A 1,153,433-nucleotide genomic window follows, 5' to 3' on the forward strand; every position below is an offset into this window, starting at 1 on the left:
GGGGGGTAGTTGTGAATTTCCTGCATTGAGCAGGGGGTTGGACTAGATGACCCTAGTGATCCCTTCCAACCCTATGATTCTAAGTTCAAATCTCTGGAGAACTCAGAGACTGCTCCACAGATGTTTCTAATCAGCTCTGCAACCACGTATCACATGACAAAACGTACAGTTCTGAACTTAAGTTCAGCCATCCCCCCCCCCAAAGATTTACAGTGCAATCCTGAGTGGGAAGCAGGAAAGCGCTTAGTCTGTTAAGGGGTACGCCACCATAACTCGGACTTACGCAGGTGTAACCCCGTCTGCTGATGGCCGGGCAAAGCGCACCCCTCACTGTGGCCCAGTGCTGAAGGAGGCAAACCAGGGGCGGTCCAGGAGGTAGTCGGCTCCCTAAGCCATTTTGGGCCTGGGCATGCCCCCTGCAGCAGCAGAAAGTTACACCATGAAAAAAAGCGGCGTAGCCCATAGGCGCCCATTGAATGGGAAAACCTGGCTCCCCCACCCCATGCCCAGCCATGCCCATGAGGCCTGGTAGAGCATAGGATGGTGACTACCACAGGGACCAATCCATGTGCACCCACATGGCGGCTGAGCCCCCCTCCACACATCCAATCAGCTCACTGGGCACCCTATATAACTTCCGGACGAGGTGCCCATAAACCCAGGTAAGTTGGCAGGCGGCCAGAGGCTCTGCTTGGCTGCCCCCTGCCATGGGCACTTAGAGCTCCGGGGACTTGCGAGGTGGGAGTACTCATAGTGGTGGGGCACGAGTGCACCTGGGAGACTTTGAGGAATCAGGGAGTACTTTCACTCACTCAAGAGAAGAAGCACTTCGTCTGGAATGTCACACTAACAAATTCCACCCAAGTTTCCTTGCAGGTTATCTGACACCTGAGTCCCAGCTCATGAAGGGGTGAGGGTGCTTTGACAGGTAAGGAGGAGCTGGGATGGTGGTGCCCTGGCTCGCTTGTTAGCACCAGCGCCCCCCCTCCCCTCACCCGCACCTTCCTGAACACCAGCCCCAGCCGGTCACGAATGCAGTTGCCTAGGGAACCACCTTCAACACAGCCATTTGGGAGGGGGGGGGGGCTCCAGTTCCTATTGGGGGCTGTTTAGACCCCATCAGCTGGGCGGCTCCCCTGGTAGAAGAGGAAATGCAGCCACAGGTCGGGGTGACTGGTTTTTTGTAACTCCCTGTTGGTGGTGGGTGCTTAGCTCCTTGACTATCTCCTTCACAAGATTAGACCATCCTGAGGCAGATGAGGAGTGATTTCTCGCTGGAGGGGCATGCATCATCTGCCTGCAGGCGGCACCTGTGCCAGTGGAGCTGCTGTCACCGCTCCCACCCATGGACACCCTCCCAGAATGTGGCAGACTGGCTGTGGCTTGTACAGGGCCGGGTCCCTTACCACACGTGTATGTTTCCCTTTCAGGCAGGTATTGGCCTGTCAGGGAGGCCAAGGAGCATGGCTGCTCTAGCCCACCCCCTGTGATCCTCTTCGACTGCCATTCAAGTCCAGCCCATGGAGTGGTTTTCCAGGCAGCCTGCATCTCAACCTCAATCCTCTGAGGGAAGAATGAGGAATGGATCCCTCGGCTCTGACAGTTGTGCAGGCTGGCTTCGCTCCTGGCCTGACTGGTCGACATTGGGAAAATGAGTGTCCAGACACCCTCTTTCCTTTTCACAGTTCAATAAAATTTGTTTTGAACACCAACTACCCTCTGGTCTGTTTGCTTGCCTTTGGAGGACAGTAGGCCCTCTCCACTTCTCTGAAGGGCTGCCATTCCACACTTTGAAGAGAATGGTCTCTGACTCTGAGCTGGGACAGGTGGGGTTGCTCCTACCTGTCCTAGCCCAGAGTGTCAGTTGTTGTGCCACTGGCAACAGCTCACCTCTACATAGCTGCCTCTCCTGGACTGTGGGGGCATTGATCCTGGGTGCTGGGTCCCTCTTCATTTTTGCAGTCTTTCTGGTTCCACTTTTCAGGGAGGAGGAACCTGTTTCTCATGGTGGTGGGGTTCGGATTTGCAGGCATGCGGAGCTGCAGCCACCAGCCTGGACCTCATTGGAAATGGGGGTTGGACAGGAATGAGGGAGGGTGCCCTGTCTGCACCTTCAGTGTTACACCTGCCCCCCGCCCTGGGAGTGGTGCAGCCTCTGGATGGGGTTGTCAGGGGAATGGCGGGCGGGTGCTCTTGGTGGCAGCCTCGCCTTGCCAAGCTCAGGTGCCAGTGTGGCTCTCCCACAAAAGTCCATAGGGAGTGGCGGAGCAGCACTGCTTTTGTGTTGACACGCAGGTGCAGGCCTTAAGATTAAGGCCAGGCCTTAAGATTGAGCTGTTAGTCTCAGGTTAGCAATTTCCTTACAACCATCACCTTCCAAAGTCCTAACAAACCCCTGAATTTTAAATTTTAAAAAATCCACTCCCAGTCCCTCACTCTACTAATAAAGATAAGCAAGGAGGGGAAGGGGGAAGAGCTAAAACGAAGTCTACATAGATACATAGCTACTTTGAAATGATAATTACAAAATAAAGATAAGAAAACTAAGCCATAAATAAGGAGAGAAAAGCCCCCCGATGTTTAAAAGCCTCTAGAAAACAGGGTTAACATACCTGTAACTTATGTTCATCGAGTTCTTCTGTGCTGACACACATGGGGACTGCGCAGGCGCAGGCCAGCCGCCGGAGAATTTTCTAGAGCTTCCATGGCTCCGAAGGGGCCGTTTGTCGCGCGCCTCAGCGACCGTCTTCCCGCCCAAACGGTCACGTGATCCTCCAGCGACCAACGGCCCCTTCCCTCAGTTCTCCCTTGCCGCCGCTTGACCAACACACCTCAGCCATAACACCTTAAAAACACCAATTTCCGTTACAGCCATCACATTATCGTGCATTGGAGTTCACAGCGGGGTAGGAGGGAGGGTTGTGTGTCAGCACAGAAGAACTCGATGAACATAAGTTACAGGTATGTTAACCCTGTTTTCATCTTCGTTCTTCTGTGCCTCCACACATGGGAGTGTACCAAGCTTCACACAATAAGGAAGGCGGGGGTGAAGTCCAACACAATTTTATTGAACAACAAGAACAACAACAATAGATATGCATATATACATCTATGTAAAAAACTGTGTAAGGACACATAAATACTCAAAATTTACATATATACACACCCCCAGGTACATATATACACACTTTCACTCAAGGGTACCCAGCAGGTACGCCAAGAAAGTCATTCCAAAAACTCCCTCAGGAAAAAAGGGAGTGTAAGACAGCCTTGGCCACAGATACATCCTGCTCCGCATTGACATCAACGGCGTAATGCCTGACAAAGGTGTCTGCAGAGGACCATGTGGCTGCTTTACAAATGTTAACCAGGGGCACCCCCCTGAGGAGCGCCGAAGAGGATGCTTGGGACCGCGTGGAGTGGGCTCTGACATGGAGCGGGCAAGCCACCCCTGCCAGGGAATAGGCCTTGCTAATGGCCGCCACAATCCACCTAGACAGGGTCTGTGAGGAAGCCCTGCTACCTTTGTCCTTGGCCCCAAAACATACAAACAGGTGAGGACAGGAGCGGAATCCCTTCGTCCTATCCAGGTAATAGGCTAGGGCCCTCTTCAAGTCTAGGGAATGGAGGGCCTTTTCCCCCTTAGAGGAAGGTTGAGGAAAGAATGCAGGCAGTGAGATATCCTGCGAGAGGTGGAAGGCGGACACCACCTTGGGCAGGAACCCGAGGCAGGGACGCAGGACCACCTTGTTGGGATGAAACACAAGAAAGGGAGGGTCAGACCGCAGTGCAGACAGCTCACTGACCCTTCTGGCCGATGTGACGGCCACCAAGAATGCTACCTTGTAGGATAGCATATCCAAGGGGCATGTAGCCATAGGTTCAAATGGAGGCAACATGAGACGCGAGAGCACCAAGGACAGCGACCACTGAGGTACTGGCGCCGACACAGGTGGGTAAAGATTGTACATGCCCTTAAGGAACTGGCGGGATTGTGGGTGAGAAAACACCGTAGCACCCTCAACTCGGGCGTGAGCAGCTGATATCGCTGCCAAGTGTACCTTGAGGGAGGACACCTTCAAGCCCAGGCCACGCAAGTGGCACAAATACTCGAACACAACCCCCAAGGGACTGCTGTTAGGCACCACTCCTCTGGCAAGTGCCCAGAGCTCAAACCTGCGCCACTTGGCCGCATAAGCGCGCCTAGTGGATGGCCGACGAGCATTCAGGAGGACCCTCTGTACCTCGTCAGTAAAGCCTACAGGGGAGGAACGATCCGCCAAGCCGTTAGGTGCAGCTTCCTGGGATCGTGGTGGACTAGGCTCCCGTTTAGGAGAAGGTCTTGCCGAGGGGGCAGACTCACATATGTCCGTTGGGACATCCGCAGGAGCTTCGGGAACCAAACCTGCCGTGGCCAGAAGGGGGCCACTAGGATGCAGTCCGTCCCGTCCTCCTCTATCTTGCACAGGACCCTGGGAATCAAGGGGAACGGAGGAAACATGTAGTGCAAGCCCTGCGTCCACGTAAACTGGAAGGCATCCCCAATAGAGAGGGGGTCGCTCCCTGCCCTGGAACAGAACGTGTGGGCCTTGGTGGTCGCCGCAGTGGCGAACACGTCTATCACTGGATGACCCCACATCTGGAAGATCGGCCCAACGCACTCTACGTTCAGTTCCCACTCGTGGTCCAGCAAAGGGACCCTGCTGAGGGCATCTGCCCGGGCATTGTCTGACCCAGCCACGTGTATAGCACGGAGCGACACGCCGTTCTTGATAGCCCACTGCCAAGTGAGTGTGGCTTCCCGGCACAGGGCCATGGACACTGTGCCCCCCTGCTGATTCACGTAGTACATGGCAGTCGTGTTGTCCGTCTGCACCAAGACCTGACGATTTCTCAGCAGTGCTGTAAGAGACACAAGTGCGAAACGAATGGCCCTTAGTTCAAGCACATTGATATGGAGGGTCCTTTCCCTGTCAGACCAGACATCTTGCACAGACACATCACCACAGTAAGCCCCCCATCCCAATAGAGAGGCATCAGTGGTAACCGTGATGTCATGGTGTTGATACCCAAAAGGGGTCCCTCTAAACAAGTTGTCATCAGACAGCCACCAGTCCAAGGAGGAGAGGATGACCCTCGGGATAGAGAATTTGAGGGACGGAGGGTGCAGCAGAGCATCGTACCTCCGCACAAACCAGTTCTGGAGAGGGCGCATACGCAGCCTAGCGAAAGGCACCACAGAGGTGGCCGCTGCCATATGCCCTAGTAAGCACTGGATAGTGCGCACAGACTGGAATCGGTTCCTTTTAAACATGGACACTAGACCCCTTAGGGACCGAGCCCTCTCCAAGGGGAGCAGAGCCTTACCCTCCACAGAGTCTAACAGTGCACCAATGTAGGACACCTTGCAGGTGGGCACCAACTTGGATTTCTCCAAGTTCACCAGGAGCCCCAGGCGTTGGCAAGTGCTAAGTACCAAGCCAATGTCCTGCACCAGCCTAGACTCCGATTCAGCCACGATGAGCCAGTAATCGAGGTACGGAAAGATGGTACAGCCTTCTTCCCGTAGGAAGGAAACCACAGGGGCCACACATTTAGTGAACACTCGTGGGGCAGTGGACAGGCCAAAGGGGAGCACCTTATACCGGAAAACCCTTTGCCGGTAAACAAAGCTCAGGTATTTCCTGTGCTCCTTCCGTATGCCCACGTGAAAGTATGCGTCTTTTAAGTCAAGAACCGCAAACCAATCTCCCTGTTTTAGCAAGGCGATCACAGCCGCCAACGTAACCATTTTGAATTTGGTCACCTTGAGGAAGGCATTAAGGCCCCTCAGATCTAAAATGGGACGTAAGCCCCCATCCTTCTTAGGGACCAGGAAGAACCTAGAGAAGAAACCCTTTACAGAGTCCTCATAGGGCAATTCTTCCACAGCACCCTTGGCCATGAGCGACACGATCTCCGCATCCAGCTCGGCCATAGTGTTATTAACAGCTGTCAGGGGTGAACTGCATCTAGGCAGCTCAACGAATTCCAGCCCGTATCCCAGTTCAACAATAGTTAAGACCCATGAGTCAGATGTTATTGACTCCCACTCAGAGAGGAGTGGACTCAGTCTGTCCGAAAAGTCCGGGGATACGGCTGGCGTGACCCGTCAGTACTGCCTCCCGGCGCCCTGCTGATCTTTCTGCTGGGCCGGTAGCTGCGCCGGACGAGGCTTGAAGGGCCGACGCCTCCTCTGCTGTTGTGCGGGAGGGTAAGGCCGCTGCTGGTAGGCAGGATACTGTTGGTAGCCCGGCCGCTGATGTTGGTATCTGCCCTGGTAGTGGTAAGGGCCGGACCGGGGAGCGTACCGTGGCCTGGAGGAGGGCTTGTCCGCTGGAGCCAGACCCAAGGACCGCGCCGTCTGCCTGTCCTCTTTTTTCTTTTTCAGGGTCTCGTCGGTCGATTTGGAGAACAGCGAGTCCCCTTCAAAGGGCATGCTCTCCACCCTGGAACGCACCTCCTGGGACAGGGCCGTAGACCGCAACCAGGAGTGGCGCCTGAGGACCACCGCCGAAGCCATTCCCCGAGCAGCAGTGTCGGCAGCGTGGCTCCCGGCATTCATTTGCTGTTTAGACAGCCGGACAGCCTCTGTCTGCAACAGGGAGACGACAGCCTTCTGCTCAGGTGGAAGGTCTCGAGTGTAGGATGCCAACTTCTCCCAGAGGTACAATTGGTACCCTGCCATGATGGTCTGGTAGTTGGCGATCCTCAGACCCAGCGAAGCGACGATGTACTGGCGCCTGCCCATGGCATCCAGCTTCTTGCCCTCTTTATCGGCAGGCACCGAGGAGTGACCCGACCGTCGGGGGTTGAATTCCTCCGTGACCAAGGAGGAAGGTGGAGGGTGTTTCACCAGTGCCGGCCAGGTACCCTGCTTGATCTTGTAGAGCTGCTCAATCCTCTTGGATGTTGGAGGCTGATCACAGGGCACCTGCCATACCTTCTCCACGATTTCCTCAATACCCTCGAGCATTGGAAACCCAACGTACGCCGGATTATCCCCGTAAATACGTTTGAGGAGCTTGTCCTTGGTCTTCGGGGCTGCTGAAGAGATGTCCATCTCGAGAGCCTTGGCCATCCTTGCCATCTGGTCGGCGTAGATGCGGAGGTCCTCGAATGGGGAGTCCGCAGATGGCACTAGCTCCTCAGCTGGCGATGGTTCGGACCAGGACTCCGACTGGTAGCCGCCAAAGCTCTCCACATCCTCCTCATCGGAACCGAGCTGGGATTCCGGAACCTGGAGCGGAGGGGGAGCCCACGCCGACCTCGATGTCGAAGGCCTCGGTTCCAACACGGAGAAGCCCGCAGGTGCCCCCTCCCATTGGCAACGGTATGGCGAGGGGAGGTAGGAAGCCTGTCGATGCCGGGACGCAGTGGACCGGACTGATCGGACACTGTCCCCGGAACCATGCCGCTCACGACCGACCGGAGGTGGAGACGGACGGACAGGCGACGGACGGCTCCGACGAGGAGACGGGCTCGGTTCCAGCCTCGGCGACCGAAGGGGAAGCGATGGTCGGCTCCGACGGCGCGGGCTCGGCTCCGGCCCCGACGAGAATTCCGCGGGCACCGTCTCGAAGGCCATCGGATCCGGCACTGGCACGGAGATGTCTTCTGGCTCCGGGGAGCCCAGATGAGGGGAAGGCGTGTGAGGAAGCACGATGACCTCCTCCTGAGGAGCGGGACGCGGCGACCGGTGATGCTTGGTCTTCTTCTTCTTCTTCGCTGGTTCCGAAGAAGACCTCGGAACCGACGCGCTCCTCGCCTTCGAAGGGGACCTCGGCTTCGACCTCTTAGGCTTCATCGGAACCGATCCGGACGTCGGTTCCGACCGGGGACTCGGTACCAGGATCCTCGGTTCCGACGTAGGTCTCGGATCCGACCTGGTAGAAGACGCGCTACGGGGTGGCCGCACCGGTCCCTGCGCTGGAGAGGCCGCTCTCGACGCTGAGGTACTCGGGGGACGCGGTTTCGACCCCGACCTCGCGGAGGCCACTGAGCCAGCTCTGGAATGCCGTTCGGCAGAGGGGCTAGGGCCGGCCTTGGACGGACGTAACGGGGTTCCCTCCGACATGACCTTCTGCCACAGCGAGGAATTAAGCCGGGCCTTGCGATCCTGCCGGGCCTTGCTGGTGAAACCCTGGCAGATCCTACAGGCCGAGACATTGTGGGTCTCCCCCAAGCAAAAAAGGCACAAATCATGGCCATCGGATTTGGCCATTTTAGTGTGGCATTTTAGGCAATGCTTGAAGAGAGCCGTAGAGGCCATCTTCAGGGGCACGCGAAAGAAGGGTCAAAAACAGTCCGAGTCAAATTACCGAGTCCACGTCAAAGTCCAAAGCGAGATCCAAAGAATAGTCGAGGTCACGAAGTCCGAAGTCAAAAGCCAAGCAATCAGTTAGAGTAAAGTACGAAGCACAAAAGCACAGAGCAACGAAGCTCACGTTCTCTCCAAGCGGCGGCAAGAAGAGAACTGAGGGAAGGGGCCGTTGGTCGCTGGAGGATCACGTGACCGTTTGGGCGGGAAGACGGTCGCTGAGGCGCGCGACAAACGGCCCCTTCGGAGCCATGGAAGCTCTAGAAAATTCTCCGGCGGCTGGCCTGCGCCGTCCCCATGTGTGGAGGCACAGAAGAACGAAGATGAACTTAAAATTAGCAGCCTCTAAGCAGAGCACAGAGTGTCCTATGCTATCCAAATCTTCTACATTGGCTACTATTTATTGAACAGGCACCATTATTCTCAAAAGGATCTACTGTTAAGCCTATGCTGTAACTCATCATACACGTTTCTAGTGGTTTATGCGGCCATTTGTCAGCCTAGAGGCTTTGGGCTTCTACAGTTCCTGGTTAGAACTGTTAGTAGACACTAACATGAGATTTACTATGCAATGGCTCTAATTTTAGAACTTGTGTACAAATTGTATATGCATTTCACTCACAGCGTAAAAAAAAATCTAACAGTGCAATCCTAAATAAACTTATGTCCTTCTAAGTTGATTTACTTCAATAAACTACAAAGAGTATGTTTCTGTTTGGGACTGCACTGTAGCAGAAAAAGGGAGAAAGTGGCCTTTGTAGTCAGACTACATCACTTTGTAGTCAGAACACGTTAAATAGAATGGTTAGAAATAAAAATTTCAGTTGGGAAGCATTATAGTATACCTATTAACACAACCGTAATCTGAAATCTAGCATTGTGAGTCACAGGAGAGGAAGCATTAGTCACCAAATCACTGCTCCCACATGCCAGCCAAGTTGTGCACAAACATTATAGAGGGTGAAAATAAGAAATTAGCATTGTCTGTATTATGATGGAACACTGAACCGATATGAAAAGTCATCCCAGTAATGTGTTACTTCACAAAATGATGAGAGTCCTCATATACAAGGGTGTGTGTGGTATAGTATACTTCAGACCAGAGGGCTGAAACTATCCAACCCTTTTGTGGATAGTCAGACTGTATACTGTGGTGTCTCCTTCACAAATGAAGAGTAAGTGCTTGGACAATGGAACAGGGGCTAAGGTCTGAGTGTGCTTCTAGAAAGAGGCAGATCAGCAGCAATCTCTTGTTTTCCTAGAACACACAGAGTACAGCTAATATGAAATAAAGTACAGAAACTATTGCTTCAGTATAAGAAGAAACAGAAACAAAACCATTTACTGCAACTGCTGAAATGCTATAAAGAGCCAAGTCAAAGGACATCAAAATCATACAGAAGTTCCCTCCCAGTTGTACAGTTAACTATTTCAGATCTTTATCTGGAAGTGTCTTCCATAAATCATAATTACTATTTACCAAAAACATGCCAACATAATACAGATAGGCTTGTAATTAAGCACTTGCCTGGATGCCCATGGTGAGTCAAAATTTCTCTAGACAATTAGGGCAACATTAAGAAAGACAGCAGAGACCCAGCAGCCACAACACTATGCTGGTTTTCACCAGGAGAAAAGCGTGCTCCCCACTCTGTCTTGTGGCATGCCCAGACAATGAACTGTTGGCTGTTTTCTGTATGACTGCTGCTAGGGCGTCTTCCTTCAGAGAAAGAAAGAAAAAGAATCCAGTGTATTCCAGCTCAATCTCTGTCTTCTGAGGGCCCTTTTATATGTTACAACAGATGTGGAAGCTGCTGTTTTATGGCTTCATCCAACATTTGAAGTCCCAGTTGCACTGTAACATGGCTACAATATATGCAATATTGGACAAGACCAGAAGACAGGAAGAACACCAAAGCATGAGGTGGGGAACCTGGCACAGGGAATAAGTAATAGATTACCTCCATATGAATTACACATTTGATTATAACCATTAACACCAGTCATTCTAATATCTAAATTGCACCTAATTTGAACAACCAGCCTAGGAGGATAGAGTCAAAATCTCCACCCCTTCTCCAGGCAGGCAACTATTAGTATTATTTTCCCTTATGTACTCTGAAAGAAAACTATTATGACTGTCTCAAGGTAACATCAGAGGGAAATGATTTGAAGGACTTGAAGAATTCAACTTTCGTAGTGTTGAATATTCCCTTCTTGCTAAGTATAATCATGTAAACATGCTTAAATCCAGAATATTTTTAGGCACAAGCACCCTGAGTTGTCACATAACCTACAAAATATAAAAACGTGAGTGGCCTTTTACACTTTTGAGGGGTTACCTCAGACCAAAACCAGATTTTAGCTGGTAACTTCAGGAGCATGCCACACACAAACACAAAAGGATGTTTGTATGTATTGCTGAAATTTGTGCATGCATGTATAATATGCTGTCACATCACTTCCAACTTATGGCAACCCTATGACTTCCAAAAATTTACTGGAATGTAAAATATGTGGATAATTTACCCTGTAAATAAATGGGTCCATGGAAACATGTAAACATAAACATGCTACAAGACTTCATTTTGTTTGGTCTTTTGATGGGGTTCTGAATTTGGTTGGCTTTTTACCACAAGCAACTCTCATTAGGCAGGTAAAGATATCCACACGCCACAACACACATGTAGAAGCTTGCACGGATGCAAGACTTAACTCAGACAATGATGTTAGGCTTGTGGGGAAAACCAGACATTGTTGTGCATCTATTCACAGCCAGTTGAAAACAGCTTTTGTCCTACAGACCACCTATATTGCCGGAGAAGGAGCTAACAGTCACCTTCCTGTCTGAGACTTCTGTCAGAAAGTCTGCAATCGTGTAAAGTTTTGTAATTAATGGGTGTTTATAAAGCTCTCCCTTGGAGCCAAAAGACTGGCTGCAAACTGTCTTGTGTTTTTCAATCCTCGCAGCAGGCTCCCATGGTTAACAGCAGAGGCATAAATAAAATAATTATTTTAATTTTCTATCATATGATCAATACAGGGTATTTTCCCATCAGTATTTCATCTTGATGGTACAAAAGGAAGGCACGTAACTGCATGTGGAGAATTTGTTGGTCACACCAGAGGCTGTTGTGAAATACGCAAATGTAACCTTTGTAGATTGTCTGCGTATCACAGCCCACCCCCCACCTGCCTGCTTCTCTGTCCCAAGGAAGACAAAATAAATTAACCTTATACCATAGCTTAAGAGCCAGATGCTTGGTTAACTTGGTGTGGACAGGATATTTGAGAGGAGACAGCCCTGCTGCTGCACCTTTATAATTCTAGGGACTAAGCATATTTAGTGAATTGCGCCTTTCTGCAGTAACTCTCTGAAAAACACCCCCTGCTCTTTTGCTATAAACATTACTTATACATTCTACAGTATTATCTGCCAGCTGCCACCTTTTTTAACATGCATGCTTGCAAATTCCCATCTACTCCTGTATACTTTTCATATTGCCTGCATAGCCTCTACTCTAGGCAATCACATCACCAAAGAAACACAGGACAAGCCAGATTGAAGACATCACTGGTTACCTCTGACATAGAAGTTGTGTAGGAAGAGTTCAGGTTGAAAGATACATAACTTAACCTATACATACATAACTCACCATGAAGATTTAAACTTGTAAGTACAACACCCCCCTAGAATTGCTCAGAGCACCTGACACGTTTACCAGACAGGACTAAACCAGTTGTAGAATTGTTTCAAAGGCATTCAGTCCATTTTGTCTCAAAAATGTTCTCTTCAAAACCAGAGTAGGAAAGACTAATAATGAAAAGGCCCAATTTCTAGATTTCCATTTATGTCTCAGTTTGTCATGCAGCGAACATTGGAGACCATTATCACTTCAGTTCAAGCTGCTTTCACTACTGTGAACACTGCACCAGTCCTTGCAGGTGTCATTGTAAATGTTGCAAGCCAGATGTGAGCCGCAATGGATTAGGTCAAAAGCACATCGAGTTCTCTTCAACAGAATCTGCTCATGCAACCTTAGCACCTGTAGGTGTAATTTCAACTTCCTTGTATAGCAATTTTTAAAACTGCTTGCTAATTTTAAATATACTATCATGCAGCTAATTAACAAAGATGGACTCTAGCTTTGTGTCCACTTGATTAAGGTTGGCAGACATTCTATGGATTACATTTTAAGTGTCCCCAAGACACTAAATATTGGTGACAGTAATTTTAGCACAGTAGATGCAAGAAAGGACTCAAGAAACATGATATTTTTAAAAGAAATGCCTAGAATATAACTCATCCAGGGCTTTTTTTCAGCAGTAATGCAGTGGAGCAGAGTTCTGGAACGTCTTGAAAATGGTCACATGGCTGGTGGCCCCACCCCGATCTCCAGAGGGGAGTTGAGATTGCCCTCCACGCCGTGCGGTGCGGAGGGCAATCTCAACTCCCCCCTGTCTGGAGATCAGGGGGCGGGGCCACCAGCCATGTGACCATTTTCTCCAAGGGCAACCCACTGAGTTCCACCACCTCTTTTCCCAGAAAAAAAGCCCTGAACTCATCAATAATATTTTGCAACTATCTTCTAGCACTGAATGGGGTATTGTATGGGTGTATTTTTAATTTTAAAGCTTCATGATGAGTTATGTATGTATGAGTTAAGCTTAATTCACATCTAGATTACTGTGCCATCTACAAAGAACATTTTTCTTCTTAATGTATTTGCTGCCTTTGAAATACAGGAATGTTTTCTTCCCATTCAGGCTTCTGTTAACTATCCATCTATCCACAAGCTTATTATTTGGTTATCTGAACAAATGTGCAACAACTTGCTTCCTATGAGTTTTAAAAGCAAACATCTAATAGTCAAAACCCATCAAGTCTAATATTCCATTGCTACTGACCTCTTCAGCCTTGGAAGTGCCTTCTGTCATGTAATCCAACTCTTTTTAGAACATGACAGCTAATCGCAAAGATTGACACAGGTCAGTATTTTTATCTGAAATTACTCAGTAGGCTTATTATGATGAGCCTAAACCTGAAGTGGTAGAAATAAGAGCTTATACTGTTAAGCACAACTTCCAGCTAATATCAGCTATAAGCTGTTTGTGCATGTACAGAAAGCTAGTTTTAGTTTAAATGAGATTTTAAAACTACTATCTATTGATTTGCTTGTTTCAACAGTTCGTGACCCCTATATTAGATGATATGCAAGAAACACTAGGTAAACAGAAGAGACAAGAGCAAACTAATACTGTTTTTATGTGTGTACAGCAGCTTTAGCAGTTTCAGGTAGGCAGCTGTGTTGGTCTGCAATAAAACAGCAGGAACTGAGTCCAGTGGCACCTTAGAGACCATACCCTGAAAATCTTGTTGGTCTCTTAAGGTGCCACTGGACTCAAACTTGCTGTTTAGCACAGCAGTTGCTCAAGGCCTTGTGGAGCAGAGGGTTTTGAACGTCTACAGGACAGTAACAGATAAGCTGTTTTTACAGCAGGCAGGCACTGATGCATCATGCTCCCTATGACTTATTCAGGAAATTCCCACTGCAAATAGTTTGTCTGCCATAGATTAGCATCAAAATTCCAGTTTCATCCATGGACTCTGCTATATTCCTAATTAAAATACAGTTTTAAAACATCATCATTATCCTGGCATTTGAATCAAGAGGTAAAAGTGCAATTTTACTCTGAGCCCTTTGAAATCTTAATCAGCAGTATTTGAAGAATCTCTACAGTTGCCTCCACTAATAAATTGTAAGAACATAACTCAGATATATCAGGATTCATCAATTTTCCATCTTCAAAATCTTCTTCCCTTTTTTCTTATCTTACTTTTGGGCTCCACAACTTTTGCAAGAACAATGATAATAAGAAAAGCAGCAAACAGTTAAGTATCCATTGAATTTATTGAATATTTACTTCAGTACAGTCTGTGTAGGAATACTGGGATAATTCCCAGAAATCTCAACGACAGACTTTTAAAAGAATTGCCAATCAAGAGTTGTTAGATATGAAAATATTAAGCAAGACCTTTAGCCAATACTTCATCTTGAGGTGGGTGTTAAGTCTTCAGAGAGAGGCACCTTCCCTTGAAGGAAGTCAGCTAAAGTTGCAGCATTTAATTACATATTTCTTCAAAATTTGGTCTCAGTATGACTTGAAACTATTTTCAAGTCTACTCTTGTGGAGTTTTCCATACCAGCTGTCTTGCCAATTCAGGTGCCTTCACTGGTGTGGTTGTATCTGTAACTTTCCACCCTATACTCATCCCAAGCCAGTTAGTCTTCAGTTTTTGCCTCCATCTCCTCAGCATCATCATCTCCATCCACTTCAGCATTTTCACGCTCCAACCTTTCCAGCTGTCTTGCAAGTTCAGTCTCATCAGTATCAGTAACTACTTTGGGCTGGAAAGTTACACAGATATGAACAATATTTAGCATTCAGTGTTACGAACAAGCTAGTCAGCCAGACGCATCTAAAATAAAACTGGACAATGTCATTTGCTTTTCCAAATTTTAACAATAGGATGTAACAGCCTAGTAGGCTGCCAACCAGTGGACAGTAGCAGTCAGTGACACAGTACCAGAAAAGAGTCTGAGCCAGATTATAAAACTGATCTCTTGCCATATTGACTTAATTTTTAGACAGTGACTGCAGGCAGTTATGTTGGGTTAAAGCAAAAATCGTAACACAAAACAAAGCTAATTATTTTATTAAAACCATGTAAAATGATAAAAAACACTGTGCAACCTTTCAGATTCTCCAGAATTTTTCATCTGGTAGAAATTTTAAAAGGTGGATGGGGAAATAGGGGGGAAAGGACCATAGCTTGAATTTTTCCCCTCCTCCCTCTTCCCTTTTAACATTAAGACTGATGAAGACTTCAAGGTAACTCAAAAACATGCACAATTTCTCTATTTGGAAAGGTCAGTTCTAATAAAGGGAAGATTTAACAGCATACTTGTTCCTTCCACAACAAGCCAGAATATTTCATTAACTTTCCCAGTTAGACTGTAATTATGAACGTGTGAGACTCCACAGGAGTATCGATCATCATTGTTTAGGAAAACAAAGTTCTTACTTCCATCTGGACATTGAACACTCCTCTTTTCTCTTCAATCTTCTCTTTGATGACAGCCATGGCTTGGCTGAGGACAGAAAGACCTTCAGTCCTCTCCAGAGTTGTAGTAGTCATCACATATCGTGGAGGAGCTATCAAATTTATCTATAAGAGGGGTGAGATGATAATGGCAAATTTAAATGTCTCAAAGGAAAACAAACTATTGTTGACATGTTTGCTTAAATCTTGAACTACCAGAGAATGACCACACACTTAGTATTAAAATATGAGAATTTAAAGTTGCAAGTAAAAGGTCTCATAGCTCCATTTCATTATCCATGTTAGGGAAATAACTTTTGAGTAGCAGTTTTCAAGTTTACAGCTAAACAGAAGGCAGCCCAAAAGCCACAAAGATTCAATTCCAACTTACGATGGAAGTGAAACTGAAAACAGATGGGATGTGTTTTCTAGTACACAGAAGCGCCACCTGCTGTAAAATAGCTGTAGGTTATTTTGGCTTGGAAAACAGGTTATCCAAAATAGATCCTAATCTGGGGTGGTGGGGGGGACGGGGACGGGACAGAATACTGGATGCATCTGTGGGAGTGTAGCTGTCACTTGGATTAGAGGACAGAATCAAATTATCTGAGGTGAAATGCAGCCAAGCAGATTAAATGGTTTCTACTATGATTGATTGATTGATTACATTTATATCCCGCCCTCCCCACAAGCAGGCTCAGGGCGGGTTACAGCAATAGGTAAATTATAACAGATAAAACAGTAGAACAATAAAATCACATCTCAACATAGCAGTATACATTTCATTATCCCAGATGGGGCACCATTCCCCTTTCCCTGCACACCATACACACAAGGAAAGAGGGCGGAGGTACAGGTTGGTAAACTCTAACTCCCCAGCACATGGGGGGGGGGGGGAAGATGGACCATATAGCCCCCCCCCACACACACACACTAGTAGGAGACCGGCAGGGAGGCTACCTAGAATGGATCCAAGAGCTGGCCTCAACCATATGCCTGGCGGAACATCTCTGTTTTACAGGCCTGCCGAAAAGATATAAGGTCTTGGCGGGCCCAAGTGTCTTCCGACAGAGTTCCACCAGGTCAGGGCCAGGACAGAAAACACCCTGGCCCTGGTCGAGGACAGACAAGCCTCCCTGGGGCCAGGAACCACCAGTAGGTGTTTACCTGCAGATCCAGGGAACATGCGGGGAGAGGCGGTCCCTCAGGTATGCTGGTCCCAGTCTGTTTAGAGCTTTATAGGTCAAGACCCAAACCTTGAACCTGATCTGGAACTCCACAGGGAGCCAATGTAGCTGCTGCAGAGTGGGTGGGTGGGTGGGGGGTCACATGTGCCCTGAATGAAATTCCTGTCAGGTCACAAGCAGCAGCATTTTGGACCCACTGCAATTTCTGGGTCAAACTCAAGGGAAGCCCTGTGTAGAGAGAGTTACAGTAATCTAATTTGGCGGTGACTGCTGCATGGATCACTGTCGTTAGGTCATGAGTTGAGATAGGAGGCAAGCTGCCAGGACTGTCGGAGGTGGAAAAAGGCAGTACGGGCAACTTCTGTGACCTGGGCCTCCATACACAAGTAGGAATCCAGCGTCATGCCAAGACTCCTGACCAATGAGATGGGCACAAGTGGTGCCCTGTCAAAGGCCGGGAGCTGGATCCCCACATGGGATCCCCCCATGGTCCAAGTACAGGACCTCTGTCTTCATGGGGGTTCAACTTCAGTCTACTCTGCTTCACCCATCCAGACACGGCCCCCAATACTCTAATCAGGGCATCAAGAGAAGAGACAGGCTGGCCGTCCATCAACAGATATAACTGGGAGTCCTCCGGATACTGATGGTAACCCAGACCGAAACTCCATGCCAGCTGGGCGAGAGGGCACATATAAAGATTGAACAACAAAGGGGACAGTAACACTCCCTGCAGCATGCCGCACACCAATGGTTGGTGTGCTGATAACCTTTCCGCCAGCACCACTCTCTGTCACTGACCATGGAGAAAAGAGAAGCTACTGCAAGGCAGTCCCTTGAATGCCCACATTGGCGAGGAAGTGGGTCAAGAGATCATGGTCAACTGTGTCGAATGCTGCTGAGAGATCTAGCAATATGAGCAGCGTCGATCCACCCTGGTCCAGATGCCTATGGAGATGGTCTGTGAGGGTGACCAACACTGTCTCAGTCCTGTGGCCTGGGCGAAAACAGACTGGAATGGGTCCAGGACTGATACATCTTCCAGGAAACCCTGTAGCTACTCCACCACCACTCGTTCAGTCACCTTACCCAGAAACAGGAGGTTCAAGACTGGGCGGTAATTGGACGGATTGGTGGGGTCCAAAGTTGGTTTTTTCAGAAGAGGCCTCACCACGGCTTCCTTGAACGCCCTGGGGAAAACCCCAGAGCTCAACAATAGATTGATAATAGCCTCCAACGGGGCCCTCAGCTCATCGACACTGGCCTTAACCAGCCATGAGGGGGAGGGGTCCAAGGGGCACATGGTGGGCCTCACCAGCTGCAGGATCCTGTCAACATCTTTCTGGGACTGAAGTGATCCAAAATTGGGCCAGAAGACAGCCAACCGTCTTCTGGCCCGTCTTCTGGTATCAACCGTGGCTGGCAGGTTGCTGTGGAGAGAAAAGACTTTATCCGAAAATAATTCCCCAAAGCCTCACAGCTAATGGCTGAATTCCTAATTTGGCAGTCTCCATGAGAGGGAGACCAAGGACTGAACTACCTGAAATAATTTCACCGGGCATGAGCTTGCAGACACTATGGAGCAGACGCATAATAATCCTTCTTTGTCGCCTTCACAGCCACATCATAGGCCTTCATAAATACTCAATAAGATGATTTTGCCTCTTCACTCTGATTCCACCGCCACACTCGCTCCAGCTGTCCCAGTTCTTGTTTTAGCTGTTGTGGCTCCTCTGTGTAATTATATTGTAGAAATTCAGAGATAATACGTAGCATACATGGGAAACCGTTTACAGCGATAAATTACAATTTGGTCAATTTCCCACTTAGGCAACCATTCACAAATTATAAAGGCAATGGAAGCACAACAATGTAAAAGTCTATGTACAAGGAGAGATATAATGTCCCATAATATATTAGTGTGTTGTTCCTAGCTGCTGGTAAGTCAGCTAGGTGGTCGTCACTTCTTGACCACGAAGCCGTGCAGTCGCGATGCCAAGAAGGAAGGGCGAAGCCGATTGTGAAATTGACACAGAGCGATGGATAGGCGTGTCAATTTCACAATCGGCTTCGCCCTTCCTTCTTGGCATTGCGACTGCACGGCTTCGTGGTCAAGAAGTGACGACCACCTAGCTGACTTACCAGCAGCTTGGAACAACACACTAATATATTATGGGACATTATATCTCTCCTTGTACATAGACCTTTACATTGCTGTGCTTCCATTGCCTTTATAATTTGTGAATGGTTGCCTAAGTGGGAAATTGACCAAATTGTAATTTATCGCTGTAAACGGTTTCCCATGTATGCTACGTACTATCTCTGAATTTCTACTACATAATTGCATATTGTTCTTGGTTGTGGCACACTTTCTTTTCTTTTGTTTAGTGGTAAATCTTGAGGAAGCATCCCCCCCCCCCTTTTCTATGTAGCTCCTCTGTGTACCAGGGGGCTAGTCTGGCATGGGTACAGAGAGGGCGATGGGGACCGATTTCATCAATGGCTTCAGAGAGATGGCCATGCCAGTCCTCTACCAGCTCATCTAATGAACCGCCAGGGGGCATCGGATCCCACAAAGCATTCTGGAAACCAATCGGATCCTTTAATCTCTGTGGGTGAGCATAAATTGGCTGGCTGCCTAGCAGGAAGGGGCTGGCACACCCAGATGGGCCTTCAGGACATAGTGGTCCGACCATGGTACTACCTCAATGGCATCAAGGTCCACCTGAATCCCCATCCCAAAGATCAAATCTAGCACGTGGCCCGCTTGATGCTACAGACACTAGGAGTGACATGTGATCTAAACAGGATTTCTATGTAAATATTTATTATTTTGGCCGTAGTCATATGATAATGTGGAATTACTAAGAGGTCACAGAAACAGGTTTGCAAGTAATATTGAGAATGCAGTTCCTCACTCCTGCCCTGGTTGCACATATACACAGGGCTCATTTTGAGGGGGAATGCGCAGGAACGCCGTTCCGCTAGTTCTCTAAAGAGGTCACATGTCAGGTGGCCCCACTCACCTGATTTTTGGCCATTTGGGTCCCATTTTGGCCTGGATCGGGCCCCAAATGACCAGGATCGGGCCTAAAACAGCCAGGATTGGTCCCAAAACAGCCAGGATCAGGCCTCTGACGGGCACTGGATCACTCTCCCACTCAGCAGCGGCCCAATTCTGACCATTTTAGGCTCCTTTTCAGCTATTTTCAGCCCCTTTTTGCCATTTTGGGCCCAATTTCAGCCCTGAATGGCCAGGATTGGGTCCAAAACAGCCAGGATAGGTGAGGTCAGGGGGTGTGGCATATGCAAATCAGTTATGCAAATGACACACTTCCAGTGATGGCAAGGGGCATGGCATATGCTAATGAGTTATGCTAACGAGTTCCTGCAGCTTTTTCTACGAAATGACCCCTGAATACATATATAAATCACCTACTGTGAATCCATGAGCAACTGCTTTCTGTGCAGACTAGACCTAGAGGCAAAGGGGGCATGCAAGGGGAGAGAGAAAAGCATGCAACTTAGTGTTGTGCAATGATTCCAAATTATGCCTCTTCCAATTACCAGGAAGCAGCTACTTGCCACTTACAACCAGACATAGACAACTGTACAACCAAATAAAACATACTCCCAGTATCATAGTAGGATCCATATCAATGATTCCACTTACTTTGATGGGCATGCTCTCTGTAGAACAGCTCAGACCAGCTCTCAGAGCTTCTTTCACTGCATCAATACCCTCATAACCATAACATGCAACTTCAATATCTAAAGGAACCACAATTACAGACTGCATTAAAACCTATACACATACAATGCTAAAACTTATATACGTACAAAGATTTAGAAATTGCATCCCCATCACCACTCATCTATACACTCAGTAACACTGGCTGAAATCCTAAGAACACTTACCTGGGAGTAAGCTCTACTAAATAAAATGGGAATGCAGGGAACCCGCAACCTCACCTCCCAGTTCTGAGCACTGACCCCCAACCACTCCAGCAACCAGGCTGGAAGGACACGTTTCACTTATTTGTGAGACTGAAAGCTCTCCCTTTCCCAAAGGCCAGGCTTTCCAATCTCAGGTTTGTTTCTGGGGTGTACCTATGCACAAAACATGAATCCCAGATTCAGATTAGTAAAAGATAATTTTATTCATTAAGGAGGGTCTCCAAAAGCATGATGGTATCTTACTCAGGCAACAAGCATTAAAACAAAAAATCCTTACTGTTGCTACATATTAAAAATGCCTAAAACTTAAGGTTAGTTATCTAAGCATCTCTAAGAGGCTTCAACTGTTGCATATCTCACCCTTCCATCAGAAAGCAAGCCTCCTCTCACACTTGGTTGATCTGACATAAGGAGCAGAATAAAACTAAGTAAGATTCATGGCAATTTTTTTTTGCCTTGGGCTTAAACTCCAAGAAAGAGTGCAATTGTTTTCTAGAAGTATTTTTAATCTCATAAAACACCATTTCAAGTTACTGGTTCCGCATTTAAACAAGCCAAAAACCTCTAATTTAGCTAATGTATCAATAATACTGCATAGCAAACTGTAGAACTCAAATTTGCTACAGTAAAAAGCAAGTCAGCAATTCTGTTTGTCAGCAGAATGTTGGTCCATAAAAGAGTAATAATGAACTTGTTCTAAATGAAATAGTCTAGTTTAACTGATTGAGACTTACCAGCTCGAATTTTAACTGCTTGTGGTGTCAAACGCCGGTTAATATTGTCAATTAGCACACGCTTCTCATCTTCTGTCAGATCTAGCCCATCAAGGATGGCAGGATCCCTAGGTTAAGCAAGTCATAAATGTAAATGTAAGCAAGTCAATCTACTATTATTCCTTAAATATATATTTAAGGGGAGAGAAGAGAATAACAGTAACATCTTATAGTTTTCCAGAAACTACAAAAATCATGTACTGTGCAATTACAAAAAGTTGTTAGTTCATGCTTTTACATGCAACAAAACTATGCTGTGAGAAAGAGAAGTATAGCTTTAACTACAACACTTTGGGCTGAATAACGAGTTTCCTCCATGGCACTCCTACCGGAGTCTTGGAAAGTATCAGGTTACAACTTGATCAGCACAAGTTGTAATGACAGGTCTTAACCTCATTACTGCAAATTGTTATTAACTAGACTCAGCTGAGAAAAAAGACTGCTTTTTCACTACCTAGCTCAGCCCAGGATTGTCAGAGCTTGAAAGCTAAGCAGGGTTTGGCCACAGTCAGTACTTGGATGGGAGACCATCTCGGAAGGCTGGGGAGGAAGGCAAGGCAAACCACCTGTGCTCCTCTCTTACCTGGAATGCCCTGTGGATGGGGTCACCATGAGTCAGATTAAAACTTGACAGCACATTCTTATGCACATTTTTAGTGAAAAAATGTATTTAGGCATATAAATAAAATGTATCCTAGCTGACTGAGAAGAGAATACAATAGAATACAAGCTGGGAAAATCATATATACTTACGAAACTGCATGCTTGAAGGCATCATAGGCACCATATCCAGGCCTCTTATATTTGTCATCAAACACCCAAGCAGTTCTCTGGAACAGGCTCTCCAGCTGCTCATCCTTTGTGTATTCCAAAACTTCAGCAACATGGCGAAGGATGCTATAAACCTATAGCATAAACATCAACAATAAAGGCACAAGTAGGCAGAGAAAAAGGTAATGTAAGAATGCAACATGGGTTGTAATTTCCATAGCAAGGGCATTATATCAAGTACAATGCAATCGGTTCCAATGATGGGGAGAGGCACTGGAATTAAAAGCTGAAGGCACAAACTTACATAAAGAATATACAATACTAACAGCACCTTGAGTTACTGAAGTTTTCCTACACCTTAATAGTCAAAGAGCACCTTCAATATTTCTTCTGTGGCAAACACAGCACAAGAATCTGTGCCAATATATTGTCGAAGGCTTTCACGGCCAGAGAATGATGGTTGTTGCGGATTTTCCGGGCTGTATAGCCGTGGTCTTGGCATTGTAGTTCCTGATGTTTCGCCAGCAGCTGTGGCTGGCATCTTCAGAGGTGTAGCACCAAAAGACAGAGATCTCTCAGTGTCACAGTGTGGAAAAGATGTTGGCAGGTCATTTGTATCTACTCAGGAGGGGTGGGGTTGAGCTGAGTCATCCTGTAAGAGTTTCCCAGGGTGTGGAATGCTAATGGAGGGAGGCTTCACTGTATCCTGAGGAGGTTCTTTTGCATATGGATTGGTGCTTGATGTGCTAATCTTCTCTGCAGGGCTATTGTTGGGTATAGAGTGTTTTGTTAGCTTGGTGTTTTTCAGGACTGGAAACCATGCTCTATTCATTCTTAAAGTCTCTTCTTTCTTGTTGAAATTGTGCTTATGCTTATGAATTTCAATGGCTTCCCTGTGCAGTCTGACAAAGTAGTTGGAAGTGTTGTCAAGTATTTTAGCGTCCTGGAATAGGATACTGTGTCCTGTTTGAGTTAGGCTATGTTCAGCCACTGCTGATTTTTCAGGATGGCCAAGTCTGCAGTGTCTTTCATGTTCTTTTATTCTTGTCTGGATGCTACGCTTTGTGGTTCCGATGTACACTTGTCCACAGCTGCAGGGTATACGGTATACTCCTGTAGAGGTGAGGGGGTCTCTACTGTCTTTTGCTGAACGTAGCATCTGTTGTATTTTTCTGGTGAGTCTGAATACTGTTTGTAAGCCGTGCTTTTTCATAAGCTTTCCCATCTGATCAGTGATTCCTTCGATATATGGCAAAAACACTTTTCCTGTGGGAGACTGTTTTTCCTTAGTTGTTTGATTTATCCTTGGTTTACTCGCTCTTCTGTACTGAACAGAGCATGGTTTCCAGTCCTGAAAAACACCAGGCTAACAAAACACTCTATACCCGACAACAGCCCTGCAGAGAAGATTAGCACATCAAGCACCAATCCATATGCAAAAGAACCTCCTCAGGAAACAGTGAAGCCTCCCTCCATTAGCATTCCACACCCTGGGAAACTCTTACAGGATGACTCAGCCCAACCCCACCCCTCCTGAGTAGATATAAATGACCTGCCAACATCTTTTCCACACTGTGACACTGAGAGATCTCTGTCTTTTGGTGCTACACCTCTGAAGATGCCAGCCACAGCTGCTGGCGAAACATCAGGAACTACAATGCCAAGACCATGGCTATACAGCCCGGAAAATCCGCAACAACAATCTGTGCCAACATTTATTCAATTATTTCTGTAAATAATCTTCTAGATATTAGAGTAGATTTCATTACTAACATTACAGTGAGGTTTTGTCCAGATGAAGCTGTCCATGGGTTTGCACTCTTCCATAGACACCTCCCTGCCACTGTGCCCCTTTCTTGGGGTATTGAGTGAACATATGGAGCTCACAAGTGAATTCACTTTTGCACAAGTGGATCCCTCATGCCTGGTGTGATGCCTTAAAAGGCTCTGCTGTGAGGACCAACTGTGCACTGCCCTAACTATAGAATCTGTACTGTGCTGGGAGGAGGGAGTTTTGATTCCATGAGGAGAAAAAAAGTTCCTGTTGGCCCCTGCTCCCATGGCTGTGACATCTGTACATTAATTTGATTGCATGAGAACTGCTCACAGATGAGAACTACTGCATGGCCTAGACAGATGAAAGTCTTTCCCACTTTTGGTTAGGAAAATGTATTTATACATGTAAAGATCAGGCGAATACACCATGAACAATACCAACCAAAAACAATATAAAATATGACTGGGAAATCTTCCAGTGTATTGATTTATACTCTGCTTTTCTCCCTAACAGAGATCCAAAAATAGCTCACAGTTTCTCCTCTCCTCCATCTGACGTTGTGAGTTAGGTTAGGCTGAGAGCACATGTCTGGCCCAAGGCCACCCACCTAGCTTTCCTAGTAAAAGCATGGATTTGGACTTGGGTCTCCCAAATCCTAGTCTGACACCCTAACAACATCACTATATTGATGTAGTTGCATAAACAGGCCCTCTGCTATAACTCTTAAGAAACATTTCCCCCAAAATAACTCCATTACTCACAATTTCATTATTCTGGAAAGCATTATGGAAATATCTAATGATGTGATAACTTACAGTTTTTGATTTGGTGAATTTGTCTTCACATTTAATTGCCTCCTCTGGGGAAACTCTTCTTTTTGACAAATCAATATAGCCTAATACAAAAAAATATTTTAAAATGTAAGATTCAAATGAATACCTGATTTTTTTCCCCAAGAACGCCAGTTCCATCCATTGAATGGTGTTAGAAATTTTCACTATTCTAATAAGAAAGTTTTAAGTTTCACATCACATGTGGAATATACTTCTTTTAAATTACTCCAATTCCTAGACAAAACACCTAGGTCATGACAGAAGATGTCAGGATGAAAACAAAATGGGCACTTAGGATTTAAAATAGCACTACAATGTTCTTCTACTCACCTTTCTCTTTATCAACTCTTATGACGACAACACATTCATTTCTGCCTATTCGGATGAGTTTGTTTATAGAACGGATACGTCTCCTGGACAACTCACTGAGCAGAATCATGCCTTCGATATTGTTGTATTCCAGGAGGCTAACATAGGCTCCCATTTCTGCAATGGACCGAACATTGACCATGACAACATCTTCAACTTCTGGAAATTTATGCTGGTAAAATCTACAGCTTAGTCCAGGCATCCTGCAATATTGGGGTGGAAAAAGAGAGCCATTTAATTTAGTCATAGCTGCAAAACTAGAGTGCACTTGTGAAAAATAACACTGAGTTGACTAGAGAGCACTATATCTAATAGAATAACATTTACACTTAATCAAAACATACCAGCAGAAGGCATTTGTGGATCATTCCCAAAGTTCTCCTTCCTTCAACAGTTCCCCAAGAGCCCAGTAAAGGTGGGCTGGGTTATCAGAGAGCACTGCTGGCTGATGAGGATTTCCCCCCCAATTCTTCCTCCACACTGCAGCTGCCCTTGCTATGCAGCATTTTAACCATGTAGGTCCCCCCAGTCTCCAGAATCACCTTCCAGATGTCACTGATACAGAGAATCAAACTCAAGATGTTTAGGGCTAGGCAATTAAAAATATTGGCTGTGTTTGCACATGCAGTTCTGCAAAAATATTTAAATAAAACACCACAGCTGCATTTTATGTGTGTGTGGTTTTAACGGGAGAGGAAAGCAAATCTAAATCTAGACACACACACCAAAATGCTACCAGCTTCTGCTGGCAAAATCTGCATAGTGTCACGGCTAAAAGGAAGAAGGAACAGCAATGGTCCAGGAAAATAATTTTTAATATTGAGCCACCCTACGCATTTTGCCTCAGGTATGTCAGGGGAATCCACCAGTAAAACAATATATGAGAAGCAATTAAGGTAACAAACCAAAAATGATAAAACACATTAAAAACATGTTTTAAAAAAGACCAATATACAGAGCATGAGCAAAGTACAATATATTTTGGTATCTAGAAACCTACACCAATATAGGCCTACATATATTAACAAATATTCCATAAATTACATTGAGAAAAGATGTTTTTAAAAAGCTCTTTAAAAGTTAACATAGTGAAAACTTCTTGACATCCAGAACTCTTACCGTTATCTATTTTTTTTGTGTACTGGTTGCAAAGTGGGAGTACAGACTAGCCTCAGTTCTTATCTAGATTAGCACCTGCCAAGAGATGGTGTCATTTAACCCATCAGAGTGCTGAGTTTGGAGTTTAAGAATCCCTTTTGCCTCCCTTTTTTAGCAAACCCCTCTCCTCCTGTTTGTTATAGCTAGTGATGACTCAAAATAAAAATAGATCCAGAGGAGTTAGCCGTGTTAGTCTGTAGTAGCAAAATCAAAAAGAGTCCAGTAGCACCTTTAAGACTAACCAATTTTATTTTATTGTAGCATAAGCTTTCGAGGATCAGGCATCTGATGAAGAGAACTTGATTCTCGAAAGCTTATGCTACAATAAAATAAAATTGGTTAGTCTTAAAGGTGCTACTGGACTCTTTTTGATTTCAAAATAAAAAAAATCTGTTGGCTTATGGTTAAGTTCCAGAAAATGCTGTACCCAGTCCACCTATGGGCCATTTCCCATGCGGACATTGTGAATTTTGTAAGAATATCAAGCCGATGAAATATTTCATCAATCTTATTGATAATAAGAAGTATTATCTTAAAGAATTAACTACTTGCAACAGTGATCATGCGGTGTATACAATACTGTGGTAAAATCTATGTGGGGAAGACAAACAGATCCCTCAAAATTCATCTCTCTGAGCATAAAAGTAACATTTTACATTACAGGGTTGGTGCCCCTTTGGTACAAACTTTACTATACAAACCACCACCAAAGCAATAAGGATGGCAACTATTATTGCACATCACTGCTGATGTTCTAAGTAGTAGTAGTAATTAGTATTTGTGTGATGTTCAAAGCTCACCACATACATTTATATATTCTCACTGAAACATTTTTGTAAAAAAAAACCCTCTATTGCAACTGAGGGCCTGGGGCTGAGAGTGACTTGTTTAAGGCCACCTCAAGAACTAACAACAGAGACAACATTCAAACTAGAGACTTCCCCAATTTAAAAGTGCAATCCTATCCAGTCCGAGACTGCTAATACACCACATCAATATATGGACATGAACACTCCTCAAATACACATCAAATAGCAACAACTAACAACTGAGGGGAAAGCTACCCAAGGGGAAAAAACATTTGTGTCTCATCTGTACCACCAATGTGAGTGTGATAACTGGGTCCTGCTCAACACATCTCATCTGGACAGTCTTTCACCACTCTAATGCTGGCATTATTTATTATTATAGTTATATTCTGCAGCTAAAATGTTTGTATCAAGGCATTATTTCACTAGTGTATTTTTAATGGTTCAAAATCACATCAGCTCCCATTCTGCAAAAAACAAACTACGTCCGTGTAATTTACTAATGGGACACCTTTCTCCATCCATTCTTTCTGTAAGGTGCTTTATATGTCTGTCCCCCAAACCAAACTAGGTCTTGAGGAAAATACAGCTTTACAGAAAATCAGGTGGCAGTCAACCAGTTTTTGTCAGTATGAGGAATACTCACAGACCCAGTCACAAAGACTAATTTTTCTCACAGGTCTTCATTCACAGAATAATTCTCTTCTCTCACACACACAGATTCTCAGGCTTCCACACAGTTTGCCTCAGCTAGACAGACTGAACACTTTCCTCAGCACTCAGACCAAAACTGCAGTTTGCTCCACCACATAGGGTACAGCTACCATCCAATCACAGCATGCTTCACTCCCCATCCAGCCTCCTTTCTTTCCTCAGAGACCTGCATTTAAAACTATAGTAACAAGTATTAGAAACCCTTATATTAAGCAGCAGAAACAAAACACAGACTATTTATACAGCAAAACATCACAACAATCCACTGCAGATAGGTTGGCCTAACTAAACAGGCTTCCTATCCCCCACAAGAAATGACTTGCAGGGGGATGGATGGCACAAGGTCACTTTCAAACTCTTATCTTTCAGCCTTCTGCCATTATCCAGCTTAAAGACTACAGACATCATAAAATCAAAATCCTTTCCCCAGGATTCTGCAATCTATCTCAAAGAATTTACTCAGCATCGAATAAAATATGGGCAGAGTTTATTACAATGACTGGCTGAGTTCAAACCCTTTTTTAGCTTTTAAAAATTAATTTAAGTCAGCAAAGGGAAAAATATTCTTTGGGTAGGCAAAATCCAAAACAAATATGAAAATAAGAGCACAAAGCTAGAAAACATAATTTATAAATGGCCCCAAACGGTCCTTCAATAACTCCTACTCCTTGTAGAATTTTTTTTTTTTGCGGGGCAGCCTACTCAGTGAAGACAAGTTACCCACCAAAGGCTTTCCACATGGAGTTGCCTGATCCGGTAATTTGGCTAGCCGATTATAGAACCAGGAAAGGCCCTTTGAGGCGACACTCAGCACTCCCAGGGAGGCCTGGCAGACTCCACACCGGAAGCTGCTTCCAGGAGAGAGTCTTGCCGAGGAAAGGCCTCACGGCTTCCACATTAGGAAACCCATGGGGCCAAGTGGAAGGGCGGCAGCTCCGGGAGCGCGAGGTGTGCCAGGCGAAAAGGCGCCCCCTCTCGCACCGCCTCAGGCCGGCCTCCCCGCCCCCATTCCCTCCGAGTCCCCAGAGAGGAGGCTGCCGACGCCCAGGCCAACCCCTGCCGCTCGGTTACCTGTCACGCCGCAGGCCCCGCGCTCCGGAGCTCTTCCCTGGGTTCCGGGCCAACGACTCGCATCCGGTTAGGCAGCGGCGTGGGGCTCATCGCCTCAAACTGCGCAGTCGCTATCCCGCCCCTTCCTGTTGGCTAAGACCGGAAGGGAATCACGCAGCTTCCTGAAGGAGAGCAAAAGACCTCAGGAAGAGGCGGGCGGCGGCCTTACTCTCTGATTTGTTTTGGCTCTCGGTGTGTACTGGGCAGCATGATAGTCGCACGGCACTGTCTGCATCAATAGTCACACATTTTATATGGGAATCATCATTGCATGGGCTTATATTTGCATCACTGTATTTTTAATTCTTAGAAAGCCATAAAATTTTCACAACCTCACTTGCACACACAAATATATTAATATGAAAGAACACAGACTCTGGTATGTGCAGGTTCTTTACTTGAGTAATAGTGTGGTGTGGTGTCTACGAACATCTCACTTTCACTTATGGAGGAAAGGTGTCAACAGTAACCATCAAACCAGTAACCCTGAAAATCTTGATCTCTAAGGTGCCACTGGACTCAAACCTTGCTCTTCAGCAATAACCATCCGCTCCCGTCTTACAGCAAAAGGATTTGCTAACCTAGTTAAAATTTCCAGCGCTCAGATCTCGCAAGCTAAGCAGAACAGTCTTCGTTAGTAATTGAATGGGAGACGGAGACCTCCAAAGAAGAGCAGAATTGCTATGTAGAGGCAGGCAATGGCAAACTCCAGCAGGAGATGCTGTAAGTCTTGACAGCACTTCCCAACACCACCATCCCTGAGGGTTAAAGTGCGGAGTTTATGATAGAATAAGGAGAAAGCACAAGACTCCTGCTTGTTTTTACTACAACTGGCAAACATGGCTACCCTCTGGAGAAACAATCACAAACAGCCGAATCAAGTTCTTGACCAAGATAAATTTCAGAGAGGTTGTCGCGTTAGTCGGGCGGCCACAATGACAGTGAGTCTCGCAGCAGCTCAAAGACCAACGGATTTATTACGGCAGAAGATATTGCAGAAGCGACCTCCCCTCGCTGCCATTTCAGCCAAGCGTTCTATTCATTGACAGCCGCTTCCCCCGGAAAGAGCGTGACCATAGCGACAGGGAAGTGCGAGGACGGGCCCGCAGGCTTAACATCCGGTGGAGGCCCCGCCTTCTCGCTGTAGGGGTGGTGGCCTTGGGGAGCCAGTGTCAGGCACGTGACCGAGCCAGCTCTTCTGCCGTAGGAAGGAAACCAGCGGCGGCGTTCCTTAGCCGAAGTCGTCGCCGCCGTCAGCAGGATGTCGGGCAAGGACAGGATTGAGATCTTCCCTTCGCGGATGTGAGCGGCCCTTTTCTTTTCGCGCGGTCCTCAGCGGCTCCCTACCTTGAGTGGTGGGGCAGCCCTTGGGGCGTTGAGGGCACTCAGCGAAGTTTCACTTAGGGGCGCCTCGATGTCTCTTCACCGCCAGGTCTCATTCATAGGGGCGGCTCTCTTTGTGAGCCCAGGGTGATGAGCACTGTAAAGTGACCGTAACGGACCAGTGAATGGTAGTTATTCTGAATTATTCGCCCGAGGTTAGCGCTTGAGTGTGCAGTTTCAGGCGGGTAGCCATGCTGGTCTGCAGTAGAACAGCAGGATTCTAGTCCAGTGGAACCTTGGAGACCAACAAGATTTTCAAGGTTAAAAGCTTTTGTGAGTCAGAGCTCCCTTCTTCAGATATCGCATAGGTGTGTGGTGTGTGTGAGCGAATCTTACGACTTTCTAAACATTTTGAAATATTGCGTAGTAAATGCAAAATAAAGTTCAGGGGTATTTATCACCATCACGAGGCAGGTTGTAGAATGGGGTATAGGATTTGTTGCTCTATAGATTCAAATCATAGCTCAGTCAAGGTCTAGCTTTGGGCGGATTGCTTTGCCTCATTTTTCCAGACCATCTGGTAAATTGAGGTAATAGTAACTATTGGGTGAGTGGATAAGATACGAGGCTTATTGTGAACTTCAGTTATAGCATGAATTATAAAGGAAAAGGGGGGTGTTAATGAAGCAAAGTTATTGAAATCGCAATAGTGGGTATAGCCAATTTATTACAGAACAAGAAGATTGATTTATAGTTTGTGAGAGGTTGAATAAACTGATAATAAAATTCCTTTTTGTTATCAGGGAGATAGGTTCATGTAGCCACCTGTATAGGTTACTCTGGTCTTGTTGTGTTAAATGAAACCTATGACTCCTGTATTGAATTGAGAAAAGGCCTCCATGAGTGTGTTGCTGGGTAGGCAGCTTGCTGCTTTGTTGTTGATCTTTTGATTGAGCTCAGAACTGCACATGTATCTGTTACTGTTAGAAGAGAGCACCCCCTCACACACACACTGACTCCTGTACCAACATACAGGTCAAGCAAATACATTTGGGCAGGAGGAACCTTTAGCGTTAAGAAAATGAGGAACTGTAAAACAGCAAATGCTTTGTCATGTAGTCAGATGTCTTTGACAGTTATGGAACAGGGTTGTCATCCTCTCAGAACATGAAGTACTTAGAAAGGGTCTTAGCCATGGTGCTAAAGCTATCACATACAAAGCTCTTCTATCTGCTGCTTTAAGTAAGATCCTACTGGGTAGTTCTAGGTTGTTTAATGTCAGTCTTAGATTTGTATGTGCTCTATTTCAGCATTTTTCAGCTCTGTATTGGATTTTTGCTGATGTTACGTCTTTGTAAATTTGTATTTATTTACCCTATGGCATTGCTTATTGAAATGTCCTTGCTATTGACTGTACTAATCTCACACTATGTAATCCACCTTGAGCCTCAGTGAGAAAAGCAGACTATAAATGAAATAAATTAATTCATTTGCATTGAAGGTGAGGAGTGCCCTCAAGTCATAGCTGACTTATGGTTGACCCCAGGCAGAAGCTAAGCAGGTCAACCCTGTTTAGCTTCTGAGATCCAGTGAGATCAGGCTCACCTGGACTATCCAGGTCAGGGTGCTTTTGCATTAGAGAGAAATAAGTTCACTGAAACTTTTCTCACAGTGAGAAAACTTGGGATTTCTAAAATAAAACTGAAAATAAACAGTAAGCAATTGTGTTCAGCTTTCAAACAGAATTCCAAGTTGAAGGCAATAGCAAGGAGTAGTATAATTTTAAAAAAAGAAAAATTGAGATGTGCCATAGCCCATTGGTTTTGGAGGGCATGCCTAGATGTACAGGACTGATCTGTTAACAACCATGCCAAATCTTTCTATGGACCAAATGCTATTCCCTAGTTCTGTAGAAGATCGTGCTTGAGAATGGTGAATACAGGCAGCAGGATGCTTGCTTATTTTGATTAGTCAGGTTGTTGTTAAGTGGAATGATTTTGCAAACACGAAGTCAGTCTTCTTGAATGACACCCCATCCATCGATAAGATGGTCTACATAAGTTTGAGATCTTGGTGCTGGAGATGTTGAACCAGAAGGTGACCTTCTAATGTTTCTAAATGAGCCTGGTTTTACTGATTAATGTGGCAGTATCATCATTGTTTCATGACTGAGACTTTGACCTTCAAGTGATTTTGTATACACTATTTAGCCAGTAAACTGTAAGAGCAGACAAGGGTGTTTCATCATGACTAGGGAGTGACAGAGCGTCCTTAGAGTGATTTCTCTCTTTCTCCTCTCTCCTGCCCTTCCTCCCTCCCCATGTAATTTCACATAAGGAATTTAATATTTTAAAAATAATTGCAGTGAAAATTGGTGGTTTCCACATAAAACTTAATAAGTGAATGGAAATTAATGGAAATATTAATAAGTTCTGTGTGCTTCATTCCCTGTCTTGATCTCAAGTGGAGTGAGAGAGGATGCCTGGAGTCTGTGCTTGCTGAATCTGGCCTGACATTCTTGATAGTAAACAGAACCATGTTTATTGCATGCACACAGTTTTGCAGAATCTTGTTCCAGCTAGTAAATGAATTAGATTCAGATAAGCAAACAGTAGTACAAGCCAGTTGGAACAGGAAAGGAAAAGCTGTCTATATTTTTTAAAAAGTTGGAGTTGTGTTTCTTAAGGTGCTGTGTGGTAACTCTTTGAGAAGTTGTCATGACATTTCTTGCCCAGCATATCTAAATGGTGCCTTAAGTTAATAATGGAGGTTCAGTGCAGGTTTTCCTTGGAGGGTCAGGGCTGTCACCAGGATTCATAGGTAAACATAACAAATGCCAAATTGTCAAAAGTTGCCTGAGGGAGCAATCCTAAGCAAGTCTATTAACAAGTAAGACTCATATTGGGTTTACTTCCAAGATAGTGTTCTTAGGATTTCAGTCTAAGTCAAATGTACATAGTGTATAGAAACATTCATTAACCACTTGGCAGCTGTTTATAATCTTAGAATGAGGTGACTGCACTTATTTGAGGAACTGCTTGTCTGTAGAGTCTGAACATATGGTAAGGCAACTGTTGTGACATCCCTGCAATGATTGGAAGATAGAAGGAGCAGGGGCATAGAATTTGCTTTATTGTGTAACCATATGCATGCAGTCACCTTATAGTAAACACTTAACCTTTAGACCCATCATAAATCTTTGCTTGTCATGTGTGTTAAGTATATACTCAGGTTCTTTGATCCAAGGAAAATTGTTGAATTCCTCTTGCTTTCGTGTATATGCTTATGATGTCCCCCCCTCCCTTTCTGATTTAAACAACTTAAATGGCATTAGAGGTGTTTTAAAATTCCTGCTACCCAATAAGATTCTTTGGAGTAGCCTGTCACTCAAGGCTGTGTGTTTCTGTGAAGAATTAACCCTTCACAGTCCTTCAGCTGTTTGTACAGCACTTCAAAGCTTTTAAAAAGTGCAGCCCGTCACAACGCCTTTTCCCCGTTTCAGAAACATTCTGGTCTCTTTTTGTATCAAATGATAGGATCAATTTTCTCTTTTTGAATCTGGCAGGGCTCAGACCATCATGAAGGCCCGTTTGAAAGGAGCCCAGACAGGCCGAAACCTCTTGAAGAAAAAGTCTGATGCTCTGACTTTGCGATTCCGGCAGATTCTAAAGAAAATTATTGAGGTAAGTGAATTTGTGTTTCCGTTAATAGGAAATTTTTTGTTTCATTAAATAAGACAATTGGTGATTAGTGTCACAGTGAGTGTTGCTCTACTTTTCTCCATTATGGGTTGTAGCCTCCATGTTGGTATCTTATTGCAATTGCAGACAAAGATGTTGATGGGTGAGGTCATGAGAGAAGCTGCTTTCTCACTGGCTGAGGCAAAGTTCACGGCTGGAGATTTCAGGTAAGGTTTATAAACGTTGTTTGGGGGGCTTTTGTATGGAGGGGAAAATTAGTGAACTTGTGAACTATATCAATATTAGAAGACATATTAGAAGACATCAGATCTACATGGTTTAAGTATGTCTACCGCTTAGATGAAAGCACATGTGCAAAGTACCCCCTTTTCAGGAAGAATAACCCCCAACAACAATTTAGTAGACCTTAAAACCATACGTGTCTGTCCTTCTTGTTTGACTGTGTTACAGCTTGCAGTAAGCTTTAGTGCTGATATCAAAAGTGCTTGAGGTGTTAGCTCAGTTGCATGCCTAAAAAAACAGTTCTTCCATTTGTTATATTTTGTAGTATACTGAGAAATACTGGGCTAATGGAAGGCAATAACTTAGTTGGTTTATGGTAATTAACCTCTACAGCTCTCATCTTTTAGTATTGGAAGTTCCCATGCATCTGAGGATTATATATATAAGTTTCTTGAAGTAATCACTTTTTTTTTGCTTTAGTTATCTGTAAGGTACTACTTGTTCTTTTCAGGGTTAGTTTTGACATGTTATACCTTTATTTTATATTTATTTTATTTTTGTTATTTGTAGCCTGCCTTTCTCACTGAGACTCAAGTTGGTTTACACAGTACACATCAATATGATCAATGGTTGGGATAGTCAGTGAACAGTGAAATAGGTTATGGGTTGCAGAAATTTGAAAAAAAGCATAAGTCTGGATACAGAGAAACATTGCTGAAACAAAGCATAAGTAATTAAGCATGACATTTTTAACAACATGGAAGCTAAAGAGTAGGAGCATATCTGCATCAACAGTAGTCTATTACCCAGTAATACATCTATAGATAGGGGTCCATGTCCAGAGTAGTCCGATTTGGGGGAAGGCCTTTTTTGGCAGCTGCATTTCCTTCTCTAGTGGCAGTGCTGGATCCAATATAACCCCTAATCAGCTAGGAACATTTGAAAAACATCATAGCCTTTCCCCCAGGCAAATGTTGGTTGCATCTCTAAATTTACAGTTAATATCAGAGCTTGATTTTCTTTAAAATTGTGTTTGCTGATCTGTAAGCACTAAATATGATGGTTAAGCAAATTGGTTGGCCATTGTTCCTACTCATTCTTTTAAAAGTTTAACTGCTACTTGATCATCGCAAAATGAACATTCTTTTGTTCCTGCAGTACTACAGTGATTCAGAATGTGAACAAAGCTCAAGTCAAGATCCGAGCCAAGAAAGACAATGTAGCAGGTAACTAAATTATAGGCTTATTTATCCATTGGGACAACCAGTGTGGTTTTAAAATAGGAGAGCATATCTTCTCCTGAAAATTACTCAGGAATATTTCCCTATAGAACTACTTTTTGAATACAGTGAAGAACTGGCTTTTGTCTAATATACTCACGAGACTTACGGTGCCATCCTAAGCATAGTTGAAATCATTGGGCTTAGAAAGTTCTAACTCTACTTAAGATGGCAGTATAAGTACTGTTTTTCTCCTAATCCGTGGCCGTGTTGTTTCTGCAATGTGGTAGAACTCTCACTTCTTATGAGTGGGACAGACTAGAGTGACTTCCAGACAGAGCAGATGGGAAACAACTGGACATGGATTAGTACCATGGGGTCTCCTTATGCAACTAATACTCCCAAAATTGTACTATTTACAAACCATATGTGGAACAAATTGTTGCACTTATGTCCATATAGCTGCAGATTTTCAAGAAGGCCCCAACTAACAGTGATCATGGTGGTCTGAACTGCACCTTTGCTGTGGAGTTCCTCTATTTAGTTGTGTGAGCAATTCTTTACAGTTTTCTGGCTTCAGATAGGTTTTGCCCTGGCCCAAAAGAAGAGCTGTTTAAACTCCCAAATGATCCAATTTCAAGAGTCATGAGAAAGAATTGAGTTGAGGCTTTGGAAGAGTTTTCTGTAAAGCATTTTCTGGCCTTTACAGGTGTGACCCTTCCAGTTTTCGAGCATTACCAAGAAGGAGGAGACAGTAAGTAAGAAGTGATTCCAGAACTCTGTTGTGTTGTTTTTATTAACCGATATTGAATCAAGAGTCTTGGAAGCCACATTTTTTCCATTGTAGCTCCATGAAAGGACAGTAAACTGTTGTTTGGACTTTTTATAGCTATGCTGTAAATATTCATCAGTTCTGATGGGTTGATTTTGGAAGATGGAGGAAAGCATAACATATGAAAACGGGCAGGAAAAGATATTTGAGATTTGACTGCCAGCCTTGAGCACCTGATGCTTTTAAATGCAATACAGAGTTTTTGAAAGCAGTAAAAAATTTTACTGGTTACTTCAGTGGGTTGTATTCTTTGTCTCTACTTGTGTTCTCCATATTAGAAAAGAAAACTGAAATGAGTGGCTTGACATCTCTCTTGTGCTTAGAACCACTCTCCTCTCTGTAATGTCTTCTGGGGATCTTAGTTCTGTGGTGTTTTTTTACAAGGCCGCTATTTTTACTTGATCAATTGTTTCAGGTTATGAGCTGACTGGTTTAGCCAGAGGTGGGGAACAGCTGGCAAAACTGAAAAGAAACTATGCTAAAGCCGTAGAACTCCTTGTAGAACTGGCCTCACTGCAGGTAGGTGGCAACACAAGACCATCAGAAGGATTTCTGGCATTGCTGCATTGTGGGGCATCAACACAGGAACCAAGGAACTGTGCCACAGTGTAATTTTCAAATATTTAATAGTTCTTAATTACCTCTTCTGTCTGTTCCATTTTGTGCCCCATTCACTTGCAGTTAGTCCTACAGTCTAATTAGTAGGCGCATGATGCAAAAACTTTGCTGAAGAGGTGCAGTTCTGGGTCTGGTGGTGCCTGGATGGAAGATGTCCTCGGGAATCTCATGTATCCCTCCTTGACTTACATGGTGGAAGGAAGAATATACACATAGTAGTAAAAGTAGCTAAAAGGCACTGCAAGCACCCACAACCTCACCTCCCAGGTCCGAGCGCTGACCATAGCCACTCCATCAACCAGGCAGGCAGGATGCGGTTCCAGTTATTTATGAGCTCTCCCTTTCCCAAAGGCCAGGCTTTCCAATCTCGGGTTCGTTTCTAGGGTGTGCCCATGCACATAACATGAATTCCAGACTCAGCTTAGTAAAAGATAAGTTGATTAATTAAGGAGTGTCTCTAAAAGCATGAAGCACTCTTACACAGGCAACAGGCATTAAAACAAGAAATCCTTACTGTTGTTAAATATTAAAAACTGCCTATCTAAAACTTAAGAGCTAGCTACATAAGTATCTCTAAGTGGTTTCCATTGTACCTTATCTCATCCATCGATCACTTTCTTGTACTTGGTCGATTCAGCATAAGAACATGGTAAAAATGACCAAAAAATGCAGGTTTTAGCTTCTTTCTTGCACATTTGCATCATCATGAACAACTGACTGACCTGAGTGAGATGAGGCTATCTTTTCAGGCATCAGTGAATCACCCACCCCCAAAAAAGAGTCACTCGGGGGTAACCACTAAACCAAACACAACCACCCTGACTAACAATAAGTCACACAAATTCCTGTAATAAATACTGCAAATAAAGTACTTAACACTATTCACATATAGCAAATGCAATAACTTAGTCTAATCAATCCTCTACAAGGTATGCGGCACATCCACCCACAACCCCAATGTTAATCACAGTGTAGGAGGTCCAGTACAGTTAAAGTGCTACAGTCATAAACATTCAGAACAGTGCAAAATAGCTGGCACACCGAAAATGTACAGTCCAGAGGCAAGCAAATTCTCTTCTAAGAGACCAGTTCAAAGTGCTCACATGCAGAAGTTCTCCAGGGCCGTTTCCAGACGGCTTACCTGCCTCCGGAACGTCGCGCCATGTTGCGGGGAAAACGCAAAATATTGCGTTTTCTCACGGGAGTTTTGCGCGATGTTGTGCAAAACTCGCGCGAGAAAACGCGATATTTCGTGTTTTCCCCGCAACATAGCACAACGTTCCGGAGGCAGGTAAGCCGTCTGGAAACTGCCGAGGTAAAGTTATCCACTATAAATTATACTGATATTGATACTTTTCAGATTCCTCAAGTCTAAAGAGATGAGATGGAAGTCTCCAAAGCCAGTCCTCTGGTCCCCAAGGGGGAAAGGATATTTCCAGGTGCCAGTAGTCCCTGACAGGATGCTAGCTTAAATTATTCCTGTTTCGGCTTTCCTTTCTCAAGGAGATTGCACATATTTCATGATTCCTTTGCCTATGTTGCACAAGCACAATAATAAGTACACACACAATATATTATACAAAAGTCCAGATTTCCTATGCTTTATCTTTCTGTACAGTATATCATATAGTTATCCAATAGAGAGTGTCCCATCCTACTTACCAGTGTGTACTCATTCAGTGTCATGCAGGGAGTTCCATCTGTTTTCTTCTCTGAATGGGAAGCACTCAATACCGCAAAGCTGGTTAATTAATACAGGGGATGTCCTAGCAAGGCATCAGAATGTAGTGCCTCCATCACCCTGTTTCTGATACGTGAGATATCTTAATTAACCGACGTGTGCTACCTATATAGGGCAGGAGCACTCAATAATGTACACCACATTAGTAGTACTACAGGTTGAGAACTGTCTCAGTTGCATCTCCCTACCTATACTGGTTATTCTAAACACCTTCCCATCAGTTGACAACTCACATACATTGCACCTCCCACATTTGTGATGTCCTGATATCTCCATCATGCCCTGTCTGGTTGTTTTAAACTCTACATGTATCAACATGCCCCTAAATTGTGATATTAAACACCAAGGATTACGAACAGGAAGTAAAACAGCAGTTGAATGATCACTGCAGTTACGCCCCCACACCATGAGATCCCACCAGACACATTATGAACATTATTAAAGTTGCATTGAATGAGGTTCTGATGGGAGGAGAGATCACAACGGCTTTGCACCGATCTCTCCTGAATCAGTATCCCTGAATACCCAGGTTCTACATGTTACCCAAAGTGTATAAACATGGTTTCCCCACTCCAGAGAGACCTGTAGTACCGGGCTCCAATTCAGTATTGAATTCATGTGGAGTTTAAAACAACCAGATAGGGCATGATGGAGATAAATAAGGAACTGTATTCTGATGCCTTGCTAGGACGTCCCCTGTATTAATTAACCAGCTTTGAGGTATTGAGTGCTTCCCATTCAGAGAAGAAAGAACAGAGGGAACTCCCTGAATGACATTGAATGAGTACACACTGGTAAGTAGGATGGGACACTCTCTATGGGATAACTATATGATATGCTGTACAGAAAGATAAAGCATAGGAAATCTGGACTTTTTGCATATTGTATTCTGTGTGTATTTATTGTTACGCTTGTGCAACATAGGCAAAGGAATAATGAAATACGTGCAATCTCCTTGAGAAAGGAAAGCCGAAACAGGAATAATTTAAGCTAGCATCCTGTCGGGGACTACTAGCACCTGGAAATATCCTTTCCCCCTTGGGGACCAGAGGACTGGCATTGTACAAGTATTTGTTTTACTACGTTCCTGCATTAACCTAATGTCATTAATCCATAAGGTCTGCTAGTGCAACACTCTGCTCATTTCTGTGTTCGCAGGAACATACATGTTGCAGAGTAATCTTCCTGCCTACTCCCAGGCCATTGTTTCTGCCTAGGCTATAGGATTCTTTGACCTATGCAAGTGTTTAAAAAAGCTTCCAGTATTCCATCCCAGCTATAGCTTAATTGTGCTAGGCAGCACTGGAAATGGATAGTGGGAATGTGGTGAGACCATTTTGATCCTGATCCAGTGCCACCCAGTGCAAGTCTAGTATTGATATGGATATGCCAGTATGCTTGAAGACTGGGCTTCTAGTAAATACTCTCTTTAGAGAAGCTTGCCTGTGAAATACTGAGTGACCAGACTCCCATCATGCCAGTTTGACTTTATCTTTTGGGTAATAAAAGCCCCCAATTATTTATAGCAACATGCTTTAGTCTGGATTGAGATCCTGAGACCTAATGTGTCATGCTTATTTGTCATTTTGTACTGCAGACTTCGTTTGTTACTTTGGATGAAGCCATCAAGATAACAAATAGGCGTGTGAATGCTATTGAACATGGTAAGTGAACACTGCTGTTGCTTTAAATGCTCTTTTGCCTGAGTTGGCGATATTAGGTAGGCTCAGGAAATATGGACAGCTACAGGGTCACTATAGAAACAGCATCCACTTACCTTAGTTCAGGGAGTGATTGTGGTCTCCAATGGGGTCCCAGATGACAGCAAGATCTTGGGAAAGGTTAGAAATCCCGAAAAGGAGCTCACGTTAGGAATGAGTGACCCTTTCCCATCCATTTTAGGATATGCTACAGTCCAATTTTCAAATTTTTTGCTGTACCCATGAGTGGGAAACCTACTCTTTGAGCAGGGAATCAGAGATTTGAAAGTAGGACAACTGTAGCTTATGGATTTTGTTATGACTATTCAAGTTCAGTGCTCTCTCCATAGATGTTATACTAAATTAAAGACTTCCAGTCCCAAGTACCATTCAGTGGGACTTTGAACCTGTTTCCATGATCAAAATATGATTTACAATTCACTCACCTTGGGGGAGGTAAAAGCATGTAGCAGCTGATTGCTTGGATGCAGCTCTGTTGTCCTCACATTTTGCCACGGCAAGGTGAGGAAAATTTTCAGCTTGCCTTGTCACATGGTGGCCAGTGATGTGGTCATATAGTGTAAATATCAATTGTCACAGGGCTAACTACAGTATGCAATCACAGGCAGCCCTATTCTAAGACCCTTATGCTGGTGGAATGCTAGTACCACTAGCTGGCATCCCTTGGCTGTTTTTTTTAGCTACCCCAGAATTTTTCAGTGGTGTGGTTTTTTGCTGGTGTTGGGGGCATGTTTGGGGCTGGAAGGGTTTAAGATGCTGATTTGAGTCTTGTTGCATCCATGGTGTGCCCCTGTTACTACACAGTTCTGTGCCAGCTTAGTAGCTACACTGGTGAGTGCCAGTGCAATGCTGCCAGGGCTCACTGCTGGTGGTACTCTCAGGATATGCTGGTGTAGAGTTTAGTTGCTATCCTAAACTTGGCTTAGGAAGGGGTTCTTAGACTACTAACAGCAAAAAGTTTTATTTTAGTGAGATAAACCATCATATCTGTGTTAAATCTGTTTTAAGTCAGAGTGCAGAGAGCATAGGAATTTAACAAAAAATTTGTTCTTTCAGCAATGTTACATGGTTGTGTCTGTCACTCTGCAAAACAACATTTTGCATGGCTGTACTCCTTATATTATAAATAATGTTTGCTAGCAATTTCTTTTCCATAGTGATTATTCCCAGGATTGAACGTACACTTTCTTATATAATCACCGAGTTGGATGAGAGAGAGCGGGAAGAGTTCTACAGGTGAGAGACTTGGCAATCTTTTCATTCAAAAAGATTGAGGCTGTCTAGAGTCTTAAATTTTTTACTATAGGTAATTCTAATAGTCTAGCTTGTTTGTTAACAATTGCATTTCCTTCATAAACAAGTGAAATTTGTTACAGTAGCAGAGTTGCTGGATTCTAGGTTGTGTTGCTGAACTGGTTGGCTGCTTTTTTCTCTTTCAAGTGATCCCTCATGGCCATCCCCAGTACAGGGTCATGTGGCAAAATATTAGAGTGGACACTCAGCAGTAGCCAATACCATTTTTATGGTTTGGGGAATTATTAAACATAGCTGGCTGCATCAGCGTGCTGCTTCTGTACATGATCCTATATCAGTGAAAATGTCAGGAGGATTCTGTGGAGAAGTAGCAGGCTTGTACCTGTGAGCCACTGCAAAGCTAAGTGGTATGTTTGGTGTATGTAAATGATTCCTGTTACATTTTTGGTATAATAGCTCTTCTACAGTGGAAGTCACTACTGCTTTTAGCAAGACATTATCTGATTTTTGACTGGTTGTTGGCAAGTTCTGGCATGTCTCATGCAGGGAGTAGTTCCTTTCTACCTGTTCTACTGAAAGACAAATGCTGAGCAAGAGCTCTGGTTTGTCAAGGCTATTAAAATAACATTGGTTTGAAACTTTATTGATCTTGTAAATCTTTGTGAGGAGACAACAGCTCAGAGGAGAACATGCAGAATCCTCTAGAACTGTTGCAGCCGTAAGTAGCGGTAGGAAGGAATAATGTGGAGGATTGCTTGGTAAATATGCTAGAGCTGCTTGATTCTAGTATGGTCTGAAGTCTGAAACTGGTTCTAATGCAAAAGTGAAAGTTGGCATTCACACAGCACAGGATAGTGCATACAGCTGGGCTGTTGCCAGTCTGATACAGGCAAAAATGTGCATCCTTGTAGCCCTGGAGGCTCTGATGCCTGAAAATTCCTCCCTTCATGACAAGAGAGTGTATCTCTGCAAATGCCTGCTTGTGCATCACCATGTACATAGGGCTTAAGAGTTCTATAGTTCTATACTGGAGAAAAGGACCAAAAAGTTACTGCCATTGGAAGTGTCCTTGCCTTTCAGCCCAGCATGACTGGAATCATAATGTACCAAATTGTCTGTGATTTACCTGGCAGCTGGCCACCCTGTCCTGTAAGATTTTGATGTTGAGGAATCTGTGGAATATGAATGTTGCTGTTTTATTGAATCTAATGTTGTAGGTTTTAATTGTTATGCTACCTGTTTTTCTCTTTTATATTGTGTTTATTGATGTGAACTGCTCTGAGCCTGATTGCAGGGAGAGCAGACTATAATAAATAAATGTTTGAATTTACTGTAGAGAGTTTTGTGTGTTGGTTCATTGACTCCAATCACCTGTTTCTTCAGTACCATTTTTAAATAATCACTAGTCTTACCAGAAACAGTGAGGTCATCAGTTAGTCAATTAGATTTGGCTAGGTGATGGCATTACTGAAGCCATACTTAGTTGTGGGCAATATTCGTACTCTGATTTGCTCTCAGTAAAGTACTCACTCAGCTTAATCTGATAAAGTGAGGATTTCACTGATTCTTGGAAGGTGACAGATGTTTTTTAAAAATAGCAACTGATGTAGAAAACATACAAAAAGAACATTTGGAGGGGGTCAGTTGCTGCAGTGAGGGTACATTTGAAAAGTCAATTAAATGGCGGGGAGGGGGGACCTTTTGCAAGGGGAAGAAATGTTCATCCACTCTCCTGTTTTGTCTCAGCACTTGGTTCCTACAGTTTTGGTCCATTATTAACAACGTTTAAGTAGAAACAGGAAAGACAGTCATGGGCTTTCAGAAATTATAGCTTCACTACTCATGATTGCTTATGGGGTATAGGAAACCTGTGTGCCTTTCCTGCCGATGAGAAGTACATACACATTTCCCATTCCCGTAATGCCCCATGCAATACCTGTATGTGCGCACATGCTGTCTGAGAATGGGGGGAGAAAATGAAGTTCTCATGCCCTCTTCAGATTCTTCCATATGTAGTTGCTGCATCGCAGATAAAATGGATTGAGACTTAGTTTAAGAATGTTTTAAGTTTTGTATGCTATCATTTACACTCATAGCTTTCCCAAGAACTTGGTGATGGTTGGAAGCCAGTAGTGAATTATGCTTATGTACCAGAACAATCAATATTTTTAATTTACTCTTTAAGATTAAAGAAGATCCAGGAGAAGAAGAAAATAATAAAAGAGAGGAATGAAAAAGAACAAGCGTTACGGAGGGCTGCTGGGGAGCAAGAACCTGCCAATTTGCTAGCTGAAGACAAAGATGAGGATCTTCTCTTTGAATAGTGGTGTTCATCTGTGATGATTCAGGAGAAGACAGAGCAATGATTCATTGGGACACAGTTCTGGACCTGCTGTGCTGCTTATTTATGATGTGGCTTGTCATTTGGTGTACTAGTCTGTGATCTAGACTCATTCTGGATTTAATCCAAGAGATATGTTACGGAAAACAGCTAATGTTTGATCATTGAATACATGCATGAAGCAGAATCATTTCCAGTTCAGTTTATCCGTCTCCATTTCATTTCTTCAGCCACAAAAGAATTGGAACCTTCTCTTCTGCTGTGCTTTTGGCTATTTTTAGACTCCCCTCACTCCTTTTTACAATTGTTGTGGGCAGAAGTGCTTGTCCACTTGCTTTGTGTTCACAGTTGAAAAGTTGCAACCTTGCAGCCTTACTAAGTGACATAAGTTGTAGTTGCATCTTTTTGTTACAGATTCCCTTGTAAGATGGCTCTACTTCTGTTTAATGTATCTGCCAGCCTATTTGCATCTTCTGAAGATCAGTAAATTGTCTAAACAAAGGTTGTCTTTCATTTATGTCAAAAATAGTTATCATGGTCTTCAAAGTAGGTGCATCAATGTCCAGATACTCTTGTTTTGCATCTGAGCGAGCAGTAACTTAAAATTATGAAATAACTGGAAAATCCTGGTGTCAAGTTCTTTGTCATAATGTGCTGCGAGTTTCCCTATGCCTTATCATTAGCTGTCATGGGGCTGGGAATCCTACATACTGATACCATGCCCAAAGGTAAATCCTACACAATAGTGGATAAGCACCTTCCAGTTTTGGTCTTGTGCCTCTGTTGCATGTATCATGGCTGTGTTTTTAGACCATGGCAAAAGAAAAGCATTGAAGATGTTACAGCAATAAGGCCCTGTTTGAGAAAAGAACAGAGTTGTGCTCTGTTCCCTTTTCCGATGGACCCCCAGCTCCTTTTGGGAGGAAGGATTGCACAGGGTTATTATGGGGAAGGGGAAAATCTGCTGCTGCTTTGTAGTTGGAAACAAAGTAGTGACTGACAAAATATTGAACTAGTTAATGAACAGTGTAGAAATTGCAGAGTAAACTAAACAACTGGAGCAGTCGACATTAACCCACTCAACTGAACAAGACTAAATTCTAATGTTCAAAAAAATGGGAAATATTTTTTAACAGTCAGCCCCTAGACATAAAGCAGTATGATCACTCCAGTAGGTAAGAGATTCCATGTTGCAGAAAAATCAAATTAGACGTTCATTATGAATGGTTTTTTTCACTCTTGGCAAATGAAGGAACTTGGAATTCAGCAAGTAGTTTATTATCATTATTCTTACACTTCTTACAGTCCTAGATTGAGTGAATGCAAAAGCAACATGAGTCTGTTCTTCTATTGTCATCTGTGGGCTTTCCAGTTCCCTCTATTAAAATGACTTTTTGATACTTAGATAAGCATACTGGTACAAGTACTTTTATGAGCTAGCTAAGAGATGGTGAGAAAATGCTTCGTAAGTACAACATGCTCTGTGCAGTCTGGTATTTTCATTGTTTTGAGAGCAATGAGCTACAACAGTATTTGTTAACAGTTTACTTCAGAACATCAGGCCCATGGTATAACACTGGTGCAGCTGAATGGTAGGAGTTTTTGAGGCTAAAGTTGGCTTCTATCTGTGTGTTTTGGCAGTCTATCACCAGTTGCTGCGACAGCTACAACACAGATGACATGCACCAGGATTACATGGAGTAATCCTGGTGCAACTCTTAACTTCGTACCAACACTACAGTGTCCCTGCTGCAGCCATCTTTTGATGGCTTGATGGCCTGCATGCTGGGTTGCTGGTACGAGGGAAAGACATAAGCTAAGAGATAAATTTATAGTGGTTTATTTGAAGCTGAGAAGTATTTTACATTTTTACATTAGTGTGCAGTTAACATCTCAAAATAGAGTATATGGTATCTAACAAGCTACAACCCAGGGCTACCCACAGGTCAAGGCATAAAACCCTTCTGTTAACTCTTCATATTTAAACACAATTACATTCATGGTTTGCTAACAGGGACCCATGAGTAAAGGAATTATTTTTTCTAACTCTTTTCCTCCCTCTTTATAATATAAAATAGAATACTATAGTCTTCGGAACAAATTTTTCATTTTCTTCCCTTATCCAAACACAAAAGAACATTTTCTTTCTGTGACAAGGTAAGAAAACATCCTTCTCCATAATACGCTTCAGCAGAAGAATGGATTGATTTCAATTCAGTTGTATTCTCTCAAGAATTCAAAAGGTTATAATTAAACAAAAAGGGGTTTATTGCTTAACATACTGATGGTATGGTATACCAATTGCAGCATTTCATCATAAATTACAATCGAGTTAAATGACAATGGTCACATCTAATTTACAATACAGTAAGTTTTCAGAATTTTTTCTCATGGCTACCAAAGTAATTATAAATTTAAGTCTCATAAATCAGAATCATCCTCTTAGAGAGGATGAGCAATACCTACACCAGCAACTCCAAGAACAGGAGTAGAAATACAGCATTTTTTCCACCCTATCGGTTAAGTATTGGGGAAAGGTTGCAGCCTTGCATACTCTCTCCCTTAACCTCCTGTGCACAAATTATACTGCCCTTAAACATAATTCTTCATATCTGCACTAACATTAACTTTAAAATCATGATTAATCTTTCACCAGAGTATGTTTGTAATCAATTTCAAATGCCAAGTTTTAAACTTGCCCTGATTTGCACTAACCATGGATAACAACTGGTGTAGAAAGGTTGAACCACTATCATTAAGGGTGTGTGCGCACACATGTGTGCCAGTGGAGTTTGTGTGAGATGTGGAAGGGAAAGGCATGTGTAAGCCTCAGGTCATTTCTGATTTTAAAGCATGTTAAGGAGTGGGAACTACTAGATCTGCACTGGCCCACAATGTCTTAATGCCGGTGCCTAAAATCATATTAAAAAAAACCCTTGTCACCTGGCACTCTAGGCAAATTATTACTCACTGGCTTTTCAGTGACACATAGCCTATTCTCTGTCATTTCTATTTCTAACCCAAAGGCTGTATTGGATGCAGGCACATTTGAATGATTTCACAATCGCTTTATAAACTTCTTGTATTGTAAGACCATTTGTGTACATAGCAGCAAAGCCTCTGTGTGCTTCTAAATTTCTCTTCTCTCTTCCCCCACGGTGGATACATAGATTCTTAACATTTGTGAATTTTTTTCCAGTCAATTAAAAGTCAGAACTAAATTTTTTACACACTTCTTATACCAATGAATAATATGTTCAGCTGTGAACACTGAAAAGGGTATCAATCTTTAGATTTGTCCCATTGAATCTTTCACAGAAAAAAGAAAAATGAAACCTAGAAAGACAACTATTAGTTATATTCATATATGTCGAAGTAACCTCCAGTGTATGACTGCATATAAAAATAAGCTATGACTGAAAACAAACTATCAATATTCACATTCAAGGATGCCAGCAGAAAAGAAGCCACAAAACTAATTAATTTCAAGAAGCAGCTATGCTTGCAGATGCTTCATAAACGTAACAGACATAATATTGGAACTTTTAAAGGTATTTTCAATTGCACATAGATGCTGGTTCTATAAAAAGACAAGACACCAAGTTTCTAATTTAGGAGTTTTCACATTCTCTCACCATCTTTTTTTGTTTTACAGTATCAAGGGTAATAACCTGATTTAATTAACTCCAATTAGCTACCTACATGACAAACAGCCATGAGACATTTGTACCTGGGTAAAAAAATACAAGAAAATATTCTAATGTTCTTCAATCCAAAGTCTATTTTCTTGGTTATAAAAGACATTTTACATTATAAGGAAGCAAATCCTTTTTTAAAAAATCCATATAAGAATTTTTTTCATAAAAATATAACCTTTCCCTTCTAAATTTTTCTACAGTGCCGTAGGATAACAGTGGCGGCCAACCGATAAGTTTAAAAATATCACATCTAAAATATCAACTTATATATAATTCATGTCCTGTAGGATTTAGGGTTATTTAATAAGCTGTCAAATCTGATTTACAAAATAACTAAAGACAAAAGGTTAAAATATTTACATTGTACATATTTTCTGTTCAAAACTGCAGTGCTATTAGACAATGGAATGTTTTATCTAACAAATTCAAGCTTAACAGGGCAACTCCAGATCAAAGTTTCCCCTTTGACAATTGAGAGAGAATTCAGATTAATTCTTCTATCGAATATTCTGTAAAGCTATATTTGCAAACTACAGTCATGTCTGCAAGATCATTAAGTTAAGTATTAAATAATAACCAATATTTATAACAATCAGGGATTGTACACATACAACTTGCTATAACTGCCAAGTTCTATGCAAAAATTCTAAACAGAAAATGTAATTTAAAGCAGCTGCTTGAAAGGCTAACTCAAATGATTTTTAAAAAGGTAGTGGCTTGTCCAGACCATCTATGTCTGGTCAAAAGGTGGTGAAAGCTCCTATATCCTAATCACACCAGAACGGTTCTGTTTGCATATTTTTTTGCACTGATTATCATGTACCCAGAGGGCTAGAGCTTAACCTATTATCTAACATCACAGATGAGTCAGTCTTCTATTGGCCAAGTCCTCCTTTGCCTTGCAACTGTTCTTTTACCGTAGCCAGGAGGATGGGACCCACTGAGGTTCTGTATCAAGTTTGTTAATTAAACGAAGTAGTTCTTGATATGCTTTATCAATATCAGAGTTAACAATTGCAGTATCAAAGTAATGGCCATTATTTTGTTCCATCTCTCTTGTTTTCTCTATGATTTCTCGTAGTTCTTCAGGCTGAAATTGAAACAGAAGTAAATGTGCTATCTTTCAGTAATAATGTAAGGATCACACATCATACATATAAACACTATTGCACATTATGCAAAACAGTAATGAGTTCTGGAGAAATCAAGGTATGGTAACGGTAAGCCAGGAGGTCAAACTATCTATGGTAGACTATTTTTGTACTTGAGAGGTTTTGTTGTGGTTCCTGCCTAATCAACTACAAGAAACTGCACCCTATACTGAAAGTTTACATAGGGGGAGGGGGGCACCTTTTATCATCAAAATCATCTTCTCCAGATTGCTTTTTGTCTCAAGCTGTATAAACACCTGCTGGTTTTTCCTCATGGGATGAAAAGAGACTCAGAGGACACAATTTTGATAAGAAAAATGATGTCCAAGAGTGCAAAGCACCCTTCTCTTGTCAATGTGAATTTGCAATCTAGATTGCAGGTTTCCAAAACTGATGGTTGTTGTGGATTTTCCAGGCTGTATCGCCGTGGTCTTGGCATTGTAGTTCCTGACGTTTCGCCAGCAGCTGTGACTGGCATCTTCAGAGGTGTAGCACTGAAAGACAGAGATCTCTCAATGTCAAACTCAGTGTTTGACACTGAGAGATCTCTGTCTTTCAGTGCTACACCTCTGAAGATGCCAGTCAAAGATGCCTGGCAAAACGTCAGGAACTACAATGCCAAGACCACGGCGATACAGCCTGGAAAACCCACAACAACCATTGTTCTCTGGCCGTGAAAGCCTTCGACAATATTTCCACAACTGCTTTGAGCTAAGAGCAAATATTAATATAACTGACTGTGTTTGACCATCACATACACTATACTATCTTCATTCTAGATAAAAAATGCATCCCAGAGAAGAGGGTAACTAATTTTAAGTAATGGAACATAAATATCTAAGCCACTGGTACCTGCGTTGTGGTTCATGGACAGCCACATTTATTTCCATCTCTGGCATAAGGCCTGTAGCTTACACATTCCTCCAGCAGAAGCTGTTCCATTGGAAACTACCTGCCAACCAGAAGCTACATTGGGTGGGGACCTTGCCTACTTTTGTGAAACACGGAGCAGGTGCCATATTGAGGATCTGTGCTCAGAGAGTCATAAAGAGCATTTCAAAGAGCTACATACAGTTTCCAAGCTGAGTATCCCTGATCTAAACACACAACCAGCAACAACAGGCTAGTGCCACCCACAGACATAGGTCGTTTTCACAAGTCTCAGCATAGCACTAAACTCACAGAATGAGGGTGTCTTCACGGCTCGATTTCTGACATCATCATGCCACGAAAACAGAATTGTGACATGATGATGTCACATACTGCTCCATGAAGATGCCCTCATTCCGTGAATGTAGTGCTATACCGAGATGTGTGAAAACGGCCAGAGACTGGGAAGAAATTGTTCCAAACACAAAAGCTGTATAATACATTGCAAATATTTGCATGAATTTACAAGAGTCTGCAGATTTCTCAAGAGTTCAATCAGGCTAGCTATTCAGTGCAATAAAAAGGGGAGAGAAAATTGTTTCAAGGGGAAGGGCTGTGGCAAAGTGGTAGAGCATCTGCTTGGCATACAGAAGGTCCCAGGTTCAATCCCTGGTATCTCCAATTAAAATGATCAGGCTACAGGTGATGTGAAAGACTTCTCTCTACCTGAGACCATGGAGTGCTCTTGCCAGCCTGAGTAGATAATATTGACCTTGATGGACCAATGGTCTGATTCAGTATAAGGCCGCTTCATGTGTGATATGGTGGTAAAATCTGAAATTTGCAGCTGTAACTTTAACTCTGAATAGATAATGTTTATTTGTGCTCCAATCCAGTAAACTGGTGTAGTGGTGGTGAGCCAGTTTGGTGTAGTGGTTAAGAGTCCAGGACTCAAATCTGGAGAACTGGGTATGATTCCCCACTCCTCCGCTTGAAGCCAGCTGGGTGATCTTGGGTCAGTCACAGCTTCTATGAGCTCTCTCAGCCCCACCCACCTCACAGGGTATTTGTTGTTGTGGGGATAATAACAACATACTTTGTAAACAACTCTGAGTGGGCATTAAGTTATCCTGAAGGGCGGTATATAAATCGAATGTTATTATTATTAAATATCCTTTTGGGCATGAAGCTAATGCAAATGTAGATGCAAATTTTCTATGCATCGCAATGCCTACCTGAGTCCTACTGAACTTGTCTGAGGAGTCATCACAAGAATGGGGTTGTGCATGTGCCTCCAGGGCCACCAGATGTTATGCTAAAATAACTTCCTGTGACTATACTAAAATTTATAAAAGTGTGGGACATTACACAGCACACAGAACTACATTGACAAAGATTAATTTATTTTGAGCAGCTTTAAACAAATTGTTCAAGGATGGTGGAAATTTTTTAACCAAACAGGAACAAATAGTAAAAAGCATGGCCAACGTGCCGCATGTGTTCTAAAAGAGGCACAGGCAGCCATTTACAGCACCCCTGGATCAGAGCAGGAATGCCCATACATACGGTTAAAGTACAGAGTCAGGCATGAAATCCTGCCTGCCTCTCTTACATTAGCTGCTATGTGTTCCAGCTTAGTGCAGGAGAAGAAAATGCTCCTCCTCATGCTGGGGGATGAGAACGGATTGCAGTGAGCTTTAGAGAGAAATTCTCTCATACTTTGACTTTTGGAACGCTTACCAAAAAGGCTGACCACCAGCATTGTAAATGCTACACAACATGAATATTACCTTTGGATTTTTGCCCTCTTTGGCTAGTAACGCACGAAGCCGCTCTTGAGAAGGTGGTGCAATGAAGATAATATATGGCTTCAAGTCTGAATTACGTAAGCTCTTCAATGACTGTTGGGAAATATGATTTGTGTTAGTTAAAATTATTCATATTCATACAGCACAAAGCAATTCCATTATTCTTATCAATTATCCACTGCTAATATAATTTTAGCATTGCAACATTAAATAGTGAATTTCTTGGGTAACTGCAGTGCAAGATGTCTTAGAAAAACTTGCATTTGGAAAAAAAAAAGCTTTCCAGTTTTGGATAGCATGACTGACTGTCAAAATGATCTCAACTTAAACAGCATGAAGTAGTATACAAATATTCTATATATGCAAACCTCTGAATATGAGTTCTAGGAGGCAGCATCAGAGGGAGGCCTTGGCTTCTATGCCCTGCCTGTTAGTCCTCCAGAGTAACCAGTTGGCTGCTGCGTGAAACAGGATGCAGGACTAGATCAATCATGGGTCTGATCCAACAGGGCTATTCTTCCTGAACTAATAGAAAGGTTCCAATTTCTAATGCAATTTTTAAGTAACTGGACACCCAAGTCCAAGACCAGCCTTCTTAATACTGGACTACCTGACCAAATGCCATAATAACAGACACTGGTGGGATAGAGAGAACCACACCTGAGAAACCAAAGCTATGTAAGAGAAAATTTTCATTATGCATTTTTAATATATTTCTGTGAATAGGAACTATGAGAATTAACTATTTAAAAATATTCCCAAAACTGTAAATCTGGAAATGCCACATCCATACTATGACATTCTTCTTTTGAAAAAAAGAATGTAGTGTAGCACACCATTACAGGGCGTTCTTGTAGTAATTTTCTATTTCTCACACAATGGCACAATTCAGTGGTTATCAACATGTGGCTCATGGACACTCTTAATGATTGCTGAAAAGTTAAAATTCTAAGTTTCTAACACAACTGTGGAAAGGTCTGGAGCCATTTTGCGCTGTACATTGCAGAAGGATTAACACTGGTGGTGATTGCTGAGCAAATACCCAAAGTGTGAAAGGGAGATAAATACCTGAAGTACTCAGGAATATGCCGGAAAACTGTACCCAGCCACTGCTTCCTGACACATGTCTAGTATAAGTTTAGGGAAGCATGTCTTTCATTCATGCTTTATATATCTGCTATAGCCAACATTGGTGTAAATCAGCTGCTTCATTAAATTGAAAGCAGCCCTAGAAACCAAATGGTAAGTCAATTCTTTGTGACTTTCCTGGATCAAAGATGAGGCTGGTGTGAAGATTTGCATTTTCAGTAGGCTATGAAGTTTCCCTATCAAAATGCCACATGAACCAGATTTTCAAATACATGGACCCTGCTGAGAAAAAGGCTTTTACAGAGTCAGTAAGTAATTTTTCAGAATTATACTTTTTTAGAGATGGTAAGATTTATCAGCCTGATGCAGATCAACTTAATAAATAAATTAATTCATGGGAGCGGATGTTGCAGTGGAAGTGCCTCTGCTTTGAAAGTCATAGAATCATAGAGTTGGAAGGGGCCATACAGACCATCTAGTCCAATCCCCTGCCCAGTGCAGGATCAGCCTAAAGCATCTCTGACAAGTATTCATCCAGTCTCTTCTTGAAAACTGCCAGTGAGGGGGAGCTCACCACCTCCCTAGGCAGCTGATTCCACCTTTGAACTACTCTGACCGTGAAAAAGTTTTTCCTAATATCCAGCCGGTACCTTTGTGCATGTAATTTAAGCCCATTGTTTCGGGTCCTACCCTCTGCTGCCAACTGGAACAGCTCCTTGCTCTTCTCCAAATGACAGCCTTTCAAATATTTAAAGAGAGCAATCATGTCCCCCCTCAACCTCCTCTTCTTCAAACTAAACATTCCCAAGGCCCTCAGCCTTTCCTCGTAGTGGAAGGTTCCAGATTCAATCTCTGGCATCTCCAGTTAAAAAGGACCAGATAGTAGGTGATGCAAAAGACCTCTGCCTGAGACCCTGGAGAGCAACTGCCACTTTGAGTAGACAACACGGACCAATGGTCTGAATCAGTATAAGGCAGCTTCATGTGTGCTCAGCTTTCCTTTGGCAAGGCATAAAGAAATGAACAGCCATTTTCAATGCTGTATCAAAAAGATCAGGGCTAACTGAATACCTCTGTAATATCCTATCCTGCCATTTTGACTATCACTAAATTACACAGATGACATTGGTAACACATGGCAGCATACTGCTGCCCTATGTCTACTCCTTGGCTTCCATCTGGCCTTACACAAATTCTATTCTGCATTAAAATGTTACATTTAACTATGTAACTATGTTCTAATTAATTACTCCAGGCTGCATATTATCCCACAATAATTTACAATCAGGCTGTAGCCTCTGAAGGTTTTTTAGTGCTCAATCCTTGTTTTTTTCCTCTTTTTTTGAGGTAACATAAAATCTGTTAGGGTTGGCATTGGTAACCAGACAGTTGCTTCACTTAACCCTCATTATCCGTTGTAGCTTTGGGGTGTGGGAAGCAGTTCACTTGATTCGCAAAACAGCTTGCTGTTTTACAAAGGTAACTGCAGCAGCTGAAGATGGATTGGGGCAGGATAGCAGCAGGAGTAGCTCTGCTGGAGAATACAGAATGAACCAGTGTTAATTTAATCCTGCTTCCACAACCTCTCCGGCCAGTACTGACTATTCTGAACAATGATGGTAAGAGAATTCATAGCAGCCAGCAGCCGCACCTCTACACAGCCTTTCAGCTTGTTATCCAGGCTCAAATCCAGTGATGAGATGAATGAAATCCGGCCCTCAAGTCAGAGTTGACTTACGGCAACCCCTGGTGGGGTTTTCATGGCAAGAAACTAACAGAGGTGGTTTGCCATTGCCTGTCTCTGCAACCGTGGTCTTAGTTGGAGGTCTCCCATCCAATTACTACCCAAGGCCGACCCTGCTTAGCTTCTGAGATCTGACGAGATCAGGCTCTCCTGGCCTATCCAGATCAGGGCTATGTCCAGTGATGGGCAGGAAAAGTTACGAACAGTCTCCCATCAGAAAAGAGTATCTTCAAAATGTGTTTCAAAATGAGGTAGTAGTAGCATTTATGTTCTGATAACTGATGCTCTATACAGCCACAGTACACGTGCAGAGCAGAAGTGCGCAATATATGCACAAGTTTTTATGACTGTTTAGAAGAAATTATAAGGGTTTGGATTACAATGGTTGTATACATTTAATCCAGAAAGAAAAACAATCAGCGTGTGCCTGCACAGGCCAACCAGTGGGTGGAAACTAGTACTATAAAGCAGATCCTTAACCAACATGTTCATTCTGAACTACTGCAATGCAATAATTACAACTTTGTCAATACCTGTGTATGAAGATTTAAGAGACATATCTTTCCAGAATTGATCACTTGCCGGACAGAGTCTATGCTAGTGCCATACAGATTCTTCTCAAATTCACCATGCTCAATAAACTTCCCAGCTGCTATGTCAGCCTCAAATACTTGTCGTGACACAAAATGGTAATCTCGGCCAGCTACTTCAGTGTCTCTCCTATTCCGTGTTGTATCTAAACGCCCCCCCCCAACAAAAAAACAAATTAAGATTATTAATTTTTAGAGACGAGAACAATGCAGAAAACATTTTTATGTTAGTTTGCAAGTCTTTATAAGGAAAAGGAACAGCTACTTGAAAATAAATCTCAGCAGAATATTTTGTGTTAAATCAACAATGCCAATCTTTAGAGCTGTTTATCCAGAAATGCTTGCGAGCCCTAAACCTACTGGGCTCAGAAATACTTATAGCTTTCTCTTTAGTGTGCATAACATATGTCCAGTCATGCAAAGGCAAGCAGCACAAAAATGTATCACATGAAGGAAGGAATGTTATATGCAGCTGAAACTCCTGATGCATATGAATGATGACAACTGCATCTGTGGAACTGAAAATTTAATCAAGTAGCTGTTAGTAATTTACATTCTTGTGGATTTTACTTTAAAGTAGCCTAATATTTCCAAAATACAATAGTTTCAGCAGCACACACACACTTGTTTAATGAAGAATTTACTAAAACAGCTTCTATCCATACTAAATTATAACATGTTCTTGATTTCAAGTGACAGGGTCAGGCTGTAGAGCAACATCATTGCACAACGTAGCGGTTAAAGTACTGGATTAGGATCTAGGAGACCCAGGTCTAACTGACTGCCCCAACGCTGTAGAGTCCCTGTGCAGATGTTGGTGTGCCAGCAAACAAAAGAGAGCGGGGGAGGAGAGTGGGGGGAGAAACTTAGCCAGACATGGTGGGAGGACCTGAGCCCTAGCAGCGGAGAACTGCCCTGGCATGCTGAGCAAAATAGTCTGAGATGCTGCTGCTAAACAAGTGTGCTGGGGGTTGCCTATCTCTGCTGTAGGTTTGACTTCAGAACACAGGACCAATGGTAATGTGACCAAACCGTCAAACTTACGAGGAACTGCAGAAGCAAACCGATCAACTTCATTATTCATTAGCCTCTGCCGCAGTTCATTCTGGCCGCAGTTCTGTGGTCCGATCAAGACGATCGGTCGTTTCCTATTTGCTGGTTGGTGATAAAGTGACATTTCCTCGTAAGTCAAAATCTCCTCATTGTCATAATCTTTAGAAAGGAAGACCAACATAAAATGTGAATATTTTTCCAAAATAAGCATTAATTAACATGATATCCAGTAGGAAGGGACTGTGACTTAGACCCAGGGCACAAGCTTTTCATGCACAAGGTCTCAGGTTCAATCACTAATACCTTCAGTTGAGACGATTCTCATGTCTGGATTACACAACAGTCTGAGGCACATTCATATGAGCTTGATGTTAAATCTCTGAGAACATCAGACTATATTTTCAGGCCATAAGCGCTATCTAGATGGTGGTTCTAATTTAAGCAATAACTATTTTCTTCCTTTTCTTTTGAATTTATATGGCATTTTATACACCCATGGGTTTGGATTCTGACTAGATTTCTGTGGGTACAAGGGGAGGGGATGATCTCTCCTGATTCCTCTTTCTTGTGGCTACTTAGAACATACCCCCAAAATATTGCTTCTAAGGGCAGGAGATACTGGGAAGAGCTTCAGCGAGAATCAGAGGTTCTCCATGGGGGAAAGCAGTGAAAACCACCACCCCCTCCTTGCACCTATGGAAATCTAGATGGGATCCAAGCCACAGTCATCACATCTTATGGCAATGATTTTTGTAAGTTAATATACAGTTCTATTAAAAAATTCTAAAGCACCATACAACTTGTCATCTCAGAAAGTGTTTTAGCTACTATTTTCCAATACTGAGTGAACATAGATTCAGAGGAGTTAGCCATGTTAGTCTGTAGTTGCAAAATAGTAAAGAGTCCGGTAGCACCTTTAAGACTAGCCAACTTTATTGTAGAATAAGCTTTTGAGAACCACAGCTTTTTTCGTCAGATGCATGGAGGGTATGAAGAAACTGACCAGAGACATATAGGTGGCGAGGGGAGGGCAGAGAGGGTGCAGGGAGTGAGGGCCATGTAAATGTAAATCAGTTGCAAAAGTCATGAAAGAGGCACCTGACAAAAAGAGCTGTGGTTCTCGAAAGCTTATACTATAATAAACTTAGTCTTAAAGGTGCTACTGGACTCTTTACTTAGTGAACATAGTTACTTTTACCAAATATGGCGTATCATTCCTTCTGCATCAGTACATTCCTAAAATTCCTTTTGTGTGTTTTATGTATTTTACAGTTTTCAGGGCATTCGATTTGTATCCAACAGCCTCTCAGCAGTTCACAAATAAAGGAAGATTCACAACAACAAACATCTTCAAATAAACACAGCCTCAATTTTAAAAAATTAATAAAAACAACAGGAAATATAAATACAAAAGAAACCATCTCAAAAATTAAAAATCAAATCAGTGGGAACACACAAATCAAATCAACAAAATATCTCAAAAGAAAATTTTCTGCCACTGAATCTTAATTTTAACATGTCTCTTAAATTGATAAATAATCAGTATAATACAGATCCATCCAGTTATTTCTATATTGTTTGGAAAATATGCCTTCCAATGTCTTTTACCCATTCGAATGTAATTATTTTTTTTATGGTGGTTTTTGATAGTCATTTTTTTTAATCTATTATCATTGATAATCTTGGTACACTGGCTCTATTGACACTAATCCCTTCTCACCACTCTAATTAGTGGGTAACAGCTGTTCACTGCATCATCCAAAGTACTGAGCATTTCACACATGCATAGGAGCTTTTCATCAACCTCTTTCCAATGGCAAACCCCCAAGCCAAAGGTTGGGAGGATCCTAGGACAGCACCCAATAAGGCTGCCATTAGAAGGAAAAAAAGCATTTTGCACGTCTTTCTGGATCCCAGTAAAAAATAGATAGGTTGCATACCTTGAAGAAGATATAGGTACAGTTTCTCAAGTGCTTTGAGAGCATGAATTCAAGGATATGGCTTTTGAGGCTTATATACAGATATATATATATACATGCACACACAATTGTATGTAACAATCTGAACAAAGGGAGGAAGGGGAAGAAAAAAAGGAAGTGAAGGAAAGAGAGAGAGGGAAGCAATAGCATATTTTATATTTGAGTAACAGTGCAATTCTCAACAGTTACACCCTTCTGAGTCCATTGAAGAAAATTCAGTTGGTTGTAAGTGAAGTTTCTTAATTGCTTGTTTGTAAAACCAGGGGGTGGGGGTGGGGGTGGGGTAGGAAAGCTATAGGGAAAAAGTGACTACATTTCTAAATACTTTGAGTTGGATCCTACCAATCCATCCCACTGCCAGGAACTTTTTTCTTCTGCTGGAGGAGGCGCTTTCTATCCACCAACAGAATGTCCTGGTACCAGAAGAACACAGCTGTAGCAGCCAATCCTTTAACTAGAAAAAAATCTTGAAATGCATTCTGAAATATCTTACCATCATTTTTATTGGCATTATACAAAACTTTTTTCCGTTTCTTTTTGTTTTTCTTTGCACACCAAAGTTTCCCTAGAAATTTAAGAATATATATATGAGATTCAAAGTTGTCCAAATATAATTGTCAATCAATCAATACTTTATTGCTTCAGCACAGCTATAGCAAATAAAAGTACAATATTATTAATACAAATTACTACATCATAAAATTTAAACCGAAATGGACAAAACTCCATCAAGATCTTTAAATCCATAAAATCCATAACAGCATGTAGTATAGTATAATACTACTAAAGGGAACTTATTAATATCTTCAAGTAAATTAAAACTTACTTCCATAGTCTTAACTGTATTTTGTTTACCGATGTTACAAACTTTGCCACTTGCACTGTAATCCATTTATATAATTGTGAAGTTTTTCTTAGGTGAAAATCAGAACATAACACTCATATTACCTCCAAATATCACATAATTGATATACTAAATGTCAGCCAACAACATGAAGGTCTATAAATATTTGTACTTTTTATTTGCCCTTCATATCAATGTCGGCCTCTCACCTTTCGGGTGGGGCGTTCTCCCCACCATTGCACCTTAATGTATTTGGTTAATTTATTTTATCATTGTTTATTGTATGTTGATTTCAGAATTATTGTTTTCTTGTTTTTATTGATTTTAACTGTTGTTCACCGCCCAGAGCCCCTGAGGATGGGCGGTTTATAAATCGAATAATAAATAAATACTGTGGTTCTCTTACCAGCAGCCCATTGTTAATAACCTCACTTTACAAAAATTAATTATTCACTCTCTTGATCATTCTTTATAAAGGCTGAATTTCTTGATCACACCATCATGACAAGGAAAAAAACTGAAAGGCACCATGCTAAATACAATTCAAAGGCTATTTGGTCCTGTTGAAGACCAGAAGTTGAACTATCCTGTACAGGAATTATCTGGCTCTTTCTGGGAACAGAACAGCCCTTTATGGCACAGTATTTATTTATTTGCTTTATTTACAGGCTGCCTTTCTTGTTGAAACCCAAGGAGGATTACAAAATCAGAAAACAACATAATAAAATAGCATGTAAGACATGACAAGAAATGCAAAAATTGGATTACCAGACTTAGAAAACAAGGCAGTAAAACCAAGAAATGCATATAATAAACAATGCCCTAAGCTACACTCTTGTCCCTTTGTAAAAGTATCCTCCTGAACAATTCCACTTTATCGCAGCATTATTCCTTTTATTAGAATTGACCTCCTGAACAGTTCCATTTTACACATTCTTGAGAATGATAGAAAGATTGGACCTCGTCAAGTAAGCCATAAAGTGGAAGCCACAACACAGAATGATCAGGTACAGGCATTTGCAGGGTGGCACCTCTAGCAGACTTTGCTCAGCTGTTGCAGTGGGGCATACTGGCAGAAGTGGTCCTTTAGGTACGTGGACCCCAGGGCATGACGGGCTTTTGTAAGTAATACTCAATATTTTAAACTGAACCTCGGAACTGGTAACCAATGGAACAACTGCAGAACAGGTCTAATATGCATAAGTTGTTTAGTTCCCAATAATAATCAAACACTGACAATCTGTACCAGCGGGAACTTCTTGGTTGTATCTGAGGGCAGGCCCATGTAAAGTGCATTACAGTAGTGCAGCTTTGAGGTTACTGTGGCAGGGATCCACATGACCAGATCAACCTGGTCAAGGAAAGGAGCTATCTTCCAAGCTAAATGAAGATGGTAGAAAGCATTTTTGTCTCTAATTAACTTGCTTCTTTAGCAATAATACTGGGTCCAGTAAGACCCCATGACTCTTAACTGCATCAGCAAAGGTCAGCTGAACTCCACCAAATGTGGGAAGCAGAATGTCCTCCAAGATCTTACTCTTCCAAACCAGCATCACCTCTATCTGGTTAGGACTTAGTTTCAATTTGTTCATCCATAACTATTTAACCACAGCCACAAGGCACTGGCTCAGGACCTTTACAGCTTTGCTAGGCAATTTGGACAAAGAAATATAGAGTTGGGTGTTGTCACCATGCTACTTCTAGATCCCTACATAACCAAAGGGCTGGGATATATTGCCAAGACTTCAGCAACAGATGCTTAGTCAGTTCAGCCCCTCCTTTAAGCACGGGGAGGTAGTTGTGGGTATGTAGTATTTTGGCCTGCCCTCAGAAACCTGGGCTGGAGCTCAAGAAGTAAACTGATATATTTTTCTGTTTAAACAATGACCAGCTGTTGCAGACATTTCATCAAATGCTTCACCTACCTGATTTTTCTGGTTCTTTATCTTCCTCTATAGTTTGTTTCATGGCTTCCCTCTGCTGCTGAAAGCTTTTTCCTTAATTAAAAATACACATACAAAGATAATTATAAATAATGGGAAACAATTCTAATTTTCTGTTCATGTGGTGCCATGACAATCTTGTCACTTAAAAAAGGAAGGGTCTGGTTATATACGTGGGTGCAACTATCAAATGAAGTAGCTAACAATGAAGTTAGTTCTTGGCTAGAACCTGGCTAGCTCAATAGAGCTTGAGAATTTTATTATTATTGTTGTTGTTTATTTATAGTCTGCCTTTCTCACTGAGATCCAAGGCTGATTACAATACTGCAAGGGAATACAATATAATCAATAGCTAGGACATTCACAGAGCAAAATACAACATAATCAAGTTAGGACATACAATGGAAACAGATACAATAGGGCATGGGAGCCGCAAATATGAAAAACTATTAACAAAGCCTGTGGTAGGAAAAATACAATGGGATCTAGAAAGGGGAGGGTGGGCAGGCAGGCACTGTCTTCTCCTCCATGACTCATCTCGGCCAGGTGAAGGGAGCGGGCATTGCCACCTGCTCAGTACCTGATCCCAGGTGGGTGAAGGCGGGGGCAGGCATTGCCACCTGCTCTGCTCCTGATCCCAGCTGGTGAAGGTGAGTGGTGGGCATTGCCACCTGCTCCACTCCTGATCCCAGCTAGGTGAAAGGGGGCGGGCATTGCCACCTGCTTCGCTCCTGATCTCAGCTGGGTGATAGCAGGAGGTGGGCATTGCCACCTGCTCCCCTCCTGATCCTGGCTTGGGCTTTCCACCACCATGCACTCTCTGGAGGGTAGGCTGCCTCGCCTGGGCTTTTCTCCATGGCAGTGCCCCCTGGGGGTGCACCAGGGTAGGAAGTGAGCTGTCTGGAACACGCTTACTCTTTTATGTAGTAGGACTTGCAGAAAGCCAAACACACAGATGAAACCTTTTCTGAATATAGGAGTAAGTAATTAATATGACATATTTAGCAACACTGAACTCCCCAGTAGGAAAATGTCTACCTCAGCAGATAGCATCCAATAGCCTAGTCTATAGTCCCTTTCCTTTATCTATCTCTCTGAGCTACTACTTATGACATAGCCCTATAACCTGAGTAGACAGCCCTCCTGAATGCTTCAGTTTTGCATCATTTGTGGAAAATCAGGAGAGTGGGAGCTTTCCTGACCTCCTCTGGCTGGCCATTCCACAAGGTGGGGGCTACTGCAGAGAAAATGCTTATACGGGCAGTTGTTGATTTAGCGTAACTGCAGGGTAGTATCTGCAGAAGACCAGACAAGCTCCAGCTTCTCAGGCTGGACATAAAAAAATTGTTGGTATGTATACAATTTTATTTTGTAAAAATGGCTTACTTTTCAACATTTTTTTTTCATCCTAAGAAAATATATGCCAGAAGAAATCTAAAAATATGCCAGTCCAAGGTAGTGACCCACAAGACCTTTCCAAAATCTACTGACTCGGCCAAGAGCCAACTTGGTGTAGTGGTTAAAGTGTTGGTCTAGAATCTGGGAGACCCTGGTTCCCACTATGCTATGAAGCTTGCTGCGTGTCCTTGGGCCAGTTACTCTCTCAGCTTAACACATCTTGCAGAGTTGTTGTAAAAGTACATAGATGCCTACTGTCCTGAACTCCTTGGAGGAGAGACGGAATAAAAATGTACTAAACAAACAAGAAACCAATTAATTTAGCTCTAGCTCTTCACAGTAAACGAAATCTAACAGCAGATATTATCAACACGTTATCACTGATGGACACCATTACTGTTCACTAGCATGTTAAATTTCTTTGGAAGTAGAAGGATTTGCCCTGGACAAACCAACGATCAGCCACTTCCTCTCTTTTCTTTATCGCACTATTGGTCAGTCCTTCCCCTTTACTTACCAGGTAGACATTTGGGTAGCACTGCAACCTTCCAGCCACTTCAAACTATGGGATGGTGCAGCAATTGCATAAATGATTTTACTAGTATTAAGCAAAAACGAAACATTGTAAAGACCTTACCTGAAGGTTTCTTCTCTTCAGCAGGGCGAAGGCAGCAAAACTTGTTAGGTCACGCCTCCTCTTACTCCAGGCAGGGCTATGCAAATTTTTGTGTATGCCTTCTGAGATTGTGTGCATGCTTCCAAATAGCATCATAGATATAACCTTACTAAAACATAATATAACTGCAACAACAGCAACACTAAAAATTGGGTGAGAGAATTGGATGCCTTCACCCCACTGAAGAGAAGAAACCTTCAGGTAAGGTCTTTACAATGTTTCGTTCTCCCTTCTCCCAAATGCAGCCTCTACAGAATTCTGCTGATCAATTCTATAGTGCCTTACGAAAGTGTTAAAGGATGACCAGGTCGCTGCTCTACATATCTCCTCTACAGGAGCCCTGGTAGAAAAGGCAGCAGACACAGCTGCTGCCCTGGTAGAATGAGCTGTCACACTCATGGGTGCCCTGAGGCCTTGGACCCATGTGCCTTGTGAATGCACATTCTTATCCAGTAGGCTATGGTTGACTTAGAAACTTTTTTGCCTAAATTTTGTGTTCCGTGGAAGTCAAAAAGAGAATCAGATTGTCTGATAGTGGCTGTTCTTTTGACATAAATATGAAATTCCCTCCTGACATCTAATATATGCCATAGCACCTCCTTAGGATGCTTGGGCTTAGGGCACAATGAAGGTAATGTTAATTGCTGATTTATGTGATATGGGGAGAGTACCTTAGGATCAAAAGAAGGATCAGTTCTAAGTAGCACTGAATCCTTATGAAAGGTACAAGGCTCCTTCCATACAGAAAGGGCCCCTAGCTCCGAGACCCTCCTTGCTGAGGTAATGGCAACTAGGAAGGCAACTTTCCATGATAGAATGTTAAGTTCTGCAGAAAGCAAGGGTTCGAAAGGTGCCTTTGTGAGGACCTGCAACACCTTGGACAGACTCCATGCTGGAAATCTGTGTTGCACAGGGGGTGCTAGTTGCATTGTCCCCTTTATGTAAAGTCTGATTTGTTTATCAGAAAAACAGGGTTTCTCACCTGTAACTGTTGATCGTCGAGTCTCTTCTGTGCAGACACACATTGGGACTGCGCAGGCGCAGGCCAGCCGCGGAAAAGATTTTTCTAGCTCTAAGAGATGTGAGGGGGACGTTCGGATCCACCGCGCATGCGCGCCGGTGTTCCCGCCAATTTTGAATGCATATATATCCGAACGTCCCCGGCATTCCCTCAGTTCACCTGAGCCGCCGGAGAAACAATGGAAGAAACCAAGCACTCACAGCGGGGCAGGCGGGAGGGAATGTGTGTCTGCACAGAAGAGACTCGACGATCAACAGTTACAGGTGAGAAACCCTGTTTATCGTCTTCGTCCTTCTGTGCAGCCCCACATTGGGAGAGTAACTAGCATCTCACCAATGGGGGCGGGTGTGAGTGTCTACTTGAACAAGGACTGCAGGACAGCTGTGCCCACAGCCGAGTCACGTCGTGCATGCACATCCACAGAATAGTGCTTGATGAAAGTGTCTGCAGTGGACCATGTCGCAGCTTGGCAGACGTCCCGGAGCGGCACTCCTCGTAGGAAGGCAGCAGAAGCAGCTTGCGCTCGAGTGGAATGAGCGGTAACCAACAAGGGACACTGGACTCCAGCATGCTGATAGCAAAGTTTAATCGTAGACACAATCCAGCGAGAGATGGACTGGGCAGAAGCAGGTGAGCCCTTGCGAGGGCCAGAGTAACACACAAACAGGGCAGGAGACTTCCTGAAACATTTGGTGCGGTGTAAATAAAACAATAAAGCACGCTTTACATCCAATGTGTGTAGTGCTCGTTCCCCTGGGGATGAAGGTGTTGGAAAAAAGGAAGGGAGGAACACCTTTTGCTGTAGGTGAAACCTTGAGACTACCTTGGGCAGAAACTCCATGCTAGTGTGGAGCATGACAGTACCAGGGAAAAACTGCAGGAAGGGAGGGTCACACCGCAGGGCAGACAGCTCCCCAACACGCCTAGAGGACGTGATTGCCACCAGGAAAGCCACCTTCTGAGTGAGCAAAGGCAGGGGACAAGAAGATAGAGGCTCAAAGGGCTGGAGCATCAGCTGGGAGAGAACCAGGGAGAGACTCCATTGTGGAATGGGATGGGCCCTAGGAGGGAAGGTCTTGAACAGGCCCTTCAGGAACTGCTTGGAAAGCCAGTGAGTAAAAACTGTCTTCCCATCAATCTGCTCATGGAAGGCAGAGATTGCAGCCATGTGGACCTTAATACTGGAAAACGCAAGGCCCTGGGAGCAGAGATCCAGGAGGTAGTCCAGGATGACAGGGAGCGGGCAACTAAAGGGAGAAACCCCCTTTGGGGCCAACCACCGGGAAAAACGTGACCACTTCCTCTGGTAGGACAACCTGGTGGACGGTTTCCGGGCATTCAAGATCACCCCAAGCACCCCAGAAGAGAGGTTCATTCCCGGTTGCCCAGAAGCCAGGCAGCCAGATTCAGTACAGCCACATCGTGATGCCACACCCCGTCCCTGGTTAAGAGGTCCGGGGCGTGAGGCAGGGGGAGGCATCGCCCCTGGGACAGGGAGAGCAAAAGGGGGAACCAATCCTGGCGAGGCCACCGAGGGGCAACGAGGATACAGCGGGTTCGGTAGGCCCTGACCCTGGAAAGAACCTTGTACAGGAGCGGAAAGGGCGGGAAGGCATAAAAGAGCCCTGGGGACCAAGGTATTTGGAAGGCATCCCCTAGGGAGTGGCGGCCAATGCCGGCCCGGGAGCAGAACAGCGGGGCCTGTTTGTTGCGGGCAGTGGCGAAGAGGTCGACCAACGGCGTGCCCCATGTGCGGAAAACCTGGTCGAGGTAAACCCTGTTTAGGGACCACTCGTGCTGAGGCAGAAACACCCTGCTCAGCGCATCCGCCGAGGTGTTGAGATCCCCGGCAATGTGAGGTAGTAGCAGGCCGTGGTATTGTCCGACAGGACCTGAACCCTCCTGTTCCGAATGGCATCTGCAAAAGAAGCGAGGGAGTAACGGATCGCCCTAAGCTCAAGAAGGTTGATATGCATGGATGCCTCAGATGGGGACCAGATGCCCTGAGCCGAAAGCTGTCCACAGCGCCCCCCCCATCCCAAGTTGGAGGCATCGGTATAAACCGTGACCTCGGCTAGGAAGGGGCCGAAAGGACAACCTTCAGACAGGTTCCCAGGGACAGTCCACCAGGCCAGAGAGCGCAGCACCACCCTGGGGATGGAAAACCTCTGGTGCTGACCCATGGTGAGGGGGTTGTACCTCCGGACAAACCAGTTTTGCAGAGGCCTCATACGCAGGCGCGCAAAGAAAACCACCCCTGTGGTGGAGGCCATAAGGCCCAACAGTGTCTGAATCAAAAGGGCCGTCTGATACCGGCAATGCATAAAATGCCGGGCCAAAGCGGAAAGCCTGGCCAACCGGTCAGGGGGCAGGTAGGCTCTACCCAGCAGGGAATTGAAATGGACCCCAATAAACCTAATGGCCATGCCTGGGGTCAGGATAGACTTATCCCCATTAACCACCAAGCCCAGCCTAGCCAGCACGGACAAAGTGAGGGCAATATGGGCATGGAGAGAGTCAGGCGAGGGTCCCACCAGGAGCCAGTCATCCAAGTACGGGTAGATAAAGCAACCCTGGGACCGCAGGTATGCCACTACGGTGGCCATGCACTTTGTGAACACTCTGGGTGCAGAGGCTAGCCCGAAGGGCAACACTGTATATTCATACACAGAATTCCCATACACAAACCGCAGGTATTTCCTGTGGCCCTCAAATATAGAAATGTGGAAGTAGGCATCCTTCAGGTCTAGAATGGCCAGCCAGACGCCCACTTCTAGGAGTTCCATGACTCGCGCCAGGGTCAGCATGCGAAACTTCTCAGCCTTCAAATAACCATTGAGGCCTCGAAGGTCTAAGATGGGCCGGGAACCTCCACCCTTTTTATCCACAAGGAAGTATCTGGAGTAAAATCCCCATGGGGAAGTAGAGACATTGACCACCCGGACAGCACCTTTGGTAACCAACTCCATAACATTATTGTGTAACACAACATCACAACATGGAGAACAACGGGGAGGGAGAGAGAGAGGGGGTGCATCCGTAAACATTAACTTGTAACCATGGGCCACAATGGACAGGACCCAAGCGTCAGAAGTAACACGTTGCCAACAGGGCAAAAAAGGTCGAAGCCTGTCCAGAAACTGGGCAGCAGAGGAAGCACCCTCGGAGGCCAACGGGGGAGCGTTCAGGCGCAGTCAGAAGACCGAGGGCTTCTGCGCCGAGGTCGAAGGATTGGGCGAAGAGGGCTGTTGCCTGCCCTTGGACCGGCCGGAGCGCCTGGAAGGGTGACGCTGCTGGGCAGAGTAGGATCGGTGACCGTAGGACTGGCCCGAGAAGAAGCGCCCTTGACGCTGCTGGTAAGGCTGGTAAGGGGTCTGGTAGGATCGGAACCGACCATAGCGATACCTCGGACCCGACGACTGGGCAGAGGGGGCGACCCCGAGGGACTTGGCCGTCTGCTGATTCTTCTTCATCAGGGAGAGGGACTCATCCGTCTTCTCCGAGAAGAGCTGGGGCCCCTCGAACGGGAAGTCCTCCACCTTCGCCTTCTTCTCCGGAGGCAGGGCCGTGGACCGGAGCCAGGCGTGCCGACGCAGGACCACCGAAGTTGCCATCGCTCGCGCTGCAGAGTCGGCGGCGTCCTTGCCAGCTGTCATTTGCTGTTTTGACAGCTTCACGGCCTCGGCTTGGAGGGCCTTAACCAGGTGGCGGCGATCCTCCGGGAGGTCGGAGAGGTAAGAAGACAGCCTCTTCCACAGGAATAGATTATAGGATCCCATTATGGCCTGGAAGTTGGCAATACGGAATCCCAGAGACGCGGATGAGTAGAGTTTCCTGCCCACGCCATCCAGCTTCCTGCCTTCCCGGTCCGCCGGGGCCGACGAGGAACCGGAACGGAACCGAGCCTGACCCTCCTCAGCCACGATCGACGAGGGTTTCGGGTGATTGAAGAGGTACGGGCAATCATCTTGCTTTAAACGGTAGTACCGTTCCACCTTCTTTGCCGTCGCGGACAGGGACGCCGGCGTCTGCCAGAGCGCGAGAGCGTTATCAACAAAATCCTCCACAGGGGGAAACGCCACCGACGCGGGGGACCCGGAATACAGCGCCTCCAGCAGCTTACTCTTGGGCTTGGAGGTCGTGGAGGAGACGTCTATCTCCAGCGCGGCGGCCATCCGCACCATTTGTTCGGAGAATAGCCTGTAATCGTCATTCGGGGACGATGAGCGGGGCCCACCCACGGTGTCATCCGGGGAAGGATCCGAGGCCGCGTCTGAAGAGCACTCCGACGGTGACGCCAGACCTTCATCATCCTCGGAATCCGAAAACTCCGGCGAGGTTTGCGTCGGAACCGAAGACCGGTGAGCGGTCGGGGCCGACGGATAAGTTGCAGGAACCGGCGGTCGCAGAGGCAAGCCCGGAGGTGGAGGAGCGGGTGCTGGGAGCCCGACTGGCTGAGCCGGAACGGAGACCATCGGAACCGACGGATGTTGCAGGAAGGGCAGCGACTGCTGGAACCACGCCACAAAATCCTGCCAGGAGGTCATGTTCCCAACCCCCGCGACCGGTTGGCAAGGGGGCAGAGGAGCAGGCACCGGGGCAGGCCAGCGAAGAGGCATCGGAACCGACGAGGTAGACGGCAGTGGAACGGAGGCCTCTGAAGGCGCCGGGGCGGACGGCAGGGAGCGCTCAAAAGATTGGAACGGATCCGGGAAAGGCGGAAACGGCACAAATTCCTCGGGAACCGACGGAGGAGGCGTGCAAGGAGGCGACGGGGTGTGGAGACTCACCACATCGTCGGGTATCAGGACTGGTTCGGCCGGAGAACCAGGCAGCACAGTCGGAGCTGGGGACAACGCACGGTCCTTGGCCCTCGACTTCGCCTTGGCCTTCTTGGACGGGGGTTCCGAAACAGCCTCCCGAACCGAAGGCTTGGAGGAGGACTTCGGCTTGGGCGCGGAACGCTTCTTGGCCTTCCGGCTCGAAGGACGATCCCCGGAACCGGAATCAGGTCGGGCCTCCGGAACGGGTTGCCCCGTCGGTTCCGAGGGGAGCGGCTCTGGCGACTTACGAGACGGCGCCGGTGACGGAGCGGCGGAGCGCGGCCTATCTCCCGAAGAGCCTGACGGCTTGGGGGGGAGAAGGTTGGCATCCCACAAGAAGGCACGGAGCCTGGCCTTCCGATCACTCCTTGCCTTCGGAGTGAAGGACATACAAATGGAGCAGCGCTCGACAACATGCCCCTCGCCCAGGCAGATGAGGCAGAGCTCATGGCCGTCCGAATGGGTCATCTTAGTGCCGCATTTATGACACTTTTTAAACAAAGATGTCTGCGACATAATGAACGGTATCTCCCGACAGATGACAAGGGGAAAATACCGACCAGCAGAAGAAAGGATCCAAAACTCCGAAGAGACGCTTGAAACGAACGCTAGACAATAGAACCTTTTCGACGGCGGCGAAAAAGGAACTGAGGGAATGCCGGGGACGTTCGGATATATATGCATTCAAAATTGGCGGGAACACCGGCGCGCATGCGCGGTGGATCCGAACGTCCCCCTCACATCTCTTAGAGCTAGAAAAATCTTTTCCGCGGCTGGCCTGCGCCTGCGCAGTCCCAATGTGGGGCTGCACAGAAGGACGAAGACGATGCTAAGTTACCTAATCCTCTTTTGTTAAGCAAAGCAGCAATGGCTGCTACTTGTTGTTTCAATGTATTGGGCCTTAGACCTTTTTTCCAACTCATATGTGGAAAGAAGATAACCTCCTGTCTAGATGGGTTCCATGGGTCCTTATTTTGGCTAACAGATCAGCAATAGAAGGTTGCTCATGTATAGTTTTATATTTTCCTGGTGGCCAGTTGTCTGGCCTGGAACATAATGTCTGTGATTTCTCTAGGTAGTTCTAGTTCGAGGTCATTCCACTCTGTCTCCATGCCGTCAATTTTATCCAGGATGGATCCGGATGATAGATTGGTCCCTGGGACAGCAGATCCTGCCTGACTGGAAGTCTCCGAGGTTTCCTGATGGACATCTGAATCAGATCAGAAAACCACATTCTCCTCAGCCAATATGGGGCCAGTAGAATGATGTCTGTGTTTTCTTGCCTTATCTTTGCTAGTACTGTGGTGATGATCGGCAGTGGTGGAACGGCATAAAGTAGGCCTTTTGGCCATGTCCAATACAGGGCATCTATCCCTTCGGCCTCTCTCTCATCAGACCTGGACAGGAAACTTAGCACTTCCCTGTTCTTGGTAGTCACAAACAGGTCCATCACTGGTGTTTCGTAATGTTAGGTGATTTCCTGAAACACTTGGTCGTTCAGAGACCACTCTGCCTAGTCCATGTCTTGCCGACTCAACCAGTCAGCCTGTGTGTTTAATGTTCCCTGGATACGCTGAGCCAGAAGACCTTTTAGGTGTTTTTTCTTCCCACTGGAAGATCTGTACGGCTTCCCGGTGCAGAGGAAGGGCTCTTGTTCCTCCTTGATGGTTTGTGTGTGCTTTGGCAGTTATATTGTCTGTTCTAACCAGCACAGATTTCCCTCTGATCTGCTTCCGGAAGGCTAGCAATGCCAGTGTTATTGCTCTGAGCTCCAGCCAATTGATGCTGTTCCTTCTTTGTTTGGGACCATTTCCCTTGAACTATCTTGTCCAGGCAGTGGGCTCCCCAGCCTCTCAGGCTGGCATCCATTGTGACTATGATCTGACTGTTCGAGCAAAGGGGAACTCCTGGAGACAGATATGACAGAGATGCCCACCATATTAGAGAGCTCTTTAATGCCGTAGTCAGCATGATGCTTTTGTTTCTCTTCTCCCTTATATCCCTTTGGTAAGGAATCAGAGTCCACTGCAGTGTTCTCGTGAGGAACTTGGCCCATGCCACTAAGTGTATTGTAGATATCAGAAGTCCCAGAAGCTGTGCTAGCATCATTAAATCTGCTTTCTTTTGACGTAGTAAGGTTGAAAATAGTTTTTTTTAATTTTTAATTGTCTTTCCAGTGGCAAGTAGACCCTAGATACTAGAGTGTCTATCTCTATTGCTCTCAGATGTATCAAACTTTGTGATGGAATTATCTGACTCTTTTGCTTGTTTATCAGAAACCCATGGCCTTGGAAAAGCTGCACTACTGTTTGTGTGTGTGAGCTGCACTTCTCTTTGTTTGGTGCCCTTAAAAGGATATCATCCAAATAGGGATAGATATGTATTCCCTGCTGCCTTAGGGCTGCCACTAAGGTAATCAGTACCTTCGTATAAACACCCTTGGAGATGATGACAGTCTGAAAGGGAAAGCCTTGTATGGACAGTGCTGTTCCCTGAAGGCAAAAAGAAATTACTTTCTGGAACGTGGGTGCATGGGAATGTGTAGGTAGGCTTCCTTGCGGTCCAGGGATGTTAAGAAGTCTTCCTGTTGTATTAACTGCAAAACTGACTGCAGGGATTCTATTCTAAATTTCTGCTGTGACACACAGAGATTGATATCCTTTAAATTCAAAATAGCTCTCCATTCCCCCTATTTCTTGGGGACTAACAAGAGGATAGAATATGCCCCTTGGAAGCGTTGTTGAAAGGGGACAGGCTCTATCGCTCCAATTTCCAGCAGGTGCTGTATTGCCTCCTGCATCAGGTTTGCTTTGGCTGTATAGGATTCGGTTTCGCTTTCTCAGCCATGCCGGACGCTCCTCTCGGCTGGTCCAGGAGGAAACGACCGGGCACCCTGACCGGGCGGCTGATCCGTAAGGATTAGCCCCCAGGACTCCCAGGGAGGGAGCCAGGGTCCGGGACGCGGCGGGAAGAACTCCCCGAAATCAATGCGGGGGGGCAATTGCCCGTTTGTCCCTATGGAGGCCGGCAGATGTGCGCGGCGCCTCGAGTGCCGCCGGGCAACGAGAAACGGCAAGTAAAAGAAACAGGCGGAAGCCTGTAAACAAGCGAATCCCTTCTGTTCTACAAGCGTTTGTGAAGGAGAGGTTGATCTGAAGAAGACTCGCTCTTCCCCTTCGTGGAGTTCCAGAATTTTGTTGGCGCCCCCCCCCAAAATGGCAGCAAAGAAGCAAAGTCCCGCTCTCGGTAAGTCAATCTCGGCTACCTTGCAGAAGGGGGAGTCGCTCGAAGAGTTGGTGCGCAGGGCGGTGGTGGAAGCCATAAAACCCTTTGTTGACAAGCTGAACGAAACTGATCAAAGGGTGGGCTTAATTGAAAGCGAGGTGAAAACCATTAAGGCAGCAGCGGGGGGGGCAGAAAAGTCTGCTCTGGAAAGTGCGTCACTTGTGAAGGCTACAAAAAAGGAGCTGAAGTTGGTGGAGAACCAGCTGATCGGGCTACAGGTGGAACGAACGCAGACAATTTTGCGTCTCCAAAACGTGAAAGAGGAGGAAAATGAGGATCTGTGGGATTTGGTCTCGGAACTACTGGCGACACCCGCGAGGACGACTAAAGAAGAGGTTAAAAGCACCATTTTGGAGGTCCGTCGGGCTTCTTCAAAATATGCAACAAAGCGACAGTTGCCTCGTGAGATCATTATTGACTTTTCATCTAAAAAGATTCGGGACACCATCCTATATAACTCATACAATGCGGATTTGGACTTTATGGGTTTGAAAGTCAAGATTTTGAAGGACGTTCCATTTCTAGTCCGGAAACGGCGTTTTAAATATAAAAAGTTTGCAGCTCTTCTGAGGGACCATGGAATAAAGTACAAATGGTTATTCCCGGAAGGAATATGGTTCAGATATAAAGATCAGGCCTATAAGATATTATCAGAAGATCAACTAAAGGATTTTGAGAATAAAAACCCAGAACTCTGCTGCACCAAGAACGAAGAAAAGGAGGAGCCGGAGGGGGGGGGGGAGGAGGAGGAGAGCATCGCAACAGCAGTTGCACAGAGAGAATTGCGTCCGGGACCTAGAAGGGGGAGGAAAGTTTAATCAGAATTTGAAATGTTTATTTTCTGTATGATTAACCACTCCATCATTATTCTATGGAGCTATTTTTGTATTATGACAGTATGAAGGGAAACATTGAAGTGTAGTGTTTAGTGTTTGTAGTTCATTCCCCCCCTTTTCTTTTTCCACCCCCCTTTGCCCCTTCCCTCTCCCCTTTCCTTGTGATAGTCTGGTGTAGTGTTTTGTAGTTATGAAAAATAAAAAAATTTATAAAAAAAAAAAAAAAAGGTTTGCTTTGGCTGTATCCAAGGGTATTGGTGACTGTATGAAGTGATGTGTGGGAAGTGACACAAACTGGATCTTGTAACCGACCATTACCATGGATGACCCATTGATCTGTGGTGGTCTTTTCCCAATTGTTGGTGAAAAGTGAAAGTCGTCCCCTAATCCTGGAGTCATGCTGAAGGTTTTTTGTTTGGAGTACTTGAGTCCTGGTGTTTTGTGTTCGGGAAGTGGCTCCCTTGGAATCTGGACCGGTAAGTAATAATGACATTAATAAAATTCGATTTATATGCTGCCCTTCAGGACAACTTAAGATCCACTCAAAGAGGTTCACAAAGTGCGTCATTATTATCCCCACAACAGCAAACACCCTGTGAGGTGGGTGGGGTTGAGAGAGCTCCAGAGAGCTGTGACCAGCCCAAGGTCACCCAGCTGGCTTCAAGGGGAGGAGTGGGGAATCAAACCCAGTTCTCCAGATTAGAGTCCCGCACTCTTAACCACTACACCAAACTGGCTCTCGTAAATTGCCTTCCAGGTCTTGATTCCCTGTTGTCTCTGGGTCTGATTGGTGTCCTGTAGGAATGAAAGGACTGAAAAGATTTTGATTTGTAGTCCTTCCCTTTATTAGAGAAAGCAGATGGCATAGCCTTCTTTTTTTCTCTGGTTTCAACCAGAACTTTGTTAAGTGCACTTTCTCCAAAGAGCAGACAACCAGAATATTTTTCAGTGGATAGGTTAGACTTAGATAGAGTGTCTACCTTCCAGTGTTTCAGCTAGAGGTTCTTTCTTACAACAATGTTTTCTGCTTGGGCTCCGGCACAAAATTGGATGCTGTCCTGTGAAGTAAACTGGGCAGCTCTTTATTTTTAGCAGAGACCTTTTTAGAGCCAGTAGATCTGGTTCAGGCTGTTGTAGTAAGTCATCCGTCCATATTACAATTGCATGGGTGAAATTGGACAGGACTGCTGAAGCTCTTATTGCTAACGAAGCCACCTCACATGATTTTTTGAGGACATGATTTTTTGAGGACATATTCATTCTTTTTGTCCACTAGGTCCTTCAATACATTATCCCCATCTTTTGACAGAACGGTGCTCGAGTGCAGTGCAACCACAGGAGCATCCACTAGATTCTCCATGGCCTCATCGGGTAAAGAATAAAACCTCTTTGCAAATGAATGCAGAGTAGACCCATAGCCAGAAACAGACCATTCCAAACATATGATTTCATCAAAGTTCTCAGGAAAAGGACAGCTGGACATCTTTTTTGGTGTTTTTTAAAAGCCTCTAGTGTCCAAGCTGGTTTCTGAAGAGTTTTCTCGGCTGGGAAAATTTAAAGTGGTAACCACCTTTTAAAGCAGCCTCTGAAAGTGCTCTGGCTGGAAGAACCTGGCTGAATTGTCCTTCATATCTGACTCCTCCCCTGAGCACTCTCCCTCCTCTCTGTCTGATGTCATGGTAGCTGAAGGGATAACTGACAGAGAATCCTCTGAACCAGAGTCCTGTCTTGGGGAGAGAGAGCTCCCTGTCTGAAGGCATCTGCGATGCTTTGCAGACTGAGGAGGGGACAGGGATCTGGCTCTGTCTGACCTGCCCCTCTTAGCACTTTTATTGACTCTTTAAACAGTTTATGTCTGGGCTGTACTCTCTCTGGAGTTGATAAGACAGAAGAGTCTGAGGACTCCAGGACTATGGAGAGAGCAGGGCTGCAAGCTCGAAGACTTTCCCTAGACTCAGTGCATTTGTCCACTGATGATCTGTCGACTCCTGCTCCCTCTTTCCCTCCTATTTCAGAGGAAAGGGGGTTACTGTTGGGGCCTGCAACTTGTGGGGGATTCATCCAGGCTTACTTCCAAGCCTGCATCCTTCACTCCATGGGCTGGTCCAAAGAGAGCGTGAAAAAATGGCACGCTCACCATATTCATAGCTCCTGATGCAGCCAGTGTCCCTGGAATGGCTGTCTGAGCTTGCCAGAAGGGGAGGTAACTTGCTGCGGAAGTCCCAATTCTGGGGTCTTGGCCCACCAGGAGGGAGCCAAGGGGGGCTTGAGCCATAATCTGAGGCACTGACTCACCCCCCATGGGGCTGTTAACCATCAGTGTGAAGGAATTACGGCTCAGCCCGGTGACATCTGTGTCACAGAGAAGCTGACCCTCCTTGCCTTTTCCATGCTGTTGTGCTGCCAGCGAGAGTAAGGTAGATTTGATCAAGGAGAGATCAGAGGCCTCTGAAACTCCTGATCAGTCAGCTTGTATGGCTGTGGAGCCAGTGTCCCTCATTTGCCCACCCCCTTTGCTCGAGGCCTCGGACAAAGAGGGTTTTTCCTTCACACGATCTCTCTTCCCCATATACCCAGGGCCCTGGAAGTTATTTTCCATCGTTGTCCCTATGTATAATCCGCTTTTTCCATGTTTTATCACAAGATAGTTAGAGCTAAGCTCTGGCGTCCTCCTGGAGCAGCAGGGCTATTCAACCTGGAGGGAAGCACGTGCACAATCCCAGAAGGCATACACAAAAATTTGCACAGCCATGCCTGGAACAAGAGGAGGCGTGACCTAACTAGTTTAGATGCCTTCCCCCACTGAAGGAGAAAGGGAAGGGAGAATCACATATTTGCTTTCTGAGCAGCTATTCAAGTATCTCTAATTTCTTTCTGTTAACCTTGAAACAACAGGAGATATCTGCATGATGGCTCAGCAATCATAGAGACAACTCTCCCTGTTTGCTCATACTTTAATACTTATTTGTCCATTCAGTGTCATTGTGACTGGGAAGTTATGCAATGGCTGCCGCACCTTAATTTAAAGCACCAGGGACTTTAACATCCAAGGGCAAGCCGAGACCTTCCTGCAGGTTTCATTCTACCCATGGGTAACCACAGGGGCGGCACAAGGGTTTTTGGCACTTGTGGCCAGCCGGCGTGTGAGGGATAGGTGGCTGCAGCTCTGTGGTGCGTGCTCCTGCCCCCCGCGCCTCCTCTGGCGCTCCCTCCGGCACCCCACGCCTGAGGCCACCACCTACCTGGCCTCAAGGGTGCACCGGCCCTGGGTAACCAGTTGCTTGTCCCTGTCATAGGTCTTCTTCATTAGCCACAAGAAGGCAGTACAAAGTTCTGTTTACTAAGTCTTATATAGAGGGCAGAGTCTTCATGATGGGCATCTTCATTATGCACAGGGGCCAACAGTCTTGCAGTAGCCTCTCTCAGAATGCAGAATTGATATACAGCAAGGCAATAACAAATCTGCTATGTATACACAGTGCACTTCTGCAATTCTGGCTGTAGCTTGCCCAATACCCCAACATGATAGTGTTGACAGCTTGACAACAACCTATCCAAATAACTCTGGAAAATATTTAAATTCTGACCTATAACTTGGGAATAATCATCAGCAAGCTGATGCTATTATACTGGTAACTAGTCAGAAGAATGCCTATAATGTTAGTGTCTCTCACAAAATGGATATGCTGAAATTCCTTATCACTTGGATGTCCTTGCATTGGCAGTAAATATATTTATGCACAGTTCTATGCATAATTGCAAGCAACATAGCAACCTGAAGATAGAAACTTCTCATTAGACGAGGTGCTTAGAGCGGTTGAGATGGAGTTAATTTGCGTAAGACAGATTTCTAAAAACATTATCTGGAATTGAACTGTATTCTTTCCGATTAATTTAAGTTAAAGACAGGCAAGTCTTACATCTTGAATTTTTCCCATCATAGATACCCATGTGGCCTATTGATCTCAAATGATTACATTAATAGATCAAAGATCCTCTAGAAATGAACTTAGCAGTATTGTTTCTGACAAAACAATACATTTAAACTTGCATTGTTTAGATTACAACAGATATTCCTTAGGGAACAGTTCTTTTTGTTTATTGGGTCTAGCCGAGAAAACAGAGAAAGCTGTGCTGCAAAAAGTAAAAAATGTGCCAGGCAGAAACATTTTTTCTGTTTGCAGGAGTAGTTTCAAGGTGGTATTTTAAACAAATAAATGAGGACCACAATGAATAAGAAATACAAGGTTGGACATATAGACAATTATTTCTAAATTTAAGTGTCTTAACAAGGAAAACAGGTTACTCAAAACTGACAAGCAGATTAATGTCTAGGCAAATGAGACTAAAATATATCTCAATTTTGAAGAGATTACATGTAACATATGTCATTTTTACTGAGTTTATGGTTGTTCATAAACATTTATAGAAAAGTCATCTTATATTTCAAGCACTTGAATCAAATTATATGAGTTTGATCTATTTTATTTTCCTTCCCACCCCCCAATGCAGGAATAACAAACTAAATAGCCTGAATGGCCACATACCACTCTTTATTGAAACCAATGATGTGGGTTTTCTGCAAAAAATACTACTGAATCATTTTTGATGCCCTAAATAGAGCATGATTTGATTTAGCATGTTTAATTTTTAAAATAACAAATAGAAACCAAAATAAGGAGTAACCCATGTCCCATGCTTGAACAGAAATATTTGGTTAAAAATAATTAACAGTGGTAATTATTACATTCAAATGAATCCCAATCTTCACATATCAATTATTTGTACTGGAATTACACTTGAAACAATATAAAGAAACTACTATGTACTTACCCTTACATTGTTAAATTTAAGGAGAAAACCCAAAGACATTGAAAACTTTTGAGAGACTAATTTTAGCACACCCAAATAATGATAAGCTGTGGACATGGGGGCCTACTTATCTATTTCAACAGAATTTAGCTTTCTCCCATGGTGGTCACTGGTGCATCCTAGTTTCACTGAGTGGATGGTTGATGAGAATGTTGACTCAGTGTGTGGCAGTGGTGAAAAATCAGGAAAAGGACTGGAAAAGCTGAAAGTGTTGAAGAAAGCAAACATTGGGGAAAGCAAACATTGGGGTTGTACACTTTTCCTATGAGCTAAAGAATCTGGGACTACTCAGTTTAGGGAAAAAACAACTAAGGTTTAAAAAATCATGGAAGGGGTGGAGAAAGCAGATGAGCTCCCCCCTCCAATAATGCGAGAACTTCAGGATGTCTAATGTAGTCGATGGGCAACAGGTTCAGTACAGCCAAAAAGAAATACTACTTTAATCAACTGTCACAAGCATAGCTTTGACAGAAAATTAGATTTATGAAGAATATGTGTATCAATGGCTACTAGTCATGGCTACTAAATTGAACTTCCTTATACAGAATACCAGTGCCAGGAAATAACATCAGAGGAAGGCCTTGGCTTTTATGACCTGTTTGTTGGCCCTAAAATGCCAAAACAGTCCTAGAAAGGACTCTGCCCCCTTACCCTCACTGAGAGAAACCAAGGCTTAAAGGCTGTTGTGGTTGCCCAGCAGTGGCCAATTAGGGCATTCATTTCTCAAAGCTATAGGTGCTGCTGCTATAATTTTGATGTGTTTAACACCCACCCCCCACTCATGTTTCTTTTAGATTTCAGATTATCCTACAAGCATGGGGCTTTTTTCAGGTTCACAGAAAAATCCATCTTGTCTGTTAGTAGTTCCAGTCTCTGGATTAAGTATCCACAGATTTGGCCATGTTGAGAATTAGATATATTGATTCCTGTTTATATTGTAGACATACAATATATTTTCAAGCACGTATTTACTGTTTAAATGTGACTAATTTTGTCTATAGTTAATATGCTATAATGTGTATGATATTGTTTAAACATTTATTGAATTTAAGAATTTAGTGTTTTCAAAGTTATAAGTGTAACTGAATATTCAAATATGTGGTTACTCTATGATGACCATATGAAACTGATTCTGTACAGAGGAGTTAATGCCCTTTTTTCTACAAATTTTATGTTTCTATTTTCAACTTTATTTTTGCCATCTGCAAGGTAGGAAAAACTTGAAGATATGTGTAAGACAGCACAGACTGCAGTAGTTTACAGTTCAGTGTTGGATATACTCAGGGCTTTTTTTTCTGGGAAAAGAGGTGGTGGAACAGTGGTGGAACTCAGGACTGCAAAATGACGTCACTTTGGGTCAGCTGGAACAAGGGAGTTTTTTTAAGTTTAAATCGCCCTCAGCGAAAATGGTCACATGGCTGGTGGCCCCTCCCCCTGATCTCCAGACAGAGGGGAGTTTAGATTGCCCTCCGCACTGCTCGGCGGCGTAGAGGGCAATCTAAACTCCCCTCTGTCTGGCGATCAGGGGGCGGGGCCACCAGCCATGTGACCATTTTCAAGAGGTGTTGGAACTCCATTCCACCGCGTTCCTGCTGAAAAAAGGCCCTGGGTATAATAACTTCTTTTTGGGGGGGGGGGGGGTAGCAGCACCATCATAAGCAAAATTATACCTTTCTATGGCCACTGACTTTGATGGACTTAGAAGAGTGTAACTTTACTTAGGATTGCACAGTCAAACACTTATATTTTTAATTTTCATTAATATACTAATGGCGACCAGTACAATTTTATACACTGTTATAAACAATGGATTTTATGCCATTAATGTAGGAAAATAAACATAAGATTGATTTAAAAAGTGTTTCATATATTTAAATTTCCCCCACATTTCTATTTTTCTGGAAAATAATTTTTTTCCATTGCTTCAATATTCCAGAAATATTTACCTCTACTAGCATCACTTGTTAGTTCCATATTATTTTAGTGATTACAATCTCCATTCTGATAAATGAGGATTTTATTTTTGGTTTTAATTTAGGTTGCACAGCCAATCAAGTGAATTCATAATTTGGTTTTTAAAAATTTGGATTACTATTTGTATTTCTGGTTTTATTTTGCTCCTCTCAGTTTACAAACCAATTAAACATTCGTGTATTCTCCCACACAATTCCTAAGGATAATCTGAAAAACTTTAATGACGACTTTGAAACTGTCTTCTTTGCCTAAAATTGTATTAGCAATGGCATTTACACATAGTTGTTAATTTTATGAAAAAACATATTTAACAATAGGATAGCTTCTGCAAAAAAATACATCTTAAAAAAGTCCCACCTCACCTCTCTGATTAAAACTGTAAATTACACTCCTGCATTTGAAAATATGAGATATTTTTACTACAGTTCTAGGAAGATAAATACTGTTAGACATTTATAGGATGAATATGATAACCAAAATGTGTAAGTATATACACATATACCTTTTTGTGGCTTAGAGAGCTCAGGATGCTTATCTGCTAAAAGCGAGCTATCAAAAAAGAACACACTAGTGGCAAGAAGTAGCAGCTTCTATACATCAGAATGTTTGCCGTAAAAATGGAGCATTTGTGGCACCTGAAACTAGGGATGCCAGATCCCCACCGGGGCAGGGAATCCCCTGCTCCCACCCTCCACCCCCACTTACCTGGCCAGCAGGAGACGTCCCTCCTGGAGCACGCCCCCAGGTGGTGCGGCACACTCCTGTGCACCACAGTGGCCGGATTTGGGTTGCTGTGGGGCGCAGGAGCACTCCTGCGCTCTGCAGCGGCTGGATTCGGGATGATTCGGCCTATATTCAGCCTGAATTGGGCCGAATCAGGCTGCTGCATAGCGTGGGAGCGGTGCTGTGCTCTGCAGCACCTGGATCTGGGCCAATTCGGCTCCCTGTGGAGCGTGGGAGGACTCCCAGGGCAGCCCATGGCCCACACAATGACATCACTTCCTGGAAGTGATGTTATTGCACAAGCTGGGAGCACGTGCACACTGCACGCACAAACAGAAAAAAACCCAGGTTGGAGCTGGGCCTCAGATCTCCTGCCAGGGAGGGGGTGGTATTAGCTGGACCTGGCAACCCTATCTGAAACATACTTGGATTTTGAGTTATTTAAGGAAAAGGAGAGAGATTAATTGAAATTCTTATCCTGAAGAGGACATTAGAAATCAGTGTTTTCTTGTATGTAATAGCAAACTGACTGGACAGAGAAATAAGGCAAGGGTAATTCCTAGCAGTACAAGTTATAAAAGCACTATGTTTGACAATTCAGCTATCACAGCAGTAAGCTCTCGCAAAGTTATCCATTTTAAGAAAAGGAGGAAATATGGTTTACAGGATTGCCAAGTCAAAACATCAGAAATGAAATGTTCTATTTTCTAGGGCCAGTAGTGAATGGTTCATAACCCAACCCACAGCAATAGCCCACAGATTCACAAAGTGCTTTAAACAGTAGTACCAGAAATTTTTGTAAATACATATGCATTCTTTGATAAAATACCTGGAATGAGGCCTGCCAAAGGCTGATTTTCCTCATCTCCATCTCGATAAGCCTGCCACCAGTTTGGATCTTCCTGGCTAATTACATGGAGTATATCTCCCTTTTGAAAGGATAGGCCTAATTCTCTGCAAGGGACATAGGGGTCATCAGATGGATCATAGTCAAAATGAGCTTTCACGTGGATCTAGGAAACAAAGAGGTATAAACATAAAAATAGATGAATGGATCCAAGGATATTTTCCCTGGTACATGTTCCCTTTTGTGTACAGAAGATAAAATTTGATTTCTAATACAGAACAAAGCGTTCACATGAAGATAAGAACCAGATGCCAATATAAAAAGCAATTAAACATCAGAAGCATTCAAACCCTTTCTCATATAATCAGGATAAGATCTAGTTTTAAACACATGAACAAAAAAGGTCTAATTTTAGGATTTCCAATGTGAAATATCTTCTTTGCTAGAAAGCAGAAAAGCACATCCCCCCCACCCAAATCAGTTGAGGTACTAAGTCTATATCATGGGAGCAATCCCCAAATTAGTAGAATCCAAGCTTGAGCTGAAGAGCCTGACAGCAAAAACTTGCCATCTATTTAAAGAGCTGACCCTTATGACCCTCAACAACTTGGTGCCCAAAGTACTTGAAGGACTGCTGCTCCTGTACAGTCCAGCCTGCCAGCTAAGATCCTCCTCACAAGCCCTGTTCTCTGCATGCCAACTTGCAGAGGTGAGGCAGTGGTGAACTGCAACATGGCTTTTTCAACAGTTGTGCCTCATCTGTGGAATGCCCTTCCTCTCTTGAGGCTCACTCAGCACCTACCCTCCTCGTCTCTTCTAGGTGCCAAGCCAAAATATTTCTTTTAACCCAGTCTTTTACCTAACCATTTGATATTTTTAAATTTGTTTTTACTATCTGAGTCTAGCCTGAGGACTCATGACAATCATTTTCGGATCCTGAAATTTTAAGCTGTTTTTATGATCTGGCTGGGTTTTTTAATGGTTTGGTATATTTTAAAGACGTTATCATATTTGTATCATGTTTTACTTTGTGAACTTCCTCAAACAGGTCTTTGGAGAGGTGGTTTACAAATTTTCTAAATTAATAAATATTCATTGATCATGTAATATGGAAAATGATCCAAAATATATGATATGAAGAGCTTAAGATGAGATACATGAAAATAGATAGAAATAATGTATGAACTGATCACCATGAAAATAATAGAACATTAGGTCCATTGATGCAATTTTTGGCAGCCAGATCATACCCTGAAAGAGCTATTGAAGAATCAATACTTGGCTGGGGAAGGGGGTGGGTGGCAAGTCCTTCCACTTCAGCACTCGAGGACATCTAGGAGGGATCCCTGCATCTTCCACACACCGCAAACCTTAGATTGCCACCAAGTTTCAAATACTTCTGTTCACATTATTTGTAAGGTGCCTTTTCAATAAAATCACCTTGTTAACAACTTAAAGGCAGACAGCTTATAAATCTTACTATTTCACCAGATTTGTTTATTATGCAGAGTACCAATTTAAAAACAAAGCTTCTTTTCTTAAATTCATTCCCCCTTTGCCCCTCCTTTTTTCAAACATGCATTTCTCAAGGAGAAGTCATTCTGTTTAGAAAGGGGTGGGGCAACAAGTCCTGCACTGAGCTCAGTGGAAGGGCATTTTGAAGAGTGACTGTACAAGGAATTTCCTGGTGGCACAGAAGAAAACTGGGGAGGGACAGGAAAACAAATATCGAAACTGGCAACCTGTTCTAGGCCGTGGCAATATCTATTAGTTAGCATGCACATCTGATTGCAGAAACAGAAAGTCTGCACTGAACAGCTTCAGGTTAGTACAAGGATGTCAAAGTGAGCAATTCCTGAGCAAACTATCAAGAATTATAGTCTTATTTCTGTACTGTGACAAAACATAGTAAAACTGATCAAGACTTTTACTAAACTGAGATTACACTCATCTAAAATCTATGAATTTAGCATTCTGTGGAGGAAAAGAGGCACTGCATGCATCATTTAATGTACTAACCTGCCTAAAATGGGATGCCCAGGAAATTTATTTGGCTATCAACAAAAACTTCTGTTCTATTTACTGGCATTTTTCTCTACCAGCCCTTCCTAACTACTTTATTCCCTGCTTCTTACAAATCATTCCTTTACTATTTCCCAACAATAGTACTGCTATAATGAGGAATGAATAGCACTTGAGAAGTCAAAGTATGTGGTTAGGAATGGATTCCTGCCACCACCACCCTTCAGATAATGAAAGGACTGACACGTTCTAAATGGAGTCCAAAAGATACTATTGGGGGGAAACTCCCTTTGAATGCTTAAACAAGTTTTCAGAAGCTAGTTTGAAAACATATAACACAGATTCGGTTTCGTTTTCTCAGCCATGCCGGACGCTCCTCTCGGCTGGTCCGGGAGGAAACGACCGGGCACCCTGACCGGGCGGCTGATCCGTAAGGATTAGCCCCCAGGACTCCCAGGGAGGGTCCGGGACGCGGCGGGAAGAACTCCCCGAAATCAATGCGGGGGGGGGAATTGCCCGTTTGTCCCTATGGAGGCCGGCAGATGTGCGCGGCGCCTCGAGTGCCGCCGGGCAACGAGAAACGGCAAGTAAAAGAAACAGGCGGAAGCCTGTAAACAAGCGAATCCCTTCTGTTCTACAAGCGTTTGTGAAGGAGAGGTTGATCTGAAGAAGACTCGCTCTTCCCCTTCGTGGAGTTCCAGAATTTTGTTGGCGCCCCCCCCCCCAAAAATGGCAGCAAAGAAGCAAAGTCCCGCTCTCGGTAAGTCAATCTCGGCCACCTTGCAGAAAGGAGAGTCGCTCGAAGAGTTGGTGCGCAGGGCGGTGGTGGAAGCCATAAAACCCTTTGTTGACAAGCTGAACGAAACTGATCAAAGGGTGGGCTTAATTGAAAGCGAGGTGAAAACCATTAAGGCAGCAGCGGGGGGGGGGGCAGAAAAGTCTGCTCTGGAAAGTGCGTCACTTGTGAAGGCTACAAAAAAGGAGCTGAAGTTGGTGGAGAACCAACTGATCGGGCTACAGGTGGAACGAACGCAGACAATTTTGCGTCTCCAAAACGTGAAAGAGGAGGAAAATGAGGATCTGTGGGATTTGGTCTCGGAACTACTGGCGACACCCGCGAGGACGACTAAAGAAGAGGTTAAAAGCGCCATTTTGGAGGTCCGTCGGGCTTCTTCAAAATATGCAACAAAGCGACAGTTGCCTCGTGAGATCATTATTGACTTTTCAACTAAAAAGATTCGGGACACCATCCTATATAACTCATACAATGCGGATTTGGACTTTATGGGTTTGAAAGTCAAGATTTTGAAGGACGTTCCATTTCTAGTCCGGAAACGGCGTTTTAAATATAAAAAGTTTGCAGCTCTTCTGAGGGACCATGGAATAAAGTACAAATGGTTATTCCCGGAAGGAATATGGTTCAGATATAAAGATCAGGCCTATAAGATATTATCAGAAGATCAACTAAAGGATTTTGAGAATAAAAACCCAGAACTCTGCTGCACCAAGAACGAAGAAAAGGAGGAGCCGGAGGGGGGGGGGGAGGAGGAGAGCATCGCAACAGCAGTTGCACAGAGAGAATTGCGTCCGGGACCTAGAAGGGGGAGGAAAGTTTAATCAGAATTTGAAATGTTTATTTTCTGTATGATTAACCACTCCATCATTATTCTATGGAGCTATTTTTGTATTATGACAGTATGAAGGGAAACATTGAAGTGTAGTGTTTAGTGTTTGTAGTTCATTCCCCCCCCCTTTTTCTTTTTCCACCCCCCTTTGTCCTTTCCCTTTCCTTGTGATAGTCTGGTGTAGTGTTTTGTAGTTATGAAAAATAAAAAAATTTATAAAAAAAAAAGAAAACATATAACACAAAGTACAGTGAGTGTCTTAAACAGCATCAAAAGAAGATAAAATCCATTTGCAATTCAGTACGTTACATATTGTAAATGTGTTAAAATCACATACCACAGTCTCCTTAGTAGGTGGTGGTTTGCTCTGCTGACTGGGAATCAGCACAAAGGTCAGAGTGCCATGCATGTCTGCCTATGATAAAAAATAAACACTTCAGTGGTAGCTTGCAATGATTAATGTTAGATATTTGCTCATAGTGAGCAATGACCATTGGTAGTGGGGGGGGGAGGGGAAGTAGTTGCTGTTCTTGTAAAACTCTCATTTAATAAAAGCATGCTTTATTTTTTTTTCCAGTCCTGTTTATGGAGATACTACAGCAACATGGCAACTGACATCACCATCAGAATCTGCTATGTGTGAGAAATAGCGTTTTCCTCTACTCAGACTCTAGTCTGGTTCACCAGACAAGGCAGAAAGTGATGGACGGCAAAAAGGAACAGCAGCACATGCTTTAGGTCACTGCTGAGGGGGACAGAATGCTTGAACTGACAGACCTTTGGTTGGAGTCAGGGACATAATTCTTGAGCTCATATTGTGGAAAAGTAAGCACCTCTTTGGAATTAACCAACAAGTTTCTTGTATTTCTTGCAAAACGCAGAAGTGGAAACTTCATGGTATGTTTTGGGGCATGCGGAAAAACTAGAGGACACAGGTGCATCATCTGAGACAAAATTCAAGTAAAGTGAAAAAAGCTACACACACATAAAATATTCAAATAATTTAACCCTAGATATTTATATTCAAGGCCTCTAGAGTTCTGCTTAAATAAAATGATGCCTCACTCCCATGATATGAAGTTGGTGGACTTTCATGGAAGAACAATTTCAGACCTGAACAGTTAGTTAACTATTCAGACCTATTCAGATGTCAGGAAGTGGCTGATTGCTAGACGTGCAGGTGCCCAACTTTTTTGCAACAACTGCTGTATAGCAAAACAAATGTATCAGTGACTGCATTACAATGTCTCAGATTTAAATTCACAACTGGCAGGGTGATAACAAGTGGCAACTTCAACAGGCACGACAACGAGGACCAAAACGTATGAAACACTTGGAGAACTGTGACTGCATCTTCCCAGTGTTTTTAAAAGCCTAATAGCTGCTGTGCAGGGTCCTGATTTGTAGTGAATTCATGTGCTGGGGGCGGGGGGGGGGAGGAGTTTAATCCTTCTACCTGCACATAGTTTTACTCATTGAAATCACATCCACCCCCAGGCTGTAAGTCATGGAAAGGACAACCCCCCTCCCTTTTAAAATCAATTTTCTTCCTCTCAGAATCACTGGGTGAAAGTCTGTTTCAGTTAGTTTCAGTTCAGTTCAGTTAGTTTCAATTAGCAAACTGTAGGAATGAAAGGGTTAAATGCCCCCTCACTATGCCATGGTCTCCATCTGAAAGAGGTAGCTATTACCTTTTAAAAATGCTTAGATCTGATCTCAGATCTCCCAACATCATGTCTGTTTAGGCCCTAAGTTTTTCTACAATAGATTTCACATACCAGCAAGTCAAAAACTTCATTGACATCTTTTCCACGAATTTCAATTCCATTAATTTCCAGAACTTCATCGCCTTCATGCAACAGTCCACTCTTTTCTGCAGCACCTCCCTTCACTATTCGACTGATGATGACCGAATCCATTTCATTGCGTACCGTAGCACCCTTCATAATTAAAAGAGTAGCCATTTTAATATATCAGAAATATCCTGTAAGTACAACCTAATTAACCTGTTTTGGAAACTACACAGGCCTGTGGACTTAAGGGCACTTACGAGGAAATGACCATTTCTGTTGACTCCCCCTTCTCACTACAGACCCTCAGTTTCCCTCTTATGCTGAACTTGAGGGCTCACTTATCTTAGGGTTCACTTACTCTCAGGAACAAAACTGGAATTTTTCCTTCCTGTTTCCACAGGTGGGGGGGGGGTCACCCAACTCCCCAGTCTGGATATTTCCCCAAGTAATGAAAAAAGTTTTAATTTCCTAACTGTACAGAAAATAGCTATGTGAACATGCCAGGGCCAGATTGAGGGGGGGGCGGGGGGGGGTAGTCTGCCCCCGGTGCCACCAGGGAGGGGGCGCTGGGAGCAGCTGCCAGCTGCCAGAGGGCGCAGGCAGCAGCGTGGGCAGCCTCGCAGCCTGGGCAGCCTCGCAGCCCCCCGCGCTGCCTTTTGCCTGCCCCGCAGGACAGGGGGTAGACGGCTTGCCGCACACCCCCTGTCCTGCAAGGCAGGCAAAAGGCAGCACGGGGGGCTGTGGGGCCACCCGCGCCATTCGCCTGCCCTGCAGGACAGGGGGCAACCAGCCGCCCCCTGTCCTGCGGGGCAGGCGAATGGTGCGGGTGGCCGCGCTGCCTTTTGCCTGCCCTGCAGGGCAGGGGGTGTGCGGCAAGCCAGCCGCCCCCTGTCCTGTGGTGCAGGCAAAAGCAGCGCGTGGGGCTGCGAGCCCATCCACGCCATTCGCCTGTGGGGAGGCGAATGGCGCGGGCAGCTTCCCAGCCCCGAATGCTGCCTCCGCTGTTCCACCCTGCGTGATGATGTCAACAAAGTGACGTCATCACGCAGTGCGGGGAGCACGCACGTGCGCAGCGCACGCACGAAGTGGTCGGCCTAGGGTTACCCCGGGCGCCGGCAACCCTAGATCCGGCGCTGGAACATGCAACAGTGAAAGCAGCTGCAAGTAACAACATACAGGAAAAGGCATTGCACAAATAAAAATTTAAGGATTCTCCGTCCTCTCCCTCCCTCACCCAGGGTATGGTAAGATGACCTCCTTTCCTTGGAGTGCAAAGAAGTGTTGCAGTAAGTATCCAACATTCCTTTCTCACTCTGAGGTGGGGGGACATTTTAGTATGGGATGTCCAAAGCAGTATCTCCATATCACATGGGAAGGATAACATCTATTCTGATTGCAGTGACTGCTATAATACCTCTGACCAAAGGCTGCATTGGCCAAGATAACAGAATTTATTTGTAATGTGTAGTCTGAACTGAAGTCCATGTGGCTGCTCTACAATATTCCTCTGCTGAGGCATTTATGTTAGACACAAGTGAAGTTAACAGGATGGGATAGTAATTGGCATGCCACAATGCTACCTGAGTCACTTGTTCAGTGTGCGTGGCACCTTCTTCCCTCCTGCAGGGGGAAGAAACAGGTCAAAGGACAATCTAGTTTTCTTCCTGCTCAGGTATGTTCTCAGGGCTATTCTAAAGAGTTGGCCTTAGGATTAAATGTGGATCAGTTCTGGGTATGACAAATCCTTAATAAAGACACAGAGTTCTTTCCAGGTGGACAAGGCCCTCTGTTCTAACACCCTGCAGGCCAAGGGCTCGATCTTTAGGAAAAGGACTTGAAGATTATACAATTGGCTTTATGAATGTTTATATGTTTTATTGAATTGTTCATTTTTAATATACTTTTTAAAAATGCAGTTTTAAACATTTTAATGTTTGCTACCTTGGAGATTCTATTTCGGTGGAAAGGCAGCATAGAAATATTTTAAATAAATAATATACCTTTCAAGAATCCCTTTCTAATTGACTGAAATGAGATTCCAAAGAACTTACAGTATGACCTGTAGGGCTAAGCTTGAGCAAAAACCTCTGGACTACTCAGTGGATATCTAGAAACAGGTAACACCCTCTGTATATGGGAGTATGACATATAAGGCTGTTGCTTGCTTGCTAAAGAGTTAGCCTTCACCTCCTGGTCAAGGCCTGCCTGAAAGAAACACTGTACACAGTACATAACCATGCCATGTGTAGGTCACAGCTCTTCCTGCTAAACCAGTAGATGGGACCTTTCCAAATAACAATATCAATTCTAGATATGGAGCACAGCCTGAAGAAGCCATTGGGTGATTCCCCACTAGTGTTTTTCTGCGGTTCAGCTTCCAAATAACCTCAATTTTTTTTTGCGTTTCCACGTGGGAAGGCGATCCTAGTAGCAGCTTTGAAGTCACTGCAGGTTTTGTCCGTTTTTTTTCCTTCTTGCTTTTCCCCAACTTATTTGTCCATTTGCTGCAGATGAGGGATTTTAATCGTGCAAAATTCTTTATCCGATGTTTTCCCCACCATTGTCCTTTTCTCCCGCCCTTCAAATCAACTATATTTGATTGGTTGATCACATTTTCCAAGTCACACCCACTACCCTTTCCCTTCCCCTCTTGTTTCTCTCTTTAAAAAAAATTTATAAAAAACGTTGCAACGTTTCTACATGTCTATGCAGAAACATATCCTGTGTCACGTGACGACAGCTGCCCAATAACGGGTCCATTTTTCAATGCGCCAAATTTGTTACTTGTTGCTCGCTGACAGCTGACAGCTTCTGAGGCAGAGGGAAAGCGGGGTCATTTTCCCTCCAAATGTCAATAACCAATATTCATTCCACGATATTGGCAGGAAATGCTCTGACCTATCAGATGTGTTTGTTTGATGCAACATTTATACGTAGCAACGTGTGTTTTGAGAAAAATGTTGATGTGTTTGTTTGATGCAACGTTTATATGTAGCAACATTTTAAAAAAAATTTTAAGAAGATGTACGTCTGTTGACACTTCCCCCCGGAAAAAGCAATGAGGAATCGATTTTTATACAGGCAAATTCCACATGATGGACTTTGAGCATGATGGAATGAAATGTCAATGCGAAACAAAAGCCTTAATGTGGAATCGGGGAGCGGTGGATTCATATGACTCCACTGCAGCACAACTGCTCAGAAAGTCCGATCAAAGTCGATCATGCGGAATCCCCCATTGTCTCACTTAGCTGAGCAGCCTAGTTTGAGGAGGCACTGGCACTCAGTATCTCACTGATAAAGTACAGCCAGGCTCGGTGCAGAGGCCAGACTGGACCCTACTAGAGTGTGTAGGACCACCAAAATCCTCCATGGTTTCCAAACTAACCTATCTGCTGATCTAAAAAAAGCATCACTAGTGGAGGCAATGAGATACCAAGCAGCTCAGAGTGGCCTCCTTTTATGTTAGTTTCCTCATGAGCTTTGCAATGAGAGGGACTGAAGGAAAGGCATAAAGAAAATTAAATGACAAAGAAAAAGCACGCGAGGGAGGCCTACCTTAAAAAGCTCTCTTAGGCAGGAAATGAACTGAGTAAGTGACCCCCATTTGTACAAACAGGAAATTGATAATTAAGTACTCCCTCCTTGACTAAATGGTAGGAACAGCCCTCACTAAGATGACCTCCCCCTCACAGTGAGAACAGGCAGAAATAATATCTCTTAGTTTTTTGGAAATATGTACATGGATACAGGTCACTGTTTTCTACAGTCACTAAATAATAGTGCTTAATATGAAGGGGGGACTAACAGAGACATTCCTAATTCAAGTATGAATATAAAGCTTGCCAATACATAAAAGATTTTCAAATTAAATTTTCACAAAGTACATTTTCTAAGATATGGATTGAGCAAATACGTACAATACAATGATCACTTAAACAGTACTAAAAGCCCTCAGTAAGCAACATGAGTAAAACAGAAAGGGTCAAAAGCTCTGTCCCATCAAATGACTGAAACTGTCAACAAAAATGACAGAAATGGTATCTGTAAGAGATTCTAGTCCGTAAGAACCAGTCTACACTAATCATCAAGGGACTCCAAAGTTCCTTACAAAACTGCAAAAGAGAGAAAGTCTTCCTAATTTCCTCTAGAAGACTGTTCTACAGGGCTGGGGCAGCTACAGAGAAATTCCATCAGTGGGAAGCAAGGGAATGCAACTTTATAAGGTTTGGGATAACCAGCAGGTGTTTCTGTGCTGAGTTAAACTGCTACATGAGTTCATATTGGAGGACCCTGTAGGATCTGATTAGTTCCCAGACTAGAATGATAACATTTGTTAAACACCTAGGATCTAGTACAAGATAACAATCCTGTATGGTACAACCACAGCGCTGCTGGCTATTAGACTGAACTACAAATCACTACTCTGAAAGTGGGAAAAAATTACTGATCTTTATATGAAACATGTAAAACCTACATCCCAGTTTGATTTTTCAATAGAATGCATCTTCAGTCACTCATTAGATTTAATTGAGCATTATGGAATACACAGATATGGCAGTAAGAGCTTTATTTCACATACAATGGGAAAAGTTAATGCCCAGGTCTTCTTAAATAGACCAGAACCAAATTTTCAGCATAGCTTGGGAACATGAGCCCAAATTAATTGGAAATTAATTCAGTTTCCAACGCTATCCCACAGAATCAGTGGTACCATAAGAAATGGTATTTATACTGTTCCCATTCCCTATTACCTTGTGAGAATGTCAATATTCTAACTGATACTTTGAGGAGTATCTATTACCATCATCAGATCAAGCACTACAAAAAACATCTGAAAGCTATTTGTTTCTTTATATATTAAAATACTTTTAAGACCACACTTCCATCAAATGTGGACTCAAGGGGATTTATAATACCAACTGTAAAAACAGAGCACATTAGCTATATATCAATAAAAACTTGACACTTCAAATAAATCCCTTATAATGACAGTTTAAAACAAGCTGCACAAAACTTAACAGAACTTTGACAGAAAAAAACCCCCTCCTTCCCGGGGCCTTGAACAGAACCATTTTCAAAACTCTTTAGAAGACACACACGGATAAGATGCTTTTCACTTCCACCTGAAGCCCCCTTTGGTATATTGGAATAAGCATCAATAAAGTTCAGGAAGGGCCTCACAAACCTCCCTATGGGAGAGGATCAAAGGGGAAAAACTGGCCCAATCCACATTTTCTTCCATGTCTTGTATTATTATACTCACCAATGGAATATCTCTTGCCTTCTCAATGCGAACTATTTTAACTGTCTCTCCTCCATAGAGACCAACATTCTCATAAACCTTTTCATCTGTTACTGGCTCAGGTTGCATTTCCTGCTCAGCAACTTTATCATGAGCCAACAGCAGTGCCTGACATAAAATAAACAACACCATTTATAGAAAATTATAATACTATGCCAAGCTTAATTTGTACTAAATTGAACCTATGTAAATTTGAGTTTAAAAATTCCACCAAACATAAATCTATTTTACAGGTTTGGAGATTTAGGAAAGCTACCTTCATGTGAAATGGCGCTATAAGTCAGAATCATGTCTGTGATTTTAGCAATGTGGACTATTAATGCAATAGAAAATGCTGCCATTTTCACTTTTAATTGTAGCTGCTCTATCAAGTTCAAGCACACAGAATATTATCGGTGAAGCTATGGAGGATTAGAATGTGATGGCTTCTATAGCTCAGCCACATGAGTCAGGATTCAAAGTAGAAAAATTTACATACAGTATATATTTTAGAATTTTAATGTTTACAGTGTAGCAGTTTCAGTGCCAGAAATGGTTTTTCTTACATAGTTCAAATTCAAAATGTGATTTATCTCCATGCCAGAGGGAACTGCTGCTCCAATCAAGCAAAACTTCAACTACAGCTACAATTCAGCCTAGTATGCATTTATTATTTCTCTGGGCCATGGTAGTTTACCATATGAGCCAGGAACAAATATGTAAATGTCTGAAATACACACATATATTAATACTACTACGGGAAATATTTTACTGTACAAATAAGCAGTTGTTCCTACCTGAATATGAGGTGCATTCAATAAAGAATTAAGTTCTAGCCCATCTTTCTGATGGCTTGGTTTCAACACAGACTGTACCTGTAAGACAGGGGAAAAGCAAAAAGTTGATAACCGTGGTCCTCTCCATACATGCTGCCCTTTTTATATCAACAAGCACAGACTCCCAATCTCATGTTTTAACAATTATGTGAAAGGGGGGGGGGAGTTCAGGGGAGAAACGGCAGGCTGAGGCTGCCTAACAATCCTCCAATCGTTACTTCTCCCCTGTACCTTCCCCTACTCCATCAGTTTTGCCAAGTTTTTTTGACAACCAAACTAAAAAAAATAAGCTGGCTGTGGGGAAACCTGGCATTGGGTAGGATTTGCAGGGTAAAATGACAAGCAGGAAATGGTTAGCACCTCCTTCTGCTACCTTTTCCTCAAAAATCCCTCCTACCACTGCACTCACCAATGCACACCAGGAATTCCCAATTCTGTTTGCTGGCATAACGCAGTTCTTCCCCAAACAAGCTGAAGATATAACAGTAAAAATAAGAATGGTGTAGAATTATACTCCTTAAAAACAATGACTCCTACTTTAACAGATTATTGTATTAAGGGCTGATTTCTCTAAACTGCAATTTGACCTAGCTCATTCAAAATATAAATGTAAAATAATGTAGGAATGACCATGCAAAGTTTATATTTTGGCAGCGTCTACTGAAGAGTCACTCACAAAATTTACTGAAGTAATTGAAAAAGATATTCTCACAGAATCATAGAATTGGAAGGGGACTTATAGACCATCTAGTCTAACCCTCTTCTCAACGTAGGAATGGCCTAAAGCATCCCCAACAAACATTTGTCCAGCCACTCCTTGAAAACTGCCAATGAGGGGAAACCCACCACATCCCCAAGCAGCCAATTCCACAGTTGAATTATTCTTAATGTGAAGTGTTTTCTTAATGTTGCATTGGTACCTTCCCTCCTCTGTTGCCAACAGGAACAGCTCCCTTCCCTCCCCTAACTGACTGCCTTTTAAATACTTAAAGAGAGTAATTATATCTCCCCTCAATGACCTCATTCTCCAAACTAACATTCCCAAGTCTCTCAGTCTTTCCTCATAGAGCTTGGTCTCCAGACCTATGATCATCTTGGTTGCTCTCCTCTGTACCCGTTTCATTTTGTCTACATCCTTTTTGAAATGAGGCTGCCAGAACTGCACACAATACTCCAGGTGGTGTTTGACCAATGTGATATATAGTGAGACAATGATATCCTGTGATTTGGATGTTATGCTTTTGTTGGTAACACCTCAAGATTGCATTTGACTTTTGTTGCTGCCGCATCACACTGACTGCTCATATTTAGCTTCCCATCCACCCATACTGCAAGATCTTGTTCACACACACTGATACCCTGAAGTGTATCACCCATCCAGTATGTATACTTGGCATTTCTGTTACCCAACTGCAGAACCCAGCACTTATCTTTGTTAAATCACAGCTTATTCAAATCTGCCCACTTTTTAAGTGTGTTCAGATCTCATTGAATTCTCTATCTTCAAGGGTGTTTGCTGCTACGCCTAGTTTGGTGTCATCTGCAAATTTAGTAAGTAATCCCTTTGCACCCTTGTCCAGATCATTTATAAAAATATTGAAAAGCACTCTGCTGGAACTGAGTCCTGTGGCACTCCACTGGAAACTTTCCTCCAATCAGACATGATGCCACTGACAACTACTCTCCGGGTGCAGTTACCCAACTAGTTCCCTATCCATCTAACCATCCTAGAGTCCTGTTGACAGCCCTCCAATTTACCCATCGGACCATCATAAGGAACCTTGTCAAAAGCTTTACTGAAATCCAGATAAACTACATTGACAGCATTCTCACAATCCAGTAAGCCTGTCACTCAGTCACAGAAGGAGATGAGGTTGGTCTGGCAGGACCTGTTGGGGACAAATCCATGCTGACTTCCCTGTATCGCCATGTTGTTAGATACTTCCAGACTGATGCCTTTAATAGCTGTTCCAGTATCTTCCCTGGGACAGCTATCAAGTTGACTAGCCTGTAGTTCTCAGGGTTGACTTTTTCCTTTTCTTGAAGATTGGGATGACATTTGCCCTCTTCCAGCACATAACCTATCCTCCAAGTGGCCTGGAGGATAATCGACAAAGGGTCTGCAAGCTCTTTCGAAAGTTCTTTAAGTGCTCTCGGGTGCACCCCATCTAGCCCAGGAATTTGTACACATCCAGTGCAGCAAGATGCTTCTCCAAAACTTCTCTGCCCATGTCAACCAGGAGCCCTGAAGCCAAGCTTTGCCTACTACCATCTCCAGGTGGGCCTGTTCTCTTCTTCAGGGAGAAAACTGAGGCAAAATAAGCCTTCTCTCTGTCAAGAGTTTCTCCACGTTTACCCAGCAATGGGGGTATTGCCCCCTTTACCTTCTATTTGCTCCTTATGTACTCAAAGAACATCTTTTTGTTGTGCTGACGTCCCCCACCCCCGGCCAGTCTCAGCTCATTCTGAGCTTTGACCTCTCTAACAGCTGCCCTACAGTGCCTAGCTACCCTAAGATACTCTTCTTTAGATGTATTTCCTTCCCTTGAACATCTCCTTAGCTCATCACAGAGTTCTCTGATCATTCACACTGGCTTCTTGGATCCTTTACTGTGTTTCCATCTTACTGGAATGGTGATGGCTTGAGCCTGCACAAGTTCTTATTTAGGAGAGCCCATCCTTGATTCATTCTTTTCCCTTCCAGCATTCCTGTCCATGGAATAACTCTCATCATATCTCTTAAGTTTATTAAAGTTTGCCCTACTAACATTTAACATGCACTTTTGGCTACAAACTCCCACAGCAAAAGGAATTCTAGGAGGCCATGATCAATTCTCCCTGAGGATTCCCACCACCTTTACCCCATCAATCAACTCTTTCTTGTTGGTTAATATCAAGTCAAGTATGGCTGAGCCCCTCATCACTTCCTCCACCATTTGAGAAAGAAAGTGGTTGGCCAGGCAGGTCAGGAAGTTGCATCACTCTGGGCATGTAGCAGTTGGTCTCCCAGCACACATCAGGGAAGCTGAAGTTCACTGTAACCAGGAGTGTGTGATTCAGGTTTCAGATTCGGGTAAAGTACCTGAATTAGACCCTATTCACAATGATTTGGAAACCCTGAATCAAAGCTGCCTGAAGTGATTCGTATCGCTTCAGGAAGCTTTGGGTCAAGGGGTTTAAATGCTCTTTTAAGTGCCGCTGCGAAGCAACACGGAAAGAGGCATTTAAACCTGTGGATCAGCTGTTTGGCGGAGGAGATCCCCGCCAAGCAGCTGATTTGGGCCTTCCCTGCTGCCCAGCTGACTGCGGCAGTGGCGGAGAAGGTGGCAGGGCCCCTGCAGGAGCCGACTTCACACTTCCCCGCTGCCTAGCTGGCTGTAGCAGCAGCACAGGCCCCGCAGGAGTTGACTCCGACCTTTCCCACTGCCCAGCTGGCCGCTGCGGCAGAGGTGGCGGGAGCCCTGCAGGAGCCGGCTCTGCACTTCCCTGCCACCCAGCTGGCTGCTGCGGCAGTGGAGGAGGCAGCACGGGCTCCGCAGGAGCCGGCTCCAGCCTTCCCCACTGCCCAGCTGGCCGCTAAGGTGTTGGAGAAGGTGGCACGGGCTCCACAGGAGCCGGTTCTGCACTTCCCTGCAACCCAGCTGATTGGCCTCCCCTCTCCCTGCTGGCCAGGTAAGTGGGGGTGAGTGGGTGGGGGTGAGTGGGTTTGCCCCAGGGGGATGGGAGGTGGTGGTGGGGGTTGCTCCTTCTCACTTAAGCATACTCCGAATCTTTACGTAGCATACCGAAGCAAGCTAAATACCAGAATCCCGAAGCTGCTTGCTGCTTTGGGATTCTGGTAATTCCGGATTTTTCCCTGCTTCAGGTAAACCCGAAGTGAGAAACCTGGATTTTTGGGGGGTGCACACGCCTACCCGTAACTACAAGGTCTTGTTTCCTGGATACCCTATTAAGCTGCACACGAAGGGCATAATCCACTTATCTCCTTGGTCAGGTGGTTTGTAGCAGACCTCAGTCACAATACTGCTTGTCTTTCCCTCCCCTATCATCACCCAGATGCTTTCCACTGAGCTGTCACTCACCTCTTCCAGGATTTCCTGATAATCAAACTCTTTCTCATGCAGATGTGATCAGACATATAAAATCATTCCAGGAAAACTGAACTGTGAACAGATTATCATTTTTCATTTCAAAGGGAGAGAGATGCCCCCCTTTGAACTACTGTGGTACATGCTCTGAGTCAGCATCAGTGACTTTTAACTATACAGAAGTGATGAAGGAAGGAAGCTACTCACTCTGCTTTCATGATTTTAAACTGCAACCAGTGAATGGAATGGTAAAATTGATCAGACTGGATTACAATTATGTCCTGCCCTAGTTTGTTTATTTAGAAAATTTACGTGCCACCTTTCCAGAGACCTGCTTGTGGCAGATCACAGAGTAAAAATACAATAAAATAGTTAAAAACAACAAAAGAATGATCAATGCACTAGAAAGGAACAGCATACAACATCCAGCATCCTTAAATGATACAGTATTCAAAAAGCAGTCCTAAAGAGAGCCAATTTGGTATAGTGGTTAAGAGCAGCAGGACTCTAATCTAGAGAACCGGGTTTGATTCCCCACTCCTCCGCTTGAAGCCAGCTGAGTGACCTTGGGTCAGTCACGGCTTCTTGGAGCTTTCTCAGCCCACCCCCCGTCACAGGGTGATTGTTGTGGGGATAATAATAACATACTTTGTAAACCGCTCTGAATGGGTGTTAAGTTGTTCTGAAGGGCAGTATATATATCGAATGTTATTATTAATACTACGAAGTAAGCAGCAGAAGATCTAACAGGTTAAAAAGTTGAAACTCCTCAGTTCAAACTCAGAGTAAAAATAAATCTTCTGGACTAGTGCCTAATAGCCAAATAGGTATGTGCCAGGCAAGCCTCAAGGGATAAGGGCATTCCGGTGAGATGCCACCACTGAAAAAGACCCATTCCCATTTGCCACTTGTCTCACTTCTGTAGGTGTAGGCACAAATGGCAAGAGTTGGAAAGAGGATCTCAACTGGCAAGCTGGAGAGTTTGGCAGGAGGGAGTCCTTCAAGTACTCTGGCTCAAGATGTTTAGGGCCAGAAAAACAAGAACCAGCATTTTGAATTGAGCCTGAAAAATACATTAACAGTTTGGATCCAAAATAAGTTATGGGTCTGGCGGGTGGGAGAGATTTGGCTGATTCTTCCCTCACACCTGTTCCTGGGGGCAAGATTCTGGGAGAATGACAGGTTGCAGTTAGATTACGGAGATGAGAAATTTCCCTTCCACAAGTGCTGCTGCACCTGATAATACAGAACCCAACCCAATTTCATTCCTAAGGAAAATTTTAAAAACATATATATATATTCCTGAATATGGGGGAATGGAGTCTATGTTGTTCAACAGAAACATTCTATCTTGTTAGTATTCAGGTTTCTTTTTTTCTGAAGAAGTAATGCTCCCACTGAAGCCCAACAACCCACATAAAACTGGAAGGCATGAAAACAAGTCAGGATGACAAAGGACAGCAACAGCAGGAGAGAGAAGAGGGAATGAAAGTTGATGACAATTTTCATCCATGTTAGCAACATATGAAATTCAAACATTGTCTTCAGAAATAATTTTGACCAGACATACAAGTGGCTTCTGAATCTCCCCAAAACCTTCCTTTTATTAAGGCAGGGGAGAACTTTCCAAAATGTGCAAGAAAACATTCTTAAAATAGTAGGCACAGTTAGAGTCCCGCAACTGAAAAACAAAAAGATAATAATATTTGATTTATATACTGCTCTTCAAGACAACTTAATGCCCACTCAGAGTGGTTTACAAAGTATGCTATTATTATCCCCACAACAAACACCCTGTGAGGTGGATGGGGCTGAGAGAGCTCCAGAGAGCTGTGACTAGAGGTGGGCACGAACAGGAAAAAACCCGAACATGATGTTCGTTGTTATCCACGAACAGGGAATCACGAACAACCATGAACATGACCCTGTTCACAAACATGTTCGTGGTTGGCTGTTCGTGGGAGGGAGTGGGGAGACTTGGAAGGGAAGAAAATTCCCTGCACCGTTTGCAAACGGTGTGGGGGACCTCCTTACTTTCAAAGTCTCCCTCCTTCCAGCTGGCTGGAGGGAGGGGGGGGAGACTCTGAAGGGAAGAAAGTTCCCTGCACCCCTCCTTCCAGCTGGCTAGAGGGAGGGGGGAGACTTTGTCAGGAAACCCCTGACAAGTGGCTGAGTGGGGGATTTAAATGTCCCTCTTCCTGCGCTGCGCAGCAGCAGGGAGAGGGAAATTTAAACCCCAGCAGGCTGCAATCAGCCCTTGTCAGGGTTTTCCCTGACAAGAGGCTGAGTCGGGGGTGAAGTGCCCCTGGGCTTAGATTGGGGTTTCCAGGGCAACAGAAAGTCCGTGTCTACTGTTGCCAAGGGAATTGATTGAAAGGCGCCAGACTGTCTGGCTTGATGAACGGCCGATGAACACCACAATCAGGGCTTGGAACGAACAGGAATGGGGCCTCACGAACAGCTTGCTCATGAACAGCTGATCGGGATGTTCGTGGCTTGTTCATATTGCTGTTCATGCACACCTCTAGCTGTGACTAGCCCAAGGTCCCCCAGTAGGCTTCAAGGGGAGGAGTAAGGAATCAAACCCGGCTCTCCAGATTAGAGTCCCGCGCGCTTAACCACTACACTAAACTGGCTCAAACTGACACAAATGTTTCTATGAATTAGTGTATATGTACACATTCTTCATCATACTAGAGTAAAAGGAGTAAAAGGAGTAAAAAAGTGCTTTGGGTATTGAAGAAAAGCAGTATGTTGTTCCCTGTGAAAGGCTACAGGTAATAAAAAATGCACTGACTACAAATCAGTGTTTCCAGAAGCTAGTTTCAACTTTTCCAGGCCCTGTTTCAAGAATGACAAAAAAATGCTAAATCAGTTTGATTGGAGACGATGACAGAATAGATACAAGTCAAATATATGTACTGGGGAAATATGTTTCCTCAATACTGCTTCCTAGTCCCTAAAAAGTTATTGCCTGTAAACAGTCTGACATTCAAAGAGGGGTAGCCCAATTATTCTGTTGATGAAAGCTCCTATTGAGATAAATGTTGTTAGTCTTTAAGGTGCCACTGGATTTTTGTCGTATTCATATGCATTCTGTTCTAGGTATGCTGGTTAGAAGTGTGTAATCCAAGTCCGGGAACCAAGTTAAAAAGCCGGATTTTTGCCAATCTGGCCAAAACTGGCTTTCCAGAATCAAATCAGAGAATCCGAGCTCTGATCCGGGCCCCTGATCAAGATCCCTAGATAAATCCAGATTAATTTGGAAAACAAGCTTTAGCGTCTTGGCTGGCTGTTTTCTTATCTTCTCCCACATTTTTTCCAAGAGGGGAGGGGAGAGTGAGTAGCCAGTCTGTGCAGGAGTTCTCCTTGTCTGGCTAGCTTCTGGGAGTGATACTGGTTCAGTCGGGCTATGTTGCAACAGTGTCCCTTGCTTCAGTTTGGTATGAGTGGATTCTTCCTTTCAACATAGTTCTGTGGCTTGAAGTTGGCTTTGCTTCACTTTGGTTCTGGAAGGATTTCATTCCCTTGCTTCAGTTTGGCTTCGGTGAATTCTGTTTTGACATGATACTCTGGTTCACAGTAGGCATCTTTTCTTTGCTTTGGTTTTGGGGGGGATTCCATTTCCTTGCTTCTGTTTGTTTCTGTTGGGCTTTCTCTGGGTTAAGCTTGCATTTAGGAGTGTGCCTCTAGCCAGTAGCTGTCTTGTTTTTGCCTGAAAGCCTCCTTGGAATGTTTCCCCCACAGGAAACAATGGAGAGTGGCTAGGGGCACCTTCATAGAATTGGACCCCAAGGTCCAATCTTCCTGAAACTTGGGGGACCTTTAGTAGATACTCACGAATAGGTTCCCTGCAAATCTGGTGAAGTTTGTTTGAAAAATGCCCCCTCCCCTTGGATAGTTTCTCCACAGGGAATAATGGCCAGATAAATCTGGGATTTTCTAATCCTGCCAAACCTGATCAGAGAATCTTTCCTGGATTTCAGGGATTCTTTTTGTGGGATATCTGAAACTTGGATTTGAAGTTTTGATCCACATTTCTAATTCTGGTTCACACTGCCCTTAACTTTCCTCAGCAAAAATTACTTAAAGCCTTCATAATGTCAAGAAATTTGTACAGATCCATACATGTTAAGCTGAGACCTTGGTGCAGAGAAGTCCGTGCTTTTGATTAAACATTGTAATGGAGACATGGCAAACTGCTGAGTAGATATGAGAGTGCTTAGAAAGTAGTTCAATTAAAACAAACAGGATTTAACTTGCAGGTGCATTTATACAAGATCAAAGTACAAGGTGAATTGTTTTTAAAAAGCAAAGGGATCAGTTATAGTTTAAGTGTTAAAAAAGGTGGAAATATGTACCAAGCCAAATTATTCAACCTTTCAAATTATACATTTTGGAAGACATGAGTTTTAATGAAGCTTTGTTTTAACCTTTTCAGAAACAGAAATATATAAATGTGTGTATTTTTTTATTTAAAAATTATTATGCCCTGAGAAACGCTAAACCCATCACCTCAGCACACAATGAAAAGAATTTGTTCACTACATGAAAGACATCTCACTAACATACTACAGTATCTTCCATGTCAAGCAACCATGTTGATTGCTGCATCAAATTATCTTTGAGGGTCACTCAGACCATGTTTCTGTAATCCTGGCTCCATTTTTGTCAAGTTTAACTGGCTTAAAAATCAATTTAATTAAATTTGATGTTGAACAGCTATTTTTATACCAGACACAGAGTGCATCATATTATTTTAGGGAGTTAATCTCCACACAAATTCCTTAAGCCTGCATGCTTTACTCGGCCTTCTAATTAAATTGAAGTTTCAGAAAAATAGTTCAATCATATTTTCTTTGTGTTATTAAAATTACTTATTTGCCCCCAACAACAACTGTGGAAGTATTTAGACTTACCAAGCCAAAATATTATTCAAAACTTAAACTATAAAGCTAACAACACATTTTCTTTTGAATTTTTAACCTCTGATCAATTAATCAGTAAGGTCACATTCCAGAGGGGTGTGTGTGTGCTGCATCCATGCATTCACCCAATCTATTCTATTAACAGTTTCCTTCACAGGAATTCCAAACTTCTTCCTCCCAGTCTGAGTTAAAAAGCAATTTCAGGATTCATAAGAAAAATATTGGCTATGCGCTAGTGGGCAGTTTCCTTTAAAGATGTTCTCACAACTGTTTCCCAATTCTCTTTAATTCTGTATCATCACATTACATCATATGTGAAAATTATTGGAAGAAAATGCAGACTAATCTTTCAGATATTTTATCTAAACTTAATAGATTTTAAGGAACACAGAGGATGCTATGCTACAAAAAGGTAAAACCGTACCTTGTGTAGGTTGAAGTTGTAATCTACCCACAAAGTATATCAGCTCAAATACCTGAAACGTTTTGGCTGGGACCAGCAAATTCCCAGGTAACTGCTAAGTATTTCAAAATCCTGAAGGGGTGCCCAATTTGAAATGCATTTCCATCCCCGAGTTAACCTAAATCAGGTGTCCCCAATCTTTCTGAACCAGTGCGCACCTTTGGAATTCTGATACAGGGTGGTGGGCGCAACCACAAATACCTGTCAGATGAGTGAGAGCCAACAACATACCCAAAGAAAGTCTAAGTGCCGGGAAAAAGAAGGGATAATTTTAAAAATATTCTGGGAAAGGAGGGAGAATGAATAAAACCATCATTTGGCAGTAGCTTCCTCTGAAGCATCATTATTTTAATCTGCACAGCCAACCAGATCTCCAATAGCCAATCTGAATAGCCAACAGCCAATCTGCTGGACAAGAGCCCCATATGGCCTCATCCACTTTCAGAAAACCCTTGGCAGATGCCAGGTACGGTGTCAGTGGGTACCATGGCACCCATAGGCACAATGTTGGGCATCCCTGGCCGAAATGATTAGTTATGCATTACTAAATAATTAAAACATATGGGTGATGAAACTTGACACAAAATCATTCCCCACTGCCATTCTTTAGTTAACTCATTCAAATTATATATTTTTTCTCAACCTGGAGGCCTGATTGACAGCAAAAGAAGGGGTAAGAGTAACAATATTCACCAAAAGTACACAACTGACGATGGGAGAAAAGAAACAAGCTCTAGTTCTCTAAGAGATCACAGCTGTTTTCAGAAACTATAAATTATCTTCTGATCCAAGGAAGAGACCTACAGCTAAGTATGAATTGGTTCCATTTCTATGACCTCTTTCATATCCACACTACAACAGACCAAGGTTTCCATGATAAACAGCGACCTTTCAGAGAAGCTATTGAAGATGGTTTGAGCTTGCTATTAAAAATAAAATGAACTGCAGCCATCATTCACTGGACAGGTTTTATGTTTATTTGTGCTCTTTCATTTTTATAAAATTTTTATAAAGTTACCTAACCATCCTGTAGCAATCATTCAAGCCTCATTAGGCTAGGAGTTTTGCTGCAGTAGTTTTGGGACTTTAAAAGTAAGGCATGACATGAAATTAAAGCACAATATTCCATCTGAGAGAAAATGCATACTAGCGGCCTGTTAAAATATATCATCCAATGAATCTTAAAAATACTTTTTATTATACTGTAATTCCAACTGCTTTGAACTCTTAAAAATGCTGTATAGTTACTAATTAACATGGTTATCCAGTTGAACTAGTTAAGGAAAAATAAATGATCACCATTCAGATAATATTAACAGGAAAGGTAAAAGCTTGCTTCTTTATCAGCCACATTTGGATGGCAAGAAAACAAAGAAAAAAGTTAAACCAGTATTTGTTATCACACTGGTGAAACTTATTTTTGATATAGTTCCTTTTTAAGATGTCAGTACAAAGCACAGTTTTATTCTGAACAGAATACCATGCTTAGATGTTTGGCAGTATCTGGCAGGAGCTACTTTAGATTTGCCCAAGGTTTTTGATTTTTTTACTGTTGTTTCTTTGAACCTCCAAACTACACATCACTATCTGCTTTAGGAAATCCCCTCTAGTTGGTTTGACATGTGGTATATTGGGCAGCTATTTGACTAAAATGAGCCAAACCCTCCTCAGGCATGTAGAATTAGTCATGCTATCCTTTGGATCCTGGCTATTGAAGGAGGAAATGTTTCAATATTTCACATTAATGTAATTTGCTATTTATATTTCACTCTCTGTCTATGTATAAAAAGCTGGCATCCCAAAATTTAAAGTTCTTCTCTTTCAAGAGAAAAAAATGATATAGTCTCTGTATATGTTTGTTACTTCTTACCTTTATATTTTAATGATTTGCCTAAGTTTGGATGTTTTGAAAAAGTTTACCATTTAGTAGTACTAGAAAAAAGGTACAAAATACATACCTCTTGTGCAAGCTCTTGTGCATTGGAGATTACAGGGTATGGAGGACTGGCTTTGTTCATATGAACTGTAACGGCATTGTGTATCTTAAACGCATTTTGAAAATCAGTGTTTTGGACTAGCTGCAATATTAGAGCAATTTCCTCTTGGCTTTGGGGATCTACCAGAGTGTGCTGGACATGTTTAAGAGAAGACAGCAGCTCATCAACTTCTGAAAAGGAAACCAATACACATTAGTTAGCTTGGATATTCTAAATATGGAAGACAAAAAAACAGTAAAAGGCAGGGGACTAACTATGATATGTGCTATAGCCTTTCTTCTGTCAGAAGAGCACTTCTGCATACAGAGGGAGATAGTCTTTTTTTCTTTTTTTACCAATTTCCCTCTCCCATTGCAGACCTCCAGCACTGGAGTTCCCAGTGAGAAATCCAATTGCAGTTCATTGGATGCAGCCCTTTGACTGCAGCAGCAATCATTAATACAGAATTGTTTACTATTTCTGCATTGATGAAAGCCTCTCTCTTCAAAGCAATGACACCATAAAAAGATTTTAAAAGAGGAGAAATAGGAGAGTATTTGTAGAAAAGACTTAAAGCTGAAATTCTTGCTCAATTTGCGCTCTATTTAACAACTGTTCAGTATATAAAACATTTTTTTCTACACATTTTTTGGTATATTATTTCAAGACAAATATGTAATTCCCTAGTAAATTCCAAAATACAGACTGGAAAATAAAAGGCGCTATTCTATGCAAACCTGCTCTTTCTAAATTGCATTCTCACTTTTTACTGACACTAATTATTCTGAAGATAAAAGTTATCAACACTGCTCTATGATATTCAGAAAAGCGCACATAAGAAGAAAATTATGCACAGGTGTCAACAGTATTGAAGTATAGTCACATCTATCATTTATAGCTAAAAGCCAAATAGTTTAATTAGGGAAGGTGAAGGGGAAAAGACGAAGCAGAGAATGCTTTATCATTCTACAACACATCATAATTACTGCAATATGAGAAAAAGCGATAATAAAATAATTATAGATAGGCACCAGAACACAAATGATCTTTATTTCACTTTATACTTTCAAAAAAAGTCCAGAGTTGACTTATCTTTCAGAATTTTTAAAGATGAATATATACAGTTACGTGGTATGTAATTAATTAATTTAATACATTTCTTAAAAATCAACAGCAAAAATGGTTTGGGTCAAAAGACTGGACATATTCTGTAAGTGAAAATTCTTTAAAATTTAATACTATTGATATACAAAGCAAAATGTGGACAGGAATTGTCATTCTAACATTAGTTTCTTTTGCATCCATTGCAGCACCTCTTAACATATTTTAAAAATTCTGAATATACATGAAAAGACTAAACTGTAACATACTTAGCAATTTGCCTCTTTTGTGCAATCTTCTCGTACCATCAAAGTTCCTGTATCACAGACCTTTTGCCCTTTCGCCCTTTCATACCCTGATGGTAAGAACTGGGGCACACTTCAGAGCACTACCCCACAAAACTCAAAGAGCTATAAAAAGTAGCCAAAAAATCCAGGCTAAGTTTTTGACCGTGCCCTACTTCTCAGGATCCCACTTTAGGCACAGCAAGGCAAGCCATAGCCTATACCACAACAGCTTAAGGTGTTCCATTAGGCTGCAAGAAACTGAATGTGCATCTTTCTCCTCCCATAATACCCAGATAGCAGAGGTTTGGGAGACTGCAAGAAAAGTAAAAAAGATCTATTATCTCAGGCTAGATATTATAAAGATGACTCTAGTCTTCACAAATAATTAGACATCAAAGTCAATTTACACAGAAAGTCATCACACATGTTTAATTCCAGATCTGCTACTTAAAAATATATGGATACACTAACTCCCATTACTTCTTTACTAAAGTGCTTCATCATGTATTAATATTTAACACTCCCTTACAAACAAACAATTCTTCTCAATTCAATGAAACAGTAGTCAGAATCCAAAGTGCTTTCCAGTTCTCTCTTTTTAGCAGCCATCTCCAAACACTGGAAGTACTTCACAGCAGTATCCCACAAAGCTCAAGGAGCTATAAAACCTTAGCCACCCTCTCCCCCATGTCCATGCAGAAGTACTTTGCACATATATGACCAACACTATTTTTAATAAGACAGTCTATTCACAATAAAGCAAGATTTCTTCCCAACACTGCAATTTGCTAAACGGCAAAGTGTATTTCTCTACCTCTTATTTTCTTTTACGAGTTAAACTGCACCTTTTTCTGGCCTCAGCAGCAGACAGGGAAGATATCCAATGTCTTTGTCACTCCCAAAAAGAGTAGAGAAGGAAAAGATATGTAACTTTAAGGGAGGATTATTTTTCAAGATAGGGAGGATAGGGAATACCAGCCAGTCTGCCAACTGAAACATTCTTTATTTTGTGACAATGCAATTAATTAGCAGATAGAAGACTTTGTTTTCAATTTTCAGCATCAAATATAATACATAAGATGAGTTGAATAAGCCTGAACATAAATACAGCTACATCTTCTGCATTTCATGACCACACAGAACTTATACTAAACCCCTACATGTATTCTGAGGAGAAATCACCAAGACTGTGTGATATTTGAAACAATGGGGTCAAAAGGATTTATTTAGAGCGTTGATTCAATTTTAACTTATTCATGAACATACGGAACACTGAATTCACTTAGAATTTTTAAGGGAAAGTTTGTCCTCGTATGACTGAAATTAGTGAATGAAGTCACAGTGAAGTACCCAACCACTGCAGTCATCTTCAGAGGCCTTGCTCCAGATGCTCCACCTGAGATTAGACGGGTAGCAACCCAGAAAAGGTCCTTCTCAGTTATGGCACCAAAATTCTAGAACTCTCTTCACAGGAAGAATCATCTGTCAGCTTCTATTGCCATCTTTCACCAGTGGTTGAAGACTTTTTAAATGCTGTTGGGCGTTCCCTCAGTGATCCCTCCTTCCTGTCCAATGTTTTGTTTTAAATGTTTTAATTGTTGTTTTTATGTCTTGTATGTTTTTGCTCTGTTTTTAATTATTTTAATGATATGTAGCTGTTGTTGTTTTGGTTGGCTTCAGTTGTTTTAAAATGTGGCTATATTATGTATGTTTTAATTCGTTAGCTGGATATAAATCTTCTTCCTTATTGGAAAGCCCTATTGCATTGTTTATTGGATATCTTTTGTATTTTGTAATCAGCCTTGAGTCACAGAAAGAAAGTAGGTCCATAAATGAAGCAAATAAAAAAAAAATCCAGAGGTACACAGCAATCATACATAGCCCCTTTCTAAATAAGCAAGCAGAGAATGTTGTAGGCAAATCAATTTATAAAAATGTATCATTTGGCTTGTTTTTCCATACATAACCTTGCTAGCTTTCAGAAGAATCTAGAACTCTGTTTTGAAGTTCAATGAATGTGTCAAATTCTGGACTGATGGATCCAGAAAAGCAGAGAAATAAGATATGCACATGGAACAACAGAAATTTTAAGAAAGGATTGTTGCTACTCTTTTTTATAATGTGAAGATTCTGAATATTCTCAGATCAAATTAGGGCAACTCTTCATGATCCTTCAGGTTCAAAATTTATTTAAAATCTATTTTTTATTTATCTTGCGAGATTAGTCACAATGAAATATGGATATATTCCTCATGAACTGGTTCCTCAAACGTGGATCACCATAAACCATTATTGTTCATTTATCCTTGGTTTGTTTTATGCAACTCTGTCACTAATGCAGAAATCATTCAGCAATAGAGGTGTGCGATCCAGCTTTCTGATTTAGCTGAATAGCCAGATATATGCTGATCCAGCAAAATCCAGCTATGCCAAATCAAATTAAAGGATCCTGGATCAGATCTAGGAAGCTGGAACAAGATGGGCCAGATTAACCTGGTTAATTTGTTTAAATCTCGCAGATGTTGGCTGCTTCTTCAGCCTATTTTTTCTTCTTTTCCAGGCTTTTCCCAGTAGAGGAGCGGGGAGGGAAGGGGGAGGGAGGGGGGAGGGAGGGCAGGTAGGAGGAGTGAGTGACCAATAGTGAGAGAGAGCTTGTTGTCAGGCGAATTAAGGTTCTGATGGGAGAGCGCCTTTTTTAAATTCTGCAAAGGAGATTATTTTATTTTATTTATTTAATTAATTTATGTCATGTATAGTCCACCCTTCTCACTGAGACTCAAGGCAGTTTACATAGTGTGATTCTGATTCAATCAGAATCAAGGACATTTCTATACAGTATCAAAGCAACTGAGGCCCAGAGAAGACTTCATTTTGAGTTGGAGACAGGACAGACTGAAATGGTGTTTTTTCTCTTGCCACTGGAACAGGAATATTCAGAGAGAGATGTTAGGAAAAGTAGAGTTTGACATACCATGTAAGTGCCACAAACAAGCAGAGGCAAACCTGCAGAAATACCCAAAATGAAGCTCGAGAATGCTGTTGTGTTTTATGTGTGCGTAACGTTAACTTTTTTCATTGTAGGGGTGGGAGGGAACAGGATGTCCATTGATGAAGGGCTGCTGCAGCCTGCAACTCTGTCTCGAGACTCCTCTGAGCCAGTTAGTGTGACAGTGTAGGCTGCAGAGCAGAGGGCAGAGACCAGAGAGAGGACGACTTGGGTTTCCCCAAATTACCCCCCCCTCACTTTCTGAGGCCTTCCTTGGGAGAGGGATCCATTATACTAAAGCACAACAACTGTTTGCTTGCCATTGCTTTGTACTTGGTGGTTCTGCTGCTGTAGGGCCAACGATGTGGGTGCTTGGTTCTGTTCTGTGCTGTTCCCCCACTGGCCCCAGGTTTTGCCTGGCCTCTGGTTCTGTCGAGCATGCAACAGTAACACTGGTTCTGTTGGGCATTCAACAGTGTCCTTTGATTCAGTTTGGTTTTGGTGGAATCTGCTGGTTTGACAAGATTCTCTGGTTTGATGTTGTTCCCTTTACTTCAGTTTGGTTCTGGGGGGTTCCATTCCGTTGCTTCAGTTTGGTTCTGTTGGACTGGGTTCAGTTTACATTTGGGACTGACTAGTGGCTGCCTTGCCCCTGTGTGGTTTTGCCCAAGAGTCGGCTTGGAAATTTCCCATCATAGGAAACTACGGAAAGTAGCTGGGTTCAAGGGGCACTTGGGTTCTGGGGGGTGGTTCCCTTGCTTCAGTTTGGTTCTTTTGGGCTTTGTCTTGCATTTGGGATTGTGCCTTTGGCTACTGTTGCCTTACCCCTGTACACTTTTGTCTGAGAGCCAGTTTGGAAATTTTCCCACCATAGAAAACAATGGGGAGTGGCGGAGGGCATTTTGTCCAGGGGCCCACAGAATTGGTCCTGGGGTCCAATATTCCTGAAACATGGGGGAGGGGCTTATTAGACAGTCAGGAGTAGGTTCCCTGCAAATTTGGTGGTTTTCTTGAAAAATGCGCCCCCCCCAACACCCAGATAATTTTCCCCATAGTGAATAATGGCAGTACAAATTTGGGAATCTCTAGTCTTGTGGACCTGGATTAAAGAATCTCATCTGGATTTCAGGCATACCATTTTTTTTTAATTTCACTGAAACCTGGATCTGGATCCACTAAATTTTTTTTGGTGTACACTCCTATTTAACAATGCACGAAAATTTAGATTTTTAAAATTTTACTTTAAATGTTTCAAAACAGGAGACTGAAAAACAGCCAAAAGGAATAAAAAAATTAAAATAATTTTTATGATTGGAATTTCAAACTATGTTACTCATCTTATCTCTAGCTCAGTCTGATAAAGATATGGAAGAAACATCTTATGAGAAGTACAGATTTTGAAGTTATATATCATCTGACTTTCTCTTGCCCTTAAATTCAGATCCCCTCCATCAGTCCTTGATCTGCATCAGCCAAACTGATTGAGTGCGACAACTTCTTAGCAACTGCATCACAATAGCTTGGCTCATAACTACACTTTTGGGGCTAGTGATATCCCAAGTATTTACTCTTGTTCATTAACATAAAGATTGTTAGAAAACAACTGACAATGACCACATGCATTTACAAATACACAGCTGGAGAAGACCAGGAATTCCATACAATGTCAGCAAAAGACAAGGGCGTATGTGTTGGGCTGGGGGCGGGGAGAGAGTCATACTAAACTTTTGATATGGAAGCATGTGTTCTTGTGTTGAAGGCCCAAGAAGCATTGTGGATGCCAGTGGGGTATTAGCCAAATTGTTTCACAGACTTTCTAGTGGAACTATAATCAGAAATAGTGTTGAAATCATTCTAATCTGTTGTTCAAGCTTGCTAAGGCTTGCCTTTTAGGGACCGCCCAAAACATTCTTGCTTCCACATCAGCCCAAGGAGGCATCTATAAAATAAGAGTACCTGTTGAAGGATGCAAGCCTGGAAATGGGCTGTATTGGTAAGAGGGAACAGAACAATATTTTGTCAATTGGACCACTTTCTGCTGAATCAGATATTACCTACCCCCTTACAATCTGTTAAAGAATGAAAACGATATGAGATACCTTCAAAGTAGTTTGCCACCCTATAGCTGCCACAAACTGTACTACATGTGAAACTAAATTAGATGCTAACCAGTGCCAATACTGTCTGGAAATCTGTTGAGGCTGTATTTTTATTTAACATAATTTATCCACTATCTTTCATCCCAGTGGGGACCCAAAGCAGCGTACATTATTCTCCTTTCCTGCATTTTATCCTCATAACAACTCTGCAATGTAGAGTAGGCTGAGTACGTGTGCCTGCCCCAAAATCACCCATTGAGCTTCCATAGCAGAGTAGGGATTTGAACCTGAGTCTTCCAGGTCCTAATCAGACACTCCACTACACTATTTGCAGAATCTCTCTTGCCAATGACATGATTCACATGCAACACCAAACCATGTCTTGAAAACTCTAAAGGACAGCCATGTTGGCTATAGTGTGCAGATTTTTAAAAATCAGCATGAGGTTCAGCTCTTACATTTTAAATATAAGGATCCTGCCTTTCCAAAGAGCCAATGATTCTTTCCCTCTCCATGTTTTACTCTCATCACAACCCTGAGAGCTACGATGAAATATAATGACTAGTCTAACATTACCCAGTAAGCTTTATACTAGTATGAAAATGTGAACCTCTGTCTCCCTGGACAGAATCCCTGAAGAACGTATCCGTTCTTTCGCAAAATCCTGCACTGTAATTTAGTTGTGAGCCCAGTCAGTACAATTGCACACCTCTGGACACATGACCACTGGGACCCATCTCTTTGAAAATTTTGTAATCTGGTCTAGGAGTATATCATCCAAGTCTTCCGCTTGGCTTGATGGTCTCTATAGTAGAACTAGAATCAATGGAATGTGCAATCTGTTTGTTCATTTGTGCTAGAGTAGAGCTTATGAGAAGGCTCAGAAAAATGGAAAAATTAGGAAAACATTCCCTAAGGAAATGTTAAAAACCCATTATGAAACATTTTCTCTTTTCAAATGAGTGAAATGCTTTTTAAGACAAGGTTTTTACTCAGTGTGTAGCATGAACTTTTTAAAGTAAGATAATCTACAGCATTAGGCAATGATAATGCCTATGTATACTGTAGAAACATACAGCATGTTTTCAAGGATATGTTTATTGTTTAAATATGAATAATTCTGGCAACAAATAAAATGCTATAATGTGTTTGATTATAATATGTTTCTTAAGAGTTCAGTGTTTATAATGTTTTTGCCTTTAACTAGCTATTCAAACATACTGGTAGTCTTATTGTGACTCTATAGGACTATTTACTAAAGTTCTGAGTATCTTTGCAATTTTGCTTACAAAAAACTTAAGCACTTATACTTCTAAATTATATAAATGCACCAAATAGTACAATTTTATATGTCAAGTTATAAATGAAGCATATTACTTCTAAGTTACAAATGAAGCATATATATTTTAATAATGTAAGTACATGTTTGATAGAAAAGTACTCATATATTTCAAATTTCTAAACATCTGCGTTTTTTCCTGGAAAAAAAAAGTGACACCCCCCTCCCCGCCGCCTCAATCTCCATCTCTATTTTACCCTCCTTTCCTTGTAGTTCAAAGCTCTATGATGGAGGTTTGTTATTATACAAAGGGGTGTGAGGACAAGGATTTGATCTGCATGATAATGTAAAAAGCACAGGAGTATCTGAAGCAACCATGCTATGATTGTTCCTATGAGAAAGAGGCATTTAGGGAAATTTCTCAGAAGTAAAAAAAAAAAGAGAGATATCTAATGAAAACTTTTATTTTTGTCTGTCAGCTTCCTGATAACAACACTGTAATACAAAAGCTGACAAAGTGTTTCACAAGGAGGCAGAAAGACAGGTAAATGTACAAAAATAGACCATTATGTGAGAAAGTTTTTACTGTGAGAGATGAGGTATAATTCTAAGTGAGTTCACAACTAAGCAAGGACTGAAGTTTAGATCATACATTTATCCTGTGATATTTTAAAGTCAAACTGGACTAAGAGGCTCTACCAATATATAGACATGAAACAAAGCATCTGTTTAGTACATTTTAGAATGTAAGTGTATTTACTCATGCCAATATGTAAAGTGTATTTGCTCATGCCAATATGTAAAGTGTATTTACTCATGCCAATATTTAAAGCTGTCCACCTGGAAAACAGAGCATCAGTATGAAAATTATGAGTCCACCTCTGCTTGTACTGAAGAACATGTAAACAATATTGCTATAACCTACAATTTAGGATGAACTTCCAGTCACTAAGTGGTAAACTAACAGAGCTGCACTCTACTATTCAGTACAGAACTGGTTTTCCCCATTCCTCCCTCATCATTGGCCTACCACTTCTTCAATTACCAGTCTCCTTGATCCTTCTCGTTAGTCTTCACAAGTTCTTTTTTCCTTACAAGCCACTGGTCTCTCTTCAGCCAACCCGCCTTTAGATTTCATATACATTAAACTTTTTTACTTCTGGGGCTCTCTTCTGATTCAGCTAGCCACTCCAAGCTTTCATATCAAGTCAGCATGCATCATTTCACTACCAACATTCTGCATACAGCCATGGTGGTGGCTAGAAATCTACACTAACAGACTAAGACACATCCAGAGTAGCCATAATGAACACTGCTGCCAATGCTAAACAAGTATCATGTTCTGAAAACTCTTAATGGGATAAACATAATGGGTATAATCACAACAATTATAATGCAATTCCAAACAGAGTTACTCCAGTCTAAGCCCATTGGTTTCAATGGGCTTAGACTGGCATAATTCTGTTTAGGATTGCACTGTTAGTAGGTAGACTTGCTCCAAGATATAACTACAGTTTAACAAGCCTAGCAAAGCAAATCTTGTTTTAGGAGGCCTAAAGTATATGAAAGTTTTACATACCTAAGACTTTCACAGCACAGTGTGGGCTCTCCAGAATAACTCCTTCTCCTGTGTCAAACATAGGGTTGTCTATTCCAGTTTTGGGAGGAATCTGAGCTAGTTTCTTTAGCCGTATAGAAGAATTTAGGTCCAGTTCCTGTTTCTTTCCTTCTTCTTCCCGCCTTCGCCTCAGGTCCTCCTGCTGTTGTCGAATTCGCTCAAGCTGAGCACTTCGCCGTAGCGGCATCATCCTGGTGCCCAGATCACCAGGGCAATCAACAGCCATTTCTCTATGCTTCTGAGGCTCTTCAAAAGGTGCAAGATCCACATTTTTTGTTTCACTGTCTGAATCTTCTGTTACGTGTCCATTCATATGAGTGGTGGTCATTGTTTTATGTAAAAAGTTGTACAACTTGTCAGACATAAAATTTATTATAAGGCCTATTTTCTTGATGGTACCACTCAAAATCCATTATAATTTCAAGCAATTCTTCTTATGCATTTACCAAACCAAGATGAAAATAAATATCCAGTGAGATAATCTACGAAAAACATAAAACACAGGAAACAGGGTTAACAAGGAAAAGACAATTCTTATATTCAATATTTCCTGTATATTTCATTTGTTTTAGTGAATTTAGTGGAAATATTCAAGCACAGTATCACACTTGGATTCACTGGTGCCTCAGGGGGCAGGGATACCCATCACACAGAGCCCCTCACCTTTGCCCACCCTCATCATCAGCTGCTGTTAAGTCCTTTATTTACTCCCTTCCACATACAACTAAAGATTGCTATTCCTTTAATTTGAATCTGCAGTCCCTTCCCTAGGTTTGGAACCTGCTTGTTGGCCCCACCTCACATATGGTGCAGCTCTGCCTGGTGTTGCTCTCTGCTGCCTATCCCTGCTGTCTTCAGTCCTGGAGCCTTGCCCTTCCTTGAAGGCTATCTCTGCTCTTCCTGTGAGCAAGCTGCCTGCAAGAAAGCCTTCGCTTGCCCTGCCCTTGACAGTTTTCTTTCCCTGCAGTCTGGCCTCCTCCCTTCCAGCTAGGACTGCCTTTTTATCAAGATCCAGGCTAGGAAGCTACCTGCCCACTGCAGCCCTGCCCTACCCTGGTTGCTTTTCAACTCCACTGGGCCAGCAGCAGCACAGGGCCTATGTGTAGCTCTCATGGCCCTCATCCATCACACACAGATATCCATGCACCAACACATTTATGTAGGCACAAGAAGAAGGGGATCCTCAGAGTGAACTGGCGTTCAACTGCAAAATCCATGTACAAATGCTGCAAAAGACCAAGGCTACATCACTGGAAGAAGGAAAAAGATGGTGCATGTGCATTCTCTCTTTCACACGAAGCATAGGCACATAGTAAGGCTTAAAGAAGATACAGTACTTTACTTTAATAACCAGCAATTAATGCATAATACAGTTAATTGCAATAGATTTTTTCTGAGCAAATGCCTTTGTTTTAAGAACTATTGGTAAAAACCTTCAAGACTCATAACATTTCCTAAACTAGTTTCAGCTTGCTGGTGCTATGTCTTCAGCACACGAACCCCTGGGACATCCACAATATGAATTCAGAAACTCTCAAAATCACATTTTCCAATCTGTCTGGTGACAGCAACACTGCCCTTACAGTACTCTAGGTTGTGAGGAAAGGCGGTAGAAAGAGATGTCACACAAGGGCTCCCCCCTCCTCCTGAGACCTTTCCATCATTGTATTCACCAAAGAGAAAGGGGTGGTGGAGGGGTGGTGGTGCTGGCAAACATTTTTAAAAGTGCTCCCAAACTTCATTTATGCTTTGGCCCACTTGTTAAAAGCTGTTGGGGTGTGTGTAAGTTTCCCACTTCATGTATCTCTTTTTCTGAATTTCTTTTAAATCAGTAACAACATACTCCATATTATGCTGCAGGAAGCAATTTTTTTTTGCTTACAACTGCAGAGTGAGCTGGTTTAATCATTTCTGCAATACAGGTCAGACTGACCATGATGGCTACTGCAAGATCAAGCTTAATAAATAAAAAACAAATTTCTATTTACATTGATCAACTCCCTTTACTTCCATCTACTTAAAATTTGGTAATGGAATTGAAAGGAGTGCTTTGTTTATAAAACATTGTTTATGGCTTTAGTGTGTTCTCTTTATTGCTGATTATTGAGAATAACCTCTGGAAGGCAAGAAACTTTGCCAGAACACACCAATCATCTGGTATCTGAAGAATTGAGCTGTGACTCATGAAAGCTCATACCCTACCACAAATTTTATTAGTCTTATAGGTGCTACTGGACTCTTGGCTCTTTTCTACTGCTACAGCCAGACTAACACAGCTACCCATCTTGATCTAACACCAATCATCTGTTCCACCATTCCATTTCCAGTACTGGCTAGCAAGATACCTCTGGGAGCTCACAAGCAGCATGTAAGGTCAAGGCTATTTCCTGAATTACTTCCCAAAGACGTGTCATTCAGATATATAAAGGGGCTAAACACTGACACGCCATTATAGTATCATGACTAATCATCTTTAAAAGATTTACCATTAATTTGCCTATAAATTTTTAAAAGTTAGAGGTCACAAGTAGAAAAGATTTGGCTTCTTGCAGTATGAACTAAAATTATGAGGCTTCAACTACAATCCGTGGAAACCAATGGTGACAGCAGCAGGCAGCTATACAATCTTCCACAGTCCTACATGTGCAGAATTTTGGCTGCAAGTATCACTTTTATTAGCAACCATCCTTACACTATATGCCTGAATTGTGCTCCATAGCACTATGAGTAGTGTTTGCAGTGGCAATCAAGCAGACTTACATCAACAGGTGCATATCAGCAGGTGTTGCCTTGCCCATTTTTGGAAACACATCTATTCATACTGTGTTATTTATATTTATAACTACGTTTGTATTATAACTCTTACCTACAATTTCACATGCACACACAAAATGTGGCTACAACAGTTCCTAATTTAGCAGTTTAATGTAGGACTGTGCATGGGTTTCCCGCTTCGGGTTTCCGTGAAACGGGAAAACACTCTGGAATGACCCGAATCCCAAAGCGGCAAGCCACTTCAGGATTCAGGTATTTAAAACGCTTTGGTATGCTCCATAAAGATTTGGAGGACACTGAAGGGAAAAAGCCGAGGAGGCTTTGTCTCGGCCCAGCCCCCCACCCCTCCTTGCTCCAGCTGACTGGTGACTCACTCACAAGTGGCGCGGAGGGCGCTTTAAGTCTGCCTATTGCTCCAGCTGACTGGTGGGCCCGAGTGGCATGGAGGGAACTTTAACGTTTAATCCTCCCTTGCTCCAGCTGACTGGCAGAGTCCACCAGTCAGCTGGAGCAAGGGTGCAGGGTTTAAATGTGCCCAAAGCTTTCCGAAGGGACCCGAATCACTTTGGAAAGCTTTGATTTGGGATTCCCAAATCGGGTCCGCTATGCTGGGTCTGATTCGGAAATCCTGAATCTTTACAAATAGGGTCCGATTCGGGTCTTTATCCCGAATTGGAAACCCGAATAGCACACCCCTAGTTTAATGTCTTGTTGAAAGTGATATAGAAGTTTACAATTCTCTATAGAGTAATGGAAAGGTCTGCTTCTAGTCATATCAATGGGATATTCTCAAGATTTAACTGTAAACTTCATGACATGCCTGACAGAGATAACATGCTATAAACTGCAAACTTAACTGTGAGGGAGGCATGCAATATGTGGGGAAAAGGATTTAATATTACTTCCAAAAAGCATTTTAGATGATTCTATGTATTATACAGGCAAGACTAAAGTTTGCTTATACTAATTAAAGCTGCCTTTGCTTATACTAATTAAAGCTACAATCCATATTTAATCAAAGAGGTAAATAACATCCCAGATCAAAATAAAGCATCTTTTAAGTGCATAGAACACATTGAAGTGTCAATTTTACAAATAAAAAAACCCTACTTGAAAACCTTAAACAAAACACTAACAACATCACAAAAGCAGCTAATGTCAAATGGCTAATTTCAGTGAGCCTCTGAAAATCCCTCACCTTCATGATAATGTTATTAAAAGGCCCGGCATACTTCCAAAAAAACCTGAACATTGTTCAAAGTCCTTAGAATTAAAATCCTAAATTTTCCACGGACCACCTAACTCACCATGCTGCCACATCTTCAAGAGATGGGGGCCCAAATGCCAGAGATTCTGCTGTACGTAGTTTCCTTCGGGACACTTTTCCTATATTAAATTCACTCTTCTTATACAATGTACACACACAGCCTTCTCCTTTCTTTTTGTTCCTTAAACACTCCTTTTGAAATAAGGCAGCAGAGAAATACAATTACAAGTTTCAAGATGCTATAGCAAGACTGAGGTTGATGTGAATTCTAAGAAATATCTTTTGCCAGTTCTGGATATAATACACTGGCTGCTAATTTGTTTCTGGATATAATTCAAAGTGCTGGTTCTTGCCTCCAAAGGTTCATCTGCTCCCATATAAGCTTGCCTCTCTGATCATACCTTCTACAGAGGTCCAGCTTTGTGTGCCTCCATTAACCCCAATCTGTTAAGGGCTCTGTATTCAATCATCACAATGAACTGAATAATTGAAAACTGAAGATTTCTGCCTTCAGCCTTGGTATACTGTGTAAATGTAGGAGAGAGAAGAGAAAGTAAGTTGACTGTTTAGCAGGTTTGGGTTCATCACATGCTCAGTCTCCATAGCTGTTTACCTAGCCCCAAGTTTCTTGAGCTTTGGATGCCAAATAAGTAAAAACATTCTTATCTTCACAGCAGTGTTGTTGCTTTTGTTTGATTCTACATTTGGCTGATGATGCAGTTAATATTGTTAATCCCCCCTTATTCCTCTGGCATAATACTCTCTCTCTCCTGATCTGTTTCAGTCTACACTGTAGAAATGCAGAATATATCTCAAAAGATAATTTATTATTTAATTGTAATGGATTTTGTCTACAGCCAGCTTGCTTTACCACAGTGGTAAAGTTTCTCAATACTCAAATAAGCTGCTAGTCTCATGTCACTATATGAGACCATTTGTCCAAATACAATTTTTGTTCACTACAGAATCTATTCTTCCTACCTCTCAGATAGCAAAAAACTATGCAATGCATGCAAAGATAGTCTAGAGTGCAGCTTTTTGCAGTTCTCGTTCTAACAGTGGGCCTTTCACAATTTTACCTCTAGAAAACTAAGGCATTCTAGTATAAACATATCAAATGTTATAATTTTATATGTTATTTATGTTTGATTTAAAGGTATTGTATATATCACCCCCCCTAAATTTCTAGGGGGAAAAAACCCTCCACAAATTATGCAACACTAGTTTTCACAGCTAATGGGCATTTCTGAACAAAATCTCCTTCATGTTATAGTTCGTGCTGGATGCTACTATGTGTTACTTATTTTGGTTTTGATACATAATTACTCTGAATGGAAACCATCTCAGGAACACATGAACTGAGAATCCAGAATATACACCTTTTAAAGGCCTAAAAATGTCTCACAGAGCACCACTGCACACACTATTCCCAAGGATCCTCTTAGAAGCAGCAAGAAGCAGGGATGTGGCAAAGATCTCTCCTGATCATCAAGTTTCTATCCCTTTAACATCTCCTTTTCCAACTAGATCGGACATTAGCAATGAGCATAGAAGGCTCTCGGATATCAGCATCACCATTCTCTCTCTCTTTAGCCTTAACTATTCAGCATCTGCTGCTGAGTAATGGAGATAACATTTCCACAAAGTTTCACTTGCAATCAGGTAAGACTCAAGCAACCACAGCTGATTTGCAAACAGACATTACTATGGCCAAAAAGAGACTGACTCATAAAAGCAACTAAAGAAAGAACAAAATAGTTCGTTAATACAGCTGTCCAGCTCTGCTGCCTTTAGCTACAGGATCTAAACAAAAAGAAAAGACAGAAGTGTCAAATTACAGATCCCGATATTCACATTTGAACTTATTAGTAACATTTGGTACTGAAAGTTGAAGATACCACATGAACACCATAGTATTGTTTTCCTTGGCCAATTTGTAGAAAGTATATATAAGCTAGGCTTTCAAGTTTTGTCAGTAAGAATTAGAAATCTTGTATATTCTTTTACAAACAGATATTGTGCTAATGAAAAAAAATTCTTATTCTGGGTGCCCTAAATAAATCTTGGTAACATTCAGGTTTAAGAAAATAAATGCAAGGAAGAAAAGGGGTGTGTGGGGAAAGGTCCCCACAAACTCAACCCAAACAAACAAGGTACAAGATATTGTATTTTATATTATTCTATTAATTGAAATACGCCCTGAGCCTGCTGGTGCAAGGAGGGTGGAATACAAATCCAATAAAATAAACAAACGAACAGAGGGGTCAAGTTACAACCTAAAATAAAATATATTTAGAAGGTATTTATTATAAATGTGCACATACATGGATTAAAAACAGGTCCTGGTGTTTGATGAATTTTTAAAAGTTTTTTTAGGCACAGAGCCACCACATCCAGCACAATGTCGACGAGGAAAGAAACCTTTTGTTGCTATTCTCCCACTTCTACCGCTGCTGTCCTTAACCTCCGGTAGTTTACTCTTGACTAGTAAGTCCCAGGATGTTTGTAATTAATTCTTTTAGCAACTGCAATTCTAAGGAAGTTATCTATGTGACTCAGTGTCCCTGTAACTTAATGTATGTAGGTATGACTACTAGACCTGTTAAAGTTCGAATATGTGAGCATAAGAGCTGTATTAAAGAAACAGAATGCCCCCCTTGTTAACCACTATCTCACTGCTGGCCACACAGAGAAGCAGCTGCAATTCTGGGTTGTGCAATGTATACAGAACACATCTTCAAGCTCTTACAAACTCGTGCAGAAAAGAGAAGTATTTTGGATTCACCACCTCCAGACATTGATGCCTTGGGGACTTAATGAAGAAGTGGACTGGACTTGCCGTGTCTGAAAGTGAGTTAATATGGACAATGGCCCTAATTGTTAGTGCTGTGTCTCTGCCATGTCAATATTCTCTTCCTTCTTCTCCCCCTCTCTATCTCCCTTGAGAGCATCTCCCTTGACCCCTCTATTTTGTTCCCTTAAGACAATAAATGATAGTGCTATCAACTAGCTACAGATGTTTATATCAGATATGATTTACAAATTGGAAACCTTCAATGGAGGTGTGTTTTAAGGATCCCTGTGCAGTTCTCTCTCTCCCTCTGTTATGTGCCAACTCAAGACACTTCCAATTTATGGCAATCCTATGAATAAAAGACCTCTAGAACGTCCTGTTTTTAACAGCCTTGCTCAGATCTTTGAAACTGGAGGCCGTGGATTCCTTTATTGAATCAAGCCATCTCATTTTGGGTCTCTCTCTTTTCTTGATGCTATTGTCTTTTCCTGCGAGTCTTGTCTTCTCATGATGTGACTAAAGTACGATAGCCTCAGTTTTGTCATTTTAGCTTCAAGAGAGAATTCAGGCTTGATTTAACCTAGAACCCACTTATTTGTCTTTTTGGCTGTTAATGGTATCCATAAAACCAGCACCACCTTTCAAATGAATCAATTTTCTTCCTGTCAGCTTTCTTCACTATCCAACTTCTACATCCATACACTATAATGAGGAATACCATAGTGTGGATTATCTTAATCTTGGTCCCCAGAGACTCATCCTTATCCTTAAGGATCTCTTCTAGTTCTTCATGGCTGCCCTTACAAGTCTCAGTCTCCTTCTGATTTCTTCATTGTCATTTGGAATTGCAGTTCTCTATGCCACTCAAAAGAAGAAACTGGGATCCTAGGATGTAGGGTGCAGAAGGGGGGGGGCTGCAGTGTGGAAGAAAAGCTGAAATCACCCCTTCTACTCTTGTGCAAATGGAGCAAACACTGACACAGAAGTGTGGGGGGATGATTTTTGCCAATTCCTGCTTCTTGCCCCCTACCCCCAATCTCATTTCTGAAAAGCTCCTAGTCTACAGAAACAGCTTTTCAGGGGGCACAGGAAGAAGAATCCGTTTCGATGACTCCTTACTTTCTTAATTTATACCATGCTTTTCTCCTCAGTGGGGACCCAAAACAGCTCATATTGTTCTGCTTTCCCCCATTTTATCCTGACAACAACCCTGTGAAGTAGGTTACCAGCTGAGAGAGGGCATCCAGTGAGCTTCCACAGCGGAGTGGGGATTTGACTCTGGGCCTCCAGTTCCTAGTCCAACACTATAACCACTATGCCACACTTGCTCTCCTTCCATTTGTTTTATTTTTGTTATATTTATTTTATTAAAACATATGTACCTCTTTCTCCATTGTTTAATTATGGTCAAAATATCCACTTAAATATATCCATATACAATAAAACTCCAATTAACCCCTGCACTAATGAAATGCCTGCCACTTACACTCCATTAAAAGCTCTAGGGAAAAACATTACAATGCATCCTGAAAGCCCCCAAAGATAGCACTCCCTTCACCTCTCTGGGGAGCCCATTCCATAAAGTGGAAGCAACCACAGAGAAAATATGGGCCCTCATCAATGACAGCCTTAGTGAGGGACACCCAGGAAGTGGCAAGCTGAAAATGGTAGCTGGCAAACAGGGACATACAATCCATAGAGGACATATACCCCTATGGGGGTGGTGAAATGCTTTAAAGGTTGTAACTAGTACCCTGACTTCAACTTGGAAATAAACAGGCAGCCAATGTGAGCAGTTTTAAAATAAACATGTATTTCCAACTCCTAGTCCCTAAGAACAATCGGGCTGCCACCTTCTGTACCAGCTGAAATTTCCAGGTTGTCTTCAAGGGGCACCCAACATATAAAGCATGTTACAGTGAGATTACAAAAAAATGGATTAGCATGGCCAGGTTGACGAAGTCTAAGAAAAGAGAGAGTTGATGAACCAGATGCTGCTGGTATGGCACCACAATCTACTTATCAAGTAGTAAGGCTGGGTCCATGAGTATCCCAAGCTCTTAACCTGCTCTGGTTCATAGGATCCAGCCCATTAACTTTAAAGTCAAAGTCAATGTAACATTTCTAATTAAACAATTAAAACATTTAGATGACAAGAAACTATTATACTAACAGAAAACTTCTAGCTACTCTAACAAATCTATTATGCAAGTATTTTATAGTTACTGCACTATTTGCCAGCCATATGGAATTATGGTGCCAGCCTAGACTACCTCATGAAAGAATGGAATTTGCTTTCATTCCATCAACTTCCTCTTCTACGCCTCCCCACCTTTGGACAGCAGCTGGAACTTCTCATTTATACCAGATTAGCATTCCACTGGCACTCTCTGGAGCTGACGGTTTGTTTCCATAGCAACAGCTTTGCCAGCTAGCATGCAACTCACGCAAAAAGAAAGAATTTACATCATGCAATCACAACAGATTTCGCCTCTGTTTTTCCAGATTCTTTCCCTCTGGTTTTAAGGTAACAGTGACTAGCCTTCTAAGCCTATTAAACAGAAAATTAGATGATTACTTATACGCAGAGCAGAAGAACATCTTTCTACTAGCTGTATCAAATTCAGTCAGCAGATGGCTAAAGCTTCCTAGTAAGCAGTAGTAATGATGCCAAAACCTTTAAAGAACAACACGTAAAATACCTGCTCTATTTATGTCAATCATTTGAGACCACTTACATTTAATGACTCAGGTGAAAAAATCACCTTAAGCAACAAGCATAGAAAACAGATTCCATTTAACAATACAAGTTATCACTTTCAATTATAATGATACAGGATACACATTAGTGAAGCTTGAATAACTGATCTGCTTAAGGTTAGATGATTCACAAAGCCACTTCTTCTCCCATCACCAACTGAACTCTAGATCTATTTCCTATATAGCCTATGCAAACACAAGAGGTTAAATAATTCTACGCAGCCATGAAATACTCTCCACCACCCAACAAATTGTGTTAATGATATGCAACCTAAAGGCAAACCATTCCAGTGCCACTTTATGAAATAAACGAATCATGGGTTTCACAAATATGGCCAACCCATTTTATTTGGATCCAAACTTATAGCGTTTCATGTGAAAAATGAGGCTTTCTCCTCTACCTGTCATCTGTATCCCCTTGTACCCTTCCCAAAAGGGAACCTCTGGAACACTGCAACATAAAGGACTGGGAGGTAGGCTGCATCCCATGTCGGAAATCTGCAGCCTCCCTGTGTGCAAGCAAAAGGGACTTTCACTCATGCAAGAAGCATTTTGGATACTAGGCACACCACTAAGACTAACCAATTTTATTATAGCATAAGCTTTCGAGAATCAAGTTCTCTTCGTCAGATGCCTGATCAGGCATCTGACGAAGAGAACTTGATTCTCGAAAGCTTATGCTATAATAAAATTGGTTAGTCTTAAAGGTGCTACTGGACTCTTTTTGATTTTGCCACTACAGACTAACACGGCTAACTCCTCTGGATCTAGGCACACCACTGTTTGCAAAATCAGTGTAACTGCTTACAGAAATCCTCGTCACATGTTAATTACTGAATCGAATCCTGACCAGTATTACAAATAAATAAATAAATAAAATCCCAAACCAACTTCATACATCAATTTGGACACAGTTTTACAATACTGCCATCCATGTTCCATCACTTCTATTTTCAAATAATTTTTTCATTATTTCATTTTTTCATTTCATTTTGATTTTCTCTAGAATCAAAATATGCATTGATAAGGTAATCACATTAGACATGTACATAAAAAGCATATATAAAACTGTGTATGAAGCCATAGGCTTGAAGTGCATCCTAACTATGTTTTCTGCTGGCAGAAGGCACTTCCACCAGAGGAAGTATTTTTTATCAACTTTCCCCTCCCTCAAGCTGTTCTTGGGGGTCCACTGAGATCATGATTTCAGAGGCACAGAAGGCTGTTACAGTGGGAAGGGAGAGGTCAGAGCATTCCCTTCTGCGAGCTTCTTTCTGCTCACACAGGATCAAAACTATAGCATCATAAGCTGATGTCTGCATTAAAAATGTATATACAACACAAGTTCATGAATTACAAATCTGTAATTTATTGACACAACTTCTCCAAGGGAGTATTTATAGCTCAGGTTTTCCAGAATGAAAAGGAAGCTGCAGTATCATTGTGCACTTGTTCTTGCTGTTTGATTTATGCCGTCAAGCAGAACAGCAATGTATTAATATGGACTACCAGAAGGATTCTCCCAGGCCTAACGAGAATATCTGGAAGCTGTGCTAAACTATTAGCGATTTCTTTTTTTCTTTTTTTTTTTTAATAACAAAACTTTATTGAGTGCATACACAATACAAATAAAAAATAAGCGTATTGCAATTTAAAAAATCCAGAGACAGGAATCATAGCTAAATGTGAATGAGCTTGAAATAACAATTAGCAAGTTACAAGAAATAAACATATAAATAACAAAACAGAAGCTAAACTTGTGCAATAACTCATAGTTATTAGAGATTGAAAGAGCTTTGAATTAGGTTGGAGATTATACTTATCTATATAGTCGAAAAAAGGGAACTATTTCTCTAAGAAGTTTGTTTCGTTTGGGAAATGTTCCGATTGGTATATTTTATCATGTATTTTCTCTAAGATAAAATGTTCCCAGATTTTGGTAAACCAGATTTCTGAGGATGGGATTTTTTTTAATTTCCAAAATAAAACAATGAAGCTTTTAGCAGCGGTGAGTAAACTTATTATTAGGTCTCTTCTAATTTTAGGGATATTGAAATTTCCCCACAAATCCAAAAAAATTAATTCTGGAGAAAGGGGAATTACATAACCTGTTAACAGTTTAATTATGGCTAAGATATCCTTCCAAAATTTGTCAAGTAAAGTGGCATTTCCACCAACAGTGGGCAAAGGAGCCCACCTCTCCTTACTTTCTTAATTTATACCATGCTTTTCTCCTCAGTGGGGACCCAAAACAGCTCATATTGTTCTGCTTTCCCCCATTTTATCCTGACAACAACCCTGTGAAGTAGGTTACCAGCTGAGAGAGGGCATCCAGTGAGCTTCCACAGCGGAGTGGGGATTTGACTCTGGGCCTCCAGTTTCTAGTCCAACACTATAACCACTATGCCACACTTGCTCTCCTTCCATTTGTTTTATTTTTGTTATATTTATTTTATTAAAACATATGTACCCCTTTCTTCATTGTTTAATTATGGTCAAAATATCCACTTAAATATATCCATATACAATAAAACTCCAATTAACCCCTGCACTAATGAAATGCCTGCCACTTACACTCCATTAAAAGCTCTAGGGAAAAACATTACAATGCATCCTGAAAGCCCCCAAAGATAGCACTCCCTTCACCTCTCTGGGGAGCCCATTCCATAAAGTGGAAGCAACCACAGAGAAAATATGGGTCCTCATCAATGACAGCCTTAGTGAGGGACACCCAGGAAGTGGCAAGCTGAAAATGGTAGCTGGCTTCAAAGCATGACAGTCAATATAAATCTAAAGAGAATAATAAACTCCCCGAAATCTGACTTTGAACAGCTCTTAGATACCTCAACCTTTAAACGTAAAGGATTAATCTCTGCAATTTACAGTATCATAATACCCTTATCCAAAAAGAAAACTCCAAACTATCAAAACAAATGGTCACAAGACTGTAACAAGGACCTCTCTGAAGAATATTGGGAAAAGATCTGGACATCTAGCGCTCTCAACTCAAACATAATAGTCACCAAATTACAAACTTTTAAATTAGTAAATAGGTGGTATATGACTTCTCTAAAGTTATCACATATCTCATCGAACAGCCGCCAGAACGAACATGTTCGGTGTTCATGTTTGTGGCCCTTTAAACATCACTTTAAACTATCAGCTGGATTCCCCGTTGCCGCATGCCAGCTGATAGTTTAAAGGGCCCTTTCCTGCCACCTGCAAGGGTGCGGGAGGGACGGAGAGAATCTCTCTGACAGCAGGCAGAGCCGGGGCCACGGGGCTGCTTCTGCCTGCTGTCAGAGGGACGAGGAGAGACACCCGTGGTCCCTCGGACAGCAGGCAGAGCCGGTGCCACGGGGCTCCTTCTGCCCACTGCCAGAAAGACGAGTAGAATCTCCTCATTCCTCTGACAGTGGGCAGAGCCGCCACGGGGCTGCTTCTGCCTACTATCAGAGAGATGAGGAGAGATTCCCCTCGTCTCTCTGGCAGTGGGCAGGAGCCCCTGGCGGGGCTGGGGGGGTCCTGTCTTCCACCACTATATCTTTTTTCATTTCGGACTGTTTCATCATAGGGTTTTCAAGGTAAGAGATTAGCAGAAGTGGTTTACCATTGCCTTCTTCTCCTTTGCAGTACTAACCAGGGTTAGTTGAAGTGACACTGCTGTTGTCTGTAAAAGATCCTCCGCCAGTGTCACCTTCCGCTACTGCTGCTGCCCAGTACCTAATCTTCAAGAATTCTTCTGCTCCCATCACCACTGGAACATTCAATTCTCTTCTGCTGATATGACTGTTGATTCCTGAAGGGGGTGGATGCATCTTAGTCTGGTGTCTCAGCTTTGACCATTCTGCCTTGAGTGATTCTCCCAGGAGTTTAGACTCTTGACCAAGGCTGTGCTCCTGACAGTGCTCAGCTTCACTAACTATCCAGGGATAGGGGTCCAACGGGCTACCTCCCGCCTGCCGTTTCAAGTGCTGCTTACAGCCACTCAAACCCCTAGCAGGCCTCCTGGAAGAATAGCCCTTACCCCTCCTGTTGAGACTCACCGGTCTCTGGGTTCTTTTCCAACCTGGGGGACTCTGCACACACTTGGTCAGACACTCACAGACACAAGGCTTACATAAAAGGTGTTTATTACTTCAGAAGAATGTATGCAAGTAGCACGAACCACTCTACTAAGGCACAAGCAAAGGGCATTTTAAACAATAAAAGCTTGTCTATTGTAACTATAGCTGACTATCTAAAACATAAAGCTGGCTAACTTAGCATTTCTCTGAGGAAAACTTGAGGCTTATACTCACTAACATACTCCTAACATACTTGAGGCTTATACTCACTAACATACTATACCAGGCAGGTCTGGTCGTCAGGCCTGGCATAGAGCAAAAATCTCCCTCATGCTGATGGAAAAGTAGCCTGGAGCAATCTGAGGGCTGAGAGGAGCCAACATCCCCCTCTCAGATTCCTAGCCAATCAGAGGTGCGTGCAATCCGCGTTGCTAGGCGGGAACTGGGATAAGACTCCCTTGTTTCTCAAGGCCCCCCCTCTCGGCAACAGCTTGCAGGTGCAGTTAATTAGCTGAGCCAGACATTCTGCTCCCAGGATGTTAAGCTAGAACTGGACCTGTGGAAACTTAAAAGCCTGAACCAATACAGGCAATGGACTTAAAGGGGTTCTGCTAGACACTAACACACTCAAACCCCCTCACTGCATTAAGGAGTGTATCCAAGAGGGGACGTGTCATTAGCCATCCATTTATTTTCATTCTCTGTGTTTTATACTTACTAGAATGTTAATGCACACCAATTACATCAGTTTATTGTACAAGCCTCAGGCAACAATTTCTTTCATGGCAACCATCACATTCTTCAGTAAATTAGAATGGCATAGATGTATTTATGAAGCAGAACTACAACACCAAATATGGTAGCAGCGCGCGCGCACACACGTGTAAAATTCTGCTTCACATGGACAGCCACATCTATCTTCTTAGAAGTGGGATAGGTATCATGAGAAAAAATGTCTCTAAAGCTTGCAACAATTAGGGGGAAATTGGTATTTTAAATATTCTCACTGTAAGCCTTTTTCACAACTGCATATGGAATGCTAGTTTTGACTTATGGAGGAGGAGTATGGGATTTATGAGTATGTTTACTGTTTAACTGGAATTCAGATAAGAGACGTCCCACAACAAGTTTATAGGAATACTGTCAGGAGAAAAGCTAACACAGCTTCTGAAAAAATAGTCCACATCCCCTTTTCTTCCTACTTATTAAAAATTATTTTGCTTACTCAGTGGGAGCTTAGAGCTCAGACAAGCACATATCAGATATAAAATACAATTATGGACTATTTATGAAGCACTGGATGTAGGAAAGACTGATTTCAGAAGACAAATAAGAATGTCCATGACAGCTATCTATCCAACTTTCACAATATACAACAGAATGGTCAAAGCACTTAAAGACAGAAGTTATCTTTCTGGAGGTCTGAAGTACCTTGGATGCATGAGAAAGGTAAACAAGTAGACAGCAAGGTACAGCAGGACTTGTAGTTTTCTGCAATTGTTGTCAACAGTGGCAGATAGTATACTTCTTGCCTCCTAAGGCTTTGGATAAGAACATAAAAAGGGCCCTGATGGATCAGATCAGTGCTCCATCCAGCCCAGCATCCTACTTTATGCAGCAGATAACCAGTTCCCCTGAAGGGCCGACGGACAAAGGCATAGGAGGACAAAACCTTTCTGCAATAGTCTCCTAGTCACTAGTATTCACAGATTTATTTCCTCTGAACATGGAGGTTCTCTTCAGTCACCACAGATGGACTTATCCCTACATGAATCTCTCTCATCCCCTTTGAACAGCATCTATGCTCATAGTTATCACTACATCCCCTTGCAGTTAATTTAATAATTGAATTACTCATTAAATAAAGAATTTATTATTTCCTTTTGTCCATCATGACTCTATTGCCCATCAACTTAATCAGAAATCCCCTCAGTTCTAATATTAAGGGAGAGTATTTTATTGTAGAATCTACTTTACTTACTACTCCAGGTCCTGCTTTTGTCAGAAGACAGATGACTTTACAAAACTTTTTAAAAGACTATGTTAAATAACTCAATTCATACAAAGACAAGTAGCAAGGATAGTACCTTCTTGTCTTGTTTCTTTTTCATCATGAATTTCTCTACTAAAATGAACACTAAGGGACTCCTTTGGGAAGAAAGGCAAGCAGCATGCATGACTGAAGAGCATCTCTTAAATAACAGTTGAAAATAACTGCAATGCTTCACTGTGTGCAGTCGCACATATGGAAAATTAGTAAACTGTTTTACTTTCAAGAACTATATATGAATACATTATCTGAATATGAATGCCACAAGTTTTTGGCTGGTCTTAATAGCTATTTTTGCCCTGACCTGGACAGCCCTGGTGAGCCTGATCTTGTAAGATCTCAGAAGCTAAGCAGGGTTGGCTTGGGTTAGTAATTGGATGGGAGACCTCCAACGAAGGTCAGGGTTTCAGAGGCAGCCAATGGCAGACCACCTCTGTTAGTCTCTGGCCATGAAAACCCCACCAGGGGTCACCATAAGTCAGCTATGACTTGAGAGCACTCTCCACTCCAATAGCTATTTATTACATTTATGTTTAATGCTTTGATGTTTAATGCTGTCTTTACATTATTGCCACCAATGTTTTTAATTGTTTTTATGTATTTATGCTGTTAATCTACTCTGAGCCCATTTGTGAGGAGAGCAGACTATAAATGAAATAAAATAAATACATTTGTATCTGCCCTTCTTCTAAGGAGCTCAAGACAACATATACTAGTCCCTCCTCCTCCTCCATTTTACCTTCATAAGTTTTGAGGCTAATAAAGAGTGACTGCACTGACTCAAGGTCACCCAGAGAGCTGCATGGCAAAATGGGGATCTGAACCTTTTGGCAAAGTGGGGATTTGAACCTGAGTCTCCTGGATCCTAGTCCAACACTTTAGCCTCCAAACTTGCCAAAGACACTTCCCCCTCCTCTAAGGAGGGGCTAAAGTCTTGTCTCCAGTTTCATGCTCTGCTTTGTAGGCAGTGGAAGGATCTTCCCAGCAAGATTTAGTTACAAAACTTCACAACTGAGGTTAGGAGCAGTTCCATACTGTCTGCATAATAACAGGTTTTGGAAGTGCTCTCCACTAGGAGTTGCTTCTAAAAGCCCCCTCCACAGATGGGGAGCAAGGTGGACATTAACTTGTCCAGGTGATGAGACTTCAGTAAGAGTCCCACAAAACAGTGACTTTGGAGAAACTCAAAAGCAGTGAAACATTTGGACTCCTGGACGTCAGACTGGCTATACCCACAACCCTCCTCAAAATAATCTGAGTAATGAAAGAACTCTCCAAAACTGGAGAATTCCAGAGCCAGTGGTGTGTGGTGGTTTGAGTATAGGCCCAAGCCTAGGATACCCAAACTCAAAATCTCTACATGCCACACAACTCACTGAAAGACTGAAGGCATTTCTCAGCTCTGTCTATTTCACAGGGTTTTGTTAAAATAAGATGGAGGAGGTGAGAATTATATGCCAGACCTCAACAAGTTTTTTTGGGGGGGGGGGCGTCTACAAGCCACCCTCAAAATTTAGAAGCCAGGCTAATGTTTTAACTTTCATGGCTTCATGTTTTAACAAACATATTTTCTAATTTGCTACCATAAAACCAAATCCTAACCCCTTCACAGTTTCTCGTAGTTTTATTAAAGCTATGAAGAGTGTTGTAATATATTAACAAATACGGGGTAAACATGATTATCATCTCAACAAAAAGCTAACATCTAACCATAGTCTAATTTCTCCCCAATTTCTCACAATTCCATTACCGCTTGTTAAAAACTCCACTTAATTTAATATTGCATCCTGGTTAAGAAATGGATTTACCAACCATTACGGAATGGTGCAGTTAAGCTTACATATAAAAAAGCAATGACTAGAATTTCATGCACATTTATTTTTATGTCATACAATAAAACATTATAATTTGAAATTACAAATAAATTTTGTGTTGCCCTGAGCTCCCTGGAGAAAGAGCAGAATAAAAATGTACTTAATACAATTTTCAATGTAGTATCCAAAATGAATTTTCTAGAAGTCTTAGTTTTCTGTCTAGCTAGAAGGACATAAGATGAAGTTATGGCTGATCCATGACCAACCCATGGTTGCTGACGAACACTGGAAAGTAAGTAATATTATTATAATGTTACAATGACAGTTGGATCAGATTTCACAGAAGAACCTAGAAACAGGTCTGTATTGCCGAATAGTTGTTTTGTAAACCTGTTGATTTCTGCATTGTAAGATCTTTCCTTGTTAAAGTCTCATATCCCGTTGTCCTATTACTGACTTCCTTCATTCCATAGTACGGATGCAACTAAAGGACTTATAAACAAATGCCCAGTTATAAAACATTTCCTTCTACAATGTTGGTTTAAGGGAAAAATATAAAAACAAAGTCTAGACTTCCAACTATCCTGGTATTCTCCAGGATACTCTTATATAAATAAAACCCAGAGTTTTTCTGCATTTACTACATATGTATATTACCATTTAATATTAATTTTCATAGCAGTGTATAATTGAAAAACAAGTTATGTTCATTTGAAACAAAATAATTGAAACAAAAATCAGAAGTTATCTTTCGGCTAAGATCTAAAAATAATAGTCAATAAACTTCTCCCTCTCAAAACCCTGGTAAAATTGGAGTGTTTTTGTCAATCTCCAAAAAATTGCAAGCAGTGGGACCCAATGCACTTCCTAAGATCAAGTACCTCACAACACCAGAACAGCTGTATGTAAGGCCTGGGGGAAAATATTGGAAGTGTGTTTTTCTTTTTCAGTAGAGGACTTCCACCCAACTTTTTCCAGAAGAAAAAAAATGGAAACTCTGGAAAGCACAAAAATTCTTTTGAAATGGTGAAATCTTTTTAAGACACAACTTTACTTACTCAATGGATGCTGTGCCACTTGAAACGTAGCTTGTGTTTGAGATCAAAACGCTGTGCCTATTACTGATCAGGAAAAAACGCTGCCACACGCGTGATCACTCCCCTTCTTCCCTAGATACATATGTCCACAAATAAGGTATTATTAATATAATGACTACATTTTCCTTTATTCTTGATCTTTTGTTCTGTTCAAGATCGAGGAGGTATTTGATCAACTGTTTTTTATATTTCTAATTGAAGGCCGCCATTGGCTTTTCTTCTTCCCAGTAGGCTGAAGGTGCAACCTGATACTAGTTCCATCTAACTTCATTTTATTTACATCTGCCTGGCATGCTACACAAGAGAAGATGCAAACAAGAGGCCTAAAGATTGGGCCTCCAACATCCCCCTCTCCTTTAGCATTTAGCTCTGTGAAGTAGCCTGGAGAACTTGAACATTTGTACTCTTTTGTGTTGTTATTGTTAGTTCTAATAAGAGGTATTACATAACTTTTATTTCAGCAAATAGGAAATCACAGAAATGAGAATGAAAAGGTAAGTGGTGTTGCAGGATGGCAAATTCCATAACAGCTATTGAATATTTTTTAGATCCCAGGAAATGTCTTCCTATTTGCATTCTCTCTTACACAGCACAGTAAGAAAAAGGTTGACTGTTCTTAATGCCTCTCTCAATATGTTTTGCAACATTAGCATATCAACCATGCCTGATCCTATTAACATCTAAAAGACTGCATCCAAAGGGCAAATATCTGTCATATTTCAAGTTCAAAGTCCTTACCATTCTGATCCTTATATAATCTTCCTATATTTATGACTTAATTTATATATTCACACATTCAAAGACACTCACTCATAAATTGCTTCTTGCTGAGATGGCGGGAAGGCAGAGGTGGATTCATAATCTGTTTCACATTGATCCACAAACTGGAAAGGCAATTCCTTTCTAACTGTGTTTGCTTCCTGAAAAGCCCTTACCTCATTTCCAGTTTGTCAAAAGTTGTTCGTTAAGACTGTCCTTTCTGCCTCCTGCTGAGTCTTGGTAGGTTTCCTTACACAAGATGGCAGCAACAGGTGGTGAAGCAACAAAGTTTGCATTTTCTGCAGGTGCTCAGTCTGCTGAGGAACTTCACAAGGTAAACTTTAACAAGTCAATATACCAGAGTCCAGTGAACTGAAGCAGCCACATACATTAACAGGCAATTACACTGATAAGTAAGCACTAATGCGGGCTTGAAAATAATGTGCAAATAAGTACCAAACTGACTGTCCAGCTCATATGTATGCATATGTCATCAAGTAGCCTGAGCATAGAATCTTGCTTGCAAGTATCATTTTTAAAAAAAATATATACTGCTTTATTTATTTAATTATTAAATATACTACCTTTTCAAGCTGAAACCATAATTGCAGATAATGAACAAATTCAATAGCCAGCTATTTATTTCATCAGTGTTCAAAAGCAACTTGAAATAAATAAGCCTTACAGCTTTATCAAAAGACCAGAAAGGTAGTTTTGATCTCTACTGGGGGCTTACATTTGAGTAAGTGCAGGAAAGGCTCTGTTCCTGGAGCTGATAAAAGGCACTCTCAGCCACTGCAGTTACTTCTTTTTCCAGGAGCAATGCAGAGTTCAGGTTTAACCCCCAGGTTCTACATCTGTATTAATGGAATGATAACTACATACAAAGCTTCCCCAAGAGCACTGAAATTACCCAACAGCATCCCACCAGGTAGACTCAATCCTATCTTTATGATCACATTATAAAGTAATTACACTTTTTAACTAAAGAATCTTGAGAGAAAAAATTTAATTGTGTGCATGGCTAGGATAAGAAAATACCCACAGAGTCACTTACAAATCAAGGCTCAGCATTTAAGAATCCAAAATACATGTTCTCTATTCAAGATTCAGTCTTTAGAGATTGCATTTAATTTTCAGACTGGAAGACAAGTCAGCTTGACTTGTAATTTGCTGTACATAGGCACAAGAGCTTCTCTCAATAACTACCCATTTATTTCTGTTCAGTTTTAGTACCATTGTTACCCCTCAACCTTCAAAATCACATCCTTTCCCAAGTTTCTATTGAGCTCCTGTGAGGTCACAGAACATTCATAAATATTCTAACTATAAAGTTAGGCTGCTGAACAGAGTAGGAAGTGTAATGAAAAGAAGAGGTCTAAGGAAAAGAAGGAGCTGATGATAAGCCAATAAGGCCAAGGAGAAAGAAAATCTAAGACATGCACTAACAGTGAGAACAGGGATAATACAGCAGGTAACAGTGAAATCCTTCCCTCAAGTTACTTCAACTGGATGAGGACAGAAATGCAGCCAAGTCTCCACTACTGGCATAAATTGAAGTTATCCCAGCACAGGGAAATTACAATAGTAACATCATTACAGACTTAAATCAGAATAAAATCAGAGCCAGGAGGTACCTTAAATATTTACAAAGTTTATTCCAACATGAACTTGTGAGAGTCTGACACTCAGAAGTTTATGATGCAATAAATTCTGTTAGTCTTTAAAGCATCGCTGGATTCTTGATTTATTCAGCTGCTACAGATTAACACAGCCACTTATCCAGCCCTGTGGCACAGAGCGGCAAGCAGCAGTACTGCAGCCCAAGCTCTGCTCACGAGCTGAGTTTGATCCTGGTGGAAGCTGGGTTCAGGTAGCTGGCTCAAGGCTGATTCAGCCTTCCATCCTTCTCAGGTTGGTAAATGAGTACCCAGTTTCCTGGGAGTAAAGTGTAGATGACTGTGGAAGGCGATGGCAAACCACCCCGTAAAAAGTCTGCCAAGAAAATGTTGTGATGCGACATCTTCCGATGGGTCAGTAATGACTTGGTGCTTGCACAGAGGACTGCCTTTACCTTACCTAATAGTATGACCATGCTGATGTAAGGGGGAAGAAATGGGTAGATTTGTGAGTGTGGCAGGAAGAGGACTGATGGAACACCAAGATTAATATCCCATCTGATGGCAAAGCACCATCTTCCTCAAGGTGCATAAAATTAAAATAGCAAAATAGTCAAACTGTTCATCACACACTGAAGTCAATCAACAGTTGTCTCCTCACCATACACTGCTAGTGGATAAGATACCAATTAACTTTGCAGTTCCTCACAGCAAAGCAAAGCCGGTATAAAAGGGCTAGCAAGGGAACTCAGGTATCATATATCAAGTTGTGCCACATGAAGCGTTATCAGTCTGTCCCCAGGTGAAGAGACTAGAAATACACTAGTGAATAGTCTGGGGATGGGGAGCTCTGGTAAAATAAAATCTGAGCAAACAACATCCAGCTTCATACAACTAATATAGAAAGTAAAGAAGACCATCATTTCTCAATCCCTTTCAGATACACAGAGCATAGCCTGCTTTGCTGGTGAACATCATGCACTTTACTCTAGCTATTGGTCATGCTGGCTGTGCAACCACCTCCAACATATACTTTTTTGCTAAATAAGAACCACAAGCTATGGAACATAAGAAGGAACGGCATCATCTTGCTTTGATTACATTGTCTTGTACCTTTGTTATCCATTATTTGCATTGTTTATGGAATGTGATGTCATAGACTGTCTTTTGTTTGCACTTTTTCTAATGTTATAATCGTAGTTCTAATACCCTGTTTACAGCATGTGTAATGCTGTCTGACTGCATTTTAAAATTATTGTGCAATCCACCTTGAGTCTCAGCGAGGAAGGCAGTCTATACATAAAATAACAAACCTAAGTTGTCCTGTGAGGCAAGAGATATAGGTTTTACTTCTCCTGCCTCCCTTCTATGTCATCTAAAACTATGGCTGTTAGCCATATAACCTCGAGGCTTTGTCTCATAAGGCAGGTAAGACACTGAAATAGTGATCACTGTAAAATGCCTCCAATCTTGAAATTAAAGCTTAATTACAAATATATTATATCCAGCTATATTACAGAACATTAGCGGTGGCTAATAAAATTCTTCAGTTGATACTTTCTACGTATTTTATACCTACTGATATTGTTAACTAAGTACATTACAATAGCATATATCTACTTCTGACCCTGGTCATCATGAGTATCAAAAACCGCAGAAAATGGGACCAGGTACAGCCAGGGAATCTTTTTTTTACAGACCCTGGGGATTATCCAGGTTTCCTGAAAAATTTAGAAAAAAATTAAAATTAGGAAACTGATTTTGTGGCACTGTCATGCTTCCTTTAAGCCATTCTTTAGTACCAACTTATGAAGTAAACAAATGATATAATATCACTCCTTAGTTATTACTTGCTACCTCTAGCTTAAGCAGTCATATAATAAATCTCAAATTAGCATAAAGTTCTCAGATTCTGACAGACAGCCAACTAGATTACATCAGATGCTTGTGTCTTGTCTTGTAGCAGTTGGCTGTGGAGATGATGACCCTAATCTTGCTTCTGGGTGGTACTCCTGGTGGGTGATGTAAGTGTTATTGTACAGAATTCGAACAGTAATCACAATTTAGAATTTATGTGTATGGAAAATTACCAAAAATCCAGCATGATCACATATGATTTTAGAAGTATGTACTCAAAACATGAAGAGATTAGACCAAGGGAAGCTTAAAAGGACAGTGAATGGAATCAAAAACCCCTTAGGATTCTTGGAAACTTATTTAATCCACAATAAGGGGAGCCCAGATAGAATATATAATGTAGATTAGGAAAGGTACCACCAATTCTAAAAGATTGCCAGGGTGTTGATCAGCAAAGTCAAGGAAACCATAAAGACAAAAAAGCATCCTTGAAAAGGAAAGTCTTTGCTGAAACAAGGTGAACAAGATCTGGCAAAACAAATCTATTTTGATGTTAAGGATGACAAAAAGAGAATATGAAGAGCATGTTGCTGAAATACTTATTGTTAATGCTTTTATTTAAATGCATCAGAAACAGGAAATAGACCTGGAGGAGATGGGACTCTTAGATGAAACAGGGTAAGAATTACTAAAGAAATCTAGGGAGTGTTGAGAAACTGAATGATTATTTGTTCTGCAAATAATGTGGGACGGTTACGTACTCCAGAGCTACTGTTTTCTGGAAACCTATCAGAAAAATTGAGTCAAACAGAGGTGAAGAAAGATATACATTATAGAATGAATAGACAAATTAAAAAGCTAACAAGTCAACTGGGTCTGGATATCATATATCCGAGAGTTCTTAAGGAATAGATAATGTGACCTTATTTATTTCCTAACAAAATATGTAACTAATTGCTAAATCAGTTTGCCTAGTAGCAAATTCAGTACCAATTTTCAAAATGGGATCCCGAGGAGCTCCAGGAAATCACAGATCAGTTGGCTTAATGTCTGTTCCCAGTAAATTGAGGGAAACTTCCCCTAGTGAGGAAGAATAAGTATGACTTTTATCCTGTCTGATCAACTTTTTGGAGTTCTTTGAGAGTCAACACATACATAGAAAAGAATGACCTGGTAGACATCATTAAATATGTGGACAAATTTTTTTTACAAAGCTGCTTACCAAAGACCTCCAAATAAATTTAGCAATCATGGTTTAGAGATTGATTAAATATCAAGAACCACAGATAACCCAATGGAGATGAGCAATTTAATCTTTTCATAAATGATCTAGATCCATAGACAGTAGCTAAGTTTGCATGTTACACTAAATTATTTAGAGTGGGTGATCACCAGAGCAGAATCTGAGGAGTTTTAAAAAAGATCACTCCAAACTAGGTGAGTGGGTAACAATGCAGAAAATGAGGTTCAGTGTCATTGTAAAATGATGCACACTGGAGCAAAACATCGTGCCTTTCAAAATATGCAGATGTGGTCTGAGCTGGCTATGACTGACCAGGAAAAGTCACACTGACCAGGAAAAGTCATGGTGGATAACTTGATGAAAATGTCAATGTGTGGCAGTGGTGAAAAAAATTGTATCTATGGCAGGAATTATTAGGAACAGCACTGAAAATGAAATGGCCAACTCTGAAATAACCTAGGTGCATTACATTTGGAATGACAGACTGGATCCAAGGTCATTTTGTGTGGAATGGAAGGTGATTTTCACTGATTGCTCCTCTTATTGCAGATTCCCCAATTCACCCCTTATTTTGTATCTAAGGGTCACTTGTCCCCCTAGAGCAGCATTTCAGCTTCAGTGGACTACATCTGCAGGGGAGATGGCAGTAACGTTCATTTGTAGAAACCCATCTATATATCCAACCTACTGTGTACAGTTCTGAAACACCTTCTGTAGGAGGAACTGTCCAGGAGTTTGGGGCTTTTAAGCTTAGAGAAACAACAACTAAAGGAAGACAGGGTAGTAGTATATATGGTTGTACATAATAAGGAAAAACAGACTGGAAGAACTTTTCCTTCTCCTATAATTGCAAGCACCCAATTAAGTTGATGGGCAATATATTCAGAACAGACAAAAAGGAAGTACTTCTTAATTCAAAAAGCAATTAACTTGAGAAATCCACTGCCACAAGAGGAAGAACATGCTGTTGAGTCGCAACCAACTCATGGAGACCGCAGCCATGAAGTGTGATAACTGCTAGTGTAGTTAGCTTTAAAAGGGGATTGGACAACTTGCCTGAAGATTGTTCCATCAATGACTTTTAGTCAGAACAGCTAAGTGGAACCTTCATGGTCAGTAACCAGTGTTGGGAAAGTAACAACAGAAGGAGGGTTTGGATCCATGCCCTGTTTGTAGGCATTCTGGGGCACATGGCTGGTCACTGTGTGAAATAGGATGCTGGACCACTAATGTGATCCAGCACGGCTATTCTTATGATGTAGACATGATTTGAGGCATGTAATCAGACTACACTTACATCCATAAAAGATACACTTTAGTCAACCTATTGCCATTAAGGTGGATTAACACAATGAAATGGCTTGAAGAAAGATGGCTATGGAAAGATAACTGAAAATAAAAACAGACACAACATTTGCAAACGTCCTTTCCTTGTAGATCTGTTAAAATTCAAATATCTCTATGAAGGAAATCACTCTTCCATTTGAACTCACTATTGATGGCTAGGGCTAATTCAAACATCTAAAGTTAAACCTAAGCTACAAATTGACTTGTTGCTAGATGATGCCCTTCTAAGCTTTAAATGACTGGACAGAATAGGTTGCTTGAATGGTCAAAGAAGATCCTTAATACTACTAGCTCAAGATCGACTTATCGACCACCCAGCAGGAGAAAAAAGCCTAGCTGATCAGCTCTTAGCTCATTATCTCTAAAAGTCTCCCTTAATTCTACTGTTGCTAACCAAGAGACCAAATTTAGAATTCCTCTCCTTGCCTGAAGATGAAAGAAGTTTTTCTATAACAGTGAAAAAAAAACAAGACAAATTTAGTACTTCCCTTCAGAATCAAAATTTCTTCCAATGTTGAAAGGACATAAAAACAACATTAAAAAAATAAAATGGTTGCACAGTTTAAAAATGCAGCCAGATCTACCAAAACTACTTATCTTCCATTTGCCTTCACACCTTCCCAAATGCAGTGAGCGAAAGTGCTCTCTGCATTGGCACCAGTAAGCCGTTCAAGAGGACTAAATCTGCCACAGAGAACTGGCCCTACCACTTTAAAGTTGCACTGATTTCAACAGGAGAACTTTAAGCATGTCCCTCCTCTATCAGAACTGAGGATTCAAAATTGTTTAGCTAGACTGGCCATACTCCATTTTTACAGTCGTGTCTTTATTGTTGTTCTGTAACCAGTTCTTACATATGTTGTTCTGTAACCAGTTCTTACATATGGTGTGCAAATAACAAGGGATGTAAAATAGTTTAAACAATTAAATTGCTAGAATTAGTCTACTTATTTGTAAAATATTATAAACATTTAAACACTGGCCAAATCACAGCCAGACATCACTTCTGTTTTGTGCACACCATCTTTCTGGCTCTGGAATGGTAGTCAGCAAGAATTGTGATAACCTATGTCACCTGTATGGAGCTTGCATCACATGGCATTCCCATTTGCTGGCACTGAGGCAGCAGTTTTAATCGGGTATTGCAATTGTGTAGGACTCCGCAGTGATGTCCAACCCATATACAGGGTGGATTGCATGGATCCCAATCCACACACCCACTACACAAATAACCTGCAAGACATGGACCAGGATTTGTACACTACCAACAACAACAACATATATACCATATAAATCTAAAAAAACCCATAACCCCTCCCCTCAAAATAACAGAAGCGCCTGCAGCTTTAAAAAACAACTGTCCTCTGCAGTGGCCATTGTGCGAAGTTCTAGGCAACCTCAACAGTATTGCTAGCCTTCAAGCCTTGGTTTCTGTCAGTAAAAGGCGTGCTGAGGGGGCAAGGCTCTTTCCTGGGCTGTCTTGGCCTTTGAGGAAGGACTCATTGGGTCCAGGCCCATCAGCAATCATCAGACAACATTCTACCACACAACTTGCATGACTCATGTAGCACTGGCTGCTTGCTACTGTTCAACAGCAGCCCCCCTGTTAGAATAGAGTTTCAATGTAGTAGTTTCAGGGTAGGAGGCAGAAGTCCCAGGTTCAAATCACCACTCTTTGGTTGAAACTTGCTAGGTAACCTTGGGCCAGTTACACATTCTCAGCCTAACCCATATCACAGGGTTGTTCTGAGGATAAAACAGAGGAGAAGAGAATGATGTAAGCTGCTTTGGGCCCCCATTATGGCGAAAGATAAGGTATAAATGAAATAAATAAATAGCTGAAGATGGAGGGGCAGATAAAAGATATGTTGATTGGTGGGTGGAAAGGAGCGAAGAAAGCAGGGAAAGATTACCAGGAAGAGGGAAAGAGGAAACACTGTAGAGATGGACGAACAAGACAAGATGCCTCTTGCTAGTCCTGGCAGGTTCCCTAGTATCACAAAACTGATCACATACCTGTGCCCAGCTGCAGGCACCACACCACTGGGCCAAATTTTCAGACAGAGGTTGCCAGAGGGAGGTAAGAAGGAAAAGCTGAAGACAGGGGGGAATATAAAGGTAGGATAGCTGGGAAGGAGAGAAAGAAGCAGGAAAAGGGGAGATATGGGGATTTTCAGGGAAGGGAAAGTGAAAATAGTTGAGGAGAGGAAAATGAGATGCCCCCCTGCAAGTCCTTGTGCATTCATTCCCTCCTTGCAATTTCTTAAAAGCCATTGGGTATATTTCTTTCAAAATGGCACCAAGATGTACTTTGTGCTGAGAGGCTGCATCAGCACCATTATTTGGATGAGGGTGACTGCTAGACACACAGCACTAAACTACATAATATGCTTTTTAATGATTTGGGTCTGGATTTGACACTTTCCCTACAGCCACATAGCTGCTTTCAAAAGTGTGTGGGGGCCCAATTTTGCCAGAAACCACAGTATGGGGGGAGGGAAGACTCCTGCCTTTTCCACTGTTCCTTTTCCTGAGCTGAAATTACTCTGGGGAACTTATTTGCCCCATTCTGGAACTGCACATGTACAGAATACTGCACGTGCAGCTCCAAGTTGTCGCAACTTCCCATGGAGTTGCTACAACTAAAGAATTGACACGCAGAGAAAGGCAGGAGCCCTTTCGTCCCCCTCCAGTCCTGATCCTAACCTCCCCCATGACTTTTAAATGCATGTTCCCCACAGTTACCGTCTGGCTGCAGTGAAAGCAAGTTGGGCCTGGACTCCTTAAAAATATTGTGTCATTTGGCCCACAGTGTCTGCTGCTCCTTCCCTATAACTCACTTGTTCAATAGTTTGTACACTTTGCCCCTAGAAGTCAAAAAGCTAAGCCTTACTGACTCCTAGAAAAAATGGCCATCAAGCCTTTACAAAAAAATTTGGACTCCTGTAAGTGTTCATTTTATTTATTTTAAATAATCATAAACCACACTCTCAATCTATATTCTGAAGGCAAGCTGGTGCAGCATGAAATATAACAATAAATTCATAACATAACAAATATTAACAAGGCACCACTACTTGTGGTGCAGAGTTTGTTAGAAGAGATGATAAAAAGTGAAATATTTTGTATGTTCAACTTTTCCCTTCTCTAGTATATTGCAAAACATGAGGGTTTTTCTAAAAAATTGTTCAGCAAAAATAAAATATTAACATCGAACAGTTTCCTTTTTGAAAAACTAAAAAAAGTACTCATTTTCTGCTCTTGTCCCACAATGCCAATGTATACCATATCGGGTATACAAAAGAGTATTCCAGAATTCACCAACGTTTGTCCTAACCAAATAAACCTAAAAGTGAGTGCCTTGATGTTTTAAAACATTAAAAAATTTAAAATCAAAATTTTATACACTCAGAGGGGCATAGCAATTTCTTGAGGATTATCTACAAAATAATATGTAAGAGTCACGTTCTTTATCACAGTTCCTAAATGATACAATAGCTCTACCCACCCTCAAATAGTTTCAGGAGATAATAAATGATTTGCTATACGCACAGCATGCACTGGTTCACCAACTTAATCCTTCCAGCAGGAGTCCTGTGTGCCAGTAGAGACTAATGGCTTTACAAGGCCAGTTCCCCAAACATGAGACTTCCAGCAGGTTACGAAGTGGGGGCAGGATTAACCGCAGCGCACACTGAAATAGACAGGATAAGCCAACAATGGAAATAGCTGTATCTACGGAACCTAAGAGATAACAATGGCAAAAGGGCCTCCACTAACCAACCTTCGTGCCAGACGGAAGCAAGCTGCCCGGAAACAAAGGTTACAGATGAACTATAGGAACGGCAGGATGGGAACCGTGAACCCAAGGCCCTTCTCCACACAAACCCAAAGAAGCGCCACTAAAGAAGACAGCCACTTCATTTCCCAGCCAGGCACACACAGAGTCGCTCTCCCTCCTAAAAGCAGGCAGGAAGGGAAAGCGCAGGGCAAGGGGCGGGTTGGGAGGAGAGGACTTGGAGGCGACCCGCCAGACACAAAGTTCACACGCACGGGGGCGAGGGGGGGGGGTCAGCAGAGGAACGGAGCCGCCTCTTCCCACAAGATGCGCACACATCCCTGGCCAGGCACCCCGAGAAAGAAGTCTCCATGACTACCGCGGCCAGCAGATCTGAGGCGACAACCACAAAAGCACTTTTCGAAGAGTAAGCCCCACTGAATAGAATGGGGCTTACTTCTAAGTGGACCTAAAGTTGGAACAGGAAGGCACCTCCCCGCTCCACGCCAGCCTCTCTCTCGGGGAACTTGTTGCACGCCTTCAGGACTAGGAAGGGGAGAAAGATAAGAGGGCTTCTTCTCACCTTCACGCTCCCGTCGCCCGCCACACCGGACGGGGCTCAGCCTAAACCGTGAGAGGGCGCGCCCGACACCGCTTGCCTTCAGGCCCCTCAAAATAACAGACACGGGCCCGAGACGAGCAGCGAGACAGCCTCTTCCCGATTCACCTCGCGCGAAACCGGAGGGGGGTGGGTGGGAAGAAAAGCACCACAACTCCAGCCGTCGCCCCGCCTCCCGTGCCAGATCCCAGCAACAACAGCACCGCCTCTTCCTTGACGTGCACGCGCCTGTCCCCCGCCCTGCAATCGGCTCTCGACCACCTCCCCTAGCGCGGAGGAGACGGGATCAGAAAGCAACGCGGGCCTTGGGCTGCCGAGCGCTCCGCGGCTATCACGGCGTACGGGCACGCGCTCCTTAGGCCCGTTTCCACCCTCAGCCCGTGTGCGCGAGCGACCTGCCTCCTCCTTTCCGTGACAAATCGGGTAAAAATGCTAGTGGCGCAATGAGGGGGTGCGGTGGAGAAGGGTGGTATGGAAAGAGCGCGCGGAAGAGGTGCTATGTTGCCTTGCGTCTCTCCAGGAGGGTTCTTAGGAGACAGGCAGAAATTTTGTAAATACATGATTATTAATGGGAAAGATCATTGCGCTGCCTTTTCGACTGATTACATTAAATTTGATCAAATACGAAAACCTAGATATTAGTATTTTATCGTGGTCTATGTGATATTGCAGGTAAGATAATTTTCAGTTTAATAAATAAAGGGCAGAACATTTGTGATAACTGTAGCAGTAGAAAAGAACAAGAGTCCAGTAGCATTTATAAGACTAGCAACATTTGTGATAGGGTATGAGTTTTCGTGAGCCACAGCTGTGTTAAAGCAACAACAAAGTTTTGTAAACTTTAAAGACTGGCAGGCAGGCAATGCCATCCTAAATAGAGTTACACCATTCTATGTTCATTAAAGTCAATGGGCTTAGAAAAGTTGTAACATTTTATTGTGGCGTGTTAAATCTAGCCGACACACATTATGTCACAATAACTATTGGGCTTTAAGGTAGCACACAAGAATCCTTTTTGTTTAAACCCATTGTTATAAGGACAGGCCATTTTTAACATTTTCTTTTAAGTATTGTATTACAGTAATATACTAGATCCAAAATAGCTTGGGAAACAAAAAAAACCAATCAAGTTCCTCAACTCTCATTCTGAAATGTTAAAGTATGCCCACCCACTTATTACATGCTTGAACACCCAAACTCCTGCCCTAATTATGGAAATCCAAATGAACTTTAAATTGTGTAACTCAAGACATAAAAGGGGAGGGAGAATACTACCCCATTGCAAACCATTAATAGTGAAGATGACAATATGTTCAGACCATTCAATTCAGTTAGGATTTAATTCACTGAAACAATTCTCTGCAGATGTTTTTGTAATTACTTTTTTAGGTAATTTTTTTTTTAAGTGGTCCATCATCCTATCTCACACAGTGGCCAACCAATTGCTTTGGAGGGACAACAACAGGGCACAAAGACCAAGGTCTTCTCCTGAAGTTGCCTCCTGGCTCTAGTATTTAGAGGCTCGCTACCTCTGAATATGGAGGTTCCGTTTAGTCACCATGGCTAGTAGCCTTGCAGGCCCCACAAGCCAATTGCCAAGGGGCTGAACAGCAGTCCCCCAGCACCACCAGAATGCTCGCGGCCAAACACCATGCATTCTCACGGATGCATGCGGCTGACATTTTGCGATGTGCCAACACTAACACCGAAGAGAATCCTGGTGTTTGTGTAGACCAGGTGGATGCAATATAAGACCCCTGATGAAGTTTTTAATGAAACAAGTTGTAAATTAGTGGGCCCCTTCTCGGGCCATAGGGTCCTTTGCTCCCCCTGTCTTACCTCCACCTGTAAAAGAGAAGAAAAAACATTATCTGCTTGTGAATACTTACCTGATACTACTGACATCTTCTATCTTCATGTTGATGTTCTACGTGCACCTGCAAAAAGGGAAGTGGATTACCTTATGCTTTATATTGAGTGAATGAACGACAGTGGATTTTTGCGGCCGGAACTAGAGACTATTAATTGAAATTAATACTTGAACAGTATTCCTATATAATTTTGATACTATATTTATTATACATGAATATATTCATTGAATATTTATTAGTAGTACTTGCACCTTTGCACTTTTGATATAAAATATAAAAATATATTTTTATAGGAATTACATTATTGCACTTTACCCCTCGTTTGGTCATTATCTCTTTTGTACCAGGGCTATGAAGGCTGTTTCAGTCCTATAACCAGGCCCAAAACCAGACTGGGAAGGATCCAAGCAATCCAGTTCATCTAGGAAAGCTTGAAGTTGTCCAGTCACCCCCGTTCAATCATCTTGGTCAAGAATGGAACAATTGAGCCTGGTTGATATTTACTGAGATCTCCTGGGTCCAGGGTAGGCTTTTTTAGAATTGGATGCACCACAGCCTGTTTCATGGCTCGTGTAACTACTTCCTCTCTCAAGGAGGGATTAACTACCTCTCAGACCCAGTAAGCTAGCCCTCCTGACAGATTTAAGTTGCCAAGGGAGATTGTTAATTAACCCTTTGCTCAGAGTTGTAGATTCTTTAGATTAAGTCTGAACTATATGTTGCGTGCTCCAAGTTGAATTGCCTGAAACTGAGTCATGTTCCTAATACTGAAGCTAATACTTTCTACAAGTAGAATGCACAACTGTGAAGCAAGTAAAACCAATCCTGAAGTGAACTGAAGATTTGTTTGATGTTGACACTGCCAGAGAGACAAGCTGCTGCTGTTCAGTTTAAAAATAGCTTGTCTTTTCAGTAACAGGAACAAACAAAAGTCCAGTTGCATATAGCCTCTCTGGATCATATTATTTGGGCAGCTCTCTTTACTGTTATGTTTTTATTGGAGTAAATCTCAACAGATTTTATTTTATCACTAAGCATTTACAAGACAACATCCTTCATTTTGGCAGGAGACAGGTGCCTGCAAAGAATTTAAATTGTTATAGTACAGGTCAAAATATTTGATACTGTTGCCCTCTAGAGGAAGAATGGAAAACCACAGGAAGAAAAGTGGAGAAAGTACAATTTCTATGCACTTCCGAAACAAACAATGCAGCTAGTCCTTCCCCTCTGTGGATCTGCTCAGTTCAATTAATGATGATTGATTTAGCTCCTTTTCAGCCTGATCAGTGAGAGGGTGTGTTTTGCCAAGTAGATTTGGCTCTTAGGACTGCTGCCATAATATATAAAGTGCTTTGCTATCTTTGATGTGGCTGAAATGCACTGGGAGCCATTGACTGCTAAGTCTAGCTATCTACTGTAATACACAGCTTTAACTAATTCTGTAATTAATGAATAACAGGACTACTGGAACCATGTCTTCAAACTAATCTCTGTTATGATGATCCTTCATTGAATAAATGTCAGATTCAATATGAGGCAGGAACTGTTGCTGTTAATAGTAACATAGAAAGAAAATCTGGTTGGATGTAGCATCTCCTGTCATTGTGCTGCAGAGGAGAGCTTGCTTTTGAAAATCTACTACATTATTAGAGAAAGTCATATTTCATCATTATAGCACTACATCTGGAGATTGCATTCTCCAGTTACATAGGGACTATTTTGAATCAGACCTTTTCATTATTTATTCTGTTTATTCATTCAGTTTTGATCTTGCTGATAAACCTAGAGATCCCCTACGCAGCTTGTATATATGATACAATAAAATTAAAATTCAGAATTAAAATATAAAACCATCTGCTATGCCTGAAAACTGTCTATTGCTACCAGAACATATATTCTCACACATTGTAGTTATTTTAATCGGATTTTTATTTGTTCTGGTAAAAAGCATGCTGATGTTGAACAGCAAATCTCAGAATTCAACCAATAACTGAAAATGAAAGTAAAATATAGAACTCTAGAATGTTGCATCCCATAATTTCCAAGCTAAAAATTTTTCAATTTCCTTTCCTAATACTTAACTATGCAATCATATCAAACAACTTAAAACCAAGCTACATCATTAGCTCTTATTCCAGCAAAACCATGTCCTCAAAGTAATTCAAATCAGACATTTGATCAAGCAAAAGAGGCCAACCATCCTCAAAATGCTTTGTTTTCATTTCTACAAGGATGAAATTCTACCAGAATCCAACTTTCATTGGTAGATCATTAGAAGGAATCTTTTTGGGACTTAGTTATAACAGCAATCCAAAAAATAACAAGTTATACAATCCCTAAGCACCCAGAAGTGATCCTCCTATGCCTCTGGGAGGATCCCTCGATCCCGGTCATCAGGAAAAATCTGGTTTTACTATGATTTCCGCTGCAAAAATGCTGTTAGCATCTTGGAAACAAGAGAAGTTTCCATCCGTACTAACTTGGAATAAGAAATTATGGGACATCTTCATCGTGGATAAAATTTCTGATTGTCTCCACTCAATTGAAAATCAACAGTATCAATCAACTTTTTTTGAGCAATGGCTGCCATTCATAAACTATATGTGTAGTACAAAACAACCACAAAATCCTGACCCTTTTGTTTACAGTTTTGTTGGCCTAACGAAAATTCACACTATGTATAATGATGCTAATGTTATCTTTCAGGCATTGTAATAAGCTACTTCTTTCATGAGAAGTTTATCTCCTTTTGTATTGTAAATACTTTAAAGTTTGTTATACTGTAATATTTGAAAAACAAAAATTAAAAATTAAAACATTAGAGGGAAAGAAGGAAGCAGCCAGACACCTCTACATTGTGTCTAAATCTAGTTCAGCAGAGAATTCTCTTCTGGAATAATTGTTTGTATTAACTAGTTGTCTTTTGCCCATGACTGCTCTGGAAGCTTTTTTGTGTGTGTGCTGAAAACAGGATAAAAATTAAAGCTATGTAAAATCTAGAAGCATTAGCAAGAGCATTGTCAAAATCTGTCACTGCAGTTGGTTATTTATTTGTTGAGATACCAGTCTCTGATTGTGTTCTGTTTTCCCCTTTCTCTCCATTTCCAGTTCCTTGCCATCAAGTAGATCCTATTCTGGCAAATCTGCTTTGAGCCTCCATGAATGGTAGGAAATGCAGGATACATTGGAATAAATAAATATCCAGCACACATCCTCATGACTGCAGCATATAAGCCCAGTACAGATGACCGCATCACATGTTCATTGAATGTTTAGGGAGGGAGAGCAGGTGCCTCGATGCGATTGCTTGGTTGTCTCCTGAGCCTGTTTAATGAAGTTTCCCCTGCCGTTCTTAAGATAGAAGAATAATTGGGTACTATTACGATGACCCCTCACACACCTTTCACACATGCTGCCATCCACCCCAAATTTCCCCTCACAGGTTTGGGGCCTCCCAAGCAGGTAAAGGCTGGGTCACCACATGGTATTTGTCTAGCCTTCACTACAGCAGGCAGAAAGTTCTGACCCAAATACTCACAGGGTCCCTTCTCTCCTCTTCCAGAGCTCCACTAGACAGGCAGCCAGTTCCCTGTGTGCACCTCCCCTCAACCAGCTGCAGCCCAGAGCTATTGGGGAAAAGGAAACTTAGAGATTATTTTCCCTATATATATGCTGCCGCCATTTAAACCCAGCCCATTTAACATGACCAGAGTATTTGAGGCCTGTGAGAGAAGTATTTTCCCTCAGCCAACGATTTCAAACCACCCAGAAATAAACAAAATGAAAATAAACTTTATTTACAAGATGGAACATAGGAGTGAATGGATTTTAAACTAATAAACAAATTGGAGTTAAACAGAGAATTTTTCAAAGTAACCGAACAGACAGCAATCTTTCTGCTGCCTCCTTTAGCAGCTCCCCAAAGCCTTCTTTCCCTCCAATGGACACTAACAGTGAAGTCCTACGGAGAGTCACTCCAGTCTAAGCCCATTGAAATCAATAGGCTTAGACTGGAGTAACTCTGTTTAGGATTTCACAGCAACTCTCATTGGACTAGCATTCCACCAGCTCCCATTAGCTGTCTTGTCAAGTTTGGATGAGGATATTGCAAACTATTCACATTTTCTTGCATAATTTGATTTTATATAATTAAAATGGTTATGCAAGTTTAGAAAGACTAAATTCCCATATATGAACAGGTCACTTCATAAGCAAAAAGAAGCATAAATTGTAATATTTTCTCATCCTTTCTATATTCCATAGATTCCAAGGACATATACACTCAAGAATCCCTTGACTCTAGTGTGACAGTTGGCCCAGAATAAGTCATAGTAGAGCTAAAAAATATAGTGCTAGTAAGGGGTCGGGGGGAGGAGTACACCCCAGACAAGTAGGTCATTCCCAATCACCTCCTCCAATTGCTGGACTCACTTCTACCTGTCAGTGACATAAGAACTGGAGTGAGGAAGATAACGGATCTTGAAGGCAGCAGATAAATTCCCTTCTAAGCTGCTTACATTCAGCTCTCCATATAATCTCATCCCTTCTCTTTGTGGGAAGGATCTATAGCACTCCTCCCTACCATTTGTCTTTGGCTCACAGGGCCCAATTGTTGAAGCAGCTAGAATGTGGTAGGGTGAGAATGAAAGATTAACATCTGGGATATCCCTCCCGTCATCTCTGCCAACTGACAGTCCCAACTTCTTTCTGTTTCACCAGGCTCCAACAGATGATGCAAGAATCCTGCCTATTTCTATTATCAAGTTTCAAGTGAGGTCTCATCTTTGTTGCAATATGATCATATTGCATCCAGCCCAAAAGACAGAACTATGGCAAACTGAAGTAAATTTGCTAATGTGTGAGTTCTGCTGGTTTCGAATCTGTTTTGTACCTATGGAAGAAGAACAAATTGTGGGAGAAAGTTTATGGTTGTAGCAATAGACTTGAGGTTTTTGTTTGGGAGACATCATCATAGTGGAAAATTGGCAGTAATAAAGTTGAGGAACACAAAGAGACAAAAACAAAAACATACCTAAGCCCCTGTTTTTAAAAATTGAAGTAACATTTGTATTTCATTAAATCTCATAGGTTGCTCTTTTAGAAAGTAAAAACAAACAAATACAAGACATTTCAAATAGGCTATGAAAATAAAAATAAGTAAAATATTGATAATTCTGTGTAAGGATATAATAAAACAAATCATATAACCACATCTCTCCAAAGATATCTGTTATGTACTAAAGGGGATGAAGAGTTACTGGGCTACAGATTTGAAAGGGCTACAGATTTGAAAAAGGATTCTGCATCCATTTGACATCTTTGTGTAACCCAGCAGAACTCTGGCTACATAGATTCCTCTCCTAAATGATCTTTTCTTATTGAGGAGGGGGGGATTCAAGTCAATAAATGAAAGCACCCCTGTGGCTTGGCAAGTAGTCATGAAATTGCTTCACAAAGGACGTGCTCAAAATATGATCGTGTTCAAAGTGAAACAGGGTTGCACTTCCCTGTAACTGATCATCGAGTGGTCTCCTGTGCAGGCACACATTAGGACTGCACATGCACAGGCCAGCCACGGAGAAGATTTCAAGAGCTTTCTAAAAGAGTAGGAGCACTCCTCCACCCATTTTGGTACTTTCCCATCAAAACCATCTCATGACCGGGAAGAGGGATGCTGTTCCCTGAGTTCTCTCCATGCAGCTGCTAGAGATCCCCCAGAAACTAAGGTTCCAGAGAGTTCACTGTGGGGCAGGAGGGAGGGATGTGTTCCTGCACAGAAGTCCACGCAATGAACAACAGTTACAGGTAAATGCAACCCTGTTTTCATCTTCATGGTTTCTGTGCAGTTCTACATTGGGAGAGTAGCAAGCTCACTTACTGAAGGAAGTGGATGTGAAACTCTCAAAGTAAGAGACTTCCCAACAGATGCTTAGCATCTCATTGATCTAGAGGTGCTTCTAGAGAAGCAGGGAGCTCTCTAAAAGTGTCCCTGCCAAAGTACAAGCAGGAATGCAGAAAGGGAAAAAAAAAACAGCACTCTGGTAGGGAGAGCCATGCTAGGTAAAAAATACTGAACAGCCATGAACTCAAGAGAGAGCGCAATAGCCTCTACCAACCCACAAAGGAAGGATTGTGTGAGAATACTGCTAGTTGTCTCTTGGAGCCTGAATGACTAATACAACCAATAGTGTTGTGAGACATGAGGGCTGAAAGCCAGCCCCTGGTAGGGAATCCTGGCATTGTACACATTAAGATTGTGGGAAACGCTATGAATACGAGGACATAGGTTAGAAATCACAATGTTCTCATTCTATAAGTGGAAGTGCTGTACACTAAAAATGAAGCACCAGGGAGGTGCAAAAAGTTAACCTGAGGTTACACCTCTATTTTGAATGTCTTTGGAGATCCAATAAGGAAGAGAAAAGTTTAGAGTATTTGGTTCCCAAACATAATTAGTAGCATAAGAAGCAGGGTCCAAGTCCTGCTACAGCCGAAGTAGAGACTCTTACCCACTTAGAGGTGCAAGATATGGTAGTCAAGAAGCAGCAGTTGCAACTCAGTTGCAACTAAGACTACTGCTATAGTGCAGGAAAAGGAGTGGACCAAAACTGCAAAGTTGTCAACGGGAGTGAAAGCACAGCCGCTCCACACCAGAAAAATGAAAATAGTGAAGCAGATGTAATGTGACCAAAGAAAGGATGGACTAAAGGCACCATCAATGAACCTTGTGCTGCTAGCAGAACAATCTGCACAGCAAAAACAACCAGGGGATAAAACAAATCCAGATTACCTTGCCAGTGGATTAACAAGGGCATTCCCCAATTACAGGGATCTCTGGAAGCAAAGGAGCAAAGAAAAGGGCAGGCCCTGGAGCATTACAGTATGTTGCAAGGTCAAATAGCCCATGCCTCCAATTAGAGTATCTAGAAGTTGGCACCAGTTAGTTGAAGAAAACTTAATTATAATGCATTGCAATGACATGGAGCATTTTCAGTAAAACAAAAGACAAAGACAAGGTATGTCTAGTACTCTAGGTGAAAGTAGTACTAATATGACAAAGTCATTTTGCAGAAGACTAGGAGATACCTGAAGATACACCCTCGTAGCTGAAGATACACTGCAGGGGCAGCACCTGAGACAGCACTAACTGTCGGAGTCACAGCATCACACTATGCCCCGGGAAGAACAGAGCACTAAAAGCATGAGAAAGGTGCATATATGCTCTCTCAAGAAAAAAGAAAACAATTTTTGGTATCCAAAAGGTGTGAAACTTAAACTGAAGACCAAATTCTGCCAAGGTGACACAGGTATATAAAACTCAAAAGTGCAATTGTGAAATTGAAAACACTAAACAATCTTGATAAAATGTGAATTGACTAAGACTGATAAGGCAAAGGAAACTCTCCTTCAACTTATAGGACAAAAAAGGGTCAGTAACCATCTATCAATGGAGAAGAGAAAAAAACTGTATTGCAGCCTCAAGAGGGATACCCTAGTTGTTATGCATTTTATAATCATCCAACGTGTTGGAATTCTGCTACTAGCAATCTGCACGCTCAACAGCAGAGGGACTCTGCAGGAAAGGTAAAGAGATGTATGAATAAGACAGCCAAGCACAATGGTGAAGACTACCATACATAAAATTAAGATTACCTAGACCTAAAATAGGCTTTTCCATCTGTCCTTCTTAACAAGTAAAAAGCCTTTAAAAAACCACCCTTTTTCTGTCTGGGGGAATACTGACCAGAATAGTTTAATTAATGGAAGGGCAGGCAACCTCCCCTGAGAGGAGAGGTGGGGAAGACCTTGCATCTTTTGAGCTCATAAAGCAACACAGATGTGAAAAAGAATTGTTAGAGACCTGTGAGTGGTGAATAAGGCAGCGGACCACTGAATTTTTACTTTCTCTTGTAGAGTAAATCACCAATGAGGAGAGACAACATGCCTGTTCTTCCCCACAGAGTGTTGTCTATCTGGACTGAAGAATTCATAGTCTCTGTGTGAAGTCACAGTAACAGCTACTACTTTTTAAAAAAAAATACTAAGTCTCAGCATGGACTAGGGCAATCTAAAACACTGGTCTACGTTAAAGGAATAGACTCGTCACATACACTACAGTTATAGGCTACACAGAGATATCTGAAGAAGTAATCTGAACTCACAAAAACTCATATCAAATAAATGTTAGTCTTTTGGCAGCCACTGGGCTTTTATCTTACTATACAAAGAGGTAATCTACTATTGGAGATGTTCAGTAGCCTCAATTTATAACACTTTATACCCCAGGATGGGATGAAAACGTGTCTTACTCCTATTCCAAGGGGATAGTAAAAGACTCATAATGACCAGTTGATTAGCATCTTAAAGAAAAAATAGCAGGAGGGGAATTTTGCTTGCTCCATAGGTTAACAGATTACAGCATTCACCATCTACAGCGACTGAATTAAGAGATGAAATGCTATTTAATCTGCAGGCCATCAACGACAATAACGATGACCACTGGAATGAAGTATAAATTTGCTAAAGGATTGCAGTAGGGGCCCCAAAAGCTGCCAGTTTAATGGAAGTGTGTATGCCAAGGACTGCTTGCCCTGGGGCACCCTTTCTGAGTAGAAAGATAAGATATTCTTTAAAAAGATGGGTGTGGAGTTTATGGGGACTCAAAAGAGGCTATAACATTTTAAACATTTCCAATCCATCTACACAACAACCCTGCAAAGGAGGTTCGGTTGAGGGAATGCGATGGGCTCAAGGTCACAGGCAAGGCTTTCAGGCAGAATGGCATTTGAATCTGGATTTCCCAGATTCTAGCCCAGTGCTCTAACCATTATACCAAACTGGCTCTTGTTAGAAATGGTGTCATACAGGAATGACCCCAGAGACAGGATGAACACAATTGCAATAAGAACTCCCTCCTAGCAGTGGTAGTTGTAATGCTGTGGAGCCTCTTTCATATTTTATGTTAGTCCAAAGATACTAGAATCTGGAGCAGCTCTAGTCCAGGTTTTACTCATGTCTGTGTAAACTGGCTAAAGGACTGCTAGGCAAGGCCTGTACTAGGCCTTGTGTTCTTTTCTTTGTTTCTGTTGAATGAAGTCACTCTGTGTCGACTAAAAGAGACCCTCTGCACGTTCCTAAATGACTGCTGAATCTTACAGCAATGAGACTCAGAACCCTGAGGAGAGCCAGCACCATTCTCTGGTAGGAAAGAGGGAGTGTAGGCATGCATGGAACCGACCAGGGGAAAAAACTGTCTTCAAAAAGCATTGGGCTTACAGGTGCAGGGTTATCATTTCTGTTAAAACAGGAGCAGATTAGGAGCCCCAGTCATTACATTGATGGTTTCAGGCTGCTATGTCAGTGTTAGCTGTAGTAACTGCTGACTCCCAGAACTGAGCTCAGCCTGGGAGGAGGAAGGTTTCCTTGATGCAGGCAGGCACATTTCCAAAAGCCTTGGGGGAAAGTCTCTTAGCTTCAGATTTCAGGTCTCCCTTAAGTTACAACTCCAGGTATCTCTGACGGAATAACCGTCTGTAATTAGTGCTGCCAAGTGACCCGCTTTGCCCAACAACAAAAACACTGGAGCCAGGATGTTGTGATGAAGTGCAGATGGTGTATTTTACAAGTCCATATATTTACAGGTGCAAAAAGGTGCTCAGCATACATACATACAGAGAGAGCAAAAACCAGAGTCCAGTCCTTATGTCAGTATCCAGAGTTATCAGAGTTTGTAGAGAGCGACAAAGGTTTGCACCAGGCACCAAGCTGAGCAGATCAGCACAGCACAAACCTTTGGCTGGACCTTTAAGTGTCCACTAGCCTATAGGGTGAAGTGGAGTCAGCCAACCAGCACAAGGCTGATGCAACCTTGCTGCAACACCAGCTTAAATGATCAGGTGTGAGCCTGTCAAAAAACTGCTGACTCACCCTATGTTAAAGGGGACAACAGCCTTTACACATGTGCAAGTGAGTTTATATTCTGACACTCCTGCTAAACTCCTTGTCACATGTCCCATATCATTGATACAATACACAGTTCATGCTGACCTTACACATTTACATCATTAAACAACTGTTCAGTGAATATGTTAAATTTTACCACATCCAATCCTTTGGTAAATATGTCAGCTATATTTTGTTCAGTGTTGCTGTATTGCAGGTCCACCAACCCTTTATCAACAGCTGCTTTTACGTTTTGGTACCTGATCCCTATGTGCTTGGAGCGATTTTTGAAGTTCTGCTCCTTAGCTAACTGAATAGCAGCCGTGTTGTCACAGTGTACAATTACCTTGTTTTGGGCTATACCAAAATCATGGCATAGCGAGGTAAACCACTCCAATTCTGTGACACAGGAACTTAAAGCACCAAATTCTGCTTCTGCAGAACTTAGGGATACAAACGTTTGTTTTACTGCTTTCCACTGAACCAGGGCACCACCCAAATAAATAGCTATACCGGTGGTGGATTTTCTTTGTTCCCTGTCTCCCCAACTGGAGTCTGAAAAAGCAAACAGGTTTGTATGGCTGGCTGCCAGAGTTAGTTTCCTGTTGCTTGTGCCCTTGAGAAACCTCAAGACTCGCTTGGCTGCCACCCAGTCAGATTGCCTGGGACTGGCATTCCTCTGGCAAAGACGGTGTACAGCATAAGCGATGTCAGGCCGAACCCAGGAGAACAGATATAGGAGAGATCCCACCAATGATTGATATAGCGTTTTCTGAGGAAAAAGCTCACCTTCTTCATCACTGTTATTTATGATTATGGGAGTGTTTACTGGCTTGGCTTCTGCCATGCCGAATTTGTCCAGGAGCTGCAGGATTTTTCCTTCTTGGGACAAAACATAGGTTCCGTTTGAGTGCCTGGTCACTTCCACCCCTAGGTAGTGTCTTAAGGGGCCCAGGTATTTTAGTTGGAACCTTTCTTGCAGCTTACCCTGGAACCAAGTTAGGTGCTGCTCATGCTCTGTTATGAGATACAGGTCATCTACATAAACCAGTAAATGCACCCATTTACCTGCCCTTTGTAAGGTATACAGACATGAGTCAGCGTTGCTCTGCTTGAAACCCAGAGCTTTTAGTGCCTGATCCAGGCATTGGTTCCATTGCCGGGCACTCTGTTTCAGCCCATACAAAGCCTTGTGCAGTTTTAAATGCATACCTTTTTCTCCCATGGGGAAACCTGGAATTTGATCCAGGTATAGACTTTCTTCAAGATCTGCATTGAGGTAGGCAGTTTTTACATCAAAGTGGAAAGCTTTCCACCCTTTGAAACCTGCTACAGCCAATGCAGTTAAGAACATAAGAACATAAGCAAAGCCATGTTGGATCAGGCCAGTGGCCCATCCAGTCCAACATTCTGTCACACACAGTGGCTAGAAATCCAGTGCCATCTAAAGGACTGTCAGTGAGGCCAGGACACCAGAAGCCCTCCCACTGCCTTCCTTCCAACACCAAGACAACAGAGCACCACCTCCCCACAAAGAGAATACCATCTCTCTCCTGTGGCTAATAGCCACTGATGGACCTCTGCTCCATATATTTGTCCAGTCCCCTCTTGAAGCTGGCAATGCTTGTAGCTGCCACCACCTCCTGTGGCAACGAATTCCATGTGTTTATCACCCTTTGTGTAAAGTAGTATTTTCTTCTATCTGTTCTAACCCGACTGCTCAATAATTTCATAGAGTGCCCACGAGTTCTTGTATTGTGAGAAAGGGAGAAAAACACATCTTTCTCTACCTTCTCTAACCCGTGCATTATCTTGTAAACCTCTATCATGTCTCCCCTCAGTCGTCTTTTCTCCAGGCTAAAGAGCCCCAAGCGCCTCAATCTTTCCTCATAGGGAAAGTGTTCCAACCCTTTAATCATTTTAGTTGCCCTTCTCTGTACTTTTTCCAGTGCTATGATATCTTTTTTAAGGTGTGGCGACCAGAACTGTACACAGTACTCCAAATGAGGTCTCACCATCGATTTATACAGAGGCATTATGATACCGGCTGATTTGTTTTCAATCCCTTTCCTAATAACCCCTAGCATAGCATTAGCTTTTTTTATGGCAGTCGCACACTGTGCTGACGTTTTTAGTGAGTTATCTATCATGACTCCAAGATCTCTCTCTTGGTCAGTCTCCGCCAGTTCAGACCCCATCAACTTGTATTTATATTTTGGATTTTTGGTTCCAATGTGCATTACTTTGCACTTGGCTACATTGAACCTCATTTGCCACATGGATGCCCACTCTTCTAGCCTCGACAGATCCCTTTGGAGTGCCTCGCAATCCTCTCTGGCTTTCACCACCCTGAACAATTTCGTGTCATCTGCAAATTTAGCCACTTCACTGCTTAATCCCAATTCCAAATCATTAATAAACAAGTTAAAAAGCATTGGACCCAATACCGACCCCTGTGGCACCCCACTGCTCACCACCCTCCACTGTGAGAAGTGCCCGTTTATACTCACTCTCTGTTTCCTATTAATTAGCCAGTTTTCGATCCACAAGAGGACTTGGCCCTTTATCCCATAGCTACTGAGCTTACTTAGGAGCCTTTGATGAGGAACTTTGTCAAAAGCTTTCTGGAAGTCAAGATAAACAATATCTATCGGGTCTCCCTTGTCCACTTGTTTGTTCACTCCCTCAAAGAACTCTAACAGATTGGTGAGACAAGATCTTCCCTTACAGAACCCATGCTGAGTTTTCCTCATCAGCTTTTGGTCATCAATGTGCCCACTAATTTTATTTTTGATAATAGTTTCCACCAACTTACCCGGTATTGACGTCAGGCTGACTGGCCTGTAATTTCCCGGATCTCCCCTGGAACCTTTTTAAAGATGGGGACAACATTAGCTACCTTCCAGTCCTCAGGAACAGATGCAGAGTTTAATGACAGATTACATATTTTTGTGAGGAGATCTACAAGTTCACACTTGAGTTCTTTCAGAACTCTTGGATGTATGCCATCTGGGCCCGGTGATTTATCAGTTTTTAAATTATCTAGCAGTCGCATAACCTCCTCTCTCGTCACCTCAATGTGACTCAGGTCTTTCAAAACCCCTCCCAAAGTCAGTGCTTCCGGAGTGGGCATGCACTTCTTATCTTCCACAGTGAAGACAGAAGCAAAGAACGCATTCAGCTTCTCGGCCATTTCCCTATCACCCTTTAGTAATCCTTTTACGCCTTGGTCATCCAAGGGCCCCACTGCCTCCCTAGCTGGTTTCCTACTTCTAATATATTTAAAGAATTGTTTATTGTTTTTCTTTATGTTCTTTGCAATATGCTCCTCATATTCCCTTTTTGCCTGTCTGATCACAGACTTGCACTTTTTTTGCTACAGCTTATGCTCCTTTTTATCAACCTCACTCCGACTAGTTTTCCACTGCCTAAAAGAATCCTTTTTACCTTTTACAGCTTCTATTACATTGCTTGTTAACCATGCTGGCCTTTTCCTAAACCTATTTGTGCCTTTCCTAACCAGCGGTATATATTTAATTTGAGCTTCCAGGATTGTAGTTTTAAATAGTCTCCAAGATTCCCCAAGTGTTTTGACATTTTTTACTTTCCCTTTCAGTTTCTTCTTCACGTACCCCCTCATCTCAGAAAAGTTACCCCTTTTGAAGTTAAACATGGCTGTGTTGGTCTTATTTGGCAATTTCCTATTTATACATATGTTGTACTCAATAACATTATGGTCACTGTTCCCAAGTGGTGCAATCACATTTACATCTCTCACCAGGTCTTCAGCATTACTGAGGACCAAATCCAGGATCACCTCTCCCCTAGTAGGTTCTGTAACCATCTGTTCCATAGCACAGTCATTAAGACAGTCTAGAAACTCACTTTCTCTCCCCCGATTCGAACACCCATTGGCCCAGTCAATGTGTGGGTAGTTCTGAAAGTCTCGGTTTTACTGTTCTGAAAGTCTCGGTTTTTACTGTTGGGGAAAAGACTTGGTCATAGTGTATCTGATTTACTTGTGAGAATCCCCTAGCGACCAGTCTTGCTTTGTATTTGACAGAACCATCCTCCAGTGGTTTCTTTTTGAAAATCCACCGGCACCCAATTACCTTTTCACCCTTGGGTAGCCACATTGGTGACACAACCTTATGGGTAATGAGGGACTGGTATTCTTCTTGCATAGCAGCCTTCCAGCCCTCTTGCTCTTTTTGTGGCAGTTGTTGAACCTGCCAAAAATCCTCTGGCTCAGAGGTGTAAACATAATTTATGGCCTGTGAATAGCCCAGCCGGTCTGGCGGCACACCTTTGTTTTCCCTCTGTGACCTCCTCGGCACAGCCTGCATTTGAGCAGGGCTGGAGGAGGGAGAGGAACTGTTTGTTTCTGCAGGAGGGGGAGATCGGCTGACAGCCGACTCACCCTCCTCTTGCTTCACAGCATGCCGTTTCTTCGGGCTGGGAGTTTTTGGAGTGATGACGTTCTCCTCCTGCTGTGGAGGGGCCAGAGGCAATAGCAATTGTGAGTGGTTGCTATCACCTAGCCTCTCCCAGCGAGAATTTTCCTTAAACCCCGCGGACCGGCTGAAGATCACCTCATTTCTATCACCCAGGAACCTGTAGGCTTTTGAACCTGACTGATAGCCAAGAAAAACCAGCTCCCTGGCTTTCTTGGACAGGGTCCGTCTCTTACCCAAAGGGACGTTTACAAAGGCTTTGCTCCCAAAGACCCTGAGGTGATTTATGTTAGGGTACTTCTTATACAGGGCATGATATGGAATGTCCTGTATTGAAGAAGTCCAAGTCCTGTTGGCCAAATAGCAGGCAACCTTCATAGCTTCAGCCCAGAAGTGTTTCTTCAGACCACTATCAGCCAAAAGGGCTTGCATTTTAGTTTTGAGAGTCTGTATCCACCTCTCAGCCACACCATTCTCCTGAGGAGACATAGTGTTGGCAAGCCTCTGTTCAACCCCTTGCTTTTGCAACCATGCCTTTAATCGGTTTGAACAGAACTCGCCCCCCCTATCTGACTGGATAGATACCACAGCAGTGTCCAGCTGTCTCTGAACTCTGCTCATCCAGTACTTAAGTGTACTAAAAACCTCTGATTTATGTTTCATGGGATACACCCAACAAAACCTTGTACAGTCATCCACTATTACAAGCACATATTGGTTCTTAGACACACTTTGAGGAAAGGGGCCAGCCACATCCATATGAACCAGCTGAAGAGGCTTGGCTGACTGCCTCTGGCTGTGTTTGGCTACTGGGGCTGCCTTGCTTTTTACTTCCTTGCAGATATTGCAGTCTAGGAAAGCATTGCAAGGCTTCACCTTTACCCCTAGCAGTCCCAAAGTTTTCTCCAAAGCCCCAAAAGAAGCATGCCCAAACCTGCGATGGAGAAAGTGTATACACCCATCGTGGTAAGGGCGGTTACTCACATGGCTAATGGTAGGAGAGTTCTTAACCATGTAAACATTGTTAGTTCGTGGTCCAGACAGCAGCTCCACTCCGTCCCTGGAAATTGTACACTCTCCGTTAGCAAAGCAAACAGCAAAGCCTGCTTTGTCAAGGTCAGCTACAGAGAGTAAGTTATTTTGCAGGGATGGGACACAAAGCACCCCCTCCAGGGAGTGCTTCAATGCAGGAAAACAAATCTCCCCTTGACAGACCGTTGAAGCAGCTTTGCCGTCTGCAAGGGAGACATGGCTGAGCCTGGGCTCTGTTTCAGTGACCAACAAGTCACGCTCACAACAAAAAGATTGTGTAGCGCCCGAATCGACTAGCCAGATACTCCCACCAGACACAGAGGGTCCAGCAGACACCAGTGCTGTTTGAGTACGCTGGGTCACACCACTGCTTGCGACTCCTGCTGACTTCTGCTGCTTTTTCTTCCTCCGGCTGGATGGGCAGGCATTCTTTAGATGCTGTGTAGAACCGCAGGCAAAGCAATGACGGACACGCAGTGCAGTTTCCTTGCTGGAAGCTTTCTCCGGCAGGTGCTGGGACACTCCTCCGCATTGTTTGTTGATTGCAGAGCTCTTGAAGGTCGTAGCAGTTTTCGCTTCTTGCTGCCTTGATTCCTCCTCAAGCAGCAACCCAGAGACGAGGCCCATCGTTAAACTGTCCACGTCTCTTGCCTCCAAGGCTGTAATGAGGCTATCAAACCTGGCATCCAGAGAGCTGAGCAGGGCGAAGACTTTGTCCTGTTCAGGCAGGATTTTTCCTCTCTGAGCCAGCTGTTGGAAAAAGCCCTCCATCCGAGTCAAGTGAAAAGACATCGACTCCCCCGGCTGTAGATAGCACCGGTAAAGCCTTCTTGTCAGAGTAATGAGTGAGCCCGCTCCTTGCCTCACATGTAGCCTTCTCAAAGCGTCCCATGCAGCTTTGGCAGAAGCAGCACCCATCACATGGACAAGCTGAGTCTTATCCACACTCAAAACGATGGTGGCCAGGGCTTTTTCAATGTTAGTCTGATCTGCAGGTGTGGGAGCAGCGGGAGGGTTGCTTACAGCAGTCCACAGCCCTTCCCTTTTTAGATAATGTTCCATCCATACTGCCCACGTAAAATAGTTATCGGCTCCCAGCCTTTCAGCCGGCATGAGAGCCATTTGTGCCATGGTTGTTATCTTGCACTCTGCAGGACTCCCACGCACTCACCGCACTCACAGCTGCCTTAACGGGTCCAGGCACCGGCTTGTAACCAGTCAGCGTCTGTTCCAACCCTTGAGCTGCCACACAACGATCCAGACGACGCTCCAGCAAACCAACAGGTTCAGTTGCAGGCGGCAGGTACACTGGCGCAGCGGAAGCGTGCTGGGCCCATAACCCTGACGGAATAACCGTCTGTAATTAGTGCTGCCAAGTGACCCGCTTTGCCCAACAACAAAAACACTGGAGCCAGGATGTTGTGATGAAGTGCAGATGGTGTATTTTACAAGTCCATATATTTACAGGTGCAAAAAGGTGCTCAGCATACATACATACAGAGAGAGCAAAAACCAGAGTCCAGTCCTTAGGTCAGTATCCAGAGTTATCAGAGTTTGTAGAGAGCGACAAAGGTTTGCACCAGGCACCAGGCACCAAGCTGAGCAGATCAGCACAGCACAAACCTTTGGCTGGACCTTTAAGTGTCCACTAGCCTATAGGGTGAAGTGGAGTCAGCCAACCAGCACAAGGCTGATGCAACCTTGCTGCAACACCAGCTTAAATGATCAGGTGTGAGCCTGTCAAAAAACTGCTGACTCACCCTATGTTAAAGGGGACAACAGCCTTTACACATGTGCAAGTGAGTTTATATTCTGACAATCTCTGCTCAGAGCAGACACAGCTAAGGGAGTGGAGGGGCCACCATTCAGGCTAGCAGGCAGGCAGCCAAAGCCTTTAGGGGAAAAAATCCTCTCAATGTCCGATCCCAGAGCTCTGTTAAGCTATACCTCCAGGTATAGCCTCCCCTCAGAGCTGATACTGCCAAGGAGGGAAGGGGCCTTTATTCAGTCAGGCATGCAGGCAAAGCCTCTGGGAAAGAGCCTTGGAACTGAGGGCTCTGTTAGGCCATATTTCCAGGCTTTTCCACTCAGAAATGAGGGCGCAGGTGCCTTTAATCGGCTGGCATTTTCTAGTATCCTGAAGAAGCCTCTCTTGAGCCATAACGATGAAGAGAAAGACAGAAACTTTTCTTCTTTAAATGTAGTTTTATTCTTCACTAGAATGACTACTGATGGTTAAAAACTTTTAAAAGAAATAATTCTCTTTAGTCTCAAGGATGAGTTGAGGTGGAAACAGAGAAAAGCAGTGGAAATCCTCTCTGTGGCGCCAAAAAGAGAACTGAGGGAATAGTGCCCCTCCTCCTGACCATGTGATGTTTTTGGCAGGAAAGCACCAAAGGGAGGAACAGTGATCCTAGTCTTCTAGAACAGTGTTTTTCAACCTTTTTTGTGCAAAGGCACACTTTTTTCATGTAAAAAATCACGAGGCACACCACCATTAGAAAATGTTAAAAAAATTTAACTCTGTGCCTATATTGACTATATATAAAGTAATTCTCTTGAATAGGAATCAAATAAACACAAAGAAATTATTTTATAATTACTTTATTATGAAATAATAATACTTTATTTTATAATTGTTCATATTTCTGTTTACTTATTATCAAAATGAACACAAAAGAAATCAAATAAACACAAAGAAATTTTCTGATTACTTATTCAGTGCGAAACCTGGGCCTGTTTGGCTGAACACAAAGATGATATTCTGGCAGGAATCGAAGAAAGGCACACACGTAGCTCTTCGTCAACAGCTCTCAGTCTCTCTCTGTCTTTAGTTTTCATAGCAATCAGGCTTGAAAAGCTCATCTCACACAGATATGTAGTGGAAAATGGGAGCAATGTCAAAATAGCTTTGTTTGCCAGAACGGGGAACTCCTTGGCAGTATCCAACCAAAAACTGTCGAAAGGTAGATCAGCAAATCTTAGCTTGAAACCACGATTTTGTCTCAGTTCAGTTAGTTCCTCCTGCTCCTGTAAAGTCATGTCCTTTCCACCAACTGATGCTGAGCTATAGGGGTCCCTAACCCAGTCAAGGCATTCAGTGGAGACTGAAGAGAAATAAAATGACAACTTCTCCTCGAGAGTTTTTAAATGTTTAACTATTATCTCACACAGTGCAGCAGTGTGAACACCTTGCCATTGCTTGGTGAGTGTGAGCATTTCAAGATTGCCACTTTCCACGTGTTGATGCCAGAGTTGCACCTTTGAACGGAATCCATTTATTTTATCTGTACTTGTAAGCAGGTTTTCATTTCGGCCTTGCATTCGTGTGTTCAGTTCATTCAGATGATGAAAAATATCTGCCAGGTATGCCAGCCTTGCACACCACTCATCACTTGCAAGCAGCTTTGCGTAATCTGACCTCTCATTTGTCAGAAACACTTTAACTTCCTCCCGCAGCTCATACACACGAACCAAGACCTTGCCACGCGACAACCACTGGACCTCCGTATGAAACAGCAAGGTTTTATGCTTCGCTCCCATCTCCTCACACAAAGCTGCAAACATGCGACTTTTCACGGGTTGTGACTTTACAAAGTTTACCATGCGCACAACATCATCCAACACAGGAACTAGGTCTGCTGGTAAAGTCTTGGCTACGAGGGCCTCACGGTGTAAAAAACAATGCGTAACAATCACATCTGGATTTCTTTCCTTCACTCTGCTCACAAAGCCTTTGGTGCGCCCGACCATGGCTGCAGCTCCATCGGTGCAGACACTTGTGCAGTTTTCCCACTTAAGTCCTCCTTGTTCAAGGTATTCTGATGTGACCCGAAAAATTTCTTCTCCTGTTGTTTTTTCTGGCAATGCCTTGCAAAAAAAGAAGTTTTCTCTAATTGCATCACCATCCACAAAACGCACATTGGCCAAGAGTTGAGCATGTCCACTGATATCAGTAGACTCGTCAAGTTGCAATGCAAATTTCTCACTGATACGGATCTTTTCCAAAACCACACTTTCGATGTCTGCAGACATGTCATTAATACGTCTGGAAATTGTGTTGTCTGAGAGAGGGACTTTGGCTATTTCCTTAGCTGCTTCAGGTCCGAGCATCTCCTCTACAATAGCTTTGCAGGCAGGAAGTATTAATTTCTCTGCCACAGTGTGCGACTTTTTTGACTTGGCTATAAGTTCAGCAACTTGATAGCTAGCTTTAAGAGCTCTTTCATTTACCTTTGTGGTTTTTCTCATGAAAGTTGCCTGTTTCTCCGTGTTTTCACGCAGGCGAACAAAAAAGTCCGCATTCTTGTTTTGAAGCGAAGGGTGTTTCGTTTGGAGATGGCGTTTAAGTTTACTTGGGACCATAGCACTGTTAGATAGCTTTTCACCACACACCACGCACCGTGGAGTTGGTTTCTTTGCATCTCCGGTGAAAGTAAATCCAAATGAAATATAGCTTTCGCTATATTGCCTTGTGCCAGAGAATTTGCTTGAGCTAACCATCTTTGCTTTCTTTTGATCCCCACTCATACTTGGGCTCTCATCTTGCTCCGAATTTTGTTCAGAGTTCAGTTCTTTCCTTTTCAAAAACTTGTCCATCACTGCAGTATCTGCTCCTGTCTCACTGTCACTCAGTACTTACTGCGCTTGTCTCCTCCAGATAGCCGCTGTCCGTCACACTCAGCGCTCTTCTGCTCATGTCTCCTCCAGATCCATCAGTCAGCGCTCTTCTGCTCATGTCTCCTCCAGATCCATCACTCAGCACTCTTCTGTGCTGCGTCCGCGATAATCCTCCAGAGTCCAGATCCATCGGCGCTCTTCTGCGCATCGGCGATCTACTGCGATGTCTCCTCCTGTCTATTTGAATCTAATGATTGGTCTATTTGTGAGCCGAAGCCGCATGTTACGGATGAAATTGGAATTTTTCCCACGGCACACCAGACAATGTCTCATGGCACACTAGTGTGCCGCGGCACAGTGGTTGAAAAACGCTGTTCTAGAAAACTGGATGTATTCTCCATGGCTGGCATTAGGGTTGCCATTCCCCTGGTGGGAACAACAACCACAGGCACCTCCCATATACAAGTAGCAACAAACAGAGAATCCTCACGGGAGGGAAAGAACCAATAAGTACAATTGAATCACACTAAATGCGCATTGCTGTACCTCATTTCAATGTAATTTCGAAACACAGGGTATAACCAAGAAATATCAAAGTCTTTTTATGCTGACACTCATGCAATATAAAGGTTCTATCATGTTCTGACTATGTTTCTTGTATGTGCAAACCAAAGAGACTCCATTTTAATTCTGTCAGTGCTTCTTTTGCAGGTGGTAAGCAGTTCTGTAGAAGATATCTTAGAGAAGAGGAATGTTATGACTACAACCCTTCCAGCCTTGGGAAACTTTCACTTTCTCAGCTCCGAGCCGCTTGTTTTGAGAACTATGGGGGGAGGATGGGGCCTGCAGGGGTTTGCTATTCTGTACCTTAGCCTTTGCCTGTCATTCGTAACAATACTAGAGTATCAGCCAAGATCCTAGTATCTTGGATAGTGGACTATAATGGTTGCTTATATTCAGTAAATCTTTTGAAATCAATGGATTCTTGTCTCATTGCAAGAGGTAGTCTGGATTGCAACTTTTAGCAAGCCACTGTCTGACAGGTTCTGATGTACAGAGCAATGTAAATAAAGTCTGGAAAAATCCAAACGTAAAAGTCTCATGTGTCGTCTTTCACACGTTTAAAAAGAGAAAAAACCTTTTATGTTGTACGTATGTGCTTCTTCCTTGAGATTTTATGTATATCATACATGGATGAAAGCATCCAGCAGCTACACGCGCAATCTGTGACCGGCTGATGGCTCAGATTTCGTAATAATCTTCATCAGGAGCGTGGCTTGTTCATAACTGGAATAAAAATCCATTCTCCAGTAAATTCAATATATAACCAAGAACACTCATTACAAAACAAAAATTAAGCACAAATGCACTTACCCATGTAGTATACAGAAATACTTATAAACAGAAACGTTGGCAACAGAACCCAGACTGCAGCGGCCGTATCTTCTCTGATTCCCCTGGTGGGGGCAGGGGATCCTTGGCTCCCACCCTCCGCCACCCATCACCAGTCCCCTGGTCGGCAGGGGAGAAAGGTGAGGGAACAGGTCTCCAAGATGCAGTCCCTGGGTGGCGTGATCAGGGTTGCCGGGTCACCCTACCCTCTGGGCAGGAGGCAGGAGACCTGGCACTCACCTTTTTCAAAGCAAGTGGGTGCTTCTGGGCTGCGCAATGACACCACTTCCAGGAAGTAATGTCATCGCGCAGGCCACGTACCACCCCTGGGTGCACTCCCATGCTCCACAGCAGGCCAATTTTGGCTCGTTTAGGGCTGAAATTGGCTTGCTGCAGAGTGGGAGCGCTCCCAGGGGTGGTATGATGGGCCCTGAAGTGCTTCTGCATTCCGCAGTGGGCCAATTTCAGCCTGTTTGGGGCCCAATTGGGCCCGTTTGGGGCCAAAGGAGCACTGCTGGGAGGGCCCTGGTGACCTGTGCTCCACAGCAGGCCAATTTAGGCCCCAAGGGCCCAATTTGGCCTGTTTGGGGCCCAAATTGGTCCACTGCACTACCCAGGAATGTGCCCCAGGAGGCACGTTCCCCTGCCTTTCCCTCCTCCAGCCAGATAAGCATGGGGGTGGAAGGTGGGAGCAGGGAATCTCCCGCCCTCAACAGTGGGCAACCCTAGGCATTATGATGTCCCTTTTATGAGAACATTAGGGGTGGGTGAGGCATTTCCTGCTTTAGTGGCAGTAGTGTAGCTGGTCTAGTCCTTCAAATTGTATTTAGTTTCAGTATTTAAGAAATATATGGGGAATATATATTGCAAATATTTTTACTCAGTCTTACCCTGTTCCCAGCCACTTACATGGTTCCCTCATGGCTTGTGTCCATGCAGGTCCCAGAATCCCCAGGATAGACTTTTTGATGATCAAAGAAGATCACATCCTCCATTTTTTTTACCAGTGGAAGAGCTAACCCAATGGGTGGAAATGGGGAGCTGATGGTAGGAAACAGCTGCAGACAGCACGTTCAGAATACTTTAAGTAGTTATAGTGGAAGAAACAATATACATATATAAGTGCAGTGAAAGTGATGATAGTGACTTGAAACATCTGGATGGTCAAAGCTATAGAGTTGTTGGGGACCATCAATAGTAAGATACACTGAAGGTGAAAGCTTAGAGGCTGCAATATATGTCCAAATTATCAACATTATTTCTGTCATAGCTATCGCTTCTGTTCCATCTCCAAATAATACTATTTTGGTACCTTAAGTATTCATTTCTCAGTGTACAATTTCCTGAATGATCTTAACAAATGTCTACAATGTGCAATACAGCTCTATTATCTTGTAGAGGAAGAGACTGAAATGTCACACAAAACCCATTTCTCAGGCAAAGGTTTCTAAGCATAATAAACTAACATTGATTTTTGTGCAGTTACTAGATGCAGAGGAGTTAGCCGTGTTAGTCTGTGGTAGCAAAATCAAAAAGAGTCCATTAGCACCTTTAAGACTAACCAATTTTATTGTAGCATAAGCTTTCGAGAATCAAGTTCTCTTCGTCAGATGCCTGATACAGATACAGTATCAGGCATCTGACGAAGAGAACTTGATTCTCGAAAGCTTATGCTACAATAAAATTGGTTAGTCTTAAAGGTGCTAATGGACTCTTTTTGATTGTGCAGTTACTGTGACTGAATTAGAATGTTATTATGAATCTCCTAGGTAACAACAGCAGTCTCTGAGCAAGATGAAATTACTTAAGTTATTCAGGTCTAATACAGTTCAGTTAGACTGACCCAGCTAAAAGATTACTCCATTTTCAGAGCTCTGTGTATAATCTTCCATGATTTTATTGCTCAGAAAATGTAATAATTGTTAGGCATCTCTCTTTCTCAAGTTCCATCCCAAAACTGTTGGAAGAATTGCTCCCTGATCCACTGAGGTATCTAAAAATGTATTAAGCAGTGAATTGTTTTATTTACAAAAGCAGAGAAAATCCTGTGTAAACTTACTAATAAGAATTAATATATCAATCATGGTACAAATATAAGATATTTAATCGTAATCCACAACAACTTAGGTCCACAGTGGAGCTTCTTTTTTAATAAATTTTTATTTTTTTAATTACGCTACAAAAAGGGGGGGAAAGGAACGGGGAGAGGGAAGAAACAACATATAACAACACACACACTACATCTACAAGTATTGCATTCCCTTCATACTACAATTATTTAAAGTTAAAACTTTACAAACTGCTATTAGATTGGTAGATCTTATAAAATACAAGCTACAGTCAGGATCAGGTCTTCTTCCCCCCCCCCCCCCGGGTCTCGGATACAGTTCTCTCTGAACAGCTACAGTAACTGTGCTCGTTCCCTCCTCCCCCCCTTCAGATTTTGAATCCTCTTCTTGCTGAAACTCTTGATGTTTACACACAAAGTCCCTTAGCTGTACTTCCAATATTATCTTATAGGCTTGGTCTTTATAGCTGAACCAGATGCCTTCCGGGAATAACCATTTGTATTTTATTTCACGTTTCCTCAGAAGAGCTGCAAACCTTTTATATTTAAATCTTCTTTTCTGAGCCAAAAATGGAACATCCTTCAGTATCTTAACCTTGTTACCCAGAAAGTCCAAGTCCACATTGTACGAATTATATAGGATGGTGTCCCGAGTCTTCTTAGATGAAAAGTCGACAATAATCTTGCGAGGCAGCTGACGCTTCGTTGCATGCCCGACGAACTTCCAAAATGGCGCTTTTTAATTCTTCTTTAGTTGCCTTTGCGGGTATCGCCAAAAGTTCCGACACCATGTCCTTTAAATTTTCATTTTCCTCCTCCTTCACATTCTGGAGACGCAATATTGTCTGAGCACGATCCACTTGTAACCCTATCAGTTGATTCTCCAAAAGCTTTACTTCTCTGTTTGTTGCCCTCATGAGTGCTGCGTTTTCTCGAGCAGACTGCTCCGCCCCCGCCGCTGCTTCCTTAATGGTTTTCACTTCACTCTCAATTAAGCCAACCCTTTGATCTGTTTCATTTAGCTTGTCAACAAAGGGCTTTATAGCTTCGACGACCGACCGCTTAATCAGCTCTTCAAGAGACTCTCCCTTCCCCTGCAAAGCAGCTGAAATAGATTTGCCCATAGCAGGGCTCTGCTTTTCGTCGCCATCTTAGGGGGGGGGGAATCCGCCAACTAAGTACCGGAGCTCAGTGAGGGGGAAGGTATCCGAACCTTCTTAGCTTCAAATCCCACCAATCCTTCGCATACGCTTGTAATAACAGAAGGGATTCGCTACTTACAGGTTTTCACCTTAAATCTGCTTTTTGCCGTTCTCCATGGCCCGGCAGCACGCGATGTGCTGCGCAAGTCTGCTGGCCTCCATAGGAGCAAACGGGCAATTTACCCCCTGCATCAACTTCAGGGGGCTCTTCCCGTCGCACTCCGGACCCTGACCCCCTCACTGGGAGTCCTGGGGGTAACCCTCGCAGGTCAACCATCCGGTCAGGCTGCTCGGGCGCTTCCTCCCGGACCTGCGGAGAGGAGCGTCCGACATGGCCGAGAAAACGAAAATGAATCGTCCACAGTGGAGCTTCTTAATACACAACAACAACCTTATAAGATCTCAGACCCACAGTTGGAGCAATAATTCATACACGTGCTACTATATTACAGACCTTAAAATGTAAATATAAAGTGCTAGTGCTAAAGTGCTACTAATTATATTATTGCACAACCCTTATAAAGTGCAAATACAAACTTAGCACAACACAATTACACAATATATAGGTCATAAGCACTATGTATCCAAAAGGGGAAGAGTCCAGGAAATATTTACTTCAGCGGAGACCACTCCAGGTGGCTGTGACAGGTTCCAGAAACGTTGATATCTGTCCTCTAACAGGTTGTCTAGATCATATTTGGTCCCGTTTCAAATTCCATTCTTTATCAAAGAGTATACAGTCATAATTTCCATTCAGAACATCAGTAAACAAAGACCAATTGGCATCTTCAGTAACAATATCCACTGTTACTGGACTCTACCCCTTTTGGATACATAGTGCTTATGACCTATATATTGCGTAATTGTGTTGTGCTAAGTTTGTATTTGCACTTTATGATCATGCAATAATATAATTAGTAGGCACTTTAGCACTAGCTAGCACTTTATATTTATATTTTAAGGTCTGTAATATTGTAGCACTTGTATGAATTATTGCTCCAACTGTGGGTCTGAGTTCTTATAAGGTTGTTGTTGTGTATTAAGAAGCTCCACTGTGGACCTAAGTTGTGGATTACGATTAAATATCTTATATTTGTACCTTGATTGATATATTAATTCTTATTAGTAAGTTTACATGGGATTTTCTCTGCTCTTGTAAGTTTCTTACCGTGTTACTCTCTGTATTGTGAATTGTGCTATGGCAGTTAAAGTGTGAATTTGAAATGGGGCATCAGAAAACTCCCACCCCTTATTTCTTTCCATGATGGCTGATGCAGGTTTACATTGCATTAATAAGCTTTTTTGGTCCATTTGTTACTGCATAATATTGCATGAGAAGACCGCTTCCTATTCTTGCTAGAATAATGTGGCCCTTTTACTAAAGGCACCTGCCTTAGTGTTATTCTACTGATAACATGGTGGCAAGCTAAGTTTGTTACAGAGTTCTCTCAACCATGAGCCATAGCCAGTCCTGGCCCTTTGATGTATATCTGTGTAATACACATTTTTCAGTGTACACAGTCTCAAGTGTGATGTCTCCAGCATGTTTACTTTCCCCCATAGAACTCAGTAGAGGCTATTGAGAGTCAAGCCAGCTGCTATTTTTGTAGCCTTATCTCATCATGCACATATGTCATCATCCACATATGTCATTTTTATTTCTGGACAGGATAGGGCAGGGATCCAGACTGAAACATCTCTAAAGTTACCTGAAAGGGCCTTGATGTAGAGGACATAGGGACTACACAGCCAGAATTCTGAGTGGAGTGGGTTGTAAGGACCATATCACTCCAGTCTTGTTCCAGCTACACTAGCTCCCAGTTTGCTTCCAGGCCCAATTCAACGTGCTGGAATTTACCTTTAAAACCCTGTTTGGCTTAGGTCTAGCATATCTTAAGAACTACCTACTCCCATATGGATCTACCTGACCACTATGGTCATCTTTGAAGGCTCAGCTCTAGGTGCCCGCACCATTTGAGACTAGACAGGTGGCAACCCAAGAAAAAGCCTTCTCGATTGTGGCACCAAAATAATGGAATTTCCTCCCCAGGGAGATTCATCTCTCCCTTTTTATCACTGTCTTCTACCAGCAGATGAAGACTTTTCTGTTTTGTTTGACATTCCCCTGCTGATCCTCCTTCCTGTTTATATATTTTATGTGTTTGGTTGCTATTAATATAATTTATTTATAGTTCATTTCTCTCACTGAGATCCAAGGAGGATTACACAGTTCAAGTTAGTATGAATGACAGCTAGGACGTTCAATGAACAAATGCAACAGGCCATGGGCTGCAAAATTTGAAAACAAACATAAATCCGAATACAGAGATGAAACATTGCTGAAACAGCATAACTAAGTAAACATGATGTCTTAAATGACTCAGAAACTAGTCTACAGTCCCTGACTCTTTAACAAAGTAAGGTTGCAAGTCCCCCACTAGGGGTGGGAGATCCCCCGCTCCCACCCTCCACCCCCCTGCCCCCTAGGGTTGCTAGGCTCCAGGTAGTGGCTGGAGATCTCCCAGAATTACAACTGGTCTCCAGGCCACAGAGATCAGTTCTCCTGGAGAAAATGGCTAATTTTGGGGTGAACTCTATGGAATTATGCCATGTCAAGGTCCCTTTCCCTCCCCAAACCCCACTTTCTCCAGGTTTCTCGAGGTTTCACCCCCCAGATCTCCAGGAATTTCCCAATTTGGACCTGGAGACCCTACTGCCCCTGCTTACCTGACTGGCAGGAGAAAAGGCAGAGGAACGCTCCTCCCTGGGGCACACTCCCAGGCAGCGTAGCATGCACCTGCATGCCACAGTGGGCTGATTTCAGCCTGTTTGGGGCTGAATTGGTCCACTGTGAAGCATAGCACTCCAGAGCCCTCCCGGCATTGCTCCTTTGTTCTGCAGTGGGCCGAATTAGGCCTCGTTTGGGGCTGAAATTGGCCCACTGCGAAGTGTGAGAGCACTCCAGGACTTGTCATGCCGCCTCGGCAGCACTCTCGTGCTCTGCAGCAGGCCAATTTTGGCCCCAAATGGACCTGATTCAGTCTGATGCAGAGACAAGAGCACTGCCAGAAAGGCTCTAGAGTGCTCCTGTGCTTCGTAGTGGGCCAATTTAGGCCCCAAATGGGCTCAATTTGGCCCCAAATTGGCTGAAATCAGCCCACTGCGGAGTGCAGAAGCACTCCCAGGGTGATATGAGACCCTGTGCAATGACATTAGTTCCCGGAAATGACGTTATTGTATAGCCCGGGAGTGCACGCAAAGACTACTACAAAACGTGAGTGCCAGGCCTCCCACCACCTGCCCGGAGGATGAGGGGACCTGGCAACCCTATAATAAAGGCATGTCTTTGAGCCATTTCTTACAGCAAAGCCCTATTACCTTTTTAAAGCCCTGAATAATTCAGTTTTGCATAGTTTGTGGAAAATCAAGAAAGTGGGAGCTTTCCTGACATCCTCAGGCAGACCATTCTGTAAGGCAGGAGCTACCACAGAGAAAGCACATATACAGGCAGCTGTTAATTTTGTCCAGCTTCAGGGTGGTATCTGCAGAAGGCCCTGTTCAGATGAATGCAACTGTTATAGCAGAACATAGGGGGAGAAGCAGTCCTGCAAAAATGAGGGGCCAAAGCCATGCAGGGCTTTTTATATATATGTGTGTACGTGCGTGCGTGCGTGCGTGCATGCGTGCATGTGCGTGCGTGAATGTTTAAAGCAGGAGTTTGTTTGTTTGTTTGTTTGTTTATTGGTTTTTTATCCTGCCTTTCTGCCCCAATAGAGCCACTAAGGTGGCTGACAAATTAAAGAATACAGATTAAAAATTCATTTTAAAACCCGTTAAAACCAGCACACAAATATATAATTTAAAAAATCTAAAAACAGAGCTTCAAATAAATACAAAACATAAAATGAACAGTTAAAACCCTGGGAAAGGAGGAGAGATCACTGAGGGAATGCAAAGCAAAACCCCTGTTTTTATTGTTCGTCACCTTGTGGAACTTGTAGAGAGTAAAGGTGGCTTTAAAATGTTTTAAATAAATAAAGGAATAAAATAATGAAGAATGCTATGCTGTCCATTTTAAATATTTATTTATATTTATATCCAAATTATTTATTAAGACTTTTTCATAGATCAGCTTTCAACAATAAATGTCACCTGTAAATTCCTTGAAATTCTGAATTTTTTTTTGTTCATGTTTCAGTTAAAGTTTCTCCTTTTTTGATTCTACTGAGAACTTCATTTGTTTTAGTTAGGTGCCTCAAGAGACTGAGAATCCAGTCTTGCCAGTTTTATCTGAAAGCTATGTGGTTTGTCAGGAATAAAAAAGATAATCATTTATTATTAATGTTTTAAAAGAACACACAAAACCTATAATTCTCAGCTTAGAAGGTTCCTTGAATGACCTACTCTTAAGAAAAAATAAAAATCAGATAAAAATATCAAATACAGTGGGGTTTTCCAATCAGGGTTTTCCCGTTGGTTCTGGTTTATTCCCTAATTTCCACATGTGTTTTTGTGTCTTGGGTTTTTGCTTTGGTTCCCTGCCCCCTGGGCTTTCCCTGATTCTTTTGAGAGCACTTTTAAACTGATCTTTTTCTGGAAGCCAATTTTGAGTTGACTTTTTCTTGTTCATGCTGTTTCTTTTGGTTTTCTTTGTCCCACCCATCCCCACTCACCTCCAGCCCACTTTGTGAAGATTGTCTTAATTGTCAAACCACTCCGTCTCCTTCATCTTTCCTCTCCCTAAAGACAAATGGTTTTGGTTTTGATCCTTTTTCTTGAAATTCAACCCTTAAATCAATATAAAGAGGCACAAAAAATAAAAAAAAACCTTCCAACAACTCAACAAAGCATGGTGGGGGTGGTCCTCACCACATTCTGAAGAGCTGCCCCAGGAACTACCCCTGTACACTTTGTTAAATTAGGATGTCTTGAGTGAGGACTTGGAGCTTCAGCTTTCTCCTTCTGACAGGTAATATAGGCAAAGATAGAATTGGCTTCCTTTTCTTTTCTTAACAGTGGCCAAAAGGGAGAAAGATGAAGCTCCAAGTCCTCACCCAAGACCTCCTGGTGTTCCTGCTGTTCAGCTTCTCCCTCTCCTCTTTTGATGGTGGTAAAGGTGAAGCAATGGAGGACAGGAATAACGTGATCTTGGCCTGATGTTCTTGATAATATTTTTAGATGTTTGGAGATTATACAAGAAGCTGAAGTTGCAGTACACTCAGTGCATCTCCTGAAGTAGAGAGGAGGTGACATGGACTGACAGGTCTGTCCAAGGGGAAAGTATCTAACAATTTAGTATTAGATTCGGATAAATCAATAAATAGATTGTTTTTTATCCATTTGCAGGGTGGCACCTTGAAAAAGGCTTTGCTCAGATGAATGAAGCTGTCACAGCAGAGTATAGAAAGAGAGACAGGCCTGCAAATATATGGGTCCAAAGCCATGAATGGCTTTGCAGGTGACAACTGGTATCTTGAACTTAACCCAGTAACTGTTGGATAACCAGTTGCAGAATAGATGTAATGTGCATACTCTGTTTAGCTCTAGATAGTAACTCGGCTGTGGAGCTTTATACCAACTGGAGGAGTATCCATGTGGAGTACAGGAGTTATCCAGGAAGACCTGGAGCTGTTTGACAACTGCTGGACCAGAAAGGGCAGATTAAAGACCGGATGATAATTGGCCAAATCATTCTTCTCTAGTGATAGAGAAGATGTATCCATACTAATGTATGGATAACTTCCTCTTTGAGTAACCAAGTCAATGATTGATTTAGGATGGATACCAGAGACTCATTAATATGATCCTAACATGATTTCAGTAACCTAGATGGACAGTGATCCAGAGTCAACATCCATCACGGCAGCTGAATTGAAATCCATCAAAACATCAGACAATGCATTAGGTGATTCTTCTGTCTGAACTATATATTGTAATGTATGAAACAGAAATTTACTTAGAATCATAGAATCCATGTTTATTGTTTATAGTTTGTTATTGTTTATAGTTTAAATAAAGTAAATTCTACTATATAAAAAAAAGAATCATGGAGCTGGGAGGGACCACAAGGATCATCTAGTTAAATCCTTTGCACAATGCAGAAAATTCATAGCTATGCCCCCCCCCCACTTCCCCAGGGACCCCTACTCAATGCCCAGAGGAAGGCAAAAAAAACCTTTCCAGAATCCCTGGTCAGTTTGACCCAGAGGAAAATTTCTTCCGGAACCCAAATAGGTGATCAGCATTATATAGCACATAAGAAAGGGCCACAAAAGCTGAGCACTAGCTCATACTTTCCTGCCCTACCTCTCACAATATGCTTAAGTTCATATTTAGAATCAGCCAGTTTGGTGTGGTAGTTAAGAGCAGTGGAACTCTAATCTAGAGAACTGGGTTTGATTCCCCACTCCTCCACTTGAAGCCAGCTGGGTGACCTTGGACCAGTCACAGCTCTCTGGAGCTCTCTCAGTCCCACCCACCTCACAGGGTGATTGTTGTGGGGATAATAATAACATACTTTGTAAACCGCTCTGAGTGGGCGTTAAGTTGTCCTGAAGAGTGGTATATAAATTGCATGTTATTATTATTTGCTGATTGATGGCGATCCAGCTTCTGCTCAAAAATCTCCAAAAGAGAGCCCCCACCTCCCAAGGAAGCCTGTTCCACTTAGGAATTGCTCTAACCATCTGGAAGTTCTTCCTAATGTTTAGCTGAAAACCCTTATAGTTTAATTTTAACCCATTCGTTCTGGTTAGAACCTCTGGGGCAACAGAAAACAACTCCACTCCGTCCTCTAAAAGTTAGCCCTTCAAATATCTGAAGACGGCTATCATATCTCCTCTCAGTTGTCTCCTTTCCAGGATAAATATACCCAGTTCCTTCAACCTTTCCTCATAGGACTCGGTCTCTAGGCACAAGTTTTTAAAGAAAGTCAGATTTGAGCCTTCTGTTGGGACAAATTATTTCTTATACACTTGAAAATAATGGGCATCACTAGAAAAATATACTCAGATGTTCCCTTCCATGTGCACAACAAGAAATACGTATAATGGTTTCAATAATGTTTAATTGGAACTGAACAGCTCTTCAGGTTCTCGATTTCTACCCATTTCCCTCATCTGTAAATCGATTTTCTTCTTTCAATTGAGATCTTCGGTTTAGTTTCTTTACATTCCGTTTCTCTGAGAATCCATTTTCAAAGTTACTTGTAATAAACTACTTCAGGCTTACTGACATTCTTGAGAATGCCTGTAAAGAAACAGGAGGAAAATGAGGAAAATGTAGTTGAGGAAAGCAGAACATAAAGAAAGATAGTGAGCCAGTAAACACAGAGAGAATCTGAGGGATCAGGTTGGGACATGGATTTATACAAAATGTCTTTTTCTTGACCCATTCAGCCATGGATTTTATTAAATCATGGCACTATTTTGTCCATCAGTAGGTAACCTGTGCAATTCTCAGATGCCCTCTTCAAAGAAGGTGACATCAAATCTAATTTCTACTAAACTTAGGGGCTCATATCTGGTATCAGCTTTGTTTTGTCAGTTTTGGAGTGCTGTCATGTCTCTCAGTTATTTAAAAAATCACCATTGAACAACAGATATTTCTTCAGGGAATCACAGATGGCTTATGGGAAGGAGAACATCATTTGCAGGAAACGGTTGGGAAGATTACTTGGCGATTGGAGAGGAATGCAGAGAACAAAACAGAATGAAAGGAAACCATGAAGGAAGGGAAGGGAATGATGATCTAAGATAAGAAAGAAAGGCGAGTAATACAAAAAAGATGAGAGAATTTAGAGTAGAATGGGGAAAGAAAGGTTAATCAGAGGGAAGACTGTTGCGCTAGAAATAGCTAAAGAATACGAAGAGTCCAGCATAGCAGGAAAAAGTAATGGTATAAAGCAGAGAACAAGAAAATAATGAGGGGAGAGAGTCAGTTTCTGATTGTTTAAAGAATCTTCCCACAGAAACTCTTGAAACACACATCAATATTTTATTGCTTTATTTCTCAATTCTAGAAAGCATAACTGTAGACATTTGCTGAAGTAGTGAGTAGTATATATCCGAGTATATAAGGTAATGACAAGAATGATTGTGCAGTTTTCTGCATATATTGCTAACAATATTTGGTTAATTTATTTGGCTGTTGATTCAAAGAGTAAATCTTAAAAGGCAGTTTTGGTTCTAATGATTTTGGTAGGTATTTGTAAGGTGCAGTATTTCTTGCATTACATTTTACTACTTAATATTGCTTGTATTCCACAAACGCAGCAAGCTGTAACTCACAACAGCTCTTATTGAAATAAACGCTGTTACTCTTTAGGGTACCACTGGACTTTTGTTTTATTTTGTTGTAAACTTATAACACATTTCTGGCTGCTATTATAAATCCTACTTCTCCCAATCTCAGATCAGTTGAAATATGTGAATATTTAATTCCCTTGATTTCCCTGCATGTGTGGCTCTCTGCACGAGTACTGCCTATTGGACTACATATTATCAATTTTGTGAGAGATAAAAAAGTCACATTTTAACTTAAGTTGTAGAAATGCCTGAAAAGCTTGTTACATCATCAATAAAATATCGTTGCATTATCTAGAATTTAACTTCCATATGATTTAATTTTAACTGTATAATTTCTTAGTAGTTACGACTGCCCCTTGCAGGAGTTGCCATAAGTCGATTATGACTTGAGGGCATATATACATACACACATGCTTACAATATAACTTTTTAAAAATCTTATGAAATGAGCAGACCTAATATTAAATCATTTCCTAAGAGAAACCACTGCTGTTGTTTAATTCAACAATAGTGAAAGAAAGTGACACGCATATGAAAATTCATGCTTCCATCAGCTTCTTGTCCAACTGAGTCCTCTTACTTTTGTCCCATTGGCATTAGAGTGTTCCTCTAACATTTTCCTGCCTCCCCCAAACCAGAACTAAACCAGATTAAATATGAATTTTGGTAAGGAAGAATATGAGATCTTGTGACATGAGATCTGTGACATGAGAATCAAATTTCTGTTTTTTTAAACTTCTAATTTCATGTAAAAGCAGCCATGCTATTTCTCTGTTACAAATCATCTAGCCGGCTGACATTAGTCCTGGTAGGAAAAATGATAGGTAATTTTATGTCCATCTGTATAGAAATAGCATGTGTATTTATTTGGAAACAGAACTGGAGTATGTGCACGAGTGGAATTTGACCCTGTCCCTCCCATCCCTTAGTCTGGTGTTCGAAGCATTTGGCTCCCAGTCTGATTCCAATATGGGGCCAGCTGGGTGTAAGGAGGTGAAGGGAAACTGTTTAGCTTCAGGTGCCGAAATGCTCCATTTTTGTTTATTTTTTTAAAAAACAAAAATCTCCAGCTCCCCACTTGAGGATCTGGGAAAGGAGGAAAAGCGTACTCACGTGCCAGTATTGTCATGTACATGCTCTGCAACTGAGAATTTTAATTGTTTGTATAATAGGGACCTTTTCTACAATCTGTTCAATATTTGGCAGGGGAAATACGTTGGCTGAGTGGTACACAGGGCAAGCCTAAGAAAAGTTACACCAATTTAAGCCCATTGAGTTCAAGGATTGATTGATTTAATTGGGCTTAGACTGGTATAACTCCTTTTAGGATTGCACTGACATTCTGCAAGTTTTATCCCATTTGGTTGGGGAAATAACGCAGAAATATTTTTTCCATTTAAAGTAAAGGAATTTAAAATATAATTAGGACGTATGGGCATGAGAATAATAAATAAATGATAACATGGTAATAAATAACCTAAAATAATTTTAAAAATTAAAACTAAATTAATCAAATAATTTGGGTGTCAGCTTGTTGAAAAATATGGCTATGGTTCCTGTTTTCTTAATTCTCTCAGATAACTTTTGCTTTGGTATAATTGAGGCTGGTAGGTAGCTGGCCCTGAATATGGCTTTGGAAAATGGATTTTTAGAACCCTGTAGCTGTACAAATATGTTCCTTGTGTTTTTATAAAATAAAGTTTGCTTTTAGCCAGCTTTTTAAAATGATTTTCTTTGATGTTTGAATGCCTAGTGATTCTGAGATGCTAAACCTCAGAATCTATTGCATTATATGCCTGTGGATTTAAATTCTCTAAAGCATTAACTACATTTTTTAGCATTTCCTATTGTTTTTGAATTTTAAGTGAAAGTCATCTAAGAGGGCAATATATGGGAGGTTGGTATAAACTCCTGTTTGACCACTGAGTCTCCCACAGATCTCCAAACAAGTGATAAATTCTGTCATATCCTTGTCTTTGGGAGAAGAACCACATGCAAAAACTTGTTCGGTACCTTATACATAAGAGTTACTGTAAAAAGCTGAATGATAATAGACCACAGCACAGGACTGACAGACATGGATAGAATTTGTCAGGCAAATAGACATTGATGTAAATGAAGTGAGGAAAAGGAGTAATGTGTACAAATATTAAATGTAACTAAAAACAATCAGCTGTTTCATACAAAATGTGATTCACATAGAAAGATATACTTCACAAGCTAATTAAATATCATATATATGTATTTGAAAGTGTATATAACTTACTTGTGCGGGGAGCAGGAAGATTTTTATTTCATTCTCTGGGCATACTTGTCCAAACCACAGACCTGTCTCATGCCCACACATTGAATGTAACATATAAAGGCTATGAAGGCTGAGTCTAATGCATTAGCCAGAGAGTCATACAATCTTTACCTGCCACTCCTGTGTTGAATTGCTGTTATGCAAAATGAATGTATGCACATGTAAATGTTATATACATTTAAACATTACTGAAATGTCATATGCAGCAAACCTATAGATGGGTACAACTTCTCTCCCCCATTATAAGTAAATCCTATACACTTCCTGGAATATGTGCATAGGAACAGCAGGAAACTAGACTTCTGGCACATCTAGACTTCTGGCACAAGGTCAGCCAGCTTTGAAATAATCTTTCAGAGTACTTATTATAATTATGGAGAGACAAATGAGGCAACAACATTGTAAAAAAAACAGACAGATTTGTAATCAAATAATTTTGTCACAAGTAAAGGAAAACAAAAGAAAAAAATGCAGTTGTTTGGAACCTCTACAGATATTGGCTTGAAGGCTCTGGCTTCAATTGATTGAGTTGACTCAGTTGCTGAGATGCTATACAAAGTTTATAAACTTTTTATTGGTGAGAAGTTCATTAAACTGTCACCAAGACCTAGGAACTGCTGTGCACGAATGTAGTATAGTGTTGAGTATTGCAAGCAAGATACGACACCACAACTTTCTAAGAAAAATACAGTCTATTGACAATCTTCCAGATAACACTATTTTGTTCACCATGAATGTTGAATCTATATGTTACCCTAATAGAGGTCACCTTGTGAGTTGGGGGATTTAAAAGAGATGTAGCAAGTGGAGATAACTGTTTTGCCTTATAACTGGGCTTCCCCAGCCATGTGCTGTGTGTGTGTGTGTTCTGGATCCATACACCTATCCTCCAGCTCGCTTGAAACTCTTCTTCTGGTTGTGAAACACTGTTTTCGCTGCTGCCTCCATGGCCCCCTCCTGTGTTCGAGATTGGTAATTATCACCCTCCCTAACTGCTTTTTCCCCACTTTCCTCTGTGATTTTCCTAGTTAGTCTTGTATGTGTGCTGTGTGTGATTTCCTGTATTTATTTAATTACATTTTTTTAGACCGCCCTCCCTTAATTAAAAAAAACCTTTCCTTTTGAACATCTGCCTGATTCATTTGAGAGTTCTTTAAGGGAATAATTCCCATAGACATAGGTGGAGAATCCTAGTTACCCCCTCTTGCTGCCTCCTTAATGCTAATTCCCCCAACTAATTAAGGACACCTCCTATTTGGGTAACAAAAGGTAGGAGTCCTTATAATCTAGGCAGAAAGTGGGAAGGCAATTACAAATTAGAGTGTCAGGAAACTAGCTATAATACATGTTGTAATTAGCTGGGGGGAATCAAAACATTGGATTTTTCTCACACTTTGGTGGTGGAGATTGCTGTCAAGTTATAGCTTCCTTATGGTAACCTGTAGTGGAGTTTTCAAGGCAAGAGAGGTGGTCTGCCATGGCCTGCCTCTGCAACCCTGGTCTTTGTTGAAGGTCTCTATCCCTCTATCCAATTACTAACCAAGGTCAACTTTGCTTAGTTTCTGAGACATGATGAGATCATGCTTGATTGAGTACAGATGCTAATTTTCTGCACTTTGCACCCATGCTTTATCAAACTAATTACAACATGCATTATAGCTATTTTCATGACACTCTTAATTTGCAGTGCCTCTACCTCTGCCTTTATTATAAAAACTCCTTCCTTTCTCCACTCCTCATATCTGATGAAGAGAGCTTTGACTCTTGAAAGCTCGTACTTTGGAAATCTAGTTGATTTTCTAGGTGATATTAGACCCAGATCTTGCTCTTTGATTGCAAACCAACAGGGCCACCCACCTGAAACTATGCAAGTACTATGAATGTGTACACACACAGAGAGATGCACACAGACACACCCCAACTAATTTGCAAGTTTATATGCGTCTCAACTTATTGTATAAAAGCTGCCTTGAGACACAAAGGGAAGGCAGGATTTAAATATTTTAATAAATACATTTTATTAACATAAGCAATAGCATAGACATGTTTGGCTTGGTTGTATTTCAAGGTGCAGTGACTCTAAGTAACACAGAGGCAGCACAGATTTTAAATCAAAACTGAATATCTCCATAGTGACAAGGTCAACTCCAGTATTTTGTCATGCTTGTCAAGTGGGTACAACAGCCAAATAAATTCATTGATATTTTTTTTAAAAACACCTTTAACTGTGCACACAATATGCTATTAGACTGTTATTGGGCAGGCATTCATGCATCACAATGAATCGTGCTGAAATGTAGACCTGAAGGGTGGGTCATAGGAACTAGCACTCCTAATAACAAAAGCCACTGTGAACATTCTAGGAAGAACACAGGATATAGGATAAATAATCTACTATGTTTTAAATCATATTTGCCAGTGGTATATGTACATTTATGAGCTAGAGAGAAAAGCCAGATATTTCAGTTACATGAACTCACATTTGTTATAGAGAAACATGAACAAAAATAAGTTGGGGGGGGCAGAATGGGAAAATACATAACAATGCAAATAGCAATTCATTCATACCTGAAGTTTGTAATCTTCTTTCTGAATGAGAAAAGGGCTCCTGTTCCCTGAAACCAAAAAAAGACAATCACAGTTTTTAAGCTGCAAGAGCAAACACATCATAAAGGGTTACAAATTATACTGTAGTTTCAGAGCAATACTACATAACATGTCAGCAAACATGGATTCCTAATCAATTAAATTAGAGGCATTTTCTGGGACATTGTTTTGCATGTACTTAACCTTTGCACTTCCCAGTGTTCCACTCCCTTGCCCCCATTTTTACACCATTCAACCTCACAACTGGAAGTAAGCTGATTTTGAGGAGAAATAGCCTGGAGGAAGGCTTGGTTTGGTAAACCGTAGTAAAGAGGGAAAGTTCCATACGACCTTGGCCACCATTTCTTCCCTGAAAAGGTCCTCCATCTCTACTGTCCTATTACTCACAAGAGGAGCATGGAGGCCTCTCTTTCTAATACGATATTTAGTTCTGCCTTCAGAATTTGGAAATTGACAAATCATTCCTTGCCAGCTTCATACAGCTGGCTGTTCTTCTCTTGTTAGATATATGCAAGCATGCTAACATAAAAAGAAATATAAAGCACAGACCTAAAATTCTCCATCTTTAAAGGTTCATGACAAATTTGGAATCACTGATAAATCCAAGCAGGCATTTTGCAATCCAATAAATAGCTTCAAGTGCTCAACCATCTAATACAAGACACCAATAACAGACTTTCTATTGTACAGAGGGAAATGAGGCTTTTTAATTGAAGGAAGGAGTCACATTGACCAGAAAGTACATTCAATTTAGAAATGTCTCTTTTCCATTTACTACATCACATTAGCTACATATGGAAATGGTGCATTAGACACTAAAAGGTGTTTTTAACATCACTTATAAAAATCAGTATTGAATCTGTGAAAACACTGGGAACTTCCAGGGCTTTTTTTGAGCTGGAACGCCCCAGAACGGCATTCCAACAGCTCTTTAAAATACCCATGTGACTGGTGTCACATGGGTATTTTTAAAATGGCCTATTTTGGCCATTTTGGGCCAAAACGGCACCAAAATGTCCTTGATCGGGGCTGAAAGGGCCAGGATCGGGCCGGTGCTCAGTGGGGGAGGGATCTCCTGCCCGGCAGCGACCCAATTCAGGCCATTTTGGCCCTTACCTGGGCCATTTCAGCCATTTGGGGCCCATTTAGCATCCAAAACAGCTCAGATTGGGGCTGAAACTGCCTACCTGCAGAGACCCAATCCTGGCCATTTCATGTCTAATCCTGACCATTTGGGGCCCAAAATGGCCAAAAAGGGCCCAAAATGACCAGATTGGTCTCCTGCTGGGTGGAGGAGTGTTCCCACAACCGGCAGGGGCCCTATGTTAGCCATTTTGGGCCTGATCATGGCCTTTTGGGGCCTGAATTTGGACCCAAAATGGCTAAAGAGGCCCAAAATGGCCAGGATTGGGCTGCTGCTGAGTGGAGGAGTGTTCCCCCACCTGGCAGAGACCCGATGCAGGATGTTTTGAGCCCGATCCTGGTTTGGGGCCCCTTTTGTCCATTTTGGACCCAATTCAGGCCTCAAATGGCCAGGTTCAGGCCCGAAACAGCCAGGATCGGGCCACTGCTGGGTAGAGGAGGGTTCCTCCACCTGGAGGCAGCCCATTCCAGGCTGGTTTAGCCCTGATCTGGGCCATTTCGGGGCCATTCTGGCTATTTTGGGCCGATTTAGGGCACAAAACAGCCAGGATCAGGGCGGTGCCAGGCAGGGGAACACTCCCCCACCTGGCAGTGGCCCAATCTTGGCCATTTTGAACCCCTTTTGGCCATTTTAGGCCCAACTTGGGCTCAAAATGGCCTGGTGCAGGCTGATCCGGGCTATTTTGGGTCCATTTTGGCCCAATTTGGGCCTGAAATTGTCCACATCCAGCCACTGACAGGTGGGGGAGTGCTCCCCCGCAGTGGAGCAGCCCGTTCTGGGCTGAATCAACCCCCCCCCCAGAGCACAGGAGCACTCCCAGGGCAGCCATGCTTGCATGATGACATCACTTCCTGGAAGTGACATCATCATGCAGTCTCAGGAGCATGCGCACACTGTGTGCGCGCACATGTATTAAAAGGTGCACCACCTCCTCCTGGGATTCCCCCAGGTGAGAGTTCACATACCTCTTTCCTCAGAAAAAATGCCCTGGGACTTTCAATCAGGTCTTGCAACCACAAGCCCTACAAGCTCTTGGATTGCATCTGTTCTCAGCACAGGCATGAAAATTATCTTCTGTTAAATGCCTTAAGTTTAGTATTTCCCCCCATTCAGAAAGCTGCTGTTGAAGAATCTTGAAGAACATGAAGAAAATTAAATCTGTACTATATAGTAAATCTTTAGATTCTGCATTATAGAACTCAAGTATACTTGCAGTCTGCAAGAAAATTATCTACAATCTTGATAATGTTTTAATGGAAGCCATCTTAATATGAAACTTGTTTGGTACATGCACATTTAGGTATCTTATGCTTTACAAGGCTCTGTTCACCCTAGGACCAATACCAAGATTTTAAATTCTGAAAAAAGAGTAGAGGTTCATAGCTCTCTTTATGTGCTTAATGCATGGACTAGCCACCAAAGGAATAAAGAAAGACTTTTAAGTTTTAAAGGCTGTGTTACTAAGCAGATGAGTCTAATGCAAAATAGGAAATATTGAAAGAGAAGCTCAAGAATAAACATTTGTATTAATAATATACCTACGTAGCCTACATACCTAGATTTTGACTTGGCACTCTTCTTTCTTAATTCTTGTTGTTGATTATTTTGTTTCTCTGATCCCATAGAGATTTCTCTGATGAAGCCGCAGGAAGAAACTGCCCCTTGGCTTCTGCTCTTTCCAACATGTTCAGTAGAACCCACAATTTCAGAAATGGTGACTCGCTTGGAAGATATTTGTCTAAGGATTTGTGCTTTCTCTGGCTCATGTCTCTTTTCTTGGTTCCTAACAGGCTGTTCTTGCTTGTTTCTCTTTGGAGAGGGAAAGGAGCAAACAACATAGAGGAAAAAATTGGGCACAGGATTAGAGTTGACAGCAATGTTGGGAGTTTGTAAATTTACAACAGTGAAGTTTTCAAAGCGATTGCTGCAATGAGTGCACATTCTCTGAACAGTTAGAAGGTCTAAACAAAGTAAAAGGAGAGAAAGGACCATCATATAATCCCAAAACAACACCTTTACAGTACTGGGGTGTATGAAAAGCCGGAGTCATCACATCATCAACAGTTTTCTTTGAACCTCTTTGAAAGACTGAGGAACTACAATGGATATCACATTAATAATTGCAACAATAATTTGTTACAATCACAAATATGCCATTGTAATATTACCTTAATGCAGTCTCATTAAACCCCACTGTGCAGATCAATCCTGTACATGTTTCCTTGGAACTAAATCCTACTAAATATTAGGAGAAACTTCCTAACGGTAAGAAAAGATAGACAATAGAACCAGTTACCCGATGTGTGTATGCTTTATTTTGGATTTCTTGAATTAAGCAGGTAGTTGGACTAACTGGCCTATAATTCTGAATTCAATGGAACTTACTTCCAAGTAAGCATGCATAGGATTGCAGTCTAAATTGAGTTATTTTAGCTTAAAAAGAGTGTAAGGACAAACTATACACATTCCTTTGAACGAAATCAGTGAGTTCACATAGAAGTAACACAGGCACTTGTTAACATGAAGCATATGGGAATGAATTCTCAGCACGTAGGAATTCTGTTTACATGGCCTTTCTTATTCAGACTGAAACACCAATGGGACCCAAAACAATGACCGATGTATTCAAAGCAGCATTAGAAAGTCTTTGCAATGTGGACAGTATCTCACCAGTCAAAAGCCTCAGTACACAATTACTACTATACATTTCCTGCTCTTCCCTGGTTGCTACCACGTGGGGGTTTTACTCCAGTGTGGTATCCAAACTACAGAAGGTTTTTTTTGGGGGGGGGGAGCATACACACAACATGATCCCCTAATTGTCTACTTCCCAGGGTTTCCCCTTTGGATCCAATCTTTCTGAAACTTGGGTACATATGATCTTTTGGAAGGATTGCAAAGTGTGTTTGCACATACTTGGACAGGAAGGTGAACATTTTTGAGTTTCCCACCCATACTGGTGCCATTTTCCTTGTCTCAGTTCTTTAAAGCCACCGTTCTCTTCTCTCTCAAGTCACTAGAAGAGGTTTTGGACTTAACCCCCTCCCCTCATGATTGCTACACTGTTATAACATTGTAACTATAATTGCTTCAATCTACAAATTCCTCGGAATTCCCATCTTTCATTTTTTTAAAAAATCTAGCCTTTTTGTTGCAGGGATAACCTTTCCTCTTATATCTTCACAAAGAAAAAGGGCTATAGACTTAGGCTGTTTCCAAAAAGAGCTGGGAAAAGATGCCCCTGCTGCAGGAGCAGTTGCAAGTGGTAAGGGAAATGAGTGGGAAAAGAAGAATCTGTCTACATAGGGAAAAACCCTTGTATTATGGGAAATGCAGGGGGAATGGTGAATTTTGAAGAAAACTATATGTAAAACTTGTATGAATGCTGCACTGGTATTTGCAGCAGCAATAACAAGGAAATAGAGAAGCCTCATTGTGTGGATGCCGTCCATATGGCCCTAATATTAGTGAGAACATACAAGAGAAAACATTGATACATATTTCCCTTCAAGACACCTTTTCACAAATACTGAGGCATCTATTCTATGGATAAACTATAGAATAACAGTGCACAAGCTGCTTTTGTTAGCATTAGTCATTTCCATGGTGGCTTGTTATTGCCAGCCTTGTTGCGTTTAGGTTTTTAAATGGCCCTTAAAAATTGGTGAGTTTATCACCTTCAATACATTTATACATTTATCCCCAAGGTGTTGTTTCCTCCAATAATCCTGGTCTATGAGGAGGTATCTGACTGATACTTACTTTCCATGGTATGTCGCTGATAGTTCTTTGTTCCTCCTGCACATCAAAATTTTTAAATAGAATACTGGAGTCAGATCTCTTAGATTTCAGTTGATTGATAAGTCCCATCCATTGACGGAAAAGAAATGTCTGTTTCTGTGATGGACCAGAGAGCTCTAAATAGTAGGCACGGCCACTTATGAGTTTTAATTTGATGCGTTTCCTCTTAAAGGAGTGAACAGAAATTTTCACATATTTCAAGGGTAAGAACCTGTAAGAAAATTATCATGTGAATACTTGAAAGGCATGGAAATATTGGAAGCAATCTGAAAGGGGGACTCATTTTTAAAGAACACAGTTTTGTGTTTTCAAACCAGGCTTGTGTGTATACAGCAGACAATACATGCATACAGTGTGCACCCCACAGACAGGAGCTGCTCTGCCATTTGTGGAAGAAAAGATCATTCTGTGTATAATGTTTTGCCATATAAATAGCTTGCATTTTGTTTCTGCTGATTAACGTGCAGGTTTTAAATATTTATTTCTGTGGATTAAAAAGCAAGAAGGAAGGGGGCTGGATGGGTGACAGCAGCATGATGTGATTAGATAGTAGCTTTACCCTAGGGCAGGGGTGGCCAAACTGTGGCTCGGGAGCCACATGCGGCTCTTCTAGACTTATTGTGTGGATCCCGGAGATATCTGAGTATTGCCGTGGCCGTACAGCTTATTTTAGTTTAGTTTATTTCCTTCCCTACTTTCCATTCTTTCCCTCTTTCTTTCCATGTCTTTCCCTCCCTCCCTTTCCTTTTTTCCCTTCTTTCTTTCCATGTCTTTCATATTTTCAATAAAAATGTTGGTGTTGCCAGGTCCGACTCAGAAAATACCTGGGGACACCCCTTTGAGGGTGAAGCCTTTCAAAGATTTGATATCACTTTTGTCAAAGGTCAGGTGATGGCTCTTACCAAGCTTCACCCCTTCCGATTATGTCACTTTCAGCATACTGCACCAAAACCCCACCCCTTCCTGTGATGCCACTTTCAAGACACTTCCCCAACCTCGCCTCTTCTTCTGACGTCACTTCAACGCATCATGTCTTGTGGCTCTCAAACATCTGATGTTTATTCTATGTGGCACTTACATTAAGCAAGTTTGGTCACCCCTGCCCTAGGGGATACAGTGAAGTGCAGTTTTGAGTCAAAGTATTCAGATTGTATTTAGTTCACTGAATCTGTGTGAAAGTTCGGGTGGTAAGAGGAGAGGGTAGTTCTGTTATTCTGTGAGAAGAACTGAGGGAAATTAGTTTTTGTGACTGAGTCTGTGAATAAACATTTAAGGATACAAAACTATTTTGAAACCACCAAGCGTATGAACCTATTCTGAAACGAATACACTAAAAATATTCTGCAACCATTATGCATATGTACTTACAAATAATCTCTATTTCTGGTTAAGCAAAACGGCCGTTGTATCTAGCATAAAGGCTGTGAGGTTTCTCACCTCACAGCCACCCCCACATGCTGATCATTCTGTCATTACCATCCAGAACTAAGCCTTCCTATATTACAAGTCCAACTGAATGAGAACGAAGGTGAAAGCCTTTGGTGGCAGTGCAAACCATTTTGAGACACTAAGAAAAACATAGAGGCAACATAATTTGGGCCATTTCAGAGCCTTATTTCAAGGTGCCATTATAGGAGTTACAATATACAGGCAGGGCTTTTTTTCAGGGGGAACGCGGGGGAACGGAGTTCTGGAACCTCTTGAAAATGGTCACATGGCTGGTGGCCCCGCCCCCTGATCTCCAGACAGAGGGGAGTTTAGATTGCTCTCAACTCCCCTCTGTCTGGAAATCAGGGGGCGGGGCCACCAGCCATGTGACCATTTTCTTTGAGGGCAACCCACTGAGTTCCACCACCTCTTTCCCCCCCCAAAAAATCCCTGTATACAGGTCACATAAAGATGGCAAAACACCACACAATGGTATTGGAAATCCATTTTATTCTTATTTTTACTCTTTTGTTTAAAAACTAATTTGTATTGTTTCATATTGATCAGAGAGTTATGGTGACATTTATGTATTTAACTGAAGAGAAGCAGTATAAAAACTGAATAAATAAATAAATAAATAAATATAGCCCGCCTTTCTCACGAGATGCCTTGGCACGTGTTCATCAAGTGTAGGGAGACACAGGGCCAAACTACAAGTGACAAATGACACAGGTTAGACACTTGTCAGCTTCCCTCAAGTTTTGATGAGAAATGTAGGCAGCTTGGCGGAATGTTGGACAAGTGACAGTTGAAAAGTCCATTGAACAGCAGTTGTAGAGCCACGCTGCAAGACCAGGACACCTACATTTCCCATCAAAACTTGAGGGAAGCTGACAAGTGTCCAACCTGTGTCATTCGTCACTTGTAGCTTGGCCCACAATGTTAGCTGGGAAATGTAGTTTAAAAAGACAGAGGCCGTTACCACACACTGTTAAAGAGACGGCCCACTCACTGAACTGTAGTGTTTTTTCCCACTCATTCCATACGTCTCCGATTTCAAAGTAGAAGCAGGCAGTTTGGCTTTCGTTTTTTCAGCCGGCACAGGAAAGTGTGGGAGATTCCATTCTCAGAAAAGACGCCGAAGAAATGGAAGCCAAACTTCCTGCTTCTGCTTTGAAATCAGAGATGTATGGAGTGAGTGGGAAAAACCCCACCAGAGTTCAGTGAGTGGGCTGTCTCTTTAACAGCATGTGGAAAGGACCAGAGTCAGTGGAGATTACTCCTCAAAGGGTTTGTTAATTTCATCTTCGCCTCCCCAAAGGCTCTGTCAATTTCACCTCTCTGGTCTAAAACTGTGTGGGATCACAACCAGAGGGCAGTGAGGAATAAAAATGGGCTGGAGCTGCCTTTCAGAGCTGGGCTTGGACCTGGAGAGGTTATAATGGGCTGAAGTTTCCCTTCTGGCATTTCACAGCCCCTTCACACAGCTCCGGTGTATGGCAAAGCCTTTGCCCTGCTGCTGGTTCTGTCTTTTAAAACTATCCTTCCCAGCTAACATTACATCTCCTGATATGTGTTCTTCATTTGTCAGATGTCTTGTGTAGAGACACTCTGAGAGCAGAACCACAAGTGACAAAAGGCACAGATTGGACACTTGTCTGCTTCCCTCAAGTTTTGATGGGAAATGTAGGCAGCTTGGTGGAATGTTGGACAAGTGACAGTTGAAAAGTCCATTGGACAGCAGTCGGAGAGCCAAGCTGCGAGACCAGGATGCCTACATTTCCCATCAAAACTTGAGGGAAGCTGACAAGTGTCCAATCTGTGCCTTTTGTCACTTGTGGTTCTGCTCTGAGACTCAAGGCAGATTGCACAGGAATTCCACTGAAAATATGTTTATTATTCATTGAAACTTGGACAATGTGCTGATTAGTTAACAAATGCTTTTGGTTGGCTCTTTTCCTGTATCTACTTGCCATTTGAGCTTCAAACAAAGGATGGAAGAATTGGCAATGGTCCCCCTGCTGATCCTTTGCACAGGCTCAAAGAATCGGGAATATTTTCAACAAGACTATTGCTGGAGGTGGGATGAAAGTGTCATTATAGTTTTATCCCCTTGGTAAACATGCCCTGCCAAGTGAAAAAATTATTGTACACTGATCATTCCTGGTGCAATGTAGAAATTCTTTGATGAAAAACGTTGATGGAGGGAAAGTAACCAATTTTCTGTATATGTCTTATAATTTCAATAGGAGAACCTGTGACTATTGGAGAGATAAGGCCACTGTTTCCTACTCCCTGCCACTGGTATGATATGACAGAGGACCTGGAACTCATGCTCTGTGTATCAATCTTTCACTTCTTCTCAGTACTAACATACCTGGTGAGTACTAACTCATCCTCTGAACATGATGACTGCGATAATGATGAGCACGTTGAAATGCTTTCCTGGGAGGATACAGGGACTGTATGTGCGAGCAGCATCACATTTGGCAATGATAGATTTGGGCTGGAAGCACAGATACCCACTGTCACATAGTTTGGCCGATTATGAAGGTAAATCGATTCACCTCTTCTATTGACCTTGTAAAGCATTTTAAAGCATATTAAAGAAATGACATTATTTCAAGAGCAGCTGAAACTCTTCTTTACTACTATTATGATTCAGAAGATAGCAAAAGAAGAGAAGTTAAAAAAGAATCTCTTAGTTTATTTGTATGGATAGTAAAACCAGTTTGGGGGGAGGGGGGCTTTATTCTAGTTACATGCAGTTCCAAGCAGTTCTGTTACTATTGACAGCTATAATAATATTTATATTGTGGTCTTCTAACTATAATAATATTCCTGTTGTGGTCCTCTAATTAAAGGCCATTTGCTGGTTACACAACAAACAATGGAAGTCATTTGCACTGCTTCAATTGGGCGTGGGCCTGACAATTCTTCACTAGAGGATAAGGACACTATAATGGTAGATAATACCATGGGAGGACAAAACCATGACAGACCCTGAAGTGCCTGGGCCCTCAGACCATCAGGAGCTGTCAGGAAATGTGTGACCAGCTGTGGCTACTGGACCAGAAGCCTAAGAGGCTCAGGAACAGGAGCCTCCACCAGAACCTGAGACTGAGGGACCCCTGAAGGAAACTGGCAATTTCCAAGGACCCCATGGTCATTCTCAGGACCCTGAGAGCAGAGAAGATAGAAAATCTGAGTATAAGCACAGCTTAAACAGTAGAGTGCATTATTAGCTGCCCAAGGCCTCTTTGCTGACCATGAGACATCTGGAGACCTAGAGCCAAGTTACCAGTGATGCCTTACACAGGTTGGACACTTGTCAGCTTCCCTCAAGTTTTGATGGGAAATGTAGGCATCCTGGTTTTACAGCTTGGCTCTCCATTACAGCTGCAAGACCACGATGCCTACATTTTCCATCAAAACTTGAGGGAAGCTGACAAGTGTCCAACGTGTGTCAGGCATCACTTGTAGCTTGGTTCCTAGATCCACCATAAGGCTTTGCAAGATGCTGCACAAGCCCAGCTGTGAGTATCTTCAGACTCCAATCTGCTGCTATAGTTGCAGGCACTCACTCCTATAAACAACCTCAGTTTAGGTCTGGCTGTTGTGGGTTCAACAGTTTTGATAGTGCTTATAATCCTTGCCTTCAGCCTGCCTTGGGCCCCTGGTTGTAAACAGGACAGCTTCCCTTAGAGATGCAAATAGAGTTAAAAAAATCAGGATACAGCAGGAATACAGTCATTTTGCTGCTGCTTTTTATGGGAAGGTAGTATTTTCCTTTTCAGTTGTAGATCTAGGCTCCTTTTCAGATTAAGATAAAATTCTTTTCGAGCAGCTGCAGGAGATTGGTTGACCAAAGATTAGAACAATTAGGTTTTACCTTGGCCTTTCTGTTATCTATGGAAAATGATAAAGTAGCACTGGCCTGGGTTAAGAAGCAGTTGCTAGAACGGGATTTCAGAAGTACAAATTTGTGAGCTAGAAGGTGTGCTGTCTCTCCTATTATGGATGAGAAACTTCAGCAACTCTCCCATTATATTTTACAGTCTTTGACTAGATACTGCAATATCTTTTTGGCTGACAGATTAAATGCTGTTCTCTCTGCGGAATTAAAAGGCTGATTTACCAGAGTTCCTTTTTTCAAAATGCTGTTACTTTTGTAATACAAGGAAGTCCTTCTAAACCCTTTATTTAAGACAGAGAGATGGATAACTCTGCTCCTAGAGAAGGTTGAAATTATGAGTAACAATCATAGGTTTTCCTTTCTTCTATATGATAATATTACTAAGATTGTGTCTTTTTATCCCCTAGTAATTCAGCACAACATAAAAACTAGAAGGCTTTATAATTAGGGTGGATTTATAAGGAGATGATTTTTTTTTTAAATCACTGTGGTTAGATTAAGTTTATGGCCAATAAAGCTGTACCATTTAAGGAACTGAAAGGTATTTATATATACAACAGTGGATGTGAGCTTTTATTCATGAAGGAAAATGGAAATTAGAAGCTTAAAAATTAGAGTAAACTTTTAGTACAATATGGAGGAACTCATCCTCTGCTAAATTGCTAGTCTAATCACTTTGCTCTAAAAAAGCTGGTTACCTGAATAAAGTTGCTCTCAAATACGTGAACTGATTGCAAAGGAACATACTCTCCTCTATCAAGAATTTTTTGAAGATCTCCCATTATAAGTAGCTAGCCTGCAGATCCTGTATGTTTGATGATATTCTTAAAAATTGGTCACTTCTTATTATCCCTAAACATAAAACAAGAACAAATTGACATGGGAAATTGTTACACCAGAAGAATTTGCTGACATGAAGAAGTGTTATAATAGGCTATCTCAGAGTACTATAGAGAACTAAAGAAAAAAAAACATTTCTAATTCTTTGTCAAGTTGGTAACTAACACAGAGTAGCCAGACTATTGTAGATTATGTTCTAAGGGGCCTCTCCTAGGGATCCCATCCCCCTGGTAGGGGTAGGGGATCCCCTGCTTTCGTCCTCTGTTCTACCCCACTTACCTGGCCGGGTAGAGGGTAAAGTGCAGAAACAGGCCTTATCCTGTCACCCCAAGAGCATTCCCACACTTTGCAATGGGCCAATTTGGGCCCCAAATGGGCCAAATTGAGCTTGTTTGGGGTCCAAATCAGCCCGCTGCAAAGCATGTACACTCCAGTGCCTGTGTGTGATGACGTCACTTCCTGCAACATCATAGTGTAGGCACAAGGAGCATGATGAGATGGTTGTGAAGGTTAATGCCGGGTCCCCCTTCATACCAGGAGGGTAAGGGGATCTAGCCAGCTTTTCCAATCCATTTTACCCAATTCTTCTCTCCATAACAGCCCTTGTCCCACATGGCTTTTGTCCATTCAGGTGCCATAATCCCCAGCATAGTGATTTTGGTGGTAAATGGGGAGCCCATCATCCCTTTTTCACCAGCAGAAAAATGGGTTGGATCCAACCTATTATATTGTTTTTACTGCAATGTACTTTAACGTTGCTGTTCAGTTTTGATGCAGTTTATTGCTCGTATTATATTATTTATTATTAACTTTATTTATAGTTTGTCTTTCTCACTGAGACTCAAGGCAGATTATACACTGTAAGACAAATATGATCATTGGCTGGGATATCCAACGAATAATGCAATAGGGTTTGGATATAAGAAAGCTTAAAATGTGCAGAAATCTGTAAAGATCGCTAAAAACCAAGCATAAACATATTACACATGACACATTAAATGATGCAGGAGTTACATTGTAGAAGCATCCTTACAGTTTTATAGTCTACAATCCCCATCCCTTTACCTGTTCTACACTGGTTTTAGTGCTGTGCTCTCTAATTTTTGTAATTCAGTTTTATTCTGCTGCTGATTAGATGTATTGTACTGTTTATTACATTGTTTTTAGTTGTACAATCTCCCTTGAGTCTCAATAAGAAAGACGGACTATAAGTAAAGTAAGTAAATAAATGTGTTTGATTGTGTTTGTATCTTGGTTTTGAATTCTTGTGTGGTTGAAAATATAGGATTGAGAATGTCCCCAAATCTCTTAACAAATCGCTGATTTTAAAAATCTTTTAGAATCTTTTCACTAAGCAACAGTACATGTTATATTAATGATTACATGTGTGTGTGTGTGTGTATTATGTGCTGTCAAGTTGCCTATGACCCTATGAATGAAAGACCTCCAAAACTTCCTATCATTAACAGATTTGCTCAAATCTTGCAAACTGGAGGATGTGGCTTCTTTTATTGAGTGAAGCCATCTTGTTTTGAGTCTTCCTCTTTTCCTGCTGCCTTCCACTTTTCCTAACATTCTTGACTTTTCCAGAGTCTTGTCTTCTCATGAAGTGACTGAAGTACGATAGCCTCATGTAGCAGGGATAGGTGGGTAAAAGTGTATATAGACCCCACCTCACAGACACACAAGCCTTTCACCCTCCTTACCACCCAGGCAAGTAAAGGCTGGGAGCCCACTGCCTTATGTCACCTGTCTAGCCTCCACTACAGCAGGTAAAGAGCCCTGACTCAAATCCTGACAGGGTTTCTTCTCTCCTTTTCCAGAGGCTCCACCAGACAGGTAGTGAGTTACCTGTTTGTATCTCTTGCACTGCCCCCTTCAACCACCAAACGCCTGGCAGAACACCTCTGTCTTACAGGCCCGGCGGAACAATAATATGTCCCGCTGGGCCCGGGTCTCCATTGACAGAGCGTTCCACCAGGCTGGGGCCAGGACTGAAAAGGCCCTGGCCCTGGTTGAAGCGAGGCGGGCTTCCTTAGGGCTGGGGACCACCAGTAAACATTTATCCGCTGATCGAAGCGGTCTCCGTGGAACATACAGGGAGAGGCGGTCCTGAAGATATGCCGGTCCCAACCCGCCCAGGGCTTTAAAGGTAAGAACCAATACCTTGAACCTGATTCGGAATTCAACCGGAAGCCAGTGCAGCTGGCGCAGGACAGGTGTGATATGTGACTGGTAGGATATACCAGTCAGGACCTGTGCCGCCGCATTTTGGACCAGTTGTAGTTTCCGGATCAGGCTCAGGGGTAGCCCAGCGTAGAGTGAGTTACAGTCATCTAGCCTGGAGGTGACCATTGCATGGGTCACTGTAGCCAGGTCCTGGGGCGTCAAGTAGGGGGCAAGTTGCCTGATCTGATGAAAATGGAAAAATGCAGACTTGGCAACCGCCATGACCTGGGTCTCCATCGATAGGGAGGCATCCAGGAGAACGCCCAGACTCTTCACCACCAGCAAAGTTGCCAGTGGTGTCCCATCCTGGGCAGGGAGCTGGATCCCAACATCTGGCAGCCCCCGTCCCAGCTGCAGGACCTCCGTCTTCACCGGGTTCAGTTTCAGCCTGTTCTGTTTCAACCATGCCGTAACAGCCTCCAGAGCTCCAGCCAGATTGTCTGGGGCCGTGTCTGGCCAGCTGTCCATCAACAGAAAAAGCTGGGTGTCATCCACGTATTGATGACAGCCCAGCCCAAACCTCCGCACCAACTGGGTGAGGGGGCGCATGTAGATGTTAAATAACATCGGGGAGAGTATCGCCCCTTGCGGAACACCGCACACCAAAGGGTGACAGGGCGATAGATTTCCCCCGAATGCCACCCTCTGTCCCCGACCCTGGAGAAAGGAGACCAGCCACTGTAAGGCTGTCCCCCTAATCCTCACATCGGCAAGGCGGCTGGCCAACAAATCATAGTCAACCGTGTCAAACGCTGCTGTGAAATCAAGTAACACAAGCAGTGCCGACCCGCCTTTCCAGATGCCTGCGAAGGTCATCTGTGAGGGCAACCAAGGCCATCTCCGTCCCTTGGCCAGGACAGAAGCCAGATTGAAATGGGTCCAGGACTACAGCATCATTCAGGAATTCCTGCAGTTGTACTGCCACTGCCCGCTCAATCACCTTGCCCAGGAATGGGAGGTTCAATACTGGGTGGTAACTGGACGGGTTGGTGGGGTCCAAAGATGGTTTTTTCAGGAGGGGCCGCACCACCGCCTCCTTTAACGCTCCTGGAAAAAAACCAGAGCTCAGGGAGATGTTAACAATGGCCTCCAAATGGTCCTGTAGCCTCTCCGAGCTGGCCTTCACCAGCCAGGATGGGCTGGGGTCCAGATAACAGGTGGTTGGCCTCATCCCCTGCAGGATCCTGTCAACATCATCCCGGGAGAGCAGCCTGAAATGATCTAACACGGACCCAGAAGATTGCCAAGGGGTCTCCAGTTTCCTTACTGTATCAACAGTGGGCGGCAGGGCACGGCAAAGGGACAAGATTTTGCCCGCAAAAGCCTCACAGCCAATAGTTGAATTAAGAATTTGGTGGTCTCCCTGAGAGAGGGAGACCAAGGACCGAACTGTTTGAAATAATTGAGCCTGGCATGAGCTAGCGGACACAACGAAAGCAGCAAAGAAATCCCTCTTTGCTGCTTTCACTGCCACCTCATAGGCTTTCATAAACGTCCTATAAGATGTTCTTGCCTCTTCATCGCGCCCCCACCTCCACACTCACTCTAGTCATCTCAGAGACCGCTTCATCTGGTGAAGCTCCTCGGTGAACCAAGGAGCCACCCATTTGTGGGCTCGGAGAGGACAGCAGGGGGCAATAACGTTGATGGCTTCGGAAAGTCGGCCATGCCAATCATCCACCAGCTCATCTAACGTATTGCCAGGGGGCATCGGATCCTGCAAAGCCTCCTGGAAACCAATTGGATCCATAAGTCTCCACGGGCGAGCGTAAATCCGCTCACCGCCTACCCAGGAAAGGAGTGGCATGCTCAGACGAGCCTTCAGAACAAAGTGATCCGACCATGGCACTGCATCATAGGTATCCAGGACCACCATCATCCCTGCCCCCAAAATCAAATCCAGCATGTGACCTGCTTGATGCGTGGGGGCCGAAACAAACTGGGAGAGTCCTAGGGCCACCATGGAGGACACCAGGTCAATGGCCTGCGTGGAGGCATCGTGATCAGCATGGACGTTAAAATCCCCGAGAACCAAAAGTTTTGGGAATTCCAAGGCCCAGCCGGCCACTGCCTCCAACAGACCAGACAGGGAAGATGCAGTTGCAGTAGGCGATCAGTACACCACACACATTGCCAACCTCTCCTCAGCGTCCAACGCTAGGCCCACACAATCAATGCCAGTAATTTTTGGGGCGGGGAGTGGTCTAAAGGAGAAAGACTCCCAAATGAGCAAAGCCACGCCTTCCCACCCCGACCACTTGTCCAGGACTGGTGGAGGACCATATAACCTGTGGGGGGGGGGGAGCTAGTTCTTTCAAAGCAACCATCTCACCCTCCCTCACCCAGGTCTTGGTCATGCAAGCCAGGTCCACATTAAATGCTGCAAGATAATCTTGCAGCATTTTGGTCTTATTATTTATGGACCTGGCATTGCACAGCGCCAGTGTCGGAGAGTGGTTTAATATCCTAGCCCCACAACAAGTATATCTTGGGATGGGACACAGATTGGAAGGGCACCGAGCCCTACCATGTCTCAATGCCCTTCCCTTCCATAATCTGCTCCCACCACCATACCTCCTGCGTCCCCGGATCACTGGGATCCCCGACCCCAAGCCGGCCTCCTCACCAATGAACATAGTGCTAACCCACCACCCTCACAAAATCAACAGCCCACCAACTATCACAGACTAAGCTATCAAACATGCATAAAACCCCAATACCCTACCAAATTAACAACATAAACAATACATATAAACTACAATAACTAACACACATGGTATAAAAACAATGAACAGTAACAAGGCAAGCAGTCCCCTAGCAGCAGCCTTGTAGGCTGGAGCAGCAAGGGGCGGGGCAGGGCAGAATGAAAAGCCCAGCCCATGATGGAAGAAGCTGCCTTGGCAGCAGCAACAGCAGCAGTGCAGGCAGACCTCTGGCAACAACAGCCTTTGTAGGCTGGAGCAGCAAGGGGCGGGGCAGGGCAGATGGAAAGCCCAGCCCTTGATGGAAGAAGCTCCCTTGGCAGCAGCAACAGCAGCAGTGCAGGCAGACCTCTGGCAGCAACAGCCTTTGGAGGCTGGAGCAGCAAGGGGCGGGGCAGGGCAGATGGAAAGCCCAGCCCTTGATGGAAGAAGCTCCCCTGGCAGCAGCAACAGCAGCAGTGCAGGCAGACCTCTGGCAACAACAGCCTTTGTAGGCTGGAGCAGCAAGGGGCGGGGCAGGGCAGATGGAAAGCCCAGCCCTTGATGGAAGAAGCTCCCCTGGCAGCAGCAACAGCAGCAGTGCAGGCAGACCTCTGGCAACAACAGCCTTTGTAGGCTGGAGCAGCAAGGGGCGGGGCAGGACAGATGGAAAGCCCAGCCCTTGATGGAAGAAGCTCCCTTGGCAGCAGCAACAGCAGCAGTGCAGGCAGACCTCTGGCAACAACAGCCTTTGTAGGCTGGAGCAGCAAGGGGCAGGGCCGGGCAGATGAAAAGCCCAGCCCTTGATGGAAGAAGCTGCCTTGGCAGCAGCAACAGCAGCAGTGCAGGCAGACCTCTGGCAGCAACAGCCTTTGTAGGCTGGAGCAGCAAGGGGCGGGGTCGGGCAGATGGAAAGCCCAGCCCTTGATGGAAGAAGCTCCCCTGGCAGCAGCAACAGCAGCAGTGCAGGCAGACCTCTGGCAACAACAGCCTTTGTAGGCTGGAGCAGCAAGGGGCGGGGCAGGACAGATGGAAAGCCCAGCCCTTGATGGAAGAAGCTCCCTTGGCAGCAGCAACAGCAGCAGTGCAGGCAGACCTCTGGCAACAACAGCCTTTGTAGGCGCGAGCAGCAAGGGGCGGGGCAGGGCAGATGGAAAGCCCAGCCCTTGATGGAAGAAGCTCCCCTGGCAGCAGCAACAGCAGCAGTGCAGGCAGACCTCTGGCAACAACAGCCTTTGTAGGCTGGAGCAGCAAGGGGCGGGGCAGGACAGATGGAAAGCCCAGCCCTTGATGGAAGAAGCTCCCCTGGCAGCAGCAACAGCAGCAGTGCAGGCAGACCTCTGGCAACAACAGCCTTTGTAGGCTGGAGCAGCAAGGGGCGGGGTCGGGCAGATGGAAAGCCCAGCCCTTAATGGAAGAAGCTCCCTTGGCAGCAGCAACAGCAGCAGTGCAGGCAGACCTCTGGCAACAACAGCCTTTGTAGGCTGGAGCAGCAAGGGGCAGGGCCGGGCAGATGAAAAGCCCAGCCCTTGATGGAAGAAGCTGCCTTGGCAGCAGCAACAGCAGCAGTGCAGGCAGATCTCTGGCAGCAACAGCCTTTGTAGGCTGGAGCAGCAAGGGGCGGGGCAGGGCAGATGGAAAGCCCAGCCCTTGATGGAAGAAGCTCCCTTGGCAGCAGCAACAGCAGCAGTGCAGGCAGACCTCTGGCAACAACAGCCTTTGTAGGCTGGAGCAGCAAGGGGCGGGGCAGGGCAGATGGAAAGCCCAGCCCTTGATGGAAGAAGCTCCCCTGGCAGCAGCAACAGCAGCAGTGCAGGCAGACCTCTGGCAACAACAGCCTTTGTAGGCTGGAGCAGCAAGGGGCGGGGCAGGACAGATGGAAAGCCCAGCCCTTGATGGAAGAAGCTCCCTTGGCAGCAGCAACAGCAGCAGTGCAGGCAGACCTCTGGCAGCAACAGCCTTTGGAGGCTGGAGCAGCAAGGGGCGGGGCAGGGCAGATGGAAAGCCCAGCCCTTGATGGAAGAAGCTCCCCTGGCAGCAGCAACAGCAGCAGTGCAGGCAGACCTCTGGCAACAACAGCCTTTGTAGGCTGGAGCAGCAAGGGGCGGGGTCGGGCAGATGGAAAGCCCAGCCCTTGATGGAAGAAGCTCCCTTGGCAGCAGCAACAGCAGCAGTGCAGGCAGACCTCTGGCAGCAACAGCCTTTGGAGGCTGGAGCAGCAAGGGGTGGGGCCAGGCAGAATGGAACGCCCAGCCCTTGATGGAAGAAGCTCCCTTGGCAGCAGCAACAGCAGCAGTGCAGGCAGACCTCTGGCAGCAACAGCCTTTGTAGGCTGGAGCAGCAAGGGGCGGGGCAGGGCAGATGGAAAGCCCAGCCCTTGATGGAAGCCCTTGTTTATGCAGTAGAGCAGTAGAGGGCCTTCTTCACTATGTTCAGACTTGTCCTTTGTATACGGAACCCAGAAAGAAATTCCTGACCAAGACCCTAAACAACATACACTCCTTCTCTGACCCCCATAAATTAGTCTACGTTATCTGATGTAGATGCCTCTGTATCCTACAAAGTGGCACTTTTTGCCTTGGCAACTAGAAAATTAAGAGCAAGTGCAGTTTCTAAGAATGCATCTCATCAGTCTGAGCAGTAAATCCGGGTCTTGCTTGTGTTTTGAATAATTTTAGTGTTGTCTGATATTTTAGAATTCTTTTTAAATTTCATGGTTGTAATTTGTATATAGGTTTTGTTTTGTAAAGGCCAATGGCCATATACAATAAATTTACCTACCTAGTTCCCTCACAGCTGCTCTTCCAAGTCTCAATCTTCTTCTGATTTCTTGGTTGCAGTCTCTCTTTTGGTTGATGCCTGAGCCAAGGAATAGAAAGTCTTGAACCATTTCAATTTCCTCATTGTTAGCTTTAAAATTGTGTAATTCCTCAGTAGTCATTACTTTAGTCTTGAGGTTCAGATGTAATCCTGCTTTGCCGTTTTCTCCTTTAACCTTCATCAGTAGTCATTTCCAGTCTTCACTATTTTCTGCCAGTAACGTGGTGTCATCTACATATCTCATATTGTTAATGTTCCTTTCACCAATTTTCACTCCACTTTCTTCTAAATCCCGCTTTCCTTAGGATATGCTCTGCATAGAGGTTGAACAGATAGATAATATGCATCCTTGTCTGACACCTTTGCCAACTGAAAACCATTCTGTTTCCCCATATTCTGTCCTAACAACCTGTACTCTTGTCCAGAGTACAGGTTGCACATCAAAACAATCAGATATCGTGACATCCCCATTTCTTTTAACACCATCTATAGCTTTTCATGATCCACACAGTTAAAAGCTTGGCTTTAATTTGTAAAACATAGGCTGATGTTGTTCTGAAATTCCCTGGTATGTTCGATTAGCAATTGAGAATTTGCAGTGTGGTATCTTCATTTTCTGAATCCAGCTGGAACATCTGGCATTTTTTGTTCCATATATGGAAAGAATCTTTGTTGTAGAATTTTGAGCATCACTTTGCTTGCATGGGAAATTAATGCAATAGTCTGATAGTTGCTGCACTCTTTGGCATCTCCCTTTTTTGGAATTGGAATGTAGACTGACCATTTCCTGTATGTGGGCTATTGTTTTCTTTTCCATATTTGTTGACAGATTCTTGTTAAGGTTTTTGATGGACTCAGTTTTTGAAGCTTGAAATAGCTCTGTTGGTAGCCCATCTACTCCAGGTACTTTATTTCTCCCAATTGCTTTGAGTTCAGCTTTCACTTCACTTTCTAAAATTTCTAGCTCTTTGTCAAAAGATTCTTCTTCAAAGGAATCTGTCATCCTTCCATCTCTTCTATATAGTTCTTCAGTGTATTGTTAACATCTTTCCTTTATTTTGTCCTGATCAGATACTGATTTCCAGGTTCATCTTCAACATCCTGAGCCGTTGTCTGAATTTACCTTGATTTCCTGGATGTTGTGGAACAGAACTTGTGTTTTTCCTTTTCTGTTGTTCTCTTCTATTTCTAAGCACTGGTTATTATAATAGATTTCTTTATCTCTGTATGCAAGTCACTGAAAAGCTGCATTTACAATGCTGGCACCTTTTGATTTTGCTTCTTGCTTGTTCAGCAATTTTGTTTCTTCACTCATCTATTTAGGCGTCTCCTATCTTTTGGCTACAAGAATAGTCTTTGCACATTCTTCCTTGATAGTATCTCTGGTTTCAGTCCATAGTTCTTCTGTTTCATGATCAATTAAACTTAGTATTTCAAATCTGTTCTTTACATGGTCCTTAAATTCTTCAGGAATATTATTTAGATTATATTTCTGCCCTGTTTTAGTGTTTCTCTTCATCTTTATTCTAATTTCTGATATTAGCAACTCATATCACAATCAGCTCCTGGTCTTCTTTTAGCAGAAAGAATAGAGCTTCTCCATCTTCTCTTTCCAAGTATGTAATCTATTTGGTTCCTGTATTGGCCATCTGGTGATTTTCACATATACAATCATCTTTTTGGTGGCCTGAAGCGTGAGTTAGCAATGAACAGGTTGTTGGCTTCACAAAATTCTATGAGTCGCTCTCTTGCTTCATTTTATAATCCTAGTCCAAATTTTCTAAAAATGTTTCATTCTGCTTTGTCTCCTACTTTTGCATTCCAGTCATCAATGATTATCAGTATATCGTGTTTAGGTATATGATCAACTTCTTGGACACTTGCATTAAAGTTTGCAATTTCTTCCTCCTCAGCATCTGTAATTGGGGGCATAAACCTGAATGATGCTTATGTTAATGGGCCTTCCATGAAGTCTGATTGATATTAAGCTGTTAGACGTAGCGTTGTAGCTGTTGTCTGCTTGTGCTATTTCTCACCTCACTATTAGAGCAACACTGTTTCTTTTGAATTTGTCATTTATGCAGTAAAACATTTATTTTTCTGACTGAAAATGTCCTGATTCAGTCCACAGTAGTTCACTCACACCTAGGATTGCAATGTTTAAATGTTCTATTTCTTGTTTTACAATTTCTAGCTTACCTGGCTTCATACTTCTCATGTTCCATGTTCCTATTACGTGTGTTGCACAGCTTAAGATGTTCCTTTTGCATCTATTCACATCAGCAACTGAATGTCCTTTTGGTTTTAATCTAGTCCCATAATTAAAAACAGCCCTATTTGTACTTGTCCTCTGCTCTTTCCCACTAGCTAACTGCCTGCCATCTGACCTGAGGGTCTTGTCTTCCAGCATTATATCTTCTCTCATTTTGGATTGTCTCATCATAGGTGTATGGATCAGAGGCCATCATCCCCAGCTGCAGGCTCTGAAAAAAGCCACTCTAGCAAGCAGAGAGGAGCAGGGCTTGACCCAGTAAAACTTTTTTTGGCCGAGAGCTTTTCTTTTAATAAAGCCCTGGCTCTCCAGCCTCCTTGGGCTCATCTTTTGGGGAGTACATACACTCAGATAGTATAGCCAGACTCAGCTTGACTTAAAAATTATTTTATTTACTTCTAAAGAATGTCAACAAAGACTTAGAACACTCAACGAAGAAGTCAGGCAACAGACAATAAAATAAACAACCTAGCTGTTGCTATTTTAAAACTATAACAAACTAAAACTTAGCAGGCAGATTAACTAGCTTCACTGGCTGACCTCCAAAGAATCTTTATCTCATCGAGCTGGCAATGTGGTTGTCTTCCTCAAGCCAAAGTGGTTCAGCGCAGCGATGTGCCAAGGTAAATAAAGAAGAAGAAGGTTCCCAATATACTGAAAAGCCAGCTTTTCTTGCCCTCAACTAACCACCAGCCAAGGCAGGAGCCAATCAGAATTCTAACAGCTAATTGGAATTACATGAAGAAACACAGGGGAAATGAAAGGGGAAAAAACCCAAGGCCAATCACTTAAAAGTGTTTGCCAGTGTTATCAACTAGCAAAGACTAAATGCCTCAGCTAGCCTTGAACCTGCTAGCACTTAGCAAACTAAGCACACTGAACTTGGCCAGTTCAGTTGGTGCCCCAGGCCTCAGGCTGACCTCCCATACAATAGGGTTTTCAAGGTAAGAGATTATCGGAAGTGGTTTATCATTGCCTTCTTCTGAGCGGTACTAACCAGGCTTAGCTGAAGTGACACTGCCATTGTCTGTGAAAGATCCTCCCCAAGTGTCCTCTTCCACTACTGCTGCTGCCCAGTAGCTAGCCTTCAAGAATTCCTTCGCTTCCATCACCACTGGAATAGTCAGTTCTCTTCTGCTGATGTGACCGTTGATTCCTGAAGGGAGTGGATGCTTCTTAGTCTGGTTTCTTAGCTCTGACCATTCCGCCTTGAGTGATTCTTCCAGGTATTTAAACTCTTGACCATGCCTGCAGTCCTGACGGAATTGCTCTCACCTTCCCTGACACACTCAAACCCTCTCACCAGGTTAAGGTGTGTATCCATGAGAGGGAATGATTATGTATTATATCTAAATTGTATATTCCTGATATTTAATAGTACTCTCCTGATAGAGGCCTTCCTGAGTGTCCCATTGCCCAACAAAGCTTGTCAGGTAGGTACACAAGAGAGGGCCTTTTAGGTAGCAGCCCCATGATTATTGTACAAGCACTCTAGGGAAGTGTGCCTAGCCTCCTCACTTTTGATTTGTAGGAGACAGCTGAAAACAGTTTTATATAGAACTACAATCTATTAGTTTGCTACTTATTGATACTTCTAATCTGTGATTTTAAACTTAGTGAGGACTAGGGTGGATGGAAAATTCCTGGAGATTTTAGAGGTGAAGCCTGGTGAGGGCAAGATTTGAGGAGGAGAGGAACCTCCGTGGGGTATGATGTCATAGATTCAACCCTCCAAAACAGCCATTTTCTCCAGGGGAACTGAGGTCTGTGGCCTGGAGATCAGTTGCAATTCCGGGAGATCTCCAGCCACCACCTGGAGCTTGGTAACCCTAGTGAGGACTTTTAATGTATTTCTATGTCTACTGTAAGCTGCCTTGAGTACCATAAGGTAGAAAGGCAGCTAATAAATGTTTTAAACAAACAAACAAACAGTACCTCTCTTTTGTACAGTGTCTCCCTAAAAGAGTTCTTGTTTCTCATTCTCTTACACTCTTATAAAGTGTAGGTGAGTAAATTCTGGAAGAAGGGACAAAAGAAAGCAGGAGACAATAACATTTTGTCTAAGCCAAACAGTGAATGGTTCCTCTTTAAGGTTCTCTAACCAATGGAAATATCTAGAGGTGACATATAATTGTGTCATAATAGGGGCACACTGTCGTGCTGCAGTAGCATCATAATGCTCTGGCCTGGCAAGTCATCAACATGTATGAGATGTAGGGAAACAACATGTCAGGAAGAAGACGCATATGTTAGTTTTCTGTGTGTAGGAAGCTTTCCCTTTAAGCAGGAGCATTCAGATAGGCTACCACCAATATGTAGTCTGAAGCAGAACATTTTAGAGAAAGTTTACCACTTGATTCTGCTGATTACGTGAAACTTGTCCTGACATAGCTTTTAGAAAGCTAAATATATATTGCAGTTGGGAATTTCATCAGTTTGTATAAACTACCAGCAATAGCAGAAATGCAAAATGTTTAAAAGTAGGAAAATCTAAAATATCGTTCCAATAATTATGTATTTATTTAGAAAATGCTAAAAATTATGAAAAAACAGGCTTTATTGCAGCAAATATTAGGTCAAGATGAGTAATAACAAGCAATGTGCCAGTGTTAACATCATAGCATGAGACATCGGGACACTGTGGCTCATTGCTGGGCAAAATTAGTCACCATTATCAGAGACAGTGCAGGGATTTGACAATCACTTAATTTCTTCTGACTTTTGTCCCCATCCTCATTTTTGTTTTGTTTTTTAAAATTTTGAGTATTTTAACTCTTACCTATTCTATGTATGGTTATCAGTGACATTTTGTGGACTATGTTCTTGTTGTTAATTTAAAACATAAATCATTGAATACTAGTTAAAATTGACCTAAACAATTAATATTTAAACTTAATATTAAAAGCATTTTGTGCTAAGTAAAAGAATATATTTTTTCTAATAAATAAAACAACTGATTGGATATGTGTGTCTAGAGAATAAATAGAGAACAGCAAATGTATAATGTATAATGACATTATTGCTCATACTGATTTAGGTTTCCTGTACAGAATTTAAGGAACTTACCTTGTCTTTTAAAAAAATGTCTTGATATAGGAGATGGCAGCTGAAAGTACATCGGCTTATAAACTTATATCTGTAAAACTGCCCAGTGGAGCTGCCATCCTATGGCTTACTCCAATGAGAGCCAAATGCCTTTTAATCTTTCATGACTTCATCTGGCAGATAACTTCTGTTTCTGGAAGGTGGTCATGGGTTTAGTCAGGAGAAGGTAGTTGTCGTTTGAAAAATAAACGGACTTCCTCTTTCTCAAGTGTGTTCTGAGGTAATAATACCTCATTATCATAGTTGAGTCCTACAAAGGAGTCAATCAAAATAAGCCTCCTCAGGTGGTAGACAATGGCCTATGAAATAAAGAATTTAAAAAAGTGAGCAGGACATTTCAAGGGAGAAAAATGAAGAGACTTACTGAAAATAGAAAAGGCATTTTTAAAAAACAGTTTGAGCACAGAGTCCTCCAAAATATAATGCTTAAAAACAGCTCAGATTCAAAATGCAGGCTTGAAAAGAGTCAGCACTACTGTGATAGCTAAGGATCCCAGGTGCTTGCCCGCCAGTCGCTGGTGACCAGAAGGATGTTTTGGGCTGCTCAGAGATCATCCACCACTGGCATGCACTCAGGGACCATGTGCAGTGTTGTGCCGAGCAGTGTGACAATGCCACTTCCGGAAGTGATGTCGTCACATTGGTGTCAGGAGTGTGTGCGCATTTTTAGCGCTCACAAAGAACACATTCTGGTAAGTACAAGATCCCCTGTCCCGCCAGGAGGGCATAGGGACCTGGGAATCCTAGGGATAGCAGCTTGTCTTCATATTGATCTTCCAGTGGAAACACTTGTGGAACAGACTTCAGGGGAAAGGTAGCCAAATTCTTTTCTTGTAGATTTCTGACCAGGTTCTGACTACTGTTCATAGGGAGGATTCTCCCATGTTTCCTTGCTGAACTCAGGATACTGCAGCCATCTGAGTTCACTTGTTAGTTATTGAATCAGCCAAGTGTTCAGAGATGCCAAGCCTCCTACCTGCACTCTCATAAATTAATAGAATCTATAGAGAGGCAAGGTATGGTTTCTTCTTTTGTGAATTTTGCTTGATTCAACTGGTTAGTTTAAGGTAAAGAGTAATAATTGTTCAAATTTTTCTTTCCCCACAGCCTCTGTTCCCATCTTCAATAGACAAACATTGACTGTTCTGTACATATTTATTGCCTTTATCATCTCCATCTCTTCCTGGGAAACAATATGTAACAAATGGGAAAGAAAGAAGGAAGATAACAATTGAACTAGGTTAAAGTAAAAATAGAAGAGAAAGAGAGGGGAGGGTTTGGATGGGAAGGTAGAATAGTCAGTTATTGGATAGTTATAGAGCTGATTATCACATTTCTTATCAGAAGCATCTAGATATGTTGGCTGGATTTGTTCATATTTGTCATGGTTCTCCTTCTACAAAATATTATACGTGCCTTCCTTGTGACTGTCAGCACTATTGTGCCAAACATTGCAGGCAGAGGTGGGGCTTTGCAGGCTCTCAGGATTATTAGACAAGAGTGCTCTATGAGGCTGCCTTGCATGTAACTGACTAGGTTGCAATAGCAGAAGGTGTGGAAATGTCTTCTGGTTCTTGATAATTTTATTCTCCCCACTTCTTGCAAGAATGACGCTGACATCAGACACTGCCAAAACACATGCTGTGAACATGCACCCGGAACTTCATATCTTCTACACATGAATATGCACTCTTAATTTTGCCAACCATTTACCTATCCTGTAAATTCTTGAGATCAGTATTGATAACTGAGACATAGCTGCAAGTTAAATGATGCCATATTGGACTGAAGGACATTTCCATTGTTAGGCTGAAGTGGCCTCCAATGCTTTGTTCCATCTTAGTCTTATTAATTCAAACTCTAGTTTAAACTGTGCTTAAAATTGTTTGTACTGGAAAGTTTTTATTGGGTAGGTTAAAAAGAGTATTACATATAAATGCAACTTTCATTTTGTTCTCTAAGTATCAATTACCTTACAATTATCAAATAAAATATACATTTCCCACCCTCCCTCCCTTTCCCTCCCTAGACCCCCAACAGCACTGAAACCCTTTTAATTCTTAAAGTATTTCTTCTATTCTATTACTTCTCCATTCTCAAAGGTAAAGTTCTTACATAAATCTTAACCCCATTATCGTACACACATCAAAAATTATCCATAGACCACAGTTGGCCTTTTACATCCCACTTATTTTTTAAACATTCTTTAAGTTTTTCCCAGTCTTTTAGAAATTCATTTGAGCTTTGTTCCTTCAATTTTCTGGTCAATTTATCCATTTCCACCATGTGTAGCAGTTTTTGTATCCATTCTTCAACTTCTGGTATCTCCTCTTGCTTCCAATATTGCACGTACAGTAATCTTGCTGCCACAATCATATACCATAATAGTGTTCTATCCGTTACATTAACATTTTCCATATTAAGTCTTAACAAAAACATTTCAGAATTTTTCGGCAACTTACCCTTCATAATTTTCAACATTTCTGCGTACATCTTGGACCAGAATTGTTTTGCCTTATCACAAGTCCACCACATATGGTAAAAAGAGCCTTCATGTTGTTTACATTTCCAACATTTGTTTGACATAGCATTACTCATATTTGCTAATTTTTTCGGTGTTAAATACCATCTATACATCATCTTATATGCATTTTCTTTTAAGTTAACACATGTAGATATTTTCATAGCATTTTTCCACAAGTATTCCCATGCATCCATTGTAATCTCTTTGTTAAAATTTAATGCCCATTTCACCATTTGAATCTTAACCACTTCGTCTTCTGTATACCATTTCAGTAACAATTTATAAAATTTAGAGATTATCTTTGTTCCCTCTCCTAACAGAAGTTCTTCTAGTTCTAAATTTCTGGTTCTAAAACCAACTTTCCTTTTATCCGATTCAAATAGGTCTTTAATTTGTCGATATTGTAACCATCCATATTTAAAAGGTAGCTCTTCTTCTTTCTTCATTTTAACTGTATCTCCTTCTATCAACAATAAATCCTTATATGTTATCCAGTCTTCCCCTTGATGTTCTGTATGTGGTTTTATCACTTCTGCCGGAATAATCCATAAAGGTCTTTTCTCCTCTACATATTTTTTATATTTTTGCCAGACCGAAAAGATATTTTTCCTTACATAATGATGCTAAAACATACCATCCATTTTATATTTGTCATACCATAAATATTCATGCCAACCAAAAAGATTATTATGGCCCTCCAAAGTTAACAACTTCTGGTTAGATAAATTTACCCAGTCTCTTAGCCATGTCAAACATATCGCTTCATGATATAGTCTCAAATTTAGTAATTGTAAGCCACCTCTTCCTTTTGCATCACACAACACTTTCATCTTAACTCTTGGTTTTTTCCCGGCCCATACAAAGTTTAATAATTTCCTTTGCCATTTATCAAATTGCTTTTTCTCTTTTACAATTGGGATTGTTTGTAATAGAAACATCACTCTTTGTAATACATTCATTTTCACCACTGATATACGACCCAACAATGACTGATTCAATTTGTTCCATTTTATCAAATCTTTTTCCAACTGTATCCACAGTTTTTCATAATTGTTCTTAAATAAATCTATATTTTTCATTGTTAATTCTACTCCCAGTTATTTCGTTTTTTGGACCACTTCACATTCTGTGAGATTCATTAGTTCAACCTGTTTCGCTTTCATCATATTTTTACAGAGCAATTTAAATTTTAATTTGTTAATGTGAAAACCTGCCAAATCTCCAAATTCCTTGATCCTGTTTAACAGTAGCAGTAATGTCTGAACCGGGTCTTCAGTAATAAACATCACATCGTCTGCAAATGCTCTGAATTTATAAGAGAAGCTTTTGAGTCTTATACCTTTGATACTTTGATCTTCTCTTATCTGTCTTAATTGTATTTCCAAAACCATAACAAACAACAAAGGTGAGAGTGGACATCCTTGGCGTGTACCTTTTCTTACCTCAAATTTTTCTGTCAAATCGTTGTTTATACACAATGTCGCTCGTTGGTCTTGGTAAATTGCCTTTATAGCTTCTATAAATTCTTGCCCCAAACATCTTCTCCATTATTGAAAACATAAAGTCCCAGTTTAAGTTGTCAAAGGCCTTCTCTGCATCTGCAAACAAAAAGCCTACCTCTTTTTCAGGATGCTTATCATAATATTCTATGGCATCAATAACCACTCTTAGATTATCCCTTATTTGTCTATTAGGTAAAAACCCGGCTTGTTCTTCTCTGATAAAATCCATTAGAAATATCTTCAATCTTTCTGCTAAAACTCTTGCAAAAATCTTATAGTCATTGTTTAACAAAGATATAGGCCTATAATTTTTAACATCTGTTAAAGCCTGCACCTCCTTTGGAATCAATGAAATATTAGCTTCATTCCATGTATTTGGTCAGATATATAGGTGGAGAGGGGAGGGTGGAGTAGATGCAAACAGTAGCTTCTGATATGGAGATCAGTTTGCTTCTGTTAAGGAAGTCAGTTACTTCTGATAATGAGATAACCATTCATAGTCTCTATTCAATCCCAGTTTGACTGAGTCAAATTTACATATGAATTCCAATGCAGCAGCTTCCCACTGGATTTTGTTTTTGAAAGGTTTCTGTTGAACTACAGTGACCTTTAAGTCCTTGATGGAATGTTCTGGTAGATTGAAATGTTCTCCCACTGGTTTCTGGATGTTGCCATTTTTAATGTCAGATTTGTGTCCATTTATTCTTTTGTGCAGAGGTTGGCTGGTTTGTCCAATGTACAGAGCAGATGGACATTGTTGGCACATGAGGGCATATATCACATTGGAGGATGAGCAGTTGTAAGAACCAGAGACAGTGTAGTTGACGCCATTGGGTCCTGTAGTTGTATTTCCTGGGTAGATATAAGGGCAGAGCTGGCATCTGGGTCTGTTGCAGGGCCTGGTACCTGTGCTGGTGACTCTGCTAGCCGGTTCATGATTGCAAGTGAGAAGTCATTTCAGGTTGGGGGGCTGTCTGTAGGCAAGGAGAGGTCTTCCACCCAGGGCTTCTGAGAGAGAGGCATCATTTTCCAGGATGGGTTGTAGATCACTGATGATACGTTGGATGGGATTGAGCTGGGATTTTGAGCTCAATGCTTAACTCTTAGTAGTGGGGTAAATAAGTTCCTTTTTGTATCTGCCCAAGGTGATGTTCACGATAAAGAAGAACAAAGGGGCCAGCCCCGGTTACAACAAGCAAAACAAAAGAGGAACCTTCCACCAGAGGCTAATTAGTCACGAATGTGGCATATACAAGCTTATAATAATTCTCAAAGAATATAACAAGGCAGGTACACCAATGGTATGTCTAACAAACCATGAGCTTTATCTCTTAATTACAAAGTTCAGTCTTTTGCAACGTAAACTTAATCTCTTTATACAACAATGTTGTCTCATGCGTAAATTGCAAAATCAAAAGGAGAGTTCCCCCGAGGGAGGGGGGACCGGGAGGGTTGAAGCAAACCGAGAATGTCCATTAATAAATACTTATAAGGGCGCACAGTCCCAATTCTTATGGACCATCCCTCGTGTGTGCAGACGTGTAGTTTCAGGTTAGCCCGAAGAGACGTTGTTGGCCAGATGATGCAGTCAACTTTTCGTTCAAAACTTCCTCAGGGGCAACCGTCTGGACTACTGTACAAGATAAATCATATGCACCTAACAATCATTCCCTCATTTATCACACAACAGATTTTCCAAAAGCACTTCTCACATAACTGGAACAGCAACAAACTCTTACCCATACGTGCAAGCTTTAGGCTTCTCAACCTGCTCCCAATTCCGACGCCGATGCTATCTGACGCACTCCAAGAGGGGCTGATCTACCTAAATGTGAATCTCATCTAACAAAACTGTAACAGCTGTGTCCAAGCCACCCCTGTAAGGTTAATCCAGAAAACACTTAAGAGCAATCTCGTTGTTAAGACTCTTAGGAGCCAAGGTGTCAAGGGTGTGGATCCAAAAGGCTTCCTTACATAACAGTTCCTTTTGCGAGCCCTCACCTTTACTGGCCTGGAACAGCCTGGTGACTCTGATTGATTCGTTTTTGCAGCCAGAGGTGTTTAAGATTCCTTCTTATATTAGGGATACGGGTATGTTTATAAAAACAATTGAGGGAATGGCAATAGAAGATAGCCACGTCCTTATTACCATGGAGACAGTGCCAATAGCTTTTGTGGATGGCTTAACACCCGTGATCCCAATATTAAATTCACGTGGAGGGTGGCATCCACCAGTATAGATTACTTAGATGTCACGGTGTATAAAAATAGTGAGAACAGCTTGAGTGTTAGACCGTTTCATAAAGTCACTGATCATAATTCATATCTGGCATATCAGTCTTTCCATCCACCACAATTAAAGCAAAATATCCCATATGGTCAATTATTGCGGTTGAGGAGGAACTCTTCAAGTTACAATGACTATAGACGAGAGAGCCTTTCCATGCTGGCTGCCTTTCGCAGCAGAGGCTACCCCCCGAATATTATTTATAGGGCAGAATCCAGGGCATTATTAAGATCAAGGGAGGAACTGTTACTCAGGATGGAGCGAGGACAGAGGGAAGCTGTCAGATGGGCCATTGACTACACTCCATTTTCTAAACAGATCAGCAGGATTGTCCGGAAACATTGGTCATTAATTAATGACATTCCGGGTTGTGAGAACAGCCCACTGATAGGATTTAGGAAAACAGCTAGTATCAAGGATTTGGTAGTACATTCGGCTTTAAAAACCCATATAGCTCCCGCCAGCGGTCATCAAGTCCCTGTAGGAGCTTATAGCTGCGGTCATTGTGCAGCATGTAAATACATCATGAAAGGGGATTTGGTTCAAGTACCTGGAATGAAGAGACCTATCAGGCTACAATTTTTCATTACATGCCAGACAGCTGGAATTGTATATTTGATTTTATGCCCTTGTAATAAGGTTTACATAGGCAGCACGATTAGACCACTTAGAGTTTGTATTTTAGACCATGTATCTAGGACTCGCAATAAGGTGCTGGAGGCTCCCCTCACTCTTCATTTTTTGGAACACAATCATGATGCAGAGGCCATCAGAGTCACTGGGCTGTTCCAGGCCAGTAAAGGTGAGGGCTCGCAAAAGGAACTGTTACGTAAGGAAGCCTTTTGGATCCACACCCTTGACACCTTGGCTCCTAAGGGCACGTCTGCACACACGTCTGCACACACGAGGGATGGTCCATAAGAATTGGGACTGTGCGCCCTTATAAGTATTTATTAATGGACATTCTCGGTTTGCTTCAACCCTCCCGGTCCCCCCTCCCTCGAGGGAACTCTCCTTTTGATTTTGCAATTTACGCATGAGACAACATTGTTGTATAAAGAGATTAAGTTTACGTTGCAAAAGACTGAACTTTGTAATTAAGAGATAAAGCTCATGGTTTGTTAGACATACCATTGGTGTACCTGCCTTGTTATATTCTTTGAGAATTATTATAAGCTTGTATATGCCACATTTGTGACTAATTAGCCTCTGGTGGAAGGTTCCTCTTTTGTTTTGCAAGGTGATGTTCATGGCTCTGGGTCTTTGTGCATATGTTGAGAGTACCTGTAGGGGTCCAAGCCCCCCAGCCTCCTACTTCAGGTTCTGAAAGTAGACAGTCAGGCAGGAGAGAAGCATGACCCTTTCTATTAATTTGGGCTGAGAGCTCTGCTTTCACTGAGGCCTTGGCTCTCTAATCCCTGGTTTTGTCTTTGGGGTGTACTCACATCTTATTAAATCCAGACATTGCTTGAATAAAATATATTTTATTAGCTTTTAAAGAGTGTTTGCAAAAAAGAAAAACAGACAACAGGTACAAAAATCAGATAATCTAGCTGTTGCTAAACTAAAATTCTGTCTCTCTAAAACTTAAAGAGCTGACTTACTTAAGTTTCACTGATCAACATCCAGAAGCTGTTCATCTTACCCATCTATTAGCATGTAGGCCCTCTCCATGCTGAGTTAGAGCAGCATGAAGGCTTGCCAAGGTGAAGAAGAAGAAAGGTTCAAAGTGTCCGGGGTCTGAGGCGCAGCCCCCAGACTTGCCTGGAGGAAGAGATGGGAGACAGCTGCCCAGATGCCCCAGCAGGCTTCAAGGGCCAGAACCTACCTACACAGGAAGGCAAAAGGGGTGTGGCCTGGCAGGTGGAGCCTGAGATAAGGGGTAGGATATAAGGAAAGTCCACCCACAGGGCGTGGTGGGTTGAGTAGGAGTGATGGAGTGGAGTTGGAGCAGAGCATGAGAGGAAGCGAGGAGGAAAGTGATGGAGGAAATGAAGAAGATCAAGGGGGAGGACTGGAGCAGGTTGAGCAGGCCAGCGAGTGAACTGAGAGGGAGTCTGGGTGAGGTATACCACCCCTCCTTCCACAGAACAGGGTTCTGCAGTATCCCTGACATCCCCTTGACGTCAGGGCCAGGCATGCCAGTGCCCCGCCCAGTGGCGGCCACAGCAAGCCCTGACAAGTTGGTGGGCCATACGGGGAATTTCGTTCCACCGCTGTGGCCCCAAGCCACAATCCCGCCCGCTGCAGGGGACCTCGTCCGGCTGGGCCAGTGGATGGAAGCGCGCAAGAAGACACCGTAGCAGAAGCTGGCGGCTTCACACGGAGAGGCACAGGCAGAGATGGCCTGAGAAGTGAAACAGCTGAGGAAGCTGCTGGGAGAGGTGAACAGCCCGCCAAGGGAGTGTGCGGTAGCCTGGGAAGTTCCTCCGCCCACTGGCCCGCCTTGTGAAGGAATGCCCGGCCTGTTTGCCCCCGTGGTGTTGAACCAACGTAAGCTGGTAGCTTTCCCTGACTCAGGGAGCTCCATTTCGGTGGTCCAGGCACACCTCCTCCCCACCAAGCTGCCGGTGCACCGATGGGCCGCAGTCACGTGCGTGTCGGGCCGTGCCCAGAACTGACTGCTGGTATGGGTGATGCTGGAGTACCTGAGAGCCTCCTTCTGGGCGGAGGTTGCCAAGGTACTGGACCTGCCATACCCCATGCTGCTGGGATGGGACTCCCTGGCATTCACGCACCTCCTCTGGGAGGCATTGGACAAGGTGGCGCGGCTGCAAATGGTGGCTGCCCTGCAGGAGGAGGCAGAGAATGACCTGGACGAGGGGCCCAGCTGCGGGCCGGAGGAGGAAGTCCAGTCGAATGAGCCAGCGCTAGTGTCCTCAGACCCCACCTTTTGCACTGCCCAGGAGGCCGACGACTCCTTGCAACATCTGCGGGAGTCAGTGGCTGTGGAAGAGGGGCAGGTGCATGCAGAGCAGTGAGCGGGGCGTGTGCCATGGATTGAGAGGCAAGGAGGGGTCTGGGTGTGCATTGCCTGAGCCCCCAACGGCCAAGGCGAGATTCGCCAGCTGCTGGTGCTGGCCTCCTACCACCCTGAGGTGCTCCGACTCGCCCACAAGCATGCCTGGGTGGGCCACCTAGGGCATCATAAGAAGTTAAGCAAGGTCCTGGAGTGATTCTTTTGGTCCTCCGTCACTGTAGATGTGAAGGCCTACTGCTGCTTATGCCCCCCGTGCCAATGAATGGGCGCCCGGCGGCCTATCAAGGCCCCGCTAACGCCGCTGCCACTGATTGAGACCCCCTTTCAGCGCATTGCTATGGATTTTGTCGAGCCCCTACCTCGAACACTGTCGGTATGCCCTGGTGATAGCGGACTATGCCATCTGTTTCCCGGAGGTCATTCCCCTAAGAACAATGCAGATGCCCAGGATGTTGCGTGCCCTATCAAAGCTATTCATGATGGTGGGGTTGCCTAAGGAAATCGTGACAGACTGAGGCAGTCCTTTTCGCTCATCCACGATGTGCCAACTCTGCCAGAACTTAGGGATCCGGCAGGTGTTCACCTCGGCATATCACCCCCAGACAGATGGGTTGGTCGAGCGTCTCAACCAGACAGTGAAAGAAGCCTTTAAAAAGTTGGCATATGACAAGCCACATCAGTGGGACCTGTATATTGATCCGCTGATGTTTACATTAAGAGAGACCCCTCAGGCATCCACAGGGTTCAGCCTATTTGAGTTGCTATACGGGCGCAAACCCCGGGGGCTGCTCTCTCTACTGGAGGAATGCTGGGGGCCCCAAGCTGCCCCCCAGCCCCATCCTCCAGTGAACATGTTCAGTGGATGCAGGAGCGGATGGGGCGGATCTGAGCAGAGGTGGCCCGAAGTCTTACCCAAGCGCAGAAGCAACAGAAGGCCACCTATGACCTCGGCACCCGGATGAGGACCTTCCAGGTGGGAGGGAAGGTCCTCATGCACCGGATGGCATTCCCAGAAGAGGATGGGGACCCGTGAGTTGGATAATGGACTGAATAATGAAATTGACTTCTTATTTTGATGTTGAAATTGTGATACACATTTGGACAATGTCTCTTTAAGCCATCTCTGAATGCTTTAATGGGGAATGGTGTATATAACGTGTCGACCTCTAATTACTGTATGACCATAGGAAGATACTCACCAATGCTTGTTAGGATTTTGTTAAAAAGGAACGTGTAAGTAATTTCTGTACTTTTAACTTTTATATTATATTTATTAACTTTGTATGGGGGTCTATTGCTTGAAAATATGTATAAATGTAAATTTATGCCTCCAGGCAGTAAATAATTCGGCTTGAAAAAGCAATGCGAAACAGGATATAACCAAGGCTGGTACACCTGTTGCCAACTGCCCAAGAGATTTTGCTCCTCTGCTTTCCTCCTGGAATGTTCTGCCTTTAAAGGAGAAGAAAAAACAAGCTTCTGCCTGTAAAGGAGAAGAAAAAACAAGCTGCTATCATTCTGAATTTTGGACATGGATACTTACCTTGTGTTAGGATTCAAATAGATTTCTTGAATGTATAGATGGATTGTGATTTTCTATCACTGTATTTATAGCATTGGTATATATAGGAGAATTTGTAATATTTGAAATGGTAGTAATATAATGTTATAAGTTCTTGCACTTATAGCACTTGCACTTTGTTAAAAACAAAAAAGTATATTTATTTGGGTCTCTTAGAACTAGTTGGGTTCTTCTGGTTGTTTTCCTCTGGGAAAGGGTGCCAGGAGTCTTCTCCCATTCACCAGGCAGTACAAACCTGATTCAGCATGCAATCCCTACCAAACCAGGACAAACCACCTGAGCCACCTCATGGCAGGGGAAGCCTGCTTAAGTACCCCAAAACGTACCCTGAGGCGGGTGCCGTCCATATGGTTCTCAAAAGGGGAACAAAGGCTTAATGGGTCTACAACTATCCCTAATGGGCCACTTTAGTGTCTAATTGTGTGAGAGTGACACCTCGGGAAGAGGGGACAAAGGAGGGGAGGGGAGTGCTGGGCAGGTTGTTTGGATCTGCCAGGAAGCTGGGGTTGTCTTGATGGCATCAGCTCTGGAATGCGGTGGTTGTATTGAGATGCGTCCATTAGGTATTCTGGACATCTGGCACGTAGCTTCCATTCCAGGGCGGCTTCCAAGATATGCATAGCAGGGCGAGGCTGGCCACTGCGGACGTGACAGGCACACATTAACGAAATGGCAACCTTAGAGTAAACTGTCCGAGCTGGTTTTTTGCTGCCTGGGAACATGGTTTCTGCCTTGGCACGACTTGGGCTTGCTAGCAGGCTTCCCAGTGGTGAGGGCAGACCCAGTGACTGTTCTGCAAGGGGTTCTCCATGGGAACTGACCAGGGGGTGCCTGGCCAGGCTCGTGGAGATTCCCTCTAGCTGGCACTGTGCTGCTAGTGGCATGGCTCTGGGCCCAGGTGAGGTAGGTGCCCAAGGAGGCAGGAAACAGGCATAGGTGGCACAGTCCATTACAGCAGAGAGAACAGGAAACAGGCATGGGCAATGCTGCCCTTAAACAGAGTCTTTGATGGATCTTTAAAACAGCAACACAGGAAACTGACACAGTTCATGGCAGGCCCCATAACAGGAGGAGGGGGTCCCTGGCAACATGGCGCCCTATTCCCCGGAAGCAGTGGAAGGCAGTAAATGCAGAGACTGAAGAGATGCTCAAACTGGGGGTGATTGAAGCTTCCCGGAGCATGTGGTGGAGCCCCATCATCTTAGTGCCAAAGCTGGATGGGTCCACGTGCTTCTGGATCAATTACAGGGAGCTGAACAAGGTGGCCATATTTGATGCCTACCCCATGCCCTGGGCTGACCTCCTGGTGGACCACCTAGGGGCTGCCCAGTACCTGTCTGCCTTAGACCTTACCAAGGGGTACTGGCAAGTGCCTGTGCAGCTGGAGGACCGGGAAAAGACCACCTTTGTGACTCCCAGGGGCCTTTTCCAGTTCCGCTGCATGCCCTTTGGCCTCCATGGGGTGGCTGCCACCTTTCAGTGCCTGGTGGACCAAGTCCTAGGAGACTGCAGGGAGTTCACAAAGGCCTACATAGATGACATCATCACCTTTAGCCCAGACTGGGAAACCCACTTGCAGCACTTGGAGGTGGTCCTATCAGCTCTCCAACAGGTGGGCCTCAGGGCCAACCCAAAAAAGAGTCACTTTGGTTTCCGGGAGCTACCTAGGCTTCGTGGTAGGACGTGGGCATGTCAAGCCACCCCCAGACAAGGTGGCCTCAATCGTGGATGTTCCCCAACCCCTCCAAGAAGGAAGTGCGGCGGTTCTTGGGCCTTCTGGGGTACTATGGGTGATTCATCCAGCAGTTTGCCACCCAAGGAGCCCCCTTAACAGCCTAAAAAAGGGAGTCCCTAAGAGAGTGTGTTGGACCCCGGAGCAAGAGGTGGTATTTGATTACTTGTGCACCGCCCTTGCTAACACCACAGCCCTGAGGAACCCTGATTTCGACCGTCCCTTTACTTTGGCCACAGATGCATCGCAGACAGGGCTCGGAGCTGTCCTGACTCAAGAGCACAGAGGAGTGGAAGTCCTGGTACTCTTCCTAAGTCGCAAGTTACAGCCGGTTGAACAGCGGTACACAACAGTCGAGAGGGAAGCCCTGGCCATCAAATGGGCCATGGGAGCACTCCAATATTGCCTGGCTAACAATCCTTTTGTGCTGGTAACCAACCACGCGCCCCTCCAGTGGATGCACCGCATGAAAGAACATAACCCAAGGATCCTCCGCTGGTACCTGTCCCTCCTCCCATACCAGTTCTCAATCAAGTACCAGGCACAATTACATAAAGCCGCAGTTGTAAAACACGCTGGACCCAATCACATCGTCAAGGAGCACCCAGACAGTTGGGAATGCTCCCGACGGGAGAATGGCAACAGGTTTGCCAGGCTAGGTTGATACCCCGTTTCGCTGTGATAACGCTTCCTCAAGCCTACACAAATTGGCCTGAAAACATATATACATACAATAAGTTGAACAATTCCTTTACACCATTTTAAATGAATTGAAAACAATTGGAAATTAACACCATTGGCTACTGTCGTCATTTCAATATTTACCGTTAAGTAGAAATATCCAACCGCTGAACAGGAACAAATTAAGTCACTTCTTACATTCAAAAAAATACACTTCAATACTATACAGCAATTCCTCCTGTTTGCAGTTTCTACGTATGGGCGTCATTTAAATATAAAGCCAATCGCCAAGTGCGAGTGTGCTTAAAGTGACATGTGCATAATCAGGAAACATACAAATGCAATTCATATTGGAAAATGGAAACCACTCATGGACCTCTCCTTTGCAATTAAATAATTCATTTTTGAAATTGAATCACGGAACAATCTGGACATACTCAGTAACTGATAGCTAGAGAATACATAAATCATCCCAAAAACGGTGTAAAATCTACCTCCTGATTAAGCCCACCTGGAGTCAAAGTTTTAAGCTTGAATATCCACTCCATTTCTAATCATAATAAGGCTCTTTGAGTGTTCAATCCTCCCCTATTACTCAACACCTTGAGAACTGTAAACTGTAATTCACGTTCATTTCTATGATGGGAAATGAAATGGCAAGTTAGAGGTGCTTCTAGGGCTTTGTTTCTAATTTTGGACATGTGTTCCTGAATACGGAGCTTCACTGGTCAACTGTGCTCCCTATGTATAGTAAACCACATGTGCATCTGATGACATAAATCACACCTGGTGTGTTACACGTAGAAAAATCCTTGGTGTACAAAGTTTTCTTAGTTACTGGATTCACAATAACATCTGTGTTAACTGATAGGGAACAAACACTACAGTGGCCACATGGAAAATGGCCAACTGGTGTAGTTCTAACTGCTTGTTCCCTTCCAAAATTGGAATGCACCACCATATCTTTGATGTTCTTAGATCTCCTAAAGCCCACTAAAGGAGGGTTGGCACACCCGGTGATGCTATTCACCACGTGCCTCACAGAGTAGTGGAGAAGGCTAAGATACGAGCCAATGCAGTACCCAGGAGCTCCCTATTACTTCCATCTGCAAGAGAAATGCAGGATAGGATTGTATGGTCCATTGATTTTTCCCCCTTAGCTATGCCAATTGCAAATATCAAATGAAATTGGGGGCGTGGCTTTGCAGAAAAAGCAAATGGCCGCCTAAAGCGCTAAGGCTTGCCTGGAGAAGGAGATGGGAGATAGCCAGGAGACAGCCGCCCAGTTGCCCCAGCAGGCTCCCAGGGCCAGAACCTACCTACGCAGGAGGGAGGGAAAGAAGCACCCAAGCCTCAGAGGGTTAGAAGGGGCAGGTGGAGGCCAGCTAGTCCCACCCTCCAGTGGGAGTCTAGGAGGCCAGGCAGGGAGAGTGGGGTCAACCCAGCGGGGACTAGAGCAGAGGGAGAGGGAAAAAGCAGTGGGGACAGACAGCTAGCAGCTATCCAAACAGGAATCTTACCAGTTAGGGAGGAGAAGCAGCCACAGCAGCTCAGAGCCACGCCCCAGACTGCAGCCCAGCTAGAAGGCAATAACCTGGCCCAGGGGATGCCAGGAACAAAGCATCTCCAGGTGGAGCTGCCTGAGGCACTCTGTTGGAGAAGCTGGGCAGCCAGCCATGGAGACACAGCTGGGCCTGCCTTCAGCAATCAGCTTAGCCAGAGATGCTTGACAGCCAGCCAATGAGACACAGCTGTAGCTGGCCAATGCAGCCAAAATAGCTACCCCAGCTGCAACTGCTTGAGGCAGCCCAGGACAATGCTGGAAGGCAAAAGAGGGGTGTGGCCTGGCAGGTGGAGCCTGCGATGAAGGGTAGGATATAAGGAAAGTCCACCCACAGGGCATGGTGGGTTGTGTATGAGTGATGGAGTGGAGCGAGCGAGCGAGCGAGCGAGCGAGCGAGCGAGGGGGGGAGGCGAGGAGGAAAGTGGATGAAGGAGGAAATGAAGAAGATCAAGGGGGAGGACTGGAGCAGGTTGAGCAGGCCAGCGAGTGGACTGAGAGGGAGTCTGGGTGAGGTATACTGCCCCTCCTTCCACAGAGCAGGGTCCTCCAATATCCCTGACACCCCCTTGACATCAGGGCCAGGCATGCCAGTGCCCCGCCCAGTGGCAGCCACAGCAAGCCCTGACACAAAGCATACTGAAAGGCCATCTTTTCTAGCCCTCAGTGTGTCACCAAGCAACTTAGGAGCCAATCAAGGTTTGGCAACTAATTGGCATTATTGCTATGAGAACATACAGGGAGGATAAAATAAAGAACTTCTCTGAGACTGGTCTTCAAGGCTGCTCACTTGGGACTCTGAGACTACTTGCAGGTGTTGTTAATAAACAGAGCCTGGGTGTTCCATCCAGGCCTGGGCCTGCCAGCACTTAGTACACTGAACCAAACTGAACCAATGTTCAGCCATTCTAGCTAGAATCCAATTTCCAGACAGTACACCAGAAGATGTGTTGTAATATAGATGGAAGTTCATTATGTGGACTTCAACTTATATGTGTATCTTGTGTCTAGTGTCAGAGATGATGTTGATTTTACCTTACATCATAGGAGTTATCAGGATTTATTTTTATTTGGTTATTTAGGATGCTTATATGGTGCCTTTCCACCCATATATGTCTCAAGATGTCTAACCAATCTAATTCAGTACACCTAACAAATGAAAATTAGAAATAAAATAGACAAAACCAAATATCAGGAAACCACTATAAAACTATTAAATCAATCCATAAAGAACCTCAGGGATTGTAAAACTAAGGAAGCATCCAATTCACTTAAAGCCTTCTGGAATTTATTTTATTATATATTTATTAACAAAATTTTTACCCCATCGTTCTGCCTTAATAGGGCTACTAAGGAAGCTAACAAATTTAAAACATACAAATTAAAACATCATCTTAAAAGCTATTAAAACCAAAACATAAACACGTCATTAAAACAATTTAAAAGCAGAATTTTAAATAAACATAAAAGATAGAAACAACACTTATAGCATGGGGCAAGAGGAGGGATCACTGAACGAATGCCATGTTTAAAAAAAGTCTTTACCTGCTGTCAGAAGACAGCAACAGAGGGGGACATGCAAATCTCCCTGGAGAGGGAGTTCCGGAGTTTTGCTGCCACTACTGAGGAGGCTCTCTCCAGGATTGGCATCTGCTTAATTTTAGAAGACAGGGACACCCAAAGAAGGGCATCTGAAAATGACTGCAGTGATTGGGTTGGTTCATAAGGGAGTAGGTGGTCCTTCAAGTATGTTGGTCCCCAATCATATAGAGCTCTAAAGGTCAGCATCAGCACCTTGAATTGTTCTTGGAAACCGAATGGAAGCCCATGTAGATTAGCCAAGACTAGAGCGATACGCTCCCTGGATTCCACTGCTGTCAACATCCTAGCTGCAGCATTCGGCAACAATGGAATTTCCCCAAAAATTTTAAGGGCAGCCCCACATACAGTGCATTGCAGTATAGATGAGATTAGATGTAAATATATTAGATGTAACAGGGGCACGTACTACAGTGGCCAAATAGTTCCTGCCCAGGAAAGGCTGAAGCTGGCTAACCAGTTGAAGCTGGTAAGAAGTACTGTGGCCACAGCTGCCACCTGTTTATCTAGCAGTAGGCCTGGGTCCAAGAGCACCCTGAAACTATGGATCTCTTCCTTCAAGGGGAGTGCATAATACCTTAGATCATGAATTAGACCTCACCAGCACTTCTATCTTGTTTGGATTAAGCTTCAGTTCTTTAGCCCAAATCTACTCCAAAACTGCCTCCAGGCACTACTTCAGGATTTCTATAGCCTCTCTGGGATCAGCTGGAAGCATGAGATATTGTTGAATGTCATCTGCATATTGATACTAACTCAGCCCAAACCTCCAGATGACTGCCCCCAAAGGTTTCATATAGATGTTAAAAAGCTTTGGGGATAGGATGGAAACTATCCATCCATGAGGGACATGACAGGCCAAGGAGCTGAGCAGCAGTCCCCCAGCACCACCTTCTGAAACCTGTCCTTTAAGTAGGATTGGAACCACCGCAGAATGGTGCTTCCCAATCCAAGCCTGGAAAGGCAGTCCAGAATGATACCATGATCGATGGTAAAAAAACTGCTGAGAAGTCCAGGAGACTCAATCGAGTTATACTCCCTTTGTTCATCTACCAGCATAAATCATCTACCAGCAGCTACAAAGGGTCATTCCCATATAAGATACTACTCCAGAGGGCCTTTAAAGATAGTGTTAATCTCACCTCCTGTGAGAGTGAATTCCACAATTTGTAGGCTGCTGATGAAAAAGTCCTCCTAAGGATCCTAGCCAGTCTAACTCCAAGTAAGGTCAGTTTACATAGGTGTGTACTGTCTATTGACCACCACTCTCCAGGCACTGATTTAGAAACTACTACCTCTCTCAAACTGAACAGGAAAAGTAAAGTAAAGTGCTTCCAATCCCCAGATGATCTATCCAAGCAGCTTCATGTAGGTGTTAAAAAGTGTGGGGGACAACATGGAGCCATGTAGTACCACATGAGCCAAATGTCAAGAGTCTAAACTGATGTTTCCCAGCAATACTTTCCGGAAACAGGACCAAAACAATGCAGAATTGTGTCCTCCCAGGCCCATATTGGCTGAGCAGTCCACAAAGATACCAGGGTAGATACTATCCAAGGCAACAGAGACATGTCCATGAGAATCAGAAGGGGCAAACTGCCCATTGGTTGACCAGCATGGACTGTCTATCAAGGCAAGCAAAGCAGTTTCTGTTCCATGACCAGGGCTGAATCCATCATTGAAAAGGGCTACCTAATCAGTTTAATCAAGGAATATTTGGAATTGTTTAGCCATTTGTGGCTGTTTCCGCACAACCCGTTGTTCTCGCCTTTCTCCCACTTTAAGTCTGTGTTTGCTGAGTTGCTCTGAAAACTAATCCTTCACACGCAGTCCCCACAGGTGCTTACCTATTGGTGTGAGGTTGCAGTACAGCCTGCAAACAGTCCAAAGCAAAAGTGGTTTTGGAGGGGAAGTTGGGCATTTTTGTCATCATACCCTAAAAGTGCCCACCCCCCTTTTATTTTTTATTTTGCACATGTGTGATTGCTTGCAGCTCCTGTTATAAGCAGGCTTCCATGGCTGAAGAGAAATATGAAGGAAGAAGAACTGGGCGAAGATTGAGAGGAGTAAGAGGTTTTTTCAGAAGTGCTTTAACCGTTCATATGCCAGAAAATGCAAAAAACTTGCACAGAAAACACCAGAGCAAGTGAGGTTCCAGTAAAGATGCAGAAAATGTAACAAAACAATATACATATGTTTGGCAAACAATAACATGTGGATGATTGGGGAAAAGTTGCACAGCCTGTGTCTCCAACATAAATGGAAAGCTGGATACAGATATGGTGTGTCTAAAGATGGTGTCTTGAAGCTGAGATCCATGGTGAGAGTGGTTTCTGTCAGGACGTGGAGGATCATGGATGGAAGTTGAGAGCGTGATTAATTCATGATTCTGTGGCGAGGAAGAGCCAACATTTGGGAAGAATAAAAGTGGCAATCTTCAAGGGAACAGAGAGTTGGGCTCAGCCCAGTTCAGCTGGGCTTATACCCTTCATATGCAATCTACATTAGATGTATCAGTTTTAGCTCTGAAGTCAGTAGGATTTTGATGTGGGGACTGGAACTTCAGATTAGATTGGGAAGGATATTCTTTGTATGTAAGGTGAGGCTTGGGAACATTTATGAATAAGCAATAGAATTGGTGGAATGCAATCTGTAATGAAGGGAAACAAGTGAAACTGTCAGTCTTATAAAGAGAAAAATATAATTATCTCAAGACACAATTTGTCCAGGGTAATAAGGCTATTACTGTTCTGGAGAAAGATATGGAAATCCTTAAGAACAAATGTTTTAAGGACCATGCTTTGAACCATCAATCACCACCTTCTGTTTTCACAGCTTTTTCCGACAGCCAAGCTGACAAGTTCATTACATTAGCGATTTTCACAAGAAGCACTGAACAGCTTTCAGATGATAACTTTTGGTCCCAGCCATTTTTGGTGAGGATTGAACTGGTGACAAATGAAAGACTCAATACCTATTAGCAAAAGCCTTAGTCATCTAGTTCTCTAAAGACGATGCATTATCTCTTTTATGTGACATGAAGGCTGACAGAATTTAATATCCTTCTACAAGAGAGAATGAAAAAAATGTAATTGTTGTAATAAGAGACCTAAGAAATCCATGCTGGAAAGAAGATACTAGGTCAGCTCATCATTCTGCTCACCCAGAAAATAGTGTAATAAATTTTCTGTATGCAAGTGCTGTGCTCACAGATTCAGTAAGGATTTGGGTACCAGCTGAAACATACCACAGAGAAGTAACAAATGGAGCTGGATGGACTGAATTTGGAATGAACGAAAAAGATTTTGATATGGACTATTCTCATGATATAGCTCAAAGATCATCTTCAGAGTACAAGAGACTAAAGCTATGTGAAAAAAATTATAGGGATTACAGAAATTACAGGAATAAAATATTACTTCATCCATTCAATATATTATTTTTAATTAGTCTAGGATTCACACCAGATTGAACTCTGGTTACTCTACAGGGTTTGAAAGGGGTAACATTAAAGCTCAAGTTCTGAAATAAACTTTGGAACTAAAGTTTAAAACCTCAGAGTAGATTAGATCTCTGCTTCCTGAGGTGCCCAGGTGACCATTAATTCCTATTTTTAATCCCACTTATTGTACAATCACCACTGTCACACACTCTACTGTGATAGCTAGAACTTATTCCTCTAATGGGCTACAGTAGAAAACTGGAGACATGAAATTGGACCCTCATCCAGAATACGAACTCTGATTTGATTTTGGAAAACTGGATTTAATAGGATTGGCAAAAATCTCGCTTTGGGGGGGAATCCTGGATTAGGATTGCACACTCCTACCATGGCATACTTTTTCACTGTTTACAGGAAGTTTAAGAGACTTAAATCCTGCTGTTCAGGAAGTTTTAAAATAACTTCACAGCTTTTAAACTTTGCTTTTAAACGAAAAAGCTTTAAAGAGAAATATATTAATGAAGGTAGAAAGCCAGCAGAGTGTTAGGGGAAATCCAATATAGTTGGCCAATGTCACATGTGCCACAAGATTGGAGAAGAGCGAATGTTATCCCAATCTTTAAGAAAGGGAGGAAGGATGACCCGGGAAACTACAGGCTGGTCAGTCTGACTTCTGTTGCTGGGAAGATATTAGAACAGATTTTAAAGGGATCAATCTGTAAGCATCTGAAGGACCGCTCAGTGATCCGGGGAAGTCAGCGTGGTTTTGTTCCTAACAGATCCTGCCAGACCAACCTGGTTTCCTTCTTTGATCGAGTGACCAGCTTACTGGATCGGGGGAACTCTGTTGACGTGATTTATCTGGATTTCAGTAAAGCTTTTGATAAGGTCCCCCATGACATTCTGATGGGCAAACTGGAAGACTGTGGAGTAGACTATAGGACAGTTCGGTGGATAGGGAACTGGTTGGAGGACCGCACTCAAAGAGTGGTGGTCAACGGCGTTTCATCAGATTGGAGGGAGGTGTCCAGTGGGGTGCCGCAGGGCTCGGTTTTGGGCCCGGTACTTTTCAATATTTTTATCAATGATCTGGATGAAGGAGTGGAAGGGCTGCTCATTAAATTTGCTGATGATACCAAATTGGGAGGGGTAGCAAACACCCAAGAAGATAGAATTAAAATTCAACAAGACCTGAATACTCTGGAGAAGTGGGCAGCTGTGAATAGGATGCAATTCAACAAAGACAAGTGCACAGTATTACATCTGGGCCACAAAAATGAGAAGCACAAATACTGGATGGGGGATACACTTCTGGGCAGTAGTATATGTGAAAGGGATCTTGGGGTAAGAGTGGACTGTAAACTGAATATGAGCAGTCAGTGTGATGCAGTGGCAAAAAAGGCTAATTCAATCCTGGGTTGTATCAAAGGGGCCATAGCATCGAAATCACAGGAGGTCATAGCCCCTCTCTATACTGCCTTGGTCAGGCCACACCTGGAGTATTGTGTGCAGTTCTGGAGGCCTCACTTCAAAAAGGATGTGGACAAAATCGAGAGGGTGCAGAGGAGAGCGACGAGGATGATCAGGGGTCTGGAGACTGAGCCCTACGAGGAAAGGCTGAGGGCCTTGGGAATGTTTAGTTTGGAGAAGAGGAGGTTGAGGGGGGACATGATTGCTCTCTTTAAATATTTGAAAGGCTGTCATTTGGAGGAGGGCAGGGAGCTGTTCCAGTTGGCAGCAGAGGGTAGGACGCGAAGCAATGGGCTAAAACTACATGCACAAAGGTACCGACTGGATATTAGGAAAAACTTTTTCACCGTCAGAGTAGTTCAAAAGTGGAATCGGCTGCCTGGGGAGGTGGTGGGCTCCCCCTCACTGGCGGTTTTCAAGAAGAGGCTGGATGAATACTTGTCAGAGATGCTTTAGGCTGATCCTGCACTGGGCAGGGGGTTGGACTAGATGGTCTGTATGGCCCCTTCCAATTCTATGATTCTATGTATGATTTTCTGACAGCTGGGCAGATATGTGACTATACTAGCTGTAATGAGGTCTTGACTCTTGACTAGAGAAGGTAGTACGTATCTAAAGCGGCCTCCATGGGTAAACAGATACAAGGAAATAAGAACCCCTTGTGGAAAACAATAATTCACATCTGCTCAGTATAAATACAATAAATAATTTATAAAGTGCAAAAGTGCTCAATTGTAAAATCTAATAAATACCCATTCAAAAATAACAATAAATACTATACATCACTACATCACATAAACATCTCTCGGCACACAATAGTCAATAAATACATCCAATGACACTGTTATGGAACTACAAGTCCTTCAGACCATCCAGAGGGACGAAAAGAGTGCTGTTAAGTGCTTTATCTAATCCAGCCACCTGCTTGGCATATGTCCTGGAAAAGGCAGCGTTGTGTACCACTGTTGTAAACGATTGTTAGATGTAAACTTAGTCTCCTCATAGCTGTGTTCCTTCTTCTTATGCAGGTACATCCAACCATGGAAGCCACACAAGATCTCACAGGTGCATCCTTCTGGTAAGTATTATGTTAAGCAATGCCTCTGTGTTGGTCTTTTTGTTTTTCTTTCCACAGATACACACAGTAACACGGAAGCCTCAAGGAAACAGCAGAAGATATCCCAAACCTCTACATCCTGCTAGCTACATTCTTGTTTCACTCTTTTTCTCAAGGACATGATCGGATATAGCAAACCTAATCCAGCTCTGTGATCCAACAATGTGCCCAGAGGTATTACATGTGGTGTTACCTGTATACCTGTGTACATCTTAGATCTGTATATATCTTAAGACTCATCATTTCTCCCAATTCCTGAACAATTCTTGAACTATTCTAAACCTCTCTCACTGTTATATGACCCCACCAGTCCTCTCTGTTCCACTCTAACTAACTTGACTGCTTCCTTGGACTGGCTTCCTTGGACTGCTTCCTTGGACTGGCTTTCTGAAAAGAGATCTGCCTCATCTCTTAATTAGATATTTTCACCTGCTTCCCATATTTTGAGAATATCCATCCAGGAAGCACTCTAATTTCCAGCAGAGGCCCTAATTTAGTGAGTAAACACTGGGTCCCTCCAAGGCATGACAACTTCATTCTCCTCCAAAAGAAAAAATTCAGGGTTTATCCTTGTTTTTCCTAGTATGAATTTGAGATGATATAGGAGAGAATGGGGCTGTTGTTGGGCTTGCAGGCAGGCAGCTACACAGGGAGCTGCTACACATGTGGCCACCACAATTTCTATGATGGTGGCAGCTTGAAGGTCAATGCTAACATGACACTTGAAGTTGACTTAACCAGCAGTTGATGTCCATCATGTACATTAAAAATTCCTGAGAATAAGTGAAACATGTCATTGGATGCAGAGATGTAGGGGCAAACATGGGAAAGAAAGCCCCAGAGTTCACTTGATGATCATGCTTGCAATGTACTGGTCAAATACAAAGGCAGCACACCCTGTGAAGAAATAACATGCACATTTGAACTACTAGAAACGGAAACAGAACCCAGCCTTCAGTATACTACTGGGAGGCTTTCAGCAAGTCTATCAGAAAGCATTTTTGTCATGAATTTTCTCTGCATTTAACAAAGTATCATGTATTTCATATACGTAACAAATATTATTAATATAAAGAACAGCAGGGAGGTAAATAATAATCAGTGAAAAGACCACAAAAGAAGTTCCTCTGTACTAGACTAACACATAAAGCACTGTTGTAAACAACAATATGTATGCTATTGTTGAAGGCTTTCACGGCCGGAGAACGATGGTTGTTGTGGGTTTTCCGGGCTGTACTGCCGTGGTCTTGGCATTGTAGTTCCTGACGTTTCGCCAGCAGCTGTGGCTGGCATCTTCAGAGGTGTAGCACCTTTGGTGAGGAATTAGTGAGGAATTAGAACCTTCTATTCTTCCTCCAGCATAGATGTAGGAATTGTGCCTGACTGGTTCCTTTCCTCAGTGCAGTTATTATTATTATCATTATTATTTATTACATTTCTAACCTGCCCTTATACAATACAAATATTACATTTCTAACCCGCCCTTATACAATACAAATATTAAACAACAGTTCATAAAAACAAGAGTTCATATCATAAAATCCACAGATAATAAGTGTCCCACGACAGGGTCAATTCCAGGTTTCTGCCCATCAACATACAGGGGGAGGGAAGTGGACAGATAGCATACTGCAACCCATATGTAGTTCAGCTAACGAAGGGCACTACATGACCCCATGCTGTACTCATAAGTTGGGCAGCGGGCCAGTGGACACTGTATAACCCCACACTTGGTGGGAGACCGGTGGGAGGCTCAGTAAGGATCTCATGTTGGCCTCAACCATATGCCTGGCGGAATATCTCCGTCTTACAGGCCCGCCGAAATGATACAAGATCCTGATGGACCCGGGTGTCCTCAGGCAGAGAGTTCCACCAAGTTGGGGACAGGACTGAAAAGGCTCTGGCCATGGTTGAGGCCAACCGAGCCTCCCTGGGGCCAGGGACCACCAGCAGATGTTTTCCAGCTGATCAGAGTGTTCTCTGGGGTACATACAGGGAGAGGCAGTCCCTCAGGTATGCTGGTCCCAGTCTGTCTAGGGCTTTATAGGTCAAAACCAGCACCTTGAACTGAATCCGAAATTCCACAGGGAGCCAGTGGAGCTGCTGCAGAATTGGTGTAATATGTATCCTGTAAGGAACACCCATCAAAACACGTGCAGCAGCATTCTGGACCCACTGTAGTCTCTGGATCAAGGGCAGCCCTGTGTAGAGCGAGTTACAGTAACCCAACCTGGAGGTGACTGTATTGTCGAAGGCTTTCACGGCCGGAGAACGATGGTTGTTGTGGGTTTTCCGGGCTGTATTGCCGTGGTCTTGGCATTGTAGTTCCTGATGTTTCGCCAGCAGCTGTGGCTGGCATCTTCAGAGGTGTAGCACCAAAAGACAGAGATCTGTCTTTTGGTGCTACACCTCTGAAGATGCCAGCCACAGCTGCTGGCGAAACATCAGGAACTACAATGCCAAGACCACGGCAATACAGCCCGGAAAACCCACAACAACCATCACTGGAGGTGACTGTTGCATAGATCACTGTCGTTAGGTCCTGGGCTGATAGGGGGCTAGCTGCCTAGCCTGCCGAAGATGGGAAAAAGCAGCCCGGGCCTCCATAGATAAGGAGGAGTCCAAGATCATACCCAAACTCCTGACTGATGGTACGGGCACAAGTGGTACCCTCCAAAGGCCGGGAGATGGATCCCAGCCTCCAACAGCCCACGGCCCAAGTACAGGACCTCCATCTTTGCGGGATTCAACTACAGCCTGCTCTGTGCCACCCATCCAGACACGGCCTCCAAAGCTCTCAACAGAGCATCAGGGACAGAGTCAGGTCGATCATCCGTCAGCAGAAACAACTGGGTGTCATCTGCATATTGATGACAACCCAGTCCTAACTCTGTGTTCCGTGAACCTTGCCCGTGCCTGCTTTTGGATCTGACACTATCAGTGACTGACCTTGGACTGTGCCTGACCTCGCTCTTGGACTCTGGACTCACTCCTGGCTTTATCTTGTGCTCTGACCACCGGTTGACTTGGCTTTTGCTCTTGGAACTCCCCTTTGACTTTGGCCTTAAGGTTTGGACTTGAACCACCCTGCTTGGGCTGGCCCAGCCCGTGACAGATTGCTTCCACCAAAACTCCCTGGCATGGACATGGCAACACCCACCCCAGGGAGCCTGGCAATGCTGCAGGACCAGGTACTGCAATTAACCCAAGCACTGGTGACTTTGCAGCAGCAGATTGCTACTCTCCTTGCTGCCCCTGCTGCACCTCTGCCTGCAAAATGCCCAGTGAAGCCTCCTGACAGTTTTGAGGGCAATGTGGAGGAATTCTCAGCGTTTCTCATCCAGTGCCAGCTATATATTGAACTCCAGGCTAGAGACTTCCCCACAGATAAAGTCAAAGTTGGCTTCATCCTCAGCCTGTTAAAGGGGCAGGCAGCAAGATGGGCCACACCCTTGTTACTGGCCAAATCCCCTTTGCTGGGGGATTTTCCAAGCTTTGTGGCTCACATTACCGCCGCCTTTGCAAACCCACTGAAAGCTGTCAAGGCAAACCAGAGAATACATGCCCTCACCCAGGGAGACGGGACTGTGGCCCAATATACCACTGAATTCCAGCTACTGGCTCAGGACTTGGACTGGAACGAAGCAGCCTTAGTTGACCAGTACCTGGAAGGACTGTCTGACGCAGTATTGGATGAAGTGGCCCGATTTGAACGACCAGGAAGGCTGCAAGCGCTCATTCTCCTATGCCTCCGTATTGATGGACAACTGGAGAGCCAGCGGCAAGCACGTGCGCTACGCCAGCCACCCCCGCCCCAGACCTCACCTGAGAGGACAGCTGAACCCACACTGTTGAACACGCCTTCTACCTGCCTGACTCCAAAGGAAAAGGTGAGGTGTCATGCCCACAACCTCTGCTGGTACTGTGGTGGGTTGGGCCATTTTGCCGATGGTTGCCCTGCCAAAAGAAGGACCCGAGCTATAGTCCAGGAGCAGACTCCCACTAACCAACTTGTGGGAACGGCCAATGCCTCCAGTGTTCCTCCTGAACCCTTCCTGGTGCCAGTAAAGCTGTGCCTGCCTGATGGTCGATGGCTATTTGTGTACGCCATGATAGACTCAGGGGCATCCCGCTGCTTCATGGATGCCAAGTTTGCCGCACAGCACCGAATTCCCTTGCGGGCAAAGAAGATCCCCACCGTAGTTGAGGCCATTGATGGGCGGCTGCTACGTTCTGGGCCCGTGGTCGAGGAGACCCAGGACCTCCTCTTGCAGGTCCAGCATCACCGTGAGCGGCTCTGCTTTGACGTGGTAGGCATCCCTCAATTCCCGCTAGTCTTGGGACTTTCCTGGCTTTGCCGCCATGACCCGGTTATCCGGTGGGGCCAGTTGGACCTCTGCTTCTGGGACCTGTGCCCACACGAAAATCAATGCCCAGGTCCCATTGCAGCCGATGTACAGGAGGCCTCTGTGATGCCAGAGGAATACGCAGAGTTTGAAGATGTGTTTGAGGAAAAGGGAGCAGACCAACTTCCCCCTCATCGGCCATATGATTGTGCCATAGACTTGATTCCTGGAGTCCCTTTGCCAGTGGGACGCCTGTACTCGTTATCAGAGCCTGAGTTGGCTGCACTCCAGGACTTTCTCACCACCAATCTGTGGCGAGGGTTCATCCGGCCCTCTACCTCGCCCACCTCTGCCCCAGTCCTCTTCGTCAAAAAGAAAAGTGGAGAACTCCGGCTGTGCAATGATTACCGGGCCCTGAACAAGATCACCGTTCGCGACCGGTACCCACTGCCTCTGATCTCCGACCTCTTGGAGCAAGTCAAGGGAGCCCAGATCTACACCAAGCTGGATCTTTGGGGAGCCTACAACCTGGTGCGTATCCGAGAAGGCGATGAATGGAAGACCGCCTTCAGTACCAGATATGGACGAGTACCTGGTAATGCCCTTTGGCCTGACTAACGTGCCAACTGTGTTCCAGAGACTGAACAACATCTTTCGAGATATCCTGGATCAGTTTGTCATCGTTTACCTGGATGACATATTAATTTATTCACGTGACACGTCGCAACATACTCGGCACGTGCGCACGGTGCTGCAAAGACTCCAGCAGCATGGTCTATTCGCCAAACTGGAAAAGTGTGCGTTCCACTGGCCTACCATGGAATTCCTTGGCCATGTGCTATCACCCCACGGAATCCAAATGGACCCAGCTAAAGTCGAGGCTGTACAGACTTGGCAAGCCCCCCGTTCTCGGAAGGATGTGCAGCGATTTCTGGGGTTTGCCAATTACTTCCGGCAATTCATCCCCCAGTTTGCATCCATAGCCGTCCCTCTCACTCGACTTCTCTGGCCTCGAGAACCTTTCCATTGGACACCGGAAGCCAGCGAGGCATTCCTGACCCTGAAGACACGCTTCAATAAGAGATCTGGAAACTCCAGTCATTTTTGAACAAATGGATGGCACCAATATGAATCCAGTCACTACTGAAACGGTACCTGTCATCACAGGAATGGGACAACATTGGGAGACGAGATCGTTCGTAATTAGCACTACCGCCAAATACCCGTTAATTTTGGGAAGCAGATGGTTGTGGGATCACAACCCAGATATAGACTGGACAGTCGGAAGCATTACCTTTAAACATGATAAATGTAAAAATCATTGTTGGGACCAGAATTGGGGTAACAACCCTACCCTCATTGAGCAAGCCCTGTTAACTCAGGAGGAACTTAACCAAATACCTAAACAGTACAGAGCCTATGTCCAAGCCTTCACCGAAGAAGAAGCCAACTCCTTACCTCCCCACCAGAGGATGGACTGTGACTTGGAAATTTTACCGGGTTCATCTTTACCCAAGGGCAGACTGTATCCCATGAGCCCAAACGAGTGGGAGGAGCTCCGCAAGTTCATTGACACTAATCTACAAAGAGGGTTCATCTGACCCGCAAATAGCCCACATGCTGCTCCAGTGCTATTTGTGAAAAAAAAGGATGGGGGATTAAGACTGTGCACGGACTTTAGAGGACTTAATGCAGTCTCCTCCAGCAACGCCTATCCCATACCACTCATCAGAGATCTACTCAACGTCGTGGCACAAGGTAAGATCTTTACAAAATTGGATTTAAAAGATGCTTACTTCCACGTTCGTATAAGGGAAGGCGATGAATGGAAAACCACGTTCAATACGCCCCTCGGCCAGTACGAATACTTAGTTATGCCTTTTGGCCTGGCCGGGGCACCTTCAGTTTTCATGTCCATGATCAATGAAGTATTGCATGAATTTTTATATAAGGGAGTAGTTGTATATCTGGATGATGTCCTAATTTACTCAGAATCTGAAGAGGAGCGTATAGATCTTGTGAAAAAAGTCTTAACTACTCTGATGTGTAACAAACTGCCTATTAAACTGTCCAAATGTGAATTTCATAAGACAGAACTCACTTATTTGGGATATTTCATCTCCAAAGATGGCTTGAAAATGGACCCGAGCAAAGTGCAGGCTGTCCATGAATGGCAAACGCCCAGTACTCGTAAAGAACTACAATCTTTCCTAGGGTTTGCCAACTTTTATAGAGAATTTATAGCTAACTTTGCTCAAATAGCTCTTCCCCTTACTGAACTGCTAAAAACCAAAGACAAAGGGGAGCAAGCTAAAAAACCAAATGCTAAATTAACTTGGACACCGCAGTGCCAATCAGCGTTTGATCAACTCAAAAAGCAATTTATTTCTGAACCAGTGCTGCAACACCCGGACGAAAATCGCCCATTTATCGTACAGGTGGATGCCAGCGATACTGCGATAGGGGGCGTCCTCTTGCAGCGTGGGGAGGATGGTGTGCTTAAACCCTGCGCCTTCCTGTCCTGAAAATTTTCTGAACCTGAAAGAAATTGGAACGTTTGGGAGAAGGAGGCTTTTGCTGTAAAAGCAGCACTCTCCACCTGGAGACATTGGTTAGAGGGAGCCCGTCATCCGTTTGAAGTCTGGACGGATCACAAAAATTTAGAAGCCTTACGCAGCCCTAGAAGGTTAAATGCCAAGCAGCTTAGATGGGCGGAATACTTTTCTAAATTCAATTTCACTTTGAACTTCTTGCCCGGCAAAACTAACTTTCTTGCCGATGCCCTATCGCGCATGCCTCAGCATAAAAGCAAAAGGGAGGAGACAATAGACACTGTCTTTTCGCCTACGCAATTGGGAGGAGTGGTCACAACGCGCAGCCGCGCAGCCCAGCCTCCTCAACCAGAACAAGGGTGGAGACTTAAGCTGAAATCTGAAGTGGAAAAGGAGGGGGAGAAAATACCCAGGGAAAAATTGCAACAATCCGAGCAAGGAGAGTGGCTATGGGGGGATCGATTCTATGTACCCAACAGCTTAAGAAAAGAAGTGTTACAACGTTGTCACGACGCCCCCACGGCTGGCCACTACGGGTACTTAAAAACACTCCATCTAGTGCAACGGCAATTTTGGTGGCCAGGCATGCGCAAGGACATTTCACAATATATAGTGTCATGTCCCATTTGTCTCAGTGCCAAGTCACGCAAAGGCAAGCCACCCGGACTTTTGCAACCTTTAGAAACGCCAAGCAGGCCATGGGAAATCATATCCATGGATTTTATCACAGACCTTCCCCCCTCCAAGGGCCACACTTGCATTTTGGTCGTAGTTGATTTGTTCTCCAAACAAGCTCATTTCATACCCTGCACCACTATACCTTCGGCCCAAAAACTAGCAGATATCTTCTTAAAACACATTGTTAAACTGCATTCTTTTCCGTCAAAGGTGATTTCGGACCGCGGCGGGCAATTCGTTGCCAACTTCTGGCGGGAGCTTCTACAGCTTATAGGAATTGAGCAAGGTTTAAGTTCCATCCATCATCCTCAAACTGACGGACAATCCGAAAAAACTAATCAAATATTAGAACAATTCCTCCGCTGTTATATCAACTTTCAACAAGACAACTGGATTGATTTACTACCCCTAGCAGAATTCTCGTACAATAACAGCATGCATGCCTCCACAGGAGAAACCCCCTTCAAAGTGGTATATGGCTTCCACTTTAAGCCCTTCCCGTTTGAAGCGCTTCCCCCTCCTACTTCAGCCTCCAGAGATGTTTCGGAATGGTAGGGGGAAGCAGCTCAGCAATGGACTATAATTAAAAAACATCTCGACAAAGCCAAACAGGATTACAAAAAGTACGCTGATCGCCATCGTGGGGCCGAATGTGACTTACAACCTGGAGACTTAGTTTATCTGTCTACAAAGAATTTAAAAGTTACTCAAACCAGCCGGAAATTAGCATTGAAATTTCTAGGACCTTTTCCTGTTCGTAAAGTAATCAATAAAGTGACTGTAGCCCTGGATTTACCAAAAAATCTGTGCCATGTACATGATACGTTCCATGTCAGCCTTTTGAAAAAAGTTCCCCCAGCAAATCAATGGCACACCCGTGCCCCTCCTATCCCAACATTGATTGATGATCAGACCCATTATGAAGTACAGCAAATTTTGGACTCTAAATTTAAAAGAAACCAGTTATTTTATCTTATCAGGTGGAAGGACTTTGACTCTGGGTTTGATGAATGGGTGCACTCTATACATGTTCATGCTCCTAGATTAGTTAAGGCGTTCCATACCCGTTATCCGCATAAACTGGGGGGAGGAGCATTTTAAAGGGGGCAGAAATGTCAGGTTCAGAATGCTTTCTTCTATGTTATAACCAAAGAGACTCCATTTTAATTCTTTTAGTATTCTGAGTGCTTCTTTTACAGGTGCCAAGACGTTCCCTAGCAGCTATCTCACAGAAGAGGAATGTTTTGACTACAGCTTTCCCAGCCTTGGGAAACTTTCACTTTCTCAGCCTCAAGCGGCTTGTTTTGAGAACTATGGGGGGAGGTTGGGGCCTGCTGGGGTTTGATACTCTGTACCTTGTTCTTTGCCTATCATTCGTAACAATATACGTGTACCAGCCAGGATATTGAATCTTGGCCAGTGGACTATAATGGTTGCCTTTTTCAGTAAATCTTTTGGAAACAACGGACTCTTGTCTGATTGCAGAAGGTAGTCTGGATTACAACTATTATTTAGCCACAGGTCTGACACTAATGGCGTATACCCTGCAGGAGTATACCGTATACCCTGCAGCTGTGGACAAGTTTACATCGAGACCACAAAGCGTAGCATCCAGACAAGAATAAAAGAACATGAAAGACACTGCAGACTTGGACAACCTGAAAAATCAGCAGTGGCTGAACATAGCCTAACTCAAACAGGGCACAGTATCTTATTCCAGGACACCAAAATACTGGACAACACTTCCAACTACTTTGTCAGACTGCACAGGGAAGCCATTGAAATTCACAAGCATAAGCAAAACTTCAACAGGAAAGAAGAAACCTTAAGAATGAACAGAGCATGGTTTCCAGTTCTGAAAAACACCAGGCTAACAAAACACTCTACACCCGACAATAGCCCTGCAAAGAAGATTAGCACATCAAGCACCAATCCATATGCAAAAGAACCTCCTCAGGATACAGTGAAGCCTCCCTCCATTAGCATTCCACACCCTGGGAAACTCTTACAGGATGACTCAGCTCAACCCCACCCCTCCTGAGTAGATAGAAATGACCTGCCAACATCTTTTCCACACTGTGACACTGAGAGATCTCTGTCTTTTGGTGCTACACCTCTGAAGATGCCAGCCACAGCTGCTGGCGAAACGTCAGGAACTACAATGCCAAGACCACGGAAATACAGCCCGGAAAACCACAACAACAATCGTTCTCCGGCCGTGAAAGCCTTCGACAATACATCATGCATGAGCTGTTGCGGTAACAACTCCAGCTTGCCAAGGAAAGCTACAAGGAGGCTGCGGATCAGAAACGGCAACCTGGTGTTTCCCTGTCCGTGGGTGATCGGGTCTGGTTATCCACCCGCCATATCCGCAGCCAACGGCCCTCCAAAAAGTTAGATGCCCGGTTCCTTGGACCCTTCGTGATCACAGACCAGGTGAACCCCGTGGCCTACTGCCTGCAACTACCACCAACCCTCCCGATCCATCCTGTGTTTCACCAGTCCCTTCTAGTCCCGGCTTCACCCCCGGACCTGCACCATCCCGGGCCACTGCCCCCTCCGCCTCCGATTACCATCGAGGGGCAAGAGGAATATGAGGTTGCCCAGATCCTAGACTCGCGTCGCCAGCGGGGGCAAATACAGTACTTGGTGGACTGGAAGGGGTACGGGCCGGAAGACCGCTCGTGGGAGCCTGCCGTGAACATCCATGCCCCCTGCCTAGTCCGACAATTCCATCGGGCCTATCCTCAGAAAACGTTGCTGCCTGATCCACAGAGGAGGGGGGGCCTTGGGAGGGGGGATGTTGTCATGGCCCAGTCTGAGAGTGAGGTCTCCTCTGGAGGAGAGGAGCCTCGTGTAGCCAGCCAGGACTCCTCAGGAGAAGAGGAGCCCTGTGTAGCCAGCCCTAGCCCTGATTCAGCAGAAGCCAGCAATCAGGAGCAACAGCTGCTGGCTGATCAGAGCTTACAGCCAGCAGCTGAGGCACCAGCACCCTCTAGCTCCAATACCACAGAGAAAGCTCAGCCAGGGACTTCTACAGGTGCAGCGCAGCCAAGAGCCTCCACCCCCCCCAGGTTCACCCACGCCCAAGGAACGCCGCAGGCAGCGCCAGAGACTGGAACTGCAGGAGAGACGGCGCAGTGCTCGCCTCTTGAGCCAACGCCAGCTGCTGGAGAGTGACGATGAGTAGTGTCAGAATAGAGCCCCAGCAGCTGGCTGAAAACCACGCCTGGCTATAAGAGCCAGTCTGGAGGAACTGCAGGGCGTGGAAGCAACGTGTCTACTGCCTGCAAACACTCCGTGTTCCGTGAACCTTGCCCGTGCCTGCTTTTGGATCTGACACTATCGGTGACTGACCTTGGACTGTGCCTGACCTCACTCTTGGACTCTGGACTCACTCCTGGCTTTATCTCGTGCTCTGACCACCGGTTGACTTGGCTTTTGCTCTTGGAACTCCCCTTTGACTTTGGCGTTAAGGTTTGGACTTGAACCACCCTGCTTGGGCTGGCCCAGCCCATGACAGAGCCAGTCTGACATGGGGATGGAGAGGGTGACGGGGAGTGATTTCGTCGATAGCTTTCGAGAGACGGTCATGCCAATCACCCACCAGCTCATCTAATGAACCGTCAGGGGGCATCGGCTCCTGCAGAGCATTCTGGAAACCAATTGGATCCATAAGTCTCCACGGGCAAGCATAAATTAGCTCGCTGCCTATGCAGGAAGGGGCTGGCATACCCAAATGAGCCCTCAGGAAATGGTGGTCCGACCATGGCACTGCTTTAATAGTGTCCAGGTCCACCTGAATCCCTGCCCCGAAGATCAGATCCAGTGTGTGGCCCACTTGATGCGTAGGAGCTGAAACAAATTGGGAGATTCCCAGTGCTGCCATCAAAGACCCCAGGTCCACAGCCTGAGAAGAGGCGGCTTCATTGACATAGACATTGAAATCACCCAAGACCAACAGCTTAGGGTGCTCCAACGCCCACCCCAATACCACCTCTAACAAGCTCAACAGGGTAGCTACTGGTGCACTAGGCGGTCGGTACACCAAGTAGATAGCCAAACTCTCCTCAGCATCCCACGCCAGACCAACACAATCAATGCCAGTGATCTTAGGAGTGGGGAGTTTCCTGAAAGAGAAAGACTCTCGAATAAGTATTGCCACTCCACCCCCCCAGCCATCCGTCCGGGACTGATGAAGGACCGAGAAACATAGGGGGGCCTGTTTTTCAAGGCGACTGTTTCGCTTTCCCTCACCCAGGTGTCGGTCACACATGCCAGGTCCACTCCCTTCGCTGCAATAAAATCCTGCAACATTTTGGTCTTATTGTTGATGGACCTGGCATTGCACAACACCAGTGCCGGAGGGAGGCTATATATTCTAGCCCCACTACCAGCATGCCTTGGGATGGGATGCAGGTTGGAAGGACACCGAGCCCTATCACATCTCCGTGGCCTTCCCTTCCAGGCCCACATCCCACTGACATACCTCCCTCGACCCCAGAGTACTGGGATCCCCAGCCCCACCCCAGTCTCCTCCCTCATATGCACCACCCTTCGCAATCCCCACCCCACAAATTAATATACAACAATAACATCAGATCAGAGTAGCTACCCACAATTCAACCATCGTTGCCCCCCACCCCCAATTACAGATAAAATAATTACAAATACAATCAGGTGGAATAAATGCCAAGTATGTGTGGCTTTTTGTCCACAAGTCCTACAAGTTCCAGTGTCAGTGTTTTGGAGATCTCAATGGGCTGCTGAGAGAAAGGGTTAGATGGAAAGAATTGCATCAACGTATATTCTTACACAAATGCTTCATAGCAGGGGTCACCAACCTTGTTGAACCCAAGGGCACTTCAGGAATTTTGAGAACAGGTAATGGGCCTCATAACTATCAGAAGGTAGAGGAACAACTATAAGGTGGGAAGTCTCCACAAATTATTAGAATGTTCCAAGCTAAGTATCTTGCTGAGATGGAGGCAGCTGTTTTCAGATGGGTGTTCTCTCCAGACACAAGGTGATACTTCCTTGGCTTTTCTGAACCACCTCCTACTTCAAGGAAGTGCTGGAAGGCCAGGACTGGCTGTTTGCCTCGGTGAGGAGATGCTTTGGAGAAGAAGCAATTGGATGTCAGGGAACATGTCCATCATTTTGGGCATCTTCTCTCCATAGAATCCGCCACTGTTAAGAAGGCATAATAGCAACAAAAACTTGAGCCCAAAATCTTTCTTTGCACTGTAACTTAAATGCTACTCCATCTCCTACAGTTATATGTCTGAACCTAGGCTGATGTTTTGATATTTTGAACAGTTATTTAGCAGCCAAGAATTACCCAGTGATTACTGGTATAAAAATATGTATATCAGATACAGCAGAATGTTACCAGAACAAATCATTTTTAAAAGAAAATAAAGAGGACTTTATAATGGGCAGTATTATCATTTCTCAACTTGTTCATCAGCCAGTTCATGGATGATTTAAATGCTATACTATTATATAATATTTTACTAATATTACTTTTAAAGATAACAGCATTTTAAACTTAGGACCAAAGTTTAACTGAAGCTAAAACTCAATTGACATTTAGAAATAATCTTTATAGGTGAAACTAAATATAGGCGACTTGGACATTATGGCTGGGCTCCAAAAAATCTTGGTGCATGAGCAGAAAGTACCTCTGCCTAAACAAAAGGGTTGTAGACTTTTCCCTATAGATGCATCACTTGTGCCATGTCAAATCTTGCTCCAAAGGGTACTACACGCCCCCCCAGCAATGATTTTTCTGGGTGGTGCCAAAGTCTACAGTAAAAAGGGAGTGGAAGAAAAGCACTGGTGTAATGTGTCCAATGTTCATGCCCACCTCTTGAATCTTGGCCTACTAATTTTGTCAGGTCTACTTATTGACTGGAATCTTATCCAGGAACTCCAGTCTAAAATCACAGAGAAGGGCCCCCACTATTTTTTGTTCAGAACACAACGTAAAATCTCTCCATTAGTGCTCTTTTTACTCAAGTGTAATTCTGCTTATTTAATTTTTGAGCCAATAAATTCCCCCCAATAGAAAGCAACATTATTTCACCTTATCAAATAATAAGGCTAATCACTCATCTTTTAAATAATGATCGAGAATTTTTTTTATTCATTTAAGTTTCAGTATCATTACAGAAAATGTTATGGTACAGAGTTGTTTAACATTAGTTTTATTTCTTTGCTCATTTATTTTCCACACGAATGCTGGTAACACTAATATCTGTACAAGATCAGTCTTTGATTTTTTTAGATTTTAATTCTGTACATTTTTAAATGTATTGGTTAAAAAGGCTGTCAGCACTTAAGGAAGCAATTTTTGTTGTTTGTTTAAACAAAAGGTATCCAGTTACTGCCCAAGAGTACTGAGCTGGGTGGCTGCTGGGATGACAGATATCCCTGAACACTCAGCAAGGGGGAAAAACCTCGGGCCTTGATCGGGTTCCCATTGCAGCCACTCTGCTTTTGGCACTGTGCACATCAACACGAGATACAAGATAAAGAACAAGCAGAAGCTCTCTGTGAAGCAGTTATGAAGCATACTAATAAGGGAAATCCAAGTGTTGTCTACGCTAGTATAAATAAGCAGACAGCCTTGTTTTAAGAGCATAAGTAGTTGTATCTTAAAGATGAGAAAAAACACAAGTTCTGCAGGCACCTACCGCTGTCTACTAAAAGCTACCGCTATCAGAACTAGCATTGAACACACAAAGCAATTGCAAGAAAGGAAAAAGTTGCTTTGATATAATCAGAATAGATTTCTTTAAGATTTGTTTTTAAAGTTTTTTTTAAAAGGTATTTATTTAAATCCATTTGAAATATAGTTCAAGGTGTTGACTATACTGATCAACTTTTATCCAAATCAGAAAAACTAGCTGTGCCGTTGCATATTACAGGATACAGTCAATGATATGTGGACATGCATCAAAACTTCTCTTGCTGATGACATCATAGCCTTCCAATGACCATGACATCAACCACCTCGCCCTTATGAAGTTCCACATACTGCTCTGTCTTTGGAGGTAGCATCAACAGTCCATTGGCACTGCGCATACTCATCAGACGACTGCTCATCTGATTCCCTACAGGGAGAACAAAACATTCTAGTTAGCAGGGTAAATGCCACTAATGGTTACAGTGTACAAAGCAATCTCCAAAGATAAATCCTAGATTTAGAATAGTAGGGACGAATTGTTTGAAAATAAAACATGGCATATGTCAGGAAATAATGTATGTCAGGAAATAATGTAACACAGACAATTTCTGTATACTGAGTTTCAGTTTGAGTTAGGGCACATTAAAAAACCCATCTACATTTATTTTACATGTGTGTAACCTTAGTAATTAATCCATAGCATGCACATGGCTGTCTCAGAAGGTGAAAAAAAATGTGGTCTAAGGTACAATTTTTTTTTAAAATTTTAATTTTAATTTTATTAATAGAAATAAAAGCCCATAGAAAGGGCAGAAAACAAGAATAAGGAAAAAGTAGTTACAGAACATGGAACTTAGAAAGGAAAAAGAATAATAATACATATTTCATTTCCATTCTTCTCTACAACACTTACTTTCCCCTATTTTTTTAGCAAAATTAGTCTCTCCAAAATTTTCTTTTCCACTACTGCCTTCCTGCTACTTATTTTATACTCCCCTATTATCTTCTTAATGATCAAAACCACAAATCATCAAGTCACTATTCCTCATTTTGTGCAGAAAGTCAATAAAGGGTTTCCAGTTAGCCAAAAAGATAGACAATGTTTTGTCTCTGATCAAAGCTGTACCTTTCACCATCTCCACTAACTGTCATTTTCATAGTCCAGTGCTCTATTAAAGGTAATTCCATATTTTTCCATTTCTGTGCATACAACAGCCTAGCTTCAGTAATCATATATAGAAATAAAATCCCATGCTGATTTTCCACCTGTGTCCATTAATCCCAACAAATAGGCTTCTAGTTTAAACTTACGATAGTCTTTAGTATTTTTTTTATGACTATATGAATCTGGGTCCCAATTTTTTTAGCTTTACGACAAGTCCACCAGAGATGATAAAATGTTCCTTCTTGTTTCTCACAGGGGTCATTTCGTAGAAAAAGAGCTGCAGGAACTCATTAGCATAACTCATTAGCATAACCCATTGGCATATGCCATGCCCCTTGCCATCACCGGAAGTGTGTCATTAGCATAATTGATTTGATCGGGCCCGAAATAGCCAGGATTCGGCGGCTGGCAGATGGGATAGTGTTCTCCCACCTGGCAGTGGCCCTATCAGGGCTGTTTTGGCCCCAATCCAGGCTGAAAAGGGCCCAAAATGGCTCAAAATTGCCATTTTGGGCACATTTTGGCCTGGATCAGGCCCAAAATGGCACAGATTGGGTTGGAGCCAGGCAGGGGAGGGATCACCCGCCAGGCACTGACCCAATCCTGGCAAATGGGACCCAAATGGCCAAAAATTGACATTTGGGGCCTGTTTGGGCCCGGACCAGGGCCGAAATGGCTGGGACCGGGTTGGTGCTGGGCAGGGGAACCCTCCCCTGCCTGGCCCTAACCTGATCCCAGCTGTTTCAGCCCCCATCCCAGTGGAAATGGGCCAAAAATGGCCAAAAACGGCCATTTTGGGGCACGTTTGGGCCCAGATTGGGGCCAAAATGGCTGGGACCAGGTCGGTGCTGGGCGGGGGAACCCTCCTCTGCCTGGCACTGACCCGATCCTGGCTGTTTCAGCCCCAATCCTGGCAGAAATGGGCCTAAAATGAGCCAAAGTGGCCATTTTGGGCCACTCCCCTGCCCGGCACTGACCCGATCCCGGCAATGTTGGCCCCGATACAGGTTGTTTCAGCCCCAATCCAGGCCGAAATGGGCCCAAAATGGCTTCCCTCGCCCGGCATCAATCCGATCTCGGCCATTTCGGCCCCGATCCTGGCGGAAATGGGCCAAAAGTGACCATTTTGGGCCCTTTAAGGCCTGGATCAGGGACAAAATGGCTGGGATCGGGTCAGTGCCTGGCAGGGGAGGGTTCCTCTGCCAGGCACCGACCCAATCTCAACCGTTTTGGCCCCGATCCGGGCCGTTTCGGCCCCAATCGAGGCCAAAACGGCCCAAAATGGTCGAAAGTCAGGTGGGAGGGGACACCTGACACGTGACCTGTTGGGGGAACTGCCTGAATGGCATTCTGCTACCTTCCCCCTCAAAATAAGCCCAGGTTTCTCACATTTCCAACACTTATTTGACACACCTTGTATGCCATTAAAAGTATTTGAATTGAATTGAAATTGAATTGACACACCTTTGCTCATTTTGGCTAATCTCTCAGGAGACATACCACCAATATATCATTTTATAAAAAAATTCTTTAAGTCGAACACTCAACATAAATTTAAGCTCCTTTATCCACATATTTTCCATTGGTCCATCATCATATTATACCCAATTTTTTTTGCCCATTTTACCATATAGTCTTTTACAGATTCTTATTCCATTTCAAATTTCAGTAACAACTTATACATTTTGGAAATAACATGTTCATCATTTGAACAAAGCTCTTTTTCAAACTCTTTTTCCTGCTTAAAGCCCCATAGTTTTTTATCTAATTTAAATCTTTCTAAAAGCTGAGCATATGCAAACCATTTATAACCCTTAGCTACTAACTGCTCCCTTGCCTTCAATTTGCAATCTTCTTGTGAAAATTCTATTAAATCTCCATAAGTCAACAAGTCTTTGTACAACGTTTTAATAAAATCCTCTGGATACTTTTATTAAACAAGCCTCCTAAGATAACTTAGGATAAGCCTCCAAAAATCTGGATAGTCTTCTGGTTCATTTCTAGAATAAATTTGATATGTTGTTTTATTTGTAAACCTTGAGTTCAATATATTGTCTATGCTGTTTTCCCCGTGTTAGTTGTTAAAGCTTGTAGGCTTTCCCCATTTTGTGCAATGCAGATGTGTTGTGCTATATAGTAGAGGTTCTGTTTTCAAATAGGGGTATTACGTTTTATAGGTAAGAAAGGGAACCAGGGCCTTTGTAATGCTACCCACCTGCTTGTTTCAATCGTGCATCAGTAGCATGGCAATTCTTTAGGTGTTCAAATGAGCCTCCTATGAAGGGGTTAGGGTTTTTTGTACTTCAGTCTTTCGTTTCCTAAAGGAAATGTATACTCAAGCAATGGATGGGGACAGTGAAGTTAGTTCAATGAAGACTCTTAAACAAGATGGGGGTGACTTGTAGTATTTGCGATGAATTTTTTGTTTTCCTTTTAAAAAGACTTCTTGTGTTGGTGGAAGAGAAAGGAAACATCCTTTAGAGAATAAAGCATACTGTCATGTATGCCTACCTGCAGTACATGCCATGTGTATGTTATATGTAACCTATTGGTCCTCTGACACTATGCAGAGTTCTGAGTACTATTCCATGCCTGTTATTTGGAAGTTCAGTGTGTTATCTCTGCTTTGAAGTTGAACACTTTCACTTATGCCGTCAACGGGCTTGAGACCAGATGCAGCCAGATTGAAATGTATCTTCCCTGAGAACACAAATGATTTCATTCCCCATTTGCTATTTTTGCTTATTGTAGTCTAAACTCTGATACTTTTTGTCTCTGGCATTCGCACCAGAATTCCAAAGGGCTACTAAGCTGGGGGTGGGACATTAACCTATAACTAACCATGCTTTCCCTCAATACGTCACTTCTGCTAATTTCACTGTCTGAGCACCTTGAACCTGATAGATCTCTAATAAAAGTTACTTCAACCAATTCACCTGTGTGATTGCTGTGGAGAACTTGGGGACTTACTTGCCAAGGACTGACATTTTGGCAGAAGTCCCTAGAAATATCTCTGGAGCCAGCACCCCAAACGAGGTCATCGCTGCCGTGGCGGGAAGACACTGCATTTCAGGGATTTACAAACTACAAGACCCCACAATCCTGCATGGGTTCGGTGAGGCTGCACAGATGAGAGAGAGGGTGGACCTCTGGTGGGACACCAGGTATGAACCAGGACCCAGCCTGGTTGACAGGCGAGATATCTACAGACCTGGGGGAACTGAACCCTCTACTGAGCGATGGAGACCAATGGAGTAACTGCGCTTGGATTGGGATTCTCTGGACCATCAAGCCAGAGTGAGAATCATGACCCGGCTAGATACCCTTTTCAGGGAGAAGGAGGCAAGAGTTTCAGAGAGAAGGAGGAGGAGGGCACTGACCCCACTCCACCAGCCTGGGCGATTTGGGAATGGAGGACTATTATAAGGCTATGGGGGTGAACTAATGAGAGAGCTCTGCCACCCCTCAAGGAATTTCAGATTCTGAGGAAGAGAATTCAAAAACAGTGCAAGACGAGATAGATGAACTGAAAAGGGGAATGACCCAGGTGGTATGGGGACTGCAGGAACTGATGAGGCGCTTGCCAGGAGAGGATGCCCGGCAGCGATGGAAACTTGCAGGGAATGGGGGCCCACCACTCCAACCAACACCCCCGCACCCTCTATGCCCCCCCGGAGGCACCAGGATTTGCAAACAGGCAACCCGTGAGGGCTGGATAGGCCAGCTGTCCCACCCCGGAGGGATCCAATGGGACCATAGGCAACAGCATTTCCCCGAGGACCTCCACTCCACCCATTGCTGTCACCATTGGTGCTGCTCACAGGGAGACCAGTCGCCCCTCCTGTGCAGCCACAGGGGTGGCAGAGTTAGAAATGCGGTTTGATGGGGACCCTGAGGAGTTGGGGTTCTTCATTGTGCAAGCCATGGAATCTTTCAAAGAGTGGGGCCACACCTTCCCAAATGAACATAGTCGGGTAATCCATCTGGGGTCCTGGCTGGGAGGTGCCACAGCCAAATGTTACATTACCTTATATGAGGCCCAAGCCACAAAACTAATGGACCTCACTGCATTCATGAGAGCCTTGACAGCCCAGTTTGAAGACCCTCTAGAAGAGGAGCGGGCTACGACGAAGTTAAAGAGGATGCGGCAAGGCCACCAACCCATGTGTGAGTACACCGCCGAATTCAGACAGTATGCAGCGAAGGTGCATGACTGGACCGAGGGGATCAAGATGGGAGTTTTTCCAGGCAGGGCTGAACCCCGATTTAGTAGCGAAGGCCAAGAGGATCCTAGAACCCTGCTAGGGTGGATTCAACTCGCATGCGAAGTGGAGAATCGAGTCCCAAGTAGTGAAGTTGCTGAGGATGCAGCACCAGTTGGGAGCCACGAAACCTCACCCCAATACGAGGGGTTAAGAGAAAAGGCTCACCCGAACCAGTCCCCAGGAGACCAAGATGGCAAGTCGCTGGAGGAGAGGGCAATGTCTATGATGTGGAGGCATGGGCCATTTTGCCTCTTGAGTGCCCCGGGAACAAGGAAAGAGCAGCAGAAAGGAGCTACGCTGTGAGACCTCCCCCACCAGCTTCCAAAACACCAAAGAAACCCGCCAAGAAAAGAAGCTGGCAACCGGCCTCAACGCCAAGGGAGGCTCAGAGGGATCAAGTGAAGACCCATCGGAAAAGGAGGAGCGCCCTATCCAGTTGGCAGGAAACGCCACCAACCTGCCGTAAAGAGGTCCTGGCGGCAGGTCCAGGAGGGACTAACACCTGATGAGGTGAGACCTAAAGGGACCCTACTTTACATACCAGTGATTTTAGTAAATCCCAAAAGGGTGTCTCATATAAGAGTGCAGGCGTTGCTAGACTCAGGATGCACTCGGAATTTAATTACCCCCATATTAGTCATGGGGCTGGGGTTGGAAGTGTGCAAATTGGACCGTATTTGAGCAGATGGATGCATCCTGGATGAAAGGCCCCCCCCCGCTACTTATGCAATGGAATCGGTCCCCCTGGAGATGGGTTACCATTGGAAAACCAGAACTTTTGTGGTTAGCATAGCCACTAAATTCCCTTTAGTGTTGGGATCACGATGGCTCTGGGACCATGGGTGTATGTAAAGTGGAAGACGGGCATACTATAGTTTAACACAGAAAATTGCCCTGACCATGTGTGGAGAGCGGAGTGGGGCAAGAAGGCACCCCCCCCTCTTAGAGGCGGTTCTACTTACGAAAGAGGAATTAGAGTAGATCCCCCCGAATATCAGGACTTAAGTCAGGTGTTTGATGGAAAGGAAGCGGATGAGCCCCCCCCCCCCCACAGGCCTATGGACTGTGCCATCAAATTGATCCCCGGGCAAAAGGTGCTGGAAGGGAAATTATATTCCATGAACCAGGGGGAGAGGAAGGAACTCAGACAGTTCATGACAAAAACCTGGCGTGAGGATTCATCAGACCTGCCAGCTCCCCCCATGCTACACCAGTGTTGTTTCGCAAAAAGATAGATAGGGGTTTAAGACTGTGTGCCGACTATTGAGGCATTAACATGGTGTCAATGTCAAACACCTACCCCCTCCCTCTCATCAGAGATTTATTGAGCGTGGTGGCTCAGGGGAAGATCTTCTCAAAATTAGACTTGAAAGATGCTTACTTCATGGTACGAATACGGGAGGGGGATGAATGGAAGACAGCATTTAACACCCCTTTGGGACAATTTGAGTACACTGTGATGCCATTTGGATTACAAGGGGCCGTGGGGTGTTTATGAATTTAATCAACGAAACCTTACATGAGTACCTATACAAAGATGTGGTCACTTATTTGGATGATGTTTTAATTTATTCAAAAGATTATGAGTCACATGTTCAGTTGGTCTGGCAGGTACTGAAAGCCCTGCATGATAACCACCTACCCGTAAAACTGTCCAAACATGAATTCCACAAGGAGGAGCTGGATTTTCTGGGCTATAGAGTGGCGGGGCAGGGATTAAAAATGGACCTTGAAAAAAATACAAGAAGTAGTGGTGTGGGAACCCTCCACAACTCGGAGGCAGTTACAATCGTTCCTGGGCTTCACCAATTTTTACAGACTTTTCATAAAAAACTTTGCCCCGATATTGTTGCTCCTCACTGACCTGCCAAAAACGAAAGGAAAGGGGGCACAAGGAACTAAACCAAGTGCAAAACTGGCCTGGTCTCGAGAATGCCAAGAGGCATTTGAGCAATTAAAAAAACTTTTCACCTCAGAGCCAGTGCTACCGCACCCAGATGAAAATCGTAAGTTTATTGTACAGGTGGATGTGAGTGACGTTGCAATAGGAGGGGTCCTGTTGCAAGCCGATGATGAGGGGAAACTGTACCCTTGTGCATATGTGTCCAAAAAATTCTGAGACTGAACGCCACTGGGCGATCTGGGACAAAGAAGCCAGTGCGGTGAAATTGGTGCTATCTACCTGGAGACATTGGCTAGAGGGTGCCAAAGTACCTTTTGAAGTGCGGACGGATCATAAAAACCTAGAAGCGTTAAAAATGCCACGCAAGCTTGACGCCAAACATCTAAGGTGGGCGGAGTTCTTCTCCAAATTCAATTTCACACTGAAGCACCTCCCTGGCAAATCTAACTTTCTGGCAGATGCTTTATCATGTATGCCCAAAGGGAAGAAGTAATAAACACTATGTTTTCAACAACCCAGTTGGGAGGGGCTGTAATCACCTGAAGCCAATCACAGCAAATGAAACCAGATACCATTCCCACAGGCTGGGAGGAGAAAATCTCCAAGGAGACTGAAAGGGAGGGGGATGCTCTGCCCAAGGATGTACTGCAAAGAGGTGAATTGGGAGGCTGGTACAAACAGGGAAAACTGTATATTCCAGCCAATTTAAGGGGGGAAGTGTTAAAGCAATGTCATGACTCCAAATTAGCGAGGCATTTTGATATTTGAAAACACTGCACCTAGTACAGAGACAATTTTGGTGCACTTATTAGATAGGACCTATACTCCAGGAGAGGACCATAATTTAAAAGTTGCTGAGTTTCCCACTCTACACGGTCATTCCAGAATATTCTAGGAAGTAAATCAGTCTTAGAAAATTCTAAAACAGGATTACCGAAAGAATTTGTAAAAGAGCTGACCTGAAGAGTCAAAATAAGAGGAAAATGATCACTAATAATAAAATCACCCAGGGTGAAGTCTTTAACATATTCTATCAAGAGCAAATATGTGTTGCTGATCCATCTGAGTCTTCTTTATTTGATTTACCTGACTTGCCACCTGTGGCACCAGAGGAAATCAAAGAATTAATCCTGCAACTGAAATCAGGAAAGGCACCTGGCCCTGACGCCATCCCCTCTGAAATTTTAAAATTAGACCCAGATTGGTGGGCTGCCCCCCTTGCATCTCTTTTTACAATAGTAGATCGAACATGCATAATCCCTATGGCGTGGCTGAACACAATAGTGGTTCCATTATATAAAAAGGGCGACCATACTAACCCTGCCAATTATAGGCCAATTAGCCTATTCTCCATAATGGGTAAACTATACACTAAGCACTTATTGGCTAAGCTTAACTTTTGGATGACACAGAAGCATATTTTAGGCCCCGAACAGCTGGGCTTTTGTAAAGGGAAGACCATGTTTGACCAGTGTATCACTCTATCTCATTTAATTAATAAATACGCTGTGAGAACTAATCTGAAGTTATTTGTGGCCTTCCTGGACTTAAAGGGAATGTTTGACTCAGTCAACAGGGAACTTCTTTGGACTAAATTAGATCAGTTAAATATGGACAAAAGACTGCTTATGCTTATTAAGAAATTATATACTTCTAACACCTGCCAGATTAAGTGTTCATTAGCAGGCAAACTGACTCAAAAGATTCCCATTGACAAGAGCGTAAAACAGGGTTGTATCTTAGCTCCCTTTCTATTTAATCTTTTTCTCAGTGACCTTGCTGATCACCTATCTGGTGCTGACTGTCATAGCCCAAAGCTTGGTGTGATTCATGTGCCTCTTGCTTTTATACGCTGATGACACAGTTTTGCTGTCTTGCTCTAGAATTGGCCTAAGACACTTGCTGACTCACTGTATCGATTTTTTTTGCTAAAAACAAGCTTCAGCTGAACTATGACAAGTCAAAAATTATAGTTTTTTCTCAAACTTGGAGACTATACAAATGGGCCACAGACGGAAAGGAGATAGAACAAGTTAAATATTATAAATACCTAGGTATTTATTTTCAATATAATGCAACTTGGTCCACCCATCGCAAGTATGCAGCGAAGACAGCTGACATTAGTGCATCAGCTATAGCACTTTTTTTTTACTCCAGAGGTAATCAATTTGTACCAGCTGCTTCCAAAATTTTTAAGTCCAAAGTGATTTCACAACTATTGTACGGTATTCCGATCCGGATTAAGGCCTTTGACTGGGTCACTGAACGTGTCCAATCTAAATTTCCGTGAAAACTCTTGGGCCTACCGACGTGTGTTCCATATGCAGTTATTTGCTTAGAAACTGGTTTAATTTTAGTGGAAACAAGGGCCTGGCTTATGACATTTAAATACTGGCTACGGTTACATTATAATTCTGACCCTGGGAGCTTTATATATCAAATGCTTTCAGAGTCCAATGTGTCAAATTAGTCAGCGTATATTGTGGAAAAAATGAAAGGCATGGGTATATCTGTGGACTCACTGTCTATGTTAACATTAAATGCCGCATTTTATCAAATTAAGAGTAGGTTGTTAGATACTGAGCACCAGAAGTTATATAAGCCTGGCTACTAAAACCTGCTCTCCCCTGAGCTTTGAAATTCCTCTCATTGTAGGGAGGATGGCTCCATATTTATCTTCCCTGCAGGTGCCACAACTTCATAGAGCATTTTCTTTGGCTAGGTGCAATGATATGCCTTCGGCCATTCTATATGGCAGATTTAACAGGATAGCATATTCAGCTAGATGCTGTTTATGTGAACAAAAATGTATTGAGTCAATTATACATGTTCTTTTGCATTGTCATTTGTATACTGGTATACGTCAAACATAAAATCTGTTTTAGCTAGTATGATGGATTGCTCTGACTCACTCAAAGTCTATAGACTGTTGAACGATTCCTTTCCTGACGTCACCGAGAAGATGGCCAAGTTTCTCCATTCTGCTTTGAAGTTGCGTCAAAGGATATCATGGAAATAAGCTATAAATGTATTTATGTATTTGTAATGTAGTATCCTTTTAACCTTGTTTTTCTTTTTGTAAGTGGATAACTTGAATTGTTGCTATATGCCAATAAAGGCTAACTTGACTTGAGAATTTTGGTGGCCCGGCATGAGAAAAGATATTTCCCAATACGTTTCTGCATGCCAAGTATGCATAATGGGGAAAACTAGAGGGGGCAAGCTGCCTGGACTACTATGGCCCTTAGAAACCCCCTCTCAACCATGGGCAGTGGTCTCCATGGATTTTATCATGGACCTCCCCCCCTCAAAGGGAAAAACAGTAATTTTGGTGGTAGTGGATTTATTTTCTAAACAAGCTAATTTCATCCCTTGTTCTAAAATCCCCACCGCAAAGAGACTGGCCAATCTATTCATGCAGCACATAGTAAGGCTGCACTCATTTCCTGATAAGGTAATTTCAGATCGCAGAGTACAATTTGTTGTCAACTTCTGGTGGGAGCTACTGAAAGTAGCAGGGATTGAACAGGGGCTCAGCTCCGTCCGTCATCCTGAGACAGATGGTCAAACCGAAAGGGTTAATCAAGTACTGGAACAGTTCTTAAGATATATTGTCAAAGGCTTTCACGGCCGGAGAATGTTAGCTGTTGTAGATTTTGCGGGCTGTATGGCCGTGGTCTTGTCATTGTAGTTCCTGACGTTTCGCCAGCAGCTGTGACTGGCATCTTCAGAGGTGTAGCACCGTAAGACAGAATTCTCTCAGTGTCAATGTGTGGAGAAAATGTTAGCAGGTAATTTATATCTACTCAGGAAGGTGGGTTTGGGCTGAGTCATCCTGTAAGAGCTTCCCAGGGTGTGGAATGCTAATGGGGGGAACCTTCACTGTATCCTGAGGAGGTTCTTTTGCATATGGATTGGTGGTTGATATGCTAATCTTATCTGTAGGACTATTATAAGATGTCAGGTATTTTGTTAGTCTGATGTTTTTCAGGACTGGAAACCATGCCCTATTCATTCTTAAACTCTCTTCTTTCCTGTTGAAATTGTGCTTATGCTTATGAATTTCAATGGCTTCCCTGTGCAATCTGACAAAGTAGTTGGATGTATTGTCCAGTATTTTAGTATCTTATTCCAGGACACTAGCCACACAGCCTAGAAAATCAACAACAACTAAAGTTCTTAAGATGTTATATCAATTACCAACAGGATAATTGGTCCGAATTTTTAGTTTTCGCCAAATATTGTTATAACAACACAGTCCATGCATCCACCAGTGCCTCCCCATTCATGGTGGCTCAAGGATATGAAGGCACAGTGATGCCCTTCACCCAGACCCCAGTAACTAAACAACCAGGTGATTTGGGGGTGTGGTGGTCTAAACTGACAAAACAATGGGACATGATTAAAAAGACTCTTGAAAAAGCCAAAGAGGATTACAAAAAATATGCTGATAAAAAGAGATCAACCCCTTGGGAATTACAAATAGGAGACTACGTATACATCTCTGCTAAGCATTTAAAGGGGAGAACAGCGAAGCAAGAAGCTAGGCTGGAAATTCTTGGGCCCCTTTACGGTAGTAAGGATTATAAATGAAGTAACAGTGGAGGTAAAACTACCCAAGAACTTAAAGAATATCCATCCGGTTTTCTATTTCAGCATCCTGAAGAAAGCTCCCCCTCCTGACAAATGGCATCCAGACCACGGGATTCCGCCCCCCCCCCATCTTTTTGTGGATGGACAGCAGCACTATGAAGTCAAAGAAATCCTAGACTCAAAGCTAAAATGAGGAGTATTGTTTTACCTAATACGCTGGATGGATTTTGATGAGGGGGAGAGGGAGTGGGTGAAAGCCTCTAATATAAACACCCCAAAACTGATTTGCAAATTCCATAAAGCTTACCCTCATAAACTGGGACCCATGTAAGGGGGGGAGTTTATTTTGGAGGGGGCAGAATGTCATGTATGCCTGCCTGCAGTACATGCCTGTTATTTGGAAGTTCAGTGCGTTATCTCTGCTTTGAAGTTGAACACTTTCACTTATGCCGTCAACGGGCTTGAGACCAGATGCAGCCAGATTGAAATGTATCTTCCCTGAAAATACAAATGATTTCATTCCCCATTTGCTATTTTTGCTTATCATAGTCTAAACTCTGATACTTTTTGTCTCTGGCATTCGCACCAGAATTCCAATGGGCTACTAACCTGGGGGTGGGACATTAACCTATAACTAACCATGCTTTCCCTCAATACATCACTTCTGCCAATTCCACTGTCTGAGCACCTTGAACCTGATAAATCTCCAATAAAAGTTACTTCAACCAATTCACCTGTGTGATTGCTGTGGAGAACTTGGGGATTTACTTGCCAAGGACTGACGCTGATGAAAAATAAAACTCTTTATATCCAGGCACTCTTTATATCCAGGCACGGTGGGGTGGTAGAAGAGGGATTCTAGCAGACCATAGTATGCTACTGAAAATGGACATAGCAACTGTCAGATCTATGGCCCATTGTAGTAAGGACTGGTGGTAATATGACCCAATAAGCTAAAGAGTGTGGTCCCAGCCTAATGGATATGGGATTTGTTCTTATTAACTGATAATAATTGTATTCCAGACTCTGATTCCCCCTAGAATATAATACACATGCTGGTCATATATATTTGAAGAACAGAAAAAGGTAGACAGTATTTATGGACTTCCTTGGACTTTGTCTTTGTTGTTGTCCCCCATAATAAAATACTGTATGCTATTAATGTTAAGTAAGTTCTCAACATGGTACCCAGTTTCAATCATCTATTTTCAAGAAGAACAAGTTCAAATGGGAATATGAGCATTGAAGGCAATGAAAATTAAATGGACTTCCTGTCTAGCAAAAGGAAGCTGAAAGATCTGAGCCTGATTACTCTTAAAAATACATGGAAAGGGGGAAAACATGTTAATTAAGTGTAAGAGAAGGAGATGTCTATTTGAGTTTTAGAGTACCAGGGCCATAGACTGCTCCTTAGTAAATGTATGGTGGAGATTTGAAAGTTATTTCCCGCATAGTAAAAATACTCCAAATAGTAATCAATTTAAATTTCTACAAAAACATTCCAAAAGCTAATCCGCAAATGCAAATGTTACACTGGTATTCAGATTTGTAAGAAGGCATACTCCTTTGACAATTGAAAAGTTAAAGGGCTGTAAAATATTGAAATAGCCATTACTCATAAATAATAGGAGCAAATACCCTCCCTGATTTCTAAACAGTATTAGTTAAATATATGAAGGATGGTTTATGATTTGTTCTGTTCTTTGGTTGGGGTTGTCTCACCTACTGCAAAGCTCTTTGCGAACCTCATCCCATTCCGTTAGGTAGAGATTGGCTTTTATACTACTAGGAATATTTCACAGGGATATAATGGACTTGTACTACTATTTCAGCAATCATTTACAGAAGTGCCCCTCTCAAATTTAATAGTGTGATATAGTTATCATAAATAATATATGAATACCTTTATGTGTTACTAAATGATGATGATAATTATATACAACTAGTAACAAAGCCCATTGTGGGGAAAAATACAACGGGCTGTAGAGAGGGGAGGGGGGTATTGTCTCCTCCTCCGTGACTGATCCTGGCCGGGTGAAGGTGGGAGGCAGACATTGGAACCTGTCCTAAGATCCTGGGTCCTTATCTCCCCCCCCCCCAGACCATCTCAAAAGCATATAACAGGAAGTTATAGACATCAACCATCGTGACAAGGAAGTGTTCTTTTGGAACATTCATTGGACAGGTCTTGCTTTGTACTCAATTTGTTTACGTGTTCTTCTTTGTAAGTAATACTTGTCACCAAGTAGTCTCAGATTGAATCAATCTCATACAAAACGTGTCATACAAAACCATACTTACTTGAAGCATGAGGATTGTGAAGTTAATTGAATGCCCACTGACAACTTACTTCCACCTGATTCCCACTAAACAGCAGTTGCAAAAAGAATTTTGAACTGCGAAAAACAGCACAACTTAGGTTGTGATATGAAAATATAACAGGAAAAACCCCAGTCTAATTAAATGAACATTTTTTCTATATATTGTCGAAGGCTTTCACGGCCGGAGAACGATGGTTGTTGTGGGTTTTCCGGGCTGTATTGCCGTGGTCTTGGCATTGTAGTTCCTGACGTTTCGCCAGCAGCTGTGGCTGGCATCTTCAGAGGTGTAGCACCAAAAAGCTTTTTGGTGCTACACCTCTGAAGATGCCAGCCACAGCTGCTGGCAAAACATCAGGAACTACAATGCCAAGACCACGGCAATACAGCCCGGAAAACCCACAACAACCATTTTTTCTATAGTCCAAAATAAGTATGGTTTCTAATGTTTTTAAATGAGAAAGGAGAGGGAGAGGAAGCACATTTTGCTTTTTGTGTAGTATCCAAAGATATTGAAATGCATGAGCTATATAATAGGTAGGAGGTAAGTGCAGGAAGCTTATGCATATCTCATGTTTGACTTTCTGTTTCAAAACTTTCACACTAATTATGATGAAGGAAGTGAAAGGCATGTGTATTACCTCTTTCTTCCCATGTTTCACATTGAGAGAGAGAGAGAGAGAGAGAGAGAATACGCTTTTTTAGCTAACCTGTACTTTGTGCCCAAGGCAGTGGTTCTTGGTGATGCCAAGTCAGTATGCACCGATGGTATTCTGGACGAGGGTCCAATTTCACATCACATGATAACTGAAGAAAAACATGTACAGGAAGAAACTATAATGTAATTTCATTCATAATATTTATTTTTTTACATTATTTATAGTTCATCTTTCTCACTGAGGCTCAAGGTGGATTACACAATGTAAATCAATGCAATCATGGGATGAGACATCTAATAAGCAATGTAATAGGACTAAGATTACAGAAATCTGAAACAAAGAACAGAATAGATCCAGAGGAGTTAGCCGTGTTAGCCTGTAGTATAGACTATTAGAATATTAGCACAGAATATTAGACATGATACATTAAACAATGCCAAAAATGTTATTACATAACTATAAAAATACAGTGAGAGCAATGTAATACATACAGCAGAGATAATATGTTTGCTGTATATATTTCAAGATAACCCTTCAGTTTTGGGAATAGAAGACATTTTTCATCTTCATCCACCAGGCCATGTAGAAGATCCACATTCCCATTCTCTTTGTTGAAAGACCATTCTGAACCATTCCATCATAATATAACCATATTTCCATATAAAATTCCATCATAATATAACCATATTTCCTTATAAAATGAATAATCCTGTTTTACATAGTTTGTGGAATGACAGAAGTATGGAAGCCTTGACCTCTTCAGGTAGGCCATCCCACAAGATGGGGGCCACAACAAAGACTAAAAAGACTTCAGACTGTAACAACCTTAAAGATCCACAAACACATCACAAAACCTAGCCCACAACTAAAAATGGTATACGGGAATTGGCTCAGATTTGCAGGGAAGGCATACTGCAAATGCTACAGAAGTAAACATGATCATTCCTAACTAAAATGTGTACTCTTTTCACAGAATATCCACAGTCTACCACTTATCTATTCCACTTGTAGGGCTTTACTAAATAAGACATTGGGAGATCTGGAACAAGACCTCTCCAGCATTTTAAAAAGCCCATAGAAGCTGCACTGGTCTCTGATATAGATCGGGAACAGAAAAAAATGGGAAGGGGTTCAACCCTTCCAATCACAAGTAATTTTACAAAACAACCTCCCGCCATACTAGGGCTGAACAGGGGGGTGGGGGGAGGGGCTAGGCAATATAACCCTTGCCCAATTGCTGCTCGTTCTATGGATGATCAGGGGGAAAATGGAAATTTAGGCTTATAGGTATTTCTGTGACTTACACTACAATCCTAAGAAGAGTTACTCAAGTCTAAGCTCATTGAAATCAATGGGCTTTTAGTGGAGTTACTCTTCTTAGGATTGTGCTGCCATAGGAAGTTCCTCTAATACTGCAACACCCATGATTCCTATGTTTACAAACTCTTACCCTGGCTTTTATAATAGTGGGCCGAGGGTCCAGGATCCCCTGCATTTTCCTTAGTGCTGGGACAACAAAGAGATTGCAGGTAACAACAGCTGACACGGGATTCCCTGGAAATCAAGAAAGAATAGCAGTGTACAGATGAGCCATTCTGAATTATTTATAAAATGATAAAAGAAAACTGCTACGGTGATAGAGCAGCTTTCAAGATTATCCCTCTGTGTTAGGAATAGAAGACATTTTTATTTTCATCCACCAAGCCATATGGAATCCAACAGTACACAGCACACAGTGCCTTAAGTTAAATTACCAAGGAACTTTACATTTGCATACTTAAATTTTGTGGGATATCCATATTGTTTTTCACTTTTTTTAACATCTGCCAGGAATAATTATATTTATCATTTTAACAAAACATACCTGGGAGTGCAAAGATTATTTTTCTTACTCCATCAGTATCCAAAGTTGCAAAGGTTGTTGGCAAGCTAGGAAGAAAAAAAGGGTTAAACCTATTAAACAATCTTTAATTTAGTTTTGGAGTACTATAGAAATATATATTTACATTTATTTTTTAATTTTTGCCATTTCTGCATAGTTAGCATCCCTGTTAAGTCTAACATCATCAGCACATCCTGAGGGGGTGGGGAAGAAAGGGCTCCGGGAGCTGACCAGTTACGCTGGCAGATCCTGGACTTGCGCTGGTATAACACACACACCCCACACGCTGGCACAGCGGCCTGGTGCCACTCTACCTGGGACCTCCACTGGTATCTGGCCATGGCGGCCAAGTGTGAGCATAACTAATCTCTGGGCTGGTATGGATGGGATGGCCCCAAAGAGACTCCAGGTGCTTCTGTGCCTTTGTGCAGCTCTTCTGCCAAAAGGAGCAGTTGTCCAGTGGCACCTTGGAGGCTCCAGCCCCACCCAGCTTCCCTCCCTCCTTCTTCCCTTTGAATTTACCGCAGGCAGTGAAGTGGGACACGAAGTGTTGTCTGTGTGTGTCTGGTGGGGGGCTCCAGGGAGGACTCTCATTCTCCAACAGTGCTGCTGGTGTCTGATAAGCCAAGCAGGTGACTGCTGCATGTGGGGGGTGAAGTTGATGCTGGGATGAGTGTGTGTGTGTGTGAAACAACATCCTGGGATCTTGGGGGCTCCTCCCCTGCAGGCCAGACCATTCTCCCTTTCGCTGTTTGTGGAGGCAGGGATAGACTTCAGTAATCTTGTGCTGGGGATGGAACGATGGTTCCACTCTGGGGGCCATCATCCCAGCATCAGAGCATAACTCTTGAGTTCCATCCAGCAGTCTCCTCACATCTTTTCTATGCAGAGATATATTTCAATGGAGTTGCTGCAAGTCAATGGGCATTCATATCTCCCATCATATTCAATGGGCCTTTGAGCACCTCCCATTGTTTCCAATGGGCATTCTTGCCATTCATTTCAGAACCTGCCCCTGCTTGCCTTTGAGAAGCTGCCTCTCTGAGATTTGGTGGGCTGATCTTGAGTGCTGGGGGCTGTAGGTGCGACCCTCACCAGGTCTTGCTGCCTTTCTGGTCTTACTTTTCAAGGAGGGGGTGCATGTTTCTCAGAGCGGCAGCAGTGGTGGCGGGATGTGTGTTTGCAAGTGAGCAGCTTGGCCCTTGTCAGAAATGGGGGTTAACGAGTGGATGGGTGGGCATTCTGTCTGCACCTTCAGTGAACTCCCCCCCCCCTTAGGGCAGGGCTCCTCTCAAGACAGGCACCTCTGTTGGGGTGCGGCAAGCCCAATCATGGGGTCTTTTTACCCCGTACACCAGCTCTGCAGGGTGGGGGAATACCACTGGCAGCTGGCAACGGCAAACATGGTCCAGCCTGCAGACTGGCTATGCCTTTCCCTGCCTCTCACAGTCCTGTCAACAGCAGCCACCCTGCAATTGGTGGATTCTGCCGGTGTTGTCAGGACAACTAGGAAGCATTATCTCCTGGTTGCGCCTTGCAGGGCTTAGCTGCCAGGGTGGCTCTCCTGCAAAAGTCCTTAGGGAATGGACGAGCTGTGCCATAGGTACGCAGGCGCTGGTGGCCTGGTGGGTCTCAGGATTGCACTGCATATTACTATATGTTTGCAGCCTGACTGTAATAGTCCTCAAAGGCACCCATTTGCCAAATAATCCAAAACATTTGGTTTTCAGCATATGATTCCAAGAAAATCTACTCAGAAGTACATCCCATTGAGACTTACTCCCTAGGATTTCTGTTCAAACATGAGCCATTTAGAAACTGTAATATTTTAGTGGTTAAGTACCTTTTCAATAATTTAACCTATTTGAAACATTTACACTTTTTAATTAGGGATGAACACATTTCCTGAGTTCTGAGGTTCTATTTTGATTTGAGTTATTGGTCTGGCTGCCTGAGTGATGCAAACAAAGGAGAATTTTGAAAAGTAATCACATTATTATGCTTTTGTAACACAAAGTACTAATGTTAACAGGGTTTCTAACTTTTTAAAGTCTTGTACTAGGAATGCACATGTGATCTTCTCAAATCTAAAAACAAGCATACTTCCTAAACAAATTTGTTTTTAGTGAAAAACTTATAAAACATTTTTCTTTCAAAAGGTTATTTATGAAGGAGTTGATAATATTTTTCTTCTTTTTATGCATGCATTCTGAGAGTAGGGCCGTTTCCAGACGGCTTACCTGCCTCCGGAACGTTGCACCATCTTGCGGGGAAAACGCGAAATATCGCGTTTTCTCGTGCGAGTTTTGTGCGACATCGTGAGACGTCGTGCAAAACTCACGCGAGAAAATGCGATATTTCGCGTTTTCCCTGCAAGATGGCGCAACGTTCCGGAGGCAGGTAAGCCATCTGGAAACGGCCTTGTACTGTGGAAAAGCCCTAGATTCTGACATCATGAGTTCTTGTCCTGGAATATTAATTTCTGATAATACAGAATCCCAAAATGACAGTAGTGGATTTTGTAAGCATCTCTGTTTTTAATGTTCATAGGGGCATTTGCCAAAAATGGGGCCCTTTCAGATACTCAAGAATTGTCAGGAACTTAAATTAACTGGTAGACAATTTTAATTTGATATCAGAAATATCAAAGAAATAGCCTAGCAGATTTTCACTATGGCATCCACTTTACTCTGTATTTAGAAATATGCAGTTGTAGGGAACCATGTTAAATATCAATGTCAAACCTTCCTATACTGTTTTGTACTATATCTAAGACCAACATTAACTATGAAAATATTTCTTACCCTGGTTTCATGAAAACCCTGCCAAAGTGAATCTGAGCATGAAGATCAATGTCCAGCACCTGTTTAAGATAGTCCTGTTTTTTTTAAAAAAGAAAGAGAGCTTTAAAAGGGGTTCAACTTCTCCCAAGTATTTTAAGATATTAATTAAGACATGGGCAGGCTGGTCCTGTCCAATCCTAGAAGTATTACATACAATATCTGATGCAAGGCAGCTTCTACTGGAACTGATATAGCATAGTGGGTAAGAGAATGAACTGCGTTCCAAGTTTCATATCTGGCATGAACTCATTGAGCAGACTTAAGCAAATCATATTCTCAATTCCTTGTGCCATAGCAGGTTAATAACACAGGTCTATCTTATAAGTAGGGTTGTTGACCTTGGGTGTAGAAATTTCTGGAGATTTGGGGGTGCGGAGCCTGGGGAAGGCTGGATTTGGGAATTGGAGGGACCTCAGTAAAGTATTATGGCATACCCCCAAAGCAGCCATTTTCTCCAAGGGAACTTAGCAATGCCCACCCTCCCTTCACTCTGCTGGAATCAGAGTGAAGGGAGGGTCTTCAGTCCTTTAAAGTTTACCATCTCCTTGTTTCATTTGGAAAGAGAAAGCAACATGCAAGAGGCTGTTTAAATGTTTACAACAGGAACAGTGTTGTTCTGTGCTCTTCTAGGCACTGACTTTGTCATCTCCGTTTGAGCTTCCACCTTGTTGAAAGAAGCAAATTTACTACAGTTGGCCGGATATTGTGTAATATTGTATATGAGAATTGGATATATATAGCCTGGAAGTGTTTAGAATTAGATAAGTCATGCACTGTGCCACTTTATATTACCAATAATCACCTAATATACTTTTGCAATTTTTCATTGGCTATTGTCTTGTCCCTTAGTTGTGGTTTTCCACTTTGGTTGTTGCGGAATCAGGCATGGAGAAGGTTGCAATGTTCACCCCCCTTCACCCGTCCGGAATCAGGCACAAAGCAGTAGGCAATGCCCGCCCCTCTTCACCTGGCTGGGATCAGGAGTGGAACAGGTGGCAATGTCTGCCTCCCACCTTCACCCGGCCAGGATCAGTCACGGAGGAGGAGGCAATACCCCCCTCCCCTTTCTACAGCCCGTTGTATTTTTCCCCACAATGGGCTTTGTTACTAGTTGTATATAATTATCATCATCATTTAGTAACACATAAAGGTATTCATATATTATTTATGATAACTATATCACACTATTAAATTTGAGAGGGGCACTTCTGTAAATGATTGCTGAAATAGTAGTACAAGTCCATTATATCCCTGTGAAATATTCCTAGTAGTATAAAAGCCAATCTCTACCTAATGGAATGGGATGAGGTTCGCAAAGAGCTTTGCAGTAGGTGAGACAACCCCATATGGAAAAACAAAACATCTTAGCTTCTGGCACAGTATATCCAGGAACCTGGTAACACCATCTCAGTGCTTAGACTTGTGTTTGATGAAGTGGACTCTTATTCATGAAAGCTTATGCTTTCAAAACAGAACTAAAAAAACACAATGTATTGATAAACCAATTCTGACCTGATCCCAATCCTCCCTCACTAGAATCTACCATTCCTTAATTTCATTCCCATTGCCTTATCTCAAGCATGTCCTTGCTGCACTCCTCCCTGCTTCAACCCAACACCGTTCTGTGAATATACCTTTTCCCCCATGGATACACCCCCAGATGTGATGATAACATCAGCACGGCTGATTCCCTCGTTCAAGGCATTAAGTAAATCATCTGGGCTGCAAAAAATTAAAACAAATATTGTCAGTCATTAATTGGTAGATTTTATATGCTTTGTAAGAAAAAATACGTATCTGCTAAAAAGCAGGATTTGAGTCCAGTGGAAGCTTAGAGATGAATATGATTTTCAGGGTGTAAGCTTTCAAGAGTCAGAGTTCCTTTCTTCACTGGTGTCTTTAAAAGGGAGCTCTGACTCATGAAAGCTTACACCATGAAACTCTTGTTCACCTCTAAGGTTCCACTGGACTCAAATTCTGCTGTTTTACTACAGACCAACATGGCTACACACCTAAAACTATCTGCTAAAAAACTCCAATGTAACTATTACTTTTGTTAAAAAGCTATAAGTAGACAAAACATACTGTTCTTGAATATGACTAACAAGAAATTATTGTAGCAAGGCTCTTTTTTTTATAAACAGGAAGCATTAAGTTAGTGTATTGGGGGCTATTGGATAAAATTATTCTCAACCATTCACTCTAAACAATAAAAGATAAACAAATTCCTTGAGCATTCGGGATTGTATCAAATCTCCCTATTCTACTAGGGATGGCATAGGCCATTCATGCAAGGCATGAACCACAGATGGAAGAGCCTCCTCCATCAGTAGGACACATCTTGTGCCAACAGAACATGGCATCCTTAGCTGAGTGGAATGGTTGGATACAGACCAGTGCCTGCTTTTGGAAATATAATGAATAAGCCAGAAAAGACAAATTAAATTTGCATTTTTCCTAATCAAGTGCATACCAGTGGGCTTTTATTTGTATTCTAATGGGACTCCATGGACTGTTGCCAACTCTGGGATGGGAAATTCTTGGAGATTTGGGGGTGAAGCCTGGGGAGGGCGGGGTTTGGGGAGCGAAGGGACTTCAGTAGTGTATAATGCTATAGAGGCCATTCACCAAAGCAACCATTTTCTCCAGGGGAACTGATCTCTGTAGTCTGGAGATAAATTGTAATTCTGGGAGATCTCTGGGCCCTATCAGGAGACTGACAACTCTAACTCCAGTCTACAAAGGGCAGGTGTGGCTGTTCAGGAGATCTTTGGCTTACAAAAATTGTCTTTGTTAGCTAATACATTATTAATTTTAAATACACACACCACTCCAGCTAATAGCAACATCGATGGTCAGGGGCTCCTAGTAAAGCATCACAATGGAAATACCCATAGATAAAAACAGGATTTATCCATACTTAGGGGGCTCCAGATGTATGCATAAAAATATTTAAAGGACCTCTCACAAACCAGTCTGACAAGCACTGAGGAGCCACTATTGATGGTAGTGGTGCATATCTTGGGGGGGGAAGCAGAGGGGGATGAGGAGAGGTAATAACTTCGTAGAGCCTTTATGAATGTTTTTTTTTAATTTTTATTGGAATTAGAAATATTTTGTCATTTATAACAATCAAATTACTTTAATATTCCAGTTCTAACCCCCTCCCTTCCCCCCCCCGTTTATTGACTTCCAACAGTTTTCCAACCCTTTGTCTATTCTTCCCCTACTCATTTCAACTTATTTTGTCAATTAAACATATACTTTCACGCTCTTCTAAGCTAGTCTATTATAACACAGTGCTAAGTCAATTTCCCTTCACTTATCAACTAACTAATACATTCCTGGCATGTTATTCAATAGTAATAATACTGGTAATATTCTCAATATCCTGTACTCTAACTTATTCATTCTAATGTCATCAATATGGGACAAACAATTTATCCCTCCCTATATATAACTTGAGTACTCGTAAGTGATGAATACATTTATAAGTCAACCAATTTAACTTATACTCTATATGTTACTCTTTACTTCCTCTTATATCTCTTATCTTTATAACACAAAGTCAATCAATTTGACCCATATTCTGCACATTTCTAAATCGCTATAACCAAAAATACCTTCAGCATAAGTCAATTAATTTAACCTATATTCTATATGCTACTTCTCATTCCCCCCCTTCTTGTATTCATAAATTTTAATTCTGTTAATTCTCAATTACACCCCTATCTGCCAGCAACATAATTAATTAATTAATTTCTATTCTTATATATCACATAATAACTATTACTTAATACTGTATAGAATAATCAAATAGAATAATTGCTTAGTAATTCTTCTTTAACTCTCCTCCCCCCGGTATAGTCACTTCTCTCTTCTTTTGTTTTTCTTCAATAATTTTCAAACTGCCACAGTTCTCCTCCCACCTCCCATTTTTTCACCAAATATTGTTTCAGCTTCTCCCAATCTGTGTTAAATTGTCCTGGATCAAGGTCTCTTAGTTTTCTTGTCAGTTTATCCATCTCCGCCATGTACAGCAATTTGTGAATCCAGTCCTCGATAGTTGGCACTTCTTGTACTTTCCACTTTTGCGCGTACAAAAGTCTAGCCGCTGCTGTCATGTAAAAAAGCAATGTCCTATGTTGTGCTGGAATATCTTCCATTCCCAAGTTCAGTAGCAGGAGTTCTGGGTTCTTATTAACTTGAAACTGTAAAATCTCACTTATTACTCTTATTATTTCCCCCCAGTACTGCCTGACTACCTCACAAGTCCACCACATATGGTACAAAGATCCTTCATGCTTTTTACATTTCCAGCATTTATTAGACATGTTCACATTCCCTAGCGCAATTTTCTTTGGTGTCAGGTACCAACGATAGATCATTTTATAGACATTCTCTTTAATGTTAGTGCATGTCGTAATTTTCAAAGTATTTTTCCACAAGTATTCCCACGCCTCCATTGTTATTTCTTTATTAAAATTTATAGCCCACTTCACCATTTGCACCTTAACTACCTCTTCTTCAGTATACCGTTTTAACAACACTTTATAGACCTTTGAAATTTCCTTTTTGTCTTCTTGTAAAATTACTTCCTCCAAGTCCGAATTCTCCATTCTTACTCCTCCCTTGGCACAATCCGATTTATAAAGGTCTCTAAGCTGTCTATATTGAAACCAGTCATAGTTTGGAGACAACTCTTCTTGCGTCTTTATTCTTAATTTAGAAAATTCTATTTGTGTTATCTCCTTATACGTTAGACACTGTTGTTCATTATCAACAGTTCTCGGATCTATCACTTCATAAGGAACCACCCAGGAGGGAATTCCTTCTTGTAGGTAATCTCTGTACTTTTTCCATATTGTGAAGAGGCTTCTCCGAATGTAATGGTGTACAAACATAGAGTCCGCTTTTACTTTATCATACCATAAGTATGCATGCCATCCAAATATTTTTTTGTATCCCTCTAAGGCCAGCAATTTGCGATTTTTAAGCATCATCCAGTCCTTCAGCCAAACCAAGCAGATTGCCTCATAGTAAAGTCTTAGGTTGGGCAGTTGCATTCCGCCTCTCTCTTTCGCGTCCTGTAACACTTTCATTTTCACTCGAGGCTTTTTGCCTGCCCAAACAAAGTCCGATATCTTTCTCTGCCATTTCTCAAACTGCTTGGAATCCCGAATAACTGGTATTGTCCGTAACAAAAACATCACTCTTGGCAGCACATTCATCTTGACTGCTGCAATTCTTCCCAACCATGACAAATTCAATCTATTCCATTTAATCAAGTCTCGCTCTATTTGAGTCCACAATTTCTCATAATTGTTCTTGAATAGATCTATATTCTTTGCAGCCAGCTCAATTCCCAAATATTTCACCTTATTTGTTACTTCACAGTCTGTTATTTCCATAAGTTGCTGTTGTTTTTGTTTAGTCATATTTTTACACAGTATCTTTGACTTCTTTTTGTTTACAAAAAAACCTGCCAAATCTCCAAATTCTGTGATTTTTTCTATTACCCTTGGCATGTTTTCAATTGGATCTTCCACAATTAACATTATATCGTCTGCAAATGCTCTAACCTTATAGGAAAAGTCTTTTATCTTTATTCCACGGATTGCATTATCTTCTCGGATCTGTATCATCAAAATTTCCAAAACCATTATAAACAACAGTGGAGACAACGGGCAATCTTGTCTTGTACCTTTGCCTATAGTCCATTTCTTAGTCACCTCGTCATTCACCACAATTGCTGCACTCTGGTCTCTGTAGATTTCTTTTACTGCTCTGATAAATCTTTCTCCCAACTGTAGCTGTTCCATAGTGGCGAACATAAAATCCCAGTTCAAATTGTCAAATGCTTTTTCAGCGTCCACAAAGAAGAACCCAACCTCCTTATCACAACGCCTATCATAATATTCAATAGCATTTATTCCTTAAATTGTCTCTGATTTGTCTATTCGGTAAAAAACCAGCTTGTTCTTCCCCAATAACTTCGGATAGCCATCCCTTTACTCTTTCCGCTAAGATCTTCGCAAAGATCTTATAGTCATTGTTAAGTAAGGAAATAGGTCTGTAATTTTTGACGTTAGTCAAGTCCTGTCCTTCTTTAGGGATCAATGATATATTAGCTTCACTCCAAGTATCTGGAATTCTTTGGTCTCTCATAACACCATTGATCACTTCTTTTAGGAATGACACCAGTTCATTGACCATTACCTTATAAAATTTAGCTGTGAGTCCATCAGGCCCTGGCGCCTTACCCAGATTTGTTGACTGTATTGCCTTCCTTATCTCTTCCTCTGTCACTTCACTATTCAATTTATTTCTCCAATCTTCCGAGATCACTGGGAGCCTCATTTTCCCCAGATATGTCTCTATTGAATCTTTATTCACCTCTTTTTTATTATACAATTTAGCGTAAAATTTGTAGAAGGCTCTACTAATAGCAGTCTGTTCCAGATATACTTTATTATCCTCACATATTTTATTTATTGTCTTCTCCTTTCTCTTCTTCAATTGCCATGCCAAATATTTCCCAGGTTTATTTGCTCCTTCAAACGACTTTTGATTCATTCTCTTCAGATTCCATTCCAGTTCTTTATTATTCATTGCTGTCAACTGTTCTTGTAAAATTTTAATGTCTTGGTAAACTTTCTTCTTCCCTGGTCTTTTCTTTAGTAGTATTTCTTTAGCTTTTATTTTCTCTGTAATCTCCTGTCTCTTCTCCTCTTGTTTTTTCCTGGCTCTTCCGTTTAAGTCCATTAGTATGCCTCTAATTACTGCCTTATAGGTATCCCATACCTTGTTGGTTGGTACTTCTCGATTCATGTTGTATTGTATGAAGAACTTAGTTTCCCTTCTCAACATCTCCAAGTTTTCTCCCTCTTGCAACAAGTCCTCATTTATTCTCCATCCTTTCCTCTTAGTTCTTTTCCCAAACTTCCACATAATTGGATTGTGATCTGAGCCTACCATAGGCATTATTTCCACCTCTTTAGTCCATAACACTAAGTCCTTTGAGGCCCAGATCATGTCGATTCGTGATAAAGTAGAGTGTCTTGCGGAGAAAAATGTGAATTGTCTGCCCTTGGGATTCTGTATTCTCCATACATCTTCCAAAGTTTCCTGCTGCATTAATGCAAAAAAAGTTTTTGGTAGTAGTCCTCTTTTCTTTTGTGCAGTTGCTGATTTCTTGTCCTGCTCCAAATTTGTAACTCCATTGAAGTCTCCTGCAAGAATTATCTGGTCGTGAGAAAGTTCATCTAATTGCTTCCTCAAATCCTCAAAGAAGCTTTCTTTTGCTCCATTAGGTGCATAGATTCCAATCACCAGCACTTTCTTTAAATTCCATGTACATTCCACCGCTAAAAATCTGGCTTCTGGGTCCTTAAACACTAACTTTGGCTGCAGCTCCTCTCTAATATACAAGACCACTCCCCTTTTTTTCTTTTTTGTGGCCGCTGCAAAATGAGTGCCCAATTTGCTCAGTTTTAGATATTTTACATCCTGTTTTCTAATATGAGTCTCTTGTAAACAAACAATATCACATTTCTGTTTTAATAGCCAGTGAAAAGTACTTTTTCTCTTATTGGGTGAATTAAGTCCATTTACATTCCAAGATATAACCTTACATTCCATATTCATAGCCTTGTTGCTGGTAAGTCCTTTTCATTGTCCCTCATAAACTTTTCCATTTCAAATTCAGATCTGATGCGCTTTTTCACTCCTCCAAACTCAAATGCCAGCCCTTCCGGTAATTCCCACCTGTACCTTATTTTCATGTCCTTCAAAATTTGGACTAAGGCTTTATATTTGAGCCTTTATGAATGTTAATATCCTAGAGGGAGAGATCTGGGCTTGAGGATATTAAGAAAGGAAGTGCATAACAAGCTGCAATTTCCGCCCTCCAACTAGGGTTGGCAGGTGGGGACTTACTGGGGCTTGTGTTCATCATCCTTGCGTGATGATGTCACTTCTGGTCGATCTAAAAGTGACAATGTCGTGGTGGGGCCAATTATTTAACAATCAGCAAAAACCCAGCATTTTTGGGTCATGCTGGAAGTGATGTAATTGCATGGGGATGATGGGTCCACTCCCACATTTCCCTGGTAGCCTCCTCCTGCTGATCAGCCTCCTGCTGATCACCATGCAAAGGCAGCAGCTGCTGGGAGATTGTCATAAGCAGGCTCCTGGCAAGGCTTCCTCCACCCAGTCCAGGGTATTATACACTAAAAGAACCATGATCACTTTTTAAAACTAAAAACATTCAGGGACCAGTATTTTAAGAATACAAATTAATAGATTATGACAAATTGGAGGTTTACAGTGCAGAAAGTGCAGGTATTATGATATAAGAAATCCTGAACTACCACATAGTTAATTTTATTGAATTTACTTGAGTTAACAGCATGGTAAAGTGGTTAGAGTTGCAGACTAGGATCCAAGTTCAAATCCCACTTAGCCAAGAAGGTTGCTGGGTGCTTCTGGGCCACCCCCTCACTGTCAACCTAGCCCACCTCACAGGATTATTGTGAGATAAAATGCAGAAGGGGAAGAATGATGCTGCCCTGAGCTCCTTGGAGGAGGAGTGGGACAAAAATATAATTGAGAAAGAATGGATAAAAATGGTCTGATATAGGTAAAGTATGAACACTATTTAAAATGCATATGGACATGAAATAGAATAAGATTGTAAAGTCTGATTAGGCTTTAAAATCAGCTCCAACATATTAAATCCTGTCCAGTTTGGCCCTTAGCAGGGTTTCAAAATGGCTTCACCAACACTGGCATGTTTCAGGATTCTCCTAATGTCAAAGAGGAAAAAAAACAGATGTGTGTAAATAACCGGGGAGGGAGGGAGTGTTTTGCACAGACATTTGAGAAACGAAGCAGTAGAGAAGCACTCTTCTCTGACTTTAAAAAAAATGAGGAAGTGTGTTTATAGCTGAGAGGAAGGAAGCCAAGCAGCCTTTTAAACCTTTTATGGTTTTTAAAACCAGGAGGGAGGAAGCTAACGGAGCATCAGCCTTTTAACCCTTTCCTGGTTTTTAAAGCCAGGAGGGAGGAAGTGAATGAAGCAGCAACATTACAACTCTTTCCTGGCTTAAAAAATAAATAAATGAGAGTGGAAAAAGCACAAAAAGTACATGTTTTCTCCCAGAACTCAGCCACCAATTGCCTCTCTAGTGGATATGGGACAGTCCAATCAGCAAATACAGGGACAGGGAGAGGGAGTGAGGAACGGGCTCCAATATTTTAAATCTGTTTTTAAAGTTGACTATTAATTTATTGTGTTTTAATTATGATGTGAGTCGCCCTGAGCCCATTAATGGGAAGGGCAGGATATAAGTCAAATAAAATATATAAATAATAAATAAATATTGCAACATTACGATGCATGCGCAAAAATTAAAAAGTGACGTCTCTCCAACCCCCACAAACAGCGGTTTCAAACAGACACATCTCCACTCATCAGCAGCATCAAATTGCCTTGAGGTTGTGCAGTGCAGAATGCTGGGAGCCCAAGCTGATTCAGCACTGATTGGCGTGAATATACAGAGGCACCAACGTAAAGTGTGCTGTGTGGAAAGGGCCACTGATTCAGACATCATGGGCCGTTTCCACATGGGCTGAAATCACGCAAGTTTGGTGAAACAAATTGCTTAACGGCTACCCGCTCAATTGCGCCTTGTCCCGCATCGTACCATATCGTCCCGCTCCCCGAAGTTCACACGGCCACCAGAAATAAGGGGGCAGGTGGTGGTGTCTCCCCCATCACAGTCGATGTCGGGGGCCTCACTGCCCCGTCTCTGTCTTTTTTTTTGGTTCGGAAACCGATTTTTGCATAATCACACAATTTCAATGGGTGGATGTGATGCTCCTCCGACAAGGTGGCTTGTGATAGGTCTGTTAATTTGCCCATGAATTTCTCTTGAGGGCTATTGGTTGCACTTGTTGGTGGGTGAAAGAGTTCCCTGAGTGACTGTACCTTCCAAAGTGCTTAGTCCGAGAAATTAACTCGAGCCACCATGGCACCCGAGAGAGAACTTTTCCTCATGATGGCACAATTGGTGGGTTTTCTGCTGCAAAGCTCAATGGCGCTGTGCCAGGCACACCTTTGGCACATCATGAGGAGGAGAAGGGCTGCCTCACTAATGTTCCACTCTACCCATCTGACAACCACCCCCTCATGGTTGACGGGGCACCTCATGAAGAAATTGGCTTAGGCAGCGGTGGCATGCCCTTGCGGGAATGGGAGAACAGAGGGACTGCTGGGTCTATCCACGCAGTTGGGAGAGGATTGTGCTGCGTATTTGGGATGACCATCACTGGATCCAGTGCTTCAGAATAAGCTGGGGGACCTTCATGGAGCTGGTCGGTGTGCTTTGCCTGACCTTGGAGCAGCAGACAACTAACATGAGGGAGCCCATCGCTGTGGAGAAGAGAGTGGCCGTGGCAGTGTGGTGTCTAGCCACTGGCACTTGTACCGCATAGCAGCAGACAACTTCAGCCTGGGACTCTCCACCGTTTCCGAGATTGTGCTGGAGGTTTGCTTTGCCATTGAGCGAGAACTGCTTTCCAAGATGGTCTGCCTCGGATTGGAGGTCAGAAAGGTGAGCGTGGGCTTTAAGCATCCCTTGCTTCCTGCGCAATTATCATTGGAAATAATTATTTTTTTGAAATATTTTTAATGAGAATTGCGCAGCAACGAAAGGTTGCACTTTCAAGTGGCACCTCACCTGCTTAAATATTGCTGTCCAGAGAATCCTTTTCGGGCACTTTGAAGTTGCTGTTTGCCAATGCCACGTCTGTCCTGGGCGAGGTGATAACCCATTTTTTCTCCTCTTCCTTTCAGATCATGGATGGATTTGCTGCTTTTGGGTTCCCTCATTGTGTCGGGGCAATCGATGGGACTCACATTCCCATCAGTGCACCGAGTGGGAAACCGTATCAATATGGCAATCATAAGTACTTCTCCATCTTGCTACAGGGGACAGTCGACCACACCGGTTGTTTTGTGGACACGGAGGTGGGCTGGAGCAGCAAGAACCATGTTGCTTTCGTGTTCCAGAACTCTGCCATCTGTGCAGTGATGGATACTGGATCATTTGTGCCAGGGAATCCCACCCTGAATCTGAATGGCATTTCTGTGCCACCACTGATCATCTTGAATGGGGCTTATCCGATGAGGTGGTAGCTCATGAAGCCCTATGGGAAGTTTGCTGTGACACCATGACAAAAGCACTTTGACCGCTGCTTTGCTCAGGCGAGAAATAAAGTTGAATGTAGTTTCGGTCGTCTGAAGGGACGCTGGCAATGTCTCCTGCATCGCCTCAAGGCCAGAGAGGAGAATGTGGTAACCACTGTGACTGCTTGTGTGATTCTCCACAACTTGTGTGAGGCCAAGGGGCACAGGGTGCTGGGTTCACTGCGCGATCCTACGCCTTTGACCATGCCTGGGGATGGGCTACCGTACCAGGAAAATGACTGTGGAATGCTGGAGGAGGGGAAGGAGGTTTGCGATGCACTGGCAGCATTCATCGATACACGCGACAGGCAGTGAAACTCTCATGGCATGCATGGTTGTTTTTGCGGTTGTCTGAAAATGCGTGTTAACTGTGTTTGTTTTCAGAAGAATGGTTGTGTGTTTTGTATGCTGTGTGCTGCATCTTATGCTGTTTGCGCAGTTTGCCGGTTATGGATCTTGAGTTCTCAGTAAATCTTTAATGTGCAATGAGCATGGTTGTCTGCATCTTGTTCCTCTGCCCCCACTTCCGTGTGAAGTTGAGGATTGGGAGGGGGGGAGGTTAGAGGAAAGGCGTGGGACTTGGCTCGGTGGCGGTGGGGCTCAAAGACAAGTGACAGGGGACCCCTGCTGGGTTGATATGCAAGGGTCACCCCCAATGTGCAAGGGGGGGTGCAGGGGCCACTGCCAAGGGCAAGGGGGGGTGGAAACCCCTGCTTGCAGGGGATGCCCATTTGGCGGTGGGGGCGGTGAACCACTCCTGCTTGGTGGGAGACCATCAGGCAAATGTCCAGGGCACATGACCATTGGTGAGTCACATGACAAGACGTATGTCCTAGTTACAGAAGCATTTTCACACCTCAACATGCTAGAAGTGTTCTCTCATTTTTGCATAATTACAATAAACGAGCAGCCGCTGATAGTATCCAGAGAAAACCGCTCTTGGGAAGTGCACCTTCCTACACAAACCATAAAGGCACTGTCTATTGCGGTCAAAAGGGTCGAGGAGGGTCAGCAAATGCTGGCAGCTGCCTGTGTGTGACTACTGTGAGCATCAGGCAGTGTCCCTCTGGCTTAAGTGCCCAGCTGTCTTCCTCTCTCATCCCTTGCCACCAGTGCTGTTTTTCCCTGAAAACATTGTGTTCCCACCCTGCACCCCCCGCCACTTCTCTGCTGATGGTGGGGCAAGGAGGGTGGACAGACCTGGAAGGCTCAAGGGGGCCCCCCTGCTCAAATCACTTTAGAGTGGCCGTCACTGGTGGGGCTGAAAACTCCTGCTTGCAGGGGATGTCCATTTGGCGTTGGGGGTGGTGAAACACTCCCACTTGGGGGGAGACTGTCATGGAAATGGCCAGGGCATATGACTGGTGGTGATTCGTGTAACAAGAATTATGCCCTAGTTACAGAGGCGTTTGCACACCTCATGTTTCAGAAGCTTTCTCTCATATTTGCGTAATTACAATAATCAACAAGCGGCTGCAGAAAGTATCCAGAGAAAACCGCTCGTGGGAAGGAGCAGCACAGTGTTGCCTGCCTGACAGGAGGTCCCGTGAACCAATCCCAATCACTGAAATGTTTTAAAAGTGAGCGCCGAAAACCGTTTGTACTTTGGGCATGCTCAGTTGCCTTCCCTCGCTTTTTCGATGTATTGCAATTGCAGAAAAAAATGGCAGCACGAAAAGGGAGGTTTTGGAAGGACAGGGAGGTCGAGATCCTCCTCGACCTCCTTCTGCAGAGTGGGAAGGCTGTGCGCATCATGTGCAGCAGCCACCTACCCACCCGATCTCTCTTTGTGCAGACTGCACAACTGTTGGGTGAGAGGGGTTACCCTCGATTCGCTGACCAGTGCAGGTCCAAATTCAAGCAGATCAAAGGGGACTTTTTCAATGCCCTGGAGTTATGGCAGGGGATCCCATGCCTGAGTGCCAGGCCTCCCTATTTTCAAAAAATGCTGCGCCTGTGGGAGCAGGCAGGGAGGCCAAGTTGGGAGGACAGGAGACACACTTGTAAGTGTTGATCCCCATGAATTGCTCATTCCACATGACCACCTCTGCAAGCCCCTGCGGAACACGCCTAGGGCCATGCACCCTCCCTGGTTCGTGGAATGCCTGGTTTAAGTGAATGCAGTTCACAGGGTAGTGCATCCACTAAGCAGTGCAACAGCATAGGTATGTGGATGGTGAAACCAAGTGAAAAATCTGGCACAAAGCTGAACAAAGCATAAGTGTAAACATGATGTTTTACCTGAGGCAGAAACCATATAATGGGCTCACACACATAGCAACAGATAGTGGTTATTTGCTGATCTAACCCATCTGCAGATGGCATCTGCAGAAGCCCCCACTCAGATGAAGCAGTTTTGGCAGAGCATAAGTGGAGAGGTAGCCCCACAAGAGTGAGGGGCCAAGGCTATGAATAAAGTCAGGTTGACAAGGTGCTGTAGCCAACTGCTCTGGATCCTGTACAGTGAAAATCTTTCCAGTGCTCGCCTGAAGAGGTTCATATCCCTGTGTGCTGCCCTCAAGAGCAATGAGTGACCCTTTTGTTAAGCGGGAATCCCAGGGATGTGCAAAACAAAGGAGGAGCAATCTCTGCCCCTTTCTAAGGACAGAAGTCATGGTGGGGAGGGGGAGAAGCCGTGTGTCCGCACCACACAATGCTGCTGTGCTGGGGAGATGATTCCTTGGGGACAGATTGACACGAGCACATTGATGCAGCTCTGCCAACATTGATTGCAGCTGTCCTGAGGGGGAGAGAGCAGAGTCAGCTGGAGGGAGCAGTGGAGGGTGCGGCCATGCCAGGGACATCCGAGAGCCAGCCCGAGCGGGCAGGGGAGGAGGAACACCTCGAGGAAGCAGAGGAGGGTACCCAAGGTGAGAGCAGATTGAGCATCTGCGATGCCCATTGCTGCAATCTCTATGCACTGATGTGAGTGCCGGAGTGTTGGTTCTGGAACTGACAGGTTAGGGACAGTACATCACCTCTGTTTTGTGGAGGAAGGGATCTTTGCGACTGTCCCTTTCCCTGCCTCCTACACTGAACTTGCATCCCATGAATAAACCATAGCCTCCATTTCAAAAAGCTTTGGGGGGGGGGGAACAAGCAAGCACCAATGATGCTCATGGTTATCCTGGATTTGGAGGTGCCTCTTTCGAAATGGGTTTGCAATGGTGCCTTCTCACTATAGGCCTTTGAGTGGAACTTCCCTGTCTAGTCCCAGGTTGCTGAGTTGTGGTTTCGCACACTCCCTGGTAGAGAATCTGGCTCCGGTTGGCCATTTGTCAATTTGGGGAGCAGCCTTTGTCTGTGACCATTCCTGACTGGGCAGCAGTTCCTCCTCGTTCGAGACCTGCAAATGACCCTATGTGCAGGAAAACCCCAAAGGCTGGGCCAAGGAAAGGAGGGTACAACTCTGCCCCTTTCTGAGCACAGAAGTCATTGTGGGAAGGGGGAGAAGCCGTGTGTCTGCTCCACATGATGCTGCTGTGCTGGGGGATGATTCTTTGGGGACATATTGACACGAGCACATCACTGCAGCTCTGCCAACATTGATTGCAGCTTTCCTGAGGGGGGGAGAGCAGAGTCAGCAGGAGGGAGCAGTGGAGGGTGTGGCCATGCCAGGGACACCCGAGAGTCAGCCCGAGCGGCTGGGGGAGGAAGAACAGCTCGAGGAAGCAGAGGAATGCCACCAAGGTGAGAGCTGATTGAGCACCTGTGATGCCCATTGCTGCAATCACTATGCACTGTGGGGAATCCCGGGCTGTTGGTTCAGGGGGCAACTGAGCCTGACAAACCACCAAAACACCTGCCCCTCCCCACGAAACCCAGACCTTGCCCATGATCCAGTTGTGATCCCAAGAATTCTCAACACTGAGTTTTGAGCGGTGCAGGCCAAGCCATGAGCCCTTTTCACATGATCCCTTAAACTGTCAAGTACATTGCCTGCTTTCACTGCTCAAGTCACATTCTGCTGCAAAAACAAGCTTTAATCTGTGAACAGCAAACATAACAGAGATTCAACATATGTACAGTGAACATTCACGGTTAGCTCCAAACATAACACTCGTCAAGGACTAATGGGAACAAAACCATAATTTAACTCTTCCACCGGCGGGCTATGCAGCAATGGCATACTTTGACTGTCAATGCACACTTATTTGGAATCCCTCTTTCCCCGCAGCTTCCTGCAGTGGCGAGGGTCCGGCCGCTACCCAGCCCAGGCCAACCCCTTCCACCAGCGGCATGCAAGGCCCTCCCACCGTCCAAACATCGGGCCTCCAAAGCATCACAACCTCCATCGAGTTGCTGGAGGGCCGAATGATGAACACCTGTGAGTTAGTCTTATTTATTGTCTTGGTGTGAGTGAGGTGATGCTGGGTTTTTTTTTTGGAATTAACAGTGAACAGTGTCCAGACCCACCTGAGCACCATGGAAAGGATACTGCTGTATCAGGGCAGACGGCTTCGGGCAGTGGAGAGGAGAGCGCGTGGCTTGGAACAGCAAGAGGCAGCCACACACTCAAGTGGGCAGGACCCATGAGTGGGCATATGAACATTTGTACATAGTTGTTTGTTGTGTTGTTATTGTGATCACCCACCAATGTGTGCATAGTTGTTTATTTTTAAAAGTTAACAGTTTCACAACTCCCCTGGTGTGTCTTCATTTTGCTGGTGTATTGTGAGAGGAGTCTATACAGGTCTGCTGTTAGGATCAGAAGTGAAATCTCAGTGCAAGGCAGGGGGGGACGCAGGGGGTGATGGTTTGCTCTCTGGCCTACAGGGTCAGGCGCTCCCTTGCCCTGCCCATGCAGGAGCATTTAGGCAATTTGTTTCTGGCCTGTGGAAAATTGCTACCTGACCCCAAGGTGGCAATCAGCATTATCCTGGGCATGTCAGAAGGACCAAGCACTGATGTAACCCATTCTGCCCTCCCCCTCATGATTTGCCCAGGTTCACAGAATCAGCATTGCTGTCAGATGGCCATCTAGTCTCTGCTTAAAAACCTCCAAAGGAGTCGAGCCCATCACCTCCTGAGGAAGCCTGTTCCACTGAGGGAGTGCTCTAACTGTCAGGAAGTTCTTCTTAATGTTTAGCTGAATACTCTTTTGATTCCTCCTCCTCCTCCTCGTTTTATTACAGTACCAAAACCAATATACAAAAAATATGTTACCAAACCACTTATCAATAAAAAGAAAAACCATCAGTTTTTAAAAAACTTTTAAAATACATTTCACGCTGTTTAAAAATTAATGTACAGAATCTGGCTACTTGCCATGTGATCATGCGGTTTTTATCGGCTAAGAGCCAGCAGAGCTTTGTTTTATTTGTAGTTATATGACTGGGAATCCTATCTAATAGTGGGGTAATAATTTTTAAACGAACCTCTCCATAAAATGGGCAACTGAAGAACATGTGCTCTGCGGACTCTACCTCTCCCAAAGGGCATAGACATAGCCTTTCTGCATAGGGGATTTTGTTGTACCTACCCTCAACAACCGCTGATGGAAAAGCAGAACACCTGGCCAAAGAAAATGCCCTTCTGAAATTATTTACTTCCACAGAGGCCAGATACTTGGCTGGCTCAAGAGTACCGTTATCATTTATCAACACCCCCATTTTAGATGCGCTAAAGATGTCAGATTGGCGTTCTATGTCTTCTATTCTTTGTTTAATTAACCCTTTGGCTTGTTCAGCCCCCTTAGTTACGAGCACTTGGGGAGAGAAACCTATTTTTGCAATATACCTATAAACTGCTTTAAGCCAGCTGGATTTAAATTTGTCATGGAGAATCAAGGGGAGCAAATCTTGAAAAAAGCTTTCAGCCACATATGAATGGATTGGATACCCACACTAGCTTCAAACCTCAGGTTTCCAGACTCCAGCCGAATCCAGGCGTTAGATACACCCTTGGGAACTTGTAGCACAGCTCTCAAAAATTTGGACTGTGCTTTTTAAATTGTGGTGCCCAAACACACTGAACCCATTAGCTGACATGATTAATCTTTCGTTGAGTTCTGGTATTTTCCCTGACTTGTTGAAGGAGGCAGTGGTGCAGCCCTTATTAAAGAAACCATCACTGAATCCTGTTGGTCTGTGCAATTACCACCCAGTTTCGAATCTTCCATTCCTAGGTAAGGTAATTGGGCGGTAGTGGAACGCTCTGCAGAGGGCGGTAGTGGAACAGCTGCAGGTATACCTGGATGACGCCTCTATCCTGGTCCCATTCCAGTCTGGCTTCAGGTCCGGCCATGGTACGGAGATGGCCCTGGTCACTCTCACAGATGATCTGCAGCAACACCTGGATCGGGGTGGGTTGGCACTGCTTATACTTTTATATCTTACAGCGGCATTCAACAAGGTCAATTATGATCTCCTGACCCACCGTCTCGCCGACATGGGGATTCGTTGGACAGTCCTGCAATGGTTGAGCTCCTTTCTCCATGGTCGGGGACAGAGGGTGACACTCTGGGAACAGATGTCCACTTGCCATCCTTTCGTATGCAGCATCCCTCAGGGGGTGATTCTTTCCCTGATGCTGTTCAACATCTATATGCACCTCCTCGCCCAGGCAGCCCACAGTTTTGGGCTCGGTTGTCACCAGCATGTGGATGACTCCCAGCTCTATCTGTTGATGGACGGCCAGTCTGATCTTGCTCTGGATTCCTTGGCCAGGGGTCTTGAGGCTATGATGGCATAGTTACGCTAAAGTTACCTGAAATTGAATCCCCTGAAGATGGAGATTCTATGTCTGGGTCGTGGAGCGATAAGAGTTGGGACTCCGGCTCCTAGCCCTCGACGAGGTACAAATGAAAGGTGAGGAACCTGGCTATGATTCTGGATGTCACACTTTCAATAGAGGCCCAGATCATGACCGTTGCCAGCTTGGCCTTTTTTCATCTTTGTCAGGCCAGGCAACTGGCACTCTATCTCTCACCCTGAGACCTAGGTAATCCATGTAATGGTCACCTTCAGGTTGGACTACTGCAACTCACTTTACACTAGGCTGCCCTTGGGCCTGACCTGGAAGCTAGAACTGGTCCAGAATGCAGTGGCATGTGTTTTCACTGGAATGCCAATCTGAGCACATATTCATCCTGTGCTGTGCCAGCGGCACTGGCTCCCAGTGGAGTTCCGGATCTGGTTCAAGGTAAGCCCTTCATGGACTGGGGCCAGCATACCTGTGGGACTGCCTCTCCCATTATGTCCCCCTGCAGGGTGTTGCGCTCTGCAGACAAGCAGCTCCCTGGCTCAAAGGACATCTGTCTGGTCTCAACCAGAGCCAAGGCCTTTTCTGCCCTGGTCCTGGCCTGGTGAAACGCTCTCCCGCTGGAGACTTGGGCCCTGCGGGACCTCTTACAGTTCCACTGGGCCTGTAAAATGGAGATGTTCTGCCGGGCCTTTGGCTGAGGACCAGCGGGTATCCTTTTACCCTTCCACCTAAGACCACCACCTTTTCCATGACTGCCGTTGGCGATGTGTATGCCCATGTTATGGTTCATATGTGGCTGCTGATTGTCTATTTAAGTGGCCTATACATAGAAGGCGCCTGAACTATTTTAATGATTGTTTCCTTTTCCTTTCCTTTTCCTGGTACAGCTCTTTTGGCCATAGCCTTAAGCCTGATCCCGCATTAACAAAGAAAGACCAAAATACTAAAACTATTGCCAATAATAGTGAAAAATAATCTCACTCCAAAATTTCCTAATTTTAGGCTGGATTACTAAATGGTAGGATGCCAATGACCTGGTAATGTATGGGCCCTTATCTTGTGAAAGAAAAGAAATGCTCTGATTAATATTTGTGAGCTCATCCTTCTCAATAATGAATCCATCTTTGTCTCTCCTCACTGAAATTTGGGCATTCAATTACTAGATGAGTCAAGGTACCTATTTTCCCTGTATTACAGAAACACGTTCTGAAAAGGGAATTTTAAAAAAGTGACCTTTCATTTCTAGAGCATTCAATGTAGCAGCCAAGAATATATCTCGGTATCGAGGCATTGTCATGGACTTTAAATATGCTGGCAAAGTATCTGGAGGTTCGAGTCCATTGTAGGCAAGGGAACAGACCTTTCTTGCTTGCTGATTTGTGCATCTGAAATCTAGCAGCAATAACTGCTTTTTGACCCTTTAGAATGCGGTTTTCTCACTTCCTTCAGAAAGCAGTAAAATTGGAGTAAAGCAAGTTCCAGTCCCTGGTCAACCAGCCTCTTCCATTTACTCTGGAAGGGATCTTCTCTTAATCTAAAAAAAAGAGTTTAGATCTGTAGTTAAAGAGGATCTTGATTTGAAGTCTAAATGCATCCAGCCAAACTAGTGATTCTAATGAAGTGATTGCAAATTCTTGGCGGATAGCTGTACTGGATACGCACTTTGGTAACCTGGTTATTTTTCTCAGAAATGTTAATAAAAAGGAATCAATAGTCTCAGATATGCCTTCAACCCACACTCCAGCACCATAAAGTATCATTTGATTTATTTTACCCCCAAAGGTCTTTATGGCTGCTGAGTAATATTTCCCTCCTTCTGTGTGAAATAAATGTGTCAAGGCATTTAAATATGGTGTTATCTTGTAGGAGATAGATTGGAAAGGATTTTTCCAAGATAGGTTTTGGGAGAATGTAATGCCTAAATATCTAAATGTTGTTATTTGTTCCATGTTGGTATCTGCCATCCTCCAGTCCTTTTTCTTCAGGCAGCATCCTCTTACAAAGACAACTACTTTGGATTTCTCAGCATTTATAGTTAAGCCTTCATCAGTAAGAGCCCTGTGGTGCAGAGTGGTAAGCTGCAGTACTGCATCCCAAGCTCTGCTCATGATCTGAGTTCAATCCTGGCAGAAGCTGGGTTCAGGTAGCCGGCTCAAGGTTGACTCAGCCTTCCGAGGTTGGTAAAATGAGTACCCAGTTTCCTGGGTGTAAAGTGTAGATAACTGGGAAAGGCAATGGCAAATCACCCTGTAAAAAGTCAAGAAAACGTCGTGATGTGACATCCCCCATGGGTCAGTAATGACTTGGAGCTTGCACAGGGGACTACCTTTACTTTTATTAGCACAGTAGGGGTTAAAGCTAGCCAGCATGCATTTCAATCCTATCGATGTGTGAGATGATAGAGCAGAGTCATCAGCATAAATTAAGATTGAGAGATCTTGATTGTTGAGGGTGGGTGCATGGTGGGTAGGTCTTGAAACTGCTTTAATGATATCATTGATGAAAAGATTGAATAAATAGGGGGATAAAAGAGAACCTTGTTGGACACCTTTAGAGGTTGGATCTGTAGTCTGGCCTTCAGGGCTACATCTGATTTTCACTTCTGTGTCACGATACAATCTAGTCAATAGCCATAGCAAGCACCTGCTGACTGTAGTTGCCTTTAGCTTCTGCCATAGTCTAGTTCTAGATATGCTATCAAATACAGAGCGTAAGTCCATGAAGCCTACATATAATGATTATTTGATTATTTTTTAATCAAATGAGACAAGCCCAGGCAGTGATCGACTGTAGAACATCCTTGGCGGAACCCACCTTGTTCTTCACTCAAAATTTCTGACTTCTCCATCCATTCTTTCAATCTTATGCTTAAATAAGCTTCACATAGTTTCCCAATTACTGAGAGGAGGGTAATTGGGCAATAATTCTGTGAGTCCTGCCTTTCCTTTTATTCTTGAAGATTGGTACCACCAGAGCTTTCTTCCAGATGGGTGGAATACATCTCAAATAATTTATCATAGAAAAGAGGGAGGGTCACAACTTCTGTCCACCACTTCGGGTTTGATTGTAATAGATCTATTGGTACTCCATCCATTCCTGGTGCTTTTCCCGATTTCCTGTTCTTTATTAGGTGTTCAATGGTCTCAACTGATACTGGTGGCCAGGATTCCAGTTCCCCGATCTTAACCAAATTTTCCTCTTCTCTATTACTGGTTCTATCTCCTTCATACAGACAACTAAAGAAACTAATCCATACATCCGAGGAGATGCAAAAGGGGATAAATGAAACATTTTTAGCACTATTGTTTACAGTACACCAAAACTGCCTGTTGTTTCCATCATGAGTAGTAGATATCAAAGCTCTCAATTTTTCCATAAAAGTTACCTGATTGTTTTAAATTATCTCTGATTTTATAGTTTTTTTATGATTGTGATATTGTATGCATGCTGTGAGCTGCCCTGAGCCCATTTGTAGAGAGGGTGGGGCATAAAACAAACAAACAAACAAACAAACAAACAAACAAACAAACAAACAAACAAAACAAACAAACAAACAATACTCTAAGTGAGGTCTAAACAGAGCAGAACACAGCGATACCATCACTTCTCGTGATCTGGACTCTATGCTTCTGTTGATACAGCTCAAAACCGCATTTGCCTTTTTAGCTACCATATCACACTGCTGACTCATGTTCAGTGTTCAGTGATTCATGTTCAGTCTACTAAGACTCCTAGATTCTTTTTGCACATACTACTGCCAAGACAAGTCTCCCCCATCCTATAATTATGCATTTGATTTTTCCTTCCTAAATGCAGAACTTTGCATTTATCTCTGTTGAAATTCATTTTATTTGTTTTAGCCCAGTTTTCCAGCCTGTCAAGATCATCCTGTATCTTTACTCTGTCTTTGTTCGTATTTGCTACCCCTCCCAATTTAGCATCATCTGCAAATTTAATAAGTGTTCCCTCTATTCCTTCATCTAAATCATTTATAAAAATGTTGAACAGAACAGGTTCCAGGACTGATCCCTGAGGAACTCCACTTGTCACTCTTCTTCAAGAGGATGAGGAACCATTAACTAGCACTTTTTGGGTGCAATCTGTCAACCAGTTACAGATCCACCTAATAGTAATAGTAATCCTTGTCGACAAGGATATTAAGTGGAACCTTATCAAAAGCCCTACTGAAATCGAGATAAACTATGTCTACAGCATTCCTCTGATCCAGCAAGGTCGTATCTTTCTCAAAAAAAGAGATAAGGTTAGTTTGACATGACTTGTTCTTGAGAAACCCATGCTGGCTCTTAGTAATCACAGCCATCCTTTCTAAATGCTCAAGGACTGACTGTTCGATTATTTGTTCCAAGACTTTTCCAATAAGAAGATTTATGGACTAAAGATATTAAATTTACAGATTGCCAGTTGTTAAGAGAAAACTGGTATAAAATGTTTTTTAGATGGTATACTACCCCGAGATTGCAAGAATTAGTAAGGACTATAGTGAATAGTGTTGGAAATGTCAGTGCACAGATGCAACATTTTATCACATGTGGTAGACATGTAAGAAAGCACGAAGATATTGGATAAAGATACGTGAAAAGATGCAGAAGATTCTCATGCTCAGGTTTGAGCTAAAACCAAAAAATATGCTACTGAACAATTTTACCAAATAATGTTACAAAAGAACAGGGAGATCTTTTCCGGTACATGGTGACAGTTTCAAGAGTACTATATACAGCGAAATGGAAAACAGATTCATGCCCTGACATGCCAGTGTGGATAGACAAGATGTACAAATATGCATCAATGACTAAATTAACTTTGTATGTGCACAATAGACCTATAATGGAATTCTGGAAAAATTTGAAAGATTTCTTTGATTACTTAGGTTAAAACTAAGATAAATTAAGGTAATTATGTTGCAAAGATAAACCATAGGAGAAATTACTGATTAAAATTATTAAAAATTATTAATATTAATGTTTGGGTATAAGCAACTAAGGACAGCGGATGAGAGCTATTACACAATTTAGTTGTGCTGCTATATATTTTGAATATAGCTTTCTATTGGCTTAAATTAAATTCAAATGTAGTGCTTAAGTTTCTATGCACTTTCTATTGTTATCTCTTTTCTTTTAAAAATAAAATCTTTAGTTTTAAAAAAATTCTGCTGTTCTACAGCAGATTAGAGATGGGCACAAACTGGGAAAATGGTGGTTCACGGTGGTTTGTGAAGAGCGATGAACCACCATGAATTTGCCCGGTTTGTGAACTGGTTCATTCAATTCGTGGTTTGTTACTTTGGGGCAGCTGCAGCACTTTTCTAGCTGTTTGCATGCAGCAAGAAAAGTGTTGCCTTCAAATGCCGGCTGCTTTTCAGCTGATGGGAGGGGGATCCTCCATCAGCTGAAAAAAACTACCTGCATTTGAAAGCTGCTCCCATCAGCTGAAAAAAGCTGCTTTCAAATGCCGGCCACTTTTTTTCAACTGACGGGAGGGGGCAGGAGGGGGTTCCTCCTCCCCCTCCTCTCCATTGAAAAAAGCAGCTGGTGTTTGAAAGGAGCAACACTTTTTTTGCTGTGCAAGAAAAGTGTTGCTGCTTTCAAACATTAGCGGTTCTTTTCAGTTGATGGGGGAACCCCCTCCCATTAACTGAAAAGTGGCAGGCATTTGAACGCAACAATTTTCTTGCCATTTGCAAATGGCAACAATCGTCCTGATATACTAGTTTTCTATCCGCATAGAAATATTTAAAAGAGTATTCAAACATGTTAACTCTGACCTGCATTCTTAAGTGATACAGGCCATAGGTTTACCATCTCAGTAAAAACTAGGAGAATAACAACAAAGTTAAAATGAAACTCTTCGAAAGTCTTTGTTCAATAAGAAAGTGAGTATCTAAGGGAACTACTTTAATGGTAGAGTTTTATTTGACCTTAATTTTAATGCCTCTCTCTGCTAGACAAGTCATTTTTGCTGACGCACATTCTTGATACCTTATGAAAAATTTTCTGCACCTTGTTCATTAAAAACATTAACCATCTCTGATGCCCTATAATATTTTCACACTAAAATATACAGTTAATATGATGTGAAAATTAAATATGGCATGACATGCTTGAACATTTGAGACTGAATTATCACAGCAATGCTCCAGCTCTGTTCTCTAGAGATTATGACAGACTCTCCTGGATTACTGTTGGAGTGTCCTCTTCTCTGCTAATCTTTTTACTCAGTTGAATCTCTCAATTACAAATACTATTGTATTTGTAAGAAGTATTTGAAAACTGCAACTACTTTTAGTACATAACATAGCAGCCTTTCTAAACTAAGGTCTCAGCTATCAAATGAGAGCCTTAACATTTTAAAGCCCAAATTCCCACAATTACACCATATCATTGGGTATTCTAAAGAGGACAGTGTGGATGTTTACAATCTTTCAAAATAAGACATCCTGTGAGGTATAAACTTAAGAAGCTGTTTACATTGGAATGACGGAGTTTAATTAACAGGGGTCATTTCGAAGAAAAAGAACTTCAGGAACTCATTAGCATAACACTTTAACATATGCCACACCCCTTGATTGGGCCAAACAGGCCAGGATTTGGCTGCTGCCAGACAAAGGAGTGTTCCCCCACCTGGCAGTGGCCTGATCAGGGCTATTTTGCACCCAATCCAGGCCGAAAGGCCCAAAATGGGTCAAAATGGCAATTTTGGGCACGTTTTGGCCTGGATCAGGCCCAAAATGGCCCAGATTGGGTTGGTGCTGGGCAGGGCAGGGGTCCCCCACCAGGCACCAACCCAATTCTGATAGTTTTGGTTCTGATCCCATCCAAAAAGGGCCCAAAATGGCCACTTGTGCCCCGTTTGGGCCCAGAACATGGCCGAAACAGCCTGGACCAGATCAGTGCTGGCAGGGGAGGGTTCCCCCACCTGACACTGATCAGATCCCAGAAGTTCTGGCCCCGATCCAGGCAGAAAATGGTCCAAATGTCCAAAAGTGGCCATTTTGGGGCTTTTGGGCAAGGATCAGGGTCATAAAGGACCGAATCTGGTCAGAGCCCAGCAGGGGACCACTCCCCTGCCCAGGACTGACCTGGTGAAGGCTGTTTTGGCCCAGATCCGAGCCCCAAAGGGTCCCAAAGTGCCAAAATGGCATTTTGGGCACATTTAAGCCCGAAACGGGACCTAAAAGGCCAGGACTGGGACGGCGCTGGGCAGGGGACGCTTCCCCTTCCCAGCACCAACCCTATCCAGACTCCTTTGGCCCCAATCCGGGCCAAAACAGGCCCAAAATGGACAAAAATTGCCATTTTGGGGCCCATTTTGGCCACGATTGGGACTGAAATGGCTGGGACTGGGTCAGTGCCGGGTGGGGGGAGTCTCGCCTTGCCAGGCACTGACCTGATCTCAGCCATTTCAGTCCCAATCCGGGCCATTTTGGCCCCCAAACGAGGACAAAATGGCCATTTTTTACTCATTTCGGCCAGAATTGGGGCCGAAACGGCCAGGACTGGGTCGGTGCCAGGCAAGGGGAGGCTCCCCCTGCCCGGCACTGATCAGATCCTGGCCGTTTTGGCCCTGATCCGGTCCATTTCGGCTACAAAATGGGCTGAATAGGGCCTGAAATAGCCAGAAACGGCCTTTTTTGACCCGTTTTGGCCAGGATTGGGTCCAAAACGGCCAGGACTGGTTCAGTGCCAGGCGAGGGAGGCTCCCCCTGCCTGATACCAACTTGATCCTGGCCATTTTGGCCCTGATCCGGGCCGTTTCGGCCCTGATTCTGGCCAAAATGTGTCAAAAATGGCCAAAAATGGCCATTTTGACCCGTTTTGTCCAGGATCAGGGCCAAAACGGCTGTGACCGGGTCAGTGCCAGGTGGAGGAGGCTCCCCCTGCCTTGCACTTACTCAATCTGGGCCATTTTGGCCCCGATCCGGGCCGTTTCGGCCCTGATCCTGGCCGATATGGGTAAAAAATGGCCAAAAATTGCCATTTTGGATCCATTTCGGCCAGGATTGGGGCTGAAATGGCTGTAAGTCGGTCGATTCCAGGCGGGGGAGGCTCCCTCTGCCCGACACCGACACGTTCCTGGCCATTTTGACCCGGATCCGGGCTGTTTCGGCCCCATTTTTGACCCGTTTCAGCCAGGATCAGGGCTGAAATGGCTGTGACTGGGTCGGTGCCGGGCGGAGGCTTCCCCCACCCTGCACCATCCTAATCTGGGCTGTTTTGGCCCCAATTGTGGCCTTTTTGGCCCCAATCGAGGCCTAAATGTCCCAAAATGTTTTCAAGTCAGGTGGACGTGGCCACCTGGCTTGTGAGACCTAACGGAACAGTGTTATGGTGCGTTCCCCCTCAAAATGAGCCCTGCTAATTAATATTGCTGGGGGCTTATAATTTTAAACCCGGGAAGGACACCTGTACCATTTACTCCAGATACTTTATGGGTAGGACAGTACTGGTTCAAGATTCAAGATTCAAATAATTTTTTTTCAGGTTCCAGAACTTTGGGACAATTCTTTTCTTTTTTCAAATTTCTTTTCTTTATTTAAACTATAAACTATATAGCATTACATAATAAACAATAAACATAGAGAATAAGAAAAAACACACAATTCTAAACATGACACACTAACAATATATAAAAGGAAAAGGGAAAACAACCCCCCTCCCCCAAAAAACCTAGATTACACTACTGGTTGAGTTCCAATTTTCTCTGCAACAAGTATGTATCATTTCTAGAGTCACACTTATTCTAGGTTAGTCACAAACCCCCTCTTTTTTCTATGGTTCATGTTTCTTCATCCATAAATGCAGATGTAATCAAATCCTTGTTATCCATTTCATGCAAAAAGTCTATTAACGGTTTCCATTCTGTCAAGAAGTTAACTAATGTCCTTTCTCTAATCAATACCATAAGTGTTGCCATTGACACAAACGCCAAAACTTTTGTCAACCATTCCTCCACTGTAGGCAATGTTGTAGTTTTCCACTTTTGTGCATAAAGTACTCTTGCTGCTGTAATAAAGTATAAAAACAGTGTTCTAAAGCTTTTTTTCCAACTGGCTGTTATTCCCAACAGAAAAGTCTCTGGTTTCAGCTGAAGTTTAATCTTCAAAATCTTCTGAATCAATGATTGTATCTGCAACCAAAAACTCTTTGCTTTCTTACATGTCCACCACATATGAAAAAAATGTCCCTTCTGTTTGGCACATTTCCAACATACATTTGACACCCCCTTATACATTCTAGCCAATTTTTCAGGAGTCATATACCAACGATACATCATTTTGTAAAATTTTTTTAATACTGGACCTTAATGTAAATTTCAGCCCTCTTGTCTACATATTTTCCCATTGCTCCATTAATATATCATGTCCACAATTTTTTGCCCATTTAATCATACATTCTTTTACTTGCTCTTCTTCTGTCTCAAACCTCAACAAAAGTTTATACATTTTAGAAATAATATGTTCATCATTTGTACAAAGGGCTATTTCAAATTCAGTTTTAGATTTCTCAAAGTCATAATGACTCTTGTCTAATTTTAATCTTTCCAGAATTTGCATATATGGAAACCACTGACAGGCATGCCCTTCTACTGCTAAATCCTCTCTTGATTTAATTTTAACTTGGTCCTGAGAGAATTACAATAAATCCTGATAAGTTAACCATTTAGGTGAACAATTTCCCTTCTAAAATAAGCTTCTTGTGATGACAGCCAGAGAGGTATTTTCGAACAAAACCTAAGTTTATATTTATTCCATACTCTCAGGATTGCACGCTTTACATAATGATTATTAAACTCTGTGTTGGCTTTAACTTTGTCATACCATAGATACTCATGCCACCCAAATTTTAGATTATGCCCTTCCAGGTCCAGTAATCGTCTATTTTTAACAGTACCCATTCCATTATCCGAACCAGTTAGCTGCAAAATATAATCTCAAATCTGGGAGGCCCAAACCTCCTCTTTCTTTTGCATCCTGTAGAACCTTAAATTTAACCCTTGGCTTTTTGCCTTGCCATATAAATCTCGATATATCCTTCTGCCACTGCTTAAATGGTGCCTCTGTTGTCAATACAGGAATTGTCTGAAATAGGAATAACATTCCAGGTAAGACATTCATTTTAATTGTAGCTATTCTTCCCAACAGTGATAATTGAATTTTATCCCATCTTAGCATATCCCTTTTAATTCCTTTCCAAGTCTTAATGTAATTATTTTGGAATAACATACAGTTCATATTTGACAAAGTAATACCCAAGTATTTTACATTTTTCTCAACTTTAAACCTTGTTTTGCTCAAGTTTCATTTGATCTTGTATTTTCATATTTTTAGTTAAGACTTTGGTTTTCTGCTTATTAACCTTAAAACCAGCCACTACACCAAATTCTTTCAACTTTGTCATTACAGTTTCAATTCTGTTCAAAGAGTCCTCCAAAATCAACACCAAGTTGACTTCCGGTTTGGGATCCATGAAGGTCTAATGCAGCTCTAAGAGCTGAGCTGTCCGGGCTGCTGTTTTGGAGGCTAGAGGGGCGAGGATTTGCCCGTAGCCAACTGTTCTCAGGCGGAGAACAGGCGTAGAACGCTCAAGAACCTGAGGGCGCGTTGATCTCGGGCGAGGGGGGGTCCTGCGCAACGGACTCTCTCCTGTCCCTTGAGGTCCCACCCGAAGAAAGGTTTTGCCAAGATCTCTACAGCAGTTTTGGAGCCAATTTGGTTGGCATAAGACCTGCATGCCCAAGCTTCATACAGGGACAAGGGGACTTGAGGTGAATTGAATACAAAAACAGTGATTACAACCCGCGAAAACGACTAAGAAGGTAAAGATTACTATCTCTTGAAACGGGACAGATTGCTTTAAGAAATAAAGTACTAAAGGAAATTTAAAAACTGCCACAGATTGATTATAACGAGGGGAAGTTCCGGCAAGAATTTTTTTAAAAAAAGGACTATGTATAACGGAGTTAGTAGAGAAAGCTGATTATTGTTTACATACCTGCGGAGAGTAAGAGATAGTGGACTGTGGGAAAGTCTCAACATCGCGAGAACTGTTGTGTGTGGCAGAGGAACAGGAAATACGTCAGAACGATAGAGAAGCTGGAGAGAAGCGGCCTTTTCTATGTGACAGGAAGTAGAAGATCGCCATTTTGAAGAAGGGAAAGGTCGTGGCTTCAGCGGAAGAGGAAGTAGGCAATCTTGGATTAGAAATATAGTTGAAATAACCATAGAGAAAAGACGCCCGACATTTTGGACTGTGTAAATGTGTTTTTTTTTCTTAAAGGAATAGATCAAATTTGGGACTTTTAAAAGTAAAAGTATATAAAGTTAAACGCCACGGAGTTAAGAAAAAGAGCGGACTCATGGGAGCGAGGCAAAGCTAGCCCCACGATGTCGAAAAAGGAGTGGCAAGCAGCAATTGAAACTTTGGATAAAAAAGTTTCAGAAGGAAACAAAGAAGTTAAAGATATGATACAAGAGATGGCAAAAGAGTTTAAAGAGACACTTAAGAAGGAATTGGCGGAACTGACGAAAGGTATGGAAAAAATACAAAACAACTTGCAAGCCACACAGCAAAGAGTTAATGTAGTAGAAAATGCAATGGACACTTTAGCAGACATGCAACGAACTGAGATGAGGGCGATGAGAGGCAGAATGGCTGTAGCAGAAAGTAAACATATGGAGAAACAACTGAGATTTCGTGGTTTGCCGGAAAGTGAAGGAAAATCTGCCCAAGAACAGATTACAGAAGTCTTGGTTGGATACCTGGGGAAAGAGGAAGAAGAAATTGCGGCTTTCCTAGATGTGGTATACAGAATAAATTCAAGATTCGCGACCCAGAGGAAATTACCAAGAGACATGATTGTGCAATTCACGACTAGAAACACCAGAGAAATGATTGTGAGTAAACAATTCCAGGACCCATTGGAGGGCGACGGCAAGGTGGTGATTATTATGAAGGAATTGCCCAGATCGGTGCTGTTAGATCACAAAAAATATAAAGATTTAGTCCAGATTTTGAAGGACATGAAGATAAGATATAGATGGGAAATACCAGAAGGACTGTCCTTCGAATTTGGAGGAGTTAAAAAGCGCATCAGATCTGAATTGGAGATGGAAAGGTTCATTAGGGACAATGTAAAGGACTTACCAACAACAAGATTATGATTATGGAGTGCAAAATAATATCTTGGAATGTAAATGGACTTAACTCGCCTAATAAGAGGAAAAATATCTTCCACTGGCTATTAAAACAAAAATGTGACATTGTATGTTTGCAAGAAACCCATATTAAAAAGCAAGATATAAAGTGATGGTTGTTGTGGGTTTTCCGGGCTGTATTGCCGTGGTCTTGGCATTGTAGTTCCTGACGTTTCGCCAGCAGCTATGGCTGGCATCTTCAGAGGTGTAGCACCAAAAGACAGAGATCTCTCAGTGTCACAGTGTGGAAAAGATGTAGGTCATTTGTATCTACTCAGGAGGGGTGGGGCTGAGCTGAGTCGTCCTGTAAGAGTTTCCCAGGGTGTGGAATGCTAATGGCGGGAGGCTTCACTGTATCCTGAGGAGGTTCTTTTGCATATGGATTGGTACTTGATGTGCTAATCTTCTCTGCAGGGCTATTGTCGGGGATAGAATGTTTTGTTAGCCTGGTGTTTTTCAGAACTGGAAACCATGCTCTGTTCATTCTTAAGGTTTCTTCTTTCCTGTTAAAGTTTTGCTTATGCTTGTGAATTTCAATGGCTTCCCTGTGCAGTCTGACAAAGTAGTTGGAAGTGTTGTCCAGTATTTTGGTGTCTTGGAATAAGATACTGTGCCCTGTTTGCGTTAGGCTATGTTCAGCCACTGCTGATTTTTCAGGTTGTCCAAGTCTGCAGTGTCTTTCATGTTCTTTTATTCTTGTCTGGATGCTACGCTTTGTGGTCCCGATGTAAACTTGTCCACAGCTGCAGGGTATACGGTATACTCCTGCAGAGGTGAGGGGGGTCTCTACTGTCTTTTGCTGATCGTAGCATCTGTTGTATTTTTCAGGTGGGTCTGAATACTGCTTGAAGGTTATGCTTTTTCATAAGCTTTCCCATCTGATCAGTAATTCCTTTGATATATGGCAAAAACACTTTTCCTGTAGGAGACTGTTTTTCCTTGGTTGTTTGATTCATCCTGGGTTTGGTTGCTCTTTGGATTTCATTTCTGGAGTAGCCATTTGCCTGAAGTGCATGGTTTAGATGATTAATTTCCTCATTGAGAAAGTGCGGCTCACATATCCGTCTTGCACGATCCACTAATGTTTTCATTATGCCTCTTTTCTGTTGGGGGTGGTGATTGGAGTTTTTGTGTAAGTACCGATCAGTGTCAGTTGGTTTCCTGTAGACCTTGTGACCTAACTGAAAGTTTGCTTTGCGGATGACCAAGGTATCCAGGAATGGGAGTTTTCCCTCCATTTCTTTCTCCATTGTGAATTGTATGTTCAGGTGGATGTTGTTGAGATGATTCAAAAACCCCATCAATTCTTCCTCCCCATGGCTCCAAATGATAAATGTATCATCCACAAACCGGAACCATACACTAGGTTTGTGGGGTGCTGATTCTAGAGCTGTTTTTTCAAAATGTTCCATGTAGAAGTTTGCTATAACTGGGCTGAGTGGGCTCCCCATGGCCACCCCATCCATCTTTTCTTAGAATTCGTTGTCCCATTGGAAGTAACTGGTTGTCAGACAATGGTGGAAGCCATTGAAATTCACAAGCATAAGCAAAACTTCAACAGGAAAGAAGAAACCTTAAGAATGAACATTGGTACTTGATTAGCACATCAAGTACCAATCCATATGCAAAAGAACCTCCTCAGGATACAGTGAAGCCTCCCGCCATTAGCATTCCAAACCCTGGGAAACTCTTACAGGATGACTCAGCCCAGCCCCACCCCTCCTGAGTAGATACAAATGACCTACATCTTTTCCACACTGTGACACTGAGAGATCTCTGTCTTTTGGTGCTACACCTCTGAAGATGCCAGCCACAGCTGCTGGTGAAACGTCAGGAACTACAATGCCAAGACCATGGCAATACAGCCCGGAAAACCCACAACAACCATCGTTCTCCGGCCGTGAAAGCCTTCGACAATACAAGATATAAAGTATTTAAAGTTTGCAAAATTGGGAAGTGAATTTGTGGCTGCTTCAAAAAAAAAGAAAAAAGGTGTGGTGTTGTATATAAAAGAAGAATTACAGCCAAAATTAGTAGTGAGCGATGTGGAAGCCAGATATTTAGCAGTGGAAATTATGTGGAATTTAAAAAAGGTGTTGGTGATTGGAATATATGCACCTAATGGAGCAAAAGAAAATTTTTTTGAGGACTTGGGAAAACAACTGGATGAACTATTTTATGATCAGATAATTTTAGCTGGAGACTTCAATGGAGTTACCAACTTGGATGAAAATAAGAAATCAGGAACTGCACAAAAGAAAAGAGGATTACTACCAAAGTCTTTTTTTGCAATAAAGGAACAAGAGACTTTAGAAGACGTGTGGAGGAGACAGAACCCCAAAACTAGACAATATACATTTTATTCTGCAAGACATTTTACTTTATCACGAATTGACATGATCTGGGCCTCCAAAGACTTAGCGTTATGGACTAAAGATGTGGAAATAATGCCTATGGTAGGCTCAGATCACAACCCAATTATGTGGAGATTTGGGAAAAGAAATAATAGAAAAGGATGGAAAATAAATGAAGATCTTTTGCATGAAGAAGAAAACATTGAGTTGTTACGAAGAGAGACCAGATTCTTTATACAACATAATATGAATAAGGAAGTTTCGACTAATAAGGTATGGGACACTTATAAAGCAGTGACCAGAGGCATACTAATGGATTTAAATGCAAGAGCTAGAAGGAAAAAAGAGGAGAAGAGGTTAGAGATTATGGAGAAAATAAAAGCCAAAGAGATTCAACTTAAGAAGAGACCTGGAAAAAAGAAGATATACCAGGATATTAAAATCCTACAAGAACAATTGACGGCAATGAGTAACAAGGAATTGGAATGGAATCTTAAGAGAATGAACCAGAAGTCGTTTGAGGGTGCAAACAAGCCTGGGAAATATTTGGCGTGGCAACTGAAGAAAAGAAAAGAGAATCATAAATGAAATTTGTGAGGAGAATAAGACATATTTGGAGCAGGCAGCCATTAGTAGAGCTTTTTTAAATTTTATGCAAAGCTGTACCAAAAAAAGGAAGTGAATAAAGACTCTATAACGAGGTATTTGGAAAAGATGAAGCTCCCTGCAATTTCTGAAAGCTGGAGAGAAAAATTGAATAGGGAAGTGACGGAGGAGGAAATAAAAGAGCCAATTCAGTCAACAAAATTAGGAAAGGCACCAGGTCCGGATGGACTAACAGCTAAATTCTATAAAGTAATGGCTAATGAACTGGCGCCTTTCCTGAAAGAAGTGATTAATGGAGTCATGAGAGATCAGAGGATCCCCGATACTTGGGGAGAAGCTAATATATCATTGATTCCTAAGGAGGGACAGGATTTGACCAATGTTAAAAATTATAGACCAATTTCGTTGCTGAACAATGATTACAAAATCTTTGCGAAGATTTTGGCTGAGAGAATAAAAGGATGGATGTCTGAATTTATTGCAGAGGAGCAAGCTGGATTTTTGCCAAATAGACAAATCAAAGACAACTTAAGGACAGTTATAAATGCTATTGAATACTATGACAAGCGTTGTGATAGAGAAGTTGGTTTCTTCTTCGCGGACGCTGAAAAAGCATTTGACAACTTGAACTGGGACTTTATGTTTGCCACTATGGAGAAGCTGCAAATGGGAGAAAAGTTCATACGAGCAGTGAAAGAAATTTATAGGGACCAGAGTGCAGCAATTGTGGTGAATGATGATGTGACTAAAAAAATTAACAATAGGCAAAGGTACAAGACAAGGTTGCCCGTTGTCTCCACTGTTGTTTATAATGGTTTTGGAAATATTGATGATTCAGATACGGGAAGATGATGCAATCCAAGGAATAAAAATAAAAGAGTTTTCCTACAAGGTCAGAGCATTTGCGGATGATATAATGTTAATTGTGGACGACCCAATTGAGAACATGCCAAAGGTAATGGAGAAAATAAAGGAATTTGGAGATTTGGCAGGATTTTATGTAAATAAAAGGAAGTCAAAGATACTATGTAAGAATATGACTAAACAGAAACAACAAGAACTAATGGAAATAACGGACTGTGAAGTAACAAATAAGGTGAAATATCTTGGTATTGAACTAACTGCGAAAAACATAGACTTATTTAAGAATAACTATGAGAAATTGTGGATACAAATAGAGCGAGACTTGATAAAATAGAATAAGTTGAATTTGTCATGGTTGGGAAGAATTGCAGCAGTAAAGATGAATGTATTGCCAAGAGTGATGTTCTTGTTACAAACAATTCCAATTATCCGAGACTCCAAACAATTTGAAAAATGGCAAAGGAAAATATCGGACTTTGTGTGGGCAGGCAAGAAACCTCGTGTGAAAATGAAAGTATTGCAGGACGCTAAAGAGAGAGGTGGAATGCAGCTGCCCAATCTAAGACTATATCACGAAGCAATATGTTTGGCATGGATAAAAGAATGGATGACGTTGAAAAACCGCAAGTTATTGGCTTTGGAGGGATACAAAAAAACATTTGGATGGCATGCATATTTGTGGTACGATAAAGTAAAAGCAGACTCTATGTTTATACACCACTATATCCGGAGAAGCCTCTTCACAATTTGGAAGAAATATAAAAATTACCTACAAGATGGAATTCCTTCTTGGGTGGTTCCGTATGAAGTAATAGATCCGAGAGCTGTTGATAATGAGCAGCAATGTTTAACCTACAAGGAGATAACTTGAGTAGAATTTTCAAAATTGAGAATAAAAACAGAAGAAGAGCTGTCTCCATGTTATGGATGGTTTCAATATAGACAGATCAGAGATCTTTACAATTCGGACTGTTTGAAAGGAGGAATAAGAATGGAGAATTCAGAATTAGAAGATGTAATTTTTCAAGAAGGTAAAAAGGAAATTTCAAGGATTTATAAAGTACTTTTAAAATGGTTTACAGAGGATGAGACAGTAAAAGTCCAGATGGTGAAGTGGGCTATAAATTTTCACAAAGAAATAACAATGGAGGCGTGGGAATACCTGTGGAAAACGACTTTGAAGATTACAACATGTACAAGTATTAAAGAGAATGTCTACAAAATGATTTATCGTTGGTACTGGACACCAAAGAAAATTGCGCTTGGAAATATTAATATGTCGAATAAATGCTGGAAATGTAAAAAACATGAAGGATCATTATACCACATGTGGTGGACTTGTGAGGTAGCGAAGCAATACTGGGGAGATATAATTGAAGTAATTAATGAGGTTTTGCAAACCCAAATAAATAAGAACCCAGAATTGCTGCTACTGAACTTGGGAATGGAAGATGTTCCAATGCAGTATAGAACATTGTTATTTTACATGATTACAGCAGCAAGACTTTTATATGCGCAGAAATGGAAAGTACAAGTAATACCAACTACAGAAGATTGGATCTATAAATTGCTGTACATGGCTGAGATGGACAAAATGACAAGAAAACTTAAAGATCTTGATCCAGGACAATTTAATGCAGATTGGGAGAAATTGAAACAATATCTAGAAAAAAAATGGGACGTGAAAGGGGAACTGTGGCAGTTCGAGAATTATTGAAATGTAATAGAAGAAGAAGAGAGAAGTGACTTTACCGGGAAAGGGGGAATATAATTATAGAAATCTAAGCTACCATTGGGGTTATGATAAAAGTAAAAATTACAGAGTATTAAATAATAGATGTTTTACTATGGATATATAAGATATATAAGATTAAGCTAGCTAGATATTATGTACAATATATAGTTAAAGTAGAGAGTATATAATAGATATTTGAGTATAACAGTTACCTTATAGACTTAAAATAAGCTCAGAACAAGAAAAAGTAAAAGATGGGTGTGTCTTATCTGCCTCTTATATTTTCAATATCATTCTCTTTTCTCTCTCCTTTCTCAATTTATAAGCCAACCATTTTCCAGGCTTATTTGCATATTCAAATGTTCTTTGTTTAGCATAATTCAATTTAATTTCCATTTCTCTTGTCATTAACATTGATAGTTGTTGTTGTAAGATCTTGATATGTTGCAATATATTAGTATTTCCAGGAGCTCTCTTGAGTTCTTCCTCTTTGCTCTTTATCTCCTCCAAAATATGTTGCTTTTTCTCTTGGTTCTTTGTTCTCAATTGAGGATTATATTGAATTAGGTAACCTCTAATATATGCTTTACTTGCATTGCAGACCATTCTCATATCTGTACCTTTGTTTAAGTTTAATTCAAAATATTCTTTTGGTTTATTTTTAAAGTCTTTGATAGTCCCTTCATTTTGTAACAGAGCTTCATTTAATCTCCACCTAAAGGTACCCCTTTCCCCCCTATAAGTCATGGATACTGGATTATGATCTGAAAATGTCTTGAGTAGGACCTCTATTTTAACCACCTTGGTGGCAATGTCCCTTGATGTAAAAATCGTATCGATTCTTGAGAAAGATCTATGTCTTTCTGAAAAAAAAGTATACTCTCTTGTTTCCATTTTTCTGTCTCCAAAAATCAATCAGACCTAAATTGTCCATTAGATCAAAAAAAGCTTTAGGTAGTTTACCCTGGTTCATCTTAATATGAACAATTATTTGCAATGGGGACAATTATTTTCAATGGGGGAACCAATTTGAGGTTCTAGTGCAGCTGTTTAAAAGATAATGGCACTAAATTTGCACAGAACATAGTCTTCCTACTAAAGATCCCATACATTTCAAACGGAATGAACAAAGGTGTTTGATTTTACAGACCTCCAGAAGCAGGTGCCTCTCAGTGCACTTCTATCCACTATTTCTTATGGAGGGGAAATGGTAGCAGCCTAGTAGGAGAGCATCTAAAAATTCCTGGCTGTATCCAATTTCTTTATATACTGTTACAATGATTGACTTTTTAAAATCTTTCCACAGAAAACAGTGCATTTGTCGCACTGTAGCAAGTTATGCACAACCCTAATTCTCCTTCAAAAGTCTTATTCTGAGGGATTCAGTTTCGTTTTCCCGGCCATGTCGGACGCTCCTCTCCGCAGGTCCTGGAGGAAGCGGCCGAGCAGCCTGACTGGGTGTTTGACCTGCGAGGGTTAACCCCCAGGACTCCCAGGTAGGGGTCAGGGTCCGGAGCACTGCGGGAAGAGCCCCCTGAAGTTGATCCAGGGGGTAAATAGCCCATCTGCTCCCATGGAGGCCAGCAGACTTGCGCAGCACATCGCGTGCTGCCGGGCCATGGAGAACGGCAACAAGCAGATTTAAGGTGAAAGCCTGTAAGTAAGCGGATCCCTTCTGTTACTTTAAGCGTATGCGAAGGATTGGTGAGAGTTGAAGCTTAAGAAGGTTCGGATATCTTCCCCTTCATTGAGTTTTGGAACTTAGTTGGCGGACTCCCCCCCCAAGATGGCGACGAAAAAGCAGAGCCCTGCTGTGGGCAAATCGGTTTCAGCTGTGTTGCAGGGGAAGGGAGAGACTCTTGAAGAGGTGGTTAAACGGTCGGTCGTTGAAGCTATGAAGCCCTTTGTTGATAGGCTAAATGAAATCGGACAAAGGGTTGGTTCAGTTGAAAACGAAGTGAAAACCACTAAAGATGTAGCGCTCGAGGCAGAGAAATCTGCTCGTGAAAATGCAACACTCATGAGAGCTACAAACAAAGAAGTAAAGCTTTTGGAGAATCAATTGATAGGACTACAAGTGGATCGTGCTCAGACGGTATTGCGTTTACAGAATGTGAAGGAGGAGGAAAGTGAAAATTTAAAGGATCTGGTGTCGGAACTTTTGGCGGCATTCGCAAAGGCAACTAAAGAAGAGTTAAAAAGCGATATTCTGGAAGTCCGTCGGACATCTTCAAAATATGCAACGAAGTGTCAGCTGCCTCGCGAGATTATTATTGACTTTTCATCTAAGAAGACTCAGGACACCATTTTATATAATTCGACTAACGTGGACTTGGACTTTCTTGGCAACAAGGTTAAGATATTGAAGGACGTTCCATTTCTAGCTCGGAAAAGAAGATTCAAATACAAAAGGTTTGCAGCTCTTCTGAGAAAGCGTGATATAAAATACAAATGGTTATTTCCGGAAGGCATCTGGTTTAGATATAAAGACCAAACCTACAAGATAATATCGGAAGTACAGCTGAGGGATTTTGTGCTTAATCATCAAGAGTTCGAGCAAGAAGAAGATCCAGAATCTGAAGGGGGGAGTGGGGAGGAGGGAGTGAGCGCAGCTATTGTAGCTGTTCAAAGAGAACTGAGACTGAGACGCGGGGGGGGGGGGGAAGACCTGATCCTGACTGTAGTTCGTATCTTATAAGATCTACCAATCTAATAGCATATTAGAAAGTTTAACTTTAAATAACTGTATTTTGAAGGGAATTCAATACTTGTAGTTGTAGTCTGTGTTCTTATGTTGTTTTTTCCCTTCCCCCTTGTTTCCTTTTTCCTTTTTTTGTTTGTAGTTTTGATGTTAGTAATTTAAAAAAAAGTCTTATTCTGAGAAAGAACTACTCAGTGGATGCTACAATGTTGAGTTTGGTTGTCCGAAATCAAGTTCCTACAAAGTTCACCTGGTGACTTTGAATAACTCACTAGTACTCATCCTACTCAAAAAGCACAACAGACATTCAAAGAGAGAGAGAGAGCTGCTATATCTTGTTACCTGATATAACTTTTCTAATGTCTAAATAAACACATTGTGTGATGTAATATCATTGCTCTCTGTTACTCAGCCCCCAGTTCACAATGGCTCTTAGTAATGGGGAAAGGGCAATACACAGCATGATACTATAATTCTACATGGTATGTTTTCCTAGATGCTAATGATGAAGAAAGGTTGCAATGCACATGGCTGCAATTACAACCTTACTGAATACCCAAGCTGTGTTAGACCATTTCTGCACATCCTTATACGGCCAACCCATTCACAGAACGCTGGCGGCTTTTCCCCAGGATTCCAGATGTCTCCACAAAACAGTTGTCAGCTTCTTGGTTTCTGTTTTTTTGATGCCTTTTTTGGGACTGTACTTTCCCATGATTCCAGAAAAGGTGCTGAAAAAACAGAAACCAAACAGCCAGCAACCATTTTGCAAACAGAGACGTTAGTATTCCATGAGTGGGCTGTCCCAATAAGGATGTGTGGAAACAGCCTTAGTTTATGCATACACTAGTGGCCAAAATTGTGGAAACCTTTTGGGAAAAGTGCATTTTTGAGCTTTGATGGCTCATAACGCCACTTTTTTTTGGAGTAATACCATAAAATTATATATCATGGATGAATACTTGTCAGAGATGCTTTAGGCTGCTCCTGCACTGGGCAGGGGGTTGGACTAGATGGTCTGTATGGCCCCTTCCAACTCTATGATTCTATGATCAATGGAAAGATAATTTAATCAAGAAGGTAATGCAAGAAAGTTTGTTCAATTATCTGTATTCTATCAAATGTTATAGCTAAATAACCAGGAAAAGGAAGCACCACTTGCTTAGGTTGATATGAAGTAGCTTTCCTTCATTTGAATGTAGCCATTCAACATAATACAATTAAAGAAATGGCACAAAGAGTTGACTGGTCACACAGAAAGCGATGTAAAATAGTACTATTAAGTGAACAAGGCTACAGTTATGAAGAAATTAGAAGAAAAATTGGTAGAAACTTAACCAAAGGTCAAAGATCCAGAGGAGTTAGCCATGTTAGTCTGTAGTAGCAAAATCAAAAAGAGTCCAGTAGCACCTTTAAGACTAACCAATTTTATTGTAGCATAAGCTTTCGAGAATCAAGTTCTCTTCGTCAGATGCATGATACAAACTGGTCAAATACAGGAGTTTGACCAGTTTGTATCATGCATCTGACGAAGAGAACTTGATTCTCGAAAGCTTATGCTACAATAAAATTGGTTAGTCTTAAAGGTGCTACTGGACTCTTTTTGATTTAACCAAAGGTGGCATTTCTAATTTTTTGAAGAGGTATAAGGCAACTCAGTCACTACAAAACCAGACTGGTAAAGGCAGGAAAAGGTGCACACAAGCAAGGGATGATAGAAGAATCGAGAGACTGAGCCTAGGTGACAGAAGAAAATCTTTGGGGTGTATACAGAACGAAATGGCGCAATTCAATGTGAAGTTCAGTGCAAGGGCTGTTCGGCGCAGACTGGAGGAATTTGGTGTTAATGCTAGAATTCCACGAAAAAAAACATTGTTATCTCTTAAACAAAGGTTGAAAAGATTAAACTGGGCTAAAACCCATGTTAACTGGACAGCGAAGGAATGGGACAGTGTTATTTGGAGTGATGAGACCAAAATCTCCGTTTGGTAGTGATGGCATAAAATACGTGAAAAGAAGAATCAGAGAAGATTTGCATCCTGCAATTTCAAGTTTTTTATTGGATGAGGTAATATAATATTTTGTTTAGTACATACATCTTATCCAAATCATATCCTTCTAAATATAGAACCCCCTCCCCTCCCCCTTTTCTCTGTTGACTTCCAACAACACTACAACACCCCGTTGATTTATATACGTTACTATTTGCTATACTTGTTATTACTTTAACCATGGTAAAAATCTTAATGTCTTTTCCCTTCATTATATTCTTATAATTTAATTTACAATCCTTCCAGAGACCACAATTGTCCTTTAACATCCCACTTTTTCCCCAAATATTCCTTGAACTTTTTCCAATCTTCCAAAAAATGTTCTGGATCTTGCTCTTTAAAATTTCTAGTCAGTTTGTCCATTTCGGCCATGTACAACAGCTTCCTTGTCCATTCTTCAATTTCCGGTATTTCTTCTTTTTTCCAATATTGAGCATATAAAATTCTTGCTGCTGCTAACATATAGTATAACAATATTTTTTCACTTCTACTAGCTTTTTCTAAATGTAAAGATAATAACAGCATTTCTGGATTTTTAGCAACATTATATTGTAATATCAAAGACATTTCAGTACATATTTTAGACCAAAAGTCTCTAGCCTTTTGACAAGTCCACCACATGTTAAATAGAGAACCTTCATGCTCCTTACATTTCCAACATTTATTCGATAACTGTTTGTTAGCTATGGCTAATTTTTTAGGTGTTAAGTACCATCTATGTAACATTTTATAACCGTTCTCTCTAATGCTGGTACAAGTTGATATTTTTAGGGTATTCCTCCATAATTGCTCCCATGCTTCCATAGATATATCATTATTACAGTTTATAGCCCACTTTACCATTTGCACCTTAACTGTTTCATCTTCTTTGAACCATTTCAATAACAATTTATACATTTTAGAGATCACTTTGCTCTTATCTCCCAACAATAGTTCTTCAAGCTCTGAATTCTTAATTCTAAAACCTGTCTTTCTCTGGTCTGAATCAAATAAGTCTTTGATTTGTCTATATTGTAACCAACCTTATTTGAATGACAACTCCTCATTTAATTTAAGTTTCAATTCATTATTTTCTATTACCGTTAACTCTTTCAGGGTAAGCCATTCCTTTCCCTGATGTTCCATATTTGGGTTGATTACTTCAGCTGGTATAATCCAAAGTGGTTTCTTCTGTTCTAAAAATTTCTTATACTTAAGCCAGGTCAACAGTAGATTTCTTCTAAGATAGTGGTGCTGAAACATTGCATCCATTTTATACTTTTCATACCACATGTATGCATGCCATCCAAATATTTTGTTATATCCTTCCAACTTTAATAACTTATGTTTGGTCAAAGACACCCATTCTTTTAACCAGACCAAATTTATTGCTTCATGATACAGTCTTAAATCCGGTAGTTGCATTCCTCCTCTTTCCTTAGCATCACAAAGGACTTTCATCTTTACTCTTGGTTTCTTTCCTGCCCAGACAAACTCAGATATTTTCCTCTGCCATTTTTCAAACTGTTTCTTATCTTTCACGATTGGTATTGATTGCATTAAAAACATCATTCTGGGCAGCACATTCATTTTGATTGTGGCTATCCGACCTAACCACGACAAGTTTAATTTGTTCCATTTTATCATATCTCTTTCAATTTGAGTCCAGAGCTTTTCATAATTATTCTTAAACAAATCTATATTCTTGGCTATTAGCTCTATCCCCAAATATTTGGTCTTGTGTACCACTTCACAATTTGTTAATTCACTTAATTCCTGTTGTTTCTTCTTGGCCATATTCTTGGTTATTATTTTGGACTTCTTTTTGTTTATATAAAAACCCGCCAAGTCTCCAAACTCCTTTATTTTGTCCAACAATCTTGGCAACGTTTGTAAAGGGTCTTCCACTATCACATCATCTGCAAAAGCTCTTAACTTGTATGAAGATCCTTTTATTTTTATTCCTTTTATACTATCATCTTCTCTAATCCGCCTCAGTAATACTTCTAAGACCTTCACAAATAAAAGCGGTGATAATAGGCCAACTTCTTTATCAGGTCGCTTGTCATAATACTCTATAGCATTTAAGACCACTCTTAGGTTGTCTTTTAACTGTCTGTTTGGTAAAAATCCAGTCTGGTCTTCTTCTATAAAGTCCATTAACCATATTTTAAGTCTATCTGCCAATATTCTTGCCATTATTTTGTAATCATTATTTATAAGCGATATAGGCCTATAATTTTTTACATCTGTCAAATCTTGACTCTCTTTTGGGATCAGAGCAATACCTGCTTCATTCCACGTATCTGGGAGGCCTTTTCCTTGGAACATATCTTTCATTGTATTTTTTAAAATCGGTACTAGGTCCTCCTTCATTAGTTTGTAAAATTTAGCTGTCATCCCATCAGGTCCGGGTGCCTTCCCAATCTTAACCGCATCAATTGCTTGCCTAACTTCTTCTTCTGTTATTGGAGCATTTAGTCTCTGTTTCATCCTTTCCGGTATTATTGGTAGATGGGTATTTTTTAAGTACCCATCTATCTCCTGCAAATTCACAGGTTTCTTTTGAAATAATTTGGCATAATATTTAAGGAACGCTCTCTTAATTGATTGATGGTCTTTCAATTCTTTACCTTCCTCCATTAATTTATTAATAATTTTCTTTTCCTTCCTTTTTTTCAGCTGCCAGGCTAGGTACTTCCCTGGTTTGTTTGCTCCTTCAAATGACTTCTGCTTTAATGTCTTTAATTTCCATTCTAGCTCTTTATTACTAATGGCACTTATTTGATCTTGCAGTATTTTAATCTCCTGTCTAATTAACTTTTTCCCTGGTCTTTTCTTTAATTGTTGTTCTTTTTTGTATATTTTTTCTTGTATTTCTTGCAATTTCTCCTGTTTTTTTTCTTGTCCTTATTGTTAAGTGAAATTAAGTTTCCTCTTATTACTGCCTTATAGGTACCCCATACCGTCTGTATTGAAACTTCATTATTAATATTTGTTAAAAAAATTGCTTAGTTTCTTCTTTCAAATATTTCAAATTTTCTTGATTTTGTAGTAAATCTTCATTTATTCTCCATCTAAATTTCCTTCGACCCCCCCGACATTTTCCATAACATTGGATTATGGTCTGCACTCACCCTTGGTAAAATTTCCACTTTTTAGTCAATAAAATCCTTTGTCGCCCAAATCATATCGATATGTGAAAATGATAAATGCCTTGCGGAGTAGTATGTAAAATCACTGCTTTTCGGGTTTTCTTTTCTCCAAACATCTTCCAGCTGTTCTTGCTGAACAAGTTCAAAAAAAGATTTTGGTAACTTCCCTGTTTTTTTGATAGTTCCTTTTGTCTTCTTATCTAAATGCAAGTCCACCACACCATTAAAATCTCCAGCCAATATCATTTGATCATATACCTCCTGGTCTAATTTATTAAGCAATTCTTTAAAAAAATGATCTTTTGCTTCATTTGGTGCATAAAGACCTATTACCAGTGTTTTCCTTGCATTTACATTTATTTCCACAGCCACATATCTTCCATCTTGATCTTGAAAGATTAATCTAGATTCTATAACCTCATTTACATAAATCACTACTTTCTTTTTTTGCTTGGACGATGTAACATATTCTTTTCCCAATTGTTTATTCTTTAGATATTTTATGTCTTTATCTTTAATATGAGTCTCTTGTAGGCATACTATATTACAATTTTTTTCTTTAACCAATGAAAAATTGTTTTTCTCTTTTGGGGTGAGTTTAGGCCATTCACATTCCACGATAGTAATTTATACTCCATATTGTTACATTCTTAATGGTCCAGGAAAATCCTCTGCATTTTCCTGTAAAAACTTTTCCATCTGTTCCTTCGTTTTAATAATCATTCTCAACGATTTGTAATAAAAACTTAATCCTTCTGGGATTTCCCATCTGTACCTGATGTCTTTATCTCTTAGTTTCTGGGTCAGATCCCTGTATTTTTTCCTTTCTTGGAGAATCTGCTTTGGAACTTCTTTCATAATCTTGATTCTACTCCCCTCTTTTATTAGGGGTTTTTCAAAATGTCTTTTAAGAATTTCTTCCTTCATTCTCTTTGTCACTAGTTGCACAATTATATCTCTTGGTAGCTTTTTCTGTTGTGCATATGCCGAATTGATTTTGTACGCCAAATCCATATTAGCTGTTATTTCTTCCTTTTCTTTCCTTAGAAATTCTGCCAGTATCTCTGTCATCTGTTCTTGTGTAGATTGAGTCTCAGACTCCTGGATGCCACGAAATCTTAACTGCCTTTCCATTGCCTTACATTCTATCATTGCCACTCTTGTCTGAATCACTTGATTTTCATATTTCTTTTCTGTTTTTATATCGTTTGTCTTCTGTTCTACCTGTTCCACTTTTTTGGTTGTTGCTTGCAAATCCTCTTTTACTCCCTCTATATTCTTTGCCAGTGCTGCTACATCAGCTTGGATAGCATCTCTCATCTCTTTAAAATCTTTTGCAAGCATCTCTTGCATTTTCTGCAACAGTTCTTTATGATTCTCCACCACTTTTTTCTCCAATCCTTCAATTGCAGCATCCACCGAGTTTTGCCACTCCTTGTCTATTCCCCTTTTTCCTGCCATCGTGGGACTCTGTTTCCAGCCTCCCCATGTATCTGCCCTTCTTCTCAAATCCGTCTTGAATTGTTTAAGCCTTCTTTTTTCTTGATGTTCCTAAAGTCTTTTTTATTCAAATCTACTTCTTTATTGCAAAAAACCTTTTTTTTTAAAGTCCAAAATGTCAGGCGTTTTTTCTTTATGGTATCTTGCAAATTCTCTATAGTTTCTGGCTTCGCTTTGTACCTTAGTCAAAATGGCGCACTTCCTCTTCCTGTTACCTTCATAGCCACTCCAGTAGTGTACTTGTTTTGCTTCCAAGTGTTACTTTTCTCGCTGATCCACTCTTCCCCTTCACTTTGCTATCCTTGCTAGGAATTCAGTTGTCTGCTCTGCTGTTCACTTCCCTTCACGCGATGTTTCCTCCAGTCCCCACCTGCTTTCTCATGCTGGTTATCTCTATTCTAACTGCAGTAAGTGTAAACAATATTTCTTTTCTATATTTTAGTCCTTATTTGCTTCCCCAGCATCTCCGATTTAATTCTGTTTCTATTACTTAACGTTCGCTCTTAAATTCTGTCTGTTAAATTATTTTCTCTTGGTCCTTTTACTGCGGCTCTATCTTAGAAAATCCGATAACAATCTTTACCTTTTGGCGCTGCTGCGGGTTGTCTGTGTTGTTTCCTTTGTTTATTCTTTAGTAAAAGTTGTTGCTGAAGCTTGGTCCTGTCGATCTTATGCCAATTTAATGACTCCTGAGGCACTGCAGAGATGGTAGCTCACCCTTCTCTGAAGGGACCTCAAGATGGTGGTGGGAATCCTTAATTCAAAACTCCTCCCCTCACTGAGATCACACGCTCTCGGGGGTGCGTAGCATTCAAGTCCCACTTCTCCCTGAAGTTGGGGTGGAAACGGGTGTTCAGGCTTTCCAGAAAAACAGTGACTCGGACAGCCCAGAACTTAGGCTGCATCAGATCTCCATGAAGCCAAACCTGAAGTCCCAGAGAAGATTTGCATCCTGATTGCATTACACCTACCATGAAACACCCAGTTAGTGTTATGATATGGGGTTGTCTGATATCAAAAGGCGTGGGCAGAATTTGCGTGATAAATGGCAATATAAATGCCCCAAAATACATAAATGAAATACTTGAGCCCAAACTGAAGCCTTCCACACGTGATCTTTTCCAAGATAATGAAGCATTTATATTTCAACAAGATTCAGCTCCATGTCATGTTGCTGCTGTGTGCAAAAAGTGGTTTCAAGATAATCATATTCCACTGTTGGAATGGCCTGGGAATAGCCCAGACCTTAACCCCATTGAAAATCTATGGAGCCGACTAAAACTGGTTAGTGAGAAGCAACCCATCAATAAAATGCAATTAATAGAAGCAATAACTCAATCATGGTTTCACATCGTAACAGCTATAAAACTAAAAAACTTGGTTCATTCCATGGGAAGGCGTTGTAAGGCCGTAATTAAAGCAAAAGGCTACCCAACTAAGTATTAACTGACAAGGTGAGAATTGTTGTATAACTCATTTTTTCTGTGTGTTTCAATTTTCTTCTTTATAACTACTGTTCTAAAAAAATTCCCTTCATAAAAGTTATTGCATTACATTCTTGAGCTTTTTTGGAGGTTCTAGCAGGGGAGCGCAGCTATCGTATACCCTTGACCGAAGAATGGTACACTCTTATCTGGGATGGTCGTCCTCTTCCACCAAGTGTGCAGCTTCGGGAGGGACGCACATGGAGTGGTGAGGGAGGAAGGGGACACCCGCCTAGCCAGCCAGATCAGCCGAATCAACCCTGGCGATCAATGGGGTGACAGATGTCGCAGCCAGATCACCCCTTTCCATTGATATATAATTTTATGGTATTACTCCAAAAAAAAGTGGTGTTATGAGCCATCAAACCTCAAAAATACACTTTTCCCAAAAGGTTTCCACAATTTTGGCCACTAGTGTATATACAACATATTGAATCAGGACCACAAATTAAAAGTACTGTAATTGAGTTTTAATTTAGAAGACTTGCAGATATCCTTTTAATGCTATATAAGAAGAAGGGGTAGAACTAGGGATGTGTGCTTTGGGATTCCGAATTAGGAAGATTAGGTATTCCTGAATTGGGGCCAGTATGCTGGTCCTGATTCAGAAATAGCAAAGCGGAGCAACCCTAAGCGATTAGAGTTGCTTCGGGTTTACTGGGAGCACTTACCTAGCCTGTTTGCATTTGCAAACAGCCAGCAAAGTTCTGCAAAATGCAAGCTTCCCACTCTGTCTTGGCAGAGGGGAGGGGGAGAAGGAGTGACTCACTACAACCTCCTCCTTCCCCCTCCCATCTGGTGAAAAAAGGCAGGAAGCTTGAAAGCAGCACTTTCCTAGCTGTTTGCAAAGTTGCTTGCAAAGCAAGAAAAGTGCTGCTGTCAGAGATTCCCGCCTTATTTTCTGAATGGCAGGGTAGTTAACGAGGGATAGTAGTACAAGGGGGAGGAGGGAGGGAAATCAGAGAAGGGAAGGGGGAGTTAGGAGTGTCCAATCTTACTGTTGCATCCTCCTTCCAGCCAATGGATTCTCTGGAAGGAGATGCTGCAGGGGATATAAATTGGAGGCTTGCTTTTCAGCCAGCCTCCATTTTCCTTAGCCTACAAAGAGACATTGAGAGACTTCCCCTGCTGGATAGACTCTCTGTCTCTATGCTGTACGTAAAAATTTCCCCGGGTTCCCCTAGAGTGTCTCACTGTTTCAGCCTGAAGCTAGCGTTGGGGTGTGTGTAGTCCCTCTTTTAATAATTTAATATTGATCTAATAAATGTTAATGTAACATAAATGGCTGCTGTTACCATAAATCTAATAAATTAAATTTATTTAAATTGAATTTTTGTTGGTGTGATTCTCTGATGTGAAGGTTGGTCCTCATAGGGAACAATGGAAAGTGGCACTGGCTAGCTAGCCTGCTCTGGGGTTTTCTGGAGCATTTTGTTCTGTGTGGCTATCCCAGGGATGTGTGCATAAGTGCCCCTGAGAAAATATTTTTTAAAAGTCCCCATTATAGGTAATAATGGGGACTGGCTGGCCAGCCAGTTCTGAGGGTGCTGGACTTTTGGGTGGCTTTGGTTTGATTCTGTTGGGCTGCCTGAGCTGTGGATGTAAGTGGAAGTGCATTGCTTCCATAATCCATGTGTTTACTGTGTGGGAATCTGGATTTCCCCCACAATAGAAACAGACAAGTGGGGTGGCTGGGATGGTCAGCCTTCTTTGGGGGACCATTACATGACCCCTTGAAGTCCAATTTCCCTGATGACAGGGTGATCTTCAGAGGGCAGGTAGGAGTAGATCCCCTGCAAATTTGGTGCATTTTGTTTGCAAAATGCCACCCTCACAGGTTCCTTGAACAGCCCACTAGTTTTTGCCACATGGTTTGGGTTGAATTCGATGGATGATTCTTTGGAGTGAAGTTCCCCTTTCATCAGTTTGGAGTGAAGTTCCCCTTTCATCAGTTTGGAGTGAAGTTCCCCTTTCATCAGTTTGACTGTATTGAGGGGGGTTGTCCAGTAGTTTTCTTACAGTTGCACGCTCATTTGCTTCACATGGTTTGGGGTATTTTTACTCAAATTTTTCTTATTGAGATTCTCCTGTGTGAAGTTAGTCCTCATAGGGAATAATGCAGCTGAGGGAGGCCACAACATGACCCCCCGAAGTCCAATCTCCCTGAAACTTGGGGTGCCATGATAGGAGGGTTGGGAGAGGGTTCCCTGCAGCCTCCTGGGAACCTTCTTCCCCCCATTTTACCCATAGGGAACAATGGAGATTGGTGGTGGCTGGGGGGACCTTTTTTGGGGGGGGGAGTTGTAACATGGCCCCCTGAAGTCCAATCTCCCTGAAACTTGGGTGGTTGTGAGAGGAGGGTTGTGAGAGGATCTCCTGCAAATTTGGTATTATTAGGGAAGAAAATCCCCCCCAAGCCCCCGGATAGCCAGGATCCGTGTTTCCCATTGGAAACAATGGCCGAATCTTCTGTAATAATCCCTAAACGGCTTAAATACCCAAAGCAAGCTGCTTCGGGTTTCAGGTTTACCCTATTTTTTTTCTTGCTCTGAGTAAACCAGAATCAGGAAACCTGAATCTTTTGAGAGTGCACACCCCTAGGTAGAACCATTTGTGTTTGGGCAACAGTAGTCGTTCAGCCAAAGGGGGGAGGGGGAATACAAACTGAACTAAGGAATTCTATATGGAGGGAGGAGGGAATTTGAAAGCAAATGAGATAAATATTCAGGCCTCCCCTCTTCTAGACACTTTTGTCTTCTTCATCCTATTTGGAGATGTGGTATTAAAGGTTTACAGTTTGGTGTAGTGGTTAAGAGCGCGGGACTCTAATCTGGAGAGCTGGGTTTGATTCCCCACTCCTCCACTTGAAACCAGCTGGGTGACCTTGGGCTAGTCACAATTCTCTGGAGCTCTCTCAGCCCCACCCACCTCACAGGGTGATTGTTTTGGGGATAATAATAACATACTTTGTAAACTGCTCTGAGTGGGCATTAAGTTATCCTGAAGGGTAGTATATAAATCGAATGTTGTTGTTGTTGTTGTTATTATTTCAGGTCCCATTATCCCCAACTGTCATCCCTTTATTCTTCCCTCAAGAGATAATAATTACTCCACTTGAGCCATTATTCACTTAACCGTGCCATCAAATGGTTATAGGAGACAAAGAAGTGAAGCTTAAAGACTACTGTGAGATATAATCTACTGTGAAAGGATTAGTGTAAGATAAAATCAGAATTCTAAACTCAGAATATATGTGTTTAACAAAGTAGACGTGTGTGTGTCTTTCCTAGGGCCAACTCCCAACATTTTTAATGATTCAAAGCTAAGGTATCCTGGAAAAATGAGAATGTAATAGAATATATGAAATGAAGAAGTCAGAGCCATGTTTTGCTGGGCTCTGGATGACAGCCAAGTCCCTAGAGAAAAGAATTAATTTAGTCCTTGAAGATGTTCTTTACTTTCACTGGCATTGATTATTAATAAAAAATGTTGCCTACAACTTCCTTTTTTTTTGCAGTTTTATAAATAACAATGGACATATTTAGAATGATAATCCTGAAAATTTCATTGGATCCTGTGGATCGGTTCCATTAGTGGAGGTACTTTCTTAAGGATGTGATGCAAGAGACTCATTCTTCTGTCATCTCTTGCATCAGAGGATGGCTCTATCCACTGAGCGAAAGCATATCCACAGGTAGAAAAGATCTGTGGGATCCAACCCATTTTCAATGATATTTAGTATGATGAGAGCATAGCCTCCCAGGTTCACATTTTTAGCTAATAATTTTAAAGGAAGAAAATCTTAAGATTCCAGCTTCCTGTGTTTATAGATCATTGTTTTCATGAGTGCTTACTGCCAGAATTACTCAATATACATTGCTGTTGGCCATTACTATCTAGTTTGTATCAACAGACTAATGATAAATCTGATATATTACTTAAACTGTGTAAGTATCCTTAACAAATGGTTCAAAAGGAATAATAAAAGAGATTCTTTGCTTTTTTCACTTTCTAACTATTGTTCATTCAACTACTGTTGTTTTTCAATTTTAAGTATAGCTAACAAATTAAAGTGTTTCATGTTGACCAACCTCCAACATAATTTAATGCATTAAATGTAATTACTTTGCATTATTTAAAGAGGTCAAGTTTAGCTACAAGACAACATTAGTGCCTTATCTACATGAATCTTATATTCAGAAACCATTAAAGACCATGAAGGATACGTGGCTCGCATTTGATGCAGACAGTATGCTAGCTCATTGTCTTCAAAATGCTAAATGTTCAGGGACTGACATACCCATTAACAGTTCAACATATACATTAATAGTTCAGAAACAAGGGACAAAAGGAGAATGTTTACATTTTCTGTTCCTAGACCTATCCTGTCATGATTTATGAGCTGCATCTTACAGATAGGCTTAACGCAATAGCCAATTCTCATGGCAGCACTGGAAGGGGAAAAAGGAATTCTACAGCAGAACTAGGAATTATGCTTTACACAGGTCTGCCACAAAAGATCTGATGTCCTGACTAGGGGTGTGTATTTAAGGAATTATTGTTTTAATTGCATAGGGGGAAGTCAAGAAGATGTGACTGTGACACTGAGAGATCTCTGTCTTTTGGTGCTACACCTTTGAAGATGCCAGCCACAGCTGCTGGCGAAACGTCAGGAACTACAATGCCAAGACCACGGCAATACAGCCCGGAAAACCCACAACAACCATCAATACTCATGATATTAAAAAAAAAATCATGCCTTCCCTGTCCCTATCTGGAATTAAAAGGGGAGGGAGAGACAGAAAGGAAGGCCCCTCTACCTATCAGTTCCTGGTTCCTTTAAATTTTAAAGGGCTATTGTTTTCTATGGGAAGACCTGGCCTTCAGAAGCAGGAGGCCAAGTTTTCCACCATAGAAAATAGTGATCCTTCAAAATGTAAAGGGACTCAGGCACCAACAAACAGCTGATGGCCAACAGAGACGGCCTGTGAGGGCCAGAACTACAGTCCATAACAAAAGGCTCCTCTGAATTGGCCTTGGGACTAACTTCGCTGGCTCTGCTGATTCCAGACCTCTTTGAGCCTTTAAGGTACTGTCACCAGCACTTGCAATAGCAGAACGTGTCTTGGCCCCAACATTGGTAGAATGATGGGCAGTCTGCTGGGCCAGCTCCTCTTGACTCTCACGAGTCCTAGATGCCAAATTTAATTATTTTCTATGGAGGTAGACCTGGCCATCTCATGCCAGAAACCAGGTCTTCTCACGGAAAATAATGCCCTTTAAAATATAAGGGACCCAGGTGCTGATAAAGAGTTGTAAGGCGATCTCTACCTGCAGCTGTTCCTGCCCTCCCAACAAGTTTCTTGAATTTGATGTTACTGAGAATGATGTCATATTAAGGAGTCATCTCAGAAAGACAACAGCTGTATCAGATTCTGCTGATCTGACCCAATACCCCCAATTACTGGGTATGTTATTGGGTTGGCAATATCTGATTGCACATCTCTAGTCCGACTCCTGACATGGGTGAGTTTACCTAATAGGAGAGATTTCAACATGGCGCTGCTATTTTTGGCAGCACTCATATTGGGAATAACACGAACATAACATTTTTGTTATAACACATACAATAAAATAATAATGCTATGGTGAAGCATAAAGAAATGTATTGGCTATTACATACAAAGCCCTTCACGGCACTGGTAATTCATATCTATGGGACTAACTCCCTATGCTTCACCATAGCAGCTTCGCTCTTCTGAACAGGGTCTTCTGTAGGTATCATCCTGCAAATGGGTAAAATCAACAACTACCCATACTTGTACATTCTCTGTTGTGGCCTCCACCTTGTGGAATGGCCTGCCTGATGAGCTTAGGAAGGCTCCCATTCTCCTGGCTTTTCACAAACTGTGCAAAACTGAATTATTCAGGAGGGCTTTTTTATTCAGATAGGAGGACTGTGCTGTAAATGGGTCAGAGAGATAGAGACTGTATACTATACCACTGTGTTGTTGTAAGTATGCTCCTACTAGGTTACATCTGCAATGTGCCGTGCTTAATTGTTCATGCTTTATTTCAGCACTATTTTAATGCTGTATCAGATTTTTGCTTGTTTTCAAATTATGCTCCCCTATTCCCCATTCAGGATCTGCTTTCTCCACTGTTGCTTTTCTCTAATCCCCATTATTTCCTTTGAGTTTCCCATTGCACAAATATGTGTGAGCCCTGAGAGTATTTATATTTATTGTGAACATTTTAAAACCTGAGCCAAGGCTTTTTGAGAGAGAGCTGTTATTTGTAAGACTACACTACCGAAGGAACCTTGTGGGATGTGACACGTGAACATTTTAGTGATTGGTGCTATATGTGTGCCTGTTACTATTCTGATCACATAAGTATATATTGTATAAATATATATTGATATGCCATTCAATAAGCTATCTCTGTTTTTCTATTAAACCAAAATCTCAGTTTTGTGCTAAAACTGTCAATTCCCCCATCAATTTGTCACAGATCCCTAAAACAGCCCTAAGTCCAGAGTCAGATATGTTTCTCTAGCCTGGTGTTAAAACTTAAGTCAGCAGTTCCTGATAAAACAGGAGTGAGGGATGGTGGATGAGAGGTTCCTTTCTTACCCTTGGTTATTTCTGTGAAAAGTCTGGGAACAGCCGCATGATGCAATTCTCCACTGGAGAAAGAATGATGAGAGGGATTCTGTCTCTCTCTCTCTCTTGCAAAAAGCTTTGGCCTGGGTTTTCCTCCAGGACCTCGAAGGCGAGGACATGTAACAGGAGCCAGCAAATCCAAGGTAGATTTTTGCAAAGAGAGAGAGAATCCATGATGTAATACTCTGCCTCGAGAAGAGCGGTGGGGAGGATTCTCTCTCTCTTGCAAGAAGTCACCCTGTATTTCCTGCCTCCTGTCCTGATACATTCTCCTCCCACCCTGCCCCTGAGAAAACCTGAGCCAAGGCTTTTTGAGAGAGAGAGCTGTTATTTGTAAGACTACACTACCGAAGGAACGTGGGACGTGACACGTGAAGAACATGTGTCTGATGTCTCTTGTAGTTTAGCTTTCATTGAAATCTATATGATAAGTTATGCTGGAATGTCCTTTACAAAAACAGAAGCACATCTGAAATTTGTGGAACACAATAGTAATAATAAATAGCAACAACAACAAAAAAGGAAGTGGTCTTATAACTGCAGTGGTTTTTCAAAAGATTTTCCTATTGAAAACATTATGTTTTTGTGTGTCAGAATGAACAGATATATAATCAGTGTGGAGATAATAATTTCTATCATGGAAAAAAAATTTGGTGAGTCACCACCTACCAAAAAAGCAGAACAAGTTTTCTTTGAATTTGACTATTCAAACAAAATATGCTGCACTTCAGAATGTCCTATTTTATACAGAGGAATGTCTACAAAGATTCTCCTTCCATTATAAACTTACATAACTTCAGAATAAGAGCAGACTTAAATAATGAAGAAAAAACGCAGACATGCAAAACTATTTCCCCAACAGCTGGATTATATAAGGAGAAATATTTAACATATAAATAAAAAGCAAACAATTGTGTTAATAGAACAAAGACCAATGACATTTAGCAGACACTGGATTCAGAAACTTGGTCCCCTCCCTGCCTTCAGGCAAGTCTAGAGGTGGGGTGCCTGGTCCCAGATAATACAAACTGAATACAAGGAAGTCTGTAAGCTAATATGCAAAAAAAAATAGATGAAAAATAATCTGGTAGTAATTTGGTGAAAACTGACTATAATAAATAAAAGACATCAATACATCTGTTTGCTAAATTTTTAAAAGCACATTTCATTTAATATACTTATACCCTGATTTTCAGTAATTATGCTCCTGAAGAAACTATTTAAAACAATAAAAATAATTAAACAACAGAAACCAAAGATGAGCCCCACAATAAACCATCCAACAGAAAGAAAATTATCGATAAATAAACCGCATAACATCAAATCATTTAAAGTTAATCAAGAAAAAACAGCAAAGGGAAAGTTTAAAGTGCCAGACCAAGAGCAAGGGAACACCCTCCATATTTGTGCAAACCACCACAACCAAACTCCAAATCAGTAAGAAATCTGAGATACTCCCCTCTCCAAGGTTGCCACTAAAATTTTATTTTTCATTTCCCTGACTTTCCCTGACCAACATTTGTCAATTTCCCTGACCACCATTCAAATATAACCACAAGTTAAAAAATGAATAGGTCATGTTGCATTAATGCAAGGCTTAATGAAATGTTCCACTCTACAACTACACAAGTCTCAACTGCAAAAATATTTGTCAAAGTAAGAGATTTAATATGGAGACTTCTGGATGGGGGTAATGGCGAGACCGTCGTGATCCGGAGCTCCGGACCATCCGAAGTGCTGTTTTTGGCTGGTGGGGTGCACCGATCGCCCACAGCCCCCTGATTTCAGTCAGAAATCAGGCTGGAACGCTTGAAGCCCCGAGAGTGAAGGGTCTCGGCGGGTGGGAGGCTCTGAATTAAGGGCTTTCTCCCAAGCCTTGAGATCCTCCTCGGAGAAGGGCAGCTAAAATCTCTGCAGCAGCTTCTGGAGTCATTAAATTGGCATAAACTCATCATACCCCAAGCCTCAGGAACAGGATTTGACAGAATTGGACGTTTGAAGCAGTGAGTACAACCCAAGAAGTTTGTGTTAAGTAAAGATTACTATCTCCCCCAATGAAAGACCGATTTTATAAAAAAATGAAGAACTGAGATACTAAGTGGAAAAAGCATACTAAAGAACTGAGTTGTTTAATTTGAAGTTTGAGAGCGAGAAAGAGCTAAAAAGAGCAAAGAAAGAATATTGTTTTGCATACTTGCGGTTGGGGAGATAGTGACGTGGAGGGAGGATCGTGGGAATTGGAAGAAGCGACGCGAGGCAGGAAGTGGTTACAGCAGAGTATAATAGACGGAGAGGAGACAGAGCGGCGAGGGAGAGGTCAGGAAGAGCCAGAAGGAAAGCAATGTTGGTAGAGGGAGTGACGCACCCACCATTGAAAGTAAGGGAAGAGGAAGAGGAAGTAAAGTGCCCACCATTGAAAGTAAGGGAAGATCATTGTGTTGACATCATTACCATAGAGAAAGATTGCCCGACATTTTATACCATAGAAAAACATCGCCCGACATCTTAAGGGTAAGGGAAGCCTTAACCGCCATTTTAACTGAGGGCAGACCGCTGGAATTTTGACATAAAAGAATTGAGACTTGAATTAAAAGGAAGATGGAGTTAAGAAAGAGAGCAGATTTGTGGGGGCCCAAAGCAAGCCCGATGGCTTCAAAAAAAGAAAAGGGCTGGCAAGCTGCTATGTAGAATTTGGACAAAAAAATAATGGAGGGATATAAAGAGATTCAGGAGATGGTACAGCAACTGCAGCAAAATTTAATGATGGAAATTAAAGAAGTGATTAAGACAGAAATAACGGAGGTTAAAAAAGAGATGGAGGCAATAAAAACAAATTTACAGAATACCCAACAAATAGTGCAAGAAACACAACAGATGGTGCAGGATGGGGAAAAAAAACAGAGGCTATAAAGACAGAGACTATGGGCATGGGTGAAAGAATTGTGATGATGGAATGTAAAGCAATGGATAGGCAAATTCGTATGAGGGGTGTGCCGGAGAAAATGGGCCGATCTGCTCTGAAACAAGTAGCTGAAATATTGGCAAAATTTTTAGAACAAACAGAGGAGGAAATGATGAAACACTTGGATATCGTGTACAGAGTCAACTCAAAGTATGCAGAACAAAAGAATTTACCAGGAGATATTATTGTCCAATTGACCACGAGGAGAATGAAGGAGGAAATTATTAGAAGGCATTTTGAGACTCCACTGGAAATAGCTGGGACAAGGGTTCGAATTATGAAATAAGTACCAAGAAAAGTGCTCCAAGATCGGAAAAAATATAGAGATTTGACACAAAAGCTGAAGGCAGCTGAAATTAGATATAGATTGGAGTTGCCGGAAGGAGTGACTTTTGAATTCCAATCAGGGAGACAAGTGATTAAGTCAAAATATGCAATGGACATCTTTCTGATGGAGAATGGAAAAGACTTTCCTAGCTCAAGTAGATTATAATTATGGAGTACAAATTAATTTCATGGAATGTTAATGGACTCAATTCACCCTCTAAACGAAAAGCTGTGTTACATTGGCTATCTAAACAAAGAAGTAATATGATTTGCTTACAAGAGACTCATATTAGAGATCAAGATGTTAAATATCTATTTAATAAGAAGTTAGGAAAACAATTTGTTTTGGCAACAAAACAAAAGAACAGGGGAATTGTTATATATATTAAGGAAGAATTGCAGCCCAAATTAATAGTTTCTGATAAAAATGGAAGATACCTGGCTGTGGAATTTTTATGTAATGCCAAAAAAACGTTGATACTTGGAGTATATGCACCGAATGGTTCTAAGGATTTATTTTTTATAGACTTAAGAGAGCAAATGGAACAATGGACTTATGATCATATAATTGTAGCGGGAGATATGAATGGAGTTGTGGATTTACAGTTGGATAAAAGCTCATCATCAAGTAAAGTAAGGGCAGGGAAATTACGAAAGTCATTTTTTGAAATTCAGGAACAAGAAAATTTAGAGGATATTTGGAGAAAATACAACCCTAAATCAAAGCAATATACTTTCTTCTCAACTAGTCATCAATCCTTTTCTAGAATAGATATGATCTGGGCGTCTAAAGAACTGGTACTATTTACTAAAGAGATTGATATTTTACCGAAAATTAGCTCAGATCATAATCCTGTGATGTGGAGATTTGGAATGAGAAATAAGAAACGGAGATGGAGAATTAATGAGGATCTTTTGGGAGACCCAGAATGTGTGGAGGTGCTTAAAAAAGAAACAAAGTTTTTTATTCAATGTAATGTTGATAAAGGAGTGTCAACACATAAGGTCTGGGATACATATAAAGTGGTAATTAGAGGTGTGTTGATGGATTTAAATGGTAGAGACAAAAAGAAAAAAGAAATGAAGTTAAAAGAGATTCGGGAAAAAATTATTCAAGTAGAACAGCAATTAAAAAAGAGGCCAGGTAAAAAGAAATTGTTGTATGAAATAAAGTTATTGCAAGAACAAATTAGGGTTATGGAAAATAAGGAAGTGGAGTGGGAATTGAAGAAAATGAAGCAAAAATAATTTGAAGGAGCTAATAAACCAGGGAGATATTTGGCGTGGCAACTGAAGAAAAAGAGAGAAAAAAGAACAATAAGTAAAATTATGGAAGAGGGGAAGGAATTATATGATCAAGGACTGATTGAGAGAGCATTCTATAAATATTATGCATGACTATATCAGAAAAAAATAGTGGACTATGAAAAGATAAGAGACTATTTTGACATGATTGATTTACCTAAGGTGCCGGAGAAGCTGAAAGGGAAGCTTGGTGCTGAAATAACAACAATGGAAGTGGTGCAAGCAATACAAGCTACTACAGTTGGTAAAGCTCCGGGACCGGATGGAATTACAGCAAAATTTTATAAAGTGATGGTAGAGGATTTAAAACAATTGATGCAAAAAGTGATGAATGAGATATTGGAGGGGGCAGAGATGCCAGATACATGGAATGAGGCTAATATTACATTGATACCGAAGGAGACATTAGATTTAAGTAATGTTAAGAATTATAGACCAATATCTCTAACTAATAATGACTACAAAATATTTGCTAAGATATTAGCGGAAAGACTTAAGGTGTGGTTAGTGGAATTTATAGAAGAAGATCAAGCTGGTTTCTTACTGGAAAGACAAATAAAAAATAACCTACGAGTATTGCTGAATGCCATTGAGTACTATGATAAAAACCCAGGGAAGCAGGTTGGGGGGTTTTTTTGTGGATGCGGAGAAAGCTTTTGACAATTTGAACTGGGAGTTTATGTTTGCAACAATGGAGAAGATGCAGTTGGGAGAGAAATTTATACAAGCAATAAAAGCAATATATAAAAATTAATCTGCAAACATAATTGTTAATTCGGATGTAACAAAAAAGTTGGAAATAAGAAAAGGAACAAGACAAGGGTGTCCACTTTCCCCACTTCTGTTTGTAATGGTATTGGAGATTTTACTTAGGCAAATAAGAGAAGACAATTCAATAAGAGGACTGAGGATTTGCATATAAAGTCAGAGCTTTTGCTGATGATATAATGGTGATAGTGGAGGATCCAGTAGAGTGCATGCCAAAATTGATGAAGAAAATGAAAGACTTTGGAGATTTAGCTGGATTTGTTATAAATAAGGTGAAGTCCAAAATATTGTGTAAAAATATGACTAAACAACAGCAAAAGGAGTTGATGGACAAGGTAGAATGTGAAGTAGTGAACAAAGTTAAATATCTAGGAGTGGAAGTGACAGCGAAAAATATTGATCTATATAAGAATAATTATGACAAGCTATGGCAACAAATAGATCAAGATATGATTAAATGGAACAAAATGAATTTGTCATGGTTAGGTCGTATTGCAGTAATTAAGATGAATGTTCTTCCAAGAATGATGTTTCTACTACAGACAATACCTATTGTTAAAGATAGTAAACAATTTGAAAAGTGGCAGAGAACGATATTAAACTCTGTTTGGGCTGGAAAGAAACCCAGAGTTAAAATGAAGGTACTGTATGATGCAAAAGAAAGAGGACGTTTACAATTACCAAACTTTAAATTATATCATGAAGCGGTATGTTTGGACTGGATAAAGGAATGGTTGACATTGAAGCATTTGAAGCTGTTAGCATTGGAAGGATATAATAAACTATTTGGATGGCATGCATATCTATGGTATGACAAAGTAAAAGCAGACTCTATGTTTTTACATCATTATGTAAGAAGAAGCTTGTTTGCTGTATGGACCAAATACAAGAAATATATGGAAGAGACTATACCAATGTGGATTATTCCTGCTGAAGTAGTAAATCCAAGAACAGAATATGCAGGGGAAGAGTGGTTGACATATAAAGAAATTCTTGAGATAAAACAGAACAATTATTTGCTTAAAGACAATGACGAATTGCCATTCCAATATGGATGGTTTCAATATATGCAGATAAAAGATTTGTATGAGAAGGACAAAAGGAAAAATGGTTTTAGGCTACAAAATTCTGAGATTGAGAACTGCTTGCTTCAGGGGGGGGGGGAAGAAAATGATTTCTAAAATATACAAGATATTATTGAAATGGTTCACAGAGGAGGAGGTTGTTAAAGTTCAGATGGTTAAATGGGCAATAAACTGTAATAGGGAAATTTCAATGGAAGCTTGGGAAAAGGTATGGAAAAATACAGTTAACATTTCAGCATGTACCACGGTGCGAGAAAATGTTTATAAAATGATGTATAGACGGTATTTAACACCGAAGAAGTTGGCCAATGGTAATAGTCAGATGTCTGATAAATGTTGGAAATGTAAACAACATGAAGGTTCATTTTATCATATGTGGTGGTCTTGTGATAAGGCAAAACAGTTCTGGGGGGATATAGTAAAGGTTATGTTGGATATTTTACAAAGGAATATAATTAAAACCCCGGAATTGTTGTTATTATGTATGAACCTAGAAGACTTTGATAAAATGGACAGAGTTATGGTATTTTATATGATTACAGCGGCCAGAATGTGTTATGCACAGTTGTGGAAGACTCAGGAGATACCATCTATGGAAGACTGGATCTTGAAAGTTCTGAACATGGCAGAAATGGACAAACTAACGAGGAAATTGAAAGAACAAGAAGTATTGGAATATACATTAAGTTGGGAAAAATTCAAGAAATATGTGGAGAAAAAGTGGGACATGAAGGGGAAATTGTGGTCTTTGGATAGTTGGTAATTACTTAAGGTTAAAAGGGGGTATATTTTATTATATTTTATTGGATTAGTATAGAGTTATAGTATTATAAAGTTAAGAGTAAGACAACGTATTCATATGGGAAGTAATAAGGTTGAACAATAAGGTTGTGTAGGTAATAGGGGGTATATACAATATTTTAGTGATGTAATAGAAGCAATAGATTTATAATATAGATAATAGGTATTTAAGGATTAGTATATTATATGTACATATTTTTTTTAGTTAGTACATGTACCTATTATATACTTATATATTTTTATACTCTTAATTTAGATAAGTATTATATTAAGATAGTTCATACAACTAAATAGACTAGATTAGTATGTATTATATAGACATATATTATATATATTATTATAGATTTTAAGAATTTATAGTATATATTCTTTAGGTTAAGTTGGGTATAGAAAACTGTTGGGAGTCATTAGATGAGGGAGGGGGGAAAGGATGGGGAAAATGCAATGGGGTGGAAAATGATAATGATTATTATGTTTATGTTTGTAAACCCATCCAATAAAAATTCTTTTTTTTAAAAAAAGTAAGAGATTTAATATCAGCTTCTTTCAACATTAACTGCAGCAACATCTGTTTTGCAATTGCACCAAAAATTACACCAAGATACAAACTTCAATTCAAGTAAACTCTGAATGCTAACAAATGACATAACATTTTTGTTATTGTTTTAAAGGTACACTAAAAATTATATAAACGTTCTATCTGAAGCCACATTACGAAACTTACAGTTTTGAAATTGCAGTAATAATCAAGTTAGAAATTAGAGTACAAGTAATCTGTTTTTAAAGAATGAAGATTTAAGATATAAAACTATCACTTCTACAGTTTTCTCTTTTTATTTTGCAACTCTTTTAAGTTTCTCATCAATTGTTTCCTCTCCCATCTTGGCTTCTTCTCTGTCTTTTTTTAGCATTTTCAAGACGTTTAATTTGTCCCTCAAGTTTCTTCTTTTCTTCTTTCTTCTGAATTTCTTCTTGTTGCTTATGGTGTTTAGCCTCCAAGTGCTCTGTGTAGCGTGCATGAGCATGCCTGACTGACTGCAACAGATTCCTATCAATGTATTGTCGAAGGCTTTCACGGCCGGAGATCAGTAATTCCCATCTGATCAGTAATTCCTTTGATATATGGCAAAAACAGTTTTCCTGTAGGAGACTGTTTTTCCTTGGTTGTTTGATTCATCCTGGGTTTGATTGCTCTTCGGATTTCATTTCTGGAGTAGCCATTTGCCTGAAGTGCATGGTTTAGAGATGATTAATTTCCTCATTGAGAAAGTGTGGCTCACATATCCGTCTTGCACGATCCACTAATGTTTTCATTATGCCTCTTTTCTGTCGGGGGTGGTGATTGGAGTTTTTGTGTAAGTACCGATCAGTGTGAGTTGGTTTCCTGTAGACCTTGTGACCTAACTGAAAGTTTGCTTTGCGGATCACCAAGATATCCAGGAATGGGAGTTTTCCCTCGATTTCTTTCTCCATTGTGAATTGTATGTTCAGGTGGATGTTGTTGAGATGATTCAAAAACCCCATCAATTCTTCCTCCCCATGGCTCCAAATGATAAATGTATCATCTACAAACCAGAACCATACACTAGGTTTGTGGGGTGCTGATTCTAGAGCTGTTTTTTCAAAATGTTCCATGTAGAAGTTTGCTATAACTGGGCTGAGAGGGCTCCCCATGGCCACCCCATCCATCTGTTCATAGAATTCGTTGTCCCATTGGAAGTAACTGGTTGTCAGACAATGATGGAATAAGGCTGTTACATCCTCTGGGAAAATCTGATTAATAAGTGCAATAGTGTCTTTTACTTGAACCTTGGTAAACAGCTTGGTAAACGGTGTTTTTGCCATATATCAAAGGAATTACTGATCAGATGGGAAAGCTTATGAAAAAGCATAACCTTCAAGCAGTATTCAGACCCACCCGAAAAATACAACAGATGCTATGATCAGCAAAAGACAGTAGAGACCCCCTCACCTCTGCAGGAGTATACCGTATACTCTGCAGCTGTGGACAAGTTTACATTGGGACCACAAAGCGTAGCATCCAGACAAGAATAAAAGAACATGAAAGACACTGCAGACTTGGACAACCTGAAAAATCAGCAGTGGCTGAACATAGCCTAACGCAAACAGGGCACAGTATCCTATTCCAGGACACCAAAATACTGGACAACACTTCCAACTACTTTGTCAGACTGCACAGGGAAGCCATTGAAATTCACAAGCATAAGCAAAACTTCAACAGGAAAGAAGAAACCTTAAGAATGAACAGAGCATGGTTTCCAGTTCTGAAAAACACCAGGCTAACAAAACATTCTATCCCCGACAATAGACCTTCAGAGAAGATTAGCACATCAAGTACCAATCCATATGCAAAGGAACCTCCTCAGGATACAGTGAAGCCTCCCGCCATTAGCATTCCACACCCTGGGAAACTCTTACAGGATGACTCAGCTCAACCCCACCCCTCCTGAGTAGATAGAAATGACCTACATCTTTTCCACACTGTGACACTGAGAGATCTCTGTCTTTTGGTGCTACACCTCTGAAGATGCCAGCCACAGCTGCTGGCGAAACGTCAGGAACTACAATGCCAAGACCACGGCAATACAGCCCGGAAAACCCACAACAACCATAGATTCCTATCAATTTCAACAGATTCAAGTCCTCCACAGTTCAAGACAGCATCGTAAACCTGACATTGACAGACAACAGTTTCTTCATGCAAGTTCTCAATTAACATTGACTTATTAACTGAAAATCCACTTTCAACAGAAGCATTACCATGAGACAGGATAAGGCACAACAGTCCACAAGTCTGAGAAACTTTTGTTGGACATCAAAATACCACTGTAAAACGTATCCAGTCCAACTTCATTTTGTTTTGCAACATATGCTTGAAATTGAGCCTTGAACTTATTGTGGGCAGCTGTGGTTAAAGTAGTGTATTGTTGCTTTGATTTTTCTGCTACTGCGTCATTGATCTGATTTGCTGCATGTAGAGCTTCAAGAACAGCCCCTATTCTGGTGATTCCAAGATTTGGCTTGTATAAAATGATAGTAGGATCTAATGCTGATAGGCCACACAACATCTTGAACTTCAAAGGACTTCTCTCAATCAACTTTTCAACAACAGCTACTACCATGTTTCGACGCCCTAGGCAAAACTCAGCCACTTGATGTTCACTCAGTTTAGTTTCTTTCAACAGCTTCTTTGCTGCAAAGCCAATGTCAACCTTGCTTCTGTCAAGCAAGTTCTCAGACAATTTCATGTCAATTGTTAACAACTGGGAAAACAGAGTTGCGCTTACCGTAACTACTGTTCATTGACGTCTTCTGTGCAGACACACATGGGACTGCGCCTGCGCAGGCCTGCCGACCGGATTTTTCTTTTCTAGCAAACGTCCACTAGGGGGCGCACGTCCAACCCAATGCGCATGCGCGGCCGTTTCCCGCCCGAGCGACATTGGGCGACGTCGCCCCCTTTCCCCTCAGTTTCTCCTTTGCCGCTGAATGCCTTCACATTATCTGGAAGAACACAGCGGGGTAGGAGGGAGGGTTGTGTGTCTGCACAGAAGACGTCAATGAACAGTAGTTACGGTAAGCGCAACTCTGTTTTCACTGTCCATCTTCTGTGCAGCCCCACATGGGAGACTCACAAGCCACTTACCCAGGAGGCGGGCATGTGTTCTCACCGAAAAAGAGACTGAAGCACAGCATTACCAACAGCAGCCTCTTTCCTTTCCCACACATCTAGTGCGTAATGTTTAGCGAACGTGTCAGAAGACGACCACGTTGCAGCCCTGCAGATGTCATGCAAGGGCACGCCCCTAAGGAAGGCCGCAGAGGCAGCTTGTGCTCTGGTGGAATGAGCTTTTACTTCCAAAGGGCAAGGTAACTTAGCATGCGAGTAGCAGGCTCTAACCGTTTGAGTGACCCAACGGGAAATTGACTGGGCTGTAGCAGCCTTTCCCTTCCTGGGCCCATAATAGCACACAAACAGTTGTTTGGCACTCCTAAACTGTGATGTACGTTGGAGGTAAAATAAAATAGCCCTTCTCACATCCAAGGAATGTAAAGCCCTTTCAGAGTTATCAGAAGGGTCAGGAAAAAAGATAGGTAGGACAATGTCCTGTGAGGTGTGAAATCGAGTGGACACTTTGGGTCTAAAACGAAGGTCAGGTCTCAGCACCACCTTATTTTGATGGACCTTCAAAAAGGGAGCATCCCACCTCAGGGCAGCAAGCTCGCTAACTCTGCGAGCAGATGTAATGGCAACCAGGAAGGCCACTTTACAGGATAACCATTTTAAATCACAGGTAGCCAGTGGTTCGAAGGGTGATTTCATAAGTCCCGTCAGCACTACCTGCAGTGACCATTGGGGAACAATTTCCTTGACTTGTGGAAACATATTATACAACCCCTTCAAAAAAGACTTCGACAAACTGTGGGAGAACACCGTCTTCCCATCTATTTTAGGGTGGAAGGCTGAAATGGCAGCCAAATAAACTTTAATAGAGGAATTAGAGAGTCCCCCATCCTTTAGGGACAGGAGGAACTCAAAAATAAAAGACAACTGGCAATCCCAAACATTAACCGCGGTGTCAGCAGCCCAGGCCTCAAAACGCTTCCATTTAGCTGCGTATGACCTGCGAGTGGTGTCCCTACGGGCATTCAGCAAAATTTCAGCTACCCTGTCAGCCATCCCCTCCGTGCCCGAATGTGCCAAGCAGTAAGGTTGAGTTTGGGTAGGTCGTGATACCAAACCCCTTTGTCGGAAAGAAGGTCCGGGTTCAGTGCGAACCGATAATATGACGCCTGCGAAAGCTGCATGACATGTTGAAACCATGCTTGTCTGGGCCAGAAGGGGGCCACCAGAATTAAGTGCGGCCCATCCCTCTGGATTTTGCTGACGACCCGAGACAGCAGTGGGAACGGAGGGAAGGCATAAAACAGGTGCCCTGTCCAGCGTATCTGGAACGCGTCCCCCAGGGAGCGGTGACCTAGCCCTCCCCTGGAGCAGAATTGCGGGGCCTTTTTGTTGGTCTCCGTCGCAAAAAGGTCTACGTCTGGGAACCCCCAGTCCGAAAAGATGGAGCTCAGGTAATTGTCTGCTACGGTCCATTCGTAGCTGTCGAATCGCATCCGACTCAGTTTGTCTGCGATGACATTGGTGGTGCCGGGAATATGGACCGCCTGAAGGAACACGCCTCTGTCCACGGCCCAGTTCCAGATCCGAACGGCCTCGTCGCAGAGGGCCTTGGATGTAGTGCCCCCCTGCTTGTTCAGGTAGAACATCGTGGTGCAATTGTCTGTGAGCACCTGAACTGCCTTCTGCTGCAGCGTGTCTGCGAAAGCGATAAGGGCATAACGGACCGCTCTCAATTCTAGCAGGTTAATATGGTCTTTCCTTTCCTGCTCTGACCAAACCCCATGTGCCCTCAGGGCACCACACTGGGCTCCCCATCCTACCGTGGAGGCATCAGTCGAGATCGTGATCTCGGTTTGGATGGACCCAAAAGCAACACCCCCAAGGAGGTTAGCCTCATCAAGCCACCATCGTAAGGCCCGGATAATCCCTCTGGGGATGGAATATCGTTTACTCTGGGACTCGTGTTCAAAATCATGAACCGACAGGAACCACAGCTGGAGAGGTCGCATGTGCAACCGGGCCATAGGGGTGACAGCTGTAGAGGAGGCCATGAGGCCCAGGAGCCTCTGGATCGCAGTCACGGATTGGAACCTGCACTTAGAAAAAAGGTTCACCATCCTGCTAATCTTCAAAGCACGCTCTCTGGGCAGAAAACCTCTGTTCACGCCACCGTCCAGTTCCATACCGATAAACAGTATCCGTCTGGACGGGGTAAGGTTAGACTTTTGTAAGTTAACCAAAAGTCCTAACCTGGAGCAGGTGAGCATAACCGTATGGATCTGGGCCAGGAGTGCATTAGCAGAGGGTGCTGCTAGGAGCCAATCGTCAAGGTAGGGATAGATGGTACAACCCCGTTCCCTCAAATAAGCCACTACCACAGCCATACACTTAGAAAAAACTCGTGGGGCTGTTGAGAGACCAAAGGGAAGCACTTGGTAATGGTAGGCCTTATTGTTACAAAGAAACCTAAGGTACTTCCAATGATCAGGACGGATGGCAATATGAAAGTATGCATCCTTGAGGTCCAGGACAGCGAACCACATGTCCTCGGGCATTAACTGGAGGACTGTGTTCAGGGTAAGCATTCTGAACCGCTTGAGGAGAACGAATTTATTCAGTTCCCGAAGGTCTAAAACGGGTCTCACTCCTCCATCCTTTTTGTCCACCAGGAACATCCTGGAGTAAAAACCTAAGAGGGGGTCCTGAGGGAGCACCTCCCGCACAGCCCCCTTCTCTAGTAGTGCCACAACCTCAGCCTGTAAGTTATCAGAAGAGGATTGCACTGAGAGGTCAGGAAGAGACAACACTGGGTAAACATCAAACTGAATTTTATAGCCAACTTTAACGATATTAAGAACCCAACTATCAGATGTAATTTCTGCCCATGCAGAGGCAAACTGAACCAATCTGTTTCCAAACACAACAGACTGTTCGAATTCTAGTCAGAACTGCTTTGGCTGAGTTGCTGACTCTTTGGCATCGTGGGCTTGTTGACTGCGACGAGGGCGGTAGCTAGGCCTCCGGCGCTGAAAGGAACTTGCAGGCTGCTGGAATTGCCTGTAGGACCCATAACGGGGATACGGCTGGTATCACTGTTGCCGACCACGATAGCCCTGTGAAGGGCGATACTGGAACCGATTTTCGGTAGATGGTCTGGCTGGGAGGATGCCGTAGGAACGGGCTGTCAGCCGATCTTTGCATTTTTGGGAGAGGTAGTCATCCGTCTTGGATGAGAACAGGGATGGACCCTCAAAGGGCAGATTCTCCACCTTATTCCGCGTCTCGATGGGTAGAGCAGTCGTCCGGAGCCACGAATGCCTGCGGAGGACGATGGAAGAGGCCAATGTTCTGGCAGACGTGTCAACGGTGTCACGGCCAGCATTTATCTGTTGACGAGAAAGGCGCAAGGCTTCATCAAGAACCACCTTTGCCAACACCCTCTGGTCTGCAGGGAGCTTTTCCATAAAGGCCGCCATGCGGTTCCAAAGGAAAATTTGATATGCTCCCATGATGGCTGAATAGTTGGAGATCTTCAGCGTCAAGGCAGCAGAGGAGTACAATTTCTTGCCCAACGAATCGAGCTTCCTGCTTTCCTTGTCAATGGGCACCACATAAGACCCCTGGCGTTGACGGGTCTGCATTTCCTCCGTAATGAGGGAAGAAGGAGGTGGGTGTGCAAAGAGGTATGCGCAACCGTCATCCCGTGTCTTGTACAGGGCCTCCAGTTTGCGGGATGTTGGATACACAGAGGCCGGCTTCTCGCAGATGTCGTGAACGATCTCCACCAGGCCCTCGGTGAATGGGAAAGCAATAGTCGGAGGATTCCCGGACTGGACATATTGTAAAATCTTGTCCTTTGGCTTAGGATCCACAGCAGATATCTCGATGTCGAGAGAACGGGCCATTCTGACCATCTGCTCAGAATAGAGCCTGTAGTCCTCCGAGGGTGACACACGACCAGTCCCAATGATGATGTCATCTGGCGACGGGTCAGATGGTGGGCTGGGACTCGGGCCCTGAGAAGGTTCCACACGGTGATAAGGCGAGACATGCCTGGGGGAATCACAGTGGGAGAACTCACTGCGAGCGTCACCCCAATACTCCCTGCCAAACGAAGGAGAACTGGCATACAGGGAGCCCTCTCTATCATAGCCACTCCGAGGAAGGCAATAAGGCCGGTCCTCCCTTCCCATATAGTCATCGGCATGCCACGTCTCGGCAGCCCCAGGTGGAGCGTCGGGCAGACCACCATCGTCATCAGTGGAGTGGTGCAGCGGAGAGGACTGGTGCGGCGACGGGGTCAAGGGCTTCTCCCAGAGGACCTCATCCGTCTGGACCGACGTCGACTGTTGGTGTTTAGATTTCTTTTTCGACTTCTTTTCGCCCTTGGAGGCTGAAGTCGGATCGGAGCTTCGGTTCCGGTCAACCGGGGTTGGTGACTTGGGTAACGGATCCGAAGCCTTCGGTTCCGATCGAGAGCTCGTCCTCGAACCAAGACCAGCGTGAGCCGATTCAGTGGGCTTCGGAGTCGACGCCGTCGGAGTCGGAGTCGGATCCGACGGTTTGGGAACCGACCCAGCCGGGATGTTCGGATCCGATGAAGTCCTCGGCACCTTCGGAGCCGATGTGGCGGTCGGTTCCGACCTCGACGGGGACCTAGAACGGTGCCGCTTCCGAGTCGGATCCGACTGCGGAGTGGAGCGCTTGCGACCCAACGCGGAACTCGCAGCCTCCTTCGGATCCGGGGTCATGGAATGCTTGCGACCCGACGCGGAACTCGCAGCCTCCTTCGGATCCGGGGTCGGGTGTTGGGCTTGGCGGCGATCCGGCGAGCGGGAACGCGAAGTGGAAGTGGCCCTTCGGACAGATTCCGTCTCAGGGGGGGTGTCAACCGTCCCACGAGCCGGTGGAGGTCCCCCCGGGGTACCCGGAGCCCCCGACGCCCGCATCGCCCTTCTCCACAACAGGGCGTTCAGCCTATTCGCCCTCTCAGCCCTCGCCTTCGGGGTGAACCGTTGGCAGTGCTCACATTTACCGACGATGTGCCCTTCTCCCAGGCACTCGAGGCACACGGAGTGACCGTCCGTCCTCGTCATCTTCGTGGCACAGGTGGAACAACGCTTAAAAAGCGACTTCTCAGACATCTTCACTAGAAAAAGTTTCCTCAGAAAAAAGTTTCCTCAGAAAAGCGGACAGCTAGGTCTTTACCGGTCGGCGGCAAAGAAGAAACTGAGGGGAAAGGGGGCGACGTCGCCCAATGTCGCTCGGGCGGGAAACGGCTGCGCATGCGCATTGGGTCGGACGTGCGCCCCCTAGTGGACGTTTGCTAGAAAAGAAAAATCCGGTCGGCAGGCCTGCGCAGGCGCAGTCCCATGTGGGGCTGCACAGAAGACGGACAGTGAACCAGAAGACACGTTTTGCAGTATTTCCGATTTTATGCAACAACTCAGTAGCTTCTTGGTTAGCTTACAACGTTCGTCATACAAAAAAGGTGACAATGGTTTTTGGTTTTGAAACCTTTGTAGAAATGGCTCACAATCTCCAGCGATCGTTTTCATGAAAGCCATTTTGCACTTCATGAGTGGATCTTGCATTGCAGCTTTTATACAAATTGCAGGTTTACTGTGGGGGTGTTTTGCTTCTTCCACATACTTCTTGATGTTGTCAAAAACAGTCATAGCTCTATCAAGGCACTTAACATTCTTCAACCACCTAGTGGAGCAAAACTTCAGGGGAAATAGTGTTCTTCCAGTCATAGCAGTGTATGATGACCTCCTAGCTGGGGAATCTTTGAACAGATAATACATATTGCACAAGACTGAATTCAGGTTCCATTTCACAGCTTGCAATCCTGTTTTAAAAGACCCATGTACAACATGATGGCTACAGGTTCCAAAGTCAATCAATTTTCCTTCTTCTTTACAGTCAAGGTTGGTTTTAATTTCTTCTTTTAGTTTTCTCAGAAAAAGGTGATTTACATTTGGCCCATCCATAGATACTTGTAATAATTTTGCAACTGATAAAGAAGACATGCCTTCTTGAAACTTCTGAAGAAGGTCTTCAGCAGTAGCAGTTTGAAGAAAAACACTGGTTAGATACCGTGTGGAAACTTTATGACAGTAATCATCCCAAAAACGAATCACTAAATCCATCTGTCCCTTTTGAACCACCTTACTCAAAGCAGATAACAAATGTTTGGCATTGTTTCAGCTGTTTCAGTAAAAAATCTGAGAAATATGGCGCCAAGCCAAAAGCAACAACACACATTGCTTTTGTTTTTCCAAGATGAAACTGTTGAGCTATCTGGCTATCTGAGAACATTTGCTTGAATAACTCACTGATGTTGTTACAAGAGTTAAATGACATCTTCATCACCAGTTGCAAAGCCCACAGGCACTCTGCTGTCCTCCTGACACAGTCTTTGATTACATAGGCAGCCATAGTTTGTGTGGTGGGTAATTCTTTGCCATTTTCATCACTCTGATCATGTTTTCCAGTTTTCGCAGGGGCTGTCTCTTCACCCTCTCTGGTTTTACTATCTGAACTTGTACTTGGCTTTGAACTTAAACATATTGCAATGGACTGTTGACTTGATTTAATTTTCAGGTTCTTCTGATATAATGGTCCTTGTGCATGAGACTCGACAGCTCTAATTCCCATATTACTTAGTTCAAAGGTGAACTTTACAATAACCTTTGCATTTGTCTCCAGCAACTGGTGATAGCCATGGAATGAAGTCAGGATGAAGTTTGAAATCCAGCCACTGCATATTAAAAACTGTTCTCTTAGAAGCCATCTTCAAAATGTGGTTTCAGATACAGCCATACACAGAACCACCTGCCTGACACCAAGACGTTAGCAGATTTGTTTCTGGCAAGTAGGAACTTTCCAAAGCTGGGAAAGTTTCACTTTCACTTTCTGGTTCCAGAAAGTGTAATGAGCATATCAGCAGCAAGAAAGGAGGTGGACTTTCTGCAATCTGGAGAAGCAGACTACCCTCATTTGTAACCTTTATGCATAGAAGAAGTCAGGAAAGAGGGTGAGAGAGCTGGTACTCTGTAAACTCCAGCAGGAACTAATAATCACATTTGCAAAATTTACTTTGCATGGTGCAGAGTAGAAAGTGCTAGTTGTCTGTGAAATCCAACAGTGGCAAAACTCATTTGCAACTCTGTGCTGGGTTTAGCAGGAGACAAAACATCCATTCCATACACAAGCATGGCCCAAAAACATGCTTATCTTTATATGTAAGTTAAATGGAGTACTAGCAGGCAGGGATGAAAACAGATGTTTAAAGTTTGTATATTGCTAAACGTTTAAATTAGCCTTGCTTTGCAAATGCTACAGGCAGACCTTGGAAATCATGCAGGGGCAGAGCTCAACAAACACATTAGGCTGGTCCCTGCTGCGGGTGGAGCTGAGAAAAAGGTGGAGCTGGGAAAGGACATCATTAAGTTTTACTTGTATTCTGCTACTTCTCTATTCCAGTTGCCACAAGAACCTGCAGCAGCAGGTCAAAAATCCACTGCTTGAATATATTTTAATCACATTTTCCTTGACTTTCCCTGACTTCAGACCAATTTCCCTGACTTTCCCTGACCAATTTCCATTTCCCAGACTTTCCAGAATGTGGCAACCTGCTCTCCCAGCACCCTAAAGCTCAACAAGCTAGGTACCAGATAAATTCCTGTGAAGAGATGGTTCCATAGTTGAACCATCATGACACTGTGTATCTCTGCTTCTTGTCCTATGGATTATCTGCTGTTCAGATGCTAGACTCCTACCTCAATGTTTGGATTCCTGTTCAAACTTCCTTCAAGGGATAGGTAGCTATAAGCTTTCTCTCCAACTCTACCCTCTTTTGCCTCTTGTTCTTTAAATTGATTGTAGAACTTAAGCCAGAAACTCCTTTAGTTCAAGTGTGAGGTAGTGGAAGGAAGGTAGCATCCTAATGCTCAGGCTACATTAGTGTGGATAGAACTCTGATTGGAAAGTGAGTCACAGTCAAATGGACACATGTCTAGGATACCTTTGACTATGCATGTAACAAGACTTCCATGGCCAGCACAGTGAATTGTGCATGCAGGCTCAACAGTATCCAGCTTAGCGATATTAAAATTGCAATTTGCAACTGGAGCTTCTGAATATTCTTCAGAGGCAGCCCTTGAAAAGTACACTGCAGTAATCTAACAAATAAATCTGGACTTTTGATGGTATACAAACATATGCATTTTTTAGCAGTGAGATCTATCATATCTCAGTATTACTGGATATCCTCACCAAAAATTACAATTAATATGCTGTATGAGTGTTTGTGGAATATAGCTTTCCTATATTCCACAATTAACTCACCAAATTAGATGAGCAAAAAATCCAATGTTTTTAAATTTATTTATTTTATTTAACTTCATTTATACCCTGCCTTTCTCCCAATAGGGACCTAAAGCAGCTTAGAGTGTTCTACTTCCCTCCGTTTTATCATCACTACAACCCTGTGAGATGGGTTAGGCTGAAAGTGTGAGACTAGCCCAAACTGTCCCAGTAAGCTTCCAAGGTAGAATGGGGATTCAAAACTGGATCTCCCAGATCCCAGACCAACATTCTAACCGCCACACCACACTGGCTCTCTGGATGCACTGTATTCTGTATGGAATCAATTTCTTTTGCCAGTTTACCCTGAACAACTTTTCATCCTCCATCTAGTATTAGGCTCTTATGGAAAGATGTAGTTTAATAAGTAATGTTGCATTTGCAGTTGATAAACAAGCAAAAAGTTTAAATGACAACCCACTGGTTCCTGTACCATTGCCAAAAAATTTACCCTGACTGAAGACCTCCTGAACTGAATAATCTAGTGGCAGCATAACAGCAATTTCACTTGTATGTATTTATTCCACTCAAAAGACAGCCTCTCCCTGAAGTTTTTAGTACAAAAACATTCAAGCATCCTAAGATGACATTGTGGAATTCAAAAAAGCTTTGCCAGTGTCTGGCTATGGCTGTAGATTGGTACAGGATAGCTGACAACTGAACCCAGGAAAGATTGAAGTAATAATGATAAGCAAACCTGTGGTTAGGGATGAAAAAATAGAGATTCCAAATCCACTGATGTTTAGCCTATTGATTCATTCACACTTGCAGCCTTATAGATTCACTGTTTTACCTGGATACCAAAGATAGCAACGGTAGATCGAAATATTTCCTGTGACCTCCATCTGATTAGATGGCAACGGACTTTCTTCCACATATTCACATATAATGGGTTTGATTTAGTAGAGGGTGGAAAGGTGGATTTTTGCCAATTCCCCCTCTCTCATGACATAATGTGGGGGGGGGTCCCCATGTACTTCAGAAGCAGCAGTTTGAGGGGCATTTTGTGCTGCAGTGGGAGCGGGTAGGCAGAAAAGTTGCACTCTGTGGGCAGAAATCCGTTCTGGTATATCCAAACCAGTGACTGTAAAATCTAGATGAGAAAATGTATAATAAGAGCTTCTGTCTATAAAAGATTGAAACTGTTGGATGGTGAACTGACTGGGCAAACGGAACATAAATTGCTACTAACATTCTTTTATGCCTTCGAAAAAAGGAAGTCATCTTTTCACAAAGGTGAAAAAACTATAAGATAAATACAAATGATAACCTTCTGAGAGGCATATCAAAAAGTTGTGAAGATGTAGTACATACTTATCTCCCACAATTCCCAGGTTGATCGTTGGGTACCCATGTTCTTGGATTGTTGCTAGAAGGGTTGAACGATTACTGTCTCTAATCTTTCCTGGTAACAAGTCATCCTCAGGATTTAGTAGCTATACATACAACCATAAAATAAAATACTTGAATATTCAACCACAGCTAATGAAACATAAAAGAATCTATTTTGCACATGCTTAAATTTCAGCTGATTTCAGGAAACAAAATGATAGTTGTTTTAATTTTCAAAGGTCATTTAACCAGGAAGCAAGTTTCATGTATTTATTATAAGGATTTTTTTGCTAGACTAGCTACACTAGAAAGTAGCTTCTGTCAAACAATGTAACGATTTAGAAATATATGATATTAATAGTGCAATCAACTACACAGTTACCCTAGTCTAAAGCCACAGAAATAAATGAACTTAGACTAGAATAACTCTGTCTAGGATTGTTCATGAATATTATTTCTATATACTGTCGAAGGCTTTCATGGTCAGAGAACGTTAGTTGTTGCAGATTTTCCGGGCTGTATGGCCGTGGTCTTGGCATTGTAGTTCTTGACGTTTCGCCAGCAGCTGTGACTGGCATCTTCAGAGGTGTAGCACCGAAAGACAGAGATCTCTCTGTGTCAATGTGTGGAGAAAATGTTAGCAGGTAATTTATATCTACTCAGGAAAGTGGGTTTGGGCTGAGTCGTCCTTTAAGAGCTTCCCAGGGTATGGATGTGTTGTCCAGTATTTTAGTGTCCTGGAATAAGATACTAAAATACTGGACAACACATCCAACTACTTTGTCAGATTGGACAAGGAAGCCATTGAAATACATAAGCATAAGCACAATTTCAACAGGAAAAAAGAGTTTAAGAATGAATAGGGCATGGTTTCCAGTCCTGAAAACCAGACTAACAAAATACCCAACATCTTACAATAGCCCTGCAGATAAGATTAGCATATCAACCACCAATCCATATGCAAAAGAACCTCCTCAGGATACAGTGAAGCTTCCCCTCATTAGCATTCCACACCCTGGGAAGCTCTTACAGGATGACTCAGCCCAAACCCACCTTCCTGAGTAGATATGGTATGATCTGTATGCAGCATGGAAAATCTACAACAACTAATATTATTTCTGCTGCTTCATAGTGATCATTCAGACCCTTTAAGATCATATTCTTGACACACATCTATATGTGACTGTCATCCATATGAAAAGGCTTTATTGGCAGCTGTCCATAATTTCTTTCGTTTGGAGATTTACAAAAACCCAGCCTTCAGTATTTTTCAGACATTAAAATAAGGCAGTATGGTTTGGGCTAGTTTTCAATGAATTGAAAAAATAATGAGTTGGTATTTTCTTAAAACCAACAGCCTGCAGCTGGGTGGAATATAGAGGGAATCAAAAGCAAGGGGGAATATAGAGGGAAAGAGGAAGCCTAAACGTTGCTTGATGACCATTTTTATTCACATATGCAAAAACTGTACTGTTATGTAACACTTTCTTGTCACCCCACATGTTCTTTTTCACAATTCAAGCAACCTCCAATCATTATTTTTTGTACATTTTCTCCTTTGAACCTATATACATAGCAAATGAAGTATGTTTCTATTTAAAAGCATCCCAAAGCTCTGCATGTGGAATGTTAGCTCATCCTAGTCAACATTAGCTCCTCAGGCACTGATCCATATGTTACAACATTAACAACAAAAACAAAACAATAAAGGCACCTTCAAAATTAGCTCTTTGCTGAAGAATTAAAAATGTAAGCATTTCAGCATCCAGCAAGAAAATTTTGAACAGAATTTTATTATATCTTGTTTCTGAGGTACAGCAGAAGACAACTGAGGATTTATGCTGTACAAAAACAAAGGCCCCTTCAAAACTAGCCTTTGTATGTTGAAATTTTTTGAAAGGTTGCTTTCAACATATAAGAATACTTTTGAAGAGATTTCATTCTTTCTTTTTGTTCTGTTTTGCAACACACAGGTGTGCTTTTCCTAGAACCCCAGAATCTCGAGATCACAAAAGTGTGCTCCTATGGAACTTTAGAGAAAAAGGCCCTAGTGTTTGTGGTCTATGTGAACACAAGAAAAAAATCAAGAACCAAAACCGTGAACCCCTCTGGACTGCTCTCTGGTTCTCCCATATGGTTTCAACTGGAAGAGCAATCCAGCAGAAGAGAACCAAAATTTGGTCACAAAGTCTGCTCTGATAGAATTTCATGATCATCCCCATTAAAAATAGCTCTGATTTCAACAAAAAAGGGTCAACAACGTTGGAAACAGTCCATTGAAAAGTGGTGACAAGCATAGTCAAACTCTAACTAGTTCCAGAACATTGTGCATCATCCCTGCTATAATTGAGACAGTGCCTAGACACTGCCTGGATGGAAGACTGCCTGAATATCCTATGCATGCTGCCTTTAGTTCCTCAGAAAATAGGATGGATATAAATGTAATAAATAAATAAGTACTGCCACGTTTGTAGAAGATTGTTTGGTTAGTGATATTTTGTTACCTCATTCCCCGTGGACATGACTGCAACCACTGGAAACTTATTAACTTCAACTTCTGTTACCCCAACAGTTGCTAGAAGACCTATTTCTGATGGACCCATGTGTGTTCCCTTGGCCAACACACATTCACCTCTTTTAATGTCATGTCCTATAGGTCTGAAAATGCACACAAAATAGAATACAATTGAAATGTATTTAAATTAATAGGCTAATCTCCAAGTAACAAGATTTTAAAACTTATTCATTTTAAATCACATTAAATTGACTATTTTTTAATTTTCAAAACCAATATGCAAGTGTGAAAACAAACAATTGACTAACCTGATATCTTGACCTGGTCGAGCCTGCACCAGAATACGCACCTCAAGTTCTTCAGTGCCCTGTATTTAAAGAAACAACACACATAACTTATCTATTTACATATATTAAAAAACTACTGCATTGTGCAATGAATGAATTTCAAATTTGGTTATGGTATGATCTGTATACAGCATATTTTTAGATCAAAATATAAAACTGACTCCCAAAAAATTGTTGAAGTGAGTGGCCCTGAGTCTACTATGCCAGAGAAAGTTGATTCATTCTCCGTTATGGTGGTGCATCTTCTGTATTTGCTTTAAAAAAAAATGGAGCAGGGGGTTGTAGGAAAGAGATTCAGACAACTGCTTGTGACCCAGCTCTGTAATCATAAAAAGTAATGAAGAAGAATGCATGTATGTAGGCCTCCTTCCACAAATGGTTTAATATACTGGCATAACTTTAAGTCAATTTTAAATTGATGTATTAATCAATTGCATTTCAACACATTTTCACATTGTAAAGTCTTAACAAAGGTGTTTTTAGAGAAAGAGATAGTTCCTTCTTGAAAGACAGTTTCTCTTAAGTGTGGTATTTAGCTAAATCATCATTTAGCACTCTGTTGGGCTGGACTCCTCCGGGGTCAGGTAATCATTTGGCTAGCTGGCTGCAGAGGTGCAGAACAGTAGGGGCCTGGGGATGGACGCTGTAGGCTGGTGCTTTGAGCTGGAACACCGGACTTGCACCTAGTGAATCAGTTGTTTCAGCTAATGCAGATTATCAAACCTCAGTTTAAATAGATTGAGAGCTTATTCAGCTCAGCTGCATCTGCTGGAGCTCAGGAGGTTGTGCTGAGTTAAATCCAAGGAGGGGAGGATCTAACATGGCGTCTAAATAGGAGTCTCTGGATAGAGCTCTTCAGTCAACTTCGCCTCTGGGCTTGTTGTCAATGGCCTCAAGACTGCAAAATAACAGCCTTTACCTGTCTCTGATATGAGGTACTTATGCAGGTGGTGCGGTTTAATCCTGGGGCCATTATTTCGTCATTCTAATGAATGGCCGGGTTTCGTCTCCAGAACTCTGAATGCACAGTGCAATCTCTGTGGAGGGAAGTTGTGCTGCTTTGTAAAGCATCAAGGCTGCCAGATCACTAAGATATTTTTCTTCTATGCTTTCACTGCAAGTGCAAGATACTTTCTTTTCATTTTCTTTTCGTCTTATACAACAGATTTATATTAATGGAATAGATATAACTTTTAGCTACAGCAGACTCCTAATATGTTTTTTTCCTGGATGGGACTGTTTATCTATACAGCTTTGAGTATTTGCTTCTGTGACTAAGTTTTATCAGCAAATAAGTTATAATTGGATGATTATTGACTCTTAAAAGTAAATAACTTCGTGAGCAATCTAAAGAAGGTCTGGGACTACAGCCAATAGCTAATTTCTGACAGATTATTATTTAACTCAAGAAGAAAAGTTTTTCTTCTCCCCCTACCCCACTTTCTCCATCTGCTCTGACTCTTTTTTTTTGCTCCAGATGGTCAAAGACATCTCCCCTTTTTTCCCTCCTCTTGACTTGTGCTGAGATTCTACTTTTTGGGACAATCATAGCCCTGTGGACTAAAATGGATTACTCCTCCTGGGTTCTGTGTCATGACTTCCAGTGGATTTTACAGTGCATCACTCATCAACAAAAATGGACTCAAGGTAATTTAGAAAGAAAACTTCTATTTTATTTACTTTTTGGAATTGGGATTATACTTTTTGGAATAATAAAAACTGCGTAATTAAAATGGCTGAAAAGAGTTTGTATGCAGACTCTAAGAAATTTTGATCAAGTGCTGCCATCTGCTGGACAGTTGAAGATTTTTTTTGATTTTTTTAAAAAACTGATTCAAGAACCTTTTTCCTCCTAGAGAGGATTTGCATTGTTACTATATACTCTCTTTGTGTCAATATATTATTTAATTATATAATCTGAACTGTTATATATGTTTTTTCACATGTTAGACCAGCTTGTAAAAATTAAGCATGGAAGGACTGAATAGCCAGTTTGGTGTAGTGGTTAAGAGCATGGGACTCTAATCTGGAGAGCCGGGTTTGATTCCCCACTCCTCCACGAAGCCAGCTGGGTGACCTTGGGCGAGTCACAGTTCTCTGGAGCTCTCTCAGCCCCACCCACCTCACAGGGTGATTGTTGTGGGGTAATAATAACACTTTGTAAACCGCTCTGAGTGGGCATTAAGTTGTCGTGAAGGGTGGTATATAAATCAAATATTATTATTATAATATCTTATCATTTAATACAGGGATTGAGTTCAGGGGGGATTGTGGATTGTATACTGTTATTGCTGTATAGAAAGGTTGTTGGCAGCTGTCAGGAAATGAAGGAGACTAGCTAAAATCAAGACAATGGCTAAAGGCACCCGAAAAGGCAAACTTGAACTCTGCTCTGAAGATGAAATTGATTCAATAGCAGAACAGGGTTTGTCCTCTATTTCACAGCAATTTCAAGCTCTAACATCGAAGTTGGTCCAAAATACCAAAGACATAGTAGGAGAGATCCAGAAAGAGGTCCAAGATCTGTCAACTCAATTTCAAAAAACAGATGAATCATTTTCTGGAATCAGAAAGGATATAAAAAAAATAAAGACTGAGGTTTCAACTGAATTGCAAGAAATAAAAAAATTGAAGAAAATAAACAAAGCATTCAAGAGATAAAAGAATAACACAAAGAGCTGAAGAAATCAGAAGACCACACCAAAGCTCTGCAAACACAACCGGCAGTGTCCATGAAATATGAAAAGTTAATTCAAAATTATGTAAAAGTCCAAGGAGACTTTCCAGAAACTGAACAAATCTTCAGGATCAACTCAAAACACGTGACTTGATATAAGCTTCCAAGAGATATATTAGTTACTTTTTCACACAAGAAAACAAAAGATACTATTCTTCAGCAGCACAGGAAAGAACCATTGGAAGTAGAAGGGAAAGAGATACAGATATTTCAAGATTTACCGTCAATAACAATTTAAAAACGTAAAGAATCTGGGAACCTGATGAAATTTTTGCAGCAGAAAGAGATAAGATACTGTTGGAAAATTCCTAGTGGACTGGAAATATTCTTGAGCCAAACCAAAAAACCCCAGTAATATCAGTTATGGAAGTGGAAGATTTATTACAAGATTTGCAATTGGAAATACAGATCATTCATTGGACTTGGATGATACGAACTCTCCAGATAGAGAGAAAGAAGGAGTAATAAGTAAATGGAAGCAGAAGAAGAAAGAAGAAAAATGAATGGTATAAAGATAATTTCAGTTAATGTGAATGGATTAAACTCTCCCGCTAAAAGATCAAGAACATTTAATCAATTGAAGAAATTAAGGGCAGATATTATATACATCCAAGAAACTCACACCAAAAAAGACAAAGAACATTTACTAAATTGTAGAAAACAAGGCAAAGTTTACACATCTTCATTGCAATTGAAGAAAAATGGTGTGGCTATATATTTCAATAATCAAGCCATTGAAATCCTTCAAGAATTAAAAGATGAGGACAGGAGATATGTGGCCTTAAAAATAAGACTTCCTCATGGACAAATATAGACTTTGGTCTCATTATATGCACCAAATGATGGCCGGAAGAAATTCTATGAGAGATTCTTCCAGAAATTTTTAGGCTTTCAAGGAGGAGCGATTTTAATTTTTGGAGACACGAATGTTGTCTTGAACTGTAAAACTGATAGATCAACAAGGGTGGGACAAAACCTTCCTACGTGTGTATATGTCAACTCTGGAAGTAGAGAATGCCTGGAGATCGCTACATAAAAAGGATAGAGATTATACATTCTTTTCAGATAGACATCAAACACACTACAAAAAAGATATGTGTTGGATATCTAGGAGCCTTCTGACATAAGTAGACAAAGCAGAAATTCACCCAAGGATCATAGCAGATCATAATCTGATATAGTATGTCAAAGGCAATAAGAGAGAAAGAAAATGGAGATTGGATGATACTTTACTTTAAAATGAGGATGTACTGCAAAAATGCAGGGAAGAATTAACTATTTTAGAATAAATACGACAAATGATGCCAACCCTACAACAATTTGGGAAGCAAGTAAAGCCTATCTAAGAGAAATATTGATGGCAATAGCATCCAAAAAGAAGAAAAGTAAGTTTGAAGCAAAAGACAATTTAACCCAAAAATTGAAAAAATTGGAACAAGACCATAAAAGAACAAGGGATAGAAAAAAATGGGAAGAAATTAAGCAGCTAAAGAACAAATTGGACTTACTGGAAACAGAAGAAATTCAGAAAAAACTAAAGTATTTAAAGCATACATATTTTGAAGCTGCAAATAAGCCTGGAAGATATTTGGCGTATTGTCTGAGGAAAGAGTCAGAGAGAGAAAATAGCCATTCAGGTCAGGATGGATTTATGGCTGCTTATTACAAATCTGTTGTGGATATATTGGCCATACCTCTGCAAAAAGTGATGAATGAGACACAAAGTAAGATTTTACCACCGTGGCAAGAAGCAAATATAACTTAAAGAGGGGATACATAAAGAGGGGAATGATCCATTAATACTGCAATCATATAAGCCTATTTCTTTATTGGAATGTGGACTATAAGATATTTACAATATTAACGGCTCAACGACTGAGAAGATGCATTTCAGAAGTAATACATGAAGACCAAACAGACTTTGTCCTGAAGAGGTATATGAAAGATAGTATTAGATACCTTCTCAGTGCAACTGAACATTCAAGATGAAAAGGTGAAAAAACTGCATTTATGTTTGTTGATGCTGGAAAAGCATTTGACGTTTCTTGGAAGTTTCTTATGAAAGCATAGCAAATAATGAATTGTGAAAGGGTTTCTGAATTGGATTCAAAGTATTTATACCAAACAGAAAGTTGCAATTTTAGTGAATGGTTCACTTATGAAGAAGATTGAAAGAACAAAAGGAACACATCAAGGATGTCCAATCTCACCACTACTGGTTGTTGGGGGTTTTCCGGGCTGTATTGCCGTGGTCTTGGCATTGTAGTTCCTGACGTTTCGCCAGCAGCTGTGGCTGGCATCTTCAGAGGTGTAGCACCAAAAGACAGAGATCTCTCAGTGTCACAGTGTGGAAAAGATGTAGGTCATTTGTATCTACTCAGGAGGGGTGGGGTTGAGCTGAGTCATTCTGTAAGAGTTTCCCAGGGTGTGGAATGCTAATGGCGGGAGGCTTCACTGAGTCATTCTGTAAGAGTTTCCCAGGGTGTGGAATGCTAATGGCGGGAGGCTTCACTGTATCCTGAGGAGGTTCTTTTGCATATGGATTGGTGCTTGATGTGCTAATCTTCTCTGCAGGGCTATTGTCGGGTGTGGAGTGTTTTGTTGGCCTGGTGTTTTTCAGAACTGGAGCCCATGCTCTGTTCATTCTTAAGGTTTCTTCTTTCCTGTTGAAGTTTTGCTTATGCTTGTGAATTTCAATGGCTTCCCTGTGCAGTCTGACAAAGTAGTTGGAAGTGTTGTCCAGTATTTTGGTGTCCTGGAATAAGATACTGTGCCCTGTTTGAGTTAGGCTATGTTCAGCCACTGCTGATTTTTCAGGCTGTCCAAGTCTGCAGTGTCTTTCATGTTCTTTTATTCTTGTCTGGATGCTACGCTTTGTGGTCCCGATGTAAACTTGTCCACAGCTGCAGGGTATACGGTATACTCCTGCAGAGGTGAGGGGGTCTCTGCTGTCTTTTGCTGATCGTAGCATCTGTTGTATTTTTCGGGTGGGTCTGAATACTGCTTGAAGGTTATGCTTTTTCATAAGCTTTCCCATCTGATCAGTAATTCCTTTGATATATGGCAAAAACACTTTTCCTGTAGGTGACTGTTTTTCCTTGGTTGTTTGATTCATCCTGGGTTTGATTGCTCTTCGGATTTCATTTCTGGAGTAGCCATTTGCCTGAAGTGCGTGGTTTAGATGATTAATTTCCTCATTGAGAAAGCGCGGCTCACATATCCGTCTTGCACGATCCACTAATGTTTTCATTATGCCTCTTTTCTGTCGGGGGTGGTGATTGGAGTTTTTGTGTAAGTACCGATCAGTGTGAGTTGGTTTCCTGTAGACCTTGTGACCTAACTGAGAGTTTGCTTTGCGGATGACCAAGGTATCCAGGAATGAGAGTTTTCCCTCACTTTCTTTCTCCATTGTGAATTGTATGTTCAGGTGGATGTTGTTGAGATGATTCAAAAACTCCATCAATTCTTCCTCCCCATGGCTCCAAATGATGAATGTATCATCCACAAACCGGAACCATACACTGGGTTTGTGGGGTGCTGATTCTAGAGCTGTTTTTTCAAAATGTTCCATGTAGAAGTTTGCTATAACTGGGCTGAGTGGGCTCCCCATGGCCACCCCATCCATCTGTTCATAGAATTCGTTGTCCCATTGGAAGTAACTGGTTGTCAGACAATGATGGAATAAGGCTGTTACATCCTCTGGGAAAATCTGATTAATCAGTGCAATAGTGTCTTTTACTGGAACCTTGGTAAACAGGGATACAACATCAAAACTGACAAGTATGTCTTGTGGATTGAGTTTCAGAGAACTGATTTTGTTGATGAAATCTGCTGAATCTTTGATGTAAGACGAGGTTTTCCCGATGTGGTCCTGCAGGAGATCTGCCAGATGTCTAGCTAATTCATATGTCGGTGAACCAATGGCACTCACAATGGGTCGGAGTGGGACTGAATCTTTATGTATTTTGGGGAGTCCATATAGTCTAGGTGGCTGTGCTTCAGTCTTGCATAGTTTGCTGTGCGTGTCGGGATGTAGTGAGGAATTCTTGATCAGCGCATTTGTTAGCCTGGTGATTTTGCAAGTGGGATCTCGTTTTAGTTTTTTGTAGGTGGAGACTGAAGACCGGTTTGTGGATGATACATTCATCATTTGGAGCCATGGGGAGGAAGAATTGATGGAGTTTTTGAATCATCTCAACAACATCCACCTGAACATACAATTCACAATGGAGAAAGAAAGTGAGGGAAAACTCTCATTCCTGGATACCTTGGTCATCCGCAAAGCAAACTCTCAGTTAGGTCACAAGGTCTACAGGAAACCAACTCACACTGATCGGTACTTACACAAAAACTCCAATCACCACCCCCGACAGAAAAGAGGCATAATGAAAACATTAGTGGATCGTGCAAGACGGATATGTGAGCCGCGCTTTCTCAATGAGGAAATTAATCATCTAAACCACGCACTTCAGGCAAATGGCTACTCCAGAAATGAAATCCGAAGAGCAATCAAACCCAGGATGAATCAAACAACCAAGGAAAAACAGTCACCTACAGGAAAAGTGTTTTTGCCATATATCAAAGGAATTACTGATCAGATGGGAAAGCTTATGAAAAAGCATAACCTTCAAGCAGTATTCAGACCCACCCGAAAAATACAACAGATGCTACGATCAGCAAAAGACAGCAGAGACCCCCTCACCTCTGCAGGAGTATACCGTATACCCTGCAGCTGTGGACAAGTTTACATCGGGACCACAAAGCGTAGCATCCAGACAAGAATAAAAGAACATGAAAGACACTGCAGACTTGGACAGCCTGAAAAATCAGCAGTGGCTGAACATAGCCTAACTCAAACAGGGCACAGTATCTTATTCCAGGACACCAAAATACTGGACAACACTTCCAACTACTTTGTCAGACTGCACAGGGAAGCCATTGAAATTCACAAGCATAAGCAAAACTTCAACAGGAAAGAAGAAACCTTAAGAATGAACAGAGCATGGGCTCCAGTTCTGAAAAACACCAGGCCAACAAAACACTCCACACCCGACAATAGCCCTGCAGAGAAGATTAGCACATCAAGCACCAATCCATATGCAAAAGAACCTCCTCAGGATACAGTGAAGCCTCCCGCCATTAGCATTCCACACCCTGGGAAACTCTTACAGAATGACTCAGTGAAGCCTCCCGCCATTAGCATTCCACACCCTGGGAAACTCTTACAGAATGACTCAGCTCAACCCCACCCCTCCTGAGTAGATACAAATGACCTACATCTTTTCCACACTGTGACACTGAGAGATCTCTGTCTTTTGGTGCTACACCTCTGAAGATGCCAGCCACAGCTGCTGGCGAAACGTCAGGAACTACAATGCCAAGACCACGGCAATACAGCCCGGAAAACCCCCAACAACCATCGTTCTCCAGCCGTGAAAGCCTTCGACAATACATCACCACTACTGTTTATCATTGCGCTGAAAATTTTGGCAGTGAGAATCAGACAAGATAGCAGAATTGCTGGAATAAAGGAGAGGAAAGAGATGTATAAAAATGAAAAGCTACGCAGATGATGTGGTTATATCAGTGAAAAATCCACATACTTCCCTGATTTATGTAATGGAACAAATATTAAGATTTGGGCAGCATTCTGGATAAAAACTGAATAAGAAGAAAACAAAGATAATGTTACTCTCAACAATGAAAAAAGAATGTGAAAGGACACTTAACTGACTGTACCATTATTCCCCAGTCATCTACACTTTACCCCCAGGAAACTGGGTACTAATTTTACCAACCTCGGAAGGATGGAAGGCTGAGTCAACCTTCAGCCGGCTACCTGAAACCAGCTTCTGCCAGGATAGAACTCAGCTTGTGAGTAGACATGGGCATGAACGGGGAAAAACTCGAATATGCTGTTTGTTGTTCACTGCCATTGACGAACACGAACAGATGAACAGTAATGGAAATGTCCCATTAATGAACATGTTCGTCATTCGTGGGGCCAGAACGGCCCCTGTTGGACTTAGAGAGCCCATATTCACAGGGAGTGATCTGCAGGCTCTCCTCCAGCCATCACCCAAGCTTGGTCAAGACTGCAATACGGATCTTGGACTTATACATTCCCAAATCCAATGCCCCCAGGAAACTCCCATTCGATATAATTGGAGCCACCAGTTGACTTTGGCTCTGCGTACAAGTGGTGGACTTGAAGGCGGGCTGCCTCCCCTCTAAGGGGCAGGTGGTGTTGCCACGCGTCAGCAGCACCCCCCATGTGCCCGCCCGCCAGGCCTCAGAGAATTTGATATTTCTGGCGTAGGCTGGAAGGAGGGTGATGTTTGCGGCTGGTGGGCTCAGGGAGGCGGTGGTGTGCCACCTCCACTCTAGGGGGCGGGGTGTGTGGCCGCTCGCTGGCGGCACCATCCATGTTCCCACCTACCAGGCCTCCCAGAGACTACTTTCCGCCTAGGTATAAAGGTATGGTATAGACAGGTTTCTCAATAGGCAGGTGCATAGCTGTATGGGATATATGTATAGGATAGAGGGATGGGTGGATACACTGAATACCAGTATTGGATTGACAGGAGAAACAGATACTGTGTACAGAGATATCGGGGAGACAGGTGGATTGCATAAACATCTGTGTTATTCCGTCATTAGAAAGTTGGAAGGAAAGAACCAAGGGTGGGAGGTGTGGCCTGCCCCTAACATGTAGAAGCAGAGGCTCACATGCCGGCCATCGAGGCGGTGGAGGATGCCTTCCCCAACATCGTGGCGGAGGCAGTTCCCCTAGGAAAGGGGATTGTGGGCAGACAGGTAGCTGCCCTCATGGGGAGCTATGGGCTGCCCCCTGCATCACTCACTGACCTGCCTTCACAGACACGGCAGTCTATTCAGCATCAGCACTCAATGGAAGACGGTGGCTCCACAGAATCCACACCACTCAGAGACACCTCATCTATGCAGGCAGTAAGTAGTGTAGGCTGCCACCAGCATTACCCTCCTTCCTGCCTTCACAGAAAGGATGGGATGGACAGGACAGGACAGGTCGCAGGGCAGGATTGGGGCGGTTCCAGAGAGGGAGAGGTCGAAAGAGAGACCGGGTACTTGTATGGGAGAGGAGGACAGAGGCTTCCTGGCCGCATTGCGCAGCAGGACCGAGAGGACCCCAACATCCACCATATTGGATTGTGCAGACTGCTCCGGCAGACGCCTGTCCGCCTCTCCTGTGTCGAATTGGAGGCTGTTGCCAGCATCACTCACCTTCCTGCCATCACGGAAAGGACGGGATGGACAGGACAGGAGAGGTCATTGGGAGGGATTGGAGTGTTCCAGAGAGGGAGAAGTCAAAAGAGTGACCGGGTACTTGTCTGGGAGAGGAGGACAGAGACTTTCTGGCTGCACTGAGCAGCAGGACCAGGATGGAGGACCCCAACATCTACCTTGAAGGAGTGCATCACTGCTGCTGGAGAGGCTTCTTCGCTCCTCCTGTTCGAACTGGAGGCTACTTCCAACATCACTCGCCTTCCTGCCTTCACGGAAAGGAAGTGAGTCGTGGGACCATTTACCCCCATGCACAGGGAGAACAGTAGGTGCCCATGGATATGGATGCACCGGGCAGCACAATCGTATTAGCAAAAGCTTTCGAGGTGCCCCTCGTGCCCAAAAGTGGTGGTAGATGATAGTACCCACCTTCTGCCTTCACGGAAAGGATGGGATGGGCAGAACAGGAGAGGTCATTGGAAAGGGTCGTACTGGTTCCATCAAGAGGGGATGAGGTTCAAAGAGGGACCGGGAACTTGTCTGGGAGACGATGTGATGGGCAGGACAAGTTGTGGGGAAGGGTCATATTGGCGCCATCCAGAGAAGGAGAGGTTGAAAGAGGGAAGAGGAACTTGTCTGGGAGAGGAGGGCAAAGGGTTCCCCAACCAAGGACAGCAGTGCCACAGAATCTACTCCAATCAGAGACAGCTTACCTGTCAAGGCAGTTCAGGCAGGCTGCCGCCAGCATCGCCCACCTTCCTGCCTTCGCAAAAATGATGGGTGTTGTGGCCGGGACCCATTCCCTCCTGCTCAGAGAGGACAGCAGGTGCCCATGGATAGGGGGCCCTGTGCTGTGCAACCATATGCGCAACAGCTTTTGAGCTGCCCCAAGTGCCCAAAAGCAGCAGCAGCAGACAGCATGCACCTTCCTGCCTTCACGGAAAGGGTGGGAGGGACCCATTCCCCCCACTCAGAGGGGACAGCAGGGGCTATGGAAAGGGTGGCACCATGCGGTACAACTGTATCAGCAACAGCAGCAGAGCTGTCCCTCATGGTCAAAAGCGGTGGCAGCTGACATCACCCACCTTCCTGCCTTCTTGGAAAGGATGGGATGAGCAGGACAGGAGAGGTCGTTGAGAGGAGTCATACTGCTTCCATCCAGAGGGGGAAAGGTTGAAAGAGGGAATGTCCAGGACCTTGTTGGGGAGAGGAGGACAAAGAGATGTTTGTCACAGCTGCATTGCGGAGCTGGACCAGGAAGGCCCAAAGGCAGCAGCAGTGCTACGGTAGTCCCCATGCCCAAAGGTGGCAGCAGCTGTCATGACCCACCTTCCTGCCTTCATGGAAAGGATGGGAAGGACAGGACAAGAGAGGTCATTGGGAGGGGTCTGAGAAGTTCCAGAGAGGGAGAGATTGAAAGAGGGACTGTTAGGGAACATGTCAGGGAGATGAGGACAAAGGTTTTCTGTCCGCATTGCGCTGCAGGACCGGGAAGCCCCCAACAATTGCGACACATGAGCTGAGAAACCCACTGATTTTGTCAGCGGCAGCAGCGAACATCACCCACCTTCCTGCCTTCACGGAAAGGACGTGACTGGTCATGGTGGGACCCATTCCCCCCTGCCCAGAGGGGACAGCTGGTGCCATTCACAGGGGCCACAGCACCACACAATTGCATGTGCAACAGCAGCTGAGCTGTATTGTCGAAGGCTTTCACGGCCGGAGAACGATGGTTGTTGTGGGTTTTCCGGGCTGTATTGCTGTGGTCTTGGCATTGTAGTTCCTGACGTTTCGCCAGCAGCTGTGGCTGGCATCTTCAGAGGTGTAGCACCAAAAGACAGAGATCTCTCAGTGTCACAGTGTGGAAAAGATGTAGGTCATTTGTATCTACTCAGGAGGGGTGGGGTTGAGCTGAGTCATCCTGTAAGAGTTTCCCAGGGTGTGGAATGCTAATGGCGGGAGGCTTCACTGTATCCTGAGGAGGTTCTTTTGCATATGGATTGGTACTTGATGTGCTAATCTTCTCTGCAGGGCTATTGTCAAGGATAGAATGTTTTGTTAGCCTGGTGTTTTTCAGAACTGGCAACCATGCTCGGTTCATTCTTAAGGTTTCTTCTTTCCTGTTGAAGTTTTGCTTATGCTTGTGAATTTCAATGGCTTCCCTGTGCAGTCTGACAAAGTAGTTGGAAGTGTTGTCCAGTATTTTGGTGTCCTGGAATAAGATACTGTGCCCTGTTTGAGTTAGGCTATGTTCAGCCACTGCTGATTTTTCAGGTTGTCCAAGTCTGCAGTGTCTTTCATGTTCTTTTATTCTTGTCTGGATGCTACGCTTTGTGGTCCCGATGTAAACTTGTCCACAGCTGCAGGGTATACGGTATACTCCTGCAGAGGTTAGGGGGTCTCTACTGTCTTTTGCTGATCGTAGCATCTGTTGTATTTTTCGGGTGGGTCTGAATACTGCTTGAAGGTTATGCTTTTTCATAAGCTTTCCCATCTGATCAGTAATTCCTTTGATATATGGCAAAAACACTTTTCCTGTGGGAGACTGTTTTTCTTTGGTTGTTTACTTCATCCTGGGTTTGATTGCTCTTCGGATTTCATTTCTGGAGTAGCCATTTGCCTGAAGTGCGTGGTTTAGATGATTAATTTCCTCATTTAGCAAGTGCGGCTCACATATCCGTCTTGCACGATCCACTAATGTTTTCATTATGCCTCTTTTCTGTCGGGGATGGTGATTGGAGTTTTTGTGTAGGTACCGATCAGTGTGAGTTGGTTTCCTGTAGACCTTGTGACCTAACTGAAAGTTTGCTTTGCGGATGACCCAGGTATCCAGGAATGGGAGTTTTCCCTTGATTTCTTTCTCCATGGTGAATTGTATGTTCAGGTGGATGTTGTTGAGATGATTCAAAAACCCCATCAATTCTTCCTCCCCATGGCTCCAAATGATAAATGTATCATCCACAAACCGGAACCATACACTAGGTTTGTGGGGTGCTGATTCTAGAGCTGTTTTTTCAAAATGTTCCATGTAGAAGTTTGCTATAACTGGGCTGAGTGGGCTCCCCATGGCCACCCCATCCATCTGTTCATAGAATTCGTTGTCCCATTGGAAGTAACTGGTTGTCAGGCAATGGTGGAATAAGGCTGTTACATCCTCTGGGAAAATCTGATTAATAAGTGCAATAGTGTCTTTTACTGGAACCTTGGTAAACAGGGATACAACATCAAAACTGACAAGTATGTCTTGTGGATTGAGTTTCAGAGAACTGATTTTGTTGATGAAATCTGCTGAATCTTTGATGTAAGACGAGGTTTTCCCGATGTGGTCCTGCAGGAGATCTGCCAGATGTCTAGCTAATTCATATGTCGGTGAACCAATGGCACTCACAATGGGTCGGAGTGGGACTGAATCCTTATGTATTTTGGGGAGTCCATATAGTCTAGGTGGCTGTGCTTCAGTCTTGCATAGTTTTCTGTGCGTGTCGGGATGAAACGTCAGGAACTACAATGCCAAGACCACGGCAATACAGCCCGGAAAACCCACAACAACCAGCAGCTGAGCTGTTTCTCGCACCTGGAAACCACCACAGCTGACATCACCCACCTTCCTGCCTTCGCAGAAAGGAGGGGATGGATAGGAGAGGTCGTTGGGACGGGTCTGAGCGGTTCCAGAGAGGGAGAGGCAGAAAGTGGGACTGGATACTTGTACAAGAGAGGAGGACAGAGGCTTCCTGGCCATGCTGCGCAGCAGGACTGGAAGGACCCCAACATGAACCATGTTGGATTGCGCAAACTGCTCCGGGAGAGGCTTGTCCGCCCCTCCTGTGTCGAAGTGGAGGCTGTCGCCAGCATCACTTCCTGCCTTCGTGGAAAGGACGAGATGGGCAGGACAGGAGAGGTTATTGGGAAGGGTCGTATTGGTTCCATCCAGAGGGGGAATGGTTGAAAGAGGGAAAGTCCAGGACCTTGTCAGGGATTGGAGGACAAGGGGTCGTTACAGCTGCATTCCGGAGTGGGACCGGGAAGCCCCAAAGGTGGAGGCAGTGCTGTGGTAGTCCCTCATGTCCAAAGGTGGCGGCAGCTGACATGACCCACCTTCCTGCCTTTGTGGACAAGATAGGATGGGCAGGACAGGAGAGGTCATTGGGAAGGGTTTTATTGCTTCCATCCACAGAGGGTGAGGATGAAAGAGGGACCATCCGGGAATTTGTCAGGGAGAGAACGCGATGGGCAGGACAATCATGGGGAAGGGTCGTATTGGTGCCATCCAGAGGGAGAGTGGTTCAAAGAGGGAAAGTCCAGGACCTTGTCAGGGATTGGAGGACAAGGGGTTGTTACAGCTGCATTCCAGAGCGGGACCGGGAAGGCACAAAGGCGGCGGCAGTGCCATGGTAGTCCTCGTGTTCAAAGGTGGCGGCAGCTGACATGACCCACCTTCCTGCCTTTGCGGACAGGATGGGATGGGCAGGACAGGAGAGGTCATTGGGAAGGGTTTTATTGATTCCATCCACAGAGGGTGAGGATGAAAGATGGACCATCCGGGAATTTGTCAGGGAGAGGACGCGATGGGCAGGACAAGTTGTGGGGAAGAATTGTATTGGTGCCATTCAGAAAGGGAGAGGTTGAAAGAAGAGAACAGGAACTTGTCTGGGAGAGGAGGACAAAGGGTTACCAGCCGTGGAAGAAGCCCCGAGAACTGAGGGGGGCTAGAGTACGCTGCAGAGGAGCTTGGCCTAGAACCACAGTAGACTTGGGGTGGCTCAGAGCTTGGGTAAGTCAAGGTCCATGGAGGGATACCCAAGGAGGTTGAGGTTGACCTTGATGAAGGTCAACATGTCTACCAGGTCCGGGTGCAGACGTGCGCAGTGGGGACGAAGGAGGTCTCCCAGGTGGGAGAACACCCGCTCGCTCTGCACGCTGGTGGGAGGGCAGGACAGGATGTTGGTTGCCACAATGGACAGGTCCAGCCATACGACAGATTTACTCGCTCAATACTCCAAGTGGTTGGAGTGGGGGGGGGGCTCGGAGTGCACTGCAAGGTACTCTCGCACCATAGCCCCCACCGAGTCCTCCACTGCGAAAGACGCACCCATTGTGCTGCAGCCAACCACACAGCCCACCAACGAGGCCCAGAGATCAAGTGGGGCCGTTTGGGTGGTTCTCTCCTGGTGTGGCTCTCTTCCTGCCTCCTCCCTCCCCCTCCTCCTCCGCCGCCTGCCCCTTGTTCCTGCCTGGTTCCTCCGTCCTGCCTTCTCTTTCTGGAAATGGAGCACTGCTCTCTGGACCTCCTTTTTCCAGCGCTACATCTGACCCGCCTGCATGGCGATGCTGCCCTTGATCCGGGGGCACAGAGGGAGGCCATTTGGTATGGCATCTCATGGCGCACAAGATGCAAGCGCTCGGCCACGCATGCCTGGATCCTCCTCACAAAGTCCTGGACCCTGGGGAGCAGCTCTTTCTCGTGCTCGAGATCCTTGGCCAGGAATTGGTCAAGCCCGTGGATCAGGGGGATGACCTGACCCAGGCTGGCCTTGTATGAGCACAAGAGCTTGGTGGCCTCTTTAAAGGGTTTCAGCATCCGGGACACCTGGGCAAGGACTCTCCATTCCATGGAGCTGAGACTCAGCTCCTCTCCCCTCCTCAGAATGTCCGTGGATAACAAGATGTCCTGCAACGGGCCCCTCTGCTCCACCAGGTGACATATCATATTGTAGGAGGAGTTCCAGTAGGTGGGCAGGTCCTGAGAGGGTTGGTGCTTGGGTCCCCCCTCCCCCTGCCTCTGGAACAGCTCATGGGAAGAGTTGATGCTGCGGGGTAAGTGGGAAGTGATGCATCGGCAGCTGTCCAGCAGATTGCATGTCCCTAATCCCAGCTGTCCCTTGGCGTGTTCCCCAGCCTGAGCACGTCCCTCATCACGAGGTGCAGCTTGTGTGCCATGCACACCAGGCCCGGGAGGGATGCCTCTTTCAGGGCTGCCAACATGTTGCTTCCCACGTCCGTCACCATGAAGCCATGGACAAACCCTTCCCCCCCCCGGCCGTCCACTCCCTCAGTGCTGCCTTTACAGTGTTGGCAATGTTCTTCCCAGTATGGACCTTGTCCATCCCCCTGGCCTGGAGAAGAACTACCCTGTAGCCCAGTGTCAAGAACGGCACCTTTTTCTGGGTGCTAGTTCTTGATCTGGGGCGGTGGAGGTCCTCTGGTTGCCACCAGTGAGCAGTGATGGCAAGGTAGTCGTGATGGCAGCTGCTCCAGAGGTCGGCCGTGAAGTGTTCTGGGCCTTTGGCGGCCAACAGCTCCCTAAGCACCATGTCTCACACAGACCGGTAGAGGGCAGGCAGGTCTCGATGCCCAACGATGCGTCGTGACAGCATGGAGAACCATGGGGCAAAGTGCTGAAGCAGCCTTTGGAAGCCAACACCCTCCACGATGGATAGAGGGAATCCTTGCAGGGCAATCGTCTCTGCCATGATATGAATGCCTGCCTCCTGAGCCCTTGACCTCACCCTTTTCAATGGCACTATCCCTGACCCCGATGGAACAACCTTCTTAAGGGCAGCCTGCCTGACCATTCCGCTCCCACCAGCAGCACCCTCGGGGCAAGGCTTCTTGCTTGGGGTGGATTCTGGTGACCCTCCCACTGATCCCGGCTCAGAGGAGCTGGTAGTCCTCTGTCTCCCCCCGCTGGATGTTTTGGTGGCCGAGGACGGAGACCACAGGCTTGGGTGGCGGGTCTTCAGGTGCTTAGTCAGGACCATCGATGACAGGTACTTTGGGTCATTGCCCCTGTGCACCAGGCCATCACAGACACGGCACTGCACCACACGGGGGTCATTTGGAAGGGCCCGAAAGTGCCTCCATAAAGAGAGTTTGAACCGTGGCTCACTAATTGTTCCAGGGGAGGTAGGATGAAGGGTTACTGGCTGTGCCACAGAGCTGGCAATGAGTGTTGAGGGGTGGAGTGCAGGCTGGAGTGAGGAGTGGACTGCAGGCAGGGACAGCACCAGGAGCTTGGGATGGGGATGGGATGGATGTTTCATCGAACCCCAACCATTCCTACATGAATCCCTCACCCTCCTCCAACAGTTTAAAGAGTTCCTCTTCCACCTGCGGCAAGAGCTCTTTGGCCTCCTTCACAGGTGATTTTTGGGGAGCAGGAGTCTCTGCTGCCCCAGAGTCCTGCCCAGTACTGCTTCCTGTGGGGCAATCGGGACAATCTTTGCACTTCCCCCCAGGACAACTCTTGGCCTCTGCCTGAAGCCTCATTGTGCCAGGAAACAAGAATTAAGGAGGAAAGAAAAGGAGAGCCCTCAGCCGAGGTGCCCACTGAGCTTGGCCCCAGGGTCCGGAAGCAGCCCTGGAACCAGAGAGAGGGGATAGAGCCCTAGCCCAGCACTCCCAGATACCTGATCAGATCAGGCACTAATAATAATGTGAGCCCTCAGCCGGGGTGCCCACTGAGCTTGGCTGTAGGGCCTGGCAGCAGCCCTGGAACCAGGGAGGGGCTAGAGCCCTAGCCCAGCACTCCCAGAAACCTGACCGGATCAGGCACTAATAATGTGAGCCCTCAGCGGAGGTGCCCACTGAGCTTGGCCCCAGGGCCTGGCAGCAGCCCTGGAACCAGAGGGGATAGATCCCTATCCCACCCACCCCACTCACAAAAAATCCCAGCTCCAATGCACTCTCCCTGTCTCTCTCCCAAAAGGCTAGCAGCAGCTCTGTCCCACTCCACTGCCTGCTGAAACTGAAAGCCTGGACTACAGTGCCCTTTTATAACCAGAGGTCTCATAGAGAAAAGCAGGAGGTCTGTGGTTGGCTGTCAGAACTGCTTAACAGGGATTGCAGGGATGAGACTGGAGTGCCCATGGCTACAGAACACCACCCCTCCCCCTCCCTCCCCCCTGGTCTCTGGTCCCATGTAACCAATTGTAACCAATTTGGAGCTCCACACTTGGAAGTAAGACCTGCCCATCAAGCTAAGTTGGGCTTAGATTGGGGTTTCCAGGGCGACAGAAGGAGTGCAGACAGAGTTCAGGCAGTCCCTGCCTCCGTTACCAAGGGAACTGATTGAAGGTGCCTGACTGTCTGGCTTCACGAACAGCGGACGAAAGCAATGAACCAGGCTTGCAATGACCACTTGTTCGTTTACAATGGTGCCTCATGAATGGCTTGTTTGTGAACAGACAAACAGGGTCCTGTTCGTATTGCTGTTTGTGCCCATGTCTATTTGTGAGCAGAGCTTGGGCTGCAGTAGTGCAGCTTACCGCTCTGCGACACGGGGCTCTTTTGATTATGCACTTACTTTCTTTTCTTTTCTTTAAATAAAATTTTTTTTTTTTAAAAAGGACGTTGTGCTGAGTTCTGACTAGGATCCTGCGAGGAAGCATCACACTCAGTGCTTTCTTCTGAGGTTGTAGGGTACTGCTAGCCTTGCACTTCGCCTCCTTTGGGCCTTTTGTCACCACTGTTCCTATCTTGAGGGGCTATGGGCCTGGGTGCGTGTCCTGCCAAAAGGAGGCCTACTGGTGACAGATGTCCAGGTGTCCCTTGGAGTCTCTGGCAGGGTGGTCTCTGGTGATACTGGGGCACGGTCAGCCGGTGCCTCAGCATACCAGACTCTCTCTGGTTCTGCTGTTCTTCCTGGTTCCCTGGCCCTGGTTCTCAGGTTCTCTGAGTCCTCCAGGTCAGAGTCACTGGGCTCATCAGAGGGATCATGACAGGAAGGAGGCTTGTGTAGTTCACGATGAGAAAGTTGCTGTATTTACGGTTATACCACTCCAGTTCTCTCCTACATGCCCTGAATCTCTTTCCCAATTTTCTCTCCTGCTGCTTATACTAACCCATTCCTTATCATTCCCTTCCTCAGCCCAATGGAAAAAAACAAACAAAAGAAATTATACAATTCATTTTAGGCGACAGAAACTGTAACAAGTTCTGTGTTCTGTGTTTCAAATACATATTTCTTGAATATATATAGCCACATGGCTGGGACTGAAGAATGACCCCTTACAACAATACTATTGCCCATTATTTTTATTATTACTTACATCATCTGATTCCCTGATGAGTTCTGTGTCTTCCACTTGTACCACAGCGTCAGCACCACAGGGTATTGGAGCACCAGTTGTAACTCGCATTACTTGACCAGGCATCACAGTCTGAGTCGGCTGAAAAATATCATGCAACTGATTTTTGTTTTAAATGGAAACCTGAAAGCCTCAAGACACTGCAGTAATAATTAGAAATGTTACAAATATCCTTTGAAACATATATAGTTTAGCATCACACAAAGCCATTTAATTAAACCAGCTATGGTTAGTATGATTGTCCAAACCAAGACCACTCTACTAACTCTAGACTAGTATGTGAACCCATGCTTTCAAAATGGTTTATTAATAACAGAGTCTTGGTTTTGCATCCTGACTTGGTATGCGATTCTGTCTGCTACAGTGCAGGCCAGGCAGGATACTCAGCTGAGTGTTTGCAGATGAGGAGGCAAAGGATTTAATGAAAGCAATGGAACCAGCATTTTTTAAGGAAGGATTTGAATGATCATCTATGAGCTGAATTCTCATTTTGTATATGAAGCACAGTTAAAATAAACAATGGTTTTGCATTATGTCTGAAATGAGCCAATGTATACATACAGAATCCAATATATTCAGTCCAATAAAATACTTCCTTATCTAGCAACATTGGAAAGGGGAGATTTTACATTATCAGGTACAACATCATTAGACTCTCCTTAAGACTCTTCAACAGATAAATGCTATGTCCACCTTAGTGAGTCTCCTACCATCATGTCTTCCCCAAAGTATGAATAGGAATTATTGGCGATCACACACGGCAATTGCCTATATAATAAAAGTAACTTAAAGTAAAAGTAACTTAGAGGTTGTAAAAGACCTGCCTGAGTTTGGCAGATCCTTGCCAGCAGGGGGCACTGTGAACCATCCCACAGTCTCAGACTGAGAGGGAAGGGGTTGACACCTGACACCTGTCTCTCTTTCTGGGTCCCCTGTAGAGGTTACAATTTAATCTAGGGAATTAATGAATGAATATAATACTTCTGGTATTGAGCACATTTCAATACAGATTATGTTATTTTCATAAAAAGCACTTCCGTTCCCTTCTCTCTTCAATCAAAATTAATCAGCCACTGAGGTCTCTAAGCAAGACATTAATTTCTTCTTATACTTTGTATTTGTAGATTCAATTGCTTAAATTAGTTCATATATAAAACTTTGCCTCCATGGACAGCTTTTGCATCTGATGAATACTCATTGAACTATTTATAAAAGCAAGTTCTAAGAAGAAAATAATAACACTAGTTTCCTGCATAAGAATCTTATGAATACTTAAAAACAACAAATGGATAATGGGAAGGTTCAAAATCTCTGAAATGCATTTAACCAGAGGTATATCAGTCCCTATCACCATGTTATGGTACCTGATCAAGTTTACAATTTAAATCTCTGCAATTTATGGAATTCTGCATAAGGAACTGATATAGCTTCTCTTTCTTTAGCAGTGAACTAACTGTATCCATTTTTTCATATATATGATATAACTGGGTTGGAACTAAGCATTTCCTTCTGTTAAGTGAAGAATCATCCTTCACCAAAGGCAGTTCCCCCAGTTAGCAGAAGGGAATCTGTAGATCCAACCCAGTTTTCATGAAGAAAAACTCCAGATAAAAAAAAGAAAAATACATTGCACTCACTTGCTCACCAGCTTGGGATTCCCCAATGATGAAACGATCCCCAGGACCATCAGCAGCTGTGACATAATATGGCAGCAAAATAATTATAGTTGTAGACAACTCAGAATAGGATTATTGCTATTATTATAGATATTTCACTATATGACTTTATATTTTATGTCTATATATTATATGTGTTTATATTGTGTTATATTTTAAAAACATTTTCTACATATTTGTATTTAAAATGCTTTTTAATGTCTCAAATGTTTTAATGTTTTGTTTTAATAATAATCACCTTGGGAAACCTGAACTGGGTGGAAAGGCAGCATAGAAATGTTTTACATAACTCAACTCAGTTCAACTTAACACATTTTTTGCACCCCAATTTGAGCATATCTGTAAAGTGCAACATATAGTAACCATAATATTACTGAGATAAACATCTGGATTTATGTAACAGGGTGCAAGGGCCCCAAGACTCCTTGTATGCAAATGAATGAATGTTAGATATGCCATCAAGTGTCAGCAATGCCCTTCAACTCTCTATATTGGACAACATATCAGTCCCCTTGCGAAAGAACAAATGGACATAAATCTGATATCAAAAATCACAAAATTCAAAAACCAGTGAGAGAATATTTTAATCATTCCAGGATATTCCATTGCTGACCTAAGAGTAGTAGTACTCAGGCAGAGAAACTTCAAAGGAAATTTATTTGCAAATTCGGAACAGTGGACCCCCCCCCCCCCGCTCCCCGGGACATTAAATTTTTTTTACACTACAGATGCTAATTTTCTACACTTTGCAAATTTGATGTATCAAGCTAATTTCAACATGTATTATAGCTAGTTTCATGACACTCTAATTTGCAATGCCCTCCCACCTCTGCCTGGGTTATAAAGGCTCCTGCCTTTTTCCATTCCCTGTACCTGACGAAGGGAGCTCTGACTCTCAAAAGCTCATATCCTGGAAATATCTTTAAGGTGCTACTGGACCTGAATCTTGGCCTTCTACTGCAGACCAAGATGGCTAATCATCTGAAAATAACTCATATGCCCTAAAACATTATTAAATAGTAGTCAACAAAATAAACATGTGGAATGAAACACTGGATTGCCATGAAGTTTTCTTGTCATCAATGGATTGGAAGGTATCTTTGGTAGCCTCCTCCATGGTCCATGGGCAGGGCACATGCAAATTTTTTGCAAAGGCTTCACTATTCTAAGGAGGCACTCATCCCCCAATTCATGTCTCGTCAAACTTCTGAGAAAAACCAGATCCACCTCTAGTGCAGCAAACATAGATGAAGACTGACTTCTCCCTGGACATCTGTAATTGGAGGTACTGTAAGGCTGAAGAACAGGAGATATAAACCCCAAACAGTTGCCCTGTCCAGCTAGGGAGCTCCTCAGCAATTACTTCTCCGTCAGCTAGGGTTGGAAAGGATACCTTCCAATCCACTGATGAAAAGGAAGCCTCGTGGTAAGTGTAATGTTTTGTCCCCCATCAGTGGAGGAAGGTATCCTCATATGGGATATTAAAAATTCTATTATCCTGGAAGTGAAAAACAGAGGAGAATAATGATCAAGGAACTACTTTTTGGAGGACTCTTCTGACAAATACAGACTCAGCTGAGGCAGACATGTCTATTCTCTAGTGCTTCATAAAAGTAGAGGCCAAACCCCAAGTAGTTCCTCTGAAGATTTCTGTGAGGGATGCATTGGTGGAGAGGGCTACAGAAGTAGCACCCGCTCTGGTAGAATGGGCAGTGACCTTTGAGGCAGCAGAAGATTCTGAATGCTGTAAGCCAGGGAAATGCATGTTTCAATCCACCTGGTTATAGTTAACATTCGTTCTTGTGGTATTGGGTAAGAAGTGGTATGCATTCGTTCTTGTGGTATTGGGTAAGAAGGAGACAAATGAGGCATCTGAAGATCTGAAAGCTGTTGAGGGCCTTCCAGACAGCTAACTTATGCCACTCTCTTCTTTAGGGTGGCTGGGATGAAGACAGAATGAAGACAGATCTCCTGATCCTTGTGGAACAAAAAGTTAACCTTTGGTATAAAGGAGGAGTCAGTGCAGAGGGACACCAAATCCTCCTGAAAAAAACAAACAAACCTACAGCTCATCTCTGATTGAGAGGGTAACGAGTTCTGAAATCCCTCTGGTCAATGAGAAAGGTTACCTTGAAAGAATTCTCAGTGGAATTGAACTTCAAGAGTTCAAATGGAGGTGTAGAACTCTTTACAGTTTGTGGAGATCTCACAAAGAGAAACAATGCTGGATGGGAGAACTGGGTATAGCTATTCTCCATAGAATATGAGTCTGGAAAGAGGTTATCCTGAGATGGGATGGAGAACTGATGAGAGAGATGACATCTAGTGACAAAGAGTTTTTGGTTTGGGACCCTGATCCAAATTCTCCTGGAAAAAATAAAGAAAGGGCCTTTGGTATACCTGCTGCAGGTGCACTCACTTTCTTTTTGTGGCACCACCTATGGAAAGCTTTCCAAGTGGCTTCATAGATCTTGTGGTAAGAGGACCTCCTAGAAGTCAAGATCACCACAATGACTTTTTCTGGATAACCATGTTGCTCTAGTACTCTCCTTTCAATTTCCATGAAGACAGGCTGAGCCAACCAAGATTGGTTTGGAAAAGAGGACCCTGCAGGATAATGTTGTGGGCTGCAGGAATAGTCCATGGTGGTTGTTGCACCATGGCCACTATGTTGGAAACCTAAAGTCTCCTTGGCCAGTGGGGTTTGATGAAGTTGACCTCTGCCACTTCATTTCATATTTTGTTGAGTGCTCTGGCTAAGAGTGATGTTGGGAAAAAAGGAGTTCCTCTGGACTCCTCCAACCAGTGGATGATGTACGTCTTCTTTATGTTGCTCCACTTCCCTTGGGTGACTTAGTGATGGCAGTGTGCTCCTCTTTGGTGATTTCCACTCTGAATCTGTAGCGGGAATATGGATTAGATCACAATATAATCTAGTTTTACATCTGTATTCTAGTGAACTGTGTATGAACTTTAATGTAGTTTGTTAGCAGGTTGTATAATAACATAGATGTTCCTTTTATCTTTTGACAACCAATTAAAAGTAGTTGGATGAAGGTAGATTAATAGAATGGACTGATCATAACCTGCTCACTTTTTGTCAACTTTTAAGGATTTATGAAACTTACCGTACACCTGTCACATGATTGAAAATCTGAACAATCAGCTAAATCTAAGACCAATCATATTTTTGTACTATTGTCACATGTGAAAGATCTTATAGAGAGCACATATCAATTAGTATGAAAGATACCATCCAGATAAGAGATTAGGGTTTTGATGAAGGAAATTTCACAAAGAAGATTTAGGTGAGAAATATATGTGCCTATATGTCTATTGAAAATTCAATGCTTTTCATAGTAGGCTTGAGTATGATCTGAATTTAAATCTTTACTAGCTTAAATCATTACTAGCTTAAATTGAGAGATGTTAAGAGATTACATTTTTATTGTATGCATTTAATCAATTATAGGTTTCGTTTTAGTATCTTGCTTAATAAAAAGATTAGAATGTTTTTCAATAAAAAATAAAGATTAAATTCTGAAAGAAGACTCTGACTGCCTTGATGGAAAGGATTAAAACAAGAAGAATGCATTAAAATTATTTGAACTAAATAACCAGTTCTTTAAAGAAAGATCTCTTTAGGCCTCGTTATCTACAGTTCTCTGAGCTGTTCAGAATTTGGAATATAAATCTCAGAACTGGATGGTTTGGAAGTTTTAATGAGGTACAGATAAAACATTCTATTACAGGTGGTTCTGGAAAGGGGTTGCTTCTCCTCAGGTGGGAGTCCTGACCCCAGCCCTGGAAGACGCAACATATGCTGGGAGTGACAGCTACACCCCTGTGACAATGCTGAAGGATGTCCTTTTGATAGGGCAGCAGGAACCACTGAAGGGGATGAGAGTGGAATTGGGGCCATGGCATAATTTCTAGACAGGAGATCATGAGATCAAGCACATATGCCAGGGTCATTAAATCTACAGATGTCATATGTAGGAGGCCAGCAATTACTGCCCTGAGGTTGAAGTGATGTTCTTCTGGGAAGGATGAAGTGAACTGAGCAGCATTAGTGGATGTCTCTAGATCGATAATGGTTTTTAGAGGTGTAAGAGTGCTTTTCTGGTGGTTCACCAAGAACTCATTAGAGTGAAGTGCTTATAGAGTTGCTTGGATGCCCTGGAGGCCATGTGATCTGGATGGTGACCTGATTAGAAGGTTGTCCAGGAAGGGGTTGACATGTATACCCTGTATCCTAAGACATGCCCCTACTGCAACCATCAGCCTGATGAAGATAAGGGGGAGGGGAAGAATAGTCTGAATGGAAAGAATCTGTATTGACAGTTTTGATGACAGCTACTTTCTGGAGCTTGGATATATGGGAATGTGTAAGTAAGCCTCCTGGAAGTCTATAGAGGCTAAGAAGTCCCCCAACTAGAGAGCCTCCACTATGAATCAGAAGATCTTCATATGAAATCTCCTCCTCATGAGTCTGTTGAGGTGTTTTTTAGGTGCAGAATTATCCTCCAATTACGGTTTTTCTTGTGCACAACAGAGTAGGTCCTGGGAATTTTTTTCCTTCTCGGCAGGAGAGGTCTATGATGTACTCTTGACTGACTATCTGGAACAATTACTTGTCCTAGGTGGAACAAAACCAAGTGGGGAGAGAAGGCTTTGATTTGGTAATCTACTATGATGTCAGGAACTGAAGGGCTCCATTTTGGTCTTGTTGGTCAAGGAGCCCTGAGATGTGGAGGTGGTCTTAGAGATGAAATAGAATTTGTTCCAGCCCAGTTTGCGGAATCTGGAATCTCTGGAGTCCTTATGCTGGAAAGATCCTCTGGGGCATGAAAGGAAATTTGGCCTAACTTGTTGGATCTGTCATAATCTTTTTTGGAAGAAGTTGGCATTACTTTCTTCTTTTGCTTGGTCTCCTCCAGGACATCATCCGGTGCTGTGTTCCCAAATAGTTTATCTCCCTGCTAGGGACAACAGTTGTTCTTGGAAAGGTGATCCACTTTCCAGTGTTTCAGCAAATAATGATGTTGCAGGCCAAGAAGCAAGCAGAGAAATGCATGGCATCCAGACTGGGTGTCTGCAGAGAATTCAGAGGATCTCTTTATTTTAAGGTTTTGTTTGAGCCTGGTTGAGTCAGGGACTGGATAATGCAAGAGTTCCTCGGCCCTGAGAATAGGCTCTAGAGAAGATAGAGGAGGCTGCATTTGCTCTGATGCCAAGGGCAGAGGCCTTGTGGGCTTTCTTGAGGGAGAAATCATTTTTTCGGTTACCTTGTTCTCTTAGGCCGCTGTCCCTGTCTTTGGGAAGAGTTGCATTTGGAACAAGATTGGCAATGAGGGCATTCACTGGAAGTACCTTCAGGACTTTCACAGTGGAAGGAGTAAGGGTGTACATTCTTTTTGCAAACAAGGTTAAGCCTCTCCCTCCACCCAGGGAGGCCCACTTGCTTCTAATGGCCTTGTCACAGGAATATGGGAAAGGAATAATGGTAGGAATCAGGACCAGTTGGTGACAAAACTCTGCATGTCCTGTTTGAGGCTTAAGAAGCCTCATGGGTGGATTGTTCCACGAATATTAGTCTGATTGTGATGTCCTCTAGAAACATAGAAAATTCTACCATTAGAACAGGCTAGTAGAGGATGGGCCAGAAGAGGTTGTGTTTTTCCCTGACCCCCCCTTCTTTATCTGAAGCCATGAAGTTTGAAGCAGAGTTGGAGTGTAGTGACTTCGAATGACCAGATTGGGCAGAGTCTCTAGCCCTAGAAACCAAAGACGGGGGTTGAATGCTGACCTCCAGGTCTGCTGGGCCTAGAAGAAGAGCTATGATAGTCCTGGAATCTGAGAAGTAAGAGCCTCAGAGGAATGGCACTGACACCTGTCTCTTTTTCTGGGAGGGAGGGGAAAAAAGAAGAGCTGGAAGAGACGGAGAGAGAATCTTAGTTCCTCTGTCTATGGCATTTTCTTTTTTCTTACCTTTTTTTCTTAAGATGTTGTTTAACACCCTTCAACACTTTCTGAGTATTGCAGGCACAGAGGTCTGGGTAGAGTGAAGCCCCTGGAGCTGAGCCACCATTACAACACAGTGTGGCTGCTTCACTCTCTAAGGCCCCAGGACAAGCCTCCACAACAGCAGCCAGTGCCTCTCCTTCAGCTGCCACTCTTCTCTCACTTGCCAAAGCAGTTGCAGGGACAGGGAGCGGACAGCAAGCCCTCTCCCATTCTGAAACACTGATGGCAGACAGGGCCCATCAACAGAGCCATTTGCAGCTCATCCAAGCTAGCACCTTTCACTCCATCAACTATGCAAGTCCAAGAGGTTCTCGCAAGTACTAGCACCGTAAGGGAACTGCCCCACTACCACCACTGGCCTTAGTGATGAGAAAGGATCCCTAAGGCAGCAGAGGGAACAATGAGGGGGGCTCATTTGTCTTCAGAGGTTGGCTTTCCCGTTGCAAAACTGGGCAAGTATTTAGCACATCCCTGGGGAACAGCAAAGAAAATAATGTTTGGCTAACTGCTTTCACTGCAGACCCCTAACAGGTCCCCCATTTCCAGAGGCTGGGCTCAAAGGGATGAGGATGCACTGACTAGTAAGAAGGAGCTGGGGAGCCAGTTGCCCTGGGTCACTCATCCATATCTGCCTCCCTTGTTACCCTTGCACAAAGCCAAGTGCCTCCTCCACAATGGTGGACTCCACAACTGAGGCCAGAGGCGCGCGCGCGTGTATGTGTGTGTGTGGGGAGAACAGCCTGAGCCTGGCCCTCTAGGCACCATGGCCTGTGTCTAACAATGGGGTAGGCTCACAGGGGAGTATACTCAACAGAGCCTCCTCAGATGGGGGCGGGTGGAGCAGGTGATGCTTGCAGCCCATAACAGGGCTGTTTTCAGACTCCCCTGACTGGACTCCCCCACCTCCTTCTGGGCAGAGGACAGGGAAAAACTGTGGGTTGGGGTGGCTGGGAGCTGCCTCTCTTTGCCCCCTTGATAAGGTGGTCAAGCAACTCTAGGACTCATTCCTATGCAGGATCCAAGCCCAGTGCTGCAGCAGCATAGCAGCAGTAGCAGAAGCAAACTCATCTTTGACACCCGCAGAGCATTCCCATGCTGGATGAGTGACTGACTCTTGCCCTCCCCCTCATGGGGCTATGGTTCTTCTCAGGGTGCTGCAGAGTTGGCTGTGGCTGATGCCGAAGCTGTGCCCTTTGTCAATGCAGCACGTTTCTTTGTTCCTTCATGTAGGTGGCAAGTCAACTGGCAGACCTGAGTGCATGGTCATTGCAACTGTCACTCTGCTCAGACTGTGAGTGATTCCACACACATTGGATAATGCACTTCCAAACCTCTTTATAGATCATTTGGAACGGATTTTTTCGTGCGCGGAACAAAAAATCCACTTCAAACGATTGATAAAGTGCATTGAAAGTGCATTATCCAATGTGTGCGGAATCACTCTGTGTTTTCAGCCTGGCTCCTGGAGCATCCTTCCTCAGGCAGCAGTTCGACCTTGGAGTCTGCCTCACTCATGAGCACACAGCACTAGAGATGGCTCAGCCTGCCACCCCAAGTTGGCAACCTGGTTCTGTCTGGATTTTTCCATACCTTTCTCTCTGTTTGCTTATGTGCAGATGACACTAGCTCCATGCTCCTCTTCCCCCCCACCTGTCACTTCCTCATAGGGCTGCCTCTTCACACATCCCAGAGGGTGGGTTTTGGCTCAGGGGTGGTAATGTTGGAGTGGCTCCACTAGATTTTCCAGGTGTCATTGGATCTCTCTTTGTTCTTCTGCACAACAAAGCGGTGGTCCATTGGCACCCTGGAGGATGAACCCACACTTAGATCTGCATCTCCCCTTGCACATACTGCAGGGTGCTGGGTGCAACTTGGAGTGTTGTCCTAGACACTGTGTGGCTGTTCTGGAGAGCGGAGTGTCTCTGAATAGGTCCCAAACTATCCCACAGCACAGCTGGAGTTTGATAAACCAAACAGATAGTTAGCACATGGGTAAGACCCAAAGTAGATGCTAGGGTACTGCAGAAGTGCAGGGGCACAGCAGAGGGGGAATTGAGGAACCACTTCCTGGCCAAAATGATGGATCTCTGGAGTGCCTCATCAGCTGGTCATCTTGCTCCCCTTTTTGCTGTTTGTGGGTGGGGGGATTCAGATCCAGGGCTTTTGTCTGCCTGTCCCTTTTGAGGATAATAGAGTCCCCTCTACAAAATTAACCAGTCAACTACAAGTTATTCAAATATAAGGTGCATGAAATGCATAAATCACATCTAGTTTATATAATTCATAAACATACGATTCATAAATAAGTTTGCAATATTCATACAGCCTCTGACAGATACAGTAACCGACCACTCTTGTCTGAAAATATATACAGTCAAAATGTATTCTTAGTAGATCTTCTGCCAGCACCATTTATTAGAATTTAAAGCCTTTAGGCAATGGCTAGTTCCTATTGGCATGTTTTGTGGGAACCTCCTCTCCTGGTTTTGGGATTAGGGGTCTAGTCTTGAGTGTTGTGGGCTGTGAGTTCAAGCCTAGTCTGGGTTTTACTTTTTCAGGAGAAGGAGCAGTGTGGATTTGCAGAGGTATTTGCAAGTGGGTAACACTTTTGCTACCAGTCTTGCCCTCATCAGCAATGGGGTGGGTGCCCTGTCTGCCACCGGAGTGTATTTCACTTCCAGGCTGGGAAGGGAGCCTCTTAATCCAAGTGCCTCTGTTGGGGATCCACAGTCATGGAGCCTTTCCACCATGTCTGTTGGCTCCCAGGGAGGTGTGTGGCATTGAGAATGATCAGGTTCACTGCCAGAGACTGGCTCCACCTGCAGCTGCCACTCACAGAGCTGTCAATAGCAGCTGCTGTGTGATTGGAGGATGCTGCTGCTGGTGCTTCTATGGAGACTGGAGAGCTTGCCTTACTGCCTGTGCCTAACTGGTTTGTATGTTGGTGTTATTTCCCTGTTGAAAGTCCTTAGGGAGCAGACTAATACCGCAGAAGTTACATGGTACCCCTTAGGACTTTGTTGTTAAGAACAGCAGCCAATATAACAGAAGAGTAGCTTGTTACGGCCTCAGAACTCAAAACCAATGGACTCATACAATCTCCTGGGGTCAAACTACAGTGTTATGTTTTTTGATATATTGTATCTTGGCTCCCTGACATGACTTTGAATTGGTCAGACACACGTCCCTCCATCAGACATGGTCCTAATCCAAATCAGGATCCTGCATGCTTGGGAAATTAGTTCTCATCAAGGAGGTTGCCACTGACATGTGATTGGGGAACCCAGAGTCATCATAACATATCATTGGCCCTAGAGAAGGGCTAGTAATTTTCCATCTGGTAGGACAGGACAGATCTGATAGTGCTTAAAGGGAACATTATTTCAGAAAACCCATCACCAATGGAACATTCAATTCTCTTCTGCTGATGTGACTGTTGATTTCTGAAGGGGTCTGGTGTCTCTACCTTGAGTGACTATCTGGAACAGTTTAGACTCTTGACCAAGCCTGTGCTCCTGACAGTGTTGCTCTCAGCTTCACTGACACACTCAAACCTCCTCACCACCAGGAGGGGGGGGGGGAAGCATTGCTAACACATGCTTCAGGCAACTGAAAAGACAATTGTAAACATGGAAATCACTGCGTAACCAATACAGGAACCAAATAGATTACATAATTGGAAGCAGAAGATGGAGAAGTTCTATTCTGTCTGCTAAAACAAGACCAGGAGCTGAGTGTGGTATAGGTAATGAGTTGCTAATATCAAAAATTAGAATAAAGCTGAAGAGAAACACTCATTGTGCAAAAGTGCAATTTAAAGGATATTCCTGAAGAATTCAAAGTCCAGGTAAGGAATAGGTTTGTAATACTGAGTTTAATTGATCGTGAACCAGAAGAACTATGGGCTGAAACCAGAGATATTATCAAGGAAGAATGTGCAAAGACTATTCCTGTAGCCAAAAGAAAGAAGCCTAAATGGATGACTGAGGAAACTCTTGAAATTGCTAAAGACGGGAAGCAAAAGCAAAAGTTGACAGAAATAGAGTCAGAATTCTAAATGCAGCTTTTCAGCAATCTACACACAGAGACAAAGAAATGTATTATAATAATCAGTACAAAGAAATAGAAGAGAACAACAAAAAAAGGAAGAACAAGAGATCTGGTCCACAAGATCCGGGAAATCAAAGGGAAATTCAAACCATGGCTTGGGATGCTGAAAGATCAACATGGAAATATAGTATCTGATCAGGACAAAATAAAGGAAAGATGAAAACAATACACTGAAGAACTATACATAAGAGATGGAAGAATGACAGATATTTTTTGAAGAAGATTACTTTGTTGAAGAACCAGAAATCTTAGAAAGTGAAGTAAAAACTGCACTCAAAGCAATTGGGAGAAACAAAGCACCTGGAGTAGACAGAATACCAATAGAGCTATTTTAAGCTACAGACAATCAATATCTTAACAAGAATCTGTCAACAAATATGGAAAACAAAACAATGGCCTGCAGACTGGAAACGCCAGTCTACATTCCAATTCCAAAAAAAGGAGATGCCAAAGAGTGCAGCAACTATCGGACTATTGCGTCAATTTCCCATGCAAGCAAAGTGATGCTCAAGATTCTACAGCATAAACTCTTACCATTTATGGAACAAGAAATGTCAATGTTCAAGCTGGATTCAGGAAAGGAAGACACACTAGAGATCACATTGCAAACTTACAATGGCTAATGGAACACACCAGGGAATTTCAGAAGAAAATAAACATGTGTTTTATAGATTATAGCAAAGCTTTTGATTGTGTGGATCATGAAAAGCTATGGATACTGTTAAAAGGGGTGTGGCGTCGGTCTCAGAGTAGATGGACGCGTGTTGAAGGAGCTCTGACTCCCCCCAGCCTGGAACCATGCAAAATAAAGCTGCTACTGCAAAAAAAAGAAAGGAATGAGGAAGCAAGGGTCAGGGAAGAAAAAATCTCCAACCAGGTCGTACCAAAGCCAGCAAACACTTTTACCAGAAGCGGTTTCCGTCGCACAGCAAAGCCGCGGTCACGAAGCAGACAAAATTGCCAACGGAACTTTGGAAGCTGGTGCAGCGGTAAATACTTTCTCTGCACCCCTTGATAAACAATTGGCACAATTGCAGCAAGCTCTTGTAAGGCAAATGTCTGAACTAATACAGCCTTTATCAAACCAGCCGGCTGATATAAAGCTAGAACTACTCAAAACAAATGCAAAAGTCGATAATGTATTAGATATGGCTTTAATGTCCCAGTGTGATATTCGCGATTTGCAGAATAATCAATCTAGAAGTGGCTGTAAAGAGGAAAAAATTAAAGCTACGCGGAATAGAAGAATCCCAACTTAACAACGATGATTTAATTTCAACTCTAACTTGCTGGTTAAGAAAGCAACTAAACCTGCAAGAAACTGGGAAGCCACTGAACAACAACTGATTGTAAATGCTTTCCGTATCGGCTCTGAAAAGGTGGCTAAGGCAAAGAATTCATCAAGAGACATTCTTATAGAACTAGAGGACCTAAATATTAAAAAGCAACTTATGAAACGAGCCAGGACACAAGGTCCTCTGCTCTTCAGTGATAAGACTATAAACATCTTTTCTGACTTGCCAATGAAGTGCTATCCAAGAGAAAGGAGCTGAGATCTGCAACTTTGGTGTTAAGAGCTAATGTACACTATAAATGGGTGAATTTCACCAATCTTTCCGTCATTGATAATGGAAAGCAGATTGTAGCCTCAGATCCAGAGGAAGCAGAACATCTCCTGCAAAGCCTAAACCTGGAATCTCCAATGGAGGTCAGCAAACCAAGCTTCAAAAGAAAACTCCTGATGTCACCTTCTCAGCAAAAAGGGAGTAAAATCCCAGTTAAAAACATTTAATTTAGGCTATAGCCACTGTGGAAATGCACTGCCAGAATTTTGCTAAAAAATAATAATAATGATAATAGTAACATAATTATCATATCCAGGAGGAGGGGAGTAGGTTTGGTTCCTTTGATACTGCTCCCACATTTTGATAGGAGTAGGAAATTACCTTATGCTAGAGTATATTATACACTAGCCCAAGAGAACACTATTTGATCAGTTTTGTTGAAAATTAATTTTAATTTACTGTTAGTATATTAATCACTAAGTAATATTTTATTACAATACAATTTCATAAATATGTACAGTGTTATTTTGAGGGGGGGGTGTTATAATTATAGATAGAATAGTTAAAGGAAGAAAGTTAGGTAAATAGTTTTTGTTTGTTGGTTCATTTTTTAAGATAAATAAATAAATAAATAAATAAATAAATACACAAATATATCTATACATAGAGTACATTTGAAAGTTGATTTTGTAGTTCATAAGGTGTTGAAATTTATAGGTAGGAAAGTTAGAGATATTAAAATAGTGTCATTTTGTTTTATCTTTGTTTATTTATTTATTTATTGAGGTTCAATATATCTTGGTTAAACATTTTGCAATTTTAGGGTTACTAATTAAGTGTACATAAATAAAAAAGAAAAAGGGGGAAAATAAAAAAGGGGGGAAGGGGGAGGAGGAAGGGGAAAGAGTAAAGCGGGGGGATGTGATAGGAAATTAATTAGTAATATATATATATACATATATTTATATAAAGAAAAAAAGAAAAAAGTAAAAAAATAATAATACAAATAAAAATAATAAAAAATATAAAAATAAAAATAATAAATAAAGAAAAAAGAAAAAAGAAAGAGGGGGGGGGGGAAAGAGTTGAACTTATAAAGCTGTTTCATTGTTGAGTATATATTGACTGAAATTTTTGATTCTAAGGATTTAGAATTTGCAAATATCGTGATTATTAATATTGTGATAGCAGATATATTAGTGCATATTACCTTTTTGTTAGGTTTGTAACAACTCTATAATACGACTATCGATAACAAACTAGTTAAAAAATTTATCTTAGGGTTAAGCCTCTATTATCTAGACATTGTTCTACTGTAAGATGTCATCGAGCATCAAAGTTATTTCCTACAATGTACACGGTCTGGGAAATCCAATTAAAAGGAAAGAATTGTTAATGCCTTGACTAAGACAGGCTCAGATATCATACTTCTGCAAGAAACTCATTTTCAACCAACTCATTCACAAAATCTAACTACTAAACTCTATCAGCAGCAATTCCATGCTTTTGGCACTTCAAAAGCGAGAGGGGTATCAACCTTAATATCAAACAAGGTACCTTTCCAGCTAAAAGACATTATCAAAGACTCAAGGAAGATTTATTTTTGTAAAAGGATCAATTGAGAAACAAACATTTACTTTTGGTTCGCTTTATGCACCAAATCAAACCCAACTTTCTTTTATAGAGAACGCTTTGGATAAATTTGCTCAATTTCAAGAAGGCATCCAAATACTAGGTGGGGACCTAAATTATATTACTGACCATAAATTAGACAGAACCAAAACCAAAAAAGAGAAACCGAAAAGCAGAAAATCGATTTTGAAATTAGCGCAGATACTTGAAAACAATAACTTCATAGACATATGGAGATACCAACACAACACAGAAAAGAACTTTACTTATTTTTCCCCTAAGCATAATATCTATTGTAGAATAGATTACCTTTTCACATCAAAATCTCTTTCTAATAATTTAATCGAATCTGAGATAGGCAGTATTAGTTTATCTGATCATGCTTGGGTCCAATGTGAACTATTAATAGATCTCAACCTCTCCAAACCTAAAAACTGGTTGTTAAATAAATCTTTACTTTCAAATCCAACAGCAATCAAGGAAATAACTAAGTATATAGAAGAAGGCCTACTGGATAATGACACAGAAGATGTTACACCAAGTATCCTATGGGATACGATAAAAACTGTAATCAGAGGTCGCATAATCTCACTCTCGGCTCATATAAATAAACAAAGAAATGCAATGAAACAGGACCTACAAGACAATATTAAGCTTTTGGAAGAAGCCCATAAAAAAACTTGCAGTAAAAAAATCTACAAGAAACTTGTCTCAACGTAAATTATTAGAAACACTGGAAATAAATAAAATTCAAAGAAACCTCCAATTTGTTAAGCAAAATTACTGGTATAATTCGCCCAAATCTTTACGTCTTTTATCATATAAGATAAAGGGGAAAAAATCATTGAATCATATCACAAAAGTAACAGATACTGATGATATAAAACATTTTACAACACAGGGAATCCTAAAAACCTTTGAAAAATATTACACACAACTTTAGTCTTCCAAATACCCGAACCAAAAATATATTCAAAAATTTCTAGAATCATGCAAAAATTTTAAAAAATTAAATAATGATAATAAAAATCTACTAGTCAACCCAATTACCCAACAGGAAGTATTAGAAACAATTAAATAGTTACAGAATAACAAAACACCAGGCCCTGATGGATATCCTGCTGAGTACTATAAAACATTTGCAACACAATTAAGCAAACCCCTGGCTGATGCATGCAACACAATTTTAGATCAGGGAATAATGCCACCATCTTGGTCAAACACAAATATAACAGTAATTTTGTAACAGAATAAGGACAGTACTAAACCAAACTCATATAGACCCATATCTCTTTTGAACCAGGATTATAAGATCTTTGCTATGATTATTTCCAAAAGAATCAACTCCTTTATAGCGCAATACATCCATCCAGACCAGTCAGGTTTTATTCCAAACAGAGACCTGATGAATAATATATACAAAACCCTAAACCTGATTTCATACTGCCAAGTGAACAATTTGGAATCTGGCCTTCTGTCCCTTGACATAGAAAAGGACTCTGACTCAATTGAAATTCAATACCTCAAATTAACGTTGAAACACATGAATTTTGGCCCCAAGTTCTTAAGATTAATAGATGCCATATATTCTCATCCATCAGCTCAAATAAAAATCAATGGTAATGTTTCTAAAAAGATCTCTAGTCAAAGAGGCACAAGGCAAGGGTGCCCACTTTCCCCAATTTTATTTGCCATTTCTATTGAGCCCCTAGCAGAAAAAATTAGAGACACAAATGAAATCCGAGGTATATTAACAACTTTAAACAATTTCAAATTAAGTCTGTTCGCAGATGACTTACTTATTTACTTAGTAGACCCGATACAATCATTCAAACCCCTTCAAAAAATATTAGAAGAATTTAGCCAGATCTCAGGTCTGACGGTTAATTATACCAAATCTCAGCTTCTCCCAGTTTTTATGCATCCTAACACATCTAATTGGATTAAAAAGAACTGCAATTATCAATGGTCTCCTGACCAGATAACCTATTTGGGCATCAACATTCCTACTGATCTGAAAAATTTGTTGAAATTCAATCACAACATTGCTCTTGATAAAATCAAAATTCCCGTCCCGTAAAACACTCAGATGGAGGATTCAACTATCTAGATTTAAATATGTATCAAATTGCGATTAGATTATTAAACATCACACAAATTTAAAAATCTACAAGCATTTCAGATTGGACTAAAACTATACACCCAAATAAAGAAATATCAATAATTCAAAGCTTAATTTGGAATGGTAAAAAAACCCAATTGACAGGAAAGATTAATAACCCTTTTTTTAAGGATATGCTGAAAAATTGGAACCAACATAGGAAAAAGATCTTACCTACCATATCAAGATATTCATCTTTTCTGGGCCAAAACTGGTTTCTCCCTGGTCACACTATAGGCTTTGCAAAAACTTGGCAACAAAACGGCTTAACCCGGCTAATCGATATCTCCTCATCCAAAGGCATATTAGACAAGTTAGAAATAGTCTAACCCTAACCCGCTGGGCCTGGCGGAGAGGAGGGCCAAGCCCAAGGCTTCTTGGCTACATTGTGCAGCAGGACTGGGATGGAGGGATCCCACATCCACCCTGAAGGAGTGCGCAGACTGTTGTGGCAGAGGCTTGTCCGCTCCCCCTGTGTCACAGTGGACGCTGTCGCCAGCATCACTCACCTTCCTGCCTTCGCGGAAAGGCCATGACTGGTCATGGCGGCATTACCCATTCACCCCTGCCCAGAGAAGACTGCCGCTGCTGTTGGCAGGGGCCACCGTGACGTGCAATTTTATGCGCAACAGCAGTTGATCTGTCCCTCGTGGCCCAAAGCCAAAGCATCATACAACACCAACCGTCCGGCCTTCATGGAAAGGGTGTGAGGGTGAGGGATCCATTCCCCCCTGCTCAGAGGGGGCAGCAGGTGCCCATGGAAAGGGGGGGGTACTGTGCAGTGCCATGCTAACACCACCAACAGCAGCAGAGCTGCTCCTCGTAGCAGAAAGCAGCATCAGCTCGCAGCACCACACTTTCCTGTCTTCGTGGAAAGGACGACTGGTCGTAGCGGCATTACCCATTCAACCCTGCCCAGAGGGGACAGCCGCTGCTGTTGGCAGGGGCCACCGTGACGTACAATCTTATGTGCAACAGTAGTTGATCTGTCCCTCGTGGCCCAAAGCCGAAGCATCATACAGCACCCACCGTCCGGCCTTCATGGAAAGGGTGTGAGGGCAAGGGACCCATTCCCCCCTGCTCAGAGGGAGCAGCAGGTGACCACGGAACAGGGGGGGGGGTACCGTGCGGTGCCACACTAACACCAGTAACAGCTCCTGAGCTGCTCCTCAAGCCCAAAAGCAGCAAGCGGCAGACCTCAACCACCTTCCTGCCTTCACGGAAAGGACATGTGACTGGTCGTAGGTCCCATTCCCCCATGCACAGAGAGGACAGCAAGAACACATGGATAGGGGTGCACCGTGCAGCTCAAACCTGTCAAATTCAGCAGAAGCTTCTGAGCTGCCCCTCGGGGTCCAAAGTGGCGGCAGCAGACAGCAACCAACTTCTTGCATTCATGGAAAGGGTGGGAGGGACCCATTCCCCCCTGCTCAGTGGGGACACCAGGTGCTATGGAAGGGGGGGTACCGTACGGTGCCACTCTCACATCAACAACAGCAGCAGAGCTGTTCCTCGTGACCAAAAGTGGCATCAGCTGGCAGCACCACGCCTTCCTGCCTTTGCGGAAATGACGGGATGGGAAAGATAGGAGAGGTTGGGAGGCATCTGAGCAGATCCAGAGAGGGAGAGGTGTGAAGAGGGAACGGGAACTTGTCTGGGAGAGGAGGGCAAAGGGTCACCAGCCATGGAAGCAGCCCCAAGAACTGAGGGAGGCTTGAGCCCGCTGTGGACGAGCTAGGCCGGCTACAACGCCAGGGTGGCTCAGAGCCCGGGTAGGTCCAGGTCCACGGGAGGGTGCCCCAGTAGGTTGAGGTTCACCTTGATGAACGTCAACATGTCCACCAGGTCCGGGTGCAGACGTGCACGGCAGGGATGGAGGAGGTCTCCCAGGTGGGAGAACACCCGCTTGCTCTGCACGCTGGTGGGAGAGCAGGACAGGATGTTTGTTGCCACGATGGACAGGTCTGGCCATCCATCAGATTTCCTCGCCCAATACTGCAATGGGTTGGCCTGGGGGGGCTTGGCGGGCTCAGAAAGGTACTCGCACACCATGGCCCCTGCCGAGTCCTCCACTGAGAGGGATGTGCCCACCGTGCAGCGGCCAACCACGCAGCCCACCAACAAGGCCCAGAAATAGAATGTGTCCGTTGGGATCTCTTCCCTGGGGTGGCTATCTTCCCACCTTCTCCCCCTCCCCCTGCCTCTCGCCGCTGCCCGGTTCCTTCTCTCTTGGCCTCTGTCTCTGGAAACAGAGCACCACTCTGCAGAGCTATTTTTTCCAGTGCTGCATCTGACCCGCCTGCGTGGCGATGCTGCCCTTGATGCGGGGGTCACAGAGGGAGGCCAGTTGGTACGGTGCCTCGCAGCGTAGAGGACGCAGGCATTCAACGATGCAGGCCTGGATCCTCCTGACAAAGTCCCGGACCCTGGGGAGCAGCTCTCGACCTTGCTGGAGCTCCTGCGCCAGAAACTGGTCGAGGCCGTGGATCAGAGGGAGGACCTGACCCAGGCTGGCCTGGTAGGAGCACAAGAGCTCAGTGGCATCCTTGAAGGATTTCAGGATCCAGGACATCTGGGCAAGGACTCTCCATGGAGCTGAGGCTCAACTCCTCTCCCCTCCTCAGAAGATCCGAAGAGGACAGGATGTCTTCCAACGCACCCTTCTGCTCCACCAGAGTTCCAGTGGGTGGGCAGGTCCTGGAAGAGTTGGTGCTCGGGGTCCCCTGCCTCCCCTTGCCTCTGGAACTGATTGCGTGAAGAGTTTATGCTGCGGGAGAAGTGGGAAGCGATGTGACGGCAGCTGTCCAGCAGATTGCACGTCCGCAAGGTTCCCTTGTCCCAGCTATCCCTCGGCTTGCTCCCCAGCCCGAGCACGTCCCGCATCACAAGGTGCAGCTTGTGCGCCATGCACACCAGGCCCAGGAGGGATGCCTCTTTCAGGGCTGTAAACATGTTGGCTCCCACGTCCGTCACCATGAAGCCATGGACAAACCCTTCCACCTTGGACGTCCACTCTCTCAGAGCTGCCTTGATGGTGGCAGCGATGTTCTTCCCAGGGTGGACCTCATCCATCCCCTGGGCCTGAAGAAGAACCACCCTATAGCCCGGTGAACCACATGAATGCCTGCCTCCTGAGCCCTTGACCTCACCCTTTTCAGTGGAGCCACCCCCGACCCTGATGGATCAACTTCCCCCAGGGAGGCCTGCCTGACCCTTCTGCTTCCACCAGCCGCATCCTTGAGGCAAGGCTTCTTGCTCGGGGTGCATTCCGGAGATCCTCCCATCGATCCCGGATCAGAAGAACTGGTGGCCCTCGGTCTCCCCCCGACGGATGTTATGCTGGCCAAGGATGGAGACCACAGGTTCGGTTGGTGCCTCTTCAGGTGCCGAGTCAGGGCCATCGATGACAGGTGCTTCGGGTCATTGCCCCTGCGTACCAGGCCCTCACACACACAGCACCGCACCACAAGGGGTTCAGTAGGAAGGGACCGAAAGTACCTCCAAACATTGAGGTTGAACCATGGCCCACTAACGGTTCCAGGGGAGGGAGGATGAAGGGTTGCTGCTGGATGTGCCATGGAGCTGGCAATGAAAGACGGAGTGATGGGTGGACTGCAGGCAGGGACAGCAGCACCGGTAGTTTGGGATGGACGGTAGTTTGGGATGGGGACGGGCTGGATGTTTCCTCAAACCCCAACCTTTCCTCCAAGGATCCCTCGGCCTCCTCCTCCTCCCCAAAAATTTTCAGGAGTTCCTCTTCCGCTGCCAGCAAGACCTCTTCAGCCCCCTCCACAGCCACAACTGGTGATTTTGTGGAGCGGGAGTCTCTGCTGCTCCAGAGTCCTGCAGAGCACTGTTTCCCGTGCTGCAACCAGGACAATCTCTGCACTCCCCGCCACGACCACTCTTGTCCCCCACCTGAAGCCTCATCGTGCCAGGAAACAACAATTGAGAAGAAGAATGGAGATGACACTGTGAACCCTCAGCCGAGGTGCCCACCGAGCTTGGCCCCAGGGCCTGGCAGCAGCCCTGGCACCAGAGGGGAGGAGGGACTAGAACCCTAGCCCACCACTCCCACAGACCTGAACAGATCAGTCACTAATGTGAGCCCTCAGCCAAGGTGCCTACCGAGCTTGGCCCCAGGACCTCGCAGCAGCCCTGGAACCAGAGGGAGGGAGGGACTAGAGCCCTAGCCCACCACTCCCACAGACCTGAACAGATCAGGCACTAATGTGAGCCCTCAGCTGAGGTACCCACCGAGCTTGGCCCCAGGGCCTGGAAGCAGCCCTGGCACCAGAGGGAAAGAGGGACTAGAGCCCTAGCCCACCACTCCCACAGACCTGAACAGATCAGGCACTAATGTGAGCCCTCAGCCGAGGTGTCATGGCCCAGCCTGGGCTCAGTGAGAGCGAGGACTCCTCCTCAGGAGGAGAGGGGCTTCGTGTAGCCAGCCAGGACTCCTCAGGAGAAGAGGAGCTCCATGCAGCCAGCCCTGACTCAGCAGAGGCTGGTAATCAGGAGCCACAGCTGTTGGCTAATCGGAGCCTACAGCCAGCAGCTGAAGCAGAGCCATCAGTACTCTCCAGCCCCAGCACCACAGGGGAAGTGCAGCCAGGGACTTCCACAGGGGAAGCTCAGTCAGGGACTGCCAGCACCACAAGGGAAGCCCAGCCAGAGGCTTCCACCCCCCCAGGTTCACCCACACCCAGAGAACGCCGCAAACAGCGCCAGAGACTGGAGCTGCAGGAGAGATGGCGCAGTGCTCGTCTCCTGAGCCGACGCCTGCTGCTGGAGAGTGATGATGAGTAGCTTCAGGATGGAGCCCCAGCAGCTGGCTGAAAACCATGCCTGGCTATAAAAGCCAGTCAGGAGCAACAGCCAGGCGTGGAAGCAACGTCTCTACTGCCTGCAACCACTCCGTGCTCCGTGAACCTTGCTCGTGCCTACTGTTGGACCTGACACTACCGGTAACTGACCTTGGACTGTGCCTGACCTTGCTCTTGGACTCTGGACTCAACTCTGGCATTAGCTTGTGCTCTGACCACTGCTTTGACTTGGCTTTTGGCTCCTGAAACTCCCTCTGGACTTGGTATCAAGGTTTGGACCTGCACCACCCTGCTTGGGCTGGCCCAGCCCATGACACGAGGTACCCACCGAGCTTGGCCCCGGGGCCTGGCAGCAGCCCTGGCACCAGAGGGAGGGAGGGACTAGAGCCCTAGCCCACCACTCCCACAGAACTGACCCGATCAGGCACTGATCAATAATCAATGTGAGCCCTCAGCCAAGGTGCCCACTGAACTTGGCCCCAGAGCCAGGCAGCAGCCCTGGAACCAGAGGAGATAGATCCCTATCCCCCAAATCCAAACTGAATTAGTCTCTCTCCCCAAAGGCTAGCAAGTGGCAAGCAAGAGCTCTGTCCCACTCCACTGCTCGCTGAAAGTGAAACCCAGCCTGGGAGACCATGGTTATTTATAAGCACAGGTCCCACTGAGCAACGCAGGAGGTCTGTGTTTGGCCATCAGAGCTGCCTATCAGGGTTTGCAGGGATGAGATTGGAGTGTTCGTGGCTACAGGACACCCCCTTCCCCCTCCCTCCCCTGGGTGTCTTCTCCCAACTTGTAACTGCTTTGCAGCTCCGTGCTTGGAAGGAAGACCTGCCGATCAAGGTAAGCTGAGCTTCCATTCGGGTTTCCAGGGCGACAGAAGGAGCGCAGACAGAGTTCAGGCATTCCCCCAGCTCCGTTGCTAGGGGAATTGATTGCTTGGGTCTGAGTGTCTGGCTTCCCGAACCGCGGCCGAATGCACCGAACTAGGCTTTTACCGACCACTGGTTCGTTGGCTGTGGCCGATAACGAACCACCGGATCGCGATCGCCATTTTCGTGGGTTTTTGAAGTTCGTAATGCGGTTCATGCCCATCTCTAGTAATCACTACTGAGAAGTTACACAATTTTAAAATTGACAATGAGGAAATTGAAATTGTCCAAGATTTTCTATTCCTTATCTCAATCAACAACCAACAGGGAAATTTCAATGAGGAAATCAGAAGGAGACTGAGACTTGGAAGAGCAGCTGTGAGGGAGCTAGATAAGATCCTTAAAGATGTCTCTCTGGAACCAAGATCAAGATAATTCAAACAATGTTATTCCCCATTACAATATATGGATGTGAAAGTTGGACAGTGAAGAAAATTGATAGGGAGAAAATTGATTCATTTGAAATGTAGTGGTGGAGGAGAGTTCTGTGGATACCATGGACAGCCAAGAAAACAAATAAGTGGGTATTAGAAGCTTCTCCCTAGAAGCTAAAATGACAAAACTGAGGCTATCGTACTTTGGTCACATTATGAGAAGACAAGAATCTCTGGAAATGTCAATAATGCTATTAGGAAAAGTAGAAGGCAGTAGGAAAAGAAGAAGACCTAAAACAAGATGGCTTGATTCAATAAAAGAGGCAACATCCTCCAGTTTGCAAGATCTGAGCAAGTCCGTTAATGATAGAACATTTTGAAGGTCTTTCTTTCATAGGGTCACCATAGGTTGGAGGTGACTTGACAGCACATAACACACACACTATAGTTGAATGACATGTGGGGAGCCAGTTTTGTCAAATAGTCAATAATGGAAACTTTCAGGAGCCCTTTATTTCACCTCATGCCTCAAATAAAAACATGTATTTGCTGCACTAATCTGTACGAGATGCTGACATTCAGTGGATGCAATGCAATTTTTCTAAAACTAGCTATCCCCTAGAATTGGTTACTGCCAGCAAGAATTGTCTGGCCAATTTGTTCTTTCCCCCTATACATGGTTTTAGACTAGCTCTAAAGCAGTCTTTTCTGAGATGCTTGGTTGCTAGATACAAGATTCACCCTCAGTTTACAACACCAGAATGTGCCTTACTGTGTACAGGATGTTCAAGAGGCAACTTTTTCAATAAAGCGGGTGCCAATCACTTCTGTCCTATTGTTTTCTCCCTGCAGCTGAAAGTTGAGTCTCCTGAAGTATTCTGGCAGGATCATATCAGCATGTCAAAGAGAACCACTCTCTAGTGGGCCTTGCCAAACATGTCTGAAAAATTTCTAAGAGGCAAGGAATACATCTGGATGTTTTTTTAATACCAACATTCCTCACAAAGTTGGACTACAAGCCATTAGGAACATCATTGCTGACAACACCACAGCAGACCTTGCTACCAAGCTCTGCCAGTTTGCCTTCACCCACAACTACTTCAGATTCTATGAAGATGTATTCCTTCAAATCAATAGGACAGCCATGGGCACTCACATAACACCACAATACACCAACGTTTTAATGTCTGACTTGGAAATGCACTTTCTCAGCTCCTACCTGCTAACACTTCTCCAATACTTAAAATTTATTGACAACATTTTCCTCAGCTGAACACATGGGAAAGAAGCACAGGAGGAATTCCATCAGGCCTTCAACAACTTCCACCCCACCATTAACCTGACCATGAAGCAATCCATACAGGAAGTACATTTCTAGAAACTACTGTACAAATACATTACGAATCCTGAAGAACGACCTTATACTGGAAACCCACTGATCGGAAAACATATCTACATGTCTCCCGTCACCATCCCAAACACAAGTCATCATCTACCGTCAAGTTCTATGTTACAACAGCATCTGTTCCAGTCCCTCTGTCAGAGATTCTCACCTGCAGGATCTACAACAGAAATTTTTGGAACTACAGTACCCACTTGATGTAGTAAGGAAACAGATTGACATCTAGAATGATACCAAGGGATAACCTGCGACAAGACAAGCCTAAACAAAATGATAATAGAGCACCACATAGAGCTCTCATCTCAAACCAGTTCAACACATCATCAATGACTTGCAACCGATGAGTGATTCTGCACACGTTGGATAATGCACTTCCAATCCTCTTTATAGATCATTTGGAATGGATTTTTTTTGTGTGTGGAACAAAAAATCCACCTCAAACAATTGATAAAGTGCATTGAAAGTGCATTATCCAACATGTGCGGAATCAGCCTATGCTGGACAATGATACTCTTCTCTCATAAGCATTGGAAGGCAAATCTTTTCTTGCTCACAGACAGCCTCCTAACCTTAAACAACTTCTCAGTCATAATAATGTACTTCGCAGCACTGAGATTGACTCTGGGACCACAGCCTGCAATAAAACCATGATGTCAACTCTGTCCCTATATTTACTCCAACAGCACAGTCACTGGACCTAACAACACCAGTTATACCATCTCAAGATCATTCACTTGTACATCTACTAATGTTATGCTATCAAGTGTGAGCAATGCTCTTCATTTCTTTACATTGGACAAACAGATCAGCCCCTATGCAAAAGAATAAATGGACATAAATTTAACATTAGAAATCACACTCTAAAGCCAGTGGGAAAACATTTTAATCATCCAGGACATTCCATTGCTGACCTAAATTTATAAAAATTAACTTTATGGGCAGAATCATAAGCATTTACCTCTCACGGCATAACCATCTTTTACTGAAGCTGGAAAGGGCGGTAGGTTGTCTTTTGCATAAACATCTTGGGCAAGAACTCTGCCCATCCCATCTAACAGTGGAGAGAAACAGACAGAAAGAAGAAACAGATCCTTGTTAGAAAATCCAGTGTAAAAAGAATAAAACTTACTGCGGAATATTTCCACTAATTTAAGTTCACCTGTAAATAACACTTCTCCATAAGCCTTTGATTTTTGTCAGTATCATAATAAGTAAGGAAGTTATTTGAAAAAATCAGCCTCAGATAAAGAGGTAAACACATGCAGTTTATTCAGTATCCATTTTGCACCAGAATTAACAGGGTAGCATTTTACTGAAAGTTCAGTATCTAGACTATGTACAGACAACTGAGAAACAAATCCATTTTCCTATTACCTGAAAAGCCATAAAAAGAAAAACTTTTAAGAAACACTTAGAAAAGATAATACTGTGTACTAGATGTTATTGCTGGACTGTGGAGCAGAACAGCTATATAGGTGAGTTTCACAGTGCTGGAGTTACTGTTGAGAAAACCCTGTTACATACTATCAACAATCTTACAGAGGCATTTCAGAGATCCTTTTATGCAGGGCTCATTTTGAGGGGGAACGCACAGGAATGCAGTTCTGATAGTTCCCCATAGAGGTCACATGTCAGGTGGCCCTGCCCACCTGACTCTCGACCATTTTGGACCCGTTTCGGCCTGAATTGGGGCCAAAATGGCCCAGATCGAGCCTCTGATGGGTGGTGGATCACTCTCTCACTCAGCAGCAGCCCAATCCTGACCATTTTGGGCCCCTTTTGGGCCATTTTCATCCCCTTTTTGCCATTTTGGGCCCAATTTCGGCCCTGAATGGCCAGGATTGGGTCCAAAACAGCTAGGATAGGTGATATCAGGGGGCTGTGGTATATGCAAATCAGTTATGCTAATGACACACATCCAGTGATGTCAAGGGGCATGGCATATGCTAATGAGTTATGCTAATTAGTTATGCTAATGAGTTCCTCCAGCTCTTTTTCTATGAAACGATCCCTGCTTTTATATGCTTCCCTTTTTCATTTCCTATATTCAGGAGGGCTTTCTTACACAGGTAATATGGCTGTGCTGTAAAGAAATGGTTCAAAGAGATATTTTGATAAAGGGATAGGATCTATAGACTATACTACAGTGCACTATTCTTTTATTGTACTCCTGTAAAATTCCTTGTTTTGTTTCAGCATTGTATCAGTTTTTTACTATTTGCAAAATTCTGCAATCTATAACCGATTGTATTGTTTATTTAATGCCCCAGCTGTTGATCGTATTAAATTACACTGTGTAATTTGCCTCGAGTCTCAATGAGAAAGGTAGGTCTCAGTGAGAAAGACAGATTATATGTAAATAATAAACAAACAAAATAATCTTGGCAGAAAGCTCTACGTGGTCCTGCTGTTGGAAAGCCTTTTCTCCCTCTTCACACCAATAGTGAACAAAATACTAAAGAAAGATGGCACATTATATACTTTAGTGAATGATCTAGCGCTTCTAGATAAAATAAGATAAATCAAATGGGAAATCCAAGTTACGTTCTTCCCAGAATTTTGCTTCCAGATGCTCTCATTTACTTGTCACAGACATTACTGAAAGTGGGTAGTGGAGCCTGAAATCATCAGTGCCAAATCCTTTCTAAACCCATTCTCTTTCTATAATTTCTTCTACCAAGGGTGATTTCAGGGGAGCAACTTCATACTTTGTGTACATTGGAATTTCTTTAGTAAATTTTATTTTGAAATAATACATATATAATAGAAAAATGTAAGAAATTGAAGGTTTGTTTTCACTTACCATGAAGCTTCCTCCTCAGTGGTCTGGGAGTGGGGCAATGTAATGATTTCAAGTAAATGTGTGCATGTGTCTTTAAATGCTTGGTTTGAGCTAGGTGAAGAGTGGGGGTGAGGGAGGGATGAGTGAGTGATATGATTGGTTGATGACTGAGAGTGTGGGTGGAGTGAATGGAGTTTAGACTGACAGTGCAGGGAGAAAGGTTTCAGTCAGAAGAAAGCAGGCTAGCTGTGTGCTGCCTGAGTATATTGAAATATTTATGAGAGAAATATAACCTGTGTGGAACCTGAACTGAGCATGTTTGTGAAAGGACACTCAGGGAAAGAGAGGCCAGCTGTGTGCTGCCTGAGCAGGTTTAATATTTCTGTGAATGAGAGTCAGAGAAAGAGAGGCTGGCTGTGTGCTGCCTGAAGAGTTTAAGCATTTCTATGAGAGAAATATTGAGTTAGAGAAAGAGGCTGAGTGCGAAGCCTTATAGGAGATCTGTGTGAATGAGTTTATAGGAAGTAACTTTAAGAACTGAGAACAACGTTTATGAAACCGATACGCTTCTTGACTAAATAAAAGTTTATTTTGTTTTGTTATATCCCAGAGTGGCTGTCATTGCTATATCCCATTCCTATCCTCAGGGCCACATAGAACCATGAAGGAGCCTGACGCTTAGGAATGTTACCAAAGGGAAAACTTAAATAAAATATATTGGAATATAATATTCCTGGTGGCAGCAAACTACCCAGAGGGTGTTAAGGGAAAGATTAAAATAAATATCTACTCAAAGAAAGTAAAGGTCATAACAGGCAGTCTGTACTTTTGGGAACGTAGCTCCTCCTCTCTGAAGCAGGGTCAGCTGACTCTTTTGATCCCGAAAGGGAGGGGCTCGTTCCTGGGATCTCCAGTTTTTAAGCCACGAGTCTTCAAATAACTGTATTAATTCTTAACATCATAGCCTCCTCACCTTTCTTTCCATTTACTCATTTTATATTCTAATGTTAACTTCCTTAACACTATTTTAAACTAACTATGTACGCCCCTCTGATTTTCAACATAAGCAAGGGCCACTTGCATATCTTGGATTTTTAATAAAGTTATTACTTGCAGCTTAGTACAGTACAATAAAACCCTCCAATCTCTGGAGCCACCCTTCCTCCTTGGGTGGGTAGGACTGCCCCACTACTGGACCACCAAGAAGGAAGCTTCACAGTAAGTGAAAACAAATTTTCCAGTCTCCAGTGGTCCAGGGAATGGGGCAGTCTGTACTTTTGGGACACAACAAAGCAGTGTGCCCCATGGAGGGTTGGATGGACTCTGTGATTAGAGCTTGTGTTGCAACACTCTTCTTCTGAAGGCTGCCTCAGCTGAGACTATCCTGTATATTCTATAAACATATTCTATATGTTTGGTGAATGAATGCATCAACCTCCATGTTGCAGCTTTATATATCATTTCTAGTGGGAAGATCTATAAGCTGCTGAGGTTGCCACTCCCCTCAGTGTAATAACCTGTAATACCCTGGGGTGGTTCTAGGTTCCTGGCTCTGTATGCAAAGACTATACACCTCCTAATCCACCTGCTCAACCTAGAAGTAGATACGCTGTTACCCAGCGATGACTTCTTGAATGACACAAACAATGCCTCTGACTTCTTCAACTGTTCTGTCCTATCTATAGGACAAAACAGTTAGTGCCCTGTGAACACTGAGGCAATGCCATTCCCTTTCCTTATCATGTGTGGGATTTGGACAGAATGATGGAAGAACTATTTCCTCACTCCTATGAAACATTAAATGTACTTTTGGAATGAAGGCTGGGTCCGATCTTAAGACAACTTTATCTTTGTGGAATATACACAATTCCCTGTCCACTGATAGGGCCCTAAGTTTGGAAACCCGTCTTCCTGAGGTAATGCCTATTAGAAAGATAGTTTTGAATGTCAGCTCATTTATGGGGCATGAGCTATGGGCTCAAAACCTACCTTGGTTAGTGCTTTCAGAACTCTATTGAGATTCCAGGTGGCAAATCTATGTACCCTTGGGGGATTGATCAGTGTGGTACCCTGTAGAAATCTCTTAACTGTGTTTGGGTATTGGGATAGAAGTCTACCCCTCTTGGAACCCCTAATCACTGCAATAGCTGACATCTGTCTTTTAAGGATGCTGGTACTAAGGTCCTACCTTCTTGTAGAAACATGAGAATCTCCCTAACGGAGACTTTTAGAGGGTCCTTTCCCCTATCTGTGCACCAGACTTGAAAAATCTTGCCAAGTGCTATTGTAGCTCCTGTTTGTGGAGCTCTTTCTAGACGTTAGCATTGTATGGATCACTGTCTCTATATACCTCAACTCTTTCAACTGCCCGCGTTCAACTTCCAGGCTGTGAGATTTAATAGTGCTGGTTGAGTGTAGAATTGTCCCTTGAATCAGCAGGTCCTCTTGTAGAGAAAGATGCCATGGGTCCGTGACTAAGAGTCTCACCAAATCCTGGAACTAAGCTCTCCTCGGCCAATAAGGTGCGATCAGTATAATTTCCGCCCCCTGTTTGATGATTTTCTGCACCACTCTTTGCATTAACTGTATCGGTGGGAAGGCATACAGAAGCAATCAAAACCAATTGCCGCTCAGGGCATCTGCTTCCCAAGCCTGAGGGTCTCTTTTCCTTGAAACGTATTTCTGAATTTGGTGGTTTTGATTGCTTGCAAACAGGTCTATTTTTGCCTTTCCGAATCTCTGGCAGATTTGCTGGAATACTTTCTTGCACAACATCCACTCTGATTGATCTACCTTGTTCCTGCTTAGCCAATCGGCTGCTGAGTTGTCTTGTCCGGGTACATGAATCGTCTTTATTGATCTGATCTCCGCCCACTTCATGATAACAGTGGCTTCTCTGGGAGTGATTTGTATCTGGCTCCTCTCTGCCTGTTGACATAAGCCTTGGCAGTCATGTTGTCTGTTTTCACTAATACATGGCATCCTGATAGTAGATCCTGGAATTCCATCAGTCCTCTCCTGATGACCTTGAGTTCCAACAGATTTATGCTCTTGGCTCTCTCCTCTTCCTTCCAGGTGCCCTGGGACATCCTTCCCGGGTATGTGCTCCCCAGCCCCACAGGCTGGCATCTGTAGTCATGATGACCCACTTCACGGAGTATTTGTTGTGGGGATAATAATAACATACTTCGTAAACCGCTCCGAGTGAGTGTTAAGTTGCCCTGAAGGCTAGCATCATATGGCAGGACACCATTGTGTCTATAACCACTCCCAGATGAGTGATTTTCGGAGTGAGGAGTAGTGTGTTCTTTTCTTCGTTTATCACAAACTCAGGGTCCCTTAGGCAATATATTGGGGATTTCATTGCTTCCAGTCCTGTCTCTAGTGACTAGGCTTTGATGAAGTTGTTGTCCAGGTATGGGAACAACGATACACCCTGAAGTCTCAGCTGTGCCAATAGGGCTACCAATACCTTTGTGAATACCCTGGGCAATAATTTTAGGCCGAAGGGTAACTTGTGATACTGGTAGTTATTTTCATCATACACGAATCATAGAAATTTGTGGTGAGACTCCCTTATCAGGACATGCACGTAGGCCTCTGATAGATCGATGGAAGCCAAGAAGTCCTTTTCCTGAATGATTGTCACAATTGATTTGAGGGTTTCCATTTTGAATGTGCATGTCTTGATGAATTTAGCCATTTTAGACCCAAGATGGCCCTCACGTCCCTGTTCTTCTTTGGGACTATGAAGAACACCAAATACACTCCCTGAGCTATGTATTCTTCTGGGACTGATTCTATGGCTCCTATCTCTATCAGGTGCCTGATGGCCTTTTTTAATGAGTAGGTGTTTCATGCTCGACTGGTCTTTTGGAATCTGTATGAAGTGGTTAGAGGGCATTGATTCTAATTCCAGACAGTTGCCATTGGTTATTATGCCCAGGACCCATCTGTCTGTTACAGTTGTTTTCCATACTTCTGAAATTCTTTGCAAGTGCCCCTCCCCCAATCCCCTGTGCTGTTGGAATCTTCAGATAGTCACGTTGATTGGCCCTTTTTTGGTCCTTTAGCATACTGACTGGACTTGGTGAATGTGTAAGATTTGTTCTCACCTCGGGACTTGGATTGCCAACAACCCTCGAATGATCTTGAATTGCCGGTGCTCAAGGATTGCTTGGAGTCCCAAAGGACTGGAATCTTTTTCTTGGTTTCTCTTCCTTATTATTTTTTTTAAATTAAGAATTTTATTAAAACAAAGAAATTAAAGTAAGTGCATAATAAAGAGTTATACAGATTCTAAATTAGACAGTAAATTGAATGTTATACAATCTTATACAACCAATAAACATATAAACAATCCAGGTATAATAGCTTTGGAAGTAAAACAAGCAATGCATTCAAATTTCCTTAAACCTAACTACATAACATTTCTCCTTCTCTCTCCCTCCCTCCCTGTCTCTGAGCTTCTGTGTCAATTAGTTTAGCCTAAGTAATCAAAAAAATCCTTCCATTTTTTCTGGAACTCAGTTATCGGTCTATTTTGGTAAGTAGGTAGTTAGTTTGGCCATTGAAGCATATTCATAAATCTTATCTCTCCACTCTGAGAGACCAGGGCAGGCATCATTTTTCTATCTACCTGCAAATGATACCCTCACTGCCGTCACCATATAACAGAAGAGGTCTCCTTGTTATTTTCTCACATTAATTGGTAAAATATTTAAAAGCATACTTTTTGGATTTAAATCTGAGTTTGATGATCTTTTGCATCTCTTCATTCATTTTTATCCAATATTTTCGTGATTTCTTACAAGTCTACCACATATGGTAAAATGTTGCATCCATGTTCTGACATTTCCAACAATGTTCACTGTAACCCTTACTAATACTTGCAATATCTTTGGGAGTAATGTACCACCTAAAGAACATTTTATACTAATTTTCTCTCAATAACTGGAAACCTGTAAATGTTATGTCCTTAATCCATAAACTTTCCCATATGTCCAACGGAATAGTTTCCTCAAAATTTTGCATCCATTTTATCATACAAGTTCCTTCTTTTTTGATGGAAGAAACTTTTTCTTCTCTCTGCCTTCCACTAGGTACCTATCCAGGGCTTCTCCAAATAGGTTTACACCCTTAAATGGGATTCCTGCCACCTTGGCCCGGGCCAAGGGATCGACATTCCAGATCCTGAGCCACGAGTTCTGCCTGGCTGTCACATTGAAGACCATTGCTCTGGAAGATAGCTGCATGGCACCCAGGGAGGCATCCACTGCAAATGTCGTTGCCAGGGCAATCTTCTTGACCTCATCCTTCACCTCTTTAGCCACACTGCTATCTGCTGTGGCTAAATCTGAAGCCCAAGTGAATGCTTCCCTCATGAAGAGTGAGCTTGCCACTGATGCTCTAAGAGAGTTGGCAGATGCTTCAAAACCCCAGCACAAAGTTTGCTCTATCCTTCTGTCGCAGGGGCAGCCCTTGAGCAGCCCTTCAGCGTCCATTGGTAGTACCAAATTGGATGCAAGGCTGGTCACCAGGTCATCCACTAGAGGGAGTTTGATTTTTCTAGCAGCCCCCAGAATTAATGAATAGAACTTATTAAAGATTGCATGGGTGGCTTTAGGTTTGGCTGGAGCCTCCCATTCTGCCTTTATTAGATTGTAAAATGCTGCCTGAAGGGGAGTCCCACCCCTGCCTTGGGAAGAACCCTCTCTGATCCCTCTGGGAAATCTGGATCTGGGTCCTGCTTTGGCAGACATGTCTGCTGGAGGGGATTCTTCCCACCAAGTTTAGAATTGAATGCAAAAGCGATGGAATTCTCCTTTTAGGCCCTCCTCTCCCGCTCTGAACAGGGTAGTCTTACCAGATCCAGACGGCCAATGTGGTCCTGACTTGCAGCCTTTTCTGGCAGATTTCAAGAGAGGGGATGTGATCTTTTCGCCTCTTCCCTACTCCCTGCTGAGCTGCTGTGGACTCAACTTCATGTCCCCATTAGTCCGATGGTGGTGGAGAGGAATCTAGCCTGCTGGCTAGGGTCCTCATCAGGAGTCCACGCTGCACTGAGAGTCTAGTGAATACTAGCACCATCAGCATCTCTGCTCTCCGGTAATTCATTGGGGGGGGACAGTCTGAAGTCCATGGGTCTAGGCAGCACCTACGACCGTTGGCTCAGATGCTCCACACCGCTTGCTCAGCAACTCGGGAAGAGGGAGGGGCCTTGCATTACTCTTCCCTAGAGCCAGTTGTTAATCCTTTTCCCCCAGTTCGTTGATGTCGTTCTTTGCTGGGATTGCTGCTCTTTTGAGAGTGTAGTCAGAGTCGTCCTGCTTGACGCAGCAGGGCCAGAAAAACTGGAGATTTCCAATGAGAAATGTGATTCGGGGGGGGGGGGGTAATGGGGATGAAACCCGTGCCAGTTTGAGTATGTAATCGATGTAGTTTGACCGTAGTGTGTGAGTGAACAGGAAAGCAATGGCGAAACACGTGTAAGTGTATTCATGTGCTGAACACATGTAATTCATCTCATGGAGTTTGGCTCTCAGTCTCTCTCAAAGTATTTTTGCAAGTGTGCAACCCTGGCAGGGCAACGCCAGCTAGGAGAGAACACTCTGTAGTTGCCGTGGCAATGCCAACAGAATCCATCAATTACAGGGTGGCTGCAGTCAACAGTGCTGTGAATGAGGAAGAAGTGTAGCGTTGGCAGCTGGCAACCGGCCACGTTTCCTGTCTCCAGCTGTCAATGCTTACTCCCCCATCCTGTAGAGAGCAGGTGCACAGAGCAGAAAGACCCCAGTGATCAGGCTTGCAGCACTCCAACAAAGGTGCCTGCCCTGAGGGTAGCTCTTCCTTGGAGGGGGGGGGGGACATAAACTGAAGTTGCAGACAGGGTGTCCAACCACCCGCTTGCCCAACCCTCATTTCTGACAAGGGCCATGCTGGCTGCTGAAGCACCACTTGCTTTAAAACTCTTCCCACCCTCTGCTGCTGCCCCGAGAAACATGACTTCCTCCTTGAAAAGTAAGACCAGAAAGGCCACAGGACCCAACAAGGGTTGCACCCGCAGCTGCTGGCACTCAAGATCAGCCTGCCAAGTCTCAGACAGGCAGCTCCTTAGAGGCAAGCGGGGGCAGATTCTGAAACAAATGATGAGAATGCCTACTGGAAACAAAAAGAGAAGCTGGAAGGCCCATTGGATATGATGGGAATTGTGAATGCCCATCAACTTTCAGTGGCCCCACTGAAATATATTACTGCATTGGAAACATGCAAGGAAAATGCAAAGGTGGACACCGTGAGTCATGCTCCAGCGCTGGGATGACATCCCCCCCCCCCAGAGTGGGATGATGGCCCCTAGGACTAGAGAAACTGCTCTGGGGGCTGTCATCTCATCCCCAGAGCAAGACTCCAGAAGTCCACCCATGCCTCCACAAACAGCAAAAGAGAGAGTGGTCCGGCCCTGTGGGGGAAGAGCTTCAGAGATCCTGGGACTTTGCTCCAACGCTCCCCACCCCACAACTCAGCATCAACCTCACCATCAGCATGCAGCAGTCTTCTGCCAGGCTTATCAGATGCCAGCAGCGCTGTGGGAGAGTGAGAGCTCTCCTTGGTGCTCTCTCCTGCCAGACACACACACACAAGATTCCAAGTCCCACCCTGCTGCCTGCAGTGAATTCAAGGGGGAGAAGGGGGACAGGTACACTAAGTGGGGCTGGAGCCTACAAGGTGCCACTGGACCTCTGCTCTTTTTGGAAGCAGAGCTCCACAAAGGAGCAGAGACACTGGGAGCCTCTTCGGGGCCACACCATCCTTACCAGCCCAGAGCCAGTGACCGCTCTCTGGGATATGTGAAAGGGCAGCCCTATTAGGGAAGTGAGGGGAGAGGGCTACTGTCATCCACAGGTCTCTCCAGTGATATATAGTAAAAGAAACATGATGTGATGTCATAGCAATCTCTATTTTAGTTGATTGCCTGTTACTTGCATGGGATAACGTAACACTGCGTAAAGAGTACATAAGCATGGTTAATAACTTCCTATTTGGTTTTGCTATTCAGGTGTAGCCAGGGTGAAGAAACTTTATCAGATGGTTACTAAGTAATATGCATGCCTTTCCTCTCCTGTTAAAAAGCACTTCCTGGTAGGGATGGAAATTACAAAGAGCCTGCTAGCTCACTGGGAGCAATTGAGTAATATCTGAACTGACCTTGTCTTCTCCTCTGCTTCCAGGTACTTAAGCTTAGGTATGGCCCATGGCTCACAAGTTGGTCCTGTGTTATCAAGCCCAGTGGATGCAGACCTGTCCAGAATGTAGTTTTTGTCTTGTTTATTTAAATTATATGTGACAGTGTTGAAAATTTCTGTAAGCCCGAATTCCATCTCCCAAAGTCCCACCTCTCCTCCAGGGCTGTGAACCAATCCTTCTGATTTTGGCCTTTGCAAATCCAGCTGATTGTCAGCCAATCAGAGCTCATGGAGCTCCCCTGGATGGGAGGGAGATTAGCTAACCTCATTTAAGAAGGAGGAAGAGAAAATTTGTTTTCCTTGGGCAGAGAATTTGCAGCTGTAAGCATGCCAGAAGGATCAACAGAGTCATAGAATTATTTTCTAGTATATCTACATCAAGAACTTGTATAATATTTGTTTCCATGCAACTGAAGGACCAATTACATGGGAGATACAGTATGTATACTTGCCATGAAATATTAACACTTGATATTTCAAAAGAGGGCAACTTGGTAATGTGGGAACACTGAATAATTCAGCTGATTTCCATGAATCAAATATTTGGGCCTTGGCAACAATTCAAACTGTAATCTGCCACATTAGTCACCATTTTTCTTCTCTGAATGTGATGGGTTACTTGGTAGTATTATATGTATGTAAGGCAAGATCTACTTTTTAGTAGCGAGGATCTGCAATGTCTTTATGGAATAACCTAGCTGAAAACTTAGAAGTTCATGTGCGAAGCATAGTGGCTCTAAGCTGTGAACTGGGAAATCCCTGAATCGAAATTAAATCTCTGTCAAAAGCTGACTAGCTGACCTTAGGCAAGCCTCTCTCCCTCAGCAGCATGATTCTATGCAAGAGTAGTATTATTGATTCACTGTATATAGTGCTTGTAATGTTTACTATAGATTGTTTTGAATACTATGTATTATGAAAAGTAATCAAAAGTAACTGACAAAGTAACCAAACAAAACTTTCCTTCCTTTCCAGAAGTTGAAGGTTATATGATATACCTCGATAATTGATTATTTCTGTCCCAAGCACTGGGGTCATTTCCAGTACTGTGATGAAGGCTTTGTCCATAGATGTTAATGGAAAGGGAGACATACGATGTCTTCTTGCCACCTTTGTAATGTCTACAGCACTATGACCTGCAGAGGATAAATATGAAAGTAAGAAAATATTCCTTGGTAGTTTTTTATAATAATACTGTGATATATACAGGTTCCTCCTTCCTCTGATAGAACAATCATATGCTGAGAGTATAGCACGTACAACAGAACCAGAGGCAGCTCCTTAGACACAATAAACGACAAACCAACAATAAGGAGCCACAATGAAATATATAACAAAGTACAAATCAATTTAGTCGTGTATACTATGTACAATAATAAAGTATGTTCATACAAAAATGACAGTATAATCAAACATTCTTAACCATGTGACTAATTGCTTCACAATAGACCATAAACCCTCAATGAGTTCCACCACTGAACAACACTTGTAAATGATTTTTCATGCAGTACATTCCATGCAGTAAATGTGAAGTACCCTATGGGGACGGCCCTCCCTTTCCAGTGCGCTGAATCTATGCATTAAAGAGTGGTTCTCCGTTGACAGTTGGGACTACACACCAGGGTCATTTTCACACCGTCCCTGAGGAAGCGGTCATCTTGAAACAAGCTGTTTAATCTGGACACTTGTAGGGCGGTGCAGCCATCAACCCGGTGTGACTGGATTCCCCATAGGGTACTTCACATCCACAGTGCGGCCCACCCCAACTCGGAGTTTTTCTTAGGGACCCTCAATGCTTTGCCATCTGTGGCTAGATACTCCAGTGAACTAGGGGAATGCACCTGGAATGTACTGCATGAAAAATCATTTTACAAGTGTTGTTCACTGGTGGAACTCATTGAGGGTTTATGGTCTATTGTGAAGCAATTAGTCACATTGTTAAGAATGTTTGATTATACTGTCATTTTTGTATGAACATACTTTATTATTGTACATAGTATACACGACTAAACTGATTTGTACTTTGTTATATATTTCATTGTGGCTCCTTATTGAGAGTATAGCACAAGCACTCCCTCATACAGCCTGTTACGGAATGCAAACATTGTTTAAAAATCAGTTGGACTAGTGATTAAATACATATATCAATCAAGAAAACACAAAGGAAAAACTGGAACATAGCATATAATCAGCAGAACTGGAAATGGTTGTTGTGGGTTTTCCGGGCTGTATTGCCGTGGTCTTGGCATTGTCAGGAACTACAATTGTCAGGAACTACAATGCCAAGACCACGGCAATACAGCCCGGAAAACCCACAACAACCATCGTTCTCCGGCCGTGAAAGCCTTCGACAATACATAGAACTGGAAATGTTAATTCATTAAGTTACTGTTCTCCTGAAAATGACTGCCACAATGTATTTGTTGATCTATAAAGCAAATGAGACAGAACATCTATATTATATACCTCCTAAAAAGTTTTATCCTTATACAGAACTGAGACAGTTATGGCAAAGAGCCCAGAATAGTTTAATTGCACCTAAGCAACTAGCCTTTATGTCTGAAGTTTCTCAAAACTCTCCCACTGCACAAATACAACAGGAGATCCTGAAATGCCTAAGCCTGAAAAGCACTTCCCCCCCAAAGACAGCAAATGACAGCCAGCAGTTTTATTATCTTTACAAGCACAAAACTAAACAAGTGTGTTGGCTGAAGTACAAATTGTAGCTAGGAAAAATTCAGTGTGCGCCAAGGTTGTTAATTTGAGATTGTCATTTTGAATCAACACCATCTCATCTATGTAGAAGGAATAAATGCTGTCTTTGTCATAATTACATATTACTGACAAGATCTAATATGAATTGCTTTACTCATCCTTAATTCTGATATCATTATTTATGTGGTCGGTCATGGCTAGAGGTGGGCATGAACAGCAATATGAACAAAAAAACCCCATGAACATCCCAGCTGTTTGTGAGCAAGCTATTTGTGAGGTCCCGTTCCTGACGAACATGTGTTCGTTCCAAGCCCTGTTCGTGGTGTTCATCAGCCGTTCGTCAAGCCAGACAGTCTGGTGCCTTTCAATTCAATCAATTCCCTTTGCAACAATAGGCACGGACTTTCTGAACTCTGTCTGAACTTCTGTTGCCCTGGAAACCCCAATCTAAGCCCAGGGGCACTTCACCCCTGACTCAGCCGCTTGTCAGGGAAAACCCTGACAAGGGCTGATTTCAGCCTGCTGGGGTTTAAATTTCCATCTCCCTGCTGCTACACAGTGCAGGAAGAGGGACATTTAAATCCCTCACTCAGCTGCTTGTCAGGGAAGGGACTTTGAAGGGCTTCCCTTCCAAGTCTCCCCCCTCCCTCCCATGAACAGACAACCATGAAGATGTTCGTGAACAGGGTCATGTTTGTGGTTGTTTGTGATTCCCTGTTCGTGGATGGCAACAAACAACGAACATCGGTTCATTTTTTTTCCTGTTCGTGCCCACCTCTAGTCATGGCCCCTATTATAATCTCAATTATGACTCAACGAAAGGAACCTATGCTTTTGACTTGTTTCTATATCAGCTTTACTTCTTGATTATGTGAATGAATTTGATATTCAAGTGAGTTAAATGGTTCCTAAATTTAATATTTTCAATAAACATGTGATATGTTTAACACACTTAGGATCACTAGTTTACACATTATCATTTTTAACATTTGTTTTCATTAGCATATAATACGTTAGGTGAAGACGTTCAGAGACACTTAATTCTAACAACAACAACAACAACAACAACAACAACAACAACAACAACAGTGTGCTTATATATCGCCCTTCTAGACAGATTAGTGTCACTCTCAGAGTGGGGAACAAAGTCAGTGTGATTATGATCCCCACAACACATCTGAGGAGCTGGGGCTGAGTGGGATAGCTTACCCAAGGCTATGTGCAGAATTAATGGCAGTAGTGGGAGTTGACCTAGCAGAGTGCTGATTCGCAGCCCAGCCACCTAACCACTATACTACAGCAGCTCTCTAAGTATTAGTAATTCTAGGCATTAGAATAGTACAAATAACCATATTAAAATTATTTTTCTTTTTAGATTAATTCATACTACCATTATGGCTCATTCAAGAATAACTCAGTAAACAAAATCCCTACAAATGGATAAAAGAAACGCCTATATGGACACCTCCATTGCAATAAAATAAGGATTTTCTCAGCATGATAGAGAGATCAAACTATGCTAAACTGACTATATATATTCTCCTCCTCCTCTTCCTCCTCCAGGTTCTGCAGATATCAACAACTCCTTTTTCAACCATACAAGGCAAGAGAAAGAAAATGAGGTATTCCCAGAGCATTAACTTGGTAGAAATAGTCTACTGACTGTTGGTAGAAATAGTCTACTTAAGACTATTGGTAGAAATAGTCTACTTAAGAATATATATATTCTGTCTGAAATTCTCAGGGCAGATTAAAATACAAATGTTAACAATACATCATATCATCAAACACTATAAAATCATAAAATGTATCAAAACAACTAGAATAAAACAAAAATTTTCTGAATAGCCAGCGGACAGTCCTCCTCACAATCAGTAGAATAAAGAGAATGCCTTCCAATACTTTTAATGATTAAAGAAAAAAGCTTGCCCATTAAATTTCCATAATAACTCATGTTACATAGTAACTAATTATGAAATTGGGTCCCATGGCTGATGATGTTTTTCTAAGAAGCATAACAATCATGTTTTAAAACAAGGCCAAAACGTATGGTTCCTGTCTTTGTATGTATGGGAATCAAGATTCCCCAAATAATCTATGGGAACTAAAATGCTGAACTTTTTGTCTTTTCGAAGATACATTCATTATTAACCAACCTCAAGAGATTGAAAATTCTGAAAGGAAAACTCAAGATCAATGGGAAAGGACAGCTACAGATTAAAACAAACCCCTCTATCATGTGTAATTGCCATCAAGGGAAACACTGGTTACAAGGACAACAGCTTTGTGGAACTCTATGCTGTATGTGGCCACAAGTTAAAGTCAGCTGCACAAAGTAATTTATTCTGTTTTTTGAAGGAATGAATATGTTGGATAGGAAATGTCACAGTCAAGGGAAAGGGTCATAATTTTTTTCCTATACTATTCCTACTATGCTAAACTCTAAAACTTCCAGCAACAAACCTGTGGTAGCAGCAATATACAGACTAGTATTTTAATGTTGCAAGTCATTGAAATGGGAGAAGAATATTTGCTGTGATATATTGTAGAGGTCAAGGAATAAGAAATGAATCTTAAAGATCTCTGCAGATCTGTATTTCCAGATACTCAAAAAGATGTGAATCTGCTCCAGAAGCTCATCATTCCAGTTTAAGGACTTCCTACATATCTAGTTTTGAAATCTCCTGCTGCACGGCACAGAGAACAGGAATAGGACTTCTTTCCTCCGCCATCTTTATTTCTGAAACCACTTCCCTCTTTCTGCTAGTTTAAAACTCTCTGGAGAGCCAAAACCAGAAGTCAAGGCCTTCCCCTGATGTTGCTTCCTAGTACTGGTATTCAGAGGTTTATTGCCTCTAAATATGGAGGTTCCCTTTAGTCACCATGGTTAGTAGTCACTGACAGAACTATTCTCCATGAATCTGACTAATCCCCTTTTTAAAAGCTGTATATGCCCGTGGCCATCACTACTGACATTTTTTATCACTTGTTTTGTAAAGAAATAGTTCCTTTATCCCTCCTGAATCTACTGCCCATCAACTTCACTGGATGGCCTTGAATTCTAGTATTTTGGGAGAGGGAGAAAAAGTTCTGTCTTCTCTCTCTACCTTGTGCATTATTTTATATACCTCTGTCATATTCCCTTTTAGTCATCTCTTTGTCAAAACAGAAAAGTTTTGATTTCTTCAGTCTTTCTCCATAGGAAAGGTTCTCCAACTCCTTAAGCATCTTGGTTGTTCTCTTCTGTACTTTTTCCAGGTCGGGAATGTCCTTTTTGAGATATGGTGACAAGAACTGCACACAAGATTGCAAATGAAGCTGCATCCTAGATCTATGCAGGGGCATTATAATATTGGTTGTTTTATTTTTAACCCTTTCCCTAATAATCCACAGCCCAGAGTTTGCCTTTTTCACTGTTGTGGAACACTGGGCTGACATTTTCACTGAGATATTCAGTATGACCCAAGGTCTCTTTCCCTTTCAATCTCAGCAACTTCAGACCCTATTAAAATATATTTGAAGCAAGGATGTTTTGTTCCAATAGGCATCGCCTTACACTTCACCCGCCACATTGTTGCCCAGTTACCAATTTGTGGAGATCCTGTTAGAGCTCTTCATGGTCAGCTACGGTTTTCACCATCCTGAATAATTTGGAGTTGTCTACAAACTTGGCCTCTACACAGTTCACCCCACACTTCCCACAGTGAACACAGATACAAATAATTCATTTAGTTTCTCTGCCATCTCCCTATCTTCTTTTAGCAATCCTTTTATTCCTTGGTCATCCAAGGACCCAACTGCTTCTCTGGTGGTTTCCTGCCTGGATACATTTGTTCATTTTGCTGATTTTAACAATCCGCTCCTCAAATTCTCTTTTTGCATGCCTAATTATTAATTTCTATTTCTTTTGCCAGACCCTGTTCGGTCTATTCAATTCACTGGAGCAGACCTTCCACTTTTTAAAAGAAGCCTTTTTGTATTTTATGGCTTCCTTGACTTGGCTCATTAATCATGCAGTTAATATCTTAGACTTGGCAGCACTGTTCCTAACCTGGGAAATGCATTCTATCTGGGCTTCAACTGGTATGGCTTTAAATAGGAATTGAATTCTTTGTGTTTCACTTTCAGCTTCCTTTTAACTATTCCCCTCATTTTTGTAAAGTTCATGTTTTACATTAACTTATTATAACTCATTTGCACTCTTAGATCTCTTCATCACAAAATACCTTACTAAAGATCTGTTTTCTATCCCCACGTGCTCAGCCAACAAAGTGATGTTCTGAGCCCATCAAGGTATGGGATGGAAGAATAGTGCTGCCATACGCCATATTCCTGCCATATGTGGCTTTGCCTCACATTCTTAAAAATAGTTTCTGGATTGGAGAACAAAAAAAATGTATCTAATAACAAAGTGGCTCCAACACATATGGGTCCTTAAATCTCAAACGTTAAAAAGAACTAGCCAGGTCCAGACTGGCAACCCAGTCTGGACCTGGCTAGGGAGACCCAGGCTGGGCCTACCTTTTGGTGATCCAGCCAGGCCTGATGTGGTGACCCTAAGGTGTGCCAACCCAGGCTGGCTCTGTGAAATAGTTAAGGAACATGGGGAGGAGGCTCTTTGTGAAAGCAGAGGATGGGTGTTTGGGAGTGAGGAGGGAGAAGAGCACAAGGTGTTTGAGAGGGAGGGAGGACAGGCAAAGGGGAAAGGTGTTTGGTAGGGAGGGGACCTTGGGGAAGTCTGTTTGGGTGTGAAGGAGGGACAGAGGGAGGCATCCCTCTGCAATTTCTGCAGCCCCCCTGCTTCTTTGCCTACATTCTGCTTAATTTATTTTGCTTTTCCTAGTGTAGGGGAGGGGCTGGAAATATGCAGGGCACTGAAGCCATGTCCTTGAACACTGATAATATTTAGCAACACCTGAGATTTGAGATTTCATCAGCTGTTTCATATAGGTTTTCAAGTATATCTTCCAGTCAAATAAGAGCAGAAATAAATAAATAAATGGAAAATTAATACTGTTTCTGGAACCACATCCTGGGTTTTTTTTGTGTGCTTGCATGTTCTCTCAGAAGATACAGCTTGTGTTACAATTAAAGTGGAAATTATAGTCCACTAATAGCCAAGAATGCAGTACTTACTGGCTCTGAGGATGTTCTCCTTACTGCTGCACCTGGATTGGACCTGTAGAGAGAAGTATAGAACTGTTGAGTCAGAACAAACAGTAACATGAGTTACTATGGAAATTTAATGGGCAAGCTTCTGGGACTTGGAGACAGAGGGTCTGTACACTTTACTGGATATACACGACATACAAGTGGTTATTGGATGACAGCCTGAATCAAATGTAAATATTAAAACATAAACCAGACCTGCAGGACAATTTTGGTAAAATTTTACTAATTTAAATATGCATTTTGAACATCAACAACAAATGCTAACTTTATTGTTCTATAATGGAGAGAGAAAAGAACCTAGTTCTATTTTACTCCCACCCCAGAATAGTACATTTAATCTTGAAGATAACCACTTGAAGATATTTAAAGAAATGCTTTTTCTTTAAAGATATTTTCTTCAAAGACATTTAAAGAAATGCTTTTGCTCATTTTGATGCCTGGCATGTCAAAAATCAACATACGCTATTGGTTCTGTATCCCTTTTATTTTACCATTTTATCAACTACTTTTCCTTAGAGATAATAGAATTAAATATGTTCAGATGTTGAAGATTACTTCGAAGAAACAGTATGCTTAATATGCCGATAGCGTTATTTCACTTCAAGATGACTGCATAACAGTGACACCTACTTCATCTATAATATGATTTGCAAAGCCAATCATATTATAGAGCCAGTTTGGTGTACTGGTTAAGAGCACAGGACTCTAATCTGGAGAACCAGGTTTGATTCCCCACTCCTCCACTTGAAGCCAGCTGGGTGACCTTGGGTCAGTAACAGCTTCTAGGAACTCTCTCAGTCCTACCCACCTTACAGGGTGTTTGTTGTGGGGCTAATAATAGTATACTTTGTAAACCACTCTGAGTGGGTGTTAAGTTGTCCTGAAGGGCAGTATATAAATCGAATGTTGTTGTTATTATTATTATTAAATATCCTAAGCAACCCCAAACTGCATGAGTTTGTATGGAATCTATATAAAACAATGAGTTTGTTTTAGTCATCCAGACAGCCTATTTAAAAAAGGTGCTGTAGCAAAATGTGTAGTTGATGCCCTGAAGACAATGCTTTGATAAGGAGAAGATAATGTCTGGATGTATATTGTATGTATGTATGTATATATTATGGCAGCGTTTGTTTTCCTGTTTGAAAGCATTCTTTTTTCTATGGTTGTCTGTTTATAGTGAACTTACTTACAGTAGTGAAATTACTTACACCAGTAAACTTGATTACTTTAGATCTATGCAATTACTTTAGATCTAAGGTTATCTTTGTTTCATATGGCTAATAGGATGAGTTTTCTTTTGATTGTTGCTAACAATCAAATACAGAATACAGAATAAATGGAATTACTGTGTTAGGTTTTGGCCCTATATGTAGCGTATAAACAAAATTGTTGACTACATTTCCATCCCAGAAACATTCAGTAAAAATGTGCAAATATAAGACATTCATTCCACCCTTAACCACACTAAAATGGAGAGACAATTTCTCAGCATTCACTAATAGGGCTTTGAATTCATGGCGACTCTACACATTTTAAGAGCTCCGTATATGCATTTGAGTATGTATGAATAGCTGAATCAGATGTAACAATTTTCATATGACACACTAAGGACATAATTTGCATTTCAAAATCTGTTACTTCTGAATAGAAAGGAAGGAAGGAAAGAAAAAGTATTCTACAGATACAGATGCCCTATTGCATCTGAAGGTTTACCCATTAAAAAAGCTATTTTCTATGGGGAAAGAGGAAACCCATAACACTGTTCTTACAGTTACTCTCAGGAACACAGACATTGTTTGCATATGCCCAAATAATAATTAGTTGTTTTAAAACCTCTTTCTTCTGTTCCACAGTAGCTTGCCCCAAACACGTATTGACAGAATTGAAGACTACAGAATTAACAATCTTATTGTAATGGAGTAATTTATGACAATAATGTTGCAACTTAGAGTGGCTTATGGTTGTCCTTCCCTGGAAAAAAACCTGCTATGTTTAAAAAACAACAACCCTCACCATTACTATACATTTATATGTTAAATAAAACATTAATGAGGCTATATTTTGTCCCAGAATAGTTTTTTTCCAGATTAATGAATTAAAGTAATATAAATTCTAATGGAAAAGGAAATTCTTTGCTTGTGACTACTGTAAAACAATTCTGGAACAAAAAGATAAAATGATACATGTGCACACAATATGTGTATGAGAGAGAGAGAGAGAGAGAGAGACTTGGGCTGGAGTAACTTCAAAGAGGTGATATGCAAAAGACATAGACATCTTAGGTAAACAGGATATTGTTTAGAAATGGTGCTATTTCTTACAGGTAGAAAAAATGGGCAATTTGCAAAAAAAAAAAGGGGGGGAACTAAATCACAAAGACCTAAAGAAAAAAATGTACAGTAACAAAACACAAACACATAGGTGTATGAGGTAATAATCAATCAATAGGGCACAGATAAGAGGAGAAAGATGTTAACAATGACAATACTAAAAAAGCAACATGGAAGTCAAGAGAATCTGCAACAAAGTGTAGAAACAGAAGGAGCCCAAAACCATCGCGCAAAGCAATGTTTGCGAATGGAAAACATCTCCTTTGAGCAGTAATAGTTACTCTTAAGTTGTAGCATTTATTCCTCCTGAGTTCATCTTTAAGCCCTTCCATTTTATAGTGGAGCTAGCACGTGGACAAAAACAAGAAATTTATAATGAACAAAGTGGCTGAGGCTCATAGGATGACTCCTGTAACATCAGAAAAGGCCATTACAGAGCAATATTCTTGCTGTTTTGAAAAGGAGGGGGAAATGAAATCATTCTCAGTCTAGATCTGAGCAATCATCATCTCCAACTGCACTTCCTGGATATAAACCCTGAAACCAGTAAGGAAATTATACCTACTTAGTGCATCTATTTCCTGTATAATATATATTCTATGTTTAACTTAATTTCAAATAGACTTATTCAAAGTTATTTTAAATGTCAAAAGAATCCAAGTTTTTGTAATATGGATAGCTCTTTATTAATAACAGGAAGCACAAGTACCTTGCATGCCCCTCCAATGTATCTCATATCATATAATACAAAACTTAAAAAAACCCTTTTACCTCCATATTCCTGTTCTTACTTTACAGGCTCTATTTAGGTGATACAGAGAAGTAAAAGAAACAAAAAAACAAGAACTACCTGCACTTCTGACATTCTTTAATTTTTCAAACATCTGAAGCCACTTTTGAACGTAACTCATATGTTACCAGAATATCATGTGAGCTCCTGTGCCTTGCTGTTTCCCACACAATTTTGGTCATAATTAAAGAGAAGTAGTTATGTTGACAATCTAACGGATGAGGCTACTTTCCAGGCCAATGTCTACATGAGCGTGCAGACATACAGCAGCAACAGATTTTGTTCGTCATTTGAATCCCTTTTGATTGGGGGCAATGCTCTGTTATTTTTAATTTTGTGATGTTATGGAATGTATATTTTGTAGCAATTCCGGTTCACTCACAAGTTGCTCGAGAGAAAGTAACGTGTATATATTCTGTACCATAATTCCAGACAATGTTGTTTTGCGTTTACCTTCTTTTAGTTAGAGCTCAGCTAGGCAGAAGATATTTGAACAACAGGAATTGCATCCATATTACTCTGCTGTTGCCCAAAAGAAAGAAGTATTTTTATTGTTTGGGAAGTTGTTTGTAGGTTCTTGCACATTTGTATTGTAAATGGTAACTTTTCTTCCCACAAAAATGAGCATTAAGCCGTAAGTGAAATAGAACATTTAAATTAAATCAGACAGAACAATGAAAACATAACCAACTGCACCAAACTTAACATCACAGTTTAAGAAAAAGCAGAGAGGAACCATGAACACATGACTATAATCTTAAGAAAAGATTCAAGAAATTACTTACCTTCTATAGATCATAACAAGTTTAGCACAGAGTATAAAGTCAGCTCTTCATAATGGGAAGTACAATTAAAAGCGAAAAATCAAGGTAAAATGAATTGCTACACAAAGATGAAGAGTATCCAACCCAACATGAAAAGCTAACTCTTATGAAGAACATTTCAACTCACATTTAATACAGTACATACAACACTGACATCAAAACACAATTTTGCCACTGAGAAAAGTGATTTTTTTCAAAAGTAGAAAGCTAACCCATAATATACATAATTTATGGGAAAGCTTATTAATTATCATCACAGAGGCATGCAGTATGTGGAACCACCAGCAGAAACCAAATTAGTAGAAATACACACACACACACACACGCACACATAAAAGTGTGGATTAAGATACAGGAAAGGGTAATGGATTCGTTTAGCTCGTAAACTATAATGAAGGAAGCAAGATAAGCAAGCACAGCAGCAACTATGAAGTGAGAGCTATTTTATTCTAATTGTCTTATAAATGCCATATTTATTTAAAGCTGTAAGCAGGATATTCTTCAATATTGCATATACCTCAGGTTGTGGCTTTGCATTAATTTAGAGCTTTTATTTACCACAATCTTAAGAACTATAACAAGATGTTTTAGACTTGCACAATGTTCATTGGCTTATTCAACAAATATTGAACTAAACAGGAAGAACAGATCCTAATATTTTTTCCTGAAATGCGGTATCTTCATCATTCATATCTGGTCTCATTTAAAATGCTCTTCTTACTTACAGATGGTATCTAGCCTCTACTCACTCTTTAGTACATACTGATTCTCATGATCACTTCTCTGAAGAATAACATCTACAACTGGCCTTGAGGGTTGCCAATGCAGTGCTGCCAAATGAATATGCAGCAACTTTTTCACCGACTTTTTCAGTCAGCTGGCAATGCTTCTTGTAACACTTGAAGAGGTACTCACACTGACTGCACACATATTTGAGTTCGATGAAAAGCACTGTCAGGGGAATGAAAAAGTGACACACCTTCAGTTTGTGGCACTGCTTTGGTAATGTCTGAGCCACTTTCAAGCTGAAGACATTAAAAACAAAACAAGAAGCCCCTAATAACTATACTTAATTTGTAGAGAAGATTCAAACACTTTTTTTATTGGAAGATTTCTGTCATGTATAATATATTGCAATATATAACATTCTGGCATATTTTCAGAAATGGATGCTACTTGACAGAGTATTAATTAAAAATTAAAAGTTGTGCCATCAGAAATTCCAAAAGTGATTTCCCATAGAAATCCTTAGTCTCTGAAATGAGTATCTGCTTCATTTCAGTCCCTTATGTTTCAGAAATGTGTGCTTTTGTTTACTGTTGTCAGGAACTTTTAAACAATGTCCTGTTACCTGCAAAAACATTATAAATGCTGTAACTATTAGAATGTTATAAGGTTTCCCCCCTTTCTTACCCTTTATATTTGTTATATCTGATGAACACTTATGAAACAAAAAAAAGATTGATACTGATGACATGCCAATAGGCTTATATTGATTTAGGGTTTTAAATTATATTTTGCAAGCTCACTGAAGAGATTACTTATTCTAGCTATTTTGCCTAGTGAAAATTAGAGATGGGCAAGAACAGGAAAAAAACCCGAACATGATGTTCGTTGTTTGTTGCCATCCATGAACAGGGATTCACGAACATCAACAGACATGACATGTTCACGAACATGTTCATAGTTGGAGGTTCGTGGGAGCCAGAATGCCCCCCTTGGGACTTAGCTGAACTTGAGCCAGGGAAAGGAGAGTCCATGGGTCTCCCCCTTTCAGGTCATTTTCTCTTCACTGTGGAAAAAACTGGACTGTCTGCTGGAAGCGAATTGAGGAGTTACAAACTGACCTTCCCAATGTCCAATACCCACCAAATTTGCAGGGGAAATAGTCCTCACTGTCCTCTGAAGACCCCCCATGTTTCAGAGAGATTGCACCCCGGGAAAGGCATGATCCATGGGTCTCCCCCTTTCATGTCATTTTCTCTTCACAGTGGCAAAAACTGGACTGTCTGCTGGAAGCTACTTTGAGGGTTACAAACTGATCATCTCAATGTCCAATACTCACCAAATTTGCAGGGGACATTGTCCTCACTGTCCTCTGAAGACCCCCTCAAGTTTCAGAGAGATTGCACCCCGGGAAAGGCATGATCCATGGGTCCCTCCCTTTCCTGTCATTTTCTTTTCACAGTGGCAAAAACTGGGCTGTCTGCTGGAAGCTACTTTGAGGGGTTACAAGCCAGAAGGAGTTCAGACAGTCCATGCCTATGTTGCCAGGGGAATTGATTGAAAGGCGCCAGACTGTCTGGCTTTATGAATGGCTGATGAATACCACGAAAAGGGCTTGGAATGAACACTTGTTCACCGGAAAATGGGGCCTCATGAACAGCTTGCTCGCGAACAGCGGATTGGGCTGTTTGTGGCTTTTTTTTGTTCGTACTGCTGTTCGTGCCCATTTCTAGTGAAAATTTCCTTGAGAAGATCCATCTCAGAACATCACAAACTGGATGCAGAACGTTTTCTACTTTCTTTCTTAATATGTTTCATTGAGGTACATGATAGACATGGTAGGAATCATAGATAATGGTATCAGCTCCGCAACAAGTTAAAATGCAACTTTGAAATAATTTGTACTTTACAAAAATTACTGATACATCTCCCAATTGTTTAAGAAAAATAAAATGGTCCATTTATTCCACAGAGATCTTATTTCATAGAACCAATCCTGCTTCTTTCCTTTACTATTTTTTTTACATATTGTGACAAAATAAAAAATGGACCTAATTCCACTTAATGCTAAATCACATTGCTCCATAAGCAGTTATTTACACACAGTAGTCCTGCTTGTAAACAGGCATCAAGAACAAACCTTTTCCCCCCCTTTACTAAAGTGATTCCAAGAAAGAAAATGGCATGTAAAAATGTTTCTAAAAGTGAAAAAAGCCATGCAACTTATTAAGGGGTGTGCAATTTGGTATTCCTGAATAGAAAATATATGACATTAACACCTTACTTGTGTTATTTGGGTTTATTTGGCATACATGGATATATCCAGATACATTCAGGTATACCAAATGCTGGATTCCTGAATATATCTGAATTATTTGGCTATATTTGGGAATCACTGTGTCAGCCATTTTAAAGCTTGCTGGATTCTCCCTAGTATTCTTTACTGGTTTTTTTTCTCCAGGCAGCAGGGGGAAGGGAGTGACCAATGAGTAGAAGAGCTCTACTTGTGTGGACAATCACAGGGATTCTTTGATGGGAGAACCTTGTTCAAATTCTTGCAAGAAAATAAACGCAGGCCTAGCTCAGAGCAGACTCCATTCTAAGAGCTGAACTACATGAGACGAATTACATGTGTAGAGCACAATATTGCACTTACACACATTTCTCCCATTACTTTCCTGTTCACTCACACACTTCAGCCACATGGCAGTCAATCCTGTGTATGGACTGGCTTGGGTTTCCTTCTTGTTCCTCCAAGATGAGGGATGGTATTCCATGATGCACCTACTCTTTGCACATGCTCAAATTTTCCTCGACAATACAGAGCAAATTCGGTAAAATTTGGCCATTGTTTCCAATGGGAAATGCAACTTGGGGGTTTTGGGGAGCCTTTTTTGGACCGAATTTTATAAAATTGTCTGGGGACCTACTTCTAACTGTCCTCTAATGACCCCTCAAGTTTCATGAAGATTGGACTTTGGGGTGCATTTTACTGTCCCCCCCAAAGAAGGTGCCCCAGCTACCTCCAATCTTCATTATTCCCTATGGGGAAAACTATGGGGACTATCCAGGGGGATGGGGGTGGCATTTTGCAAAAAAAATCTACAAAATTTACAGGGGACATACTCGTAACTGTCCTATAAATCCCCCCAAGTTCCATGAAGATTGGACCCTGGGGGGACATTATATGGCCCCCAAATAAGGTGCCCCAGCCACCTCCAATCTTTATTATTCCCTATGGGAAAACTAGGGGAGCTATTTACGGGAGCTATCTAAGGGCTAGGGTGGCATTTTGCAAGAAAAATCCACCGAATTTGCAGAGGATCTATCCCAAAGTTTCAGCAAGATTGGACCCTAGGGAGCCATTTTATGGCACTGCAAATAAGGTGGCCCCAGCCACCCCATTGGCTTCCATTGTGGGGGGAAAATGACTCCCACTGCAGAAACACATGGATCATGGCTGCCACAGCCAAAGACACCCTCCCAATTACAATCTGCACACCAGACAGCCCAACAGAACCAAACTGAAGCCCCCCCAAACCCCCAAGCACCCTGAGCAGGCTGACCAGCTACTCTCCATTGGTTTCTATTGGGGGGGGGAATGACTCCCACTAGAAACACACAGATCATGGCTGCCATGCATCATGGTTGTACTGTTTCACATGGTTTTTTTGCTTTTTGGTGTGGTTTAATATTTAAAGAGTGTTGTTAATTGTTATATATCAAGACTTGCTGTTGTGTGTGTGTGTGGGGGGGTAGATTGCTTTTTGCTTGTTGGTTGTTGGGGTGGTTTGATATTTAAAGAGTTTCTGTTATTTGTTATATTATTAAGAGTTGCTGTTGTTGTGGGAAACAGACTGCTTTTTTACCTGTATTAAGGAGTTAAGAGTTGTTCTATTGTCTCTGTCTCTAGTGGATTTTTGGGGTGCTCTTGTAGGGTTGTTATGGATTGTTGTTGCTGCTTGGTTTTAATAGGGGTTTAATATAAGTGAGGTGGAGGCCTTGTTAAAAACACACAAATTAATTTTCAGGTTATGGACCAACAGAGTTTTTCCCTAAAGAGGCTTGTGTAGGCATTAAGAAGGGTTCAGGTGTTGTTGTCAAATAGATAAATAGGCTCAAAGTGAACAGTTCACTAGGCTGCTCACATTGCTCTTGGTCTCTTCACTTCAGTGACGCTAGGCCAAGTGGTAGGCCATAGCTGACCTATACTAATCGCCGGTTTTCAAGAGAGTTGCTTGATTCTCAAAGAGGAATTAAACTCCTTGTTAGCATAGTTATAATAATAACATAACCTAAATAAGGTTTTTAAATAAGATAGCATATTTCCATTTCCAGGTTAGACCAACAAAAATTAGCCAGCTTTTAGAGTAGATAGTCGGAGTTGTTTTTCTAAAACACTTCTGATATTTGGCTAGGTATTGAAAACCAAAGAGAGGGTGGGGTTGAAAAAATTTCGTGGGTTAATGCTGCGTGAGTATAGTGCAGTTCAGCTAGGCCTACTCTGAAAGTATCAGTAGTACTAGTGGGGACAGAATGAATAATAAGAGTGCAGTGGGGCAGTCGTGGAAATGCAAAACAGAAGAGTAGCAGGGTAGATGGAAAGGCTGCAGCTTTCCCTCTACCAGTGTGGGGCCTGCCCTGCAGCTGCCTTCTACCAGCCTGGCCTCTGACTTGGCTGGTGGCAGCAAGAAGCTTCACAAGGTTCTCTTTGCTGAGGCTGCTTCAGGAGCACTGTTTCCACACCTGCACGAGGCAGGAGCTGCTGAGGCTCCCCCTACTCCAGCTGTTGTGACTCAGCAGTGTGAGTCTACTGGTCCTCAAGCTCACCTCAAGGTCTCAAGAGGATGCTGGAGGAACTGGAGGAGAGGATCACCAGTAAGTCTTCTCTGGTTTTCTCTGAGCCCAGCAGAAGGCCTTTTGGGGAGAGGCAGGAGGAGAGCATGGAGCTGGCAAAAAAGGAAGAGATGGAGGTGCCCCCTCCAGGGTGCTGCCATCTTACCTCAGCAAAATCTTAAATATAGGTAGAAAATTGGCAGGACACTTTATCTAGTTGGCACACTGTATATTTCCAACTTGGAATCTCCCCTCACTCCCCTCAAAACCCCTAGTCAGAACATTCATTGGATCCTGGCACAATTCTGTGCACCAAATTGAGAAAAATGGCACCAAAATGTTGTTTACTTGCTACTTGAACAGGAAGATTCATAGAGATGTTAGGGAACGCAGAGACCACACTGCTAATGCTTTAAAACATCAAATACAAAAAGCGTTGCTCTGGGAAAAAGGAAGAACAACCTTCGTCCATTCACTTCTTCATAGGCATTTATATAGCAATTGTTACACAGTCAGTCATGTACCACCATGTTGGTTAACTCCAGACGGTCACCCGTCTGGAGTTAACCAACATGGTGGTGTATGACTGACTGTAGCAACTGCTATATAAATGCCTATGAAGAAGTGAATGGACGAAACGGCATTGGACAACATATGCCGACAAAACCCGTAGGTGTGGCTTTTTGGAGTGTAGTAGATGTGCAAGACTTCTGCAGGCAACTGATTTACAACTGAGATTCATTAATGGACTTGGTTTGAATGCCTGTGTGCATTTCAAATATAGTATGTTTTGTATTGATTCAGGATTGAATTTTTGTATAGAAATTGTATTGAATGCAGCATATGTATTTTTGTAGTGAATCTTTATTGAATAATTCTGTATAGGAATTGATCTTAGATACTATTTGCTCCACCAGTTGGATATTGTTAGTTAAACTGACTATATATTCTGGATAAATCTGCATATTCTCTAAGCACTTTTGCACTTTATACATACAATATTTATTAACCTATTGCGATTGTGTACTTTGGAAAGGCTGTTGTTGTTGGTTCAATGTTTTAAAACAAGCAAAAGCCAGACCCACAGAGACACCCAAAAGGAATGCTGTTATGTTGTTCTTGTGTTAACTTCCTGGAGAGCCAGTGATGAAAGGTAGCTGCTGCAACTCTGTCTTGAGACTCCTCTGGGTCAGTGAATGATAGTGTAGGCTGTATTGTGGACTGCAGAGACAGGAGAACTTTGGTCATGCAAATTACTCCCCCTTTTCGCTTTCTGAGGACACTTGTACCAACTTACTGTGTCTGTGTATGTTCCTGCTTGCCATTGACAGGTGACTGGCTGCTGTTGTGCCAGGTTGATGGTTCTGCTGCTGTGTGGTTGATGTGTTAGTACTTGGTTCTGTTCCTTGGTGTTCTCATATTGGCACAGGGTTCTGCCTGGCTTCTGGGAGTGATACTGGTTCTGTTGGGCTTGCAATAATGTCCCTTGTTTCCCTTTGGTTCAGCTGAGATTCTCAGGTTTTATACTGGATTTTGTTGGTTCAGCTTGCATCAGGACTGGCTTTTGACCAGAGGTTGCCCCTGTGTGTTTGGTGAAGGTTTCTTTGCCCTGGAAAGCCTTGGAATTTCAACCTCATCCATAGGAAATGAGTGGCTGGGGGCACCGTGTTTAGGGGCCCATAGAATTGGATCAATTGGTCCTATCTTCTTGAAACTTGGGGTCTGTAGTGGACAGGAAGGAGTAGGGTCCCTACAATTTTGGTGGAGCTTCTACAAAAACACCCCCAGCTCTCTAGATAAGTTCCCCCACAGGGAATAATGGAGCTGAATATACATGGATTCTGAAATAAAACCTGGATCTGAATACTATATTTGTATTTTTGGATCTAAGTATCAGCAATACCAAATATATATGATATTCTCAATACCCAGATTCAAATAATATCAAGTTTTTGTGCACACCCCTACAACTTAATCAAGTCACTAATGCAACAAGTAATAAAAACTGGTAAAAGAGTAACTGTTGGATAGTCTATAAAATCAGGTATCTAATTCTGAAGTGGTCCTGATGCATGTGGATGCTTATATCTGATGATTAGGACTACTTCAAAGCACACCAGATGCTTCTGCAATCCTGGGGAAATACCCAGGGTTGCAGAAAAATCTAAAACCAGAAAAAATGGAGTTTGGGGGAAGGATTAAATCCCCCCCAAAACACTTACTTGACTTGCATATGCACACTACTCCAACAGTCCATCAGACGGGCCCTGCACAAACTGTACAGCTACCGGACACTCCAAATGACCCAGCTACAATAAAACACAGCTGGGTCACAAGTAGAGATGGGCACGAATAGCGATATGAACTAAAAAAAGCCACGAAGAGCCCAATCAGCTGTTCGTGAGGTCCCACTCTAAATGAACAGGTGGTCGTTGCAAGCCTCGTTTGTTGCTGTTTGTCAAGCCAGACAATCTGGCACCTGCAATCAATTTCCTTGGCAACCGGAGGCAGGGACTGCCTGAACTGTCTGGACTCCTGCTGTTGCCCTGGAAACCCCAATCTAAGCCCAATTTAGCTTGATAGGCAGGTCTTCCTTTCAAGTGTGGAGCTCCAAATTTGTTACAAGGAAGCAAAGAGCAGGAAGGAGGGGGGCTCCCAGCTCTGGTTTTGCAGACAGTGAGGGAGAGACAGTTGCTGTTGGCATTTTGAGAGAGGGAGAGTGCATCGGAGCTTGAATTTTCTTTGTGTGTGGTGGGATAGGGATCTACCTCTTCAAGTTCCAGGGCTGCTGCCAGGCTCTGGGGCCAAGCTATTATTTATTATTGGTACATTTCCTACTGCCTGCTCAGGTAAGGTTTCTGGGAGTGGTGTGGTAGGGAACTTGATGGCTGGAAGAGGGCCTGCTGGCTCCCACGAACAATGAACAACAAACATGTTTGTGAACAGGTCATGTTCGTCAATGTTAATTGTTCGTGGATGGCAACGAACAACGAACACCATGTTCAGGTTTTTTTCTGTTCGTGCCCGTGTCTAGTCGCAAGTGGTGTGTCGTCACTGGAGGAGCAGGACCTGTCCAAGTTGCCAGCCTTCACCTTTCTCTGGCCTGAGCACTGCATTGGCAAACCATCCCAGGCCCAGCAGTGAGCAGTTGTAGGCCACGGCACCACAGCTGTGAGCTGTCCCAGGCCCCCCAAGAAGCCACAAGGAACAAGTGGGTGAAAGAACTTGAGAAAGGTCTTTGGAAGTACGTAAAACCAGGAAGGGCCCTGGGGGGGACTGGGAAGGGGTTTTGGAAGGGGGGAGATATCTGGGACTGTGAAAGGGGTGGGAAAACTGGGAAGAGTTTTTGGAAGGGGGTAGAAATCTGGAAGGGGCTGTGAAAGGGGTGGAAAAACTGGGAAGGTTCTTTGGAAGAGGGGAGAGAAATCAGGATGGGTCTTTGGAAGGGCAGAGAAATTGAAAAGAGTCTTTAGAATGGGGAAGAAGAAACCAGGAAGGGTGTCTGGAAAGGAGATGAAAACAGGCAAATGTCTTTCGGAAGGGGGAAGAGAAAGGAACAGGGAAGGAGGGCAAAGATGAACAGGCAGGAATCTTTGGGAAGGGAGGTCAAGACAAACAGGGAAGGGAATGTTTGGGAATGGGGGGAAGCAAAGACAAGGGAAAAGTGACTACTTCCCTGTCCCTCCCACAACCCCTGCCCATAGTAACTGGCACTGCTCTCATCTTGCCAGAACCAGCTCAGCTCTGTACTCCCCACAATGTCACTACAACACAATTCACAACATTTTGTTGTGGGCCCATGATTGTAAAATAAATTCATGGAACTTATATTATCATCTTTACAACCAATGGCCTCTTTCCCCTAAGAGAGAAAATATATCATTGTGGTCTATAGCATTGTGTAACTATTCTATTGTCCTGAAAAGTATACTTATTTTTCTTGTATGACACAATAGTAGAAGACTAGCGAGACACAACTCCTAGTTTTTCCTGGGTATTAGTCATGCCCTTTAGTCTCTCAACACAGCTTACATGGGGACACTTAAGTGAAAGGTTCTCCCATTGTGGATACACATGCGCTGCTAGGGAGACAGCGTACACTTGAATATAATACCACACAGAAAATAAGTCACTTGAGTGTTCGCATGTAAGATATCTTGTGTAAAGAGACTCCTTGTTACCCTGAGGTCCCTGGGGGAGACCATTCACACATGCACCTCCAACACTGGGCCTCTTGGAACTTGAACATTTATATACACAGATTGTAGACTGCTGCAGTGTTTTCACAAAACTCTTCCCAGTTTTCCCATCCCTTTCACAGTCCCAGATATCTCCCCCCTTCCAAAACCCCTTCCCAGTACCCCAAGTAGAGATGTAGAATGTACATCAGAGGAGAGAGACATTTGCTAGCCTTTACACTGGTAAGTATGCACGCACATTCTGTGTGTGTGTGTGTGTGTGTGTGTGTGTGAGAGAGAGAGAGAGAGAGTGTTTGTGCTGCTTCTACAGTAATGAAACAGTATGGAAACAATACAACATGATACAGCTGATGTTAATGGTTCCCTCCCAGCCTTGTTTATAGATTACAGTGAACACATACACAATCCAAGTACAATGTACTTTGATTTTTGCTTTATACATGTGTGGAGTAATTCTCAAGTTCCATTCAATACACATACAGATGAATTATGAGTAGAGATGGGCACGAACTGCATTACGAACTTCAAAAACACACGAAATTGGCGATCGCGCAATCACGATCCGGCAGTTCGTGATTGTCCACCGCAAATGAACCAGCGTTTGGGAGAGGCCTGGTTAGGCGCATTCGGCCTCGGTTTGGGAAGGCCGACATTCAGTTGCCAGCAATCAATTCCCCTGGCAACGGAGCTGGGGGAATGCCTGAACTCTGTCTGCGCTCCTTCTGTCGCCCTGGAAACCCGAATGGAAGCCCAGCTTACCTTGATCGGCAGGTCTTCCTTCCAACCACGGAGCTGTAAAGCGGTTAGAAGTTGGGAGAAGACACCCAGGGGAAGGAGGGGGGAGGGGGTGTTCTGTAGCCATGGGCACTCCAATCTCATCCCTGCAAAGCCTGATAGGCAGCTCTGACGGCCAAACACAGACCTCCTGCATTGCTCAATGGGACCTGTGCTTATAAATAGCTGTGGGCTCCCAGGCTGGGTTTCACTTTCAGCGAGCAGTGGAGTGGGACAAAGCTCTTTGTTTTATTGACAACAGCCTGGGGGCTCCGCACAGCCAACAAGAGGAAAGTCAAGGAGGAGGGGAAAGAGCCGATCTCCCTTCTGAGCCTCCTCTCAGATCTACAGTACAAACCTGAAGGCGTCAACGAAGAAGATGCTCTGGTCCACTTGAGCTCAAGAATCACTTTGAAGTGCTAGGGATGGTGACAGAGGTGACAGTGGAAGGAGAACCGCAAAGATCTGGAAGAGGGAGTGCAGAAGACATGGGGCCTCATGGAAGTGGAAAAAAATGGAAGGTGGTAGTCGTTGGGGACTCCTTGCTCAGGGGTATGGAACGCCATGTCTCTGGACCAGATCCCCTATTCCGAGAGATGTGTTGCTTGCCGGGGGCCAGAATTCAGGATATTACCGACCGGCTGCCAAAACTCATCAAGCCTGCTGATAAGTACCCGTTTGTGCTGATTCATGTGGGAACGAACGACACGGCTTCGAATACTGTTGTAAGAATTAAAGAGGATTACGAAGCCCTTGGAAGGCAGTTGAAGACATTGGGGGCTCAGGTGGTATTCTCTTCTATCCTTCCAGTCACAGGAAGAGGAGCATGCCAGGAGTGGACCATACTTGAGGTGAATCGCTGGCTGAGATGGTGGTGCTGGCAGGAGCGCTTTGGGTTCTGGGACCATGGGATAGGTTTTCTTAGAGAAGGCCTTCTAGCACATGATGGGCTTCACCTCTCAAGGCCAGGGAAGAAAACGTTTGGAACGAACCTGGAGAACTTCATCAGGAGAGCTTTAAACTGATGCCGCAAGGGGCAGGGGACGATCGACATGGTGACTTCAATGATGAAGTGAACACAGTGGGGACCCACCTGGGTAGGAAAGGTCAAACAAAGGTACAAGGCTACAAGTGTTTATATACCAATGCCCAAAGTATGGGCAATAAGAAAGAAGAGCTTGAGCTTCTATTGCAAACAGAGGGCTATGATATAGTAGGAATTACTGAGACTTGGTGGGATGATTCCCATGACTGGAATGTGCTAGTGGATGGGTATGAGTTGTTCAAGAAAAACCGGAAGAGTAGAAGAGGAGGTGGAGTGGCGTTGTATGTGAGGAGAGGGCTTGATTGTCAAGAAGTTATGGAGAATGGGGCGGACAGCCCGGTGGAAAGTATATGGGTAGAAATAAGGGGAGGAAGGACAAAGGGTATTGTTGTTGGAGTCTGCTACAGACCACCCGACCAGCGAGAAGAAATGGATGCTGCCCTCTTTGAACAAATTGGCAGAGTATCCAGACATCAGAACCTTGTAATTACGGGTGACTTCAACTTCCTCGATGTGTGCTGGGAGACAGGCTCAGCAAAGCGTCATGAATCATGCAATTTCCTGACCTGCCTGGCTGATAACTTCCTTTTTCAAAAGGTGGAGGAAGCTACAAGGGGTTCGGCCATACTAGACTTGATATTAACCAACAGGGAAGAATTAGTAGATGAGATGAAGGTGGTGGGGACCTTAGGGGGAAGTGACCATGTCCTTCTTGAATTCCAGTTGCTGTGGGGAGCCAAGGAAGTTTGTAGCCAGACTCGTAGGTTAGATTTTCGTAGGGCCAACTTCGATGAACTCAGAGGCTTGATGAGAGTTATTCCGTGGGGGAGTGTGCTGGAAGGAAAAGGAGCGAGTGAAGGGTGGGCCATTCTCAAACACAAGCTTTTGCAAGCTCAAGCCTTCACTATCCCAGCAAGACGGAAACATGGTAAGGGCTCCAAGAAACCGATGTGGATGAACAGAGAGCTCCAGAATAAGCTAAGGGAGAAAAAGGAAATGTTCAGGAAATGGAGAGAAGGACAGACCTCTAAAGAGGAGTATATGAGGGTTACTAGGTACTGCAGATCAGCCATCAAAGAGGCCAAAGCTCAGTACGAGCCAGGAGGGCTCGCTACAACAAGAAAAACTTCTACAGATATGTGAGAAGCAAACGCAAGGTAAAGGAGGCAATTGGACCACTGTTGGGAGTAGATGGAGAAACTCTGATGCAGGACAGAGACAAAGCAGACAGGCTTAATGACTTTTTTGCCTCTGTTTTCTCCCTGAAGAACTCAGGCACATCTAGAGATAGTAGAAAATGTGGCAGGACACCTGAGTGGCTAATTGACATTGACAGAGAGGTAGTGGAGAGGCATCTGGCTGCACTGGATGAATACAAATCCCCTGGGCCGGATGGGGTGCACCTAAGAGTGCTGAAAGAACTTTCCAGAGAACTTGCAGAACCCCTGTCCATCATCTTCAAGGCCTCCTGGAGGACTGGGGACGTGCCACAAGATTGGAGAAGAGCGAATGTTATCCCAATCTTTAAGAAAGGGAAGAAGGATGACCCGGGAAACTACAGGCTGGTCAGTCTGACTTCTGTTGCTGGGAAGATATTAGAACAGATTTCAAAGGGATCAATCTGTAAGCATCTGAAGGACCGCTCAGTGATCCAGGGAAGTCAGCATGGTTTTGTTCCTAAACAGATCCTGCCAGACCAACCTGGTTTCCTTCTTTGATCGAGTGACCAGCTTACTGGATCGGGGGAACTCTGTTGATGTGATTTATCTGGATTTCAGTAAAGCTTTTGATAAGGTCCCCCATGACATTCTGATGGGCAAACTGGAAGACTGTGGAGTAGACTATAGGACAGTTCGGTGGATAGGGAACTGGTTGGAGGACCGCACTCAAAGAGTGGTGGTCAATGGCGTTTCATCAGATTGGAGGGAGGTGTCCAGTGGGGTGCCGCAGGGCTCGGTTTTGGGCCCGGTACTTTTCAATATTTTTATCAATGATCTGGATGAAGGAGTGGAAGGGCTGCTCATTAAATTTGCTGATGATACCAAATTGGGAGGGGTAGCAAACACCCAAGAAGATAGAATTAAAATTCAACAAGACCTGAATACTCTGGAGAAGTGGGCAGCTGTGAATAGGATGCAATTCAACAAAGACAAGTGCACAGTATTACATCTGGGCCACAAAAATGAGAAGCACAAATACTGGATGGGGGATACACTTCTGGGCAGTAGTATATGTGAAAGGGATCTTGGGGTAAGAGTGGACTGTAAACTGAATATGAGCAGTCAGTGTGATGCGGTGGCAAAAAAGGCTAATTCAATCCTGGGTTGTATCAAAGGGGCCATAGCATCGAAATCGCAGGAGGTCATAGCCCCTCTCTATACTGCCTTGGTCAGGCTGCACCTGGAGTATTGTGTGCAGTTCTGGAGGTCTCACTTCAAAAAGGATGTGGACAAAATCGAGAGGGTGCAGAGGACAGCGACGAGGATGATCAGGGGTCTGGAGACTGAGCCCTACGAGGAAAGGCTGAGGGACTTGGGAATGTTTAGTTTGTAGAAGAGGAGGTTGAGGGGGGACATGATTGCTCTCCTTAAATATTTGAAAGGCTGTCATTTGGAGGAGGGCAGGGAGCTGTTCCAGTTGGCAGCAGAGGGTAGGACGCGAAGCAATGGGCTAAAACTACATGCACAAAGGTACCGACTGGATATTAGGAAAAACTTTTTCACTGTCAGAGTAGTTCAAAAGTGGAATCAGCTGCCTGGGGAGGTGGTGAGCTCCCCCTCACTGGCAGTTTTCAAGATGAGACTGGATGAATACTTGTCAGAGATGCTTTAGGCTGATCCTGCACTGGGCAGGGGGTTGGACTAGATGGTCTGTATGCCCCCTTCCAACTCTATGATTCTATGATTCTTGCTTGCCACTTGCTAGCCTAGAGAGAGAGTATAATTGAGCTTGGATTTTTGTGGGAGTTTCCTGGGGGCCTTGGATTGGAGAGGGTATAAATGCAAGATCCCTTTTGCAATCTTGTCCAAACTTGGGTGATGGCTGTAGGAGAGCCTGCAAAACACTCCCTGGGAATATGGGCTCTCTAAGTGCCACGGGGGCCGTTTCGTGCCCCATGAACTGCAAACAGCGAACCAGTTTGGCAATGGAAAATGTTTGTTGCGGTTCGCGACTTCGGGATCGTCGTTGGCACCGAACCGTGAACCGCAGGTTCATTAAACTTTATGGTTCATGCCCATGTCTAATTATGAGAATTAAACCCAGTTTTTATTGAGGTGTTGGGGTCCCCGGTTTCATTTGTAAAGTGAACATGCGTTGGCTTTCTTTTTCTTGTCTCTTTCTTACAAAATAGTATACATACATACATGCAGGTTGTCTGTGCATTTACTGTAACATGTAAACACGGCTCCCATAATAGCATTACCAGAGTGGATACAGGGACAGAGTTGGCGTCTTGTTTTGTTACAGGGTCTGGTCCCTGGGCAGTGTTACTGGTAAGAAGCTGTTATAGATTGAGGGGCTCAAGTAATGAAAGATCTATTACCAAGGACTGTGTTAGCAAAATATTATTATCAAGGCTGGGCTATTGCTCACTGATCATGCATTTTACTGGTTTGAGCTTGGCAGTCAACATTAGTAGCATTCTGTTATCTCTTTTTGTCTTGTAATAGGCTATTTGGGGGTGTCAGCCTGGACTTGTCAATCTGTTTTACTTCATTGGGTGCATAAGAAAACCTAACTTAAATCTTTTGACTGAGAGTCCCGACCTAAGGAATTGGAGCAAATGCAGCTGTAACTTATTGTTCAGGTATAGACAACTGATCATGTGATGTGATGAAAGAATGTAGCTATGTGCAGTAGTCAGTGGGTTTCTGGCATAAGGTGTTGCTTATGTGTCCATCATACAGTTGTACAGTGATCAAGAAGTTTAAAGCTGTTTCGAAGGGCTTAAGGAGCTTGGGTTCTTCAATGTTTATATGAGTTAATCAGCTTAGGGTCATTACATTATCACCAGTTACTTCTATTAGTACTTAAAACTCTCTGCTTCCTGCAGTTCATGGCACCTTGACTTCGTTGTTTATGCTTTTCTTAAAAATTCCATTCAAACACATCTACCAAGTAAGGACTCTACTCTACCTCATGCATTTCACAAAGATGACTCTAGTCAATGAAAGTATATGATAGAATAAAAAAATGTTAATGATTAAGGTGCCACAGAACCCTGTTTGTTTTTTCTCCAACAGATTAACACAGCGGCCCTTTTAGAACTGAACTATGCATCAGCTTGTCAAGTCATGTTGAAATAACTATTGTTTGTGCACCCCATTTTGAGATCAAATAATAAGACCTTTGCAGTTTGTTATTCTATTCAGAAATCAAGGGTCAAATTTATTCTCAGTCTTGCTCATGCCTTTACTCCACTTTGGTGTAGTGGTTAAGAGCATGAGACTCTAATCTGGAGAACCAGGTTTGATTCCTCATGCCTCCACTTGAAGCCAGGTGGGTGATCTTGGGTGAGTCACAGCTTCTAGGAGTTCTCTCAGCCCCATCTGTTTCACAGGGTGCTTGTTGTGGGGATAATAACAACATACTTTGTAAACCGCTCTGAGTGGGCATTAAATTGTCCTGAAGGGTGGTATATATCGAATATTATTAATGTTATTATTATGACATGCAGAGCCATCCTCAAAGACTTTTGGTTTAGAATCCCAGTTACTGGGAAAGAAACAAACCCCCTATATTAAGGAGTTTGCATTCAAATGTCACTACAAACTGGATTTAGACTGAAGACTTTGTAAACCAGAAGTTTTCTATCATAGTATCACGTACAAGTGAAAGTGGAGGAACCACCTAAGTTTGAAAATAAAACAGGTTTGTGCTCATCAAACAAACAATTGCTATTGTGGTGTCTGAATGCTACTAAATTTACCTACCCCAATGGGTTTATATTCCTTTAGGCAAGTTAATCATTCTAAAAAAACTGCATAATATAAAGGAGATAATAAAATTATACTTTTTCTGAATGTATTCCATGGCACACCCAACTTTGCATTTTTTCTACAATGTCATGGTTAAACGTTGGGTTTTTTTGTTTTTAAACTGAGAGATGGTTACTGGAATTATGGTTGTGGGTAAAATTTAAATGATTTATGAAGTCAGAAATTCTTTTAAAAACTATAAACGTAAATTTTAATTTTTAAAATGTGTCAGTTTTATTCATCATATTATTTAAATATAATGTTATCCCTTGTTTCTTTCAGGGTATGACCAACCACTTTTAAAGTAGTAGCACCTATCACAGAAGACATTTTGAAGTTAATTATTAGCATTTTTTATTCCTTGCATTTTGTGATATATACTAAAGGTTGAATATCGGAAGACTCTCAACGATCCCTACCAAGATGTCAGTTGTTCAGGGTCCCCAACATGGTGCCTGTGGGCATGGTATGGTACCTGCTGACACTTTTCCTTGCACCTTCAAACAATGTCCAATAGACTAGAGAAATATTTTGCTCTCCTTTCCTTGAACCTGCCAAGTGTTTTTAGAAAGCAGATATGTCCAGGTGAGGCTTTTGCCCAGTAGGGCTTCTGATTGGCCACTGGGGATCTGATTGGTGCTAGAAATTAAAAGATAACTTGAAATGCTGAAGTGTTACTACTGAGTTACGCATAACCTTGCTCCCTGATGTTTTGTGGTTGGATCCACTGACTGTGGCAGCCATTTTGTTGTTGTACCCACCATCCTGTGTCAGAATTTGAAAGGTGCCCACAGACTCAAAACAGTTGGGGACCCAAGCTTCTTCTTTAACCAGCTAAGTCATGCCTCCACAACAAGCAGAACCATAATGTCAAGCAACTGGGAGGCTACCATACAGCACAGGCAGACTGTATTTTGCTTGGGTGATAAATTCTGAAGGCTTCAATTAAACATTACTTTATCTGGCAAGAATTAAAGTTAACTATCGATATTGTTATTTATACTTACACTATTTTGTGGGCAGGTACAAATAAACTGATACCTTTGATATGCATTTTTTAAAAAAAACTTCTGATATCACTGACTTGGATCCAGACCTGTCCTTCCACTTGGCAACAAGAAGATTTCAGCCCTGAAAACATATTTAGAAAAGAAGTGGGACGTGAAAGGGGAACTATGGCAATTCGAAAATTATTAGAATGGGTTGGTTTTTTTTATTGGAAGAGATGGAATCTTTACCATATGGAGCGAAGTATTAGCTAATTGTTAGCTTAAATTTAAGTGGATTTGGAGTTAATAGATATTGGTAAAATTAATAAAGTAGATATTTTATTTAATTGTTAGCTTAAATTTAAATATATCTGAAGTTAACAGATAGTAATAGATAACAGATTTTAAGTTAATAATAATAGATCTGAAACTAACAGATAGAGCTTAGCTTACTGCACTGCCTTCCTTCTTAGTAAGATTACAGGTCTCTTAAAAAATACTTCCATGCTTTGTGCTAGAAGTAAAGAGGAACTACAACTGCCAAAAGAGCATCTTATACACAGTTAATTTATTATCTAATCTTAAATAGATGAAATTATTGTAATGGATAAATATTTAATTGCTGCCATACCTTCTCCAAGTACACTGAAAAGCTTCCTTCATTATTGTCTTTCAGCATTCTGTCAGACATATCACATGCAGAAGCTAGAGACAAATGAGCAGGGATACAGAAAGAAGGCTGAAGGCAAAGAATTAAAAATAATAATGTGCCACTGAAAAAACATCTACAGGGAATTTTATTTAAAAAGCACACTTTGGGCCACCTAGTCATATACCAATTATAGGGTGTGTGTGTATAAAATGCAAAAGTGAAGGCTAAGTAAATTTATACAAGTACAGCCAAAGCTCTCTACCTTTTAAGAATGAAAGTTATATTAATGAAATATCTATTTTTTAAAAAAATTAATGTTTTATAGTCTAGAGCCAGTATTAGTGTGGTTTTGTGTATTTTGTATATTTTGTTGGATTTTAAAAAATATTTTGTAGATTGTAACTGATGTAAATTGATTATTGATGTGAACTGCTTCAAGCTCTTAACCAAGAGCTCTTAACCAAAGAAAAGTGGTATTAAAATAAAATAAATAAATAATAAATAAGCCCTTCATTGCCTTCATTCATTGGATCTGAATATCTGGAGGACCACCTGTCCTTCTATGCCTGGCCATGACAACTTCACTCAGCTGAACAGGGCCATCTACAGGTGCCATCCTTCAATGGGCAAGATCAAAAACTGCCCATACACATGCATTCGCTGTTGTGTGACCCACCTTAAAGAACGGCCTGCTTGAGGAGGTCAGAAAGGCTCCTGTATTTTGAGCTTTTTGTTAACGAAGGAATTTTTATAAAGTACCAGGGCTGCATTATAACAGAATGATTCAGGAAGATGTTTCAGTAGAAGGAACAGGACTATAGACTATACTGCTGCTATGCACTACCTGTTGCTGTATGTTTTTATCTTGTTCTCATTGCATTGTATTTTTACTTATGTAATGCCATTTCTTGCACTGTTATTATGTCATATTTAATACCTATGCCTTATTTCAGTTTCTGATTCCTATTATATTATTAGATCTCATCTTACTGATTGTACTGCTGTCATGCAATCCACCTTGAGTCTCAAGGAAAAAGTTGGACTATAAATAAAAGAAAATAAACAAATTGCCGCCTAGTGCTGAGGGTAGGGAGGAGAGGAGGTGCAGCGACAAATTCAGACCACACATTGGCCACAACTTTATTTACAACATCAAAGAAGGAGTATTGGCGCCGCATGTGGATCAGATCCCAGAAAAACATTGGCTGACCTGCCTGACAGCTGATGAACCTCACTCCCCCCTAGACCCCAGCTGGGAGGGGGAAACCAAGGAGTGACATTAAGGGGGAGATCACCTGGGTGTACACCCCTTGGTAATTCCCCTGCCACCTGGGAGTGAGTATGCCCTGGTAGCCCCTGAGCTGGGCATGCACACTCCCAAGATTCCTTATGGGAATCTCCTTATTAGGGAGCCTGGGTGCAAGGCCCTGACTCCCCCCAAAAGGGATCTGATCCAATGACAGCCACCAGAAGAGCCACGAGTGGCTCCCCCCAATACTTCTACTGCTGTAACCACCCCAAAAGGCCGTCCCAGAGATGCTGGAGCCAAATGTCCTGCCCCCAGCTGGAAAGGTAAACCCCATCAGGGCAGAAAAGGGGGTCCAAGCGATATGAAATGTCACAATGGGTGATAAAGAGGCCCCGAGTCTCATAGATGTACTGTCCCATGGTGCGAGCCAACCTTTGCCTGATTCCATCGACTTTCGACAGAGCCGAAATGAAGGGCAGAGGGGCTGGCAGCTGAATAAGTACTCAGCTGCTGGACCTGAGTGGAGACTCCAGCCCTGTGGTCCACAGCCAAACCCCGCCCCAACTGAGCTATTCCAGGCCGTCCATGATTGGTTGGCCCTGGGATTTGAATTCGATTTGCTGAGGGCCCGCCCGGGGAATGCCGGGTGAGCCCTCAACATGGCGGACGCAATGCCTCATTCCTCTCTGCCCTACCAGCGGCAACCAGGCCCCCGGTAAGTCTGGCGGCCTTCACTTCTCAACTGGGTATGTTCATACTGGATCTTTCTGTATACCTTTGCTAATGTAGGTGGCAGTCTTCAGAGGCACTGCATAAAAAATTCCTCCATTATAACACCAGACCTTTTTGTCTGACAATATATCACAAGAACTGTCTTTGAAGAAAATGTTATAAATATAAACTTGGCAGAGTTCTTAACTTCTAAGAATATAATGAACTGAAATTATGGAAATGTTCATACATATGTGTGGAAAATACCCTACTAAATAAAATAAATGCCTCCTATCTTCCTAACAACTCCAAGTTTTTGTTATAGCTGTGGTTTTCTACAGTTTAAACTCTAGTGTTTTTTAGAAATATTCAAAGCAGCATCAATAGCATGGAAAGTCTATGATCCATTTGGATTACAGAACAATTTCAATAATCTGAAAGTCTATCTATAAGGATTAAATATAAATAACGTAAAAGTGATTTTCTAAAATGTAGGAAGACAGAGAAAAAGAACAACATAGCTAGTTTCCCAAGAAATAGTATCCAGCAAAATAAGCCAAAGAAGAAATATCAGATATCTGGAGAGAACACATTAAAATCGGAACAATTACATGAGCTCTGCAGAATGAATCTGCATAAGACTCAACAAAAACTGAGATCTTTATTACAGTTTGAAGAATACATAAAACTGTTTGGTTAGTTCTTTAGAAATATGCCTCTTACATTGCCTCAAGCAATTTGATTTTTTTTCTCAAAGTGTCAGTTCTCTTTTAAAACACAGAACCAATGGATTAGAGATTTGAAACGGTAAAAGGTGAATCTGAGTCTTTTAGTTATTATTAATATATCTCCAGAAAGTATTTCATGCCTGATGCATACACGTGTTTTTGGGTCTTAAAACATTATGTTTAACCATGGTTTAAATTTTAACTGAACAACTATATAAACTGTTCTGCCATTTAGTTTAGTATTTGGTTTCCAGCAGTATGCCTCTAGGTGCTCTGAAGCACCCAAGATTTATTTTTATATACATATTTATGTATATACAAATAATTGTCTGTCTGTGTCTGTGTGAAGGTTATAGCCTTCTCCAGTTGTTTGTTCCCTGGCAGTGTTCAGGACAGGAGTGTTCTACACCTTATATCAGCTAAAGGAATAATTATCAGGCTGTCAAAGCATTCCTATATAAATCAAGAATAAACCTGCTTAAAGTCCTCATTTATAAACATAACAAAAATGATGGTTTCACTAGTGCATTTTACATTTGGCACTAGCTAAAGGCAGAAACACCAAATGAAAAATAACTAATCAGAGCTGTAAAGGGCTCAGGAATGCTTTAAGGATCTTAAAGAGAGAAACATAAGGCACTCAAAATGTACTGGATGGTCCCATTAATCCTCATCACTGTCAAGTTTGTATAGCTTCTCATTCTGAACTGGCTGAAGGACAATAAACCTTTGGCCTAATCAGTGAACAAAGCAAAATATGCCCAGTCCGGTATCAGGTAAAAAGTTCAAAACTTCTCTTAGTGAGGCTTCACATCTCCTTATGTTGGACTATACTGCACTTTGGAAATAATGACACCAATGACTCAGGTGTTTAATTTGGGGAGAAAACATATATCCTTTGGGAAACAAAACCTAGAGGTGAATATTGTTGCTTACTGAAAGTTCAAGAAAGCAGTGATAAAATGTCTTCTATCTTACGTGAACTTCATATTAGAACAATATAGTTTAGAACAAATATTTAGTAGTTAGGAATATTAATAAATAGCCTTATGAGCTCCAGTGTCTCAGTGACTCTTATGCCTATGCTCAGTTCTGCCCCAAATCCCAGTAGGAAAACGTGGCAGATATGCTGACACTTCCTTGACACACAGCACAGCTGCAGCTTGTTATGTGAGATACAAAGAATTCCAAAGTTGTACTTGTACTGAGCTGAAGTTACCTCGCATCTCTGTCTTAATGAATTAATCAACTTTACCAGTAGGGGCAAAAACTCTTTGGTCCTTAAGGTGCTACTGGGCCCAGGGCTTGCACTATTTGTATCTTATCTCTTTCCCTAGACACAGGAATCAACAATCGGCCAGGCTACAAGTGACGCCTAACACAGGTTGGACACTTGTCAGCTTCCCTCAAGTTTTGATGGGAAATGTAGGCAGCTTGGTGGAATGTTGGACAAGTAACAGTTGAAAAGTCCATCAGACAGCAGTCAGAGAGCCAAGCTGTAAAAACAGGACACCTACATTTCCCATCAAAACTTGAGGGAAGCTGACAAGTGTCCAACCTGTGTCATTTGTCACTTGTAGCCTGGCCCAATGTCTGAGGTGAAGAGACCATCTAATTGGTATCCCAACTTGGAGTTCTTTATTTGCTTCCAGTGACCTTCAGGGGGAAAAGCAAATCAAGCCAGTCACAACGGTGGGTACTAAACTTGTATTTGTAATACTGATGGTTATGAACCACGTCCTCCTCCCACATACATAAAAGAAATGCCCACTAGTATTCTATCTAACCTTCTAATCCTTCACAAAATGCCACAGCTTGATTATTATCAGGAGCTAGCAGGACATGCGTATTAATCCCAGTATGCAATCACTCCACTGGCTACTCATCAGTTACCAAGCTCAGTTCAAGGTATGTGCTAACAAAGGCCTTCATGGCCTTGGTCCATCATATCTGCAGTACCATCCCTCTTCCCCTATGCTCTACTATAGCATTGCTAATCTGAGCAGAGCCTTCTACAGGTGCCACCGTGCAAACTGGCAAAATCCAAAACTTCCCGTATATGTATTCTCTCCGTTGTGGCCCCCATATTATGGAACGGCCTCCCTGTTGACGTCAGGAAGCCTCCCACTCTCCTGGCTTTCCACAACTATGAAAAACTAAATTATTCAGAAGGGCTCTTTGACCCAGGTAATAGGGTTGTGCTGTAAAAAAAAATATTTATTTATTTATTTGATTTGATTTATACCCCGCCCTCCCCACAAATGGGCTCAGGGCGGCTAACAACATTAAAAAATACATTAAAATCACAAAAACATAAAATCAACAATAATTTTTAAAAAATCATTAAAATAGTCCAGGAGCAGGCTATTTAGACAAATATTGTTAGACAAATATTAGACAAATGAGTTAGAAAGATGCTTTGATAAAGGGCTAGAGACTGTATACTACTGCATTCTTTCTATTTCTGTAAGTATGCTCCTACTATGTAATTTCTGCATCCTTTAATGTGTCATGTTTAGATGTGTATGCTGTTTCATGTTTGTTTCAGGTTTTTTTCAGATTTCTTCTTGTTTTCAGACTTCTGCAGTCTCTGAACCCTATTGCAGTTTATTATAAGTTGCATCTTATTGGTTGTTGCACTTGATTTACACTATGTAATTTACCTTGAGTCTCAGTAAGGAAAGTAGATTAGAAATAACATTCAACCTCAACTGGGCTACTTGTCCTGCAACACATTTGGACATTCCTGGTCTCATTAAACTGTCCTGCATCTCATATAGTTATTGGGTAGTCTGATGCTCTCAGATGTCTGGTGCGCAGGTTACTTTCACAAAAAGCATGAATATGTAAATCATGAGCACAGTGTGCATGGGATGTCATATGCACTGTAGTGCACTGCACAGCAGGACACTTGGCTGAGAATGGGAAAGGAACAAAATCTCTACATGTATGCAGAAAGATTCTGTATGCGCAGGAAGAGGCAGAATATAGCGATTGTGTTCTGATGATGATGTACAACAAAGGATGCATGGCAAATCTACACAGGGTATATTTGACATCTAATGCATCTTTAGACCCTTTTGGTAACTATGTCTTCAAATCTGTTCCATGGTGGTTACCAGGAGAATCTGACCTACGATCTTGAGTTCCTGAAGATTTCCAGTATTCCATTAGAAAAAATAAGTTTAAAGGAAACCCATTATGTTGAATGAAAAAGTTATTCTGCCACCATTCCTGAAATCTCTGGGTACACTGTAGTGATTCTAGTATTTAATGGTTAAATGTGAAAGTGCATATATACCCAAATTAATTCATAGATTTAAAAGGTAGTAACCTGGACACATTGTCAATTTTTTAAAAAATGGCCAACCTATCACCAAAGTTCACTAATGACATTCTGGGTAAAGCTAGCAGTTATTTAAACCATGCTGCATTTTGAATTTGTTTGCATTATTTAGTCAGCTTCATAATAAATAGATTGTTTAAAATCTATGGCGTTAAGGAATAATTGCTTGGGTGGTCCTGGGGAGCTATGTGCTGTCAAACCATTAGACCATGCTGGACATGGTTGCAAGGTAAGCATGCAGAATCAATCCAACAAACTGATTTTTCCTCACTTGTGCAAGGTGCAAGACCAAATAAAATAAAATAAAAAGTTTAAATAAAAGAGTGATGACCAAAAGTATTGACAGTGACAGAATACGTGCAAAATATACCTCAGAAACACTATAGGTGGATGAACACGAAGGGAGCCGAGCCTGGTTGTGCAGTGGGGAAAAGAAAACATTGTTAAAAAGGAAATGGTGGCACAGTAAGGGCCTTAGAAGGTTTTCTGTTTAGGTGGTTCCAGCACTGAAATATGAGCAGGGGTTTCATTTAGTTCCTAAGAACACATTATTTCAGATACAATTATTATATAAGGCCATTTAAGGTGGAAGCTTTATGCAAGTATTTTTAGGCTACAGTTACATCAATAAATTTAAATGATCACTGAGTTTTAAGTCTTCTAGAGAAGTAAGGTTTTAATGAATATGAGCCAATTTAAAATGCAGAATATGGGTTTTCAAACACAGTACTGAATTTTCTAAGAATAGGTTTGAAAATTATTTTGAGCTTCTTTCCAAATAAAAAGCATTCTCTTGGGTGGCTGATTGTTCTGATGTTTTCAGATAATGGTAAAAGTGAGAAGCTGGAGAAGATTAACAAGTTAAAAGTGAAAATAATTTCACCACTACTTCAAATTCTATACCATGACCATAAATTTGTTTACATAAGTCTCCCTGCATTCAGTGGAATGTATTTCCTAAGTTAGGACTATGGCCCTGATTGTTTTTCATAAATCATCTAATGTGTTTACAAACTGTATTGCTCTATTCACATAAGACCCAAACAGTGTAGAGCCTAAACATGGCAGTGAAAGCACACAGTGGACATAGCTGTCCTACCTCCAGAACTATATGATATCTATGGCTGACTTGAGTCCTCCTTTGTATATGAATCCTCATGTTCCATCAATATATTTCAAAGTTATATTGCAAGAATGAATATTCATGATTTATTATTATTTGAGGAACAACTTATTTGTGTTCAGTGACTGTAACAGAAGGTGAGCCCGCTGCAGCGGACCAAGGCTGATCTAGTTCAGAGAAGATGGAGCCAATTAGGGTTGCAGATTGGAAGAACTGGGAGCAGAAGGGCAGAGTTAGGGGAGGGAGCTCAGCAGGGATGAGATGCAATACAGTTCACCCCCTGAAGGTGCCATTGTCTCCAAGAGAACTGAACTCCTTAGTCAAGAGATCAGTTGTAATTACAGGAGATTTCCAGGCTCCACCAGGAGGTTGGTATCCCCTAGAGGCCGGCAATCCACATAGAATTCTTTTGTTAGGTTCCTTTAGTAATGAATTGGCAAAGTATCGAGGATTTTCAACCATTTCTGGCAAGGAAATATTATTTTGGCTCATTTATTTGTACATATATTTGAGAAAATGTTACATTCAAATATATTTTATATATCTTCTCACTACATAGCTTCTAATGAAAGAGCTATTTTTGTTTGTCTAATCAAATTATCCCCCGGTATCATCATATTTACCTAATCTTTATGTGAGAAAACTATTCCTGCTGACATTCACCACCAAAAACATATATACAAAAACTAAACCGGAGCAAGTTTATGTAGATGAAAGGGAGAGGCTATGCAAACAGAAGCTGCCTCAGTTCTTAATCACTTATATTGAATTGGATGGGGCAAATTAAATCCAGGGCACAGCTGAGTGGGACAAAACTTGATGCCTTTTACAGACAGTAGGATCACCTGGGGCAAGTTAAGCTCCCACCCCATTCTCCAGTTTGCCGCCCCTAATTTCCTTCCATTAAGTGTAAGGAAGAATGTATTACTGCAGAAGAAAGCAAAACATTGTAAAATCTGCCCACCTTCCCTGACACAGAGCTGAGGTTCTTGCAGTGTAACTCTTCCCTCCTCCACAATACAAGTAGCATCTAGAAACATGGCAGGGATTTCACTAGTTTCTTATTATTTGTTGTGGGCTATATCAGCTTTTAGGTTACCATTTGGCAATACATAGCTTCCATTAAAGCTTCAAAAAGTAATCCCTGATATGAACTCAGTATTATCTATCAAGAACTGTACTAAGTGGTCAATAAAATATGTTGACCATGAACTACGAACAAGCCTATTGTGCAAATATCTGACATCTGAGAGACAGTTCGGTGTAGTGGTTGTGGCAGGACTCTAATCTGGAGAACTGGGTTTAATTCCCCGAATCCCCACTCCTCCACTTGAAGCCAGCTGGCTGACCTTGGGTCAGTAACAGCTTTTTGGAGTTCTCTCAGCCCCACTCACCTCACAGGGTGACTGTCGTGAGGATAATAACAACACACTTTGTAAACTGTTCTGAGTGGATATTAAATTGTCCTGAAGGATGGTATATAAATCTATTATTATTATTATTACGGAATGTTAAAAAGTAAAGTTCAGCTTGATTTTCAGTGCCTTTGCAACTAAGTATACAGTTTCTCAACACAACCTTAAGCAATGAGCATGCTTTCCCAAATAATTTAAAATTTCTACAACATTTTCCAGACAGTAACAAATACTATGCTGCCAATATAAGCCAGTGGACTAAAATAGTCTGTGTGAAATATTTAAATTTGCTCTGAGAAAGTAGGCGATTTTAAAATTTAATAGATGAACTTTTCAATGTCAACATTAAGAGCTACTTCATCAGAGATATTAGACTTTAAATGCTCTCTAGTCTTTCACATTAATATGCAAAAACAAGTATTGTACTTTATTTATCAAATGATTTTAATGTATACAATGCTGGGAGTATAAGTATTATGAGTGATAAAAGAAAAATCCCATTCCAGAAGAATGCCTTTTAATGCAATATACATATACTAACCCAAATCAGATGTATTTGTTAGCCCTTTTATTTATTTCCTATAGTTGGTAGATGTTTTAAATGTTAACAGATTTTTGATAACCTATCATTTACTCTTGAGTTCCAGTGAGCCCAATGATTAATGTTACAGGTACGGTTTCTGAAATAATGCAAAGGTTCCACCTTAAACAGACACAGAATTGTGCAATTGGGTTTAGTTTTCCGTTCGGATGGGGAGGTACTAGCCAGAAACTAATATTACACTCTTAAAATTCAACTTGATTGTTGCACTGTAGTAAATTGGGTACCCAAGTTAAATCCTTTTCCAAAATCAGCCTGGAAAACATGAAACTTAACTTAAAATGATAACAACTAGCTATTCCTTTATTGTTTATATGCATTGCAGATTATTTTGTGGTCTCTGTAGATGCTAGGTGCCTCCTTGTTTTATACAATAGCTGTCTTCAGAAACACTAAGTATTGTGGTGTTGTTGAATACAATTTTAAATGTTTCAATATCCGTCTCATTAAAATCAGTAATTTATGGTTAATATACTTATAACATTTTTGTATTATTATGACTTCTAAGAAATATTTGTTGAAAAATCTGGGATCAGAACAAGATGACTATGAGCTCTAAACCAGCAGACACATGATCTGGGAAAATTAATTTGGGAGTATGGAAGTAAAAAAAATACACCTCCCATTTTCTTCTGAGAAGAAATGTATTCAAAATGGGAGAAAAACCATACATACATTCTAGTCATATTGTGCAAAACAACACAGAATACTTAGGAAGAAATTATGCCAAAGAATCCTTGTTAATTAGATAAAAATGATAGATGGTGCCAGCTGGGCTAATTGTGTTTTCTCTTTGATTCACTGTCCCTGTGAAAGAAATATGACTTCAGTTTTGCGAAGAATATGGTCACCAATTGTTGGGTGTACACAAAAAATACCAAATCAGATTTAATATTTAACCTAAGTGAGTGGGTTCAGGGGATTCAACCAAGTTTCTTAGTATGGCTACAGACAGCCATTTACGCCATGGTTGCTTACTACAGCGCACACGTAACCACACACATTCTACACAATCCAACCATATGACAAGGATAATTTTACATATCCTCACTGCCTAACATTTGTGCCCTAAAGCAAGACAATCGTAAGATGCTCCTTACTGAGTGGCTACAGGACATGGTTTAAGTGGTCCTCTGTAGCCTCCTCTAGACTTGATATTTCACATACTCTGTTACTTTGAAGAACAATGGGGCAGCACAATTTGTTGATATGTCACCCTGGGTAGGACTTCTATATTCACAACATACCAGTTCAATGCTCAAATCACTAACAGGCTTGATTCAAATCTTAATTTTGTGCAGTTTTCCAAGGTCTGAATAATCTGTAGGCTTTTTTTGTAAGTATGTTTTCTAACTCAAGTTACAATATCAAATTTAAGAATTTATTAATTCTATTTGATTCTCTCTGATTCAAAGCCACATGGTTAATAAGCAGCAAAAATGGTTACAGCTAAGATTTAGGGGTTGGCTTAGAGCATCTATGAGGGTTTTTGAAAGCAGCAACATGTATTGACATTTCCTTTGTGACATTTTCTCTGAACTAAATGGGATAGTAGAAGATCCATGAATGCATCTGCAGAGCATGTTTTGTTGCTAAACGGAAACAACAGGATCCCCTATTTGGACTTGAAGCTGTAGAACTGGGTGAAGAGAGTTCACCTCTTCCTATCTACACTATTTTCCTCAAATATTCCCAGATCTTCTACTTGTTGTTGGGGAAATCATACAGGTTGCCACAACAGGACTAGTAGCAGTTCTGGAAGACTATTTCAAATTGGGAAAATGACAAAAAAGGAGATATTAACCCCTTCCCCTTTAGCTCCAATCAGAATTGGGGCCCCCAGAGGCTGCAATTTCACAATAAATGATGTGCTAGAGATCCATTCATAGATCTTCCAGCATCTCATCTATTTAATTCTAAGATTTATTGCCACAATACATATTACATTACAGGTTTACATATTGTTTTCCCCAACAGTTATTTTAAAATTATTACTGCTAAATAACAACTTGGAGGCTGCCTTTGAGAGTAGAAAACCAACAGAGAGGAGAAGCTGCTTAAGTCTCTGTTTCTGTCATTGTCGTTTTAAAATCTCATGCCCCAAGGACCTTTCTCATAAACAGAGAAAATGATAGAGGGAGACTGCTTTTCAGTAAAAAGAAAAAAAAGAGGAAAAGTATATAACAGCATGTAACATGTAGCTTGGCCATCAGGAGTGGCTTATAGGTAAAAGTAAATATGAACCAAGTCTAATCAGGGATACTTAATATGATGCATAGTTTCCCCTTAAAACAAATCCTCTAGGCATTAGTTTAGCATGCAGGAAGTAGGAAATGGCTTCTACTATAATACAGATTTTGGAAAAGATTTTTTTTTTTGGTCAAGTGATAACCTACAAACCAGCCAAAATTTGATCTACATTAACACAGGATAATATTTTAAATTAAACCCTGTGAAATTCTGATATTTTTTTTATGGATATTAGAATGAAACCCCAGCTGGAAAACAAAACAGAAGAAGGGAAAAGAGAGAAAGGAAAAAGCATGGGGAATGAGAGGACAAACCAATCAGATTTGGTGTTACCAGCCAGCAGAAGTTTAAAAAAAAAATAAATCACCGAGTGAAATCGTACATTTACTCGGAGAGAGCATCCCTTGACATTTCCTTCTAGGTGATCTCTGAGCTCCTCCAGCTTTCGATGGAGCTACATGTAAACATCAGAAAATGAATTGAAAAAGCAACCTGTTCTCTTTCATGTTTTGTTTCCTTAAAAAAAAGAAGCTCAAAATGAAACACATTTCTCACTGTTTTTCCTGCACATGCAACATTTTTTACAACATATATCTGCTACATATACTCTGACAAGGAAAACCACCTATTTGATTAAATCAACAATTATTTTTAACAAGTAAATACATTGTAATGATATTTGCTTCCTAATTTTCAACTATTATTTGTAGGAAGCAGAGTGCTGAATATATTCTAGATAGTTTCTGTGGGTAAATGATTAAACATGGAAAAATATAGTTTTCATGGACTTTTTGAAAGCTCATATTTCATTCTGATGCCTAAACAGATACTAATAACAAAACATTCTAATGTTTAGTAGACAGAAGTAAGAGTTCTGACCAAAGTATCAATATTTTTGGTAAATTGTTATTTTAAATGACAAAGAAATTTAAGACATACTTTATTACATTGGGTAAATTGAGTTATAGTTAAAAAGGCTAAATTTATTAAAAATACAATACACATTTAAATGGTGGAAGATACATTTTGAAGTAATAATTATATGTACAGATTAGACATGGGCACGGAACAGGAAAAAAGAATCACGTGGTTTGTGGTTTGTTCATTTTCATGGAACACGAACCACGAATTAGCCAAACTTGAGCCAGTTCCGAACCAGTTTGAGGTTTGAGGGAGCCCAGAACGGGCACCTTCACACTCAAAGCCAAACTAAACAAGACTTTCCTAATGTCCAATACCCACCTAATTTGCAGGTGACCTGGTGCTCACTGTCCTCTAAAGACTCCCCAAGTTTCAGAGAGAATGAACCCCTGGAAAGGCATGATCCATGGGTCCCTCCCTTTCCTGTCATTTTCTCTTCACAGTGGCAAAAACTGGAGTGTCTACTGGAAGCTACTTTGAGGGGCTGGCCCTTTTCCTGGCTGGATGGGCCAGAGTGGGAGCTGTCTAGTTTGCAGGGACAGCTGCCAGTCAAGCGCGGAGGCCTCAGATTGGGGGCAACCAAAAGACTGCCACCATTGCCTGAGCAATGGGTTGAATGGCACAAAGTGTCTGGCTTCCCAAACCAGCAACAGAACAGTATGGAACAGTAGGGAAAGTAGTTTGTTCCATAAAAAATGTGGACCCATGGTACGCATTTCTTTTAAAACAAACCAGCCGTTTTGTTCGGAATTTTGTTCCGTGGTTCGTTTCGTGCCCATCTCTAGTACAGATATATTGAACAGCTGGGGCTAAATTTTCTTGAAAGTGTGGTTAAATGGTTATAAGGTATACCAAAACAACTGTGCCCATGAATGCACACAGTAGTTCCCTTAGCTATATGACAACTATAACCTCTTTTAACAAAGTAAAAGAAAAACATAAGCCTCACAAAAAGACAGTGAAGAATATTGTAGATGTTTTTACATATCATTGGCTTAAATACTGGTGCAATTTTTCTTCCTTTTCTATTATGAAATCAGTTGTATGGGTCTGAATATAAGAAATACGTGCATGATCAACTTTTCCCTTCCCCCTGTTTATGCTCAGTGTAACAACATTTCCACACGGAGAAGCTTATAGAGCAATAATATTGAGAGTAAAGAGTATGACTTATCCTATAATAAAGGTGAAACGCACGCACACATACAAAAACAAAATAAATTATTTTTAAAAAATTGAGAAAGCAGGATTGGCAAGGAGATTACAAAAGAAGAAAAGAAATTAAAATTAGTGTCTCATGTGGTGCATAAAAGAACTGATGTGAAATAGTGCAAAGATTAAAAGGCCACTATTGCTGCTTAATATTAACTGGGTAGCTATACTATGTGCGTTCATCATTTTAACAAATTTAGTTTTTTCAGATATGCCTAGCAAATATTTAGCATCTGACAATAGGCTGTTGGAACAGTGATAGATTAAAGTCTCTTCATGGTATGATATACTATAGAAGATAGGCATTAGTTTAGAAAGCTGTCTGATTCCGTTAAGATAAAAGACATATGAGGAGTTCTTTAAATTAATAATGAGGAAATGACGTAATATTTAATATGAATGGTATCTCTCACAAGGATCTTTACCATTTCCCATTTCCTACCTATTTTCCAAGTGTATATGTACTAAATAAACATAGTTAATTCATTTATATACTATTTTTGAAGAATGAACTGTGAAAACTAACAAAAACTAATAATTTAATTATCCTTGAAATAAGGAAGTGGCACGTTTGAATGTTATGCCATTCACAAACCACTTAAACCAGAGTATTTGCCTTTAAGCAAATTAAGCAATTTAAATAAATGAAACAAAGACATGTTTAGTGCAACTAAGTTGGTTTAATCATCCCCTAGACATCTCCTATGTAGCAGGGGCTTAATACACAGTCACTGCTGTCTATCAGAGAAGTGTTTAGTACTCCCAAATTATAGGCACATTAATAAAGCTGCAGCTATTTTAAAAAATATATGGTAACATTCAGAGCTAGTTTCTTGGCAACTTGCCTTCAGCTAGTTGCTTTATGGTGGCTCTTGTGTAGCACAGAAACAAACAAAATGTGATCCAACAGTGATAAAAACACTGAAATAAAAACAATGAAATGGTGAGAAATGTAAAAGCCCCGCCTTTTGCCTTCCTCCCCACTCCCTCCAAACAAAAAGTGTAGGCTATAGAAGAAAACTTGCAAAATAAAAGTTAGAAACATATTTACTTTGAGGGATCCAACTCTACTAGCAACTCCTTTGCTTTCATCCGGGCGTCTAATTTGCTACAATGGGGGAAGATGGGTAAAAAAGACAGAAGAATAAAGAAAAAAAGTGAACTTAAAAAAATTTCCACACAATCAGTTAGCAGTGCATGCAAGACATCAATTTGACTTTCTGACACACTTCTAGGGAACAAGGACACAGACTCTTGTTTCTGGATCACATTATGACTCTTTCACTGAATATTCCTTTAATTATACTATAGATTTGACACTGAAAGTGTGCATGCTATATCCATTAATCATACTTTTAACATTACATATGATATAATATTTTCTGACAGTCTGGATTAGTTCATGAAGAATGAAGTATTGACGAAAAGATAGGAAAAATGTCTGTCTTTTAGCCTGGGAAGTAACATAAATCTGTGCTATGTGCTACTGTTAAAGGGTCAATCGCACAAGTAGAGACATGGGTACTGCAAATGGAACTCGGATCTGTCAAATGTAACTCAAGATAACTAGCAGAATTACACACAACTACCAACTACCTGTTAACAAAAATCAGGATATTAGCCGCTGTTTTTATTTCCCAATTAAATAACTTTGCTGCCCAACCAGAAAATTTTAATGCCATACCAATAATAAATTAATAGACAAAACATATCTTAGCTCTGTGTTCAATACTAGCTGCATTGTTCTTTTAATTATATTTTGCACAGAATTGAAGAAACTGTTCTATAATTACTGCTTTCATGTTGCTAGAAAAAAGTTTAAAAGTAGTTGGAGAAAATTTATATAATACTGTCCAAGTGCTCTATTTTTATAACTAGTTTTGATGAAAAATATAAAAAATCTGAAATTATCATGGTCAAATATTTGCATGTATCTGATGTTCTGTGAGGCCAGGTCAAACTTTCTAGACCTATGCAAGGAACAGCAAAGGTTCCCACTAAAATGGGTGGGATCACAAATGGAAATACCAGTAGGACATAACAATTGATCATTCTATATAAATTAAGGTCTATATTATTAACAGAAGACTCAACTGATCAATGATATAGTCAGACCAGTAGCTGTTTTGTTTTCTGACAGTAATAGTTGACTGTGAAGTGAGATGCTGAAGTTTTATTTGTTTTAAGTATCAAGTAATTAAATGCTGTGTGTCATAGATTTCTTCAATAATATTAAGCAAGCTCAATTATTCCGTGCCTTAATTCCTCATTTATAATATAGGAATGCTACACAAATGGTGATTGAAAATTAGTGGAACGTGGAAAGTGTAAATATAAAAGGTAGAAGAGAAAATAAGAAATTCAGAAGTAAAAAAAAATCAACAGGAATCAATGGTACCAAAAAGACTAACAAGTTTTTATTCAGACAGTATGCTTGTAAAGTACCCTAGACAGGAAAATTAAATAGGCAAAACCATACAAGAGAGGCAACATTAGTAAGTAATATAATACAGAAGATATCACAATGCAGAGGACTGCATAATAAATAATAAGGGATAAAAAGAAATGTAAAAAGCAAAAAGAACCATGAGAAAAAAGAGCATGAATGAAAGTTTAAACAGCTAGAAATATACTTCCTCACCCCAGGCTAGAAATTTTATTTAAGTCTTAATATTAATTGTTCCAACTTACAAAGATAAAAACATACAATTGCACCATAACCATTTCATTAGAAAACACAAGCAGGGGTATTTCATTGTCTTCTCCCCCATTATTTCCTTTCCCTTCCGTGAAAGCTCCCATATCCTCTCCCCCTTTTCCTGCTTCCTTTTCTTTCCCACACACCAGCCAACCTACCTGCTTCCTGTCTTCAGCTTCCCCTCTTCCCTTCCCTCTCACAGACTGTCCCCAAGAAAATTGTGGCCCAGCTGTGAGCAGCCCAGCTGCTAGGCTAGGGCCAGTGGGGAACCTGCAAGGACTTACAGGGAGCATTTTACTTTGCCCTATACCTCCTCCCTATGCTATTTCCCATCTCCTGGCAACCCTAATCTTCTCTGCTTTTCCTGTTTCCTTCTATCCTTCCTATTTACCAACCAACTTATAATTTATATGCCTCCTGTCACATTTTAAAACTTCATTTATACCCCACGTTTCTCCCCAATAGGGATCCAAAGCAGCTTACATCATTCTCCTCTCCTCCATTTTATCCTCACAGTAACCCTGTGAAGTAGGTTAGGACAAAAGTGTGTAATCAGTCCAAGGTCACATGACCATCTGGCAGAGTGAAAATTCAAACCTGGGTCTCCCAGACTGTTGTCTACAACTCTAACCACTATGAGGTGGCTGCTGTTAAATAGTAGCAAGCAGCCAGGTTTGGGTGAGTTATGCAAGTAATGTGGTAGCATGTTGCCTTGGGATGCTGCCAGGGTTGGTCCTGATAAACCTTCCCTCAAAGGCCAAAACAGCCTTGGAAAGAGCCCTCCCCCCTCTCACTATTACCAGAAATCAAGGCTTGAAGGTTGACAATATTGTTGTGGTTGCCTAGCAACAACCACTGAAGACATGCTTTCATAAAGATATAAGTGGTACTTCTATTATTTTGGAATTTTTAACACCTCAATGTATTTCTTTTAAAGATATCAGACATTTCTGTAAACTGGGGGCATTTTTTAGGTTTGTAGAAAGCTAGGTCTTGTCTGTTCATTGTTCCAGTCTCTAGATTTACTCAAAAGGAAGATGATGGTTTTTACTGGTCTGGCTTCCTAAAAGGGGAACGGGGGCATCCACTACTCGGGAATACAGATTTGCTGGGTATGAGAGGTGATTCGCTGCACACACAGGGAGATCCAAATCATTCATTCATCAGCAGAGAGGAATAGTAGTGAAAATGATGCTAAGTCTGAAAAAACTACCTTTCAAGTTGCTTTGAATTTCAAAGGGAGAGAGAAAGAGTTGGGCAGACTTGCTGGTTAGCTTCAGAAACTGCAGCTCCTTGTCTGGCAAATGGTAAGAAGCAGTAGGAACAGCAGGGGTGTATTTGTTCCTCCTACTATGTGCAGAACGCAAGCACAATTTCACTGCCCTTGGTGCATACTTGTAGCAAGGGTTCCTCCATGCACACAATCCCTTCTTATATATAAAATTTCATGGGACAAAAGCAAAAATTACTTTATTTCTGAAATGACAAAAATAGGTCACATTATAGTAACAGGGTTATAAACAGGGCTGTATCCCCAGAACAACATACCTATTATCCTCCCCCTGTCCATATGGAAGCATATGATTGCTGACTAGATAACAGGAACAGACATTGCCTAGATGCAGATGTAAGAAAAGACACAGGAGAGTTGCTTACCTGGAATGCAGAATCCTTCCATATTGGCCCTGATTGATGTGTGTGCAGCTTGCATTAAGAAGCTGATACCTGGCAGTGCTCATGAAAGCAAAAAGCCCCTGACAGGATACTGCTGGAATATGCTTTCATTTTTTCCTTTAAATGCTCTACTAGAAACTCTGATCCAGTGGAAAGAAAAGGAAACAGGGGTACTCTGAAAGAACTACACTAACTAGTATATGATCAGAACTTGTTCCATTAGCAGTGCTGACCAATTACTATACTAACAGGTGAATGAGCAGCAGAATTTCACCTTTAGAGGTCAGTAGAGAAGTCCCCTACTAGAACAGAAATAATGGTTTTTCCATGCTCTTCTGGTTTTGACAGCAAGCAGGTCGTGAAGGTGTGTACTGAAGACTGTGTCTTTGTTGTATGAAAGAATCGTTTTTATGAAGGCTAGCAAGTCTATAGTAATTTAATGCTACAGAATGTGATGGAGATTTGATTGGTGGGGTCTACAATACAATACCTATCACATGATGGCTTTGCTAGAACCATCAGGTGCATGTAATAACAAATGATTCAAAGTCTATTCTTTGCATATCTAGGAAAGGGAAGAAAGTCTTTTGTGGCTAAAGGTGTATTTTGTCTTTATAGATGAAAGTGTAAGGCATCATTGACATTATCTCATTAACCTGGCCTTGTTGGAGAAAAGCAAAAGAAGCCAATTGATGGTGACTGCATCGTGTAGCTGAGTATCCTTTGAGGAAATACCAAGTGTCAAATTGCTTGCTGGAGGTTGACAGAGATCAGTTGCATTCTCATGACTGTGGCTACAGCCTATTAGCACTTGAAGTACAATTTTAGGGCTGTATAAAATGTAAACGGAAGTGCCTGGCATTCACAGTGGTAGTTGAGACTACTAATTTTGTTACAAGTGGTTAGATGGGTATTTGGAAATACACTCTAATGTTGCTGAGAAATTTGAATCAGTTATCACTTGTTATCTCTGGAAAGGCAGGCATCTATAACTCTGTGAATACGTATTCATCATATTTTTGTCAAAAGCATTACAAACATGCTATGGCACCAGAGGTTTAATATGGATCAGATAGTTTCAGAGGGGTAACTGTGTTACTCTGTGGCAGCAAAATAAACAGGAAAGCTTATGGCACCTTAAAGACTAAGAACATTTTATTCCAGCATAAGTTTTTGTGGGGTTACTCTTCCTGATAAATTTGTTGTTCACTCACCTCTCCCATGCAATTTTATGAGAATTTTTATTATTCCTTTTTTCAACATCCATTTTTTCTTTCATCACATGAAGCCCAAAGCAAGTAACGAGCATTCAGAGGAAGGCAGCATCATTAATAACATCTTGAATGATGAACATGTTGATAGCCCCAGGAATCAGTTGCCAGGTTTTGTGCCTATGATACTGTAACTGCTCATGGCAGATAATGTGCATGGTGATGAAATTCAAAAACGGGGTTGGATTTTTATTCACTGCCACCCAATGGCAGATGAAGTGTAAACTGGAAAAGCTATGGACTTACTGAGGTGACAAGAAGCAAAGCATAATACTGAGCATGTAGACTGGGAAGGAGTAGATCAAGGTATGGGTGGACAACAAGCCAATGTCCAAGAATCTGGGAGACAGCAGCAGCAGGTTCTTCAATGTTGAAGCTGAAACAGCCAGCTGAGCAAATGTTCCATAGCATTCATTTCTTTAAAATCATAGAATCATAGAGTTGGAACGGGCCTTACAGATCACCTAGTCCAACCCTCTGCCCAATATAAGGAACAGCCTAAAGCATCCCCAACAAGTACTCATACAGCTACTCCTTGAAGACTGCCAATGAGGCAGAACCCACCACATCCCTAGGCAACCGATTCCGTTGCTGAATTACTCTTTAACATGAAGATTTTCCTAATGTCCAGCCAGTACCTTCTCTCCTGTAATTTTGACTCCTTTTTTTCCTGTTGCCAACAGGAACAGCTCCCTTCCATCCTCCCTTCCAGCCTTTTAAATACTTAAGGAGAACAATCTTGTCTCCCCTAAACCTCCTCTTCTCCAAACTGAGCATTCCCAAGTAACTCAGTCCTTCCTTATAAAGCTTGGTCTCCAGGCACCTGATCATCCTGGTTGCTCTCCTCTGCATTCATTCCAGTTTGTCTACACCCTTTTTGAAATGCGGCCTCCAGAACTGTACACAGTACTCCAGGTGAGGCCTGACCAATATGGTATACAGTGGGACAATGACATCCTGTGATTTGGATGTGTGTGCCTTTGCTGACACACCCCAATATTGCATTCACCTTTTTGCTGCTGCCTGTCACTGATTACTCATATTTTGCTTCCCATTCACCATATCCCAAGATCTCGTCCACACACACTGCTACCCAGAAGTCCAGACGGTAATTAAGTGAAAGAGTTATCTAGCCTACATCACTGCTAGGAAAAAAACCCTGAAGTAACATGTGGCATAAACTACTAGGATGAACGAACAAAACCCTATATTTTAGAGGAAAAAAGGCTAATATCCTATTTTTCAGCTGCGCCATTTATTTTGAGAACCTTGTTGCTAAACAATGATTTCTCTATCCTCTGTATACATGTATACATATTGTTACCAGGGAAAAGGACAGGCTTCAAATTGTAATAAAACTGATAAAATCTGAGGGCTAGCAATAGATCTGAAAACTTTAGATCTATGACCAGACTTTAAAAACCAGCAAGAATTATAATTGGACAGATGAATGTTAACACATTCAACTTGGAGGACTACTTGTCTGAGGATAGCAACTAATATTAACATTTAATAACATGTTCTTTAAGTATAATATTGAAGTTTGCTCTTAAAATACGTTTATGTTGGTCATTAAAAACATATTCCAATAACACTGAAATAGCATGAAGTGGAAAAATGATTCAGTGGCAGGGAACTATGTAGGATAATTTAAATACATCCTGGTATAATTGTGCCATGTGTTGAGTTTATGCTATATATATTTTAAGTAATCATCAGAAGTGCACTGGCTTTATCAATGGAGCTTAGTTGTAGAAGAATAGGATGTAGCTGATTTCAATAAAACCTAAGTGGAACTAAGCCTAGATAGAGGGTATTACATGTGTAAACATTTTTCTACACAAGTAAGTATAAGCACAAGTAAAGCTTTGAGTAGAAAAATACATATAGATGATCAAGGAGAGGAAAAAATTAAAAAATTAGGAATCTGTTGTCTAATCCCCCAAATGAAAATGATTTGTAACTGGGATGGGGGGTTGCAATCTGTATTCCAAGTGCTACTGGAAATCAATTGAACCTATTGTCACACATAATGGTCTCAGGATTGCAGTTTTATGTCGGAGTTTGTGAATAATATGAATGAAAGAGGCTTTCATATCAAGTGCCATGTGAAGGGCAGAGTTTCACAGTAGTTACAGTAATCTAGAGAGAGACAGGCACAAATCTCACCTCTGCCACAAAGCAAACTGGATATAAGGTTACATGTCTGAACACAGAATCCTGGGTACCATCACCTTGCCATGAATAAGCTAATCCATCAAGCATGAAGCAAAGCACAGTGTAATCCTACAAGAGGCTATTTGAAGAACTGCAGCCTGGGCAGTTCTTCAAATAGGTGACCCTTGATAGTCTTTGGCCAGGCATTCTCTCTTAGCCTAGCCTACGTTACAGGGTTATTGTGAGGATAAACACAGCCTTGAATTTAGAGAAAGAGTAGGATTAAAAATTGTTAATGAACTAGCGATTCTTTGACTTTTATTTGTAATACTTTATTTACTTGATCAGGCTAGCCTGATCTTCTCAGATCTTTGAAGTAGGGTTGCCATCCCCCTGCCCGGGGTGGGGGATCCCCCGATTCCACCCCCCGTGCCCACTTACCTGGTCGGTGGGGGGGGCGTGCTTCCTGGGGCGCCACCTCCCCACGTGGTGTGGCATGCCCCCCGGTGCGAGCTCGCTCCCCGCACCACGAGAGCAGGCGGCGGCGGCAGCGGCAGAGAGAGAGCAGGCGGCGGTGGCAAGAGCAGGCTGCTCTCACCGCCGCTGCTGTGGCTGCCGTGGCCCGCTCTCTCACCGCCGCCGCCGCCGCCCCTGTGTAGCCTGCGCTGGCTGGGACAAGGGGGGTGGTGGCGGCGGTAAGAGAACAAGCTGTGGTGGCCACGGCCCACTCTCTCTAATCCTCCCCAGTGTGTGATGTCGTCACACAGGGCGCACTTTGACCCTGCATGATGACATCACTCCTGGAAGTAACGTCATCACGCACGCCAGGAGCATGCGCACAAAAAGCGCATGTGCGGTAGGGAGATCCAGAGCAAAGACAGGGTAAGAGCTAGTGTCCCAGTCTCCCGCTGGGAGACTTGAAGGACCTGGCAACCCTACTCTGAAGCTAAGCAGCATCAGCCCTAGTTATTACTTGGATGTCAGATCAGAAGGAAATCCAGGGGCGCTACATGGAAGCAGGCAATGGCAAATCACCTCTGTTTATTTCTTGCTTTGAGTTAACTGTGACCTGATGGAATTTTATACATTTACTCAAAAGAAGGACTTTTTAAACCTTTTTTGGTTATCTAAAAATGGGGGAGTGCTGTCTTCCACTTGGGTATTCAGATCCAGTCCAAGTGTGAGAGGTGATTCAATGCACATGCTGGGAGAACAGGAGAGATTTGGAGAAAGCACACCAAATCATTCACCTGCTACTGTGTCTGGCAAATTCTGTTTCATGGAGAGAGAGGAGAAATCCAGTCAACTTGCTGGCTAGCTTTAGAAACTGCAACTCCTTGCTTGGCAAATGGTAAGAAGTAGTAGGAATAGCGGGGGTGGAATTGCTCCCACTGACCCATGTTTCTCACTCAGAATAGTACTCCACATTAGCTTTTGCTTCTTCCCCTGTGCTTCAGGCCATTGTTGTCAAGTTGATCCACTCCCTCCCCCTGCCCCAGAAACTCAAAAAGCCAGTGGGTTCTAAAGTAATTTAGTACCTTAGTTATAGATGTTTTGAGTCTGTGAACATTTTAGATAGGGAAGGATAAAGCAAGCAGTTAATTTTAAAGGCACTGCTGGATTGGAGATGCAACACCTGTTGGAAATATGTGACTTCCTAATCTACAGAAAGTATTGTGAATGGGGCGAGATTAACAGTGCATTCTAAGGAGAGTTATACCCTTCTATTACAATACAATACAAAAACTTTCTAAGCCCAATGGGTTCAGAAGGGTGTAATTCAGTTTATCCTGGGTTAAATGAAACTGACTTGGTATTTTGGGGCTGAGTTTGAGGTCAGGTCTCAAGACCACCTTCCCTTGGTTAATCTTTAAAAAGGGAGGGTTGGAATGTAGCGTTGCTAGTTCACTCATTTGTCTGCTTGAAGTAATGGCCACTAAGAATGCAACTTTCAGCAACAAGAACCTAAGATCACAGCTAGCCAAAGGTATGAAAGGGGGTAGCATCAACTCTGCTAATATCAACTGAAGTGACCATTGAGGAACTATTTCCTTAACAGGTAGGAACATATTCTGAAGTCATTTAAGAAATGATTTAGAAATCCTATGGGGAAAAAACTGTCTTTCCATTGATTCTAGGGTGAAACGCTGAAATGACAGCGAGGTTTACCTTAACGGATGAATTAGAAAGCCCATCATTAGAGGTGGGCACGGTCTGCATAACGGACCTAATTTCGTCACGAACTTACCCAGTTCATCCTTCGCGAACACGCGGGCCGTGGGCTTGTGTTTTTCTCGCAAAAGCGCCAAACATTGGGGCTTTCTGTCCGTGTGTCCGTTCGCCAATCATGCCAGGATCCCCGCTCAAACAATTTCCTAGGCAACGGTGTGGAGCCACCTTCCCCGTTTGGAACACACCAATCTTAGCCCAGGAAACCTTGATTGGCAGCTCTGTCAGCCAAACAGAGATCACCAGCCTTTCTGCATAAAAGACAAAGTGCGTGAAGCCCCGCTCCATTTTGCTGGCGCGGGGACACGAGTTAGCTTCTAAGCTTAGCAACTGCTTGCTGTGGGGAAGGTTTTTTTTTTTTTTTTTTGAGAGCGCGGCTTGTGCCTTGGGGCTTTGGGGCATCAGGTGTAAGGGAGCTTTCTCTTTTCTCCATTCCTGTTTAATTTTTTTCTCCTTTCAATTCTAGTTTTCTTGAGAGCACTTTTAAAAAAATCCTTCTTCTCGGGCTTAATCCTCCCCTCCCCCCCCCCAAATCTCTTCCTTTTTTCTGAGTTGCCGGTGGGTTCTATTGTGCTCTGACCCCACCCACTCACAGACCCACAGTGGGTGCAAGGCAGCTTTGGGCGTTGTCTGCTTGAGTTCTTGCCTTCTTTCCCCCATGTTGTTTCTTGGCTGCTGATGAGATGCAAGGGGAGGGAGACTGCTATTAGGCTCTGTGAAACACCCACTCTTTGACGACCAGCAGCACGCTTTGGGGGGCTCTCTGCTTCACTTCTTCCTAAGCCCTTCACTCCCTAAATAGTGGGTGACTTGGGGGACATTTCCTGCCTGGCTTTTGAGGTGCAAGGGGGAGACTGCTACTGGCCTCTGTGAAACACCTACTCTCTGGCGACTGGCAGCTTGCTTTGGGGTCTCTCTCTCCTTTCAAAGCCCTTCACTCCCTAAATAGTGGGTGACTTGGGGGGACATTTCCTGCCTGTCTTTTGAGGTGCAAGGGGGAGACTGCTACTGGCCTCTGTGAAACACCCACTCTTTGATGAGTGGCAGCACGTTTTGGGGCTCTCTCTGCTTGATATCTTTCTAAGCCTTTCACTCCCTAAATAGTGGGTGACTTGGGGGGACATTTCCTGCTTGGCTTTTGAGGTGCAAGGGGGAGACTGCTACTGGCCTCTGTGAAACACCCACTCTTTGATGACTGGCAGCACATTTTGGGGCTCTCTCTGCTTCACTTCTTTCAAAGCCATTCACTCCCTAAATAGTGGGTGACTTGGGGGGACATTTCCTGCCTGGCTTTTGAGGTGCAAGGGGGAGACTGCTACTGGCCTCTGTGAAACACCCACTCTTTGACGACTGGCAGCACGTTTTTGGGCACTCTCTGCTTCACTTCTTTCAAAGCCCTTCACTCCCTAAATAGTGGGTGACTTGGGGGGACATTTCCTGCCTGTCTTTTGAGGTGCAAGGGGGAGACTGCTACTGGCCTCTGTGAAACTCTCTGGCGACTAGCAGCTTGCTTTGGGGGCTCTCTCTGCTTGATATCTTTCTAAGCCTTTCACTCCCTAAATAGTGGGTGACTTGGGGGGGACATTTCCTGCCTGGCTTTTGAGGTGCAAGGGGGAAACTGCTACTGGCCTCTGTGAAACACCCACTCTTTGATGACTGGCAGCATGTTTTGGGGCTCTCTCTGCTTGATATCTTTCTAAGCCTTTCACTCCCTAAATAGTGGGTGACTTGGGGGGACATTTCCTGCTTGGCTTTTGAGGTGCAAGGGGGAGACTGCTACTGGCCTCTGTGAAACACCCACTCTTTGATGACTGGCAGCACATTTTGGGGCTCTCTCTGCTTCACTTCTTTCAAAGCCATTCACTCCCTAAATAGTGGGTGACTTGGGGGGACATTTCCTGCCTGGCTTTTGAGGTGCAAGGGGGAGACTGCTACTGGCCTCTGTGAAACACCCACTCTTTGACGACTGGCAGCACGTTTTTGGGCACTCTCTGCTTCACTTCTTTCAAAGCCCTTCACTCCCTAAATAGTGGGTGACTTGGGGGACATTTCCTGCCTGTCTTTTGAGGTGCAAGGGGGAGACTGCTACTGGCCTCTGTGAAACTCTCTGGCGACTGGCAGCTTGCTTTGGGGGCTCTCTCTGCTTGATATCTTTCTAAGCCTTTCACTCCCTAAATAGTGGGTGACTTGGGGGGGACATTTCCTGCCTGGCTTTTGAGGTGCAAGGGGGAAACTGCTACTGGCCTCTGTGAAACACCCACTCTTTGATGACTGGCAGCACGTTTTGGGGCTCTCGCTGCTTGATATCTTTCTAAGCCTTTCACTCCCTAAATAGTGGGTGACTTGGGGGGACATTTCCTGCCTGGCTTTTGAGGTGCAAGGGGGAGACTGCTACTGGCCTCTGTGAAACACCCACTCTTTGATGACTGGCAGCACGTTTTGGGGCTCTCTCTGCTTCACTTCTTTCAAAGCCATTCACTCCCTAAATAGTGGGTGACTTGGGGGGACATTTCCTGCCTGGCTTTTGAGGTGCAAGGGGGAGACTGCTACTGGCCTCTGTGAAACACCCACTCTTTGATGACTGGCAGCACGTTTTGGGGCTCTCTCTGCTTGATATCTTTCTAAGCCTTTCACTCCCTAAATAGTGGGTGACTTGAGGGGACATTTCCTGCCTGGCTTTTGAGGTGCAAGAGGGAGACTGCTACTGGCCTCTGTGAAACACCCACTCTATGACCACTGGCAGCACGTTTTGGGGCTCTCTCTGCTTCACTTCTTTCAAAGCCATTCACTCCCTAAATAGTGGGTGACTTGGGGGGACATTTCCTGCCTGGCTTTTGAGGTGCAAGGGGGAGACTGCAACTGGCCTCTGTGAAACACCCACTCTGACGACTGGCAGCATGTTTTGGGGTGCTCTCTGCTTCACTTCTTTCAAAGGCTTTCACTCCCTAAATAGTGGGTGACTTGGGGGGACATTTCCAGCCTGGCTTTTGAAGTGCAAGGGGAAGACTGCTACTGGCCTCTGTGAAACACCCACTCTATGACCACTGGCAGCATGTTTTGGGGGGCTCTCTCTGCTTCACTTCTTTCGAAGCCTTTCACTCCCTAAATAGTGGGTGACTTGGGGGGACATTTCCAGCCATGTTCTGTCCCTGTTATCCTCCTCCTGATGACACGTCCTGTCCTTGGTATCCTCCTACTGACGACAAGCCCTGTTCCTGTTATCCTCCTCCTGACGACACGTCCTGTCCCTGGTATCCTCCTCCTGACGACAAGCCCTGTCCCTGGTATCCTCTTCCTGATGACAAGCCCTGTCCCTGGCACCTTCTAAGTACCTCCTATTCTTTATAAACTCAACTACTTCCATACAGTCTAAGGCATGACTGTTGTCCCTCCCATCCTTTCTGGCGACGCAGGAAGGTGGGTGAGGTCGGCTGCTGCCAAGTTTACACTAAGACTGCGCTTCAGGTGCGGTCACCTGGTAGTTGTGGGATCAGGCTTCCCCCGGGTGAATGTGGCCTCCTTTCCCCCCCCCTCGGTGAGAATACCAGCGCACTCTATTTTGTCCCATCGGGAATGTAGGGAACCTCCTCCTCCTCCTGATGACAGGTCTTGTCCCTGGTATCCTCCTCGTGACGACAAGTCCCGTCCCTGGTGTCCTCCTCCTGATGACACATCCTGCCCCTGGTATCCTCCTCCTGTTGACAAGCCCTGTCCCTGGTATCCTCCTCGTGACAAGCCCTGTCCCTCGTTTCCTCCTCCTGACGACAAGCCCTGTCCCTGGTATCCTCCTCGTGATGACAAGCCCTGTCCCTGGTATCCTCCTCCTGACGATACATCCTGTCCCTGGTATCCTCCTTATGACAACAAGTTCTATCCCTGGTGTCCTCCTCGTGACGACAAGCCCTGTCCCTGGTGTCCTCCTCGTGACGACAAGCCCTGTCCCTGGTGTCCTCCTCGTGACGACAAGCCCTGTCCCTGGTGTCCTCCCCGTGATGACAAGCCCTGTCCCTGGTATCCTCCTCCTGATGACAAGCCCTATCCCTCGTATCTTCCTTGTGACGACAAGCCCTGTCCCTGGTATCCTTTCCTGACGACAAGCCCTGTCCCTGGCACCTTCTAAGTACCTCCTCTTATTCTTTATAAACTCTACTACTTCCATTATGGTTTGTATATTAACAAAACAGTCTAAGGCACATGATGAGCTTCCTTGATTGACTGCATCACATTCGGTGAAGTGGGTTTCGTCGGTGACCGACCGTCCTGCTCCTGCGAGCGCAAGGGCCCCTCTGAGGGTCAATCCCCAAAGTCCAGTGACAAGGAGGACAGTGGCCCAGGTCAGCTTGCTTGCTATCAGTGACACACCACATCACTGAGGTGGGACTTGTTGTCCACTGCCCAAAGAGGCTCCCTCTGAACAGGGTAGCATAAGTTTCCTTCCCTCAAGGTGTGGAAGACATCCTTTCCATCCCTCCCGTGCCTTCCATTCCAGCAAGGGGCCTTTGAATTGTTACATGATCTCCTGTTGCGGAGTTGGCTTTCACTCAAGTACATCCATTCATTTCCCATCATGGAGAGTTGGTCTCCCCGCCCCCGGGGAGGGCATCTATTGTTGATGCAGCCCCATGTAGGTGGGTTTTGTGGGCAGCCACCTCTCCTGGACAGGAGCACAAGTCTCTCTCCTTCCCCCAAGGGTGGGTAAGGGTCAGTCAGAATAGGGGATGGGAAGTTGTTGTTTGTCTCTTTGGAAAAGTGATAATCGAGGAGCGTTACATGATAACCTTTGGTGGGGAAAGTCAACTCAAGTGAAAATCTGTGGGAAAAACAAGGCCTTCCTGAATCGAACCGGGCTGGTCCATTTAAAAGTTCGTGGTCCGTGGAAGCCCACGAACCCCGAACCAGCGGTCCATAGGCAACTGCCGGTCCGTGCCCATCTCTACCCATCATCCTTGAGTGATGGCAAAAATTCTAAAATCTCTGATGTTTGGCAATTAAGGGGGTTCCTAACCCCTTCTGATTAGTCCAATGATGCACTTTGTAAAAACCCTCGGAGCCATAGAGAGGCTGAAGGGTAATACCTGATACTGGAAGATGTTGTTATTGCAAATAAAATGTAAAAACTCTCTGTAGGATGGATTTATAGCGATGTGGAAATACGCATCCTTCAAATCCAATACCGTGAACCATATATTGTGTGGTAGTAACTGTAAGACCATATTAAGAGTCACCATCTTAAACTTCTTAGTGTGGATGAACTTGTTTAGTCCCCTAAGGTCTAAGATAGGTCTAACACCCCCATCTTTCTTATTGACCAAAAACATTTTGAAGTAAAAGCTCCATTGTGACTCACCATTGGGAACTCGTTCCACAGCCTCTTTCTTAACTAGTTCCCCTATTTCTGCTAATAATTTGTCAGAAGAGGAATGTGTAGAAAAATCAGGGAGAGTCTGAGGTGGGCAACAGGCAAACTCAACTTTATAACCAAGTTTAACAATCTGTAAAACCCATTTATCTGAAATAATCTCCTCCCAAGCCAACGAGAAAGCAGCCAGTCTACTCCCAAAGGTGACTGGCTGATCCAGGTCTAGTCAGTATTGTTCCTGCCCATGCACCTCCTTACTGGAGGTCAACTGTTGGCCCTGTTGGGTGCGGTTGTTAGACTGCTTTCTCTGATATTGTCCCTGCTGAGACTGAGGCTGTCTGTATACATATTGCGGATACTGCTATTGCTAGTATTGGTACTGTTGATTTGGTAGCTGCTTAGATGGAAGCATGCCGTAGGAACGGGCTGTCTGGCGATCCTTTCTCTTTTGAGAGAGGAAATCATCAGTTTTGGTGGAAAATAAAGTTGACCCCTCGAACAGATCCTCAATCTTATTTCTTGTCTCCAAGGGTACAGCCATGGTATGTAACCAGGCATACCTTCACAACACCACCAAGGATGCCAGTGCCCTGGAAGAAATGTCGGCTGAGCTACGCCCTGTATGAATCTGTTGTTTGGAGAGTTTCAGGGCCTCCTCCTGGATGATATTGGCTAATATTTTCTAATCCTCAGGCAATTTTTCAATGAAGGATGTCAACCAGTTCCAAAGAAAGATTTGGTAGGCTCCCATAATAGCCATGTACTTTGCTATTTTCATGATGAGAGCCTCAGAAGAGTACAATTTCCTACCTAATGAGTCAAGCTTCCTGCTATCTTTGTCATCTGGGGTGGTATGGGAGCCCTGTCTCTGATGCGCCTGCATCTCCTCCATCACCAGTGATGATGGGGTGGGGGGTGATTGAACAAAAAGCTGCAAATATCCTCCCTGGTCTTATACAGACCTTTGGATTTCCTGGAGGTAGGGTGAGCTGAAGCCAGTTTTTCATATATTGTGTAAACTCCATCCGGCCCTCGATGATAGGAAACACCACATTAGAAGGGTTCTCTGAGTAGAGGTGTTGAAGTATCTTGTCCTTTGGTTTGTGGTCTATGGAAGATACTTTTATCTCTAGTGAATAAGCCATCTGCAACATTTGTTCTGTATATAAGCAGTAGTCCTCATTGGGAGACACCTGGCCAGTTCCCATAACTGCTTCATCGGGGGAAGGGTCTGATGCTGGGCTGGGACTCTGTTCCTGACCTCTTTGAAAACTGGTAGGACATCGTGGATTCAGGGATCTCATATGGTGACCTGGATCCTCTGGGCTCATCAAACGCATCAAATCCTGATGCTATAGAATGTGTGTGGTAGGGTTCTCCAAAATCCAGACCATATTGGATGGAACCTACCGAGACCACTCTCGCCTGGACTGGGGATAATAAGGTTGCCTGTCCTCCGGATCTGACTGCCAAGGAAGGTCAGGCACAAATCCCTCCCATAACTCACCCTCCTCAGCCGAGGAGTGATACTATGGGGACCTCAAATGGAAGGACAGTGTCTGAGGTCTGTCCTCCGGAACAGTCTCTGCTGATTCAACATAGGTTTGCAGGTGCTTAATTTTGTTTGGCCTTTTTGCAGGGAGGCTGAACAAATTCAGAGATCATCTCAGGTCGATCCGCACTCTTCGGATCCGTGCTCTTCATATCCATGCCCTTCAGATCTGTGCTCCTCAGATTTACGCTCTTCAGATCCATGTTCCTCACATACATGCTCTTTGAATCCGAAACCGTCAACTTTGAGTCCTTTGGGGCTGATCTCTTTGGTTCTCATCCTTTCAACTCCAGGCAATTCGGATTCAACCATTTCTTCTTTGACTTCACCACCACAGTAGGCACTGGTTCAAATCTTGCTGGTGATTTCAAAGGTGGTTTGTGGACTCAAGGAGCTTCAGTGAGACTCTGAGTTTCAAATGGCTGGATCCGGGGTTGATTCTGAGACAGATCCGATGATGACAGTCCCGATGCCATTGAGTGGACAGATGGGCGATGGATCCATGTTGACTCCATGTCCGAGGTCGGACAATCTCCGCTTCCCAGTGGAGGCAAGGAAGAGATCTTTGGGACATCCAACACTTTCATTGCCCTCTCCCACAATAGAGCCTTGAGCCTCATGGTCCTTTCTGCTCTGGCCTTGGGGGGTAAATTTACGGCAGTGCTCACACACCCTGCATGTTATGCCCTTCCCCAGGCACTTGACAGACAGAATGACCATCTGTTCTGTTCATCTTGGTGACACAAGTCATGCACCTCTTTAAAAGAGCTTTATCAGCCATAACAGCAAAGTCTCTCACATCTCCTTCTCCTTTCTTTTCTTCTTCTAGCATGAGTGGAATGAACAAGACCTTCCTGGTTGGTGACGAAGAAGGAACTGGAGGGTGGAGGGCACTGCCTCCCAGTGTCATTTCAGTGGGAAAAGCTGCGTATGCGCACTGGGGAGGCAAGCACCCCCTAGTGATCTTTTAGCTTAAAACCTACCAATCAGCAGGCCTGCATGCGTGCACAGTCCCATGTGATACTGCACAGAAGATGGACAATGAACGTACCAGTTCATGAACCAGGGCAAGTTTGTGAAAGTTTGAGGTTCATGAAACGCAACAAATCATGAACTGCACGGTTCGGAATTTTCCCGGTTTGTGCCCCTCTCTAATATACACCTTTTGAATTATTTACATAAAAATACCAAAGCAGTTCAAAAAAATTAGACATACAAACAGCACAAGAAAAAAGATCTCAAAGCACCAATCATATCAGCTACTCATTGCCTTAGCTGTTAATACACTTATTTCCAAATAAACAGGCTGTATAACCCCTCTGAAAGCTTATAACAGAAGGGTCATTTCTCAGCTCACAAATGAGGTAGTTGCATGTCGGCGCAATTGTAATAATGACTTGCCCCTTTACAGTGGATGTTTTTACTAGTCTTATTTATCTAACCATTTTTATCAACCTCAAAGAGGTTTTATCACAAAATAATCTCCAAATCCTGTCCATATATTTATTTCATCTTTTATTCATGGCTATGTATAGCTATTTGATCTTGGTCACTTTTGCATAAGTTTCTTCTCCTTAGTTTGTGATTCCAATCGATCAGGGATCATTGAAGAGAGCAAAGCAACCTCACATCAGATATAAACAACTTAAACTCATCATTAAGTGCAAATAATGCAGCATTTTACGTGCAGTCCCAGAGACTTTGAAAATACAAAGTCTCTGTACCTCTTTTAGAAGATTGCTTCTCATTACCCTCTCCAGTTTTGTGTAGAGGCCATATTGCTTAAATTAAGATGACATGGTGACAAGACAAAGAATTTACTTTGTCTGAAAAGGTCTGAAATCTTTTGACTTAGTAATTATCATTCTCCTATTTAGCTTCGCATTTTATACCAAGTGTCAGGATAGCAACAGAATGGGAAATTTAATCTTCTGTAAAGTAAATTCCCCATCATGCTCTCTGTAATGAGAATTGGACATAACCCATAGTTAGACAAATAAGCCATAGTTGCATATATTTAGTAGTAAAGAAAGAGATATAATCATAACAACTACCTTTTACATTTTCCTTCATCATTGAAGTATAATTTAAAGCTGGTGTAACAGAATGGATAATCAGAGATTTCTTAATCCTGTAGGACATTTATTAAAAGGACTTCCCAGAAAACCTTCCTTGTCTCTGACGAATGTTGCTAATTTAGATTTCATGTTATTACATTTATCAGTAAATTCATTTTAAGGCGGCCTCGGAATGTAATTTCAACCAGTTCAACCTGGTCCAGACAAAGTTATCTCAGAGCCTGCTTACAGATACAAACCAGTTACTTTTCTTTTCTATACAAAATTCTTCTCAATCAGTAATTTCTCAGATTATGGCAATTGGAAAAAGCGGCTGCCCATCAGTAGCTTTCTCCACAGCATTGTTCATTCTATATTTCTCTCTGTTTGTTTTCTTATTTAAAAGATTTGTAACTTGGTTTTCTCCCAAAGGGAAACAAAGTGCCTCAAACAAAAACTAAAAACAAATACAAAACAAACACTAAACCCAGCAATGACTATAGACAATAAACACTGAGACCTAAAATAAGAGAGACTTCACCATTACTACAAACCACTCATGGTTAATTTATTCCTACCTAGCAAAAGTCTGTAAAGACTGCACATATTTTCTCTGAATTACATCATAGTACAATAATCTTGAAACTTATATTAGCACAACAATATATTTGGTGGTATTCAAATAGTTACCATAGAATACTTTAGCCCAGTTATTATAGAAACAGGCAGGCTATTTGAAGTTTAACAGTAATAACTCTAAACCTCTAAAGCTTTGGAATGGATTAAAAACTCATTCCATGCTTGCTAGAAGTACTCAGCTTTCAGCAATGAAAAGATGAGTAAAGCATTTTAAAAATCTAGGTCTAAATGTTGCTGAGATTTCTGAAGGTGATTCACTGAAACACCTTTTATTAGCTTTTAGTGAAAGCACACATACAGATATATTCACCTAGAAAGTATTTGTTACTCTGTCAGAAATTTACAAACAGCATTACAGGTATGTTTGAGTTCAACTGGTTATTCAACCACTTTCCAAAAGGAACAGAGGAAGACTGTTATGTTAAACTTTATCTGAACTTTAACTAGTTTTCCCATTAGAAGCTATGATTCATGAATCTTCTTGCATCAAAAGTGGCCTGCATGCCTCTTCTCAGTCACAACAGGAAACAAATCACCACAGTTCATTTGATACCCATTCATTGATTCTCCCACCTGTTCAAGTCAGAACTTGCCTTTAAAACCTTGGTTTGTGGATGTACATGTGGCAAGTGATTTAGGGCTGGCTCTGTGACCAGATCACTACAGATAGATGCATTTGTGTATATTAGTTTAGGTGCTAAGAGCAAATACATTTTGGAACAGAAGGGGAATTAGAGGGACAGGAAGACTGGAAATGTGGTAAGATTGTGAACACAATTGCTTGAATTCTAAGCAGCGTGAGCAGAGTCACATTTGAAAAAGGCATCTTCTCCCCCTCTCTCCTCCCACTGCAACATTCTGTGCCCACCAACTTGTGTTCCTGCATCAGACTCCCAAGAACAATGTGGGGGGCAAAATGTGGAGCTGCAACAGGAAGAGGAAATCAGCCAAAATTTGCCTCCCTTCCTCCACAAACAAAAACATTGTTCTGTCCAAGAAGCTGCTGTTGCAATGATGATATGATTCCTTAGAAGTCAAGTCATGGGTCTAGAACATCTAAGATTCAATCCTGGCATCTCCAGTTAGAATGATCTCAAATAACAGGGGTGGAAAAGACCTCACTTGAGTGCCTAACAACACATTACCAAGTTGTCCTTGTCCACTTCACTCCTGTTGACCAGGGTCGTTTCCACACGGCTCCCCGCTGCTTGTAAGAACCCAGAATATCGCGAAAAAAACGCATAAGATCGCGTTTTCTCACACGAGATTTGCGGGACGTCACGTGACATGCAAATCTCGCGCGAGAAAACACGATCTTCCGCATTTTTTCCGCGATATTCCTTGTTGTTATGAGCAGCAGGGAGCCGTGTGGAAACGGCCCAGATGTGTTCTACGAGTTCAATGCTTGGGGGCTTTAGTCTCCCCCCACAAACAGCACCATCTTCCTGACTTGAAACAGCTCCACAAAGCAGCTATTTGCCCTGTTAGTGAAAGTTACTTGTTGCCCATCACTACATGTACATTTCCTTAAGGGAGGCATTTTAGGTCACAAAAAACAGGCAGAGGTTGTCTCCTCTCCCCATGCTCCATGGATCCAACTTGTATGGCCCTGGAGATTAAGTTCTAAGCACTGAATTTCCAGAGGATATTTTGTTGCAAACATGATTTGTGTGTGTGCACAAGGACTTCGTAATGTATAGTTAGATCCTGAGACCTTGAAGAGCTATTCCAAATAGAGTAGATGATACTAGATTAGATGGAACAATGGCCTTACTCAGTAGATGGAAGCCTTATTTATTTATAAGCAGGGTAGTAAGTGTACGCTTGTTGTGAAGATGGGTGAAGCATTTACCAGGATTAAAATGGATGACAGCAACTGGTTAAACCTATACTGAAATACATCTGGCCATATAATGAAAAATGAAAACCATATAAAGAAATGATGGTTCTTGATTGCAAGAAATTAATACTTACTACTCATAATATTTTAATTTATCTTAGTATCCTTTTGATCCTCTGAAAACAATATCTTAACACATTTTCTATTTTATTTTAGGACATGTACACTAGCCTACAAAGCTACTTTTTACATCTTCCTATGCAAGTAACTATTTGACAGTGCAATATTTTAATCTTCATCTTTGTTAACTGCTACCACTAAGATGAAACAAACCAAACATTATCTTTCTACTTAAATTCAGCATCAAAAATTTGTACATTTCCTTCTAAGGTGCCTCTACACAGAGAAATTAAGGCACAGACTAAGAAATGAGTCTATAATCTTTAATGTAACTTGTTCACCCTTAACTTTAATAATTTTCCAGGCTTTCATTCAATAATAATATCCTGTACTATGCCTCAATTTATTTGGGGAAAATAAACAAAGGAAAGAAAAAATTCAAATACAATTAAATGATTCAAGGAGCTTCCTTATAAAATTCATTTTATGCTGCTCAGTTAACACCTGTGGTCTGCTATAGTCATGTCATGCAGTTCATAATAAATGCTAAAAACTTCAATAATTTAAGCAGAGTGCAGATTAATATGAGAAAATAAATGAAGTAAGCAGAAAATTAATCATTGCATATGTGTAATAATAAAGAACTGGAATTAGATGAGAGGAAACAATGTTGTTGGGCATTTGCTCTGCTAAACATGGCAACAATAATTATGCCAGGAAGAAAACTTTACAATATGAAAACACTAACTTAACCCAAATAAAGAATTCACTTGAGTAAAGGAATATTTTACAGGCCTTGCTACTTGTACAACTTTGCTACAAATATACCATATATTTTCTTCTGTACCAAACATATTGGATCACCTGCATAAGCAAAGTCAGCGAAAGAGAATATCTGTGATACTGGCTAGTAGTCTCAAAGGTTGGCATTAAAACTTTCTTTCTATATAATTTAGAGTTTCCAAATAAGAGGCAGCAAGTATCCAAGTTAGAGAAAAATTGTTTGGCTTGAAAGTATTTAAAATATAGTAATACCATACTGAGACAGGAAAGTGCCACAACCCAGAGAGTTGCATACACTTGTGGAAAGCATACTATTAGTCTAACTGTATTATTCTGGAGCAGAGTTACCTGCATTTCTCTGGGTAAATAAAGCACTGCTGGGGGTCTGCATTCTCATACACAATTGGTATAGCAATAGAGAACAAGCGAGCACCTTCAGGCATAAGAAGTTTTAATGTAGATAGGTAGGATTTACAGCAGTTGTTCTATAGAATTTAATATAAGAACTTTTCTTTAGTGTTCCTTGTATCACACTATTTCTTAAGTAGCAACAAGTGGGCAAGTAAAGTATGCTATCTTTTACACATTTATCAAGCTTAAACTATAATCTTACATGCAATCTAAACTTTAGCAGCAGAAAGAATTTAGCAGTCAGATAGATTACTCATCACCCCTTCCTTGGCTGAGTGTTGACAGAGCTGTTTACTTACTTTTGGTGTTGGGCAGGAAGCAGTGGAGAGGCGAGAGGTGGCTTGGGCACGAGGAGATTCTGAAGGAGTAGTGCTGAGTGATGCTGTGTCTCGTGGAAGCACTTGAACACCACGAGATATGATGGAATCTGGAATCTAAATATGAAAATAGATTGAATAAATTTGTCTAAAATAATGCTGAATAATAAAATCTTTCAATATACAGATATCTATATAACACGCCCTCCCCCCGGAATATTGGTTTTCCTCACCCCTTTCTTACACTTCATCTGGCAATACTACCAACCTACCATAATGTACATCACAAGCCACTCCCAATTCATCCAATAAGATTTTAATTATAAATCCATCTGAGATTTACTATAGAAAATATGCCTTTGGTTGGCTATATGAGAATTTAATGTAGGTGAAAAATCAATTAGGGAAGCACAAAATACGATTTATTTATTTATTTATTTTTATTTATTTATTATCAGATTTATAGTCCACTCTCCCTGCTACTGGGCTCAGAGCAGACATTTAAAAGTTACAATAAAAGATAAAACAAAAAGAATATAAGATATAAAATCATAAACATTTCAATTTCAGTAAAAACAGGCTCTTGATGCAGCGCTCACATTGCACAACCCAACCAGAATCCATGGGATGGTGGAGTGGCAAGCTGGTAAGTGGAACACAATCAAAGGAGGGGGAAACACAGACCCCCTCCTCAACAGGAGGCCAGCAGGGTTTTTCATCTGCCTCAACCACCATAGGCCTGGCAGAACATCTCTGTTTTGCAGGCCTGGTGGAAAGATAACAAATCCTGCTGGCCCCTGGTCTCCACAGATAGAGAGTTCCAGGATGGTGCCAGGGCTGAAAAAGTTCTGGCTCTGGTTGAGGCAAGGAGAACAACCCTAGGGCCAGGGATCACCAGTAGATGTTTATCTGCCAAATGGAACATGCTTCGGGGAATATATGGTGAGTGGCAGTCCCGCAGATATGTTGGTCCCAGTCCACTTAAGGGATTGGGAAAAGTTAAAAGGAAAACCTTGAAATTGATCCAGAACTCCACTGGGAGCCAGTGCAGCTAGCACAACACAGTTGTTATGTGTGTCTGAAACGGGGTGCCTGTAAGGACATGCACCGCTGCATTCTGGACCAGTTGCAACCTCCTGATCAGAGCCAAGGGTAGCCCAACATAGTGAGTTACAGTAATCCAATCTGGAGGTGACTATTGCCTGGATCATTGTAGCTAGGTCACGGGTTGAGAGGTAGGAGACAAGTTGCCTGGCCTGACGGAGATAGAAAAACACAGACCTGGCAACCACCATAATTGGGGCCTCCATTGATAAGGAGGCATTCAGGACCATGCCCAGACTCCTCCTCATTGTTAAGTATGAAAGTGGTGCCCCATCGAGGGCCAGGAGGCAAATTCACAAACCCAACCACCTATGAGCCAGGTGCAGGACCTCCATCTTCATAAGATTCAGTTTCAGTTAACTGTCTTTAACCAGTCACAGCTTCTAAAGCATTGACCAGATTTTCTGGGGTGGAATCTGGCTGGCTGTCCATACATCAACAGATATAACTGGGTTGAAACTTTGCAAAATCTGCACAAGGGAATGCATGTAGATGTTAAGATCACTTAAGACCACTCCTAAGATCACTGGCATTGATTGTGTTGGTCTGGCGTGGGATGCTAGGAGAGTTTGGCTATCTACTTGGTGTACCAACCACCTAGCGCACCAGTAGCTACCCTGTCGAGCTTGTTAGAGGTGGTATCGGGGTGGGCGTTGGAGCACCCTAGGCTGTTGGTCTTGGGTGATTTCAATGTCCATGTCAATGATGCCACCTCCTCCCAGGCTGCGGACCTGGAGTCTTCCATGGCAGCACTGGGACTATCCCAATTTGTTTCAGCTCCTACGCATCAAGTAGGGCACACGTTGAATCTGATCTTTGGGGCAGGGATTCAGGTGGATCTGGATGCTATTAAAGTGGTGCCGTGGTTGGACCACCATGTCCTGATCATCATCTGGGTATGCCACTCCCTTCCTGCATAGGCGGTGAGCTAATTTATGCTCGCCCGCAGAGACTTATAGAGCCAATTAGTTTCCAGAATGCTCTGCAGAAACCGATGCCCCCTGGTGGTTTTTTAGATGAGCTGGTGGGGGACTGGCATAGCCGTCTCTCAGAAGCCATCAACGAAATCACTACCTGTCACCCTCTCCGTCCCTGTATCAGACTGGCTCCCTGGTACACAGAGGAGTTACATCACATGAAGCGGGAACTGAGACGGCTAGAGCGAGTGTGGCGGCGGAATCGGGGCGAAGAGGCGAGAAAATCTTATAGAGCGTTTATGAAGGCCTATGAGGTGGCTGTGAAGGCGATGAAGAAGGAGTACTTTGCCGCCTCCATGGCATCTGCAAGCTCACGCCCGGCAAAATTGTTTCATGTAGTTCGCTCCTTGGTCTCCCTTTCACAGGGGGACTGCCAAATTAGAAATTTGGTCATCAGCTGTGAGGCTTTTGGGAGCTTTTTTGCAGACAAAATCTTGTCTCTCCACTGCGACCTGCCTACCACAATTGATACAGTAAGGGAACTGGAGACCCCTTGGCCATCTTCTGGTCCAACTTTGGATCACTTCAGCCTGGTCACCCAGGAGGAAGTGGACAGGATCCTGCAGCTGGTCAGGCTCACTACATGCTCCCTAGACCCCTGCCCATTGCGGCTGGTGAAAGCCAGTGGCAATGCGTTGGGGGCCCAATTGGAGGATATTATGAATTCATCATTGAGCTCTGGGGTTTTTCGCAGTGCGTTGAAGTAAGCCGCAGTGAGGCCTCTTCTGAAAAAACCATCCTTGGATCCCACTGACCCGTCCAGTTACCGCCCAGTATCGAACCTCCTGTTTCTGGGAAAGGTGATTGAGCAGGAAGTGGTGGAACAGCTGCAGGTTTTCCTGGAAGAGACCTCTGTCCTGGACCCATACCAGTCCGGTTTCCATCCAGGCCATGGGACGGAGACAGTGTTGATTGCCCTCATGGACGACCTCCATAGGCACCTGGATCGTGGTGGGTCAGCACTGCTGATTTTGTTAGACCTTTCAGCGGCATTTGACACAATCGACCATGAGTTGTTGGCCCACCGCCTCGCCGATGTGGGGATTCGAGGGACGGCCTTGCAGTGGCTTGTTTCTTTTCTCCATGGTCGGGGACAGAGGGTGGCGCTAGGGGAGAAATTGTCCACATGCCAGCCTTTGGTGTGTGATGTCCCTCAGGGGGCGATACTCTCTCCCCTGTTGTTCAATCTTTATATGCGCCCCCTCGCCCAGCTGGTGCGGAGGTTTGGACTGAGTTGTCATCAATATGCGGATGACACCCAATTGAATCTGCTGATGGATGATTAACCTGACTCTGCCCCTGATGCTCTGTTGAGAGCTTTGGAGGCCGTGTCTGGATGGGTGGCACAGAGCAGGCTGAAGTTGAATTCTGCAAAGACGGAGGTCCTGTACTTGGGCCGTGGGTTGTCAGAGAAGGGGATCCATCTCCCAGCCTTTGGGGGGGTACCACTTGTGCCTGTACCATCACTCAGGAGTTTGGGTGTGATCCTGGATTCCTCCTTATCTATGGAGGCCCAGATTGCGATGGTTGCCCGGGCTGCTTTTTTCCATCTTTGGCAGGACAGGAGGCTAGCCCCCTCTCTCTCAGCCCAGGACCTAATGACAGTGATCCATGCAACGGTCACCTCCAGGTTGGATTACTGTAACTCGTTCTATGCAGGGCTGCCCTTGGGTTTGATCCAGAGACTACAGCTGGTCCAGAATGCTGCTGCACATGTTTTGACGGGTGTTCCTTATAGGACACATATTACACCAATTATGCAGCAGCTCCACAGGCTCCCCGTGAAATTCTGGATTCGGTTCAAGGTGCTGGTTGTGACCTATAAAGCCCTAAATGGACTGGGACCAGCATACCTAAGGGGCTGCGTCTCCCTGTATGTGCCCTGGAGAACGCTCCGATCAGCTGGAAAACATCTGCTGGTGGTTCCTGGCCCCAGGGAGGCTCGGTTGGCCTCAACCAGGGCCAGGCCCTTTTGGGTTCTGGCCCCAACCTGGTGGAACTCTCTGTCTGAGGACATCCGGGCCCATCAGGATCTTCTATCATTTCAGTGGGCCTGTAAGATGGAGATATTCCACAAGATGTTCCGCATATGGTTGAGGCCAGCATGAGATCCTCACTGAGCCTCCCACCAGACTCCCCACTAAGTGTGGGATTATACAGTGTCCACTGGCCGGCTGCCCAACATATGTAGTACGGGGTATGTAGTGCCCATTCGTTTGCTGACCCACGTATGGGTTGCAGTACATTATCTGTCCCCTTCCCTCCCCCTGTATGTTGATGGGCAGGAATCTGGAATTGACCCCATCTTGGGACAGTTATTATCTGTTGTTGATTTTATGATGAACTCTTGTTTTATGAATTGTTTTAATATTTGTGTTATATTTTTATAACTGCTGTACCTCGCCCTGAGCCTGCTTGTGGGAAGGGTGAGTTAGAAATGTAAACAACAACAACAACAACAACAACAATAACAACATCAGGGAGAATATCGCCCTCTGGGGGATGCCGCACACCAATGGGTGATGTGGTGACAACAGCTTACTGAGCACCACCCTCTGTCCCCAACCATGGAGAAAAGAGACTAGCCACTGTAAGGCAATCCCATGTATCCCCACATCAGCAAGGCAGTGGACCAACAGATCATAGTCAACCATGTTGAATGCTGCCATAAGATCCAGTAACATGAGCAGAGCTGACCCCCCTTGATCCAGGTGTCTGTAAAGATCATCTGTGAGGATGACCAATGCCATCTCCGTCTCATGGCCAGAGTAGAAGCTGGACTGGAATGGACCCAGGACAGAGGAATCCTTCAGGAATACCTGCTGCTGTTACGCTACCACCCGCTCAATCACTTTACCTGAAAATGGGAAGTTTGAGACCAGGCGGCAACTGGCCGGGTCAGTGGGTCCAAAGATAGTTTCTTTTGGAGAGGTTGCACCACTGTTTCCTTCAACACTCCAGGAAAAACTCCAGAGCTAAGGTAAAGGTTAACAACGGTCTCCAAGGAAGCCTGCAGCCCGTCATGGCTAGCCTTCACCAGGCATGATGGGCAAGGTTCCAGAGGCAGGTGGTAGGCCTCACTCCCTGCCAGTTCCTGTCAACCTTGTCCCAGGAGAGTAGACTGAAATGATCTAACATAGGTCCAGAAGATGGCCAAGAGGCCTCCAGTTCCTTCACTGAATCAACTGTGGCCTGCAGGTTATGGTGGAGAGAGAAGATTTTACGCGCAAAATAGCTCCCAAAAGCCTCACAGCTAATTCTTGAATTTGCAATTTGGCGATCTCCCTGCGATAGGGAGACAAAGGACCTTTTGCCAGGTGTGAGCTTGTGGATGCAATGGAAGCAGTGTAGAATTCCTTCTTCATTGCTTTCACTGCCACCTCATAGGCTTTCATAAGCATCCTATAAGTTTTTCTTCCCTTTTCTTCCTGCCCCTGCCTCCACACTCACTCAAGCTGTCTCTGTTTCTGCTTCACCTGTTGTAGCTCCACAGTATACCAAAGGGCCACTCTGGCATGGGAGCAGAGAGGGCAATGGGGAGCAATTTCATTGATGGCTTTGGAGAGACGGGCATGCCAATCCTCTACCAGCTCATCCAACAAATCACCAGGGGGCATTGGACCTTGCAGAGCATTCTGGAAACCAACTGGATCAATCAGTCTCCTCGGGTGAGTATAAATCACCTTGCTTTCTATGTAGGAGGCAGGTGTTGGTACACCCAGATGAGCCTTCAGGACAAAGTGGTCCGACCATGGCACCACTTCAATTATGTCTAGGCCCACATAAATCCCCATCCCAAAGATCAAATCCAGTGTGTGGCCCGCTTGAAGTGTGGGAGTCGATACAAATTGAGGGAGTGAAGGTCCACAGCCTGTGAGAAGGTGTCATCATGGACACAGAAGTTCCCCAAAACTAAAAGTTTGGGGTATTCCAAGACCCAGCTGGCTACCACCTCCAACAGACTAGAAAAAACTGACTAGATAATTGAGTCTTCTGAAAATAAAGGTGCTTATAGGGTATGAACCTTCCTTTACTTGTGGAAAATAAGTACTTAACTACAATAAATTCCACAGTGTGCATTACAGTGACCTGAATTAACACAATAATGCTTGATTACTCGATATAAAAAAAGACCTAAATGTTGACCTGCAGTTTAAAGAGGGTAGTTACTGTTTCCTTTATGTAGATGTAAGCACTTGGTAAATATTATTATTATTGAATGCCTTATGCGGATTAAATTTTAGATACTGAAATACTAATGATAATTTATATTTTCAGCAAATTACACAACTTTTTGAATAATTATCCCACAATATATTTTATAAAGACGAGTTTCCCCAGACTATTAATATGTATCATTAGTGACAATCAAGTTCATTTTTTCTTTAAGCTGTATTTCTATTTTTAATCAGAATTAAATGCATCATGTAGCAACAGCCTTTAGATTACATTGAATCTGAACCTGTGACTGTTAGGGAATGTTTAGGCCTCATTTCATAAAATCTTATTCTGAGCATACATTGAAGCTACCAGCACACATAAATCTGTAAACAACTAATAAAGCCTTGCTCTAAGTGTCACATTCCTTCTTCTGAGATATCCTGCTTGTTACATATGTCTCCTATGGTGGAGCAGGTCACTAAGCAACGTGTTAACATTTTGTTGTTTTAGGTTATTCTAATTAGACAAATAAGATTTAACTTTGATTGCATTCCTTTCCCAAGAAAGTCAGACTTATAGCTCCAGCTTCTCAAATGTTAGTATACATCATTTGACACATAAACTTATCACATGTCATCTTCTCTTGGAACATGCCTCATTTTAACAGGGTTTCATCCTAACCTCTGATCTTTTATTCTGTAAACAAATAGCAATTATTTTGTAAATAATCGGTACTGAAGGATATATAAGGCCCTCCAGTGCTACTGGTCTTTACACGTTTCCCCCAATGGAGAATGCATCTGGGGTTATTCCATGTAAGAAATAAACCCATTTTTCTTCTGTAATCACTGAGTTTGGCGTCTTGAAATATATATATGGGTTAGTGGTAGTAGGGGACTTGTAAACTGAAAGCAGAGTATTATTAAAAAAAAACCCTCCTCCCCTAACACTTTCTCCTTCCGGAAACTCCCCACCCCAAAGATCGCTGGTATTGATTGCGTAGACCTGATGTAGGATGCTGAAGAGAGTTTGGCTATCTGTCTGGTGTACTGACCACCTAGTGCACCTTCCCTGCAGTTTGATAGAGTTTGGTAGAGAGTAACTTTGGTAGTTACTCCCGTAACTACCCTGTCATAGTGGCCATGCAACTCCTTAACTGTTCCCTTCACAGGACTGGAGCTGCAAGCAGCCACAGCAGCAACAGAGCATCTAGATGCAGTTGAGGAGTTGTTCATCACATGCCTGCCAGCAGCACCTCCAACAGCATTGCCCCTGCCGCCTCCCCCCTGGGCCATGGGCACTCCCCTGTTAGTGCACCAGGCCTGGCTTTGGCTTAAGTGAGGCCAAGGCCATTGACCTCCCTGCACATGTCTCTTTTTCCCCTTAAGGCAGGTCACAGTCAATCTGGGATGCTCAGGAACATGGCTGTCTCATCCCACAGCGACCCTTCATGACTGGCTATTCTGCCTGGCCTCTTGGATGGTTCCCCAGTCAGCCTGCAACTCAACAGGCCTCCTGGGACAACCATATGAGGGCTGGCTCTCCTGGCTTTAACTGATGTGTGCACAAGCATAATCACCATCTCAGGCAAGTTGTCCAAACATCCTGTTCTCTTTTGGTAGTTCAATAAGTCTGTTGACCAACAACTCTCTGTTTGTTTGCTTGTCTGCGGTTGCATGAGCCCCCTCCTTCCACTTCCCCATAGGCTGTCCTTTGCACAACCTGGAGGATGGTCTCTGGTTCCAGACTGGAATGGATGGGGTTACACTGCGGATGCTCCCAGTGCCTCTGCTTCTTCATGGGGCTCTGCTACCCAAAAGAGCAGGGGCTCAGAGGCACCCTGGAGGCTGTGTGCCCCTGTAGCCTGTCCCCTAACTGTCTCCTCTCTAACTTGCATCCAAGAGCAGGGTGGACCCCAAAGTGTGGCCTGTGTGTTGGGGGGTGGTGGCTAGGGCCCTCTGTTCTGTGCCATGCTGCTGGAGTCTGAGAAGCCAGATAGATGCCCAGAGAGTGTAGGGAGTGAGAATGATGCCCGGGATGCCAGCCAGTCCCTGTGCTGATCACACATGCAGACAGAGGAGGGTCGGATCCCCGTTCTGACAGGACGCAGTGTGGGAATTGCCCCCATTGGATCCTTCTCTTCACCAGTGAAAGTTGAGGGCTAGACAGGTGGCTGGCTGGCAGTCCCCCATTCTGATTGAGACTGTTAACTCAGGGGGTACTGAAGAAAAAGAAAAGGTGGAGGGAGAGTGGCTCCCGGATCAGTCCTTCCACATGGAATACTGATCCGGGAAGACTGGAGCATGTATGTGTGGGTGTGCAAGCACATGTTTGCTCTCCATCAATACTTGCTGGATTAACAGTCACAATCAGACTGGCCCAGATGCTCGAGGGCTACCTGGGCTGGATGAGCCTCCCACTCCCACCCTCCACCATCTCAAGAGGGTCTTTTCAGTATCAGTGAGCAACCCTTGTGCCCCAGTGTGGAGAAACTGCCCAGTAGCAGTGGGAGGTCCCAGAATGGCCATGGCATCTGCCAGTCTTAGATACCTGAGCCCATGCCCTTGGCAGCGACCCTCTGATGGAAGTTTTTCGCTGGAGGTCCTTATCTCCATAGAGATCCTTTGCAAAATCTTGGAGGTCAGGATTGGGGCAGGGGGATCTTCCCAGTGAGTGGTGCATTGGCTTCTGGCCTGACCCTTTCCAAACGCTGGGGGTGGGCGTGTGCTTTATCTGCCGCTTGGCTGAGCAACTCTTCCCCGCCTGTGCATTGGGGCCCCTCTAGAGCCAGGTGCCTCTGTGGAGGTGTGGTGAGCATCAGGGGTGGCATCTGTGGGGGGAGGGGCTCGACAGCTCACCTGGCCCCAGCAGGGAATGAGGGGTCCACCCTGCCAGCACCTGGGCTCCCCCCAGAAGGCTTACCCTGAACCAGGTGCCTTGGTACAGGTGCTCTGATTGTGGTGACCTCTGGTCCCCAACTGCCTGCTCTCAAGGGGGGGGGTGTTGGCAGACAGCAGAGACTGCAGCTCGCACATTGGTTGCGCCTTTGCTTGCAACTTGTAGGCCTGTTAAGAGGGGCAGTGTGGCAATTGGGGGATACTGGCAAGGTTGTCAGGGAGACAGGGGGCATGCACTCCCTGCTGCGGCCTCATCATGCTTTGCCAGGCTCAGCTGCCTGTGTAGCTCTCCTGTGAAAGTCCTTAGGGAGAGGATGAGTGGTGCCGCAGATCTGTGGGAACGTAGGCACTGGCTGGGAGGTGAGCCTTAGGATTGCACTGTAATCCCTATTTCTGGGATACTTGATGGTTTTGTCCTCTTGGTTCTCAGGGTAACCATTTTAATTACCATGAAATTCCGGGCTAAATTTTGTCTAGGCTCTTTATAGAATGGGGTTTTAAAAAAAAATTATACAGGCTAACCTAGTGCAGCTCTGAAAAGTTATGTCCATTGTACTCATTTTCTTAATTATCTTTAAGAATATCAAAAATCGCTTTAGCTTTTTTCATCTTTTTATCCTTCCTTGTTTGTCACTGATATTTTATTGAAATTATTTCACTTTCAATTAAAACAGACATATGAACATTGCAATAACCAACCTTTTCTTAAAACTTCAGATTTACCATCAATTTATGACACTACTTTTAATTAATGAAACATCAGACATAAAACTCAAAAAGTGAGCAATCAACCTCAGCACCATATGTGCCAATAACAGAGGAAGAAATGGGTATCATGAAATTAATAAGGAAGCAGACTGAAAGAAAAATACTTGAGCCTCAAGGGCATGAAAATAATTTAATACAAATGAAGGAAAAGGAAGACATACTAAAACATTTGCTAAATAGAATCAAATTACATCCTTCAGTATAAAAGCCTTCAAAAACAGTTGGTTAGAGCATGAAAACAACTGACATCTTAACAATTGTCTATTTCTCTTGATATTTCTATTTTATTTTAGGTGTTCATTATGTAGAGTGACTCTGTCTAGCGTACCGAAAATGTTATTCAATTCCATTTCCTCTTTCCTCTTCTTCCTTCTGCCTCTAATGTCTATATTCTAGGAGCACTAAATTTACAGGTCATAATGCATAGCAAATAGAAAGGAAATGCCAATAACAAATGGAGGGAAAGCTTGAGGAATGCAAATTGTGAAAGATCTGATTATAGATTATTGTTGTTGTTGTTGTTGTTATTAAATGAGATCACACAGAAGATTATGGGGGACTGGCACAGCCCAGTTGTGTGGGTTCACAGAGCCTTTGGGCAGACTAATGCTATCACATGAAAACTTGACAATTGAGAAAGCATGGCCACTTCTATTGTATTTACATTTTTAGCGTTGCCTTTTCCTTTCCTTCTACTCCTATTGACAAAAATGTCAATAAGTATTGCCTTACTGAAGCAGACTTACTGAAGCAGTCCATTTACATTGCTTTCTAGGGGCAAAATATATGTTATGGTGTCCACAGGTCTGACATATGGATGCTGATGCAAAGACAGAGCAGTGGGACTGGGTGATCTTGTCTCTCCCTTGCCTTTTCAAGTGCCAAAACCAGGACTGGGCTCTTGCGGCATTTTAAAATGGTCAAATACAGCTTTAATGATAATAATAACAACATTCGATTTATATACCGCCCTTCAGGACAACTTAATGGCCATTCAGAGCAGTTTACAAAGTATGTTATTATTATCCCCACAACAATCATTTTGTGAGGTGGGTGAGACTGAGAGGGCTCAGAGAGTGCTGTGACTGACCCAAGGTCACCCAGCTGGCTTCAAGTGGAGGAGTGGGGAATCAAACCCAGTTCTCCAGATCAGAGTCCTGCACTCTTAACCTCTGCACCAAACTGGCTCTTTCAAATGGTGTTGTCTACTGAGCCTTTGTTTACATAAACTACTACTGAGAAAATACCTTGCAGCAATTTATCCCCTGGTGTCCTATCCACATCCTCAAACTCATATCCACTGTTACATTGGTATGGGTTGTACTATTAGAGTCAACACAATCTGGGTTGGACACCTCTCCATTGAGTGAGAAGGACATTTTTGCATGAACAAGAAGAGTCATTTCAACCAATTTCATCTGTCTTCCCATAAAAGCTCTCCCCCTCAACCCTGAGGATGTAGGAGCTGCAGCAAGAAGGAAGCAGCAACAAAGTTTTATTGTGTTGGTTGAGGTATATGTATCTCTGAGGTTGACTGAGGCATGTGGATTTCCTTATTTTTGTGACCTAAAAAAGGGGCAGTTGTCTGAGAACATTTTATGTTATTAAATCATCTAACTACTTGATACTTGAAGAGTAGTCTAAGATTAAATTAACCCACCAAAAAAATCTACAAAAGACTCGCCTTTATGAAGACAGGGGAAAAAGGATTATGTTGTTACTTTAGCCTGGAAGTTCCCAGACCAGGAAGGCTAGCAACAGTGGTGAAAACTTTTCATGTATCTGCTTCTTCCAAGCAGTGATCAAATACAGAAACTGAGGACCCACCTATTCAGTTGGTTAGCATTGTCAAGAAACTCACATTGTTTTTTGTTTCAATCCATCATTTTTAACAACAACACCAACACCAACAACAACATTTGATTTATATACTGCCCTTCAGGACAACTTAACACCCACTTAGATCGCTTTACAAAGTATGTTGTTGTTATATTATTGAAGGCTTTCATGGCCGGAGAATGATGGTTGTTGTGGATTTTCCGGGCTGTATAGCCGAGGTCTTGGCATTGTAGTTCCTGACGTTTCACCAGCAGTTGTGACTGGCATCTTCAGAGGTGTAGCACCAAAAGACAGAGATCTTTCAGTGTCACAGTGTGGAGAAGATGTTGGCAGGTAATTTATATCTACCCAGGAGGGTGGGTTTGTGCTGAGTCATCCTGTAAGAGTTTCCCAGGGTGTGGAATGCTAATGGAGGGAGGCTTCACTGTATCTTGAGGAGGTTCTTTTGCATATGGATTGGTGCTTGATATGCTAATCTTCTCTGCAGGGCTATTGTAGGATGTAGAGTGTTTTGTTAGCCTGGTGTTTTTCAGGACTGGAAACCATGCTCTATTCATTCTTAAAGTCTCTTCTTTCCTGTTGAAATTGTGCTTATGCTTATGAATTTCAATGGCTTCCCTGTGCAATCTGACAAGTTGCAAGTGTTGTCCAGTATTTTAGTGTCCTGGAATAGGATACTGTGTCCTGTTTGGGTTAGGCTATGTTCAGCCACTGCTGATTTTTCAGGATGGCCAAGTCTGCAGTGTCTTTCATGTTCTTTTATTCTTGTCTGGATGCTATGCTGTGTGGTCCCGATGTAAACTTGTCCACAGCTGCAGGGTATGCAGTGTACTCCTGCAGAGGTGAGAGGGTCTCTACTGTCTTTTGCTCATCGTAGCATCTGTTGTATTTTTCTGGTGGGTCTGAATACTGTTTGTAGGTTGTGTTTTTTCATAAGCTTTCCCATCTGATTAGTGATTCCTTTGATATATGGCAAAAACACTTTTCCTGTGGGAGACTGTTTTTCCTTAGTTGTTTGATTTATCCTTGGTTTAATCGCTCTTCTGATTTCATTTCTGGAGTAGCCATTTGCTTGAAGTGCGTGGTTTAGATGATTAGTTTCCTCGTTGAGAAAGTGTGGTTCACATATCCGTCTTGCACGGTCTACTAATGTTTTTTATTATGCCTCTTTTCTGTCGAGGGTGGTGACTGGAGTTTTTGTGTAAGTACCAATCCGTGTGAGTGGGTTTCCTGTAGACCTTGTGACCTAACTGAAAGTTAGATTGTTGTTGTTGTTATCCCCACAACAATCACCCTGAGTGGAGGGTGGGGCTGAGAGAGCTCCGGAGAGCTGTGACTGACCCAAGGTCACCCTCTTGACTCTTTTTCTTTGGTTACGCTCTTGTTTGAAGAAGCAACCCATTTTTTTGAAGACCACACTATAGGTGAGGGCCTATAGCTGGCATCTTGTTTTATCTCTTAGATCCTGAATTGGTTATCTTGACGCTTTGCTGAATTTTGCTATCTGCCTGAAGGTAACATCTGGAACAAATTTAGGAGTTTCTATGAATGCTAGCCTAGTTATCTAGCCTTTGTCATATCACTTCTCCTGGTGCACTCTTTTAAACACTTTGATAATTAGCTTTTTGCACTTCTTTAATAAATTCTATTACCGATATCTTGTGTGGAGTCATTTGTGTTATTGCTACAATCTGAATCCAGTAGCATGGCCATTATTTGCTCTATGCTACCCAGTTAACTTGTTTCTGGACTCAGCCTACCAGATGCCTACTTTACAAGGTTGACTTCTGTTTGCTTACTCTCCAGAGGGTTTTAGACACTCCTCAGTCTCAAGCTGAGGGCTAATATGGTGGTGCATGTCCTCATGGGAACCCCGTTTAGGACGCATACTCGACCTGTACTGCGCCAGCTTCACTGGCTCCTGGTGAGTTCCAGATCAAGTTCAAGGTTTTGGTGTTAACCTTTAAGGCCCTTAATGGACTAGAACTGCATATCTTTGGGTCTGTCTCTCCCTGTATGTTCCCTGGAGGGCATTTTGCTCTGTAGACCACCATCTGCTGGTGGTCCCTGTCCCAAAGGATGTTCGCCTGACCTCAACCATGGCCAGAGCCTTTTCAGCTCTGGCTCCGGCCTGGTGGAATGCTCTCTCAGTTGAGATCTGGACACTGTGGAACTTGTTACAGTTCTGCCGGGCCTATAAAATGGAGATGTTCTGCCAGGCCTATGAGAATGGTTGAGAGTGGTTGAGGAGCTGGCAAACTATCCTGCTGGTCCCTTGTCTGTTTTGTTCTGTTCCAGTGTCTAATGAGATGTTATGCCTACCCAGAATATGTATTGATATTTTATTGTTTTATGAGATTTTAAACTGTAATTTACTGTACTTATTGTAAAGACATACTCTTGAAATTGAGGTTTTATGATGTGACCCACCCTGAGCCCACTTGCAGCAAGGGTGGGATATAAATCCAACACACAAACAAATAAATAATTAGGGGGGCTGGTGGTGGCTGCTACCCGGGAAAGTGATGACTCAATTTCAGAGAATTGGGGTAGTCCTCCTGGGGGACTCTGGATAAGGCAGCCCTCCTTCTCCTAAAAGGATAAAGTGTACTGAGGGAGTGTAGAAGAATATACTAGCTCCCTCTTTCTCAGTTCTCTTGTTCCCTCTTTCACAGTGGCTTTCTAGTCTAATCTGTTCTGTTTCTAGCATGTATGCATTGGCAATCAGAGAGTCACACAGTTTGTTAGCTGATGTAGCTTTATCGGGTTTGAGGCCTTTGTGGTGGATTTCTATTTTACTGCAAAACATAGATAACCTCTGTGATATCCCAAACAGTATTACTGGCTATCTGCATGGATGGTCACATTTGCTGATTGGACAAAGTTAGGAGGCAAGGCCAGTATGATGTTTAAATTCAATTATTGATCTTCCACCAATGCTTAGAACCTCAGCTTTTTAACAGATACTGATTTTCAGAGAGGGGGGGAGACACACTCTGTAGAACAGGAGAGCTATTATTTAGTATAACAAGGAAATCTGATTCATGACCTAAATGGCAATATCCGTATTTTCTTTAAAACATACAGCACTGCAGATTTAAGAAGGGGCACCAAGACAAAAATGGCATTGAGGTTTTCATTCTGCAAGTGAGTGAAACAAAATCAAAGGAAGGGAACTGAATATGATCAGAAAATGAAAAACACAAGAAAAATGACAGCAGTGGATAATTAATAACAGCATCTGCCTGTAATTCAAGTTCAAGCAATTTGCAGTCCAGATGCAGCCACCTTGATTTGTAACAGGAAGAATATATTTCAATATGTAATTTTAAACATTTCTAAGAGAGTTTTCAGCACTGAACAAATTGCCCAGTCTTCTTCTAAAACAAATTAAAAAGTTTCAACCCAAGAGTAATAGAGATTTTAAAATCAATTTTTCACAGCTAAACTAAATAATATTAAAACACCACATATTTTTTGTTAGATGATAACTGAATTTGGTACTACATTGGCTGTAGCAAAATTTTTGACTGCAGTAGATGGTGAGGTGGAAACAGAGGGTGATATTAGAGAGATTTGTGTTGTCTAAGACAGTTAGGTTGTCAGATTGTAAAATAAACTGTGCCACATCACACATCTGACAAAGTGCATGGAATAGTAATTCAAGACTTCTTCGCTTAGAAACCAATATACAATGGGAATAAAATGAACAACTCTTCCTTGCACACAGAGAGGAGGCAGGCAAAATATCTAAAATATCAGTAATTTAAAACCCTCTGATCGGTGTGTCTTACCGGATCTCCTGCACTGCCTGCTGCGTGATGGGAATAACAGATGAGACCAGGGATGGGATGTTCACCTTTTGCCATGAGAGCAGCAGAACTGGTGTAGGATGGATGCTTCTAATGTACAATACATAACAACTATGAATACAGTGACAGGAAAACATGAAACTAAACAAGCAAAATGAACAGAAGGAACACAGGTGAAAACAAGTGAAATACACAAATGCAAGATGCATAGGACTTTAAATGAGCACAATCAGTTAAGATCTCAGGTATTTCCTGCTTTTAATACTTACTGCTTTCATCTTGTACCTTTCCAGCAGAGCATATAGTTAATATAGAACTTTATGAATTACTATTAAAAAATTCAACTTTCCATTGGTAATAAATGACTAACTGCATTATGCTTGCAAACATCTGATAATGCTTTTAAAGAGGAATGCTGTATAGAGATGATTTGGAGATTATAATATTTCATTTACAAGAATGTTTTCTTTGCTCATTCCATAAAACAGTGTGAGGGGTATGGGCTACTGAGAAATTATATCCCATGGCTCACACCCTTTGACCCCTTAACCCTAGAAGTGGTCCAGGGTTCAACTGTGGTTTGACAGGACTCAGTTATTTCCAAAGCTTGGCTCAAACTATGCACTGTTGGTATTACCATTGCATCCAAGGGTGTACAATTTGGAAGAACTTCATTCTTTATATGAAACTAATCTACTAATAATTTTTTATGCAGTGTGGACTGCAGGTTGAAGGTTTGTCTGAATGCAGAGCTCTTCCAGCTGCATACATACTTCAATTTCTCAACTTTCTCACCAAATCAGTTTTCAGCATGGGAGGAACAAGTGCCCTGAGAAGGTGTCTATGAAAGTAGTATCAGAAAATATATTATTTTTAGAATTATTACTAAATAGGATGGTTATGTAGGATTAATTCCAACTGTGGTTAAAATGCTGTAAACAAAAATGATAGGGAAATTGGTGTGTGTGTGTTGAAGTTATTTGATTAAACTTTAAGCTAGGTTTTCCTTATTGCCACAGAACTATAAATTGAAAAAAATTAAATGTATAGCTGAAAGGTTCAGGGAAGATACTTGAGATAGAAACCAATGTGCCTCTTTTTATATGACCTCTACTCACCTTAGCTGCAATGGCTGCAGCAGTTATATGTGAGGAGGAACTATCTTCTGTTGAAGCAACTCCACTATCTTTTTTCTCTTCCTCCTCTTCCTCACACTGAACGCCTTTGTCTTCTGTTTGCTTGTGTGGGCTGATGGTTGGAGGAGGAGAAAGAGGTGGTGGTGGTGAAGGTAGATCTTCAAGTTCATCATGCACCTCTTTTACTTTTACAATGGCATCTCGCAAAAGATCAATGGCATGAGGTAGGGCTGGCAGTATAAACTGAAAGCATTCCTGTGCACAATGAAAAAAAATGACAATGAAGACTTACCTACAGGTGACAGTAGCTATTGAACAGCTACTGAATAGTTAAGTATATTCAAGTTGTCTAGAGATCTCAATTAGCATGGTGCTCTTATGTATGTTATAGATGTTTTGCACATACTAATATTGTTGTCACCTTAACTTTTCTTTTTAACTTTACCATATAGACACCACAGTTCTGTTCTAGAGCTTTTCCTTTACATAGTTTTATCCTAATAGACAAAACCATATGCTGAGGTTTGAAAACAATATTTTAAGACAAAGCTACTGTTGCAAAAAGTGTTTTATACATACTAGTTATGTATTACCTATTGCAAGGCTCTCCAACTTTTTTAAGCCTGTGAACACTTTTGGAATTCTGACACAGGGTGGTGGGCACAACTACAAATTTGCTGCTGCAGGAGGTGGAGCCAACCACAGAGTGTCAGGGAGTGACGTTATGCATAACTCTAATAGTAACTTCCAGCATTTCAGGCAGAAGTTCTGTTTAACAGGATGCCTTTTAAAGTGAACACACAGAGTAATACTGTGAGGATTTTTGTGCGGTGGTGGCGGCTGTTATGTAAGTTACTTCTTAAAAATCTGTATAGCCAAACAGATTTGCAGTGTCCAATCAGAAGTCCTGTTGAGTAAAAGCCCCACCTGGCCCTGCCCAGTTTCTAAAAACTAAGATTATGACCATAACTATTAAATAAAATTCACCTTTTTAGGTTACCCCTACTGAAGAATCTTTGGCTTCCAAAATGTTTGTTCCATCCAACACCAGCGCTCTATTTGCTCTAGTCTATTATGTCTCACAGACATGAGTTCTGGAACAAGTATATTGTAAATTGTCCTGCTTTCTCCCTCTTTGGACACTAGAATACTGGTGGGCTTTCTTTCTTTCTTTCTTTCTTTGCATATAAGCTTAAGTACATCTGAGAGTATTCAAGCAGAGACATTCAAAGACAGAGCTGTCCACTGAAGTATCACTTAATGCCTGCTGACTGCTAGGATTGCTGCAAAGAAACTAGAGTAGGTGGGGTCCTAGCCTGATCTAGCAAGACTTGCTTCATTTTCTTACATTCCTAAACAAGAGTGAAAGCTCAATACTATTTGACATAATGTCTTAATAGATGAAAAATCCTGATTATATAGTTATTGAAAACCTGCCTATTTAACTGCTTTGGCAGTATAGTCTTTCAAGTGGTCTACTATTAGATTTTTAAAATGTAATGCAACAATAAATCATATACATATATGAAGCAAAAGATAAAGCAGCAACAGAATTCAGCAATAGGTGACAATGGCAAGAAAAATAATTTCAAACCCCCTCCCAACGAAAGCCTGGAACAGGACTGATGAAGACAACGTTAGAAAACAGGCAGGTAGATTTATATAAGCAAAAACTGTTCTTCAAATATTCTGGTCCTACACTGCTTGTGTATTCTTGCTTTATAGGTTTAACACAAATTGGTGAACTGCAGGGATTCTAGTTTAAAAAGTAAAGCAGACCACACAAGACTCAACTCACTCTTTTCCTTCGATGTGATAAAGTCAAGGTAAATACTAAAAAAAACCCTTCATATAAATTAAACATAGTGTAACTTATTTACACTATTTAGCTCCATAGTTCCATATGTACTTCCTTATCTCCTATTTAAACTATTTTCTTTTGGAGACTATATTTGCCAACTGAGTTCAGCTCCAATTTCCCATTTCACTCTTTGCTCTTACCCCAGGAAATGTTTGGTTTCAAAATATGAGTCAAATCTTTTTTAATGTAACTGTGACAATGTCAGGAAATTGGCTTATTGTTTCTGTCCCTTGTCACTGCTCTCATTTCAGAGTCAGTAAATTATAAGACAGGGGAAAAAAAGAAAAAAAGAAAATTCTGTTCTTCAAATCTGAAATATGTCTCCCAATAACTAGGGAATTGTATTTACATTAGATTTTGTGGCAAAGAGATCAGCCTCAGTGTTTCCATTACTGGAATATTGGAGCAGGATAAGTTTTCTTTTATAGTCCACTTCTTGTTTACTGAATCTGTCCAGCTGAGAGTATTCAGCACAAACTGGTACCATGTGAAAGGAACTGGAAAAGTCTGGTTTCAAAATTTGTTTAGACTTTATGAAAAAGATGACAGAAATAGGTTCACCTTGTTTATCTAGTATCATCATCATACTGTCTGTACCACCTTCCCCCCCTTCAGGACAAGAGCCATAGAAACAAGGATTTTTGATTGTTCAATGAGTTGATGTTCAATCCTTCCTCCCATTTCCACACAGTATATGTGTACCAACATCATAGAGCTGCATCTGAGGTTACCCAGAACATATCCTATTGCTATCATTCACTACAAAGTTTGACTAATAGGGGTCTCTTTCTCCACCCTCTGTCATAAAATATCTTTACTAGAAACCTGTTCTGTTTGCATGTGGAGGCATCAATTCTTCCTGCAAAAACACTTTCTCTTCTGGATGTAAAGGGATGAGAACCTCCCTGATCTCCTGAATTTGTAGGGGGAATTCTCTTAATGTGCACTGCATAGCCTGTGTGTATGTGTAAAATGCCATCAAGTCACAACTGACCTATGGAGACCCCAGCAAGGGTCTTTCAAGGCAATTAAGAAGCAGAGTTGGTTTGCCAGTGCCTTCCTCTGCAGAAGTAGAAAAGAACAAGAGTTCAGTAGCTCCTATAAGGCTAACAAAATTTGTGGTAGGGTATGAGCTGTGAGTGGTCAGCCTGGCCTCCGTCATTTTAATAGCTGCTTATAATGTAAAAAACATAAGCCATTGAATCTGATGCATCTTAATTTGCATTAGCAAAACAGCCAGCTGACCAAAGCATTGCTGGATCCCGCCGGGGAGAACGAGATATGAATGGAATGTGAGTAAAAGCTGAGAAACTGAGTGTGATTGGCTCCTGCCTCCCCATGCTGCGGAAGTGCTATCTTTGACTCATGAGTCACCGCCCGGAACATTCCAAACTCCCCTCTTTCCATTGATTAATTCCTTTCCTGCAATTGAGGACCATCAATCAGCTTTGATAAGTTTAAAACTCTTCCAGGGAACATACTAAAAATAACCAGATTAAAATAAACCAAAAATCTTTTTCTTTCCCTGAATTTTTGAGCTGCTGTCTCTGTGTACCAGGAAAAGGGAGGAAGGGTTCCCTACCTACAATGTTACAATATCAGAAAGCAAAAACTCAATATAAGTAAACAATAGTCAACAAATCAACATAGGCAAATAATAATAAATGGTAAAATGAAAAACATGTTACGTGGTAAAACAATTAATGTAAGGCAAATAGGAAAAATGCAAAATACAGATATTACTAAAGCAATAAATAAAGGAAGCAAATGTACTCAAGCAATGAAGCAAAATAATAAACAAAAGGCAAGCGAAATCAATTCCAAAGGTATTAATGAAAATAAGTATGTACATAAAAGGATTGGGAGGAGGGTTTAGCAATCACCCTTCCCCCATATCTAAAGACAAATGGCAACACAAGCAATTAGGGCAGGACTCTTGAAGTTCTCCCCCCTTCCCCAGTGTCCAGAATAAACAGCGGTGCACAAGATCTTGAGGTCACCTCTTCAAGTCTGGAGAGCCAAGGAGAGGCACTGACTGTCAGCCGTGGACAAGTGGGCCCTGGCAGGTGGCATTGTTTGAAGGTGAGAATAATGAATTTAAGCAGGGAACGAGTGGAACCTGATGAAAAAATTGATAAAAAGGTGCTTCACAGCCAGAGGCTGTGAGGCTAGGCAAAGAGAGTCTTTAGAAAAATGTCAGAGATAACCGAACTGCTCATTCTCCTAGGTTAAAAGGGCAGCACAGCGAAGCACAGTGGAAAAAGCTGAAGTGGAGGAGGTGCTGCTGAGTCTGGGGAATTTCAGGATTGTGTTGTTGCATGGCAAACTGGAAGACTGTGGAGTAGACTATAGGACAGTTTGGTGGATAGGGAACTGGTTGGAGGACCGCACTCAAAGAGTGGTGGTCAACGGCGTTTCATCAGATTGGAGGGAGGTGTCCAGTGGGGTGCCGCAGGGCTCGGTTTTGGGCCCGGTTTTGGGGGGTGGGGGCACTCTGTCCCTCCAAAAAAAGATAAAGAATAGGAAAGAGGAAGTAAAAAGGGACTAGAGCTGGGAAGCAGCCGAGGCAGGCAGGCTAGGTTGACTCAAGCTTGTTGTACCATGCCAGATCACTCAGAGTTTCCAATCTCAGAGTTTCCAATCTGGCAATCTGGAAAAACCAAACCTAGAAAAGAAAAAGCAAACCTAAAAAAGAAAATCCTGAAAACCAATACTAGTTAAGACACACACTGTTGCCAGGGACCCCCCTCCTCCTGTTATGGGGCCTGCCATGGACTATGTCAGTTTCCTGCATTGTTGTTTTAAGATCTGCCAAGGACTCTGTTTAAGGGCAGCATTGCCCATGCCGGTATCCTGTTCTCTCTGCTGCAATGGACTGTGACATATATGTCTGTTTCCTGCCTCCTTGGGCACCTATCTCACCTGGGACCAGAGCCATTCTGCCAGCAGCACAGTGCCAGCCGGAAGGAGTCTCCACGAGCCTGGCCAGGCACCCCCTGGTCAGTTCCCATGGAGAGGTCCTTGCAGGACGGTCACTGAGTCTGCCCTCACCACTGGGAAGCCTGCTAGCAAGCCCAAACCGTGCCAAGGAAGAAGCCATGTTCCTAGCAGTAAAGAGCCAGCCCGGACAGTTCACTTCAAAGCTGCCATTTTGTGGAAGCGAACCGGTCATGTCCGCAGCGGCCAGCCTCACCCTGCTATGCATATCCTGGAAGCTGCCCCAGAAAGGAAGCTACGTGCCGGTTGTCCAGAACATCTAATGGATGCATCTCAATGCAACCACCGCATTCCAGAGCTGATGCCATCAAGACAACTCCAGCTTCCTGGCAGATTGAATCATCCCGCCTGGTACTCCCCTCCCCTCTTTTGTCCCCACTTCCCGAGGTGTCACTATCATACAATCAGATACTAAAGTGGCCCATTAAGGATAGTTGTAGAGCTATCAAGCCTTTGTTCCCCTTTTGAGAACCACAGGGAAAAGCACCAGCCCCAGGGTACGTTTTGGGGTATTTAAGCAGGCTTCCCCTGCCATGAAGTGCACGTGCCATTCCTCTCCAGACCCTCATCCATCGCCCTGCGCGTGCCATCCCTATCCTGAACCTCTGCCGTCTCTCTGCATGTCTAGTGCAGGGATTAGATACCACCAATCTACCAGGACATTCCATCAAGGACTTAAAGGTCACTGTAGTTCAACAGAAACCTTTCAAAAACAAAATCCAACGGGAAGCTGCTGAATTGGAATTCATATGTAAATTTGACTCAGTCAAGCTGGGATTGAATAGAGACTATGAATGGTTATCTCATTATCAGAAGTAACTGACTTCCTTAACAGAAGCAAACTGATCTCCATATCAGAAGCTACTGTTTGCATCTACTCCTCCCTCCCCTCTCCACCTATATATCTGACCAGTTTCTTCTTGCCCTCCATGCATCTGACGAAGAGAACTGTGAGTCTCGAAAACTTATGCTACAATAAAGTTGGTTAGTCTTAAAGGTGCTACTGGATTCTTTTTGATTTCACCATGCTTCGCTGCTACATCTTTCTTCCACGCTGTGACCAGGTGAATATACCCAGTTCCGTCAATCTCAAGTGGTTCGTCCTGCTAATGCAAACGGCTCTATTTTTCCTACTCTTTATTTCCTAGCTTCTTGTATGTACCTTGATTGTGTGTGTGTTATTATAGGCATACGCAACACTATTAGTAAAGACACGTTTTATCTTTATTAGTCTCGCCTCTTTATTGTACGAGTGATCTGGAAGAGGGACTCTGGTATAGCTGGCCAAGATCTGTAATAATTAAAACCCAGACTGGATGCTAATTTCCCCATAAAGAGCAGTTCTGGTAACAACACACATGCACAAAAAAACCCAACAAATGACTCCTGATCTTCTGAAACAACTGAAAACAGAGCATGCCATTTCCTTCTTCCCCTCCCCGTTTCAGAAGTCATGAAGGAGTTTAAATGGAGGAGGCAGCACTGGTACGGCTCAATGTGCCATAAACAGGTCTGCCAGATTTACTGGTGGTGGGGCAGATAAGTGACCTGCTGAACTGTAATGGAGGACACTTGGAGTAGCGGACCCAGTGTAACCTGGGCAGAAGGAGTGGGAAGAGTGGGAAGTATATGGTTTGGAGGCCTCCCTTTCTATTCTTTGAGTTGAGAGCAGTGAAAATACTTGAGCCCAACCCCTCCCTTTTTGAGGAGTTCAACTTGATAAACTGCAGGACTGATTTTCCTACTGATGCAGACAGAACTGAGCCATTTGGCAGTAAGAGGTTCCTGACCCATTCTAGCCTTTTATCAATGGATTGTTGAGCTGCACCTAGCTGGAGGGTGACTCTTTTGTGGACGGAGGAGACCTTGGTGATGAAAGAGTGGACCTACTCATTATTAACAACAATGGATCCAAGGTCTGAGGGTAGGCTTGTGTTGAGCCAGAAAGCTTCAGGCAGGAGTATTTTGTTTCCTGTCGTAACTAAATAAGGGGGAAAGCCATGAACAGCTTTGGAGCCACAGAGGGCCATGAGGATAATGGGCAGTTTGTTGTCCAAGTTCTTCCTGGAGGAACGGACCATTTTGCGCACAGCCTCGTTGAGGGTGTGGTTTGTGCACTCAACGTGGCCAGAGGACTGAGGGTGTCTGGCAATGTGGAAGCGTTATTGAACTCCAAGGGCTTTACAGAGTTCCTGAGTGACTTGACCAACAAAATAGGGGCCCATATCTGAATCTGAATCTAAGTAGAATGTGATGCCCGACTTACTCCAAACGTTAATAAAGAGAAGATGGGCACCTGTGGCGGCCGTGTTGCTGCTTCAACCCAAGGGATCAATTACAGTGAGACAGTATTTATTGCCACAGGCAGTGGGTGAAAAGGGACTGATGAAATCTATTTGAATACAGGACCACGGACCCTCGATCCTTGGATGCTGGAGGGGCCCTCTAGTGCTGGTTATTCGGTGTTGACCATGGCACAGTTGTTTACCCACTGTTCCACATTCTGGCAAATGCCTGGCCACCAACCCTCGTACTCTATTTAAATGGGTAGCCATGTTAGTCTGTCTGTAGCAGTAAAAAGAGCAAGAGTCCAGTAGCACCTATAAGACTAACAAATTTTGTGGTAGGATATGTGCTTTTGTGAGCCACAGCTCACTTCTTTAGATAGTAGGAAATAATGGAGTTGTCTAAAATCTACAGTCATTCTCTTTTTTTAAAATTTTTTTTATTGGATTAGAAATCACTATAATATCCATTACAATCAATTTCCTTTAAATATTCCAGTTCTAACCCCTCCCTTCCCCCCCTTTTGTTGACTTCCAACAGTTTTCCAACCCCTTATCCATTTTTCCCCCTACTCATTTCAAACTTATTTTATTCGATTAAACATATACTTTCATTCTCTTCTAAGCTTCTCTGTTATAACACAGTGCTATCTCTATTCCCTTTCCCACTTATCAACTAAGTATTACATTCCTGGCATATATTCTTTAATAATAAAAATCATTTGTCTAATTTTTGTACTCTATATTCTATCTTATTCATTCTTGTCTCGTCAATATGGGACAAACAATTTGTCCCTTATTCTACATAACTTTAAGTACTTCTATAAACATTGTATACATTCAATATAAGTCAATCAATTTAACGTGTACTCTATATGTTACTCTTTACTTCCTTCTATCTTATCTTCATTCTATTTTGATTATATAATTTCTCCATTATACAGTTGTCTGTCGGAAATAATCTATCAGTTTGACCCATACTCTACATATTTCTAAGTACTTCTGTAAACCCCATATGCATTCGGCATAAGTCGATCAATTTAACTTATATTCTGTATGCTACTGTATGTTTCTTTCCGCCTTTCTTATGTTCATTCTGTTTTAGTTATATAATTTCTCCATTATACAATTATCTGCCAGAAATGAAATTAGTTAGTTTCTATCCTTATAATTCTTATAATAACACCTCTATTACTTAATACTATATATAGTAGTCAAATAAAATAGTTGCTTAGAATTTCTCATTTAACTTTCCACCCCCCGGTAAAGTCACTTCCCTCTTCTTTTGTTGTATTTCAGTAATTTTCAAACTGCCACAGTTCTCCTCCCACCTCCCATTTTTTCACCAAATATTGCTTCAATTTTTCCCAATCCATGTTGAACTGTCCTGGATCAAGGTCTCTCAGTTTCCTTGTCATTTTGTCCATTTCCGCCATGTACAGTAATTTGTGAATCCAGTCCTCGATAGTTGGCACTTCTTGTACTTTCCACTTTTGCGCATACAAAAGTCTAGCCGCTGCTGTCATGTAAAATAGCAATGTCCTGTATTGTGCTGGAATATCCTCCATTCCCAAGTTCAGTAGCAGGAGTTCTGGGTTCTTATTAACTTGAAATTGTAAAATCTCACTTATCACTCTTATTATTTCCCCCCAGTACTGCCTAGCTACCTCACAAGTCCACCACATGTGGTACAAAGATCCTTCATGCTTTTTACATTTCCAGCATTTATTAGACATGTTCAAATTCCCTAACGCAATTTTCTTTGGTGTCAAATACCAACGATAAATCATTTTGTAGACGTTCTCTTTAATATTAGAGCATGTCGTGATCTTCAACATATTTTTCCACAAGTATTCCCACGCCTCCATTGTTATTTCTTTATTAAAGTTTATAGCCCACTTCACCATTTGCACTTTAACTGTCTCGTCTTCTGTGTACCATTTTAACAACACTTTATAAGTCTTAGAGATTTCCTTTTTATCTTCTTGTAGAATTACCTCCTCTAATTCCGAATTCTCCATTCTTACCCCTCCTTTCGCACAGTCTGAGTTATAAAGATCTCTAATCTGTCTATATTGAAACCAATCGTAACTTGGAGACAACTCATCTTGCGTCTTTATTCTTAGTTTAGAAAATTCAATTCGTGTTATCTCCTTGTACGTTAAGCACTGTTGTTCATTATCGACAGTTCTCGGATCTATTACTTCGTAAGGAACCACCCAGGAGGGAATTCCTTCCTGTAGGTAATCTCTATACTTCTTCCAAATTGTGAAGAGGCTTCTCCGAATGTAATGGTGTAAAAACATAGAATCTGCTTTTACTTTGTCATACCACAAATATGCATGCCATCCAAATATTTTTTTATATCCCTCTAAGGCCAGTAATTTGCGGTTTTTCAGCGTCATCCAGTCTTTCAACCACGCCAAACAAATTGCATCGTAGTAAAGTCTTAGATTGGGCAGTTGCATTCCACCTCTCTCTTTTGCATCCTGTAATACTTTCATTTTCACTCGAGGCTTCTTGCCTGCCCAAACAAAGTCCGATATTTTCCTCTGCCATTTTTCAAACTGCTTAGAGTCCCGAATAATTGGTATTGTTTGTAACAAAAACATCACTCTTGGCAGCACATTCATCTTAACTACTGCAATTCTTCCCAACCATGACAAATTCAATCTATTCCATTTAATCAAATCTTGCTCTATCTGAGTCCACAGTTTCTCATAATTATTCTTGAATAGATCTATATTCTTTGCAGTCAGTTCAATTCCCAAATATTTCACCTTACTTGTTACTTCACAGTCTGTTATTTCCGTTAGTAACTGTTGTTTTTGTTTGGTCATATTTTTACATAATATCTTTGACTTCTTTTTGTTTACATAGAATCCTGCCAGATCTCCAAATTCCTTAATTTTCTCTATTACCTTTGGCATGTTCTCAATTGGATCTTCCACAATTAGCATTATGTCATCCGCAAATGCTCTGACCTTGTAGGAAAAGTCTTTTATTTTTATTCCACGGATTGCATTATCTTCTCGAATCTGTATCATCAATATTTCCAAGACCAAAATAAACAACAGTGGAGACAACGGGCAACCTTGTCTTGTACCTTTACCTATAGTCAGTTTCTTAGTCACCTCGTCATTCACCACAATTGCTGCACTCTGGTCTCTGTAGATTTCTTTCACTGCTCTTATGAATCTTTCCCCCATTTGTAGCTGTTCCATAGTGGCAAACATAAAATCCCAGTTCAAATTATCAAATGCTTCTTCAGCGTCCACAAAGAAGAAACCAACCTCCTTATCGCAATGCTTATCATAGTATTCAATAGCATTTATAACTGTCCTTAAATTGTCTTTGATTTGTCTGTTTGGTAAAAAACCAGCTTGTTCCTCCTCAATAACTTCGGATAGCCATCCCTTTACTCTTTCCGCCAGTATCTTCGCAAAAATTTTATAGTCATTATTAAGTAACGAAATAGGTCTATAATTTTTAACGTTAGTCAAATCTTGTCCTTCTTTGGGGATCAATGATATGTTAGCTTCAGTCCAAGTATCTGGAATCCTTTGATCCCTCAAAACACCATTGATCACTTCTTTTAGGAATGGTACCAGTTCATTGACCATTACCATGTAAAATTTGGCTGTAAGTCCATCAGGTCCTGGCGCCTTTCCCAGATTTGTTGACTGTATTGCCTTCCTTATCTCTTCCTCCGTTACTTCACTATTCAGTTTATCTCTCCATTCTTCCAAAATTACTGGGAGCTTCATTCTCCCCAAATATGTCGCTATTGAGTCTTTGTTCACTTCTTTTTTATTGTACAGTTTAGCATAAAATTTGTAAAAGGCTCTACTAATAGCCGTCTGTTCCAGATATACTTTATTATCCTCACATATTTTATTTATTGTCTTCTTCTCCTTTCTCTTCTTCAATTGCCACGCCAAATATTTCCCAGGTTTATTTGCACCTTCAAACGACTTCTGGTTCATTCTCTTAAGATTCCATTCCAGTTCTTTATTATTCATTGCCGTCAACTGCTCTTGAAGGATTTTAATATCCTGATATATTTTCTTTTTCCCTGGTCTTTTCTTTAATTGTATTTCTTTGGCTTTTATTTTCTCCATAATCTCCTGTCTCTTCTCCTCTCTTTTTTTCCTGGCTCTTCCATTTAAGTCCATTAGTATGCCTCTAATTACTGCTTTATAGGTATCCCATACCTTATTGGTTGGTACTTCTCTATTCATGTTGTATTGTATGAAGAACTTAGTTTCCCTTCTCAACTTCTCCATATTTTCTCCCTCTTGTAACAGGTCCTCATTTATTCTCCATCCTTTCCTTTTAGTTCTTTTCCCAAACTTCCACATAATTGGATTATGATCTGAGCCTACCATGGGCATTATTTCCACATCCTTAGTCCAAAGCGCTAAGTCTTTTGAGGCCCAGATCATATCAATTCGTGATAACGTAGAGTGTCTCGCAGAGAAAAACGTATATTGTCTACCTTTGGGATTCTGTCTTCTCCATACATCTTCCAAAGTTTCCTGTTGCATTAATGCAAAAAAAGTCTTTGGTAGTAATCCTCTTTTCTTTTGTACAGTTGTTGATTTTTTATCCTGTTCCAAATTTGTAACTCCATTGAAGTCTCCTGCAAGAATTATCTGGTCATAAGAAAGTTCGTCTAATTGCTTCCTCAAATCCTCAAAGAAGCTTTCTTTTGCTCCGTTAGGTGCATAAATTCCAATCACCAACACTCTCTTTAAATTCCATGTACATTCCACTGCTAAAAATCTGGCTTCCACATCTCTCATCACTAGTTTTGGCTGTAGCTCCTCATTTATATACAATGCCACTCCCCTTTTTTTCTTTTTTGAGGCCGCTACAAAATCATTGCCCAATTTGTTCAATTTAAGATATTTTACATCCTGCTTTCTAATATGAGTCTCTTGCAAACACACAATATCACATTTTTGTTTTAATAGCCAGTGGAAAATACTTTTTCTCTTATTCGGTGAATTGAGTCCATTTACATTCCAAGATAAAACTTTACACTCCATATTCATAACCTTGTTGTTGGTAAGTCCTTTTCATTGTCCCTCAAAAACTTTTCCATTTCTAGTTCAGATCTAATGCGCTTTTTGACTCCTCCAAATTCAAAGGACATTCCTTCCGGTAATTCCCATCTATACCTTATTTTCATGTCCTTCAGAATCTGGACTAAAGCTTTGTATTTTTTCCGATCTAGCAACACCGATCTGGGTAACTCCTTCATAATAATAACCGTCTTGCCATCAACCTCCAATGGTTCTTGAAATTGTTTACTCACAATCATTTCTCTTATATTTCTAGTCGTAAATTGCACAATCACGTCTCTTGGTAATTTCCTCTGGGTCGCAAATCTTGAATTTATTCGATACACCACATCTAGGATAGCCACAGTTTCCTCCTCCTCCTTTCCCAGGTATTCAGCTAACACCTCGGTAATCTGTTCTTGGGCTGTCTTTCCTTCTACCTCCGGCAAGCCGCGAAACCTCAGCTGCTTCTCCATATGCTTGCTCTCCACAACTGCCATTCTTCCCCTCATCACCCTCATCTCTGTTCGTTGCGTGTCTGCAAGGTTCTCCACCGCATTTTCCACTACATTGACTCTTTGCTGTGTCGCCTGCAGGTCATTTTGTATGGTTTCCATTCCCTTCTTCACTTCTGCCAGTTCATTCTTTACTGTCTCTTTAACCTCTTTCACCAGCTCAGGTTTCATATCCTTGAGTTCTTTAATTGCTTCTGAAAGTTTTTTATCCAAGTTCTCTATAGCCGTTTGCCACTCTTTTTTCGACATCGTGGGGCTTGCTTTACCTCGCTCCCATGAGTCCGCTCGCTTCCTTAACTCCGTGGCGCTTGGCTTAGTGTCCTTTTATTTTAAATGTCCCGGTCTTTTTGCAAAAAAGTCATTTAAAGAGTCCAAAATGTCAGGCATCTTTTCTCTATGGTTCCTCTATGATTTTTGTAATCCAATATGGCTTACTTCCTCTTCCGCTGAAGCCGCAGCTCTTCCCCTTTCAAAGATGGCGGTTCCCTTCTTCCTGTCATCCGGCAAGGGCCGCTTCTCTCCAGCAACTCTATCACTGTTACGTACTTCCTGTTTCCTGACTTCCCACAGCAGTTCTCGCGATGGTAAAACTTTCTCACAGCCTGATATCTCCTTGTGACCACAGGTATGTAAAACAATAGTCCAATTTCTTTAATAACTCCGTTTAACTTAGTCCTTTTTCTAATATAGTTCTTGCCGGATCCTCCCCTCCTTATAATCAATCTGTTGCAGTTTAAAAGTCTACTTTAATGCTTCATTGCTTTAAGTAATCTGTCCCGTTTCAAGAGATAGTGATCTTTACCTTCTCAAGCACTTTTCGCGGGTTGTAATCGCTGTTTCAATCTCAAATTCCCATCAGCTCTTCTTACCCCTGTTGAAGCTTGGGCATGTAGGTCTTATGCCAACCGCATTGGCTCCAGGACTGCCGCAGAGATTTTAGCCGACCTGTCTTCGGGTGGGACCTCAAGGGACGGGAGAGAGTCCATTGCGCAGGACACCCCCTCGCCCGAGATCGACGCGCCCTGAGGTTCTTAAGCGTTCTATGCCTGTTCTCTGCCTGAGAACAGTTGGCCGCGAGCTTATTTTGCCCCGCCGGCCGTTAAAACAGCAGCCAGGTCAGCTCAGCACTTACAGCTGCGTTAGACCTCCATGGATCCCAAACCGGAAGTCTAAAATCTACAGTCATTCTCAAAGTGACTCCATCTGCTTTGAGGACTGGCCATAAGGGCACACTGCATCCCACTTCAAAAGTCCTTCAATGCCTATTTCTGCCTCTGCTGGGTATTTGTATTGTTTGGGGGGAGGGGATCTTTTCCCTCAACAAGGATGCAGGAGTCCATCACTATGCCACATTCTGACCTGTCTTGAACACAGAACTTGAGAAATTCCTCAGCCCATGGGTCACTAGCAAGGGGGGAAGACTAAGGCCATAGAGGCTTTAAGGGCTGCACATGGGTGAATGGCAGATACCACTGCAGGGCCACCATCGATATTCCAGAGTTTTAAAGGTAAATGGTGAACCATTGCTCATGGAAGAAGTGGTGATGGGGGTAGTGAGGATTCCTGCTGAAAGGGGGATGTGTTCCCAGACTCTAGTACGGTGAGTCCCACCTCCAAACCTGGCAAGGGCCATACTTTTTGTGGTTGGGCTCCCACGTACAGCTAAACTTGGGTGCAGAAGCTCCCTTATCAATGAGAAGGGTGGCAGGAGATTTTCTCCTGGAAGTCCCAATGCCTGCCTGCACTTTTGGCCTCCCCCACTTGTCAGGTACTAGCTTGGCCACAACTCCTGGAGGAAAGGGCATGGACCTCGGCTCCCCTAGTGCAAATCTCCTACATCAGGGAGCTGACTAGAAAGTGTGAATGTTTCTGTCAGGGCAAATACGGGCTGGAGAGTCCTATTCAGGTGGTCAGATGGTCCTTCATGGACTGAGGAGGGCTGTAATAAGTATGACCGTGAGCTGCTTATCAAACTGGTTTATGTCAGACCCAGTGTCTCTAAGCTGGGTCCAAATCATGGTGCAGTACTTGTCCCAAGTTGATGGTTGGGTTGAGGGAGGACAGGGTGCTCTGGGGTGCTTGGCATCTCCCAGGGAGCTGGGGGTCAGTACTGGCTGGGAATCCTGGGGTTGTATTTTAGGGAATGGGCATGTAGGGCCAGAACTGTGACCATTGCATAGGTCTTTCCAATTTCAGCTCCCTCCACTATCATCAGTTGGTTGGTTCTAAGGGCCCTAACTTTATATTAGTTTGGGAATTGAGGCTGGCATAAAGCAACCACTTGAAGTTGTCCTCATCGTAATCAAGGTTCCCAGTTGGTAGGTAACTTTCTCAGCAATTATGGTGATCAGCTTTTTATGAGCCACATATGCATCTGGGTTTTCAGCTGGAGCTTGGCTTACAGCATGTCTGCAGTTTGGCTGGGGCAAATGAGCTGCACAATTTCTTTCATCCTCGGGGTCAGGTGAAGGGCAGTGAGATCCCTTGTGGATATGCCTGACTTAATGATGGGGGTGTCTGTTCTGGATGTGCAAAGCCTGGCTAGCTGGGTTAAATCAGCTCCATTTGTGGTGGGGTTCAAATGGGAGACTGCTGTGAGTCATGCAATTCCAGTGTCTCTGTTAATGGGACTGAGTTGGCAAGCTATGGCTTTTGCCTCAGTGGCAGTGCAAGGGATTTTCTCCTGCATCTCTTGGTGTTCTACATGGTCATTAGGGCATGATTCTCTACTGTTTTAGTTTTTATGGGGTGAAGGGGAGCAGGATTTTCCTGGTTGGGATTGTAAGGGAATGTAGGAACCACATCCTCCAGCATGTGCTCACAGGGAGCTGAGCTGGAGAGGTCTGGAAGTGTCTTGGGATGGATGGAAGCTATTAAGGCTCTCTGTATACCTAACTGCTGCTTTAGGGACTTTTATCTCCTTGTGGCATGCCTCATGGCCAACTGAAGTTCGCTGAGTTTTAGCTTAGGCAGTGAGATACTGGTTTTTATGTTGCGCCTGGGTGAGTTGCTGCTCTAACACTGTAATTCTTTGCTCAGAAACCTGAGCGCAGGCTAAAGCGTCCTCTAATTTTTGCTTGGCATCCTGGGTGGTGGACACAAAGGCACCTTTATCTATGAGCAGATCAATTTTTTTGACTCATAGCTTTTCTAACTCCTGATCTTTTAATTAAAGTTTTGCTTGGACTTTCCTGACAAAGCTTATACAGTCGTTCAAAGCTACCCCAACGCCCCAGGCTGCACATGCCTCTTCTTTGGAACCTCTCAACTTTTCCCTTGTACACTGCACCTGGAAGGCACCTTGGGAACTTACGGCTGTGGAATGGGGTCCCTCCCACTACTGAGTGTGAAAAGGCAGCCCATGGCCAATTCTGAGGGGCAGGGGGAAGCTTATCATAAATTTCAACCAACCCTGAACAACTCAAGATGGGAAAAAGTTTGTAGGGAAGAACTGCATCACCCACTTGCGTTTTACAGAACCTCGCGGCCGTGTACACAGACGCGTGGGCTGATAGATGTGACTGGATGGCAAGAGCCTAAGAGGTAAAAAGGAAAAAAGCTTCCCACTCCAGTAATCATTCTTATAGTGACACACAGGTTTATATGAACATACTCAAACATGCTCCTGTGAGAGTTTCTTTGGGGAAGACTCCCTACGACTGCACTCTAAGGCTTGTGCATTGACTCACGATACTCAGGGTGATGCCTGCTGATCTACCGTTAAACTGCTACCCAAGTAAGAGGTCTCCTTAATTAGTTGGGGGAATTAGCATTAAGGAGGCAAGCGAGAGGGGGTAACTAGGAATCTCCACCAATGTTTACAGGGATTATTCCCTAATAAAACTCTCAAATCAACAGGAAGGGTTTTTTTAAATTAAACAGAGAAATAAAAGGCAAGCATATAGAAAACCACACAGCATATACACAAGGCTAACTAAGAAAACATTGAAGAAATGGGAAAGTAGTTTCAGGGAAGGGAAATAATTACCATTGTTGAAGAGGAGGGAGGTCTGCAGAGGAGCAGTAAAATGATCAGTGCTTCATGGAGAGAAGAAGCCCAAATGGACTGGGTGTGTGTGGATGCGTACCAAGGCTCACACACACTGAGCACATGGCTGGAAAGCCCAATTATAGGGCAAAATGTTTCCTGGGGTGATGTTGATGCCTTGCTCCCCAAAACACTGACTTATTGGTTTGTTCAGAGGTAGAGCAATAAATTGGGAGAAGTCTGATACGGTTATCTAGGATGGTCTGTAGGTGAAAATATTGCTTGGTGACCTGGCAGGTACTGGATGGGAAGACTATCAGGTGTGCTGAATACCTTTGATTAGGTAGGTGGGTGAGGGGAAGTGAAGGAATCTCACTGACGAGATTAGGCAGGGAGTTTTCTCAGGAAGACTCATCTCTGCTTTTCTCTGGGGCATGGGGGCTGTCAGTCAGTCATCCCTCCTTTAACTCATGTCTTGGTAACTTTCCAGGCTCCAGGCCACCTGGCATCCACTTTGCCACTTGGCTTATGGCAAGCAGTTTATGATATTCCATATCCATAAACTGCCTTTACACTGTAGGGGGGGGGGTCTGACTGCTAACAATATTTACGTATGCTTCAGTTTTCATTTGATATGCCAATGGCTAACAACTCTATGATCACGTGACAGCAGACGATACTATTTGTTTTTATAATTAACAACAAAATTAAACATTGTGGCCATGTTAACTATAACATAAAGTAGAATCACTTTCATGCAAAGGAAGTCTTCTTCCAAATGTGTATGAAATTAAGCACTGTGTTTTATATTCTTTAGGCACGTGCAGTTTTGTGATTAGATTTTTTTATTTGTATTAATATATATGTACCAAGGGACAAGCATCTGCAACAGTTCATGACTGATGGGGAGAGGAACTAGAGTACCCATGCATAAGCCAGACCCAAGAGAAAGAAACTAAAAAGGTTGTTACATATCCCCCCCTCCCTGGTCACAATGTAGGAGCACACCATTTGGTATATTTGGTCTGAAAATATACCTCAAAATACCTTATTAATATTTTCCAGGTATATTTGAGAAACCAACTCAAATCTGGAATTACTGGAAAGACCTGGGGAAAAGGAGGGAGGGATGAGACTCTCACAGGTGAATGGCATGTTAGGGGGAGCTCAACTATCTATTCAATCATGACAATTCTCTCATGATCTGTGGGAGAATCATTCATCACTATTGGACAGACAGTTGAGCTCTCCCTAACAAGCAATGCCATTTACCTGTAAGTCCCGTTCTTCCTTTTGCCTGGGAACCTTCCAAAAGCAAGGGGGGGAAACGCTGCTGCAGCTTTTGCAGCTTCAGGGAGAGATTTTTTCGGAGTGTGTGCCTTCTGCTGCCATGTTTTGTTGGGCTTTGTTAGTTCTTTTTGGGAGGCTTTGAGTCAGTGTTTGCTCTTGTGTGTTTGGCTAAGGATTTTTTTACCCTGGAGAACACATTGGATTTCCCCCCCACAGGAAACAATGGAGACTAGCTGAGGACAACTTGTTCAGGGGCCTGCAGACTGGACCCATTGCCCCAATCTACTTGAAATTTTCGGGGTCTTTAGCTGACAGGCAGCCCTCACTGTGTTGCAATTTTGGTAACAACTGTTCCAAAAACTCCCTCTCCACCTCCAGGAAAGATTTCCCTATAGGGAATAATGGACCTAGTTAATTTCAGAATCCTGAAAAAAAATGAAATCTGAATACCAAACTGGTGTTTAAGAGCCTGAAAATCAGGAATGCCAAAATTACGGAATTCCTGCCTCCCAAATCTGGAAAAAAACCCACCCCTGGGTTTTATAGTGTGCAAACCTATCACAATGCTTTCATTATTTACTATATGATACAGACTATGTACATTTGATAACGTAACGTCAGATATGTACCATAACCCAATAGTCTGTTCCATGCACAGAAATTTTGATGGTGAAGTCCCTTATTAAAAAGTCTTCTCATTCATTTCAGTGGAGGATTGGGTTGAATTATTATTATCTCATTTTTATATACAAAAGACAAGAACAAACTGCAAGCAGATACTAAGCCTTCATTTAGAAAGTAGAAATATGGGTTGAGTATCTGAAGGACTGTCTTTTCCCATATGTTCTTGTGTAGAAATTAAAGTCACAGGGAGAGGCTCTCCTGACTGTCCCATTAACTAAAGAAGCTCACCTGGTGTGTACACAAGAGAGGACCTTTTCACTGGCAGTCCCATGATTATGGAACAGTGTCCCCAGAAAGGTGAGCATATCCCCCTAACTGCTGATCTTCAGGAGGGAGCTGAAGATGAAGACTGCTTTTAATTAACTTTGTTTCTATGTTTATTGGCAGTTCTGAACTGTGTTTTTAAACTTGGTTTTTATTCATTTTATTACTATTATTTTGTTTATATTGTAAGCTACCTTGAGTTCCTGCAAGGTAGAAAAATGGCAAATAAATGTTTTAAATAAATAATAAATAAATAAAACAGGATATTGAGGATTTCCCAGGATGTTTCCATGAATGTTTGTTAAAATAATCAACCTTCATCTTGCAATTTCACTGACAGCTGCACAGTTTTATATATTATGGAAAGATGAAAGACAAAACTAATGGAGCAGATCAGATCCAGCCACTCAGCTCAGCAAAGTCTGAGTCTTCCTCCAGCCCAAGGACACTTTCTCCAACTTAAGTGATTTTTCCCTTGGAGGAATGCTTCAAATTTTGCTGAGTAGAGTGGTTGGATCCACTTTAGTCACTCAAGTTACAGTGTATATATATATATTCCAGAACGTTGCTTACCTGTGACCCTTTCTTGCTGCCTGGAAGGTTTATTATGAGAGTTTTCCCTCTGATTCCACATACAGGCCTGAAAAGAAAGAAACACTGCTGAAAACCAGTGCATGGGAAATATTATCAGAGATTGTTAATCAGATAATTTTTTTATTAAGAGCTAGAACAATATAAGTCTTAGAATGTGTTCAACACAAATGTGTAAATTATCTTTATTTACAAGAAGTATTTATGTGACTGTGAAAGTCTTCCAAGTTTGAGGACAAAACTAGAGCCCCTGGTTGTTAATGGAACAATAATGCAAAAAATTAAATGATTTAAAGTAGTCTGATTTTGAAACAAGAATAATAAAATACTTAAATTAGAAAGGAAATTACATCAGGATTAGGGAGAAGAAATACCTACAAAGATATGGTAAGGGACATTGCACACTACTCTTCAAGTGAAATTCTGCCATACCTCTTCTTGATTAGTTAGGTATATTCAAACCTTGCCAAAGACTGCAAATTCTTCTGCCTACTCAAGAAGAGGAACAACAATACATTATTTAAAATAATGTGTTGCTGTGTCTGCTACTGAGAAAACTTTCTTGAGGGGATCAACAGCATTACTCAGTTGAATGGTAAGTGAACATCCAATTCCTCTCTCTCACAGGAGGGTGGAATTATTTTGAAATTATTTGGAAATTTGCAACTGCATTTAAAAAAGCAAGTTCTGAAACCAGGATTTGTTGAGGCAAGCTATCATCTCTGCACTAAATCCTGGCTTTACAAAGAAATCGTATTTAAAACAAAGCATAAATTTGCATTATGTCTGAACCAAGCCATAATGTTTCAAATGCTGCTCTTTGTGCATAAGCAATAAACACACTCAGAGCACAATGATATACAAAACAAGTTACAGACCAAAACAACAACAAAAGCAACAATAAAATACTTGAAAAATGAGACGACAAATGCCAATTAATTATTTACTTCAAGGTTCCTGAATGTGTCAGGGCTTCTTTGGATATTACTCTCAACTTAAAAGTGAAAATGAGTAGAAAAAGAAAACCAGATATAACATTTGAATGGCCACAAAGGAATCTAACATCGCAAATTTTATTAGTCACATTCATATTTGTTCACTGTTTCCCCCTGTGATATACGCTTAAGGTCTAGTTTACATGTAACGAATGAAGCAGGGTTTATGGGTCTGCAGCACATCTCTTGCACCCATGTAATCCCAACATGAATTAGTAATATGACAGCAAAACAAAGAAAATTATTTTAGTAAAGTGTAAAAGCATTCTTCAACGTGTTAATACAGATCCTTGATTAATTCAGACTCATATGGAAACTTTGCTGAAGGAGAAATGACAGCTTTAAATAGCTCTGAAAATGGAAGAAATTCATTACTTTACTGCTAGTTTATGCAAATACTGATATTTATTGGAGTTGGGCAGAGAGGTTGTGAAGTAGTTTAATATCCTAATCAGATTGAATGGGCCAGGGTTTTTTTTCTGACAGTACTCATTGGTACTTAGTACTGGCACCTTTTTCAGGTGCTCTCCCAAGTCCTGATGGTAGAATTGGTAGAAAGTGGCACAACTCTATATGAATATTGGTGACAGACAGACAGACAGACAGACAGACAGACAGACAGACAGACAGATAGAAAAGGCACTGGAATGGCCTTTCCGTTTTCAAAGGCTGAGATTCAAAGCCTGAAATGAATGGATCTCCTGAAAATGTCAATCACAAAGTAAGTGTAGACTTTCCACAGTATTACTAATCTTCTTAACTCTCCCAAGCAAATGGAGGTTATTTTGATCCTAGAAGTCATTGAAAAAAATTAGTTTACCCATTTAAAACTTTCTACAGACACCAATCTCTTGTTATGCTTTCTCCTCAACAAACTCCAGTGCCCGGAAGTCCCTCTTTTCCCTCCACACTTCCTTTTTTTTAAAGTTTGAGGTTCATCAAAAGTGTAAAGGGGGTCATTCTGGCCCCCAACAGACTTGGCTTGAAAGTGAAAATACTTAGTATAATTGTAAATGGGAGTTCTAGTGACCCCAACAAATACCTAAAAATGATTATAGCACTTTTTCTATATATAAATAGACCAACACCTATTATCTCCATTTTATAGAAAGGTGGAGCAGATAGGGAAAACTAAAATTTCATAATTTATATCCATAGATATTTGTTGTGCAAAAATATCATACTTTTGGCTTTGGGGTTTTACACTACTTTTGGAATTGGGAGTAGCAACAACCACTGTTCCCACTAACGTGTGCTCATGTGCAATCATGCACAAATTTTCACAACTCAGCGCACAGCTGAGAAGCCCAGCACACGGAAGGCCGACCCGGAGGACCTGGTGGGCTCTGGCATTGGTATGGAGGAATTTCCTCTCTGCCGCGCTTGCCAAGTGGCCTCTCAGTCCCGGTACCAGGAGCTGGAGGAGATAGTGGCAAGCAGGCGCCTGCTCGGCCCAGCGCTGGGTGCTGGAGGAGGAGGTGATGGTAGCGGCAGCAGCAGCAGCAGCGGCAGGCGCCCATGCAGCCTCTCGCTGTCCTGCTGAGCAGCATCTCTGGCCTGGTGCTGGAGGAGGAGGTGGCGGGCACCCATGTGGCCTCTTGCCGGCCCGCTGAGCAGCCTCTCCAGCCTGGTGCCGGGTGCTTGAGGAGGAGCCATGGCAGGTGCCCGAGTGGCCTCTCGCTGGCCCGCTGAGCAGCCTCTCTGTCCTGGTACCGGGTGCTTAAGGAGGAGCCACGGTGGGTGCCCACACAGCCTCTCGCTGGCCCACTGAGCAGCCTCTCCGGCCCATTGCTAGAGGAGAAGGCAGCAGTGGCAGGCACCCATGTGACCTCTCACCAGCCCACGCCTCTCTGGCTTGATGCTAGGCACTGGAGGAGGAAGAGATGGTGGCGGCCAAGCATCCTCTTTGAAGCCCTATGGAGCCAGAGGTGGCAGCAGCAGTGTTTCACACTCCTAGGGTTGCCAGCTCTAGGTACGGAAATTCCTTTTTTTTTTTTTTTGTAAATTCATAACTAAGGAAATCTATTTACATGCACACAAAAAATTGACTCCCTAGTCACAAAGATTTGCACGGCAGGAAAAGTTCATGACAGAGCTAGGGTCTGAATCTGGGAATTTTACATGGCCCGGTACGACAGCCTGTCCTCTAGTTAATTACTCCATGGGGAATGGGGTGCTGAAGCCTCAGTTTTACCAGTATTTGTGTACATCAATGGTATTCTGCTTATATCTGCAGGGGAGAATAGATCATTGCAGTACAATGTAATAAAACAGAACGGCAAGCAATGGGAAGGCAGGACTTTAATACTGACTTAATGCTTTATGGCTTGATTTCATTTCAAAGATTCCATGATCATAACTCACAAAGAGAAAAAGAAAGAGTTTTAAAGCCACGAAGCTTCTACAGTGACTAAAGGCCAGTTCTAGGTGATTCCAATAAACAGCTCTCAGCTGGAAGCTAAATAGGTGCTCCCCTTGCAATCTCAGCCAGCTTTCTTCTTCTTTCTGCAGACCTGGCCACAGAAGAGACAGGAAATGCCAATAGACAGAGCAGAGGTAGAGGGAGGGATGGCTGCACATCACATTCGGTTTAGAATTTGCTTGAGGGCAAAGAGGAATCCTTACTGAAGCTCATCTGCCTGATGTTGCCCCATATGCAAAGAAAACTCTAAAATACACTGATGCATGTAGAAAGAAATGGTGTCTGAGTCATTCACAGGCATGCTTCATAACACCTTTTTATATAAAACATAGAAGGGAATACCCAGAGAATGAGTGCACTGTGGGGCTGGATGATGCACAATTCTTCTTCTCCATAGATCCAGAGTAGTTCGGCGTGTTAGTCTGTAGTTGCAAAATAGTAAAGAGTCCAGTAGTACCTTTAAGACTAACCAACTGTATTGATGCATAAGCTTTTGAGAACCACATGCCTAAGTGGGTATCATCAACATATTGATGGCACCCAATACCAATGCTTCAGACAACCTAAATCAAAAGTCTTTTAATCAAATGGATTCTGGTTTTGGAAAAGGCGTGCTCAAAACTTGCAAGTTGCTGCTCACAAAGTAGATTTCTAGCTCGACCCCCAAGGAAACCGCTGTTTGCAACCTGAATTGTGTATATAACAGGAGCAGGTAACAGCCCTGTGTTTCAAGCTCTCTCAAAGCTTCCCTTATGTTCATAGCCATGTGGAGAAGCTCAAATTGAAATGTATCAGTTTTGAAAAATGGGGTCATTCTAGCCCCCTGCAAGCTAAGCCTGGGTATGTCTGTAGGCATCCTCTGAACCTCTTCACATTTTCCAGACTTGAAGGAGCCATTCAGCCTGGAACTTTAGATGACCCCTAGCCATTTGTCCACTGAGCTGATTGTTTCCCTTTGTTGTGCTCTGCCAAAGCTTCCCTTCTGCCCCATAGCTACTTTGAAAAGCTCAAATTGAACTGTATTGCAATTTTGAAAAATGGGGTCATTCTATCCCCCTGCAAGACAAGCCTGGGAATATTTGCAGGCATCATATGAATCACATTTTCCAGACTTGAAGGAGCCATTCAGTCTGGAACTTTAGATAACCCATAGCCATCTGTCCACTGAACTGATTGTCTCCCTTTGTTATTCAGGAAGAGATCTTAATTAGGGCAGGTTACAAGAAGGCTAGCAGAAAGAATGCAGATTTTTCTTTTTGTTAACCCTTCAACTAGAAGGAATGGAATGTCCCTTTCCATTGCAAGGGACTGTTATGTACTTGTCTATTTTCCTATTTTCCTCAAGAATAACTTTCTTCAGTAATGCAGGACAAAGAAGAGTAAAATTTGGAATTGGGGTCAAAAAATTTTAAATTTTAAAAAGCCTCTGGTGCCACAACTAGTTTGTCCCACCGCAAATACAAACTGAAATAAGAAATTACTTTATTACATACAGGAAACATAAAAAATCAGGCTTTTCTATCAAAATGGAAACAAGACTGGGAACTTAAAATACCATCAGAACAATGGACAAGGATTTGGACATCGAAATTCTTCAACTCACAAGTAATTAGTACCAGACTACAAACCTTTAAAATTATAACTCATTGGCACTACACCCCAAAAAGACTAGCTGTAATAATATCTAAACATTCTCCACTGAGCTGGAGAGGATGCGGGGAAATTGCCACATATGCCCACTGCTCGTGGAAGAGCAGCAAGACTATTGGAAGGAAGTGTAGATCTACATATCCCTAATAACTAATTATATAGTTCTTCCATACACACAATTAGTTTTTTTGGACTTATGGCAACCGCCCCCTGCCCCCCGATTAAAGCAAGAACATATTTTGAGTAAAGTGGAACAGAAAAACAACCCCAACAAAAGACCAATGGTTTGCTAAAATCTGGGACCATTTTATAATAGAAAAAATTACAGATGGTCTCCAATATTTAATTGGCAACAATAAAACAACAAATTTTTATAAAAAGTGGATGCCGTTTATTGACTTTATAACTAAAAATAATATACAGTCATCCAACACATTATACCAAACTATATTAGAAACATAAGGAGAGGGGAGGAAGATCTAGTTATCTTATAATTTAATGTCAAATCTCATACTTAATAAAAAAAACAAATTGGTAAAAAATTTAATCTGTATTAAGCATTGTAATGTGTATGGTTATGTTTATATATTGACATAATCCTAATAACAACATGTATAGCATTTAAGAGAACTAGTTAATGTTAATGTATGTTTTGGAAGAAATTTAATTAATGTTTTAAAAAAAGAAATACCACCAGCAGTGGACACCTGGGAACCTTTTCCAAAGTTGGACAAAGAAAAACAGCAAACTTCAATCAAGATTGTCAAACTAATTAGAAAGACAGAAGCAGTCACAGAACTAGGGTTGCCAGCCTCCAGGTGGTGGCTGGAGACATCCTGGAATTACAACTGATCTCCAGGTACAGATAAATTCCCCTGGAGAAAATGGAAGCTTCAGACGGTGAACTGTATGGCGTTACACACTGTGGAGGTCACTCCCCTCCCCAAGTAAGTTGAATGAATGAACAAATGAATGAACAAACTCTGTTTAGGAATATGCCAAAAATTTGACCCAAGTCAGTTCAAACCTGAAGCGTTTCTTTATCTATGCATGCAGTGAATTTTTTTGGAAACTTCAGTAACTGCCTTTACAAGAAGTTGGGTTCAGTTAGAGCAACTGGTAAGAGAAAAACTCTCAAAAAAAGTTCCAAAGGAACATAATTGGGACATCTGAAAAATATTTTGGGGACATCTGAAAGAATTCTACAAACAACAAAGTAACAGACTGTCAGGACAAACCAAGTAACACTTACAAACTAATCAGATGGTGTTAAGCATTAATGTAGATTAATTTCATGCTCTTAACTATTTCAAAAGTTAATTACTAAGCAATAATACAGTGATATTTTTAATGGTGGCCATGTTACAGAAAAAAAACCTGCTGTTATGATATGATGGAGGGTGGAGGTAGTGATGAACTGTGAGCTTAGAAGTTTCTGGTTTAAATCTCCCCATAGCCATGAACTCACTAGGTAGCACTAAATAAGCCAATGTCAACATCTGAGTGGTAAGAATTCTTAATTTCTCTGTCACTGCTCCATAAATGCAAAGAGCCATTCACACTGGCAACAGGGAATCTTCATGGAAGTTTTGTGTGCATTTTCCTCCATTAGCCATATTATTTATTTACAAAATTTATTCCTTGCTTTGCTGCCGTCATCGGGATCACTCTTCATTTCCCTTCCACTGGAATGCTAGAGGGTTTTTCCAGGGCATAAAAAACCCCACCAGTAACTGTTACTGTGCAATACTGCAGTAACATCATCATCTATTGTAATGATCTAATACGTCCTCTGAATTTCCAGCTTTCTATTTTTTCAAAAAGTAAGTATCTAGCCCTTTTAATGGCAAAGATATAGGGGGAAATATCCCCATGTAAGGCTGATGGAAGTAAAATGGTTCCAGTGTAGGCAAGACCTTCAAAAATGCGCACCTTTCCATCCAGATTCATTGCTATCACACTTGGAATGCATTCTTTCTTTAAAGATTGTACCAAACCGGATTTCAGAAAGAACATACTGGGAAAGCTTAGAAAGTGGATAATTAGAGGATGACATTGTGCCTTCCCCATCTCAGGAAAAAAATAAAATAAAGCTGCTGTAGTTTCGAAGCAGTGGCAGAAAGAATAGTGCAATGTGAATGTAGCGTTTATTGCCCAGCCTCAGAATTATCTGGAAATTGCAACACAAGTTTATAAATAGTTACCTAGTATGTTGAAAGGATTACAGACAATGTATGAACACTAACAATATATATGTACAGTATTATATGTAGACAAAACAAAGCACTTCTGCAGGAACAAAAGCCCTGTTTAACAGCACATGCCAGAACTACTTAAAAATAATTCAAGAGGCATGAGAGTAATGAACTTGCAAGTAAGAAAGGGGCCAAGATCCAGTGTATCACTCAATGCAGCCATTCTACCGCCTTAAATACTTGTGGAGAAAGATTTCAATTTTGTTATTCTTTGTTATCATTCTTACCTAGAAAGCATGCCCAGAGGTGTAACATTAAGTGATCCCATCAGCATTGCCATGGCCATCCCTGGGGCTTCCCGTTCTATTACTTCTTTAGTGGCCTGTAATCAAAGATTAAACAGCAGACTGAGTAAAAACAACAAAAAAAGAAAAGTAAAAGAAATATAAACTAACTAAAATTTATGAAAGAACCTCCATCATTTCTCTCAAAATTACTGAGCAGGATTTTCAGCAGTGAGTTACTAACTCAGAGCGCAGAGCCACTTTACACTCATACCACTAAAATTAGCTTCTGTGGGAGTCTCAATTCACCAGGATTTCCATAATTTGCTGCCAAATGTATTTTGTAGCTCTCTTACATTTATGCTACACGAGGCGCAGTAACTTAAAAAATGCTCAAATGATTTAAATGGTATTGGTCAATGATTAGTAACCACAAGCCACAAAACACTTCAACCATGCAAATGGTTGAGGCCAGGTTGGTGAAGTGGTTAAGAGAGGTAGGACTCTAATCTAGAAAACCAGGTTTGATCCCCCATTCCTCTGCTTGAAGCTAGATGGGAGACTTTGGATCAGTCACAGCTCTCTCAGCCCCACCCACCGCAAAGGGTGATTGTTGTGAGGATAATAACAACATACTCTGTAAACCTATCTGAGTGTGGCGTTAAGTTGTCCTGAAGGGCAGCATATAAATCAAATATTATTATTATGTTAAGCGTTGAGAGAAGCACTGCCTGGCACAGTAGATTTCGCAAGGAAATGCAAAGTTCTTAGACATTACCCATGGTCAAAAAGATCAAAGAGCTCTTCAAAATGAAGAATGCAGACAGTGCATGTTTCCCACCAATTTGGGGTAATGAATGGCTTTGTAAACACGCACTATCCCAAAAATCCACAGCCTGCTGTGATGAAATTTACCATCCTAGACATAACCTTGTCTTACTTATTTGGACCACTTTCAACCAGGGCTGCAAGCTTTAACTTTTCAGTTACAGTGTTGATTGAACTAAAGTTTTTGTTGATTAACCATTAAATGTAATTTTAATTGAGGATACATTTTTAAGCCTATTTGGGTTCTGGTAACAGAATAAAAAACAAAATACTAGGAACAGCCTTCAAAATTGAAGGTTTTAAACTTATCAAAAATAGTAAATGTCATCTTTAAGATAATTTTATTATAATTGATCCAGGAACAAGTGTCCTCTGACATTTTAAAATATTTGATGTACTTGTTTTGTTTGTTGACAATCTGTATATACATCCCCTTAAAAATTCAGGAACCCATGGAGTGACTTCCACTTCGTCTGGAAGTCATGCTCATAACCTCTCACATGGAAACCATCCTCCTTGTTTATGGTTGTACTGATGGGGGACCACAGCAGTTGTTCAAAGGCATTTATTTCTAAGCACTGTGCAAGTCATGGTGAGGGAGAACTTTACAAATGTAGCTCCATCAACTTCAAAAGTCATCAGCTGCTGATGATCCAAAACACAAGCTGCCTTCAGACATAATGACAATGACCTTTTGAAGTTCTGAGGCTCACAAGGTCTCTTCCCCTTTCCCTCATCCACTTGAATATAACTCTGACTTTGAAATTCTTTGCTCACAAGAAACTGAAACTACAAACTAGGATTCGTTTCTTGTCTACCAAGCAAAATTCCAAATCATGGTTTGGATTCCCACTTTACAGGCAAGAAACAAACAATAGTTTGTGATTTGGAGGTAACAAGCAGTAGTGGTCTATTATGAACCAGAAAGTCTTCAATATTCAAGCCACATGCAAGGGAGGGGAAAAAAGAGCCCAAACTTGAGGATTCTGATGATTCATTACGACAATGGTTTGCCATTGCTTATGAGTGCCACTATTGCATTAAGGGGTATTTTTCAATGGGTTCAACAATGCACCTCCAACAGAACTTGTTGGTCTTTCCTGTCCCTTCTCCCAGATGATAAAGGTGATGTTGAATGTTCCATGTCCCACAAATAACATGGCCTAGGGGCTCTGCTTAGGAGAGGGAGCTGGCAAAAACATCTCACCTTACTCTTGCACCAATAATTGAAGAAGATGATGGTGGGATGCGATTTTACCTAGTTTCTCCTCCTTAATGAAGTCCCCCAGGCAATACTTTATGTCCATACAGTTCCTATAACTACTAGCATCACCTTTTCAGAGGTCTCAATGATATATTTTTCCTGTTTTTTGTATTCAGTATGTAGGTTTTAGGTTGAAGAGAGAGCCTGACATAGTAGACTAGCAGCACAATTCTAAGAAGAGTTACACCCTTCTAAGCCCATCTGCTTAGAGTTGCATTGTTATGTTATGAGTGAAAATTCCATATTTAGTGATGTTTGGTTGTGACTATGGTACATATATCAGATAATATTTACTGCAGATCTCAGTCATGCAAGACTAGCAGTAATGATAAGAAAAACGTTAAAAAATATTGTACATCATTGGATCAACTTTTGTGGGTACACACTATGCACACTTTTGAGCTATCCAGAATTCTTCATGACATAATGCAGACTGTGATTAACAGTTCTGTATAACTGAAGAATATATATTACTGCACTAGGGTTGCCAGCCTCCAGGTAGTGGCTGGAGATCTGGAATTACAACCGGTCTCCAGGTCACAGAGATGAGTTCACCTGGAGAAAATGGCTACTTTTGGGGGTGGGCTCTATGGAATTATGCCATGTCAAGGTCCTTTCCCTCCCCAAACCCCACTTTCTCCAGGTTTCACTCCCCAGATCTCCAGGAATTTCCCAACTTGGAGCTGGCAACCCTATACTGCACCAATAAATCCACTTAAAGGTGCTACATTTGTTAATGTTTGCAACTATATGAGAAAAAAATCTGTTTTACAAATGATAATAATTCAAAGCTATACTCAGTAGGGAAATTACTTTGCTATATACAAACATTTATTTTGCAAAATGCTGAAAAAGTAATGGTTTCACAGGCCAGAAAGGTTAGCATTACAGATAGTCAGAAAACATGCATTTTCACATACATATTTCTACCAGCTAGCTAAGGAAGATGTAGAATGATGGAAATACAATTATAGATTCATCCTTTTACCTCCTTTAATCTCCCTACATATTGGCACAGAGTAGTGAACACAGAGTATGACAAATCCAAAATATTGTTTGCATTCTCCTGCCTCACAGCATAATGTACATAATGTTACAGACACATATTATTTAACACAAAATAGCTACCATTCCCTGCAACCTACTCTGAAATCACTACTACGGCTTAGAAATTAATTACCCTTGAATTATTCTACTGGACTCATCATCAGTGTAGTTATAAAAAAGGAAAGGGGGCCATCAGTTGGTTTTACTGAATATAAAAGGGGGAGAACTTCACATTCATTGAGTACAAAGGCACCACAACATGCAGCTCTGCAGAGTTAACTTATTTCTTTATACTACATATTCTCCCTTGAAACCATCACTTTACTGACTTCTACATACCATAATATGTACATGTGTAAATATGTGTACATGTGTAAATATGAAAAAACTGAATTTAATAACACTGTTACTCAACATCAACATTAAACAATTCCTTCCTACCCTAACAGGTCTTCACACACACACACACAAAAAGTTTTCTTTTTACATTTAAAAGGGCTGGGAACGCAAAAACAGCAAGCGTATATGGTGAAATAAAAGTAGAATATTTATAATGCAGTTCCCTACAAAAATGATCTTCCTGTTTGAACCCCAGCTTTTATCTTATTTTATTACTTAAATAAGTTTTAGCTTCTTTGTGATCACTGCATAGAAAGAGAGGCTTTGCAAGCAAAGAACTTTCATAGCAAAATCCTAAGGCCAGCGCCCGTGTGCCCATGTATCCATGGTGCCGCTTGTCTACTCCATAAAGACCTTCGCAGGAGAACTCCGCCGGTGGCCGAGTCCGGCAAGGAGCAATAAGCAGGAGGCACATGCCCCACCACTCCTCTGACAACCCTACCAACATCCCCCAATGGCCATGCTGCCCAGATGCATGAGTGGCAAGCAAAGGTGCAGCCAATGCGCAGGCCATAATCCCCACTGCCTGTCAACACTTCCATCCCCCCCACCAGAGAGCAGGCAACCAGGGACCACATGCTCCTATGGTAAGGGTCCCCACACTAGGGTTGCCAGGCCCCCTCGATCTCCCAGCGGGAGACTGGGGCCTGGCTCTTACATTGTAGGTGCTCATGTGCATGAAGCGTGACGACATCACTTCTGGGAGTGACGTCATCACGTAGCCCCCGTTTGGGCGCTGATCGGGTCCGTTTTGACGCGGATTGGGCCCATTTTGGACCCCTGTGGAGCATGGGAGTGTTCCTGCACTCTGCAGGGGCCCACAACGGGCCCAATCTGTGCCAAAACGGACCCAATCCGTGCCAAAATGGGCGCGGATTCAGCCTGTTTTGGCAGGAATTGGGCCCGTTGTGGGCCCCTGCGGAGCGCAGGAACGCTCCTGAACTCCACAGGGGCCCCGATCCAGGCCAAAACAGGCCTGATCCTGAGGCTGCTGTGTGTGGGGGAGCGCAGCACTGCAGGGGGGCACGCATGGAAGATGCGCCCCTCTGCTGGCCAGGTAAGTGGGGGCGGGGGTGGGAGGGTGGGGGCAGGGAATCCCCTCCCCCACCGGGGGTCTGGAAGCCCTACCCCACACTGAGGTGCCTGGCTGAGAGGGAAGCCATTAGGGAGAGCCCTGGTGTTGTGGGGGTGGGCCTTGTGCTCCCTGATGGGGCCAGCTGGGCCATCAGTCCCCTATCGCTCATGGGTGGCCCCCTCAGCACCACCCACCAATGCCACCCTCCCCACGGAGTGCAGGCACTTGGAGAGGAAAGACCTCACCATGAGCACGTATGCCATGGCCCAAGGAGGCACCCATTCCAGGAGGTGCCCTGTGCATGGGTTGGGGGAACTGCCTGGATGAACAGCAGGCAGGGCAACGCCTCCCCTTGGAGGTGCAGCCCATTGTAAGGGGGGCATGAGGTATCTGCCCCTATGCAGGAAAGGGACTTGTCAGGGGGATCCAGCAGGGAGGGATCCAGGGCATGCCGCAGGAGCAGCTGATGGGTGCAACATACACTCAAGACACCCCAGCACACAACCTCCCCAGCCGCTCCCTCTCAATTTACCCACATGATAGAGAGGGCAGGGGGGATGTGCCTGGCACGGGCTCCACAGAGCCTGCAGCAGCTACTTCCTGGTCTGCCCTTGGATGACGTAGAGTCTGCCTGCAGCACAGGATCCCCTGTGGTTGCCAGCTCTGGGGACTCACTGATGCTGAGAATCTGGAGGGCCACTGTTCCTGCTGCTGCAGCCCATCAAAAAGGGATCATGGCTCTGAGATGCACCACCACTTCAGCAGAGACCACCAGCATGCAGGCCCTTGTGGGAAAGAAATTGTGTGCTCTGGTTGGGCATCCATGCCCTGGGCATGTTGTGCCAAGCTTGTCTGCCACATTGGTCAGCTCCATCTCATCCTGGCTCTCCTTCTCTGTCCAAGGAGGCTAAGCACAGAGTCCGCAGCAGGGTGCCCCCTCTTCCATTGCCTCCCCACCTGTGGCACCTGATGGCTCTAGAGTAGCATCCATAACAAGTGATTCACCTGCATGAGAGAAGCGAGGGTGCTAGTGACCTTCAAGGGGGGGCAAGGCCCACCTCTAAGCCCCCAGCCTGCCCTCAATGCCAAGGCCACTCACCATGAAAGGTGAACTCACTGTGTGCATGACAACCTCTGACCTGGGGAAACCTTCCTGCAATGCCCACTTGTACAAGGCATCTCTGGCCATGAGGGTGCACACATGCTTCTTAGCTGGCCCGAAGCAGCTATTCCAACACTTCATAGTGGACAGCTTCATCTGTGAATCGTGCCCCAGAGCGGACACCCACTCCACTACCATGCGCCATGCACCGCTGACCATAGCGAGGGTAACACCGGTGTTGCTCACCTCCAGGAAGTACAGGAGTGCCTGCTCGGCTTCATTCCAGTTTGGCTGCAGCTGGACACTTGCCCCTCTGGAGTGTAAAGAAGTGTTCCTTTTGTCCTTCCTGTAGCTATTGTCTATCAACTTCATGGATGTCCCTGAATTCTAGTTTATGATAGAGGGAGAAAAAGCTCTTTCTATCTATTTTTTCCATCCCTATCTATTTTTTCCTTTACATGCATAATTTATAAATGTCTACCATGTCTTCCTCCTTAACCTTTTTTTTAAACCGAAAATGTTCTATACTCTTCAATCCTCCCTATAGGAAAGGTGCTCCGACCACCTTGATCATCTCTGTTGTCCTCTTCTGTACTTTTTCCAGCTTCCAGCTTCTGGAAAGATAGAATTCTGTCTTTCGGTGCTACACTTCTGAAGATGCCAGTCACAGCTGCTGGCGAAACGTCAGGAACTACAATGCCAAGACCACAGCCATACAGCCCGGAAAATCTACAACAACTAACATATGAGAACTGTTTAAAGAACTATGTTTATATCCTGTTTTTCTTCTTGATTGGGGACCCAAAGTGGCTTTTCACATAATTCCCCTCTCCTCCACATAATCCCCACAACACACAATTTTGTGGGGAGAGGTTAAACTGAGAGATTGTGATGGGCCCAAGGTCACCTGATGAACTTCCACAGTTGAGGGAGGGATTCAAACCTGGCCATCCCAGGTCCCAATCTGAAGTTCTAACACTATGCCACACCAGCCCTCTACCCCCATAGTCTGAGTAGAAGGGCCTATAATAAGACCTAGACCTTAGTGGAGATTGTACAGAGAGAATTATGCCCAAGGTCTTTGCTGTAAGTTTGTCCTTTCTCATTTTATTCAGGACTTCATCAGTGGTACTATATAGATCTGATCCCTTGAATGGGAGATTTTTTATCCTTGCATAGGTTTCATTTGGTAAAGCTGTAGAGTGTAGTCAGGAGTGTTGGCAAATGGAGATTGCTGTGGTAAGAATGCAGGTGTGCAGTCAGCTTCATGTTTTCTGAGATTTGGTGTCTAAAAGTTTGGATGCTTCTAGCACCAGGAGCTTTGCATTCATACTCAGGTAACAGCCTTAGGTAGCAAGCCATGCCATTCCACAAGAAAAGTTGGCAGCAGGCCATTATACATTGATATTTGGCTATCTTAAAGCCCAGGGTTGAAAAGGTGTAAATTTTTCTGCTTATGCCATTTAGTTTGCACCCCTCTCTGTCTACTGGATTCAAATGCTACATGTGGTTGTTCTTCCCTTGAATGGAGTTCACTACCAAGGAATTAACCTATTGTCACCTCCAGAAGAGCAGCCATTAGATTCTGGATGCATGACCTTGAAGACCACATCCATCGTCCTGGGAGGAGTGCAAGAGATATGAGTCTCCAGAGACAACACCATTCATATAAGCTGTTTGTTGTAAATGTGCAAATCCTTAATCAGAGAATATATAGCCAGTTCCAACAAAGCATCATCTGGTGACAGCTCTGAAGCATAGGCAGACTCTGACTCAGTATAGCAAAGCTGATCATAGTCATAAGCTGGATCTAAATAAAGTGGAGCCTCAAAATGCTGTTCCAGAGGGAGATCAGGATCTCTTCTCAGTGCAATGGAAGGACAGTGGGTGGATTGGATCCAAGTGGATTATAAAAGACAGGCAGACCAAAAAAGATGGGACCCATGAGAATTACAAGTGGGAGACTATGTGTATATATCCACCAACAACCCTCGTGGGAAGCAACCAAGTAAAAAACTTGGGCGGAAATTCCTAGGACCTTTCCCAGTGCTGAGGGTGATCAATGATGTAACGGTGAAGGTGAAACTACCAAAATTTTTGAAAAATGTCCACCCTGTATTTCATTTCAGCCTTTTGAAGAAAGTGCCCCTCCTGGATAAACGGCACCCAGAATGAGGAGTCCCCCCCCCCCGATTGTGAATGGATAACCACACTATGAAGTTGAAGACATTTTGGACTCTAAATTGAAAAGGGGTGAACTATTTTACCTGATTCAGTGGGTACATTTTGATAAAAGTAATGTGGAATGGGTAAAAGCTACCGATGTTAATGCTTCCAAATTGGTATGCAGATTTCACAAAGCTTACCTGGAGAAACTGGGTCCACTGTGAGGGGAAGGGCATCTTAGGAGGGGCAGTATGTCAGATGCGTCCTGCTTATCTGCCATGTATGCCTATTATACTCTGTATTGTATTCTGGGCCTCTGAGAATGTGTAAAGAAATATCTGTCTAGCTGTTTAACTGTTTAGCTATGAATCCCTTATCTTGCAGGTGGTTACTTTCACTTTCTCGACTGACATGGGAAAATGTCCTTGAAGTGCTGGTCGGAGCCGTATCTCCCTGAGACATGAAATGAGCTCATCCTTGTCTTCCCCTCCCTTACCCCCTCCAACCTTCTAGGCCCTTCGTGCCTAAATTCTAAAAGTCTTTATCCCAGGACAGGAACCTGGACCTATAACTAACATTGTTTTCTCCCTTTACGTCACTTCTGCCAATGCTGTAGTCTGAGTGCACTGATACTGATGGATCTCTAATATAGAAACTTAAACTGGACTCTTGGAGTGTTTACAGTGAAGTAACTGGGGATCTAACTGGCAGGCCCTATTGGGGGGGGGGAAGTTTTCAAGCAAACTCCACCTAATTTGCAGGAAACTTACACATGACTGTCCTCTAAAGACCACTCACATTTCAAGAAGATTGGACCCCAGGATCCAATTCTATGGGCTCCTGGAGAAGGTGTCCCCAGCCACTCTTCATTATTTCCTAAAGGGGAAACATTTCCAAGTGACCAAAGGCACACTCCCAAATGCAAGAGGAAGCCCAACAAACCAACCTGAAGCAAAAGAATGGATGGAATCCCTCCAGACCAAAAGTGAATCAAGGGGACCAACATCAAGTCAGAGAATCATGTCAAAACAGAGAATTCTGTTTGAGCCCAATTCATCAGATGCATGACAAAATACATGAAAAGCCATGCCCCAATAAACCTGTTAGCCCTTTAGTTGCCACAAGGGTCTTTAAATTTTAAACATTTTCTGTGTAACACAGGCCGTCGTCACACAGGCATCTGTTCCGTTAAATTTACAGCATATAGCGTCAACGCTGATATCGGCACAGTAACGTTTCTTTGGGTCACCTTGCGTTTCTTTGCACTCCCAGCTGTCCACACCTAAGCGCTCTGTTCCGTTCTCTCTAATGGGCGCAGAAGCAGCTCCTCCCCCTTTAAAAAAAATTTTTTTGGCGTTTAATTCCGCTATAACGGAATAACATTAGATAAACATGCCGGTAGCCCAACCGTAATGTTTAAAAAACCCGAAAAATGACTGAACACGGCCATTTTTAGCGAGGTGTGGTTTTGGGTTAAAATAAAAATTTCTCTAACGGCAATTCAGTCATTTTTACTTGTTTTCTTCAGCAGAAAATTTTCATTGTGTGATGTCGTTATAGCGATATAAGGACATTATTACAAAAAAAGGGGAGTCGTGGGAGAAATGGATTCTGGGATTGAGGAGAGAAAAAAAAGGGTGGGCCTATGGCATGGCGAGGCGAAAAACATCGATGTGAGGCATTCACACTGAGGCGCAAAATATCACGACTATCAAGCACAAAGCAGAAGAGAGAAAATCGCATCAGTGTTGGAATAAGGTGGGTGTTTGCCGGGAAATTGCCCCATTTTCGCGCTAAATAGAAGCCCGTGTGACGACGGCCACAGACAGAATAACAATAGCAACAATTCCAGACTGGAAGCAGTTTAACTTGGCTACAGTCCTGGGCTCCTTAGAGGAAGGGCAGGATTAAAATGTGATAGGTAGATTGACAAATGTATTCCATATATGAACTTATTATGTACACCATTTACTAGCTTTTCTGCTTACAAAGTAGCAGCACAAACTGCTTGCCCCTAAACTGTAATATAGTTTTTCTTCTATGCCAAAACATTAATCATAGCTTAAACTGTGGGATGTTATCCATATATTTAGTTCATGTTTGATATACACATAATAACTAAAACTTGAGTTTTTTATTAGGTAAAGTGTTTTAGGCTGCAGCCCTCTTTCTTTTCTGTGTATGATGATTCAGAGACTTACTACAAACAGCTCAACTGTTCCTCAGGTGTCCTTCCCTGCTCTATTTTAGCATCATAACAATCCTGTGAGACAGATCATTAGGCTGAGCACGCTTATAATCATGGTGAGGTTCATTAGTAACTCAGGATCTAAACCTTAGTTTTTCTCAGTCCTCATCTGACACTCTTAAACACAAACTCAAACTTGCTTTCTCTTTATATATACCCTGTTATATCAATTGACACTTGAAGTGGTTTATAATTCAATATATTTTAGATAAATATGCAAACATGTAGCAACTAAATGTACGTTAGTTATATAAATACATGATACATACATAACAGTATGTATCCCCTCTCCCCTCTTCAGCTACTTGAATGATCTCAGCTTTTTAAAAAAAATTATGTACTGAGATCACTTTATATTGCCCTTGAGTGCAGTGATACTTAGAAGATTCTAGTTCTAAAAAGGCTTTAAAGATAGTGCAAGATGCACTATGATCATCAGGCCCAGGGAGGCATTCTACAGAATTCAGGCCCATTTTTTAACTTCACAAGAAAAATGACCTTGACAAGTAGATTTAGCTAGAAGGCAATGTGATTATTAAATATGGATAAACTATGCAACAATAAAAATGGAAAGGGCAGAAAGCCCAGCTAAGCAGTTCTATGCCCTGCATTTGACATTTACTATAGTGACTTTTCAGAATATGTATCTATTTGATTCAGTTTTAGAGCATTAGAATTATGTCTAAGCTGATCCCAGAAGTAAAAAGCCTATGGTGCAAGTTAGATGGTGGGTTTTACTGCATCCGCTGGAGGAAACAGAAACACAGGCTTTCATCCTCAAAAACTGTTGGCCTATTTAACAAACAGAGGATGCTTCAATAAAACATATTACAAAACCTATTATTTATCTTTTAACCCTGGTAGTTATAATAAGCAGCTCCATAAGCATGTAAGAATTGGAGCACCTTGATGCCATGTGATTAGACAAGCAGTTGATGTTGAACTGTCTTGGCTTTTCCCACAAAATGTACGGAGAGAGCTGTATTCCAGGAACATTTGGTTTCAGGTCTAACACATTACCTTTTATGTTATTTATATCCTGCTTTACCATCAATAGTGCCATATAATCTAAAAACACAACATGGTGGTATCAACCATTAAATCAGTAATTGCAAGTTTGCAACCTCTAACAACTAATCTAAAATACTTACCCAGGTTGAAAAGATTTACTAAAACTTTCCTTAAATCAGTCTAGTATACCAGCAGTGCAACCCTGTGTTGAATTACTCCAGTCTAAGCTTACTGATTTCAATGGGCTCATACTGGAGTAACTCTGCATAGGATTGCACTGCAGTACTCTTAGGACAATAAAGGCCATTAAGTACTACCCATTCCAATGCTATGCCCATTGTCAGCCATTTCACAGACAAGATGCAAATGAAGTAGTCAGGCCACTCAAAAACAAACATATGGAAGAGGACAGGCTTGATAAGTGAAAAAGTCTTTAAATTGGCTAACCCTCACCAAAGTTTTAGGCGATGACCTGGATTGACAGAGAGTGTTTTTCTGGATCAAATGAGTGCGCCTACAAGGGCTATCCATTCTAATTGACAAAATAACACTGTACCCCAGTGAATGCAGATAAGTAAGGAAGATAAGTAAGTTTGCGCAGATAAGTAAGTTTGCGCATGCAAACTTACACTGGGTTTTCTGGCTTTGGCCCTGGAGAGAAATCAAAGCAGTATGGGGCCCAAACTGACAAAAAGTCTAGTGCAGAAAAGACCAAAATGAGTATGCTGCAGAGGAGAATCCAAACTGTGCTTTTATAAATTATTGCAAACAATTCATTTAATATCTTTCTAATGATCACATTAACAATGACAAATCACACTAAAACTCTATTAACTAATCACATGTTAGCTGGGTTTCTCAAACACTGAGGGGCTGAATCCACATTACCTCCGTGCGTCCCGGTGTTGCACTAAATGTTCACTAAACACCCGGAAGTATAGCGTCTTTCAAGCGCGATTTCTGAACCTCGCTAGAAAGACGCTATACTTCCGGGTGTTTAGTGAATATTTAGTGCAACACCGGGACGCGCGGAGGTAATGTGGATTCAGCCAGGGTGTTCTTAGGTTCTTTTGTTTCTCTCTGCTCCACCTGCAATTTTCTTCTATAGCAGTTTGCAGGTGTGCAGTTTGTATCTGCAAAGGATAGCAGAAGAATATTTATGAATTCGTATGTTGGTAGGAAGGGTTCCATCCTGCCACTTGAAATATAGTATTGCTCATCCAGTTGATTTGTACCTGACAAAGGGCTGCTGTATATCTGCTTGCAAGGAAAGGCCCTGTTTCAATGGCAGGATGGACCTCCCATGCTGCCAAATCTACCCATAAGTAAGCACCTAGAAATAAGATGTGGGGAAAGGGTTGTCTTGCTAACACTTCCTAGTTAGCAGCTCTATTCCTGATTTCTTTATGAGTGGACAACGAACTGGATCCCAAGGTCCCATTACATTAACGGAGAAATCTTCCACTGATGTATCCAGTCACCACAGTAAGTAGGATCTTCTTATGAGCTGGGACTAACTTGTTGGTTTGGAGCCTAGGGACAAGAACTAGAGCTTGAGCACAAGAGCTGGAGGCTTGAGAACTGGTTGTCCAGCAAGAGCCTCTTCTCAGCTCAGAGCTTAAACAGGTGAGAGGGAAACAGCTTCAAGTGCTCTCAGGATGGCTTCTAGATTCATCAGATGAGGGCTTAACTAGGCAAGAATCCTGCTAAAGATTAAATGCACTCAAGTTTCAATGGCAGGATGGACCTCCCATGCTGCCAAATCTACCCATAAGTAAGCACCTAGAAATAAGATGTGGGGAAAGGGTTGTCTTGCTAACACTTCCTAGTTAGCAGCTCTATTCCTGATTTCTTTATGAGTGGACAACGAACTGGATCCCAAGGTCCCATTACATTAACGGAGAAATCTTCCACTGATGTATCCAGTCACCACAGTAAGTAGGATCTTCTTATGAGCTGGGACTAACTTGTTGGTTTGGAGCCTAGGGACAAGAACTAGAGCTTGAGCACAAGAGCTGGAGGCTTGAGAACTGGTTGTCCAGCAAGAGCCTCTTCTCAGCTCAGAGCTTAAACAGGTGAGAGGGAAACAGCTTCAAGTGCTCTCAGGATGGCTTCTAGATTCATCAGATGAGGGCTTAACTAGGCAAGAATCCTGCTAAAGATTAAATGCACTCAAGTGAGGGTCTGGCTCATCAGCTGGGTCACAGCCTAGCTGCAAGCCTGACAATATTGTCTCAGCTGGGCTGGTTCTATGCAGATCCCTCGTCTCTGCCACTTATGCTGGGTAGGGGCAGAGCCTGGAGAGCTGTTGGCCCTGCCTGAGGGCTAGTTGTTACCAGATCTATAGCATCTACTAAAGGCCCTAGTGGTGAACTTCCAACTATGGGCTCTTTGATTGTGGTCTCAGAAGCCAAGGTTTTTGGATCTGCGGGGAATTGGTGCTTGAGTCTGCCCCAAGCCCATTGACTCTTCCCAGACAGTGTTCCTGTCTCTTCCTCCAGCTCATCTGGTTCCTCCTCACAAGACTCTGACTATGGGACTACGGCTGGTTCAGCAGGGATCATGACAAAGGAAGTGTTCAGAGAAAATGTCTTCTCTAATGGAAAGTCTCTTTCCATTAACAGAGGATATTTTCCTTGAACAGAAGATTCTGCAATCAGTGGAACAGTATCCAATGTTTTTCAGATGTCAATCACAACACAATGGGTAACTGAGTTAGTCTTTGATGATGTAATTTGTAGTACCATAGGACTGCAAGAATTCAAACACACTATCCCAAGAACTTACTAGATACAAAGCCTTAGGAACAAAATAAGCTAATTAGTGCAAAAGCAGCTAGAGGCAAGTTGTTTAAACAAAAAGAGAGGTTAGAGGCAACACATGAAAGCTGGAACTTAAGGAAAATTGGCAAGAGGAAGTGGAAAGGAGTTCCCTCACAGGCTGAGAAACCACTGAGAAAATAGGACCTTAACACAAGTATTTGACTTGCACATATAGTCAGGGAGCAGATGTCTGTCCACTCAGTTTGTGTACAAAGGAATTAAAGATTGGTAGGACAGAAAAAAAGCAAAATTTTTTGGGAGAACTGAATTTAAAAACCACCTGAAATATTTATTTGAGTGAATTCAGTGTTTGATATCCAAATATGCTGGTAGTTCTTTTGACTGCAACTATTTCTGTCCGAATAATATACTTCTGTTACTTTACTACAAAATTTGTTTTCTGATTTCATTTTTTATTTTATCCTACCACTCAAATGGGAAAATTAAGATAGCATAGTGCCAAGGAAGCACAGGATGCAGCAATTCCATATATATTCCAATTACTACTTCTTTACATGCCAACTAAATGATTATGTAAAGTAGTAAAATAATTTAGGCTGTATAGGAAAGTAAATTCTGCAAAAATGTCAATTTCCCCAAAAATGTCAATATACTCAATTCCCATCCACCCCCCACCCCCATTTCAAAATTTCTGGAAATTTTTTACTTCTCTAAAAGGAACTAATTCCTGTAACTCCAAGGGAAAAGCTTATCTACTCCATATGAGCGGTGTCATGGCCCAGTCTGAGAGTGAGGTCTCCTCTGGAGGAGAGGAGCCTCGTGTAGCCAGCCAGGACTCCTCAGGAGAAGAGGAGCCCTGTGTAGCCAGCCCTAGCCCTGATTCAGCAGAAGCCAGCAATCAGGAGCAACAGCTGCTGGCTGATCAGAGCTTGCAGCCAGCAGCTGAGACACTAGCTCTAGCTCTAGCTCCTACACCACAGGGGAAGCTCAGCCAGGGACTTCTACAGGTGCAGCGCAGCCAAGAGCCTCCACCCCCCCCCCAGGTTCACCCACACCCAAGGAACACCGCAGGCAGCGCCAGAGACTGGAACTGCAGGAGAGACGGCGCAGTGCTCGCCTCTTGAGCCAACGCCAGCTGCTGGAGAGTGCCGATGAGTAGTGTCAGGATGGAGCCCCAGCAGCTGGCTGAAAACCATGCCTGGCTATAAGAGCCAGTCTGGAGGAACTGCCGGGCGTGGAAGCAACGTGTCTATTGCCTGCAACCACTCCATGTTCTGTGAACCTTGCCCGTACCTGTGCCTGTGCCTGCGCCTGCTTTTGGACCTGACACTACTAGTAAATGACCTTGGATTGTACCTGACCTTGCTCTTGGACTCTGGACTCACTCCTGGCGTTCTTGTGCTCTGACCACCGGTTTGACCTGGCTTTTGCTCTTGGAACTCCCCTCAGACTCTGGCATTAAGGTTTGGACTTGAACCACCCTGCTTGGGCTGGCCCAGCCCGTGACAAGCTGGGTAGTTGTCAGATAACATGTTTAAAATAATTTAACCCTCTCCCCATCTTCCAAATATGTGAACACACGATATAGATTAGTGACACATTGGAATTCCAGTCACTATCCAATGTCTCGAATACCGTTTTCATTCTTTCCTGTTCTACTATTTAGTATTCTACTTATGCAATGCTCTTAGCCAGTTCTCTTCCACTGTGGAACACTGAGAAATATACAGAGGAGCACAAATGTCAATAAAAGATTTGCATCAGTTTCTAGTTCCAGTGTTAAGAAGCCAGTTTGTATATTATCAGCATATAAATTAGCAGGGACAAATGAGAGTCAATATCTTGATACTATGTCAGTACATAAGGACCTGAAATATGTTGGCTATTTGATTGACTACTTTAAATAATTTCTTCTGTGTTTCCTTCACAGGCTTAACTAAATGCTGGGACTTCTACTGCTTATTATATGACAACTACCAAATAAATGGGAAAGTTTGAGATCAGAAGATTACTGATTCAATACTGAAGAATTCAGATTGTATAGTTTATTTGTGTCCAGGCTGAAACACAGAAAAGGACTGAGAGTCAACAGTAATGAACATGGAGAGAGAAAAATGTGAAATGGCAACTACTCTCCATGGTTAAGAAGCGGTACCAGCAGAGCCTAGTACTGCTAAGATTTAGGCTTAAGATATTTTCTATTACATTTGTGATATAAATAGAACAGAAGCCTTTCTGCCCAACTTGGGATCTCATTTTATTTGGCTGACAACATAATGACCTCATTCAAATGGGTATATTTTAGGCATTTCTGATATAGCTGGCATTGTTTATAGAATGGCTAATTGCCAAAAAGCTGTATAAACCTCTACATTTGCTGTCTGTCAACTGTTGAGGTAATTTCTGTGGTAACTCTCTACTATAAGTTGATTAAATCACAATCGTTTCACATTTATACATTTCTAAAACATACTGGTCACAATCCAGACCATCGTAGGATGAGCACAGAGCATATGGGCAGAGGATTCCCTCAGGCTTAACAGAGTCCCTGAATATCTACATACACAGCTGCCTATGCAGGTGGCATAACAAGTTATTAAGAAGAATGAATTTGTGTGCACCTTCCAGGAGGTATGAGTTTGTATGCACCTCCCAAATCCATTTCTATAACTCCTCTCAATCATACGCCCATGTGTTCAGACCTCCCATTTTCCCTCAGTGGCTTACAGTACTTCTTGTAAATGTATTCTTGTAGAAAAAGGATGTGTGCTAAGCATATGGGAAACCTCCACATGGGCATTGCATTTGTGGTGAATTATTAGGGAATGGCGAATTACACATACCTTAATCAGTGCACAAATGGAAACATTATTGTGGAAATGAGGTCACTATGTTTCTCTTTGTGCAAGAAACAAATTATGTGTATGTGTTATCTTCTAATTCAGGGGTGGGCAATTGTTTTGGCTCAGGGGCCACTTTGTGGGAGCGGAGGTTAGCGGAGGGCTGCACCTTTTAAAATGATTGCATTCATTAGTTAACTTTGATTTCAGAAAAGGTATAAATTGTATCATAAAAATCAATAAATATAAATTAAATAAAATAGTGGTAGTTTTATTCAATTTATTTATTGTCCTAATTTCATATCGCGCACGGGAAGGAAATCTCGGTTCAAGGCGGATTTTTCTGACTGTCTTGGCGGGCCACAAAAAACTCTGTAATGGGCCGCATGTGGCCCGCGGGCTGCAATTTGCCCACCCCTGTTCTAACTGAATAGGATGCCTCTCCTTGTCTAAACTGAGAGCTTCAGTCTGACTCCTCCTTTTCTTACTGTATCTTTTCTGTTCTCTCTCTTTCCTCATAGTCTTGCAGCAGGCAAGATGCTTCAGTGGTTCTCGCCAGTGAGGTCATGCTAGGGACATGCATAGGAATGCCTAAATCTACACACATTCAGCTGCATTAGCTAGATGGTTGAAGTTGGTTCCCAGTTCCTTATTTGCAGTTCCTAGTTCCTTATTCACAAATCCAAACACAAATATTGGAGAAAATTGACAAACTCTGTACCCCTAAATAAAGTTTTGGGGGGTATATACGCTTCCATGTTCAGGGGACTCTGCACTCCAAGTGGACCTATGCTGGGTTCTTCCCCCAAAGCCCAGCTCCTGAGTTAATTGCTTCAAAGTAGGGTGCCCCAGGACAAATGAATAAGCACGAAGGGGGGTAGCTGTACCCCCCCAAATCCCACACCCTTTCACTTCAGAGACTATCCCATACAAGAAGAAATGAGCTGCTGCCAATTCAAACACCGATTCTGGAGCTAAGAGCTCCTATTTGGGCTGTCTCCCAGAAGCTTGTATAGAAAAAAGAAGTGAATAAGTAACTGGAACACCTACATGCCCTCTGCACCCCAAAACAATCTTTAGATTACCCCAAATCACACAGCTCTGCATTCCAGAGACTGTCACCTGCAAGAAGACATGGCCTGGACCTAATTCAAACTGTGGTTCCAGCGCAAAGAGGTTCTATTTGGGCTGCCTCCCAGAAGCTTGCATTGGGAGGAGATGTGAATAAGGAACTGGAACAGCTCCATGCCCTCTGTACCCCAAAACAATATTTGGATTACCTCAAATCACACAGCCCTACATTCCAGTGACTGTCCCCTACAACATGACATGCGCTGGTACCAATACAAACACTGGTTCTGGAACTAAGAGTTCCTGTATGGGCTGCTTGTATTAGTAAGAGATGTGAGTAAGTAACTGGAAGAGCTACATGCCCTTTGTGCCTCAAAATCAGGCTTACTCCTCCACATATAATACACCTCCACAGTCGGGGGATCTGTCCACTAAGTGGACTCATGATGCCTCTGGTACCAAAGCCTAGTTCCTGTGCTTGCTGCTTCAAATTCAGCTTGCCTGAGAAGAAATGCACAGACAGGAATGGGGGGAAGCTGAACCCCAAAACAATCTCTGGATCACCCAAAATCACCAAATTCTGCATTCCAGAGACTGTCCTCTACAAGAAGACACGGCTGGGACACAATTCAAACTGTGGTTCCGCTGCAAAGAGATTGTATTTGGGCTGCCTCCTAGAAGCTTGTAAAGAGAAGAGATGTGAATAAGGAACTGGAACAGATACATGCCCTCTGTGCCCTACCAAAGCCCAGTTCCTGTGCTAGCTGCTCCAAAGTGGGCTGCCCCCAGGGAAGATGTATAGGCAGGAAGTGGGGGAAGCTGCACCCCCAAACAGTCTTTGAATTACTCCAAATATATGTGAATAAGGAATTGGAACATCTACATGTCTTTTGCACATTAGAGTAAGGCTTACTCCTCCACATATCATATAACTGAAGCTTGTATGAATGAGGTTTTGTGTTCATTTTTAATACGAGTGTTATACACATTTTGATACCTCTTTTAATGCCTAATTTTCAATGCACATTTTATACCAGACAGCCATGGTGAAATGGTTGAAAAACAACAAATCGAAATTGAACCCAGACAAGACTGAAGTGATGCTTGTTGAGAAAGCAGAGATCTTGAAGGACATTGTACTCCCCACTTTCGATGGAGTTTGTCTGACCCTTGCAGACTCAGTTAAAAGCCTAGGGGTTATACTGGATACAGCGTTACTGCTAGAAAAACAAGTTAAGGAAGTGGCAAAAAATGCTTTCTACAACCTCATTCTAGCCTGAAAGATGGCTTCTTATCTTGACATGGCTGACCTGGCCTCTTGGATCCATGCTATGGTAACATCAAGGCTTGACTATTATAATGCTCTATACACTGGCCTCCCATCTAAGTTAACTAGGAGGCTCCAATTAGTGCAAAATGCTGCAGCTCGACGGTTATCAGGAGTGAGCAGGAGCATGAACATCACTCCCAACCTACAGTCGCTCCATTGGCTACCCATCGTTTACTGTGCTCAGTTCAAGGTATTAGTTATTACATACAAAGTTCTTCACGGCTTTGGTCCAGCACAGCTACAGGACCGCCTCCCTCCCTATGTTCCTCCATGGCAGCTTCACTCATCTAAACAGGGTCTCCTGCTGGTACCAGGCTGCACACAGGTGAAGTCAGCAGCAGCCCGTGCATGGGCTTTCTCTGTAGTGGCCCCTATCCGGTGGAATGACCTGCCTGAGGAAGTAAGAAGAGCCCCCACTCTCCTGACTTTCCCTAAACAATGCAAAACCGAACTATTTAAAAAGGCTTTTTACTCAAATGGGAGGGCTGTATTGTAGGGATGGGGTCTCAGATGCTTCACTACCGAGTTGGGGATCAAAGACTTCATCACCATTTTTACCTTATATATTATCTGCTGCTTTAAATATGTACTCCTATGTACAACTAGCGCTCCATGTTGTCTAATGTTAGTCCTAGAATTGATTATGTTTTGTTTCAGTACTTTCTACTATCTCTTGGATCCTTGTTAATGCTATGTCTTTAAACTTGTATGTGTTTACCTTATGGTATTGTATTGAAATGTATTTAGTTGATACTGATTGTATTAACCTCATACTGTGTAATCCGCTTTGAGTCTCAGTGAGAAAGTCGGACTATAAATGACGTAAATAAAAATAAACAAATAAATTTACCAATTTTTTGTACATGTTTAAGTTACAGTTACTATACTGGTGTGTGGTGTGTCATCTGTGGGTGCCTCCTGCAGTAAAACCATGGTACTCTTATTTTTTAATTTCACCAACTATGTCAAAGCCAGCTTGGGTTAGCATGTTTTTTTTTAATATTTATTTATTGACTGCTTCTGTCCCATTAAGATTTCCAAGCAGTATTTTTGTCCTGCACACCTGGGAAGTGGAAGGACTTTTATTTGGAGTGAGTCTTGAAAGCTCCAAGGAAGAGTGGGCTAGAGAGGAGAATGTGGAGAAGGAAGGTCCAGAATCTTGTGTTTAAGGCTCAGGATAATATTTTTACAAGTACCCTGGTGACTATTGGACCTAATTCCCTGGAAGATCACAGTACAGTCAATTGCGAGTCTAGGTGACTAGAAGTGTGAAAAAATAAAATCGTAGAAGAATGCTATCAAATAGTTTATTCTTAAACTTCATATGAATTCTCCTTGGTATTTTGAGTCTCCAGTGCTGGGGGTGGGGAATCACTTTAAGGTTCATGATTGATGCACAGCAACAATGTGGTTGGGAAAAGGATGTCTCATACTTGGGAAATTTAGTTGGTCTTTGTGCTATTGGATCTGGATCTTGCTCTTTGACAGCAGACCAACACTGCTACCCACCTGAAACAGTCAAGCTTAACAGTGATTGATAAACCAGCTTCATATCTTGGTTGGATATACTTGAGCTAACTATAGTGTGGTGGTGTAGATTTGCGTGACTAACTAACAATAGTTAACAGCTGAACCAAGCTACAGTGTGCAAATTCTTTAGCTCCCCAGAACTTCTCATCAGGCTGGATATTAAAAAACAAAAACAAAACATTTTGCAGGCCATGAACTTAAGGAGCCTAAGCAGAGTTTCTGTGCCATATAGCACAAATTATTATCAAAAGGCAGGCCCATAATGCAGCAGGACAAAGTGGTGCGGGGCAGGGTGAGGTAGAATTATCTTCCATTTGCAGTTTTTAAAAACTGTAGAAAAAGAAAACAGAAGCCAGATTTAAGACCGGGGTGGGGGGATATATTTCACAGATTCAATATGAGAAAAATTACTCCAAATGTATATTTGATTTATACAAGCATCTACTAACCTACAGTTCTGAAAGAAAAAAGTCAGACATTCCAGAAAACAAAAACTGGTAATGGAATGATGAATAATGGATTTGCCTGCAAAATATTAAGGTTATTCTTAGAGCAGCTATAGACATTAAAATAACTGCTTGAAAATAAAATATGACTGAGTCTTTTCTTCCATTTTGACTTCTCCTGCAATATTTGATAAGGGAACCCATGCATCTCTCTTACACAGAGAGAGCTATGTATGCTGTCTCCATACTGGGTTGACTGGTATCTCCACACAGGGGAGATGTGGAAGCTCCCACGAGATGCACAAAAACAGGAAATGCAAATTACTTGTTTTCTTTTTCAGTGCTTGTGAGAATATTCACAGTTGCTTTTCAAAACACTAATTTTGGAAAATGTTGGTATGATTGTTCAAAATAATTATACAAGACAAATGGATTGCATGGAATGATACAAATGAAATTAATAGAGAAAGCCCAAGACTTTCAATTTCTGTTTTATAGAAGATGAAAGTCAGGAAAATGGTAACTACACATTAAAGGATAAATGTATCCCACTTGCCAGTAATAGTACTTGTTCTAACTTCTTATTTACTGCATGTAAGAATATTTAAAGGACTAAACTCTAGTCTTGACAGAGCCCCAGTAATATCAACTAATGAAGAACATTCTACAAGACTTAATTCAAAATTTTACTAAATAAATCAGGTTTTAAATCAGGTTTCAACTAAAGATAATAAAAGTAACAGGGAAAAACATTCTCTACACAAGTGCATTTAAATATAACTCTCAAATTATATTTTGAATTACACAATTAGTATGGCTAATGTTTCAAAAAGCAAATGTCTCATCAAGTACATTACACCTTTTAAAGAAATACTTCCTTCTCTGCTTCTGCCCCATATAATGACCCAAACATTTTATTTGGTGCCATGTTTAAATGGGCAATCCTGCAACAAAGACGGCTGCAACAATATTATCAGAGGGAATTTAAGCAACAAATTCAACTGAAATTAAAATTACTCTCTAATAATGTGACTAACTCATAATCAATTTCAATAAAAACACCTAGGAAAATTAGCTTTTTAAAATCAATCATAAGAAGAGAAAGAAAAGCATACATACAGACACTTTAACTGCATGTAGTACATATTAAGCTAGCCAATTTTTTGCCTTCTATATTTAGCTTCTTTATAAATAGAGGACTGCAGAAAAAAGATGTCAGACTATAATTCTGTATAGAGAGTATATACAAATATTGATGGATAAATACACACAAGATTAGAAAAATTTACAAACCAGATTGATACAGATGATGCAATTTTTACTGAAGTATTGTGAGCAGTATTTATATTGCAATTTTCAATGTTTTAAATAAAATAACTAAAGGCTAAATAATACTCCAGAAACATCAGAAGTGGTTGATTGAAAGACAGAATGCTCTCTCTCTCTCTCTCTCTCTCTCTCTCTCACACACACACACACACACACACACACACACACACAGAGAGAGAGAGAGCTTCTGGATACAAGCAGTCTGTTCATTTTAAAGTGTATATATTCCAAGGTACATTTAAGGAGATGAGGTCCAGCACTGATACTATTACTGACCATGTCATCTCTGTATTCCAGAGATCAATACATTTCAACAGAACCACCTGCCATATCATCCAGAAACAACACTAGTGTTCTAACAAAACTGTTCAAGTACATCACTCTCAGAGCTAATAGTAGTCCAACCTTTATAAAATAGTGATATACTGTAACCACCTCTCCTACTCCCAGTTCATTATTCACTTGTTTGTGCGTCCAGTTGTCCACATGCCATCAAGTCATTTCCAACTTATGGCAACCCTATGAATTAAAGACCTCCAAAATGTCCTATCATTAACAGCCTTGCTCAGATCTTGCAACCTGAAGGCTGTGATTTCCTTTACTGAGTCAATCCACCTCATTTTGGGTTTTCCTCTTTTCCTAGTGCCTTCATACTTTCCTAGCATTATTGTCTTTTCCAGTAAGTCTTGCTTTCTCATGATGTGAACAAAGTATGATAGTCTTGTCAGGGCTTGCAGCAGCTACTGCTGGGCAGGGCGCCAGTCTGACCGGTGCTGACATCAAAGGGGTGCCAGGGATGCTGCAGGACCCTGCTCTGTGGAAGGAGGGACAGTATACCTCACCCAGACTCCCTCTCAGTCCACTCGCTGGCCTGCTCAACCTGTGCCACTCACCCCCTTTGATCTCTGCCATCTCCTCCTTCATCAACTCTCCTCCTTGCCTCAACTCCACTCCATTGCTTCTACTCAACCCACCTCACCCTGTGGGTGTGCTTCCCTTTTATCCCTTCAGCCTAGCCATGCTCCATCTGCCAACCACGCCCTCCTGCTGCCTTCCACCCATGGCCCTAGCTGGCCTAGGCAGCTGCACCTGTGCTTGTTTGGCTGGAAGCACTGGGCCAGTCCACCTGTGCCTCGTTGGCTGGCTGTCCAGCCTCCCTGGCTGAGCTGATGGCTGAAGGCAGGCACAACTGAGCCTCCCTAGCTGGCTGTCCATCTCCTCCCACAGAATGCATCAGGCAGTTCCACCTGGAGCTGCTTAGCTCCTAGCATCCCCTGGGTTAGGTTACTGCTTTCCAGCTGGGCTGCAGGCTGGGGCGTGGTTCTGAGCTGCTGAGGCTGCTTCTCCTCCCTCCCTGGCTGGTAAGGCTTCAGCTTGGCCCGCTGCTGGCTGCCTGTCCCCACTGTCTTGGCCCTCTCTGTCCGTTCTATCCCCCTCTGGGTTGCCCCCAGTCTCCTTACCTGGTCCCCTGGACTCCCACTGGAGGGTGGGACTGGCTGGCCTCCACCTGCACCTTCTAACCCTCTGAGGCTTGGGGGGGGGGTCTCTTCCCTTCCCCCTGTGGCTGGCTGGGGCTTGGGTGTCTCTTCCCTTCCCCCTGTGGCTGGCTGGGGCTTGGGTGTCTCTTCCCTTCCCCCTGTGGCTGGCTGGGGCTTGGGTGTCCCTTCCCTTCTCCCTGTGGCCGGCTGGATTTGGTCTGGCTGTCTGCTGGGTTGCTGCCTCCTGGGGGGGTCTCCTGTCCTCTTCTCCAGGTAAGTCCGGGGGCTGGCCTGTAGACCCCGGACAAGTCTCAGTTTAGTCATTTTAGCTTGTCCACTGGTCTAGCTCTGATGATATCCAGAATGTGACAGTGTGCACGGAGACCATGATTTTTTGGGACAGTCACATAGTAACTATGAAGTCCTGAGCTACCAAGTCAACCTCAGCATGGATATTAAAATCCTCAAGGGATAAAAGCTTGGAACCTTCAATGTCAAATCTGAGACCAAATTTATGAGCTCAGGAAGGAAGTCATAATCTATCCAAGTCATCCATCACCAGATACAAAGACTCAAAACTTGGGCTCTGCCAGATGAGGCAGATGAAGAGAGATATTCCAAAAGACAATGGTTTCAGCTACTGAATGCTGCACTAAGAACCTGGCTGGACATAGGTTAATCTCACCTATCTCTTCCAGCCAGGTCTCAGTCATGCAAGCCAGACCGTCCACCTCATCCATCTAGGATCAAAACCTGAATGGCACCTCTTTTTGCACGGACAACCTGATATTCAGCAATAGCTGTGATATGCATGCTGTTCAGCAATAGCTGTGAATATGCATGAACTAATCCTTAGGAGGAATATGTTCGTGGAGCATTTTTTAAGAAGTACTTCCACAATATGGCAAAACTGAAAACATCTAATTGGAATGTTAACTATTGTACAGACTTGATTTTTATATATATAAAGATTGTGACTGGAGATCTTAGAGGTGTAAATACTGTGGACCACAGTATTTTGCTGCATCATTTAAAACATCAAGTTGGTGTAGAAGGCTATATCTTGGAATGGTACTCTTTAAATGGTCACAAATAGTGGGCTGTGAGTAAATATTCAGTCCCACAGAAACACAAGCTTCAGTACTGTCACTAAATTTTATATGAAGCCACTGGATGAGATAGTCTGGAATTTTGGAAATGTAATGTCATCCGTTTGTATTTTTTGGAAATAGGGAACCTGAAGATGCTGCCTAAGAATAGTCGCAACTAATAGCAATGTGATTCAAGACAACCCTTATCGGGAAGAGACTTTTAATGAAGAATTTCAGTTTCTCTCTGCATAGTGCAATGTTAATACATAACTATCTGGCCCTCTCGGTCGGTGGCGACAGCCACTTTGGGTGGGGGCCATAGTTTGCTTCCCAGGAGAAGGAAGACAGATGGTGCATCCCTGGGCATCTGGGTATGCGCCGAGGGTGGAGCCAGAGGCCTTATAAGGCCGCTCTATCCCTGCAGCATCTTAGTTGTGCCTTGTGCTTGGAGAGGGTAAAGACGCATTTGCTCTTACCTCTCACCAGCCCGAGGACGTTGGCACCCGGCCTGAGAAGCAGCTGCAGCGGCATGGGAAGGCAGCGGCAGCATCCAAGGGCTGAGCGGCTTGGAAGGAGCGTCTGGAGCAGCAGGTGCTCGGATTCCAGCAGCTCCTGTTGTATCGCTGTGGCGCAGCTCAGGGGGCAGAGCAGCTTGCAAAGGAATACCACAGCAGTGTAATAAAATGGCCCTTTAGTTCCCAACTCTTGTGTTTGCCTCTTCATTCCTACTGAGGGGGCAATCCGGCCCTCCTGGCTGGTGGCAACAGCTGCTTCGTCCAAGGGCCATAGTTTGCCTCCCCAGAAGAAAGCAGATGGCGCGTCCCCAGGCATCTGGGTATGTGCCAGGGCAGAGCCAGAGGCCTTATAAGGCTGCTCTGCCCTTGTGGCATCTTAGTCGCGCCTCATGCTTGGCCCACACATCTCACTCTATTTCAGTGCAGACTTAGCTGGTTGCTGTTAGTGGGACCAGGTAGGAATTTTTTTCTTCTCTCCCATAATTGGCACTTGAGGGGAGTTTTTTCATCTACCTTGCATTGTCAGGAGTGGGAGGTAATTGGCTTGGTGGGTCAACTTCACCCCTGGGGCAGGTCACAAGTTAGGGGGAAACCCTTGGCATCTCCCCATTGATGGGGAGTTGGGATCTGTCAGGAGCGGTTGGCTGCTTCATAGCCCAGTTGCGAGGACAGACGCCCTGGTGGGGAACCCCTGGACAAGCCAGTCCACCCCCCAACAGCTTTACAGCTGGGTGAGGTAGCTTTAAAGGGGTGAACCCCTTCGTCTGGCCAGGCCGGGTCCCAGCCATATGATGGATAGCTCACAACCAGGGCAGCAGGTGTTTTGCCCAGACAGGTCAGGGCGGAGGTCCAGGAGTGACCCCAAGGCCTGACCTGTACCGCCAGTTAGGCCCTTGCCATGGTTATTGTTTGTTGTGGTAATTTTAATAAGGCAGTCCTTTAGTTCCCAACTTTTGTGTCTGCCTTTTTGTTCTGACTTCGGGGGAGGGGAAACGGCTAACTAAACTCATCCTCTAAATTTAGAACAATGCCGTTTGACCTTTCATACCTAAAATAATGACTGGAATGGCTAAATGCACTTCTCTAATTAAGGGTTAAGTATTAGTGCTAATAAATATCGGAGGATAGGAATGTGAAACTGTTTTCTTTGAGACAAATGAGACTTGACAAAGCATGTTATTTTTTAAGACAACTGGGTGGCACTATATTTAATTAGACATCCTTTGAGACAGTATTAGGCAGTGACAGTATTAGTCTTTACGTGAATATTAATAAAAATCTTTATGGACTTTCAAGGATCTTCTCAAGTGGAACACAATGACCCTTTAATATCAAGTCATGAAAAATCCTTCCAGGGATGCTTTGATTAGTGTTATGTTAAAATACAAAAGTCTCAATCACAACAGATAAATGAAGCACAAGAAGTCAGCTACTGGCTCTTGCTTATCCTTTCTGTCAAAATGGATCATCTTGGATTTGGTAGGCTTTTAGTCCAGCCACATCAAGGTTTAAGACTAGTTAGGACTTAACAGAGAACTTAAAATAAATTTAACACACTAAACTCAAATGGTCAACATAACTGTTTAATGCGTTATTCATTACTATTATCCCATTTCTAGTCAAAACATAGCTTTGTGACTGGGTATGTAAAAGCAAAGAGGAGGATGGACAAGCCTCTCAACGCAGATTTCCAAAGCATAGTATTACTAGCGAAAAGGTCTATCTTGTTTGCCCATCAGCCATATATCACAGAACTAGGCCTTAACCCAAGATCTAAGCATAGGGTTATGCTTATATGGGAGGAAGGAACCCTTTAGTTATTCTGACTCTAAACAGAATCACAGAGTTGGAAGAGGCCATACAGACCTCCTGCCCAATGCAGGATGAGCCTAAAGCATCCCTGACAAATATTCATCCAGCCTCTTCTTGAAAACTGCCAGTGAAGGGGAGCTCATGTCACCACCTCACTGGGCAGCTGATTCTACCTTTAACTACTCTGCCGTGAAAAAGTTTTTCCTAATATCCAGCCGGTACCTTTCTACATGTTATTTAAGCTCGTTGCTTCAAGTTCTATCCTCTGCTGCCAAGTGGAACAGCTCCTTGCCTCCTCCAAATGACAGCCTTTCAAACATTTAAAGAGAGCAATCATGTCCCCCCTCAATCTCCTCTTCTCCAAACTAAACATTCCTAAGACGCTCAGCCTTTCCTCGTAGGGCTCAGTCTCCGGACCCCTGATCATTCTCGTCGCTCTCGTTTGCACCCTCTCAATTTTGTCCACATCCGTTTTGAAGTGAGGCCTCCAGAACTGCACACAGTACTCCAGGTGCAGCCTGAGCAGGGCAGTATAGAGAGGGACTATAACTTCCTGCGATTTCGATGAAATGAAACTTTTGATATAAGGAGAGACCAAAAGCAGTTCAAACTGATGGCATCTAAATAAATATTTTTCATTAAAAGCCTTACTATATTTTACTAATTTAGAGAACTTGAAGAGCACCCCTCTACCATTTTAGAAAAAATAAAGGCAAATTCTTTATGTGATGATGATTTCTGATGTGTCTGCATTGATCAAAACACAATGGTTGCCCAAGCATATCTACTTCTTCCATCCAAAAACCCAAAACCATCCTATTCTGGGCTCTTTATCTCAAAAGAATCATCATGAAATCTGCACACATATTGGAATAGCAATTAGCACATTAAGGCTTTTTGCTCTGAGTATGCAGAGTACACTGCCTGCATATGTAATATGAAAGCTTTTCTAGATGAAGAATGTTTATCTGCTGTACGTCCTTCCTGAGCATTTTACTACCTCTACAGCTAGATTATATTTTCTAGCTGCATATTTGTGTCATGTTTTAAGGGGCAAGGTCCATGCTGCAAATCAAGTATTACTTCTGCATTGGATTGCTTTAATAACCAATAGGAATACATTAGGCATTCCTTGGTTTCCCAAAAAGGCTGTATCTATTCTACAACTGTTCCATAAACCTTTTCACAATATTGTCTCATGTGACATGTGAATTAAGAGTAATTTGTGGATAGTTAAATGTTTGTAGATATTTGTCTTTTCCGGAGAAACTTTGGTCCAACTATTTTTGTATAATTTGGTGGCTCCTGGATAATTGCAATATCTGGTTCTTTCATGTCTCAGCTGATGATCCTTATTATCCTCATGTGAAATCTACTTTAGTAACTAATACCTGAAGTACAACAATTTTAGCCTAACTCATTTTTTCATTAAAGCTTATTGTACTGGGCAGCTGCTTCAAAGAAATATACGGACTGGACATGCCATCACTGGGAGGATTTTTGTGGTATGGAATGAGTGATCTGTATGTGCTGATGTAGTTAGTCATCACTGATAAAATCAGTTCCTAATATGATTGCTTACACTCATATTTCAAACTCAACTTTGAAATGTATTCCTTTCCTACTAGCTTTTGTACTTCATCATTGGAAAGGAAGCTGCAATGATAAGGCAAAGGCTTAAACATAAAACCTTTGCATAAGTGAAAACTGGAAGCAAAGGTATGCTGGTGCCACAGCTATCACGAAACATGGTTGATGGGAGGGTTGGGGGGTGGGATACACAAAAGTGAGTGAAGAACTTCAGTTTCAAGTATGCTTTGCTTGAAATTTTGGATGCATCATAGGTTGATTTTAAAAAATTACTGTACAAGTAATTCAGTGTTTTCAAAGTAAATTCCAAAGGAATTAACATGCTATTGATACCATGAAAATTGCAGGCAGCAGATTGCAAGGGAGACCGGAAGTCATGGCTTGGCAAAAATAGATGTACCTGGCTAGAAAGGAAAGAAAAACCTTTATGAAGTTAATAACTTTAATTTTGATGGTGTGTTCAGTCCTGACTGCATTTGATATTCAATCTTTTATCTGATTTACAAAAACTACTACACACCTTTTTGGGTACTATACTAAAACAGATTAATTCTCAATCAAGATTTAAAGAATGATTATCATTGCACCAAGTGACAATCTTGTTTGAGAAATACATATGTGAAAAAATAATCACAGAAGGCTGCTCATGAGCATTGTTACATTTATAATGCTCATTACATGTTGGCAGGAGAGTGCAGTTTTTCTGTGAATTAAGTCACTGGATATGCCAGAAAGAATATATGAATATTTTCATATAAAAAACAAGTTTCCAGTGGTTAAGAGGCAAAGAGGGGGAGGTTTAAGAAGGTTTAAGAGGGGAATAAATGTGATGCATGGCTCTAAAGACAGTAAAATATTCAGTGATTACACTACAAAACGAAGAGAGCTTCTGAATTATTAAGAGACCAAGAACTAAGAAATTCTATTAGAGAACTTTTGTGTCAATGTTTCATGGATATATTTTTAGAAGCGTGATCTAAAATAGTGTAAGACTGTATAATAAATCAAATTACTGGATACACACATTGGGTGCTTTAAAAGAGAAGAAAGAAATGAATGCATACAGGAAATCAGGAATTGAAATTCTACGTTAACTATAACAGACTAAAAGAACACAACACATGAAACTCATCCAAAAGCTATCTGTTCAAAAAATGTTAAACTTCGGGTCTATATGAAAAGAAACTTCCCAGAAAGAGATGCTGAAATAGAAAAAAAATTACTTTGAATGAAGAGTGGCAATTCAGGTTCAGAAAAAAGTTAGATGTGATACCACAGATAAGCAGATAAGACAAACTAGCCTTGAAATAGGACAGAACCTGAGAACAGAATATGGTTATGAGCTGAATATTGGGAATGCCAGACAGGCTGTTTTTAAGGTGGAAAAGAAATTATAAATAAAAATACATGTACTTTAATCACAATTTTTTTTACAACTTCCACTAGAATTAATACACAGTGGTGTTGTGTTTAAAATAAACCCTAGAATTTGTGGGAAACTTACTATCGTGTTGGAAAGTCCACTATACAAATTGGGCTAAGATTTGAGACTGGATTTTAGGGATGATCTGGAATCCCTTACTATTTAAGTAGTTGTACAATATTCCCAGATAATCTTTACTAAATTGTAAGACAGATCCAATGTTGCACACAACACAGATTCTAGCAACATTCAAATATCTGATCTTCAGCATGAAGCCATCAATGCAAACTTCAGCAGGCATAATATACTGCCACCCAGGTAGCAAAGTCAGAGGATGTTTGTAAAGTTAGTTTTTATGTCATGTGCACACAGTGAGGAAGAAAGAGAAGATATCAAGAACAAGAAGCAGGCTGCATTATTGTGTGAAACACAGAATTGGTATTTAGGTTTTGTAGTCTATATTCTAAGTACTCTCAGCATTATAAGGGTACATCTGAAACTGAACTACTTTTGTGGAAGGTCCCTTTTCCGCTGGGAGTGCTGCAGTGAGAAAAAAACAATATTAAAAGTAAAATTATTTTTTTAAAAATATTTTTTAAAAGTTGATATCCTTTTGCTACACTTCTAAGAACTAACTCATTTAGATGTAATGTAAAGCTCAACAATGTTCTCACCAACCCCATCTCTCTCCCCAGACTGCCAAAAGGTCAGGCATTAAATGGAATTATGTACCCTGCTTTTTCCTTTGGAACAGGCTAAGTATGCTTTAATTATACTAACAACATCAACAGCGAGATTTCACAAGCTTCACACCATAACATACTCTGGAGTGACATTTATTTTAATGTTTCTGCTTGTACTGCAGATAATTTCCTTTTCTGTGATCAGTAAAAGAGCCAGGATTCATTACATATTATTCCCTCTCAGTCTTAAAGACCAACACTGCTATTACTTGCCATACTCTCTGGACCGGAAGACAAAATATCCAAACTTAGGTGCAAATAGTCACCTTTTGCAATTCCTTTCCTCATTTGTTTCCACCAAAATATAATCTTAGTTTATTATAATACCAATAAAATGGGCATGAAATTAACTACGCCATGCAGCCTAATTGAATGATTCCAATAGGTACAATCTGAACCACTTTATAAAAAGCAAGTATGCTTGTTACTAAATCTTTATGAGATAAACAATTGAAGAAAAGGCTATAAATGAGATCCAGACCCTCTCAATCTTTCTGGGGTTTAGATCGAGTATTCTGGTGAAAGAAGAAAGGGAAGAGAGATAAATTTTTTAAAATGTGGGCTTGTGAGCTTGAACAAGGGCATGTTGGTGCTACATCTGAGCATTTTTCACTTCCTCACATTTTTATTTGCATGTTTGGAAGAGTAAGCAGTAAAGAAGCAAAAGAGGAATGACAAACAATCAGCAGATGGACAGGACTGCATAAAACAGCAATGCTAGTGAGAAATCAGATTCCAAGGGCAGTACAGGGTCAATGTAAGCTAGTAGTCAAGGAAACATGGCAGGAGAGAAAAGACATACACACAACCAGTTGATAGAGCAGTATCAATCAGTCAGCAGGTGCACAAAGCATCAGGGAAGCAATTCCATGAAGTCAGCAGATGCACACAGCAGCAGGGGAGCAATGCTAGCCAGTCAAAGGAAGGGAGAAGTTTAGCAGGAAACTGCCCATTCACAGTCATATACAAATGGCAGCAAGTGGTCATGGGCAGTACCTTGGGTAGTCCTATGCCGGGCAATCAATGGTGAAGAGGATCATTCCAGGCAATCAATCAGAAAAACTTGGGTTGCAATGCCACAAAGCCAGCAAATAGACAAAGCAGAAAGAAAACAATGAATGCCATATACTTTTTACAATGCAGAGTACCAAGAGGGCAGTGCCCATGAATAATCAAGTAAAGCTTCTGGCAAGGGACAAAGAGAAGCTCTTGAACAGATTTCCAGGCAGCAGGATGACATTAATTTTTAAGTAACTAAGGATAATCCTAAGTGAAAGAACCCCAGAATCTGGATGCTCATCTTCCAATAACAGCATTAGATCAACAAAGTATATAATGAAAATCCACAAGAGTACAGCACACAAATGGAAATGAAGCTGAGCCCTAGTGCCTAGGGAGGTCTGGGGACTCTTCTATAAACAAAATTTTTAAAATGAGAATCCACAAGGAAATTAAATATATGGGAACGCATCTAAAACTGTTTCTAATTAATGATTTCAAAATAAAACAAACCGAAATACTAGCAAAGAACTAGATTAGAAATGATTGGCTGGGATTGAAGATGTTGCTTACCCCTCTCTGGAGCCCACAAAATGGGAATGTTGGGAATTTCTGCAGCAGAAAAACAGAAGAGAAAAAGGGATTTCTGACTCCCAGGTTCAAGGAAAATCAGGTCAATTTAGGGATGGTGACGTGCTTAGCGCAAAACAAGAACTGGACGGAACCTTTGCCCATTCCCAGATGCAAACATTTTCTGAGATTTGAGAAAGGTCGGAAAACCACACAGCATTTTAATATCACAGTCTCCCACCTCTATTTATAAAACAAGACTATCACTTACCTGTAATTAATTTTCCTTGAGGAGATTGTCCACATAGAGACTACATACTAGGTGATGGCAGCTTTCATGAAAATATGCTTAGACACAAAAAAACCCTTGAAAAATGAAATGTGTGCCCGTTCACACACATTCATACACGTAAAGCTGTATGTAGACAATGCCAAGCAGTGGAAAGATTTTATATCATAAGATATCATATATCCCACTATCCTCTAAATTCAAAACAATCTTTCATGCCTTGCAGAATTTTTCATATATTTTGCACTAAAGAGTTGAAGCGAGACTTTATGTGGACAATACTTTCCAAAGAAAATTGGTTACAGGAAACTTTTTTTCCTTCCTCAAGTGGTTGCCCACACAGAGCCACACATAACAGATGAATGACGTCATGTTTCAACAACATTAGAAACGGGCTCAAGCTTCTTTAAATCTTGTGTGTGTGTGTGTGCATATAAAAAATTATTCATGAATATATTTCCATTATACAATCCAAGAAATAGTTTCACTTGTACTTCATTGCGTAAAAGCTTGAAGGGTAAATACCATTCTGCATTCTATAGACTAACTCATTACCTAAAAATAAAACCCATTTAATACCTTTTATTAAGACCAACCAAAATAACAACTCAGTATGAAAACAGGATGATCCAAAAGATTGTACATTAAACTGTTTCATTTTGGTTGGTCATAATAAAGATATTACTAATACCTACATGTGACCCTACTTCCTAAACATTGTGCTAGGTGTCATCATTAAACATGGGCATGAACAGCATTATAAACAGAAAAACCCACGAACAGCCCAATCTGCCGTTCGCGAGCAAGCTGTTTGTGAGCCCCCATCCTAAACAAACAGGTGGTCATTAAAAGCCTTGTTCGTTGCCTTCGGCAGCCATTCAGCAAGCCAGACAGTCTGGCGCCTGCAGCAATCAATCCCCTTGGCAACCAGAGGGAGAGACTGAACTCTGTCTGAACTCCTCCTGGCTTTCCTTCTGGCTTTAACCCTTCAAAGTACTTCCAGCAGAGAGTCCTGTTTTTGCCACTGTGAAGAGAAAATGACAACAAAGGGGGAGACCCATGCATCATGCCTTTCCCAGGGTGCAATCTCTCTGAAACTTGGGGAGTCTTTGGAGGACAATGAGGACTATATCCCCTGCAAATTTGATGGGTATTAGACATTGGGAAGGGCAGTTTGTAACCCCTCAAAGTAGCTGCCTTCCAACAGGCAGTTCCGTTTTTGCCGCTGTGAACAGAAAATAAAAGCAAAGGGGGGGGCACATGGATTTTGCCTTTTCTGGGGTGCAATCTCTCTGAAACTTGGGGGGGGGGTCTTCAGAGGACAGTGAGGACTATGTCCCCTGCAAATTTCGTGGGTATTGGACATTGGGAAGGTCAATTTGTAACCCCTCAAAGTAGCTTCCACCAGAGAGTCCTGTTTTTGCCACTGTGAACAGAAAATGAAAACAAAGGGAAGGACCCATAGATCATGACTTTCCTGGGGAGCAATCTCTCTGAAACTTGGGGGGGGGGTCTTTGGAGGACAGTGAGGACTAAAGGGGGAGAGCCATGGATCATGCCTTTCCCGGGGTGCAATCTCTCTGAAACTGGGGGGTCTTCAGTGGACAGTGAGTACTAAAGGAGCAAAGCCATGGATCATGCCTTTCCCGGGCTGCAATATCTTTGAAACTGGGGGAGTCTGCAGAGGAAAGTGAGGACTAAAGGGGGAGAGCCATGGATCATGCCTTTCCTGGGGTGCAATCTCTCTGAAACTGGGGAGGGGGTGTCTTCAAAGGACTACAGGGGGAGAAGCAGAGTGCCTTTTCCAGAGTAATATCTCTCTGAAATGGGGGGGGGGGTCTTCAAAGGACAGTGACGACTATATCCCCTGCAAATTTGGTGGGTATTGGACATTGGGAAGATTCTCCCAGGTGCGAGAGGAACGGGGAGAATCTCCCCACCTCTCTCACACTGGGCAGGCAGCCTAGCTGTGTGACTGCTCTCCCAGCCCTTTAAACTATCAGCTGGCAGTCGGCAGGGGGTATTCCCCGCTGCCGCCTGCCAGCTGATAGTTTAAAGGGATCTTTAAAGGGCCAGGTAAGTGGATTTGAGGGAAGTGGGGGCTAAGAGGGGGTGGTTGGGGTGGGGGTTCTTCTGGCCCCAACGAACAATGAACTACGAACATGTCCAGGAACAATTCATGTCCGTCCATGTTTGTTGTTCGTGGATGGCACCGAAAGTCGAACAGGGTGTTCATGTCCCGCCCCCCCATTTGTGCCCATGTCTAGTCATCATTAGTTATGCCTTGTTTCATATAGCTTACATCTCAGTGCTGGGCTTCATGTTTGTTTAAAATTTTTCTGCTACTATTCCCTATTGTATCTGTTTCACTGAATGTCCTGCTGTTCATTATTGTACTTTGCTCAGTGAATGTCCTAGCTGTCTATTATATTTCATTTTCACTCATACTGTGTAATCCACCTTATATCTCAGTGAGAGAGGCATGCTGATGATGATAATGATAAAAATATGGTTAATTCTGAATCATTGAGACCGTATCAGCTATCTTGTCAGACATGATCATTTTAGTTGGTATATCTGCTAAGAAAGCACAAAGGAAAAAAGAAGCAAAGCAGTATGATGTTTATTCCAAGTTCCATATGTAAGGATAGTATCTGACAACCAAATATTATATAACATAACTGATTCACCAAGAGAAATGACAATGAGGTATAGTTTTGCAATGCAACATAGTTGTATAAAGTATGTTATCATGCTAAACAAACATGACTGGTTTAAAGAAACTACATGACACAGGTGAGATGCTTGAACAATAAGCTCATTATGAATAATTTTGAGTGATTCCTTAGTTTCTTGCATACACATTTGAATGGGTGACCTTGATTTTTAATATTTTGAGAGATAACTGTTTTTGCCATGGCTCAGTGGTAGCATCAGTTTTGCTTGTAGAAGGCGCCCACATTCAATATTTGGCATTTCCAGTTTGAATTATTAGGTTGTAAGTTATAGGAAGGAGCTCTACCTGAGAATCTGGAAAACAGCTGCAAGTAAGAGTAGACAGTACTGACCTTGATAGTAGACAGTACTGACCGATGGTCTGATTCTGTATAAGGCACCTTCATATCTGTGTGTAAATTATCATTACAAGAGTATGCTCTAAATCTTCCATGGATTTCAAGACAAGTAAATTATTCCTGTTCTACATAAACAAGGTTTTGATCTACTGTGCCAAAACCAGTTTTTCAGTGTTTAAGATGTGATTAAGACTAAAATACTATTAACTCTAATGATTTCTATGTCAGGCTATAAGAGAATATACATGTCCAGCCATATTTTTTCCACTATTGGTTTAGTGTTTTGTCCACCAAATTTTATCAAAATCAGTTAAAAAAACTTTTCTAAATAGTTCATTTCTTGTTGTCTGTCTGCGTTACGGTACAAAAATGACAAATTACTGAAAACAGATATAAAATTTACTGACAATAAAGGGAAGGCACAATGTTATACAATTTGTACAAGTCTATAAATAACTTCCAAGTTTGTTCTTCGGGCTACCATGATCTGGTTTTTTAACTTCCCCAAATTCTATTTTATCCAATCTCCCAATGGTTTATTATTGAAAGCTTTCACGGCTGGAGAATGATGCTTGTTGTGTATTTTCCGGGCTGTATAGCCATGGTCTTGGCATTGTAGTTCCTGACGTTTCACCAGCAGCTGTGACTGGCATCTTCAGAGGTGTAGCACCAAAAGACAGAGATCTCTCAGTGTCACAGTGTGGAGAAGATGTTGGCAGGTAATTTATATCTACTCAGGAATGTGGGTTTGGGCTGAGTCATCCTGTAAGAGTTTCCCAGGGTGTGGAATGCTAATTCGTCAGATTGCACAGGGAAGCCATTGAAATTCATAAGCATAAGCACAATTTCAACAGGAAAGAAGAGACTTTAAGAATAAATAGAGCATGGTTTCCAGTCCTGAAAAGCACCAAGCTAACAAAATACTCTACACACTACAATAGCCCTGCAGAGAAGATTAGCATATCAAGCACCAATCCATATGCAAAAGAACCTCCTCAGGATACAGTGAAGCCTCCCGCCATTAGCATTCCACATCCTGGGAAACTCTTACAGGATGACTCCGCCCAAACCCACCTTCCTGAGTAGATATAAATTACCTGCCAACATCTTCTCCACACTGTGACACTGAGAGATCTCTGTCTTTTGGTGCTACACCTCTGAAGATGCCAGTCACAGCTGCTGGCGAAACGTCAGGAACTACAATGCCAAGACCTCGGCTATACAGCCCGGAAAATCCACAACAACCATCCCAATGGTTTGACTGAAGTATGAAACAGAAAATTAGATATAAAAATAAAATAATTTTTTGGGTGAAAAAAATCAGATAATATTTCTTTCAGAATCTAAGCACTATTTCAGAGAAAGTTGTTTTGAAATGCTTATATTAGTATGAGAAAATAGAAATATGCTACAATATATATCAAATGAACCTAAACATCACAGGGAAATTAAGCTAAATAATAGAAAAATCTGAACTTTTTAAAATTTACCAAGAACATAAAAAGGAAGTCTGGAATGCTACAAGACTGATGGAGCTAGAGTTGTCATCTCTGAGTTGGAAAATTCTTGGAGATTTGGGGGTGGAGGCCAAGGTTTGTGGAGCAGAGGGAACACAGTGGATAGAATGCAATGGAGTCCATCTTCCAAAGGAGCCATTTTCTATAGGGAACTAATCTCTGTGGTCTCTGGAGATCAGTTGTAATTCCAGGAGATCTCCAGGCCCCGCTTGGAGGTTAAAAACAACCAGAAGGCTCCTCCAGTAACCACAAACAAACAACTGGGTGGAAAACCACAAATGGAGGAAATAATGTATATAAAGTATATTAAGTGCAAAGCGCCTCGTGCTTAAAAATATACTATGAATAAATATTGCTGATAAATATAAGGTGATACGAAGAGGGACCAAAGGACCCTATAGCCCAACAAGTGGCCGGCTGGATATTCTAACTTGTTTCATAAAAAGTACATCATCAGGGGCTGATAACCCAAAAACAATAACATTCTTACAACGATCTCTTAGAGCATTTTCTCTCGCAGTTTCCAAACACCATGGCTAATGTGGACGTTTGCAACACCATCTTGAGGAACCATATATCGAGAGGAGACTCTTCCACAAATCACAGAGCCTAATGTGTTCTAATTAAAACACATTTTGTTTCTATTATAATTATACTAGGCATTCTTTAATTCCATGTATGACTAACTAGCTCAATAATAATATGATTTTCAAACTCTAACACCTTGTATAATAAGTAACATAGCTAAACCAAAGGCAGAGCAGAGTAAGAATTCTTCAGAATGCAGTTCTGTTGCAATTAATACCCTCTCAGCTCTGCTGTAGCAGTAATAGCAAAGCAAGTATCCTCAGACTTAGGCATACACAATCTTGAAAGGTTAGGCTTGAAATGTTATTCTTAAAACTATAATGTGTTGCCAGTAGGGGTTAAACTGAGGCTATTTTACTTTGGTCACATCATGACTGGCTAGAAAAGACAATACTGCTAGGAGAAGTGGAAGGCAGTAGGTAAAGAGGAAGAGCTCCCCCTCCTTTTCATGATGGAAAAGGCAAGGAAACAGCATGGAGCAGGTGAAAGGAAAGCCCTCTGAATTTTTAGAGCTTCTAAAATCTCTTAGTGGTTGGCCTGCACACACACTGAACCCAGGTAGGACTGCGCAGGTACCATGACAACAAAGTTAGAGTTATGTGGTCAGAAATATGTCTTATACCTGCACTGGATAGGACTGCACTCATCCTGAAATTTTAGTTCTACAAATCTGGGAAGCTTAGGTGGGAGTGGAGGGAACCAGCACTCACCTTTGCATGGTCCCAGGAGTACTTCTCTTGCACACCAAGTGCATGTGCACAATGATGTCACTTCCAGGAATGATGTCATCGCAAAGGTGCGGAGGCACACGTGAGCTTCACAATGGGTCGATTGGGGCCTTAAACAGACCCAGATCAGCCCTCTGCAAAGCATGGAAACGCTCTTGGGGCAGTGCAATGACATCATTCCCAGGAAGTGATGTTGTTGTGCCACCCCAGGAGAGTGCCTGGGAGGTTGTTCCTGCTTCTTCTCCCCACGCTGGCCAGGTGAGTGGTGGCAGGTGGAAGTGGGGGATTCCTCACTGCCACCAGGGGAGTGGGGGATCCCTAGGAAAGGTCCTGAATGGCTCAGTGGCAGCTGTGGCCTGTGGCACTTTTTACTGATTCATCAGCTGTGCTCCTTCTTAGATCACAGGAAACTGGCCATGGTTGATTATGTATTAGAGACTTTTACACTATACTATTGTAACATGTTCTCTCTGGCGCTGCCTTCAGAGAGTGCAACTAGTCTACCACATAGTGGTCAGGTAACAAGAAGCATATTACACCTATATTCTGTATTATCTCCATTTTACCAATTAGTTTGAGGGCCCAAATCAAAATACTAATTGTTAGCTTTGAATCCTTAGATCAGTGGTTTTCAACTTTTTTGAGCCTGGTTCCATTTCAATATGATTTTTTTTGCAGATCCCCCACATGATAGTAATTGTACTATCACTCTTATATACTAATAGGCAAGTGGCCCTGCTCTGTGGCTACTTAAATCTGGAGACTGGAGCCATGAATGAACAAGACAGACCTTCCTACACACCTTAAAATGCCCTAGGTTTGCAGAAAAATCTGAAATTAAAAAAAAAAACATGGGGGAGGGCTTTAAAAAAACCCCAAAACGATAGCTTTAACCAGATAAAACATAAGTTGTTTAGTGGGTTGGGAGAAGGACTAGGGAAAGGTGAGCATATGGTGGCTGCCAGGAGGATGACAGGAAGAAAACAGTGAGGAAAGGGATACAGGGGAAGTGAAATACCCCCAGCAAGTTCTTACAGGTTCTCCACAATGCAACTGGGCTCAACTCAGCCAGCACCAAACAACTCGGTTATAGGGGAAAGCTGATGGGGGAAAGAAGGGAGAAACTGGAGAGAGGGCAGACAAAGGTGGGTGGGAAGAAGAGAAGGAAGCAGGAAAAGGGGGAGAGGCTATGGGGTGCACGGAAGGGAAAGAGGACATGGTGGGTGAGGGGAAATTATGTCCTTGCAAATCTTTGAGGATCTCCACTTGTCAGTATCTATTGATTGCAAAGATACATAATGATGAGATCAAAATGACAATGTTTAATGCACATACAGATATGCAGATCCCTTGCAATAACTCCATGGCCCCCTCCCGGTTGGGAATCAGATCCTTAAATGGATAGGACACAGTATCTTAAGAACTGTCTTCTCCCATACGGACTAGCACTGAGATAATAATTGAATGTCCTTCTTTGTGGGCCTCCATACTCTTAAGTACATTGGACAGATGAAAGACATGGTTTTCTCAGTAGTAATGACACAACTGTGGAATGCCCTGCCTGGGAAATTCATCTTGCTAATTTCTTGTCAGCATTTTGTCATTTTCTAAGGACAGTCCTTTCTGAGACCACTTTGGTCTCTAACTTGCTGATCTGTTACTGGTTATGCTGTGAAATTTGAGAGTTGTTGAGAGCTGCCAATATGCTAACAAGCTACCTTTTCTAACAAGAGTCTGTTCTTCTATTGTGTGTGGGTGTGTATAGTTTATTACTTGGCAGAAGGAAAGAAGTCTCCAATCTTGAAGGACTGCAATGGATATGAATATATACTTCAATAGAGTTGTAAACCAAGAACTAACAGGAACACATTACCATGGTTAGTAATCATTCTGAATTTTCCTGTATTTGTTTAATTCTTAAACCCATTATTAGCTTTATAATACAAAGAGAAGAAAAATGGGGTATCAAAAGTAAAGTCTAGAGGAGTACCCATGTTACTATGCTGTATAGTTTATGGAGCCAAAACAAGAGAATTTTATGGTACATCAAAGCCTGGTGCTATAATACATGATCTGGTAACATCTAAATTATACTACTGCAATTTGCTTTACCTGGGTCTGCCTCTGAAGACTGTCCAGAAGCCTCAGTTAGTACAGAATGCTGCACCCAGAATGCTGACTGGAGTGGATCACAGGGACCATATAACTCCAGTTGTTTCTATCTGCACTGGTTCCATATTTGCTTCCAGGTCCAATTCAAGGTGCTGGTGTTGACCTTTAAAGTCCTATATGGCTCAGGGCTAGCATAATTTAAGGACTGCCTTTTCCCATATGAACCTACCCAGTCACTCTGGTAATCTTTGGAGGCTCTGCTTTGGGTGCCCCCATTGTATGAGGCTAGATAGGTGACAACCCGAGAAAGAGCCTTCTAAATTGTGGAATGAAAACTCTGGAACTCTCTCCCAAGGAAATTCATCTGTTCCCCTCTATTGTTTTCTGCCAGTGGGTGAAGACTTTTTTGTTTTTACTAGCATACAACCAATAACTGTTATTTACCCTTTTCCCTGTTCTTTGTGTTGTTTGTGTGTGTTAATGAATTGTTTTTAAATATTATTTTAAATAATTTAAATTGTTTTAACATTTAATTCGTTAGTGTTCTAATGTTCACCTCCTTGGGTAATGGTGGCATACAAATATTTTAAATAAAATATAGTAAAAATCATTTCCGTTGCTGTTTCCCCAAGCATATTTTCAACCATTCCCTTTTTTGATCTTTTACAGATCTGAAATTTTTTACTCAAGGTCTGCAGCATGTTGAGTTTTTTGAGCAATATGCTGTGTATACTACACTTCTCAGGAAATAGTAAGAACATAAGAACAGCCATGCTAGATCACACCAGAGTCCCATATAGTCCAACATTCTGTTCACGCAATGGCCGACCAGCTGCCTCAAGGAAGCCCACAAGCAGAACACAACAGTGTATGTCTGCCTGTGCTCTCCAGCAACTGAAATAAATAGGCATGCTGTCTCTAGTACTGGATGGAGTAGGTATCTATAATTACTAGTAGCCAGCATGACTAGTAGCCACTGATAGCCCCATCCTCCATAAATTTGTCTACTCCCCTTTTAAAGCCTTCCAAGTTGGTGATCATCACCACATCCAGTGGCAGAAAGTTCCATAACTTAACTATGCACTGTGTGAAGAAGTGCTTTCTTTTATCTGGCCTGAATCTCCCACTCTTCACCTTCATTGGATGATCCTGGGTTCTAGTGTTATGAGAGAAGTGGAAAAGGTTCTCTTTGTCCACTGTCTCCACACCACACATCATTTTATACATCTCTATCAGGTCTCCTCTTACTTGCCTTTTTTCTAAGCCAAACAGACCAAAGTGTTTTAGTCGAATCTCAAAGGGCAATTGCTCTAGTCCTCTGATCATTTTGGTTGCTATTTTCTGGTCTATTTCAAGCTCTACAATATCCTTTTCTGGGTGCAGTGATCAGAACTGTACACAATATTCCAAGTGTAGTCTCACCATAGTTTTGCATAAAGGCAGTACAGAAGCAGCAGTTTTATTCTATATTCCTTTTCTAATTATTACCAGCCTGGAAGATGCCTTTTTGACAGCATGAGCACATTGGGGAGACATTTTCATCCACCTATCCACTACCACTCCAAAATTCCTCTCTTGGTCTGTCATTGCCAGTTCAGATTTCATCAACGTGTACGTGAAGTTGGGGATTTTAGCCCCAATATGCATCACTTTACACTTGCTCACATTGAATCACATTTGCCATTTTAATGCCAATTCCTCCAAAGGTGGAGAGATTCTTTGGCTTTCTTTGCAATCCTTTTTTTTTTTAAAACCACCCTAAATAATTTGGTGTCAACTGCAAACCTGGCCACCTCATTACTCATCCCCAACTCCAGATCATTTATGTATAAGTTGAAAAGTACCAGTCTCAATACGGATCTCTGATGGACCTGGTCGCTCACATCTCTCCACTGGAAGTCTGGACCATTTATTCCTACTCTCAGCTTCCTATTTTTTTTAGCCAATTTCCAATCCATAAGAGGACTGTCCTTTTATCACATGACTGTGAAGTTTGTTCAGGAGTCTTTGGTGAGGGACTTAGTCAAAAGCCTTTTTGAAATCCAAATAATGTCTACTGGCTCATTCCTGTCCACGTGTTTATTGATGCTTTTAAAGAACTCTAAAGGTGAAACAGGCCTTAACTTTGCAGAAGCTATGTTGATTCTTATTTAGCAGGGCTTGCCATTCAATATGCTTGACTATTTTATCTTTAATAATGCTTTCCATCAATTCATTTGTAACAGATGTTAAGCTAACCACCCTACAATTTCTCAGATCTCCTCTAGATCCCCTTTTTAACATGGGTGTTACATTGGCTACAATACTCTGATTTGATAGTTTGCAATTTGCCTATATATACTAGAACTTCCTCTGCTGTCACCACTATTTTACCCAGCTCCTCGCCCCCTGCCTGAAACCCCATCCATTCAGGAATAGGTATCTGCCCTGTATCTTCAGCAGTGAAGAGAGATGAGAAGAATTCATTGAAATTCTCAGCAATCACCTTATTCTCCTTTAGTACTTTTTTAATTCCATTGTCATCCAATGGTTCAACTGTTTTCCTAGCAGGTTTCCTGCTCCGTCCTGATGCATTAAACAAATTATTTCTTGGTCTTCTAATGATATATTTCTCAGCATTCTTCTTTGCATCCCGAATTGTCTGCTTACAATTTCTTTGTACAAGTTTGTGTTCATTTTTATTTGACTTATTTAGGCAAACCTTCTAGATTTTGAAGGAAACCTTTTCCTCTCAAATAGCTTCCTTCATCCTGCTCATTTACCATATTTTTTTAAAAAAAATATTTTTATTGATAATTATAACTTTTGTACAGAACACAAAAATTTACAACTTATAACTTGTATCAAAACATATGAGCTTATACTTCTTATTCATTTTGTGGCATATTGTTGCCAACATTAACTATATACAGAATATTTAATAACAATATTTACAGTTTAAGTAATGATATATTTGTTTCAGAGATTGCATCTCTTCTCTATTGATATATTAAAAAAGGGCCACCATTTTTCATAAAACTTAGTTGACCTTGTACGCATGATGTCTTGTTGCAAATTATCTGTGAGTTTTTCAATAATAAATTGATCCCATACTTTTGATAGCCATTGTTTTGATGTCGGGGATGTTTGATTATTCCAATGTGAGGCTATTAGCATCTTTGCTACTACTAGTAGGCTATTAATTAGATCCCGTCTTATTGCTGGAATCTCAATATCGTAACACAAGTTTAAGAAAATTATTTGAGGTTGTAATGGGATTTTATATTTAGTTATTTGTTCAATTTGCTGTATGATTTCTTTCCAAAATTTGTTGAGAATTGGGCATTGCCACCAACAGTGTGCATAGGTTCCAATACTACCACACTTTTTCCAACATGAAGGTGAACTAGAAGAATAGATTGCATAGGTTTTTTTGGTGTTAAGTACCACTGTGTCATAATTTTGAAAGTTTGGAGCTTCGTATTTATTTCATGGGAGTTAAATAATTCAGAAGTCCAGATGTCTTTCCATTAATCTTCAGTTATATTTATATTACAGTCTTGCTGCCGTTTATTTTGATATTTATACATCTTTGGTTTGTTTATATCAGCAAGAATTCTGTAAATTTTTGAAATGGTTTCTTTTTTTGTCGTTAGACTCTAAGATTTCTTCAAATGCTGATTTTGGCTTACATATTATCTCTGTTAATTTGATTTGGTACGCCATATGTGATAATTGCAAATAGTTGAAGCAAGGTATGGTGTTCTCTAGTTTTTTTCTAGTTCAATTTTAGTTAGCAAACCTTTGTGTGATGTTATATCAATCTTTTGTTATCAAATAATTTCCATTCGTTACGGGTTGATTTTTTATTTCCTGAAGGGAACCATTCCTGTGTCAAAATCATCGAATATCTTGGTATGTTAGGGGTTACTTTTGATCTAAATTTATCCCAAATTTCAAGTAGATTTGTCAAAAATATATTCTTATTGATCTGAGTTGGACGTAAATTACTTTTGCTCCAAAATATTTCTTGTAAATACATAGGGGTATAGAGAGGTTCTAGTATCTGGGTCCAAGATGGATCTTGGTTTTTTAGTATTTGAATTATTTTTGAGAGGTAGATGGCATTCATATATGTTGCTATGTCTGGGTACTTAAAACCGCCATTAGTGTTTTGTCTGAGTACGTGAAATGAGATTCTTGGTTTTTGTAGTTCCAAAGGAAATTGTTAAGCATTGTTTGCTATTGGTTTATCATTTTTTGAGGAAGTGAGATAGGTATTGTGCAAAACAAAAAGAATAATTTGGAGAGAATATATATTTTAATTAAATGGAATCTATCATACCAGGAGTACTGTTGTTTATTTCAATTTAAAATGTTATTTTTATAGCTCTAATTTTTTGATTGTGGTTGAATTTTGTAAAATACTCTAGATTAGAGAGAATTTTAATTCCTAGGTATGGCAGATATTTAGTTACTCATTGGAATTTGTAGGATGCTTTAATTTTGTCTTTAGTTGTTTGTGATAGGTTGATCAGAAGTATATTTGATTTAGAAATGTTGATAGTCAGTCCAGATATTTCTGCAAATGAATCTAAGGATTTTTGCAATTGAGGCAAAGTTGAGTTTGGTTTGGTAATGTATAAAAGCATGTGATCTGCAAACATGCTGAGTCTGTGGGTTTTGGTTGCTATTTCTATTCTGTGAATTTGGTTATTGTTGCAGATTTCTACAGCTAAAGATTCAAGTGCTAGGGCAAAAATGAGAGGTAAAAGAGGACACCCTTGTCTGGTCCCTCTTGTAAGACTTATCTCTTCGGATAGTAAATTATCATAACCTGTGCTTTTGCTTGTGAGTATATTGTGGTTATGGCTTGGATAAATTTATTTCCAAAGTTCATGTGTTTCAAAAGTGAAAAAAATAAGTTGATTCCAACAGATCAAATGCTTTTTCAATGTCTAAAGAAAGTAAAAGTGATTCTGTTTTGAGTTGTTTGCATGTAGCCAGAATATTGAGAGGTTTGTGAACATTTCATCTTCCAAATTAAGGGCTTTAGCTAGCCAGGAAGCCAGAAATGATGGAAGATCTTCATTTGCAGTTATGGATTCATTCATTCCTCTTAATTTGAGGTTTTGTTGTCAATTTGCTACTTCTAGATATAGCAATCTTTCTTGTATGTTTATGTTGTCTTTATCAAGCTCTTTTATATCTTTTTGCATGGTATTGCTGAGAGACAAAGCCTTTTCACTTTTTGATTTGTTATTTTTAAGTCTGATTTTAAGTTTTAGGTTTAAGTTAAGTTTTAAGTTTAAGTTAAGTTTTAAGTTTAAGTTAAGTTTAAAATCTGCATCGCTTGCAAGCTCTTCCACCGTTTTGGATTGCTCATAGCTGCTTTCCCCCCTTAACTCAGGCTGATTTGAAGCCAGGAAAAATTCTTAGAGCTTTTTTGCAGCCTTAGCTTGTGTTTTTTTTTTCATTTTCTTGCTTACCCATTATAAATGAAACAAAAAGGAATGTGATAGTGGTTACCAGCGGGATTTTGGTTGGGGAAGAGACGGTGCTCACTCAGAATGTGACCATCTCCATCGGCTCTGATGCCACACCCCCTCATTTACAATGCTGATGACCTTTCAGACTTTGTAGTATCTATATATTGTCGAAGGCTTTCACAGCCGGAGAGCGATAGTTGTTGTGTATTTTCCGGGCTGTATAGCCATGGTCTTGGTATTGTAGTTCCTGACGTTTCGTCAGCAGCTGTGGCTAGCATCTTCAGAGGTGTAGCACCAAAAGACAGAGATCTCTCAGTGTCACAGTGTGGAAAAGATGTTGGCAGGTCATTTATATCTACTCAGGAGGGGTGGGGTTGGGCTGAGTCATCCTGTAAGAGTTTCCCAGGGTGTGGAATGCTAATGGAGGGAGGCTTCACTGTATCTTGAGGAGGTTCTTTTGCATATGGATTGGTGCTTGATGTGCTAATCTTCTCTGCAGGGCTATTGTCGGGTATAGAGTGTTTTCTTAGCCTGGTGTTTTTCAGGACTGGAAACCATGCTCTATTCATTCTTAAAGTCTCTTCTTTCTTGTTGAAATTGTGCTTATGCTTATGAATTTCAATGGCTTCCCTGTGCAGTCTGACAAAGTAGTTGGAAGTGTTGTCAAGTATTTTAGTGTCCTGGAATAGGATACTGTGTCCTGTTTGAGTTAGGCTATGTTCAGCCACTGCTGATTTTTCAGGATGGCCAAGTCTGCAGCGTCTTTCATGTTCTTTTATTCTTGTCTGGATGCTACGCTTTGTGGTCCCGATGTAAACTTGTCCACAGCTGCAGAGTATACGGTATACTCCTGCAGAGGTGAGGGGGTCTCTACTGTCTTTTGCTGAACGTAGCATCTGTTGTATTTTTCTGGTGGGTCTGAATACTGTTTGTAAGCTGTGCTTTTTCATAAGCTTTCCCATCTGATCAGTGATTCCTTTGATATATGGCAAAAACATTTTCCTGTGGGAGACTGTTTTTCCTTAGTTGTTTGATTTATCCTTGCTTTACTCGCTCTTCTGATTTCATTTCTGGAGTAGCCAGTTGCTTGAAGTGCGTGGTTTAGATGATTAATTTCCTCGTTAAGAAAGTACGGTTCACATATCTGTCTTGCATGGTCTACTAATGTTTTTACTAATGTTTTTACAGTCTTTAAAATCCTTTAAATCCATTAGTAATGTTTACTAATGTTTTTACAGTCTTTAAAATCCTGTCACTATCTTTGATCTCAGAACTGGGACGTCTCCTCATTGTCCCTCAATATGTGGACAAGATGTAGTCCCTAGGTAAAGACTTAGTCCTTCATGGGTTGTCCAAGAAAAAGGAACAGAGTGATGTGTTCTAAGAATTTATAGTCTCTCCTTTGAGCATTTATCCCCTCTGGGGTTAGTCTTGATCATCCAGCCTCAAGAAGAAGAAAATACCATCTAGCCTTTTGGCTTTTCACAACTTTATCCCTTTATGTGTGACATTCTAGCAAGGTGTGAGATGGTAAACACCTTGTTCTTACTTTGACAACAGCTATTTGCATCTATAAGTATAATCTATACTTTGTCTTGTAGTTCTCCTTTTGCAAGAATTTTACCAGCACTGCAATCAATGATGCATGTGTACAGTGCAGCCCCAATTAATAAAATATCAAAGGGGATTCTATGGTGAAGGGCTTTATTCCACCATTCTCTCAAAGGAAAGGTCTTGAATCAAACACAGCTTAGGTATCAAAATTGATTTCTTTCACTAACTGATCCAACTGAATGAGATTGTTGTTCAGCTCTGACTAGGCTTTGCTTCATAAAAACACATGAAGAAAACAAATTTGGTAAATGAAGTTTGTTACTGTAACCTTTACTTGTAATCAGTGAACTTCTCAACAAATCAGAAAAGATGATGAACATTCCTCTGCCAATAAGGCTGCTGCTGTCCTAACATCAGAGTGACATATGACACTCCTAAAGTCTGAGAAGTAAGGGTGTGCAAAAGATAACAAAGAAGCTGAAAATACACCCAAAATTGCTGTTTTGCCTTGTTAAATGGTGGAATGGTGGAACAAAATTAGCTGTAGCAACCCCTCTCCCCTCAAAAGTTAAAGTGTTTCAGTTCAATTCTTATTGCCAGCAGCAGTGCAAGCAGGCACTGACCCTGGGTCAGTAGTGGTGGCAGAATTTTCCTAGCGTAAGCTAGCCCTAGTGTAGCTTAACTCGGTTTGGGAAAGAGGAATATGCACATTGTGCATGAGTACATTTTGTTTTTGGCACCTCCTGGGCTATGGCACTGGTACTGCGTGACTCATCCTTGGAGGGACTGATTTGCAAAAGGCTTGCTTTGTGCCAGGGAAGGGAGCAGCATATGGCATGGCATCGTCAGCACTGCCTCACCAATCCATGTGTGCTCTTATGTACAATGCAAGGGAGGACAGCAAGCCAGCAACGTGCAACATCCAAGCAGGCACGCACATGTTGATTTGAGGAGGGAGAGGTCTCCCGCAGCCTCCAAGCCCTGGGCTGCCACAAAGGCTCGTGTTATGCAGATTAGAGTGAAAAGTGGAAATAACAAAGAATTATTAAAGGACAGCTGCACCAAGAGGACCCAGGCATGTGTGTTATGGACCAAGTTGCCCATTCAGTAGCCTTCAGCAACTGCGGTCCTCCAATTAGGTGCCACCACTGTGACTAAAGAAGTCCTCCAAACAAACGGGTCAAGGAGTACCAGGAGGAACTTTATTTTGCCCTGAAAGACTCTTACCTTTTTTGGGCTCTAGTGATTAAAATTTTTAACCCAGGGTTAAATGACATGGAGGAAACAGGTGCTGTGCGACAGTCACATACTCAAGTTTTTCAAGATCAGTATTCCACTGGAGGGACTGATCTTGCCATACTTTATCATTGCAGAGTTGTATCTGATTTACCTCCTTCGATTTCATTCAACTCTGGTGTTAGTTGGAAATGGAGATGGGGCAATCAGTCAAGTCTCCCACTTTTAGTAGTAAAAAAAAACAGAAAAGAAAGGGTCATTATCATCCTCCCTGTACATCCATTCCCATGAAGAAAACCAAAAATCCATCCATCCCTTTCTGTGTGCTTTTACACAAAATGCAAGAAAACACATGCAGATGGTGGCAACCAACCACTATGCAGGCCAGGCATATCTTTCACAAGGGTTTAAAGACGGAGGAAGGCTTTGAGTCCATGACTGCTGCAAAACCTCATGTTATGCAGAGTAGGGTGAAAACCGGAAATAATAAATAATTATTAAAGGAGAACCATACTGAAGAGAACGCAGGCATGTGGACCATGTTGCTGCCCATTCAGGGGCCTTCTGCAGCTGCTCTCCTTCACTTAGGTGCCACCGCAAGCCAACTGTAACTGTAGAAATGAATCTAAGATAATGGGTCAAGGAGCACCAGGAGGTGCTTCAACTTGATCAGAAAAGACTTCTTCTTTTCTGGAGTTTGATTAAAATGGTTAACCCAGTGTTAAATGAGCGGAGATAGCAGGGCTGTGCAGTTTGCACAGTTTCACTTAAGTCTTTCCAGATCAGTATTCTGTGCGGAAGCACTGGCCTGCTAAGACTGGGCTGCCTTCATTTTCTTTACTGAGACTGTGGCTTTGGCTTCAGTTTAACTTCCTTTCCTTTATCCTCCAACACTGGGTTAACAGTTTTAGTCCAAAAAGGTAAAAAATAGAGAAAAGAAAGAGAGTAATCTCATCCCATCAACAGAATCAAACCAACCAGCCAACCTGCCCCTCCCCTGCTCTCAATCTCACTGTTATACAAATCACTAGTGTGAGAGGCTATAGTGAAATATAACATCAGGTTGACAGCAGCACCCCCCCAACATTTTTCTGCCAGTGCTCTATCATGTTTTGCGAATGGTGTGAAACAACATTATGACCTATTGTCAAATCAAGATAAATCAAGAGTGTATGAGAAAGAGGGCTGTCCCATCCAGGATCCCCTCAGGAGGGCTGCCCTAGTTCCCCAGTGGTGACAGAAACAAAAATGCAAAATTGGGAACGGTGTCTTCACTTTCCAAGGTAGCAGCTACCACCAGCCTCTCTAACTACCCAACAGCTTCAGACTGAGAGACAAGCCTCAAGCCCTCTGGGCACTAAGCAGACAGAAGACAACCTAGTGAGGTAGGCACCCAGCAGACTTAGACCAGAAACAAGTTAACTACACAACATATGGCAAATTGGCCATAGTAATGGATTCAGAATGAAGTAGTAACACAAATGACTCCACACAAAATAGTAACTAATAGAATTTATTAAAGAAATGTGAAAGCCAATTATCATCACAGTATCGTAGAGTAGGATGGGGTGTTATCTAATCCTCAGCTCAATGTAGGAACAGCCTAAAGCATTCCTGACAAGTATTTGTCTAATTATCGAAGTGTATAAAAGAGTTAAGCAGGACAAATAATATAACAAAGGCTGGATATCTAGACTAGTACACTCTAGAAACCTCTAAACTTATTCCAGATGTTGACTACAGCCAGACAGCAGAATTCAACAAGGCTTCAGGGTGACAAATCCAAACTCCAAGAGACAAAACCAAAGAGGACTCCACCTATAGCATGGTCTTCAAGACAAAGGGTAGCTTCTTCAAATAAGAGTGGGCCCTAAGAAAAAGGGACAAAGACCAGACTAAAAGTACACGTTTATAATAGCAAGCTGCCCACAGCAAGCCAGAACAAATTAGCCACTCAAAATGGACCAAACCTCTGAGGGGAGCTCTGCAGTAACCAGGTTCGGAAAGATGCAAAGGAAGAATTCAGCACTCCATTCTCAGGAGGCCATATTAGTTCTGGTTTTCAGTTAAACATGAGTAAAGCTTTGCCCCCTCCCCAAGCACTCTCTCTGATGCCTTTCCCCAAGCATTTTTGGTGTCCCTAAACACTGAAGCCCACTGTTATGTGTATGCTAAAACTCAGTGGGTTAATGATTTGGAGGGAGTACTATTCAAGTGCAAAAATAGCTGCCCTAGAGCCTCATTTCCCTAATCCCCCTTGAAAAGAAGCGTGTATGTATGCATACAGCATGTATGCACACTGTATGTATTTGTATAGGGTGAAAGTATTTTGGCTGGACTGGATAAACAAAATTACACAGAAGGAGCTAAGGCTGAAACACTGGCTTTGAAACTCCATCTGGAATTTAAACAAAGATAATAGGAGTAAACATTATCTGTGAAAGGCTTTACAGATTATTTATAGAGAAACAGCCATCTTGAGGAAAATAGCACAAGGAAGTGCACAGTTTTGACAGACATCACACCTACAGATTTGATGCAAAAACTTTTTGATCAATTAGGTGACAAATTTGACTCATTTGAAAGGAAAATGAAAGACAATTCTATGAAATTTAAGGCAGATCTAACTGAACAAATTAAAAATATTGAAGAAGCTGTTAATAAAACCTCTGAGGATGTAAAGAAGTTGAATAATCAAGAGAAAAAATGAATCGATGATTTGTGAATTTGATTTCTAAGAAGATAAACTTGAGAAAAATAAACAGAAGTGGGCTGTACTGAAAAGGTAAATTTTGGGGGTATTAAAACTACAATGTGCGTAAAGATATAATAGGTGTTGTAGAGCAAAATGGAAAATGAAATATGTATTTTTTTTGTTTTTCCTTTCTTTAATTTTTCTTTTTCTTTTTCGCTCTTTCTATTCCTTTTTCTTTAATTTTTCCTTCTCTGTCCCTTTATTGGGCTGTTAATCTTATTAATAAAATAAAAAATTATTAACACTACAAACTGCTTCATAGGGGACCTCATATTTAATCCACTCATCTATCCCAGTAACTTTCAACCTGTTCAAAGAACAATGGAGTTCCTCAGAGAGAAGTTCAATAATGACAAATTTCCCTGAAAGAGAGTTTGCCCACCACTACTAGTTGAGATGTGCTCTACAGTATCATCATATCATGCTGTGTAAAGAACAACAGGTTGGGCCAGAGCCATGTGTGAATGGACAGTGCTCCTCAGAACATTTTCCAGAATGTTCCACAGCACATACAGCAGATCTATGGCACAGATACTGGGGTTCCTTAGGAGACAAATTGATGTGAAAAGGTTTTTTAAAGCTAGAAAGACTGCAAATAACTTTTCCAGCAAGCACATTATATTGGCTCTCAGTAGCCATGTCAGACATTACTGTAAATTTTACTGCTTCAAAAGACCTGCTGTGTTTCATATAAAACAAAGAAAACAAGAAAAATCTCCTTCAGTATTGCATAGTAAATGGTATTAGAATGTCTTTGAAGAAACATTAATAAGTAAATGCAAAAAAGAAAGTGAAGTTTAGGATAAAGACAACAAAAATAAGGAGGAAACCAATAGCAATTACTTAGCAAAATATTGTAACAGAAGACAGTAAAGCTGAAAAACAACAATTAAGAGCAAAAATGAAGTGGATAGCTTTTAAAAGAAGGATCCACAACGGGATGCACATTTGCTGAGTGAAACTAAAGTTAGACAAGGCTATGGTAATAGTCAGTGTAATTTAGTGATTAGTGTCAGATTACAATCTGGAAGAACCAGGTGTGAATCCCCACTCCGCCATGAAAGCTCATTGGGTGACCATGGGCCAGTCACACACTTTCAGCCCAACCTATTTCACATGGTTGTGGTGAGTAGGGGTTTGCAACCCCAAAAGATTTGGGTAAGCCTGAAACCTGAAGCGGCAAGCTGCTTCGGGTTTGGGTATTTAAGACGATTTGGGATTATTAGGAAAGATTCGGCCATTGTTTCCAATAGGAAACACTGCTCCTGGCTTTCTGGGGGGCTGGGAGGGGTCATTTTCTTCCCTAATAACACCAAATTTGCAGGAGGCCCTCACTCAAACCTCCTCTCATAGCCACCCAAGTTTCAGGGAGATTGGACTTCGGGGAGCCATGTTATGCCCCCCCCAAAGAAGGTCCCCCCAGCCACATTATTTCCTATGAGGACTAACTTCACACTATAAGAAAAAATTGATTAAAAATACACAGCACAACCATATGAAGCAAGTGAGTGAGCAACTAGAAGTGAACTAATGAACAACCTCCCTCAGTGCAGTCAAATTGATGAAAGGGGATCAACTTCACTCCAAAGAATCATCCATTGAATTCAACCCAAACCAAACTGAACCATGTGTTGAAAACTAGTGGGCTGTTCTAGGAGGCTGGGGGTGGCATTTTGCAAGCAAAATGCACCAAACTTGCAGAGGACCTACTCCTACCTGCCCTGTGGAGATCACCCAAGCATCAGGGAGATTGGACTTCTAGGGGCCATGTAATGGTTCCCCAAAGAAGGCTGACCACCACCCCAGCCACCCCACTTTCTATTGTGGGAAAAACCAGATTCCCACCATAGAAACTCATGGAATGTGGCATCCATGGCCACAGGAAGAAACCCCTCAATACCCGCCCCCCCCAACAGCCCAACAAAACCAAAGACAAACTCCTCAAAATTTCCCAGCACCCCCAGAGCGGGCAGGCCAGCCACTCTCCATGCTTCCCTATGGGGCCAACCATCGCAACAGAGATTCACACACACACACACACACACACACACACACACACACACACACACACACACACACACACACACACACACACAAATCAATTAAAGAAAATTTATTTCTTGGTAACAGCAATAAATTAAAAACATCACATCACTGTTAAATCACAACGTACTGTCTTCGATTAAATCAACCCCCACCATTACACCAGAGAATCAAAAACACTCCAAAAACAGAACCAAAAACATACCAAAAGTAATTTTTTAAAATTTCATTTCTTGGATTTCTGGGAACAACATTAATAGCACATTCAAATCACAATATAGAGTCCCTCACCTTGAAACAAATTCTAACATCACACCAGAGAATCACACACCAAAAATATTTTTTTAAAAAATTTCATTTCTTAGATTTCTGGGAACAGCATTAATAGCACATTAAAACCACAGTCCCACCTTGAAACAATTTTTTTAAAAATACTGTCCTCCCAGAGAATCTCCCAATTGGGAAGGGAAGAGTTGCTTGCTGCTGCAGCGACTGGCTCTTTCTCTCAGCCAATCTTCTTTCTCTGATCACCCCCTCTCCTGCCTCTCCCATTCCCCTCTTCCCCCTCCCATCAATTGAAAGCTGCGGGAAGAGAGCTCTTTGAAGCTTTTTTCCTCTTGCCATGGCAAGGGAAAAAGGCTTCACAGAGCAACCTGAATCAACCTGAATCGGGTTGCTCTGCTTCAGGTTTCCCAAATTGGGCCAGCTCTGTTGGGGCCGATTCGGGAATCACAGATCAACCCGAATTGGGGTTGATTTGGGTTTGCTTCGGGTTTCTGAAACCCGAAGCGCACATCTCTAGTGGTGACCCTAAAATGGAAGAGAGGTAAACAATGAAAACTGCTTTAGGACTCAACTGAGAAGAAAAGGTGGGGTATAAATGAAGTTGTCCTTAGGTGTTGAAAAAAAGGTAGAACAACGTCATGAGTCATGTGGAATGCAGAAATGACTTTTGGTAGAAAAGAGAGGCTTGGACGGAGAATAATCTTATTTGAGAACATTTTTTTTAAAACGGGTTGGATCTAAGGGCTTGCAGTTCACTCATCCTCCTAGCTGACATTATGGCCACCAGAAAGGCTGTTTTAGCTGACAGCATTTTGAGTGAACAGGTAGCTAGGGATTCGAAGAGCTTATGCATAATCGAAGTCAGAATTAAGGAGATGCTCCACTGAGGGATGGGTCTGGCAACCAGGGGATATACATTAACTAGACCTCTGAGGAAAGATTTGCATTTCAACTGGACAAAGAGAGATTTTACATTTATACTATCATGATAGGTGGACATGGCTGCCAGATGGACGTTAATGGAGGAGGTGGCCAAACCTTGTTTTTTTTAATAGACCAAGTACTGTAGAACTGAAGGCAGTGAACATGAGGTGGGATCCAAGCTGTTTACTTTAGCCCAAAGGGAAAATTTCTTCCATTTGGCCAGATACGACTTCCTGGTAGAAGGTTTTCTGGCTTCTAACAGGATCTTTGGGACTGGGGAGGAAAAAACTAGTCCAGGGGAGAGATAAACAATGCTGAGAGTTTTAGAGTGCCGAGGTCATGATGAAGAATTGCACTGTCATGGAGCAGGTCTGAGGCTAGAGGGAAATGATGCCTTGGGCCATCTAAAAAAAGAGTGGCAAACCAGGTCTGCCTTGACCAGCATCCAGCTACTATGATTGCCAAGGAACCTCCTCATTTTGTCATAGTCATAAGAGGCAGAGGGGAAAATCCATACAGGACTGTGCCTAATCAAGGAATTTGAAAGATGTCCCTGAGATAAGCCTTCCCTTTCTCTGTGCTTGAGCAAGATCATGCATATTTCTTGTTGAAGTGTGTGGCAAAAAGGTCTATGGTCAGATAGCCCCACATTGAAAAAATAGAGGAACTTCATGTGGCTAGACCATTCGTAATTCTGAGTTTGTACTGACTCAGGACACCTGCCAGAACATTTTCCTTGCCTGCTATGTGTACGGCAGAGAGACTGACTTGGTGTTGAATAACCCACTCCCATATGATTGACGATTCCTGGTATTATCTATGTTTATCTATACATTCCTGGCTTGTACTAGGCAAACCTAAGTCTTCTTATTGCCTGAGCTCAAGAAAGCTGATATGCAGAGATGATTCCCAAGTGGTCCCTTATTGGTCTCTGAGCAAACTCCCCAATCTGATAGGGAAATACCTGTATTAATGGAAATTTGGATGGGGGAAGAACCTAACGGTGTACCCACTAGGAGGTTCTTCTTGTTGCTCCACCACTTCAGTGACCTATAGGTGAGTCATGGGATAGAGAACTGCTTGTATGGGTTCTGGAATTGTGGGTGGAAGGCTCTGATAAATCAGGTTTGGCAGGAACGGAGTCTCAGTCTGGCAAACTGAATTATCAGTCAGGAAGGCCATAAAACCTAACAGCCTTTGTATTTGCTTTGTGCTTTTGTACCTGCAGGAGAGGACCTTGTTTAGGGTGAGAAGAAATTTGTTTAGCCCATCTGAAATGGGGTAGGCGAAGCCTTGAGCGGAGTCTAGGACTGTGCCCACAAAAAGTGCTCTTTGGTGGGGCAGGGATGACTTTTTCAGACTGACCCTGAGGTGCAACATGTTCAGAACCAGAGGTGTGTGTTGGGACATGATTCCCTGATTTGACCCACTAGAAGCCAATAATTGAGATAGGGGTAAATGGTACAATCCTTTTCTCTGAGATGACTTATGACTACTGCCATGACCTTTGTAAAGATATGAGGGGCAAGAGTAGAGAACGAAAGGAAGAACTTTGTATTGGTAGTTTTTGGAGCCACATTTAATGTGAATGACCTTTCTGAACTGAGAATTTATTGGAACATAAAAATATGCAACTTTCAAATCAATAATAACGAACTAAACTTGAACTTTCAACAGGGGTAAAATATCTCTTAATGACAACATTTGGAACTTTTTGAACCCTATGAACTTTAGGGAATGGAGGCCTTAAATAGGGGAAGAGCCCTATGACTTTCTGTCTACAATAAAATAACGGGAGAATGCTCCAGCTGTGCAAGGTGATGGAACCTGTTCTATGCCTCTCTTTGCTAGCAATGTCTGTACTTCCTCTATGAGCAAGGTGGGAGGAGGTGAAGGATCAGACAGAGGTGGAATGTGTGGAGGGGTTGGCTTGAATTCTAGGCAGTAGCCTTGGCTGACTATGGACAACATCCAAGCCTCCTGAGTGATAAACTCCCAGGCACTGTTTAAGGGAACAAGTATAGGGTTGGTGTCAAAAACTGTGTGTTTGGACCAGATTGATCCTTAGGGGAATGAGAACTCTCCTTTGTTTCTGAAATACCTCCTTCGATGTTGAGAGGAGGTAGAGGATGAAGGCTGTTGAGAGCCTCTGGCAGCTGAAAGCAATAGTTGGGAGTTGAACCAATGGTATCTGGTATAAGGCAGATACAGCCGAGGGGGGCATCATTGTCTGAATGGATTTGGATAGAGAGGCATGATACAAAGGGATCTAGCTGTCACCTTATCATCTTTGATCTTTTTCAGTGCGTTGTCTGTAGTGGATGAAAAGAGTTCTGACCCTTCAAAGAAAAGGTCTTCCACGCTCTTTCTATGGTGAGGGTCTAGTGCTATGGTTCTAAGCCATGCATGTCCACAGATGACTATAGTAGAGGCTATAGCTCTAGATGAACAATCCACAATATGCCTGTCTGTGTTTATTTGTTGTTTTGAGAGTGTTAGAGCTTCTCCTTGTAAGATCTTAGCTAGTTTTTGCCATCAGGATTAAATTTAAGTACAGGCCTATCTTTTCCCATAAGAAAAGCTGGAAGCGGGACATAACAGCTTCATAATTGCCTATTCAAAAGTATATGCTGTTGAGGCATAAATTTTTCCACCTAATATGTCAAGTTTCCTCTCTAATTTATCAATTGGAGCTGAATGGCCTGTGCTTTTCTGGAGGCCTCTTCCTTGGAGAGATTCTGTAACAATGGAATTGACCATGGGGTAAGTGAAGAGGTAACCTGACCTTTCTTCTTTGGTTTATACATATTATCCAGCTTTTTTGACATTGCTGGAGTCGAAGCTAGTTTTGCCCACCCATCCTTGGTCACATTAAGCATTCCCTGCATAACTGGAAATGCTACAGGGCCAGTTGTTTCCAAGTCAGGACCTTGAAAACCAGATATGAGCAGGTCAGAGCAGAAGAGTTCACCTCAATTTCTAAGGACCTCACCATTTGAACCAACTGTTTGGTGTATAAGTAGCCTTTACTCGGCAAAACAGCATAAGCCTCTGTAAGGAATTCTGGTGGAGATGATTCTGATGCAAAATTGGACTTGACACTGGAGTCATCATTGGATTGTGTGGAAGGGTTTAATGTAGGAATTGATGAAGATTTTGCCTTTCATCTTGGTTTAAAGTGTACAGACATATAAGGGTCTTCCTCATGGAAGAAATAGTAAGTGGGTGGGTACATGCCTGGCACATCTTCATATCCATAGGCATAGTAATGATGGTAAGGAGAGTGATATGGAGAATAATGGAATTGATGGTGTCTGTGATAATGAACCAGTTCCAGTTGGTTGTTACTGTTAGCTGTAGGAAATCCCTATGGCTTTCAGAGGGTTTTGGAACCTGGCTCAGGTGCAAAGAAGAAGGTGGAACTGAAAAGGCCCACTCAGGGCACTGTGGTTCTATATCTGCGGCTGTCTGATCCAAATTGGTAAAGCACTTCAGGGCTGACTCCCAAAGTGCTGCTTTCAGCCATCACACCCTTTCATGGCATCCTTTCAGTGTGAACTGTTTGCAGACCAAACACCATAAGGGGTCATGTCCTTCACCTAAGCAGAATAGGCATTTGTCATGCCCATCGGATTGGGCATCTTTGTCCCACAACAGGAGCATTTCTTGAAGAGGGCTTTTGACACCATGGAGCCAAAGTCCTTGACTTGCATACAGCAGACGGATCCGAGAAGTGGAGTTAAGACATGTCCTTTTTCAGTGGCAGCAAAAGAAGAACTGAAGGAGGGAGCTGCTTGCCCTGCCTTTTTTAGTCATGCCTAGGTGAAAAGAGTGCAAAACAGTGAGGCTAGTGTCTCGGATCTCTAGAAGCTTTAGAAAATTTGTGGCAGGCCTGCCCATGTGCAAATCCCCATGTGGGACTGCACATAACACACAATGATGAACTAGGGTTACTATTTCATATGGAGGAGGACTGGGCTTTTTGTCACTGAATGGTCAAAGGAATCAAAAGCCTTTAGATTGCTGTTGAAACTAGTTGCATTCCCTAACTACACCAGTTGCAAGTCTAAAACACTTCTTATGAAATGTAGAACAATTTATTTATCACAATTTTATCCTGCCATTCCTTCAAGGAACTTCGGGTTGATTTGTCGTCTTCTCCATTATATACTTAAAACAACTCTGTGAGATAGGCAAGACTGAGAGAATGCCCAGCACTGCAAGCACCGTATCACATTTGCTGTCACTGTAGAGTCATTCATGCCTTTTATTTTGAGGTTAAACTACTTCAACCTAGTAGAATTTACATTAAAGAACATTCAGAAGTTTCCAGCAGGTACAGAAAATAGCAGCCCTTTTCCTGATAGGGCCAGATGCCAGGAAATATCATACTAGTGCAGCAGCAATAATGCTGGCTTTTCCTTGCCTTACAGATGCAATTCAAGAAGTAGTTTTGAACTATAAAACCTTAACAAAGCATTATTTCCCATATGACACATACTTTGAATTTTGGTATGAGGCCTTGCTCAGGATGTCAACTTTTGTAGATGCAAGATCCAAATCAACTAAAAACATGGCTTTTCCAGTTGTTGCCTCACTGATGAATAGACTATGACAGGTGGGAAACATGCAAGACTCATGGGGGAGAATCCCACTACCCCACTCCATCTTCCCTCATTTGTCATGCCCCCTACAGGCACTTTTCCTCCGTTTTTGGCCCCCCACCATTTCTTTCACTTCCTCTAATCCCCTTCTGCTGTTTTCTCCTCCACCCGGGCCCATTGCCCTTCCCACTCACCTGCCATCATGCCTGTTGTTTCTTTCACCTTCCACACCACCTTGCCCACCCGTGCATTTGATTGCTTGGTGGATGACTTATTCACTCACTGGCCAGCCCGCCCACCTATAGCCCTGCCATCTCAGCTTACCTGGTTTATGTGGCGGCAGCTCTTGCTCTCCCTCTCCTCCTCCTTTCCCTATAACCTGTAGTACCACTGCTGCCTCTCTCCCTGACCCCTTGCTCTCTGCTTCACTTGCAAGCCTGCCCACCCTTCCTTTCCCTGATACCTTTATGGCCACTGCTCTCTCTCTTGCTTGCTGGCCTGTCATTTACTCCTCTCTTCATCACAGAATTGGCTGGACCCTCCTTTTCCCACCTCCAAGTCTTGCTTTTCTCCCTCCAGCTGCCAGCCAGCTGATTCAGTGACTACAACTATGGTGTTTTCCGCATGGTCACTTTACAGCGTTTCAGAATCTATTCTGCTTCCTATGTTCTCCCAGGTTCTGCACCTGCAAGGGAGTCATGGGAAGCAGAAATTTTTTTTTCTGTCTTTCCCCCGAGCACATTCCACGATTTTTTAAAGCTGCTGCCCAGTTGCTGCTGGCACGTTTTATGTCCATGCAGAATCAAAAACTCCCATTCTGTTTCTCTTTCTCCCCCCTTCCTTTCAGTGGGAGCTGATTTGTCTTTCTGCTGGTAACCACTCCCACTCTCCTCAGCTCTCTAAACTCCTTTTCTGCCATTTTTATCAGTAAAGTGAGGTAAGGGTCATAAGACAGCTTCTCCCCTCACTTCCTTCCTCCCAGTATGCACACACTTTCTGCCCCCCAAAGGCAGGAATGAGTTACTGCTCATTTCTCCTGGCTTTAAAAGTCAGGAAAGGGTTAAATGGCTGGGGGGGAAAAGAAGCATTTTGCATAGTTGTTTGTGAAAGAAAGCAGCAGGGAAGCTGCCAGGAGGGAAGGAAGTAGCAGCATTTTAACCCTTTCCTGGCTTAGCTTTTAAAAAAATTAGAGTTGAACAAGCATGAAAAGTACGTTTCCCCCCAGAATTCTGCCACCAATTGCCTCTCCAGTGGGCATAGGACAGCCCAATCAGCAAATATAGGGAGGGCAGAGATGAGTTCCAACACTGCAACGTTACCATGCACATGAATTTTTTTTAAAAAAACCATGTCAGCTCCAGTCCCTACAAAATGCAACTCTAAACTGACACATCTCAACTCATCAGCAGACACTAAATTGCCTCAAAGTCATGCAGTACATAATGATGGGACCCCAAACCATTTCAGAACCGATTGGTGCTACATTATTAATGTGTATTAATACAGTAATGCTACTGTATTAATGTGTATTAATTAATATGCACCCTATGTCTCTCTTCATGCATAACTGTAGTGCAGATGTTACTGAGGACCCAAGCATGGGCCTCTCCCTTATCTTAGAGAAATATGCGAGTCTCGGCTAGCTGTAACACTGCAGTATCTAAATGCCAGTTTCAGCTACTGGGAATAAGTTGTTGTCTATTCGATTCATAGTCATAACTAAGTCATAACTAAGTTGATTCTCACAGAACTTGTGTAAGCTTGTGCACCAAAACTCTAACTTGTTTGAAGCGCAGGAAAATGAAGTATAACAGAGATTGCCTGGTTTGAATTGCCACTTCTGTCAATCTCCGTCATGGAGTTCAGACCTGAACTGTATGGATTCTAATAAAGCTACTTCTTATGGAACCAACGTGTGTTCACTACAGATGGGCTTGAAGGATCTACCTGCCAGGGACTGACACTCTGGCTTAAAGTGTGCCATGTGGAATGGGCCTATGTTTATGAGCATCTGTAAAAAGTGCAAACATTGCATTTTGGTAAGTGGCTTTACAAAAAGTATCTTATTTTTATTTTAAAGTTTGGGATTTTTATGCATGCCAGAGAATTCTCCGTTTATAGAAGGAGCCATTATCTGTACATGGCCCTAATCTGTAGATTTCATGATCAGCATCCAGGGTCATGTTTAGAACTAGATATAATGACAATTTTGGAAAGTTGTGTGCATTTTCATTTCTTTAAAATCTTATATAAATTAATCTGAAGTGTTTTATTATGCAATACAATTGCTAATCTTCTGTTAATATCACAGCATCAGAGACAATAAAAAAACAAACCTTTTATGCCTAGCCATTATTAGAAATTCTATAGACAAGAACCTTAAAAACAATTTATATGACAGCAAGGAAAAATACTACTGCACAAAGTAATACCAGTAACTAGCACAATACAAAACACTCCAATATTAAACTGCCACTTCAAATCCTGGTACAAAGTCACTCCAGATTAGTTATAATTGAAAGATAACTGGAGGTCTGCCTGGAGAGAAATAAATAGAATCTAGCAATTACAGTTTGTCATTTCTTCTTTTTCCAAATAATGAATCTGCATTTGATCTAATTAATCATTTTATTTCTGGAAATACTATGAACCAAATTACTCTTATCTTTTCAAGTTAACAGAAAAGGATATGAGGAATCTGAGTAATAGTAGCCCTTGTCTACTTACCTCTAAAATATTATGGTAAGTAACTTAATACATACAAATGTTTATTACCAGACTTATAGGTAAGCCTTACTATCTCTTCACCACAGCTCCTCAAGTGGATGCCACTTCTAGCTCCCCCTTACAGAACCACCAGGGCTTCTGCTTTAATTATTTCAAGACAAGGTGTCTTGTCCCTGCCCTCCTCTCCTGAGCCTATTCTATATCAAGTATCTATCAACTTTCAACAAATATCTATGGGGTTTAAAAAAACCGTCCCTTTTCAGACAAAAAAATACCTTAAATACATTCAAGTACAAGGATAATATAAACCGATAATATAAACTGATAATATAAACCGATAATACAAGTTTTCCAAACAGTCCAATGAGATGATACCAGAAAAATGTAGTGCTGAGCAAAGTCTGTTGGATTTATCTATGGCGTGTTTCTTCCACTTAATCACAATTGGAAGCAATTTTAAGCGGGCGGTGTCTCCCAGCATTCAGCTCCGCACTTGACTGGGGAGCTGTCAAGGAAGCATCCTTATTGAGAGAGAAAGCCCGTCACCAGCCATGACAGGCACAGGTCCAATGGGCACGTGGTAGGCTTCACAGAACACAGGATCCTATCCAAATCCTGAGAAAGTAGCCTGAAGTGGTCCAATATCAACCCAGAAGGCGGCCAAGGGGCCTCTATTTCACATATTGTCTCAAGTGTCACTGGCAGATTCCGGCAGAGCGACAAGATCTTATCCGCAAAAAAGCTTCCAAATGCCTCGCAACAATGCCAAATTAATATTTTTTCTTGTCTCCTGTGAGAGGGATGTTAATGACTGAATTATCCTTGATAATTGTGCCAGGTGGGAGCTTGCGGACGCAATGGAAGCTGCATAATCTCTTTTTGCAGCTTTCACTGCTATCTCATAGGTTTTCATAAACGTCCTATAAGATGTTTTTGATGCTTCGTCACGGATCTGCCACCACACTCGCTCTAGCCGTATCAGCTCTAGTTTAAACCGCCATGATTCCTTAGTATACCAGGGGGCTACTTTGGTCCAGCATGGAGAGGGCGACGGAGTGATCTCATCAATGGCTTCCAGTCCTCTATCAGCTCATCTAATGAGCCACCAGGGGGCACTGGTTCTGCAGGGAGTTCTGGAAACCAATCGGATCCATTAGACCCCACGGGCGAGCATAAATCTGCTTGTCGCCCAGACAGGGGAGGGGGTTGAGGTGCCCAGCTGGGCTGTCAAGACAAAATGGTCTGACCATGGCACTGCTATTGGCACATCCAGATCCATCTGTATCCCCACCCCAAAGATCAAGTCCAGCGTGTGTCCTGCTCAATGCATGGGAGCTGAAACAAGCTGAGGGAATCCCAGTGCCACCATGGATGACACTAGGTCCATGGCCCGTGAGGAGGCAGCCGCATCAGCATGGACATTGAAATCACTCAAGACCAAAAGTCGAGGGTCTTCCAAAGCCCAGCTGGCTACCACCTCCAGCAGGTCAGGCAAGGCAGCTGGCAGTGCGCTGGGTGATCAGTACACCAGGCAGATGGCTATACTCTCCTCAGCATCTCACGTCAGGGCCACACAATCAATGCCAGCAATCTGGTGCAGAGAGCGACCTGATGGAGAAAGACTCTCAAATGAGCACCACTATCCCACCCACCCCCGGCCACCATCCCAAGACTGATGAAAGACTGAGAATCCGGGGGAGGGGGTAGTTCTTTCAAGGCAACAGTCTCGCCTTCCCGTACCCAGGTTTCGGTCATGCATACTAGGTCCACCTTCTTCATTGCAAAGAATTGCTGGAGAGTCACGGTCTTATTATTTATGGACCTGGCATTGCACAACAGCAGTGTTGGGAGAGGGATCTTCTTAATCCTAGCCCCACTACCAGCATCCCTTGGGATGGAGCAAAGGTTGGAAGAGGTCCAAGCATAACCGTATCTCCGGCTCCTTCCCTTACAAAACCTAGCCCCACCACCATACTTCCCTCGCCCCATAAGCACTGGGATCCCCGAAGCCAAACTGACTGCCACGTTAAAGATTTCTATACACCTCATGCAGCTGCCCTACAATACAGGCTACAAAGTGACCCTGGCAAATATTAAACAACCAGCCCTAGCTTCTAATTTAATCTCTCATACCTCCCTCCCACTCTAATAAACACTCACTTCCCTAAATAAATCCCCAGTCAGAGCACGTCTATTTAATAGACAACAGAGGGCTATCCTAATGCAGCCTACACCAGGCGATACAAACCAGCGGACAATCCCAATACCCAACCAATCCAGCCCTAACACAAACAACCCATCAGAGCGAGGGCATACAACAGATTAGCTAAATACAGTTTCAATAGGGATAAAATGATCCACTTTCAGCAACTAGGAGCCTAAAACTCAGCCAGTTTCTCAGTCTAGCTGTCAGGTGGAAGTCCCAGCTATCAGGTGGAACCACCACATCACACTGTTGACTCATGTTCAGTGTATGGTCTACTAAGACCCCTAGCTCCTTTCTGCACATATTACTGCCAGAACAAGTCTCCCCTATCCTATAATTATGCCTTTTATTTTTCTTACCTAAATGCAGAACTTAGCATTTGTCTCTGTTGAAATTCATTTTATTTGTTTTAGCATAGTCTTCCAGCCTGTCAAGATCATCCTGTATCCTGACTCTGTCTTCTACCATATTTGCTACCCCTTCCAATTTAGTATCATCTGCAAATTTAATAAGAATCTATTCTCCTGCATCTATCACCTATTATAGATAATGCCATCTCACGCCACAGGGCCTTCCATTCTTTTCTCCCACTCCTGGCTAGCCTTCAGGTCAAAGACATGTGTAACTCAAATAACTTCTAAACACTTGAGCTAGATAGCTCTACAAGCAGAGCAGAGCAAGGGCTAGGGCAAGACCTGCCCTTACGTTTTGGCTACAATTTTGTAGAAAATTTACACCCAAAATTCCACAGACAGTTGTAGAATTCCATCTACCCGAAACAACAAGAAGAATACACAACTGCCTTGGGTTTTGCCTAGCAGGAGGAAGGCAGCGAAAACACATTTTTATTTCTTATAACTGTACTAAGCCACAACAATAAAAAGGTAGCAGGGGAAAGGAAGTATCATATAATTTTGAAGATGTTTTAAAATTTTTAAAAATCTCTATCATTACAACAAGCCTAAACATTATCCAATGAATTTTCATACAGAATATGTTGAGATTAAAACTCATCATGGAATAAATTTTTTATTTGAAGTTATACTCAGTGCATATGAAATAAACACGGTGTTTCCATCCTTAGGCAGGAGAGAAACTTGTGCCCAGTTTTGGGGTGGCGGAGAGAGCACTGTATTATTATATTATATTATATTATATTATATTATATTATATTATATTATATTATATTATATTATATTATATTATATTATATTATATTATATTATATTATATTATATTATAGCTGATATTAGTCTACACAATATGTTCAGCTACAAGCTACGCTATTTTATCTTCCTATTAGTCCCATTCCTTGGCCAATCAATGTGTCAACAATGGACCTCAGAGCAACTGAAGCTGCCTTAGATCCAGATGCTAACAGGAATGACCCTCTAGAGGTTCACTTGGTATGAAAGGTGATGGAGATTTTAAAAGACAAATAGATGAACATCTTCTCTATGTTCAAGCCTGACAGTGAAAAGGATAAGAAAAAGGAATACAAGAGACATGGGAAAGGAAGGAAAGAGGGAAAGATATAGATAGGAGATGGCAACAGTATAATTACTAGTTTCATAATTTTCTTGGTTGTCGTGGTATCCACATATATTGACAGTTTGGCTACTCATTAAACATTACAAGACAGAAAAGTTTGCACGATGCCTTAGGCACATATACCTCTGTACTACAACAATACTTCAGGTTGTTTATCACTGACAATACACACATCCACAATCAGTTCATGGACCTTTACCTGGAGTTAATGAATCAGAGATCAAGACCAAGGATAGAGATTGGGAGAGTAAGAGATATTTCAGAGGTTGTGCTGGGGAAAGTGGTAGGTTGGGGTGTGTTTGACATAAATATGAAGAACCAGTGCTGTATGATGGTTACAGCATCAAACCAGAATCTGGGAGACCCATGTTTGAATCCCCATCCTGCCATGGAAACTAGCTGAGAAATCTATGGCCAATCACATTGTCAGCCTAATCTACTTCACAGTATGATTGTGAGAATAAAATTGAGAAGAGGAGAAGAATGCAAGCAAATTTTTGGAACAATTGTGGAGAAGGGTAGGACATAAATGAAATAAGCTTAGATGGAAGAAACATTGCCTAGAACTGCACTGTTAGAAGACCATTTTGACTTCCACAAAACCAACCTCATATTTCTCCTTAGTTTGAGTCAAATCTGCCTATTTTTCCTGCCTCCTTGATTTTTCATACTTGGGGTAAATTACAGACTAAACACAAATTGGGACTAGCTTGTCCTATAATCCAAACATGTATTGACCACTAATCTGAGCAAAATAGACTTGTAATAACTACACAGATAGCTGATACACTAAAATATTAGTCATTGTTAAAGGATTGGGATCAAGCGTACTAATATATAGAGAAGAGACTAGTCTGAGACAGATTCAGATTGGACCTTTGGACACTTACCGAGAAGGGTCTTTCTCCTCTGAGAAAAGGAGGACATCTTGGGTGTTTCCCTTCGCTCAATCAGGGAGACAAGAAATTGATTTTTCTTCCTGTTCCTGTTGGAGCTTGGAATACCCCTTCTTCCAGTTTGGGATACTCCAAATAACAATAGTCTCTCTTGTATCGATATAGCCCATGTTACACCTTGTATGTGCCACAGGTCAATCTGAAAAACAGATAGCAAGAAAAAAGAACATGGTATAAGAGGAAAGGAGAAGAGAATGGAGGACAAGGAACCCGGGAGGGCAAGATGTCCTCCTTTCCTCAGAGGAGAAGGACCCTTCTCGGTAAGTGTGCAGAAGTCCATTCTCCCTCTGAGGTAGAAGACATCTTGGGTGCTCCTAAAGCAGTTACTCCTTTTGGGGTGGTTTGCGTTCCACATCCTGGAACACATCTTGCAACTCTCTCCTTCTGAAGGTGGCGTCAGCCAAATAGTACAGGTTCATCTTGTAATGTCTAATAAAGGTAGAGATGGAGGACCATGTAGCAGCTTTGCAGACTTCCTCCACTTAAGTGTTGTTTAGAAGGGCCGTGTTTGTTGCTGCACTTCTGATGAAACATGCTGTAATTCCCACAGGGACTTCTCTGTTGCTTGCCTTGTATGCTTTTGGAGTATAGACTTTAATGTTGTTGTTGATTGTTGCTGCCGACATCTTTCCTGAAGTCGGGGGTGATGTGTTGATGGAGAGAGTCCAACCTCCTAATCAATTCTGTTCTAGTCAGGTATGCCCTCAGGGCTCTCCTTATGTCGAGATTATGCCATTCCTTTTCCTTGGGATGTGTGGGACTGGGATAGAAAGATGGAAGATTGATCTCCTGTGATCTGTGAAATCTGGAATGTACCTTGGGTAGGAAGGTGGAGTCTGTGCGGAGGACCACCTTGTCCTTGTGAAAGATGCAGAGATTAGATTTCACTGATAAGGTCCCCAGTTCTGAGATCCTCCAGGCCAAGGTGATGGCTACTAGGAAAATGGCTGCTTTCAGCTTTAGCCATTTTACAGGTATCTCTCTCAGAGGTTCGAAAGGGGGCCTGGTCAGAGCCATTAGGACGATGTGCCACCTCCATATGGGGAATCTGTGGATTGCAGGCTGACTTAGTAAGGATGCTCCCCATAGAAAGTGGTGGACATGAGGGTGTTTAGATAGTCTGAGACCCCCAATGGGTGGCAGGATTAAGGTCAGAGCTGCCACTTGTTTCCTCAGTGTGGCTGGTTTAAGGACCGAGTCCAACCCATCTTGGAGAAATCCCAGGACTGTGCCTAATGTGTGCTGCATGTAGTCCACCTTCTTTCTCTTGGACCACCTGTCAAAGGCTTTCCATGCAGTATTGTAGATTTTGATAGTCAACCTCTTCCTGGATGCTAACAGTGTATGGATTACTTTTGGAAGGTATCCCAGTCTGGAGAGAGAATCCCTCTCAACCTCCAGTCTGAGTGTGCGTGCCACATCAGGCCCTAATGGAGGAGGTCCGGGATGGACAATAGAGGCATAGGAGGGGAGGAGGACATAGATTGGAACATTGAAAGCTACGGTCTTCTTGACCACCATGGGGCTATCAGAATCACCTCCGCTCTCTGAGCTGCAATCTTCCTTAGGAGCCTAGGGATGACTGGGATGAGGGGAAAGGTGTAGAAAAGTCCCCTTGACCATGTAGATGATAGGGCGTCAATCCCCTCTGCCAGTGCATGATGAAATCTAGTCATGAACTTTGGGATCTGGTGATTCAGCTGTGTTGCAAAGAGGTCCAGTATTGGGTGTCCGAATTGATCTGACACCATCAGGAACACCTCCCTCTTGAGGGTCCACTCCCCTGGCTGAATTGTTTGTCTGCTCAGCCAGTTGGCCTGAGTGTTGGCCGTGCCCTTGATATGTTTTGTCTAGATGGAAGACAGGTGAGTCTCTGTCCATGAGATAATCTTGATCGTCTCCTTGTGCAGTCTGGAAGACTTGGTGCCCCCCTGTCAGTTCATGTACACCTTGGCCGAAATGTTGTCTGTGAGGACAAGGATGTCTTGCCTGCTATCTGTTCAGAGAAATGGACCAGGGCCAGAGGCTGATGGGAAGTTGAGTCTCCTTCTCAGACCAGTGTCCCTGTACCGGGCAGCCCTCCAATGTCACTCCCCATCCTACTAGACCGGCATCCATGAATATTTGTAGTCTCTGAGGAAGGAGGGAGCACTTGCCCAGATGGAGGTTGTCATCCCTGGTCCACCATCTATGGCTTTTCTTGACTTCTCAGGGTACCCTGATGTTCATGTTTGCTTTGGATATTATTTGGTATTGGAAGGGATGTAGGAAGGCCATTTGTTCTCAAGTATGAAGGCGCCCCCAGTATACTGCCGCTGAGTTTGCCACTGGGATTCCCATCAATTTGGACAGTGTTTGGAGTGGAACTGAGTTGGACTGTACTACAGACTTGACAAGTTCCTTGGTTCTCCAAATCTTTTCCCGGGGAAGGAAAAGTCAGCATTTTTGGTGTCCACTAACATTTCCAGGTGTAGCAGTCTCTGGGAAGGTTGGATGGAGCAGTTGTCCAGGTTTATCTGGAAGCCGTGGGCTTGTAGATAGCGCATTGTTGTCCAGGTGTCCTGAAGAGACTTCTCTCTGGAATCCGCTCGGATTAAAATATCATCCAAATAGGGATGAATATGGATCTCTTTCTCCCTGAGATGGACGATTGGGTTGATGTGAAAGAGTGTAAAGAAGAGGGAGTAGACACTGAGGCTAGTCTCCCTGATGGAAACAGGCTCTATCGCCTGGATGTCTAGCAGATGTTTGAGTGCTTTTTGCATAATGAGTCTCCTCTGGTGGGTTTTGTGAAGGGGAGACCTCATGAGGCAATCTGGTGGGTAGGATTCGAATTCAATTGAATCTGGTGGGTAGGATTTGAATTCAAAATGGCCTTTGGAAGCCATTTTGAGGATCCAGGCATCCGCGTTCGACTCAACCCATGCTTGACGGAACTGAAGAGGTCTTCCCTTCACTGAGCCCTAAAGTGAGTCAGCATTTAGGGGCTATGTTGTCAAAGTTGTGTCTATCACCCCAGTACTAATGCTGTCTGCTTGACCTAGATCCAAAGGAACTGCTCTTAAAGTTCTGTCTGCAGAAGTTCCAGAAGGACCTCTTGAACTCTTGTTGGGGTCTGGCCAGTGAATGATAAGGAACAAAATGACTGGGAACTGAAGGGACATCTGTCCAACCACTTGAGTGTTTTTGGCAGGGCCCTAGTTTCCACAAGTATATTTTTCCAATGCCTCTCCAAATAGTTTGTCACCCTGGAAAGGTGAATTTGGAATGAAGATCGGCCGGCCAGGCCCTTAGCCACAGTAACTGCCTGGCGACTGTTGCTGATGCCATGGCCCTGGAGGAGAAAGTTAGAGAGTCCAGTGTGGCATCTACTGCAAAGGTGCTGTTGGTCCCTCTAGGAGGCGCCTGTGATCACCTGGAAGCAGCTGGATGAGCTTGTGAGCCCACACTACTGAGGCTCTGAACACGATAGAAGCAGTGATGGTGGCCCTGATGGCCACGGCTGAGGCTTCATGGGCCCTCCTGAGGGCTACTTCTGCCTTTTTGTCCAGATTGTCCTTCATGGATCCTTGCCTGTCCTGTGCTAGTAGCCTGTGGATTGCAAAGCTGCCACTGGGGCATCATCTTGAACACCTGCAATAGTTTGTTAGCAAATTTTTTTTGACTGAGCTTCGATACTGTTTATTGGCTCCAGAAGTGGCCCATTCAGCCTTCAGTTGCCTCTTGAAATACGCAAGGAATGGAAAGACTCTCTCATGGGTGTCCTCCTTGGGAAAGAACTCACGGCAGCCTTTGGTCTGGAGGAAGCTTTTCTCACCTTAGGGTCCTCCTCCTCCCCATTTGGGCCTTCCTGAAGGTCTAAGAATGCTAAGGCCTTGGCCAACAAGTATTGATAGTCTTCTGCCTTGAACAACTGGTCAGATTGTTTGGGTACAGTGACCTCCTCTTCCTCTTCCTCCAAGAAGAACTCACCCTCTTTTCTGTCCTTGCTATCTCTCCCTCCCAGCAGAGCCCCGTGCCCTTATCTCTACCCAGAGTAGACTTCAGGACGGCCTTTATAGGCCACTGGCCTTCAGCCCGGCATTGTTTGTCCCTGGCCATAGGGGTGAGGGAGGAGAGGGAGGGTTCGAGGTCCTTTCACTAGTGGCCCTGGATCAGGGCTGGCAGAACTTGAAGATCTCTCATCATTTGTCTTAAAAGAGAGAGAAAATTGCCTGGTACAATACTTGCCCTTGGAAGTTTGGTCTCTGAGGCTTGCAGGTTCCGATCCATGGAGGAAGGGCCTGCCACGCTATCTTCCGGTGGGAGGTTGGCTAGCACATCTTTTGAAGCCATGCGGGTCTTGGCGCAAAAGCTGCTGCCAATTCCTGCCTTTTCTATGGTATGTGCAAAGACACTGTCATCAGCCTCCATGAAGAGGTGTGCTGCCGATACTGGCTCCTTCTGTTTGTGTTGTGATCTTTTGGTGGGCATACATGGATCAGCAATTGGAAAGTTGCTAGGAGCACATTCCAGCTTCAGAGGCAGGACGGCACTGGGTGGATTGGTGTCCCCTGCTGCAGCTGCAGCCATTGAAGGGGCTTTCTCATCTTCATCCATGAAACTCCCGTCGGAGTCCCTAGACTCCATGGCACCAATAGGCTCTCCAAGCAGAGAGCAGTGTCCAGAGGGAAGGGAAGGAACCAAGAATATCAAGCAGAGGAGGAAATAAGAATGAGAGAGGAGACTTCCGCTTTGGCTACTGGTGGGCTGAAGCGGTCCAGGGAGCTGGACCGTCAAGAGTGACTGTTTTGGGCAGGCCAGGTGCTCAGATCACCGGCTGCCACTTCTCTCCAGGCAGGAGAGGAGCCAGAACGCTACAAGTTCCAGAGAGAGCGAGATCTCAGCGGGGGGGGGGGAGGGTCCAGGACGATGGATCTCCCACACCGCTTTGAGGTACTCTCGAATAAGGACGAGCTAACATCTCTGCAGCACTCTTTGAGTCGTTGTTCGGCATAAGCCCGCCAGGACCCAAGCTTCAGAACCAGATTTGGCTAATGGGTAATGACTGAGGCAGCACGAAAGACCCAAATGGAACAAATCGAGGTAAAAGAACTTTATTTGGCTTTCGGATTTAAAAAGAGAAGGAAAATCTTTACTAAAAATGAAAATTGTGGACTGAGATGATAAAATAAGACAGGAGCAAGACATCTTGAAGGAAGATTTGAAATTTGAAGGATTATAAAGCGTAAAAGAAGAGAAAATAACTTTTGTTTATGCATACTTGCGGTTTGGAGAGAGATAGCTGGCTGTGAGAAAAGGGGAGGAGGTGGAGGAACGGCTGAGTAAACATTGCGAGAGAACAGAGCAAGAAGAACATCGAGCGGAACTGCCTAGAGAGGCTTGATTTGGAAAACAGGAAGAAGGAAGTAAAGCAGCAAAGAAGTCCCTGAAGAAGCAACGCGAGATATTGCAGTGAGAAGGCAAGAGGAAGGGGATATTCATCACTTTGAACTACCTTAAAGTTGCCACTGAGAGATCTCTGTCTTTTGGTGCTACACCTCTGAAGATGCCAGCCACAGCTGCTGGCGAAACGTCAGGAACTACAATGCCAAGACCACAGCAATACACCCCGGAAAACCCACAACAACCATTGCCATAGAGACTCTCCGCCCGATATCTGGTGAGATTAAAATAATATGAATATTTAAAGCAAAAGATAAAGAAGATGTCGGGGGGGGGGAGAAATCTAGTGTAAATTTGAAGAGAGTGGAGAAGAAACGGCAGGCTGCTATGCGATCAGCTATAAAATCGTTGGGAGAAAAGATTGCAGAGGGACATAAAGAGTTGATACAACTTATTTGGGAAATGAGAGAAAGTTTGATTAAAAGCACTAAGGATATATTTAAAACAGTTGTGGAATTGAAAGATGAAGAGAAAGCAACTAGGCAGACAACTCAAGGAGACGAGCAGGCGGCAGAAATTGATTACAAAACAGCAGGATGTAAACAACAAAAACGCGAGGGGCGAGGAGAAACAGAGCAGTACTTGCAAGAAGATCTGAATGAAGGCGTATCAGCATTTCTAAAGAATCAAGTACAAGCATGAAAGAGAGAGCCATCTCCAGTTACTTCAAGTGGAAGAAGCTACCAAGTGATAGAAGAATTCAAGTGAAGAAGAAAGCCGAGAAAAGCAATACGAATACAAGAATCAAGTTACAAGTGGGAGTTACTTAAAAGACTAAGGCCATAGTTTAAAGTCTGACGAGTTTATTTTTCATTTCTTAGAAGTGGGATGTATGGGGTTTTTAAGATTAAAAGTCAATTGAAGAATTAGCAAATTAGGTTAAAGTGAATAAGGGAAATGTAATGTATAGTTAACTAGGTAATTGATATTAAATACATTTATATATAAAATGGTAGAAGGAATTAAGAGGAAGGCAAAATTGTTAATAGTTTTTTTTTAATTGTTTGTTTGTCCATTTGTAGAATTGGGATGTATGATGCAAATGAAATGTCGTGAGCTAAATGAAGAAATTAGCAAATTAAGACAAATGGAAAAATTGGGAAATGCAATGGAAAGTTAACTATGCAAATTGATACTAAGCAAATCTACATATAACTGTAGAAGGAAATAAGAGAAAGGTTAAATTGTTAATTTTAATCTATAGTGTTATTTGGGAAAATATTAAGCTAAATGTATTTAGATAAAAAAATGGGAATGATAAATGAATGGTTTGAAGAAATGTATATGAGCAAAAGAAATATGTTCTGATGGCTTTTTAATAGCTTATTAATAGTTATAGAATTGTATTAAGTAATGGTAAGTTAGGATTTTACCTCTAGTTAGTAGGGTTAAAGGAAAAGCAATATAGAACAAATGATAAGAAAATACGGGACCGTAGTGCTGTCGGGAGTCTGCACAGAACAGGGGGGAGGGGGAAGGGTTGGGATACATCTAGGGACAAAAGGGGAAATGTATTTGTAAGATATGAATGAATTGTATGTCAACCCATCCAATAAAAATTGTTAAAAAAAAAGAATAAGAGAGAGAGAGAGAGAGAGAGAGAAGAGGGAAAGTGAGATAAGATCTAGGAGATAAGATCTTCTAACAGGAAGAGGAAGAAAAATTAACTTCCTGCCTCCCTGACTGGGTGAAAGTAAACACCCAAGATGTCCTCCATCTCAGAGGGAGAACTCTTCTGAATACTTGTAGATTTTTAAGGGTTTTCTGCAGATTCCTAAACCATCTTCTTCTGTTTTTGAAATTATTTTACTGTACCTATGCAACATAAATCTTGAATGCTGGTACAAAAATTATGCTGACTTAAAAAGTTAGCTTTATGGAAAAAGAAGCAATATCTATAACATGATGTACCTAGAATAAGAAATCGATCTTTGAAGGCCATTTAGATCCTACAGATCTACTGACACAATGGCCTAACACACTGAAAATATACCCCTGAGAGAAGGAAGAGAAATGGGTAGAGAAGGAAAACAGGTATTTGATGCATATAATTATGGCAGCAAGAATAACATACGTGAGGTATTGGAAGAAGACAGAGGTATCATCGAAAGGAAAAGTGACAGAAAAAATCTTAGAAACAGCAGAAATGGATGTCTTAACAGAACTGATAAAAGAACAAAGTAGATGTGATTTGCAGAAAAGATGGACACCCTTTTATAGATGGGTCAAATAAAAACATGGAACAAGAAATTAAGTATAGGATATGAGGATAGGAGAGAATACTTACTAGAATCAAGCAGAGTAGCCTTACAGGAAAACTAGGTTTTGAATAAGGAAAAGAAGTTATAAAGAGGAAGGAACTGTAGAGATGGAAATGAATATAATATATATTTTGTTGTATATTATCGCCTTTGATTTCCTATGATGTTGTGTTTGATATCCCCTGATGCTATGTCTATGTGTATATGTATGTATTCTTATTGAAATTTATAGATCATATTAACATATATACCCCTCATAATTTTATTACAAGTTTCATCTTTAAAGTTTTTGAATAGAAAATATAAACAATCATACAGAACTAAATCTGGATTTGACACTGGTGTTATAGAAGCATGTGATGTGTTGGTGCAAATCCTATACTTACCACATGTGGTTAAAACCAATTTTTAAATTACGTCAGTATGATATTGCTATTAGTCAAGTGCCACAAGTATCACTATTGCTGAGCATCCTTTTAGTATTACTTGAAATAGAATATTGATGCTTAAAAACATCAGTTCCTGAACTATCTAGAGAGCCTGCCATTCAAGTATCTCTGCTTTACATAATGATTTTTCTGTTATGCTTATTCACACTGGCCGAATCCACACTACCGTTGTTCTTGCAGCAGTTTTTCGCTTCCGCAGCGCCATTCCTTCATCTGTTCACACGCATCGTCTCTGAAGCCATCATTAATTTGGCATGGCGTCACCACAGCCCGTTGCACTTTTGCCGTGGGTTATCTTTTGATGAATAACTGCCCTCCGTTGAATTCCGAGCCTCTCTTGACCTGCCTCCCAATTAAGGAGTAATTCTCCGCCTTTGTCCCCACCCCTTTTTTTAAAAAATAAAAGAGTACCGTGTCGATATGGTGACATCTCATCATATTAATCTCATTTTAAAAAGGCGGGCAGACCTCAAATATCAGAGGAACAATTTCATATGTTAATTCAATTTATATATTTGGGGGGGGGCATCCACATGATACTGAAATCATGGCTCATGTTACGCCCCGACACGGACTGTGCCGACGAGTTAGGCACAGATGTTAATTTTCTTATTTTTTTTTTATTTTTATAAAAATTTTTTTATTGGATTAGATGTCATTAAATTGTACATTACAATCAGTTTCCTTTAATTTTTCCAATTCTAACCCCCTCCCTTTCCCCCCCTTTTGTTGACTTCCAACAGTTTTCTAACCCCTTGTCCCTTTTCCCTTACTCATTTTAAATTTATTCTATCTGTCAAACGTAGACTTTCACTTTCTTCTAAGCTTATCTATATAACACAGTGCTCCTTCTGTCTTCCTACTTACTTTAACAACTAAATAATACATAACTAAATAATACATTCTTGGCATATTTTCTTTTGATAATAATCATTTAGCTAATTTTGGTACTCTATACTCTATTTTATAATCTCATCTTCAATATGGGACAAACAATTTACCCCTCATTTAGCATAATTTTAGATACTTCTATAAACAGTACATTCAATATAAGTCAACCAATTTAACTTATACTCTATATATTACTTTTTCTACGTATCTTATCTTCATACTGTTTTAATTATATAATTATATTATTCTTTCATTATGCAACTATCCACCAAAAATAGTCAACCAATTTGACCCATATATACCTCCAAACCAATTCAATCAATTTAATACATTAATATATATTTTCCCACCTTACTTAAATTCCTTCATTGCAATTATAAAGTTATCTCCATTATACAATTATTGCCAGAAATGAAATTAATTAGTTTCTATCCTTATAATTAGTTAATTTCTATCATTATAATTCTTGTAATAACACCTATAATACTTAATGCTATATATAATAGTCTAAGAAAGTAGTTGCTTAGAAATTCTCATTTACCTCTCCACCCCCCGGTAAAGTCACCTCCCTCTACTTTTATTGTATTTCAGTAATTTTCAAACTGCCACAGTTCTCCTCCCACCTCCCATTTCTTCACTAAATATTGTTTCAGCTTCTCCCAATCCGTGTTGAACTGTCCTGGATCAAGGTCTCTCAGTTTCCTTGTCATTTTGTCCATTTCCGCCATGTGCAGCAATTTATATATCCAATCCTCAATAGTTGGCACTTCTTGCACTTTCCACTTTTGCGCGTACAAAAGTCTGGCCGCTGCTGTCATGTAAAATAGCAATGTCCTATATTGTGCTGGAATGTCCTCCATTCCCAAGTTCAGTAGCAGGAGTTCTGGGTTCTTATTAATTTGAAATTGTAAAATCTCGCTTATTACTCTTATTATTTCCCCCCAGTACTGCCTAGCTACCTCACAAGTCCACCACATATGATACAAAGATCCCTCATGCTTTTTACATTTCCAGCATTTATTAGACGTCTTCAAATTCCCTAGCGCAATTTTCTTTGGTGTCATATACCAACGATAAATCATTTTGTAGACATTCTCTTTAATATTGGTGCATGTCGTGATCTTCACTGTATTCTTCCACAAGTATTCCCACGCCTCCATTGTTATTTCCTTATTAAAGTTTATAGCCCACTTCACCATTTGCACTTTAACTGTTTCATCTTCAGTATACCATTTCGCAGCACTTTGTATACCTTAGAGATTTCCTTTTTATCCTCTTGTAAAAGTGCCTGTTCTAATTCCGAATTCTCCATTCTTATCCGTCCCTTCACACAGTCCAAATTATAAAGATCTCTGATCTGTCTGTACTGAAACCAATCGTAACTTGGAGACAACTCGTCCTGCGTCTTTATTTTGGGTTTAGGAAATTCCATTCGGGTTATCTCCTTGTATGTTAAACACTGTTGTTCATTATCGACAGTTCTCGGATCTATTACTTCATATGGAACCACCCATGAGGGGATTCCATCTTGTAGGTAATTTCTGTACTTCTTCCAAGTTGTGAATAGGCTTCTCTGAATATAATGATGTAAGAACATAGAGTCCGCTTTTACTTTATCATACCATAAATATGCATGCCATCCGAATATTTTTTTATATCCTTCTAAGGCCAGTAATTTCCGGTTTTTCAGCATCATCCAATCTTTCAACCACACTAAACAAATTGCGTCATAATAAAGTCTTAGGTTGGGCAGTTGCATTCCGCCTCTTTCTTTTGCATCTTGTAACACTTTCATTTTCACTCGAGGCTTTTTGCCTGCCCAAACAAAATCTGATATTTTCCTCTGCCATTTTTCAAACTGCTTAGAGTCTTGGATAATTGGTATTGTCTGTAACAGAAACATCACTCTTGGCAACACGTTCATCTTAATTACTGCAGTTCTTCCCAACCATGACAAGTTCAGTCTGTTCCATTTAATCAAGTCTTGCTCTATCTGAGTCCACAGTTTCTCATAGTTGTTTTTAAATAAATCTATATTCTTTGCAGTCAGTTCAATTCCCAGATATTTCACCTTACTTGTTACTTTGCAGTCTGTTATTTCCATTAATAGTTGTTGTTTTTGTTTAGTCATATTTTTACATAATATCTTTGACTTCTTTTTGTTTACATAAAATCCTGCCAAATCTCCAAACTCCTTAATCTTCTCTATTACTTTTGGCATATTCTCCATTGGATCTTCCACAATTAACATTATATCGTCCGCAAATGCTCTGACCTTATAGGAAAAGTCCTTAATTTTTATTCCACGGATTGCATTGTCTTCTCATATCTGTATCATCAGTATTTCCAAAACCAAAATAAACAACAGTGGAGACAACGGGCAACCTTGTCTTGTTCCTTTACCTATAGTCAATTTCTTGGTCACCTCGTCATTCACCACAATTGCTGCACTCTGGTCTCTGTAAATTTCCTTTACTGCTCTTATGAATCTTTCTCCCATTTGTAGCTTTTCCATGGTGGCAAACATAAAGTCCCAGTTCAAACTGTCAAACGCTTTTTCAGCGTCCACAAAGAAGAAACCAACCTCCTTGTCACAACGTTTGTCATAGTATTCAATAGCATTTATAACTGTCCTTAAATTGTCTTTGATTTGTCTATTTGGCAAAAAACCAGCTTGCTCCTCCTCAATAACTTCAGAAAGCCATCCCTTCACTCTTTCTGCCAGTATCTTCGCAAAAATTTTATAATCATTATTAAGTAACGATATAGGTCTATAGTTTTTCACGTTAGTCAGATCTTGCCCCTCTTTGGGGATCAGTGATATATTAGCTTCGCTTCAAGTGTCTGGGATCCGTTGATCCTTTAAAACACCATTAATCACATCTTTTAGGAATGGTGCCAGTTCATTAGCCATTACCTTATAAAATTTGGCTGTAAGTCCATCCGGTCCTGGCGCCTTTCCCAAGTTTGTTGACTGTATTGCCTTTCTTATTTCTTCCTCCGTTACTTCATTGTTCAATTTGTCTCTCCAAGCTTCCGAAATTACTGGGAGCTTCATTTTCTCCAAATATGTCGCTATTGAGTCTTTATTCACCTCTTTTTTATTATACAATTTGGCATAAAATTTATAAAAGGCTCTGCTAATAGCTGTCTGTTCCAGGTACACTTTATTGTCCTCACAGATTTTATTTATTATTTTCTTCTCCTTTCTCTTCTTCAATTGCCATGCCAAATATTTCCCAGGTTTATTTGCGCCTTCAAACGCCTTTTGATTCATTCTCTTAAGATTCCATTCCAATTCTTTGTTATTCATTGCTGTCAGCTGTTCTTGAAGAATTTTAATGTCCTGGTAGATTTTCTTTTTCCCTGGTCTTTTCTTTAACTGTATTTCTTTGGCTTTTATTTTCTCCGTGATCTCCTGTCTCTTCTCCTCTTTTTTTTTCCTGGCTCTTCCATTTAAATCCATTAATATACCCCTAATTACTGCCTTGTAGGTGTCCCATACCTTGTTGGTTGGTACTTCTCTATTCATGTTATATTGTATGAAAAACTTTGTTTCTCTTCTCAACATCTCCATATTTTCTCCCTCTTGCAGCAAATACTCATTTATTCTCCATCCTTTCCTTTTACTCCTTTTCCCCAACTTCCACATAATTGGATTATGATCTGAGCCTACCATAGGCATTATTTCCACATCCTTAGTCCAAAGCGCTAAGTCTTTTGAGGCCCAGATCATATCGATTCTTGATAGCGTAGAGTGTCTCGCGGAGAAAAACGTATATTGTCTGCCTTTGGGATTTTGTCTTCTCCATACATCTTCTAAAGTTTCCTGTTGCGTCAATACAAAAAACGTCTTTGGTAATAGTCCTCTTTTCTTTTGTGCAGTTACTGACTTTTTATCTAGTTCCAAGTTTGTCACTCCATTGAAGTCTCCTGCAAGAATTATCTGGTCATAAGAAAGTTCATCTAATTGCTTCCTCAAGTCCTCAAAGAAGCTTTCTTTTGCTCCGTTAGGTGCATAGATTCCAATCACCAATACTCTCTTTAAATTCCATATACATTCCACTGCTAAAAATCTGGCTTCCGCATCTTTCATCACTAACTTTGGCTGTAGCTCCTCTTTTATATACAATACCACTCCCCTTTTTTTCTTATTAGAGGCCGCTACAAAATCACTGCCCAATTTATTCAATTTTAGATACTTTGCATCCTGTTTTCTAATATGAGTCTCTTGCAAACATACAATATCACATTTTTGTTTTAATAGCCAGTGGAAAATACTTTTTCTCTTATTCGGTGAATTAAGTCCATTTACATTCCAAGATAAAACTTTGCACTCCATATTCATAATCTTGTTGCTGGTAAGTCCTTTTCATTGTCCCTTATAAACTGCTCCATCTCTGATTCAGATCTAATGCGCTTTTTCGCTCCTCCAAATTCAAAGGACACTCCTTCTGGTAGTTCCCATCTGTACCTTATTTTCATGTCCTTCAGGATCTGAATTAGAGCTTTATATTTTTTTTGATCTAACAACACCGATCTGGGTAATTCCTTCATGATAATAATCGTCTTGCCATCAATCTCCAATGGATCTTGAAACTGTTTAGTCACAATCTTCTCTTTTATATTTCTGGTCGTGAATTGCACAATCACATCTCTTGGTAGTTTCCTCTGGGTCGCGATTCTTGAATTTACACGATATACCACATCTAGGATAGCCACAACTTCCTCCTCCTCCTTCCCCAGGTATTCAGCTAACACCTCAGTGATCTGTTCTTGAGCTGTCTTTCCTTCCACTTCCGGCAAGCCGCGAAACCTCAGCTGCTTCTCCATATGTTTACTTTCCGCAACCGCCATTCTCCCCCTCATCACCCTCATCTCTGTTCGTTGCGTATCTGCTAAGTTCTCCACCGCGCTTTCCACTACCTTGACTCTTTGCTGTGTTCCCTGCAGGTCATTTTGCATTGTTTCCATACCTTTCTTCACTTCTGCCAGCTCATTTTTCACTGTCTCTTTAACCTCTTTAACCTCTTTCACCAACTCCGGTTTCATGTCCTTGAGCTCTTTAATCACTTCTAAAAGTTTTTTATCCAAATTCTCTATCGCCGATTGCCACTCTTTTTTTGACATCGTGGGGCTTGCTTTGGCTCGCTCCCACGAGTCCGCTCTCTTCCTTAGCTCTGTGGCGTTTAATTTAATGTCCTTTTAGTTTAAATGTCCCGGTCTTACCAAAAAAAAACTTTTAAAGAGTCCAAAATGTCGGGCGTCTTTTCTCTATGGTTCCTCTATGATTTTTGTAATCCAATATGGCTTACTTCCTCTTTCGCTGAAGCCGCGGCTCTTCCCCTTTCAAAAATGGTGATTCCCTACTTCCTGCCCTCTGGCAAGGGCCGCCTCTCTCCAGCAACTCTATTATTGTTATGTACTTCCTGTTTCCCGACTTCCCACAGCAGTTCTCGCGATGGTGAAACTTTCTCACAGCCTGATATCTCCTTATAGCCACAGGTATTCAAAACAATAGTCCAATTTCTTTAATAACTTCATTAAACTTAGTCCTTTTTATAATATAATTCTTGCCGGGTCCTCCCCTCCTTATACTTAGCCTGTTGCAGTTTAAAAGTCTACTTTAATTCTTCTTTACTTTTAGTAATCTGTCCCGTTTCAAGAGATAGTGATCTTTACCTTCTCATTCACTTTCCTTGGGTTGTAATCGCTGTTTCAATCTTAGATTCCCATCCACTCTTCCTTCCCCTGTTGAAGCTTGGGCATGTAGGTCTTATGCCAACCGCATTGGCACCAGGACTGCCGCAGAGATTGTATCCGACCTGTCTTAGGGTGGGACCTCAAGGGTCGGGAGAGGATCTGTTGCGTAGGACCCCCCCCTCACCCAAGATTGACACGCCCTGAGGTGCTTGAGCGTTCTATGCCTGTTCTCCGCCTGAGAACAGTCGGCCGCGGGCTGGATTTTGCCCCGCCGGCCGCTTAAACGGCAGCCCGGTCAGCTCCACGATTAGAGCTGCGTTAGACCTTCATGGATCCCGAACCGGAAGTCCCGGCACAGATGTTAATTTTCCAAAGACAAAATGAAGCTCTGCTGTGGGATGCTGCTGTAGGTGATCGTGACCGCTCACCCATTCCTGGATGATTTCAACCAGCATGCAGGCTGTGATGTTCCGAGCGCTCATCGTGTCTCGGGTGATTTTTTAAAATATATTATATTAATGGTGTCGTTATACCATTGAACCAGGATGCTTACTTGTCGATATAGCATCAATTTGTCCTTTTTAAAAAAAAACCGCGGGGCCGTTCGGGTTTTTCCCGCCCCTTTACCCGTCTTTTTGAAAGGGGATGTGATCAATGGATTGCGCAGGAGAAGCGCTATTCAAAGGGTGATGTGGACAAACAAGTGAAGAACGCGCAATAACAGATGGAGCAATCATTGCACAAGAAAAGCGGGAGCTAAGGTAGTGTGGAATCGGCCACTATTTCTCAATTAATAATTAAATTGCATGGGAACTCATCTGGCTTATATCTTGGAGAAAGAGATTTTAGTCAAGGAAGAGGCTTCAAAGTATTTTTGAAGACTGATAAAATAGCATACCATGAAGTACATATGCATAGCATGAGTAAATAGTAATGTGTTTAGACCACCCAAAGAGTTATTCACAAGTCATACTTTAATCCAAAATAATGCTAAGTGATACTCTCTAAACACCATACAAAATGATACCTATGTGAATTAGCCTTACATCTGATGAACTATTTCTTCCAGCTAGGTTAGGATGGAAAACAAAATGAAAGCTCCAGTCTTTCATATGGAAGGGATGGTATTAATAACCAGACTAGATATTCTCTAAACACCTTCAGAGGTTCAGCCAGCAATGTGAGAGCCACACTGTGTGGTACAATCTTACAGTGTAGGGGTTCACATTAATAATAATGGGTGGGGTTGATCTCATGGATCTCTCTTACATTATTGGTTCCTTCACTCTTGACATGATGTCAGTAGCATGGAATAGTTATGCAACTGGCCCCAAAATGTGATCACATTATTCATACATGCACCTCTGAGGTGAAGGACTGCATGGTGTAGAAGCAGTTCCCACACTGCTGGTTGTACACACAAAGAGGATCCAAGAAACTATTCGGGTCAAGAAAATAATGTTACCTGGCTTTGCCCGCAGTGCTCAAAGCATACCAGAGAGAAAAGGAATAAAGTTACTGACTGCCCCATAATAAATGATTTTTCTAGGAGGAAACTGGGGATTAAAAAAGCCTACACAAAAACAGAAGGTAGATTGGACTGGTACTATTCCTTTTGTCCATATCAAGGCACACAATGAGTGGGGTTGGCAAGAAATATGACCTTCCATGGGAATTGTTTGTATCTCCACAGGGAATTCTAACTCGTTCTTTGAAGTTCAGCACCATAGAGAAATCTATGTTCCCCAATGTGCCATATGCTGGCCAATGCACAAAAATGGAAGTCCTGTTCTAGCAGGACAATAAAATCAGTTGCTGGCTTCAGAAATACTCAATGTAGGTATTTTTGGCTTGTTTTAGTTACAGAATTAAATTTTATATTATATCATATTCTGATGGTTTACATCTAGATGAATATGATGTTTGAGAAAGGTAAATGGTTTAATGACAAACTATCTCACCTCTGGTGTGACATCCCTTGGTGCGAATCCTGTTCCTCCAGTTGTTAAAATCAAGTTAAGTTCCTTTTCATCACACCAGTCTATCAGAGTTTCCTGAAAAAAGAACAAAATTGACTTCTTCTGATCATAGCCTATTGAAACACAGATCCCACAATATCCAAACTTTGTTTCAAAAGCTGTAATTAAATTATATCAGCAATAGTGGGGTTTTTTACAGTTTTAATGAGCCACTGTGTAGACCTTCATGAGCACATTCTGAGATACTGAGGCTGTGAAAAACCTGTACTGACGCTTCTTAAACATAGCATGTTCCCACACATGTACAACTATTTTAAAGAAAATAGTCCTTCAATTCATTCATATTTAAATAGCTCTTCAAATGGACTCAGTATTGTATTGGGCAAATTAATATTTTAATCCTTTCTAGATACAAAAACATTTCTTAAGAATAGTCTTTTATTTCTTTATTTTCAAGAAGCAGCTTAAACTTTTGTTTTACAGATTTCTCAATACTGAGAAGAAAAAGTAACAGCACAATCTTAAAATAATAACTCCCTTGATATTAGACACAAAAACCCAATTATTATGAAAAACAGCATTCATAGGAGCCCTCAAAGTCCAACGAGGGCCAGGTCGGTGGCTGCAGCTCCATGCGCCTGCAAATGCCCACCACCCCCACCCCCACCCCCGCCGCCATGAGAAACAGGTTCCACCTCCCTGAAAAGTGGGACCAGAAAGGCTGCAAAGAATAAAGAGGGATGAACAGGGACCCAGCACCCAGGTTCAGTCCACCAAGGTCCAGGAGAGGCAGCTATGTAGAGGCAAAAGGGGGTGGGGGCTGAATAACTGCTGCCCATTAGAGACCATTGTGGAGGTGGGAAGGACCATTAGATGGGATGGGAGCAACCAATGCCTCTGACATGCAGTGACTCCATTACACATTATCACATTGAAAATGTGTAAGGAGAATGTGGGGTAGACCTCTTGAGCCATGCTCCAGTTCTGAGATGACCCCCTCCCCCAAATGGAATGATGGCCCGCGGGACCAGAGAACCTTCTTTGGGGGCTGTCACTTCACTCCCTAGCACAAGATCCCCGGAGTCCATCCCTGGCTCCACAAAGGGCAAACAGGAGAGGAGTATGGCCTCTCAGGGAAGAGCTCCCGAGATCCCAGGACGTCGCACCATGTCCCTCCCCCAAAAACCTCGCTCCTTGCATGAAGGTCTTCTGCCTGGCTTATTAGACGCCAGGAGAGCTGTTAGAGAACAGGAGTTTTCTGTTACACCACCACCACTCCCGCTAGACACACAGAGATTACACTCCAAGTCCCACCCTGCTGCACACCATGAACCTAAGGGGGGAAGGGGGAGGGAAGCTGGTCGGGGCTGGAGTCTCCAAGGTGCAACTGGACACCTACTCTTTTGGCCTGCAGAGCCATGCAAAGGCATGGAGCCACTTAGAGCCTCATGGGAGCGACCCCATTTGTCCCAGCCCAGAGTTAGAGACCATTTGCTTTGAAATGTGGAATGGCAGCCCATTGGGGAAGTGGAGGGGGCCTACTGTCCTCCAAAGGCAAGTAAAAAACTGGAAGGCAGTTTTTGTTCAAAACAAATTTTATTGAACTGCAAAAAGGGAAGAGGGGGTCTGGACAGTCGTCTTCCCAATGTCGACCAGCCAGGCCAGGAGCGAAACCACCCAGGGCAACTGTCAGAGCTGTAGGATCCATTCCTCATTCTGCTCTCCGAGATGCAGGCTGCCTGGAGAACCACTCCATGGGATGGACTTGAATGGGACTCGAGGAGGATCATGGGGGGTGGGCTGGAACAGCCATGCTCCCTGGCCTCCCTGACGGGCTGAGATTTGCTTGAAAGGGAAACAGACAAATGTGGCAAGGGACCCGGCCCTGGGCAAGCCCCAGCCCAGTCTGCCACATTCTGGGAGGGTAAGTCGGCCACCTGCCAACTTACCTGGGTTTATTGGCACCTTAACCGGAAGTTATATAGGGCTCCTGGTGAGCTGATCGGGAGCATAGAGGGGGGCTCAGCCATGATGATGGTACATGCGGACTGGTCCCTGCATTAGTTGCCATCCTATGCTCCACCGGGCCTCATGGGTGGTGCTGGGTGCGAGGGGAGCCGAGTTTTCCTGTTCCTGTAATGGGCACCTATGGGCTATGCTGCTTTTTTTCGTGGTGTAACTTTCTGCCACTGCAGAAAGCATGCCTTGGTCCAGAGTAGCTTAGGGAGCCGAGTAACTCCTGGCCCACCCACCCCCAGCCTACCACGTTTGGCACCATGCAAGAATTGACACTGCACTTATACCTCCAACTGGCCACCTGTCCTGGCTGCCAGGCTGCGGCAGGGGTGCACTTAGTCTGTCTGCAGGCGGAGAGGGAGTTACTCCCGTGTAAGTCTAAATTACGGCAGCATACCCCTTACTCTGCTCCCTAAGCGCTTTCCTCCCTCCCACTCAGGATTGCGCAGTTTGAGGCACAAAAAAATTCTTTTAGCGGGAAAGGAGAAGTATTTGTTTATGGACATTTTAGAGTAAGTGGATAATATGTAATAACTATATACCTTTCACAGAGACAATTGGAGAGTATTCCTATATCTTTCTTTATATTAGTGCTTCTTTTTTCTTTTTAAATTTCTTTATGGCTTTTTTATATTCTGTTCAAAAATTCTTAATAAAAAAGAAAATTACAATAAAAATGTAACCATTTTGCATGACATCAAAATTCTGGTTTTAAGCTACGCATTTTTTCCCATTAAAGGCTTTATTAAGCTATTTCTTATTTTTATTTCTTTTGTGCCATTTCTATACACAGCACTTTGCAAAGTAACATAAACAAAAGGAAACAGGCCCTTGCACTAAAGGAACAGCAAATGGGAAGGAATCGCCTCAAAAAAGGATAACAAGAGATAAAACATAAGCAAATGCATTTACACATATTTAGAGATATTTAAAAATTAAGAGATCAAGCAAATTTTTTTAAAAAGAAAAGGGGCTTATGAGAAGATATTTGAATGGTAGAGAAACAGGTGGCCTCACACAGATATTCTATTAGGAGTTCCAGGTATAAGGGGCAGCAATAGAGAATGGATTGAATTATTGAAGAGACAAAACAAGAAATTTTTGGTGATAAAAAGTGGCTGAACTGAAGGTATGAATGTCAAAGGCAAGGATCTAATGTAAATAAAAGCAGGAGGACTGGGAAGGCTAGAGTCGTCACAGGAAAAAATGAAAAAAAAGGGGGAGAAACTTTTTCTTCCCCCCAAGGACTTTTCCCCCCTGGAAAAAATGGGACATGTGGGACAGCAGTGAAAGAAAAACAAAACTCTTATGAAATATTTTCTCTTAGCGAATGAGTGAAATGCTTTTTTAAAGACAAAGTTTCTCTCACTGAAAAAGTATAGCATAAAAAAGTCAAAAGATTTTTTAAATGTTTCCAGTGGCAAAACAGTGACATTGGAGGGTGGAGGCGACTGATAAAAACTAGTTTTTTTTCTTGCATAATGAGTGAAATGAAAGATGAGTTTTTATTCAAAATGTGTAGTATGAAATTTTAATCTAAAGCAATCTAAAGAAACCTCATATCTAACTAGAGTGCAACACCCTCCAGAACAGGTGACACTCTAAATCCTGGGTCAAACTTCCTGCTCTCCAATAGCCCTTCTATGTTCTTGGGATTAAGTTTTACTTTATTGGCCTGTACCCATCCCAAAATTGCCCCCAAGCACTGGTGCTTTGGAACCCACCCAAAGCACAAGATAGAACTGAGTATCCCCCACGTTTTGATGATAGCTGTCAAGAAACTGGCCTAAGCTAGTATGTTCTTGGCTTTTTCAGACCTTTGGTTCAGGTTCCTAGGTATGATTAGGCTATAGAAGGCCTTTCTCTGAAAATGTACAGTCACAATGCCTTTTATGTTTTCAGAGAAAAAAGTATAAGAGGAGATCAGAGCTTTATGGTTAGAGGCCAAGAGAGAGTTTTGTATTTACATTTCATCATTAGCAGAAGGAACCCTGGTATGTGAGAGTTGCTCTAATTGTAGATACGTGCCAGCTGAAGAGGTATGTTGTGACAGACTCAGCTTCAGATGCTGAGATTTCCAGAAGTGAAAGTATGATTGACATGATTCCCCCCCCCCACCCAGTGGGGCTAGCCTGAAATGGCAGTTGTGAATGGAATGTTGGGGAAGCTGTCAGTTGGAGTTGGAGAGTAAACAAGAGAGTGAAAGGGAGTTGGAGCCTGGCTTTTGACCAGAGAGGGTCAGTCAGAGAATCCTCTGTGAGAGGAAATAATGTTTGTGAAGCACTGTTAGTCCTTGGACTAAAGTGGGAAAAACAAGCACTAATTCCTGCTTAGACTTGAGAAATCTGGGACTTATACTGGGCCAAGGAAGTGGGTAGAGAGGAGTCTCCCCTTCAGTGCCAGGAACAGGGTTATAGCTCATAACGGTAATGCCTGCCCAGTATCTAGTAAGGGTTTGTCTCAGTGGAGCATCCTTAAGTCTGGAGAGGAGGGGAAGTTGTGCTGTGTCCGTGCTTTAAAAGGGAAACATTTGTGAAGCAGTGTCAACCTCTGAAAGAAGCCAGCAACCTAGTGTTAAACCAAGGGTTTTGTGCCTCACACCAGTGAAGTTTCTGTACAAAAACCTTTCTGTTACGTCAGTTCAAACATCTGCCTACTTGCCTTTTGATTCTAACCTTCTGTAAATAAACCTTCTGTTACCTTTTGAACCTCCCCAAGCCTTGTGTGCCAGTTTCTGCTAAAGGGAAGTGCAAACCCCTGATCTGTTCCCTACTAAGACTTGGATGGGTAACCATTTTTAATAATCCTTAAGAATGGGACAAGAAGGAAAGTTGAAGCTTAACATCAACCACGCTACCAGAGGCTTCCCAGCCTAGTATACAGCTTAATAGGCTTAAAGAGGAGAAGTTTTACCTCCGGGTAGGGAAAGGTCAGCCTAAGCCTGAGTTGGACGTGAGTTTGTGGCATATGTGTCACAAGACTTAGCAACATCTCTGATTGGTAAATCAGGAACAGGACATGCTGAAGTTGCCTCAATAAAGGAAGGATCTTCATTCTAGTTCATATCCTTTATTCTGTGTGGTTGCTGTTGGGTACCTACTGCTACAAGCCTTTTTATACTCTGGATCTGATTACAAGGATATGTGGCAGACAAGGACATTTGTCTCTAGATTCTGGACTTCTACCTGGACTTTGTATTTCTAGTCTGACAAAGTAACATCAAGGTCACAAAACCAAAGCTTACATAGCATTGTATGGTATTTATGTAGGTTTGTTTTCTTTTTTTGTTCTGTACAAGGGTCATTTCCTAGAAAAAGAATTGCAGGAACTCATTAGCATAACCCATTAGCGTATCTCATTAATATATGCCACACCCCTTACATCACCGGAAGTGTGTCAGAAGGCAACATCCATCCCTCAGGCCCCTTTCTGCAAAAATCTCCAAGTATTTCCTTAACGCAGAATGAACTCAAAGCAGCTTACCCTGCTCTAGAGAGCCAGCCCTGCTTGCACCCACGCACTCACTCTCTCTCACAAGTCACAAATGAAAATAAAGCAGCATGAATTCCAAGCAGCTTATGTTCCTTTGGAGCCCAGCCCCACTCGGCTTGCACTCATTCATTCATTTTCTCTCTCTCCGCCCCCCTCACGAGTCACAAATGAAAGTAAAGCAGCAGAGCAGAATGAATCCAAGCAGCTTACATCCCATTGAAGACCAGCCCCACTCAGCTTGCACTCATTCATTCATTTTCTCTCTCCCCCCCACCGCTCACGAGTCATAAATGAAAAGTAAAGCAGCAGAGCAGAATGAATCCAAGCAGCTTACGTTCCTTCGGAGCCCAGCCCCACTCAGCTTGCACTCATTCATTTATTTTCTCTCTTCCCCCCCCCATGAGTCACAAACAAAAGTAAAGCAGAATGAATTCAAGCAGCTTACATTCCTTTGGAGCCCAGCCCCACTCAGCTTGCATTCATTCACTCATTTTCTCTCTCTTCCTGCCCCATGAGTCACAAATGAAAGTAAAGCAGCAGAGCAGAATGAATCCAAGCAGCTTACGTTCCTTTGGAGCCCAGCCCCACTTGGCTTGCACTCATTTTCTCTCTCTCTCCCTCCCCTCACAAGTCACAAATGAAAGTAAAGCAGCAGAGCAGAATGAATCAAAGCAGTTTACGTTCCTTTGGAGCCCAGCCCCACTTCGCTTGCACTCATTTTCTCTCTCTCTCCCTCCCCTCACAAGTCACAAATGAAAGTAAAGCAGCAGAGCAGAATGAATCAAAGCAGCTTACGTTCCTTTGGAGCCCAGCCCCACTTCGCTTGCACTCATTTTCTCTCTCTCCCTCCCCTCACAAGTCACAAATGAAAGTAAAGCAGCAGAGCAGAATGAATCAAAGCAGCTTACGTTCCTTTGGAGCCCAGCCCCACTTGGTTTGCACTCATTCACTCATTTTTTCTCTCTCTCCTCCCCCTCTCTCACAAGTCACAAATGAAAGTAAAGCAGCAGAGCAGAATGAATCAAAGCAGTTTACGTTCCTTTGGAACCCAGCACCACTCGGCTTGCACTCATTCACACATTTTTTATCTCTCTCTCTCACCCCCTCACGAGTCACAAATGAAAGTAAAGCAGCAGAGCAGAATGAATCCAAGCAGCTTACGTTCCTTTGGAGTCCAGCCCCACTCGGCTCGCACCCATTCACTCATTTTCTCTATCTCTCTTCCCCCCCCTCATGAGTCACAAATGAAAGTAAAGCAGCAGAGCAGAATGAATTCAAGCAGCTTACGTTCCTTTGGAGCCCAGGCCCACTCGGAGGAAAAGGAATTACGTGGGTGGGGCCAAAACCCACGTGACCTCTTTTCAGATCTACCGGAACACCGTTCCGGTGCATTCTGCCTCCAAATGAGCCCTGGTTCTGTACAACTTCAATGTTTGTATTCTTTTGGACTCTTCTAATAAACTCTATGAATTAAAATTCTTTGTTGTTATATGGGGTTTGGGGCTTCAATGTGAGTCTAGTTCTTTGGCCTGTTTTTGCTATAGCTACCTAAGTAATTATTTTGTGGAACTCAATTTGCAACTGTCCTACCCTGAAGGGTTGAATTATTGTTTAAAACCCAGTACAGCTATCTCTTGGTCTCACAGATGAGGGTTAGTAAGAGAGAATAATGGGGAAATGTTACCCTGGGCAGTGAGGATTAACTCTGCTTCCCAGTTCTGAGTAATTTGGTCTTTTCCTGTATTCTTACTCTCTTGTGGAATAAGGATGGGGGCCGAATCTCTCACTGACTTCACCCAGTGGTTTCATGTAGGTGTTGAAAAGCAAGGGAGTCAAGATGGAGCCTTGAAGGCTCTTAAGAGGCCAGAAGCCAAAGGCCTGAGCAGCAGTCCCCTAGCATCACCTTTTGAAATCTACCTTTTAGGTAAGACTTACCCAATCCCAAAACAATACCTCCATGTCCCAACCCCAATGGACAGTCCAGAAGGATACCATGATTTATGGTATTAAAAGCTGCTGAGAGGCGGACTTCCAGTTTGGGATTAATGGTGATCTGAAGTAGCCTAGGGAGCTGGGCTATCCGAGATACTGTTTTTGGGAAGCGAGGCGCTCGAATGCCTGCTACCGCCCCCCCTTCAGGGAGAAGGGGGTCTTGAATGCTACGCGGCCCCGAGACTGTGTGATCTTGGTGACGGGGGGGTTCTGAATCAAGGATTCTCCCCACCACCTTGAGGTCCCCTCGGAGAAGGGCGAGCTACTAACTCTGCAGTACCTCTGGAGTCATTGAATTGGCATAAGATCATCAGAAACCAAGCCTCGGTAACAGATTTGATCAACTAGAAACGGAGGAAACAGCACAGACAACCCGAGAAAGCAGCATAAGGTAAAGATTGCTATTGGACTTTTGAACAGAAAAAGCAGAAAAAAGACCAGATATTAAAGTAATAAAAAGATTTAATTAAATAGAGGGAACAATAAGGAACCAATATTTGAGTAAGAAATCCCTAATTCGGCAAGCTTTTAAGGACAAAAAGAGCAATACAAAGGATTGCTTATGCATACTTGCAGTTTGGAGATAACCGGCATGAGAGAGGAGGAGGGAGCTGGGAAATAGCGTTGAAACATCGCGAGAGGAGAGGAGATTGGGAGAGGAGGAGACAACGTGTGCCTAGAGAGGACAAGAATAAGCTGGAAGCAGGAAGAACAGTGAGAAGAAAGAAGACCCAGAAGCAAAATAAAGTAAGCATCACGAGAAATCAGGACTAAAGGAACAGGAAATACGCCATTGTAGCTGAGGGAAGAAGCAATTCCAGTTACCACAGAGAAATTGCGCCCAACATTTTGGATCCAAATTGATTTTTTTCCTTCTTTTATCGAGACCAGCAAAGTGAGTAATATTAAGGGGAAAACAATAAAAAAGCAAAACAGATTTAAGAAAGAGAGCGGACACGTGGGGGGGGGGGCTCTAAGCCAAGTCCAAGTATGGCAAAAAAATTAGATAAAGAGTGGCAAGCCTCAGTAGATGCAGCGATTGAAGGACTAGAGAAGTTACAGAAGGTTATAAAGAACTGAACCAATCGATACAAAAGATGCATGAAACATTGGTAAAAGATTTGAAAGATGTAATTAAAACGGAGGTGGCAGAATTGGCTAAGAATATGGAGGGAATTAGAAATGAACTATAAGCAACAAACAATAAGGTGCAAGAAGTGGAACAGAAGACTAATGATTTAGCAACAAATGTGAAGATGGAAAATCAAGTGATGCAGGAGAGGATGGCAGCGATGGAATGTAAGGCAACAGAAAGACAACTAAGATTTAGGGGCGTTCCAGAATCGATGGTGCAAAATGTACAAGATCAAATGACGGATATTTTAGTAGAATTCCTGAATAAACAACCAGAAGAAATTACTGCAAATTTGTATCTAGTATACAGGGTCAACTCCGCATATGCACAACAAAAGAACCTACCAAGAGATATTATTGTGCAGTTAATAACGAAAAGAATGAGAGAAGAGATTATCCAAAGACATTTTGTGAATCCCCTATTACTGGAGGGAAGCAGGATCAAGATAATGAAAGAGGTACCTAGAAGAATTCTCCAAGAGAGGAAAAAATATAGAGAATTGACCCAGAAGTTGAAAGAGAAAGACATTAGATACAGATGGGAAATACCAGAAGGGTTGAGCTTCCATTTTAATGGTTTGAGAGTCATAATTAAATCAAGACAGGAAATGGAGGAGTTTCTCTCTGAGAATATAAATGACTTTCCTAGATTGGTAAGAAAATAGAATGATGGTGTACAAATTAATATCATGGAATGTAAATGGACTAAATTCACCACAGAAGAGAAGAACTATTTTTCATTGGCTAAAAAACCAAAATTGTAATATAATTTGTCTACAATAAACACATTATCAAAGATCAAGATGCCAAGTTTTTAAAAAATAGACAACTAGGAAAAGAATTTATTGCATCGGCAAAACAAAAGAAAAGAGGAGTAGTGATGTATATCAAAGAAGATTTGGACTCAAAATTAGTATTTCGAGATCAAAATGGGAGATATATTGCTGTGGAAATTAATGTGTGTGATAAGAAGGCCTTAATAATAGGTATATATGCACCCAATGGTGCTAAAGACCAATTCTATAGGGAATTAATAGACAAACTAGAACAAGATGTATATGAACAGATTGTAATGATGGGAGACTTCAATGGGGTTGTAGATTTGCAATTGGATAGAAAAATAAGAGGAGGAAAACAGAAATTGGGGAAACTACCAAAATCATTTTTTGAACTAGTAGAACAAGAAAAACTGGAGGATATTTGGAGAAAAGAAAATCCTAAAGGCAAAGATTATACGTACTACTCGGCGAGACATCAATCATTTTCAAGAATTGATATGATTTGGACAACTAAAGAATTGGCATTATGGACAAAAAAAGTGGAAATAATGCCAAGAGTGAGCTCGGACCACAATCCATTGTTTTGGAAAGCGGCAATGGGACAGAAGAAATTACGATGGAGAATAAATGAAGACCTATTGCATAATCAAGAAAATATGGAATATCTACAGAAAGAAACAAAATATTTTTTTCAAACTAACAAAAATAATGAAGTCACAACCCGGATGGTATGGGATACATATAAAGCAGTAATAAGAGGAATATTAATTACTTTAAACAACAGAGATTAAAAAAGGAAGCAGGAGAAAGCTCAAGAAATTCAAGAGAAATTGCATAAGAAAGAGCAAGAATTAAAGAAGAAACCAGGGAAAAAATCAATAGTACAAGAAATTAAAATATTGCAAGAGCAAGTAAGAGCAATGGAAAATAAAGAATTAGAATGGAAATTGAGGACATTGCAACAAAAATCATTTGAAGGAGCGAATAAGCCTGGCAGGTATCTAACCTGGCAACTATAGAAAAATTAGTAGAATAATTAAACAGGGGGAAGAAATCAAAGAACACTACAGAATTAAACGAGTGTTTTACAAATACTATGCAAAATTATTTCAAAGGAAAGCAATACCACAAGAGAATATAGATCAATATTTGCAGAGAATAGATTTACCAACCATATCAACTAGCATGAAAGAGAAGCTGAATGCTCCAATAACAGAAGAAGAAATTGAACAAACTATAGATGTGGCAAAGACTGGGAAGGCACCTGGACCGGATGGGATTACAGCGAAGTTTTATAAAGCAATGAAGAAAGACCTAGTGCCAGCCTTAAGAGTTGTAATGAATGATATATTGAAAGGAGAGGGCCTGCCAGATACGTGGAATGAGGCAAATATTACCTTGATACCAAAAGAGTCACAGGAACTGACTGATGTTTTAAAAAAAATTAAAAACAGTTTTTACTGTTTTTAATTTGTTGTCAAACCGCCCTGAGCCCGTCTGACGGGGAGGGCGGTCTAAAAATGTAATTAAATAAATAAATAAATATAAATAAATAACCAATTTCGTTAATAAACAATGATTATAAAACATTGGCAAGAATACTAGCAGATAGACTTAAAATATGGTTAATGGATTTTGTAGGAGATGATCAGGCGGGGTTTCTACCGAACAGACAATTAAAAGACAATCTGAGAGTGGTTATAAATGCCACTGAATAGTATGACAAGCGTCCAGACAAAGAAGTCGGGGTTTTTTTTTTGCAGATGCAGAGAAAGCCTTTGACAACTTGAATTGGGATTTTATGTTTGCATCAATGGAAAAGATGGACCTAGGTAAAGAGTTTATAGAAGCTGTAAAAACAATCTATAAGAACCAAAGAGCAGCAATTTGTGTTAATGATGATCTGATGGAGAAATTTGAAATAAGGAAAGGAACAAGACAAGGTTGTCCACTATCGCTGCTGTTATTTGTAATGGTCTTGGAAATATTATTGAGGCAGATAAGAGAAGATGAGAATATAAAAGGGATTAAATTAAAGGGGTCTTCATACAACCTAAGAGCATTTGCAGATGATGTGATGTTTATAGCGGAAGACCCAGTACAAATTCTGCCAAGACTGTTAGCAAAGATCAAAGAGTTTGGAGATTTAGCAGGCTTTTATATAAATAAAAAGTAGAAAATAATAACAAAAAATATGACAAAGAAGAAGCAACAAGAATTGATGGAAATAACAGATTGCGAAGCGGTACAAAAACAAAGTATTTGGGAATAGAGCTGAAAGTTAAAAATATTGATCTGTTTAAAAACAACTATGAAAAGCTCTGGACTCAAATTGAAAAAGATATGATAAAATGGAACAAATTGAATTTATCATGGTTAGGTAGGATTGTTACAATCAAAATGAATGTGCTGCCTAGAGTTATGTTTCTGATGCAAACGATACCAATTGTTAAGGACAAAAAACAGTTTGAAAAATGGCAGAGGAAAATATCAGAATTTGTGTGGGCAGGAAAGCAACCTAGAGTAAAAATGAAAGTGCTCTGTGACGCAAGAGAAAGAGGTGGCATGCAATTACCGGATTTTCGACTGTACCATGAAGCAATATGCTTGGTATGGCTAAAAGAATGGGTGTCCTTATCTAATCATAAGTTGTTTTATTTATTTATTTATTTATTCAATTTATATACCGCCCATCCCCAGGGGCTCTGGGCGGTGAACAGTTAAAATTGATAAAAACAAAAACTAAAATCAATATACAAATAATAAAACAAATTAACAAGGTGCAGTGGTGGGGAGAACCTTCCCCACCCCAAAGGTGGGAGGCCGACATGGCACCGCCCCCTTCAATCACCAAATGCCTGGTGGAACAGCTCTGTCTTACAGGCCCGGCGGAACGATAATATGTCCCGCTGGGCCCGGGTTTCCATTGACAGAGCGTTCCACCAGGCTGGGGCCAGGACTGAAAAGGCCCTGGCCTTGGTTGAAGCGAGGCGGGCTTCCTTAGGGCCGGGGACCACAAGTAAATACTTATTCGCTGATCGAAGCGATCTCCGGGGAACGTACAGGGAGAGGCGGTCCCGAAGATATGCCGGTCCCAACCCACTCAGAGCTTTAAAGGTAAAAACCAACACTTTGAACCTGATTCGGAATTCAACCGGAAGCCAGTGCAGCTGGCGCAGGACAGGTGTGATGTGTGACTGGTAAGGTATACCAGTCAGGACCCGTGCCGCCGCATTCTGGACCAGTTGTAGTTTCCGGATCAGGCCCTGGGGTAGCCCAGCGTAGAGTGAGTTACAGTAATCTAGCCTGGAGGTGACCGTTGCATGGATCACTGTAGCCAGGTCCTGGGGCGTCAGGTAGGGGGCAAGTTGCCTGATCTGATGAAGATGGAAAAATGCAGACTTGGCAACCGCCGTGACCTGGGCCTCCATCGATAGGGAGGCATCCAGGAGCACACCCAGACTCTTTACCACTGGCAAAGTTGCCAGTGGTGTCCCATCCAGGGCAGGGAGCTAGATCCCAACATCTGGCAGCCCCCGTCCCAGCTGCAGGACCTCCGTCTTCATTGGGTTCAATTTCAGCCTGCTCTGTTTCAACCATGCCATCACAGCTTCCAAAGCTCTGGCCAGATTGTCTGGGGCTGTGTCTGGCCGGCCGTCCATCAACAGAAAAAGTTGGGTGTCATCCGCGTATTGATGACAACCCAGCCCAAACCTCCACACCAACTGGGCAAGGGGGCGCATATAGATGTTAAATAACATCGGGGAGAGTATCGCCCCTTGGGGAACCCCGCACACCAAAGGGTGACGGGGCGATAGATCTCCCCCGAGCGCCACCCTCTGTCCCCGACCCTGGAGAAAGGAGACCAGCCACTGTAAGGCTGTCCCCCTAATCCCCACGTCGGCAAGGCGGCTGGCCAACAAATCATAGTCAACCATGTCAAACGCTGCTGTGAGATCAAGTAACACAAGCAGCGCTGAACCGCCTCGATCCAGATGCCTGCGAAGGTCGTCTGTGAGGGCAACCAAGGCTGTCTCCGTCCCATGGCCAGGATGGAAGCCAGACTGGAATGGGTCCAGGACTAGAGCATCATTCAGGAATTCCTGCAGTTGTACTGCCACCGCCCGCTCAATCACCTTGCCCAGGAACGGGAGGTTGGACACTGGGCGGTAACTGGACGGGTTGGTGGGGTCCAAAGATGTTTTTTTCAGGAGGGGCCGCACTACCGCCTCCTTTAACACTCCTGGAAAAACCCCAGAGCTCAGGGAGATGTTAACAATGGCCTCCAAATGGTCCCGTAGCCCCTCTGAGCTGGCCTTCACCAGCCAGGATGGGCAGGGGTCCAGAGGACAGGTGGTTGGCCTCATCCCCTGCAGGATCCTGTCAACATCGTCCTGAGAGAGCAGCCTGAAATGGTCTAATACGGACCCAGAAGACGGCCAAGGGGTCTCCAGTTCCCTTACTGTATCAACAGTGGGTGGCAGGCCACGGCGAAGGGACAAGATTTTACCCGCAAAATAGCTTGCAAAAGCCTCGCAGCCAATAGTTGAATTAAGAATTTGGTGGTCTCCCTGAGAGAGGGAGACCAAGGACCGAACTGTTAGAAATAATTGAGCCGGGCGTGAGCTAGCGGACGCAATGGAAGCAGCAAAGAAATCCCTCTTTGCTGCTTTCACTGCCACCTCATAGGCTTTCATAAACGTCCTATAAGCTGTTCTTGCCTCTTCGTCGCGCCCCCACCTCCACACTCGCTCTAGTCATCTCAGAGACTGCTTCATCTGGCGAAGCTCCTCGGTAAACCAAGGAGCTACCCGTTTGCGGGCTCGGAGAGGACGGCAGGGGGCAATAGCGTCGATGGCTTCGGAAAGACGGCCATGCCAATCATCCACCAGCTCATCTAACGTACTGCCAGGGGGCATCGGATCCCGCAGAGCCGCCTGGAAACCAATTGGATCCATAAGCCTCCGCGGGAAAGCGTAAATCTGCTCACCGCCCACCCGGGAAAGGAGCGGCATGCTCAGACGAGCCTTCAGAACAAAGTGATCTGACCATGGCACTGCATCATAGGCATCCAGGACCACCATCATCCCTGCCCCCAAAATCAAATCCAGCGTGTGACCTGCTTGATGCGTGGGAGCCGAAACAAACTGGGAGAGTCCTAGGGCCACAATGGCCTGCATGGAGGCATCGTCGTCAGCATGGACATTGAAATCCCCGAGAACCAAAAGTTTCGGGAATTCCAAGGCTCAGCTGGCCACCGCCTCCAAGAGACCAGACAGGGAAGATGCAGGTGCAGTAGGCGGTCAGTACACCACGCATATTGCCAACCTCTCCTCGGCGTCCAATGCTAGGCCCACACAATCAATGCCAGTAATTTTTGGGGTGGGGAGTGGTCTGAAGGAAAAAGACTCCCGAATGAGCAAAGCCACACCTCCCCCCCGACCACTTGTCCAGGACTGGTGGAGGACCGTATAACCTGGGGGGGGGGGCTAGTTCTTTCAAAGCGACCGTCTCACCCTCCCTCCCTCACCCATGTCTTGGTCACACAAGCCAGGTCCACATTCAATGCTGCAAGATAACCTTGCAGTGTTTTGGTCTTATTATTTATGGACCTGGCATTGCACAGTGCCAGTGTTGGAGAGTGGTTTAATATCCTAGCCCCACAACAGGTATATCTTGGGATGGGACGCAGATTGGAAGGGCACCGAGCCCTACCATGTCTCAATGCCCTTCCCTTCCATAATCTGCTCCCACCACCATACCTCCCGCGTCCCCGGATCACTGGGATCCCCGACCCTGAGCCGGCCTCCTCACCAATGATCATAGTGCTAACCCACCACCCTCACAAAATCAACAACCCACCAACTATCACAGACTAAGCTATCAAACAGATACAAAACCCCAATACCCTACCAAATTAACAACATAGACTACAATAACTAACACACATGGTATAAAAACAATAAACAGTAACAAGGCAAGCAGTCCCCTAGCAGCAGTCTTATAGGCTGGAGCAACAAGAGGCGGGGCCGGGCAGATGGAAAGCCCAGGCCTTGATGGAAGCAGCTCCCTTGGCAGCAGCAGCAGCAGCAGCAGCAGTGCAGGCTACAACAACCTTTGTAGGCTGGAGCAGCAAGGGCCGGGGCCAGGCACATGGAAAGCCTAGCCCTTGATGGAAGCAGCTCCCTTGGCAGCAGCAGCAGCAGCAGCAGTGCAGGCTACAACAACCTTTGTAGGCTGGAGCAACAAGGGGCGGGGCCGGGCAGATGGAAAGCCCAGCCCTTGATGGAAGCAGCTCCCTTGGTAGCAGCAGCAGCAGCAGCAGTGCAGGCTACAACAACCTTTGTAGGCTGGAGCAGCAAGGGGCGGGGCCAGGCAGATGGAAAGCCCAGCCCTTGATGGAAGCAGCTCCCTTGGCGGCAGCAGCAGCAGCAGTGCAGGCTACAACAACCTTTGTAGGCTGGAGCAGCAAGGGGCAGGGCCAGGCAGATGGAAAGCCCAGCCCTTGATGGAAGCAGCTCCCTTGGCAGCAGCAGCAGCAGCAGTGCAGGCTACAACAACCTTTGTAGGCTGGAGCAGCAAGGGGCGGGGCCAGGCAGATGGAAAGCCCAGCCCTTGATGGAAGCAGCTCCCTTGGCAGCAGCGGCAGCAGCAGTGCAGGCTACAACAACCTTTGTAGGCTGGAGCAACAAGGGGCGGGGCCGGGCAGATGGAAAGCCCAGCACTTGATGGAAGCAGCTCCCTTGGCAGCAGCAGCTGCCAAGGCTATATATTTGGAAGGCTATATATTTGGAAGGCTATAACAAACTTTTTGGATGGCATGCATACTTATGGTATGATAAGTATAAAATAGACGCAATGTTCCAGCACCATTACTTGAGAAGAAATTTACTGTCAACTTGGTTAAAATACAAAAAAATTATAGAGCAAGAGAAACCAATGTGGATTGTTCCTGCAGAAGTAATTAACCCGAATTTGGAATATAAAGGAGATGAATGGCTTACTTATAAAGAACTAATAAAAACCGAAAACAATGAGTTGAAACTTAAATCGAATGAAGAATTACCATTTAAATATGGTTGGCTGCCATATCGACAAATTAAAGACTTATTTGAATCTGATCAAAGGAAGGCAGGTTTCAGAAATAAAAACTCAGAATTAGAAGAACTTTTATTGGGGATGATAATAAAATAATTTCTAAAATGTATAAAGTATTGTTAAAATGGTATACTGAAGTTGAGACGATTAAGGTTCAAATAGTAAAATGGGCAATAAATTGTACTAATGAGATTATGATGGATGCATGGGAACAGTTGTGGAAAAATACTTTAAAAATTTCAACTTGTACCAGTATCAAAGAGAATGGCTATAAAATGATATATAGATAGTATTTAACACCGAAAAAGTTAGTCATTGCTAATAAGCAGCTATCCAATAAGTGCTGGAAATGTAAAGAGCATGAAGGCTCTCTATTTCATATGTGGTGGACTTGTGATAAGGCTAGAGACTATTGGACTAAAATGTGTACTGAAATGTCTTTAATACTCCAAAATAATGTAGTTAAGAATCAAGAAATGTTAGTGTTATCTTTGCACTTAGAGGACATGGATAGAAAGGACAGAGTAATACTGTACTATATGATAACGGTGGCAAGAACTTTGTATGTACAATATTGGAAGAAAGAAGAAATACCGAAAACTGAACAGTGGATACAAAGAGTGCTATATATGGCGGAAATGGACAAATTAACAAGAAAACTGAGAGAGCAAGATCCAAAGGAATTTTTTGAGGACTGGGGGAAATTGAAAAAATACTTAGAAAAAAGATGGGATGTTAAAGGACAATTATGGTCTTTTGAGTGTTATTAAGTAAGATAAGATATAATGTAAATCTTTACCATTAAGTTTAAAATGACAATTAAGAGAGAGTTTTTGTAACAAGAAACGGGGGGTTGCAGTGCTGTTGGAAGTCAACAGAGGAAAGGGTGTGGGGAATATACTATATCTATAGGGGATAATTAGTAAGTAAGATGTAATAATATTATATATGTTATGTTAACCATCCTATAAAAAAATTTAAAACGGAAAAGCTGCTGAGAGGCCATATTGTTTCGACAGCATGAAAATCTTTCTTTCTGAATACTATTCTTGCTTATGGAAAACAAAGTCCTTTAAATTCCAGAAATATGTCAAATAGAACTATTTTATGTTAAGTTGTACATAATCCATTTTATGCTGTTAAATCGGTAGAAGTAATTCAGGATTTAATAGGAAAGTAGATACTACTGTGTGGTGAAATGCTTTACACTCCAGAATTTGCACACCGTAAAATGTGTATCAAGATTTCTTGTGACTGGGTTATGATGGACCCTCCATTACACTCTCTCTACTGTGAGGCAGATTTTCCCACCCAAATTTAGTTTATCTGCTTAGACTGAGAAGCCCCAAAGGGTGTACTAATATTTGTGGTTTTGAAAGTCTCTTTTCCCACCTAAAAGCCAATTTTGGCTTTTTAGCCCACCCCAGGAACTCAGTTAGGAAAAGCTGGAGCACTCTTCTTTTTTGCTGGAAATGGCCCTAGTGACTGTATAACATTAAAAAAGAAATAACTTTATTTAATAGGAAGGAAGGGACTGAGTAAGTGTAGTCAGGGGATGGAAATGCAGAAGTAAAATTTTGTTGGAATTACAGATTACACTTCATGTAACAGACAAAATCGTGTCCTTGAAGCTTATTTTCATATATTCTTGGTTCTTAACAGTGAGAGGCGATTTACTTTGCAATTTAGGTATATCCACAATGTTTCTTCGGAAGTTTCCTATGACAGTTTAGGTTTTCTAGAGATAGTCACTTTCTTAACTTGCTCTGAGTAGTCTAAAACCGTTTTCCCTTCGCAACAGACCTGGGGTTCTCCTCAGAGGTAACCCGTCTTCGAACCTGGGCAGGAATTAATCTTCTCCTCAGAAGATATAACCTCTCTTCTTTTTAGCTTGAAAGGGAGTCTTAACCCACTACCCAACCACTCTTGCCCAAAACACATTCCCAGTTCTCTGGTGTCTGTGTAAAGAGTGCTTCAGCTTATGCTGACACTTAGACTTTGGATTCTTAGATAGAAATCTTCCTCAGGACAGTAAAGGCAAAGGAGTATTCTCCCTTCACTGTAAAGGTGAACCAGTCTGACTTTTCTTGTCAAACTCCCCAACTCCAAAATCCTGTCAGAAAACCAACTGACTGCCTTCAGACTGGTTCTAACTGACCAATCAGAGAAGAGGGAACACCCTGTCACTCAAGCTCTCCATTCTAGGGAATTGTTAACCCTTCTCCTCCCAGCTCTCTGCTTTTGCTGCACTTTGGAAACCTGTTGTTAAGTGCAGTCTATATTCTATACAGGCACAGAGGTTACAAACTGCCTTTTGCTTACAAACAAGACTGAAGAAGGAAAAGGGATAGATATGATTCACATCTCAAGCATGAAGCTATCTAGTGCCATAGAAACAAAAAAGGCTCTGTCCAGGAGGATGACCATTGGCCATGTCACACCTAAAGCTACAAAGCTTGGGAGGCCAAAAGGCAAAATAAGATCTTCCTTCTGGGACAAAAAAAGACGGCAGGACTGCAGAGGAAGGGGCAGAGAGATACATAAAAATCCACAGGACACAAGGAAGAAGCTGTCAGAGCTCTTTTAGCCATTTTGCTATTTTGACTCCCAGCCACTTCAAAAGTCTCCTTATTCACCTAGACTCCATCATGAGCACATGTTTCTGAGACCACAGTGAGAAGAGCCCCAACCCACAAGCACCAGGTAAAGAATTATTTCAATTATGTCTGTAACTCTAAGAATCAATAGCCTATCCTAAATATCCATCAAAGAGGGTATTAAGAATTACAGTCATAGGATCATAGTTTTATTATCTGTTTATTTGTTCTTATTCATTCTGTTATGTTTCCAAATGATGTGTGTGCTTTTAATTTTCTTATTAAACTTCTTTTAATTTGAATATTGAGATTCTGTTCTCTAAAATCACATTTAGTCCTATGCACTCACACTTATCAAGGAGCAGTAAGGAGAGGGACGGCAGTCGATCCCTTCATCCACTGAGCACACAAGTGTGCTAGACCTTGTACTGGGTAAGGCAAATGTAATGGAAGACATGGAAACAAGGCAGAAACTGTAAACAACAATGAAATAAAAGATGCTTGGGTGCTAGCCCCCAGTGTGGATCAAATCCTAGAAATTGACTAGCTGGTGGCAACAGAAGTTACCCTGAGAGAGTGCATGTGAGGAGATTTTGGAAGGAGAGAGAGATGCCTGGCTCATCTGGAGACCTAAGCTAAGAGGCTTTCTCACTCCCATGTAGCCTAAAATAAAGGCTTTTGGGTCAATTTCTCCACAGCATATATTTCAGTTTCCCCCAACATTTCATTTTTATAAAAGAAGAATAGAAAAAATGCTTCCCCCCAGCTTCAAAATTTCCAGAAATTTTATATCTGTAGGTAAGTCTGTGAAAATGTCAAAGGTACGAACAAATAATTCATGTCCACTTTTTAAGGACATGGGAAACGATTTTGGATCTAAGGATGAATGATCTTATTGATGTGAGAGATGAGTTATCCAGTAACAAAGTTATGGATATTAAAGATCTGTGGCAAAGTACAGATTTCAGAAGAGATACTTTTTAAAGGGTCTGAAGAAATATGTTAATAATATCAAATACAAACAACAAAATGAAAAGCAAGAATGCCTCTCTAACCAGATAAGAACTTCCCTGACTACTGCTTCAGAGGATCAAAACATTCTGAAGAGGGAGATCATGGTCATGACCCTATCACTCATTGCTTGTGCTGTGCCGGGTGTCTTTAAAAAAATCAATATTTAGGAATTTATGTGATAATCAGAACAAAAAAACCCCTGATCTATAATTTCCTTTTTGTAAAATTCCTCGTATCATCTGGAAGAAGCATGACCTTATTCTCCTTAGGAGATGAAACTCATTTTTATATGAAGCCCAAATTAGTTGTGGTTAAATATGGCTTAATGAAACTAATAGGAAAGTGGATTAGGGCTATTACTCTTTAATTTGTTTTTCCTAATGAAATAATTCAACACAAAGAAATATACATTTTTTTTACAGTTGACAGGACACAATAGAAGATCCCTTCTCCTCCACTAGTGGGTGTTAATCTGTGTACCAGGCATTTCCTTACAGGTTCACAGAGTGACAGGCCATTTCCAAATATATGGCATGATTCCAATCACAACAATACAATGTTCCTTGCAATGTTATTTCAGTAAATTCGAATGTTTTCTTTTTAAAAACCTGACAGCTCTTTCGTCTGAGATGAAATCAGCCAAAAGAGAGCCTTCCCTCTGTGAGTCAAGGGATTTTATTTTCTGTGTTTGCCCACACCTTTGCAGATCAACGAAGCTTTTCCCGAGGCTTCTGGGAAAAGACTTTCTAGCAGTTTAAATCTCTCAAATTTCTCTTCCCTGCAAATGTCATTGTGTCCAGCCAGAAGTGTGATCTAACCATCTCATGTCTGCAGATATTAGCATCTCTTCTTTTACATTTTTAAAAACTTTTATTTATTAGCGCAAAAAAACCCCAAACCCTCCACAATACTGCCTACAAAAACACTATTGGCAAAACTATACATAGGTTTTTATAAAATGTTTCCAAATATCTAAAAATAAGTCCATATGCAACTGCCATCTGTATGCGATATGTTCAAATGTTGAAAAGCTTATAAGGTCCTCAATCCAAAGATTACAGGTAGTGGGCTTTTGTCTTTCCATTGTTGTTGTATAAGTCTTTTAGCAACTGCAAGGGCACAAAGAGTCAATTTTCGTTGACCGTCAGTTAGATTCCAAAAGGCAGGCAAACAGTTTAATAGTACTTAAACATCCTAAAAAATCAATGACTATTCTAATACAAAACTAATATGAGTAATGACTTCTTCCCCAAAGGGCTGAATAACTGAACATTTCCAAAGCATAGGCTTAAGAGAAATGTCTTGTGAATTACACCACCAACAATTACACACTGCGCTTAATCCTTTAGTAAAAAGGCACTGAAGTGTCCAATATACCCTAAATATAATTTTTTGCGAATAAATCACAGCTTAAGATCCATAGCAATAACAGATATAAGGCTTAATGCCTTATCACATTGCTTTGGCAGATCTGAATGCTTCAGTTATTTATTCCGTTCATCTCTAACTTTTGTGTATCATATTTATTGACCAACATCAAATATTTACATACAAATACTGTAGGTTTCTGTATTGATTCTATAAGAGTTTGCAAAAGTGGGGGAGATTCTGAATCATTCAACCAGGCCATATTCAAATACCAACAAATAATGCAATTGTAAATGTTACCATTCAGCAACAGTTACCAAATAATATTTAAACCTTACTTGAGAAAATGACAAGAACTCATCATCATTATGGATTGGACCATGATGTTAGTTTATCATGTGAGAACAGGTCAAATTGGTACTGTCATGATATTATACACTAGCTGCAAAAATTGCAGGAGGAACAAAATCCATTTTAACGTAAGTAGACCCTAATGCATTCCACTTTAAAAGGGGCTCCAAAAAAAGAAGCTCCTAAGAGAGCCCGAGACAAATATTCCACCTGAGAGAAGCAATCCCATTAATTTGTTCATGTTAATATATATGCCTAATGATAAAAATTATGGTCCAGAAAACCATATCCTCCTTTGTTAATTGAAAGGTGCATCCTCTTTAAAAAAATCTTAGGTAGTGATGAATCCCACATACATTTCCAAAACAAGTGTTGTTTTCATGAATATATCTACAAGGTACATGAAAAGGGATTGCACACAACATATATAATTAAAAATACAACATTCATTTTGAGTTTATTTACTTTACCCCATAATGACAAGTTTACGGTTTTCTATCTATCCAAATCCAAGGATAGATCTGAGATAAGCTTATTAAAATTCAACAAAATCATGTACTTATCATTCCTTGGAATCAATATTCCAGATAAGTAATCGCATCTTGGCTAGAGATGGGCATGAACCGAATTACGAACGTCAAAAACTCACAAACTTGGTGATCGCGATCCACCATTTCGTAATCATCCACGGCCAACGAACCAGCGTTCGGGAGAGGCCTGGTTCAGCATGTTCGGCCGTGGTTCGGGAAGCCAAACAATCAGGCGCCAGCAATCAATTCCCCTGGCAACGGAGCCGGGGGAATGCCTGAAATCTGTCTGCGCTCCTTCTGTCGCCCTGGAAACCCAAATGGAAGCCCAGCTTACCTTGATCGGCAGGTCTTCCTTCCAGCCACGGAGCTGCAAAGCAGTTACAAGTTTGGAGAAGACACCCAGGGGAGGGAGGGGGAAGGGGGTGTTCTGTAGCCATGGGCACTCCAATCTCATCCCTGCAAACCCTGATAGGCAGCTCTGACGGCCAAACACAGACCTCTGGCATTGCTCAATGGGACCTGTGCTTATAAGTAGCCATGGTCTCCCAGGCTGGGTTTCACTTTCAGCGAGCAGTGGAGTGGGACAGAGCTCTTGCTTGCCACTTGCTAGCTTTTGGGGAGAGTGACTGAGAGTATTATTCAGCTTGGATTTGGGGGATAGGGATCTATCTCCTCTGGTTCCAGGGCTGCTGTCTGGCTCTGGGGCCAAGCTCAGTGGGCACCTCGGCTGAGGGCTCACATTGATTATTGATCAGTGCCTGATTGGGTCAGGTCTGTGGGAGTGGTGGGCTAGGGCTCCAGCCCTCCTTCCCTCTGGTGCCAGGGCTGCTGTCAGGCCCTGGGGCCAAGCTCAGTGGGTACCTTGGCTGAGGACTCACATTAGTGCCTGATCTGTTCAGGTCTATGGGAGTGGTGGGCTAGGGCTCTAGTCCTTCCCTCCCTCTGATGCCAGGGCTGCTGCCAGGCCCAGGGGCCAAGCTCAGTGGTTACCTTGGCTGAGGACTCACATTAGTGCCTGATCTGTTCAGGTCTGTGGGAGTGGTGGGCTAGGGCTCTAGTCCCTCCCTCCATCTGGTGCCAGGGCTCCTGCAAGGCCCTTGGGCCAAGCTTGGTGGGCACCTCGGCTGAGGGCTCACAGTGTCATCTCCTTTCTTCTCCTCAATTCTTGTTTGCTGGCACTATGAGGCTTCGGGTGGGGGACAAGAGTGGTCGTGGGGGGAAGTGCAGAGATTGTCCTGGTTGCAGCATGAGAAGCAGTGCTGTGCAGGACTCTGGAGCAGCAGAGACTCCTGCTCAACAAAAATCACCAGTTGCGGCTGTGGAGGAGGCCGAAGAGCTCTTTCCAGCAGCAGAAGAGGAACTCCTGAAAATTTTGGGGGAGGTGGAGGCGGAGGGATCCTTGGAGGAATGGTTGGGGTTCGAGGAAACATCCAGCCCGTCCCCATCCCAAACTACCTGTGGTGCTGTCCCTGCCTGCAGTCCACCCATCACTCCGTCTTCCATTGTCAGCTCCATGGCATATCCAGCAGCAACCCTTCATCCTCCCTCCCCTGGAACCATTAGTGGGCTACAGTTCAACCACAATGTTTGGAGGCACTTTCGGTCCCTTCCTACTGACCCTTGTGGTGCAGTGCTCTGTGTGTGAGGGCCTGGAGCACAGGGGCAATGACCCAAAGCACCTGTCATCAATGGCCCTGACTCGGCACCTGAAGAGGCACCACTCGAGCCTGTGGTCTCCGTCCTCGGCCAGTGAAACATCCACTGGGGGGAGACCGAGGGCCACCATCTCATCTGATCTGGGATCGGTGGGAGGGTCTCCGGAATGCACCCCGAGCAAGAAGCCTTGCTTCGAAGGTGCAGCTGGTGGGAGCAGATGGGTCAAGCAGGCCTCCCTGGGGGAAGTTATTCCATCGGGGTCAGGGGTGGCTCCGCTGAAAAGGGTGAGGTCAAGGGCTCAGGAGGTGGGCATTGGTGTGCTGGCTCAGATGATTGCCCTGCAAGGCTTCCCCCTATTGGTCGTGGAGGGCTTGGGCTTCCAACTGCTGCTCCAGCACTTTGCCCCATGGTTCTCCATGCCGTCACGGCGCACCGTTGGGCATCGAGTCGTGCCCGCCCTGTACAAGGCAGTGCGAGACATGGTGCGCAGAGACCTGTTGGCCGCCCAAGGCAGAACAGTGCACTTTACGGCCGACCTGTGGAGCGGCTGCCATCATTGGTACCCTGCCATCACCGCCCACTGGGGGCAACCAAAGGACCTCCGCCTCCCCAGGCCAAGATCTGGCAGCCGTAAAAAGGTGCCCAGCTTGACACCGGGCTACAGGGTGGTTCTTCTTCAGGCCCGGGGGATGGATGAGGTTCACACCGCAAAGAACATCGCCGCCACCATCAAGGCGACTCTGAGGGAGTGGATGTCCAGGATCAAAGGGTTTGTCCGTGGCTACATGGTGACGGACGCAGGAGCCAACATGTTGACAGCCCTGAAAGAGGCATCCCTCCGGTGACTGGTGTGCATGGCGCACAAGCTGCACCTCGTGATTCAGGACGTGTTTGGGCTGGGGAGCAAGCTGAGGGACAGCTGGGACGAGAAAACCTTGCGGACGTGCAATCTGGACAGCGGCCATTGCATCGCTTCCCACTTCTCCCACAGCATAAACTCTTCACACAAGCTGTTCCAGAGGCAGGGGGAGGCAGGGAACCGTGAACACTAGCTCTTCCAGGACCTGTCCACCTGCTGGAACTCCACCTACGACATGATATGTCGTCTGGTGGAGCAGAAGGGCGCGTTGCAAGACATCCTGTCCTCTTCTGATGTGCTGAGGAGGGGAGAGGAGTTGAGCCTCAGCTCCATGGACTGGAGAGTCCTTGCCCAGATGTCTTGGATCCTGAAACCCTTCAAGGATGCCACTGAGCTCTTGTGCTCCTACAAGGCCATCCTCGGTCAGATCCTTCCTCTGATCCACGGCCTTGACCAGTTTCTGGCCCAGGAGATCCAGCAAGGGCAAGAAGCCGGTTTCTCACAGATGTTGGTAATGATTTCCACCAAGCCTTCGGTGAACGGAAAGCAATGGTTGGAGGATTCCCAGTCTGCACATACTGCAGAATCTTATCTTTTGGTTTAGGATCCACAGCAGAGATCTCGATGTCCAGAGAATGGGCCATTCAGACCATCTGCTCAGTACAGAGCCGGTAGTCCTCCGATGGTGATACACGACCGGTCCCAATGATGATGTCATCAGGTGACGGGTCAGATGGAGGGCTGGGGCTCGGGCCTTGGTAAGGTTCGGGCTGTTGGTAAGGCGAGACACGCCTGGGAGAGCCATAATGGGAGAACTCACTCCGAGTGTCACCCCAATACTCTCTGCCAAACAATGGAGAGCTTGCATGCAGGGAGCCCTCTCTGTCATATCCACTCCGAGGAACATGATAAGGTAGGTCCTCTCTACCCACGTAGTCACCAGCATGCCACTTCTGGGCCACCCGAGGTGGAGCATCGGGCAGGTCACCATCATCATCAGTGGAGTGGTACAACGGAGGTGACAGGTGCGGTGATGGAGTCGAGGGCTTCTCCCAGAGCACCTCATCCGTTTGGACCGAAGCTGACTGCCTGTGCTTCGATTTCTTTTTCGCCTTCTTCTCGCCCTTGGCGGCTGAGGTCTGATCGGCGCTTCGGTTCCGGTCCATTGGAGCCGGCGATGTCACAGTGGGCAATGGATCCAATGCCTTCGGTTCCGATCGGGCACTCGTCTTCGGAACAAGGCTAGCGCGCGCCGATTCTGTAAGCTTCGGAGCCGATGATGTCGACTCCGAAGTCGGATCCGACGGCTTGGGAACCGATCCAGCCGGGATGTTCGGATCCGATGAAGTCCTCGGCACCTTCGGAGCTGGTGTGGCAGGCGGTTCCAACCTCGTCAGAGACCTGGAACGATGTCGCTTCCGAGTCGGATCTGACTTCGGGGCCAAATGTCTGCGACCCGACGTGGAACTCGCAGCGTCCTTCGGATCTGAGGTCGGAGTTGGGACTTGTCGAGGCCGATCTGGTGAGCGAGAACGCGAGGTGGAAGCGGCGCTCCGGACAGATCCCATCACAGAGGGGGTTTCGGCCGTCCCACTAGCCGGTGGTGGCCCCCCCGGGGTATCAAGGGCTCCCGACACCCGCATAGCCCTTCTCCACAGTAGGGCATTCAATCTGTTTGCCCTCTCAGCCCTGGCCTTCGGGGTGAACCGTTGGCAATGCTCACATTTTTCGACAATGTGTCCTTCACCCAAGCACTCGAGGCAAACGGAATGACCATCCGTCCTCGGCATCTTCGTAGAACAAGTCGAACAGCGCTTAAACAACGACTTCTCCGACATTCTCGATCTCTCTCACAAAAAAGGTTTCCTCACACAGCGGACAGCTAGATCTTTACCGGTCGGCGGCAAAGAAGAAACTGAGGGGAAGGGGGCGACGTTGCCCAATGTCGCTCGGGCGGGAAACGGCCGCGCATGCACATTGGATCGGACGTGCACCCCCTAGTGGACGTTAGCTAGAAAAGAAAAATCCGGTCGGCCAGCCTGCGCAGGCGTAGTCCCATGTGGGGCTGCACAGAAGATGGACAGTGAATGTCCCTATGCCTTCTTTACATTTTCAACACTTACTTGACATATTTTTAAACATTTTGGCCAGTCGGTCTAGTGTTAGATATCATCTATGGAACATCTTATATAAATTCTCTTTAAACAGCATGCTCTTCTTGTGCTGTTTCTTGGCTCCCTGGGTAAAAAGTCTGCAAGTTTTTCACTACTTTGGATATCGATTTTTTTCCCTCTGAGACTGATCCTCTCATGATATATCTATCCAGTGAGTGTTTTAGCTGTTTTTGCTGTTCTTCAGGATAGGGTGTGGCAAAGCTCTTTCAGGGCACGTCCATTCCTCCCACGCCCGACACCACAACCCCCCGAGCTTCAGATCTTCACTGTGGTATGTCACACACTAGGTTGGTTTGCTACCTGTAGCTCTTCCTTGAGAAAAGTGATTTAGCCTCAGTTATCCATACTCTTATCAAATCTAAACTAGACTACTAAAATATGCAATGTGCAGATCTATCTTTATTTGAAAGCTTCAGTTAATTCAAATCAGAGCAACAAAATTACTATCTGGTAAAAATTACAGACCAAATATTTCACCTATGCTAAAGGATTTATTGTTACCTTTGAGTTCAATTTAAAGTGATAATTAAGACCTTTAAAATTCTAGACAATCAGGGACTATAGTATTAAAAGGAATAGCTACTCCCACATAAATCTTCCCAATTACTTTGGACATCCTCTGAAGCCCCAGGTGCCACCATGATCTGAAATAAAAGATGGTTGCATTTACTTATAACTGTTATTCATTGAGTGTCTTCTGTGCATGCATGCATTGGGACTGAGCATGCACAGGCCAGCCACAGATTTTTATAGCTTTAAAAAAATCCGCTAGGGGGGTCCTCAGCCTCCACCACACAGGTGCAGTGGCCTTCCAATCCAAAGTGGCTGTTAGGCTGAGCTCCCCGATTTCCCTCAGTTTTTCTGAGCCACCAGAGGTAAAATGCAGTACAAGCAAATGCTCACAGCAGGAAAGGAAGGAGGGAATGATGAACAACTGCTACAGGTAAGAGGGAGGGAAATGATTAACTATGTGATGAACAACAGTTACAGGTAAGTGCAACCCTGTTTTCATCATTGTTCTTCTGTGCAGTCCCACATTGAGAGTATAGCAAGCTACTCATCAATGGAGGAGGGTGTGGGTGGATCAAAAGGAATGCAGGACAGCTGTTACAACTGCTGACTTCCCTCTGACATTTGTGTCAATGGAGTAGTGCTGTATGAAGGTGTCACCTGAGGACAACATGGCAGCCTGACAGATGACTCAAAGAGGGACTCCTTGTAGAAGTGCTGTGGGCAAGGCTTGTACCCTAGTCAAGTGTGCTCTGAACATCATGGGCAAGGGGACGTTCCATTCCTGAAGAAGAGTCTAGTAGCCACCACTAATTATCACTTAAGGAAGTATAATCCCCCTTATCTCCCTGGAAAGATGGAGAGTGAGGTGGTAAAAGCGGTTTGAGATAGATTAGTGACCTCCTCCTCTAAAATAATGGGCAGGGCCCAGGCCAGTGAGTGGCTATGCTTACTCCAAGTAGCAGACACTGACTGTTTTTGTTGTTTAGGTTTGCTTTTTGAATTTAAAAACAAGTAGTTCGGAGACGGCACATTCTGGTTGGTCAGATCCGGTAAGTGATGTTTTTTGCATTCAGGCGAGCGACCAGAAAGGGCATTGCTCATCGCCGAACAGGAATCCAATGGGAAACAGTCAGAACCAATGGCTGAGGGTTTGGATCCAAAGACCTGCCCCTCCCCTGGAACGAATGGTTGCGGTTTGGATTGGGCTGGTGGCTCGATCACAGTAGATGATTTTACTGCTGGGTAAACAAGCCTGAGGGAACTTTCTCCCATAACTCCGTTTTGGACCAAGAAGTTCTGTCACTTCTGGTGCTTTGGCATGAACCTCTGGCAGCTGATAAGTTGTGGGTTTCACCCAGACATAGCAGATAAAGATTGTGCTCATTACTGTAAAGCATTTTATTTCACCTTGTAAACATGTCGAGGTCAACAGAGATACATGAGTGAAGAAATTGTGGTAAGCTAACAGAAGAGCTAGGAAGAACCTCTCTTGATGGTGGTGAAAAAAAAAACTAAGGGAAGTCAGGAGGCTCTCAGCCTGAAGGCCAATTTGGATGGGAAGGCCACTGATCCTGTGCAATGAAGGCTGAGTGCTCCCCTAATGGATTTTTTTAAAGTTAGAAAAATCTATCTATGGCTGGCCTGTGTTTGCACAGTCTCAATGTGAGACTGCACAGAAGAACAATGACGACATGAGTGGTTATGCAAAGATTTTTTTGTAGTGGTACCATGATTATGGAACACTCTGCCAACAGGTATTCAACTGGTGCAGAGTATGCTAAGTTTCCAGCATTAGTAAACATATACCCAGGATTTTCCTTAATTATTTTTATTAATGTGATTATTGTTTATGTTTCCTTTATCGTCTGTAATCTACATTTATTTACTTCATTCAAATCTCACTTTTCAACCCAATGGGGACCCAAAGTGGCTTACAACATTCTCTCCTCCTACATTTTATCCTCACAACAATCCTGTCATTTAGGTTTGGCTGACAGTGTATGACTGGTGCATGGCCACCCAGTAAGCTTGCATGGAAGAGTAGGGATTTAAACTTGGGTCTCCTAGACCCTAACTCAGTGTTTCCCAACCCCTTTTCTATGGAAGACCTCCTAAATTAATACTTCAAATCCCAAGGAACCCCTACCCATGGAAATGCTTACAGGCCAGATAAAGTTGGTGGCGGGGAGGGCAATTCAATTGTTGCTAAATTATTATCATTGTCAACGCTCTGTAGCAATACAAAGTGAACACACGCAAATATAACTAGAAATAACTATATTATGTAAGTTAATATAACTATATAAGTAAGTTATAACAATTCTAAGTAAATATAACTATATATTATATAACACTGAATAAGCAAATATAACCTTAATAACCATGATATTTTGAGGGATGTTTGGAATTGTTTATAATATTTCAAAATATGTATTTATTTACTGGACAATTTCTCACAGAACCTCTGATGATGTTCTGCAGAAACTTTGTTGAGAAAGTCTGATCTAACCACTTCACCACTCTGGTAGAGAGAGGGTTATATAGATTATTCAGATGAATAAATATCAAATAAGTTATTTATGGAACAAAGTCGAAGACTGCTCCCCCACCCGCATTCGATAGCAAGTTACATAAAAACAATGTAGATGTTTAGCTGACATGGCAAACCTCAACTCAAATTTCAGAGTAATCTCCTCTTGTCCTCCATTCACCTTCCTGTCCTGCAGACTTTTGTTCAAAGTTACTAACCGTAACATTTCCCTTTCTTAGGTAATTAGCCAGTCTCTCTCTCTCTCTCTCACCCTCTCACCCCAACTTTGCCTCCTTAAGTGAATGCAGTGGAGCAAGAAGCATAGTTCACAACAAAAAACTTCTAATTTGTACTTAGTAGTAAAGATTTTGGAAAGAAATTCTTGATGGAACAAAAGGCATTTGCCTTAAAAAGAATATTTTCCCAGTTTTAGCTGTAATAACAGGTTACATTCAAGCAACCCTTGACAGTTATAGTTTTAACATCACCATAGAATAAATGATATTTTAAAGGTTTATATAAGCTATCATAACAAAGATATAGATGATGTCTAACACAGTGCTTCAGCTTTAAACAAAGATGCATCTGTATTGCAAGATAAAATAATAAAGCTGCTGCCTTAAAACTGGAAGTATAAGGACAACCCTTGCTAAGTCTTCTTGACTACCCTGCTTAAATTGGAAGGTAATACAGTTTACAACTGGAGAGGGAAGGATACAGCAAGCAAGGAAACCCTGAAGTTTCCCTTATCCTTTCCCAATATCTCTGTTATTCTAAGTACTGCAATTAGAAGCCAAATATGGTTGTGATTAGAGGGATGTCATTGCTGCTGCTTCCACTGCTATCCTGTTCATAACTATTGACTCTGGATTTTGAAATGATCCTGATCTAGGAGTCCAACAGGCCAATGTCAGTTTACATAGACCTAGAACAGTTCACCTTCATAATTAGCTGTTATTTTAATTAGAATTCAGAACACCAACTATAACTTTATTATTTACTTGGAAATTTAAAAGTATGCCTGAAGTGGTTTACAACATCCACTAAAAACAAAGGAAAATATAAGATAGCAGTAATACATAAAGCATCATACATATCATGAGTAGTTTTTATTTAATAATGTTGTTTCATAACCTCCTATTTTATTAAACAACGTATTATAAAGGTTAAACAGACTTTATAGCCACTATTTAGAATTTGATTTTCAACGAATTAAGAATTAAATAAATTAAATTACTCCTCCTTGCCAGTTATTTTTCCCAGCAGGGTTGCAAGCATCTGATATACATCCCTATGATTATTCCCAGAACTTTTTCGGTTAAAACAGCAATTATAGGTTACAGTGCAAGAAAATAGAACTCTGTGATTAAAGAATAGCTTGCTAACAGATGTTAACCAGAATTCTTTATCCATAGATTTGAGTATGCCATTTTTCTTTAAAGTCAGCATTTCCAAAGACTAGTAGCTTCACCCACCACAATGTATCGATATGTCTAATAAACTATCAGGTAATTTATCTACAAATTAATACCATCTATAGGACAGTTTGGTACCTGGTATGAAAATTTAGGTATTTCTCAAACAGCCGCGAATAAACAGAAACTAACTAGACATAAGGGGAGTTCATGAATATCATCACTATAACCACTAAATTAAAAGAATACAAATATCATCTAAATCAAAGCAATCCAACCAGGTCCAAGAAAAGAACACTCAATATGACCAATATTGTTATTAATTATATAGTTCTTGATACGTTTTAAATGATCCCACCTAACAAAATAATCCAGAAGTTTTATGAATTAGCATAAAGCTAGCACAGATCCATCTCCAACAAAATTTGCCAAGGATCTTTCATCTGTATATGTCAGGGTCTTTTCAGAGGAGGATGAAAGGCTTATAGTTGTTTCCCCAGTCTTTGATATTAAACAATACTGAGAAAATGGTTCCACTTGATACAGAACACCATCATGCAGCAGTCAAACCAAAGTTTACAGTCCTAGCAGGTGACTGTTAAGTAGATTCAATTCATAATACATATTTCAACCTGTGTTGGATATAAAAGACCCTTTGCAACCATAAATATGTTTCTCTAAGCAAGCATAAACTACCAGTGAATGTTAATTTTATGACTGAATTTAAGTCTTTTTTGTCTTTTCTTTAGGAAAATAAGCTTTTGGCCTAAACCATGCAAGACTACTATATTAGCAACTTCTAAAGATAATACAATTGAACATACAATAGAAGAACATAGGTAAATATTAACTGAACATCACATTGTGTGTGTTATCTGGCGTCAAGTTGCCTCCGACCTATGGCGACCCTATGAAGGAAAGACCTTCAAAACATCCTATCATTAACAGACTTGCTCAGATCCTGTAAACTGGAGGATGTGGCTTCCTTTATTGAGTTAAGCCATCTCATTTTAGGTCTTCCTCTTTTCCTACTGCCTTCCACATTTCCTAGCATTATTAACTTTTCCATAGAATCTTGTCTTCTCACGATGTGACCAAAGTACGATAGCCTTGTCATTTTAGCTTCTAGGGAGAATTTGGACTTGATTTCATCTAGTACTCACTTATTTGTCTTTTTGGCTGTCCATGGCATCTGCAGAACTCTCCTCCACCACCACATTTCAAATGAATCAATTTTCTTCCTGTCAGCTTTCTTCACTGTCCACCTTTCACATCCATACATGGTAATGGGGAATACCATAGTTTGGATTATCTTGTTCTTGGTTCCCAGTGAGACACCTTTATCTTTAAGGATCTTATCTAGCTCCCTCACAGCTGCTCTTCCAAGTCTCAATCTTCTGATATCTTCATTGCAGTCTCCCTTTTGGTTGATGATTGAGCCAATGGATAGAAAATATTGAACAATTTCCTCATTGTCAACTTCAAAATTCTGTAATTCCTCAGTAGTCATTACTTTTATCTTCTTGATTTTCAGCTGTAACCCTACTTTGGTGCTTTCTCCTTTAACCTTCATCAGTATTCGTTTCAAGTAGTCACTATTTTCTGCTACTAGCGTGGTGTCATCTGCATATCTCAAAATGTTAACATTCCTTCCACCAATTTTCATGCCACCTTCTTCTAGATCTATTCCAGTTTTCCTTAATATACTCTGCATAGAGGTTGAACAGGTAGGGATATAATATGTATCCTTGTCTGACAACCCTGCCAATTAGAAACCTTTCTGTTTCCCCATATTCTATCCTGACAATAGCCTCTTGTCCAGAGTACAGGTTGCACATCAAAACAATCAGATGTTGTGGCACCTCCATTTCTTTTAACACTACCCATAGCTTTTCATGATCTACACAGTCAAAAGCTTTGCTGTAATCTATAAAACAGTCTGATTTTCTTCTGAAATTCCCTGGTATGTTCCATTAGCCATCGAAATTTGCAATGTGATCTCTGTTGCCTCTTCCTTTTCTGAATCCAGCTTGAACATATGGCATTTCTCGTTCCATATATGGTAAGAGTTTTTACTATAGAATTTTGACCATCACTTTGCTTGCATGGGAAATTAACGTGATTGTCTGATAGTTGCTGCACTCTTCGGCATCCTCTTTTTTTGGAACAGGAGGAAGAAATCGAAAACTTTTACACAAGTGTCAAAATTGAAAACTTTTACACAAGTGTCCACGAAGAAATTAATTGTACACCAAAACAAGATATGCTGATAATCAAAGGTGAATGGAATGCAAAAGTAGGAAACAGCAGAATCAAACATAGTTGGAAAATTTGGACTAGGATCATGAAATGAAGCAGGCGAGCAGATCTTAAAATTTTGTGAAGCCAACAACCTGTTCATTGCTAATACATGCTTCAGGCAACCAAAAAGACAATTGTCTATGTGGAAATCCCTGGGTGACCAATACAGGAACTAAACAGATTACATAACTGGAAGCAGAAAATAGAGAAGCTCTATTCTCTCTGCTAAAACAAGGTCAGGAGTTGATTGTGATACAGATCATGAGTTGCTAATATCAAAAACTAGAATAAAGCTAAAGAGAAACATGAAAAGAATCACAGTGCCAAAGTACAATCTAAATAATACTCCTGAAGAATTTAAAGACCAGGTTAGGAACAGATTTGCAATACTAAGTTTAATTGATCATGAGCCAGAAGAACTATGGGATGAAACCAAAGATATTATCGAGCTAGAATGCACAAAGAATATTCCAGTAGCCAAAAGAAAGGAGAAGCCTAAATGGATGACTAAGGAAACTCTTAAAATTGTTACAGATAGTGTCAGGTCTTGCCAGGTATTTTCCCCACGCGCTTCACTGCATCACTCAGATGTATGAGTTAAAGTTACTTTATTAAAGAATACCAGTATCAATATGGTCAGACAGGATCATTGGCTGAAGCTATTCAAGACAGCAAAGCAAGGTTAATTATAGGACAAAGTCCACGTCCCCAGTGGGAAAGTCCGTTAGGATTTTGGCACACTGAGCCAGGGAGCCAGGGAAGAGGGGAGGAGGGAAAGGGTGAGCTCTGGTCAGTCTCTTATGAGATTGGTTCTGTCTCTGCTGGAACTTCAAGGCCACGTTCTCAGGCCAGCCAGGAAATGATAACCAAAACACCTGCAAGATAAGTAGCTAGCAAACAGTCAGCAAAACAGGTTCCCTCTGCATGTTCTCAGAGGTCCACTACACACTGCAGCAAGAAATTCATAACCCATGGCAGATATGTTGTAGGTGTATCTGACAGATAGATGAGAAGCAAAAGCAAAAAGCAACAGAAATAGAATCAAAAGCAAGGGTGTGTGATTCGTGTTTCCGATTTGGGATAAATACCTGAATCGGACCCGATCATAAAGATTTGGGATTTCCAAATTGGGTCCAGCATGCTGTCCTCAATTCAGAAATGCTGAACCAAAGCTTTCTGAAGAGTCTGGGATTGCTTTGGAAAGTTTTGGGGACCTTTCAAACCCTGTGGCTGGGTTCAACTGACAGGCGGGGGAGCTCACTCTTTCGCTGGTTAGCTGGAGCCAGCCTCGAGCTTTGAATTTAAAGCACCTGAATGGGGCTTCAAACTTCAACTGGGAGATGGGGGAGTCCCCCTTCCCAGCTGAAGCGCAGGAAGCCCCTAACGGGCACTTTAAACTTCAGCTGAGAGGAGGGGAATTCCCCCATTCCCAGCTGAAGCACAGGGAAGCCCCAAACAGGTTCTTTAAACTTCGGATTGGAAGAGGGGGATTCTCCCCCAGCTGAAGCACGGGGAAGCATTGGCTATGGTGCTTTAAACTTAAGCTGGGAGGTGGGGAGTCTTTGCTTCCAAGTTGAAGCGTGGGAAGTGCCACCCGCTTATTTCACCTAATGGGAGGGGAAGGCGGGAACCCCCTATTTCCCCCTCCCATCGGGTGAAATAAGCTGCGGGCAGGAAGTTTCAGTGTGCTCCAAATCTTCATGGAGAATACCGAAGCAGGTCAATAAGCAATTTCCAAAGCGAATTGCTGCTTTGGAAATCGCTTATTTCCGACTCTTTTTCCCACTTCAGAAAAACTTAATCTTTCTGGTGTGCACACCCCAGTCAAAAGTGAGTGCAGCTTTGAGATTCGGTTTCGCTTTCTCAGCCATGCCGGACGCTCCTCTCGGCGGGTCCGGGAGGAAGCGCCCGGGCACCCTGACCGGGCGGCTGATCTGCAAGGATTAGCCCCCAGGACTCCCAGTTAGGGAGGCAGGGTCCGGGACGCTGCGGGAAAAACCCCCCGGAATCAATGCGGGGGGGGAATTGCCCGTTTGTCCCTATGGAGGCCGGCAGACGTGCGCGGCGCCTTGAGTGCCGCCGGGCAACGAGAAACGGCAAATAAAAGAAACAGGCGGAAGCCTGTAAACAAGCGAATCCCTTCTGTTCTACAAGCGTTTGTGAAGGAGAGGTTGATCTAAAGAAGACTCGCTCTTCCCCTTCGGTGAGTTCCAGAATTTGGCTGGCGCCCCCCCCCCCCAAATGGCAGCAAAGAAGCAAAGTCCCGCTCTGGGTAAGTCAATCTCGGCTACCTTGCAGAAGGGAGAGTCGCTCGAAGAGTTGGTGCGCAGGGCGGTGGTGGAAGCCATAAAACCCTTTGTTGACAAGCTGAACGAAACTGATCAAAGGGTGGGCTTAATTGAAAGCGAAGTGAAAACCATTAAGGAAGTAGCGGGGGGGGCAGAGAAGTCTGCTCTGGAAAGTGCGTCACTTGTGAAGGCTACGAAAAAAGAGCTGAAGTTGGTGGAGAACCAGCTGATCGGGCTACAGGTGGAACGAACGCAGACAATTTTGCGTCTCCAAAACGTGAAAGAGGAGGAAAATGAGGATCTGTGGGATTTGGTCTCGGAACTACTGGCGACACCCGCGAGGACAACTAAAGAAGAGGTTAAAAGCGCCATTTTGGAGGTCCATCGGGCTTCTTCAAAATATGCAACAAAGCGACAGCTGCCTCGCGAGATCATTATTGACTTTTCATTTAAAAAGATTCGGGACACTATCCTATATAACTCATACAATGCGGATTTGGATTTTATGGGTCTTAAAGTCAAGATTTTGAAGGACGTTCCATTTCTAGTCCGGAAAAGACGTTTTAAGTACAAAAAGTTCGCAGCTCTTCTGAGGGACCATGGAATAAAGTATAAATGGTTACTTCCGGAAGGAATATGGTTTGGACATAAAGATCAAGCCTATAAGATACTATCAGAAGATCAACTAAAGGATTTTGAGGATAAAAACCCGGAATTCCAGTGCACCAAGAACGAAGAAAAGGAGAAGCCTGAGGGGGGGGGAGGAGGAGAAGAGCACCGCAGCTGTGGTTGCACAGAGAGAATTGCGTCCGGGACCCAGAAGGGGGAGGAAAGTTTAATTAGAATTTGAAATGTGTATTCTGTATGATTAACCACCCCATCATTATCTTATTGAGCTATTTTTTTTATTATGGCAGTATGAAGGGAAAACATTGAAGTGTAGTGTTGATTGTAGGTTATCCTTCCTTTTCCCCGTCCCTTCCCTTTTTCTTCATCTCTATCCCCTTCCCTTGTGATAGTCTTGTGTAGTGTTATTGTAGTGTTGTGTAGTATACTGAAAAATAAAAATGTTTGGAAAAAAAAGTGAGTGCAGCTTTTACTTCACTTTCTAGAATTTCTAGTTCTTCATCAAAAGATTCTTTGTAAAAAGTATCTGTTATCCTTCCATTTCTTTTGAATAGCTCTTCAGTGTATTGTTTTCCATGTTTCCTTTATTTCCTTCAGCATCCCAAGCCATGGCCTGAATTTCCCTTTGATTTCTCGGATCTTTTGGAACAGATGTCTTGTTAGAAGATTATACTTGTAAGCCATTAATACATTTAATAGTTAACATGGCTCCATCTGAGGATACCTAAATGCATCATCAGGGGCCATGTTCATACTCACTAGCAAGTCTTTTCAGCCCCCCCCCCCTCCGGTTTGATAAAACATCTGAAAATAAGGGTGGAAATGAAGGAAGGCTTAATCTCGCCAGAGGAATGTTATCTGCTTACATTCAGATGATGCACTTTTGTGGGACTTACTGCCTAATGGAAAAAGCAGCAGTGCTACAGGTGGATACAGGCAGACAGAATGGTGGAGACAGGTGAATGGGAGGGCAGAATGGCAGGGAGAGGGCAAGAGGAAGAGCCACTGCTGCCTCCCCACTGGGTGAGCCAGGCAGGCAGGAGAAGAGATGCTGCAGCACGCAGGTAGTGGCACTTCAGCTAAGCAGACTGGCAGGAGAGTGGCTGACCCACCTACAGGTGTGGAGATGGACAGGGCAAGGCAGAACAGCAAGGAGGGAAGTGGATGGGCTGACAGAGCAGCAAGGAAGGGAGGGACAGACTGAGGAAACAGAGCAGCATGAGCTGAGGACCAGTGTGGCAGGGAGAAGTGGAGTGTCAAAAGAAAAAGATGGGAAGACAAGGTGGCAGAGGGAGGAAAGGATATAGAAGGTTGGCTGTGCCATGCTTGAGGGTCTGGTAGACCAGGAGAGCATCCTGACCAATTTTTTGGAGGCTGATGATGGTGAAAGAGAGTGTTTAGCAATGAGAAGTGTATGACTGTCTCACAGATGGTGGATATCCTTAAGCCCTTTAAGAAGTACACCAAGACTCACTCTTCCAACACAGAAAGCCTGGATGTCATCATTCCCCTGAGCCAAATATTTCAGGGGAAGATGGCTGGCTTTCTAGATTATTTATTTATTTATTTGTGTTTATTTATGTATTTATTTATTTATTTACATTTCCCCTGCACGCAGGCTCAGAGGTGGAGCCAAGTGCCAGATATAAAGCCACTGTTCCAACAGTATGTGCGCTGGTGCATATGCTGCAATAGGGCACTGTCCCCCACCTGGAACCTCCAGGGAGATGGGGTGGCATTTTGTAAAAAAAATCTACCGAATTTTCAGGGGACGTAATTCTGATTGTCCTCTAAAGCCTCCCCAGGTTTCATGAAAAACTGGACCCTGGCGGCCATTTTATGACCCCCCCTCCAAAGATGGCACCCCAACCACTTCCAATCTCCATTATTCCCTATAGGGAAAAATGGGAGGGGGCAATCTAGGGGAGCTATCTAGCGGTCTGGGGTGGCATTTTGCAAAAAAAAAAAAAATCCACCAAATTTGCAGGGGACCTACCCCTAACTATCCTCTAAAGAACACCCAAGATTCAGGGAGATTGGACCCAGGGAGGCACTTTATGCCCCCCCAGCTACCCCGACTGTTTCTATTGAGGGGGAAACGACTTCCAGTACAGAAACATGTGGGCCATGATTTCCATGGCCACAGGCACTCTCCCAATTACAGTCTACACAGACAGCCCAACAACCCAAAATCCCCCCCCCCATCATCTTCAAGGCATGCATATTGATTGAAATGGTGAGGAGCTTTGAGTGTTTCAATGAAGCTGAGAGCAACACTGTCAGGAGCACAGGCTTGGTCAAGAGTCTAAACTCCCGGAAAAGTCACTCAAGGCAGAATGGTCAAAGCTGAGACACCAGACTAAGATGCATCCACCTCCCAGCTAACTAAGCTACTAAAACTGAAAAGGGAAAGAGTTAAAAACACAAGCAAGTATAGAACTATAGCTAAAACAAAACAGATTGGACCATAGGGAGACATAAAACAGAGCAAGGTAGAAGAAACAGTGAGCACAACCTAGAGATGACAATCCCCGCTTCTCCTGTTCTGTAATTCCCATAACGAAAGAAGAAAAGGGAAGCAGGATAAAAGAGAAAGATGGAAACCAAAACACATCAGAAAAGTACAGCTTAATTAAACAAACAGCAAAAGATAAATTAATACTAACAAAAAACACCAATACGGAATAAATAAAATTAAATTAAGAGTGCTCACAAGCAGAGCACAACCTCGTAGTATCCACTCGCTCAAACCAGAACTGGAAACCCCGTGGGCATAATGTCAGCTAGAGATAACAGCTTGGCTTTTCGCTGGATTCTTTTGTGTCTTTCTCTCTGTGTGTACCCATGTACATGAGTATTTTTTTCTCTAAGCTTTAGACAGATATATGGTCCAGAAACGTATCTATCTATAAAAGAGGAGAGTGGCTGCTATTGTGGAGATCTCTGGAATCTTACCTGGGAACAAAGGGTTTTTTTTCTTTTTCAAACATTTTAATTTTTTAAACTTTTTTTATTTTTCACTTTTAGAATGGGGTGGGAACTGTTATAGTGGGCAGTTGCTAGCTGATTTGCAGAGTTATTGTTCTACTTACTCTGTTTAAATTAGTAATTTATCTGCTATGTGTACTCTTAATATTTTGACAAGTATTTTACTTATAATAAGCTTCTATATATGATAACTTGCATTTATTCAGTGATAAGGGAAGTGAGCTTCTATATATGATATCTTGCATCTATTCAGTGATAAGGGAAGTGAGCTTTGTTGGTTGGAGATACTATTTTCTGGGTTTATGTTCAATGTGATATCATCATCATAACAACATTCCATTTATATACCACCCTTCAGGACAACTTAATGCCCATTCAGAGTGGTTTACAAAGTATGCCATTATTATCTTCACAGCAATCATCCTGTGAGGTGGGTGGGGCTGAGAGAGCTCTGGAAGAGCTACGACTGACCCAAGGTCACCCAGCTGGCTACAAGTGGAGGAGTGGGGAATCAAACCCAGTCCTCCAGATTAGAGTCCCACCACTCTTAACCACTACACCAAACTGGCTCTCAATAATCAAGCATTTATTCAGAGATAAGGGAAGAGAGCTTTGTTGGTTGGAGATACTATTTGGGGGTTTAATGTTCAACGTGGTATCATGGGCATAAGAGACCGTACTAAACGTAAAAAGGTTATCTCCAAGTTGAAAAGCCTTAAAGCTGACGTGGCTTTTTTTACAAGAAACTCATATAATGGAAAATGATAAAAAAGGTGTGTAGAGACTGGGTTCGAGGAGTATATATTACAGAAATGTCTACTCAGTCTAAAAATGTGGATATATTAATACAAAAACGTGTCTATTTTCAGGTTCAAGAAGAAACAACAGACAAAAATGGTTACTTTATTATTTTCAAAGTGAAAAGCTTTGATTCTATTATGGTTATAATTAATGCATGCAGCCAAAATGTGGATTCTCCAGATGTTTTAGCAATGTTTCAATAACTTGGTAGATCTTAGATATCATTATTTGTTAGTGGGAGGAGATTTTAATGAAATACTAAATACAGCCTTAAGACAAAGTACACCCTCCCCCCAAAGAACATTCTTTAGTGAAAGCTATAGTTAAAATCTATATTGCTGAACTAAGTCTGATCAACCATTTGTGCATGTTACACCCAAAGGACAAACTATATCTTTATTTCTTCTCTGTATCATAACTGTTTTCAATTAGACTATTTCCTTGTTTCATCTGTGCTGATGCCGCAGATCAAAGCCTGTGATATAGATGTAATTGTTATTTTGATCATGCTCCTTTTTCATTAATTCTCCAGCTTCCAGATTGGTTTAAACCATCCAGTCTATGGCGTCTTAACGTTTCTCTGCTCAATAATGAAATTTTTAAAACACGGATGATTGCTAAAGAAGTAGATCTTGAGCAGAAATATCCTTTATTTTTTATCATGAGATAGATTTTACTGTTGTAATCTGATATATTATCTACTTGTTAAAAGTTATAATTGGTATGCAGAAATGGCAAAAATATGTCTTATTGAATATGTAGTAATTACGGAACAAACAATGCAATTGTAAAACAGATTAGTTGTGAAATTTGAAACTTAAAATGTTGAATATAAGTGTACCCAATATAGGTAAGTATCATTATATTTTTTACATAAGTGTCTTAAAAAATTTAATGAAAGACATGTTGGGGAGAAACATTTCCTGTTTTATATATTCTGTAACATATAATTAGATCTACGCAATCATGTTATATAATCCTCTTTTTTCCTTTCTGTATTCCCTTTATTGTATAACTTTGTTTCTTAAAATAATTTTTTTTAAAAAAAACACAGGTGATTGCTGAGCTTCCAGAATATTTCAATATTAAACACAGAACTGTGAATACTCATGCTATTGAATGGGAAACATGTATAGCTTTCACCACAGGAAGGATTATGGTATATGCGTTTAGAAGACGCAGCTTAAAGAAAGGGAAGAAACTATTATGAAAAATAAGGTGAAATATTTGTTAACTCAGTTTGGTACATCTCCCAATCCAGATCTCAATTGACAGTTGCAAAAGGTTAAATATGAGTTAAATAACATATTGTCAATGAAGGCAGAACAAGCTTTTAGATGCTTGCACCTGTCATACTGTGAAAGGGTAGAGCAAGCAGGCAGATTATTGGCTCATTGTTTAAAGCAGCAAAAGAACAAGAATTATATTTCTTAGTAGGATGAGGAGAACTAAATATACAGTTTCAAAAGTGTTTCTGTATATTGTATAATAAGGGTTTCTGTATATTGTATAATAAGGGTAAAGAACTATTAGGAAAAGTCTTGAAAGCATTTTTCTTTCATCTGGATCATCCATGTTTAGATATTGCTCAGCAACAGCTTCTTACTGAACCTTTGCATATAACCTTTGCATTAGTAAATGTCCAGGACAAGATGGGTTCCCTACTGAATGGTATAAAACCTTTTCAGTGTTTTAATTCCAAAATTATATCAATTGTACAATGAGATTTTTGAATTTAGTGTATTGCCAACATCACCGCAGGATGCTTATATCACTGTGATTCCAATGCCAGGCAAAGACTATACTCAATGTGCAAATGTTTGACTTATTTCTTTGATTAATGTGGACACATTCTTGCTAAGACTTTGAAGGATTATTAGAACTTTGGTTCACATAGACCAGGTAGGATTTATAAGAGGCAGGCAAGGTTTTGATAATCTCAGATAGCGTATCTTCTGCTGCCATCTGTGCTCTACATATTTGTAAACACCATAAATCTCCACTATACTCTTCATCAAAGGGAACAAAGCTAGGTGAGCATTGCCTATGGAATTACTCATTACTCAGTTGCACACCTTAATGTGGTGAAGGCGTTTGGGTGTGCCAGTGAAGCTCCGAACAATACCATCAGGAATTCTGACTCCTAGCAAAGTCACTGAAGATGGAATGGGCAAAGCTGAAACACCAGACTAAGATACCCACTTCAGAAATCAGTGGTTACATCAAGAGATGAAAATTGATAGAGGCAGAGGAATTATTGAAAGGTAGCTACTGGGAAGCAGCAGTATTAGAAGGTGACACTGGTGGAGGATCTTTCATGGACAAAGGCAGTGACACTTTAGCTAACCCAGGTTAGTACTGGTAAACCACTTCTGATCACTTCATACCTTGAAAACCCTATGATGAGACAACCTAGAATGAAAGAAGATATAGTGATGAAAGACAGGTGAACCTAGGACAGAAGGTACTCAATTAACTACTGAGGAAGAGCAAATGACACATTTGAATAGTGCTATTCTTAATGACGCAACTTGACAAAATCTGAAAAGACACTGAGTTGCTTATATGAAAAGATGCAAAAAGGAAAGTCCGAAACGGTATGACACATATAATAGGAACACTAAATGTGAGAAGTGTAAATGAAGGTAAGCTAGAAATTGTAAATCAGAAATGAATCGATTAAACATTGTAATCCTGAGTGTGAATGAACTAAAGTAGACTCATTTTTGTCCTATTTGTGGGGAAGCAACTCGTATTGGGTTGCAGAGGGAAGCAAGTATGCGCAATGAAGGCTGACAGCCTCTTTCTTGGTCCAGTAGCTCAGAGGACAAGGAGTATGCAACTCGAAGGGCACTGAAAGGTAGTCTCTGACTATAGTCTCTGCCAAATCCTGACTCAGGCACCTCACATTCTGAGTGTCACCCCAATGGCCTCCTTCTCTGGGGTCATCTTGGGAATGGTTGTAAGGGAACACTGCCAAAGAGGGGAAGTATGGGGCTAGCAGAGCTGGTCCCCCCCCTTCCTCTCTGTCGGCAGGTTGCCCCTCCTGACCAGTATATGCTGCACCCATTGAGAAAGCTTGTCTCAAATTGGTGAGCCTCCCATCCTGCTCGGCAATGATGCCCTTGATGCATGGGTCACATGTAATTGCTAACATGTACAACTTCTTCTTGGTGAGAACTGTTAAGTGGGATTGGATGTTCTTCTGCAGCCTTCTCCTGAGCGCATGTACTGCTGGGGTAAGTCCTGCATGTCCTGCGTCTTGGTCTAGAAAGAGGGCCACCCTCCACTGAAGCATCTGGATCAGAGAAATTACAAGACCCAGGGTCATCATTTCAGATGAGACTGTGAAAGTGAAATCCTTAAAGCCTGGTAGATGGCCAGCCATCCCTCTGGGCAGAACTGACTCTCCCGGATCAGGCATCTGATGAAGAGAACTTGATTCTCGAAAGCTTATGCTACAATAAAATAAAATTGGTTAGTCTTAAAGGTGCTACTGGACTCTTTTTGATTTTCCCCCCTCCAAATGTTGCTCTCTGAGAGCCACATCATGCTCCACCACACACTAGCACATAGCATGGGTGGAGTTCCAGCAAGTGCTGATGTTGCTGATCAGATGATGCTGTGGCACGCTTGCAAGGGCCTCTTTCTGGAACATTTGGTGAGCTGCTTTCATGCTGCACAAGAAGTGACCCATGATACACCAGCATCTCAGGATGAGACACTGAGTCACAGCATCCAGTCTAGGTGCCTCAGAAAAATCTAAACCCACAGTGTCCTTCACCACAAGGTGAAGGTTTGAGCTATGCAATGAATGCTTCTGAGGCCCACTTGCTTGGCCATTGCCCAGATGTTTGAGCCACAATTGGTCACCATGTACTCCATAGTGTACATAGTGATGTCCCTTCCTACACACTCCAGTAATTGTCCACCGTGTATGCCTCACTGAGAACCTCATCGTGGAGCAAAGCCCCTTGTAGCAGTCAGCCCAGTAGCCCTCCATCTGACCCTGCTTGATGCTGTTTATCCCACCCGTAACCTGAAGGTCATTGGGTTGCCATCAGTGCACAATCAACAAAAGCTATGCATGCTGTGACTGAGGGAAGGTCTAGATGTCCAATGTGAAGTGCACATTTCTTCCAGGGGTGTGTACCAAGGAAAGACTTCTTGTGGCAGCTTATGGAAAAGGGATGTCTGTCTATAGTGATCATCTAGGTGATGCCCCAAGTGACCTTCTTCATTGCCCTCTGGATCCCCCCTCTTAGCACACTAGTACCACTTCCACCAAACATCTCCATCAGAGATGCTTAGTGTCCCTTCCCTATGGGAAATCTGGGGGCAAAGAGCACCAGAAGTGCTTGTGGAACCACGCCTCTGCTGGCTTGCTAGTGGCCATGCAGCACCAGCCTCTCTCTCCCCCTGAATAAGCACTGCCTGGTGGTGTTTCCTGTGGTTCCTGAGGCTGCTAGTTGAGAGATGTTTCATGACTTTCCCTAAACTAATCTGGGCCCTACAATGCTGGCACTGTGCAAAGTGGGGGTATTCTGTCCTCTAGAAGTGAACACAGATGGCAAAAGTGTAGAACTTAATGTTAGACATACCATGTCTAGGAGGAACAAAAAGAGATGGTCAAGGGTGATGAGGTTGAGATGCTGTAGCACAGTGGTTAAGTGTTTCAACTGCAAATCAGCACTCTACTGGTTCAAATCCCACTACTGCCATGAGGTGGCCTTGGGTAAGCCACTCCTCTCAGCCTCAGCTCCCCAGCTGTATTGTGGGGATAATAATAACATTAACTTGTTCACCACTCTAGGTGGGGCTAATCTGTCTAGAAGAGCGGTATATAAGCACAGTCATTATTATTATTATGGTAGTTATTATTACCATCAGAGAGTTCACAGTGGGGCAGAACGGATGTATGTCTGCACAGGAGAACTCGATGAACAATAGATGCAGGTATGTACAACCCTGATTTCAGCGTCGTTCCACATTGGGAAGATTACCAAGATAGACGTAATAAGGAGGTGGGGTTAATCTCTCCAATCCAATTTTATTTTCTTACATCATAAAACATCACTGAGAAACATCCTCAGCATATCATAGTATAAACAAATTATTCAACCTTATTTTTTTTAGATCAATCAACATCACCAACAAAGTTAGATCATCAATCAACTATATACATACAGACATATTGAAATACCAGTATAATAAAAACTCTACAATGGTAACATCAAGACTCTTGTGTTCATTTATTTTCATTACTCATATGAGTACACCAGGAAACTAGTCATTGATCAGCATATTACACAAACAAGGAATGAAGTGCTGCCCTTGCCACAGCCACATCACATGTGACATCCACATCAATTGCATGATGTTTGGCAAAGGTCTTTGCAGAGAACCAGGTTGCAGCCCTACAGATACGTTCTACAGGCACTCTTCTCAGAAAAGCAGATGAAGATGCTTATGCTCTGGTGGAGTGTGCCCTAATTCATAGTGGACATTCTACCCCCACCTGCTGGTAAGCTTTGTGGATTGCAGAAACAATCCACCGTGATAAAGTTTGACCCAAAGCTCGTCTCTCTTTATTGGGAACCCCCCCCCCCATGAAAAAAGATGTATGTCATGTGAAAATCCTTGTTCTATCCAAGTAGCAGGATAGGGCTCTTCTTAAATCCAAGGAGTGCAATGCCCTCTCTGCCCCTGATTCAGGAGAGGGGTAGAAAAAAGGGAGGACACTCTCTTGTGAAACATGGGATGGCGACACTACCTTGGGTAGGAACTGTAGACTAGGTCTGAGCACCATCTTATCAGAGTAGATCCTTAAAAATGGAGGGTCTGCTCTGAGTACAGAGAGTTCACTCACTCTCCTCGCAGAAGTGATTGCAACTGAAAAACAAACCTTCCAGGACAGCAACTCCAAGGGACATTTTGCCAAAGGCTCAAAAGGCTTTAACATAAGCTGTGAGAGCACTAATGACAATGACCATTGGGGAACAGGAGGTGTGACAGGTGGATGATGGTTAAACATTCCCTTCAAAAATTTCTTAGAAGTTGGATAAGAAAACACTATGTCCTTCAACTTGGTCATGGTTTGCTGAAACAGTTGCCAAGTGAACATTCAAAGAAGTAGCAGCCAGGCCTGTAGACTTCAAAGTAATCCAAGACATTATATAATGAACATGTCGCTGGTCCTATGCCTTTCTTATCAGCCCACTATACAAAGTGTGTCCACTTAGAGGAATAGGACCTCCTACTAGAAGGTCTCCTAGCATTCAAAATTACATGCTGTACCTCCTCAGAACAACCTAAGGTTTGGGGTGTATGCACCACACCGTAAGGTGCAGTTTCTGTGGGTCGTGGTGATACATATCTCCCCATGTCAAAATGTCTGGAACTACTGGCAGTGTAATGTATGTCCGCTGGGACAGCTCTAGTAATTTTGGCAGCCAGATTTGCCTTGGCCAAAAGGGGGTTACTAGAATACAGTCCGTGTTGTCTTGTTGAATCTTGCAATCAGGAGAACGCTGGGAAGAGGTAGAACATCCAGCCTGACCATCTGTGCTGAAAAGCGTCCCCTAATGAGTTGGGATTGCTCCCTGCTAGAGAGCAGAACAGAGGTGCCTTTGTATTGGATACAGTAGCAAAAAGATCTACCTCCGGTACCCCCCCACTGGGCAAAAACAGGTTCTAGATACTGGTCATTTAGAGATCACTCGTGATTGGCATTCAACTGTCTGCTTAGCACATCTGCTTTGGCATTGTCTGTACCAGCAATGTGTATAGCATGTACAGTAACTCTGTTGGCAATACTCCATTCCCAAATGGCCATGGCTTCCGCACAGAGAGACAGAGATGCAGTTCCATCCTGTTTGTTTAGATAGTACATCGCCATGATGTTTTCCACCTGTATTTGAATTTCCTTTCCCTGAAGGATAGCTGCAAAAGGGACAAGAGGGCCACTGCTGTGGTATCAGCCATATGACCTAGTAATTTCTGGATTCTCCATACTAACTGAAAGCAGTTCCTTGAAAACCAAAGATTGAATCACCCTAGCCCTTTCAGAGGGAAGCGTAGCAATACCATGTGTGGCATCTAAAATGGCACCAATGTAGGCTACAGTTCTACTAGGTTCAATTTTAGACTTGGCAAAATTGATTACCAAACCTATCCTGAGACATATGTCAACCAGAAGTGTTACATCTTGTAATAACTCCTCCCTAGATAGGGCTCCAGTCATTCAGGTAAGGAAAAATAAAGCGTCCCTGAGCCCTGAGTTGTGCTACCACTGGTGCCATACATCTGGTAAATACCCTTGGAGCAGTAGACAACCGAAAGGGTAATGCAGTGTACTGAAACACTCTGTCCTGATATTTGATACAAAGATATTTTCTATGGTCCCTTCTGATTGCAACATGTATCTTTAAGATTCAACACTACAAACCAAACATTCTCATCTAACAAGTGGAGGATAGCAGCAAGGGTTACTATCTTAAATTCAGATGCCCAAAGGAACCAGTTGAGGCCTCTAGGATCCAAAATAGGTCGTAGGCCGCCATCCTTCTTGGGGACCAAGAAAAATCTTGAGAAAAACCCCTTGAAGCCTTCAACATCATGGATCTCTTGAACTGCCCCTTTTTCTAACAATGAAGCAAGTTCTTTCAAAGGATTGTTCACAGCAACAGAAGGTACAATGCAATCAGGAATCGCCACAAACTCCAACCCATAACCATATTCAACAATGGTTAAGACCCAAGAGTCAGTTGTTATAGACTCCCACTGAGAGCAGTAGGCTGACAGTCTCTCAGTGAAACATGGGTTCAGGTTGGGTGTGGCTGGAACACATCAAAACTGCTTTGCAGGGCCTTGGTTGTCCATGTGCTGAGAGGTCCGTTGGGAAGGCTTCCGTTTGTAATGTCCCTTCCTCTTGTACTGTTGGTAAGACTGATAGAATCTTGGAAACTGGCCCTGAAGTTGCTGGTATTGCCTGTATGGCCTGTCATATCTCTGGTATGAGTATTGGTGCCTAGGAAAATGGTGATTCTTCTTCTTTTGAGACAAAGTCTCATCTGCAGCTGTAGCAAACAAAGTAGACCCTTCAAAGGGTAGTTCCTCAACCTTAGTTCTAGTCTCAGGTGCTAAGTTCGTGGATCTGAGCCATAAGTGCCATCTGATCAGTATGGCTCCAGCAATACCCTTAGCAGAGGTCTCAACTGAGTGGCGGCCAGCATTCATTTGTTGTTTTGAGACCATTATGACCTCAGTCTGGAGTAGATCAAACATTGCCTTTTTATCTTCTGGGAGTCCAGTAACATATTCAGCCAGCTTTTCCCACAAGTATAACTGATAGCCTCCCATAATAACTTGGTGATTCCCAATGTGCAGATTGAGGGCCAAAATCAAGTACTACCGCCTTTCATATCCATCAGTCTTTTTACCCTCCTTGTCAGCTGGAACCAAATGGGCATTTTGCCTCTGTTTCTGAAATTCCTCCATCACCAATGAGGAAGATACAGGATGCTTGAACAGAGGGCCTTGTATCCTGTTTAACCTTATACATGGCCTCCACCCTCTTAGAGCTAGCTGGTAATTCTGCTGGCTTCTCCCACATCTTTAGGATCACCTCATCCAAGCCCTTGACAATAGGGAACCCAACTGAAGCTGGTGCATCACTGTAAAGTCTGCCCAGAAGTTTGCCTCATGTCTTAGGGGCAGAAGATGAAACGTCCAGATCCAGTGCTTGTGCCATTTGGGCCATCTGCTCCTTATATAAGGGCAGATCTTCATAAGGTGAACCCAAGGATGGAGCCACATTCTCATCTGGCGAAGGTTCCGAGACCTCGGATCCTTTGTTTGATGGTTTTGGGCAGTAGTCCAGATCCTCATCATCAGAGTCCTAGGAATGCTGGAGATGATCTGGTGAGGGCGGTGGAAGCGTAGCTCTCCCCAATGAAGTTGAAGGTCTCGGCTCCAACGCATCAAAACCATAAGGACCTCCAGTCCAATGGCAATGGTATGGAGGGGGAATGCAACAAGCCAAATGATGCTGCTGTTGAATCACCCTCTTTCGTTTCGAGGGGTGTCCATGTTCGGATCCATGTATGCTCTGGTGGCTTGGAGCTGGCAAATGGTTTCTTGGTGTTACAGAATGCCTTCGAGTTGGACTAAGTCATTGTCTAAGACGCGACTTCTAAATAGCTCCTTAGATGTTCCTGAGTGCCTTGGAGTCATATCTCAGGCCCGACCGAAGATTTACCCACTGCAGTGGGCTCAGCAAAGGAGGCCGATTCAAAGCTGTGCTCTGTCATCCAAAGACCAGCGTCAGTTGTCAATGATGCTGGATCCTGGCCTCTCAAGTCACCCTCCGATAGAGACCGATTAGAGGAATGGAGATGAGGTGACTGAGTCCTGGGAGGAATTAAGATGACATCCTCCTCTGATCTGTGCTCCCTGGACCGAATTCCCATGTTCTCGACTCCAGCTAGATTTAGAAGAATGCTTGACTCTGAGTTCTTAACAGGCGGATTCGAAGAAGGTCCCGGTTATACAGTTATACACTGTATAACTTTAGAATACTATGTGAAGTGATTGCCATCCGATTTTATAAAAGGATACTGAGATAGATAGAAGGACCACCCTCTCCAATACTAACCTGTCCTACAGCTAGATATTTTTCACAGGTCCATGTTGCAGGTGCTACAATTTCTGAGGTGACAATTTCTGAGGTGATAAACTGTGGAACGCTCTCCCCATTATAAGCTTGCTGAGCTATAGGTGCCAAGTGAAAACATATTTTTCAAGACATTTTCTTGAAAGAGTATTTTTTTTTTGGTTTTGATAGTTGACTTTTCATGGTCTTCTCTTCCCTATACCTGATTTGGTAATCGCTGAGTTTTTTTCTTTTGCTCAAGAACATCTTTTTTTACAACGCTTACTGCTTTCATGGTATTGTTGCTACTGCACTTTTAATGGGTTTTTGGGCTTGTTCTAGTAAAGCCTTGTTGCAAACTCTTTAAAATTATATATTATTCTGCCATTGTTCAAAACATTATGTATTGATACATGGAAACAAATGGATCAATAGTTTAACTCTGCAGGGCTTGAAGAAGCTTATAGAAAAAAAAATTTTGTAGTTCTGTCTGGAACAGAAAAACTAAAGTTGTATTACACATAATTACAATTAATAGGAAAGGAATCTAATTGACTTACAGTTCTCAGTCTCATGAAACTTGTATTAGAAGCAGGAATGCAGTATACAAAATTTCTGCCTGCTGTCAAGAGAGTTATTCAAGGTAATGAAAGTGCGAACATAATATACGGTATATAGCAACAAATGCAATATATTATTATATCACAAGTATATTTATAATAAAAAACCTGAACAATCTGGAACTGAATTTGACAATGGAACTGTGAATGCTTATTAATTCCAAGCTTATTTCATTCACAAAACTAAAAATAGTTCAACCATTAGACAATAAATAACGAAAACTCCTGTAGTGCACTCCTTGAAGTTACTCAACTGAACTGTAAATGTTTTTCTTAATAAGTTTGCCCTTTCTAAGATTATATACAATTCTAGCAAAAAGCAATGCAATTTATATCACCTCTCTCATCAATCTGTAGGCAATTATGTTCATATTATAGACAGGATAATAAAGTAGTGGTTATTTTAGCAAGCATTTCTCTTATTAAGCTACATAGTTTGAAGAATGTTTTAAAAATATTTTGCTATGACAACACAGTATATTCTGCATATGTTGCTTTCCATCAATTAAACGTCTTGGTATTCTCTATTCTGCACCTCAATTTAGAAAGATTAACCATTCTACTCAGTTGGACTTACCTCTAAAAGAGCAAGAGTTTGAGAACTGCAAAACTGAGTATTTCTAGAGATAACACACTTGTGATTAGCAGTACAATTTGTACAAACAGAATGAAACTTTTCATAGGTAAAGAACATGAACCTGTGCCTGAGATATCTCGGGAAGACCATCCAATAGATGAAACTCCACAGAGGTAATTATGGGGTGGTAGGACTCCAAGAACAATTCCATGGAGGCCCATTTCTAAAACCCAGTGTGCTGCAATAATGGGTAATTGTGATAGAAAGATATGACAGACACCCTAAATTCAGTGTGGTTCCAGAGTACCACCTGGAATCTTGAATATCTGGGGTTTACATTAGAATAACTGTTTCTTACCCATTCTACATTGGACCACCTTGCCCAACTTTATCCATTATGGACAAAGGATCAACTGATTTGGGCCAGACCTCCATTTTGTCATGGGAGTTGAGAGCCATCCTAATTTTCCCCCTCTGGCAAAATGCTGCCCCTAGGTTGACAGGCTCCTTAATATCAGTCTTAAGAAATGTTTATTTCTCTCTGCAGTGAGCCAATAAGTCATTTATCGCTCTGCAGAAACAGTTTGACAACTATTTAACTTGTAGAAATCCTAGACCATCTTTTATTTTTGCTGGTGGTTTTAATGCACATATAGGCACAGCCCTAGAAGTCTTTCATTCTGTATTCCCAGGAATACTAATGGGAGAAAAACAAGACTGCACTTATGGGTAACTATTCATCAAGTGGTCTTCTGTGCAGATACACAGGGGAACTATGCATGCTCAGGCCAGACACAGATGTTCCAAAGCTCCTAAAGGCATGAGACACTCACCTAGCTTTTTCATGTGCTTTCCTCTCAGGCACAGCTATAGAAGGCAAGGCAAGCAGCTCCCTCCCTAAGTTATCTAAGCCACTGGTGTAGAAGGAAGGTAAGAAAAAGAGCACATGGTGGCAAAAGAGGGAGGGATGTGTGCCTGCACAGAAGAATACTCGATGAAAAACAGTTACAGGTAAGCGCGACCCTGCTTTCACTGTCGTGTCTTCTGTGCAGTCCCACATGGGAGATTAGTGAGCTAACTTACCCTGGAGGTGGGCATGAAGCTCTTTAATGGAAGAGACACTTCAAGATGGCCTTGCCCACAGCCACATCCTTTCTGGAATCTATGTCAATGACACAATACTTGATCAATATGGACGGCATAGACCAGGTGGCTGCCTTACACAATTCCACCAGAGAAATGCCCAAGTTGAAGGCTGATGAAGTGGAGGAGGGCAAAAGCTACAAAAACCTCCAATCAGCAGGCCTGTGCATGTGCAGTTCCATGTGAGACTTCACAGAAGACAGACAATGAACCAGGGAAGTATATAGCACAGGGCAACAAAAATGATCAAGAAGGCAGAGAACCTTTTCTGAGAGAAAAGGCTTTCACTTTGGGTAACCCAATAAAATTACTTCAGAACCTACACAAGAAAGTAGGCCACACAGTCCATAATTAATTCATGAAATTTGCTACCACTAACTATAAGGATGAATTGGCTTATATGGACCAAATTCATGAATTCAAGAGCTATTAAATTCAGCAATTTTACTGGACCATCCATGTTCAGAGGCAGGATGTCACTGAGTTGCTGGGGACAGATAAAGGTGAGGAGTAATTTCTTCATGCCTTGTCAGAAATATGTCTGGCTACTGTGGGAAATGATTAGAACAGATTTTGAACTGATCCAGCGCAATTTCTCTTACATCCTTAGAGTTGGTTTTCCTCTTCTTGATCATGGAAGAAGGTATGTACGCTCCAGGTCATGATCTAGTCATTAAAATTACATAGATATTTGTCTAACACTGCATGACTTATAGTTCAAACCCACAAGTCAAATACATCATTTAAATGTACAGTATACATGTTACTTTTTGTATCTGCACTGTCATAGGTCACTTCCACATGTTCCAAATAGAGATGGGCACAGAACAGAAAACGACTGAACTGTTTGGTTCATGGTTCATTCATTTTCATGGAACACGAACCACAAACTTCTGAACCACAACTGGTTCCTAAACCGGTTCGGGGTTCTTCTGAGCCCAGGACAGCCCCCTTCACGCTCAGAGAGCCCAAACTCGCAGGGAGTTTTCAGCAGGCTCTCCTCCACCCCCTGTGCCTGCCCGCCTGCAGACAGTAAAGCTACCTGTGCAGTTGTGAGTCAGTGGACAGCCCCCCAAACCACCTCCACCCAGACACTGCCCACAGCTGGAAAGGGTCTCAAAATAAAACAGAACAGTGTGTGCGCTGATGGTGTGCATGTGCAAAGCAGAAGCAAGCTGCACTAGAGAAGCGTGCAAGTGGGGAGCCTGCAGACAGGAAAGCTACCCATGCAGTTGTGAGTCAGTGGGCAGCCCCCAAAACCACCTCCACCCAGACACTGGCTCAAATAAAACAGAACAGTGTGTGCGCTGATGGTGTGCATGTGCAAAGCAGAAGCGAGCTGCACGAGAGAAGCGTGCAAGTGGGGAGCCTGTAGACAGTAAAGCTACCCATGCAGTTGTGAGTCAGTGGACAGCCCCCCCAAACCACTTCCACCCACACACTGTCCCCAGCTGGAAAGGGGCTCAAAATAAAATAAAACAGTGTGTGCTGATGGTATGTATGCGCACAGCAAAAGCGAGCTGCACTAGAGAAGCATGCAAGTGGGGAGCCTGATGGTGTGCGCTGTTGAGAGAGTCGAGCAACCACACGCAGATGTGAGTCAGCACACCAGAGGCATGAGCCCAGTGGCACTGGCTGGAGAGGCTCTCCAAATAAAAGTGAAGGGCACTGGAGGAGTGTGCAGAAAAGAGGGCAGACTTAACTGCACCACACAAGTTCACACAGAGAGCAAACAGCCCTGTGCGGGTATGAGTCAGCGCACCAGAGGCGTAAGCCCCCCAAAACACCACCCAGTCAGTGGAGCAGGCTGTAGAGGCACTCCAAATAAAAGTAAAGGGCACTGGAGGAGTGTGGAGAAAAGAGGAAAACTGCACTACACTACACAAGTGCACACAAGTGCACACATGCAGGGAGCCAGCCTACAGAAAAGTGAGGCTCCTTGAGGAGGAGGGGAACCCACCCGAAACAGAAGACAGACCCTCCAAAAAGCAGAGAAAGAAAGAAAAGCAAATAAAACAAGGGCTCCCTGGGGAAGGGGGGGCACAAACCCCCAGAAACCAAACCAGAAGATTGGAGCTCCAAAAAGCAGAGGGGAAGAAACAGAGGAAAAGCAAATAAAACTCACTTAGAAAAGCAAGAACCCAGCTCTACACAAAGGCCTAGGACTAGGCTGGGGAAGGGGGTGGGGCGTGAAAAGCTAAGACAGGGATGGGGTGGGGGAAGAAAGGGAAAAAACACCCTTTCCCAAAAACTTCCCCAGTCCCCAGTAAGAAAAAGCAGAAAGAGAAAAGATTTTCAGTGTCTTTCAAAGAAGCAAGAAGTGCACTGCAGGCCAAAGATCCCTCCCAAGTTCCTCTCCTAGCAATACAGCCAGCCAGCAAGCTCTTTACTCCCCAACTCACTCTGGAGAAAGTGAAACCAGGTCACGTGGCTTCCCCTATTTATGGAAAAAGCCAAGATTGAACAACACAGGAGCACTCTGGTAGGCAGAAAGAACTGCCTAACATAGTTTAGGAGGAAGAGATTGGTGTTACCATGGCTGCTGAAGGCCCATCTCCTCAGTTGCCTTAGAGATCCTAACCCCCCCCCCCCGCCCCTTCCTGGCTGGATTGGCCAGAAACGGGAGCTCTCTACTTGGCAAGGACAGCTGCCAATCAAGCATGGAGGCCTCAGATTGGGGGCAACCTAAAGACTGCAACCCTTGCCTGGGCAATGGAGCGAATGGTGTTAAAGTGTCTGGCTTCCCAGAAAAGCAGAAATGGAACAGTAGCTAAATTTGTTTGTTCTGTAAAAACGTGGAGCCACGGAACACGTTTCTTTGCAAACGAATCAGCCGTTCCGTTTGGAATTTTGTTCCAAGTTTTGTTTCGTGCCCATCTCTAGTTCCAATTTTTTTGGGTTTTCCCTGTACCAAAGCTGCATCTTCCCAATCTGCTTCAAGAATTCACCTTTCAGATGCATTGTCCTCATGTGTGTTTTGTGGGCGTTTGTCATGAAAAAAAAGTCTCAAAACAGAAAACACATTCTTTATCTGCGCCTCGTCACAATGACGCTGGTGCATTCCTGCCCATGCAGGATTGCGTTATACTATTGTCCTGTCTTTCAGCGTCTGTAGAAACTGGGCATGCGTAGTACTCCATTCCATGAGTACCCAGTTTCCTGGGGGTAAAGTGTAGATGACTGGGGAAGGAAACGGCAAACCACCCCGTAAAAAGTCTGCCAAGAAAACGTTGTGATGGATTAGTAATGACTCAGTGCTTGCACAAGGGACTACATTTACATTTTACCTTTAGGCAGATCATGAAAGGGAGGGCAGGAAGGGTTACATCAGTGCATAGTTCTCATGGCTCCTTCTTATATGCCCAGGGTAAGGTTGATCACCACCTTGCGGTTAGGTAGCAATTTTCCCCAGTCTAGTTTGGCTAGGGATTCTGACACGGTTTTGTCATCTTCTGGGCATAGAGTCAGGGTTTCTGGGTGTGTGTGTGTGGGTGGGGAGGTATTTGTGAATTTCCTGCATTGTGCAGGGGGTTGGACTAGATGACTCAAGAGGACACATTTTACATCAAAAGAGCAAGTTGCAGTAATCTATCTTTGAGGTTACAGTGGCATGGATCAGTATGATCACTCTGTCGGGAGCCCAGAAATCTTACATGCCAAATAAAGTTTGAAAACAGTACTAAGTTCTCGAAGTTCTGCCACAGTACGTTCTCTTTCTTAACAAAAGAACAAGATTTAGCAATATGTCTAAGCTCTTAAGTAAACCTGACAAAGTTAAGGTAACCACATCCAGGGTAAGAAGCCTAATGCTCTGGAGAGGACATCCACCTTGCCTGCCAAAATCACCTTCTCCTCAGAATTCACTTTTAGCTTGTTTCTGCTCAGCAACTTGACCACAGCAGGCAGATGTCGGTCAAAAACACGAACACCACCATCTGGTGGTGATAAAGAACTACAAAGCAAGGGGTCATCAGCATATCAATGAATCCAATCGAAAGCGAAGGATCACCTTCAAAAGTTTCACATAAATATTGAAGATCACAGGGGGTAACATTGGTCCTGGCTCCTACCTGGTGGAACGCTCTGTCTACTGAGACCAGGGCCCGGCAGGATCTACTATCTTTCCGCAGGGCCTGTAAGACAGAGTTGTTCCGCCAGGCTTATGGCTGAGGCTGGGCCTCTGCTGGCTGGAGGATACAACATCTACTCCCCTCCCTATGAGAGCTGCCCACCACTGTTCTTAAGTTGCTGCTATGTTCAACTGCACTGTTGCACTATTTGTAATTAACGGTATTGCCGCCATCAAGTAAAAGAGTGCTCTTTTTTTAAATATATTTTTGTACAATGCTTTTAAAAGTTTTATATGAAATGTTTTACATGTTTTAATGCTGTTATTCACCCCGAGCTTGCTTGTGGGGAGGGCGGAATATAAATACAATAAAATAATAAATAATAAATAAATAACCTTGTGGAACCAGGGAAATGACTATAGAAACTTTTCCTGCTGCTTGCAAGCAGCAGGTCCCTTTAAACTATCAGCTGGCAGGCAGAAGAGAGGGATCCCCCCCCTCGCTGCCTGCCAGCCGATAGTTTAAAGGAACCAGCCGCTTGCAAGTGGAAGGGCCCTTTAAACATCCCAAACCCCAGCCCCCTGCCCCAGCCCCAGCTCCACACTTACTGTGCCCTGCGGGCCCGCGGCATCCTCCCCCTCCTCCAGTGATGGGTGGGAAGGCCGTTTTTGGCCTCTTCTGCCACTGTGTGGGCCCGCTGCTGTGTGGGCCCTCACCACTGCAGCCATTTGAAGGGCAAGGAGGCCGTTTTCGGCCTCCTCCACTACCCTGCAGGCCCGCGCAGCAGCGGAGGAAGCCAAAAATGGCCGTCCCGCCCCTCAAATGGCCACTGTGGCCATTTGAGGAGCAGGAAGGCCATTTTTGGCCTCCTCCACCACCCTGCGGGCCCACACAGCAACAGAAGAGGCCAAAAATGGCCTTCCTGCACCTCGTGGGAGGAGGGGGAAGACGCCGCAAGCCCACAGGGCAAGATAAGTGTGGGGCTGGGGGGCTGGAGGTGGGGTTTGGGTAGTTTAAAGGGCCCTGCTGCTTGCAAGCGGCAGGTCCCTTTAAACTATCAGCTGGCAGGCAGCGAGGGGGGTTCCCCCCCGCCGCCTGCCAGCTGATAATTTAAAGGGACCTGCCCCTTGCAAGGCAGGAAAGGGCTTTTAAAACTGTCAAATTCCCCTTTCTCTGTCACTGCTAAGCGGCCAGAAAGGAGCATTTAAACCCCACGAACTGGTTCATAAACTTGTCCCAGTTCATGCCAGTTCGTGGTTCCTGGTTTGTGAAAAACCACGAACCACGAACCTCATGGTTCTTTTTTTTTGTGGTTCGTGACCATCTCTAGCCTGGATACCCTGTCTGTCATGTTTGTCACCCATCCATGCCATTATTTTCGGCTGATGTGTGGCTATGAACCATTGGTCTATTCTGTTTCTTGATATCATATTGCCGATGCCATAACTTGCCTTGTATTCACAGACCTGCTGTATCCAGAGTATCTTATCTCTTGTGCTTTGAAGCTCAATGTCTCTGACCTTGCAAACCTGCTAGTTCTCAGGGGGAAGAAGAATACCGTGTTTCATTTTTAATCTACTGCCTCTCTCCTGTCTAGACGAAGCATGTAAACTATTTAGGGAGTTCTCAGGACTGATTCACGCCAAAAGTTGTGTTTTCCTGATGGGAGGGGGGTGAGTACTTGGAACCTACATGAGCCATAGTTTTACAGATTTTGTTATTCCTGTCAACCTTCTGATCAACCTGTGGACATATCTATGAACATGATTTGATTCCTTGAATAAAGCCTTTTCAACCAAGACCCTGGAATGCTTGCTGTGAGGGTACAGGGATCTATCTGCCATAGCCTGTCATCCATGGACTTGATACTGTCTTAGGTGGGAAAGGCAAAGCCTTGCATAGAATCCAAATCTTCTCTTACAAAAGTCACCCATTGATGAGGAACAACAGATGACTTTTCTAGATTGACCTGGAGACCCAACTGATTCAACGTGTTCAGAATGAGAGATATTTGGTGAGAGAGAGAGAGATTTCCTGGACTGGTCCACTTTCGACCAACTGTCAAAATAGGGGAAGATCGTACTTTTTTTTTCTTTGAGATGGCTTACTACCACTGCCATGACCTTTGTGAAGATACAAGGGGCAGAGAGAGCCTGAATTGGTACTTTTTAAAGCTGCACTAGAAATGAAGAAACTTTCTGAACATTTATTTGAACGTGAAATTAGGCACCCCTTAAACCTACAGCAGCGAACCATATATGAAACTTTAACAGGGGCAGAACATCTCTTATAGAAAACATTTGAAACTTTTTAAAAACTATGAACTTGTTCACAGAATGAAGGTCTAAAATAGGATGAGGGCCTCCAGACTTTTTGTCTATAAAGAAGAATGAAAAAAAATGCTGTCTGTACAGGAAGATGGAATTTCCTCTATGGTTACCTTTGACAGTAGAGCCTATACTTATGCTATGAGCAGAGGGGGAGGGGGAGGAGGATTGCTTAGGAGAGGAACAGAAGAAGCATGTGGTTGTTGAGAACTATATCTGTAGTATCTGTTGTAAGAGGGATATAGACAATGGGGAATCCTATGTCTAAGAGGATATGCATAAAGAGGTGTGATGCCAAGTGACCTAGCTGTCACTTTATCAACCTTTATCTTTTTTAGAGCCTCATTAGTAGTGGATGAAAAAAGGTCAGAACATTCAAAAGGAGTCTCCCACTCTCATTTTATGATGAGGGGTAAGCGCTGTACCTCTAAGCCACAGATGTCTTCAAATTACTATGGTCGAGGTTGTCGCTCTGGAGGTACAATCTGAAATACATCAATATGTCTGGCAGTGTTAATCTGTTGTTTGGAGAGCCTTAATACTTCTCCTTGGTGGATTTTAGCAAGCCCTTCCTTGTCATCAGGTATAAGGCTTAGGTAGGGACCTATCTTTCCCACAGGAAAAGTTGATAGCAAGCCATAATCGCCTCGTAATTGCCAATGCAAAAGGCTAAGCATAAACCTTTCTACCTAAAATGTCAAGTTTTCTCCCTTCCTTGTCAAGGGGAGCTGAGTGATCCAAACTTTTTTGAAGGTCTTTCCACTGAATGGATTCTGTTACAATGGAGTTGAACATAAGAACATAAAAGAAGCCATGCTGGATCAGGCCAATGGCCCATCCAGTCCAACACACAGTGGCCAAAAAAACAGGTGTCATCAGGAGGTTTGCCAATGGGGAATGGACACTAGAAGCCCTCCCACTGATTGTCCCCCCAAACACCAAGAATACAGAGCATCACTGCCCTAGACAGAAAGTTACATCTATACCTTGTGGCTAATAGCCACTGATGGACCTCTGCTCCATATGTTTATCCAATCCCCTCTTGAAGCTGTCTATACTTGAAGCTGCCACCACCTCCTGTGGCAGTGAATTCCATGTGTTAATCACTCTTTAGGCGAAGAAGTACTTTCTTTTATCAATTCTTTTTAAAAAATATTTTTATTAATTTTCCATTTTTAAAATATAACAATAAAAACATAACAAATATCAAGTAACAATAAAGAATCTACAATTACAACTTGTAACATTTAAAGCTTTGATAAAACTCCATACATTGGCATTTTGATAAACTACAACTTACATTATGTTGTTTGGCTTCTTAATGAGTTACCATAAGCCTAACATTTCCAAATTGCAAACTGCTTGTTGAGGAAGTTTTGTGACTAAAAATTCATTTCTAGAGAGAAATTCCAAAAAGGGTTCCCATTTAGTGTAAAATTCTGTTGTTCTCATTGGATTTGTTTGAGAGCATATTTTTTCTGTTATTTTTTCCATCATAAATTGGTCCCAAATTTTGTTATACCAGGTGTCAAGATTTGGTAAACTTTGGGATTTCCAATATAAGGCTATTGTAGATTTTGCTGCTACTAAAAAAATAGTTATTAAATTTTTCCTGATTTGTGGTATTGACTGGTCTTTCCAGATATCTAAAAAAATTAATTCTGGTTTTAGGGGAATAGTGTATGCTGTAATAAGGGCTATTTGGTGTAATATTTTTTCCCAGAACTGTAACATGCTTGCATTCCCACCAACAGTGGGCAAAGGAACTTACTTCGCCACACTTTTTCCAACAAAGAGGTGAACTTCTTGAATAAATTTTTGATAGTTTTTGGGGAGTCAGGTACCAATGATTAATAATTTTATAAGTTTGCAGCCTAGTGTTAATATCAATTTTTATCAATTCTAACCTGACTGCTCAGCAATTTCATTGAGTGCCCACGAGTTCTTGTATTGTGAGAAAGGGAGAAAAATACTTCTCTACCTTCTCTATCCCATGCATAATCTTGTAAACCTCCATCATGTCACCCCTCAGTCGTCGTTTCTCCAAGCTAAAGAGCCCCAAACGCTTTAACCTTTCTTCATAGGGGAAGCGTTCCATCCTTTTAATCATTCTAGTTGCCCTTTTCTGCACTTTTTCCAGCACTATAATTGCCTTTGAGTGGAGGTTGAGTGAAAAGGAAACCTGACCCTTCTTGCCTAGAATTGTAAAATCACATCTTCATCGGATCGACCTTGAAACCAACACGGTGATGATATATTGACAGATTTGGGATTTATATTGCAAATGGAAGCCTATGAAGAAGTGATTTTATGAAACAGAATTGAATGAACTTCTGCTGGCAAAGCTCGTAGGCGTTTTTTGCAGCTTCGCAGGCATCTCTGCAATTTGGGGACATTTTACAAAGAAATTGACAACAGATTCTATACTGGTTCATGTGATTTTTGCATCTTCTGTGTTCAAGAGTGACTGTTTTCTCTCCACCAGTTGGACTGTTTTGTAATAACTTTATGAATATTTATTGTGGTATTTATTGGAATATTTATTGAACTATTTATTGATGTACTTATTGAATTATTAAATGCATAGCTATTTGATTGTTTGTATGTGGATTGTCATATTTATTGTTGTATACTCTTTGCACTTTGTTACTTTAAAATACACTGAAATTTATTTATTGACTAGTGTTAACTTTACACTCCAGGAAGTGTTGGTTGTAGTTGGTAGTCCTTGTTTCCAGAGTAGCCCTTGTGGTTTAACTGTCCTTTTACAGGTGCAACTGGCGGGGAAAGCGTGCGAAAAGGCTGGGCAAGTGTCCCATGCTTCTAGGAGCTTTATAATGTTTGTAACTGGCCTGCTCATATGCAGTTCCCATGTGTGCCTGCACAGAAGCCACAATGATGAACAACAAAACTTTAAAAGAAAATACTCCTCAATAACTCACCTGAAGTTTATATCTCATTAAAACACCTGGCAAATAAAATGGCCTTGCAATGCCTCCTAAAAATGTTTAAAGACAGTGCCCACCTCACCTTCTCAGGAAGCCTATTCCACAGAGTGTGAAAGACAGTGGAGAAAGCACTGAAAACTGCAGTTAGTACATGGGGATATATGGGAGAAGATGACCTTTTAGGTATGTGGGTCCTAGGCTGTGGCTTTAAGGCTCATACCTAGAACATTAAATTGGACCCAGAAACAAGTTGGCAGCCAATGTAGCTGTTTTAAGATAAGATAAGATATATTCCTGGCAGCTAGCCCCTGACAATAATTAGACTGCCATGACAGCATCACTCATATGAGCAGGGCCTTCTGCAGGAAAATTTATGGACCAAAGAAATTAAATTTATAGACTGTCAAATGTTAAGAGAGAATTTTTTTCATCCTAAGGATATTGCAAAAATTAATAAGGACTACAGTGGAAAGTGTTGGAAATGTCAATGTACGGACACAACATTTTATCATATATAGTGGACATGCAAGAAGGCGAGAAGATATTGGATAAAAATATATGAAAACATGCAAAAGATATTAAAGTTCTGCTTTGTGTTGAACCCTAAAAATGTTATTAAATATTTTACCAAGTAATGTTATAAAAGTACATGGCGAACTTTTTAAATATATGGTGATGCCGGCGAGAGTATTATATGCAATAAAATGTAAGGTAGAAACTTGTCCAGATGTGACAATGGATGAACAAATTGTATGCATATGTGTTAATGGCTAAATTAACTTCTTATATACATAACAGACCAATTCTAGAATTCCAGAAAAAAATGGAAAGCTTCTCCGACTGTGTAGTGGAAAATTAATGTAGCTGAAAATTAAGAAAAGCTAACAAAAATTGTTAGTAAAACAGACCAATTGTTAAATTAGTAACCTAAAATGTAGACTTTAATATGCTGAATATAATGTTGAATATAAAATGCTGAAGATAAAATGTTGAATATACTGTATTTTAATATAAATAAATATGGTGATGGAGAGGAGAAATATCTTGTAGCTTTTATATTCTATTATATACTCTGTTACTGATCTTTTGTGCACTATTTATTGTTATTCTCTGTTTTAAATTATATATATATATATATATATATATATATATATATATATATATATATATTTTAAACCCTGTAACTTGATCAAAGTAATTATTCATCAGTTTCCTCCTCACCAGCAGCCTGCTACACCACCTGAAATGCTACTGCTGAGGATATGGGAACCTTACAGAGTAGAATGTCATATGGCATTTGGGCTTCAGTGAGAAGGGAGACCCAGCAGGAATAATTCTCCTTCCTTCTCCCATGATAATTCATGAACAGTAGGTAGGTTTGCAGGAGCTGAAGGGAAGGAAAACAATTCCTACCAAGTCCTTCTCACTGCATGGCATCCTAGAGGGTCCCTCAACCACTAGCAGTGGCATTTCACAAGAAGCTGCTGGAGAAAGAGAAAGCAGATGAAAAATTGTTTCTGCCAAGTTGTGATGCTATGCAAATTTGGATCTAATCCAAAGACCAATTATTGTTTAATTAAACATTCAGTCTGCCATCATCCCCACCTGAAGTTGACTCAAACACTTCTGACTTTGCAGATATGCAGCTGAAATAATTACTCAAACTTCTGCATTAAAGGGGATTTCAACAAAGGAGAGGAAAGGACAAAAGCCATTTTTCATTATGTTGTCAATAAATTATACAGATTGAACAAATTGAACCCAAACAAGATGGAAGACATGCTTGTTGAGAAGGCAGAGATCTTGAAGGACATTGTACTCCCCACTTTCGATGGAGTTTGTCTGACCCTTACAGATGGGGTTAAGAGGCTAGGGGTTATATTGGATCCATTGTTACTATTAGAACAACAAGTTAAGGCAGCTGCAAAAAATGCCTTTTACAACCTCACTGTAGCCTGGAAGATGGCGTCTTACCTCAACCTGGCCGACCTGGCCACCTGGATCCATGCTATGACAACATCAAAACTAATTATTGTAATGCACTATACATAGATCTCCCATCCAAATCAACTAGGAGTCTTCAATTGGTGCAAAACGCTGCAGCGCGACTGCTATCAGGAGCAAGCAGGAGCACGAACATCACCTCATTCTGTAATCACTCTATTGTCTACTTATCAGCTACCGTGCTCATTTCAAGGTACTGCTTATCACATACAAAGCTCTTCATGGCCTACCTACGGGACTGCCTCCCGGTATACCTACAGGACTGCCTCCCTCCCTATGTTCCTCCACAGCAGCTTCGCTCATTGGAACACAGTCTTCTGCAGGTGCCATCCTGCACATGGGCGAAATCAATAGCAGCCCATACACGAGCTTTCTCTGTGGTGGTCCCTACCCTGTGGAACGGCCTGCCTGAGGAGGTCAGGAGAGCCCCCACTCTCCTAGCTTTCTGCAAATGATGCAAAACTGAATTATTCAAAAAGGCTTTTGTAATGTAGGGAAGGGCTCTCAGATGCCTTACGTACTACCTGTTGTCTTAAATATATGCTCCTATGAGCTATATGTGCTTCATGTGCTCTAACGTCAGCCCTAGAATTGCTTTATGTTCTGTTTCAACATTTCTTCAACTCCATATTGGATTCTTGCTATGTCTTTGTAAAATTGTGTTTATTTACCCTATAGCATTGTTTATGGAAATGTCCTTGAAACTGACTGTGTAATCTGCCTTGAGTCTCAGCGAGAAAGGCGGACTATAAATGACATAAAAAATAAATACATATATAAATAAATAAATGTCATATTAGCTTCTGAAAGAGGCTCTTCTTAAATTTAGTAGTGAAATTATTGTGTATGCCAGCATGAATAAAAATGAAACTGTTAACAGTGTAGAAGCTTTTCAACAACAAAAATACATTACAGTTTTAAAAGACAACAATTTATACTGTACCTTAATATCGTCTATTTCATCGGGCACTATTTTGTATGCTGATATAGTCCCACCTAACCTGTAATTTGAAGAAGAATACATAGTATTAGCAATAATCCAATACAGGGTAGAAAAAATAATGAAGCAGAACATAATCAATTCTAGGACTAACATTAGAAAACTTGGAGCATTGGTGGTACATAGGAATACATATTTAAAGCAACAGATAATATGTAAAGAAACAGAGGTGAAGTCTATAGTCCCTAACTCATTAGCGAAGAATCTGAGACCCCCTTCCCTACAATACAGCCCTCCCATTTGAGTAAAAAACCTTTTTGAATAGTTCAGTTTTGCATCGTGGTTAATTCCACACAGACCAATCAGCTCCTGGGGAAAAGGAGAGGGGGGAGAAGAGAAGCAGAAGGGGATTATAGCGTTCACACTGACATGAATTGAGCAAGACACAACTCAGCAGCGGCTTCAAAATAAAATAGCTGTATGTCTGCAGGGGGGGAAATTGGGGATACCGCGGACAAAAATCAGTACTGCGTCCCATGATTACCTTGCAAGTGTGAAACTCCTAAAACATGGAAAGCAGAACAGATACTGAAATGCTTTAAAGTCCCAGTACATAAAGGACCAAGAATTACAATGGAAACGCCAAAACATGGATGCAATATTTTATCATATGTGGCAGACATGCAAGAAAGCAAGGAACTATTGAATATATGAAGAAATACAAAAGATTAAGTTTGTGATGAACCCCCAAAATATGTTATTAAATATTTTACCAAATACTATTAGAAAAATACATCGCGAATTATTTACGTGTTAATACAACGGGGTATATCCGGGGGGGGGGGGGTTCCTGCATGTGGATCAGCTGGGCAGAGGGAATGCAGTCGCCTTCTCTCTGCCTAGCTAAGGAGAGATCCATGGCACCCCTCTGCCCATGGATCAGCTGGGCAGAAAGAAGGCAGCAGCCTTCCCTCTACCCAGCTGATCCATGGGCGGCAGCCTTCCCTCTACCCAGCTGAGATGGTCTCCGCTGCCCCCCTTACCCACCTAAGGGAGCGCCATGTTGCCGAAGGGCTGTGCCAATCACCCTTGCGAGCTCCTGCACCTGGCAGTGGCCTGTTCCGGCCCCATTGGAGCTGGATCGGGAGGCTGCAGGACCGGAGCGCCACTGGGGGCCGCAGCAGGCCAGGCCACCATGGGCTACCGCCAGTCTGGCCATCACGAGCTGCAGCTGGCTGAGCCACTGTGGGCTGTGGGGCCTGGCCAGCTCACACTGAAGTGGAGGGCTGGGCAGCCCTGCACTGCAGTGGGCTGCCAGGCAGCAGCGGGCTGCTAGGTTGGGCTTTCTCCCTGCCCAGCTTAGTGTCAGGCCGTGGGGCTCAGCTGCTGCCTCCTCTCGCCTGCCAATCAGCTGGGCAGGGAGAAAGTAGCATTTGCCCACCTTCTCTTTGCCCAGATGAGAAACCCCGAGGCAGCAGGAAGGCCCAGCACCACAGCACCCGACCTTCCCACAGCCGTGTGGTGAGGAGGCAAATGGTTTAGCCCTACTCACTTCTTATCCTCACGTTCTGTGTTCTATGCATGTGCGAGGATAAGAAGTGAATCGTCAGAAACACGGTTTGCCTTTTATACAGTAGGATACAGTGACCATGGCATGAGTAGGATTTACTAACACCACAAGGAAGGCTCCCCTGACTATAGCAATGCAAAAATCCAAAGAAGAACAATCAGGAATAAATGAACCTCTATGAAAATGTTAATCAATATTTACTTGTAAAGTGACTATGTGCTCATGCAAAGTGCCAAGACAATATAATTACAATATCAATTCACAGAAAATTCATAGAAAAATAAACCTATATACAAAACTGTAAAGCATCCATTCATAAATACATATACAATGATAAATAACCATGAAAACACATAACAAACACTTCCACCCGACTGGCAGCATATAAATCTTAAAAAATGCTGTCTCTTTAAATCTCTCAAGACCAAGTCGAGGAATGAAGCTCCACTGAAGACATGAAAAAGCAGGTGAGAAAGACTATGCATGTGGATAAAGTTCCCAGTATGCTTTTTGCATTTCCAACAACTATCAGACATGTTCTTATACATTTTGGCTAATCTATCTGGTGTTAAATACCATCTATAAAACATCATATACAGGTCCTCTTTAAAAGTGACTGATTTGGTTATTTTGATATCCACTCTCCACAATTTACTCCATTGTGCTAAGTCAATATTATAACCTGTTCGCCGTTCGTTGCCATCCATGAACAACGAACAACGAACATGGATGAACATGAACTGTTCCCGTATATGTTCGTTGTTCGTGGGGGCCAGAACCACCCCCAACCACCCCACTTAGCCCCCTTCCCCTCAAACACACTTACCTGGCCTTTTAAAGATCCCTTTAAACTATCAGCTGATAGTTTAAAGGGCCCTGTCCTGGCAAAAACAGCAGTATCTGCTGGCAGTTACTTTGAGGGGTTACCAACTGACCTTCCCAAAGTCCAATATCCACCAAATTTGCAGGGGACATAGTCCTCCCTGTCCTCTGCAGACCCCCCAAGTTTCAAAGATATTGCACCCCGGGAAAGGCATGATCCACGGGTCTCCCAGTTGGCTGTCATTTTCTCTTCACAGTGGCAAAAATGGGACTCTCTGCTGGAAGTTCTTTGAAGGGTTAAAGCCAGAAGGAAAGGCAGAAGGAGTTCAGACAGAGTTCAGTCCCTGCCTCCAGTTGCCAAGGGGATTGATTGCAGGTGCCAGACTGTCTGGCTTGGTGAACGGCTGCCGAAGGCAACGAACGAGGCTCGCAACGACCATCTGTTTGTTTAGGATGGGGCATCACGAACAGCTTGTTTGCGAACAGCAGATTGGGCTGTGCGTGGTTTTTTTCTGTTCATAATGCTGTTCATGCCCATGTCTAATTAAAAATACATACATTTTCTTAATCAACTTTTCATTAGAAGTACATAACAGTTTTTCAAAGGTAGTTTGTTCTAAATAAAAGCCACCAGATTTTCTGTCTTTAAGATATCTAGATTCAATTTGAGCTCTTGATCACCTGTCTAGATTAATACCATGTCTCAACAGTTCTTCCTTCATTTTTAAAGATCCTTTATCATCTAAAAGGTCTTTATATCTATAAATTTTATCTACTGAGAATATGTTTGGTTGTGAAAAGGCTTCAAGCGGTGAGGCCCATTGTGGCTTTTTCAAATATATTAATGGTAAAATTATTTCCCATACTGTTAAGAGAAACTTTCTTATCAAATGATTTTTAAAATATATGTGTCCAGTCACTTTCCCGTTCCATACAAAGGCATGCCAACCTAACTTTAAATCATGTCCTTCAAGGGACATGAGTCTTTGGTTTTCAAGTAGGATTCACTCCCTCATCCAAACCAAACAGCGTGCTCTATAATACGTTTTCCAGTCCGGCAGAGCAAATCCAACGTTTTCTTTAAAATCTTGCAGTGCTTTCAACTTAATTCTTGGCTTTTCCCCTTGCCAGATAAATTTAGATATTGTTTTATTTAACTCATCAAAAAAGGATTGATTAAAGCATATAGGAATAGTCTGATATAGAAAAATAATTTGGGGCAGTATATTCATTTTAATAGCCGCAATCCTTCCCATCAACGATAGCTGAAGGCCTCCCCTACTCTCTAGATCTTTCTTAATCTCTTGGAGCAATTTAAAGTAGTTATCTTTCATCAAAGAACTACACTTTGGGGTTAGATATACCCCCAAATATTTTACTCTCTTCTCTAATTGGAATCCTGTTAAATTGATCAATTCCATTTTTGGGGTTGCTGTCCTATTCTTTTGTCTTCTGATAATTTACTTTCATCCCAGCCATAGATCCGTATTCTTCAATGCAATACATAAGTTGCTCTATTGAATCTAAAGGATCTTCTAAAATAAAAGTATATCATCAGCAAACGCTTATAGCTTATACTTGTGACTCTTCTTAATTGAGGCACCTTTGATTATGGGATCTTTTCTAATGGCTCTTGTCAGTACTTCCGAAGTTAAAATAAATAGCAATGACAAAAGGCGACAACCCTGTCTTGTACCTTTTTCTATCAAAATGGTGTCTGTCAAATCATCATTAACAACTATCTTTGCTTTCTGCTTATTATATATATATATTCAATTGCTCCGTCCCTCCCAAATTCCATTTCTTTCATCTGTTCCATAAAAAATTGCCAGCTAACGTTATCAAAGGCTTTTTCAGCATCCAAGAACACCATGGCCATAGGTTTTGCAGAGTGTGCTGCATAATATTCTAGTAAGTTTAAAACCGTTCTAATATTATTCCTCAATTGTCTTTTAGGAAGAAATCCAGTTTGATCTTGATGTATTATATCTGATAATACTTTTTTCAATCTAATGGCTAAAATAGAAGCAAATATTTTACAATCACAATTAAGTAAGGATATAGGCTGGTAATTTTTAATTTCCTTTGAATCAGTTCCTTCTTTATGGATCAATGAAATAGTGGGGCCTCCATCCAAGATTCAGGTAAAACCGCTTCTTCTAGCACTGTAGTAATCATTTTCTTGTAAGGTAAAAGGATAACATCTTCTAAAGCTTTGTAATATTCTGTTGGTAGGCCATCAGGACCAGGAGCTTTCCCAATATTTTGCTTTTGTATGGCTTCCGTTATTTCCATCACCGTTATGGGATCATTAAGGCATCTCTTGCTTTCTTCGGACAGCTTGGGAAGATCTTGCTTTCGTAAATATTATTTTTGATCTTCCCTTGACATTTATACTTTCCCATATAGTTGCTTATAAAAAGATTCCACAATTTTAATTCTTCCTTTTGCGTCTTCTCTCTCTTAGCATCATCGTACAGATAATGTTTCAGTCTCTTTTCTCTTCCCTTTCTAAGTTTATAGGCTAACCACCGCCCTGATTTATTTGCATGTTCAAAGTAATTTTGTTTGGCAAATTTGACATTTTTATCCATTTCTTCCGATAATAACAAATTAATTTGATTTTGAAGAATCTTGATATTATGTTTTAAGTTCTCATTTGAGGGATCCATTTTCAAACCCTTCTCATTCTTCTCCAAAGCATCCAATATCTCTTGATAATTTTATTTTATTTATTTTTATTTATTCAATTTATATACCGCCCATCCCCAGGGGCTCTGGGCGGTGAACAGTTAAAATTGATAAAAACAAAAACTAAAATCAATATACAAATAATAAAACAAATTAACAAGGTGCAGTGGTGGGGAGAACCTTCCCCACCCCAAGGTGGGAGGCCGACATGGCACCGCCCCCTTCAATCACCAAACGCCTGGCGGAACAGCTCTGTCTTACAGGCCCGGCGGAACGATAATATGTCCCGCTGGGCCCGGGTTTCCATTGACAGAGCATTCCACCAGGCTGGGGCCAGGACTGAAAAGGCCCTGGCCCTGGTTGAAGCGAGGCGGGCTTCCTTAGGGCCGGGGACCACAAGTAAATATTTATTCGCTGATCGGAGCGATCTCCGGGGAACGTACAGGGAGAGGCGGTCCCGAAGATATGCCGGTCCCAACCCACTCAGGGCTTTAAAGGTAAGAACCAACACGTTGAACCTGATTCGGAATTCAACTGGAAGCCAGTGCAGCTGGCGCAGGACAGGTGTGATGTGTGACTGGTAAGGTATACCAGTCAGGACCCGTGCCGCCGCATTCTGGACCAGTTGTAGTTTCCGGATCAGGCCCAGGGGTAGCCCAGCGTAGAGTGAGTTACAGTAATCTAGCCTGGAGGTGACCGTTGCATGGATCACTGTAGCAAGGTCCTGGGGCGTCAGGTAGGGGGCAAGTTGCCTGATCTGACGAAGATGGAAAAATGCAGACTTGGCAACCGCCGTGACCTGGGCCTCCATCGATAGGGAGGCATCCAGGAACACACCCAGACTCTTTACCACTGGCAAAGTTGCCAGTGGTGTCCCATCCAGGGCAGGGAGCTGGATCCCAACATCTGGCAGCCCCCGTACCAGCTGCAGGACCTCCGTCTTCACTGGGTTCAATTTCAGCCTGCTCTGTTTCAACCATGCCGTCACAGCCTCCAAAGCTCTGGCCAGATTGTCTGGGGCCGTGTCTGGCCGGCCGTCCATCAACAGAAAAAGTTGGGTGTCATCCGCGTATTGATGACAACCCAGCCCAAACCTCCGCACCAACTGGGCGAGGGGGCGCATATAGATGTTAAATAACATCGGGGAGAGTATTGCCCCTTGGGGAACCCCGCACACCAAAGGGTGACGGGGCGATAGATCTCCCCCGAGCGCCACCCTCTGTCCCCGACCCTGGAGAAAGGAGACCAGCCACTGTAAGACTGTCCCCCTAATCCCCACGTCGGCAAGGCGGCTGGCCAACAAATCATAGTCAACCATGTCAAACGCTGCTGTGAGATCAAGTAGCACAAGCAGCGCTGACCCGCCTCGATCCAGATGCCTGCGAAGGTCGTCTGTGAGGGCAACCAAGGCTGTCTCCGTCCCATGGCCAGGACGGAAGCCAGACTGGAATGGGTCCAGGACTAGAGCATCATTCAGGAATTCCTGCAGTTGTACCGCCACCGCCCGCTCAATCACCTTGCCCAGGAACGGGAGGTTCGACACTGGGCGGTAACTGGACGGTAATGTTGCCTCTTCTCTCATCTCCGTTCGGCCGCAAATCTTATTGCCAATCCTCTAAAATAAGCTTTACTCACATCCCAAACAATTCTCATAGGTGTTTCAGAGTTTAAATTTTACTGAAAATGTTTCATTTCCTTCTGTACATCCTGCAAAAATTGCCTATTCTTCAACAGTTGAACACTTAATCTCCATCTAAATTTCTTTGGGGTATCAGTTATTTTTAGCAACAGAGGATTGTGATCTGCATATGTCCTAGGAAGAATATCAACATCTTTAATTTCCTGTAAAAAGCTTGCTGAAATTCAACACATATCCATTCTAGACCAGGACTTATGACTCTCAGAATAAAATGTCTAATCTCTTCCCATGGGGTTTCTCACTCTCCAAGCGTCAACCAATTTGTATTCTTTAGCAAGTTTAAGGAAAGATCTTGGGAGGAGGCCTTTGGTATTTTTAATTTTTTTACTAGTTTTCCTGTCTAAGTCTTGGTCGAATACAGCATTAAAGTCTCCCAGCAGACATATATCAGTATAGTCACATCTTGCTAAAATCTCATTTAAACGGTTATAGAATTTTTCTTGGTGATAATTTGGTGCATATATCATTACTAACAAAATCTTCTTTTCCCCAATAGCACTTTCAAGGATCTACCATCTTCAGCCGAAGAAACCAAATTAGTATTGTCGAAGGCTTTCACGGCCAGAGAACGATGGTTGTTGTGGGTTTTCCGGGCTGTATTGCTGTGGTCTTGGCATTGTAGTTCCTGACGTTTCGCCAGCAGCTGTGGCTGGCATCTTCAGAGGTGTAGCACCAAAAGACAGAGATCTCTCAGTGTCAGGGACACTCAGTGTCAGGGACACTGAGAGATCTCTGTCTTTTGGTGCTACACCTCTGAAGATGCCAGCCACAGCTGCTGGCGAAACGTCAGGAACTACAATGCCAAGACCACGGCAATACAGCCCGGAAAACCCACAACAACCAAACCAAATTAGGTTTTGATTCTTCTTTTATATATACTACTATTATGCCTCTTTTTTTTTACTGAATCTAATCTCCTTCATCTTAATTTTGAATGCTTTGTCACATGTTGTTCTTAAAATATGATCTCTGACTGTACACTGTACACTGTAAATGTAACATGAACTTCCCTTGGTAAATTGGGGTTTTTTTGGGTCATATATTGAATTAACTGTATATATCAAATCAATTTCTCTCACAATCTCATCGACTTTCTCTTCCAAGAATTCTGCCAAAGCTTCTGCCATCACAGCAGTCAGATCTCCTTTTTGTTCCGTAACATTTTGAAATCTCAGCATATATGCAGCCCTTTCCATTTCAAGTTCCATCAAGGAATTCCAAGCAGTTTTTGTTGGGTATTCATTGTATCTAGTCTTTGTGTTGCTGTTTCAGCTTTTGTAATCACTGTTTTAATTTGTTTAGCCATATCACATGCTTATTTTCAGCTAGCTGAACTTGAAAAGCATTCATTTTTCCTTTCAGTTCCAAAACTTCTATATTCAAATTCTTAATTTGGTCTGATACCTGTGTTAATACATTCTGTCTTTGGCCCATACCTGTCTGGAACATCGATTGCAAGTTATTCTGTAATTCTGTTAATGTTTCTTGGCATTATTTGTCACTGATTTTGATTGTGTTGGAGATGGGGCGGCTGAAGAGGGTGGAGTCTGTTTTTCCCTAATTTATTCATTATCTCAAAATACAGTCAAATAGAGTAACCCAGTAATTATTCAAAGCAAACTCTTAGTTACTATTTCAATATTCAATCAGATATTACATATATCTCATCAATTGAAAAGCCAACACCTTATATAATGAGAACACACAAATCTGCTTTCCCGCTTTTTTAAAGTCTATGTACTTTCACCAATGTCCAGTAGATGGACATTGGTGAAAGTTAACACGGCATGGTTAACTGAAATAGACATTCCCATCATTTTCTTTAAAGGCAAGACAAATCATTCTTCACCATTCTGTTATCATACGATATTAATGACAATGACAAAACAAAGAAAAAAGAGGTCCTTATTGGTACAAGGGCATCTATGTTTTGTCATTGTCATTGATATTGTGCATCTTATACCTGCATCTTTCAAGACATGATGGAGGTTAAATGAACAAGCTTTGATAAATTTTGCTGGCTATCTTCGAAAATTATCCTGCCTTGTAATGGGAATATGGATTAGAGCACATTATACCTTAGTGATACATCTATATTCAAGTGAAATCTGTATGAACACATATTAAGTTTAAGCTAACAGATCACGAGAGAAGTATGAACAGTATATGTCAGTATATATTCCACAGCTGAACACTGTATACAACAGAAAGTTAACCTAGATACCTTATACTTATGAAACAGTTAATTAGTTATAAGCATAAGAGTTGCAGATATATTAGGTTTGGGGGTGGGATTTTTTAAGAAAAAATTCAAGAAAGGGGTACCATTTCTCATTTAATCCAGTTGTTTTAGGATAAATCTCAGATTGTAGAAGACTCCCTCCTTTTCTGCCCTGGTACATTCTCCAGTCCTGTCTTTGTGCATTTCTGACATCATGGTATGTTGTTTGTATTAAGTTCTTAGATATGTTGTAATTCATATGAAATGTCAATATATGTTGTAAATCTTAAAATCAGCAATAAAATTTGAAAACTTGAAAACTTGAAAAAAAATTGAAGCTTAATTGTGACCAAATGGATGTGCTGCTGGTGAGTAGAAAGTCTGGTCTAGAACTTAAGGAATCACCTCTTCCAGAAGGCGATACACTCCTCTTGAAGGAAAAAGCCTGTAGTTTGGGGGTGCTCTTGGACCCAGGCCTACTGTTGGATAAAGCAGGTGACAGCTGTGGTCAGGAGTTCTTGTTACCATTTTCAACTGGTTAGCTAGCTGCAGCCTTTCCTGGGCAGAAAGGATCTGTTGCTGTAGTGTACACATTGATTACATGTAGATTACTGCAGCGCAGTACATGGGGCTACACTTGAAAGTTGTCTGGAAACTTCAACTCGTGCAGAAGGCTGCAGTCAAGATATTGAGTGGAGTGTGTCATAGGGCCTATATCACTCCAGTTTTGGCCCTTCTACACTGGCTCTCAATTAATTTCCATGCACCATCATCATTTTTATTACTGTACCAAGACCAATATACAAAAATTATGTTACCAAACCACTTATCAATAAAAAGAAAAACCATCAGTTTTTAAAAAACTTTTTAAATACATTTCACGCCGTTTAAAAATTAATGTACAGAATCTGGCTACTTGTTTTTAATTTGTTATCTGCTTTGGTGGCATTGATGAGAGCAGAAAGGAGAAGTATAAAGAAAGAGAGGAAGGGGAGCCTTCAACTGAAGAAGATGCATTTTTTGAATTTGGGGGATAAAATAAGACTGGAGTACTTCAAGTCATTATACACAATTCTGTGTTTATTAAATTTCCATAAATTGAGCTATCAATCATTAAAATCTTAATAAATGACTCCGCTGGATTCTATCAGACCTAAAAATAACTGCATCTAGCATTGCTGTTGACATTCCAAGAAATACTCATATGCCACTTAATTATCATGAACCTTTTCACAGACAGATCATGTTGTAGATGGCAGTCATTCACTGCCATCTACAAAGTGCTTGCTTCCTAAAGCAGATTCTACTCACATTTTTTTCTAAATCTACCTGTTTCATGCCAAACTATTTCTATAGATGAGCTGGTGGTACCAAATCATTTCTGAGGTTACCAATCTAAAAGTAAAATTTGAGACCAGTAGCACCTTAAAGACCAACAAGATTTCCAGGATATAAGGAGTGTTAAACTCCATCTGTATTTTGAATCTGTTAATGAATTCAGAACAGTAGACACTCCCCCCCACCCCGGCTGAATACGGACATAGGATTCTTATCTCACTACAGGTGCTTATTTTCTGCATTTCATACCGAAGCATTTCTCCCCTGCTCTAAAAAAGCTAATTATATTTTGCATTGTACCTTTGCATCCTGCCTCCCTTCTTAGCAACATCCTTCCCATCAATTGGTATACAAACATTTTCATTTTGCCATGTAAGGCATTATGGTTATCATCTGGGAGTTGAGCAAAACTTAATAACAAACAAACTGAAAATATAGCTACATATGAATCCCCCACAGTTGGCAGTGTTCCTACCTACATTACACTATGTTTGCACTAGTGTTTGCACTAGTGTTTGCACTATCATCCCTTTGGAGTGACTTATCCTGAACCAGAAGCTCCCCAGCTTCCATCAACTTTATCCCCATTGGATTAATTTAAAGGCTGTTCTGCCATATTTTTTATATTAAGTGCCAGCACTACAGTTCCCTTTGGTATAAGTGAAACATATACAGCTTTGGAATGTCACAGAAAGTTTCCAGTGCCTAAATCTAAAGCCTTTCACCTGGCACCACTCTCTCATCCATGCATTGAGACTCCTTATCTGTGTCTGTCTAGCTCAGGGGTGGCCAAATGGCGGCTCGCGAGCTGCATGTGGCTCTTTGAGGTACTTGGCGGCTCCTGGAGGTTTGCAAGCCCCCTCCCCACCGCAGGCAGGCCAGCCACTCTCCCAAGCATCAGGAAGGCTCAGGATTTCCTGCTTGCCATCTGCACAGCTGCCTCCAGCTAGGCTGGCGTCAAGGTGACCCTCACAGAAGGTGCCTCTGCCTTGCTTGCCCTTCTCGTCTTGCCTCTCACTTGGAGCAGCGCCTGCGTGATGGGGAGTAGGAGTGGCTGCAAAAAGCCCAGGAAGAGCACTTGGGAGGAAGGGAAGGGGACTGGAAGTGGCGAGGAACCATGCTGCTGCCTTTCTCTGCAGACAAGTCAGAGGGTCCTGGCTAGGCTGGCATCAAGGTAACCCTTGCAGAAGGTGCTGCTGCCGCCTCATCCTCATCTCGCCTTCCACTTGGAGCAGCGCCTGCGGGATGACGGGAGGGAGTGACCACAGAAGCCTGGGAAGAGCACTTGGGAGGAAAGGAAAGGGGATTGGAAGCGGTGAGGAACTGCACCACTGCCTCCCTCTGCAGACAAGTTGGAGGGTCCCGGCCAGGCTGGCGTCAAGGTAACCCTCACAGAAGGCGCTGCCGCCACCTCACCCTTGCCTTGCCTCACCTCCCACTTGGAGCAGCGCCTGCTGGATGGGGGGAGGAGGGTCAATGGCCACAAAAAGCCCCAGAAGAGCACTTGGGAGGAAAGAATTGACTTCAGTAGGACTTACTTCTGAGTCTGTGTAGGACTGTGTAGGACCGGCACTGCCAGCATATGAAGGACACCCAGTTCCAAAAGCACACATTTCTTACATACCCATAATGTAGTTCTCATATCTCCCTTTCTTCATATTTACATTTTAGACTTCACAAGAATCAGAGTACTGTGAAAGCTCAGTTAAGTATCTGAAAATTTTGTGAAGGAAGATGGCATCATCACATTGTAGAAAACGAAAGTATGAAGATGAAGGCAGAAGTTTTAGGCCAGAATGGGAGGAAGAGTTTGCATTCACTGATAAGGGAGGTAAACCTTTGTGTCTTATCTGTAATCTGAAAGTCAGTCATTACAAAGTCAGTAATTTGAAATGCCACTATGAAACAAATCACAAAACCTTTTCATCTGATTATCCACCTAAATCAGAAGCACGGAAAAACAAGTTAACTGCATTAAAAGCATCACGAAATAGGCAGCAGACACTGTTGACAACATTCAGTAAGGAAGCTGATACTGTGACTGAAGCTAGTTTTGTCATATCATGGAATATAGCTTGTGCTAAATGCCCATATTCTGATGGTGAATTTATTAAGAAGAATTTAGCTGAAGTTGCTGCAGTGTTAGATCCAAATAACACCAAATTTCAGCGACTAATAGCACAAACACCAGCTTCACATCACACTACTGAGAGGCGAATCTCCCAGATCAGTGCTGATGTTGCAGGCAAAATGCAAAATGATTTAAAGGATTCCCTTGCATTCAGCTTAGCTCTTGATGAATCTACAGACATACAAGACAACCCACAGCTGGCGGTATTTGTGTTATGCTTCCTCTGATTTAACTGTAAAAGAAAAAATGTTGGACTCAGTCGCACTAAATGAAACAACTCGTCTTGTTGACTTTAAAAATGCGCTTGATAGAGCCTTAACAAGTGCTGAAATTCCACTGGATAAACTCATCAGTGTGGCAACAGATGGAGCACCAGCAATGGTGGGGGGAAATGCAGGATTAATTGCACTTATGAAAAGTGATCCTAGTTTTCCAGAGTTTCTCCCTGTTCATTGCATTATTCATCGTGAACACCTGGCAGCCCGGTATTTCAAGTATGAAGATGTAATGAAATCTGTTCTGGAAATTGTCAACTTCATACGCTCAAATGGGAAGACCCACCGACAGTTCAAGAATTTTATTGAAGAACTGGATCTTGAAGATAAACCCAGCGATGTCTCCTTCTACTGCAATGTGAGGTGGCTGTCAACCAGCAATGTCTTAAGTAGGTTTATGGATCTGTTGGAGCTTATTATTACTTTTCTTGAAGAAAAAAACAGATTCTATCCTCAACTGAAAAATGACGAGTAGATGCAAGATCTAATGTTCCTCACTGATATAATGAATCATCTACAGATTCTCAACTTGGCACTCCAGGGGAGGGATAAAATTGTTTCTGATTTTACTCAGACAATTTTCAGTTTTCAGAGTAAATTAAGAGTTTTTAAAAGAGACATATTGTCAAGAAACTTCATTCACTTTCCCAATCTGAAAAGGAGAGTCGACACATTCCCTAATATTGAAATAAAAGACTACAAATTGGAAGAATACAAAGATAAATTACAAGGACTACTTGATAGTTTCCAAGAAAGGTTTGAAGATCTGCAAAATCTGAAACCCTGCTTCACCTTTCTTGTAAATCCATTCATAGTTGATGTAATCAAAGATGGCTCTCCAATTCCCAAACCCTTGGTTACAGAATCATCTGCTGTGGAAATGGAACTAGTTGAATTACAGGAGGACCTGGGTCTGAAGACAATCCATAAATCCCAGTCTACAGTTGAGTTCTGGAGGCAAGTTCCAGAAATAAAATATCCTGAACTGAAGAAAACCAGCGCACGGCTCATCTCAATTTTCAGTACAACATACTGCTGTGAATCATTGTATTCCGTAATGAAGTTTGTGAAGTTGAAGCATCGTGCAATCCTGACAAATCAACATCTGACGGAGCTGATTCATACAGCTCTGACAAGATATCAGCCAGATTTTTGACGACTCGCAGCCAAGACAGAGACTCACAAGATTTCTACTAGCAGTAAATAGCCAGTATCTCAAATTTAATTGGTTTACATATTTTTGTCCATGTTTTAAGTAAGTACTAGAATAGCTATCAATAGCAATATCTGTTTTTACCACTTTTGTTTTCATTTTTGGTAGTAAAATGCAAGTTTGCATATTTTCAACAAAAACAGTGGCATTGCCAGGACTGACTTGGAAAAGACCTGAGGACTTTGGGGCTGGAGCTAGGAGGCTTTGGGGGGGGGGGTGCCTAGCAAGGATGTGACATCACCTTTGTGATGTCACTTCCAGGTCAAAGGTCATCTGATGGCATTCCCTAAGCTCTACCCCTTCCGATGATGTCACTTCCAGCACACTGTGCCAAAACCCCACCCCTTCCTGTGATGTCACTTTCAAGGCACTTCCTCAAACCTGCCTCTTCCTCTGAAGTCACTTCAATGTATCATGTCTGGCAGCTCTCTAACATCTGACATTTATTCTATGTGGCTCTTACATTAAGCAAGTTTGGCCACCCCTGGTCTAGCTGGTCCTGTGCATGGATCTGGTAGCAATTCTGAGAATGCTACCTTTGCCAAAGAATATGATTATAAAAGTTATAGATGACACATTTCATGTAGTAGACATTTAAAATTTTCCCAACATGTCCCCCCTACCCCCCGCAAATGGAAGAAGAGTTTTCCATTACCTCAAAATTTCCAGAAAGTTTTTATCTCTAGTTGAATGCCATTTGGAGTGGTTGATTAAGAAAACTGCTCATGACGATGACAACAACAACAGTTTGTATTGGGAGGCAAACTATGATGTGGAAGTAGGTGGCCTATGGAGGCAAACCATACTTGACTTAGTACAGGTAGAATGGCTTTGTACATGATAAGGTTTATAAGTTGTCAAGCAGAAGCAGAATAGTTTGCATGCAATTTAAAATCATCACCCCAAGATCCATAATCACAAAAATGCCCCCATTTTTGGGGGGGACTGTAAAGTAATGGGAATAGAATTCCTGACAATGTTGCAATCATAGAACTGATTCTGTATTACCTTTCTAGCAGAGGTAGAACCACTTTGAAGAGAGAAGGGTTGTCAAAAAGTTTGTTTGGGGAAGATGTTGAACACGATAACATTATTTATTTCAATATTTATGCATAACATCTCCTGGTGACAATGTGAATGATGGTAAGGATCAAGGAACTGATGGTAATTCATTGCCAAGTAGGGAGAAAAGTTCTAAATCTCATTCCTCTTGAAGGGACAAAAGATGGTAGATTGAAAAAGAGGGAAAACACTCTCCCATGTCATGGACATTACAATTATTTGTCAGGGAAAGGTGTGAAAATATCTGCCCTTCTTCCCCAGAACTAATCACTGACAATTATTCAACCACAAAGATGTCACCTGCCTATCAAAATGATTCCTACAGACTCGAGCGAAGGATGAAGACTGGCAACTCCTTTAAATTCTTAAGACTATGGAAACTCCTCTGTATGTTCCATAGGAAATGGGTAGAATGTCACCTCCGCAGTTAGTGTCCACTGGGATGAAGTGCAGAATCTGTTTGTATGAACTAACAACCAGTAGATGGAATTGGAAAAAAGGGTTGGCAAAAGAATCTTTCTTGTAGACAATCTGGCTGAAAACCTGAAAATAGGGTGATGGGGAGAAGTGAAACCTACAGGTGACTCACAAGATCTTTGTGAGGGTTGAAGAGATGGGAATGAGAAAGGAGTAGTGTTCTCCATTTCTCCATTTGAAAACAGTGGAATACAGAATGCTGTGCTACCCTCAGAGTGGTTCTTGGAAAAAAAACACATGATGTGCTTCAGAACTGCCTTGATTTATTTATAAAAACACATATATCCCACCCTTCCCCATGGCTCAGGGCAGCTTACAATAAATAATTAAAACACCAAAAAGCAATAAATTTCTTCACAAAGCAATGAAACACCATTAAAAGCTCTGGTGAATAAAACAGCAACTCCAAAAAGCTTCCCCAAGGACCATACTTCCCTCACCTCCTCAGGGGTCCATTCTGTAAAATGGGAGCAACAACAGAAAAGGCAGAATTGTTAATTTCAAACAAACCATCATTAATGAGCAAACAACCAGAAGGTGGCAACTGAAGACCACATATGGCATATGGAGACATACAAGTAGAGTCAGTCTTTTAGATAAGAGAGTTTTAAGGTCATGAAGGGCTCTAAAAGTCATAGCCAGCACTTGAAGTGAACTGAGAAATAAATTGGCAGCCAATCAAGAACAGGGTTGCACTTACCTGTAACTGTTGTTTATTGAGTGTTCTTCTGTGCAGGCACACATGGGAACTGTGCATACTCAGGCCAGCCACAGACGTATCAAAGCTTGAAAAGGTGCGAGATGCTCACCTAGCCTTTTCACGTGCTTTTTGAGTGGGCGTGGCTATAAAAGGTGGAGCAAGTGGATCCCTCCCTCAGTTCACCTAGCCGCTGGGGAAGGAGAAATCAGCATATTTCAAGAGCACACAGCAGGGAAAGGAGGGAGAGATGTGTGCCTGCACAGAAGAACACTCGAACAACAGTTACAGGTTTTCATCATCATGCCTTCTGTGCAGTCCCACATAGGAGATTAGTGAGCTAACTTACTCAGGAGGTGGGCATGTTGCTCTTCCTCTAAAGAGACTCTTCAGGACTGCTTTGTCAACTGCAGCATCCCTTCTGGAGTCTGTCAATGGCATAATGCTGAATAAAGGTGGACAGTGTCGACCAGGTGGCTGCTTTACGTAAGTCCACCAGAGGAATGCCTAAATTAAATGCTGGGCTCTTGTAGAGTGTGCCCTTATGTTCAGAGGGAAAGGCTGTTTGGAATGTTTGTAACACTTCTTGATGAGCCATACTAACCAGTTGGAGATGGTTTGAGCAGCGACCTTCTGATCTTTTTTAAATCCTTTGAAGGGAACAAATAGGTTAGGGTTCTTTCCAAAGGCAATATCCCTGTCTAGGTAAAAACACACTGGACATTTGACATCCAGTGTGTGCCAGAGCCTGACAGCCTCTGTAGAGGATGAAGGAAAAATATTGGCAGAGTAATATCTTGGATAAGGTGAAAGCAGAGACTACCTTGGGAAAGAACTGGAGGCTGGGACAGGTAGCTAGAGGCTCAAAAGGTTTATGCATGAGAGTTGTCAAAACCAAAGATAGGCTCCATTGGGAAGTGGGCTTGAAATGCAGAGGGTAAATGTTATCCAACTCTTTCAAGGAAGGATTTGCACTCAGGTTGGGAAAAAAGGGACTTATTCTTCACCTCTTCATGATAGGCTGAGATGGCCACCAGATGGACCTTCACAGAGGGATTAGAGAGTCCTTGGTCTTTTAATAGGACCAGATAGTCTAAGACAGATGGAAGGGATGCCGATGAAGGAACAAGCCCTGTCCAATAGCCTAAAGGGAGAAATGTTTTCACTTGCCAGAATACAACTACTGGGTTGTAAAAATACGTTTCTGGCTGGGGAAGAGAATTCTACTCCAGGAGGGTCACAAGCCAATCTGTCAGCTTCAGTGTGCCTAAATTGTGGTAAAAGACCACATCATCCTGTAGAAAGGTAGGTGACATTGGGAACTGATATGTCCTGCCCTGTGACGTTCTGGACAGGATGGAGAACCAAGCCTATCTCAGCCAATAAGGGGCAATTAGAATCACTGACACTCTCTTCCTCATCATTTTGCTGAGTGTCAAGGTCATGAGAGGGAGAGTTTATGATAGCTGCAAATAGCCTCTTCTTGTGAATATACACAGGTTGCAAACAGGTGAACATCCCATCAATTAATCAATTAATTAATTCTTAGGGTCTTTATTTAAAGCAATTTCATTGAGCACATTTTTAAGGTGGCAGCCGTTCAGTTCTGATCATTGTGGTTGTGCATTCTGCTTTAAACAGTCATTTTTTGTGCATTTATTGTATATTCTTTGCCAGCATTTTGTTAGTTGCCTTGATTCTATTTATTTTACTATACTGTTGTATTTGTTGCTGCTGCAGGCAAGTCTCCTGAGCTATTTGCAGCTATCAGAGGGAGAGGAGGGAAGGCATACAGTAGACTGCTGACCAAAATATTTAAAAAGCATCTCCTAGGGATCTTTCCCTTGGCTGCTCAAGAGCGTGTTGGGGGCACTTCTTGTTGAGTGATGAAGCAAGAGGTCTATGCTGGGAAATGCCCACTGTAGGAATATGGGTTGCAGGAAATCCCTGTGAATGGACCATTTTTAATTCTGGTCCCCGGACCAACTCAGGGCATCTGCCAGAGTGTTGTCCTCTCCAGCAATGTGACTGGCTGAGGAGGACCTGATGTTGGATCGCCCATTCCCAAATCAGGGAGGGCTCTTGGAGAGGGACAGAGAGACTGTGCCCTCCTGGTTGTTCAGATAATGCATGACAGTTGTGTTGTCCGTGCATATCTGGACATTCTTGCCCTTGACAAGGTGCAGTAAAGCTCTCAGAGCAAACCGGATAATAGCCCAGACTCATGCTGAGACCAAAGACCCTTCATCTGACTGATTCCAGAATAAGCCCCTCAACCCATTGGAGACTCATCCGTATAGATGGAAAAGCGAATTGGTTTGGAACCGAATGGGGTCCCTCCATTAGGTTCTGTTCATCATTTCATCAGGCTAGGGATCTGTGTATAATCCTTGGAACCACAAACTGCTTGTATGGGTTCTGGCAGTGCAGATGAAAACATCCTGATGAACCAACGGCCAGAGCCGTAGCCTAGCAAACGGTATATCAGTGCCAGAGAGCCCATGAAAGCTAACAGTTTTTGTATTTACTTTGCACTTTGGTGACTGCAAGAATGCACCCTGCTTAGAGTGGCTAGGAACCGGGTTATTCATTCTCTGGTGGGAAAAAACCCAGCTAGAGTGGAGTTCAACACTGCTCCCACAAATGTTACCCTTTGTTGTGGAACCAGGGAAAACTTCTCCAAGTTGACCCATCGCCCTAATTGGTGGAGGATCAACAGGACGAAGGAAGTTTGATGGGAAATGGACTCCCTGGACTGGCCCACGATAAGCCAGTTGTTCAGACAGGGAAACACAGTGCAACCTTTTTTCCCTGAGGTGAGCAACCACTACTGCCATAACCTTAGTGAACACCTGAGGGGCAGAAGAAAGGCCAAAAGGGAGGACTTGTACTGGAACCTTTCGGCACCACATTAATAAACTGAGGCATTTCTGTAATGAATATTTATTGGCTCCTGAAAGTAAGTATTGTACAAATCGACGGTAACAAACCAAGAAAGATTTTCTAGGAAGGTAAAACATCCCTCAGCAATAACATTCTGAACTTTTTTGGAACAATAAACTTGTTCAAAAATGGAGATCTAAGATGGGGTGCGAGACCCCTGACTACTTGTCCACCCTAAAGTAGTTTATTCCCACTGGTTCCAAACTGAGGTTTGGACCCAATTCTATTAATTGTTTCAGCAAAAAGCTTTGTAATTCATATACCAACAGCGTTTCAGGCAGGATTTGACTGGGGAGGAACGTCTGGAGGATAGTCCTGAACTCTGGAGAGTAACCCTCCCAAACCACAGACAGTACCCAGAGCTCCTGGGTGATTTTTTCCCCATGCAGATAGGATTGACCGACAGGGAGGGGGTGTGATATGGATAAGGTCTAGGAGGGAATCAGTGCATATATGATATGACCAGGGTAATACCTAGGGACTTAAGCAGTCACCTTATCCTCTTTTATCCTTTTTGAGAGCATCGTCTGTAGTAGATGAGAAAAGGCCACTACTTTCAAAGGGTAGATCTTCAAACCATAATCTATGGTGTAAGAGTAATGTAGTGGTTCTAAGCCACACCTGTCTCTGAATCATGTTGGCTGAGGCCATAGCACAAGAACAGTACCCAATATGTTTCACAGTGAAGATATGATGCTTAGAGAGCCTAAGGGCTTCTCCCTGTAGGATCTCTGCGAGATGTGGTTTCTCCTCAGGGATGAGACTCAAGTAAGGACTAATCTTGTCCTAGAGGAAAAGCTGGTATATGGCCATAATGGCCCCAATGCAGAATTAAGGGCCAAAGAGGCATAAATCTTTCTCCCTAAAATATCCTTTATCTGTGGGGACATAATGGCCAGCACTCCGTGGAAGGCCCTTGCTTTGGAGGGTTTCAGTGACTACCGAATTAGTAGGAGGGTGGCTGGATAAAAACCCCAGCCCCGTTTTGTTTAGTTTCACAAAGATTAACTTCTTTAAAGTTGCTGGCGGGGATGCCAGAGTTGACCAAATATATTTTGTGATGGCTATCATTTCCTGTATGATGGGGAACTCAACCTGGCCTATTGCCTCAGAGAGAAACTTAAAGAGTGGATCTGAGGAGGTCAGTGGACGTCTATGACTCCTGACAACCTCTAGACAACTCTCAGTGTCAGCTGGATCTGAAGAAACCACTCCCTTATGTGCAGGTTGCACTAGGGAAGGGGGTAATTGAGATAAAGCCGTTCCTAATTCAAAGAAGTCTAGCGTGTCACCATTTAGAACGGCAAGACCCAAAGTTGATTGATGAAGAACTTCCAAAAATGCCTTTGCCTAGGAATCGGCAAGGAGTTCTTGGAACCCCAGGTGGACTGGATGCCACCAAGGTGGAAGGAACCAAAGATGAGGATCATTTCTTCTTCTGTGGTCTTGGAGTCAGGTGCTTAACAGCATGCTTCAACATCAGCTTGGCTTTTCTTCATGGTGGCTCGGAAGACGACTGAGGTGGGCCGGAATCTTTAACAGGAACTGACTGGTTCATAGTATCAGCACTTGGGGCCGAAGTAGGAAGAACCAATGGTTCGTATTATTGTCACTTGGAACCGAAGTCATAGGAACTGACTGGTTCATAGTATTGGCACTTGGAGCCAAAAAAGGAGGAACTGACTGGTCCGTATTATTGGCACTTAGAGCCAAAGTAGTAGGAACTGCCGGGTTAATATTATCAGCACTTGGAGCCAAAGTTGCAAGGAACTGACTGGTTCATAATAACGGTACTTGGAGCTGAAGTAGAAGGAACTGACTGGTTCTTATTGTTGGAACTTGTAGTTGAAATAGGAGGAACCGACTGGTTCATATTATTGGCACTTGGAACCGAAGTAAGAGGTACCGAGGAGGCTCATTCTGGGCGCTGAGGTCCTTTCCTAGCGGCTTTAGGCAGTTTGGAATTAGAGACACCTTTCAGGGTTGAATGTCAAAGAGCCACTTTCAGATGTGACATCAGCTCTTGCCGGGCATTTGTTGTGCCCACTGGATTGGGCAATCCTGGAATCATACCCGAGGCACTTCTTGAAGAGCGCTTTCAAAGACATATCTTCTTATTCTTTCTTCTCATTGCTTGGAGTCACAGAGGAGCTCGAAACATGTCCTTCTTTAGCAGCAGCAAAAGAAATACTGAGGAACGGATCTGCTCACCCTGCCTTTTATAGCCATGCCCACTCAAAAACGTGCAAAAAGGCTGGGCAAGTGTCTCACACCTTTAGGAGCTTTGATACATCTGCGGCTGGTCTGTGTATGCGCAGTCTCAGGTGGGACTGCATGGAAGACACGACAATGAACCACTGTTTCCTCACAGCTATCTCTACTGGTCAGCTCCTAACAACAATCAGGCTGCCATGTTCTGAACCAGCTGTAATTTCTGCATTGCTTCAGAGGCAGCCCAATATAGAGCACATTACAACAGTACAATGGCAAGGATATAAAAGCATAGCTCACTGTGGTCAGGTTGGCCAAGTCTACGGAAGGAGAGAGCAGGCAAACTATATGCAGCTAGTAGAAGGCACTCTTGGCTGCCCCACCAACCTGTTTCTCAAATAGCAATGCTGGATCCATCAGTACCCTCAAGTGCTCAACCGGCTCTGCAAATGCCAACTCCATTCCATTCAGTGGATTCAAACCTTCCCAGCCAGCATTACTTCTGTCTTGTATGGATTCAGTTTGTTCCACTTTAGCCACTTAATTATAGCCTCAAAACACTGAATCAGAGCCAAGACAAGCTCATTCGGGGGTGAAATGAGGAAACAATTCTGCAAACTGTATATTTCCTTAGTAAATGTCAGCATCTGATGGTTTCTTGAATCAGTTTCTATAGAGAGCGAAGTTCACTCTACATGACCTTTTCTACAGGGAGAGGTCCAGTCTACATGAATATTCAAAGGAATATTACGAACATTTCCAAACCTCAAGAGTTTAAAAGGATGCTTCATTTAAAAACATTCCAAGTACAGATCTGAAAATTGTTCGACCATAGAAGAAGGGGAATGTTTGCATGTTTACTATATGGAGGAGCAATTTGAGTCTGCTCCATCTGATTAGTAATTTAGCTTTGAAAGTCATACATTTACAGTGCAATCCTAAACTGAGTTACGCCAGTCTAAGCCCATTGATTTCAATGGGCTTAGACTGGAGTAACTTTTCTTAGGATTGCACTGTAAATCAGACAGACGCGAACGTCAGCTAGGTTTATGGAAAAGTATACTCAGTGACATCAAGTTTCAAATGGGTCATCAGATGCTTTACTGACCATCTCATTAAACAATACAATCAAGACCTGAAGCTTCATCAGGGAAGAATATGCAGAAATTTAAAAAAAAAATCCATGAAGCATTCAAATTCAGTTTGTAGAAAGAAAAATGCTTTTAAAAAGCCATTTTGAGATATAAGCGGTGGGTCAATGACTCCCCAAAGTACAGCTGTTTACAATAGGGCCTTAGATAATAAATTATTTCTTGCTTCAACCTGAACATACAGCTTTTTTATACAGGGATTTTTTTTCAAAGTAAAGCGTTCCTCTGTGAAGGGCACATAATATGCAGCACAACAGCAATCAATGAATTATCACTGAGTTATTTATCTCATATCTCAACAAGCTACGCAATATTTGGCAAGCAAAATAATTCTTTGAGAGTGGTACTGTCCCCCCTAAGCAAGTCAATTAAGTCAAAATAAATTGATTTTACCATGAAGAGGAGATATGATCCCAAAATGGCATAAGTTATAAGGTTTCATAATAAAGACTGTACCGTATACACTAAACAAATACATTAATTGACAGAAGATTATGCATAATCAATGTGCATAGACTGCAACTGTTATGCTCTGTATAATTCCATACATGACTGTAAAGTTTTACATTCAAACAGTTTAGATTTTATTTCTTGATAATATGGGGCTTTTAAAGTTTTTGCTATGTGTTTAAATGCAGGCCTCTGAGGAAAGAAGCGGGGCTGGACGGGTGAGTGGAGTGAAATCTGATTGGACGGAAGCAGTACCCTAGGGGGTGGAGTGAATTGCAGTTTTTTTAGTTACTGTTCTGAGAGAAAATATTCAGTGTGGGCAAAGCAGGCAACCTGTGTGGCATCCTGAAATGGGTTATATTCTAGTTCAACTAGGCAATCTGTGTAAAGTTTGAACTGTTTATGTGGATCCGAGTCAAAGCAGGCAAGCTGTGTGCAGCCTGAAAGTGTCTCTGTGTTTCTGAGAGTAATTTATTCTGCCAAATTCAACGAAACTACATATTTTTTGAGAGATTAAGACAGGTAAATTGTGTGCCTTTGAGGCAGTCTATGTATATCTGAGGGTGTTACCTATGACAGAAGTTTCCTGTGACAGTTCAGGTTTTCTGGAGTTACTCACTTCTTTGTGCACCTAACTAGCTCTTTTCTTGAAACTAAAAGGTATTTCTATCTCCAGAGTAGGCTATAACCATTTCCCCTTCACAACAGACCTAGAGTCCTCTTCAAAGCCAAACCCTCTTCAAAACTGGGCAGGAATTAATCTTCCCAGAAGATATAAAACAGGGTTGTATATACCTGTAACTCGTTTATCGAGTTTTTCTATGCAGACACACATTGGGACTGCGCACGCACAGGCCTGCTGGCCAGAGTAACTTCTTAGCTTCTTTTGAGCTCCATTAGGGGCTGCTTCTCCCCAGTCTACATTGACTAACCATTTTCCCCGCCTAAAATGGGTCCCATGACCTCGGAGGAGCAATCCCCTCACCCTCAGTTCTCCTGAGCCACTGTGAACCCAAGTAGTTACCATCAGAGAGTTCACAGAGGGGAAGGAGGGAGGGACGTGAGTCTGCACAGAAGAACTCGATGAACAATAGTTGCAGGTATGTACAATCCTGTTTTCAGCATCATTCTTCTGAGCATCCCTACACTGGGAAGATTACCAAGCTAGACACAAGAAGGATAATGAATCAAAAGACCCACAACAATAAGGACTAGCAACTTAACATAAAGTCTACACAGTACAGCACACACTTATGTTGTAAGTTACTAACCACCTTTATGAACAATATTAATCACAAGGGCACTAGCCTGTTCCTTTTCAATACAAAAGGAACACAAGGATTGCACAAACAGAAAGTCCACACTCCCCTAAGGGGAAGACGTCCCAAAATTGTCTCTTAATGAAGCGAGTCACTCCTTTTTACTTAATCACGATGGTCAAATGATGAACACATTCCAATGACCAACCCCCAGTCGGGAGATTCCACAAAGAGGACGCCAACCTTGCAGGGAGGATGGAAAGCCACCGTGCGCTCAACAGGGTGCAAGCTGAACTCCTGTTTCGTTTCTTCTTTATCAAGAGTGCTATATATTGGTGGTTGTGCGGTTCCACAAAGCTGCACTCTCTCCTCTAGCTCCGAAATGGATATCACACTTGACAATTGGTGCGAAAATCCTTGTTCTATCCAAATAGAAGGATAGGGCCCTTTTAAATCCAAGGAGTGCAATGCGCTCTCTGCCCCTGATCCAGGAGAGGGGTAGAAAAAAGGGAGGACACTCTCTTGTGAAACATGGAATGGCGACAATACCTTGGGTAGGAACTGTAGACTAGGTCTGAGCATCACCCTATCAGAGTAGATCCTTAAAAATGGAGGGTCTGATCTGAGTACAGAGTTCAGTCACTCTCCTTGCAGAAGTGATTGCAACTAAAAAACAAACCTTCCAGGACAGCAACTCCAAGGGACATTTTGCCAAAGGTTCAAAAGGCTTTAACATAAGCTGTGAGAGCACTAATGACAATGACCATTGGGGAACAGGAGGTATGACAGGTGGATGAAGGTTAAACATTCCCTTCAAAAACGTCTTAGAAGATGGATGAGAAAACACTATGTCCTTCAACTTGGTCATGGTTTGCTGAAACTGCTGCCAAGTGAACATTCAAAGAAGTAGCAGCCAGGCCTGTAGACTTCAAAGTATACAAGTAATCCAAGAAGTTATATAATGAACATGTCGCTGGTCCTATGCCTTTCTTATCAGCCCAGTATACAAAGTGTGTCCACTTAGAGGAATAGGACCTCCTACTAGAAGGTCTCCTAGCATTCAAAATTACATGCTGTATCTCCTCAGAACAACCTAAGGTTTGGTGTGTATGCACCACACTGTAAGGTGCAGTTTCTGTGGGTCGTGGTGATATATATCTCCCCATGTCAAAATGTCTGGAACTACTGGCAGTGCAATGTATGTCCGCTTGGACAGCTCTAGTAACTTTGGCAACCAGATTTGCCTTGGCCAAAAGGGGGTTACTAGAATACAGTCCGTGTTGTCTTGTTGAATCTTGCAATCAGGGGAACGCTGGGAAGAGGTAGAACATCCAGCCTGGCCATCTGTGCTGAAAAGCGTCCCCTAATGAGTTGGGGTTGCTCCCTGCTAGAGAGCAGAACAGAGGTGCCTTTGTATTGGATACAGTAGCAAAAAGATCTACCTCCGGTACCCCCCCAACTGGGCAAAAACAGGTTCTAGATACTGGTCATTTAGAGATCACTTGTGATTGGCACTTAATTGTCTGCTTAGCACATCCACTTTGGCATTGTCTGTACCAGCAATGTGTATAGCATGTACAGTAACTCTGCTGGCAATAGTCCATTCCGCACAGAGAGACAGAGATGCAGTTCCACCCTGTTTGTTTAGATAGTACATCACCGTGATGTTTTCCACCTGTATTTGAATTTCCTTTCCCTGAAGGATAGCTGCAAAAGAGACAAGAGGACCACTGCTGTGGTATCAGACATATGACCTATAATTTCTGGATTCTCCATACTGACTGAAAGCAGTTCCTCACAAACATGGACACCAAAGATTGAATCACCCTAGCCCTTTCAGAGGGAAGTGTAGCAATACCCCATGTGGCATCTAAAATGGCACCAATGTAGGCTACAGTTCTACTGGGTTCAAGTTTAGACTTGGCAAAATGGATCACCAAACATAGCCTGAGAAACGTGTCAACCAGAAGTGTTACATCTTGTAACAACTCCTCCCTAGATAGGGCTGTAACCAGCCAGTCATCCAGGTAAGGAAAAATAAAGCATCCCTGAGCCCTGAGATGTGCTACCACTGGTGCCATACATCTGGTAAATACCCAAAGGAGAACACAGTGTACTGAAACACTCTGTCTTGACATTTGAAACAAAGGTATTTTCTATGGTCCCTTCTGACTGCAACATGAAAGTATGCCTCTTTAACGTCCAACACCGCAAACCAAACATTTTCATCTAACAAGTGGAGGACAGCAGCAAGGGTTACCATCTTAAATTTAGATACCTGAAGAAACCAATTGAGGCCTCTAGGATCCAAAATAGGTCATAGGCTACCATCCTTCTTGGGGACCAAGAAAAAAAAGCCTGAAGCCTTCAACATCATGGATCTCTTGAATTGCCCCTTTTTCTAACACTGAAGCAATTTCAGCGTCAAGTTCTTTCAAAGTATTGTTCACAGCAACAGAAGGTACAATGCAATCAGGAATCGCCACAAACTCCAACCCATAACCATATTTAACAATGGTTAAGACCCAAGAGTCAGTTGTTATAGACTCCCACTGAGAGTAGTAGGCTGACAGTCTCTCAGTGAAACATGGGTTCAGGTTGAGTGTGGCTGGAACACATCAAAACTGCTTTGCAGGGCCTTGGGAAGGCTTCTGTTTGTATTGTCCCTTCCTTCTGTACTGTTGGTAAGACTGATAGGAACTTGGAAACTGGCCCTGAGGTTGCTGGTATTGCCTGTACAGCCTGTCATATCTCTGGTACGAGTATTTGGTGCCTAGAGAAATATTTGGGCTTATATGTACATTGGTCTTGTACTACTCCCAGAGACCTTGCCATCTGGCAATTCTTCTTCTTTTGAGACAAGGTCTCATCTGTAGCTGCAGCAAACAAAGTAGACCCTTCAAAGGGCAGCTCCTCAACTTTAGTTCTAGTCTCAGGAGGTAAAGCTGTGGATCTGAGCCATGAGTGCCGTCTGATCAGTATGGCTCCAGCAATACCCTTAGCAGAGTTCTCAACTGTGTGGCAGCCAGCATTCATTTGTTGTTTTGAGACCCTTATAGCCTCAGTCTGGAGTAGATCAAACATCTTCTGGGAGTCCAGTGACATATTCAGCCAGCTTTTCCCACAAGTATAACTGATAGCCTCCCATAATAACTTGGTGATTCCCAATGCACAAATTGAGGGCCAAAATCGAGTACTGCCTCCTTCCATATCCGTCGATCTTCTTATCCTTCTTGTTGGCCGGAACGGAATGGGAGCTTTGCCTCTGTTTCTGAAATTCCTCCGTCACCAACGAGGAAGGTACAGGATGCTTGAACAGAGAGAGCCATATATCCTTTTTAACCTTATACATGGCCTCCACCCTCTTAGAGGGAGCTGGTAATTCTGCTGGCTTCTCCCACATCTTTATGATCACCTCATCCAAGCCCTCGATGATAGGGAACCCGAACGAAGCTGGTGTGTCACTGTAAAGTCTACCCAGAAGTTTGCCTGATGTCTTAGGTGCAGAAAATGAAACATCCAGATGCCATTCAGGCCATCTGCTCCGCATATAAGTGCAGATCTTCATAAAGTGAACCTGTGGATGGAGCCACTTTCTCGTCCGGCAAAGGTTCTGAGACCTCAGATCCGTTGTCTGATGTTTCCGGGCAGTAGTCCAGATCCTCATCATCATAGTCGTAAGAATGCTGGAGATGATCTGGTGAGGGCAGTGGAAGCCATGCTGTCCCCGACGAAGTCGAAGGTCTCGGCTCCAATGCATCAAAAACCATGGGAACCTCTAGTCCAATGGCAATGGTATGGAGGGGGAATGCAACAGGCCAAATGGTGCTCCCATTGAATCGCTCTCTTTGGTTCTGAGAGGTGTCCGTGTTCAGATCCATGTATGCTCTGGTGGCTCAGAGCCAGTGGTTTCTTGGTGTTACAGAATGCCAAAGTCAAAGTCAAAAACCGCTCCTTAGAAGTTCCCGAGTGCTTTGGAGTTGTATCTTGGGCCCAACTGAAATATTCACCCACCAGAGTAGGCTCAGCAAAGGGGGCCAATTCAAAGCTGTGCTCCATCGTCTAAAGACCAGCGTCAGTTGTCAGTTATGTCAGATCCTGGCCTCTCAAGTCACCATCTGACAGGGGCTGATTAGAGGAATTGAGATGAGGTGATGGAGTCCTGGAAGGAATTAAGATGGCATCCTCCTCTGATCTATGCTCCCTGGACCGACTCTGATGTTCTCAACTCTGGCTAGATTTAGAGAAATACTTGACCTTCTTTGACTTCTTAGCAGGCAGTACTGAAGAAGGTCCCAATTCCGAGGTTGAATGCAGAGCAGACGCCTTCTGAGCTGTTGGATCCAACCTTGGAGTTGACTTTACTGATTATTACAAAGGTAATAAGAAATAAGACCAAATCGGTACTTCCGGTTGGGGACCATGGTGGTCTGAAGTGATTCAGGGAGCTGGATCATCCAGGTTGCTGTTTTTGGGTTAGTGGGGTGCCTAGATCACCCACAGCCCCCCAATTTCAGGCAGAAGTCGGGCAAGGACGCTCGTTGGCCCTGAGAGGGTGTGATCTCAGCAGATGGGGGGTTCTGAATTAAGGATTCTCCGTCTGTCTTGAGATCCCCTCCCAGAGGGGCAGCTAATATCTCTGCAGCAACCTTTTGGAGTAATTAAATTGACATAGGCTCACCGTACCCTAGCTTCAGAAACGAACTTTAACCAGGATTGAACAAAAGAGACAGTGAGTACAACCCAAGAAGACTTAGAGAAGTAAAGATCACCATCTCTCTTAACGGGCTTGTTTTTTGCTCAAAGACTGAAACATTTTAAAGTAAAGAGACAAATCCCCAAAGCAAAGGACATTAAAAGTGGTGGAGAGTGAAGATCTGTGAAATTAATGATTTAAAGAGTTTAAAAAGAAAAGGAACTTTTTGTTTTGCATACCTGTGGTTTTGGAGAGGGGGGAGAGTGTGGGAAGCAGCCGAAATATCGTGAGAAGTGGATTGCCTGTAATACAACCAAGTGGTGGCTAGAAGGGCAGGAAGTCGGCTGGAGCAGAGGAAGAGAGACAGTGAGGGACAGAAGACCCAAAGAGGAAGCGAAAGTTGGCCATCTTGAGTGTGGGAAGGGCAGATGACTACATGTGAACTGTGTAACTATGTAACAGAGAAAAGCATCCGACATTGATAAAACGAAAGTGGAAGGCAAACATAGAGAATACCATTGAGAAAAAACACCCGACATCTTGACTACTGGAAAAAGATAAAAAATTTCCTTTACATTCTTTTTATATTATTGGACAAGACTGATTTAATTAAAGTTAGAAATATAAAAAATGAAAGACGGAGTTGAGGAAGAGAGCTGATTTGTGGGGTCCTAAGGCAAGTCCAATGGCGGGGGGGAAAGATAGACTGGCAGGCAGCAATTGAAAATTTGGATAAAAAAATAACAGAAGGTAATAAGGAAACAAATGAAACTATACAAAAGACACAGGAAATGGTTCAAGAATTGCAAAAGCAAGTGAAGGACTCTCAGTTGAATTTAGTGAAAGAGATTAAAGAGGCAATAAAATCACAGGTTGCAGAATTGGCAAAATGTATTGATGAAATAAGAACGGAACTCCAAGCTACACAGCAGAAGGTACAAGAGGTGGATGTGAAAATGGAAGGTTTAAGAGCAGAGGCAGCTGGAGTGAGTGATAGGGTTGTGGTAATGGAATGCAAAGCTATGGAAAAGCAGCTTTGTTTAAGAGGCATTCCAGAAGGAATGGCTGGAACTGCCCTGAAACAAGTTACTGAAATAATTGCAGAATTTTTAAATAAAGAGCAGGAAGAAGTGGCAGCCTATTTAGATATTGCCTATAGAATTAATTCCAAGTATGCAGAGCAAAACAATTTGCCAAGGGATGTTATTGTCCAGTTAACTACCAAAAGAATGAAAGAGGAAATTCTCAGAAAGCATTTTGAATCCCCATTGGTACTTGAAGGGAAGCGTGTTCGAATTATGAAGGAGCTGTCAGACTGTGGCTTACTAAAAGTTGCAATCCAGCCTATCTCTTGCAATTAGACATGAGTCCATTGGTTCCAAAAGACTTTACTGAATATAAACAACCATTATAGTCCACTGACCAAGATGCAATATCTTGGCTGGTACACGAGTATTGTTACGAATGACAGGCAAAGGTTAAGATACAGAATAGCATAGCTTAGCAAGTCCCATCCTCCCCCCATAGTTCTCAAAACAAACGGCTTGAAGCTGAGAGAGTGAAACTTTCCCAAGGCTGGAAAGGTTGTAGTCATAACATTCCTCTTCTTGAAGATAACTGTTACTGGACTGCTTGTCACCTGCAAAAGAAGATCTTAAAACACTGACAGGATTAAAATGGAGTCTCTTTGCTTAGATCACATGAGAAACATAGTCAGACCTGACAGGAGCTACCGAGATCAGTGCTGCAAGATCGAAAAAAATATAGGGATCTGACTCAAAAGTTGAAAACCATGAATATAAGATATAGATGGGAAATACCAGAAGGGCTGAGTTTTGAGTTCCAATCTGTGAGGCAAGTTATCAAATCAAGACATGCAATGGAAATGTTTCTGGTAGAGTATGAAAAGGACTTATCAAAATCAACCCAACTGTAATTATGGAATACAAATTATTATCATGGAATGTAAACGGACTTAATTCACCCTCAAAGAGAAAAGCAGTATTTCATTGGCTGGCTAAACAGAGATGTAATGTGATTTGTTTACAAGAAACCCATATACAAGAACAAGATGTAAAATACTTACAAAATAAAAAATTAGGTAAACAATTTGTGCCAACAACTAAGCAAAAGAAGAGAGGAATTGTACTTTATATTAAAGAAGAATTGCAACCGAAATTGATTTTCAATGATAAAGACGGAAGATATGTGGCAGTGGAATTTGATTGCAATGCTAAAAAAGCCCTGATTGTGGGAATATACGCACCAAATGGTGCGAAAGAGCAATTTTTTAACGAAATTAAAGATAGACTTGGACAGATGACATATGATCAAGTGATTGTGACAGGAGATTTCAATGGGGTAGTAGATGTGCAAGTAGATAAAAAAATGAATTTGATAAAAAATAAAGGAGGGAAATTGCCAAAATCTTTTTTTGAACTTCAAGGACAAGAGTGTTTGGAAGATATATGGAGGAAATATAATCCAAATGCCAAACAATATACTTTTTTTCAGCAAGACATCAGTCTTTTCCAAGAATTGATATGATTTGGGTATCTAAAGAGCTTGCTGTGTGCACAAAAGAAACGGATATTTTGCCAAAAGTTAGCTCAGACCACAATCCTGTGTTTTGGAGATTTGGAATGAGAGGTAAAAAAAGGAGATGGAGAATAAATGAGGATCTTTTGAGCAGTCATGCTAATGTGGAGATTCTCAAAGGACTTTATACAATATAATGTGGATCAAAGAGTGGCAATTCATAAAGTATGGGATGCATATAAAGCGGTGATTAGAGGAATGCTTATGGATTTAAATGCCAGAGATAAGAAAAACAAAGAGTTGAAGTTGAAAGAAATTCAAGGAAAAATTAAGCTAAAAGAACAACAGTTAAAGAAAAGACCGGGCAAAAAGAAGTTACAACAAGAAATTAAAATATTACAGGAACAAATTAGAACAATGGAGAATAAAGAATTGGAATGGGAGTTAAAAAGGATGAAACAAAAAGCATTTGAAGGAGCCAACAAACCAGGGAAATATTTGGCTTGGCAATTGAAGAAGGGAGAAGCAAACAATCAGTAAGGTTGTGGAGGATGGGAAGGAGCTGTTTGATCAAAATTCAATCGATAGGGCTTTTTTTAAGTATTATGCAAAGTTATATCAGAAGAGATCAATTGATAAAAGGTTATTAGAAGAGTATTTTCGAAAGTTGAGTTTACCAATGGTGCCCAACAAACTGAAAGAGAAATTAAATGCTGAAATAACAACATTGGAAATTGTGGAAGCGATACAAGATACAAAAGTGGGAAAGGTGCCAGGACCGGATGGACTTACAGCTAAGTTTTATAAAGTAATCGCAGAGGACTTGAAGCAGCTGATGCAGAAAGTGAATGCGATTTTGGAAGGTCATGATTTGCCGGAGACATGGAATGAAGCTAATATTACATTAATACCAAAAGAAACACAAGATTTGACTAATGTGAAAAATTATTGACCGATATCCTTAACAAATAACGACTATAAGATTTTTGCAAAAATATTGGCTGAGAGGTTAAAGATCTGGTTGGTAGAGTTTGCGGGGAAGGAGTAGGCAGGTTTTTTACCAGATAGACAGATAAAGGACAATTTGAGGACGGTTTTGAATGCGATAAAATACTATGAAAAAAACCCAGGAAAACAAGTTGCATTTTTTTTTGTGGATGCCGAAAAAGCGTTTGACAATTTAAATTGGGATTTTATGTTTGCAATGATGGAAAAAGTGCAGATGGGCGAGATGTTTATTCAAGCAGTAAAGATGATATACAAAAACCAATCTGCAGCTATAGTTATTAACCAGGACATAACGAAAAAATTGGAGATAAGAAAGGGAATGAGACAAGGATGCCCACTCTCTCCATTGTTATTTGTAATGGTATTGGAAATTTTTCTTAGACAAATACGTGAAGATGAAGAAATTAAAGGTATGAAGATTAAAGGGTATACATATAAGGTGAGGGCCTTTGCAGATGATGTGATGGTGATAGTGGAAGATCCGCTCCAAAATATGCCAGGACTGTTGGGGAAGATAAAAGAATTTGGAGAGCTGGCAGGATTTTATATAAATAAAAAGAAATCTAAACTGCTTTGTAAAAATATGTCTAAACAACAACATCAAGAGTTAATGAAGATAATGCATTGTGAAGTGGTTCATAAAACAAGGTACTTAGGTATTGAGTTAACTGCAAAAAATATTGACTTATTCAAGAACAATTATGAAAAGTTATGGCAGCAAATAGATAAAGACATGATGATATGGAATAGGTTAAATCTGTCATGGTTGGGTCGTATTGCTGCAATTAAGATGAATGTCCTACCAAGGATAATGTTTTTAATGCAGACAATTCCAATAGTGAAAGACAATAAGCAATTTGAAAAATGGCAAAGGAAAATCTTAACATTTGTGCGGGCAGGGGAAAAGCCTAGAGTCAAGATGAAGGTGTTATAAGATGCAAAGGAGAGAGGTGGACTACAGCTACCAAATCTGAAATTATATTATGAAGCTATATGTTTGGTTTGGGTGAGGGATTGGATGCTGTTGGAAAACCATAAACTATTGACATTGGAAGGGTACAATAAAACCTTTGGATGGCATGAATATCTACGGTATGAAAAGACTAAGGCTGATATGATGTTTCTGCATCATTTTGTGAGGCGAAGTCTATTTGCTGTATGGGCTAAATATAAGAGATATTTGAATGAAAAAACACCAATGTGGATTGTACCAGCGGAGGTTGTCAATCCAAGGACTGAACATGAAGGAGAGGAGTGGACGACATATCAAAATATCCACTACCAGAATTTATATAGTATTAAAAACAATGAAGAATTGCCATTTCGATATGTTTTGTTTCAATATGTGCAGATAAAAGATTTGTATGATTCTGATTGGAGGAAAGCAGGTTTTAGGACAGAAAACTCAGAGCTGGAACAGTGTTTACTTCAAGGGGGGGAAATTGATATCTAAAATGTATAAAACTTTGTTGAAATGGTTTACAGAAGACGAGATAGTAAAGGTTCAAATGGTAAAATGGGCAATAAATTGTAATAAGGATATATTGATGGAAGCTTGGGAGAAAATGTGGAAGAATACTATAAAGATATCAACATGTACCACAATAAGAGAAAATGTTTATAAAATGATTTATAGATGGTATCTTACGCCAAAAAAAGTTAGCTAAGGGAAACAGTCAGATGTCAGATAAATGTTGGAAATGTGGGAAACATGAAGGTTCTTTTTACCATATGTGGTGGACATGTGAAAAAGCTAAATAGTTCTGGGGGGAAATAGTAGACACTATGTCAGAAATATTACAGAAAAATGTTCTTAAGAACCCAGAATTGTTATTGTTATGTATGAACCTTGAAGAATTTGATAAAATGGACAGGATAATGGTGTTTTATATGATTACGGCGGCTAGGATACTATATGCTCAGTTGTGGAAGACAAAGGAGATACCATCAGTGGAAGACTGGATCTTGAAAACATTGAATCTGGCAGAAATGGACAAACTTATGAGGAAACTACGAGAAGAAGTTGCGGAAGAATATATAAGAAGCTGGGAGAAATTTAAGAATTATATGGGAAAAAAGTGGGACATTAAAGGGAAAGTGTGGTCTTTGGATACTTTTTAAGGGGAGGATAGTGCTCTGTTACTTTAACTGAATATAGAGATAGAAATTTTAACATTATATTGGAAAAGGATAATATAGTTTGTGATAATATACTAGGCTATAGCGATGTATTTTGCTATAATACACTAGGTCATAATAAGACGAGATTTATAGTGTATACACCAGATTATGGTATATTGTAGGACACTATATATTAAACACCTAATTTAAGTTATAAGAGGAAAAAATGATACAATATATCTTAAAGTAATACTGAAAATAACAATAATTTTGAATGTTATAGATATGGTATAGTAGATATATATTATTTTGGATATGGAATATTATAGGTTATACTATTATAGTGTACGTTATTATAGAGAGTGTATATGTTGAGTAATAGAATATATGATTCATTGCTGGAATATACTGGATATTATATAGTATTAAATATATGATACATATTGTTAGATTATATTATATGTTACTGAATAGCTATGTTATATAGGGTTTAGGATGGTTAAGGATTATATATTAAGAGGTAGTAAAGTTAATTAGATGAAGGGAATGGAAAACTGTCAGAAGTCAACGGAAAAGGGGGGGAAGGGGGGATATTACTATATGGGGGAGATAAAATAATGTGTTGTATGTGTGAATTGATATGATCCATCCAATAAAAATTCTTATAAAAAAAAAAGAAATAAGACCAGATCGGGTCATTTTAGTGCCACACCAAGTGCACTGTTTAAAGAGGGATTTCTTGGACATATTGCTTAACTCACCGCTACCGTATTAAACAGTTACAACACGGAAGATGTGGTTCAGGCACACCAAAGCTGAATCGAAAGACAAAAGGCCAAAGTCCAAGTCCAATCCAAAAGTCACACCGAAAATCCTCACAAAATGAGACGTCAAAACAAAACTGATAAACAATAGCAAAATCCAGTCCAAACCAAATCAAAACGTGTAGAAGCGATAAGCAAGAAGAAAGAATTAGCTCGGAAGCAAAGTTCCTCTCTTTGTGGCGGCTAAGAGAGAATTGAGGGAGAGGGGGCCACTCCTCCTAGGTCATAGGACCCGTTTTAGGTGGGGAAAACGGTTAGTTGACGTGACCGGGGAGAAGTGGCCCCTAATGGAGCTCAAAAGAAGCTAAGAAGTTTCTCTGGTCAGCAGGCCTGCACATGTGCAGTCCCAATGCGTGTCTGCACAGAAGAACAACGATGAACCCATCTTCTTTTCGGCTTGAATGAGAGTCTCAACCCACTACCCAATCACTCATGTCTAAAACACATTCCCAGTTCTCTGGCGTACTTCAGCTTATGCTGACATTTAGACTCAATTCTTAGATAGAAATCTTCCTTGGGACAGTAATAATACAGTTAAGGCAAAGGAATCTTCTCCTTTCACTCTAAAGGTGAGCCTGTCTGACTTTTCTGTCAGAAACCAACTGATTGTCTTCAGATTGGTTCTAACCGACAAAAAACCTCTGGTCTCAAATAATAGTAATAATAATAATTAAAAAACCCTCACAGTTCAGAATTTGGTTGCTCATAGAGTTTTTTTTTAGGTGGTGCTGATCAATCAAAGAAGAGGGAGCAACCTGTCACTCAAGCTCTCTATTCTAGAGAAAAGGTCTAAGGTCCAATTACCACTTGAGAGTGACAAAAAGTACCTGGACATTCCTTCAGGACGGGTCACATCTCTGGTTGGAGAGTCAGGGAGCAGAGACATGCCCTTCTCTACTTTCCACCTTTCTCCCTCAGAGACGAACCACACATAGAAATGGTTTTAAGCACTCTCCACGGAAGAGGCAGAAACCCCATCCCCTCGTTAGTCCCTCCAGCCGCCGCAGGCTCCACGAGTAGTCTAACGTTAGCCATATATGAACAATTACGCCTCAGGGCTTGTTTTATGGTGACACCAAAATGCCAGAAAAACAACCATTCCTCCATCCCAAGGTAACAGTTTGAGCAAATGATGCACTGCCTTACCATCTTTTATTACACCCTCCTTCCTGAAAGAGATCTGCTTTCCCAGGACTTGGGCAGAGAGATGAATTAGAAGCCAGCTTGACATCTGAAAGCCTGCTCAATACCCCTTAGCATGACAGCCTTCAGTGGAGCGGGGCTGTATAGTTCCAGCGACTAGCCAAAGCAAATTTGTCCCCCTAATATTCAAAGGTGGTGGGGGGAGGAAAGAATTTTTTTAAAAGAAAAAAAATCAATTCTGAGTATGAAATAAAACTGAAGTGAAGCTGCTCAGTAAGCAGCTTCACTTCAGAACATCCTGACTGCTGGTCAGACAGGGTCAAACCAGGAAGCAGAGAAGCTGTCCCTCCTACTAGAGTTGGGAAAACCTCATGACCCTGCCTATATCCAGGAGGAGCTGCCTTTCCCAGCAGTCTAAACAACAGCACCCCAGGAACTTCTGGAAAAAGCTCAGCTCTCAATGAAACTTTCAGAGTTTTCTTATGATGCTTTGGTACAGTTTCTTTCTCACTTCATTGTTTTTCCCCCTCCAGCAACTTAAGGCAATAAGCTACTTGTTACCCAGTCTGGGGGTATGTGTGTCACAGTGGTTTGAGAAAGAGGTGAAAAGACCAACCACAAGGGAAGAATTAGGACAAAAGGACAACAAAGACACACAACAGCTGAAAAGCAATGAAATCCCTGCAAGCTCCCCCCATGAAGATTATGTGTCTTTTAAGGTGTAGAATTGCTTCTTGGATTTAAGAGCTGTATATTTCTACAGCATGCTCACCTTGCCTTCAAAAGCATATCTCTAATTCTAAGAGAAAATATTTCATAGGATTTTTTTCAGTACTCTCCAAGACTCCATGAAATATTTTTTTAAAGGCTTCAAGACAAAAATGGGGGGAAACACTTTTTTATTTTTCCAATCCTCCTCTCCCCAAGAGATTTACATCTCAATGCCAATGCTGGTTTTAAGAAAGTTAGACATTTCCTTAGCGCAAGCATATTTCACAGATAACATGGTGTATGGTATGTTGACAAACCATTTATTATCAATTAGCTTTTTAATTAGCTTACTGTAAATTAAAAGGGTTTCTTGGGATACAAGGAGAATTAAAAGTCTAAGGCTAAGCTCAGAATGGTACTTGCCATCTCACTAATGGTGAACATCTCTCAATCTGGCAAGACAAGTTCAGTATGACATCAGTTATACATCTAAAGCTCAGCACACAATTAGGATAAGACTACATCTCTCCCAAGCTTGGACAGGGTTGAGGGAGCCCAGTTAGTAAATCTCTAGCTCTCAGCCAAAGAAGCTATGTAGAAACTACATAATGAGATAGGGTTTTTTTACTTTTTAAAAAAATAAAACCACTCCACTGCCTACAGACGTAGGTGTCCTGGTCTTGTAGCTTGGGTCTCCATTTAATTGACATCTACAGAGCGGCAGTCTATGGGAGGGAGAACATGCAGTCAGGAGGGGAGTGCAGGTGTTGGGCTCTTGCCAGGCGCCCCCCTTCCCCTCTGCTGGGTGTGTGTGTGGGGGGGGGGCTCTGTAAAATTCAATTAAATGGAGAGCCAAGCTATAAGACCAGGACACCTACATTTCCCATCAAAACTTGAGGTAAACTGACAAGTGTCCAACCTGTGTCAGGCGTCAGTTGTAGCTTCCCTCTAAGAGGCAAAGGCCGTTTTAAAACAGAGCTGTCTTTTCAGCACTGGTTTTAGTTGCAGCAAAAGCTTAAAACAACTTCAGTTGTGTATGTTCACTTAAGTTTGAACATATCACTTCTTAAATCATGGTCTCAAAGTAAAAGAAAATTGAAAGTATTTCTAAAAGACATGAAGTGAGACTCTGAGATGGAAAAGTGCTCCATACTGTTCAAAAGAAAACAACTGCAGATGCATCGTGGTGCAAACTTTTCCCAATTTGTCAATTCTAGGAAGTCTCCTTTAATAACAGAGTGAGTATGCTGGAAAATACAGATTTAACTACAGGTCAATTATCCTCGATTAGAGAAATAACTGTGTTGAATAAATAGTTCATTCTTAAAACAGACTTTGCCAGAACACCTTTCCCTTTTCCAGTCAGATAAGAGAATTCGAAGCCCACAAAGCATTAAACCAAAAATATAAAAAGCTTCTCTCTCAAAAAAAATCACTATTTTTAGATACAGTAACTATTAAGCTTTAATGAAAAATTGCCATAACAACAGTCAGCTATACTTTTTACCTTCAATATTTTCTTCCAAACACAAAAAAATAATTCTATTCCTTGGAGCAGCAATCAAAGACTCAGTTGGTTTTTCTCCAAGTTCCATTACCTGATTTCAAATACTTATTTATGCATATTAGTATTTTGGATAAATGTCAAGATATGTTTCATAGCTGTGATGTTCCTTACTTTAAGCTGCCAAAACTATATGCTTTCCAAATACACTATGGTACTTCAAAGAGGATGACGATATTGACGTTTTTGTGCCCTCTGGAAATGAGTCACAACAACATATAATAAAGAACCTAACTTTTTAAAACCTACTTTATCAATTTCCTATTCTTTTATATATTATCCTTAATATCTTTATTATCCTTAATGAATAAATATATTTTACAATTCTATATTGCAGTATCTCATTAGTCAAAACCCTCCCTCTCCCAATTGCCACCTAAACTACAGTGACCCGCAACTTTCCTAGCAAGTTTCCTCATTCTGTATATTATCTATGGTACCTTCCATGGAAAGGTAAAGAAGAAATGTTGAAGGAATAGATGGACACCTTTCTCAGTAATGAGACATGTAGAAATTAAAGAGAATGAGAGGTAATTGCAAGACAGTTATCCTATATATTTTTTTTCCAAATCTGTACCCCTCCCCTGCATTATTCTGATATAAAAAAGGAGAGGGATCTCACTAGTCGGAACTAAAAGGGGAAAACAGAAATACACTAGTCTGACACTGGTAATAGATTTTGCCTTTTGGCCAACCAAGTTGCCTACTACTATCATATGTGATATCAGTACTATTAAAACTAATACTACACACCTAGTGAACCATCTATAGTTTATGGATTTCATCCTTAGGGCTTCAGTCATCTTAAACAGTTGTGCAGAAGAGGAAGTGCAGCTTGTCATGCTAGTGGTACAGGGATGTAAAAACTCAATATTTACAGTTCAGAAAATCTTCTTCCTACAAATACTATTAAAAGAAAGAAAACTTGGGGCTTTCCCCACATTTGCTTTCAAAAAGGACTGATGGAGGCCCCAGGAGCACTGAAGCAAGGTATGTGGATCAGCTGCATGGGAACTGCTGTATTATGCTGTGGCTGTTTTGTGTAGTGGTTAAGAGCACGGGACTCTAATCTGGAGAGCCGGGTTTGATTCCCCACTCCCCACAGGGTGATTGTTGTGGGGTAATAACAACACTTTGTAAACCGCTCTGAGTGGGCATTAAGTTGTCCTGAAGGGTGGTATATAAATCGAATGTTGTTATTATTGTTATTATTCAATTTTCATTATATTTATTTTACTTTGTTAACATCTGCCCTTCTTGCTGAGACTCAAGGCAGACTGCAGGAAATACAACAGAGAGACAGTATAAGGAAACCAATGCACAGTCTATTAGGACTAGGATTACAGAATTAGAGAATGTGAACTACAAACCATCAAAGGCAAGATGTGTGATGTGCATGTACTGCCTGGTACCCAACAGTAACTGGGGTGTAGAATTCTGCACCAACTGGACTTTCCGAGTGGTCTTTAAGAGGAGACCCATGTACACTGCATTACACTAGTCTATCCTTAAGGCAACTGTACAATGCAAGTTGCCAGATCAGCTGGATGAAGCTAGGAGGCCATATTCTGGGCTGAATAAATCTGGGAGAATGCCTCTCTTGCAGCTGCATCAATGTTTCTCCAGTTAATAGTACTGGATCCAGTATAATTCCTAGGCTCTTAACTAAGTCAGCAAACATCAGCTGCACCTCATCAAAAGTGGGGAGCACAGTGCCTCTCAAAACCTCAGCCTTCCAAACCAGTATTACTTGTGTCTTTTCAGGATTCATTGTCAACTTGTTTACCCTTAACCATTTAACCATACTGGTAAGCCACTGGTTACATATATTTTCAACATCATCAGATGATACGGATAAAGAATAGAGAGCATGGTGTCATCAGCATATTGATGACAGCCTACTCTAAATTCATGACTGATTTCTTCTAAGGGTTTTACATAGACTGAATCTCATGAGGGATACGACTGAGCCCTGAGTGACCCCACAAAACAAGTCCCACACTGATGACAGTTGGTCCCCAACAGCAACCTGCTAGATACCCATAAGACAAGATTTAAACCAGTCCAAGTTGGAATGGACCTTTGGACACTTACCATGAAGGGTCCTTCTCCTCTGAGGAAAGGAGGACATCTTGGGTGATTCCTTAACTTTAACTTTTACTTAACTTTAACTTTTAACTATTTAACCCTGAAAGGCAATAGAAAGATATAAAAGGAAGCACAGAACTTGAAGGAGAGGCAAAGAGAAAAAAACAGTATATGAAGACCTTGGGAGGGCAAGATGTCCTCCGTTCCTCAGAGGAGAAGGACCCTTAACGGTAAGTGTCCAATGATCTGTTCTCCCTCTGAGGCGGAGGACATCTTGGGTGTTCCCAAAGCAGTCAGTTTTCCTCGGGTGGGTTAGGGTCTTCGTTCCGGATCACATGCTGAAGAACTCTTCTCCCAAAGGCAGCATCCGCTGAGTTGTATGAGTTTAGCCTATAGTACTTTTTAAATGTGGAGACTGACAACCACATAGCGGACTTGCACACTTCTTCTACCGATGCTTGGTTGTTAAATGCCGAATTGGCAGCTACACTCCTTGTAGAGTTAGCTGTAATGCCTTTGGGTATCTCTCTATTTGATTCTCTGTACGCTTCTGCGATGCAGGATCTGATACACCATCCTATGGCTACCAAGGACATTTTTCTCCCAATGTTAGGAGGGCTGACGTTAATGAATATGGACTCTGACCTTCTTCTTTTTTAATTTTTTTTTAAATTCCAAAACAAAAAGGGGTACAGAAGAAGAAAGAAGGGAGGGGGATAACAGCGTCCAAGGGACGGTAAACTTTTGCACTACAGGAATTGTTAAAACACAGCGTACACACAACATACCTTCATCAGAGTTCATCAATGTTAAAATGAAGATTGCATCTAATATTCCAGCTTCTGTGTACCTTACTAACTAAATACATTCTTTTTCTACCGAGTGTTCACTTTTAGATCAACTAAAGATCGTAACGAGTGGTCTCCATGCATTCTTACTGCTATATCTTAATATAGTCTAATGCTTCTATACAAATCATTTCTATTTAACTATTATACCAAAGTTTCCATATCTTGTGTTCTACCTCATCAATGATATTTAAGCATTTTCTGTCTTATCGGATCCTAACCTTATATTCAGTCTAGAACAATGTATCAATATACTAACTTATTCAGATTTCTGAAACTAAAACATTTTATGCATTTTCTCCTTTGTAAGTAAAATAATCCCCCCATTTCTCTTCAAATTCACTCATTGGTCTTCTGATTAAATAGCTTGTCAGTTTTGCTATCACTGCGTATTCTGCCATCTTGTCTTTCCAGATTTCCCTAGTTGGGCATTCTTCCTTCCATCTGGTTGCAAATACCACCCTTGCTGCCGTCAGTAAATATCTAAATAGTTTGTATAGTTTTCTATCTACATTTTCTGGTAGTATTCCCAACAGCATAGTTTGTGGGTTCATGGCGAACTCAAATTTTAAAACCTTTTGCATCTCAGCATGTATTTCTTTCCAGAAGCTTTTGCTTTTGTGGCAAGTCTACCACATATGATAAAAAGAACCGTCAGCTTTTTTACATTTCTAACATGACCCCACATATTTCTTGTCCATTTTCTCAATATCTTTTGGTGTAATGAACCATCTGAAGAACATCTTATACCAGTTCTCCCTTAATATTTGATTTGCCGTAAATTTTATGCCCTTTGTCCAAAGATTCTCCCACTGTTGAAATGCTATTTCTTCTCTGAAATTTTGCATCCACTTTATCATGCACACTTTAACTTGTTCTGTTTCAGTATCATATTGGAGTAAAAGTTTATACATCAGACACAGGATGCATTCTTTTATCTGCATGATTATTTTCTCAAAATCGGTAAGATTCCTTAACTGTCCTCTGAGTTCCTTCAGGGCTTCTTGCGTTCTGGAAACTGCCTGAAAATATATCAGCCATTGTATTTTTTCCCTTCATCTTGAATTTCTTGCCATGATTTTATTTTTCCTCGAGGGTTTGTCATATCTTGGTACGTTATAAAATCATTATCTTTCCTCTGATTCTTATCACAAAAGGCATCAATTGGTGAAAATAGTGGTGATACCAACGGGCTTATTCTTCTTCTGAATCCCAAATTTGAATGAGTCTGTCTCTTATAACATGACTTTCTATTTTTTTTCTTGATCTTTTTGCCACCCAAAGGAGGTTGTACAGTCCATCCGTCAGGTCCGCTGCTTCTAGTTGTATTAGTCTATCTTTGTGATTTCTTATCCAGTCCATAATCCAAACTGGACCAGCTGCTTCATAATATAATTTGATATTTGGGACTACCAACCCTCCTCTGGAAGTTTCATCTTGTAATACTTTGAATCTTACTCTTGTTTTTTTACTGTTCCAGATGAATTGATTAATTTGTCTTTGCCAATCCTTCAATGTCTTATCTTTTATACTAATTGGTAACATTGGAAACAAAAAATTGATTTTCGGTAACACGTTCATTTTAATTGCCGAAATCCTTCCGGTCCAAGGCAGATTTAATTTAGAACATTTTCCAAGTCTTTTTGAATTCTCCTCCACAATGTTTCATAATTATCTCTATACAAAGTGTCCTTATATCTTGTTAGATAAATGCCCAAATATTTCACTGGATTTGCTGCTATCTCACATCCTGATACTTCTTGGATTTTTTCTTCCTCCTGCTTTGTTAAAAATTTAGGGATAATTTTTGTTTTTTTCTTGTTAATTTTAGATCCTGAGTATTTACGAAACTTCATAAGCTGTTCCATTACATCTAGTATTGTCTCCTGCAGGTTCCGAATCATCAAAACCGCATCATCTGCGTAGCATTTCAATTCGAATTCTTTATCGTCCACTTTTAAACCTATGATTTTGGGGTCTTGCCTTATCTTGGAAGCTAAAATTTCTATTGCCAATATGAATTGTTGCAGTGACAAAGGGCATCCTTGTCTAGTACCTTTTTCTATTTTCAGTTCTTCTGTCAATACTCCATTAATTAAAATCTTCGCTTTTTACTTTGCAAAGTAAACATAACATCCTAAGCTTTGCATAGATTCCTTTTATCCAATTTTCAAACTTTTCCCAAAAAAAGTCCAAGAAAGGATATCAAATGCTATTTCAGTGTCCAGAAAGACAAATGTAAACTTTGTCCTTTTTTCTCCACTAATTCAATTGCATTAATTACAAATTGAATGTTTTCTTTCATATATCTCTTCGGCACAAAGCCCATCTGATCAGGATGTATTATATTCATTATGTTTTTTCTTAGCCTCTCTGCTAAAATGGCGTTAAATAATTTGTAATCCATGTTTAGCAGCGAGATTGGTCTGTATGATTGTGGCAACTTTGGGTCGTTTCCTTCTTTAGGAATCAGCGTTATATGTGCCTCTTGCCACGATTCAGGTAAAATCCTATCTTCACTTATTTTATTCATCACTTTTTGAAGCACCAGGGCCAGCTCTTCTTCAAAACATTTGTAATACATAGCTGTTAGCCTGTCCGGACCAGGTGCTTTATCTTTTTTCAAACTTTATCATTTGTGAGATCTCTTGCATTGTTATATTATATTATGATTCAGCACTTCTTAATCTTCTAACTTAAACTTTGGAAGTATTGTTTCTTTAATATAATCCTCAAGTCCTTGTTCCATGAGAGATTCTTTTTTACATAATTCAGAAAAATAGGATGTAAATAATTTATGTATTTCTTTTTCTACATAGGTGATCCCATCTTGCTTTTTAACTGCTGTGATCCTTTTCTCCATTTCTTTTCTTAAACAATGGGCCAGAAAACGACCTGGTTTGTTTGCATGTTCAAAATATTTCTGCTTCATAAAGCGTAACTTCTGCATTTCTTCAACTTGCAAAAAGTTCAGTTGATTTCTTAATTGCTTAATTTCAGTTAATGTTGTCTTCTTAAGTGATCTTTTATGCTGTTCTTCCAAATGTTGAATTTGGCTACAATTTCATTAATCTGCTTTGTTTTCTCCTTCCTTTTTTTTTGATGTCAAGGCTATCAGGTTTCCTCTCATAAAAGCTTTACTTGCTTCCCATACTGGAGTAATGGAGACATCATTAGTACAGTTCAGTCTAAAAAACTCTTCTAAGTCTTTCTTGCACTTCTTAACAATATCGTCATGTAATAATATGTTATCATTCAGCCTCCATCTTCTATTCTTACATTCTTCTAGCCACTCTATCAGCAAGGGGTTATGAGCTGCATAAATTTCTGGTTGTATCTCTACTTTGTTTAAATTCATTAATGCAGTTTTGGACATCCAACACTTATCTATCCTTGAGTATGTTTGATGTCTATCTGAGAAGAAGGTATATTTCCTGACTTTGGGATTTAAAGATCTCCACACATCCGTCAAATGTAATGTTTTCATATAGTTCATCACATTTTTGTGTAGTTTCCCTCCCCTCGTTCTTTTTGATCGGTCCATCATTGGATCCAACACTCCATTCGTATCCCCGCAAATAATATCTCCTTTTTGAAAATCTGTCAATTTATCAAACAATTTACCATAGAATTTTTCTTTAGCAATGTTTGGTGAATAGACTGTGGCTAAAGTATAGACTCTCCCTCCTGGATGCTTGATTTTCAATAGTATTTATCTTCTTTCTGGATCTCGCAGTTCCTCAATTATGCTAAGTTGTTGGTTCTTTACATAGACCGCCACTCCTCTCTTTTTCTCTTCTGCTGGTGATATATAGACTTTACCTAATTTTTTATTCTCTGAAATATGTTCATGACTCTTCATGACATGAGTTTCTTGAAGACATATTAAATCCACTTTGTTTTTTTAACAAATTGAATATTTTGGATCATTTTGTGGGGCAGTTTAGGCCATTAATATTCGCTGAAAGGATACTGAAATTTCCCATATTGTTAATATGCCAATGCTTGGTCTAATTTCTGTTCTTCACCTTCTGTTGTTTCTTTTGTCTCTTTGCACCTGTTGGGCATCAAAGATGTCTTCTGCTGCTAATTCTTCAAAAAGCTGCTTAGCCTGATCAGTAGTTGAAATCAATCTTCCTTTTGGTAACAGAACTTCAAGAGCAAATGGAGTTTTCCAAAAAATATCTGATTTTTTAAATCTTTCTTCTTTTTCAGCAGACTTTGTGGAAAATCTTGAAAAACTTGTATTTCTGATACTGAGATTTTCAGTGGATGCTCTTTGTTTCTTCAAAATCAAACCTTTCATTTTCTTATGTGTAAAATTTTACCAATATGTCCTGTGGCCTCTTCCTTTTGGCCCCGAATTTTAAGTAAACCCTATATATTTGGTCTATCCCTGAACAGTCTTCCTCAATCTCGTAATGATCTTGTAATAGCCTTTTGAATTCATCTTCCAAATCTTTTCCCCCTAAATCTTCTGGGACAGATCGAAATCGCAAATTTGAAGATCTGGTTTGTACTTCCAGCATTTCAATTTTTTGGTCTGCTAATTCCAGTTGTTGGTTTAGGGTCTCTTGTCTCAATTTGAGATCGCTGTAATGCTCTTTCACTGTCTCAATTTCTTGAGTGTTATTCTGCACTGTTTTTGAACTTCCCCTTGTCCTGCAGAAAATTCTTCAAAGCTGAAATGTCTTTCTTTATCTTGTCATATGTATTCTGACCTTGTTTAATATTCTGTTGTGTGAGTTCTTCCAATTCTTTAAGCAGATCTTTTATTTGGGATGTAATTGTTTGGAAGTGTACTGCTAAATTCTATCCAATAAACCTTGAGAGTCAAAACCATCTTCACTATCTCCTTTTTTCTTTTCCTTTTTTCTCTTGGTTGTCATTTTTTGAAGTCTATTTAATCTTCATTCCAAAAAGATCTCATACAAGCTTCTCATACACTAGTGGCCAAGACTGTGGAAACCTTTTGGAAAAAATACATTTTTGAGGTTTGATGGCTCATAACACCACTTTTTTTTGAGTAATACCATAAAATTATATATCAATGGAAAGATAATTTAATCAAGAATGTAATGCAACAAAGTTTGTTCAATTATCTGTATTCTATCAAATGTTATAGCCAAATAACCAGGAAAAGGAAGCACAACTTGCTTAGATTGATATGAAGTTACTTTCTTTCATTTGAATGTAGCCATTCAACGTAATACAATTAAAGAAATGGCACAAAGAGTTTACTGGTCACCCAGAAAGCAATGTAAAATAGTACTATTAAGTGAACAAGGCTACAGTTATAAAGAAATTAGAAGAAAAATTGGTGGAAACTTAACCAAAGGTGGCATTTCTAAATTTTTGAAGAGGTATAAGGCAACTTATAAGGCACTACAAAACCAGACTGGTAAAGGCAGGAAAAGGTGCACACAAGCAAGGGATGATAGACGAATTGAGAGACTGAGCCTATGTGACAGAAGGAAATCATCGGGGTGTATACAGAATGAAATGAAATACTTGAGCCCAAGCCAAAGCCTTCCACATGTGATCTTTTCCAAGATAATGAAGCATTTATATTTCAACAAGATTCAGCTCCATGTCATGTTGCTGCTGTGTGCAAAAAGTGGTTTCAGGATAATCATATTCCACTGTTGGAATGTCCTGGGAATAGCCCAGATCTTAACCCCATCGAAAATAAAGAAACTGATTAGTGAGAAGCAACCCAGCAATAAAACGCAATTAATAAAAGCAATAACTCAATTGTGGTTTCACATTTATAACAGCTGCAGAACTAAAAAACTTGGTTCACTCCATGGGAAGGCGTTGTAAGGCCGTATTTAAAGCAAAAGGTTACCCAACTAAGTATTAACTGACATGGTGAGAATTGTTGTATAACTCATTTTTTCTGTTTCAATTTTCTTCTTTATTACTACTGTTCTAAAAAAAATTCCTTCATAAAAGTTATTGCATTACGTTCTTGATTATCTTTCCATTGATATATAATTTTATGGTATTACTCCAAAAAAGTGGTGTTATGAGCCATCAAACCTCAAAAATGCACTTTTTCCAAAAGGTTTCCACAATTTTGGCCACTAGTGTATGAGAAGCTTGTATGAGATCTTTTGGAATGAAGATTAAATAGACTTCAAAAAATGACAACCAAGAGAAAAAAGGAAAAGAAAAAATAGATTAAGCACTCCCAGACTATAAAAACTGAAAATTTTATTTTATCCAGTAGATGGTGATGTATTTCACTCTTTCCGTCTTCTATTCTTAGGCCGTCAAAATAAGGAAGAGGCTTTAGTTCATTCACCAAAAAACAAACAAAAGAAAAACAAAGAAAAAAGTCAGAGAGAGATAGAGGATTAAGAACAAAAGGGAGTACTAAGTTTAGTTCACACAGGGCCAAAAAGAGAGAGAAAAAAACTTTTTCCATAAAAAACACTGCCAAATCGAGTTTTTTCTCTGTAGCAGTTCAATATAAGCAATTATTCCAAGATGGAGGAGCCACTTCAGTTACGTCACAGTTACACTAAATTGATTCCACAGACTTTAAAAAACCTTTACTTTAAATGCAAAGTCTTATAACATTTGATTGCTTCCATACCCCGTTCTTATCTCCCCACTCCTGGATGATAGATTGTTTGTCTCAGCCTCCCTCTCTCCAGGAAGCCGGGAGGCAATGAAGGGGTGGGGTGGGGGAGGAGAGCTGAGGAGATTACTGACTCTATGTTGCAAGTTATTGTTCTGCCTTGATCTTGTAGTACATTCAATACGTCTCAACAAATGGTCTTCATAGTGGGAAAGGTAGAGATAAGGGGGGGGGGAGTAACAGACTGGGAGAGAGACAGTAGAGTGTGTGGGAGCCGAGTTTATGGCTATGCCAAGCTTCTGACTTACTCAGATCATGTTGTTAAAAGCCGAATGAGAGTCTCCTTCCCTTCTCTAACCTTCATCCAACAGCTTTAGATAGTTCAGTAGCTGATAGCACTCCCTCAGCATTGTAACTGATGCCTCTGGTAAGTAAAACTCAGGACCTGATGAGAGCTTCATCTGTGCAGCCCGACACCGTCCCACGTGATTGACATGGACTCTGACCTTCTGATGCCCTCTGTCCTGGAGAGATAAGCTTTGAGGGCCCTTCTTACATCCAGACAATGCCACTCCCTCTCCTTAGGGTGTCTCGGCGATGGACAGAAGGAAGGTAGGTTAATCTCTTGACTTCTGTGAAAGGTGGAACTTGTTTTTGGAAGGAAGGTAGGGTACATGCGCAAGATCACCTTGTCTTTATGGAAAATGCATAGGTGAGGCTTCAGTGATAGTGCGCTGAGTTCCGATATTCTTCTAGCGGAAGTGATAGCGACTAGGAATATGGTTTTCAGCCACAGCCATTTCAGTGAAATTTCTTTCAGTGACTCAATCGGTGGTTTAGTCAGAGCCTGAAGAACAATGTTGATTTCCAAGTTGGGAATTGATGGACTGTCGGTGGGTTTAGCAAGGCTGCCCCTTTTAGAAAGTTCTGAACACGTGGTTGGTTAGATAATTTTAGTCCCTCTGTAAGTGGTAAGATTGAGTCCAGGACTGCAACCTGTCTCTTGATAGTGGCTGGCTTTAAGCCTGAGTCTAGTCCATCTTCCTAGCCCACCTGGTGAAGGCCTTCCAAGTATTGTTATATATTCTTATTGTCAAGCTCTTTCTTGAGGCCAGTATCTCACTGACTACCTTTGATTGGAAGCCTAGGTTGGTTAGAGAGTCTCTCTCAATTTCCAGGTGATTAGGTATAACTGCTCTTGGTGGGGATGCCAGCTCCAACCCTGATGCAGTAGATCCGGGGTCATCTGAAGTGGTAGAGGAGGTGCCTCTGCCATTTTCTGCAGTGACAAGAACCATGGGCATCTCGGCCACCAAGGAGGTATCACTATGACTTGAGCTCCCTGCTCTCGTATCTTCCGCAGGAGCTTTGGAAGGATCGGTATCGGTGGGTAGGTGTATAGCAGCCCCTGAGGCCACTGAGAGGTGAGTGCGTCTATGTTCTCTGCACGTGGGTGTTGAAATCTGGACATAAACCGAGGCACCTGGTGGTTCAGATGGGATGCAAATAAGTCCATTATGGGCAGACCAAACAGTCGTTATTGCCTGAAAGATTTCTCTGTTGAGGGTCCACTCTCCTGGCTGAATGGTTTGTCTGCTCAGTCAATCTGCCTGGACATTGTCCAGCCCCCTTATGTGTTCTGGCCCAAATCGACTTTAGGTGGGATTCTGCCCAAACCAGGATCTTGGTTGCCTTCTTGAGGAGCGCTGAGGAGCAGGTCCCCCCTTGTCAACTGATGTAAGATTTCGCTGACATGTTGTCGGTGTGAATCAGGATGTCTTGTCCCGCAATCTTGTCTGAAAATTTGACTCGAGCTAGTCTGATGGCTCTCAATTCTAGTACGTTGATCGGGAGTCACGACTCCTCTGGTGACCATTGTCCCTGGGTCGGGATTCCTTCCAAGGATGCTCCCCATCTTGTGAGGCTCGCATCCATGAATAACTGTGTTACTTGGGGAGTCAGGAAACTCTTTCCTTGTCTCAGGTTCTGGTACTTGGTCCACCACAGGAGGCTCTCTTTGACCTTCCAAGATATGTCTACTGACATGTGTGACTTTGTCATGATGAGAAATTTATAAGGACGTAATAGCGACATCAGAGCTCGAGAATGTAATCGCCCCTAGTAAATGGCCTCACAGTTTGCTGTTATTGTACCCATGAGTTCAGATAGCGTTATCAGGGGTACCGACCTGTTCTGGAGGACAGAGCTGATTAGATTCTTGGTGTTCTGTGTTTTCTCCAGAGGAGGAAACCGCACCTCTTTGTGTCGATTATCAAACCCAGGTGTTGGATAGCTTGAGTGGGTTGAAGGGAGCATTTTTCCAGGTTTATCTGGAAACCATGATGCTGCAAGAGGTGTATTGTTGTCCAGGTATCCTGTAGTGCTTTTCCATGGGAGTTGGCTCAGATGAGGATATCGTCCAGATACGGATGAACGTGGATGCCTTTCTCCCTGAGCTGGGCTATTGGATTGAGGAGTACCTTGGTGAAGACCCTTGGTGCTGTGGCTAGTCTGAAAGGCAAGACATGGAACTGGTAGTGGTTGCTGTTGATGTGGAAGCACAGGCAACGGCGATGGGATGCATTGACGGGAATATGAAGGTAAGCTTCCATCAAGTCTACTGATGTCATAAACTACCGATTGGCGGGCCTTTGATATTGAGCAGAGTGTCTCCATCCAGAATTTTCTTACCCTTAGGAATCTGTTCATGAATTTTAGATCTAAGATTGCTCTCCAATCTCCGTTCCTTTTTGAGACTGTAAAGCAGATGGAGTAAACTCCCTTGCCTCGTTCCTAAAGAGGGACAGGTTCTATTGCTTGAATCCTCAGTAGATGGCTATTTGTTTGATGAGTAATGTGATTTCTTTGTGTGTTTTTCCATACAGGGGATGAGACGCATCTGTCTGAAGAATAGGTTTCAAACTCTATTGAGTACCCTCTGGAGTCAACTTCTAGGGTCCATTCATCTGCTCTGGAGTCAATCTGTGCCTGATGAAAGTGAAGCAGTCTCCCCGCTACCGGCCTCTGACAGGAGTCAGGATTTAGATGCCTTGTTCTCAAAGTCCTGTCTGTCCCCTCTGGGTTGGTAATGCCTGCTGGATTTGCTTCCAAAGGGTCCTCATTTGAAACTCTTTGGGGTTGTTCCAGGCTGGGCATTTGGAATCCTGTCTTGGTCTAGCCAGATATGGTAGTTTCAAAAGGACTGTGCACCTGTTGGTTCTGCGCAGTGTCCTGGGTAATGCCTTTTTCTTGTCTTTTGTTTCTACTAGAATCTTGTCCAGGGAGTCCCTGAAGAGTTTGTTGCCTTGAAGGGGGTATGCTACTAGAAGAAACTTTGATCGAAAGTCAGCCTGCCAGGCTCAAAGCCAGAGGAGCCTTCTAGCCACTGCTGCCGATGTCAGAGATCATGAGGGAAAAGACATGGCATCCAGGGTCATGTCTGCTGCGAAGGTGCTTGCCTTGAGAATTCTGTTTGCTCCTTCAAGTAAGCGGCTGTTACCATTAATTTGCACACCCAAACGACTGATGCCCTTGACACGATGGACGCTATGGTTGATGCCTTGATGGCCATTGCCGCTGCCTCATGTGCCTTTCTGAGTGAAATTTCTGCTTTTCTATCTAGGCTGCCCTTGATGGAACCTTGATTGTCCTCTAAGAGAAGGCCTGATGACTGTAGAGCTGCTACTGGTGCATCTATCCTTGGTATCTGAATAACTCATTCACATAAGAGGGTAAGGTATATAATTTTTTGGTTGTGTTAGAATATTGTTTATTGGCAGCTGGCATTTCCCATTCAGCTTTCATTTGTCTTTCAAAATATTCAGGAAAGGGGAACACTTTCTCAGCAGTGTTAGCCCTGGGAAAGAACTCTCTACACCCTTTGGGCCTGATCTTGCCTGCTTTAGGGTTCTCATCCTGCCCCCCGCTCTTTTCCTGCAGGTCCAGAGCTGCTAGAGATCTGGAGAGGAGGTATTGATAGTCCTCCATCTTAAAGAGTCTGTCTGGCTGTTCTGGAGTGGAAATGGCCTCCTCTTCCTCCTCTGACAAAAATTTGCCCTCATCTCAGTCATCGTTGTTGGAGGATGTCCCTTCTTTCCAGAGAGACCCTGCAGTGGTCTTTTTACTCTGGGTGGCCTTCCAGGCAGATTAAGTAGGCCAGGAGGTGGGCTTTCTAGGTTTTTCCCCTGAGCTGACTGGGAGGGGAAGGGAGGGGGGAAGACAGCTCACTGCTAGCTCTGGGGGATATCTGGCAAAGTCTTGCAAACTCATCTCTCATGGTCTGTTGTATGAGGGAGAGGAGCTCAGTGGAGGGGGAGGGGGGAGTCCCGATATCGCTCTGTATGTTACCACTCTCCATTGTGGCACTTCGCGGGTGTTGAGTTGTGCTTGTGGTCTCTGAATGGCTTTCTCCCGGCGAGAGGTTAGCCATAATGTCCTCTTTGCCTGCTCATGGCTTGGTGCACTTGCCGCTTTTTCCAGCCTTCCATGTTGAATGCTGAGAGGTGCCACACTCAGCCTGGGAGCAGAGCTGCGCCAATGGTCAAGCCTCTGATGTCTGCCATCTGGGCTTTTTGGCGGCAATGCATGGCTCCAGGGCCGTGTCGGTGCCGGAAGCACACTACAGCCACAAAGGCAGGATGGCACCACTTAGTTGCGAATCGTCTGCAGGCGCAGAATTTGCAGGGAGGCCAGTCTCGTCTCTGTGTTCTCCCATGAAGCTCATATCGGAGTCCATCTCTGACTGGCAGCCAAGTTTGCTCTCAAGAACAGAGTAAGACAGAGGAGAAAGAATGAGGAGATATAAAGCCAGGTTAGAAAAAAGTAGAAGCAGAGACAGTAGGTATAGTAATAGGAGTGAATAGAGAAATCGAAAGCAAAAGAAGGTTCAGCGAGCACGCTGTGGGCTTCTGCTCTCCCTGAAGGCAGGAAAGAACTGAGAGGAGGAGTGACCCACACACCAACAGGAAGAGGAAGAAATAATTAAATTCCTGCCTCCCTGATTAGATGGTATGAAGCACCCAAGGTGTCCTCCGCCTCAGAGGGAGAAGTGATTTTGCACTCTGATGACAGTCTCGGACAGCTGTTTGGTCTTCCTGATCTTTCCTTTGGTAAGGGCTAAACAATACTCTTTGGTGATTATGATCATACCCAGGTGTTCCAGCTTTGTAGGAAATGAATGGTGAACTGAGTGTCATAGTGAGATTTTTCTTTTGACCTTGATCTGATCAGGAGGTGAACTTGGTACAAGTGAACATGAATATCTCTCTCTTTGAGACATATGATACGGTTGATCAGGAGCATTGTGAACACTCTTGGCACAGTGGATAGGCTGAAAGGGATGGCTCAGAACTGCCAATTGATTTTTTTCACGCAAAATCTTAGGTATTGTTGATTGGCTGTCAGAATTTGTACATGGAGGTATGCTTCCGTGAGATCTGTAGATGTCATGTATTGAATGGCCCTTGCGACTGAGTGCATAGTCTCCATTCAGAACTGACACAGTTTGATAAACATGTTCAAAAAATGTGAGGGCTAATAATGCCCTCCAGTCCCCATTCTTTTTGGGGACTGTGAAGAAGACTGAGTACACCCCCCTCCACCATCCACTTTCATTGTGGAGAACAAGCTCCACTGCTTGAACGCCCAGAAGGTGTTGGATTACCTTTTGGGTTAAGATTTTGCACAGAGGAGAGATGGCAAAACTTTCTGGTGGGTGGCTTTCGAATTGTATGGAATACCCTTGTGAGAATATTTCTAGGATCCAGACGCCTGCCTGTGTGTCAACCCAGGTTTTATGGTAAAGAGTAATTGGACTCTGGCTTGTGAATTCTGTCTTAGAGATCTTGGTATCTAGGTCGGATCTCTTTCCATGTGTGAAGAACTGTCTGTTTAATCTTGGAACAAAGTAAGCATTATCCCCACAATACAGCCCGGGAGCTGGGACTGAGAAGAACAGTTTACCCAGGGTCATGTGGTAAGTTTATGGCAGTAGTGAGATTTGAACCAGCAGAGTACTGGATCACAGTTCAGTAACTTAACCACTATACTACAAGTGGGTTCTTGAAAGGAACCCCCCCCCCTTTATTGAAGGACTGTCTAGATTAACCCCAGAATGGTCATTTGGAATCCTATTTGGACCTTAGTCGAGTGTATTACTAGTCTGTGTTACTAGTATTTGAATAGCATGTGAGTATATATTAGCCTTTTAGACCATATGGTTAATTTATTAATAGTTGCAATTATTACCACATATTTTATATGGTTCTTATAAAGGCTTTGAGTAATGTGAAACTGACATCAGTCCAGCTACCATCTTTGATAAAGAACAGAAACGGGACCAGGAAAGAGAACCGGTCGGCCCATCAGATGTTTTTTTTCTTCCACCTTACCCTCATAGATCTGTACATGGTAATTACATCCTATGAACTTAGTGTTTCGGTTGCTGCTGAATACGCCACATCTTGCCTCTTATGGTATTGCACATACTCTAAATCAGGGGTGGGCAAATTGCGGCCCGCGGGCCACATGTGGCCCGCTACAGAGTTTTTTGTGGCCCGCCAAGACAGTCAGAAAAATCCACCTTGAACCGAGATTTCCTTCATTCCTACATTTGTCTCATTAAACTGATTCTAAAATTAAACGTGCTTGCAGCTATAGATGATATGAAATTAGCACAATAAATAAATTGAATAAAACTACCACTATTTTATTTAATTTATATTTATTGATTTTTATGATACAATTTATACCTTTTCTGAAATGCAAAGTTAACTAATGAATGCAATCATTTTAAAAGGTGTGGCCCTCCGCTAACCTCCGCTCCCACAAAGTGGCCCCCGAGCCAAAACAATTGCCCACCCCTGCTCTAAATGATTTGTTGTGACTCTGGCACTTTAATGTATCTAGTTCATAGGAACTGATAATGAATATTTAATGTATGCACTAGCACTTTATGTACAGTCTTTGAGGCAGGAAGATTGCATGTACATATATATTGAAGGCAATTAATGTATGAAATGTAATTTTCAATAATAAGCATATGTCATTAAAATTATTTACACAATATATTTATAATTAAGGTTATAGTGTTTCATTGCTCCTTAGTTTTTCATGACTATCTTGTTGGTCCTTGCCAAAATTGGCAAACAAGCACTTTAGGAGTTGAACTGGCATGTGCTATAGCATGCCTAGCTGTCATTAGAAGCCAACCTTACTTTTACGGAAGATCCAAATAACTATAAGCCCACTTTATGCTTTCCATTTTTGGTATAGTGAGTGAGCAGGCAAAGGCAGAGCAACGTCAGGCTTCCTTGGATGATACATCTGCCCTCGATCCTTTTCAATCTAGCTTTAGGCCAGGTTTGGGGACAGACACTGCCTTGGGACATTGTCTGGTATACAATGGGCAGAGGCAATGCCTTTTGTAGTACAGTCTACAGTTATCTTCAATAAATATGATTTTCTCGAAAATGACAATTTGTACTCTGAAAGTCATGACAACACTTGGAGAAAAACCATTTGAACATCTTGAGAAAATTCCCAACCAGCAGAATTTCATTTATGCTTATACTAACTGGAGCAGCATTTGTGGATGCCCTTGTATCCATAAGTTATGAAGGTATACAATGGTTGAATCTGCATCCTAAGGAGCTGGTAACCTTACCTGACATTATGAGGATTTTGGGAACTACTATGTGGGAGTCTTCAGTTTTTAACAAAACACGTAACTGAAAGCAAAATGGTGGTTTGACTAAAAGAACACCGAGCAATGGAAAGTCACATAGTGGTCTGAAGAGGGGTATAATGTTAGTCACAGCACTGCTGTGGACATGAGTTTTTCACTGAACAAGGGTGAATGTGTATTGCAACAGTACTCAGAAATATACTGGGGAGCTTCTGGTGTGAATATAGGACTAACAAAAATTTTCGCTACAATATTCAAGTAATAGTATGTAGTGTTATGTTAGTTATCCAAAGACACCAAATACTTTATCATGAAAAATACTCAGCTTTGGATGTTAAACTTGGATTAATTTAGAACCAATTTAATGAGTTGATGAAGTAAGCTACCATGAAATCCATGGAGTCCAATATTCAGTCAGGGAGGATTAACATGTGGTGTAATCATACACAAAGTGCAAGCCCTAAGTAAGCAAGGAGAAGAATTAAGAGTATATCTTGAGATGCTCGGGAGAAAGGCAGGAATATAAATATAATAAATACATAAATAAATATATCATTGGTAGTGATGTTTTTACAAGGTATCACTCAAAGAAAAACAAAGACCTTTTCTCAATTATTGTTTCATTTCACTGTAACTGCAGTTTTGTCAAACAATGTTTGTACTTATTTCCACAGCTATACGTTGGATAACAAAAGTCAGCCACCTTCTGGCAACTCCAGGATACAGAAGTCATGACTTTTATTGGTTAAAACTCAAGGTGCATTATACAGTATACTGCAAAATTTGTTCACTTGCCATGAAGTTCTTTTCTTGGTGGTCCTAGGATGGGGCAGTCATAACCAATGGGAAGAAGCTCCTCCCTGCAGGCAGTCAGAGTCATTAACCTTTTGAAAACTTAGTGAGAGGTCTCCCAAACCAATGCAGAAGCTGTGTAACTCCCATCACTATAAAAACATACTAACTCCAACAACCACCAATTATATTAAACACTAAAAGAACAGGAAAAACAAGAGGCCATGCTCCAAGATTCTCCCTCCAGGACTCTGACAGTGGGAGAAGAGCCTGATTGCCCCTTCCTAGGACCACTGAGAAAGGAACTTCACAGTAAATGAACAGGCTTTCCTGGGACAGAAAAGAATCCATCACAACCATTAGATGTAGGATTTGCTGGGAAAGGACAAGGCAGCTTTTCTTCTTGCTGATTACAAAGCCATGGGTCTGAAGGTAGGCAACGGCTGGTTTCATTTCTGCTACCCTTGGTGGAAGGTGTAGACCTGATGAGAATATAGTTCAGATGCCATTAGACGCCATTGCCCTGGATGGGAGTTGGAGGGTATCAAGAGAGGCTGTGAACACTGCTGTTGGTACAATTTTCTTTAAATGGTCCTTCGGCTATGTCCTTGCTGGCAGCAGAGAGGTTGAAGGGCCAAAGATTGTTCACTCTGGCAAACACAGAGCCGGCTGTGGAATACTGAAGGGGTGCAGAAGAAGCCTCAAAGTTATTACTCAGGACCAGCTCAATTCTTTTGTTGCAAGGATCCCTGGGAAATGACTGCACTGAATTCAAGTCTGCCACTGGAACATCTAGAGTACCTCTGGATCAACTGACAGGCTATGATGACAAGTTTTTGTCACCTTGTTAAATAAATAAATAAATAAATAACCTGTCTACTTTTTCATATGTTGCTATCCAAATATGACCCTGCAGCTTTGAGTGTTTCAGAATTTTCCCCGCTTTTAGAAACGAATTCAATCAACGCAGAAAATTAACATACTAGATTTGTTTATAAATATCTGATGTTAGTTGACAAAGATGATATGTGGAGTCTCTGGAATGAATGGAATAAGGAGCCAGATTGTCCAATTTTGCCAAAGCAATGGGATATGACCATAAATTATCTGTTGTTTCTATGGATCTTAAGCTGCAACTTATTCAGTAAAATCTTATATTTCAGGTATATTGGACATCACAGTGCCTATTTAGTAAATGATTAACTACAATATCTAATTGCTGATGAAGTAACCTACAGAATGCATCTCTTAAACATAAACGTAGGGTGTGTCCACTTATTTGTTCTTTGGGGCAGGAGGTTCTTACTTCGTTTAATTTTGTATTAGAATACTCATTGATTTGTGCGGATGTTTATGGTCTTTTAACTATATATAGACCAATTAGCCAACTTCCTGTACTGAACAAAATATATGCTGCCCTCTTAAGGAATAAATTAATAGTATGGATGGAAGAATACAACATAATTTGACAAGAGCAGTTTGGCTTTCCAAAAGGCTGTAAATGTAGTCAGCATTGTTTGATCCTATCAACTCTTCTAAATAAATATATCAAACTAACAGAGAATCTGTATTTGCTGCCTTTGTTGACCTTTGAGCAGCTTTTGAATCGGTATTCCTAAGCAGCTGATCAAGAACTTATATACTGGGAATTTTCTACAGTTAAAAGCTTTCTACATGAATTCATCTCTGAGATTAATAAGAATTAATAATTGAATTTACTATATTAATTTTATTAATAATTAATAATAATTGGAAAAGGTGTACAGAAAGGATGTGCCCTAGCTCCACACTTATTCAACTTACATATAAAAAACGCTTCCAAAATCTGCAAAGTAACACTCATGTACCATATCTAGCAGCAGTAGAAAAGAGCAAGAGTCCAGAAGCACATATAAGACTAACAACATTTGTGGTAGGTATGAGCTTTTGCGAGTCACAGCTGTCTTCTTCAGATACCAAAGCTTTTATATACCAATGATCTAGTTTTCCTCACCCAAACCCCGATTGGCTTGAAGAAACTCATAAATGATTTTTGTGTCTTTTGTGTTTGAGAGTTGCTGGCAGTTAACTTTGCCAAAACAAAGATCTTCAGATTCTCCAAGTCAAGGCATCTGAAGAAACTATCGAAGAAGTTACAAAGTTTAAATAACTTGGTGTTATAATTTATCCTAGAACTCCCACATAAATTATGTCATGAAAGACCCAAACAACATTAATCACTCTTAAGAAATTGTTTTATACTAAGGTTGGCCAATTTATTCTGCTTTTGTTAAAGTTACATAAGGTCATCATTCTTCCTTTAAAAAAAAAACTTTTTATTATTTCAAATATATAACAATTGTATATAAATAATCATATATATGTTACAATTTTACTACCTATACATAGAAAGTCTAAACAAGCTTAAATAATATGTTTATACTAAGAAACCTTATGATTACTTATCTAAAGTTTACTAAATCTCCAGGTTCACAACTGCTTGATAAGGGAGATTAGTTAACAATAAATCATTATCTGAAAGAAAGTCTAGAAAAGGTTGCCATTTAGCATAGAAATCCGATGTTGCAGAGGGGTTTGTCGTAAAGTATATTCTATCAGTTATTTTTTTCCATTAGTAATTGTTCCCAAATTTTATTAAATCAAGTGTTTATATTAGATGGTGAGTGTGATTTCCATCTTAAAGCTACGGAGGTTTTTGCCGCTATTAATAAAGTAGAAATTAACTGTCGTCTAACGCTTGGTACCTCGAGGTCTTTCCAAAGGTCTAGAAATATTAGTTCCGGTTTTACTGGGATATTATAAGAAGTGATAACGTTAATTTGATGTTGAATATTTTTCCAAAATTCCACCAGCAGTGGGCAAATGTGCCAGGTTCTCAGCATTTCTTCCAACATAGAGGGGATCTATTAGAGTAGATCTTGACTAATTTATGTGGTGTGAGATACCAATGGTAAATAATTTTGTAATTCTGGATTCTTGTATTTATAACAGGAGAATTGATTATTTTTGATGATCAGATTTGTTGCCAATCTTCTTTAGATATATTGAGTTTGCAATCTTGCTGCCATTTTAGTTGTGCTGGGGTAGTTTGAGAATCCTTACTTTGAATAAGTATATTGTAAACTTTGGAAACGAATCCCTTACAAACAAATTCAGGAGTTTCTAATAATAGCTCTAATTTTGTTTTTTATTCATTATTTATTTGTTTGTTTATTCATTATTTCTTTTCATTTTTATTCATTCATATTTATTTCATTCATATTTATTCAATATTTCTTTTAGTTTTATATCTTTATAAAAATCAGAGAGTTGGAAGTAAAGGAACCATGATATATTGCAAGAGCATTTTGTTTCTAGTTTAGATTTTTCTAGAAGACCATCTTTAAAGGAGATATCTATTAAGCACAGGTTCTTTTGCTGATCCCTATTGTCTAAAAAAAAAAGTATTTTCAAATGGTAATCCTTCCTGTGATGCTATGGTAGCATATCTGGAGATTTTTGGGATCAATTTATTTTCGTATTTATCCCAGGTTTTAAGTAGCGCAGTGAAAAAAATATTATGTGTAGATGTTTCTGGGAAGCATTTCTGGTTAGACCAAATTACATCCTGCGGTGTTTTAGGGTAATGTAAAGGGTTGAAAATACTGATCCAATCAGCTTGTCCCTTTTCCTGTAGTATATGAATAATGTTTGTTATTCTGTAAGCTGCATTGCATAATTCTAGATCAGGGAAGTTAAAGCCACCATGGAGTCTCTTTTTTATTATATTAAAGGCAATTCTAGGGTATTTATAGTGCCATAAAATTTATTTATAGTGGTTTGCCATTGCTTTAGCAATTTAGGCGGACTATGAATAGGTATGGTTCTAAACAGAAATAATAATTTTGGTAGTATGAATGATTTTATTAAATGATAATGTTTGTACCAGGACTAATGGTGTTTATTCCACTTATACAAACTGGATTTGATTTCCTTTATTTTAAGTATGTAATTAATTTGAAATAACTGATTTAAATTGGGAGATAAGTACAGATGTGCCTACTGATATTTGTATTGTTGATTAAGCAAGCTGTTCATTGAGTTAGCTAAATTTACTGGTAATATACTAGATATAGCTTGGTTTATTACAAGTCCTGAAATTTGTCGAAAGTTATTTAGCTCAATTTGAAGTTTTTGTAAGGATGTTAATGGGTATGTAATGTAAAGCAGGATGTCATCAGCAAATAAGCTTAATTTAAATGTTTTTGATTGATTGTTATCCCCTGAATTAAATTATTTCTCCGTATTGAATCTGCTAATGGTTCTATAACAATAACAAAAAGGATTGGGGAAAGAGGGCAACTGTTGTGGGCTCTGATTCCTAGGAGGATGAAGACTTTGTGGAGGATGACAAGGGAGAGTGTATTCCAAGCTCCTCAGGAGTCAGGCACGTGGAGGACCAGCTGGGAATGGAACAGCAGGAACCCTTGCCAGAGCAGGCTGAGGAATCCAGGGCAGAATCAGAGACAGAAGCTGTTCCCTTACCTGCACCAGCAGTTGAGACCAAGGCAACATCTCCACCCAGCTCCCCTGAACCTGATAAGCAGCATAGGGTGCGGCAGCGTCTTGTTGTACAGGAAAGGAGACGAAGTACGAGGCTTCAGGCACTTAAACAGTGGTGTAGTGACTGTGAGTCCTAGCAGGATGGAGCACTGCCTTGGAGGTGATTGCTTTTAAGCCAGGACGCCCTTTCCCTCATTGCAGAAGCACCTGCGGAAAGACCCACCCAGCTCTACTGCAACCCAGCTCTGCTCTATCGGCTCTGACTTTTGGACTTGGCTCGCTGGACTACGCTCCCTGCTTTGTTCCCTGGTCGGCTTAGTTAAACTCCAGACTTTAGTGAGGCTTGTGTAAGGCTCTCCGCCCGCATTCCAGCACAGCAACCTTACGGTGTGCCCCTATATAACTTTGTATTTTCTGAAGAGACACCATTTAGTTTAATTTTTGCTAAAGGGTAGGCATCAATTGCGTTAATTACTCTCAGAAAATTATCTCCAAATTACATATGGTGGAATAAAGTTTGTAAGTAGGCTACTTCTAATTAATCAAATGCCTTTTTGATATCCAATGATAAGATTATTGATTCTAACTGGTTTTGTCTACAATGCAAAATATTTAAAGTTTTATAAATGATATCAGTTATATCTCTTTTTTGTACAAAAGCAAATTGGTCTTGTTGAATATATTCTCCAATTTAAAAGTTTAGCTAATAAGGATGTGAATATTTTATAATCAGCATTTAACGATGAGATTGGTCTATAAGAAGCAGGGTTCAAAATGTTTTTGCCTTGTTTGGGGATCACTGCTATGGATGCTTCTGACCGTGAAGGAGGTAAATTTCCTGACTTTAAAATATTATTACAAGCACTCATTAAATATACAGATAGTAGCTTAGCATATTTTTAATAAAATTCAGCTGGGTAACCATCTGGTCCAGAAGCTTTATTAGTTTTGAGATTTTTTACTGAGTCTAAAATTTCTTGTAAAGATATGGGGTTTTCCATTAATTGATGGTGTATTCCTTTAATTTTTTTTATTCCTTTATGATTTTGTAGGAACTCCTTAATTTTGCTTTCATTTGGATTATGGGATGTATAAAGCTTGAAATAACAATCTTTAAATATCTGAGCTATTTCTGTAGCTTTGGTATGAATGTGACCTTTATCATCTTGTACTGATCTGATGGTTCTGTTTATTTTCAATTCTTTGATTTTCCAAGAGACATAAAGTGAAGTCCTGGGAGAATTGTTCCAGTATTTCTACTTTAAAAATAAAAGATTTTTTCAATTTTTATTAGTTTCTAAAGTTTCTAATAATTTGTGTTCATTTAATAATTGCCTACACACTTTCTTGCTCCCCTTTTCTTTGTGTAGGCATTCTAATTGGTGGATTTTGTCTAAGATTTCTAGTTTTGGGGTGTGTTTGATTTTATGTGGGAGAATAAATTATTTGCCTTTAATGGGCCCCACAATATATGTGGAGCAATTGTGTTAGTTTTTCTTTTAGATATTGAGTGATAAATTGTTCAATTTTTCCAGGACTACATTATGAATTAAATTTTTGTAAAACGTCCAATGCCTTTCTTTGGACGTTATCTGGTTTGTTGCTAATGTGTATTTAACCCAGGCATGATCAGAACAGTCTATGGCCATTTTCACATGGCTTACCAGCCTCCAGAACGTTGCACAAAACTCCCAGAAGGTGGCAGTGTCTTCCACAATTTCACACAAAACTCCTGGATAACTGTCTTCCTGGTGTGATTTCGCATGAGAAGACGCTGTCTGCCAGGAGTTTTGCACAACATTCCGGAGGCCAGTAAGCCATGGGAAAATGGCCTATGTTTCCAATCTTCGCTTGCAAAACCTGTTGGGTTATGTTGTCTGATATAAGAATGTAGTCGATTCTGGTATATATATTATGTTTAGTTGAATAGTATGTGTAATTTTTTTCTGATCCATTCATTTCTCTCCAAATATCTACCATCTGGAATTGTTTTAGTATTGCTGCTAGTTGGATGTCATAGTCATTTTTCGTTGGTTTTCTATTATTGAAATGAGATCTGTCTATTTTGTGGTTTATAATATAGTTAAAGTCTCCTCCTGCTATTAAAGGACCTTCTTTTTTTAATATTTTATTTTAAATTTCCAAAAGGACCTTCTTGAAATTGTTTGAACTCTCCTAAAGTTTCTTCTATAAATTTGATTGGAGTTGGGTGCATATAATGAAGCTAGTGTGTAGATCTGTCCATCTGTATTCCCCTTAACAAATATGTATCTACCTCTAGCATCCTTTAGAGTTGCTTTAAGTGAGAACGGACCTTTGGACACTTACCATGAAGAGTCCTTCTCCTCTGAGGAAAGGAGGACATCTTGGGTGATTCCCACCATCCAATCAGGGAGGCAGGAACTAACTTTCTTCCTCTTCCTGTCTAGCCTGTGGGACCACCCTCTCTTCAGTTCAGGTGACTCCACAAAGCAGTAACATTGAATTTATCATTCAGCAACTGTCAATACTGAGAGAAAAAACACCTGTTGCATTAACATGTACTGTAAATAAAGCATAACTCGGAGGAGGTAGAAGAATGAGGCAGCAGGGTAGAGAAGGATGGAGACCCGGGGAGGGCAAGATGTCCTCCTTTCCTCAGAGGAGAAGGACCCTTCATGGTAAGTGTCCAAAGGTCCGTTCTCCCTCTGAGGCAGAGGACATCTTGGGTGCTCGCAAAGCAGTTTCTAGTTTCTGGGTGGGATGTGATTTTCGTCCACGATCATGCACTGCAGTACTTTTCTACTACAGTAAGTGTCTGCTGAATCATATAGATTTGATTTGTAGCATCTTAATAAGGTCAAGACTGACAATCTTGTTGCTGCCTTGCAGACTTCTTCTACAGAAGTGTTCCTGTGTAATGCTGCACTGGTAGTAGCACTCCTCAAAGAGTGAGCTGATATTCCACAAGGAACCTCTACAAAGAGAGTTTTTTAGGAGTTTCGATAGTGTATGTTTTGCTATAGGCACCTACCACTGCTGAAGACATTTTCTTCCCTAAATTGAGGGGAGATATATTTAAGAACAGTAAGACTGACTTTCTAATTTGCACTGTTTGGAGCAGATAGGCCTTGAGCCTCCTTCTGACATCTAGGTTGTGTCAGAGCCTCTCCCTAGTCTATTTAGGGTACAGGTAAAAATATGGTAGCCTTATCTCTTGCAAACTATGCAGTTTGGAATACACTTTTGGAAGACAGTACGAGGCATCACCTTACCATTGGGAAAGATACAGAGTTCAGGTCTGACTACATCTTCTGACAGACGTGAACATAATAAGGAAGACAGTCTTCATTCTCAGCCTTCTCAGGGGAACATCCTTGACCGGTTCAAATGGATGTTTGGTCAGGGCTGTGTAAAATGTCTACTGATTGAGGGCTTCCCAATAAGAGTTGTAAATTCTGAGCATAAACTGTTTTCTGAATACTAGGAGTGTTGGCCACCTCTCAGGAATATCTCCATCTTAGGAAGGTGTTCCTTTCTATTTCCACACGGTTAAGCAGAGTAAGTCTAAATGAGAGAGCCAAATCGGTCCCTGCTGTAACTTGACCGGAGAGGTCAGTAGGATGTGAGGTGGAAATATCACCATCTGTTGGAGGGTGGACAGGCATGGTCTGTTACTGGTAAGGGTAGTAATACATAGAGGAGGCCTAATGGCCACTGCAATGTCAGGGCATCTGCTTGTGGGTAGAAAAAATCTTGTCATGTACCCCGGTAGTCGATGGCTGTGTTGGGACGCACACAGGTCCATGAGGTGTTATGAAGTGCAATGTTATGAGATGTTTCGTAAGGGACTATTCCCCTGTTGTCCCCTCAGCCAGTCTGCCTAGGCATTGGATATGCCTTTGATGTGTACAGTTCTGATCAAAGCTAGGTAACCATCCTCCCAGGTTAGTATCCTTGCTGCCACCTTCTTTCGCCTCGAGGTCTTAAATCCCCCCTGCTTGTTTATATATGTTTTGTCTGCAACCTTGTCCATACAGAGCTCTGAACTGGCGCAGGGCCAGACAAATTGCTCACCTTTCTAAGTCACTGATAGGAAGACATGCCTAACCTGATTTTTACATCTGTAAATATTGGTTGTTCTTGAGGAGTCATGATCTTTTGCTTTGCATTGGGTTGGTGACCTTGGCTCAGATGGGTTTTGACCTGAAGTGGTATCTGAATGGGAAGATCTGTCTTCTCCATGATCTGTTGATAATGAGATCTAAGAAAGGTCTGAAGTGGTCTTGTCTATAGATGACCCCAAAGGTACTGCATTGTAGGTGGCCACTAGCCAACCCATCAGTTTCAGTAGTGTCGTGCGAAGTGATTTTGCACTCTGATGTGATTTTGCACTCTGATGACAGTCTCAGCTGTTTGGTCTTCCTGACCTTTTCTTTGGTGAGGGATATAAAAAACCCTTTTGGTGACTGTGATCTAACCTAGGTGTTCAAACTTGTAGGAACTGAATGGTGAATTGAGTGTTGTGGCAAGATTTTCTCTTGAACTTGAACCGATCAGGAGATCATCTGGGTGCAAGTGAACATGAATACCCCGTCTCTGAAATGTATGATGAGGCTGATCATGAATTTTGTGAATACTCCTGCTGTGGTGGACAGGTCAAAACAGGATGGCTCAGAACTGCTGGTTTTGTTTTTGTTTTTAACATAAAATCTTAGGTATTGTTGAAGGGCTGTCAGAATCGGTACATGGAGGTATGTTTCTGTGAGATCTGTAGATGTTATGTGTTCTTCTGACGGATTGGTCACTGCGACTGAGTGCAGTCTCCATTCAGAAGTGATACAATTTGATAAACTTGTTCAAAAAACTTGAGGTCTAATAACACCCTCCAGTCCCTATTCTTTCTAGGGACTGAGAAGAAGATTGAGTAGACCCCTTTCTGGTGGGCAGCTTTCGAATTGTATGAAATAGCTTTGTGAGACTATTTGTAAGGCCTGCCTGCTTGTCAACCTAGGCTTGATGGTAACGAGTAGTTGGCCTCTCACAGGGACAGCTAGCAAGCCCTGTCTTAAGAGATCTGGGTATTAAGGTTGGATCTCTTTCCACGTGTGGAGAACTGTCTGTTTGATCTTGGGACAAGGGAAGCATTATCCCCACAATACAGCTGGAGAGCTGGGACTGAGAGGACTGGTTTATCCAAGGCCATGTCGCAAGTTCATGGCAGCAGTGAGATTTGAACCTGCAGAGTACTGCATCACTGTTCAGTTACTTAACCACTAGGTTACTTAACCACTTGAAGGGACCCCCCCCCCTTATTAAAGGGCTGCCTAGATTAACCCCAGGATGGTCATTTGGAATCTTGTCTGGACCTTAGTAGTGTGTGTTGTGAATAAAAGGCTGAGGGCCAATGGATCGCCTCTCAGATTGTTTGAGTGTTTTTGGCAACACATTCTTCTGTCCTAGGTCTCAATCTAGGGCATCCCCAAATAGCTTGTCTCTCTGAAAGAGGTAAGCCGGGACGATATTTTTAGAGTGTGAATCTGCTGGCCATGCTCTTAGTCAAGCGTGCCGGCTTGTTACTGCTGTCAAGACCATAATCCTGGAAGAAAAAGGTAAATGTATCCAGGATGGTGTCTGTCTTGAAGGTACTGGCCCTTACATTTCTGTTTGCCCCTTCAATGGGGGCAGCTATTGTTGTACAAGAGGAGTTGGATCAGTTTCCAGATCCATACTCCTGACACTCGAGGCAATTGAGACAATAGCTGTAGCCTTAATAGCCATGGTCATGGCCTCGTGAGCTCTTGTTAGCATGGCCTCTTTCCTCTTGTCTAAGTGGTCTCTGACTGATCCTTACCCATCTTCTGACCAGAGCCCAGATGACTGAAGTGTAGCCACTGGAGTTTCCATCGCAGGTACCTGCAACAACTCATAGCAAAGAAAGGTAGTGAGTACAGTTTGTTTTGTTTTGTTTTGGGACCAAGTTTGGGGATTATTAATTGGCGTATGGTTTAGACCAGTCAGCCTTGAACCTTCTCCCTAAAAATTCTGGAAATGGGAGGACCTTTTCTGAGGAACCTTCACTAGGAAGAGACTCGTTACCCTGGGCTGGATTGGTATCCCCAGTCTAAGGGTTCTACTCCCCCAAGGGTAATTTCTACTGCTCTAAGGCTGAGAATGTCTTAGATAGTAAATACTGGTAGACCTCAGATTCAGACAGCTGGGCTGACTGTTCTGGTAGGGATATTTCCTCCTCTTCCACATCTGAAGGAATTCATTCTTCTCCTTGTCATTGCAGACTCTATCTGAGGGCGATCCCCCTGCTCCGTGGGGATCCCTGACTGACAAACATTACAAACTGCCTTATTCTGACTCAGACCATCAGTCAGTGTTATCTCCTCAGACTGGCAGCAGGTCACCAGGGTCTCAGGAGGAGGTTTTTCCCCTCATCTACCTGATCTTTTAAACTGGAGTTAATGGGGAACAAACCTGGATCCTTTGCATACAAAGCAGAAGCTCTTCCACAGAGCTACAGCTTTACTCATGGAAGGAGGAGGAGGTAGACACCACACCACTATTTCCTCTCTCCTGGTTAGTCTTAAGAGTTAAAAGGTTCAAAGACACCAGAAAATTTGCGCCCTTTATACATTACCCATCTGACAAGGAAAGGCAGGGCTAGATCCTGTCGTAAAAGCAAGGCTAAATCCAAAGGGAAAGGCCTGCTGTAAAATCTCCAGCCAGGAGATTGGCATGGGCACATTCACATGGTGCCAGGGCTGAGGAGATTCCTGGAATCTTTATAGGGCCACGGTGCTTCTGACTGGCAAAGTAACAGGATTTCCTCCCTCATAGTCAGTCTAATTGCTGACAGGAATTCTGGAGGTATAACACACTCGAGGGAACACTTACGTGGCTCTCCTGGGCTTATCGGCTGGAGCTCTGGGTGTCTGGATTACGTTTCAGCTGTGTCTCTCCTGCCAGGAGATTGGCAAGCGCGTCTTTGAGATTAGGCGGGAAGTCATTCATCGCATTGTTTCCCGCCAAAATTGAACTCCGCCAGGTGGCGCTGTTCTCAGCTGGCTGGCTGAGGCATGCTGTTTTAACAAGCTCCCTCTGTGGAAGATGGGGCTGTTGAGAGGCCTGCGTCTCTTCCAAGGCCATTTCCTCACCAGGGAACCCATACAGCCTCAGAGGCATGCTGGTTCCGGCTGGGCCTGTTCCCGCCGCTGGTAGGATGGCTCCATGGGAACAGCCCATATTCTCCTCGCCAGGGAACCCATACAGCCTCAGAGGCATGCTGGTGCTGGCTGGGCCTGTTCCCACCGCCGGTAGGACGGCTCCGTGGGAACAGCCCATATTCTCCTCCATGAAGCTTTCCTCAGGGTCCGATGACTCTCTAGAGACCATATCGTCCTCTTCTTTTCTTTCTTTGGCAAGAGTAGTAAAAGAAGAGGAAATGGGAGGAGATTAAAGTAATGAAGTAAGTAAGGAGTAAGGTAAAGAATGGTTTGAGGAAGAAGAAAGATAAAAAAGAGAGAGAGAGAAAAGGCAGCAGAGCTAGTCTGCTGAAGAATTGTTCTCCCTGGAGGCAGGAACAGAACTGAAGAGAGGGTGGTCCCACAGGCTAGACAGGAAGAGGAAGAAAATTAGTTCCTGCCTCCCTGATTGGATGGTGGGAATCACCCAAGATGTCCTCCGCCTCAGAGGGAGAACTGAATGTTTTTAGCCAAGATAACTGGGACTCCCCTAGCTTTTGAGGATCCTTTAGCATGGAATTGACTTTGGATCCATGTGGCTCTTAACTCTTCTTCGTTTTTAGAGTGAAGGTGAGTCTCTTTTAAAAATTTATATCTGAACTGAGCCTTACTAAATTTAAAACCAAAACTATCCTCCTATTTAACTACACTATATTGCAAATCTGTCTATTATATTATAGCTATCTAACTAGTAAATAACCAAACTGTTTGAAAACCTCCCTCTTCTCTTTTTTCTTAGTTTTGTATTATAAATGTACATAATGTACTATATATAACATTAATAAGAATATTGTTTTCTAATAGTTTCCAATTTAGATATCATCAACAGTGTAACTTTATAGTGAAAACTATTTCCCTATCCAACTACACTATGAAACTAGTCTATCTACTATATTAAAGGTACTATACTATATAGTGAAGGTATCTACTATAACTATTTAATTAGAACTATATTATGAATGCTAGCAATTTACTTATACCTACAAGCAAAATGAACAAACGGGCTAAACTGTCCTTTATAACCCTGTGGGTAACTTTCTTACAAGGGTTATTGTATTTAAACAGAATAAGCACTATCTTCCTTGAAGGCTATTAGGCCAACTTAAACTTCCCAACCCCTCCCCAAAACCTACACGTTATAATGCATAAGATTGTACAATCATGCTCCTGTATAAATAGGGCTATGAAGTATTGCTTTCAGTATTGTTTTCATTTTAAGTTATTTTGGTTAGGAATTTTGCTGCTTTTCTGTGGAGTTGATGGTTGACTTCTCTTTCTTTTCTGAGAAGTGATCTCAGTTTCCATTGGTGAGGATAGTCCTATCAATTGCAACAAAAGTGTTCCTGTTTCTTGATCCGTAGCATGAAACATTTTGCCTTCGTATTTAGCTTGTAGAGATTTACCCAGCGATAGTCTATTTTTGCTTTTTGTAATTCTTACATTTTAGTTGCCTTCTTTTATCCAGAACCTCTTTGGGTAAATCAGTGTATACAGGATTTTTTTTTTCATTGTAGTACTGTGTTTTCTGAGATCTAGCTATCTCAAGTGTTTTTTTTCTCATTCTCCAGTCAGAAAAAGTCACAGTTATATCTCTAGGCCCTTTCCTTTTTTCAGGATTTAGAGGGCCAATTCTCTACGCTTTCAAGATTCATGGGGCTGCTACAGCATCGAATTTCAACAATGATACTAACCAATCAGAAAGAAAATATGAAAGATCTACTTTAGTTGTTAGATTCTCTTCAAAACCCCTGAACTTCAAATTCTGGCTTCGGGCATGCATTTCCAAGGCTAAGAATCTGCTTTGTGTATGATCATTATCTGCTTGCAACTCATGAATGTCATCTTGCAGGGCAACATTAAGATCCATTGCGTTATCTGTTTTTTCCATCATAGCATTTAGAGCAATTTTCATTTCTGCTATTTGCTCAGTTAAGGGATTTAGGAACATAGTAATCTGCTCCAAAATGCTATGTTCGAAGTTTGCAAACAGATTTTTGAAAGTTGAGTCTGAAAGGGCTTTGTGCACACTTACTGCACCCTCCGCTGCTGCTATTTCAATTGCTGTGTCCTCCAACTCCCTCGCTGTAGCCAGCTGCTCCGTTGCCAAGAAAAAGTCCTTTGGGCGTTTTGCTGTTTTCAGGATTTGCCTTTTGTTATTTAGATCTTGTTTGCCCTTCATGCTATGAAACAGGTCCTCTTTGAATAATAATCGATACAATTAATTCATATACAACACTATTTAGTCCATCAACTTCTAATTTCATTCACTAGAAAAGTGCAACATGCAAATAGATATATATACAGTCAAGAACATTAACAACAGTATTATAAATATTCAAACTTCCATATATAAAGCACACTCCAATCAATATAAATGTTCCTACATAGTAGATTTCATATCATCTAAGTCATTCCAAGTCGTTCCAAGGTACTGTCCATAAATTCATATAGGCCAGTTAACACTTGAAGAGAATTTCATGCAAACAGAAATGTCTTATCCTGAGAGGGATACTTTCCTTGGTGTGGGACTGGAGCAAATGTTGAACCGCTGCTATCACTCCCAATCAATGCAAGGAAGCCAGACATACAAGTAAAGTTATTTTAGAACACCAGATTAAAAGATAGAACATATTGTTAAATATATGCAATGTCTTCAAGTAATTTGAATGAGGCTTTCCCTTTTTTTCAAACATAAAAGTTGAATTTTTCATAGAAAAGTTAACTTAATTTCAGATAAAAGATATAATAAATTCAATATGAGAAACTAAATTGCCTCATTCATTGAGAAAAGACTCAGGGACTTGGAAATGTTCAGTTTGGAGAAGAAGAGACTGAGGGGAGACATGGTTGCTCTCTAAGTATTTAAAAGGCTGACACTTAGAGGAGGGAAGGGAGCTGTTCCTGTTGGCAATGGAGGATAGAATGCGCAATAATGGGTTTAAACTACAGGAGGGAAGGTACTGGCTGGATGTTAGGAAAAGCATTTTCACATTAAGAGTAATTCAGCAGTGGAATCAGCTGCCTAGGGATGTGGTGAGTTCCTGCTCATTGGCAGTCTTCAAGAAATGGCTAGACAACTCCTTGTTGGGAATGCTTTAGGCTGTTCCTGCACTGGGCAGGGGGTTGGGCTTGATGGTCTATAAGGTCCTTTCTAACTTTATGATTCTATGATCTGTCATCTGGTAAGGCAGTTAAAATAAGCTTTAAAATTATCTTTATTTGGATTTTTGTTATTAACTAAATAGTGGTATAAAGTTTCTACTGATTCAGTGTCATCTCCTAGGGCAAACTGGGACCCAGATTTTAACATTGTTAACTGTTAACATTGTTAACAGTTGAACTGATAGAAGACAAAAGCTAAGAGTTGTTGCTGCCAGAAGAAATGTGATTTTTTTCCATAATGTTTTCCTTATGGAAATTTTAGGCTTCAGTTCTCATTCTAGTGTTTTATTATAAATATTTCAATATTTATTTATGCACATTTAATCTTTTGTCATTATTTTAATGTTGACTTAGAACCACATTTTGTACTATGTAACATTCACCAAGGGAGAGATCATCCCTCTCTCCCCCTGCTCTAACATAAAAGACAGAAACCAACCTGCTTAGCATCCAGATCAGTCTTCTTCAATACACTCCTAGAATTAAGAACAAGTAGATATGGGCTTAACTCTGTCTCCTCTAATCTCATTCTACAGTCATGTGAAAATTTGGGGGGAAATAAATAGCCTAACATGGATTCATGAAATGATTTTATACCTGTCTTTTGAGCAACTGGTATCCAAGCTACAATCAAAAGAATCAAGTAATTGTCACTCCAGCAGAACCTTACATGTCCCAGATAAGTTGTTTCAGGAATCTGCTGGTGTTTCAAATGTTTGATACACCATCAGAGGCTGGCATTAAATGGAAGACAAAGTAAATAAATAAACATCACTGATGTGCCCAAGCTTTTTACAGGAATTGAATTTTATCCTTGGTCATAGTAAAACAAGTATAATTGTTACAAAACAGAACTCTGGAGATACTAAAGGAGGACATACTCATTATAAAATGTACAGAAAACCTGACATTAATGCACTAATTCTTATTAAAACTATCATTAACAAACACAGGACAATTCTCTAACGTCAATACCGGGTAAGCAGGTGGAAACCGTTATTAAAGAAAGAATTAGTAGGCACATTGATGAACAAAAGCTATTGAGGAAGACTCAGCATGGGTTCTGTAAGGGAAGATCTTGTCTCACGAACCTATTAAAGTTCTTTGAGGGAGTGAACAAACATGTGCACAAGGGGGAACCAACAGATGTTGTCTACCTGGACTTCCAGAAAGCTTTTGATAAAGTTCCTCATCAAAGGCTGCTAAGTAAGCTCAATAGTCATGGGGTAAAAGGACAAGTCCTCTCATGGATCAAAAATTGGCTAATGAATAGGAAGCAGAGAGTGAGTTATAAATGGGCAATATTCACAGTGGAGGGCGGTAAGCAGTGGGGTACCGCAGAGCTCAGTATTGGGTCCACAGCTTTTTAACTTGTTCATTAATGATTTGGAGTTGGGAGTAAGCTGTGAAGTGGCTAAGTTTCCTGATGACACTAAATTGTTCAGGATGGTGAGAACCAGGGAGGATTGTGAGGCACTCCAAATGGATCTGTTGAGGCTGGGCAAGTGGGCGTCAATGTGGCAAATGAGGTTCAACGTGGCCAAATGCAAAGTAATGCACATTGGGGCCAAAAACCCCAAATATAAATACACAATGATGGGGTCCAAACTGGTGGAGACTGACCAAGAGAGAGATCTTGGCGTCGTGGTGGATAACTCACTGAAAATGTCGTACAGTGTGCGATGGCAATAAAAAAGGCCAACGCTAAGCTGGGGATTATTAGGAACGGAATTGAAAACAAATCAGCTAGTATCATAATGCCCCTGTATAAATCAATGGTACAGCCTCATTTGGAATACTGTGCACAATTCTGGTCACCACACCTCAAAAAAGATATTATATAGCACTGAAAAAAGTGCAGAAAAGGGCAACTAGAATGATTAAAGGGATGGAACATTTCCCCTATGAGCGCTTGGGGCTCTTTAGCTTGAAGAAACAATGACTGAGGGGTGACATGATAGAGGTTTACAAGATTATGCATGGGACAGAGAAGGTACAGAAAGAAGTATTTTTCTCCCTTTCTCACAATACAAGAACTCGTGGGCACTCAATGAAATTGCCGCGCAGTCGGGTTAGAACAGATAAAAGTACTTCTTCATCCAAAGAGTGATTAACACATGGAATTCACTGCCACAGGAGGTGGTGGCAGCTTCAAGCATCGACAGCTTCAAGAGGGGATTGGATAAACATATGGAGCAGAGGTCCATCAGTGGCTATTAGCCACAAGGTATAAATGGAACTCTCTATCTAGGGCAGTGATGCTCTGTATTCTTGGTGTTTGGCGGGGGGGGGGCAATCAGTGGGAGGGCTTCTAGTGTCCCTTCCCCACTGGCAGACCTCCTGAGGACACCTGGTTTTTGGCCACTGTGTGACACTGGATGGGCCATTGGCCTGATCCAACATGGCTTCTCTTATGTTCTCAAGTGGGGGCGTGATTTGCCTTTTCAATTCTATAATTCAGATATCTGAATGAAATAACAGCTTTTTTTCTAGCACTCTCATTTAATATGATGATGTGAAAATATTGGACAAATTAACATCAAGGTAATTGTATGCAGAAAAGTTCTTCAACCAATACAGGGTATCTAAAAATATCCGAGGAATTAACAACCTCCTTGAGTAACAATCCAAAATAGAACATAAACTACAAGGTTAGTCAGACAGCATCATTTTTATAAATTGCAATATTGTAACTAAAATTGTTAAAAAATACCCAAATATTTTTGATATATATATATAAAATGCATTCTTCTAAATTTGGGGATTTGTTGCTCTCATTAACATCTCTAATACATACTAAGGTCAAATGATAAGGAAAACATAGAAAAGGTGGGATATAGCTCAGTCTCATGGGAAATCACTGAATGTTACTCTCAGCTAAATGAAATGAAGGTCATGCTATAAAGATTCAGGGTTAAACAACATACTTTTATAAATTTTGAGTGCAAAACATAGATGTAAAGTCACAGATGTTCTGCTATATGATCCCTATATCTTTTGCTCTATTATCAAAGCCCTTCTTTTTCTACTTAGAATTGTTAGTCCTTTCTAATATGAAAAACAATGGCTGTTGATCCCCCCTATTTCCATCTAGCTGCCTTCACCAATCTTGTTCCCAAGTTTTTCTTGTCCTTGAATTATGAAAATGTTCTGAGCCTAGGCAAATCTGTGATATATCATCACTGTCACAATTCAATTAGCCATTAAATTTGTTGGCCTTCCTGTCATTCCTGTCATATGTTAGAATCATTTTTCCCCTGGATTATGTTGCATTTTATACAGTTGCTAAATGTGGGAAATAAATGCAAGAAACTGGATGACCAAACTACCAGAACGGCAATCAAGCCTGACACTGAACAGGAAAAGGTACCATCTAGTGATCCTACCCCCAATGTTCAAATACTAACTGAATGCATAGTGGCAAGAGCTATGGGAAGGCCAGAAAAATTATGGGAAGGCCATAAAAACAATAATCTTCTTGAAATCAAACTGATACTGTTTTATGGCTCATTACATCTCATAGGAATTGGTGACAAAAAAATGCACTGGCTCAGCTACAAATGCATAGAATTTATTCTCATCAGTACCTAGTATGGTGGAAGGCCTCACCAGTATGTAGATTTTCCAGCGTTCTCTTGACAGTCAAACATGCCCTCCTTGAATATCCACTTCTTTCAGTTACTCATCAAAACATTTTACAAATACAACCATCTGATTTGTACCATGTGAATCTCTCTCTGTCTGAAGGAGAATACTGAACTGCATGTTCTGTATTTATTACTGGTTAGCTATACCCTTCCTATAGAATGTGAAAGTTAGTAGAACCTAGTGTCTTCTTGTCTGTCTGTCTGTCTGTCTATCTAACAAGATTTTTGCCCCGCCTTTCTGTCCTTGAACAGCCATCAAGAAGGCTAACAAACTTAAAACATACACATTCAAATCTAATCTTAAAAACCAACATATAAATGCATTATTTAAAAAAATGTAAAACCAGAATCTAAAATAAATACAAAAGATATAAACAACAGTTAAAAACACTGGGGAGAGAGATCACAGATGGATTGCCAAGAGAAACAAAAAGGTAGAAGATGGCAACAGGAGAGGAAAGGTTTGTCTCCTTGAGAAGAGAGTTCCAGACTTTTGATGCCACTACTGAAAAGTCCCTCTCCTAGGTTGCCACCCACCTAATCTTGGAAGAAATACCTGAAACAGGGCCTCAAATGACCACAGTGGTTGGTAGGTTCCTAAGGGAGTAGACAGTCCTTCAGGTATGTTGGTCCCAAACCATGTAGGACTTTAAATTTCAGTATCAGCTGTCCTGGAAACCAATTTGGAGCCAATGTAGATGAGCCATGACTGGAGTGATATTCAAGTTTTAAAAGTTAAATAACAAACTTATAGTGGTTGACTCACTTTCTGCTGACATTACCCATAGGAAATTACAGGCAATTAAATATAAAACAGGGTTAACATGCCTGTAACTTATGTTCATCGAGTTCTTCTGTGCTGACACACATGGGACTGCGCAGGCGCAGGCCAGCCGCCGGAGAATTTTCTAGAGCTTCCATGGCTCCGAAGGGGCCGTTTGTCGCGCGCCTCAGCGACCGTTTTCCCGCCCAAACGGTCACGTGATCCTCCAGCGACCAACGGCCCCTTCCCTCAGTTCTCCCTTGCCGCCGCTTGACCAACACACCTCAGCCATAACACCTTAAAAACACCAATTTCCGTTACAGCCAACACATTATCGTGCATTGGAGTTCACAGCGGGGTAGGAGGGAGGGTTGTGTGTCAGCACAGAAGAACTCGATGAACATAAGTTACAGGCATGTTAACCCTGTTTTCATCTTCGTTCTTCTGTGCCTCCACACATGGGAGTGTACCAAGCTTCACACAATAAGGAAGGCGGGGGTGAAGTCCAACACAATTTTATTGAACAAACAAGAACAACAATAAATAGATATGCATATATACATCTACGTAAAAATACTGCGTAAGGACACATAAATACCCAATATTTACATATATAAACACCCCCAGGTACATATATACACACTTCCACTCAAGGGTACCCAGCAGGTACGCCAAGAAAGTCATTCCTAAACTCCCTCAGGAAAAAAGGGAGTGTAAGACAGCCTTGGCCACAGATACATCCTGCTCCGCATTGACATCAACGGCGTAATGCCTGACAAAGGTGTCTGCAGAGGACCATGTGGCCGCTTTACAAATGTTAACCAGGGGCACCCCCCTGAGGAGTGCCGAAGAGGATGCTTGGGACCGCGTGGAGTGGGCTCTGACATGAAGCGGGCAAGCCACCCCTGCCAGGGAATAGGCCTTGCTAATGGCCGTCACAATCCACCTAGACAGGGTCTGTGAGGAAGCCCTGTTACCCTTGTCCTTGGCCCCAAAACATACAAACAGGTGAGGACAGGAGCGGAATTCCTTCGTCCTATCCAGGTAATAGGCTAGGGCCCTCTTCAAGTCTAGGGAATGAAGGGCCTTTTCCCCCTTAGAGGAGGGTTGAGGAAAGAATGCAGGCAGTGAGATATCCTGCGAGAGGTGGAAGGCGGACACCACCTTGGGCAGGAACCCAAGGCAGGGACGCAGGACCACCTTGTTGGAATGAAACACAAGAAAGGGAGGGTCAGACCGCAGTGCAGACAGCTCACTGACCCTTCTGGCCGATGTGACGGCCACCAAGAATGCTACCTTGTAGGATAGCACATCCAAGGGGCATGTAGCCATAGGTTCAAATGGAGGCAACATGAGACGTGAGAGCACCAAGGACAGCGACCACTGAGGCACTGGCGCCGACACAGGTGGGTAAAGATTGTACATGCCCTTAAGGAACTGGCGGGAATGTGGGTGAGAAAACACCGTAGCACCCTCTACTCGGGCGTGAGCAGCTGAAATCGCTGCCAAGTGTACCTTGAGGGAGGACACCTTCAAGCCCAGGCCACGCAAGTGGCACAAATACTCGAACACAACCCCCAAGGGACTGCTTTCGGGCACTACTCCTCTGGCAAGTGCCCAGAGCTCAAACCTGCGCCACTTGGCCGCATAAGCGCGCCTAGTGGATGGCCGACGAGCATTCAGGAGGACCCGCTGTACCTCGTCAGTAAAGCCTATCGGGGAGGAACGATCCGCCAAGCCGTTAGGTGCAGCTTCCTGGGATCGTGGTGGACTAGGCTCCCGTTTAGGAGAAGGTCTTGCCGAGGGGGCAGACTCACATATGTCCGTTGGGACATCCGCAGGAGCTTCGGGAACCAAACCTGCCGTGGCCAGAAGGGGGCCACCAGGATGCAGTCCGTCCCATCCTCCTCTATCTTGCACAGGACCCTGGGAATCAAGGGGAACGGAGGAAACATGTAGTGCAAGCCCTGCGTCCACGTAAACTGGAAGGCATCCCCAATAGAGAGGGGGTCGCTCCCTGCCCTGGAACAGAACGTGTGGGCCTTGGTGGTCGCCGCAGTGGCGAACACGTCTATCACCGGATGACCCCACATCTGGAAGATCGGCCCAACGCACTCTACGTTCAGTTCCCACTCGTGGTCCAGCAAAGGGACCCTGCTGAGGGCATCTGCCCGGGCATTGTCTGACCCAGCCACGTGTATAGCACGGAGCGACACGCCGTTCTTGATAGCCCACTGCCAAGTGAGTGTGGCTTCCCGGCACAGGGCCATGGACACTGTGCCCCCCTGCTGATTCACGTAGTACATGGCAGTCGTGTTGTCCGTCTGCACCAAGACCTGACGATTTCTCAGCAGTGCTGTAAGAGACACAAGTGCGAAACGAATGGCCCTTAGTTCAAGCACATTGATATGGAGGGTCTTTTCCCTGTCAGACCAGACATCTTGCACAGACACATCACCACAGTAAGCCCCCCATCCCAACAGAGAGGCATCAGTGGTAACCGTGATGTCATGGTGTTGATACCCAAAAGGGGTCCCTCTAAACAAGTTGTCATCAGACAGCCACCAGTCCAAGGAGGAGAGGATGGCCCTCGGGATAGAGAATTTGAGGGACGGAGGGTGCAGCAGAGCATCGTACCTCCGCACAAACCAGTTCTGGAGAGGGCGCATACGCAGCCTAGCGAAAGGCACCACAGAGGTGGCCGCTGCCATATGCCCTAGTAAGCACTGGATAGTGCGCACCGACTGGAATCGGTTCCTTTTAAACATGGACACTAGACCCCTTAGGGACCGAGCCCTCTCCAAGGGGAGCAGGGCCTTACCCTCCACAGAGTCTAACAGTGCACCAATGTAGGACACCTTGCAGTTGGGCACCAGCTTGGATTTCTCCAAGTTCACCAGGAGCCCCAGGCGTTGGCAAGTGCTAAGTACCAAGGCAATGTCCTGCACCAGCCTAGACTCCGATTCAGCCACGATGAGCCAGTCATCGAGGTACGGAAAGATGGTACAGCCTTCTTCCCGTAGGAAGGAAACCACAGGGGCCACACATTTAGTGAACACTCGCGGGGCAGTGGACAGGCCAAAGGGGAGCACCTTGTACCGGAAAACCCTTTGCCGGTAAACAAAGCTCAGGTATTTCCTGTGCTCCTTCCGTATGCCCACGTGAAAGTATGCGTCTTTTAAGTCAAGAACCGCAAACCAATCTCCCTGTTTCAGCAAGGCGATCACAGCCGCCAACGTAACCATTTTGAATTTGGTCACCTTGAGGAAGGCATTAAGGCCCCTCAGATCTAAAATGGGACGTAAGCCCCCATCCTTTTTAGGGACCAGGAAGAACCTAGAGAAGAAACCCTTTACAGAGTCCTCATAGGGCAATTCTTCCACAGCACCCTTGGCCAAGAGCGACACGATCTCCGCATCCAGCTCGGCTATAGTGTTATTAACAGCTGTCAGGGGTGAACTGCATCTAGGCAGCTCAACGAATTCCAGCCCGTACCCCAGTTCAACAATAGTTAAGACCCATGAGTCAGATGTTATTGACTCCCACTCAGAGAGGAGTGGACTAAGTCTGTCCGAAAAGTTCGGGGATACGGCTGGCGTGACCCGTCAGTACTGCCTCCCGGCGCCCTGCTGATCTTTCTGCTGGGCCGGTTGTTGTGACGGGCGAAGCTTGAAGGGCCGACGCCTCCTCTGCTGTTGTGCGGGAGGGTATGGCCGCTGCTGGTAGGCAGGATACGGTTGGTAGCCCGGCCGCTGATGTTGGTATCTGCCCTGGTAGTGGTAAGGGCCGGACCGGGGAGCGTACCGTGGTCTGGAGGAGGGCTTGTCCGCTGGAGCCAGACCCAAGGACCGCGCCGTCTGCCTGTCCTCTTTTTTCTTTTTCAGGGTCTCGTCGGTCGATTTGGAGAACAGCGAGTCCCCTTCAAAGGGCATGCTCTCCACCCTGGAACGCACCTCCTGGGACAGGGCCGTAGACCGCAACCAGGAGTGGCGCCTGAGGACCACCGCCGAAGCCATCCCCCGAGCAGCAGTGTCAGCAGCGTGGCTCCCGGCATTCATCTGCTGCTTAGACAGCCGGACAGCCTCCGTTTGCAGCAGGGACACCACAGCCTTCTGCTCCGGTGGAAGGTCCCGGGTATAGGATGCCAACTTCTCCCAGAGGTACAGCTGGTACCCTGCCATGATGGTCTGGTAGTTGGCAATCCTCAGACCCAGCGAAGCGACGATGTACTGGCGCCTGCCCATGGCATCCAGCTTCTTGCCCTCTTTATCGGCAGGCACCGAGGAGTGACCCGACCGTCGGGGGTTGAATTCCTCCGTGACCAAGGAGGAAGGTGGAGGGTGTTTCACCAGTGCCGGCCAGGTACCCTGCTTGATTTTGTAGAGCTGCTCAATCCTCTTGGATGTTGGAGGCTGATCACAGGGCACCTGCCATACCTTCTCCACGATTTCCTCAATACCCTCAAGCATGGGGAAGCCAACGTACGCCGGATTATCCCCGTAAATACGTTTGAGGAGCTTGTCCTTGGTCTTCGGGGCTGCTGAAGAGATGTCCATCTCGAGAGCCTTGGCCATCCTTGCCATCTGGTCGGCGTAGATACGGAGGTCCTCGAATGGCGAGTCCGCAGATGGCACTAGCTCCTCAGCTGGCGATGGTTCGGACCAGGACTCCGACTGGTAGCCGCCAAAGCTCTCCACATCCTCCTCATCGGAACCAAGCTGGGATTCCGGAACCTGGAGCGGAGGGGGAGCCCACGCCGACCTCGATGTCGAAGGCCTCGGTTCCGACACGGAGAAGCCCGCAGGTGCCCCCTCCCATTGGCAACGGTATGGCGAGGGGAGGTAGGAAGCCTGTCGATGCCGGGACGCAGTGGACCGGACTGATCGGACACTGTCCCCGGAACCATGCCGCCCACGACCGACCGGAGGTGGAGACGGACGGACAGGCGACGGACGGCTCCGACGAGGAGACGGGCTCGGTTCCAGCCTCGGCGACCGAAGGGCAAGCGATGGTCGGCTCCGACGGCGCGGGCTCGGCTCCGGCCCCGACGAGAATTCCGCGGGCACCGTCTCGAAGGCCATCGGATCCGGCACTGGCACGGAGATGTCTTCTGGCTCCGGGGAGCCCAGATGAGGGGAAGGCGTGTGAGGAAGCACGATGACCTCCTCCTGAGGAGCGGGACGCGGCGACCGATGATGCTTGGTCTTCTTCTTCTTCTTCGCTGGTTCCGAAGAAGACCTCGGAACCGACGCGCTCCTCGCCTTCGAAGGGGACCTCGGCTTCGACCTCTTAGGCTTCATCGGAACCGATCCGGTCGTCGGTTCCGACCGGGGACTCGGTACCAGGATCCTCGGTTCCGAAGCTGGTCTCGGATCCGACCTGGTAGATGACGCGCTACGGGGCGGCCGCACCGGTCCCTGCGCTGGAGAGGCCGCTCTCGACGCCGAGGTACTCGGGGGACGCGGTTTCGACCCCGACCTCGCGGAGGCCACTGAGCCAGCTCTCGAATGCCGTTCGGCAGAGGGGCTTGGGCCGGCCTTGGAAGAGGGCAAGGGAGCGCCTCCGGACATGACCTTCTGCCACAGGGAGGAGTTCAGTCGGGCCTTGCGCTCCTGCCGGGCCTTGCTGGTGAAGCCCTGGCAAATTTTACAGGCCGTCACATTATGGGTCTCTCCCAAACAGAACAGGCACAGTTCATGGCCATCGGTCTTGGCCATTTTCGTGTGGCATTGCAGGCAATGCTTGAAGAGAGCCTTAGAGGCCATCTTCAGGGGCACGCGAAAGGAAGGTCAAAACAGTCCGAGTCAAATTACCGAGTCCACAACAAAGTCCAAAACGAGATCCGAAGAATAGTCGAGGTCACGAAGTCCGAAGTCAAAAGCCAAGCAATCAGTCAGAATAAAGCACGAAGCACAAAAAAGCACAGAGCAACGAAGCTCACGTTCTCTCCAAGCGGCGGCAAGAAGAGAACTGAGGGAAGGGGCCGTTGGTCGCTGGAGGATCACGTGACCGTTTGGGCGGGAAAACGGTCGCTGAGGCGCGCGACAAACGGCCCCTTCGGAGCCATGGAAGCTCTAGAAAATTCTCCGGCGGCTGGCCTGCGCCTGCGCAGTCCCATGTGTGGAGGCACAGAAGAACGAAGATGAACCTCTATTTTTTACTTTTCACATTTCTATACTATCGTCAAGAGTTCAATTCACAACTATTTGTTATAAACTATTTAAACAATAACAAAAATACATTCAGATATATATCATGTATTTTACAAGATTGGTTAAAAGCAATGACATGTCAAAAACTGAATTTTTGTATCACATTTTTGTGGTACATTTCACAGAAATTTGAATTATGTCATACATATTATGGCTGCATAATAAATGGCCACAGAACCACTGTCATGGGTTTTTTTCTGATGTTTATCCCTCACAGTAATTTTACACATCTGTACACATTTCTCACTCTTGGATAATGGGTACAAAAAAAGGGTGGATGAAATTCTAAAAGAACTAGTTTGACAACCAGCAGAAAAACCAGATTGCTTTGGATGCAACTAATGAGATGCTCTCTGTGAATCAAAACTAGCCCATACTATCACAAGGCCTCCAGGGGACATCTCGATCTACAAATTCCAGACTTGGAACTTCTCCACTATAGGCTTAGTCTCTGTTCTTTCACAGATAAAAAGATACAAAATATTCATGACTATGTGCAGATGGTGCATACTATTTTGCATTTTGTTCATGTCAACAGACACTTTAACCTGGCTTGCTTCTTACTAGAAATGAAAACTATTTTTTCAACTTTCCCTCCTCTTCTCTCTCCATCTGTTCAAAGGAAAAAAAGTAAGACATGCACAGAGAGGGCACCAAAATGTTCTGTGCTATTTTTATACCCTTTTCTACAAATTCTGAAATCACAGAAACACAGCTGAAAAGATTATTCTTAGTCCATTAATAGAATAATGTAGAAATCATAAAGAACAAAGACAAGAACATGCGCATCTTAAAGTTGTAGGGATCTGATATTCCACAGAACAGACTTCGGCTAAACTTTGGCAGGTGTTACAGAGAGATGCTTCCTCCCCCAAACCCAACTTCAGGAATGGTTCTGCTCTCCTATCAGCCATCTCACCCTCCCTCTCTACACTCAAGACGGATTACAGGCAGAGATCGTGTATATGTGTTATGTGCTGTCAAATCGCCTCTGACCTATGGTGATCCTATGAATGAAAGACCTCCAAAACATCACATCATTAACAGAATTGCTCAGATTTTGCAAACTGGAGGGTGTGGCTTCTTTTACTGAGTCAAGCCATCTTGTTTTAAGTCTTCTTTTTCTACTGTCTTTCACTTTTCCTAGCATTATTGACTTTTCCAGAGAATCAAGCCGAAAGAGATAGTGTAAAGCTAAGAAAACAGAGGGCCTTCATCTTACAATAATTTCTCTGTACCTTGTTTTCCCAGTTTGGGAGAACACTTCAGACAGCAAAGGAGGGGAAAACATGTGACTTTTTAGGAATGTTCTCTTAAGATGGTATGGACAGCTGCTAGAGAGATTCTGTAGAGCACAGAATTTGTAGCAATGGAGCAAATAAAGGAAGTGGAACATTACTATCTATAGTGAAACATATGGTTTGTACACAGATCTCATAAAACATAGTCGAGAAGTCCACAATGAAAAATGTTGGCAACAAAATTACTACTAAAAAACTGTCTTCTCAGTATATCACTGAAATGTAGTCAATGTACAACTTACATATAGCAAAGTTTGTCATTAGAAATCAGTCTTAGAAATCCTCAAGTTCCTTCCCCCACCCTTGTGTGTTGGGCTCAGAAATTAATCAGTTCCATTTTTGCGACAATTGTCGCCTAAAGCAAAAACTATAGTTTGTTTTCATGCCTCAAACTCTGGTTTAAACTGTGTTTTGGAGATAAGAGAACAATAGACTGAAGAAGGCAACAAACTATGGTTCACTGTGGCACTATGGTACTGCTTAACTTCAGTTTTGCAGGAAGTGAGGATGTAATGAAATACATAAACCTTAGGATTACCAAGACCCATCCAAATAATAATAAACCACAGTTTGTTATTTAGTTTAAATTGTGTCTGTCAAGAAACTGCCTTGTCAGTTTAGGCTTTGGATCCAACAGAAGCTGTAAAAGCAGCTAATACAGGACCTTGGTGGGAGTACATGCACTGTCCCTGACTGGCTAATAATTCGTATCAGGCCAGCTACTACAGTTTTGGATAAAACAAGGGTCCTCATTCTAGCTTGTACCCCTACTGCTTTTGGAGTCTGTATGGTTGCTGAAGGATTTCTGCAATCTGTTTTTGTCTCTGGACTTGCTCACCTTGATTAGTGCCAGCTCAGGATCTTTCCCTCCAGTCTTTGAGACACTGGAACCCTATTTGGACTTTGTTTTAGCCTGAAAGGCAACCTCAGGCTAGGATACTGGAAGTTTCTTTAAGTGTGTTACTTTAATTAATCTAGTATTTGTTGTTTTCCTCACTGCTTGCACATTTCTATGTCAGTACCCTTTGCACTTTTTAAAATAATCTCTTTTCAATATTGGGGGTTGAAAGCTTCAATCTTAATCCAGTACTTTAGCCCATTTTGGTCACAGCTACCCAAATAGTTTAGTGGAACTCAATCTGTAAAGTAGCTTAACTTGCAAGGTTTACTTCCTGTTTGAAACCTGGTAGGTCTGGGAATTTGCCTTTCCATTCCACATCCGGAGGTTTAGTCAAGAGAGACTGGTAGCAGCTCATTAACCTGACCAATGTAGTGTGTAGCCAGAACAGAGGCTCCTACATCCTGGGTATACTGATGCATAAAAACCTTTAAAATAGGCCAACACAGGGCTTGACAAAGCCTTGCCACCAAGTTGCCATGGTGCCTTGAAATTTCATTGTGGTGCCTAGTACTTTCAGCAATGATCTTATTAATGACAACCACCCTACATATAGTTAGATGGTACAATGCTTTTGTCTTATTACATCATAAATAAAATTACAAGAAATGTACTAGGTTTTGTGGTTGCAATAGAAAAAATATTGTCATTAAAATACAAAGCCATGAAGGCTAAAAAATGAGCGAGGTGCCTATATTTTTGGCTGGCTCTTAGAGACAATTTGTCAAGGCCTGGGCTAACACCTAATGAAACAGGACATCTGGCAAAATCAAGGATAATTGGGAGAGTCCCCCATACTTCCATTTGGGACCCCAAATCTAAATGGAATTCAACCTTGGAAGGAACTTGCCAGGAGTTCTAAAATGGGAATGTTTGTAAGCATCTTCTGAACCTCTTCACATTTTCGAGACTTGAAGGAGTCATTCAGCCTGGAAATTTGGATGACCCCTAGCCATCCGTCCATTGAGCTGATTGTTTCCCTTTGTTGTGCTCTATCAAAGCTTCCCTTCTACCCCATAGCTACTTTGCAAAACTCAAATTGAACTGTATTGCAATTTTGGGAAATGGGGTCATTCTAGCCCTCTGTTTGCAGGCATCCTTTGAACCTCTTCACATTTTCCAGAATTGAAGGAGCCATTCAACCTGGAACTTTAGATAACCCATAGCCATCTGTCTAGGCTACTAGAAAGAATGCAGATATTTTCTCTTCTTTTCGTTAACCCTTTAACTGGCAGGAATGGAATGACTCTTTCTATTGCAAGGGTCTGTTGTGTGCCTATTTTTTCCTTGTCCGCAAGAGTAATTTTCTTTAGCAGTGCAGGACAAAGAAGAGTAAAATTTGGAATCACGGTCAAAAATACCCCTCATTGAAAACATTAAATCCTCACAGTAATGTAAATGGGGTAAAATTCACCCCCACCATTTTTAAAGCACAAGACAGATTATTTTAAAGAAAACAATCATGTTTAACTGTTATAATATTGAAACTACCACCATGTGTGACTTGCCTTCCGCTGCCACTAGATGCGAGTTGGCCACATGGTGGCAATGTCAGGCAAGTCACACATGGTGGCAGTTTCAGTATAACAATTTTACTCCATTTACATTTCTGTTTTCAATGAGGGGTATTTTTGACCCCGATTCCAGAATTTACAATTCTTTGTCCTGCATTGCTGAAGAAAGTTATTCTTAAGGCCTGATTCTTTTCTTAGTAGCTAATGTCATGATTGAGAGAGCTATCAGGTTTCCATTTGGGGAGGTTTACGTTGGGGTAATTTGGACCCCAATTCCAAAGTAGTGTAATTGTTTTTACCCCCACACACACTTAGGAGGGTTAAACACACAAACAACAGATTTCATATAGGATAAATGAATACATACAAACAGACCAATACAGGTCGCTAAGCCTTGCACTTTTTACCATCTTTGCTGGTTCAAGGGAATTACAAGTAGTATACTTTCTGTTTACAGCTACCTCAAATAAGATTACTAGGGCAGAAAAACCTAAGTATTGGGTGCTTGTATATATTACTTACTTATTATTTAATGGCTTAAGAGGGCGTCTGACAAAAATTCATATTATACAAATTCAATTTCTTATGCATTATTGACTAAAATGGATTTCTTATATGTCATGCTTCTGGCTTGTAGGACTCAGTTATGAATGTGACAATCCACTTACCAAAAACCTCAGATAGTAAGTGATTGTACATAGTGTCTATATTATAGGCTTAGTTTGGTGTAGTGGTTAACAGCGCGGAACTCTAATCTGGAGAACTGGGTTTGATTCCCCAATCCTCCACTTGAAGCCAGCTGGGTGACCTTGGGCTAGTCTCAGCTCTCGGGAGCTCTCTCAGCCCCACCCACCTTACAGGGTGTTTTGTTCTTGGGATAATAATGACATACTTTGTAAACCGCTCTGAGTGGGCATTAAGTTGTCCTGAAGGGCGGTATATAAATCGAATGTTGTTGTTGTTGTTATGTAACAATCATTGCTCATTTTGAAATCTATTTTTCACCCTTGAAAGTAGGTACTTACAAAGAAGGATCTTGGATGAGGTCTTTAAGGTTTATCCCACTGCGGTCCTCTGCGAGATTCCTGAAGCAGCTGTCACTCACTTAAGGAGAGAGAGAGAGAAGCATTATTTATCGTCATCATTATCTTCATCTATAGCCCATCTCTTTCATTGAAACTCAAGGTGGATTACAAAATATGATAAATATATTTATTTTATTTTTGAACTCATTCGCAGCTATGGAGTTGGATGTCACCAATATGCAGATGACACCCAACTATATCACTATCCAGGTCCCCACAGGATGCAGTGTTAATCTTGGATCACTCCCTGACAGCTGTGGTGAAATGGCTGAAAACAAACAAATTGAAATTGAACCCAGACAAGATGGAAATGATGCTTGTTGGGAAGGCAGAGATCTTGAAGGACATTGTACTCTCCACTTTCAATGGAGTTCATCTGGCTCAACATCTCCAATGAACAAATAATGCAGTGGGGTTAGTATTGAAGAATTGGAAAACAATGCAAGCAAACAGAACAACTATCTAACGCAACAAAAAATTTAATGTAGGCAAAAAACTAAGGCAAGTAAACAAGGCATATCATACTGAAGAGAGGGTGACAAAAGTGGAAAACACTGAATTGCAGTAAAGGGGGGGGGTGGATACATAAAATAATCACAGTATACCCCTTCTAAAAACACATATTGCCCCTTCTAAAAGCAACCCCCTCAGATGATTCATTATACTATTATTCTGATCCACTTATAAGAATATCATCATGAACATTTCTGGTTTGTACATTTTGTGAAATGACAGAAGCTTAGGGGCCTTCCTGATAGCCTCAGCAGGCCATTCTATAATGTGGGAGCCTCCACAGAGAAGGCATACGAACAGGCAGTTAACAATTTTAGCTGTTTGCAGGGTGGCACCTTCAGAATGTTTTGCTCAGATAAATGCAACTGTCACAGAACAACATAACTGCAGAGGCAGTCCTGCAGATACATCCAGTCCCATTAAGGCCTTTGTAAGCTAGAACCTTGAAGTGAACCCAGTAACTGATCGATAACCAATGGAGTGTTTGCAGAACGGTGGTGATATGCACATTCCACTTACTGCCCAGAATAAGCTAGGCCATGGTGTTCTACTAGATGGAATGTTTTAAGGGCAGACCTATGTAGTTGCACTATAACAGTCTATCCTCAAGGTAACCACAGTATGGACCTACATGGGAAGATCAGCCAAATCAAGTTCTTCTTCTGAGCTAAGCAAAGCTGATAGAATGCCTTTTGGGTATTTACATTAGTTTAATTCTCCAGCAGTAAACCTAGATCCAGTGGTACCCCTAGGCTCTTAACTACATTAGTGAGTGTCAGTTGGACCCTATCAAAAATGGGAAGTACCATGCCCTTAAGGGCTTCAGCCTTTCCAATCAACATTACTTTCATCTTGCCAGGATTCTGTTTAAGCTTGTTTACCCTTGTGAAATATGTACAAAATCTGGAAACCACAAAAGAGACTGATACCTTTCAGGTATTATGTTTCTCATGCTCTGATCTCATGTACTGGAAGCATTTGTTACCTGTGATCATCTCAGTACACGTTTGCCATTTGGTCTGAAAAGAGCAATGTGCATATTTTGCAGCTTCAGGAATGGACCCGATATGCTGGTTTTGGAATAGCAAACATTGAAGCTGCAAAATACAGACATTGCTCTTTTCAAACTGGCAATTGTGTGTCCTGAGATTATCACACGTAGCATATTCTCCCAGTACACAGGATCAAAGTGTCAGAAAGGTAACATCTGAAAATTAGGATTGCCAGATGGCATGGGAAATAAAACCAGACTCACCAGTGTAGAGTTGTTTTCCCAGTGGAAGTGACATCATCTGCTGCCCCAGCCCCTGTGCTGCCTGTAGGGCTGCCAACTCCAGGTTGGGAAATTCCTGGAGATTTGGCGGGTGCTGTGAAGCTCACCTGTCTCTCAGGTGGAGGCGGGCCTCACAGACAGTGGGTATGGGAGGTGAGCTCCAGGAGGAGGCCTGTCAGGTCTGCTACCCACAGTACTGCCATATTGCTTTCCTCAGTATGTATTTCACTACTGTAACTCTCCAGTGTTGTTTGTCTGCAGGTTTCAGAAGACAGCTGTGGTTCCCAGGACAGTCTTATCTAACATGGCTAGCCACGGACCTTGGAGAAGTTACTTTCACATTCCCAAACCTCTACAATGGCTAGGCATATGGGGGGGGGGGAACGGAAAGGAGGGTTTGATATATTGCAACATGTAACCAGCATGCCATTCTCAACAAAGCTTTGTGTTCAGCCAGAAATTTTATAGCCTTTGGAATATCTATGGACAACTGTACTTTGAATATAATCTTTCAATAAATAACCTTTGACTCAAGAGACCTTGGATTTCTTGCTGCAAGGTGTGGGAGATGAAATCAGAGTAACTTGAACTCCATAGACTGACATTTTGTTGAGAATCAACAAAATGAGGACCAACTCCACATGAGAAGCCTTATTTTGTGTATAGATCATTGACAAAAATCTTGAGAGAGGATTCATCCACCCAGCCAGCTCTCCCCATGAGGCTCCAGTGTTATTTGTAAAAAAAAAAAAAGATGGGGGACTCAGACTGTGCACCGAGGAATCAACGCAGTCTCCATGTCAAATGCCTACCCCATCCCATTGATCCGAGACCTCCTCAGTGTGGTGGCACAGGGTAAGATCTTCTCGAAATTAGATCGTAAAGATGCTTACTTCCATGTCAGAATAAGGGAAGGGGATGAATGGAAAACCGCATTTAATACGCCCCTGGGACAATATTAATACCTAGTTATGCCTTTTGGCCTTAAAGGGGCCCCATCTGTGTATATGACACTCATAAATGAAGTATTACATGAATATTTATATAAAGGTGTGATTGTGTACCTTGATGACATTTTGATCTATACACAAGATAAGGCTTCTCACGTGGAGTTGGTCCGAAAAGTACTAAAGGCATTGGTTAAGCACAAGTTGCCTGTCAAGTTGTCCAAATGTGACTATCTAGGCTACCGCATATTGGGTCAGGGGTTAAAAATGGACCCGGCCAAGATCCAGGCTGTCAATAACTGGGCGGCACCCACTACCCAAAAACAGTTGCAATCCTTTTGGGGGTTGGCCAATTTCTACCGACCCTTCATAGAAAATTTTGCACAAATTGCCTTGCCCTTAACTGATTTACTAAAAACAAAAGGAAAAGAGCTGCAGGCAAGCAAACCGCAGGCGAGGTTGAACTGGGCTGTGGAATGTCAAGCCTTGGAAGGCTTAAAAAATAAATTCACCTCGGAGCCGGTACTACAGCATCCTGATGAGAACCATAAATTCATTGTGCAAGTGGATGCGAGTTACACGGCCATGGGGGGGGGGGGTGCTGCTGCAACAGGATGACAGCAAAAAAATGTGCCCTTGTGCCTATCCAGAAAATTCATGGAAGCAGAGAGGAATTGGAACGTATGGGAAAAGGAAGCATTTGCTATGAAGCTAGCGCTCACAACTTGGAGGCAATGGTTGGAAGGGGCTCATCACCCCTTCAAGGTGTGGACTGATCACAAAAACTTAGAAGCCCTCCACACACCCCGCCGCCTAAATGCTAAGCAACTTCAGTGGGCAGAATTTTTCTCTAAATTCAACTTTACACTGAATTATTTGCCTAGCAAATCCAATTTCTTAGCGGATGCCCTCTCGCACATGCCCCAACACGATAGAGGGAGGAGATAATTGACACCGTCTTCTCACTCACCCAATTGGGAGGAGCGGTAACCACTCGTAGCCAAGCAACCAAAGCAAATGGGAAAGCGTCCTGACTCCACTGGGTGGAGACAAAAAGAGAAAAGCAATGTGGGAAAAGAGGGGGAGAAAGCACCCACAGCCAAGCTCATACAAATGGAGGCGGGGGAATGGATTAAAGGCTCTAAACTCTACATTCCCTTAAGCTTAAGAAAGGAAGTACTTCAGCAGTGCCATGATGCCAAACTGGCCGGACATTTCGGCTACCTTAAGACCCTCCACCTAGTGCAAAGACAGTTCTGGTGGCCAACCATGAGACGGGACGTTTCCCAATATGTAACCTCCTACCCTACGTGCATAACGGCCAAATCGAGGAAGGGGAAACCCCCAGGGTTGCTGCAACCCCTAGAGATCCCCTCCAGACCCTGGGAGGTGATTTCCATGGACTTTATAACCGATTAACCTCCCTCCAAAGGATGCACCTGTATTCTAGTGGTGGTGGATTTATTTTCAAAATAAGCTCACTTCCTTCTGTGTACCACTATCCCTACTGCAAGGAAGTTGGCCAGTTTATTCATGAAGCATATTGTAAAATTACATTATTTTCCTAACAAGGTGATTTCCAATAGAGGCGCACAATTCGTTGCCAAATTCTGGCAGGAGTTACTTCAAGTAGCAGGCATCGAACAAGGTTTAAGCTCCGCGCACCACCCAGAGACCGACGGACAGTCCGAACGAACTAATCAAGTGTTAGAGCAATTCCTCAGATGCTATATTAACTACCAACAAGATATTGTCGAAGGCTTTCATGGCTGGAGAACGATGGTTGTTGTGGGTTTTCCGGGCTGTATTGCCGTGGTCTTGGCATTGTAGTTCCTGACGTTTCGCCAGCAGCTGTGGCTGGCATCTTCAGAGGTGTAGCACCAAAAGACAGAGATCTCTCAGTGTCACAGTGTGGAAAAGATGTAGGTCATTTGTATCTACTCAGGAGGGGTGGGGTTGAGCTGAGTCATCCTGTAAGAGTTTCCCCGGGTGAGGAATGCTAATGGCGGGAGGCTTCACTGTATCCTGAGGAGGTTCTTTTGCATATGGATTGGTACTTGATGTGCTAATCTTCTCTGCAGGGCTATTGTCGGGGATAGAATGTTTTGTTAGCCTGGTGTTTTTCAGAACTGGAAACCATGCTCTGTTCATTCTTAAGGTTTCTTCTTTCCTGTTGAAGTTTTGCTTATGCTTGTGAATTTCAGTGGCTTCCCTTTGCAGTCTGACAAAGTAGTTGAAAGTGTTGTCCAGTATTTTGGTGTCTTGGAATAAGATACTGTGCCCTGTTTGCGTTAGGCTATGTTCAGCCACTGCTGATTTTTCAGGTTGTCCAAGTCTGCAGTGTCTTTCATGTTCTTTTATTCTTGTCTGGATGCTACGCTTTGTGGTCCCGATGTAAACTTGTCCACAGCTGCAGGGTATACGGTATACTCCTGCAGAGGTGAGGGGGTCTCTACTGTCTTTTGCTGATCGTAGCATCTGTTGTATTTTTCGGGTGGGTCTGAATACTGCTTGAAGGTTATGCTTTTTCATAAGCTTTCCCATCTCATCAGTAATTCCTTTGATATATGGCAAAAACATCTAAACCACGCACTTCAGGCAAATGGCTACTCCAGAAATGAAATCCGAAGAGCAATCAAACCCAGGATGAATCAAACAACCAAGGAAAAACAGTCTCCTACAGGAAAAGTGTTTTTGCCATATATCAAAGGAATTACTGATCAGATGGGAAAGCTTATGAAAAAGCATAACCTTCAAGCAGTATTCAGACCCACCCGAAAAATACAACAGATGCTACGATCAGCAAAAGACAGTAGAGACCCCCTCACCTCTGCAGGAGTATACCGTATACCCTGCAGCTGTGGACAAGTTTACATCAGGACCACAAAGTGTAGCATCCAAACAAGAATAAAAGAACATGAAAGACACTGCAGACTTGGACAACCTGAAAAACCAGCAGTGGCTGAACATAGCCTAACGCAAACAGGGCACAGTATCTTATTCCAGGACACCAAAATACTGGACAACACTTCCATCTACTTTGTCAGACTGCACAGGGAAGCCATTGAAATTCACAAGCATAAGCAAACTTCAACAGGAAAGAAGAAACCTTAAGAATGAACAGAGCATGGTTTCCAGTTCTGAAAAACACCAGGCTAACAAAACATTCTATCCCCGACAATAGCCCTGCAGAGATTAGCACATCAAGTACCAATCCATATGCAAAAGAACCTCCTCAGGATACAGTGAAGCCTCCCGCCATTAGCATTCCACACCTGGGGAAACTCTCACAGGATGACTCAGCTCAACCCCACCCCTCCTGAGTAGATACAAATGACCTACATCTTTTCCACACTGTGACACTGAGAGATCTCTGTCTTTTGGTGCTACACCTCTGAAGATGCCAGCCACAGCTGCTGGCGAAACGTCAGTAACTACAATGCCAAGACCACGGCAATACAGCCCGGAAAACCCACAACAACTACCAACAAGATAACTGGACAAATTTTATCCCTTATGCTGAATATGCGCACAATAATTCAGTCCACAGTTTTACGGGAGAGTCCCCCTTCAAAATCGTGCTCGGATATGAGGGGCAGGCCATATCCTTCGAAATTAACGAAGAAACAAAGAAACCAGGAGATTTAGGAGAATGGTGGACATCTCTAACCGAACAGTGGACTCTTATTCAAAAGACTTTGAACAAAGCCAAAGAGGATTACAAAAAGTATGCAGATCGCCACCGTGTGGAGCAATGGAAATTACAACCGGGAGATAGAGTTTGTGTGTCCACAAAAAAATTCAGGAGCGAGCAGCCAAGCAAAATATTAGGACTGAAATACGTGGGACCTTTCCCCGTTAAAAGAATAATCAATGATGTAACAGTGGAATTAGAATTGCCAAAAAACCTAAAGCAAGTACACTCTACCTTCCACTTCAGTCTACTGAAAAAGGCACCACAACCAGATATATGGCATCCTGAAAAGATGGTGCCTCATGCCACCCTCATAGATACTCTTTATGATTACTATACTGCCCAACGCATTCCGCGAGGGCTCCGTATACAGAAACCCCCAGGTATGTTTGGGGAGGATGATTCTTTTAAGTCTGACTGGGCTTCAATTCTGAACAAATGCAGCTTTGACCTCATGCTGCTGGTAATTAGGAGATGCAAAAAGGAAAGTGCCACCCTTTTGGAGGAGATCCAGGCGTTAACTGAGTCCCTAAAGACTCCTCTCCCTTCAGTGGAATATGAGAGTCGGATTAATGAGATAGAAAAACAAGTTAAACAATTTGAAGTGAGGATAAAGGAGGTTAAAATCCAGAAATTCAAAAGGGACACATTAGATTATGCCAATAATCGTGTTTACTTTTGGTGGGACCAGTCTAAGGGTAGTAGAGGCACCCAGAGGAAAATTACTTGGGCTGACCCAGTGAGCTCCTTTTCTGATCTAGAAACTTCGGCAGCCTCTGACAGCTCTGGGGACGAGGGCCCCAGTAGTAGGAATTTACGTAGCAGAACTATTTTTTCTAAGAGAGGGTCGTCCCTTTTAGAGAGAGGCAAAAAAAGAACCTTCAAGAGGGGCCGAATGAAACCTTGATATTTATCTTCCTGCCCCCTCAGCCCTGTAGAGGGTTCAGTTCTCAATCAAGGACTGGGCTTTATCCCAAGGACATGCTATAGATCTTTAGATTAAACTGTGTGCGTTTTTTAAGGATAGACCTACAGAGGCTTTTGGTTCTGTTTAAACATTATCCAAATGATTAAAGGGATGCTCACAATTTTATCCACCTATCAATGACCATTGGATTGACACTTATGAGTATATCATACTAAAAAAAAAATAAAAATTGCAGACTTGGAAAGAGAACCAATTTGTGTGTGGCATAATTTCTCCTGCCCGGAGCGCACAGTTTTGCATACTTTATAAAATGACGGGCATGGCAGTCTTTGTATTTGGGATGCGCATTAAGGGCACTCAGGACTAGGATTGTAAAAAATACATATTTTGAATTAAAAACAACATTGTAGAGGTTCCTCTTATCCAGCATTTCAGAGTTAGCAGCACTCGGAGACTGACTCTCGTGTAGTAATTCTTTGTGTTACACAGGGCAATAAACAGAGTGATTTACTGCAGAAGGAAGCCTGTTGAATCCATACATTGAGAACTTTATAACCATTAGGGCTTGATACTGATTACTTTGAGTTGTTTCCTTTGATGTGTAGTTTGAGTGTCCCTTTAAGACAAAGTCAAGCCATTGGGGGTAGCTCAATATAAACGTTCCTTACTTATTGCAATGGCGTGCTTTAGAAGATACAGCCGCCCTGCTAAAGAAGATACAGCTGCTCAGGTCCGGGAGTGAATAATTGTTACAGTGTTTAAGGGTCTACCACACAGGTTTGTTGTTGATATCTGCTGACAATTGTATATTATGATGAATTTGTATAAATTGGATGTCATGTAAAATTGCTTATGGTATAGTATGTAAGATGTTTGTTTTGCAGTGTTTGGCCACGCCCCTGAGGAAGATTCTGTACGAAATCTGAGCTTTTCAGCCGGCCCCAGATTGGGTGTGCAGCCGTGGATTCCCTTACCATGTGTGGACATAGCTGTGCATGAATGCTACTTTATTTAAAGAAGATACAGGACACATTTTGTTTGGACCTTTGTATTTTTGAAGTTTAAGGAAGAATCATTGTATAAATTGTAATTGGTCATCTCACTGATTGATTGATTTATATAAGAAATACATATGGCCCTTTGGGCACTTATAATAGAGTTGTTTATTAATTTGTAATTGTTGTTCCTTCCCGTGAGGGTTCTCTTTAGTTTCACCCTCATAGATGGACAATGCCATTACGAGGTGGAGATCTTAGATTCCAAAAAGAAACATAACAAATTATTTTATCTTATCAGATGGAAAGACTTTGATGAAAGTTTCCAAGAATGGGTAGAATCCTCCCATGTGAACGCCCCAAAGCTCATAGCAAAGTTCCACAAAAAATACCCACAAAAGGTGGGGGCTGAAGGGTGAGGGGGGCCTTTGGAGGGGCAGAATGTCAGGTCTGCTACCCACAGTACTGCCATATTGCTTTCCTCAGTATGTATTTCACTACTGTAACTTTCCAGTGTTGTTTGTCTGCAGGTTTCAGAAGACAGTTGTGGTTCCCAGGACAGTCTTATCTGACATGGCTAGCCACAAACCTTGGAGGAGTTACTTTCACATTCCCAAACCTCTACAATGGCTAGGCATATGGGGGGGGGGGAAATGGAAAGCACGGTTTGATACACTGCAACATGTAACCAGCATGCCATTCTCAACAAAGCTTTGTGTTCAGCCAGAAGTTTTATAGCCTTTGGAATATCTATGGACACCTGTACTTTGAATATAATCTTTCAATAAATAACCTTTGACTCAAGAGACCTTGGATTTCTTGCTGCAAGGTGTGGGAGATGAAATCAGAGTAACTTGAACTCCATAGACTGACAAGGCCCTCCAGATGCCTAAGTAGTGTGCCACCTCCAGATGCCTAAGTAGTGTGCCACAGGTAGGCCGATGGTGAGGTGGCCAGGCAGGGGGTAATGGCCAGGTGGGGGGTAATAAACACCAAGGGAAGCAGGTGGTAGGGCTCCTCCATGCACTTCCAGTCCAGAAAGGCATCTCACCACCCTTGGATCCCAGCCACTCAGAAGCTAGCAGGAGTGCAAGGCTATTCCTATCAACAGGGCAGGAGCAGTGGAGAAGGGAAAGAGGCTGGCAAGCCGGAACAGTGACTGCCAGCTCCTCCTCCACTGGGCAGGTTCCTTCCCTGAGATGCGCTCTTGCTCGCCTCATCTTGAGGAGGCAGAGCATGAGCCCAAGGGCCCACGCCTTCTCCAGCAGTAGCTATGCTTTCTTCCAGGAGCTGGCTGTGGTGCTGGAAGCAGAGGGGGGAGGGGGGAGACCTGCATGTGTTCATTTTTTAAAATTACTTACCCCCTGGGCAGTCCAAGAAAAAACCAGACTGCCTTGGTAAAAACTGGACACCTGACAACCCTACTGAAAATGGGTACTGAAATCTTTTTTTTAAACCCTCAGAGCTCATATACTGTATCAGACTGTAACATTTTTAATGAATTTTCATTTAAACACCAAAGTCAGTAGTGCACTAGATGCACTAATGATCAATCCATGAATTAATACACTTCAGATCTTTGGTTTCAAAGATTCTATCACACCGCCTAACATTCTATTACACCACCTAATTGCCCATGAATGAGGAGAGCATACTACTTCCCAGCCAATTCAAACACTAGGTATTCAGCACAACTTATAGCAGCAGAATTTAGACACAGCTGATTGGCATTCCTCCTTTCCCAGCTAAAATGAGTTATTTATCCTATTAAACCATTGTGTTGGGGTTTATATATATATAATTGGTCTTGGTCACCTTTCTTAAAGGTACAGCTGATTGTTCTATTATTTTGGGTTATTTAATTTTTGTAAAAGATTTTTTTCTGCCAACTTGGGGCTTTTCTTGTAGAAATATCTGTTTTGCCTGTTCATGGCACCAATCTCTGGATTTAACTATCCACAGATGAGGCTATGATCAGAATTAGATATATTGACAAGTAGGGATTCGTAAGGATTTGTGGGAAACATCTCATTTCCCTCTGTATCCCCTTCCCACACTATTTCTTTTCTACCTCTTCCTGGCAGCCTCCACATGTTCACTTTTCCTTATATCCTTCAAACCCACTAAACAACTGATCTTTTATCCGCCCTCCCCCATCTTCATTTATATTTATTAATTTACTTCATTTATATACTGCCTTTCTTCACAATGGGAACCTAAAACAGATCACATCATTTTCCTTGCCTCCATTTTATCCCCACAAAAACTGAGAGGTAAGTTAGATGGAGAGTGTGTGTCTGGATCAAAGTTACACAGTGAGCTTCCACAGCAGAGTGGTGATTTCACACAGCAAGCTTCCACAGCAGAGTGGTGATTTCAACATGTTGGGCCACAGCCTCCACCACTGCAGCAGCAGAGCCAAGGTAAGTGAGGAGGCTGGGGGGACTGGGGTTGTGTGGTTTGGGGTATTTAAAAAGCACTGCCGCTTGCAACTGGCAGGAAAGGGCCCTTTAAACTATCAGCTGGCAGGTGGGGGGGAATCCCCCCGCCGCCTGCCAGCTGATAGTTTAAAAGGACCTTTAAAGGGCCAGGTAAGTGGGTTGGAGGGGATGGGGGGGCTAAGTGGGACGGTGTGGGGTGGGGTTCTGGGAGAAAGCCCGGCCCCCTGAATCACTTTGGAATTCTCTGAATCTTTACGGAGCATTCCGAAGCGATTCAAATACCCGTATCCAAAGCGGCTTGCCACTTCGGGTTTTGGGTATTTCCTAATGTTTTTCCTGCTTTCCCGAAGCAGGAAACCCAAATATTTTCAGAGTGCACACCCCTAAATTCCACTAGCATCTTGTGAAATACATAATAGACAAATACAAAACCTCGTGCTGTTTAAATAAAAAGTTAAATTACAGGGAATATACACGTTAGAACTGAATATTCTTTTTAAAATAGATTACTATTTTATTAAATTTCAAATTAGGGTTAGAAGTAAATATTGATTTTTATATGTAAACATTGGACAAGGTGAGTACTTCATAATATCCTTAAAACAGCACAACAAAAATTGTTAAAATTATACTTGTTCAACTGAATATTACATGCATATTATTGGTCAAAGAAATACTATAGTTATGAACAAACATAATAAAGGCAAAACAATTAATTTAACTCTTATATAACAAGGTAAGTTACATCAAATGACTCTCAGTTACTAATACAACTACAACAGGTGAAAAGAAATTCTTATTTAAGTACAGAGAAAAGCTCAATTTCAAATAACCTTAACATATTATGTAAAGTAATAACATGAGCCACACAGAACATAGACCCTCCACACTTTTATCTTTGCATTTTTAAGCTAATCTTTATCTTTGCATTTTAAGCTAATCTTTTTACAGCATCTTGTCCTGCAAAATATGCACAAGGTGACATAAGCCAAACAGGCAATGAGTATGAATTTTCTGGGAGCAGGACCATCCATTTATCTGCTCTCCGCCCTTGAATCTGTGTGTATATAATCTGTGTGGTATCTAATGAGAACCATGAGAAGAGAGGTGTCACAGAACAGGAATCTCTCATGTCTCCCAGAAATCCTTCCCTGTAATCTTGAAGACGTAAGGGGGAAAAACAAACGAACACTTTTTTGAGAAACTTGAAATATATGCAGTAATTATTTTCCTGTTTAATGTGAACTTATTTGACTGATATGAATAATATAAAATGCATCATTTTTAACTTATTAGCATATACAATTGTACTATTTGGTATATTTATAGAATTAAAAGTATAACTGTCTTAGCTTTAAATAAGAAAAATTACAAATATACCTAACAGTTGAGAATAAGTTGCAACTGCTGCACCCTATGCTACTTTAAGTTCAAATATCTTAGTTTTTGCCATCTGAAAATTAGGAGGGGGAGGTAGAAAACAAATTCTGTAGAAAACAAAAATAAAATGTATTATTTGGACAGAAAAACTCTCATACTGCCACAACAAGTAGAACTACTAAAATAACACAGAACACTGTACTCTTTATATTGTATTATCATTATAGCATATTAATTGGTATCAAAATTAATGTTTAAATAATAAACGTATTTTTAAGATATGTTGCATGCCTACAGTATATATAGGACTTAATCATTACTTAATGCTGCAGATTGTTTTAAATAAAAACATCCATATTACTCATTCTTTGTAAAAAAAAAAAAATGCCTTAACATTTTACTCCCCTCCTAACTCCCACCATATGAGGTTTTTTCGATTCTCTCCCAAATTTCCTAATTTTTCGACAGGAAAAATTGAAAAAGTCCTGAGATTTTTTATATATTCTACAAACTTTGAGTCTTAAGTTTCTTCTTGTCTTAAAAAGCATTTTACTCATATCAAAAGAGAAAATAGTCCTTGCACCCACAGAAATACAACACTGGATTTACTCGATTACTATGCATCATTTATTTTTAATGATGGTTGTTGTGGATTTTCCGGGCTGTATAGCCATGGTCTTGGCATTGTAGTTCCTGATGTTTCGCCAGCAGCTGTGACTGGCATCTTCAGAGGCGTAGCACCAAAAGACAGAGATCTCTCAGTGTCACAGTGTGGAGAAGATGTTGGCAGGTAATTTATATCTACTCAGAAAGGCGGGTTTCGGCTGAGTCATCCTGTAAGAGTTTCCCAGGGTGTGGAATGCTAATGGAGGGAGGCTTCACTGTATCCTGAGGAGGTTCTTTTGCATATGGATTGGTGCTTGATATGCTAATCTTCTCTGCAGGGCTATTGTAGAATGTATTTTCTTAGCCTGGTGTTTTTCAGGACTGGAAACCATGCTCTATTCATTCTTAGAGTCTCTTCTTTCCTGTTGAAATTGTGCTTATGCTTATGTGGCTTCCCTGTGCAATCTGACGAAGTATTTGGAAGTGTTGTCCAGTATTTTAGTGTCCTGGAATAGGATACTGTGTCCTGTTTGAGTATGGCTATGTTCAGCCACTGCTGATTTTTTCAGATGGCCAAGTCTGCAGTATCTTTCATGTTCGCTTATTCTTGTCTGGATGCTACGCTGTGTGGTCCCGATATAAACTTGTCCACAGCTGCAGGGTATGCGGTATACTCTTGCAGAGGTGAGGGGGTCTCTACTGTCTTTTGCTGATCATAGCATCTGTTGTATTTTTCTGGTGGGTCTGAATACAGTTTGTAAGTTGTGCTTTTTCATAAGCTTTCCCATGTGATCAGTGATTCCTTTGATATATGGCAAAAACACTTTTCCTGCGGGAGACTGTTTTTCCTTAGTTGTTTGATTTATCCTTGGTTTAATCGCTCTTCTGATTTCATTTCTGGAGTAGCCATTTGCTTGAAGTGCGTGGTTTAGATGATTAGTTTCCTCGCTGAGAAAGTGCGGTTCACATATCTGTCTTGCATGGTCTACTAATGTTTTTATTATGCTTCTTTTCTGTTGAGGGTGGTGATTGGGGTTTTTGTGTAAGTACCGATCCATGTGAGTTGGTTTCCTGTAGACCTTGTGACCTAACTGAAAGTTTGCTTTGCGGATGACCAAGGTATCTAGAAATGGAAGTTTACCCTCGATTTTTTTGCCCCCCAGCCTCCTATTCGGGACTGATGAAGGACCGAATACCCTGGGGGGGGGTCAGTTCTCCCAGGGTGACCATTTCACCCTCCCTCACCCAGGTCTTGGTCACACATATCAGGTCCATATTACACACTGCAAAGAAGTCTCGCAATGTTGCAGTCTTATTATTTATGGACCTGGCATTGCACAACATCAGTGTCGAAGGGAGGTTCCTTCTCCTAGCTCCATCCTCAGCGTATTTCGGGATGGGACGCAGGTTAGAAGGGCACCGAGCCAAACCATATATCCGTGCCCTTCTCAGCCGAGACCAGCTTCCACCGCCATACCTCCCACGTCCCCAGAGGACTGGGATTCCTGACTCCATGCTGGCCCCCCTCTCTATGTCAACCATCATCCAGTTCACTTCTCATTTCCCCCAGCAATGGTGGGCAAGCTCAATGTCAGTCCAAGCAGCAGTGACATATAACACTTTAATAACACTCAATGCCGTTGAGGAACCACAAACCAAAACTCTTTATATCTACGTAGATATAAAGAGTTGTGGTTAAAGAGTTTTGGTTTGTGGTTCCTCAACGGCATTGTTCCATTCATAGCAATTGACTGAGTCATGAGTGTGTAAAAGGATTGTGGTGACCATCCGGATAGACACTATTGCCTGATGAAGTAATAATTATGAAAGGGGTATTGGAAAAGTGCTGGCTAAAACCCGTAGCTGAAGAACGAGCTTAGCTACAGCACCTACGTTGTCTTCTGGATCTGGAGGCCACCTCTGGGCCATTGTGCAATATACTTGAAGAAACATGTTCTCATCGACTCATGAACTTTTACGTTTGACTAGGAGGACTTAGCTGCATGTTTGATACTAGTTGTATTATTGTTACATATGGATTTATCTATGTTATACACGACACTGAGCACTTTTGCACTTTAAAGGTATATAAACACCAAAAATTTATTTAAAATTGACAGAACCTTGTAGTTTTTTACACCAGCATCTACTTAGTTGTGTTTTCAGTTCTGTATCCGGTGTGCCCCACCTTTAGTTTTGTCAGAAATATTTCCAGCAAATGGCAGATAAGGTGGATGAATTGGGGAAGAATTTGGGGTGAAAAATGGACTCTCTTGAGAAACGAAGAGATAAAAAGATTGTTTGCTTTGAGAAACCAAATGACAGAGCAAATTCAAAAACTGGACCAATCTATGAAACAAGTTTCTGCAGAAGTGAATCAAATCAATGAGAAGGTTGGGATAATAGAAAACCAAGTAGATTCTCATGATATACAGATGGAAAAAACAATTGGATAACTGCACTGTTAAGAAATGCGAGAAAAAGAATTTGCTTTGAGGTTCAAATCCATTCCAGAAGAAGACGGTGAGGCTATCACAGATAAAATTGCTGTGGCCTTGGTGAAGTTTTGGATTGGGATCAGGAAGCAATGCAAACGGAAATTGACCGAAGATATAGAATTAACCCTAAATTTGCCAAAATGAGCTAGGTTCCAAGGGATGTACTGGTCTATTTTGTAAGAAGAAGGGCGAAGGAGTAAATTTTACAACAACATTATATCACAAAATTAACAATTGGTGGTTATTTCAAAAGATTCTTTTGAAAGAAATTCCAGTTTGATTTTTGCGCAATTGTAAGGATTATAGCTTCCTGGTGGGAAAACTAAAACAGAAAAACATTGCTTTTCAATGGGATACTCCAGAGGGTGTGATTTTTACATTTTAAATACAAAGAATTAGGTTGAACTCAGTACACAAAGCCAGAGACTTTCTGGAAAAATACAGAAATTTGGATTACATTCTGACAAAAAGATCAACAGAAGCATCAACAGGGCAACAATTGGACCAGAGCAAAGAGGAGGAAGAGGGGAGTCATATTTAATTCTGTTTCTTCTACCTTCCCATATATATTCCTCTGATTTTTCTCCCATTTTATTAACTTTAAAAATCTGATGGCATTATGGATTACAAAAGTTTAACATGGAATATTAATGGGGCAAATACAGCCAAAAAAGGGAAGAATATTTCACTATTTGAAGAACCTAAATCACGATATGATTTGTTTGCAAGAAACCCGTATTAAAAAAAAAAGATATAAAATTTCGGACTTATAAAGTTCTGGGTGAAGAATTTATAGCAGCAGATACTAAAAAGAAGAATGGAATTTGCTTTATATATTAAACAGTAACAGTAAGAGAAGTGGGAGACACTATAAAAAAGAGGAAGTTGGGGAAAGCACCTGGACCATATGGACTCGCTGTCAGACTATGGCATTCCAGACACGAGAGTTTGTCTTACTCCCTTCTGCAAGAAGACAAGGTCTTTTGATTTCAAAAGGTTTTATTTTGAAAGACACCATTCAGGCCCAGATGACCATATTCCAGAATTTGAGATCCTGGCTGAACAGAGCATTGTTAGGAATGAGACATAGAACGAAAGTTGTTACATTTCACACTCTCAGAGCCCAGCCTCCCCCCAAAGTTCACATAGCAGGAGAGTTCTCTGTGGCAACACCAGCCAAGGTCGAATCGGCTCGAAGAATAGATAAGACAGTATCCTCTCCCATGGAATTGGCTCCTTGCAGGTGGTGGGGCCTAGAGGGAAAAGAAGACTAAACAACTACAGAATTAAACATGGCGTTACTCAGGTTGCTTCCTTTCAGGCACTATACAAACAGACCCTGACATTCTGCCCCCCTTAAGACCCCTCTCCCCCCGGCTTGTTGGGATATTGATGATGGAATCGTTTGAGTAGATGGGGGGCTCTGACGTGAACTGACTCCACCCATTCTCTATACCCCTCCTCAAATTCTTTCCAACGGACTAAATAGTAAAGTTTATGGCATCTGATTTTAGAATCCAGAATTTCCTCAACTTCATAATGTACTTGGTCATCAATCATGGTGGGAATAGGGGTTGCTGGTGATGGATGTCATTTGTCTGCTGCAGGAGCTTTTTTCAACAAACTCATATGAAATGTAGGGTGGACATGGCGTAGATTCGTTGGAAGAGTAATTTCTGCAGTCACTCGGTTTATTATTTTCTTGACAGGAAACGGACCTAAATATTTTAAAGCCAGCTTTTTGCTGGTTTGCTCCACTTTGAGGTTTTTTGTAGATATATATACTTTATCTCCTGGCTGCAATTCCCATTGCGCCACATGGTGGCGATCGGCATACTTTTTGTAGTCTGCTTTGGCTTTGGTTAAAGCTCTTTGGATAGCCGCCCACTGTTCTGTGATGGTAGTCCACCATTGGTGAAGATCTCCGGCAGGTTGTTTTCCCATTTGCATTTCAAAGGGGAATGCTTTGCCATCGTAGCCATGTACAATTTTAAAGGGGGTTTCACCTGTTGAACTGTGGACTGCATTGTTATAAGCATATTCGGCGAAATGAAGAAGCTCCACCCAGTTGTCTTGCTGGAAATTAATGTAGCAATGTAGGAACTGTTTTAAGACTTGATTTGTCTTTTTGGATTGCCCGTCGGATTGCGGATGGAAAGCGGAGCTAATTCCTTGTTCTATTCCCGTTAATTGGAGAAGCTCCCGCCAAAAGTTGGCAACGAATTGTCCTCAGCGAACCGATATCACCTTAGAGGGAAAAGAGTGCAGCTTCACAATCTGTTTCATAAATAACTCAGCTAGTTTTTTGGCCGTGGGTATAGTTGTACATGGAATAAAAATGTGCTTGTTTAGAAAACAAATCCACAAGTACCCAAATACAGGAGCAACCTCTGGAGGGAGGTAAATCAGTAATAAAATCCATGGATATCACTTCCCAGGGTCTATTGGGGGTTTCTAATGGTTGGAAAAGTCCCGGTGGTTTTCCTTTCCTTGTTTTGGCGCTTATACAGGTTGGGCAGGAGGATACATATTGTGATACATCTTTTCTGATCCCAGGCCACCAAAATTGTCTTTGTATTAGGTGGACGGTTTTCAGATAGCCAAAATGACCAGCGGTACGGGCATCATTACAGCGGTGTAGAATTTCTTTTCTAAGGCTGGCTGGTACATACAAACGATCGTCTTTAACCCAGTCTCCATCCGCCATTTGAGACATTTTGACTTTGGGCGCTCCCTCCCCTTCGTTTTCCACCTCGCTTTTCACTTTTGCTCTCCACCCCTTTTCCTCTGCTTGGGTTTGTGCAGTTTGGCTATGAGTGGTAACCACACCTCCTAGCTGACAGGGGGGTGAATACTGTGTCAATGGTCTCCTCCCTCTTGCTCTGATGTTGGGTCATGCGCGAAAGAGCGTCGGTCAAGAAGTTAGTTTTCCCCGGTAAAAAGTTGAGGGTGAAGTTAAATTTAGAAAAGAATTCTGACCACCTGAGTTGTTTGGCGTTAAGACATCTAGGGCTTTTTAGGGCTTCTAAGTTTTTGTGATCTGTCAAAACTTTGAACAGGTGCTGTGCCCCTTCAAGCCAATGACGCCATACTGTGAGAGCTACTTTAACGGCAAAGGCTTCCTTCTCCCAGACGTCCCAATGTCATTCTGCTTCAGAAAATTTTCTAGATAGATATGCACATGGTTTGGCTTTCCCGTCTCCCCCCTTCTGCAGTAGCACTCCCCCTATGGTTGTATCACTGGCATCGACCTGTACTATGAAAGGGCGATTTTCATCGGGGTGTTGTAAAACAGGTTCAGACGTAAATTTAGTTTTGAGTTCATTGAAAGCCAATTGGCATTCTTGGTTCCGCTCCAATTTGGATGTGGGTCTCTTTGCCTGCTCTCCTCTCCCTTTCGTTTTTAGAAGCTCGGTCAGAGGTAGGGTGATTTGGGCAAATCCTTCTAAGAAATCTCTGTAGAAGTTGGCAAATCCCAGGAAGGATTGCAATTGTTTACGAGTGGAGGGAGTTTGCCAGTCCTGTATCGCTTTGACTTTGGTAGGATCCAATTTTAGCCCTTGTCCCGATATGCGATAGCCTAAGTAATCCAGTTCCTTTTTATGGAATTCACATTTGGAGAGTTTAATAGGGAGTTTGTGGCACATTAAAGTGGTTAGTACTTCCTGTACTAGCTTTATGTGTTCCTCTTTTGTTTTTGAATAAATTAACACATCATCTAGGTAAACAACCACTCCCTTATATAAGTATTTATGCAGTACTTCATTGATCATAGACATATATACTGATGGAGCTCCAGATAAGCCAAAAGGCATAACAAGGTATTCATACTGACCTAATGGCGTATTGAACGCAGTTTTCCATTCATCTCCTTCCCTGTTTCTGACATAGAAGTAGGCATCTTTTAAATCCAATTTGGAAAAGATCTTACCTTGAGCCACGACGTTGAGTAGATCTCGGATGAGTGGGATGGGGTAGGCATTGGTTGTTGACACTGCATTGATTCCTCTGAAATCTGTGCATAATCTCAAGCCACTATCCTTTTTTTTGACGAAAAGTACTGGAGCTACATGAGGACTATTAGCAGGGCGTATGAATCCTCTTTCAAAATTTTTATCAATGAACTTTCGCAGTTCATCCCTTTCCAAGGGGCTCATGGAATATAATTTGCCCTTGGGTAGACTTTCCCCCGGCATTATTTCGATGGTGCAATCTGTGGCACGATGGGGGGGGGGGGGGAGACTGTCAGCTTCCTCTTCACTGAAAGCTTGTTTCAGGCTTCTATATTCTTTAGGAATGCGATTAATTTCTTCTTGAGTTAGAAGAGCTACATCCAACTGGGGCGGTTTGGTTCTCCCCCATTCTGTCAGCCAGCAATGATGATTACAATAGTCTTTGTTAAACATAACTATTCCCTTAGCCCAGTCTATGTAAGGGTTATGATCCCATAACCAACGGCTACCTAGGATAAGGGGGTATTTTGCTGCTTGGCTGACGACGAAGCATCTGCTTTCCCAGTGCTTCCCCATACCTGTGGGTATCGGTTCGGTTTCCAAAGTCACTGGGTTCATGTTGGAGCCATTCATTTGCTCAAAGATGATAGGATTTTCTAATTCTTTGGTTTTCAATCCCAATCCATTTACTAAGGCTGGGGCTATAATGTCTCTGGAACATCCAGAATAAATCAAGGCTTCTACACATATATGAGTTCCTCTTTTCGGATTTAGTAGTATCATAGGAAGAAACAGTACAGACCCATTTTCTCTCACCTCCTTTTGGGTGATTTCTTTTTCGATCTGCTGTTCAGGTCCCTTTACGACAGATCCATCTCGTTTCCCGATTGGGGGCTGGGGGCTTCTTCTTCACTCTCTGCGGGTTGTACGTCCAACTCCATTAAAACTTCTTCCGCTTCTAAGCCTTTTTCTGGGTGGCTGCATTTTGGTATTCCCCATCCCTGTCTGGCCCTTGGGGCTGGGATGGGATGAGCAGGAGTAGAGGCGGCGGTTGCTGGTATGCGTGATGGGCATTGAGCTGCAAAGTGTCTGTTCCTGCCGCATTGGAGGCATAGTCCTTGTCGCCAATGAGTGTCTCTTGATCCGCGACTTGGGGGACCTGCTCGCCCCCCTTTGGGTATTACAGGTGTTCTTCTCCCCCCTAAGACTTGTTGTTGCTCCACTAATTTTACTTGTTGTAAGTGGTTTTTGACTTTGCAGGCTAGTTGTATCCAACCCAACAGCATTGGTGGGTCATCTTGCATTAGGGCTCGATCTAGCAGCCTGGGGTTCATGCCTCATTTAAACATTACAATCTTGGTCCCTTCTTCGCAATGGGGACATTTGGCCACTAGTTGTCGAAATCTGGCCGCATAATCTCTGATTGGTTGCATACCTTGCTGTAAACTTTGTAGTTCTGTGCGGGAACCATCTTCTTCAAGTGGATCCTCATATTGGGCTCGCAATGCTGACACAAAACTTTGTAGTGTGTCTAATTCAAGAGCACCAGAATCATATAAAGTCACATACCATTCGGCTGCCTTGCCTTCCAGTTTAGATGCCAGGTGATCAATTCTACTTTCCTCATCCGGGAAAAGGTGTCCCCAACGGTTGAAGAACTGGAGTGGTTGTACTACGAAGAATCCCAACTTTTGCGTATCACCATCAAATGTAGCTTCTAGTTTAATCCATCTCCACGGTAGCTCAGGCTCCCTTTGTCTGTCTGGCTGCATCAACCACGGGGCTGGCGAGGGTCCGGGTGGCACCAGCCCTTGCATTAGTCCTCTGGGCCAGTCTTGCGGGCCTTGGGGAAGTGGCATGTGCGCTACAATCCCTTGTGGCCGGGGTCTGGGTGCGCTTCCGGGTGGTGGGGCTCGTGGTACTTGCCCCGGGGGGGCCTGGTGGGAGAGTTCCTGGACGTGGCTGAGGCACCGGTGGGAATTGCATAGGAGGCGGCAGCCTCGGCGGTGTTGGTTGCTGGGGTACCACCTGTCTAGGAGGTAATTGAGGAGGAGGTGGCAGAGGCACCTGTCTGGGAGGAGGAGGCGGCGGCCGCGGTACTGGCTGTGGAAGAGGTAATGGTTGCGGTATGATCTGAAGAGGAGGTGGTGGTGGTGGGACCTGCTGCGGGGCCGTTCGATCTGGTGTCGGTTGAGCTGGGAGCTGTAGCGATTGCGGAGGGGTTGGTATTATTTGCAGGACCAATGGTGGTGGAGCGGGCGCCGGTGGCGTAGTTTGAATCGGTGGCGGCAGCGGATGAACCGGTGAAGGACCTGCACCCGACCCTGGAGTGGATTGGGTACCCACCGATATTGGGCCCCTCCGCGGTACTTGTCCCTGTGCCACAGGTGGCACAAGCGGGGCTATTGTTTGGCCAGCCGCCGCTCTTGCCTCCCTCTGCTCTCTCATTAACACGCCAATGAAGTAGGTGGCTTGGGCTAGGTCCTCCTCCATCGCTCCCATTCTGTCTTCCCTCCGGCAGTAATGTTCTTGGATTTCGCGGTTCGCTCCATCCTCCTCTCGTTCACTGAATTCAGAGGGTTCCCGTGACCTCGGAGGAACATAGTCTGTGGGCCAAGGTTTATCGGTCCTTCTGCACCCCCGACCGACCCCCAATCATAGGCAGTGTCATAAGGCCATATCGGACCTTCTTCTCTGCCGCCTTGTAACAGTTGCTCCTCATAGTCATGCTGGCCAAAATCCCTTTTGTTAAGCCAGTAACAGCTGAAATTCCGGTATCCACTACCTGGGCTCGATATTCCAATTGATGTGTGCGCCCTTGCTCCCATGCTCTGGCCGAGTTCACGTCTGTATAATCCCAGCTCATGAGCTCATGTCGGGTAGTTTCCCAATCCTGGATATTTTTGGTCCCCCCTCGGGGATCCCACTCTTCCAGGCGGCCTGCATCTGCATCCCACTTATACCAGGGTTGGGTGCTGGCCCGCGTTTCATCTGGAGTGCGGGCTGCCCTCAATAGATCCCATACAATGCTGGGGCCCTCCTGCTCCGTCGACTCGATGGTGCGCCTCACATCGATCATCGACCGGGAAAACATGGTGCCCGCTCGCCTCTCCCTTGCCTCTCGAGGCCAGGAGCCCCACTGCCATGGTGTCGGCAGTGAAATTAGGTGGTTCTCCCCGGTAGCTCCGCGCACCTTTGGCCGTGCACCAGCTATAGCTGGCTCAGCCTGTTCCACCCCTCTGCTGGGCATGGGTTCCGTCCGGCCGTCGGGAACAGGCGCCGCTCCTCCGATAGGAACGGTGAAGACTAAGTCGGTAGGTACAACTCTCGGATCAGGAACCGTCTCAGATCCATTGTCAGGTACCAACGGTGTCAAATCAGGAAGTCCCCCATCCTCTGTGCCAGGGTCAGTTAGATCAATCAAGGCGTCCTTGGTATCCATCCTCCCTGGGTGAGGTGTTGGAGATTTCAAAGAAAGATTCCTAACAAAATGTCAGACTATGGCATTTCAGACACGAGAGTCTGTCTTACTCCCTTCTGCAAGAAGACAAGGTCTTTTGATTTCAAAAGGTTTTATTTTGAAAGACACCATTCAGGCCCAGATGACCATATTCCAGGATTTGAGATCCTGGCTGAACAGAGCATTGTTAGGAATGAGACATAGAACGAAAGTTGTTACATTTCACACTCTCAGAGCCCAGCCTCCCCCCATAGCAGGAGAGTTCTCTGTGGGAACACCAGCCAAGGTCGAATCGGCTCAAAGAATAGATAAGACAGTATCCTCTCCCATGGAATCGGCTACTTGCAGGTGGTGGGGCCTAGAGGGAAAAGAAGACTGAACAACTACAGAATTAAACATGGCGTTACTCAGGTTGCTTCCTTTCGGGCACTATACAAACAGACCCTGACACTCGCAAGTAGTTACTGTAAGTGTTTTGAGGATGAACTCCTCCAGCCTTTACAAAAGACGATGAACTCTATCTTAGAGAGAGGTAAAATGCTGGAGATGTCAAAGGAAGCCAACATAACACTTAGACCAAAAGTAAGTCAAGACCAGATATTGACAAGAAATCACAGGCCAATATCATCATTAAACAATGACTATAAGCTGTTTGCAACGATCTTGGCAGGAAGACTTAAAAGTATCCTACAAAACATTATTCATGAAGAACAAAGTGGATTTTTACCTAAGAGGCAGTTGAAGGACAATGTAAGAATAGTATTGGTTATTCTGGAGTACTTGGGAAAATGTAATGAAAGACAAGCTGCTTTGATCTTCCTAGATGCTGAGAAGGCCTTTGATAATTTAAATTGGAAATTTTTGTTTAAGATCTTGGAAGATATGGATTTTGGAGACAATTTTATAAAATGGACTAAGTTGAACTATACATCCCAGACAGCACAGATAGTTGTTAATGGAGAGTTAACCAAACCATGTGGACTACAAAGAGGTACAAGACAAGGCCGTCCATTGTCACCCTTGTGGTTTATACTGGTTCTTGAAGTTCTGAACATAGGCATAAGACAAGATGACAGAATTTGAGGTTTAAAGGTAAAACAGGAGAATTATAAGTTAAGAGCCTTTGCGAATGATTTGGTGTTGGTTTTAGAGGACTCTTTAAAGGGAATTGAAACCTTAATGACAAGACTGAAAGAATTTGGTGTAGTGGCTGGTTTTAAGGTTAATAAACAGAAGACCAAAGTGTCTAACTTCCTTGCAACCAGGTAGAGCGACAGGTAAAATATTAGAATGGCAACATTGTAAGTGCTCAATAAAGTGCAGGGGGTTTTTTTTGGACATGACAGTTATTCATCCTCTTTTCTCCCTTTTTATTATTTTTTTTACATAAATAAAGATTGTAAAACAGCTCTGGCTACTGCAACATCCTGTGCAGTGTTAACATCAAATGCATAGTGTCTGACAAAGGTGTCAGAAGAAGACCAAGTTGCTGCTTTACAGATATGAACCAGAGGGAAACCTCTCAGAAAGCCTGATGAGGATATCTGGAACCTTGTTGAGTGGGCCCTTAAAAGTAGAGGACACTGCACACCAGCAGATTGGTATGCCCTCTGAATGGCAGTAACAATCCATATAGAGATGGTATGCCCAGAGGCTTCCCTCCCCCCCACTTTATTTGGTCCACCAAAACATATAAACAGATGTGAATCAATACAAAACCCTTTGTCTTATCTAAATAAAAGGACAATGCCCTTTTGAAATCTAAGAAATGCAGTGCCCTCTCTGCTTTAGAATGGGTGGGTGGAAAAAACACTGGCAAAGAGATATTCTGAGCTATGTGGAAGGGTGAAAAAACCTTTGAGAGAAACTGAAGTTAGGGCAAAGAACTACCCTGTGGTCATGAAATTTCAGAAATGGGGAGCTTCTGGATCATCATCTCTCTACTGGTCCAGACATACAACAGAAGAAGACAAAAAGAATAAGAACAATACTATTAGAAATATTTCATAAGAAACTTAAGGACATTGCTATATATACTGCTGTATATCTGTCTTTCCCGGAGTCATCTCCCATGCATGTTAAGTGTTTTGATATATGCAGGATGAGATTGTTGCCTGTCACTTTATAATGTATGATTACTAGATATTGTTATATTGACATATTGTTATATGAATTGTGATAGAACCTTAAGCGCTTGAGCACTTTAAACATTACAAAGTATGAAATAGAGTATATTTTTCTCTTGTGGGATACCTTTTCCCTCCTTGCTACGTGACTTTACATACAGGGAGAGCCACTGCTTGTTGCATGCCATCAGGTGTAGCTAATTGGGATTGTGGTAGAGTAATGTTCCACACTGAAGAATGTCTGGTACCTGTGGAAGTGTGAGGTATGTCTGTTTGAACAGTTCTTTGGTAACCATAGGCTAGTTTGTCTAGGGATCCTGTCAATGTTTTTCCATCTTCTGGGCACAGAGCAAGGGTCACTGGGTGTGTGTGTAGGGGGAGGTAGTTGAGAATTTCCTGCACTGTGCAGGAGGTTGGACTAGATGACCCTGGATGTCCCTTCCAACCCTGTGATTCTTTGATTTGTCTGGCCCAAAAGGGGGTTATGAGGCTGCAGTTGGCATTGTCCCTTTCTATCTTGCCAATCACCTTGGGGATAAGTGGGATCAGTGGAAACATGTACAGTAGGTGGTTAGTCCAGGGGTGCTGGAAGGTGTTCCCAATGGACAAAGGGTCGCTTCCTGCCCTAGAGCAAAACACTGGAGCCTTGGCATTCACAGCTGTTGCAAAGAGATTTATTTCTGGAACACACCACATATTGAAAATGGGGATAAGATAGGCATCGTTCAAAGACCATTCATGGTTTGAACTCAGAACCCTACTTAGCACATCTGCTCTGAAATTGTCCGAGCCTGCAATGTGAATAACATGCAAATACACATTGTTGGATATTGCCCAATTCCAGATGGCTGTGGCCTCCACACAAAGAGCCAACAATGCTGTGCCTCCCTGCTTGTTGCTATAGTACATAGCACAGGTGTGCACAGGTGTTGTCTGTCTGAATAAGAATTTCCTTGTTTCAAAGAACAGCTGTGAATGAGACAAGAGCAAAACACATGGCTCTAAGCTCCAACACATTAATATGCAGTGCCTGTTCTGACACCGACCATACATCTTGTATTACCATAAACCCCAACCCTGGGACAAAACATCACTTGTTACAGTAATTTGGTGCAGCTTAATAACAAATGGGATTCCCTTGAATAAGTTTTCATCTCTGGACCACCACTGTAGGGATTTCAACAACTGTCTCAGAATAGAGAATTTATGGTTAGGGGAATGTAATGATGTATTGAACCTTCTCATAAACCAATTTTGTGAGGCACACATGTTTAGTCTAGCAAAGGGGACTACAGCTATCAGTTGCTGCTATGAGGTCCAACAGGTTCTGTATTTTCCAAACTGTCTGAAATCGATTTCTGGATAACAAGTTTATCATGAATTTGAGAGTCTGTGCCCTATCAAGGGGCAAGGTGGCTTTCCCAATTGTGGCATCCAAAATAGCCCCAATATAGGCTACTGATTGAGGTGGTTTGAGTTTGGACTTCGTGTCTTGAGGAAGTTTATCCCTGCCAAAATCAACCAATTGTCCAGGTACAGGAATATGTAGCATCTCTTAGCTAGGCCATGATACATACCTTGCATTTAGTGAACACTCTACTGCCGTTGGGGGCAGCCTAATATAAACGCTTAGTTACTTAATGCAATGGCGTGCTTCAGAAGATACAGCCGCCCTGCTAAAGAAGATACAGCTGTTCAGGTCCAGGAGTGAATAATTGTTACAGCATTTAAGGGTTACCACAAAGTTTTGTTGTTGATATTTGCTGATAATTGTATACTATGATGAATTTGTATAAATTGACTGTCATGTAAAATTGTATGTTGTATGTTATGTAAGATGGTTGTTTTGCAGCGTTGGCTTGGCCACGCCCCTGAGAAAGAATCTGCACGAAATCTGAGCTTTTCAGCCGGCCCCAGATCGGGCGTGCAGCTGTGGGTTTCCTTACCATGTGTGGATATAGCTGTGCATGAATGCTATTTTACATAAAGAAGACACAGGACACATTTCTTTTGGACTTTGGTATTTTCCTGGACTACTACTTGGATATAAGTGATTTCCAGTTTATGGAGGAATTATTGTATATATTGTATAATTTGTAATTGGTCATCCTATTGATTGGTACATTTACATAAGAAATATGTATGGCCCTTCGGACACTTATAATAGAGTTGTTTATTGGTTGTAATTGTTGTTTCTTCCCATGAGGGTTCTCTTTAGGTTCACTGTTACAGTACGGGAAGTGCCATTGTTGTGTTGTTCTCCAGCCATAACTCTGGCAGAAGTATCTTCACAGTGGCATCCAGCAGTCATCTGCTATTTGGAGAGACAAACTGCCTCCGTTTGAAGCAGTGAGACTGTAGTCTTTTTATCCTCACAGAGCTCAGAAACATAGGACGACAGCTTCTCCTGTAGATAAGAACTGATAGCCCCCCATAATGGTCTAGTAATTGGCTATTCTGAGATTGAAAGCAGAGGCAGAATACTGATGCCTACCCATACTATCGAGCTTTCTGCCCTCTTTGTCTGGGGGTGCAGAGTGGGATCCAGGGTGATGTTGTTGATGTACCTCTTCTATGACCAGGGAATAGGGAGATGGATGCTTTATCAAAGCCAGCCAAGTGTCTTGTTTATTTTGTACATAAGCTCCACCTTTTTTGAGGTTGCAGGGGGCTCTGCAGACCTCTTCCAGACCTCGTAGATAATCTCCTCCAAGCCTTCTAAAATGGGAAAGGCAACAATAAAAGGTGAATTGCTGTACAACCAAATCAATAGTTCGTCTTTGGTCTTAGAACTTGATGAGGAAACATCCAGGTCTATTGCTGTGGCCATTCATGTCATTTGCTCCGAGTATATCATTAAGTTCTTGTATGGAGATCCAGAAGCAGGCTCAACATTTTCGTCAGGAGACAGATCTGACACAGTCTTGGAACCGACCTCATAAGCCATTGGAGTCAGTTCGTTCTCGTCGTCATACTGAGCCTGCAACTGTGCGGGCAATGGAGGTGGAAACCATTCCTGGTCTGAAGAGGCTGCTCTGCTTTGGGTCTGACACACTATACCCAGCCAGTCCTCCTGGCCACTGGCAGTGATAAGGGGGAGGTAGGCAGCAGGCATGACAATGCTGTACAGCATAAAGGGGCATTGAGTTCAACGCTCCATGATGGCTCGATTCATGGCGGCTACGTTCCATTGGAGCCAGTGAGAAAGCACGAGATCAGTCACCTCAGATCCGAGCAGCATTCTGATCCAATGTTGGAACTGGGCCCAGGCAGGGTCAATATTCAGGCTCCAGCACCCCAATCTCCTGGAGGATAGAGATCGTGCCTGTAAATGCAGGTACAGAGAGGGAGTCCTGGGTGTAGATAGGGTCATCTCTTTTGGTTCTGTCCCGAAGTAGAGTTAGAGTGAGAAGTGTGCTTCAACTTCAATTTCTTCAGCTTTTTCAAGGGTGCCTCAGATCCAATAGAGGCCGGGAGTCCAGGACTTGTATTTCATCAGTTCCAACCTTGCAAGCAATTTTAATGGCGAGATGGATCCAGCTCTAGAAGGTGCGGAAACTTTGCTGCCTATGGATGCAGTCCTGACGAATGCTCCTTCATGGCAGGTGACTTTGCTGCCAGAGGCTTGGAGCTAGAAAACACTCTTTCCCAGAGAGTGGCCTTCAGCCAAAGCACCCTCTCATTTTGGGTCTTTGGGGTGAACTGTTGGCATAGTTTGCAAGATGCCCAAACACAGCAGACAAAAATCATGCTCATCTGTGTGAGTCATCTTTGTACCATAGTTGGTACATTTCCTAAACAAGGCCTTTTGAGACATCCTGAGGGGACTCACTGCTTAAGCTGAGGTCAGACAGGCTGATTTAAATTTGCCAGGAAACACCAATAGTATGAAGGAATAGCTGATGAGAAGTCAAGAAACAGTTTGATAATCAGAGAGCCGATAATCAAGTCGAAAAGCAGTAGTCGTAGAGAGAAACAAGTGGAGCTCACAAACGTAGCTCTTCTCCTTGCAGTGGCTAAAAGAGAACTGAGGGAAGGAGTCACTACTCCAAGGTAGTCATGTGCCCATTTAGGCTGGAAAATGGGATTCTACATGACCCTGGAGAAGTGGCCCCTAATGGAGTTCTAAAGAAGCAGTAAAAACTTCTCCTGTTGGCAGGCCTGTGTATGCGCAGTCCCAATATGAGACTACACAGAAGAATGATGAACTTTATTTCATAAACTTTCAGACAAATAATCATAAAATGATTTCTGCATGAGATGGTTTTGATGTGTAGCCATATGAGCAAGTCTATACATACACAGCTTTGCCAAAATTTAGACCAAATTGTAGAGAAGAAACCACAACTTACTATAAATTCCATGTTCAATTCCAAGAAATGCAGTAAATACAATTTCAGACTCTGTGTACAGATACTGTAAGTGCAATGTTAAGCAGAGTGACACTCTTATAACCCCTTATACTTCAGTGGACTAAGGTGCAACTCTGCTTAGGATTGCACTGTATAACTGCTACTCTGGCTGTTTATGGTTCTCCACCTATTCTGCAAGTACATTCTACTTAGCAACCACAGCTACAGTCCATAAAAAAGACATGCCGCAACCAATATTTTTTTTAAAGCCAATGATAGAGAAATTTTTTCTGATGTTCCTCTTAATTCTGGAAAACCTTTACAACTTTATACAGACACACCACAGCAAGTCCTAGACAGACAAGCAGGTAATTTGAAATTTCGCACTCTGAGGTTAATCCAAAATTTCTGCCAATTTTTGCTTGGCAAGAGACTGTTAGAAAGATTGCAAAAAGATGTTAACTGGCTGCAAATCCACCACTAAAATATAAATAGCATTCTGTTTTTACATTCTCACTAGTCCATCATCTCCTCTCACACTGATCTCTACTTCTAAACATATGGATAGCAACATGGGTAATACATTAAAGAAACAATGGAAACCCAAAAATTAAAACAACGGTACTTGCAGCAGCAAATTCTGTGCAGATATTTGTGGGTAAGGTCACTCAGAAGTCACACACCAAGTAACTAAAAGTGGCAAAACTCCTCCTCCAGTGCTACAGTGATCACTTTCTTATTCTCCCCTTAAAGTCACTGCAGTAGCTTCTCTTTCATGAGAAGGAGGCACACCTGTTTGGGTTGCTAGGTCCCCTGGGACTGAAAGCGAGGGGATAGGGGTTCATTGGGTACTTAGCTTGCACCAGTGGGGATTTACCTTGTGTGCACAGTGCGCACAATCCAGAACGTTCCCGAATTGCATTAGGAATGATGTCACTCCTGGAGTGATGGTACATAGTTCCTTCAGAAATCCCGATTCCGAAACAAAAATAGAAATTCTTTCAGTGCACACCCTTTAGTCACTATCCCCCAATCTAAAGAAGCTTTTTGGAGTACAAGGGGCTACAATGTAGAACACTGCATGTGGCCCTCTGGTTTCCAGCTCTGATACTTAACTTTACTAAAGTGAAAGGTATTTATCAGAATAAAATAAACCAGTACAAAAGAATGAAAAGAGGATACAGCATACCAACACAATAAGCTGTATTATTACCAAAGGCCTACTGTACTATTTGTCATTCAGTGTGGCTGACAGATGCCTCATTTGTGACAGCACTAACAGTACAGGTGCCATCTTCTCCTGACAGAAGGAGGTTTCCTATTAGATCACAACTCTGCAAAGCAGCTCCTTCTCCAAGCAAAATGTTCTCTTTGCCAGTGCTCACAGTTACTTGGATTTACCAGCCACAGATTACAATGGGAGGCATCTACAAAATGCTATGACAATAGAGAATTATTTTTCCCAGCAGCCACATCCTCTTTGTCTGATAAAGAAAATATAACAACAACAACAACAACCAATTTATATACCATCCTTCAGGACAACTTAACACCCACTCAGAGCAGTTTACAAAGTATGTTATTATTACCCCCCACAACAATCACCCTGTGAGGTGGGTGGGGCTGAGAGAGCTCCAGAGAGCTGTGACTGACCCAAGGTCAACCAGCTGGCTTCAAGTGGAGGAGTGGGGAATCAAATCCTGTTCTCCAGATCAGAGTCTTGCCACTCTCAACCACTACACCAAACTGGCTCCCAGTATTGTTTGGCTTTTGCAAGAGAGCCCTATCATGACTAACAAAAGCCCAGGCACACACTCTCCACCTTCTTAGAAGTTCTTCCAAAGCCACTGATCATATTGACTTACACTGTGAAATAAGTTACTTTTCCTTAAAAAGCTAGAGGAAGTGTGATGTAGTGGTAAGAATAAGATCTGGGAGACTGAGAGTGCAACTACACGAGATGTGTGGGCGCATGACAAATCCTGCAAGGTTTCCTGGGAAATGTAGTCTTGGGAAAAAAAACAGCTGCTCAGTATGATTCTCATTTGAGGAGAATCACAACTGGAGGGATTCTCTCTCTCAAAAAACCTCCAGGAGCTTTGGGGGTGGGGGAGAGATGTAACAAGAGGCAGGAAAAAAACCCAACATTTTTTGTATGTGAGAGAGAATCCCAGACTCTCCCATTGTTCTTTTCCTGGTGGGGAATCACATTGTGGATTTTCTCTCTCTCAGCTTTTTTCCTGTCTCTTGTTATATCACACACACACACCCCGCCTCCAAGCTCCTGGAGGAAAACTGAGCGGAGTGGATTTTTGAGAGAATCTCTTGGGAGGGACTGGGTTTTATCTTGCATGGAAAAAAAACCCTCAACTTTTTCCCTGCCTCCTGCTATGTTGCTGCTCCCCAAACTCCCAGAGTTTTTTTGAGTAAGAGAGATAATTCCTCCAGTTGCGCTTCTTCCTGGCGGAGAATCACATTGAGAGAGCTGGTCTTTGTAAAACTACCCCTCCCAGGGAAGCTTGCAGGACCTAACGTGTGAAGAACACATGCCTGGCATCTCATGTAGTTTGGCTGTCAGGTTCAAATCCCCACACAGCCATAAAGCTTGCAGGGTGACTTTGGGCCAGTCACACATTCTTAACCTACCCTACCTAACAGAGTTGTTGTGAGGATAAATGGAGGATATAAGAATATAAACTGCTTTGGATCCCTTTGGGGGAGAAAAATTATAGATATATAAATGAATCAAGTAAATAAATAAAAGGCAGCCATAATAGCACCCAGGCACTTTCCCCCTCCCATTTAGGACCACAAAACTATTGTGGTTCATTCTATAAGTTTTAGCAATTGCTGTACCATAGTACCTGTTTCTCTTGGCCAAGGAAAGAGTAATATCGTAGCCAGAAGCATGAAAGGAAGTGCTGCCATGACTGCTGCTGAACTGGAACAAAGAGGTGAGTGGCCTGTGCCCCCTAAACTTTGCACAACAGTAGTTACTATACCTCCATGCCTCACATCACAAATATTCACCCCACATGCATTAACTCGTAATGTATTCTGCTGAAAGATAATGGAAGCTTTATACTTTTGTATATGCTAAATTAACATATTTTGGCTCCATTATAAAACAGGTATAATGGTACAGAACAGTAGAATTTGCAGTTTTAATTGTTTTGATTTTGGGAAACTCTTGAAAAAACAATGAAAAATGACAGGCATAACTTCCCTATTCAGTATTTTGTCTCATTAAAAATCACCACCCTCAATCAGTCCACCCTCCACCCTATCACTTTGCACCTTTTCAGCAATTCCATGTAAAGTATGTCTCTTGGTAAACTCTGCTTTTCTGCTTACTTTTAACATGCTGAGGTATATCATTCTAGCTGGAAACTACATAAAGCATAAAAAGACAAAAAAAAGTTGTTTATTTGCATGGACACAATAATTTCAGTGTGAAATAATGAAATATACTTCACCTGCGGATTCATAACCTGCATTCGTTCACTTAGGAACGGGACTGATATTTTTGTCTTCCCTTCTCCCCCCCCCCCCGCCCCTTTACTCAAGTACAGACTTATTTCCTTAGTAATATACCTGAAGCTTCCTTTGTATGTTAAAAGCTCTTCAACAACAACCCACACACTGTTGTTTACTGCTGAACTTCTTGTATTGTAAATCTCTGTTCCCAGTTTATCTGGAAAACTGGACTTCTCCTAGCTTGTTAGCACCAGTTTTCCTTGGCCTATAGCTGTCTTCCTCAAGATTTGGCCATTATTTTAAATTTCCAAATGAAAGATGTTATATAATCATAAAGCTGAACTCAGAAACCTTTTTGCAGTTCTGTAAGTGTTGTATCAGAAAGCTGCAGTTTTTCCATATAAGTTGCAAAGTTTTTTGAAATAGTTCCCAGTGCCCCGATGACAATGGGGACTACTGTTGTATTCTTCATCCACAGTTGAATGGTTTCTATTGCCTGATCTCTATATTTAATAATTTTTTCTAGTTGTTCCTCTTCAACTCTGGCATCCCCCAGAATTGCAAAGTCAATTACTGGCAGAATATACTTTTTACTCAATGACCAAAGAATCAGCTTTGCGACCCTGTCAGGTCAAGCTTTATAAACTATCTGCACAATTTTGCTGCATTCACAAATAAGGTGGGACACAGTTTCATCTTTTTCCTAGCAAAGTCGACATTTTGGATTTTCACTGATTTTCTGAATTTTGGCTTTCATAACATTTGTTTGCAATTCTTGTTCTTGTGCTGTGAAGATCAGACCTTCTGCTTCTTTCTTGATTATACCCATCTTCAATCATGCCCAACTTAGGCTGTTGTCACTTTTTCCTTCAATATTTTTTAGATGTTGCCCATGTAAGGGGTTTGTTCTTCCAGCCATTTAATCTATTCTCAAACTGTTTCTTCTTGTATTCAGCATTTGTTTCGGTTGTTTTGAATATGTTCTCTGTTTTCACAGCCTGAAGTACTTTTTCTGTTCTTCTACTGATGTAATCATTCAGACCTCTCTTTTCTTCTTCCACTACCTGATATACTTGTAACATTCCTCTTCCACCAATTTTTCGTGGTAAATATAACCTATCAACATCACTTTTCGGGTGTAAAGAGTGATGCATGTTCATTAGTTTTCATGTTTTTGATCCAATTTTTCTAAATTGCTTAAAGTTCAATCTATTATTCCAGCTGGATATCTGATCACTGGAATCGCCCGTGTATTTATGGCCTTGATTCTGTTTCCACCATTTAATTCTGACTTCAGAAATTTTCGTACTTTCTTGATATGCTTTTTCTGAGTCATTTCTTTTACTTTCACATGTAGGATGTTATCTAATTCTAATATTCCAAGATATTTATAATTTTGGTTGTTGTGGGTTTTCCGGGCTGTATTGCCGTGGTCTTGGCATTGTAGTTCCTGACGTTTCGCCAGCAGCTGTGGCTGGCATCTTCAGAGGTGTAGCACCAAAAGATAGAGATCTCTCAGTGTCACAGTGTGGAAAAGATGTGGCAATACAGCCCGGAAAACCCACAACAACCATCGTTCTCCGGCCGTGAAAGCCTTCGACAATACATATTTATAATTTTCATTATTTGATAACTATTTCATGTCAGCATTTTCAAGTTTTATTCTGTCAATCTTTTTTATTTCTCTATGTTGCATGGAGAGTACTGCACATTTGTCTAAGCCAAATTTCATTTGAATATCATCACTGTACATTTTCACAATATTAAGCAATTATTCAAGTTCAGTAGGGCTCTTTGTATACAATTTCAAATCATCCATGTACAGGAGGTGGTTTATTTTCCCAGCCTGATCAGAAATATAATAGCCCATTTTCATTTTCTCTAGGACCATTGTCAAGGGGATTAATGAGATGTTGAATAATAAAGATGACAAGGAATCCCCTTGAAATAACCTCTTTTGATACAAACTTCCCCAATTTCTTCCCCAATTTCTTCACCATAGGCATGATTTTCCATTTTCACATATTTTCCTTAAGGAACAGCCTGATATTTTCGCTAATTCCAAAATTTTCCAGTCAGGTATTAATCCAACTGTGTGGCAATGAGTCAAATGCTTTTTTGTAATCAATCCATACCATATTCAAATTCATTTTTCTTCTTGAATTTTTCAGTACCATTTTGTCAATTAGCAGTTGATCTTTAGTGCCTCTTGACCTTTTAAAATTGCCTTTCTGCTCAACAGTGTATATAGTGCTCAACAGGGTACATATTGTTCTCCATTAACTAATCATATACTGATGTCACTAATATCCTTGTGAAAAGTTTGAATGTTGTTGGAAGGCATGTGATTGGGTGGTAGTTGCCAGGTTCATTGCCTTTTCCTTCATCCTTCACAATCAGAAATGTGCGGCCTTTTGCGAGCCATTCTTCACTGGTGGAATTTTGAATTTCATTGAATTGCACGGCCATGCGTTGATGAAAACTTGTTAAATGCTTCAACCAAAACCCATGCAATTAATCTGGCCCAGCTGCATTCCAGTTCTTCACATTCTTCGCTTATCTAGCAACCATTTCAGTTGTTATTACCACATCATTCATCCATTTCCCTTTAAATTCTTTACTAATGTCTTTAATCCATGGGGAACTTCTGTTACGTTCTATTGGGCTTCCCCAAATTTGTTGCCGAAATTTCAGGGCATCTTCTTTACATGGGGTGATGTTCTTCTGCACTGCATTTTCTCCCAGTGACTTCGAAATAGCAAATTTTCTTTATATTGTTTTATTCACCCATCATATCTATTTTCTCTGCTGTTGCTGGTACCCATTGTTTTAGTTCTTCTATAATTTCAGCAATTGTTTTCCTTTCCAAATCATACCTTGGGCATAGCTTATCTTTTATCTTCTCATTTTTCAATTTTCCATCTTTCAGGTAACTGATATCTCCACATAGTTTATTAATCTTTTCCTGTTGGATTTTCCATTTTGGTGCTAGGCGTTCTCTTTTTTGGCAATTTGTAGCCAAGTTCTGCTGTTATTATAGCAGCTGTACTGTTCATAAGTTGATTTGTTTCTTTTAATGTGTTGGTTGGAATTGTATTGATGACATCATTGGCTACATTCAGTAAATTTTCCACTTGTTTTCTGCGTATTTGGCGAATTATAGGCAGTCTTTGTCATTCACTGCTTTGGCTGATGACTCAATTTTTTTTCTTTCAGAACACTTTATTAACATTAACGTTAACATCTGACAGAAAGAATTCTTCCTTTTTACTATAATTTGAATCAATAGTACACTATCACTACCTATACCCCAAAAGGAGTCATGGCACCTTAAAGACTTCAGATTTGTTGAAACACAAGCTTTCACAGGCTAGATCATGTTTCTCAGATTTATAAAATTAATTTATTACTAAATAGAAACAGGCAGAAACAAAGAAAGTCAATTATGAAGATAACTTATTTTATCTTCATACCTTTGAGTTTCACATAAAAATATCACAGCCTTTGTTTCATAGTCCCCCCCCCCCTTCTGTAGAATACAGACCAGCACACTGAGAATGGAACACACTTTTATTTTTCTCCTTTCCCTTCTCACATGAGGTGCTATTGAAAGCTTTTATGTTTGGGAAACCTAGAATCAAGCTTCAAGTCATCATGCTATCGGAGCACAGATAACTGGGTGAATTGCAACTTGTCTTATTTTTCCATCCACTCCCTGCCAGTAGATGATCTGAATGTTGAATAGGTTGCATTCCATCCCTTTTAGGAGCAGGAAATAATTCCGAGGTTCATTTCAAGCTCTTACCCTTGGATGATAAATTAACAATAATGGGGTTGGGGTGCTGAAGGGACTTGAACATACTGGTTCGGTCTTAAAGTCTCAAAGGTCATTATTAAACTAGGCAGCTGATAAATCCTTTTCCCAGAGAGATATTCTTAACCAACCATTTGAGGGGGGGTGGGGTTATTTGATGAACTTTTGATAGCAAACACAAGAATCTACTAGAGATGATCACAAACCAAAATATGAACCAAAGTTCATCATGAACCAGGCTGGTTTGTGGTTTACAAACCAGTGGTTCATCAGAGCATATTTCTGACAAACTGCAAAAAACCGCTATGATTTTTAGGGTGTTTCGTTTTTTGGTTCATCACTGTAGACCACCTGGAGCCGACTGATCTATTCCCTAGGCAATGCGGGGGGGGGGTGGACTTCTGCAGACCATCTGCAGCCCTGGGAACACCAATGTTAGCCCTCCAAAGCTTGACAGGCAGCTCTGGCTGCCAACCAGAGAGCTCCCATTCTGCTTTATGAGAGCAGAAAGAGTATAACCCCCAGCTCTCAGGTGAGTGGTTTCAGTTTCCAGCAGGCAGTTAGATAGGGAGGAACTGCTGTTGGATTTTCAGTCATAGAGGGACTTGTGCTTGACATTCTGGTGCACCTGCTTCTGTTCCACAGCCAGGTTCAGGGGCTAAGCCTGGAGAGTTACTCATCTGAGGAGTCTTTTATTACTATTTTGAGCACCTCTCCCTAAGGACTGCCAGCTCTAAGTTGGGAAATTCCTGGAGATGTGGGGGGTGGAGCCTGGAGAGGGTGGGGTTGGGGGGGGAGAGGAATAGGAGAGCAAGTTATAATGCCATAGAGTTAAGGTTGCCAACTCCAGGTTGGGAAATTCCTGGAGATGTGGGGGTGGGGCCTGGAGAGGGTGGGGTTGGGGGGGAGAGGAACAGGAGAGCAAGTTATAATCCCATAGAGTTAAGGTTGCCAGCTCCAGGTTAGGAAATTCCTGGAGATGTGGGGGAGGGGCCTGGAGAGGGTGGGGGTGGGAGAGGAGAGGAATAAGAGAGCAAGTTATAATGCCATAGAGTTAAGGCTGCCAGCTCCAGGTTAGGAAATTCCTGGAGATTTGAGGGGTGGAGCATGGAGATGACAGGATTTGGGAAAGGGAGGGACCACAGCAGGGTTTAATGTCATAGGGTTCACCCTTCAAAGCAGCCATTTCCTTCAGGGGAATTGATCTCTATGGCCTGGAGATCAGTTCTAATTCCGGAAGATCTCTAGCGATCACCTGGAGGCTGGCAACCCTACTTTCCCCCCAGGATTGACCTTCCCTCATAGATCGCCTCTGTCCTTTCCTGTACAAGAATATTCCTGTCTCCCCAAAAAACATCTACTCCTTCCCACCAAGATTAACCTCCTCATAGATTGTCTCTGTCCTCCTGTCCTTTAAAAGAATATTCCTGTCTCCCAAGAACATCTTTTTGACTGTCCCCTCAAAGAGTACTTCTGTCCCCATTCCAGCCCCAGAGGAGTTTTTCTGTCCCAAGAACCATTATTTCACTCTGGGGGCTGTCATTCCATTCTCAGAGGAAGATTCTCTAACTCCATCCCACGTTTTCATTGCAACTTTTTGGTGCTGCAATGTATTTCAATGGAGCAATGCAAGTCAATTGGCATTCGTGGCTCCCATTATATCTAATGGAACTTTCTTGGGGGCACCTGCTTTAAGGGTCTATAACTCAAGACATCTAAAATCCAATCTTTGCCAAACTTGGAGGGTGGCTGGAGGAGAACCTGCTGAAGACTCCCTGTGAGTTTGGCATCTCTGACTGTCAAGGGGGGGGGTGTTCTATGGCCTCCAGAAGTGATGCGACAAACCAATCAAACAAAACAAACCGGTTCGCAAACCAGGCAAGTCAGTGTAGATTCATGGTTTGTGAAACGCGACGAATCACGAACAGCCATGAACTGTCATTTTCCTGGTTTGTGCCCATCTCTAGAATCTACTAGATGCTGCTATTCAAGGCAGCTGAAGCAGCAGTCACGATCACCTATGATGGTAAGCATTAATTCAAATTTAGGGATGTCCACACAAAATTCAATAAATCTAAATTAGGAATAGTGATCTAGAGGGGAAAAATCTGTATTTCCTGAATGCTGAATTGATTCTGTAGTTCAATATGGTAATATGGCAGAAATTCAGTAAAATTTGGCCATTTTTTCCTATGGAAAACTCAATCCAAGGGCTATCAGGTCGGCTGGGGAGGGACGTTTTTCAACCAATCCCTGATAATTTCAACAAATTAGCAGGGAACCTACTCCTGACTTTCCTCTAAAGACCCCTAAAGTTTCAAGAAGATTAGATCCTGGGGGCCAATTCTATGGGCCTTCAAAGAACCTGCACCCAGCCACTCCATTGTTTCCTATGAGGAAAAAAGTCAAAGCTGACTCCCATTGCAGAAACACATTGAAGCAAGGCTGCCATAGTCAAGGCACATTCCCGAATGCAGGCTGAGCTCATCCTACAGAAAGCCCAATAGAAGCAAACAGAAGCATGGGAATGGAATCTTCCCAGAACTAATGTGAAGCAAGGGGACCAACATCACATCACAGACTCACATCCATACCACCCAAACTGAAGCAAGGGATACTGTTGCAACTTAGCTCAACAAAACCAGTATCATTCACAGCAGCCAGGAACTGGGTTTAGCCAGTGGTAGAATACCACAGAACAGAACCAAGCAGGACGTTGCAATTATTCACAAGGCTGGAATATTATACTTTTGTAAAGATCACAGACAGCGTGCTTTTGGACACAACATGTGAACATAATACAGAGGAGTTAGCAGTGTTAGTCTGCAGTAGCAAAATAACAGAGTCCAGTAGCACCGTTAAAACTAACCAACTTTATTGTAGCATAAACTTTTGAGAACCACAGCTCTCTTCATCAGATGCATCATGTGGATGCATGATGCAACATGTGGACAAGAAAGTGTACATTTTTTTCACTTCCTGCCAACATCAGAACCATTTTCCTTATCCTCAAATCCTTTGACAGGTATCATCCCCCTCCACTAGATGGCTTTTTAAGACTACTTAAAAATGGTAGTAGTTACAGTGCTATAACATAATAATTTAGAGCAACAATGAACTTATTTACAGCTTTCTTTTTTTCTTTAAAAATGGTATGGGTTCATGCACAGGGAAATAAAAAGACAGCGTTCTCACAGGGCCGGATCTATGGTTGCCAGTGCCCAGGGCAACCGTAGTCAGGCTCTGCATGCGCATAGCACGCGCGCGCTCCTGGCGCTGCGTGATGACATCACTCCCATGACATCATCACACTGGGGCGCCCCCCTGCCCTCACAGCAAGCCGGCTGTCCCAGCACGCCATGGAGCTGGCAGCAGTGCGAGTTGCGTGGAGGCTGCCTGCGCCATTCACCTTTCCCCAGGACAAGGGGCGTGTGGCAAACCGGCTGCCCCTTGTCCTGGGGAAAGGCGAACAGCGCGGGCAGCTTCCCAGCCACCTGCGCTGCCTTTTGCCTTTCCCAGGACAAGGGGCGAGCGGCAAGCCGGCCACCCCTTGTCCTGGGGAAAGGCAAAAGGCAGAGCGAGTAGCTGGGAGGCCGCCCACGCCGTTCACCTTTCCCCAGGCGCGCTCCTGGGGCTGGCAACTGCACCCAGCACCCCCTCTTTGGCAGCGCCGGGGGCAGACTACCCCTCCTGCCCCCCCCATCGATCCGGCCCTGCATTCTCAACTCCTCCACCCAATTTTCTACAATACAATAATGCAAAGATCAACCCTTTAAATCTAATTCTGTAAGGACTTACATACAGATAACAGCTAATCTCTTAAGACTCTCTATTGAACTATACCCAAACACTGATTATATTACCGATGCTGAATCCATGAATTGGACATACCAAAACAGACAAGAACAGCTTGTACAACTTAGCAACTAAAATTTTGAATACATTTTAAATTTTACTTGCATATCACAGACAGCAGTAAAGGATACAGATACAACCATCCAATAAATTTAGCTACTAAATGTTAAAATGCATACATCATCTGATACTACACAAAATTTTAGCTGAGGATGAAAAAGAACAGATTTTTATATAAGCGACATGCATGGATTATTAATAAAACAAGAATTGTAGAATGTATTTCAAATTGTATATTAATCACATATGGTCAGCTGCCAAATTACATGTAAAGCTAGTGATTAAATGTTAACAATGAATCATGGTTTGTTATTACATGAACAAGTCTGAGGAATCCTCAGGCTCAAGTGTCCCCTCAGCTCCTGTATACTAAGAAATTAAATGCATCCATAACCAAAGCAAACCAGGTTGTAGTTTCATTCAATCTACAAACTTTGTGGGTTTCCCCCCGTTATCCAGATCTGGATTCCAAATTTTGGTTCAGTCCTGGTTTTGAGGTTAAGGTTTGGGAGGACACTGGGAAACCCTTAAAATGTCCAAATAACACTCAGAAGGGGATTTGTATTTGTAAAAACCCTTTGTTCTGTCTAATAATACAATAAATTTCTGTTCACATCCAAATTGTGTAAGGTACATTCTTCCGGCTAGGGCAGCCATATGGGTTATGAGGCTATCCTAGACAGGTAGGAGATCCCCACTGTTGAAAAATGGGCACAATTACTTGATATTGGCTGCCCAGTCGTGGTGCGCATGAAAAACTCTGCTGAATATACCCGCTTTGTTGTTCCTCACACCCACAATATTTATGGCCTGTGGTAGGACATTGTTTCGTATAGCCTATTTCCACAGAGCTATAGTGGCTATTTTCACACTACTTACCTGCTTCTGTAATGTTGCAAAACGTCGCGCAAGAAATGCGGAAGATAGCATCTTCTTGCGAGAGTTTTGAGCGATGTCGCCCAAAACTCTCGCAATGTCACACAAAACTCTCGCAAGAATATCTTCCATGTTTTTTGTGTGACATTTTGCAATGTTACGGAAGCAGGTTAGTGTGAAAATGGCCAGTATCAGCACAGAGAGTTAGCAAAGCCATTTCCCCATGCCTGTTCAGATAATATACAGTTGTGGTGTTATCTGCATGAATCTGAACTCTCTTGTTGCACAACAGACCTGCAAAAGAAGTAAGGGAATAATGGACTGCTTTGAGTCCCAATACATTAATGGTTTTGAAGCAATAGGTGACCATGTACCCTGAAAAGAGGAAGGGTTGTAATGAGCACTCCAAATGGGCATCCCTGGATTACGTTTTCAGATTGGGCCCACCCTGACAATGATCTGAGAAAATTTGGGGAATAAACAATTTCACATGTTGATGGATCATCACAGGATTATGGTGACATAAAAATCCAATTTTGTAATGGTCGCCTTCCCAGCTAAGCAAAAAATACAACAGAGGTAGTAAAGACCATGTGACCAAGTAGTGTCTGAATTAATAAAACAGACTGAACACTTGGCTATAACAGATGGACCAAAGATTGCTGCCTTTGTATTCTGTTAGCAGGAAGGAACACGCTCCCTACAGAGGTAAGAAGTCTAGCCCCAAAATAAGTGTATCGTGCTACTCAATTCACCAACAGATCTAGGTTAGAGACGGTGTTAAGGACAAGCTGGATATGGTAATTAAATAGTGGTACAGATTCCGCTACTAGAAGCCAATCATCCAGGTAGGGGTATGCAAAGTAGCCCTTAGATCAGAAGGGCGCAACTACAACTGCCATTGTGCATTTGAAACTTTTGAACTTTGATAAACTTATTCAGGTTACAGTGGGCCTCATATCCCCCATTCTTTCTACCAGAAAATACCATGATTCAAACCCAGCAAGGAAGAGTCATTGGGAACTCCATGAATGGAAGATTTGTTTTCACTTACTGTGAAGCTTCCTTTCTCGGTAGTCCAGGGGTGGGGCAGTCTTTACTCTTGGGATATAGCTCCTCCTCTCCAAAGGCAGGGTTAGTCAGTTGATTTTGATCCTAGAGGGGAGGGGCTTGTCTCAGGAATTGCCAGTCTGTTCCCAAGTCTTGACTCATCTCCGATATCATGAGAAAACAACTTTCCTCAACTCTTTTTTTAAAATAGTAAGGTCCCTTCCCTGACACCAGTGGGAGGAAGACTACTGTCCTAACTGTCCCTCCAATTTATGGGCTGCTGACGTTGCTGCCCCCCTTAATGAGTGCACCATGATGCCTTGAGGCGTCTCCAGACCTCTGGCTTGATATGCCAGAATTATATACCCTCTGCTTTACCTACTTAGTGTGGAAATGGACACTATCTGTCCGAAGGAGAACCTCCTGAAAAACACAACTAGTATCTCAGACTTGTCCTGCCCGAGTAGAAGCTCACGACTCTACAAGGCAGTGAGATTCCCTTTCCTTCTCGTGCTTTGGATTAGGGTAGAAGGAGGGTAGTACTATCTCTACTGTCCTATGAAAAGGTGGAGTTCACCTTCGGAAAGAAGGATGGTTTGGTTTTAACTTACTCTGTCATCTTAAAGGAAGGGGCATAGCTCCCTATCTACTTCTAGTGCCTGCAGCTCTGACACTTGTCTAGCTAATGCGATTCCCATCAGAAAGATGGTCTTAAAGGTCAATTTAAGGTCATAGAGGATATGAAGCCATAGGCTCAAAGGGCTCTCAGTACCAAATTAAGATTCCATGCGGGAAACTGGTGAGCCCCTGGAGGATTCAACAATGAGGTCGCCCTTTGGAATCTGTTGGTATAATGGCGACGTATAAGGGAACGTCTCTTCCTAGAACCCCTAATTGCCAAGATGTTCACTTCCTGCTGTCCAAAGGTGCTGGTGTTAAGATTTTTATTCAAAGGATCCATGCTTCTATCCATTCACCATGTCTGGAAACTTGGCAGGTATTGTTATAGACTCTGTAGAACTCTTCCTGGGGGCTAACATAGTACCAATTACACCTTCTGCACAATCTAACCTTATTAGTTGTTTGTGTTCAACCTCCAGGCTGTGAGGCTTGGTAGAGCTGGTGAGGGTGTGGTATTGTTCCCTGCATCAACAGGCCCTCCTTCAGTGGGGATCCACGCTTTATAGTCTCTTCAGGTCATGAAACCACGTCCTTCTGTACCAGAAGGGTGCTATTAGAATCACTTCTGCACATAGCTGTGTGATCTTCTGGACAACTCTGTGAAATAGCTGTACTGGGGAAAGCATACAGGAGTTGTGGAGGCAGCTTGCAGCTCATGGTGTCTACTCCTTTGGTTTGAGGGTTTCTTCTTCTTGGGTTTTATTTGACCAATTCTAGCCAAGTGCGAAGCTGCTGCCAATGCTCTGAGAGATGTAGTGGAAGCTTCCAAGTTTCTGCGCAGAGCCAGTTTGAACTGTCTGACACAGGAATCCTTGGGTAGGCCATCCGTGTCAGTGGGCAGCATGGGATTAGACAGCAGGCTAGTTACTGGATCATCCACCACTGGCAGCTTGATCCTCTTAGCTGCCTCTGGAATCAGTGTATAAGACTTGGTGTCCTTGCCTGAGGGATCCATACCCTGGACCTTCTCCCTTTCATTACCCTGTTAAGAGACATGGGAGTAGGCTGAGGCCTGAGAATTTGGCAAGTCTAGGCCGCAGGCTTGTGCTCTCTGAGGCCTGGAAGGTGGCTAGGCCTGCCTTTGCTAATGTTATGCAAACATACATTTTTAAGCATCCTTGCCTAATGAATCCCGTCCCTTGGACCTTCTCTCTTTCACTGGCTGGTTGAGAGGCCCAGAAGGGGGCCGAGGCCTGGGAGTTTGGCACATCTAGGCCACAGATTTGTGCTCTCTGGGGCCTGGGAAGTGGCTAGGTCTGCCTTTGCTGGTACCTCACCAACAGGAATTTTCAGACAGCCCATTGGACCTTTCTTTTACTGGCCTGTTGAGAGGCCCAGAAGGGGGCCGAGGCCTGGGAGTTTGGCACATCTAGGCTTCAGATTTGTGTTCTCTGAGGCCCAGGAGATGGCTGGGCCTGCCGTTACTGTCATTCCCGCCAACAGAATTATTCCGCCAAAGGGAGAAAGCGAAAGTGAAAAGCACTCCTCAGAAACCCCAGCTGAAAGGAGAAATAAAAGGGCTCTTTTTATTTGGGGCAAGCTGGCTCCAATGCTTCTGCTACCCTCCTTCCTTTCACAGCCCCCATTCCACACTGGATCAATCTAACTTCAATTCAGTCAGGGCTGCTGGGATTGGAGCAGTTCTGCTGCTGCTGGAGGCTGCTCCTTCCAAGCATGAGGGAGTTCCCAAGAATATCAGTCTCCAAGACAGGCTACTACGGACTCAAACACCGCACCCTCTGGTTGTCTGAGGGGTTTCCTCACCAACCTGCAGGTGAGGGAGTTTGCAGTTGCAGCCGTGGAACCTAGGAGAACTTAGGGACCGTCGGCTCTATCACTCACCATAGCGGTTGTGGCCATGGAATCTAGGAGAACCTAGGGACCTCCGGCTCTAATGCTTGCCACTGCACTGAGCGAAATGGGGTAGGGTAGGGCAGGGCAGTAGGGCCTTTTCCTTTCCGTTCGAGCTCCTCACTGCCCATGGCCTTGGCCTCCCTGAATACTGGGATTACAGGCACGCGCTCATCTTTGGCAGTTTCTTCACCGGGATCATTGTGCTCTGCAGAGCATTGCTGAAGACGTCCTGCTTGGAAGGCAGGGTCAAAAAGACTGGCTGTTCCTGAGACAAGCCTCTCCCCTCCAGGATCAAAATCAGCTGACTGACCCTGCATTTGGAGAGGAGGAGTCCCAAGAGTCCCAAGAGTAAGGACTGCCCCACTCCTCGGACCACCAGAGAATGACACCTTTGGCTAACAAACCATTAAAAGCATCCTTGAGGGCAGGAAAACAGGACCCTGCTTGTAGGGGCAAAGACAATCGAGGATACTCACAAAGAAAATATAAGCAAAAAATATGCCTAACTATAGAAAGAACTCAAGAGTGACAGTATCCCATAGAGAACAAGGGATATTAATCTGTCCAGAATGAACACAGAAGTGTTCAATTCAGTGTTGGTTAGTTGGACATAGATTAGTGCCCATGAGGAGCAGACTTGGGAGAATATGGTTGGATTAGTTTAGCTCTTGGTGTTATGGCATTGAGCTGACAGATAGGACCTGTGACCAAAGGGATATCTTCTAGAACAATGTTGATAAGTTTGGTCATTTTTCTTCATTTGGCTGAAGGATTTCTCTCTCTCTCTCTCTCTCTCACTCTCTCTTGGAAACAGCAACATGCCCTCGAAGGGAAAATCGTTAATCTTCCTCTTTTTATCTCAAAGAAGTGCTGTTGAACATGGCCAAGCATGATGCCTGATAACAATGGCAGAAGCTATGGATCTGGCTGAGCAACCTACAGCATGTTCTCCTGCTGTCATATGTTGTCTGGCTAATTTAGTAGCCTTCCTTTGAAGGATCCTCTCCCAGAGAAATAAATTGTAGGATCACATGATGGCTTGAAATGTTGTGATTTGAAGTTGAAAGCTGAAAACAAGTATGTTTGTGTCCACTGCACTCATGCACCCAGATTTCTGCCCTTTCTGACAACAACAACATTCGATTTATATACCACCTTTCAGAACATCTTAACGCCCACTCACAGTGGTTTACAAAGTATATTATTATCATCCCCACAGACAATTACCCTGTGAGGTGGGTGGGGATGAGAGAGCTCCGAGAAAATGTGACTGACGCACAGTCACACAGCTGGCTTCAAGTGGAGGAATGAGGAATCAAACCCGGTTCTCCAGATTAGAGTCCCATGTTCTTAACCACTATACCAAACTGGCTTTCCTGTCATCCGGAGCTGATAAGGAACCATGACAATACTATGCTTGCACCTCCTCAGCTACCAGAGAAAATGGGTGGTTAAAGAGGAAGGGGCAAACCTGCTGCTTGGGTTTGTAATACCTCTTGATCTTTTGAGAACTAGCAGGAGTAGAGAACAGATTTTTTCACACACTGTAAGCAATGTCTAACAGGTCTTCCACAGGTGGAAAGGCTACGGAAGCAGGAATGGGAAAACAAACCCTACCAAACTTTACTCTTGGATTTTGGAGTAGAAGTTGAAACATCAAACTCCAGTGCCTGCATGTTACTTGCTTCAAAAACAAGCGATAGTCCTTGTTGGGGGGAAGATGATGCGGTGTCACCTCCAGTGGAGGGGCCAAGACTTGCTCACATTCAACGCTGGAGCATGAGATCACATCCTCTTCATTATCTGAATCTGAGGAGATGAAGAATGATGTCGGAACTGATGAGTCAGAACAGAAGAAGCTCCCAGAATTGAGGTCATTGGAAATGAAGAGGTCAGAAGCAGACACAGCGCTGGAACCGATGGAATGGGAGCCAAAGAATGATTCATAGCCAATGAGATCAGAATCAACTGAGGCCCCTGTAACTGTGAGAATGCAGGAGCAAATTGTAGCCAGTTTAAAAAGTCCTGTCAGTTATTCATGGCATTTGAACTGCAGACCAAGACGCACACAATTGTGGGGCTGGTGGGGAGGCTGCTGCTTGTGGGGCTATAAGATGGAGGGCAATATTGGTGGCCCTGACATTGGAGAGACTGTTGAGCAATTGCAGAACTGGTGCTGGTTCCATAAATAAGTTTGGAGCAGTAAAGACATCAAACGGAGTATAGTCCCCCCATCTCCTTGTAAAGATGGAGTTCGAGGGGGTTCTGGATGGGTCAGACCCAATAAGTGACGTCTCCCACGTTTGGGCAAGTGACGAGGAAAGGAATCACTTGTTGCTGAATGGGAATCCGACAGGAAAAGAACAGTCAGAACCGATGGACAACATTTGTTCAGATCCAAAGATCTGGCCCCTTAGAACCAATAGTTGCAGTTCGGATTGGGCTGGTGGCTCCATCGCAGCAGATGATTTTACTGCCAGAATAAACAAGTCTGAGGGAACTTTCTCCCATAAAGCTTTTTGGGCTGACAAGCTCTGTCACTTCTTGCATTTGGAGTGATCCTCTGACAGTGTCTGCATTCCGATATGTTGTGTGGGTTTCACCTAGACATAGCAGACAAAGATTGTGCTCATAAGTCTGAGGCATTTTAATGAGAGAATCTTGGGACATGATGAGATCAAATAAAGATACATGAGCAAAGAAATCTCAGTAAGCAAGGAAAAAAGCTAGGAAGAACCTAGTATTTTTAAATAGCGTCTTGTGAGATATCACTATATCCATTTTATTTATTTCTTTTTTTGGAGATAGAAGACAACTTATCTGAAGATGATCAAGACGAAGGAAAGAGTGACGAGGAAAGAGCGAGGAGGGAACCTCTCTTGTACAGCAGTGAAAAAGGAACTGAGGGAAGTAGGGGTGCTCTGCCTCACTACCCACGTTCAGTGGGAAACCCCTGCACGTGCGCAGTAGAGGCAGAGCTCCCCCTTATAGTTTTTAAAAGCTTGAGAAATCTCTCTGCAGCTGACCTGCTCATGCGCAGTCCCAATGTGGGTCCACACAGAAGACCAACAACAAACTAATATTTTTTTTCTGTGAAAACGCAAACATGCGACAGTACCTCTCTCTCATATGATACATCCATAAGAACCATATGGATATAGTTGTATCAAAAATATTTTATTTAGTTCTGGAAACTGACATTATGGAAGGAGAAAACCATCATTGTACCACGTTGTAAAGCAAAACACTTAGATCTTTAGGTAATTCCATTTCTATTAGAACTCTGAAGGACATTATTTTCTCCGTAGCCAACTTACCTTGATCTGTTTTGTTTCACATATATTTACTTCCTTTATACCTGCCTTTTTTTCAGTGGGGGACCCAAAGCAGCTTACATCATTTTGTTCTCCTCTATTTTATATCCACAACAACCCTGAGGTAGATCAGGCTGTGAATGTGACTAGCCCAAGGTCACCCAGCAAAATTCCATGGTAGAATAGGGATTAAACACCTCACAGATCATAGTTAGACACTCTAACCACTACAGTACACTGACTACAATCATAGCTCATATTTGCACATCTAGTTTACACAACTACCAACTATTCAGTAAGCATCTTCTGATTTTACATAGTAACTAATTTCCCTGGATTGCAGAACTAAAGCAAACCAAAATATTCACTTCTAACAGAGCAAACTTCCAGATGCACAAACACTAGAAATTTAGGCACGACTTCAAAAGAAATACACCTCCTTCATTTATCCAAAGTTTTGTTCCCCAGGGTTTCTTTTTCAGAATCTGCCCCCAAAACAGTCTTTAAAACCCCAACTTCAAAAAGCAGGTTCCAGTTTGAGTTTCAATTTCAACTGGAAAAAACTCTATACTGTGCTCACCCATTGCCTATAGTGGCAATATCCAAAGTGCAATGGTGTCAAGCTTACAATGCTCACCACCTATCAAGGCCAACTCCATCACCCACCAAGTGAAACCACCATGTTTTGTCCTGTTTCTAGGAGCATAGCTGGTTCTGCCTAGCAGGCAGATCAGAGAATTCTCTGGCTTTCCCATACTGAAGTGGACACCAAAGGGACAGATGTTACTGTAGTTCTCTCTCTCTCTCTCTCTCTCTCTCTCTGTGCTCACTCCTGTGTTCTGCATCCAAACCACATGACCCAAACCTCAAAGTTGGTGATAGCCAAGTCAGTATATCAGTTTTCTTTTATCTTTGTCAGGCCAGGCAACTTGCTCCTTAACTCTCGACCAATGACCTAGCTGCACTGATCCAGGCAATGGTCACCTCCAGGTTGGACCACTGCAACTTGCTCTATGTTGGATGGCCTTGAGACTGCTCTGGAAACTGCAACGGGTCCAGAATGCAGCGGCACGTATTCTGACCAGGACTCCATTCCGGTTGCACATAACACTAGTTTTGCGCCAGCTGCACTGGCTCCCAGTTGAATTCCAGATCAGATTCAAGGTTTTGGTTCTAACCTTTAAGGCCCTTAGTGGACTGGGACCAGCATAACTATGGGACTACCTCTCCCCATATGTTTCCCAGAAGCTGCTTTGTTCAGCAGACAAACACCTACTGGCGGTCCCCGACCCCAAGGAGGTTTACCTTGCCTCAAACAGGGCCAAGGCTTTCTCAGCCCTGGCACTAGCCTGATGGAACTCCCTGTCTGCATCAATCTGGGCTCATTCAGATTTGTTATCTTTCCGCCAGGCATATGGTGACTGAAGTGGGCAGGCCACCCAAGTTGTTTGTATCAGCCTCCTACCACTGAGGGAGCGCATGTCCCCCCAATCTTGTATCCATCCATAACTGGCCAATTGGCCCCACGGGTTGTCTAGGCTGAGTGGGCAGTGCAATAAGTACGTGGATGTTTTAAAATATGCTATTATTGGCGATTATATTATGCTGCTAAACTTTGTTCTACATTTCATAATGTTGTAATCCACTCTGAGCCCAAATGCAGGGAGAGTGAAATAAAAAATTAATTAATTAGATAAATAATGTGTTGACACTGGCACTTCCTCCTAAAAAACTGTATGTCCAGGGCAGTTGTCCGCTAATCAAGCCCATCCTCATTCATAACAAGTGGTGAAGCTATTGGTTCTGGAGCAGAGGCAAGGAGGAGCATTTTCAGCTCCCTTTGTAAATGCATTATTTCTGTGAAACATGAGATTCATGTTCTTCTGCCATTTCCTGGTTTGAAGGCAGCTGTGTGTACACATTCTGGAATCTCTCAGCCAACTATCCAAGCCATATGCAGTTGTGTAAGCCTTGAAGCCACCACTGCATTTATGAGATACTCATTACATTTGGCCTGTGTTTTTTTCCCCCCTGTGGCTAAAAGAGCAAGGGAGTTCTGCCTTCTTGTCTATGCGAGTCCCGTGGCCACTCTGCTGCTTGCTGCCCAATGCCAACTGATCATGGAGGTCTGCAGAGTATCAATATAATGAAGAGAAATTGGTATTATACAGCAAAATATCAAACTCCCCATTTTGTTTTTATTATCAACTCTTTTCAAAACAAAGGGTAATACAAGTCTGGAAGATGTATTTGTGAAAAGTGGTTCCAAAATATGGAACCAAACTTTGGAAACATTTTGAAAACCTTCTTGTCACAAAGTTCCTGCAGAAATGTATGCACTTTGAACATATATAGTGGCAAAACCCAAAATGTGAACAAATGTCCTTTTGTTCTGTAGCAAAAAGAACACTTAAAAACACTGAAGAAATATAAAGAGAATCATAAATCTTATTCTAATACATGTAGTTAACAGAACGTAGTGAGAGGACAGACTCAAAAAATTAAGGCAATTTTTTGAGCTGCTATTCTAAGTAGAGCTTGCTGTCACACAGAGACAACAAATTTTGCCACACTATTTTGGGCGGCGGAGGTTAGAATTCTATCCATGAAATCAAAGAATGAGTGGTTTCCAATGATGCGTGATGAAAAATGTAGCACAAATGTCACTGTTATATTTCACTATGAACAATAGATCTCTTGGATTTTGTTACTGGCAAAAATGGACAGTGAGTGTTCATATGTTCTCTTAGAACAAGTGTAATCTCTGACCAATGCTACAATGGGGTCATAATATAAGATGTTGGCACTCAGGGATAGATATGTAAAAGCCCAGAAAAAATATAAATGTTTAAACACACACACCAACCCCTCCCCCCAAAAAAATTGTTCCAACAAAACACCTGGAAAAACATCTGTGACATAATGTCTCTTTTGAAATGACCAAAGATTAGTCAAATGTCTTTTCAAGACAAGATTTCTCTCACTCAAAATATGTAGCATGAAGATGTGCATAAAAGACAATCTATATTAGATAACAGTAATTTCTGTATATATTGTAAACATACAACTTATTTACAAGGATCTGTTTCAATATCATTCATTTTGTCTACAATTAATATGCTATAATGTGTAAGATAGTAACTCACTACTGAAGAGTTGCATGTTTTCAATGTTATAGTTAAAATTACTCTTCAGAAACGCTGCTAGTTCCATTGCAACTCTATGACCCTACTTTCGTTCAAATAATACATTTCCTCCTATTTACTACAAAATATGTTTTATATTTTCAGCTCCCCCTGCCCAACTTCTGATAACAAAAACTAAGACACGGGTGTAAGACAGAACAAGCTGCAACCGTTTGCAGCTTATCATCTCAGCAACAGTGGGTATAATTTCAATTTTACTTGAAATGTCTTATATGCACAGTCTCAAGAATGCACAGTCTCAAGAATGTAAACAGAAAACTGGCTCAATGGATTTTGGTAGGAAACAAAAAAATGTTCAAAAAGGCAGTGCTTGCACAACCAAAGCTCCCAAAAAAGCTCACACCTGCTAAAAGGCATGATTGTTGTAGTGCATCAGGATGAACATTTCCTTTCACCATCACAGTACTCTCTTGTAAAACCAACGTTCAGTTTCATTAGGTAACTTACAGCAAATTTTGAAGCTTGGATGAATACTTAAAACTGGATGCTTTCCTAAGGATTCAGATCTTCTGATGAGCACAAATAAAAAGGTTCTTAACAGGAACTCTAGAAGTCCATTGAAGACTTGGGTACTGACAGGATACCAGGCAAGCTCAAGAGTTTTCAATGGTATAATAACCAGATAAAGTTTTGTTAAAAAAAAAAAATCACAAATCTGCACTGTTTCCTCAGTGTAAGAACACGAGACATTAGGGATGTGTGCTTTGGTATTCGGGTTTGGGTTTTAACCGGAATTGGGCCCAATTCAGGTTGATTCGGTATTCTCGAATCAGGTCTCTTTGGGTTGCTTCAGGTCAACCGGGAGCACTTTGCTGCCTGTTTGCACTTGCAAACAGCCAGCAAAGTTTTTCAAAAGCTTCCCGCTTTCTTAGCAGAGGGGAGGGGGAGAAGGAGTGAATGACTCACTACAACCTCCTCTTTACCCCTCCCAACCTCCTCTTTACCCCTCCCATCTGCTAAAAATTGGTGGGAAGCTTGAAAACAGCTCTTTTCCTGCTCTTTTGCAAACTTGCAAAACAGCAGGAAAAGTGCTGCTGCTTCCCTCCAATTTCACAGGATGGGAGCGGGGAGTAGTACAAGGGGGAGGAGGGAGATCAGAGAAGGGAGGGGGAGTTAGGAGTGTCCAATCCCTCTGTTGTATCCTACTTCCAGCCAATGGATTCTCTGGAAGGAGATGCAGCAGGGGATTTAAATTAGAGCCTTGCCTTTGGGCAAGCTTCCATTCTGTTCCTGGCCCAGAGAGAGACTTTTGAGAGAGTTCTTGTGGATTCTCTGAGTCTCTGTGGTGTGTCCTGGCCTTCTTCTGGATCTTTCTGGACTGCTGAGAGGATTCCCTGTGCTGTGACTGGCTGACCCACCGCTGGACTTCAGGAGACTAGTAGGAGAGTCAGTGGCTCACCGGGTTTCTCTTTGGAGGGAGGGAGCTAGTTATTTGTCTTGGGGGGGGGGGAGGAAAGGTATTTTGATTCAAGCTTTGTTTTTATCTTTTCCTTAATTTTTTATTTTCCTTGTTGAGGCCTTGAGTGAGTGAGTGTGTGAAGAGGCATTTAGTTTGGGGGGCGGGGCTGGCTTGCTTGGTTTCAGTGCTTTTCCCTTTTGAACCTTTTTTTTAATCACTGTAATTTTGTTCTTTCTGTATTTGGTATTTTAAAAGTTACTGGTCGGGGCCTGTTTTTCAAAGTTCTTGGGGTGCTGTTTTCAAGTTATTGTTGGGGAGCTGTTATTGTTGGGGGACTGTTGAGGGGCTGTTTTTCTTGGTCTTGTTGGGGGGAAATTTGGTGCTTTATAGTTGTTCACTGCTGTTTTGGGGTGCTTTTTTGGCTGTTGTTCCTGTTTTAAAGTTATTGTTGGTTCTAGTTCTTCAAGTTCTGGTTGATCTACTTCTTTTGGGGGGGCTTCAGTGTGTGTTGGGGAGGTGTGAGTGGGTCTGAGGGGGGGCTGCTTGCCTGGGAAGGTTGGCTTTGCTTGGCTTAAGTGGGTGGGCCTGAGAGTTTTGAGTTCGGTTTAATTTGTTTTGCTTCTTAGCAGTGTGTTCTTAGCAGCACACATTTCTGCAGAGTGTATGTGTGCGTGGGCCTGAGGGGGAGCTGCCTGCCTAGGGGTTCTGATTTTCTGTTTTCTTTGCTTAATTTGGGGGACTCGGTTAGTTTTACAGTTGGTGTTTGAAGTTGGTTGTTTCTAAATTTTACAGTTGGTGTTTGGACTTTGGAGTTGGTGTTTCTTGTTGTAGGTATTTTACAGTTACGGTTTGTTGTTTACTGCTGTTGTTGTTTTGTTAATTGGGGGTGGGTGGGTTATAGCAGTCGTTTAGCAGTTGTTTAAAAATATCAGTATTTGGGAAGCATTACTTTGGGTTTCTGTCTGAGAACTGTTTTAAATAGTGTTTTTATAAGGTAGGCTAGTTGTGGGCCTTTGTCATTCTTTTTGCCCTCTAAATTAAAATTGTTAGGGAACCTAGTGTAGTTTTCTCCATTTAATAGGCTTTTGTAGAAAGATTTAGTGAGACTTAGGTAAGGGTCTGTGTTCAATTTTTATTCATACAAATAAGCTGCTCATTAGTTCTCCCTTAACTAGGGTTTCCTTGCCCACCTCTGGCACCCTTGGAGCCAGGCCCGGCACTTTTTTTCCATTTATATCAGGGTTTAGGGCCAGCTTGATTCCTGAAGAGGAATTCAGCTGTTTGAGGTTTAGATTCACAAAAATAAATAGGGCTGTTTAAAAAGAGATTTCTGACCATCTCCAGGAACAGGGCCACAAAAACAAAGATCTAGAACAGGTAGATAGGTTTTTAAACTAAAGCTTTTGGCTAGGTGCTGGGGGGGGGGGTGTTTTAAAAACTCAAGAGCTAGTTAGTGTAGGTTCAAGGAGAGGAACAGAATGAGTGACAGGAAAGCTGAGAGGGGCCCCGGGGGAAAGGCTAGGGCTAAGACTAGAGGGGTGGGGGAGTGCTGCAGCTATCCCCCCATCTGAGCAGAGGAGACCCTCCCCTTTCTGGACCAGCAGGAACAACAGCACCCTGAAATAGATCCCTCGGTCACGCGGGGTAAGACATGGGGGGAGCGGCCTGCTGCCTAACCTGTGGAGGTACCCCTCTTCTCCCCGGGGGAGGTCCCGTAGCCCCCTCGTCTCGCAGGGCAGAAGGGCCCGGCATCACGACTGGGGGGCCACAGGTACAAGCAGAGGCAGTGGGGGTAGCACCTGAGGCGGCGCTGGTGGTCCCGCAGGCTGAGCCAGCATAAGTTCCATTATTTGGGCCGCCTGGGCTAACTCCCCTCTCATGGCCTCCACTTGGGCCTCCAAGGCAGCATAACAGGCATTATCTGCCCTCATCTTCCCCTCGGCTGCAGCCCTCTCCGCATTTCTGCGTAGCTCTTCCTCCCAAGCTTTCTGCATCTGTTGGGCACGCTCTAGTTCCTCGGCCGAGAGTTCAGGTATCACCCCTGCGCCTAGGGTTGGTGTAGTCTGTATTCCCACCTCTTGTGGCCCTCCAGCCGGGGAGGCCAAGGTGTCGTGGTAACTCGACGTCGAGAATGTAGACCCAAGGGACCCTTCCACTTGGTCCTCTCCAGCTTGTAAATCCAGGGGGGCCTTCCAGGGTGTGCAAACGACTTAGGGATTTTTTTCTGAATTTTTCTGGGCCTTCACATTTGTACTGGGAATCTATTTCAAAATGGGCACTCTTTAAACAACCTCGCATCATAGCCACTAAGAAATTCCCCATAACTGATTAGGCTTAAAAGAGCATTTGAGTAAGGAAAGTGTGTCATAAACCAATGGTACTCACTCCATGGCTCATGGTGAACAACACTGGCAATTACCATAAACCAAAAGAATCACATGACTACTGCATTCCTCATCCCACCGAACACACATAAGATGTATTAAACATAGCATCACAGCCTTTCCACTACTAGATTACTTCTGAGCATGTTGGGATTCTCTCTCTCACTAATGTTTAGCCACCCACTGTATATCTTGATTGAGGGTAATAGCTTTTCTTTGAGTTCTTGCTCACTTCTCAGCATGAGGCACAGCACCTCAAGTAAGACAGTGAGATTGCATTGCAGGCTAGACATGGAGAAAAGAGAGAAAATACCACCAACCACTCAATACAGCCTGCTTGTTCTCTTCCCGGGCAACTGCCACAGTGGTGGTTATTATCTGTGGTCAGACTGTTTCCCTCCCAATAGCCATTTCGGTGCTGGGATAAGAGCGAAGATGTGCAGAAAAGTGTTACTGCAGATGTGCCCTTCACTTCCATCCCTAGCAGGAAGCTTGCAGCTCAATTTATCTATCCTCTGGTCTCTGTGACCGCAGCTGCAAACAACAAACCCAAGAGAGCAATAAGCTATAGTTTCTTAAAACATGGAGCAGGTGCCACCTTGAGGAACAGTGCCTAGAAGAGCCACAGGTGCCATGCCAAAGAGCCCCTGAGCATCACTACAACAAACTACACTGGTGGCCAAAATTGTGGAAACCTTTTGGGAAAAGTGTATTTTTGAGGTTTGATGGCTCATAACACCACTTTTTTTGGAGTAATACCATAAAATTAGATATCAATGGAAAGATAATTTAATCAAGAATGTAATGCAATAACTTTTATGAAGAAAATTGAAATACACAGAAAAAATGAGTTATACAACAATTCTCACCATGTCAGTTAATACTTAGTTGGGTAACCTTTTGCTTTAATTACAGCCTTACAATACCTTCCCATGGAGTGAACCAAGTTTTTCAGTTCTGCAGCTGTTATAATGTGAAACCACGATTGAGTTATTGCTTCTATTAATTGTGTTTTATTGCTGGGTTGCTTCTCACTAACCAGTTTCTTTAGTCAGCTCCATAGATTTTTGATGGGGTTAAGGTCTGGGCTATTCCCAGGCCATTCCAACAGTGGAATATGATTATCTTGAAACCACTTTTTGCACACAGCAGCAACATGACATGGAGCTGAATCTTGTTGAAATATAAATGCTTCATTATCTTGGAAAAGATCACGTGTGGAAAGCTTCAGTTTGGGCTCAAGTATTTCATTTATGTATTTTAGGGCATTTATCACGCAAATTCTGCCCACACCCATTCTGCCCATTTATCACGCAAATTCTGCCCACACCTTTTGATGTCATAAAACCCCATATCATAACACTAACTGGGTGTTTCACGGTAGGTGTAATGCAATCAGGATGCAAATCTTCTCCAATTCTTCTTCTTACGTATTTTATGCCATCACTACCAAACAGGGAGATTTTGATCTCATCACTCCAAATAACACTGTCCCATTGTTTCGCTGTCCAGTTAACATGGGTTTTAGCCCAGTTTAATCTTTTCAACCTTTGTTTGAGAGATAATGGTTTTTTTTGTGGAATTCTAGCATTAACACCAAATTCCTCCAGTCTGCGCCGAACAGCCCTTGCACTCAACTTCACATTGAATTGCACCATTTCGTTCTGTATACACCCTGATGATTTTCTTCTGTCACCTAGGCTCAGTCTCTCAATTCGTCTATCATCCCTTGCTTGTGTGCACCTTTTCCTGCCTTTACCAGTCTGGTTTTGTAGTGACTGAGTTGCCTTATACCTCTTCAAAAATTTAGAAATGCCACCTTTGGTTAAGTTTCCACCAATTTTTCTTCAAATTTCTTCATAACTGTAGCCTTGTTCACTTAATAGTACTATTTTACATTGCTTTCTGGGTGACCAGTCAACTCTTTGTGCCATTTCTTTAATTGTATTACATTGAATGGCTACATTCTAATGAAAGAAAGCTACTTCATATCAACCTAAGCAAGTTGTGCTTCCTTTTCCTGGGTATTTGGCCATAACATTTGACAGAATACAGATAATTGAACAAACTTTGTTGCATTACATTCTTGATTAAATTATCTTTCCATTGATATATAATTTTATGGTATCACTCCAAAAAAGTGGTGTTATGAGCCATCAAACCTCAAAAATGCACTTTTTCCAAAAGGTTTCCACAATTTTGGCCACTAGTGTATTTCAGTGTTTATGAAGTAAATGAAATGATTCAAGGGCAAACAACAAAATACTAAAAATGTAACAGGATTTTACAGTTACTGAAATCTTAAGATTGCAGCAATACAATTGTTGTCCAACAACAACGGTCCAGTTCAAGTTGTGAGGCATACCACTGTCCAATGAAGTCCTAGCCATACTTAGCAGGAATTATGTCTCAGTAAGACTTTTACAGACTCTAAGTAAACAGGTTAAAGGCTAGTTTATAAGACTGTTAACTTAATTTACATGTACTACAACACACACTACTCAGCAATCCTCAGTGACTTATTTGTGTTACTATAACAAATTCCTCTAGGTGGTTCTGTGCATTAACTTTTATTATTAGGCTACATCTTTGCCTTGAGAGCATATTTTGCACTGTGAACAACTCTGGAAATTTTTAAGTAATTCCCAGAAGATCTAACAGCTGTTAGATACTACAATATGTCACTTCAGTTAAAAAGTTCATAAAACAAGCAACAGTGAAAAAACAAAACCATGATTTTATTAATAATGTTTGACAAGCCTCACCCACTATTTCTTCGTTCCCTTACTGGGAAGTCCCCATACCCTTTCCCTTGTTCCTGTCTCTTTCTTTCTTTCCCACCCACCAGCCCATTTACCTTTATCTGCCACCATCTTCAGCTTTCCCTCCTCTGGCAGCCGTTCCCTGGGAAAACTCTACTTGGTTCCAGCTGCTGTGAGGTGCCAGCCACTTGCCCAGTCACACAGTATGGGTCACCAGGACGGGCCCAACTGAGTGGTGGGGAGGCTTTCTCTCATATCCCCCTCCCCACACTATTTCCTCTTTTTCTCCTCCTAGCAACCACCATATCACCTTTCTTTGCTTCCTTTTCTCCTTTCCACCCACCAGCCAACCCATATTTTCTCTGGTCCTCTATATTTGTTTATTTAATTTAAACTATGTAATTCTCCACAAAGAAGACCAAAAGCAACTTACCGCATTTTCCTCTCATCCTCACAATACCCCTCTAAGATAAATTAGACTAAGAATGTATACCTGGCCCAAGGTCATCCAGTGAACAGAGTGGTGGTGTAGTAACAGATTAGGATCTAGGAGTCTTGGGTTCAATTTCCTGCTCTGCCACAGAAGCTTGCTGGATGACCTTCGGCCTGTCACCAACTCTCAGCCTAACATACCTCACAGATTTTGTTGTGAGGGGGAAGAAGAGAGGAGAATGATACAAGCTACCTTGGGTCCTCAATGGGGAGAAAGGCAGGGTAAAAATGGAGTTTAAAAATTCGAGTCAGAAACTCAGGACCCTACACTGTTAGCAGTCAGCCCCCTCATGCTGAGTGGACAGTTTACAGATGAAATATCATAAACCTCCTTCCTCATATTCCATTAGCACGAGGCACTGCCTGGACCAAGGCAAAATGGATGCCAACTGGACAGGAGCCTGGAAAATTGCCAAGAGGTGAGTCAGAGCAGCTGGCTGATCAACAGCCTCCTCCTTGCCCCAGAGAGACACATAACTTTATTTATTTATTCAATTTATATACCGCCCATCCCCAGGGGCTCTGGGCGGTGAACAGTTAAAATCGATAAAAACAAAAACTAAAATCAATATACAAATAATAAAACAAATTAACAAGGTGCAGTGATGTTCCCAGGTAGCTCCTGATTCATCCCATCAAAACCCAATCTTGTTTTCCCTCATCTATCCACCCTAATCAGGCAACACGCAAGCTATTCAGCAAACCTGGGAACTTTCCCCATCCAGTACTTGCTGGGTCATCAAGCACCTTTGTACACTTAGAAGTCCACCATAGATAAACTTATCAAAAATCTCTCAACTTTTGTCCATCTCTGGAGACGGCCATTAAGCCATTGTTTTGGGGGCAAAGATGTCAGCTTGCCCCAGGGAGTGTTTCACCCTATTACTGGGCTCCCCAGCCATGTGCTGAGAGTATGTGTGTCATGGGACCTGCCATACACCCAATTCATTTGGGCCTTCTCTTCTGTTTGTGAAATGCTGGTCATTTTGCTGCTGCCTCCGAGAACCTCTATCTTCAAGACTGATAATTATCACCCTCCCTAAACTGCTTTCTTCCCCTTTCCTCTCTGATTTTTTTAGTTAACTTTGTATGTGTGCTGTGTGGTTTTCTGTACATTTGCCTTTTTATTTCTCTTTTAATTAAAAAACTTTTCTGTTGAACATCTGCCTGATTTATTTGACAATTCTCTAAGGGAATAAAACCCAAAAACAAAGGTGGAGAATCCCAGTTACACCCTCTCACTTGTCTCCTTTAAAGCTAATTCTCCCAACCAATTAGGAGACCTATTTGGATAACAGCACTACACTGGCTTTCATGGGATGGCTGCTGTTGGGTGAGTCATGCAAACCATATGGTAGCAAGTCACCCAGTGGTTACTACTGCACCTAGCTCACAAGTCCTCTCTCAAAGGTCAAAATAGCTCAGGAAATGGCTCTGCCCTCCTCCACCTTTTACCAGGACGGATAAAAATAAATGATTTTTTAAAAAATATGTTAAAATTAGATTTTTAAAATTTAAATTGGATTTTTAAAATTTAAATTGGATTTTTTTAATAAAATGTTTTTTGAGAGAAATTTATCTAAAGATAGTTTTCTATTTAAAATACATTTTAGTCCAAAGGTTATTCATCGTGAACTAAGGATTAGTTTTTAATTCTGCAGCATGAGGCTGTATATTCATACAATGTTTAATTTTTTTTGTAAATGAATTCCATTAATCCATTCACAATGCCATGCTCTTTCAGAGGTTTCTAGAAGATTATTGGGCACTTTTTCTATCTAGAAGATATCATCACAGATGCTTGGTTTTACAGTTCTCAAAACTGTAAATTTGTGTCTACAGAGATCACGTCTCTTCTTCAAAACAAAAATGTTATAAAATAAACATACAGAGTTGAGAAAAAGACCTTAATACCATTGTTCCTTTGAAAATCTATGTACACAAAATAAACCCCTTATCTCTTAAGTGCTAAATTTCAAAAAAATCAATGAATAAAAGATTGTTGGGAATGGAATAGATCTGCACAAGAAGCTCAATGTGAGGAGGGAGGGGCAAGCAGTAAAAATGAAAGTGAAACCTTCTGAGCAGACTACTCCACAATAGAGATGGGCACAAATCAAAATACGAAGCAAAGTTCGTGATGAACTGGGCCGGTTCGTGGTTCACGAACTGGCAGTTCGTCAGAGCCCATTTCTGATGAACCACCATGAACTTTAGGCTGGTTCATTTGGTTCGCTTTTTGGTTCATCACTGCAGACAGCCTGGTGCCGATCAATCAGTTTCCTAGGCAACAGGGGATGGACTTCCTGCAAACCTTCTGCTGACCCAGAAATGACTATTTAGTGACCTATATGTGACATTTTCACGAAACAAATGAACTGGTTCACAAACCAGGGCAGGTTTGTGAAAGTTCGTGATTCGTGAAATGCGACGAACCATGAACTGCACAGTTCAGTTTTTTCCAGTTTGCCCATCTGTACTCCAAAAGTCTTTAGATCTTTGTGCATATACCATGAGGTTTATCATATTATTCTTTCCCTGTATAACCAAATCAGTAATTTTTGATATAACTGTAAAACTAATCTGAAAAGTTGTTATTCAAAAAACGAAAACTTCATCTGGTTGTAGATATTAAGATTATACCAGAAAAAATGAGTCTTTATGTAGAAAACCTTGATTTAAATCAAGTCTTATTGATTAGTGATTTAAATCATGATTTAAATCGATTTGATTTAAATAAAATCCCCCTTCCTTTTACTGACAGAAACCAAGGCCTTAACTGTAAATATTGTTGTGACTGCATAGAAACAGCCACTGAGGTAATTTGTTTCTTAAAGCTACAGGTGCTGCTTCCATTCATTGGGGTATAACACACACCCCTTTTTTTAAAGATTTCAGATGCCAACCTGAGCTTTTTTCAGGTTTGGAGAGCTTTCTTCTCTATTAATGGCTTCAATCTTAATATTTAAGTATTCACAGATTTGGGCCATGTTGAGAATCGGATATATTGACACTTCTAAACATCAGACTCTGCAATAGGATACAGAGTATCATATAATCCAAGTACGTTCTATGTTAAGCTAAACACGTACATAGTCAAATTCCTACTACTTGTTGCAGGAATGATTTCCCTGGTTCTTAGGAATATTCCATCTATTTGAGAACATTTTCCAGGTTTTTTTTTAATGCAGCTAGAGCTGGTTTGGGGTAACATACCTAACAGATCAGTTTCAGTCTTACGGTTCATGGAAGCCCCTAAGATTAATCAAGAGCACACTTGTAACCATGTACCAGAATCCTTTATTTAGTCCATTTGTACCCCACTTTTATCCTCATTTGGGACACAAAGAAGTTTATATCATTCTCCTCTCCTCCATTTTTATCCTCACAACATCCTCTGTGAGATAGGTTAGGTTGAGTGTGGTGGATGATAGATTTGATTGTATGTCACCAAAGACTGTTACAAGATTAGTCTATGTAAAACATGAATTACAGAAAGTGACAAATAAAAATAATCAGCAAGATAGGGTGCCAAGCATAAAACAAGATTCCTTCTACCCGAACAAATATAATTGTTAAAATATTCCATGTAGTAAAATGAATAATGTCACTAAAATGTGTTAATTTCAGACATAACATTGATAAGAATTTTCATAATGGCCAAAACATATAAAGCTACCATATAATAATAATAATAACATTCAATTTATATACCGCCTTTCAGGACAACTTAACGCCCACTCAGAGAGGTTTACAAAGTATGTTATTATTAGCCTCACAACAAACAACCTGTGAGGGAGCCTCTAGAAACTGTGACTAACCCAAGGTCACCCAGCTGGCTTCAAGCGGAGGAGTGGGGAATCAAACCCGGTTCTCCAGATTAGAGACCAGCACTCTTAACCACTACACCAAATTGGCAACATATAGGTCCACATTCACAAGAAGGAATGTTACTTTCCCCACAACTGTACATAAAGACAGATTTGCTAAAATGGCTACAAAAAAATTAACCGGAGGAACCCATTAACAGTCAACTGGAAGGGAATCACAACTGAGAATACTATTAAACCTTGCGATCCAGGTGTTGTCATTCTGAAGAAGAGTAAATGAAGAGAAATGAAGAAGAGAAATGAGGTGCTGGAGATTTCATCTACTAACACCAAAAGTTAATTAAAACTAAGTGCACCCAGGCCGTTATTGAAGGAATGCTGACTTCGGCATGCATCAAGGTAGTTGGGAGTACCTTTAGGCAATACTAGGAATTTTTTTTAAAGGAAAAGGTTTTCAATTGTGTCCAGGTAATTAATACATCATTCCAGCCCTAGACTTCAACTCTCTATAAGAATTGGGCTAATGCCTTGTTCAGATACAGTTTCAGTTTTGAAAACCAACTATGCAACCAAAGTAAATAAGCTGTAGAAACTATTAAATAATGTGACACTGTGACACTGAGAGATCTCTGTCTTTTGGTGCTACACCTCTGAAGATGCCAGTCACAGCTGCTGGCAAAACGTCAGGAACTACAATGCCAAGACCACGGCTATACAGCCCGGAAAATCCACAACAACCATTATTAAATACAGTTTTTAAACATACATGGTGTAGAATTCATTCTTATTTGTACATGTGTATAGTACCACTTTACATATATCAGATATCACATATATACACAAAGTTAATCATCGTAAAAAATCAGCCTCCAGAGTAGTGCTATCAAGTATCCACCTTGGAAAAAGTAACATATAATGGTAAAGTGCTAGTGCCATCCAATTTCATACATATACTTCAGTAAATAAATAAATATTGCACTAGCCCAAACAAGGGGTCTATAACAGCATAACAAGAAAACAGTTTTTAAAGTGACATTGCTCATGTAGTTTATTCATAAATATATTCAAAAAGTCCATCCAAAAAGTCCAGTATTCTCTGAAAAGGAAAAATCAGATATGACTAGTTCATGGGCATTTCATCTCAAATACAGTTAATAGGGGGCCACAGAAACTGATTTTGAAAGTTAAAATAATAATAACAAAAACATTTGATTTATACACCGCCCTTCAGGACAATATGACATACACTCAGAGCAGCTTAAAAGTATGTTATTATTATCCCCACAACAATCATCCTGTGAGTTGAGTGGGGCTGGGAGAGCTCTGGAAGAGCTGTGACTGACCCAAGGTCACCCAGCTGGCTTCAAGTGGAGGAGTCGGGGAATCAAGCGCGGTTCTCCAGACTAGAGTCCCACTGCTCTTAACCACTACACCAAACTGGATCCTGACCATTAGCCCTGTCGGCAAAAATGGAAAAGGCCCCAGAAAAGACTATAATAGGAACGCCATATCTTTAGCTGGAATCTAGACTTTCACTAGTGGTGATACTTTCCCCTAGCTGGTAGAAACTAGATTGCAGAACCACAATTCATTTCCTTCCATTATCGCTTGCCCTAGCTCTTGCCACTATTTGACAAATGCTAGCTTCTTCTATTTCAAGAGCTGTCTTTAAAGATACAAGATTATATCATGCCTGACAGGCATACTCATCTACACTTCTGAATAAACCAGCCCCTAGAGAAATGCCTGTTTGGCTTTGAAGGTTTGTTGCTGATCAGCTGAGGACTATGAAAGCAAACCATATCTTCATAACATTTCAGAACTAAAATGACTTGGTGTGGAAACCTAAAGAATTCCTTCTCCATTACCTGAGCCATCTGGATTGTGGCTGAGTGTGTGTGACTGGTCCAAGGTCTCTGAGACATGCTTTATTGTTATGCAGAAATATATTATTATACTGATAATTGTGGAACTTTTTTCCCCAAGAATCGCAAGGTTCAAACTTGACACCTTTCAAAAAGCATTGTACAGCTGGTTTGCTTTTTAAAAAATTAGGTTGGAGTTTGAATTTTTTTTTTAACTATGCTTATATACCGTTCTTCTAGACATATTAGTGTCCTACCCAGAGTGGTGAACAAGTTAGTGTTATTATTATCCCCACAATACAGCTGGGAAGCTGAGGCTGAGGAGTGACTTACCCAAGGCCACCTACTAAGTTCATGGCAGTAGTGGGATTTGAACAAGTAGAATGCTGATTCACAGCGAAACCACTTAACCAATGCGCTAACACAGCTCTTAAGATAATTTAACAGTTTTGCAGTGTAATCCTATGAATGATTCCAGTCTAACTCCATAAAATCAATGGTCTTAGACTGGAATAACTGCATAGAACTACAAGTGTTTTAAACATTTTGCTAAGATACAGTAGGCTACCAGGGAGTGATGAGTAAATATCTTCTGTTTCAGAATGCAGACTGTGAATTACATTTTTCTATTAGTGTATATACGGTTATCAAGAGAATTGTGCCTACATAGATTTTTAAAAGAAACAACTTTTTGGGTTTTTTAGGCACAACAGAAGAGTTTACACAAGCATCAAGGAATATAGGTTTATAACCATTCCATCATAATAAATGCACAGCTGTTTCTTGTCTGTAAGACAATACTCCATACATCTACTTGTGGTGAAATTGAGGGTGGACATTACTAGACTTTGCATTGAGATATTCAGTGAAATCCTAAATAGACTGGAGTAACTGCTTAGGATTTCACTATTACTCAAGTTCATCTCAGCAAGCAAGCTAGGAAGGAAAACAAAATTGTCACTTTTCACCACTACAGCTCTGTCTGGAGTCTTAAAGTAAAGAAACCCTCATATTTCCTCCTGATCAAACTAGTCCCAACATAGTGCTATGAAGGAGTTGCAGGAGGATCATACAAGGAACATGATCAGCTCAGCAAGATAGTTTAGATAACCCCAAGTCAAAATGAACACACAGAGACAACAACCATTAAATATATGTATAATCACCTCAGTATTTAAAAATATGTTTCAGATGAGGAGCAAACATACACATAAACCATTTATTACTGGATTATATTTTCAAAGCAGCATAACTAACACATAAATATTGTTAACCTGCTCCACAATAACTACTACTTAAAAAAACCCTTTTGCTAATAAATTTATTCAACATTAGAATTGCTTATAAAAAGTAATGCTAGGTCTCTTATATGAATACAGCAAAAACTGATAGTACATATAGCAATGGCCACATTAGCTTATGCACGACCCTGCAAATTACATAGGATTCCTGAACACAGAAAACACATGAAAGAAAATTATCAGTAGCTGAAATGAGAAAGTCAGCAAAACGATTACCTTAATTCAGCAGTCTCAATTAAAGTACTATATCACTGAACAGGCTGTATTCCATGAAATAGATCTGATATATTATAAATGTTTGAATATTTGGGTAATTGATGTTTCTAACAACTCATAACAGATGTAATAGAAGGATATGTGGTAGATCCTGTGGTTGTCCTCAAGTTCTGATCCCCCAAATAGTACTTTGTGACCCCAGAAAAGGCATCTGCCAAGATCTGAAAGGTCCAAAAACAATGTGGCTTAGGAGGGAGAAGAGGGAGAAAATTGCTGTCTTTTCTGTGAGGAATGCCATGCTGATGAAAGAAGCACGAAGAATCCCCCCACCCATGGCCTCCTGATCCTTATTAAAACATGAGGATCCCACAACCTCAGAATAAAACATTCCCACTTTTTCCTAACCCACAACAATCATCTCTAACTATGGGAAACACCCATGATCCCAGCATCCACAAATCACATGATTCAGCCCAATGCATATATTTTAAACATAAAATTAAAAATCAATGCATTAACTTACAGTTACATTCAAATTCTTATGTATAGTGATAAACACTTTCATATGATTTTACTAAACTAAAGTAATTGAAAACTGAATGCTCAAAAACCCATGCTAAGCTAATGAACTAACTTCTAATTGTTCTTAAAATGCTACAGGAGAGAGTGGTAACGGTTAAACTCTTCTGAAAGTGGAATGGAAATGAAATTAGTACAAACATAATGAATCACTTTGATTAATTTCTATAGACTGTTCTTGCTATCAAAATTGCCAAAAGCGTCTCCGTGTGAACACCCCAAAACCTTCAATTATTGATTTCCAATCAATAAAGTAAATGCCACAAAAACATGAAGTTCAAACAATGGCTATCTTTTGAAAAATTGTCCCACAACTTATATACTTAAGTAGGAATTGTCCCACAACTTATATACTTAAGTAGGAATTGTCCCACAACTTATATACTTAAGTAGGAATTGTCCCACAACTTATATACTTAAGTAGGAATTATACTGAGTACATTATAAGAATTATATACTATCTGTAATACTTTATCTTATTACCTGAAACTACACTTACTGCAACTCTTGATACTTTAGCTACAAAATCCAGGCACCAAGACAATGATGTTTATACTCTAAAAGGCACACATTATCCAGAATATTCTGAATTATGATCATAGGCACAGATATTTTACAAATAAAATTCAAAGAAAGCAGACAGGAAAGCTACATTCCAGCAATTTGATTTTCATATCTTGCCAAACCAAAATATGCCATATTTAACAAAGCAGTTTTTTTATGATACAGAAGCATTACTAAGATTTATGTTTCTCTTAAAGCAGCAGCTACTTAATGTTTGTATCCTGCCACAATACTGTTGCAGAAAAAGATTTAACAGAAAGCACAGAAAAACTATTTTCCAGTCTAACACCTACATTCTAATTAGTTACTGATGATGAAAATCCAAGGCTGGCAGTTTCAGTACCAAGAAGAGAGAACAGCACACCATCAGACTCTGGGATTTCCCTCTGTCACAGTCAGACTCAAGTAGCTATTCATAGGCAGACCACAGGCTCTTCCAAAATCTGGGGCAGCCAAGTATGCAATTCATGAATACAGAATATTCTTTTCAAAATAGAGGTACTGTTATCTAATATCACAAGGTTGAATCATTGTTTTTATTAGCTATCCTTAGTGCTTTGTTTAAAAAATTGCTAGTAGTCATATATAGGCTTGCACCAATTTCCACTAATTCTTCCCTCAGGACTGAGAGAACCGTCCCACGCAAATGCCAGTAAACAGTACCAGCACATACTACCACAAAAAAGCCCCAGCTAATCCGACCCCCCTCCTCCTTGTTCAGCTGCAACCCTTCTCATACTGCATCCTCAGATTCTTCAGTGGACTCTAGAAACAACTCTAGGAAGTCCCCGTTAAGAGGAAAATGATTGAAAATATAGACAAGAAAAAACACCTCTCCAGGATGTTCCTCCGGCCTTCCCCCGCCCACCTGAATCCACCACCACACACACACCAACCTCCTCCTAGTTAATCTGACTATTAAACCCCGTCGTCTTCATTTCCGAATATGTAGCTTTCAAAAGACAACACCTACCCGGGCGATCACACCAGCAAAAACAGCAAGGCTCCACACTGACTACGAATCTTGGCTATACGGAACGGAGGGGGGGGGGGCGAGTTTTAAAGAGCCAGCCCGGGCGGTATAGTGCACGCACCCACGATCCCTTCCTTTCCTCCTTGAATCATACACAGCCTCTCGCGGATGGAATGAGCTGGCTGTGAACCAAAGGAAGATTCGCAAAAGCCTCTCCTATTTCAAATGGGCCAAGCTTAAGGCGTACCCCAGAAGAGGGGGCAGAGTGGTTCCTCCGGGGCCTGTGGACAGAAGATCCTGCAGGTCCAGCGCTCGCAGCCTGGCCGGGCAACCACTCTTCCCAGGCACCTTTGCACCCAGAGCTCCCTTAACGCCCGAGGCAAACCCGACATCTCCATGTTCTTTCCTCCTCCCTCGTCTCCTCCACACGGGTTATTTACGGGCCAGTCCCCAGCGGGAGCGGAGAACTGGAGGCTGCGGCACTGAACAGCCTCCCGCCCGCATGCGGCAGCAACAGCAGCTCCCAATCCCGCCGTCCCTACGCCCGCCAGGACCGGTTTTTCCCGTCCTCCCTGTTTCCCACCTCAGCCGACGAGGCCGAGCCTTGCCTAGAAGGAAGCTCGCGGGGCGCAGAACTGTGTGTGTGCGTAGGGGGGTCCCTGCTGAGGTCGCTTCTCAGCCTGGCGAGCGGCACTCCGGCTCCCAGCGCGGCGGTAGAAGAGCCATGGCAGGCGGAGAACGAGCTCAAGAGGCGGCCGTGCCGGCAGCAGCGCCGCGGAGGGACAACCAATGCGGAGCGGTCCCGACCACGAGCCCCGACCCGCAGCTGTCTCTGCCCTGTTTCCCAGCCGCGGTTCGATACCTGTGAGGACCCCGACGCGGATTTGGTGGTCGTGGTTCGTTAAAATCATCCCCTCAGACGCCATGTTTCCCAGCGCAGCCTCCACTCTGACAGGGAGGCGGGTGGGGGGACGGGGGGAGAAGGAGCGCGAGAGCGGGGAGGGGGAGGAGGGGAGAGGGAGAGCGCGCGAGGCGAGGCCAGCCTGAAGGGGACGGGGACGAGGGGGCGGGGCCATCCACTGGGAGGCGGGCCGAGGGAGTGCGCGCGACGAGGCAGGAGGCACTGGAGGGGCGGGGCCAAAGGAGCTGGGGCGGGGCCTGGGGAGCCGAGCCAACCAGCCCTGCCCGAGGAGGAGCCGAAGGGAACGCGGGCGAGTGCTCCGCGAGAAGAGGTCTGCTCGAGTGTTAGGCCCAGACAGCAGTAATCGAGCGCCGACAGGGTTGTGTTCCTTCTCGTCTTTCTCCTAATGCTCGATGCGATCGAGTTACTTGAAGAAGCGGGGGCGGGGAGCAGCGGCTTGCACAGAAAATGCCTTGTCTCCGTACAAACTTCACGTACTTTCGAAGGAGCAGGAAATGGAGAGGGCTCGCACGTCCTGAGTTGCTTGGCGCTCGCCGGTATTTCACTGCATGCACCTGCACTGCACCCACACATGTATCAGGCTCCATTTTTACATCCCCACGAAGCTGACTGCATTACGCTGCACTAGCACATACAGCGCTGCATTCATACGTGCAAAGAACTGCACGCGCACCTACTGCAATCTACGGCCATCCTTCCGCTTTTCAGACTCGTAATTACATTATAGCATGTTTACTCTTCTGCATTGTATTGTCCACACGGTGCCTATACCCAGTAGGGCGTATATTAGTATGGCAAGTCTTAGAAAAGTGGAGGAAGACAAATACATTCTTTTGGTAAGCATTTCATGCCAGCTAGATGAGTTTTCATCCTTTAACCTGCTTTCCATTCGTGTGTAACACATACAAACCCATTGCATTGCATTCTATATTGCATTCACATTCACTGTATTGCATAACCCTGCATCACTCTGCAGGTTCATACACCTGCATTGCTTTGAAAATGCATTCAACAATAGCACGTGACTATAGAGTACCTGCTTTCACTTTCAGTGCATGCATACAAGTTTTGCTACCACGTTATTAAAGGCCACAATGGGAACTTGCCAATAAACATTTTATTACTTTTTCCTTCAAAAACATTAGTATCCAGGCTTTCCTCCTAAGAGTCCAAAACAGTGAACAACATGCTATCAAAAACATCCAGTTTAAACTCACCAGTCCAATAATTACACTAGCATTGCAGACGTGCATACATGCACACGCAAACACTGATATAAATAACTTCTTCTTAGAAACATCCACTGAAACAATATTGTGTCTGTCAGAAAGCCTCCAATGGCAAGATTTTTAAAATTATTACAAGATGATTGTTCCACAACAGCAGAGCTACTGTGAGACATCATGGGAGCGGGTGCAATCTGATAATGCCATTAATTTAATCTCTTAATGAATGGATGTAGTGCCAGATCCACTAGCTATACCTAAACTGTTCACAGAAAAGATGTTGCTACACAAATTCCTGCATGCTATGATCTATGCTTATATTTGGTGTGCATTCTGTATATCATTCTCCTATACTGTTTTGAAAAGTTCAGAAGTGTTGGGCTCATATCTACAGAAATCTTTAAAACAAGCAGATAAAAAAACGGGGACAGTTTATAATAAACTAGGATTATAAAAATGTTTGAAAATATTATACTTGTTCCTTTGAACTTTTATACTACCCTGTATCAAAGACTGAAGGCAGATAATGAAATATTTAGCCAGAGGTAAAAAGAAAATGTAAAATACCCAAGAGGATGCAAATAATCTAAGCATGAGCATCTTCTATGCTGTCTTGGTCAGGTCAGGCAGAACTGACACTCACCCCACAGATCCTTCTCATAGGGGCTTCATCAGACCAGAAGGGGTTAACAGGACCCAGTCTTTCTACTATCCTCCCCTATAGCCATTTAGCTGGCAGGAGAGCTATCGTCCTAGTTATGAATCCATGGCCCTTGTAAGGAGACTCCCTGGGGTATGCTCACGCCTTCCTCTTCCTGCACCACCTTCCACCTCCCTTTAATTGTTGCCCAGCCTCCTCCCTCACCCTCCAGCTGATGCTGGTATATTCCACGTGCCAGCTGTTCTTCCCTTCTCTGCCCCTGCTGAGTCAAGTGTGCCACTGGTCTATTGGGGTGGCTTGGCATTGACATGGAGGGTGGACTGTCCTGCTGTGTTAGCCAGTAGGGGTAGGGCAAAATTTCTGATATATGTAGGTTATTGCCAGGCTGTCCAGATGGCCCTCTCCCCTTCATTGCTGGTAAGTGTGGAGGATGCTGGGACCACCCTGGACACTAAATAAAAGCTCACAAAATCTCCATCAGAATAAAATTATGTTTTACTTTTGTACACTGAGTTTGATCTTGGCCACTAAAAGGCAGTCCAAACACAAGTCAAGTCAAGTTTATTAAAGTTTAACAGCCCATAGGCCAAACACTATAACACAAAATTTAAGAGTTAAAAATCACAGAAAAACAAAAGTTTGCCACATTCATAATGCAGCTTTTGCAAAGGCTACTCAGAAGTAATTTTAATCTTGAAGAATGAGAGATGGCCAAGTAGCCATTTCTTAAGAAATCTCTCTCTGGCTGTTGCATGCTTTGGACAGTAGAAAAAAGTATGAGACAGTACATCACTGCCAAAGGACAGCCACAAAAGCGCTGACCTGATGGTGTCTTAAAGAAACAGCCCTTCATCTGGGCTGTTGGCAATGTGTTGCAACGTGCAATCATATACGACCGCCTCAATTTTGGAACTGCCAGTATATTAAAATAAAAAGGCAGATCAAACTGGGTAGAATACTAAATTCCCATATGGAGTGGGGAGCATTTTTGCATAGCATCCTTTTGAAGGGAGTCCCAGTCCTGTTTAAGCAGCTTCTCTGTAAATAATGCTTGTCTTTCAGTTAAATTTCTTGATTTCCATGAACCTAATCGGTTTATTTCCATATCAACCATTCTGTTCCATTGTAACCAACAGCGCTCATGGGCTGCTGATCTGGTGGAAACTGAGAGGTCTTCAGATTTTTGCAGTCTGTATTTAGAGCTGACTATGGCTTTCCAGATCAATGCTGAGATTTTTGGAAGGCCCAATTCAAGTTGTACGACTGCAGAAGCTATGCATAGTGGTAAAGCAAGTATTTTGCAAAAGAAGGTTAGGTGAAGTTTATCAAGTTGTTTTATTGGACCCAGGAGCCAGATCTGGCAATCGTGCAGTATGCGCAGTATTCATCAGAGCCTCGTATGCCTTCAAAAGTGGTGGCTCGTATTGAGCTCCTTGGATAAAGAAGAACTTCCTTAAAGCCAGTAGAGCTAAGCCAGTTTTCTTTTAAAGATATTGAACATGCTTGGACGAAGATAAATTTGACTAGAACACTATTCCTAGATATCTAAATTCATCGACTTGTTGTAATTCATACGCACCAATTTTCCATCTTTTGTTTAAACATTTTGTTAACTTTGAGAACACCTTCATTTATCTTCATTTATTTCCAAGAGTTCGCTATTACAATAAACAATGAATGCTTTTATAGTGCGCTTTAAACCAAATTGAGTTCTGGAGAGCAGGACAAAGTCATCAGCATATACCAAAGTGGGTAGTGGGTGGTTTCCCAGACATGCTGAGTGGGTGGAAAAGCCTTACAAACTTAGAACAAAGTCATTTAAATACGGGTTGAATAGATGAAGTGCAAGGACAAATGTCTTGCCATCGTTTAAGAGATGGTTTGGTGTAGTGGTTATGAGCGATGGGACCCTAATCTGGAGAATTGGGTTGATTCCCCGCTTCTCCACTTGAAGCCAGCTGGGTGACCTTGGGTCAAGCACAGCTCTCTTCGAGCGCTCAGCCCCACCCAGCTCACAGGTGATTGTTATAGGGACAATAATAACATACTTTGTAAACCACTCTGAGTGGACCTTAAGTTGTCCTGAAGGGCAGTATATAAATCAAATGCTGTTGTTATTCTAACTTTCAAAATCCCAATACAATGCATAGGAATAGGCTACCAATGTCTTATGTTCATGGTAGGACCATGAAGAAACGTTCTTTGCTGACTTTTCACAGTAAATATGTGAATATGAACAATGTGTCATTATATACTTCAAACTCAGGTAATACATAACTTTGGTGGATTTGTTTAAATAGGAAGGTGATATGCATCAGTAGGCCATTCCACCAGGCTTGGAGGGGGTGTTTTATTTATTTGCTTCATTTATACTCTGCCTTGCTCCCCAATGGGAACTCAACACAGTTTACATCATTCTCCCTTCTTCCATTTTTATCCTCACAACAACCCTGTGAGTTAAGTTAGGCTGAGAGTACATGACTGGCTCAAAGTCACTCAGCAAGCTTCAGTGGCAGAAGGAAAATTCCCAGATCCTACTCAAACACTATAACCAGTACACTCCATTAATATGAAAGTTGTGAAGTTGCATTCCTGCTGGTATTCGTGGCTGTTTTGTTAATAGATTGAATTTTCACTGCAGTAATTGGATCAGCCCTTGCATGCTGGGAAAACACTTGCTTTGGCACAAAGGGAGTTCTGAAATTACCATGAATCCTGCCTGCAGTGCATCCAACACGGTATCCAATGCAACATCTTTTGAAGCAGGGCTGACGAGAGAGGGGGAGTAGGGTACGACATTCCTACAGCCCAAGTCAGCATGGGCTGTGCCCCTGAAGCTGGCATCATCCTGCATTCAGCAAATACATTTCTCTTTAACTTTTCATCCAGTTCTTCACTGCAGCCATTAGTGGCACAGGGAAGGCAAGCAAACAGCCAGGCGATCAAGTTTTTGCTACTCCTTTTAGCAGCAATTTTTAGAGAAAGCATCTGGCTGGCCAACATGGGAAACAGGACATTGTATTAGAGAATACACATGGGCATGAACCAAAAAAACCCCCGAACCATGGTTTTCATGAACCACAAACTTCCACGAACTGATGCACGTTCACAAACCGGTTTGTGGTTCGTGGGGTTTAAATGCCCCTTTCCGGCTGCTTAGCAGCAGGGAAAGGGGCCTTTAATGATTTAAAGGGCCCTTTCCTGCTGCTTGCAAGGGGCAGGTCCCTTTAAACTGTCAGCTTGCTGGGGGAATCCCCCCTGCTGCCTGCCAGCTGATAGTTTAAAGGGCCCCAGCCCCACACTTACCTTGCTGAGGTGGTGGAGGCCGCGCCCAGCTGCTCTGCGGGCCTATTGCCACCTCCTGCGAGGGGCGGAAGGCCATTTTAGCCTCTTCTGCCACTGCACGGGCCCGCAGAGCTGCGGAGTAGACATAAAAAGGCCTTCCCACCCCTCAAATGGCCGCCATGGGCCCGCAGGGCGGCAAAGGAGGCCAAAAAACGCCCTCCCTACCCTTCAAATGGCCATCGTGGCAGCCATTTGAGGGGTGGGAAGGCCGTTTTCGGCTTCCCTTGCCACCATGCGGGCCCGCGGCAACCATTTGAGGGATGGGAAGGCCATTTTCGGCCTCTTCCGCCGCTCTGTGGGCCCGTGTAGCAGTGGAAGAGGCCAAAAACAGCCTTCCCGCCCCTCACAGGTGGAGGCTACAGGCCTGCAGGGCAGCTCCACCACCCCAGCAGGAAGGTAACTGTGGGGCTGGGTGGGGGTGGGGCTGAAGTTTGGGCCGTTTAAAGGGCCCTGACGCTTGCAAGCAGCAAGGCCCTTTAAACTATCAGCTGGCAGGGTGATAGTTCCCCGGGGAAATGGCCATTTAAACTGCCCCTTTAATACAAACCAAACGAACCAGTAGACCAGTTCATGGAAGTTCGTGGAAACAAGCTTCCATGAACCACTGGTTCACGAACCATGAACCAGCTTGGTTTGTGGGTTTTTTTGGTTCATATTTAGGTTCGTGCCCATCTCTAGTAGAGAGAGACCTCTGGTAGGATCTAACAAGCCTCTTATTCTTATGAAAGGTCCAAGAAGCAGTTTGGTGTAGTGGTTAAGAGCGTGTTCTCTAATCTGGAGAACCGGTTTTGATTCCCCACTCCTCCACTTGAAGCCAGCTGGGTGACCTTGGGTCAGTCACAGGTCTCTGGAGCTTTCTCAGCCCCACCCACCACACAGGGTGATTGTTGTGAGGATAATAATAACATGCCTTGTAAACCGCTCTGAAGGCATTAAGTTGTCCTAAAGGGTGGTATATAAATTGAATGTTATTATTATTATATAAAAAGATAAAGGTAGCCCCCTGTGCAAGCACTGAGTCAGTACTGACCCATGGGGAGATGTCGCATCACGACATTTTCTTGGCAGACTTTTTGTTACGGGGTGGTTTGCATATAGTCCTATCCTAATTTTTTTCCAGAGGGATTAAAAATATAATTCAGTGATCCCATAGCTTCTTTTGCATCTTCAAGTATGCTACTAAATTATCAAAGTGTGTGGGAAGAAAAGAGACTGCAGTTTTTTCAGTGTTGAGGGAAAGGCATTCTGTGCACATCTAGAAGTGTTTTTCTTCCAGAACTCAGTCCATGCTGAAAACAAACACTTCGCTAAGCCCTGGTGAAATCTTGACACAAACTAAGTCATTAGAAGAATCCAGTTCTAGAGGGGTAGCCTTTATTGTGTGGTGGCAAACCCCCAAAGGAGTCTTGTGCCACCATAAAGAAATAACCAATGTCTTGTAGTTTCAGCATTCATGGTTATAATCTATTTCATCAGATGCGTGAAGTGAATTCTCAGTCTTCAACTACAACTACCCAAGGGGGGGGGGGAGTTTGCAATTAAGGAAAGCAGTTGTCATTCCCATTAAAATGCATGGTATGGCGTTATGATACCTTATATTTAATTAACATTATATGTTAAATTTTAAAAAGCACGTATGCAAGTGATTCAGGAATGAGCCCCATTGCAGGAAATGAGACTTACTTCTAAGGAGAGCAGTTTAGGATTGCTCCCAAAAGATCTAGTCAGTTCTGTACCTTTTGATCTGTTCCTTCGCCTGATCAGGAGTATGGATGGGATCACTCTAGAAATTATTTGCAGGGTCATTTCTACTGCCCGTTCTGTCCCTGCTCTCCTCCTTTTTTTCTCTGTAGGGAGGCAGCAGCAGGAGGGAATAAAATAGGGACAGCTGGAGCTAGTTGGATTTCAGCATCCCTGGACTATAATCACTTTAGGGCAAGTGCAGGAAGACAACATCATACGGAGACTTGGCTCACCTGCATCTTGTGTCTGCAGGATAAAACCAACTTTTTATTAGAAATAGTTATGTTCCATTTGGTAGCAGAGTTTCCCAGTCAGAAGCATTTTCCCAATATGCAGTAATTAATCCTCAGGCAATTAAACTGTAGAAAAGATAGAATTTACAGTTTATTGAAGTAGATTCCATTCAGAGCATTTTGTTGCAGAAGAAAGAGTCCTAGTCCTAAAGCATTACTTTCACTATGACACAGACAATTAGTTCAGCATTGAGGTTGCAAGTGGATATATGGGTGAGGCCTTCATGGTAGGAGCTCTGAAAAGGTATATCCTTCCCCTTGGAAGGCCATGAGGCAAGAGAAAAAAATCTCTCAATGGAGACAAAGAGAAAAGAGGAGTCAGGAAGCTTTCCCACCTTTAACACAGAGAAGCAACTTGCTTATCAGGAAGATACCACAAAAACAGAGACACATGTAGCACCTCCTCCCCCATGTCTGAGGCATGCTGAGTCACCTATTACAACACTCCCTTTTAACTAAGTATGCTATCACTGTTCACATTGTACAGGTCATCTCACAGAGAAGGTCCTCCTTCTGAGAACCCAGTTCCCAGAAGTGTCAGGACTCAGGAATGAGTCCTGACACTTCTGGATCCACCTGTACAAAAAGAAATACAGTGAATCTTCAGTTTGGATATGAGTCTTTGACCTATTCTTTACTTACCTGTGGAATTATACATACTTTCCCTGGAGCACCTCATATCCATGCACCTATAAGAGAACAGAACAATTACATTTAGGTGTTGTTGGACTTCTTTCATGTGACTGTCTGGCTGTTGCATACAATTCATTGGACTACAGTATCAAGATATTTTTGTATGGGGATATTGCCTTATTTATTGTGCAAGATACTATTTATTGTGACTAAACTTATTGAGCACCTGTACACTTTAAATATAAGAGAAATTTATATTGTTAACTATTGTAAATTAATTCTTTTCCCCGGATTGTGGGTTTCTGCTTTGGGTTCCAGTTGTAGTTCTGGGGAGGCTTGCTTTGTGTGACTCAGAGAGTCCAGCTGGTGCAGAACGCTGCAGCCTGTGGGCATTCAGTGGCCCATGATGATAGTTCTTGTGGTAACAACAACCTTGCGAAGTAGAACATTCTCTTAGCTGGAACTCCTCTGTTGATATACTGAGAGTGCCTGAAGTCCTGAGTCACTTATGTCTTGCGCCTCTGGCACATCTGCTAACTCAGGAATTTCCTCCATTCTCTCACCTGATTGGATATCTGGTTGCATCTGCTCACTGGCTGCATCTATTATCTCCTCACCTGGTTGCACATCTGCTTGCATCTGCATAATGATGTCATCTGGACAATAGAGCAGCAGCTGGTTGTTGCTACCATCGCCCTCTGAAGGGTCAGATGTGGCACACTCTGGTTGTTCTTTTGTCACTCATCAAATTGCACAACTCTGCTTACAGTAACATTGTTAGTGTTGGGGTCTAAAATTCTGTATCCCTTGCATCCTGTAGCTTAGCCTACAAAAATGCCTCTGTTTCTTCTGGTATATGAGCATAGGCCTTGCATCCAAATACTCTAAGATGTTCTATGGTTGGCTTTTTGTTATGCCATAACTCATAAAGAGTTTCATCTGTGGTCTTAATAGGTATTCTGGTTTGCAAGAAAATTGTGGCCATTGCAGCTTCTACCCAGTGTTTATAGGGAGGTCCTGAATAGAGATGGGCACAAACAGCAGTACGAATGCAAAAAAGCCACGAGCAACCTGATCGGCTGTTCGCGAACAAGCTGTTTGTGAGACCCCATTCTAGACGAAAAAGTGGTTGTCGCAAGCTTCGTTCGTTGCATTCATCTGCTGTTCATGAAGCCAGAAAGTCAGGCACCTTCAATCAGTTCCCTTGGCAACAGAGGCAGGGACTGCCTGAACTCTGTCTGCACCCCTTCTGTCGCCCTGGAAACCCCAATTGAAGCCTAACTTAGCTTGATGGGCAGGTCTTCTTTCCAAGTGTGGATATCCAAATTGGTTATAATTGGTTACATGAGAGCAGACACCAAGTGGGGAGGGGGGTGTTCTGTGGCCATGGGAACTCCAATTTCATCCCTGCGAACCCTGTTAGGTAGTTCCGACTGCCAACCACAGACCTCCTGTGTTGCTCTATGGGGCCTCTAGTTATAAAAGGCACTGTGCTCCCAGCCTGGCTTTCAGTTTCAGCAGGCAGTGGATAGAGCTGTTGCTAGCCTTTTGGGAGACAGACAGGGAGAGTGCATTGGATCTAGGAATTTTTCTGTGTGAGGTGGGATAGGGATCTATCCCCTCTGGTTCCAGGGCTGCTGCCAGGCCCTGGGGCCAAGCTCAGTGGGCACCTTGGCTGAGGGCTCACACTGATTATTATCAGTGCCTGATCTGGTCAGGTTTCTGGGAGTGCTGGGCTAGGGCTCTACCCCCTCCTTCTGGTTCCTGGGCTGCTGCCAGGCTCTGGGGCCAAGCTCAGTGGGCACCTTGGCTGAGGGCTCACCCTGATTATTATTATTAGCAGTGCCTGATCTGGTCACATTTCTGGGAGTGCTGGGCTAGGGCTCTACCCCCTCCCTCTGGTTCTAGGGCTACTGCCTTGCTCTGGGGCCAAGCTCAGTGGGCACCTCCGCTGAGAGCTCACCCTGATTATTATTATAATTATCAGTGCCTGATCTGGTCACATTTCTGGGAGTGCTGGTCTAGGGCTCTACACTGTCCCTCTGGTTCCAGGGCTGCTGCCTTGCTCTGGGGCCAAGCTCAGTGGGCACCTCAGCTGAGGGCTCACGCTGATTATTATTATTATCAGTGACTGATCTGGTCAGGTTTCTGGGAGTGCTGGGCTAGGGCTCTACCCCCTCCCTCTGGTTCCAGGGCTGCTGCCAGGCCCTTGGGCCAAGCTCAGTGGGCACCTCAGCTGAGAGCTCACCCTGATTATTATTATAATTATCAGTGCCTGATCTGGTCAGGTTTCTGCGTGTGCTGGGCTAGGGCTCTACGCCCTCCTTCTGGCTCCAGGGCTGCTGCCAGGCTCTGGAGCCAAGCTCAATTGGCACCTCAGCTGAGGGCTCACAGTATTTTCTCCTTTCCTCCTTAATTCTTGTTTGCTGGCACAATGAGGCTTTGGGTGGAGGCCAAAGGTGGTCATGGAGAGAACTGCAAAGATTCTCCCAGTTGCCCCATGGGAAGCAGTACTGGGCAGGACTCTGGGGCAGCAGAGACTCCCACTCACCAAAATTCACCTGTGGGGGCTGTGGAGGAGGCCAAAGAGCCCTTGCTGCCAGGGGGAGAGGAACTCTTTAAACTGTTTGAGGAAGAGGAATGCGAGGGATCCGTGGAGGAATGGTTGGGGTTCAATGAAACATCCATCCCATGCCCATCCCAAACTCCCAATGCTGTCCCTGCCTGCAGTCCACCCCGCACTCCATCTTCCATTGCCAGCTCCACAGCAGGGCAGTAACCCTTCGTTCTCCTTCTCCAGGAACAGTTAGTGGGCCATGGTTCAACCTCTCTGTATGGATGCATTTTCGGGCCCTTCCAAATGACCCCTGTGTGGTGTGGTGCCATGTCCGTGATGGCCTGGTGCACAGGGGCAATGACCCGAAGCACCTGTCATTGATGGTCCTGACTAGGCACTTGAAACCACGCCACCTGAGCCTGTGGTCTTCATCCTCGACCAGTGAAACATCCGGCAGTGTGTTATGATATATAGAAATATTTGAAAGTGAAATAATGAAAAATGGGATAAATTGTTTATCCATTATGGAAAAAGGGACTCACAGGCAGGGTACAGAGTATTAAAAATAGTTAAAGAAGTATTGCTTAGAATTAAGGGAGAATATGTATTTGCTAGATAGAGGAATATATAAAGAGTAAGGGAAAAGGGATAAAGGGTTGGAAAACTGTTGGAAGTCAACAAAATGGGGGGGAAGGGAGGGGGTTAGAAATTGGGAAATGGGAATATTGACTGTAATGTGTAAACATTTGATCCTAACCCAATAAAAAATTTTCAAAAAAAAAAAAAAAACATCCGGCAGTGTGAGACAGAGGGCTACTAGCTCCTCTGAGCCGGGATCAATGGGAGGGTCACCGGAATCCACCCCAAGCAAGAAGCCTTGCCCCGAGGGTGCTGCTGGTGGGAGCGGAACAGCCAGGCAAGCCACCCTTGGGGAGTTTGTTCCATCGGGGTTGGGGATAGTGCCATTGAAAAGGGTGAGGTCGACTTCCGGTTTGGGATCCATGGAGGTCTAACGCAGCTCCAATAGTGGAGCTGACCGGGCTGCCGTTTCCAGCGGCCGGTGGGGCAAATTCAGCCCGCGGCCACCTGCTCCCAGGCGGGGAACAGGCAAAGAACGCTCAAGTACCTCAGGGCGCATTGATCTCGGGCGAGGGGGGTTCTGCGCTAAGGATTCTCTCTCGTCCCTTGAGGTCCCACCCTAAGACAGGTCGGCATAAATCTCTGCGGCAGATCCGGGGCCAGTGCGACTGGCATAAGATCTCCATGCCCAAGCTTCAGCAGGGGAAATTAATTTCGGAAGAAAATTTGGAATCGAAGCAGTGATTACAACCCAGAAAGACGTGTGAAAAGGTAAAGATCACTATCTCTCAAACCAGGTCAGACTGTTTAAAGTAATGAGGCTTTAAAGTGAACTTTTAAACTGCAACAGTTGGACTATATTGAGAAAAAGATCCGGCAAGAATTTGATTAGAAAAAGGACTAAGTTAAAGAAAGTTATTGAAGAAAATAGATAATTGTTTACCATACCTGTGGTTATAAAGTGATAGCAAGCTGTGAGAAAACTTCTACCATCGCGAGAGCTGCAGTGGAGAGTCGGCAAACAGGAAGTGCGTAACAGCGATAGAGGTGCCTGTGAGAGAAGGTCCCCATCGAAGAACAGGAAGAAGGGAATCACCATTTTTGAAAAGGGAAGGGCATTGACTTCAATAGGAGCAGAAGTAGGACATCTTGGATTATAAAAAGACTATAGAAAAACCATAGAGAAAAGACGCCCGACATTTTGGATTTTGTAAGTGTCTCTTGTTTATTTTAAGAACCGGGACATTTAAATTATTTCAAAGGGACATTAATTTAGACGCCACGGAGCTAAGGAAACGTGCAGACTCGTGGGAGCGAGGTAAATCAAGCCCCACGATGTCGAAGAAAGAGTGGCAAACAGCTATTGAGAATTTGGACAAAAAATTCCTGGAAATGTTAAAGGAACTGAAGGAGACAAAACGAGTTGGTGAGAGAAGTTAAAGATGTTAAAGAGACAGTAAAAAACGAATTGGCAGAGGTGAAGAAGGGAATGGAAACAATACAAACTGATTTACAGGCAGCGCAGCAGAAAGTTAATGTTGTGGAAAAAGCGATGGAGAATCTTACAGAGACGCAACGAACAGATATGAGAGTGATAAGGGGGAGAATGGCGGTTGCGGAGAGTAAATATATGGAGAAACAGCTGAGGTTTCGAGGTCTGCCAGAAATAGAGACAAAGACAGCACAAGAACAGGTGACTGAAGTGTTAGCTGAATACCTGGGAAAGGAGGAGGAGGAAGTTGTGGCTATCCTGGATGTTGTGTACCGAATAAACTCCAGATTCGCAGCCCAGAGGAAATTACCAAGGGACGTGATTGTGCAATTCACGACAAGGAATATAAGAGAAATGATAGTGAGTAAACAGTTTCAAGATCCATTGGTAGTCGATGGCAAGACGATTATCATCATGAAGGAGCTACCCAGATCGGTGTTGCTTGATCGGAAAAAATATAAAGTGCTTGTGCAGAATTTGAAGGATATGAAAATAAGATATAGATGGGAATTACCGGAAGGGATATCTTTTGAATTTGGAGGAATGAAAAAGCGCATCAGATCTGAATTTGAGATGGAAAAGTTTATGAGGGACAATGAAAAGGACTTACCAACAACAAGGCTATGAATATGGAGTGTAAAGTTTTATCTTGGAATGTAAATGGACTTAATTCACCCAAAAAGAGAAAAAGTACTTTCCACTGGCTAGTAAAACAAAAATGTGACATTGTATGTTTGCAAGAGACCCATATCAGAAATCAGGATGTAAAATATCTTAAAGTTAGTAAGTTGGGCATTGATTTTGTAGCGGCCTCAAAAAAGAAAAAAAGGGAGTGGTACTATATATTAAAGAGGAGCTACAGCCAAAATTAATGATTAGAGATGTGGAAGCCAGATTTATAGCAGTGGAATGTACATGGAATTTTTAAAAAGTGTTGGTTATTGGAATTTATGCACCAAACGGTGCTAAAGAAAGCTTCTTTGAGGATTTAAGGAAGCAACTAGATGAACTTACATATGATCAGATAATCCTTGCAGGAGACTTCAATGGAATTACAAATTTGGAACAGGACAAAAAATCAGTAACTACACAAAAGAAAAGAGGACTTTTGCCAAAGACGTTCTTTGCATTAGTGCAGCAGGAAACTTTGGAAGATGTATGGAGAACGCGGAATCCCACAAGTAGACAGTATACATTTTTCTCCGCAAGACACTCTACTCTATCACGTATTGATATGATCTGGGCCTCAAAGGATTTAGCGCTTTGGACTAAGGATGTTGAAATAATGCCCATGGTAGGCTCAGATCATAATCCAATTATGTGGAAGTTCGGGAAAAGAAATAAGAGGAAAGGATGGAGAATAAATGAGGATTTGCTACAGGAGGGAGAAAATATGGAGATGCTGAGAAGGGAAACTAAGTTCTTCATACAACATAATATGAATCGAGAAGTACCAACCAATAAGGTCTGGGATGCATATAAAGCAGTGATTAGAGGCATACTAATGGATTTAAATGGAAGAGCACGAAAGAAACGAGAGGAGAAGAGACAGGAGATTATGGAGAAAATAAAAGCCAAAGAAATACAATTAAAGAAAAGACCAGGTAAGAAGAAAATTTATCAGGATATTAAAATTTTACAAGAGCAGTTGACGGCAATGAACAATAGAGAATTGGAATGGAATTTGAAAAGAATGAATCAAAAGTCGTTTGAAGGTGCAAATAAACCTGGGAAATATTTGGCATGGCAACTGAAGAAGAGAAAAGAAAAAAAGATAATAAATAAAATATGTGAGGACAATAAAGTGCATCTGGAACAGACTGCCATTAGTAGAGCCTTTTACAAATTTTACGCCAAATTGTATGGGAAAAAAGAAGTGAAAAAAGACTCAATAGCGACATATTTGGGAAAAGTAAAACTCCCAATAATCTCGGAAGACTGGAGAGTTAAATTAAATAGTGAAATAACAGAGGAAGAAATAAAGAAAGCAATACAGTCAACAAATTTGGGGAAAGCGCCAGGGCCTGATGGACTTACAGCAAAATTTTATAAGGTAATGGCCAATGAGCTGGCGCCATTTCTAAAAGAGGTGATCAATGGGGTTTTGAGAGACCAAAGAACTCCAGATACTTGGAGTGAAGCTAATATATCATTGATCCCTAAAGAGGGACAGGACTTGACAAATGTTAAAAATTACAGACCTATTTCTTTACTTAATAATGATTACAAGATCTTTGCGAAGATCTTGGCAGAGAGGCTAAAGGGATGGCTAGCTGAGGCTATTGGGGAAGAACAAGCAGGTTTCCTTCCAAACAGACAAATTAGAGACAATTTAAGGACAGTTATAAATGCTATTGAATACTATGACAGGCGTTGTGATAAAGAGGTTGGGTTCTTCTTTGTAGATGCTGAAAAAGCGTTTGACAATTTGAACTGGGACTTTATGTTTGCAACTATGGAACAGCTACAAATGGGAGAAAGATTCATAAGAGCAGTTAAAGAAATTTACAGAGACCAAAGTGCAGCAATTGTGGTGAATGATTAGGTGACTAAGAAACTGACTATAGGGAAAGGTACAAGACAAGGTTGTCCGTTGTCTCCACTGTTGTTTATTTTGGTATTGGAAATACTGATTATACAGATCCGAGAAGATGATGCAATCCGTGGAATAAAGATAAAGGACTTTTCCTATAAGGTCAGAGCATTTGCAGATGACATAATGTTAATTGTGGAAGATCCAATTGAAAACATGCCTAAGGTAATAGATAAAATCAAAGAGTTTGGAGACTTGGCAGGTTTTTTTGTAAACAAAAAGAAGTCAAAGATACTGTGTAAAAATATGACTAAACAAAAACAACAGCAACTTATGGAAATAACAGACTGTGAAGTAACAAGTAAGGTAAAATATTTGGGAATCGAACTGACTGCAAAAAATATAGATCTATTTAAGAATAATTATGAGAAATTATGGACTCAAATAGAGCAGGACTTGATTAAGTGGAATAGATTGAAGTTGTCATGGTTGGGAAGAATTGCAGCAGTTAAGATGAATGTTTTGCCAAGAGTGATGTTTTTGTTACAGACAATACCAATTATTCGGGACTCTAAACAATTTGAAAAATGGCAAAGGAAAATATCGGAGTTTGTGTGGGCAGGCAGGAAACCTAGGGTGAAAATGAAAGTGTTGCAGGATGCAAAAGAAAGGGGTGGAACGCAACTGCCCAACCTGAGACTTTACTATGATGCAATCTGTCTGGTATGGCTAAAAGATTGGATGACACTGGAAAATCGCAAATTGCTGGCCTTAGAGGGATATAAAAAACTGTTTGGATGGCATGCATATTTATGGTATGACAAAGTGAAAGCAGATTCTATGTTTCTACACCACTATATTCGGAGAAGCCTCTTCACAGTTTGGAAGAAATATAAAGATTACCTACAGGAAGGAACTCCCTCCTGGGTGGTTCCATATGAAGTAATTGATCCAAGAACGGTCGATAATAAGCAACAGTGTTTAACGTATAAGGAGATAACTCAAACAGAACTTTCTAAAACTAGAATAAAGACACAACAAGAGTTGTCCCCAAACTATGATTGGTTTCAATATAGACAAATCAGAGATCTTTATTATTCGGACTGTGCGAAGGGAGGAATAAGAATGGAGAATTCAGAATTAGAGAAAGTAATTTTACAAGGAGATAAAAAAGAAATTTCAAAGGTCTACAAAGTGTTGCTAAAATGGTATACTGAGGATGAGGTAGTTAAAGTGCAAATGGTGAAGTGGGCTATAAACTTTAACAAAGAAATAACAATGGAGGCGTGGGAATACTTGTGGAAAAATACGTTGAAGATTACGACATGCACTAATATTAAAAAGAATGTTTATAAAATGATGTATCATTGGTATCTGACACCAAAGAAGATAGCGCTAGGGAATTTGAACATGTCTAACAAATGTTGGAAATGTAGAAAACATGAGGGTTCTTTGTACCATATGTGGTGGACTTGTGAGGTAGCTAGGCAGTACTGGGGGGAAATAATAAAAGTAATGAGTGAGATTTTACAATTTCAAGTGAATAAGAACCCAGAACTCCTGCTACTGAACTTGGGAATGCAAGATATGCCAGCACAATACAGGACATTGTTATTCTATATGACAGCAGCAGCTAGACTTTTGTATGCGCAGAAGTGGAAAGTACAAGAGGTGCCAACCATTGAGGATTGGATCTACAAATTGCTGTACATGGCGGAGATGGATAAAATGACAAGAAAATTGAGAGACCTTGACCCAGGGCAGTTTAACAAGGACTGGGAGAAGCTGAAACAATATTTGGTGAAAAAATGGGAGGTGGGTGGAGAACTGTGGCAGTTTGAAAATTACTGAAACATAACGGAAGAAGAGGGAAGTGACTATACCGAGGGGGGGAGAGTTGACTGAATAATTCTAAGCAAATACCATATTGGATTATTATATAGAGTATTAGTAGTGCTATTATTATAAGAAATGTAAGGATAAAAGCTAAACTAAATATCTTTCTGACGTAAATAATAGTTGCGAAAGGGTGAATGGATACATATCAGTAGGTGAAATGTGGAAATAATAGATTGACTTATGTTAAACGAATATATGAATGGATTACTCTAGTTAAATAGCTCTATAACGGAGAAATTAGATAATTATATTGGATATGATATGTAAAAGGAAGTAAGGAGCAACATATATAGAATATAAGTCAAATTGATTGATTTATTATGAATACATGTAAAGTTTATAGAAGTACTAGAAAATATGTATAAGGTGGGGCAAATTGTTTGTCCCATATTGAAGAGAGTAGAAAGAGTAAAATAGAGTATAGGTGATCAGAATGAATATTATTGAAAGGAATCAGAAATAGCACAAATATGATAGATAAGCTTAGAAGAATTTGAAAGTATATTATAATAAATATAGTAAAATTCATATGAGTAAAGGGAAAATAGATGAGGGGTTGGAAAACTGTTGGAAGTCAACAAAAGGGGGGGAATGGGAGGGGGTTAGAATTGGAAATTTAAAGGAATGTGAGTGTAAATGATATGATATGATATATTTCTAATCCAATAAAAAATTTTACAAAAAAAGAAAAAAAGAAAAGGGTGAGGTCAAGGGCTCAGGAGGTGGGCGTTCGTGTCGTGACAGAGACGATTGCCCTGCAAGGATTCTTCCTATCGGTCGTGGAGGGGAAGGTCTTCCAGACTGCTTCAGCACTTTGCCCCATGGTTCTCCATGCCATCAAAGCGCACCATTGGGCATCGAGTCCTGCCTGCCCTCTACCAGTCCGTGCGAGACATTGTTCTCAGGAAGCTGTTGGCCGCCAAAGGCTGTACAGTACACTTCACCGTAGACCTCTGGAGCGGCTGCCATTACGGCTACCTTGCCATCACTGCCCACTGGTGGCAACGAGAGGACCTCCGCTGCCCCAGGCAAAGAACTGGCACCTGGAAAAAGGTGCCGTACTTGACACCGGGCTACAGGGTAGTTTTTCTCCAGGCCCGGGAGATGAATGAGGTCCATACTGGGAAGAACTTTGCCAACTCTGTAAAGACGGCTCTGAGGGAGTGGACGGCAGAAGCGGAAGCATTTGTCTGTGGCTTCATGGTGATGGGTGTGGGAAGCAACATGTTGGCAGCCCTGAAAGAGGCATCCCTCCTGGGCCCTGGTGTACATGGCGCACAAGCTGCACCTAGTGAGCTGCACCTGGTGATGAGGGATGTGTTCGGGCTGGGAAGCAAGTCAAGGGACAGCTGGGACGCAGGAACCTTGTGGATGTGCAGTCTGCTGGACAGCTGCCAGCACATCACTTCCCACTTCTCCCAAAGCATCAACTCTACCCGTGAGCTGTTCCAGAGGCAGGGGGAGGGGGGACCCCGAGCACCAACTCTTTCAGGACCTGCCCACCTGCTGGATCTCCACCTACGACATGATATGTTGTTTGGTGGAGTGGAAGGGCCCATTGCAGAACATCCTGTCATCTACGGATGGTCTGAGGAGGGGAGAGGAGCTGAGGCTCAGCTCCATGGAATGGAGAGTCCTTGCCCAGATGTCCCGGATGCTGAAACCCTTTAAGGAGGCCACTGAGCTCCTGTGCTCGCACGAGGCCAGTTTGGGTCAGGTCATTCCCCTGATCCACAGGCTTGACCAGTTCCTGGCCAAGGAGCTTGAGCACAAGAAAGAGCTGTTCCCCAGGGTCCAGGATTCTGTGAGGAGGATGCAGGCATGCATGGCCGAGCACTTGCCTCCTCTGCGCCATGAGGTGCCATACCAAATGGCCTCTCTCTTTGACCCCCGGATCAAGGGCAGCATCGCCATGCGGGCAGGTGAGATGCAGCACTGGAAAAAGGAGCTCGGCACAGCAGTGCTCCGTTTCCAGAAAGAGAAGGCAGGACAGAGGGAACCAGGCGGGCGATGCACAGGCTAGGGAGGAGGACAAGGGAGAGGAGGTGGGAAGAGAGCCACGCCAGGAGAGACCCACCCAAACGGCCCCACTTGATCTCTGGGCCTCGTCAGTGGTTTGTGTGGTTGGCCGCAGAACAGTGGGCGTGTCTCTCGCAGTGGAGGACTCGGCGGGGGCTATGGTGCAAGGGCACCTTGTGGAGTCCACCAAGCCCCCCCATTCCAACCCACTGGAGTACTGAGCGAGTAAATCTGCCGTATGGCCAGACCTGTCCATTGTGGCAACCAACATCCTGTCCTGCCCTCCCACCAGCATGCAAAGTGAGCAGTGTTCTCCTCCACTGTCCCCGCCGCACACGTCTGCACCTGGACCTGGTGGACATGTTGATCTTCGTCAAGGTCAAGCTCAACCTACTTGGGTATTCCTTCGTGGACTTGGACCTACCTGGGCTCTGAGCCACCCTAAGTCTACTGTGATTCTAGGCCAAGCTCCTCTGCAGTGGGCTCTAGTCCCCCTCAGTTCTCAGGACTTCCACGGCTGGTAACCCTTTGTCGTCCTCTCCCAGACCAGTTCCCATTCCCTCTTTCAACCTCTCCCTCTCTGGATGGCACCAATATGACCCTTCCCCGCAACTTGTCCTGCCCATCGTATCCTCTCCCTGACAAGTTCCCGGTACCTCTTTCAACCTCGCCCCCTCTGGATGGAACCACTACAACCCTTCCCAACGACTTCTCCTGCCCATCCCATTCTTTCTGCAAAGGCAGGAACGTGGGCGATGTCAGCTGCCACCACTTTTGGGCATGAGGGACTACTATGGCACTCCCACTGCCTTTGGGCCTTCCCGGTCCCACTCCGCCATGTGGCTGGTAACAACCCTTTGTCCTCCTCTCCCTGACAAGGTCCTGGACGTTCCCTCTTTCAACCTTTCCCTCTCTGGATGGAACCAATACGACCCTTCCCAATGACCTCTCCTGTCCTGCCCATCCCATCCTTTCCAAGAAGGCAGGAAGGTGGGTGCTGTCAGCTGCCGCTGATTTTGGCCACGAGGGACAGCTCAGCTGTGGTTGTATGGTACCGCACTCTGCCCCATATCCATGGCACCTTCTGTCCCCTCTGAGCAGAGGGGGAATAGGTCTCGCACTGCGACTCACGTCCTTTCCACGAAGGCAGGAAGGTGGGTGCTGTCAGCTGCCGCTGCTTTTGGCCATGAGCGACAGTTCAGCTGCTGTTGCGCATGTGGTTGTACGGTACCGCATGGTGCCCCCTATCCATGGTGCCTTCTGTCCCCTCTGAGCAGGGGGGAATGGGTCCCGCGTCACTCACGTCCTTTCCATGAAGGCAGGAAGGTGGGTCATGTCGTCTTCCGCCACTGTCCCGCAACTCATTGGGTTTCTTGGCTCATGGCTCACCAATGAAGAGATCTTCCCGGTCCTGCTCCTCAATGCGGCCGGTAACCATTGTCCCCCTCTCCCTGGCAAGTTCCCAATCCCTCTTTCAACCTCTCCCTCTCTGGATGGTGCCCAAATGACCCTTCCCCATGACTTGTCCTGCCCATTGTGTCCTCTCCCTGACAAGTTCCCAGTACCTCTTTCAATCTTGCTCTCTCTGGATGGAACCACTAAGACCCTTCCCGACAACTTCTCCTGCCCATCGTGCCCTTTCCATGAAGGCGGAAAGGTGGGTTGGGTCTGCAGCCACTGCTTTTGGGCATGAGGGGCAGCTCAAAAGCTGTTGCTGATACTGTTGTTCTGCATGGTGCCCCCCATTCCATGGCACCTGCTCTCCCCTCTGAGCTGAGGGGAATGGTTCCCTCCCACTCTGTGAAGGCAGGAAGGTGTGTGCTGTCTGCTGCTGCTGCTTTTGAGCATGAAGGGCAGCTCAGGAGTTGTTGCACATATGGTTGCCCAGCATGGTGCCCCCTATCCATGGTACTTGCTTTCCCTTCTGAGCAGGGGGGAATGGGTCCCATGACTCCCACCCTTTCCATGAAGGCAGAAGGTGGGTGCTATCTGCTGCTACTGGTTTTGGGCATGAGGGGCAGCTCAGGAGCTGTTGCTGATATAGTTATGCCACATGGTGCCCCCCATTCCATGGCACCTGCTGTTCCCGCTGAGCAGGGGGGAATGGGTCCCTCGACTCCCACCCTTTCCACGAAAGCAGGAAGGTGGGTGATACTGGTGGCAGCCTACCTGTACTGCCTCAACAGGTAAGCTGTCTCTGAGTGGTGTGGATTCTGTGGAACTGCTGCCTTCTGTAGGGGTGTGCTGAATAGACTGCCATATCTGTAATGGCAGGCCAGTGGGTGATGCGGGGGGCAGCCCACAGCTCCCCATGTGAGCACCTACTTGTCTGCCCACAATCCCTTTTCCTAGGGGAACCAATGCCTCCCCCACGATGGGGAGGAAGGCATCCTCCACCACCTCAACTGCCAGCATGTGAGCCTCTGCTTCTACATGTTAGGGGTGGGCCTCACCTCCCACCTTTGGTTCGTTCCTTGCAACTTTCTAATGATGGGATAACGCAGATATTTACGCAATTCTCATGTCTCCCCAATATGCCTGTACACGGTATCTGTCTCTCCTATCAATCCAATACAGGTATTTAATATATCCATGCATTCCTCTATCCTATAAACCTATCCCATACAGCTATGCACCTGTCTATCGAGAAACCTATCTATCCCATGAACCTAAACGTCCAATGCTCCACGTCCAGCTGGTGTGTTTGGGCGGCAACAGCCTCTGCACCACACGAGGTGTGGACAACAGCATTGGCCCCAATGCCATGATGTTCCCATCTGGTGGATGTATGTTGGTGTCTCTGACCCACCAGGGTGTGTGTTTGTGTGCAAGGCCCCAGCGTACGCCATCATATCTTGCTGGAGGGTTTTCTTTGCAGACTGTTGCTGGGTCATTTGGTTATGTGGCAGCTGCCGACATGACTGACCTTCCAGCCTTGGTGGAAAGTAGCCTCTGGAAGGCCTGGCGGGCGGGCACATGGGGGTGCCACTGGTGAGCAGCCACACCCCCTGCCCCCTAGAGGGGAGGTGGCCCGCCACTGCCTCCCTAGCCCGCCAGGCCTGGTGGCCACCAACATAACTCACATTACTGCCTTGACAGAAAGAAGCCTCTGGGAGGCTTGGTGGGTGGGCCTGGTGGCCGCTGACCTAACCCACCTTCCGACTTTGGTGGAAAGTATCGTCTGGGAGGCCTGGCGGGCAGACACGTGGGGTACCGCCGGTGAGTGGCCACACACACCCGTCCCCTAGATAGGAGGTGGCCCTCCTTCAAGTCACTTGTACACGGGGCCAAAGTCAACTGGTGGCTCCAATTGTATTGAATGGGAGTTTCCTGGGGGTGTCAGATTTGGAAATGTATAACTCCAAGATCCGTATTGCAATCTTGACCAAACTTGGGTGATGGCTAGAGGCGAGCCTGCTGAACACTCTCTGTGAATATGGGCGCTCTAAGTCCAACGGAGGCCATTCTGGCCCCCATGAACAATGAACAAGACACATGTTCCTTAACAGGACATGTTCATTACTGTTTGTCTGTTCGTGTTCGTCGACGGCAACTAACAACGAACAGCATGTTCATTTCCCCCCCCCATTCGTGCCCATGTCTAGTCCTGAATCACTTAGCATGCATCTGATCATATTCATGATAGAAAGATTTTTCCACTTGGCTGCCCCATTTTGTTCTGGGGAGAGGTAGTTAAACCCCTTAGTTAAACTCTTTTGTTTCCTTTGTTAGTTTGCTTGCCAGAGCAATCAAGAGTCCTTTCACATCTTTCCCAATTTTCCTTCTCCCTGTAAGCATCTTCATATTGATGTGCGTTTCCTTTTTTGATTTGGGTTAGTATAAATATTTTTAAAGTACTTCTCTGCTTTTTGAGAGGGAGTGATGTCTCACTTTATTCAGTGGGGCTTATTCCCAGATAACTTGTGTCCCACCTCTATTTAATTGATAGTGTGCTTCAGTGTTAGCAGCCCTGTTCTGAAGTGGCACAATGGGATTCAGTGCAATCCTGAGGGAGGAGTAAAAGTGCACAGGGAAACAACTAAGCATTACACTGGAATATTTCAGAGTTATGCCAATGTATCCCGAATTTACACTGGCATTACGTATCCCAAAGGCCTGTCACTGGAGATACGGTAATATACTCATTATGCCAACACAAAAAGGACAAGACCTGAGAGTGTGGTAGAATTTAGCTCTCTAAGCATCTCCAGCCCATGAGCACTCCTCACAACCGATGTAATGTTATGCCAGCAGAAACTGTAGCAGATCCCATAGGCACTCATGCAACAGGAAAGGCAAAGCACCCTCAAAGGTGCTCAGGATCCCAACTATGGGTGCAGCCAATCATATTCCTCCAGTAGCTGTGCACTCTCCCCTCCCCCCTCCCTCCTAGACACAACTAATCACAGACTTCACCTTAGCATTACATAATTCCCAGCCAGGGCATCACATAACTCTGACAAGGGGTGCATGGTGTAGGACTGTGTCTGTAATGTCCCTGCACACTTAGAGTTTGCAGTACTGCACTTCAGTGGCAGAAATTCCACAGGCAGGGCACTGCACCACAGAGGGAGCACTAAGCACTAACACCCAAAAGGGAGAGCAAACATCCTTACTGTGTGACTAACACATCTTATTTCAGAATCCTTAAAGGTACTCCAGCTCTGAAGACACACATCAAAGAAGTGACCCTGCAGCCTCAAGTAGGGCAGAGCACCACACACCTAGTAGGTGAGCTGAAGTGGAAATCCAGCAGTCTCAACACAGGAATCCAATACCTCCTTGTACTTCCTCCTCACTTTCATCCTGGGTGCCCTCCCAACAATGTAAACTCCCATGGCTGAGGCTAGTGGTGTGCACCTATGGGGCAACCAAGGCAGCTCAACCCAGCAGTATACCCCATGGCATCCAGTGGTGATGTGCTCCTAGGATTACTGCCTGTGGCACCAAAGGTGTGACTGGCAGGGATGCTGTCAGTCCCATACCAGGCTGTTAGCATGGTCCCTTGCCAGGTGCCTCCTCTCCTGCAAGTGTGAATACAGAGGAAGAACTGTGCCTTGTGGAACTGTAGACCTGACACTAGATGCATCTATTGCCTTGCAGAATCAAAGCCCTAAGCAGTAGTCCCAGCAGATGGAACAGAAATGATCATACAGCAACTCTGCACAAGGAATAGGCAAGGGAGGGGGCAGCACAGCAAGTTTAGATCCCCACAAGCAGGGACTGTACCTATCACAGCCACCATGCTGTTTGTCAGGGACATCACCCATCATTGCCTATGGTCACAGTCCCAAGAACAATACCAAACAGTAAGCTCCATTGAATATAATAGGACTTATTTCTGAGTAGATCTGCCTAAGATTGCTCCTTATGTCTGTGTTTGACATCTGTGCAGACAGCAGTCCAAGAGGGAGGAGACCTGGGAGAGCAACATACCCAATATGGCATGGTCAGTCTGCCACAACCTGCATAGATCCCATCACTCCACTGATGGGCTCCATATTGCTGGTTCCATCACAGCTTATATGCCACCCTGCCTACTCAGCCATCCATGCATCATGGCTGTTCCACTCACAGAGATGGCTCACCCCATGGCCACTCTGTATAGTTTGAACAGGTGCAGGGACCATACTGGACAGAGGGGGTTGACAACCTTATTCACTCAACTCCATCACAGTTACTGTGATGTTGGGAGGTTTTGAGGGTCAGTGCTTGGGAAAGGTGGAACTTTATTTTAAATCTGTCTAAGCTGCCTTTCCCTGCTAAGATGGGCTTTTATGTAACTGTAAATGAAAGCTGTTCATCAACAGTTTCAAACACTGTTTTACAGAATTTTGGTATTGTTAAAATAAAATAAAGAGCTGTTAGAAGTAGGATTGCTGACCCCTTTTTGATATATGTATTGTCCTACTTTGGAAGATTTTCAAAATACCTTTTATTAATTGAAAATAAATAAAAATAAATAGCATTGCTATTCTAAGAAAATATCTGAATATAGCTAACCATCAGTTCATACAGCTTCAGCAGGACTACCAATTTACATCATTCTTAGAATGTTTCTTTGTCTAGTTTATCAACACACAGCCATGATTGACTGTGATAAAAAGGTTGTCTGGGGAATTATGAATTATTTATTTATTTATTTATTTAATTACATTTTTAGACCGCCCTCCCCATCAGATGGGCTCAGGGCGGTTTGACAACAAATTAAAAACAGTAAAACATTATAAAAACATTAAAACATTGTATAAAAAACCATTAAAATTGGCGGGTGTAGAATATTAAATATTAAAATGCAGCATTGTCCTGCATGGGTGATGGAAGGTCTTCAGTGGTATGGCCAGCGAGAGGACAGCCTAGCCCCCACCAAATGCCCGGTGGAACATCTCCGTCTTGCAGGCCCAGCGGAAAGATAACAAATCCTGCTGGGCCTTAGTTTCCTCAGACAGAGAGTTCCACCAGGTTGGAGCCAGAACTGAGAAGGCCCTGGCTCTGGTAGAGGCCAGGCGGACCTCCCTGGGGCCAGGGACCATCAGCACGTTCTTAGTGGCTGATCAAAGCGACCTCCGGGGAACATATGGGGAGAGGCGGTCCCGAAGGTATGCTGGGCCCAGTCCACATAGGGCTTTATAGGTCAACACCAAGACCTTGAACTGGACCCGGTACTCAACCGGTAACCAGTGCAGCTGATGGAGGATAGGTGTTACATGAGCCATAACTGGTGCTCCGGCAACCACCCGTGCAGGTGCATTCTGAACCAGCTGCAGTTTCCGGATCAAGCCCAAGGGAAGCCCTGCGTAGAGTGAGTTGCAGTAGTCTAATCTGGAGGTGACCGTTGCTTGGATCACTGTTGTGAGGTCATGGGTCGATAGGTAGGGGACAAGTTGTCGAGCCTATCTTAGATAGAAGAAAGAGGATCTAACAACTGCTGCAACCTGTGCCTCCATAGACAAGGAAGCATCCAGGACCACCCCCAGGCTCCTCACTCTCGACACCGGCGTAAGTAGCGCTCCGTCAAGAGCAGGGAGCCGGAGTCCCACACCCCTGGACCCTAGACCCACATGCAGGACCTCCGTCTTCAAGGGATTCAATCTCAGCCGACTCTGCTTTAACCATCCAGTCACAGCTCCGAAGGCACGTTCTGGGGCATCTGGGGCAGAGCCAGGCCGTCCGTCCATCATCAGATACAATTGGGTGTCATCTGCGTATTGATGGCACCCAAGTCCGAAACTCCGTACCAGCTGGGCGAGGGGGCGCATATATACATTAAATAGCAGAGGGGAAAGTATTGCCCCTTGAGGGACACCGCACACCAACGGGTGGCGGGATGACAACGTCTCCCCTAGTGCCACCCTCTGTCCCCGACCATGGAGAAAAGAGACAAACCACTGCAGAGCTGCCCCTCGAATCCCCACATCGGCAAGGCGGTGGACCAACAGGTCATGATCGACCGTGTTGAATGCTGCTGAAAGATCTAATAATATCAGCAGTGCCGACCTGCCTTTGCAATCCTATTTGCCCCATTTAATGCCCAGTCAATGTGCCAATTACATGCTGAGGGTGATCAGTTGTGCAGACAGCAATATCATGCAGACCCTGGCTCCTGTCCACATTTCCTTTGTTCCTCCTGATTTTCATATTTTCATTTACTCTTTAAAGATTTGCTGGAAAATAATGACAGCATGTTACACTGAACAAAATTCAAGTCCAGGATCAACCAAATTTTCCAAGATATAACTTTTCATGAGTTAAAGCTCACTTTGGAGTCTTCAACACGGGGACGGGATTTTGTTGTTTCCCCATTGCTGGTGTGGCTGTAGATAAAGCATAGAAGCAATGAGGCTTCCACATGGTATGTCTCCTCACAGTTCCCCTGCCCCAATTATCTGGAAATAGCCAGCCGACTCTCCCCTGGGCTAGCAGGGCTTTTGCAGTATTTGTGTAAAAAAAAAAGAAAAAGCAATAATAGCTTTTTATCAGTATACCTTTGTAATGACAGGTGTAGCTGGTTCTCTGAATTTCTAGCTTTCATTTAAAATGATGACAATAACTCTATCCCCTTTTCTTATGAAGATATGCCTTTTTTCTTATGCTTCCACAAGGGAAGCAGCTTGAGTTTTACTTTTCTTAAATGAAAGCTGGGATTTCAGAGAACCTACTACACCTATCATTACAACAGTATTTGAATATAACAATATTTTTGTGCTGATTAAAGAATAAAAAGCTCCCTGATGGCAGTGGTGAGGGGAGGGGAGAAATGGCACCCTGGGGACAGAGTCAGAGGAAATGGCTGCCAAGTAAGCTAGACACTCTGGACTTCCCCACCCAAACAGCAATCTTTCCCACAATTTTGGAGCAAAGCAGGTTTGAGAAAGGTTGGAGAAAACCTAGAGAAACACCCAAAGGTGCAGAAATTCACCATGGTGCTATGGGGAAGCAAGAGGGGGGAAGCACTTCCTAAAAGCATTGAACTCAGATACAAATAGAAATGAAGATCCATTGACCCTTATATCTAGGTCAGAAGGTAGGAAAGGTATTAGGAAGAAGGGCCAGTTGGAGTAAGTATGAAGAGGTACAATGCACAACAATCAGTTTGATTAGAGTTGGGAGACGTGTGTATGTTATGTTCTGTCAAGTGCTTTCCAGCTTACAGCAACCCTTATTTTCATTCATTCATTCATTCATTCATTCATTCATTCATTCAATTTTTATACCACTTCTCTTCCATTAAGATCTCGTAGCGGTTCACAACAATTACAACAGTTAAAAACAAGTACAAAAATATAATAAATTCAATAAAATCACAATAAAACAGCCAAATACAAATTAAAACCTACTTTAATCCCAGCCTATAAAACCCTGCAAATAACATAAAATAGGTAGATAAAATGTTCTGTCTCACAGCAGAATACTAGATAACAAAAGCATGCTGGAATATTTTTTCAGAGTTTTCGAAACAACAGATCTTACTGAGCATGAGTGCCTTCCAACTGTGCATTCCAAAGGGAGGGCACCACAATCGTAAAGGCCCTCGTCCTGGTGAAAGAAAGTCATGCCACCCTGGGCCTGGGAACCACCAGCAATCCCTGCAAAGATAAACAAAGTAGGTGTGTGTGTGTGGGAGGGGTCATAATGGGAGAGGTGGACCCAAAGGTATGAGGGTCCCAGACCATGAAGGGCTTTAAAGGTGAGGACCAACACCTTGAATTGAATCTGGAGGCTAACGTAACCAGTGTAGCTGCTTCAAAATTGGTGTTATATGAGCTGACGATAATGACTTAGTCAGCAACCTAGCAGCCACATCTTGTACCACCTGAAGTCTCTGGAGTGCCTTCAAGGGTAGCCCTTATATAGAGCTAGTTGCAGTAGTCTAAACAAGAGGTAACCGTTGCATGGATCAATGTGGTAAGGTTGGGTTTAATTAGATACAGGTAGAGTTGTTGAGTTTGACAAAGATTGAAAAATACTGTTTTAGCCACCTACTGTTTTAGCCACCTATTTGTCCAGGGAAAGCTTAGAATCAAACCAAACTACCATACTCTTCAAGGAGTCCGCAGCAAAAAGCTGGCTCTGTTAAGTAATAGAAGTGACAAATTTCCCACAGCCGAAATCCTTCCTAGCCACAAGGCATCAGTTTTCAAAGGATTTAACTTTAGCCAGCTAACCTCAGCCATTCTACCACAGCATTGGGCCAAGGAAGAGATATCTGCTTCTAGTTGTATATCAAGTAGAAGATAGAGTAGGGTATCATCATCATGCTGATGGCAACCAACCCCAAACCTTCTAACAACATCCATGAGACATTTGTTACTAGAAATGGCCTCCTTGCAATAAAATAATTTGTGGGGGAATTAGCTAGCAAGGAGAATGGCTGTGCAAGAGGTCAGTAACTGGGATCGGTCACATTTGTATACCAGGTCCCTTCCTACAACAGAACAAGCGAGTCTGGTGCTTAATATTAATAACTTTTATTGAACACAAGAACTTCATGCACATGCACACTAATTACTGGGGAAGATAATTACACACACAGAGAGTCCTAGGAAATGTAGCCAGAAATTGGGGATAGCGAGAGGGAGTAATTACATCTACCTATCCTGGAGAAAGGGGTCCAGTCCGCAGTGAGAGAGAGAGAGAAGCTTCAAATGTCCAGCGTCCTCAGTAAGGCAAGAGGCTTAGAGCAAACCTCAAGGGAACAGTACTTGTGGATCCGGAAACCTGTTCAAAGGAAGAGAGGCTTAGGGAAGAGACCCTAAGGGAGCAGCATCCTGGAAGCTAGCACGATTTGAATGAGGCCAGGGCTCAACCTTTATAGGTAAAATGTGCCCTGAGGTGGAATAGCCCACCTAGCTGTTAGAACAAAGACTCCAATGGTCAGTTCCTGGGTTAGACAAAAGGCTCGAGCACTTTGATTGGCAGCTGCCAGGGTGTGTAAAACTAATTCTAGTGCTGCACAAAAAGGACAGTTTTTCCTGATGAAGTACACCGGAGCTAGGTTAAGTGTTTTTAGGGAGGGGATACATTGTGACAGGAATGACTGTCTATACTTATGAATGTCCTTTGATTAGCTCCTCAGTCATGGACAGGAGATCTCATCATGGGAGGAGGGAAAGGAATATGCTAAGTGGGGGTGACTGCGAGTCCTTTGTTGCTCTGGACACTGGTGGGGGGATGATGAGATAGTAAATCCAATCAAAGCCGCGGTCAGTCCACATTCCAGAGCAGCATTCCTTGCACGGCTGGTTCTCCCAGGCGGGATGTAGCATCATCAAAGGCTCTCTGGTGGCCATACAGTAGCCATTTTAAACTCCAGAGGCTTGTCCACTTTTAATATCACACACAGCTATATGAAAACTGCTGTACAACTGGCGAGGGCCAGGCTGACTGCTTACACATTGGGGACAGGATCAATCCCTGTGGGACCCCACAGTGTAATTTCTGTCGAGATGAACCTTCATCCCCAATGACCACCCTCATTGAATATCCATGGAGTAAATAAGCAAACCATTGTAAGGCGGTAGCTCTTACCCCAGTGAGGCTAGGCAGTCGATCAGGACCAAATGGTCAACTGTGTCAAATGCTGCTGACAGCTCTAATAAAATCAGCAGCACACAACCACTCTTATCTAGTTGAAGCTGGATGTCATCAATCAAAGCTATTAAAGTAGTCTCAGTCCCAAAGCCCAGCCTGAAGCCAGACTAGAATGGATCAAGCGCTGATGTATCATTCAAAACTCCCTGAAGTTGTTCAGCCTCTGCTCTCTCAATGACCTTACTCAGGAAAGGCAAATTTGACACTGGGTGGTAATTTGCTAGCTCCCCTTTATCCAAGGAAGGCTTTTTCAACTGACATCTCACTACTGCCTCCTTGACGGAGCTAGGAAACTGGCCTGATGCAAGAGAACAGTTAATAATTGCCTGCAAGAGGCTTCCCACCACATCACAGCAAGATTTAATTAGCCAAGAGGGGCGGGGGTCCAACAAGCAGGTGGTGGGCCTTACAGCCATCAGGGTTCTGTCAACATCTGTGGAGGTAAGTTGACTGAAGGAGTCTAAGAATGGACCCAGCAATGCAGACAGAGCCACTGGTATGCTACTTGCAACAAAGTTGGCAGCCAGGTCAGCATGAAACACAGGGACTTTATCCATAAAATAAATCACAAATAAGTCACAGCTAAAAATTGAATCATCTACAACTTTAGACTCCATAGAAGGAGTAGTTAACTGCCAACTCAATCTAAACAATTGCTCTGGACATGAAGTAACAGATGCAATCGAGGCAGAAAATTAATTCCTCTTTCACAGCTACTTCATAGGCCTTCAACTGAACCTTCAACTGAATAGTCTCATCATGAGTCTGGCGCCATTTATGCTCTAGTCATCTTGCAAAGTATTTCACAAAGCATTGTATAAATCACACAAAGCATTCCAGAATACATTCGGATCCATAAGTCTCTGCAGGTGAGCATAAATCAGCTCATTGCCCAAGGAGGAATCAATGACCTTCAAATATCCTATCATTAATAACATTTCTCAGGTCTTACAAACTGAAGGCCATGGATTCCTTTATTAAGTCAATCCTCCTCATGTTGGGTCTTCCTCTTTTCCTACTGTTGTCAGCTTTTCCTAGTATTATTCTTTTCCTGTGAGTATGGTCTGCTCATGCTGTGACCAAAGTATGATAGCCTAAGTTTCATCATTTTAGCTTCTATGGAGAATTCAGGCTTGATTTGATCTAGAACCTGCTTATTTGTCTTTTTGACTATATGTGGTATCTGTAAAACTCTCTTCCAACACCATATTTCAAATGAATCAATTTTCTTCCCGTTAGCTTTCTTCATTGTCAAACTTTCACATCCATACACAGGAATAGGAAATATAGTATATTTTAACAATTTCTGTTTCTTCATTGTCAACCTTAATGTTGTGTAATTCCTAGGTAATCTTCATGATGTTCAGCTGTAATCTTGCTTTGGGACTTTCTGCTTTAACCTTCATCAATAGTCATTGCAAGTCTTCACTATTTTATGCCAGTAAATGTGGTGTCATCTGTATATCTCAACTTACTAATGGTCTTTCCAACAGTTTTCACTCCATTTTCAGTTAAATCTAATCCAGTTTTCGGTATATGTGTTGGCCATAGGTTGAACAGATAGAGAGATAATATAACCCTTTTCTGACACCCTTGCCAATTGGAAACCATTCTCTTTCCCCATATACTCTCCTAATAGTAGCCCCTTGTCCAGAGTGCAGGTTGCACATCAAAATAATCAGATGTTGTGGTACACCCATTTCTTTTAAAGCCATCTATAGCTTTTCATGGTCCACACAGTTGAAAGCTTTACTTTTGTCTATAAAACACAGGCTGATTTTCTCTGATATTCTCTGGTATCCTTCAGAAATCTTCATAAATTTGCAATATGATCTCTATTTTGTCTTCCTTTTCTGATTCCAGCTTGAATATCTTGCATATCTTGCAACAAAGAGTCTTTGTTGTAGAATCTTGAGCATAATTTTGCTTGTGTGGGGAATTAATGCAATGGACTGATTGTTGCTGCAATCTTTGATGTCCCCTTTTTTGGAATTGGAGTGTAGATTGAGCATTTCTATTTTGTGGGTCATTGTTTTGTTTTCCATCTTTTTGACATGTTAAGAGTTTGGATTCAGTTTCTGTAGCTTGAATTAGCTCTATTGATATCCCATCTACTCCTGGTGATTTGTTTCTTCCAATTGCTTTCAGTGCAGTTTTCACTTCACTTTTTTAGGCTCTTCATCAAAAGGATCTTCTTTGAAGGAATACATCATCCTTTCATCTCCTCTGCATAGCTTTTCATTGTATTGTTTCCTCCTTTTTTTTATTTCATCCTGATCCTGATCTTTCAGCATCCCTGGTAGTGGTTTGAATTTCCCTTTATTTCTTGGATCTTGTGGAACTGATCTTTTGTTGTTCCATTTTTGTTGTTCTCTTCTATTTTTTTGCATTGGGGATTACAATAGTTCTCTATCACTATGTGCAACTAAACTGAAAAGCTGTACCTAGAATTCTGTTTCTATTTATGCCACCTTTACTTTTGCTTCTCATCTATCTTTAGCAATTTTAAGAGTTTCATCAGTCATCCAGCTGGGCTTCTTTCTTTTGGTTTTGCACATTCTTCCTTAGTGTTGTCTCTGGTTTCAGCCCACAGCTCTTCTGGTTCACGTTTGATTGAACTTAGTAATGCAAATCTGTTCTTTACATGGTCTTTAAAATCTTCAGGATTTTTATTTAGATTATATTTTGGCACTATGGTTGCTTTAGTGTTTGTCTTCAGCTTTATTTTAATGTTTTATATTAACAATCTATGGTCTATACCAAAATCCGCTCCTGGTCTTGTTCTAGCAGACAAAATAGATCTTCACCTTCTGCTTCTGATTATGTAATGTATTTGATTTCTGATTTGGCCATCTAGTAATGTCTACATATACAATCATCTATTCAGTTGCCTGAAATGTATTTGCAATGAACAAATTGTTAACTTCATAAAATTCTGAGTTGCTTTCCTGCTTTATTTCGTAATCTTGTTCCAAACTTTCTGACAATTTTCGATTCAGCTTTTGTGTTCCAGTCACCTATGATTATCAGTGAATCCTGTTTAGGTGTATAACAGAATTGTAATGGGATGGGGAATTGCTTTTCCTGAAATTCACTTTTTAAAATACAGTCATTGATGTCTCTGATTCTCTTTTTTCTCTTTTAAGAGCAGGATTTCTCTTTCATTTCTTTTCAAAGAGAAATCAAGGCAGCCTTTTGTAACTTCAACCCTTGCAGCAGTTTTATGTTACACACCCCAGGAGGGTGCTCTAGCATTTTATGATGCTTTATTGAAGCATAAGCATAACAAGAGTTTCTGCCCACCAGTTACATGAAAAAGCTTCCATAATCCACCACTTTCCCCATTCCAGGAAGAATTTTCAAGAATACATGTTAACTGCTACTAGTCCTGTGTAATTCATATAGCTGTAATCCTATGCACTACATAGTTATGATTAGAGATGGGCATGAACAGAAAAAAACCTGAACATGATGTTCATTGCCATCCATGAACAGGGACTCACGAACAACCACGAACATGGCCATGTTCACGAACATGTTCATGGTTGGCTGTTCATGGGGGCCAGCAGGCTCTCCTCCAGCCATCATCCAAGTCAAAATCCCTACTGCACCACTCCCAGAAACCTTACCTGAGCAGGCAGCAGGAAAGGTACCAATAATAAATAATAGCTTGGCCCAGAGCCTGGTAGCAGCCCTGGAACTTGAAGGGGTAGATCTCTATTCCACCACACACAAAGAAAATTCAAGCTCCAATGCACTCTCTCTATCAAAATGCCAACAGCAACTGTCTCTCCCTCTCCACTGTCTGCAATCTAAGCCAGAGCTGGGAGCCCCCCTCCCCCCTGCTCTTTGCTCCCTTGTTGGAGTGCCACATTTGAAAGGAAGACCTGCCTATCAAGCTAAATTGGGCTTAGATCGGGGTTTCCAGGGCAACAGCGGGAGTTCAGACAGAGTTCAGACAATCCCTGCCTAAGTTGCCAAGGGAATTGATTGCAGGTGCCAGATTGTTTGGCTTGATGAACAGCAATGAACTGCAATGAACGAGGCTTGCAATGACCACCTGTTCATTTAGAATGGGGCCTCATGAACAGCTTGTTCGCAAACAGCAGATTGGGCTGTTCGTGGGTTTTTTTCGTGTTTCTGTTCATGCCCATCTCTAGTTATGATACCATGATCTTACCAATCATGAAGAGAGGGAGAAAGAGAGAATAGTCTTGCAAAAAAAAAATCCTCAAGTCAGCAAGTTCTGGCTTCCTCAAGATGTGTTGAAGAAGGTGCCTGCAAAGGAAGCAATGTGTACACATACCACATGAGAAAATGAAGTGTGTACCTCTACACCTCCTTACTTCCCATAGACAGACCCCCCTCCATTCTTATACTCTAAATTGAAGACCACCTCTATGGTCTTAGGATTAATGGCTCAATCACAAAACTTCAAGTCTCTATATCTGAAGCACATGATCATGTCATCATCTTTGGATTTTCTCCAGGTTGCTGTTTGGGGGCTCTCTGAAGGACATGTTGACACTTGACAAATTCTTTACATGGATATTTGCTTTTTCTTGGAAAATTTGCAAAGTCCTGGCCTCCTACCAGGTCATAGAAATAGTTGATTCAAGCCTACTGCTGAATCTTGATCTAGCACAAGCTCAAATGGCTTCTAGCAGGAGCCATTTGGGGATCTACAATATGAAAACTATCCCTAATAGCCACTATCCCAGAAGATGCTTCTTTATGGTTTCTTAATTAAATTAACTGAATAATGAAACAGTCATTGACAAGGACCACATTCATAGGAAGGACGGCTATAAAGTATGAAAATCTTAGTCACAGAAAGGGAAGTGCATTCTTTTATACAATCTCAAATTCCATTCAGCAACAGTTATTGTGTGTTACCGTTAGGAAAGGGGGAAAATGAAAGGGTTCCCTGGAAAACTCTTGGGTAATCACCTGCCACCTCCTCAGAACAGCTAGACTGATTCGCTGGGAAGCAGCTCTTCCAGTTCAATCCTAGCAAAATAACTAAGTAACAGGGTGGAAACCCTGAAAAATATAGCAAACTGTGGGTAGTGCCCAAGAAGTCTGGCATGTAGGGAAATCAGAGAAATATCCCAGAGAAATGGACTGTACCAAGGAGGCCAAAAATGCCTTTATAGAAAGAAGGTTTATCATAGAAAAAAGGGGAAATGGTGGGTGGATTCAAAAGGGATAGGAAGAAGGACAAAATACAAAATCCTGGGGAAAGTACACTATCACACAGCACACAGTCTATCAGATAAAACAATAATGTTGAGCTAACTCAGCTAAGCACACTTTACCTAAGAGCAGAACCACAAGTGACAAAAGGCACAGATTGGACACTTGTCAGCTTCCCTCAAGTTTTGATGGGAAATGTAGGCAGCTTGGCGGAATGTTGGACAAGTGACAGTTGAAAAGTCCATTGGACAGCAGTCGGAGAGCAAAGCTGCGAGACCAGGATGCCTACATTTCCCATCAAAACTTGAGGGAAGCTGACAAGTGTCCAATCTGTGCCTTCTGTCACTTGTGGTTCTGCTCTAAGTTGTAGAAAGTTCTTTAGAACATATGCAGAGTTCCTGGTAGTACCAAGATAGTGGAGGAGTCCTTGACCCCTGGCCCACTGGTCTTGGGGTCTCCAGATGTTCCAAAGTGGGGACAAAGAAAAGTCCAGAGCTCCCAGATATTTATGAGCAAGGGAAGTCTGACATAAACCAACCTTCTTGGTGAGATTGACTAGCAAATCTAACCAATTCCCAGCAAAGCTCTATCTCTTATGTCAGAGACTATTTCCACCAATCAGTGAATTATTACAGGATGGTCCTGCCATTTTAATGGTTCTGCACTAACATGACAAAAAGAGAATCTGGCCCAAACCTGTTGCTCTTTGTCAAAAAAGGATTAAGTTGGCCAGGTAGCCCTAACGTGGAATGGAGTATAAAGTGTTATTCTCATGTAAGCCCCAGGGGTTCAAGAACCCAGACGCTCTAGGTGGCACTGCTGAGCCATGCTGAATCTTAGGGTTCTGTTGCTCAGTGCCACACAGCTTTTGACTATTTCTTTCTGAAATTTCAGACTTCAGAAGGAAGTATCTCTATTTATTACTTTAAGGATAACGTTTAATGTAATGGGGGGATTCCACCCCGCCCCCCATTCTGCAGCTTGTGTTTAAAACATCTCTGTGTAATTGTGAATTTTTTCCTTTGGCAGGCCTCCCAGCCTAGCTGCTCTCTACCCAACTCTTATCATTAATGATTAATTACTGAAGCTTATGATTCTTCTTAAAGTTACTAAATATACATGTATAGTAAATATAGTGAATCATTTGCTCACCTTCCTCCTTTTTAAATGCATTTAGGGAAAGTATATGTTCAAATTACAAAGAAAACAAAGCATTTTCATTGCTCAAAGAGCCCCTTATTCTAAATTGATCTGATTTCAAGTCAGCATTTCAGCTGGACACTGTGACATGAGTTTACAGAGTAAATGTGCTAGTCAAACATGTTGACTCCTGGCACTGAAATGCAACACTCTCTCTCTGTGTCCAGTGTCAGGCCAAGCTGAGAGCCTTCCTGGATAGGCCGCAACAACCAGGGAACAACAAGTGAGGTATGTTCTGACAATTCTGATTTCATCTATACATTGGCCTATAAGCCATTGTCTAACAATAGGAGTCTTGGGAAGACATTGCCGGCCTCTGAGCATCTACAAAATGGAAATTATTAAATTTTGCAGAACTTCCCTTCCTGCCCTTCTTCTCTTAAAATTTCTCTTTGATCAAAAAATAATTGATTAGAAACTTTCTCCAAATTCCTGAAAAGGGAAAAGGATTGTAGGATTTCAGGGAGAAACTGGGAAGAGAGAAATTAAGAGAGTTTCTCTTAACAACACTAGAGTATGATCAATTTTCCCCCCAGACACTTGCATAAAAACTTTCAATTTCTTCCTCTTTGGCATGTGTAAACTTGAATAGTAGTTGGGTTGCTAGGTTTTCCATGAAGTCTCATTGATATTCTTAGGTCAGACTTTGTATTATAGTTCCCAGTTGCTTGTGTTACATCTCTCCTCTCTATTAGCACAATAATGTTTCTTCTTAGTTTGTCATTTCCAGTGTAAAGCGCTTTGTGTTTCTCTGACTGAAAATGTCCTAATGCAAGTCCACTTTAGTTCACTCACAATCAGAATTACAATGTTTAAATGTCCCACTTCTCATTTTGCAATTTTGATCTTACCTTGACTCATATTTCTCATATTCAAAGTTCTTATTATGTGTGTTGTACCATTTCAGGCTTTCCTTTTGCATCTATTCAAATCAGCAACTGAATGTTCTTTTGGCCTTAATCTGGTTATGTCATTAAGGGCAGCTCTGTTCATACTTGTCCTCTCCCAATAACTAATTGACTACCTTCAGGCCTAGGGGTCCTATATTCCAGTACGTATCTTTTGTTTTGGATTGCTTCATCATAGGATTTTCGACGTGTGAGATAATCAGAAGTGGTTTACCATTGCCGCCTTCTGCACAGTACTAACCACGGTTAACTGAAGAGTTACTGCCATTGTCTATGAAAGATCCTGAACCAGTGACACCTGCTGCTGTCCAGTAGCTACCTTTCAAGAATTTCTCCACCCCAACATCATTAGAACTCTCAGTTCTCTTCTGGGGATGTGTCCATTGATTCCTTATGTTAATGTAGCCATTGAGATATGCATAGAGTGGGAAATGCAGAAAAGTTGCATCTGTATTGCTATAAGAATCCTATATCCCTATTCACCCTGGGGGCTAGATCTGAACTTGTTCATGAATACAAGTTCAGTATTCTTGTGTTGTAATTTCCCTTTGAAGCTTCTCTGCACAAAAACTGCCACTCTTAGATCAACAATGGAATGTCCTGGAAGTTTAAAATATTCTCCCACTGGTTTTTGAGTACTGTAATTTTTAATGTTAGATTTATGAACATTTGTTATTTTGCATATGGACTGGCCTGCTTGTCCAATATAGAGGGTAGAAGGACATTGTTGACGCTTGATGCCATACTTAACACTGGAAGATGAACAATGGAATGAACCTGAGATTATTTATTTATTTATACTCCACTTTTCTCACTGACACTCAAGGAGAATTATGTAGTGCAAGTTAATGTAATCCATAGGATGGAATATCCAATAAGCAATCTAATAGGACTGCAGAAATAAAAACCAAGTAAAAATTTGGAACAAATCTGAAGCAAAGTATAAGTAATAACACAGCATATTAAACAATGTAGAAACTATGTAGCAGGATAAAATATACAGCAATAGATACTATGTACTATATACAGTATGCTGGTATTGATAGGTCTGGTGATTGTATTGTTAGAGTGTCTATGGGAACAAAGTTGGCATCTTGGTTTATTACAAGTCCTAGTCCCAGAGTACATGTTAGGTTGTGCATTATTGTACGTGAGAAGTTATTTAAGGTTAGGGGGTTGTCTGTGGGCAAGAAAATTTGTTGTTTAAAATGGTTTAAGGTTAGGGAGTTGTCTGCAGGCTAGAAAACATACCAAAAATGTTATGCTGACATTGAAGGGTGATACAAATTGGAAAATGTAAGATTAAGGTCTAAAAGGTTTCCCCGAGTTTCCTGTTTGGTAGGAACTGCCTTTACATAGATTTCAAATCATGCTTGCTACCACCTTGTCATTTGATTTATATGGTATTCCCAATCTTTTAGATTAAAAATTTCAAGGCAAGAATACCAAATAGAGCAGTCATAATTCCAGATTCAGAAGATTAGAATTCCTGCTCACATTCAATGCAGTTGACAAAGCTATATAGACCTCAAAAGTAATATACCATACTAGTAATATAACATGTGATATAACATTTTATAATATAGCAGCAAAAATACTACTTTGGGGTTATAGGTGATATTTCCAACAGGAAATGAGAATACTTTTTTTTTAATGTCACTCCAGAAATCCTACTCCCCCCCCCCAGTGCTTTGATTAGAATGTGACTAATTGTAACAAAGGAAGCTCAAGAATTAATGAGTATGCTTTATTGGAGCCATCTTGTGACCTTTGTTTCCACAGAACCTTACAAGAATGATGATTAATTGGTTTACTAATTAACAGTTATTTGGGAAAGCAAAGCAGTTTTCAGATAGAAATACCAAGGTGTATTCTTTTTTCTCTTTTAAAACTTTCCTTTCTCTTTTCTGTTTCACTGCAGGGGTTTATTTGTCTGCTATTTCAGGACCAGCTGTTTTTTATATAACCCATGTATACATAGTTGGCATCGCAGATGGATTAGTTCTACTCCGGTAAAATTTATCAACAGCCTTTCGCATTAGCTTGTCAGGACATGATCTTCTCAAATGCTTCCTTAAAGCTTTTTTATGGGAGGAGAAGTGCAGTGCCTTTATCTAAGAACTTGTGCCATGGCATTTGTTCTTATGGGTAGGCCAGGCAGAAACTTTCCCACAGTAATTAACTAAAGCTGAATGGCAACTCAGCAACATGATATTCCTGTAGTGTACACCTGAACTCTGTTGTCAAAGAAAGACTGAAAAAAAATAATTACTGAAACCCAATCCATTTTTTAAATAATAACAGATTTTTGAAATACACTTTCTTATACACTTCATAGTTTTTAAAGCCTAGAGTCAGCCAAACTCAGTGATAAGCAGAAGATCCCTCCTTTATTCCTGGGCACTGTTGTTAGGCTTCAAGGCTATCTGTGTCCCTTCACATGATTTGGAGGTAAGAACCTACAGTAGTGACAGTGTCGGCAGGACATCAGGAAAAACTTCTTCACATTAAGAGTAATTCAACAGTGGAATCGACTGCCTAGGGATGTGGTGAGTTCCCCCTCATTGGCAGTCTTAAAGGAGTGGCTGGATGAATACTTGTCAGGGATGCTTTAGGCTGTTCCTGCATGGGCAAGGGGTTGGACTAGATGGTCTGTAAGACCCCTTCCATCTCTATGATTTTACCAGCTCACACAAATTTCTGTTGCATTATTAGTAATTTAAAAGCAGTAAACTGCTGTTTTCATATGACAACAGAGTACTTATTTAACTATATACAAGTATCATCCATTACCTTTCCCCTTCCCTTCTTCTAACAAAACTACTTTCTGTATAGAATCTTCCCTTACATTCTTCAGCCCGCTTGCTGATATATAACGGTATTGTTGAGTTGGTAGCAAAAACAGCCCAGAGCAAGATATGAATAGCTAAAGATGTACTTTTGGATTTTGAACAGGCTACAGGTACATTCATCCTCACCCCATTGCCACCATCTCCACATTTTCTGTTTTAGCTATTCAGCCATTCAGTGCAAGTTCCTTCTCAGCTTTTTTTTGCAGGTGATGGTACTTCTTCATTGCATAATTCAGGCCAGACACTTTCCTCCATTTTAAATGGTAACAAGTACCCATGTCATCTCAGTGTTGGCAGGCAATAACTTCATCTCTTCTCAGATGGTATGTCTATCAGATTACACAAGTGCATGCCATAACTTTTCTTCCAAACTGTTCCCTGCCTAACATTCAGTTGAATGAATTCAATTGATCCAAGGTCAATGGCTGCTGTGTAACATTTTTAACATTTGATTTAACATTTGATTTATATACCGCCCTTCAGGATGATTTAACACCTACTCAGAGCAGTTTACAAAGTATGTTATTTTTATCCCTACAACAACAATCACCCTGTGAGGTGGGTGGGGCTGAGAGAGCTCCAAGAAGCTGTGACTGACCCAAGGTCACCTAGCTGGCTTCAAGTGGATGAGTGGGGAATCAAACTCGGTTCTCCAGATTAGAGTCCCACGCTCGTAACCACTACACCAAAATGGCTAGATGAGAATTGTCACACAATGGGGCTGCTGATAGAGAACATAGGGGTTTCTACATACTTGGAGGACTCTCCAGTTATGCAGAAAAAAACCCCACCATGATGAGCACTGAAAAGGCTTAAGAAAGGCTGGAATGGTGATAGCAGTTGAGAGATTAGCCCTTTTCAATCATTGTATTTTACGACATGTATGGGAGAATGCATGATCCTCCCAATTCATGCAGTCACCATTTTGTTGGAAAGGGGCAATACATGTATTTTCAGTTTCAATACACATGAGCCAGAACCCTGGTCCTGGCACATATGTACCAAGGCCGAAAGTGAAAAATGGTGATTGTGCATATTGGGAGGATTATGTGTAGCACATTCTCCTCTTAAGTGTGGTAAAACATCACAACTGAAAAGGGCTTCAATTAAAGAGGAAAGAAAGGGGAGAGGAGAAACTAGCTTGCTCAAATATGTCACAACTTAGGAGAAGATTTTTGTGGATGGAATTTTAAAATTCTCCCTTTTTGTGATCCTTTGCATGGACGCAGCTCATAGAGATGTATTTTTAAAAACTATCTATAAAGGAGGGAAGCAAGATTATTTGTGATATATTCAAATGATTTGGAATTACAGTTAGCTTAATGAGTTTGTGCCATTTTATGCACAATTACTTACTGAAGAGGTATAATGAGCTACTTTAGTACCGGATTATATACATCACTATATACAGTCTGAAGTTTCTGAGTGTCAATGGCCTATGCTAGAGCTATCAGAACTGGAATGAGATCTTCATGAAGGACTTCAGTTGGCTGCTGTTCTGGACTTTGCAAATATGAATATCTTATTTTTGCATTTTAATATATGTTGTGAGTTCAATTCATTTTGAAGAGAACTTGTCACTGATGACAAGGTTTGATGCTAATTCTTGGCCCTGGCAGAGTTCGCAAAACTCAAACACAGTGACTATTTTTCATTAAATCCAGCAACACTTAAAACACATCAACATCCACCCTCCCCCTGGCATCTCAGAAAAGAGTGCTTCATTAGCAGCCCTCACCTATCTCACAGCATGTTTTATATAAAGCCATTAACCTTTTGTGAGGCACATAAACATTAAAGTCTGTGTAAATGGATTAATATATTAAAGCTGTTTCTAAAAACATATTTAATCCAGGGGGGGGGGGGTTGAGGGGGGAATGCTCCAGAACGCCGTTCCAGAAGCTCTAGAAGCTGCCCACATGATTCCTTCTTCCTTAGGCCCTGCAGAGGATGTTTAGCTGCTTTGAGTTCATTCTGCTTTTTTCATTCGTGAGTGAGAGAGAGAGCAAGCATAGCTGCTGCGGTTGGCTTAGCAGAGGAGGCTTTAGCTACTTCAAGTTCATTCTGCTTTTTTCATTCGTGAGTGAGAGAGAGAGAGAGCGAATGTAAGCAGAGCTGCTGGGGCCAGCTTTGCAGAGGCTTTAACTGCTTTGAGTTCATTCTGCTTTTTTCATTCGTGAGTGAGAGAGAGGGGGGGAGAGTGAGCAAGCATAGTTGCTGGGGTCGGCTTTGCAGAGGAGGGTTAGCTGCTTTGAGTTCATTCTGCTTTCCATTTCATTCAGAGGTTTCTGTGTATGTGTGTGCTGCTTTGAGTTCATTCTGTTTTATTTTCATTGGAGGAGTGGGTGGGTGGAGCTGTGTGTGTATGTGTGCTGCTTTGAGTTCATTCTGCTTTCTTTTCATGGGGGTGGATGAGGCTGTGTGTGTGTATTGCTTTCATTCTTTTGTTGACTGAAGTTGACATTCTTATGGTTCCCACAGCTTTTGAAAGCAGATTAGTTCTGTGTTAGTTAAATATATCAGTTATAGTTATTTGTATTAGTTAAAATAGCAGTTATGGTTATTTCAGTTTTATGCTAGGAATGGATAGCTGTGTCCAAGTCACAGAAGGCTTTCCTCAATATATTCATCAGCATGTAGGTATTCTTATGTCTTAATAGCTGTACCTCAAATGGTTCTCCCCACCATCAGCTGATTAACATCACTGAAATTGCAGTGGACATATGGGTGTTAGGCTTTACGAATATTGTTTGTCTGGGACATTGGAATATTTACGAACATTTCACAATGTCACAACAGCTTAGCCATTGGTAAGGTAGAGGTGGCAGGCAACAAAAAAAGCCATTTTAAAGTAAGTATAACTCTAATGCAGCTAAAGTTGAGTATCTAATTTTGAATTGCTCCAGTAAAGCAAAACCCTCCCTGAAAATTTGAAAATTCAATATTCATTAGATTAGGAATTTCAGACTCTTTTGGAATTTTGAGAAAGGGTTTTAGAACTTTTTTTCTACGCTGGCAGACAGAATCTGTTAGAATTTAGTTTTGTGAGATGAGTTTTGGATTTTTAGAGGCCCCCTCTTTCTTGCATATTTTAAAATATGATTCCAAAGAAATGAAATGTTTGGGAAAGGGAATGGAAGATTTCACTTTTTGTATAGGATACAGAAAGGAAAAAAAACCTTTCTCATAATAGTGTAATTTTCCAAACTTACTAACATTTATCTTGTCGTAATGCATTGTGCTGGGTTCCGGGAAGTGGCGTCTCTTCCGGGAGTGACATCATCACGCATTTCTGGGAGCGTGTGCGTGTACGTGCTTTGTGCATGCACATGTGATAGTAGAGAGTTCCACCACCTCTTTTCCCAGAAAAAAGCCCTGATTTAATCCCTGGTAAAGTTTTAACAGATTTAACAACTTGAGTCCATTTTTGACACAGCAGCTTGTCATACTTGGGTGCAAAAAGTTCTAGAACCACTACAAAAGCACAGCTGATTCTCTTACATTAACTTTGGGATGCATCACTCCATTACTTTTCTCAAGCCACACAATGCATGTAACGAAGAGAACTGTGATTCTCAAAAGCTTATGCTACTGTAAAGTTGATTAGTCTTAAAGGTGCTACTGGACTCTTTTCTATCAAGCCACATGGAGATTGCACGAATCCCACCTCTTATCATTCATAGTATAAATGGCAGAGTAAAGAACTTGTAATATAGTCCAAATGAACTGGATTTCTGCATAAAGAGTGCTTTGTATCAGCTTACATTGATCTATTAGCTGTGATTATTTATGGAAAAGTTTGATCTCGTCATGGCTAAAAAAGTTGTTTCCAAGTATTACCTATTTTTAGGACTAATCAAATTGACACAAAACATTTTACAAACTTTTGAATTTTCCTGAACTCTTCATCAGGCTGGATGATAAAAAAATTTAAAAGAAAGAAGGGTAGAAGGCAGATTTTTCTAGCCATGATGTTAAGATCTGTTTTGTGCATCCTCTGTGAGATGTAAGCAGGCAATTAGCTTACTTTATTGCTAAGGTGTTAAGTTATTGCATGGTCTCTGGGAAGCTATATTCAGTACATGTCCATCATTCTTTGTTTTCTCACTGAAATACATAAATACATAAGTCCATACAAAAATTGCTACCAATGCCAAATAAGAAACACAGTTCCCTTACAGGATGTGAGAAATAGGAAACACTTTATAGCCTCTATTATAACAGTGCTTAATCAAGGTGTTGCACAAAGTAATAAAGTAAATTAAAGCCAAATCTGGTTATAATATCTTGTTTTGAGAATACAGTTTCAGCCCAGGATGTGCTTTCATTCTGTTGACAATTCCCTTGCTTTTCTGGTCATGGACCATGGTTATACATTTACTCATGATTAGACATGGGCACGGACCACATTATGAACCAAAAAAACCCACAAACTGCCTGATCGTCTGTTTGTGAACTGGCAGTTCATGAGGGTCTATGGCCAACGAACCAGCGTTCGTTGGAAGCCTGGTTCGTTGCATTCGCCTGCGGTTCATGAACCCAGACAGTCAGGCACCATCAATCAATTCCCTTGGAAACGGAGTTCGGGAAATGCCTGAACTCTGTCTGCACTCCTTCTGTTGCCCTGGAAACCCGAATCGAAGCCCAGCTTACCTTGATCGGCAGGTCTTCCTTCCAACCATGGAGCTGCAAATTGGTTACTATTGGTTACATGGGAGAAGACACCCGGGGGGAGGGGGAAGTGGGGTGTTCTGTAGCCATGGGCACTCCAATCTCATCCCCGCAAACCCTGATAGGCAGTTCTGATGGCCAACCCCTTGTACACTGGGCCAACGTCAACTGGTGGCTCTAATTGTATTGAATGGGAGTTTCCTGGGTGCCTCAGATTGGAGAGGGTATAACTCCAAGATTCCTATTGCAATCTTGACCAAACTTGGATGCTGGCTGGAGGAGAGCCTGCTAAACACTCCCTGGGAATATGGGCTCTCTAAGTCCAACGGGGGGGGGGCATTCTGAGCCCCATGAACTATGAACCTCGAACCAGTTCGTCAGTGGGAAAAGTTTGTTTTGGTTCATTAGTTCGGGTTTGTCAGAGGCACCAAACCACAAACCGCTGGTTCATTACATTTTTTTGGTTCGTGACCATGTCTAGACTAGCCTATAATAATATTGTGTATGTGGCTGCCCTTGAATAGGTCTCCAAAATTCTAATTTGTCAAAATGCAGCTGGTCAGCTTTAAAAAAAAACCGTATTTATCCAAATATTTAGGGGGAGAAAATTTCCTCCCAAACTACGTTCCTGCAAATCAGTTTCTGGTAACTCCTTTTTTTCCCAAATGGATTGCCTATACAGTGTTTTTATTGTGCCTTTCATATGTCTTAGTAATATCAAAGAAGGGTCCAAAGGGATTAAATACCCAATATGTTATTTATTTCATATACTTGTTTTCAATATAGCTATATTACTTTGCACTTCCACCACATATGATAGTATGTTCCTACATCCTTCTCTTAGTGCCAACAAAGATTACTCACAGTTGTAAATATCTTTTTTAGTTTTTTCTGATGTATAATGTGTGTATTATGTGCTGTCAAGTTACCTCTGACCTATGGCTACCCTATGAATGAAAGACCTCCAAAAAGTCCTATCATTAACGGATTTGCTAAGATCCTGCAAACTGGAGGACATGGCTTCTTTTATTGAGTCGAGCCATCTCTTCTTAGGTCTTCCTATTTTCCTAATGCCTTCAATATAACAGCAACACAATACAAAACATTTCATTCACTACTCTTAATTTAATTTAATTTATTATATTTATATTCCGCCCTCCCCGCTTTCGCAGGCTCGGGGCGGATAACAAATACAAACACCATTAAAAACATTTAAAAACATTAAATAATACATTTAAAAACATTTAAAAACATTAAATATTACAGTTCATGCTGCATAGTGGATCATACATGCCTCTGTGTTCGCATAGGGGCGATGGTTTAACCCCCCCTTCATGGGGGGGGGCACTGCCTGGCGTCAGCCATATGCTTGGTGGAATAGCTCTGTCTTACAGGCCCGGTGAAATGCAAGCAAATCTTACTCTGTTTCCTGGTTAAACAATACTCTGTTTCCTGGTTAAATGTATTCCAGTTCCACAGTCTCAATCCGATGATTATATGTAGGTAAACTCATTACAGTCCATAAATCATTGTAATGTGTTTCTTATCAGATGGTCTCAACAGGCTGTTGGAACAGTTCAGAAAGACACCTTTAAAGGCCAGTCAATAGAATAAATCACAACTTGATTTGTTCTATTGACTGGCCTTTGAAGGAACACATTACAATGTTTTGCACTGTGTTGTTATACTGAAAATGGATAGAATGACATGTTTATTTCTGTTATAACCATTAGTATACTGTGAATTTTGCACCTAGCATTTTCAGTAAGCACTTATAAAGTACATTACATTGTTATTTGACGTCAGTCTTATTGTGGTGGGGTTTCCCTTTGTATTGTAGCTTTCTTCATTGTATAACTTTCACATCCATACATAGTAATGGAGAATACCATAATTTGGATTATCTTGATCTTGGTTCCCAGAGAGACATCTAAGGGTCTTCTTTAGCTCCTTCACAACTGCTCTTCCAAGTCTCAGTCTTCTTCTGATTTCTTCATTGCAGTCTCCCATTTGGTTGATGATTGAGACAAGGAATAGAAAATCTTAAACAATTTCAATTTCCTCATTGTGAGCTTTAAAATTGCGTAATTCCTCAGTGGTCATTACTTCTGTCTTCCTGATATTCAGCTGTAGATATGGGCACGAACAAAAAAAAGAACCACGTGATTCGTGGTTCGTAGCATTCCACGAACAATGAACTATGAACTTTTGACCTTTTTCTAGTTCAGGAATTGGTTCGTGGTTCATGGTTCATGACATTTCAACCACCCCACACTGGCTGCTGAAGCTGGTTTCAGCTAATCGGCTGAATCCAATGTGAGGTCTGTGAAACTGACAGCCCCTTTCTCCTGCTGCCCAGTCTGTCAGTTTCACAGACCCTGCGCTGGAACCAGTGCAGGGTCTGTGAAACTGACAGCCCGGGCAACAGAAGAGGCTGTCAGTTTCACAGACTCCGTGCCGGTTCCAGCGCGGGGTCTGTGAAACTGACAGCCTCTTTCTCCTGCTGTCAGAGTGGCAGGAGAAAGGGGTGGTCAGTTTCACAGACCCCGCACGGGGTTCAGCCGATGGCCTGAAACCAATGCTGGGTCTGTGAAACTCCGAACCAGCCACAGAATGTCTGGAAAAATTCATTTGTTCCGTAAAAACGCTATCCCACAGAATGCGTGTTTCACTGCAAACGAAGCAGCCATTCCGTACAAAATTTTGTTCTGTGGTTCATTTTGTGCCCATCTCTATTCAGCTGTAATCCTGCTTTGGCACTTTCTCCTTTAACCTTGATCAATAGTTGTTTCAAGTTTTCACCATTTTCTGAAAGTAACATGCTGTCATCTGCATATCTCGAATTGTTCATGTTGCTTCCACCAATTTTCACTCCACCTTTTTCTAGATCTAATCCAGCTTTTCTTATGATATACTCAGCTAGGGAGATAATATGCATCCTTGTCTGACACCTTTGCCAATTCGAAACCATTCTATTTCCCCGTATTCTGTTCTGACTTTAGTCTCTTGTCCAGAATACAGGTTGCACAGCAAAACAATCAGATGTTGTGGCACCTCCATTTCTTTTAACACTTTCCATAGTTTTTCATTATCCACACAGTCAAAAGCTTTGCTATAATCTGTAAAACACAGTCTGATTTTCTTCTGAAATTCTCTGGTGTATTCCATTAGCCATCACATTAAATTTGCAATGTGATTTCTAATGCCTCTTCCTTTTCTGGATCCAGCTTGAACATCTGGCATTTCTTGTTCCATATATGGTAAGAGTCTTTGCTGTAGAATTTTGAGCATCACTTTGCTTGCATGGGAAATTAACGTGATAGTCTGATAGTTGCTGCACTCTTTGGCTTCCCCTTTTTTGGAATTGGGCATATCTTTGGGACCGCCTCTCCCTGTATGTTCCCCGGAGACTGCTTCGATCAGCGGATAAATGTTTACTGGTGGTCCCCGGGCCTAAGGAAGCCTGCCTCACTTCAACCAGGGCCAGGGCCTTTTCAGTCCTGGCCCCAGCCTGGTGGAATGCTCTGTCAATGGAGGCCCGGGCCCAGCAGACATATTGTTCCACTGGGCCTGTAAGACAGAGATGTTCCGCCAGGTGTTCAGTGGTTGAAGGGGGCAGTGCCATGTCGGCCTCCCACCTTTGGGGTGGGGGCTTCTCCCCACCATTGCACAATGTATTTGGTTAATTTATTTCAAGGCCCATTTGGAGGCAGAACGCTCCGGATCAGCGTTCTGGTAGCTCTGAAAAGAGGTCACGTGGGTTTTGGCCCCACCCATGTGGTTCCTTTTCCTACTGGCTGTCCTCATCTTTAGCAGCAGGCTCTGCTGCTTTATTTTCATTTGTGACTCGTGGGAGAGAGGGAGAGAGAGAGAAAGAAAATGAGTGAATGAGTGCAAGCTGAGTGGGGCTGGGCTTCAAAGGAACGTAAGCTGCTTAGAATTCATTCTGTTCTGCTACTTGCTTTATTTTCATTTGTGACTCGTGAAAGGGGGGAGAGAGAGAAAATGAATGAGTAAGTGGGTACAAGCCGAGCATGGCTGGGATCCAAAGGAACATAAGCTGCTTTGAATTCATGCTGCTTTATTTTCATTTGTGACTTGTGGGAGAGAGGGAGGGAGGAAGGGAGAGAGAGAGAAAATGAGTGAGTGTGTGAGTGAGTGCAACCCGAGTGGGGCTGAGCTCCAAAGGAATGTAAGCAGCTTTGAATTCATTCTGCTCTGCTGCTTGCTTTATTTTCATTTGTGACTCATGGGAGAGAGAAAATGAGTGAGTGCAAGCCGAGTGGGGCTGGACTCCAAAGGAGGGTAAGCTGCTTTGAATTCATTCTGCTGCTTTATTTTCATTTGTGACTTGTGAGAGAGAGTGTGTGCATGCATGAGTATGTGCAAGCAAGCAGGGCTGGCTCTCCAGAGGAGGGTAAGCTGCTTTGAGTTCATTCTGCTTTAAGAAAATACCTGGATATTTTGGGGGAAAGGGGCCTGAGGGGTGGATGGTACCTTCTGACACATTTCTGGTGATGTCAGGGTGTGTGGCATATGCTAATGAGATATGCTAATGAGTTCCTGCAGTGCTTTTTCTAGGAAATGACCCCTGATTTATTTTATTATTGTTTATTGTATGTTGATTTTAGAATTATTGTTTTCTTGTTTTTATTGATTTTAACTGTTGTTCACCACCCAGAGCCCCTGAGGATGGGTGGTTTATAAATCGAAATAAACAAACAAACAAACAAACAAACAAACAAATAAATAAATAAATAAATAGGAATGTAGACTGAGCGTTTCCAGTCTGTTGGCCATTGTTTTGTTTTCCATATTTGCTGACAGATTCTTGTTAAGATTCTGATGGACTTCATTTCTGTAGCTTAAAATAGCTCTATTGGTATTCCATCTACTCCTCATGCTTTGTTTATCCCAATTGCTTTGAGTGCAGCTTTCAATTCACTTTCTAAGATTTCTGGATCTTCATCAAAAGATACTTTATTGAAGGTATCTGTCATCCTTCCATCTCTTCTGTATAGTTCTTCAGTGTATTGTTTCCATCTTTATTTTGTCCTGATTAGATACTGTATTTCCATGTTGATCTTTTAGCATCCCAAGATGTGGCTTGAATTTCTTTTTGATTTCTTGGATCTTGTCAAATATGAACTGTATGTTATTCCAAAATAACTATATTAAGACTTGGAATGAAATTAAAAGGGGGTTAAGATGGGATAAGATTCGATTATTGTTGTTGGGAAGAATAGCTACAATTAAAATGAATGTCTTACCTAGAATGTTATTCCTATTTCAGACAATTCCATTATTGACAACTGAGGCACCATTTAAGCAATGGCAGAAAGATATATCAAGATTTATACGGCAAAGCAAAAAACCAAGGGTTAAATTTAAGGTTCTACAGGATGCAAAGGAAAGAGGAGGTTTGGGTCTACCAGGTTTGAGATTATATTTTGCAGTTAACTGTCTGGTTTGGATGAAGGAATGGATACTGTTAAAAAATAGAAGACTATTGGATCTTGAAGGGCACTACTTAAAATTTGGGTGGCATGGGTATCTATGGTATGACAAAGTTAAGGCCAATGCAGAGTTTAACAATCATTATATAAGGCATGCCATTTTGAGAGTATAGAATAAATACAAACCTAGGTTGTGTTTGAAAATACCTCTCTGGTTGTTATCGCAAGAAGCTCATTTGAGAAGGGAAATGGTAAGTCCAGCTTAACGGTTAACTTTGTTGACATAATGAGCCAAGAAGCATGTGTGCATCTTGCTGTTTAGGTCTGTCTGTCATAACTGATGTAAAAGATCTATTTGACAGGTCCTTGGATAATGCAAGAGTGAAGAAACAGCCTTTGACACCTCACCTGATGTGCTGGGATTGGACACTGGGGGGTGCTATGGATGTATATAAGCCAGCTGTGTCTGGTGTAAGTGTGGAGCTTGTTCCATTAAGTGCTTGGTGAAGCACTTTGACACTGAGAACAAAGTCCTGTATAAAAGTCACTGTAAAATAAATGTACATACACTTTAACTACTATAAGTGTGTGGAAGCCTTCTTTATAGTTCAGCTACAGTACAAACCACGCTGCGCCAACATCATGACTTATTGGAATTTTCTCAAGGCCAAGTTAAAATTAAATCAAGAGAGGACTTAGCAGAAGAAGGGCACACTTGCCAGTGGTTTTCCTATATTCAAATATCAGAGAGATGGATATTAGACAAGAGTCATTATGACTTTGAGCAATCTAAAACTGAATTTGAAATTGCCCTCTGTACAAATGATGACCATGTTGGTTCTAAAATGTATAAACTTTTGTTGAGGTTTGAGATGGAATAAGAGCAAGTAAAAGAATGTATGATTAAACAGGCAAAAAATGTGGACATGACATATTAATGGAGCAATGGGAAAATATATGGACAAGGGGTTGAAATTTACATTAAGCTCCAGTATCAAAGAAAATTTTTACAAGATGATGTATCATTGGTATATGACTCCTGAAAAATTGGCTAGAATGTATAAGGGTGCTTCAAATGTATGTTGGAAATGTGCTAAACAAGAAGGGACATTTTATTACATGTGTTGGACGTGTAAAAAGGCAGAGAGTTTCTGGTTGCTGATACAATCATCGATTCAGATGATTTTGAAGATTAAAATTCAGTTGAAACTAGAGACTTTTCTGTTGGGAATAATGGACAGCCAGTTGGAAAAAAGCTTTGGAATTCTAACTTACCAGAGGCATCAAGTATAACGCCGGGAGGGGTATCACCTCCCTGGACAATTTAACGCGGTCAGATGAAGATTGGAGAAGGAAGGAGGATCATCTGACTTTTGAACAGCAAGAACTGAGTAAGTCAGAAGCTTGGAATAGCCATAAGCTTGGCTCACACACACTTTACCTTTTCTTTCCTAGTCTGTTATTCCCTCCTCATCTCCCTTTCCCATTGTGAAGATTATTTGACAAGAACTGTTTAATGCACTGCAAGATCAAGGTAGAAGAACAACTTGCAATACAGAGCCATAAATTTCCTCAGCTCTTCTCCCCCACTCCCCATCCCCCCGGCCTCCTGGCACCTCATAGAGAGGGAGGCTGAGACAAATAATTAATCAACTAGGAGAGGGGAGATAAGAATTGAGTATGGAAGTGATCAGACGCTATAAGACTGCATTTAAAGTAAAGGTTTTTTAAAGCCTGTGAGATCTGCTTAATGTAACTGTGTCACATTGAAGTGGCTCCTGGGAACTTCCGGCTTGGGAATCATGGTGGTCTGATGCAGTTCGGGGAGCTGAGCTGTCCAAGTTGCTGTTTGTCAGGGCTGGTGGGGTGCTAGATCACCCACAGCCCCCTGCTCTCAGGCGGAGAGCAGGCAAGAATGCTTGAGACCCCGAGGGCGTGTAGATCTTGGCTGAGGGGGGGTTCTGCGCAAAGGATTCCCTCCCAGCCTTGAGGTCCCGCTCTAAGAAGGGTGGCAGAAATCTCTGCAGCAGCTTTGGAGTCATTGAGTTGGCATAGGATCGCCGTACCCAAGCTTCAGTAACTAATCTGGACTAATCTGAACATCTGAAACAGTGATTACAACCCAGAAAAGACCTGGCAAGGTAAAGATCATTATCTCTTCTACGAGTTTGAAATTGGACTAGAGGATTTAAATTCAAGCAGAAAGTTGAAGTAGAAAGTTTAAAAGGACTAATTAAGTTCACCCCGGTAAAAGAATTGTATGAAAAGAAGCTTTTAGAAAAGAATTAGAGGCGAAGAAAGGATTATTATTTACATACCTGTGGTTTAAAGAGATAGCAAACTGTGGGAATGGAGAAACATCGCGAGAGAAAGTAGCGGTGCGACGACGGGGAAGGAACAGGAAGTGCGTCATAAACATCGAGATGCGAGGCTAGAGCGGCTGTGAAGGAAAAAGCGGAAGCGGAAGTGCACCATTTTGAAAGATGGCAAGGGCAAGCCCTCATTGCAACCAGAAGTGGGCCATCTTGGAGAAGGGTAAGGGCAAAGCTTCGATTTAAAACCATAGAGAAAAGACGCCCGCCATTTTGGACAGTTAAAGCACTAACTTTTGGACAAAATACTAGTAAAACAAGAAATTTAATTTGGGAACTTAAATATTTAAGCCACGGAATTGTGAAAGAGAGCAGACTCATGGGAGCGGAGCAAATCGAGCCCCATGATGTCGAAAAAGAACTGGCAGTCGGCATTGGACAATTTGGATAAGAAAGTGGCTGAAGGCAACAAAGAACTAAAAGATGTAATACAAGAGATGATGAAGGATCTTAAGGAAACAATTAAATCTGAAGTGGCGGAGTTAACAAAGAGTATCGACAAGGTCAAGAAGGAACTACAGATGACGCAGCAAAAAGTTAACGAGGTGGAAGAAAAGACGGAGAAGCTAACCACTACATTTAAAGTAGAAACCACATGAATAAAACCATGGAAGAGATCATAAGACATGTGGACGTGGCGTACAGAATTAATTCAAGATACGCAGCTCAAAAAAATCTGCCTAGAGATATGATTGTGCAGTTTACTACCAAAAAAATGAAAGAAGACATTGTGAGCAAGCAATTTCAAAATCCACTGGTAATGGAAGTAAAAAAGGTGAGAATAATGAAGGAGTTACCTAAAAAAATCCTAATAGAAAGGAAAAAATATAGAGATCTGGCTCAGATTTTGAAAGAGTTGAATATAAGATATAGATGGGAGATTCCAGAGGGTCTGAGTTTTGAATTTCAAGCAATTAGGAGAACTATCAGATCACGGCATGAGATGGAGATGTTCCTGTTGGACAATGATAAAGACTTACCTAAAAGACCCAGAATTTGATTATGGAGTGTAAAGTAACATTATGGCATGTAAACTGACTTAACTCACCTTCCAAGCGTAAAATTATTTTTCATTGGCTATCCAAGCAACGTTGTAATATAATTTGTTTACAAGAGACCCATGTTAAAAAACAAGATCAAAAGTACTTAAAAAAATACAAATTAGGAAAAGAATTTGTCGCCGCAGCAAAACAGAAAAAAAGGGGAATTGTGTTATATATCAAGGAGGAGCTGCAACCTAAAATGATACTTAGTGACTCTGAAGCCAGATATCTTGCGGTGGAAATTATTTGGAACTCCCAAAAGACACTAATAGTAGGGATTTATGCACCAAATGGAGCTAAAGACAATTTTTTTAAAGCCAAAGCCAAGCAATTTACCTATTATTCGGCAAGGCACTCCTCGCTATTGAGAATTGATATGATCTGGGCCTCTAAGGAATTGGCAATATGGACTAAAGAGGTTGAAATTATGCCCAAAGTAAGCTCAGATCACAATCCAGTTATGTGGAGATTTGGGAAATGTATTAAAAAATTTAGATGGAGAATTAACGAAGATTTACTGTAACAGGAGGGCAATCTAGATTTGTTACGGAAAGAAACCAGATTTTTTATACAATATAATTTGGGTAAATCTGTACCAACGTATAAAGTATGGGATACGTACAAAGCTGTAATGAGAGGTGTCTTAATGGACTTCAATGCAAGAGACAAAAAAAAGAAAAGAAGAAAAAATGAAAGAAATTCAGGAAAAGATAAAAATCAAAGAGACTCAATTAAAGAAAAGACTGGGGAAAAAGAAACTACACCTGGAGATAAAGATTCTGCAAGAACAATTAAAAGCAATGGACAACAAAGAATTGGAATGGGAATTGAAGAAACAAAAAACATTTGAGGGTGCCAACAAGCCGGGGAAATATTTAGCTTGGCAATTAAAGAAGAGGAGGGGGAAAAGAGTGATAACTAAGATTATAGAAGAAAATAGGACGTTAATGGATCAATCAGCCATAAGTAGAGCATTTTATAAATGTTATGCCAAATTATATCAGAATAAAGTGGTAAAGGAGGATAGTATTGATCAATATTTGAGCAAAATTGACTTACCAAAGCTATCTGAGAAGTGGAAGCGAAAACTAAATGCTGAAATAACAGAAACAGAAATTATAGATGCAATACAGTCAACTAAATTGGGGAAGGCACCAGGACCTGATGGAATAACGGCTAAATTTTATAAAATAATGGCAAAAGAGGTGGTGCCTTTCCTGAAAAAAGTGATGAATGGGATCTTAAAGGGACAAAAAATTCCGGAAACCTGGAATGAGGCTAATATATCACTGATTCCAAAAAAAGAACAGGACCTATGTAATGTAAAAAAATATTGACCTATATCACTGTTAAATAATGACTACAAGATTTTTGCGAAAATATTGGCGGAAAGGCTGAAGGAATGGCTGGCTGAATTTATTGCCGAAGAGCAAGCAGGATTTTTACCAAACAGACAGATTAAAGACAATCTAAGGACTGTAATAAATGCAATAGAATACAATGACAGACACTGTGAAAAGGAAGTTGGTTTCTTTTTTGTGGATGCAGAGAAGGCTTTTGACAATTTAAATTGGAATTTTATGTTCGCCACAATGGAGACGTTACAGATGGGAAAAGAGTTCATCCAAGCGGTAAGAACTATATATAAAGACCAGTGTGCAGCAATCGTAGTAAATGACGAATTAACTAAGAGACTGGAAATACAGAAGGGTACAAGGCAAGGTTGCCCATTGTCTCCACTGTTGTTTGTCTTGATATTGGAAATTTTATTGATGCAGATACAAGAAGACGACGCCATAAGAGGTTTGAAGATTAAGGGATTTACATACAAAGTCAGAGCTTTTGCGGATGATGTGATTGTTATTGTAGAGGATCCAATCCAAAATATGCCAAGATTGTTGGATAAGATAAAAGAATTTGGTGATTTGGTTGGATTTTATGTTAACAAAAGAAAATCTAAGATATTATGTAAGAATATGGTGAAACAAAGACAACAAGAATTAATGGAAATTACCAACTGTGAGGTAACACATAAAGTAAAATATTTAGGAATAGAGCTTACTGCTAAAAATATTGACTTATTCAAGAACAATTATGAAAAGCTGTGGCAATAAATTGATAGAGACTTAATCAAATGGAACAAGTTGAATTTGTCGTGGCTAGGAAGAATAGCAGTAATTAAAATGAATGTACTTCCACGAATTATGTTTTTACTGCAAACAATACCAATAATAAGAGACAACAAGCAATTTGACAAGTGGCAAAGGAAAATATCAGACTTTGTATGGGCAGGGAAGAAGCCTCGAGTGAAGATGAAAGTTTTATGTGATGCCAAAGAAAGAGGGGGATTACAATGACCAAATATAAGACTATACCATGAAGCAATATGTTTGGTGTGGCTTAAAGAATGGATGTTGTTAGAGAATCTTAAACTCTTAACTCTCGAAGGATATAAACAATTTTTTGGTTGGCATGCGTACTTATGGTACGATAAAATTAAAACGGACTCTATCTTTCTGCATCATTATATTAGGCAAAGTCTCTTCACGGTCTGGCAAAAATATAAAAAATATTTGGATGAAGGTATCCTGACGTGGGTGGTGCCAATGGAAGTCATTGACCCGAGGATAATTTATAATAGGGAACAATGTGTGTTATATAAAGAGGTGTTGAAAATGGAGCAGAATATGATTAAGCTTAAAACAGAAGATGAAGTTATCTTATTACGGATGGTTCCAATATAGGAGGATTAAAGACTTATATGACTCGGATCGTATAAAATCGGGATTTAAATGGAAAAACTCGGAATTGGAAGAATGTATACTACAAGAAGGCAAGAAAAAGATTTCTAAAGTTTATAAGATCTTGTTAAAATGGTATACAGAAGACGAAACTGTTAAAGTCCAGATGGTGAAGTGGGCTATAAACTGCAATAGAGACATAACAATGGAGGCATGGGAACACTTATGGAAAAATACATTGAAGATATCGACTTGTACTAATATTAAAGAAAATGTTTACAAGATGATATATAGATGGTACTTAACGCTGAAGAAAATAGCATATGGGAATAACAAAATGTCAGATAAGTGCTGGAAATGTAAAAACCATGAAGGTTCATTATATCATATGTGGTGGACCTGTGAGGTAGCAAAGCAGTTCTGGGGAGATATTATAGAAGCTATGACTGCAATTTTACAAATTCAAATAAATAAGAACCCAGAACTGCTGTTGTTGAATTTGAATATGGAGGGGATTCCCAGGCAATATAGAACATTACTATTTTACATGACAACAGCGGCGAGAACTTTATATGCCCAGAAGTGGAAGACAAAAGAAGTACCATCTATTGAAAATTGGATACAAAAACTGCTGTACATGGCAGAAATGGACAAAATGACAAGAAAGCTGAGAGAACAGAATCCAGAGGAATTCTTTAATGATTGGGGGAAACTAAAACAGTATTTGGAAAAGAAGTGGGACGTGAAGGGAGAAATGTGGGTGCTAGATAACTATTAATTTGGCAGAAGGGAAGAGAGGGCGATCTTTACAAGAGGAGAAGAGATAAGTTAGAAATATGTTGTAATTGTTAATTTGATATTAGGTTTTTTATAGTTTAACATATAACATCTATTTTAGTAGTATATTAAAATGAATAAGAAAAGAAAAAGAGATATAAGTAGTAGATTTAGACAGCGGGTTGGAAAACTGTTGGAAGTCTGAGATAAAGGGGAGAGGGGAAAGCGTGAGGGAATATGGAAATGAGGGTATTAATAAAAAAATTTGTAATATTAAATTTTACCCACCCAATAAAAATCTTTATATATATATATATTGAAGTGGATCCTCCATTTTGGAATAATAGCCTATACTCAATTGCTGCAGGGGAAGAAACTGGATTTGAATGTGTTTTTCATGGAAAAACTATTTACATTCCTTTTTTGGCCATTTGTGAGTGAAACTGAGCACTCCTTTTAACCCTCTTTATCTCCCTCTATCCCTCTTTGATTTTTATCTTTATTGCTCTCTCTGTCTTTCCCTGATGAATAATCCAAAACTTTTTCCTCATTGTGCTGCAAAGAATAGAAGACGGAATAAATGAAATAAATTGCCATCTGGTGTACAAAATTGTTATTGTTAATAATTTTTACAGTTCTGGAGTGCCTAACTTACTAATGGCTTAACAATCTTATATATGAATATATAAGACTCTTGGATTAATAATAATAAATTAATATAAGCTATTACTTAACGGTTTTCTTTTCTGTTCTATGCTATACTTTACTTTATATTCTTTGGTTTTTAACTCTGCTTTAATTATTATTTGCTATTAATAATTATTATTAATAGCAATAATAAAATAATTATTATTCTGCTTTAACTATTAAGCATTTCAATGTTATAACACTTTCCTTGTTCATTTTCAATAAATATCCAATATTTAGTAGCCTTGTTATTAGTTGTGTCAAATTTCTATAGGCCAGTTAAGATAGGATTATAAACCTTATAGTAAGCATTTGATGTGGAATATATGAGAAGCTTGTATGAGATTTTTTTTTTGGAATGAAGATTAAACAGATTGCAAAAAATGACAACCAGAAAAACAAAAAGAAAAAAAAAGAAAAAAGGAGACAGAGATGAGGATGATTTTGACTCTCAAGATTTAATGGATAAAATTCAGCACAATTTAGCAGTACATTCCCAAACTATTACATCTCAAATAAAAGATCTGCTTAAAGAATCAGAGGAATGCACATAACAGAATATCAAACTAGAAGGTCAAAATATATATGACAAGATAAAGAAAGACTTTTCAGCTCTGAAGAAAGAATTTGCTGTAGGACTGCGGAAGTTCAAGAAAAAGTGCAGAAAAACACTCAAGAAATTGAGACAGTGAAAGAGCATTATAGAGATCTTAAATTGAGACAAGAGGGCCTAAACCAACAACTGGAACTAGCAGATCAAAAAACTGAAATGCTGGAAGTACAAAATAGAACGTCAAACTTGCGATTTTGGTCTGTCCCATAAGATTTAGGGGGGGGGAAGCATGAAGGATCATTGTACCATATGTGGTGGACTTGTGAAGTAGCTAAGCAATATTGGGGAGATATAATTGGAGTAATTAATGAGATTTTACAAATCCAAATAAATAAGAACCCAGAATTGTTGCTACTGAACTTGGGGATGGAAGATGTTCCAATGCAGCACAGAACATTGCTATTTTACATGACTACAGCGGCAAGACTTTTGTATGCGCAGAAGTGGAAAGTACAAGAAATACCAACTGTAGAAGATTGGATTTACAAATTGCTTTACATGGCAGAAATGGACAAAATGACAAGGAAGCTTAAAGATCTAGACCTAGGACAATATATTGCTGACTGGGGGAAATTGAAACAATATTTAGAGAAAAAATGGGATGTGAAAGGAGAACTGTGGCAGTTTGAGAATTTCTAAACGGCGGTGTTGTAAATGGAGGAGGGAAGTGACTTTACCATTAAGGGGGAAATTTAACAATAATAATCTAAGCTAATTTTATGGATACATTAGAAAATTTATACCATACACCATAGATAATATACAATGGTGTATGGCGCTAGTATATTATACTACATACTATATTGGGATGTTATGATAAATTATATTATAATGCATGCTACATTATATTGTATGAAATAGTATATAACAAATACTATATTGATAGTATATTTGATAGAGAATATGTTATGTTATATTACAATGCATGCTATGCCATATTGTATGGTATAGTATATAATAGATACTATATTGATAGTATATTCGATAGAGTATATATTTAAAAGAATTAGAATATGCTTAGAGTAAGAGATATTATGATCTATGTGTTGTAGAAAAACATAAGCGAAATAGATTTATGGCTGTTGTGGGTTTTCCGGGCTGTATTGCCGTGGTCTTGGCATTGTAGTTCCTGACGTTTCGCCAGCAGCTGTGGCTGGCATCTTCAGAGGTGTAGCACCAAAAGACAGAGATCTCTCAGTGTCACAGTGTGGAAAAGATGTAGGTCATTTGTATCTACTCAGGAGGGGTGGGGTTGAGCTGAGTCATCCTGTAAGAGTTTCCCAGGGTGTGGAATGTTAATGGCGGGAGGCTTCACTGTATCCTGAGGAGGTTCTTTTGCATATGGATTGGTACTTGATGTGCTAATCTTCTCTGCAGGGCTATTGTCGGGGATAGAATGTTTTGTTAGCCTGGTGTTTTTCAGAACTGGAAACCATGCTCTGTTCATTCTTAAGGTTTCTTCTTTCCTGTTGAAGTTTTGCTTATGCTTGTGAATTTCAATGGCTTCCCTGTGCAGTCTGACAAAGTAGTTGGAAGTGTTGTCCAGTATTTTGGTGTCCTGGAATAAGATACTGTGCCATGTTTGAGTTAGGCTATGTTCAGCCGCTGCTGATTTTTCAGGTTGTCCAAGTCTGCAGTGTCTTTCATGTTCTTTTATTCTTGTCTGGATGCTACGCTTTGTGGTCCCGATGTAAACTTGTCCACAGCTGCAGGGTATACGGTATACTCCTGCAGAGGTGAGGGGGTCTCTACTGTCTTTTGCTGATCGTAGCATCTGTTGTATTTTTCAGGTGGGTCTGAATACTGCTTGAAGGTTATGCTTTTTCATAAGCTTTCCCATCTGATCAGTAATTCCTTTGATATATGGCAAAAACACTCTTCCTGTAGGAGACTGTTTTTCCTTGATTGTTTGATTCATCCTGGGTTTGATTGCTCTTCGGATTTCATTTCTGGAGTAGCCATTTGCCTCAAGTGCGTGGTTTAGATGATTAATTTCCTCATTGAGAAAGTGCGGCTCACATATCCGTCTTGCACGATCCACTAATGTTTTCATTATGCCTTTTTTCTGTCGGGGGTGGTGATTGGAGTTTTTGTGTAAGTACCGATCAGTGTGAGTTGGTTTCCTGTAGACCCTGTGACCTAACTGAAAGTTTGCTTTGCGGATGACCAAGGTATCCAGGAATGGGAGTTTTCCCTCGATTTCTTTCTCCATTGTGAATTGTATGTTCAGGTGGATGTTGTTGAGATGATTCAAAAACCCCATCAATTCTTCCTCCCCATGGCTCCAAATGATAAATGTATCATCCACAAACCGGAACCATACACTAGGTTTGTGGGGTGCTGATTCTAGAGCTGTATACCGTATACCCTGCAGCTGTGGACAAGTTTACATCGGGACCACAAAGCGTAGCATCCAGACAAGAATAAAAAACATGAAAGACACTGCAGACTTGGACAACCTGAAAAATCAGCGGTGGCTGAACATAGCCTAACTCAAACAGGGCACAGTATCTTATTCCAGGACACCAAAATACTGGACAACACTTCCAACTACTTTGTCAGACTGCACAGGGAAGCCATTGAAATTCACAAGCATAAGCAAAACTTCAACAGGAAAGAAGAAACCTTAAGAATGAACAGAGCATGGTTTCCAGTTCTGAAAAACACCAGGCTAACAAAACATTCTATCCCCGACAATAGCCCTGCAGAGAAGATTAGCACATCAAGTACCAATCCATATGCAAAAGAACCTCCTCAGGATACAGTGAAGCCTCCCGCCATTAACATTCCACACCCTGGGAAACTCTTACAGGATGACTCAGCTCAACCCCACCCCTCCTGAGTAGATACAAATGACCTACATCTTTTCCACACTGTGACACTGAGAGATCTCTGTCTTTTGGTGCTACACCTCTGAAGATGCCAGCCACAGCTGCTGGCGAAATGTCAGGAACTACAATGCCAAGACCACGGCAATACAGCCCGGAAAACCCACAACAGCCATCTTTCTCCGGCCGTGAAAGCCTTCGACAATACATCGAAATAGATTTAAGTAAAAATAGGGGGTAAGGGTTGGAAAGCTGTTGGAAGTCAATAGGGAGGGGGGAGGAAAAGGGTGGGGAACAGAACTAATTAGATATGAAGGAAACGTATGTATTAAATTTGGGAATTTAAACTCACCAATAAAAAATATTTAAAAAAAAAAGATTTAGGGGGGAAAGATTTGGAAGATGAATTTAGAGGACTATTACAAGATCATTTTGAGATTGAGGAAGATTGTTTAGGGATAGACCAAATATATAGGGTCTACTTGAAATCTGGGGCCAAAAGCAAGAGACCACAGGACATATTGGTAAAATTTACACACAATAAAATGAGAGATTTGATTCTGAAGAAACAAAGAGAGAATCCGTTGAAAATCTCAGGATCAGAAATACAAGTTTTTCAAGATCTTCCACAAAGTCTGCTGAAAAAGAGGAATGATTTTGATTTCTTGAGACAACTACTACGCAAAAAAGAAATCAGATATTTTTGCAAAATTCCATTTGCTCTTGAAGTTTTATTACCAAAAGGAAGAAGGCTGATATCAACTATCGATCAGGCTAACCAGTTATTTGAAGAACTAGTGGCAGAAGACAGTCTTGATGCCCAACAGGTGCAAAGAGACAAAGTTACAACAGAAGGTGAAGAAGGGAAACTAGATCAAGCAGCGGCATACTAATGATATGGGAAATTTCAGTATCCTATCAGTGAATATCAATGGTCTAAACTCCCCCTCAAAACGATCCAAAATATTTAACATGTTAAAAAAACAGAAAGTGGATGTAATATGTCTTCAAGAAACTCATCAAGAAGAAGCATGAACATAGTTTAGCAAACAAAAAATTAGGTGAAGTCTATATATCATCAGCGGAAGAGAAAAAGAGAAGAGTGGCGGTCTACATTAAGAATCAACAACTCAGCGATTCGGTTTCGTTTTCTCGGCCATGTCGGACGCTCCTCTCCGCAGGTCTGGGAGGAAGCGCCCGAGCAGCCTGACCGGGCGGCTGACCTGCGAAGGTTAGCCTCCAGGACTCCCAGTGAGGGAGGCAGGGTCCGGAGCGCCACGGGAAGAACCCCCTGAAGTCGATGCAGGGGGTAAATTGCCCGTTTGCTCCTACGGAGGCTGGCAGACGTGCGCAGCACATCGAGTGCTGCCGGGCCATGGAGAACGGCAAAGAGCAGATCTAGGTGGAAACCTGTAAGTAAGCGAATCCCTTCTGTTACTACAAGCATATGTGAAGGATTGGTGGGATTTGAAGCTAAGAAGGCTCGGATTTCTTCCCCCTCATTGAGTTTTGGAATTTGGTCGGGGGACTCCCCCCCCTAAAATGGCGATGAAAAAGCAGAGCCCCGCTATGGGCAAATCAATCTCGGCTGCCTTGCAGGGAAAAGGAGAGTCTCTGGAGGAGCTGGTGAAGCGGTTGGTCACTGAAGCCATAAAGCCCTTTGTTGACAAGTTAAACGAAACGGATCAAAGGGTTGGCTTAATTGAGAGCGAAGTGAAAACCATTAAGGAAACAGCGGGGGGGGGGGCGGAGAAGTCCGCTTGGGAAAACGCGGCACTCATGAGGGCAACAAACAAAGAACTAAAACTGGTGGAGAACCAACTGATCGGGCTGCAAGTGGAGTGAGCTCAGACAATTTTACGTCTACAGAATGTGAAAGAGGAGGGAAATGAGAATTTAAAGGATCTGGCCTCGGAACTTTTGGCGGCACCCGCGATGGCAACTAAAGAAGAGTTAAAAAACGCCATTTTGGAAGTCCGTCGGGCTTCTTCAAAATATGCAACGAAGCGTCAGCTGCCTTGCAAGATTATCATTGATTTCTCATCTAAGAGGATTCGGGACACCATCCTATATAATTCATACAATGCGGACTTGGACTTTCTGGGCAATAAGGTTAAGATATTGAAGGATGTTCCATTTTTAGCTCGGAAAAGAAGATTTAAATATAAAAGGTTTGCGGCTCTTCTGAGGAAACGTGAAATAAAGTACAAATGGTTATTTCCGGAAGGCATCTGGTTTAGCTACAAAGATCAAACCTATAAGATAACATCAGAAGATCAGCTAAGGGACTTTGAGTGTAAATACCAAGAGTTCCAGCAAGATCTCCAGCAAGAAGAAAAGTATTCCAAGTCTGAAGGGGGAGGGGAGGAGGGAGCGAGCACAGTGACTGCAGCTGGTCAGAGAGAACTGCGACCGAGACCCGGGGGGGGGGGGAAGAAGACTTAATCTTGATTGTAATCTGTATTTTATAAGGTCTACCAATCTAACAGCATTTTACAAAGTTTTAATTTTAAACAATGGCGGAATGAAGGGAATGCATTATTTGTAGATGTAGTGTCTGTGTTGTTATGTGTTGTTTCTTTTTTTCCCTTCCCTCTGTTTCCTTTTTCTATTTCTTTTGTATTGTTAGTAATTAAGAATAATAAATGAAAAACTTCCAAAAAAAATATCAACAACTCAGCATAATTGAGGAACTGCAAGATCCAGAAGGAAGATATATACTATTGAAAATCAAGCATCCAGGAGAGAGAATCTATACTTTAGTTACAATCTATGCACCAAACACTGCTAAAGAAAAATTCTATGGTATATTTTTTGATAAATTGATAGACTTCCAAGAAGGAGAAATTATTATTTGTGGGGATATGAATGGAGTTTTGGACCCAAAAATGGACCGATTGAAAAGAACGAGGGGAGGGAAACTACCCCAAAATGTGCTATATTATATGAAAACATTACATTTGATGGATGCGTGGAGAACTTTAAATCCCAAAGTCAGGAATTATACCTTCTTCTCGGATATACATCAAACATACTCGAGGATAGATATGTGTTGGATGTTCAAAACCACATTAATGAATTTAAACAAAGTAGAGATACAACTGAAAATTTATGCAGACCACAATTCCCTGCTGATAGAGTGCCAAGAAGAGAGTAAGAATAGAAGATGGAGGCTGAACAATAATGTATTATTACAAGATGATATTGTTAAGAAGTGCAAGAAAGATTTAGAAGAGTTTTTCATACTGAACTGCACTAATACAGAAGCACCTGAGCTGAGGCAAGAGCACATGGTGGAGAGCTGCTGCTAGAAGGTAAGGGGTTGTTGTCTTTCTGCCTTTTGCCCTTTGTCTTTCCTAGCTACTGTGTGAGAAGCTGAGGGTGAGTGGGTTCTGTGTAGCTTGCTAGAGAGTGGTTCTGGTTAAGTTCTGTGTGGGGCTGTTGGGGGCTGTGTGAATTGCTGTTCTTTGCTGCTGGTTGCTGTTGCTCTTGGTTACAAGCTCTGCCCCCTAGTGTCCTGGGGCCCTGCTGGGCTAGGCAGGAAGTGACCTTTTGAAACAAAAGGCTCCTCCTCGCCAGAGGCGAGAGCTAAAGGGCTCTTGGCCTGTGGCTCTTAGCCTGGGGATCTGCCTGGGGGACCTGAAACTCTGCTGGTATACTGGATCTGCTGGTACTCTAGGTATATATTTGGAAGGCAATCATGTCTACTAAAGCCCCCTTTGTAGTCACCTGCATGGAGTGTGCCATGTTTGTTTTCCTCCCAGAAGAGAAGACAGAGTTCACTTGCCAGAAGTATAAGCTGGTCAGAGTTTTGGAAGAAAAGGTTCAGAGCCTGGAGGAGAGGATCACCACCCTTCAGGAGATCAAGGAGGGAGAGGATTTTATTGACAACAGCCTGGGGGCTCTGCACAGCCAAGAAGAGGAAAGTCAAGGAGGAGAAGAGTTGATCTCTCTTCTGAGCCTCCTCTCAGATCTACGGTACAAACCCGAAGACATCAATGAAGAAGATGCTCTGGTCCACTTGAGCTCAAGAATCGTTTTGAAGTGCTAGAGATGGTGACGGAGATGAGAGTGGAAGGAGAACCGCAAAGATCTGGAAGAGGATGTGCAGAAGACATGGGGCCACATGGAAGTGGAAAAAAACGGAAGGGGTATGGAACGCAATGTCTCTGGGCCAGATCCCCTATTCCGAGAGATGTGTTGCTTGCCGGGGGCCAGAATTCAGGATATTACCGACCAGCTGCCAAAACTCATCAAGCCTGCTGATAAGTACCCGTTTGTGCTGATTCATGTGGGAACGAACGACACGGCTGCGAATACTGTTGCAAGAATTAAAGAGGATTATGAAGCTCTTGGAAGGCAGTTGAAGACATTGGGGGCTCAGGTGGTATTCTCTTCTATCCTTCCAGTCACAGGAAGAGGAACATGCAGGGAGCGGACCATACTTGAGGTGAATCGTTGGTTGAGTTGGTGGTACTGGCAGGAGCGCTTTGGGTTCTGCAACCATGGGATAGGTTTTCTTAGAGAAGGCCTTCTAGCACATGATGGGCTTCACCTCTCAAGGGCAGGGAAGAAAACGTTTGGAACGAACCTGGAGAACTTCATCAGGAGAGCTTTAAACTGATGCCGCAAGGGGAAGGGAACAATCGACATGGTGATTTCAATGACGAAGTGAAAACAGTGGGGACCCACCTGGGTAGGACAGGTCAAACAAAAGTACAAGACTACAAGTGTCTATATACCAATGCCCAAAGTATGGGCAATAAGAAAGAAGAGCTTGAGCTTCTATTGCAAACAGAGGGCTACGATATAGTAGGAATTACTGAGACTTGGTGGGATGATTCCCATGACTGGAATGTGCTAGTGGATGGGTATGAGGTATTCAAGAAAAACCGGAAGGGTAGAAGAGGAGGTGGAGTGGCGTTGTATGTGAGGAGAGGGCTTGATTGTCAAGAAGTTATGGAGAATGGGGCGGACAGCCCGGTGGAAAGCATATGGGTAGAAATAAGGGGAGGAAGGACAAAGGGTATTATTGTTGGAGTCTGCTACAGACCACCTGACCAGCGAGAAGAAACGGATGCTGCCCTCTTTTAACAGATTGGTAGAGTATCTAGACATCAGAACCTTGTAATTATGGGTGACTTCAGCTTCTCTGATGTGTGCTGGGAGACAGGCTCAGCAAAGCGTCATGAATCACGCAATTTCCTGACCTGCCTGGCCGATAACTTCCTTTTCAAAAGGTGGAGGAAGCTACAAAGGGCTCGGCCATACTAGACTTGATATTAACCAACAGGGAAGAATTGGTAGATGAGATGAAGGTGGTGGGGACCTTAGGGGGAAGTGACCATGTCCTCCTTGAATTCCAGTTGCTGTGGGGGGCCAAGGAAGTTCATAGCCAGACTCGTAGGTTAGATTTTCATAGAGCCAACTTCGATGAACTCAGAGGCTTGATGAGAGTCATTCCGTGGGGGAGTGTGCTGGAAGGGAAAGGAGCGAGTGAAGGGTGAGGGTCCTTCTCAAACACAAGCTTTTGCAAGCTCAAGCCCTTACTATCCCAGCAAGATGGAAACATGGTAAAGGCTCCAAGTGGATGGAGAAACTCTGATGCAGGACAGAGACAAAGCAGACAGGTTTAATGACTTTTTTGCCTCTGTTTTCTCCCTGAAGACCTCAGGCACATCCAGAGATAGTAGAAAATGTGGCAGGACACCTGAGTGGCTAATTGACATTGACAGAGAGGTTGTGGAGAGGCATCTGGCTGCACTGGATGAATACATATCCCCTGGGCCGGATGGGGTGCACCCAAGAGTGCTGAAAGAACTTTCTAGAGAACTTGCAGAAGCCCTGTCCATCATCTTCAAGGCCTCCTGGAGGACTGGGGATGTGCCACAAGATTGGAGAAGAGCGAATGTTATCCCAATCTTTAAGAAAGGGAAGAAGGATGACCCGGGAAACTACAGGCTGGTCAGTCTGACTTCTGTTGCTGGGAAGATATTCGAACAGATTTTAAAGGGATCAATCTGTAAGCATCTGAAGGACCGCTCAGTGATCCGGGGAAGTCAGCATGGTTTTGTTCCTAACAGATCTTGCCAGACCAACCTGGTTTCCTTCTTTGATTGAGTGACCAGCTTACTGGATCAGGGAAACTCTGTTATTTATCTGGCTTTCAGTAAAGCTTTTGATAAGGTCCCCCATGACATTCTGATGGGCAAACTGGAAGACTGTGGACTGGACTATAGGACAGTTCGGTGGATAGGGAACTGGTTAGAGGACCTCACTCAAAGAGTGGTGGTCAACGGCGTTTCATCAGATTGGAGGGAGGTGTCCAGTGGGGTGCTGCAGGGCTCAGTTTTGGGCCCGGTACTTTTCGATATTTTTATCAATGATCTGGATGAAGGAGTGGAAGGGCTGCTCATTAAATTTGCTGATGATACCAAATTGGGAGGAGTAGCAAACACCCAAGAAGATAGAATTAAAATTCAACAAGACCTGAATACTCTGGAGAAGTGGGCAGCTGTGAATAGGATGCAATTCAACAAAGACAAGTGCACAGTATTGCATCTGGGCCACAAAAATGGGAAGCACAAATACTGGATGGGGGATACACTTCTGGGCAGTAGTATATGTGAAAGGGATCTTGGGGTAAGAGTGGAATGTAAACTAAATATGAGCAGTCAGTGTGATGCGGTGGCAAAAAAGGCTAATTCAGTCTTGGGTTGTATCAAAGGGGCCATAGCGTCGAAATCGCAGGAGGTCATTGCCCCTCTCTATACTGCCTTGGTCAGGCCACACCTGGAGTATTGTGTGCAGTTCTGGAGGCCTCACTTCAAAAAGGATGTGGACAAAATCGAGAGGGTGCAGAGGAGAGCAATGAGAATGATCAGGGGTCTGGAGACTGAGCCCTATGAGGTAAGGCTGAGGGCCTTGGGAATGTTTAGTTTGGAGAAGAGGAGGTTGAGGGGGGACATGATTGCTCTCTTTAAATATTTGAAAGGCTGTCATTTGGAGGAGGGCAAGGAGCTGTTCCAGTTGGCAGCAGAGGGTAGGACCAGAAGCAATGGGCTTAAATTACATGCACAAAGGTACCGGCTGGATATTAGGAAAAACTTTTTCACAGTCAAAGTAGTTCAAAAGTGGAATCAGCTGCCTAGGGAGGTGGTGAGCTTCCCCTCACTGGCAGTTTTTAAGAAGAGGCTGGATGAATACTTGTCAGAGATGCTTTAGGCTGATCCTGCACTGGGCAGGGGGTTGGACTAGATGGTCTGTATGGCCCCTTCTAACTCTATGATTCTATGATAATGATGTCTCTATTACCACAGTATGGGAAGCAAGTAAAGTTTTTATGTGAGGAAACCTGATAGCCTTGACATCAAAAAAAAAGGAAGGAGAAAACAAAGCAGATGGATGAAATTGTAGCTAAAATTCAACAATTGGAAGAACAGCATAAAAAATCACTCAGTGTTTTGGCACGATGATTCTTTTAGTGTTTATCTTCAGCTTATTTCTAATTTTGATATTAGCAAATCATGATCTGTATTGCAATCAGCTCCTGGTCTTGTTTTTAGCAGAGAGAATAGAGCTTCTCCATCTTCTGCTTGCAATTATGTAATCTATTTGATTCCTATATCGGCCACCTGGTGATTTCCACATATACAGTTTTCTTTTTGGTTGCCTGAAGCATGTATTAGCAATGGACAGGTTGTTGGCTTCACAAAATTTTATGAGTCGCTCTCCTGTTCCATTTTGTGATCCTAGTCCAAATTTTCCAACTATGTTTGATTCTGCTTTGTCTCCTACTTTTGCATTCCAGTCACTTATGATTATTAGCATATCTTGTTTAAGTGTATGATCAATTTCTTCTTGGACACTTGCATAAAAGTTTTTGATTTCTTCTTCCTCAGCATCTGTAGTTGGGAGCATAAACTTGAATGATGGTTATGTTAGCCTTCCTTGAAGTCAATTACTCAATTATAGCTCTTGACTGCTTGTGCTATGTCTCACCTCACTTATTAGAGCAACACCATTTCTTTTGAGTTTTTCATTTCCACAGTAAAACACTTCGTGTTTTTCTGACTGAAAACGTCATGAGTCAGTCCACATTAGTTCATTCACACCCAGGACTGCAATGTTTAAATGTTCCATTTCTTGTTTCTATTATTTTTAGCTTACCTGGCTTCATACTTCTCATGTTCCATGTTCCTATTATGTGTGTCACACCGCTTTGGACATTCCTTTTGCTTCATAGAATTATAAAATAAAAGGGTGGGAAGTGACCTTAGGGTCATCTAGTCCAACCCCCTGCACAATGCAGGAAATTCACAACTATCTCCCCTCCCCACACCCCCAGTGACCCCTGCTCCATGCCCAGAAGATGGCAAAACACCATCAGGATCCCTAGCCAAACTGACTTGGGAAAAATTGCTACCTGACCCCGTGGCAATCAGCATTACCCTGGACATGTAAGAAGGGGCCATGAGAACTAAACACTGATATAATCCTTCCCGCCCTCCCTCTGATAATCTGCCTAGGTTCACAGAATAAGTATTGCTGTCAGATGGCCATCTGACAGCCATCTGTGCCCCAAAATGAACACAATACTTGAGGGCTCCCGGCCCTCGATGGGGCACCGTTAGTGCCAGTTCCAAGGGTTAAGAGCCTGGGGGTGATCCTGGATGCCTCCTTGAAAATGGAGGCACAGGTCACAGTGGTTGTCAGGTCCTCTTTTTTCCATCTGCAGCAGACCAGGCAACTTGTCCCTTACCTGTCAACCCATGACTTAACTACAGTGATCCAGGCAACGGTCATCTCTAGGCTAGATTACTGCAACTCGCTCTACACGGGGCTACCCTTGAGCCTGACCCAGAGATTACATTTGGTACAAAATGCAGCAGTGCGTGTTGTTATGAGAGTGCCAAATAAGGCGCATATAACACCAATATTACGTGAGTTACATTGGTTGCCAGTGGAGTACTGGATTAGATTCAAGGTTCTGGTATTAGCCTATAAGGCCCTGTGCGGACTGGGACCAGTGTATCTACGGGACCGTCTCTCCCCATATATTACCCGGAGGACACTCTGATCAGGGGACAAACAGCTGTTGGTGGTCCCTGACCCCAAGGAGGCCTGCCTGGCCTCAACTAGAACCAGGGCCTTTTCAGTCCTGGCTCCCACCTGGTGGAATGCTCTGTCTGCTGAGATCAGGGCTTGGCAGGACCTACTATCCTTCCACCGGGCCTGCAAGCCAGAGTTGTTCTACCAGGCACATGACTGAGGCTGGGCCTCCGCCGGCCTGAAAAATGGGGTATATAAAATTCTAACCCTCCCTGTGAAGGCTGTCCACCATCCTGTTTTTAAATCGTGTTTTTAAATTTGTATGAATAGAAATAAGTTGCTGTTTTAGTGATGTTTTAATGTAGATGGAATTTTATTGTGTTTTAATAGGTTGTTATCCACCCACCTTTGGAGAGGGTGGAATAGAAATTTGAAATAAATATGCTTCTGTTGATACAGCCCCAAACTGCATTTGCCTTTTTACCTACCACATCACACGGCTGACTCATGTTCAGTGTATGGTTTACTAAGACCTCTAGATCCTTTTCACACACACTACTACCAAGACAAGTCTCCCTCATCCTATAATTAGGCCTTTGATTTTTCTTACCTAAATGCAGAACTTTGCATTTATCTTCACTGAAATTCATTTTATTTGTTTTATCCCAGTTTTCCAGCCTGCCAAGATCATTTGCTATGCCTCCCAATTTAGTATCATCTGCAAATTTAATAAGCTTTCTCTCTATTCCTTCATCCAAATAATTTATAAAAATGTTGAACAGAACAGGTCCCAGGACCGATCCCTGAGGCACTCCACTTGCACTGTTCTCCAAGAGGATGAGGAACCATTAACAAGCACACTTTGGGTGTGATCTGTCAAGCAATTACTGATCTACCTAGCAGTAATAGGATCCAAACCACATGTTACCAACTTGTCAACAAGGATATTACGTGAAACCTTATCAAAAGCTTTACTGAAATCGAGATAAATGACGTCTACAGCATTCCCCTGATCCAGCAAGGTATGGATTTCAAAAAAAGAGATAAGGTTGGTCTGACATGACTTGTTCTTGAGAAACCTGTGCTGGCTCTTAATAATCACAGCCTTCCTTTCTAAATGCTCAAGGACTGACTTTTTGATTATTTGTTCTAAGACTTTTCCAGGTATAGATGTCAAGCTGATGGGTTGGTAGTTACCTGGATCCTCCTTTCCCCCCCTTTTGAAGATGGGGACAACATTTTCCTACCTCCAATCTTCTGGTACTTCGCCTGTTCTCTGAAAATTCTCAAAAATTATGGACAGAGGCTCAGAAATTACATCTGCATATAATCTCTTTAGAAGCCAACTCTACTAGATCTTTATAAAAAGCTTTATATTCTTTTCTTTTCCAAATTTAAGTTTTTAGCTCTGTTTAAATCCTTAAATGGTTGGAATCAGGGTACTCCAAAGATCACCATCTAAAACATGAACCTATTCAGCCATTTAGATCACCTAAAGAGGTCCTAGGTCATGTTCTCCTGCTCTCTGAAATCCAGTAGGTGACCATGTGGAGTCGGGCTTCCTCCATGAATTCCCTTCTTCATGAAGTTCATTTTCCACTGTCTTTGTTGGACTTTTGAAAGGTATTTAAGGTGCTGATTAAGTGGGCATTTAAAATTTAATTTGATTTATTACTTGTTTGAGCTCTCGTGTTTTCTATCTTGTTGGCTGGACATTATCTGAAAATGAGGGAAATCTATTTAAAGAAAATAATGTTTTAAATGTGAGAGCAGATGTAAAGTTGCTCAATTAGCTAAATATTAAATAACCAGACCATGGATGAGTAGCTATGATATATAAGGACAGCATGACAGTGTATGAATAACAGGAAGATTGATGGACATAAGATGTGGAAAGAGGTATTTGTTATCCCTTGGATGCACAATTTCCAGTAGCTGTACTGTGTGAATTCTACATGCATATCATGCAGGGTAATATTATAGATACACATGACAATTAAAGGCTGATGGCTTGAGAAACAGACATCAGTGGAAATCACAGCACCACATAGTACTCCAAGTGTTACACTGTACATTATCTAATTAAAACGATTCATTACAAACATTTAAGAACAAATTATGGTTATTTTCAAAATGTATAGATAACTAGATAAGTTGCTAATAAACTAATAGGGATGCGTGCTTCACAACACAATATGCTGATGGTCTAAAAGACAGCACAAAGATAATCTTGATTGAACTTTAATATTTAGTTTATTTAATTATATAAACAATATGAATATTCTCTGACAGCCTATTGTACTTGTCTTTCAGTTGTCTCCAACATGTGAGACATGAAGTTGTGGATCTCAGCAACTTCTGGGATAATTTTCAATGTAAATTTATATTTTGGAGTGGTAAAGATTATGGAAGTCACTGTGGTTGGAACACATGAGCTTACATGCACAGAGGTTCCAGGAGGATGTGTGTGTGTTATGTGCTGTCAAGTTACCTCCAGCATATGGCGACCCTATGAATGAAGAACCTCTAAAATGTCCTATCATTAACAGACTTGCTCAGATCCTGCGAACTGGAGGACATGGCTTCTTTTATTGAGTCAAACCATCTCACTTTGGGTCTTCCACTTTTCCTATTATTATTGACTTTTCTAGATAATCTTGCCTTCTCATGATGTGACCAAATATGATAGCCTCAGTTTTGTCATTTTAGCTCATAGGGAGAATTTAGGCTTGATTTGATGTAGAATCCATTTATTTGTCTTTTTGGCCGTCCATGGTAACTGCAAAATTCTCCTGTAGCACCACATTTCAAATGAATCAATTTGCTTCCTACTCAGTGTAATATCTGAAGCACAAACAATATAACACTTCAACATAATTCATAATGTATATGTCATACATGAGAGATACTATTTTTTTAAAAAATCATAAATTCTAAGAGGTGTTAGTTTAGGCATCCACACAAATATTCATGGGAACACTGAGTACAGCTGTGTATTAGCCAATTTATGGCAAGCAATGGGAAAAAAACTCATATAAACCCTTTTACATATTCATGTACAAGGCCAATGCATATAGAGGGGGAAGGGAATGAAGTGTGATGCCCCCACCCCTGCTATATGCATTTGCCTTACATCATCACAGGGCCTACATTATGTTCAAACAGTTTGTATGTACATAGGCATTGTGTCTATGTGTGGTGATAATCTAGAGATCCTATAGACAAGCCCTCCCCAAATATCCTTTTCAGTGTATGTGGGTTGTCAGCCAGGTTTGTCAGTATCATAAAATCCAGCCATATAGCCATTTAGCTAGAGAACTCAGTGGGGATGCAAAGAGTACCCAAAGCCCCAGAGCCAATAGCTGATGAGACAGTGATTGGTAACTTCCTTTTGGGTGTGAGACATATAAGGGGTTAAGTCCCTCTTCTCTCCTAGTGTTCCTAACTCATTGGCTGCATATAAAAAACAACAAACATTACTCACCACAAATTCAACCTCACTGGTATTAAGATACTTCCCCTAAAGTATCTTTACTTTTTTAAAAACTAAACCTCATTTGCCATCCTGTTGGCCTAAAACCAGGCATGGGACTATGCCATTAAACAGCCCCTAAGGTGATTCTCATAACCATTATTTGCCAGACTTTATCAACACTGATACTATATTCTCCCAAACCTGCCAATGAATTGATAGAAAGGGGGGACAAGGACAAACTTTGCTTCTGACAGTAACATTTTTTGTCATCAAATGCCAAGCAGATATAGCTGCACCCTTTCCCCATGCCTAGATGAAAAGTACCACTTTGGGCAAGCTCTGTTTCAGCTGCATTTGGCAGAGCAATTTTTCAACCCCATCCAAATCACAATCCCCGGTAACTTCCTAAATCTGCCTAATAGCAGGCCAGCCTCCTGGTTCATCCTTTACTGAAAACTAAAAATGTTAACATTTTCCAGGACTGCATCGCTCTCCTCCACATAATCTCAAAAATAAATGCTAAAGATGCTGAGGTATCATCAGCTGGTTTCTTCAGCACTTTGGGGTGCATTTCATTATTAGGCCCTGATGACTTGAATACTGCCCCCCCTCCCCCCGTGTATTTGGTTAGCACTTCATTGTACTGAGAAGGAGACAGGGAAAAAACAAGATTAAAAGATATTAGAAAAAGTGCAGTTTTGCTGCTTTGGCTTTGTATTCTTTTTTTGGCATCTAATCTTTAACCTAATTTTGACTCTCCTTATTGTTTTTAACATCCTAAACGAATGCTAATTGTATTTTATGCTGCAATTTCATTCCAACAAGCAACATTTTTGATCCTGCTCTTTAGTGTCATTTTCTCTCTTCTTTTTGCTTTACATTTGATTTTACTTTTAAAAAATCAAAACCTCCTTTATACAACCCCACAGGTCTCCCATGAATCTTTCTTTGGTATTGCAATAGACTCAGCTATGCCTTTAGAGTTTAGAAACAGCTAGTCTTTCTGGATTACCCTTTTTTTAGTTTTACAGCGCAAAACAAAAAACTAGAATGGCCTCCAGACTAATGGTTAATTAATAAACCAGTTCTGCTTTCAGATTTACAAGAAAAAGCAAAGGATGGACATGGAGCAGAAAACAGCAATGTTTCTGTTTTGTGCAGACTCCAAATCTATTGACCCAAGAAAAAGTTTTCTTGTGTTTTTGTAGCAGGCACCCCATGTTCTCTATATGGCATAGTAGGAATAGAGTGTGGTAAACTAAGGCCATTTTCACAGTCTTTAACATAGTGCAAAAGTCATGGAATGAAGACATCTTCATGGTGTGATTTCTGATGTCACCCCAGCATGATTCCATTCTCCACCTATGTCTATGGAGATTATTCCCTTAGAGAACTCTAAAATAAATCAAACAGATGTTCAACTAAAAAAGGTTTTTTATTAAAGAGAAAATAGAGGCAAACATACAGAAAATCACACATAGCACACATAATCACACAAAATCACACATAGCCTAACTAGGAAAAACAAGGAGGAAAGTGGGAGAAGGTAGTTTCAGAGAAGGGATGATAATTACTGGTCTCGAAGATAGAAGGGGTCTGTAGAGGCAGCAGGGAAAATGAGCAGCGTTTCACAGCGAGAAGAAGAGTCTCAAACAAACTTGAGGTGGATGTATGGATCCAGAACACATACACATGGCACATGGCTGGGGAGTCCAATTATAGGGCAAAACAGGCATCTTGCTCTCCCAAATAATCTTGATGCTTTGTCTGGAGGTAGAACAATACATTGGGAGAGGCTTTAAGTAATTATCTGGGATGGACTGCAGGTGAAAATATTGCTTGATGACCTGGTAAGTACCGGAAGGGGAAGCTACCAGGTTTGCTGAATAGCTTTGATTAGGATAGGCGGGTGAGGGGAAAGCATTGATGGGATTTGATAAGAGTTTTCTTAGGGAACCTTGATCCAGAGGTGTTAGCCGTGTTAGTCTGAAGTAGCAAAATAGTAAAGAGTCCAGTAGCACTTTTAAGAACTAACCAACTTTATTGTAGCATAAGCTTTCGAGAACCACAGCTCTCTTCATCAGATGCATGGAGGGTATGAAGAAACTGGTCAGAGATATATAGGTGGTGAGGGCAAGGGGGAGAGGGTGCCGAGAGTGAGGGTCATGTAAATCTAAATCATCTGCAAAAGTTATGAAAGAGGTGGAGTACACAATCCAGGCTGGGTATGATCCCTCCCTCCATTGCTGAATCTGAATGGAATGGCTGGAGGCAGTTACTTCTGGTAATGAGATAACCATCCAGAGTCTCTATTCAATCCAAGTCTGATGGAGTCAAATTTAAATATGAATTCAAATTCAGCAGCTTCCTGTTGGATTTTGTTTTTGAAATGTTTCTGTTGAACTATGGTGACCTTTAAGTCCTTGATGGAATGTTCTGGTAGATTGAAATGTTTTCCTACTGGTTTCTGGATATTGCCATTTTTTATGTCAGATTTGTGTCCATTTATTCTTTTGCGCAGAGGTTGGCTGGTTTGTTCTATGTACAGAGTAGATGGGCATTGTTGGCACATGAAGGCATATATCACATTGGAGGATGAGCAGCTGTAAGATCTAGAGATTGTGTAGTTGGCACCATTGAGTCCTGTAATTGTATTTTCTGGTTAGATATGTGAGCAGAGTTGGCATCTGGGTCTGTTGCAGGGTCTGGTTCCTGTGTTGGTAACTCTGTTAGCCAGTTCATGGTTGTTAGTGAGAAGTTGTTTAAGATTGGGGGGCTGTCTGTAGGCAAGGAGAGGTCTTCTACCCAGGGCTTGTGTGAGAGAGGCATCATTTTCCAGGATGGGATGATGATATGTTGGATAGGTTTGATCTTGGAACTATAGGTGACAACCAGTGGTGTTCTGTTGTTGGTTCTATTTGGTTTGTCCTGAAGCAAGTTGTTTCTGGGTACTAGTCTGGCCCTGTCGATTTCTTTCTTTTTTAATTTTCAGAACAAAGAGGGGTACCAAAAAAGAAGGGGGGATAACAGGGTCAGAGGAACGATAAGATTTTTCACTACAAGAGTTGTTATAATAAAATACAGAGTGCACAAAACATACCTTAATCAGAGTTCATCAATATTACATCACCTATTCCAACTCCTGTGTATCTTCTCAAACTAAATAAGATCTTTTTCCTACACAGTATTCAATTTTAGATCAACTAAAGGTCAAAACAAGCGGTCTCCATGTACATTCTTAATGCTATATCTTAATATGGTCTAATGCTTCTATACAGATCATTTCTATTTAACTATTTTGCCAAAGTTCCCATATCATGCATTCTACCCCATCACTAATATTTAACCAATTTCATCCTATCAGATCCTAACCTTATATCCAATCTATAACAATATATCAGTATACCATCCTATTCAGGTTTCTAAAACTAAGACATTTTATGCATTTTATCTTTTGTAAGCAAAATAATTGCCCCATTTCTCTTCGAATTCTCTCATTGGTCTTCTGTTTAAATAGCTTGTTAGTTTTGCCATCACTGCATATCCTGCCATCTTATCTCTCCAGCTTTCCCTAGTTGGGCATTCATCTTTCTTCCATCTGGTTGCAAATACCACCCTTGCCGCCGTCAGTAAATATCTAAATAGTTCGTGTAATTTTCTGTCTACATTTTCTGGTAGTATTCCCAACAGCATAGTTTGTGGATTCATGGCGAAATCAAATTTTAAAATCTTTTGCATCTCAGCATGTATTTCTTTCCAGAAGTTTTTGCTTTTGTGGCAAGTCCACCACATGTGATAGAAGTAACCATCTGCTTCTTTACATTTCCAACATAACCCCACATATTTCTTGTCCATTTTCTTGATGTCTTTTGGTGTAATATACCATCTAAAAAACATCTTGTACCAATTCTCCCTTAATGTTTGACTTGCCGTAAATTTTATGCCCTTTGTCCAAAGATTCTCCCACTGTTGAAATGTTATTTCTTCTTCAAAATTTCGCATCCACTTTATCATGCACACTTTAACTTGTTCTGATTCAGTATCATATTGGAGTAAAAGTTTATATATTAGACCCAAGATGTGTTCTTTTTTCTGCATGATTATTTTCTCAAAGTTGGTAAGATTCCTTAACTGTCCTCCAAGTTCCTTCTAGGCTTCTTGTATTCTGGAAACTGCCTGAAAATATATCAGCCATTGTTTTTTTTCCCCTTCGTCTTGAATTTCTTGCCATGTTTTTATCTTTCTTTGAGAGTTTATCACAGGGCTTTTTTCTGGGAAAAGAGGTGGTGGAACTCAGTGGTGGAACTCAAGACCGCACAATGTTTCCACTCACCAATAAAATTTTATTAAAAAAAAAAAAAAAGACCGCACAATAATGTCACTTTGGGTCAGCTGGAACAAGTGGGGAGTTTTTTAAAGTTTAAATTGCCCTTGGTGAAAATGGTCACATGGTGGTGCCCCCGCCCCCTGATCTCCAGACAGAAGGGAATTTAGATTACCCTCCGCGCCGCTCAGCCGCTCAGCAGAGTGGAGGGCAATCTAAACTCCCCTCTGTCTGGAGATCAGGGGGCGGGGCCACCTGCCATGTGACCATTTTGAAGAGGGGCCGGAACTCTGTTCCACTGCATTCCTGCTGAAAAAAATCCCTGGTTTATCATATCTTGGTACGTTATAAAATCATTATCTCTTCTCTGATTCTTATCACAAAAGGCATCAGTTGGTGAAAATAGTGGCAATATCAATGGGCTTATTTTTCTTCTAACCGAATCCCAAATTTGAATGAGGCTGTCTCTTATAACATGACTTTGTTTCTTTCTTGATCTTTTTGCCACCCAAAGGAGGTTGTGTAGTCCATTTGTCAAGTCCGCTGCTTCTAGTCGTATTAGTCTATCTTTGGGGTTTCTTATCCAGTCTGTAATCCAAACTAGACCACCTGCTTCGTAATATAATTTAATATTTGGGACTGCCTACCCTCTTCTGGAAGTTTCATCTTGTAATACCTTGAATCTTACTCTTGTTTTTTTACTGTTCCAGATAAATTGATTAATTTGTCTCTGCCAATCCTTCAGTATCTTATCTTTTATGCTGATTGGTAACATTTGAAACAAAAAATTAATTTTCGGTAAAATGTTCATTTTAATCGCCGAAATCCTTCCAATCCAAGACAAATTTAATTTGTTTTTGTTTTGTTTTTTTTAAAAAAATTTATTGGATGGGTTAACATATACAAATCATAATATCTAATATCAATCTCTATCGCATTATATTATTCCCACCCATTCCCCCCCTTTTTCTTTTTCTTTTTTAACAATTTTTTAAATTTTTTTAAAAAAACCAAACAAACAAACAAACAAAAACAATGTACAGAAGTAAAATAGAACAACAACAAAGTCTTAGTGAACTACATACAATTATATGCATAGATGTGAAATTTGTGAAATGCTTTAGTTTTTATACAGGAATAAGGAAATTAGATAATAAACGTCATGCCAATATAGTTAAAACAAAGACAACTAGCATTTTTTTTCAATTATTTGATAGTCGTTGTCCCCCCCTTTTTCGTTGACTTCCAACAGTTTTCCATTCCCTTCATATCCATTACATCACATTACATCTCTATCTCCTATAATAATAATTTCTATAATATTAGTTTCTACATTATACTGTATAATATATAGCATAACATATCCATCTTCATCTACATTACATATCTATCTCCTAAGCTTAGTACAAATTATCCTTTATAATATAAACTTCTAATTTATATATTATATATTATATATAATATAGTATATGCTATAACATACCACTATCTACAACGTTTAGACCCGTTTTCTATTATTATTAAATTCTAACTTATAATATGTAATATAGTACCTTATTTTAACCTCTAAATAAAGACCTATCTTTCCCTTAACAATTATCCAAAGACCACATCTTCCCTTTCATGTCCCACTTTTTCCCCACAAAGTTCTTAAGTTTCTCCCAACTCATAATGTATTCCTCTGTATCTTGTTCTTTAAGCTTCTTTGTAAGCTTATCCATTTCTGCCATATTTAATAGCTTCAAAATCCAATCTTCTACCGATGGTGTTTCTTGCATCTTCCACAACTGTGCATATAACATTCTAGCCACAGTAATCATATAAAAAACCATTACTCTGTCCATTCTATCAAATTCTTCCAGGTTCATACATAATAATAACAATTCTGGGTTTTTAACAACATTTTTCTGTAAAATCTCTGACATAACTTCTACAATTTCCCCCCAGAACTGTTTAGCTTTTTCACAAGTCCACCACATATGATAAAATGAACCTTCATGTTTCTTACACTTCCAACATTTGTCTGACATTTGATTATTACCATTAGCTAACCTTTTTCGTGTTAAATACCATCTATACATCATTTTATAAACATTTTCTCTTATAGTGGTACATGTTGATATTTTCATAGTATTTTTCCACAACCTTTCCCAAGCTTCCTTCCACTGCTCCCCGACACGTTTCCTGCCCTTCTAGCCGCGGCTCACTGCTATTACAAACAAGCTACTTCTTGCCATCTTTCCGCCGCTTCCCACACTCCTTCCCTTTGCGTCGTTATCTCACAAACTGCAGGTATACAAAACAAAAAGATCTTTTTGCTCTTTTTCAACTCTTTAGTTCAAAAGGTTCACAAATTTCCACTCCCCACCACTTTTTAAATTCTTCCGCTTTAGGTATCTGTCTCTTTAAATTAGTAAACTTTGATCTTTGTGTAGTAATCAAACCCGTTAGGGGAGATAGCAATCTTTACTTCTTTCGTTCTTCTTGGGTTGTACTCACTGTTTCTTTTGTTCAATGCTACTTAAAGTCTGTTTCTGAAGCTGGGGTACAACGGTCCTGTGCCAATTAAATGACTCCAAAAGCTGCTGCAGAGATAATAGCTGCCCTTCTATGAGGGGATCTCAAGGCAGGGGGAGAATCCTTGATTCAGAACCCCCCCCTCTGCCAAGATCACACACTCCTGGGGCTGTAAAAGTGTTCCTTCCCGATTTCTGCCTGAAATCAGGGGGCTGCGGGTGATCAAAGCACCTCACCAGCCAAAAAACAGCACCTCGGATGATCCAGCTCCCTGGATCACTTCAGATCCACTATAATCCCAAACTGGAAGTCCCAAGACAAATTTAATTTGGACCATCTTTCCAAATCTTTTTGAATTCTACTACACAATGTCTTATAATTATCTCTAAAGTGTCTTTATGTCTTGTTAGATAAATGCCCAAATATTTCACTGGGTTTGCTGCTATCTCACATCCTGATACTGCCTGGATTTTTTCTTCCTTATGCTTTGTTAAAAGTTTAGGAATAATTTTTGTTTTTTTCTTGTTAATTTTGAATCCTGAATATTCACCGAACTTCAAAAGCTGTTCCATCACATCCTGTATTGTCTCCTACGGGTTCAAAATCGTCAATACTGTTGAGCACAGATTTGTGCCTCTGTGGTTGCTCTCTTTTTTCCCAACCAACCACAATAAAAATTAAAATAAAATCCAGGAGTCCTTCTTGAATTGAAGCAAAACAGATGGTTCTTTATTAACCCGGGGGATGAGCTTCTTCCCTTACACAGAAGTAGACGGTCTCCTTGTGTGTAAAAAGCTCAACCCCTTACAATAGAAGTGTAGAGTAATTAATACTTTCAGATAATCATAACAATATTACAATATTCTAATATTTGCTATCTTATTGGCTCATAAGGTATCTAGGGTCAGTTCTGATTTGAAGATGCAATTCTGGGTTGGCTCTTCTTCTGGGGAGAATTCCAAATCCTGCAAAATCCTTTATCTTGTCCTAAAATCAGAAGGACATAGGCTAACCTCTCACCCACTTTCCTCTGGGCACACCACCTTCAACAGCGCCAATGCGTCTCGATCTAGCAACCTTGATACCCTCTGATAACTGAATTCTGCTGATAAAAAGGATGTTTTATTTTCTCTGTGTCCTTTCCTCCAGTTCCTTCTCTGCCTTAAAGAAAGTAGGCCACAGGAGGCCAAAACCAGCTTGCTGCATCAAATCAGATTTTTTTTACAAAAGGCTCTCTGGTACTGATTTCTTCTGGAATCTTATAGAATAATATAACATATGCATAACATTTTATAAGTGCATCTCTAAAAGCAGTATATCAGTTCTTATACAGTTTCAAGTCTTCTTGTTTCAAGTGTCATATTCTTACAGGTTGCATTACAAGTACTACATTGGCTCCTGAGCATAGGAAGAAAGTGCAAGGCATATATGTGTTGTATAAAAGTAATATATAAAATCCTTTTCTTTAATTCTATATCCATCAGACCCCCCTTTTCGTGTTGTTGAAATGTAACTGTGGCACACTGTGCATTTCAACAACTATAAGGTACCCTCACATGGGGACCCAGCCCGCCCATCAGCTTCCTGGTCACCCCGCCCACGTCGTTCACAGAAGGGGCGCACCATCATTACCAAACGCTCTTCTCTGGTCTGTGGTGTAGGCTTCGGAATGAAATAGTGTGCACAAGAAAGAATAAGAGGAAAACATTGAATACAAGTGCAGACACATACTATCAGCAAAATCCCTACCGCTACATATATGAGAATGGCTTTAAAACCCGACCCCAGTCCCGAAAACAAACTTCCCACCCATCCAAACCAATCATTAAGCCAGCTGGTACTTTTGGAAATCTCCGCCGCAAAGTCTTGCAACTTCCTGATGTGGGATTCGACAGTATGGGAGTGGTCAGTCAGGTTCAAACAGCACATTCCATCAAACTCTTCACAGCCATGGTTAGATTTCAAAAGCAAAAAGTCAACAGCCATACGGTTTTGTAGTGTCGCTCTTTCTGTTGCTTGAAGATCTTGAAGCAGTCCTGCCAGCGCCTGGGACGTCTCATTCAGTCCTTTAGCCATCAGGCAGGCCAGTCCATCAATGTTCCTGGTGTTTCTCACGGCCAGTCCCGGTACTCCTACCAGGGAACCAGCTAGAAGTGCCGCTTCAGTGATGGTAATAAGTGCTAGTTCGGGATCACAGTGGTCATCAATCACGAGAGTCCTCTTGTAGCGGGAGGAGAAGGGCCTGTGTAGTTCCCTCTTCCAGGGGATTAGTAACGGCGTCAGTCTCCCTATGGTGCAGGGTCCCCCCATAGAATACTCAGGAATATAAGAAAAGGCTACAGTCCCGCACAGCATAAACCAGCCAGCTGGCAGCTCCACATTCCCCTTCTCATGTCTAAGGGGATATGTCTCGTTGCATATCAGGGAATGGCCGTGGGACACATCAAAACAGCCTCCTCCCTGCCTTGTGCATACCGGAAATTGAAAACATTCTTGTGCAGGTAATACTTTAGAAAGTCCAATCATCATCATGCGCGGTGTATGAGTCTTCACTGGTCCATAAGTCCATTGATAAAGATACCGAAAGGCCCTTAGTTGTAGAAAATAACTGAACTGCGTTATCTCGTGTAGCGCACGTGGGCTAGTGGGGATTCCCCAAAGGCAGGATGAAAACAGCTCATTCCCCGACAGGCCACTGTGTAGACAAAAGGAAGAAACGTTCATGCGGTCCGCAAGGCTCACCCAGAAATTGGTTTTGGAACCCCAGCTCAGTGGAAGAGTTGCAGTATCACCCTGCATGATCGGCAGCTGGATCAGGAGCAAAATAGCCATAAGGGGCCAGCGGGATTGGAGGAGGCTCGCGCCGCGCCCTTCTTCGCCTCGCCCTGCGGCCTCTGGGTATTCCCTGCATTGAGGGATACCAGTTAGGTTCCGATGGGAGACAAAGTCTGTGGTTGGAATTCCGGTTCTGTCTGTCTTGAGAGCAGTAATAGGGGTACTGGTCCCTCCAGCAATGCCAGCACTCGTATCCTTTGCTCCCCCACCAGGACCTCCCTTCTGGGGAGGAGACATCTTCATAGGCAAGCGGGCCCACCCAAAATCCTGGGTCCCAATCAAACACTGAGACAAGTCCCGGGACACAGGTAGGCAGATGAGTGGTCCCACAGCGGAGCTGGACCTTCCAGGGGCCCGTATGGCGCATCCAATCTCCGATCCCATCAAGGAGTACGAGGTAGGTCACCCTCTTGCGCCACTCAGAGGCGGTGTCAGTACGGTACTCCCACTCACAGATCTCTACAGTGCCGTAGAAGTTGACTATCTGAGACCAAGTCCACCTAGCGTGTGGACAAGGGTAATCAATTCGCAGAAACACCTGGTCCACGCTCCGCTGCACTCGCCTGCTTCCCTCTACAACGGGGCTGTTCCCCAAAAGTCCTGCTTCAGGCCAAAACCGAGATTGGAAGTAACGGTAGACTGCTTCCGGCGAAGGGGGAGGGAGATCTAGTAGTGGTTGCTGTCCAAACTGCTGATCCGTACTGGAAGTGACTGCAGCCCCCACTGGAGATGATGGAGGTGGCGGTGGAATCCCCTGATTCCCGTTCATGCGTCCTTGACTTTGAGCGGAGTCAGAGCCGTGCTATGTTCGTTCGTGGTCGCAAAACTGCTCTCCAATCCCTCTGCGGAGGCGGTGTTGTAGCTCCAGAAGAGTCTTGCGATGCTTGGATGTCCTCCCCAGGGCCGCTGCTGCCTGTTGCTGGTGTCGGGCTACCTCGTGAGTCGCCTTTCGGTGAGTCCTCTGGAACACCCGGTGGGTCTGCACGCTTCACTCTGGTGTGATGGATCCAGCCGTCTGCTGCAGATGTCTTTACTGCACTGTCAGAGATGAGCAGCACCTGGACTGGTCCCTTCCACTGGGGCGTCAGCGGCTCCTTTTTCCACGACTTCACGAGCACCCAATCCCCTGGTTGGAATAGGTGTACTGGACTGTCATACGGCAAAGATTGCACAGCAGCTGCGGCCCTGTGGAGAGAAGACAAACAAGACTGTAAGGCACAAACATAGTCTGCAAGCATCTTGTCTCCCACCTCACTGTCTAGCTTCTCACTAAAGTCCTTCGTAAGGGGATAAGGCCTGCCATATAGCAGCTCAAATGGTGACAGCCCTAACTTCCCCCTTGCTGATGCCCTAATCCTAGTAAGAGCAATCGGAAGCAACTCAGTCCATTTCATGGAAGTCTCCATCGAAAGCTTAGTAAGCACAGTTTTTAGGGTCCTGTTTAGCCTTTCCACCCTACCAGCTGACTTCGGTCTCCATGCTAAATGGAGTTGCCATTCTATGCCAAGCACTTTAGCTACCCGCTGAACCACCTCCCCTATGAAATGACTACCCCTATCCGAGTCCAAAGTCATAGGTAAACCAAAACGAGGCAGAATTTCATTCAGGAGGGCCTTGGCTACGTTCCTAGCTGTCGGGGCCCTACACGGGAAAGCTTCTGGCCACCCTGTCAGTTGGTCTGTAAATACTAACAAGTACTTATAATGATCTGCCCTAGGCAGTTCAGTAAAGTCTACTTGGAGTGCCTCAAAGGGCCTCTTGACCCACGGCCTTGCACCAGGCCTATCTGGTAGCCCCCTTTTGGCATTAACTTGCTGACAGATGGAACACGCATGCGCCTCCCGCTCCGCTTCCTGGAAGAGTCCTGTTGCTACGACCAGTCTGTTGAGCGTCTTCCCCATGCAGGTCCCGCCGAGATGAGTTGACTGGTGGTAGTCCCTCACAATCTTCCTCAGGAGGGTACGTGGGATCCAGATTCTGCCATCCTGGCCGATGAACCATCCTTTATCGTTCTTGACAGCTCCCTCCTTTTCCGCTCGCCGCTGTTCATCCTCCGTGTAGGCAGGATCCTCAGGCAAAGCAAGGGTCGGAATGAGCAGCATCTGAGTAGCTGACTGCATCGCCCCTGCTTTTGCTGCCCGATCCGCCCTGTAGTTCCCTCTGGCTTCTGCTGAGTCCAGTCTCTGATGTCCTCGGATATGAACAACAGCAATCTCTGTGGGCAACATTAAATTCTCCAAAACAGTCAATACAAGATTTTCATGTGCTATGGGCTTTCCAGTTGTTGTCAGGAACCCTCTCTCCTTCCACATCAGGCCAAAAGCATGTACCACACCAAAGGCATATCTAGAGTCCGTGTAAATATTTGTCCTCTTGCCCTTGGCCTGCTGCAGTGCCCTTGCTAGCGCAAACAATTCGGCTGCCTGGGCGGAGTATGATGTTGGCAGAGGCGCAGCCTCAATGACTGCACTTTCAGTAGTAACGGCATACCCTGAATATCGCTTGCCGTCCCTAACAAAGCTGCTCCCATCAATAAATAGTTCAAGTTCAGCATTCTGGAGCGGCTCATCACGCAGATCAATTCTGCTCATAGTTGCAACGTCTGTGACCTCAAGACAATCATGCTCCAAGTCCCCTTCTGGAATAGGCAACAATGTGGCTGGATTCAATCTAGTACAGGCTTCGAACGTGAGGTCATCTGGACCTAAAAGCAACGCCTCATATCTAACAAGGCGAGAATTACTTAACCATTTGGCCCCACGCTGCTGCAGCAGTGCAGCGACAGAATGTGGGCAAAAAACATGCATACCTCGGTCTAAGGTCAATTTCCTCGCTTCTTCTACTGCCATAGCTGTGGCTGCAATTGCTCTTATGCAAGCAGGCCATCCTTTGGCTGCTGGATCTAATTGCTTGGACAAGTACGCTACTGGTCTTAATTGAGATGCAATCCTTTGTGTCAGCACCCCACTCATGTGCCCCTTTTGTTCATGTACGAACAGCTGAAAAGGTTTTTGAAGGTCCGGCAATCCTAACGCTGGTGCTGACATCAAGGTCCTTTTTACCTCATCAAAAACATGAATTTCCTCTGGTGTCCAAGCTAACACTTCTGGCTCCCCTTGATGGCATTTAGCCACCAGGGGCTGGGTTAGTGCACTATAATCTGGGATCCAGGAACGGCAGAAACCTGCCATCCCCAAAAATGTCCTAAGCCCCTTTTTCTTACTAGGAAGGGGCAATTGGCAAATTGCCTCTCTCCTGTCTTTCAGCAATGCTTTCTGTCCCTGAGATACAATGAATCCCAGATACTTTACAGACTCACGAACAAGTTGGGCTTTCTCTCTTGTGACCCGAAAGCCCCGCTCGCCCAAAAAATTCAGAAGTGATACCGTGGCTGTCCTCACAGTGTCAGCATCCGCCCCAGAAATCAAAACATCATCTGCATATTGTAAAACAGTTACATCTTCACCTCCCTTCCATTCTCTAAGAATTTTCGCCAAGCAATTTCCAAAAATGGTAGGTGAATCCACAAAGCCCTGTGGCAAAACGGTCCATCTCAAATGGGACTTTAGCCCTGTCACAGGATCTATCCATTCAAAACTGAACAGGTTCCTCGAACCCTGGTCCAAAGGCACACAAAAAAAGGCATCTTTAAGATCCACAGTAGTGAACCACTTGTGGGTCCCAGGGATGCCTGATAAGATAGTATAGGGGTTGGGCAAGAGTCCATGTATACTATCAGTTATTGCATTAATTGCCCTCAAGTCCTGGACCAACACCACTTAGTTTGAGCTGCATCTTTTGGCACAGCTAAAATTGGAGTGTTATATGGCGAAGAACATTCCTCCAACTTCCCTTCTGCTATCAGCCGTTCAACAACCGGCTTCAATCCCAGTCGGCCCTTCACAGATAAGGGATATTGTTTTATTCTAACCGGTTGAGCTCCCGGCTTCAGCTTGACTTTCACTGGAGGGACCCCCTTTGCCAAACCAGGGTTTCCCTCACCTGCCCATACTAATGGGTGGACCCCTTCCAGAGGAGTCTCCTCCTCCTTCATTGATCCGTTCGGGGCTGCCCGAAGTGCAGCCAAATAATGTGGGGCTTCTGCGATTGGCAGATGGAGTGTAACCCCGTGCTCTGTAAAACCCAAATTAGCCCCTAGTTTACAAAGCAAGTCTCTTCCCAGAAGCGCAACCGGGCAATCAGGGGTAAGCAAAAAGGAATGGGTCAACTGATGACCATCAATGGAAACTTCACACTCCTGCAAGAATCTATGTGTTACTGGAATCCCAGTAACCCCCACTACCGATGTGGTTTGGTTTGAAGCCCCAATGCCCGATGGTGCTACTGGAAGAAAAGAAAAGGTTGCACCTGAATCAATCAAAGCCGAATATATCCTGTTCCCCACCCTTAAGGATGTCAGGGGCTCTGCGAGTGGGGTATCTGACAGTTCCTGCCCCCGACACCCCTATGCGGCATTCTGATCCATGAGTGGCATCTGTGTTTGCAGTTGGCCAGCCGGCATCGTGGGAGGTTGAAAGTTTTGGAATGCCGGGGCTTCTGGAGACAAAAGATAAGGAGGGGGGGGAGGAGGGAACGCCTGTTGGCGTGATCTATGCGGACAGGAGCGTCTCCAGTGTCCAACCTCATTACAATTTAGACATCGATTATAATTTATACCACGTTGGTCTGGGTATCTCTGTCTACTCCAGCGTGCTCCCCTCCCTCTCGGACCTTGTGGAAATCCCCCTCTCCCTCCAGGAATTACATTCTGAGATTGTAAGGCCTGTGCCAACAGGATTGTTTTCTCTTTTGTCTTTTCCAAATCACGATTGCAAAAGACACGAAATGCAATTTCAACAAGCTCTGATGGGCTTTTGCTTTGCCAGTCTGCCAATTTCTGTAGCTTTTTGCGGATATCCTCATAGGAGTTAGCAACATAAATAGCAACAAGAGTAATTCGATTTGCCTCTGCTTCGGGATCCATTGCTCCCCATTTGCGAAATCCCTCCATTAATCTACCCAAATATTCAGAAGGGTCCTCATCCTTTCTCTGCTTAATCTCCCACACCCTATTCAGGTTCACTATCCTGGGAATTGCTTCCTTCATTCCCTTCGTTATCCACGTACAGTATGTGGCATGCAATCTTCGCCCCACAGCTGTATGATACCCCCAATCTGGGTCTCTCAGTGGAACAATATCATTTACATCATCTGGGTTTTGTTGTTTTGACTCCTCCTTTTCACACAAAGACCGCGCCTTATCTATCACTAGTTTTTTATCCTCTGGTGACAATATTTGATTTAATATTTGCTGACAGTCCAGCCAAGTCGGCTGATACATGTTACACAAGTCTTGAAATTCCTGTGCCAATTTATCTGGGTTCTCCCTATATTTAGGCAATGTCCTTTTCCATGCCAGCAAATCTGCATTGGAAAATGGACAATAGACAAACGTAGTCTGTCCCATCTGAGTGGCTGCCTCTCTCAGTGGCATCATCCCTGATGCATCTCTATTCGAATGTTCCCTTTCATCCTGTAAAATTACTCCATCCCGTGAGTGGCTCTGCCTTTTTGTATGCAATCTGCAGGGGGTAATTTGTCCCTCCATGTCGTGGCTATCTTGTTGTTGTGTTCTCCCTGCAGGAGTGACCCCTGCGCCACACACCTGGGAACTACATGCACCCCCAAATTTCTCATGGCCCTGTGCCGGGGTACTGGCATTCAATAGTCTCTTTCCTCCATCCATTGCATCATTTGGGCAACTACAGGGTATAGAAGTTCTACACGCTGACTCTTCCATGTATTTGTTCATTTTGTCACGTAACGCCGCTATAGAGTCATACAATTTTCTATGACTATCCTCAAAAGCTTGGGACCTATTCAATTCACTGCTGGATTCATCTAGCCCTTCCTGTGGTGACACAGAATTGCCATCTATCACTCCGTCCCCCTGTGAATCACCATCCCCACTTAGCAGCCCCTGTGCATGTGATGCCGTCTCAGTCCTGTCGTGCTGCTCTGCTTCTCCATAGGGGACAATTTGAATGCCTGCCCCACCCTGTGGCTGGCGCTGCCGGACTGTCACATTCTTAGCATTTGATGGAGGAAGGGGGGTAACAGGAATGAATGCCGGCAATGGGCTCCCATCTCCCTTTACTGGCAGCCTAGTATTCTTTTGAACTTTATCTTTCGGCGGGAGTGTGGGCTGTACCAGATTCCCATCAATTACTGGAACCTGAATCAGCCCCCCTCCCCGCCCACCGAGACTTAAGACACCTGGTCTCGGTCCAGGAGGTGCTGCTGCCAGAAAAAAATCTTCCATAGGGTCTCTAACCACTGGCAAATCCGAATCTACCGATGATGAATGCCTAAGCAGTCCCTCCCTCTCTTGGTCATTTGTAAATTTCACATAAGAGCTTCTATCTCCCTGCCGCAAGGGCATTTGCAACCATCTCAACCTCTCACTCCCTGTGTCTTCTACAACACCCCAGTCTTTTGCTGCCGTGGCCCACATCTTAACAAATGCATATTCAGTGCAATCACAATTCTGTTTACAGTAATCCAGGAGCTTTCTAATATTTTCTCTTTTAAAAGAACCACCCATTGGCCACTTATAACCGGACGCTAATTTGTAGTTTGGCCACCTCCCCATACAATATGTTATTAGTTTCTCAACCGGGTACTGACCTGCATCTTTCCCTTCTGTAACCTTACCCCAATTTAGGATCATTTGCTCTAGAGGGGAATGGGGGAGAGCTGTCCTAGTTTGTTTACTCTTCTTGTTCCCCATCTCACTCTCTCTCTCTCCCTCTCTCTCTCCAACCCTCACACCAGGATGGATAATAGACAAAGAGAGAGAAAACCCCTCCCCTCTACTGTTTGCCTGCCAAAATCAACCAATGCCTCTCTCTCTAAGTTGTAAAATTCATAAAGCTGCTATTCCTACTGTAAAAAGAAAAATCCAAACCACAGTCTCCACAACCAGTCAGGAAAAAACCAAAAACAAAACCGCAGTTTCAATGTGAGTCAATGTACAAAGCCACCTATCTGCTTTGTAGAGAAAAATCTGCACCTAACTTTCAGCAGCCATCATTGGGTTAATTACAGCTAGTTAAGTATGTGAGGGGAGCTTCAACCATGCCCTCCAAGTACATCAATCCTTCACCTATCTCGCGCTCCAGAATGGATTGGCAGGGCTTACTCAATTTACAGAGCGCACGACTCAGGAAAAAAAAGGGGGGGTTGCTCAATCTCCAATGGTGGGGAGGCGAGCGCAGGAGAGCCAGAAAAGCTTCCTAGCCAAAACTCTAGACCAACCCTTACTATGTCCTGTGCTCTGCTGAATCGCACACCCCAAAGGGGAAAATACCAGCAGAAAACCCCATCTCACGCACAGAAAAGAAAAATCCCCGTCTTCGAAGTTAGGTTACTCAGAATCATTTGGAAACTCCACTTGTGCCACAAAAAAACCTTTAAAAAGAACAAAAAAAAATCCCAAGGGTCAGGCTTTTTCCCAAGCCCTACAAAACAAATTCCCCAATCTAGCAATGTTCCCAGATACTCAATGAGTTCTTTTTTCTTTTTCTTTTTCTTTTCTTTCTTTTTTTTTTAGGTACCAAGCAGCGCCCTCTCAGTTATAAAAATGCCGAATCATGTGTAGCGTCTGTCTGTGCAGCAAACTACACTACAAACAGAGTTTGCCAAGTCCCCTGTTTCCTAATTTACCCAGGGGAGCCCTCAAGCACACTCTCTTAACCTTTAAATCACCATTTTTACAGATTTTCAAACAGCAGAGAGCACAAACGGACGGAGGCAAAGAACACGTTCCACGTGCCCTACGTCCCCCTTCCCTGCTACCCCACTGCTTGCAAAAATACTCCACCTACCAGTTTCCCAAAAAGAGCCCCCTTGTTATCCACAACTGTTTACGTTTTCCTCCCTAATTGGGGGAAATATTATCAAATGGTCTTCGCTTTAAATTACTTTTTACTAAACAAATCAGTTACAAGCCGCAGGTTGAAACCTCTGCGCTTTCCCCAAAATCGCACGGTGCCCGTCTTTCTGCAAGCTCCAACGCAATAGGTATTCCGAGGGAGAAAAGGTAGCTTAACCCTTCATCTCCCGTGTTCCAATTCACAAGGCAACTTCTCTCTTCACCTGAATCGCAGAATCACTGACACCTTTCCCCTCTATCTCTCTCTAAGCCCAGTCCTCCTCCAAACCGGGTATACAGACAGTTTTTACACATACATCAATAGGAATAAAGCACCAAGGAAAAAATCGGGCAAAAGCGGGGGGGGGGGGGGATAAGCAAAAATCTCTCCACCAGGCGCACATTCAGTGCAGACTGGGTGAAAAGTGGCTCATGTCCCAGTGCCACCTTCCCTTATTGTCAGCACACGTACAGAAACAAAAATCTCCTTAGTTTTACAACCACACAAAACAGAAAAACACAATCCCAAACTCAAAAAGGGGAAGAAAAGATATCCAGAAACATGTTTTGACAACAACACTATTCTCAATGTGCTTGCAATATCCAATCTTTAGGCAGCGCCGGACTTTTCCACTGGCTCATCTGGCTTGGATATGCTGGGAAGTCCTTTCACCCTTGTGAGGCGGTACGCCTGTGCCCAAAGTGGTGGATACGTCCCACCCTTGACCACAATCGTTTGCCCCCAAGCGGCTGGAGCTTCCAGCCTATCCAGCCACACTTGGATATGCTTCCTTTCATACACAGGTGTTTATTTTATTATCTTGTTATACATTCAAAACAGATAGAATAGACTGACAAACATATAACATACAACAAAACACAAGCACCTTTTTCCCATCCAAAAGTAATTAAAACGCGCGCGCACACGGAGCATTCCGTTCTCGCTCCTCCCAAAAACTCAGCCACGTCTACGCAACACCACACATCAGCACGCTGCCGTATTACATTTGTCTTCGCTAAACCCGCCTTGTCATGTCTGGCACTCCCCCAGACAGTTGGTGTGGGAAACCTCAATATCCTCTTACATCCGCGAGGCGCTCACTCTTCTTTGCTCCTGTAAAGCCAATCCCTCTTTTCAGGCTCTCCCCCACACAGAAGCGGCGGCCCCTTCCCCGCGGCTTACACCAACATTTCCTCCAGCTCACTTTCACTCACAAGCCTATGTGCTCCCGCCTTGTCGGAAGCGTACCGTAAACCTCAAACACAGTCCCGCCTTGTCTCTCTCCTGAGCACCCGGTCGTGCCCTGCCCGGCAACCCTTGGCCGTCAAACACACTCAACTATAGGCGCCAATGTTCCACACACACACACACACACACCTCGGTTTTCACAGTTCCCGGTACTCTCCTGCACTCATTTACGGGAAATCCCACCTCTCGTCCTTGCATCAAATAATGCCTCTGCCCACCTACTGGGACTTATTAAGGTCTTCTAAATCTGTGCCCGAGGACGGAGCCTTTATTTACCTTATTCCTCATGCGCGCTCACACCTTCTCTTTTGCTTCCCTTCACAAGGACTCAACAGGTTCCGGCTGCGATTTGCCTTCTCTCCTTGAGTCGCTGCCCCTCTGCCAGGCATCAACTTTCACCCGTTCTCCCAAAATTCGGGCTGCCGTGCACGGACTTAGGATCCTGTTGAACTCCTTGCAAGAGACGGCGTCTCAGGAGCCGATAGCGCAGCTAAGGACGAGCCCCCAGCTGTTGAGCACAGATTTGTGCCTCTGTGGTTGCTCTCTTTTTTCCCAACCAACCACAATAAAAATTAAAATAAAATCCAGGAGTCCTTCTTGAATTGAAGCAAAACAGATGGTTCTTTATTAACCCGGGGGATGAGCTTCTTCCCTTACACAGAAGTAGACGGTCTCCTTGTGTGTAAAAAGCTCAACCCCTTACAATAGAAGTGTAGAGTAATTAATACTTTCAGATAATCATAACAATATTACAATATTCTAATATTTGCTATCTTATTGGCTCATAAGGTATCTAGGGTCAGTTCTGATTTGAAGATGCAATTCTGGGTTGGCTCTTCTTCTGGGGAGAATTCCAAATCCTGCAAAATCCTTTATCTTGTCCTAAAATCAGAAGGACATAGGCTAACCTCTCACCCACTTTCCTCTGGGCACACCACCTTCAACAGCGCCAATGCGTCTCGATCTAGCAACCTTGATACCCTCTGATAACTGAATTCTGCTGATAAAAAGGATGTTTTATTTTCTCTGTGTCCTTTCCTCCAGTTCCTTCTCTGCCTTAAAGAAAGTAGGCCACAGGAGGCCAAAACCAGCTTGCTGCATCAAATCAGATTTTTTTTACAAAAGGCTCTCTGGTACTGATTTCTTCTGGAATCTTATAGAATAATATAACATATGCATAACATTTTATAAGTGCATCTCTAAAAGCAGTATATCAGTTCTTATACAGTTTCAAGTCTTCTTGTTTCAAGTGTCATATTCTTACAGGTTGCATTACAAGTACTACATTGGCTCCTGAGCATAGGAAGAAAGTGCAAGGCATATATGTGTTGTATAAAAGTAATATATAAAATCCTTTTCTTTAATTCTATATCCATCAATACCATGTCATCTGCACAGCATTTCAGTTTAAATTCTTCATCATCCACTTTTAGGCCTTTAATTTTAGGGTCTTGCCTTATTTTGGAAGCAAGAATTTCCATTGCCGATATGAATAGTTGTGGTGACAACGGGCATCCTTGTTTAGTACCCTTTTCTATTTGCAATTCTTCTGTCAATATTCCTTTAATTAAAATCTTCACTTTTTGCTTTGCATAAATTCCTTTCATCCAATTTTCAAACATATAGGGCCAATGAATAAATTTTGTATTATTTTTTGCAAAAAAGTCCAAGAGAGATTATCAAATGCTTTTTCAGCGTCCAGAAAGACAAATGCAAATTTATGTCCTTTCTTCTCCACTAGTTCTATTGCATCAGTTACAAATCGGATGTTTTCTTTCATATATCTCTTCGGCACAAAGCCCGTCTGATCAGGATGTATTATGTTCGTTATGCTTCTTCTGAGTCTTTCTGCTAAGATGGAGGTAAATAATTTGTAATCTATGTTCAGCAGCGAGATTGGTCTGTATGATTGCGGAAGCATCGGATTATTTCCTTCTTTAGGAATCAGCATTATATGTGCTCTTGCCGCAGTTCAGGTAAAATCCTATCTTCACTTATTTTATTCATCACTTTTTGAAGCGTCAGGGTCAGCTCTTCTTCAAAGCATTTGTAATACATAGCTGTTAGCCCGTCTGGACCGGGTGCTTTATCTTTTTTCAAACTTTTTATCATTTGTGAGATCTCTTGTATTATTATATTACGATCCAACACTTTGTCTTCTAACTTAAACTTTGGGAGTATCGTTTCTTTAATATAATCTTCAAGTCCTTGTTCCACAAGGGATTCTTTTTTATATAATTCAGAAAAATAGGATGTAAAAACTTTATGTATTTCTTTTTCTGCATGGGTGATTCCATCTTGCTTTCTAATTGCTGTTATCCTTCTTCTCTCAGTTTCTCTTCTTAGATGATAGGCCAGAAAATGACCTGGTTTGTGTGCATATTCAAAATATTTCTGCTTCATAAAGCTTAACAACTTCTGCATTTCTTCAATTTCTTCAATTTGATTTCTTAGTTGCTTAATTTCAGTTAGTGTTGTCTTCTTAAGTGATTTTTTATGCTGTTCCTCCAATTGTTGAATTTTAGCTACAATTTCATTCATCTGCTTTGTTTTCTCCTTCCTTTTTTTTTGATGTCAAGGCTATCAGGTTTCCTCTCATAAAAACTTTACTTGCTTCCCATAGTGTGGTAATGGAGACATCATTAGTGCAGTTCAGTATGAAAAACTCTTCTAAATCTTTCTTGCACTTCTTAACAATATCATCTTGTAATAATACATTATTGTTCAGCCTCCATCTTCTATTCTTACTCTCTTCTTGGCACTCTTATCAGCAGGGAATTGTGGTCTGCATAAATTTTCAGTTGTATCTCTACTTTGTTTAAATCCATTAATGCGGTTTTGAACATCCAACACATATCTATCCTCGAGTATGTTTGATGTATATCCGAGAAGAAGGTATAATTCCTGACTTTGGGATTTAAAGTTCTCCATGCATCCGTCAAATGTAATGTTTTCATATAGTACAGCACATTTTTGGGTAGTTTCCCTTCCCTCATTCTTTTTGATTGGTCCATCTTTGGGTCCAAAACTCCATTCATATCCCCACAAATAATAATTTCTCCTTCTTGAAAGTCTATCAATTTATCAAAAAATTTACCATAGAATTTTTCTTTAGCAGTGTTTGGTGCATAGATTGTAACTAAAGTATAGATTCTCTCTCCTGGATGCTTGATTTTCAATAGTATATATCTTCTTTCTGGATCTTGCAGTTCCTCAATTATGCTGAGTTGTTGATTCCTAATGTAGACCGCCACTCTTCTCTTTTTCTCTTCCGCTGATGATATATAGACTTCACCTAATTTTTTGTTTGCTAAACTATGTTCATGCTTCTTCTTGATATGAGTTTCTTGAAGACATATTACATCCACTTTCTGTTTTTTTAACATGTTAAATATTTTGGATCGTTTTGAGGGGGAGTTTAGACCATTGATATTCACTGATAGGATACTGAAATTTCCCATATCGTTAGTATGCCGCTGCTTGATCTAGTTTCCCTTCTTTGCCTTCTGTTGTAACTTTGTCTCTTTGCACCTGTTGGGCATCAAGACTGTCTTCTGCCACTAGTTCTTCAAATAACTGGTTAGCCTGATCGATAGTTGATATCAGCCTTCTTCCTTTTGGTAACAAAACTTCAAGAGCAAATGGAATTTTGCAAAAATATCTGATTTCTTTTTTGCGTAGTAGTTGTCTCAAGAAATCGAAATCTTTCCTCTTTTTCAGCAGACTTTGTGGAAGATCTTGAAAAATTTGTATTTCTGATCCTGAGATTTTCAACGGATTCTCTCTTTGTTTCTTCAGAATCAAATCTCTCATTTTCTTGTGTGTAAATTTTATCAATATGTCCTGTGGTCTCTTGCTTTTGGCCCCAAATTTCAAGTAGACCCTATATATTTGGTCTATCCCTAAACAATCTTCCTCAATCTCAAAATGATCTTGTAATAGTCCTCTAAATTCATCTTGCAAATCTTTCCCCCCTAAATCTTCTGGGACAGACCAAAATTGTAAGTTTGAAGTTCTATTTTGTACTTCCAGCATTTCAGTTTTTTGATCTGCTAGTTCCAGTTGTTGGTTTAGGCCCTCTTGTCTCAATTTAAGATCTCTATAATGCTCTTTCACTGTCTCAATTTCTTGAGTGTTTTTCTGCACTTTTTCTTGAACTTCCGCAGTCCTACAGCAAATTCTTTCTTCAGAGCTGAAAAGTCTTTCTTTATCTTGTCATATATATTTTGACCTTCTAGTTTGATATTCTGTTATGTGCATTCCTCTGATTCTTTAAGCAGATCTTTTATTTGAGATGTAATAGTTTGGGAATGTACTGCTAAATTGTGCTGAATTTTATCCATTAAATCTCAAGAATCAAAATCATCCTCATCTGTCTCCTTTTTTCTTTTTTGTTTTTGTTTTTCTGGTTGTCATTTTTTGCAGTCTATTTAATCCTCTTTCCAAAAAAATCTCATATAAGCTTCTCATGTCTTCCACATCAAACGCTTACTAGAAGGCTTATAATCCTATCTTAACTGGTCTGTAGAAATTTGACACAACTAATAACAAGGCTACTAAATATTAGGTATTAATTGAGAATAAACAGTGAAACTGTTTTAACATGGGAATGCTTGATGGTTAAGGTAGAATAATAATTATTTTATTATTGCTATCAATAATAACTATTAATAGCAAATAATAATTAAAGCAGAGTAAAAAAAGAAGATAAAGTGTAGTATAAAACAGAAGAGAAAACCGTTAAGTAGTAACTTATATTAATTTATTAATATTATTAATCCAAATGTCTTATATATATTCATATATAAGATTGTTAAGCCATTAGCACTCCAAAACTGTAAAAATTGGGGGGGGGGGGGAAATGGGAAAAAATGGTGATATATTTCCCTTATTCTGTCTTCTGTTCTTATGCTGGCAAAATGAGGAAGAAACTTTAGATTATTCATCAGAAAATAAAAAAACAAAGATAAAAATCAAAGAAGGATAGAAGAAGATAGAAGAACGTTAAAAGGAGTGCTTGGTTTCGCTCATACACGGCCAAAAAAAGAAAAAAAAGAAAACCTTTTTTCCACAAAAAACAGCCATTTCCAGTTTTTTCCCCTGTAGCAGTTCAGTATAAGCAATTATTCCAAGATGGAGGAGCCACTCCAATATGATGCAGTTACATTAAGCAGATCCCACAGACTTTAAAAAAACTTTACTTTAAATGCAAAGTCTTATATCATCTGATAGCTTCCATACCCTATTCTTATCTCCCCTCTCCTGGTTGATTGATTATCTGTCTCAGCCTCCCTGGCTTCAAGGTGCTGGGAGGTGGCGAGGGGGGTGGGGTGGGGGAGAAGAGCTGAGGAAATTTATGGCTCTGTATTGCAAATTATTCTTCTACCTTGATCTGGTAGTGCATTGAATAGTTCTTGTCAAATAATCTTCACAGTGGGAAAGGGAGATAGGGGAGGGAATAACAGACTGGGAAAGAAAAAGTAAAGCATTTGGGAGCCGAGCTTATGGCTATTCCAAGCTTCTGACTTACTCAGTCCATGCTGTTCAAAGTTGAATGAAATTCTTCCTCCCTTCTCCAATCTTCATCCAACAGCTTTAGATTGTTCAGGGAGGTGATACCCCCCCCCCTTGGTGTTATATTTGGTGCCTCTGGTAAGTTAGAACTCAGGAGCTAGTGAAAGCACCTTCTGTGCAGTTCGTCACTTTCCCATGTGATCTGTTTCTTTACCTCATTTGGTGGGCATTATAACCCCAAAAAAATGCTTGTTGTAAATCTCTTAAGTGAGAGTCCTAATCAAGAGCATTGGCGCACATATATAAAGAAAAATGAAGTGCCCACTGTACATGGACTGTATGTGTGTTCAGTGTAACTTGTGCACAGGTCTCATGGAAAAGGGGGAGGATGGTCTTCAGCCTTCCACCATGCTGTTTTCCTGACCCAAAATGTAAGTTCTATTTGCAATTTGGCATGTCATGTAGTAAATAGAATGTCCAGTTCAGATCTAACACAGCAGCAATCAACGGATTTTCACTATATTCTTGTGATACAATCATTGTCAATCTTTAAAAAGTTATTGTCCTGACTCATGATTTTAACTCACATTTGGAATCTTCAGTCCTACAGGAAGAAGTTTGATTTCAAGATGACACATGCCATAAAGTCTTTTTATATGTTCTGTTATTCAAAAATAAACTCTTCAAACATATGTAATTATATTTCATTATCCATGCACAAAGGAAAGAAGAATCAAAGGAAAGCTGTTGAAATATATTTTCAGGTGGTTGGGTGCAGCTAATTGGCTATAAATATAACCATATATGTCATATATGTCCATAACCATATATGTCATATTCTCTACCCTCCTCCTCACTACTCCAAGTTCCTTATATATCTTTCTAATGGATTCTAGTTGTTCTAAGCCTCTTTGGGAACCAATTTTGGCTGAAAGTAGTGTATAAATAAAATCAATATGTTTCAGATGTCTTTGGATCCTGTTGTACATACTTGTGGCCTGGTGACCTCCTCACTGCCTCCCTTTTGCAAAAGTAGGCAAGGGGAAGCAGGGAGGGCTCCAGAGGGAGGAAAAATGGATGCATTTACCACCAGCTTAGACTTTAGAGTGGCTTAGGTTGTCTCTGGGAGGAAGACCCATAAAATCTGTTGCCTGTTCCATGAAATCTGTTCTTCCATTGTTTGCCCCACTGCTGGTTGAGAGCCTGACATTTAATTAAAAATCATTAAGACTTCTGGCTTCTTTTTTTCTGTTTAAAAATTCTGGTATATTGAAGTTCATGTGATACTGTGTGCTTAAAGAATCAAAGAACTGGAAGGGAGGAAAGTCCACCTGGAAATATCCACAGCCATAAAGTAGGACCTTCCACATGCAATCTGCAGAGATTAGTTCATACACTATCTCACAAATGTCTCAATGAACCTTTAGGAAAGAACAATCACTATAAGAATAGTATTATCATTTATATAGTTATAGTGCATTCCAAGTGTTCAAATGCATGTTGATATGCATGTATACTCCACAAAGCAGAATAAACGGAAACAGTGTCTGCATCCAGGGAGAATAAATATCTCCCATCTTATGTTCATCAATCTTCCATTTGTTGATGCACTATTGCCTCTATATATCATCAGTCACTACTCAACTATAGTTTGTTTCTTTCAAATTTGATCAATTGAACCCCTTTACATACATTATTAACAATTTTACAACAGTCCAGTAAAGCACATAAGTGTTTCTACTATTCCTGTATTGCAGACGTGTGTGGGGGTGGGTATGTTTGTAAACAAATTGTGGCTGGTTTTGGCTGAGGTAAAATGTGAATGGAGGATTTAAATGCTCAGAGTTTTAACACTTAGCTGCTACACATTAGCTCTCAACACATGATACAGGACCAACATGCAAAGAGACATCTGCTGGAATGAGCATGTTGGCCCAGCTGATTTCTTGCAATTAAGTGCACTGGCCCCCCTCCTCTTTTTAGGTATGTGGGCCTCACATAATGGTATACCAAGGTTGGCCAATACATGTTGGGTCTGGGGTTTGTACTCCGTGCCTCTTTGTGGCACACTAATTGTGGATTATCCTGAGTTCCTACACCCACACTACCCTATTTGGATTGTGACCACAGTATTCATAGAGCCGAGGGTTGGCCTTCCTCCTGGTTTTCTAGCCCAAAACAGGTGGGGAGTCTATTTGGTCTGTTGGGGAACAATCATGGGTTTCCCCAATATATCAAAAAGCACCCCCCAGGACTGTTTCAAGTCAGGAAAATGGCATCAGGAGAGAGTGAAGTCCCTTATCTACTCATATTGCAGTTGCAATCTGAATTGGGCAGGAATTGAGGAGAACCTGCCACAACTCAAGCATGACTGTGGGATCTCTGGTTACAACCTGTGTATCCCATAATGTGTAAATTGATTGGCTCCATATGGTATGAAGAATACATTGGGGTCTGTTCTCTAACTGGAGAAAAGGGAGTGCTAGAATTCCCCAAGGCAGGCATAGAAAAATGAGATACTAAATAAGTTGTTACCAACTTAGAACTTTTGCCTAAAAACAGGGGAATGGGTACCCATGCCTCAGGACTAGAGATGGGCACGAACCGCATTATGAACTTCAAAAACCTATGAAATCGGCAATTGTGCGATTGCGATCCAGCAGTTTGTGATTGTCCTCGTCCAACGAACCAGCGTTCGGAAAAAGCCTGGTTCTGTGCGTTCGGCTGCGGTTCGTGAAGCCAGACCATCAGGTGCCAGCTATCAATTCCCCTGGAAACGGAGCTGGGGGAATGCCTGAACCCTGTCTACACTCCTTCTGTCGCCCTGGAAACCCGAATGGAAACCCAGCTTACCTTAATCGGCAGGTCTTCCTTCCAACCACAGAGCTGCAAAGCGGTTACAAGTTGGGAGAAGACACCCAGGGGAGGGAGGGGGAAGGGGATATTCTGTAGCCATGGGCACTCCAATCTCAGTGGGCACCTCAGCTGAGGGCTCACACAGTATTATTAGTGCCCGATCTGGTCAGGTCTGTGGGAGTGGCGGGCTAGGGCTCTAGTCCCTCCCTCCCTCTGGTGCTAGGGCTGCTGCCTGGCTCTGGGGCCAAGCTCAGTGGGCACCTGGGCTGAGGGCTCAGTGCCTGATCTGGTGGTCAGGCATCTTGGCATGCTGGGCTAGGGCTCTAGCCTCAGCCTCTGGTTTCAGGGCCGCTGCCAGGCCCTGGGGCCAAGCTCAGTGGGCACCACGGCGGAGGGCACACAGAGTCATCTCCTTTCCTGTCCTCCTTAATTCTAGTTTGGTGGCACAATGAGTCTTCCTGCTGTGTTGGCCACCAAGGGTGGTTTTGGGGTGAAGTGCGATGGCAGTCCTCCTGGTTCACTTGTGGAAAGCAGTATTGGGTGTGGCTCAGGGGCAGCAGAGAGTCCTCCTGCTCCCCCCAATGCACCTGTGGGGGCTGTGGAGGAGGCCAAAGAGGTCTTTCCGCAGGGGGGAGTGAATCTCTCAACATTTTGAGGAGGGGGTGGCTGATGGATCCCTGGAGGAATGGTATGTGTGTTATGAAAGATCCCTCCCTTCCCCATCCCAAACTCTTGGTGGTGTCCCTGCCTGCAGTCCACCCCTCACCCTGTCGTCCATGGCCAGCTCCACAGCGCAGCCTGTAACTGTTCATCCTCCTTCCCCTGGGACAGTTAGCGGTCGACGTTTCAACGCCTCTGTATGGAGACACTTTTGGGCCCTTCCTGATGACCCCTGTGTGGTGCAGTGCCATGCCTGTGATGTCCTGGTGTGCAGGGGCAAACACTTGAAGCACTTGTCTTCGACAGCCCTGTCTCGGCACCTGAAGAAGCACCACCGAAGCCTGTCTCCCTCCTCACCCAGTGAAACATCTGTTGGGGGGAGAAAGGGGGCGACCAGCTCTTCTGAGTGTGGGTCAGTGGGTTGGGTCCCTTTGCCCTGAGGGTGACACTGGTGGGAGCAGAGCGCTCTGGCAGGCCGCGCTTGCGGAGGTTGTCCCCTCGGGGTCTGGGACAGCACTGCTTAGAACCTTGAGGCTGATGGCTCAGGAGGTGGCTGCTGCCACACTGTTCCTCAGTGGGACCCTCAGGTGAGGACCCACGGTGGCTGGGGGATCAGGCCCCCATCTGAATGACATGTCCTCTCCCTCCCACACTGGAAATACCAGCGCGCTCCTCTTTGGCCTGGTGGGCGGACACATGGGGGGTGCCGCTGGTGAGTGGCCAGACCCCCTGCCCCCTAAGGGGAGGTGGCTCATCGCCACCTCCCCGTACCCGCCAGGCCCGGTGGCTGCCATCAGCACCCACCTTCTGTACCCTGGGCCAACATCAACCGGTGGCTCTAATTGTATCGAGTGGGAGTTTCCTGGGGGCCTTGGATTGGAGAGGGTATAACTCCAAGATCCCTTTTGCAATCTTGTCCAAACTTGGGTGATGGCTGTAGGAGAGCCTGCAAAACACTCCCTGGCAATATGGGCTCTCTAAGTGACACGGGGGCCGTTCTGCACCCCACGAACCGTGAACCAGTTCAGCAACAGAACCACGAACCGCTGAGTCATTAAATTTTTTTGGTTCGTGCCCATGTCTACTCAGTACTCTGCTAGCAAGTTGTCCTAATGGAAAAGAAAAAAAGTTTATTCTGGTGCCAAAAATACGAGAAAGCAACAGGGATTCTTATTGTTCTGGATGACCCTTGTCAGACCTGATTCAGATATAGAGGTACACTAATAGAAAAATTCTAAGTAAAATCCTAAGCACAGTTACTCCAGCCTAAGCCCATTGAAGTCAGATCATTTAGTTCCTGCCCAATGTTTTAGGTTTGCTGTAGCTCTAGTACACAAGTGATACTACTACAGAATCTCTGCTTCCATTTTAATCCTTTGTTGCAGCATAACTATTTTGCATGTTTAACACTGACTACATAGATAATTAAAAGAGAGCAATTACATGAGTCCATGAAAATATTTTATCCAAAGATAAGCAGGTCACAAGCAAAGAGTGTCACAGGCTTCTAAAATCCTTAAGGGGCCTGGCGGCAGCAGTGAAATTTAAAAAGCTAAACACACTTGATGGGGGCAAACATCCTTGTTATCCAGGGTAACATACTTTAGATAACAAACAAAGTCTTCAGCCTATCTGGGTGTTAATCAGGAAGTCAGCCCTGCAGGGTAGGATGCTTGCAGTCTGAGTTCCACAAAAACAGTTATTTGGCAGCAGAAGCCAATTAGACCAAGTTACTGGATTCAGATTGAAGCCCCCAAACTCAGTAACACCACAAAAATGTGTTTAATAAAGTTTATTAAGAATTGTGCAAATAATTACAAATATAGAAATTTGCAAAACAGGAAAGAAAATCATAAAATCTAGATAACTATTCTAAAATAGTTTGGTTGCCTAACCCAAATGTTACCATGTCAGGTTGAACCACAAAATGTCCAAACAGAACTCCAAAGTCTCGGTTTCAAAAGGTCCAGAAACAAAACAGCTTAGAGCTGCCATCTTAAACTGTGTGCCAGTTCAAGAACTCAAGATGGCTTGGAAGCACAGACTCTTCGCTAGCTAATTATCTTATAACTTCAAACATCATACAAAGTTATCTGCACTTGAAATATATAAAAATCGTTAGTTCATCGTTGCTACTTTTTATCTTAACAAAGTCCAGCTCTCTTTTTTTACATCAAATTGCAGCTGATTTATGGTGACTCCGTAGGATTTTCAAGGCAAGAAATGCCTGCCTCTGTGTACAACTCTGGACTTCCCTGGTGGTCTACCATCCAAGTACTAACCAGGACTGACCCTGCATAGCTTCTAGCATCTGATGATAGTTGACTAGTGGGCTATCCAGGTCATATCCAGATCAATATCCAATTATATTGGTTAAAAGGCTTATAATATACAAAAGGCCATATAATTGTGTTACTTCATTGTTTCTTGCCCCTCTCCCAGGCTATTATATTCTGGGTCTCTAGACTCCCCCTTGTAATGTTTAGCTGAGAGGCTACACCAGCTCTGTCTCTGGTGTGCAGAAACATCCTTCATGATCTTTTTGGTTAAGTTTTGCAACTGTTACTGTAAATTTCTGGTCATATCTTTATGCAAATCATATTTTGTACAAACACACAAAAAGGCTGACTCAGTCATTTAATTAATTACTCTCCAGAATTTCTCTCTGTGATCCTTTTCCTTGGATCAAGAGTTCAGCCCACGTTTGAAGTGAATTGGCTGGGTCCAACTACACAACTACCCAATATGTTTTCGTCATGTCCATCCTGGGTCCTTAGGATCACACATGCATTGTGAGTTCTGTGCTGTGACATTAATTCCTGAGTCAGGCAAAGGCCTGACTCAGATTGGTACTGCAGCACTTGGAGATAAGGGGCTTAGGAACCCCCCCCAATGTTTTTCCAACCTGAAACTAACCCGAAGAGCCCCAGAAAGGACAAATAGCAGCTCCCCATGGCTTTTTCAGATCAGGAAAATTACATGGAGGGAGGTCTAAACTAGAGATGGGCACGAACAGCAATACAAACAAAAAAAAGACACGAACAGCCCAATCTGCTGTTCACAAACAAGCTGTTCGTGAGGCCCCATTCTAAACAAACAGGTGGTCATTGCAAGCGTTGTTTGTTGCTGTTTGTCAAACCAAACACTGGCACCTGCAATCAATTCCCTTGGCAACTTAGGCAGGGATTGTCTGAACTCTGTCTGAACTTCTGCTGTTGCCCTGGAAACCCCAATCTAAGCCCAATTTAGCTTGATAGGCAGGTCTTCCTTTCAAGTGTGGAGCTCCAAATCTGTTACAAGGGAGCAAAGAGCAGGGGGGAGGGGGGCTCCCAGCTCTGACTTTGCAAACAGTGGAGAGACAGTTGCTGTTGGCATTTTGATAGACAGAGTGCATTGAATTTTCTTTGTGTGTGGTGGGATAGGGATCTACCCCTTCAAGTTCCAGGGCTGCTGCCAGGCTCTGGGGCCAAGCTATTATTTATTATTGGTACCTTTCCTGCTGCCTGCTTAGGTCAGGTTTCTGGGAGTGGTGCAGTAGGTATTTTAACTTGGGTGATGGCTGGAGGAGAGCCTGCTGGCCCCCACAAACAGCCAGCCATGAACATGTTCGTGAACAGGGCCATGTTCGTGGTTGTTCATGAGTCCCTGTTTGTGGATGGCAATGAACAAAGAACATCATGTTTGTTTGTTTTTTTCTGTTCGTGCCCATCTCTAGTCTAAACTCATATGCTGCCCAATCCAAATTGGGCCCTATTTGCCTGGGAATTAACTTCCCAGCACAGAACTTGTGAAGAGGATGTGAGGGAAACATAATGTGTAGTTAAGCCCACTGTGATTTAAACTGGAGTTATATGAATCCATTGGGGATATGTCAATCAGTAGTTAATAGCCACTAGATGAAACTTCTGTTTAGAGGCAGTATGTCAGCGAACAGCAGTTGCAGGACAGAGAAAAGGCATCAAAAGAGAGGAGAAAGGTATTATTTCTACACTGCCAATAGGCTTCCTGGAGTCATTTGGCTAGTCACTGTGGGAAACAGGATGATCAGTTATATCTATCATGTCACCTTTGAGTGCCATGGTGCCTGCTGATATTTTTCAGGATGCCCGCTTGCTTCTTCCACAAAACACTTCTTCCCCAAAGCAAAAAGCCAATCCTGACTTTCCTCCCCCTCACGGCAGATGATTTAGAAGACCCCAAATACCTTTGAGTCTGCAGGGAGTGCCCATTCAGAGATACTTGCTCCTATCTTAGGAGGATGCATGGCTTGGGATCTTACAACAACAACAACATTAGATTTATATATCACCCTTCAGGACAACTTAACACCCACTTAGAGTGATTTACAAAGTGTGTTATTATCCCACAACAATCACCTGGTGAGGTGGGTGGGGCTGAGAGAACTCTTCCAACCTTTGCAGTTGTCCCTGATGGCAGCCATTTTGCGATGGTTCAGTTGTGGTTCTAGCCTTGTGGAATTGCATACCTGAGGAGACCAGAAAGGCTCCCATACTTAAATCATGCTACAGATTGTGTAAAACAGAATTGTTCAACATGCCATCTTATAAAGGAAATAGGGCTGTAGTATAATGGAATGATTCAGGAGGACCCTTCTTTATGAAAGCAACAGCACTGTAGTCTGTTGCAGTATATTATTTATCATGTTTGATGCCTTTTTCTTTTTTTTCTTTCTTTTTTTGTACAATTGATTTAATTTATTTACATTTTAATGTATTTTATTTTATTTTCATGCATAACATATTATGAATATAATATTTTACATACCATTCTAAATATAATACAAAATTTCATCCTTATTAACAGGTCATCCAATACACTAAAATGGACACCATTTCTTAACAGAATTATCTTGGGCAGATTATTTACTACCCCAAATTTATTTATATCCTGTTATTTTTAAAAATGTATACCATGTGCCATATTTTATAAAGCCATGCCTCCATAATTCATAATTTCACCTGTTTTGAGTATTGTGCTACTAAAATGTTTGCTACTGTCAGCAGATTCCTTATAAGCTCCTTTCCTTTTAGGGTACTTCTAAAATATTCTAAGAGAACTACACTAGGATCACTTGGGATTTTAATATGGACAATTTCTCCTCTAATCTGTATTCTTTGCCAAAATATTTTAATGTTTTGGCATAATCACCAAATATGAATAAGGAACCAACAGGCTTTTTAGATTTCCAACACATTTTTGTTGTCTTTGTGGAATATAAATACCACACATACATCATTTTAAAAGTATATTCTCTTATTCCAATTTTTAATTGAGGTATTTGAATGTCAATATGTAATCTAAATCAAATATTTGGCTTTGGGTTTTGGATGTGATTTTTTTGGATGTGATTACATTGTTTATATTATGTGATCCACCTTGATTCTCAGCAGAAAGGGGGCTATACATAAAGTGTATAAATACCCTTTTTCAGTATTCCAAACATGTCCACAGGCTCAACATGGGTTCAGATCCCTCTCATATATGAAACCTGGTCTAATTCACCAGGGCTTTACATGTTCTCATAGTGATATTGGCATCTGAGGTCATATTAAACAGCTCTGAGTCGGCATCATTTGCTGAGTTTAGAATTTTTGTATTAATCCCAACATATTCAGTTAAAGTAATATTTATAGAATCAGATTTTAATATGAGAGATATGCAATCATTATGAACAAGTCTCAGTCTTTTATTTGGATTTGAGTCCAGTGGCACCTTAGAGATGAACAAGATTTTCAGGGTATACGTTTTTGAGAGTCAGTGCTACTCGTGTCCTACTTGTGTCTGAAGAAGGGAGCTCTGACTCTTGAAAGCTTATACCCTGAAAATCTCAATGGTCTCTAAGATGCCATTGGACTCAAATCCTGCTGTTCTACAGCAGGCCAACAAGGCTTCCGACCTGAAACAATCTTTTTTTTGTTTGTGAATACAGATTCTGTCAGTAGTAATACTGGTTGACAGAAGGAATGTGTTCTCAATAATTATTAAAAAGTGTGATAGACCTTTAGAGTATATGTATGTGTCCTTGTAAAACACAACTTCTAATGCAAGTAGCCATTTTGATATCTATTTCTTCTTTTTTCTCTCCCTTTTAATGTGTTTGTACATGTTTCAAGCCAGTTTGGTAGGTGGTTTCTGTTTTCTACTGGAATAAAATATATGATGTTGACATGTGGAATTAAAAAAACACCAAGGAAGAGGCTTGTTATTGTTCAGAGTTTCCTTGTACTGATCTTCATGCTTCACTGAATTGTATTTAGCAATCACAGTCTTTAATCAGACTGGTGATGGCCTTTCCACAGAATGCAGAGTATGCCTGTGTTAGGCAGAGCTGCCCATGGAAGAGATGAGATTCCTACTCCCTCTAGTGCAGCAAGTGTGCATACAGAAGACACTCTATTACACTATTTGAACAAGAATTTAGAACCCAAAGAGAAAATGTATAAACCAAATCATATTGAGATGAAATATAAATGCAAATAATATTCTTCATTTTATTCCTTTCTGCTAAACAGTAGCCCCCTTATCCCACACCGGCTCAAAGTGCCAAGGGGGGTGGCAACGTATGACTTACCATTCGTGGCTGTCGTACAGCTAAGTGTGTTGGGTTGGGGAAAGCAATGGTGAACTACCCTGTAAAACCTTCACTGCGAGACTCTGCGGATCTCTCTCGACGCGCTATAGGACAGAAAGGCCTGGAGGGGGACGATCTATGGAGTAGCTGAGGGTCGGATGCGACTGTGTGGCTTGGATCGGATCGGCTAAACAGTAGAAAACTTTATTCTGCAATGTGATTAATAAAATGTTAGGTGCCTGTATAGGAAACCAGGGTTCAAATCTCAGCTTAACCATGAGGCCCCTGTATATACTTAGGCACTAGTTTACCAGCCTTAGTTTTTCATCTGAAAACTGGGAACGATCATTAACAAGTCAGGATGAATAAGAATGAATGTGGTATGGGCTGTACTTGTGTTTAAACTGCAGAGGAACCACAGCTCAGTGGAAGATCACATGCTTTGCAGTTTCATCTTCAGCTAATGAATCCCAGCAGATGTTTTTTCTGCCTGGGATGCTGGAGATGACAATATTGAGCTAGATTCAGTATAAGACAGCTTCAGAAGTACATCTGTACTTATGAGTGCTGTGAAAGTGTGGCAATATGAGGTTCTCTGAGGGCGTGGTCCTCCACCTGGCCTTCCACTGTGGAGCCACTGCTGTCTGGGGCCTGGAGGTATCCCTTATCCTGGCTGGCTGCCAGCTGCACTGCCCAATGCTGTCACCCAGTTGAGGGCTCCCCTGCTTTGCTGGCCTCAGAAATAATGGGGAAGAAGCCGGTGTTGTGCCACCCCTGGGAAACTCCTTTCTGCTAGTAAACAGGGCAGTCCTTTGTTCTTCTCCCCGGCCAGATGGTTCTGAGCCCTTTTTATGCTCCCTCCCCCAAACTGAAGCCATGCCTCACTCCCTAGGGTCCCACTTATAGGGTAAGGCCCAACACCTCGGCCCAGCCCTGCTCTCATCTTTTACTAAAGAGCCCCACCTGCTGGCCCTCTTACCATGCCTGGGTGCTCATTCAGGCTGAGTGTAGTGTATTGGACGCCCTGTGTTGGGGACTGGCGAAGCTGGCCTGCTGTTGCCGGGCCTTGGCTCTGCCCTTGGGAATGGGCTCCTGGCAATGATGCCAACCACTGAGGATGCTGCAGGATAGCTGCACACAGCAAGTCTGCCCAACCAGTGTGGGCAACTGCTTGTACCACTGGGCATTCTGGCAGCAGTGCTGCTCCAGCAGCGGGCCTCCAGTGTGACAGCAATGCCTGTGGTCATGGCAGGGTCCCTGTGGCTGCACTGCCTCCCTTTGCTGCTCCTGCTGTGCCCAAGTGGCCACTGCCTTTAGCCCTTCCTGGTGATGACTCAGTGGTTGCTGGTGCCATCTTGCCCTGCTGCCAGGTAGGTGCTGAGTGGGTCCTAGGGAGAGAGTGGAGGCTAGCCATGGCTTGCAGCATCTGAAGCAGGTTGGCGGGGGGGGGGGGCAACTCCAGACACACCTCCTCCCTTGGGGAAGTTCTGTTTTGCTGGTTGTCGTACAACAGCCAGGACATAAAGTCAGTTTTGGCATGTTGCTGGCCCAGTTGATGGTGTATCATAAAACTGAAAGGATAAAGGAACATGTACCACCTTACGACTCAGGCACTGTGCTCATTCATCCTCGATAACCATAATAGGAGGACATAGTCTGTCACCAGGGTAAAGGAGTTGTTGGTGAGATAGTATTGTAATGCCCCCACTGCCCATTTTTTGGCAAGCACTTCCTTCTTGACTGTGGCATAATGTTTCTTGGAGGGCTACAGTTTGTGGTTGATGAAGATGATGGGGTTCTCCTGGCCCCCATCCTCCTGCAACAACACTGCCGTTATCCAAGTTCAAGACATCAGTCTGAACTATGAATGGTTTGAGAAGTTGGGGTTTCAGAGGCCCCTCAGTAGTGCCATGTGGAGGATGTGGAAGGCCTGCTGTCTCACCAGGGTTCAATATATTCAGGCAGGTTAGTATTTCTGTTGGCTGTCAGGAGGCTGGAGCAGCGGGTTAAGTGGGGGATAAATTTACTGAAATAACCCACCAGGCCTAGAACCCATTGTAGCTGGCTCTTGGTTGTTGGCTGGGGGCAGTGTTCCAGGATCGTCACCTTGTCAAGTAGTGGTCTCAGTTGTCCCCGACCCACCAGGAAATCAAGGTACTTCAGCTCTTGGAAGCCTATGCAAGGTCAAGCCTGGAGTCCAGTTGCCTTTAGGACCTGCAGCACCTGTTGGAGGGTGGCGAGGTGGGTCTCCCAATTGGAGCTGTAGATGATAATGTTGTTGATATAGGCCACAATGAACCCTTGACATTGAGAGAGCGCCTTGTTGACCAATTGCTGGAAGGTGACAGCTGCCCCATGGAGCCCAAAGACCATGACTCAGAACTGGAACATCCTTTGGGTGTGTGTGTGTGTGTCAAAGGCTATCTTTTTCTTGTACTCGGGTTCCATGGGCACTAGCCAGTACCCCTTCATGAAGCTGAGGGCTGAGAAGTATCTGGCCATTCCCAACTGGTCAATGAGGATGTTGGCCTGGGGCATGGGATATGCATTGAATTTGGAAACTGTGTTAACCTCCCTGTAGTTGACGCAGAAGTGCACAATGCCATCCAGCTTGGGGAGTAACACAATTTGGTGGTTGTTGTGGGTTTTCCGGGCTGTTCAACAATACATCGAACACAATTTGGCTTTGTCAGGACCTCTGGGAGGGCTCGATCATGCCCAGGCACAGCATGTCTTCTACCTCCTTGGAGACTGTCCCACTGTTTGTGTTGCAAGGGTCTCCACAGTGCCCTCACCACCTTGCTGGCCAGAGTGGAGATGGATGTGTTACCAGTGAGGTATAGCCTGGGTGCTATGAGAAGACACCATGGAGGTCTCACAGCAGTGCCCTGATGTGTTCCTGCTGGTTCTCCACCAGGGCATCATCCAGTATGGGACTGGTTGCTACTGCCTCCCTGGGGCCCCAGGGAAGGAGGCCGTCTGGTGGTTCGAGGGGGTCTTTCAGTAGTTGACACTGGTCAGTCCTGCTCCTGCCAGTCCTTGATATTGTTTATGTGCAGATGCTTCTTCTGGCGTGGGGATGGCTAGCACTGTGCCTCATATGAAAGTGGGCCATGGGACTGGATGATGGTGAAGGACCTTTGCCAAAGGACCCCGTTCCCCCTGGACTGAAGACCCAGCTGACCAGGACCCAGTCTCCCCCCTGGAAGGTCCACAGACCAGTGCCTTAGTCGTAGCAGGCCTTTTGTGCCACCTGGGCTGTACATAGATGCTGCTGTGCTGTGCTGTGGGCTTCCTCTAGGTGCTCTTGGAGGTGCTGTATGTGCTCCAGAGCAAGCAGCCCAGCTGATTCCGGCAGGGCAACCCACTGCCCTTCTATCACCTCCAAAATCTCTTGAGGATGTCAGCTGTATACTAGCTCAAAGGGGGTGAACCTAGTTACGGTTTGAGGTGTCTCTCTGACAGCAAACATCAACAAGTCGATATAGAGATCCAATTGGTTCGACTTGTTGTGGACTAGCTTCTGCAACATGGTCTTGAGCATTTGATTGAACCTCTTGACTAGCCTTTCAGTCTGAGTGTTGTAGATTGACATGAAGACCTGCCGGGTGCCAAGGGTCTGGTGCAACTGCTTGATGATGCTGGCTGTGAAGGGTGTCCAGCAGTCAATAAGGATCTTGTGTGGCAGTCCAACCATAAACATAGGAGGCCCGCCCTCCAAGGCTTGCATTGTGTGGTGTGGTATCACTTCTGAGTATTGGGAGGCATGATCCATCAGGACTAGGCGATATCAGAAGCCCCTTCCCATCCAAGGTAGGGGCCCAATGAAGTCCATAAATATTTGCCCAAAAGGTGTGTGGATCACTGGGAACGAGGCAAGGGGGGCCTGGGGGTGGGCAACCTGAAGTCTGCTGGCATAGGGTGCAAGTGCAACAGAAGTTCTTGATGTCCTGAGCCCTTGAAGGTTGGAAGAACCGTGCAAGCACCTGGCTAGGGTGCTGTTAGTCCCCTGGTGCCTGGCTCAGGCATAGTCATGAGCAAAGGCCAGTACCATTCCCCAGAACTTCTGTGGTACCAGGAGCTCTTGAGTCTCCATTCCTTGGGTTTTAGTGAAGTACTACCAGACACCACCCTCCTGCACTACTCAGGGGTAGACATGGGAATGAACGGGGGGGGGGAATGAACATGCTGTTTGTAGTTGGTTGCCGTCGACAAACACGAACAGACGAACAGTAATGAACATGTCCCATTAACAAACATGTTAATTGTTCGTTGATCATGGGGGCCAGAACGGCCCCCCTTGGACTTAGAGAGCCCATATTCACAAGGAGTGTTCAGCAGGCTCCCTCCAGCCATCACTCAAGTTTGTTCAAGATTATAATATGGATCTTGGAGTTATACGTTCCCAAATCCGATGCCCCCAGGAAACTCCCATTCGATACAATTGGAACCATCAGTTGACTTTGGCCCAGTTTACAAGTGGAGGGCTTGAAGGCAGGCCACCTCCCCTCTAGGGGGCAGGGGTCTGGCCGCTCACCAGTGGCACCTTCCATGTGCCCACCCGCCCATCAGGTCTCAGAGTACTGCACTGTATTTTCCTGTGCAGACAGGGATGTGGGTAAAGAGTGCGGCCGCTGGGCCTGGTGGGCTTGGGAAGGTGGTGGCAGGCCACCTCCCCTCTAGGAGGTGGTAGGTCTGGCTGCTCGCTGCTGGCACCCCCATGTGCCTGCCTGCCAGTCCTCAGAGTACTGCATTGCACTTTCCTGCGCAGACAGAGACGTGGGTGTTGAGTGCAGCTGCTGGGCCTCGTGGGCTCGGGGAGGTGGCAGTGGGCCACCTCCCCTCTAGGGGGTGGGGGGTCTGGCCACTCACCAGTGGCACCCCATGTGCCCACCCGCCATGCCTCAGAGTACTGCACTGCACTTTCCTGTGCAGACAGGGATGTGGGGGATGAGTGCAGCCGCCGGGCCTGGTGGGCTCACGGAGGTGGCGGTGGGCTGCCCCCCCTCTAGGGGGTGGGGGGTCTGGCTGCTTGCCAGCAGCATCCCCTATGTGCCCACCCACCAGGCCTCAAAGTACTGCACTGCACTTTCCTGTGCAGACAGGGATGTGGGTAATGAGTGCGGCCGCTGGGCCTGGTGGGCTCAGGGAGGTGGTGGTGGGCTGCTTCCCTCTAGGGGGTGGGGGGTCTGGCTGCTCACCAGCAGCACCCCCTATGTGCCCACCCACCAGGCCTCAGAGTACTGAACTGCACTTTCCTGCGCAGACAGGGATGTGGGTGATGAGTGCAGCCACTGGGCCTGGTGGGCTCGGGGAGGTGGTGGTGGGCTGCCCCCCTCTAGGGGGTGGGGGGTCTGGCTGCTCACCAACAGCACCCCCTATGTGCCCACCAACCAGGCCTCAAGGTACTGCATTGCACTTTCCTGCCAGACTGGGACGTGGGTGATGAGTGCAGCCACCAGGCCTGGTGGGCTTGAGGAGGCAGTGGCAGGCGACCTTCCCTCTAGAGGCGTGGGGGTCTGGCTGACATCACCCACCTTCCTGCTTTCACGGAAAGGACAGGAGGGAGAGGAGATGTCATTTGGAGGGGTGGAGTGTTTCAGAGAGGGAGAGGTCGAAAGAGGGAACAGGAACTGGGAAGATCCCAACAGTTGTGAGGCCTCATCCGAGAATCCCACTGAGGTACTCAGCAGCGGCAGCTAACATCACCCATTTTCCTGCTTTCCGAGAAAGGACAGGATGGGGAGGAGATGTTCTTTGAAGGGGCCAGAGTGTTCCAGAGAGGGAGAGGTTCAAAGAGGGAGAGAAAGACAGGGAGAGAAAGACAGAGGGTTACCACTTCCTGGCCACCTTGCGGAGCAGGACCGGGAAACACCCAAACATATGTGACCCTTCATCTTTGAAACCCACTTATCTTGTCAGTGGCAGAAGCAGCCATCACCCACCCTCCTGCCTTCATGGAAAGGACGAGATGGACAGTGCAGGAGAGGTTATTGGGAACGGTTGGAGGGGTGAGGTTCAAAGAGGGATGGGAACTTGACAGAGAGAGGAAGACAACAAGGACCCCAACATCCACCATGTCGGATTGCGCAGACTGCTCCAGCAGAGGCTTGTCCACCCCTCCTGTGTCATAGTGGAGGCTGTTGCCAGCATCACTCACCTTCCTGTCTTCACTGAAAGGACGGGATGGACAGGATGGGAGAGGTCATTGGGAAGTGTTGGCACAGTTCCAGAAAGGGAGAGGGTGAAAGAGGAACTGGGTACTTGTCTGGGAGAGGAGGACAGAGGCATCCTGGCCGCATTGCCCAGCAGACCTGGGACAGAGTACCCCAACATCCACCCTGAAGGAGTGCGCAGACTGCTGCTGGAGAGGCTTGTCCACCCCTCCTGTGTCGAACTGGAGGTTGCCGCGAACATCACTCAACTTCCTGCCTTTGCAGAAAGGAAGTGAGTTGCGGGACCCATTCCCCACATGCACAGGGTCAACAGCAGGTGCCCATGGATAGGGGTGCACCATGCAGCACAACCATATCAGCAAGTTTTTGAGCTGCCCCTTGTGCCCAAAAGCAGCAGCAGTAGCAACAGCACAGCACCCACCTTCCTTCCTTCACAGAAAGGGTGGGAGGGACCCATTCCCCCCTGCTCAGAGGGGACAGCAGGTGCCCATATATGGGGGGCCTGTGCTGTACAACCCTATCAGCAGCAACAGCAGCAGAGCTGTCCCTTGTGATCAAAAGCGGCAGCAGCTGACATCACCCACCTTCCTGCCTTTGCGGAAAGGATGGGATGGGCAGGACAGGAGAGGTTGGGAGGCATCTGAGCGGTTATGGAGAGGGAGAGGTTGAAAGACGGACCATCAAGGAACATGACAGGGAGACAGGGACAAAGGGTTACCACCAGCTGCATTGCGGAGCAGGACCAGGAAACCCCCTTTTTGGCAAGCCATGAGCCGAGAAACCCACTGAGTTGTGGGGGAGTGGCGGCAGGTGACATGACACACTTTCTTGCCTTCACCGAAAGGACGTGAGTTGCGGTGCGGGACCCATTCCCCATTGCTCAGCATGGACAGAGGGTGTCATGGATAGGGGACACCATGCGGTACCATACAACCACCTGCGCAACAGCAGCAGGGCTGTCCCTCGTGGCCAAAAGCAGTGGCAGCTAACATCATCCACCTTCCTGCCTTCGTGGAAAGGATAAGATGGGCAGGAAAGGACTGGTCGTTGGGAGGGGTCATACTGGTTCCATCCAGAGGGGTAGAGGTTGAAAGAGGGAATGTCCAGGACCTTGTCAGGGAGAGGAGGACAAAGGGTTGTTTGTCACAGCCGCATTGCAGAGTGGGACCGGGAAGGCCCAAAGGTGGCGGCAGTGCTGTGGTAGACCCCTGTGCCCAAAGGAGGTGGCAGCTGACATGACCCACCTTCCTGCCTTCATGGACAGGATGGGATGGGCAAGACAGGAGCGGTCATTGGGAAGGGTCGTTTTGGTTCCATCCATAGAGGGCGAGGATGAAAGAGGGACCGTCTGGGAACTTGTCAGGGAGAGGATGCGATCGGCAGGACAAGTTGTGGGGAAGGGTCGTATTGGTGCCATCCAGAGAGGGAGAAATTGAAAGAGGGAGTGTCCGGGAACTTGTCTGGGAGAGGAAGACAACGGGTTACCAGCCGTGGAAGCAGCTCCAAGAACTGAAGAGGGCTGGAGCCCGCTGCACAGGAGCTTGGACAAGAACCACAGTAGACTTGGGGAGCCTCAGGGCCCAGGTAGATCCAGGTCCAAAGAGGGATATCCAAGGAGGCTGACGTTGACCTTGATGAAAGTCAACATGTCCACTAGGTCTGGGTGCAGATGTATGCGTTGGGGACAGAGGAGGTCTCCCAGTTGGGAGAACACCCGTTCGCTCTGGTGGGAGGGCAGAGCGAGCGGTGGGAGGGCAGGACAGGATGTTGGTTGCCACAATGGACAGGTCCGGCTGTACAGCAGATTTCCTCATCCAATACTCCAAGGGGCTGGAGTGGGGGGGTGCTTGGTGGGTTCTGCAAGGTAATCTCGCACCATAGCCCCTGCCGAGTCCTCGACTGTGAGAGATGCACCCATTGTGCTGCAGCCAACCACACAGCCCTCCGATGAGGCCCAGAGATCAAGTGGGACCATTTTGGTGGGTCTCTCCTGGAGTGGCTCTCTTCCCAACTCCCCCTCCTCTTCCTCCTCTTCCTTATCCTCCTCTGCCGCCCGCCCCTCACCCCTGTATGGTTCCCTCAGGCCTGCCTTCTCTTTCTGGAAACGGAGCACCACTGTGGAGCTCCTTTTTCCATGGCTGCATCTGACCCGCCTGCATAACTATGCTGCCCTTGATCTGGGGGGTCACAGAGGGAGGCCATTTGGTATGGCACCTCGTGGCGCAGGGAATGCAAGTGCTCGGCCACACATGCCTGGATCCTCCTCACAAAGTCCCAGGCCCTGGGGAGCAGCTTTTTCTTGTGCTCAAGCTCCTTGGCTAGGAAATGGTCGAGCCCGTGGATCGGGGGATGACCTGACCTAGACTGGCCTCGTATGAGCACAGCAGCTCAGTGGCCTCCTTAAAGGGTTTCAGCATCCGGGACATCTGGCCAAGGACTCTCCATTCCATGGAGCTGAGGCTCAGCTCCTCTCCCCTCCTCAGACCATCCATGGATGACAGGATGTCCTGCAACGGGCCCCTCTGCTCCACTAGATGACATCATGTCATAGGTGGAGTTCCAGTGGGTGGGCAGGTCCTGAAAGAGTTGGTGCTTGGGGTCCCCCCTCCTACTGCCTCTGGAACAGCTCGCGGGAAGAATTGCTGCTGTGTGAGAAGTGGGAAGCAATGCAGCGGCAGCTGTCCAGCAGATTGTGCATCCACGATGTTCTCTTGTCCCAGCTGTCCCTTGGCTTGCTCCCCAGCCTGAGCACGTCCCTTATCACCAGATGCAGCTTGTGCACCATGCACACCAGGCCCGGGAGGGATGCCTCTTTCAGGGCTGCCAACATGTTGCTTCCCGCATCTGTCGGACATGGACAAACCCTTCCCCCCCCGCCATCCACTCCCTCAGGGCAAGGCTTCTTGCTTGGGGTGGATTCCGTTGACCCTCCACTGATCCTGGCTCAGAGGGGCTGGTGGCCCTCTGTCTCGCCCCGCTGGATGTTTCGCTGGCCAAGGAAACAGACCACAGGCTCAGGTGGCGCGTCTTCAGGTGCCTAGTCATGACCATCAAAGACAGGTGCTTCAGGTCATTGCCCCTGCGCACCAGACCATCACAGACATGGCACCGTACCACACGGGGGTCAATCAGAGGGACCCGAAAGTGCCTCCATATAGAGAGTTTGAACCATGGCCCATTAACTTTTCCAGGGGAAGGAGGATGGAGGGTTACTGGATGCGCCAAGGAGCTTGCAATGGAAGATGGAGTAAGGGGTGGACTGCAGGCAGGGATAGCACCAGGAGTTTGGGATGGGGACGGGATGATATTTCGTCAAACTCCAACCATTCCTCCATGGTTCCCTCACCCTCCTCTTCCTCAAACGGTTTAAAGATTTCCTCTTCTCCCGGTGGCAAGAGCTCTTCAGCCTCCTCCACAGCCCCCACACATGATTTTTGGGGAGCGGGAGTCTCTGCTGCCCCAGAGCACTGCCCAGTACTGCTTCCCACGGGGCAACTGGGACAATCTTTGCACTTCCCTCTGTTATGTGCAAAACTTTGTGCCTCTGTGGTTTGTTCTCCCTTTTTTGACTAACCACAATAAAAATTAAAATTAAAATCCTGGAGTCCTTTTTGAATTAGAAGTAGACGGTCTCCTCGTGTGCAAAGCTATCAGAATTACAATAGAAGTGCAAAGCAATTAATACCTTCAGGTAATCATAATAATATTACAATATTCTAATATTTGCTATCTTATTGGCTCATAAGATATCTAGGGTCAGTTCTGATTTGAAGATGCAATTCTGGGTCGGCCCCTCTACTTGGGGGAATTCCAATTCTTGCAGCTTCTTATCTTGTCCTCATTTTGGAAGGACACCTTCCAACCTTTCACCTACTTCCTTCTGGGCATAACACTTTCACCTTCAATGGTGCCAGGAAGTCTCAATCTGGCAGCCTTGGTGCCTTCAGATAACTGAAGTCCGTGGGCAGAAAGGGATGATTTCTCCATTTCTGCCCTTTCCCCCAGTTTTTCCTGCAGCCTTAAAGGAGATAATGCCACAGGTGGCCAAACCAGCTTGCTGCATCAAATCAGTTTTCTACAAAAGATTCTCTAATACTGATTCCCATTGGAATCTTATAGAATAATGTAACATATGTGTAATATTCTTATAAGTGCAGCTCTACAAGCAATATATATATTTTTAGTCCTCAGTTCTTACAGAGGTTCAGCATACATTCTTCTTGTTTCAAGTGTCATATTCTTACAGGTTGCATTACAAATACTACATTGGCTCCTGAGCATAGAAAAAAGTGCAAAGCATGTAATACTGAAAAGGCAGAATTAGTATATAAAAAGTATATAAAATCCCTTTTCTTCAAATCTATATTCATCACCCCCAAGACCACCCTTGGCCTCCGCCCGAAGCCTCATTGTGTCAGCAAACAAGAATTAAGGAGGAAAAAAAGGAGAGAACACTGTGAGCCCTCAGCTGAGGTGCCCACTGAGCTTGGCCCCAGGGCCTGGCAGCAGCCCTGGAACCAGAGGGAGGGGGTAGAGCCCTAGCCCAGCACTCCCAGATACCTGACCAGATCAGGCACTAATAATCAGGGTGAGGTCTCAGCCGAAGTGCCCACTAATTTTGGCCCCAGGGCCCGGCAGCAGCCCTGGAACCAGAGCAAGGGTGTAGAGCCCTAGCCCGGTACTCCCAGATATCTGACCAGATCAGGCACTAATAATCAGGGTGAGCTCTCAGCCGAGGTGTCCACTGAGCTTGGCCCCAGGTCCTGGCAGCAGCCCTGGAACCAGAGGGAGGGGCTAGAGCCCTAGGCCAGCACTACCAGAAACTTGACCAGATCAGGCACTAATAATCAGGGTGAGCCCTCAGCCGAGGTGCCCACTGAGCTTGGCCCCAGGGGCTGCCAGCAGCCCTGGAACCAGAGGGAGGGGATAGAGCCCTAGCCCAGCAATCCCAGTTACCTGACCAGATCAGTCACTAATAATTAGGGATGTGCGTTTCGGCATTCCGAATGCCGAAAGAAAGCCGAAACAAAAGTGTTTCGGCTTCTTTCGGATAAGCCGAAACGTTTCGGAGGAAGCCGAAACGTTTCGGCTTAGCCGAAAGAAAAAAGCCGAAACGTTTCGGCTTTCTTTCAGCTTTCTTTCGGCATTCGAGAATCGCCATTTTGTTTTTGCTAGCCGTTTGCCTTAGCAAGCGGCTAGCAAAATCCTGCTGGAAGCAAAGGCTTCCTGCAGGCTCTTAGAAGAGGGGAGGGGGGGAGAAGGAGTGAATCACTCACTCCTTCTGTCACCCCCCACCCCTCTTGCAAAGGAGGATAGGGAATCCTGCTTTGCCTTGCAAATGCAAGGTGCAAGAATTGCATTGCACTTTGCATTTGCAAAGCAGCAGAGATTCCCGCCAAAACTAACAGGTAGGGGAGGGGGAGCAGGAGGAGGGTGACTCTTGGAGTGTGGGTGGGGAAAGGCAGGGGAGGGGGGACTTTAGGAGTCACCAATCCCTCTGCTGTATTTTCATGCCAGCCAATAGATTTAAATCTTTGGCTGAGGCTGCAGCAGGGGGTTTAAATTTGGAGCTAGACTGTCTGGAGCACCTCTGTTGCTGCTGCTGCTGACCGAGAGAGGAGAAGAAGAGAGACTGCACTGCACCTGGAGCCTGGAGGACATCTGCCTGGAGGATCAACTGTGCTGCTGGACATCCTGAGAGGACACCTGGTAGGCCTTTTTAAAATTTTTGAATTTTTTTTAATGCTGGGCAATGTGCTGCTGTGGCCTGCCTCTGCAAAAAGGTGTTGCAGTTTATTCTTGGCATGGCCTGGGGGACAGGTTGGGCAGACAATGTTTGATGGTGGGGGGGGGGGGTTCAGCATTGGTTGTTGTGCTTGCCTTCTTTAAGCTTGATCTACTGTTTTAAGATTAAAACAAGAGTGTGCCAGCTTTGGGCCTACACAGGCCAGAAGCTCTGCTGGGTGTCTTTGGTGCCTTTCTTCTGGCTGGCTCTCACAGTTATGCTTCACAATCTGGAATGGTGTGGCTTGTTTTTCTGTGTCTGGTCCCCTGCTTGCAAGGATTCCCAACAGGCTCCGTCCTGATCAACTGTGCCAGCCTGTGGCCCACACACAGGTATGCTGCTTTGGCTTTGGTAACCCTTTTTTGTTGCTGGCCTGGCACTCACAGTTGTGCTTCACAAACTGGAATGGTGTGGGCTTTTTTCCTGTGTCTGGTCCCCTGCTTGCAAGGATTCCCAACAGGCTCCGTCCTGAACAACTGTGCCAGCCTGCGGCCCACACACAGGTCTGCTGCTTTGGCTTTGGTAACCCTTTTTGGTTGCTGGCCTGGCACTCACAGTTGTGCTTCACAAACTGGAATGGTGTGGGCTTTTTTCCTGTGTCTGGTCTCCTGCTTGCAAGGATTCCCAACAGGCTCCGTCCTGAACAACTGTGCCAGCCTGCGGCCCACACACAGGTCTGCTGCTCCGGCTTTGGTAACCCTTTTTGGTTGCTGGCCTGGCACTCACAGTTGTGCTTCACAAACTGGAATGGTGTGGGCTTTTTTCCCTGTGTCTGGCCCCCTGCTTGCAAGGATTCCCAACAGGCTCCTGAACAACTGTGCCAGCCTGTGGCCCACACACAGGTATGCTGCTTTGGCTTTGGTAACCCTTTTTGGTTGCTGGCCTGGCACTCACAGTTGTGCTTCACAAACTGGAATGGTGTGGGCTTTTTTTCTGTGTCTGGTCCCCTGCTTGCAAGGATTCCCAACAGGCTCCGTCCTGAACAACTGTGCCAGCCTGCGGCCCACACACAGGTCTGCTGCTCCGGCTTTGGTAACCCTTTTTGGTTGCTGGCCTGGCACTCACAGTTGTGCTTCACAAACTGGAATGGTGTGGGCTTTTTTCCCTGTGTCTGGCCCCCTGCTTGCAAGGATTCCCAACAGGCTCCTGAACAACTGTGCCAGCCTGTGGCCCACACACAGGTATGCTGCTTTGGCTTTGGTAACCCTTTTTGGTTGCTGGCCTGGCACTCACAGTTGTGCTTCACAAACTGGAATGGTGTGGGCTTTTTTCCTGTGTCTGGTCCCCTGCTTGCAAGGATTCCCAATAGGCTCCGTCCTGAACAACTGTGCCAGCCTGCGGCCCACACACTGGTCTGCTGCTCCGGCTTTGGTAACCCTTTTTGGTTGCTGGCCTGGCACTCACAGTTGTGCTTCACAAACTGGAATGGTGTGGGCTTTTTTCCTGTGTTTGGTCCCCTGCTTGCAAGGATTCCCAACAGGCTCCTGAACAACTGTGCCAGCCTGCGGCCCACACACAGGTATGCTGCTTTGGCTTTGGTAACCCTTTTTGGTTGCTGGCCTGGCACTCACAGTTGTGCTTCACAAACTGGAATGGTGTGGGCTTTTTTTCCTGTGTCTGGCCCCCTGCTTGCAAGGCTTTCCAACAGGCTCTGTCCTGAACAACTGTGCCAGCCTGTGGCCCACACACAGGTATGCTGCTTTGGCTTTGGTAACCCTTCCCGTTTGCTGGCCTGGCACTCACTGTTTTGCTTCACAATCAGGTTGTTTATCGTTGGTGGATCTCTTCTGGACTGGACTGCACTTGGTGGACATCGGCCTGCAGATCTCTGCGTGGAGGATCAACATTGCTGGACATCTGTAGTGGTGGACTGGTAGGGTTGTTGTAAAATTTGTTTTTTGAGCTTATGTCTGCTGCTGTGCCTACCTGCGAGCATATGCTTTGGCTCGGTCCTTATGGCTTGGGCTAGGGGGGGCATTTTCTGGTTGGGCAAGAGGACATTGTTTGGGGGTTAGGGGGAGCCAGCATTGATTGCAGTGCCTGCTTTCTTTCATGTTTCATTTGTCAAGTTTGAGTGTGGGGTGGGCTTGAACTACTGTTTCACAGGACTAAAAAATGAGTGTGCCAGCTTTTGGCCTGCACAGGCCAGAAGCTCTGCTGGGTGGATGTGTTTTGTTTTGCTGCTGGTTGGCCCTAGCCTTTCGGGGGGGGCTGACTTGGCTTGTGCAACGGGGCCTTGAATTTTGGGGGTTGCGTGTGCGGCGTGTGGTGTTGACTCTGTTAACATTTCCAATTTTCTTGACAGCATCGCGGAGGAGAGGAGGACCAGCTGCAAGACCGCCTGAACATCGCTGGACTGCAGGACTGGTGTTAGTGTGAGCGAGTCCGGGTTCATATTTGGGTGGGCTTGGGGGTGGGTTCTTGCTAGCTTGGGAGGGGGGAGGCTCATCTTCAAAACACCACATCCACACCCCACACCGACATACCACAGATACATTGGTCCCGCTAAATAGTGTCTCTTAGGTAGGTAGGCCAGTTGGTAGGTGATCAGTAGATAATTGCCCTCAACATAATTATTAGGGAAACCAAGCCTAGTTTTTTTAAAAAAACTAAATAGGGACTCAGCAGGGAAAGCATTAGTGAGTGAGTGTTAGGTTTGAATTCTATATATATATATATATAAAAAAATTTGTAATAGCTGTCAATAGGCTTCCCATTAGTGCCCCCATAACTAGGGTTCCACTGCCCATCTCTGGCACCCGTGGTGGTGCCAGGCCGGCCCGGGCATACTAGTGTGTGAGTGTTTAAGGCTTAGTCACCTCTGTTATTGGGGTTTAGGGCCAGCTCAATTCCAGAGGAATTCAGCTGATTGGCAGGCTCAGGTTCCCTGACATAAATAGGGTTGCTTAAAAAGGCACTTGATTGTTCATCTCCAAGTCACAGAGCCACTAGAAGCACAGATTTAGAGCAGGTTAGTTAGGTCTTGAAAACAAAGTTGACCTTTGTTTTCCAAATCTTTTCTGATTAGTTAGGGTAGATTTCGGGAGGGGAAAGTATGTCAGAGAGGAAAGCAGAGAGGGGCCCCTAGGGAGAAATCTAGAGGGGAGGAGGGGAGGGGGAGGGGGACTGCTGCGGCAGCCCCCCCATCTGAGCGGAGGAGGCCCTCCCCTGCGCTGCTGCCGTTCACCAGCCTGGCTTCTGGTGACAGGAAGAGGGTTCACAAGACTCTCTTTCCTGAGGCAGCTGCTGGAGGGCCACCCCCAACCCAGAGGCGTGAGGCAGGTGCTGGCACTGGGCGGGGGCCTGCTGCTGAGGCTCCTCCTCCTCCAGTGGTTGCGAGCCAGCTACTGGAGGAGGGGCAGCATGTGGTGTCTCCTGGGATGGGCGCGGAGCACATGACTTTCCCTGCGCTCCCGCTCACCCCAGGAACCCAGAGGATGTTGGAGGAACTGCCCGTGAGACCCCCCCTGGGGCGGTCCACCCCAGTTTCCTCTGAGGCCAGCAGCAGGCCTCTCGCGGCTGTGCAGGAGGAGAGGATGCGGGAGGAAGAGGCAGAGACTGTGGTGGAAGAGCCCACATCTCTGCCCCTTCAGCCTCGTCCATCCCCACCTGCCCGGCCGAGAGTGGGACACGGTGTGTCCGGCCAGAGCACCTCACAGGAGGTGCCTCAGGGTGATCCAGAAAGCGCTTCTCCTTGGAAGCGTGGGATGCCCTTTTCCTCCGAAATCTGGAAGCACTTCCAGACAGCGGAGGATCCCCGAGCAGCCCTGTGCCTGCATTGTAGGCAGCGCGTCAGCCGTGGCAAAGATGTGTGGCATCTCTCCACGTCTGGGATGAGGTACCATATGAAGAGGCACCACCAGGCGGTGCTTCTTCGGGAGGAGGGTTCGAGTGGCGCCGCACGGCCGCCAGCTAGCCAGAAGGAGGCAGGCTCCTCTGGTGCTCTCCCCCTAAGGGTACCTGCAGGAAAGGGACGCCAAGCCTCTCTCCCGGAGATGCTTGGTATGCAGAGCGCTAGTGTGCCCAGAGAGGGGATCCGGAGGGCGAGCAGGCGCATCACGCGCCACATCGTCAATATGATAGCAGTGGATGGACAACCGTATTCCGTAGTTGAAGACTTCGGCTTCTCAGGGCTGCTCCGAGATTGCTTTCCCTGGTACGCCGTCCCTGCTCGCACGTCGTTGAGCAGATCGGTGGTGCCCTCGTTTTACAGGGCTGCCAGGGATCATGTGAAGGCATAGCTGTCCCGGGTTGCCGGGAGAACTGTGCACTTCACATCGGACATCTGGACCTGCCCAAGTGTGCAGCAAGCGTACCTCTCGCTTACTGCTCACTGGTGGGAACCCGAGTCGGTTCTGGGTGGGGGCCGGGGGGAGGTGCCTAGCACAGCTAGACAGGGAAGGATGGGAGACCGCCAGGCCGGCTACTGCAAGGCCTTGCTTCACGCCAAGGTGCTCGACGTGTCCCACACGGCGGAGAACATCGCTGCCACCTTGCGAAGACAGTTGGACGAGTGGATAGGCCAGGGACCCGCCACCGTGGGATGCATGGTGACGGACGGTGGCAAGAACATGAGGGCAGCGGCGCATCTAGTGAGCCGAGAGAGCGTCTACTGTGCCGCTCACAAGCTTCACCTCGTGGTGAGAGATGCGCTGGGGTTGGGCTCCTCGAAGGAACCCGTGGATACCCGGACCCGTGAACTCCAGTTACTTATCCAGAAATGTCGGAGGCTCACGGGTCACTTCTCGCGCAGCGTGAAGGCCACGCACGAACTGCGCCAGACACAGGTCAGGACAGGTGTGCCAGAGCACGCTCTGATCACTGACGTTAGCACTCGCTGGAACTCCACCTGCGCCATGCTTGAGCGCTTGGTGGAGCAGCAGGCCGCACTCCACGCGTGGCTCTCCGAGAACCGCGGTGCAAGTCAGGTGGGTGAGTTCAGCCGGGAGGATTGGCTCACCATCACCCAGACAGTGGAGGTCCTGAAGCCCTTCAAGGACTTCACTGTGGCGGTCTCGTCAGACACGGCGACCCTCGGTCTGGTCATTCCCCTGGTGCACACGCTCCAGAGGAATCTGGCCACCTTTGCAGACCGGGTCGCGCCCCGTGCTGACCTTGTTCCAGCGGTGCGCGCATTAGTGAGAAGGCTGCAGCAGGGCATAGCTGCCAGGCTAACTCCTCTCACTAAGGAACAGTCATACATGTTGGCGACCGTGTGTGACCCGCGCATAAAGGGAACTTTCGCCGAGCGGGACGGGAACCTCACCCAAGCCAGAGACGGGCTCTGCTCTTGGGTGAGGCGCAGGCAGGCCAAGAGGGGACGCCTGTCGACAGGGGGGACGCAAGAGGGGCCCTGCCGTGCGGGTCCCTCTGACGCCCCCTCTGGGCAGGCCCCCCCCGCGGCCACCACCGGAGTGCCGATGGAGATGGAGATGCTCCGGTGGGCCCTCGTCCCCTCTGGGGTCGTGAGGACCGTGAGAGAGGATCCGGCGGAGGCGATGGTCAGGGACTACCTCGCGGAGCCCTGCGAGTCGCTCTCCACCGATCCGCTCAGCTACTGGGCCAGGAAGGAGTCGGTCTGGCCGGACCTCTCCCTCGAGGCGCAGCGGCTGCTCTCATGCCCTCCGACGAGCGTGGAGAGCGAGCGCGTCTTTTCACATGCGGGCGACATTGTCGGCCCACATCGCACTCGCCTTCTCCCATGGAGAGTCGAGCAGTTGACCTTCCTGAAGGTCAACTCTCGCCTCTTCGATTTCTCAGGACTGGACTTCCAGAGTGACTGAGGTGAGCCCAACTTGTGATTTTGGGGCCCTGGACAAATGTTCTGGACGGGGCCCCAGAACCAGTGCCGCCCCACCACTGGCTCCTTGCCAAGGCCAAGCAATTTGGTCACCTAGGCCCCAGATAGAGTGGGCTGGAGTGCGTTGTTTCCTTCCTCCCCCCCCCGGTTTTCTCCCCCATGGGAACCTATAGTGGTTTACACATTGCTGTTCTCCCTTGATTTGTTTCACCCTCATCACAACCAGGCTAACAATAGACAGCTGCTCCATGCCTCACATTGGGAGTGACTACATCCACCGATGGCCTTCTTAGTTGTAGGAGGGGGGGAGGGGGGGAGGAAGGAAACAACGCACTCCAGCCCACTCTATCTGGGGCCTAGGTGACCAAATTGCTTGGCCTTGGCAAGGAGCCAGTGGTGGGGCGGCACTGGTTCTGGGGCCCCGTCCAGAACATTTGTCCAGGGCCCCAAAATCACCTAGACTGCCTCTGGAAAACACAACACAATTGTTTACTTAGGCTGAGCCAAGAACATCCATCAAGCCTACAAGGCACAGAATCAGAGTCTGCCAGATTCTAGACCAACACTCTAGCCATTGCACTACAGTGGATATCTAAAAATTGTTCATACCCCCACCAGCAACTTGAACATTTTTCTCCAAAAGGCACACAACTTGGCTGGGTCTCAAAAAGGACTATGATGCATGGGCCTGTCAATGCATACTGTTACTAAGGCTCTGGCCGGGGGGAGGGGGGCATTGTGCCAATGCCACCCTGGCTTTGGAAGGGGACAGTAAAATAGAAGAAATAATCTAGGTTCAGTGCCTCCACCCCTTCTCTGTCTCTCTCTCTCTATATAATGTGTGTGAAAACATTACTGACAGACTATACCATCACTGAAGCCTACGGGATACTTAGGGTCTGTTCACACACGCATGATCATTTCATGGCAATGCTCTGGCATGATGATGTCTGTTCTAGGAAGTGATGTGATCATCACACAAGGCTGGGGAGCACGCACAATTCACAGCAGGCAGATTTGGGCCACAAGGGATCCTGCTTTGGCCTGTAGGGCCCAAATCAGCCCACTGCAAAGCACAGGAATACTCTCAGGGCAGCCAGATGACATCAGTGACATCACGGCAGCAGCCCCAGGAGCGTACCTTGAAGGCTCATTCCCTGACTTTCCCCCTTCCAGCCAGGTAAGCAGTGACAGGGGGTGATAGGTGAGAGTGGGGGATCCCCCACCAAGGCGAAACGGATCCCTAATTGTGTCTGAGGTTGTGGAAATCAAATGGGTCATTACCTCCATATTGCTTCTGTCTTTGAGGGACTTACATGCACATTATATTTAACTCCAGATTTCTTGATTGTCAAGGAATGCATGTGGTGGGGGGTGGTAGGAAGGGTGGGAGAAGGGCCCCTGAGGGTAAGGGTGGCATTTGGCATGCAAAATGCCACCCCTTGCAAGACAAGCCTCCCCCAGCTGTCAGAGGTAGAGATGGGAGCACCTACTTGGGGAGGCCATGAAATGGCCCCCCCAAGTGGGAGCAGGCTGAGCCTTGGTGGGGGGTGGGAGGAAGGGTGGGAGAAGGGCCCCAGAGGGTTGTGGGGGATTTTGTTGCAGTGGTTCCCCCCCATTAAGTCATGTTATGGAGGGAGAGTTGTATTAGGCTGGTAGTTAATATGATCATCTTGTCTAGTGTGGGCTTCTGTTTCCATGCCCTGTTGTGCCCGCTTACTATGTAACCTGTGGAAATGTTCAAAACTTTAGAGTTTGTCCATTTCAAAAGAAAAATTGTTTTTAAGATTCTCTGATGTGTAGTTAATTGTGTTGTGTTGTGCTGTGAGGGACAATAAGTGTAATATGTTGTGATTTGTTGACCACTTGTAATTTGAAAATTATAAAATAAAGGTTTTTTAAACTTAATCATTGTGTGTGTGTTCCCTTCTTTGATGGGAGGTTGGTTCCCAGCATAGGGAACAATGGGGCAGGCTGGCCAGCCTTCTCTGCAGGTGGTGGGGGGGTCAGGGGGGTGGTTGTCTGTGTGCCAGGGCAGGTGCTCTTTCCCAGGGACGATTTGGCACTGCCACCATTGTGGCACCCCTGGTCTGTGCGGAATTGCCCTGGGAAAGAGAGTTTAGGGGTTCCCAAAAGGGGAGGGCAGGCCAGCCTGTTCCTGGGGTTATGGTGGGTGTGGGGCAGGTGGGGGTTGATTTGGGTCTGTGAGGGGCTACTGGGGGGATTTGGGTCTGTGTGTGGCAGCTGGGGGGGAATTGGGTTTGTGTGGGGCTGTGAGGGGTGGACTTTGGGGCTGAGGGGACCTACTTGGGGAGGCCATGAAATGGCCCCCCCAAGTGGGAGCAGGCTGAGCCTTGGTGGGGGGTGGGAGGAAGGGTGGGAGAAGGGCCCCTGAGGGTAAGGGGGCATTTTGCATGCAAAATGCCACCCCTGGCAAAGGAAGACTGCCTCTTCATTTTTTCCCCATAGGAAATAATGAAGAAAGATTAGCAGCAGCATGCTAACAATATGCTGCTCCTTCGCTTTCTTATGGGAGGATGGGGGGACCTGCTTTGGGGGGCCATAACATGGCCCCCCAAAGTCCAATCTGTCTGAAACTTGGGTGGTTGTTAGAGAAGGGTTAGAGGAAGGTCCCCACCAATTTTGGGCTTATTCGGTGGTAAAATGCCTCCTCCAGGCGTCCTGGAAGACGGAGGCATTTTCCCATAGAAAAAGCCGAAAGAAAGCCGAAAGAAAGCCGAAAGCCGAAAGAGATTCTTGTTTCGGCTTTCGGCTTATTCGAAAGAGATTCTTCTTTCGGCTTTCGGCTTTCGCCGAAAGTTTTTTCCTTGCACACCCCTACTAATAATTGTCAGACTATGGAATCCCAGTTATCCAGAGTTCGTCTCCCCCCCTCTTGCAAGAAGGACAAGGTTTCTTGATTCCAAAAGGTTTATTGAAAGACTACGCTCATGATACAGGTGTCCATAATCCAAAGGCTGATGAGGCCCTTGGCTGAACGAAAGCTTTGTTGAGAATGGCACGCAAAGCAAAAGTTACAATACTTCAAACACCCATTCCCAGCCTCCCCCCCAGTTCCATCTGTGAATGCATGAGAAGACGAGGACATCAAGGTTGTTGGCTGGACTGGGTAGATAAGGACTCTTCGCTCCCATGGGTATGAGCGGCCTGGACAACACCTGGGCCTGGAGGGAGGAAAACTAGACAACTACTGATTATAACACAAATTAATATGGTGTGACTCTGGCTAGAGAACTGACATCCTGACAATAATAATGTGAGCCCTTAGCCAAGGTGCCCACTGAGCTTGGCACCAGGGCCTGGCAGCAGCCCTGGAACCAGAGGGGATTGATCCCTATCCCACCAACAGGTTTTTTTTTCAGGGGGAATGTGGGGGAATGGAGTTCTGGCACCTCTGTCTTTCTCCCAAAAGGCTAGCAGCAGCTCTGTCCCACTCCACTGCCTGCTGAAACTGAAAAGCCAGAGCTTGGAGTATGCTTCCATTTCTAATCAGAGGTCTCATAGAGAAAAGTAGGAGGTCTGTGGTTGGCAGTCAGAACTACCTAACAGGGTTTGCAGGGATGAGATTGGAGTGCCCATGGCTACAGAACACCCCTCCCCCCTGGTCTCTGGTCTCATGTAAACAATTGTAACCAATTTGGAGCTCCACACTTGGAAGGAAGACCTGCCTATCAAGCTAAGTTCAGCTTAGATTGGGGTTTCCAGGGCTACAGAAGGAGTGCAGACAGAGTTCAGGCAGTCCCTGCCTCCATTGCCAAGGGAATTGATTGAAGGTGCTTGACTGTCTGGCTTCATGAACAGTGGACAAACACAACGAACCAGGCTCGCGATGACCACTTGTTCATTTACAATGGCGCCTCACAAACAGGTTGTTTGCGAACAGATGAACGGGTTGTTTGTGGGTTTTTTGCATTTGTAATGCTGTTTGTGCCCATGTCTATTCAGGGGTACTGGCTGGCCTGCCACCCATCTTGGACCATCCCTTCACTCGCTGCCGTGTGGATTTCTTGTTTACATAATTATATCAATTGATATCATAGATTTGCTGTTCTGGCCTAAATGTCATTGAGAGCTATACCACTTCCAATTGCAGGTACGGTGTTCATATGAATGAATGGTCCTTCATTTAGAAAAATCTCTGCAAATAGAATATTAGATGTGAAATTAAAGAACATAGTCTAGATTTTTTCTTGTTCTTGTTTTCTCATAGCCAGTCACATAAGTCCCTACCTCCAGGATGAAGTGGTATAGCCTGGATACAGGTTTAGCACATTGGTGATAATTGGTTGTTTTCTTTATAAGTATGCTGAATTCCCCTGCAGAGTTGGAAATTCTTAAATGGTTGGAAAAGTTGTAGATATTTTTATAAAAGTTCTTGAGCACTTCTGAAATTATGTGGTGGGAAAATGCTGTACAAGTACCAATCAATGATTTTATGCTATATATAGCATCACTTTTCCTCTCACTGCCTCACAACAGCCTAGTATGAAGAGGAAATGCGGACAAGAAGAAAAAAGACACTTATTCAGGTAGACGACATGCCTTAAAATACAGAGTGAATTTCTTCTGACCAGACAAATAAGTTTTTTATTTTGTGAGTCATCTATAAATGGCTCATTTTTATATCAGATGATTGCCACAGTATCTTTTAATCACTTGAACACTGTTTGAAAAAAAATAATTAGCCTTTTGCATCATTAAGAAATTGTTAAGTAGCAGCAGTGATTAGTTTAAATTTTTTTCTGATTAGTAACAGATTTGCACAACACAGATTTGCCATTTGCAATCTGCACTCATAAAACATCATTTAGTTGGAATATTAATAAGTGTCTATGACTTTCTGCCTAAACACATAATAGGATAATATGCCATTTTAAAATTAAACTAACAGGCTAGGTTATGACTTAGTAAGTACAATAAAGACGAGACAATGATAGATGTTTTAAGAAGTTTACTTGGAAGTAAGTTCCATTTTATTCAATGCGGCTTACTCACAGGAATGTGTTCTCAAGCCTGCAGCCATCATGCCTACATGAAGGTGTCTTATATTGAATCAGACTTTGGTCCATCAAGCTCAGTATTGTCTAGTCAGATCAGCAGTGGCTCTCTGGGGTTTTAGCTAGGGGACTGTGCCTTCTGCAAGCCAAGCAGATGCTCTGTCAGTGTGTCATCTTGAACCTTCCCTTAGCATCTCATCTGCAAAAGGATTATGAATTAATGAAGACAGATGCAGTAAAGGTATCTTCTGGAAGGGAGGAACAGAATCAGATTACTATAATTATTACTGTTGGGATGTATGCATCCTTTCTGAGAATAATGTCCAACATAACCACACAAGATGATGCTCACCATTCAATTATGGAGAAATTATAATTTTTTATAATTGTTGTATTGTTAATAAAGTGAAAATTTAAAAGAAAAGTATTGAGAAGATGGCTCACCTATCACCCCAATGTATACTGAACAGGATAGGACCTAAGCATTCCATCTCCTCCTTTTCTTTCTGTAGAAGAGTTTGCAAGAGAAAGAGTGGCTTAGCTACCTTCTTAATCTGTCTTGGCCAAAATGGCAGTTAAACATCTTACCTTGCAGAGAAAGGGGGAGTGGAATGGTGATGCTATATAACTCAAGAAAATAAGAGTAGGTTGGCTTCTCACCTAGTCACCGGAATCAGTACTATTGCATGGGTAATATGCCGGTCAAAAAAGGGTGCTTAGGTTGAGTTCAGATATTGCTGTGCAGCTATGGGAGAGGGAGTTTTCTATTCTTCTGTTGAATTATGGACCACAGATCAGAGTCTTCTTGTTTATTTGTATCCATTTCTACCAAAAGCAGTCTGATGTAGTAACAGCTTTTAAATATCTGAATAACTGTAATGTCATAAATAGGCTCATGTGGATAGGATAAAAACAGTTGGAATATTCCTCTCCCCAATATTACAATAATATGAGATTGCTGAACTCCAATGCTACGTTAATAGCCTTCTGCTCACTTACTGCTCACTTGTTAGCTTGTGTGTTTCCAGCCCTAACTGGTTCTCAAGAAGGATCCTTTAACTCTTATGTAGGAAAATGATACTTCCAGGAAAGGAACTTGACATTGAACTTTACAAAAATTTGTCTCCTTTATTCACGTAAGATTTTCATAATTCACCAGATTCCTCAATACAAAATAAATTTCTGAAATACATTGAGCTTATCCCTAGCAGCTAATTCTAAGCACTACATGGTTATGAAGCAATAATCTCACCAGTTGTGAAGGGAGGGAGAGAGAGTACAACAATGTAAAGAAATGGCCTAGTCAAGGGATCAGCCAAGCTGCCAAGCTGAAGAGTTTCCTCCTATGGATGTAGAAGGTACCTGAAAGAGAAGATGAGGCTAAAGAGTTCTAGAGAAACTCCTTTCTCTGATCACCCCTGGGCAGACACTACTATACTAAAATTGTGGACCTGCATTTTATGACTTCAGGTCTGGTGGACCAAATATCAGAATTCAAGTTTCCCCCCATCAGAGCTATATGGTCATACTATCAGTTTTGGATTTTCACAAAATTGCTGTTTGGAGGTTCTCCAAAACCCATGTTGAAACTTGGCATAAATTCTTTACATGAATATCCGCTATTGCTGGAAAACATACAAATCTCACATGTATTACTAAAGTCCCACCTTCCACATCAGGTCACGTTGCTCCAAAAAATTAACGGTTTCAAGACTATCTCTGAATCTAATACCTAAAATGGCTGACATGAATCAATTTAGGATAGCATAAGAGTTATCACCTTAGAGTCTTTTAACTAGATTTAATAGATATGTAGGGAATGTATCTAGTGTATACCAGACATAGCAAGAGGGAAAATGTAGTTATGTAACAGGAGGATCTTTCAGAAGCAAAGGGAGTAAGTAATTCCTATACAATTTAAAGTTTCACTAATAAAAACAAGTTAATAATCCGCTTTGCCTCCAATCTAACTTCTTATTCAAATCTCCAGAATCTGAAAAGGAGAACTCCATACTAATTCTGTTGTTCAGTTCTCCAACTCCTAGCCTAACTCATTTTACCAACACCAGATTACTTTAGAACCTTAAAGGATAGTATTTTAGTACCTTAAAAGAGAGTATGAATATGAATGGCATTTCCCACCTAACTATTAAATGTTTTATTCCTCTGTTTTAATTTCACACTGTCCCTGTTGCTCTGCAAAATTTTCCTTGGCAAGGTTCCTCTCTCCTAGATTTCTGCCTGATCTGTGTTCGGGGTTATCTGACCTAGTCCAGTACTTCCTCACCCAGTAGGGTTGCCATCTGGGGTCCTATTATGGCTGGAGAGAAGGAAGTTACGCTTTAACTTAATTGGAACTGAAGCTTTTTGCTTGTTGGGAACCCTCTTGACAAAGTCCGTCCAAAACAGGAGTATTGTGCACCCTGTTGAGTGGTTCTTCATGGCTTTGAGTGAGTTGGGGGTCCTTGTTGCTTTCCAGCTCGGAAGGTGGTCACCTTGGAGTCCCCCGCCCGGCTGGATTTTCTCTCTGACAAATAACAGACAGACTGTGAATTCTATAAGACCTTGTTGATATATTTCTGAATAGACTCTTTGGACTCTCAGTCTCCCTGCTTGAATTTGAAGCTTTTCTCATGAATGTGTTCTTATGGTTCCAGAAGTTTGTATACGTGTATATTCATCTATATATTGTGTTTTAAAATATTTATGACTTGTAACATTTTGTACTAACTTATTGAGCAACTTGCTCTTTGAAAATTATAGTATTTAAAATAATTATATAAAAATCAATTCATATTAATTCTGGCACGGTGCACTTTAAGGATTTGTATATTTCTGTTACTGTGGTAGGCTGTTCGTTCTTCCCTTAGGTCTTTGCTCTGCGGTGCCCCTCCTTTTGCTTTTCTTGTTAGGTTCTAGCCTGAAGATGTAAGCATTGGCCTATACATTACCGTCTAATAGAACCGTAACAGTTTAACACTTTTTTGCCCTGTACCTCTGCCTGTGGAGTCTTGGGACTACATGGACAGTAAACTGCTAAGCTAGCCACTAACCTGAATAGTATAATGTAAGGCTTTAAACAAACAAACAAACTTCTATGCTTGGGGAAGACTGCGGGTGGTAGGATGGGGAGTAGAAAATTCCCATTCCCCAACTCTTTTTTCACCTCTCAATAAATGGCTAATTCAGTGGCAACACAGACAATGGCAATGGCACTTTTTGAAAAGGTCAGGTCTAATTCTTGCAAGCACTAGGAGTTTTTTTAAAACACATGTGGGCAGGAGAATGGAGAAGATTACCATTCTCCCACTGGCACCCCAGGGCCCACACACATAGCTGAAGAAATGCTTTGCAAGGCAAAAAAGAACACCAGGCTGGAGTAGAGTACACCACTCTACTTGAGTGAAACAGGGGAAAAGGGAACGGCCTTGGGGGTAACCTTTGCTATTAGTGTCTAAGAGGGCAGAGTTTTGCAAATAAATCCCCAGTGATCATGACCCTTTCATCCATTTGATGATGAATGACAGGGAAGAAGTAGGACAAAACCAGCCCATCCAATCAGCCCATTTGCCAGTGCCACTGGATACAGGTGAAAACTCCCCCTCCCTATTTTTGACTCAGCACGCACCTGTATTTGTATGGCCGTGCTGCTCCAGGGTTATCTTTCCCACATCTGTAATGACTTGGTTCACCTAGGTCCATCTATTGATCAGACCTGGAGATCGAGCAACTGGTATGACTAGTAAGCAAAAACACTACCACACACCTGCCAACTAAAAGTTGGGATCCAGCAATCATATATCAATAATATAGCAGGATTTATGCCAATCTGGCACAATCTGACTATGCCTGTTCAAATTAAAGAATCCTGGATCAGATCCCGGAAGCCAGATACTGACTGGCCAAATGAAACCAAGTTTATTCAGTTTAATCCTGCAAAGGCTGCAGGCTGGCTTCTCTAATTTTTTTCTTTCTTTCCAGGCATGGGGCAGAGGAGAAGGCAAGATCATCTCCCTCAGCCCATGTCCTCATGGCTCCCCATGCTCCTGGATGGCTCCTCTCCCAGCCTCTCCCACTCTCATGCCACTCTTCTGCCATGAAGCTTGCCTCAGCCCTTTGAGTTATTTCATGCCACTGCCCTCTTGCAGCTGCTCTGCTTCTGCTGCCTGCTTTTTTCTGTGAGAGCCATGGAATCCATTTTCAACCCCCGAAGTCCAAAAAAGCCCTTCAAGCCACCACTGGTTGCCTTTTAAACTTTGCAACTTGCCCGGTGAGCCCCACTCCTCCTGCTTCAGATTGAGATTCTCTGGTTTGTCATTGGTTACCTTGCTGTAGTTAGGCTTTGTTGGTTCAGCTTTCCTTGGGAGCGGGACATGCATTGAGACTGGCTTTTGGCCAGGGGTTGCCTTTGCTTAAGGTTTCTCTTTCCTTGGAAAGCCTTGGAAACATTTCCCCTGTAGGAAACAATGGAGAGTGGATGGGAGCAGCTTGTTCAAAGGCCCATGGAATTAGACCGTAGGGTCCAATATTTCTGAAACTTGGGGAGTCTTTAGTGGGCAGGAAGGAGTAGGTTCCCTGCAATTGTGGTGAAGTTTGCTTATAAATGTACCTCTCCTATCGGATAGTTTTCCCCATAGGGAATAATGGCTGGATAAATTCAAGATTCTCTAACAAAACCGAACAGTTTTTTAAAAAATACTTTTTATTTTATTAACAAGATTAAAAGTACAATAAAAGATCAGAGAAAAGAGAAATTAAAGAAAAAAGAATAGTAAGAGAGAGAAAAAAGAAAAAGCAAAGAACAAACATTAAAGAAAGGAAGAACAAAAAATACATATTTCATTTCCCATTTTCCTCTACAACACCTATCGCATCTTTACTCACATTATACATGTAGTTTTAATATCTCTAAAATTTACCTCTTCAATACTGCCCCCTTTTATTTATTTTCCCAAGTCTATCTTCTTAGAAATCAGATCCACAAATCATCAATTCATTTTTTCTCATCTCACACAGAACATCAATAAGGGGTTTCCAATTAACTATAAAGATAGACAGAGCTATAAGTTTAGCCATCTCCGCTAACTCCATCATTTTCACAATCTAGTCATCCATTGAATACTGTACTTTTCCATTTTTGTGCATATAAAAGTCTAGCTGCCGTTGTCATATATAGAAATAGGAAACCATGTTTATTTTCCAACTGTTTGTCCATTAGTCCCAACAAAAAGGCTTCTGGTTTAAATTGTATATTGATTTCCAAAATTTTCTGTATTATCATATGAATTTGTGACCACATTTTTTTTTGCTTTAAGACAAATCCACCAAAGATGATAAAATGTTCCTTCATATTGCTCACATTTCCAACATTTGTTTACACATTTACTCATTTTTGCTAATTTATTAGGAGACATATACCACCGATACATCATTTTGTAAAAAATTTCTTTAAGTGTGGAACTCAAAGTGAATTTGAGCCCCTTTACCCACATATTTTCCCAATGGTCCATTTGTATATTAGACACAAAATTTTTGGCCCAGTTTACCATACAGTTTTTCACACATTCTTTTGTTTCAAATTTCAACAAAAGTTTGTACATTTTGGCAATAATGTGTTCATCATTTGTAGAAAGCTCTTTTTCAAACATTGGGCATTTTCACACGGCCACGTGACCGGAAGATCGTGTGAAACTCACTGACGTCATCAGGCCATTAAAGGGGATTGTGCCGGGAGATCAAGCTAGGAAGATGCTTCATGCCGTAAGTTTGTGCGATCTCCCGGGGCACGTGTAAAAATGGCCTGTCTTATTGTAGTCAAAGCCTGATAATTTTTTATCTGATTTAAACCTTTCTAGTAATTGTGCATAGAACCTTTAGCTATTAGATCTTCCTTTGTCTTCAATTTACCATCTCCTTGTGAGAACTCTAATAATTCTCCATAAGTCAACTATCTCTGTTTAGTTGTCATTTCACTTGTATAAAAAGCTTCCTGTGTTGAAATCCAAAGCGGTGTCTTCTATGATAATCTCAGTGTATATCTGTTCCAAATTCTCAAGATGGCTCTCCTATTATAGCGATTTTAAAGTCTATGTTGACCTTCATCATACCACAAATAAGCATGCCATCCAAATCTCCTGTCACTCATGACCTTCAAAAATCAGGAGCTTATCATTTCTCAGAAGCATCCATTCCTTCATTCACATTAGACATGAGGTACCAAAATACAACTTCATGTCCAGTAAACCCTCTTTTCTTTGCAACTTGTAAAATTTTGTATTTAACTCTTGTTTTTTTCACTTGCCATATAATTGTCGATATATCCTTTTGCCACTGTTTAAATGGTACTTCTGAAGTTAAAACAGGTATTTTTCTGGAACAAAAATAACACCCTAGGTAAAACATTCATCTTAATAACTGATATTCTCCCTAACAAGGACAATTGTACTTTATCCCATCTTAACATATCCTTTTAAATTTCTTTCCATGTCTTAAGACAGTTATTTTGAAATAACATACAATTCATCTCTGTCAACGTGATGCCTAAATATTTTCCCTTTTCTTCAACCTTGGAACCTGTTCTCATCAGTTCTTCCTGGTTTTTAGTATCCATATTTTTGTTAACATTTTTGTTTTCTGTTCATTTATTTTGAAACCTGCCAGAGTACCAAATTCTGTCAACTTCTCCATCAATGTTTCAATTCCTTCTAGTGGGTCTTCCAACATTAAAACTAAATCGTCTGCAAAGGCTCTTAGTTTATATTACTCTTTTTTAATTTTTATGTCTCTCAGAGATATCTCTCCACATAAGATGGGATGCCCTCAAAGCAGTCCTGAGAGGACAACTGATATCAATCTCAGCCCATGAGAACAAAATAAAACAAATGAAAAAAAAACAATCTTGTACAATATCTCTCTTTTAGAAAAACAACACAAGAGAACAGGAAGCAATAAGATCTATTGCAAATTATTACACGAACGCAAATTACTAGAAACCATGGAAACTAGCCAAATTAAAAAAAAATTATTATACCTGAAACAGAAATTTTGGTTTCACTCACCCAAACAACTAAAACTATTGGCATGGAAAGTAAAGAGAAAAAAAGCATCAGGAATTATAAAAGCAATAGAGGACAAAAAAGGAAACATACTACACAAATAGATATTACACATTGTTTTAAAGAATTTTATGCTAAACTATACACCTCATCCAACCCCCCTATAAATGAAATACAAAACTTTTTAGCTAACCCAAAACAAATCAAACGACTAAAAGAAGAACACCGTTAGTTGCTAAACAATCCAATCTCTCAAATAGAAATACAAACAGTAATTAAGGGTTTAAAAAATAATAAATCAGCAGGTCCTGATGGATTTCCTCCAGAATTCTATAAAAAATTCAGCACAATATTAACCCAACCGTTAACCGAAGCATGCAATCACTTGATAAACACCAGTAACCAACCTCCTACATGGAAAGAAGCAAACATAATAGTCATTCCGAAACCAGGTAGGAATCATCTTAACCCAGCCTCATACCGCCCCATTTCGCTTCTTAATCAAGATTACAAAATCTTTACATCTGTTATGACTCAAAGACTTAACTCTATAATAAAAGACTATATACATCTAGATCAGTCCAGCTTTATTACTGGAAGAGACATTACGGAAAATATCCACAAAACCCTACATATCCTCTCCACTTACAAACATCAAAAATCAGAACTATTACTGGCATCATTAGACATAGAAAAAGCCTTCGACACCCTTGAAACAACATACCTACACCACTTATTACAGTACATGAACTTTGGTCCCAAATTTTGCCAAGCTCTACAGGTCATATATGCACAAGCCAGAGCCAAAGTACAGGTCAATAACATGTCATCGGTGGAAATAAACCTTACAAGGGGAACTAGGCAAGAGTGCCCATTATCACCACTCTTATTTGCACTAGCACTAGAACCACTAGCTAATGAAATACATAATGATCCACAAATCCACGGCGTCAAAATTGCATCTAAATTATACAAGTTGAGCATGTTCGCAGACGACATGCTTCTCTATATCATGCAACCAGAAGCAACACTACCACAACTACAAAAAAATCTTGATTCATTTTCACACATCTCAGGCCTGAAAGTAAATATACAAAAATCTGTACTTATGCCAGTCAATCTCTCACAAGCACTTAAAACCGAACTCTCCTCAAAACTCAAATTCCAATGGAATAATAAATATCTTCCTGATTTGGGAACTAACATCCTAGCTAATTTAGACCATTTGCTGAAATACAACCATATACAAACGAAATAAAGAAACTAATCATGTCACGGAGTAAACAGCAACACAGCTGGTATTCCAGGTTTCACTTGATTAAATCCTTTTTACTTCCTAAAATGATCTTTCTATTTTGCACTATCCCTATTCCAATACCACATAAACTGCTCAAACAATGGCAAACAATTTTTAATAACTTTCTATGGAACCACAAACGACCCAGAATTGCATTTCATATACTGCGACAGAACCCTCAAAATGGAGGCTTTAAATATCCAGACATTGAGCTGTATGCACATTCAATTCAACTTTCTACTATATTGCAAATATTAGGATCCAAAGAGGAAACAATCTGGACACAGGTTTTAGAGACAGCAACCTCCCCTATGTCAGTTCATGAAATTTTATGGTGCAAAAGACGCCTCAGACCAACTCACAAAGACAACAACATACTCTGGGCAGGCCTAACAAAACTATGGGATCATTACAAAGATAAGCTTCTCCCACCATTATCATGATACTCAGCTATTCTCTTTCAGGAATGGTTTCCACCAGGCTGCAATATCCTAAACCGTAAACAATGGATTTTTAAAAAAACTATACACCTTTTAGACATATCATCACATATGGGCCTTGTGACCAAAACTGACTTAGAAACAAAACTAAACACTACCATCCCTTGGTTTACGTACCTACAATTGGCCAACATGGCAAACAAAATACACCTAAAAGATATAATAATGGCACCAAAAACACATTTTGAAGAACTTTTAGACACGAATACTCACCATAAAAAAGGGCTGATCTCAAAAGTCTATAAAATTAGTATACAGCTTCACAAACCAAAACAATATACTTATCAAAAAAATTGGCAGCAGGATTGTGGAACACAAATATCTCAAAATCAGTGGAAAAAATTTGGTCATCTCCCACCCTAAACTCGAAAGCAATAAACATAAAACTCCAATTATTTAAAATTCTAACATGTTGGTACCTGACACCAAAGAAATTATCAGTTATCACATCAAGATACTCACCCATGTGTTGGAAGCAATGTGGGAACATAGGTATATTTGCCCACCTATGGTGGCAATGTCCTAAAATTAAAGCATTTTGGGAGGAGATCTTAAAACAAATAAAATTGATAACAAACTATGACATACCATTAGAGCCTCAATTGATTTTCCTAAATTTATGGCAAGGGACAAACATACCAACACCGAAACGAGACTTAATTAACAACTTACTTGCTATAGCGAAATCATCAATAGCTTTCTATTGGAAAAATCAGTCCCCACCATCTTTGAATCACTGGTACTCCAGAGTGTGGGACCAACTTATTATAGATAAAATAACAGACAACTTATCTGTTAACTTCTCTACATCTAACTATTACGAAAAATGGTGGTCTTTCTTAGATTTTATTGATAAAACCGAAACACTTCCTCCTAATCATCTTTATCAGGATATATTGAAAGTCTAGCACTACAAACTGAACTATCTATACCTACATATAGTAAATTTTTCTCTGTGTCATCCAAATATGCTACAGTAAACAAATGTTTTAAATGTTTCTCATTATACTTGAAATCTTGTACAACTATTACATCACCTCATGTATATGCTATTTAATGTTTATTGTTATTGTTACTTTTACATAACTAATAAAATCTTGTTATTAAAAAAAAATTACGCCTCTAATCCTTTCCTTCCGCTAATGTCTCTATTCAAAACCTCCAACACCAAACTAAAAAGAAGAGGTGACAATAGACATCCTGGATGTATTCCTTTTTATATCTCACATGGTTTAATTAATCCTCCATTTACAATAATTTTAGCAGTCTGTGAAGTGTAGATTGATTTCACCCATTTTATAAAATTCTCCCCAAAATTCATCTTTTCGAAAACTTGGAACAGGAAAATCCAGTTCAAATTGCCAAAGGCCTTCTTCGCATCCAAGAAAATTAGAGCTGCTTGTTTTTCATTGTGTTTATCCAAGTATTCCACTATATCCGATACAGTGCTAACATTGGCCATTTCCACACACGTTGAATAATGCACTTTCAATGCACTTTCGTAATCCTTTAGAAGTGGATTTTTTGTTCCACACATGGAAAATCAGTTTCAAATGTTCACTAAAGAGTATTGAAAGTGGATTATCCGACGTGTGTGGAAGCAGCCATTGTCTTTCAACTGTCCTTTGGGCAAAAAACCACTTTGATCTTCATGAATAAAGTCTTTGAAGACATACTTAAGTCTTTCTGCTAATATAGGGGTAAATAGTTTGTAGTCGTTATTCAACAATGATATAGGTCTATAATTTTTTGCTAATGTCTAATCTTGCCCTTTGGGTATCAATGCAATGTTAGCAACTTTCCAAGTCTCTGGCATCTTTCCTCCCAATAAAATCGAATTCATTGTATTTTGCAACGATACTAAAATCTCCTTTTCAAAGCATTTATAATATTGGCCTGATAGTCCATGAGGACTGGGTGACTTCCCAGTTTTCATCTTTTTAATTGCTTCCACCACTTCTTGAATTGTTATTGAGCCGAATAATCACCTGTTGTTTTTCTTCTGTAATTTTGGGTCGCTTCTGTTTTGTTAAAGAATCATTCAGTTTGGTTGTTGTGGGTTTTCCGGGCTGTATTGCCGTGGTCTTGGCATTGTAGTTCCTGACGTTTCGCCAGCAGCCGTGGCTGGCATCTTCAGAGGTGTAGCACCAAAAGACAGAGATCTCTCAGTGTCACCTGACAGATCTCCTGACAAAAGACAGATCTCTGTCTTTTGGTGCTACACCTCTAAAGATGCCAGCCACAGCTGCTGGCGAAACGTCAGGAACTACAATGCCAAGACCACGGCAATACAGCCCGGAAAACCCACAACAACCATTGTTCTCCGGCCGTGAAAGCCTTCGACAATAAATCATTCAGTTTCTTTGAAGAAATATCCTGCCTTCTGTATAAATTTGAATAATACTTAAAAAAGGTCTTTTGAATGGTCCCATTTTCTGTTAGCATAGTATTGCCATCTTGCAATTTTAAAATATTTTCTCTCTCTCTCTTTTCTCAGTCTATATGCCAACCACTTTACCAGTTTATTAGTAAATTCAAAATTTCTCTGCTGAGCAAAATTCAATTTTTTCTCTGTCCCTTATTGTTAACATTGATAACTGTTGCTATAAGCATTTTGTTTCTTGTTGCACCTTGACATTCCCCGGCACCTTTTAAAATTCTCCTTCCTTTTTAAACATGTCTTGCAGAACACCTTGCATTTTTTCCTGCTTTTTTTCTTCAAGTCCAAATTGTGACATATGAAGTGGCCTCTTATAAATGCTTTACTTGCGTCCCAAACCATTCTCAAATCTATACCCTTGTTTAAATTTAATTCAAAAAACTCTTCCAGCCTTTTTAAACAATCCTCTGCAATTCCCTCTTTCTGTAGTAAAGATTTATTTAATTGCCACCTAAATGTATTAGATTTAGTTCTATAACTTACACTTACAGGATTATGGTCTGAAAAAGACTTTGGCAATATCTCCACTTTACCAATTTTGGTGACCAATTTTTTTGATACTCAGACCATATCTATATATGACAAACATTTATGTCTCTCAGAATAGAATATATATTCTCTTGAGTCCCCATTTTTTGTCTCCAAACATCCACCAATCCCATATTATCAATCATGTCAAAACAAACCTTTGGTAATTTGCCTTGAGTATATTTTATGTTTTTCTCAAAACATCTATCTATTTGTGGAGAAACTACACCATTCCAATCATACATCAAATAACAGTTTTCCTAGGACAGATCCACCAATTTTTCCCAAAGATATTTGTAGAATCTCCCCTTTCTCTCATTTGGTATAGATTCCCACCACCAAAATTTTGCTCCCATTTAATGTCACCTCTACTCTACAAATCTGCCATGATTGTCAGATATTACAAGTTCTGGTTTCAGTACTGATTTTAGATACAACACCACCCCATTTTTCTTTTTATTATCTGAAGAGACAAATCCCCCCCCAATTTTGTAATCCAGATACTTGATGTCTTTTTTCCTGATATGAGTTTCTTGTAAGCAAATGATGTAGGCTCTCAATATTTCCATCTTTTTTGAGAAGCATTTGCCCCATTTATATTCCACATGTAACCCAAACAGGTTTAGCGAATCTGACCCAAATATCACAGATACCAAACTTTTATGATATTCCTGCTACCCAGATCTGGATTAAACCTATTTTTATGGTGTACATCCCTATTGTCAACCAGTTTGGAAGGAGTTTGGGATGTTTACCTCACCAACAAACTAAATCAGAATTTGTGACTCAAGTTCTGATGGTGGTAAATTCATCTGGCAACCAATTCATGGGAAAGATTGCAGCATCCCTAACGTTCACCAATGTTTTGGTAGGTCAAGCTGGATAGCTTTGCTTAGGCAAGACCTCACTTATGTACACTTTTCTGTCCCCACACAGAGCCACAACCAGCTTTACTTGCTATGTAGGATTGCCATATTGCCATGTAAGACATTAAGGAAATTAATGGAAAATCAGTGATTCTCCTTAAATATTTTCCCTCTAATCTCTTCTCTTAGAACAAGCATCAATATTATTTGAATGTCTAGGAACTGTTAGCATCTGCAGTGTAAAAGGTGAATAACAGTTAATAAGTTTACATTCTGAACTTTTCATTCACTCATAATGAAGAACTTTTTAAATTTTTTTAAAAAAACCTTTCTCAAGTGATTTCTTAACCTCTCAGACCATCCTGCTGACAATCACTGTAGTTAAAGGAAGATTTTTCAAACATTGCTGAAATATAAGGATGATAGTGGTCTTCAAAAATCCATTAGGAGAAACCCTGGCTGGCCACGTGGGTTGGTCTTGATGGGTTGCAAAGCACTAACACTGCTGGGTGTGTCTGTATGTGTGTGTGTGTGTGTTTGTGGGAGGGGGGGGGGGAGAATCAGCTGCCAGTAATTGCTTTAACCAGAATGTTTCCTGTTCTGAAAAGAAATTCTTACAGTGCAATCCTAAGGACTCTTCCTCTTGGGACCAAGAATGCTTGCAGGTTTCTTAACTAATGACATGAAGCACAATTACCTCTATGTCTGTTCTCTGTGTCAGTGTTCTCAGTGTTTTCCCTTTAGTTAGCATTAATAGTGCTTTGAGCCATTGATTTCAATTTTAGCTAGGTTTTTTTTATGCCATATGAGTCATTGTGGAGTCCAAGCATATAAAAGACTTAAGGAATAAAGCAAGTTGACATAACTTTCACCCTTGACAATGTGAATTCTCATGTGAACAGTTTCTGCTGAGAGATATAAACATCCAGATACATCCTGTTCCATTGTAGATGACCTGTGGCAACAGGCCTGACCTAGAATCTTAAAAGAACAAATCAATAGGCTTTTAAAGAGATGCAATTTATCAAACCTTAGCAGTATTGTCAGGGAACTCCTGAGAATTTCCAAAAATAAACTGAAAACACAGTTAACTGTCAGGATTTCATTAAAGGAAAACCAAAATGAGAGGAACAATCTAGTCAAACTATCAAAGTAAGGGAATTAAAAACTATTCAAAAGCTCTTCATGCATTAAAATCTGTCACAAATGCATGATGATTTTTTTGCATGCACACACAAAGTAAGGAAAACTGACAGCTTCAGATGGGTAATAAAAAGGGCCAAATTTATTAATTTAGATTGATCAAAGAGGATATGTGGAACCTGACCTGCAGGCCAACCCCTATTCCTAACCTAGTCACAGTGTAGGCCATTGGTGGAATGCAGAAGAATCAGGCCTCCTCTTGTTTGTGCATCCCTTAATTTATGGGCGAGACCACTTTGGCTTCAAGCTTTGAGCCCTCACGTACATATGGCTCAGCATCCTCCTTGTCAAACTTTCATGATGTTTGAGGCAGGTTTGCCACTTCCTGTTCCCCCTAGTGGCAGAGTCTATAGGTTGAGGATAATTGTAGTCCCTCACGGGCTTCCTGACCCAGGTCCATGAAGACATCAAGGCTCCAAGCCTGGTCTGATGTTTAACCCTTCACCATCCAAATGATGCCCCAGGGTGCTCACCTAAGTAGTATTGTGTACCATTCAAGCAACTTGACCTACAATGGTACCACCATCATGGAATGCTATTTACTGAAAATCAGAGCATTTCTTGTAGTTATTTTTGGAGTAAGCAAAAAACTTCACCTAACCTAGTACGAAATGTGGTGCTGGAGGAGAGTTTTGTGAATACCATGGACAGCCAAAAATTAGCATTAAAGAGACAAGTGAAAGGGGATAACTAGGAGTCTCCACCCACCAATGTTTACAGGAATTATTCCCTTTAGAGAACGCTCAATAAATCAGGCAGATGTTCAATCAGAAAAGTATTTTTTTAATTAAAGAGAAATAAATGGCAAACATGCAGAAAATAACACACAGCACACATACAAGGCTAACTAAGAAAATCAGGGAAGAAAGGGGGAGAAGGCAGTTTAGGGAGGGCAAAAATTACCAGTCTTGAAGACAGAGGTCCATGAAGACAGCAGCAAAACGACCAGCATTTTATGGAGAAGAAGCCCAAATGAATGTGGGGGTATATGTTAGGTCCCAACACTCACACACACAGAGCACATGGTTGGGGAGCCCAGTTACAGGGTGAAATGCTCCCTGGGGCAAGATGACATCTTACTCACAAAAACAATACCTTGATGATTTGTCTGGAGGTAGAACAATAAGTAGATAGAGGCTTGAACTATCTGGGACAGACTATAGGTGAAAATATTGCTTGATGACCTGGTAAGCACTGAATGGGAAAGCTACTAGGTTTGCTGAATAGTTCTTATTAAGATAGGTGGGTGAGGGGGAAGTGCAACAAGTCAATAATGGGATCAGACAAGGGCTTTCTTCAGAAACCTCATTATCTTTGCTTCTCTCCAGGCCGTGGAGGGCCCATCAGCCAGTCAACTGCTTCTGACTCATGTTCTGGTAGTTTTCCAGGCTCCTGTCCAGCTGGGCCAGGAAGTGCCTTGGACTTATGAGGAGCATTTATGATATTCCATCCATAAACTGCCCTCTTAGTGTGAAGAAGAGGTCTGACTGCTAACAGGTGGGTGTCTCCTTCACTGATGGTCGAAAGAGAGAGGGGTGGGACAAATGCTGGCCCGTATATGGTCTTCTTCCCCTACACCCAACTCTATCACAGAGAAAGCAGAGTGAAGCCAACCAGCTCTCCCTTCTGCCTGCGGTGACAAACTATGCCTTCTTGAGATGAGGGCGTAGAGATGGTCTTTTAAAAAACAATTATTTTCACACTTTGCAAAAAGGGGGTGATGATAGGGAACCTGTCTTTGTGTAGAGAGGGTAGCAGAAGTAAAGTTGCCCATTACTTCATAGATGTCATGGCCCAGTCTGAGGGCGAGGTCTCCTCAGGAGGAGAGGAGCCTCATGTAGCCAGCCAGGACTCCTCAGGGGAAGAGGAGTTCTGTGTAACTAGGCCTAACCCTGACTCAGCAGAAGCCAGCAATCAGGAGCAACAGCTTCTGGCCGATCAGAGCTTACAGCTTATAGTCAGGGTGAGCTGAGGTGCCCAGTGAGCTTGGCCCCAGGGCCTGGCAGCATCCCTGGAACCAGAGGGAGAGCCCTAGCCCAGCACTCCCAGAGACCTGACCAGATCAGGCACTGATACTAATAATAATGATAGTCAGGATGAGCCCTTGGCCGAGGTGCCCACTGAGCTTGGCCCCAGGGCCTGGCAGCAGCCCTGGAACCAGAGGGAGAGCCCTAGCCCAGCACTCCCAGAGACCTGACCAGATCAGGAACTGAAATTAATAATAATAGTCAGAGTGAGCCCTCAGCCAAGGTGCCCACTGAGCTTGGCCCCAAGGCCTAGCAGCAGCCCTGGGATCAGAGGGAGAGCCCTAGCCCAGCACTCCCAGATACATGACCAGATCAGGCACTGAAATTAATAATAATAATAATAGTCAAGGTGAGCCCTAAGCTGAGGTGTCTACTGAGCTTGGCCCCAGGGCCTGGCAGCAGCCCTGGAACCAGTGGGAGGAGCTAGAGCTCTAGCCCAGCACTCCCAGAGACTTGATCAGATCAGGCACTGATACTAATAATAATAATAGTCAGAGTGAGCCCTCAGCTGAGGTGCCCACTGAGCTTGGCCCCAGGGCCTGGCAGCAGCCCTGGAACCAGACAGACAGGCTAGAACCCTAGCCCAGCACTCCCATAGACATGACCAGATCAGGGACTGAAATTAATAATAATAATAATAGTCAAGGTGAGCCCTCAGCCGAGGTGCCCACTGAGCTTGGCCCCAGGGCCTGGCAGCTGCCCTGGAACCAGAGGGAGGGGTTAGAGCCCTAGCCCAGCACTCCCAGAGACTTGACCAGATCAGGCACTGATACTAATAATAATGATAATCAGGGTGAGCCCTCAGCTGAGGTGCCCACTGAACTTGCCCCCAAGGCCTGGCAGCAGCCCTGGAACCACAGGGAGGGGCTAGAGCCCTAGCCCAGCACTCCCAGAGACCTGACCAGATCAGGCACTGATCCTAATAATGATAATAGTCAAGGTGAGCCCTAAGCTGAGGTGCCTACTGAGCTTGGCCCCAGGGCCTGGCAGCAGCCCTGGAACCAGTGGGAGGAGCTAGAGCTCTAGCCCAGCACTCCCAGAGACTTGATCAGATCAGGCACTGATACTAATAATAATAATAGTCAGAGTGAGCCCTCAGCTGAGGTGCCCACTGAGCTTGGCCCCAGGGCCTGGCAGCAGCCTTGGAACCATAGGGGATAGATCCCTATCCCACCCACCTCACACAGAAAAATACCCAGCTCCAATGCACTCTCCCTGCCTCTCTCCCCAAAGGCTAGCAACAGCTCTCTCCCACTCCACTGCTTGCTGAAAATGAAAGCCAGAACTGGGAGCACAGTGCCCTTTTATAAGCAAAGGTCTCATAGGGAAAAGAAGGAGGGCTGTGGTTGGCAGTCAGAACTGCCTAACTGGGTTTGCAGGGATGAGATTGGAGTTCCCATGGCCACAGAACACCCCCCTCCCCCTCCCTCCCCGTGGTGTCTGCTCCCACGTTACCGATTGTAACCGATTTTTAGCTCCAAACTTGGAAGGTAGACCTGTCCATCAAGCTAAGTTGGGCTCAGATTGGGGTTTCCAGGGCGACAGGAGTGCAGACAGAGTTCAGGCAATCCCTGCCTCCGTTGCCAAGGGAATTGATTGAAGGTGTCTGGTTCTCTGGCTTCGTGAACAGCGGACGAATGCAGCGAACAAGGCTTGTGACGACCGGTTGTTAGTTTGCAATGGCACATCACGAGCGGCTTGTTCACGAACAGACAAACGGGCTGTTCGTTGTTTTTTTCCGTTCGTAATGCTGTTCGTGCCCATGTCTACTTTCGGCCCTACACCCCTGAGATGTGCAAAGATCCTAAGACAACAGGGTCTTCCAGGAGTTCCTGAATTAATCACCTCCACACCCTGCCTATATTCCCTCATCTGCTCTCACATTCTGCGCTATTCAGGGATCTGATCAGTTTACCTGTCCCAGCTCTCAGAGGTCATCAAGTACATTTTTACCAAAATGGAGCCAGTTTGGTGTAGTGGTTAAGAGTGTGGGACTCTAATTAGGAGAGCTGGGTTTGATTCCACATTCTTCCACTTGAAGCCAGTTGGGTGATCTTGGGCTAGTCACAGCTCTCTGGAGCTCTCTCAGCCCCACCCACCTCACAGAGTGTTTTGTTGTGGGGATAATAATGGTATACTTTGTAAACAGCTCTGAGTGGGCATTAAGTCGTCCTGAAGGGCGGTATATAAATCAAATATTATTAGTAGTAACACCCTGGAAGGTTTAATCAAACCTTTCCCATTTTTATTGTCTCACCATGGAGACAATCATTACGTTACTGTTTTTGGGCAGAAGATGCCATCTTGGCTCACAATATGTTCCACAGTATTATTGGGCTACTTCCACCATAGTTGTGTGTGTGTGTGTGTGTGTGTGTGTGTGTTCTGGACCTTCAGATTGCACATCTGAGCCCCCTTCTTCTTGCTTGGAGCACTGGTTCCTCAAGCTGCTCTCCTTTATGGACATCCTCCTCTTCTAGACTGGTAACTATTACACTCCCTGGAATTGCTGTCTCATTACCTCTCTAATTTTCTAGTTAGCTCTGTGTATATGTTGTGTGCGATTTCCTGTGTGTTTGCTTTTGCTACTCTTTTAATAAAACATTTTTGTAGAATATCTGCTTGTTTTCATAGAATCATAGGGTTGGAAGGGACCTCTAGGTTCATCTAATCCAACTCTATGCATAATATAGGAAATTCACAAATACTTCCCTCCTCACACATCCAATGACCCTTACTCCTTCTGTAGAGGAAGGATCCCCGTATCCATTGATGGAACGTCTCACAGTTACCCCCTCTCATAGTATCTCCTTGCATTCTAATCCCCCCAACTTTCTGTCCTTTAATGTGGCCCCATCCGTTGAATTAAGTATTCTCAGATGGGGCCATGTTGGCGGACCTATTGATGTTTAGCTTTGATAGGAAAGTAAGCATGGCATATATGACGTTTCCCCCTCCTCTTTCCTTCTTCTTTGTTCTTAAACAGTAGAAATGGGACCACAGGAGTTTTTAAAATTCAGAAGTAACTGTTTTATTTATTTTAGAGGGGAAAGGTGAAATCAGGGGTTGAAAATTTCTAAGGTAATTTAACATAGAAATCTCTGCAGTAAAATCAGTACATGCACAGACTTTAGTTCTTATGCTCTTCACAGATACCTACATTCTTATTTTTAGAGGCTTTTGTTCCTCTAAACATTCCAGTACACTTTCTTTTAGTGTTCTCTGTGTCTTTTGGGTTTAAGAATGCTAGTACCCACTTTATAGTACCCCAACCCCCTTCTCTTCCAAAATCAGTGCTTTTCTTGTTTTTTTGTTAACTGTGAGCAGAACCACAAGTGACAAAAGGCACAGATTGGACACTTGTCTGCTTCCCTCAAGTTTCGATGGGAAATGTAGGCGTCCTGGTCTCGCAGCTTCGCTCTCTGACTGCAGTCCAATGGACTTTTCAACTGTCACTTGTCCAACATTCCGCCAAGCTGCCTACATTTCCCATCAAAACTTGAAGGAAGCAGACAAGTGTCCAATCTGTGCCTTTTGTCACTTGTGGTTCTGTTCTGTATCTTAAGATCTCCAAAGGCAGTTTCCAACCACACCCAAGCAGAGCTCTCTCCATGCTCTCTCTCTCTTTTTAAAAAGATTTTGTTTAAAAAAGAAAATATGTGAAAGTGAAAAATAGAAAGTGCATAATAAAATATTATACAAATACTAGGTTGGCAATTGAATTGAGGCTTATACAGTCTATATAAACAATACATATAGAGTTATTTTGAGACTTGTACAAGCACTGCATTTAAACTTACATTGAACTAATATAGGGATACATTCGAAACTTGCCATACTTAAACATAGTTACATAACAGTTCTCTTTCCATATCCTTCTTCCCTCTCCTTGGTAAATTTTGCCGATACAAACTACTATATTGGCTTTTTTGTTTTAATTCTTGTCTTTATGCTAAATTGCCTTAATTAAAGTTAGTTTCTACCTAAGTAGTCAAATAAATCCTTCCATTTCTCCCAAAATTCAGCTATCACTCTGTTGTGTAAACAGATAGTTTACCCATGGATGCATATTCATAAATCTTATCACTCCACTTTAACACATCAGGACAGATGTCTGTTTTCCACTTTGCTGTAAATAATACTTTAGCAGAAACAAGGGCACAGCCTCTCGGAGGGCACACAGAGTATATAACCAATATTACTAAATTCCTATTTATTTTATAAAGTGTCTATGTGCAGAAAGTGCTCAATTACTGTATAAATATTATCTGAATCAATCATTCATTATGAACAACAATATATTAAATACCATAAAGAGGAGGTCACTATATCAATGCTATGTACATATACACCATTGGTACAGGAAAATTTAATTATTCATTTTCATAAATAGTAATACACATTTTTCTTTTTCTTTCAGTTGTCTGAAGTTGACTTCAATTGTCGGGTGTGCCTTCAGCAATTTCTTCTTATTTTGTTGTATTAAAGTCGATAAAGTTCATAGTACTGATGATATATTCATCCAATTATTGGGGTGAAGCCCAGTTATTGGGGTGGAGCCTAATGGGTGTGTGCCAGTAGTATGTTCACGTTTCGTGTAACACACCTTTTCAAAGGCTCATTGTGACCAAGACAATTGAACAAGCAGAATCGCAGTTTCTCAACCAAATGGTGTGGATACAGAGGGTGACAAAATAAGAAGAAACTGCTGAAGGCACACCCGACAACTGAAGTCAACTTCAGACAACTGAAAGAAAAAGAAAAATTTGTATTACTATTTATGTATTACTACAAAAAAATGTGTATTACTATTTATGAAAATGAATAATTGAATTTTCCTGTACTAATGGTGTATATGTACATAGCATTGATATAGTGACCTCCTCTTTATGGTATTTAGTATATTGTTGTTCATAATGAGTGATTGATTCAGATAATATTTATACAGTAATTGAGCACTTTCTGTACATAGACACTTTATAAAATAAATAGGAATTTAGTAATATTGGTTATATACTCAGTGCCCTCCAAGAGGCTGTGCCCTTGTTTCTGCTTGACTTTGGTCGGAGGGGTTCTCTCTTTTCTACTGTAAATAATACTCTTGCTGCTGTCACCCTATAATGGAAAAGATCTGCCTGCTCTTTTTAAACATTAGTAGGTAGGATATTTAAAAGCATTTAAAAAAATTTAATTCAAATCTAAGTTTAAGGATCTTCTGCATCTCTTCGTGTAACTTTATCCACTCCACTCTCCAGAGCTACATCTCTGTTTAACTGGGTAGGGAAAGTCTTCTCTCCTTAAAAGATATATTCCCTTTCTTTGGTCTGAATAGGAGTCTGCCCCACTTAGCAAACTTCCCTGCCAACTTTTCCCCGGTTCTCCTGTTGGTGTTAAACTGCTCTCCATTAGGACTCCATCTCCCAACTGTTCACACTCCATTCCTCTCAGCTAGGATTGAAAACCGACCCTCCTCTTTTCAGCTCATGTTACCCTATCAGATTCCTTGGAGTAGCCTGTTACTCAAAACTCTCTGTGTCTGTGAGGGATTAACTCTTAACAGTCCTTCAGCTGTTTGTACAGCACTTACAGACTTTCAAAAAGTGCAGGTCGGTCATAGCATATATTTCAATTTCCCCTCAAATTGTTTAAAAAAATCCCACTCCGAACCCCTCCTTGGTTGCTTCAGAATGTCTGGCAATTTTACATCTCTACCATCAATATATGTTTTTATTAATAGGCTCCTACTTTTTGCCTGCAGGGTTTACAGGTAACTGATGATACAAACCAATGTTTTGTTTTGCTACCATCAAAAATTCACCACGCATAAAGATAAACTTGAAAATACTCAAAACTTACTTTTGGTGCATCAATGTATGTATGTAGTAGTGGCATTAGTTGCCAAGAAGAGATTGACATTACCTCAGATCCTCTGTCCCTATGGAGAGATAGAGCCTGCTTACTGGAATGTAGTAGCACATCTTGCAGACTGTGTACTGAATCACTGATGAAGTGCTGCAGCATCTGAATACTAGTGAGAAAAGTATTTGTTGTGCATGCTGAACAAGAATTCAAGTCAGCTGACTTGTGACTGCATATATGTAAGTGCATGGCCCCTGAGATATTAGTTCGGCATTATCGGTCTGTTCAATTTCTTTACGTATTTCATTGCAAATTGGACACAAAGGGAGGTCATCCTGGTCTACTAATTGGTAACTGTTCACATGATATAGTATTATTGCTTGGATTCCGCTGAACTGACAGCATTTTCTACCCCTTCAGAGAGCTGCTGTGGTGAGGAACCACCTACACAATAAAGGTGCTAAGCTGGATGAGCGAGTAATCATAGGTATATGGTGAGGAAAATTAATTCTGCAAACCTGAAAAAGGTTGAGATGGGATGATGAAATGAGCACTCAGGCAGAAGTTAATTTATTGCTGTGAAAGCAAATCAAGGCTATTCATGATTAAATGTGCTCCCTATTTTTTTAATTTTAGAAAATAACCTCTAGAGATAGTTTCCTAAAGAGCTGAAATTTCTGTTTCACTACAGTTTTTTTTTTTAAAAAAACGAAGGTGGAGATATATAAAATGTTTATATCTTATAGGGTTCTGCTTCAATTAAGAACAAGCTCTGCTGACTAGATAGGATTTTCCTGACCATGAAATTTATCAAGCCAATATTTTATTAACAGGCTGGGCATGTTTACACATTCAGTTGTGCTTCTAGTTTATGGATGCAATATCTATGATGTAGCATGCAAATTAAGCAACCATACACACAAAACCAGAAGTGGCTTCTAGAACAGAAAATATGCAGTGCATACGGAATTACCCAGATCCCGTGAGCTACTCTGCAGGTGCAGCTGCTAATAGGTTCAGAAATTTGTATTTCAGTGAAAATGCAAAAGGATAACTCAGTCTCTTACACCAGTGCTGGGATTCAGCTCAGTCTGGTGCTAGCACAGCATTAAAAAATGGACCCACGAAGCTGATATATCACAACAGCTATTAAACTGACTAGCTTTCCTATATCAATGTAACATCTGTCACCTCTCTACCGCCCTTTTTGATCCTAAAGCTTCATGTTGGTGCCACAGCCTCCTCTAATCCCCCTCCCTGTAGTCTCTGGACTCTTGCCTTAAAAGGGGGGCATTTTTGGGCCTCCACTTTGGTTCTAACATGGGCTTAGGGCTAGAAAATGGAGTCTGCACTCTGCAGAAGTTAAGCTAACAGCAGTGGCTTGTTAAGCAGCAATGAGCCATGCCAAGGACAATGAAGCCACAGTCAGTTGTTTAGCAGCAATGGACACTGACCTGCTCCTCCCTAAAGCTCACCTCAGGCCACTTAAACCAGAGGGTCATTCTCCAGAAGGACTTTGGAACCTCCTCCCTGAATAATTTGGCCCTAATGAACAATTCAGGTCTCCAAGACAATGAGTAATGGACTGACCCCAGCTAGTTCCTCCCCTTATCTTAGTGACTCTACAGGAAGATTCCTGCCCTCTCCTTAATCTCATTATTCACCCCCCTGAGGGCCGTATTTCTACAAACTTCCTCCAGGAAGCATCTTTAACTTTTTTGCAAACCAGGAAAACTCCTTTCCAATATCAGCTCTGCTCATGACCTAAGTTTGATCCTGGCAGAAGCTGGGTTCAGGTAGCTGGCTTAAGGTTGACTCAGCCTCCCATTCTTCTGAGGTTGGTAAAATGAGTACCCAGTTTCCTGGGGGTAAAGTGTAGATGATTGGGGAAGGCAATGGCTAACCACCTCGTAACAAAAAGTATGCCAAGACAATGTCATAATGTGACATTTCCCAATGGGTCGGTAATAACTTGGTGCTTGCAAAGGAGGGACTACCTTCACTTTTTAAAAAACTCCATGTTTAGCTTGACCATCAGGTGGGAAAGCCTCCTGACTCCTCCTCCTCTCTCTGTTTCCTGTAGGAGTTTCTTTCCTTCTTGCCTCATGGTCTTTCAAAGGCAAAGGATGTATTTTGGCTGAGGGCTCACGGTGTTCTCTCCTTTTCTGTCCTCCTTAATTCTAGTTTGGTGGCACAATGAGTCTTCCTGTTGTGGTGGCTGCCACAAGCGGTCGTGGGGTGAAGTGCAAAGGCAGTCCTCCTGGTTTACTTGTGGAAAGTAGTACTGGGTGTGGCTCAGGGGCAGCAGAATGTACTCCTGCTCCCCCAGATTCACCTGTGGGGCCTGTGGAGGATGCCAAAGAGATCTTTCTGCTGGGGGGAGAGGATCTCTCTCAACATTTTGAGGAGGGGGTGGTGACGGATCCCTGGAGGAATGGTTTGTGTTTTATGAAACATCCCTCCCGTCCCCATCCCAAACTCTCGGTGGTGTCTCTGCCTGCAACAGTCCACCCCTCACTCCATTGTCCATGGCCAGCTCTGCAGCACAGCCTGTAATTGTTTGTCCTCCTTCTCCTGGGACAGTTAGTGGTCTACGTTTCAATGCCTCCATATGGAGACACTTTTGGTCCCTTCCTAATGACCCCCATATGGTGCGGTGCCGTGCCTGTGATATCCTGGTGTGCAGGGGCAAAAACCCAAAGCACCTGTTGCCAACGGCCCTTACTCGGCACCTGAAGATGCACCACCCAAGCCTGTGGTCTCTGTCCTCATCCAGCGAAACATCCATTGGGGGGAGAAAGGGGGCAACCAGCTCTTCTGAGCGGGGATCAGTGGGAGGGTCACCAGAACCCACTCCAAGCAAGAATTCTTGCCCTGAGGGTGATGCTGGTGGGAGTGGAGCGCTCAGGCAGGCCTCGCTCGCAGAGGTTGTCCCCTCGGGGTCTGGGACAGCGCTGCTTAGAACAGCAAGGTTGAGGGCTCAGGAGGTGGGCCTTTGTGTCTTGGCAGACACAATTGCACTACATGGCTTGCCCATATCCATCGTGGAGTTCATGGGGTTCCACAGGCTACTAAAGCATCTTGCCCCTTGGTTCTCCATGCCGTCGCCACGCACCCTTGCTCGTCAAGTCCTGCGGGTATCTCGAATGAGGGCTGGCACGTTTGGATCAGGTTTAGCCAGGCCCACTCCCACTGCTAACAGGCTTCTGAGGCCTTGCTAGGCCTTCCTGGCACAGCCAGATCATCATGACACCTCCTTTCTGCGAAGGCAGGAAAGTGGGTGATGCTGGTGGCAGCCTCCTTTGGGCACTTGTGCAACAGCTCGGGAGCTGTTGCACATGTAGTTGAGCCACACGGTGGCCCTATTAATTGCAAACGCTGTGCCCTCTGAGCAGGGGGGAATGGGTCCCTCGACTCATGTCCTTTCTGCAAAGGCAGGAAGGTGGACAATGTAAGCTGCTGCTGCTGCCCCATTTCTTTCCCTCTCTGGAACCACTTTGACCCTTCCAAGCAATGTCTTCTGTCCCGTCCATCCCCTCCTGTCCACGAAGGCAGGAAGGCCGTTGGTGTCTGGTGGTGCTGCCCAAACTGTTATGAGTAGTGCCTGTATTGCCTGCACAGGTGAGGTGTCTCGGAGTGGTGTGGAACTGCTCTGGCCCCCCTCATTTCTTTCTTTCTTTTTTTTTTATAAAATTTTTTTATTTTTAATTTCTAACATAAAAAACTACAGAAATATAAAGGAAAAAAGGGGACTGGGGAAAAGGGAAGAGCAACATATAAACAGAAAACACACACTACATCTACATGTCTTGTATTCCCTTCATACTGCAATTTTTCTTTAAAGTTAACTTTCTAATATGCTATCATATTGGTAGATCTTATAAAATACAGACTACAATCAGGATCAGGTCTCCCCCCAGCCCCGCGTCTCAGTCTCAGTTCTCTCTGCGCAGCTACAATAGCTGCGCTCGTTCCCTCCTCCCCCCCACTCTCCCCTTCAGACTTTGAACTTTCTTCTTGCTGGAGCTCCTGATGGTTAAACAAAAAGTCCCTCAGCTGTACTTCCGATGTTAACTTGTAGGTTTGATCCTTGTATCTGAACCAGATGCCTTCCGGAAACAACCATTTGTATTTTACTTCACATTTCCTCAGGAAAGCCGCAAGTCTTTTATATTTAAATCTTCTTTTACGAGCCAAAAATGGAACATCCTTCAATATATTAACCTTATTGCCCAGATAGTCCAAGTCCACATTATACGAATTATATAAGATGGTGTCCCGAGTCTTCTTAGATGAAAAGTCAATAATAATCTCGCGAGGCAGCTGACGCTTCATTGCATATTTTGAAGATGTCCGACGGACTTCCAGAATATCACTTTTTAACTCTTCTTTAGTTGCCTTAGCGAATGATGCCAAAAGTTCCAACACCAAATCTTTTAAATTTTCACTTTGCTCCTCTTTTACATTCTGAAGACGCAGTACCGTTTGGGCACGGTCCACTTGTAATCCTATTATTTGATTCTCCAAGAGCTTCACTTCTTTACTTGTTGCTTTCATGAGTACTACGTTTTCGCGTGCAGACTGCTCTGCTCCAGACGCTGTTTCTTTAATAGTTTTCACTTCGCTTTCCACTGAATCAACCTTTTGCCCCGTTTCATTTAACTTCGCTACAAAGGGCTGCATAGCTTCAAAGACTGCTCGTCTGACCATCTCTTCCAGGGTTTCCCCCTTCCCCTGTAACATCGCCATCACCGATTTACTCATCACAGGGCTCTGCTTTTTCGTTGCCATCTTAGGGGGGGGGGTGGCCCCCCTCATTTCTTGGGGTTGCTGGTCCATCTTTCTATCTCTTGCTCTGTGGAACCACTCCGACCCTTACAAACGACCTGTCCTGTCTTGCCCATCTCCTTCTTCCCACGAAGGTAGGATGGTGGGTTATGTCAGCCGCCGCTTCACGAGGGACTATCCTGTTACTGCTCCCTCCTTGGTCATGAGGGACAGCTCGACTGCGATTGCACAGTCGATTATACTCTATAGGGATACAGCATGGTTGCACAGCATGGCAGCTCCCCTGTCAACGGGACTGACTGGACCACTTTGAGCCGGGTGGGAATGTGTCCCACGACTCCTGTCCTTTCCACAGAGGCAGGAAAGTGGGCAATGGCAGCTGCTGCCGCTGCCCTATTTCTCCCTCTCCCTCTCTGGGACAACTCCAACCCCTCCCAACTACCTCTTGCTTGGGAGCTTTCCAGTTCCCGGTCCATACCTCTTCCTCCCAGGTACTGCCACAAGTCCCTTTCCCACCACTTGCACCGCCCCGTCACCTCTGTTCCATGATGGCAGGGAGGTGGTTGATGCCAGCAGCTGCTGATGGATCAGGGTCTTCCAGGCTCTGTCGCAGGATCTTCCATGTGCGGCTCATCACTGTGGAAGGAAGCCCTTGGTCCCCCTCTCCCACCCTGACCACTTCATGTTCCCTCTTTCCTTCTCTCCCTCTCAGGTATGCTATGAGTCCCTTCCCCACCACTTGCACTGCCCTGTCCCCTCATTTCCATGATGGCAGGGAGGTGGTTCATGCCAGCAGCCACTGATTTGGGGTCTTCCCATCCCCCTCGCAGGATCTTCCAGGTGTGGCTCATCGCCATGGCTGGAACTCCTTGGTCTCCCTCTACCTAACACCCGGTGGCTGCAGTCATCAAACACGTTGCTGCATAAGCAGATAATCTGTCCGCCTCCGACTCAGAGGACTGGCAGGCAGGTAGATTGGGGGTGCCACTGGTGAGTGGCCAGACCCCCTGACCCCTGAGGGGAGGCAGCCCGCCACTGCCTCCCTGAACCCGCCAGGCCCGGTGGCTGCAGTCATGAACCACCTTGCTGCATAAGCAGATAATCTGTCCGTCTCCAACTTGGAGGCCTAGTGGTGGGCACATAGGGGGTGCTGCTGGTGAGTGGCCAGACCCACTGCCCCCTGAGGGGAGGCAGCCCACCACCACCTCCATGAGCCCACCAGGCCTGGCAGCCACAGTCGTACACCAACCTGATGCATAAGCGGATAATCTGTCTGCCTCCGACTCAGAGGCCTGGTGGGCAGGCACATGGGGGATGCTGCCGGCAAGCAGCCAGACCCACTTCCCCCTGAGGGGAGGCAGCCCACCACCACCTCCCCGAGCCCACCAGGCCTGGCGGCCGCAGTCATAAACCACCTTGCTGTGTAAGCGGAAAATTGGTCCGCTTCTGATCTGGAGGCCTGGCGGACACATGGGGTGTCCGCCGGCAAGTGGCCAGACCCCCCACCCCTGAAGGGAGGCAGCCCACCACCACCTCCCTGAGCCCGCCAATCCCGGCAGCCGCAGTCGTCAACCACGTTGCTGCGTAAGTGTATAATTGGTCCGCCTCTGACCTGGAGACCTGGTGGGTGGGCACATGGGGGTGCCTCCAGTGAATGGCCAGACCCACTGCCCCCTGAGGGGAGGCGGCATGCCACCACCTCCCCGAGCCCGCCAGGCCCAGCAGCCACAGTCATCAACCACCTTGCTGCATAAACAAATAATCAGTCCGCCTCCAACCTGGAGGCCTGGCGGGTGGGCACATGGGGGGGTGCCACCTGCCAGCAGCCAGACCCCCCACCCCTGAGAGGGGAGGCAGCCCACCTTCAGGTCCACCGCACGGGGCCAAAGTGAACTGGACTGGAGAGGGTGGCTCTGTTTGTATTGAATGGGAGCTTCCTGGGAGCATTGAATTTGGGAATGTATAACTCCGAGATCCATACTTCAATCTTGACCAAACGTAGGTGATGAGTGGAGAAGATCCTGCTGCACATTCCCTGTGAATATGGGCTCTCTAAGTGCTAAGGGGGCCACTCTAGCGCTGACAAACACCGAATACCGAACACATTCGTTAATGGGACTCGTTCGGTTCCATTCGTCTGTTCGTGTTCATTGTCAGGAATGTACACCAAACAGCCTGTTCGGGTTTTTCCCCCATTCGTGCCCAGGTCTATTCCTGGGCTATTCCATTATACTAATGAAAATGCCCTCCTGAACATTTCTGCTTTGCACACGTTCTGTGAAATGATAGTCATGAGGCTTCTTCAGACAGGCTGTGGGAGCCACGACAGAGAATGTACATGAACAGACAGCTGCCAATCTCACCCATTTGCTAGGTAGCACCTTCAGAAGGCTTAGCAGAAATGGGTGAAGCTGTCATGGTAGGGCATGGCAGGAGAGGCAGTCCTGCAGGGATGCTGGTCCAAGGCCAGCAGGGGCTTTATAAATGATAACTATAACCTTGGTTTGAATTCAGTAACTGATTGGTAGCAATAGTCTGTAGTGTGGGTGTGACATGCATGTTCTACCTATTGCTCAATAGTGATCAAACTGCACTTTCTGTACTAGCTGGAGTTTCCAAGTCATTTTAGTCTATCAAAGAACTCAGGTTGTCTGATGTGGATCTCCATTCCTCCACAACAATCCTGTGAGGTAGGTTACACAGTAGGACAATCCCAAGGTCACCAAGTAAGTTGCATGGCCAAGTGGGGAATTATTACCCATGTCTGTCTGGTCCTAAAGCCCAGATCTCTAACCACTATATCATAATACTTATCTCCTTGGAGAGTGCTTATACTCTAGTCCACTGGGTTAGATAGTAGGCAGAACATGAGAGACAAACAGGAATGTAGGTCCAACTCTTTTGTAAAGCCAGGTCCATGGGCCCTCCTGATTAATTTTAAATCCCCTTATCTCTGATTCCCCCAATATAATTTTGGCAAGATATTCCTGTAGTCCCCCCCATGCCTTTTTGTGGTGAAATGTAATCACATAAGCATGATGCTTGCTTCCAAAAGATGACATATGGGAGGTAATTCTGTTGGTGTTTTTCCTCAGCTAAAAACTTGCAGTTATCTTGAATCTGCAATTCCTAAATTTCCTTTTGTTTTGTTTTTTAAAACCCCTAAGCAATTAATAGACCATGACAGATGGGTAGGCACTCTGTCCCTTAGAAACATTACTAGAGGAATAATCTGACATAGTCTAGGGAACTAACATAAAGTGAGGAAATACACAGAACACTACAGTGTTTTCAACAAAGTACATTTGTGGAAATGTAGCCTAAGAAAAGCGCTTCTAGAGGTAGAAGGGTAAGAGGTCAGTGATAAAGGATTGTGGCCAATTTGACTAACTGGATTCCATTCTTTGCCTAGCTGACCACAAGGAGTTGCTCATATTTCTCATACCAACAGGTCTCTATAAGTTCTGAACAAAGTGAACACCACCACCAAATAGGTTTGACTGTCAACAAGTGATGGAACTATGAAAAGTCACTGTTTTGTCCCAAATAATGAGATCTGGCTTTTAGTGGCAGAATCAAGTGTTCTTCTCACAAGAGACAACTCTATACAGCAAACAACTTGAAGGCAGTCGTAGCTGAGACAAATGGCTGGCTTTTGGCATGTGATGATTTTTTGAAACTTATTTATAAGCTTTATCAAGTTACCTATAGAGTGAGATGACTACATAGCCATTTAGACTGTTACTTATGCAATTCTGCATACAAATTGAAACCCCTTACTTTTCAGCCCATGGGAAACACTTTTAATTATGATCCAGGTTTGAAGATATTGCAGTTATGCACCCCTATCTCTATTCACCTACAGTAAAATCAGCACAGTTAGAAGACCCGTAGGGAAACCACAATGAGGATTCATATAGACTACTGTTTCCAACAGGGGCTACCCAGATGCTGGTTTGCTTGTGACTACAGTAGCAGAGAGTATAAGGCTCTGGATTCAAGATTTCTGGGTCTGAGATCTCTGGTGCCTTACACACTCTTCCCTCTTGGCTGTCCTTTGAACCCCACCAAAGCCACATATACTACATAGGCTGCCTGCAATATTTTTGGTTTCCCTTTAAATGCTGGTATAACATGCTATGATGGAAAGGACTGGTTCTAGCTCTGCCTCTCCTGAGAAACAGCCAAAAGGAGCAGCAGAGAGCCCACTGCAACTTATAAGTAAACTGGGAAGACTTAAAAATAAACAGGAGAGCAAATTCACAATTGTGGTCCTTATATAGCCTTAAATACTTATATAAAGTGCAAGGTGCAACATATAATTTATAGATAGGAAAGGATCCACATTGTGATATCTCTATTACAGTAACATTTAAACATTGGTTTCATAACAGTCTCATGCAATCACTCAAGATAAGTTACAAAGCCAATACCACAAATTAGCAATTGTATCTCATATGTCCTTTGCTTTGTATCTTTCAGATGAAAAAAACAAGGTCACTCCACAGCCTTGCCACTTGCCCTGCCACTTCGACAAGATGCCAGCTTTCTTTCCTTGTTTTGCAAAGCTTCCTCAGGAAATGTGTACAGCATGAATTTATTGAGTTTTAGTTAAGGCACGTTAACTAAACAAACTGCATGCAGAAAGCTCTCATCCAAGTTAGAGAACCAGTAACTGTTTATTTAGCTAAAGAAATATATTTACATAAGTTTAGTGGAGAGAAAGAACTAGTAACTGATCTAACTAGCTAGGATGGCTTTAGATTGAAAGTAGGCCATCTCTCTCAGGAGGAGACACCATGCTGCCTTTCCTGGTGCATGCAGGGAAGAAGAGAGAGAAGAGGAGGAGACAAGGGAAGGAAGGAAGTTCTCCTGGCAGGAAGGAGACTGATAGCAGCCTATCTATCTAACTGACTCTGTGGTTGTTGCCTTCCTTCTCTGCTCGCAATCCTAAAGGCCTGAGCAAGAGACATCACCAGTCCCTTCTTCTAACAGAATCTTCTTGCCAACAAGAGCTGGTAGAATGCTGGCCCAGGGACAGTTGGAGACTGTTGAAAGGCAGTTACTGAGGATAGAAGATTTTAGAAGCTGCTAAAAGAGGCAGCAGAGATATGTAAGTGGCTGTTAAACCTTTTCTGATACATTGAAACATTCCCTGTTTAACCACAGTATACTTACAAGTTTTAAAATAATTCACCCCAGTGTTCTATGTGGTAAATAAAATTAATTCTTATTTTTGTTTTAACTCTGGCTGGCTTAAAGTTGTTGGCTGAGGGGAAATAGGACACACACACAAACCTCATGACAAATGGGCCAAGTTTAATTAAATGGTAGCAGTGTATATGGGAAGTAACCATGGAGTTCTCTTTCCTCAATATCCCTGGGCAGTAGCTGGATCAGGGAAAGTAAATAAGGAAATGGGCTGCCTGTCTGGCAGTGCCTCTTGAAGAGGAGAGAGAGGGACCCGGTGTGGATTTGGGTCAGAGTTCTCTGCCTGAAAATTAGAGGTTAGATAGGTGGGGGGTCATGACTGCCCTTAACTGCCGATGAAGCCCTCAGACCTGTAAAGGGAGGTTTATGGTGGGTTGCAGAATATGGGGGGGGGGGTCACCCATGCATTGACAGCTGCGCTACCCGAGCATTGCAGACAAATGTCCTGTCCTAGGAATGGGGTACAATTATACAATTCTCTTTTCCTGATCTGCTTTAAGGTCAGAGTTTCCAAAGAAGCAAATGGAAGTTAAAAACATTTTTTGCACTGAGAGTTGGAGCTGTGTACAAAAATGCCTTGAAAAAACCCCCACAGTTTATTCCTATAGCCTCTTGGATGAAACATAATTTCCTGTGAAAATGTTTCTCATTTATGAATATTATGCAAGAGTTCGTTGTAAACATTTGATATTCTGATGGCAAAAGTAATGTAGTATAGTTAGTTATGTAACCAGAGTGGTAAAATCTATGTACCCTGTTTTGGATCAATTATATAACTTTCCAGCACCTTGGAAATATCAAATATTACATGTAAGGATAAAAAGTGCCTATTTTGTAACTATTTGCACGTAAATTCAGATTTGCCCTTTCCTATTGGAAAAGTCTTACTGTTTAGAACACTTCAAATAAATATTAGTGAAAAATATTTTTCATAGCTCAGCTCAACTAATTACATTCTGCTGACCTAGATTCTCCTTGCAGATGCAGTTGAATAAGTATTCTTTTTGCTTCCTTAACAAAACTGTTGTGTAGCACTGCTGTGTGCTTACCACATTACATTCCAGCAACAAGACATATCATAGTGATATGTCTCAATAGACTACATACAAAACACACAGAGCCTCTTTGGTGGAAACACAACACCGCAGAAATTATATATTTTAAATTCCTTTTAATGTATCATCATCATTACCTGCTAACATACCTGAAGGAATTTTAAGTCCATTTTATAGCACCTGCTTGCTATGAGGTCTGTTCATAGTAGGGAATTTCATAGCCTAATGCCAGGCCGCTCTTGGAAAGCTGTCATTCCAAAATGTTAAACATAGTAACCACCTGGCTCCTGCAAATTATTCAATTAGTTTAAAAAACAGTGTTGGGTTTTGCTTAGTTGCCTAATTTCTTTTTTGAGCCTACAGGATTTACTGGCAGTTCTCACTACCTTTTAATATACAATAGCATATAGAAATTCTAACCCCCCCCCACCAACTGAAGCCTCACTTGTGACCCAACAATCACTTCAGCAGTGATTTAAACTATTATTGCAATCCCTTCTTCCCAAAGGACCATTGCCCCTGCTGTTAACCATTTTGTTCAGCCTCATGCAGTTTGATTTAAATGGGTTGTGCCAGATGCCCCACAGGCTGCCAGTGAACTGCTGGGCTCAGTTACTTCCCTAGCAGAAATGACCCAAACTATTTTTTAAATGTTCTTTCAAGGTCCCAGAGACAGCAGTATGGTGCTGAAGTCTGAGGAGTTTCTGGAACCTGCAATTACACAAGCCTCAAGAAAGGTCATACTCTGGGAAAAGGATGGCTGGCCTGAAGGGACTTCAGTAATAGGAAACACTAGGAAAACCTGTGAAGCTCCCAAACCTTAATGATAACTCTACACCCAACAGGGCTGATGGAGAGGTAAGGCCCTGGGGATACACATGAAATTCGTTGCCACAGGAGGTGGTGGCAGCTACAAGCATTGCCAGCTTCAAGAGGGGACTGGACAAATATATGGAGCAGAGGTCCATCAGTGGCTATTAGCCACAGGAGATAGATGGTATTCTCTTTGTGGGGAGGTGGTGCTCTGTTGTCTTGGTGCTGGAAGGAAGGCAGTGGGAGGGCTTCTGGTGTCCTGGCCTCACTGACAGTCCTTTAGATGGCACTGGATTTCTAGCCACTGTGTGTGACAGAATGTTGGACTGGATGGGCCACTGGCCTGATCCAACATGGCTTTGCTTATGTTCTTATGTTCTTATGATACCCTGGAGACTTGGGGCATCCAGCAGGCACAGCGCTGGAGTGCAGGGAGAAGCTCATAATCCAAGGCATAGAATCAGAAGTTTGTTGGTTCCTTTATACCCTGCCTTTCTTCTCAATGGAGACCCATAGCAGCTTGCATCATTCTCCTCTCCTGCAGTTTTTCTTCAAAACAACCCTGTCAGATATGTTAGGGTATGACTGGCCCCAGGTCATCCAGCAGGGTTCCATGGCAGAGTGGAAATTTGAACCTGACTCTTCCAGAGCCTATTACAATACTCTAATCACTACAATATCAACTAAAAAATGTTCTCTTCTTACTAAAGTAAGAAGAGAAAATGCCCCCTTACCAGAAAACTTCTGCCAATCAAAGATAAGTAATGCTGGACTAAATGGACCATAGACTTGAATGAGAGAAGCTGCTTTCTTCACTACTGCTTGCCTGGCTGGGGTGCGGGAGGAAGGTGATGGGAAAGGGGAGAGGCAGGCTAGCAGACATGGAGGCAAAATAGGTGCATGTGCACCCATGTCCCCTGGTGGCCACATCATTTTGGGCATGACTTGTTGCTTCCAGCCTGTTATACTCACTGGAGGATGTGGGCACTTTGTGCAACCTTTGTGCATGTACACAGGTACCTGTAACACACACGTGCGCACACATGCGCACACGCACGCACACACTCCTGGATTTTAATGGGGGGGTGCTGGCAAGCTTGAAATTGCCCGATTTTAGTTTATTTCCATCACTATTGAAGAGGCACTCAATTGGCTACTGAGGAAGAGCCAAGGACAAGTACGAATAGCACTATTCTTAATGATGGGACTGGATTAAAGCCGAAAGGACGTCCAGTTGCAGACATGAATAGATGCAAAAGGAACGTCCAAAGCTGTGCGACACACATAATAGGAACATGGAACGTGAGAAGTATGAAAACAGGTAAGCTAGAAATCATAAAACAAGAAATGGAATGTTTAAACATTGCAGTCCTCGGTGTGAGTGAACTAATGTGGACCAACTCAGGACATTTTCAATCAGAAGATCACACAGTGTTTTACTGCGGAAATGAACTCAAAAGAAACGGTGTTGCTCTAATAGTGAGGCGAGACATAGCACAAGCAGTTACAAGCTACAATGCAAAGTCTGACTGAGTAATATCAATCAGACTTCAGGGAAAGCCTGTCAACATAACCATCATTCAAGTTTATTCTCCATCTACGGTTGCTGAGGAGAAAGAAATAGAAAACTTTTACGCAAGTGTCCAAGAAGAAATTGACCATACACCTAAACAAGATATGCTGATAATCATAGGTGACTGGAATGCAAAAGCAGGTGATAAAGCAGAATCAAACATAGTTGGAAAATTTGGATTAGGATCACGAAATGAAGCAGGAGAACGGTTCATAGAATTTTGTGAAGCCAACAAACTGTTCATTGCTAATACATGCTTCAGGCAACCAAAAAGACGATTGTATACGTGGAAATCACTGGGTGACAAATACAGGAACCAAATAGATTACATAATTGGAAGCAGTAGATGGAGAAGCTCTATTCTCTCAGCTAAAACAAGACCAGGAGCTGATTGCAATACAGATCACGAGTTGCTAATATCAAAAATTAGAATAAAGCTGAAGAGAGACTCTAAAAGAATCATAGTGCCAAAATACAATCTAAATAACATTCTTGAAGAATTTAAAGACCAGGTAAGGAACAGATTTGCAATACTAAGTTTAATTGATCGTGAGCCAGAAGAACTATGGGCTGAAACTAGAGATATTATCAAGGAAGAATGTGCAAAGACTATCCCTGTAGCCAAAAGAAAGGAGAAGCCTAAATGGATGTCTGAGGAAACTCTTAAAATTGCTAAAGATATACGAGAAGCAAAAGCGAAAGGCAACAGAAATAGGGTCAAAACTCTAAATGCAGCTTTTCAGCGGCTTCCATGCAGAGACAAAGAAATCTATTATAATAACCAGTGCAAAGAAAGAGAACAACAAAAAAGGAAGAACAAGAGACTTGTTCCAAAAGATCTGAGAAATCAAAGGGAAATTCAAACCACGGCTTGGGATGCTGAAAGATCAATATGGAAATATAGTATCTGATCAGGACAAAATAAAGGAAAAATGGAAGCAATACACTGAGGAACTATACAAAAGAGATGGACGGATGACAGATACTTTCGAAGAAGAATCTTTTGATGAAGAACCAGAAATCCTAGAAAGTGAGGTAAAAGCTGCACTCAAAGCAATTGAGAGAAACAAAGAACCTGGAGTAGATGGAATACCAATAGAGTTATTTCAAGCCACAGAAATGGAGACCATCAGAATCTTAACAAGAATATGCCAACAAATATGGAAAACAAAACAATGGCCCACCGACTGGAAACGCTCAGTCTACATTCCAATTCCCAAAAAAGGGGATGCCAAGGAGTGCAGCAACTATTGGACAATTGTGTTAATTTCCCATGCAAGCAAAGTGATGCTCAAAATTATACAGCAAAGACTCTTACCATATATGGAATGAGAAATGCCAGATGTTAAAGCTGGATTCAGAAAAAGAAGAGGCACCAGAGATCACATTGCAAATTTATGATGGTTAATGGAACATACTAGGGAATTTCAGAAGAAAATCAGCCTGTTTTTTATAGATTACAGCAAAGCTTTTGACTGTGTAGATCATGAAAAGCTATGGAGAGTCTTAAAAGAAATGGGGGTTCCACAACATCTGATTGTTTTGATGCGCAATCTGTACTCTGGACAAGAAGCTACTGTCAGGACAGAATATGGGGAAACAGAATGGTTTCCAATTGGCAAGGGTGTCAGACAAGGATGCATATTATCTCCCTACCTGTTCAACCTCTATGCAGAGTATATCATAAGGTAAGATGGATTAGATCTAGAAGAAGCAGGAGTGAAAATTGGTGGGAGGAACATTAACAATCTGAGATATGCAGATGACACCACATTACTAGTAGAAAATAGTGAAGACTTGAAACGACTACTGATGAAGGTTAAAGGAGAAAGCGCCAAAGCAGGATTACAACTGAACATCAAGAAGACAAAAGTAATGACTACTGAGGAACTACTCAATTTTAAAGTTGACAATGAGGAAATGGAAGTTGTTCAAGATTTTCTATTCCTTGGCTCAATCGTCAACCAACAGGGAGACTGCAATGAAGAAATCAGAAGAAGATTGAGACTTGGAAGAGCAGCTGTGAGGGAGCTAGAGAAGATCCTTAAAGATAAAGATGTCTCTCTGGGAACCAAGATCAAGATAATCCAAACTATGGTATTCCCCATTGCCATGTATGGATGTGAAAGTTGGACGGTAAAGAAAGCTGACAGGAAAAAAAAATGATTCATTTGAAATGTGGTGCTGGAGGAGAGTTTTGCGGATACCATGGACAGCCAAAAAGACAAATAAGTGGGTATTAGATCAAATCAAGCCTGAATTCTCCTTAGAAGCTAAAATGACAAGACTAAAGCGATTGTACTTTGGTCACATCATGAGAAGACAAGATTCTCTGGAAAAGTCAATAATGCTAGGAAAAGTGGAAGGCAGCAGGAAAAGAGGAAGACCTAAAACGAGATGGCTTGACTCAATAAAAGAAGCCACATCATCCAGTTTGCAAGATCTGAGTAGGTCTGTTAGAGATAGAACGTTTTGGAGGTCTTTCATTCATAGGGTCGCCATAGGTCGGAGACGACTTGACGGCACATAACGCACACACGCACCCACAACTAGGAAGTTCAAGTTTTGATGGACAACCTTATAGATTCATGAATTTTGGTAATGAAAAGAAAAGCAACCTGATATACAGGCTATCTCCACACTGATGTTTTGCTCTAGTTTGGCATTCAGTGTGAAGTTGGGGTTCTGGAAGCATGAACATGACATAGTCCCCTAATTGTCCAGTTTCCATGTTTTCCCCTGCTTTGTTGTGATCTTCCCCAAACCTGGTTTGGTCTGATCTTTTTGGAAGGGTAGCAGTCAAAATATGTTGTGAGTTAGGTGGATAGGAAGGTGGACATTTTTGCAGGTCTCATCTACATCAGCCACATTTTCCTTGCCTCAGCCCTCCAATGGTTGCCCCCCTCCCTTATGGCTTTTTTGGGCTTCCTAAAAAAAAAGACAAATAACATATCACTACAGTGTTATAACATGGTAATAATTTGTCTGCTAGCTTCTCTGAATTCCCAGATTCCATTTTTTTAAAAATAAGGCTCAATCCATTTCTCCCCTTAACTTCTTGAAAAATGAAAGCTACTAATTAAGAGGACCTAGTAGATAGATAGTTACGTTATAATTCTATAGTGATATATAAACTGGCTTAAAAAAATTCCTCCAAAGCCTCCATTGGCTCAAGAGTAATTGTAACCATGGGAGTCAGCAAGGAAAGTGTGGGTAAAACTGCTGGTGGATGTTTTACTATCATGGTGAATGCAATTACAGTGTAATCGTAAACTGTTCGTCAAGCCAGACAGTCTGGCACCTACAATCAATTCCCTTGGCAATTTAGGCAGGGATTGTCTGAACTCTGTCTGAACTCTGTTGCCCTGGAAACCCCAATCTAAGCTCAATTTAGCTTGATAGGCAGGTCTTCCTTTCAATTGTGGAGTTCCAAATTTATTACAACAAGGGAGCAAAGAGCAGGGGGGCTCCCAGCTCTGACTTTGCAGACAGTGGAAAGGGAGAGAGACAGTTGTTGTTGGCATTTTGATAGAGAGAGTGTATTGGAGGTTGAATTTTCTTTGTGTGTGGTGGGATAGGGATCTACCCCTTCAAGTTCCAGGGCTGCAACCAGGCTCTGGGCCAAGCTATTATTTATTATTGGTACCTTTCCTGCTGCCAGCTTAGGTCAGGTTTTTGGGAGTGGTGCAGTAGGGATCTTGACTTGGATGATGGCTGGAGGAGCGCTTGCTGGCCCCCACGAACCGCCAACCACGAACATGTTCGTGAACAGGGCCATGTTCGTGGTTGTTCGTGAGTCCCTGTTCATGGATGGCAACGAACAATGAACATCATGTTCATTTTTTTTTATGTTCGTGCCCATCTCTAGGCATACCCAAAACCATGGCTTCATCCACACAACTTGCTCTGTCTTGGGTTGGAAATTCAAGTGGTATTTTTGGGGAGATGCATATGACGTCATCCTCCAGTTGTCTACTTAGCAACTTCTGCTTTGCTTTGATCTGTCCCAAATCTGTCCACATTGGAGCTGTTTCACTGCCATTGTCATGACCCAGTCTGAGAGTGAGGTCTCCTCTGGAGAAGAGGAGCCTCGTGTAGCCAGCCAGGACTCCTCAGGAGAAGAGGAGCCCTGTGTAGCCAGCCCTAGCCCTGATTCAGCAGAAGCCAGCAATCAGGAGCAACAGCTGCTGGCTGATCAGAGCTTGCAGCCAGCAGCTGAGACACCAGCACCCTCTAGCTCCAACACCACAGGGGAAGCTCAGCCAGGGACTTCTACAGGTGCAGCGCAGCCAAGAGCCTCCACCCCCCCAGGTTCACCCACGCCCAAGGAACGCCGCAGGCAGCGCCACAGACTGGAACTGCAGGAGAGACGGCGCAGTGCTCGCCTCTTGAGCCAACGCCAGCTGCTGGAGAGTGACGATGAGTGGCATCAGGATGGAGCCCCAGCAGCTGGCTGAAAACCACGCCTGGCTATAAGAGCCAGTCTGGAGGAACTGCTGGGCGTGGAAGCAATGTGTCTACTGCCTGCAACCACTCCGTGTTCCTTGCCCATGCCTGCTTTTGGAACTGACACTACCGGTAAATGACCTTGGATTGTACCTGACCTTGCTCTTGGACTTTGGACTCACTCCTGGTGTTATCTCGTGCTCTGACTATCGGTTTGACTTGGCTTTTGCTCTTGGAACTCCCCTCAGACTCTGGCATTAAGGTTTGGACTTGAACCACCCTGCTTGGGCTGGCCCAGCCCGTGACAGCCATCTTCTTTCCCTCCACTAATGGATAGCCTTTTAAATACTTAAAGAAAGCAATCATGTCTCCCTTCAACCTCCTCTTCTCCAAACTGAACATTCCCAAGTCCCTCAGTCTTTCCTCATATGCCATGGTCTCCAGGCCCCTGATCATCCTGGTTGCTCTCCTCTGCACCTGTTACATTGTTCTGCAATGCCCTTTTTTTTGCACATGCATTGCAACGTTTCAAAGATGTAGACCTCTGATACGCAGACAGTTCAGGGGTTTTGACTAAATACAGAGAAACATAGCAGTAAATAGACTGTGAGGAATTGATCTAGGTTGATTCCTCCTTTGGTGGAGAAATATCCTGTAGCGAATAGTGGCAGTGAAAAAACTCTGTGATAAATCCCTCAAGTATATTCACATTGTAATCCTATGCAGAGTTTTCCAGTTTATTGAAATTAATAGGTTTAGACTGGAGTAAGTCTGCATAGGGTTGTAGTGTTAGTCAAAATTTGCAAGACCCTCTCTCAAAACAACAAAACTAGCTGCCTCTCTCATACAGATTCACAACAGTCCCCAACGACATCCAGTTCTTTGTAAAATGAGGTATACATTCTGTGCTATATTTAAGCTATTTGTGCTGAGACTATTTGAGGGAATCCTAGTATTTCAGGGACCAATACATCTTAAGTTGTTACTATATGCACTGGCAACGTGAGTATTTTATTCCTCCAATCTCTTCATATAACAGAACGGGTTATGTTGGAATTGGAAATTGGAGCTGTCTTACCTAGATCAACTACTCAAGGCTACTTGGGTCAAAAGAAATGCCAGGTTGGCCTGCCTCACTTACTCAAGGAGCAGGTACGTCACCTTGGTGACTTGGCCAGGTGTCCCTTGGCAGATCTTTGATATATGAGCTGTTACCAGAAGATGGGCTTTGAAATATTCAAGGCGGGGGGGAGGGAGGGTCACCAAGACTTTAGGGTTAAGCAGGAGTCGTCGGACAGTCATCCTCAAATGATAGTTCCTGCACTAAGGTATGAGAATAACATATTAGCACATTTAGAGAGCAATTTTAAGCAGGTCTATGTAGAAACCTACTTAGATCTATTCGATTGGGCTTACTCCTAGTGTTACCCAAACGGGGGGGTCTCCTTGTGAATTGGGGAAATTAGCATTCAAGGAAACACAGCAAGAGGGGGTAACTGCAGGATCCCCACCAATATATACCAGGATCATCCCCTTAGAGAATTCTCAAGTAAACAGGCAGGTGTTCAACAGGAAAGATTTCTTTATTGACAGAGCACAGAGAGCAAACACAGAGAATACACACAGCATACATACAGAGCGAACTAGAAAACAGGGAAGAAATGGAAAGAGTAATTGGGATGGGGTGATATTTACCAGTCCTGAAGGGAGAGAAGGTCCATGGAAGTGGCAGCGAAGATGGCCAGTGTCTCACAGAAGGGGAAGAAAGGGCTTAGATGTAATCTGAGGGTGCATGGATGGGTCCCAGAACACACACACAGAGCACATGGCTGGGCAGCCCAATTATAGAGCAAATTGTGTCCTGGGGCAAAAGTGACGTCTTGCCCAAAAGAACAATAACTTAATGGCTGTCTCCGGAGGTGGACAGTACTTTGGAAGAGGCTAGATATGATTATGTAGGAGGAACTATAGGTGAGAAAAGTGCTTGATGACCTGTGATCGCTAGATGGGAGAGGTTTATCAATCCCTGAATAGCCTAGATTGGGAAGGTGGGTGAAGACTGGAAGGCTGTGGATGAGATTAAGGCAGGAACTCTTGGAGGACCTCTTTGTTTCACTTAAGTGCTTTTCCAGGGTGTGGAGGGGTAGCTAATCAATCTGACACACCTTCTCGTAATTTTCTACCTCCAGCCAGAGTTGGCATCTGCTCTGCCTAGTCAAGCAGTGTTCTGTGCTTGAAGCGATGGAGGAGAAGGGGTTTATGATTTCCCATAGTCATAAACTGCCCTTTCAATGTAATGAAGGGGTCTGATTGCTAACAACAGGAAAGACTATTTAGGATTGTACTGTAAATTATCCCATTGCAGATTCTATATGATACATTTTACTATCCAGAACTTGTGCCACATAGCTTTGTTTCTGCTCGCAATAACTGGCATGAAAGACTGTAAAGCAACTTTTTTTAGATTTTTAAAAATGTTTATCCTTACTCAAAATTTCAGACTATTAATTTTAAATGTCTACATCTTATCTATCATCTTTGGCTCAGTACCACTAATTATGCAACAGCAAGTTGCAAGGACATGAAACATCCCAAGTCCATTAACAAAATAAAAACAAACACGTTAAAAACACACAGGTTGAAAACAGACAAAACAGTACACCCTGCATCCAGCCTTCCTGAACACAGAGATCAAAGCTGCTTTCTGCTACAGCTGGCAGGAGGGGCTGTGTGTATGAGTATGCCAGTGAGTACATACTCCACTCCTTCTCCCCCCTTCTCACTGGATACTTCAGATGCACCCCCAAATTGATCCCTGCCTCTCTTGTTTACCAGAAGTTTGGGTTTGTTAGGGCCCTGTGTGCATGCATGGAATGTATAAAGCTGAAGTTGATTCCCAGTTCCCAGTTCTGTATTCGGAGTTCCTAGTTCATTATTCATCATTCAATATTGTAGGGAAATTGAAAAGCTCTGAACCCCAAAATGAAGTTTGCAGGGACATATATTATACACCTCCAAATTCAGCAGAAACAGGCCTCTAAGTGGACCTATACTGGGTCATCCTACAAAACCCAGATCTTGAGTTAACAGCTTCAAAATAGGATGCCTCCAGAATAATTCATTAAGAAGAAAGGGGTGGCAGCTGCAGCGGAAAAAAAACCTTTGGATCACCCCAAATCACACAGACCTGAACTCCAGTGACTGTCCTCTACAAGAGGACATGTGCTGATGCTGGTCTAGTCTCTGGTTCCAGAGCTGAGGCCTCTTATTTCACATTTCTCCCAGAACCTTGTATTAGACATTGCTGTGAATAAGGAACTGGGAAATATAAGAGCCCTCTGCACCCCCAAATAATCTTTGGATTACCACAAATCACAAAGACCTGAACTCCAGAGACTGTCGCCTACAAGAGGACATATGCTGGAGTTGATTTGGGGGTGCAGAGTGCTCTTATATTTCCAGGTTCCTTATTCAAAGCAATGTCTAATACAAGGTTCTGGGAAAAAGGTGAAATAGGAGGTCTCATCTCTGGAATCAGAGACTTGATCAGCACCAGCACATGTCCTGTTGTGGGGGACAGTCTCTGGAGTTGAGGCAATGTCTAATGCAGGGTTCTGGGAGAAATGTGAAATAGGAGGCCTCAGCTCCAGAATCAAAGACTGGATCCGCACCAGCACATGTTCTGTTGTGGGGGACAGTCTCTGGAGTTCAGGGCTGTGTGATTTGGGATGATCCAAAATTTTTCTCCCCGCTGCAGCTGCTGCCCCCCTTTTTTAATTGAATTATTCTGGGTGCACCCTATTTTGAAGCTGTTAACTCAAGATCTGGGTTTTGTAGGATGATCCAATATAGTTCCACTTAGAGGGCTGAGTCTGCTGAATCTGCAGGTGTATAATATGTGCCCCTGAAAACTTCATTTTGGGGTTCCGAGGTTTTCAGTTTCCCCACAATATTTTTCTTTGGCTTTGTGAATAAGGAACTAGGAACTGCAAATAAGTAACTGGGAACTGGGAACCAACGTAAGCTTCATATGGAATGTGGATACTTCTAACTCCCGATTCCCCTTTCTCTTGTTTGCTCTCCAAACCAGTGTAATCAGGAGTTTGTAGTTTGTATGCATGTGCAAGTCACTGACACATTGGTAAGACTAGAAAGGACTTCATTCACTACAACACAGGTTACGCTATGGAGCACACATGCACAGGAAAAAGAAATATCTCAGCACTAAGGGACTATTGCAGAACAAAGAAAGGAAAATAAAATAAAAGTCTTGATGCTGGACTACAGTTAGAGACAGAGATGTTCCTTTTGCATCCCCTCCTGAGATGGACACAAGCCCGAAGTCCAAAAGATATTCCAAGATCTTAGTCCAGGATCAGGTAACACATTCCAGAGGCAAAGTCCAAGAATCAGGTATCAAGGTCTTAAGAATCAAATAGCCATCCATTTTGCCTCTTCTAGGCAGTTGGTCAAATGTTTATCTCTTTGCTGGAAATTCATCTCCACTTAACTGACAATTTAAGCAGTTTATTACTCCTTTCCTTGGGAAAAAGTGTTTTCCCCAAAGATTTGGGTCCCCTGAGTGTAATTCAAGGCATCTTAACTCCTTCACATCACAACATCTTCCACATCTATTCTAGTAAGCCATCCAAAAGGACAGCCCTGCCTAGGAATTTGGTGCTCTTCATTGTGAATGAGCTTGCCAGATGAATTAACCATAACTGATGGTAGCCAATGAGTTGAGTCAATCCTGAGATTATTTCTTTTGCTTGGAAAATGTCCCAAATGCCTTCCAAACTGGTGGCTGCACAGTAGCTTTTTTGCTGCTAGCTGTACTAGCTTATTGATCTCTGGGCCTTATGGACGACAGATGGACCCAGACCATTTTAGATCCAGGAAGAAGAGTGTGTTGAATGGAGCCCTGGAGTAGCATTGGTATGCAAATGAGGCTGAGCCAAAAACAGTGGGAAGATTTTTGACTGCATCCAGAGGCACTGGCAAAGCAGCAGGTGGACTGGTTTTGTCCTACTTCTTAGTAATTTATCATCAGATGGATGAAAGGATTATGATCACTGGGGATTCACTTGCAAAACCCTGGTCACTTAGGCATTAATAGCAAAGATTATCCCAGGGATGTTCCCTTATTTCTTGTTTTGCTTGTTTTACTGCCCTAACCTGGTTTTCTTTCAAGTCTTGCATAGCATTTCTTCACCCTGTCCTGGATAGACCAAGCTAACCCAGTCTTATTGGATCTTGGAAGCTAAGCTGGGTCAACCTGGGTTAGTCCATCTAGCCTATCATATTTGTCACTTTCCTTGTGTAACCCCTTTAGCTTTAAAAGGGACAGGTTAGCGATCACAGTGTTGTGGATTATTTATTTGCTTAATTTGTACCTTTTTCTCCAATGAAGACCCAGAGCAGCTTACACCATTCTCCTTTCCTCCATTTTTTCCTCACAACAACTCTGTGAGGTAGATTACATTGAGAGTGTGTGGCTGGCCCAATACCACCTAGTAAGCTTCTGTGACAGAGTGGTGATTCAAATCTAGATCTCCCAGATCTAGTCCTACACTCTAACCACTACACCACACTGGATGCTTCATTCAAAATATGAACTGCACTTAAACAAATTCCATTTAAAGATGTGGAAAACAATGGGTATAAAAACAGAAATTTCAACAAAATAATTATAAAATATATTGATCAGTACCAAAGATAGTGTGAAGTGAGAAGAAGTAACCTCACAGGCAACTCCTTAACCAGCCTGTGTAGAAATCACCACCACTCTGTAGAGGGCAGTGTTTCTGGACCAGGACCCACTGTGCAGGGGAAACAGGTTACAAATAATGTAGTAATCACTAAATGAAATGTTTTACAAGGGTTACCATTCACATGATACCTTTGAAGAAGGCTGCTCTGCAAATGTTTGTTTGAATCAAGCTGATAAGATGGAGCATTCTATAATGGAAATTAATCTATGATTATCAATCCCAGTCATTTGAAAATAGTCACAGCAGCAGTGGGTGGAAGAGGTCTTTGTGAACAAGCTCTTAGTTCTTTGCCTTAGCCAAGTAACTGATATGTTGATTTCTATAGTATATTGCCCATTGCTGTGGATGCCATTATATGTATATCTATCTACATGTAAAATAAAGAGCTGGCTCTCTTTCAAATAGCCAAATCAGCACAATGGGGTTATCCATAGCTGCCATTTAGGGTTCTCAAACACAGGACTTTGGGCAACATTTGGGATTACAAAAATGGTATGCAAATACTGCCAATGGCCAGGTGGATGAGGAGGAGGCTAGAAGAAAGAGGAGGGTAGGCAGGAGAAGTGAGTCAGAAGAACTAGGGTTGCCAGATACCCTGGGGCTGAAAGGAGGGGATGGGGGTTATGGAGGTGCGCCAGCAGGGCCTTATATTGCACAAATGCACAATGCACACAGACTCTAGAATGCTCCTGCGCCACACTGGAAATAACATCCTTCCTGGAATGATGCAAAAGCAACTGGTCGTCCTGGGGGCTGATTCAATAAAATCAGCTCCAAATTTGGTGCTTCAGGCTGATTTTTACTGATTTACCCTGGTGTGACCTATTACTTCCAAGTCCCAAGTCATGTCAGGAATGATGTCATTCCCAGCATAAAGTGGGAGCATTCCATAGTGTGCTCCCACATGGCCCCGAGCTTCCCACCCTGTTCTGATACTTCCCCCCCAACTGGCCAGGTGAGAGGTGGCAGGGGTGGAGGCTGGGAGCAGGGGATCCCTTGCCCCAACTAGGGGTCTGGTAACAGTAGCCAGAGCCAATAGTGAGTGGGAAAATGCTTTTTCTTCTCTCCTGTAAATTTTACCATTCCTTTGAGGAATCTTACAGAGACCCTTTTAATTCACTTGAAAAAAGGGGGGAAAGAACAGTCTAAATAATTTGACATGTAGGAAAGTTGTCCTAGTTGTCCTATTCTAAATTTACATTCATTTGGTGATGAGATATAATCTGTTCTCTCCCATTGCTTCTTCAGATAAGGATAATAGAAGAACCAAAATGAGGACTTGAGATTCTTCCTTCTTTTTGTCTAATGACGACCCTATCCTAATGCTTGATTTTGTGTGAAGTTAGACAGTAACCATCTGTTATCTAAGTAAGAATAGGAAACAATTGCATATATTTTCACAGATGCCCTGAATTTTCCAGATGGGTAGTCCAATTCTAAACTGGAGTTTATAGAAGAGTAGCATATATTTTGTTAGATGACATGAGTCATGTGCACAGAATCTAATTAATTATGTGTCAAAGTGTAAATAGAATAATGTGGCTTAATAACTAATAATAAAGCAGAGTATTGTATACAATAAAAATAGTTGGAAGTAGAGGTAAAGGAGGAGGCACTGTGCCACTGTAACTAATTTTGCAGTCTAATACTAGGAACATTTACTCAGAAGTAAAGAAGTTATTGGAACTTTCACTTTTGTAGTCATTTGCTCAGATTCAAAAAGGGAAATTCTCATGTAGAAGTAGATTATGCTTGCTCATCCTCCTCTGCTTCCCACTGTACTGGCTGGATACATCTTCTGGTACATGGAGATTGGAATGTGGATCTCCATCTAGAGCCTTAGTTGGCGCATCACAGCATCAGGGCTCATGTCTTTAATGATAATGTGGCTTTCTCCAGTTTGGAAAAATGTCTCTGTTATAGAGTGCACTAATGAGTAAAACAGTAAGAATGAAAAACAGTGCTTCATGAACACATTGATTCATTTTTTTAAAATTGTGATTTTTGGAAAAGGAAGGTCTATTGAATTTATTTACTCTTGGCATGATGTGTGCTGGTCCTATTGGTGTTCATGAGGATTGCACATGTTCCTCGATGGGAGAAGACAGTTATTGGCAGCAAAAAAAAAAGAAAGAGCTCCTTTCAGGCTGGAAGAGCAAGATTTGTGTCAAGTAGAACCTTAAAGACCAACTAGATTTCCAGGGTATGAGCTACCGAGAGCCAAGGCTCTCTTCATCAGCCTTTCAGGCGGTTTACTTTACAGACTGCATTCGTTTATCACATCTCAATTACTGCCCACAGGCCAAGGAGAGAAGAGAACTCAGTTGACAAAGGGCAAAAAACAGACCTTTGTTTCACCCTAGGGAAGGAGCATCCCTTGTACAGCTCACTTCACCATACAAGGAAAGCAAAGGCTATATATAGGTGTGGCCTAGGGCAGCCACTGAGGGTACACGCAAGCAACCACAGTGATGCTAATCAGAAACCAAATAAAGATGCTGTCTGAGTGAATCAGTTGGTGAGTCAGCAAAGCGTCTGGAGATGGAACAGCAGGCACAGCAGTTGCTAGGATACCATGGTTGCAGTAAAGAAAAGTAGCACAATTTGGTTGTCCCTAATTGATAAGTCCCCCCTCCACACACATTTTCTTTCATCTAAAGTAAAATTGGGTTTAACTGCTAGATGATGTTAATTTATGTTCTACCAGGTTTAAAAAATGTGAATAAAAAGCCCCAAATGGATACAACATGGCCATCATGTGATGACTAAAATCAGGAAAATATTACATATGAACTCACCATGCACAATTGTATTTACTTAATGAAAAATGTGTTCATAAATGTAGCTAATGCAAAAATAAACAAACAAAACAATAATAACAAACCTTATGTATCAGATTTCATAAACAAATTTGCTTTTCTGCACTTGGTTCAGATTAATTGTGCTGTTGCTTAGATTCCTCAGACCAAACATTAACCATCTAATAAAGATTCTAGATGCATGGAAGAATACATTTTAATAATCACTAATTGGTTTCTGCAATCATAGGAAACAAAACTACTCTAATTCACAAATAAGCAATTTTGTCTGCATAGACATGCACAACACTGTCCTACCTGTAGAAAAGTGACATTCATGAGCCAATGGCATCCCTATTATATTGTTGTTAATATAATAACTATTACTTCATTGGAGTTAGCACAGTTTCCTTGACACTAACATTCATTGAATTAGTTGTACACCTCTGATGCATAGAACCACAAAATCTGATTAATTTGAAAACAGAAACAATCTCTTGCCTGGTAATTATATTATATTATATTATATTATATTATATTATATTATATTATATTATATTATATTATATTATATTATATTATATTATATTATATTATATTATATTATATTATATTATATTATATTATATTATATTATATTATATTATATTATATTCACTGGAAAATACCATAATGCTAGGAAAAGCTGAAGGCCATAAGAAAAGAAGAAAACCTAACATGAGATGGATTGATTCAATAAATGAAGCCATGGCCTTAAGTTTGCAAGACCTGAGAAAAGCTGTTAAAATGATAGGATGTTTTGGAGGTCATTCATTCATGGAGTTGCCATAAATTGAAATCAACTTGACAGCATGTGACTCACATAATACACATTGTAAGATTAAGATGTTGTTTGTCCATTGTTTAATCAATTAGGATGTGTGGAATCAACATGTATTAGATGGATTAGAATCCCCCTCCCTAATTTTCCATTTGGGGTGCTGTTAAATTCTAACTAGAGATGGGCACGAACAGCAATATGAACCAAAAAAAGCCATGAACAGCCCAATCTGCTGTATTGTCGAAGGCTTTCAGGGCCGGAGAACGATGGTTGTTGTGGATTTTCCAGTCTGTATAGCTGTGGTCTTGGCATTGTAGTTCCTGACGTTTCGCCAGCAGCTGTGACTGGCATCTTCAGAGGTGTAGCACCAAAGGACAGAGATCTCTCAGTGTCACAGTGTGGAAAAGAAGTTGGCAGGTAATTTATATCTACTCAGGAAGGTAGGGTTGGGCTGAGTCATCCTGTAAGAGTTTCCCTGGGTGTGGAATGCTAATGGAGGGAGGCTTCACTGTATTTTACAGGATAACTCAGCCCAACCCTACCTTCCTGAGTAGATACAAATTACCTGCCAACTTCTTTTCTACACTGTGACACTGAGAGATCTCTGTCTTTTGGTGCTACACCTCTGAAGATGCCAGTCACAGCTGCTGGCAAAACGTCAGGAACTACAATGCCAAGACCACGGCTATAACGCCCGGAAAATCCACAACAACCATAGCCCAATCTGCTGTTCACGAACAAGCTGTTTGTGAGGCCCCATTCTAAATGAACAGGTGGTCATTGCAAGCCTCCGTTGCTGTTCGTCAAGCCAGACAGTCTGGCACCTGCAATCAATTCCCTTGGCACCTTAGGCAGGGATTGTCTGAACTCTCTCTGAACTCCTGCTGTTGCCCTGGAAACCCCAATCTATGCCCAATTTAGCTTGACAGGCAGGTCTTCCTTTCAAGTGTGGAACTCCAAATTTGTTACAACAAGGGAGCAAAGAGCAGGGGGGAGGGGGGCTCCCAGCTCTGACTTTGCAAACAGTGGAGAGACAGTTGCTGTTGGCATTTTGATAGAGAGAGTGCATTGGAGGTTGAATTTTCTTTGTGTGTGGTGGGATAGGGATCTACCCCTTCAAGTTCCAGAGCTGCTGCCAGGCTCTGGGCCAAGCTTTTATTTATTATTGGTACCTTTCCTGGTGCCTGCTCAGGTCAGGTTTTTGGGAGTGGTGCAGTAGGGATCTTGACTTGGATGATGGCTGGAGGAGAGCTTGCTGGCCCCCACGAACCGCCAACCACGAACATGTTCATGAATAGGGCCATGTTTGTGGTTGTTCATGAGTCCCTGTTCGTGGATGGCAACGAACAACGAACATCATGTTTGGGTTTTTTCCTGTTCATGCCCATCTCAAATCCTAACCTCTAGCTAAAGGTTAGGATTTAGCAGAACTCTCAAATTGTCTAATTCAGCAACCTTTTAGAGGATACTAAAGCCTACTAGCATGGCATGGCCAAAGTCTTCCCTTCTTGTTTCTCCTCAAAACTAGTATTCAGAAGAATACTAACTCTGAACATATAGGTCACCAAATGAAGTTGATGGGTAGTAGATTTAAGACAGAAAAAGGAAGTACTTAATCATTCAAAATGTAATTAATTTGTAGAATTCACTGCCACAGAATGTAGAGATACCCACTACTTCAGTTGACGTTGCCAATTGCTGACTGGCACCCAGTGGGAGACTGGGGGTGAGGTCATGGGGGGGGGAACCATTGTGTCAGTGGTGTGTCATTTCTGAGTGATATAATGTTGTCAATGCAATGTGTGAAGTTCAGACCTGATTAGTTCAGACCTGATTCAGAAGTTCAGACCTGATTAGCATATACTTGAAGTTCGAATCTTTTTGTTTCCACATGCATCACCTTACACTTACCCACATTGAACTTCATTTGCCACACTGTTGCCCACTCACCTGATTTGTGGAGATCCTCCTGGAGCTCTTCACAGTCAGGCTTGGTTTTCACAATTGTGAATAATATAGTGTCATTTGGAAACTTGGCCACCACACTGTTTACTCCCGGTTTCAGATCATATATGAAAAAATAAAATAGCATGGCCCCAATACTGATACTTGTGGAACCCAACTTGTTTCTTTCCTTCATTGCAAGAACAGTCTGTTTATTTCTAGGCTTTGCTTCCTTTCATTTAACTAAATTTTAGTCCATAAGCGCACCCACATCCTCTTATCTCATGACTAGACATGGGCGCAAACCAAAAAAATTTAACGAACCAGCGGTTCGCGGTTCGATGCTGATGACAATCCTGAGATCGCAAACTGCAACGAACATTTTCCATTGCCGAACCGGTTCGCGGTTTGTGGGGTGCGTAATGGCCCCCGTGGCACTTACCACAGCCCTTATTCCCGGGGAGTCTTTTGCAGGCTCTCCTACAGCCATCACCCAAGTTTGGACAAGATTGCAAAAGGGATCTTGGAGTTATACCCTCTCCAATCCAAGGCCCCAGGAAACTTGCACTCGATACAATTAGAGCCACTGGTTGACATTGGCCCAGTGTACAAAAGGTGGGTGCTGACAGTGGCCACCGGGCCTGGCGGCCATGGGGAGGCAGCAACAAGCTGCCTCCCCTCAGGGGGAGGGGGGTCTGGCAGCTTGCCAGCAGCACCCCCATGTGCCCACCCACCAGGCCAAAAAGGAGCATGCTGGTATTCCCTGCGATGGCAGGAATGTGGGTGACAATGGCGGCCGCCGGGCTTGGCAGGCACGGGGAGGCAGCGTCGAACTGCCTCCCCTCGGGGTGGGGGGTCTGGCTGCTCACCGGTGGCACCCCCCATGTGCCCACCCACCAGGCCAAAAAGGAGCACGCTGGTATTCCCAGCGCAGGCTAGAAGGTGTGTACTGGGAGTGGCTGCTGGGCCTGGCGGGCACGGGGAGGTGGTGACGAGCCACCTCCCCTCAGGGGGTGGGGGGTCTGGTTGCTCACTGGCGGTACCCCCCATGTACCTGCCCACCAGGCCATGGAGGAGCACGCTGGTATTCCCTGCGACAGCAGGAAGGTGTGTACTGGGGGCAGCCGCCGGGCCTGGCAGGCATGGAGAGATGGCGTCGAGCTGCCTCCTCTCAGGGGGCAGGAGGTCTGGCCGTTTGCTGGCGGCACCCTCCATGTGCCCACCCGCCAGGCCAAAAAGGAGCGCGCTGGTATTCCCGGCGCGGGTGGGAGAGGACATGACATTCGGACGGGGGCCTGATCCCCCAGCAACTGCAGGTCCTCACCTCGGGGTCCCACTAAGGAAAATTTTGACAGCAGCTGACAGTACCCACCTTTCTGCCTTGCTGAAAAGGATGGGAGGGAGTATCAGGGTCTGCCATGCTGAGGGAATGTAACCTGTGTAACGCCATATTAATTCTTGTAGTTGTTTAGTCTTTCTCCCCCTCCAGGTCCCTTCAAGTGCCTTCCATGGGAGAGGATGCTGCGTCTTATCTGTTTTCTTCTTAGCCAACCTTGATGAACCAGCGTTCCCACAGAGAGGCTTCCTGCTATGTGAACTCTGGGGGGAGGCTGGGATTTGGGAGTTTGAAGTGTAGCAACTTTCATTTTGTACCTCATTCCTAACAAAGCTTTGTTCAGCCAGGATCTGCTTGGTCCTGGAATATGGACACCTGGGCCTAAATGCTGTCTTTCAAATAAAACCTTTTGAAATCAAAAGACCTTGTCTTCTTGCAGAAGGGAAGAAGGCAGACTCTAGCCAACTGGAATGCCATAGCCTGACAGGGAGAGGACCTGTCATGTGGGGGGTACGTGGGAAGATACCCCCAACCTCCAGGGCAAAGAGGAGCGTGCAGGTGTTCCCGGAGTGGGTGGGAGAGGACCTGTCATCATGAGGAGGGGGAGGGGGAATATCCCTCAGCATCTGCGGGTCCTCACCCGAGGGTCCCACTAAGGAACAGTGCGGTGGCAGCAGCCAACAGTACACACCTTCCTGCCTTGCCGGAAAAGATGGGAGGGAGAGGACATGTCATCATGAGGAGGGGGAGGGGGAATATCCCTCAGCATCTGCGGGTCCTCACCCAAGAGTCCCTACTGAGGAACACTGCGGGGGCGGTGTCAGGTTCTGACTGTGTTCAAACCAAAGAAATTCCACTTTGATCCTGTCTGTATATTAAGTGTTTTCTTTGCAGGTGGCAAGCCTTCCACTGGAAGCTCACAGAGAGAAGAGGAATGTTATGTCTACATATATCTGCCTTTCAGATGCCCTTGGGAAACTTTCACTTTCTCACCCTCAGGCCGATTGTTTTGAGAACTGAGGGGGAGGATGGGGCCCGCAGGGAACTGCTATTCTGTACCTTTGCTTTTGCCTGTCATTCGTAACAATTTCTAAGCTCAGCTCTGATCCTTGGATCTGGGAGTGTGGACTTATATTGGTTGTCTATTTTCAGTAAAGCCTTTTGAAATCAATGAACTCTTGTCTCATTGCAAGGGGTAGTCTGGATTGCAACTTTTATTCAAGCCTCAGTCTGACATTTTGTTACAGTTAGAGAATGGTATATGGTTGGAGAACTGTATGTAGAGACAGAGATTCCTGGCCCCTCCACGCCAGGAATACCAGCGCACTCAACAGGTGGCAGCCAACAGTACACACCTTCCTGCCTTGCCGGAAAGGATGGGAGGGACAGGATCTGTCATGTGGGGGGTAAGTGGGAAGATTCCCCCCCCCCAACCTCCAGGCCAAAGGAAATGCGCTGGTATTCCTGGCGTGGAGGGGCCAGGAATCTCTGTCTCTACATACAGTTCTCCAACCATATACCATTCTCTAACTGTAACATTTGTTCTCTAATGTTTGTGCATAAATTCTAGTGTCTTTTGCATTATACTGATACATTCTGTACTGTTTGTCTTTTTCTCTGTTGTTGATTTTCAGTCCTTTCTCCATGGATGTGGCATGTTCTGTTTGATTCTATATCTCCTTGATGCATTCACATTCTATTTCTACTTCTAGAACAGTTGATATCTGTCTGCCCCTTTCTATCTGTTTCTCTGTTTCTCCCTCTCACTGTCTATTTGCAACTTTCTATCTCTCTCTGTCTCTTCCTATGTGATTCCACCACTATTTATCTGAATCTATCTCTTTCTACGTCTATATCTGTCCTTTATTATTTCTTTCCATCTCTAGCTGTCTTTTTTTCTCTTTCAATAACTATGTTGTTTTCTATTTTCCTTTCTCTGTCATCATCCATATGTAGGCTTGTGTGTCCATCTTTTTCCAATGGTTTTATTGTTGTATTGTCGAAGGCTTTCATGGCCGGAGAATGATGGTTGTTGTGGATTTTCCGGGCTGTATAGCCATGGTCTTGGCATTGTAGTTCCTGACGTTTCGCCAGCAGCTGTGACTGGCATCTTCAGAGGTGTAGCACCAAAAGACAGAGATCTCTCAGTGTCACAGTGTGGAAAAGAAGTTGGCATGTAATTTATATCTACTCAGGAAGGTAGGGTTAGGCTGAGTCATCCTGTAAGAGTTTCCCAGGGTGTGGAATGCTAATGGAGGGAGGCTTCACTGTATCCTGGTGCTTGGTATGCTAATCTTCTCTGCAGGGCTATTGTCGGGTATAGTATATTTTGTTAGCCTGGTGTTTTTCAGGGCTGGAAACCATGCTCTAGTCATTCTTATGGTCTCTTCTTTCCTGTTGAAATTGTGCTTATGCTTATGAATTTCAATGGCTTCCCTGTGCAATCTGACGAAGTATTTGGAAGTGTTGTCCAGTATTTTAGTGTCCTGGAATAGGATACTGTGTCCTGTTTGAGTTAGGCTATGTTCAGCCACTGCTGATTTTTCTGGATGGCCAAGTCTGAAGTGTCTTTCATGTTCTTTTATTCTTGTCCAGATGCTATGCTCTGTGGTCCCAATGTAAACTTGTCCACAGCTGCAGGGTATGCAGTATACTCCTGCAGAGGTGAGGGGGGTCTCTACTGTCTTTTGCTGATTGTAGCATCTGTTGTATTTTTCTGGTGGGTCTGAATACTGCTCCAAGGTTGTGCTTTTTCATAATCTTTCCCATCTGATCAGTGATTCCTTTGATATATGGCAAAAACACTTTTCCTGTGGGAGACTGTTTTTCCTTGGTTGTTTGATTTATCCTTGGTTTAATTGCTATTCTGATTTCATTTCTCCAGTAGCCATTTGCTTGAAGTGCATGGTTTAGATGATTAGTTTCCTCATTGAGAAAGTGCGGTTCACATATCCGTCTTGCACGGTCTACTAATGTTTTTATTATGCCTCTTTTCTGTCAAGGGTGGTGATTAGAGTTTTTGTGTAAGTACCAATCTGTGTGAGTTGGTTTCCTGTAGACCTTGTGACCTAACTGAAAGTTTGCTTTGTGGATGACCAAGGTATCTAGAAATGGAAGTTTCCCCCCAATTTCTTTCTCCATGGTGAATTGTATGTTCAGGTGGATATTGTTGAGGTGGTTTAAAAACTCCATCAGTTCTTCCTCACCGTGGCTCCAAATGATAAATGTATCATCTATGAACCGGAAACAAACTGTAGGTTTGTGGGATGCTGATTCTAGAGCTGTTTTTTCAAAATGTTCCATGTAGAAGTTTGCTATAACTGGGCTGAGAGGGCTTCCCATGGCCACCCCATCCATCTGTTCATAGAATTCGTTATCCCATTGGAAGTAACTGGTTGTCAGACAATGGTGGAATAAGACTGTTCCATCCTCTGGAAAAATCTGATTAATAAGTGCGATTGTGTCTTTTACTGGAACCTTAGTAAACAGGGATACAACATCAAAACTGACGAGTATGTCCTGTGGATTGAGTTTCAGAGAACTGATTTTGTTGATGAAATGTGCTGAATCTTTGATGTAAGACGTGGTTTTTCCTATGTGGTCCTGTAGAAGATTGGCCAGATGTTTAGCTCATTCATATGTCGGCGAACCAATGGCACTCACGATGGGTCGGAGTGGGACTGAATCCTTATGAATTTTAGGGAGTCCATATAGTCATGGTGGCTGTGCTTCCATCTTGCATAGTTTTCTGTGCATGTCAGGATGAAGTGAGGGATTTTTGATCAGCGCATTTGTTAGTCTGGTGATTTTGTGGGTTGGATCTCGTTTTAGTTTTTTGTAGGTGAAAGGGTCCAGGAGTTCCTTCATCTTCCTTTTGTATTCTTCTGTTTTCATGATCACTGTGGCATTGCCTTTGTCAGCTGGTAGAATAATGTCTGGATCCGCATTGAGGGTCTTGATGGCGTTCCTCTCCTTGCATGTTATATTGCTGGTGGGAAGCTTTGCCTTTCATAGAATCCTGGCCGTCTCTCCTCTTATTTCCTCAGCTTCTTCTTCAGGTAGATGATGAGTGGCAGCTTCTACATTTGCAATGATGTCTTCCACAGGAATTTGGGTGTTGAAACGTGGACCACTAACTGTCCCAGGGGAAGGAGGACGAACGGTTACAGGCTGCGCTGCGGGGCTGGACACGGATGACAGGGTGAGGGGTAGACTGCAGGGGGGACACCACCGAGAGTTTGGGATGGGGACGGGAGGGATCTTTCATAACACACATACCATTGCTCCAGGGATCCATTGCCCACCCACTCCTCCTCAAAATGTTGAGAGAGATTCTCTCCCCCCTGCGCAAAGACCTCTTGGGCCTCCTCCACAGCTCACATAGGTGAATTGTGGGGAGTGGAAGGACTCTCTGTGGCCCCTGAGCCACACTCAATACTGCTTTCCACAACTGAACCAGGAGGACTGCCATCGCACTTCACCCCACAACCACCCTTGGCAGCCAACACAAGAGGAAGACTCATTGTGCTACCAAACTAGAATTAAGGAGGACAGGAAAGGAGATGACTCTGTGTGCCCTCCTCCGCAGTACCCACTGAGCTTGGCCCCAGGGCCTGGCAGCAGCACTGGAACCAGAGGCTAGGGCTACAGCCATAGCCCAGCACACCAAGATGCCTGGGTAGAACAGGCACAGAGACTAAGAATAATAATAGTAATAATAAGAATCATAATTAAAATTATTAGGATTGTGATAATAATAAAAATCATTTGGCCAGCCCTCAGCTGAGGTGCCCACCTAGCTTGGCCCCACGTGTCTTCCACTTACTCTATTTCCAAATGGTCATGGTTCAAACTGGATGAATCAGAGGTATGTTCTAAGGAGCCAGTGAAATATTTGATCTCAGGTATTGACCCACGAAAATCAAAAGTTCAACATTTTCAAGATTCCTCCACTGGTATATGTAGCCAAAGGAGATCAGTAAACTCATGGAAAATGTCTTTTTGGCAGTCTGCCTGCCATTATAAATCTGGTCGTGAAAACCCTGATAAGCTTCTTTGGAAATGGTGGTTTCCACAGAATGCGGTTAAAAAATTTATGATATAATCCAACATTCTGCAACGATAGGATTACTTAGCTTTAAACCTTTCATAATTTATGATTAACCAATCTTCTCTGAAAAATTGCTAGTGAAGACTTCACTAGGGAAGTTATTTTCCAAGAAAACCTATTTTTTCTCCCAAACTGTAATTGGAAACAGTTACATGCCATTATTATCTGCCATTGTTAGCTACACTGTTAATCCTCCTATTTACACTACCTCTTGAGAGTTCCTAGTCTTCATGGTAACAGAAATAAAAAAGTACACTAGTTACAGTAAATGCCTTCAGTTATTTTTATGCAATTCTTTGTGTATATGTCTTCATTGTGGAATAAAATACATCTGTTTCAATATCACATGGTTTAAAAAACTGTCACGAGGTTAATAAGAGTAAATAAATCCCATCAGCATGACATTATCAACAAAGCATACATATCTCTTGAAATATTTTGTTGACATCTGCAGATATTCTAATGCTCAGGATTAGGGATGTTATTGAGTTTCTCATCACTGCTGGTTCAGCTAAAAAAAAAAACTTTGTTATGGATTTGCTTCTTTCAAGACCAGAAGATTTTATTTTCATGTTACTTTGTTTCCTCACAGTGAATTTTTTCCTGTTAAAATTAACATCTCTTTAGTGCTATTTTGCATATAAATGGCACATAAATATCATGTAACATATAGATAAAATGAAACGAATGAGTCAGGTACACCTGCAACAAAAATAAGTGGAATAAAAAAGCTCATAACAACATATGAAAATAAAAACAAATGTCTTATATATCTTGGCCTTCATAGTTGGCATGATTTTGTACTTCTGGTCACCATGAGTCAGTTTTGACTTAATGGCATGTTCTTCTTCTATATTAGGCCTACTGATCAGTTCTGGCAAACTCATCATTGGTGTTGGTATTAGGGACTACTCATTCTGTTGGGATTGATTTTGGATCTAGTACTAACAAAATCTCTGGATGCAGTGGATTAAAACAATTTCACATGTGGTTCTGTTGGATTTTTGCTGGACCAATGTAGCTGTCCCTGTCTCTGCAACAGTGATCATTCCTATCTTAATCATTACTTTGTTCTTTTCAACTGAGGGTCCTTTTCAACTGTTGACACTGCTGTTGGGCTTCCAGAAAAACACAGATCTCCAAATAAAGTTCAAAACATTACAGATGAAGAGATGGACCTATCCTGGTGAAGCAGAAGCAAGCAGTTTTCTTTCCTGCCAATAAATGGCAATACTGAACATAATTCTTAACAGGTTACAAGAAGGGAATGTGAAGTACTAAAACTAGGCAAGATGGTGGAAGAAATCTTTTAAAATTCCTTTTATAAGCTATCACAGGTGTCCCTGAATTGGCCCAGAACTGAGATGTTGCAGCAGGGATTTGTTAATCGCTCCCAGACTCAAAGCTGCAGATTGTGCAGCGGGGAAAAATTCATGAGTAGTTGCATGTTTTCTCTCAAGACACATTGTAGGTGTGGGGAGAGTATATACAGAAAGAAAATGGCAAGGAGAAAGAGCAAAAAAGGAAAAAAAACCTCTTTCTTATCACTGTGGTTCTATTCAATTTGGATCACTTGTCTACTTTGGAAAGTTTTTTTAAAAGGTAGAGGTGATCATGGCTCTCCAACATCTTGTCTAGTTTTGGCCTTGAGTTGAAGGTTTTATAGGAAGTAATAATACTATGTGAAACACTTTTGGTAAAATGTCTCTCTGACTCACTAGCTGAACTTTACACTTTTTTTTCTTTAAAGAAAATGGAATTTTCAGTGGAAGTTTGTTTTGGCAAGGGACACATATTTACGGATCAATATTTGCAGAACTCTTCTTGATGGAGCAGATGGTCTGCTGAAGTGCACCTGCCCTATGTAGCTGTATTATTTTTCTCTAGAGACAAGTACAGAGGGCAGAACAGTGCCTTATTTTCCACTCTTTTGCTGGAGGCACATTTCTTGATGTCACTTGAAATGAAATGCTAGTGTCTTGAGAAATCTCTTTGAATTGAAGATGTTTCTCATTGGCAACTGTTTTTTCTTTGCAGGTTTTTTACAGGTTGTAACTAGAGATGGGCACAAACCTAAATACGAACCAACCCCCCCCCCACGAACCACACCGGTTTGGGGTTCGCGAACCAGGGTTTGTGGAACCTTGTTTCCATGAATTTCCACAAACTGGACTACTGGTTCATTTGGTTCATATTAAAGGACCAGTTTAAATAGCCATTTGCAGGGGGAAATAGCCATTTAAACTTTTTCTGCCACTAGCATGCGGCAGATCCCTTTAAACTATCAGCTGGCAGGTGGCAGAGGGGGATCCCCCCCTCACCGACTGCCAGCTGATAGTTTAAAGGGACCTGCGGCTTGCAAGTGGCAGGGCCCTTTAAATGGCCCACTGCCCTGCAAGCCCACGCGGCAGTGGAGGAGGCAGAAAAGGGCCCTCCCACCCCTCAAATGGCAGCTGCAACTGCCATTTGAGGGGTGGGAGGGCCCTGGGTGGGAGGGCCCTTTTGGCCTCCTCCCCAGCATCAGAGGGAAGGTAAGTGGGGAGCTGGGGCTGGGGGCTGGGGGTTGGGGCTGGAGCTGGGGGCTCAGGTTTGGGTCATTTAAAGGGCCCTGCCTTGGAAGTGGCAGGTCCCTTTAAACTATCAACTGGCAGGCAGCAGGGGGGATTCCCCCATCTGCCAGCTGATAGTTTAAAGGGCCCTGCCCCTTGCAAGCAGCAGGAAAGGGCCCTTTAAATGATTAAATGCCCCTTTCCCTGCTGGAAAGGGGCATTTAAACCCCATGAACTGGTTCATAAGCGGGCCAGCTCCGTGCCAGTTCGTGGAAACCCCACGAACCACGAACCCCATGGTTCATTTTTTTTCTGGTTCGTGCCAATGTCTAGTTATAACTAGAAGAAAACCTCATCTTTCTCTTTTAGGGCCCTGCAGTAGTGAATGAGGATATGGGGTGATTTCTCTTGCTCTATTCCTTACCTGTCTGTTTGACAGACAGATTTCCTCATTTTGCAGAATGGATGGGTAATATTAAGTTTGTGGTTTTGGCCCATAGTGATTTCAGCCAGGCAGTGATTTCAGCTCATCTTTATTGCAAGTACAATTGATTACCACGCTCCCGAAAGAGCCAGATATATACACCCAAACTACACTCCTTTTCAGTGACCCACCAATAGGAACACATGCAACTAGGATCCTTCATTTGCATGCCCTGAATACAATGCAACTTTTTTAACAAATAGCAATTGGCCTGCATGCCAGAGAATCGATTGGCTGCTGCTAATTTACTACCCAATAGGATTTCAGACCTGAGGAGCCTAGCTTTACCTGAAGCTAGCCCAATACATAACAGGTAAGGAAACAAGGGACTAAAAAAGTCAGAGATACATTCTTTATTGTTGCTATAGAGCTGATAAGAACACAGTTTCTGAGTTTTATTCAAGGCACCTTAGGTTTGCCTAGCCTTGATGCCCACGTGCTGTGATACAACATTGCAAATTCACAGCACATCTACAGGAAGCAGATGGTGAACCTGACTCTAAGCATATTAGGTCCTCCTTGTTGTGGACCTTAAAGATAGTAAAAATCCATTGCAAGCTACCAGTGCAACTAGTATTTGCAGTACAATACCACTAGTACTTGTATCATAACTTTTAATCCTAAGTGGGGAATGCAAATATTTTCAGTATTTGTTTATAAAGCAAAATAATATAGAAATATGAAATTATGGGTCCCTTTTCAATGTTCTGGAAGCTGATAAAATGTGGAGAAAATTTTCTGCTCAGATAACAGCTGATGCAAAGACAGCTTTTATCTTCTTACAGCACCATTTAATAGTATGCTTAGGAGTGACTCATTAAACAGCAAGCAGCCATGCAGGGATATGCCAAGGATTAAAGGAGTCTTATGTCAGGACACTGTTGGCTTTTTATGCTGCCTTTCAGCTGACAGTTTTCTCCCAGCACGGTGGGAAGCCAGTGACAACTCAGCAATAGCAGAAGCAAATGATACAAGGGTTTGGCAGAATGAGGGCCTGATTTGAATACAAGGCTGCTACAGTAACACAAGCAGCAGAGTAATTTTGGAAACTTCTCAACAGTATGCAGCAACTACTATGGACATGTCATTGAATCATAGATATTCTTTCTCTTATGACTCCTTTGAGCTTGGAAACAATTACAAGGCAAAAGAAAATAATATTATTTAGGGATATAAAATGGGGTCTACAAAGACAGAGCAGAGGGAAGGCATTGACTTCTCCACAGCTATAGAAAGTATTTTATGCGATTGGTTTGCTAACCTACTTAGGAGGATATATTATGTTAAAAGGAGACTGGTCATAAATACAGATATGTAGAAAATAAAGAACCTGAAATGTTCCATACCTTTTTTAGTCATCAAAACCAAATAAGTCCACAGATAAAGTCAAAGGTAATATATTAACGAAGGCTTTCACGGCCGGAGAACGATGGTTGTTGTGGGTTTTCCGGGCTGTATTGCCGTGGTCTTGGCATTGTAGTTCCTGACGTTTCGCCAGCAGCTGTGGCTGGCATCTTCAGAGGTGTAGCACCAAAAGACAGAGATCTCTCAGTGACACTTTTAACTTACCTTACCCCAGTGAGGCTCCTCCCCTCCTTAAACACTATCCCCCTCAGCCACCATCCCCAAATCTCCAGGAATTTTCCAAACCTGAGATAGCAACCCTCACTGGCCCCATCTGTGGATACTTGAATCTTGAGACTGGAGCCATGGATAGACAAAACAGACCTTTCTACAAAGCTGAGAAAAGCCCAAAGTTTGCAGAAAAATCTAAAAAAAATACATTGGATTGTTAAAACCCTCAAAAATGGGAATGGGAGAGAGTTGTCCTTTGTAATAGGAATATTGTTAATATTTGAAAAATTCAATATTTACTTAACGATAAATGCATAAGATTTTTGAAAACTGACACGGTAAAAACTTCGAGTATTGTTCTTTGTCTTATCATTCCCAGGTGGTTTTCCATTCAGCAGAAGTTGGCAAATCATATTTAGATGTCAGCTGAAAAAATGACATGAACTCATCATCATTACCTATTAATTTATCTAAGGTAAAAATTCTCTTATCTGTCCAGGTCTCCCATGAGAAAGATTTCTTCCCAATTTTTAAATCTGGATTTAATGTTAGTTTAGCATGTGAGAACAGGTCAAATTTATATTGGCATGATATTATGCACCACACTTCTCTAGCTGCCGAATTTGTTGGAGGAACAAAATCCATTGTAAGGTAAATAGACCCTAATGCAGAGAGATGTTAAGATGCCATTGGCTGGCTGGTCAAACCCAATCTGGAAACTGGAGAATTAATGAAATAGGGGCGTGATCAGAAATAACAATTACATCTATATCACATGCTTAATCCAAGGCATCAGTACGTCTGAAACAAGGGAAAATCTAGTCAAAAACAGTAAAAATGCAGAGAAGAAATAAAGGTATAGTCTCTGTCCTTTGGGTGTAACATGTGCCAAGGATGAATCAAACCCAGTTCAGCCACATAGGCTTGAAGTGTAGATCTCACCAATCAATGTCCCTTATGTGGGGGTGTGCTTTGATCTAAAGCTGTATTTAGTATTTCATTAAAATCTCCCCCCACTAACAAATAATCATATCTAAGATTTACCAAGTTACTGAAACACTGATGAAACATATCTGGAGAATCTGTATTTGGTCTGTATACATTAATCACAACCATAACAGAATTAAAGCTTTTCACTACCAAAATAATAAAGTGACCATTTGGGTCTGTTATTACTTCTTTAATCTGAAAAGAGACATGTTTATGTATTAATATAGCCACACATTGAGTAGACATATCTGTAACATGTACCTCTCCAAACCTGGCTCTATACTACTTGTTTGTATTATTTGCTATTATATGAATTTCTTGTAAAAAAGCCACATCAGCTCTAAGATTTTTCAATTTGACAATAACCTTTTTACATTCGGTAGCATCTCTCATGCCCTTAACATTCCTTTTCATGTTGAACATAACCCCCCTAAATAGTTTCTCCAGCCAACAAAGCTGTCTTCCCTTATTGCTGAATAAATGCATGATATCACATACAAACCTTATTATAAGTAAAATACTTATCAAAAATAGTAAAAGAGTATACATGGCAAAAAATTTAGTGATTTAAACAAAATAGGTAGAACAATAATTCTGTAAATCAGCCAGCAACTACCTACCACAACAGTTCCCAAGTGACGGGGGGGAAAGGGTGTGTGTGGGGGGGAAAGATAGATATGAATATTTATGTACCATATATCTGTCTAAAGCTTAGAGGTGCTTAGAGAAAAAAAGATACACATGTACACACGTGTGTGAATGCACACACACACAGAAACTAGCAAAAAGCCAAGCTGTTATCTCTAGTTAATGTAATGCCCAGATCTTGAAGTCAAAACAAAAAGAGGAAAAAAGAGAGAGGAGGGAGGAAAGAGGAAGGACTGATTGTTTCCAGATTCATCTGTATGAATATTTTAATATTTCTTCAGATGGTCAGCACAAACAATGTCTTTTTAAAAACTGATCTGGTAAGCGTCTGCCAACTGTGGGATAGGAAATTTCTGCATCAATGAAGAGAGGTCCAAATCAATGCATAGCATGCAGAAGAGACAGGAGTGGCACAGAGTTGCCTCTGATTACTCTGACATCTTTACCAGAAGTCTTACTACCACACGATGACTCACCTAAGGCTCGCTGCTTACTATTGTTCAACAGCAGCCAATCCACAAAAGCTAACATAGTGTAGTAGTTAGAGTTTCAGACTAGGATCTGGTAGACCCAATTGCATATTGGAAGTTCACTGGGTGATCCTGGGCCAGCTACACATTGCCACCTAGGGGCTATGTCGGTCTGCGTTACGGCTAAATAATCACACCAGACACTTGCGTGGGTTAGAAATGGCCACAACTTTATTGATTACAGCCATATGGAGCATTGGCCTGGCATCTGGGCTGGATCCCCGTTGGCATCGTAGGCCTTCCTGCCGACCGATGCATCCCCCGCCAGCCTCCCGCTGCCCCATCGGCTCATCCTGCTCCGTCGCCGGCTCCGCCTGGCGACCCTTGCTTCCAGCTCCGTCGGGGTGAGCAGTCCCGCAGGCCAGCTCACCCTGATGGGATCTGGCCCAATGCCTCAAAACCGCCAACCCATAAAGTTGTGACAGAGCCCCCTCAATAGCTCTAAGTCTGCGGAGGGTGGGAGGGTGCAAGTTGATCCAGCAGATGCTCGAACAGCAATGGCGCTGACCATGCAGCTGGACCCTCATAGGATGGACGCTCCGCCTCCGCTCTGGTCCCGCCTCCACACCGTCCGGCCCCAGGTGCCAACCCAGCTTGCTGGTAAGTCAGCCGCTTCCTTTCTCAGCGTAGTGTACCTCACAAAGTTGTTGGAGGAATAAAATGGATGAGAGAAGAATGATGTAAGCTGCTTTGGATTCCAATTGTGGAGAAAAGTGGGATATAAATGAAACAAATAAATAACTTTAAAAAGCTGAATATGGGGTGATGGTGGTAGATAAAAGGTTGGTGGGTAGGAAAAGGAAGCATGGAAAGGTGAGAATATGGGGTTGGCAGGAGGAGGAAGAGAAGAAATAGCATGGGGAGGGGGATGCAGGGAAAAGTGAGATGCCCCTTGCAAGTGCTTGCTGGTTCTCCACTGTGTAACCACCAGTTTGCAATTGAGCCAGCTGCTGGCACTGCACAGTTGTGGAACCAAGTAGATTTTTCCCACCCAGAGGCTGCCTGGGGTGGAAAGGAGGGAAAGCTGAAGAAGGGACAGGTAATGGTAGTTTAGCTGATGAGTGGGAAGGAGAGAACGATGCAGGAAAATTGTATAGGCTACAGGGACTTATAAGGAGAGGACAGAAGAAATGAGGGGGGGGGGGTTTAAATGAGATGGCCCCTACAGGTCCTTGTTTATATGTAATATTTCCAAAAGAGAATGGCAAAAACCTTCTGCATTATCATAGCTGACAAGTATATTTATGGATACTTCCTTTAACATATAAGGTTTCAGATCTTTTTCTCTACTTGATATAGCTGGTTCAGATTAAGCTGTAAAGTTTAATATCTACTCTTTAGCAAATGTACTGTCCTACCTCAAGTCCTGACAGATACCCACACATAGGTTATAAAAAAGAAACCGGTAGAATCCAAGGAAACCCACAGAAAAAATCCCTAACAAAAATCAGCTCTAGCCCCCAGAAGTAGTGACAGAAAACATTAACACTTCAGAAACAGTTTTAGTCAGAGTGTTTGTCTAGAAGGACACCATTTTTCTCTAACACCTAAACACTAGTAAGAATTCAATGGTATGTAATGACAAGCAAACCACTGAAAAAATGATGTTGTCCTGCAACTGGTACTTCAGTACCTCAAATACCTGGGCACATTGAGAAAGAATGCATAATGAGAGAGATCAGAGGATCCAGCCTTTCTCTTATGAGGCACAGATGAACACCCAATTATGTATAACACTCTAATGTATTCCAGTCCCTTATACAGAGGTGATTACACCTAAATGGTTTATGACAAGATTCACACCACCCTCTCTCATCTCCAATTCCTCTTTTCTCCCTCTGCCTTCTGTAATTTTCCTTATAAAAGCCTGCAAAATGATTTCCTTCCAATATGTACCTGAATAAGTGAGCTCTGACTCAGAAAATCTCATGTTAGAATAAATAGTGTTAGTCTTTAAGTTGCTACTGGACTGCTGTTTATTTTTGTTCCAGGATTCAACCATCTTCAGCACTCTCTGGAATGAGAGCAATGAGGGGGAGGGGGCCTTCATTTCAGACTTTTCAGGTTTAAACAAGAAGCTTGAGTTGGCATAATTCTGCATTGTGTGTTCCATGTGGGCTGCCATGATTAACACCCTGGCAGCTGCATTTTTTATCAGTTATAATTCTGGGCAAGACAGTCCAGTCCTGTTCATTATAGCAGTCTTATATGGAAATCATTAAGAAATGAATTACCCCAGCTAGTTCATTCTTCACCAGGGAAAGGTGCAGATGGTATACCATCTTAAACTGTTAAAAAACAGTCTTACGCTCTGCCATTTGCTGTGTATCTAAAAATAGTGCTGTGTCCAAGAGCACTCGCAAGTTGTGAGCCTGAGTCTCATATTCCTGACCTGGATTATACTTCATTTCCAGATTAAATTTCAAGTTATTCATTCAGTCCATTACTCATCGTTCAATCCATTACTAATCTCAGATATTGGTTCAGGACTTCCATTACCTCACTAGAATTCAGTGTGGGGGTGGGGAGGGGAGGAGTGAGAAAAAGAGAGCACTGCATATTCATGACACCATACCACAAATTTCCAGACAATCTTCACCAATAAATTTATTTAAGTGTGCAAACCTAAGCAGAGTTTCCTAAATGGTCTTCCTTCTAAGACCATTTAGATGGGTAGAGTTTTGCTTGGGATTGCATTGTTAGCATGGGAGATATTGTTTCCCCAAGTATCTTCCCAGAAAGTGTTCAGGAAAAGTACTATGAAGAATTGTATAAAAAGCTGCTTTGAGACTCCAGAAGAACCAACTGAGATGCATTGTTCCTGTATATTTCCTGTACATTTTCCTTGTGCAGGTGGCTCACAAGATCCAAGGTTGGTCACTTGTCCAAGGTAATTTCTGTCCCCAAACATGTTCTGAAGCCATATTAAAAAGGACCCAGGTAATCAATTTCTATCACCACCCCACATCTCTAACACCTTGCCTAAATAATTGGCCACAAGTTATTAAGATCTGTGGCGTATAGTGAAGGCTTCTTTTGCTTGAGAACAGTTACTTTCCTCACAATGGATTCAGTATCACTGCAAACCAGTAGGACAGATCTAAGCAGCCAAGGTGGACAAAAATCAAAAGCTCTAGTAATAGGCTCCACCTTTCCAAGTTCTTGTTCATATACTCAGGAAAAAATCCATGTAGTTTTCATATTTGGGTGCTGCAGGGTTCATGAAGCTCAGCAGTGAGCATTAACAACAAGGGGAGCCTGCAGTTTACCATCAGCAACAGGCTTCTGGGTTTTTTTTTTGATTCTTTGAATTTCCCAGGCAGCTGCAGCCTGGGCAAGGCAGCTCCTGGTCAGACCAAACTAGGTGCAGGGCCTGGCAGAGTCAGTCACTGTAAGAGTAGAAAAATGAAATGAGCGCAGAGATGTTTTGTTCAAAATGCTGGTGGCCAGTGCCATTTCCCCCAATAGGAAAGGAAGAAGAGGGAGCCTGTGCCAAGAGGCACCTACTTTAGGGGTCTGTAAATCTGAACCCCTTTGTTCAATCTGTTTAGCAGGTCTTTAGATTAGAGAGAAGATGGTGTTCTCTGCCAATTTTGTGCCATTATCTTTATAAACAGTTGCCCCATACCCTCAAATACATTCCCCATTGGAAATAATGGTCCCCAAACTCCAGACCCCGCTCGACCAGGAATCACAGTAAAAATCCCCCCGCCTGCATCCTGGATCTGAAATTATAACAATTTTTTTCTCAGAGAACACCTCTAAACAGACATTACATCCAAAGGATTGTAGACCAGCAGACTTGTGGACATGACAAGCTTGCATGATTCTGGGTTTTTAATGGTTTGTTAATTTATATGAATTAATCATGTTTTCCTTTGTGAGCTGCCTCGAACAGGTATCTGGAGAGGCAGCACATACATTTTATAAATAAGTAATTCCTTCCTCCACAATAAATAATTCTCTCTTCCATACAGATACACAGAAACACTGGCCATAGATTTGTGTGACTTAAAACTGCTGGCTTACATTATATTTCTGATATATATATAAAATATGCATAGATTGTATAATGCTGATCTATTGTCTCACAAATTACATGGAAAAATGCATGCAGTTCACAGGAAAAAATATACAAGGAAATTGGGAATGGCACAAAATAAAGGATCAGAGGTTTGATTTGCACAAGGAGGAGATGAAATCAGGTGGCACTTTTAAGGCTGAAACAGCAGGGATGAGTAGTTCAAAATCATCCCTAATCACAATTTACCCTCCCTGCTGCTACGCTGCATCGGTTTAGTGGTATTCTCCCCAACCTCTGCCCAACTTGAAGATATATGTGCACAGTCATAGCACTTTCTTAAAATGTTTGGTTTAAAAAGTTTGGCCAGTTCTATCATAAATGGCTTATTTATTTAAAAAACAGCAACATGAGTACTTTAAGTGTGTGGCAGTCTGCTAAGCTTAACTCAGTCTGTGGAAGGGTGGTGATGGTGATTACTTTTATGTTTTGGCTTCTTTTCAGGCAAGGAGAAGCTTTTTCACCTGTATAAATATTTCATTTTCCCCAATGCAAGAGTGTTCTTGCACTGCATGCACAATAAGAGAGAAAGCTGTCAAGAAAATCAAAAATGGAAACAAAATGACCCAAAAGAGAACTCTAAAGGAGATGGAAAGAAGCAACCTGTTAGATGCCAAAAAGGAGCTGGACAACTAGAGAAATTCAACATACAACTTACACAGATTTCATTAGATGTCCTTGGTGTCTCTGCCTTTTGCCCCCTCCTCCCCCACCATTCGGAATGAAGAGACAGACACAAGGCTTGGGTATAAATTTGGGCCATTTACTGACCAACATTAAACTTAATAATGGCAAGGGTATCACTAGCGGTACAGGTCAGGACCCAGGGATCACCCCGGACCTCCTCCCCGACCTGTCTGGGTGAGTCACCCCTGGCCCAGGTGCAAGCCATCCATGCACATGGTTGTAGCCCGGCTGGCCAGGTGAATGGTTCCCCCCTTAAAGCTCCAAGCACCCCAAGCTGTGGAGCCTGAGGGAAGGTCTTGTACAGGGGGTCCCACTGGCAGTCTTCCCTCTCAGCTGGCAGCCATACAGCCCGCCAGCCGATCCCTGACAGACCACTATTCCCCACCAATGGGGAGGTGCCACCGGGTGCTCACTGGCCCGCTCTGTCTACCCAGATCTAACCTGCCAGAGACCTAGGTTACAGTTTCACCTCTCCAAATACCACTCCTACAAGATAGTACAAGGTAAGCGAAAAACACCTCTTCCCTGAGCCAAATTGGGAAAAGGAGAAAAAATTCCTACCTGGCCCTGTTAACCAGCAACCAGCTAATCCTGTACTGCCATAGGGCGTGGTGGGTGGTCTGAGCTTTCAAAGATGACTGAGTCCTATAGAGGCGGAGCTGCCCTTTATAGGGCCAGGACCCACCTCCCAAAGCCTGGATGCCCAGGAATGTAAGGCTGCCATTCCCTCCATGCAGTGAGGCAAAAGTGGCCCCCAGCTTAAGTATGTTTCAGTGCAGCTGGGTGTGCCATTTTCTTTTCACTTTCCTTCTTTCCTCTCTCTGTTCTTTTTGCTTGGGGGATAGAGAAGGGTTTAAGATAGAGGGCTGGGCTAGGCAGCAGGAGTGGACTGGGACGTCAAAATGGCTCTGGAGCAAGCCAAACTGATCAGCCCTGTGGTGCTGCAAAGCAGTGGCTCAGCAGCCCACTGGAGCCTTTCCCTGTAAGTCAAATGGCCCATCTGCCCATGTTAAGAAAGGGGCAGGGTTGCTGAGGATTCTGCTTAAATGGATTGTTATAAACCTTTTGGAAAATGTCAATGAAATTTAAGCTGAAAAAAAGGAAAGCTTCTTCTGGTTGTTGTGGGTTTTCCAGGCTGTATTGCTGTGGTCTTGGCATTGTAGTTCCTGACGTTTCGCCAGCAGCTGTGGCTGGCATCTTCAGAGGTGTAGCACCAAAAGACAGAGATCTCTCAGTGTCACAGTGTGGAAAAGATGTTGGCAGGTCATTTATATCTACTCAGGAGGGGTGGGGTTGAGCTGAGTCATCCTGTAAGAGTTTCCCAGGGTGTGGAATGCTAATGGCGGGAGGCTTCACTGTATCCTGAGGAGGTTCTTTTGCATATGGATTGGTGCTTGATGTGCTAATCTTCTCTGCAGGGCTATTGTTGGGTATAGAGTGTTTTGTTAGCCTAGTGTTTTTCAGAACTGGAAACCATGCTCTGTTCATTCTTAAGGTTTCTTCTTTCCTGTTGAAGTTTTGCTTATGCTTGTGAATTTCAATGGCTTCCCTGTGCAGTCTGACAAAGTAGTTGGAAGTGTTGTCCAGTATTTTGGTGTCCTGGAATAAGATACTGTGCCCTGTTTGAGTTAGGCTATGTTGACTCAGCTCTTACCTCCTTCTTCCTCTTCATGTTTTACTCATGTGCACTGTGAGTGCATGGTCCCACAGCTGTGCAATGATGTCATTTCTGATGATGGCACATCCGGTGACATCACTGTGCAGGTGCAGGAGTGTGCATGCACTTCACAGTAGGCTGATTTGGGCCTCAAACAGGCCTAATTCAGCCCATTTGGGGCCCAAATTGGCCTATGGCAAAGTGTGGGAGTGCTTCAGCCTTCAACTTAGAAATTACAGCCCTATAATAATCATATGATTCCAGTAAGAATTTCAAACTAAATATATCACCCCCCACACTTTTACTCATTAATTTTCACATCCAATGTGTTTCCAGTTACCTTATTCAAAGTGATAATAGCACATATAATTTTATCAAGTTCTCTAGAAACCAGCCTCTTCTTCAGCTGCTCAGCTCCAAACACTGACTTCACTTTACTGAGCTAAACTAACTAGCTGCTGGGGGGTTACATGAGCCACAGTGGCTAGCTAAGTGAGCTGGTAAGTAAGTGATCAGGGACAGCTATTCCTAGGAACTCTTTCTGCTTGTGCATTGGCCTAGGTGGTGAAGAGCAATGGTGGCTCATACAAGATGTTGCCACTTACTTGCCTGCCCCTCCTCTCCGACAGCAATAGTGTTTTACATTTTTATATGTAAAATAAAAGACACACATATCACACTTGCAATAAAATCTACAAACTTGCAAGATTTATTAGAAGTGCATATGTATAAGTCACTCATATCTCCAGAAATGCCTTTTCGTATAATGAGCATTTCGTTTTAAAAATTTGGTATACAGCACAGCTGAACTATTCACTGTGTTCAGCTTGTTTCCCATTCTATGTCTGAATACAACCACCGAAACTTAAAAAAAAATAACCCTGGATTTTCCATTAGTGAGTGATAGTCACAGCACCCTGTGTTAAATGTATTATACTTCATTATATTTTAGCTTTATTTAATGGATTTTTTGATATGGTTTTTCTTTATATTCTTACAAGTTTATATCTGGATGAGACTGGGAAAATGCATTTCGGATTGTGTAATATTAAGTTTTATAATATGAAATGCTCTGACTACAAAAATATGATGGTGGAATGCTAATAAGAGAATTCTATTAGAGTTACACAACATGCATTAATTCACTTCTTTAGTGTTGCACCTTGAAATTACAATTATGTAGATAGATATACATCCCAGAACAATTGCAAGGGAGTTCACTTTAGATATCCATATCATGTTTTCCTGAAAGTTTGCCAATCAGGAATGAAAAAGACATACAGATAAACCCCTGCAGAGGGCAGCAGTACTTTAAATTTCAGCACAAAACTAGTTATAAATGTAGAGTGGCTGTTACAGTGCATGTAGTGTGAATACTGAAGACTTTTTTTTAAAAAGGTGATATATCTGCTAGTAGTCACAGAATTAGAGACTTCTTTTGCTAGTAGTCTAGTCACTATTAAGCTAGATAGTTCTATCTTGCAATTTTGTTCAGCATCAAAAGACCTCTAAATTAAAATTAATGTGCTTCCCAGACCTTGCCCCATGCAGCAGGAGGTTTTACTTATAGAAGGGGCATACATTATTTCCCCCCTTCTCCATTAATTCTCACAACAACCTTGTGAGGTAGATTAGGCCGAGAGTGAATGACTCTCACCCACGGAACTTCAAGAAAGAGTGTGGATTTGAACCTTTATCTCCCAGACCCTAGTCCTGACACTCTAATCACTGTACTAACTATATCACACCAGCAGATACCTCTGTAAGATTAAAACCCCCGCCCTGTCACTTTCCTTTTTCATATTTTTGGCAGCTAGGAGCTGGTCAGAGAAGTTTTGCTGCAAGGATTTTATGTTTTAGAAGTATTTAATAGTCAATTGTCTTGGATGAGTGCAGGAGCTTCTTTAAGTAGAGATTAGAGGTGGGCATTGACCGGAAAATGAACCAAAAATTTGCGTGGACCTGGCCAGTTCAGCGTTTGCAAACCAGCAGGTCATGGGAGGCCCATTTTCCACAGACCCACAGACTGGCAAGCGGCACCGGTAGCCCTTTAATATTTAAATCCCCCCTTGCTCCATCTGACTGGTGGCCCACCGGTCAGCTGGAGCAGGGGAGTTAGAGTGCTCCCGGCACTACTCCCAGCACCACGGGCCAGCAAGATTTAAAGGGCCCTTTCCCTGCTGTGCAAGTGGCAGGGAAAGGGCCCTTTCCAGGCTTCAGCTGGCCCTTTAGACTTCAGCTGGCCTGCAGAGGGGGGATTCCCTCCTCCTTGAGCCAGCTGGTGCTCAGAAAGGACTGTTTCCCTGTCGTGCAAGCCACTGGCAAGCTGACTGGAGCGGGGGGAGGGGAGTTAGAGCACTCCCAGCTCTACTGGCAAGTGGCGCTGGAAGTGCTTTAACTTTTAAATCCCCCATTGCTTCAGCTGACTGGTGGCTGCCAGTCAGCTAGAGCAAGGGGAGCTTAAAGCGCTCCAGCCCCAACCTGGACCTATGAACCAGTTGGTTCATGAACCCAGCTGGACTATGAAAAATGTGTAGTCCATGGACCTCAGACCGATGGCCTGTGGATTTTTCCAGGTCTGTGCCCACCTCTAGTAGAGATGATCATTCCCATAATCTTTAGTTTGGACTACTGCTTTATTTTGCTGTAACATCTCCCTGGAATTATTTAGTTAAAGTATCTATAACCCTCCTCTGTATCCTAAAACACTCAAAGGCTACTTATAATAAATTTAAACAACGTAAATCCACAAAATTTATTATTTTTATTTTATTTACATCATTTATAACCTGCCTTTCTTGCTCACTCTCAAGGCAGATTACAAAATATTTTCAAAATATTCATAGCATAAGACATCCAATAAACAGTGGGAATACAGAATTAGAAATGGATGCAAACAACCTCCCCCAATCTATAATACAACACCTAGTGCAGACATCAGTTTACAAAAATGATCACTACCATCACATTATTAACATTATCTGGAATCATAAACAATTTACCTCAGGTGAACAGCTCCACAGTTCCACGGCTATTCACATTTTCAGAGAATTTACGTACTTTCTCCCTATATGAATGTTCTGCAGCTGCCTTACACTCAGTGAAACCATAGGCCATTGCACTGCCTCCTCTGAAGTGTAACAGCTTTCTAAGACCTCAGGTAGAGCCTTTTACTTTAACTGGAGATGTCCGGGCTGACTCTTGGACTCATGCGGAGCAGCTTTTCTACTTCTGAGCATCACCCCCCCTCTAATAATGCCCGCCTACTAGGGTAGCCATGTCTCCCTGGCAACCAGTGGGGGGACAGTACTTTCTGGGCTTCTTCTCCTGCATGTGTGCATTCCTGACCAGGCATGATGACATCACTTCTGGCTGGCTACAGGAGTGCTCCCATGCTTTGCACAGAGCTGATTCTTTAATAATTGGCTACTTAGGGGTGAAATCAGCCATGTGTGACGTGTGGGAGCATTCCTGCTTCCAGTGCAATGACATCACTTCTGGAAGTGACATCATTGGATCCGGTCAAGAGCACACTCACTATGCATTTGGCCAGGCTGCCTGTTGGTGGTAGGCAGTTGCTGGGCAGCTTGCCACCTCATGCTGATTGCCAGCAATTGACAGGCTGAGGAGTAAAGTTCCAGCAGTTTGCCCACCACTGGCAGGCACCTGGGAACCCTACTGCTTACTGTTTCTTGGTAGAGGGCACACTGATATAGCAACTATACCTACCCCCTGCAAAAATACTGAAACCTGAGATAAGAGATTGAAGGGGATTAAGGGCTCATTTTATTCTGGAATGCTCGTGATTTGTTTCTTCCATCCTATCCTTGTCATGTTTATGTCATACAGAGATGAAGCAGACAGTTTTGCTCACCAAGCACTTTCACTATTGAATAAACTGATTTCTTGTGACATATGAGCATTTCTCTGGCAGCACACACACAATTTAGGAGTGATTTGAATACATGAACCTGCCTTATACTAGCTCAGTATAGACAACAGCACTACACATTCACTGAATATGCAGGGTAGGAGAATGGGAGTGAGAGGTGGCCCCGCCTCCGGCCTCTGAAAAATCATCTGGTCATCTGCAGGGATGAATGCTTAGAGGAAGTGGCCATACAAACTCTCCCTCCCCACAATCAGTGGTGTTCTTAAAACAGCATTGCTTATTCACTGCCACTTCCTCCACACAGTTGCACATTGAAGACAACCAGGCGATTGTGCAAAGATGGGGGCAAAGCCAGCGCTTGTGTCCACTCTCCCTCCCTGCACATTCAGTGAACGTGGAGCTGTACTACTGAGTCAGGACTAGAGATGGGCATGATTAAAAAAAAAACCAATTAAGCTGTTCGTGGATCCAGGCTGCTGCCGAACCCAGGCCACCGATTCTAACCGATCAAGTCCCATTTCCGATCCGGAATCGGGAAGGCCAAAGCGGGAGGGCGCCCCGCTGTTTCCAGCGATATAGGAATGGTGGTTGGTGGCAGCGGCCACCAGGCCCAGCGGGCAGGGGGAGGCGGCGATGAGCCACCTCCCTTCAGGGAGGGAGGGGACATTCACACACACACACACTTAGAGTAGAGGGGGGGAAAGTTTTTAACCCGGCAACGAGCCACCTCCCCTCAGGGAGGGGACATTCCCAGGGCCGGATCTACAGTTGCCAGCGCCCAGGGCAACCGTAGTCAGGCTCTTGCGCGTGCGCGCGTGTGCGTGTGCGCGCTCCTGGGTCGCCCCCCTCCCATGCAGCAAGCTGGCTGTCCCAGTGCGCTGCGGAACTGGCGGCAGCACAAGTGGCTCAGCAGCTGCCCGCGCCGTTCACCTGCCCCGCAAGACAAGGGGCAGGCGGCTTGCCTGTGCGCCCCTTGTCCTGGGGAAAGGCGAACGGCACAGGCGGCCTCCCAGCCTCCTGCGCTGCCTTTTGCCTTTCCCCAGGACAAGGGGCTGCTGGCTTGCCCGCGTGCCCCTTGTCCTGGGGAAAGACGAACAGCACAGGCGGTCTCTCAGCTTCCCACGCTGCCTTTTGCCTTTCCCCAGGACAAGGGGCGGGCGGCTTGCCCGTGCGCCCCTTGTCCTGGGGAAAGATGAACGGCGCAGGCAGCCTCCCAGCCACCCGCACTGCCTTTTGCCTTTCCCCAGGACAAAGAGTGGCTGGCTTGCCCACACGCCCCTTGTCCTGGGGAGAGACGAATGGTATAGGCGGCCTCCCAGCCTCCCGCACTGCCTTTTGCCTTTCCTTTGTGCCCATGGCTTCAGAACACCCCCTCCCCCCTCCCTCCCCTGGGTTGCTGCTCCATGATTGGAAGGAAGCCTGCTAATCAAGGAAAGCTGGGCTTCCATTCGTGTTTCGAGGGCGACAGAAGGAGGGCAAACACAGCTCATTCCCCTGGCTCCGTTGCCCCGGGGAATAAATTACTGGCGCCAGAGTGTCTGCAATTCCGAACAGAAACCGATACATCTGATCAAGTCCCGAACAAGCAAACCCCCAACTGCTGGATTGGTTGCTGTGGACGGAACCAAATAGCTGAGTCACGATGGTGCAAACGCCAAAATCGGGGTTTTTTTTGAAATCGTAATTCAGATCGTGCCCATGTCTAGTCAGGACTTTGGACTATCAGTGTCAGTATTATCTACTCTGATTGGTGGTGCTTTCACGTCACCTACTACTTGACTTCAGCATGCAAAACAGATTCTCTACCACTGATCCATGGCTTTTCCCCAAATAACATCTTTTATTCTGTTACTACTAAATACATTTAATTGTATTAGATGTGTTTTAGTTGGGTGGCATGATGACATCACTCTGGTAGTTATGTCCCGGAAGTTGGGTGTCATGATGACATCAGAAGTTGGGTGGCATGATGACATCACTCTGGTAGTTATGTCATCAACCCCGGGGGCAAGAGCACAGATGCTTTGTGCATGAGCTACTGTTTTTCCAGAGGTGAGTGTCCTGTCTTGTCCTCTCCATGGGGTCCAGTATTTCTCTGGACCCCATCTGGAATTCCTAGTATTCAGAGCTTCAGTGCATCTGAATGTGGAGCTTCTCTTTAGTCATGATGGCTAGTAGTCACTGATAGGCCTACTATGTGCAATCATGTTTTAAAGCTGTCTATACCTCTGGTCATCACTACTTACTCTGGCAGTGAATTTTGTATATTAATCTCTTGTCGAATTTCCTTTTGTCTGTCCTGAGTCTACTGCTTCATTGGATGTCCTCAAGTTCTAATATTTGGGGAGAGGGAGATAAAGTTCTCTCTGTTCGCTCTCTATACCTCATGGCTAATTTTATAAACTAGTATCATGTCCCCCTTTAGTTGTCTCTTTTCTAAATGGAAAAGTCCCAGATTCTTCAGCCTTTCCTCATAGGAAAGGTGTTCCAAGCCCATAATCATTTTGGTTGCCTATTTTTGTACTTTTTCCAGCTCTGTGATGCCTTTTTTGCGCTATGGTGACCATAACTGCAACAAAGATAAGTGATTAATTCCTGATATGTATGTGTTTCTCCTTCCATGACTTCTCTTACTTCATGTCTCATAATGATGAGAACTAGCCCTGAATGACTTGTAGACTTCCAAATGAATATTTTTTCAAAGGAGATGAAAGCACAGGAGATAAAAGGGGAAGAAAAAGTGTAAGGAGGAAGGAAGTGAAGAAAACCCAAAGTAGAAACTTGTCTCTCTCTCTGAACTATTTATATACAAACTAGGATGATAATAAAAATCAATATACCTAATTCTGAACATGTCCTCATCTGTGGATACTGAAATCTGTGGATGGGAGCCATGGAAAAAGAAAGGAGATTTTCATACAAACTTGGGAGTGTCCCCAGGCTTGCAGAAAAATCTGAAAAGTTCAAAAAATGAAGGGGGGGGGTTTGAAATCTTGCAAAATATATTGTCTGTGCTTGTAAAGTTACTATGAGCAAACTTGTAACTTTAACATCAGTGGCGGGGAGGAGGAGGCCATGTGCCTATGTGCCCTGAGCAGCTCACCACTGCTTCTCCTTAGAAGGCTGACAGGCAGGGAGGAGGAATAGCCCCATGGTGATGGTGCTGAAGGTGGGGAGGAGCAAGAGCCACTGCCCCCTCCCTTCAGCCAGCCTGGCAGTAAGTAGGTGAATGCTTGAGGGAGCAAGAGCTGCTGCTTCCCCCTCACCACTAAGCTGTGGGGATGAAAAGATGGGTGAATGCTTGGGAGCTGCCACCCTCCCTCACCACCTCTGTGCAAGATGTGGAGAGGTGGCAGAAAAAGAAGCAGCCATTGCTGCCACTACCCAAGTTGTGGAAGAATGTCAATGTGGACAGGTGAGTGAGGAAGGAGCCACCAAAGCTGCCCAAGGGAGGTGCCGAGTGGTTGGGTAAGCTGGGCGAACAGAGTGGTAGTATTGTCAGAAGGCTTGCTGCTTAATAAGTGGTTACTGACAACTGGAGGGCAACCCTGAGTGCATGGAACCAGTACAAAATATACACAAAACCCAGGGATAAATAATCAATAAGACCAGTTAAATACAAATGTAAATACCAAGTGTACAAGGAACAGTCTTAGTCCATTTCAACAGACCATGACTCCTGAAAAAGAAGACGGCGCTGGAGACAAAGTAAATCAAATTAATGTCTGTTTGTTCTCAACTCCTCTAGAAGTCCAAGTGTCTGTGCAGTCCATACAGCTGTCAGAGATATGGGAAAGCCAAAGATGGAAACGTGTTAGCAGTAAGTAATCTTCTCTGTTCATTCTTATGCAGGTGGACACAGTCAGATGGATCCTAGGAAGACAAGCAGTCCCGGCTCAGGTCGGCCCGAGAAGCGGCCGGCAAGATCAAATTAATCAGCTTGTTTCATCTAGCTAAGATTTCCTCAGGGGCCACAACAGATACCACCATAAAAATTCTACAAATAAAGAATAACATGGAAGATGTAGTTTCTCCTTATTCTCACGGTCTGTTGAAATTGACTAAGACTGTTCCTTGTACTTACCCGATTATGATGGTCATTTAAAAATTCTTTCAATAATGTTTGTATATTATGAAATTGGGTTGCCTTACTTGTTGGGTTGCACTATTTAGTGTCTACAAGAATTACACTTGGTATTTACATTTGTATTTAACTTGTCTTATTGATTATTTATCCCTGGGTTTTGTGTATATTTTGTACTGGCCTAGTAAGTGGTTGGCATGCTAGGCAAGTTGGAAGGGGAGATCGGCTTCCCCCTGATCTCCCTGATCAACATACCTAATTCTCAACATGGTCAAATAAATCGATAATTAAATCCAGAGATTGGAGTTATGAGCAGACAAGACAGATCTTTCTTCAAATCTGAAAAAAAATGCCCTCAAGTTTGCAGAAAAATATGAAATCTTTAAAAAAATACATTGGGGGTTTAATCCTTCCCCCAAATAATAAAAGCAGTGCCTGTAGTTTTAAGAAATGAATACTCTTGGTGGCAGTTGCTCGGTACCTAAACAATACTGGCAGCCAGCCTTCTACCCTTGGTTTCTGTCAGTAAAAGGCAGAGAAGGGGCAGGGTCCTTACCAGGGCTGTGTTGGCCTTTCAGGGAGGAGGTTAAGGCAGACTGGGAGTAAAAAATGGCCTTAAAAAAGGGTCCTACTCCAATCTTGGCTGCATCCTCCAAAGGAGGGAGAGAGGAAAAAGTCTACCTACCCATGTCCCACCCATTATTGGTTGGACACCATCTCCCTTACCTTGAGTGGGGCTTGGGTGGGCCAGCCTCTCTTTATCTATGGTTTGTTAGAAGCTGTCTTGGAGCATAGAACCACAGAGCTGGAAGGAACCTGATGGGTCATCTAGTCTAACCCATTGCACAATGCAGGAAACTAACAGCTCTCTCTCCCCTCAGTGATCCTTGCTCAATGGTCAGAGGAAGACAAAAAACCTCCAGGATGCCTGGCCAATCTGGTCAGAAGGAAAATTCCTTCCTGACCCCAAAGTGGCAATGGGCATTACCCTGGGTACATAAGAAGGGACCATGAGAACTGAGCACTAGCTCATCCCTCCCTCTCACAATCTGTCTAAATCCATACTGAGTCACAGAATCAGCATTGCTGATGGATGGCCATCTAGCCTCTGCTTAAAAGTCTCCAAAGAAGAAGAGCCCACTACCTCCAAGGAAACCTGTTCCACTGAGGAACTGCTCGGTCAGGAAATCCTTCCTAATGTTTAGCTGAAGACTCTTTTGGCTTAATTTTACCTGTTGATTCTGGTTCAACCTACCGGAGCAACAGAAAACAACTTTGCTCCATCCTCTGTGTGACTGCCCTTCAAATATTTGATGATGGCAATCTTATCATCTTGCAGTTTTCTCATCTCCAGGCTAAACATACCCAGCTTCTTCAAAATTTCCTCATAGGCCTTCGTCTCCAGACTCCTTACCATCTTAATTGCCCTCCTTTGGACACATTCTTGCTTGTCAATATCCTTCTTCAACTGCAGTGCTCAGAATGGATTTACTTCATTTATACTCCACCACCTTTCTCCCCAATGGGGATTTACATCAACGTATATATTTCTCTTATCCATTTATCCTCACCACAACCTTGCAAGGTAAGTCAGGCTGAGACAGTTTGACTGGTCCAAGAAGATCACCCTGCGAGCTTCTATGGCAGAGTAGGATTTGAACCTGAGTCTCTTAGATCCTAGTCTGACATTCACACCGGCTCTTTGCAAAATTGAACACAGTACTCCAAATGAGGTCTAATCAGAGCAAAGTAAAGCAATACCATTACTTCACATGATCTGGATGCTATACTTCTGTTCATGTAGCATGAAACTCATTTGCATTTTTAGCTGCTGCATCATATTGCTAATTCATGTTAACTATATGGTTTACTAAGACCCCTAGGTTCTTTTCACACATACTGCTGCCAAGACAAGCCTCACCCTTCCTATATTTATGCAATGTGAACAGTGCGAGGTATAGATTTTTGAAGTAAAGATATTCAATTTATGCCCCAGTCCCATGGGTGAATGAGAAAGGCAGACTAAAGTAAGTAAATAATAATAAATTATGTACTGCTCTTACTACTTTTTGATTGTCCAAATGTTCTTCCTAAAGATATGAAATGCTAAGAAGTGTAGGTGTGCTGTTGGGAAGGCAAAGGGTGGCTTTTAAACAATGACACATGGGATTACTGCAAATAAATCAGAGATTGCCTCTAGTAGGGTTCTCCTCTTTTGAAAAATATTAGTCATATTGTATACAAATCTCCTGAGAATGAGACTCTCCCAAGCATACCACACAAACAAAATGTAGACTTATTCAGAAAACAGAGGTATCTCAAATCATGGCTGACAAGAGACCTTAGCATTCATACAGGAATTACAGCAACCTCACAATTTTGATATGCATTTATTTTATTAACAAGATTCTTACCTCACCTTTCTGCCCTCACAGGGCCACCAAGGCAGCTAACAAATATAAAACACACACTGATATAACCTTCTATATTACAGTGCAGCGTGTGGGAGCCATCCAGTGGGCTTTAGGATAGATTACACAGCACATTCTTAATATATACCTCATTAAAAACAGTAGTTTGAAATATCTCTGCTGAAACATATGCCCACATGCAGAGTGTGGACTTTTTTGTTTACATTACAAAATGACACAGTCCACATGTGAAAAATGAGTCTCTTTAATAGTGAAAACCAAGCAAACGAAGGATCACTACAAAGCCCAGGTGAATTGTGAAGAACTGCTACATAAGAATAAATGGTAAAACTGCTTCCAACTGGGAGCAGAACACGAAGAGAATGCCCCTTCATGACTTAAGTCACTCATACCTTATAATTTCAGATAATGTGAAATAATACTAATATAGCATTTCTGGGCTGTCAAAGATATCAGAGACAAGGGTGCAGAAGCCTTAAGCAGTCATGCAATAGAACTGAGGTAACTGAAAATTACATTTCACTGAAACATACCTTCATCCAGCTGAGAAACTGATAGGTGGGCAGATCAAAGGCAATGCCAGCTCATTAAAAAGGCATACTGAAGAGAAATAGAGTGTTTTATGCCTTATTCAAAAGCATCTCATGAGTGATCACATACCGTGTGATAGATTTTTAAAGGACACGCAGTATGCCTTATGAGGCAGTGTTACAAAGCCTTTGTGCATACGCCCCATTTCCCCAACAAAAAGGTATGTGATTCACAGTGACATCTTAAGCAGAGTTGTACTTTCCTAAGCCCATTGACCTCCATAGAAGGGTGTAACTGTGCCTAGGATAACACTGTTAGTTTCCTACCCTTCCTGGCACTTCATTTCTTCATCTTATGTGCAAGCTGTACTGTTTTTTAAAGCACTTCCCTGCTTCTGAAATATTTCAGGAGGCTAAATACTAATAAGGTCTTATACTAATAAGGTCTTAAATGGGCTATATACTAATAAGGTCTTAAATGGCAGATAAGTTCAAGAACAGGATCATCTTCGGAAACTTTAAGAGAAGAATTTCACTGTTTTTCTTATCAAAGCAACATTTTTCTTTAAGCAACACTTAGTTGTAAGTCTTGTATTAGATAGACACCTCCCTTCTGTTTATACTGTTGGAAAAAATGTCACTAGAATTTTTGCTTCTGCTAAAATTTCTCAGATGTTTTGCGCCTGTATATTTGCTTAACCAGGAATTTTCAACATTGCCTTGACATTTCACTTTAGGTAAAATTCAGTGGTATTGCATTAAAACTGTTCTTCAACATGAAGATTATAAGTCCGATAATTATGGACAGGGAGAAATTCTCTCATAATTTATGAATGGCCCAAACACACATAAATTGTAGCTTTTACCAGCAAAATATGTGAGTGGAGCCCAATAAAAACAGAGGCTTCTAAGGAAGGAAAAGTGTGCCTAGACTGCTGTGCTGCATATGAATCAGCCAACAAAGTCCTTGTAGAGCTGAGAGCTCTAATGCTAACCTATCTAAATGTTTCTAAACTTTTCCAGCTACAGTTTGCAGTTTAATAATGTGAATTTGCCTTTTCACACACTGTATAGAGACAAACTCAGGTTTGCCACTGAGTATGTACTCCAAAGAGAGCAACAGTGAATCATAACTCCCTGATGAGTTTATCTTTATGAAGATGTTTGTTGTATTTTTAATTTACATTTTTAGATGTATATTTACCACTTTTTAAGTGTACTCTGAAAAAAAATGCAGGAGCTACTGCTACTTTGGTATAAGAAGTAGCATACTGTTGCAGGTAAAGCTTATCCAGTGTCTGAACTTTAAGAAATTTGCCAGGCCACTGTCTCCAATTCCCTACAGGGTCAGTGCAGTTTTCACTGGCTTCCATGGCTATATAGATCCCCAAGCAAGTAGACCAGAAGAGCCCTTGACCTTTGACTTCCTTCTGGTAAGTGCTGTGCATGTATTCTTTTGTGGCTTTTATGCCATATCAAGGACAGTAGGGCAAACATCAGCTGTAAGAATAGACATTTCTGTGCCCATGCTGGTCTGTGCCCTTGTCCTAGCACAAGATTTGCTCTTCTCACTCTTATTAGTTGCTCTGTAGGAAAGTCTGATTCTTTCTGCTACAAAACATGCTGAGATATTTTGTGTGAGCTTTGAAATGCTGGCTTTTTGCCAGACAATACTGGCATTTTGTCATCCTCATGAAATGGCTTAGTCCCTCCTGATGGCTGATAGCCTTTCAGTTAATTAAAATGTTTCATTGTATAATAATAGATGCTGAGGTGAATTCTTGGCCAAAGATGCTTCCTTTCTCTGCTGACATATTTATTCTCACTGACAGGTTCTTAGAAAAATTGGAGAAGAGCTAATTACATGTCTCATCTCTCATTTTTAGGGACACTGAGCCATGGAGGGAGGGGACTGGCTATCTTTTCTCTTTTGTTGAGGAAGAACTAGGGAACAATCACAGCAGAGTCAACATTCTGAGGAATTATTTTCAGGTTGTACAAGGAAGCCAGTGCAGTCCTGGACAAGAATTATTTTTGGAAGACTACTGCCGACACTGGATTTATAAACTGTTAGACCTATCCGTTATTGTTGAGACTTATATTAAATAAGACTTCTGGTGATTCAAGATAAAGCATTTTTTTATTTCTTGGGGCTGCATTGTGTTTAATCCTATAAATAGAGTCAAGCTGAATTACCCCATGGACAAGAGACCTCTGACTTCTTGTAGAAGGCATAATGGTGATTCAGTAGACAATCCTTCCTTGTAGCACTGCAGCAATATGAAACAATCCACTGATTATGGGATTCAGTTATGCAGATAAAGCACTGAGCAACTGTTTAGCTGAACTGTAATTCTTACTGCAAACAGGGCAAGGATGGGGATACATCTCTGTGACATTTTATAACGCTACTTTCTCTGTATACTCTTTGCCCCCCTAGTTGGAATGACAGACACAACTGTTTGGATAAATGGGCCACTTTATTAAACAGAACAGCAAGCAAGAAATACGGCAAGGAGCCTAACTAGCGGTACAAGTCAGGCCCTGGGGTCATTCACTGGGACCCCGCCCTGACCTGTCTGGGCGAGCACCCGCTGCCACCGGGTGCGATCCATCCCTTGAATGGCTGCAACCCATCCTGGCCAGGCGGAGTGTATCGCCCCTGGAGAGCTCCCCCACCCGGCTGAATGGCAGCGGGGGGAGACCGGCTTGTCCAGGGGTTCCCCACCCAAGGGCGTCTGACCTTGCAGCTGGACCGTACGGCAGCCTGCCGCTCCTGAAAGACCCCTGTTCCCCACCAATGGGGAGGTGCCAAGGGTGCTCACCGGCCCGCCACAGATATAACCCTGACTAAATCCTGCACCCATGGCAGCTGAAAAGGTCCACCCCAGTCATTAACCATCATCCCATACCCAGTGTGAGGTAGGCGAAAAAACTCACCACCCAAGGCCAATCAGGGCAGCAAGGAAAAAATTCCTACCTGGTCCCTAGAACGGCGACCGGCTAATCCCGCACTGAAGTAGGGAGTGGAGGGTGGGCCGAGCACGAGGCAAGACTGAGCCCAAGAGGGCGGAGTGGCTGAATGCAGCCCTTTAGCTCCGCCCTCCCTGAAGCTATGCCCTTACTGCAGGGCCAGGCTCGTCTGCCTCTCTCCCGCCAGGGCGGCAAATGGCTGCCCCCATCCCAAGGGCTTAAGCCCAGTTCTGGAATGGCAGCATTGCCCCCCTAGTTGGAATGAGAGACAGACACAACTGTTTGGATAAATGGGCCACTTTATTAAACAGAACAGCAAGCAAGAAATACGGCAAGGAGCCTAACTAGCGGTACAGGTCAGGCCTTGGGGTCATTCACTGGGACCCTGCCCTGCCCTGTCTGGGCGAGCACCCGCTGCCACCGGGTGCGATCCATCCCTTGAATGGCTGCAACCCGTCCTGGCCAGGCTGAGTGTATCGCCCCTGGAGAGCTCCCCCACCCGGCCGAACGGCAGCGGGGGGAGACCGGCTTGTCCAGGGGTTCCCCACCCAAGGGTATCTGACCTCGCAGCTGGGCCGTACGGCAGCCTGCCGCTCCTGAAAGACCCCTGTTCCCCACCAATGGGGAGGTGCCAAGGGTGCTCACCGGCCCGCCACAGATATAACCCTGACTAAATCCTGCCACCGCAGAGGCCAAGCCTCTGCTTAGGCCTCAGCGTCCCACAAATGGCATAAAGCCAACCTAAGCCCTTGCCGTAAGTCGTCCAGAAAGATGCTGTTGCCTCTATAAGAGAGGTGTACACCATCCCCTCTGTAGAGGGCAACAGACTCGGCCCGAATCTGCGGATGGGGCAAGTAAATCCCCAACCCACCCGTCATTATCCTAAATAGGGCTCTGTTGGCCATCCGCCTAGCCCTATCAATCGCTCTGCAGTCCAATGCCTCCCGCCACACACGGTGCGGAAGCATGGCGGACCAAAAAATCAGGACGCCGGGCCATCTCCTCCTGATCTCCAGGAAGTCGTCCCGCACCTGCCAAGAGAGGGCTACCCCTTTCATTAGCCCTAGATCATTGCCCCCTAGGTGAACTACCAGAATATGAGGCGGAGGGGCGGACCTCCCCTCAAACAAGAGTGGCAGCAGCCCTGCCCAACATAGGCCTCTTCTGCCCTGCCACTCGATGGTAGCCCACCGGCTGAGTCCGAGCTGGGACCCGATCCAAGATCTTCTCGCTTGGTGCGCCGCCCAGAAGATCATACTGTGGCTGCAGATGAGGATCCGGACCCTCTCCTGACGAACCACAGCACCTGTAAAAAAAAAATCAACTTGATTTACCACGTCCAAGTGGCCTAACGTATGACGCATAAGCTCCCGAATGCCAATGTCCTACCCGTTGGATGTCAGGACCTGAGAAACCCAGGGCAGTGGCAGTGGATGCTGCCCCAATGCGGAAGGAATGGGTCCCAAATTTGACCGCCTCCAGACCTAATTTATGAAGAGCCTTACCCGTGACCGCCCAGAATTGGTACCGAGTCAACGGGGCGCCATCAATGTGGCGGAAGAGTACCCCGGGGTGGTCACCCCGAAGCTCCAAATAGCACTTCCAGGCTGCTATGGGACACAACTTGGGGATGGAACACCGGCCAAGGGCCAGGTCAACCCCTTTTTGATGCTGGTCAGTCTTAGACCTTCTGATTCGAAGGATCAACTGATCACCTACAAACTTAACGTCCTCCGCAGTGAGGGCACGGCCAGAGTCGTCCTTAAGGGACTGTTGGACCAGCTCACTTACTCGGAGAGCCCCAAAAAATGCGAGCAAGGACGCAGTGTGAAACAGCCACTCCTCAAACGGAGAGCTGCAGACCTGCGCCCACATCGCCTGCAATCCCTGAAGGATGCCAGGAGAGATGGGTTCCCTATCATCCCTGGGGGTAGCGGACTCCCTTGACCACCCTTCTAGCATCTTACGAATGCGGAAATCACCCGTGTTATCTGCAAACCCTCGGGCCTTCGCAGCAAAAGCTAGGGCCGCAAACTGACTGCGAAGATACTTCACACTGTGTCCCTTACCTCTTTGAGCCACTCCAAACTGCGCCAAATGCTCGACTGGAAGGGGCCAAACCCGACGGAGGCCTGCAACTTGCCTAAAGGCGTCAAAACTCCTTACCGCCCTGTCGTACGCCCTCCTGGTGCTAGGGGCAATGGCTAACTGGATGGCCCTGGAGGCTTCCGCTTGCCAATCGTCCACAGTTCCTGCGGCACCAGAGCTGGCACCAAATCGGCCTCGGGGGCAAGCTGTCGAAACCGGTCCATCTGCAGACGAGACAAGTCGTCTGCCACCTCATTGTTGACACCAGGTATATGCCTGGCTGAAAACAATATATTAAAGTGCAAGCACCTTAAGGTAAAGGCGCGGACCAAGGTCATCACCCGGGGCGATTTAGAAGAAAGGGAGTTCACCACTTGAACCACTGCCATATTATCGCACCAAAAGTGCACGGAGTGGTTGGCAAGCTCCCCTCCCCAAAGGTAAACCGCCACCAAGATTGGGAAGAACTCCAAATAGGTTAAATCCCTACACCGTCCGTCCGCAACCCAATCCTTGGGCCAAGTGGCGGCACACCAGTGCTGCCTAAAATAAATCCCCAGCCCAATGGACCCTGACGCGTCCGAAGACACCTGCAGCTCCCCTTCTAAAAGGAGCTCTTGCCTCCAAAAGGACACCCCATTGAAACCCAGCAAAAACCGGAGCCAGACCCCTAGGTCCTCCCGCATGCCATCAGACAGGCGTATCTTGTGATGAGGGAGCCGGAGGGTCCCCATGGCGTCACAAAGGCGCCGCAGAAAGGCCCTACCGGGGGCCACTGCCTTACAGGCAAAGTTAAGGTGGCCCACTACTTGCTGGAGCTCTAATAAGGAAACTTTGCGCTTCATCAGCATGGTGCGCAATCGCTCCTTCAAATCCAACAGCTTCTCAACTGGAAGCCTGGAAGACTGTTGCACCGTATCTAACTCAATGCCTAAGAAGGTCAGGACAGTAGATGGGCCCTGTTTTTTCATGCGCCAGTGGAACGCCTAGCTCCTCAGTTAAGCTGACGAAGTCAGCCAAAAGGCGCGCACACTGACCCGTACCCGGGAGGCCAACCAGGATAAAGTCATCCAAATAGTGGGCGGAGTCACGGCAGCGCTGCCTATGACGCAATGCCCACTCTAGAAAGGTGCTAAAGCGCTCAAATACTGCGCAGGAGATAGAGCACCCCATAGGAAGAGCCCTGTCCATATAGAATTGACCTTCAAAGGCAAACCCGAGGAGCTCAAAGTCCTCCGGATGCACGGGGAGAAGACGGAATGCAGACTTGATGTCGCATTTCGCCATCTCAGCTCCCCGGCCACAACGCCTGACCACCTTAAAGGCTTGGTCAAATGACGTGTAACGCACTGAGCACAGGTGCTCAGGTATCGCGTCGTTAACAGACCCCCCCCTGGGGTAAGACAAGTGATGAATTAGGTGAAATTCACCAGGAGCCTTCTTAGGAACCACCCCCAGGGGGGAAACCCTCAAATTGGGCACCGGAGGGGCAGGAAAAGGGCCTAAAACCCGTCTCTCCCTACATTCTTTAGCGATTTTCTGCCGAACAACATCCTCCATGCCTGCCACAGACCGTAAGTTGGCAGCCATAAAGGAAGATCGGGGTCCTTGAAACGGAATGCGGAAACCAAATAAAAACCCATCCAACAAAAACTGGGCATCCGCTCTTCTGGGGTAATCCACCAACATGGCTTCAAGTACCCTCACCTTTATGGGGATGGGGCCCTTTTCCAGGGCCTTGCTGCCCCCCAAATCCGCCCCCCCTTCCTATTGAAGGGTTTCTGTTTCTTACAAGCATTAAGGGCGTGAGGCCCCCGGCAAACGGGGCACTCATGGCCATAGCAGCAGTTCTTCCTGCTGCAGGACCCTCGCGAGGAAAACTCAAAACAGAGCAGTCGGGGCTGAACCGACTGCCCCGCGAAAGCGCGGGGACCAGAACTAGCAGCAACAAGACCCGGCAGACCAGACCCTGATCGTTGTACTACATGGCCGCTATCCGACCGTTCCCCTGACCCAAATTTAGCTGGGGTCATGACCTGGATCCAGAGGTGATGGTGCACCTGATCCCACGGCAATGACGGGTTAAGGGCCGCTTTCATTCTAAATTCTTCGTTGTATTGCAGCCACGCTGCACCACCGAAGTCTACATATGCCCTATATACTATGTCCATATACTGGAAGAGCGAGGCGGCTCTCCCAAGCTGGACCCTAGCAATCACACCCGCATAGACTAGAAAACCCGGTAGCCAATTGGCCCAGGTCCTATCAATCTTACAGCGCCTAAGGCGCTCCTTGTCTCTGTCCTCCAGGTCCTCTTTATCCTTCTTCTCCAGATCCCTGAAGAGAAGGGTAAAAATGTCTACATATTCCCCCCACAAAATCCTCTCCCGCATCGCGGGCGTAAAGTGATCACCTAAGGGCATGGCCGTATCCCCCATAGGTAGGGCCCAGTAGGGGACTGCCCCATAATTGCTCCAGGGCGATCCGAAATAATTACCACATGAGGGGACCGAACCCATGCTCCCGGCCGCCTGAACAGGCGAACCCAGCCAGCCAGACGTCCCAGTCATCTGACTGGTCCCCGGCGACTGGAAACATTGTGCCCAATCACACGGCCTATGAGCGTCATGCGCGCAACCGCTTTGTGCTGGATAAGCATTACGTTGAGGTGCCTGAGCCCCCAATGCGTAAACGCTCTGTTGTGTTGCGTAAGCATTATGTTGCGGTGCTTGAGAGCCTTGTGCCCAAGGCCAAGAAGAAGCCTGGTGAGGCCAGGCGCACTTACCCTCCACCTCAGGAGGCTGCACCACCAACGCCAGCTGTCCCGCCTCTGCTGGCCAGATGCCCTCGATCTCAGCTGCCGCCGTCCCGACTATATCCTCATCCGCAACCGGCCCGGCGGCCGCAGTCTCCGTCGCCGCAGCAGCACCATCAGAAGTTCCCTCCAAGGCAGATAAGCGGGAGAGAATATCAGCCATGGACAAAGTTTTCGCAGCCGCCCGTACAGGCCTCTTACTTAACTGCCCTAAACCCCCAGAGGAGGGTAGTCTAGCGTGCTCTAAGTCAGCAATTCTGGCCAGAATGTCACGCCGCAGTGGTCCCTCACCCTCCTCATTGGATGACAATGCCACCGCAGGCCGTTTGGAGGGGCGTGGCGTGGGCTGCTTTCCTTTACTGTTCCCAACCCCCTTCTTAGGTCCCATCCTGCATGGGGCGCACTGCAATCAGCAACCCAGCACTTAGCCCCTGGCTAGAAAGGACCCCTGACAGGCCAAAAGGAAGCAGGCAGTGAAGGGGGGGGCGAGCAGCAGCCACCTGCACTTACAAAATGGCCGACACCCCTTGCCTGCCTAAAATGGCCGCTGTAACTGACACGCGGCAGAGCCGCGTCAAAATGGCCACCTGCTGCACGCCTAAATGCACCCCCACACCAACGCGCCCTGCCAGCGCCTAATGAACGAGGTGTGGGCCCTGGGCCGAAGAACAGACGGCCCTCCAAGGGGTCCCCTGCCCCAACCAACGTCGGGGGGGGGGCGGGAGCCGCACGGGAGATAACGGCCCGCTCACCAGTGAAAAGAACGGGCCGAGAAAACGGGCCGCGAGGCTAACCCACCTCGCGGGCCGAGAGAACGGCTGCAAGGCTAACCCTCCCAGACGCTGTGAAACGGCTGCTCAAGGGGAGGGGGCCTAAATGGCGCGAAAAGGCCCGTTACCGGGCAGGACACCGGCAGCAAAAATGGCCTGGAACGGCCGAGGGAACGGCTGCGGGGCTACCCACTTGCAGGCGCGGCGAGACGGCCGCGCAGGGGGCCGTAAACTGGCGGGAAACGCCAGCCCAGAACGGCTGAGAAACGGCCGTGATGCTCGCTCTCCAAGGAGCGGCTCAGGGGGATAAGGGCTAGGCCCTTCAACAAACCGAGCCTGTCACACAGGCCGAAGCTGTCTTCCCTGGGGCCTCGTGCCAGCGGAGCCAACGAACGTCTTCCTCCAGCCGAGCACGAGGCAAGACTGAGCCCAAGAGGGCGGAGCGGCTGAATGCAGCCCTTTAGCTCCGCCCTCCCTGAAGCTATGCCCTTACTGCAGGGCCAGGCTCGTCTGCCTCTCTCCTGCCAGGGCGGCAAATGGCTGCCCCCATCCCAAGGGCTTAAGCCCAGTTCTGGAATGGCAGCATTATCATAACTCTTTATTCTTTCACAGTGGATCTGAACTAGAGGTGGGCACGAACAGCAATACGAATGAAAAAAAGCCACGAACAGCCCAATCAGCTGTTTGTGAGCAAGCTGTTTGTGAGGTCCCCTTCCCGAAGAACATGTGTTCGTTCCAAGCCCTGTTCGTGGTGTTCATCAGCCGTTCGTCAAGCCAGACAGTCTGGCACCTTTCAATCAATTCCCTGGGCAACAGTAGGCAGGAACTTTCTGAACTCTGACTGAACTCCTGTTGCCCTGGAAATGACGGTCTAAGCCCAGGGGCACTTCACCCCTGACTCAGCCGCTTGTCAGGGGTTTCCTGACAAAGTCTCCCCCCCTCTCTCTAGCCGGCTGGAAGGAGGGAGACTTTGAAGGGAAGGAGGTTCCCCACACCATTTGCAAACGACGCAGGGAACTTTCTTCCCTTCCAAGTCGCCCCCCCCCATGAATAGCCAACCACGTACATGTTCATGAACAGGGTCATGTTCATGGTTGTTCATGATTCCCTGTTCATAGATGGCAATAAACAACAAACATCATGTTCATTCCCCCCCCCCCCGGTTTCTGCCCATCTCTAATCTGAACCTTTGCTATATGCATTACTGGCATAAACTGAACCCCGTTGTCAGAGCATCATTTCAAAATATTGTAGTGTCCTTCAGGGAAGATGTGCAGCAACCAATGCAATAAGAGTCTTTCCATACTTAACTCCTCTAAGGGCACTCATATATTAACTCCTCCACTGCATTTAGTAATTTATTTGTAATATGTATACTCAATCCACTAATCCTACTTGATTTTGTTATGCTCTTTGCATAACAAAATAGTAATTAAATAATTAGACAAAGCTCTTTCTCAATTGAAGCCTTGATTGGGGAGTGTCACTGGATGCAACAAAGCTCCACCAAAATGTGTATAAGGGAGAATACACCCACACTGAAGGGCCAAACTACACAATACATGGGATATCTGTGACTGGATAGCCTAAGGAAGGGGTTAAGCCTTTCCTTCCCCCTTTGAGTTGTTATTAACCATAGTAGAGGAAAAAGCTGGGAAAAGGTAGAGAAAGCATTCTTTCTAGCTATTTAGTTTGGGAAGCTGGTGGATTGCAGGATGGCATGTCCTTCACCCATGGGGGCAAGATAGAGAAGAAGGACAAAGAGAAGAAGGTGTGGTGCGAGAAGGAACAAACTACATTAAAACAAACTACATTTCAAAGGGATAGTTCTGGGACAGAAGAAAGGAAGGATGGACAGATGGACAGCCTCTCTATCTCCATGTCTCTATCACTGGACTTGAATCTTGCAGAATCTAGATGTTTAGTTTGCAGAGGGGACAAACACATCAGCATACTAGGCACCTTCCTATGATCCATGCACATTATTTGTTACATCCTTCTCTGCTTCTATTCTTTAGGAACAAGAGAGAAAGTATTGATATGACCCTGAGAGAGTTATCCACAAACAAACAGCTAGCAAAATTTGGCTCCATAGATGAATATAGGCTATTCTGTTTGACAGGATTGGCAGGTTTGCTTGGGCTTCTTTATATAACATTAGGATCTATTCAGCTGCAAAAGATTTTGCCTCCATTTCTGTTTCCTCACGCTCAATTACATGCAATGAAATGGAAGCAATATCTAACTAGAACATGAAAACCACTTATTTAAGGCACACAATGCAAATTTCAGCTCAATGAAATCACTGTACAACAGTTGGCCCAGAAATTGGATTGTCTTAACCAATATTCTCTCATACGAAGCAGCTAATATTATCAGCACTCTGGTGTGGTAAGCCCCATTGATTGCCTAGCAAACCAAGGGGAAGGGGACTGAGCAGCACTATCTAACCTAATACTACATGAAAGCATCCAAACATATAAGAGGATATATTCAAAGACCCTCAAACAATATTGTAGGAAAGTATGACTAGGTTGTCTGAGCTGATAGACCTACCACTTGCCTCATCTCACAGCTTCTTCCAGCCCACCCGTTTGGGTTGACTGGGTTGGCCTTGATCTTCTCCATTCTCTCCCTGACCAATAGGCCATATCCTTTTGAAAACTGCAGACCTTGCAGCCAGAGGAACACACAAGGATAGATTATATTGTCGAAGGCTTTCATAGCTGGAGAACGATGGTTGTGGATTTTCTGGGCTGTATCGCCGTGGTCTTGGCATTGTAGTTCCTGATGTTTCACCAGCAGCTGTGACTGGCATCTTCAGAGGTGTAGTACTGAAAGACAGAGATCTCTCAGAGTCAAACTGAGTTCGACAAACTGAGTTTGACACTGAGAGATCTCTGTCTTTCGGTACTGCACCTCTGAAGATGCCAGTCACAACTGCTGGTGAAATGTCAGGAACTACAATGCCAAGACCACGGCAATACAGCCCGGAAAATCCACAACAACTAAGGATTGATTATCTTGTACTTTGTGCCCTGCCCTACAGCTGACACTGTGTTTCCCTGTGTTTCCCTGGACTGGTAATGCTCCATCCTTGTTCCCATCCTTGAGTGATGTTATTTCAGGGCATTCCAGGAAGCAGGTGTACCTGCTCATCCCAGTAATGATAAGTCAGGCAAAGCTCAAGGGAAACTATTATATTCACTGCAGTCAGATAGAAAAAAAGACACGAAAACCAGCCTCCACATTCCTTAAAAGGAATGTCCTACTGAACCCTAGGCTTGAAAATACAGCACTAGATTTAGTTGTGCAGCAATCACTGAACCCACTTTTTACTAAGTATGGGTAATACTCTAGAATATGTAGGTTGTACGCTCAAGTTGGTCACTCAGTTTCCCTTGGACACACTAATAGTGTTGTGTGGGTTTGGTTTGTAACATAAAATAAAGTGCTGTTGAAAAGGTTATTTTTACAATGCTTGCAGAAGTCCCTAAAGTTTGATTTTATGTGCTGATTTGAATGCACTATTCTTCCTGGGATCATGATGCTCCAAGCCCTGACTAACTTTTAAACAACAGCAATAAGAACTGCACTTATATATTGCTCTTTTAGAAAGATTAATGTTCCACTCAGAGTGGTGAACAAAGTCAGTGGTATTATTATCCGTGCAATACAGCTGGGGAGCTGGGGCTGAGAGAAGTGGCTTACCCAAGGCCAGCTGCTGAGCTCATGGCAGCAATGGGAGTCAAACTAGCAGAATGCTGATTCACATTCCAGCCACTTAACCACTAATAAGCTTTTCATCAGGAAAAGCATCTGCAGCTTTTAAAGAAAAGCATGCTGAGTCCCAGATTTCCCCTTTAAAATATAAAACAGGTTTAGTTTAACAGTTCACAGTCCATGTTTTCTGTGGTTAGTGTTCTGGAGTTCCTGATAATACAAATTCATACATTTTTCTGCCTTCCATGGTTATGCCAGTGTATAAATATGTATCTTTTCCTATCATGAACTCTATCATGTATCATTTAGTGAACTTGAAGTTCTATAAAATATTGTTTCACTCTTCTAGCTTTCCCCAAAAGGAAATGCCTGGAGCTGCACTTTACAAGGCTGGTATCTTTATGAAGAAAGATTATTGGAGACTTATGGTCATTTGTAATAAACAGTTTATTTAAAAATGTGAAAGTTGAACAGATGGGAAGCAGACAATTAGCTCTCCAATTGAGTAGCAGGTTGTGTCTTGCTAACCAGCTACAAAACTATTTTTCCCTTTTTCTCTGTGCATATTTAAATTGCCTGCTCCCCTGCCCCCAACACAATCTTTATCAGGCAGAACACTAGTCTACAAATTCAGGACAAGAAGATCAATGCTGAACTAAAACTATCCCGAACAAAATAATGCAAGAAAGAGAGAACTTATAATTTATTTATTAAATTTAAATACTGCTTTTCAATATCTGTTTCAAAAGAGGCATATGCCATTAAAATAGTATGAATTATAACCATTTAAAACTAACATTAATGATCAACAAGACAAACAAATGATTAACAAGGCAAATGGCCATCTGACAGCAATGCTTATTCTGTGAACCTAGGCAGATCATAAGAGGGAGGAGGAAGGCTTACATCAGTGCTTAGTTCTTGTGATTAGAGATGGGCATGAACCAAAACACAAACCAAAATTCGTGACGAACCAGGCCGGTTCGTGATTCGCGAACCAGCAGTTCATCAGATCCCATTTCTAACGAACTGCCATGAACTTTAGGCTGGCTCGTTTGGTTTGGTTTTTTTGGTTTGTCACTGCAGACAGCCTGGTGCTGATCAATATTTCCTAGGCAACAGGAGATGGATTTCCTGCAGACCTTCTGCTGAACCAGAAGTGACCTTCTGCTGGTCCAGAAGTGACGATTTTCTGACCTGGATGTGACATTTTCACGAACCAAATGAACCAGTTCACGAACCAGTGGCACGTTCGTGAAAGTTCGTGGTTTGTGGTTCATGAAATTTGACGAACCACGAACCACATGGTTCATTTTTTTCCGGTTCGTGCCCATCTCTATTCGTCGTGATCCCTTCTTACATGCCAAGGGTAAGGCTGATTGCCACCTTGGGGTCAGGTAGCAATTTTCCTCAGGCCAATTCGGCTAGGGATCCTGATGGTGTTTTGCCATCTTCTGGGCATGCAGTAAGGGTCACTGAGTGTGTGTGTGTGTATGCGGGGGGAGTAACTGAATTTCCTGCATTGTGCAGGGGGTTGGACTAGATGACCCTATAGTCCCCTTCCAACCCTACGATTCTATGATTGTATGATTCCAAGACAAACAAAAACAAACATCAAATAAAGAAACAATAAGCAGATGCCTCTCTCAAAAACAAGGTGGAAAAAGGAATGTTTTTATTAATTTCCAAAAAAAGAGGAAACGGTGTCAGATACACCTTTGGAAAGTGCACATTCCACATAATTAGGACAACTGCTGAGAAGGCTGTAATGAAGGTAGATGTCACTCTTGTATCTACCAGAACTGGGCTTCTTTGGCAGTTTTTATACCTCTATGTGTGTGCATGTGTGTAGGGAGGATTCTTATGGTGAAAAGACATTCCATGAAATTGTCTAGACCCAAACAATTTAGAGGTTTAAATGACAAAACCTACAATTTGAATTGGGCATGGAAATATATTGCCAGCCGATGGAATCATCAGACAAGTGTACTATGTTCCCATTGGCCAAAAGATCATCATCTGCATTTTCAGTCAATTGAAATTTCCAGCCTGTCATCAAGGAGTGCGTTACTAAAATAGTCCAATCTAGAAGTTACCAAGGTTACGTTTCTATGTCCCAGTGGTGGCTGCTGATTCTGAAACTGAAACTGAAATAAGATTATTAAAGATATCATTGGCCGTTTTCACACTACTTACCTTCTCTCGGAACGACCCGGAACATCGTGCAAAAACCATGGAAGACCTCATTTTCTCGCGCGAGATTTGCACAACATCGTGCAAATCTTGTGCGAGAAAACGTGATCTTCTGAGTTTTTTGCATGATGTTCCGGGTTGTTCCGAGACAAGGTAAGCAGTGTGAAAATGGCCTTAGTGAACGGTTCCAATATGGGGAAAAATCACTATAGATATCTTGAAGCCTACAGAGGTTTTCTGCCAGTGTCACCTCTTAAAGGTTTATATTTCTTGGGCTCATCGCAGTATAAGGTATGCAATTTAGAGTAAGCAAGTTGGAGTGTTTTTTTTTTCTCTACAGGAGACTTTGACAGTGAGATCTTTAAGAATCTTATGGAGTTTAGGTTTGTTTTGTTTTGTTTTGTTTTAAACACAACCATGATGGTAATTGGAAGATTATATCCTATCAGCTTTCTATGGATATTTTGGTTGCCAAAGGACATGTTTTTCCTTATAAGAGCATCTGTGCTATTTTATTTAGATTGTTGAATACAGATATTTTTATATATGTATAAATGTATTTTGCCCTGTTTATGTTTTTGCTACATGTTGTTATCACTCATGAAGAACCATTGATTGAAATGTGTTTGATGTAAGTATGTATGGAATGCTAATTGGTCATATGTTTATTAAATTTTAGATAAGGATGATGTTAATTATGGTCATTTGGTTATTTTATGCTGCACTTCTTGTTGGAGAAAATTTGTGGCTTTGCAACCTGCTGGTGGTTTCTTTTAAAACCCTTTTACGTAGCATCAACTTCTGTTTCTTTCTCTACTTTGGGTTAATTTTTTGTTCAAGTCCCCATCTCCATTTTAATTTCACTTCTCCATTGTTAAAATCTAGATAACAGTTCTTTATTTTTGCCACATTTTCTGTTTCCTTACACATAATTTGTCTCACACATTATATTTACTTTTCATTATTATTTGTGCATCAGTCAATCAGCATTATACATGATTTATAAATCATATTAATGAACAGCATACATTATATGTATAAATATATTTTTTTTAAATTTATTTTTTTAAACCAAACAAACAAACAAAAACAATGTACAGAAGTAAAATAGAACAACAACAAAGTCTTAGTGAACTATATACAATAAATGTCATGCCAATATAGTTAAAACAAAGACAACTAGCATTTTTTTTCAATTATTTGATAGTCGTTGCTTCAAATCTGAGTAACAAAAAGTAAATGCTTAGGTGGAGAGTGATTTGTATTGGAAATGAATTCAATGAATGGTAACCATTTTGCAATAAAATCAGTTTCTTTCAAATAGTGTTCATTCTGGTATAATTCGTCATGTATTTTTTCTTGTATATAGTGGTCCCATATTTTTTCTAACCATTTTTCTGCTGTGGGAACCGTCTTTGATTTCCAATGTAAAGCTAGCAAGTTCTTAGCTACAACCAAAAGGTTGCTAATTAGATCTTTTCTTATTTGTGGAATTTCGAAAGTATCCCATACATTCAAGAATATGATCTTTGGATCAAGGGGGATTTTGTAGCCCGTTATTTCTTTTATATAACATAATATATCATTCCAAAAAGGTTCTATTCGGGGGCATTCCCACCAGCAATGTTTAAACGTTCCTATATTTCCACACTCTTTCCAGCAGAGCGGAGGATTTGTTTTAGTTATTAGTGAGAGTTTTCTTGGTGTTATGTGCCATCTGTGAATGATTTTGTAATTTTGGGTTTGGGAGGTAACTGTCTTAGGTTTTAGAATGTTTGCAGTCCATATTTCTCTCCATTGTTCAGGTGTTAGCTCTATGTTGCAATCTAAGTGCCAATTTGTTTGGCATTTTAGAGTTTTAATTTGGTTGAGAGATAAAAGGATGTTGTATAGTTTAGAAATTAATCCCTTTTGTTTGAGTGATTTGGTATCAAGTAGGAGTTCAAAATCGGTTGCGTTCTTTTTAAGTAATTCTTGTATTTTTATTTGTTGTAGCATGTTTGAGAGTTGAAAATAGGTAAACCAGTGAATCTTGTGTTTTATTTTTTGTTCTAATTCTATTTTGTTTATGATTCCCTTTTTTGTTGTTATATCAATTATGCGGATCATATTTGCTTGGAGCCATATATTTTTAAAGGCTTTAGTTTGCCCTGGAGGGAACCAATGCTGTTCTATAAAAGAAGAGAATCTTGAGAATTGTGGTATAAGTTTGAATCTTGTACGATCCCAGGTATTGATTATTGATTCTAGAAAAGGGTTATTTATTTTGTGGGGTCGATCTTTTTTTGTGTTCCAAAACATATTTTGTATATTGCAATGTTTAAGTTCTGACTCCAAGATTGCGATCCAGTCAGTCTTATTTGCTGTAATTAAAATTTGTAATGTATTGAATAGTCTGGTGGCTGTCTGATAGAGTTCTAGATCAGGGTATTTAAAGCCTCCTTGCTGTTTTCTTAGCTTGAGAGTTTTAAAGGCTATTCTTGGATGTTTCTTCCCCCATAAGAATTGGTTTAATAATTGTTGCCATGATTTAATTTTCTTTTGTGGAATTGTTAACGGTATTGCCCTAAAAAAAAAGAGTAATTTTGGAAGTACAAATGACTTAATTAGGTGGTATCGTTCTAACCATGAGGGTGTAATCCTTCCCCATTTATGTAGATCTGCTTTAATTTGGTTGACTGTTTTGATGTGGTTTAGTTCCATCAGTTGGTTAAGGTTATTAGGGATGGTTACGCCTAAATATGACATTTGCTTATGGTTCCAGTGGTACTGACTAGATTGTTTGATATGTGTAACAGTGTTTGCGTGGAGAAATATTGGAAAGAGCTGTGACTTGGATTGATTGACTGTAAGGCCTGAAATTGAGCCGAATTCCAGTAGTTTATTTTGGAGTGGGTATAGAGAATCTATGGGATTTGTAATATATACAACCATGTCATCGGCAAAAAGGCTTAATTTATATTGATTGTTCTCTATGTTAATTCCTTGTATTTTGGGGTCTTCCCTAATAGCTATAGCCAACGGTTCGATAGCCAACGCAAATAAGATTGGTGAGAGAGGACACCCTTGTCTCGTGCCTCTTTGGATTAATATTTTGTGGGATAGATGATTGTTAATTGTTATTTGGGCAGTTGCTTGTGAGTATATAGCATTTATTATTTTGAGGAATGTCTCTCCAAATCCCATGCAGTGTAAAACTTGTTTTAAGTACGATATTTCTAAAGAATCAAACGCTTTCTCTATGTCCAAAGATAGAAATATTGATTCTAATTGTTTTTTTTGACTGTGTGAAATTAAGTTGAGTGTCTTATAGATGTTATTAGTTAAATCTCTGTTTGGAATGAAACCTGATTGATCTTGGTGTATGTAATGTGTAATAAATGAATTCAACCTTTTAGTTAGTATAGCTGTAAAAATTTTATAATCTTGATTTAGTAATGAAATAGGTCTGTAAGAAGTTGTTTTAGTTGAGTCTTTACCTGGTTTAGGGATTACTATGATCGTTGCAGTGAGCCATGATGGGGGTATTTGTCCGGTATTTAAAACTGTGTTGCAAGCATGCATTAGTGGAGTAGCAATTAGTGTGGCAAACTTTTTATAAAATTCTGATGGGTAGCCATCAGGTCCTGGAGTTTTGTTATTTTTGAGTGATTTAATAACATCAAGTATTTCTTGATGTGTGATGGGGCTGTTTAAGAGTAAACGGTGTTCGTCATCCAATTGTTTTAAATTCTTGAGTGATTTTAAGAAATGTGTAATTTTCTCTTCATTTGGTATTTTAGATGAATAAAGTTGTTTATAATAATTGACAAAAGTATCAAGAATTTCTTTTGTTTTGAATTGTAGTTTCCCATTTTTATCATATATCTGTTTAATGATATTGGATGATTTTTTTTCTTTTATTTTATATGATAGTAACCTCAATGATTTCGGATTGTTATACCAGTAGTTTTGCTTAACATATTGGAGATTTTTCAAAATTTTGTTCGTTTCTAAGGTTTCTAATAATTTACGCTGAATCAATAACTTTTTATATGTCTGTTTGCTACCAGTTTTTTTGTGCTTGAGTTCTAGTGCTTTGATGTTTTCTATTAATTCCTGTTTCATGACATTTCTCTTCTTATTTAGTTGTGATGATAAAGAAATGATATGGCCCCTAGTAACTGCTTTAATTGTATCCCACACGACGCATGAATTAACATCATCTGTTGTGTTTTCTTTTATAGCCAGCTCAATGTTATTGCTAATTTCTTTGATAGCATTTTGGTTGTTAATGAGTAATTTATTGAATGACCAATGCCTTTGTTTCAATGTGTCTTGGGTGGCCATCAGTGTACAACTAGTCCAGGCATGGTCTGATATGGTGATATTACCTATTTCAGAGGAAAGTAGCCTATTTATTGCTGTATTGGAAATTAGAATGTAATCTATTCTAGTATAGATGTTATATTTAGATGAATAGTATGTGAAATCCTTTTCTATACCATGTAAATGTCTCCATACGTCTGTTAGAAAGTTATTGTCTAGAAGCTTTGCTAGCTTAGTATTTGAAGTTTCTTTTTTACATTTTTTGTTTTTAGGTTTGGATCTGTCTAATTTTGGGTTTACTGTGTAGTTCAGGTCTCCTCCCAAGATCAGTTCACCTTCCTGAAAAGAAGTCAATTTGTTTAAACTGTCTTCCAAGAACGCAATTTGATTTGAATTTGGGGCGTAAATTGAAGCTAGGGTGTAAGTTTGTGATCCTATTTTGCCCTTTACAAAAATGAATCTCCCTTTGGGATCACTTAACGTGCTTTGATGTTGAAAAGAAATGGTTCTAGAGATTAGGATAGCTACTCCCCTCGCCTTAGAAGTGCCTTTTGCATGGTATTGAAGGTGTATCCAGCTTGCTTTTAGATTTTGACTATTTATGGGGTGGAGATGTGTTTCTTGAAGAAAGATGATGTCTGACCTTGTTTTAGCTAAGTTTGCCAAAATGCGTTTTCTTTTAATGGGGTTACCTAGACCACGAACATTAAAAGAGGTGATTTTAATATTTGATGACATATTGAATCTAATGAATTGTTCAGATGAATTCCCCCCCCTCTTTTTAAAATGTATTTTAATTAATTATTTGGTAATAGCACTATCTCAAGGTAGATTGATAAAATCAAGAATAAGGGTTTAATTAAATGATGATGTGGTATTTCTCCCCCCAATCAATTTTCTTCCAATTATGGCAATTAATTTATAGGTAGTAGTTTTGTACTGTTTGGTAGGATTCAATTTATAGAAGAACTTGCTAGCTTTATATGAAGGATCTTTAGTAGCTAAGATGAATTGTGGATACTTAGTATTAAAGGTTTTAATAGATTAGTAAATTCCTATTCACTTGAAAAGTTTTATTTTGACTTGTGTATATACTTTCCCTTCTAACGTTGTCTGAAGAGATCACAGATTGCTGCAGTAGTGACTATATCAATAGGATCTATAAATAATCTTTAGAGTGTTCTTTGGTACAGGTATCAAGTAAATTTAAACAAGTAAAAGTTAAATGATTTTCTGTGTTTATAACTTATGGAGATTTTTATTAACTTGAACAATGCATTCAGCTTTATATAACTTAGCAATTACCCTTGAACGTTTCTAAGCTTTGCCTCTTTCTCTTTTCTCTCTTTTGTTTATTTTAAGACAAAAATAGGCCAAAATAAAATAAGAGAAATGATTCTATTAGTGAAGTGTTTTATTCACACTTCAAATAGTTATTGAAAATAAATTGTTTGATTTCCTTTCCACTGACCTCTTACCCTTTTCTTTCCCTCTTTTTTGCAGTGTTGTAGTTTCACACTAAGTAGTTTGAATGTAATATAGAAGGATTTATTTGATTTTCCCTAGCTGTCCACTCCTTTTCTCTAACTCCTTACTCTGTTCTATTTTCTTATATCCTTTGTTTAGATAAATCAACTTATTTCGTTTAATTTTCCCCCTTTCCCCCCTCCTTTCCCACCTCTCTTTTCCTTTCTATTCCCTCCTCCTCCCTAACCCACCCAACTTTGCCCTTTAAGTCTGAATTAGCAATACAAATGAGCTTTACAAATGTCTCCCCCTCCCTTGATGTTTCCCTTTCCCCTTTCCCTAGTTATCTTATCTTTCCCTCCCACAGAACTCTTGGTTGATTAGCTCTAAGATCACAATAATGGGAGATCTATTTCAAATCCTTTCCCTCCCACAAATCCCCTGGCCAGTTGTTACAAACTGCACAAAAATAATAGATTTGTTCCCCAAAGCCCTTTTAGCTAGTGTGTTCTATTCACACACTAGTTTGGTATATACCAAAACTTACCGGGCTTAACTAAAAAAGGAGTTACATTGAAAGGACCGAACTCCCCCCTCCCTTTCTTACCCCGTTTTGAATCTTCAATAAAGAGTATTATGATAACGCTTCCCTTAAATTTTAGCATTGTGGCTAAGTGTCTAAATCAATTGTCTCTTACTGAAATTTTACTTCCCTTCTGAGGGGATGAAGATGTTGACTGAGAAAATTTTCTTTTTTGACTTGGTTTGCTTGTTTCCATCGGTTCTTCTAAGTTCAGTTCATTTAACATTGATGCTGCAGAGTCGTAGTCCGAAGCAATAAGACGATGTCCTTTGTGATAGACCAGTAGTTTCGTGTAATTCCACCATTTGTATTGTACTTTTGCTCTCCTCAAAGTCTCGGTTGTGGGTTTAAGTTCTTTTCTCTTTAAGAGAACTTCATTAGGCAGGTCACTGTATACTTGTATCTGGGTGTTATTGAATAATAGAAAGCCTTTGGATCTTGCTTCATTGATTATTTTCTTCCTGATGTTAGTATCTGGTACTTCAATAATGATATCTCTCGGCATATTTCTTTTTTTCTGCTGGCTTAAAGATCCGATGCGATAAGCTTTTGTTATGAGTTGGCTTGTGCCTTCCTTAATGCCCAGCAGCTTAGATAGCCAAGGTGTTAATGTTCTGATTATATTTTCATTTTCTATAAGGGACACTTCAATCCCACGGAGCTTGAGATTTCTGTAACGAGCTGACACTTCCAGGTGAAGAATTCTTTCCTCCTGCTGTTCTAGTTTATTATGTATTTCTCTTACATCTCTTTGAGTCATGATACTAAGTTCCATAGCACTTTCAGCTGTTTGATTTGTCTTTTGAAGTTCTAATTTGATTTCTGTTAATTGTGTAGATAGCGGTTGGATGAGCAGCGTCATTTGCTTGAGCAGGTTCTCTTCAAATTTTGCAAATTGTGCCTCAAGGGAGTGGTTATTAGTTTTTGCTGCTGCATTTGTTTCTACAAGTTTCCTGTCGGCCATTTTGGATAGCTCGGCCTTGCTGCGTTCCTGAGGCATAGTTTGAGTTGTGCTGTAAAAGAGCTGCTGCAAATTTCTTGCTGATTTTGGATAGATCTTCTTTTCCCTCTGCGTCTGCTTTCTCAAATATATAATGCAGGGTAAGCGATATCAGCTGTTTTCCAGGGTTTACAGGGAGGAAGGAGACAGAGATCTTTCAATGTGCGTCCATACCCGAAGGCTCCGACGCCACGCCCCCAATATTGTTAAATTGCATAAATAAGTTCAGCAGAAAAGAAACTACAAAACCAACAGCAAAACACAAGGAAGCAAAACCACTGACTCTAGTATCAATGAATATAAAAAGCACTGAAATAGAGAACATTAATTGACCTGTAGCTGGGAGTCAGGAATGAAGCTAAAGACTTTATGGCTAAAGGTGCAGGAGGCCAAAGTGTCATGTCAGAACTAGCCTCCTTCCTCTACTGCAGGCACTTATATTATTTTCTGTGTCTGTTCCTCCTAAAAAAGGTTCAGGCACCAGAGAGTAAAAACCCAGTGTATGAGAGCAGAGTAGAATCCTGATGCCAAAGAATTGGCTGGTTTATTTATTTATTTATATTTCAATTTATATACCGCCCATCCACAGGGGCTCTGGGCGGTGAACAGTTTAAAATCAATAAAAACAAGAAAACATCAATACTAAAATCAATATAAAAAACAATAATGAAATAAATTAACCAAGTGCAATGGTGGGGAGAACCCCCCCTGAAGGTGGGAGGCCGACATGGCACCACCTCCTTTAACCACCAAACGCCTGGCGGAACAGCTCTGTCTTACAGGCCCGGCGGAACAGCTCTGTCTTACAGGCCCGGCGGAACGATAATATGTCCCACTGGGGCCGGGTCTCCATTGACAGAGCATTCCACCAGGCTGGGGCCAGGGCTGAAAAGGCCCTGGCCCTGGTTGAAGCGAGGCGGGCTTCTTAGGGCCGGGGACCACCCGTAAACATTTATCCGCTGATCGAAGCGGTCTCCGGGGAACATACAGGGAGAGGCAGTCCCGAAGATATGCCGGTCCCAACCCACTCAGGGCTTTAAAGGTAAGAACCAATACCTTGAACCTGATTCGGAATTCAACCAGAAGCCAGCACAGCTGGCGCAGGACAGGTGTGATATGTGACTGGTAAGATATACCAGTCAGGACCCGCACAGCGGAATTCTGGATCAGTTGTAGTTTCCGGATCAGGCCCAAGGGTAGCCCAGCATAGAGTGAGTTACAGTAATCTAGCCTGGAGGTGACCGTTGCATGGATCACTGTAGCCAGGTCCTGGGGCATCAGGTAGGGGGCAAGTTGCCTGATCTGATGAAGATGAAAAAATGCAGACTTGGCAACCACCATGACCTGGGCCTCCATCGATAGGGAGGCATCCAGAAGCACGCCTAGACTCTTCACCACTGGCAAAGTTGCCAGTGGTGTCCCATCCAGGGCAGGGAGCTGGATCCCAACATCTGGCAGCTCCCGTCCCAGCTGCAGGATCTCCGTCTTCACCGGGTTCAATTTCAGCCTGCTCTGTTTCAACCATGCCGTCACAGCCTCCAGAGCTCGGCCAGATTGTCTGGGGGCGTGTCTGGCCGGCCGTCCATCATCAGAAAAAGCTGGGTGTCATCCGCGTATTGATGACAGCCCAGCCCAAACCTCCGCACCAACTGGGTGAGGGGGCGCATGTAGATGTTAAATAACATCGGGGAGAGTATCGCCCCTTGGGGAACCCCGCACACCGAAGGGTGACGGGGAGATAGATCTCCCCCCGAACACCACCCTCTGTCCCCGACCCTGGAGAAAGAAGACCAGCCACTGTAAGGCTGTCCCCCTAATCCCCACGTCGGCAAGGTGGCTGGCCAACAAAACATAGTCAACCATGTCAAACGCTGCTGTGAGATCGAGTAACACAAGCAGTGCTGACCCGCCTCGATCCAGATGCCTGTGAAGATCATCTGTGAGGGCAACCAAGGCCATCTCCATCCCATGGCCAGGACAGAAGCCAGACTGGAATGGGTCCAGGACTACAGCATCATTCAGGAATTCCTGCAGTTGTACTGCTACCGCCTGCTCAATCACCTTGCCCAGGAATGGGAGGTTCGACACTGGGCAGTAACTGGACGGGTTGGTGGGGTCCAAAGATGTTTTTTTCAGGAGGGGCTGCACCACCGCCTCCTTTAATGCTCCTGGAAAAACCCCAGAGCTCAGGGAGATGTTAACAATGGCCTCCAAATGGTCCCGTGGCCCCTCCGAGCTGGCCTTCACCAGCAAGGATGGGCAGGGGTCCAGAGGACAGGTGGTTGGCCTCATCCCCTGCAGGATCCTGTCAACATCGTCCCAGGAGAGCAGCCTGAAATGATTTAATACGGACCCAGAAGACGTCCAAGGGCCTCCATTTCCCTTACTGTATCAACAGTGGGCGGCAGGCCACAGCGAAGGGACAAGATTTTGCCCGCAAAATAGCTCGCAAAAGCCTCGAAGCCAATAGTTGAATTAACAATTTGGTGGTCTCCCTGAGAGAGGGAGACCAAGGACTGAACTGTTCGAAATAATTGAGTTGGGCATGAGCTAGCGGATACAATGGAAGTAGCAAAGAAATCCCTCTTTGCTGCTTTCACTGCCACCTCATAGGCTTTCATAAACGTCCTATAAGATGTTCTTGCCTCTTCGTCGTGTCCCTGCCTCCACACTTGCTCTAGTCATCTCAGAGACCGCTTCATCTGGCGAACCTCCTCAGTGAACCAAGGAGCTACCCATTTGCAGGCTTGGAGAGGACGGCAGGGGGCAATAATGTCGATGGCTTCGGAAAGTCGGCCATGCCAATCATCCACCAGCTCATCTAACATATTGCCAGGGGGCATCGGATCCCGCAGAGCCGCCTGGAAACCAATTGAATCCATAAGTCTCCGCGGGCAAGCATAAATCTGCTCACCGCCCACCCGGCAAAGGAGCGGCATGCTCAGACGAGCCTTCAGAACAAAGTGATCCGACCATGGCACTGCATCATAGGCATCCAGGACCACCATCACCCCTGCCCCCAGAATCAAATCCAGCGTGTGACCTGCTTGATGTGTGGGAGCCGAAACGAACTGGGAGAGTCCTAGGCCGCCATGGAGGACACCAGGTCAATGGCCTGCGTGGAGGCATCGTCGTCAGCATGGACATTGAAATCCCCGAGAACCAAAAGTTTCCAAGGCCCAGCTGGCCACCGCCTCCAACAGACCAGACAGGGAAGATGCCGGTGCAGTAGGCGGTCGGTACACCACGCATATTGCCAACCTCTCCTCGCATCCAACACTAGTTAGTTTAAATCAACATGTGAAACTCAGGCCTTCTCCTGCTCATTGAAAGTTGTCAGGTTACAAAGCATATACTGCAGTGACAGAAGTCAGAATTCCTCTCTCAAGTCTCCAGATTGCAACCATAGCATGTTGATATCTAAGTGTCAAAAGCCAGTGTGCAGAGGCTTTAGATCAGAATGATCAGTATGACAGGTAGACACATCAGGTGACATAGAGTCAGATGGTTAACTTAAGAGTCAGGAGACCATGAAGTGAATGACTCAGCTAAACTCATGCATGTGTCTGTTTGGGTGTCTACATGTATAAATAGCTACCATGTACAGTATGGTTGGGGCTTCTTGCAAGTCCAGGTGTAGGCGAAGCACTTTGTCTCTCTGGACTATAAACTTGTATATATTGCTCTTAATCCACCTATAAATAAATTGTATTATACACCTTTACTAAACAAACAAGGTGTGGACTCTTTGTGGATCCTCCTTAAGCTGGTGCAGTCACGCTCAATACACACTATTCAACATAGCACCCCAGTATCTGTCTCCTTGGCTTCCAAGCCCTTTATTTTCAGCCTTCTAACCTTGCATCCCTGCCTGCTACTAGGTTTGCTCCAGTTCCGCTTTCTCCTTGGCTCTTCCTTTCATCAGCTTCATGTCCCAACCCCCCCCCTATTGTTTTCTTGGGTTCCTTTTTCCCCAGGCCACAGGCTACTTTATCTCTCTTCCTTTACCACTCCTTTTGTCAGATCTGTGGCTAAATAATAGTTGTATCCAGACTACCTTCTGCAATCAGACAAGAGTCCATTGTTTTCAAAAGATTTACTGAAAAGTGCAACCATTATAGTCCACGGGCCCAGATGCAATATCTGGGTTGGTACACGTGTATTGTTACGAATGAGAGGCAAAGAATACAGTACAAAGTATCAAGACTCGGTAGGCCCAGCCTCCCCCCACAGTTCTCAAAACAATCCCTTTGAAGCTGAGACAGTGAAAGTTTCCCAGGACTGGAAAAGCTGTAGCCAAAACATTCCTCTTCTTAGAGATAGCTGCTAGGGAACATCTTGGCACCTGTGAATAAAGCACTCAGAGCACTAAAAATTAAAATGGAGTCTCTTTGGTTACAATATATAGAGAAGCATTCTGAACATGACATTTCTGCCCCCCCTAAAAGGCCCCTCCCCCTGGTTTATGAGGATAGCGAGTATGAAATGCTTTTACTAATCTAGGAGCATGAACATGCACAGAGTTCACCCATTCATCAAACCCAGAGTCAAAGTCTTTCCATCTGATAAGATAAAACAGCTGATTTCTCTTTAGTTTAGAGTCCAAAATTTGTTGCACTTCATAATGGGTTTGATCATCAATCAAAGTAGGGATAGGAGGGGCACGGGTGTGCCATTGATTTGCTGGGGGAACCTTTTCAAGAGGCTGACATGAAATGTATCATGTACATGGCGGAGGTTTTTTGGTAAATCCAGGACTACAGTCACTTTATTAATTACTTTACGAACAGGAAAAGGTCCCAGAAATTTCAATGCTAGTTTTCGGCTGGTTTGAGTAACTTTCAAATTTTTTGTAGAGAGATAAACAAGATCTCCAGGTTGTAAGTCCCATTCGACCACACGATGGCGATCAGCATACTTTTTGTAATCCTGTTTGGCTTTGTCGAGATGCTTTTTAATCAGAGTCTATTGTTGAGCTGCTTCCCCCCACCATTTGGAAACATCTCGGGACGCTGAAACAGGAGGGGGGAGCGCTTCAAACGGGAAGGGTTTGAAGTGGAAGCCATATACTACTTTGAAGGGAGTTTCTCCAGTGGAAGCGTGTATACTGTTATTGTATGAGAATTCCGCTAAGGGAAGTAAATCGATCCAGTTGTCTTGTTGAAAACTGATATAACAGCGGAGGAACTGTTCTAATATTTGATTAGTTTTTTCGGACTGTCCGTCGTTTTGAGGATGATGGCTGGAACTTAAACCTTGCTCAATTCCCATAATTTGTAGAAGCTCCCGCCAGAAGTTGGCAACAAACTGTCCGCCGCGGTCCGAAATTACCTTTGACGGAAAAGAATGCAGTTTAACAATGTGTTTTAGGAAGATATCTGTTATCTTTCGGGCCAAAGGTGCAAGGTATGAAATGAGCTTGCTTGGAGAACAAATCCACTACGACCAAAATGCAAATGTGGCCCTTGGAGGGGGGGAGGTCTGTGATAAAATCCATGGATATGGTTTCCCAGGGTCTATTTGGTGTTTCTAAGGGTTGCAACAGTCCGGGTGGCTTGCCTTTGCGTGATTTTGCACTGAGACAGATGGGGCATGACGCTATATATTGGGAAATGTCTTTGCGCATGCCCGGCCACCAGAATTGCCATTGCACTAGATGGAGTGTTTTTAAGTATCCATAGTGGCCAGCCGTAGGGGCATAGTGACAGCGTTGCAACATGTCTTTTCTTAAACTGCTGGGTACATAAAAGCGGTCCCCCCAAAGCCACTCTCCTTGTTCGGATTGTTGCAACTTTTCTTTGGGTACATTCCCCCCCTCCTTTTCCACTTCAGCTTTCAGTTTTTGTCTCCACCCTTGGTCTGTTTGAGGAGGTTGGGTGGCGCGGCTGCACGTTGTAACGACTCCCCCTAATTGCGTAGGGGAAAAAACAGTGTCTATAGTCTCCTCCCGCTTGCTCTTATGTTGGGGCGTGCGCGATAGGGCGTCGGCAAGGAAGTTAGTTTTATGTATTGTCGAAGGCTTTCACGGCCGGAGAACGATGGTTGTTGTGGGTTTTCCGGGCTGTATTGCCGTGGTCTTGGCATTGTAGTTCCTGACGTTTCGTCAGCAGCTGTGGCTGGCATCTTCAGAGGTGTAGCACCAAAAGACAGAGATCTCTCAGTGTCACAGTGTGGAAAAGATGTTGGCAGGTCATTTGTATCTACTCAGGAGGGGTGGGGTTGAGCTGAGTCATCCTGTAAGAGTTTCCCAGGGTGTGGAATGCTAATGGCGGGAGGCTTCACTGTATCCTGAGGAGGTTCTTTTGCATATGGATTGGTGCTTGATGTGCTAATCTTCTCTGCAGGGCTATTGTCGAGTATAGAGTGTTTTGTTAGCCTGGTGTTTTTCAGAACTGGAAACTATGCTCTGTTCATTCTTAAGGTTTCTTCTTCCCTGTTGAAGTTTTGCTTGTGAATTTCAATGGCTTCCCTGTGCAGTCTGACAAAGTAGTTGGAAGTGTTGTCCAGTATTTTGGTGTCCTGGAATAAGATACTGTGCCCGGTTTGAGTTAGGCTATGTTCAGCCACTGCTGATTTTTCAGGTTGTCCAAGTCTGCAGTGTCTTTCATGTTCTTTTATTCTTGTCAGCAGCTCCAGCCGCTGGCGAAACGTCAGGAACTACAATGCCAAGACCACGGCAATACAGCCCGGAAAACCCACAACAACCACCGAAGTTAGTTTTGCCGGGCAAAAAGTTCAAAGTGAAGTTGAATTTAGAAAAGTACTCTGCCCATCGCAATTGTTTGGCATTCAGCCTTCGCGGACTGCATAGGGCTTCTAAATTCTTGTGATCCGTCCCAACTTCAAATGGATGACGGGCTCCCTCTAACTAGTGTCTCCAGGTGGAGAGTGCCGCCTTTACAGCAAAAGCTTCGTTTTCCCAAACATTCCAATTTCTTTCAGGTTCAGAAAATTTGCGGGATAGAAAGGCACAGGGTTTAAGCACATCATCCTCCCCCCGCTTCCAAAGGGCGCCTCCAATTGCAGTATCGCTGGCGTCTACTTGCACTATAAACGGGTGATTTTCGTCAGGGTGCTGTAGGACCGGTTTGGAAACAAATTGAGTTTTGAGCTGATTGAACGCTGCTTGGCATTGTGGCGTCCATGACAATTTAGCGCTAGGCTTTTTAGCTTGTTCCCCTTTGTCTTTGGTTTTTAATAGTTCAGTTAGGGGAAGTGATATTTGACCAAAGTTTGCTATAAACTCTCTATAAAAATTGGCAAACCCTAGAAAGGATTGTAGTTCTTTGCGCGTAGTGGGTGTTTGCCATTCTTGGACAGCTTGGACTTTGCTCGGGTCCATTTTTAGACCATCTTTGGAGATGCAATATCCCAGATAAGTGAGTTCTGTCTTGTGAAACTCACATTTGGAAAGTTTAATGGGCAATTTGTTACACATTAGAGTAGTTAAAACTTTTTTCACCAGTTCTACGTGTTCTTCTTCAGATTCTGAATAAATTAAAACATCATCTAGATACACCACTACTCCATTGTACAAAAAGTCATGCAATACTTCATTGATCATGGCCATGAAAACCGAAGGGGCCCCGGCCAAGCCAAAAGGCATAACTAAGTATTCGTATTGGCCGAGGGGCGTATTGAACGCGGTTTTCCATTCATCGCCTTCTCTTATTCGAACGTGGATGTAAGCATCTTTTAAATCCAATTTCGTAAAGATCTTACCTTGTGCCACGACGTTGAGTAGATCTCGGATGAGTGGGATGGGGTAGGCATTGCTGGCAGAGACTGCATTAAGTCCTCTGAAGTCTGTGCACAGTCTCAATCCCCCATCCTTTTTTTTTGACAAATAGCACTGGAGCAGCATGCGGGCTATTTGCGGGTCGGATAAATCCTCTTTGAAGATTAGTGTCAATAAATTTGCGGAGCTCCTCCCGCTCGTTTGGACTCATAGGATACAGTCTGCCTTTGGGTAAAGATGTCCCCGGTAAAATTTCCACGGCACAATCCATCCTCCGGTGGGAAGGTAAGGAGTTGGCCTCTTCTTCGGTGAAGGCTTGGACATAAGCTCTATATTGTTTAGGTATTTGGTTAAGTTCTTCTTGAGTTAATAGGGCTTGTTCAACGAGCGTAGGATTTTTGCCCCAGTTTTGATTCCAACGATGGTTTGCACATTTCTCATGGGAAAATGTAATGTATTGTCGAAGGCTTTCACGGCCGGAGAACGATGGCTGTTGTGGGTTTTCCGGGCTGTATTGCCGTGGTCTTGGCATTGTAGTTCCTGACGTTTCGCCAGCAGCTGTGGCTGGCATCTTCAGAGGTGTAGCACCAAAAGACAGAGATCTCTCAGTGTCACAGTGTGGAAAAGATGTAGGTCATTTGTATCTACTCAGGAGGGGTGGGGTTGAGCTGAGTCATCCTGTAAGAGTTTCCCAGGGTGTGGAATGCTAATGGCGGGAGGCTTCACTGTATCCTGAGGAGGTTCTTTTGCATATGGATTGGTACTTGATGTGCTAATCTTCTCTGCAGGGCTATTGTCAGGGATAGAATGTTTTGTTAGCCTGGTGTTTTTCAGAACTGGAAACCATGCTCTGTTCATTCTTAAGGTTTCTTCTTTCCTGTTGAAGTTTTGCTTATGCTTGTGAATTTCAATGGCTTCCCTGTGCAGTCTGACAAAGTAGTTGGAAGTGTTGTCCAGTATTTTGGTGTCCTGGAATAAGATACTGTGCCCTGTTTGCGTTAGGCTATGTTCAGCCACTGCTGATTTTTCAGGTTGTCCAAGTCTGCAGTGTCTTTCATGTTCTTTTATTCTTGTCTGGATGCTACGCTTTGTGGTCCCGATGTAAACCTGTCCACAGCTGCAGGGTATACGGTATACTCCTGCAGAGGTGAGGGGGTCTCTACTGTCTTTTGCTGATCGTAGCATCTGTTGTATTTTTCGGGTGGGTCTGAATACTGCTTGAAGGTTATGCTTTTTCATAAGCTTTCCCATCTGATCAGTAATTCCTTTGATATATGGCAAAAACACTTTTCCTGTAGGAGACTGTTTTTCCTTGGTTGTTTGATTCATCCTGGGTTTGATGATGCTTCCTTCTGTAATGTAATGCTTCCTTCTTTCCAGTCTATATAGGGGTTGTGATCCCACAACCATCTGCTTCCCAATATCAAAGGATACTTTGCTGTAGCACTAATTACAAATGATCTTGTTTCCCAATGGTGTCCCATACCCGTAATAACAGGTATAGTTTCGGTAGTGACAGGATTCATATTAGTGCCATCCATTTGTTCAAAAATGACTGGGGTTTCCAGTTCTTTTATAGGAAGTACTAATCCATTTACTAAGGCTGGTGCAATAATGTCTCTAGAACAGCCCGAATCTATCAGGGCTTGTACACAAACATGGGTTTTTCTTTCTGGATTAAATAACGTTACTGGTATGAATAGTATGGACCCATGAGGTCTGTCTGGAGTAGGAATGGACCAATCTTTGATCTGTCGTTTGGGCCCTTTTACGACAGATCCATCTCGTTTCCTGAAGCAGGACTCTCGGGGTTTTCCTCACCGATTAGAGCTGTTGAATCATAAGCCATAATTTCTTCCAGCTCTAACCCTTGCTCGGGAGGATTTCTATGAAAGATCCCTCTGCCTCTTGTAGCTCTTGGAGCGGGCGTTGGGCGGGTTGGCGCGGGCAGAGCGGTGGGGGCTGGACGCCTTGGTGGGAATGGAGTTCTTTGCACAGGCCGGAACGGACATTGTGCCGCAAAGTGACCGCTTTGTCCACATTGCAGACACAATCCTTGTTGCCATCTAGCATCTCTCGCTCCTCTGGTTGCATATCCAGCACCCCTACTTCCCCTCACCAGTACGGAAGAACGCCGCTGCCCAGTGGTTTGCTGCTGTTCGACTAAGCGTACTTCCTGCATATGATTTTCCACTTCACAAGTTAACTGAATCCACCCCAAAAGTGTAGGGGGGTTATCTTGCATTAGAGCCCGGTCCAACAATTTGGGATTCATGCCCTGTTTGAATAGAATTATTTTGGTGGACTCCACACACCTTGGGCATTTGGCGGCCAGCTGTCGGAATTTTGTAACATAGTCTCTAGCCGACAAGCTGCCTTGTCGAATGGACTGTAACTCAGTCCTGGCTCTACTTTCCTCTAAGGGGTCTTCGTATTGGGCGCGAAGCGCATCCACTAGCCCCTGAAGAGTGTTCAATTTGGGGGCCCCAATTCATAAAGAGCTACATACCATTCGGCTGCTTTTCCTTGGAGACGTGAGCCCAAGTGTTCGATCTGGCTGCCTTCATCTCCAAATAGATGTCCCCAACGGTTAAAGAATTGTAAAGCTTGTACGAGGAAGAATCCTAATTTGGAAGGATCTCCGTCAAATGTGGCCTCCAGTTTCACCCACCCCATCAGTAACTCCGGTTGTCTAGCGACCGGCGCAGGCAGTGGATAATATTCGATTGGCACCTGTTGCGGCCCCCCATCAGGATACTGCGGAAGGGGTTGTACTGGAGGTTGTTGGGGCCTCGGTTGAGGAAGCCGTGGAGGGGGTCCCCTTGGCACTGGCTGTAGCGGCGAAGGGGGTCCTCTTGGTACGGGTTGAACTGGTGGGGGGGTCCTCACGGTGCAGGTAACAGTGGCGGAGGGGGTCCTCTTGGCACTGGCTGTAGCGGTGGAGGAGGCCCTCTTGGAATTGGCTGCATTGGCATGGGGGTTCCTCTCGGCCCGGGCGTTCGTAGTGGCCGAGGCGTAGTTCCCCGTCCGATTGGTCCCGGCAGCGGAGTTTGTCGAGGAGTGGTACCTCTCGGTATCGGTGCCACCAGTCTCAGCAGAAATGGTTGACCTCCCGCCTGGGACGTTGGTGGCTGGAGTATTGGCGGTGTGAGGACAGGAGCTTCTCCTTGTGGATGTTGTGGTGTACCCCCTGGTTGAGACGGGGTTGTCGGAGGCTCCTCTGGAGGTTGCCCCCCTCCTGCTCCTTCCTCTTCCACTTCTTCTTCATCAGTGTCAGTCGATTTATCCTCAACTAGTTCCGGAGTAGGATTCAGCGGCTGCTCAGGTTGCTGTGGAACGTCCGCTATTGGGAGCGGCTGACTTGGTGCCCCAGTCTCAGTCCGTGGGATGATTTTCTGTAGATTTGACAGGCTCTGACTAATGCTCTGCATACCTGCGGGTGTTTCTCGGTTTCCTTCCTATCCCCCGACCATGAGTACGGAGAGTAAATGGACTGCATGGGCCAAACTCTCTTCCATGCTAGATAGTCTCTCTTCTAGGACTTGTACGCGACTCGAGTTCACCTCGGTAGCTTCGGTTTCTGCATACTTACAGGGAGGTTCATCGGTAGCTTGTGAAGTCTCCACGTACTCTGCATAGGACTCCGCACAGGCTGCCCTGGGCCAAGGTCTTATTTCTCCCATGCCTTGGGCCCCCGCACCTTGCTCTTCTTGCGATCTCCCTGCCAGGATTCCCTTCGCTAATCCTGTAACCGCCGAAATTCCAGCGTCAACAGCTACGGTTCGACTTTGTAATTGTATCCACGTGTGTTCATTCAGATCTTGTTGCCCCGTCCACGGGGTAACCTCTGCATAGTCCCAACTCAATACATTGCGGTGGGACGTTTCCCATTCCAACTGGTCGGCCTCTCTGTTCCAGTAGTACCAAGGTTGACTACTGGAATGCTCTGTAATCACTCCCAAACTCCGTCGACCATCCATCGGGGGTTGCATGAACACAGTACTTGCTCTCCTTTCCCTCGCATCCCTTGGCCTCGATCCCCACTGTGTCGGCGTTGGTAAGGATATCAACGGATCAGCTGCGGCTATAGGCCGGGTATCCGTCCTACTGGGAGCGAGGGTATAAATTGTAGTAACAGAAGACCCTGTCCCTCTTGGAACGGGTCCTTGAGGTTCCAGTCCTTGAGAGCCAGGGGAGGCATATGGATCAAACAAAGGGTCCCTGTCGGGAATGGCTTTGGCATCCGACTGCTCCGGCTTAGGCATTGGAAAAAGGTGATTCGTAACAAAATGTCAGATCTGTGGCTAAATAATAGTTGTATCCAGACTACCTTCTGCAATCAGACAAGAGTCCGTTGTTTTCAAAAGATTTACTGAAAAGTGCAACCATTATAGTCCACGGGCCCAGATGCAATATCTGGGTTGGTACACGTGTATTGTTACGAATGAGAGGCAAAGAATACAGTACAAAGTATCAAGACTCAGTAGGCCCAGCCTCCCCCCCACAGTTCTCAAAACAATCCCTTTGAAGCTGAGACAGTGAAAGTTTCCCAGGACTGGAAAAGCTGTAGCCAAAACATTCCTCTTCTTAGAGATAGCTGCTAGGGAACATCTTGGCACCTGTGAATAAAGCACTCAGAGCACTAAGAATTAAAATGGAGTCTCTTTGGTTACAATATATAGAGAAGCATTCTGAACCTGACACCTTTATCACTTTATCAGTCTTACTAGGACTTCTCTCTCTCCTTCCCTCTCCCATAGAATAGAGCACTTCCCAATCTGAAGTGATTGTTAAAAGAGTTCCCTATTTGACCAGTCCTTTCTAACTTCCTTGTGTCTTCTGTTCTTTTTACAAGCTTTATTCACTCTCCACCTTGGTTTAAAAACAACAACATTCAATTGTCTACTCTGCACTATTCCTTCAGCCTCTTTGCCTCTGGATTCCTTCTCTTTTAGCTTATCAATGTCCTAGTATCTCTTCTCAGTCCTAAATATGCCTCTATGTGATGCTTTAATCCCAGCAAAATGGGCAATTTTAACTTCTTACAGAAGTCTGACTTCAAAACTAATGTTATGGAAATATAGGAGAACAGTTGCTGGATTTCTTCAAGATCGTAGAAGAAGTCTGTGAACACAGAAACAGAGTTAGCTTGGCCTCACGGCCAGACATGCCAAAAAGGGAGTATAGAGACCCAGAATAGAATAGCCTTGGAAAGGGGCAAGAAACTAAGGGTCTCTCTACACAAGACATCTTACATGAGTAGGATAAAGTGAAAGATATTGTTCTCCCATTGTGGATACACATGCATTGCTAGGCAGACACTTGAATATAAGACGACACTGAAAGTAAGTCACTTGAGTGTCCCCATGTAAGATGTCTTGTGTAGATTAGAAACCACCTAACCTATATCAGTAGATATCATTTGTTGAGGCCCAGGTGTAAGAGAAGGTCTGAGAAAGGCAAGAGAATGGCAAGAAATAAAGATATAGTTCAAGGATGGGTATGTTGGTGGAGGACCAAAAGGATATTCATATGTATGAGAAATTTGTAATCACGATTTTTACATAGAGACCCAGTCTGATGTAGAAGTTAGAATGTCAGGGCCAAACTATAAGTGACGAATGACACAGGTTGGACACTTGTCAGCTTCCCTCAAGTTTTGATGGGAAATGTAGACAGCTTGGTGGAATGTTGGACAAGTGACAGTTGAAAAGTCCATTGGACAGCAGTCGGAGAGCCAAGCTGCAAGACCAGGATGCCTACATTTACCATTATAACGTGAGGGAAGCTGACAAGTGTCCAACCTGTGTCATTCATCACTTGTAACTTGGCCCTCAGACTAGGATCTGAGAGACCCAGGTTTGAATTCCCCACTCTGCCATGAAAGATTGCTGAGTGATCTTGGGCCAGTCACACACTTTCAGCATAACCTACCTCACAGGTTTGTTGTGAAGATAAAATGGAGGCAAGGAAAATTATGTGAGCCACCTTGGATGAAGAAAGGCAGAGTATAAATGATGATAAATTATGATAAATAAATAAACAGAATTTGTTAAGATAAAAAGTAGCAAGAGTGAACTAACAATTTTAATTTTATATATTTTAAGACATTTTAAGTATAGATAACCTTGTATAGTGTTTAAAGTTACAAGATAATGAGTTAGCTAAGAATGTGTGTCTTTATCAAGTGAGAGTGCTCTCAAGTCATAACTGATTTATGGTGGTGAGGTGACCCCTGGAGAGGTTCTCATGGCAAGAGACTAACAGATGTGGTTTGCCATTGCCAGCCTCTGCAACCCTGGTCATTAATGACTTTTCACTATCAACTTTAAACGACTCCTCACTAACAACCTTAAATGACTTTTCACTAACAACCATAAACTGGATAACAGAGTCACCAACACAGGAACTGGACCCTGCAACAGACCCAGATGCCAACTCTGGCACATATCTACCCAGAAAATACAAGACCCAATATCATTAACTACACAATCTCTGGTTCTTACATCCAGAGGAGTTAGCTATGTTAGTCTGCAGTAGCAAAATAGCAAAGAGTCCAGTAGCACCTTTAAGACTAACCAACTTTATTGTAGCATAAGCCACATGCAATATAGCAAAGAGTCCAGTAGCAAAATAGCAAAGAGTCCAGTAGCACCTTTAAGACTAACCAACTTTATTGTAGCATAAGCCACATGCATCTGATTAAGAGAGCTGTGGCTCTCGAAAACTTATGCTACAATAAAGTTGGTTAGTCTTAAAGGTGCTACTGGACTCTTTGCTATCTGGCTCTTACAGCTGCTCATCTTCCAACATGATCTATGCCCTCATATGCCAACAATGTCCATTTGCTTTGTACATAGGACAAACCAGCCAACCTCTGCGCAAAAGAATAAATGGACATAAATCTGATATCAAAAATGGTAATATCCAGAAACCAGTAGGAGAACACTTCTATCTACCAGGACACTCCATCAAGGAATTAAAGGTCCCCGTAGTTCAACAGAAACATTTCAAAAACAAAATCCAACAGGAAACTGCTGGATTGGAATTCATATGTAAATTTGACTCAGTCAGACTTGGATTGAATAGAGATTCTGGATGGTTATCGCATTACCAGAAGTAACTGCCTTCACCATTCCATTCAGATTCAGAAATGGAAGGAAGTGGTCACACCCAACCTGAGTTATGCACTCCACCTCTCTCATGATTTTTGCAACTGATTTACATTTACATGGCCCTCACTCCCTGAACCCTCTCCCCCCTCACCTCACCACCTATATATCTGTAGCCAGTTTCTTCATACCCTCCATACATCTGACAAAGAGAGCTGTAGTTCTCAAAAGCTTATGCTACAATAAAGTTGGTTAGTCTTAAAAATGCTACTAGACTCTTTACTATTTTGTAACTACAGACTAACATGGCTAACTCCTCACTCCTTCCTGTATCTGAAGAAAAGAGTTCTCATTCTCAAAAGTTTATACCTTGAAAATCTTATTGGTTTCTAAGGTACCACTGGACTCAAATCCTGCTGTCATTTAAAAAACCCAGTAACTTTATACTCAGCAAAACTATTTTTTTTTAAAAAGGACATTTCAACTGGATTGGCTAGAGGTTCCAGTGTGACATTTCAGCAGCCTGTAGTTAGATGCATGAGCATGAAGCAAACACTAAGAAATGCTTTATATAATAGCAGCCCCAGACACCTGTGGATGTGCATTGGCATAGAGAATGCAATGTTTGAACAAGCTGATCATGATAAAAATCTCTCCTTATAGGCATTATGACTGGCTGTATATTTGATTGCTTGGTTCAAATGAAAGTCAATATGAGTGCATGCGTAAATCTGATTGGGATACAAGTCCTCCAAACCCAAATCACATCTTTATGTATAAGTAATCCTTGAGGCTCCAGAGAAAGAGGGGGAAAATCTCATGATCTTAAGTACAATTAGAAAGCCCAGTAGGCTACAAAGAACTGAACCAAATACAGCCCTTCTCATTTTGTAGAGGGTTTCAGTTTAGTTTATCACTTCAAGTTGCAGCATAGCATTAATATTATTGTGCACAGGACGCTGAGGGCAGAAATTGCTTGGTTTTGCATTTTTTGCTTCTTGGCTTTTAAATTGTCCTGATCGTATGACTTGGCACTTTATTTTTTTGCCTCTGAATATTTATGCAATCATAACTGTATTTCATATGATTTGTGCTAAGCATAACTTGTCAGAGTAGCTTTTTAGAATGTAGAATGCCAGTCTTTCACAAGCAGTACCATAAGATGTCTCACCTGTTCCACAACTTTGAGATGTCTCAATAAATCCTTTGCTATTAGATAGCTGCTACTTTGTAAATCCCAAGCCAATAATCAATTGTATAACACCCACTTTATGGTAATTGCTCTGTAATTAATCCATTAATACTTAGACTAGACCTAATGTTGAAGTAATTAATCAAATATTTCCTCAAGGTTTCTTGTCAATAAAAAGACATGACAGTACATGATATTTAAACCGTGCAATTAAACTATCTAAGCTATACTGCCATCATTGCCCAGAAATAATGTTATCTTATTACAATGATATTTAAAAAATCAGCAACACTTTAAAGAAGTCCTGTTTACACCTCACATAAGTGAATCAATGCAAACCAATTCCTCTACAATGAAAGCTTAATTACTCACTCTGTCACCCAGATCAAGTGCTTCTGTTTCCTAGTAACTGACATTGTGCAATTCCTATTTACACCTGCATCTTAAGATAACTCTCATTAAAGAAAATGTCTTTTCATTTTTGAGTCAGTTCAGGTAAATTCAGGAAGACACGATCAATATGGACTCTCTTTTTCGGGCTTATGTATCTTTCTGTACTGCAGGCCATTGAGGATGGAATCCATTTTGGAAGCCTCAGTGAAATCTCATGCCATAATGTACTTCATAAAAAGTGATGTGTATCCCCAGTTCTCTCTCAGCCCCACCCACCTCACAGGGTGATTGTCCTGAGGATAACAATAAACCCCTCTGAGTGAGTAAATAACACACTTTGTAAACCGCTCTGAATGGGCGTTAAGTTGTCCTGAAGGGCAGTATTATTATTCTGGCAATAGGACAGAAGGAAGAACTCCAAGAGCTGGGATTTTTTTTCTAAGCAGGCGAGGGTTTCCCCCTGGAATAAGTTTTTATTTATTTATTTACTTCCTTTATAGTCTGCCTTTCTTTCTGAGGCTCAAGGCAGATTACAAAAATATAAAAATCAATTCAAACAAACAGTAAATACTTCTATTAAACAATGCAGTAGGACTACTACTGCCCTGACTAGGATGGCCCAGGCTGACCTGATCTCATCAGATCTTGAAGCTAAGCAGGGGCAGCCTGGGATATTACTTCTATGGGAGATCACCAAGGAAGTGTAAGGTTGCTACACAGAGTCAGGCAATGGCAAGCCACCTCTGAATGTCTCTTGCCTTGAATACTCTTATGGAGTTGCTAGTTGCTACAAGTCAGTTGTGACTTGATGACACTTCACATGCACTTTACAATAGAACTGGAAAATAATGCAAACTAAAAACTGTCTCAGGGAATAAAAACTGATATGATGTATCATAATGCAGAAAGTTTCCAACCTGTGGTGCAGTGGAAAGGGCAGTTGGCAGAAAAGTGGCAATCTTCTGGTGTGTGCCTTTTGTTCTGTAGTGTTTATGAATTTTCTCCTGGTATGAGGAAAAGTTGCTTATCAGAGCCCGTAAAGAAAACAGGAATCTCACCAAACATTGAGAGCTTCTTGGAATTATGAATTAAAGCTCAGAGGCTAAAGATACTTACTTCTTCCCTCGCCTGATTTTGAGACTGTTAGGATAGAAAAATGAAGGATAGCTTGATACAAGGAACACTGGCCACCAGATAGATCACCCTCTTTCCTGGGAATGAAGCCATAAACTCCTTAGATTTTAGGCAGAGAGGAGATGGTTTCTCTTTATGGAGACAAATGGGCAGGATAGAGATAATCATTTGCCCACATCCTGGTAAGAGCAAGATTGACTACTGTTTTGGATATCCTGAGATAGGACAATAAAAGTTGTGGACGTGCACCTTGGTAAGATTGGAGAAAGGTACAGTGCAGTACATATAGGAACTCAAACCCTATTTCAGAATGGATGAGGAAGAAGCCCTCCCAGCTGGGAGTGTCAGAATTTAAAAAGCTTAGCACATTATGGGAGAGCACAAGCCAAGGATGGGAAAACAGGGAGAAATGGAGTGCAGTGCCTTGAACAGCCTCCATTTCAAAGTTAGTTCATTCATTCATTCATTCATTCATTCATTCATTCATTCATTCATTCATTCATTCATTCATTCATTCATTCATTTATAGCCCACCTTTCTCACTGAGACCCAAGGCAGATTACACAGGGCAAGTCACTAAAATCAACAGGACATTCAGTGAACAAATACTATAGGGTATGAGCTGTAGAAATTTGAAAAATAGCATAAATACAAAGATGAAACATTGCTGAAACAGCGTAAGTAATTAAATATGACATCTTTAACAACACAGAAACTATTCAGCAGGAGCATATCTACAGCAACAGACCATACCCAATAGAGTAATCTACAGTCTCTATTCCTTTACCAAGGCATCTCTCTGAGCCATTTCCTCCAACACAGCCCAATTACCTGAGTGAATTCAGTTTTGCATTTTCTGACTTCGGCTGTTTTCACACGCCTATAACCCTCCGGAAAATCATGCAAAACACACGGCATGATGGTGTCTTCATAGTGCGATTTCCCATCATGATCCTGTCTAATGGTGCGATTTCTGACATCATCACGCCATTAAACTGGATCATGATGGGAAACCATGCTATGATACCATCATGCCGTGAGTTTCGTGTGATCTTCTGGAGGGTGACAGGTGTGTGAAAATAGCCTTCCTCAAGCAGGCTATTCCATAAGGTGGAGGCCACAACAGAGAACGCATGTGTATGGGCAGCTGTTGAGTTTGCCCATTTGCAGGGTGGCACCTTCTGGAGGCCCTGTTCAGATGAGCGAAGCTGCCATTACAGAGTATAGGGAGAGGCAGTCCTGCAGATATGACTGGCCAAGGCCATTAAAGGCTTTGTATGTGATGGTCAAAACCTTGAATTGAGCCTGGTAATTGATGGGAAGTAAGTGGAGTTACAGCAGAATGGGAGTGATATGCATGCTCTGCATAGCTCCTGATAGTAATTAGGCTGTGGTATTCTTCACCAGCTGGAGTCTCCAAGTTGACGCTGAGGGGAGAAGTTGAATAACATGGGGGATAAGATTGCGCCTTGTGGAACTCCACAAGATAATCCCCAGATAGCTGGTCTCCAACATTAACCCTTTGAGTCTGTTCCATGAGAATGACTTATACCATCCAAGGTACACCCTCTGATATCTATTTCTGCCTCCAAATACCTTACTAAGATGGAATGGTCTACTGATGCAAAGATAGATCCAAGAGGAGCAATAAAGATTCATGTCCTTTGTCTATATTCAGACAAAGATCATCAACTAAAGCCACCAGAGCTGTCTCTGTCTTATAGCCCAGCCTAAAATCAGATTGAAAACACTCCAGAGCTAAACTAAAGCCACCAGAGCTGTATCACTCACATGCAGATTTCCTGCCTCTTCAGTGCTCTTGGGCAAGGAAAGTGGGGGTGGTGGCCAAGGATCATCACGGAGACTACTCAATATATTTTACTGTTAACACTTCCCAAACACCACTGTTCTATACCCCTTGTTTTTCTTTTCTTTAGATATAAGCTGTGTTAGCTTAAGATGCAGTTCAGTTTATGAAAGGATCATCAACATCTCCGTGACCTCTAACAGACTTTCAACACAGACCTTTCAAGGCTGAAAGGGCTATATTAGCATAAAAGGTCCCTGGTTCAATCTCTGACATATCCAGATGGAATTCAGGTAATAGAAGTTGGAAATTTTTTTGTGCTTGAGAGCAGACAATACTGAACTAGAAGAACCAATGGTCAGATTTGGATCTTCACATTCATTCATCCCTTCTTAACCTTGCTTCTCATGTCCATCTGTTCATTCCTGTATTGTATTCCTCAATGTTGACATTCACATTGAAACTACTTGGGTCAGGGACTTCTAAGTGTTTGTAATTATGTTCATTGATGGCAATTTGTATAAAATAAAAATAATAGTATGCGGAGATTGGCAATACAAATATTGGGATAAAAACACACCATCAAACTGATTGAACTACCAGACAAATGCTTGTACCCTTTCTCTTTGTTTAACTTCCCTTCTGTATCTATTCTTCTGTTACATTGTCTTTTTTCAAAATTTCTTTCTGTGAATAAAATGCATCTTCTCTTTTACGTGAAATTCAGAGGATTCATACTTTTGGTTATTTTATGAGCTCTGCAAGGGAGAGTCTAAAATATTGCCAACATATAAAATTAATTATCTTAAAATGAGAAACTACCTTTTTGGATTAAATAAATGGAAAAATAATTAAACAGAAACATTTATAATAAAACAGGTTGAATCCAATAAAAGGACTATGTGAGGACTCTTCCAAGGATTTCTGATCTTCCAAGTTTCCCCCTCCCATAGGAGATATTTCTGACCTTGGGAAAGTCTATTCCCAGGGTCACAGGACCCAATAATAGTCATGCAGGTCAGGAGGATGCTATGGGGATGAAGAAGGGATCAGATCACTCCTTTCTTCCTCTTCTGTCAATGGAACTCTTTTCATGAAAGGGGCAGAAGGAAGTAATTTGCCCTCTTCTCCCACCCCTCTCCTCATGTATTTAACATACAGAAACACTGCCTGGAGAGGCAGGAAATGGCTGCCAACCCCCAGCCAGGAGTTGGAAAATTATTGACTTGTGAGTCATGAGGCGAGACTAGCTTTCACCCCACACCCCAGAGATGTGCAAAGATCTTAATGCAAAAGAGTCTTCCCGGAGTTCCTGAATTAATCACCTCAACACCCTGCTGACTTTCCCTTATACACTCTCCCATTCTGGGATATTCAGGGATTTGATAAGTGCCACCTGTCAGCAGGTAAAAAAAGGTCATCAAGCACATTTTAGTAATACCAAGGAATATTTAATCAAACCTGTCCCAGTTTTATTGTTTCACCTGCAGAGACAGCCATTAAGTTATTGATTTTGGCAGAAGATGCCATCCTGCCCCAGGGTATATTCTACAGTATAATTGGGCTACCCTCCTCCATAGTTCCATGTATGTATTCTGGACCCACCCACACACTCTCCGACTGCATGTTTCAGCCCCCTTCTTCTTGCCACAAAGCACTGGTTGCTCAAGCTGCTCTTCTCTATGGATATCCTCCCTCTTCAAGACTGGTGACTATAACCATCTCTGGAACTGCTCTCACATTTCCTCTCTAATCTCCTAGTTAGCTCTCTGTGTGTGGTGTGTGTATTTTGTGTAATTACTCCTTTATTGCTTCCTTAATAAAAAATCCTTTCTGTTAAACATCCACCTGTTTACTAAAGAGTTCTCTAGAGAAACGATCCTCATATACATTGCTGGAAGAATCTTGCTAGTTACCCCCTCTCACTTGTATATTAATTCCCCCAACTCACAAGGAGACCATCTATTAAGGTAACACCACTGTAGCTTTTCAACCTGCATGGTTATTATACCACATGGATCCCACAAGCAAAGGAAGAAACTTTCCTAAGGTTGGCAGGGACTGCTGTGTAGAGTGGAGAGCTTGGTGACCATCATTGCCTTTCACTTACACATTGTAGGCTCCAACCCAAACATTATAGTATTACAAAATGAAATCAAAATGAGAGTCAAAATCTATTAATATTAGCATTATGATTCCCTTATTATTTTTAAATTATTATTTATAGTCTGCCTTTCTCACTGAGATCCAAGGTGGATTACACAGTGCAAGTGAAAATACAATATAACCATCAGCTAGGGCATTCACTAAGCAAAGTACAATAATAAACAACAATTAGGACATTCAGTGAAAGAGATACAATAGAATATAGTAGCAGATTTGAAAAAAGTAGCATAAAACCGAGCACAGAGATGAAATCTTTCTGAAACAAAGTGTAATTAATTTACATGGCATGTTTTGCAATGTGGAAACTCCCAAATAGGCACACCAGCAGACAGTATCCAACAGAGTCATGTATAGTCCCTGTCCCTAGTAAGGCTTCTTTCTGAGCTACTTCTTACAACACAGCCCTATAATCTAGGTAGAAGTCCTACTGAATAATTCAGTTTTGCATAATTCAGTTTTGCATTTGCCCTGAGCCCACTTGGTTGGGGAGGGCGGACTATAAATCTAAGTAAATAAATAAATAAATAGTTTGTGGAAAGCCAGGAGAATGAGAGTTTTCCTAACTTCCTCATGCAGGCCATTCATTAGGTGGGGGCTACCACAGAGAAAGCCCATGTGCAGGCAACAGTTGATTTTGTCCAACTGCAGGGCAGTATCTGCAGAAGGCCCTGTCCAGATGAAAGAAGCTGCAGGGGTGAAACATAGGGGAAGAGGAGGTCACGAGATATGAGGGGCTGAGGCCATGACGGGATTCAAATGTGATAGTCATGACCTTGAATTGAACCCAGTAACTGATGGGAAGTCAATAGAGTGACTGCAGAATGCAGGCTGATCACCCTTTTTCATATGATTATTTTGTTGATGTATGGGACACTATCAAAAATTTTGCTCTATAGATCACTATCCTCTAGCTATCAAAATATGATCTTGTTTCTGTTTAATTAGGGCCAAACTACATGTTACATCCATCATGTGATCACCAGAGAGTGCCAAATAACTCCTGATCATTCCAGTGAAGAACAAAACTCTTCCCTAAAGCCCCTTATTTAATGGTGGAAGAGCTTCATAAATTATAGAAAATTTGGATCTCTGCAATTTCACAAGGGGTTGACTCTGTGTCTTTTCTGTAATGGTTGACCGGACTCCCGGATCCATATTTATTATGTGCTTTCAGAAATGTGGATGTCCTTCTAATATTAATGGAAATAAGCCACCAAATAATGTGTGTACTTTCTGAATTTGTGAAACAGCCCTTACAAAAAACATGAGGGTCTGATTCAGTTGCAGTGGTACAGGCACTGCCACATTGGGCAGACCTTTCAATTCTGTCTCTCTTCAAGTACTAGAGTCCATTTAGCTTCCATTACCTGCACAATATTGCTGTTCTGTGTGGAACGAAACCCATTTCTCCCAGTGTATATTTGGAAGCTACTCATAAATCTAGTTTTTAAAATTAAATTTAAATTAAGTGCAGTTAATCAAAAGATTCAGATTTGCTCCAAAATAACTTGGCACCAGTCATGAACTCACCCTCCAATTTCCCATGAAGCAAATCAAAACAGAACTTAGGAACCAGTTCTTAAGCCTTAAAATGCAATTGCTGCTTGGTGACTGCTGCTGCTTTGCAATATGAATAAAAGAATAGGCTTATCCAAGGTTACGGCTTGCACCTATGGCTTTCTGAAGGGCACAGCTTCATTCTTGGCAGAACAGATGTTCAAAGAGCTCATCAGAGATACCTGTCTTAATACAAAAGAAAATATAGATGACTGCATAAACATCAGTTTAAAAGACCTGCATGTAAAAATTAATGGTAAACCTGAATCAAGTTGCAGTAGTCATTTACCTCCACTAAGGGGAACCATTTCTCATACTTTTAAGTAACATTCTTTTGTTTCCTTCTCTGAATGTTTTCTAAAGTATATGCTGCAAGAGCTTCTCTAGTTCCTGACAGTGCAGAACTGGAATTAAACACTGCAATATTCAATGAAACTTACTCCCCTGTAAGTGTGCTAAAGATGAAGCTTTTGGCTTGCAGGGGTTCTGAAAAGCTCTTCAACAAATCCATGATGTCTTTCTATTTCTCCTTGCCTTAGTATATATTGCTAGTGTGACACATGGTTGCTGGAGGATTCCTTATGCCTTAGACTATCATCTATGGATGTCTATTTGAGTGTGTGGTTAGAAGTCTGTTCCAGAGTTTGTGAATTTTAGTCCAGTGTCTTCCTTCTGTTTTGCTGCTGGTGAGCTGTGCCAGTATATACCTTGGTGTGACCTCACATAGGGTGATTTTCCACAGTGAGCTTTTTGGGAGATGCATTTGTGTTTTCTTTTGTTGCTATCCCAGTGTCCGCATCCCCCTTGCCTGGCAAAAGGCTGGTGCTTTTTTGTTCCTGCCTACCAGAAGACCTGAACTGATGTGAAGAGAGAACAGGCACTTTGTCAGGGCAGCCTCTGCCAAGTGAGCTGTAGAGACACACAAGTGATATAGTCAAAGTAGTCCTTCCATGTCTGTCCACATGACAAAAGGAAATATGGCTACAGGAAGGAACTTGAACCTGCATCTGCAGAACAGTTGCTCATTCCAGGGCGTCTGTTGGTCATGGCACAGTCCCCCTTGTGCTGGAATTTGCTGTATTTCCCTTATTCCTTCAGTTATTGTATTCTGTGTGGGTGGGAGAAGGATGACATCAGGGAGTCAAGCCAGCATTGCTACACATTGGTTGACTGCTTCCTTATATCGATGACATGGGCGGGGGGGGGGGAGGTATCATTGGCATGCTGCTTTGTGATGGGTGGTTGTAACAGGGTTGCTATGAACTTCAGTGCAGTTGCTATTCTGTCAGATCCATGGAACTGGGCCTGTTTTGTTAACCTTTCCTCCTTTGTTAGGATGGTATAGGATAGTGATAAGTATACCAGCATTGCACGGGCACGGCTACTTCATCAGTGCATGGGGCTTAGGCTTGGGCTGTCCATGGTCAGAATGTAGATACAGATCATTTGGATGTGTATGCAAACACACATCTGTCTGTCTGTTTATCTATCCATCTATTAACATTATTTATAGACCATCTTTCTCACTAAGACTCAAGGCGGATTACACAGCAAGTCAAATATGATCAACAGGCTCGGACATCCAATAAATAGTGCAATAAGGTTAGATTGCAGAAATCTGAAAGCAAGCAGAAATTTGAAACAGAGCTGAAACAAAGTTGAAACAAAGCATAAACATTTGATCATGACATGTTAAGTGCTAACAATAATACTGTGAGGATGGAGAACAGCTGCATGAAGATGCATAGTGGGATGCAAATATCCATCCATATTACATTACTTTCATTAGGATATGTGCACAGATATGCACCTGAATGTGGATGTACACCTGTCTCCATCTACATTTCCCTCCAATTATAGACCCATCCTAAGCAGAGCTACACTCTTCTAAGACCATGGAAGTCAATTGGATCCAAAGGTGTAACTCTCCTTAGGTTGGCAGTGTTATCCAGTCAACTATGTGTGAGTGAATCAGGTTCAGGAAACTGTTCTGGTTGTTTCTCCTCCTTTGAACACCTTTTCACTCCATCACAAAGAACAACAATAGCAGAAAAGGAGCAAACATGTTTGTAAAATATTCCCCTGTTTCTTCTCAGCGATAAGCCCTTATATACAGATTCTGCTGCTCTCAAAAAGGATTGAATTCCAATGCAAAACACTAGGATTTGTAAAAAAAAGTCAATGAAATACTACAAAGAGTTAAATCACATACTTCTCTATTAGTACAAATATATTAAATATTTATATATACATAAATATATTTAAATATATTTGTTCCCTAATAGTACTGTAGCTAACAAAAACAACAGTGAATTGCCATTAATATTCTACAGGCCATGATCAAAATCCATAACATGGTATTGTAGCACCATAGCTGGCAAAACAGCAAACAAACAATCTCAGTTCAAAATAAATATTCAAAAAAGAAGATGAAATTTGCAGAAATAATTCCCACACTCCTAGCAGCTTTGCGGTCCCCAAATGCATACTTTAGGAGAATATATACTTCATGCTATTCCATGGACTCTGAAAGTAGTGGGACATGAGTGTCTGTATCTGTCACACTACAGCCAGAAATAAACAGAAAGACAAGTACTAATGAATTCCCTGTGGCTGCAGATGCTGAACTGAGTAGACAGTAAGCAGATAGTAATATCAGTTTCCAAGATGGCATAATCAGAACGTAATACCAATTCTAGTGCTGAAGTCTTAAGGAAAGGCCAAATTTTGCATGCCAATTGAGTAGAAAGGACAATGTTACTAAGTTGCCGTTCTCTTTAGCATCCTCCTGTTCGATATTGCCCATCTGCTTAACTAGTTTTCTGATTGTGGATGACAAACAAACAAACAAACAAACAAACAAACAAACAAACAAACAAACAAACAAACAAACAAACAAACAAACAAACAAACAAACAAACAAACAAACAAACAAACAAACAAACAAGAATACTGTTGTGGTGTTTTACTAGACTGGTTTTGATTGACTTACAAGAACATCCATTTGCTACCACTTGCCCAGATGCAAGCATCAGTTCCAGTTGTCCTTGAGAAACCCACTGCCAAGACTTATCTTAATAAAGTAAAAGTGAAGGTGAGAGAATTGTTCTTACAATTAACCCAATGGATTGCAGATATCAGTCTACTCAGCTTCACTGTTATTGCTGGAGGCAATAACATGTATAAAATGGGTTATGTATATGTATAAAATGGGTTATGAAAAATCAATATTGAGTTCATACTGAGACTGCACTAATGCCTTGTATTATACAAATCATCTTTGAGAAATTGATCATTTCTGATTGTGAAGGGATGCAAGAGGTTTGCAATTCTCCTTTGTTATGATATCATAATTAACCATTATATTTCTAGAGCTGAAATTCATGCTTGGTTTATTATACTTTCTCTTTCCTGACTTTTCTGAAAATCTCTCCATATTTCTTTCTCATTTTTGCGGCTGCTGTTGGGTTTTAGGCGTTCGGAGAAAACCCATCTACTTTTAAGCATTTGGCTGGAGTGATTTCATGCTACTGGTGCTGGATTATGTAAGATTGTTTTCTTTCTTTTTTTGATATGTTTTTTAAAATTTTTCCATAGTGGATAATGTAGAACACTATAGGATATATTAGAGCTGGCAAATATTCTGCTCCGAGATCTTACTACCCCCTGCTTACCTTTGATGTTCCGCTCTGTAATGTCACACCCACAGGGACATTTCACACTGCCGTGATATCAAAAGTAACATGAGCTGATCACATCATGTAGTCCAATGCCAAACAAATGATTTATTACGGAAAGTGAGAATTTAAATTATAAATCAACCAAACATGACAAGCTATATCATTCTCTTCAGATGGAATATGTGACAAACAAAGTCATCTGGGCAAGTATTTTTTCTGCTCTCTTTTTATGACCCAAGTTTAAAATGGGGAGGTAATGTCAGAAAGATCACCAATACCTTCAGTATCATTCAATTTCCCAGAAGGAGAATTTTGGAACGGAGGATGATACTTCTTTTGGAAGTTAGAGCTTGACACCTGGCATTCATAGGTGGCTATAGCTAAACCCATGCTAATTACTAGAGTTGTTAGGGTCCCCCCAGGGGCCAAGGCCGGGGCACAGGGGACTGGAGGGCAGGGACATCAGGGCACCCACCACATCATTTTCCAGTATAACAGAGGAATTGCGGTGTACATTGAAGCTGAAAGCTGTGCAAACCACCCCTTTGGAGACAGTCTTTTTCAAAAACAACAACGACATTCTATTTATATACCACCCTTCAGGACAACTTAACACCCACTCAGAGCAGTTTACAAAGTGAATTATAATTATACTCACAAGTCACGACAGTCACCATGTGAAGTGGGTGGGGCTGAGAGAGCTCCAGAAGCTGTGACTAGCCCAAGGTCACCCAGCTGGCTTCAAGCGGAGGAATGGGGAATCAAACCCAGTTCTCCAGATTACAGTCCTGCCACTCTTAACCACTACACCAAACTGGCTCTCACTGTGTTCAGCTTCAGCACACACATTGCATTGAAAGATTATTTATTTGATTTGATTTATACCCTGCCCTCCCCACAGATGGGCTCAGGGTGGCTAACAACATTTTAAAAAATACATTAAAAGACACAAAACCATAAAATCAATAATAATTTTTTAATAAGTCATTAATATAGTCCAGGAGCAGGCTATTTAAACAAAGGATGAGTGCAATGGAGGAGATGCAGTGCGTGTTGAAGCCAAGAGCAGTGAAGATTGCCTCCAAAGGAGTTGTTTTCACAGTACACACCATGATTCCTCCATTGCTGGTGGGTTGCTGGGGAGTGCCTGCATAAGTTTCCCTCCACTCCTGTGCCCCCCTCTCCCTGCTAGCCAGATGAGCAGGCCAGGGGTGGGGGTGGCAGTTGAGGGCAGGACAGAGTATGGCAAACCTACTAATTACCCTGTCACTGATTTTTCATAAGAAGATTATTGTATATTGGCAAGTGGTGATTCTTCCTGAGAACTTCTAGGTGAAAAAATTAACTACTATCCAAGATCAGTTTTAACCTTGAGAATACATGAGAAAATGCAGGCATTTGTGTAATCAACTCCATGTCCTAAGCTATATGAATCTGTGTTGTTCTGAGTCAGATTGTTGGTCCATATGATCCAGGGCTGTTTGCTCCATTGGGCAGCAGCTCTGCAAGGTTTCAGGCAGTGGTCTACTCATACCTGATACTTTAGATCCTTTAAACTGGAAATGTCAGAGATTTTCTATGTGCAAAGTATTTTCCTTGTCATTGAAAATGCTCAGAACCTTTGCTCTGGAAGCAACTGAACAGTTTATGCTGCTACGCCTGAAGGAAACACAGTTCCTAATGCACTGGATACTCCATTCAAAGCATTCAGTTAATATCAGTCTTACTGTATTGTGTTCCGGCAGAGGCCTTATTCATTCTTCATGTGTAGGCCCATTTGGTTATACATTTCTCAGGCCCACTGGGAAATGACTGCTCTGTGCTCTAAAAAAGCACAGTAATAATGCACAGAAGAGGGCAACACTGTGAGAGGTGGTGCCCCTGAATGCCATGGGACCTGCCAACACTTTCTTGTTACCTGCCAAGTATTTTTAGAAAGTGACCAGGGCCAGGTGGGGCTTTTGCCTAGTGGCTTCTGGTTGGCCACTGAAGATCTGATCAGCTGTGCAGACTTTTAAAAAATTGCTTTGGTAGCAGGTGCCACCACTGCACAAGGTTCTTTACTGTGTGAATAAAGGTAAGCTGAGTGTATGCAAGAAAATATTTTTAAACAATATGTTCATTTTAAAAGGCATTCTGTTAAACAGAGCTTCCACCTGAACTGTTGAAGAGTTACTGTTAGGGTTAGGCATGATCTCATTCTCTGACATTTTCTGGCAGTCATTTTTTAGTTGCACCCACAACTAGGGTTGCCTGTCCCCTGCTTGGGGCAGGGAATCCCTACCCCTACCCCTACCCCTACCCCTACCCCTACCCCTACCCCTACCCCTACCCCTACCCCTACCCCTACCCCTACTTACCTGGGTTGCTGCAGAGTTCAGCAGTGCTCCCATGCTTCCCAGCGGCTTGATTCAGGCTGAATCAGCCTAAATTGGGGCTGAATCAGCCAAGATCGAGGCCCACCTGGGGGGGGGGACGACACCTGGCAACCCTACCCACTTCCCTTTGTCAGAATACCAAAGGCACCCACATGATCAAAAAGTTTGGGGACCCTTGCTGTAAGTTATTTAGAACAAGTACTTTGTTAAGAAGGACAAATTCATACATGTTAAATTAAATACTTTTGGCTTTTCCGTCTTTACCCAATGTCTTGGGCAGCAAAATCTTGCTTTATTTTAATGTTATTTAAGATCCTTTTAGCCAACCTTCCTCCTTAAAAGGACTAAAGGCAAGTGTGAGATTAGCAAATTTTAGTAGTGACGTCAGATCAATCATGAAATCACACTAGTATAGAAAAAGGGACATGAAATATATTCTTTGTGCATGTTTTAAAGTAACTGGTCCCTGCCTGGGCCCCTCTGGCTCCTTGGGCCTTTCTGGCTGCACACCGGAAAAGGAGAACTTTTGGCCTTCGGGAAGTATAGATAAATGGACATTTCTTAGACCTATCTGCAGAAACAGAGATAAGAAAGAGTGAGGGTAGAATGACCATATATGGGGAAGCTGATAAGAAGAAGGTATGAACAGGGATAAAATTGCAGATGTTCTGTCGTGAGACTAAGTTTGAAAAACAGACAATAGCCAATCCAAAGATGTGAAAGAAGTCAGATGCTTTGCCTTAAGTGTGACCTTTCGTTTCTCCAATGTGATGTAATGTACCTTTAAAATACCATATACTCCTTTGTTCTGGTGACACACTCAGAGCTCATCTAATAGTAGTGTGTCCTATATTTGCAAATATATCTGGCTTTTCTTTACAACATCCTTCATTAGACTTCATTCTCTGTGTGTATTCATTTCTCTTAATTGGATAAGATAACCAGACACACATAATTTGGGTACAACACAAGTTACAAGGTTTTAAGAAGACAACTAAATAAAACAATCAAAAGGCTTTGCATAACTTGGGTTGCCACCTGGTAGGGCTGCCAGACCCCCGGTGGGGGCGGGGGATCCCCCGCCCCCATCCTGCCACCCCTGCCCCTCCCTACCTGGCCAGCGGGGGGGGGCGCACCTTCCATGCGCGCCCCCCTGCAGTGCTGTGCACCCCCGCACACAGCAACCACCAGGATCAGGCCTGTTTTGGCCTGGATCGGGGTCCCTGTGGAGCACGGGAGCATTCCTGCGCTCCGCAGGGGCCCACAACAGGCCCAATCCGCGCCCATTTTGGCGCAGATCAGGTCCGTTTTGGCGTGGATCGGGCCTGTTTTGGCACGGATCGGGCCCGTTGTGGGCCCCTGCGGAGAGCAGGAATGCTCCCGCACTCCACAAGGGCCTAAAATGGGCCCGATCCATGGCAAAACGGACCCGATCTGCGCCAAAATGGGCACGGATTGGACCCCTTTGGGCGTGGATTGGGCCCGTTGTGGGCCCCTGCAAAGAGCAGGAACACTCCTGTGCTCCACAGGGGCCCACAACGGGCCCGATCCGTGCCCAAACAGGCTGCGTGGTGAAGTCACTGACATCATCACGCTTGCAGGAGTGCTCGTGTGCGCGCTCTGCGCGCGCACCCCCCCTCCAGGTAAGAGCCAGGCCCAATCTCCCGCTGGGAGATCGAGGGGGCCTGGCAACCCTACCACCTGGCAATCCCCAGAAGCTTTGGAGATGGGACTAGATTTGGGGGATTTCTAGAGCATTGTGGAGACACATGGCATTACTTTGAGTTACATGACTTAAAGTGATGGGCACAACAGAACTCCTGCATTGTTCTCTCTATGCACCAAGCAGCAACAGGCAGTTGATCAGAGGCCTATGTATAGCAGAAAGAATTGTCTTGTTGCAGCTAACTTATGGTGACCCCATAGCCTTTTCAAAATGGGGGACAAACAGTGGTGGTTTGCCATTGGCTGCCTCTGGGTAACAACCTTGAACTTCCTTGGTGATCTCCTTTCCAAGTGCTAACCAGGGCTGGTCCTGCTTCTAAGCTCTGACAAGATTGGGCTAGCCTGGACCATCCAAGTCAGGGTAGGTCTATGTATAACACAGATTAAAAAACAACTTCACATGACTGGGACACCTTTATCTATTGGAAGGCCTGAAAATTTGAAAGGCTATTCCACCACAGAGGAGCCACTACCGAAAAAGCTCTGGAGAAGCAAATACTGATTTAATCTGCCTGTATGATGGCACTCTAAGTAGACCTTGATCTGATGAATGTCACCTAGAAATATAAATGGAGAGGCAATCCTGAATATATGTGGCTCCTAGGCCATGACAGGTTTTTTGGTCATAACCTGTACATACCTTCAATAGCATCTGAAAACAAAGCACCCAATGCAATAACATGCAATTAAATGAGCCTCAGCATTTTGTGCTAACGGAAATTTCCACATAATCTTCAAGGGCAGCACTATGCACATTACAGTAATCTAGCCTCATAGCACAAATAAGCATGGTGAGATTATCTAAGTCAAAATGGTGTGTGTATGTGTGTGTGGGGGCTAATTTTGGTCCCAAATACAAGTTGTAGAAATTGCCTTTGCCCCCTGCATTAATTTATCTCTTCATTAGAGCTGAAGGATATAACAAAACTCCCAAACTCTTAATAGAGTCACACAAAAATAATTACATCCTATCAAAGGGAAGGTGCACTATACCCTACAGAACTTTGGCATTGATGGCCAGCCTCACCACTGTCTTGTTTAGATCAGCTTCTATTTCTTCTCTCAACCACTTGATCAATCATCTTAGAACATCAGTGATGGCTTCGGCAAAGAGATATATTGTTGAGTATCATCATGACCCCCTGCTCCAAAATACAATCTCCATGGAATGTTTTACATAGATGTTTAAAAAGCGCTGAGGACAATACAGAACCTTGTATCATTTAGTAGAAAAGATCTTATCTTGCTAATTCATACTCCACAACTGCCACACTCTAAACACAATCAGCAAGAAAATATTAAATGTTTCTAATACACGTCCTCTTAATTCAACTTCCTGCTCTAGATACTTCAATAATATTGAGTGGACTGTCATGTCAAAGGTCACTGAAAGATCTAAATAACAACAGATGAGAGGCAAAGCCCATGTCGGTATTTAAGTGGAGATACTTGACCAGGGCAACTAGTGCTGTTTCGGTGTCATAGCCAGGCTTAAAGGCAGATTGAAAAGGGTCAAGGGTAGATGTGCTGTCTTGAAAGTCCTGAAGTTGCTCTGCTACCATCTTGTCAATCATCTTCTCCAGGAAGACTTTTCCAAGAAAGCTTGAATAACTGCCTGTTTTAATAACCCAGGAAAAACTTTGGTTCAATAAAGTATTAACATTATTCATGGGAGTGTTGCCTTCCCATGCCCCCATAGCTTTTCCTGGAATTCAGTCAAGAGTCCAGGAAGGGCCATTCCCCCACACCTTGGCCATTGCCATGAAGTCTGGGTCATGGCCCTCAGCCAAGTTAATTCAGTCATCTCCAATGGTACACGTCCCTTCTCCCTTATATCACCTAGGTACCCCTTACTAGTATCCCCTTACAGTAGTAGGTTTGAATCAGCCAGTGACACATGAGAGATTTGGTCTTTTTCATCAACAGGGTCTCAGATTCTAAAGTTTCACCAGTCATGGTGCAACCCAAATTTTACCAATGGGCAGCCAGGTCCTTCAGCCTGATGCCACTGCTGCACAGATTTCAGCAGATAGTACTGCTTTGGTTAAATCCAGGTGCATGCTAAGCACTTTATTCATATAGATGGTTCTGCTCCAGAATCTTCTTTCAGCACTCCTGACACTGAAACTGCTGAACTTTCTTGTCAAGACAGGCAGAGTATCTTTTTTCTCTATCTCTCATTCTGCTTCCCTTTCTGAATGGCCATCCATGGCTGAATCCACACCACCTTACTTTCCGCTTTTCTCGTGGATTGATTGCTTCATGTATTATCACACAATCTCCCACTGTCTGTCCACATTACCGCCCGAACACCATCTCTCTGGCGCCATCAGATGATCACATCTCTTCAAAAAAGGCGGCATGATGGGCGGGGAAAAGCCGAGCACCACTGGGTTGTTTTTTTGTTTTTGTTTTTTAAAAGATCATTTTTTTGCTATATCACTTAATCAGTATCCTGCAGTAGCAATGGCCAAGTGATATGGAAGACTAAACTTCCTTTTACATTCTTCATAGCAGATAGTTGGCAAAATAGTCGCACTGCTCTGAAATGTATCGTTTGCAGGTCTGCTGTTTCCTTAAGTCGGCAAATGGCTTTGAGATGTTTTGGATTAAAGGGTATCAAGTTATATATACTTTGCTCTAATGAGGAAGCTCTACTAATGTTAATTTTACATCCAGTGGACTCTACAAAGATCTGTGTTTGCTCACTAAGTACAGAACACATACCTCAAGCTGCTGCATAATTAACTCAGGAATTATATAGTCAATAAATGCATGATTGCTCCTTTTATTAATACTTTAGAAAGGAGATACATTTTGAGTACTTCAATGAGCTCAAGATTGCAAATTAGATGCTAGTGTGATTAAGAAATAGCATTAAATTGGTAGTATCTTATTGTAGTCCAATTCTGTGGTCTTTTGTGGAGAAAGGAAGATTGTAAATGAGAGCATAATTATATATTAATTTTAGGGTAGGATCTAATTAAAAATAGTGCAGTATCAATTGAATTTTGGATTTTAAATAAGTAACAATTAATGTTATCTTTCTGTACTTTTAAAATATTATTAGATAATTAGCACATGACTATACAATGAAAAACTATGGCATACTTTTGCTGAACTTTCATCAATAGTGGAATGGAATGAATGGTATTATGTAGAACAGTATTATGTAGAACTAAATAGGCACAGGTCGCAGTGGTTGCCCAGTCTTCATTTTTCTATCTAAGACAGGCCCAGCAGCTTGTCCCCTACCTATCAACCCATGACTTAATTGCAGTGATCCAAGCAACGGTCACCTCTAGATTAGACTACTGCAACTCACTCTATGCAGGGCTTCCCCTGGGCTTGATCTGGAGGCTACAGCTGGTCCAAAATGGAGCTGCGCGAGTAATTGCAAGGGTCTCGATTAGGGAACATATAACACCTATACTATGCCAGCTGCACTGGTTACCAGTTGAGTACCGGGTCTGGTTCAAGGTTTTGATGTTGACCTATAAAGCCCTATGCAGCCTGGGCCCAGCATATCTGCAGGACCGCCTCTCCCCATATGTACCCCAGAGGATGCTTTGTTTAACAAATAAACAACTGTTGGTGGTCCCTGGCCCAAGGGAAGCCCGCCTGGCCTCGACCAGAACCAGGGCCGTTTTGATCCTAGCACCAACCTGGTAGAACTCTCTGTCTGAGGAAACCAGGGCCCGGTGGGATTTGTTATCTTTCTGCCAGGCCTCTAAGACAGAGATGTTCTGCCAGGCATATGGTGGAGGCTAGGTTGGGCCCCCACTGGCCACACTAAAGATCTGTCCACCACCCCACATATGAGCCAGGGCTTGAAAAGCAGTATTTTATCGTCACCATCTGAAGAGAAGCTGTATTGTATAAAGTTGTTTTAATGTCATTTGTATAAAGTTTTATCTGTTTTTAACTATTATTTATGTAAATTGAAATGTTGTACTCCACCCTGAGCCTGCCTGGCGGGGAGGGCGGACTAAAAATCTAAGTAAGTAAGTAAGTAAGTAAGTAAGTAAGTAAGTAAGTAAGTAAGTAAGTAAGTAAGTAAGTAAGTAAGTAAGTAAATCATACTGATTATCTATTTAAAATATTGACACTGTCTTTTGGCTTACATGAGCTCAACAGGTGATTAACAAAAAGCCAGTTTCAAATAACCATAACCACTTAAAACATAGAGAAGCTTCACAAAATGAAATTAAAATTATTACTTTACTAGCAACAAAGCCTGTTGTGGGGAAAAAAATACAACGGGCTGTAGAAAGGGGAGGGTGGGCAGGCTGGCATTCGCTTCTCCTCCGTCACTGATTCTAGCTGGTGAAGAAGGGGGGTGGGCATTGTCATCTGCTCCATGCCTGATCTGACTGATCTCGGCCATGTGAAGGGGTGGTGGGCATTGCTGCCTGCTCTGAGCCTGATCCCAGCTGGATGAAGGGGGGTGGGCATTGCCACCTGCTTCCCGTGGGGTGAAGGGGGAAACAGGCATTGCCTCCTGCTCCGTGCCTGATTCTGACAGGTGAAGGTTTCAGGCTTTACTACCTGCTCTGCTCCTGATCCCAGTTGGGTGAACGGGGTACGGGCATTGCCACCTGCTCTGCTCCTGACTCTGGCATGTTGAGGGGGGGGGCAGGCATTGCTGCATTGTTCTGTTGGACCGCAGCAACTGGTTGGAGTGATTGAGTACTGTGAGACCATCATAACATCATGCCTGTAAGGAAGCGATTTTTGTGAAATGGGAATTGAAAAACAGCTGGCGTAGACCCATAGGCTGCTTCGGGAGGACGACTTGCAGTTCCTTTCAATTTGGAGGATGGTCTACACAAACAACGAAAATAACAACTTATTAATGTAGTCTGTACCAGTTGGACTGTTTGGACGCATTGGATGAATTGTGTGAAACTGTATTGGATTTGTAATTTGTATGTTCACTGAGCACTTTGCACTTTATATATACTGAAACCTTTATAAAAATTTATACAATAATTTGATACAATCCAGCTTCATACTACTTTGCCTTCCATTTTGGTTGTAGTAACCTGCTCCTTATTCTGGCTGGGTGAAGGGAAGAAGGGCATTGCCTCCTGCTCTGTGCCTGATCCCAGCCAGGTGAAGGTGCGAGGTGGGCATTGCCACCTGCTCCGCCACTAATACGAGGTGGGTTAAGGCAGGGGAGGGCATTGCTACTGCTCCACTCCTAATACCAGCTGGGTTAAGATGGGAGATGGGCATTGCCACCTGCTCCACTCCTGATCCCAGTTGGGTGAAGGAGGGCAGGCATTGCCATCTGATCGGCTCCTGTTCCCAGCTGGGTAAAGAGATGCTAATACGTTTATCTCAGATGGTGGTATGAAATTGGCTGGTTAAAATATTATTAAATTGGCTATGAAGAAGCTATGTATGCGAAACGGGATGGACTTTTGACATGCTGGTGAAACCCGTAGGCATGGTTGTTTGGACTGAACATCTGTGTCCTGCACCTACTGCATCTTTGCAGGCTTCTATAGTTCTATGAATTGTTTGTTAACAGCTGGATATGTACAAAGCCACTATGGAATTATAAACACTGGATAGTTCTCATGTGCCAATTGTATTCTCACCATAGAATACTGTCAACGTTTATGTACATATATTCTTGAATGGGTTTAGACATATACTGGATATTTTCTATGTACTTATTGTGTTCCCACCATTGAATATTGTAAAAGTGTGTGGAGTTTGACTCTTGAGGCACTTTGGGCACTTTCCATATACATTAGATATTAGTTTTGATAATTTTGGCTATTATTGTTGGTTGTATGCCTCGGGGGGGGGGCTGTTTGCTCTCTCCTGTCTGCTCCTAATAACAGCTGTGTTACGGTGGGAGGGGAAATTCCACCTACTCCGCTCCTTATACCAGTTGGGTTAAGGTAGGGGGTGGGCATTGCCACCTGCTCTGCCACTAATACCAGCTGGGTTAAGGTGGAGGACGGGCATTGCCAACTGCTCCACTCCTGATCCCAGCTGGCTGAATGGGAGTGGGCTTTGCCACCTCCCCCACTCCTAATATCAGCTGGGTTAAGACAAGGGGTAGGTATCGCCATCTGCTCTGCTCCTTTTACCAGATGGATTAAGGTGGGGTGGGTATTGCCACCTGCTCCGTGCCTAATACCAGCTGGGCTAAGGCGGGGGGCAGGCATTGCCAACTGCTCTGCTCCTGATTCCAACTGGTTCCAAGGGGGGGCAGGCATTGCCACCTGCTCTGCTCCTAATACCAGCTAGGTTAAGGTGAAAGTGGGCATTTCCACCTGCTCCACTCCTGATCCCAGCTGTGTTAAGATGGGGGTGGGCATTGCCATTTGCTCCATTCCTAATACCAGCTGGGTGAAGGCAGGAGGTGAGCATTGCCACCTGCTCCGCTCCTAATACCAGCAGGGTTAAGGCAGGGGGTGGGCATTGCCACCTGCTCTGCTCCTTATACCAGCTGGGTTAAGGTGGGGGTGGGCATTGTCACCTGCTCTGCCACTAATACCAGGTGGGTTAAGGTGGAGGACAGGCATTGCCATCTTCTCCACTCCTAATATCAGCAGGATTTCTGCAGGATTTGAATCCAGTGATACAGAGACTGACAAGATTTTCAGGGTGTAAGCTTTCAAGAGTCAGCACTCCATTCTTCAGACACAGGTTGAAAGCTTACACCCTGAAAATCTTGTTCGTCTCTAAGGTGCCACTGGACTCAAATCCTGCTGTTCTACTGCAGACCAACCTGGCTACTTATGTATCTAAAACAACTTTAGTATTGGTTTATTTCTCTAGCATTCATCCATAAAAAGGTAAAATAAGCCTACAGCTAATACACTTAAAGGTAACAAGAAAAGACTGGGGAACAAATTAAATCTATTCCAGAAATATAATCCGAACAGAGCAACTGTCCTTTAATAGATACCCAAAATATTCATAAGTAACAAAATATTTCCATGAAGAGTCATAAAGGACTTCATTCATCTGAGCACCTTCTGAAGGTGCCAACCTGAAAAGGACAAGATAGATAGTTTGCCATACACGTGCCGTCTCTACTGTGGCCCCCACCCTGTGCAACAGCCTGAAGAGGTCAGGAAGCTTCCCGCACTTCCGTTATTTGCACAAGTACTAGCAGTTCCTTGGTTAGTAAAATACTCTGAAAGCTCAGCTATCATCTATGTTTTAAAAGTTTCATCACTGAGAAGAGAAACATTAAGACGTCATAAACTGGGTGGTCTAACCCAATCTGAAAACCAGAGGACTAATGAAATGGGGGCAGGATGAGAAATAATAATTACATCTCTATTGCAGGCTGTAATCTGAGACCTCAATGCAGCTGAAGCTAAATAATCTAGTCAAAAACTATTATGATGCAGAAAAGAAACAAAAGTATAACCTCTGTCCTTTGAGTGTAACGTATGCCAAGGATCAATCAAATCTAATTCAGCCATATAAGATTTAAGTGTAGATCTCACCACTTATTTACACAGTGGTGTACTTTGATCTAGTATTTCATTAAAATCTCCCCCCACCAACAAACAATCATATGTAAAGATTTACTGAGTTGCTGAAACACTGATGACACAAACATATCTGGAGAATCCACTTTTGGGCCCTACACATTAATCATCATAACTATAATAGAATCAGAGCTTTCAACTAACAAAACAATGAAACAATCTTTTGGGTCTGTTATTACTTCTTGAACCTGAAAATAGACATGTTTATGTATCAATATAGCAGCACCCTTAGATTTCATAGACATATCTGTAACATATACCTCTCCAACTGAATCTCTACACAACTTTTTTTCATTTGTCATTGTATGAGTTTCTTGTAAAAAAGCCATATCAGCATCCAGAGTTTTCAGTTTAGAAATAACCTCTTGCACTTAGAAGTGTCCATCAAGCTCTTAATATTCCATGGTATCATATTGAACATAAACCCAGAAAATAGTATATCCAATCCACAAAGCCCATTTCCCTTATCATGTAGCAGATGTAAAATATCACATGAGAAGCTTATTATGAACAAAATATTTGTAAAAAAATAGTAAAGAAGTATGCATGACAGAAGAATTATTAAAACAGAGTAAGTAAAACAATAACTCTATAAATCAACCACCAGCTGCTCACCAAAGCAATACCCACCTCATAACAAGAAGGGGGGAAAAGAAAAAAAAACTTTGCTCTCAGGTAAGATGTCAGAGATCTCCATAATACTGGCTACTCCCCTTTTTATAGCATGTGTGTGTGTGTTGTGTGTGTGTATAAACTTGTGGAGTTGTATCTTTTCTTAATAGATGCAAATTAAACACCACTCATATTGAAACATGAAATCAATGCAAGTTGAACTTGAGCACTAAAAGAGTGCAGAGATGGTAAGTATTCCCTGCTGGGTGGCTCATTTCCCCCAATAGGTCACCAAGTTGTATTTTACTGCTTATAGCTGAACATGTGATGCAGTTTGTCTACATTTTGGCCTCGCCAAAGGTGAGACTTTTGAACCCTGCTAACTTGCTCTACAGGTATTTTGATTCTCACAGTTGTTATCTTCTTCATAGCTCTTGTGTTGGTTTAGCTTGCTTTATTTATTTTGTTCTCACATCCCTGATTTTTTTAAATTTCAAACAACATCCAATAGTGTGTTCACAGGGACAGAACAAACAGAATTTTTTATTTGAAGCAGTCTACAATGGAAAAAAAAGTATAACCCACTCAAATGTTCTCCAGCAAAGCCATTCCTCTTCCTCCCAGTCTGTGGCTCTGTTTGTCACTTTCCCTCTTTTGTGCCACCAGAGACTCTCTTCAAAGAATGCTCAGATGCAATTTTTGTGTTAAATTTTATATATATATAAATTTAAAAGGTCAATGTATATTTTTAATTGTGTAACAGTTTCTATTGTTCCCTCAAACTCAAACTCAAAGAAAAAGCCCTGCCTTTAATTTAATTTATGTATAAAGTTTATCTCTCTCCATTCTACAAAAAGTACTCAAGGAAGCTTATAATAAAATTTAGAATAACATTGAGGAGCAATAAGGATGCATGAAAAATAAGTTAGCAATAGAAACGAACAGTGGAACTGTGGAAAGATATGTGCGTGGAATTGGTGGTGGACACTGTAAAATTGACAGTGCATGGGACCTGATGATATTTAACACCTGGCTGCAAGGTGTGGTTAGAGGCCTCACTCTCAAACACACAACTTTCCCAACAAATGGGGAAACTAGAGTGTCTTGAAGTATTGGCTTATCTTGCCCAATTAGAAAGGAGAAAGGAAAAAGAACCCTAGATAAACACAAGGGATAAGCAATTGCTTCTTGCTTGAGAGAAGGGAGTCGTGTTGTTGCCTAACTTTGGATTCAGCATTTTTTAAAATTCTGATGTTTATAGGGGAAGGAACAGGTAAGATTTGCAGTCTGAGAATTAAATGCTCCTCCCCCTCGGAAACACCAGCAGCATCGTGAATGAATCTCAATAAATCTAGCGCTTATTTTAATTATACATGATATGCATGAGTTAATATAATGATCAGTCCCCCTTTTTACACCTTATTGTGACAAAAGAAAGGAAAAGTGGGTATAAAATGCTTCTGATAATTTTGCATCCAGGGCCAAAACAAAACTGATGGCTATAAATTACCATCTTTTGCTCCTTCCAGGCTACATAATGATGGAATATGGACACAAGGATGCTCTCTGTATGGTACTCCCAGAAAGGAAACCAGAGGAATTCATGTATTATGTACACTTTCGATCACTTACATCTAAGTTGTGATCTACGGAGGTGAGTCCAATTGAGGAAAATCCATTAAATAGTTTAAAGGCAGATGGTATTTCTCACATTCCTGGAATTGAGAATGCTGAAAACAAATTATTTCGGTAGACAAGTAATACATTTTTATATTGCTGTAGGTTTAAGCACTGACATATCAACACTAAAACTGAAAAACGAAGAGCACTTAAGTTTAGTGTTAGGACTTGGAAAGGACTTTAGGCATCTGATACCTATTCAGTGGTCTGCATCTGTTTGTATTATAGCAAAGTTTTTCTTCCTTCCTTTCTACATCTTTCCATCATCTATCTGCAGACCCAATCACTAGGAACATTTGCCGACTATGATTCCTTTATTTAACATGTGCCAGCTCTTCCAAGACATTTTATTGTGGAGATCCATATGAAATGTTGTTATCAGCATGTATTTAACTTCTATGCTATATATACAACCTATTGTCAGAGACAGGTTTATGCACAAGTTCAGTAAACTACTGCTTAGAGCCCAAGATTGTGGCCTTTTAAGGCATCCCCATTTAAAATTACTAAATTACCATTTTTTGCTTCTTAAACCTGACATAGTTTAGGTCCTCAGTATGTCTTGATCTGGCACTGCCTATTGCAGTAGAATAGTTCCACATATAGCAAATCTGTTCACCAAGGCTTTTTCTATGGATCTCTGTTGCAAGGTGACTTGAAAAAAGTTTTCCTAGTGGAAAAAACACAATAATGTAAAACCACATCAAAATCAATGAACAGTTTAAGGGCTGAGAATTCCAAATTATGAAGAAAGAAAACAGGAGTAGGGGCAGTCTTAGCTGGGGGCATCTGGTAAAGCTGCCCTGGGCTTTGCTGTGGGTGGGGGGCACTGAGACACCCCATCATCCTACAGCCAGCTACCTCCACCATTGTCCTAAAGACCTTGCTGTTGCAGAGTTGCAGTGGCTTAACTCTGGGGGCTAGAGTGGAAGGGGGCACATGGAGGGAGGCAATCAGCCATAGGTTGCAAGCTCGCAGCCTGAGCAAGCTCCATGGTACAGGGAAGGAAGCACTCACCCAGTTCGGCCAAGCCCCACACCATGTGGAGAGGAAGGTGCCTGGCCAAGCCCTGTGCTGCAACTGGCTGGGCAGGCAGGCAGACAGGCTCTTTCTCCCTCCCTATTTTGAGGTGGGGCCCCCAAAAGAATCAACAGGGAGAATCAAGACAATCATAATGAAGATAAAGGGGAAAATAGAGGTGATCAAGTGTGCCCTGGCTGATGTTAAATTCAAGTTAGACAAAATCATGAATTGATTCCAAATGAAAAAACATAGATCTGATTTGATTACATGGAAAAATCAAATAGAGAGCTTTGAAGCAACACCAGTACAGGGGCCTAGAATTATGCTAGAGCTCATGGAACTTAATTTATTTTTTTAAGTTTGGCTGCCTTCATGGAGGGAGTTTTGACAACTCTGTTCCAGGTTTAAACCTCATCAGATGATCAAATGTCTGTTGCTGCTTTCCATGGTAACTACTGCTGATGGAAAATGCTAGAGGACCCTACTTGTTAAATCAAATTACTTTGTGGGTACATTTCTCCAACTTTATTAAAATGGGGGCTCCTTGTAGTCTACTTTCCTTGCTCTACAAGAGGATGAAAAGAAAGGCACCAGGAAGCCACGTTTCTCCAGAATATATACCCTGGATTGGTTGGGGTGACCAAACATTTCCTGGAGTAAAATAAACAGAATTGAATGAATTCACTTGGCAGAGATCACAAGCTAGCAGACTGCAGTCGTACAGAAGGATGGGCAGACGGGCTATCTCTCATTCTGAATGCTTCATTGGCTTTCTGCCATTATCCAAACATCAGGGAAGCCAGGAACCCCTCTGCTTTCAGACAGCAGTATAATTATTCTATTTAAATGACTCTCGACAGTGAATACAGCACTGTGGAACACAGGAGCATTGGGATAACAAATGCCCTCCTTTAATTTTTTTATTTCAATCTGCTAACACAATACTGTGAACAAAAGTGGCCTGCTGAGCCCCCTATGTACTAGCTGGACTCCTAATGGGATCCCGTATTAGTCCAGAAACAGACAGGCAGATGGCAAAAGAGAGCAATACTTGTCTAACTCTGTAGAGCTCTAGAAAAGCTATGAAAAAACCTGGTTTTTAAAACAGAGATTTCATATTTGACAACAGTTATGATAGGAAGTTTCTGTTCCACCCCCCACCCTTCCAGTGATGTGGAACATGGACATTCCTTTGGTGCTATGATAAAGTGGTTGAAGGATTTGATCAACAGACTAGCCAAGGCAGGACCCCTTTATATTCAAAATTCTCTAGTTAGATTACAGATCAAAAGACTATAAAGACCAGTATTCTAGGTTGAAGTGGCCAGTCAGTGGCCTCTGAGAAACTCCTAAGTATCACTTGATTGCAGTAACCACTTCTTGCTTGTTGCCAGAATATGGTAACTAGAGTTATACTTCATTTGAACATGGAAGAGGTTCCGTTTGTCTGATACCGCCACTGATAGATTTCTCTTCATTGGAGTTATCTTTTTTTTTTAAAAAAAAGGCCAACAAAGTTTGTAAGCAACCAGTTCTACATTCCATAAAGTAATACTGATTGTGTAGAGAGATGTATGTTTCAAGGTTCCACAGAATTTGTAAACAGAACAAAAATCAATACTGTAAGTGGGAGAATACAACTTCTTATATCTGTCCTCAGCTGAGTGCAAAAGACTTTATTTTGTGATTTTGAATCCTTAAACAGTGTAAAATAAAAGTATTCACTATTCTCCATCCTGATCTTAATTTTACAAACTCTTATTGTAGTAACCTTTATAGTATTATTGTAACCTTTGGACATCTGCTTTCTATAATAGCAAGAGGCCCCAAAAGCCTCAAAGAAAATTGATGGCTTGCTATAACTAAGTGCTGGACACAGTTCACTCACTTGGATGAGTGATGAAAAGAAACAGTTTAGCATTTTCAGTGTAGGACACAAAGGAGAAACAAGATGTAATTTACAGCTGACTGGCAAGAAGGTGCTTTGAAGAGCTCCAAAGGTATGCTGTTGGTTTGAGAAACTTTACAGAGACTAACAGTTTGTGTTGAGATTTTTCTGTTCTACTGTACTTAAATGCAGGGCTTTTTTGGTGGTACATGCTAGTACACAGTGGAGGCACCTCTTTCCTCAGTATTGGTATCTCTTTTGACTGTCAGGCTTTGGATCCCAATGCAGTAAACATCATGAGTACAACCAGAAAAAAGCCGTGCATTTAAGTATGAGTAAACACACATGTATTACAAAAATACCACCTGTCTCCATTGCTCTCTTTCCTCAAGAAAACAGACTTTGTAAACACTGCCCCTTATACTACCAGCATTCTGCCAGTGTGGTGGTATAATATAATATTGTGCTTGTGCTAGTGCAGCAGAATGTAGTAGCATTCCCCCCGCCCCACCTAGCTGCTAACATTACACAAAGATAGGATTGCTGTGTTGCTGAGATCTTATTTTCAGTGAATTCAAAAGATTAGACATTGCTGGTCAAAAAACCCTGCAAAAGTCATTGTAGGGTTAGTAAAGTCTCACAATTCTTGGATACTCTTCTTAATACATGCAGTCATTGTCTACCTTGTCACCAGACTGAGCACTTCTGAAGTTGTGCCCTTAGATCAAAATCACACACCACATATTTCTGCAGTAAGAGATCCAGAGGAGTTAGCTGTGTTAGTCTGTAGTAGCAAAAGAGAAAAGAGTCCAGTAGCACCTTTAAGACTAACCAACTTTACTGTAGCAAGAGATGCTCAGAGGATAAGCAAGCTTCTTTGTTGTTCTCTGCTTTACAGTCTAAGCATCCCTCTGCTAGTACTGCACAGTGAGTAGTAATCTCTTCTGGTCAGACTTTGCCCTCATCTACACAGTAATAGAACTGTGCTTGAGAATCATATTATATCCTGACAGGTTTGCTGTAGGTCTCTGCTAAGAAATGTGCAAAGCAGAGTACTCTGGGACAGCTCCTATCTATGCCAGAGAAAGCCTTATTGAATGATGACATATAGTAGACCAGAAGTGCACCATATGATTGGTTACAAATTCAGTACAAATCTAAAATATAAATATTGTCTTTAATACTAGTAGTTGTACCTGCCATTTTTCTTCTAAAGTACCACTTCCCCTTAAGAATTAAGAACACTGACAGAAAATCTTCAGAGAGATTCCACCATGATGTCAATGACTTTCATCACACCATCTGAGCCTAGTCCTGTTCACACAATCAGGTTCATTTCCTGCATACCATTGTACTACATGATGGACACAAAAGCTGAAAACTCAAATTTACTAAAAAAATAGTGTGTGTATCAATATCTAGGCCAATGTAGGGGGAATGCTATCAAATCAGATTGATGAAGAGAGAATGAGACCTTGCTTCTTTAGCCTAAAGGATGACTTTTAATGTAAAACCCCATCTCTCCCATTTCCCAAATGTAACCTCTCTCTTCAGTAGTGACTTTCATGAATCACATGAACCATATCTTTTCATCAATTTTAATTTTTTCTGCTCTTCCTGGGATCTTTACCTACAACCAACAACAGGGTACTTCCCTTCTGTGCAGAGCTAACATGTCATGGCCTTTCAGATATGGTGACCTACAACTACTTTCACCCCGAACAGTCCCAGCAGTGGCAGGCTATCACTAAGAATAAGAGGAGTTATTTTCAAGACATTTCGTTTCAGTTTGAAAAAGTTTGCAAGAGGTTAAATGGGGCAACAATTGCACTAGGAAAATCATTTAGCGAATGGTTACACAACTGTTTTTTCAGCATGCTGGCAAGATGTCACCTGGCTCTATAGTGGTCTCTTAATTGATCTCAGTTCACAGAACTACCCACTGAGCAGCTGGAGATGATACATCACTCTGCACTCTGTATTTTGTTTGCCCTCAGATAAAAACTACGTAGATAAGACTTCTGGAATCCTTCCAAAGCATTATATTTTCTGAAACTTGGTTATATACTATTTCTTTTTCACAAGGCTCAGATTTAGGAACCCTGAGCCTTATGAGTCTTTGACATTTAACCACAATGTGTTTGGCTTTCATATGAGAAAAGAGGTGAGAATCCAATTATTGTCCTCAAACATGATAATGGTTTGCCGTTTAAATAGGCAGACATGAGGTAAGGTAAGAAATGTCAGGAGGTAAGTATTCCCATTCCTATCCCATTCCCATAACTCCCGCCTAGGTTGACCATCTGTTCAATTGGCTACATAAGAGATCTAGAGCCAGAATCTAGTCTAGAACTAGTTCTGCACATGATATCTTAGATGGGTTACCATATATGGTTTACAGCTAATAGGACATAAGAGGATCCCTGCTGCACCAGACCAGAGGTTCATCTAATCCAGCATTCTGTTTCTTACACTAGCAAGCTATGAGTGCCATAGTCATAAGTTGTTACATCACACTCAGTAATCAAATCTATGGCAATCAAAGGATGGGTTGATACTTCCAACTTCAGATTTCCCACGGTCTAGTGCATGGCTTCTAAGCTTTGTTCTGGGGAGTCTTGCAACTCTTAAGAAGCTTATCAAAATTACCTGCAACCCTGATGAGATCACTAATGATGGATAAGATTTCCTGAAGTCTATCTTTAATAAACTTCATATATCCTTAATATATTTGGTGTGTTCTGGGGTACATTGTCAGTTCATGCAGAGCAATCCTGTAGCCTAAATGGCCTGGACAGCAACCCATATAAACTGTATGTGCATCCTAGAAAACTTCCCAGCATCCTCTGAACTATGCTGAGGGTTTGCGGTATTTGTGCAGGGGTTCTTTGGGAGGCAAAAAAGTTGCTGAAAGTAGAAAATATGAGAGCATCTCATCCCAGCACACTGTGGATGGAGATAGTAAGTAAGTAAGTAAGTAAGTAAGTAAGTAAGTATATGGGGATTTCCTCCATATAATCTGTCACAAATGTTTTTGGTAATAAAAACAATAGTTACATTCCCAGAGATTACCGGTGTAGGTAAATTTTAGTGAATTGGACTAGTTACGTCAGATGGAACTACATATTAGAAATTCAACAGAACTACCATAAAAATGGCAGTACCACATCATGGTTTTCATTCTCTTTCTCTCTTGCCTAATTCAATTTACCCCTGATGTGATTGGCTGCCTCTGATAGAAGCACAAAAATTGCATATTGTAATGATATTGGGTCCTGGAACAAGTTAAGGAAGACATTAGAGGGACTGGTGATAACTTGTCACAAGGAAGCCTACTTTTGGTGGCAGCTATTGTAACAGGTAGTCTGTTCATTGTGAAAATTATTTTAAAGCACAAGAGATGATACTAGTCATGGGACCAGCTATACAAGATGGTGGTGGTAGATTTGTGGCTTAAAAAAAAATAGCAAGAGCCCAAACTCTTACAATAGCTCCTAGACTCAACTGGGGGCCCGGGTTGTAGGCAATGTGGGGGAGGTGAGTGGGGAGACGGCATGATGTGGAGGGGCAGGGAATGACCAGGGGCAAGGGGAGCACACCCATGCACATCCGGTGCGGGCCCCTGGTCTGGGAAGCTGGCCCCTGCCCCCCTGCACTTGGCTCGTGGTGGCATGGAAGGAGGACATGCCAGGGCCGAGCAGATGGGAAATGAGGGCCACAGTGGGGTGTGCAGGCCGTGCAGGGATGGCCAGGTGGGCCACAGGCTATGGCGACTGTTAGCAGGCCATGCAGACCTTGGTGGTGGGCAAGCCGCGCAGACCACACAGGCCTCGGCGGCGAGCGGATCGTGCGAGGCAGCGCCGCCAGGAAAGTGAGCCAAACAGGCCTCGGCAGCGAGCGAGCCCTTTCTCTGGCCAAGCGGACACCATCTCCTCTACCCACAGCCTCTTCGCTCTCATTTGGGCGTGTGAGCTTGGTTTAGCAGCATCCCCCCTTCTAGCGAGGTCCACGAGAGAAGAGAGAAGCATCAGGCATGCACACATTTGTGCCACCATTGCCTTTTGCCCTTCTCAGAGCTTGGCTCCTGCTGGGCTGAGGGAAAGCTTTCCCAGGAGGGGCTGGTGCCTGTTTGCACCACCGTAGCCTCCTCGTGCCTCTTGAGTGCAGAGACCTGCCCCTGCCTAGCTGAGAACCAAGTTACAAGTGACGCCTGACACAGGTTGGACACTTGTCAGCTTACCTTAAGTTTTGATGGGAAATGTAGGCGTCCTGGTCTTACAGCTTGGCTCTCCATTTAATAGACATTTACAGACACTCCCCCCCACACACACACAGCAGAGGGGAATGGGGGTGTCCGGCAAGAGCCCGACACCTACACTCCCCTCCTGACCGCATGTTCTCCCTCCCATAGACTGCCACTCTGTAAACTTCAATTAAATTGAGAGCCAAGCTGCAAGACCAGGACACCTATATTTCCCATCAAAACTTGAGGGAATCTGACAAGTGTCCAACCTGTGTCAGGCATCACTTGTAGCTTGGCTCTGAGGGAAAGTTTTTCCGGGAGGAGCGTCTGGCGCCTGTTTGCGCCTCTGCAGCCTCTTTGTCTCTCTCGGGTGCAGAGCCCTGCTCCTGCTTGGCTGGGAAAAACTTTCCCAGAAGGAGTGTCGGGCGTCTGCTTGTGCCATAGCTGCTTTCTTCCCCCTGTGGCTGCTTGGTTGGATAAATCAGCCCCAGGAGGATTTTCTGGCGCTCGTTTACATTGCTGTTGCCTCTTCACCCCTCTCAGGCACAAAGCCCTGTTTCAGCTCTGGCCACCCCTGCTCAGCGCCAGCATCGTGGATGTCAGGCTGCAGGAGGACTGGGCACCCATGGGAGCTCCGAGGAGGGGCAGCACCGCATCCCTGGCACCCAGCACATCATCAAGCCCTTCAGCCATGTATTCAGCATCTCCCTCCCCTTCAAGCACGAGAAAGGTGAGTGGAAAGTGATCAATGCTGCCTGGCTAAGCTGCTCCCAAGGGGCATGAGTGACTGCAGCAGGTCGCTTTTCCTTTTTGGTTACACTCAAGGGGCATATTCCTCCCCCACCTGAGTGAGGCTGGGATATAAGAGTGGCAAGCTTCCTGCTTGTTTGGGAATGGGCTCTACTGAACTCAATGGCAGCATTTCTGGGGATCCGGTTGAGTTGGGTGAGCCCTGCTTCTATAGGGATACATCTTGAAAATGGCCTTGTGGAAGAGCACCTGCTTTGCGTGCAGGATGTCCAAGGTCCAATTTTACTATTGCCAATACAAGATGATGGGGCAGACCTCTACATGGGAGAACATAGGCAGTGATAATCCTGGGGGAGGCATGATAAAGGGGGTGGTCTGGAGTAACAACAATGCGTGTTGGGTTCATTCTAGAGGGCTGCTGTAGCACGGTGGTTAAGTGGTTCAGCTGTGAATCAGCAACCTACTGCTTCAAATCCCACTACTGCCATGAGCTCAGTAGGTGGCCTTGGGTAAACCACTCCTCTCAGCCCCAGCTCCCCAGCTGTATTGTGGGGATGATAATCATGCTAACTTGTTCACTGCTCTGGGTGAGGCACTAATCTCTCTAGAAGAGTGGTATATAAGCACAGTCATCATCATCATCATTCACTGTGCAGGTTGTGGTGTTAACCATGTGCAATTGGGGCAGGCTTAGAGGCGAGTCTGGCACATGATCTCCTGGTGATTTCCTTGTTTTCCTGGGAACTTGTATGTGATAACCAGTCTTGAGCCGATTGGTTTTTTTCCTAGCATAGAGATACGTTTTAGAAGGAACTTCACAGGCTGAATCCAGCAGATGTTGGTTAAATACCAAATGGCCAGCCAGAGTGAGGAGGAGAATGCTGGCAGCTCAGTTTGTATGCTATTGTGGACTGCTGTGCATGGGAATCACTTGCATGGTTGCCAGCTTAGACAATATCTTATGCTTGGTATGATCCCATGCCTTAGAGGCATTATGTGAGGTAGACTTCCTTTTATACCCACTGTCACAGTCTCTCACATGAGACTTGGCTATAGTTTCTCCAACACACATTTACAGATTCTACAGGGCCGCAATTGGTCACCTTTCTATCTCACAGTGTAATACACTGAATATGTGCAAACACTTCAGTGCTGTGAGGGTAAGGTTTGTTGACTAATCCAATTAACGTCAGGGGGCATTGCTGGAATTCTGAGTGCTTACAGATTGCTATTGATTGCATAACAAAGAGTTCTCCAAAAGTGGGTTGGAGCAATATAGTAAGCTCTTGTAAGGAATGGCGCAGCATTCACCATGCTTGTCTTCTGAGGGGTATTAATTGACTAGCATTGGTCTCAGATGCAGATATAGCCTTGCAGGTCAGCCAGAGTGGCAGCAGTTTCAGGAAAAACATTCAGTGGCAGTAGGCATTCTAGTAGGGTCTGAAATGCTTGCAGTGCTTAAAATTGTAGTCCCTTTTTGCGTCTGATGGGTCTGAACGTGGAATCTATAGCACAGTTCCAGCAAGCTTATTGTAATGACAGCTGCCTTTGTACATAGGCTTAGAAAGTGGGAGTTCACACAAAGGGTAGGGAGGTTATACCCCCCATATTCCTTCCCCTTCCCCAAGGTACTTCGGGGGAGTAGGGTACAGGAAAGAGAAATGTGCAGTCTGTGTGTGACTCAGGTGGGCAGTTTAAGCCCGTTTTGCCTAAAGACAAATCCTCCCAATGCAGTAGGTTTCAAGCAAACAAGCAAAAATCCCTTCCAAGGCGTGCTTGTTCCTATGGGGCTGTAAAATCTGTTAGTTTCAAAACAATACAAGCAATTCTCACAAGTTCCCAGTTTCCTCTAGTAAAATATTCACCTGCAGCACATGCTGAATTTGTTTACTCTTTCAATTGTGGGGTTGCTGCAATAAAATGCCTTTTGTGGAGTTTGCAGAAGCTTGATTGCTATCAGTGGGTAGAAACTGTATTAGATCATTCTAGGGAGATAGCAGTTGCCAAAGCTAGTCACTTGGTAACCTTCTGTTCAATGCTGTTCTATACTGAATCTGTCTTGATATAAAAGATGGGCTGCTGATGATCCCAAGTTGTCTGGGGTATGGGGGGTATCTGGTGAAATGTTAGGTCCTCCAAGGTCAATCTTCATGCCTGAGTGGGTCAGGCACCCTATGCACAGGTTCATCTTTGTTGTCACGTAACTAGTTGTTTTAGTGCAGTATGTTGGTGTTTGCACTATGGACCCAAAAGGAATTGTCCTTCAAGCACCCCCTGGACAGAGTAAAAGCCTAGACCTGGTTCCAGTGAACTGCGACAATTTGTGACCTCCTCATGAGTTCAAGGGAGATCCTGGTTTGGTTCCTTCTTCCACCTCGTGGGCCCCTCTCGGTTGTGACTTCTAGTTTCTGGTCTTTCTCAGCTGATGTCCATAGCCGCAGCCTGGCCTGACTTTCCCCCAACATCTATAGGGGTTACCTGGTACTGGTACTTGAGCAGGGCCAGGGACTGGTGGGAGATGTGATTCCAGAAGGGATTAGGGGGTTCTCGGTGGGTCGTTTCCCCCTCCCCAGCGGGCTCTCTTGGCCTTGGCCCAGGTCAGGGCCCGGTTAATCATGGCGGGCCAGCCTGCTGGCTGATGTCCATGGCTGAGCATTTCATGTTTGGGTCTTCTGTGGGTGCGACCCCCCCATGACATGAAGGGTGGGGGACTGGTTTAAACGGCAGGGGATTCCCCCCCCCCAGGTCAGACCTCACTCACAGGCATGGCCAGGAGGAGGGGAATATGTTCTGGTCTGGGGAACATGGAGCCTTGCCCCTCCAACATTGGGGTATCACTTGGTGGGTTTCCCCTTGGGGGTCCTGTGGTCCAGCCCTGGACATGGTATGGCAGGGGGTGCCCCCTCCCTCTCTCGTGGGTTGGAGCATGGATCACTCCTGGGTGTATGTCCTGGGGGGCCTAGCTTCAGTGGTCACCCTCCTGGCTACTACTTTGCATGGTATGAGGTAAGTCCAGCGTGGGATTGACTGGCCTCCACTGCCTTTAGCTGGCCTCTGGGCAAGAAGTGTTGGGTTAGGTCAGGTGGCCCCTTCTCTAGTGCCCAGGGTAACGCTGATTGCCTATTTGGGGTCAGGAAGGAATTTTCCTACAGGCGCTGATTGGCTTTGGGGTTCTGAGGGTTTTTGCCTTCATCTGGGCATAGAGAAGGGGTCACCATGGATGGGCATGGAGTTTCATCCAGGAGCCCCCCCTGGGGTGCATGTCTTTTCTATGGGCCAGGTCCGCCCTCCCCCCATTGCTTGGGGGAGGTGGTCTCTGGCAGGATGGCCTGATGGTTGGAGTCGTGTAGCCAAAGGCGCCAAACTACTTTGATGGAGCCCAAGCTCCCCTCTGATTCTGTCTTTTTTTTAGCTGCTGCAGGTGCGGAGCTAGTTCTGGTGCAGCCTTACTGGAAGGGGACGGAGGCTGCCAGGACCAGTGGTGGTGAGTTGACCAGGACCTGGAGGAGTGTGCCAGCACAGTGGATCCTAGCAGTGGCTGTGTGGGCATCCTGCAATTCTTCGGGACCAGTGTGGAGGGCTCCTCTGGGGGCCCTGGCTCAGAATGAGCCTCCTTTGGACGATTGTCTTGAGCGGGTCATGGTGCCCAGCCTCGAAGGAGCAGGATGCATGGGTCAGAGGCTGTCGGATGGCCACAATCATGGAATGACGATGGTCCTCGCCTGGTGATGCTGTGGTCTGGATGTTTGGTCGTAGGATTCTGAGAGGCCTGCGGAGGTTTGGTTTTGCAGCTCTAGGAGTGTTGGCGGTGAGCCATTTTGTGGCTCTTGTGACGGATTGGGCATTGGACACTGATCTGGGGGGAACAGGGCCCTCAGGCCCATAAGGGGTCTGGGGAGTGAGGAATGGCCGGTGCATGTCCATTTGGGGGCTGTCAGTCCACCTCACTCCCAGGTGGCAGGGGATGATTCATACAGGGGTGTATACCCACATGGCATCCCAATGGCTGTCATTCCATGCCCCCCCCAGCAGGGCTCTGAGGGGGCATGTGCGTCATCGGCTTGGCAGGTGGGTCAGCCGATGCTCAGATCAGTGCCCTATGCATGCCTTTGCTCCCTGAGCTGCAATCTCAATAAAGTTGTGGCCTCTTTACCTCCAGCACTGTGTTCGTGTGTTTTTGTTGCCATACCCCTTCCCCACTCTCCTCCCCCACTTAGCACTTGCCTGCAACAGGGCTGTAGCACTTGAAGAAGGTTTAAGCCCCATGGAAGCAATCATTCAAATATTATTTGGGAAAACATAAAGGAATAATTTTTGTAAGACATCTGGTTACAGGTCTCCCACCATCTTATCTATTTCAACCTTCAGATTGTCTCCTAAAGTACACATTTACCACATGGCGTGTATAACTGCAAAATGCATACTAATTAAAATTATTAGCTCTCTTCTCTGTACACAGAGACTGAATTCTTGAAACATGTACACAGTGCATTTCCACTCATAATATTCAAGAAATATCTACTAGCCTAGTAAGCATTATTGGGTTGGGAGAAAAAGTAAAGAAAAACAATTGTTGTACGCTTGCAGAAACCCAGGAGATGCCTCCCCTGTGTTTTATTTTATTTATAAAATTTGTTTCTAAACACAATGGAATGTACATCCATTCCCATCTTTGCTGATGTGTAAAAACTGCCATAGTATGTTATATTATCAAATAAATTTTCTGGAGAAATTGGAAGGTAATTGGCACTTCAGGCAGGCTACAAATCTATGTGTATCACTCACACTACAGTGATTGCAGAAATTAGTTAATTCAGGAGGAATATTATAATCCTTGAACCTGAGCATAAATCTTTCCAAATCTTGCATGCATTACTGCCATTGCACAGGAAGATAGATATTTATTAGCCCGCTCAGATCTGTGCTGTCTCTGATTTAGATGCTAGTCATTCCACTGCTTTCAATAAAATGGATATATATCCCTATTAGATCTGCCAAAAGAGAATCTAAATGGCAGCATTCAATAATATTGGGGTAATCTGTTGGGTTTATTTACTGAGCCTCTTCTAAGGATCGTAAATCCCCAATTACAGGACTTGTCTCCCTTATTATTTATTTTAATGAGAACTAATGACAATGCATCTAGGTCTTTCATAGCACTCTCATCTCAAGGGTCCCCAGTTTGTGTGTGTGGAGGGGATTAGAAACCTTTATAAAATTGATTTCTTGCCCCCATTTAAAAATATTGTTGTTGCCATGTGCCATCGTGGAAAGTGAAGGCTGCTCTTTGGATTGACCCTGTCAAAGTAGACTGTATTTTACATACTTTAAAGTACTGGAGCCACAGGCAACATTTTAAGTGTCAGTTGTGCTTGTAACTCAGTTCATCTTTAAAATAACATGGTATTTTTAGGATGGTAGGAAGCAGAGCTCAGCTTACCGTGAAATCCAAACATGGATGCTGAAGGCTGCACAGCCTAAGCTGACCTTGCAGATGGATCTCCCTCTGAGGTAGCAGACTGCACCCTTCTTGTTGGCTCTCTCCTTTTTCTTTCCTGTATCTTGGACCGATCAAGGGCATGGTAACTAAGGGAATCTCCATAAACAGAGGCAGCAAACCTCTGAATACTGGGAGGCAACATGAGGGGAGGATAGAGTTGCCATGTGTCTACTGGCAGTGGGAGAATCATAGAACCATGGAGCTGGAAGCAGCGTTACAGATGATGTAGTCCGACCCCTTGCCCAATTCAGGAACAGCCTAAAGCATCCCCAACAAGTAATTGTCCGGGCATTCCTTGAAGACTGCGAATGAGGGGGAGTCCACCACATCCCTAGGCAGCCAATTCCACTGCTGAACTAGTCTTAACCTGAAGAAGTTTTTCCTATAGTCCAACCAGTACCTTTCCTCCTGTAGTTTAAGCCTATTTTTTCTAGTCCTATCCCCTGCTGCCAACAGGAACAGCTCCAGTGGCTGGCAGGATAAATAAAAAATAATCACTGTTGGTGATGGTGTGATGTCACTTTCTCAAAAAACTTGGAAGTGTCATACCTCTCTAGGAATTGCTTGAAACTCTATGGTAAAATCATAGCATTTTTGGTGATTCCTAGGGAGGACTGAAACCACTTCTATGGAAAACCTGAAAGTGATGTCAGTCCTCTCTAAGAATACAGACTTTCCAGCAATTCCTAAGGAGGTCTGATGTCACTTCCAGGTTTTCCCAGAAGTGACTTCATGCCATTGCTGATTCTAAGGAGTGGCAGCCACAAATTCATGCTGTGGAAAATATCATCATGCAAAACAAACACTTCTCCCCTTCCATCCCACACTTAAAGAATTAAGAAAGTTCAACAGTCACCTAAGACTGGTTTGATCTACTGCCAGATATCTGATAAACCCAACCAGGAAGTTAGGGCAACCCCTTTTTGGCTGGGATTAATTTATTTCCAGTCTGGCTTGCCGCACACACGTACTTAACTATGCATGTTTTATTCAGTTTTAGGTCTGCAGTGTATGCTTTTGGTGCTCAGCCAACGCTGGAAGAGAGAGCTGATCTATAATATGCATGATTGCATTGGGGATAATTTGCAAGTAAAATGGCTCATTGATAACATCTAGATGAAGTTTCATATCATTAATCCCAATTGTACCCATTTTGTAAAATCCTGTTTACTGCATGGATGCATTTCCAATTCCTAATGTCTGTTACCTGTTTGACAGTGCAAATAACATGTACAGACTCTCTGTACTCCTTTAGAGGGCCTCTGCTCACATGTTAGAATCCTCCAGGCTGACAGACCCTTGTGCAATTGGATTGGCATATGCCCCTCTCTCTGCTCTCAAGTCTGCCTTTTTGGCAGACTATGGTTCAGTGAAGGGAGAAGAATGCCTTTATGGCTTTCTTTCTACAACATACAAAGTTTTCCTGAGTCTCCGTGACGGAGCGAGTGGGCAAATGTACTCCAGGGTAAGCATCTCCTCAGAGATATGCCAGGTTTTGTTCTTTTTCATTTGCAGAAATCAAAATGAAGCGACAGATTGGAAAGACACTGGCAATGCACTGAATTGCTCTGCAACCTGAAACAGCAGAGCCAGGCAAAGGGAAGAAAAAAATCAGTCAAATAAGGATAACAGATAAATTATACGTCTATGCTGTGAACAAAAAGCCTGATTGGGGAAAAAATGATAAAAATAAATTGGATGATACTTGGATTTGAATTGCCAATGGCAGCAATAGATTGTTTTGCAATCAAAGATAAATTATTTCAACTGCAAAATGTGTAATTCATATTAAATAATAATTTTGGTAGTATTTAGCAGAATATGGATTGAAATAGGTGGTTTCATATTAGTATCTGAAACTGTAGGAAGATGTACCAAAACTCTGTATTATTTTTGTTGAATCCATTGTATCCTATCTCAGCTTCTGCCTGTACATTTTAATCCCACAGGGTACCATACATGGTCCTGTTTCCTCCTCCTTTAATTGTCAGGATCTACAAATGTGGGGTGGGGGTGGAGCAGCAGACTAGCCTACTGTTGGCAAGGAGTCTTGGATGCCTCTGTATGGGGTTCAGTTAACAACCGGAGGTTATGGATATTAAGCTTGAGTTTTGTAGTCGGTTTCTTAAATGTTTATGTAGAGAAACTCCTAGATTCAATATTATTATTGCTTTTTGTAGAGAGAGATTTTGGATTTTTATATAAACTCATCTGGAAGTTAGTCACATTTAAATTCCACAAAATGTTGTGTATGTATTTTACATGTACATTTAACGGCTATGCATATGAAGGAGTTTCAGTTAGCAGCAGCCTTGTCAAGTAAACATTCAGGGCTAAACTAGATACAGCAGGATGCAAACAGATTTGCATTTCAGTTTGCATTAGCAGATTATCAGTGAAATCAATGTGTTTAGATTGGAGTAACTCTTCTTAGGATTGCACTGTATATTGTATACTGCACCGTTATGTGTAGTTAAATGAAACCTACCCATACATTTTACTTCATGCTTTTCTATACATCAAAACAGTCGGTATCAATCAGACCTTTAGGAAGATTGACTAAATCCATGAATATCAAGAATTTTCTTATATCTTCTGTAAAAAAAAGTTTTGAGGGATGTTAGCTTTGCTAGAATCTAAACAAGGTTGGAGGAGTTACACCTCATTATTCTCAAGAAACTAATGAGGGAGCAGTAAAGAGGGTGGGGGGGACATATAATATAATTAACCTGCAGCCACTTCAGCATTCCTGCTAAGACTGAAATTAAGATAAAAATGCAATTAATTAAAAGCCTTGCCCACACTGGAAAGTGATATTGTTTCCCTGAACTCTTAAGTTAACAGAAAGATGCAGTTTATATGAAGAACTAGAAAGTGAATTAATTCTCAAGTAGATTGTGTTCAAAGGGGTTGGAAAGTAGGTGTGTCATGAAGGAAAGAGGGCTTGTGTAACTCTGGAGTGGAAGGAAGATGGGTTTTTTTCCCTTATGGGACGTTGCTTGTGCCTCCCACAAAAGCCTAACATGACAGTAGGGAAATTTTTTTTCTGTTCCCCCAAGCTCTCTACATACAACACAGGACTCTGGGAGGAAGGATTGTTGGTGGCTGCAAATAATACAGGGCCAGGAAGACAACACAAAATATGTTGATATTTATTTATTTATTGCAAATTTCTATTCCGTCCTCCCTGCAAGCGGGCTCAGGGCGGATAACAACATATTAAAATACAATAAAAATTCATCTGCATTAAAACATCATTAAAACAGCAGTGTATTAATACACATTTAAAACAGGATGGTGGACAGCCTTCACAGGGAGGGTTAAGATTTTATACACCCCTTTTTTCAGGCCAGTGGAGGTCCAGCCTCAGCCATATGCCTGGTGGAACAACTCTGTCTTGCAGGCCCAGCGGAAGGATAGTAAGTCCTGCCAGGCCCTGATCTCAGCAGACAGAGTGTTCCACCAGGTGGGAGCCAGGACCGAAAAGGCCCTGGCTCTAGTTGAAGCTTGGCAGGCCTCCTTGGGGTCAGGGACCACCAACAGCTGTTTGTCCCCTGATTGGAGTGTCCTCTGGGGAATATATGAGGAGAGATGGTCCCGTAGATACGCTGGTCCCAGTCCACACAGGGCCTTATAGGTTAATACCAGAGCCTTGAATCTGATCCAGTACTCCACTGGCAAGCAATGTATCTCATGTAAGATTGGTGTTATATGCACCTTATTTGGCACTCTCATAATAACATGCGCCGCTGCATTTTGTACCAGCTGTAATCTCCAAGTTAAGTTCAAGGGCAGCCCCGCATAGAGCAAGTTACAGTAATCTAGCCTAGAGATGACCGTTGCTTTGATCACTGTAGTTACATCACGGGTTGACAGGTAAGGGACATATACATATGTATATATATGTATATGAGGCTAAAATATACTAGTTGCACTGTAGAGAAATAAAACAAACAAGTCCCTGTCTGCAAGCTCATGGTCTGAAAAAAAGAAAAACAGAGCGTCAAAGAAAAGGCAAAGTCTGTGCTAGGGATTATTAGGAAAGGGACTGAAAACAAAACAGCCAGTATCATAATGCACTTGTATAGATGGTGTAGACTCATTTGGAATACTGTATACTGTTCAAGTTGCTGTATCTCAAAAAGAATACTGTAGTACTAGAAACTGCAGAAAATGGGAACCGAATGATCAAAAGTTTAGAGCACCTTCCCTATAATGAAAGAATATAGAATTTGTTTTTTTAGTTTAGAGAAAGGATGGTTTAGCTGAGGACATGATCTATAAAAATTATAAATTGTACAATTATGCATGGCATGGAAATTCTGGATAGGGTTTTCCCTCACCCATAATGCTAGAAGTTATGGTTAGAGATGGGCACGATCAGCATTACGATAGAAAAATACCCACGATAATGGCATTCGCGCAATCGGGACCCAGTGGATCGGTGCCATCCACGGTGACCAATCCAGTGTTCGGGGGGGGGGCTTCATAGGGGCTTGATTTGGGCCATCAGGATCTGATCAGGGATGCAGACAATCAGGCGCCAGTAATCTATTCCCGGGGCAACGGAGCCAGGGGAATGGCTGAGCTGTGTTTGCCCTCCTTCCAAGAGTATATTATACTCTTGTAATCATTGTATATTGATATTAACAGAGTTTCACTGTTTGGTTACACTAATTAGCCAATTAGCACTTGCGTTCGGGGTGGGGGGCTTCATCGGGGCTTGATTCGGGCCATCGGTATCTGATCAGGGATGCAGACAATCAGACACCAGTAATCTATTCCCAGGGCAACGGAGCCAGGGGAATGGCTGAGCTGTGTTTGCCCTCCTTCCAAGAGTATATTATACTCTTGTAATCATTGTATATTGATATTAACAGAGTTTCACTGTTTGGTTACACCAATTAGCACTTGCCCTTTAATTAATTAATATAGTGTACTTGGATTAACACCTGGTAGTGTTTTTGGTCTCCTTGGGTAATTCCCAGCCAGTTTGAGTTTTGTTTCCTTTAATGAAGAGGACTGTATCAAAAGACTTGGCACTTGGTGGACCAGAAAAGTTGGACTCCTGAAGTTGTGTCAAGCAACAACCAGTTTCTTGACTAAATTGTAAGAAAACCTTTGTTTTTATTCTTTGTTAAACCTATGTATTTAGTTATACAACTTTTGTTGCATTGTTATGAATATTAGAGGTTTTGACTTAAAGAAAGTTATTAACATACATTGTCTAGCAACTTTTGTTCTTAGCCCTACACAATCCATACAGAAAGAGTTTATACCCTTAAACTACAGAGGTGGGCAATAAAAACCCTAATGTTGCATTTGAGGAAGGCAGAGGCAGTTTAATGATTGTCTGTGGGCTAACTGAAGGAAACTGAAACCTTGTTTCCTTTTGCTATTTAATCAGAGAAGCCAGGGTGGATAATATTTAATCTCTGGTCCTAGAGCCCTAAAATTCTTATCCAAACTTTTGAGGTGATTGGACAAGAGCAGGCTTGTAGAAAAAACTTTGATGCTTCCCCATTCCAAATTTGATTGAATTAACAAAGATCCACCCTGTGACCACCATGTACAGGTTGCAGTTGATTTCGCCCATGTGTAGGGTGGCACTTGCAGGAGACCCTGTACAGATGAGAGAAACTGCCATGGCGGAACATAAGGAGGGAGGTGGTCCTGAAGGTATGCTGGACCAAGGCCGTGAACAGCTTTGTATGTGGTAACCAATACCTTGAACTGAGCACGGTAACTGATAGTAGTCAATGGAGTGACTGCAGGATGGGAGTGATGTTCATGCTCCTGTTCACTCCTGATAACAGTCGAGCCACAGCATTTTGCACCAATTGGAGTCTCCTAGTTAACTTAGATGGGATACCTATGAATAGTGCATTACAATAGTCAAGTCTTGACATTACCATAGCATAGATCCAGGTGGCCATGTCGGCCATGTCGAGGTAAGAAACCATCTTCCAGGCTTGATGAAGTTATAGAAAGCGCTTTTTGCAGCTGCCTTAACTTGTTTTTTCTAATAGTAGTGCTGGATCCAGTATAACCCTAGGCTCTAAACTGAGTCTGCAAGGGTCAGTCAAGCTCCATTGAAAGTGGGGAATACAATGTCCTTCAAGATAAGGCCCTATAAGGGACTTCCACCTGGGGATCATGGAGATCTGAAGTGTCTCAGGGAGCTGAGCCATCCAGGTTGCTGTTTTTGGGCTAGTGGGGTGCTTTGATCACCCACAGCCCCCCAATTTCAGGTAGAAATTGGGCAAGGATGCTCGATAGCCCTAAGAGGGTGTGATCTCGGCAGGGGGGGGTTCTGAATCAAGGATTCTCCATCTGCTTTGAAGATCCCCTCCCAGAGAGGCGGCTAATATCTCTGCAGCAACCTTTGGAGTCATTTAATTGGCATAGGATCTTCGTACCCAAGCTTCAGAAACAGATTTTAACCAGAAGGGAGCCAAAGAGGCAGTGAGTACAACCCTATGAGAGTGAGAGAGAGTAAAGAGCACTATCTCCCCTAACGGACTTAATCTCTGTTCAAAGACTGAAACGTTTTAAAGTAAAGAGACAAATTCCTAAAGCAAAAGGCATTAAAAAGTGGCGGGGAGTGAAGAAAGTGATTTTAATGACTTAAAGAGCTTAAAAAGAGCAAAAAGAACTTTTGTTTTGCACACCTGTGGTTTGGGAGATAACAACGCAAGAGGGAGAGTCAGGGAAGAGGCTGAAACATCGTGAGAAGTGAACTGCCTGTAATTGCCTGTAATACAAGTGAGTGGTGGCTAGAAGGGCAGGAAGACGGCAGGAACAGAGGAAGAAAAACAAAGCAGGACAAGAGACCAGAAGAGGAAGTGGAAGTTAGCCATTTTGAGTGTGGAAAGGGCAGAAGGCTTCAGAAGGCTTCAGTAGAGAGAAAGTGTACCTGATATTTTAAAGAAGAAGCGGAGTATGCCATTTTGGACAAGGGAAAAATTGAGGGCAACCATAGAGAGTACCATTGAGAAAAAAGGCCCAATATTTTGAAGGTTTGCAAAAGATTAAATTATTTTTTCTCTTTCCCATTTATATTATTGGACTTAACTAATTAAGTAAAATAAAATAGAAAAGACAGAGCTGAGAAAGAGAGTCGATTCATGGGGTCCCAAGGCAAGTCCAATGGCGGGGGAAAAGGACAAAGAGTGGCAGGCAGTGATTGAAAGTTTAGACAAAAAAATAACAGAAGGCAATAAGGAAACAAATGAGACTATACAAAAAACACAAGAAATGGTCCAGGAATTACAGAAGCAAGTGAAAGACTCGCAATTGAATTTAGTTAAAGAGATTAAAGAGGCAATAAAATCAGAGGTTGCAGAATTGGCAAAGAGTATTGATGAAATAAGAACAGAACTCCAATCTACAAAACAAAAAGTGCAAGAGGTGGAGGAGAAAATGGAGAGTATAAGAGCAGAGGCAGCGGGAGTGAGTGATAGAGTTGTTGTAATGGAATGCAGAACTGTGAAGAAACAGCTTCGTTTTCGAGGTATTCCAGAGGTAATGGCGGGATCTGCATTGAAACAAGTCACTGAAATAATTGCGGAATTTTTAAGTAAAGAGCAGGAAGAAGTGGCTGCCCACCTAGACATTGCCTACCGAGTTAATTCCATGTATGCAGAGCAAAAAAACTTGCCAAGAGATGTTATTGTCCAGATAACCACCAAGAGAATGAGGGAGGAGATTATCAGAAAGCATTATGAATCCCCATTGGTACTTGAAGGGAAGCGTGTTCGAATTATGAAGGAGTTACCGAGTTCGGTCTTGCAAGACCGAAAAAAATACAGAGACCTGACTCAAAAATTAAAAACAATGAACATAAGATACAGATGGGAAATTCCAGAAGGGTTGAGCTTTGAGTTTCAATCTGTGAGGCGAGTCATCAAATCAAGACATGCAATGGATGTGTTTTTGACAGAATTTGAAAAGGACTTACCAAAATCAACTAGACTGTAATTATGGAATACAAATTAGTATCATGGAATGTAAATGGACTTAATTCACCTTCAAAGAGAAAAGCAATATTTCATTGGTTGGCCAAACAAAAATGTAATGTGATTTGTCTACAAGAAACCCATATAAGAGAACAGGATGTAAAATATTTACAAAATAAAAAAATTAGGGAAGCAATTTATGGCAATAACTAAGCAAAAGAAAAGAGAGATTGTGTTATATATTAAAGAAGAATTGCAACCGAAATTGATTTTTAATGATAAGGAGGGGAGATATTTGGCTGTGGAATTTGATTGTAATGCCAAAAAAGCCCTGATTGTGGGAATATATGCGCCAAACGGGGCGAAAGAACAATTTTTTGATGAAATTAAGGATCGACTTGGACAGATGACATATGATCAAGTGATTGTGATGGGGGATTTTAACGGAGTGGTAGATCCACAAATTGATAAAGCAACGAAGTTGATAAGAAACAAAGGAGGTAAGCTCCCAAAATCCTTTTTTGAATTTCAAAGACAGGAAGGTTTAGAGGATGTATGGAGGAAACAGAATCCGGGTGCTAAGCAATATACTTTTTTTTCAGCAAGACATCAATCTTTTTCAAGAATTGACATGATTTGGGTATCAAAAGAGCTTGCTGTATGTACAAAAGAAACGGATATCTTGCCAAAAATTAGTTCAGACCATAATCCTGTGTTCTGCAAATTTGGAACGAAAGGGAAAAAAAGGAGTTGGAGAATAAATGAGGATTTGTTAAGTAGTCATGTTAATGTGGATGTTCTTAAGAAAGAGACTAAAAGTTTTATACAGTACAATGTGGATCAAGGAGTGGTAATTTATAAAGTATGGGATGCATATAAAGCTGTGATTCAGGGAGTTCTTATGGACTTAAATGCCAAAGATAAGAAAAACAAAGAGTCGAGGTTGAAAGAAATTCAAGAAAAAATCAAATTTGAAGAGCAGCAATGAAAGAAAAGACCGGGTAAAAAGAAAATACAACAGGAAATTAAAATATTGCAGGAACAAATAAGAGCAATGGAAAATAAGGAGGTGGAATGGGAGTTGAAAAGGCTGAGACAAAAATCATTTGAAGGAGCTAACAAACCAGGGAAATATTTAGCGTGGCAGTTAAAGAAGAAAAGAGAGAAACAAATAATTAGTAAGATCGTGGAAGACGGGAAAGAACGGTTTGATCAAAATTCAACAGAGAGGGCTTTTAAAAAATATTATGAAAAGTTGTATCAGAAGAAACTAATTGATAAGAATTAAATAGAGGATTATTTTCAAAAGTTGATTTTACCAACGGTGCCCAAGAAATTGAGAGATAAATTACAACGTTAGAAATTGAAATAACAACGTTAGAAACTGAAATAACAACGTTAGAAATTGTGGAAGCGATACAAACTACAAAGATGGGAAAGGCGCCAGGACCAGATGGCCTTACAGCTAAATTTTATGAAGTAATGGCAGAAGATTTGAAAGAGTTGCTGCAAAAAGTGATGAATGCAATCTTAAAAGGTGATGATCTGCCGGAAATGTGGAATGAAGCTAATATTACATTAATACCAAAAGAAACACAAGATTTAACCAATGTAAAAAATTATAGACCAATATCTTTAACAAACAATGACTACAAGATTTTTGCGAAAATATTGGCTGAAAGGCTGAAGGCCTGGCTGGTGGAGTTTGTAGGGGAGGAGCAGGCAGGCTTTCTACCAGATAGGCTGATAAAAGACAACCTGAGGACGGTATTGAATGCGATAGAATATTATGATAAAAATCCAGGAAAACAAGTTGGTTTCTTCTTTGTGGATGCTGAAAAAGCGTTTGACAATTTGAACTGGGATTTTATGTTTGCAATGATGGAAAAAGTACAGATGGGTAAGATGTTTATTCAAGCAGTTAAGGCGATATATAAGAATCAATCTGCAGCCATAGTTGTCAACTGAGAAATAACAAAAAAGCTGGACATAAGAAAGGAAACAAGATAAGGATGTCCACTCTCTCCACTGTTATTCGTGATGGTGTTGGAAATTTTACTTAGACAAATATGAGAAGACGATGAAATTAAAGGTTTGAAGATTAAAGGATATACATACAAGGTGAGGGCCTTTGCAGACGATGTGATGGTGATAGTGGAGGACCCTCTACAAAATATGCCAAGGTTAATGGAGAAGATAAAAGAGTCTGGAGATCTGGCAGGATTTTATATAAATAGAAAGAAATCTAAACTGCTTTGTAAGAATATGTCTAAGCAAGAACAACAAGAGTTAATGAAGATAACGGATTGTGAAGTGGTTAATAAAATAAGATATTTAGGTATTGAGTTGACTGCAAAAAATATTGATCTATTTAAAAACAATTATGATAAGCTTTGGCACCAAATAGACAGAGACATGATGGTGTGGAATAAGTTAAATCTATCGTGGTTGGGTCGTATTGCTGCAATTAAGATGAATGTGTTACCAAGAATAATGTTTTTAATGCAGACAATTCCAATTGTGATAGATAATAAGCAATTTGAAAAATGGCAAAGAAAATTTTTAACATTTGTGTGGGCAGGAAAAAAGCCTAGAGTGAAGATGAAGGTGTTATATGATGCAAAGGAAAGAGGAGGACTCCAACTACCAAATTTGAAACTATATCATGAAGCCATATGCTTAGTTTGGGTGAGGGATTGGATGTTGTTAGAAAATCATAAATTATTGATATTGGAAGGGTACAATAAAACCTTTGGATGGCATGCATATTTATGGTATGGAAAGAATAAGGCTGATGCGATGTTTTTGCATCACTTTGTGAGGCGGAGTCTATTTGCAGTATGGACTAAATACAAGCGATATTTGAATGAAAGAACACCAATGTGGGATTGTACCTGCAGAGGTTGTGAATCCAAAAACTGACTATGAAGGAGCGGAGTGGATGACATATCAGAACAATCTTAGAGTGGATCAGAATTTATACAATATTAAAAATAATGATGAATTGCCATTTCGATATGGGTGGTTTTAATATATGCAGATAAAGGATTTGTATGACACTGATTGGAGGAAGCCCCCGGCCCCGCTCTTACCGGGGCACGGCGTTTGCGGGGCTGGCAGGCAGGGGAAGACGAGCAGGAGCGGCTCCTTCCCTGCCCCGGCTCTGCCACGCGCGGCTCTAATGCAAGCCACACAGAGGCAATTCCCAGCCCAGCCAATCAGTGGCTGGCATGGGAATTCAATTGCGGGCCGTTGCTGGACCTGGGGGAAGAGGTTTTCCCTCAGGTCCTCCCGCATCTTATTTAAGCCGGGGCCAGTGCATGTCCCACTCAGTTGGCTCTGGAACTGCCAACGGGGCACTCAGACCGCTTCGCAGCTCCGGACTCCCGGCTGTTGGGAATGCGTCGGCCGGCCGTTCTCCCCGCGCCCCGCAGCAGCAGCCCAAAATGGGCTGGAGTGGGGAAGGAAAGAACCCTGGTCTGGGGGCTGCGGTGGCGCAGGAGGTAGGCGTCGCCCCCTGTGCTTGCCTGGAGGGCGCCGACGTTTTTTCCCAATTGGGAGGACAGCATTGCAGGGAGGGGGCGGGTCTGGCCGCGGGATAAGGTCACGAATTCCGGGGCGTGGACCATCTTCGCCCCCAGAAGCGGGCCCAGGGCTTTTCCCACCGACGGCCTGATAGGGCGCAGGTTCCAGGGCCTTGCCCTCCTCTGCCTGCAGGCTGCAGGCCCAGGGCCTTGCCTTGCTACGGGAAGCCCGGCAGCGGACCGGGCCTAGTCCAGGGCATCGCCCCTACGGGGCTGGGAGTGTGGTCTTGGGTACATGATTGTCAGCGGTGACCATTGTGAGTGGCATCTGTGCCTATTGTGCCTTCTTTTCTTAGGTGGCCCGCCCCAGAGCATTGTCCAGTAGGGGCACAAGGAATCATTCTGTTGGGGCACGTTCCTTACAGCTGGTCATACGGCTGGGCTTCTGGCAGCTGGCAACATGCCAAATAAGAGGGTGGTGACAGCCCTTAAGGGCAAGGGTAAGCCCGCAGACGGAACCAAGGCCCAACATAAGGGCCAACCCCAGCGGGGGGGAATTGCTGCTAAGGGCCATAAGCCGACACCTCCCCCCGCTCTTCTCGGGGATCAGAGTGCAGACGAGGGTGTACAGGGACGTGGTGGCCCCAGTGGAGGCAGGACTCCCACATCTAGAGTAGCCAAGTCAGCCAGGCAGGTCAGCCCTTCGGCTGGCGGGACTAGGGCAGCCATTAGGCATGAGAGCCCATCTGCTGGCAGGAACAGGCTGGCGACCAGGCTTGCCTCAGGAGTCCTGAGGCATTCAAGGGTGTCAACCGTGGCGGCAGGTTCAACCAAGCCTAGGGCAGGGGCTGGCTGACGGTTGGCTGCTACGCGGAAGGGGCGGGATCCTGCTCCTGTCAGGCTCCATCGGCCTCATGGCTCTGCACATAAGGGCTCTGCTTTACGGGGCATTTCTGAGGCTCTCCAGCAGTTGCAGCACAGGGTGTCTAGGATGGAGGCTCCCAGCTCTTCGGAGGGGGAGGGGCCATCGGCCTCCGAAGTTGAGAGCACGCCAGATCGAGACGCCAGCCCAAGTCCATCGCGGGGAAGGCCGTTCAAGAGTGGTCGGCAAGCCCCTTCACCATCCACTGATGAGCCCTCCAGCCCAGACACGAGGAAACGCACAGCAGTTAAACGGAAGAGAAAGAGGAGGAGGACTCAAAGGGCATCTAAGTGCCGGGATGACTTGGAGACACCTTCTTCCTCAAGTGAGTCATCCTCAGAGGAAGGGGATAGGGTCTCGGAAGGGGATTACTGGGGGGTGGCTTCTCATGTTCCCAGAATCCCGCCTTGGGTGGCCCATCGGTGCTCCAGTGTGGCGTCTCGAACGCCTGGCCCTGGGGTGGTATGGGGAGAGGAACAGAACATAGAGGGGATGCACCCCGCGGGGATGATGAGGACCCCCCAGGGGCTCATCTATCTCACAAAATTCGGAGGCGCATTTTGGACGGTTATTATGTGGACGTTTTTTCCCTTATACGTCCAGAGGCGGAGGAGGGTCTTTCCCGCCCTCCTTACAAAAAACGCAAAGGTAAGGACAAGAAAGGAGATGTGGACAGGACCTTTGCCTACTGGTTGGAGGGCTTCATGGTACTCATGGGGGTGGTACAGCTGGCATACCCAGAAAGGGGGTGGCATTTGTCCAGTCACGTTTCCAATGTATTGCGGGCCAGGGCCCTGGCGGGGGATACAGCAGCGATAGATTACGATGAGGCTTTTTGGAAGAGGGCTTCGCATAATGCCTGGCGAAGATGGGACTTGATCAGCCAAAAATGGTTGTTGTAGTTGGTTGGGCCCAGCATGCGGGGGAGAGCTGACTCTTTTCGCCAGGGGCGGTGGGGCACTAGAAGGGACAGGTGGGCCGTCTGTTGGAAATATAACATGGGCAAATGTCAGCACACTCGCTGCAAATTTGAACACCTGTGTGAGCAGTGCTATGGGTCTCATCCTCGTTCCTCGTGCCTGCGGGGGGGATCCAATCAGCCCTTTCGGGGGGGCCGGCCCTCCAATGCAGGTGCCCGTAAGGAGGGAGGTCCTGCCGGCTCCAACACCGCTGCCTCCCAGCTCCCTTCCAGCAGCAAGTAAGGGGGATTCTTGGGGTCTGGCCATTGCTCCATCTCCCATCCGGAAGGAAGCACTGCGCCCACTATTAGATATCTACCCCAATACGTCGGTGGTAGAATACTTATGGGCAGGTTTCACTGTTGGTTTCTGCATCCCTTTTATTGGTCCCTGGGTGCCTACTACTTCTGGCAACTTAAAATCCGCCAGAGATATGCCAGAGGTGGTTGCCAAAAAGCTGGAAAAAGAGCTCAAGGTGGGACGGATCGCTGGCCCCTTTTCGGCACCCCCTTTTTCTAACCTCAGGGTGTCTCCTTTGGGGGTGGTACCCAAGAAAGCTCCAGGTGAATACCGCCTTATTCACCATCTTTCTCACCCCAGATGTCAACGATGCCATTCCATCTGAACTTTGCTCTGTACGGTACGCATCCTTCAATCAGGCGGTGCGTTTGGTTAGGTCCTGTGGAACCGGAGCCCTTATGGCAAAATGCGACATTCAGTCTGCATTCCGGTTGCTACCAGTGCACCCAGATGATTTCTGTTTGCTGGGTTTTAAGTTTGAGGGCTTTTGCGGCAGAGCTAGGGGTCCCTTTGGCGGAGGAAAAAACCGAGGGTCCGGCCTCCTGGCTCACCTATTTGGGGATCGAGCTGGATTCAGTGGCAGGATGCTCCAGGCTCCCCCAGGATAAGATCTCAAAATTGCAGGAGCTCATACGGGACATGTTGGGGCAGCCCAAAACCATGCTGAAGGGCCTTCAGTCCTTGTTGGGCCACCTCAATTATGCATGTAGAGTGGTTTCCCCGGGTCGCCCCTTCTGTGCCTGTCTGGCCTGTGCCATGTGCGGAGTTTCTTCCCCCTGGCACCACATCAGGGTCTCTAAGGGCATGAGAGAGGACCTTTTAGTCTGGCTAGATTTCTTGTCCCGATACAATGGGGTGTCTTTCTGGCAGGACTCGTGGACCACATCTCCGGCCCTGCAGGTTCATTCTGATGCCACTGGCAGTGGGGGTTTTGGAGTGTACCTCAATGGCCACTGGTGTGCCCAGCCCTGGCCTGCCCAGTGGGAGGGCTCGGACGTGCTCCGTGATCTTACATTCCTGGAGCTTTTCCCTATTCTGGTAGCAGTCATCATCTGGGTAGAGCAATTCCGGGATAAGAGGGTGGTGTTCTGGTGTGACAACTTAGCCGTTGTCAAGGTATTGAATAAGCAATCCTCGCGCTCTGAGCGGGTCATGCGTCTGGTGCGCAGGTTTGTCCTGGTGTGCCTAGAAAGTAACACCTGTTTTTCTGTGAAGCACATAGCAGGTACAGATAACGGCATCGCAGACGCATTATCTCGCTTCCAGACAGAGTGGTTCTTTGCCTTGGCACCGGAAGCACGTCGGGACCCGGATCCATTTCCGGAGGACCTCTGGAACCTTGGGAACGTTCCATAGTGCAGGGAGTATTAGCATCTGTCGCTCCATCTTCATTGAAAGCATACCAACGGGCCCTCACAGGGTTTTTAGTCCTTTCTGTTAAATGGAGCAGGTCAGGTAGGCTTCCTACATCGGAGGCCATGGTGCTTTGTTATCTGGCCCACCTTCAGGAGAGGGGTCTCGCCCCCAGAACCATGAAATGCCACCTAGCCGCCATTTCTTTTTTCAGTAAGGCGCGTGGCCTGCCTGATCCCTGCATGAGCTATGCTGCTCGCAGGGCAGTCGAAGGGTGGCAGCATTTGACTCCCCCTCCCCCGGATACCCGCCGACCCATCACTTATGCGATTCTTAAAGGGATTGTTCAGCAACTGGGGGGCATCTGTATTTCTTTGTACGAAGAACTGTTGTTTGAGGCAGTGTTCACATTAGCCTTTTTTGCCGCGTTCAGGGTGGGGGAGCTGGTTTCTGGGTCATGTCACGAGGCAGTGGGTTGGGCCCTTCAGTTTAAGGATGTCTCCTTGCTGAGCAGCGGAGTTCTTATATGTCTCCGTTATTCTAAGACGGATCAGCGGGGAAAAGGAACCCAGATTTCCCTGGGAAGGTCCGATTCAGGCCCGTGTCCCTTAAGGGCTCTCAAGGCCTACATGGGTATCCGCCCCAAGGGTGGGGGCTTCCTTTTCATTCACAAGGATGGCTCCCCCCTTTCCCATTTCCAGTTTGTTAGTGTCTTGCGCATGGCCTAGGACAGGGCTGGTTTCCCAGCCCGGGATTTTGGAGCCCACTCTTTTAGGATTGGGGCCGCCACTGAAGCCTCCGATATGGGCTTGCCTCCTAGTCATGTAAGGGCCATCGGCCGGTGGCGGTCCGGGTGTTACAAGACATATCTCAGGCCAGAGCTGTTACTTAAAGTGTATTCTGTTTAGTTCCTTCAGGTCATCGCAAGCGGGTGTGGATCGTGGGTCACAGCATCATCTTCTGGGCGGCCCATTATGCCATGGCATCTGGATGGGGACGTGATCTAGGCCTGGAGCAATTTGTCAACATAAAGTGGATCGGTTCGAGGGGAATGACCTGGAGTTCGCTGATGCCTTGTTTTCGACATCTGGCGGAGTGTGTGGGACCACCAGACGCGGTTATCTTGCAGCTAGGGGGAAACGACCTGCCTAGAAGAACCAAGTTGGAATTGTTACAGGACATTTTACGGGACTTGGGTTTGTTGAGGGATTGTTATGTGAATATGATGCTAGTTTGGTCTGCTCTGTTTGAGCGATGCAATTGGAGGGGAGCCCGGGATAACTCTAAGGTGGACTTGGCCCGCAGGAGGCTGTCCAAAAAGGTGGGTCAATTTGTTCGGGATAATGGGGGACTAGTAATAGATCACCCTGACATTTCCTTCAGGTTCGAGGGGAATGACCTGGAGTTCGCTGATGCCTTGTTTTCGACATCTGGCGGAGTGTGTGGGACCACCAGACGTGGTTATCTTGCAGGTAGGGGAAAACAACCTGCCTAGAAGAACCAAGTTGGAATTGTTACAGGACATTTTACGGGACTTGGGTTTGTTGAGGGATTGTTATGTGAATATGACGCTAGTTTGGTCTGCTCTGTTTGAGCGATGCAATTGGAGGGGAGCCCGGGATAACTCTAAGGTGGACTTGGCCCGCAGGAGGCTGTCCAAAAAGGTGGGTCAATTTGTTCGGGACAATGGGGGACTAGTAATAGATCACCCTGACATTTCCTTCAGGTTCGAGGGGAATGACCTGGAGTTCGCTGATGCCTTGTTTTCGACATCTGGCGGAGTGTGTGGGACCACCAGACGTGGTTATCTTGCAGGTAGGGGAAAACAACCTGCCTAGAAGAACCAAGTTGGAATTGTTACAGGACATTTTACGGGACTTGGGTTTGTTGAGGGATTGTTATGTGAATATCTCGCTAGTTTGGTCTGCTCTGTTTGAGCGATGCAATTGGAGGGGAGCCCGGGATAACTCTAAGGTGGACTTGGCCCACAGGAGGCTGTCCAAAAAGGTGGGTCAATTTGTTCGGGATAATGGGGGACTAGTAATAGATCACCCTGACATTTCCTTCAGGATTTCAGCCTTGTATCGCCCGGATGGAGTGCACCTGTCCAGCTGGGGTCAGGACATATGGTTACAGGACATCCGGGACTGTCTGTTGTGTTGGTTAAAGGATTAGGAGCTTTGGCGGGGAGCCATTTCATGGCTCCAGTGGCAATTGGGCATTGGGCACCGATCCCTTTGGGGGAAATCAGGGCCTGCTGGCACTATTTCCCATAGATGGGGATCCCCATAAGGGATCTTAGACCAGGCATGGCAGTGGCAGGCCCAGCTCGGGGGGCTGCCAGGGCATGCCTGCTTCAGGTGATGGGGGAACCACCCAGAGGCTTCCGCCCGGTGTGGAACCCACAAGCATCATCCCGGGGTGTCCTCCTTCAGCAGGCGCGCTGAGGGAGTGAGAGGATCATCGGCTGACAGGCGGGTCACCCGATGCAGGGATCCGTGCCCTACGCTGCCAACGCTCCTTTTTTCCTTTCTGTAACCAATAAAGTTGTGGCCTGTTTTTATCCAACAAAGCTGTTGTGTAATTCTTTCCTGTGCTAGGACCCTGCCTTTGAGCTTGCCCCGCAAAGTAGGGTTTAGAGTGGAAAATTCAGAATTGGAACAATGTCTACTGCAAGGGGGGGGGGGAATTGATATCTAAAGTGTGTAAGATTTTGTTGAAATGGTTTACAGAAGATGAGATAGTTAAAGTTCAAATGGTAAAGTGGGCAATAAATTGTAATAAAGATATATTGATGGAAGCTTGGGAGAAATTGTGGGAAAATACTATAAAGATATCAACATGTACCACGATAAGAGAAAATGTGTATAAAATGATTTATAGATGGTATCTCATGCCAAAAAAGCTAGCCAATGGAAATAGTCAGATGTTAGATAAATGTTGGAAATGTGGAAAGCATGAGGGTTCTTTTTATCATATGTGGTGGACGTGTGAAAAAGCTAAGCATTTCTGGGGAGAAATAGTAGACGCTATGTCAGATATATTGAAGAAAAAAGTTGTTCGAAAACCAGAATTGTTACTGTTATGTATGAACCTAGAAGACTTTGACAAAATGGACAGGATAATGGTATTTTATATGACTACGGCAGCTAGGATAATTTATGCACAGCTGTGGAAGACAAAAGAGATACCATCGGTGGAAGATTGGATTTTAAAAACATTGAGCTTGGCTGAAATGGATAAACTAACGAGGAAACTTCGAGAGGAAGATATGGAACAGTATGTAACAAGTTGGGAGAAATTTAAGAATTATATAGAAAAAAAGTGGGACATTAAAGGGAAGGTGTGGTCTTTGAATACTTTCTGAGGGGAGGATAGTGTTCTGTTACTTTGAATTATTATAGAGGTAGTAATCATTATATTATATTAGAGGTAAAAAATCTAGTCTGTGATAATATACCATTTTATTGATATATGTAGGTATAATATGTTATAATTTACTAGGTTATAACGTTATGAATTGGATAACAATATAAAGGATATTAATAATTTTGAACATTATAGATATGATAGATATATGTAATAGTGCTATTTAAGGATATGCAATGGTATAAAATATATTAATACGACCCATTCTTAGAATGTAGTATTCTATCAATATAGGGGACTATTAATATAGGGGACATATTATATTGTAGGTTATTGGATATTATTGATAGATAGTACTAAAAGATATGGAATATTAGATAATGGAATTTATCATTAGATAGGTATTATTATTTTATATATAGTTTAGTTTGGTTAAGGTTTTATTTAAGAGGTAATAAAGGGAATGGAAAACTGTCGGAAGTCAACGGAAAAGGGGGGGAAAGGGTGGGGGGTATTACAATATGATGGAAAGTTAACTGTGTATATTTTTATATTTTTATAATGACCCATTCAATAAAAAAATATTTTTTTTAAAAAAAGAAAAAGATAAGGCCCTATAAGGCCCTTAGCGGACTGGGACCAGCATATCTATGGGACTGCCTCTAACCATATATGCCCCAGAAGTTGCTTCGATCAGTTGGGGAAAAAATCTGCTGGTGATCTCCCCCCTCCCCCCGGGAGGCTTGCCTGGCCTCGACCAGAGCCCAGGGCCTTTTCAATCCTGGCACGGGCCTGGCGGAACACTCTGTCTGTGGAAACTTGGGACCAAGCAGATATATTAACCTTTCTTTGGGCCTGTAAGACAGAGTTGTTCCACCAGGCATATGGTTGAGGCTGGGGTGTTGGGTGCCTTCCTGCAAGCCTCCTGTCTGGGGCATGGGGAGGTATTGTGACCTCCTCCAAGCTTTCCATCAGACTTTCTGCTCTCTCCACCTTCTGCCCCTTAAATGTTAATGGGGCAGGGCATATTTTGTGGACCACCTTCTTGAGTTTTATTGTATGAGCTGAGTTTTATCATTGTATGATTTTATGTGTTTTATGGATGTTTTAATGTGCTTTAACCTAGTTGTTACTCCGCTCTGAGCCTGTCATGGGGAGAGCAGACAAAAATTCGAATACATGAATGAATGAAAATGAATGATCATTCAGTCTGCAATGTGGTCTACTTGTAGGGCTGACTTCTGTAGTTTACCACCTGGTAGGGCTTTGAGATTTGTCTCTTAGTCTCAAGTTGAGGGGTAACCATAGAGACTGGTGGTGGTGACTGTGGGAAGTGAGGATTCACTCTCTAGTTTTGAGTGTAGGGAGGAGAGAAAGAAACAGGAAAAGGTGAGGATGTGGGAAATGCCACGAAGAGAGAAATAGAGTGGGGAAAATGATACAAGGGTTATCATTTTCTATGCGGCTAGGTCAAGCCTGGCTGGCAGCATGCAACTCAGCCCAGTCCAGTTGTCAGGCTAGCACTGTGCTATTGGGTCAGACTTTTTCCAGGGAGAGGTTGCCTGGGAGAGGGAAGGAAGAAAAGCTGAAGACAGGGAGGCAGAAGAGGATAGGCTGGTTGGTGTGTGTGAAGGAGAAAAGGAATCAGGAAATGGGGAGAGGCTGTGAGGGCTTTCAGAAAAGGGAAAGAGGGAGAGCAGAAAATGAAATGAACTCCACAATTCTTTGAGAACCCCTGCTTGTATAATCTAATTGCCATTTTATAAATTTACACTCAGACGCGTACACTCAGATGTATGAAATGTTGAACTAATATGTATCTTTAAATAAAGAAAGCTGCTTTGCTATTATAATTTTTCTTAAAAGATCATTTTTCATTCCCAAAACTTCAAAATCAACATATTTCAGTGTCAGAATGCCTTCTGTTTTCAGAGTTTTATTTGGGAATAAATATTAATGACAAAAACAAATTATGTTAAATCAAGCTCTTTGTTCTGTAAAAAGCAAATGATTTAATAAGGACAGTTTATAATTATAAAAAATAATTCTTCACACTTATGGTAAGCCAATTCAGTTTTTAAAAGCCTGGAGGAACATAATATAAGGGTTGAGTTAGAACAAATGAACTGATTATCCCTTTTCCCTCCACATAAAATACACCTTAGTCATTTAGGAGCTACAAATCATGTCTGCCTTGCCAAAATTCATTTGAAATACAGAGAGAGAACAGGTATGCAATGGCTTAATTAGTCAAAAGGAACAGCAAACTGTGCAGTGTTGTAGAAGGGGATGGGGGCGAGATGAAAGCCATTTTCTTGGCTTATTATTTTCTATCTCTGCTCTCATATCACACAACACCTGGTTGCTGAAGCTCCATTTCAGTCATTGTTCAGATGAAAGGATTCACCTCTTTTTTTCCAGCATAAATCTTGTGAGTCTCCAAAATTCCTAAAGACCTAACTAAGAGACAAGAGAGGATGCACAGCTTTCCTAACACAGAATCAATGAAAACTCTGACAGGGATCCAAAGAGCAACTTTTACTCTCCCAGGAACTTTTGGCCCAAGTGAGATTTTGAACATTTTTGTTCAGATTGTAGATTCTATTCTGCCACCATACTATATTACAATTTGCTCAAAAACCTCTGTTTTCAAAACAGCTTTCTGTGCAGCATGAAGGATGAGTGTGCAAAGAGACCTTGGGCATCTATTTGGTTATTTGGCTTTTGGCCTCTCATATATTGGAGTTGGGGCTGCCCTCACTGGAATTAGAGTCTCTCTACACAAGAAATCTTAGACTCTCTCTACACATTATTAAGTACCTAGGGATGCTCAAGTGCAGGATTGTATATCTAGTCCTCAATTCACATGCAAGCTATTCTTGCTCAATGCACGTGAATGCCGATTTCACAGGAGCTCCCTTTGTGTGACTGCATCTGCAAGTGATTCCATAGGGCAAAGCGCCAATTCAGTTCTGTTTTCCCTGTGAGAACAGTAAAGAGTCCAGTAGCACTTTCAAGACTAACCAAGTTTATTGTAGCACAAGCTTTCAAGAACCACACTTCTCTTAGTCAGATGCATGAGTTGTGGTTCTCAAAAGCTTATGCTACAATAAAGTTGGTTAGTCTTAAAGGTGCTACTGGACTCTTTACTATTTTGCAACTACAGACTACCAAGACTAACTCCTCTGGACCTGTGAGAACAAATATTATAGGCTCCTTTGAACTGCCAATGTGCTTTTCTTTGAAGTATGAGAAAGTGTCAAGATCTGCATTTCAATGAATGGATGTGGGGAGAAACTGGGATACTTTTAGTAGTTGAGGAGGAACTGATCAAACATGTGATGCAGAACAAATTGAAGTGTGACTGTGTGATTGAATGTATGGAAATTTGGAGGGGGGACAAGTGAAACAAGGTTCACTTAATCATCCCTAGGTACTTAGTAACGTGTAGGGAGACTCTTACAGAAGAACACTCAAGTGTAGGGAGATGCAATGCTAACCGGGAAGCATAATTTAAAAAGACAGAGCTGAAGGCTCTGTTAATTTCATCTTTCTACAGAGCCTGAAAAGATTGCTCTGCAGAGGGTTTAATTTCCTCCTTGCTTCCTGAAGAGGAGGTGAAATTGACAGAGCCTTTGGGGAGGCGAAGAGGAAATTAACAAACCCCCGTAGGAGCAATCTTTGCCAGCTCTATAAAGAGGTGAAATTGATGCTTCCCGGTTAACGTTGTGTCTCTTTACACTTCAGCATTCTCGTGTAAGATGTCTCGTGTAGACTCTTACATCACCAAGATGGAGTTTAGGGCTCCGGAACGTAAGCATGTCATTCTGTTTCAGGCCACATGAGACCTACTGCACCAATGTGTTCACACTCCATTGTCATGTATTTTAGTTTATAAGCTATGTTGGACTGCTCTGTGAAGATATCATTTTGTGGCTTGGAAACTGAATCGTGTTCACCTTTTCCACAGATTCTTTCTTCCCATTTCTGATTTAAAAAATTTCAACGGCTTGGATCTAGAAGTATACATTATAGTTCTCAGTGTTTATTTGTTCTCTGAAGCAAATTTGACACTATGGAGCATGTGTCATTGGCAGCACTTTAAAAATGTATAGCTTGGCAGTGAGAAGATGAATATTGCTGGAACTTTGTGTCCAATGGAAAAAAAACTTGAAGGCTTCTTGCTTCTTAGAGAGGCATTTTAAATAAACACTGTGCTGGAATCAAAGTGCTCTCTCTCGCTTTCTATGATAGGCCAGAGCCAAATTTATTTGGAAGGTGATTGTCTCACTTAAGGATCCCATTCTCCTGGTGGAATGGGATCCACCCAGCTACCTCCAGCCTCCACCTCCCGCCACCACTTACCTAGCTAGTGGGGGTAAAAGGCATGGGGGATGGTCCTGGGAGGCAAGGAACCTCCCAGGCAAGCGTGCAGTGGGCACGCTCCTGGTGGGCCTGACGATATCACTTCCTCAGTGGCAGGCATCCTCCCATGCTTCGCAGGGGACAAAAATTGGCACTTCTTATTACAAAAGACTTTGTAATAAATGTTGCCTGCTTACATTTGGCTCAATTTTTTATTCTGAGGAATTTAGGAATAGTAAATAGACATTCATCCACATGGGTTTTCACTGAGGGGGGCATAATGTGCTTAGTATAATTGATTATTTTCTGCTTTCATTGGATCTCTTGCCTTTATTTATAAGTATGAATGTTTATGATTAATTTTTTTTAAAAGGACTCTGAATGTTATGCGTATGCAAGGCTCCAAATGGAAACTGTTTGATTTAATCTGCCTTTAAGCAAATACTCTGTCTATATGCCTGCTTGTTCTCCTGTGTATATAGTGTATATATCTATAAAATATTACAAAAATATCACAGAAAAACTATAAGTCTCCTGTGTTTTCTCTTCACTAGAGTCAGGCCTTGTAGCCAATGCCCCTGGAACTCCTTATTGTTTCACAGAAATGGGGAGTTATGTTTGATAGACTATATGAAAACATATAAAATGAAAAAAAAGTCTTTATATAGTTCTGTTTTCCTTTAAGCTTTGGTTCAAAGGTCTTTGAATTCTTCTAATCCTTTCTTACAGAGTGTGAGTTGTGAAAGAGCATTTATGTAAGCAATTCTTAATCTGATGTTCTTTCAGAAATCAAAAGACTATGTGCAACAGTGTGTGTGTGTGTTTGTGTAGTCTCTCCCCCCCCCCCCCGCCCATTTGTAAGAAGCTGTCACCAGCAGTGTAGTTTTTAATTAAGGGAGCAATCACCAGAGGTCTGCCTTCATGTAGATTGTTAAGTACAACTAAACACATTTGTAGACAAGAACAAATACGAACTGAAATAACTAGAAGAAGCAGGAGTCCTTGAGGCATTCAATAATGTTGGCTATGCCATTTCTTTGTTGTGAAATATATGGTTTAACTTAAAGCAAATGGCAACAACAGCATTTCATATACTAAAATGCTGAAGAAAACATGTTCTGTCATCTATATACATAAAGACAAGTGTCCTGACTGATTCATCAACACCCAGCCCAAACTGCCAACTCGGCCACTCTTCCCTAAGGTCATTTGCATATGCAGCCTGATTGGTCATCGCCTCAACATTCTAAACAGTATGCAGTTGCTGTTAGGAGTGATTGAATGTGTCCTGAGATAAAACTACACCTTCCAGTCTTCGCCTCTAGGGTTGCCAATCTCCCTGAAGGCCTGGCTTTCTTGTAAGGATGGCAGGCTCCTGGCTGCTTGCACCCCCCCCCCCACACCCCGATTGGTCAGCTGTGGAACTCTGTGTTCTGAGGTAAAAATCAGATAAAGGAAATTGCAGACAGTTAAAGAAAGGCAGTACAAGACTCCCAAATAGGGATTTTATATAAAAGTCAGTATGGCAACTGAGTTTTTAAATGTTCATGCTGCACGAACTTTCTAGGGGCCATTTCAATGTGAACCTCTCACATGAACCTGCCAAAGTGCCCACCACATCATCCCTCCCTCAATCCAACTCCACCTCATACCTCTCGCAGCCATCACCTCTTACTGCTGCCAAGAAGCCTTCTATCAAGGCATCATATCTGTGGCCCCTCATCAGGAAACTCTCACTAAGAAAGAACATGAGGGTCCACTTGAGAGGCGAGGTGTCCACTGGGGAATTCTCTGAACTCCTACTAAAAATAGGGGATGGAGAGTATCCCAAGTCCAAGGGAAAGGTGACCATCCCTGCAGGCCTGGGCACAGTAATGATGACCCTAGCAGACCATGATATACCCTGATATCATCAGTATCACAGAGAAGTCCATGGACTGCAAGCATGCCATTCTGACCCCCCAGATCGACAAGGCTGCCATCATTAATGAAACACTCAAAACGTAGTACAGATCTGTGGACTCAGTGGTACAAATGGATGACGTGGCCCACTATCCTGTGGAGTTCCTCAACATTCTCAACCCTCCTGGTTTCCCAGCCCACAAGCTTCTCCCCAAAGTGGGGGCTCCAGTGATGCTGCTCCAGAACCTCAGCCCACCCAAACTTTGCAATGGCACCAGACTACAAGTGAAAGCCTCCACAGGAACATCATCAAAGCCACATTGTTCACTGGCAGTGCTCAGGAGGAGGGAGTCGGTGTTCATACCATGCATACCATTCATACCATCAGATAATCTCTTTGAGTTCAAGAGACTGCAGTTCCCCTTCAAGGTCTACATTGCTATAATGATCCACAAGTCCCAGGGGTAGGTACTGAAGGTGGCAGGAATTACTTGAGGGAGGACTGCTTCTCACATCAGCAGTTTTACATGGCCTGCTGCAGAGTGAGCTCACCCAGCAGCCTGGTGATCCTAGCCCCTGAGGGGAAAACCACCAATGAGGTCTACAAAGAGGTCCTCCAGTAGAAAAAAAAATTGTATGTAGTTTTCACTTTATTTATTGCACTGTAATATTTTCCTTTTAAAATCTCTTCAATCAATGTTACATTTTGAAATTCACTTCATCAGTTTTCAGCCTCAACATGCTTCGCTTTATTCAAACACCTTTGTGAAGATCGGGTACTATGTTATTATACTACAAAACCAACTTTAAAAAACCCTCACAAACCAAAAAATGTTACATACCCATAAGTATTATAACTGGATTTAAAGTAGTTAAATACTGTAGCAAACCACAGGCATCAAGCTAGTCATATATAAGAAATTTTCTTTTTAATATCCTCTCCAGGAAAATCTCCGCCACCCTTTTTTCTTGCCTTTCCATTTCTTCCATATACAGCCCAATATCTCTTGAAATAATTAAGATAAAATAATGAATGAAAAAATATCTGAAATTTGGGTTGCTTGAACACCTCCTGGTTCAACTATCTTGTTTTCCTGTTACAAAGAGGGATCTGATTGTTCAGCTATTGGATTGATAGGTTGTTGATCTGTTCATTGGTGTTTGAAAGGTGTCTTGAATGTATTCCTTCCTAATCATGCAACATAACTGGCTTTTTGTGCTCAGTATGAATGCCTGTGAAGGATTCTCTGGTTTGACAATAAGCTTGCAAGGGAGTTAATGTTGAACCAGAGAATCCCAAATCAGGGCAGGGAGGAGGCAGTTGCAAAGTTTAAAATGCTTGGAAATGTTTTCTCCTTAGGAAACAATGGAGAGTGGCTGGGGGCAGCTAGTTCAAGGGCCAATAGAATTGGACCCCAGGGTCCAATTCTTCTAAAATTTGGAGGTCTTTAGGGGACAGTAAGGAGTAAGTTCCCTTCCAATTTGGTGGATAGTGCTTAAAAATTGTCCACCCAGCCCCTTGGACATTTCCCCCTATAGGGAATAGTGGCTGATTAAATCCTGGATTCTCTAACCTGGATCAGAGAATCTGACCCTGATTTCAGGAATCCTGGAATTTTTTTAAAACATGAAACCCAGATCTGGATCAGCCAGATTTTTTTTTTTGGTGCTCACCCCTAATTTTTACATGGGGTTACCCAAAACACATTGGAAAATTGCATATCACATCCATGTCCACACATTACACAATAAAATCAATGACCCAGTGTTTTGTGCTCTTTGCTGAATTTAGGGAAGTTGAACTACAGCAAAGTTAGTGAACTGAACCCTCTAAACTCAAACTTTGCTATGTTTTTGGCCTTCCTAAAACACAGCGATTAGAGAATGGTGGATTAGAAGTCTTCTTCCCCATTTGTAATTCCTGTTACTGTTGCTAACAGTAACAGGATATGAAGTACTTAATGACCTGAGAGCTAAGTAGAGGAGGAGCCAGGTGCTGCTCTGTGTCCAATAGTAGAACTTGAGCTACAGTAGCTATGGAATTTTTTGGCATGTACTATTGTTTTAATGGTGAAGGATACTGATGTACCTACATCATAGTGACTGGAGAGATTTAAACTGAAGTACGAAACATGGAGAATGTTAAGGAAAAGGTAAATGATTAACAGTACGATCTATTCTTAAACAGAGATACACCCTTCTAAGCCCACTGTCTTCCAATGCAAAGCAACCATATATTTATTCAGCCATGCATTGTTTAGTCATGATGATAGTATTTTTTATATTTTATATTGGTAAATCTATAGTTTTAAAATTACAGTGACATACAGTGTAGTCCTAAACATAATTACTCTAGTCATTGACATCAATCAAGTTAGACGACAGTAACTCTGTTTAGGATTACACTGTTAGTGATGTTTTTCGCAAGATCAGCCAATTGTACACCATGTTAATGGGGGTTGGAACTTGGTGCTTAAAGGGAAAACATGAATGAATGATATTCCTTCAGCTCCGAAGAACATTCTGAAAGGGAGTTCTTACACCTCAATTATGGTCTTGCAGAAAACCAGAAGAGTACTGTATCTTTATTTGTGGCAAATGTCAAAGAACTAAGAGTTCAAATACAAGCGACTTTCCTAATATTGATGAAGACAAAGGTTGCAGAAATACTATTCTTGCCAAGTATTTCCACACAGGCATACAACGATACCTTTTACTATCTGTCTAGCTCAATGTTGTCTGCTTTGATGGTCAGCATCTCTCCAGTGTCTAAGGCAGAACAATACTTGCATGCTGGGAACGAATTTGGGAATTTCTGCATATGGCATATGTTTTGCTGGTGAGCCACAGCCATTCCTGGATGATAAGCCATTTGGTAGCACGATCCTAGTATGCATTCAGAGTCTAGGAAGTTTCAGCAGCAGTCAAATGATACAGGCCTTCCTTGTGCTTAATTATTTTGCAATCTGGTTATATAGTTCGTCCAGAGGCATTTAAATAATCTACAATAAATTTGTTTTTGAAACAATATTTATATTTTTTCCTTATAATGTCATTATCCATCAGTAGAGATGGGCATGGAACAGAAAAAAAAACGAACCACTTGGTTCGAGGTTCATTCATTTTGCCAAAACATGAACCACGAACTTCTGAACTGCGCCCTATTCCTGAACCAGTTCTTTGGGGTTCTGCCGCCATCTGGCGGCACCCCCTGTGCCCACCTGCATGGCCCTATGGGCGACGGCACACCTCGTGTGTGGGTCATGAAGGCAGCTGCCCCCTCCTTGCAAGCAGGTGTTGGGAGGCGGCCAGCCACCTCCCAACTTGGGGCAGGGGGTCTGGCTGCTGCGTGGCATCATCCCCTGTGCCTGCCTTCACAGCCATATGGGTGCGTGCACGCAAAGGCGAGCTTAAGAAGCGTGCAAGTGGGGAGCCTGCAGACAGGAAAGCTACCCATGCAGTTGTGAGTCAGCAGGCAGCCCCCCAAACCAACTCCACCCAGACACTGTCACCAGCTGGAAAGGGGCTCAAAATAAAATGAAACAGTGTGTGTGCGGTGTGCGTGTGAACAGCAGAAACGAGCTGCACTCAAGAAGTATGCAAGTGGGGAGCTTGCAGACAGGAAAGCTACCCGTGCAGTTGTGAGTCAGCAGGCAGCCCCCCAAACCAACTCCACTCAGATACTGTCCCCAGTTGGAAAGGGGCTCAAAATAAAATGAAACAGTGTGTACACTGATGGTGTGCGTGCATACAGCAAAAGCGAGCTGCACAACAGAAGCGTGCAAGTGGGAGCCTGCAGACAGAAAAGATACCTGTGCAGTTGTGAGTCAGCGGGCAACCCCCAAAACCAATTCCACTCAGACACTGTCCCCAACTGGAAAGGTGCTCAAAATAAAATGAAACAGTGCATGCACTGATGATGTGCGCAGCAGAGATGTTTGAGCAACCTTGTGCAGATGTGAATCTGCACACCAGAGGCATGAGCCCAGTGGCACTGGCTGGAGAGGCACTCCAATTAAAAGTGAAGGACACTGGAGGAGTGTGCAGAAAAGAGGGCAGACTTCACTGCACCACACAAGTCCACACAGAGAGCAAACAGCCCCATGCGGGTGTGAGTTAGCTCACCAGAGGCGCAAGCCCCCCAAAACACCACCCAGTCAGTGGCGCAGGCTGTAGAGGCACTCCAAATAAAAGTAAAGAACACTGGAGGAGTGTGGAGAAAAGAGGAAAACTGCACTACACTACACTACACAAGTGCACACAAGTGCACACACACAGGGAGCCAGCCTACAGAAAAGTGAGGCTCCTTGGAGGGGGGGCACACAAAACAGAAGACAGACCCTCCAAAAAGCAGAGAAAGAAAGAAAAGCAAATAAAAGAAGGGCTCCTTGGGGAAGGGGGGCCATAAACCCCCAGAAACCAAACCAGAAGATTGAAGCTCAAAAAAGCAGAGTGGGAGAAACAGAGAAAAAGCAAATAAAACTCACTTAGAAAAGCAAGAACCCAGTCCCACTCAAAGGCCTAGGACTAGGCTGGGGGGGGGGGGGGCGGAGTGAAAAGCTAGAATTGGAATGGGGTGGGGGAAGAAAGGGGAAAAAACACCCTTTTCCAAGAACCTCCCCCAGTCCCCAGTAAGAAAAGAAAGAGAAGAGAAAAGAAAAGAAAAGAGGATTTTTAGTGCCTTCCCAAGAAGCAAGAAATGGCCACAGATCCTCTCCTAGCAAAACAGCCAGCCAGGCTGCCAGCAAACTCTCTACAACCCACTCAGGATAAAAATGAAACCGGGTCACATGTCTTTCTGTATTTATTGAAAAAACCAAGATTAGAACAACACAGGAGCACTCTGGTTGGGAGAAAAAGGTGCCTAACATGGTTTTGGAGGAAGAGATTGGTGTTACCATGGCTGCTGAAGACCCATCTCCTCAGTTGCCTTAGAGATCCTAACCCTCCCCCCCTTTCCCTGGCTGGATTGGCCAGACATGGGAGCTCTCTACTTGCCAAGGACAGCTGCCAATCAAACATGGAGGCCTCAGATTTGGGGCAACCTGAAGACTGCCACCGTTGCCTGGGTGATGGAATGAATGTGTGTTGCTGCTAAAACCAGGAAAACGGAATGGTAGGAAAGTTCGTTTGTTCCTTAAAAATGTGGCTGCTTGGAATGCATTTCTTTAAAAATGAACCAGCCATTCCGAACGGAATTATGTTCCGTGGTTTGTTTTCTGCCCATCTCTATCCATCAGAAGTCTTTGAGAACAGAAAAATCTTAAAGTCTTAATAAAAGAACAAATAAACACATTCTTTCTTAGATTTTATATAAAATGTGGGAAAGTCAAATTTTCGTCATCCCCATACAACTTAATTAATGTCCTATAATGTCTCAAAGCAGTTCATTTATCCTACTGGGAATCAAGGCAACCCACGTGCAATCAATAAAATGTATTCCTGAAGGAAGAAGAATTAGTAGGAGGTATCTGTCATAATCTCAGAGACCAAAAAGGTGAAAGGAAATACCACTTGGTGGGTAAAGACAAGCTGAATTAATAAATATGCTTTCCAAAACTGTGACTAACCACCAAGGCATAAATTTAATGTTTTTAAAAAGAAAATTACCAATAAACAAATAGATTCTATGCCTTTCAAAACAAAATAGATGTTATAATCTGTGAAAACATAATTAAGACTATAAAATGCTCAGAATACCTCTGGTTATCTGTCTCACTGAAAGCACATTTTTTAAAGCAGTGCTCAAATTATGGGAGAAAAGGTATGGAACCTTTAATGAAATTTAAGTCTCATGATGATCCAGCCCTTTAACATTAGCCTTTCCCATTGGTCTTTCTAATCTATACCTCCCAGCTCTGTTCCTATAGGAAACATCTGACAAAACTGAAACCAGGCCTTAGAAAATGATTTTAGTTCCTATGTAGATTCATATGGAGAAATTAGTCCCTCGTAGTACATTCCCGAAGTTACACCCTTTTAAACCCACTGACTTCAATAGATTTAGAAGGGCATAACAGTGCTTGGAGACTGCACTGTCAGGTATTTTGATTTCAGACCATTTAGATCTTTAAAGGCAATAACCAACATTTTCAGTTGTGCCTGGAAACAATCTGGGAATCAATGAAGTTCTTCAGGAGTAGGGGCACAAGGATCACATATCTTTTCCTTGTTCTAGAGCCCCCAGCAGGCCTTTCCAGTTATGGCGAACACATGGCTCAATAGTGATGTTGGTCCAAGGCTGCACTGAGAAGGGGAAGGGGATGGAATTGTCTTCTATTCTTTCTATGTTAGCACAACGCTGTTGATGGAAGAGGTATGATGAGTGAATGATTGTACTCACTTCTCCTCAGGGCAGTCTCGGGACCCACATGGTGATTAGTTCATTTGGGTCTTGCAGATTGGGGAACTGTTTTGGGGGTGGAAAAGATGGGGAGGGGGGAGGGCAAATGAGTGATCTGCATCCACCAATGCCTTATGCAGACTGGTTGCTGGATCCAGCTCCAGGAATCACATGCTTGATATGGCAGATTCCAGTTAAATCTTAGTCACTGTATTCTGATCCAGTTGAAGTTTCCAGAGTCTTTTCAAGTCGGCCCCATATGCAACATTGTGGTAGGCAAGTTTAGATATTACTAAAGTACAGGTAAATGTGGTAACAATTTGCTTTTTAAACACATTTAAGCTATTTTATATCCTGCTACTCTGCCAAAAAGTCTACTCTGCCAAAGCACAATATAAATTGTAACAAAACCATAACATCAAGATAAAAGGGCAGATGCACTTCACAGCACCCCTTCATCCTTCTGACAAAGGCCACAGGACACTGTTCCCACCTCACAGCTCCTTCATTCTGTCCTAATTCCAGTCAGGCAGGCTTGTTCTTAAAGCACTCAAAATGACCTTCTCCACGCCTCTCCCACAAGCTCACCACCTGCCTTGTGGTTTCTCTACTTTAATCCTGGGGGAGCAGTGTTGTTCCTTTGGTATCTCTACATCAGGGGTGGGGAACCTTTTTTCTGCCAAGGACCAATTGGGATATTTATAACATCATTCGCAGGCCATACAAAATTATCAACTTAAAAATTAGCCTGCTATATTGAACCCTGGGAAAGGCATGATCCATGGGTTCCCCCCTTTCCGGTCATTTTCTCTTCTCAGTGGCAAAAACTGGAGTGTCTGCTGGAAGCTACTTTGAGGGGCTATAAACTGACCTTCCCAATGTCCAATACCCACCAAATTTGCAGGGGACATAGTCCTCTCTGTCCTCTAAAGACCTCCCAAGTTTCAGAGAGATTGAACTCCGGGAAAGGCATGATCCATGGGACCCTCCCTTTCTTGACGTTTTCTCTTCACAGTGGCAAAAATGGGAGTGTCTGCTGGCAGCTACTTTGAGGGGTTGGACCTTTTCCTGGCTGGATGGGCCAGAATAGGAGCTCTCTAATTGGCAGAGGCTACAAACTGACCATCCCAATGTCCAATACCCACCAAGCGCACGAAGCAATAAGCACAGTTTGATTGACCCACCAAGCTCAAGAAGCAATAAGCACAGCCTGATTGCTTCTGCGCCGCGCAGCTTTGTTGCTTTGTGCACTTGTGCCCCTGGCCCAACCCAACAGCAGTGCAGTGGGACGCGCACAGCACAGAAGCAATCAGGCTGTTGCTTTGTGCAGTTGTGCCTCTGGCACAATGGCTTCTCTTGTGCGGTGAGTATCAGAGTCTGCCATACTTCTGGTGTCATTCTCTTAGGGTTCCCAGTTGCCCTCTGGTGCACGAGGAGTCTATTCCAGGTAAGTTCCGGATTCCCCCCACCTCCAGTCAGGAGGGTACAGGCATATGGGAACTCTATAATCACTGGCTAGCTAGATATTGGGGGCCAGCCCTCAGCCCATTGTGGTTGTCTTGGGCCCTGCCTCCTCACACCAGCTGCTGATAGAGTCAGAAGAAGCAGCGCCTGATGCCATGGCAATTGTCCCAATCCCCACTGCAGTTGCTGTTAGGCCTGGCCCTGGTAGTGTTGCCTACCTCCAGGTGGGGGCTGGAGATCTCCTGGAATTACAACAGAGATCAGTTTCCCTGGAAAAAATGGCTGAATATAGCTGCATATAGCTGGGATGCCAGCTGAAGCTGGAATAAAGTGCTCCATATTTAGGGTTGCCAGTTCCCCTTATTCTCCAGCAGAAAGTGGAGAGACCCAGCACTCACCTAAATCTTCATGTGTGCGCAAAGCACACATGTGCTCTTGGGCCCATGCACTTTGCACTGTGCTGATTTGGGCCCCAAAGCATGAGAGTGCTCCCAGGGCAGTGCAATGTTGTTGTGCTGCCCCTGGGAGTCTGTCCTGGAGGCTTGTTCCCCTGCCTTTCCTGTCCACCGGCCAGGTGAGTGGTGGTGGTGGTGAGTGGTGGATGGGAGTGGGGTATTCCCTGCCCCCAGCAGGTGAATGGCAACCATATCCATACTACTTGATCATCCACAAACAGTGCTGAGTATAGGTGTACTCCCAAATGGTGAACCTGATCTTGAAGACAGAATGAAATGTCAAGAACAGCTTGAATACCACTTTTGTGGTATGCAAACAGCACAATCCTATGTAGTTACTTTTGTCCAAGTCCTTCAAAATCAATGGGATTATCAGGAGTGGCGCCAGGGTTTCTGGCACCCGTGGCTGCCCCTACATGCATGTGCACATAGTGCATGCACGCCCCCCTGGACTGTGTGATGACATCACCGCGTAATGATGTCATCATGCAGCAAAGCTGCCTCCATTGGACGGAGACTGCCCGCACTCTGCATGCCACCCCAGAGGCCTGCCGTGCCTGGCCCACGGCTGCTGCGCCTGGCCGGGGGCGTGTGGTGGCAGCGGCTGAAGCAGCTGCGCGGGGCTGGCCAGCTGCAGCAGCTGCAGCAGCTGCAGGCCAGGCACACCAGCTCTGTGGCACATGCCTCCGCCCCGGCACCCCCTCCGGAGCCCACTCTGGCACACCAATGTCCGTGGCGCCTGCCTCACCGCCTCAATGGTGGTGCCAGTCCTGGGGATTAGACTGGAGTAACTCTGCATAGGACTTCACTGTAAATCACCCACTGGTAGGTTTACCATCTTGTCTGGGAGGTGCTTCAGTTTATTAGACCCTGTTGAGCTTATTATTGACTCAGAACCTGTTCAGGATGTCCACTGGTTTAGATGAAAATGAGAAGCGGAGCTGGGAGGCATCACTGCATTGATGACACTATATCCCAAACCTCTGGACAGCCTCTCCCAAGTAGTTCCGCATAGAAGTTGGAAAGTTTGGGGGTAAAATAGAGCCATATAAAACCACCCATAGGACAAAGACCTCAAGGCATTTGGGAGCAAAGCTGTGGTTTACACTTTTTGATGAATAAGCAGGTTGGTGTTGTTGCTAGGAGTACCTTCTTTCAGTTATACCTGGCTCATAATCTGTCCCCTATTTATATCTAGCCATACTGAGAGCCAGTTTGGTGTAGTGGTTAAGAGCACAGGACTCTAATCTGGAAAGCCGGGTTTGATTCCCCACTCCTCCACTTGAAGCCAGCTAGGTGACCTTGGGCTAATCTCTCTCAGCCCCACCCACCTCACAGGGTGTTTTGTTGTGGGGATAATAATGGCATACTTTGTAAACCACTGAGTGGGCATTAAGTTGTCCTGAAGGGCAGTATATAAATCGAATGTTGTTGTTATTATTCACCCTGTTGTAACTCCAGACTTGACTACTGTAATGTATGCTTATGTGGGGCTATCTTTGAAGATGTCGCAGAAGTTTCAATTGATGCAGAATGCCTCTCCAAGCCTCTTTTCTGCTGTCATGCCCTTGGAACATGCAACACCAGTGCAGTGTGAAGTGCATTGGTTGCCCATTTGCTTCCAGGCCCAACTGAAAGTGCTGGTTATTAATTTTAAATCCTTTTGTGGCCTTGGATCCTCATGCCTCTTGAACCACATCTCCCAATAGACTCCAGTGCACCAGGTGAATTCCTCAGACAGCCTCACCTAAGTCTGTTCATTTAGCAACAGATGGCATTGTCCTTATAGGTCCTTATAGGTCCATGCCTAGTGGAGTAAGTGTGGTGGGTGCATTAACTTACCACACTCAGGAATTCATGTAAGTTTGTCCTTTCCTGCTCCAGAGGATATTTTGTGTGGGACAATTTGTTTCTGGGCTATGTTTTTAACTGTATGTATTGCCATTTATTTGTATTTGTGCATTTTTTAAAAAGTTGTTGGATGCTTACAATGTTATGTCCTTGTAACTTTTGATGTTTTGTTAGCTGCCTTGTGTTTGTGAAAATAAAAAGCAGAGTGTTAATTAATTAATTAATTATTATTAATAATAATAAATACACTATGCTTGAAAATATGAATATATATTTTTCTTTATTCTTTTCATACTGCATACATTCACTGTGCCATGTGTCCTCACAATCTGGGCAGAATGCAAATGGGTAAGCAGAGCTTTAAAAAAATACATCTCAAGGCAAACACTGAGTCTTTTTCAGTATTCTAAAGGTTGTATTTGAGTAAAAGTAGCTTGTTTTGAGCTCTGTATGTGACTGTCTTCTGTTCCTTGCCAATTCCCTTTTAAACTACGGTTAACATTGTTTCAAGCATCAAGGACATTCCACTTCATCCATGAGGGGAGTGAAAAGGACAGATTCAGATCTGGAGACATGGAAATGACAGAGGGCACAGTGAGCGAGCAAAATAACATATAGACAAAAGAGAGCACAAAGAGCTGAAGCTGCTCATGAAACTATTCTATTTTTATCCAGGCCTTTCTTGAAAGATCTCAAGTTAGTGTGGGAGGAGGTGGCCTTTCATGACATATTCCCCCCTTCTCCAAGACAAGTTTCTCAAAGGTCCTAGTAGGTGTCCCCTTTATTAGGCGTTCTCCACATCTCTAAATTCAGGTAGATGATGTTGGAGAAAAATGTGTGGAAGTTATGAGCATTCTTCTGTCTTCCATTTTATTCTCACACCAATTCTGTAAGGCAGATTAAACTGAAAGACAGTGATGGCTCAAAGTCACTCAGTAAGCTTTGTGGCTTTGTGGGTAGTTGAACCTCAGCCAGAGACCGAGAACTAAAAAAGTTAGGTTCCATTTTCTCAAAACATTCCTTTCAATATGCAGAATATGCATTCAAAAGGTTGGCAACATCAAGGCTTGATAAGACATTAAACTAGCTTTACTGCCCTGTCCTTAATAGCAGCCTAGGGTTGTTAGGTGCACCTTGGCAATCAGTGGGTGACTGGGGTGGGGAGGGTGATATATGAGGTGGCAATCAGTGATGGTGTGACATCACTTCTGGTAAAACACAGGAGTGATGTTACATCTCTCTAGGAATTACCCGGAACTCCATGGTTTTACCATGATGTCACTTCCAGAGTTTCCTGGAAGTATCGTCAGGCTGTCATCTTGATGGCCATTGTTTATTTTTCTCCTACTACAGTTCTAAGAGCCATGCTACAAGTGACGCCTTACACAGGTTGGACACTTGTCAGCTTACCGCAAGTTTTGATGGGAAATGTAGGCGTCCTGGTTTTACAGCTTGGCTCTCCATTACAGCTGCAAGACCAGTATGCCTACATTTCCCATCAAAACTTGAGGGAAGCTGACAAGTGTCCAACCTGTGTCTCTTGTAGCTTGGCCCTAAGTGGCAGCAGGAAATGGGAACTGGGGGCAGGGTATCTCTATCCCCACTGAGGGCTGGCAACCCTGCAGCAGCCAGAGATGCACTAATTAAGCCTGTGAATCTTTTCCCGGCATGGAGATCTTTGGGAATGAATTTTATTGTTTAAGGTTAAATAAGAATGTTTCTGGAGAAGTCAAGCATGCTTGAGTTTTCATTTGAGCAAAGACACACTACTGAGATCAGGAAGTACAATGAAGTAACTGCAGATTTCATTTCAGAGGAACAAACTTTAACTGAAGATTTCCAAGTGGTCTCCAGCACTGCTTTCAGATCTTAAAAAACAGTTATTAAACAGTCAACTAACACAGAACAATAACTAGAACTCACTCAAATACTCAGCTGTGCAATAGCACCACCCATTGGTAGGAATAGCTATATAGCCATTGCAGTAGCAACCCCTCCTGTTGAACTGCTGCCTGAGAGGGTTTAAATCAGTAATATTCACTCAGTGGCTCAGGAGCCATAGGTGACTCTTCTGGGCACAGTTCCCCAATGTGGCGTCTGCCTCACATTTTAGGAAAGTAAGGCCATTGGTAAGTAAGGCTTGAGGTTGGCAGGTGATTTTCACTTTCTGCTTTGAAACAGCCACCAACACAGGGAATGGAAGATAGAAAGACTGTAAGCCTTCTTGAGCTGCAGGCTTCAAGACAGGAATGGAAATAAAGAGCAATAATCTCCAGTAACCCCTCACCCCTGTCCACAGCTTCTGAATTCTCATCCCAGAACCTGGGCAGCTCCTGGGAGAAGAGCAAGCTGGTCACAGTACGGTGGCGGCGGTTTTACTCCCCTAGCTCCATGACCAGCTTGCTTTCCTCCAGATGTTTTGGCAATCTCACTTTCTCCCCTGAGCTACTGTGCCTCATGTTGAGAAGAAAGTGAGAAGACAAAGGGAAGTCCTTCCCATCACTCCAGGTACAGAAGAGCTGGCTAAGTTTCAGCAGTGGAAGGAAGAAACCATCCTACATGTTCAGAAGTGTTCTGGCAATACAAAGATTATACTTATATATTTAATAATTATATCTTATATTATTGTATGAATGTTTGGGGTGGTGCAAAGGGTATACATTAGTCATGCAGCTCTTTGGTTGAGGGTAATTGTAAATGTGGCTGCAGAGTGAGTACCACTGGTTTAGGTGACTGGTGGTTGTCTCCAGAAAGGGAGACAGTGTTGTGATGGCACAGAGAGAAGGAGGAAGGCAAAAGAGAATGTATTTTTTAAAAAACTACTGAGTTAAATAAAATGGCTATATAAATGCTTTTCTGCCATTATCATAGCAGCAAAGCCCCATCAAGTTAAGAAAAATGTAAAAGTGACCCTATAAGTGATTTGAGTTGGGCACCCTTGGTATAATTTTTGTCAATATTGGAATACCTTCCAGCGCGTGTTCTGTTTTTGGAGCCAGAGCATAGAGTAGTTGTTATGGTAATAAATGCAATTTTTATTTGCATGATTATCAGTCACTGTTAAAAGTCCGTATGTCACAGTAACAGTCTGTTGTGCCATCTTTCCAACAGACAACAAATCAGAAATGTCCATCAACACTGGGTCATTAAATAATGTCACTAGAAACAATTTCTCTGTGCCAAATTCCAGATTAAATTCCACCCTTGGTAATGAATTTGGTCACAAATCAAAGATTCCAGCATATGGAAGTAAAGAGCAAAGTTTGATGATGGCAAACATATGCAATTTGTTAGACACCCTAAGAATATGGGGCATCACTTCAACTTGTGTGGAGGAAAAGTCATGATTACAGGCAGAGATGAGCTTTGTTTTGGAATCTCAATGACAGACGGATTGCTTTCTGGCTGCCTTCCATGTGCTGGGTTCCTGAAGTGAGAGAGAAATTATTTCCTTTGGTTAATGATGCATTCTGATTTTGAGAAAATAATTTCTCACTTAAATAGCAAGAAGTCTGCCTTTGAAAAAATGCTGGATTTTAGTGCCAGTACATTTTGGAGGCTACAGTTGCTTTTCTGCCTAACGATGGTGTTGAGAAAGGATAGATTTTTAAACACTGTCTGGACAATACTCTGCATTCTCTGCCATGTCTCTCTAGCAGGTCTCATCTTAAGAACAATTAACACTATTCTAAGTCCATTGAAGGCATAACTTTGCTTTGAATGACATTATAAATGTACTGTGTTTACTTCAGCATAACATAGCTACTTACAGAAATGTTTGTAATGTACAGCAGCTGTTATAGATATACTGTATATACATAAATATGGCCAGTCAGTCTAATGTCAATACCAGGTAAGTTGGTGGAAACTATTATTAAAGAGAGAATTGGTAGGCACATTGATGAACAAAAGCTATTGAGGAAGACTCAGCATGGGTTCTGTAAGGGAAGATCTTGACTTACAAACCTGTTGTTTGAGGGAGTGAACAAACATGTGGACAAGGCGGAATCAATAGATGTTGTCTACCTGGACTTCCAGAAATCTTTTCATAAAGTTCCTCGTCAAAGGCTGCTAAGTAAGCTCAATAGTCATGGGGTAAAAGGACAAGTTCTCTCGTGGATCAAAAACTGGCTAATGAATAGGAAACAGAGAGTGAGTATAAATGGGCAATATTCACAGTGGAGGACTAGACATGGGCATGAACGTAAAAAAACCCCAAACAAGCTGTTTGTTGTTTGTTGCCATCGACGAAAAATGAATAACGAACAGTACCAAACATGACTCTGTTCACAAACATGTTCGCTGTTTGCTGTTCGTGGCCACTTAAAGATTCCTTTAATCTATCAGCTTGCAGGTGGCAGAGGGAATTCCCCCCTGCCGCCTGCCAGCTGATAGTTTAAAGGGCCCTTTCCTGCCACATGCAAGGGGCAGGGCCCTTTAAACACCCCACAAACTGACCTTCCCAATGTCCAATACCCACCAAATTTGCAGGAGACATAGTCCTCACTGTCCCCCAAAGACCCCCCCCCCCAAGTTTCACAGAGATTGCACCCCAGGAAAGTCATGATCCATGGGTCCTTCCCTTTGCTGTCATTTTCTCTTCACAGTGGCAAAAATGGTACTCTATGGCGGAAGCTACTTTGAGGGGTTACAAACTGACCTTCCCAGTGTCCAATACCCACCAAACTTGCAGGGGACATAGTCCTCACTGTCCTCCAAAGACCCCCCAAGTTTCAGAGAGATTGCACCTCGGGAAAGGCATGATGCATGGGTCTCCCCATTTGTTATCATTTTCTCTTCACAGTGGCAAAAACGGGACTCTCTGCTGGAAGTACTTTGAAGGGTTAAAGCCAGAAGGAAAGCCAGAAGGCGTTCAGACAGAGTTCAGTTCCTGCCATTGCCAGGGGAATTGTTTGAAAGGCCCCAGACTGTCTGGCTTGATGAACGGCTGACGAAGGCAACGAACGAGGCTTGCAACAACCACTTGTTCATTTAGAATGGAGCCTCATGAATGGCTTGTTTGCGAACAGATGGACAGGCTGTTCGTGTTTTTTTTCCATTTGTAATGCTGTTTGTGCCCATGTGGTACCGCAGGGCTCAGTATTGGGTCTGGTGCTTTTTAACTTGTTCATTAATTATTTAGAGTTGGGAGTAAGATGTGAAGTGGCTAAGTTTGCAGATGACACTAAATTGTTCAGGGTTGTGAGAACCAGGGAGGACTGTGAAGCACTCCAAAGGGATCTGTCGAGGCTGGGCGAGTGGGCATCAACGTGGCAAATGAGGTTCAATGTAGCCAAGTGCAAAGTAATGCACATTGGAGCCAAAATTCCCAAATATAAAATACACAATGATGGGGTCCAAACTGGCAGAGACTGACCAAGAGAGAGATCTTGGAGTCGTGGTAGATAACCCCCTGAAAACGTTGATCAAGTGTGCAACGGCAATAAGAAAAGGCCAACGCTATCCTGGGGATTATTAGGAAGGAAATTGAAAACAAATTAGCTAGTATCATAATGCCCCTGTATAAATCAATGGTATGGCCTCATTTGGAATAATGTGTACAATTCTGGTCACCACACTTCAAAAAAGATATAGCACTGGAAAAAGTGCAGGAAAGGGCAACTAGAATGATTAAAGGGATGGAACACTTCCCCTACAAAGAAAGGTTAAAGTGCTTGGGGCTCTTTAGCCTGGAGAAATGACGACTGAAGGGTGACATGATAGAGGTTTACAAGATTATGCATGGGATAGAGAAGGTAGAGAAAGAAGTATTTTTCTCCCTTTCTCACAATGCAAAAACTCGTGAGCACTCAATGAAATTGCTGAGCAGTCGGGTTAGAATGGATAAAAGGAAGTACTTCACCCAAAGAGTGATTAACACATGGAATTCACTGCCTCAGGAGGTGGTGGCAGCTTCAAGCATAGACAGCTTCAAGAGGCGATTGGATAAACATATGGAGCAGAGGTCCATCAGTGGCTATTAGCCACAAGGTATAGATGGAACTCACTGTCTACAGCAGTGATGCTCTGTATTCTTGGTGTTGGGGGGGGGGAATCTGCTTTTAGTGTCCCTTCCCCACTGGCAGACCTGATGAGACCTGTTTTTTTGGCCACTATGTGACACAGAGTGTTGGACTGGATGGGCCATTGGCCTGATCCAACATGGCTTCTCTTATGTTCTTATGTTCTTATATATAAAGGGAACTCTGCAATGACAAAGGGTAGTTAGACGGGTAGCTGTATTGGTCTGCAGGAGAACAGCAGGATTTTAGTCCACCTTAGAGACCAAGATTTTCAGAGTGTAAGCTTTCAGGTCAGAGGTCCTTTCTTCAGATAAAGGGCTGAGACTATTGACAGATCAGTCTCACTGTTTGACTGAAGTTTGCCTTATAGGATAACTTTTGTACTTTGAAATGGATTTCTAAATACATGTATATAACTTGATATATGAATTAGCTATACACAGAATCCATGGATAATCACAGTGAGAACTTGATCCTTTCATATTCACCATTCTCGTGCATTTTGAAAGGGAAAAACACATATTGGGTGTCCTTTTAAATGCTATATTTTTGAATTCACACTGCAGAGTCTGTTCTGGAGAGCAAAACATTTTGGATAAAAAGGCTTTTCCTCAGTCCAATATAAAGCCTCAGCTTATGACAGCCCATGTGTTCCTCTCTGGACAACATGTTCTTTAATACTAGATAATTAAGGTACATGCCATGAGAAGCAGTAAGAGGAGGGCTCTCCCCCCTGTTTCTATAATGTCCTAGAAGAGCTCCACCAACCTTCACTAAGGGTTTTCTACATCAGGTGACCGATGCTGGAAAACTCAATATACACAGTGAGACCAGCAGGGCATGAGGAAGCTTGCCTAATCTGTGTAGAAGTACATGAATCTCTGGGTAGCTCTGGCTTGAACACGGTCATTGCTCATCAGTGGTCTCATTTGTACTGAGTGCTCCCACACATGCACTCCTGTCCTGATTGCACCTGGGTAAGATCCAGCTGAAGTTCCTGACTACTCTCCCCAGCAACTATTTTTGCTTATATCCTTCTGTATTATGCTGCTGCTTCATTTGCTGCCTTACAGTCTCCAGTTTTCTAGTTCCTGGACAAAATAGTAACACTCAAATGTAAATTTCCATATTTCCCTTTTGCTAAAGCAAATGTTAATCTCAGTGTTGTTCTAATTAACATATAATAGTTGTCATTTACTGTTGCTAGGCTAATTTGGTTTTAAAGGACATGTACCAATATAGCCAGCATCTTAATTAGCTGGTATTTTTACTGAATGTATACTTCTGCCTCTTGGAATTATCAGAAGATAACTGGAGGCATCTTGGTTAATGCTTTCACTAGTATTTCTGTTTAGATCCACAAATACCCAGAACAGATCTACACTGATTTACCATTTTGACATAGCTATGAAATGGACAGATGACCCATGTTGATTTTATGTTTTACCCAGCCATTTTGGGGGACAGAGGGCTAAATCCAAACTAAAAATAATTTGGGGTCCTGGTTAACACAGACTGGATATCAGGCAGATACTCAGAAAAATAACTGAGAAGTCTAAATGATTTCTAGATTAGAATCAAGAAGGTTTATCATCTCCTACTGAAACATTATCCTTTTATAGGAACATCTGCCTTGAGTTCTAGTTGTCTGAGAGCTGAACTAGATGAGACGAATTACATGAGGCTACATGAGTGTCTAGAATCATGCCTGTTCCTACCTGCCCATGTCCATTTTACCCTGAGTGAACACATGTCCTGTAGCTCTACTCTGTGCATGTGTTGGGTAACTGGTATAGTTGACTCGCGGTTGCAAGTGTCCATGGTCAAAATCAGCGAGTCGCCATTGCAGAGCGTCGATTTTGGGAGGCTTCCGCTTCCCTCTCCCCTCTTTATGCCCTTAGATCCTGCTTACTCCCACACAGTTTTGCTTTTAATCTGGCATGTTTTAAATTCTCCCATTTTCGAGTTGATGCCGCCACCTCCCTACTCCTCCTTCCTGCACCCTCCTCCCCTCTTAACTTCCTCCTCCTCCTCTCCATGCAAAGTCTTCTGTCGGGATAAGGAGGATGTGGGAAGAAAGATCATGGCAACACGATTAAGCATCTGAGCAAATGTTTAGAAACATGCCCGATACATGAACCTGAAAATGTCGGGGTGAGGGGTACTCATTCTCCAGTTCAGCTTGGCAATACAAAGCAAATTGGGTAAAAATTGGCCATTGTTTCCAATGGGAAATGTGATTCAGGGCTTTCCAGGGGTCTAGAGGGACATTTTAGGACCAAATTTTACCACATTTGCTGGGGATCTACTACCAGCTGTTCTCTAAAGATGCCCAAAATTTCATGAAGATTGGACTTTGGGGGGGGCATTTTATGGGCCCCCAAAGAAGGTGCCCCCAGTCACCTCCCATCTCCATTATTCCCTATGGAGAAAACTAGGGGAGCTCTCTAGGGGGCTGGGGTGGCATTTTGCAAGCAAATTCCACAGAATTTTCATGGGACCTACTCCTAACTGTCCTCTAAAGACCCCCCAAATTTCATGGAGATTGGACCCTGGGAAAGGTATGATCTATGTGATTCTCCAGTTGCTGTCCGTTTTTTCAATGCAATAGGAAGAAATGGGGTGGCTGAGGGCACCTTCTTTGAGGGGCCATAAAATGGCTCCCCAAGGTCCAATCTCCCTGCAACTTGAAATATTTTTAGAAGACAGTTAGCCGTTGGTCCCCTGAAAATTTTGTACATTTATTTTGCAAAAACTATGGGGATAGCTCTCATAGTTTCCCCCAGGGGAATAATGGAGATCAGAGGTGGCTGGGGACAAACAGGTGGGAAAGAGTTGATTCTGGCTGTCAGCAAGAACACTGCTGCAGCTCCTGAAGTGGAGTTTCCCCACCCCCCTTTGCACTGATGCCCTCCTTCCTAGCAGGCCAATCTGCAATATCTCAGCAGAGGAGTGGAGCCCCCATTTTTAGCCCCCCCCCCGGAAACCCGGTTCCCCCCCCCCCCGATATGTTCAATTGAGTAAACAAATCTCCCTCTCAGAAAAGCTAGAGGAAGGTTTGAGCATGCGTGAAGAGAAGGTACATCATGGGATACCATTTCTCATCTGGGAGATATTGGGCAGATACACATGCCAGTCTGAGCATGGGATCAAGTGCAGATGGAGTGCAGTGTGACCACAGTGTGCGAATGAACAGGAAAGCAATGGGGAAACACATGTAGGTGCGTTTATGTGTTGTACGTGTGTATTTCGTCTCATGTAGTTTGGCTCTGAGACAAAAGTGGGCTGATAAATGCTTTAATAAATAAATAAGCATCAGGTAGGGCTTCACTAAGTCCATTTTTATGATTATGGAAATGAGCAGCAGATGATAACTCTCCATCTCTAATGATAGATTGAACCTTTCAAATAGTGCCTTGTTTCATGGGCTCCTTATTGTTTCATTAGTCTATATGATTTATGAATATTAATGTTTTACATTAAAAATTGCTCGACAGTGAGGTCAGTAACAGCTTTTTTACATACCACAAAGCTACAATGAATGAGAGAATGTGAATATTTCATACAGATATACCTGTGATTACATCACTCTATTAGTCTCATTTTAAAGATAGGAAACGAAAGTAAAAATACAGTGATAGACACCATTTACAACACTGCACATTTAAAATGCTGCTGCTGCTGCTGTAATAGTAATAATAGTAGCAGTAGCCACAGAAGTAGCTGCAGCAAGACAGGGATGCACAACAAAAATACAGGTAGACATGCAATACTGAAGTGAGGATAATTGCTTTTGGATTCTATTTCCATCTCTGCCACTTTGCTAGAATTGGCCCATTTTGCCTGTCAGCTCCAGTTTCCCTTTCTGTGGACTACAGATAATGAGAAGAAATTGTAATGCAAGTGCACTAATGACAGAGAAGTTACTTTGTGGTTGCTATTTTAAAACAGGGAGCTGACCTGCTACAATCAGCCTACAAGTGCACAGGATGCTGGCCAAAGTCTGTTAAGATCTGACCTGGAAAAGAGGAAACTAGCAAAGTACAGCAGCAGAAAATAGAAAGAAAATAACAGAGTCAGTTGTAGGTTACTGATCAGACTTCAGTACTACAAAGCCAAGGAGTTCTGACACTATTGAATGGCCTGAGATTGTTCCTTTTGCCTTCTCCAGTCAGAACTTGAGAAGAATGAACAGCTTATGGCAGATACAATGTATTTCACCATGAATGAGTTCAGTTGAACTTACCATGTTCAAAGGAGACAGTTAGATGTGAGCCAATCACCTAACCTTTCATTTTCTGCTGAACAGCCATGGACATCTATCAAACAGGTTTGTATCAGGGTTTTGCAAAAATGTACATGTGCAAAAATGCTACTGATTCAAACTGACTGGCAGCAATAAGCATCACTTAGGGACTACTTAGACAAGCATTGAAGGGGAGGATTTTATTAAAACATATTATTTATTTATGACTGATGTATACAATTTGTATCTGATTTAATGATCTATTTAAACAATTGGCAGCTGTGTAGAGGAGTTACACAGCAAATATAGGGGGCAGTAATAGAACTCAATCAGGCTGTGTGAGAACTAGCATGTGCAAAACGCCAACTGAGCTGTACTGAATGGTTAGGAAGGAATATTGTGAAACAGCTTGCCTAACAGCCTCAAGTAGGTCAAAGAACAGTTGAATTGACCTTTGAAAAATCAGCTCCCTGTTTGTGACCAATGGACAAAATATCAGTTGGTAATCGACAACACCCATCACTAGGTACAAGTATCAGAGAATCATCCTAAGTACGTTTACTCAGAATCCTATTCAGGTCTATTCAACGGGTCTTACACCCAGCAGAGTGTTTTTAGGACTGTACTGTCAGACTCTTTTCCTGAAAAGGTCTGAAATGCTACTTCCTGGTCTGGAGCGTGGCAATTCCTCACGTGGAAAGCTTCCCTTTAGATTTAAAATCCAAGCATATGGTCTTTATCTTTGGTAAGCATAAGAACTGAAATCTGTGCATGTTCTGATTATACCTCAGAGATATATTTTATTCTAAAATAAATAAACTAGTTAGTTATTTTTGAATTTTAAAAATGCCTCTGGTGCCATTTCTGCTGTCTAAGGAAGAGGGAATATCATACGTCTTTAAATTTTTCAAGAATATTATTTAGATTATATTTCAGCACTATGATTCTTTTAGTGTTTCTTTTAAGCTTTATTCTAATTTTTGATATTAGCAACTCATGATCTGTACCACAGTCAGCTACTGGTTTTGCATGAAAGGGGGGTGAATGTTAGTTTGGTGATTCAACTTTGACCATTCCACCTTGAGGGACTTTTCCAGGAGTTTAGACTCTTGACCAAGCCTGCCCTCCTGACAGTGTGGCTCTCAGCTTCTCTGATACACTCAAAGTCCCTCACCACATTAAGGTGGGTATCCAAGAGGGAGATTGCATAGTTAATATATGAGAATTAAGACCTGAAGAAGAGATAACGACACTTGTCATTCTTTGTAAAAATAAATTACTATTCAATGGTGAAAAGTGCTCTGGGAAGCCCAAATATTTATGATAATGGAATTAACTAATGTGTCAAGTACAATGTAAACTGATACAGCACAAGCCCAAGGATATCATGCATATTAGATTAGCATCTTAATAATGGAAGCAAAACACACACAATTTAACTCACTACAGCTACTGTAAAGCCAAAAGAGTTTTAAAAATATACCAATATCATCTGCATATACAAAATTGTCATGATTTAAATTGGGCCAACAGAAATATGGATATACATGTAATGTTAAGAACATTAGTATCGGTGGTGATACAGGTAATGGGGATGAGGGGCAGGGGGAGCTTTCATACACTTAACAAATCTTTGTCTTCAAGCAGAAAAGCGTTGCTGTTGTCATGTTAGTTCATTTTTTAAAATAATGTGTCAAAATAAGGGGATGCTGTTAGGTGATGGCAGCAGAAAAATGTGAGAAATGTGTAGTGTATTACTTAGAGTGTTGGAATAGGATCTGGGAGGAACAGTTTTGAACCCTCACTCTGCCATGGATGCTTGACCTTGGGCCAATCACACACTCTCAGACTACCTCACAGGGTTGTTGTGAGGATAAAATGGAGGAGAGAAGAATTATATAAGCTACCTGGCTCTCCACTGGGGAGTAAGATCGGGTATAAATGAAAGTTAAAAAATAAAAAATGCAGTATTGTAGAGGCATCTGATACAATCATTAAAGAATGCAAACAATCTCTAGTAATACACAAACAAATTTTCAATGACGTCTGTGGGAAAACTGCAAAACCCAGTTTGGTGTAGTGGTTAAGAGCAGTAGGGCTCTAATCTGGAGAGCCAGGTTTGATTCTCCACTCCTCCACTTGAAGCCAGCTGGGTGAATTTGGGAAAGTTGCAGCTTCTCAGAGCTCTGTCAGCCCCACCCACTTCACAGGGATGATTGTTGTGAGGATAATAATAACATACTTTGTAAACCACTCTGAATGACTGTTAAGTTGTCCTGAAGGGTGGTTTATAAATTGAATGTTATTGTTGCAGTTGTTGTTGTTGTTGTTGATAATCTTCAGAAATCAGTTTCTATTTAATCGCAAGGGGTAAAGTATAGATGACTCGGGAAGGCAATGGAAAACCACCCCGTAACAAAAAGTCTGCCAAGAAAAGGTCATGATGCAACGTCCCCCCATGGGTCAGTAATGACTTGGTGCTTGCACAGGGGACTCCTTTACCTTTAAATGTGCATAGGATTGTGTTACCAAAATTAATTAGTTGGAGGAGTTAGCAATAAAGGAGACAAACCAGAGGGATAAATCGGAATCTCCACCAATGTTTACAGGGATTATTCCTCTAGAGAACTCTCAAATAAATCAGGTAGATGTTCAACCAGAAAGTTTTTTTAAAAAAAAAATTAAAAGAGAAATAAAAAGGACAATAACATAAATACACACCACACACATACAAGGCTAACTCAGAGGAAATAAGTGAGGAAAGGGAGAGAAAGCAGTTCAGGGAAGATGATAATTACCACTCTTGAAGAGCAGAGGTCCATGGAGGCTGCAAAATGACCACTGATTTATGGAGAAAAGGAGAGGGAAAATAAGGCCCAAATGAATTTGCGGTGTCTGTGTAGATAGGTCTCAGAATACACACACACACAGCACTTGGCTGGGAAGCCCAATTATACAGCAAAATGTTCCCTGGGACAAGATGACATCTTGCTCCAAAAACAATGGCTTAATGGTTTGCCTGGAGGCAGAACAATAAGTTGGGAGAGGCTTGAAATGACAGTCTAGGGTGGACTATAGGTGAAAATATTGTTTGATGACCTGGCAATTACCAGATGGGGAAGCTACCAGGTTTGTTGAATAGCTTTGATTAGGATAGGTGGGTGAGGGGGAAGTATAGCAGGGCGTTGATGGGATTAGACAAGGGTTTTCCTAGGAAACCTTTCCTAGAAAACCTCTCTCTGAGTCTCTCCAGGGCATGAAGAGGCCATCAGTCAGTCAACCCCCTCTGACTCATGTTCTGGTAATTTTCCAGGCTCCCGCCCAATTGGCGTACACTCTACCTTGGGCTAGGCAGTGCCTTGGACTTATGGCATATGAGGAAGGGGTTTATGCTATTCCATCAATAACCCTCTCAGCATGAAGAGGGGGTCTGACTGCTAACAACTGGACCGACTGACTTTGGCCTTTATCTATGCTATGAGCCTTCCAAAGCATTTGGATGGCCTGTCAGTGTGGAAAACAGGACGCTGGTCTAGAATGGTGGACCACTTGTCTGACATAGCACGGCTCTTCTCATATTCTTTTGTAACTTAGTCTGCCTCACACCCATAGACTTTTATGGATAGCTATTTGTGTTGATTATCTGGATATTTTGTAACAGATAAATGTTGCTTTACAGGACTGCCTGAAACACTGAAGAAACCCCCTAGGGACTCAAAAATTTTTTCTGCCAAAAACTAGATTGGTTAACATTTTGAAAATGCTAACGACACCCTCTTTGTGTGATTGCAGCTACTGCTCACTCTGGCTTTGCAAGAAAGCCATTAGGGCATTGCAGCAGATCTTCACAGTAGCCACATGTGCCAGTGGGTGTGAGTTGAAGAAGGTGACTAATAAACTCAGTCCATTGGCTTCACACAGAGTTCTCTATGGAGACTTTATTTTAGTGATTATGTAGCTTCTAGAGTATGTCTAAACAGCAGGTGGGCATAAAATAAAATGGCTTAGTTTAAACACTTGCACATTCTAAATGTCTCAACCATAAAACAAAATGTGAATGGAGAACCTACTCCCTCCTATTCTTCCCACTTTCAAATAACTTCTGCTCAAGCAATCAATTCAAAATCAAGACAATAGGGAGCAAAATGATGCCCCCTCTTGCCTTTGAATAATTAATTTTAAAACTTCTTCAAATGATCCGTTCTTTTTATTTTATTTTATAGTGTCCTGTACTGTTCATGGTTTCATGTAGGATTGGAAGCAAAATCAGTAAAGAATGCTTGTTTGATGCTGTCTCAATTTACAACCTCAAAGCATATATGGCATTTTCAGGGAATACTGAGGAAGAGATACTCTGAATCTGCAGCTGAATATGTTGAGTGCTTTTCCAATTTAAAATATTGTGTGGTTCCCCTATTGCTGGAAATTTGTACAGTGTTGGGCTTGCCTTTGCCAGTATTTAATAACAAGAACAAAAACAACAACATTCAATTTATATACCGCCCTTCAGGATGACTTAACACCCACTCAGAGTTGTTTACAGACTATGCCATAATTATCCCCACAACAAAACACCCTGTGAGGTGGGTGGGGTCGAGACAGCTAGAAGCTGTGACTGACCCAAGGTCACCCAGCTGGCTTCAAGTGGAGAAGTGAGGAATCAAACCCGGTTCTCCAGATTAGAGTCCTGTACTCTTAACCACTACACCAAACTGGCTTACATCAGAGTGGCAGCAAATGAAAGCTGAAATCCACACATTCTTTAGTTAGACCATTGTAGTGATCATGATATCTCATTCTAGAGGTTCCAAGAGAATTTATCATATGTAATGGGGTATGTATGTATTTCTTGTACCCAGATGTATGTGGGTAAATGTGAACCTGAGTGCAGGAAACTTGATTGCACATCAGTATATTGTTTGCTGGGCCAGCAAAGGAAAAAGGCAGACAACAAGTTATGATACAATGATACAACACAGGCCTCAACTGTAAGCAGTCAGCCCAGCTTCCACCATCTTTAATAGCCATTTTAACATGGCTGCTTGTTATATTAAATGGCACCAGACCTCTGGATTTAAAATGGCAGCTTCTATTGCAGCCAGAGGACTGCCAGCTAACAGTTGCTGAGTCCTTGCTAGGAGACCCAGGCATGAATAGAATGCCGCATAGGAATGTGGAGAGATTCTTGGTGATTAGTTTTGCAGTCTCCCCAGCCCCTAAGGAATCCAGTGCAACAAAGGTCTTGCAGACCTTAGCACATAGCACTTAGCACATTCCTTTCCCTCCTCCTGTGATGAGATCTCCTGCCCGTGATTGAGGAGCGGATCAAATGACATTCATAAGTATTTATACTTCGTTCCTGAGCAGGTACATCCCCCAACTAAATTCATCAGCTTAGCTCCGGTGTATTTCATTAACAAACTTCCCCTTTGTGCAGCGCTAAAAATTTTTTTGCATTCTCTTTCACATGCCCCGGCAGCTACCAATCAAGGTAATCAAACCTTTTGTTAACCCCAGGAACTGGCTGTTGGAGTCTTTGTCCTAACTGCTAGGTGGGATCCCCCACCTCAGGGCATGTTTTACCCTATAAAAGTAGTGCCCAGGCCTCACTGAAATTGTGCACACTTATTGGATCCGAAGTGCTGTTCCCCTGAGGTTTGCCCTAAGCCTTTTGCTCTCTTGGCCGAGAACGCTGGTGTTTGAAGCTCTCCCTCCATGGACTTCCCTGCTCTCCCGATAGGTAATTATCACTTTGTAATCCCTCAGATCTATTCCACCTTCACCACTGCTTTTCTTAGGCCTCTTGTGTGTTTGCTTACAATCTTGTGTGTATGCATTTGCCCCTTGAATAAAAATTATCCTTTAATTAAGAGCACCGGCTTCATGCATGTATCCTTGGAAAAGAACTCCGTAAATTATTGGTGAACAAGATCCCATGGTTACCGGCCTGTCGCATAGCTATCTTCCTTGCTTGCTAATTCCACCAGTCTATTTACTTGCAAGAAGACCAATTCAGGTAACATTGTGTTGTGTTCTTCTCAGCCTTTGTCATATCTTTCATGCTATATATGTGCCATATGGCATTCCTTTTTATCTATTTTGTGTATAAAGACTTTTTGCTGCATATCTCCATAAATGTGCACTTCAAGTGCACATTTCCCCAAACAAAAATGATCTTACATGAAAACAAACAAATATTGATTTATTTAGATATTTGTACCTCACAATTCTTCCTAATTGAGACCCAAAACCGCTTTACAATATAGTTCTCTCCTCCTCTATTTTATCCTCCTAAATACCTTTGAGATATGTTAGGATGAGACTGGCTCAAGGTCACCCAGTGAGCTTCCATGACAGAGCTGGGATTTGAACAGGATCTCCTAGAACCTAGTCCAACACTTTAAGCACAACGCCATATTGGCGCTCATATTGTCAACTCACTAATAATGCAAGGCCTAACAACATATTACAAAGTCCTTGGATCTTGTCTAGGTCCATCAAGAGGACTTTGGGTCAGAAAGGAGTTGCAAATTCCCTTCTGGGAACTCAATTTTCAGGTGTGCAGAGGCCCAATACAGCACATGGGGATAGGGCACACACCCCCTCCTCTGTGCCATTTTCCTAACTGGAAATGGCCTTGGGGACACTATTAACTCCGTTGGGTCTTATTTTTATACTGCTGGGGCAAATAGCATCCCAGGATAATTTCAGGTCAATAAAATGGCACAGGGGGAAGGCATAAGACCCTTCTCCCTGTGTGCCATGGTTGTGGGAATTAAGACCCCAGTGGGGACACAACTGCTATCTGACTAAAAATACTTGTGGTGGCCCAGGCATGACCAGATGACTTTATATTGCATAGTTATAAGGTCCACTTGGACCTTATATGAGGTCCACTTGGACCTCAGCATCTAAGTGGTAATCACAGCTCACCGTCCAAGTCCACCATTACAAAATTATGCATGCAGAGAGCCAGGACAAAAATTCCTGGCAAGATTTTGCATAAGTCCCCCTGTCACTCTGAGGCCAGGCCTGGGATAGCTTGCTGCCTCCTCATCTGGCCTCAGAGTGGCTCACTGAAGCTGTGCCCAGCCTCAAAGTGGCTTGTTGCCGCAACTGGCTTCAGAGTGGCTCACTGCTGCCATGTTGGGACCTGGGGTGGCTTGCTTCCTCCTTACCCAGGCTCAGAATGGCTTGCTTCTGCTGTGTCTGAACCTGGGATAGCTCACTGCCTCCAAACCTGGACCTCGGTTGCACACACTCCCTGCCCCCTCCCCTCATCTTAGAGGGATCACCTTCTCTGAATTCTCATGAATACCAAACAAACTTATCAAGGGATTATATCCTAACAATTAAGACCAATGAGGAAACATCAGCCAACCATTCTGAGTCACCAATATAACAATATTGGTGACTCAACAACAATATAACAAAGGAATGGTCAGCCAGCAGTTGCAGTAGAGGAAAAACCTACTTTTTAATACCCGGTCACCAGTTGTCTATTTTTTTAATCAATATATCTTTATTTAAAAAATTATAAGAATAAACTATTAAACTATATACAATCATGAATTTACAGTCATACAAGAAGTTAATACTAAAATCCGTTAATAAATACATACATCAAAATTAATAAACATATAACATGTCATAATAAGTAACAACTGAGTGCATTTTAAAGCAGTTTAGAGGGTTATATCTGAGCATCTATCTGAACAAATATAAGGAGAAAGTACTTGTAAATTCTAACATATTAAATTGACCGATTACTTATATATTTGCATATGTATGAAAGAGTTTAAGACCAGGTAAGGAACTATTATTTTCGAGGTATTCAAAGAAAGGAAACCATTTCTCAATAAAGTTGGTTGTTCTTGGAAAATTTTCTACTTGGTAAATTTTATCATATAACTTTTCTGATATATAATGGTCCCAGATTTTTTAGTGCCAGTTATCAATTGAGGGTGTAGACTTAGATTTCCAAAAGGTAGCTATTGCGCTCTTTGTGGCTACTAGTAGGGTGGCTATTAGGTCTCTTCTTATTGTTGAAATTTGGGCTTGGTATTTGTCCCATTGGTCCAATAGAATAATTTCTGGCATCAGGGGGATTTCATATCCTGTTATTTTCTGAATTTCCTTTAGCACTGCTTTCCAAAATGATTCAATATGTTTACATCTCCACCAACAAAGGGCAAAGTTCCCTTCCTCCCCACAATTTTTCCAGCAATTAGGTGGAGTTGTGGAAGAAATCTGGGAAAGTTTCTTTGGTGTTATATAGCATCTGTTAATTAATTTATAAATTTGTATTTTGGTAACAATAGATTTTGAAGTATTAATGTTGGACGACCATATTCGATTCCATCTATCAGTGGATTTTTCAATTTGGCGATCTTGAAACCATTGGTCCTGATACTTCCATGTTCTAGTTGTCTGGGTAGATAGTATTATATTATATGTTTTAGATATCATTCGCTTGCTATAATTCGAAGCTGAATCTATTAGATTCTCAAATTCTGATTTGGAGGTGTCAAGTAATCTATTCAGGTCAATGTGGTCAGCTAGATTCTGTAATTGAAGGTATCTAAACCAGTGATTTTTTTTATTCATTAAGGACTCTGTTTCTGATTTTTCCAATAAACCTCTACGAGATGAGATATCTACGAATCTAGATAGCTCTACTCTACTCCAGAACTCATTGAAGGATTTGTCTAGTCCTAGTGGAGACCAGCATTGAAGGTGCTGGTATGTGAAGGTAGAATACCTTGATATCTTTGGTACTAGATTTTTCCTGTTCTTGTCCCATATTTTCAGCAGAGAGGTTAAATATATGTTATGTTGGATTGTTTTGGGACGGTCCTTTGGTCTATTCCAGATTACATTGCTAATTGTAAATTGTTTTAGGAGTGGTTTGAATATATTTGCCCAGATTGGAGGTTCTGGGTGGTGCAACAATTGTAGTAAATTAACTAGTCTGGCCGCAGTATGGTAAAGAAAAAGATCTGGGTAATTAAGACTAGAGATGGGCATGATCTGGATTATGATCAACCATCCTCCCCCAAGATAATGGCAATCTCCCGATCGTGACCTGGTGGATCATTGTCTTCCACGGCAAACGATCCAGCAGTTGGGACTCCGGGGCGATCGTGATAGGACCGAGAAGCTAGACATTCAGGTGCCA

At 42.9% G+C, this 1,153,433-nt stretch overlaps 4 protein-coding genes and 1 long non-coding RNA gene across 24 annotated transcripts; 2 read left to right on the plus strand and 3 right to left on the minus strand.

Annotated features, from left to right (window-relative positions):
• Positions 1 to 14,252: 14,252 nt before the first annotated feature.
• On the minus strand, positions 14,253 to 28,965 carry EIF2S1 (eukaryotic translation initiation factor 2 subunit alpha). Its single transcript, XM_054972702.1, has 8 exons — positions 28,884 to 28,965; positions 25,093 to 25,334; positions 24,745 to 24,824; positions 22,135 to 22,286; positions 21,343 to 21,449; positions 20,325 to 20,422; positions 15,447 to 15,590; positions 14,253 to 14,769 (listed from the first exon to the last, which is right to left on the minus strand). The coding sequence occupies exons 2-8, from the start codon at positions 25,331 to 25,333 to the stop codon at positions 14,644 to 14,646; spliced, it is 948 nt and encodes a 315-aa protein (XP_054828677.1). The 5' UTR covers position 25,334; positions 28,884 to 28,965; the 3' UTR covers positions 14,253 to 14,643.
• Positions 28,966 to 30,079: 1,114 nt separating this feature from the next.
• Positions 30,080 to 44,511, plus strand: ATP6V1D (ATPase H+ transporting V1 subunit D). Its single transcript, XM_054972891.1, has 9 exons — positions 30,080 to 30,224; positions 33,811 to 33,928; positions 34,073 to 34,152; positions 35,327 to 35,394; positions 36,098 to 36,142; positions 36,636 to 36,739; positions 40,177 to 40,243; positions 41,458 to 41,536; positions 43,740 to 44,511. Exons 1-9 carry the CDS (start codon positions 30,184 to 30,186, stop codon positions 43,876 to 43,878), a joined length of 741 nt encoding a protein of 246 aa, XP_054828866.1. The 5' UTR covers positions 30,080 to 30,183; the 3' UTR covers positions 43,879 to 44,511.
• Positions 44,512 to 45,151: 640 nt separating this feature from the next.
• PALS1 (protein associated with LIN7 1, MAGUK p55 family member) lies at positions 45,152 to 143,469 on the minus strand. 4 transcript variants are annotated; one of them, XM_054971537.1, is made up of 15 exons: positions 133,064 to 133,235; positions 132,090 to 132,200; positions 113,466 to 113,986; positions 104,117 to 104,325; positions 92,641 to 92,718; positions 91,826 to 91,972; positions 86,545 to 86,706; positions 85,104 to 85,181; positions 81,102 to 81,285; positions 60,647 to 60,718; positions 58,371 to 58,442; positions 55,890 to 56,057; positions 54,789 to 54,991; positions 51,405 to 51,515; positions 45,152 to 48,683 (listed from the first exon to the last, which is right to left on the minus strand). In XM_054971537.1, exons 3-15 carry the CDS (start codon positions 113,866 to 113,868, stop codon positions 48,507 to 48,509), a joined length of 2,064 nt encoding a protein of 687 aa, XP_054827512.1. In that variant the 5' UTR covers positions 113,869 to 113,986; positions 132,090 to 132,200; positions 133,064 to 133,235; the 3' UTR covers positions 45,152 to 48,506. The 4 variants fall into 4 exon arrangements, with proteins under 4 accessions (XP_054827512.1, XP_054827514.1, XP_054827511.1 ...); XM_054971539.1 differs by lacking the exons at positions 132,090 to 132,200; positions 133,064 to 133,235 and adding an exon at positions 143,315 to 143,469 and having other exon boundaries at positions 104,117 to 104,322; XM_054971536.1 differs by lacking the exons at positions 132,090 to 132,200; positions 133,064 to 133,235 and adding an exon at positions 143,315 to 143,469.
• A 134-nt stretch (positions 143,470 to 143,603) lies between these two features.
• On the plus strand, positions 143,604 to 150,083 carry LOC129324640 (uncharacterized). 2 transcript variants are annotated; one of them, XR_008596549.1, is made up of 4 exons: positions 143,604 to 143,773; positions 145,569 to 145,745; positions 148,330 to 148,386; positions 149,941 to 150,083. It is a non-coding gene; the product is annotated as an uncharacterized LOC129324640 (long non-coding RNA). The 2 variants fall into 2 exon arrangements; XR_008596550.1 differs by lacking the exon at positions 145,569 to 145,745.
• A 93,479-nt stretch (positions 150,084 to 243,562) lies between these two features.
• GPHN (gephyrin) lies at positions 243,563 to 810,553 on the minus strand. Of its 16 annotated transcripts, XM_054970776.1 has the most exons (28): positions 810,359 to 810,553; positions 741,719 to 741,797; positions 654,613 to 654,670; positions 589,788 to 589,880; positions 538,464 to 538,502; positions 505,774 to 505,868; positions 498,207 to 498,273; positions 478,666 to 478,938; positions 477,530 to 477,637; positions 461,972 to 462,106; positions 439,934 to 439,990; positions 437,132 to 437,203; positions 431,731 to 431,772; positions 403,144 to 403,186; positions 396,291 to 396,428; positions 395,255 to 395,347; positions 385,226 to 385,318; positions 361,203 to 361,258; positions 359,527 to 359,646; positions 340,441 to 340,499; positions 340,122 to 340,275; positions 337,600 to 337,721; positions 265,392 to 265,479; positions 263,719 to 263,792; positions 260,897 to 260,961; positions 260,483 to 260,586; positions 259,084 to 259,180; positions 243,563 to 244,556 (listed from the first exon to the last, which is right to left on the minus strand). In XM_054970776.1, exons 1-28 carry the CDS (start codon positions 810,420 to 810,422, stop codon positions 244,423 to 244,425), a joined length of 2,622 nt encoding a protein of 873 aa, XP_054826751.1. In that variant the 5' UTR covers positions 810,423 to 810,553; the 3' UTR covers positions 243,563 to 244,422. The 16 variants fall into 16 exon arrangements, with proteins under 16 accessions (XP_054826751.1, XP_054826752.1, XP_054826753.1 ...); XM_054970777.1 differs by lacking the exon at positions 538,464 to 538,502; XM_054970778.1 differs by lacking the exon at positions 437,132 to 437,203.
• Positions 810,554 to 1,153,433: the final 342,880 nt, after the last annotated feature.

The sequence above is a fragment of the Eublepharis macularius genome, chromosome 2 (assembly GCF_028583425.1).
Source record: "Eublepharis macularius isolate TG4126 chromosome 2, MPM_Emac_v1.0, whole genome shotgun sequence".
NCBI classification, from domain to species: Eukaryota; Metazoa; Chordata; class Lepidosauria; order Squamata; family Eublepharidae; genus Eublepharis; species Eublepharis macularius.

Bases quoted from the DNA above. Each gene is read 5' to 3' on its own strand.
- EIF2S1 (XM_054972702.1), bottom strand. From the start codon at position 25,333: ATGCCTGGACTAAGCTGTAGATTTTACCAGCATAAATTTCCAGAAGTT. The intron at 21,450-22,134 runs GTAAGTATATAT...TGCTTAACCTAG, and splicing joins GCCTTCAAGCATGCAGTTTC to GGATCCTGCCATCCTTGATG. The intron at 20,423-21,342 runs GTAAGTCTCAAT...TGGTTCCTTTAG, and splicing joins AGCAGTTAAAATTCGAGCTG to ATATTGAAGTTGCATGTTAT.
- ATP6V1D (XM_054972891.1), top strand. From the start codon at position 30,184: ATGTCGGGCAAGGACAGGATTGAGATCTTCCCTTCGCGGAT. The intron at 34,153-35,326 runs GTAAGGTTTATA...TTGTTCCTGCAG, and splicing joins TTCACGGCTGGAGATTTCAG to TACTACAGTGATTCAGAATG. The intron at 36,143-36,635 runs GTAAGTAAGAAG...CAATTGTTTCAG, and splicing joins TTACCAAGAAGGAGGAGACA to GTTATGAGCTGACTGGTTTA.
- PALS1 (XM_054971536.1), bottom strand. From the start codon at position 113,868: ATGTCTGACAAGTTGTACAACTTTTTACATAAAACAATGACCACCACT. The intron at 86,707-91,825 runs GTGAGTATAATA...TTAATTATGAAG, and splicing joins AGGCAAGAGATATTCCATTG to GGTGCTACGGTACGCAATGA. The intron at 85,182-86,544 runs GTATGTGAAATC...TTTTTATCATAG, and splicing joins ATGAAGTTTTTGACTTGCTG to GCAGACATGCATGGCACTCT.
- GPHN (XM_054970776.1), bottom strand. From the start codon at position 810,422: ATGGCGTCTGAGGGGATGATTTTAACGAACCACGACCACCAAATCCGC. The intron at 437,204-439,933 runs GTAAATATGTTT...GTTTACATGTAG, and splicing joins GTAGAGTTGGATCCCTCAAA to CTCCATCGAAAGCTGGAGGA. The intron at 265,480-337,599 runs GTATGTACTACA...AATTTTTTGCAG, and splicing joins CTGGGAATTGTGGGAGATAA to CCCAGATGATTTACTTAATG.